At 41.9% G+C, this 1,153,433-nt stretch overlaps 31 protein-coding genes, 2 long non-coding RNA genes and 1 pseudogene across 85 annotated transcripts; 15 read left to right on the top strand and 19 right to left on the bottom strand.

The window, feature by feature from the left end:
* The first annotated feature begins 803 nt into the window (after positions 1-803).
* Positions 804-4,736, top strand: nfkbiab (nuclear factor of kappa light polypeptide gene enhancer in B-cells inhibitor, alpha b). The gene is made up of 6 exons (XM_035610803.2): positions 804-1,258; positions 2,415-2,520; positions 2,673-2,883; positions 3,533-3,621; positions 3,795-4,058; positions 4,187-4,736. The coding sequence occupies exons 1-6, from the start codon at positions 999-1,001 to the stop codon at positions 4,220-4,222; spliced, it is 966 nt and encodes a 321-aa protein (XP_035466696.2). The 5' UTR covers positions 804-998; the 3' UTR covers positions 4,223-4,736.
* Positions 4,737-6,349: 1,613 nt separating this feature from the next.
* Positions 6,350-11,055, bottom strand: psma6a (proteasome 20S subunit alpha 6a). The gene is made up of 7 exons (XM_035610804.2): positions 10,871-11,055; positions 10,134-10,228; positions 9,922-10,003; positions 9,228-9,383; positions 8,845-9,023; positions 7,869-7,963; positions 6,350-7,254 (listed from the first exon to the last, which is right to left on the bottom strand). Exons 1-7 carry the CDS (start codon positions 10,944-10,946, stop codon positions 7,197-7,199), a joined length of 741 nt encoding a protein of 246 aa, XP_035466697.2. The 5' UTR covers positions 10,947-11,055; the 3' UTR covers positions 6,350-7,196.
* A 162-nt stretch (positions 11,056-11,217) lies between these two features.
* On the bottom strand, positions 11,218-21,947 carry LOC118286372 (protein only RNase P catalytic subunit). 4 transcript variants are annotated; one of them, XM_035610785.2, is made up of 11 exons: positions 21,830-21,947; positions 19,659-20,160; positions 19,395-19,533; positions 19,040-19,274; positions 18,650-18,954; positions 17,867-17,914; positions 17,629-17,761; positions 12,672-12,782; positions 12,190-12,338; positions 11,656-11,854; positions 11,218-11,469 (listed from the first exon to the last, which is right to left on the bottom strand). In XM_035610785.2, exons 1-11 carry the CDS (start codon positions 21,833-21,835, stop codon positions 11,341-11,343), a joined length of 1,956 nt encoding a protein of 651 aa, XP_035466678.1. In that variant the 5' UTR covers positions 21,836-21,947; the 3' UTR covers positions 11,218-11,340. The 4 variants fall into 4 exon arrangements, with proteins under 4 accessions (XP_035466678.1, XP_035466680.1, XP_035466677.1 ...); XM_035610787.2 differs by lacking the exon at positions 21,830-21,947 and adding an exon at positions 20,336-20,475; XM_035610784.2 differs by lacking the exon at positions 21,830-21,947 and adding an exon at positions 20,255-20,466.
* Positions 20,911-27,297, top strand: ppp2r3c (protein phosphatase 2, regulatory subunit B'', gamma). Its single transcript, XM_035610790.2, has 13 exons — positions 20,911-21,095; positions 21,265-21,389; positions 21,888-21,992; positions 22,154-22,266; positions 22,883-22,980; positions 23,091-23,161; positions 23,259-23,391; positions 23,550-23,605; positions 23,825-23,900; positions 24,719-24,855; positions 25,349-25,486; positions 25,671-25,730; positions 25,967-27,297. The coding sequence occupies exons 1-13, from the start codon at positions 21,029-21,031 to the stop codon at positions 26,159-26,161; spliced, it is 1,374 nt and encodes a 457-aa protein (XP_035466683.1). The 5' UTR covers positions 20,911-21,028; the 3' UTR covers positions 26,162-27,297.
* A 129-nt stretch (positions 27,298-27,426) lies between these two features.
* fam177a1 (family with sequence similarity 177 member A1) lies at positions 27,427-30,881 on the bottom strand. The gene is made up of 5 exons (XM_035610810.2): positions 30,750-30,881; positions 30,094-30,282; positions 29,649-29,715; positions 28,850-28,947; positions 27,427-28,704 (listed from the first exon to the last, which is right to left on the bottom strand). The coding sequence occupies exons 1-5, from the start codon at positions 30,816-30,818 to the stop codon at positions 28,489-28,491; spliced, it is 639 nt and encodes a 212-aa protein (XP_035466703.1). The 5' UTR covers positions 30,819-30,881; the 3' UTR covers positions 27,427-28,488.
* Positions 30,882-31,172: 291 nt separating this feature from the next.
* On the top strand, positions 31,173-52,842 carry ttc7b (tetratricopeptide repeat domain 7B). 3 transcript variants are annotated; one of them, XM_047337821.1, is made up of 23 exons: positions 31,173-31,348; positions 33,399-33,553; positions 33,932-34,007; positions 34,160-34,252; positions 34,848-35,011; positions 36,382-36,503; positions 37,428-37,506; positions 37,984-38,159; positions 38,360-38,423; positions 38,532-38,669; positions 38,849-39,037; positions 39,252-39,369; positions 39,725-39,782; positions 40,266-40,338; positions 40,543-40,703; positions 40,813-40,929; positions 41,693-41,784; positions 42,191-42,544; positions 45,169-45,219; positions 47,561-47,701; positions 49,081-49,283; positions 49,728-49,801; positions 50,124-52,842. In XM_047337821.1, exons 1-23 carry the CDS (start codon positions 31,228-31,230, stop codon positions 50,269-50,271), a joined length of 2,967 nt encoding a protein of 988 aa, XP_047193777.1. In that variant the 5' UTR covers positions 31,173-31,227; the 3' UTR covers positions 50,272-52,842. The 3 variants fall into 3 exon arrangements, with proteins under 3 accessions (XP_047193777.1, XP_047193776.1, XP_035466674.1); XM_047337820.1 differs by lacking the exons at positions 42,191-42,544; positions 45,169-45,219 and having other exon boundaries at positions 41,693-41,790; positions 50,124-50,276; positions 50,349-52,842; XM_035610781.2 differs by lacking the exons at positions 42,191-42,544; positions 45,169-45,219 and having other exon boundaries at positions 41,693-41,790.
* Positions 52,843-55,374: 2,532 nt separating this feature from the next.
* Positions 55,375-63,495, bottom strand: LOC118286382 (calmodulin-1). Its single transcript, XM_035610805.2, has 6 exons — positions 63,202-63,495; positions 57,624-57,654; positions 57,343-57,486; positions 57,140-57,246; positions 56,776-56,911; positions 55,375-56,599 (listed from the first exon to the last, which is right to left on the bottom strand). The coding sequence occupies exons 1-6, from the start codon at positions 63,478-63,480 to the stop codon at positions 56,571-56,573; spliced, it is 726 nt and encodes a 241-aa protein (XP_035466698.2). The 5' UTR covers positions 63,481-63,495; the 3' UTR covers positions 55,375-56,570.
* A 1,676-nt stretch (positions 63,496-65,171) lies between these two features.
* On the bottom strand, positions 65,172-76,116 carry nrde2 (NRDE-2, necessary for RNA interference, domain containing). 2 transcript variants are annotated; one of them, XM_047327340.1, is made up of 20 exons: positions 75,966-76,116; positions 74,393-74,605; positions 73,736-73,820; positions 73,355-73,558; positions 73,104-73,241; positions 72,585-72,844; positions 72,217-72,443; positions 71,046-71,270; positions 70,718-70,907; positions 70,312-70,445; positions 69,868-69,988; positions 69,506-69,678; positions 69,146-69,317; positions 68,803-69,023; positions 68,201-68,696; positions 67,098-67,513; positions 66,772-66,911; positions 66,385-66,526; positions 65,783-65,854; positions 65,172-65,621 (listed from the first exon to the last, which is right to left on the bottom strand). In XM_047327340.1, exons 2-20 carry the CDS (start codon positions 74,487-74,489, stop codon positions 65,496-65,498), a joined length of 3,639 nt encoding a protein of 1,212 aa, XP_047183296.1. In that variant the 5' UTR covers positions 74,490-74,605; positions 75,966-76,116; the 3' UTR covers positions 65,172-65,495. The 2 variants fall into 2 exon arrangements, with proteins under 2 accessions (XP_047183296.1, XP_047183295.1); XM_047327339.1 differs by having other exon boundaries at positions 73,355-73,579.
* Positions 76,117-76,671: 555 nt separating this feature from the next.
* On the top strand, positions 76,672-80,935 carry LOC118286375 (tubulin beta-4B chain). Of its 2 annotated transcripts, XM_035610792.1 has the most exons (9): positions 76,677-76,826; positions 77,246-77,352; positions 77,436-77,574; positions 77,755-77,863; positions 78,432-78,542; positions 78,771-79,015; positions 79,136-79,458; positions 79,544-79,888; positions 79,987-80,935. In XM_035610792.1, exons 3-9 carry the CDS (start codon positions 77,518-77,520, stop codon positions 80,132-80,134), a joined length of 1,338 nt encoding a protein of 445 aa, XP_035466685.1. In that variant the 5' UTR covers positions 76,677-76,826; positions 77,246-77,352; positions 77,436-77,517; the 3' UTR covers positions 80,135-80,935. The 2 variants fall into 2 exon arrangements, with proteins under 2 accessions (XP_035466684.1, XP_035466685.1); XM_035610791.1 differs by lacking the exon at positions 77,246-77,352 and having other exon boundaries at positions 76,672-76,826.
* Positions 80,936-82,845: 1,910 nt separating this feature from the next.
* On the top strand, positions 82,846-88,322 carry LOC118286387 (annotated as a pseudogene).
* Positions 88,323-89,859: 1,537 nt separating this feature from the next.
* On the bottom strand, positions 89,860-97,119 carry LOC118286377 (tubulin beta chain). Of its 4 annotated transcripts, none has more exons than XM_035610798.2 (9): positions 97,047-97,119; positions 93,808-93,861; positions 93,647-93,728; positions 93,420-93,528; positions 91,925-92,035; positions 91,475-91,719; positions 91,032-91,354; positions 90,602-90,946; positions 89,860-90,503 (listed from the first exon to the last, which is right to left on the bottom strand). In XM_035610798.2, the coding sequence occupies exons 3-9, from the start codon at positions 93,701-93,703 to the stop codon at positions 90,356-90,358; spliced, it is 1,338 nt and encodes a 445-aa protein (XP_035466691.1). In that variant the 5' UTR covers positions 93,704-93,728; positions 93,808-93,861; positions 97,047-97,119; the 3' UTR covers positions 89,860-90,355. The 4 variants fall into 4 exon arrangements, with proteins under 4 accessions (XP_035466691.1, XP_035466693.1, XP_035466692.1 ...); XM_035610800.2 differs by having other exon boundaries at positions 97,038-97,086; XM_035610799.2 differs by lacking the exon at positions 97,047-97,119 and adding an exon at positions 95,295-95,388.
* Positions 97,120-100,540: 3,421 nt separating this feature from the next.
* LOC118286376 (tubulin beta-4B chain-like) lies at positions 100,541-106,961 on the top strand. 5 transcript variants are annotated; one of them, XM_035610793.2, is made up of 9 exons: positions 100,541-100,673; positions 103,228-103,297; positions 103,386-103,523; positions 103,701-103,809; positions 104,493-104,603; positions 104,805-105,049; positions 105,170-105,492; positions 105,578-105,922; positions 106,021-106,961. In XM_035610793.2, the coding sequence occupies exons 3-9, from the start codon at positions 103,467-103,469 to the stop codon at positions 106,166-106,168; spliced, it is 1,338 nt and encodes a 445-aa protein (XP_035466686.1). In that variant the 5' UTR covers positions 100,541-100,673; positions 103,228-103,297; positions 103,386-103,466; the 3' UTR covers positions 106,169-106,961. The 5 variants fall into 5 exon arrangements, with proteins under 5 accessions (XP_035466686.1, XP_035466687.1, XP_035466689.1 ...); XM_035610794.2 differs by having other exon boundaries at positions 100,550-100,664; XM_035610796.2 differs by having other exon boundaries at positions 100,592-100,664; positions 103,235-103,297.
* A 966-nt stretch (positions 106,962-107,927) lies between these two features.
* On the bottom strand, positions 107,928-140,225 carry si:ch211-266o15.1 (zinc finger MYM-type protein 4). Of its 11 annotated transcripts, none has more exons than XM_035610770.2 (41): positions 140,075-140,224; positions 139,205-139,325; positions 138,942-139,066; positions 138,551-138,857; positions 138,310-138,392; positions 137,954-138,074; positions 137,690-137,808; positions 137,299-137,605; positions 137,042-137,139; positions 136,688-136,808; positions 136,424-136,536; positions 136,033-136,339; positions 134,576-134,700; positions 131,573-132,176; positions 130,686-130,738; positions 130,446-130,595; positions 130,105-130,168; positions 128,057-128,253; positions 127,674-127,798; positions 122,623-122,857; positions 122,279-122,494; positions 121,839-121,989; positions 121,500-121,615; positions 121,057-121,407; positions 120,789-120,939; positions 120,317-120,492; positions 120,003-120,159; positions 119,544-119,657; positions 119,237-119,277; positions 118,991-119,129; positions 113,905-114,032; positions 113,675-113,792; positions 113,292-113,540; positions 113,038-113,108; positions 112,550-112,679; positions 112,274-112,425; positions 112,054-112,168; positions 111,458-111,697; positions 111,206-111,317; positions 111,044-111,112; positions 107,928-110,086 (listed from the first exon to the last, which is right to left on the bottom strand). In XM_035610770.2, the coding sequence occupies exons 2-41, from the start codon at positions 139,317-139,319 to the stop codon at positions 109,939-109,941; spliced, it is 6,513 nt and encodes a 2,170-aa protein (XP_035466663.2). In that variant the 5' UTR covers positions 139,320-139,325; positions 140,075-140,224; the 3' UTR covers positions 107,928-109,938. The 11 variants fall into 11 exon arrangements, with proteins under 11 accessions (XP_035466663.2, XP_035466662.2, XP_035466661.2 ...); XM_035610769.2 differs by having other exon boundaries at positions 119,973-120,159; positions 137,690-137,796; positions 140,075-140,207; XM_035610768.2 differs by having other exon boundaries at positions 119,973-120,159; positions 122,279-122,491; positions 140,075-140,207.
* LOC118286383 (putative golgin subfamily A member 6-like protein 3) lies at positions 123,715-125,226 on the bottom strand. Its single transcript, XM_035610806.2, has one exon. The coding sequence runs from the start codon at positions 124,869-124,871 to the stop codon at positions 124,146-124,148; it is 726 nt and encodes a 241-aa protein (XP_035466699.1). The 5' UTR covers positions 124,872-125,226; the 3' UTR covers positions 123,715-124,145.
* On the top strand, positions 133,937-134,788 carry LOC124849349. Its single transcript, XR_007029789.1, has 2 exons — positions 133,937-134,189; positions 134,578-134,788. It is a non-coding gene; the product is annotated as an uncharacterized LOC124849349 (long non-coding RNA).
* Positions 140,187-143,681, top strand: adprs (ADP-ribosylserine hydrolase). Its single transcript, XM_047327346.1, has 6 exons — positions 140,187-140,763; positions 141,295-141,391; positions 141,534-141,741; positions 142,377-142,564; positions 142,765-142,865; positions 143,034-143,681. Exons 1-6 carry the CDS (start codon positions 140,571-140,573, stop codon positions 143,423-143,425), a joined length of 1,179 nt encoding a protein of 392 aa, XP_047183302.1. The 5' UTR covers positions 140,187-140,570; the 3' UTR covers positions 143,426-143,681.
* Positions 143,498-152,068, bottom strand: zmp:0000001267 (b(0,+)-type amino acid transporter 1). Of its 3 annotated transcripts, none has more exons than XM_047327344.1 (6): positions 151,062-152,068; positions 145,587-145,720; positions 145,178-145,307; positions 144,968-145,092; positions 144,785-144,872; positions 143,498-144,685 (listed from the first exon to the last, which is right to left on the bottom strand). In XM_047327344.1, exons 1-6 carry the CDS (start codon positions 151,758-151,760, stop codon positions 144,455-144,457), a joined length of 1,407 nt encoding a protein of 468 aa, XP_047183300.1. In that variant the 5' UTR covers positions 151,761-152,068; the 3' UTR covers positions 143,498-144,454. The 3 variants fall into 3 exon arrangements, with proteins under 3 accessions (XP_047183300.1, XP_047183299.1, XP_047183298.1); XM_047327343.1 differs by lacking the exon at positions 151,062-152,068 and adding an exon at positions 148,506-150,474; XM_047327342.1 differs by lacking the exon at positions 151,062-152,068 and adding an exon at positions 147,211-148,478.
* Positions 152,069-152,207: 139 nt separating this feature from the next.
* utp25 (UTP25 small subunit processor component) lies at positions 152,208-160,173 on the bottom strand. 2 transcript variants are annotated; one of them, XM_047327341.1, is made up of 12 exons: positions 160,014-160,173; positions 159,056-159,095; positions 158,704-158,890; positions 158,374-158,616; positions 158,109-158,197; positions 157,598-158,008; positions 156,362-156,578; positions 156,064-156,266; positions 155,529-155,711; positions 155,180-155,289; positions 153,948-154,193; positions 152,208-153,434 (listed from the first exon to the last, which is right to left on the bottom strand). In XM_047327341.1, the coding sequence occupies exons 1-12, from the start codon at positions 160,112-160,114 to the stop codon at positions 153,179-153,181; spliced, it is 2,286 nt and encodes a 761-aa protein (XP_047183297.1). In that variant the 5' UTR covers positions 160,115-160,173; the 3' UTR covers positions 152,208-153,178. The 2 variants fall into 2 exon arrangements, with proteins under 2 accessions (XP_047183297.1, XP_035466676.2); XM_035610783.2 differs by having other exon boundaries at positions 158,374-158,619; positions 160,014-160,172.
* A 5,021-nt stretch (positions 160,174-165,194) lies between these two features.
* tmem151bb (transmembrane protein 151Bb) lies at positions 165,195-170,279 on the top strand. Its single transcript, XM_035610789.2, has 2 exons — positions 165,195-165,518; positions 166,274-170,279. The coding sequence occupies exons 1-2, from the start codon at positions 165,411-165,413 to the stop codon at positions 167,681-167,683; spliced, it is 1,518 nt and encodes a 505-aa protein (XP_035466682.2). The 5' UTR covers positions 165,195-165,410; the 3' UTR covers positions 167,684-170,279.
* Positions 170,280-170,917: 638 nt separating this feature from the next.
* On the top strand, positions 170,918-173,182 carry mtres1 (mitochondrial transcription rescue factor 1). Its single transcript, XM_035610809.2, has 4 exons — positions 170,918-171,058; positions 171,943-172,396; positions 172,522-172,594; positions 172,712-173,182. Exons 2-4 carry the CDS (start codon positions 171,963-171,965, stop codon positions 172,898-172,900), a joined length of 696 nt encoding a protein of 231 aa, XP_035466702.1. The 5' UTR covers positions 170,918-171,058; positions 171,943-171,962; the 3' UTR covers positions 172,901-173,182.
* Positions 173,183-173,465: 283 nt separating this feature from the next.
* Positions 173,466-178,431, bottom strand: bend3 (BEN domain containing 3). 4 transcript variants are annotated; one of them, XM_035610782.2, is made up of 4 exons: positions 178,253-178,431; positions 177,089-177,143; positions 176,651-176,829; positions 173,466-176,550 (listed from the first exon to the last, which is right to left on the bottom strand). In XM_035610782.2, exons 2-4 carry the CDS (start codon positions 177,138-177,140, stop codon positions 174,328-174,330), a joined length of 2,454 nt encoding a protein of 817 aa, XP_035466675.1. In that variant the 5' UTR covers positions 177,141-177,143; positions 178,253-178,431; the 3' UTR covers positions 173,466-174,327. The 4 variants fall into 4 exon arrangements, with proteins under 4 accessions (XP_035466675.1, XP_047193778.1, XP_047193779.1 ...); XM_047337822.1 differs by lacking the exon at positions 178,253-178,431 and adding an exon at positions 177,736-178,165; XM_047337823.1 differs by lacking the exon at positions 178,253-178,431 and adding an exon at positions 177,760-178,164.
* Positions 178,432-184,888: 6,457 nt separating this feature from the next.
* Positions 184,889-211,244, bottom strand: pdss2 (prenyl (decaprenyl) diphosphate synthase, subunit 2). Of its 6 annotated transcripts, none has more exons than XR_007029773.1 (9): positions 210,726-211,244; positions 204,876-205,010; positions 198,184-198,382; positions 192,465-192,539; positions 190,791-190,967; positions 188,129-188,260; positions 187,466-187,501; positions 185,120-185,333; positions 184,889-185,083 (listed from the first exon to the last, which is right to left on the bottom strand). XR_007029773.1 is itself a non-coding variant. In XM_047327237.1 (9 exons), exons 1-8 carry the CDS (start codon positions 210,971-210,973, stop codon positions 185,178-185,180), a joined length of 1,155 nt encoding a protein of 384 aa, XP_047183193.1. In that variant the 5' UTR covers positions 210,974-211,244; the 3' UTR covers positions 184,889-185,087; positions 185,146-185,177. The 6 variants fall into 6 exon arrangements, 4 of the variants coding, with proteins under 4 accessions (XP_047183193.1, XP_047183192.1, XP_047183190.1 ...); XR_007029772.1 differs by having other exon boundaries at positions 184,889-185,087; XM_047327237.1 differs by having other exon boundaries at positions 184,889-185,087; positions 185,146-185,333; positions 190,791-190,964.
* Positions 211,245-213,991: 2,747 nt separating this feature from the next.
* Positions 213,992-254,978, top strand: sobpa (sine oculis binding protein homolog (Drosophila) a). 4 transcript variants are annotated; one of them, XM_035611088.2, is made up of 8 exons: positions 213,992-214,558; positions 224,059-224,179; positions 225,293-225,502; positions 229,173-229,324; positions 232,057-232,080; positions 241,147-241,242; positions 246,606-248,646; positions 249,966-254,978. In XM_035611088.2, the coding sequence occupies exons 1-7, from the start codon at positions 214,463-214,465 to the stop codon at positions 248,643-248,645; spliced, it is 2,739 nt and encodes a 912-aa protein (XP_035466981.1). In that variant the 5' UTR covers positions 213,992-214,462; the 3' UTR covers position 248,646; positions 249,966-254,978. The 4 variants fall into 4 exon arrangements, with proteins under 4 accessions (XP_035466981.1, XP_035466983.1, XP_035466982.1 ...); XM_035611090.2 differs by lacking the exon at positions 241,147-241,242; XM_035611089.2 differs by lacking the exon at positions 232,057-232,080.
* Positions 254,979-258,454: 3,476 nt separating this feature from the next.
* rock2a (rho-associated, coiled-coil containing protein kinase 2a) lies at positions 258,455-294,594 on the top strand. Of its 2 annotated transcripts, none has more exons than XM_035609989.2 (32): positions 258,455-259,610; positions 275,453-275,534; positions 275,636-275,736; positions 276,119-276,256; positions 276,463-276,723; positions 277,472-277,616; positions 277,712-277,850; positions 278,123-278,214; positions 278,802-278,961; positions 279,120-279,174; positions 279,960-280,048; positions 280,132-280,180; positions 280,604-280,739; positions 281,680-281,771; positions 282,454-282,700; positions 283,980-284,086; positions 284,809-284,968; positions 285,520-285,680; positions 285,852-286,036; positions 286,136-286,205; positions 286,972-287,075; positions 287,330-287,516; positions 287,656-287,749; positions 287,836-287,930; positions 288,122-288,313; positions 288,523-288,691; positions 289,420-289,490; positions 289,577-289,665; positions 289,795-289,873; positions 290,315-290,582; positions 290,678-290,891; positions 292,880-294,594. In XM_035609989.2, the coding sequence occupies exons 1-32, from the start codon at positions 259,512-259,514 to the stop codon at positions 292,881-292,883; spliced, it is 4,134 nt and encodes a 1,377-aa protein (XP_035465882.1). In that variant the 5' UTR covers positions 258,455-259,511; the 3' UTR covers positions 292,884-294,594. The 2 variants fall into 2 exon arrangements, with proteins under 2 accessions (XP_035465882.1, XP_047193554.1); XM_047337598.1 differs by lacking the exon at positions 292,880-294,594 and adding an exon at positions 291,929-292,873 and having other exon boundaries at positions 258,785-259,610.
* A 90-nt stretch (positions 294,595-294,684) lies between these two features.
* Positions 294,685-301,585, bottom strand: slc66a3 (solute carrier family 66 member 3). Its single transcript, XM_035609990.2, has 7 exons — positions 301,306-301,585; positions 299,307-299,389; positions 298,598-298,667; positions 298,408-298,465; positions 297,026-297,146; positions 296,041-296,082; positions 294,685-295,142 (listed from the first exon to the last, which is right to left on the bottom strand). Exons 1-7 carry the CDS (start codon positions 301,449-301,451, stop codon positions 295,042-295,044), a joined length of 621 nt encoding a protein of 206 aa, XP_035465883.1. The 5' UTR covers positions 301,452-301,585; the 3' UTR covers positions 294,685-295,041.
* Positions 301,586-302,072: 487 nt separating this feature from the next.
* On the bottom strand, positions 302,073-304,719 carry c15h2orf50 (chromosome 15 C2orf50 homolog). The gene is made up of 3 exons (XM_035609991.2): positions 304,344-304,719; positions 304,130-304,169; positions 302,073-303,351 (listed from the first exon to the last, which is right to left on the bottom strand). The coding sequence occupies exons 1-3, from the start codon at positions 304,559-304,561 to the stop codon at positions 303,154-303,156; spliced, it is 456 nt and encodes a 151-aa protein (XP_035465884.1). The 5' UTR covers positions 304,562-304,719; the 3' UTR covers positions 302,073-303,153.
* Positions 304,720-305,773: 1,054 nt separating this feature from the next.
* On the top strand, positions 305,774-356,882 carry LOC118285982 (CAP-Gly domain-containing linker protein 4). Of its 10 annotated transcripts, none has more exons than XR_007032181.1 (19): positions 309,339-309,481; positions 310,279-310,422; positions 310,976-311,115; positions 312,153-312,246; positions 313,392-313,553; positions 316,398-316,516; positions 320,079-320,327; positions 321,630-321,765; positions 322,061-322,192; positions 326,377-326,571; positions 326,694-326,828; positions 328,053-328,176; positions 331,377-331,441; positions 331,548-331,626; positions 334,413-334,520; positions 336,373-336,433; positions 338,182-338,264; positions 342,497-342,658; positions 355,854-356,882. XR_007032181.1 is itself a non-coding variant. In XM_047337599.1 (15 exons), the coding sequence occupies exons 2-15, from the start codon at positions 310,299-310,301 to the stop codon at positions 332,338-332,340; spliced, it is 2,130 nt and encodes a 709-aa protein (XP_047193555.1). In that variant the 5' UTR covers positions 305,774-305,900; positions 310,279-310,298; the 3' UTR covers positions 332,341-333,913. The 10 variants fall into 10 exon arrangements, 4 of the variants coding, with proteins under 4 accessions (XP_047193555.1, XP_035465911.1, XP_035465913.1 ...); XR_007032183.1 differs by having other exon boundaries at positions 342,593-342,658; positions 355,854-356,881; XR_004785293.2 differs by lacking the exon at positions 355,854-356,882 and adding an exon at positions 335,832-336,255 and having other exon boundaries at positions 342,497-342,775.
* alk (ALK receptor tyrosine kinase) lies at positions 337,944-652,212 on the bottom strand. Of its 4 annotated transcripts, none has more exons than XM_035610012.2 (29): positions 650,727-652,212; positions 513,927-514,037; positions 503,765-503,929; positions 453,816-454,020; positions 401,204-401,337; positions 387,844-387,975; positions 383,509-383,643; positions 382,633-382,736; positions 380,440-380,612; positions 378,172-378,266; positions 371,525-371,644; positions 365,300-365,465; positions 363,778-363,925; positions 360,168-360,278; positions 359,531-359,672; positions 358,360-358,527; positions 357,473-357,571; positions 354,478-354,633; positions 353,339-353,452; positions 351,010-351,196; positions 350,226-350,316; positions 349,916-349,980; positions 349,701-349,830; positions 348,849-348,946; positions 345,051-345,143; positions 342,192-342,293; positions 341,769-341,903; positions 340,941-341,031; positions 337,944-340,671 (listed from the first exon to the last, which is right to left on the bottom strand). In XM_035610012.2, the coding sequence occupies exons 1-29, from the start codon at positions 651,478-651,480 to the stop codon at positions 339,601-339,603; spliced, it is 5,295 nt and encodes a 1,764-aa protein (XP_035465905.2). In that variant the 5' UTR covers positions 651,481-652,212; the 3' UTR covers positions 337,944-339,600. The 4 variants fall into 4 exon arrangements, with proteins under 4 accessions (XP_035465905.2, XP_035465906.2, XP_035465908.2 ...); XM_035610013.2 differs by having other exon boundaries at positions 503,777-503,929; positions 650,727-652,209; XM_035610015.2 differs by lacking the exon at positions 650,727-652,212 and adding an exon at positions 537,952-538,307.
* A 77,882-nt stretch (positions 652,213-730,094) lies between these two features.
* Positions 730,095-746,023, bottom strand: wdr43 (WD repeat domain 43). Its single transcript, XM_035610118.2, has 18 exons — positions 745,715-746,023; positions 744,650-744,784; positions 742,958-743,079; positions 740,208-740,328; positions 739,896-740,014; positions 739,672-739,774; positions 739,302-739,366; positions 738,799-738,958; positions 738,325-738,411; positions 738,030-738,155; positions 737,389-737,538; positions 737,003-737,089; positions 736,858-736,889; positions 736,635-736,698; positions 734,793-734,906; positions 733,688-733,757; positions 731,520-731,578; positions 730,095-730,922 (listed from the first exon to the last, which is right to left on the bottom strand). Exons 1-18 carry the CDS (start codon positions 745,919-745,921, stop codon positions 730,803-730,805), a joined length of 1,941 nt encoding a protein of 646 aa, XP_035466011.1. The 5' UTR covers positions 745,922-746,023; the 3' UTR covers positions 730,095-730,802.
* A 316-nt stretch (positions 746,024-746,339) lies between these two features.
* trmt61b (tRNA methyltransferase 61B) lies at positions 746,340-751,386 on the top strand. 2 transcript variants are annotated; one of them, XM_035610121.2, is made up of 8 exons: positions 746,340-746,385; positions 747,120-747,982; positions 748,103-748,205; positions 749,409-749,599; positions 749,786-749,877; positions 750,764-750,966; positions 751,061-751,141; positions 751,240-751,386. In XM_035610121.2, exons 2-8 carry the CDS (start codon positions 747,197-747,199, stop codon positions 751,272-751,274), a joined length of 1,491 nt encoding a protein of 496 aa, XP_035466014.2. In that variant the 5' UTR covers positions 746,340-746,385; positions 747,120-747,196; the 3' UTR covers positions 751,275-751,386. The 2 variants fall into 2 exon arrangements, with proteins under 2 accessions (XP_035466014.2, XP_047193612.1); XM_047337656.1 differs by lacking the exon at positions 746,340-746,385 and having other exon boundaries at positions 746,654-747,982.
* A 45-nt stretch (positions 751,387-751,431) lies between these two features.
* spdya (speedy/RINGO cell cycle regulator family member A) lies at positions 751,432-757,463 on the bottom strand. Its single transcript, XM_035610122.2, has 7 exons — positions 757,236-757,463; positions 756,527-756,822; positions 756,345-756,403; positions 756,175-756,260; positions 755,897-756,068; positions 755,351-755,690; positions 751,432-752,034 (listed from the first exon to the last, which is right to left on the bottom strand). The coding sequence occupies exons 2-7, from the start codon at positions 756,777-756,779 to the stop codon at positions 751,976-751,978; spliced, it is 969 nt and encodes a 322-aa protein (XP_035466015.1). The 5' UTR covers positions 756,780-756,822; positions 757,236-757,463; the 3' UTR covers positions 751,432-751,975.
* Positions 757,464-759,857: 2,394 nt separating this feature from the next.
* On the top strand, positions 759,858-766,329 carry pcare1 (photoreceptor cilium actin regulator 1). Its single transcript, XM_035611453.2, has 2 exons — positions 759,858-763,556; positions 764,430-766,329. The coding sequence occupies exons 1-2, from the start codon at positions 760,174-760,176 to the stop codon at positions 764,551-764,553; spliced, it is 3,507 nt and encodes a 1,168-aa protein (XP_035467346.2). The 5' UTR covers positions 759,858-760,173; the 3' UTR covers positions 764,554-766,329.
* Positions 766,330-795,111: 28,782 nt separating this feature from the next.
* LOC118286711 lies at positions 795,112-797,596 on the bottom strand. The gene is made up of 2 exons (XR_007029792.1): positions 796,168-797,596; positions 795,112-796,040 (listed from the first exon to the last, which is right to left on the bottom strand). It is a non-coding gene; the product is annotated as an uncharacterized LOC118286711 (long non-coding RNA).
* Positions 797,597-860,773: 63,177 nt separating this feature from the next.
* Positions 860,774-997,184, bottom strand: LOC118286680 (leucine-rich repeat and fibronectin type-III domain-containing protein 2). Its single transcript, XM_035611314.2, has 6 exons — positions 996,494-997,184; positions 956,007-956,135; positions 927,361-927,491; positions 906,973-907,053; positions 868,346-869,741; positions 860,774-865,181 (listed from the first exon to the last, which is right to left on the bottom strand). Exons 5-6 carry the CDS (start codon positions 869,719-869,721, stop codon positions 864,197-864,199), a joined length of 2,361 nt encoding a protein of 786 aa, XP_035467207.1. The 5' UTR covers positions 869,722-869,741; positions 906,973-907,053; positions 927,361-927,491; positions 956,007-956,135; positions 996,494-997,184; the 3' UTR covers positions 860,774-864,196.
* Positions 997,185-1,153,433: the final 156,249 nt, after the last annotated feature.

Here is a 1,153,433-nt window from a genome sequence, read left to right on the forward strand (position 1 = left end):
TGATCGGACGTGTGATGAACAAACCAAAAGCACACTTGAAGTTTTGGAGGAAACTCCTGTGCACACTGCAGCCCACCCCACCCCCTCCTGCAGGCCCGTACGCACCCACCCACTCGCTCACAAGAGGGGCTGCACAGCAACCTGTCACTTTCATGTCTTCTCATGTGTGATCAACGAGCTTTCATTATTTATACTGTAAACGAGCGAAAAGCGCGAGGTGAGACAATATGGCGGCCTGGGAAGGTCACCTGGAATGCGTTCGACTCATATGCGTCCTTGTGTGTTTATTTTATTTAAGTAAGGGCTAAAATACTTTAGAAGTATTAAAAGTCCAGTATTAAAAGAATTTAAAACTGCCATCATATTAGTAGCATAGTCCATGGACCTTGACACTGGCCAAAGTGATTCAGCAGGGACATTCCATCCACCCCTCCCTCGTGTCAAAACAGAAAGTCAACGATAGTAATGAAGCAACACGTGTGATTGCTGAGGGGCAGAATATTAAATACATAAGCTTCAGGTTATTCTGAACGTTTCGACTTGCAAAGGGTGACATTCAGATAGAACACCCAATAATGACACCGCTACTAATACCAGCGTGCCTGCTTTATTGTAAGCAGCTCCTGAGCGTGCGAGGCGCATGTGTTGTCTCGCGGCTGGACCACGTGACAGAACGTGTGTATTTGAAGTTGATGTTGTTGTAACCGTGTATACATATTGGGCGCGCAGCAGACGCCGCCTGCAGAACCACTTCGCCCTCTCGGTTCCAGGCGGAGCGGCGTGTTTATATGCGTCTCAATAGAAACCCCCCGTCGGAGCGAGGCGATCTGCGCGGTGTTATTCTAAGTGACAGTTTTCTGGAAATCCCCCACCTAGTCGTAAGCTCCGCCCCCCGCCGCAGCCAAACAGAGGGCATTTACACGGAACGCGGCAGCACAGCTCCGCCAGAAGCGCAGACACGAAGCGAACGCACCCCGCCGCGCACGACAAGCCCCGCCATGGACCTCCACCGGACCAGCATACTGAACCAGATGGATTACGGCCGCGATTCGAAGGAGGGCAAGCCGCCCCAGGCGACGGAGGAGCGGCTCGACAGCGGCCTGGACTCGCTGAAGGAGGAGGAGTACCAGGCGGTGGCCGCCGAGATCCGTCGGCTCCAGGTGGACTGCGATCGGCCGCCGCACCAGCAGCAGCCGCCCGCTGCAGCCGACGGGCCGCCGCACGAGTGGCACGCGCAGGTGACGGAGGACGGAGACACGTAAGTGGGCCGAGTCGAACGCGTTCGTGGCGATCCGAGTGGTGCGCTGGGCCCGAGGAGGCCCGGCTCGGCTCTGGGAGGAAATCTGATCCCTTTCCTGTGGGGGAACGAGCTCCTCCAGCTCGCGCGTTACGACGCGCGGGCCGCGGTTTGCCGCCGAGCTCCGGCGGGTCCAACGGCTTATTACAAGTGCACGGCGCAGAGGTGGCGTCCGGCCGCGGCCGCTGGACGTAAACAAAAGGCCCATTATCAGCAGGGAATCTACTATGGCCGCGGGTCAGGCAGGGAAAGTCCCAGGCGCGCCGCCGAGGAATCCGACGGTCGCGCGCCTGTGAAGCGAGAAGGGGGGGGGGGGGGCTAGAAAGAAAAAAAAAACAAAAGAGGACCTTAGATTACAGAAGTCAAGTCACCGGAGGCTGGGGGTGAAACCCCACCGTGAAACTGAACTGACGCCTGTGGTGGATTACTGCTGTGGATAAAACCCGGGGGGGGGTTCACACCAGAATAGTCCCCGAGCGTGACTTTTATTCCAGCGGAATTCATCCGCGAAGAAATATAGTTCCGACTCGATGCAATGTTTTAACAGCTCGTGCATGATATTGTCGTCTGCCACGAGGTCAGAGTTGAACGACGGGACTTCGGTCATCACAGCCGAGGAGCAGGATATGGAGAGATTTAGTATGAAGTCGTGGTCGTTTAAATGGTTCAAGCCACAGCGCAGGGGCCCTCCATGTGGGGGGGTCAGAGGTCAGCAGCTGTTCCTGGAGGGGGCTTTTTTCTATTCTTCTGAAAATCTGTTTCAGCTCGTTTTTGCAAACCTGATTTCTTTTCTGTCTTCTCCTTCAGAGGACATTAGTATTAATCAGTGTTTTCAGGGGTGATTTCTAAAGATCAACTTCCAAATGATAAATTAATCTAACGAAAACAATAAGAGGGCTTTTTTTTATTGTTAAGGTTCACGATAGAACCTAACTTGAGGTATTAGAACGGCTTTACATCGTTCAAAGGTGTCGGTGCGCGCTGTAGATGGAGTGAGGCGATCAGATGTTTGCTGTTATTAATTACAAAAACGTCATGTGACTGGGTGCCACAGGTTTTTCTCGAACTTTGGGTTGCGTTGTGTTAACCGGTCTCCTCTCCTCCCTTTTGTCCACAGGCTGCTCCACCTTTCCATCATCCACGAGGCCAAGGACTACATCAGGAGCATGATCGATGTGTCCAAGAACACAGACTTCCTGAACACACAGAACGACCTGAGACAGGTACGCCCCACAAACATGACTAAAAGGAAGAAAATGTCGATATCAGCTATTCCCACCAGTGTACTGTAGCAATAATAAAAATGAATGCTTTATGTCTCTAATGGAAATGCCACTTGTCGCTTATCATAATTTTTTCTCTCCCCCTACTCCAGACTCCTCTCCACTTGGCAGTGATAACAAACCAGGCAGACGTGTGTCAGCACCTGCTGGTGTCCGGCTGCGACCCCACGCTGGTGGACAACAGGGGAGACACGGCCCTTCACATCGCCTGTCGCCACGGCAACCTACCGTGTTTCAGCGTCATCACCCAGTACAGTCAGAAGGAGCACCTACAAACGGCGATGGCTGCCTGCAACTATAACGGTAAGATTGTTATCGACTTTTGTGCCTTTTATTTTTTCTCGTACATCAGGGAACAAGAATTGTTTGACTTAGGCAGGAGTTGGCTCAATTGTGGCGTTTGAAGAAAATTACGATATCGTATTTTGTGGTGGCGGTTATTTCCACTCTGCGGCGGCCCACCCATGCTGCGTGGAAACAGACGTGACACTGTCTGGTCTGCTGCTGGTCACAGTTACTATTTATAAGGAGGGATGTTGGACACAAGGAATCATTTCTGCTGCGCTTTAACCCCCTGAACACTATGGTTAGGAGGAAGGAAATGTTTAGGCAGGCGAGGGGAATACCATAACTTTTCATAGTGTTCCACCCTGACTAAAACCCTTCTATTACACGGCACATAATGTTACATGGTGAGGCCCCAAATGGAAAGGTGGGAGGTTCTACTTATAGACTACGGCACAGACATGTTTAAGGCATTGTACAGATTATTTTGGGGAACCAGATTAAAAATAATGAATCATTTTGGAAAACGACTCCTGATTTGCATTAAAGTGGCAGAGTATTGTCAGTGCTTATCATAAAATAATTATTTGTGTAGTTAATTTGAAACCACATGACATGTACTGGTCTGGGGTCAGCTGTTAAACTGTTCCTCTGATGCCCCGTGCAGGTCAGAACTGCCTCCATCTTGCCGCAGTTCAGGGTTTCCTGTCACTGGTGGAGAACATGGTGGATCTCGGAGTTGACGTTAACGCAAAGGTAAACAAACGTGCACACGATATCTATACGTGAGGATACACGCTTGATATTGAATGGATTTACAGACAGAATGTGGATCTACACACAAAATATCTAATGTCTAGCTCGGCCCTCTTGTTGTCGTTACGCTTTGCTTGCTAATAAAAAAACCTTGTGTCCTCTCTGTCCCGTAGGAGCAGCACAACGGTCGCGGCGCTCTGCATCTGGCCGTGGATCAGCAGAACCTGTCACTGCTCAGACTGCTGCTGAAAAAGGGCGCGGACCCAAACCTCCTGACCTCTGGAGGCCACACCCCCTACCACCTCACCTACGGTTACGGCAGTCGCGACATCAGGGAGGAGCTGTACTCGCTGACCGCCCCCGACCTGAGGGAGCTGCCCGACAGCGAGGAGGATGACAGCGAGGAGGAGGACGAGGACGGGAAGTCTGACGAGGAGGTGCGTGTCGAAAATGCAGCATTTCCACTACGCGGCCAGTCCAGCATTAAGGCAACATAAAAAAATTCTGGCTCATGTGTGTAACCCCCCCCCCCCCCCCCCTCTATCCTCTGTGTGTGTGCCTGCAGGTGGGTTATGACGACATTCACTGGAATGGACATTAGCAGGAAGCGAGTCAGAGAGAGGAAGTTACAGAGGCGAGAGGCTTTGACGACGATGGTTGAAAAGGAACGGGAGAAGTGGCTCGGCTCATCTGCTACATCCTGGAACGACGTCACAGGAGCCCGGCGGCGTGGGTGACACGCCGCAGATGTGACCACTGACAAAAACGGACGGACAGGCGGCCGGCGAGGGCAAATAAAACAGAGACTGGCGGCTGGATGAACCAGAGCGACCGCTCCGGGGGCTGCAGGAGGAGCAAACCGTCAATGGGATGTGAATACCACATTGCGGTGGGACGGCGTCGCTTGCATGATAAGAGGAACGCTTGTATTCTGTCATCATCCACACAGATGTAACTGCAACAGCTGTTGTATGATATTGTAAATGCTGTGTATACTGAGATGTATTTTTTATGGAAGCTGTGAACGTGTACAGTTGAGCAGGTTGTATATGTCAAGACGGCAAACAGTCCCGCACACTCCAGTTAAATTAAAACGACTCGTATTTAAAAGTTGAGACCTCCTGTGTGAATGTATCTGTGCAGGAAAATTACAGTTGGTTCCCGATGGCAACCGAGACACTTACATGTATGAAACACATAAGACATCAATATGAAGATCAAACAGCAACACAGAATATAGTCAGCCGCGCCCGACACAAGGCTGCGATCAAACCATACAGGAAATTACTTCTTGTCTCTCTGCTGCCGTCAGTGTGTCTTCAACTAGATTGAACTTTCTCAGCTACCCACCCTTTTATTTTCAAATATGCATGTCATGCAGGAAAGGTGCCTATCAACTTTACGACTTGCTTCTGCTGAATGAGGAACTGGCTGACAAACAACAAAGGTCTTCCTGCTGGGTGTGTGTGTGTATCCAGGAAGAGATAAAGGGCTTTGGGGACTTTTTTGTGCATAATGATGAGGCTAATAGCTCAATCCAAACCAGGAAGTTTTCTTGGAGGGTGGGGCTAAAGAAGGAAAAGGACAAAAAGTTCCCCAGGAGCGGAACACTCAGCAGTGTGACATTCCTGCCTCTCGTCCTCCAAAGAAGGGAATGTCCGCAAGGTTAACGGGACGCTTCCGTCTAGCATCTGGTGGCAGAAGGGAGTTTTACCTCAATTCGAGGTTGAATAACTATCAAATGTTATTAAAAAAACACTTCTAATTCTATTTCAAATAGTAGATTTGTGCCTCAGATGAATTGAGTCGGTGATGGGCAGCTCTACAGGTTGGCTCTACGGACTGTACGTTTTCTCAAGTACAATGTTTATGATATAATTCCATATACAATGGATTGTACAGTGAAACACAAGTAGTGAAGACGATGCCTTCATTCTTGTACAGACACCACAAAAATGTATTTTACCAATTGGACACAAGGTTACATGCTGTTAGTGTTTGTCCGTGTAGAGCAACAGTTAATAGAACCAGCTGTTGGAGACCTGTTAGTGCACATTGTTTTAGGGTGAACAACTATAATCGCAGCTGGAGGGATATCTCACCTTTTTATTCATACTCCAGCACTGAGGTTATCTCAAAATACAGAACTTTTACCAGTTCACCCCATACACTGCGCTTGTGTGAATCCAAATTCACATTAATATGCCATATAAATCCTCTCAGAAATTTAGAAGCATTTTATGCCATGTTGTCTTATGACAACTGATGTCGTATGAAGCTCTACTTCATCATTACTGTTGATGTAATGATGATGTTCAAAGCACCGCCACAGGAAACTTTCACGTGACAGAGATACACCCAGAAGCCACTTTATTAGGGACACTTGTACAGTCTAGTGTAATCTAATACAGCTGTTCTGCCATTGAAGCAGAATCTTCATGTTTTTGTTCACACCGTAATAGAGATGTTAATGAAACAACGTGTTTTGCCATTGAGGTCATAGTTAGTGGTGATGTACTGGACTGCATTACATTCAGAGGAGTTTCTAAAACATGCAGCCCCCACTCCCTCATCTGTGTCAGGCCAAATTCCCAACTTCCTAATTAATAAAGCATGTCAATTTTAACGTCTGGAGCCATTTCTGACATTGTGCAAGTCTGGATTGAACACCATCCGAACATGATGTCTGAGACAGCCAACAGCCAAAAAACACAGCCAAAATCAAGTGTTGAATAAAAACAGTTTAATAGAAGCGCGGTATTGTACAACATGGGCGGCAAAGGGGGGAGGAGAAACGAGACACAAGGAAGAGAAAGAAACAATTAGTGACTTCCCCCATTGACATTGACATTGACATTGACCTGAGTAGACCACAGTTGACCCCTGGGTTCTCACAAAGTACAGCAGAGCATGAAACAAATTCATCCTGGAGCCAGAGACGTTGGAGAGTTGAGGCTAAAGAAGAAAATGAGACAGATTATGTACAAGTATGTGGCAGCCCTGAGTAAAGATGGTTAGGAAGCACCATTCTCAAATACAGTGACTAAAGGTGCTCCTGGACCACTGGGTACATACTTGGAGGTTATTGTGCCATTAGCTGTTGCGTTACCGCACCCCCATCTGCCCATATGCTTACGTCACACGCAACAACTGCAGCCTTTTTTGAGGCTGAGCTGTATCCCAGAGAGTACGCCGTGTGTGACAGGCTGCGTCATACATGGTGGACTGATGTCAGTGTCCAGCTTCTCTCCAGACAGTTGTGATGTCTCAATGTGGCTAGAAGGACGCAGTAGGGGTCGATGTGTGGAGGATCTTGTGTCCAGTCAGGTCCTGGCTACAACCAGGGAGGATGGAGGAGAGGTAAGTGCCATCAAACTGTTCTGTATCGTTTTGTCTCAACCTCACTATGTTTTGTGCAGCTCTTCTGAACAAGATGAAACCTGCTCCTCCTTCATCTTCCGTCTAGATGAGACCTTTGTGTGAGGGGAGGTGGAGTTTTTCGGGGGTTTAAACGATCATCGTCCTTTTCGGTTTGCAAAAAACGACGACGGCCGCAGGATGGCTGCCAACTTTCCTCACTCTCTCTCAGCCAAAGCCATCAGGTGAATATCAATATCAGCCTCTGACAGAATCCTGGAACACAATCAAACAAGTTCACCGTCATTCTTTTTATTCTGCCAGAACACACGCACACGCACCATGTAAACGCTTACTTTGATCCTATCCCTGGGTTTAGTTGTAGGGAAGTTCCATTCCAACTTCAATTTCAACACAATTTTTCTCAGTTATTAAACATAACTTTGATGCCTTTTGAACAGAGCTAATACATAATCGTGTTGTTGTTTTTTTAGACTTCTTTTCCAGCTTTAGCACAATCATGAAAGACTTCAAAGGCAGGAGCGATGAAGCTGCATGTTTTTGTTTTTTTTAAGATTAATTTTTTGGGCTTTTTCCGCCTTTAATTGGACAGGACAGCTAGGTGAGAAAGGGAAGACATGCAGGTAATCGTCACAGGTCGGATTTCGAACCCTGGACCTCTACGAAGCTGCATGTTTTGTTGTGCAACAACAAAAACATCCAGGAGGTTTGACTAAAACGGGGACAATTTTTTTCCCCAGCAATACTTTTGACTTTTCCTCCGTAACAGGCACACAGGAGCCTCTTGCAGGTAAAATCACATTTCTACCACTGGCAAATGTTTCTGTCCGTCCGTTTTATTATTAAAAAATTAAAAAATAAAAACTCACTTGAATCTGGCTTCCTTTGTAGTGACAACTCCCACCTCCAGCTCTGAGGGCTTGAAGTCGATGGCCAGAACGGTTGACAAACATGAGATGGCCGTCTGTTTCGAGACGATTGTGGGCGGAGAAGTTGAGAGTTGCATAAACGGAGAGCATTGAGAAACAGCGCAGAGCTCATTAAGTCAAATAATCTAAAAATATGGAACATTATGAATAAAAACATAAGGGATACTTTCAATTATTAATGAAGTCAGTGAATTAAAATGAGAGAATAAAAACTGTCTGTGCAGCAAATACAGTGATCAATGTTTCCAGGGACGACTTCAATATCTGTCGACATTTTACCGATGTTCTACCTTCTAGAAAAATAAATATGGCCAAAGCACATATGTTTGCACATCTGCTCTGCTTGACTACCTATGAACAAAAATGATGTCACATTACATTTTCAATAATTTAGACATGTCACTTCTTAGCTTCAATTTCTCATTACAACAGATCCAATTTCATTGTATCCCTATCGGGATTCTTACTTCCATTTTGTGCAACTAAATCCACCACTACAATATAAACTCCTTACATGACTGCAACAGTTTGCTTTCCACTCCAGAAAACCACCACGTGATTTGGTGAAATCCCAGTGAAGTGACATTTGCTGACCTTCAAAACTAAATTATTTATTGCCCTGTCCAGAAATTTTCAAGCATAATTCGATGACATTCCAAAAATTACATAACCAGTAAGAACGCAGTGTAAACAACAACCCACATTCCTAATCAGTGGGGTCGTTTGAGGACAAACTTGTGATGTGCCACCAAAATATGACTATACTAGGCTTCTCTGATAAACAGGGGGATATTATTTATATGTATATGTATGTATGTATGTATGTATGTGTGTGTGTGTGTGTATATATATATATATATATATATATATATATATATATATAAAAAACATGAGTATGTGTTTGTGTGGATCATACCTCTATAGTTTGCTCATAGGTCCAATCCAGCTTCTTCTTGACTTTCTTCTCCAGGAAGCTCGTGGCCTCCGTCTGTTTGACCCCAGCGGCTGTGGCCTTAAAGCCACAGTAGTAACCGGCTGGATCACACTTGTACAGTTGTGGACCCAACTCTTCATCCAGTCCGACCACGATCATACCTGGGAGGAAGGATGCAAGGGGGAGGGAAATTAAAACAGGACAGTAGGAACAAAGACATCTATTTTAACATCTGGTTCATTCTACATACACAAGCGATTTTGGACCATTCTAACATCAGTTTTGGTTAAAAAACAACATTAAAACGTACACAATCATTACGGACACGTTTGTGGTCTAGAAAAACACACGTGGAAACCACTCACAGCATCCCAGCGGCCTCATCTCAGCATTCTGGGTGTAGACCTGGCAGATGTCAGCCATGCGTTTACACAACATGTCCACGGGGATCTCGTAGCCGTACTTATACATCCAGTTAGCTGCCTCGTAGCGGGCCCTCTGTACCTGAGACCTGCTGTCGGCTGTGGGCGAGAAAAGAGACGGAAAGAGCGTTTCAGACAAATGAATAAAAGAATGAACAAAAACATAAATGAACAAAACACATTCAGGTTGCTTCAATTTATTTTGTTCTTTTTAGAGAAAGAATATGATGAAACTTCTATGTGCAAACGGATCTATAAGATGTCAGTACTAGAGATGAGTGATCCAACATGGTTGTCAAACAAGACCGTCACTGACCCAATGAAACGACTAGAAAGTACTGCTAAACACATGAAGTTCTGGGCTAAAAGCAACAGTTTTTGTTGTTTTTTTATTTTACTGGCTGTAGAATGCAGCTCATGATGGACTACCATGATGGACTACCATGCCTGTCAATTAATAGAGGTAAAATGTTATTTAATATCTCAAACGGTTAATTCGAAGGTGTTTTTTCATGTGTAAATTCATGCTGCGACTGTAACTGTAAATTCCATCAACAAATATTAGTAGTACACAAATAAAGCTACAGCTGTTGCATAGGATTTTAGTCTTATATAAATTTTTACTTATATGACTTACCAGTCATGCCGGTCATAACGCAGCCAATGTTCTCCGTGATTTTGAACAGGTGTGTGACGGTCAAAGCATCCAACAGCTTGTCCTGAGAGAGATCAATAAACACCAGTGAAACATGAAGAACATAATGATAACTGGAGATTCTGAGTGTTTAGGAAGAGAAAGGAACACAAACATTATTAAGGTTTATAGTGTGTTTGTGCGTGTACACTGACAGGGACTTTCTTCTGAGTGACGATCACAACACAGTCCTTCCCTCGGACTGCGACAGAGGTCAGTCCTCCCTGGTTGATGGCTTTGAAGGCATACTCTGAACACACACAGAGGGAAGAACACAACGTCAGTCTGCTCACGAGCTGCAACTGTGCACCGCCCTGTGGGCAAAGTTTATTCTTAAATCAGGACACCAGATAGCTAGTTGTAATGCGTTGAAATCAACACACACATTATATAATACAATCTTTGTGGCATGGTGGTATTTCACTTTCACATGTTTTCTTTGGACTCTATTTGTCCAAGCTCTGTTATAATGATCGTTCATAAGAAGGACAAATGAAGTATAGTGTCAATATGTCTAAGTATTGAGCTGCTTATCCGGCAGCTGCATGAGTTAGCAAAATAAGCTATTAAACTAACGTTGGTAAGATATATGCATGTAAACAATAGCTAACTTGTGGTACCTAGATGCAGCTAGCTGGGGGAAAACTGTTAGCCAGCAAACGGCAATAAAACGAATCTGGTTTGCTAATATTATTACTTAACTACATTCGATCAAAGTTAACAATATAGTATTTTAATAATTTTAACCGTGCAACGACGTAGCGAATAGTTTGCCGTCTATACGACTGTGAACTGTGCATGAGTAAGCGAGAAGGTGCTAGCTAACATTAGCCTGTTAGCCAGCATTGATGACAGAGCAAGTTCAGTCTGGTCAATTTCTTTCGCCACTGACCGACTTGGTAGAGTCTTCCCTCCTGGGAGAAGATGGTGATGTGGCGGTCAAACCCTGCAGTCGACCCCCGAGACATGACGGCGAGAAACGAACAGAAGAGAACTGGTGTGGGCTGAAATTTAAACTACACTGAGGTATCAGAGGCAAAACATGACAGACATCTGCCCCGGATGTGACGTGTGCGACTGATGGCTTCCATATCCGGGTCAACCTCGCAGCGTCATAGGTTTGTGTCTCCATTGCCTTGTTGCAATGTGATGCCGCACATGTTTAGAACATTTATTTGTAATAATTTAAAAAATATATACGTTTGATTCAAATTAAATTAAAAAGTATAGACATTTCACTTGTGGTAAATTTTTTAATCACAGGTCCACTGTTACATTCAAAGCATTTGATTCACAGAAATGATTTGCCACCAAAATGCCATGATGTGAAATCAGTGTGTGTGTGTGTGTGTGTGTGGGTGGTCAGTGTTTCTGTGTGAGGCAAAGCCATTGCTGTGGTACTTCATAGGTGGTCCTGTCCCCTGTGTTATCGTAGGGAATGTGCCACGAGTCTCCTGAAGTCTGGACACTGGTGTCATAGCTGGGAATACTCTACACACACACACACACACACACACACACACACACACACACACACACACACACACACACACACACACACACACACACACACACACACACACACACACACACACACACACACAGACAGACAGAGTTAATTGTCATTCTTCTTTCTTCATGCCTAATTATCCACCCTTCCCTCCTCCTCTGCCTCACCTGAAATCGGACCCTCCGGTCTGCTGCGACTTGTCCGTCCACCACCAGCTGGTGTCCTCTCTGCCATTTGAAGAAGAGCCGCCTGGTGTGTCCATCAGGGAGGCAGGCCTTGTGGTCCCTCATCAGGTCCCGACTCACAAACCGACAGTGATTCCCAGAATGCAATGTGGCGTACAGAAGGAAGGGGTCGTCCTCCGAACTGACAAATGCAGACAGGCAGGTGTGAGATCGAGCCTCTCGAGAAAAAACTGCCTGCTAATGAACAGAGGTGTTCCACAACAACAATGTGATGATGCTTCAACATGTGAATTTATATTTTCTTAAGCCAAAATAATCCTTTTGATTTTAGAGCGGCATTCAATAAATGCACAATGCATCATGACTGAAACAATATATTGCTTTACAAGTCCTTTTTGTTGTTGATGCTCCTTAAACTCCATACACATTCACTGTAAGAAGGCCAGTGTTAACCTGCTGTGTAAATGGCTTTTATGTGTTCTGCATAAAGCGTATTCAATAATATTAGGTGCTCACATGTTTTCAGTAAAGAAGCAGTGGGCTTTTTGCTGGATGAGACGCATGCTGTGTTTGTCCCAGGACCTGGTGTGATACAGCATGTGTTTCCTCCCCAACACAAGAACGGTCAGGCCCTGACGGTCCAGCTCCGACACCACTGCCAACAACTGATACACATACATAACGCAATACTTTTAGATATACAAAAAAATAAAGAAAACAGAAAATGAATATATAATGACCTATATAATGACCTCGTCTGGCTGCCCACATCTACACGACAGATGTGGGCAGCCAGACGAGTGGGCAAGGTGTTAAAATCAGGTATTGGCCATTCATAAAGGCACCTCCTACAGACGCCTGTCATTCACACACAAACACAGTGCAGGGGACAAACCCTGCAACTGGCAGAAAAGCCCCTGGGTTGGACAGACATATATGGCGGAAAAAACCACTAAAATCTAGACTGTTGAACTTTGTGTGCATGCGTGCTTTCTCACCGTCGCTGACAGCTGGCTTTTGTCCTTGTTGGTATTTGCTACATTCAGTCCATCTACAACCACATCAAAAGCGGGCTTCCTCTGCACAAATGCTTTAAAACGCTCCAACTCCTGGAACAGGATAAATAAACAGAGTTAGACAGAAATGCGCTGAAAGATATGATACACTGATACTCTGTGTGGAGAGAAGGCAGTAGGTCAGTGGAGGAATAGATGTACAAGAAAAGACGAGCGAGTTAAACCCGTATGTTGTGCTTTGCTGAACAAAAACACTTTATTTACCATGACAACATTACTGCTTTTTGCTATTTAGCCATAGAAGTGTTAGATAATAGTATGTAAATGTTAACAAGTCTCTTAAGGATGCATGGAAATGCAACACAGCTGAAAACTGATCAATGTAATGAATAAAATGCTTTCATTCTTTTAAGATTATATTTAGCACCAAACCAAAAAAACCCAGCTTAGGCTGATGGGAAAGTCATTGTTTTTGCAGGTATTTGGTCGTAAAACAAAGTGTGGGGCAAAGTAAGATTTAGATTTCAAAGTGGCATTGACGTCAGGGGATGACCAAAGTTATAAAAGAAGAATTAATCCTCTGAGCACCACAAATATCTGCACCAAATATCAACAGAATGATGCTATCATATTCATAGCCATGTTGATAGTGTGGTAAGAAATTCATTTTTGAACTAAAGAACGGGACAAGATTATTTTGCAGATCTTAATTTGGGCAAAAATTACACTTTCTTTTTGTATCCTTCTGGGAATACACTTATTTCAGATAAGGTATGTGCCTTTTTGACAATGATATTATACAAATCTTGCATACTATGCACACAAATTCCTTCTTCTAATAATGGCAACAGGATACATACACAGAGGCAAATTAAATAATACGGTCAGCAAGAAAGAGTGAAGAGCAGAGACAACGGGAGAGAAGGTAGGGGTAGAGATGAGGAAGGCTAATAATCTAGGGTGTTTGCATCAAATCTGTTTACATAATCTCTAACTGGGATGATATAGTATGTGTGAAAGGCAGTGAGAGGACATCTGTAGATATTCAGCGCTTGGCTTGAGCTAAATTTTAACATAACCAAAGCACCTAACAATGTAGCACACAGTAGGTCAGACCACATTCTATCCCCCTAACCCACCTGTGAGTCCCACTCTGGTCAATGTGTAACAACACAATGTGCTACAGCTTTGCACCATAACAGGAAAGTACAACTGAATCTGAGAGCAGGCCAGCATGGGAGCACTCTTTTTATTTTCACTTTTAGATAGCAGCAGTATGGAAATAGGCCGCTGTGAATTCCCCTGGACTTCAAACTTCACTGTGTGCGCACACACTATCACGCACAGTGTGACTGTAAAAAAAAAAAAAATTAAATCCACAAAGCTGTAATATTCCTCCTCAGATGGAACTGTGATCTAGATAAAATGCCTGCCAAGCCCCGTTGATGTTCCAGTGTCTACTTTGACAGATTTAATTCAACCAACAAAACACAAATGCACAGCGTGGTGCAATAATATCATTAATTCTGCAGCAACAATAACAGGAATAAGAGAGTAACAAAGGTGGGAGAAAGACAGATGGATGATTGGAGAAGATGGTGCAAAAATCCAAAACAAAACCCCAAAAAATGATTGAGGAGACAAAAAAAGACGAAGTGATTACATTGGCAAAGAAGAATTAAGAGAGAACGAGAGGAGGAGGAGAAAGACGGACAGAAAGTCCAGTATAATTATCCTGGGACTTTCCAGAGCTGATATGTGAAACCGCCTCATTGTGCTTCTGTGAACACACACACACACACACACACACACACACACACACACACACACACACACACACACACACACACACACACACACACACACACACACACACACACACACACACACACACACACACACACACACACACACACACACACACACACACACACACACACACACACACAAAGATACACTTGCATACATAAGCTTACAGCCCTACTTATCGTCATTACAAAAAAGCATAATGCTATGCTGAAACCCATTCCCATTGCCACTGACCTATATAATGTACAAAATCTGAATGCTCATCTATCAGTTTGTCAGTTAAAGTCTTTTATCCGCACTTCCTGTAGAGTTTATATGTTAAAAAACTGTAATAAGCCACTGCAATTGATTACAAAGGGCTACACTGAGGGAAAAAAACCCTCTTTGTACACATGAAGAACCTACTGTAAACTGCACTACTTCACATTATATTAGACATTAGTATATTAGCATATTATTATCACGCGTTTGTTATTCGTATTATAATTGGCGAAAGATTTGTGGGCCAATATTTCATTCAAATTGCATTACGTGAAGAGAGACAGCGGAATCCAAAGTAATAAACGACTGGTTAGAGCAGCAGCAGAATTAAGACCAGCTTACTATGTAGAAGCTAACCTTACATGTAAGCATTTCATTATTTCAGATTTCCTGTGATTGTGTTTTTTCTGTATTGTAGTTCAACATTTGCAATATAGTGAAGTAAAATTAATTGGGGAAAAGGCAGAAAACTGTTCTGGGGTATAAATAAATCAGGACTTACTTAAATAGTTAAAAACAGACCAAACTACTGTTCTTGTTTTGCTCTCTGAAGCTTGTAACTGTGCTGAAATATGATCTGTCAGCCCAACACATGAAGACCCAGTAGTTAGAGAAAGATATCGCAGTTCATCCAACTCTACAATACAGCTAAAAAGAAATACAACATCAACTGGGTGAACAAAAAGGAGTAATTTAAATAACCTCCACACTTTATAATATAATTAGTTAAAGTTTGTATTCAATTTCACAGGGGTCACTTGTTGCAGGTCTACTCTTGGTGTTTGACTTGATCTCCTTCCGCTTTGTTGCTCGTCTCAACATCTATTTGTATTTTTGGTCTTAAAGATGTTTCATGCCCTTCATGCTCGCTGTGACAGCTGCCAGACAGAAAGACACTGTTCCTCTTTCCCTCTGAATCCATGCCCCGTCTCTGCCCCCTCCGTGCATCCCTGTTTGCCCCTAAAATGAAATTGCCTCGAATTAAGGATTAATTAAGTCAAGTTTTTAACTGCGTGTCTGTCTGCCTTTCTCTCCCCTTGTGTGCTCCTGGTGGGAGGGCGCTGTGATCCAGATTCACATGGCCCTCCACATGCTGGAAATCCCCTCAATTTATTTGACTATTCCACCAAACAAACCCTCCCTGTCTACTGAAACACGCAAAGGAACTAACATTATTTACTACATGTTACGGATGTTCCCAAATTTCTTTCTGGAAATATTTCAACTGAAATTTTTTTGTTTATTTTCAGTTGTATTGTAAAAAATACCACAGCCAGTACATTCCAATCCAATGAATAGCCTGTGCCCTCGCTCTCTCTCTCTCTCTCTGCACACAGACAGTGCACATCTGCATGCCAGATAAAGTGATGACTGCCTTTTTTCAGTTACAAAAGAAGGCACACGGCCCCAGTTTTGTGTTGAACTTTGTGTGCATGTGTTGCTACAGTGTTTGCTAGTGTTAAAACCCTAACTGTCCGTTGGCTAAGGCTGCCTGCCGAACAGGTGCTGTGACTCCTGTCACTTCGAAAGCACTTAAAAAAAACATTAGTGGAATGACTGGTACCCTCATTGGTCCTGCCCGCTTCGACAATGTGCTAAATATGTAATTTTCATTTAAGAAAGTTTAACTTAAAGGAGGAGGTCAACAGTTTGGGAATTTCCCTCATTTGCTTTCTTGCCGTGAGATGAGAAGATCGATACCACCACGATAACAACATTTCTGCCTGTTCGTTATGAAGCATAAAGGCTGAAGAAAATTAGGCGAGGCTCTGTCCATGTGTAACTAAATCCACCAACCAGCACTTCTAAAGCTCAATCATTCGTATTTTAAATCTTATTAGTGCAAAAAAGAAAGTAAAAAAATATTACAGTGTAAAATAGTTTAATAATGACGCTGACACTGAAATCCACTTGTGGGTTGGCTTAGCTTAATGCTAAGACATCTTAGGTCAAAATGATCAATTAAACTATATTTTCTAATAATGAATGTGTGATATCTACTGAATTCATGGCAACTTCCTTCAAAGGATTCATCTTGATTTAAAAGGATGCTTCATTTAAGGATACATCCTTATAAACAGGGGGTTACATAGTTGCATAAAATGTAAAGAGAAAATAAATGACCTTGGCATGTTAGCGAGCCCAACAGGTGGGAAATGCACCTAGATACGCTGCCTTCTCCCCAGTTAAACACATAGCAAGCAGGACTTTTTGAACAAGTCATAGTCTGATAAGCTGCTTCAGCTAATGTCAACAGCCTGGTGCTGAACGTGAACCAATGGCGCCTCCATCTGGCCCAAGTAACCAGAAAGCTGCTGCACCAGGCTGCCCAAAGTTCAAACCCAGTAACAACCTTTGAAAGTGAGTGTTTGAGTATTTTTAAACATTTTAGAAGAGAGATTTTTACATTGAATAAATGATTTCCTATTTTCAAAGCCGGCAAAACAAAGTATTAGTAAAATTAGAAAAAGTAATAGTAAACTGAACATTACTTGTGAAAATCAATGAATGAATGTAATGCACTTAAAGTTCCAATCACATAATCTATTATTGATCATGCCCTGTAAAGGAGAAAACTGCTAGGGCAAATCATTGAATGTAACTTAATTTATGTTAGTCATCAGATATCTAGTGTTAATATCCATTTGTAGTTTCAAACTGCAATGAGAGTAAATTAAAAAAAAGAAATTCACTGCATATAATGTCTTTAACCCGAATACAGATGTTTTTAAGATATTTGAATGAGTCTTCTTCAGATTTGAATAATCGGTGATTGATTCACAGCATGGAAACCCTGCTGTGTGTGTGTGTGTGTGTGTGTGTGTGTGTGTGTGTGTGTGTGTGTGTGTGTGTGTGTGTGTGCGTGTACCTCTGGTGTAGTCTTGGTGAAAATATCTCGTCCCTGAATGATGTCAGTCATCACCCTGTCTTTCAGCTGTTGGTACTCCTCAGCGGTCAGCTGGATGGACTCCAACTCTGACTCACAACACCTACACAGACCCCTATACACACACACACAATCACACATACAGTACACATATGTACATATACATACGCACAAGGTGCGATGAAGATTTTTATGTCGAAATAGGAAGTGGTGTAATTACTTTGGGGTGGCGCTGGTCCAATTTCCTCTCCATTTCTGTCCTCTGAGACTGAAGACATAGAGGACAAGAGAGTAAAAGAAAAAGCACAAGGAGCAATGAGTCTGTGGACTGAGTTAAGTTCATTCAGACAGGGGGGAATCACTTTGTGCATGAATGTTGGGTTGCAATTGTATCTTCTTCTTCTTTAAGTCGGTATAAAGGAGAGAAAAGAGAAAAAGAAAAGGGCAATTTCACCTAGAATATAAGAAGCGAAGACGCCCAAAGCTCCTGCATCTTTCTTATTAAGATGTCTTGTAAAGTTTAGCTCGACTCGGTTTTGAGAATGTCGGCGTCACAATAGTCTGCATCAACTGTATTCAGAAGTCATAAGGGCTGCAACTAACGATTGTCTTTCATTGTTTTTTTTGTTTTTTAAAGATGATGTTTTGTTTGGTCCAAACACCAAAGATATTCAGTTTACTGTCATAGAGGAACAAAGAAACCAAAAACTCTTCACATTTAAAAAGCAGAAATCTAAAAATAAATTGACCTTTTTTTCATAAAAACTACTTAGTTGACAATCCATTGTCAAAATAGTTGGTGGTAGATTAATTGTATTTTGTTCCATAGTTGATGAGACAGATCACATCATAACTTATCATCAGCAAATCAAGTGTGTTTCCATATTTATAAATGTTTTTAAGGCAGAGTATTTTGATTTATACTCAAGTAGAAGGTTAGAAGGTAATTATGATGGGCATCCAGGCTCAGTTTTCCACCTCCTAAGCAACAAGTCTGTCCTACCTCTCGAACCAGGTCTTGATGGTGCCTGCGAGGCTGGACTGGGGGTAGATCTGGTTGTCCCTCATGTGCAGCAGAATCCCCAGCAGCCTCTCCTGGTGTTCCGACCAAGGCATGGCCTCTGCTTCCTCCCCTTCTGCCTCCTTAGTCTTCCTCGCCCCCTTAAACAGAGCGTCCCAGGTCTCCGGGTGTGGGCTCAGCCCCTTTTCGAATAATTCATCATAAAAAGCCCAGGCCGTGGTCCTGTCACCGTGCAACATTGCTGCTGCAATGAGGTCACCATAGTTGCGTGATGATGGCGTAAAGACCTGTTGGGATGATAGTGAAGTCTGGTTTTGACAAAGTACAAAGCTCCACTATGAGTTTAAAGTGCTTTAGGAACAAATCTTCCACCTTCTTAACCTCCTGCAGTATGTCGACAGCTTCCCTCCACCTCGCTGTGCGACTGAAGGACTTGATAAAGAGGCTGGTGGCTCCTGTTTCCAGAGAGGAGAAACTTCCCCGCATGATGTCGTAGACATCGAAAACCTCTTCATCGTGGCCCCCCCTCACACACAGTGTGAGGTACAGTAGTAACAGCTCGTAGGACAGCGTCCCCGTTTCCGTGGCTACAAAAGTCAGCAGAGACCTGTGGCAGAAGGTTTTGTATTGCACTTTAAGCTGCACCACAGAAAACACTGACATTTCAGTAACAGTAAGGACATTTAAACGTCCACAAACATCACAAACACGCTCGCCCCCCTCTCACTTGGCGATGGCCAGCTCTGCCCGGGAGGTGAACAGCGCAGAGATCATTTTGATGTCAAAACGATGTGGATTTCCCAGAGACTCCTTCAGCTTCCCCCACTCGGCAGCAGAAAGTGGCCGGTCAGGGGGCTTCACCTTTCCTGTGGAACATACGCCAGATATGTGTTTGTTGTTGTTGTATTTCGCAATAGATCTGACTGTAAAAGAAAAGTACAGCTTTTCAGGCAAGATGCCTAATAAAGTGTACAGTTCCATTGTGTCCTACCTGCTCCTCTAGTTGCCCTCACTTCAAGCTCTTCATCAGGCGCCTCCTCCCCAGAAGCCAAAGCCGCTTTCCTCTTCAGCATCTCTGTCGTCCTCTTCGCCGTCCCAGCAGAAAACACCGATTTGGGAAAGGACGGCCTCTGCTTCAGAGTGGAGCTCTTGCCTCCTCCATCCGCCGAGTCTTCCCACAGCCCCCCTTGTCTATGTCTGACGCTCCCATACTTTACTCCACCGTGTCCGTCGGTCTGTCCGCTGTTCCTTCCGGCCGTCTGTCTGCCACCTGAGTTAGGGTTATTGTCTCTGGTGGACAGACAGCGTGCTGTGGGAGGCGACTGTGCTTTCTCACACAAGGAGGTATTTATGGCGAGGTGAGGCTTTAGGGGTCTGAAGCATATCCTGACTTTAGATAGCAAGGTGGAGCCCATGTTATGAAGGTGGACTTTTGTTTTTAGAAACTGTTCATGCTCACTCAGCTCCACGTTATCCTTTATGCACTCTGCAGACTGTAGAAACACAAATATTTTCACCACAAAACTAATAGACACATGCTATTAGTTACACGGATATTGAACCTGGACATGAGACCCACCAGCTAACCTTGCTGTTTACAAATACCATGAGACACATGGAGACCACTATGGCGCAGGTTTCTCTATAGACGGTTTAAAGCAGACTCACTCCTTCCGCAGGCGGTCAAACTGGAAACACTAACTCAGCTTCGGTCTTTCTGTAATCGCTTCATGGTTAGGAAAAACTGTACGCATGACTTTGGTCGCACACTTTTGACGTCATCGACGGTTGACAGCTCCGTTTGTGAGCTTTATCAAGTTTTTTAAGCGAAATAGGAGAAAGACCGGAAAAGCCTCTTGGTTACAAAATAAAGACGCAAAATGCATCACGTGAAACCTGCTCGATGCTGGGGAAAGGGGAAACGTTTGAAGAATGTTTTGGAAAAATGTCAATCTTATATTAGTTCAATTAATTGCTGCATACATGACTATGGCCTTTATCTGACATTATATGATTTATGTGCGCTTGTGTTACTTTAAATTGTCTTTCAAGGCACATGTTCTTTAATGTCCAACAATTAATCATCAAACTTGTTTCTTTGCAAATTGATAATTGTTTTGAATTATTGGCATGAATTTACCCATGATTATGACATTTACTCTACTCTACTGCTGAAGTGTTTATTTTGTGGGGTCAGGCTTTTATCTTGAATTTCAACCGGAAATCGTACTACTGTTCGCTCGCGAACTTGACGGTGAATTAGTTTAGCTACTTTTGTACATAAGCCAACTTCATACTGTTTCGTCTTTTGGATTAGAAAGGTTTTACCAATGAAACATTAGATTGTTTTACGGAGCAGATATGGCGAAAGAACAACAGCCCTGCTGGTCTGATGTTTTGAAAAGGAGGATAGCAAACTCCCAAAAAGGCAAGAAACTGAGCTTTTAACTTCGGCTAACGTTAGCTAGCTTATTCACTTCGGATCAAATGTGTCGAGCTGAAGTCATTTAGCTGAATCAACTTCATATTTACTTGTCATTTATCATTATTTTTGATTCTGAGGTTTCCCTTTTGTCCACGTTCTCGCTTCCACACAGACGAGAGAAGCGAAGAGGAAAAGAAATCAGAAGAAACTGAGCTGTTCACCAAATATTACACCGAGTGGAAGGGAGGAAACGACAAGGACAAGTCCTACAAGAACATCCCACGGTTCTACTACAGGGTACCTTCGACATACATCACATATATATGACATACAGTATTTACAATGTTTAGTAAATGTAATTTCCCATTGAAAGAAAAAGACGAGTTTAAAGATAAATTGTAGGCGCATGGACTCTGTTCCCAAGTAATGCAACTACAAGAGTGTAGTGAATTTGAGAATCTATGAGCCAAATATGATATTATGGCTCAACACCTTACTAAGCCTCTTTTTGTTTTTCCACATACTGTTATGGACCGTACCATTTCTCCATCATAGGTGAGATACTCCTAGTACAATAGTGTAATGAGTGTATTGTGATAATGAAGATTATGACAATCATGTTTTTACAGTGTGTGTGTGTGTGTGTGTTTGTGTGTGTTTGTTGTTGTTGTTGTTGTTGTTGTTGTTGTTGTTGTTGTTGTTGTTGTTGTTGCTGCTGCCAGCAGAGAGAAAATTACCATCATACAGGTGTTCAATGATGATGATGATGATGATGATGATGTTGTTTTTATGCAGCTACCAGCAGAGGATGAAGTACTACTTCAGAAACTGAGAGAGGAATCGAGAGCCGTCTTCCTCCAGAGGAAGAGCAGAGAACTGCTGGATAATGAGGAACTGCAGGTAAAAAACACGCATGCACACAATAACACGCACACAATAACACACGCACACACACACACTAGTCAGACACAATAAAAGGGCTCTGATGAATAATGACACTGTTTGTTATTCGGCAACAGCCTTGCTGTCTTACATATCTGTCTATTTTTGTCTTTGTGAAGAATCTGTGGTTCCTGCTTGACAAGCACCAGGTGCCTCCGGTGAGTGGAGATGAGGCCATGATCAGCTATGAGGCCTACCTGTTGGTGGGGGAGAGGGCTGGCCCCAAGTGCAAGTAAGTGACAGGAAGTAGAGGTTTTACTGGTAACAGCACAGTTTTGGGTAAAACCACCCCTCCCTGTTTTCTTTCTTCTTTCCCTGTGCTGTTTTTGTTTCCTCCTGGATCAAAGGTTGTTTCTGGAAATTCCCCCTTGTCGTGTTGACATTATATCCACCTGGCATTAATGTGTCTTTGGCTTACCTATAAATTCAGATCAGGCAAAGACAGACAAAGTCCTTACTGCGTTGGAAATATGATCACACAAACTACCTCTTTTGTTACGTCACATTAAAACAACCCACAGCTACATATACGAACTATGTGGTAGTAAAAATGAACTTTTGAACCAGGAAGTAGACACACTGTAGAAAGAGGGTTTATATGCCAATGTATATCCACTTTTAATTTTAAAAGATTTTTATAAGAGAAATCTCCTTTTGATGAGCATAACAGGGACAAATTTTGATCTTGAAAAAGTCTTGGAAATAGTCCCTGAAAAAAAAGTCCAGCTAAGATAATTGTGTACCTGTGGGAGAAAATGTTATTACCAGATGTAAACAGGGGAAATCTGGCTTTCAGATCAAGGAACGTAACATAGTGAAAACATTTCCTCCCCTCTTCTCTCCATTAGAAAATTCTTCACAGCCCGGGTGTACGCCAAGCTGCTCCACAGCGACCCTTATGGCAGAATCTCCATCATGCAGTTCTTTAACTATGTCATGAGGAAAGGTATGTATCTTTGTTTGGATTTGTTGTTTTACCTCATCTCTTTTCACTTCTTTAGCCTTGTGAAAACAATCTGCATGACATTTAAGTGTCTGTTCCCTCGGTGCGTGTAGTGTGGCTGCATCAGACCCGGATCGGTCTGAGTCTGTACGATGTGGCAGGACAGGGCTACCTCAGGGAGTCGGTACGCATCTCGACCAGTAACCGCAAATGACAGTTATGATATACATGAAGTGAAATTTAAACTGCCAGGTGGGGTGACACTCATTCCTTCTGTGTAGGATCTGGAGAACTACATCCTGGAGCTCATCCCCACGCTGCCTCAGCTGGACGGACTGGAGAAGTCCTTCTACTCTTTCTACGTCTGCACCGCTGTTCGCAAGTTCTTCTTCTTCCTTGACCCACTCCGAACCGGTGAGACAGTAAAATGACCATACATCATGTGTGGATCAGGACAAATTATATGCAGCGAAAACTGGTGACTGGATGATCAGAGGCTTTAACAATCCCTGTAGGGAGGGTGAGTTGTTGTTGCATCACATTGTCCGTCTTTGTCCTTGTTTTTTTTTCAGGAAAGATTAAAATCCAGGATATATTGGCTTGCAGTTTTCTGGACGACTTATTGGAGGTAGAGCGTTTTTTCTTCTTCGCTCATGCTTTATTTAATTTGTGTCCACACTGTCAGAGAAGCAAAGGGATATCCTGTAGGTATAATATTCCACCTGAATGATGTGTTCTAAGGATTAATGCAGCTTTTTTATGCATGGCTCGTTCTTTGTCGAGCAATACTCTCAAAATATTTCCCTCACCTCTCACGCTCTCCCCCACTCTCCCACTGTGCTCCTAGTTGAGAGACGAGGAGTTATCTAAGGAGAGTCAGGAGTCCAACTGGTTCTCTGCCCCATCGGCTCTCCGGGTTTATGGTGAGAAAACATCTGTGTACAATGTTTGGATTTCCAGCCTCAAATCAAATGCTCCTGGTATTAAATAACCCTCAGGTGAATGAAGGTAGTTGGAGGCCTCATATTTATTCCCAGCACAGAGGGTCTTGATAAAATCTTATACAATGTTAAAGATTCTGTAGTGTCTACATCACAAAACATACTATTTCCTGTATAAATAAATTGAATATTATATTAGTTTCGCTCTTGGGCAAAGCATCAGGAGATTAAAGGTCCAGTGTGAAGGATTTAAGAGGATCTTTTGGCAGAAAATGATTGATTGAATGTTTTCCTTAGTGTATAAGTACCTGAAGCTGAAACTGAAACTAAGAATGGTTGTGTTTTCACCACCTTAAATTCAACCTATGTATGTACATTAGGGTCCTCTTCACAGATACTACCATGTTGCACTGCATGTTTCTACAGTGGCCCAGAACGGACAAACCAAACACTAGCGCAAGTGGGGGCATTCCGCATTTTTGTGTTCAGTTCACGACCAGATGCTACTAAATCTTACGTGCTGAACCTTTAGATATTTGTGGAAGTGGCATGTATCCAAGTAAGCCCCAAAGATTGGGAAATTATTAAATCAAATCTGGAAGACAAGAATATATTGCTATAAAACTGTTGCAGTACACACTTACACTGATTTTGGATCCACAACAAAAATTGGTGTGTGTGTGTGTGTGCGCGTGTGTGTGTGTGCGCGTGTGTGCGTGCGTGTGTGTGCGTGTGTGTGTGTGTGTGTGATACTACAGCCTTTCATGTTAATCCCTGGATTTTTATGTCTCTCTCCAAAGGCCAGTACCTCAACCTCGATAAGGATCACAATGGCATGTTGAGTAAAGAGGAACTTTCCCGCTACGGCACAGCGACTCTCACCCCAGTCTTCCTGGACAGAGTGTTTCAGGAGTATCTCACCTATGATGGAGAAATGGTACGGTCCATAACAGTATGTGGAAAAACAAAAAGAGGCTTAGTAAGGTGTTGAGCCATAATATCATATTTGGCTCATAGATTCTCAAATTCATAGCTTTGAAATCTCCCGTTGTTCACTGGGTTGAGATCTGGTGACTGAAGCTCATAGCATATGAATCATTTTCATATTCATCATCCATACAGGGAGCCCTATAACATGTATAGAAGCACCTGAACTTGTTATTTGTTCTCATATTTAGGGTTTTCTCACCTCGTTTGTATTTTAATGTTCAACTCAAACAAACGTCATAACGTTAATCATCAGCTGCTCAGCGAGTAAAGACCAGTATGACCTATCTGGGCAGCTGACACACATTTAGTGTCACTTTTTAATCTCAAGAATTATATGGGGTTGGTCTAGATCTCTTTTCCATGCATGACTTTAGGTGTCCTGTGTTCCAAGTAAGACATATACTGTACGTAATTCTGTCTGTTTGTATCGTTTATCTCAGGACTATAAGACATATCTAGACTTTGTATTGGCCTTGGAAAACAGGAAGGAGCCTGCAGCCCTGCAGTATATTTTCAAACTTCTGGATATGGAGAATCTAGGACACCTCAATGTCTTTTCTCTCAACTACTTCTTCAGGGTATCGGCTGAACACCACCACTCACACAAACACACACTGATGGGTTTTACAAACAAAAAGTACATGTTTTCAATGCTGGGTATCCATACATCTTTTTTTATGCGATATACAAGAACACAAGTTTACACTTAATGCGTTGTGTCAGTGTTTTCATGAAACTATTTATTTAATTTTTGTACTTCAGGCCATTCAGGAGCAGATGAAGCTGCATGGTCAGGAGCAGGTCTCCTTCCAGGATGTCAAGGTATTTTATGCCTTGCAACATTTATATGATATTTGAATCGCTTTCATTTGTGGTTCTGAACCTTGTGATCTGGACAATGTGGGATTATGAGATGTAATGCTCAAGGTAGTTTGTTCGATCTTGGCAGAAAAGTTCTGTTCTGTGGAATTTTGACCGTCTTTTAAGTCACACGTTTTGGGGTTATGGAAAAGAAAATTTAACATTGTAACACAACATCAACATCTGTGTCTCCTCAGGATGAAATCTTTGACATGGTGAAACCTAAAGACCCCTACAAAATCACCCTCCAGGATTTGGTAAACAGTTGCCAGGGTGATACCGTCACCAGCATCCTGATCGACCTCAACGGCTTCTGGACCTATGAGAACAGAGAAGTGCTGGTCGCCAACGACAACGACAGCAGTAACGCAGCTGACCTTGACGACACCTGAGAAGGATTCTGAATGTCACAGCTTTCTCTCCCAACAAAAAGAAGAAAAAAACATTCATTTCCATTGAAAGCCAAGTGTCCTGTTGACGTGTCAGCAGGACACTGAACCTTTACCTTCTGACTAAACTGTGAAAAGAAATGAAGGAAGAAGGAAAGTAAAGCATGGTGCTTTGTGTAAATAGTATTCTCTGCTCCTTCTTCTTGTTGTCCTGTAAAAAAAAAGAACTAATATACATGTTTTTGCCTTTTTAAATTAATGTTTCGTTTTCTGAGCAAGCAGCTGTCACAAACATATAATAAATGACTGAGTAACTTTTAACTTGGAGAAGCTAAAATCAATAGTGGCAGAAATGTGCAATAGGAAACAGGGCACTGATAATGAACCAAAAGAGAGTAGTTCCCTTCAGTGCAACAAACATTTTTTTGCGTCTTTCAGCTAAAATGTTTTTGAACCCATTTATAAACCCACTGCACAAGACCTGCCCAGCACCAAACAGAAAACGGTTTCCCTCGATAAAGATCAAAATCAGCGTGGGTACTGAATATTGGACCAAAAGTGTTTGCTTAACAGGTTAACCATTTTAAAACAAAAGGGATAGTTTTGATTTATTACAAGTGTTGGATGAGGGGTAAGGAGTACAGGTGTTATTCTGAGCTCTGCCTGCTGAGAACCACATGCCTGTCAAAGCACTGGTGTTCTGCCTGTTGATCTACTGCAGGTACTGTTATAACCTGACAATGGATAAGATCCTCATACCTGTACAACCCCACTGTAATATTGTTAACTATCCATATTAAAGCTTCTGTCAGCTTGTTTTTAGTGGAGAGATATTGTTAGAACACCATTATTGTACATAAAGAAAAATATTTGTTAAATCTGAGGTGCAGATGATCTTAACTTCCCCAACAAAATAAACAATATAATGTGACGAGAAGAATTGTGGAGGTATAGGATTTTTATAACAGTGGAAACTAAATAAAGTATTTATTTAACGTGAAACAATACAAGTGACAAAATCTACATTTTCTTGTGTTCAAAGCTTTTATTAACACCTAAAATATAAATATGTATGTACAGATTGTTTAAGAGTTTCAGTTAAAATAAACTTGGCATATTTCGCCCCTTTTTCAAACAAAGCATATCCTACAGTCGTGAAATAAATTTACCCATTTAGAATAGATTATTAACAAACTAAATATTTTGTGGTCCAATGTGGCGGTATTTCAGTTACAGTAGCCCTTAAAAAAAGTCTCTCCTTGAAATGGATCATTTTGAAAAGAGGAGTGTTTTGTTTTTTTTATAGGTCGTGGTGAGGAAACTGAAGGCCACAGTGTCAGTGCTCTGCTCTGCCCTCTTAGAAGATCTGAGGCCTGACGCCGCCACATCTGTGACAAAAATAATTAATAAGCAGCTTCTGACAGCTCAGGCAAGGACACTTAAAGAATAAATTCTCAGAACACACGAGGGACGCCATCGCTCTATGTGAGCGACCCTACTTCCCAATGTAATTCAACAATCACCAGCAAATTTGAAAACTAGAGTATTTTTCTTTTTTTTAACTACAGTATATTGATATTAGCTGCGCAGGCCTGGTTTGTGTTTCTGCAAAACAAAGTTGTTTCTGTTATTAAACTGTTTCAAATATCACCACTGACACAGTTTACATTGTGAATCATAACAAGTAAAGAGATAAAGTCAGTTTTCATGTCTGAGCCAACGGACACACATTGGCCCCAATTACTGCAATACAGCATTGTCTGAAGATAATTTTCATAGTACATATTAACACAAAAACAAAAACCATCATACTCAGTAAAGGAGCTTTTGAATTAACCCATGTTTGGCCGGGACACAATGATCAAGGACGTTTTTTTTATATCGGACTATTCATTCACAGTTACTTGGTGGAAATCCAGATATTACAGGTGTTCATTCTACACAGGACGGTACAGTAGTTTTCATAGAGGGCAGAGGTGGAAGGGTCGACTTCGGACTCAAAACTGGGTCGTTTCTTTCGTCAATAAAGATTAAAGCCCTATATTTATTTCACTTTCTCTAAATTTTAAAGTGAGTTAGTCTACAAAATGGTTGAAGTCTTACATACTTTTTACACTCTGTACATAGATTTACAATCACAGATAAGGCTAGTGCAGCCACTTCCACAGCCCTTTTAAGTCATCCCTGCACTGTGTATTAGGATATCATTTAATAAAACAGCATAGTATAGAAAAATAGCAATATTATCTATCTATACAGCAAAGGTAATTAAGGTTTTTGCATGACAGAAATGTGTTAATGTTAGAGGTTTGGGAGGTGAGTTACGGTTTTCAGGAGGGGAGAGGGGAAGGGACTCTGTTGGTGTCTGCAACATTGAGAGGAGGCTCAGGTTTGAGGTCAAAGCTGATGTTCACAAAGGATGCTCCCGAAGACTCGGGCTGCTCCACAGTAGCAGTGTGAGAAGCGCCCCGCTCGCCTCTCTGCTGCTCGGCATAACGCCGCTCTGCGTCCTCAGCCAGGCGGTTCTCCTCCTCTTCCTCCTCCTCCTACAGGAAAACAGTGTGTGTGGCACTTAAAGCTTGATTATATTAGAGTTGCTGTTTGAGTTCGTCATTCTGTGTAAACAGCTTTTAAGGTGTGACTTTATTGTGTGTGTGTGTGTAAGAGAGAGCGTGCGTGCAAACGTCTTACCTCTTTCTTTATACGGTAGTACTCATCGATAGCATACTGGTACTTAGGAGTGGTGATGCCAAAAAGAGAGGCCATTCTCTCTCCCATGTAGTCACACACTGCAGAAAACCGACAGCATACAGCTAACTTCAAACACTTTTTGTTTTGTCTGGTATTATGTTACATTTCGTACACAGAAAGTCACGGTATCTCCACAAAGTTGATTGTGATATGCATGTGCGGATTGATATTGAAACAATTGATACTTCCATTTCCGACGTTACCTGTTCTAGGACCATTTCTCATATTTAAACTCAGTAATTTTGGGTAAATATGTATTTTATAATCAACAAATGAAACAACAGTAACTAGCTGTCACCAGGATAATCTAAATAATGCCTGGTTAACAGGAACTACTTTTCCTTCAGCCTGTCACACTCATGTGAACTACCGCTCTGTAGATACCGTACTGGTAGAGGCAGGTACAGAGAGTGTGTCACTATGGTGATGTTTATCACTGACCGTGGGAAAATGATTCACTGGACTAGAGAGATTGAGAAGGATCGTTAGTATTCTATTCTTTGGACTTCAGTCTGGAAATACAAATATTTTTCCATACTCTCTTTTCCATACTTATCCAGACCTGGAAGTGAATAAAACCAAATCAAATATTATTCCATAAAAGGAACCCTGAATTTCTAGACTTCTTCTATCTCAAAAGATGTTTCAAGATTTCCATGACTAATTTAAAAAAAACAAAAACCTGTAAGATTTGGACCTAACGGGCATAAATACCAGATCATGCAGTGGCCTACTTTACCTGATATGGTGGAGGTGGCCATTCTCCACATGTGGAACCAGAAATATGGGCCCCAGGTCAATTTACCCTGAAGTAGAAAAAAAATGTAACAAAACAAAACATGACAATTGGACCGCACGTCTGCTGGTGAAACACAAAATATAACTAATGTGAGATTATTTTCTCATTCGCCAACAAAGGCCTTAAAAGCACATTTTATACATTTGGTGTTGACATAAAGTGGTGCAGTAGTGGGAACATCACCATTCAAGCAAACATCCTGACCAAATCTTAAATATTCTGAATTTCCAGGGGAGTCTTGGCTGGAATGGATTTGCAAGTGATTGACCATTTTATGTTTTTAAGAAATGTAAATAGTATAAGATGCGTCTCCCCCCACACAGTCCTGAGGAGACGACCGGTGTCATGTGAGGATGTTTCAGTGACTTCTTGATCCTGGCCCTACCGGATCAACAGTGACGACATCTTTCTTCACGAGATCCTCCTCCTCCTCCTCCTCTTCATCGGTGCTGTATTCCTCCATGGTCTCTCCGCTGGCAAAGTAGATGGTCCTTCGGGGAAGCTTCACTCTGCCCCGGCTCTCCCCAGAATGTACCATCTCCACACTCTCGAAGTCTTTCGCCTCTCCTGGACCCTGATAGGACACAGCACAACATGTGCATTATTGCGTCGACATGACGACGGTTATAGAATGTTTGTTGGCTTTTAGGCGATTTTACAAATTCTTGAGAGCAAAGAGCAAAGCACAAGCACAGCAGGTTTGACTTTGGGGGCAGAGTGAAAACAACAACTAAAACATGACAAACTTCCCTGAACACATTATTTGAACAAGGAGACGTGTTGTGTCTTCTCCGAATGTGGGCGGGCTACACACCAAGGTAACAACAGCAAATAATCCTCAATTATTCTACAAACCTCTGTTGCCACAGCGAAACTGTGTTTGGTGCGTTAGCCTACTTCAGCTAACATGACTTTGTGTGTGTTTGTTGTAAGCTAGCGTGTCAGTCGAGGAAGTAATTAGCTATTTCTCGAAAAAGTTTTCATAGTTTCATTATTCAAACACACGACAAGTGACGGAGGTTGTGTACTAAACAGACGTACCTTTTCAGTTTCCATAGTTTGCGCCAGGGAAACGTTCGCATTAGTTAAATACAGCGGCAATTCAGTCATCTCTGTTGGGTCTTCTCCTCACCACGAGCTGGTTGTCTGCTAGCAACACTTCCTGTCGGACTCCTTCAGAATAAAAGATTGTTCTCGCTGAGCACGGGTTATTTGATAACAACATTTATGTTATGTGCTGGATAGTTCGAATCGCTGTGGAGAGTCCGGTAAGAACTCCGGGTTTGCCTTTACAGAGAATGGTTCCAATTACCAGGCCTTGTTCTGGTGAAGAAGTCATTTATTATTCCTTTTGGTGTCTGATTATAGTTTAGAACGCTTTCGCTCGTAACGCTTTTTTCTTCAAACCTTTAACCGAAGCTTTATTTCGAAAGCACTGACCGGAAGCTACCGGTTAGCCTGACATCCGTCGGCAGGGATCGTCTCCGGTGTTTTGGTCCAGTCAACCGCGCTCGCGAAAATGACAGCGAGGAAGTCTGGCTCACGACTGGAGACCGAGATAGAGCGGTGCCGCTCGGAGAGTCAATGGGACAAGATACCGGAGTTGGTACGACAGCTCTCGGCCAAACTAATATCGAACGGTAAGAAATGTGTGCCTTTCCCCGCGGCTCGTCCATCCAACCTGCGGGGCCTCCTCCCTGGTCTGAGTCCTCGGCACTTCCTGGCAGCGGTCGCGGATGCTACGTGGGAGTTTTCCAACACTGTGCTCTGCTTGGTACCAGTTTGCTAATGAAGGTCACAGTGTTTAACCCTTAACCCGAACACACCGAGATAATGTTACTTTGATTTTCAAGATGCAATACTATGACTCTTAACAATTAGCTCCCGTGCTCTGACCTGACAGTTCAGGTCCCTGGTTCGCTCAGCCAGCACCAGTCAAGAGGAACCTCAGAATCGGAAATCTGTCATTAGGTTTAAATTGTCTTTTCTTGAATTAGTTCGAAAGGCTAACGTCGTTTTTTTTACCAAATGTCGACTCGCATCAACAAAGATATGTAAAATGCCAGAGTTCTGCTCGCTGCCCCCGTCCACCACCAGCTGGATGTTAGCGAACCAACGCGTCTTGCAGTTGTGGTTTTAACTTCAACGAAACACGCTCCGTTGAATTCATTTTCAATGCCGAATTTATCAGGAGATTCCAGTAATGAGTTATTTCCTCACACGTTTGCTCCAGGAAAACCCCAAACACTCCAAATCTGGCACACCTGTAAAGGATGCGCTCGCATCGCAGCTAGCTCGGTTTTGCTGTGCGGCTAAGGTGCGTGATCGCTACATGCTAGCTGTCAAACTGTAAGCTAATGCCTCTGAATGGTTAACTGCGCCACTCACTGTACATTATCAAGCTTAATGATAACGACTTTATAACATTTTAATTTTACATTTGAACAAATAATGTCTGCCCCTCCCGCCACACACACACACACACACACACACACACAGTGCTTCTTATTTTTGAATACGTTTTTCCATGTAACGTCCCACTTGTGTACATATGGCGTCATCAACGTCGTGTTGCTTTCGCACTAACAATATATTCTCATAACTTTTTACATTCACACAATGATTCCTGAGCCAATAGACTGCCAAATATAATTATCCAGTCACGATGAAGACACTTCAGTGTGATGCTGACACCACTGGCAACAGCCTAGTTAATTCTTTTCACTACCATAAATACTTTCAACGTGATTGATATTTCTTATTAGGGTCCCCGGCAAGATCCCTGTATAGCAGTATATTAGCAGTTATTAATAATCAGTGGCAAGAGTGAAACCCCAATTGTTGTAAAAACCACACAGCAACACACGACAGCCAATGGTTGACAGGGGGAAAAGGCTCCTTGTCTGTTTTGAGGATGAAGAAAATCAGAGGCATTATAGTAAACAGAAGGTAGATTAATTTGTAAAATGAAAATAGTAGTTTTTAAATCTCCTGGCAGGATCAGTGATCAAATCGAACAGCCAACGAGACTTTTGCCTAGCTGAGAAATGCACCGACATGTGACTATTGCACAGAATAAATGAGATCGTAACATACACTGAAACTGAACAGTTTATGTTTTTGTTGTTCCAGTAATCAAAAACATGATTTTACCTAATATTTTTGCAATTGTGGAAGATTGTGAATATTGCAGTAGAAATAATGACCCTTATGGAAAATGCCATCATTGTGGAATGTCTGCATGATTGAACTTTGGCATATGAGAGCTATTGGCTCTGGTCACTGACTGGGATCAGTTTAAAGTGTTGAATAACAGGATTAGTGGTCAATTCACAATGTTGAACAGCTAAACACACTCACGTTATTTTGAATCCTGGGCCGGTATGTGTGCGAGCATTTCTCTGCCTGTTGATCTGCTTCCTACAGTCTCAATCAAACTGGCAACAAGGAGAACACTTAAAGGGGACACATTGTCATTTTCCTATATTGATGCCATAAATTAATCTAACTGCACATCAGTTCACTTTAGATTGACTCTAAAACCTTCTACAGTCATCGAGTTTTACCCAGATTAAACATATATGTCTTTATATGACTCAAGGCTGACCCATATCTTATTCATCTGAAGCCTGTCAAAGTGGTGGATAGTAGAGTCTTCACACTTGTGTTTTTTTGGATGTGTATGTGTAGATGACCTCGGGGAGCTGTTGCTTGGAGAATGTAAGCTTCAGACGTACTTGAAGGAGAATCCCATCAAACAGGGAGCCAGTCCCAGGGGCCAACGACCCAAACTGGTGGAGGTCAGGAAACACCTCACTGCTGCTCTAGACAGAGGAAACCTCAAGGTAAACATTGATTGGTTCACTGACTGACTGACTGACTGACTGACTGACTGACTGACTGACTGATAAGGTGAATGACTTAGTCTGGTACTTGCCTGTGTAGCCACAAATAAGTTTTCTTATTTCTTAGTTATTTATTTTCTTATTTTGTATCGAATAGCCAATGCCATTTTTGAAATGTCGGCAGTTAGATTTAATGTTCTGGGGGTAGTCATGCCATTATTTAGTGCTAGATAAATTGTGGGTTAGTACAGTACAGCACAGAAATTTCAGAACAGATTGAAACCCAGTGCATGACATTTTTTCTTTGGAAAACCCCTTTGCTATTAACTGGAACATTGTCTCTATCATAACACTAACATAACATTCTTTGTTCCACAGGCCGACTACCTGCAGGAAGTGAGCCTGCTGATGGCTAAACTCTGCTATGTGGAGGGAGAATACAGAGATGCCTTAGGTAATCCACACAATTACCACTGATCAATATGACAAATATATTTTGGTTAGGAACAATTTAAAATACACACTATTTTGTTGTTTTGAATCCTTTAATTTTATCAAATCATCCTTTGGTGTATATTCTTTAACATAATACTTGTGTATTGACAGGCCACTACAGCAGGGTGAACCTGGAAGACATGCAGCTGGTGGGAGCTCCTGTGTATAGACTCTCTATGATAGCAGAGGCCTATGCTACCAAAGGTGTCTACATACACAAACACACACACATACACACACGGATTCACCCAGTTATCGTTTTATGTCTTGTGTCCTTACCGCCACCTCACCTGCCATCAGTCCAATTTGCCTCAATCTCTGCAGTACCACTTCCTTCCACAGGGTGTCACAGTGTCACTGCAGATCAACGGCTGTGGTAGAACACATTGAGCAATGTGAATTAATGTATACAGACAGAGTATTACAGACACACAACCAGCTTCGCTAAATAACGTATGTTCAGTTGACATTTTTCTTTTTTGATGTCATTAGTTTGTCAGTGAAACAGAATGCATTTCATCTGGCCAATTGAACTCAATATTCATTATTGATACTCGTATATAAATGTGCTGACTGTAAAATATTTATCATATTTTGAGGTGCAAAGCAGATTGTATTGAAAACATCCGCAGGACAAGATGATCATCTAAAAACAACACCAAACTAAAATATTAAATTCTATATACTAATGCATTAAGAAGCTAAACTGAATACCAGATACTGAGATTGACCCAGCCTTTGTCGCATTTTCGTTTCCTCTCTTGTCGCCCTGGTCACTTGCTCCTTCTTCTCCCCTCAGGACTGTGTCTAGAGAAGGTCCCAGCTGCCTCTCCATCTCTGTCCAATAAGAACACTGGGTCTCCATCGTCCAATAGGAGCACAACAGATAGAGATCAGGACATCATCACATGCTACGAAAAGTCTGGAGACATCGCTCTTCTCTACCTGCAGGAGGCTGAGAAGGTTTGTGTGCGTGCGTGTGTGTGAGAAATTTGAATACTTTTTGATCATGTCAATATCTTGTTAGCCTGGACTCCCTTGCTTTCACTGTGGTTTTATGAATATTGTAGTGACAGTGTGCAGGTTTGACTAATGCATTACCACCCATGACAACCAGCTGGCAAACCTCTTCCTCTTTAATTGGAGATCGTCCCTTCGAAAACACAGACTGAGCTGGCAAGCATCGATAAACTGCAATGAAAGACGAAAGGATACGAATGAAAGATTCCCAACAATACTATGCTTGTAATCATATATTCCATATAAACTCCTCCAACAGAAGGTTTTGATTGTGGTACAGAGAGACAGAAACAGTGCGAGTAGCAGGAATATTAAAAATATATATATTTAGATTATAAATAACAGGGTAAAGTGAAGGGGTAGTTAAAACAATTTAGAATATGGTATGGTCCAGGGCTGCAACAAATTGTTTTGTTTTGTCATTAATAGTTAATCCGCTGATTGTTTTCTTAATGGTTTGATTTATCATTTCGTCTATAAAATGTCATAAACCAATGAAACTCTCTGAACGTCAGTTTTGACTGTCCACCAGTCCAAAACCCAAAATACTCCATAAACAATCGAATTAAACAAAACAAGCAACAAATCTTCACAATCCAGAGGCTGTAAATAGACAATTTGGGGCATTTTTGCTTGAAAAAGACCCACGATATCTGTGGTCAAATAGTTGCCAATTTGGCTTCTTTCACAATTGAATTTATCTTCAGCCTAATTGCTATGTTTCTATTCCAACCTCATTATTATACAACTGTACATTCTTTCAAGTCTTTCACACAAAAAAATATATCATAGCAGTAAGCATATTTGAATCTTGAATTAGATTCAATAAAGAATAATACAACCCTGTGTTTTCCCCTGAGAATATCCACACAGCTAGACAGAACTTGATTTATCTGAAGACAGTTTGCAACGCAGCTGGTGTGACATTGTCGGTCTGAATGTATGTAGCTGTACAAAGATGACTAACCACAGCTCATTATTTTTAGTAAATCCTATTTTTCATCCTGTCATTGGCCGCTGTTTATCAAGCAGATAACCAACCTTTAGCATCGATACCTCATTGACATGGATTTTTTTCATTCTACAAAAAATTGATTTAGATAAGTGGTCAGAATTCTGAGAATAAATTCTGAGTTTAAAGTCAGAATGTTGAAAATAAAGTCAGAATTCTGAGAATAAAGTCAGAATTCGGAGCTAAAAAAATCTGAATTCTGAGAACTTGTGTGGCCCTAATTCTTCTATACTGGCCAAACGTTCTCTTTGTTTTGTCTTACAATTTTTTTTACAAGTTATTTGTACGTGTCCTTCTGCAGGCGTTGTCAGCAGGGATTCAGAACCGCAGCCCAAAGCCCGGGCCGACAGCCCTGGACCAGGAGCTGGGTTACTTCCTGGAGACGGGCCTGCAGAGAGCCCACGTCATCCACTTCAAGAATGGGTGAGAGAGGGAAACCAGACAGTTGCACATATGTAGATACATATACTGTAAGAGGCAGGTAAAGGAAAGAATTGGGAAAATCAGAGTGTTGCCTGTTACTTCTATCACTAGAAAACTTCTTTTTAAACTTTATTTACTCTGCTTTTAAAGTCTGATCTGTGTTCTAGTTTTGAAAGGGCGTCAGTTGCTCAAACAGACACGAAGAAAAACCCTTTGTGGGCACTTTCCGCCCACTGTGCAGTGATGGTGTAACAAAGCTGCTGACAGGTGGTTTAAAACTAGAAAGCGTGAACACTATTAAATAACATTTGCAGTGCAGCAGAAGGTTGTTCCCACACTGTTGTTGTTTTGAGTACAGCATGACTGTCACAACTGAAAATGCAACAAATGCTTTGCAGTGGACTGGGTGAAATCCGTATTTTTTCAGTTCTCACTCGCAGTTTTTGCAATGGAGTCACTCCAGTGTCAGGAAAGGGAAAAAAGACAGAACCTAAAAGATCTAGACACTCATCCAAATTAAATTCTGGTATAGGGTTAGGAAATCCATTATAAAGCAAGTAATTTACTCTGTTTACTGTCATCACCTCACACCATTTCTGAATATAACAAGGTGTTGTCTTTTGAAGCCAACAGCATGAAGTATTTACAAAATATGAACAAACAAAGGTTCTAAGTCCTGAAACATGAGTGTTATTATTGGTGGTGTAGTTTGCTTCTTGGCTTTATAACATCACCTTTAGACGTCATCTTAAAACTAAAGAAACATCTGCTATTGATGCTCCTAAATATCCACTGTTGACTCACAAAGTAATATTTTGGACATAGTGCCGAATATGTACCCTTGTTTTGAATTATCTTGTACCCTTGCACACTACAGATTCTGACAAATTATTTTCTTCCCGTTACCTGTCTATATTGCCATAGCAACCTCACACATGGTGTGGGCCGGTTTCGAGAGATTCTTCGGGCTGTTGAGAACAGAACCACCCAGAACCTGCGCATGGTGAGTGACTTTTGTAAAGTGACATGTTTACACCTCACGTTTCTCAGGCTCCTCATCAGTTTTACTTGAAGGAAAATCTTGGGAAAAACAGTTCTTAGCTTTCTTGATAAGAGTTGGATAAAGCCTCCTAAGCTAAACCCCTCCCGGCTCCAGCGTTGTATTTATCAGACAGGCGGACGAGTCATATACATTGTCTCATCTATCTTTTGGCAATAAAGCAGATAAGCATGTTCTTAAAAGGTGGAGCTATTCCTTTAAACGTGTTGCTGCTTCCCTTTTATATCCATCTATATATGAACCGCTTCAGTCTGAAGAATAAAAATTAAAATGTGAGATGTGTATGTTTTTAGCATATTATGGCAGACGACTGTTTCTAAATTAGAAGTAAAGTAAGCCGTAATGTGTGTGTGTGTGTGTGTGCGTGTGCGTGTGTGCGTGTGTGCGTGTGTGTGTGTGCGTGTGCGTGTGCGTGTGTAGACCATAGCCAGACAGCTTGCAGAGATCTTGCTCAGAGGAATGTGTGAACAGAGTTACTGGTCTCCTCTGGAAGACCCGCCCACGGTGTCGCCATTGGACGATCCCACGCGGCAAGGACACACTCGCAGCAAGAACTACAGCTTAAGCCGGCGCCCACGAGTGTATTCGGGGGAGAAGTAAGTGATAATGTGTTTGTCGACGCTAAACTTGGGAGAATCAAGCGCAAAATCGCCAACGTGGTTCTAAAGTATCTGTTGCCCATGTAATTTTTTTACACCAGTAGCCCTCTCCATTGTCTCCTTTATCACTTCTCTGAATATTCTCATTTTCCTCTCCCATCTTTCTAAATCTCTTGGTGCATCTCTCTCCCTCCCAGTCTGTTTTGCCCTCAGGAGAACACAGAAGAAGCTCTGCTGCTGCTGCTCATCAGTGAGTCCATGGTGAGAACACAAACAACCTTAAAACAATGGGTCGTATAGGTGATGGAATGCTCGCACGGTTCGGTTTCGACAACTATAAACCAAAGTCTACGCTTGTGTGTGTTTCAGGCTAACCGTGATGCAGTACTGAGCAGAATTCCTGAACACAACAATGATCGAATAATCAGCCTGCAGTCTGCCTCTGTGGTGTACGACCTGCTGACCATAGCTCTGGGCAGGAGAGGGCAATATGAGATGCTGTCGGAGGTGAATAATACTACTATTGTAGTGCTTATGAAATGTTTAAGGCCATACACACCAATATTTATCCTCCCAAACACGTGAATGTCTTTTTAAAATCGAATTGGCTCTACAGCAGCATTGATGAAAGTGATAGGAACCCCTAATAACGCTGATGAAATGTGTCCTGTTTCCCATGTGTCAAGTGTTTGGAGAGGGCCATGAAGTTTGCCTTTGAGGAGTTCCATTTGTGGTACCAGCTTGCCCTGTCACTAATGGCAGCCGGCAAATCTGCGCGTGCTGTCAAGGTCCTCAAGGAGTGTATTCGTCTGAAGCCTGACGACCCCACCATCCCACTGCTGGCTGTGAAACTGTGTATCGGACCCCTGCACTGGGTAAGGGTCATCTTGCAGAGATGAACTCAATCACACCTAGCTAGCAAAGCTTCTCAGTGATTTTGTCACCCTTGCATGTATACACTAGTCGGTCAGTTTTCTCTGTCAAACCATAAAAAACGCTTTGTCTTCTGAAAGCTATTTAAATTTTCTCCTGCTGAATTCTTCCCTTCTGTTCTCATTCTCATTATGTTTGTCTTCACCAACATTTCAGCTGGATGAGGGTGAGTGCTTTGCAAAGATGGTGATTGACATGGGGGAGAAAGCCGCCGAGTTCCGAGCCAAAGGCTTCTTGGCTATCGGGCTTGTTTACAGCCTGAAAGCCACTGATGGTAAGTATGGAATTTGTGTTTGTTTGTACAGTTAATCGCACATCCTAAAAAGGATCTTCCAAAATTGTGTGTTACTTACCTTGAAGGAATTAGGGTTAACATTTGTTACTATGTTGGTTTGAGGTATGGATAATCAGCCAACTTCATTGTGAATGTGATGTCAAGTCCAATAGAAATTTCATCTGTTCACATTGGAAAAAGCATGTGTCCGTTTTTTCTTCAAACAAGAGAAACGTCACGACTTCAGACACCAGAGTCCAGTAAATGCTGTTGTTTCTCTCAAATGACTCTTGAGTGTATTGCTGTATAATGTAGCTGATTGTTTGTCTCTGTCCCTGTGTCTGCTTCTCTTCAGGGTCCTTACGAAGCACACAGGAGGACTACCAGAGGAAAGCTTTGGGAGCCTTCCAGAGGTAGGGGCTAAATTCCTCAGAATTAGTTTTCACAGCACCAATTTGGTCCATCAACGTCCATCCATTAATATAGCGTGAGAGTGTGGTTGTAATGCAAACCTTCTTGAACACTGGCGCTATCTATATACATGTGTTTAATTATTCCCCCTGGACATTTCTATAAAGTGTGCAGCTAATAATGCACACAATGTAAATGGTCTTAATATATACATACTTAATATGTACATACTGCAGGTAATACATAATGCATTACCTTTTACATTGTTGCAATGCTGCAGCATTTCCTTTCGTGTTTTTCATTCATTCATTCATTCATATGGTATTGTAGTTGTTAACTATGTCTAAATATTGAAATGTGATCTATTTTGATTTATTACACGTTCTGCATCTTTGCGGTCTTTTCCACCCTTACACCATTTTGTTCCTGCAGAGACCCGGGGGGTGATTTGTCTGAACACAAATTCTCTCTCTCTCTCTCTTTAGAGCTCAGAGTCTGTCTCCCACTGACCACCTAGCAGCCTTCTACTTGGCGCTGCAGCTTGCTGTGTCCAGACAGGTACGACAACGTCAAGTAGTGATAACAATTAACACAGGATACAGTTACTATGAATGTGGAGGTTTTAGAGGTGAAGGTCAGCAAGCATAAGTCGGGGGCCATCGTGGAATTCTCAGGGAATCTTTCGAATTACTGTGATGCTTTTTATCCCAACAGTAGTGAAAACCTGTAGTCTGTGTGTGTGTGTGTGTGTGTGTGTTGTAGATCCCAGAGGCACTAGGCTATGTTCGACAGGCGTTGCAGCTTCAAGGGGACGATGTCCACTCCCTCCATCTGCTGGCCCTGCTGCTCTCTGCTCAGAAACACTATCACGATGGTCTCAACATTATAGAGATGGCCCTGTCCGAGTACCCGGAGAACTTCAAGTAAGTTTCACACACTAGTTCTATGCTTCATTTTGAAGCAGACTTGTGTCCATTTACTCCTGTTTCATTAGACATGGCTTCAGATTAAGTGTGTGCCTGTGTCGTGCAGTCTGCTGTATACCAAGGTCAAACTGGAGTCCATGTGCAGAGGACCAGAGGAAGCTCTGCTCACCTGTAAACACATGCTGCAAATCTGGAAGAGCTTTTACAACCTTACCAACCCCAGGTAAACACACACACAGACACTGACACACAGACACACAGACACACACTCCCAAAATCCAAATATTTGTGTGTATGTTTTGGTTTCATTCCGAATGATATTCAATTTTTTTAAGTTCTAAGTTCCTTGTTTCATTATAATGATTTCCTAAATCAGGTAACACTATTGAAACGTGAGGAAATTGTCTTAGCAAACAAGTCTTTACTTAGTCTTAAGTAATGTGTGAAATTGTTGCTAAGAAACAACTTATACTGCATACGCTGTATAAAACAAAGCAATCAACTATTCAAACAGGAAGTGTTGTTTGGCATTATGAGAGTTTGCTGGAGCCAAATTATGAATAATATTAAACTTAACTGGGGAAAGGTTACCTTTTTTTTTTACCATATTTACACTTTGACTTTTCAAATCGAAATAAGTTGCATGCAAGATGACGTTATCTTTGTTGATTACCTATGTGAGAGTTAAACCCGGCATTTTTCGGGTGTAAATATTTTGTTGTCTCTATGTCATTACACAATAACTACTTTGTATGGTGCAACAAGTGTTTTATTATTTAATTTATATAGTGTCAATCTCTTCTTAGTACACACTTTGGACGCACTTTAAAGAGTTGGTGCAACCCTCCTGTTTGACTGCATTCAAGCTCACACTGTGTTCTTAGAGAAGGTCTCTAAAAAACAAAAGGAGACTCATAAACCTAAATATTGCCTAATATAAACCTAATATCTGTGCTCATGAGTAAATAAATGCTTGTTTGTGGCAGTGATTCAGGTCGCGGCAGCAGCTTGTTGGATAGAGCCATTGCAGACAGACGACAGCTCAACGCCATGACTCTGCCTGACTTCTCTGACCCTGAGACTGGTAGACACAAGCGCACACACACACACACACACACACAGAAATAAGCTAATTTTCATAAAATCATGCAAAGGGAATCAAGAGTGAGTTATGGCCTCTTCTTTCTTTTATGATATAAATCCAGTTTAATGCATAGCGACAGATGACATCAGAATGTCTGTGGAAAAATGTGCCCACTCTTCTTTATTATGATTTCTGGAACAATATTATGTTGTTGTTTTATTTGTATTCTTCTTGATTTTTTAAATTCGGTTTGACAAGTTTCGTCTTCATTTAGTGATACTATTTGTTTTAAGTTTTAATCTGTATAATTATTGTTCCTGGAGTGCCAGTGACATACTGTATATTTATTTCCTTTCTTCATCCCTTGTTTGATTTCACTTATTGCTGTTTTATTTCCTTTATTTTGTCTCAGCCTCTTCCTCTTCTCACTCTGGTTCTGAGGCAGTCTCCCCCACCTCCCCATCTACCATTTCCACCTTCTCAACCTTCTCAACCTTCTCATCCCCGCCATCCTCCCCTTTCTTCCCTTCCTACCCTTCCTCCCCATCCTCCCCTTCCTCCCCTTCCTCCCCTGTCTTCATCCTCCAGCCTCCGCCACTTCCACCACCCAAAAACCAATCCCTTCTCCCCCCTCTTCCTCCTCATCCCCCCCATCCCCCTCCTCCTCCTCCTCCTCCTCTTGCGCCTGCACCTACCAAGGCCAGGACTCACTCGTTTTGCAACCACGCCACTCTCCACCGGCTCTCCTCCAACTGTAATCTGCCTTCATTTCCACTCGCCCTGTAGCATGGTGTGGAGAGTGACCTCAAAAATGACACAATTACATTTCGTTTGGGGAGATTGGTTCTTTGAATAATTTGCACATATAGTAACGAGTGCATTCCTATTATGCTTTTGCTCTGGTGCTCTGTGCTAATCAGTGTAATTATTAGTTCAACAATATCCAAAAAGTAGAACAACAGCTGTCTTCCCTGTAGGGTCAAAATTCTGAAATGAAAAAAGGACCTCATTATAGTTTTACTGTCAAAACTATTTCAATAAGGAAGTGACAAACAAAATGTACCAAGGTAAGCAACGGAGAGTGTTGTTGATTTGACTCATTGATGAGAAGCATCTACATCTACAAGGAGATAGGACAAATCCCCCGGATTCTATATGCTGCTGGTGGTGGTGGTGGAGTAGAGCTAGTACACTGTACAGTATTCCCTAATGTGCCACCTTCACTTTCTATGGAAATGGTAGAAGTTATATTTGGCTGTAACCAAGTCTTACGTTCCTTTTTACAGATTCAGGCTCTGTCCTTGTTTATGTCAAAGTAAAGATTTAAATTTGATGTTGGAATATTTGCTTGGATGCTCTTGAATATATTTGTATCGACACTTGCCAGTTAGTGTAAAATCTCACCACTTTATTAGTAACACAGCTGGTTTTGCAATGCATCTGTCTGCATTTCGGACTATGTTGTGAAACCAAGCAGTTAATTGTGTTGAGAAACCTGCACATGTCTACCCTGATTGTCTTTCAAGTAGAAGTTCAACACCTCAACACAGGATTTTAATGCACAAGTTAAAGTTAAAGCCCTATGTTTTTAAAATGTCAATATTCTGTCAACTTGTAAAAGACCAAAACAACTGTGTCGTATTGCCTTTCAGAATATTACATATTCGCTGCCCTGCTGGGGGCTCCTAGCACCAAGCCCATTAAGCCCCTTAAAGGGCCAGTAAGCGATTCTAAAGCAATATCCGTTTTGTAAAATCAGCGAATATTTCCTCACAGTATGTTAGCTGTCGCTTCAGCGCAGCCCAGGCTCTGTAAATCAAAAAAACAAAAAAAGGTGCGAACCACACCACAGAACACTGCGAGTGCAGTAAAAATCCCTCCTTGACACCTTAAGACATGTGCTAGCGGGTGGCGCTGCAACTCCGTGGCTTTGGCCTAATGGTAAGTGCGTCAGTCTCCTGTACCCGAGCTTGTGGGTTTGCGGCCCGGCCAGAGCAGTAAAATCACAACAACAACAAAGAGAGAATCAAGCTTTCTCCGAAATTGTTTGCTGCCCCTTTAAGTCCTAAATCTTTAAATATACATAGTTTAATGTTTGTGGGTGTCAGCCAATTTAACTCAAAACAGTTAAGATAAAAACTGTATTTGTTGGGTATATTTTTACTGTAATGAAGGAACATATCACCCAGTGCAACCCAGTAATTTCTGAAGAACTTTGGAGCTCTGTGACACAGATACATCCGATCTATCAGACTTTGGCTCCACAGTGTAACATTTGAAAGATCAATTCTTTTTGGTTGTCGTCTTTTAATTACATTGGTTGACAACAAGAAAAATATAGGGTAAGCTAACCCAAACTATAGACAAATCACAACTAAAGTCACTAGTTCCTATTTTGTAATCCAAGTCAACATTTCATGACATGAAACATGTCAACATGACGAACCTGCAGGGCATACACGGATCATTTCGAGAATTTTTCTCATCGCTCACCTAGTGAGATTGACCAATAAGCCAATGTCCCAAAAAGTCTACATATGTTTCTGTTGCCAGTCACTATTGTACTTTTGACCTTGCTGAGGTTGTTGACAAGGTTGAATCTTGGAAGTTGACTGGCCGTGTAAACCTCACAAGAATGGCCCACGAGTGAAAACCTGGAGTATTAGCTGTGCTCCATAGTCACACATAGTCGTCACGCTTGCTGTAAATCGGTGCATGCCAACGTGTGTGTGTGTGTGTGTGTGTGTGTGTGTGTATACGGATGCTTTGGGTGTGGATCCGAATGCAGATGAGCCTTGATGTAGCTGCTGCAGTTGCTTGATGTTTTTGTGACATAACCCACTTGACACACACACACACACACAGACACACACAAACACACACACACACAGGTCCAAACACCACACATTCACAGTTGGTGTGGCCAGTATCTACGGATCAGTTGTGTTTTGTTTTTTTAAACTGGAAATATTTTTTCACAGATTTACTCTACTGTCCCTTCACATCTATCTCCCCAGCTGTTTGTTTTTTTGTATCCTTGTCCTTCTTTGTTTGTTTCTGGGAGGGGTTTTCATTTCAGCCACATTTCTTTGTCATGTTTCCCACTTTCAGCCCTTATGTCGTCTCTGCTTGTTGCTATCTATATAGATCTATAAATCTAAATCTATAGATTTAGTTGCCTCTTTTTTAAGTTTGAAACACCCTGGGTCTTTTGACGCCTTGCTGTTCTCTACAATCTTGCTCTGTGGAATCAGTGTATTTTTTTTTCTCATAATGATTTAGGTATTTCTTCTCTCTCTCTTCTACTCTTTCAGTCATTAACAGTCATCTTTCTGCCCCCTCCCCCCATCCCCCAAATCCCTACATTTATTTTTCAAGGCGGCCTTCACGACGCTAACACTCTTGGTTTTTCCTCCATGTTTTCTGTTTGTAAGTAGCCATCTAACATCCGTCTGACTTTTCCCTATCCCACCCATTGTTCTGTCCGTCCATGGTCCCCGGTGACCTTCCATTTTCCTGATGGGGTTCAAATATATATACAATATATATTCAAAGACAATATGTACATATATCCTCTGCTTTAACTTAATGTCTGCCAGAAGTTTGGATGAGGGTTGCTTGTAAGTATATTAAAGGAAAACAGTGAGTTCAGGAGATTGATTCTTTAAAGGCAGATGAAGAGCTTACTTTTGACGAGTATTTTTCTCAGTAAATCAAAAGAGAAAGCAAAAAAACAACAGCACACAGGAGGGCAAGACGGGAAATGTGGCTGTAAATTACTGTAATTGACTAACAATAATAATAATATCTGTGCTGCTGACATGAGACAGGTTACTAATGGTCACAAAAAATGTTTGCTGTAGCCCCATAATTCATTTGGATTGCGGTTTAACAGGCTATTGTGAAAAACTACAATAAGGGATAAGATAAAGAAAGAAATGCTCCAGACGAAGAAGAAAACAATATTGGATGATGTGTAGAAGAAAGTGAATATAAATTGTTTTTAACTCTGCATTTATTATCGAGATTTATTTGGTTCTCCCCCTATTATACCCACAATTGAGTAAGTTGTGCATCTACTCGCAAGGTAAAAGTACCTGTTGTGTATCTGAATGTGAATGACAGTAGAAACAAAGAGGGGGAAACACACAGAACCAGCTCCGCACCACGAGCAGGTAGATTTGGAGAGAAAAATGAAATGCCTTATGTTAGAAGTGAGTTGTTTAACCCATGGGTAAACTGGCTGACAACATCATGCAAAAAAAGAAAGAATACATTTCATCAATATGATAATTAGGGGAAAAAAATGCATGTTATTCTATTTTAACTATAGACTTTAAATGTACTGGGCTGCAGCATGCTGCCATTTAATGCTTTGTTTAGTCTGCCCTTCAAATCATTATACTCAGCTTTAAATGTGTTCGTGTTGTGTGTGAAAGAGAGAGAGATCCTTATAGTATTTCCTAAATCCACTTATCAGCAACACACTTGCCCTCTCTTGAGACACACACACACGTTTTTATTCTTATATCACTTATCTTCAACATATGGGCAGTTTCTCTCCCTATTCATATTGGTGTAGTTAAACATGACAGACTGAATGTGAGACTAGAACTAGAAGAGAAGGGGTCAGGAAATCTCTCTTTTATCAGATGAAAGCCTGCTGCTAATTCAGTCTGCGTTTCAGGATAGGAGGGAATATCTTTGTGTCGTCTTATCCTTTCTAGGCTATAATTGACAGTTCAATGGAATAAAACGGGTCCGAAGCCCAAAGCAAAAAAGTTGTCTGCCACATATTCGTCTCGTAATTCCTTTCTTTTAAAGAAATTTCTAGCATGACAACCCTCAACCAGACGTTACAACAAATCAAACAGGAGAGGAAATCTAGTTTTAATGAGGAAAATATATTTTATATTATTAAAATTTCTAACACAGCTCTGCTAACAGAATTCAGTCTATCAAAAATATGGAAAACTATCATCTTTAAAGAGATAATCCACCCCAAATCTATCTTCATAGTGTCCAGAGCTCAGCTACAGGCTCGTCCCAGTTCTCTCCTGCACGTCCATACATTCCGCTCAACACAGTTTAAACACGTCACACTGGGGAAATTAATATGGCAAACCTCACCGACATATCTGTTGGAGGTACCACATTTAGCTGTACTGTGTTTAGGCTCGACGACCACGTGTTCCGTTTGTGCACCAAAGTGAACTGTGCTGCAGGGGTGTTTCCTTTCGGTGACAGGATATTATTCAGGTTCACGTGATGATATGTAACATTTGAGAGAAACCCAGTTGGCGTCTGCAGTCCAGTGCGGACACCATTTTGCATCCCTGCAAAAATCTGATGTGACAACCTGTCACAGAGACACTTCTTTTGATTACTAATCAGCCGAGTGATGCAGTGCCGTCGCATGCTGGCGCGGATATTAATTCATTCTAAGCTGGTTAATCCAGGGCCATAACACTTGTGTGTTGCACCGTGTGGAATGGTGTGGACCGATCCGAGGCTGTAGTGCACAGGACACCGTGTGCCGAATGCGGGCCCAGAGTCTTTGGCTCTTTTTTACCGCAACCGAACGCTCCAGATTTCAACAAAAAGCTCTTATTTCTTTCTGGATTTGTGGAAATCTGTGAAATCTGCAGCTTGGTTGACTTAAAAACCCTGCATCGTGTCACGCGGCTGCTAACGCTGTCGTAGTGATGAGTCGGTACTTACAGAGGATTGGCGTGTGTGCTGTGGTTGGTAATTAATTCTGTTCCTCCAGGTTCGGTGCACGCTACTTCCATTGCGGCCAGTCGTGTGGAGCAGGCCCTGTCTGAGGTAGCTTCCTCCCTGCAGAGCAGCGCTCCCAAACATGGACCCCTCCACCCCTGGATGACCCTGGCCCAGATCTGGCTGCATGCAGGTACAGTATGCACATGTTTCTTCACATTCACTGTGTGAGTGTTCAACAGACACACATTGGGCTGATGGTTATGCTCTATTTTTAAATGGTATTTTGTCATCTTTAAACAGGTTTTTAAAAGAGAGCAAGACCAGATGAGATAGTGATTGTTTTTCCTACCACAGTCACATAAAATTTAAAAAAATTGTATCATACATTTACCTTAATCTTCAATAGGAGGCTGGATTAACATGGGATTAAAAAACTCTGAGAGTTACAAAGTCTCTAATCAGGACACTTTTACCTGAATGGGTTGGTTGTATAAGGCTAGTAAAACAAAAACTCACAAAAACTCACCTGTTATATCCTGTAGGCTCATGTACTAGGGGTCGAGCCGATAAAGTCTGTGGGATTTTTTTTTTGAATTAAAGATATACTGTAAGGAATTTCAACAAAGTTTTGTGTTAAGGTTTTGCATCATTCAAAATGTTGACGCCTTTTGACACTTTTTTTTAACTGCAGACAAATATCTGTTTCAAATATCGGTTATTGGTCTCTTAGATTAGTAATAATCGTAATCGTTAACTGCCCGGAAATATCGGTCGGGCTCTAAACATATCAGCCGATATGTCTGTGAAAGGCTAATATCGGACGATATTATCGGCCAGCCAATATATCAGTCGGGCTCTAGAGTAAATGAATACCTTTCCATTACCCAGTAACTGAAAACATTTTGTGCTGGTCGTTCTGTATACAGATGTACTTGAAGTCGTAGTGAGTGTACTGCCATTAGCTTTGCAGCATTGTATTTCAGGGCAATTTGAAGGTATCTGCAATCACACCGAATAGAATGTCCCTTTAAGTTTGGCTCCAAACGCAAAAATTAGCAGAGTACATGTGAAAAGACGCAGGCAGCACACCACACACACACACACACACACACACACACACACACAGATTTTGTCAGGTCATCTCTCTAGCAGCTTCCTGTCAGAGGTAGTCGTTTCCAGCTAATCTTCCCATCGTAGCACAGACAGGCGGACAGATCAAAATCACTTCCTCTGTCTGTTAAAATATGTAACTACTGTTGAGTCCGAGAGGTTTAGTTGCTTGTCTGTGGGGTAGCCTCCTCTTTGTACCGTGCCACATCAGTATTTAAGGGAAATGCGGTCTTAATTTTCAAAAGCTTGAGCAGTGTAGTTGTATTCATAATTTTTATTATTATATATTAACTAAAACTGTTTTGTCCCACAGCAATTATATCAGACTAATTAGATGTGTGAAACTGCTGTTTTTAACAAAACAAATCAGACTTCCTGCCCTGATTCAGTTTGTTTATGTGACTATGGGTTTAACATCCTTTTGCAATATCTCTTTTGCCATCTATGTTTCTCCGACAGCCGAGGTCTACGTCGGCATGTCAAAACCTGCCGAGGCCTCGGCGTGCACACAGGAAGCCTCCAACCTATTCCCTACATCCCATAATGTGCTGTACATGAAGGGGCAGATCGCTGAGCTGAGAGGCAACATAGACGAGGCGAAGCGCTGGTACGAGGAGGCCCTGTCCATTAACCCGACGCATGTCAAGACCATGCAGAGACTGGTAATACGTACAACACACTCTCTCTCTCTCTCTCTCTCTCTCTCTCTCTCAGACGTTCTCCTTTGGCTCTTGCCTGTGTTTGGTCTCTTAAGAACAGAACAAATCCGCACAGCCCGAGGGTTTGTGTGTTTTATGTACTTGGCCATAGTCTCGCGGGACTGTCCTGCCAGACCATCTCTGAACAAAGGGAACGGTGTCTCCTCCTTTTGTGTTTGAAAAGTGGTCGCCAAACACTTTACAGTCACTTTTTAGTGAGAACAAAGAACCATCAGCGTGATCAGTATGACCTCAACCTAAATTACAATTCATGGGATTTACAGCATTTATATATCAATATATAAAGTCAATTTTCCTTTGGATGTTCTTCCTCTCTCCCCTTTTTTCCCTCTCCTCCTATCTTTTTTTTTTTTAATTCCTCATCGATGTGTCTCTGCCTCTCCACAGGGTCTGATTCTCCATCAGCTGCAGCGCTACAGTCTGTCTGAAAAAGTCCTGAGGGATGCTGTGCAGGTCAACAGGTGTGTGTGTGTGTGTGTGTGTGTGTGTGTGTGTGTGTGTGTGTGTGTGTGTGTGTGTGTGTGTGTGTGTGTGTGTGTGTGTGTGTGTGTGTGTGTGTGTGTGTGTGTGTGTGTGTGTGTGTGTGTGTGTGTGTGTGTGTGTGTGTGTGTGTGTGTGTTGTTATAATTTTGTATACTTGAGTGTTATACTTTCTTCTCTTAACCTTTCCTTTTCTTTCATCCGTTCTTCCTGTTTCCCCTTTCTCCCGTTTCTCCTCCTCTCTCCTATCTCCTATCTCCTCTCCTCTCCCCTCCCTTCTCTCCTCTTCTCTTCTCTCCTCAGTACGGCTCATGACGTGTGGAACAGTCTGGGTGAGGTGTTGCAGGCTCAGGGAAACGCTGCAGCTGCCACTGAGTGTTTCCTCACCGCCTTGGAGCTGGAGGCCAGCAGCCCCATTCTGCCCTTCACCATCATACCCAGAGCACTATGAGAAAAACACACACACACACACACACACACACACACACACACACACACACACACACACACACACACACACACACACACACACACACACACACACACACACAGCATGCCTGGATGTGGCTTGCGCACACTTGCACAAGGTTTTTACAGCCAGACACAGACACACATACACACACTTAAGAAATGCCAATAATACATGTAAACATCCATAACCACTTCTCCCAACCCAACCTTCCCAACATGCCTTGCTGTGGCTGTGACCCTTGACTCTGTGTGTGTGTGTGTGTGTCTGTGTTTATGAGGGCATATGTCTGTGCCGATACACTGCTCCTTTATGTCGATCTGCACTCTTTGTGTCCGTTTGCGTCTGTGCATGTACACCCATGTTTGTGTATGTGTGCCGACATGCTTGTGCATATTGGCGTGTGGTTGTATGTGATCTGTACTACGCTGTGTGTCCGTGTGTGTGCGTGTGTTTGTGTGCTTGTCGTCCTGTTCACAAATGTAAATAAGATTCAAATCCTGCATTGCTAGCATTCAGAAGCCTAAGAGTTTACATTTCGTTTACGTGTTATTGACTACCAAAACACACGCACATGATTTCATTTTCCTTTCACGCACTGAGGGTAGAGCCAGTAAATGGGACAAATATTGATTAAAGGCAGGCAACAAATTTATTTTATTTGTCCTTTACAGGCCAAATGTTACTGTTAATCTCACTCCCTCAAACACACCTGTACGTAGGCTCATACATGGAGAGAACGGTTACTGTACTGGCTCAGGACTGCCACATCTTTGAGAGTCTACTGGAATACAGACAGACACGATCAACAGATCACTGAATAATCAATCAGTAAAAATCTAAATGCCAAAACACTGGCTGCATTTACACACACAAGATCAGATTTTAAAGGTGACATATTATGCATAAATCCCTTTTTCAGTGTTTGTGCACATAAATGTGTGTATCTGTGGAGCCTGCCGGCCCACAAACTGTGACTAAACCCAACAGCCTGGCTCTGAACAACTGGTTCAGATTTCTCTCCCACTGTGATGTCACAGTTTTACTCTTTTGGGGTAACCCAGTGTGCAATCTGAGAATCTCCACTTCTCCAGTGAGGGACGTGACATTTTCTACATAATTGAAATCGGTTGACCAATCACAATAGACTGGGCCAGCTGGCCAATCAGAGCAGACTGGGGAATATTGGGGGCGAGACTTAAAGAAATCCAGGGGTTTTAGACAGAGGGTGAAAAGAGGAGCTGCAGGAATGGACAGTTTGAGAACGCTGAAGCCTTTTGTGAACATTAGAGCATGTTAACCTTTTCAAGTGGTAACACAAGTCAAAAGTATGAACCTGAAATTTTGCATAATATGTCACCTTTAATAGAAAATGTTCAAGGAATGGCAAGCTATAAAATGAAGCACATGTGATCTAATGTGTACAGCCTTTATATGTTCCTTCTTTAAACCGTATTTACAAATATTCCTGATATGTACGGTATCATTCAGGTTCCCTGTGGGAATCACTGAAATTAAGGACTTAGATATTAACACTTTTGTTTTGCTTTCTTGCTGAGCGTAAGATGAGGAGATTAATTATATGACATAATGTGTGCAATAAATATGAAGCTAGTGCCAGCAGCTGCTAGCTATGCTCAGCATAAAGACTGGAGACAGGGGAAATCAGCTAGCCTGGCTTTGTCCAATGGTAACAGACCTACCAGCCTATGTAAAGCTCACTCACATAACATATTGTATCTGGTTTCATCTGTACAGAAAATACTGTATGGAAAAAGAGAAAAACCTGAAGAAACAAACAGAATTTTTTTTTAATAATATGTTATTATTTAATTGTGGAGATGCTGGGAATTGGATTCTGTAGTTTCCGCACAGAGCCAGGTAATTAAAGCTAAGCTAAACTAATGAGCTCCAAATAATGTCTATTTTCTAAATGTCTGTCGCAGTGAAATTTATGCCATTTCCATGGTGATAAATGTTTTGTTTTTAAAGCTTGCAACTCATTTGGAAAAGCTAACTTGTTAGCATGAGCACCAGCAGTCACAGACATGAGAGGGCCACCGGCACCTACAGAGATGGATAATGTTACAGAAGACCGGTTATGTTTCATATAAACTGCAGCTCGGCGTAACATTTCAAATTTTTACAATTTGTACTTATTAATAGAGGAAATCTAGTTCTTTGCCATAACTCTGATTTTTCTGCTGTGTGTAAATGCAACCGCAGTGATCGTGTTGCCATGTTGCAGTCATGTCAAATACAACCAGATGAATATAGCGGGGTTTTTTAAGTTTCTATTTTTTGGGGGATATGAATACAGTTATCGTTGTATATTTGATTGTTCCAAGTGTAATATTAATGTTATTATTTTAGAGAGTAAATTATAATTCTATTTTCTGCCGTGTCATGCTGTCGGAGGAATGAAAGGGGTGAACCGGTTGCGTCTGTAGATACTGTATGAGCTCTGTCAGTGAGTCCTCTGTGCTGTAAAGGGATGACTGACATTAGGAAGATCACAATAATGACTAAGATAATAAAATTGATTAAAAATGACAACTGTCCATTACTGTTCTTTTTTGTGTCATTTGATCCGTTGAATATTGTCCACCAATAAGTAGTTTCTTCAACTCATACTTGTGTGTGCGCGTGTGTGTGTGCGCGTGCGTGGGGTATTCCCTCTGGCTGTGACCTCGGGGGCCAACAGTGTGTGTTACTATCTCAGGTGTGTGTCTGTCAGTGGGTAGGTGTGTCCTCCTTTGTGTGTCTTGAATATAAGAGGATTACAACACTGACAGGCTGAGTGTCATCCCCCCAACCCCCACCTCCTCCTCCACCTAGGTCCCTGCTGCGCTCTCAGGTATCACCGACAGGTCATCCCGCAGGAGCATCTTTTAACAAAAGCAATAACAGTGCAAAACATATGCACCAATACCTATTTACAAATATTTGATATGATATACGGCCAATCAGAACAATTCCATATGTCATTAAATCTCATAGGGAAATATTTCACATTATATTTGATCTGAGTAAATGATTGCAAGGTGTCTATGCCTCATAATTCTGATTGTAATGTTTGGTTTTGTGTAAACAATTCTCATATTATCCTTAGTTTAGTTACTTTTGTGTTCATTTTTGTTGTATTGTAAGGTGAACTTTATCATTATTATTGATAATATTAACCATTTTAAACATTCATTTAGGTATAAAGCTTATATATCTGCATGATCTTGGCATCTCTGACATTGTCCAACAGTTTATCTTCAAGCTGCAGAAGAAAATCTTATGAAAAACGTCGGCCATGTTGGTGAGAGCAGAGTACAGACCTGTTTTAAGCGGTTTGAACTCCTTGTTTTCAGTCAATCAAAAGTTGTTTTTGGGCTTTTTTTGGGTATGCAAACACAAAATCAATCGATCTGTACTCCATCATACAGAAACCAAAAACTGACCTCTTATCAAAATTTAGCGGGTGCTGGCCCCGAGGCCTGATTGGTTGATTTCTCCCAAGGCCTGATGTCCCATTGGATGACCCTTTTCACATGTTGTGTCAAGTACTCAAACTGTCAACATAGAGAACATCTCTTCTGTCTTGTCCCTATAAAACAGCCCAAAATCACACGTACTCATGAGTGATGATGAAGCAATGCTTTGCTTTTCAGCAGTTCATTTTATTTTTAGTGCCAGTGGATTCAAACATCATAGTGTTTCCTCCACAATATTGCCTCTGTGATATGTCACGACCAGAACAGTAAGATATTCTATCTTCACTAACAACTTGGGACTGCATGAGAACAAATTCCATAGATGTTTGATTTTTTCTGCATCTCCATTACCTGCAAGGGCTTCAAAATGTAGCAATTTTCAGATTAATGAAGGGATATGTAGTTTTGAAGGGGACCTAAATATCTGCCCTGTGCACTGGTTTGTCCAACCTTCTCTTTCCTCACAACATTCCTCTGGGTGAAAAACTGAAATATTTATGTGGGTGAGCGCTGGCTCCAGCAGAAGGGATTTGTGTGTCCCTTCGTGTGTGTGTGTGTGTGTGCGTGTGTGCCAATATGCGTAGCATGCTGATTTTGCACATCGTAGGATACACCGAACGAATCTTCTATACTGGAAGCCCCGTTTATGTGGAAAACACTGGAGCAGCAGCTCACTATTAGCAAAGAAAGAGCAGCAAGATATTAATATACTTCAGACAGTTACATAACTCCAGCTGCTCTCTCTCTGTGTGTGTGTGTGTGTGTGTGTGTGTGTGTGTGTGTGTGTGTGTTATTGATAACTAACACCTCCTACTCTTCTCCATCCCCCCGTCTTTCCTCTCTCTTCCCCATCTCGGCCCGACTGCTTCTCATCAATGCCACAATCACACTCAGCAAATATATTCTGTAAAGTTTTATTATTTTAATTGTCAGAAGTACAAATATGATCTTATTGACAAAGTTCTTCAATACATGAGAAAAATAAGATGGCCTGTAGTGTGACTTCCAATGCCTTCAGCTGTTGAAAGAGACAGAAAATTGTCTCTTTGAACCGGAAGACAGATGAAGGTGTTTCAGGGGGAGGAGGATTTTATGGGTTTTAGGATGCACAGCAATCTGTTTTCACTTTCTCTTTTAATCCCTAGCTCTCATCCTCTCCCTAAGTCCTGGGTCTCTATTATTGTCTTTCAACCTCTTCATCTCTTCCTCCACTCGTCGTCTCCTCTCCTGCGCTGTCCTCACACTCCCACGATTTTCTGCTCCCTCTAGCTCACTTCCACCCATCCCGTGCCTGGCTCTGTTGCCTAGCAACACCTCATCTGCAGACAGACGGTCTCCAACGATCTGGAGGGGTCTACAAACACCAGACCAACTGTCTGCTCCTCTAATGATGGCTCATTCTGGTGCTCATGAAGGAGCTGACCGACTCCCCTCCAGGGATATGTTTTAAGTTGGCCGGTGTGCAACATGCATGGACGTCATATGCAGTTAGTAGCACAGGGGTCATTTAAAATAATAGAATCAGCCTTCACAGATAAGGACACAAGTCCACTTATTTTTTAAGAAATAGACACAAGAAAAAATTAAGACCCAACAAGAGATGTTAGTTCATGGTTTTTTATTGGAAAAACAAAATGTAAAGACTAGCATGTACAACTTGGAATGCAGATCAACTGAACTGAACAGAACAGTCGGACTGGGCCGGGCCTCGCCGCACCCACACTCTCAGACATTCACACAGCCACACACACTCAGACACACACACACACACGAGATAGAAATGCTGCTTAGCACCGACCCTGCCCCCACTAAACTGAAATCAACCCCCTCGTTGAATGACATGCGTGCAAAGTTGGAGGCAATATACTTTACCTGAGCACAGTTCAGTCACTAGATTTTACTTCACTTCAGACTTTAGAAATTCATCATTTTAAATATCCACCTCTGCAAATTGATACTCACAGTATTGTACTTGCCCCCAAAATTTCACTGTATGTCATCACTTTTAAAGCCCACCCAACCCCTCCAAAAGTCCAGGACACACCCACCGCCCGAGGGGCTCAAATCTATGCCCCGACTTAGGCTTCACTCTCAAAAAAGGTAAACACACAAAGGATAAAGCGAGTATCCTAACATGCCAGAGACACAGAATCTACGAGTTCTTATTTATTCCTTTTTTAATATTTTTCTTAAAAATATCTCTGTGGTCACCGACTTCATCTGGGTGAGCAAACTGCAGGTTCCGCTGGTTCGATCACTCCCATCCATCTGTCATCTAACCCCTCCCCCCTCCTCCTCTTCCTCTTCTCAGTGGGTCACAGGGCAACCTGAGGCCCAACAAATGCCCTCTGCACTTGGACTCCTGACAGTAACCAATCTTAAAGCTGCATGCATGAAGAACAGAAATAAAAATAAACAGAAAGTCATAGAAGAAAGGCGATTGGCCAGCCCAAATAATTATCATGACATCAGGCAGATGGAACTAGGAAGCAGAAGAGCAGTGGCCAAACGAGCCGGCTGCGGAGAGGCTGCTCGGCCAACGAGTTGAGATCTGATCGGACAGCTCAGTGCTGGGGGTGGGGTCGGGGGGGATACAAGCCAGTACATGCAGATTCATTTAGGGGTTTTTCTTCTTTTTGTTTTTACCTTTTTTGAGCTTGTTTATATGGACAGATTTTCAGTTTTCCAACATTCAGTTAAAGTTGTCTATACAGAACAGTATGAATAAATGTAGATTTTTGCAGTAAGAGGTAAGTGAAACATTTGACTGATTCTTTATCTTTTATGCGAGAGCCCAGATCATTTGGCGGTCATCATCTGAACAAATTCTGTAGGGGGGAAAGACAATTACAAATATCCATCAGGAAAAATGTTTAACTTGTGTACTGTAACACAATGAAACAACATGATTGATTGAGTATCTGCGAATTGTCTGCTGACATAATTTGGCTTCATTCCATACACAAGAATCAATCATTATATTAATGTCTTTAATTTCCCGTACCTTCATAATTGACCTGTCCGTCTCCGTCAATGTCGGCTTCTCTGATCATCTCGTCTACTTCCTCGTCTGTCAGCTTCTCTCCCAGGTTGGTCATCACGTGACGCAGCTCTGCAGCACTAATGTAACCGTTGCCATCCTGACCAAGTGACAAAAGAGGAGGTCAGTTAAACACACACAAAGCGTCAAGTCAGTCACACTCTACAACAAACAAGCAATTTATCAAATATCAGTCAGGCCACACAGTAAGCTATAGATTTGGGAATATGAGGGAGTTCTGTGCAATGTTGCTAATCTGCCAATGAGAAGAATTAATCATTTTTATCACCTAACCATCACAAAATGAGACTCACACACCCGAGCCTACCTTATCAAAGACCCTGAACGCCTCCCTGATCTCCTCCTCACTGTCCGTGTCCTTCATCTTCCTTGCCATCATCGTCAAGAACTCGGGGAAGTCAATGGTCCCGTTGCCTTTAAGAGACAGAAGGTCAGGAGTTATATATAAAACAATACCGTGGCAAGTTTAATGAGTAAATCCTTCCCCATGTCAAGGGGGGCCCAGCATACCGTCTGCGTCCACCTCATTGATCATATCCTGAAGTTCAGCCTCAGTTGGGTTTTGACCCAGTGACCTCATGACGGTGCCCAGCTCCTTGGTGGTGATGGTTCCATCTCCATCCTTGTCAAACAGGGAGAAGGCCTCCTTGAACTCTGGACAGGCACAAGGAGAGGAGGATAAAATCAATTGGTGGAGAAAACCTCTGCAACAAAGTGTAAGCAGAGTCAGGAAAGTGTTGTTTTTTTTATGATAAAGATTTTGGAATCGTGTTTTGATATTGTCACCTTACCTGCAATCTGCTCTTCTGTTAGTTGGTCAGCCTAAAACACAAGAACAGAAGGAAAGGGGTAATGTTGAGTTAGAGTGTTCATACAGTGACAGCTTTTTAAAATCAACCCGTACATGGTCAAGAAAAATCATTTTTCATTTGCTTAAAAAACACAATTCTCTTGCCAAGACATAACCAGCAACAGCATTCTCACATTTAAGCAACAACAACAAGTCAGATGCGTGCATGTGATCAGACAAGCTGCAGAAAGATTCCACTGCTACAAGCAGTTGTCAGGTGTGATAAGCATCTGGGCCATGAAGCACTTGGAGGTGAGACACTGGTATGAAGTCAATTTCAGGCAAAACGCAGAATGATGCAACAATCAGACATATTTATTTTCACAATTTGGAGAGCGACTAAAAACGTCGGGTCAAAGCGTCAAAATAATTTCCAGTGTGAACCTCCACCACATAACATTCAAAAAACACTAATTGGTGTGCACATCTGTGTACAACCTTTATATCATCAAAGTGCATATCTGTAAGGTCTGCCACCAGCTTCACTGCCTTCGGTTCTGTTTTTTTCCCATCTCCACCTCTGCCTCTTCCTCCTCCGTCCAGCCTCAACCCACCACCTCCCCGGCGCTGCTTCAGATCTATGCCTCTTCCTCTGGCACCTCCCCCAGTTATTCCTGTCTTTATGCTGAGGCCGTCCAGCGCCCCGCGCACCATCACCAAGCCTTCGGCCAGGCACTCGGCCCGCTTGCTGATCTGGCTGCCCTGTTTTTTGACCTCCGCCAGCTCGGCCTTGGTGCTCTGCAGGCAGCTCCTCAAGTCCTGCATCTCTCTGACCAGGCCGTCCATACGGCTGGATGACGTGTCCATCAGCAGCTGCAGGAAGGCTCTGTAGTTCCTCTCCTGCTGCTGGATGAGATCGTTGTAGTAAAGCTCCTGTTCGTCCAAGAGGTCGTAGACAGTGGACAGGCTGACCAGCTCGTCCTCTGTCGGGTACAGAGCGACTTTCTGAGGCAGCATGAGGGGGGACGGGTGGCAAGAGGGGCAGGAAGGGTGTCTTAGCAGGGAAGGAAAAGTTGGATGAAAAAAATGTTGGCCAAACATTTATAAGTTGTTCCTGATAGGTGAGACGTGTAGGAGGCAGAGATGAACTGTAGATTTTGCCATTTCTCTGAGCAGTTACATGACTTAAGGATGACGGAGGGAAAGTCTTGATTTGAGAAAACAAAAATTTACTGGATAGATTACTGCATAATTTCCGGAGCTGTCTTTTAATCCTTCCACAGTGAATAGATGGCCGAGTAGATGACAGACGGTTTCCACAATTCTTCTGGGGTGGCAAAGGTCATCGGAATGGCACTGACTTGACAATGGAGCTGATGGAATAGTTAGTCCTGTTGATGTATGCCTGGTTGTGTGTCCATCCGTCTGTCCCTCCCTCAATAAATCTGTCTGCCTACCCGTCCATCTTTCTTTCCCTCCTTGTGTCTCGCAGCACCGAGTGTACGTGACCAGACTCCGGCCGTGCCTGGCTCCATCTGATTCCAACTGTGTGAGACTTTGGAGAAACCCCCTCCCTGTGTCTCCATGTCAGACACACACGTGAGCCAATGGATGACAGTTGAAGCCTTTGCTGTCTGCCCACCTCTCCATCAGACGTACAGAAAAGATGAAATGTCCACCTCCTGCAGTAGTTCAACACTTGAAGAGCCTCCAACAGATTGACAGAGAATGGGAGTGTGTGTGTGTGTGTGTGTGTGTGTGTGTGTGTGTGTGTGTAGTAGCCAGGAGGCAAAGTTATTTCAAAATGATTTAAGGTGTGTGAGAGTAACAGTGTCCAGACTGGGGGAGGTCAGAGGCGATGTGTGTGTGTGTGTGTGTGAGTGTGTGTGTTAATCTGTGGCCTGTCATCTCACTGCTAAAGTTGCATCTCCTAGGGAGGATCAGTTGGCTGGCTTTCAGACCTCCTAGACACCGGATGCCCCCCTTCAGCAAGGACACTTTCCCCTGAAGTTCAAAAATTCTGTCAGGATAAACTGATTGCACAACAAAAAAAGTACATGGATTAATCTCAATATTTTATTATAATTAGTTCAAGTGTTTTTAACAAATGTAGCATGTTACATAATTAATGATAAAGGAGCAATATTGAAGTTTCGTTTTTTTCAAATCAAAGCTTTACTCTAAATGCATTTGTCTGACCTGGAGAACAAAGATAAAAGGGTGGGAAGGTGAGAATAATGGACAGGGGTACATTGCTTCCAGAAATTGGCTAAGGATGACGACAGTAAATATTTGTGTGTCCATGTGGGCTCTGACTAGGTTAACAAGCTGCTAACTCCTCTAATATCCAGGCCAAATTCTTCTCAAGGCGCTGCAATGGCGGGCAATACAGACAAGATTCCTGTAAGTTGGTGCGAGTGCAGCATGATGCCTCCATGATATACTTAAAAAACATCCATGACAGTATAAAAGGAATTTAATGGGAAAATGGAACTCTTTTTTTTTTAACAAGACCTAGGTAAAAGACTAGTATGTAGCTGTATGAGGTTGTGAAATTGAAGATTTCACATTATTCTTTTTCTTCTTCTTATAGACAAAGATGGAGTCTTGGTCCTAGCTCGGTTTTGAGCTCCTACTGTAATTTGGTGCCGGGCGGTTGACAGCTCTGCATAACACCGGTAAAGACTGTAGAAGTGGCCAACAGGAATACAAGTTGGACTTACTGTTGACATAATAGTAACTTTTCACGCCAAATAAATTTGAAACACCTGCAGCCAGTGAGAAAAGTCCAACATTTGGCTGGCTAACCATTTCTTCTTTATTAGATGGAGACATTAGAGCGGGACAGGAGAGAGATAGAGGGGATGACGTGCAGCAAAAGGCTGGGCTTACCAGGCTGGGTTTAAATGTGGGCCGCTGCTGAAAGAACTCTGTCGCCCAGTGATTGGTCATTTTCACATGAAAATGTTCCTTGAAAACCATTCTTAACCTGTTTTATATCTTTATAATCATTACACTATGAAATAGATGGTAATGCAGAACGATTTTCCTGATGTGGTGAACAATGTGTACACATCCACAGAGTCTGTGCACACTGTGGTGATCAAAGCTGACTGAGCATACAACAATGGCCGTTTGGTTTCCTGTATATTCTCACTTAAAGTAGGTTGATGATGAACACGTTTGAGTCATGCTCCAAAAGCAGTAAGATGACTCACATGTGTGACAAGTGTAAAGGAACCGTGCCTCAATCCCGCAGACTATTTCCTAATTATTTAACCAACCCTGTAGCTATAGCAAACACAAAACCACCAACCAACAGGTAGGTACACAAATTAACACTGCAGAAGCGAGAGGCGGAGTTCGCCCCCGACTAGTCGCCAGCCTATCACAGGGCCAACATACAGAGACGAAACAACCATTCGCTCTCACATTCACACCTAGCGTCTAACCCCAGTCTGCATGTCTTTGGACTGTGGGAGGAAGCCGGAGTAGAGAACCCGAGCACACACAATGGAGAACATGCAAACCCCACACAGAACCTGGTTGGTTAAAACCGGCTGCGAACCAACAACCTTCTTGCTTCTTGCGTTAAAAACACAACACAAAATGAACCGCTGTCTAAAACAATGCCATGTTTTTAAGATTCAATACAATATCACAAAACAAGATAGTCAAGAATATTGATTTTCTTTTCCAACACCACTAACTCACAAGATCAAAGGCAGAATTGTCTTTGTACAATGCCAGCTGGGACACACACACACACACACACACACACACACACACACACACACACACACACACACACACACACACACACACACACACACACACACACACACACACACACACACACACACACACACACACACACACACACACACACACACACACACACACACACACACACACACACACACTAAATGTCAAGCGATGGAGCTCTGATACTTTAAAATGTAATTAAATACAAATACCAGCTGCCATGAAGAAAATCCCCATATCCACAGAGTATGTTAAATACACAAAGGCAGGCAAACTATAACATTTTTACAAAATAATGTAGTTCATTGTATGAATGCTGCAAATATTTTCAAAAAAACTGCACACTGTGGAGCCTACTCAAGCAAGTGTACACGTTTTGTTTTTTTAATTTTAGGAATATTGGACACCGAGGATGCAGATAATTATAACATTTCATGTCAGATAATGAGCTGCTGGGAGACACACACACACACACACACACACACACACACACACACACACACACACACACACACACACACACACACACACACACACACACACACACACACACACACACACACACACACACACACACACACACACACACACACACACACACACCACTGTTAAGCAAGACATGCATGTAGGAAGAACGTGTCAAAGAATGCAAACACTGGCTGACTGGGTTTCATAGGTAACACACATGTGGCCTGTTGCAGTTAGAGATATGTATTTAGTCAGCCGAGGAGGTTCAGGGATGCACAGGGCCTCTCCTGCTTTGCGAGCAGAGCCGGGGTCCTGTGAACTGTTCACACTGGATCTGTCAAACGCGGTCTGTGTCCACAGGAGACTTGCAGGAGGTCTTCGACAGAGCACACAGATCTCATCGCAACATGGCCAAAACCGGATTTCCCATTTGCTCAAGCACTTCTGCACCAGAGTCTCGGGGGGGGGGATACACTAATTTCCTCTTGTTTGTTCAGATGGAAAATAAGAGGCCAGACTTAATTAAGACATTTCCCTCTACGTGCGATCGAAAACGACTGCGGGCCTCAAACCATATTATTGACTGCGGCGATTACAGTTTCCATATTGGACTTTGACAACCGGTGTGGATACTCGTCGTGGTAACAACGTGTGACCCCTCATGGACGCTGTTGGAAGGACTGTCACATTAGCTGCAGTAGCAGAGAGCGGCGGTCGGGGCTGCCGGTGCCGCACCGACACCTCGCGTGGGCCTGACATGAATCCCACTTGGTTGCACAAATGTCGGTCCATCACCGACGAGTCCGAGTTCAGAGTAGTCCGCGGCATCTGCCTCCGCGGCCCCACGCCGGCTGAAGTTTGCCACTCGCGGGGCTTCCAGCGCACAGTTGACTGACCGCATCGCTGTCAGGCGCCGGAGGGATCTGCCATTCGGGGGGGTTCGCAACATTAGCTCGCAATGCTAACACCGGCGGCCGGCCGGCCGATCGGCTCCAACCCCCGCCGTCACGCGGGCCGAACCCGTACCGAGCGGTGCGCGTTCGCCAACACCGACTCCCGTTACAGTGACGGTGGCGGCGGATGCGCTCAGCTTCCCCGCCCGCAGCCACGAGCCGCCGGTGTTCGCAGCTAGTTCGCTCGCTAACTCTTAGATGCGAGTCCTTCCCCCTCGCGCTCTCTCCATTGGAGGTTCATTTCGACCAAACAACTATCCGGGTTAGAGCTTCTTTTTTTTTTTTCTTCCTTCTTTTTAAAAAAAAAACAACCTCTGGCTGCTAATTCAGTCCATTCCACACGATGTTTGAAAGTTGCGCATATGACAAACCCGCGGTGGTTCCAGTACTCACCATGTCTGTCGGAGTGCGAAACGTCGGGTCTGCTAACGCTACGGGAGAGAGGAAATGGACGGTTGCCACTGAATAAGGCTGCTTGCAGGGTGGCAGGCGAGACGAACCACCACTGCGCGCCTCGCGGTATTCCTCCGCACCGTGGAGTGCGTCGCTCAGTCGGCGAAGCGTGCTCGTGCGTTGCCCCGGGCGCGCGCACCCGTGGCCCCGGACGATTCTTGTTTCACGCGGGGAAGTTACTCTGAACTGACTTGTTGTTGTTTTGTTTAAACCTAACATGAATGAACATATCTCGTCATAGATCAGACCCACACATGCAATTTAACTGTGGAAGAGTTAAGGGTCTGTATATGAAAATATTCCCGTTGTATTTGTATTTATTGCATTCGATTTAGGGAATAACGATGCTTACTAAGCATTAAATGAGGGCTAAAGAGTAATAAAGCACGAGTGGAAATACGGAGATCCCAAATTATGTCATATTAACCACAAGGTCAATTAAAAAAAGGGAAACAGGCAGGCTGACTTCTCATCAGACACATTTAGGTTACAGCAGATAATGTGGATGTTTCTTAAAGCATCAGCTGATCTATTTGGCCCACATGGCCTTTCCAGGTACTATAGCAGGAAACTTAATCAGTTGAATTTATGGTGAACTATAGGTCAGTTAAACATGGATAAAAATATCCAAGTTCTATCTGCAGTCCTTTTATTTTTTTCCAGTCAAAATTTCCCTTGAGTTATTAGTCTAATTTTGGCTTTGGGAGATGTCCCCTGTGAAGTATCTTGAATATAATTCAGCATATCATCTCCTTTGCACACCGAGTACTGTTCCTTGTCCAACAGACTTAAATGTACCCTTCAGTATCTGTCTGCTCTAAGACTCTTATTGCATTATCTTCTGTGTGGCCACGTCCCATCCTCTGGCGCCAATCATCCGATGACCGCTGATATCTCTTGGCCAATTGGCTGCAATCATATCTGGCATTAAAATCATAGTCAGTGTAATCTGAACCGATTTCACCGCAGCAGGCATCTAATCTATACCTGAGTGCAGCGGCATTAAACTGTGGACGTTGCATCATTGCTGCAAATAAAACTTTACGAAATGATAGTATTTCCAAGCAAAAATGACATTATTATTTATTATGTGGCCAATTTCATGTAAGATATAACACAGTAAACTACAGCGTATATGTAAATATAGCCTAGTGATGAAACATAAGTGGGTTCTACGTTATAGTTAGGGTTTGCCTCTAAAGAAAAACTGACTTTGAACAGGTTATTGTTTAAAAATATATATATATATTTGTCAAATATTTCGAATATAATCAACATGCATGGCAACACAGAAAGTGGCGGACTATTTTGTGCTACACGGAGTTTTATTCGAGCGGAAGGATACCTTCCAAACGTCGCGTCTGACGGCGCTGGGGAAGTTGCGGTTGTGTTTTTGAGAGGCGAATTCCGATTGGACAGAGTAAACCCGCAATATTCTGCACAGTGTACAGAGGCTGCTGATTGGCCAGGGCGGATCTGCAATGCGTCAAACCACGGCGCGGCAACGACGGAAGGAGGGAGCGATGTATAAAAGTGTCGAGTTGAGGATGAGAGGTTATGGAAAGTAGGAGGGTAAAAAACTTCCTTCTGATTCACAGGTGTGTTTACAAATAGAGCCCAGAGCAAGTGTGTAGTGTTTATAAGTAGAGATCTATCAACAGGCTAAAATATGGGAAGGTTAAAAAGCAATTTTTCTAGTATAGGATTGAAACATCTTACATGTTTTACAAAAGTACCTTTTACACAATGAAATAAAATAAATGAAAATGTAAAGCAATGCACAGACATTTTCAAATTTGCATATTGATTGTTTGGGGGGTTCTCAGTTTTGTTTTCTAATACATTTCATTTGTGTTAAATAGATTTCACACTCAGTGTGTGTAAGCAACAAATCCACATTACACACCACATGAATGAGAATCATTTATTGACAATGTCAGGTATTAAAACAGTTCTATTTGATGTCAAAAAAATCATTTTCAGACGATATATACAAAGGTTGGCTGCTTGTCCATCATTAGATAAGATTTATTTTCTTCAATGTTCAAAATGCAGCGATGTGTGTGTGTGTGTGTGTGTGTGTGTGTGTGTGTGTGTGTGTATAAGCATCCAAGTTTGATGCGAGTCTGCTTTTCTTCACAAGTGTGCCAATATGTGGGTTGGCATTTAGCCAGAAAAGCAAACATAAAGTAAGCACTTGAACAAAGTGTGTGTGTGTGTGTGCGCACGCACGTTCAGTCTTCCAGTAGTATATCCAGTTCTTCTAAAGGCAGTCTGAGTCGGAGTTCTTTCTCTGTCATTAGATCTACATACTCCTGCAGTTTCTCTGGGAACAGCTGTACTGCATCCATGTACAAACCCTAAACACACACATATGCGATTGCACAAATGCAAATTTACATTCATACACACCCACGCAAACAAGGCAAAGAGAGAATTAGTTTATGAATGTACAATAATAAAAAAAGTAGACAGGGATCAACTGCTGTTAGAAAATACCACTTCAAAGTATGTGCCTCACCTTGGCCCAGGGAATATTCTGTAAGGCTCTGTAGAGGATCCCTGTGGCTTTATCCACCTTCCCTTCTGACACCTGCAAATACACACACACACACACACACACACATACAAACACATACAAACAGATTTCAACACTGACATGGGACTTAAGTGGTCAATATTTGTGAATCCAAATGTTCAAAGTATGTATAGGCTGGTCTTACTATGTGTGTTATTCTTATACTTAGTAAAAAAATAGGTAGCACTCTAATATCAGAGATTAAAAATCAGAGTGGGGGGGGTATATGATTGCTGAAAAAACTAAGATTGATTGAATGCTGAAATGCACATCTTTGTTTCTTGTTATGATTCATTTGGAAGTATTTGAAAAAAATCCATTAATATTCACACCTTTTGACTTATTACAAGTGGACAAGTGGATAATTGACAGAGATGATTAGGCCTGTACTCATGTCAGACTAGTATCACTTGTCAAGGATAGGAAATGAGTTCAATGAGTGGAGCATACCCACAAGAGCAGTAAATATGTATATGTGTGTGTGTGTGTGTGTGTGTGTGTGTGTGTGTGTGTGTGTGTGTGTGTGTGTGTGTGTGCCATCTCACCAGGAAGTGCATATACATCCTCCAAAGTAAAGGACAGTGGGCGCCCATGTCTGTTCCTATGGCGCTTTCAAACAGTCCAAGGATACGGTTGCTGAGGCCATTCTCTGGCAGGATAGGCAAGGCAGTGTCATGGCAATAAGACCTAAAGGGATAATATTTAGTTTTTTAAAAGTGACTCAAAGGTGGTGTTTCTATAATTAATGATAAATTATGTGAATTTTTGAAAGAGAATATTGGTGAAAACCTCCTTGGCTCACCACTCGAGAAAGAAAGAATAAATAGATCAAACTATGATCATAGCAACTTGATTGTTGAGGGAAGTTTATTCCCATGTAACACGAGTGCAGAGAAAACCCCACAACTACCCATCATCCTTTCTGTTGTTACCTCTGAGCAGCGTCCACCAGCTGCTTCCTTCGTTGTTCAGTAACAATGGCGAAGAGGCGTGGCACCACACTGCTGTTATCCCTGGTTACAGAGTGAAAAAAACGACGCGCCCGGCCTGCACTATGGTAACGGTTCTCCACCTGAAAACAGATAGAGTTTGGGTCATCATGCCAAAAATAAATATGTATAGATTATGTGCAGAGCAGGTGGTAAGGGCCAGAGAAGAAGCAAGTTGTTGTTACTGAAGTTCATTCTGAACAACTGAGTGGTTTGATGATGAATACATGAATCTAGTTTTGGTTTCTTATGAGCATACTCCAGCTTACCTGTGCGTATATGCTCCATAGAGGGGCGCAGCTGGGCCAGGTTGAAAGGGCAGAGGTCAGCATTTGTCTCAGTGTCGCCAGTGGAAACACACTGATGCTGTTGTGGTACCGGAGCAAGGCTGCCTGCTGCACTGCTAATACCTGACACTCAGAGGCTATCTTGCGAACATGGTGCCAGCTGGTATGGCTGGAATCAGCTGCAGAGTTTCCAGCATCGGCGCCAGCAAGGTTAGCTTCCTTATTTCTGTTAGCTTGCTTGTCGAGTGTTAGTTTGTGGTGCAGCGCCTCCATCTTTTCTCTTGCTGGGCTGTAGACCGCGTTAGCTGCTTGGATGCCAACCGTGAGGTACTGGAACAGAGCGTAGCAGCCCACCAGACCACTCAGCCTCAGCTTCTCTCCAAGCACATCCTCTTGACCTATTGGAGGAAAAACTGTGATTAAAAATTAATCAAATTAACGCCTGATTATGCATTTAAAATAAAGTGACTTTTGAGAAGGAATTGTTTCTACAGAAGTATTTTCTTTGTAATGAACCACCATTTATCATGAAAATAAACATGTTGGTTCCATTTGCTATTAGTCCTATAATTATCTATAATCTGCAACATTCTGAATGCTTGAGCTCAATTTGGAAGAATATTTCTTTTCTGTACAGAAATCCATCATAGCCAGTGGTGTGAAATGTAATGCAGAGGCCATCTGCTACCAATCAGTTTGACTGATTTTTTTTGTAAATTTTTTCAAATTTTTGAAATAATTCCAATGATATATATCATTTGAGTATAAATCACTTATTGTTGAGGGACAATCCCGGGGTTGCTCTATGTTTCAGACCACATAACTACCAACCATTACCATAGCATTTGGGGTAACTAACAAAGTTAGTAGTTTCTTTGATTTTGAATCTCTGCAAGTGTGTTTAAATGGCCTTAAGAGTACGCATGGGAGGAACTAACTATGCTTGAGTTTAAAAGAATGGTTTGATACGTTTGAAAGAAAGAAAAAAAGGTCAGTGGCAAACACTGAATATGAAGGATTTTTTTTCCCATGGACTAAAATATGCAAAACTGATAAAATAATCTGATTTTGTTGAAGACGTGAACCTTTGCTGTTGGTCTGAGGGTTGTTGTGGACTTGGTCCAGTGATGACAGGCTGGCTGAAAGAGACTGCTCATAAGACCTCCTGGCTTTCAGGACAGATACTGGAGAGAGAGGCTGGGCGGACGAAGAAGAGGATGAGGAGGTTCCTTCTGCGAGCCTGGTTAGCACGGACACAGCTGGGCTCACGGTTACGTCAGTCAGTCCCCCTCCTCGCACCCCTGCTTGGTCCTCCACCTCCAGCACGGACCATAGCTGACAAAGCTCACAGAGGGCGGGGCTACTCAACCCTTCGGTTCCCCCTATCGCTGTGGCCGTGGAGAAAACTTTGCGGGCCTCGTCCAGGTTTCCCAGCAGCCACTCCAGGTGGGCATACTCCCGCCACAGCACCAACGATGAGCGGTTGTCGGGTTCTTTGAGCAGTCGCTTGGCAACCCGCTTGCTGCTCTTGCCTTGAGAACGGAGACGCTTCTTGTTGCCACTGCGCAAACAGTGCAAGACCTGTTATGTACACAAATACAAATAATGAATATAACACCAAAGTTGGACACCTTTCTGGTCTGAAAACAACTCCTATTTTAATATAAAAGAACAAACTGATTTTTACCTTAAGTTTCTCGTACTGCATCCAGCTAAGTGACAGAACAGCTCGGTGTGGCAGAGGAAGGACGGGTTGCACCATATTTAACAGGTTGGTGACAAACCTCTCGCCCTGTTTCCCAAGCCCCATCCATTTCCTGTTTCCCTGAAGAGTGGTCATGTGACCTACAGAGTTAACCCCGGTGGCAGGTAGGTCGTGGGAGGTCAGAGGAGGCTGGAGCTTGTTACCTGGGATGTAACATGGAGCCAGATATGTCACTGCCTTAATCTCAAGGATATGCTTCAAACTGATTATTTTATAATAATAATACAAATTGTTTGTATTATTCTTACAAATTGAGTCATTTTACCCTCAGTGAGAAAAGACAGGTTCTCCAGCAGCAGGCCAGGCTGACAGAGGGCAGGAGAGAGCACAGAGTCGACAGGCAGCCCCAGGAACGACAAGAAATGGAGAAGAAAACGGAGCTGGAGCTCTGGTGAAGACAGACAAATGAGGGACGAGCCGATGTCATCAAATAACACCTACACTTGGAGAAAGAGAGAGAGAGGTCAAATAAAGTGGTCACATCTATTTAGTGATTTAAATGTAACACAATGTAAACCAAATTTAAATTACAAATCATATTAGAGTGAGTCTAACAACAGTTTTAACATCAGCTACACTAATGTTTGCTGATCGTATGAAGAATTTCCCGTCCAGCAGTATGTACCTGTCTGTCCGGGTCCTCGCAGTCCTCTTCTGATTGGCCCTTAGCTTTGTCAGGCCTCCAGGGCAACCAGTGAGCAGCTTCCCGAGACCATTCCACATCCAGCCAGACTGTCCCTCTGGGCTGGCTACGATCCTTCACCTCCTCCTCCTCTTCCTCCTCCTCCTCTTCGTCATCTGTGAACACACACATACTTGATGCTCGGTTTCCGTTTTAGTTCTAGCACACAAAATCAATTTAGAGATTATTCTAGGATTCACATCAACCACTAACTGTGTGAGTGTGTGTGTGTGTGTCTGTATGTGTGTGTGTGTGTGTGTGTGTGTGTGTGTGTGTATGTGTGTGTATGTGCGTGTGTCTTTCACCTGCACTGGGCTGTAGCCATCCTCCGCGTTCTTGTTGGAGCATCCAGGCTTTCCAGCCTCTGGCCCCCAATTCTCCAACCCTCGCCTCCCCACTATCCCAGAATGGCTCAAATAACTCCACCTGTATACACACACACACACACATGCACGCGCAATCAAACACACATACAAATAGTTACTTAACTGGAAGTTATTTAGTTTACCGGAGGAATGGTATATGTTCCTTCCATATTTCTACAATGCCTATTACTTTATTAATGAATTTGGAATTTTTGGATTTTGATAATCTGAAAGAAACAAAACAAACTTCTACCAACTGCTCTAATTAAAATAATCCTCAAAAGTGAGGACACTTTGCTGTTCTGACTTCTTTAAAGGACGAGTTAGATAAAAAACCCCACTTATGGCTGTTGACTTTTTAAAGTTTGTAGCAAACAAACCAACCTGCTGCCTGGTGGATAGTTGTCGTACACTGTCAGGTTTGTAGAAAGTAAAGTCGATCATGGCCTGAAACAGAGAAACTGCTTTCTCAGAGTGACCAGACTGACGCAGGAAATGACACTGTTGGATGAAGATATCTGCACAGAAAGATTCAAACAGGCAAAATGACCAAAAAAACAACATTAAACATTGAACATACAGATAAAATATTTTGTATTCTCCTCAGACAAATAAACAAAAGACTGTCAAGTGTGCACATGTATACATGTGTGCTGATGGTTTCCTTGTTATGAGAGGAACAGAGGATACGGATGTGCTGACTGAACTTGGTATGTAACTGTTATCCACAGATCAGTCCTCTCAGAAGTGGAAGAAAAACTGAAAAAGTAAAGGCGATAAAATCTGTTACCCAGCAAGTCCTCCTCAACCCCAGGCAAGGCTGGGTGAGAGAGCATGCTGCCATCCCGCACACAGCCGAGAGTGCTTAGACACTTTCCATACGCAGAGTTGACCCTCGACACAGTAAAGTTGCTGAAGTAGCTTTGGGTGAAGAGCAGATACTCCCTCCACAATGGGGCACTGTTTGGGTGGAGGAACACCTGGAGAACAACAGGTACAACACGAGTTAAACTTCATTAGACTGTTAATCCACACCTTGAGTGTGCAGCAATTTGTGTAGTTAACAAACAAAAGCACTTAGTGAGTTGGATGGAAACACATGACGACTGCAGACTGACCAGTTTCTTCCATTCTTTAGCCAGGGCTGAGGGCTCCCAGAGCTGCTGGCAGATCCTGAGCCTCTCCAGCTGCAGAGATACAGAGGTGGGGTTGGAGTCCACAGCGCGCTCTGCGATGCTCAGCTTCTTCTCCAACACTGCTCGGTAGGAGGACTTGCGGCGCTCAGTCGGGAGGCTGCCATGTTGCTCCTCCTCTCCTCTAAACTCTGCTAAATTCAGCTCATCCTGTGGAGCGACAGAGGAGATGAGAAAGGTTAGGATAAGTGATCTGTTTTCTGATTATTAAAGGCTGAATGACAAACAAGCTAGCACAGTTTGGGCTTTTTTTTGTATGGTGAGGTGTAATTGAAATATTGCACAGGAGCAGTGAATAACTATTGAATAAAAGGGTAAAATACGTCTGATTGTACATTACAATCAAAAGCATATTACTCTACAATATTTATTATCTGATACATAACAAATCTGGAATTTTAATTCAAACTTAAACTCACAAGTCATTCTATCCATTGTTTGAAATCACACAAGGATGCTGATTAACTTTGTCCACAGAAATGACTTTAGTGCAGCTGAAAATAGTCCCTGAAAAATGCTGTACTTGCTGCTGTTTGGGAAACATGTTAAAAAATATATATATATATATATATATATATATATATATATATATATATATATATATATATATTATACTGTACATCATTAACCCTAACCCTATTTTTCAGTCACAGTTCTTGTCTCAGGTGTGGGTGTCACAGATAGGGTCGCAACTTTGAAAGATCTGAGAGACACACTACTCACACATTCTTAGTTTTGGTCTGGTTGATGAGAAGAAAAATATATAATGAGCATTACCCTTTAATATCAACATTCTGAAAGTTAGTTTCTGAAAACACTAAATCATGAGGTAGCTGGAGCTTATAACAAAGACAATAATACTTTAAACTAAGTAAAAAAACGTATACTAACTTATACAAATACATGTCACTGTTACATCTGGAAAAAAAATTCATTTAGGTGTAGAAACCTCAAACAAGCACTAAAAAAACACACTGACACAAACAAATACTGTATACTGTACAGTACACCGTCTCAGTTCGTAGCTCATTATAAGGCAAGTGAAAAGTCAATGAAGAAGTATTGTATGTGAGTAACAAAAGTAGAGTGTTCATACCTGGTAGCGTATGAATTTGATCCATAGCTTTGTGTCTGTCGGCTGTTGTCTGAGCTGCCTGTTAAACTCCTCGGTCCTCCTGGTCATGAGCAAAGCGCTGTCCCCCGTCTGTGTGTCCTGTTTCTGCTGCACCGCCTGCTCCTGCTGTCCTTTCCCCTGCAGCCACAGGGCCGTGGACGAGTCGTACACACCGAGCGGGTTTACAGATGATGTCTGCACTCTGTCACCTGGATCGAGACGTCGAAGGTTTGAAGTGAGACATAACATTGAGGTCAGCTGAGGACATATTCAACCTTTCCTACGCCAAAACAAGCCCATTATATTTGTCATCTCAAAATCAAGTCAGCATTATGTTGTGGTTCTCTTACCCGTCTCCCCTCTGTTGTTCTCCCCCTCATCTGCCAGAGGGAGGAAGGTGCTGATAACATCACTACAATCAGGAACCTTTGGTAATAAAGGAACAGCAGATTCGGACCTCAACAGCTGGCGACTGACTGCAGAGAAGTATCTGTCTGCCGCTTTCTTCTTGTCTCCGCCTTTCTGTTTCTTATTGGACTCGGATTCCTGCCAGCTGACTCCCTGACTGCGGGGGTGCAGACCCAACGAAGAGCTGCCTTTCCTCTTGTACCTGGAACATACAAGGTTTTCCAAATATGTAGCTCCTTTTCATGTAAGATATTGTGTTTCCTCTTCTTAAGTCCCACAGATCCAAAGAGCCCAATCCAATAAGAGCATCAAGCGGTTGTAGAAATACAACGTAGAAGGCAAGTAAATAGCACGACCAGGGATAGTCATTTAAACTAAAACAAAAGAAATCTGAAGAGACAGGAGATACCACTTGGTGCAGTGTATGTTTGAGTTTGTGTGTGTGTGTGTGTGTGTGTTACCTTGCAACATCTCCTCTGTACAGGGACTTGTAGGTCCAGTTGGCAGCGTCTGGTTTACGGTCCACACAGAACTGATGCTCTGTGGGCAACTGGAGGTCATCCAACCAGGAGAAATTACTTGCTACTGGAGCCTGTAATCTGCACACACACATCCCACACACACCCCAGAGCAGAAATAAGACAGTGCTATTGTGTATAAAATTAAGATATTAAATATCTGGGATGTAAAATTTGTGTGTGTTTGGCATTACCTATCTGCCTTTTGTTCCCTTTTCAGATCACTGGGATAGGTGGTTTCAGAGTCAGACCCGCTACTATCTGAACACCTCCCACTTTTCTTTTTGTGCTTTCCCTTCTTTTTCCTCTTCTTCTCACTCTTCTTTTTCTTCTTCCTTTTGGCGGACACATTGTCCCCTTCTGCTTCTTCTTTCTCCTCCTCCACAGAGCTCACCGCTCTGCCAACACCGAAGTTAATTCTACGTTAATGGGGGTTAGAACGCATTGACACTTAACAGAAATGACTTACATATGGAAAAAAAAAAGAAGAAATATAAAAGTCGTGAAAAACGACAACGTTATGTATTTGACCACACAAAGAAGAGTGGACATTGTTGCATCTTATGACCCTTTACCTTTTTTCCTTCTCCTTTAAAAAGCGAGTGTGAAGAGAGACGGCTTCCCCCGTCCGGAAACTCTTGTTGCTCAGCCAGTCTAGTTCTACAAGGAGAGAGTGGACCGGAACAGACACAGTGATCAGGAAGACTGGTGGATCATGAAAGTGATTGACAACCTGTGAATGCGTTATGTGCAGTGTGGTACCATGTGACTGGGGATTTTAATAATGTGTCCCCTGTCCTAATAACGCAGGGGACACATTTCTCTCAACTTGCAATAGAGAGAAGTAGACGCACAGAAACCAAACTGGGTTAACCCTCTCGGGTTTTTTTTTAAGCTAATGGAGCCTTAATGGAGCTAACTAGCCAGACCCCACTGTGTTGCACGTAAAGGTCATGACCCGAACACCATGTAGACCAGGATTAAACAACTGTGAAACTAGCGTCGCATGTGAGACTGGCACATAGTCAGATGGTACCGCTTTCAGAAGACACTGTGGCGGGATGTAAACGTATGAAAGTCTGTCGTTCAGCTTCAACCGCAGGCGGGTGTTGGGACAGCTAACACCATCTAGGCTGTGGCTAATCGGATTTGTCCTCGACACACAACGACAAAAGATCTCAGTGCGATAAGCAATGGGAAGTAAAACGCGTGCCACGCGAAGTTGTGGTCACCTGTGGACGAATCTTCAACGTTATCACCCGCAGTTCCTGCAAACGCTGGAAACAGAGCCATGATGGTTATGTCGCATGTAAACAGTCGCAGGGACATGACGTCACTTCTTCTTCTTCTTCTTTTCCTTTCTTACGGCGGCCGGCAAACAACTTTTTAGCTGCGCATTACCGCCACCCTCTGAAATGGAGTGTGGATCAGAATGGTCTATTCTACTGTATGAGAAAACAAAAAACAAGAAACAGAAACAATAAATAAATAAATAAAACTACGTATTCTTCTAATAATTCCGGTCTTTTCCAACGAAATAAATACTGCTCTATATCCCACATGCCCTGAGTTCATTTGTATTATTTCTTTAATATTGAATTTGATATGTTGATATATTTTGGACAATAAATAATGACGACATGATTTCACACAGCAGCCGGCTTACCGAAAATAAAAATGAGCAATTATGCTAAACATTTTCGGCAATAAGTGCAATTTAAATCCGCCCGTTGCAGATGTCATCATGCATTATAAATGTATATCTCCAATATTAGTTTATTTCAAATGTTACGATCTTGATTTTAATGAGCGCCTTTTTTTTTTGCAATAGTCCTTAAAAACTTTACATTTTAAACTCCTAAAAAAATGGGTTATCTGGTTGGTACAGACTCACTGAGAATTTTTTTTGTAGGGGCCTGGTTAGAATTAGTAAAATAGTATGTAACAATTTAATTGATGAATTCAGAAACATATTAAAGTAGAGATAATAATGTGAAAAATGTAATTCTAACTTTTGCGTTGGAGAATATATTAAGAAGATAAAGGCGATTCAAATTCTACCTTCGAGATTGTGACAGCAAGTACTGAGCATACTGAGCCATTCCCTGATGCATTTATCAAAGTAGTATGAGTGTATTATTCATCAGATAAGAGGAAAATATATTTTACAAGAATGGAAACAACATTTTTCTCATGCAGTGCCACCAGAAGCCGAAAAGGAGAGTTTTAACATGTAAAAAGATATTCTACAGAGTGAAATGAAAATGGTGCATGAAAAAAGAAAAGAACCACTCGAAATATTTTTCAACATATAAAGTTAGTTTAAAAATATCATGTAAATAATTGCAGTTGACTATTACGTGAACATTTTTCCCCCATTGTATGACGATGACCAAACCATTATCAAGAGAATTAGAAGTGATGTCAAACTGTTTCTGCTGCTGAAGTAGAGGAGAGAGGTTAATGTGTGATATCATCAATCACACTGATCATTCATGATCATGAGAAATATTGATCAGTGTGTGGATCACTGTATTAATAAAAGAGTATTAGTATTAGTATTACGTATTATTACTATTTATCGTGATAGTCACATTGTATCAAGCTGCAGTGATAGAATAAGAAAGTAAAACACTCTAATATCTCTAATATTAATGAGTCTATGTATTTATTTGTGATAAACTCACACAGCAAAAATACAGCAAGAGCTTAATAAGCCCACGGTAGTAAAAGAAATTCAATTCATATTCTGAATTAACATTTTGATTATTAGCTATAATGTTGTAACATCCAAGGTAGACTCACCATGAGCTATGAGGTTGTGAAACGAAGGTATATGCACCTCTGAACGGCATAAGTCCGTATGATATCAACCTTGTTTAAAGAAAAACTAATTCTAATCACGATACCATTGAGAGGTACAACACTGCCAACAATCCTAAAGTGGAACATTGACGTCTCCGATTGGTTGGAAGTCGTCCGAAAGGCATTTGCAATGGTTTATGGGATGAGTAGTTCCTTCACTCTTAAAACAATTAAAGGTACAATATTATACCTTTGGCTTTTTTATCCATTACAATTTTTTTTCTCCGAAAATATGTTTTATGGTAACTGAAATGGAATAATTTAGAGTTCTGTTCACCAGACTCCGCTTAAATGGAATAATTAATGGAGTGGATGCTGAATCAGGAAGACTGAAACCGTGGATGTCTTAAGCAGAATTATTTATTGTAAGAGCTCAATATTGAGGAGACTTCCGGTTCGCTACACAGATCAACAGGTTCACAGTGTTCGGCGTCCCAAGATAGTCTGCCCATTCCTTGTCTCTGTAGTGTATTTAGTTTAGAGTAATGTCGTCGGCGACGTTGGCGGTCACTGTTGAGCTCAATTACTGTTGCGCTTCATTATTTGTCATGTTATTCTAGACTCTTTTGTCCCAGTCAGGATCCTGTAGAATGATGACGCTGGTTTTCCAGTGATCTGATTGGTCGGTAGTTGGACATTGAAAAGATCATAGAGGCTTTGATCTTTTTCCTCGAACTTTACCTGCTAAGGTTAAGTTTAGTATATTTACTCCGGTAAGTAGAGGACCAGCTTCGTAGGACGTAAAACCCCAAGTTAGACCCCAAGTTACCTTGAGAACCTTCGTAGTGGTACAGGCCTCCGGTGAGTTGAGAATGTTTCTAACGCTCTCCCCTACCCTCTTCATCCTGAGTGTACGATTAGTTATATTACCTACTTATCATTAAATAATCATGAAACCACTCTAAAGTGCCCATGAGACCATGACGACGACTTGCTGTGTATGACGGCGGGGCACAGTTAAGTTGTAATGGGTTTTATGTATTACGTGATTCGTGTGGGAAAAGTATTATCTTTGGCGATATTGCTGTTCCCGCGATCAGGGTAAAGTTTTACAGATCTAAGCCACACAAAAAACAACATTGTAGAATTTCTTGTCGTTGGGTTTCCACCGACACTTAAATGTTGCATACGCACGCGCGTGCGCACGCGCGAGAGCGGACTGTTTGGAGGGTCTCTCCAGAAACGGCGTCGTGTATTACATTTGATTGCATGTTACCAAGACAACGGAGCCCCGAGAGCGCCATCCAATCACAACTCCAACCGGAGCCCCGAGAGCGCCATCCAATCACAACTCCAAACCAAGTTTTCCCGACCAGTCAGATTCCTGGTGAGCTGTGACTGACATCTAGTTGGTCCAATCGCATGAATCGCCTCCCTGCACTTATCAACCCTTCTGCCTTGCCTTCTCAGGTTAATCGGCTGCTGGAGTGCGACAACGGTGACAACTCAAGTCTGTTCCATTCTAGTCCTAAAGTGTTCCACTTCGACCACAATGAGGGAAATCGTACATCTGCAGGCAGGCCAGTGTGGAAACCAAATTGGAGCCAAGGTTTGCAAAACGTTTTTTTCGTTTAAACCTTTAAAAGAGCTTGAACGTGAAATTTGGGTTTGGTCGGGATGATAAATTAGTTTTCCTAACAGTCAAGCTAATGATAGCCTGTGTGTCTACGCGACCGTTGAGTTTACCTCACTAGGACAGTTACCATCCATCCTCTTTTTCTGATTCTAGTTCTGGGAGGTAATAAGTGACGAACATGGGATCGACCCGACCGGAACCTACCACGGGGACAGCGACCTGCAGCTGGAGAGGATCAACGTGTATTACAACGAGGCAACAGGTTAACTTCACTTTGCTCACATTGTCAGAGCCACAGAGTCAGATCGACTAATTATCAGGGGGGAATCGAGGTAATTCAATACTACATGGTGGGGTTGTTAGTACCGCAGCCATCCAGCAGGGGGTCGTCGTTCCTGGAGGAAGTCTCCCCCAGTTACTGTTGCCCCGTTTCTATGACACAACAAATCAACAAACCCCCTGCATGTAAGCGAGTGACTTTTAAACATAAACCCCTAAAAACAAGACGCACTGTGTAATAAACAGCTGGATGTAAAATGTGGGGAATAAAATTACATCTGAACCAGTTTGTCACTCTACTTATGTCTTGTGGTGGCATACAATGCTGTTTTGTCATCCAAAGCTTATAAAAGTGATTTGTAATGGTAAAACGAATTAAAACTAACTTGAAACGTTTTGGTATCATTTTACTTAGCTAGAAAAATGACTAATAATATTTAGAATAGAAATAATTTAGCCAGTTCTTAAACCTTTTTTGTTATTTTTTTTCAAAGGATTTAATTAATACCAACATAATAGTTACCTTCTTGTATTGATGCTTTCATCACCAGGTGGCAAGTATGTCCCTCGTGCAGTGCTGGTGGACTTGGAGCCAGGAACTATGGACTCAGTGAGGTCTGGTCCGTTTGGCCAGATCTTTAGACCAGACAACTTTGTCTTTGGTGAGAATTTACATTTCACATGGGCTGATATAATTCCCATTCTTTAATTAAGTACTTTCTTTGAAATGGGAAACAAGTTACCTTCCACAGTTCTCTAAGTAAAGAAACCAGTCATATTCAATAAATGTACTGCTTATTACAAGTAAATTATGTTTTCATTTGCAAATATGATTAAGAAGGTTTTGACACCACAGCTGTGACACGGGTCTGTATTTGCATGTAACACAGGCCAGAGCGGAGCAGGTAATAACTGGGCTAAAGGCCACTACACTGAGGGGGCCGAGCTGGTGGACTCTGTCCTGGATGTGGTGAGGAAGGAGGCAGAGAGCTGCGACTGCCTCCAAGGTTTCCAGCTCACACACTCCCTTGGGGGAGGCACCGGCTCCGGCATGGGCACACTACTCATCAGCAAAATCCGAGAGGAGTATCCCGACCGCATCATGAACACCTTCAGCGTGGTGCCATCACCCAAGGTACATATCATCCATCAAAATGTTATCAAATGTTTTTCCCTCTACCTGTTTCCTCTGTGCTTTAATGCTGTTCCTCCTTCCTCCCTTTGTTTCCTCCTTCCCTTCACTCTCCCACTCCAGGTGTCAGACACAGTGGTGGAACCCTACAATGCCACCCTGTCTGTCCACCAGCTGGTGGAGAACACAGATGAGACCTACTGCATTGATAATGAGGCCCTGTATGATATATGCTTCCGCACACTGAAACTGACCACACCCACCTATGGCGATCTCAACCACCTCGTCTCAGCCACTATGAGCGGGGTGACCACCTGCCTGCGTTTCCCCGGCCAGCTCAATGCCGATCTGAGGAAACTGGCCGTCAACATGGTGCCCTTTCCCAGGCTGCACTTCTTCATGCCAGGCTTTGCCCCCCTGACCAGCCGGGGCAGCCAGCAGTACAGGTAGAGAGGCAGGAGCCTGCTTTTTAGTCTGTATCAGACCAGCAAGTTGAAATAAATCCAACTCTAATGATCTGTCTCTTTCTAGGGCATTGACAGTTCCTGAACTCACCCAGCAGATGTTCGATGCCAAGAACATGATGGCTGCTTGCGACCCACGCCACGGGCGCTACCTTACAGTCGCGGCCATCTTCCGAGGCCGCATGTCCATGAAGGAAGTGGACGAGCAGATGCTGAATGTACAGAACAAGAACAGCAGCTACTTTGTGGAGTGGATCCCCAACAACGTCAAGACAGCCGTTTGCGACATCCCTCCCCGCGGCCTCAAGATGGCCGCCACTTTTATTGGCAACAGCACAGCCATTCAGGAGCTGTTCAAACGCATCTCAGAGCAGTTCACCGCCATGTTCCGCCGCAAGGCCTTTCTCCACTGGTGAGTGAAAAAGGACTGATGTCAGGACAGTGGGGAGATATTCATGTAGTTGGCCTATTGTCACCCAGAATTAATTTACTTAACTTTCATCGTTTCAGGTACACGGGCGAGGGCATGGATGAGATGGAGTTCACAGAGGCTGAGAGCAACATGAACGACCTGGTGTCCGAGTATCAGCAGTACCAGGACGCCACTGCTGAGGAAGAGGGCGAGTTTGAGGAGGAAGGCGAAGAGGATATGGGCTAGAAACGTACAGTACTATGATCTGTTTCTTTATTTGCAAGAGTTTAATTTAGGGCTGGGCGATAAGGATTATTGGTTTAAAATAAATAATTTGGACAACTAAAAACAAAACTACACAACAATTCCAAGAAAGTTATTTATCAAACGATAACATAGACTTTTATTTCAGCCTTTGTTTTTTAAGGGTCCCACCGTTGCTGTTCAGTGCTTCTTCCTTCCAGTTTTGAATATGAATCGATCACTTCTCCCTCTTCCTGTCTGTTTAAAGGGCATCACTTTAATGTCACACCCCCTGAGTGTTAAACATTAAAAACTCGTCATCAGTCATCATACACACAAAAAAATCGTCAAATTTTAACGGTTATCGCGACCTCCTTGGTAAAATATGAGTCTTCAAATTCCAGTTCTTGTCATATGTTGATCAGTTGGACTCGTAGTATTATAGCCTTGTACAATTATAGCAGGGCACCTGCTAACTGTCCACTCAGTGATGTTGTTCAGTGGCATTATTGATCATCCTCTTGTAAATCTTTGTTTTTTTCAAGTTCCCTTTTTAAAATCTGTTCATAGTGAAAGAGAATGTTGCATTGATTAGTTCAGGGCACATTTTTGCTGAATTTCCTCTGTTTGATATGGAAAGTCACATGTTAGTAGAATTCATTTAATTTATTAAAAATCCACTACAAGACTCAAAGTTTTAAATTCTGTCAGGACCTCGTCCCTGTCACTGTAACTGTGTTTGGTCTGTGATGTTACTAACCTCAAACGTTTAAATGGGTTTTAATAAAGATTTTTATGAATACATTTATTGAAAATACAGATCCTGTCATGTACAAAAGTACAGTACTATACTGTTCACCCTGATGACCCATGACTGTTGTGCAAAGTCAAGTACAAATCACATCATTAAGTACGCAGATGACACGACAGTGGTGTGCCTGATCCAGAACACCTACAGAGAGGAGCTGAAACATTTTGTGGACTGGTGTGGGAACAACAACCTTGTCCTGAATGTCAATCACATCAATTGAACTGCTGTGGAGACTTTTTGTGCACAGCACAGAAATGGCACTCGTCAAGGTGGTAAATGATCTCAAAAGCAATATGGACATGACAAAGACTTCTTGTACTAGTAAACATAAGTGCTGCCTTTGACACTTAATTCTTTTAGATAGATTTCAAAATATGATTGGACTCTGACACAGTTTTCATTTGGTTCAAATCTTTTCTCACTGATAAAAATGTATTATAAGCTCAGATGAATGCCCATCTGAATGCTATGAACCGAATTGTGGTGTTCCTCAAGGTTCAATTCTACGCCCGACCTACACCTTTTAACTTCTACATGCTGCCACGTTTTTTTTATTTCCATAGCTATGCTGATGACACAGCTCTACATTGCCGTGCCTACTGATGACTCAGGCCCTATAGATGCCATTTTCAACTGTATTTTAGATATCAAGTCCTGGATGGCAGAGAATTTTCTTCAGCTCAAACAGGACAAAACTGAAGTTTTAGTTATCTGTACTGAAGCCCAGAAAGACAAAGTTAATACGAAACTGCAAGCACTAGCTCTTAACCCCAGTGAAACTTGTGAAAAATCTTGGCAGTTATTGACTCCACATCAAATAGCTATCAACCCCACATCAAAAACATTACAAAGACTGGTTTCTATCATCTTAAAAACATTGCTGTTTGTTTCGTACACTGATAAGGGGTGACTTAAGACAGACTGGACCCAAATGCAAAAAACTCAGAAACAAAGGCAGAGTTCAAAAAGTTCCTATTATTTCAGCATAAACAAAGAATTGACAGGCACAGGCAGAGGTCATACACGAATAGACAGATAAACAGGCAACAAATCTAAAATCTTCAGGCAAAAGGGCAATATCCAAATGGCACTCAAAGGTCATACACAGGTAAACTAACTCAGGAAAAAATGCTAGTTCCTGTAGGGGAAGACAAACGAAGAACTGACAAAGAAGACAGAAAACACAAGGTTTAAATACAAGGAGAGAGCCATAATGTTGTAGCCTACCAAGGTAGACTCACCACGAGCTTTGAGGTTGTGAAACGATGGTATGCACTTGTAGAAGGCACAAGTCTGTATGAAATCAACCTTGTTTTAAGGAAAATATTTTTTTTATTTGCAATATCATTGAAAAATACTACACCCACAATCCTAAAGTTTAACATCGACGTCTTTGATTGGTTAGAAGTTGTTGGAAAGGCATTCGCAATGGTTTATTGGATGAGAAGTACCTTCACTCTTAAAATAGACACAATCTTGTACCTTTGCTCTGAATAAAATGTTTTATGGCAACAATTCATCTTGTGGTTTATTAGCTTGGATTCAGGCTTAAAACTCTTTGTATTAGGATTTTAGGAAAAGTCATTGGAGTGAGTGAATCGGAAAATTCACCGGAGGCGTTCTAAAAGTGGTCGGTCACTGTTGAGCTCAATATCTGCTGCGCTTTATTATTCATCACGTTACTCTAGACTCATTTGTCCCAGTCAGGATCCTGTAGAATGGTGACGCTGGTTTCCAGTGATCTGATTGGTCAGTAGTTGGACAATAGTAGACATCAAAGAGGCTTTGATCTCTTATCTTAAACATAACCTGCTCAGGTTAAGTTAAGCATATTTGTCTTTTTACTTTATATCAACCTTGTTTTAAGTTGATGTATTTTTTGATATATCATTTTATAGTACTAACCCACAGGGCCGGCCTGAGGCCCCTAAGCTGGGATTTTATTATATAATGTTTATATTAGGTCACTGGCAATCATACAAAGTTTGCAGTGCACGGCACTACTCTGCTTCTTGTCGGACTTTAAATAGCCAAAATATCTCCGCACTACCGATTTCCTCAGACCCATCTTTTAAACAATGTCCTGAGGAAAAGTTATTTCGCGATAATGATCTTTATCGTTTTATCGCCCAGCCCTAGTGCAGAGAAAAGATGCTAAGGGCCCCATTTAGGCTAGGGTCGGCTCTGCACACCCACAATTCTAAAGTGCAACATCGACGTCTCTGATTCTTTTTGATTTGATTTTGGACATTGTTGGAAAGGCATTCGCAATGGTTAATTGGATAAGTAGTTCCTTCACTCTCAAAATAATTATGTACACAATCTTGTACCGTTGCCTTTTACTGATCAAAGCCACAAAATATAAACATTGTTGAATTTCTTGTCATTGGGTTTCCAACGTAACTTATGTTTGCGCGTGCAAACGCACGACATAGGACTGTTTGGAGGGTCTCTCCAGAAAAACTATTGTGTATTAAATAAAATGTTGTTACCAAGACAACAGAGCCCCCAGAGCGCCATCCAATCACATCTCCAAAACCAAGGTTTATTGATCAACTTCCTGTGACTATTTATCAGCTGTCTGCAGGTCATCAATGATTCTGCCTTGCCGTCTCAGGTTAATCGGTTGCTGGGGTGCCACAACGGTGACAACTCAGTCTGGATCGGCCTAGTCGTAAAGTTTTTCACTTCTACCACAATGAGGGAAATCGTACATCTGCAGGCAGGCCAGTGTGGAAACCAGATTGGAGCCAAGGTTTGGAAAACTTTTGTTCATTGAAAACAAAATGAGCGTGAATGTGAAATTCGGTTAGGTCGGGCTGCTAATTAGAATACCGAACTAACGATATCCTTTGTGTCTACGCGACTTAAGTTTGACTGGCGAGGACAGGTTATGCTAGTTAGCCAGCGAATTCAACAGTAACCATCAATTCTCTTTTCTGATTCTAGTTCTGGGAGGTGATAAGTGACGAACATGGGATCGACCCGACCGGAACCTACCACGGGGACAGCGACCTGCAGCTGGAGAGGATCAACGTGTATTACAACGAGGCAACAGGTTAACTTCACTTTGGTTTCCTTCACGTTGCTCATGTAGTTGGATAATCTTATTTCTAGGGGTGTAACGGTTCACAAAATTCACGATTCGCTTCGACACGTCACAATGGTGTCACGGGTTGGTATGTTTTTTGATACAGCAGAAAAGCAGAAATGCCAGAGGAATTTCCTTGATTTAAAAAATTTCTAATTCATTACAACTAAGATAATAAAATATGATGAAATTTTGAACAATGATGTTATACCTGAGTTATACCTGACACATTTTGTGCTGTGTCTTCTCAGGATAATATAAATAAAAAACTGCTCCTTATAAAATAATATGTATTGTAGTAATTATAAACAATAACAAACAAAGAAGCATGTTTTTACATGGAACTCACAAAATTTGTTCACATGTTTTGTAGACAGCACAGATCTGCTTGAAATGACAATGTCACCTGCAGTGGAAAATACCCTCTCACTAGGGACAGACATTCCAGGCACAGCCAAGTAATGATGTGCCAACATGGCAATATGAGTGGATAGGTGCTCATAGGTTTTCCACCACTTCAGAGGATCAACATCCAGAGGAATGCAGTCCACTGCACTTAAGGAGTTCACCTCTTCCTCTGCTATTTTGACTACAGACTTGGTGCCTCTCTCCTGGGTCATGAAAAGTTTCATGAAAAAAGATGATAACATTCCTGGAGCTGTTGGGGTGCTCGCCTGGTGCTGATCTGTTCAGGAGCTGCAGCTGGTGCTGCTTGGGTCTGTAGATGGTGCTGGTGAGAACTGTGCTCTCCCTCTACCTGTGCCCTCCATTTCCTATGACCTATGCCCGTATATATACACCCCTTCCTGTGCATCTGATTCCCACCACCAATTATCTAAAATAATGCAAGATCTAAACAAAATTATAACGTGCCAAAAATCAACATAAACGGCTTCTACAGTACCATAGTTTTCAGGATAATCATTTTTAAAGGCAGCACCATGGAGGCGGATGGAGAAGACTCTGCACATATCCAAACAAATCCAAAATCTTCAGGCAAAAGGGCAATATCCAATTGGCAATCAAAGGTCATACAGAGGGAAACCTACTCAGAGAAAATGCTAGTTATTGTAGGGGACGACAAATGAAGAACTGACAAAAGGGGACGGAGAACACAGTGTTTAAAGGTCCCATATTTTTGATATGGAACCTTTTTGATAAAAGGTCTCATATCAAGTTTTGATAAATTCAAAATATAAATTCTTGGTTTTAAGTACCAAAAACCATCCCAATATGGTTTTATAGCTCTTTTCCCAGGAGCTCTGCAAAGAAACAGGTAGATTTTTGCCTGTCTAATTAATATACATGAGCTTCTCTTCTGATTGGCCAACTGTTTTCTGAGTAACACACCCACAAGGCCAACCACCTCCTCAAACACTCAGAAGTCTCTGTGTTTCTGTTTACCGTGCTGTTGGGGGAAAAGTAAGGGGTTTGTCCCGTAGCAAGGCAGCTTCTGCCCTGGAGAAACTATCTCCCTTCTCTCTGACTGCGCAAAATTCATCAGTAACCGGTGTCGGTGGCAGCGGTTCGTGGGCGGAAGATGCCAGAGCGATCTGCTGGGGGACTGGATGCTGAACAAAGCTGATGTGACATGGAGCTGCTGCCGACACCAGTTACCGATGAATTTTGCAAAGGTAAAATAATTCAGAGTTAGTTCTGGTCTCTTGTATTAATATCCTAAAGAAAGCATGTACAATGATGTAGCTTCCTGACATCCAATGACTGAACAGCGTTTCCTCAACATTTTCTGACCGGGTGGGCCATGGGGGGAACGACTGAAGACAGTGACTGTGTAGCTGTGACATCAGATCCTATGGAAGTCCTGTTGCCTCGTAAAAAAAAAAGCAGCTGCTGAATTTTGACAATATGGGACCTTTAAATACAAGGAGAGAGTGACCAAATCAAATATGAGAAGGCAATCAAAAAACAACGGCACTCCAGAAATTAAAAGTACATAATGAAACTCGAAAGTTCAGGTCAGAGGCAACGTTAGAGTAATGGCATTACTAGTCATATTCCAACGAGTTAGCATGGCATGCCTCCTGGCATGCCTTACTGGTGTAGAATGTTTTTCTTTGGGGCTGGGAGGAGAAGACAGAACGTAACCTGTTATGTTGTGTGGTATAATCACCTGTATTGGTGCTTTCATCTTCAGGTGGCAAGTATGTCCCTCGTGCAGTGCTGGTGGACTTGGAGCCAGGAACGATGGACTCTGTGAGGTCTGGTCCGTTTGGCCAGGTCTTTAGACCAGACAACTTTGTCTTTGGTGAGAATATATATGTACAATTTCACATTGACTGATAAAATTGCCATGCTTTAGTATTTTCCTTAAAATTGAAAACAATTTACTTTCCACAGTTCTGCAAGTAAAGAAACCAGTCATATTCAATAAATGTACTGCTTATTACAAGTAAATTGTGATTTCATCTGCAAATATGATTAAGAAGGTTTTGACACCACAGCTGTGACACGGGTCTGTATTTGCATGTAACACAGGCCAGAGCGGAGCAGGTAATAACTGGGCTAAAGGCCACTACACTGAGGGGGCCGAGCTGGTGGACTCTGTCCTGGATGTGGTGAGGAAGGAGGCAGAGAGCTGCGACTGCCTCCAAGGCTTCCAGCTCACACACTCTCTTGGGGGAGGCACCGGCACCGGAATGGGCACACTGCTCATCAGCAAAATCCGAGAGGAGTATCCCGACCGCATCATGACCACTTTCAGCGTATTGCCATCACCCAAGGTACATATCATCCATTAAAATGTTATCAAATGTTTTTCCATCCACCTGTTTCCTGTGTGCTTTAATGCTGTTCCTCCTTCCTCCCTTTGTTTCCTCCTTCCCTTCACTCTCCCACTCCAGGTGTCAGACACTGGTGGAACCCTACAATGCCACCCTGTCTGTCCACCAGCTGGTGGAGAACACAGATGCGACTTACTGCATTGATAATGAGGCCCTGTATGACATCTGCTTCCGCACACTGAAACTGACCACACCCACCTATGGCGATCTCAACCACCTCGTCTCAGCCACTATGAGCGGGGTTACAACCTGCCTGCATTTCCCCGGCCAGCTCAATGCCGATCTGAGGAAACTGGCCGTCAACATGGTGCCCTATCCCAGGGTGCACTTCTTCATAACAGGCTTTGCCCCCCTGACCAGCCGGGGCAGCCAGCAGTACAGGTAGAGAGGCAGGAGCCTGCTTTTTAGTCTGTATCAGACCAGCAAGTTGAAATAAATCCAACTCTAATGATCTGTCTTTTTCTAGGGCATTGACAGTTCCTGAACTCACCCAGCAGATGTTTGATGCCAAGAACATGATGGCTGCTTGCGACCCACGCCACGGGCGCTACTTTACAGTTGCCGCCATTTTCCGAGGCCGCATGGCCATGAAGGAAGTGGATGAGCAGATGCTGAATGTACAGAACAAGAACAGCAGCTACTTTCTGGAGTGGATCCCCAACAACGTCAAGACAGCCGTCTGCGACATCCCTCCCCGCGGCCTTAACATGGCCGCCACTTTTATTGGCAACAGCACAGCCATTCAGGAGCTGTTCAAACGCATCTCAGAGCAGTTCACCAACACTCCACTGGTGAGTGAAAAAGGACTGATGTCAGGACTGTGGGGAGAGGCTTGTGTACTTGGCCTATTGTCACCTAGAATTCATTTACTTAACTATCATCGTTTCAGGTACACGGGCGAGGGCATGGATGAGATGGAGTTCACAGAGGCTGAGAGCAACATGAACGACCTGGTGTCCGAGTACCAGCAGTACCAGGGCGCCACTGCTGAGGAAGAGGAAAGCGAAGAGGATATGGGCTAGGCAATACTGATAATTGATTTAAAATCAACAATTTGAACAACTAAAATCAAAATTACACAACAATTCCACTGAAAGTTATTGATAACATTGACTCAATGTTCAGCCTTTGTTTTTAAAGATTCACGTAGAATGTAACATTGATCAGTTCAAGGTGAATTTGACTTTTCCTCTGTTTTATATGGAAAGTCACATGTTAGTAGAATCAATTTCAATTATTGAAAATGCACTACAAGACTAAAGTTTTTAAATTCTGTCAGGACCTGCTCCCTGTTGCTGTTTCTGTGTTTGGTCTGTGATGTTACTTACCTCAAATGTGCAGATGGGTTTTAAAAAACATTTTTTATTTGATCTGGTGCTAAACTTGGAGTTACTGCTTCTTTGTCAATTTAATGTACAGTTGTAAATTTGATAATATTAATGAATGAATTAAACTTCCCATTACAGATGGAAGAAATATTTATCACGATCATGTTTTTTCTTGTGTTTTCTTAACTGGCAGAGTAGGTAGGCGTAGAACTACTTTTTCATTATGATATACCAGTCAGCGAATTGTATAGGCTTTTGTTCAATCTAATAAGAATCAAATATGAAAATTGTCAGTGGAGTTTAGTGATAGTTGACGCATCTAACTGTCTTGGGAAAAAGGTTTTGTGCCAGAGGCATGGCGAAGGGCGGGAGGGATTGTAATCCCTAAAAAGAACTCCTCAACCATCCGTTTTCCAGTTTTCCAAATCAGTCTTCAGTCCAAAGACTCCAAAAGCAATGACCTGATCGTCAGAATGGTGCAGAAAGCAGGGATATGTGGCTTCTCAGGATGTCTGGAACATGCAAACGTCATCTGTCACTAGATCTAGACTGCTAAGACGGAAAAGCAAAAGCTCCATGTCACATTCCTGGGCCTGGCAAATCCCTTCTGGGTCGGTGCCTCATGAGGTCCTGTGGGTGGCTTAGAAACTTCTTTCAGGTCCCAGATAGCATTACAATCCTGGTCAAATCGTACTTTCAGGACCTCCAGTTCTGTGTAACAGTACAGGACATATCCACTAGCTGGCAGCTCCTTGAGAAAGGCATAATGGTGGGATGTGCCATCTCACTCCTGGCCTTCACTATGGCAACGGAGCATGGGGAACGCTTGAACAGCAGACTGTGGTTTCCTCCAAATAGAGCTTTTATGGATGACATGACTTCATTAACAACCACCAAAATGCTGTGCCGGCAACCCTCAAGCATATCTTTGTAGGTTGTAAGACCAACCTGACACAATACAGATACACCTGACGACACAACCAGGTACTGAGATAGAGAGAGTAACCACCAACACCATGCCTCTCAAAACCCAGGATAAGTTCCAACAGATGCAATCTCCATCTGGCAGGGAGAGAAAAAGGCGTCCGGCTTCTTGTCTCATGGCTCAAGCACACTGCAAGGAGTCGGGGACTGGGATATGCATGCCGACTTGGACCAGAGACTCATATTCCCACCTGAGATTACAGCAACCAATTTACGACCAGACCTGGTCCCCTCGTCAAGTTCCTGTCGGCGTGCCTCCTTCTTCGAGCTGACTGTCCCTTGGGAGGATGCTGTGGAAGAAGCCTTTGAGAAGAATCTGCACTAAGCTGACCTGGTAGTTGAAGCTGTGGTAAGAGGCTGGAAGGCTGATGTGCGCCCAGTGGAGGTGGGGAGCAGAGGCTCCATCGCCAGTTCCACTACAAGGCTCCTGAGGAAGGTTGGAATCAGAGGGCAGACCCAGAGGAAGGCTGTTAAAACTCTGGCCAACACAGCAGAAAGGAGCAGTCACTGGCTGTGGCTGAAGAGGAGAGAATGAAAGCCTGTTGTGGGCCTTCCTCAAAAGAGGGTGTCTTGTGATAATGAGTAGCCATCTTTGGAATTACAGGAAATGTGACAATACGCTTGCGCAAGCAGTGAACCAATGAACAAGCTAATTCTTATTGTGTTCTTGGTACAGTGTACCTTAAGTTGACAAAAGAAGCAGTAACTATAGGTTTAGCATCAATTCAAGTCTTTATTAAAACCCATCTAAACCTTTCAGGTTAGTAACATCACAGAAAAACACAGTAACAGGGAGAAGGTCCTGACATAATTTAAAATCTTAAGTCTTGTAGTGCATTTTCAATAAATGAAATTAATTCTACTATCATGTGTGACTTTCCATATCAAACAGAGGAAAAGTGCCCAATGTTACATTCTCTTTCACCATGTACAGATTTTAAAAAGGGATGCATCACTTTAACGTCACTTTGAACAGACAGGAAACAGGAGAAGTTGAAAACAGGAAGGAAGAAGCACTAAACAGGAAAAATAGGAACCTTTAAAAATGAAGGCTGAACAAAAGGTCAATGTTATCGTTTGATAAATAACTTTCAATGGAAATTTTGTTTTTAGTTCTCCAAGTTATTTATTTTAAACCAATAATCCTTATCGCCCAGCCCTAAATTAAACTCTTGCAAATAAAGAAACAGATCATAGTACTGTAGGCTTCTAGCCCATATCCTCTTCGCCTTCCTCCTCAAACTCGCCCTCTTCCTCAGCAGTGGCGTCCTGGTACTGCTGGTACTCGGAAACCAAGTCGTTCATGTTGCTCTCAGCCTCTGTGAACTCCATCTCATCCATGCCCTCGCCCGTGTACCTGAAACGATGAAAGTTAAGTAAATTAATTCTGGGTGACAATAGGCCAAGTACACAAGCCTCTCCCCACTGTGCTGACATCAGTCCTCTTTCACTCACCAATGGAGAAAGGCCTTGCGGCGGAACATGGCGGTGAACTGCTCTGAGATGCGTTTGAACAGCTCCTGAATGGCTGTGCTGTTGCCAATAAAAGTGGCGGCCATCTTGAGGCCGCGGGGAGGGATGTCGCAGACGGCTGTCTTGACGTTGTTGGGGATCCACTCCACAAAGTAGCTGCTATTCTTGTTCTGTACATTCAGCATCTGCTCGTCCACTTCCTTCATGGACATGCGGCCTCGGAAGATGGCCGCGACTGTAAGGTAGCGCCCGTGGCGTGGGTCGCAAGCAGCCATCATGTTCTTGGCATCAAACATCTGCTGGGTGAGTTCAGGAACTGTCAATGCCCTGGAAAAAGACAGATCATTAGAGTTGGACTTATTTCAACTTGCTGGTCTGATAGAGACTAAAAAGCAGGCTCCTGCCTCTCTACCTGTACTGCTGGCTGCCCCGGCTGGTCAGGGGGGCAAAGCCTGGCATGAAGAAGTGCAGCCTGGGAAAGGGCACCATGTTGACGGCCAGTTTCCTCAGATCGGCATTGAGCTGGCCGGGGAAACGCAGGCAGGTTGTAACCCCGCTCATAGTGGATGAGACGAGGTGGTTGAGATCGCCATAGGTGGGTGTGGTCAGTTTCAGTGTGCGGAAGCATATATCATACAGGGCCTCATTATCAATGCAGTAGGTCTCATCTGTGTTCTCCACCAGCTGGTGGACAGACAGGGTGGCATTGTAGGGTTCCACCACTGTGTCTGACACCTGGAGTGGGAGAGTGAAGGGAAGGAGGAAACAAAGGGAGGAAGGAGGAACAGCATTAAAGCACAGAGGAAACAGGTAGAGGGAAAAACTTTTGATAACATTTTGATGGATGATATGTACCTTGGGTGATGGCACCACGCTGAAGGTGTTCATGATGCGGTCGGGATACTCCTCTCGAATTTTGCTGATGAGCAGTGTGCCCATGCCGGAGCCGGTGCCTCCCCCAAGGGAGTGTGTGAGCTGGAAGCCTTGGAGGCAGTCGCAGCTCTCTGCCTCCTTCCTCACCACATCCAGGACAGAGTCCACCAGCTCGGCCCCCTCAGTGTAGTGGCCTTTAGCCCAGTTATTACCTGCTCCGCTCTGGCCTGTGTTACATGCAAATACAGACCTGTATCACAGCTGTGGTGTCAAAATCTTCCTAATCATATTTGCAAATGAAAACACAGTTTACTCGCAAAAAGCAGTGCATTAAGTGAATATGACTGGCTTCCTATTTCAAAGAAAAAACTTCAAACATCAAAGCATGGAAATTTTATCAGTGAATGTGAATTTTTACATTTAAGCTCTCACCAAAGACAAAGTTGTCTGGTCTAAAGACCTGGCCAAACGGACCAGACCTCACAGCGTCCATCGTTCCTGGCTCCAAGTCCACCAGCACTGCACGAGGGACATACTTGCCACCTGGTGATGAAAGCACCGACAGAAGAAGGTGATTATGGAAGAGAATATAATTCAATTCTGTTAAATTTTATTTTTATAGCGCCCAATCACAACATACATCTCAAGGCACATTACATAGTTAGGTCGAGACCTCACAATATTACTGAGAAAAACCTAATAGTTTCCACAATGAGCAAGCACTAGGCGACTTTGGAGGAGAAAAAACAGGAAGTAATCTCTAGCCGAACCAGACTCAGTTATGGGCTGCTATCTGCAGTGACGGGTTGGGGTGAGATGAAACAAATGGAGAGATGAGAGGTGGGCAGAAAGCGATGGAGAGGAGAGAGAGAGAGAGAGAGAGAGAGAGAGAGAGCGAGAGAGAGAGAGAGAGAGAGCAGTTGTATAGTTAATCTCTGCAGGACTGATACTTATAATTACAAAAATAATACTGACATATATGCAATGATGTTGTTAATAATGATAAAAATAATAATAATGACGATAATAATGAGATTTGGATTCTGCAGCTCTGGAGTCAGAGATACATTAGGAGAGAGAAAACACAGTTAGTGACATGTAATGTTAATATATGGGGCAGAGAGAGAGAGATGCATGATGGGAGTTCCCCCAGTAGTATAGGCCTATAGCAGCATAACTAAGAGATGGTTCAGTAAACACCTGAGCAGCTCTAACTATAAGCTTTATCGAAGAGGAAGGTTGAAAGTCTAACAGTAAAAGCAGAGAGGGTGTCTGCCTCCCTGACAAAAAACTGCGAGCTGGTTCCAGAGGAGAAGAGCCTATTGCTGAAGGCTCTGCCTCCCTTTCTACTTTTACAGACAAATAATCCTGAGTTTAATGAGCAAAGTGATCTATTGGGATAATATGGAACTATGAGCTCTGTAGAATAAGATGGAGCTTGTTATTAAGGGCTTTGTAGGTGAGGAGCAGGATTTTGAATTAGATTCTGAATTTTATGGATGCACATACATGCACATGGTGTATGTATTGGAATAGTGTTATAAGATGTATTATAATTCCCTACATTTTACATCCAGCTGCTTATTACACAATGCATCTTGTTTTTAGAGTTTAAGTTTTGCAGTCACTCGCTTTTGTGCAGTCTAATAATTATTATGATATTAAAACTGTGGCTATCATATTTGTGAGGGCAACAGAAACAGGGCAACAGTAACTGGGAAGGGCCAATGGAATTCAAGACGGTTATAATAATAATAATAATAAAAAATTAAATTTATAGGTTCACTAGTGGCTTCCAGTAGGAACAATGTTAGATGGCTGCGGTACTAACAACCCCAGCATGTAGTATTGAATTACCTCGATTCCCCCCTGAAAATTAGTCGATCTGACTCTGTGGCTCTGACAATGTTAGCAAAGTGAAGTTAACCTGTTGCCTCGTTGTAATACACGTTGATCCTCTCCAGCTGCAGGTCGCTGTCCCCGTGGTAGGTTCCGGTCGGGTCGATCCCATGTTCGTCACTTATTACCTCCCAGAACTAGAATCAGAAAAGATGAGTGATGGTAACTGTCCTAGTGAGGCAAACTTAATTGTCGTGTAGACACACAGGCTATCATTAGCCTGACCGTCAGGTAGCTAATTTTGGTTTTCCAAACCTTGGCTCCAATTTTGTTTCCACACTGGCCTGCCTGCAGATGTACGATTTCCCTCATTGTGGTCGAAGTAAAACAGACTAACCTGAGAAGGCAGAAGTGTTGATAACTTTAGACAACTGATAAATGCAATTGGACCAAATAAATCTCAGTAAAAAACTCACCAGGAATCTGATTGGTCAAGAGACCTTTGTTTGGAGTTCTAAATGGATGGTGCTCTGGGGAATGGGGAAAAATTGATTTAATACACAACGGTTACGTTATGGTTGAAAGACAAAGACAAGAAATTCTACAATGAGATTTGGGGGCCAAGATCTGTAAAATACGATCCACCCTGATTGTGGAAACAGCATTATCCCCAAAAGTTATACTTTTTCTTGAGGATTTATGGGCAATTTAGTGTGGTTTCAGGATTGTTTACTGATAAGCAGGTTATGTAACTCATCCTCCACTCAGGATGGAAGACAAAGGGCAAAGAAATAATTGCAGCTTCCTTCACAAGAGGAGTGTTAAAAAACTTGAACTCAAATGAGCTGAGGCCTGTACTGAGGTAACTTCAGGTTTAACTCTGGGATTTATGTCCAATGAAGCAGATTCTCTTCCCTGAGCAGGTAAAGTTTGAGATAAGAGATCAAAGCCAGTCACCAGGACAACTACTGACCAATCAGAACACTGGAAAACCAGCATCATCATTCGACAGGACCCCTTACTGGGACCAAAGACTTTAGTTTGCAAATAATAAAGTTTAGCACATATTGGGCTCAACAGTGACCGCCCACTTTTACAATGGCTCATTGATGTTTCATAAAATCTATGGAGTTATATTACTATCTTTATTCAAGAGCGTGGTCTTTCGGTATGAGCACATTATTTACTGATTTCACGTTCAGATGTCATTCTTTCCCTCAACTCTGCCCTCGCACTCAAATGGCTCCTTCTTGTGCTCAAAAACTTTTTTCTTGCATTCACATTTATTCTGCTTCTGCTCAAACTCTATGCTTATGCGCAAATATATTGATGCACGCACTTCGATATGTTGTTACTCGCACAGATTTCCTGCTCCCAGCTTCAGCTCTTCTCACACTCACACCGCTTCTGTGAGCTCTCAAGTTGTCTGCTTGTGGATTTCTGCTGCACTCTTGGATTTTCTGTGGACAACCCTATCAAAAATCCTCAACCAATAGGATTCCAGGTGTAGTGTTGACCAATGAAATGATCGCTGTCTCCTTGCCGGTGCGTTCGCTTACTTCTTAGAGCGTACAAGCATACAGTTTGAGCAGAAGTAGAATAAATGTGAATGCAAGAAGAAACTATTTGAGCACAAGAAGGAGCTATTTGAGTGCGAGGGCAGAGTTTGAAGGAAAGAATGATAAATCTGAATGTGAAATCAGTAAATAATGCTCTCAAACCGAAGTACCACGCTTTTGAATAAAGATAGTAAAATAACTCCATAAAAATCCTTTTAGAAAGAGTTTAAAGCCTGAATCCAAAACAATAAACCGCAAGATGAATCGTTACTACATTTTATTCGGAGCAAAAAAATTGTAAAACATAATAAAGGCAAAAGTAGAAGATTGTGTACATAATTGTTTTAAGAGTGAAGGAGCTTCTCATCCCATAAACCATTGCCAATGCCTTTCCAACGACTTACAACCAATCAGAGACGTCGATGTTACACTTTAGGATTGTGTGAGGATGGAGTTGACACTGACAGGTTTAACTCTGGATTTTACGTCTTATGAAGCTGATTCTCTTCCTAACAGGATAAATATGCTTAACTTAACCTGAGCAGGTTAAGTTCAAGATAAGAGATCAAAGCCAGTCACTAGTACAACTACAAACCAATCAGATCACTGGAAAACCATCGTCATCATTCTACAGGATCCTGACTGGGACAAAAGAGTTTAGAGTAACGTGACAAATAGTAAAAACAGTAGATATTGAGCTCAACAGTGACCGCCCACTTTTAGAATGGCTGCAGTTCCGGAAGTGAAATTACAATTCACTCACTCCATCGATGTTTCATAAATTACTTATAGAAAGCGTTTTAAGCCTAGATCCAAACCAATAAACCACGAGATGATTCATAGCTATAAAACACTTTATTCTGAGCCAAAAAAAATGGAAAAAAAGGCAAAGGTGGATAATTATTTTAAGAGTGAAGGAACTACTCATCCCATAGACCATTGCGAATGCCTTTCCAACGACTTCCAACCAATCAGAGATGTCGATGTCACACTAGGACTGTGGGTAGTGTAATGGAAAGAACTGATTGAGTTGCCGCTCACTCAGGAAGACGGAGACCATGGATGTCCATGGAGGCAGAAGAATTTATCACAAGGAACCCAACATTGAGGAGATTTCTGGTTCATTTCACAAACAAGTGGTCAGTGCATGCATCTCCGGACTCCGTGGTGTATTTCTCTCTCTCATCAGAGAATCACGTCATCATCTCACTGACAAAATGGTTTTCTCCAATGTAACCATCTGTCTCTGTCTGAGTATGTTTTATAATTACCGCAGTGCGTCTCACAAAATGTCTTTGAACTATAACCTAAATTCTGTGATTATGAAGACCAGAGACAGCCTTCGGCTAACCATAGACTGTCCCGGCATGGCAAAGGTAAAATGACCTTGCATAGTCGTACCAAACACTCATATTTGTTGAAGCCTTTTCAGCCACATTTGAATATCTGCCACTGTCAGAGGAAAGGGAAAACTACAGAAAAGAAGGTGCCAATAATGCACATATTACGCTGATTGCCAACCGCCACTAAAAATGACGAAGAGTACAACCAATCATGTTGTGATCTCTTATCTGGTTCTGGCCCTCGGAACCAGCCTCAACTATAGCTCCTCTGAAGAGAGCAAGAGAAATACTAAAAACAGGAACGCTGGGGTTTTATTGGCCTGGTGACCCCCAGGGGTCTGGGACACACAGAGACAAATGGCAGCTGGAGTATAGAAAAGATTTCACACCCAAGGTGTGATAAGGTGAAGGAGTCTGAGTTTTCTTAGTCTTTTCCTTTGGTTTGGAACAAAGGAACACATGGTCAAATCTTCCATTTTATTAGGGGCACAACATTCCCCCTTTGGTTTCAGGATTGCGCTTGACGCGTGATGCTGAGAGCTGCATGTACAGTCCATTGTTGATGGTTAATTTGCGCGTGACGTGGCCATTTGTCAACCCTATCTATCTTGGCTAAGCAAGGACATCTTGCCAAAGCAAAACCATAACAATGGCCTAGATCCATTTAGTGTTGTTTCATGATTATTCAATGATAAGTAGGGTATGTAACTAATCCTACACTCAGGATGGAGGAAGAAGAGCGAAGAAATTATTGTTGTCGCCTCCTTCACCACAAGAGGGTAGTGGAGTGTTAAAAAAACATACTCAAATCACCTGAGGCCTGTACTACGAAGCTGGCCTTTTCGTCTTAGGAAGCTGATTCTCTTCTTACCGGGGTAAATATATTCTGGATTTAACCTGAGCAGGTTAAGTTTGAGATAAGAGATCAAAGCCAGTCACCAGTCCAACTACTGACCAATCACATCAATGAAACCAGCGTCATCGTTCTACAGGATCCTGACTGGGAGTTCATAGTAACATGACAAATAATAAAGCACAGCGGATATTGAGCTCAACAGTGACCGCCCACTTTCAGAACAGCTCCGGTTCTGGAAATGAAGTTCAGGTTCACTCACTCCATTGATGATTCATATTACCTCATACAAAGAGTTTTAAGATAAGAGCCAAACCAATAAACCACTAGATCGATAATTACCCAAAAAAATGTTTTATGCAGAGCAACAACAAAAAAAAGAAAAAAAGACAAAGGTACAAGACTGCGTACATTTTTAAAATTATTTTAAGTATAAAGGATAAAATGATGGAGTGGACCCTGACTCAGGTACATGGAGACCGTGGATGTCTTCAGCAAAAGTATTTATTACAAGGAGCTCATTATTGATCGCTGTGGTGTATTTATCTCTCTCAGAATCATGTGTCATCATCTCGCAGACAGACTGGCTATCTTCACAGTAACACTGTCTCTGTCTGAGTATGTTCTATATCTACCACAGTGCGTCTCACAAGATGTCAGCTTTAACCTAAATTCTGCGGCTATGACGCCCAAAGACAGCCTTCGGCTTACCATCGTCTGTCCAGGCATGCCAAAGATAAGATGGCCTTGCATAGGTGAATGAAACACTAATTCTTGCAGTCTCTCTGAGAAGAGAGAATTTCCCAGACAAAGAGTGAAGGTACTTCTCTTCCCATAAACCATCGGGAATGCCTTTCCAATGACTTGCAACCAATCAGAAACATCGATGTTACACTTTAGGATTGGGGTAGTGTAGTAATTCTCAATGATACCATAAATTAAACATTTCTTAAAACAAGGCTGATATCATGCCGACTTGCATGTGATGTACACTCTTCTTTGTCATTCTTAATGGCGGTTGAAAACCAATGTAATAGGTGCACTATCAGCAACTTCTGCTGCATAGTTTTCATCTTCCTCTGACAGTGGCAGAGATTAAAGCGTGGCGGAAAAGGCTGTGAAGAGGAGTGTTTGGCTTTTTAAAAATTAATTTTACCTTTATTTTTCCATTCCCATTGAGATTTCAAAATCTGATCAGCTTTTGAAATATCAATGGGAGATTAGATAGCAGCTTAGAAATCAATGAATTAAACAAAACAGCAACTTAAAACAAACATAAAAACTGTACATAAAAGGACCAAGTGGTATACATAAAACACATTGCAAACTACAAAAATGTATTAACCAGTGCTCAATATAGGACATGGCCAGATAGCCCTTAATCCTATTCTTGTTATCATGATTATCAGATAATCAAGTTTAAAGGATCTTTGAAGCTCACACCAAGAAGAGGGTGCAAAAAACCTCAAAAGCACTTTCACCGAAGTCAGTGTGGGTTCTAGGGATAACATATATAATTGGCTTGCAAGGTAATCTTACCTTTGCCACGCCGGGACAGTCAATGGTTAGGAAGCTGTCTTTGGTTGTCAGAGTCGCAGAATTTGGGTTATTGAAAGACATCTTGTGTCTAGGTAACAATGGAGATCTGTTTGACATGATCTGAGAGATAAATCCACAGCGATCGGAGATAAATGGGTTTTTGGGACGCCATGCACTGACCACTTGTTAATCTGTGTAACGAACCAGAAAACTCCTCAATATTGGGCTCATGGTAATAAATACCTCAGCGTAAGACTTCATCTTACTGAATAGCGTCAACTCTATGGCTGTGTCTGAAATCACCCACTCATTCACTACCCCCCTACTCACTATTTAGGGAATTTGATGTAGTGGACTATATAGTACACTCATCAGCAAATAAAAATAAGATTTTGGCGCTGCTTGGGTCGCGTTGGTAATTACATCAATGTCTCAGGATTATGACGTACAACTACAATGTCAGCCAGTGCAATCCCATTATATATTTTCAAATAAGTTTCTTTTACACTTTGTATTAATATGTATAGGTAAAAAGCTTTGAATAGTCTTGTTTAAATATAGAAATAAAATGATTTGCCTATGTTTATGTTGTGGTGCTCTGTTCTGCTCATACTTTATTTTAGCGCCACAAATCGCATTTGTCTTGTGCCTGTCAACATTAACAAATGAATATATATATAATCTGTCAGACTACACACCCTCCATGGGAACTTGGACACTTGGTGTTCCTGTTCTGGCTGGCAAGTGCACCCTCTGACCATGTTGTCTCACAAGCATTTGGCATCACACGTTCCACCATGAACGATATATCATCCCCAGGGTTGCAAACAAAATCATCAGGGTCAAGAACAGGGTCATCTGCTTTCCACCACTGGAAGAGCTTCAAAGAATTGGCACTGGCTTTGAACATCTTGCTGGATCAGCAACATTCACCTGGGTTGATACGGATGCAAACAGTGTGTTAGCCTTTGTATGTGCACAAGCCGTACCCACCTGAAGGATGTTGTATTCTAGGGAATGGTGGATATCCCTGCATGTCACAACAAGTCACCCTCATCACACATTTCTCCAAAACAATCTTCAAAATTAAAGAAAGTTCATTATGTCAGAATTCAGTGATCATCAATTTGACAAACAATATTATTTAACCAAACACTTCCTCAACATTAACATTCATTTGATCTAATTTCAACTACATTTTTTCAAAAAGAAAATTCTAATAAGCCCAGCAACCGCTCCTCCTCCAGCCTCTTCTCGTCTGGCCCTCTCTTCTGCTCTCCTCTCTTCCCTCTCCAGCAGCTCCTGTAGGGGTCCCATCGCTGTGTTTTAACTGGTCCTGGCTCCTCTGACCCTGACACACTCCCTGACTATGGAGACTGATTCTCTGGTTCCCATGGCATTGAATCAGGGGCTGTTATGTGGAGACAGAGGGGACCTCTCCTCAGGCTGAGGCAACGAGGCATGGAGGATTAATAGATGGCCTGCCCCCTTTTACCTCATCCATGAGAGAGAACCACTTCAATCAATTTTTTCCATTACACTACCCACAATCCTTAAGGGTGACATTCACATCTCTGATTGGTTGGACGTTGCTGGAAAGGCATTCGCGATAGTTTATGGGATGAGTAGTTTCTTCACTCTGAATAAAATGTATTGTGGTTTATTGGTTTGGATCCAGGCTTGAAACTCTTGCTATAATGATTTTATAAAACGTCAATGGAGTGAGTGAATCGGAATTTTATTGCAATCACTGTTGAGCTCAATATCTAATGGGCTTTATTATTTGTTACATTACTCTAAAATCTTTTGTCCCAGTCAGGATCCTGTAGAATGATGACGCTGATTTTCCAGTGATCTGATTGGTCAGTAGTTGTACTGGTGACTGGCTTTGATCTCTTATCTCGAACTTAACCTGGACAGGTTAAATTCAGCATTTTTACTCGGTAAGAAGAGAACCTGCTTCGTAGGAAGGAAGACCCAGAGTTAAACCTGAAGTTACCTCGATAACAGCAAATCCTGCTTCGTAGCACAGGCCTCAGGTGATTTAAGTATGTTTCTTAACACTCTCCACTTCCCTCTTTTGGTGAAGGAATTTACAAAAATTATTTCTTCGCTCTTCTTCCTCCATCCTGAGTGTAGAATTATTAACATAACCTACTTATCATTAAATAGTCATGAAACCACACTAAACAGATCCAGGCCATTGTTATAATTTTGTTTTGTAACCTGTAAACTGTCCTTGCTTAGCCAAGATAGATAGGGTTGACAACAGCCCACATGTTACAAAAAAAACTGACAAATGAACTCTGTCAACAATGGACTGTATATGCAGATGTGTGCTTTCAGCACACTGCATGTCAAGTGCAATCCTGAGACCAAAGGGGGGATGTTGTGCCCCTAATAAAAAGGAAGATTGACCATGTGGTCCTTTGTTCCCAAAACAAAGGAAAAGACTAAGAAAAGTCAGACTCCCATGGTCCTTCACCTTATCACACTTCTAAATCTTTAAACACCAGCCGCCATTGGTCATCGTCCCAGACCCAACGGGATCACCAGGCCAATATAACCCAAGCGTTCCCTGCTTTTTGTTTTTCTCCTGCTCTCTTCAGAGGAGCATTGGTTGAGGCTGTGTTCAAGGGCCAGAACCAGATAAGAGATTACAACATGATGGGTTGTACTTTTCTTTGTTGTTTTTAATGGCGGTTGGCAACCAGCATGATAGGTGCATTATTGGCACCTTCTGCTCCGTAGTTTTCCCTTTCCTCTGACAGTGGCAGATATTAAAATGTGGCAGAAAGGGCTTTAAAGATGAGTGTTTGGTACGACTATGCAAGGTCAGTTTACCTTTGCCATGCCGGGCAGTTGATGGTTAGCCGAAGGCTGTCTCTGGGTGTCATAGCAGCAGAATTTAGGTTATAGCTGAAAGACATCTTGTGAGACGGATTGCGGTAAATATAGAACATACTCAGACAGAGACAGAGTGTTACTATGGATATAGCTATTGTGTTTGTGAGATTACGACACATGACTCTGAGAGAGATAAATACACCACATGGGATGCCATGCACTGATCACTTGTTGATCTCTGTAACAAACTGGAAATCTTCTCAATATTGAGCACCATGTAAAAAAAATATTTTGCTTAAGACATCCACGTTCCTGTGTTCCTGAGTCAGCGTTCACTTCATCAATTTTTCCATTAGACTCTTTTAAAAAAATTATGTACACAACCTTGTACCTTCAACGTTTTTCCCGTGTTTTTTGTTGCTCCGCATGAAACTTTTTTTGATAATGATCGATCTGTTGGTCTATTGGTTTGGCTCCAGGCTTAAAACTCTTTATAGAAGGATTTTATGAAAAACATCAAAGAAGTTAGTGAATCTGAAATTCATGTCTGGAACCAGAGCTGTTCTAAAAGTGGGTGGTCACCGTTAAGCTCAATATCTGCTACGCTTTATTATTTGTCACGTTACTCTAAAGACTTTTGTCCCAGTCAGGATACTGTAGAATGATGACGCTGGTTTTCCAGTGATGTGATTGGTCAGTAGTTGTACTGGTGACTGGCTTTGATATCGTATTGCGAACCTAACCTGCTCAGGGTTTACGTTCAGCATATTTACCTGGTAAGAAGAGAACTAGCTTTGTAGGACGGAAGACCCAGAGTTAAATCTGAAGTTACCTCGATAACCGCAAATCCTGCTTCGTAGTACAGGCCTCAGGTGATTTGAGTTGTTTTTTATTACTCTCAACTGTCCTCTTGCGGTGAAGGAAGTTAGAAAAATTATTTATTCGCTATTCTTCCTCCATCCTGATTGTAGGATCAGTTAGATAACATTATCATTAATCATGAAACCACAATAAATCCATAAATCCTTTATCAATATCAAACCAAATGTTTTCTACAAGGAAAAGCTGGAAATTATGACACTTCTTCTCTCTCATTCACTTCACCATATCACCAAGTTATACACTAATATTAGATGAGATAAATATATGGTCTGGTTTCAATATCATTTCCATAAAAACAACATATACAAGCCACCTGAGTAATTCTTAAGCAGGGTAGATGTGGTTAATAATTTTGAAGTGTGTTTCTTTCATTTTGGGTGGTATAGGAAATGGTAGGTAGTTCTTATGAAATAATTATTACATTTCCTGTCCAAGATTGAAAGCCCTTGCATTGAAAGTGGAGCCAGCTGTGGCTCAATAGCATGGTATTCCTATATTTTTAGTCAAAAACACAAATTGTTGGGGCAGTGCCTTTTGTAACTTGATAAAGTCTGATTTTGGAGGGCTAAATCTGTATTTAGTGGAAAATGATTCATAATCTATCAAATCACTATCATCGATTAAGTCAGTTAGTCTTCCAATCTTTATAAAATGCAGACTTATTTTGGTATAGTATATATCTGTTATTCCAGAGTACAGTAGTATGGATGAATATTGTGTATGTATAACATTTTTGGATATAATAAAAGTTGTTTGTAGAACTCTGATAATGATACAAAGAGTTTATTAATATTGAGTAAATGTGATAAGAAATTCCAAACCAGTGTCTCTGCAAAAACACCGGTGTATTAATCTTAATTTTATGTAACCAAGACAACAGAGCCCCCAGAACGCAACCCAATCACAACTCCAAACCAAGTTTTCCCGACCAATCAGATTCCTGGTGAGTTTTGACCGACATTTAATTTAGATTTTTCAATTGCCTTTATTGCCTGTCTGCACTTATCAACCCTTCTGCCTTGCCTTCTCAGATTAGTCGGTTGCAGGAGTGCGACAACGGTGACAACGCAGTCTGTTTCTAGTCATTCTAGAAGTTTTTCACTTCGACCACAATGAGGGAAATCGTACATCTGCAGGCAGGCCAGTGTGGAAACCAAATTGGAGCCAAGGTTTGGAAAACTTTTGTTCATTGAAAACTTGAAAGAGCGTGAATGTGAAATTTGGTTTGGTTGGGATGATAAATTAGTTTTCCTAACAGTCAAGCTAATGATAGCCTGTGTGTCTACGCGACCGTTGAGTTTACCTCACTAGGACAGTTACCATCCATCCTCTTTTTCTGATTCTAGTTCTGGGAGGTAATAAGTGACGAACATGGGATCGACCCGACCGGAACCTACCACGGGGACAGCGACCTGCAGCTGGAGAGGATCAACGTGTATTACAACGAGGCAACAGGTTAACTTCACTTTGCTCACATTGTCAGAGCCACAGAGTCAGATCGACTAATTATCAGGGGGGAATCGAGGTAATTCAATACTACATGGTGGGGTTGTTAGTACCGCAGCCATCCAGCAGGGGGTCGTCGTTCCTGGAGGGAGCCAATAGGAACCCGTCTTGAATATGGGCCCTCCCCAGTTACTGTTACCCTGATTGTACGACACAACAAATCAACAAACCCCCTGCATGTAAGCGAGTGACTTTAAAACATGAACTCGAAAAACAATACGCATTGTGTAATTAGCAGCTGAATATAAAATATGGGGAATGGTACATCTCAACAGTGATTTGTAATGGTAAAAAGCCTTAAAACCAATTAACTTCAGACTTGTTGAAGTTAATTTGGTTTTTAAGTGATTAATTATCAGTTTGAGCCAACTGCTATTAACTCCTGTCTCAGTGCTGGGTTAGACTGGTCAATTAAAGGTTTATTAGCTGAGAGTATGAAATACAGACTTAATAATGCTTCTAGCATTCACATCAACTTAGCATGTTGGTCTATTTTTTTTCATAAGTATTTAATTAATACCAACATAATAGTATCAATGGAGGAAACATGCTGATCTTTGCTTGAGTTTTTTTTTCTCTCAGCATTGTGTAAATTCTCTCCCATAATCACCTCTTATCGGTGCTTTCATCAGGTGGCAAGTATGTCCCTCGTGCAGTGCTGGTGGACTTGGAGCCAGGAACGATGGACTCTGTGAGGTCTGGTCCGTTTGGCCAGGTCTTTAGACCAGACAACTTTGTCTTTGGTGAGAATTTAAATGTAAAAATTCACATGGGTTGATAAAATTCCCACGCTTTGATTAAGTACTTTCTTTAAATTATGAAACCAGTCATATTCACTTAATGCACTGCTTTTTGCAAGTAAACTGTGTTTTCATTTGCATATATGATTAGGAAGATTTTGACACCACAGCTGTGACACGGGTCTGTATTTGCATGTAACACAGGCCAGAGCGGAGCAGGTAATAACTGGGCTAAAGGCCACTACACTGAGGGGGCCGAGCTGGTGGACTCTGTCCTGGATGTGGTGAGGAAGGAGGCAGAGAGCTGCGACTGCCTCCAAGGCTTCCAGCTCACACACTCCCTTGGGGGAGGCACCGGCTCCGGCATGGGCACACTGCTCATCAGCAAAATCCGAGAGGAGTATCCCGACCGCATCATGAACACCTTCAGCGTGGTGCCATCACCCAAGGTACATATCATCCATCAAAATGTTATCAAATGTTTTTCCCTCTACCTGTTTCCTCTGTGCTTTAATGCTGTTCCTCCTTCCTCCCTTTGTTTCCTCCTTCCCTTCACTCTCCCACTCCAGGTGTCAGACACAGTGGTGGAACCCTACAATGCCACCCTGTCTGTCCACCAGCTGGTGGAGAACACAGATGAGACCTACTGCATTGATAATGAGGCCCTGTATGATATATGCTTCCGCACACTGAAACTGACCACACCCACCTATGGCGATCTCAACCACCTCGTCTCATCCACTATGAGCGGGGTTACAACCTGCCTGCGTTTCCCCGGCCAGCTCAATGCCGATCTGAGGAAACTGGCCGTCAACATGGTGCCCTTTCCCAGGCTGCACTTCTTCATGCCAGGCTTTGCCCCCCTGACCAGCCGGGGCAGCCAGCAGTACAGGTAGAGAGGCAGGAGCCTGCTTTTTAGTCTGTATCAGACCAGCAAGTTGAAATAAGTCCAACTCTAATGATCTGTCTCTATCTAGGGCATTGACAGTTCCTGAACTCACCCAGCAGATGTTCGATGCCAAAAACATGATGGCTGCTTGCGACCCACGCCACGGGCGCTACCTTACAGTCGCGGCCATCTTCCGAGGCCGCATGTCCATGAAGGAAGTGGACGAGCAGATGCTGAATGTACAGAACAAGAACAGCAGCTACTTTGTGGAGTGGATCCCCAACAACGTCAAGACAGCCGTCTGCGACATCCCTCCCCGCGGCCTCAAGATGGCCGCCACTTTTATTGGCAACAGCACAGCCATTCAGGAGCTGTTCAAACGCATCTCAGAGCAGTTCACCGCCATGTTCCGCCGCAAGGCCTTTCTCCACTGGTGAGTGAAAGAGGACTGATGTCAGGACAGTGGGGAGAGGCTTGTGTACTTGGCCTATTGTCACCTAGAATTCATTTACTTAACATTCATCGTTTCAGGTACACGGGCGAGGGCATGGATGAGATGGAGTTCACAGAGGCTGAGAGCAACATGAACGACCTGGTGTCCGAGTATCAGCAGTACCAGGACGCCACTGCTGAGGAAGAGGGCGAGTTTGAGGAGGAAGGCGAAGAGGATATGGGCTAGAAGCCTACAGTACTATGATCTGTTTCTTTATTTGCAAAAGGTTAATTTAGGGCTGGGCGATAAGGATTATTGCTTTAAAATAAATAATTTGGAGAACTAAAAACAAAAGTATACAACAATTCCACTGAAAGTTATTTATCAAATAATTAAATTGACCTATTGTTCAGCCTTCGTTTTTAAAGGTTCACACTTTTGCTGTTTTCCTGTTCAGTGCTTCTTCCTTCCAGTTTTGAATATGAATCTTTTCAACTTCTCCTGTCGGTTTAGAGGGCATCACCTTAACGTCACACCCCCCTGAGTGTTAAACATGAAACATTCTGCATCAGTCATCATACACTCACATGGAAAAACAAACACTTTGGACAAAATCTTCAAATTGGAACATTATCGTAACCTCCTTGGTAAAATATGAGTCAGGAAATTCCAGTTCTTGTCATATGTTGATCAGTTGGACTCGTAGTATTACAGCTATGTCCACTTACAGCAGGGCACCTGCTGACTGTCCACTCAGTGGTGTTGTTCAGTGGCATAAATGATCATCCTCTTGTAAAGTCTTTGTCTTGTTCAAGTTCATTTTTAAAATATGTTTATGTTAAAGAGAATGTAACATTGATCAGTTCAGGGAACATTTTTGCTGAATTTAGTTAGTAGAATTCATTTCATTTATTGAAAATGCACTACAAGACTAAAGGTTTTAAATTCTGTCAGAATCTGGTCCCTGTCACTAACTTTGGTCTGTGATGTTACAAATCTCAAATGTTTAGGTGGTTTCTAATAAAGATTTTTATTTGAATTGATGCTACCGCTTCTTTTTTCAACTTAATTTACACTTGTAAATTTGATAATATGACAAAATTTACCTATTTCAGATGGATGAAGTATTTATCACAGTCATAATTTTTTACAAGCTTGGATTTTCTTTGTGTTTTCTTAACTGCCACAGTAGGTAGGAGTAGAACTACATTTTTTCTTTCAGTCAGCGAATTGTAGAGGCTACTGTTCAGTCTCATGAGAAAAAAGGAAAAATGAGAGTTGAGTTTAGTGAGAGCTGAAGCATTTAACTGTCTTGACCTCAAAATTATAAGGACATTTATGTCTGCCATCAGAGATTCAACATGATAAACAGATTTACTGTTGACTCAGAATACTGCTCAGAGTAAAATTGTACTTTGAGAACAGTATTTCAGAAAATCTGAGTGGTTCCTAAAAACAAAACCTGTTTATTTTTGTGCGTCTGTGACTGCACTGGGTGTAATGGGCATCAGTTTGGTTTTAGCTTGTTCAGTGGTGTAATAAGGTCTGTCCACTTGTAGTGCAGAGGTTTGAGGCCATAGGCTGAGGGCAGACTGGAGTTCATGGGCGGGCGTGTGTGTGTGTGTGTGTGTGTGAGTGAGTGAAGCTGTGAGTGTTGACATCTCTGGATCATTAGTTCACTGTCTGACTCAGTTTGATGTTGCAGTTTAAATGTGTGATTGTGTGATTGTTTCTTATTGAATATATGGATAATCCTCTTTGTTTGAAATGTAGAATTAACACCGTGTCATTTATTATTCATCATTTCATCACTGTTTCCACTGGTGACATTTTTGGTGTCTCAATAATTGATTTAGAATTTTTTTTTAAATCTTTGCTTTTCAATTTAGAATTGTTTAGCGTTTACAACACCACAGACAGAATATCATCACTAATGTACATAGTCAAATTAGTTTATGTATTTATGGAAACTCTCCCGATCTAAAACACAAAAATTCACACAAAATCAAATTTTGCACAGTTTATAAATAAATGTTTCAAAACTGCACGTTTCAATGACACTCGACGCCACATTTCATTTCCATCATGCTTCCAATAAAAAATCTTCCACCTTGCAACCACGTAAAAGAAGGAATAAGATGATTTTTTAACTTTTTTTTTATTGAACGGCCACACAGCATTTTGTGCACGATGATAAAAAACATCAGACTGTGTCTGGGCCTTGTCTTACTGAACAATCTTATGGGAGTTTTCAAAGAGCAGCGACAGCAGTGATGTGTGAGTGTGTTGCAGTATGTTGTGTCTGACTAATGCTAACAGCTAACGGCTTACAGTCGCAGTCAGGACTGAATGCTTCAACATAAGCATGGAGCACTGGAAAGATGTCAGGCTGGTGTGATGTGTAGTGCTTATAACTCATTTACACTGTAACATGGATTTGATATCAAATGTGAGGCAAAAGTAAAGGCACGTTGGCCTCCATGACAATATATACAATGAAAACGCATTAGTATTTATAATCACCCCGCCAAAAATGTAATATTTTTGTGAAATCTCAACATAGCAATATATGTTTTAGATATTAGATTTTCTGGTCAACCAGCAGATTTTTGACGTTATTCTTGAGATTTTAAGATTTTCAATCCAAAATACAATCTAAAAATCTTTGAAATGTATAGGAATAAATGTTCAGTATGTCCAGACATGTTTGGGTTAGAAAATACACAACGTGTCGTCTATGGAGTGAGTCACCAGGACCTTCTGTAGAAAGACTAAGACTGTAGTGACTTCTCTAAGGTTTACACGGATGATGAAAAACAACTGATATCTACAGCTGCTGACAGTGAGAAATATGTTAGGCACATTGTCATAACACTTGTTTTATATTGTGTATATCGCCAATGAGAAACACACTAAACCATAAAACATACAGACCATTAGGGATATGATGGGAAACCGCAAGGGTTTAGGAACTTTGTGAGTGCTTTGAGTTGTCTGCTGCTTTTCTTAAATCCCCAGACACAATTTCTTCAAGTTAAAGAAAAAATGTCAATTGGAAGAAAAAGCAAAACCAAGAGAGGAAATAACGTCCCGGAGGAAAAATATCATGGCACTGTTATCAAGACAGAAACATAAAAGGGAATGAAAGAGGACGTTCATACAGTTATACATAAAGTAAATTACTGCCAGAGGGAATAAGTGGATCGGAGGAAAACCTGGAAGGACAGAAGGGGGACAAACGGAGGGAGGAGGGAAAGTTTCTGGGAAGGAAATAAGGCCACACAGGATGTGTATTATAAAATAGGAACTAAATAATAAGAGACCACTCGTAATGAAACAACAAAAGCCGAGAGGCACAGTGAGTCTCATTACATAAAGGGTTACACTGATTGATATATATATATATATATATATTGATTTAACAACATACTGGAATACATATCTGGCTTTTAACCAAATGTCAGCCATCCAATGACTCCCATCTCTCATATTTTCAATTAAATGCAGATTTAATTTCATATTTCATCTTAAATGTATCAGTACTGCAATGGATGTCTAAAAATCTCCATGTAAGCAAGTGTGATAACTATAAGACAGCCCTCTGACTGTTCCCGCTGGTCTTATAGTGGGATAAACAGCACATCTGACAGGTTTGACATCGACTATTACTGGTAGTTTAATAAATTCCCACCACATGATAAACGCTGCGTCAACAATATACCCATTAAACCTTCCATTTCCATATTACGACAGTATCAGACATTTGTAAACTCATTGTGTATTTATGTGAGGAGGAGATGGCCACTGAGGTAACTAAATACATAATCCCACAATCCCAGTTCTTTAAAAATTGTCTCTCTTTGTGACAAGAGTGTCATTTCATCAGATCTCTGTTTTTTCTGTCTTTAAAAGCCTGGTGGTCCCGGTCCGCTCATGAACCCCCCACAAAGTGTCACAGGCCTGTCAGCCTCAGTCTGAAATGACTGACAGGTGTAAGATCATGTTCAGGTTGTATCTCACTGTGAGCTTCGGTCAGCAGTGGTGGCTGGCGACTGGTACTGGGCTGCTCCCTGAGCCTGGTGAGCCTCTCTGACGGCCAAGATGCGCGTGAGCATGCTCTGTAGAGTGGTTTCCTCTAATGGATGGGAAGTGTACCAGTGTGGACTGTTGGGGTTGGACAGATGAAAAGAAAGAGTCAAGACAAATCTGCATTCCTTCACGGTGTCAACATATAAAGACATTTTGCATGTGTGTCGCCAAAGTGACAAAGAACACAAAAGAGGAGAACAGGGATTGCACAGACACGAGGAAAGGACTTTAAAATGAAACAAGAAAAAATACTCCAGACAAAACAAACAGGGTATCAAAGGTAACTTAACTAAAACCTAGACACAAGAAAGGTCACAGGAAACAACAAGGGACTAAGAAACCAACACAACAGATACACAAGGCACAGCAATCAAACAATTTCCACTAGAAAACCAAAATGGTGCTTTTACTGAAAAAAGAACACATTATATCTTGTTTCTTTAATCTGTAAAAAAAATTAAATAATAATTGAACATTACCTACAACCCTTCGTAACCAGAGCCAAGTCAAAGCGTTTTTTCCGTTACCGTTTTCAATGTTTGACTTATACATTCACAGATGAACATACTCCTCAGACTCAAGAACCACTCATACAAACAGATTTGTTCTAAAGCGGTTTACGTGCTATTCAGGAAAACTTGACGCATACAACAATTCATTTAGGAGTCATATGAAATTAGTCGCTTACATTCGAATTAAATTTTTCCACTGATGGACTGTATATTTCATTTGTTTGAAGCAATTGTAAATAAATACACAAATCACAACTCATAGTTATGTTGATATTACTAAATTAAATCTGCACTTCAGTTATACATACTTGTTAAATATGCAAACTGGTTTTTCCTTGCGCACGTTAACTCAAATATGCACAGGTGCTGTCTACAACATGTCTACGCTGGTCATTACACACTTTTCTGAAGTTAGAAGCGTTTGCTGAATCTGATGTGTAATGTTCATGCGAACAGGCCCAGCGTCTTAAAGCTGTTTTGTTGCACGTGGTGTCGTTATCGTTGGAGGAACGAGTCTGACCTGTGTGTGTGCACATTCTGTTCCGGCTGGAGGTAAAACACGTCCGATCTCTTCTTCACCGACTCTGGGCTGTCAATGAACAAGAGGAGAGAGAGGATGTTTGTTCAGATACCGTAACGGTTGGGAGTGACAGCGTTGGTTTGCTGGCAATCCGTGTCTCACCATCTGGAGAGGTAGAACTCGTAGAGTCTGACGGGACAGTGCAGAGGGTTGGTGATGTTTTCTATCATCTCCATGTCTCCCTCTTTCTCGGCCTGTCTTTTTCTCAACCGCTCTAGAAACGACAGGACAAACCAAAACACAGCTGGTTAGCATTTGCAAAACACACACTTATGAGGCAAGGAGTCAATTAATAAATCTTTTTTTTTTGTTAAGAAACAGGGCGACGCGTTTTTTTCACTGGACACCACCCACCTGTGTCAAAGCCGCTGCCCTGGTACTGGAGGTAGTGGACTTTGCCGGCCCGGCTGCAGGGTTTGGAGCGTCGACTGAAGTTGACAAAGGAGAGACTTTGGTGCTGAGCCAGCGTGGAGAAGTGGAAGTTTTTGGTGCAGAAGAAGAGCAGCGTGTTGAGCAGCACTATGGGCGAGTAGGCGCCCAGCTGCTTACACTCCCACAGGTAGGACTCTTCAACGCGAGAGGAAACAGCGCCGCCTGTAGGAGGGAAGAGGAAGCAGGGGAAACGTCTCAGGTTCTTCAGCTGCTAAATGCTCCTCAGGTAGTTGCTAACTTTGTCTGCTCTTTGGTACAGTGGGTTCATTGGAACTTGTTTGTTGAAAAGTACTTCATGCTGCCACTGTTAAGAGCGATGAGCGTGAAAACGCAGAGACGCTCTGCAGCGCTGAGGGGAGTTGTTATCTGTGAATGATAATACCTGTTATATTACTCCACCTCAACTAATTAAAATTCTTTACAGAAGTAATTACTTAATGTAAATACTCTGGATGACCTATTATAAAAACAAAACAAATACCATCAAGAATGGGTTGTGACTTTGTCAACGATCATACCTCTAGGCAGTAATTTAGGCCTCCAGAATTGCAGCATCCTGGTGATCTCAGTGGCAAACTGACTGTAGAGCTCGTCAGTAAAGATGTTCTCTATGCGGCCCTTGGTGAACAGATACTGTCCCAAGGAGACAAATGAGAGAGTCAGTCAAGTGGGTAACAGAGAGAGACACAGACAGAACAGAGATGGAGACGGGTGACACGCTTGCGTTTGTTTGTGGACCTGTTGTATCCCTAAGCAGAGGTAGAAGATGCTGTCTGGGCTATAGGTCTCTCCATTCGGTCGTCTCACTTCTCTGATGAAGCGGGACAGAGCAAAGCTCAGCTCAGCAGAGTCACACTGAAGGATGTCTTCTTTCACATCCACCAGGGCGGCTGCGGGTGGGAGACAATGTGAAGCACGATTACGTATTACTACATGCAGTACAAAACAGTTTACAGTAGAGTCATTCAACAAATTAGGGGAAAAGAAACAATAAAAAAGAAAACTGAGGCTCACACGCTTGTGACTGTTTATTGCGCTGTTGGACCCAGCTCTTCCAGGCTTTAACCCCATACAGGTGGTTCAGTGCGGAGGGGGCGGGAGGTTCCACTGCACCACGGCCCAACGAACCAGTCCGCCTTCGTCCCTAGGTGAACAGAAATGCAATGAGTACTGGGCAGAGCATGGCTGAAATGACTGAGAGGTCGACTGTGAGCTGAAAATTGCACTTTATTTGTCAGAAGCACTGGGCATATTTCTAAACCTTTTGGTCTTATAAATGAATGCATGTAACATTCAGGACTTATTACACCTGTTGGCCTGGTGATACTCTCGCGACAATGACTTCCACTGTCAGTAGTCACAGGTTCTTACCGCACTTGAACGCACCACATCACAACAGCATACATCAGCATGCAACAGAACTTGTCTGCCTACAAAGGGTTTTTCAATGCTGATAAAACTGATATGACCTAAAGACCGGTGACCAATCTGGGGAAACGTACCCGTTTCCGGCCGGAGTAGCCTCCTTCTCTGGGTCTCTTCACTCCTCGCTGCGGGGCAGACGACCTCCGACCTAATGATCCCGCAGAAACACACACAGAGCACCTTAGAGTGACACTTGTTGTGAATGTTTCCTCCTTATCATGATAACATTTTTAATATCTTTGGTGCTGACGTTCCAAGCAACTAAATGTCATGTCGTTTTTTTCCAGGGGACTTGGTGTTGAAAAGCATTTAACGCATCGCAACATCTCACCAGATGGAAAGTCCATCTCCAGGTCCATCATCGGAGAGGAAGGAGGTTGCTGCTCGACACTGGTGGTCGGCAGGTCACTTGTCGTGGTCGTTGTTGTCCCTGGCTGGGCGTCAGGCAGAGGATCAGTAGACTCTGCACCCCTCTCTGGACTTTCAGTGGAAGGCAGGTCAGCTTTTTGAGTATCCTCCTCTTCAGTGATTACGGGATCAACCACTTGTGACTTCCCGTCTGCAGTAGAAATGCTCTGGCCTGGAGCAGACGCAAAAAAATAAAACACAAATGAGGTGAAATTAAATTGTTTTTGACGTTTGCCTTTTTGCTTCATTAGTGTGGCAACGAGGCTTCATAGAACTTAAATACTTAAAAATCAGGATAAAAATCACCTGCACTGGAAAAAGGCTTTTCATTATGTTTGTCTTCTTTTACAGCCAAAGGTTCTGATTGGACAACAGCATCTTTCATCTCCTTTTTCTGTGGTGGAACTACCAGGGGTACTGGAATCTGGAAAATATGGGAGAAAATACATAACATTTCATTTGTAGCTGGAAAGATAGTTATTTGAATCATTAAAATAAAGTTTTACAGGATGTGAATGTAATGTAATGGGACTTACAGGCATGGGCACAGCCATTGGTACAGGTGTGTACTGGGAGTACATGTTCATAGGCACTGGAATGAAGACAGGTACTGGGACTGGCACCATTATCACCTTCACTTTCTCCTCTCTGGCTGAGGACGTAACTGAGGGCAGAGACAGAGGAGGAGGAAGAGAGAGAAAGAAGAACAGACAGAGAGATACGAGGAGTAAACACGAAACAGAGAGTTATTCAGGGATGGAATTGAGGCCATAATTATGAACAACACAAATGAAATATAAACATTCAAGGAAAAGGATACTTTTATATTTTCAGTTAACTTATAAATGCATTACTCCAGATTTAGTATGCACAAAATATTGTCGTGGCAATACAGGGCATTTTGTATGTATGTTCTGTATGAATGTATGTATGTATTTATTGTATGTATGTATCAACATATTTTTCTGTAAAAGTGACTATGACACACATTTTTAAATGACCATAGTAAGGTACATATAACTACACACCACCTTTTGAGTGGAGTTATAAATATTTCAATGTTTCACAGAAGAAAACATTTGACCATGGACCCCTCCACTCTTTACAAATATCTCAGTATGATTGAACATAGATTTTGTTGAGGTTTAAATTACTCGACACGTTTAAAGAGAGAAACAGCAACACCATCATTTACTGACATCAAATGCTAATTTGTAAGAAACTGTGTCAACCAGCTGTGTTTTTATTTATTTGTACTCATAGCTCTTTATTATGGAATGTACCCATTCACCAGTGATCATCGCCCGCACTCAACTTCCTCTTCAGTTTTCTTAGACACTACAACAAATTTTCTTCATGACAGCAGAGTGAAACTGATTTTCATCGGTGGTTGACTTTCTAATCGTCCGGTGGGTAATACTACCCTCACGGACAGGGATACATCTATTTACAGGTGTGGTATTCATTCCAAGGGTTGGGGAAAGTCTCTGGGTTCAGTCTGTTTCTGTCTTTATGGTCCCCCTCACCTTAAACTAACCTTATCCAGCATACTAACGAAATACCAGAAGATGTGGCAATTTCCGACGATCAAATGTTTTTTGAAACAGTGAACTGTTTCTAATCTCGCTGGTCTGCCTCTTCATGCACCATGTAAGAATTTGTGTGAACTTGATGTGTGGGTGTGATCAGAAATCACCAATCACTTTATTTCTTCTAAACAACACCAATATAGAGTATATTTTATTCTCATTACCATCTACTGAATCTATGCTAATATCACATGCAACACTACGTGTGACAAATGTGGTCTTTTTCATCCCACTGATTGAGATCATTTTGAAGTGACCTGGTAAGTGAGGTAAAACTTGGGAAATAAATCATCTTGTACAATTTTTTCCTCAAATTAAATTTATTGACATCTTTTTTTGCATAAAACAAAAACAAGAACAACCCTTTTCAGGTGCTGACAATATATAAACAATCAAACGACAAAAATCTGTTCCATGTGAGTTCAACCATGTTTGAGAAAACAGTGTAAAAAGAAACATGCAATCATGATACAGACGTAACACATATACAACACAAAGAAGGTTGATAAAAAAAAATAAAAAGTACAAAGATCTAATACAGCTTGTGTTCAACTCAAATGTTGAACATGGATTGAGGTCAGCCTTTGTTCACATGACTGCATCAGTGTTGAGGTCAGTATTGCATTTAATCTTAAACTTTTATTAATCATGATTATATCTAACTTGAAATGTGGGGTAACAGGACAAATAAGTTAACTGAACATCCAAATAAAAGCAGTTTTCTTTACTCACAGATTTGAGGCAGAATTGGCCTCATTTATAAAACGTTGAATGTTTAAGTTCAGTCTGCGACACCAGGTGGAACGTTGAGTGAGTTGACAGAAAGTTAATTCTTTGCCAAATGTATTGGTTAATGAAACTATACACAACCACGCACCTCTTTCTCCAAATGTATCAAGCCATCCACTGGTAATTTGGCTGTAAAACTGAATCCCAACAAGGACTTTCAACAAAGAAGAAACCAAGGAGCAGGTCTACCTCTCCTTTCTCTGGGAAAATGGTGCATTTGTGCATCAGCTGGACAGATGTTGTCGTCCTTTAAGATGTCATCCTCTATGCATTTTGCTCCAAACTATTTTAAACGCATTAGTATTTTCAGGATTATGTCATGACAATCAGATAAAACCCAATATAACTGAGCCAAGTTAAAATACTACTGCCACAAAAATACGCTGTTTTTTTTTTTGCCATGAAACCTTCGTCAAATTAAGAAATATTGGCACAATAATGTCAACCAGATTTACTCAGTAAAAATAATAATGCTTTCCCTTGCCGGATAGAGCTGCAACTATTCTGGTCTTTAACTTATTCAGCCACATTTATCCTATCAGCACAGTTGCTTGGATCCAGCCTCATGAACTTGCTTTTACTCCGTTTAACACATTTTGAGGTTTACAAACAATTTACCTCGCTGACATTCACTGATTGTTTAGGAGCCATTTACTTAAAATAATAGAAATGGGTTTGGAACCAATAAACTGTTTTTTTATATGCCAAGTTTGGGGAAAACAAATTGTGTGGGCTGTATCTGTGAGCAGCAAGGCATAAGTGAATTTTATAAATATAAAAAAACATTTTACAGAGTATATGGCAGAGGGTGTTATGCGGTGAAACAATGAATGAATTTTTTTTCAGTCTGTGTGTGTTTGCCTGTTGTCATTTCCTGAGGCAATTTACACAAAACGAAAAAAAAAAGGAAGGACAGACGCCGAGAGCATGTGGTCTGCAGAAGGGATCATAAATGCTGCTAACTTTTGTATATTAAAAAACAGAGAGGTGCAACATATCACAGCACTACCAGTTTACCATGTCCGTGTAACAACTTATACTGCCTCTGGTGTATAACCAGTTAACATTGCAACTTGATTCTCTTTGTCCAGGCTGAGGGGAGGAGACGACCTCTTATGTCAGCAGATCAGGAGGCTGTGGAGAGAAAAACTCGGGGTGACACACTCGACCCTCTTAAGAAGCCAGTTTAATTTACTTGGAAAAGGCATGTTGGTAATTGTTGTTATTGTAGTATTAAAAAAGTTGTAGTCATATATATTTTTTTTTTTTACACACGCAATACACAATTATACTTAAATATTGGAAACAGCTGTGGTACAAACAAATATGTTTTTTCTAATTAATTCTGAAATTTCAGAGCTTTTGGTGTCATTCGGGAGGCTCACCTTATGTTTCCAGTTCAGGGGCCGTCTTGTAGATCAGTCTGGTGTGGTAGAGTTCAAAACAAGGCACAGGACAGAGGCTGGGTTGTCCTGAGCATGTCTTACAGTAATACGAAGTTTGGCTTCTGGCTTTCCCGCTCCTCTGCTCACAGTCCTTCACTTCACAGGGTTCCTCCTCTTTCCCCTCCCCAGCCTTCTCAGCGTGTTGCTTTTCTTCCGTTTTCTTCTCTAGCTCCTCCACCTCCTCCGTCTTCTGCTTCTTCCGCTGCTCCTCTTCTTCCTCAACCCTCTTCCTCTTTATTTGTGAGCAGACCTTGCAGTCAGAGTCGTTCTCCCTCACTCCCAGGAAATGCCGTCCGGTCAGGCGAGCCGGCACGCCACTACACGGCTGAGTATCTCCCCGAGGTTTGGGCGACTGCACTGGAGATGCGGATGCTTCAGTGGATGGTTGCGAGGGGCTATCTAGCAGAGCTGGTGCAATTATTGAAACAGCTAATTGTGAACAACCAAAAACTGAATGGACCAAAAAGAAAATAAATTAAAAAAGAATGAATGAAATTGATGCCGTAGTGAGTATTGTCTTAATGCCTTCAATGAGCACTTTGTGTAACCTTGCTGTTGAAAATACAAATAAACCTGCCCTGACTTACAAGGACACTCATGACCTGCGGGAGCACGGCTACTTTGTTCAGAGTTACTAACACAACGTAGTATATCATTGTCAAAGCTCGCTGTGGAATGAGCATTAACTGATGTATAGCATCATGCAACATGTCAATTATTCTGCATTGATATTTTATACAAAATAGAAGATCAATGCTAGTCCTGGATATCCAATATAATCACAATATTGTTTTCCATGATGCATTAAGTGATTGCACTTTAAAATTGCGATTTGGGAAACATAACAAAATGCAACTACTTTAAAGAAAACTACTGAAAGTCATTAATCAACGGTCACAAATATGCGGAGAGATTTTTCCACACGTGGTGAAAAAAGTGAAAAATCTTATAACACTTGTCAAAGTTTTGATGAAGACAGATTTGAATACTTAACGTTTGTTGTCGGTTGTCTTGCAAATGTCTTTTCACCTGGTTTAAAGTGGCTTCAGAAAGTGTCCAAACCCCTTTCACTTTTTGCATTTCATGATGTTTTATTCTTGTAGACAGACTGGTCATACTTGAGGGAAGCATGAATGCCGTCAAATACACAGAGGTCCTTGCAGAAGAACCTGGTCCAGAGTGAACGAGACCCGAGACTGGGGCGACAGTTCACCTGTCAGCACGACAATGACCCGAAGCAAACGGCCAAGACAGTGGCGTCTGTGGACGTGTCCGACTGTTCTTACGCCCCAAATACATAGTCCATCAGTAGAGGTACCTGAAGGTGGCAGTTCAAAGTCACTTTGCATATGATCTGACGCAGCTTGAGAGCATCTGCCAGGAAGAACGGGATGAACTGCCAAAATCCAGGCGTGCAAAGCTTGTACAGACTTAGCAAAGCTGTTATTGCTGCCAAAGGAGCCTCTACAAAGTACTGAGTTGAAGGTGTGCATACTTAATGTAAATGAGAGATTTGAGTGTTTAATTTTTGATGAATGTATAATGCAAATATTTGATTAGAGTGTGGCTTGAAAGGCAACAATGATTTCATTTAAATCTACGACTCAAAGTGTACAAAAAGTGAAGGGGTCTGAATAGCTTCTGAAATCACTGTAAATAAATCCTGTGGTGCAGTTCACAGTCTGGATGCTGCTGGTCAGTGTTTTAGCTTAGCTGTGCTTCCTAAAACTGCTGAGCAGATGTTCTGTAAACTAACCTACCAGAGCCTGTTCACGTATTGTTGTGTTTTTTAAAGTTACCTTCTGATTCAGTGGAGGATGAGGGCAGCTGGCACATGATCTCTTGGTCCATAGTGAAGGGTCGACACAGAACCGACTTGTTCTTCATCTGACGTCGACGGGACACTGGCAAGCGCATGGCGTCAGTCTGAGTACTGGCCTGGACACAGACATTAAACATTTAAAACATCATCAAAAGGAGGACAGTTTCTTTTTGACCAGATCTAAAATCAGATATACACATAGAGGCACACATGTACTACATACGTGGTCATGGTTCTTGCCGTAAATGGAGGTCGGAAGGGCTCCTGCAAAAGAGGAAGGAAAATGTAATGGCACTGCATTAAACCCCACTGCAAGAAATGCATCCCATGAATATATAAACAATATAACTAATAAAACGACATAATCCTATAATAGTTGATTCGATTCAAGATGAAAAATGATCCTCCTCTTTTTAGAATGAGATCTTTCCTGAGTAATTCTTACATTGGAAAGTTGTCTCGAAAAACAAGAGAATCAGAGTTGTATTTTGAAAGCAGCCACCCGGGGATATATACAAGTATAAACTAACCAGTCAGAGCAGTATCTGCTGACACACTGGGCTGAGTGGCAGAGCCACTGGCCAATGAGACGACATCGGCTATGACAGGATTCATCTTTGAGGGGTGGTGTGGCTGGGTTGGAGCTAGAAGAAAGAAAGGGGGGAATCATACCTGAGACGGAATGATAACTTTAACTTCCCAGCCCAAATGTAAAAGAATATTTAATATTGTTGGTCCCTGGCACTTATTAAAATTTCAGACAAAGTAATTTCTTCTTCTTTTTTTTTAGCAGTCAAAACCAAAAACCTACTTAAACATGTTGTTGATGCACAAGACCTCCCACACTGCCCCGAAAACATTGTCACATCACATTTCCCCCTGTGATATTTCAACTAGCATGAGCTTGTTGGGACAAACGCTGCCCAACATCACATCAACACTAATGTGACACAAGTTACCATATGGTGTCTGTGGGGCCGTTCCAGTACCATTACTGCTGCTGTTGTTGTTGTTGTGACTCGTATCAAAATGATGGGAGCAGTACTGGAGAAGGCAGGGCAGGTTACAGAAGTTACGGACTGAACCCAAACACTGCAGCTTCTCCGCCATGTAGCCCTGTTTCCTACAACTGTCACATCTCCCCATCTGGACAGGAGGAGGAAAGGAAGATGACGAAAGGAAACCACAGGTGGAGAAGACAGAGAAAAAAGTTATAGACAATGAAAGAAGCAAAACCAAATAGTGCGTATGCTTCTTTTAGTGTTATACAAAGTACAATGTACTGGGATGTCCAACTCCTTACCCCATAGTAGAGTACAGTGTACTGGGACATGCAGTGGGGTTTACAGAACTCCTCGATCTTGCCTCCATAGTGGCTGTGCAGCATCTTCTGGCTGATGCCAGAGCAGTAGGAACAGGGATGCCAGGAATGATCCTTGTTGCGAGAGGTCAGGTCTTGTTTGTAGAGAAGCTTACAGTCTGGCACACATGATGGACGGGATATTATATTTTTCAAATTACGGTGCTATCGACATGTATTTCCGACCCACCAGTACAATGACAATGACCAAAGTTGGCATTTGGGGCTATATTGATTTTGTATTTATCAAGACTGCGATTGGTCCAAGTAAACTAGCATATATCAGACATTCTGCAACTATAATTTTATACTTCAACCAAAACATTTTTCAGCCGTAATTCTGGTCTACCGGTTCAATGAAAGGCCTGGATAAATCAGGGGAGGAAGAAAAAGGGGAAAAGCGGTGTCAACTCACTTTCACTGCAGAAAACCAGGTCCTGTAGGTTGCAGCTGATGATGTCAAAGGGGACCTTTTCCTGTTTACAGCACTCGCATGGCAAAATGATATTTTTCTGGGTTTTATAGTATTCACAGCACGTCGTACTGCAGAACATAGAAATATGACCCTGCGAGAAAAAAAACCAACATTACTTTTATCATCTTTATGGTTAGACGATGAGTGTAAATTATGTGTATATATTGAGCGACTGCATACACACAAACTTGTGACCTGTACTCCTTACTTGGTGACTGAATAGCAGCGGCTTGGTGTTGAACTGTTGGCTGCACTGATGGCAGGTTAGTTTGGAGGCGTCTCTGTTTCCACCTTCTGTCGGTTTTAGGGGCCCTCTGGCATGGGCCTGCCCTGGAACAGAGGGGGAGGATGTGGATGGGTAGGGAGGCACTAGTGGGGGCACTGAGGTATGACTGGGATGATGGCCTGGGTAGGGGACTGAGGATGGGTAGTCCTGAGGGATGGGAGGGACTGAGCTGGCTCCAGCAGAGGGCCCTGTTTTGGGGGCATCTCTGATGGAGGGGTCCCTGAGAGAGGAGATGCCATTGGTCAGCTCCAGCTGAGAGGGGTGCCCGGATTTCTATAAAGATATGGAGTAAAAATGACAGCAATGTCAAATTTAAACAAAGACAAGGTTCAAACCAACACATCCTTTGGTACTGGCGCCTTTACCCTGAATATGGAGACACAGTCATAGGAGCAGAAGTTACGAATGGTGCCGTCCACCATGGCCAGATGATACTGAGGAACAGCTGACACCTTGCACAGGGAGCATGGGAATGGAGTACCTTAAGGAAAGGATTTGCATAATAAACATAAAAAAGTAGTATTTAAAAATACAGTAAAATATTTCTATTATGCGAACATGCTCTAAGCGGATTGAAAAAGAATCAAACGTGTGATAAATGCTGTAGTGAATCTGACTTTTTTTCTGGATACTACATTTAAAGACTGCATGTCCCACCAAACCTGGCATGTTAGTGTGTGTGTGTGCGTGCGTGCGTGCCCTACCACTGAGAGTATGTCGGGGTGGACGGCTCTGTTCCATACAAACAGATGAACAGTAAAGTTGAACTTTGCCCCTTTGGTCTCGTTCCATGATGGTTGAGGACACTATCGCCATCTTGTGGCAGTACGCACAGTTGACAGTCTTTTTGCATGTCTGTACAAAAACACAGTTAGAAATGTATGAGTACATCTAGAAAATGTGTAAAATCAAGGCATCCAGGCACACAATCGATTCCATTTGATATTATATATACTTATATATATATATATATATATATATAAAATGTAATTTCTGGTTACTGAAGCTGAAATTTGGAGTCAATGTCTTTTCAAGCCAATGAAGGCAAAATTTGTGTATTATTAATTGTTAGTGCTGAATCTACATCACATTGTCATAAAGAGTGAAACATCCTTATTTCAAAAGAAACTCGACAAAATGGTACCTGTTTGTAGGTGCCAACGCAAGTAGGACTGCAGAAGTTGAGCTTGGATCTATCAATGGTGAGAGTCTGACAGGAGCCTGCACTGCTATTGCAGTAAAGTCCACAGCCTTCACAGCAGTTCATTGCTAAATGACGGATCTTGCGCCATGTTAGAAAACAAGCATCACTACAGAGTCTGTGTAGACGACCTTGATGGGTGACCTCATGCTCAATCTGCTGTGGATGGCCCCAGTCGAACATAAGGGACAAGAAAAAGAAGAGCACAGGCGCAGACAACCTGGCTTGGCTTATCAGGCTTATTGAACAAATCTTTCCTTACTGTCAAAGCAACAGGTATGTCCTACCTTTTTGGTGACTTTGCAGACGCTGCAGAAGGGTTTTTCAGACTGTTGCTCCACCGGTTTCTCTGGCGGCTTCTCTGGCTTCTTCTCTAGCCGCTTTTCAACCAATTTGTCAGGAATCTTCTCACCACTTTTCTTCTTGTGTCTAAAGACTGACAGACAGAACTGGCCACAGAAGTGCATGTAGGCGTTATCATCTACTGGAATGGTGATCATGTCCCGGGGCTGAAGGATCTCCCTGCAAAGAGAAGGGCACAAGGAATAAACACAATTGCTGGAGAGAAAAAAACAGGATGATGGCTGAATCGGAGGTTGGAGCAAACAAATTGGCAGTTTCAACTCACAGATTTTAACATGCAATCAGGCTTAAACGTTTCAAGGGAACAGTACTGCCTGGTTCATTACCTGGACATGGTGTGAGAAATCAGTAAGAAACTATTATTACGGTCCAGTGTGTGAGCGTATCATATATTCTTCTTAAACATCAATAGGAGAATCATTCAGTGGCCAGATATAACAAATGAGTCAAGTTTCACATTAACATCAAACAGTATAGCAATTAACTGAAAACATTAGCCCAAATATGAGATGTGTTTTGCTATGTTTCAGGTGAATGAAACTCACAAGACTTTCCCTTTGTTCGAGCTAGCTTTAGCTAGCGTTAACGCTATTAGTCTTAATTGAAGCATCTACTCTGTCTGTTTCAGAGTCAGCGATACAGCTGCATGTGGCTAATTTATAATATGCCAGTGAAAGACGTCATCAGCCCCTTGAACAATTCAAACAATGAAAGAGCCCTGGGGTACATTTTGGAATTTTTTGAATATTTCATGCCACTAGCCAGAGTCATTAAGGACATTTATAAGCGGAGGATAACTATGTCATAAACAAATCCTGGTTGGATATAATTGTTACTCAAGGCTATCAGTTTTAATGTTGAAAATGGCAATATTAAAAAGATTATTGTTCTTATTATAATTACGATTACTACCACTTATTTGAGAGTGATATGCATTTATGCATGTGACAGAAACGGCGCGCAAGCACCGCTGTAGCCTACTTTTATTATTGCAGCAATGAAGTTAAAGTCAAGAAGGCACTTCACAGAAAAAGTGTTTATTATGAAATGAAAATGCATTTACAATTAGACTGTACACAATTCAGAAGGTTTGTAGGTGAAATAACCTAACGAATGAGTCCCAGAACAAACTGACGGGGTGTTCGCAGCACCTCATCTATCCAATCGACCACCATCTTTGCATTTCGTATTCCCATACTGGGAAATCTCTGGTGCTCATGGCGAACTCATCCAGATTTTGAGGGAGCTGCTACTTCCCCATCGATCCATCCCAGTTTGTTGCGGTGCACCACGCCTGGTACTTTTCTTTTTAAACAGCAACAAATTTAAACAGGAAACACCTGTAGCGATCCACGCGGCCTTGACTCATTTGGCAGAGTGATGCATGCTCCTCCGCTCCCACCCCACATATTTCCAGGTCCGGGTGCTGTCAGGGAAAATGGAAAAATTAGAGGGGGAGCTGATGGTGAACAGAAGTCAAAAGCTGCTGGTGCTGAGGGTGATGAGATGCGTTGGGGGGGTTAACTGTGGTCTCTCGGGCGTGCTTAGAGGGAACTCTTGCAGCGTTGCCAGCGCATCCAGGGCCGACCGCAGACTCTGATTCATCTTGTACTATCTCTGAATCTCCTTCTTCCGTCTCTGGTCCTCCTTCCATCTCTTGTGGTCCTGTTTCAGTATGTGAATCACCTCTTTCAGTCTCTGGTTGTCCTCCTTCCGTCTCTTGTTCCTGTTTCAGTCTATGAATCACCTCTTTCAGTCTCTGGTTGTCCTCCTTCCTTCTCATGTGTTCCTGTTTCAGTCTATGAACTGCCCTTTTCTGGCTCTCAATCTCCTCCTGTCTCTGATCTTCCTGTTTCAATCTCCGAAGCTCATCTATCTGTCTCTGGTTGTCCTCCTCCTGTCTCTGATCTTCCTGTTTCAATCTCTGAAGCGCATCTATCTGTCTCTGGTTGTCCTCCTCCCGTCTCTGATCTTCCTGTTTCAATCTCTGAAGCTCATCTATCTGTCTCTGGTTGTCCTCCTCCTGTCTCTGATCTTCCTGTTTCATTCTCTGAAGCTCATCTATCTGTCTCTGGTTGTCCTCCTCCTGTCTCTGATCTTCCTGTTTCATTCTCTGAAGCTCATCTATCTGTCTCTGGTTGTCCTCCTCCTGTCTCTGGTCTTCCTGTTTCATACTCTGAATCTCCTCTTCCAAGGCCGTCACCTTAGCCTTTAAAGTGGACAACTCAGCCTCGAACTGCTGTTTCTCTGCTTTTGCGAGTCCCGAGTACCGAGCGCCTGGGCGGAGTCCGACAGAAGTTATACCAGTCGCCTGTAAAGATAGAGAAAGAGTAAATCAGTGAAGTCCACAATGAATATTATCATCTCCAAAAAAAGAAATTGATTGAAATACAGAAGCAGAAATAGAAGTAACAATTGTTGGTATCTTACCGCTTTTTTGGCCACGAAACTCTTCACTATAGGTGGAGTGCGTTTCTCCCCCACCGCCCCACGCCTGGCTGGAGGTGTTTTTTTTCATTTGCATCATTGGCCAGTGGAAAAAGAACTGCACATGGAGACGGGCGATGAAGGAACTTTGCCCGACATAAGGCAAGACCCGGTACAGATCACACAAACACACACTAATTTGATGTGTTTGTATGTATTAATGAGTAATTAGATGTTTAATTAAATAGCGCCACAATGTTAATCTGGCCCTAAATACTGTATAGCATTTAACCATAAAAATTTCATATTCTTGTTACAGAACCGTTCCAATGACCCAAGTAAAGAACAGGGAGCTACGTCTGAAGCAAACACGGGGGGAGGGTTCACGCCAAGGACCAGGACCCCTGCTAAGTTTTGATGGTGAGTTGATTGCGGCAATACACTAATGCTAGATAATGCAGTATATGTGACACTAGTGATGAAACACGGTATTCACGGGAATTTCACGACGGTTAGTTCTACCGTTTCAAATATTAATTTTCCTTAAAAACGCAGCTGATTACCATGAGAGTCGAGCGAGTAAAGACTGATGCAGAGTGACGCAGAGCGGCATCAGTGAGGACAGATAATTGAATTGAACTCTGTTTACTGAGATAATAAATCACGTGAGATGTAGGCTCATTTTCTCAGTTGTACACCGGACTTGTTTCTATAGCCAGTGGAGTAACCCTCTGCTGACACTAGAAAGAATGCAGGTTTAGGGCAGTTCTGCATTGGCATTCACTTTTCAGACCCGAAAGCCACGTCTGTCCACTTATTTTATACCGTCTACGGCAGGCCCAGATTAACACTCTAGGGTACCCCAGGGTGACTACTTTTTAAGTGCCCCACCTCTCTCCTCTGACTTAACATGTAAAAAAGTGACATTTACTATGGTATGAACACCAAAGATTTACAAGAACATATAGCTATATTACAGGCTTCCAGCACATACAGAAAAATTAAGACCCAACCAAAACAAGTGGTTACACTGATGCTCAAATCTGAATGCCACTCACATCCCAATGCAACATGTCATGCACCCAAATATATATATATATATATATATATATGCACCTGAATCGCAAAAAATTGCAATACTTTCTTTTTTTGTACTTGTTTGCATCACTTCCAGTAAATAAAATATCTATTACAGAAAATATGACAAGCCCCTCGGCTGAGGGGCCCCCTACCTGACTCTATATAGAAAATAATGAGGAAAATAATGAGGTATAAACAAACAATATTAACTGACCATCTCCTCTCCTGAGAAATTTAAGTATGGCAACTTTAAATTATCGATAATCTTTATTCATTATAAATGTTATCAGCTCGATCAGGCCCATTCAAACTGGCTCCTCAAGATTTCCTTAAATACATTTCAAATGTCAAATACTATTTATACTATGGCTTGTCTGAATACTTGATGATCATTATTTACTGAGAGATGTGCATCCATATTACCCTGCAGTATGCCCTGCTAATCAACACTTTTAATTCAATGTTTGATCACTAGTCAATCTCAATCAATAGCTTTCCATCTTGCATTAGTCCATTTTTAAAATTTGCACCAATAAGGAGTGCCATCACAGCTATGAATTATCTGGACTGGTCCTCACTGGTTGCTGCTTGAAATTGTGACGCCTTCACACACACACACACACACACACACACACACACACACACACACACACACACACACACACACACACACACACACACACACACACACACACACACACACACACACACACACACACACACACACACACACACACACACACACACACACACACACACACACACACACACACACACACACACGACTCAGGATGAGCTCTTTATTCTCTGACACACAAACACACTTTACTCAAAAAGGCTGCTCTGGTGCTCGATGCAAAAAACGGGAGAGAATGATTAGCCAACTCAACTGAGATGCACTGCAAACGAGCACATCAACGTTAAACTATTGTTATTTGCTGACATCAGACTTGGAGAGCAGCGAAAACACTTTGACCTGACTGCTGTTCCCACAGTTCACTATTGTGGAGACTGTTTCCCCCTCTTCTCATTAAGGACAGTTACGCTTCATCCTCTCACAATATTGACTAACTCACTTGGACATGAGGGGGGAGGCGGGGCCTTGCTTAATTTGCGGGGCAGCTCTGGTCTCATTGTCTTAATCATTTGGTGCCCCCTCATTGGATAGTGCTCCAGGGCAATCACCCCGAATCTATATATAAATAATCCTTCCTTTTTCTATGGTCATAACACAATGTCCACTATGAAATTAAGATTATTTTAATGTGTAAGTATACTGTGACTCATTCCCAAAGTGTTTCATATTGTTTCTCTGATTCCCCGTCTGGACTGCTCACGTGCCCCCTCGTGTGCACTGCAGCTACTCCTGGATAAATTATTTCTAGGCCCCCCTTCTGCCGTCCCAGCAAAACTGTCTCGTACTGCCGCAACAATCAGGTCAAAATGAATGAGAAACATCTGTATGTACCTGTTGCACTGGAAACACAATCTGTTCTTGGTGGCTGGAGGCAGATGTCCAGTCAGACAGACTGTGGAGCAGAAGAGCTGCGTCGAACCTTTTCTTTGGAATGCTGTTTGGCCTTTCAGCAGAACCTAGAACAATTTACAAAACCATAAAACATGACAAGAAATAAAAGACAAAAAAAATAGAAAAGAGCTTTATCATTGTCCAAAGTCCAAGTGACTTTAGTATTCATCTCATGCATACAGCGGATCAATAGATCATTTGTAATTTTCCCCATCAGTGCTTTGATTAATTAAAATTTCAACTTTTTACATTAATAATGAGTTTTCTTTAATATAATAAATGTGTCATGTTTTGCAAAGAGCAGCACAGAGTTACAAATGTACCTTAGAGCAGCCACTGCAGTGGACGCTACCAGGAACAGGGGGCTGAGGTGGACGTTGGGGAACTGTTGCCAGAGCTGGTAGTGAACCGGGGATTGGAAGTGGAGGCCTGACAGGAAGAGAAGCCATAGCTTGTAGGACAGTTCCTCTACCTGGGATGAAAATGGCTGCTGGAGTGGGGGGTGGGATTGCCGCTGGCACTTGAGTAAGAGGAAAAAGGTTGGTAAAGAAAAGACATTATATATCTTATTACATATGTTTTGCGCATTTTTGATCACATCACTATAACAAACATGCCTATTACTATCTACTGCTGTTTTCGAGGCAAGACAGAGTCTACAATGTCAGATGAATAGGACTTCGTCTGAGTACACTCTCATACTGTTATCAGTGTGAGAGGAAAGGGGAGTATAAGACTGGAAGTGTAAAATATCGGCACAAAAGTGTTTCATCGGGTGCACACTGGTCTCAAGGGTCATCGGTCGGGTCAGAGTTACAGAGAAAAACATCTTAGAATAATAAGAACAATGGTCCTCATACAAGAACCGCTTGTACAAACAGATTTGTTTTTACATCGTGTCCACGAGAGATTTAGAACTTCACGCATTCACCAATTTTCTTGTATCTCGAGTTTTCTTTAAAGTAGGAACATAATTTACGAGTGGTCCAGACCTGTTGTAGGAGTCACATTCATTAGTCTGCTGAGTTGTGCACTTATGGATTGCTTTTTTCATCACTTTGAAGCAATTATACATGAATTCAATTCAATAAAATTTTACCTCATTATGTTAACAGTATTCTGTATGTTTCTGCAATTTAAATATTAATGTAATTCTACAATTATTCATGTACCTGTTCAACATTGTGCAATGGCCAGGGGGAGCGCACATCTTTGGCAGTTGGCATGCGTGTTGGGCAAGCCGAGAATGGAGTTGTTGATTATCGCCATGCAAACTATTTTCAGATAATTTACCTAAAATTCACTCAAATTAGCTCATGACATCTCTAGTCAACCTGCAGATGAGACAGGAGGGTACATACAACAAGCAACATATGCACACATATGCCGTGGTAAAGATAACTATAATACGGGTATAAATTTTGACATGGTAAAAAAAGTGTGATATCGCAAATTCTTGATATTAATTATATAGTGACGCGATGACGTATGCGCTCAACAACGACACAAGCCCAAAGATGTCTGGGAACGAGAGCAGAGCGTCAGCCCAGGCAGCGGCAGCAAACAAAGCCTACATGTCTGCAAGGCACTGACTAATCACCAAGAGGTTTATCATCAAGGTAAGGGCGCTTAACATCCGAGCCAGAGTGAAGTATGGACCGCGATGAACAGTCAAAAGTCTGCCTTACTTTTTTTTTAGAAAGCACCTCGAATCTGGACAAACATTTAGGGAAGCAAGACATTGATTTGGAACAATGCACAGTGTTGATGTGTTGCGGTGTCCGAGTGCGAGTTTGTTAGCCTGCTCATCTGCCCCCACTGCAGTGAGTATTTACATTCAAATTTTGTTTGGATTGCTGCTTGTTTACATTTGTACTTCAAATTTGAAGTCAATTTTATTTGTGATAATATTGTACAATAGCTAGGTAGTTGGAAAAGAAGGATGACTCAATTTTCCTGGAACTTTAGTGATATAATTTTGAGGTTATATTGCCCACCCCTATTACACAGTATTAACAGCTCTGCTTTAGGCCGTCACTTAACTCCTTAAGTTTATTTCATGCATCTTTGAAGCAGGATCTCAGATCTCGCTCAAACACGCACAGTTGACATTCATCGCGCATAGGCACGTCCTTCACACACTGAAGATAAAAGTGTTTGATGAATCCAATGTGGCCTGTTCGTACGAACTCACGATACAAACCCATTTAGGAATTAGGATTAGAAATTTAAGATAAGAATGAGGCCCAGTGTGTAGTAAAATTCCATCACAGGTGTTATATTCCAGTATCACAATATGACCACTGCAAAACAAAAGCTGTAGTATTAAAAGAGAGAAATACATGTCACAGAGAGAGAAAAAACTACTCACCAGCAGGAGACACAAAGGTGTTTGCTCCTCCAACAGAGTAAACAGAGCTGATTCTCAGCTCTTCCTGCAATGATTTAACATACCAAATATGATTATTTTTTTAACGCGGGTCATTATGTCTCTAGCGCCTCTCTATACTGTAATGTTTCAAGTCATGTTCAAAAAATTAAAATAACTGATTTAATGTGCCTTTTTCAATAACAATCTGCACATAGTATGTGCTATTGACACCTTCATTCTAAATAGTCTATTTACTGCCTTAATTGTATTATTTAATATTGAATAAAACAAAACAATGAGTCAGCAGAAGCATGCGGATAACATCCTTTCCCCACACCTACCTCCTGATGCTCCAGCTCCTCTTTTATCTGCCTGATCGAGCTCTGAGGAAGTAAAGCAGCATCATAGCCCTCATCAATGGGCTCATCTTTAATATTGATACTAGGAGACATCGGGGGATTACTGTCCTCCATGGGAGCTGCTTCTGACCTCTGAAACAATAAAAATATAAAGGAGGGATGACTGAATATTCAAAAAATTATTTTAAAATCGCCTTTTGGACAATCTCTCCAAATCCCCACCTCTCCCTGCTGGCTGTCTTCTGTCTCCTCACCCTGGTTCAGGACACCTCCATCTGACAGGAGAGGAGGAAAAAAAATGTTCAAATGAAAAACGTTCACTTAAACCAAGAGTGTAAATCCCCAGAAACAATAAACGATGAACTCCATGTAAACAATTGCATTACATACAATTACAGGGGATTCTTTTTCAAAGCATTTTACACTAATCTCCTTTGAAAAAACAGTTATAGCATTACACTGGGTTTGCACGTTTTTCAATTCCCAGATATACTGACTGTGCTCAAAGAACTGTTGCTTACAGTCTTCTGTGAAAAATTGCCCTTGAACATGTCACAAAAACTACTAGTAACATAAATGATGAAAGAAAATAGAAAGATTTATTTTCAGATGTCACTCTCCAGCCGTTTTCAGACATCAACTCCAGAAATTGTCTGGAAAGTTGGGTCTGGACATTTATAATAATTTTTCTTTCACATATGAGGAGTTCAGTTCAGACGTGTTCACAACAGAAGATTTCTGGGACAGATTTTCCTGCTATATTCTCACATGGACTCGCTTGTTAATTTTACTAGGGACTCAAGAAAATTCCAGAAAAATGCCCAACGCAACACTTTCAGACATTTGTGTTATCACATAGAGCCCCTCTGGAAAATGTCATGAATAAGTAAATTGCTCGGAAACCCATGCATGTTTGAAACCAGCTTCAATATTTTTTGAAACAGCCAATCCCGAATAACCCTGATGACATTTGGTCAGACTTTACCAGTTTCCCCTCGCAGCCACATAGGACATATTGTCTTAGATCAGGTCCTATTAAGAGACTGAGCCACAACACAGTGGATAGACACTAGTATTATGGCATTGGGGATCCATCCAGGCAGTCTTACCTCTGCTGTTGTCAGGTGTGTGGTCCTGGGAGGAGTGGGAGGTGTTGGCAGACTCAGTGCTCTCTTCCCTTACTCGCTCCTCCACCCCACCTCTGGGCTCACGAGCAAAGGGATCGACACGACCTGAGTTGTTCCTCTCTTCTGTTTGCCGTCTTTGTCTGTTTGCCTTATCCACATCGACATCCTCCAGGGTGCCCATTGGAAGGGCAAAGTGCCAATCTTCATCATCTTCTTCTGGCCCATACATAGGAAGGCCATCCAGGGCATCATCAAACGCTGCTCCTCCACTTCCACCTCCACCTCCGCCTCCGCCTCCGCCTCCTTCATTGGTTCTCGCGGTAAACGGGGAGTTTCGTTCGGGGGGAGGGGAGGGAATGCGAGGAGGGGATGACTCTCCGACCTCATCCATCTTTTCTTCTTGTCTACTGCCATTGCTATCCTCTTCTTCAACCGGTAGCTGTTCCTCTTGTCCTGACGTTTCATCTGCTCCTTTTGTTTCATCCTGGTCTCCACTTTTGGAAGAGGTGGCAGAGCTCCTGGAGGTTTCAGCAAAGTTTCCCAGCCCCATCACTTCATCAAACGCTCTGGACAGGCGCTCCTCATGCTGTAGGGAAGAGAGAGATAAAAATAAAATAAAATAAAAAAGGGCATTTCAAGGGACAGACTTGTGCCAGCTTTCTTTAGTCCCCTTCTACACATGATTACCAAACTTTGTTTCATCACAATCTGTCGATCTTTTTCAAGGGATTTCTATCAAAAACAAAATGTTCATTGCTGCTTGTAGATCCACAATAGACTTGACTGTTGTACATTGCTGATGTACACAATCTGCCTGCAGAAACATGTCCATTTTCAACACAATTGGCTAGAAAAGGCAGCTTTCCCCCTCACCTTGAACTAATAACACGAGTTACAGATTGATTACACCCATCACAACAATCTCCAAGGTCAACTGTCCGGGGTGAGGTGAAAAAACCCCCCACAAGTTTGGAATGGAGGTGTTTGTACATTCAAGCATATATTTTGATGCTTGGCTAAACATAAAAAGAACAACTCATACTTTGACTGAATGTAACATCATTCAAGTCAACTTTTTAGGGAACAAGGCATGCAAGCCTTGTTGTGATCAATGTATGGCTTTTATCAATTAAAGGAGCTACAGGCCTCACGCTGTCTGTACAGTTGAATGGAGGGGGCATGCCACCAAACTCCATTTACAAATTGATGATATACTCTGGCACATTTGTCATTTGAAACGAACTCACAAACCAAACAATCAACTCAGATATGATAAAAGTTGCAGGTGAATTTGAGTTAACAGAGCATTTAAGTGACTCGTGTGACAACACACAACTTCAATACAATCTCGACTTGTATTGTTCAGCTGCAGCCCTCCGCGATGCAGGCGAGAGGATGTGGGGCTCCAGCTATCAGCTGCTATATAAAGTTGCAGCACTGGATGAATACATGCTCCAATGATCCAAAAGACAAGTGTCATACTGTGCCGAATATGTTCAGTAAGCCATCATCAAATTGCCCGGCTGTGAAATGGAGCCTCGCGCAGCGGCATGCATCAGCGCTGAATAGCAGAAACGCTACGGGGTTTTAGGCTAACTAGCTAACATTAGCTTGGATGTGCCCATCTCGACCGGAAGCTAGCCCAAGATAAATAAGGGTCACGTAGCCAAATAAGCGAATCAATTAGCCTGCTGCCTGACAGTTGCCGCGCTCGAACACGGCGGTTCCATGTGCGCGTCGTACCTCTAACCGTTTAAGTCTAAATCCCTCAGAGTCCGCCATGTTTTAATTATGCTGCAGACGCCGCGCTTCCCAACACCCACCCACCTCGGAGGGTCATGGGTTTTGCATGCAAGTAGCTAGTTAAAAACAAGGACGCTGCTGCAGTGTCAATGGGGCAACAAGCTCACGCGGTAAGTAAAGTCATTCGCTCGTGTTTTCTGATATACTTTTTCGAAGATATGAAACAATTTTACACGTCAATAGTCCAGCGAATACAAAGACGATGGGTACAAGGAAATATTTAAGAGGGGAAGATAAAGCTTTACCATGTTTTGTTTGAACTAGTTTTCTTTTCCTCGTGACGCGGCATGCGCTACTCAATGGCTGCAGCTTGCTCCAGTTAAGAGACATATAAAACTCATACTTTAAATCTGGTTCTCATACTCTTATCACGTTCCTCATGCTGTCTAGTGTTGCAGCGTCTGTCCGAGACGCCTGTTTCAACCAAGTCTCTTTAAGCCCCCTCCACACGCACAAAAAACAGTCTGCTCTGATTGGCCACCTGGCCCAGTCTGTTGTGATTGGTCAACCGCTTTCCGCTTGTGTAGGAACTGTCACGCCCATTAAGTGTAAACGGGATGTCAGGAACAGGCCTGTCACGGAGCAGCTAAAAACACAGACATAGCTTAACTACTGCGATTTTCCACACCGCACTAGTTTGAGGCCGAGTCTGACATCGACAGAGGAAGAACAGAAGCCAGTAGTCTCTAACCGAGACTCGGCGAGGACGTTTCAGAGTGCGAAGTAAAGTAATAAGGTGCACTTGTGGAAACCGCCGACGTAAAAAAAAATGTCGGCTGCGAAGAAAAAACGACAGGTAACGCTGTTAGAGAAATACGTTGCTAACTCCCTGGTAACCACAGCGGAAGCACACACCTGACGTTACGTGCAGTGGTGTGAAACGCGACTCGTTTCATTGACTCAGACTGTTTTGATTCGTGACTTGGGCAATTTTGCTCCAAGTACAGAGCACTTGTAGGTGTGTTAAGATCGGTAAACGATCGCCTTATTTCCTTCATGGTATTGGGGAAAAGTGGACCTGCAGTTGATTGCCAAACGTTTCACAGTTACGTTAGCTAGAGAGTTGGCCGAGGCCTACAATTGAGCTACAGCTAACGCTTAGCATCAACCGACCATCAACCTATAGCAGCTATCTTGCGTGTGTCACACATACCAAATCCACAGCTAATAAAGCATACTCACAGGTGGTGATCCCGTGTCTCCGGAATGTCCGGGTTGTCCAGACAAAGTGGGAACAGATCCTTCTCTCAGGACCAAACGTTGAGAAAAGCCAGCCGCGAACTGTGACCGGTTCAGGAAGCAGTCCTCTGTGAAATGACGGGAACACACGGGGAGTTTGGGGTTGTATTTTTGAGGTACAGTGTTGAAAATAAATTTTAACCACTGACTCTTCAACTCGTCGTCCTTGGGAAGTGTGTACAGAGAGAACTTTCTTTCGCACTTGAAAACACAGCGTCTCCTCGACATGGCGGTACGCTAACCAAACTTCTTCTTCTCTTTTTTTCTTTGTTGGCGGATTGGAATACCAACTGTAAATTGCATACCGCCACCTACTGTACCGGAGTATGTATTATTCAAAATCAATATCCTAAAAAAAAAACAAACAAACAAAAAAATATATTCTACTGATTCATTGTATTTATAAAAATTATACAACCACTATCTGTGCTTCTGCATATATATATAATTGTGTATTGCTGACATCTGTTGCAACACCTACCAAATGCCATATAGCTGTCATTGTAGGCCAAACTACACGTCTGATAATTCGGATAATTGTAATAGGTTAGATTGTTTGGATTAGAAAATGCCTGCATTTACATCCATTCATTTATTCTTGATTAATGAATAATAATTTACCACCTTGAGGTCGGAGTCTGATCATTATTTCTTTGAAAATTAGACAAACACCCTTTACGAATAAAGAAGAGAAAACAACACCCTGCTACTACTTCACTACTACTTCACTATTCTTTTTAAGTCATGATTTAATTACCTGCCGCAAAATCAAAATTAAGTTGTTATCTCCTCTTTCTAGCACCAGGACTCCTGTCCAGCTGAAGGCGGTGTTAACGACTATGTTGCTGTGCCATAAAACTTCAAGAATCTGCGCAAGCTTACATGTCGAACAGCGCAAATAGTGAGCTTTACGATAAGATGTTGTGGTTGACCTTAAAATACAAGTAATTAAGAAGTAGAAATTGCTATTGTGTTGTACAGTACATCAAATGCTTTCTGAAACATACTGATATTCATAAAGCTGGAACAGGGACCAAAACAATGTGCCAGCAGAGATTTGACTTACCACTGACTACACTCTGGTGTACTGCACTGCCCTCAGGACCTGTCCATAGCTGCCAAGTGTCAACATATACCTAACTTATTCATAACCTTAACACTGAATCTAACCACTGTATATGCTTATTCTCATAACTGTTGTCCAGAACTTTTTACTGTAGCTGTACTGTAGAGCACAGATATCTTGCACAAGTGAATCCCTGAGATGTACCTACCACTGTGTCAGAAAGAGGTGACATATTGGGTGGCACCTTAACAACAACCTCATCCTCCCCCTCATCTCTGTCATCGCCTCAATCTGATTTGTTTTACATGTATGTCTGCTTTCTTTCAATACTTACTCTTTGACAAGTCCTCAAGGGTGCAGATGTACAATGTGATCCGTTGATAAGCTTTTCCAATGGCCTTTTTGTACTTTTCAATTGTAAAGGGTGTCTCAGTCCCAGGGATATGTGTTGTCTGCGAGCCATCAGGATAGAGCAGGACATATTCTCTATCCTCCATGTCTTGGTCAAAATCTTTTAGTCTTTTCGAGGCAGCTGCCAAAAGTTGCTCTGATGACCACTGAGGTCCAACATCTAGAGGTACAGTTTTCCCTCTTATGGGCTTCAAGCCATGCTTGGCCTTGACCATGATCCCAACAGAAATCTAGATGAGAAATCAGAGGCAGAAGATAAGACTATTGTGTCAGACAATGCAACTTAACAGTATCAAACTTCAATATTAAATTACCTTGACTGATTTCATTGATTTCTTTTGGGGTTTTGAAAATGTCTTCCTCTTCTTTTCTTTTAGTTCTCTGTATCTCATGAACTGATGCACAGCTGACTTTGCTGGGATGGAACCTGCATCAGTCACGAAGAGAGAGAAGCTGATTAAAAGTAGTTCACAGCTAAAATCATCCCACATTACAATGTGGTACAGTAAATAAAAAACCCATACAGGCAGTTCAGTAAGATAGTGTTGGCACAATTTGAGATGACCCATGGTCTTCACCTGCTGTCCTAGATACTGTAGAAGCTTCCTCGTTTATAAAGCCTATATCTCGCCCACAGGAACTGCAACTTTTTGGCGAGTTATCCAATCGGACGCCACAGAAAGGACAATACATTTTGATCTGAAAAAGACGTGAAGTTACCATGTTACATCGTCTTCTGCTGCCCGTTATCTCTACAGAAAGGGTCGGTAAAAAATTAAAAAAATATTATTCATGTGGTCAAACTGAATCTTCTTTTGCTTTGTTTTTGTTCTAACTATACACAATTTGGAATATTTGTCCAGTGCATTTTACCGTAACTGTACTGTACAGCACAGACATCTTGAAAAAATGAATCCCTGAGCTGTACTTACCACAGTGTCAGAAAGAGGTGCCATATTGGGTGGCACTCTAACAACAACCTCATCCTCCTCTTCATCCTCTTCCTCCTCATTTCTGTCATCTCCGTCACCTTACGAAAGATTTTATGATCACTCTCCATTTCAAAATATATGCCCAAGTACCACGCTAAGCAACTTAACTGTAGTTGGAATACAACAAACTCAAACCACTAATCACTAAAAGAATCTGGTTTGTCTTACATGTATGTCTGCTGTCTTTCAATACTTACTCTTTGACAAGTCCTCAAGGGGGCAGATGTACAATGTGATCCGTTGATAAGCTTTTCCAATGGCCTTTTTGTACTTTTCAATTGTAAAGGGTGTCTCAGTCCCAGGGATATGTGTTGTCTGCGAACCATCAGGATAGAGCAGGACATATTCTCTATCCTCCATGTCTTGGTCAAAATATTTTAGTCTTTTCGAGGCAGCTGCCAAAAGTTGCTCTGATGACCACTGAGGTCCAACATCTAGAGGTAGAGTTTTCCCTCTTATGGGCTTCAAGCCATGCTTGGCCTTGACCATGATCCCAACAGAAATCTAGATGAGAAATCAGAGGCCGAATATAAGACAATTGTGTCAGACAATGCAAGGTAACAGTATCAAACATCAATATTAACTTACCTTGACTGATTTTATTGAATTCTTTTGGGGTTTTGAAAATTTCTTCTTTTCTTTTAGTTCTCTGTATCTCATGAACTGATGCACAGCTGACTTTGCTGGGATGGAACCTGCATCAGTCACTAAGAGAGAGAGACTGATTAAAAGTAGTTCACAGCTAAAAACATCTCACATTACAATGCGGTACAGAAAATAATAACCCATACAGTCAGTTCAGTAAGATAATGTTAGTTTTGGGCACGATTTTAGATGACCCATGGTCTTCACCTGCAGTCCTAGATACTGTAGAAGCTTCCTCGTTTATAAAGCCGATATCTCGCCCACAGGAACTGCAACTTTTTGGCGAGTTATCCAATCCGACGCCACAGAAAGGACAATATTTTTTGATCTGAAAAAAGACGTGAAGTTACCATGTTACATTGTCTTCTCCTGCCCCTTCTTTCTTTACAGAAAGGGTCCAAATAAATTTTAAATGATTATTCATGCTGTCAAACTGCAACATATTTTGCTTTGTTCTTGTTTTAACCATACACAATTTGGAACTGTCATGCAGAACATTTTACTGTACCTGTACTGTACAGCAATGACATCTTGAAAAAAATGAATCCCTGAGATGAACTTACCACTGTGTCAGAAAGAGGTGCCATATTGGGTGGCACCCTAACAACAACATCATCCTCCTCATCCTCCGAGTCATCTCCGTCACCTTACAAAATATTTTGTGATTACTCTCCATTTCAAAATACATGCCCTAATAACATGCTAAGCAATTTAACTGTAGCTGGAATCCCACAAACTCAAACCACTAATCCCCAAATAATCTGATTTGTTTTACATATATATTTACTGTCTTTCAATATTTACTCTTTGACAAGTCCTCAAGGGTGCAGATGTACATTGTGATCCGTTGATAAGCTTTTCCAATGGCCTTTTTGTACTTTTCAATTGTGAAGGGTGTCTCAGTCCCAGGGATATGTGTTGTCTGCGAGCCATCAGGATAGAGCAGGACATATTCTCTATCCTCCATGTCTTGGTCAAAATCTTTTAGTCTTTTCGAGGCAGCTGCCAAAAGTTGCTCTGATGACCACTGAGGTCCAACATCTAGAGGTAGAGTTTTCCCTCTTATGGGCTTCAAGCCATGTTTGGCCTTGACCATGATCCCAACAGAAATCTAGATGAGAAATCAGAGGCAGAAGATAAGACTATTGTGTCAGACAATGCAACTCAACAGTATCAAACTTCAATATCAACTTACCTTGACTGTTTTCATTGATTTCTTTTGGGGTTTTGAAAATTTCTTCCTCATCTTTTCTTTTAGTTCTCTGTATCTCATGAACTGATGCACAGCTGACTTTGCTGGGATGGAACCTGCATCAGTCACTAAGAGAGAGAGACTGATTAAAAGTAGTTCACAGCTAAAAACATCTCACATTACAATGCGGTACAGAAAATAATAACCCATACAGGCAGTTCAGTAAGATAATGTTGACACAATTTGAGATGACCCATGGTCTTCACCTGCTGTCCTAGATACTGTAGAAGCTTCCTCGTTTATAAAGCCTATATCTCGCCCACAGGAACTGCAACATTTTGGCGAGTTATCCAATCGGACGCCACAGAAAGGACAATTCATTTTGATCTGAAAAAGACACGAAGTTACCATGTTACATTGTCTTCTCCTGCCCGTTCTTTCTTTACAGAAAGGGTCGGTATATTTTTTTTTATTATTAATAATGCTGTCAAAGTGCAACATCTTTTGATTTATCTTTGTTTAACCATACACAATTTGGAGTTTGTTTTTGTCCTTGAACGTTACTTGGTGACAGTTCTGAAAGTAACTATTACAGTGGCCCTGAGAGCTCACAGCACTGCAACTTAAGAAACACAACACATTAAGATAAATCGCTGCAAATAGCCGCAACGAAACAGAAGTGTTTCGAGAGGACACTTAAAAGTGATGCACACGTCTGAATCGTCCGATTGCAATCTTTACAGTAATCAAAAACACTTAATTGTATCTCATTCGTTCAACACCACTGACGGAAAGAGAACCTTAATAGCGCTGAGTCCAAATCTGTGGCAACAACAAGCGTGTCCAGACGTGTGCATCCCTTTTAAGTGTCCTCTGGAAACACTTCTGTTTTGTTGCAGTGTATTTGCAGCACTTTTTCTTAATGTGTTGTACTGTACCGTAAACTATAGCCAGCTAACATAGCGTGTTTCACACTACATACTATCACTATCTATGGTTTCACAATTAATTCTGTGTATGTAGTCAGCTTATTTGAATTGGCAGGTTAATTACAAGCAAAAGGCTCAAGCTAGTTCAGCAGCAGACATCTGCAATAGGCTAATGTCACAATGTTAAAATAAATGGAAAACACATACTTCTTATCTCATTTCCGAACACCGCTGACGGAGAGTGAACCTGTAGCGCGAGTCCGGACGTGTGCATCACTTTTAAGTGTCCCCTGGAAACACTTCCGTTTCGTTGCGGTCTCATTTGCAGCGCTTTTTCTTATACGTGTTGGGTCGCGGTCTTTGCAGCATGTTTCCTAAATACTGTGTTGTCCAATTGACGGGGAGGTTTTCTTAATGTGCTTGTGTTTCGTTCTACTTGCACGCGTTCTCCTAAGTTTCAGCGCTGTGAGCTCTCGGGGCCACCGTACCTCGGACGTCTCAACGGGGTCAAACAGGCATTTTCAGGAAGCGGTGGAAAGGCGCAGTCGAGGCGACGTTTGTTGTTGTTGTTGTTGTTGTTGTTGTTGTCGTTGTTGTTGTTGTCGTTGTCGTCGTCACTCGCCCCGTCTGACAGTGTGGTCGCCGTGTCGGCACTGTGTGTCTCCGGTGTACAGTCGGCTCGGCTCTCTTCACCGGCGGACGAATGGCGATGACGGCGGCGAGAGCGGCGGCGGCGGCGGCAGGGGGCCCGGCGTCTTTGTCCCGGTTCCGGGGAGCGCTGGTGGCGGCGGTGCTCGGGGACTGTGTCGGCGGAGAGTTCGAGGGAGCGGAGGAGGTTCCCATGGAGAGCGTGCTGCAGCACCTGAACGGCCTGGACGACGAGACCAAAGGAAGCGGTGAGTGGACGCGCGAGATTTCCCACATCAGCCTGCACCAGATAAAGCCCCAGAATGTGTTGAAACCGAGCAATGGATACAATGGTTGTTCTTCCCTGAGCCCCGGCCCACTGTTCTCTTCCTCACCCATGTCCTGCAGAGGAGTTCAAACAAAATGTCTGTAATGAATACTACACCAGTCTGCCATTACTCAGATACCCCATACTAAACTATGGCAATAATCTGGGTTAATAAATGACCATCATTTACAACATAACGCCTCTAAAAGGTGGGAAATGGCCTACAGCAGAGATGGTTAAAATCCAAGTTCACGTGAAATGATTCAATTATTGAAATTTAAAGTTAATCGTGTGTAATTTAATGAGAGTTGTTATTCCAGATGTAAATCTGTGCGACGAAGTTTGCAGCTGCTATTTTAGAACACTTTACTAATGTAGCTGCACTGGTTCTAAATGATCTGTAAAGATGTGAGATGCAAGATGTTTTTGTGTATAATGCATTGCTTGTGTGTGTGTGTGTGTGTGTGTGTAGGTATTCTTGAGTACAGTGATGACACGGCAATGGCTCGTTGTGTGGTCCAGTCTCTACTTACTCGTACAGGCTTCGATGAGCACGACATGGCTCGCAGGTACAATATTACTCATTGCAGAAGTGTATATGTGTATTGCTGTGCCAACATTGTTTGGGAGGCTCGTGAAGTGAATTTGAGGACAGCGTTCACAATCACACAAGAAAAACCCAACTGATGCTCAGGCATCTCACCCCTCCAGGTTTGCCAAGGAGTACAGTACATCCCCTGGTCGTGGTTACGGTTCTGGAGTGATCCAGGTACTGAAGAAGCTGTCCTCCCCCCATCTCAGTGACGTGTACCAGCCAGCCAGGGACCAGTTTAATGGTCGGGGCTCCTTTGGGAATGGGGGGGCCATGAGGGCGGCTCCCTTCGCGCTGGCTTTCCCTGAACTGGCTGATGTTAAAAGGGTGAGCAGAGGGCATCTCTGTGGACTCAATTCATGTAATGGCATCTTATTAATAGGGATGGGTACTGAAATACTACAGGCAAATTACTGATAAGAGTACTGTCAAAGTAACACATCAATAAGCAATATTGGTAAGAGCAGTAGTAGCATTCAAACCTTAACACCACACATCCCTGCATTGTCATTTGTTTGATATATAACTAGTCCTGTCTAAGTCATTCTCTTGTTCCATTGCTGCTTGTACTAACCTTCTGTTGTCAGCTAACAACTGAGGCCTCTCAACACAAAGTTGATACTGTCTTTGTTACAAAGTGATCACTTCTGCATAAGACAGGACTAATATAATATGACTATTAAAGCATTTGGCTTTTAAATCACATGTTTCCCTTTACATCTCATTTTAAATTTTCTTCTAACTCAGAGTGACCCGACACCACAAAGACAGACATTTTACTGTATGGCATTCCCCTCCTCTCAAACTTTGTTTCCCCCATCTACTGTCACTGTCTAATAAAAGGCATAAGGCCCAAAATACATTTATTTTAAAAAATCCTCTAAATTATGAATCAACAATGAAACACACAGGAAGCTGCACTGAGTTGGTCTGACTTGTCTAACCTTTGTTTTCCTCTCCAGTTTGCCCGTCTGGGCGCCATGCTGACCCACTCCTGCTCCCTGGGTTACAACGGAGCCGTGCTGCAGGCGTTAGCTGTGCACCTCTCCCTGCAGGGGGCGCTAGATTTACCTCAGCAGTTCATTAGCAGGCTCATCACAGAGATGGAGGAAGTGGAGGGCGATGAAGCAGCACGCAAAGATGCCAGAATGTGAGTGCTACACCCTGAAAGCTTTTGTGTCCGCTTTAGCACAGATCTAATCTAGTCATGTCTGTTATTCGTGAGCAAACAAGGAAACTTTTGTTCACATATCATTTATCATTTTTTTTACGTCTGTAATGTCCAACTTTGACTGTGCTACTTGATCAGCGTGAATCAGTGCAACTGTTTCATGTGGCGTGTCTATACAGCCTCAAGGAAGCAGAGAAGCCATTCTGTGAGCGCCTCCACAGAGTCAGAGACCTGATGGATAGGAGCCAGGTCAGCGTAGAGGAGGTCATCTCTGAACTGGGTCAGTATCTCTTTCAGTATATTTCTCTTCATCTAGGTTTTCCTTTTTGTCCATCCCTTAATCCTGTTTCCGTTATTCCTCCACTTTTTAAATATTGTAAGTAAATGTTGCCTATACCATTGTTTATGTCAATCTTGTTCAAGTGTCTGAATCTGTCTTTTCTTCCAGGTAACGGTATTGCGGCACTCCACTCGGTGCCCACCGCTATCTTCTGTGTCCTGCATTGCCTGCAGCCCCGCGAATGCCTTCCAGAGAACTACGGCGGCCTGGAGAGGACAATATCGTACAGCTTGGCATTGGGAGGGGACACGGACACCATAGCCTGCATGGCCGGGGCCATCGCTGGGGCCCACTACGGCATCGAGGCCATACCACAGTCCTGGATGAAGTGCTGCGAGGGGGCAGAGGACGCAGACATTAACGCAGAGCGGCTTCACAGGCTTTACCACCAGTCGTTACAGGGCGGCGGGAGCGGGACAGGAGAGCAGAGCCGTGAATTCCGTTCTGTGAAGAAGTCGAACTCCTCTAACGGTACAGAGAAGAAAAATGAAGCAGAGTGATGCTTGGAACAAATTTCAAACAAAAGGACTCTCTCACACACAAAGACACACGTTAAACATACACAAAGAGACTTTCAGTTTAAGACTTTTTTTGGTCTGCATATTAATACAGAATTATACACAATGTCCCTTCCCTGCTCCTTACTGTTTCGTGATGAACAATCTTCGGTTCTGTGAAAGTTGCACTAAGAGTTGGCCATGTCTTGTTTTATCTTTATTGTGGATAATAAATTAATAAACTTTTTTGTTTTATTCACAATCTGTATGAGTGAATATTTTGCATTTAAGACTCAAAAAGAACATTTGTTTCAGGAAGGCCAATCTTCATCTCATTTATAGCCTAGTGTGTATTTACAGTGGATTAAGATATTAACAAAATATACTGCAAAAATTGAGTCCAGCATAATACTGAACATGGCAAGAAAGTGAGGACTGAAAACAGAACTGGAAAACAAGTCTTGAGAATCTGCAGCCATGCTAGTGGCTCTTAGGAGGCTGTGTAACACTGCAGTTTTGTGAGCTAAATGCTAACCTCAGCATACAAACATGTTCACAATAACAATGTCAATATTTTGATGTTTAGCCAGTATAAATAGCACATTAGCTACAGCAGTGACTGTTATTATATAATATAATATCCTTAAATATTGACAAGCTAAGTACATTTACGTGACTATAAAAAATCAAAGGATCACCAAACAGCTGCAGCCCAAAAGTACAGCATATAGCTTGTGCTGTTAGAAAAAAACAGTAGAAACTCGCAGCGTTTCAATCTGCGATATTCCTTGTTATAAAATTTGTTCAAAATAAACGTTAATGGATCTTTCATGTGGAACATTTATGCGAAGGAACACCTAAGATAAACTAAAATAGAAATTAACACAAATGACCTGTAACGGAAATGATCCACTGATACTCTGCCACTCAGGATCTACTGTTGCTCAGGTAAAGCTTTGGAAACATTTATTCATGTGCTCTCTGATTTGACTAACAGTCAAACGTCAGCAAAAATAAATACAAAGTGCGAAATCACAGGTTTTTCTCTACTGGAGCGACCTCCAAGAACAGCTGCAGGAACACTGTTAACTTGGTCAGCAGGCCCGGGCAGAGCTTGTAATGGATGAAGGGTATGTAGATGAGGATTCCACTGAAGATGAACAAAGTCACATAGAGGTATTCAATCTGAGGACTGTCTATGATGGGGGCCAGCACAAGGAATATCGCTGCAATGAGGACCAGGATGGGGAGTATAATGGGAACCTGTGGAGTGAGAGAGAGAGAGAGAAATAAACAAGCATGACAACAAGCTGATATTCTCATGAAGTGCTTTAAGAAAAAGACAATAAGTATGACACTGACTCTGTACGGCCTGGGGAGTTCTGGCTTCTTGATCTTGAGATAGAGGAGTCCCGACAGGGTGATGGCATAGAAGAACCAGGCAGTGAAACTGACAACAGCGATAAAGGTAAATGTCAGACAAACAAACAAGTTTTAAAGAAATAAAAAGAAGACATTAAGAAGAAAAGCAGACCCAGCCTTCACCTGAAGAAGTTGACGATACTCTGGAAGTCTCCGGGGATCAGCACCACCAGAGAGATGACAGTGGTGAAGATCAGTGCCGGGGATGGAGTCAGTCTGTGCACGTGAGCCATGGACAGGATATCTGGCTACAGAACAAACACAACTCTGTGACCGCAATCTTATGCCCTACGGTCCAAACACATCTTTTAAGAACATGAAGAGATTTGTCACCATCTGTCCCTCCCTGGCAGCAACAAAGCACACGCGGCCGCCGCTGAAGAAGGTCCCGTTCAGTGAGCCAAAGGCAGACAACGCTGCAGCCACGGACATGATCCACCCCCAGCTTCCCAACACCTTGTTCCTGTGGAGAAAAGACGAGGTTCACACGCAAGCTGAAACAGCACCTTTCAAAAGACACCTGCCACAAGCGGAAAGCATACCACAGGGGTAAGTTAAGTTCAGTTATTCAGATTTCTTTTTAAGTTTAAAAGGTTAATAGTGATTCCTAAACTAAGGGAAAGGGAATGCCATATCAGATTTGACGCCCCTGTGATTATTATTCATTTTGAGAAACAAGTCGACCTCTTCATCTGGACACCTCTACCACAAACTGTGACATCATCATCAGGCGCGGCCTTACCCCCAGGTAACTGCCACAGCGCTGGAGGACATGAGCTCTTTAGGCGTCATCACTGTCAGGTAGCTCACGTTCACCAGCAGATACAAGCCAGTCACCAGCGAAATGGCTATCACAACTGCCCGAGGAAGATTGACCTGAAACAAAAAAAAAAAAAAAAAGACATATACTTTAGACATATACAATACTGATGTTGGAATCAGTGGCAGTCGCATGCGCCGCCCTGGATGGCAGTAGTTGCAGCAGCTCTTGCTCACGGTGATTTTTGTTGAGTTATCTTAGTGTTTTTCAGCGTGTTAGTTTGCAGTCACATTTGTGCAACATGGAGACCAAAGTCAATATTTATTCTCCATGTGCAATTATTGTGACTGCCCTGTTAATAGTATTTGATTCTATATTTTGTACATCCCTATTGGTTTACTTTATATTCTGCTGTCCACTTTGCTGCTGTAACAACCAAATGTCCCCGTTGTGGGACGAATAAAGGATTATTATCTTATCTTAGATGAGGATTTAGGCAGAAGTTAGACTCCGACAATGTTGTATGAAATGATTGAAAAGTCAGAGTGCAACCCTGGGCAGGGCGTGATGTAAACATTTAGAGCTGGTATGTTTGAAAATGTGGATTGTGGAAACAATTAAAAATAGTCCAACCAAGACATTAAAAAAAAGACCTTGCCCTTCAAATCCCTACTTACTTTTTTTTTTAATTAGGTAAGATAAATCCAAAATGAAATCTAAGATCACGAAACTCTGGTGAGCAGTAGACATTGAGCTGGAACAGCATGAACATTGACATTTAAATAAACAAAAACTAGGGTAAAGAATAATGTATGAGAGATCCACCCTTGTAAAGTAACCAAAAACCATTCAAACTCTGTAAAGGTTCTGAAGCCCTTCAGTGATCTGCACTGTCGTCGTCTGCTCAACCACAAACGTTCCAGTCCATGCTGCCCTCTGCGCACAGGTCAACCTGGCGATCGTTATCTTTTTTAAGGCTGTGAACAATAAGCATTATCAAACTGAAAGGTTAATCCATCGTTAATAACTTGAAAGCGATTGACATCATTTTCTTTTATGAAGGCCCAAATTGCGAGAACAAGGTTCACATTGTTGTCACATCTCATTACTGAATTGTTTGGCTATTGTTTGTTTTATATCATATATTTGACTGTTCCGTTATATGAAGTACATAATAAAAACCCCATTGAACTACATAGCGTCTTATTACAAAGAAAAAGTCATCTGAGATTCATAAACCTTTGTCTACCAAAGAACATTGTACAATACTAGACAACAAAACTGCCACCACTACATTCTTGAGTTATGTAAGATGCACACTGTCAGGTGCTGCCCGAGGCATAAGCGTACTTAGGGCCCCCATGGCCACCAGGAGGCCCCCAAGAGCACTTGAATTATTTTTGTCATGATTTATTATATAATGTTTAGATCATGTCAATGGCAATCAGAAAAAGTTTGCAGTGCACGGCACTTCTCTGCTTCTTGTCTGAAATACCCAAAATATCTCCACACTACCGAATTCCTCAGACCCATCTTTTAAACAATATATATATTAAATTGCTATTTACTCACAGCACAGATGCACATTCCAGCGTCTAAGTCTCACCTCTGGTCTTTTAAGCTCCTCGGTGACATAGTTCAAGTTGTACCAGCCAGCATAAGACCAGAGTCCTTGATAGAAAGCCATTCCCAGAGTGCTCAGAGAGTACTGAGTCCCTGTAAATGCATTCTCCACTTTCAGATTCTCGACGATGACGGCGCTGCCCTGCGTGAGCGCCACTATCCCTCCAATTACTATGAACGTCAGTGTCAGCACCTTGGCCACCAGGAAGACCACCTGGATTCTGACAGCGAGGCGCACATTCAAGACATTGACTGTGGCAACAATCAGTATGGTCGCCGCAGCAACGCACTTGACTACCAGCTGTGGAGGAGCGCAGCCACTGTAAAAGGGCGCGGTGGCATATTCTGCGAGGCTGATTGCCATGGCTGCGATGCTAAATGGCTTCACAACCAATATGAAGGTGACTGCTGCGAAGAAAGCAGGACACGACCCATAGATCCTCAGTATGTAGATGAAATCCCCACCGGATTCGGAGATGATTGTGCCAAGCTCGGTGTAGGACAGCGCTGCGAACATAGCTACAACTCCGGACAGGGCCCAGATCACCAGACTCGCTCCGGGGCTTCCCACGTAGGCCAGCACAAACTGCGGGGACATGAATATACCGGATCCGATCATCGTCCCCGAGACTAGGGCCACGCCGCCGATCAGCCCAATCTCCCGCTTCATTTTCACGGCTTCAGGTTCTTGGTCTGCCATGGCCACACTGATCAGAAAGCATGTGGGTTCAAGGCACTGTAGTTGTTACGCAGCCGCATGGAGCAGGATCCAAGATAAAGAAGTATTCACACGATAATACACGAGATAAGGACTATGAGATGCATACATCAGAGACGACAGGCAAACCACTAACTTATTATGGGCCTGTAAAAACTCTTTATTATAGGTTACTTCGATTTAATAGTGTTCGGCTCTTAACTCAGCAAATTCTCACTATTGATTCACCATGCAATCACTTATCTGGTCATGAACACTTTTGCATGCTGTGTTTATTGTATATATTATAGTACAATATTGTTTATTTTGTGTAATTTACAGTCAAGCCTTCCATGTGGGACGAGACAATGTGAATTTAGGTTTGCTGAGTGATTGGCCAACAAGAACAATAAACTCACAAAAACAAAGATTTATGATCGTGATTGTAGATCTCTGATATAAGTAGGTCAGACAATTGCATAGGTATATAATCTCTCAATTTAATATTTACCAACAACACCATGTCATGTTCTCGAAATGAACCTGATAAAAAGTTAACGTCACCTCGGAACTAAACTTACTTCTGGATCTTTCAGCTCTTCCGTTAGATAATTCAAAGTGTTCCAGCCATCGTAGGACCACAAGCCCTGATAGAAAGCGATGCCGATGGAGCTGACGCCGACATTTGTCCCCTCGAAGGATACATCGAAGTTGTCCGTGTTGCCCTGGAAGACCATCGCAACGCCACCGAGCACGATCACCAGCAGCGCCAGCACCTTGATGACCATGGACACCACTTGGATGCCGGTGGCCAGGCGGACGCTCAGGCAGTTGACGTTGGCCAGCACCAAGATCAACACGGCGGCGATGCACTTCACCAGCACCTGGGGCGGCGTGCCGCCGTCGAAAAACGGGGCCACGACGTACTCGGCGCAGCTCAGGGCGATCCCCGTGGCGCTGGCGGGCCTCATGACGGCGACGAAGCTGAAGACGAACATGAACGCCACCACCCTCCCGGCTGTCCGCAGCATGTAGATGTACTCCCCCCCGGACTCGGATATCACTGTGCCCAGTTCGGCGTAGCAGAGGCCCCCCAGCATGGCTATCAGCCCAGAGCAGGCCCACACGAGCAGGCTGGCCCCGGGGCTGCCGATGGTGGACAACACATACTGGGGGGATATGAAGATGCCGGAGCCGATCATGGTCCCGGCGATGAACGACACGGCTCCTATCAACCCCACCTCCCTCTTCAGGTTGAGCCTCTGCGCACCGCTCTCCATCGTCTCAGAGCTGCTGCTTCCTCAGGGCCAGAGGACACTTGTGTCTGCACACAACTAGTCAGTGATTAACTTTCCTGTATGGGTGGAGCCCTATCCAAAATTGGATCAATGCAGCCAATCACTGTTCTCTTTTCTATCTTTGTCTTTTATTTTTTTTACAGCTCAGATGATCACACATTGAGGAGTTTGTGAATCAGTGATAGATGGATATTTAGGAGTTCGAGTAAATGAGCAGGTTGAGTCAACAAACAAAATGATTTAACGTCTCACAGTCCCATCACTTGGAATGGCCTTTCAAGAGGAGTAAGGTTAAAAAAAAATGTATATGCCAAGCAAGTTATGCACAAATGCACAATTGTTTAACAATTGGAATGTGTTCATTGACATCAGCACTGACCATTTTCCCAGTGGCCACAGAAGTTACAAGTCCTCCAGCCCCAACCAGACATCCTTTTAAAAAGTGATGCAGCTTTGCTCCAATGCTCAGGACCATCAGTCACAATAGAAGCTCTTCAATTTTTGACTCGCGTACCTTCGTGTCGGCCTCGCCCTCTTACTGAAGTGTCCCATACCACGCTTGAAGCACAGTTGTGCCTTTTGTTGCTCTGGGTCTCAGATACATTTGACTCGGTTAGTCATCCAGCGACGCTGAGGAAAACATAGCTAATCATTCATGAAGATGCAGGAATGTTGTTGCCGCGGCACAAACACAGACTATCTCTACGTTTTTTTGGACAAGCAATTTAGGTTTTGTTGATGATGTCATCTATTTAAGTTATCATTTAAAAGATTTCAGTTAAGTTTGATTCTTAACGCTTTTCCTTATGCTGATAAGAATCTCTATTGTAATTTTACACGGAAGGACTATTTTACTTTTTCAAATCTCTGGACTGTTTTATTACTTAATGATAATTATCAGATTGAAACATACATTGGAAGACAACTCCCTTGGTATTTGCTTATTGCTGTTTCATTCTGCCACGATGACATTTATGCTGTATCAGGCAGTGGATATAAAAGCCTTGACATTAACTTAAATCAAATTCATCTATTTTCTGACGGGACAGTTGTTGTGACAGCTCGAATCAGTCCGCAGCAGTGAAAAAACCTCCTGGTGTTCTCCACCAAGGAAAACATCGGTATAGCTTTCTTTGTGGTGGTGATGATGATGAGGCGGACAGCTAGTGCTGGAGCCCCAGGGGTCACCTCAGGGGCCACCTCAGGGGCCACCTCAGGGGTCACCTCAGGGGCCCACCAGGGGCCACTCCAGGGGCCACCCCAGGGGCCACCTCAGGGATCACCTCAGAGGCCACCTCAGGGGCCACCTCAGGGGTCACCTCAGAGGCCACCTCAGGGATCACCTCAGAGGTCACCTCAGGGGCCCACCAGGGGCCACTCCAGGGGCCACCCCAGGGGCCACCTCAGGGATCACCTCAGAGGCCACCTCAGGGGCCACCTCAGGGGTCACCTCAGAGGCCACCTCAGGGATCACCTCAGAGGCAACCTCAGGGGCCAACTCAGGGATCACCTCAGGGGTCACCTCAGGGGCCCACCAGGGGCCACTCCAGGGGCCACCTCAGGGGTCACCTCAGGGGCCACCCCAGGGGCCACCTCAGGGGTCACCTCAGAGGCCACCTCAGGGGTCAACTCAGGGGGTCACCCCAGGGGTCACCCCAGGGGTCAACTCAGGGGCCACATCAGGGGCCACCCCAGGGGTCACCTCAGGGGTCACCTCAGGGGCCACCCCAGGGGTCACCTCAGGGGTCACCCCAGGGGTTCACCTCAGGGGCCACCCCAGGGGTCACCTCAGAGGCCACCTCAGGGGCCACCTCAGGGGCCACGCGGTCTGTTACTTACCTCTGGACGTTTCAACTCTTCGGTCACATAGTTCAGATTGTTCCAGCCGTCATAGGACCACAGCCCCTGGTAAAAAGCGATGCCAATAGAATTGACGCCCAGGTTTGTGTTGACAAAGGAGTCCTGGAAGTTCTCCGTGTTCCCGCGGGCCAGCATCACCAGTCCGCCCACTATGATGACCGCCAGCGCCAGCACCTTGGCCACCATGAAGAACACTTGCACCGACATGGCGAAGCGCACGTTGAGGCAGTTCACGGTGGCGAGCGTGACGATCGCCACCGCGGCCACGCACTTCACCAGCGCCACCGGCGGGGCGCAGTCCGGGTAGAAGGGCGCCACCACGTACTGGGCGAAGCTCAGCGAGATGCCGGCGACGCCGGCGGGCCGCACGAACAGCACGGAGCTGAAGATCAGCATGAAGGCGACGACGGGACCCGAGGTCCTGAGGATGTAGATGTACTCGCCCCCGGACTCTCGGATGACGGTGCCCAGCTCCGCGTAGCAGAACGACGCCATGATCACGAGCAGGCCGCAGCTCGCCCACACCAGCAGGCTGGCCCCGGGGCTGCCGATGGTGTGGAGCACCGTCTGCGGGGACATGAAGATGCCGGAGCCGATCATCGTGCCGCCGATGAGCGACACGGCCCCCTTCAGCCCCACCTGTCGCTTCAGGCTCAGCTTCTCCGTCTTGGTGTCCATGGTCCCAGCAGGTGCGCACCATCTGTCGCCACTGTCATCCTGTGGCCAAAGTCACGCTGGCCGCAATCCAGGGAGTTAATAATTACGCGAGGGGCTCATACAACTGCATTTATTAGTGCATGCTTTTTATTCTTTTCCTTTTTTTTGGCCGTGCACCTTGAGTCTGTTCTCAAGGGGTCAGGGTTTTCTGTTGTGGCCCCGTGTTTTTTGTTGGACTGTGCTCCCTCTCCTCTGTTTCAGGAGGTCTGTGCCAAAGCAACCCGAGTCAACTGGGCTCCCAAATCCATAAATCATCCACACACTCGCATAGACTTCACATACACATCACCCACTTGCTTTCAACTTTTTTTTTCTTTCATTCAACTGTGGCCACACCAAGAGTCAGAATTACTACTTTAGATTATTCTGTCTTAATATTTCTTGAATATTTGACCAGACCAACAAAGGTTAATTTCAAACAACTTTATATTGGGTACACTTCCATAAAAAAACACACCATAAAAATGGATGATTCATTATATGAGTATTTCAGCACTTACAGAACAGGTGGTACAAGTACCACACGTCTAACTAGTGAGTGGTGTCTTTACAACATCTTATCACAGCGATCCCTTTAACCTACTTTACAAACCAGCACAGCATGTTGATGATCTTGTCACTTTGTGGCTTGAGGTTGCTGGAATATCCTGATGCACTTCCGTGTTAATGTCAAAAAATAAGGAAAAGAATGCCCTTATTGGCATCTTTTCCGCGGGCGGCACTTTTCTGATCTACTTTGCTGTTTGATGCATCACACAGCAAAGCGCTATTACAGACCTGCAGCCAGCAGCTAACACAGGGTCGTCCCGGACCCTGATCAGACCTGACACCCAATCACGTGGACACATGAAGTGCAGGTATAGGATTGCAATGAGATCCGATCACTCAGACCACGTTCGTAGGTGGTCTGCGTGGTCGAACTCTTTGGACAGTGTGTATGATGATGGCCACATACGAAAACAAGTCGCACAAAGAGCATAACCTGGCTTAGTCAACAACATCTGAACATTTTGAAAGTCCATAGAGATGTGTCAGGAGTGTGTCAAACATCCTAGGGAATTTATTTTCCGTGGAACAGACCCTGTCTCTCTATATTGTTTCAATTTCTTCTCCTTCATTTCCAGCAGGCTAAGCGTGGGAGGTGTTAAAAACAACAACATGGTTGGTCTTTGCAAACAGAAATGATGTATGTGTTTATTTGCATTTAGAGTGGGACGGTGAGATCTGATCAGAAGTGTTGACTCAAGACACATTTTGCCAGCTATACATGGGGCCCTAGTGTAATGGTAGAGACCTAATAAGATATCATATGCACAGCAGAGATCTACTGTGGTTTTTAGCCCAATGATCCCTTCTTTCTTTCTCCCTGTCCAGCTCCATCAGGAGGCTTTATCATCCCCTCCTGTAATAAAGAGGTGAACAGTCTTGTTGGAGTGGAGCATCTGTCCGGCTCGCTGCGCGCCGCTGATGGCGGCCAGTTTGTGGGCGTCGTAGCGGGAGTAGAGGGCGGTGCAGGTCCAGCTGGCCTCTTCCCCCTGAACCCCCGCCGACAGCATGTTGCACACCTCGCTGTAGAAGTGGGGGAAGGAAGGCAATCCATAAAATATCAGGTTCCGGATCCCTTTGATAGTGTACCTGAGGAAAAGAAGTCAAAGAGCAGGGTTTGAGACTTTTTGTGTTAAAGACCCTTTAATACCACATAGAATTTGAGGTTGAATTGTAGTCTAATTACAAATAAATCTCTGTGTTTATTTGTTATTAACATACTACAATAGAGGTGCCACGGTGTGTTATCACCCTGTCACATGACATGAGTTAACTAAGAAAAAAAAAATCAACAACGACATCTAACTTTTGAACTCTGTAAAAGAGATAACGTGCTAACGCAGATGGTGGTATGTCGGAAAGGTAATAAAGATTACTATCCTTAATCCCTTTACTATTGGTTCTGTGAGAGTGACCCCAGCAATCAATATCACTAGAATGCTCAGCAAAGTCGTGGGTTGCCTCGCGAACAGCCTTCTATCTTTCAGCAGGACAACACATTTACTAGCTGAGTGACCCCTCACTTACATGTGGGGTGAAAGACAAGGTCCCGCTCAAATCAAACCACAGAACCCCCACACATGAGCGGCTGCAAGAACTGACCTCTTGTAGAAGTGGAAGCGTTCAGTGAAGAGCACAAACTGCGTTTCCCCTTTCTGGAAGAAGTGCCTAGCTCGGGACACCTCGGATTTGCTGGAGTACTCGCAGATGCTGGCAAAGTTCATCTCCTCTTTCTTCATGTAGTTGCGCAGTCGGACGTAGTCAAAGTAAGACGGGATGTAGATCAAAGTGTGGGACATGATGGAGTCCCTGTACTGAGGCAGCACTTTATCTACGAACGCCTGAAACCTACAGGTCAGACAGGAAACGGGAGAAAGGAAAACACCTTTACATATTGTTAGGAACAATATTTCAAGACCTCCTGAGATGATTTGATTTAAAAGATTAATCAGATAAAAACAAAAGAATCTAAAATGTTGACAGATAAAGGACAAAAAAGAAAGCACTTAGGATGATGGGTCGAACTGATTAGTATGACAGATAAAAAGTCACTATAAAACCTAATAAACTGAGTCGTTCAGGTGCACTTTGGCAAGGTTATACCCAAACTAGTAACAATATGAGGTGTTCTTTAATGGGTCTTTGGTTGCACACAAAGATGTACATACACATGCATATGGACATGGGTTACATGATGTATATCTAACCCTACCAAAGGTTTCACACTCTTCCACTGAGCTATGCGAGGTGGTAATTCACAAACTCATCCTACAAAAAAGGATGCGTCTCTGCAAATGTTTTATGATGGAGCAAAAACAATCAACATGTTTTCAGGCCTCAAGGACACACATGTTGTGTTTTGGTGTGAGACACTGAATGTAAAATTAACTTTTTGTTTTGTTTTCAAGAAAAGTAAGAAGGGCACCGTAAACTTAATCTCATTGTTTACGCAAATATTTTTTTTTAAAACCCTCATGATATGCAAAAAAACACAGGACGCTCACCACAGCTGCTCACGCTTGGTTGACCGGAGGAAGAATGTGCGCAACAAGTTGGCAAGCGGCAACATTGGCGAGATTCAGCCATTAAACTTCAGCCATAGAACTGCTAATGCTAACGCTAACTGTCTGTTGACACACCTGCCGTCCTCTCGTGTATGTGCTCTTCATGTGGGCTCACTTGGACATGTTCCAGAAATGTAACTAGGGGGCTGGCGGGAAAAGTAACGGAAACTTTCCAGAGCAACATCTGCGAATATATCTGCATGCTCACATACAGCACCTCCTGAAAAGTTCAGGACAGAGTTGAATAGTCGGGCTCTGGGAGGATCTTACCGATCATCGTGGTCCATGAAGCTGTCAGAGGAGAACATTTGAAACACATGAGGCAGCTGAACCAGCACCTGACAAATGGAACCAGTTTTTGGCATGTTCTTAGTTGAAATCTGAAAAAAGAAAAACAACAACTTATTTACATGGAATGAACCTGAAGATACTTTTTTTTAATAAAAATACATATGTAACTGCCAGTGGCTTTGTGTTTTCCTCTCAGGGTTATCCTGGGATATCCAGCAGACCACAGTAAACAGCGTAAGTGTCACTGCAGCTGCAAACCACTGAGGAATACGTCAACTTAAGAGATCATTTCTACCCCTTAATAATGTGTTGAACTGAAAATGAGCACCTGTCCACGATAGTTGGCACAGTGTTTGGTGAGGATGTTGTTGATCTGTGGCTCCTGGATGGAGCTGAACACCAGCGTCTGCCTGTAGTGTTGGGCCCAGTTGTTCAGGTTCCACATCCTCACCCTGGAGAAGTCCACTCCGTGGGAGTCCAGCGGCTGCAGGTTCATGTGCTTCATCACTTGCTGGTGGGGATGGACAATGTGACGTTTTAGAGGCAAAATCAAATAGACAGACAAGCACCCTGAAATTGTAAATTCTAAAAAATAGGTAGGAATACTTTGAATGTATATTTAACTAAACTTTTTGAAAATACCAGTATCGCCAATTTAGAGAGTACACCAAATCAAACCTTATTCTGAAATACTGTTGAGGCTGCAGCAGTGTTGCCCTAAATTCAAAATGTTATAATTTTTTCATTTATCAGTTGATTGTTGGTCAGCAGATGGCGCTAAATCTTCAAACACTAAAGTTGGTTCTCTCAACATGATGCCACCATGCTGTAATATGGCATTTTGAATCCATTAGTATTCTCACCAGGACGTGCTCCCAGTTCTGCATGAGGAAGACATCTGCCTGGTCCACCACCAGCAGCTCAACGGAGGAGAGGTAGTCAAAGTCTCTCTTACTTTCTCCTTCAGCTCCCAGCACGGTGCGCAGGCCCAGGGGAGAGGCAATGATGATGTCCGACGAGTAGAAGGGGGCGTATAGACGCACACTGCTCCTCACGATGGAAACACCTGGTGAAGGGAGAGGACAGCAACCGGGTGTCAGACTTTAAAAACTCAGGAGATTTTCAAAAGTGGGTCAAATTAGTTTTTTTTCCCGACTGTACCTATCCTAAAGTGATCATCGACGTTGCCAGAGAAGATGGCGTGGTAATCATCCGGTCTTTGCAAACTGGGTGGCTGGTCGTCCGCATCCTCCCCAAACTCGTCCTTGAACCTCTTCTTGTTGCTGACCACGATCCTCTTGCCTTTGGTCTCCAGCAGGCTGATGAGCGTCTGCACGACCTGCAGAGCTCCGCCTCGGAACGGCACGAGAATCAGCACCTGACAAAAACATCATTGTTATTACAACGAAGCATGTGACCAGAAAAAGGTCACATGGGTATAATTTTGAACATTTCTGGCTAAGTAGACAATTTTTGACCAAACAAGAAATATTTTCTAACATTTTAACACTTACATAATGTTTGGATTTTATTTAATATTGCACATGTGTGTATCTACTTTATCATAAATGTATCTGAGGCATGAGATCCTCATGCATAAATGTGCACAAAGAGAAGTTTACGTGTTTTAAAGTATGATCTCGCCGGTCAGACTTATTTACATAAACGGTGGCTTCAGAAAGTATCAAGACCTCTTCACTTTTTTTGTTCACATTGCTATGTTGTAGACTTCCATGTAATAACTGTGTCGAGGCATAGATCTTGGTAAGAGTATGACACCATTTCTAAAGAGTGGTCAAAGGAGCACAGAGGCCTTGATAATTGTGAAATGGAAGAACTTTGGAACGGCCAGAACTCTCCCAAGAATTTTCCGCAAGGCAAGCCTGAGTTACTCTGCAAGAAGGGCCTTGGTCAGGGAGGTGACCAAGAACCCAACAGTCACACACTGTGGAAGACGGCAGTTCACAGATGCTTCACATCCAATCTGATGGAGCAGAAGAAAAGGAGAAACTGCCCAAATCCAATTGTGCTAATGTTGTTGAGAAAACCCAAAGCTGCATTTGCTGCCAAAGGGTCTAGGTAATCTTCTAAATGAGAGACTTCAAAAAAAAATCCATTTAATTATGGATTATGTAGAGCACACTGATGAGCAAAAACCTATCAAAACACGCAATAAAGTGCACATAAAGATTTTCTGAAGCCACAAATTTGTCCTCACAGTGTGTGTGAAATTAGCATCTCATTTACTGCTCGTGGTAACAGTGACTAAAACAGGCACATTTTGCAACTGTGGGAGAACTCAGATAGTCCAATTATATTGTTTCTAAATGTTAAATGAAGGGTCTGTTTATATTATTTATTATTATTTAAATTAATATAATGTAAACAATCTTTTACCTTGGGCCGGGTCAGACCTTGGTCTCTGGGTTCGTCCTTTGGCTCAGCTCCGGGTTTAGGCTGAGTTTTCGGCTCCCTTAGCTGGGCGTTGTGAGCTAGGACGTGGGAGTTGGCCTTCAGCACGTGGTTGAGCACGTGTACACAGTATGCACTGCGCACCTGAGGGCCCTTGTTCAGGGGACAGGTCTCCGGGTAGAATAGGTCCTTGTAGGAGCCCATGAGGGCCAGCAGCTCTAGCTGGAGGGGGCTGATGTCTTCAGTCCCCCCCTTAGGATTGGAGGTTTGGTTTAGATCCTTCCAGTTGGACTCCAAGAGCTTGTGGAAAACTGGGAGGTTTGTGTCTTTCTGAGGGCCAAGGGGTCCAAACTTCTCCAGGGGATTGGTGCAGAGCAGAGTGCCCAATTTCGGCCACTGGGTAAGAGAAAGGCAAAGACAGAATATGTAGTATTTATTATAATGAAAAAAGCTCACTCATAGAGTGTATTTAAAAACAAATGATTGTTTTTAATACCGTGATCTGCGCCTTTGCTTTGCTGCCAGATGTTATTTTCTGCACGTCCTCTTCACTAAGCTCTGTGTCCAAATGCTGTAAAAACATGTCTGCATAGAGAATAAGAACAGTCACAACATAATCACCGAAGTTTTCTAATCCAGCGAGAACTTTACTTGATTTAAAAACACTTTCAAAATGCATCTTATAAATATTCAATTTGCTAAACAAAGAATTCAGTGTGTTGTAGTTGACAAAACCAACAGAAATTTTTTATTGCACTCACCGTTGCCGTCTTCTTGCTCTTCGGTGTCGTCAGTGTCCTCTTGTTCTCCTTCACCTATGAAGTTCCTCTCCAGACAGAACTGGGACTCATGCTCCTTATCCACGAACTCTCCATCTCCTTTCTCCTTTTCCTCTTCCCCCTCTACCGCTTCAGTCAGTGTTTCATCTGCAGCCACAAGTTCCTCCTCTTCCCCTTCATCTTCATCCCCATCTTCACTGTCATCTCCATTTCCATCACTGGCCTCTGCTACAGAAAAAAGCACAATGACATTCAGTCAGCTGCAGTTATGGTCCCGACAAGGTGGTCGTGTTCTGGAAATAAACAACTCACCTTCATCAAGAAGCTCTTCGCCCTCCTCTTCTTCATCATTGCTGCTTTCCTCCTCTTCACTGTGTTCGCGTCCATCAGGTTGGCTGAGAGTTGAAAGGAGTTTCTGATAGGCTGTTTTCTGCTCTGGTTCCTCGTCCTCCTCTCCTAGCTCATCGGCCTCAGCGTCAGATTGTTCTGGGCTTGCTGTCTGCAGCAGAAGAGAAGACACAATACATTGTTACCAAAATAATAAAGCTTACTTTCTTTTAGGAACATCTACCACAACTGAAAACACATCTTCATCTTTGTGTACCGCAATCATTAATCCTATGTTGAGAAAAATAGTGTTTATGACTTGTACAGTACTACTCACCAGTTCCACTATTTCAGTTCTTTCAGGTTTTTCATTGTCTCTGTGGGGGGAAAAAACAACAACAAAGTGAAATACAGCTACTTAGAAAACAATCATGTCTGAAACCCAAAGCTCTTGTCTGGGCTGCTTGAGAATTGACATGGGCTATGTGGGAGACAAGTAAAGTGCTTTTCTAGTAGCACACTCCTGAATTACTTCAGTCAGAGTGGAAAGCTTGTCCATGATAGTTCTGACAGAGGCCACATGTAAAATAATTTCTACTATTAAGAATCGCTGGTCATCAGTATTTCTTATAAGCATTATTATCCTATTGCTTTGATTAATGCTGGCTGTTCAGGTGTAGGCTGTCTGTATTATTAAAGATTATTAAAGGACAATTTTCAAGTTTAATATAAAATACCAACCAGTTAAGTCATGGGTGAGTATTTCTGCATCAACTTTGACTGTAACTGTACAGTTGTTGTTAAAAAAAAAATAATAACGCAGATGCTGAAACCTAGGGAGACATTCCCCCCTTCTTTTTTTCAATGTTTGTGTTTGTCTACTAGTAAAACACAATATGAATCAATATTAAGGGTGAGCAGTAGTTATTACGCAGGACTGATGGTTTTAAAGTATTTCTACAAAGTGAAACTTCTATCTTGTGTCACGAATATTTTTGGATATTGTTCTGCTGCGAGTCATTTTACTAATTAGCCGCTTTGCTAATTAGATAGAATTATTAACACTATATACAATTAGGGTTACACAGTTTACACTTTTGAAGAATCCCGAAGTTACTGACGTTATGTTTTCGTGCTCTGGACAATATTTGCTTTATGTTTTTACCAATAGCTCACATGATCTACTGTATGCGGCTCAACTGTGCCTCCGCCGCCTGGATGCGACCGAGCTAGTTGGCTAACGCTGCCGCTTCATGGTTCCTCTCAGACAGGCCGCAGTTCGCTGCGCTACTTACGCGTCATGAAATGGATGCTCCTCTCCAAATTCCTTAAGGTGTTTCTTTTGTTTTTTGGATAAATTTGTGAAGAGTTGATTACTCTGCCTCTTCTTGCCCATGTTGACACTGTGCCACACGTGTGTTCCTCCGGCTTCGTCGTTGGCTGTTTGTGTATCGGTCAAAATGTCTTACTGCCACCTACAGGGCCGGAAGAGAATTACAGATTTGCATTTTTTTTCTTCTCGTTGTGACATGGAATCCATGCTCTCATTTTTAAGTACATGGAGAAAATATTTTTCCAGCTCCTCGGATAAACTACTTCCAGTGTACATAAGGCGAGGCGAGATTGTACAACATATTGTCTTTAATGTGCCACACAAACATGAAATATCAGATTATAAGTTATAGTTCATCAGCTTTAGAAATATTTCTATTTGTTTGTGTGTTCGAATAATATTCATAACAATGCCTGATCTTTGTATTCCATTATAATAAACAAATAAGATTCAAGAAAACATTTGACATCAAATGGGAATCTCCCTTCGTTATGCGCTTGATAATTATGTATTTGAATAAACACTTTTTTCCCTGCAAATTGTTCCATAAATTTGCCGTTAAAATAAAACAAAAGAGCTTTAATGCTGAGAAAGAACAGCAGAACATTTGCTCTATCTTTGCTGTGATCCTGAGGCAGTTCAAATACTTGTTGGGGCACCAGGTTTTAAATCCACAGTAGTAGGCAGTAGAAGGATGTCACAACAAATGACACAATGAATCTATGAGTAATGTGTTTGTCAGGATAATGGTCAGAGGATAACATTTAAACAGTGACAAGAGAAAATGAAATCACATGATAATTGTTCTCATAATCAAATGTGTTGAGATTATAGATATCTTTGTTTTTACTTCTGATTGGATGTCCACATAGGCCTATATGCATTTATTAAAATACGACATCAGTGCCGTTTTTTAAAGTAATAATAAATCTGTGGATTTGTATGACAACCGTCTTTCTACGTCATGTGAGCCTCAAGTCAAGTTGGTAACGAAGGCTGAAAAGATTCAGATCTGGGCCAGATAATGACTGAACCTCTTCACCAACATTAAAAAAAATCTCCTTCTGAAGTAACTAATGGAGTCATAAAAAATGCTCAAAAAGACACTGGAGATGATCAGATTTTCGTTGCAGTAGAGTTTGTTCTGCCAAGACAAAAAAATAAACCAGAGAACGACTGATGTTTAACAGATTTACAGCCTTATTTACCCCCCGCATAGGGTGTTAGTTCTGCCCAGTTTATCAGAAAATAACTCCTGCCCCTGAAAACAATTCTGTAATATTTACTAATGCTGGCATCCTCCCCCTTTGTGAGCTCATTGGCTGAATCTCCAGGTGCTACGTTGCCCTCGGTGTGTCTTTCCTCCCCTATGCCCTCTCCGAGCTGAATCTACTGGTGTCGTGTCCAAACCTGTTTGCTGGTCCGGAGGTGTCCTCAGCCTGACCTACCACATCACTGACTCTTGGAGGAACCCCGACTGCAGGGCAAGCTTGTGCCGCACCATACAGTCAGTGCACCTTCTACAAAACTGCATTAAACACCCTCCAGATCAACTATTTTAGTGAGGGATTGGGTTATTGTATTTGTCTATGTGGCATATAAGCTTATCATAACACATAGAGTTAATATAAGTGAGGCATTTTTTTTTCCACAACAGTAAATACTGGTTCAACTGGTGCTCTCAAGGTCACTTCAGAGGGTACTGGAGGGTGCGGCAAAGGGCAGCAAAGGTCATCTGTAGTGATCGGCCGGAAAATGTAGAGTCAATCCAACTCAGCAGACCATATCCTGAGTAACTATCTCTTAAAGAACAAGCACAACGTCTGTAGTTTATGTACCGTTTGAAAGCTAACCTCAATTAATTATTGAACATGGCGAGATCAACTTACTGTTTGCCTGTTTTAGCTGTTACCATGGCAGAAGCTCATCTATTGTTTACCATCTGAGTGTCTAGGGTTTGTGCGAGCGGTATTTTCAGCTCCGTCTGATACCGTCAATTAGGATTTTATTGTTTGATGATTGCCCCTCACCATGGCTTAGCTGAAAGAGCGAGTCTGGCCTTTCTGAATGGGACGTGAAACATGTAAGAAAATCTTGTATTTTGATGGAGGGGCCAAAGGTGAAGCAGGAGAAAGAAAAGGCTGTGAAAACAGTCAGGTTCAGAGTAGCATCTGCCAACAGCGGCCGGGTCCTGGCGGAGGTGTTCAAGGATGAAGCGGCCTGGTGCGGCTCAGTGTCGGACTCAGTGGACTCTGACCGCACCAGCACGCCGGAGGCAGAACAGGGAAGCTGGCCTCCCGCCAGCGAGGCCAACAGCCACCTGAATGGTCTGGCGGTGGAGACTCCTGTGGACGAGAGTGGCTGCGAACCCGATGACCTGCTTTCGTACGCCAGTGCCAAGAGAGAGATGGTGTTCAGCAACAAGCGCATCAACATCTGCAGCAAGAATGGGACCATACGAGGAGTGAGGAACAAAGTGAGCGCGGGCCAAGTGCTATTCAACAACCTCTCCAGCGTGTACTCTGTAAGTGCAGAATTTTTATCTGAAAATCCATATATTGCTGGTTTGTCCTGCTATAATCAGACAAGAAATTCAGTGCTCCCTAACTGAATTGAAGATTAGAGTCGAATGAAGAGTACAGACCGTGGTGAGGTGTTTGATCGGTCATGTCCCCTATTCTCTTTCCTTTTAAGAGCTCCTTTCATCATCGGAAAAGGAGGCCCTGGGAGAAGGAGTAAAGAGATTGGAACTTTGCAGGAAGAGACAGGGAGAAACATCCATGCAGCTAGATTGTCTTGCAGTTGGTTCAACACAAGGACTCCTCACTTATAACTACAGTAATTTACAAGAGTCTGGTTGAAAACAAACTATTTGGCTATGACCCCCCTACAGCTTTGCAGAATGTCAATGGTCCAGTCTGTACAAGTTATTTGATTCAAATTCTAGGATAAAAGAAATGAAGTCGTAAATAACCTGCTATAAATTAGTTATATGCACATATATGTATCTTTTCACTACATATTATTCATACATGTAAAGACATGTGAAACCTCTCATTCGAACAATTTATAAATGTATAAAACATAAATATGTATATCCTTTGTTAATACTTGCTACTAAATGTTTGCCCATGCATATCACAAACAGCAAGTACATGTAACTTAAACCTAAACAAACTAACTAATGAGACTAAAAGATTTTTGTATTTTGTCAAGACATTGTACATATAATTCTTACCCAGAATTTCTCTAATGGCATATGGCTGAATTGTGTGAACTTCTATGTTTTTGTATGAATTTTAAAATAATATTTATACTATCTTTGGATATGCTTTATATTACATCTAATCCAAAATTAAACATATAAATGGTGACTGTGTAATAGTGGCAAATATGTACTTTTTACACCAATTGCTGCATTACAGTAGATTTTATGTTTGGTACAATGGTTCAGTTGCTGCCTTGCTCATTACATTAATGGAGCACTTGCAAATTTTTTCCCAATGTCACATAATTACATAATGTAATATATAATAACATAATGAAACATGCTTACGTGCATCCTGCTCATTTTACAGTTTGTAACGCTACATATTTTCTGGTTAGTAATGCACATCACTGATGAAGTGTAGATGGCTGGCACTGACACACCTAATGTTGAAAATGTGAAAAGAAAATTCTGTTTTGGGATTTTCATGAGTCTTCATTCAGGCCAAAACACTTGACAAGGTTTACTGGGATGTCATGTTATTTTATTTCACAACAATGAAGAGCTCCATTTAAAATAAATATTGTAGAGTGTTCAGATTACCTGGATAATTCCGGTTTAAGGCCCAACAGAGTATGAATAAATTCAGATTAGTACCGCCTTCCCCAGTTACCCACATTAAAATGCTGTCTAAACATTAATACCTTATTTATATGCATTCAATAATATATAATAATATAGGGAGCATTTTCAGCCAAATCTAAATATGTTTTTTCCTCTCCAATAAGACTAAAACTATTTTCTTTTAAAAAAAAAGTGTCAATTATGTTCATGATTAACTGACTAAGTGACTTAAGTTTTTCAATTTTCCACATCAAGAGTACCTTGGTTTATTTCCTTTTTCTGTAAAATATATCACCCCAGCGCTAATTTTTTTTACACATAAAATCCCCAAAAGACGCAATTCTATTGCCTTTCTACATCTCGTAATCCCAGTGGTTTTCAAATGTCCTGCTTTTTCTGTCAAAACACCAAATGGTGGAACTAAGCAAACTTAAATCACTTATTAATTATGTAATAGTTTTCTGCCAATCAACAGATAGTTTCAGTACTACTTTTGATGCTGCATATTTTGTTGATGACACAAACTTCTATTTCAGAAACACTTTCAATGTAGGACTTTTACACTGTGGTAGAACCATGGATGCCACAGTGAAGCGATGGCTAATGAATGACTTTGATGAATTTCAAATACACTTTATACTTTGCCACCACATTACATTTACATCTAGGCTAGTTTTCATAGAAATACAGCAGTTGTTTTAGTATTTTTAGGGCTCAAAAGGGGGAAAATCATATACATCTGTTGTACTAGAGCAACTCCAAACTGCTCCGATTACATACCACCATTTACTAACTCAGGTGCATTCATTTGCATGTAATACAATAGGTCAATAAGCAGCTAGATTCCGTCATCATCATCATCATCATCATCATCATCATCATCAATCACGGTTAAAGGACTATACCGCCAAAAATGGGTCACGTGGTGGGAAAAAAAAATTGACGCTGTGATCTCCAGATGGATAAAACAGCTGTCTGCTTTCTACCTGTACGTCCACTTCTCGTATTCTGAGAGGGACTTTTTCCCTTTTTTTTTTGTTTTGTCGCAACAATCACCTCACCGTGCACCTGGCCCCGGTCAGCACCGCGGACAGCGCCGCCTCCTCCTCCTCCTCCTCCTCCTCCTCCTCCTCCTCCTCCTCATCCCCGGACGGAAGCACGGGGATGTGTCGAGGGGCAAAGCGATGTTGTCAGTGTATTGTCGCCGGCTAATGAAGCACAGTCTACGAGCCTGTTACTGCGGCACTGACAGCCCCGCCGCACAGGGCAGGATGCGGGCTTCCTTGTAGACCCCCCCGCCCCGCCCCCGGCCCCGCCCCCGCGCGGTGGTTCATCTTCCAGCCGCCGGATAAGAAAAAAAAAGAAAAAAAGAAAAAAAAGATCTTTTCCCCGATCAACAATACCTCGAGCCGTTGTCGGGATGGAGAGCCCCCGGAGGACCGCAGCCTGACCAGTGGCCGCTCTTCCTCTCCCTGGCCCACGCCCTGCCCTCATCACCATCACCATCACCGGCGGCTGCCCGGCACCATGTCCCCTCCTGCGTCGGCTGCGACAGCGAGCGGCAGCAGCGCGGCCACCGTTCCCGAGGAGGACACCAGAGAGGAGGACACCAGAGAGGCGGACACCAGAGAGGAGGTATTCTCGCCTCGCGACCCCCCTGTGAGCAATGCGTGTCACGGTCCGTTTGTCGGGATCTGCGGTGTGCAGGCTGTGGCACACTGCAGGTGAATTGTCTGCCAAGTGCCTTTTGGGGAATTGGAAAATTCTCCTCAAGGAGCATTTATACTGTCAATCATTTTACAATAATTGCAAAAGCAGACGCGACTGGCGAGCTACCCTGTCAGCATCTTCACCTTTTGTTTTTCATTTGCCGTGGGCCTGTATAGCTCAGTATTTCCTTTTAACTACTTACTATCAGGCCTTTCACGGGATCTGAGTTTTAATGACTTGAAGTTCCCTGGACAAACACGGTGACAGAAGAGGTCACACAGCTCCTTCACCGCGGGGGCAGGTTGTGTTTGCTTGGTTGTGCGAAGGGCTCGTACCCATTTTGACGCGGAAACACATCGACCTAATCCCCATGCAGGGGGACTCAAAATGTAGAAGTTGTTAAACCTGGTCAGCTATTCAGTTTAGCTATAGAATGGAATGAAATATCCCCACAGCCAATAGAACTTTCTTATATCCACTGCTCACAGACTGATTGTCTATCTCATCTGTGAGTGCTACTACTACAGGTGTATGACCCATTCAGTCATTTTTAGTCCAAGTACGTTAAGAATCCTGACCGTGCTACAGATCCTGCAGACAGCAATAAAGTAGCTGATGAATTATATGAATCAGGCCTCATCAGTCCTCTCTTTTGTTTTGTCTGTGATTTGATTCAATAGCAAAGACCCCTGAAGCAGTCTGTGGGCAAGTCCCTGTGTCGGGAGAGCTTCTGGAAATGCCTGCTCTTGTCCATTCTCATGTACGGCTGCATGGGAGCGATGGTCTGGTGTCACGTCACCAAGGTCACCCGCCTCACCTTTGACAGTGCCTTCAAGGGGAAATCCATGATGTACCATGACACCCCCTGCTCTGACGGCTACATCTACATCCCTCTGGCCCTACTGGGCATGCTCTATTTAGTCTATCTTGTGGAGTGCTGGCACTGTCACGTGAAGAATGAGCTGCAGCACAAGGTGGACATGGAGAGCATCTACGAGCGCATCCAGAAGATGCAGCAAGCCAAACCCTGCATCTGGTGGAAGGCCATAAGCTACCACTATGTCCGCCGAACGCGGCAAGTCACGCGCTACCGCAATGGCGACGCTTACACGAGCACCCAGGTTTACCATGAACGCGTGAACACCCACGTGGCGGAAGCGGAATTCGACTACAGCCACTGTGGTGTGAAGGACGTTTCGAAGCAGCTGCTGGGCCTGGAGAAGTCTGCCCTCACAAAAATGCGGTTCACCAAGTGCTTTAGTTTTGCCAACGTGGAGTCAGAGAACTCCTACCTTACACAACGAGCAAGGTTTTTCACTGACAACGAGGGCCTCGACGACTACATGGAAGCCAGGGAGGGCATGCACCTGAAAAACATTGACCTGAAGGAGCATGTCCTGGTGCTGTATGACCCCGATCACCAGCCCTGGTACCTGTCCCACTATGTCTTCTGGTTTGCCTCGTTCCTCACTTTCTCCTGGCCTCTCAGAGTCTTCACTGAGTATCGTACTGCGTATGTCCACTATCGCGTGGAGAAGCTCTTTGGGCACGATTACCTCCCTGTGACCCCATGTGATGACCGGCCGTATTGGCGCCGCATCCCTCGTGTTAACACCATTGACAGTACTGAATTGGAATGGCACATTCGATCCAACCAGCAGCTTGTGCCCAGTTACTCAGAGGCTGGCCTGATGGACCTGGCCCAGTGCCCGTCCAACTTCAGCGGGGTTCGTCAGAATTGTGAGCGCTGCCATCGCGCCATCAGCTGCTCCTCGGTGTTCTCCAGGAGCGCCCTCAGCATCTGCACCGGTGCCAGCTCCCGCATCCCCTTCAGCGGCAGTCGCTTCTCCCTGGCCCGGCACTACGGCTCTCAACGCAGCTGCTTCTGGAGGAGCGGCAGTCTGGACGACCAGGAGAGCCCCAGTGAAAACACCCGCTGTCTATCAGAGCGTGTCACCACAGACGGCGAGGAACCCCCGGACTATGACAATGCTCTCTGCTACCCAGTGCTCATTGTCCACTGCAGTGAGAACTGCCACAACCACAGGTCATTTCACAGGCACGGCTCCTGTGTGGAGACTTCTTTATGACTATGCGGCCACTGAGAAAACACTGTGTCATTTCTGTAGCAAACACACACGTTGACCATCAGAGTGAGCAAAACAAGTCTTAATGGGAGATAGACAGATTCATGTTGTATTGACACACTATCTGAAACAAATGTCGGAATGCTGAATGTGTGGATCACTAAAGCAATAACAGTGATAAGTAAGTGGAGAACAAAGTGACGGTGGTGTGTGAACCGACTAGGATACAAACACATACAAAAAGCATATCTGCCCGGCTTCCCATGAGAAACAAGCAAAGACTGTTACACTGTATCGCCATAGCTTTTAAGATCTCATATGTGCAGTTCATATGAAACTGAAACTGAAGCTGCAGTTACCTCATAAGACCTTTTAAGAGGCCACGGAACAGATGGACAGGTTTAAATGTCTTGTTCACTCTGTGAGATATCACTAACACCCCCCCACACACACACACACACCAGAAGTGACAAAGGAGGATAAGTAAGATAGAGGTGGAGCTGGGTTTTTTGTGTTTGTTTCGACAAGTGTAACCTACACATAACCATAGCAATAACTGAAAATAAATGCCACTTTCTCAAGTGGAAGAGTAAAAGGAGGATTATCATTCAAATACTGTTTGTTGTGCTTGTGCACATACACAGACAAGTCATTGGAAACCTCTGACCCAAAAGAGACAAGTCTTGAAAACAGTCACTCTGTTACACTAGTCTGTGATTTTTAAAAGTGTTGTAATTAACTGTTTGCCTGATCTATTTTTTTTTCATTTGGTGATTTTCTACCTTTCCCAAAATGCCTTTTGACAACTGCAAATAACAGGTATAGGTTTATTTTTCAGCTGTTGGTGGGAAGTGACATAGGAGAGTGACTGTTCTAATTGAAAAAGAAATCAGCACAAACCTGTCGTGTGGCTGCTTAGCATTCTGGTCCACCGTGGGATGGAGACTTTGATATGATCGATACGCTTCTGAGGGATCTCTTCTTGTTTGACTGCCGACTGTTGGTGCTATATGGCAGCTAGTCGATGGACTAGCAACTTAAAAAGTGTTTACAGTTGATGCTTTTGAAAACATGTTCAACCACAAACCTCCACTGCGGATGTTGGAATTGATCTCAATGTGATGATACATTGTCGCAGCTTGGGCATCTGCAAGGAAACGAGAAACAACCAAACTAAATCAGAGAAGCTTTTTATGTTGTTGAGGTGTTTCAGGGTGGATTTGACCAACTGAAACACAGTTTGAAAATCACTATGATCACTTAAGCAAGTACATTAGTGTTTCTAACTTGGACATTTTTGCTGCCTACTGCCATGACAAAAACTTGCCGGCAACTGTGTGAAAAGCACATAAACATGTCATTACATTACAATCAGACAAGAGACGTGAGTCAGTACGATAATCCATCCATCCATCGTCTACCGCTAAATCCACTTAAGGGTCGCGGGGGAGCTGGAGCCAATCCCAGCTGACATTGGGCGAGAGGCGGGGTTCACCCTGGACAGGTCGCCAGCCTATCGCAGGGCCACATACAGAGACGGACAAACATTCACTCTCGCATTCATACCTACGGTCAATTTAGGGTCTTCAATTTACCTAAGCCCATTCTGCATGTCTTTGGACTGTGGGAGGAAGCCGGAGAACCCGGAGAAAACCCACGCATACACGGGGAGAACATGCAAACTCCACACAGAAAGGCCAAAAAAGGGACTCGAAGTCAGAAACTTCTTGCAGTGAGGTGACAGCACTAACCACTCGACCACCGTGCGGCACCAATACAATAATAATCTGTCAAAACAGATGATAATCGTAATGTCTCACATAAGCAAAAAAATGGTGTGGATTTAGCTGCATAAAGATCATAAGCACATTAAAGCCATGCTAAAATTTGCATGATTTCCCTCTGCTAAGATAATGTGTTAACAACTATAAAAACACACCTGAATGTAAACCACCAGCATATATAATATACTGTAGTATATGTCCCGTATGTAGTAGAGGATTACCCTCCATTTTTAATATATAAAATTATTTCACTGTACTGAATGTGCTCAGAGAGTGAAAAGGGCACAGCACACATTTCATTTGACCATGTTTTTCTACAAAGACTTTGGGTGTTCATATCTAAGTTACATGGAGGATGCCTGACTCTTTTTGAATAAAGTTTGTGGGAAGTATATGCAAGGATGTAAATGCACTTACTTTTACACATGCACATCGTACAACCTTTATAATAGTGACTTTTTTTAGACCAATTCACAGACACATATTATATGCATCCTTGCAAATAACATATTGTTCTTATATTGCTTTGAATTATGTAGTGACACCAGTATTATGCACTTGAAGTGACACTTATGGACATTATGAATTGTAGTGAAGATGAATGTTGATGTAAATTCCCTGAAAGTAATTAAGTATTCAATCTGTAACAAGTAGATAACTGCTTAAACAACACACAACCATGTAAAGATTCTTGTAAAATGTTAAAAATGTTCTTGCTGTTGTTATAATCACATGGGCTGTATAAATAACCTGGTTAAATTTTGAAATATGTATTCACATATATCTTATCCTGGATAAATAAAAGGTGCAATAACTGTCTGGGGCAAACTTGCTGGTCTGGATCCTCAAACCTGCTGTGAAACTTTGCATGGGGAGAGTGTGTACTGGAGGAATCGCTTCATGGATAACAATGGAACTTTTTACATTGGCATTTTCCACAAATTAATATTGGCTCAATTCCATTTAGCTGCTTCAGTGTCAGTGGCCTGGTGATGTCTGTGCTGGCTCACTGTCACACTGACTTAGCTCACTGGGACACCAAAACAGAAGAGAGACATTGTTAACCTGTGTTTTTTTTCTTGCAATCACAACTCAAAATGTCTGCTGTGGATAAGGCAAAAAAGAAAAACATGCTGAATAAACATAAAAAATAGTGAATACATTACATAATATCTTAGAATATTTCTAAATGAAATCCATTGTTTAAATCTACACAGTGGCACAAAAATTAACTGATGTGCATTTAAGCAAATATTGAGAAGACCCATTATGATGACTATTGTTAGAATAAATTCTGTTATTTCTATGGTATAATAACTTTTGATTATTCTGTATGAAAATTTGTGAAATAAACGTGTTAGTTAAACATGTTGTGTCTTTGCAACCACGAGATCGCTGATAGTATATAGAGGAGGACATAGAAAATAAAAGAGGTGAGAACCTTTGTAAGGCACATTCAACTGCTCGGCCGGAGTGTTGTTCTCCTCCGGTGCGGCAGGTGGCAGCACGTCGACGTGGGCTGGTAAACAAGTAACCAACCACAAGAGGCGACCAAGTAGCTCACGTTAACAGGCTGAGGAAGGTTATTCCATAGGTGAGTGGACTAATAAATCACACTTTCATGCGAAGAGCGCCTTTATTTAGTATTTGAGCAGCCGAGTAACGTTGCTCGTTGGTTGGCGAGCTCGTCGGAGGCTCGCACGAGCCCACGCGCTCAGAAAAGTAAAGCTAGCTAGCTTGCGTCTGCTTCGGCTCGCTTTCTGGAGAAATGTCAAGCTCCGTCAGTCAGAGACGGACTTTATACAGAATTATACTTCATTCAACATAAAGTACACTAGCAGAGAGGCTACAAGAAGAAACATGCCACAGCGCTACTCTACCCAAAATGTTTGTTGTCGGTTGGTGTCAAAGCATAGCTGAAAAATACATCACTTCCGAAATTGAAAAAATAATAATAAAAATAACAAATGAAAAAATATGTATAAATAACGAAGCTCCAGTTTGTGTCTATGGTGTTATTAATTTAAAGTAACTGGTGCGGAAGTCTCAAGTGAAAACATTTCAATTTCACGAGCGACACAACTGGGGGCTAGAAGTGAGGCTTTTATTTTGAAGGTAAAATTCCACATTAGTAAAGCAAACCCAAGTAGTCTCTCCCTAACACCTACAAACATCAATGTATCTAATTCAATTACACAATAACTAATTGTAAAACTTTAGGATACTACATCAAATCAAATCTAAAATATTGAGCTTCACACTTCATTTTCATCTGAGCCTCCTGATGGAAACAGCTCAGCTGTCCTTGAACCTTGACTCTTGGCACTATGCTAGTAGGGCATTCCTATAAACATTCATTCATTTTGATTAATTGAATTAGTTTACCACAATAACTGAGATGCGTTGACTTTAAGTGAATTAGTCACTATGTCTCAGTATTGTGGCATACTGCTTCCTTACCTCTCTCGTACTTTCTAGCCAGTGGGTGGAGCACCAACATGCAGAATTTGGTGGTGCAGTCACTTGCCATGAGGCAGCTTGGGAGGCTGAACCCCCGCCACCTGCTGGCTGCAGGATACGGACTGAGGCAGGCTGACTGGTGTCCCAGGAGCATCCACACTCGCCAGCTGTGGGGCTGCTCGGCACTCCCCACACTTGGCTGCCACAGGCCGGCTTCCCACGGCAGAGACTCTCTGAGGAGTTGGTCCGTTCATCATCTAAGGTTCAAAAGCAACAAGAAGAAAGCTGCTGCTAGGACTGCACAGGAGGAGGAGGAGGAGGAAGAAGATAAGAAAGACCCAGAGGATAGTGATTATGAAGACGAGTTGGACGAGGACCCGAATCAACCGAAGGATTATAAAGACATGGAAACATTCGTGCAGTCTTTCCGGTTCAATATCATCATGAAAGCTGGTCTGAACATGTCACAAAAGTGAGTCAGTCTACATTTAATACTGTCTACTGTACAGAGACAGTATGACCGATATAAAATGTAAAAAAGGGGGTGGCCCTTTTATCCTTTAACTGAATAGAGCCTTTCTTTTGTTTTTTTAACAGAAATATTGAAGATGCCTTCTACAGCAACAAACTCAGGCTTAACGGCCAGACACTCATCAAGAAAAGTAAAACGGTGGGTGATGTGTGATTACAAATAATGTATTCCTGCCCCAAATCCTCAGATTCCCATAATCCTTTCTGCAGGTCATGGGATTCTTTTGACGTAACTCATATTTCCTCCCGTCTTCAGGTGAAAGTCGGGGACACGTTGGACATGGTGCTGTCGGAGAACCAAGAAGAAAACACTGTTACGGTGATGAGAGTCATCATCAGGAGAGTTTTGGGTGAATCCAGTAAAACAGAAAGGCACAAAGTTGCCATCAGGCGCTGGAAGTCGATAGAGCTTTCCAAGGACGATGCTTTGAAGCCAAGAACTTGAATAGTACATAGTACTTGACAGTACACACTGTAACGCCATTGGACAGAGAAGGCAACAACACTGAAATGGTGTGACTGACAATTAGAACTGTCTCTACGAGTTGGATCCACAATCTATTACAAAGGTATAACGCAATGATAAACAGTTCTCAGTGGTTTTAGACATTCAGCAGTTGGTCTGGAGAAAGATTTTGATTGTTTACCTTTCCGCTCCGTATTGTGTGCCCCCCCAACAAAATAAATGTGCACTTATTAACCTGAAAGAAAATTTCATGTGCTCTTCATCAGCCAGAACTTCAGAGTTTTCCTCTGTGAGTTTTCCGACTGTAAGTTGGGTAGGTTAAGTCCATCCCGTTTTTCCTGTAAATCCTCATTGAATAATTTTATATGGTACGGAAAACCCAATATGCATGTTACATAGTACAAAGGTTATTCACACACTGCCACACCAAAATCAGGAAATGTTCATGATTCAGGAAATTTACACCTCTCACGTGTTTTGTGGTATAGATATATGTACGCGCAGACCTCGACAGGGACAGGTAATATAAGACAGTCCAACCGTGTCATATTTATAACTAGGCTTTTATTAGAAAGAGGTTATCATGATCAATTGTCATGTTAAATTGTCTTAATAATATAAACTTCTATAAGAAGGCTTAACATAAGCACATTGTTATTAAAATGGTGGTGGCACAATGCTACATCAGTAACTGTAATGGAAATACCTTCAAGGTGATGAATTAAAGGAAAGGCCAGCAGTGTCTCGGTGAGGTGTTGGGCCACCATGTGTGACCAGAACAGCTTCAGCGCTCCTTAGCATTGATCCACCAAATGTCTGGACTCGACTGGAGGGATGCAACATCTCTCCCAAAACATATTCTCTCAGATGGCGTTTTAGGAATTTGAAGACTGCAAAGGCCACAATATATGATTCACTTCATGTTCAAACCGTTTGGTGAGCACTCGTGCCCAGCTTGGAGACATCGCCGTTTGTTACGTTTCTCCACTCACTTATTCAGATTCTTCCTTTAACTTCTCACCTGTCTCTACATCTCATCATTGTGAATAATTTCTATCCCTAGAGCGAATGTGTGGTTGATGCTATCAGCTACTATCGTTGTTATTGTTTTTAAGGCTACAACATTTATCAACAAAGTATGTTAGATAAGCTATGACAGTTTTGGCTCATAAATAGAAGCAGTTTTTACTCTTTAGCCAACATTAATAAGACTACATTAACTACAACATCTATTGCCGTAGTCCAAAAGTAAAATATGATAAAGAATAGTACTGAGGAAACTCATAACAGCTTGGCTTCATCCTACATAGGACAGGTTGTGAAAGTTCCACAATGCGGCTTCAGCTTATATACTGTGCAAATATTTTTCATGACAAAAAGTGTTGCCTAACTGCAAAGAACTGTAACTAGGACACTATGCTTGACCTCTTGGCCTTCTTAAGAATGTCACACTTCTTGCGATTAGGGCGCCGGCAGCGTTCGTCAATGCTCGGCACACATTCATAGTGCCACACCTCCTCCATCTTATCCACAGGATACACCGCTTCCACGTAGTGACGGATCAATCTGAGGCGCGTGGGATCAAGCTGCTTCTTGTTGCAGGCCCCCGAATGGTTATACTGCAGCCGCAGGTTCTCCTGGGTGAAGAGTTCGGGGAAGAGACGCACAAGCAGACGGGCAGCAAAGTTCCCAACAGAGAGACTCTGCTGGACGATTTCCCGTACCTCAGCGTCAGAGAGCAGGAAAGCTGATGGTACAGGGAAGTCAGGTTTGGATACTGTCAGTTCATCCAGGGGAATTTTGCAAAAGTCTTTGCTGCTTTTCTCAGGAGGTAAGGAGGGAACATCTGGATCTTCTCTAACATCTGGATTGAACTGGTTCAGCTGGCAAAGAAAGTCCTGCTCGGACTCTTGGCCGTACACTTTGCGTTGCTGCAGGTAGGATCTCCTCTGCTCTGTGTCGCGCCTCCTACACCTCTCATCGAGTTTTCCCACAAATTCTAACATCCATACTCTGTCGTTCTTGGCCCGAGCATAGACCAACTGCACATAATGACGGATCAGGTTTACACGAACCGGGTCGAGCTGCTTCTTCCCAAGTGAACCACTGCAGTTGTACTGCTTCCTTATGTTCTCGTGGGTGAAGAGCTCGGGGAACATATGCACCAACAGCCGAGAGGCAAAGTTCCCAATTGACAAGCTACATTCATAGTTGTTCTTCAGCTGCTCCCTGGACAAGAGGTACTCCTGAGGGACAGTGAAGTCTGGAAGAGGAATCTCAAGATTATCAAAATCCATGGGGGTCAGCAGTGACTTTTTGGATTTACGACTGGGCCTTTCGTAATCAGCAGCCTCTGGAACTTTAATAATGGAAATGTCTTCTGATAGGCTGGCTAGATCATAGCCCTCATCGTTGAGATTGTCGGGTTCGCTCCCATTGCCATTGCTGTGAGGACCCTCGAGAGCATCCTCCATATGCTGAATGCAGACCTGGAGCCAGCTGTCCTCGGGCACATCAGGGAAATTTGCCTCCATATACTTTCTGATTATTTCCATCTTGTCAGAATCCAGAATAAGCTGCCCCACTCTACTGAAACTGCTGGAGCCCTCTGGCATTTTCCCCTCTTCAAACACCTTGGGGAAAAGACGGTGCATAAGAAAAATAATTAAGTCCTCCGGGGAAGAGAACTCGTCTAGCTCCTCTGTGGCTTGCGTATCAAACGCAAGGTCTGACTCGGCCAGGTTGCTTTGCTGGTTATCGAGAGCGATGTGTTCCTCCTGACCCTGCTCATTAATGAACCGGTAGGTTTGGGGATGCTCAGCTTTAATGCCAGCACCTGTGAGTGTCTGCTTCCTGAGCAGCCGAGCGCTCTCCATGTCCCTCTGCGCCCAGAAGCGATTAAAGAAGTCATTAATCTGGAGGAGACACTCGTCCTGCCAGACACTGTTGTTCTTAACCGAAGGGTAGCAAACCTCAACGTAGTTGCGGATCAGCTGCAGATGCAGAGACTCCAGCGTTCTCTTGCTCGCCATGCAATCATGTGAGCACTCCCTCGCTTTGAACAGCTCCGGGAAGAGATGCACCAGCAGCCGACACCCGAGCTCCCCCGCACCGGATGTCTGCTCCATCAGCTGATTCAATTCCTCACTTGTTAGGAGATATTCAGGAGGAGGCTGGAACTCTGTCACCATCTCGGCCGGTTTGATCTGCTTTTTTATGCGCATGACTTCGAGGGTTAACAAGTCCACTTTGCTGTGAAGCTGTGTCATGCTTGAATTAAGGGTATTGAGAATGAAAAACATTTTCTCAATCAGTGGATAAAGGCTTGAGTTTGTTGTCGAAGCTTGGCCTAAACCGTCTGTGGTGGGGAGGGTCTCCAGTTGGCCATTTTCCTCTGGATTTTGGAGCTTGGACGAGAGGATGCTACTGCAGTTGAGCTGATTTGCCGCACCATGACTGGCCTGCTGCTCAAGACTCGGCGTGTTCCTCTTCTCGGAGATCCTGTGGGAGATGCTGAACAGAGGCTTTCTGTAGGAAACTCTGGATTTCCCCTGGTCCCTCTTCTCCCCAGTTGTGGTGAGGCAAAGAGGCTCGTGTCTGCTGCTCACATCTATCAAGTGCCTCCTCATCTAGACAGAGGACACAACATTCAAAACACATATATATGGAAAGAGACAACTCAACCTACACAATGGAAAAACTATTTTCAGATTTTTGAGGTTGGGTTACCTCAACAGAGACTCTGGCTCTCTTGCTGCTGGTGGACTGGTCTGTATCAGGACCCATCTCTGCTGATGTCCGTTTACCAGCCTCAGACGCCCCATGAGATCCCCCCCCAAGGCCTTCCGGTTGCTCACAAATAGCATAGTCCTCCGCCTCCTCCTTAATGTCCTGGACATGCTTGTGTTCTGCGAGTAATGAGAAATTCATATTTTCTTTGTTAAACCATGTCAGTTCTTCATGTGATCAGAGATTTTCTTTTCCGGTTCAATTCTGATATGACTCTTTAAAAGATGCAGACCCATATATTTTCTAGAAAAAAAATCTTTATATATATATATATGATTTTGTTTATATTTTTAAACTTAAACACAAATATTTAATGAATGAAATGAATCTAGCTATACTATGCTTTTTTCTGCATAGATAAAATGTTGCAGAACTTGCCTTTCTCGAGCATTGCTTCATCTGAAACTTCCCCATGCTCAGAGAAATTCATAGCCTAGAAAAATAAATGACAAACATGAAGTTACTGAAAAACATCATGATGCACATCAGTAATAAGTCAACATACGTAACATGGTAGTAGGCCCGAAAACAATTTGCCTATTGATTGGTCAATTGACATAAAAGTAAGAGACAACAATATTTATAATTTACTAATTTAAATCATTTGGGAAAACAATAATGTTAAACATCCAGATCCAGCTCCTCAAAAAGTGCAATTTCTTAGTCTTGTATGACAGTTAACTGAATATCAACAGTCTGGGCTGTTGGTCTTACAAAACATTTACAGCACTTTTTAAAAATTATTTGCAGTCGTTTTACGGACCAAACACTACATTCGATTTTGGAGAAAATAATTGGTACTTTAATAACCAATGAAAACAACCCTTAACTGGAACCTCAGGTGACAGACATTTTAAAAACCAGATTCAATTCTGCCAGGAATTTCAAAGTGTGACACTGGACCATTGGATCTCCTGTCTAAAGCTTTATAACATAACACGTGACTTCACTGCACATGTATAAACCTGTACAGGGTACGGAATATATACAACCACATTAAATAAAACCGTTATTTAAACACGTGCTTGCTGTGTGCTGCAGCTACGAACACTCGGCATGTGATCGGCTGCAGCCCGGCACGTCGTCTGGGAACCGGATGCGTCGCCGGCGTGTGTCAGGTGGGCTCGACTGATATCACCGGAGTTGTAATGTCAACACGTTACGAGCAAAAGTGGGCGCAGAGTCGTTGTCCCCCGCCGCCGCGCACCGACTCGCCTCCTGGCTCTCCGCGCAGCCGTCACGGCGCAGTCACTTCCTCATTCTTCCGCCCATGAACCCCTGAACCAAAACACGGCGAACGAGCCGCGCGCGTGGAAACTCCGGACAAAAGCCGCCGCCACCGAACGCACCATCGTGTCGACGCCGCGGGTCACGAGGACTCGCGACACGCGGCGGTTTGTGCGACAGCGCGACATTCTGTTTGGGAAAATTCAATGACGCGGCAATGTTTGCGTGGACGAGCCCCCCCCCCCCTCTCCTCTGTCCTGCTATGACTCTTGGCAAATGAGCGGTAAACGCGCGTGACCGGCGGTTTGAGCTCACCTTCACAGGTCCACGCGAGTCCTCGGGGCCGTCGCCGTCGTGTGGGACATGTCCGCGGCCGGTCCGCACGCTCTGTTTGCAGGAAACTGTTGTTCTCCTTGTTGATATTTTTTTTCCTCGCTCGGGCTTCTGCGCTTTCTCGCGTGACGTGACACGGCGCGCGCCCGCTGTGTCACTTCCGCACAGCTGTGGAGGGAAAAAATAAAATAAAGGCCACTTCCATTACACTTGCAGTTACACTGCCGTGCAGACGAAGTAACACTGTTAGTAAAGTCGTAGAAACACGCGCAGCGCGAAGTGATAAATCTATCTATAAAAAAAAACAGCGGAGTCTCACGTGGGTACAGGAGCTGGCCTGGGATAGTTGGGCCTATTTACCCACACTGGTGAGACTTTATTAGCTGCATGTTTAAAACATATATATATGTATAATCTTTTAATCTTATTATTCTATTATCTAGATGTGTAACATATTTTGTGTCACTGGTGGAAAAGGCCTATTTGTACTTTACGTGAGTATTATCAGTACATAATAGCATAACTGATAGAGAACCCCCCCCCCCCCCCTTCTTATTTTAAATTCCTGTAAATGTTACTGCTAATACTATTAGGGTTTTTTTTGCCAGCAAAGCTGCTTTGAATGCAGCAAGATGAGCTGTATTCACACTTTAAACCTTATTTATTTTCTTACACTTATCAGAAATAAGACATGTTATGGAAAGAAACTTGACTTTTGTATAACCTATGGCTAAATGCCGTGTTTAACTGTCTCCAAAATCTTCAAAACGTGGCCTGATGCATAGAGTCTTATAGTCCTAGACTCCTAGAGCTGTAGCACGATGCCACAAATAAAGCCTTATTGGTTAGTAAGTAATTAATTTGTCATACATCAACAAGAGAATGTTTTCAAGTTATTTAAGGACGGTCGTCAATAGTCCTTATTGGACATCAGCACAACAATCAACCTACACACGAAAAAAACATGTTTAAAAAATGTAGTTAAAAAATAAATATATATATATATATATATATATATATATATATATATATATATATATATATATATGTAAAAAACCTATGTTAATGTGTATTTCTATATATTTTGAGTGCACAGCGCCATTTGTAGGTTCTTTACTTTGTCCACCAAAACTATTTTAGTAACAGGACGGAAGCAGGTAGTGATACCTCTCATTTGCAGGGATGAACTCCGTCCACCATGAAATACAGAGCACATCATTATGTGGTCAACATTGCCCTCAAGTGGAGAGAGACTGCAACAACAGTCTGAGGTGTGATCTGTACCTCTGCTATACTTACAGTACAGTCTGTCGACCTCAGGCTTCCAGGCTGAGTGTAAATATGTGTGTTGAGTGTATCAACACACATATTGGACCATAGAGAAGAAAATGAAGATGAGTCTTTTATGGATAATGACTTGGAAAAGTCTATGATGAGCGTATGGCAAATTCTAAACCATAGTAACATTTCATTGTTTCTACTTTTGCTAATATTCTCGCCTTCAGTATCCTTCAAACATACCTGGGGTCTGATTTTACCTATGTCCCTATCACCCTCTATGCAACTATTTATTTTTTAACTACACTAAAACAATAATAAAGTTTGTTGTATTGTGACATGATTTACCAGACATACACTGAAACATCGCTCATTTTAAAAATAAATAAAAAAACATCTTTGTATTCTGTATATTCCTTTATGCTAAAAGCTGAAAAAAACTCATGGATCCTCAGTCTGGAGATGTTACGGGAATCATGCTTATCTAATGAAGATAGAGACAACAAACAGAACTGAACTTGAAAACTTGCTATCTTAATTTGTGTGTGTGTGTGTGTGTTACATGTGTCAGAGAGAGACTGGTGTGCATAAAAACAGCTCTGATGTTAGAGGTTTTTAGATTTATGCTGTTTACCCAAATATAATTCAAACACCCTCAAATTACAGCTGACAAACTGTACAGCACTAATCACAGAAATATATTCCATTCCAAGTTCAAAGATTTCACAGTCAGAAACTTCAAAAAGTGAATTGCTGTTAGATATATATTTTTAATATGGAAGCGGTGGCAGCTGAAGGCAAACCCGCGAGGTGATTAGGGAGGGAGGGAAATCATACAGAGTTATGCCATATTGTTGCAATCAGACGAGTTCTGATTTGTAGGGGCACCATTAAACGCAGCTGCTTACTTGAGCAAGTAAAAATGCTTTCTGACTGATGAACAGAGATGTAAGTCGGCCTGCAGATGAGCAGAGGCCCTACCATAACTCTGACCTAATCACAGGCCATTCCGCGCACACTGGAGCAGCGCCCAGTTCTCCCCCCCAGCCACAAATGTTACGACGCAGAGACGGTGCAACGTGGGGCTGGTTGTGTTTCCTCATTATCCGACTAACGAGCCGTCTCCAAGGCAGTCTGATCTGTCGGCCGGTGAAGCGAGCAGGCCCCTGTGCAGGGGGAAGCGCGGCTCAGGGTCAGCCAGGCCACGTCTGGCGACGAGGGGCCGGCGCGCAGGCACTTAACACCGCGACGAGCTCGTTAAAGTGTCATTTTTTTGCCCGATATGCTCGTCCGTGTCAAGGAGGCCAATCAGCCATACTGTTCCCATCTCAGGAGAATGACTTTCATCCATCATTGTCAGCTTTATGATCACATTAGCAGGTGTTTACTGAGAGGCCCATTGAGAAGAAGACAAATGGAGATTTGGGGAAAAAGTCGCTCCGCACTCGAATTTGCTCAGCCATTTCACATGCATGAGTATTCCTAATGGGGTCAAGGGGGCAACACGGAATCTGTCCCAGCATGCACTGTGAACGGAGGCAGGTCGAGGCTCTATCTGCCGAGGCATTAGTCCATTTAAGCACAAATAGAAAAACACAGTAATTCACATTGGTCTTTGTGCTGTATAGCAACTTTGTGCCTACACAATGTCCTCACAGGCAAGTGCTGTGTCCAAATATATGATTTTAATTTGGCATGTTTGTGTGTCACCAGGATTTCATACTCATTACAAAAGCTAGACAATGAATGACGGGATTTCTTGGCAATACAAAATTACGTTACTCCTGATTCATACAATTTCTTCACACCAAACTACATTTAATTTAGTATTTATTTTTTTAAATAGAAGTAAATACTAATAAACTTTGTAGATCATGACTTTGACACATTTCACATGTGGTTTGGAGCTGCTCTTCAGTGTGGCAAACACCCGCTACGTTCAGTAATGTGTGCAGTCAACTCAAAAATAATAGAAAAGTTCTGGTGCAAAAAAAGTGTGGTTATATTAACATATTTAATGTGTCATTTTGGTGCCCCATTCAAATAATTCCCCTTTTATCAAGTGTTAATAAATATAATCTTCTTAAGTTATTACTGTTAATGTCCTACAGCTGTATAGATCAGCGAGAGGCCTCTGATTAGAAAACATTTTGTTTGTTCAGGTTCCGACAATCCCTTTCACACATGTTTATTCTCTGTCTTTGGTGACAATGCGGCTCTTATTGTTGTCGTTAACAAAAGCTGTTAACAATAATTCATCCCCTCAGCAACGGCGTCACAGCCATCACACCCCCGGGGGTCACCTTCTATTACATATGATATTTTACATTGGGCGGCCGAAGATTCATTTAAACCAACAACGTATATTTTTCACAATGGTTCATGTGTTGAGAATAGAACAAATGCAGCCAGTCAGGCTGCTGTCAATGTCAGTGCGACCCCTCCCCCCCAGCTGCTGACTGCACAGAGCAGCAGATCCCAGTGTGAGGTCATGGACAGCAGCCCCCACTTCTCTTCCGTAGAGGCGATGTACGCCTTCACATTTCTCTTCTTTTCGCCAATTTGAAGATGCTCCTCAGCATCTGCTGTGTCAGTCTTCTAAAGTCCGTCTCTTGTGAGCCCAAAAGGAAATCACTTTTGAATTTAAAAGACCTTTTTGAATTCAAAATTTGAATGTCGGTTTCCTGTACTATGCAGTCGGTAGGTGGGTCAAAGTGCTGTAGAAGAACATCTTCAGTTTGTGCTCCGGTGAGGAGTTTGAGCTTCGCGCGGTGGTGCTTACCCTGAGGATATCACCACGACAACTCATTCAAACCAAAGAATTGGTCATTATTTGAACCTGAATTGCCATTTTTCCAAGACGATGAACTTTTCCGTCAAATTTACAAGCGGACAGCTGCCCCCTCTGCAACATTCACAGTGGTGTCTGCAAGTGTGAGTGTATGAGTGTGTGTAATGGAATCTGTTGGACTGTGCTGAGCGACTCTGTCCATCGGACCCTGCTGTAATTACACCACTGGTCGTCTGGCCCGGGCACACAAGGACCGCTCTTACCCAACTTCATGTTTTGCATGTGAACCCACGGTGCTGCCAGCTCTCGCTCTCATGACACCCCAGACTCCCAAACTGGAAAATGTAAGCAAACAGAGAGTCGGGTTTCTGCTGTGCAGGATGTAAAACTGTCAGACCTCATACTATCCTCATTCTGGTTCTGCTCGAGATTTAAAAAAAAGACTAATGCTGGCTGTCGTAATGTTGTCCAGGAAGAAGAAAGAAAAACAAACAAACTATGCTTTCCTCTTGGAGTTGAAAAAACTCATCCCATCAATTTCTCTTCTGCAGTGCCCGGCTGATTTCTACCGGGAGCAAGCTGTGCAACAGTTTCATTGCTTGGAGCAGACCTCATTTCAGAGGAAAAAAGTTTTGTTTGGTAACTATATCTGTCATTCTGGCAGTGCCCCAGCCTCCTCCTTTTGTTTGGTCCTTTTAACTTTCCGTGTAACTTTCCTCATGTCTCCTCACAGCGAGGATTAATATTTCACGAAGAGCCGGAGGCTTTCCCCGGCACATGCTGTACCTCTCTGTTCCCAGAAAGCCTAGTGCAGCGGAAACCGTAGACAGAGTGGATGCACAACCCGGCCACCGACAGGAGCTTGTTGTTCAAATAGTTCTCTCCACGTCACCTCCTCTTGTATTTCAACTCCACTTGCTTCTTTTTTCATCCCGTCGTCTCCCCGCGTGTCCACGTTCACCCTGAGACACCCCTTGTCCACCACTGTGGCTCTGTGCTTTAAAGATAGGACCTACGATATCTGATCACATATCTAGCGGTGACTTAAGAAAAAAGGGCAGCAGCGGGTCACCTCTGAATGTTGGTTTTCCTCCTAACAAGTTCACATTTTTCTAAGCTATGAATCATAGTTCCACAGTGTGCCGTTAGTTTCGCAACTTTTTTCGGAACCCGAGGAAAGGAATCACAAAATGTTACCACAGATCGTCCTGCGGCAGGAATTAATGTCAACACCAAGCGTCATGCCCATTCTCCGATTGTCTTTGAGACACAGACGTTGCCCTCGATGGATTCGGTCTGTATCACCATTCAGGGGGTTCAAGAGCAGCTCAGTGTCATTCAAAAGTAGAAATTTCATGTGGGACCTGCAACTGATTGGTTAAAAGATGAACTCCTGAAGACCTTCATTGCCAAAGGAACTACTTCACATAATTCTTATTAATGGATATAATGGTAATAAAAAAAGAAAGAGTCATAACTCACTATTTTATGACATTGCTGACAGGATGATCGTCATCTTGAGGCATCGCTTTGCTTCTAAGTCAAATATTTGACCATTACTTGCATATGGGCAAATCCAACTCAAGCACCACCCATCTCCTCGCAAAATAAAAGTTCTGATGTGGTAGCAACATGTGCTGCTGTTCTCCGGAGCTACAAAGAACCCTCTCTGTTGACTGTGTACCCTCAGCCCCCCGGTCCCGTCTCCTGCCGCTCTGTCCTTCAGGTGTGGCCACGATGTGACAGACAGCTGCCAGCGGTGGCCTGGTTTCACACCTTGGCTGCCCCCCTCCCCCCTCCTCCCTGCCCCCCTGCAGACAGCAGCCTGGGAAACCACAGGCCACCAGGCTGGCGCCAGCCCGCACAGCTTAGAGCAGGGCAGCCGGCCCAATCAATACCTCTGCATTTCCTGTCCATTTGCTCAGGTCTCTTCATTAATAATTACTGCTTGGCGGAGCTTCAATGCGCTCGCCGGCCGGGCCAAGGGGAGAGGCTGGGTGACCTTTCCCCGCCCCTGGGTCGACTTGGATCACATACACGCAGACATGGGGACAAACATACAAAGGCAACATGGATGACATTACTCCCGACTCTCTCGGAATATGCCAAACTGCATTAGTATATGCAAGTGCTTATTGACAGTGACACACACTTGGTAGAACACGACTTTGAGACAGTTTTACGACTGGTTTTGGAGACAATTTTTGATTCGGCAAACACACGTACATCCGGCAGCGATGATTTCAGCATCATCTGCGATGTGCGGCTACAGGCAGGGGGAACCAATTCAGATTTTTAAAAAACATATATATATATTTGTCAGAATAAGTGCTGCTTGGTGGATAATTTGCCGTTCATGGTACATTTTCCAGATGACAATAAGAATCCTTCACAACATCTTAAATTACGTCCTGCCTGGTTTGTGGCTTTGCTGATAAGCGAGGTGACAATTAACTGCCAGGTTTTAAAATGCAGCACGTCTCGACATCATCTCCCCACAAGAGGGGACGGGCGTGTATCAGAATGCAAGACATGACGCTGCAGTCATGTGTGTTTATTGACCCTCTTTAATTATGACCGTTATGTCATCCACAACAGATCAGGACAGTTTCGCAGGACACAAGCCGGCACCGGGCTCAAATGAACTTCACATGTCTCTTCGGTGTCGTCCTGTTGCCTCTGCAGACAAAGACATCTCAGCCTGCACACTCAGAAAAAGCAGTGTGTGTGTGTGTGTGTGTGTGTGTGTGTGTGTGTGTGTGTGTGTGTGTGTGTGTGTGAGGGAGAGAGGGAGAGAGAGAGAGAGAGAGAGAGAGAGAGAGAGAGACTGTGTCCAGGTCAAAATTTGGTGATGGCGGAGGCGATGTTCTCCAAGGCGGATCGAGCCTCGGAGGAGGGGAATGCCTGGATGGCCTCCAGTGCCTTGTTGCCATGGTAACGGCATAAGTCCACCGTTGAGCTCATGCCTCTCTCCGATTTTACTGCTGCCAAAAGCTGTCAAAGAGGATGAAAACACACATTAGTTTGTCACGTTTGTGTCACTCCTGTAACTACTGCGGCACATCACGAGCCGGGGAAAGTTTGCCTCCTACTAAAGTGGATTGTGCGGAGGCAGAGCATGACTTTTAATAATGGGAAACACATTGTATGACACAATTGACTGGATCTGCAAACAGCCCCTGGTACCACTGGAGGCATATCCACACATTACAAAACTGAGACTGATCACTGGGAGTTTCTCTTTTATCAATGAGAGTGGAAAAGCTCGGAATTTTCTTTATTTCTCTGCTCTTTAAAAAAAATCTATTTATTTCTCTCAGTTCTACTCATGCATTGATTTCCAATTTCAATATGATTTTTATTATTAACAGAGCTTCAACAATAAATCGATTAGTAATCAATTACTAATCGATCACAAAAAGATTAGCTTTTTTTCAGATTCTTTAATGTGAATATTTTTGGGGCTCAATGACAGTAAAATGAATTAATTTGGTTTGTGAAAAAAACAAAACATCATCTTGGGGTTTGGGAGGAACGATCAACATTTTTCACCATTTAAGGACTGGGCCAAACAACTTATCGATTAATCAAGAAAATCATCAACAGATTAATTTATAACGCACGCACACAAGCACCCACGCATTTTCAGCATTACAATTGTGTAACTCAAACCCTGCTACACACAAGAAACCCTTGTTTACCCCTTTTCAGATTTTTACTTGTTGACTTACAGTAAATATACAGGTGTTATACCACAATAAATGATTTTATGGGGCCCAAAAGTTTCCAATATTAAATATATAAATAAATACTATTTACAAGGTTGAGTACGTGACTGAAGCGTATAATTCATACTCAACTATTATTAAATGATTATTTCAAGTGATCATTTTAATAAAGAAATTATGTAAAAAGCCCTTTTCTAAAAGTCACTTTTTATTTCTTGGAATTTTTCATGGTGGAGGCCTCGACATCAGTCACTGTCCCCTCACCTTTCAGCCACTCACATGGACTTCACTGTCTCTGTCTCTTAGGAACATCTACTGAATCACAACACCACCAAAGTAACTGTGAATTAACCAGCAAGCTGCTGTATGTCGACTGTGTGATTTCACATCTTCCTCAAAACTTGCCACTTTTCTTTTTAATGTAGTTGCAACTAGGAGTTTATTCTTATTGTTTCTCGTGGTGAAGGGGAATTTTGCAGTGGAAGTGGAGGAGAATACCACCTCAAAAAAGCACCAAGTGGCACAGGCCACATGCAGTAAGTCAGACTACTTTCATGTAGTCAGAATCCAAGCTGGACTCCCATCCCTCTTTCAACAATAACATATTTTCATAAACAAGAAAAAACAAAACTGCTGTTATATTTTCTTAATTTGCATTTGTGTTAAAATTTTTGTAACCGGGGATGAAGGACGCAAAACAGTTGAGACGATTTCCTGTAAAAATTTATGGTCATTTATTAGACTTCCTCTGATTATTTTGCAAACCTATCTTCGTGCTTCATCGAAAGGAAAGTTTTACATGCGAGGGCCCAAGGTCTTTCTTTTTCCTCCCCAAAATGTCCTCCCCTCCCATGTCCCGCTCTCAGCTTTCCTCCTCGTGTCCCCTCTTCTCTCCTTCCCTTCCAACGTCTCCCCTCGTACCCTTTTCAGCAGGTCTGCTGAAGGAGATTCTCTCACAATGCCACTGTCTCAGAGCCTCGGTGTCTCCTCCACAAATAGGCCTCGGTAACTAATCCTTCCTGCTCTGGTTTCAGACGGGACCAGATAACCCCCCCCTTATACCACCAGACCCCTCCTCTGGAGCTTCACTCTCTCCTTGCACCCCTTCTTCCCTCACGCGTTGACTTTGGAAAGCTCATTTGTCGACTTCGATACAGGTTATAGTGAAAAGACATTGTGTTTCTCTCTGATGGCTCCGTCAGATGCAGTGCCACAGAGGAAACAGGGGAAAACACAGAAGGACAACAAGGAAAAACTTCTTACAAACTTGTATCGTCATTTAAGAAAAAAAAATGCCTGTAACGCAAAAGCAATATACCCTGTGACAAGGAATTCAAGAGTTCATAGTTCACTGAGGCCGGTTCTGTATCGAGAAACTACATGAAGCAGTGGTCTTACCTTGGAGTAATCCAGTTGGTTCCTCAGTGTTTTCGCCTAGTGAAGAAGAGAGAAGACAAAGTCATGTTCAGCTACATCACCCATATTGACACGGTCGCTTCAACATCCTGCCTTACACATATTTTACTGTCTTTTAAAAGCCAGGAAAAACCTCTGTACACCATTGTTGTTTGACAAAAACTAATTATCCTGAATATGCTGTATTCAAATTTAGACCCCACTCGTGTAGATACAAATCCTCTCCAGCTAATTTGGTCTTTACATGCTTACAACAAGTTAATTAAAACCAAATAATTCAACAGGCATCATAGAGGCATCATTATAAATGTTTACTCAGCCTTTTCATCTGTGGACATGTCTGGATTAACGGAAAAAATCCCAGAAAAAAAAGATGGCTGAAAGGCTATTTTTTGATTCCTGGGAAAGAGCTTCTATAATCTTTTTTTGTTTTGTACGTTTTAAATGTTTTGTAGGGGCCTGTTGGGGGAGGAGGAAGAAACTGGCTGTTTGTGTTTCACGTGGCAGAAGAATTCTGTGTATATTGACTTCTTGTTCCTGTATATTGTGATGTTTTTTTTTGTATGTAACCTGGAAAATGAAGTACTTTATCTATGAGAAGATCTCTGTTCTGGACGCTGATGCCATGGACCGTGGTTCCCGTACCTGCTGCAGCTGCTGATGCCATCTCTCCTGACCGACGATCTGACGGTGGAAAACGACCGGGGCGGCGCTCAAACTGAACGACAGCGGCTCTCCCACACTTCTCTTCACAAATGGCTGCAGGTCAGAGTTCAGCTACAGAGGAGGAAAGCACATTTGTCAGTTTCTACGATCAGATCCTACGCTCTAACGTCCTGGCACCAGTTTAAAACAAGCCAGTGGTTGTAATGGGGGGAAACCTACATCTTTCCGTCCTACACTCTGAGCGAGCCTGTTAATGAGCGGATTGATGAACAGTCTGCTTGCCTGATGGTTCTCCTTCAAAGACCTCATTCCAGCCTCCTTCCATGCTGAGATTCCCTGTAGCCACTGAGGCCTGCAGACAGGCAGCTACAGGGAGCCGCAGCAGGAGAGGACGGGCTAATACAGCGTGGTGAGTGGGATCATTATGAATGACTTTTAGTCAAGTACCGCTGTAAACCACCGAACCTTGAAAAATATTCAAGCATCTGCGTTAACATTATGTACTTAATGGCATTTTAGCTTCGCGCAAATCCACCTCCCTTACAAAATGTTTGTCGCTAACGTGAGAATAATAGGACACTTCAATTTAATGAACTGGCAGTATAGGAAGGATTATATTTCAAAAATATTAACCTAACCTGGTTTAACATGTGAACATATTTAATCTACATGTTTTGGACGAAAATATCACCTAATTACTTTTATTATTATTACTTAATAAAAATCAAATCAGCTATGGTGTTAAGCTTTCAATCAACAGACATACTACTGCTGTAAACTAAAATAAGACCAATATCGACAGAGAGCAGAGACACTTTGGACACTTCTGTTTCCTGTAGATCAGTGGAACATGCAGCCAATCAGCAGCCTGATAAGATGAACCCCCTTTCTTTTGTGTTTCTCCATAAATTTGAGTTCAAATTGATATCTTTACATTATTTATTCATTTTTATTATCTCACCTGAATCTCAGTTTTACAGAGCTTTGGCTTTGTGTCGATGTGCAGCTGCCACTTTACTGTTCCGGTTCAGTCTCACTGCTCTCAGCAGACAGTTGTTTTCAAAGAGAAGGCTCTAAAAAAAACTACCTGCTCAAATTACACAGCAGACAGACACAGCGAACATGTCATAAGGTTCCTTCCGCACACCTTTCCAACATAGGAAAGAGGAGAGGCCAATACAGAAATGGTCCGTCTGCAACTTTTGAAAACTGACAATGCAACATTCACACTTACTTCTCGCTGGGATTGGACAGCTGTGCAGAGCAGTGGAGACAGGTTTTGAATTTCTCTCTTTAGATCTTTTTTTTGATTTTCTTTTGTTACACTAATATTTATTTGTGTCACATTTCATGTGTACAACTGAGTGTAATACTATCAATGTCCTCCTGGAGAGACAGTGTGAAAATGTGCCCCGTTAGCCCCATTTTAATTATTAATCCACTTTTTAACTCCAAAAACAGTTTAACAGTTTTCCCATCGAGTCCATATAGTTCAAACCATTGTGAAAATACAAGGCCAAAAACTGAAATATGTAAAATAACACGTGAAATAACTAAAACTTAAGAAATATCAAACTTTGACACCTGAAGAAAATTGTGTTCTGGGCGACCACATCACTCAAAGTAAGAAGCAAATTAAGATCAAAATTGATTTGATCTTTATTTATCTCAAACCGATCACAAAATATCAATTACAACATAGAAAAACTAAATATTTTCCATGACATAAATCTCCAGCTAACATAAATCTTGTACATACATTATTTGTATTTTGTATCTACATTACATGTCACCAACTCTGTTTTCTCTCTCTCTCCTAGTAGATCTGACCCCAGAGCTGCAGGATCCAAACCCGTCATTATTATTATTACTATTATTATTATTATTATTAATAACATCATTGTATTTATAAGTGTCAGTTTTCACTAATTATAAGTATCAGTCTGGTAGAAATTAAAGCAACTGTTATACAACCCCCCTATCCCCCGATATGTTTACAGTAAATGTCACTAACCCTGTATGTGTTTTCTATCTCTCCTAGTGTATCTCTGACCCCAGAGCTGCAGGACCCAAACCTGTCATTACTATTGTTATTATTATTATTAATATCATCACTAATAATAACAAAAACATAATTGTATTTTTTTTAAATGATAAGTATCAGTCTGGTAGAGATTAAAGCGGCGGTTGTACAACTGTCCTCTCTCTCTCTTCTCTCCTCCCACCCTCTTCTCTCCTCCCACCCTCTTTTTGCCCACTTCTCCTCTCTTCCCCATTTCTCTCCTCACCCCAACCGGTCGAGACAGATGACCGCCCACAACTGAGTCTAGTTCTGTCAGAGATTTCTTCCTGTTAAAAGGGAGTTTTTTCTCTCCACCGTCGCCAAGTGCTTTGCTCATTGTGGGATTTGTTGGGTTTTCCCTGTAATATTGTAATATTGACCTCAATATGTTAAGTGCCTTGAGACAATGTATGTTGTGATATGGCGCTATACAAATAAAATTGAATTGAATTGAATTGAATTTGGGTTCGAGAAGGGACAGAAATTGGCAGAAGCTTATCTGGTCCTGCCCCTTCCATCTTTATTGATTGACCCCCATGGACCAACTTCTCTGGTATTCAGACCTCAGATCAGACTCACCTTGTGGCCCAGCGATAGGTGCTTGCCGTACTTGTAGGCCAGTCTTTGGGAATCCTTGTCATGTTTGGCGAGCTCCATCGCAGCCTGACAGCTCTTGGCGAGCAGTGCCCCATGGGACAGGAACGTCTGCTCCTCCCAAGTCGCCACGTCGACGCCATCGGTGGGACCGTTGGCCTGCTGAGCAAATATTGGCAGAAACACCACAGGCTTGAGCTTTCACTGCCTCCACTGTACCGACTTCAAAGTTCCCACAGAGCAACTCACAGACCTCTCAATCCAAACAACCCCTCCTCCGCTGTGATTTTATTTTTGTATGTAATTGGATGTGCACCAGAGAGTAACAGCAATTTAACACAGTATTTCCCACAAGTTCTTCAGTTATTTGAAACCGAGGGAAGCTGGGAGAAGGATGCAGACGCCTGAATAGGAAAAAACTCTTGTAGCTCTCCAACAAAAAATTTCAATAGGTTGTCCAACATAAAACATTAGGAACACCACAGGAAATAAACCATCTCCATCTCTGGACAAATGCTTGTATTGCAGGAATTTGGAAAAGTCATAATGACAGATAAAATACTTCATTGTAAGAATTTAATCTAATGTCACCACCGTAAGAGATAAATTAATCCCCATAAAAAGTCCAGAATGAAATGTCAACAGATCGAACAACAAGTTAACAAGGTGTCTACGGCTATTAGCGCCATATGCAGATTTTAATCTTTCAAAAATAATCACAATTAAACACTTTCATTAAAAAAAAACCTCATAAATGTTCTGTAACAGCGAGACAATATAGTTTCAAACAAATTCACAGCACAAAACTGTGTATTTGTTGTGGATTAATCCACATTTGGTGCATTGATGAGTGCAATCATCAGCACAAAAGTAGGATTGAGTCCAAATAAACTGCAGCTGTGCGTGTGTGTGATAATTGCACAAAAGGAACATGTCACCCATGGCAACAGTGTGGCTCATTGACGTGTATTTAAACTTTAAAAAAACGCTGTCCCACCTGACGGACACAGAGGCCTTGGTGGCGTACGGTTCACACTTGTGGACTGTGGCTCCAAAGTGTTTTCCACACAAGAGGTCCCACTGCAGGTTCTTACGGTTCACTTTTTTAATGCTACTGTGGTTTAGTATCTCCTATCGTCATTCTGACTTTTTGGTTGTAAAATCTAAATAGTTACCTTTCAATGGAGACCAGGGTTATGGCCTGTAATAAAAGAGGCTGAGGAACAGTAACCTTTTTTTTTATTTTGGGTACATTATTTTAGGGCTTGTGCATAAAAATTGGGGTGTCTAGTAACAGGTTAATGTGTTTTTGTGTAACAATGACGCTCTTTGGAACAGAGTTATGAGCTACGACATGCTTTGGATACAAAACAGCACTTGTTAGAAGGATCAAAATCCCTTAAATGTTCCACATATATATATACATTTACTTATATTTAAAATGTATCTAGTAACTACTATTTCTAATATGTCTATTAGTATGTAGAGCACACAGAGGTGAGTATCAAATGTCCAGATAATCATATTCTATCATTCTGTTCATATTTGCTCCAACAAACTTTAAAGGTCATTTTCTTTTCTTAAACTCCCATCAAAGTTTTTTTTGAGTCTGCTGCACTGCATCACAGTAGATCTATGGAAGAAGAACAGACATTTTACCTCAGTGTTACTGGAATTCTCGTAGTAGATTCCTTGGACTATATCACCGATGGCGCTGGAGATCAGTTCAACAACCTGTTAAATACAGAAAGAGAGAGAGGGAGAGAAAAAGCACGAGACATTTGAGCTTTACATTTTTCATAGGTTGAAGCATCTTCTGTTTTCTGTTGAACTAAGAAAAGGGACAAAGCTAAAAAAATATTTCATATTCACCCAAGTCAAACTGGGTGAGTAGGATACAAGCAGTTCGAAATTCTGCCAAGGGAGAATAGATGATATTCTGAACCAGAAAATTCAAGATCTACCCAACCAACAACGTGTCAATCAACTGCCTTGTGACCTTGTGTTGGGGTCATGTGACCTTGTGTTGGGGCCTTGTGACCTTGTGTTGGGGCCTTGTGACCTTGCGTCCTTGGGCTCTGGCAGTGAGCCGCTAACCTGCTCCCCCTCATTATATATCAGTCTGGCTAACGGCCTTGATTAAACACCTAATATGGAAATGAGGCTGATCAAAACCGACACGCTACTCGGTTCATCTGCAACATTTGTAATTAAAAAAAAGGGCAAAATTTCCCCTGATTTGAAACTCGAGAAAACAGCGCTCGCACCGCAGCAGCTGGTTCGGTGAATACATCAGAGACGAGGACGGAAAACCAGGTGAACTGCTGCAAATTCATTATCCGGCCATATAGGGGTGCTCCTGTTGATTTCATGACGCAGATCCAAGGGCGACTTTTTTCTTTACACTGTGCACTCACAGGGGAGTCCAGTCGAGAGGGCTAGACTAGATGAAATCTGGTGTCCAGAGAGCAGCGGGATTAACAAGGTGTTGGAGCGATTATCTCACTCTTCTTTGCTCTTTTCCCCCGTTCTATTTGATAAAAGATTTACAGATTTATTTCACTTAGAATTATGTGTGTAAAATTAGTATACTAATCTGTTCATATTCACAGGATTTTTATACAAGGCAGGATTTCTGCAGAAGTGGCGCAGTAAGAGGAGTAATGCCAAAAAAAGAAAATTCATGTCTACAGGACAGAAAGGGAAAAATCACAATTCTGTGATCCAGCCATAGACTGGTAATAGTTGATAAATATACTGTAAAAAGATAAAACATGCTGCTTTTGGGAAACAGACCGTAGAGAATATTTAACTTTCTAAGGGGGCAACAACCTGAAATCGTGGAGGCCCTGAGTTTTGTTTAAGACTGCAGTTGCCCATTCCCTCTCACAGGGGGCATGCATGACTACATTTTGCCGTACACAAACACGACTGGCCCCCTCATCAACCACCAGATGAGAGGCTGCATCTTTTATCCAAACACTGCTGGTTTTACTGAATGAGTAAAACTCTGAGGTTGATGCCTCCATCCTTTCAGTCACACACATAAGAGCTCGGGCCGATGAGTCGAGGCCACGCCCGTACAGTACAGATGAAAGAGGTTAAATTTAGAGCTCCTTCAGCTCATCCCAGACATCCTTGGTTCGCCAGAAAAGTCTGGTGGACGCTGGCTGCTCCGTCAGCCTCGCAGTGCCCTCTGGGTAACTGAAGCCACTGGGGGAAAATATTGAGGAAACCCGAGCTGCGCCCACAGACCTGGAAGGACAATGTGCCTACAGTATTACCAGATGTGGTGTCTCTGCCTGGCCTGCCTTGGGAAGTGGGGGCCAGTGGGGGTCTTTTTTTGGAAAGTATCAGATAAGCTCTCCCTCAGCCTGCCCCATACTCCATTCCCAAATCCAGCCAGATCGTGTTTTGCCGACAGGTCTGCGAGGGGGGAGAAACCGGAGCTCCACAGCGAGATTACTTTACAGTTTATACAAGTAGCAGCATAGGTTTCCTCTCAAGGCCACGACACATAATCTCCATCGCTCTCACTGCCGTAAAAGACAGAAAAAAAGACAGGTTTATAAGAAAAACTTTGAAAGCTGAAGGAACTACTCATCAGTCTCCCTGTGTATTACGATGAAGTGGTACAGTGACCACACAGGCTGCATAAATGAAAAAAGAGACAATCCACCATTTGGCCGAGTGTCGGTTTCGCAATCTCAGAGTTGTATGCACTAAGCTTAACAGGACTGCACAGATCAGATTGTTTGATTTTAATTCGTGAAAGATTTTACGGCACTTACTGCACCGGCTTGGAGGCAGTGTCTAAAGAGGCACTTCAATGATTTTACACATAAATCAGAGGGAGTAATAATCAGTAAATCCACTTTTAATCATCAGGATCAGGAACAACAACCTGATGATGTCATGTTGAAACCAATGTTTTTGGAGTGTGATCATTTGTTTTATAACATGTCTCTTACTTTATTTCTTTGCCTTTTTGAGCATTTACCATCTCTCATCTACACACAAAAGTTGACACCATGTGAATCTTTAAAGAAATAGTCCAATTTTATGTGAAGGCTATAAACACATGTTGTGGCTCACTTTGCCTAAATGTCTTATGACCATGTCTTGTGTGTGTGTACGGTAAATGCAAAAAAGTGATTTTCCGCAAACTGTCTGATGTAAACATCGTCCCCTGTGACATTCACTGGAAGAAGTAAATATCAAAGGAGAAGTCATCAACTCAAGGGGCGTCTTCGCTCTGGAGCTTTTGACCGTATCAACAGATGGAGTTTGTTTCGGTGTCATAGAACTGTCGGTGAGGTCTGAGCTCCTCTATAACTTGGACTTGCTCATTTTGTCTGCTGATGAAGAACGTTTTGCAGCCAAAAGCTCCAGAACAAGCGACTTTTCCAAAATTTAAATGTTTCTTGTTTCCACCACACCAAAGAAAAATTAACTCTCATATATTTTGATTACAAATCGGGGGCCAAAGGTCAACAAAAACTCACAAAAAGGAGGCTGAGTGAACAGGGTTTCACTAGCCTCAAACCACCAGCTTGGAAACTTTGGTCAAAACAAATTTTGTTCCCGTAACCTTAGCTGAGTTTGATGGACATGTCGGCGCTGTAGGCTTACCTCCCGCTCATACCAGCGGAGAACACTTTAAAAAAGGCACGGCGGAATATGAGCATCAGCGCAGGCTGTGGTTTGCCCTCGGTTCATTCTGTTTTGCTAACCTCTTCAAACACGAGTAACTGCTGGATATCAGATGTCTATCTGCTTATTACCCTTAAAAACCTCCACCCGGGGGACGTTTCCCGTTGTTGCTTCAGATTACGCTCATAGTCCTATTAAACAGCATTGCGCATTTCTTTATGGAGAATAAAAAAAAACACGAGGAAGAGTTTAAAGGGTTGTTGAGTGGTCATTTGGTAACCACCTGAGTTTGAAGGGCATTGTCTTCACCTTGAGAATGAAGCAAACCAAAGTAACAGATGCTCTGAAACACGATTTACTCATATGCCAACTTGCTTGGCGTGAATTTGTCCTTAACATGATTAAATCTGAAGTGGCTCAAGTCATCTGCCATCACTTCATCCTCAGTGTGTTTTTATCCATGTTGCAGGGAACAACAGTATCAATTCCATTACAGTCATTTGTAGAGTATTTTCTCACATAGTTCTGTTGCAGTGAAAACGAAAGCCAACTCGCACTGTGTAGGAAATGTCACACCTTCAGAATTATATTTAATTCATTAGGGAAATGTTGGATCTTCTAACTCCTGCCACGTTTCCTATGCACGACGCACCATGGATACCACTTGCATCATAGAGTAGACATAAATAAGAAGCAGCGGGGAAGGCGATAAGGGCTGGTCTGGCTGATGGCACATGGGTGAGGGAATGGGCAGTTATTTTGATCCAGCCAGGCAACCGCATTCTGACAGAGCAGCGTGGTGACAGCATCTGTCAGCAAGAGGTTACCGGGCCACGAAGTAGATATGATCTGTGGTGCACTTACAAGACCACCGCTGCACACATGTCCAAAACTGAAAACTCAATAAGAAGGAATCCCATGGTTTAGATGTCAATGCTGTCTCCCTTGACCACATTATCCAACATACAGACTGTGTGCACCATCGAATGTAGGAGCCTGCGTGTAACTGACTGACTGATGGACCTGATATAAGAATCTGTAAACACCGAAAGTCTGAACTCGAACCAACTGAACGATTGGTTTGAGCAGAAACTTTCACAGAGAAAGGCAAAGAACACCACGTACAGAAACTCCAGCTAGCACAGCATGAAATCTACAGAACAGAACTCACAGTGCCACCCGCACCATTCTCCCAACCTTTCTGGAATGAAGCAGCGTCTACTCTTGTAGCCTCGCCACAGGTCGAAGCCATCCATGAGTTTTGAGAAGCTTAAAAAAAAGACAGGACTGAGGCTTCCTTCTTAGACCGTTTCATTTGCACCGACTTTAGAGACCTCGGGAGGTGTAACGCTTCATTATTCCTGATGAAAATTCAACGTATTGTTATAATTAACAATTCTTTGTCGCAAAAATATTTTTTCTTCTTCTTCCTCCCCGCATTGTGTCAATTGTCATTTCTTAAGTCAAGTATAACAACTTGTACAGCAAAAACAAATAACCAAGTGGAAACCCAGTGGAACGACTGGACGGTACCAGCTGTAAATCACGCTGTATCCACGATCCAATGTTTAATCTTCTATTTTACTCCAAATGAGACCATAATTTACTAAATGAGCATCATGAGGAAGACTTGAAATTAGTGATTGAGACATTAAACACCTCAGGGAAATATTTACTCATGTTATAAATCAAGTGAGTCATTTTCTCATAGACGTCTATAGAAACTGACTTCTTTTTGCAACCAGTGGAGCCGCCTCTGCTGGTTATTCCAGAGAATACAGGCTTCAGGCACTTCCACATTGGCTTCATTTTCAGGACCCAGTCCATTTTTAAAAAATATACAATCAATGTGTCAAACTCATCCATGCTCATTGCCATTTTACTGTCACCATCTCTTTTGGACATAGCTAGGTAGATGGTTAGACATGTAGAGAGCAAGAGTAAGATGCCTCATTTAGAATCCCACTGACATTTTAAACCATGCTAACTACTACAATGCAGCATTGGAAAATAGCCTTTCTCATAAACCAAGTTAGGACAAAGTAAGTAAGTAACACAAGTACCTGTGAAAGATGGTTGAATAGCTAACCTGGATTTGACATCACGACTCTGGCTCTCTATAGGAAGCTGATAATCTTAATCCCAACTGCCAAACTCTGATTGGTCAATTGTTTCTTTAACTAGTGAAAACAGCTGTTAATTGGCATAAAACCAGACCTATTTGAACTGCAGATCAAATTTGAGATGTTTGGCTGTGATTCTCCTTTATCCTGCTGTCCATCTGGGGCTCTGACCCCCAGGTTGAGAAGCAATCGGTAACACTATTTAGCTGAAAAGGGATTTCTGGAATGTGGGGAGCAAATCACACCTACGCATACTCTGCATCAGTGATTCAGACGGAAATAAAAGATTATGATTTTGATATTGTTTTATAAAAAGTACGAATAGGATGTTTGCACTGCAGGTATAAGGCTGTGGGAAAAAAAAGGAAACCTATCAAAGCCAATATAATATTCCATAAATTACACTGTGTGGTACATAATCATAGCAGTGGTGAGATGGAGTGAGTGAGAGAAAAGATGCATGGATGTAGACCGGCACTGATATGTGAGGCTGGTGGGCCCAATGGGAGCCCACATCAAGACGGCAGTGTTTCTCATTAATATCACTGATGTCAGGTCAGATCTTTGTCAGGAGTTCAGTTTGTTAGCGACAGTCAGCGTACCTTAGTGTTATTCAGCTGGGCCAGTCCGGTACAAGCGTTCGCTAGCAGGAAGTCGCCGCTCAGGACAGCCATCTTATTCCCAAACTGCATGTCTTTCAGCGGGCCGTCGGACACCGTCCACTCCTTCAGATTGACTATCCCGCGATGCACCAGGAATGCCGTGTGGATCAACTCTGTGATTTCTGCCAGGTTCCTCTGGCTATGAAACAGAGGGGGGAGGGAATACATTTTAGCCTATGAGAGAGGCGTTCCTGAGGTTTTGACAGAAACCTTTTCGTTGTCTTTATACTGGTGAAATTTGAAGGTTTGGCAAGTTTGAAAACACATTCACAGCAACTTGTACAGGTGTGCAGAACAAAAATGATTCAATCAGGACAAAGGATTGGTGGGTTTCTATTTCATCTGTCAAGAAAAGGTATAAAATATCGATGGGAACAAAAGTGCAATATTCAGAAAATGGGCTCTTGTTTTTGATTGGAATCAGATATATAACACTGCTCCCAAACAAAGACAGTTGGGATCTTCACAGGTAATTTAAACGCTATCTGAGAGATTAACTGACAAGATAACTCAAAGAATAAAAAATACGACATTTCTCAACGAGTCAAAATCAGCAAGCTCAAGGGCAGAAACCTGCAGATTTTTCAGACATCTCACCACACAGCGCGTCAGGGTTAAGAAGAGAAAATTAAACTGATCATTAGCAAATAACAGCCATTCTTGATTATGAGAGAAAAGATATAAAAGTGGTATTTGAATAGCGCCTTTCAGAGCAGCCTTGGGGAGGATATAATCAAATGTTGATTCAGTCATTGGTGGGGGATAATTAGGCCACTCTCCATACGGAAGGAGCTCGCCACGCTGCGACGGGAGGGGTCCATCCAGACAGGGATGGGTGAGCTGATAGCCACTTACGACATCCTTTCAGCCGCCATGAGAACCTGATGAGCCGGTTGTCTGCCTCGCGCTCCGACCCCTTGCTACTCACACATTCACACACATGTATCTTGTAGCCACGTAATTGCCGTGTGGTAAAGATGTGATTAAAATTCAATAATGTCATCTGTATCGCCTCTCAATCACATCCATTGTCTGGTTGGTTTCTCTGCTTGGTGACACAGAGCAGCAACACGGTCGCCCCCCCCCCCCCCCCGGATGAGAGTTCAGGGTTTAAATTACAGGAAAATGAACAGGTTGACAGTTGCATGTTCTCAAAAGGGCTACGTTCGGCGAATTTCAAGAGGGGAACTCATTGTTACAACAGATTTTTTGTAACGGGCTGGATTTCAGGTCATAAAATACGTTTTAAGATGTACTCCCCTTTCTTGGTGGCTTTACTGGAGCCAAAAACATCAGCAGGATAAACATGACTGAGACAAACGCACATCTCCTCGTGGTTCAGATTAAGACTCTACTGTGCCTCGTTTACCTCACGATCAGCTTCTATGTCCAGTGAATTTTTTTATCTTATTGGTCGCAGTGACAGTGAGGTAAAATAAAATGTGCAGATATAATCGCTGATTTACACTAGTCAAAATTAGATTAATATACATACACGCATAAATACTGGCCTTAAGGCGAAAGCATTAAGCTAAGACTTTCTGCACTGACCAAGTTTTTTATTTTCGGGCGGTATATGGATATAATATATTACATGTAATATAGACACATTTACTGGAAAAATCATTTGCGAAATTATGGATGAAATAACAACAAAATAACAATGAGTGAATTAAATAGCTGATAAATCCATGTTTTTCATCCTATAAATGTAAACATCATGCAAAGATCTAATAATGAAATAAATGTGGAGATTGAATGATGGGTCAATTGCTCAAACAACAGAAACATTTGATAATTAATAATTTAATCTATTTTTTCAAACCTCTTCAGTGAAAAATAACAATTACTGGTTCAGGTTTCTCCAATGATAAGATTTGCTTCACTTCTTAGTTTCATATCATTGCAGTTAAATGTGTTTTTGTTTTTGGACTAAATCTGATTACATCATATTGGACTGTGGGAACTTGTGATAGACATAGTCACTGTTGTCTGACATTTCACAGGCAAACCAATTAATCAACTGAATAAAAATCAATAGATGACCCGATTAGAAAAAAAAAGAAGTTGTAAATCAACACAGATGCATGTTTAAGCGTGTTTAAGATGGCGCTTATCTAATATGAGGTGATATTGTTATATAATTGCAGATAATGGCCATAATTCTACGACATTAAGCTGCAATTTGTGAGTTTCTTCACAGAGCAAAGCTTATATATCTCAATTTATTATTTGTGTTTCAAAGTAGGAATGGGCGGTATAGACACCATCCTTTATCTATTCTCTTTCCCTGCAGTATCCACCAAAAGAAATAATAAATAGACTACTTATGAGCCTCCAAGACACGGATGAAAAAATAATAAAATAAATCCATAAATCAGTTGCAACATTCACCAAAATGACCTTAAACAACTAGAGATAGTAAGTGGAATGAATGAAATACAGTGGTTTGGCTTCAGTGGAGGCTTTTAATGTCCGATGATGGTCAACCTGTACAATAAACCCACCATGACAAGAAGCTAATACGAGGTAACTGTTGGATCTACTTTTGAATTATGAATTTAAAGTATTGAACATCTGCACCAAGCATCGGTCTCCAAAAAACAAAACTGAGTCGACCCTCTCAAAGCCTCCAATCTGGTAGTCCTGATCAGAAACTGTGGAGCTTGGGGAGGGAAAAAAAAGGGGGACAAGGGGGCTGGTGTATAAATAGCTTTGGTGCCCAGTTGCATAGCAACCGATGCCATCTTGCTGAGGTGTAACGCCCCTCACCACGCCCCTTGTCCTGACTGTTCTGTTCCATTTTCCTCGCTCTGCAGTCTGCCTCGCCATCAAACACAGCCCAACACAACTGATTGCATCCCTTTGCATTTTAAAGACGTGGCCTGTCCGTCAGCCGGCCCACGTGATGTGTTCAGGGCCATGGTTTCTATTTGTCACAAGAAAGAGGTGCGCTGGCCGCAAGTTGGACTATCTGTGGTTGTGTCTGTTTCAATATGTTCGAATAATCGATCGCCATGGGGGATATTCAGGTATTACAGCAGCCCAAAGAAAGAATGAGTAAAATAAAAAATAAAATAATAATAACAAAATAGATTACAAATAATAGAGATTCTATCTATCTATCTATCTATCTATCTATCTATCTATCTGTCATGGTGGTGCTTTGGTGAATCATCAGTGTCAGGCAGCAGAGTGGGAAATGTTTTACAAATGCTGCCTGTCAGGAGGGAGGAGACTGTCCCCCGGAGGTTTCAATCACCCCCCCCCCATCCCGCCCCACCCCGTCTCCCTCCATCCTTCCATCTCACCATCAGCGGAGGTGCTAATGAGACCGGGAGAGGTGGGGGGAGTGCCGGGGGGGTGGGAGGGAGAGACAGAGCAAGATGGTGCAAATGAGGTGATCAAGTCATGCTGTGTGTGTGTGTGTGTGTGTGTGTGTGTGTGTGTGTGTGTGTGTGTGTGTGTGTGTGTGTGTGTGTGTTTGTTTGGACTATCCATCACACATGAGTGAGGGAATGCTGCATGTTGGATTCAGTGGTACAGTGACACAGTGATGAGAGCGGCAGGTCGTCACGTGAGGTTAGTTTGTAGGGACTCGTCCTGATGCGAGACAACCCCGCCGACGCGGCTCGGCCTCACAGCCCGAACAGCACCAGACTCAAAGCGCTTCCATGACGCCTGGTTTATTCCAATTAGTTCTAATATTAGGATGTTTCTGCTCAGACACGGGCTGCACTACACACGTGTGCCTTGTGCCAACTAGCAGTAAGAAAGAAGCCATTCAGGCGCTCCGGCGAACCGCCACGCCAAACACAGCAGTCACTTCTGGAAAACACTTGGCACACACCCACGTTCCTGTTCTGAGCTGCATGCTGGTAAGAACCCGAGGGAGCTACCTGAAGCAGTTTACCACCTGTAACAGTTTACGTTTAAACATGTATGGAAAAATCAAGAAACACTGCAGTTTGTAATAAGAGAGTCTACAGCCACTCTGTGACGCTATAATGCTAAACTGTAAGATAGATAAAATTGAGATCAAAAATTTGTTCTTTTGAATTTTATCTTTAGCAGACATGGTGAGGAAAATGAGACAGAGGCCTGTATTGGACTGAAAAAGGCAAACACAAATCATTGTTCAGGACCTGGGCCTCTTCCGTCGAATAAGTATTCAATGATATAACTAAATTGAATCTCAAAATAAATGGTGAATCCGCAACATTATGTTGTTGTTTCAAATTTTTAGTTAGAACGCAAAGTCATGTTGAGCCTGATGGGAATGAATTTAGTTTTACAAGTGATTAACCAAAGTCATTGCTGTTAAAAAATATATATATTTTGAAGTTCATCCTCAAAATTTCATAGCAGTCCATCCAAAACTTATATTCCAGTTTTGTAAAGGAATGCTAGCTGTAGAAATTTCCCAACCAGGTAAAAAACCCAGTGTCGCAGAATACAAAGGATAATTTTAAGGAAAGACTTGTTTTCGGCTCAGTATCTGTTGAGCGCTTACTGAAATCTTTGTTGCCCACAGATTTCGCTGTGGGCAGCCTCGCTCTCCCGGTGCACTTGAAGTTGTGTGTTTCCCATTAACTACTCAAACTGGGGCGGTCCACTTCTCAAGATAACATAGCAACAGAAAAATCTCTAACTAAGTGTTTTGAACTGTTGCTTCAGCGCAGAGCTGTGTGCAGTGCTCTGCATCGCTATCCCTCACTAACTCAAACACATTGACCAGTCTGTCGGTGAGCCAGTGGATCATCAAAACCTCCGTAACATTTAAAATGGTAAACGGACTATATACTATATTTATATAGAGCTTTTCTAGTGTTATTGACACCTCAAAGCGCTTTCCAGGACAAGTCACATACACCCATTCACACACATTCATACAGTGCTACGATTTGCCGCGCCTTTTCTGCCACATTCATACACATTCTTACACTGTTAGAAGAGCTGTCACAGGCAATTCAGGGTTAAGTGTCTTGCCCAAGGACACAATGACAGCGTACTAGGGGAAGCTGGGATCGAACCACCAACCTCCGGGTTAGTGAACGACCGACTCTACCGACTCTACCTCCTGAGCCACACCTGCCCATTTTACCGTCCTTTGTCACAGAATCATCATCATCATCATCATCATCATTGCCGATCAACTCTCCACTCATCACATGATCAGACTCTGATGTGACTGCTGCTGCCTCTGCTGCACAGAGCAGACACTTTCACTTTATAAGTACAGCGTCAGATTAACGAGTATTTTACAAATGAGAGATTGTTTATTTGATGCTACTATTGACACAAAAATAAACCCAATAGGTTTTATTTCTATAAAAAATTTGACAAGACGGTGGGGCCGGTGGGCAAGTTAAGTAATCAGTATGTACCTGAACACCATGTAACTATGGAAACACTGACTAGAGTGGCAACCCTAGTTTTGAACAAAGCAGAGACTAACAGACATAGCCACACCAATGGCTGAAAGACCGAAAGTCCACAAAGTCGACCACATGTTTGAATTCCTGTCATAAGTTAAAAAACTGGAATACATGCATGAACTATAAACTCATAAACTCCAAATATGGGTCATATTTCCAGGCTGATTCCTTTCGGCTTCTTTTGCAACTAAGTATTTAGAGATGGATTTTTCATAGGGACATTCATTTTGTGAAACTGCTCGTCAGATGGGGCCAAGTGACAGTTGCTCGGGGGCCCATCAGGCAACTGTCATTTGACAGACAGTTAAGTTTGCATTTAAATGTTTTTTTGGAAATTTTTCATACATCTCCTTATTATGCAAGTGTTTGGCAGTTTGAATACACACCACCATCTTCGAGGTGGTCACAAAGAGAGCGGCTTAAAAGGTATTTTTGAAGAAAAACATGAAATATGTAGAAAATCTAAATCCCACATTGCAACTCTGGCAGCATTGCCAATATATGCCATCACACATCACCAGATGATATATTGCCGGATTTACAGGAATTGATATGGACGATAACCACAAAGGATAAGATAGAATTACCAGACCACAAGGATTTTATTTCACTATTTATCCTTCAGCAGCCATATAACAGGGACAGAAGTGGTTTCACCTTTCTTGGTCTGCTTGCCATGCATATTTATGGCTCTACAATGCAAAGTTACACATGTTTCACTGCCCACTGTTTTCTCCAAAGCAGCATATATTGCGAATAGAGATCTGCTGAGGGCAGAGAGATCGTCTGTGTCCGTGTGGACAGATATGAGTTACTATCAGTGGAGATGAATCACTAGCTTGGGTTTAATTTAACCAAAGAAGTTGCTTGTTGTAAACAAGCTGTGGTATGATAAGGCCATCGTTCCTAAGACAACACTCTACGGCTGTGATAAAAGCTGCAAGACACCCTTTAAGATATAATATAATCCTCAAGGGTATAGTGACTTTTATACAAGGTTTTGCTTATTAGCCCCCTAGTTACCACAGAAGCTTTAGCAACAAATAACATTGTTCACAGTTAGCCACGCTTAAGGGGATTTCCTGAATAGGAGGAAGACTCGTCTTCGCATCCTGTTGTTGTAGCTGATGATGCTGTGATTGATTTTGAGTGATGACCATGATGACCCTGTGTAAATTATTTCAGATGATTTACCTGGGATAGATGCCGCTGACCATGTCCTGAGCCAGGAGATCAGACGCCGTGTGGCTTGGCCCCGCGGCTTTCGACATCAGCAGGACAATAACCCCCCTCATCTGAAGGTTGTTCCGGTTGTCGTACACAAAGCCTCTGTGAAGAAACACCATGAGCAGACAAAAATATTGTTGTTATATGCTTGTACATATTAAAAATAAACATGTTGGACCATCAAATGCATGAATGCTAAGTTTGTTGTAATACACAATCCAGCTGAGCAGCTAACAGGTTTTTAAAATGGGGCAACGTCCTGAACAGCATTTACATCACACATACTCCCAATGGTTTCCCTTGGTTTCATGCTACTTGATCTTTCCAAAATGAATTTCAGATCACAGCATTTTATACCAGTTCAATTCTGTTGAAGATCCAGACCAATAATGAAACAAATCAATAAAAGCATGAATTTACTACAAGATGTTGTACAGAATCAGAATGAATTGATAAACTGGGAACTTATTGAGCAAGATAAAAAAAAAACATAAAGTAAAGTAACAGGAATATGATTATATAAATATCAGCTTTGCTGCAGGAATGTATTTTCTCTTTCGGGTTTCTTTTGGGCTGTAGGTCTCCCGCCCCCTAACCAACAACCTTCTGACACATTCACAGAAACACACACACAAACACACACACACAGAAAGACACACAAAGACACACAAAGACACACAAAGACACAGTGCACAGCAGTAGCTGCCTGCGTGGTGGGCAGATTAAATATCTTTTTACTCTCTCTGGGGAGCAGTTAGACAGAGCACCTCTAATCCTGTTCCTATGGGAGCCCCTTGTGCCATGAATCACGCTCTCGTTAGGGGCTCGGAGGCAGACAAGTGGCCACGCCCCCCTCCGCTCGATGCCCAGACACCGGCCTCACCACCCCACCACCAACCCCAAGCCCACGCCTCCACCCCCACCTTCTCTGACCCACCCCTGCACCACAGGGGGAGGTAGAGGAACCCGAGACAGAGGGGATGTGAGAGATAGAGCATGAAGAGAGGGAGGGGACAGAGAGAGATGGAGAGAATAGCGGCCAGACAGAAAAGAGCGAAAAAGATGACAAAAGAAATATGCGAATGATTCACAGTGTTCTGGTGGCAAAAAGGGGAAAAATGCACATGGCCTTAAGAGCTGTTCCTTCCCCAAAACCCATCACATATAACAACTCGCGCTACCTTTCCAAAAATTGACGACATAGCTGACAAGATGTCGCTTGTGAGATTTATTTATGGTCCCTTTAAATTTTCAGTTGGCAAATAGTGGCTAACCTGGCACGCTGATGAACGCAGCAGCACCAGCAGCAGCAGCAGCAGCAGCATCATGGCCCGCTGAACAAAAAAACTGCTCGAGAGCAAAGATGATGAAGCGGCTCTCCTCTGGAAGAGTCCAGGTAAGCCAGTGGCCTGAGGGTGGCAGATGATTAATATTTATGTCACTATCCACACCAGCATACATCAATCAATCACAAACGCCCTCCTGCAAAGGGGTGGGGCAGGGATGATGTGGAGAAAAAGAGGGATAGCGAGGGCCACAGAGAGGGAGAGAGGGAGCAGAGAGAGAAAGAAATGGGTTGCTGTCATTTTAAAGGGTTGTGAACAGGTCACAACGCCTTCTGCTCTGCAAGTGCCGCACAGGAATTCAAGAACTTCGGCCAGCGAAAACGCAGGGGTTGGAATTAATACATGCAAATATATGCCCTCACATGTGTGGTGTCATATAAATCCTTTCTTTTCCCTAGTAATAAATGAATGGACGAATGAATGGATGATGTGCCCAATGTGGTTGCACTTTTCTTATACAGATAATTTAGGCAACATGTTCACCTTTATAGATTTAGATCATGATTCCAAAAGTTTGTTCCATTTTCCAGGATTTGATTTTCACTAATACATAATACATAAACATATCTGCTGGTTGCAGTTCCTTACATGTAAGAAATTAATGCTTTTTCTTTGTCATACATGATAGTGAGCTAATATTTTGGGCTCTGGACTGCCGGTCTTACAAAACAAGACATCTGAAGTCATAACTCTGGGAAACAATTCTTTTGTACTATTTTACGTTGTTTTAAACGACAAAGTGATTTATTTATTAACAGAGAATATAGCTTCAATAATTAATTTAAAAATGTTTTTATCTGAATTTTAACAATCAATTAAGGGCATTCATTTTAAAGGTGTCAATGCATATACAAAATTGTAAGAGATCATATAACTGGTTATAAATGCCGATGACACCCTTCAAATTCAGTTTTGAACAACTTATTCAATAAATGTCAAAAACACATTAATACTGTATACGTAGTTGATTGTTTCTTAATTAATCATGAATAATAAATGTAAAATCAAAATATAAAACCTCAAGATTTCATGGGGTTTAAATCAAAAAGTCAATACCGAAGGCAGAAGACACAATGTTTTGTGTGGGTATGTGAAGGCTGCAAATCGGCCTTAGTGTTGCAAGTGTTTTGTCTCCACTGCAATTAGTTCCTGACTTGTTCTGGCCTCGATCGAAGGACTGATATAGTCGGTTTCATCAACTCTATACTTCAAAGCTGCAACTTTGCTGCTAAGACCAACATGCTGTAGTTTGATTTCAACATCCACGCGTTTAAACACTGTAGCTGAAGCATGCAGATGTATGGCCGCCATATTGATCAAGATACTGACAAAAAATTAGAAAAAGGAAAGCAGCAGTAGAACTGAGTCCAACTCTCAAGGACTGTCCTAAAAGCAAGTTAAGTTTCCTCTCCTGGGCCGCAGTCCCCTCACTGTAACTCCAGACTTTGGGCCAAAGTTAGCTGAGCTGCAGTTTTTGAGAATGAAAGGAAAGGAAAAACCGAAACCCAACTCCACGGGGGTCTGCCTGTCTGCTGTTGTGGATATTTTTATCTGCCGCGCGTCTAAGGCGGAGACACAGTGGGAAATACGAACCAGCCAACCCAAGCTGACAGTGAGGAGTCAGACTGTCAAGAGGTCTGCTTCCCTCCTCACCACCGCCGCCCACTGCTACAACACCCAAATGGATTGTCATATCAGATTTAGGTGTATAGGTTATTACACCCTTGGGCTCCTGTTTCCGACATGCCCGTCTGCATGGCGGGATTGAGTTTGAGGACTCTCGTCTCGTTCCCTTTGCCCGTTCTCAAAGTTCCTGATTTCTTTTGATGAAACACAACTAAACAACTCCTACGATAAAGTGATGGGATGATATCTGGAAGATGTGATCTGTTTGTTTTTTGTGGCTTTGCAGTTGCGTAATGCATCAGCTCCGCTAGCTCTGTGCAAACATACCTAAATATAAAAAAATATATATGCCTGGTATGGCATAGCTTAGGAGTCCTCGAATGAAGTTGAGTTATACCCACACAGAGGTGACTATGACTGTGGGAGGTGAGTCAATTGCCCTGGTCTGCAAGAAGAATCGATATACAGTCTTCATTAAATTGCAATGTTTCCTAAAAAAAAATACAGCACCCAACAAACTGGGATTTGCAACAAGTATTAACAGGTGGAATGATATAGTCTAATGAAGTTTGATGCGGAACTTCCAACGTTTCTATTAGATTGGTAAGTTAATGCTAACGTTGGAAAGGCAGCATTAGCAAAAACCTACATAGACCTTTAAACTGGAGCCCAGCGACTTATAGGTTGTCCAATAATATATCAGCTGATATGAGCCTTTTACAGACATATCGGTATCAACCTTTTATCACACAGAGTAAACAATGGAGAAACAATTTGCATTTATGTTTACATTTTATGTAAAATAAATTATGTTTATTTTCTTAATGGATGTTCTATATATTCTTGGTTTTATTCATGGTTTCTTTTTATGTATAGTTATTTATGATAAAGTTTATGGTTAAACAAAAATATCCAGTCTCAATTACATTTCTTTGTCATAAAGGTTCGATAACGACATCTTGGGAATCATTGACAGATTAAAACACATATATGTATATATATATATATACATATATCTGTCGATGTATGTGTAAGGAAATCTTGTACTCCCTAATATCGTTATCGGCCCCCAAAAATCCATATAGGTCTGGCTCTACTTTAAACCAATTTTTAAATGTCCATATATACCAAAAATACTAGAAACTACTTTAGTGTGGCTTGGTTTCCGCCAAGAGGGAGTTTCCCTTTGCTTCCATTACAGTTGTTGATCTGACATACATGTCTTCACACTTGTATCTTGCAAGCTTGTTGCTTTCTGAAGTGGCTACAGTTGGTATCATGTGACTTGTTGCTACATTTCCTCACAGCAGGACACACGTGGCTATAAGTACTTATATGATATTCTGAGGTGCTTTCTTCTCATCTAAAAGCCAAATGCATAACTGGATTGGTCCATCAGTCTATGAAACAACAAAAGAATTAAAGAACCAAAAAGCAGCAAGCTTTACACATCCAGTGCAACTAGTTAAGAATGAAAAACTGCTTTTATTTATAGAGGATCCTTGCATTTTCGTATGCCCCTTGAAGGAAAAACACGAAACGCTTTTAAAACTCCTGACTTAGCACTGAAGCAATGGCATCAGATCAGTTAAGTGACGCAGCGAAGAAGATGAGTGCTTCACCAGCTTTTCCAATAGTGCCTCAACTCCACAATGCTTTCCGAGAAGAAAATGTCCAGAAACACCATGGCAAAGGGGAAATATCATTGTCCGTGTTGGACATATACAACAGTGTCTGGATGTGAGTCTCGCGTGTGGCTGTGAGGACACAAACAAATGTCCACCTTTTCTGATAAAGACTTTTTGTGGGTTTCGGTCACAATCCAACTCTCCTCAACAAACCACACATGACTGAATCAAACTGAAGTTTGATAGATGGTTTTGAGATGGTTATTTCAGAAATAAGACGCACAGTATCACAGCACAAGAGAAACCTGACTTTTAACAAATGTGCATTGATGACACACAACCTCTGTGTATCGACGACACGCGGCCTTTGTGTACCCTCCATGTCTACGGAGTGCCGAGAGATGACACGAACGCTTCTGCGTGTGGCTCTGGTAAATATATCCACAAACAATGAAGCGGGTGCTGCCAAATGACCTGCTGGGTTGTACCGGTATTAGTTTTACGAATGTAATCATCAGTGCAAGCCACTCATGAGAGTAGTGTCTTTTCGTCCATCTACGGAATGAGAAGGGCATATGTGTTTATCTCTTCTTTAGAATGCCAAGTTAGGGGCCTTCTGGTGACCCCTCACCTTTTCCTTATGGCCCCCTTTAAATTCCTTGTCTTACATAATATAACTTTAACCAGATGTCTTTTTCAAGTAAACAACGGACCTATAAAGGTAACCCCCAAGAAGAGTCGGGAGGGTTGTCATTTTGGCCGGACACTCTCCAAGTTCTGCAGTGCTTGTAATCGATGCTGGTCTTTTTGTAATAAACCTTTATATGCAATCAAGACGGTGTCGGCGGACTTCTCTTCAATACATCTTCACATCATCGATACTTAGTATACAACATGAGTAAAAATGATGAGTACATGAGACTCACTAACTAGAGTCAACTCGAACAGTAACGGAGCAGAGCATTCATCAACTTCTATCAGTAATGTGTTTGCAAAAAAACTTTGATTCAAACTCAGTTAGTGAATCAAATGAGTGCCGAAGCTGAGTTGTGTTAAATAGTAAGGTGAGCCTTCATTCAAAAGTTGACGATCTGAACACGACTCTGCTGGTCGACAGAGTCGTGTTCTTTTGCCTGTTTTCTGAATGGAGTCTGGTCGGGGCGATGCGATGCGACTCCTGGGAGGAGAGAGCCCCGTGTCGGACCTGTACACGTTACCTCGCGGTGCTGAGTAACGGGTGCTGGGTCCCGACCAGCTTCCTCACGTGCATGGCAACATTGCTGAGTTCGTCGCTGAGCAGGCAGCGGAGGCTCATGAAGGAGGTCGGGTATCCGACGATCTTCTCGGCGTCGGAGACCACTTTGGTCCAGTTGGACGGTCCCGAGCCGGAGAACAGACTCAGCGCCCTCCGCGCTCGGCTGGACGGCGTCCCGCGGCACAGGCGCGAGCACGAAGTCGCCAGCATCGTCTCTCTGCAGCTGTAGGGTTTCCCCCTGGTCGGAGTCTAGGTCTTTTGGCGAAGTGTCATTCAGGTTCTTGCTCCTAACGTTCGCCTCCTAACGTTCTGACATGTCCTTAAACGACGTCGCGTGCATTATTCATATATGAATATATAAAAAGAAACGTATTTCTTATATCCTTAAAGACCTGAAGTGCTGTCACTGTGAGAATAAACTAGCTATGTTTCACAACACACGACCTGACACTGTGAGCCGCCATCTTTAAATACGTAAAGCGTCACGTCCCTTACGTCCTAATACGTAATGACGGCAGTTGTCAAATTCCGATACGCCCAGTCTCTGGAGAGCACTTCCGGTCAAATGGAGTTTCCTGAATGAATGAATAATACATCATATATAATAAATAAAAATGATTTTTGTCCTGCTGTTTTGTCAAAGTTCAACACAAGTAAAATAAAACATGACATGAAACTTAATAAAAAGAAATATGTGAATATATAATGTATACGCATTTATTATTTTAATATCTATATAAGATTTCTGAATCATCAATTCAACTAAGTCACATTTAGACATGTATACACCTTTACTGACCACCACTGGAAACAATGGCGCCGTGTTTTCAGTGAGAATAGAGCATCAGTTATTTTTCCTCTGGACGTTCTCTTCAGTCCATAAAAACATTAGCTCACCGCCCACAACCAGGTGCCACCCACAGGGTCCACCAAAGTTCAATACGTGGTACCTATAAACTAGCTCAAAAGTTTTTTTAAGTTAGATAGATATTTTTTTTTTTACAAAGCCACTAAATGATGTAATGTTTGATCACTGAAGACCATCACTTTTCATTGTATTATTGGGGACCACCACTAACATATTGTCACTGCTTTTTTGTGAAATAATTGGAAATTATGAGGACGGCAGCATGTTTTATATTAAGTCAGATAACTCTAAATCAAGAACATGCTTCCTGAGATTCAACCTCAATGTGGAAACAATTTTGCAATCAAACTTTATTTCTGTCCTCACTCATTATTTGTTTGTATTGTGGCAAATGTCAGATAACGAAGACATACTTTTCCTCCTTTAAATGCGTTGTACTTCCAAGAATTTATTTGAATACAAGGTACAAAAAAATATATAAACCTAGATGAAAAAAAAGCTCTCTAATGCAATCCTTGTGACAATACAACAGTTTGGAGGAAAATGCCCCTGCTGTGTTAGCTTAAACAATGCTTTCATTGAATCCTCCTCAATATGCTTATTACTGGACTGGAGAGAAAGTCTGTCAAAGTCAGCATAAACAACACAGAGTTGCTGTCCCCCTTTGTGAATAGACTTACAAAACAAACACATACAATACTGTATATTCATGCATTATATGACACAGAAAAAAAACTGTAATTTAGTCTTGATCTATTAATTCTCAGCATCATATTGTCAAGATTAAAGTAGCTGTATGTTCTGTTTTGAGTTTTAAGAAATGTTAAAACAGTATTTTGCTACACTGAAAATAACACCAAATGCCCCAAACTGATTTTGATGATGCATGCTTTATTGTAATTTCAATAATTCCTTCATTTTCTTCACAGTTTCACATAGATACTTGTTAAGATTAGCCTCCACAGTGTATCATTGGACGCATTAGAGTTACATTATGCTAAACCATGCCACTGCAGCTGGAGGAACAATTTGATGAAGGAATCTGGTGATGCGGGTGTGTGCTGCTGGTTTGCAAGGCGAGGGCAGCACTGTGACACTCAAGTCATTTCACCCTGACCCCGCCTCACGGTTCACAGCCCCCGTTCCTGCTGATTTCCCGGCTGAAATGGGTGTCACCGCGCCACGAGCAGCAGCTTTCTACCTGTCCACTCGTTGTAATTCCAGTAAAAAGTCAGGGGGCAGCATATTGCTCACAGCTGAGATGGATAAATCAATGCACACAATATAAATCATATATTGTATGTCACGTTTGCCAAACAAGATTCTTTTGCATTAGCTGAGAGGCTCTGAGAGGAACAACACACTCACAGCATCACTAAAACTGTAAGCATTGCAACAGCAGCAGCAAGTGAAGGCAGCTGTTTATCCAAATGTGCGTGCAAACATGTGTATGTAAATACATGTATAGATGTGTGGAGATGAATGCATTACTTAGGACATGAATACTGGCTACAATACAAATTACTCCCCGGGAAAATAAAAGAGTATTTATCAGTCTTTCAGAAGGGACAGATTTGTTGGAAAAATGCTTTAAAAATGTGTATGGTTATACTGCAACTCCAGTGTTTGTTTTCCATAACTGGATAGAAAGTGGGATGGTCAGTATTATTGATCAGTCCAATAATGTGGAAAAATCATTATATACGACAAGTTTTTTCTCTTTAAATTGTTGATGATGTCTTAGCATTGGGCCTAAAGGGGACCTTCATCTTGGCTCCAGCCACCCCCCTTAAAAGGAGGTAGAGGTAGTGGATGAATGGATGGAATGGATATATCTATTCTCACTATAGGGTTTCAAACAGTACCAACATGAAAATTGAGTCACATGTATGGGTTTTGTTTTCACCTTGCACATTGTCACATGGAACAACATGGGGGAGAAGAAGCAACACTCTTGAGGCCAAATGGAAACTTTATTTCAAGCATGATTGTTCAGTCATTAAACAAAATCACCACATTTGTTTTAGGCAGCATCTTCCCTCTTATCACACACACACACACACACACACACAGACACACTTGTGCAAAGCAAAAAGTTGCCGAAAGCCACGGTTTGATCCCAGCAACAACCACTGACTTTCAAAGTGTTCACGAGCAAGGCACTATACGCCCACAACACCTGCAAAGTTTCCCTGGTCAGGACTGTCGGCTGAAAGTCCCTCCCCACATGCAGCTACACACACACACACACACACACACACACACCGTGAAACCTCCAGACTTGACTTGGCTGTTTGCCTGTGACGTGTTAAATGACTGAAGCAGCGCAGTCTGTGACTGATGAGGAGAAGAACAATGTGGGGACGTGGGGAGGTGGAGTGTGCCGGCACCTGTTTGCCGCTTGCAGACTCGCGATGGGGGAGCAGCGCTAAGTGGATGTGACTGCTCCGATCGCCGTCCACGGGCGAAGCGGGAAGAAATAGCCCACCTCTGATCACCAACGCGTCATATAATGTTTCAGCGGACGCCCCTCCCCCTGTCTCGTTTTTTCCCCTCACTCAACCTCTCCTTTGACTCACGGAGGCGGCACACCACTGGCGCACGGAGCCGTGGAGGATACGGGCAGAAGATGGCTGACTTAGCCGGGCGCCGCGAGCCCTCGGCGGCATCCCCAGCGACGCGCGGGCCGCTGAGAAGCTGCCAGACACCCGCCGTTCGGCGACTGTAAACAGCTGCCGCTGCCTCTCTCCCTCTGCCCCCCACCCCCCCGCCCCCCAGATCTCCTCCCCCTCCTCACCGCAAATATTGACAGAAGTATCACAGAGGAAAACATGGCAGAGATGGAAAAGGAGGGCAGACCCCCGGAAAATAAGAGGAGCCGGAAACCTGCACACCCGGTGAAAAGGGAAATAAACGAAGAGATGAAGGTAAAGGGGGGTTCCGTGCCCAGCTGCATGCGATCACGCGTGGAAGCGGAGTGGTTGTGCGGAGTGGAGCGTGCGTGCGTGCGTGCGTGCGTGTGTTGAAGCACCAACCGGGCGATCTCAGTTGAAATGTACAACGCAGTCAAAGTGCAAACTGGCTTGCACGAGTGTCGAACTTAGATCGTAATATTTGCTCTCCTTTACGCAAGTTCTATTGTCGTGCGCGTGCGGGTGCCAGCCTCAGCAGCGCACCTCCTGCAGCCCAGCGCCTCGCACAATGGATGCGGCACCATTCCCCGCTACTACACTGTAGTAAGTTTTGGATCAGTGAGGAGTAGCGCTCAGGGTGTGCGCGCCCTGCCTCTCGCGGCTCACTCGGAGTTAATGGAAAATCCGGTGCGTCAGTGAAGGCGTCAATGCTACTAGTGCTATTAATACTGTTACAGTGCGGCGCGACAGTGTTCATCGTTGGTGCAAATCAATGGGGGAACACTCGCATCTCCAAGATGCGTCCAGATGTCTGTGTCGGGTTTGCCTCTGAGTGGAGGTGTGTGTGTGTGTGTGTGTGTGTGTGTGTGTGTGTCTGCGCTGCCCAGCTGCCCAGAGGCGTGTGATCCAGATGTGCGTGTGTGAGCTTTACGCATTCGACAAGAGTACAATGTCTCCTACGTTAGGCCTGCGCGGTTATTTATCCCAATTTTACGCCACAACGTTGTTTCTATCCGCGCGCGCGTGTGTGTGTGTGTGTGTGTGTGTCTGTCTGTTTTTCCCCCCGTGCACATTGTGATATTTGAGCCCCGTGCTCCGTGTCGTTCATTGTGAAGAAAGAAAGTGTTCCTGGCGCGTGTGTGTGTGTGTGTGTGTGTGAGAGAGAGAGAGAGAGAGAGAGAGAGAGAGAGAGAGAGGCAAGCTGTGTGTCCGCTTTGTCTCCATCTCCTCATTGTTTGTACACATTTGGCCCGAGACTCACAAGCGCCCCGTGCCCTCGCCGGTATGGATGGATGTGCAGGTGATCACAGAGAGAATAATTGTGCGAATCGTGATTTTCGGCTGTCGGAGAGAAAGCGAGGGTGCTGGCGCCGAGCGAGTCCTGAAACAACCCTGAAGCAGAAAGGCTTCTTGCATTTAGACGTCTCCAAAATACCATTTGCCACCGCTCCTTTTTCTGTGACCGTACAAAAAAAGGGGGGAATAATGCCATTATTGTCGAAGAGCTCAGCAGCCAAAAGACGCATTTATTATCATCCTAGACCAATAAGAAACAGGCAGTTAAGTACAATAATGTTCCATGATAACCCTATTTAACAGAGTCAGCTGCTCTATCTTAGTTTATTTTCTTTGCTCCACTTCAGCATTGGACAGATGCAAACCCCTTTCAGACATAGAGATGGAAAAAGGCGACTTCATGTTATTTTGGAATTTGAACTGCTTGTTGAAGCTGAAAAAAAAAATCATTCTTGACAATAATTTCCGTCATTGCACCTGGTCCTGATGATAGGAGGGAGGGATGCAGGAGGTGTGTGCACACGTGCGTGTATGTGTGTGTGTGTGTGTGTGTGGGGAGGGGGGTCTCTCCATGGAGAAATTTCCTTATTTCTTATCAGAGGAGTACTAGAGGTTTTCTCAGCGGAGCATTTTAAATGGTAGAGATCTTTATGAGCAGCCGTAAGGCACAGTGAAGTGCCGTCTTGAGATATTCAAGCACAAGCACAGATTTCATTTAATCGTTTTTAATATCATAAGAGAAAGGAAATATTAGGTAAAAAAAAATAATTGAACATTAATCTACCGGACTCGTCGTAAAATTCATTTGAATTCATCACACGGAACAAATAATTATATGTTGTCAGTCAGAATTGGTGTTTCATTAGCAGGTCTGTGTGTTCTGCTGTTCGGTGATAGATTGTGTGACACTGGCCATCATTCAGGAATTCAGAGAATTAGTTATAATATGTTTTGGAGATGTCCATTTAAAACATCTCATTTAACGGAAGCAGCTTTAGTTTTTCCTTTATTTAACCACAGTCCTATAACTGTGACGGACAACAGTCAATTGGTGGAGGAGGTACATTGAAGATACACCTGACCACCTGTGTGTGTGTGTGTGTTTTAGACGATACAAATTGTCCAAAAACAGTTTACAGCTGATATGGTGTCCACACTCCTTTCCAAGCCAAAAAAAGTTTGTCTGTAGCTAATCAAACATCATCAATTATGGATGAACATGACAAACACTCGGTTATTGCATGGTTGCGCATGTAGCACAATTACACCAAAGCCCAATGTAAACCTGCAGCAAGGATTGCGACCGACAGAGTCACAGGTAATCGACACTACGTGTGCCATTACCTCCTCAGAACATGTACGTACAATAATGGATTTATTTTAGTTAGAAAACTCTCAGATTAATCATTTCCAAGTGAAAGTTTGTTCCCCTCACTTCTTTAGAGCCTTTCAGCTGCAACATTTCAATCCGAGGCCAGAGGGAAAAAAATACTAACACAGACACACAATGTGCCCTTGTTGTGAGGGATCATACTCCGCAAAACCAGCAGTCTGACAGTGTTTCCTTCATCTGGCTGCTTAATGTGTGCCACGGTAAAATAAGCCCCGGTGAGTAATCAGGGAGAAGGAGGAGCGGGTACGGAGGGGATAGGAGAAGCTGGGGAGTCGGGTAAGAAACAGGGGAGAAAGGAATGTATACAGAGCTGGGCTGGCTGAGCTGTAAAAACTGTAACCCGAGTGTCTCTGCTGGGTCAGATATCAAGGAAAGTAGAGGGAAATGAAAGCAGAGGAGAGGGAGAGAGGAAGAGAGAGGGAGCAAGGGAGTGGAAAAGTGGAGTAGGAGGAGGCAAAGGGAAACTTGGCGTGTGGATTCGGGAATTTTATCATGGTGTACTGTGACCTACTCTGGTTTCTATCCGCAAGGTATCCAGTTCCCACCATCATCATTACCGCAAATCCTGCCGGCCATGTCTGGGTCTCACTGGAGGGAAACAAGGGGGAAGACTGCGGACAAACAGGATTTTGAGTGTATTTTTATCATCATCATCCTCTGGGCAGTGAAATTCCAGCTTGTGAACTGCATGTGTACAGAAGGTATCACGAGTGCATTATGATCACACTCCACTGGACCACTAACAATCCCCCAAATTTAAACGTAAACTTGCTGTAGGACCCGGGGCTCTGTGAAACCACCAGATTGTCTACAACTGGGTTTCTGACCGATGTCAAAGGGGAGGAGGTTGTTCCTTCTGTGTGTGTGTGTGTGTGTGTGCACCAAAATGTCATCATCATATCAGAGGTCAGATCCATAGTGAACAACAGAGGCAGCAGCAGAGGCAGGGTTTTTTCAAAAGCTAATGACTCTAATAGAATTAATCGGAGACAATTAAAGACACGTACACTGTACATGCAGATATATCAGTTTATGAAGTGTTGACACAAGTGCTGGTTATATAGAAACGCCTTTAGTATGATCCTGTATGTAACAGTTCAACATTTAAAGTGAGCATGAACACCTCTCCGTTTTTTTTGCTGCCGTGTTTTAAAGTGCAGGTGGCTACTGCTGCCCTGGAGAGCAGGCTGATCTGTTTGAAACCCGACCCTAATGATAGTTAAGCTTCTATTAGTTGGACTAATCAGACTATTCAACTCTTTTTAAACAGAGTTGTGTAACGTTAGAACAAAACTGAGGAGCGATCTGGGAAATTTGGGTATGTTAGTTTACTAATGTCGAGTAAATTTCCACAAAGATTTAAAAAAGAAAATGCTGACTGATGGTCGCATGAAACATGTTGGGTACCTCATAAACATGGGCACATCACCAGTTACAACAGTATATGGAGGACAAAAATAGTGGTTGTATATTAAAAACTTCCATCATTTATCCTGTTGCAGGAATTTAAAGTGGCACCATGCGATTGTTTTTTTGAATGATGATCACTAAAACATGGTTGTTGCACCAGTAGAGTCATAACGTCAGCAAACTGATTCAGCAGTAATACAGTTTAAGTTTGATGACACGAGCCTAGCATTAGGAACCACAAGCTACTGGTCTTATCAGACCAAGTGAAGCTGCAGCGGCAAAACCACTGAGTGTGGTGAATTGAGATAGGGTGCATTTTATTTCTTATTCCAATAATAAAGTGCTTTAAATGCAGCATTTAATAATGCCTACAAATTCTTGATGTTCAGTGAATATTCAGTTCAGAATCCGTTTAACGTGCTGCTTCTTTGCTGACAAAACAAGACTTCATGTGAGAAGCCTGTTGCGGCAGTCCCACTAGATGGGACAAACAATGAAGAGGTGGGTTTGCCATGTTTGGAGTATTTTCTTTCCTGTGGCTTTAAGACTAAAATGTATTTTAAAGTTGACGTCAGAGGAAAAACCACAGTCTGACTGACACTTGGCAAAACAGATGTGCTCAGTAAATTTTCATAAATTGGTATTTTAGTCTTGGAAGGAAAGTTGCTCTTAATGAAAATGGTTTGTATTTTGGCCCATGTTTATTGTGTACTGAAAATACTGAAACCAAATAAGAATTTTAGGATTCATTGTCTGGGGACTATGAATATCCACTGCATATTTTATAGAAATGCAGCTATTGGCTGTTCAGATGACTTGGTCATGGACCAAGGTGTTGGTCAAAGGCAGTTTTTGACTCAATGGTCTTGCTAAACAAAAGCTCAGGAGTTTGCAGCCTCATCAATCTGAATCATCCTCTGGGGACCACGATTATTCATGCACAATTGTTAAAGTATTGTGCCTTAGACCAAACAGACAGACCGGTTGCATGGCCAAGCAAACGTTGCCTTTTTAAAAAACCTTTCTAACTTAGTAAATAAATCTTAGTTCGGCTTGAACCGCACTTCCAGCTTTGTTCTGCTGGAGGCTTTTAGAAACTGTTGAGATGAATAAAGCTGATAAACATAGATTTTGATTAAATAAAACAACCTTTACATCCAGTGTAACATACAGACATTTGTAGCTGCCTCTGTGTCTCTTCCTTCCCAGCTCAGCCAAAGCCAAAATTGGTGCCGCTGCTTTGATGAGCAGCCAGCCAGGATTAGATTCCACTCTTAATAACACTCCCACTTTCTCAAGGCAGTAGGGTGACACAGAGGACAGCGTGGTCGGGAGGAGAGGGATACACAGAGAGATGCTGTGTTTTGGTCTCCATGTTCTGGTTATTCTACAAACATCATCCGTTTCACTCAGGAGTTTACTCAGGACGGGTTATGCTCCAACTCATTTGTTCAAAGGGAGGATTTTCTCCTTGGTGATTTTTTTCTTCTCAAGGTTTCATCCTAGCAGTTGAACTAATTGCTGCAGTTGCGCTTGCCAACGGGTGCACTCTGAGTCTGTCACAGCTCTTTTTTGGACGGCTTGGACATACAGCAAGTGTGTTTGATAGCCCACAGAGACATTTTGCTTCTTAGTTTAAATATAATACATTCTCATTCCCAAATAAATTTTTTGTTATTTTAAAAAGCATGTGAAGGAGGAACCTCTCCCAGAGTGCAGTGGGTGAGCCTTAAAATAATTTGGGTTGACCTGACAGGTTTAACATCCCGAACCCGAACATCCTCTGTTCTCTAATCCCGGTCCCTGTGTCTCTCGTCTCAAATTGAAATAAAAGATAAATGCCTAAAAAAACAAAAACCCAGGGAGTGTTTAATGCATTCAGTTTGCCTGCATACAATATCTGTGTAAAACTGTGATGAATAAAAAACTAATTCCATAAGGAAATGACATGAATTGAATTGTTCCATTTTCAATAAATTAATACATTTGTCGGCCATTTCTGTTACAACTGAGGGTGTTCATATTGTGTCTCCATGGGCAACAACATGGTTTTAGTATATGGCTGTCAGAAGCCAACTTTAGCTGTGCTCAGGAAGTGGTACTAAATCTGACTTCCAGGAGCCTTCAGGCAGAGCGAGCACTGCTGTCACTCATCGCTGTTCAAGCAGAAGTGTAGCTACGTCTGCAAACATGAGCTGTCCTGATTAACAGCCTTCACTGCTTTAGCCGCTATGTTTAAAGACGTCTGTGAGGGAAAAAAGCAGAGAGTGTAAGTGTCTGGATTCGGCTGAAAATTACTGTAAATAACTGCTCCAAATCCAATGAATCATAGTCGGATGTTGACAACGTCTAACCTTGGGGTGCACATCATACACTGAAACGTTCCCGCAGGTGCGGTGCGTATGTCATGCGCGGCATTTCTGATCAGCTCAACGGGGTGCGTCGGCTTCCTCTGTCACTGATTCCAACCCTGCACCGTGTCTACCCATTGACCACCCCACCACAGTGGTATTTTGTAACAGACAGATCAATAACTCCTGTCATTCTTCATTAATAATGCCTTGCCAGCATTTTGGACCGAGTCCTTGCTCTAACCTACGGCACCTTCACTTCGGCACAGAATAGCAGAAACTGCACGCTGTGTATGTACAAAACAAAAGTGAGGCAAAACTGATGCTCCAGAAGCGCTACGACACGGAGACACAAATACTGCACATCATGAATTTCGCCCTAAAATGCTTAGAAACTGAGAAAAGATGCTTAGAACGGAGAAAATCTGCCTCTGTCGCTCCTATACTGTGCCACAGTTTCTCAAATATGCAAAGAGATACTTCTGCCCATGTGTGCCTGTGTGTGTGTGTTTGCGTGTGTGTGTGCTCGTTCCCACGTGTGTCTCCCTTACAATAAAACCACTTTAAGCAATATCCAAGTGCTGAATTTGTATCAAGCAGTTGATTCAGTGGACTGACCTATTGTCTGCAGGCAGTGGACACGGACAGGCTCCACGCTCAGCGTACAGCAGGCCAGTGTGACCTGTGTGAACGTGTGTGTGTGTGTGTGTGTGTGTGTGTGTGTGTGTGATGAGCCATTCAAGACATTTCATTTCCTTTTTTTTTCACAGCAACAAAGGGCATTCTATTGTGAAAATAAAACCTTGTAAAATGGAAATGAAATTAAATCCTGGTTTCAGATACAGTCACTTTTCCGCCCACAGTACATCATCAATCGATGCTTCAGACCTGCCTCCAGCAGTGACTGAACAGCCTTCAGAGAAACTCACTCAAGTTACAACTTTATTTTTCCTCTTGGAATGAAACATCATAGACGAGCCTTGTTAGTACACATAAACTTGCTGTGTGCAGCGTGCTGATGCCACTTCATCCGATATGATTACTGGCTGGGACCTTTGTTGTATCGGTCCCAGCCAGAACAGGTAACATGCAGTTACCTCAGCATCTTTTGCTTTACCTAGAATCTACTGAGGGAGGCAGGTGGGATATACAGTATATGCATATGTATGTTTATCTGTGTATGTGTGCGTCTGCCTTTTGCCGTTAAATTTACATCAGCCATGAGTCAGATGCGCTGGGTGACACTAAACCACTCCAACACGATCACTCTGGCTCCAACATATCGACAGGAGCTGTTTGTAATTGACATTTAAACTGCGTCATCCAGTGACTGATGAGATAATGTACAGGCCAAAGTGGGACTGGCTGTGAAATAATGAAGTGACTATGGAACAAACCCACCAGTGGCAAGAAAAGGTGGGTCCCCTCCATGGCAAGGCACTGTACAGTACATAATGTTTGTCCTCGCACACCTGTAATATGATCCTACAGTGGTTGTCCCAAGACCTCAAGCTGAATCCATCCAGATTGAATTTCGTGCTGTGTTTATGGGAATAAGAAAAATTCCAAAAATGTATAATTTTCATCCATCCATTTGGAAAAAAAAAAGAAATCACAGGACCACTTTTACCCCTAAGCTGACAGTTCAGCAACCTGTGACTAATTCTCTATCACACAGACCAGCTAATTACAGGGGATTCATCCACAGTTACTGCAGTGGTCTGTTTCCAGAAAGAGCAAATAGTGAACGATCGCTGGAATATTTAGCATGGTTTAGGGTTCAGTGGACAGACGCCTCTGGGCCTGTTCCGGCGGAGAAGCGTGTGGTGATGATGGGCTGCATGCGTTAGCAGGGTCATGCGTTTGTTTTGAGTACAGTGTTTATTGACTGTGCTTTGGAGGAGATACTTCACCTGCATAAAGTTGTATTCATTTTTTGCATAGATGCACTGACTATCTGCAGCGCACTGCTCGAGAATGTTGGCGCGTTAATGCACATGACGAAACATGACATTTACCGTCTACTGGATTATAATATTTGCTTCACTGTGAAAAAAAGTGCCATTAATCGCTCACTGAAAACTGTGATACTTACTGACTTTGGTCGTGTTTCTACTGTGTTGCGATTGGTTCACTCTGGTGTTTCTACTCAAAATATGAAGCTAAAGCCAGGAGGTGGAGAGCTTAGCTTAAGTATAAAGATTGGAAACAAAGGTAATTAGCTACATCCATCTCTGAAGCTCACAAATTAACATGCTATATCATTTTTTTAATCCTTACAAAAACAAAGCCCCCTCCCACACTGCACTCAGCCCCCCCAAAAAATGTTTCATTAAAAGCAAAGCTTTTTGTGTTTATATGGATTTTTTCCTTCTCACAGAGCCAGGCCAGAATAAACTATACCATAATACTATACAACAAATCCGTCATTATGAATACATTGAATCGGTCACTGTTCCCATAAAACAACAGTGTAGTGTAGCTCAACAACAGCCCTGACACACATTATGTATGATCTCTGGCATGTGGTTGTGTTCCTCAGCCTCAGATGAAATGAATGAATGAATGAATCAGTGGTCCCCTTGGTCCATTTAACCCCTGTGGCATTTTATGGATGCAGCGACAACATTTTCAACCAGAGGAGCTGTAAGACAGAGGGAGGCTCTAAATTGTCATTGACAGAAATGCACGAATCGGACCCTTATCCCTGCTGTGACTCGGTTTTAACTGGGCAGTGGGGTTGTTTTTTTGCCCGGATTGTGATAACCTTTCTGTTCTAGTAAGTGTGCTGCAGTTAGCGTGCTGTGACAGGCTTCCCATTCTCTTTATTACCCTCTGATAAGATCCTCCTCTTTTATTGTCAAACGATAGGGGCCATTAGTTCGTCTGGTTGCACTCTGCGGCGTTTGGACGGGTGTTGGCCCCAATTAGGGTGAACTGTGCTCATGAAGAAGATGTGGAGTTTAAACCTACACTGTGGGTTTCTCCAGCCAAAGCAAAGCATTTACATTTGGAGTGGAGTGGCAAAATCTCTGCGTAATTAGTTGAAGAAACAAAATAAAGTCACGGTCACGGTGAAAGTCACAGGAAAAGCACCACCAATGCAACAAAGTAATGATTGTTGCATTTGCTTTTGTGACAGTCAACCTCAAATCTCATTTACCTATCTTCATCTTATTCCAAAACGGTAAGATGTTGACTCAATTTCAGAATTTTTAAAGGTTACTCACTTTTAATTTGCTACAATTCATTCACCCGTCCATTCATTCATTAAAATTATTATTTGACTAATGAATATAAGGACTTTTGCTGTGCATCTCACCGGTCAACTGTTTGTGTTGCAGAGTTTCGCAGAGAACACCATGAACGAGCTGCTGGGCTGGTACGGCTACGACAAGGTGGAGCTCAGAGACTCTGACAACCTGGAGATAGGGGAGACGCCCCAACACATCTCTGTCCTCAAAGGTGTGGAACTCCAGCGTACAGCACACCTATTTTCTCTCGTTTTTTCCTTTTAACCTTAAGCACCGCACGATAAATCGAGTTTGTGTTTCATACCTGACAGTTGTGCGTCATTGTCCACCTGCTGCAGAAAGGGATGATGAAACTAGTGCAAATATTAAGTTCTCATGAATGCATCACGAAACACGACTCGTGCATCTTGTTGACACATGACGTCGACAGCTGTTTGTGATTGTGTCAAGGGGCCCTGAAGACGTATACATTTACTGAAACCGCTTCTTTCTAAGAGTGTTCAGGTCCAACTTGAGAAAACTATTTTAATGACAAAGTTAAAAAAAACATTTTGATTGATATGGATGACAGATATCTAGATTTCTCCTTTTTTTTTTTGGAAAAAATCTTTTCAAATGGAAACGGCGCTTGTAAACACAACATTGACATATTATCCCCTTCCAAACTTCATATACTGTAGTGAGCTCGTTACGTACAAACATTCGCTTATTCGCATTATTTCCTTTTAGCATCCACTTGGACTCTAGCCTCAATCTAAGCCCAAATGTTCACTCCCCTTCCAGGTCTGCAAAATGCTCAATGTTCACCAGCTAGTGGTTAACATTATTTTTTAGCTGTTTGCTACTGGGCAGGTAGTCTACAGTGAATTTATTAGAGACTTCTCTTTGGAAATTGCTGCCTGTGAGAAGTGAAACATTAAAGTTTCTGCCATAAAACAACAACAATGTGCTGTAGGGCTGAATGGAAGTGCAGAGTTTGTTGCTTCATCAATATGAGCAAATCTTTCTCAGTACACGCAGTCATTTGGACCATTATGGACAAAGAAATATTGATTAGTGGAGCTTAAACTGTGTTTAGTCAATATTTAATAGCATACAGTAGAGGACAGAGGAATATTTTAAACTGTGCTTTCTGGGGATTTAATCATTTTGTTCAAAACCGACCTTTAAAAAGAGACATAATTCACCACTTGTGCCTCGGATGTAAAATGTGAGTTGAATTTTAAACATCCAATAGGCCCTCTAGAAGTTGCATTGAGTGAGCGCCGCAGCATCTGACCCGTTGTCCAGCAATGCTTTATTTCTCTCAATTTCTCCTGTCTAGAAAACTTGTTGCCAAAAATCCCAGCTTCAACTGAAAGCCGCGATGGCTCCCCGGACAGAGCCAACAGCTCCCAGTCTTTGCCAGCGTCCAGGAATGGAGTCACGGAGCCCTCGACCACACCGTCCACCTCCATGCCCGGCACCAAGGAACATGGCAACCTGCCCATCATAGTCCCCATGATCCCCCCGCCACTGATCAAGCCCCCCTCAGGTAGGGAGCACATTTTTCGGAGATGAATTGAAAAATAGTTTAGGCTTGTACAAGTCCTTGTTTGTCAAGAAAACACTTATAACGTGATGATTGCCAGCAAAAAAACTGTATCATAATGGACTTCCACAGGCATTACATGAAGTTCCATCTGTTTTATACATCTGTCTGTTTTGAATGAGGCCACACTTAAATTCCCCAAAACATCAAGGTCATATTCAGCCCGTCACTGATTGCTGATGTATTCATCCAAATGCCCGACCGCAAACACAACCCAGTCATAAACCCCCAACCCCAAGAAATGTTGTGAATTTCATCCACAGCTGTTCTGCGGACAGACTGCACTAAAAGTATAAACTTACTTGCTAATTCTCCCGCACTTAGCAAGAAAACGGAATGTTGTTGCAACGTTTTTTTCGCTAAAAGCCTGAAAGCGTCCATGTCGGCCAGGGACAGGGGACTAATGAGCGAGCTACCTGCTGTACACCTTGTTCTCCTCCACCTGCCCAAGTGTCAATATTTCCCCATCAACTCTCTGAGGGAAACGTCCGCGTTCCTCGGCCAGACAGAGGCTTCATTATCCCTTGCGTCTGCTGTGGCGCAGGAGGTTGGTACGCCCAGGCGGAGGGAGCAAGCCGCCTTGGCATCGCCAAAGAGGAGTCCCCGCTGGCCCTGCCTAGGCGGGGAAACAGATGGTGTGGTCCCACCACCCGGCCAACACCCCCTTTAACTTACCACCTACCCCCTACCCCCACACATACGCTGAATTATTCATGTGCCCCGCACAATCCGACAAAGGACCTTTTGAGGTGCAGGTATGATGCATCGGTGGTGGCATTTAGTATGGAGGCTGAATTACTGGAATTTTTTTGGGGGGGGGGGGGGCCCTCGTGCAGATGTGAGTCTTTTGAGATGGGCTTGTTACAGGGCGCCAGGACGTGGGAGGGGGGAGAACAACTCCACCTCAAGATGTCGCTTTGTATGAAAATGTTACGATATTGTGAAAGATGTTACGATTTCATGTTGGTCTTGGATCCTCTTCATTACGCTGCGATACGAACACTATTTCCAAGCATTGCACAAACCCGGATCCACCTACTCAGTCAGCTCAGAGTGAAAATATTTCTTGTTGGTTTTTTTCTGTTATCACTGCAGTGGGCAGAAATCCAGACACACACACACACACACACACACACACACACACAGACACACACACACACACACACAAAGATAGAGAGACTATAGGAATGAGATAAAGAGGAAAGGAGAGACAAGACATAAAATATGCCTGTTGGGTCCACTGTGCTGACTTTAGGCCCCAGGGAGTTATTCCCTTAATTGTGAGTTAGTCTTTACTTAAAATCTGATGGCCCCCGTGGATCCATTAAGCTCACCAAGAGGTGAAAAGCACGGCCAATGTGCGATAAGGATGCGAGTGGGGGTGAAAGACTAATGGGCCTCGGATTCTTCACCCTCACACCCGCACAGTCATAATGTGATAATTGGGAGATACCGGAGGGAGTCTTGGTGGAGCTCCCTCATCGCAACAGAGGCGGCACTTAGAGTCCGCCGTTCATCACCAGCAGTCACAGTTGACCACAAAAGAGGCATTTCACTGTCAACGAGGGTCTGTGGGCCACACTCACCACACAGCAGCGCTGCTCCTGCTACATGCCCCTAAATCACAGGTTGAAACAAGGAACTAGTGGAGAAGATATTCTTGTAGATTTCAGTTGATCTGAGGTTCTCAATAAAAGATGTATTTCCTGTTAAAGGAGGTATGTGTTAGTATCATCTGTAGCTATAATTAGAAAATTGGTAGTAGTAACGGTAAATCTTTTGAGACAGAAGAGATCTGGGTATTCTCCTTTTGACCTGCAAATCCATCATTATCTCAATGTCGTCCTCCCTCACAGGTCATTCATTTTGATTAAGCCATACTAGCTGTGAAAAAAAACGATATTTAAATACATTTCACCTGAAAAGATAGTAGACACTCACAAAATCCAATACATGCGGTTTATTGACAACCTACTGCAGTCCACCCTAACTGCAGCAAAAATGCTTTTACATGTATACATATAGACCCACATGTAAATACCAAATGACTGCTATTGAAAATATTTATTTGTTCTTTTAATTCTACTTTTTTCTTTTAATTTTATTTCTTTGTACAACATGTGAACAGTTAAGAACTTTAACTGTTTCCAATTAAACAGACACTATACATATCCAGACAGCCAGCTTATTCATCTCTCATATTTCTCTTCTCTCATTTTTTTCAAATTGCATGGCAGTATGGGCTGACGCATCACCTTCTACAGTCAGACCATGGACAAAGCCAAGACAGTAACAGAGTAACTAGGAGCAAGAGAATGGCAACTGCAAAATCCCACGTCGTAGATATACATTTCGACAATCAGCTTTCCCCATAAAGGGATGTCAACTCTGGAACACATCACCAACTGAAATCAAATGAATTACAGATATAAAATCCTTCACAACAAAGGTTGAGGTAAAAAGATAACCAGAGTTCCAGCCACTTTTAGCAAACATCTTTTATCTCCATATTGTGTTGTGGTTTTATTAGAAGGAAAGCTGTATATTTTAATTACACTGTATATGTAAAAGCCCATCTATAAACTCTCACATCAGTTTCATGCTCTGTATTGGAACTGTGTTAAACTGCATAAATCATTTTTTGATTTATGAATTTGTTTCTTACATAACGGTCCCCATTTATTATTTATTTTCTGTCCATACTTGACATACACAGTAAGTCATCATAAAACCCACTGTCTCATTTACATCCTGTAGCCTAAACGCTGCAATGTAACAAGGACTCAGTTTGAATATTTGTTTTGTCTCAGTTACTGTCCGTTTACTTCTGGGTAAATTTTTTTATGTATTTATTCATTTAAGGTTCTCCTCTCTGATGTTTTTATTTTATTTTATTTTTCTCTCCCGTCCTTCATTCTGCCCTCAAAGTCCCTTCCTCTTGAATGATTTTGGAATAATTTTGGAATAAGAGTATGTACAGTGCTAGATTGATGGAGTTTCTTACACATCAGGTCAGTTCATGTCTGAATTGTGTAACTCGTTGGTCAGCTAAAGTGTCTTACAAATACCTCCTTGTAATTTTCTCACCTGTTTTTACTCAAATGTATTATTCCGTGAAACAAGCCTCGTCCATCGGACTCTGTCGTTGTCTAACACAAGGATTATGTCAAATTGTGTGTGACCCCAACTCAGCATCCCACCTTCAGACCACACTTCTCATCACCCTCATGGCCACAGTCACAGTTCCCATGTTGAAGGCTCATCCTGTTCACTACAGTTAGACAGTGCTTCATTGTAAATCCTTCAGTTGTTTGTGGCGAGAATGTTGATCAGATCTAACCGGTCAAGCAGCTGGGTTGACTCAGTAGGGTGAAGTAAATGCCTTTAGGTCCTTGTGCTTAATACATCTAGTTGTTGCATGCCATGGACTTTCATTGGAAATGTAATAGATGTAATAAAACCTTACTGAAGAATATTTTACCGTTATCTGAATCCCTGAGTCACCTAGTATGACCACTTAGTGAAGACATGTACCACAAGGACATTATAGGTTAAATAAGAGAGACCTGTGCGCCGACCTCACTGACTTTCACTATTTGTTGTCTATCTCTAGATGAGGATGCATCCAATGTGCAGATCATGTGTGCCTGGTGCCAGAAAGTCGGTGTCAAACGCTATTCCCTGAGTATGGGGAGTGAGCTGAAGAGTTTCTGCAGTGAGAAGTGCTTCGCCGCCTGCCGCAGAGCCTATTTCAAGAGAAACAAGGTAAAACTCCTTCCTCGCCATCAGCTGGGTGCTGCGATATGACACCTTTTAGGGACTTTGCATCTAGAACATGTCACGTATCTCTGGTTACAACCTGTGTTCATATTCAGTGAGAACGAGAGGAGAATACAAACAACATGGTTGAAATCAAACCAGGCTCTCAGATTTGAAAGTAAATCGATGTAGTCCTTAATCCACGTATCATGATATGTACTTGTAAGTTACCATGTGGTGAACGGATTGCATGAATTGGACTTGATGCTATTGTCACAGTGTTCAGGCAACACTCATCCAATTAATTTCTAAAGGCTTAATTATACTTAAATCGACAGCAACATATTTGCGTACCTTCTACTGTAGCTTGAAATGTAACTTTATGTTGCAGCAGTGCAGATCACAATGACTGTCTCAACCATGTCTCCCAGTGGCCGTACAAGCACACAAAACTCCCCCGCCTACAGTATTACCTCAACCAGTTCAGTGGTTGTTCACTCCATTTCCTCCGATGTGTTCACTCGTTTCTGTGTAGCAGTAATTTCAGTGAAAGTAACCATTCAACATTTATTAGCTTTATTATGAACTCCAACATGATCCACATAGTTTCAATTCCCATTGTTTGAAGTACCCACACAGTGGAATAGAAAATCCCCCTGCCAACTAGTGGTTTGAAGGTGTAATTACAGAGCGGCAGACAAGTGTAAATGCTAACAAACAGCGCAGGCAGAATAAGACATATAAACAAGGGTTGAAAGGATAGTTCAGTGATTTTGAAGTGGGGTTGTATGAGTTACTTATGCATAGTTAATATGTTACCTTATGGAGATGGTGATCAGAGATGTCATTTAACAGAATTTGGAGGGGAAGTGGAAGTAAGTCTGAGTCCCACTGTTGCAGAGGGGACCACCGAAAAACGTCTTTTTCGCCACATGTTTAAATCTTACCTTAAAAATAAAAAAATCTGTTCAATTGTACGCTAAAGGACGTATTTCTTTCACTGCTTTAGTTTGCCACCAGATAGCCGTTTTGCACTTTATGTTGTCTGTTCATATTTACTGCGCCAACCTGCGCGGTGCAGAGTGTCACTCCGCAAATCAGCTGTTCCACTCAGAGCTTGAACAGATATTTTTTTTTGGGTAAGCATTTAAAAAAATGTGGCGAAGAAGACATTTTTCGCTGGTCCCCTCTGCAACAGTGGGACTCAGACTTAGGCTACTTCCACTTCTCCTCCAAACTCCGTTAAATGACGTGGCTGATCACCAAACCCCATAAGGTGACATAACCCCCTAACCCCACTTCGAAATCATTTAACTATCTCTTTAAGGGGTAGATAAAAAAATATAATAATAATACCAATCCCGTGTGTGTGTGTGTGTGTGTGTGTGTGTGTGTGTTAAAGAGGCCGCTTGTGTCGGGATTAGCATAACGGAAACAGAAACAGCTAGTCGCTCTCTCCAAAACTCATAAGTTTGCCTGGCATGTCGCATCGCATTCTTCAAAACATAAAAATATAATGTTTTAAATTAGAAGGAGTTTAATCTCTTGATGAGAATGAGTATATTTCTGGAAATTCTAAGGCAAATAAACAATGGGTAAAAAGTTCCTGTCGAGGTTAGTTAGCTAAGACAACTTTGGTTAGCGGCTATCTGAAGTTTCAAGGCAACGGACAGTTTAGTTGATTCAACAAAATTCACTTCTGAAAATGAGAAATAAACCATATACTGTAAGTTACTTTCATAATATTGGATTCAAACCAGGCTCTTAGATTTGAAAGTAAATGTATGTAGTCCTTTTACCCCCAAAACACTATTAACTTTGCTTTAATTAGCATCAGAACTATAAAGGTTTTTGTGGAGGGGAAACACGGCACACTAATAAAGTCAAAGGTCTAAGAATTTTACAGTATTTCCGAATCTAGCTAACACAGTAAACATCTTATCGTTAGTACTGATATACTCAGAAATAACGAGTGGTATTCTCAGCTAATTTCAATAAATAAATCAGTTTATGGGCATTTTTAAACTAAGCTAACCAATTAATGTGAGTATTAAGTACAGTATGAATGTGATTTGTAGAACAGGTTAATCTTGATATTCCAGTGTTATTGCTAAGGCGCTTACATTATTTACACACAAAAATGGTTGTTGTAGTTTGCAGGATTCAGTTATTGCGTATAAAATGAGAAGTACATCTAATCAGTTCTGTTAAGATAGCAAAGTACAGAAGTGCAGTGACTGTATCAAGAGCAGAAATCCTGCAATACGGCTGCCTGAAAATGTTACATCTCTCAACCTCTTTATCAACATGCACTGTATTGTGGTCCTGACAGAGCTAAAATTAAGTTTTAAAGACTTTTTAATAGTCTTTATACTGTAGGGAGGAACTTTATCTTTTACAGTCCTAGCAATTATCATGTTATAATTACCCTCAAGTCTGACTCAAGACACCAAATGTCATTTTCACGACAAAAATCCGTTCAAAAATGTCAACTTAAAAACCCTGTTATTACTTGTCCAGGTTTGACTTGACTACAAAATACCTAATACATTCAACTGTAAAGCATTCGGAATTAAATAATGGATTTTGCTAAACACTCTCAGGCAATCAACTTGAAAATGTCATGGTCAGTGTGATGCATTAGAGGCAAGACAGCAAATATCAAAGTTGTTATTGTGTTCTTGTTTTCCCCCCCGGTGCCTGTAGTTAAACAATCTCCTTTCTCTCTTGTACCAAAGCTGGGATATGTAAGGAATTACGCTGTGAGTATGATGTGTTTTCCTCTCCTGCTTGTCTGTCCTGAAGTCAGTTATTCATCCAAACATAATCACTTTTCAAGCACTGCACTGGAGCAGGAACCAGAGAGGGGCGCACACAGAGTATGTCTGTTCATTTCAGTTAGTGGTATCAATTTCTTTTGTTTTCTGACACTTTCCCCCCCCCCAAAGCATGAGAAGCAAGCTGAACTTGTGTCTACTGTACTGTTGCTCATAGTATATGTTTTTCATTTTTCTACTTTAACATTTAAGCCCATTTAATTTGATAGTAAGTTTGTAGTTTTCATTGTGCTAAATGTTGAAATGATGACAATTGATCCGTCTGGTCCTGGAGATGACAAGGGAAGTCTGACACATAAAGCCGCTGTGGGAGAATGTGTGACACTTGCGAGAGCTACAGATCTTCCCATCAGATCTAAACACAAGCTTTTGAAGTGGTTTTATCTTGATCTGAGAGCGTCAGAGGAGGTCAAAAAAGGCAGATGCGGGTCTGTGCCATTTGACATGCAACAATGTTGACAAGGCAGCGTCATAAAAATCCCAAAACCCAAAGGTGTGATGAGAAAAGTGCGTGGAAAAAATAGATACAAGTTCCCCATGCTCTCCCCATTAATCTACCCAAGACTTATGCCAGAAATGTCAAAGCATGCCCTCTCACAGCAGTGACAGCTGTTATAGTTATGAGCAAAATGTTTGAATATTGAGAGTTAAACCAAAATCATGTCAGTTAGAGAAAATCTTTCAGTTTATATGCTATGACACACAGCTTTCCAGTCTGTTTTTTTTGTTTTTGCTGGTGCTGAACTATAAACTTTATGAAATTGATATAAAATGTACTAAACCAAACTGCCAAATATACGAAAATGTTTATTGTTTAATTAAACATAATTTATTAATGGAGCAACAAAAAAATGAGCCATTAGTTTGCTACTTCAAAGGCACTTATTTCAAATATTCAACAGCAATCTTGAAGATTTCCATCTTAATAAATATCTGTGAACCCGCTATCCATCGCCGTTTGAGGTAGCTCGCTCATAAAAGTATTGTCTTATTTGTACATTTGCAGCAGTGGCTCGCATGACTTTTAGAGGAAGGCAGAGCTGTAGAGCCAGCAGACTTTTTCACATCACACTAACATTTACTGCACAAATGAACAGACAACATCAGATCCTTTATGGGACAGAACGCTGGTCTGAGGTCAGATGTAAGGAGATAATGTAAGGTTATCGCTTCCACGTAGGTATCGTCCAATTGATGTCTATAACTTTAGTCTTTCTGTGACACATCGCTGACCAGCAGTATTGTGAACTGGTGTCTGTGGCGACTGCTGCATTAAGTTGCTCCTAATGCAAACCAAACATTTCCTCCTCCTGCAGATTTACAGCATTTAATTGACAAATTGTAAATGGACTTTTATGGAGAATTAGTCACGGGAAATGCTTGAGAGTGCTTGCTTCCTCCTTTTCTTTGTGCTCTGCTGTTTGTGTGCAGCATAAAATCAGATCAGAACAAAGGAATAAGACCAATTGTTGTCTGACTATTTTTTTTATTAAAACAACAATAGTTTGCTTTGCTGTCCTCAGACCTGTAGTATCTAACTGCATTTGGTGTTATGACCAGTAACTACAGCTGTCACCAAATCATAAACTAAAAACTTATATAAAGAAAAGTTCCCTGTAACTACTAGATATTTCAGAATTTGATACTTATATTACTTCAAATATATGAGGCCATTATTTTTGGACTCGAAAATCAAGCTCTACGGATTTTAATGGAAGTCCATTTTGGCCAATTTAAGATTTTTATTTCAAACATTATACCTGATATCTGATAAATATTATACAAAACATTATGTAACAAATAATGAAAATGGGGAAAAACTATTGTCAATTTTCTGAGCAGTATGGGAATTCCTTATTTACATGAACCGGGGTTTGCAGTTTCTCGATGAGCAGGAGCGCTTGCTCTTAATAATATTAGAAAACAACTAGCCACTTACTAGCTACTTATAATACTGTATAATGCAAATCTTAGCTTCTACATGATATCTTTAGCCTACCAATCTGCAAATACATTTTGAAAGCCTTGGTTATAGCTGACATGATTTTGTGGTCCGCTAAGAAGCGAACATTATTCATACACAATTAAACACATCTTTTATTTTGCAGAGTTCAACTATGTCCATCCAGTTCAGTTGAGTTTCTCAGGTCAGTTCCGCAGTTAGTGAGTTCAATTACCGAATTACGCAAAAAGCGGATTTCTCAGAAATTTGGAAACATCGTAAAAGTAGTTTTCAAACAGGCTGCCATCTTGGCCTCATCCATCAGCAGAATGCACATGTTCAGACATCACAAACACAGGAAAGGCCGGCTCTTCCACAGCGGCTCAGATTCTATATTTTGTCTGGCTCTCACACATGCATGCAGGACATTTGTGTAAGCGATACCCACGTTTCTTTTCTCATGCACCCACAAGGTTGGCCACAACAACATGGCCTGCAGGCTTTCTTTTCTTTTTTTTTCCACGAGAAGAAGAAAAAAATATTGTCATGGCTGAAAAAAAAGAAAAAGTATCTTGTGTCTGCGTGTGCTCTGGGTAGGGGAGAGGGGAGGTGGTGGGGGGTTGCAGGGGGCGGGCAACGGCTCTGGCATTATGTTGCATGAAATATCTTCAGCTGCCTCATCCATGAAACCCAATCGCCTCCTAGGGTGACTATGGCTGCTCCTTTCTCACATCTCAGCACAGCTCCACCTTATATTGAATGTGTGTGCGCATGCGTGTGTGTGTGTGTGTGTGTGTGTGTGTGTGTGTGTGGCGAAAAGATGATTGATCGTTTAACTCAGGCTAATCACTTATTTGCCTGTTTACTGTACGCCTTAAGCTGCCGGATTAGTTTGTATGGAAGGTGCTGCTTCCTCGCCGGCTCGCACTACTCAATTATTCTGTCACCTCACTCTGCCTGCTCTCTTTCATTTGTCCACTATTGATTCAGAGAAACAACTTGGCTGTCTTTTCTTGTTTTATAATTCACATCAACTAACAAACCCCCCCCCCCCCCCCCCCCCCCCCCCACCCCCACCCCTTGTCTGTATTTTGCTGGTTTGCATGGTGTGAGCTGCAAAAGCCACTTTGCATAGAAAGAGACCCAACTCATTGAAAAGTTTCCTGAAAATGTACATGCGCAACAACTCGGACAGTTTGTGGGGGATTACTAAAGGCATGGAGTTTAAATTCAGGGTGCAGTTTCGCTTTCAGCTGCAGGTGGAAGCTGTTCCACTGTCACGCTTTTGCCTGAGCCGTACAGTTTCTCCCTCGATCTCACACCCACACACATATATACGGATAAACATGGCCCGCTCATTGGACACAGTGCCCAGATTAAGTTAGGCAATTAGCAGTGATGAATTACCCTCTGTGAGTGTGACGCGTGGCGGCAAAAAAGGTGCACGTTGGAGGATGCTTTGCGTTCCCATTTCACTCACAGGAAACACATCGTCCGTAAATCAGTTAGGGCTGGATATTTAAATGCCTCGCGCAGGAGTGTGTAACGAACGCATTGCCGCAACGTCAACTGTGATGAAACTTTGGCTGTTGCTGTTGCAATAGCCCTGACAATCTGCTTTTGTCTGCAGTGTGGCCTGAGTGTGAGACTGCTACGTTGCTGTGAAAAGCAGCACGGGAGGCAAACTAATTAAAAAAATGAGTTAAATTTGGTTCATCATGTAGCATCTATTAGGGGATTCATGGATTTTGCTCATGCGAAATTTAAAATAACCCCAAATATGCAAGGATTACATTCACTTTATATTGACATACTGTACACTATAATCATCTTTATATATCATCATACTTTATTTATACTTTGTGCATCGCACAAAGAAACTCAAATATGACCATGTGTCTTTTGCATTGGCAACATTCCAAAAAAGAAGAAGCATGAAGCAGGTAGCAAGGAGACTCCAGCTTTTTTTTTACAGGTCGTTTCTGCCGCAGCGCCGGGCTTTTTGTTCACACCACGAAATTTCCCCCCGGAGACCGCAGACCTCCATCAGTGTCTTTCCCCGGGAGCTCCCTCCAGGCGCGAGGGGGCAGAGTGCCGCTTCATGTCAGCCCAGAAATGTCACATCACCTCAGACGCGCACACACAGACACGTCTGCTCCCACACACACACACACACACACACACACACAGCCCTGCGGTTGCTTCCCTGCTGCTGAACACTTCACATTTTACTTTGCATCTCCATCTCCTGCCAAGGAGGACACGCACGCAAAATGAATAAGAGAGGGAGAGAGAGAGTGTGCGTGTGTGTACCTTGTGCTCGTATGAATGTAGCTGCTTGTGGAAATGTTGGGTGCGTGATGAAGTGTGTAATGTGTCTCCATATTGCAGTTCAGGCTCACTGGTGGTTAGGAAGCCTTGAGGCCTGCCTGACACAGCTCCAGGGCACAGAGAGGAAGGTGATTATCTCATAGCTGCTAGCCATTCAGCTCAAATATAGACAAAAGTAACTCCGACTAAGTAGGCGTTAAGATTGTAAAAGTGGAGCCACGCACAGGCGCTCGCATGCCTTTGTGTCATTTCTCAAACTCATAAGTTTTCGAGTGGCACCAAATGTGAAGAATGTACCTCATTTTGGAATTCGCAGGCACACCTCATTTCTCAGGTGCGTTGTAATGATGACCTTGAGCAAGGGAATATACCCCCAACCTTGGGAAGTTTGAAGACTAATTAGCCAATTCACAGTATGCAGTATTCCAGAGTGACGTTTATTGACAATAACATCTGCAACGGCCTTTAAAAAGGCATTAGTACAAGAAAATTGCCCTGCGTCGTTTTTTCGTGCAGTTTAAGGAAACATCAGAGCAGTTTGCCTTAATTATATATATATAAACAAAAACAAAAATTGCAGCATGTGTTATGATTTGTCAGACTCAACTAAACAGATCAAATGATTCTTTAACTGCAGGTTCGCTTGTTAACTAAGGAGCAGGACCACAGCATTGGAGTTGAAAAATAAAACGCTCCTCTACAAAACTACATTTATTTATTTTTTGCTTTGATCAAATATTTTCTTTTTCCCCTTTGAAATACAACGAAATACTGCAAAGAAATAGTAATAGGAGATAGGGGTAAATCACCCCTCCATTTAACTTCTCACAACTCGTAGACATAACTAATGACGAGGGGTCACAAGTTAATAAATTGCTTTGAATTAGGCAAAAAATTTTGGGAACCACTGACCCACAGAAATCACTAACCTCCCAAGAGAACCCTTGAATACTTTTTGATTTTTTTGTGTATTCACAAAACAATGAAATACAACAAACAGGACTTCAGTTAAACAATATTCCTGTGGATATGTGTATAAATCTCCAGTGCAAACAGAACTTAACTGGTTTTTGGATGTGTTGTCAAAGCATAAATGCATTTTTGCATATGTCATATGCATAGTGCTGGGAGTGCAGTTTCATATCGGGCTTTGGGATGAGCTCCACTGCGCTCGTCTGCGCTTGTCTTTGGATTCGGAGAGCCTGCGTCTGTGACCGTCTTTCTTCGAGAGATGCAGCAGTCTTTGGCAGGTGACGGGCGCACACACCTGGACACGTATCTGTGCCCAGATGGATGCTAGCACGGTGGCAGCTGGCGTGACGTCCCCCTCAGGATGGCTGAGGCGCCAGAGGGGGGCTAGGTGGCTGGTGTCCTGCTCTGACGTTCTTATAAGGAACTTCAGCCCCGTGGCAGCTGCAGTCTGCTGGCATGATGGAGCTGCAGCAACAGCACAGAACTACTTTAAACAGAATGACACAACTGGCACTGAAGCGGCATTCTCCCCAGTGGTCGCAGACTTTGACTATTGGGCACTTTTTTGTGTTTCTTACAGTATCTATCTATCTATCTATCTATCTATCTATCTAACTGTCTATCTATCTATCTATCTATCTATCTATCTATCTATCTATCTATCTATCTATCTATCTATCTATCTATCTATCTAACTGTCTATCTATCTATCTATCTATCTATCTATCTATCTATTTATCTAACTGTCTATCTATCTATCTATCTATCGATCTATCTGTCTATCGATCTATCTATCTATCTATCTTAATCTCCTTTATCTGTGTGTGGCTCCCTGTGTGCACCTCACGCCTCGTTCACAGTGCCAACACCTCATTAGTACAATATGCAAATGAACTGGCGTAGGGCCAGAGGGTCAGAGCACAAACTGGAGACAGAATAATAGCACAGTGCTGCATCTTTGTGTGTGTGTGTGTGTGTGTGTGTGTGTGTGTGCGCGTGTGTCCTCAGATTTCAGCCCAGGATTCATGTGCATGTGTAAGTGCGTTTTACCTGTCTGTTGTATGTTTGTTTGTGTACGAGGGAAAGAAAATGGCTGAAATGGGTCACCCCTAGTTCATTGTTCGGTTAGTGCACTGACAGCTTCTAAATGACCATGAACCCCGCCCCCCATCTCTGATTTTGATTTCTACAGCCTTTCAGTGCCAGTTGTGTCACAAAATTCAACATTTCCCCAGTTACAGGGTAAAATGTCAGTGCTGAACAATGTTTTTTTGTCATTTACTTACACCGAATCCTTTCCCAGTACAAAGGACATTGTTCTTCACAAGACAGACCCATATTTGATTTGTGTCATGCTTGGAATGGGAAACTCTACATTCAGGTGAGGGACGCAGATGGAAGCAGAAGCAAACTCAATCAGTCTTTTGACAAGAAATGTAAAACATACGGCAAGATTGCACTTTGGTATCATCCAGAGATGAACAGAGCTGGAGGCCAAATCACCCATGACGAATCAAAGGTTGCAGTGAGCAATTTAAAGGGAACATGATATGAAAAGAAAGCTGCTGGGGCCAGCGGTTCACTTGTCAGTGGCATACAGTAGGCTCAGTGTGAAATGTCAGCTTTGGGCCTGCAAACGCCATGATGAACATGTATAACTGAGGTGAAATCTTCCATTTCTGATAACTGTGGCTTGGTGCCCCGTGGCTGTCAAATATGAACTAATTTATATCACGCTGAGGTCGATATTACATAAAAAGTGCATTTCATTTATTCAGACACAATGAAGCAGTTTGGCGTCTCGCCACGCAAAGCTTCTTCAGTAACGTCTTTGTAACAATATTGCCGACAACAGGCACAGCAGCACAGGCTGCCTCCGTTTTCACACTGCACATAATGAGTGACTCACAGGGTGCAGGAGAGGGTTGGCTCCTTTTTCCAGCTAGTACAATGTGTAAAGGAGTTTTGTTTTGTAATATTACAGTACTATTTGAGAAAACTAATCATATTATCTCAGGCTCCCTAATGTACTTGTTATTTCTACAAGAATACATTTTTTTGGCAAGGGGTCACTAAGTGCAAGCAAAACTGCTGAATTGTGTGAGATAATGACAGCAGCCAACCGCTGAATATGACGATTTTACATCAATGCTATATCAGATACAAACCAACCAGCTCCATGTATTTTATTTTGAAAAATTAAATGAGATGGTGGGAGTCAGCAGCGTGATCTTATGCCTGCTTATTACACAACAACCCACATGTAACATTAATACTAAGTATTACATTTTGTCATTTGAAATCATTTAGTAATTTAGTAGTATTTAGTAGTAACTAATACAACTAATATACAAATTTGAAATAATTTGACTAAATCTGCAAATATTTTACAATATTCTGGCCAATTTTTTCTGGCAGCGTTTGAGGTCACCTTCAACTATTTCTTCTTCAGACAAAGTGTTATTAAATGTTTAGCAGTGGTCTGCGGCGTGAAAAAACAATGTTTCCTAGAAAAACTATCAAATGGGCTCGTTGCCCAATCAGAAAGGATTCAACCATGCCAGGTTGTGTTATTCGCCATGTCAGGGTTTTACTGTGACTGTATGTCACTGTATGTGTTACTGTGAAATACTGATGAGCTTCCTCTTCTTTATCCCATAGAATTGTCAGTAAGTAACACAATCCTAACCGAATGTCCTCCAACGTTAACTGTAATCACGCTCGGGTCACGTCTTGTTGTATTGACTCGTCTGCCGAGTGGGACAAACCTCGCCAATGTGAGAGTGTGAGAGTTTCTTTCCGCGAGAGGGAATAAACATGAGCTCACGGATTGGTCTGGTTTCCAGTCTGAGGAAAACCGTTCACTTCAGCCTCCTATTTGTTTTTCCGAGTGGAAAAAGAGGTGACAGCAAACCATATTGGCTGCCAACATGGTTGGTGTAGGTACATAAAAATGAAGCGCAAACTTCAATTTCTAAGTCGATTTAGGCTATTCAAAAGAAGCTATTCATCGTTTGTTTGTACTTTGTTTTAATTGCAAATGATCTCCTACCTACTGAACAGAATAAAAAAAGGCTATATATGTGGTGTGAAAAAGGCTAACGGCAGGGGTAACCGTCCTGGAATAATTTGTATAGGTAACAAAGTTTAAGTTTTGCGTGAGGTTTTCCTATTATTTCCACTTGCCTCTTCCTGAAAGTCATTTTGACATTTGACAGTAAGTAACGCACAGGTGCACATACAGTATGCATTTCCTTATAATGTTTTTTTTTTCCCACAATGTTAAAAAATAGAGTTATATGAAATCATGTAATTCTCCTCAGCATGACTTCCAACTAGAAAAGGGGGAAAACCCTTTGTTGGTTGTGTTGGTGGCCATCTCTCATACTAACAGGCCCAGCTTCGTACGTAATAGAAATTTGTTTTTCATTTTAAATGTGTTTAAATAAATGGGCATTTTGATCAACACACTTGCTTGTGTTGGTAGGTAGTACTTTGAATGTCTGATCTAAATGCCTTGCACACTCCTCAACCACGCTCATGCATGCTTAAAAAAAACTCAGACAGCCAGTTTTGTTTCTGAGGATCCTGTCGATTGGAAACCATTGATTGTTCACCCATTTTTATAGCCACCATTTCTGTTCATCTTTCAATGTTGTTTTCCGTTTCTGAGTTTCCTTGTTGCCTCTATTCACCTGTTTATTTTTGTCCATTCGTAAAAAGGAGCCATTATTTCTCCCCCCCAGGCGAGAGACGACGATGGCCTCGGTGGGAAATTACCCCAGAACAGCTTTACTCAGGACACGCCCAGGCTTGTCTTCAAGACAAACAGCGATGTGCTTGTAAGGACCATAACCACTTAACACTAGACAGAGTTTAAGCTTGATGGCTACTGCACAAATATGTTTTGATGTTGTTCTTTGTTGAAGGTGTATAATTTCCTCCTGACGTGTCCCTGGTTCATAGTCGACCATTACTGTAAAAGCAAACGTCAAACATCAGACTCAGATCAGCCCGACAACATTAGCGACAGTACAAATGTGGCTCTCACGTCTCACATGAAGTTTGCATACATTTAAGTTTGCTAACAGCTCTTCATAACTTTTTGCACGTGTAATCGTTTGCTTTACTCATTTTCATTGTGCATCATGTTCAGTGACTTGTGTTGGGGATTTGTAGGAGTTATCAGACGAATGTAAACTCATTCAGAATTCAAATGGGTCAAATATTACCTTCTACTTTTTTATCATTTTATAATGCATATGTTTGACATACAGTGTATCATTCATAATTTTGCCAAAGTAGTTTCAAACATCGCCTCTATTGCCTTTATGGCATTCTCCTTTAAATAAGGCTGTACTCGAGTAAATTGCTGAGATCTTGGATTTTCGCAACATCATCAACAACAACTCGGATGGGCCAAAGAGCAGAAGTGGTCAACCTTGCTGGTTTTAAACACAACACTGTGTTAGTCCAAAAGTCTTTTTGGATAAAACAAACAAACAAAATACAGTATAAAACCCTCCAATTATTAACAAAACTGTATGTTTCAATCATCCATCTCTGATTTTAGGGCACATGAGCATTTCTTACACACACTTCTGGTCACATTCAGTTTTCTAAATGAAGTGGTTTAGTTGGAAGCTAAAATGTTGTTGTTTAAAACCTGACTGATTGTCCTACTGTTCGTGTCCTCAACCCATCAAACACTGCAGCGCTTCCAGATCTCAGCAATTACTGTAGTGGGTACACTTGTTAGGGACCCAGGCTTTTTCCCCCCTTCAAAGTCTGAGTTTGACCTTTTGGGAATTGTGCTTATTTGCCCTTCTGAGAGTTAGAGAGAGATCACTATCACGTCCACATCTGTAAGATGAAAATGAAGCTACAGCGAGCATGTGGTGAGGTAAGCACTCAACACAGACTGAAACCAAGAGGAAGCAGTTCACCCTGATCTGCCTGCACACCATTAAAGCTGTTTTTCAGACATGAACTCCGGAAAAACCTCTTCCAGAGTTTGCCACTGGCATAAGAAGAACACAGCAGGAGATTTTCCAGAACATTCAGACAAGACTCGTTGTGAATCTTCCGGGGATTTTCCTGCTTTATTCTCTCGTTGGCTCACTCGGATCTCTAACACAGCCCCCCCGGAAAGCAGTTTAAGTCTGCCTACCTTGTTTGATCAATCCTTGTTAAAACCAAATCAGTCCAACACATTATTCCCCCAAAACCATAACATGCACCTTTATTTCCACACGGATTAACCAAATAAGATATGAAGTTTGTATCTACCAGTAGGCAGATTTTGTTCCGCCTGGACAGGCTGGCTGTCTCCCTCTTCTGAGTCTTTGAGATAACATAATCTGTTGCAAGCTGTATCTTTGTATTGAGACTTGAGAGTGTCGATCTCATTTCATGCCTCTCAGCAAGACAGTGGAATTTCCCAAAATGTCAGACTTTTTCTTGAAGCAGAGACGCCCATCCCGACAGATGCGCTCAGAGAGGTCCTGTCTCTTGCAGTGACATTCCAATACAATCCACCTTGCCTGTGTCATCATTCTTACAGGTGGAGTTATATAACTCACTGTGTGTGCGCAAGTGTGTGCTGTGAAATATAGTGCAATTGAGTATCACCTGGCCAAGTGAGAATGGCCTTTGTGTGTCACATTCATAATGACTGATGGTGATGGCTGGCTTGATAAGAGCAGCCCCACGGGCACAGTAGTTCTGGTCCTCACTGGCTTTTACCCAAAACTTTTCATGCTGCATTCAGGTTTTAATGAATAAGTCAGGAACAGTGAGGTCGATACAAAACACTGGAAATGATTTAAACCAGATTTGTTTCCCCTTTTTGTAAGCCAGGTAACGTTAACCTCTGCAGAAGATATTTCAACAAATGAGGCCGCTGTAAGCTGATAACTAATCCCGGTCCACATGTTACAGATGGCCTGCTAAGAATTCCCAAAGTAAAATTTTTCTTGTGTAAACTTCAGTGGAGCTTTAGTCCTTTTTATTTTTCCAGTGGACCAGGTGCTTGAACAATGCAGTCTCTCGATTCATAAGCTAGGTTCTGAACAGAATCCAAAGAGCAGCAAGTACAGTGTTTCTGTTTGCCTCCTCACATCACTGATGGACTTGAATTGTGAGGAGTGATTGTTTGGAGTCCGAGACAACAGGACCAAAAACCAAGTGACCGGCCCCCTTCAAGCACCTGGTTCATTTTAATGGGGTTAATCCTTGTGTTTTGCACTACGTGATCATGCCTGCAATCTGAGAAGTATCAAAAGAATCACATATCAACCTTAACAGGGGGATACACAAAGACTTTTCCTGATTAAACCTCTTCATGCCTCATATTGAACCACTGCAAACGCTGCTGCCTCGTCCAATCTCTGCACCGCCTGAAACTCTCTTCTCTCTCAACTCTGTGCATCCTCCATCTCTTCTTCCTCTTCATTATCGAAATCCTCCACATCCTCTGCAGTCTCTTTAACATCTGCAACCTTTTCCTCTTCCTCACTACCTTGAACTTTCTCCTACTCCCCTGCAACCTGTTGATCCACAACCTGCCGTATGTGTCTTGTGAAACCTCTTTCTCCTCTATGGCTGCAGCAATTCAATCCATTCAATCCCTTAACCCCTTGAGCATGGCCTCCGATCACCACTTCGAGAAATCACCTCACTCAACTTGTTCATTTGAACTATTTACACACTAAAACCCCGTGCTTGATCCTGTGATTCCTAAATTTCACTCGAGGTCAGAAGGTGAGAGGAGGAAGAAAACAAAGACTGCTGAGGTGATTGGAATTGGTTGGAGGCATGATAACTGCTGTAATGCAAATGGTTAAACTACACCACCAATGCCGGTTCGTTGGCCACGATGAAAATAAATGACCATAATTACACTCAACTGCAAACATCTGTGTGCAGGAGAGGGGAGACAGCGACAGAGAGAGAGAGAGAGAGAGAGGGGGAGAAAGCACAACTCCATTAGCGTAATGCGCAGTGAAATTTCACTCACAGTGCAGAAAGTCGTTAAGTGCTCTCCGTCTGTCTTTCTCAGTCGAGGACAAAATTCAGTACATTTATTATTTAAAATATCCTGGGCCTACAATTATCAAACTCAACTTGCCAGAGCACCTTTGTGCCTTTTATTCAGTCATGGCTCATTGAATTTGCTCCAACTATATGGGCAGTTAAAACGTGTAGAATTCAAGGGACTGACATCCGAGCACCTTCACCACTGTGGTGCCTAAGCTGAGCAGTCCCCATAGAGTCAGGTCTCTGATCTGTTTTTGCTGCAGTGTCTTATGTTATCCAGGTGTTTGTTCTGAACTCTCTTCATTTGTCAGTCTCAGAAATTCCTTCTGAAGTGCATTCGTGCCAATTATTCTGCCTGAATGACACTGCGTAAATTACATATTCAGAAGTATAGTACATCTTTAAAATCTGTTGTCCTTCAATCAATCCACATTGTCCAGGACAATCTGATGTAAAACAGATAATCTCTGTTTTACGTGTGTAGCAGCTGCAGGACAGCATGCCATGTATTCTTTGAAAAATCCTGGCCCGTGCTACAGTGCATCTGCCCAAATAGCCCATGTGAGTGTGTCGTCTTTCAGCTGCTGCCAGGCAGCATCCTGCCAAATACACCAATGTTGCTATGCAGTGTACAAAGAGGAGTTTATCCACCTTCCGGTTGCATCCTTCAACTTATTAACATTCAGCAGGGGGGCTTACAGGTCTGTGTGATGGATGGATGTCGTTGAGGGGTCTGACAACTGATTAATGCCTTAATTATCTCCAGCGAGGACCTGCCACTCCTCCCAGAGCTGACAGAGTGAGCTGTGTGTGGCCTGACGAGTAACGCCGTGTTCAGGGCTCGCCCACTGCTATCTGCTCTACCAGGGTCACATTCATTTTCCTCTCAAAGAAAAATGTGCACTTTTTGTGCTGAAAAGGTGTTTAACAGTGATGAAACAGTCAAGCAAGGTGTTGGGGATCTTTACCACTGCAGTGAATTAGAAAGACAACATTTCATTTGGAAGTCCTCATGTTTCAGAATCAGATTCAAAAAACTTTATTGATTTCCACAGGGAAAGTAAAAAAATAATATTATAAAACATTAATAATAATAACCAAACCATAACTGAATAGAAAAGTAAAAAGCATTGTGTGAGTTACAATCCCAGTATAGACAAAGGCGCAACTATCCAAAAGTGCTAAATGGATTAGCAGTAAATTGACCATAATATACAATGGTAAACTGAATGAAAAGTGTAATGTGGGCTAACAGTAAATGAACATCTGTTTAACAGCACAATACTGATGAAGATGTTGTTTAAGAAGTTAGTGATTTCATTTAAACCTAAGTTAGCAGTAGTGGCAGACAATTGTGGAAGTTGTAAAAATAGTTTAAATTCATCAGAAAGGGGAGGATCTGTATGTATGGGTGGACCTGAGAGGACCCCCTGTGGTATTCAGTAGAGCACTTTATCACTTCGTACTTTGTGTACGACTGTAGCTACATCATGTATGTTCAGCCAAACAACATGGTAAATATATACATTCAGTTTTTAGTAAACACAGGTGTCTATCTGTATGTTGTAAACTTAATAGCTTAAAAGAAAAAATGTGAAAGTCCTGCATTAAGCTATCAGCACAATCACCTGTAATTCAGTATTGACCAGTCATTTGGGATAACATGATACTATATATATCAAGCATTTAACTATATTGAAATAACTATAATATGTATCAACTAGTTTGCACATACACAGAACAAGTGTGGAAGGGCATTAGTTGGAAATCATCTTTTGGGCTTGTTATGCTTCAGGCACTGTGTGGTTAAATGAAACTGAAAGTCTTAATTGCCAACAGAAGGTGTAAATGGGAATTCCTTGTTATGATAGAAAGTGAAAGAGAAAGTCACTTTAGTAGCAGCAGAATGCCATCATGTCCACATTTACCACTCAGAACAGAAGTCAGGGGAAAGAACAATAGCTGTAGCTGTAGCACAAACACAGTACATTACATAAACAAATACATTTAAGTTAATATCCAGATGGTATGGAGGCTGAGCTTCTGCTTTACCAGGACACTTCAAAGGATACTGTGTTGTATTTCATCAAGAGCAAATTACAAGTATTTTGTATGCATGGTAACAGGTGCTGATACAGTGTATGTATTGTGTATGTTTTTGTTCCAGGTGTGTGACTGGTGCAAACATATTCGCCACACTAAGGAGTACCTGGACTTTGGTGCTGGTGAGCGGAGGCTGCAGTTCTGCAGTGCCAAATGCCTGAACCAATACAAGATGGACATTTTCTACAAGGAGACCCAGGCCGCGCTGCCTGGTGCACTGTGTAACCCAGGACATGGGCCTGTTGGGGAGGGTAAGCCGGAGTGCAGCGGAGGGGTGCAGCTGCTCACTCCTGAATCTTGGGGAACGCCATTAACAGAACTGCGTCGTAAAGCTCCCTCACCTGGGGGGCCATCCGCCACTTCTGCTTTGGCCCCTTCCACTTCCTCTGCCACCTCACCCTCAGACACTGCTGGCATCTGCTCTCCATCCTCTTCAGCCAAGATCCCCACACCCAGACCCCATGAAAGCCCTACACTTCCCCCTCCGCCTGTTCCAACTTTGCACCCACCAGTTGGAGTTCCCTCTGGTAGCCCTCCAATGGTAATGACTCCCCGGGGGCCTATGCCCCTGCCTCTGTTCATGGAGCATCAAATGATGCAGCACATGCGTCCTCCATTTTTGCGCCCCTCTCCCCACCCAGCAGGGCCCAACAGCCCACTTTCAAACCCTATGATCCCTGGTATTGGTCCACCACCTCCTCCAAGGACCTTTGGTCAAGCATCAAGCCCCATGCACAGGCCCCTGCTGTCTCCGCATGTGCACCCCTCATCCAATCCCAACCCTGGCATGATGCCCCCCCATCCTGGTCTCACAATGCCAGGAATGCACCCTTTCCCACCAGTTAATATGATTCCCAATGGACATATGCCCCTGCCCCCAATGATGAACTTTGGCATGCCATCATTGGCCCCACTGGTACCACCACCAACTCTCTTGGTCCCTTACCCTGTTATTGTACCCCTCCCAGTCCCAATACCCATTCCAATCCCAATTCCCATGAACCCTAAAACTTTCAGGGACCAGCCAGAGAGCAATGTCTCTGTCCGCAGTGTTCCAGAGTCGACTGAGATTTCAGCTTCTGGGCTCCACTCTCCAGGTTCCTCTGGAGGTGACAGAGTGGAGCAGAAAATAGAGCCAACCAGTGCAGAACATCTCTCTCCTGTACTCTCAGAGAGAAGCAGGACAGCGTTGGTGGACTTGACCGTGAAGGCAGAGGAAACTTCAGGCACCCTGTGTCTAACCAGCAACCCTAGACTTATGGATGGTGTGATTGATCTAACTATGGGCCAGAAGTCATGCCAACAGCAGGTTATTCAGAGAATGCTACCAGGGGTCCAGGTCAAAGTAGAGGCAGAGGCGGAATCTCCACCAGCTGCTGGGATGGGGAGGGAAGGGAAGGGAAGTGATGGTGGAGGAGTCCTCTCACAGGGCCTCTTCAATGCTCCATGGCTTGAAGGGGCAACACACCCAAACACACACACTGAATCATCAGGCCCACCCTCCAGCAACAACAGCCCTTGCAATGGTGATATTCCATTAAGCCAGCTAAATCCCCCTATCTCAAGCCTTACTCCACCACCCTTACCCAGCACAGCACGGACTCAACCCCAACCCCTGACCCAACTCCAAACTAGCCCTGGCACCCCATGTAATGTCATTGTCAATGGTACAGGATGGCATTCACTTCTCACTCCTACCTTTGAGTCTTTTCCTGACCAAAAAGGAGACGGGGTTGCAAGAGAAGGAGAGGAAGAAGAGCAGCCGGCCAATGGAGAGCTGGAGCGGGAGGCACTGAAAGAGAACAATTGCTCTGTTGGAGACTGGGAACCAGGAAAGCGGGTCTCAGCACAAGACGAGATGGCAAACTCAATAGAGGGTAAGCCAGACCCTGACTCCAACTTGGAGGAGGGTGAGCATGGCTATGCCCTGCCATTACTGTCTGCTGGAGGCTGTGTGGTCATCCAGCCTGTGCCAAAGCCAGGAGCTGACAAAACGGCCATCCTGTCCTGTTCAATCAGCGCCCCTTTATCAGCAGCTGGGAGCCCCGAGCTGGAACCGCCACTGAAGAGGAGGTGTCTGCGAATCCGCAATCAAAACAAATGAGGTGGGTTCACACAGTGTACTCCACGCCTTGGTGCATTTGTGTGCACTTTGTATTTGCAAAGTTTGTTTGTTGATTTGTTAACAGTAAGATTGGTAATTGGTTAGTTTTAATGTTAATGCCATTCAATGTTTTCCTGTGTATCATCATTTAGAAATTTAACAAAAGGCTGATCACGTATCAGTATTTCATAAGATGCTTGATCCAAGGGCACTCACTTTGTACACCCATACCGACAGTTTTGTACAGGGCAAACAAGAATCTGCTTAATTATTATTAAATAAATGATATCATAATGCATTTCCCCAAGCTTTAACTACATTCTTACAGACTGTGTGGGTGATACTGTGTTCTTGAAGGGGCCGACACTGAGCGGCCTCTTAAAGTGTTAGTGAACCAGGAGGGAACATAATATGAAGCCAGTTTGTGAATTCAAAAATGAAACGACACACCTTAAAAGGAGGCGTTAAGACATCTGGATGATGCAGAGGGTCATATATACATATATATATGTATAAATGATAAAGCACTGTTTATTTAGCTGTGTTTTTCTTTGACTAGCAGATTACTTCTGTTTCAGAAATGGCAAGTCTTTCATGTGAAAGGAATTGCTCAACAGATTAATAACAAATATGATGATGCACCCATTGAGTTGTTAATTTAATTAAGTAGCATTCAAGAGCAATTGAAGACCAATTCAAGTTGTGGTAACATGAGGTGAGTGATCAGAATTAGAGTAATTGATAATATCAAAAGAGTAAAAATTGTTAGTTGTGCCAAAAGCGTACTATCAGCTGAAATGAATCATGGCAAAAATGTACCGTAACCTTCAGATGCACTATGTCTAATTACTGTTTTCAAAATCTGTTTTCTGTAGCTCACCTTTGCTACTTGCCTGCAATATCACAGTGTTCATAATGAAGCGTCTAAAACATTATGTAAAATGTGTCCCACCAGAGAACTAGATGCTGAATATTTAATTCTTTATTTACCCAAAAGCACCTTTAAGGTGATACTGATTGCATGTACCAAAGAAAGGGAATTATGAAGCACAGCTATGAAAAAATATCAGCTTTTTCTTCAGTTTAATGGTTTTAAGCCCTGTTGCTCTGAACTGAGGCCTGCCTGCTTCAATTCATGCATTGATTTTGGGGTTGTGTGTGTGTGTGTGTGTGTGTGTGTGCGCAAGTGTGTGTGTGTGTGTGTGTGTGTGTGTGTGTGTGTGTGTGTGTGTGTGTGCGCAAGTGCGTGTGTGTGTGTTGGGGGTATATTTGCTCACCCACTGACTCTGAGTCTGAATCTCCTCCCACTCTGTTTCACAGATGGATGCTCTGAGGGATGCAGTGCCATCAATGACACTCACTTGTCCAACCCCTCCTCCAAATCCCACCCCTCCCAACGCCACCACTGCACATGCACATGCACATGCACACACACGCACACACACACGTACGCACGCACTTACGCACGCAGGCACACGTACACACACACACAAACACACTGTTATTGTCCTCACCCATCGTCCAGTCTACCAGCACCACAAACCGCCTTCAACGACTGATGAGAGTCCAACCAAACATGTTGATGTGTATCATAGCAGAGCGAACTGGAGTCCTTTTGTCTGTGTGACAGATACAAGGACTGAACTTCTACAGACTTGATGTCGTGGCCAGCAGGATTGTTTCACCTTTGAACTGCAGACAGTATATCGTTGCAACAGGAGGACTTCACCCCGCTGCTTCTCTCCTCATTTGGATACTCTCAGCCCACACTGCCCCTTATACCTTATACACCCTCTCCTATCAAAGTAAGTGCTCTCTGTGTTGCCTGTTACTATGGAATAGACTATAGTTTTCAGCATTCAGACCCACTGTTGGGAAGTTAGTGAGGGAGCTTAAAGAGAGATTTCCATCCCCCTTTGAAAGGCTCCTTTTTTGGTGCAACCTGATGCCAAACCACAGGTACAAAATCTCTGCTCCAGTAAGTGTTGTTCTTTTCTCTCACACAACTTGTCACTGAGGTATAGCCTAATGTCACAAAGTTTAGACTGTGGAACCACAGAGCTGTCAAAGATATCAGCTTTATGTTCTTGGTCTTTGCTTGTCCACAACCAGAAAAATATGTACTTGCCAACCTGACACCAAATGCTCTGGCTAATGGTGATGGTTGGTAAAAAAAAAAAGAAGAAGCATAACAAGCATGAATACAGTTAATGAAATATTATTGAAGAACAAGCTAATTTCCAATATGAGGCTAGGACTGTCCTTGGACATAAAATCATCAATTGTGTTGAGAATTATTCCAACTGAATCAGCAAACTGGAGGATAAAATATTCTTCACCAGCAAATGATGGCGAGTGAGTGGAATCATGCATTCTCTGCCATTTTCCTGTGTCACTATTTGTTTGCGCATTAACTTCTGAATATGTATTATTAAACGGAACGAGACAGAGTTGTCAAGATAATCATTCATACTATTTACATTTTCACATATTCGAGAACACCGCCTGTGTACTTGAATTGTGAGCCCTGCGAGTAACAGTAATACAGCTGTCTGAGAACAGTTCAGTGCTTACTGCACAACCAGAAGAAGTGGGATGGCATGGCAATGTGGAAACTCTGCCAACCTGCAATAGGTACTTGCGACCGCAGGCAAGTACTTAATCTTTTCTATAATACATTACCAGTGATGTTCCTGTCATGGGTTAGTTTGAGACGTGACTGCACAGAATTTAGAGGGGGCAAAGGGAAGCCAACTCTTTCATAAATAATTATTTTGGGGTCTGAGGAAAAACTGCTGAAGTAACACTACCGACATATTTAAACAATAAACACGCTGAAGACGGATTCATTTTGAAAAGAAATTGGGTAAACTTCACTCGTTGCCGCTTGCTTGTCCGCTGAACTGAACCTGCCAACTTACTTAATTTCTTGCCAATTCTCATTAATTTAAAGCCAAATCTAATTGCAATGTTGTCCTTGATTCAACGTTGTGCTCTGTGTACAACTTTTGGGGGAAGTTTAAGTGAAAGCGACACAAACTGTCATTGAACCATTTTGATCTGATCCAGTTACACTGTGCCGTAAGCCTGTGAGCCGGAACACCATCAGACAAAGTCAGGATTTAGTTTACACTCCTAAAGAGGAGGTGAATTTTACCAGTGCGATACAAGGTATGATCATATGCCAAAGGCCTCTGGTGTGTTGAAACAAAGCATGTCACCTAGTTTTCATCTCAAATGAAAGATTTGACCAGATAGTTTAACAAAAAGCACTTGTTTAAAAAATTAAGGAATATAGTGGATGTCAAAAGCAGTATTACCGTTTCTTTTCTCTCTTTTTGGTTTCAGTCGATAAAGGGTCATTATGTGAGACTGTGAGTTAAGCTCTGTATTTAAAGGATAATGCAGCAGTTGATGGATTATCAGTCGGGTGTTACATGTACATTGCTTTGCAACCTTGTCCTATCTCACCGTTATACCTGCAGCCTTTGTTTTAATGCACTGTCATGATGACACACTGTGACTCATTCATTGTCCAAATGAGGCCCCAACATGTATTCATACACACACATATTTATGTGTAATAAGTACATATACTGGTGTCAGATGTAAACACACAATGCCCATAGTATATTTTGCTTTGTGCATGTGTGTGTGTGTACGCTTGTGTCCGTGTGTGTGTGTGTGTCCGTGTGTGTATGTGTGTGTGTTTGTGTGTGTGTGTGTGTGTGTGTGTGTGTGTGTGTGTACGTGTGTGTCCGTGTGGGTGTGTGTGTGTGTGTGTGTGTGAGTGTGTGTGTGGCAGGTGCAAGCAGAAAGCCCAGTTGAGATTACAAAGTGTTGACTCAGAATAAGTACTGTGCAACTCTATCTGTTGCCTGTTAGTCAGGCATTTAGGCTTAGCTTGCCACTTGCCAAGGCCCAGCTTTGGTGTCAATATAAGTACACTGCCTGCTTCTGTCTTCTTTACCTTCACTGTATTTGGCCCTGAGTAGAAATTGTCTGATGGATTCCGATATGCACTCAATATCTCAAGATACACTTTATATCAGAAGAAAATAAATTGCACTCCCATTCCAAAACTGCAATCTGTGTGAAAAGTGAAAGCACAAAACCCGGGGATGATGTAACTAAGAAACCGGACACCGTAGCCTCTGGTGTCTGTGCTACCTAGCACATACATAGTGTAACAATACAAAACCAGGGCCATAGACAGCATTTTGAACACTCCCCACCATCATTTTAACAGAAAGTTTTCTAATTTTTCAATTACTAACATTTTTTAAGTGCTTGATTGCCCTCCAGGTCGCAGACAAATTAAAATGAATTGGATTTTTTTTAAATTGAGAGGACATAATATGGGTATCCTCAGTTGTAGCTACAAACCGCCATTAAACGTACACACCTAAACTAACTAAACCAAAGTTCAGACGGAATACGGTTTCCTGTATGTTGTTGTTCGGGCCTGTGCCCAGCAGTTAAATATGAAAGGTGGTCATCTCCGCTGTTGACGTGAGGAGAACAAACTTTCCTCTGTCCTGGTAGCTCATTACCACTCGAGCTGAGAGCCTGCTCGCATTTTCAAAGAAGACAGAAGACTGACTGTAAAAAGTTGTCAATGTGACATGTAGACCGATATGTTTTTGTCCTGTGGGCGGCAGAGATTAATAATGGCTGTGCAGGTAGATTACCATAAAATGTACTGAGCACACTGATGATAATCAGAGCACAAAGCCCTTTTCCAACTTGGACCCTCCATTAGCACCTCTCTAGCACCACCCTCAGGACAAAGTATCACATGTTTTACACTCAATATCCAAGACTAATAGTTCAGATTTCAGTTCAAGGAATAGATCAACAATATAGGACATGCACATGTTTGCTTTCTTGCAGAGAGTCAGATGAAAAGCTTGACATCACTCTTCTCCGCATTAAATGTGAAGCTACAGCCAGCTGCAAGTTAGCCTGGTTCATCCTAAAGACTGGGAGTGGTGGGAACAGAATGCCTGGCTTTTTCTAAAGGTTAAAAATAATAATAATAAATTCACTAAGTAACCACTTATATCTGTTTTTCAGTATTTATGTTGAGCCAAGCTAACTAGCTGCTTGACTGTAGTTTCACAAATTCCCAAAATGTGAAAATATTCCTTTACATTTGCCTCCAGGTCAACAGCAAATTGTTTTAGTGGCCTTTTCTTGATCTTTCCTCCTCTACCACCATCAGGTCAAATTTACAATCTCAGTCTATTTTAGACTACTGGCTAATCTACCAGTCTTTCTCCAAGTGGGTTACAAAACATTTGAGGGGGTTTGATTTTAAAGGGGAACTATTAGAAATCCATTGACATGACTGCTCCCCCCCCCCCCCCCCCCCCCCTTGCCTGACACCTTTACACACATACACAGACACACACACAGACAAAACAACACACATATTACATGTGGTTCTAATCTGCACCAGGCTGTGTTGGTGTTACAAATGGTATGAGGAGACAGATCCTGAAGATAGGAAACCCTAACTCTTACGTGGAAATCCTGGACCATTGAATCAGTCTTTTGAGAGGGTGAACAGACTCGTGACAAATCTCCAGCATTCCTTTTCTTTTTGACGATAGACAACGGGCCTGGTCGGCAGCCTGAATTATGCAATGACACCTAACTCCAAACGTAATAGAGGGCGAGTGGTCCACAGACAACATAAAAACATGACATGACATCATGTTACTTTTCAAAAACAACAGAGAAGTTGCCTTAACTCTTGCTTGTATAATCTCTACAGTTAAGACAATGATGCTTGCTTGTAAAGAAGACTCTCCCTTCTTTGTACAAAACGGAATATACCAGAAACAACAACATTGTTATCTTGCTAGTGTCAATGTATAGATGATCAGCTTTTTCTGTAACTTGTATGGACTGTCACATTTTTGCTAAGAAGAAACTTTTCCTCCCAACTTCCTCGTTCCTAAACATCCAATCTGTTCAACGTTTTAACTCGTGGTGGACTGTCAATCTTTTTGTGTACATTTTATATTATTATTTATTGTCGACAAATTTTGCATTTGCAAATAATAAAAAAAGTGAAGATGGTTTGACCTCAGTATTCTGTTCCAATGTAAAGGCCTGGTGATCAGTGAAATGCTTTTTTAATTATTGAAATGGAGAAAACAGGATCTTCTGGAGGAGATGATCGTCTGTCTTTTTATTATGACATTGTAACATGTACATAGCAGTTGGCCAAAATTGCATTGGAAAATATTTTTTTTTGTGTTGTAACAGTATTTGTTTTATCCAGTGAATTGCTCATGAAGACAAATAAATAAGAGGAACACACAACTCTGTTTCAGATGGTCATATCTGTTCAAATACATTTCAGTGTGTATGTACAAGAACCCTGCACATATAATACATTTACATATTTTAGTACTGGTTAATGGGAGTTTTGACTCGATTCATTATTTTACCACATAATTTCGACCTCTCTCAGAGTCCATGGGAACCTGTGAAAACCATGATTAATAATTTGCATCTGAATTTTAGAGGTGAGATTATTCAGTCCAAATTTCAGATGGTAAAATCTTTATTATGAACACAGAGACACAAATGAAATTAATCTGTAAAAAGTGACATATTTGTGGAAATTGCACACCTTTAAATTGTGTATACTGCAGTTTATAGTGGTCGGCATTTGTTAATTTTATATGAACTTCAGGATGTGACATTTTGAAAAAACAAGTTTAAGATGAAAAAAGCAACCAGCTCCTGAAAACAAGACTGACATAAGATCCACCAGTCAGATACATTGATGCCAAAATGTTAACACAAAAGCAGTTAAGTGTTTAAACACATTTTGGAAAACGTAATCATTCATACTAGTTAAGCTTTGGTTATACTATCTGAATATTGATGAGCACAACTGAGTGAATAGGAAAAAAAAGACTTACTGGACAATTAGCCAAGTAATTACTACTGACTGACAATCACCCCACCAGTGATTTAAGTTAGTGAGTAATGATTCACAAATTGGTTAACTTGGACTGATAAAATCTAACAATATGATGTTATTTCTTGAATAATAAATAAATCAGCAGAATAAACAATGTGGTGACAATGGGGTATTACCTTTTGTTTTTACCAAGTGTTTTGATCTCATTTGATTAATTGTTCATTTGAAATGAATTCTGACTGTCTGCAGATAAGGGATGGGAATTTAATAGTTTATAGCTCCATCTTATGGCTTCTGAAAGTATTGGCCCACTCCTCAGTAGGGACATAATGGATAACGGCTTGATTTCCTCATAGGGAAGATTTTAACAAGAGGTGAATACACTTCAGAAAAACCATCATGCTGCCTAGGTGCAGAGAAATATTACCTTGTGGAACTCGTCCAGTTGCCTCTGCAAGGGGGTGAGGCTAAGAGCCTTCCACACTATGACCACGTGTACACTGGTTCATCCCTGACTGGCTGGGGTGGGATGATTGACGGAGCTATGGTAGGTGGTCCATGGTTAGAACCGCCATGTCACCCAGCTGGAACTGAGCAATTCATAAGGTGTTGCATGATTCTGCCCCACAACCGCATCACAGGCTAGTTATGATGAAGTCAGACAACACCACAGTGGTAGCTTATCTGAACAGGAAAGCCTACGGTTCCCCAGCCTGTACAATCTAACTGCAGAGATATCGACATGTGAGGATCACAATTTTTGTTCGTCAAAAGGGCCATGTTGAGGGGACCCTCAATCAACCCACATTTGTGCCCACTGCAGGATATCCTTGAGTTTCTGCAGATGCCTTCATACTTTGTGCCCTTTGCATGCACTCTGCTGCTACATGGACTGCACTGTTGACCTGAGGGAATCCAGCCATCTGTTTGTCTGGAGTAGTGCGCAGGCTTAGGGGGCCCCTCTGTCAGCACAACGTCTTGCTCATTGATACAATCCACAGAACCTATAAGGCCATGGTTCATACCCCCCAATGGGCCTTAGGGCGCATTAAACATGGGGGGCCAAAACCTTGGCTGCTCTCTTTAGGGGTGTGTCAGTGGGTGGCATCTGCTTATCTGCGTCTTGGTTATTTACTTCCACCCTTGTGTATTCATAGGCATTTGTGCTCAGGAGTCTTAGGCAGGTGATGGCCATCAGTGGTCAGGGCTGGGGTCCAGCTGGAAGTCCCCTAATAACCTTCGCTTTCGAAGTTATCCAATTGGAATTTCTGTTTGATAGGGTAGAGCATATACACTGCATGATCCCCCATTTTCATATACAAAGCTGAGTTCCAAAGGGAGACGAATTGTGTGCGCAGAGGGTTTTTAGAGGTGACCTCAGTGTGCAGTCCAAAGATCTGTCTAACTGGTTGCCCAAGTGGAGCATCGTATAACTGGAGTTACATGGCAGTAAATAATATTTGTCCTTCTTGCAAAAAGTTATGAAGCAGTAACTTTATAAAATGTTCTCATGTTTTTATCAATTCAGAATAAGACACAATAATAACAGAAAAAATTCACAGAAGACATTTTGACATGTCACACTAGCACAAGCACTGTGTGAATAATGAAATCTATGGTGGATGAATTCCTTTTTAGCTGCTTCAGTTTCAGGGTCCTGGTGTTGTGCAATCTGGTTCACTGTCACTCTCATAGCTTACTGGGACACTAGACCAAAGCAGGGTCACTCTGGTGCAAAAAACATAAAACATACAGATACGCAGCACACTTTGACTGGACACGCAATAGAGATCAATGTACAAAATTGGGATTTACCCATTAAAAACCATAAACCTGTTCAAATCTAATCTGGTTCATGTGATTAAAATCACAAACAAATGTTGCGATAAAGATAAAGTCAGTATGAGATTTAAGGGTAGATTTTGAGCATCAGTAGTTTTGTGAACTATAAGCTTATTCAACTGCTTTTTCAGTTTATTCAGTTTATTGTCGAGTCAAACAGACGACCAGCCTCTTGTCTGTTCCCGTTTTGTCGTCGAAGTATTAGTAAATCGCAACTATTATTGTTTTTGGCCACCACGACCGCGGTAGCATCAACAACTTAACGAAAATTGAGACAAAAACAGTGTTACATAAAACTAGGCCTTTTTTGTTGAACCTTGGTCGACAAACTGGGCTTGGACCTGGAAAATATGAATTATTTTGTGGTTTGGTGTTGATTTGGAATTCATTATTACCTCCGCCAAGGAGGTCATGTGAATTTTTACTTACCTTATTATTTACTTTCTTACTCCCTGAAATATTATATTAAACACAAAAATATATATATATTTTTCACTTGCACTTAATTACAAATAGCACTTTAAGCAGTTTTGTGCCTATTTGGTGAATGTTTATGTACTTATTAATACTTTTGAGTATTATCTTCATGGTTGCATGCGCTTATTGTAAGTCGCTTTTGACAAAAGCGCCTGTTAAATAGAATAGAATAGAATAGACAACTTTATTCATCCCGCTCACAGAAATTCACTTGTAACAGCAGCAGTGTCACACATGGTATCAAAAATACAATTAAAAATACAGGAACAAAACTGATATGTACATATATACTGTACAAAGTGCAAAAAGAAGTGTGTAGTGGGTTGAAAAATAATAAATAATAATATTATATATATATATATATGTGTGTGTGTATTTCACAGAAATATCGTATACATGGAATGGTAGTGAATAAAGAGTATTACATTAAAGATGGTTATTATGGAGTTCACGTGAGCATGAACAGGTAGAAGGCAGGTAAAGGGACAGAGGGGCGCAGGAGGACGGGACAGCCCAGGTGGCTTCTGGGTAACCGAGTCCTCTGCGAGTCGCTGTCCGGGGGAGGGAGGGAGAAGACTCGGTCCCCGTGTGTGCGTGCGTGCGTGCGTGGATGTGAGTGTGCGGACAAGAATTCGGGCGCCGGAGGACTTTTCACTACGACGCCGAACTCGTGAACGCCCCGCGTCCCGACTCCCTTTGCGACGAGGACGACGCGAGTGGCACCGACGCGAAACATGCGAGACGGAGTCACGGAAGAGAGCGTCTGCTTGTCGGAGACTGGGCGCGGGAGAGCGGACGTTGTCGGCCGGGCGAAAACTACATCGCTAACGGGCTCCAGACGTCGCTGAATGGGGTGAAACGAAGCGGGATATCTCCCCCCCCCCCCACCACCACCACCACCACCACACAGCCAGCCACCCCGAAAAAAAGGAAAGGAAAGGAAGAAAAAAAAAGGCGAGTCCAGCGCGTTTCGGAGCGGCCGACAAGCCGAAGGGAAGGGGAGGAGAGGGGGCGAAGAAAACGCCCTGCCGCCTGTTGCTGCTGTCTCCAAATTCAAACTTTGTCGCCGAGTTCTGGTGGAGAGAGAGAGAGAGACACAGAGAGAGAGAGAGAGAGAGACAGAGAGAGAGAGAGAAGAAGAAGAAGAAGAAGAAGAAGAAGAAGAAGAAGAAGAAGAAAATGCTTCCTTTCACTTAACTGGAGGTGAAACGCCGAGTGTAACTTTGCTCCGCCGGGAGCCGAGTGGCTGCTCGCCGAGGGCCCCTCGCCTCCTCGCCCCTCGCCCGCTCGGGGGCTCGGTGGCTTTTTCCGTCTCCTGGCTGCGGGGATATCTGGGTTGTGCCCACTGCTCCTGTCGGGAGGCGAGCTGGGTGGGCCGGCGAGCCCGGGGCTGCCCCGCCAGGCCCACGGCCATTAGCCAGGAACAAAGAAGAGGGCTCGCACGTCAAACTCCGAACAAGTTTTTTTTTTTTTTGTGTGTTTTTGTCGTCGTCGTCGTCGTTGTCGTCGTTGTTGTTGTTGTTGTTGTTGTTGTTGGGGGAAACCGAGCCCCCTTCCCCCCTTTCCCTCGCGCAACTTTGTTTTCGCAACGAGCGGCCGCAGTCATGTCGCTGGGCGCCGAGAGGAGGATGGAAACCCGGCTGAGGAAGCTGGAGGACACGATCCGAGACCCCCGCTCCTCCGTCAACCTGGAGAGTCTGTTGGTAAGTCAAGTGGGACGCAGCCCGCAGCCCGGACACGTATTCACACACTTCGCTAAGGTCTTACTATTTGTTTTTATACCCCCACACACACACACACACACTCTCTCTCTTTCCCCTCTTTCCTATTTGTAACCTGCTACGAGCTGTTAGCTTGCCCCCCCCCCCCCAGTCAGCCTGTGATGCTGCCTCTCACTGACGTTTTCACATGTTTTCTCTCTCGTCTGCAGCAGTTATTAAACTGCACATGTCCCCCATCGTGCCTTGTAATCTGGGATTGCTGTGATAATGCATATTTCGTTTGGGGGAGCAGTCAAGGAGAGATCCCTCATGGTGGTCAGACAGGCCTGGTGCACAGGTCAGACAGTGCCCACGGTGCAGTGTGGGGCTGTGCCCTCGGACTGGGATTAACCCATGCCCCCACTCGGTGTGTTCGTTGAGACTAATATTACTAATATTAGAAAATATAAACTAATAAAACTCCCGGCCTGGGCACCAGTTGGGGGGCTCACCAGACCTGGATGCTCCCACAGGCCTTTAGATCCTCACACCCACTCTGCTGTTCCAGAGGTGATCAGGAAGTTTGTCCACCCGCTGTTAAAAAAACACGCGTGTTTGGATTAAGAAGTAAAACACTCATTGTATAATGTACGTATTCTGGGCTGCTCTCCGGTCCCTTTGGAGACGTGTGTGATGTCACCTTGACGGTTTTATTCCCAGATGAACGACAACGGTAAAGTCCCACGAGAACAAGACAAGCCGCCTGCCATCCATGTGTCCTTGGCACAATTTGTGTATGATAAGTGTCGGACCCACACATCTTAAAAATAATATTTTAAGGAAACCTGTCCCAAAGTTTGCGGCCTGTCAGTGAATAGTTGTCGGACGCCATGCTGACTAGTGACGGCTCAGTATGGAGAAACCTCACTTCAAATGTGACAGATATCTCGACTCTGATAAACATGCATATGAATCACGCTGCTTCCAGCGAAAAAAGGCTTTTCTATCGAGCTGTGGCTCTTTCAGTTGTTTACCAGCAAAGTCTTTGTGTTGCACTCTAAGACTCGAGTAGCTGTATTTAAACAGCCCGCTTATGTGTCATGAAATGTTTGACAGCGGATGATGGACTAGTCTGGTTGGAGACCTTTGATCCACTACCACCTACATGTTGGATTTGTTCACCAGTTCAATGGATGAAATGGCAGCTCTCTCTGATTATGAGGCTGTGGATGGACCAGTAACCTGAAATTGATTTTGATCATTTTCCAAAGCCAAAATAGAATAGGGTATTGGTATTTGTAATTGTACTGCGCTCATGCAATATGATGGCAACCTGTGCCTGAAGGGAGGCCGATGTCCACTTGTGCAAATAGAAGATGTTGGCCCCTTTCCCCTGGAGAATAAAGTTTTACTATTTGCAGTGGAAACGAGACTTGAAATCGTAACACTCTGAGCTGTGTCTACTAAGGAAGTACAAGGAATGTACCCCTTGACAGATGTTTTTGGTAAGTTTTGTGATGACATAAAGCTGAATAAGACAGTGGAAACATTCTTCCATTGTACCAGTGTATACGAATGACACTGGGCTGAAGTCGGAAAGAAGATCGTCAAACACTTCAAAATAACCCCCTCTTCGCCAAAAAAAATGAGTTCTGCTGTTGGTTATGGGCATTTCTCCACAGGAACTAACAAATTTAAGTTGAAGTGCTTTCCAGCGAAGGCTGGAATCACTAACATTTTAGCTTTTTCCCCCCTACACTGTACACTTTGTACTTTGTACACTTTTTAGCCAGCACTGTTTCACAGTACCTACTTTAGCAGTAAGCGTATATCTGTTCCAGTGGTGGTGTTTGAATTTCTGGGCCTCCTAACTGGATTTGACAGAGGGCAAACTCGCTGTCAGGTCTATCTTAAAAAGCATCACCTCACCCCTTTTAATGGGCCCCATCTAGCCTGGGGCCCCCCTGTCCATCTCCTCCACCAATGCTACCCGAGGCTCCCCCTCGTCTATTCCCTCAAAACATTGAGCCGAATATTTGCTTGAAGACCAGCGGTGTTTACTTCCTCCATGCAGGCCAGAGAGAGATAGGGGTGTTGAGTGTTTGAGACGAAAGTTGAGTGGGAAGCATGCGTAGGAGAGAACAGGCTGCAGGTTTCCATTTTTAGCAGCCTCTGCACTGTCGCTGGGATCAAGAAGTTTTGCTTCTCTGGGTGTGATTAAAACACACTCACTCACGCATACACAGACCGTCAGAAATGTCCTTTTTTGCAGGTAGAATAGAAGCAGGCATACTTCAAGTACCTTAATAGCTGCACAAAGCGTCATGTTTTGCACAAACAAATCATAAATTCCCTGCAATTGTGGCCTAGCAACAGCCACAACAAAAACAGCTTTGTTGACTTCTATGAAGCCTCTGAAATAAAAACGTATTAAGAGAACCTCTGTAATTAATTTCAGGAACATTGTGCTCACTACCCCGAGGATAAAGAAAGCTGACAGGGAGGAATCTGCAGCATCTTATCAAGTGACCTTCTCTTCAAGAAAGTTGGACCATTTATCAGATGGTATCTCTAGCGTTGTGCTTTAAATGTATTTTGAATGGGTTGGGAGCAGCCGTTTCTCCTGCTTCCAAAAAGATCTTAATTGCCTGGAAAAAAGTCACATAAATGGGCCAATGAAAGCAGTTAATCACAATATTTGCCTCTATCAGCATTCGATTGGACGTAACCTCAGCAACCTTCCCCTTTGTGCTGATCTTTCTTTGGCAACACACCACCACTGCTACTTGGCAGCTCCTAGTACAAGGATTGATTCTTGAGGGCAAGCGAAGAAAGGGCTTTTTTTTTTTTAGATAAAAGAAGAAGAAAAAATATACATATGGACACTTGATTGCAAGTTGCATAAGATGCCTTTCTGCCGTCCTGAAGGAAATGACCTCACTGAGTAAATAGTTGGCAGCTATATATGGGTCTCAAAGTCCCTGCGAATGACTGCACTTTCCCCTTTCACTTTTCAGCCTTATCTCTTTTTCCCTGGCTCCAGCTCTCTCTCAGCCTGCAGCTCAGCCCCTCCTCTCCGGCTTGTTAAACACAGTGCAGGTATTTTAACTGGAGCTCCGGTCCAAAGCCTTTTGATTCCGCTGCCGACTGGGTACAGCCAGATAACTTCATGCACAGCACTTAAGTGTGAAGGATATTAGATATGGACAGTTAAATAGTAGGTCTGAAGTCTTCCAGCTCCTCTGTTGGGGCCTTATGTTAATTCGGTGAGATGCTCTTCTTATTCAGAATGCGGATTTCGCTTTGCTTAGTGTCTGTTGTTCATTTCATTCCTTCCACTCCTGCTCCTGCTCTCTTTGGTTCTTTCTCCATGTGATCTCCCACCAAGGGGTGAAGGATCTAAAAATTTTATACCCTGTCCGTTTTTGAAGACGTCCAATAATCTAAGTTTCAGGCGAATGAAGATATGGTGACGATGATATTTTATGTCCTACTTATACCCCAAAAAATAAATAACGTGGGTCTATGCTAGGGCTGCAACTAAAGATAATTTTTATTATCGAGCAATCTGTCAATTATTTTCTCGACTAATCGATTAGTTGTTCGATCAATAAAATGTGGTATCCCAAACCTCGACATGTATTCTCCACAAACCAATATATTCAGTTTACTTTCATAGAGGAGTAAAGAAAACAGAAAATATTCACATTTAAGAAGCTGAAACCATATATTTTCAACTCCTTTCCCCATAAAAACTACTTGAACCGATTAAACGAGTATCAAAATAGTTGCCGATTAATTTAGTAGTCGATTATTAATCGATTAACTGTTGCAGCTCTAGTCCACGCTGCGTTCAAACACCAACAGAATGATTTCCTACTAGATGGCTGTGCACACATTATATTGCGTGTCTCTTTCACAGGGTCTCTTTCATGCGTGTGGCGTTTTAAAAAAAAACTTCCAACGTGAGCTAGCAGCATGGCGGATTAGGAGGACTTGAAGTGTCGGTGGTTCGGTTCTGCACAGTCGGATATTTCTCAAAGTTATCTGTTAACTTTTTTGGGGACAACAGTCGGGGAGGTAACAGAACAAATCTATTCAAACACCTTAAAAGGTCCAATGGAAATGTGCCAAGAGCGTTTCTTTTGGATCCCCCTCAGCACAACCCCTCTCATAGGAGTCTCACAAGGTCTGAAACAAACAGCCATCACCCACCACATTAGAGCAGTTGAACAAAGACAACAGCATCTACTGCCACTGCAATTTTTTTCTTGTTATTGAAAAATCTTTTATCGAAAGATTGGTATTTATTGACAGCAGATCACAAATTTTAATGGCCATTTTGGAAACAATGTCAGTAAGACAAAATTGTGCTTTAAAAGTCCATCTGCGGGCTGTAGTCTGGATGTTCTCAACTGATAAAGAAGGAGAGGGTGGATTGTGATTGTGTGGTAAAAAGTTAGTGATATGATTTTTTTTGGAAAGATCGCCCACCTTGACTCCCACCTAGTGTGTATCACTTTTCTCTTTAACGTCTACTCCTGTCTTACTATTTCTCCATCTTTTCTGTTCCTTTCCATCCTTCTTATCTTATTGCCCCAACCCCCACCCACCCTTTAACGTGGAGCTCTGTGGGGCAGTGGGGATAACCCTCCGTGTCTTCTTCTGTCTTTACCCAGATCGTCAACCTGAGTGTCCACTTTGTCTCTGGAGTGCAGTTGAGTTTCTCTCAGGCAAGCAACAGCAGTCCCAGCTTCAGTGTGCTAGCTGGACAGAAACACTGCCTTATAAGGCACTGGGGACGGTGGCCCCGGCCAATTTCTTTCTTTTTTTTTTTTTGCTGCAAAACAAGCCGTTCTCTCTGCTCCACACCACCTCTGGGGAGACTCTAGTTTTTCTTTGGTTTCTGCTGCACTCCAGTGAAGAAGACCCGCTGCCTTCTAGGTGTGCAAGGCCTGAGCAGTCTAAAAATCTCACACGTGACTCCTTTGTCGTGGATCATCAGGTCTTGTTTGTTGAATGTGGAAACTTGATCAGGGGTCCTCCTTGTTTATTAAAGTAATTGGTTGGTCCACCAGAGGGTTTTCTAAACACGATAATTTAGTGTCAATACTCCAGTTTCTACAAGTTTCTATTTTTTAAATGACTGTTATTTGCTTTCTGAAAGGGAGTTGTATGAAAAAACAGATACTGCTCTCATGTCAGTATCGTGAATATGCAGACACAGACAGCAGCTGGTTAGATTAGTTTTGAACAAAGACGTGAAAAAGTGAACCCATCTCTATTGAAAGTAGAACCTGACGATATATCGACTGGGCGATAATATCTGCCGATATCAGCTTTTCACAGGCATATCAGTATCGCTGTTTATGTTTGCCGATATGCACACACTGATATTAAATGTTTTATTTTACAGAATACATATTGCAGAAAAGATGTGCATTTTTTTTCTGTTACTCAAAAAGAACGTTTATCTTCTTAATTCAAGTTCTATATATTTAGTTTAGTATTTGTGTTTTCTATTATTTATAGTCATTCATAATAAAGTTTTTGGTTAAACTGAAATTTCAAGCATCAATTACATTTGTTATTTGGGCTTGACAACAACGTCTTTGGAATCATTGCCATTTAAAATTTATATAAAATATATATTTGCCAAAATATCTATCATAATTTCACTCCCTAATATCAGCATCAGCACCCAGAAATGCATATCGGTCAGGTTCTAATCTAAAGGTAGCAAAATCTCCCCACCAGCTCCAAAGCTCACTATTTAACATATTATGTTATCGTTTGGTATTCAATGTCCAAATCAGTATCCAGATGATGTTTTTTTTATGCTAATATTGATAATAATGTTTATTATTACAAATGCATTCCCACAAAAATCCCAGTAACTCATGAAATAAGAAATTATATCATTCCAGCATTATTCATTGGGCACCAACAGTACTTAATAGTATTCATTATTGTCAGACAAGGACATTTTTAATCATCACAGTTCTCATCTAACGTTACCAGCACTGACCCAGGACAGTGACCCTGTGGCACGTGACAGGCTTATAAATTACAACAACACAAGCGAGATATGGAAAAAGTCAAGCATCTGGAATAATTCCAAAGTCTTATTTTGTATCCATGTCTCTCTTGAGACAAGTTTTGGATTTGAGACCCTGCGTTGGTTTCTAAACATCATTGCATTCGCGCTTTTTATTTTCTTCTTCGAAGAATCACATTCAATTAAAACGTCAAAATGTGTGGTAAACTGGACAAAAGGTCGAGATTGTTGTTGATCTGCTGCTGTGATACATCGGATAACTGTTTACTGTCGCACTGGCTGTTACATCGCGTCTGAAATATTTACGTAGTAATGTCTACTACAGTCACTGATACATCTTGATCCTTCTTATATTTGCTTTAACCGATAAAAGGATTCCCCCAGAATGCACACACAGCAGCTAGATTAAACATTATATAATACCTTAGACAAATAGCACAGGGCATGAGCATGTCCAAGATCCACCTCACAGGGATATGGGAAGGAATGCGAAAAATGAGGAAGAAATCAAACTCGAGAAATTAATGGGCTTGGCTTCTGTCCAGAAACAACAAAAACATTGCTTAAACTCTATCACTAACACAAGTATGCCTCAGTTGAGTTGCCCATCTGGTGGAGTCATGATAAAACATTACATAAACTACAGTGAATTTCATCCATTCTGATAATGTGACATGCATAAGCAAAGATGGGATAGGACGATGTCTTGATGTGTTTACAGTGGTTTACGGTTGTCATATGAATGCACCCTGAGATCTGTCTTAATCTGGTGGATCTCCATGTCTAGACACGGAGATTGTGGTGGAAAAAATGTGACCGTGCACAATAACAGTGCATTCAAGCAATGCAGTTTGCATTTGAATGTATTGTAAGTTTTCAGTCTTTAATCTTTGTGCATAGTTTTTTGGTACAATGGCTTGGTGGGACGGTTTGATGTTTGAATTTTCACTCCCCAAGAGGATCACAGTGGCAGGGACGTGAACTGAGCTATGCAAAGTCCACTGACTGCGGTTGACAGTCGCAAATCCTGTTTTCCTAAATCATGAATTCTGTTGTGGCCAAGTCTTCGCCGCGCGTGCGTGCGTCTTAAAGAGTTCAATACCTGTGTCTTAGTATATTTTTAGTTTTAAAATAATTGCGTGAGCAGAGCAGAGAAGAAGAGTCTCCCACGCTGAATGCATAACTCATCCATCTGGCCTCAGCGAATTATCATTCCATCACAACCTGCTCATGAAACACAACCTCCTACACGCACACACGTACTTTCTCCCATGCACACACACATGTACACAGTTCTTCGGGACACACATTTGTATTCATTTTTCAGAAAGCAAACGCATTATTCACCTGATCTTAGCAACACACAAAGCTGCAGCCAACAGCAACGACAGATCCAAACAGCACATTACCAAACAGTTATGGATTGTGTGTGAGTTCATACAGCTTTCATTTCCTTCAACCAACCCAAACAAGAGCATTCGTCTGTGTGTGGCAGAGTTTACATGAGCGGTGTTTTGGACCCGGAGCTGTCAGTCATAATTCAAATTGTTTGTGCCAGGTCTAATCATTTAATATACAGATTTAATGATGTTCATGCTAAAGGATTGAAACTGGAACTCTCAAATGAAACCCAGCATAATGACCTCAACCGAGCGTTGGCTCACTGTTACTATTCTGTTGTAGATTCTTTATTGCTTATAGACAACAACGATGATGATAAAATATTGTGTAGTTTTTTTGTGGTAATGCCAGTTGAAATAATTGGTCTATCAAGATAAAGTTAATCTTCAACTATTTTGATGATCGGTTAACTTGTTTACAACCAAAACTTTTTCTGGTTCCAGGATCGCAAATGTGAATTTGTTCTTTGATGGCAAACTAAATATCTGTGGATTTGGGATTGTTGGTCTGACAAAACAAGACATTTTGACACTTCTTCCTTGTTGGCTTTGGGCACTGATGCACGATAATATCGGCACGTTATCGGTATCGGGCGATATTGACTTTAAAATTAAATATCGGATATTGGCAAAAAATCCAATATTATGCATTCCTAGCAGGGACTGGTACACTTTTTGTGATTTTGTTTGCACAGCTGTAGTCTGATAAGCATGTGGTGTACTCATTTAGGCACCTTCACTGTGAAAGTACACTGTTTTCAATGTGGTTGTGGTAGTCCATACATCCATCCATCCATTATCAATACTACTTTATCCATTAAGGGTTGTGGTGGGGCTGGAGCCAATCCCAGCTGACATTGGGCAAGTGGCGGGGCACACCCTTGACAATTCGTCAGCGTATCGCAGGGCCACATACAGAGACAAACAACCATTCACTCTCACATTCACAGCTATGGTCAATTTAGGGTCTTCAATTAAACTAACCCTAATCTGCACGTCTTTGGACTGTGGGAGGAAGCCGGAGAACCTGGAGAGAACCCACGCATACATGGGGAGAACATGCAAACTCCACACAGAAAGGCCCTGATTGGCATGGGATTGGCTTTTGTAGTGTAGACTGGAATCGTGATCAGTTGAATTTTTCAGAAGAGAACATGACGGCTTTTGCAAGAGAAAGGCAAAATTAGTGGAACATCCGAAAGTAACATAAACTTTGTTTAGCTGAAATACTGTATAATTGTATTTCTATAAATCTAATCATCATTTCAACTCTGAGATTCATCTGGGGACCTTGGTGGAAGATGAATTGTATCGTTTACATATGATTTTGCAAAAGTTCTAGGATTCTGTATGTTCCTTTTGGTAAAATATGGACAATACATGGTTGACATCATAGAATTGCATGGTTGGATGCGGGTGTTTATCGCTGCTATAATTCTTTTTCCTCCTTTTAATCGCATCTTTCCCCTCAGTGGAACATTTATAAGCATTTAGAAAGCTGGGTTGAAGGTTTACATGCAGCAAAACCTCACTGCCTTGTGCAGCCCACTGTATTTTCCTGGCTCATTCCTCACTCCACTTTATAATAAAGGATGGAAGCCCCAAAAAAAAGTGCAGGGCACAGGAACGCAGGACAGATATCTGTCAGGTACAGAATAGTTAGTCGTACTCTTGTCATTCCCTGTGGAGACATTAACCGTGCTATTTGGGAGCCAGCGCAGGATTCCTGCTGCTGTGCGTTTGTGTCGGGGAGTTTACAGGCTCAGCCTGGCATGGCCCCCTCGCTCTGCCTGCCTGGCCCACAATTTATCCCCACAACTATTTTTAAAACGGTTGGAATTCAATCAAAACATTAACTTTCTGCTCAATCCTTTTAAAGCCCAGACCAGTGCTGCTTGTTTTCTGTTCCACATGCCGAGTGATGAGATGGGGTTTTTTTTGGGGGGGGGGGGGGGCGGGGCGCATCAGATGGAGCAGGAGAGGCTTCGAGTAGTTGTGCTACTCTTAACTGCTCCTTTCAGGTTAACATAATCACATTCCTGACTGGTGGATCCACGTGGCTTTTTATAGGCTGATAAAAAGTGGAAGCAGTCAAAGGGAGAAGGACAGCTCCGTAATGTCAACAGCAGGTCGGGTAAAATAAAATGGAAAAGAATAGAGTGTGCTAATAAAACTCCCGCCCGCTGCCTCTCCCCTGCAGCTTCAACGTGGTTCAACACTTTGTATTTTTGCAGGAGTTGCTAAGCAACCAGCAATAACCCACTGGCTGGATTACAGTATAGCAAAGATAAAAACGCTAGAGTGCTATCTAATAGATACGTAACAACCTATACTGATAAGCCTAAGTAGACAGATACTACTCTGAGTCCAGGAAGACATTACTGTATGCCTGCTGCCGCTGCAGCTGTACAGGAGACTGTCCTGTATATCAAACTGTGTTGCGGTATCTGACATCAGGGTTTGTCATTATTGAGATCGATTGTTGCACGAAATAACAGAAAAAAGGTTTCCTGTTGTTATATCTGAAGCCAACATAACTATGGAAAAGGAAGGGGAGGAACAGTGGTTGTCTGGAGTCAGTCCAGAAATGTCACACGCATTAAAGTTTAAATCGTCGATCCAGCTTAACACTTCTGCAGACACTCGTCTGTTATTTAATATTTATAAATAGCTGCATCAACTGAGTAGCTGAGAAATGTTCTCCAGAGCCTTATTGGCTTTTTTTCTTCCACACAGTAACGCTAATGGAAGCAGATTAGAAGAGCTGCAGCCATTTCTCTTGTGTATCTCCAATGCACCGAACAGAATATTATGTATAACTTGCGGTGTCCCTGCAAACCCTAATGCTAAAATGCTCCAATGTTGTTTGATAAACACTTAAATAAATGATAAACCAAAGGGGCCTGAAGAATATGTTTACTGGAAAAATGTCCTCTACATTTCGAGGAACTCTGTCATCACAGGCTTAAAGGTTTCTGTTTACTTACAACCCCATAAAAACTACTTGGTCTGAATCCATAAGCCAGATAATAAAGTAAAGCTTGATTTGGAAAAACAAAACAAAACAAAACTTTCACATACATCCACGAACATGATTCTCCTCTCTCTTCTGTGGAGACGTACGGATCCACCAGCGCCTCTTATTGTTACCAGGGCAACATGTATTTATTTATCCTTCCTCCGCGCTCGATTCATCTTGTTTAATGGAGAGATATAGAAATGACATAGAGCGGGATAACATGTCGCCGCGAGGTCCAGTTTGCAGACGGGGGACTGTTTGCGAATGTTGCAAATCCAAGTGTTGCAAGCAACGCAGTGTTTACTTTGTATTTCTCATAGCAACTGTCAACTCACTGTGTCCAAAATTGGAAATGTGTGTGAATCTGAATCCTGTACCTGCCATGCTGCTTTGTTGTTTGTAGCACCTGCAACCTTAGAGTGTAACGATAAGTCCACGATTGATTATTAATTGTTCTCCGTGATGCACAGTGACCTTTTCCTCTCAAAACGCCCAACTGTTCAGTGACATTCGGGCTCTGTTTGCTTTGAAGTTGCGTCGATCATGTTTTCCATTTGCTGCACTGGACAGGAAAGAAGATGCTCCTCAGCATCAAACAGATTTCTGCTCAGACTCACGCTGCTGTGCTCAGGACCGAAAGTTGCTAGTGATTTATTAAAATGATAATAGCAGGAAATTAATTACTTAATAAACCTTGATACTACTTAATAAATAAATGATAGAGCTACAAGGAAAAAAGCTTTTAGTCTTTTGTTTAGTAAAAAAACAAAAAAACAACACAAAGATGCCATGCTCTCCATCGCTGCCCCCACCCTCTGGAACTCTCTTTTAAAATTAATTAGACTTTTCAGGGGGGGCGGGGGCTCCCGTTGGAAGGGCAGGGCACCCCCCCAATTCAATGGTAGTGGAAACACTGTATCACTGTTCAAATCCTTAATCAAAACTCACCTTTTCAAAACTGCTTTTAATGTGTGATTTTAGTATATGATTATTAATACGATTTTTTGTGTGTTGTTTTATATATAAAGTGTCTTTGAGATTTATGAAAACCGCTATATAAATAAAATGTATTATTATTATTATAAATAGAGTTGGCCATTATTGAGAGATACATGTACAGAGTTATAGGTGCTAGATAAAGAGATGTATTCTGATACTGCCAAAAAATGCCGAGTTGAGCACAGGCGAGTGGGTGAATCAATGTTCCGATCTGATACCATGTCTATAAATTATATTAGTTTAGTTTTTCCCTTTCCCGGAAACAACTTCTTCTTCGCTGCTGCTCCACAAGAGCAGTTGCGATGCACTGCCACTGACAAGTTCTGTTTTTAAAGAGGCAAAGAAGAAGTGATTTCCTGTAGTGTAGTGTTAGCCAGACAAAATATCAGTAATTTGTCAATATATCACGCTTGAAAGTTCCACAAGTAAAAGGAGACGTGAAGCGTTTTGTTGTTTTATTCTTTTACTGTGAAAGAAATAGACTAAAGGTCTTTTATTTTCTAAACTGTGGCCGCGCGTTAACAATTTTTAGAGGAATTGTTATTTATTACTATATTTATTTGGTTTTAAACTGTTACGGTACTGTTTAAAACTTTAAAGGGTCTTTTATTTTTATAAGCTGTGTGGCTGCACTTTAACAGCAGTTTAAAGGAAGTAATTGTTTATTGCTAGATTTATTTATTTGTGCTCTTTTTCAGTTATGATTATCAAACTAGATTTATATGTGCCTGTTTTTCAAAGGCTTTAACCTGTGACAGGCCAAACAACAGTGACAGAAATCATCACTGCCATACAGGGTTAATAGCAAACAACTGTTTAAATATTATATAATAGTTGTTATTTTTAAAATGCACTGGTATATGATCTGTATTCGGGATCATCCAGGTATCGGAATCTGTATCTGGAAGTGAAAATTGTATCTGAACATCTTTAACTACACAACAACTATTTTCAACGTAATATCCAGGAATATTCAAAAAAAAATCACACAAAAAAATTAGTCTACTTACTTTTCGATGGCGTAAAAATTACTATTATCACCATGATAGTGAATAATTAAACATTAAGGATGGAAAAGATAAAAATAAATAACTTGTAACATTGCTGTTGTTTGTCCTGTGTTTCTCTCTTGTAGCTTGACATAACCACAGTGTTACAGTAATGCACAGTATCCACCACAGCAGCAGCGTCACCTTTAACACTGACCTCGGTGAAACGTACAGACACCAGGGCCCTGCAGTGTGTAAGTGCCAAGAAAAGGACAGGATGTCTGATTTCTGCCATTGCCATGTCCCTGAAGATGCTTTTGTAGATGTTGTGTCTAAGTGCACATAACTTGCTTGTAATGGATTCATTGCATACAAGGTCGTACTGGTAGCTGCCGTGCATGTGCATGTTTAGTCGGTCGCAGACAAATGTAGTGGCTGCAGCAAAGAATGCTACCTCAGAGGAAATGACTAGCACACAGACTGGCTTCATGACACACCAAAATTATCTGCCAACCCCAGGGTGGGGTGGGGTGGGATGGATCATTTCCTGTGCTGTCGTGGTCGGAGGGAGATCCTTGTGCGTGTGTTTGCGTACATGCACGCGCACTCTGCAACCCCTCTCCACCCCTCCAGCGTGTGTGTGTTTTTTTCCTTAAATAGTAGTTTCGTGTGAGGTCAGTCCTTTAATGGGGAAGTGAAGCCGAGATGATGAAACTGAGTGCGCAGCAAGCTGCAGACTGACTGTAGCCAAGCGGAGAATGATGGAGGGAGCAGGAGGAGAGGCAGATAAGACGGAGGGAAAAAGGGCAAAAGAGACAAAGACGAGTACAAAGGAGGCGAGGGAAACACAAAACAAGTTGTGTCATCCTATCTATCGGTGCGACAACGGGAGCTCGAGAAGAGAAAGAGACAAGGTCACAGCACTGAGTCAGAGTCGGTTCCTTGTGTTCTCATTTGCCTCGGTCCAATGTTCAGAACGTTCCTCATTGACAGGAATGCACAGCTGCCAGATTTTGATAGATGGCTTCCTCGTTAAACACTGTAACAATTAGGTGTTTGCATCTGTCTGTGTTCTGCTCAATATTTAATGGTATCCCTACTTGCCCCAGGTCCATTGTACGATGACTGAACACTACAAATCATCAGCTTGTGTTTAGTTAAGTGAACACGCTGCTGCAGAGCTGTGGACCAGTTCCCGACCATTGTCCCTGTTAGCTCTGCGGTGACACACATTCTGTCTGTTGAGCGTTACACTACCTGTAACTAGCTTTTACACGAGTCCAGAAACTGACAACATGTAGTAAATGGTACAAGGTTACCAGACAAGTAGAACATATATCTGCGATATATCTGCGTGTGTGAGTGCGCGTGTGCGTGTGTGTGAAACTGAAAAAATAGTGGCTTACCTTCATCATAAATCTACACTTCATCTGCCAGTGCACATTATGTCAACCATCCATATACTGTGCTGCACATTTCTGAAACATCGCTGTATAAACTCTCACATTAGTGCCTTTGAGCTGGAAAGCTAACACTGAAGCTGATAGACACCATGCTTACAAGTAACATTGATTATTTTAGAATCAGTTAAATTGACAAATGGCATCGACTGTCATTTATTGTCCGTTAAGCTGGTCATAACCCCTAAGAAGCAATTTCTTGTTCACGTAGAAAGTGCCAAATGCCAGAGGTAAATGCATTTCCAGCTTCGAGACTCCATCACGTATACTGTAGAGGCGGGTTCATCTCTGTTACACCCACTGCCTCACAAAGGTCACACAAACAGCGTGTTCAACATTTGTCAGCACATGATTATCATCACAGACAGAATCATGGAGGCAACTGCTGATGGAAAAATTATTCATCATCTGTCTCTCTCCCTCTTTCAAGAATCTGTCAAATCGGTTAAAACCATTTCCTTTGCTTGTTGTTATTTGTGTAATCAGTCAGTCAAGTTAAATGAGCTGAATGAAATGCCGGAGCAAAGGTGTGTTTAAATTCAGTCTAACTTGCCGCGTGCAGCGTGGGCCCTTTCATACGGCGGCCCTGAGAGTTTAACGCACTGTGTGCAACTCAAGAAAACACATGCAAATAGACCAAAAAACATCATGAAATGAATACTCACAACTAAAAGAAGAGACGCTCTACAAGTAGCACAGCAACAGAAGTGTCTCTGGGGAACACTGCTGGGACAGGTTTGCTTTTTTTGCAGGAATATCAATGAAAAACCCCCAAATTATTTCACATTTAGTTCATGTTTTTTATGTCCACGGGGCTCCATCTCTAAAACTTCAAAAAGTCACAAAGCATTGAACAGTGCGTCCTCCACAGGTTCATCACTTTTTATGTCACCCAGAGACATTTTTTTCCCAGTCGCGATGCGTTTGTCTACTTGCTTATGTCTAGGTATTTGCAGTGTGTTTGTCATTTTGGTTTTGTCATGAGTATTTGCATTGCATTTCCATTTCCTCTGTAGCTGGGCAGCATCATGTGTTCACACTATGCAAAACCATGTACACTTAATGTCCACTATTTGGGCTAAATTAAGCAAAATTTGTGTCTGATAGTCCTCTTTTTGTTCTCAAATGAATGCAGACGGAAGGAAAACAATGGCTGTGTCTAGAGCTGCAACAGTTAGACTAATAAATTAATCGCCAACTAATTTGATAATTGATTAATCGGTTCAAGTATATTTTATGAAACAAAATGTCAAAATTCTCTAATTTCAACTTCTTAAATGTGAATATTTCCTGGTTTCTTTGCTCATCTATGACAGTAAACTAAATATATTTGGTGTGTGGACAAACCAAAACATCATCTTGGAGTTTTATGATCCAAACAACTAATCGATTAATTGAAAAAATAATCAACATATCAATCGATAATGAAAAGAATCGTTAGTTCCAGCCCTAGTTGTGTCACTGTTTCTATTGCAACACAATGACGTCAACACACAAGTGTCTGTTCTGAAATGTCTTACTGCTGTGATGAGAGAAGCTGATGTGTCAGTGGGCCTTTAAAATGCTGCGTGACTGCACATGATCTGCACACGTGTTGTGTCTTTTGTGTAGCACGGCGTGTTTTTTTATATATGCTGCATCTCATGTATCGGTCTGATGACTTTCCAGATGTCAGACCCCTGGATTCCCATTGTTAATCCTCCCGGTTGTGAAGAGACCCGTTGTAACTAACTTCCTAACACATTGCTGCCTTTGCATTGTGTATTTGTTTGCTGATGCAGTATCAGCATGGTTTGATGTGACTCACTATCGTTCGTTGTTTAAATGAGAAAGAGAACACTAAGATGCTGCTGAGATAGCAGGCGAGGATGTGAATGGCCTGATGTCAGGACTGATGATGTTTTCCTTGTCTTCATGTAGGACTCGATGAACGCCCTGGTCTTAGACCTGGACTACCCCGCACTACGCAAGAACAAAAACATTGAAACCTTCTTAAACAGATGTAAGTCGCTTTTGTGTTCACATGAGAATGGGGGCAGACGACATTCACCTTCTTTCTTTCATTTATTATTGTGGTAAAATATTTATGCATTTCATATTCAGATGAGAAAGTCATCGGACAAATTCGAGACCTCCAGATGAAGTCGGAAGACTTCGACAGAGTTAAGGTCATCGGTCGAGGGGCATTTGGTGAAGTCCAGCTGGTGAGTGTTGACCTTCTGTAAAGTTGACAGCCTTATTTTGGTTTTCATTTCCAGCTGTTGCTATAAGGGGAAGTGTGGAGTGACATTTTCTCTGCCTTTGTTTCCTGGAAAACTACTATATGACTCAGTTGTATGTATAAATTCTATAGTACTACTACTGTGCATCGTGTGCTCAAAATGTTCATTTATTTTACACCTCTGACTTGAAAATATGGAGTCATGTGTTATGATGGAATTCACTGACGTCTAATGGGAGCAGCTGACAGGTTTGTGTAATCTGTAAATTTATAACTCCTTCAAAATGTACCTGTGTTTTTTTTGTCGATCCAAAATCCTCCATTACCTCTCTGTCTCTGAGTAATCGGTTGCCGCCTCAATGCAGGTCCGACATAAAGCCTCTCAGAAGGTCTACGCCATGAAGCTGCTGAGCAAGTTTGAGATGATCAAGCGCTCAGACTCCGCCTTTTTCTGGGAAGAGAGGGACATCATGGCGTTCTCCAACAGCCCCTGGGTTGTCCAGGTATGATATCGAAGTCGTAGTTCGGTTTTATGTTAAATGAGTAATGAGTTCTTTGATCCGTCAAAACATGTATTGCATTTTGAATTTATGTTTTGCTAAACATTACTGAGAGAAAGAAAAAAAAACGAGGCATGAATAGTCTTTGTCTTGTTGACGTGTGGTGAAAATGACCCATCTCTTGTAATGAGTTGCTGTGCCTTGTTCAGTTGTGCTGTGCCTTCCAAGACGAGCACTACCTCTTCATGGTGATGGAGTACATGCCAGGAGGGGACCTGGTGAACCTCACTAGCACCTACGACGTGCCAGAGAAATGGGCCAAGTTCTACACGGCGGAGGTGGTGATGGCCCTGGACGCCATTCACTCCATGGGCTTCATCCACCGTGACGTCAAGCCGGACAACATGCTGCTGGACCGACTTGGACACCTCAAGCTGGCCGACTTTGGCACGTGCATGAAGATGGACACTGTGAGTTAAAGCCCCGTCACATAAACCTTAGCAGCAGCTCGTCGGGCTTCTGGAAAGTAGTTTATTTCTCCTGCCACCGCAACAGCAAGGCCAGCTCCAGAAACGCAAATGTCAATGACTGACTGACTGACTGATCAAGTTACACCGTTGGTTGGTCGTTTGAAATTGGTTGGAGTTCTCCCATTGGCCATTGCTCTTTCAAAATGACTTGGTGGTTAACATTTTCCATTATATCATTAGGGGGAGTTTTTTCCTTGTTGTTACATTGACGCACGTCCTGATTTTGCCAAGTTGCTGTTGTTCTGAAACCAACAATTTGTACAAAGTTCCTTGGACAACAACTGCATCAGCCAATCGACGTTTGTGATGTCATCACAGAGAACAAGCCCTAACCCGATACAACATGTTGGTCTTAGGACAGCAGCCAACATGGATGTCCTAGACTGACTGACACTTCACACTCCTTTTGTGAGTTTATTTAAAAAAAGCAGTGCCCTGTGAGCGAGAGGCACCTCTGTCTCAGTCTATTCTTATCAGCGGGTCCCAGAGAGGAGGAGCAGCAGTTTATACGTTTATATGTGTCAGAGACAAGTAAGCATAGCTGAAATCAGAGACCAGTCGTTGTTTATTGTTTTAGTTGTGTTTATAACTTTGGTTTCATGCTGGTCAGGATTTGACCATATATGTCTTTATGGGCTGCATTTCAGTCACTATTTCATACTTGTTGTTTTTCATATTTGTTTTGCAGACCGGCATGGTGCACTGTGACACAGCAGTCGGGACCCCGGACTACATCTCGCCTGAGGTGCTCAAGTCCCAGGGAGGAGATGGTTACTATGGGAGAGAGTGCGACTGGTGGTCTGTCGGAGTTTTCATCTTCGAGATGCTTGTTGGTCAGTAAACATCTTTAATGAAGTCATAGTGATTGGACAAAACCGGAGTGCAGGTGTAGTTTCTTTTGCTAACCGACTGTCACTGTAACTGTTAGGTGACACGCCGTTCTACGCGGACTCTCTGGTGGGAACATACAGTAAAATAATGGACCATAAGAACTCGCTAAACTTCCCCGATGATGTTGACATCTCCAAAGATGCCAAGAATATCATCTGTGCCTTCTTGACCGACAGGTATGGAGTTTCAAAGGTTTTTTGACACTGTTGACACCGGACGGCAGCACAGGGTCACTCTTTAGGAAGTTCTTTTGTACTGCAGACGGTACATACCTAACACGATGCTCAGGAGTTGCACATCGCAGACTTATGTTTACCACTGGTTTGGCATGTGATATATGAGTTTGAATGGAAAATGTATCACTAGCCTATTTTGCCTGACATCACTGATAGAGGACAAATGTTGGCGTTACTCACCTCTCTACACCTCATTCACTCTTTGTTTTGAGGGAGGTGCGACTGGGCCGGAACGGTGTGGAGGAAATCAAGCGTCACCCTTTCTTCAAAAATGACCAGTGGACCTTCGACACCATCAGAGACAGTAAGTATGACCACAGTTCACCCGTGCCTATAAAATTGTTCTTTTACGTGACTCGGTTACTTAAAGGGGCAGTAAGCGATTCTAAAGCAATACGCGTTTTGTAAAAATCAGCGAATATTTCCCCACCATCTGTTAGCTGTCGCTTGTGTGTGCGCCGAAAAGAAGATCCGGGTTTTCGGAGCAGCCCAGGCTCTGTAAATCGGAAATAAAAAAATGCCGGCTGCACCTCACAACACTGCGAGTGCAGTTTTTAAACAACACTCCTCGACACCTTAAGAGGCCTGCTGCCGGTGCCGCTGCAACTCTGCGGTTTTGAACTAGTGGTTAGCGCGTCCAACTCCCATAGCGGAGCCCGTGTGTTTGCAGCCCGGCCAGAGCCGTAAAATCACAACAACAAAGAGAGAAACAAGCTTTCTCCAAAATCTCTTACTGCCCCTTTAACAGGAACTCCTTTAGAACAGCACCCGCATCCGAATACAAGACGAAAACAATGATTTGACACTCCTGAAGTTTTACACACACATAGCGCTTCCCTTTTCAAGCATTTCACCCTCGCCTTTTCTCTCTCTCTCTCTCTCTCTCTTAAGCGGTTGCCCCTGTGGTTCCAGAGCTGAGCAGTGACATAGACACCAGCAACTTTGATGAGATTGAAGATGACAAAGGCGATGTAGAAACTTTTCCCACACCCAAGGCCTTTGTTGGAAATCAGTTACCCTTTGTTGGCTTCACTTACTTCAAAGAAGACCAGTAAGTCGTCAGTCCCGTCCCCCCCCCCCGAGCTGTCTCCAGTCATTTTTGGCAGCGCGACACTTCTTCATACATCAAAAGATAGCTTATAGATTTATCTTCTTTTTTTTCAGCAGCAGTCTTGACTTTGTGTTGATTTTATCCATTTCCTTTTTCAGATTACTAATTGCCTCCAACAATTCCTCTGTGACCCATGAGAATTCAAAAGGAGAGGTAGGTACTTTCACTTCCACACACAATCCCCGCTCGCTGCACCTTCAGCAGCCGCATTTAGACAGGCCGCCCCGAGCTTCTCAGGAAATAAGGCAGGCATCAGTTTACAACCGCTGGACTGAGAAGCATTAAGGATTATGATGGAAATGACTCAGAAGAGGATTTCTCCTCCTGATCCCCTGATTTATTTGTACTTTGGTAGAATGTCTGTGTTCTTAGCTGCAAAGAAAGTATTCAGTGTAAGTGGTTGAGCTAAGAGCTAATCTGGGGAACTCTTGCAGACGGCCACCCATCACAATAAGGCCCAGGTTTTATTTGACTTTACCTCCTGATCCACTCTCATTGCACAACAGACTTTGTTTTTAATATGTGTGGAATTTGATTTCCTTTTTTACATTTTTAGCTCAGCTAAAAATTGGCAAACAGGAGCATTATATTTATTTTGAGGGTAAATGTTCTTATTGTCTAATCTCCAGTAAGATCTAAAGATTTTTTTGTCAAAAATTAGATGAATCCAAAATGTAATCTTCACATAGTCCCGAACTTTGACTGATCAAATGAGTTGAGTTTGAAACAATTCCTTAAATTGTTCTTCATTAATGTACAGTTAAAATAAAAAAAACTCTAGAGAGCAAGTTGTGCAAACTGCTTTATTGCATAATACACAGTAGAGTCACAGGAAAGATGGGTGCCATGGTGCAACATTTTTTGAACTTGAGCATTTGATGCGTCCTTCAAGTCTCCAGGGACATGTGTGATTTGTTTTTGTTTTTTTCCCTTTCCAGTCAGCAGCATTGCAGAAGAAACTTTGCCACCTAGAGGTGCAGCTGAATAATGAGAAGCAGGTCAAAGATGAACTAGAGCACAAATACAGGTATGGCAGCTTTTGCACAATACACAGTGCGCACCGGCTTTAATTGTCAAAAGTCTTATAAATGTCCTGTTTCATTTCCACAGAGCTGCCACAAGTCGTCTGGACAAAATCTCCAAAGAACTTGAGGAGGAGGTAATGATTTGAAACCCCTACAAACAAAATCTGAGGTGTAGACACCTGTTACTTTAGACTTTGTCCTTCTACTATTTGCTCGTGCAAAAACCCAGTTTCTCCTCCGGGATCATTCAATCTTCTTCATCCATTTTAATAACCTTTCCCAATACCTGTATTTAAGTCAGAATGATGATATTCTTATTAGCCACACTTGAACACGTTTCGGGTGAATACCAATGTGTCACATCCAGTGAGGATCAGCTGGAGCGCTCACAGAATCCTAATAGCCGCTTTAAAACGTCTGTCTGGATTGGGATTGGTGTTTAAACCCCAGTTGGGATTCTCAGGAAACCATTCCCTAATAAAGTTGTGAAATCGCCGCAGCGTGAAAACCAGCCCCTACAGGACGCGCTGAACAAAGTATTTAATGACCGATCTTAGGTGAGCGGAAGGAAGAGCCTGGAGTCGAGTCTGAGGCAGCTGGAGAGAGAGAAGGCCCTGCTGCAGCACAAGAGCCTGGAGAGCCACCGGAAGGCGGAGAGCGAGGCGGACAGGAAGCGCTGCCTGGAGAATGACGGTGACATGAGGCTGCTAGATAACGTATCAATCAAATGGTTTTAATGAAGTCACAAATTGTTTGTTCCTTACATTCACTTTGTCGCATAAGAGGTTTTAGGGCAATAATCATATTAGTATCAGATTAAATTACGACGAGATGTCTTATTTTTTTCTTTGACTTAAAGTATGAGACACTGACATGTATTGGCTTGTTTGGGAAGTAGATTCCCAACAGTTAAGGTGTTTCAGAATCTGAGGCTTTTCAGAAGCCATTTTCCTTTTGGTGCCAAATTATCATAGTTTTTATTATTTTATTTCATTTTTTTAAGTTAAACAAGTAATTAATAATAGGCTACTACTCATGACAGCTTCTTTTGAATTTAAAACATTTAGTAGGTTTGCTTTTGGTAATAAACGAATGTTGATGCAAGTTTTCTGACTGAGATAATGTGGATAACACTGCCATCACCTGGTCAAAGGGACTTAGACAAACACTGGTGCAAAGATGGCTACCAAAGGAAAATGGTTTCAGGGGAAGAGTCTTTGTTTTGCTGTAAGGTTTACTTTGATACTTTCCTTTGCCGTGTTGATATTCTCCAATAACTCTCATCACATTTAGATCGGACAAATGTCTCGTCTCCTCACTGATTAAAGGTTGTGTGATTTATTGACATCTAGCAGTGAGGTTTGCTGATAGATCACTTAAATCAGCCATACCAGTCCTTTGATAATTATAGATTAATACAAGTATATATATCTAAGAGTAGATTATTGACATTGTAGACAGTGTGCATCTATTTTCTTTTTAAGCTGTTGGAGATTTGGTATGCAAATCTTAAACTTCTCCTCTCTCGTTTCTGTAATGCAGCTCATATATGAAACATGGTGCATGCTTAAACTTTACTAGGAGAGTGGAAGCAGAGTTCACTTATTGGTGTGTGTCCCTCTGTGTCATGCAGTCAATAGCCTTCGGGACCAACTGGATGACATGAAGAGGAGAAACCAGAATTCACATATTTCAAATGAGAAGAACATTCACCTACAGAAACAGGTCGGTGCTGCTGCTCAGCTGTTGTTTTTCAGTGGGAATGTCAAAAGTTCTGCTCTTTTGTTGAAAAAAAAAAATGTTGACATGACTGACAGGGTTCCTACGCAGTATGGAATTAGATTTTTTAGTCAGGATAAGTATTGAAAAAAAGAGTGTATGGGAAAATATTTTGTTTCCAGGCTGAAGTCTAAACAGATTTGAATAGTCTAGTCCAGTGATTCATTTTCCCACGGTCAGTATTAAACGTCGCCATAGCAACACCTTTACCCACATACCTGCCACTGTCACTACAGTATCTATCTACAGAGCTGCAGTTCACATATGACTATGACTGGCAGAAGGATAAGTAGTTCCTATCAACCAGGCATTATTTAGATTACCCTGGTGACAGCTAGTTACTTTGTACTGTTGTTTCCTCTGTTGATATAAAAAGATATATAAAATATATAGATAATAAATTATATATAAAATACTTCCAACCAGGGCCTATTCAGTTCTGTCTTTGTTTTTGCACTAAGCCATGTTCTTTTTGCCCAGATTAAAGTATTTATCCTGCAAGTATTCTAACTACATTAGAGTCACACAGGCTATGTTTATTAACAAAGAGATTTAAAAGTGATTTGTCACAAAATCAAACTCCTGACTGATCTTCAAATATTTTTTTTCCTTTTCCCCCCTCCATCAGCTGGAAGAGGCCAACACGCTGCTGCGGGCAGAGTCGGAGGCAGCGACGAGGCTCCGCAAAGCCCAGACGGACGGCAGCAAGCAGCTGCAGCAGCTGGAGGCCAATGTGCGCGAGCTGCAGGACAAATGCTGCCTGCTGGAGCGCAGCAAGCTGAGTTTGGAGAAGGAATGCATTGGCCTGCAGGCGGCTCTGGAGACAGAGAGGGGGGAGCACAGCCAGGGCTCCGAGACCATCAGTGACCTCATGGGTGGGTGAAACGGACACAATGTAATGATATAGGATCTTTAAAGACTTCTACACAGACCTGGAAAGACTTCAAATTTGTGAGTTGTTATGTACTCGTCTAACACACATATGCTTCTCCCAAACATCTAGAAACCATAAACTAAACAAAGAAAATTGTTGGGAACCCCTCAATTTTCAATATGAACAAACAGCACATTAATGAAAACGTGGAACAGGCATATGACTGCAGCCGTTCAGGCTGAAAATCTGGGTACGAAATGCTATTTTGGTTACTTGTATTTTTACGAGGTGGAAATTCTATTACATGCCCTCGCACAGAAATCTCTGTCACTTAAAGTAATTTTCCTTCTGCCCGCCTCGCGGCTTATACAGCAGATTTATGAGGGCAGCAAGATGAGCTACAGCAATATGCCACACAAACACAGAGCGCCCCAAAGAGGCTTTGCCAGGCCTCAAGTATGAGTTTGCACTGCCGAGCGGCTGCCGTCAGAATCCATTCAGCAAACAACACATTGACTCTCTGTGTTCGCGTGTGAGAGAGGTGGATTTGTATTTATTTTGAGAGCCTTTATTAAAACAGGTTTGTCTGGAGTTGCTGTACACAGCCCACATGGGTACAATGTAAACAAAAACAAATACATCTGATATTTCCAGATACCAGGCTTAAGGCTCCCCGTTGTCACACTGAACAAATCTTAGCGTAGAGAGTGAAAGTGCAGCAGTAGCAGCCTGTGATTGTACTGGTACGGTCCCAGGATGCATGTGTGTCACTGTTCAGGGGCAGTCTGTTTACATCAGGGCTAATAACTCAACCCTAATCTGATTGAAGCAGCACTCAGGCTATTTAAACTGTCATATTAAAACAGTTTATCTGATTGTGCAGACTAAAGTGAGCAACACACCCAGATTCCTGCTCGGTCCCTGCGTTTGCTTGAGTGTGAAAGTATCCCAGTCAACTTTCTTTCAGCCTCCGTCAAACTGCAGATGTAATTAAATCGGCATTGAGCTGCTCTCTCCAATGAACCAGGATATTGGAGGGAAAACATTTCATTGTGACCACGTAAATATTCAGAATCAAAATATTGCATTAATCTGATTACTTTGAGCTATCAATGTATTGTGTATGTATATAAACAAATCATAAAAATCCCCGAACTTCTGGTGGGGAATTTGATTATCTGTGACCATAGCACAAGTGTTAAGTTCGTTTAGTTTAGTTAAGCAGAGGCATGTGTTGGATGTATTGCTCCTCTTTATTTAAAACTGGATTTATCTTGCAGGACGGATCTCTGGTCTGGAGGAAGAGGCCCGTCAGCAGAGACACGTTCTGTCCAAAACTGAGACTGAGAAGAGGCAGCTTCAGGAGAAACTCACCGACCTGGAGAAGGTAAATCACACCATCTGAGTGAAGATGAAAACGTAATTTAACATAATCTATGTTTCCTGGTTTGTCAATTTATTATTTTTTTATATTTTATTTAGCATTAGAAGGATGTTCTAGGTCTAATCTAAGTAACGTTTACTGTACACCAGCATTTAAAAGATGTAAAAATATAATCTCATTTTATTTTAAGATTAACAGTTTGTTCATCCAGATAAACTGCTAAGAGAACATGAGCCCCATATTATATAAAACACTGTTTAAATCATTGTAGTCCCCAGATTACACCAATGAGAACACTCTTTTATTTATTATCCTGTTCTTTGTTGTTTTGTCTTTATGTGTTTAACCACAATGGGAACACCCATTGTTATATATTTTAGGAGGAGTGAGACCTCGTTCTTTGGATGTTACCATAGAAACCATTAATAACAGATTACCTTGCGAAGTTACGGCTATTCTCTTTTTGGAGTTGTTTTGTTGAGCAATAATCACTGGTGATTTCTGTTATTGAACAACTCAAACTGCCTTTCTTCATGGACAACTTTGCTCCTTGACAATATAGATCAGAGTAGGCCATGATTAAAATCATTTTATTATAATGATCTGATGTTGCAGTTGGTATATGTTCTTGATTGAAAGGCTGTAGTGTTTTCAGCAAAATTTAGCTCCTGGTGTTCCACAGGGTTTTTTCATGCCGCCTCTGCCCTTGTTCCATCTGTGTACAGGAGAAGAGCAACAAAGAGATCGATTTGACCTACAAGCTGAAGGTGCTGCAGCAGGAGCTGGAGCAGCAGGAGACCTCTCACAAAGCCACCAGGGCTCTGCTGGCAGACAAGAGCAAGATCAAAGTGACCATCGAGGGTGCCAAGTCGGAGTCCATGAAGGGTGAGGGCGCCGACCTTTTGTTTGCCAGGACGTTGTTCTCTTGTTTACTTCAACTGTCGTGGCGTGTGCCAGTTTGGACCACAACAGACATTACATCTTGTGAAGGAGAAAGAATTCGAACAAATTTCCAACTTTTTGTGAAATGATCCCTCACAATGCTGTGCTGCAGAATTGAAATCCTGTGTCAAACGTGGTACAAAAATGAAGTTACAGAAGTTGTAACAGCCTCAAACGAACAGTGAACGCTCATATCAACTCGGTCTAAATGTCCTCGCTACGGTAATTATTCTCAGAGATCAAGTAATGTGCAATGTGCACAGGTACCCGGTTACATTAAGGTGCAAATGTGTGTGTCAGACAGAGGTGAGGTGTTGTAGAGTCTAATGGCCTGTGGCAGGAAAGATTTCCTTTAGCGGTACTTCTGACAGTGAAGCTGAATGATTCTTTTGGAGAAGGAGCTTCATGTCTGTCCAGTGTGTGGTTGAGAGGCTGGTCATGCAGTGGTTTCTTCATATCCTCACCGTCTTGTCTTGTCTTTACCTCTGATGCAGAGATGGAGCAGAAGCTGGCGGAGGAGCGAGCAGCCAAACTGCGTCTGGAGAACAGAATGCTGGAGCAGGAGAAACACAGCAGCATGATGGACTGTGACTATAAACAGGCCTTACAGAAACTGGACGAGCTGCGCAGACACAAGGACCGGCTCACGGAGGAGGCGAGTGTTTATGTTATGTGCAGCACACCAGTAAATTGTGTGTTTAGATATTAAATGCCACCTACAGAAATAAAAGAAGTACAGACAAAACGAATAACAAAAGGAAATTCAACCAAAACGCAGCCACTCCTGATTTTTGTCTTTCTCTGTATTTTGTTTTATTTCTTCCAGGTGAAGAACTTGACGCTGAAGATCGAGCAGGAGACCCAGAAGCGAACCCTGACTCACAATGACCTGAAGGCGCAGAACCAGCAGCTCAGTGCTCTGAGATCGTCGGAGAAGCAGCTCAAACAGGAGACCAATCACCTGCTGGACATCAAACGCAGCTTGGAGAAACAGAACCAAGAGCTGCGCAAGTCAGTTTACGTTTCTTCTTTGATCTGTGCGTGCACGTCAATCTTCTTCATTCTGCCAGACGAGGAGGAGTAATGTGAGGTGTTGGTTTCTGTCCACAGAGAAAGACAGGATACAGACGGGCAAATGAAGGAATTACAGGACCAGTTGGAAGCCGAACAGTATTTCTCCGTGAGTCTATTCTTCGCTCTGTAATTATAAATGTAGAAAGACAAAGAGCACCACATTGCGGTATTATGTTGCATATACATTATGTTGCTCGCTGAGTGTGTGGGCTGTAACGTGCCATCAGAACAACCAACCTTTTATTTCAGTCTCTAATGCATGTTGTTCTCTGGATTTAACCGTTCTTCAATGGACACATGTTAATTTTTATTTTATTTTTACATATTTTTTAGAATAAAGTCAGGAATATTTCAAACTGATAGTCCCAGGAAGATTTTTCACATCAGACTTAGAGTTAGGACTTTACGAGCAGTTGCAGAGATTGACTGGATGAAATAAAACGCTGGGGCACTCGACCCAATCAGACATCTTCAGCACTACAAGCCCCACCCCCAAAGGTTCTGACACTTTCGAGCAGGGATTTTTTGGGCGTAAAATATTTCCCTTGTTCCCTGCAAAGGTTCTTAGTGCCTGGGGAAAGTTCCTGCGGAGGACACACTTCTTAACACAAACATTACTGATCTGTGTTTATTAATTATTCAAATGCTTAATAAACCGTGAATAAAAGGTTTCCCTTTATCTCAGGTTTACTGTATTGACTTACCTGTACACACTGTATTTATTCATTATTATTCATTATTATACCTTTATGAAACTTCTCTTGCTGTGGTGAATGCACAGCAGTAGATGGTCGGTGGGTCGCGTCACAATGTATGTCACTGTATTCTCTGTGGGCGTGACGTGTATTTGAGCTGTTTCCTGTGTTTCCCAGACGTTGTACAAGACCCAGGTTCGTGAACTGAAGGAGGAGTGTGAGGAGAGGAACAAACTCTACAAAGATGTTCAGCAGTCTCTGCAGGAGCTACAAGAGGAGAGGTGCGTTTACTGTTTAATCCACTTAAAACAACAATGATAAAATCGCGTAGCCGTTTTCTGACACGTCACCAAAACAAAGACATAATAAGGAAGTAGCAGTCAGTTCATTCACATCCATGAATTTCCCAGCTTGGGATGAATAAAGTATCTATCTATCTATCTATCTATCTATCTATGAATGAGATGTTTATGTTCTGTGTTTGTGATTAATAACTGGTCAGTCGTTGATTTTTGTTTTTCCAAACTTCTTCCAGGGACTCGCTGGCGGCTCAGCTTGAGATCACTCTGACCAAGGCGGACTCGGAGCAGCTGGCACGCTCCATCGCCGAGGAGCAGTACTCGGACCTAGAGAAGGAGAAAATAATGAAGGAGCTGGAACTGAAGGAGATGATGGCCCGGCATCGCCAGGAGCTCGCCGAGAAGGATATCACCATCGGTTCGGTGAGTTACAGTTAACCTCTGACTCAGGAAGGGGAAGTTGCTCAGGCTTTATCAATAAATAAATGAAACTGTTTGGGTCGGACCACAGGGAGCAGATGATTTAGACGGTGCTCATAATTCATTTCCTGCCCTTTTGCAGCTGGAGGAGGCCAATCGCACCCTGACCAGTGACGTCGCTAACCTTGCCAACGAGAAGGAGGAGCTGAACAACAAACTGAAGGAGGCAGTCGAGGGTATTTAAATTCTGAATGTTAAAAAAAAGGAAATTATTGCTGTCATGCTTCACATTTTCTGATTTTCAAAGTCTTTGTTTGCTCAGAGTCAGACAAGTCAAAGGATTGGGAGCAGCAGATCAGCCATATGAAGCAGGCATTTGAGAAGCAGCTGCAGTCTGAGAGGACGCTGAAAACTCAGGTAAGTCTGTTTAAAGCCTCAGACAAGTGAACCGAAAGTAGAATTACAAGATAACTTTTAGAGAAGATCAACATCTTCAGATCTGTCTAATGTCTCTGGGAAGCATCACCACCATCCAGTGCCGGAGCTCTCTTCCAACTACACAACTCTCGAAACGATTGTGAAGTGTCCAACCTCGTGTCCGCCCACAGGCCGTCAATAAGCTTGCGGAGATCATGAACAGGAAGGAGGTCCGTGGCGGAGGCAGTCGGCGTGGTAACGACACAGACATGCGTCGAAAGGAGAAGGAGAACAGGAAGCTGCAGCTGGAGCTGAGGTCGGAGAAGGAGAAGCTCAACAGCACCATCATCAAATACCAGAGAGAGATCAATGAAATGCAAGCGGTAGGTCACACAAACTCCAGTCTTCAGTTTTCCACCGTGAGATGTTCTCTGGGTGTTGATGTACGCTTTACAATCCCATTGATAATGTGATTGTTGTGTAGAAAGGGGAAGACATTTTCCCACAAGTCCCACCTGCAGCACAGCATCTCCTGTCCTCTCCTTCGGCTTTGACCTGTCCTTGTCTCCTCTGTTTGTTTTTGAATGTGCAGCAACTGTCGGATGAGAGCCAGATGCGTATAGAGCTGCAGATGGCCCTGGACAGTAAGGACAGTGACATCGAGCAGCTGAGGAATCTCCTGCAAACACTCAGCGTTCAATCGATGGACTCTGCCAGTGTCAGCAGTGGGCCGGATTTTGACACCGATGATGCGTACACAGGTTAGAGCTTGACCGGAGGGGGGGGGGGGGTGACGACTTTCCCAATCCATGAACTCTCTCCCATTCATACTGTCCCTCGTGTTAAAACAAAACTTTGACAGAAATCTATACAAAATGTGTAAGTTGCAAGAGCCTTGGGCTTGTGAAGGAAGTAGAAAAACTAACTAAAAAAAACCTTCAAAATTTTATAGAGCAATATAGACAAGGGCTGAACCAGACTAAGATTTCTTTTCTCTTAATTAGATTTCCGCTGTTCAATATGATTATTTCCTTTTTGTTTAATTTTCTTTTAATATATTTAGACAAAACTTTATTGAACTGTCTGGACATTCAGGGTGCCGGCGACATTCACTTAATATGATAAACAAGCCAAGTTATCCTTCTAACTACGCTAACAACAGAACAGAAATGTGCAAAAACATTTTTTTCTCCAACTATCGATATCAAATAAATGCCACAGAGAGTTGCCTGTTCCTGCTGAGGATAACTTAGTGTAATGGTTTTTACCCCGGAGAGCAGTGCTCAACCAATTCTACTCAAGAATGTAAGTCGACTGAGGGTCGCCCCACTGATGTTCAACTTTCCGCTTCACCTCCGTGGTGGGAAAGTCAAGTTGCCATTTATTTAGGAAAACAGCAATGAAGATAGCCAAACTAAGTTAACTAAGTTTGTTTTCATGTACTGTGAATATAACATATTTCATGTTTCATACTCTCTCTCTCTCTAAGAAATGAGACTCGAGGGGTGGCTTTCGCTCCCTGTGAGAAACAACACCAAGAAGTTTGGATGGGAGAAAAAGGTACAGATAAATGGAAGGAAGCTGCTGTGTTCGTGTTCGAATGTGCTCGTCCTTGTTTCCTTACAATATCTTTTCTGTCTCTGTAGTATGTTGTAGTGAGCAGCAAGAAGATTCTCTTCTACAACAGCGAGCAGGACCGGGAGCAGTCCATTCCCTACATGGTGCTCGATATAGAGTGAGTGTGACGCCTGAGTCGCCACCTGCTTTAGCTCGTGCATTATTCCCTAAAGATGCAGCAGTTCACATCAGAGCAATTCATATGTTTTGATAAGAGGATATAACCAGATTAATTTCCATCTCACAGCAAACTCTTCCATGTGAGGCCTGTCACTCAGACCGATGTGTACCGCGCAGACGCCAAAGAGATTCCCAGGATATTCCAGGTCGGTCTCAACTCCGTTTGAGTGTTTTTATTATGTTATATGTTTTATATTCAAACCTGTGTCTAATAAGAACAATATATGACGTTTGCACATTTAAGCTGTTTTCAGGCAAGAAAAATTTCAGGAACATTAAGTGGTGTCTGAGTATCATGACAATTCCGCTGCGGAAAACTGTGTTTTTGTTTACAGTCATCAACACGCCCACTCACTTGCCCTGAATTTTCATGATTATTTTCCTGCCGTATTCTCTCATGGGCTCACGCTGACATTCTCCAGGAATGCTGGGCTGGCAGAAAAAGTCCCTGAAAATGTCTGAAGCATTCAGCTGCTCCAGAGAAGTTCTGGAATTAGTTTATACTTCAGTGTCCAGACTTCAGTGCATGTCTTAAAGCGGCTTTAGACAAAAAAAACCTCTTTCCTCATCTCCCACATCCTCTCCAGATTCTTTATGCCAACGAAGGCGAGAGCAAAAAGGAGCCAGAGTTTCCCGTGGAGCCGCTGCCCATCGGAGAGAAGTCCGGCTACTTCTTCCACAAGGGCCACGAGTTCATCCCCACGCTCTACCACTTCCCCACCAACTGCGAGGCGTGCACCAAGCCGCTGTGGAACATGTTCAAGCCGCCCCCCGCTCTCGAGTGCCGCCGCTGCCACATCAAGTGCCACAAAGACCACATGGACAAGAAGGAGGAGATCATTGCTCCCTGCAAAGGTATGATGCTGCCTCTTTTCTTTTTTCTTTAAAAAAAAAGGGAGTCTTGATACTAAAGGTAACTGAAAAAAAACCTTTCCTCTTTTACACCCCAGTAAACTACGACGTGTCTACGGCCAAGAACCTGCTGCTGCTGGCCATGTCCCAGGAGGAGCAGCAGAAGTGGGTGAGCCGGCTGGTCAAGAAGATTCCCAAGAAGCCTCCACCGCCAGAGCACTTTGCTCGCTCCTCACCACGCGCCTCCATGAAGGTTCAGCCCAGCCAGTCCCTGAGGAGGCCCAGCCGACAGCTGCCCCCCAGCAAGACCAGGTAGAATTGCAGAGTGGGGAGCGAGTCTGAGAGTTTAGGTTTTTTTCTATGAAAACAGAATTGGCTTCTTTTTTTTCAGTAAACAGCATTAATAAGGTTGATATTGTTCCCCTTTGTATTTACACATGGGGTCACCAGTGAGCCAAGAATATGTTTTTGCTTCTAATACACACTATTTGGGAAATGCTCAGATTAAATGGAATGTTGACAGACGAGGGTAAAATGGTTGATTGGTCCAATATTTGCTTTTTAGTTAATCGCATTACATATATATTACGTAAATGATCAATATTGCATTTGTTATCCTTGATAGAGCTAAGAGTTGATGTAATATGCCATTATCATTAAGATGAGATACTCTGGCTACATGCTGTACTTGTATACTGTTCGTACTTAATGCGTAGTTCTGGATTTCTCTGGAGAGTTATGTCCAGAGAAATCATTATAACATGCCAACTTAAATATTATATTCTCTCTTCTCCAGATCCAATTGTCCTTCTTGAATATGCTGAAAAAAATTGGCCGCAGTTAGCCTTTGGTCCTTCTCTCCAAATATGCCTCCTGTAATCTGTAATAAATAGCAATGTGAGGAGCAAGTTAAGTCCTGTGCATGGGCAACTTGTTTTCTTCATACATCCTGGTGGTCAGTGTTGTTCTTGGGACCTCCCTACCCGAAACACCTGCCTACGAGAACAGCTGCCAGTCCCACGCAGGAGAAGTTACTGTGTTGACAGATTCATCTGCAGTAATTGTTACCTGGCCTTTCAGATTGGACGACTTTGGTCTCCAGGACTGGCACTGGGCGCTGGATGATATCGATGATGACTGTTCCTCTATTCATTTCTGAGGACCACGTATGGTAACACTGTGTGCAGTGCAGTGATTTCAGTGGCAGTGGAACTCAGTAATGTTGCCTTTAGAGTGGAATCAGACAGCAGCAGCTACAGAAGCATTGAAGTCCTGCTCTAGTCACATTTATACTGTTATCATTCCTAAACATGTCTCGTCCAACGTGACCTTGCGCTCTCTGACCTCAGCCCTCGCAGGTCAAACGGCTTCCAAGCGAGGCGAGGAGAATTCACCAGTGGACAGTGGTACAAATGACGACTTCCCCCCCCAAAAATCTTTTGCTCCCTTCAGCTAGATGTTTTCCAAATGTAAACGACTTAATTCCCGAATGTGTGTATGTTTGTCGGGTGTTTTTGCAGTGGATGTTGGGACACTGCGGCGGTGGTGGACTATGTGCACACACATTTGTTTGCACACATGTTTGGCTGCTCACCTGATAACTGGGATCACTCCACTATTATCCTCTGGGTGGAAATGGGACTCATTCACTTTTATACTTTTTTCTTTAAAGCTTATTTATGATTTTAATCTTAAACTTTTTTTTGCACATGCACTCTTGTGCAAGTCATAGTGTCTTCTCAAGATTGTTTGCAATAAAATAGGTTCTATAACTTTACTTTTAACTTCAGAGCCTGACATACAAGTGATGTTAGCTTATTGTTTTATGGTATCACTATTTTATATCAAAGTTGGCCGATATGTACGTCTGTGTCTCCCATATGTAGATTGTCCGCCAAGAGAGAACACAAATCTTTATTTTGTGTCCAAATCTGAACATATCTGGGTCACAGTTTAAAAGGATACCTTCCCCAAAATATTTGTATGTTACAACAACATACATCGACGAATATATTGATATTTCTTTATTTTATTGTATTTTTTTTCATCCTATGTCCAGTCAAAACATGGGTAAAATGGACGTGTGTAATTTTAAAAAGGCCAGAAACCTCTCACATCAGATTCGACACACGAAAAAGAGGATTCACTGGTTTCATATTGACAGGTGTATGCACAAATTTCATAAACTTTGAGAAAGAATGCGTGATTGTTTACTGTCATTAAAATCTTTACTATTCTTGACACGTCATTCGGGGATTTGCTGAGAATAACCCTGTGTCTGTTTGTCTCTCTCCTTCTAGTTAACCTTGCTTTGGGAATGTGGTGCATCTTCAAGGTGGTGGGATGTGTTTCCTCCTGAGTCAAAGACCATACACAAAGACTGTTTGCAGATCGGCACACTGAAATCCACATCACTTCTCCACGGCCCGCCCTGTCCTGCTTCAAGCCTGTGAGAGTGGCAAAGTCTGTTTTCCGTTTTTTTTTTGTTGTTGAAACTTTAGCGGGAAGGCTTGTGGGCGCATTAGCCGAAGTCTTCTCCTGGGCCCTTGACAAGAAAAAATCGGTGGCCCCCGGGAGGCTGGAGCTGCACGTTCAGCTCCCTCAGAACACGAGAGCTCTTGTAAACCCTGGCTTTAAGGGGATACACTTACCTCAACAATTCTCGCCCGTACACGCTGCCGGAATTAAGGACCCAAAAAGGAAAACTCTTGACACCAACCTCTGGGAATTCTTGTGGCCAAATAAGAGAGGGGACGTTTTTGTGTTTAAATGATTGTGAACAATATCCAGGGTTTTAATGGGGAACACTCAGAAGACGGTCAATTCTGTCGTTTGTTGGCTCAATGCAGTCGAGTTGACCCACAGCTGAACCTGATCCCAGATACAGTATCTGTACTTTGGCTTATTCAAACTCTGTAACATTGATTGTAGCTTCCTGCTTCTCACCATTCTGCTTTCAGGGGCGTGTCCACACGGGGAGGGGGGAGGGGCAGTGCTCACAGAAACTTGAATGAGGTACTAGCAAAAGAGCTGCGACTTCTGGGAAAGTCTATAAGGTGGCGAAAGAGTGGCAGATTCCGGATTTGAGCAAACAATTCCCGGAGTGCCTCTTATTCAGATTTCTGACAGTGGCGCGCTCTGCATCGCTGGTTCATCGTCGTAACGGTTACAAGTGCACAGAATCGTGCTCTGAACGGCGTCGGATGAAGGGGCCGATCACGAGCTCCGAACAATGCTTCACAATCAAACCTGCACTGTCCGTCGTGAGGGTTAATGTTTACTGAATTCTGGGGGAGGTCACCGTTCACGCTTTCCTGATCTGAGCTTGGATCCTTTTTTGTTGTTCTTGAATGTACATCTGGGCTCCACCGGAGATGACACACAGGCATTGTATTACTTCCAAATATACTTGACTGAAGCCTTCTTTTCATCACCAACTGCTCTGAGTGAACTTGCATGTGTTTGCCTTTTCAGGCCTCACACTTGAGTGCTGTCAACCACAGGCCTCCGCCTATTGACATGTCGTTTTTGTTGTAGTCGTTCCTGACAGTGAAAAGTGAGAATTTATCAATGAGAAGCAAAAACGTTGAAGGTATGCAATCACATCCCATCAGTCAATATACTGAGCAGCACTATTCCGTTGAAAAGTTTTTGGGTTTTTTTTTAAGTGTTTGTCCTGATATTTTTGTATTAAAAGTAACCAAACTCTGAGTTTGGGCACATTGTTGTGTGTATGTGGCTTATATAGCAGGTGAGGAGTAAACTGAGTGAGTGAGTGTGTGTATGTACAGTATGTGTGTGTGAGTGTGTGTACCGAATGCTCTCCTTTAACCAAGAAGCATGTTTTATACCTATGAATATACACAGTATATATTTTACATGCCATACAGTGCACATGATATTATTTATACAGCCTTGTCCACTTTGTATTTAAGGGCTTTACATCCAGATTGCATGTTTGCTACCAAACAGCTCTATAATAATTACCACTTCAACAATAAAGACATGGATGTGCCTTTTGGTTTTGGATTATTTCTGGATTAAAAATCATTTTAGGCTATAATGCAACAGGATTTTCACCTACGACACAGGAACGGTCACAATGTAAAATACTGAAATGTTTGATTTATTAAAATAGTTCAGAAATAAATGTCACATTTATAAAAAAGTATTTTTTGTCCTGAGTAGGAAGACCTCAGATATACTTGTCTTTGTGCTGGTCTATCAAATAACTTTTTTTAAACAGAAGATATATAGTCATTGGAATGTTTAAAAAAAAAAAAAAAGTGTGGGTTTAAAGTTAAACAAAATTAAAAAAGCACATTTCATGGGTAAGTAGACAAAAGCATCTGACATAACCGTTGTTACCCGTCTGTTATCAGTTTTGTGTCCAAAGTCACCGTGAGCAAACTCCGGAGGACGAACATATTCCCCATCAGCCTCTGGGTCCAGCTGGAGGAGCTCAGTCTTCTTTCTTGGAGCGGCCGCTGTGTTTCTGGTAGTAGAGCACGGTGAGCAGCACCCACAGGTTCAGCAGGGACATGGTGACGAACCGCACCAGAACTGGGACAAGGGGAGAGGTTGCGTTATGATGGAGCCGCTGGGAACTCTTCAGCAGAGTTACTGAAGGATCTGTGAGTTTTACAGCTTCTCTGGTGAATGTGTCTGCCTCCGATAAAGAGCGTAACACGGAACCATTGACCATTCAGTCCTATTTCATACTTGACTCTTATGGAGGTAAATTTGGTGCATAACTAATTTGTAGTTGTAGAAAAGAGTCACGTGTGTATCAGTTAATTTGTAGTTGTAGAAAAATGCTTTAGGACTTGCAAACTTGTAGATATCCCCCTCCCACAAACAAAACTAGTTACACCTCAAATACTTAATCACAGGTTCACAAATCCTATTGTATGAGTCACAAATTATGAAAGTCATATGCTGACATTTTTGCAGTACATATTGTGCAAAACACAAGTCATCGACAAAATTTGCTCATCTGCAAATAAGCATGTGAATGCATACAATGAGAGTTGCACACCTGTAGAATACTTTCTATCAAATATATATATTTTTTCTTGGATATTTTTCTAGTACAAATACAAGTGAATGAGTAAGCCTGCTTGAATCTGCCACTGCCTCAAAATATGGAAACCTCCTCCCAAATAAACAATTGTCCACAACATAATTTACCTCAGGAGACAGACTGAGCTTCCAGAAGCTACTGTACCTCCTGATAAAATGTCACTCCTGCCACCTCACCAGGTTTCATCACGGGAAAACACCAGAACTCCGAAATGGAAACAAATCCTTAACTCGTAGAATTATGATGATAGTTATTAAGAGAACAAATCTTTTTTTTTTTTTAACAAGCTCTCTCTGAAATGTTCAAGAGACCATTAGAAAATGATCATCTGGGATGCGACGGATCCCACAGTCATTTGCGATTCAGTCCGTCTCTTACCCAGCGTGTCTCCAGTCGTCACAGTGGTGGTGTAGACCCGCGCTGAAACAAAAGAGGCAGTCGTGTTAACGACTTCCTAATTATCCAAGAGGGCGTCTAATATTTTATTAATGAAGTGTTGAATTGCTAATTTTATTAAATTAGCAGCAGAGTAAATAGTATAATACATATTCATGAACATTACAGCAATAATACTTCAGGGAGAAGAGGGGGGAAAAGTCATAAATTGATAAAGCACTCCTGTAAGGCGTTTCATGACTTTTTTATTATCTTCACGGGTTTCAGTCACCTTATAATGTCCACACTTGCCGAATGATTAAATTCCTTGGCATTAGATTAAAATTTAGAGCTGCAATAATGAATATATTTTTTAAATAATGGGTCGAATGAGAATGTGAACATGTGGAAGGAGTCTGGGCTCAGGGAGGATTACCAACCCTGCTCTGCAGTTGGTTTTTACTTTTGGTTTACTCCTTTTTGAGATCATTATTATCTATTTATAGAGCTGAAGCTCTAGAACACCACTGTGTGCCACCTGTCAATCAAACAGAAGATAACGTCTGCGACTAGCTGGTGATCAGCTGGTGGAAGGTTTAGCAGCCAAAGAGCCTGATACTTCCTCTGGAGCTGCAAACCCCAGCTTAAATAACCATATATTGGACAGTTAGATATCCAGATAGCTGGTCAATGTCATGCTGCTGCAGTGGCCAACAAATTCACCATATCAACTTAAAAGCGACTGTGTTTACAGCTCGTTGCTGCTCGTGTGGCAGGTTTAAAGAACATTTGCACAAACATGACAATTGTTCCTCTTCTAATGCATCAATACTGGACAGGAAATCAAAGATTGCAGCAGCAATAACTATAGAAAAGCTTCATGGTAATACAAAAACAAACTCTGCAGAGCAGGACAGTGAGGGAATGGAAAGAAGAAAAGGTAGAAGTGCTGAGAACTTGAAGGTTTTTAAATGTCCCGTACACTCACCCATGCACGTGTAGGTGGCCATTCCCCAGGAGAGGGCGCTAACCTGCCCGGCGTCCTTGGTCCTCCACAGGCACTGCAGCTGGGCAAACTTACTGGTTGCACTGATGAGCGTGCACAGGCTCTGGGGAGAGAGCGGAGGTCAGGCTGGACACGACTCGGGAGCGACGCTCGAGTGCAGATCACGTCTGTACATTGTTCAACAGGTTCAGTGTGAAGGATTTAGTGCAACTCCACATCCCCTTCGCCTCACTCCTCCTCTTCCAAGAGTACAGGAGAACCTACGGTGGCCTCCAGGTGACATAAAAACATGAAAGGCCCTCACTAGGCCACCAGAGTTTGGTTTTTTTCCATTCTGGGCGACAGTATCAACCAAGTGGCAGCCCACCATGACGTCATCCACTGGTTTGTGAACTGCTGTTTTAAAGCCTGGAGTTTAGCACTTTCATCAACGTCATCTCGGTTTTTTTTTTTTGAAGGAGGAGGAGGAGGAGGAGCAACGGGCCTGGAGTCTGACTGAGATTGTATCCACTGCATGTCCATCACACCTGCGACCTGCACCCATTGGACAGTACCAGCTGTCAATCGAGCTGTAGCCACGCTCCAATGTATCCAGTGCTCTATCGTCTATTTGACTCTAAATGAGACCATCATTTACAAAATGAACATCATGCTGTATTGAATAAAACTTGAAACTAGAGATTGAGAGAATAAAATATTTACTGACGTTATATATCAAGTGAGAAGTTTGGTCATTTTCTCACAGACTTCTATAGAAACAGACTTTGTGTTGCAACCAGTGGAGTCACCCTCCGCTGGTCATTTGAGAGAATGCAGGCTTCAGGCACTTCCACATTGGCTTCACTTTCCTGACCTGGTGACTACATCCCGTCATTTTTATACAAAGTCTATGGTAGAAACATGTCAGACGCCACTGAAGAGGACCTGCTCCTGAACACAACGTTTCAGGTCGTATCAACTTCCTATAAGAGGTGATAATAAACTATTGAAAACATCATCATGACTATTACTCCATGTCTGCTGATAGATCCTCATAAAATCCTGCACACTGAACCTTTCAATGAATCATGGCCAGTTTAGTTGAGCGTGCTGTTTGTCGCTTCTGAAAATAACAACTGTTGCGGGATCACTGCTCTCACTTATTTGTGAGAAACGCCTCCAGACTCCTTCATCTCATTAACCAACAGGACTACTTGGCATTTAGAGGGTCTGGGTGTCTCTCCTGAGAGACACCAATGTGCAGTGCTGTCTGGATACCTTTCTGTTCAGATCTCCACCTCATTACTCCTAACTGATAACACGCAGTGCCTCTGCTTACTCTCCCAACATACTGACTTATGATTGATGTTAGGACGATTCCTCACCATCGCCAAATCTATGATCCACTTCTCCACGGTGAGGAGCCTCCAGCCGCCGACAAACCTGGAGACATTATGTTAAGGCAATAGCACGTGACGTCGTACGAATCAGCAAAGGCCACTGGGTCATTGGTTTTTCTGCAGCGCTGTGAGTGAACACTTATTTAGGAAGTTAAACAGTGCAGTGGAAGGATACACCGCGGCGTAGAAGAGGCTCTGCCGCAGGTTGCCGTCGTAGTGAAGAATGAGGAGCAGGAGGACGACATCTGAGGACACGAGACGGATCAGAAGTTAGAACAACGCGCCGAACAACTTGCAAATGATCTTCGGGCTGCGTGTGCCGCAGGACTGGGTTCGACTTTTATTTTCAGGGGGCACTGATAAATGTTCTCGCTGTCTCATTAACTCGCTCAAGAGCCAATATTTCTATTCTTCCAAACGGAAATTTGCTTTGGAAGACATGATATCTGACTCCTGGATCTCATAAATGTCTCTGGAGGTCGAGCTCTGTTGCGCAGTAAGGTGCAGTAGATGTTTTGTTATGTGCGGTATGTGGACTCGGCTGCACAGGCATGTGGCTCCAGAGGCATTGTGGGTAATTGAACTACTCAATGACCTAGGGCTGAGGGGCAAGGAGGTATACAAAGCCATCAGGGAGCTCTCTGAGGAAGCGGAGGAGGAAAGATTTTGGCTCTGGCAGAGAGGATGGGACAAAATACTGGGAGCCAGCAGCTACTCATTACCACTTCTGTGTATATATATATATATATATATATATATATATATATATATACTTACATGTATATACTAACATGACTTACTATGGAGAAGAGGAAAAAAAGCATTTTCTTGCAAAATCATAACTTCACAATATGTAAACACGTGACGACTAAGAAACAACTCACCTTGAGCAATGAGGATTGGATATTCCAGGTACGTCGGAGGAGGGTAGTCATAGTACATCTGGTATGTCACAAAGACAATGAACCTGTGAAGCACATGGATGATTCAGGTGAAAACACTGGAGCCACGCACCAAAACCTGCATGTAATGTAATGGATGCTTAAGTGATGTAGTGAGTAGGATTTTCACTGCCGGAGCTCAGGCGACATGACTCACTGATACACTGAATAATCACCAAGCAGCAGCAATGTTCATTTTACTCCTTCATGGAAATGACGTAACTGACTCAAGGTGTTCTTCTTCCGCCTGAACTGATTCATGTCAGTCTTCACCAAAAGAATGTCAGTGACTCCACAGCTGAAGATCCTGTTTACTAAGCTGACGTGCAGCTGGATCTGTGTGCTGATGGGCTGTTGCTGTGAGTGTGAGTGAGTGTGTGTGTGCGTGTGTGTGTGCGTGTGCGTGTGTGTGTGTGTGTTCGTGTGTGTGTTTCTATGAGCAGGCAAGGCGACGGCCGGGCCGAGGTGAAGTTGCCATGATGGTAAACAATTGCAAGTGATATTCAGGAGAGAAAGCTGCACGAGGCAAATACCCCACCGTGTAAAACTGCTGCTAGAAGTGGCTTTTTGACAATATCCCTGATTCCTGAAGGCCAGTGTCCGTGAAGTGCACGGAGCGCGTTCTTCTACCTGACGCAGTCAAAAGGTCTCTCTCACTGATGCCAGCTGAGGAGACGGATTTGAATTTTTACACTGATAGGGATCGTTGAGTAAAGTATGAATTTTATCAAGGGGCTTCATCAGTGCGAGGACCTGCCACATAACCAGAGGCACAGTCTGTGGTGGCATTTTGCCATTTTCAGATTCAGGTTTGAACAGTTTTCTTTGCTGGAAATCTCTGGTGGAATCATTTCACAGTCAAGAGGGCGTCAATCACAAAACTGGGCCGTCCGCTGATTTCATCTAGGCTTTTAATCTGTATGGAGCAATTACACGTGATTTACTGCACCCATCAAGACGTGGTCAATCGCTGTAAATCGATGTCTTACACCAGAGATCCATTAGGGATGACAAGGGTGGATGTTTGTTTAACCAGCGAAGATGTTTTTGTTTTTTGTTTCTTAAAGGAGTGAAGCCACGCTTTGTGATTACGATTCACAAACCAAATGTATTACTGCATAAACATCTGGCCCCGGTGCAGCTTTAAGGCTATTTCACTCTCGCATGCAACGATGACAGCAGGCTTTCGCTCACCGACATGGTGGAGGCGCTTAGGTCAGTGCAGCTACTGCCAGGCACCAAGAGGAGAGAGAGAGGGAGAGAGAATACAGCCGCACAGACAAAAAGATGCTCAGTCCCGCACCACAAATCATCCGAGTCAACGCTACACAACAGTGGATCCATACACAGTTAATGCCTGACCACACTTCCTCCTCAGTCATCTGCAGTGATTCGACATCAGCCTGCACAGCTGGTTCATACAGATGTTAGAACACCCTAAATCCTCAGATTAATACAAATAAAACACATTTGTTTTCTGACAAGCAGTGTCCCAGTGGGATTATTATTTTATTTGAATCTATTTAATCTCCTCGTGTCCCATTTAACACTTAATCTATAAATAAATAAATAGCTGAAAGAGATGGGAGGATGTGCATGAGCATTTCCTCTGGCAGGCAAGAGGGTGGAAGAAATAAAAAACTTTTAACGTTTTGTTGAATTAACTCAGATTTTATGCAGAATTCACCCTCGGGTATCAGGGATTCAGAAGCGGTCCGACGTCACGTCAGAGAAGATGCACGCCCCTATAACCAGAAAGGAAACAATACATTTGACACATTTTCAAACGGAGTCTGGAGGCGTGGTTCCCCCACACACTGGGACACGAGGGATGCCGCCGCTGCGGAACAGGAAGACAAGTACAAGTGACTCATATTGATATTCTCTTGTGACTACCAACTTTACCCCCACTCCCCCGCCTCCCTCCCTCCCTCCATCGTACCCGGTCAGCTCGAGGAGAAGACTGTTCAGGCTCACTCCGCCCGATGACTTCGCTCGGATCAGCAAGAAGATCTGCGGGAACTTCAGCACCATGCACACGAACAGCGTGCTCACGTTGGCCGCGTGCAACAACGTGTCCGGCTCCATCCTCTGGAGGCGACGGCTGCCAAACACCTGGACTTTACTCAGGGAACTTCGCCACAACTACTATAGCTAGACGCTGCCGCCGCCGCCGCTACAGATGCTGCTGCTGAGCTGTCAACACAATCAAGGCAGGAAGGTTTAGAAACCACTTCCGGTTTTACGTTGTCAAAATAAAATCATTAGTTTAAGCATGCTTGGTGATAGTGCAAAGTTGTTTTTGGAAAATGGAACGACTGGATGAATCGAATGCATTAATCTATCTGTCGATAGATACAAAGCTAGCTTACTAGATAGACAGCTAGATAGATAGAAAGACAAATAGATATATCTTTATTTTGAAGACAAGCTTCTTTGAATTTCTTTGGTTATGCTGCTTCCTGTCAGCCGGCATCCATTTTCACTTCCGCATACATCTACTGAAAAGTGATTCATGGCGCTGATTGGCTCGTTGTCTTCACACGTTCAGACCGGAACATTTCAAAATGATCTTTTTTTCAAAAAGTGCTGCTGCTCTCTTCTTCCTGTCCTTCATTCAACATTGCCGAAACGGTATTATCTGCTGCACTCATCAAACTTTGGGTTTTATGTATTAGTACTAACAAAATCCATCCAGCACACACAGACTTTAAAAAAAAACCATCTTTATTCCAACGAGATGTTGACTTTGATTATAATGTAGAATAGTAATGCAGAATCATGCAGAGCATTCGATCTCCTGAGGATCACTGTTTAAAGTTTGCTGGGCACCAACATTTTTGTTCCAATTTAGACAAAGGGTCAGTGATTTACAACAACATGCAGAATGGCCGTTTCCTTTTTAGCACAGCTACAACGGTATAAAAATCTGATATATGCTGCAGTCCAATAGAGGGCAGATGGATAAGCTTCATCAACATGACAATAAAAAAAGATCCATGGCTCCACCATGGAACAATGGCTTAGGTCCTGGTAAACATCCTAAAAAAATCCCCTATTAAAACAAAATGAATAAAACCAATTTAACAGCAAAATGAAAATATTATTGCATCAGTAGGCTAAGAAACAGAATTCTTATGGTAAATTGTTATGATATAGTTGTTATTAAACTATGTGATATGTTGTTTTTGTTCCTTTTTTAGAGCTCTAAATCCACCTACATGCTTTTAAGCTTCATGATTTGTTCTGTTTTTGCTTGTTTCTTGCGAGTCCCTGCTTTTTTGAGCACACGACACAGACACGTAGTGGTGATACATCCTTCACTCATCCAAATTTGATCAGGTATCTTGTTAGATTATCAAGTTTCTGATTAAATACTTGATAGAGCTCAGATGACGTGAATCTGATCTGCCAACGTCTTCTCTTTTCACCTGTCTTTATTTGGTGAGTGAAAACCTTTGGTGAGGGCAAAAAGTTTTGCTCTCCTTCGTTGTTACATTTCTGGCCAAAATAAAAATCCCACACACCTATATGTAAAACAGATTCTGGTTATAAACTAAGATATGATCAATGAATCACAGAAAATTAGCAGATTTAGGACAGCAAATTAGACTTCTATAGATGTCTGTTTTACTTTAAACAAAATCCCCACAACATTTAATGTAAGGTCACCTCGGCTCAGCCTAGGCGACTGTTGAACCATATATTACCAGAGTTTGCAGGGAGAAAAGAAGACACCTGATGTTCGGAGGTCTGTGTGTGAGGTGAAGTGACTTGTCTGCAGAGCGGTCTAGCAGGGCAGCACCTCTGGATCCTGCTTGCGCTTGTGATGGCTTCCAGACCAGAGCAACAGCCTGTCCAGTCTGACCAGTTCACTCCCCAGTGGAGTGGACAGCCTGCTGCCAAACACGTGGTTGGTGGTGTTGGGCACGCGCTCAGAGAAGAGCGACACGTAGCTGGGTAAAGGCTCCTCTGACTTCAGTTGTCCCTGCAGACAGACGGGGGTCAAACCACAGTCTGATGCTGCAAGGCTGCATGATAAATTCACTCATTCAAAAGATTCTCGTGCTCAGTGTTGAGCATCCCATCCATGTCATTAGGAATAATGAGAAGAATAAGGACAAGAATCTGCAAATATTTCACTATGTTTGCACTGAACTTTCTATAGTGTTATATTGTGACTGTCAAGCTGAAACACTTTACAATTATTTTTGCATATTAATTCCAAGGTATTCAGAGTTTGAGCATTGAATATCTCAGCAACATTTTGTAGTGGTAAAAAATACCATCTGATTTATATAACCCAGTATCAAGTTTTATTAACCCTTACAACACTCTTCTCTCACTCTCTGAGGGTTGAATGAACTCTTGAACTGTTTACACACACACACACACACACACACACACACTACTTTATCTAATACAAAGATATCACTAATGTACATGACCGTAAAACTCCTAAACTGCAGATGAACTGAGATAAGAGTGCTTCCTCTATATGTACTAATGGGAGGGATAGCCCAAGGGTCCGGACAGACGTTTTTAACTCATCTCCACAACGTAACTATTGTCCAGACGACTGTAACATCGTCTCTTTGTCTCTCATGTACAATGAAGACGCTCCCAGCATCGATTCCTTATGCAGACTCTACCTGCTACATGTTGGCTTCGATCCTTCTGCAAGAAGCTATGATAAATACACAAAGACAATTTCTGTCCTTTCTCGGTCTCTGTTGTTCAAAATGAACACCACACATGTTTCTTACCATCTGATCATAGTTCCTGAGAAAGTTCCAGTTCTTCTCCCTGTGGACCACAATGTACTCGTTAGGCCAAGTCTAAAACAGTGACTCTATAAACTCATGTGATCTGCTTTAAGTGGACATCATTTTAGTTTGTAACCATAAACCTGTGTTACAGTAAAGCCTTGTAATCTCATTTCGACGGTCTAGATCTCCTAAAGTCAAAGACCATACCCACCATTCCCTTATAGCTCTCCTCTCCCTCCACACCGACTCCCTCCACCGCTGGTCCTGGTTCACCGGATCACCTCTGTCTGGATTCTGCTCCGCGTCTCCTCCTCCGGCGCGCCGCGTCCTGTCTGCAGGAGGCTGGGCTGTTGTCGGCCTGGCTCCATCGGATCGTTCCGGTAAGCGGTATCCCGCAGAGGACGCACGTCGGACATCGTTCAGGTCCATTGGTACTTGTATACGTCTGCCCGATTCGTTCGAAGGAACAAAAAAGGCCGGAATTGCGCATGAAAGAGTGAAAACAACCCGCGGTTCGTGCGCCAGTGGGAGGAATGACAATCAGTGCCAGTCGTTCTGTTTACGTTTCCATGGAAACGGCGACCGGACAATCACGGTTCACACCGTCCTCACCAGCTGACAACAGCACTTTCACAATAAAATGTGCAGCCAGGGAGGAACTGATTTTTTGGGGGGTCTATCGTCCAGATAAACTCCAAATCAAGACAAAAATCCACTGCTTTACTAACTGCACTGCACATTGAAGCAAAGGTTTGAGCATTTTTCTTTGATTTAAACTGCGACCAGTGCTGATCACTGAATTGTTGAGTACATATTGTGCTTGCTGGGTCTTATTTTTGGCCCTAATGTCTACAGAGTTCTAAATCTGAGAAGATTTGTTATCAGCATCAGCACGCTCTTTGCTCTGTTGACTATTGACACATATGATATACTCCTGCACAGGATAACTCAAAAGAGCAGTGACAGGTGCTGGCGGGAAGAATAAATAGCTGCTTGAACATGAGTCAGTGTAAACCTGCAAAGAGCAAGGGCTGAGACAGAAGCAGCCACAAGTGCTGCGGGCTCTTCAGGTCCAATGAACACCAGCATCCATAAGTGAAGCTGCTCTTAACGTGGCCTATCTCAATGCTCATCCAAGGAAGGTGTGGAGCATCCCACATGTTTTCCATGCTGCCCCCTGGAAATTACTATCTGCCGGATGGAAAGACTGTGGCAGTAAATGATAAAGGGGGTTGTTTGGCCTAAAATTGCTCACATCTACAGTCTAACACTGCTCCACCTTGCTTTACTTCCAGACGTGACATTTCACTATCGTTCTTTGTTTGGGTGCATATGCTGGTATCAGCAAAGCAATTGAGTGTCTCAATCATACTGGGTGAAACAGAGGAGTTGTCTGAGGGTAATGGTGAATTAGATCGAACTAACCAAATGTACCTTATAATTAAAAAACAATGTGCATTTTTTATATTTAGATATTATAGTGTTTAGAATATCAAAATAACATCCAATGAGTGTTATTTTATGAAAATTATATTATGCTACTCAAACTGACATGCTTATTTTATCTGACAAAGATTTATTTATTTTACTTTTAACACATTTATTTTGAAGACCGGAACTGCACAATGAACGCCTTTATTCTGAAACCCGAATGCTGTAAACCGGATAAACTCGGGCGATGCACCACACACATTCCTTTGACGGAAATGAATTCCGCTGCTTGTCTCCTAATCATATTCCTCATGAGCGGTCTGAAACGAGCAGCAAGGTCAAGGTAACGTTGATATTTATTTGAACATGCTGTTGGCGACCTGACGTGACGTGTATATCCTCACACCAGTCGTAAAAGTGTATTTTAAACAGCTGGAGGGTTTGGGCCAATATTTGTGCTCGATCAAATTAAAACAGGCGCTAATGTGAGTGGGGCGCTTCGTCAATTCATGAGAATAACAAACAGAGGCAGCTCAGTGCTCATCGATGCCAGTCGTCGGGCCACGAATGCATGTGTGGTCGGTTATCTGTCACTTAGCTAGAGCCGGCTTTTGAACACATTAGCTAGCCCGCTAACAGTTTCCTGTCGGCTACCTGGCTCAAGTAACAGTTGCGTTAACAGCAGGTGTTTCAAACGAGGCACTCAACCGGTTAAGTGACGAGACCCGCGACGAGCGAACTTGTCTCCGGGAGGAGGGAGTGGTCTCCGCTGGGGGGGGGAGTTCACCGCCTCGGCTGCAGCGCTAGCTCCGAGACCGGGCTGATGCAGCCGCTAGCCGGGCTGAGCCGTGACTGGCTGCACGTTTGACACGTTGTGCACAGCTCCGTGTCTGCGGTGCGATGTGCATGTGGCTGTGTGAAGTGAACCTGTGAGCGTCGCGAGTCTGCAAACGAACAGGTGTTGACATTGGTCGGCCTGACGGAGACCTCTCTCCTCAGGGCTGAGGGGCGCCGCTGGGGAGATGACATGTCACCAAACTGAGTGAAATAGTGAATGTGATAGTCTACTAGAACCCTTTTTTCAAGTCAGCCATAGCGACGGGAACGAGAAGGTAAACACAGGTGTTGCTAATGAAGCGACGTCATTAATGTGACGAGTAACACCTGTGTTGACCTACTGATTGATGTCAACGTGGCATGTGTGGGGAAAAGAAAAAGGCCAGTTCAAAGTGTTGGTCGAGATAGTGTTTTTAATCAGAGCTTGATTCAATAACTCTGCATGCTATTCATTTAATGAATGAATAACATGCATGGTTACTAAAAAAAAAACAGGCAAGTTTCCCATGTCTGGAGTGAGTCGCAGTAAAGCAGTGGGTGCCAACATTGTCCTCAGGCATGTCACTGTATTGTCTCTGCAGTAGCCCTGAGGGTGGGAGCAGGATTGCGTCACCGGTCAGACAAACAAGAGGCTTATTGCTAAAGTGGGACACTGTCCCAAGTCACACTGCAAAGCCCTGATCTCGAGATGGCCAGTCGCCGGCCTCGGAGAAGCACCGGGAATTTGTCGTCCCACTCTCATCTCGGCATGGAAGTTGTTGCTGACTGAAATTAGAAGCCTCTGTTGAAGGGATTATATCAGTCATTAGAAATGCGGTGCGTGTGTTCTGTCTGATATCCAGCAGCAGTCTCCTGTGCTGTAATGGTAACTGTAAGACACCTGCTCGGTGCTTGTGCAGCTGTATGTGGTGTTGCATTAATGCTTTCCATGTGAGATTCAGTGTAAGGCTTGGTTTTGACATGAGCTATTAGTGCCTGATTATCTTAAAAGACATTTTAATTGTTAGGAAATTACCCTAGATTTCAGTTGAAACTTTGTTGCATTGGTTTATTATGGATTCATGAGAAGTGCTGCTGTTAGCTATTCCTCATACCACTAAGTTTAGCCTTTACAGGCATATACCTGAAAATAGATAATTTCGCCTCACTCACACCCTGAACACCGTCAAATTGAATTCGGGATAAAATAAAAATTCAGCTTAAGAGTTTTGTTTTTTAGTTAGATTTGTTAGACCTTGATTCAAACATACATCCTTGTCGCATATGAAGTGGAAAGTGCAAAGAGCTTTTTTTTCATTCGCATTCTTTATTCCTCACAGCAGAGGAATAAGTAATAAAATTAATAATGCCTGAATTCTATCTAGCTTCCTCATTGTCAGGGTCTTGGTGTTATTCACGCAGGCTCTCTGTCTCACTGTCATGGCTTGCAGGGACACTTGAATAGAACCTTTCTCCTCCTGGAGCTGGTAGGGAATCGTTAACTGCACTAAATGAGTCAGAATAACGTCCCTTCCCTACCCCTGTTCCTTGCCCCTGATGGAAAACGTCATGTAGTCAAGGAATGATGTGAATGACAATTCATGAGCACTTGGTAAAAGACAACAAGGGAATCAGACTGTGCTTACACTAGAAACATGGAAGATGAGTACAGTGAAAATCTAAAGGCTGTAGGTCTTCAGTTCAAGTGAGGTTTTACTGTCCAAAAACAAGCACACCTACTTAGAAAATTATGTTTTCAGTTCAAAAACAAAATAACCTTCAATTATTCATAGGATGTAATAACAAAATGGATATTGTTGAAAATAAAAAAGACAAACTGGACTGAAATGTTGAAAGAAATATAATAACATGAAAGGAAAATACAAGTGGAGAAAATTGGGGCATTAAAATAATAATAAAAAATAGATGAGGAATTCCGAGGGGGCCAGAGTCAATATATATTCAGACATGAGTATGTAGAGTTTCTTGCCATGGGCTCTTTTTACCTTTTATGCATTTGTCAAGAGAGAAAATATAATTTCAGTGCATTCCTCAATTTGTCTATGTGTGTATCCCTTGGGGACTTGGTGAAACAACATTTATAAATGCATTTTATTATGATTATGATATTATCAATATGCTTGTTCCTCAACCTTACTCCCAACTGGACACATTTGAAATATAAAGAATCTGTATTTATGGATTTGGAACTCAGCCAATCAGTCAAGGGTTTCTCACATTCTGCATAAAATAGATGCCGTTGTTTCGATATTTAAAATGTGTCAGCATTTACAAAAATTCACCAGCTCTTATCATGGCTGCCACTGGTTCAGTTCACCAAGTTAGGAACCTTCCTAAGCTGAAAAGAGTATTTGACTGCAGCTAGTGTCTTGCTTATTGGTGCTTCAGCAGAGTGGATGCTTGCTGTCAAGGGGAGTTGGACACTTGCCTTTATGGTGAAGGGCACTCGTCCTAGTCACAACATCCACCACTCTGCTGCCCTTTTATGCTGTGTTTGTTTGCACTGTCACCCTACAGCCACATTCTCTGCATTGTCAGTCTTAATGGTTGACTAGTCAGAAGAGGTGGCAGTGGGGTCAGCGTTGCACATGGCTGGAAAGTGAGAGTGACACTCCAGCTGGAGAGAGTCAGAAGTGATAACACTGTCTGTTGAAAGAGTCCAGACTGTAAATAGCCACTGGACCCACGAGTCAGGGGATCAATGCATTATTTTTTCCCCACCACAGGTGGAAGAGGACCCACCCCGTCCCTGCCTCTGATTGACTTACACTGATCTTTTTCCCTGACCCTGACAAATCGTCACTCTTCATGGCTGTACCTATTCCAGTCAGAGGCAGTGTAGGCGCAGGATTTCTTCCACCTATGGTGGCACAAAATAAAACCAAGCAGGATCAACAGGGCCTAACTACAGAGGGGGTGTGTTATTGGAGTTTGAGGAGGGGATATTCTATGTGCTTGGCAGTTATTGTGGGAAACAGCTTGGATAGACTTTCTGCTGGACCCAGTCTGTGTCTCTTGACTTGACTGACTGTTGAGCTCTCATGGAGATCAACACGAAAGAGGATAAAGAAGAAGATGACAGTGAGTGTTTTGGTTGGAAAGATTTTAGGTTCAGTGTTGCATTTTCAGGCCTGGGTATATGTGCTTTTCTGAAAAAGGCTAAAAGTTTTCAAACAGATTTCAGGCTAAAAAACAGTCAATTGGGCGGGGCTGGGAAAAGTTAAAGTTCGGCTAAGTCTCCAAGAAAATTAATCTAATTCTATGCAAGTTGACAACTGACATCACTGTGTGAATGTGTGTATGTTCTGGTTAAGTTTGATCCTTTTCCCCCTGCCTCCTGATTTCCTTTTACAATGTCTGTATTTCAAGTAGTTAGGCATTTGTTCACCACAAGCCCATCTTTGTTTCAAGATCTTCTTTAAGCAGCTTTGTCTTAATGTCATGTAATATTGAAAAGGAGTTGCAATTTTTAGTATTGCATTTGTCCTACGGAATCAGAAGCTGTGATACTGTAATATCAACTTGTGAAATCAGTGTATTTGTAAAGGAGTCAGTCATTGTTCCACTTCAAACTCCTTTTGATTGAAAAAACGTGAGTGGGAATAATAATGATAAAATAAAAAAAGGTAAGAATAATTATGTAAACAATATAATGGTTAGGTGTCGTGATATAAGATACTTATTGTCACTTTGAGATTTAGTCAGATGCAGTTTTCTGAGTAGCATACAGTACAGTCAAGTCCACTTGAGGAGAAATACTCACCGTTTTAGCAAAAAGTCAATGTAGTTATGTCTCCTCACAAAAGAGGGGTTCTCATTGCCTCGTTGAAATTAGTCCCACTTGTGTTCTCAGAATAGGTCTTCTAATATTGTTGCAGCTCCAGGCCCTGAGGGGGTGATGACAAAGGAGGATGTTTCAGAGCCTGTCGAGGGGGACACAGTGCTGGGCTGCAACACCAGACTCTCTTCCCAGCGGCCTGTTATCCACCAGGTGGCCTCTGCACCCATGCCCAGTGAATACGGTGAGGATCCGTACCGATACACACATTGAGCACTTACACCCAGGGAAGTGTGTGGCATTTTAGAATTAACGCACACAATACAGAAGTGCAATCACATGCTTAGACTGGTATATGAAAACATTTCCAAAGCATTTTTTATCGCGTAGCTGAGGTAATAATTAGCTAGTGACATATTAAACCCCTTATCATTGAGTTCTGATGGTTGATAATTCGATCAGTGCAGCACTCGGTGGGACTAATCAATATGCAAGCAGTAATAGTCATGTATGAAATAATGATGATCCTGAGTGGAACTTGCACACAGTAGTAGGAAGTAGGCCAAGTTAACTTGTTTTCATCCTCAGTCAGGTTCTGATTTCATTAGCCTCTGCAGGCACAGAGGGTATTTCCCAATTTTGGATATCATTTGACTGACCTGAGCAGTTTGTTACAAGTTAACGTATGTCTGTACAGAAGGGTTTCATGAAGCATGAAGGTGATATTTCTAGTGAAGGTGGATTGCGTTAAGGTAATTATGTATGTCTGTTGGTTTTGTCTCTCCTGCCACATCCAGAGTTCTCCTTCTTTGACCCCAATGAGCTGCAGTGCAGGGAAGTTCTTCTGGATCCCAGCACCACAATACCAGAGCTGTTCGCTGTCCTCAGGCAGTGGGTGCCCCAGGTCCAGAAGAATATCCACCTCATCGGCAATGAGGTGATATTTCCTTTTATTTATGATATATAATATAAATATATACAAAGATGACATATCTGAACAAGATGGACATAATCATGTAGGTACTATGTACAGATATAAAAATATATAGAAAAATAATATTTATATATAGAAAGAATATGTATATACATATATGCATAAAAAGAAGCAAAATAAGGTTGTATGTAGACAGTAGTGCAATGGTGCAGAGTGCAATGTGTATCATCAGTATCTGAGCAACTACTATATATATAGTACTTAAATGTTTATGTTCATCTTGTTCAGCTCTGTCATCCTCGTTTTTGTTATCTTAGGTCTATTCAGTAGTGCAGTGAGAGCACAGGAAACCAGAATCATATTCCTTGTATGTTTACAAATGCATGGCCAATAAAGCTGATTCTGATACTCATTCCTCATTTACAATTCACTTTCCAAAATACAGTAAGAAATAAACATTTCATTTATTATCACAACCATACTATGCCTGAAAACACCAGTTAGTAGTAGTTTAGAACAAAATTAAGATTTATTTTGTTGTGTGTGGGGGCCTCGCCACCCCACCTTTGAACCACTCCCACTCAGCTAGAAAAGTAGGTTCAATGCAGTCATTTTTTGCTGGAAGAACTTTTCTAAAAGGTAAAAGCAACCAATAATTTTCTCTAACTTAACTGCTACCACTGAGAAATGCATGTATTATTGTCATTGTCACATTCGTGTCCCTGAACTTCACTTTATAGCCAATTGTGACAAGCATCTGGTCAGCCAACACACACCAGAAAAACAGCAACTCATAGACAACACTTTATTTTCAAAACCAAACTCCAACACAAAACATAAACCAACTTAAATGATCTGTAACAGTCCCAGTCATCTGATGAAATCTTCTCGTCGCAGCTTTGGAATCTGTGATGATCACTCCCCTGGTGCAGCTGGAGGTCTCTCCTGAGCCTCCTCCGCCCTCACACCTGTTGTTTAATGTCTCCGCACAGGGACACTGTCGTTCTTAGTGGCACACTACAAATCTTGTCTTTGCACAGATCCTAAAGCGAGGCTGTGGTGTGAATGACCGAGACGGACTGACGGATATGAGCCTTCTGCACTACTGCTGCAAGGCTGGAGCTCCAGGCATTGGTTAGTATTGACAAGAGTGTTGAATAAAAACCTTCAACTGGACTGTAAAAGAGTAGACACATCTACTATCTTGTACGTGTGTTAGTTTGTCTTGCTACTCTCATAACGGAACATAATCCTTTATGGCTCGTTAAGCACTGTTATCAGTATTACTTATTAATCGCTATCTCTAGAGCTGACATACTGTCTGTTAATTCAATTCAATTCAATTTTATTTGTATAGTGCCAAATCACAACATAGATTGTCTCAAGGAACTTTATATAGTGAGGTCAATAATACAATATTACAGAGAAAACCCAACAAACAAATCCCACAATGAGCAAGCACTTTTGATTTTGTGACTGTGGAGAGAAAAAAAACTCTCTTTTAACAGGAAGAAATCTCTGGCAGAACCGGACTCAGTTTTGGGTGGCCATCTGTCTCGAGCGGTTTGGGTGAGGAGAAAAATGGGGGAAAGAGGAGAGGTGGGCAGAAAGAGGGGGAGAGGAGAGACAGGAGGAGAGAAGAGAGAGAGAGGACAGTTGTACAACCACCACTTTAATCTCTACCATACTGATACTTATAATCACAAAATTAATACAATGATGTGGTTGTTATTATTAGAAATAATAAAAATGATAATAATGATAGATTTAGGTCCTGCATCTCTGGAATCAGAGACATGTAATGTAAACGTATCGGGGGAGAGAGGAGTTGTATAACATTTCCCCCTTTTTGGTCTACATATCCCACCTCTGCTGAATTATTTTTATTTCCTCAAAGTGATTTATGCTACTTTTACAAATAAACCATATAAAATACCTAAAATATAAATTTTTAAAAACTAAGTAAAATGCTGTAACATGAACAGTCTGTAGTGCAATAAAAGGATAAAATGCGAAATCTGTCGGCACTCGCGTTCATGAGACAATAGATGACATTGCGACGACTAACTTACCTAATGATTCTGGTTCCATTAGCCTTGATCAATGCACGGCATTTCAGAATGTCAGCAAGACAAATATTTGTTAAAAGTCACTATCGTAACACATGATGGATACATCCCCCGTCTGTTTTTTCACAAATCGCACCCTGAATACACCAAAACCCACCCCCAATTTTCCATAGACACACATAATTGCATCCCTCTCCCTCTGTTTGCCAGGTGATGCAGACACAGCAGCCAGCTTTGCCCGCCAGCTCCTGAGCCTAGGTGCTGATCCTAACCTTCGCTCACGCTGGACTAACATGAGGGCCCTCCACTACGCTGCCTATTTCGATGTGCCCCAGCTTATCCGGGTGGTGTTGCAGGCCTCCCAGCCTGGAGGTGAGGGCACAGATGCAGCCACAACACATGGGGGGGAATGTAGCCCCATCAGGCAGTATAGGGCAGATATTTTTGTTTAGTAACTTTTTTCCTGTAGTTAACATATTGAGTTGCTAGTTTATTAGCTGCACCCACAGTAGCTACATTTATTAGCTACATCAGTACAACCCAATGTAAAACACCCCTGTAATGCAGCCTGGCTTCATGTGGCCTAACCTATTCTTTTTTTGGTCGTACATGTTAGTCAGAGAGGTGGCTGTGGTTTGTGATGCTCTTGCACTTTGTGTAGAAGTTTTTTGTAAATTGTTCACCCCATATTCTTTGTTGGTGGAGGGTTCTGGATAGGTGTGTGCTGAAAATATTGTTGCAATGTGGACAGACTTGGACAGTGACAGTAGGAGTTAACTTATGGACCCAATTTACGTCGAAAACATTTTGAGCTTGTCATTTTCACAAATGATTCCAAAATTTGTGGTAGTAAATCAGACTTAATAAATCCGCAAACTAATTATGAATAAGCAAAGAAATGGGCATATATAGAAAGGGTTTGTGTTTGTAGAAGACAGTGTTTTTGTGAAAATCTATTCAATGTAAAATCATGTGATATTAATTGCAGACTGATACAATTTCTTACATTAGTCTCTCATTACACACCAGTGTAGAGTTCAGTTTATAAAAATCACTATTCAGCAGATGAAGCCTCTTTTCTGGAGCTAAGATGGAGTGAAGAATAAAGGGATAAGCTTTGTGCATTGCAGTCTGCCTCGCAGAAGGTGCCTGACTGAAAGCTCTCCTCAGTGAATACATATTGCACAGATAAGTGTGTGGATGCTTCCTGTCCTTACACATATGGGCAAATACCTTCGCAGCATACAAAGCTCTTCAGGAGCATTTGTTGAGGCACAGGCCTTTGTGATGGTATTTTTTAGTAGCCAGTTTCCCATGTTTTGAATATATTTTCGGAGGTTACTTGGGTACATTTTTGTTGTAGATTTTTTTTTTGGGCTGTTGTGATGCACTGAGTTTTCATTCAACCCACGTAGTACACATATTTTGTTTAATGGTCACATTTACAGTGTGAAAGTGTAGATCATTTCATAATTAATGATTTAAAAAACATTTATTTTAACAAGGTTTGCACAGTATATCAGAATCCTGCCTTTTATAAAAATATAACAGGTAGGGCTGTGCAAGATGACCCAAATCGCATACCTGATATAGGTCAATATATTCATGTCACGGTATGGTTTATACTTTGAGATTGCTTTGGGCCATGTCCTGCAGATGTAAGTCTCAATGGCAGCTATATCTCCATTCATCCATCTTTGTTTATCTTAGCCTCTTGCCTCATCTGAGTCTGGGATTGTATTTGAAGACTCAACAGTACTTATGTGTCTCTCATCTGTCGACTCTCCGTAATGTTTGAGATTATTTTTGCCTATGTGGTAAAATAGTTTAGTAGTGTTTTGAGTCTTTTGTGGGGACCAGTCTGCGACATAATTTAAAAATTACTGTTTTCTTGTCCGTATCAGACAGTCAAACCCAAACCACATCCATGCAACATATATACTGTATATATCTTTATCGACATTTTGTACAGTCCTTAGTAAAGTCAAATTATTCCTTTGTGGATGCCAGTGGTTAATGTTTATAGTCATTGACTGTGAAAACCTAAAATCTAAAGTATATGTTGGCAGTCAGTATGATACCATGTTGTTAATATAAAGTCAACAACTGAAACTCCCTCACCCTTAAGTCTGTCAGGATCTTGACGCCTGTCTTTGAGGTGCTTAGATAAGTTTGATGTTTGCTCCTTTCATTTGAAATGCTCTCTGTTTGCGTACTGGCTTTTGTTGTCTAACTTGTCCCTCATGAGATTCATCAAATGCAAAAATCTCTCTAAAACTCTAGTCTTGGTATGTTTTTTTTTTCCTTTTTCTTTTTTTTTCTCTCTTGTATAATTCGCAGTGGACCTGCTACTGCACTTCAACTTTCTGCAGGTGCAGACAGGTGCCTTCCTCTTCTTCTCCGAGTCCAACATCAGACTGGAATGCTTGTAGTGTTGTTACGCAGCCGTTGTCAGTCCCGGATGATTCAAATCTCTAGTAACTACGACATCTAGGATGCAGCCAGTGCACACCCATGTTATAGGACTGTGCTATAATTACAGAAAGTAGGTGAAGCAACTGACCAAGAAGAGCTGATTTAGTTGTGGATGAGTGTTGTACTAAACTGATGCTGTGCACCACCTTGATAGCAGCTGCCAGATGCTTGGGGCAGCGACTCGGCAATGGACCTGGGCCTGTTTCCAGATGCTTGTTGTCGGATTTATAACTGATGTCTGTTATATCATCCCATTTTTGATGCAAGCAAATTTAAAATGTAAATTCCATGAAAATAACTCTTGAACACGCCCACTATATTGTCTCAACTTCTTTCCTGTTGATTAACCAGGGTCTTTCTTACTCTGGTCCATTCATTATGCTCCTTTTTTTGATCTCTGTCTTCAAAAAGCCCAGCGGTTCTGTTGTTATGGTGGTGCTTGACCCTCCTAGCCCCCATGATTGAATCTGGCAAGTCAAGTCAAATCTCCTGCTGCCGTTCTCAGCAATCTGTTCAGTGCAATGGAGCTAGTGTTGCATGCACCTGGAAATGTAGCAATACCTGTACAAAGAAGCCGGTCTGTTCCCTGCAGGAGCAGGATTCCAGTTTTTTTGTGTGAGTGAGTGTAAATAGTGGTCAGTAATGGTAAATCTCAGTGTCTAGAGGTAGTTGTTAGAAAACAATACAAGTCAACATCTCTAACTGTATAATGCTAGTCTCTCCTTATTTACTTTTTTATAGAGGTAGATGCCACCTGCAGTGACTTTGATTTTGGCACTGCCCTGCATATTGCTGCATCCAACCTGTGCACATCAGCTGTCAAATGTCTCTTGGAGCTCGGAGCCAACCCTGCTTTCAGAGTAAGTGACATAGTTCTCCTACATCATGCAAGCTTGACAAATCTAGTCCTTTGATTAAACCATTCAGCAAGTTATTATATTTAATCGTAGCTCTCACTTAGTTACAGACTAAAGTTAGTCAGTTGGTATATTCAACAGATACAGGCAGACCTAAATAGTTTTTTTCCCATCCCTACAACAGTCTATACTAAACTTCAATGTAAGGAGAGAACTACTTCTACTGAAAATTCCTAATTTTACAAGCAGTGCTCCTGCACTGTGGGCTCATTTGACTTCATTAGAGTTCTGCCATACTTGCTGCAGATGAGCTTACACTAAAACAAAAAAAATTAGTAGAGCAAAAAATCTGAGGGCATTCTTGACACAGTTACACTTCAGGACTCCTTTCTCAAATATGAAAATACATTTGTACACACGCGTGACACAAGTGATAATTGTCTAACGAATGGATTTTTTATTCTTTGTCATATATACTGTATATGTCTGTCCATTACCTATATCGAAAAAGGTAACAAAGTGCAGCACTAAGACCTCAAGGTGCTAATGAGCATTTGTATTATTGATTATTCTCGTTTATCTATTACATTGATGAATTGTTAAGTTCATCCTTTTAAATACTGTTGTATAAACACTGACCATCACAATATACCCTAACTACTTGTCTTGTATGACCAACCAGTTTAAATGGACTGTATTATATAAAAGCTTTTCTAGTCTCATCAACCCACCACATTCATACAGAGCTGCTATTTACCATGCTCTTTCCATCACATTCATACACTGTACAGCTGTTAAGAGGCAATTTAGCGTTCAGTGCCCAAGTACACTTTGACATGTGAACTGGGGAAGAGGGGATCGAACCACCTTCCCTCTGGTTAGTGGATGGCCCTCTCTATCTCCTGAGCCACAGCCGCCCCAATTGCGATGGTATGAAAAAATCAGCGAGTGCACATTTGAGAAACTGCAACCAGTGTTAAATCAATAACTTGCTTTGCATAAGCAGATCAGCACTCTGACATCACGTTTATATAATGTATTCAAATGTAACACCACCCCAAACTGCAGTCCAAACCTGGTCTCAACCAAAACTAAATATTCTAAACTTCACAAAAGTAGTATGATTCATGGCTTTTGTATTGGATTTCATTTGATCGTAGGTGTTGTGGATACCACTTCATCAGTCAGAACTTCACATTCCATTCACATACCACAATTCTCAATGTTCAGTCTACTTCTTTGTGCCTCTCAGTTGTGATATTTTAAAGCCTTGGTTGGGGGTTTTTGCTGAATTGCCCTAATCTGTAAAAAGTTTTTTTTTAGATTAATTAATACTGTTAGTGAACAGCAGTGGTGCATCCACTGGAGGTCACTAAAGCGCTATGCACTATAATGGAATAATTTCCTTGCTCTTTATTTTTTCAGTGTGTGAATGCGAAGCTCAGAGAGCATATAATATGCCAATATGGCTTGAATATTTTTACCTTTTATTTAGATATTTTCTGGATTAGAGTTAAATGTTTCTTCTATAGCTTGGCAATCAAAAATAATCTCTTTTCAAGTGGGGATTACTACTGTCTGCTTTATTATTTAAGGTTTAACAAGTCTATGCTTGTATCATCTAGCTCCAGATATACTGTATGTTGCATCTGTTTTTACAAGTTCTGATATTGCTGTTCACTTTCTTTCTCATAGTAATCCTCTTCCAATGACTAAAACCATTTTACATGAAATATACAATGAGTATCAAGGTCATTACATTGAGAACAGAACACACAAAGCAAATTAACATAAACTTCATAAACTTGTTTTCTGGAATATGTGAAGACCAGCCTTTCTGAAGATTCATATACATTGAAGGTCAGTGAAATAAATAGTATGTATTGTATCACTATTGGCCATTTTAGTCAATACTATACACCATTGCTGTTCACTGAGTTTTGATGTCCTCTACCTACCAAACCGTGTCATTTGCATTTTTAAAAAAAGAGTGAAACCATCCCCAGGACATTTGACTGGTGGGTGTATAATCAGTTGGCAGTTTATTAGGGGCACCCAGCTAAAACTAATGCAGTCTAATTCAGCAGTTCTGCAATAAATTCTGCCTTCATGACGACTTTATAACGTTCAGTTTGTATTGAAACTATTTGAGAGGTGTTGGTTCAAATCTAAGGTCATGTTGAAGGCTTCACTTTGAAGTGCTGTTGAATTTTATTGGTACATACGGGGCTTTATTTTAACTGCGAAAGAGCAAAGACTGAGGTAGAATATAAATGTGAGGGTGTGGCGACTAATGAATTGAGTATTATCCAGTCACATCACTGCTCTCATTGCTCTGAAACCGCTGAGCCACTCACAGTGACGCATGTCAACAGCACAACAAATTAAAAGGCCCTTAAATCTTATTGTTGTCTGAATGGTGCAGAGCAGCTCGACCTGAACACACAGCACCTCTGCAACTAGAGGCAGGTTGTTTCCCCCCTCTGTTTTTCTTTTTTTAAACTTATGTTGTGATGATAAAATAAATAATAAAAATGTTGATAATACCATTTATGACTACATAAATCCTCTTCTATTTCAGTTTTATTTCTACTCTATCATGTGATAAATTCTCATGATACTGTAAAATGTGACACACCAGCATTCACACTGTAAAGCATTTCAATAATAAAACTTGAAATGCTGCCTTTGCTTAAAAGGAAATTGGAAAGGAGGCAGTGACAGTCGGGATTGATGAGCTGCAGTAATCCAACATTTCCCACTTAAGAAGAACAGAATACAGAGCCATATTGGACCAGTGTGATGTCTGTAGTATTGAATGGGGTTTCTTTGTAGCAGCCTGGTGTCATCTGTATGTGATTTTAATAAAATCGTAAAGGTAGACACAGCTGATAGCTGTGAATAATGACAGTGCACTCTAACATATGCATCTTGCTGCTTTCATGTGGTTGCAGGGATTTAATGGATGAACATCTCACCCTTGCGTCCCTGCAGTGCAGTAAAGCCAAATTCAGGGTTAGAAAACTACCAAACTGTTGGAGCGCCGCATGTGCTTTTCATTGTACTGCCAAGAAAATGGTGTCCACTGTCTCAGAAGACTGCTCCTCAGCACAAGCACAATTGTTTCAGACCACTCTTGGCTGACTTATTAAGATACAACAGGTCTCCGCAATGGAAGGTAGCTCATTTTTGATGTTTGGCAAGGACCACTCATATTGTTGCTGGAGGGGATGGGAAAAATGAGGACGAGGAGTGTGCCCCAATTTCTCCAAAACAATAGTGTCAAATGAGCTCCCTTGTCTGTCAGAGACTCCTGCAGCTATCTCTTCCTACCTTTGCAGACTGTCTCAACTCTCACCTGACTAGTTTCTTTGAGCTTCCTGACAAAACTTGCTAGTTGTTTGCTGGTTTGAAATACTGAAGGGGATTTCTGATGAGATTAAATGTTCCATTGAGCCTAATATCCCTGGTACAGAAATTACAATAGTGAACTTGATGAAAGCAAAATTTTTTGTGGAAATGAAACTATTTCTCTTTTTTGCTCTGTCCTCGTTTCCCCCCGCAGAATGAAACAGGTCAATGCCCGGCAGACGTGGTACCTGACCCTCTTGACATGGCCGTGGAGATGGCAGATTCAGCTGCTGTGGCCAAAGAGCTCCGATCTTTGCTGAGGCAGGCTTTACCCAGACCCTGCTCCCCCCTGCCCCTCACTCTGCATGCCCAGTCCCCCCCTGCCCTCTCTGATAAGGCCAGGATACAACTTGCCGCCATGGGAATCCGTTTAGGTGACCGTGTGGTGATTGCTGGACAGAAGGTGTGTGATAGGTCACGATCAAAGGGCAGAAGCAATTCAAAGTATCTTCATTATTCTCTCATTTACAATATATTCAGTCCAACATAGTCATAGTTCAGCTGTATCTCACAGTGGTACAATAGAGGGAAATTTCCCAGCCCTTTCATTATGACCTGATAAGCTGAATTCAAATGAGTGAACATTTTTCTGTCAACTATTTGAATGTGTAAAGTATGAGAGCTGCATTTAACTTAACCCATGGGGTGCGTTTAAAACCCAAACGCAAAGCGAGTTTATGCGTCGCAGGATCAATTGTGTTTACTGCTTGTGACATCAGCGGAATAAACATCTGCTAAATGAATGTAATGTAACTTTTGTGACTGTGAGAATCTTAACGCTAATTGGCTTTTGCTAATAACGTTGCTATTTTTTTGTCTTTTTCATAATTGGAAGAGAATACAATGTTTTTTTTAAAAAAGTCTTAGTTTTAATGTGTGTTATCTGCATATACTTCATTTCCAAATGATTGAGACCAGCACAGTAAGTGAAGCCTGAACTGGACTGAGCTTTTTTTTTCGAGTACTTTGACATTATTATTATATTATCCATATTTATGAGTCTCAGGTCCATGATAATATAGTGCATAACACATTTATACCCCCCAGTTATCTTGGTGTAGAAAAGCATACTAACTTGTAAGCCATGAGGAGCCTAACATAGACCCAGGGTGAATGCGTGTCCCAGACATATGTACTGACATTGCTTTTCATTGATACCACCATCAGCAGTACTTCTTCTTGCCATGTAGTCAGGGGCCCTTCAAATCCTTGTACACCCTGGTAGTTGTTTTGTTTGTTGTCTGTGCCTTCCGTATGGCCAGACCAGATAAACAAGTACAGATTATGTAGATAAAGAGACATTCTGTATAGATGAGAAGAACGTACTAATTGTACCCCAGTCTGAATAATAAATAAATATATCGATTTTGTGCTACACAGAGAACAGAGTTGCAGTGTGTCAAGTTGAAGACATTGGCTAATCAAAACTCCTATAATCTTCCCTGCACTTTCTGGCACAGTATAATGCTTTGATCTCTGTTTCCCTTTAATTGTCTCTCTTTTGCTGCTTTAGTGAACATAGACACATTAACAAGTTTTTGAGTAGGGGTTTTGCCCTTGAAATGATACTTAACATTCAGAAATGACTTCACACACCGCTCAGTACATTGGCCAGTTCTTTTGCTGCATGTGTGGATCCCTTTATTGATTCCTTCCACACTGTTTGTATTTGTTTAGACATTTGCAAATATTTGTGTGTACACAGGTTGGAACCCTACGTTTCTGCGGCAGCACCGAGTTCTCAGGCGGCCTCTGGGCTGGAGTGGAGCTAGACAAACCAGAGGGGAAGAACGACGGCTCTGTAGCAGGGGTTCAGTATTTCACCTGCCTTATCAAACATGGTAGGGTCATACCACAACCCAGAAGAACGGAATGATCAAACTCATTGATTCAACCAAGTGCTTCATTAATTTCTTCTACAACTATTGACTTTACAAGACTTAATTGGTCCTGTCAGATTATCAGTGGCATTTCATCTAACCCCGGAAAATTTGATTTTATTGTCTTTATTTTTTTTAGTAAATGTCTTTATTCTAATTAGCACATTTATTGGATTTTCCTGTTGTTTTATAAAATATATGTTAAATCAAATATAATCTCCTGACTTAAATCATTTTCTTATGCTTTTTTAAACAGGAATTTTTGCTCCCCTTTCCAAGATAAGCAAACCATCGGAAAGACCGAAATCCAGCACCACGAAGACGTCTACTCCCATACGCCCCCCTCGTCGCATTGACCTGTCCCGCATCACCTCCAAGATAAACACAGGTGAAGATCAAGTGGCACATGGGTCATGACACTGTCAGGATGTAAAAAGGTTAATCTGATACGTCACACATGTACATCATAACTGTACAATAACTGTCTTCTGACATAATTGCTGATTGGTCCTATCCAATTCACTAAACATAGCAGGTCAGCACGAGGTTCAAGAATAGGTTTCCCTGAGGAGTTCTGGCTCAAATTTCTTTAAATAAAAAATGACTTAAAATGATCAAGTCATATCACAAACTACAAAGGTGGTGAGACTGAATAGTCTGTTGGGCCCTAAGGGTGAAGACAAGCCCAGGTGAAAAAGACTCTGGCAAGTATGTCCTCATTTTACAGGTTCAGTCCCTGTTAGGAGAACCAACATACATTATTGGAGAGCACACAACATATAACAAAAAAAAAGCAAGTGTACCAACCTCGTACTAAAGTCATTTTGAGTAACAACATTCCCATAAATGGCTTCCAAATATTCCCTGTTGGTTAAAGAAATGATTCAAGTGCACTCACTTGAGCACTAGCTTAGAGCACTAGCATTAATAGAAACATTGACTTGTGTTATTGCATCTTTTCATTACTCCCTGGATGGTGTGTTGAAAATGGGAGAAGTTAGTATTAATAACTCGCCTTTCAGTGATGACAGTGTAACCAGTGGGGGCACCTACATTATCCACATGCGCTGTCAGTAAAATACACCACTCAGACAAGTTTTTACCCGAAGTATCAAATATCCTGTAGGAGACAAACTCAACCATCAAGGAAGTCATGACTCAAACTTATGATCTATGTTGTATCAGAAATATGCTTTCTCAACCCTCCTAGATGGTATGAGCCATGACGCTGCCCGGCAGGACTTATTGCATCAGGCTTTCATATTAATCTTCTTTGAATGCTTTGAAATTAGAAAAAAAAAAATTAGACTGCTGACAAGACCTTGTTTTGGCTGTCCTTGGATGTCCACATCCTAAACCCCCGACTAATGCTATCTCATAATATAGTCCAGTCTCCTCAGAACATTGTAGAGATCTTGCCTTGGTAGGTTTTCGTGGTTATGGCGCCCTCTTGGGTTCTAGCTGTATTGTGAAGATGCAATATTCAAAGGTTTGTGAAGGCCAATTGTTCTGGACGTGAGTGGAATAGCAGACCTCATAGTGGCCTATGGAATTTAGTGATTGATAGTCCAATTAAGCAGGGTTTAATAACTAGGGCGTAGCCTGGCTGAATAACCTGGCAGCCATTCATCACAAGGTGTGTGTGCGCGCGGGCGTGTTTATGTTAGTGTGTATGTTTTGCATGCATTGCATAGTGCTGTGTGTGTCTGCATCTCCATACAACCCAGGAACAAAAATAATTTATGACTTAACACCTCTCAGGATCTTTGTCAGCCATTTACAGCTCAGTCTCTCAGAGCCACTGTGTTTTAACGTTCATTCTTATCGGCAGTTTAGACGGCTCGGTCGTGTATACCTATAGATTGGCTGGGTCATTGTGGAACTGTCTTGTCTCGCTAACCAGGAAGGACTGAGACAGCAGAATACCCTATTAGAGTGTGTCAACTGTAGCTCAGCCTCAAAGGGCAGTGGGAACATAGACAATGCTCACAAAGCACCACTGCTTGATTCGTAAAGCCTCTGCTGCAGTCTGTCACTTGAAGTGAACGTCAGTATGTGAAAGGGATAGATGGAGCCAGGAAGTCCCCGCGAGCTAAAGGTCAAGTGACAAGAAATGTTTGAATGTAGTCTCCTCATTGGAGTCGAAAGGAAAGACACAACTTTGCCTCTGAGGGGAATGTTTCCCAGCTGCCTCTAAAAGTGTACTGAAATGGCAATCAATAAATACCAAGCTGATTTGAGATTTTTCAAAGCGCAACATAAGTTTAAACTAAATAAGAAACTGTTTATGTGGCAGATGTTAATGAATTCAATCCTGTCTAGAGATGATGTATTTTCCATAAATCTGTTAAGATACTTAGATGTTGATCTTATTGCCATTAAGAACTGACTCTGACAGGCTTTTGTCAGTTTAGTTGCGTATTTGATTCAGGTACACAAACAGTATATTAGGTTTGAACTTGTTTGGTTTTGGTGCTATAAATTAACATAGTTATGTTTGTTTCCGCAAGTTGTTTAATGATTTTTTTCGTTTGAGTCTGCAGCTTTTCTTTTTGAAGTTTGTTATTTTTCTTTTGAATTTCCTGTCAATGGGGCTTTTGTGTGGGCGTAACTGCTTGTCTCAGCATATTTGTCTTTTGTTGTGTGTTGGACTAAAGTAGACAGTATTGGTAAAATCAAGGAAGATTTCCTCTCAGTAATCCTTGTTTCATTGCTATCCAACAATGCCATGCTGTCCTTTATTTGCTATTCTACACTCTCCTGCGCATTTGTTTTATCTTTTCGATGTGGCTTTTTTGTCTCTGCTTTTAAACCTGCCACTCTTGGGAATGCTACACTGTCTTCTTAGTTCCCTTGTTTGTAATTCTCTCTATTTTCTTCAAACTCTATTCAAATGTATTTCGGCATGCTGGATAAGTATTCTTGCTTTGGATGGTTTCTTCACGTGCAAACCTCTCCAAGATACTTCCACTCAAGTAGTCTTTGACTTTTCTACAACAAACATTACAGATCTGTGATGATGCATTATTTATGCGATCTTCTAATCTGGCCAAGATGAATAATGAAGTGTGTGTAAAAAGAAGTCGGTGGCTATTTGTGTGTCGGTACGAACGTTTCGTTCCATCTGTAAACCCACTGATAATCAAACAAGTCCCAATTAGGGCATGAAGGGAGACACCTCAGTTACTCAGACAGTGTGTGTCTGTGCACTGTGGAGCAGAAAATGTAGTGTGGAAGTGGCTTTGTGCTATTCAGTATAATCTCTCATTGGTTAAAACTGTGGAAATTGATGAAATCCCACTTCCACACACTAATCACCATCTGTCTGTGAAAATCAAGGCACCTTTCTACTTGAATCCTGCATCATAAATCCATCTGTGGGTAGCTCAACAGGAACCTCAATGCCTTTCTAAAATTAAGATAATCACTATTTTTCACTGTGTCATACTTTCATGTATCATTGTGTACGATGCATTATAAATGCGTGTTTAATTGAAGCACAGTTTAGATGGTAAATCAGAATTTCCATCCACGCTAAGATGCAAACAGAATGTTTCAGCAGCAAGTGAATATTGAACATAATCTGAATTACAAATGTTTTTCTGAACCTGAAGATACTACGTGCCTGAAATGATGTTCATTGTGCATGAAGCCAAAACCACAACACTGCAGTAATCAATTATGGTAATGATGGATTGATTGGCTCAAACAGAAATGACTGAATCGGTATCGTCCTTTATTGTTTCTGTGCACTGCTGTCCACACTTGGGGGCCTATTAGCTAATACTTACTTTTGAACACAATTTTTGGCAAAGGTTGACACGTTTTCTGCTCACCAGTGCAGCGGGTTCTCATTTGTTTGTAGCTGAATCTTCTCTTCCTCTTGAAGCACTTTGGCACAGATCTAATCAATTAGCCTCTAAGAGTTGGGCACTTAATGAACTTATGTCCTGTGAAGGTCTGCGAAAGTTAAAAGCTTAACGAGGTCCTGCGTCCAAATGGCTTTTAAAGAGTGAAATTGGGCCTACCCCTCCTCATCCCATCCCTCAGGGAGGGGATTAGCATGTTTGGCCTTTGCTGGACCTCGGGTTCTGTAAAAGACAGAGCTCACTTGATTTGTGATGCCTTAGACTGATGTGACACAGCTGCTGGGTATTCAGAAATGTACAGGGGTAATTTTCTGGATCTGAGCGCTATAGGCACTGTCACATCCAGAATGATAAAATGGAAAAAGACAAATAGGCTGAACTCCATTATTTTTAGTTGAATTACAAAAGTCCATGATGTAAGTCTGAATAGATGGATGGTGGGCTCAGTACCATGAGGAGAGGCACACAGTTTGTGCCGTGTGACATTAGACAGCAGAATAGAAAACCTTCACAACCAATGTCTGAGTGGAGCAGTTTATTCTTCTTTGTGAACGATTCATAGTTTGTAGTGTCTGTGTCTTCACATTATTAGATTTTGTTGATGCAAACCTTTGAATTTGTGTTCCATTTTAAAAGGTTCTTTTTTTGTCAATGACACCTTCCCCAATGTTTCTGTCTCATCCCTCTGTCATTTTCCCCACAGGTGTTCTCTCTCGCTCTCTTTCCTCTTCATCCTCTTCACTGGACTCTCGGCACGGGCCAGGAGTCCGACCTCGACCACTGCCAAGGCATCGCCTTCCTGCTAATCAGAGGAGGGAGCTTGCTTCCCTGAGTCCCAGGACCACGTCCTCACCACCGCTCCGTTCATTTTCTGGCACCACTGTGCTTCCTGCTGCAGGTCTGTCTTATTTATCTTAACATTGATTTAAAGAAGATTGCAGTCATTTCAGGAATTGAATCAAATCTAGGGAATTAATGACAGTATCACAGTAGTGAAAAATCTCTTTACATCTCTCTCAGGTGTACGAAGCCGCACCCCCTCAGCTGGAAGCTCTGTGTGTGAGGGCCCTGAGGTGCATCTGGGGGAGAGGGTGCTGGTGGTGGGCCAGAGAACTGGTGTAGTCCAGTTTTATGGAAAGACCAGCTTTGCTCCAGGTCAGCTGTTAAAAATTGATGTTTTCCCCTTTGACGATTTGACAGTTGAAATCACATTAAACTCTTTACTTCACAGTGTTGAGTTTAATCTGTTGAGTTTTGATCGAATATTAACCACTGACTGAATCATTGCAATTGCAACAAAAAACAGACAAATTAATGTCAGTGTCATTGTCTCATTGTAGCTATTGTTCAGAGGTATGACTAATTGCTAAAAGAACAAAGCTATTGTAAATTGACACACTTCTCTCTGAATCAGTTTTTCCCCTTGACCAGAGTACGTGATGAGACTGTTGGAGTTCAATAAAGAACAACAACAACAAACTGTAGTCTGAGGAAAGGGTTCAGGCATGTTTTGAAAATCTTTAGAAAAAAGCTCTTCTACCGTGTCTAAAATATTCATTATCCATTTAATAAATCATGCCTGTCCTTTATTTGCCTTCTCCACACAAAGCATTATAATTACGGCAGTTTTCTTTAGTGTCCTTAAGTGAACAGCAAACTGTTGATCTGGTGCTTTCTGGCCTAATAAAAGGGTGACTGGTGATTGCACAGCTTAGCTTAACATTGTAATCATTGCAGGTTTAAAAATAAGTGTCTGATGCTCTTAATACATAAAAATAAAATGACTCGGTCTTTAACAAGGTTTGAAAATAGACTTTTGTGGAAATATCCTTAATGCTTCCTAGAAAACTTCATTCAGTGCTCAATATCTCTGTTCTTCTTGTTGCAATACATTTATTTTCATAAATTGCAGCTCTTCTTGTTATTAACACAGTTAATAACTTCTTATAACTCTTTGTCAAGGCCATGTCAGCTGAAAGCGACTCCCTGAACCCCCTTATTTGCCTCATGTAGAATAGCCACATTTTACAGGCAGAGACTGGAAGTTAAAGAGCTAAACAATTGTTAGTTTAGGATATAGATAGGACATGTTACATACAGCTGAGTATTGGTTATGCTTAGTTTAGTTGTGTTTAGTTTATACAGGCTCACAAGATGACTTCCCATGTAGAGAAGTTGCTGGTAACTTAATCCTATGTTTTCAGTGAACAGTTGAATACTCCTCCTTTGTACAGTTTGGCTGGTCTATCCAGCAGATACAACTGTCTAAAGTTCCATCTGATATTAACAGTTGCTGGCATTAAATCACTGTGACTTCACGATTTTCCACCGATTTTTCCTGTACTTAGACTCTGGATCGCTGTCTTTTTGTCTATACAGGACTTTGGTTGGGCATTGAACTGGACAAGCCAAGTGGTAAGAATGATGGGTCAGTTGGAGGAGTGAGGTACTTCAGCTGCCCCCCAAAACACGGCGTCTTTGCTCCTCCCTCTCGTGTTCAAAGGTGAGTGCAGGCTCTTAAACATAGCTTATATTCCCCACTCATGATTAATGGTCACGCTTGATTATTTTTCCAGTGGTCAACCTCAGAGGCAAAAACTAATGTTTACGAAGTTTTAAGTTTTAAATTCAGAGCAGATTTTTGAAGAATTGGACAATATGCCCTAAAAACCCAGAGGTTGGATTACGTGGCCCTCATTAAGACTTCTCATGGCAGTCATGAGCTTCTTGACAGCGTCATTTGTGCAAGTGTTGACATATTTGATTTTGCCGACTGTGCGACAAACAGTCCTCCTCTGGACTGGTGAATAACGGGAGTCAGACTTGTCAACGTGAAGCCTGGGGCCCTCGCGCACCATGACTTCTCAATTTAATGTGGCACCTAGTAATGACCCAGGCACCTCCATCAATGCTTTAAAATATGGATAATGAATATGTCATTTCTTTAGGTTGTAGAGGTTTAAAGAGGTTATATTTTCAAAGCGGGATAATATTATACTGTTGAGATTGCAAGTAAAACAGGACATAATGTGCAGAAGATGAATTTGTTTGCCTGTTTACTACAATGTGTATAACTGTGATAAATAAGTAACAACTTTTCACTTCTGTCTGTTTTTCTGCCTGCAGTCATAGCCGTAGAATAATCAGGCTGCCTAGAGCTGGTCTACACACAGTGTTCAGATGTTTTTCTTGGTTGTCCGTCTCGTGTGTCTGATAGAACAGACACTCTGAGCACTAGCAAAGTTTTGATGTGCACCTGACATCATCCTGTGGAGACAAACCTCCGTGGCATTGTTCAAAGCTCCAGACAACAGATCTGTTGTAGTCATAATGTGTAGAATAGTCTTATATGAAGTGTGGAGTGTTTTATCTCTTGTTGATACAGCTACCAGAGACATTTCTTTACATCCAAGTGACGATGAGGTTAAAGTGTCACATTTCCATTTCTAGATATGACATAGGTCAGGAATTGTATATACATGTGATATTTACGTTTGAGTCAAGGGTTTAGTGACACTTGAGTTCTGTTGTTATCTTCAGCATTTGGAGCTTAGTAGTTATTATTGGTCATGTGAAAAAGAGTGATCTTGTGTACCTGCAGTGAACAGTTTGGTAGAATGAAGAAGCAGTATCTTCTGTACCATAATGGGTTTGGAGGCAGTTTTATCAGTACTTGAATCAAATGAGCAAAGTGTAGGTATGTCAGTAACTGTAGTTACAGTAGAAACCCATTGAAGTGATGATGATTCTGAGATGTTTACATGTAACTAGAGTCAAGCTAAGTGGTGCCAATCAATATTTTCTCTTCTGGAACCAGTGCAACTTGAGTTCAAGTCTGAAGTTTTGATTACTGAAATAACGTCCCTGTCAGAAAGTCATACTCAATGAGTGTTTCTCGTTTGCAACATATTTTGAATACTGAAGATGGAAACTGGTTCAATTTAGACTGGTGAGTGAGCGCTGCATTCAACAGATGCTCTCAGCCAAAGTACACTTATGTCCTGAGACATTTTATCAGCCTCTCAAAAATCTTTCTGATGTGTGTAATCAGGTCTGGTCGTGATTTTGAGATCAAAATGAGAAAAAGACCTGGACAGATGTTACTGGGTGGTTTTATAAACCCAGACTTGATTCCTTGTAATGATAATGTATGTCAGTAAATAATAATGTTTCTCAGTACTGACTGTTCATAATCTGAAAATATTTATTTATTTTTGACAGTTGAAACACAAAATATGAAAGATTAAAGTATTTTTGGGCAATATTGGAGCATTATTATGGAAATGTAAAACAGCCAAATAGATAACTCTACATTTAGTACTTTACCCTTCTTTTTATTTAGATCCTTTTGAATTACAATGAGATGTGTTCCATCATTAGCTTGTCTGGTTGTATGAGAAATACAGATAAGTGACAATCTGAGGAAAAACCAATATCAACTTTCTAAGTAATTTCAACAGAACAGATTCTGTGCACCTTAGCACATATTGTCATACAAGTCTCTCGACCTCAACAGGAGCAAAGGCTCCATGCTGTTTTCTAACAGGGAATGTTTGTTAGAAAACAGACATCCCCTCTTCCGGTGTTGTGGTGATGGTGGTAGAGATCCCTTCATCATCTCCCATCAGTGTTGACCTGGTTGAGGTCTGGTGACTCCATACCATACCATGGGTCCAAAGGTTTGAGACAACTGTCCTGAACTCCAGTGTAAGACTCATCGTTTTCATACGCATCAGTGACACTTCTCCCACCCTCTTAGTCCGCTTTGTCTTTTTATTCACCCAACTCTTCATTTTTACAAATCTTCCATTAGGAAAACCAAATCATAACTTACCTGATATTTCACTCTCTTCCTCACGGATAGCAAACTGTAAAATATGTCTGTTAAAGAGTTGCCTCATATGAACTTGATACCATCGGAGCAGTTGGCATCTAAAGCACTGAATGTTTTTTATTTAAAATGAGAGGGAGCTCCTCCAGACTTGAGAGCCTGCAGTCAAATGATCAGTGTCTTTACTTCCCTTTGCTATTTTCTCTTACCATCTCTTTATTGATCTCACTCTTTTCCTCATGTTGCTTTTATTAAATCACTGTTTAGGTCTTCTATGAAATAAAAGCTGCATTTTGGAAGGTCAGCACTTGTGTTTCCTCTCTATCCCTTATTCATGTCCTTTTTCTTTTCTTTTTTTGTATTTAACCCTCGGGCACACACAATATGCACATCACATGGTTTTCCACCATATGGAGTATCACACATTCTTTCCATCCAGCACAGCCACTCGTTCTTCTCTTTTCTTCACCTGTCAGCAGCTATCACAAACCATTAGGATCACCCACACACACACACACACACACACACACACACACACACAAAAACACACACACTAATGGCTTTCAGAGCTTGAACGTTATTATAGTCACATAGCATCTGACACATCAATTAGTCGGGCAGGTTCTTTAGTGCAAACAGAGACTTTTTTAATACTTGTTGTTGTTTACACAGATGGGTCCATCATGTTGCAGATGGAGTCAACTCTCATTGATCTGAACTCAAAAATATTTTTATTATACATAAATTCTCTGTGTATTATATGATTTGGAGGTTTTGCACAATAGGCTGATTAAAACTGAATGAAGATATGTTGCTAAATGTTCATAGTGTGAGAATGAAGTATCTTAGATGTTTCTCGGTTTTACTCACAGGATCCATGGGTCCGTCGATTGCCTCTCGGAGCTCTCGTCCTCACGCCTCAATCATCCTCTCGGCGGTGAGGGTTCCATCTTTGTTTCAAGTGTGTCTTTGCATTTATTATTCTGTGAGTGCTTATGCAAGAATCTATATGGGAGTGCTTGACTCTTGTGATTGCTGTGCAGGGCCGATATGTCGCAGTTTGAGCACATCGTTGACAATCACTACCCCTAAGGAGCCGAGCAGAAGAAGTTCTGTCACCAGGTTTGTCTCTTTTCTACACACCCCCACACATTTCTCCCTCCCCAAAGCTTTTCAGCTTCCTAATCCCCTGCTGCAGTGGCAGAATCAATAATGATAAGAGGTAATGGTATTCGTCAGCAAAAGGTTCCTGTTTTAATTAGCCAAAGCATGATTGTGGTTATAATGAGAGAGAACATGGAATTGAAGATCAATCCTTCAAACACTGAGCTCCCATGAATCTCCCACTTACTTTTGATCCATCCTCTCACTCTGTTCTTTTCTCATAAATCTTTCTTGCTATATTTCCCCCGTGCTTCCACAATCTATCGAAAATACAACAACAAACAAACCAAACAAAGGAGTCGTTCCAACCCTCACCGACGGCGCTGGAGCACTCTGAGCGGTAGTAGCGGCGGTGTTCCTACACACGTGGCGGCGGCCAGCCTCCCAGCCTGCTCTGATGGACAGGTACGCCTCCACGTGGGCATGCAGGTCCTGCTGAACAGTGCCAACGAGATGGCGTTCATCCGTTACCTGGGCACAGCAGACTTTGCCCCGGGCATTTGGTTAGGTCTGGAGCTCCGAAGCCCCAAAGGCAAGAATGACGGTTCTGTGGGCGGCCGCCGCTACTTCACCTGTCGACCTGGCCATGGCGTGCTGGTGCGCCCCAGCCGTGTCACCTACCGCGGCATCAACGGTTCACACTTGATGCATGAAAATGGCAGAGGAATGTAGGAAAACAATTTGTTGGACAGCTTGAGACACGTTCTGATTGTGTTCCACTACAAACAAAAGCTTAAAGTTTTAACTCCTCATTCTGCTTCGAATGGCCCATTATTGATTTTCCTCTGTACAGTCAGAGCTGGTGTGAATTACAGTAGTAAAACATCTTACTGCTTGTTCAAATTTAAAATACTAGATTGGAGGATTGGAGGAGGCAAATGAAGCACTTTAGAAAGGAAAAGCGAAAGTCCTCTTAGAATTGGTCTCAGGAGGATGTCGGTGGGGGGGGTCTTTAAAAGACAAAAAACGCTGCACTACTTTTAATCTGATTGCACTGACAAACATCAACATGATGTAAAACAAACTATGAAAAATTATTTCTAAAGCTTTTATTGCATCAAGTTGAGGTTATATTATATAACTTAGGTGGCAATGTAGCCTCTAACCGTGTGTGTGTGTATTGAGAGCATTTTGACACCAGAGAGATTGATTGATTATTTTCCAGTGTCATCATATAGATTCCAGATGATTGATGGAATTTGAGTCCAAACTGGATTATCAGTATATGAATCAATATGAATTAAAAAGGATTTAATTGACCCTTCATCAGAATACAGAGAGAGTCTCCATGAACCCTCCACAGATAAATTACGGTTATATTGTGCTTCTTTCTGTTTGTCCCTTTGGCTGTGATATCATCCAGGTACAGTCTTACCTTTATAGATATACTGCCTCGAGTTGGGAACACATTTGGCAATTAAAGCCAGATTATGAACCTGATTTGCCCCAATGACTGATTTGTGTTGGGTTGAGAGTGAAAACTTGTGCCCTGCTGACTCGCTCTTACATGATGTTTTTGACACTTAACCACCTGCATTTGGAATTAATCATACAATTGGTGTACTATGAAAAGATTTCCGAGGCTGTTCAGCTTGAAAGTCTTCCAGTGTGCCCCACAGCTCTGGTATTAGACAAACAAAAGCAGTTTACGGCAGGAAATGTGCAATCATCCAGAAGTTTCAAGGACGGCGTTTGCTATTTGATAAGAGCCGTGTGGGCAACTCAGCGAAGAACAAGTCATTGATTATGCATGTGGAACTCAGTTTGCCTGCTATTCAGTAAAACATTCATGTACCACCCAATTAGGGTGTGTATCTCCAATGGCCTTCTGTCATCGATCAGTCTGTTCAGCCCCCTGTGATTGAAAAGCAGTGGTGGTCAAAACCTGGGTAGTCTGAAATCTCATCCACAGAAGAAACTGGTGTGTTTTACAGGTGCACTCAGATTCCTATTAAATATATCATAGCATATCTGTGGCAATTGTTCAAATCTCATCTGTAGATATACTCCGATAGTTTGCATCTGTAGTCCCCACTGTATTACAGCATGAGTGATTTCCAATTCCACTGATGGTATGATGGGTATGAACGTCTTCCGGCACCGTGTTTGTGTGGGTAATGGATTTTTGTTTTCAATGAAATTCCTGTATATTTGAAGAGTGAGAGGAGGTTTTTGGTCTGATGCATTTATATGTTGTGGAAAATTATTTGTAAAAGAATAAAATAAAGATTCTATTCTAATTTGACCTTTTCTCCATGGCTGTATTTCTCCTTTAGCTCCGTGCCCTACTGTGTGGCTGTGCTTGACTTTCTCAGACTGCTCATGAAGTGCAGGGTTGTCTTGAAGAACTGAAAATGAAGCATGGTTACACGTCGGTTCACTTACACTCTGATTCCAGTGGGGCTCATCTCAGTCGAAGCTGAAGAAGCCTGCTGCTGGAGTGCCACTGTGCCAAGCGTCTCCACTCCAGGAAATGGAGGCTTCAGGGACTGTATTTGTAAAAAAGAAAAACAAATCTAAAACGATGTAGCAGTGATATCCAACATTGGAAAAAAAAACCCTAATCAAATTGGAGCAGCACTATAGGCCATTTATAATGCTGATCATCACAGAACCACTGACCTAAACCTAACCATCACAGTGACGCTGAGCACCACTGCAATGATACATCTTTTACTGTGGCAAATCCCATAATTAAAAACCTTTTCCATCTTTACTGTCTCACCCACATGACATGAATGCAGCACATGTCCAGTTTGATCCCAGCAGAGGAGGATCACCTCAACCAAGCAACCAGCCACGAAGGAGGCAGCGTTCCAGGACCAGCTAAATCTCCCACAAGCCTCAACCAGGTGAACTTCCAGTCATGTGCTAGGACAAATGAAACAGTGCAGTAAATACCTGCATGTTTATAAAGCCAGAGAACTGTTCTGTTTACGTAAGAATTGTCTGTATAGTGGTTGAGTGAAAACCCCTTTATCTGTTGCAATTCAGTGGAAGTATGTTACAAATTCGACCTTTATGAAGTTTGTAATTTTCAGTTTTTGTTAAATTCATTTCTGAGGTACATTAAAGGTGGTGGTGTACTGGGCTTACATTATATAGGAAGGGATTTCCAATTGTTTTAAACCTCTTACATAAACAAGGTGGAAGCACCTCTACAAAATGAAAATAGTAATTAATTTCATCATCACCTCTAGTGCTGGTGTTGAATTGTACTACATAAACATTTCTGTGAAAGTGTCAAAAAAACCCTGGAACATTATAGGTGCATTGCCTAAACTGTAGACTTTCAGCTACTTCATTAGTGACTCGTTACACAGTGTGTTAGTGGTACAGTGCAGTGCTAATGGTGTTAGCACCCGGTAAGTGTTCATGGAGACGGTGAAAGCAGTTTTCAGATAGGAGCAGCAAAGTTGTGTGGAACCGTTGAGCTCCTGAATTCAGCCTCTCTGCTTGATGACAACTTTGTTGTCAGAAAATCTGACTTGGTTATGGTAATAACGGCAATAGATCAGTGTGACGCACCATTTGGACTCCCACACCCCTGCATCTCGTATTGAAATGGTTTGTTATCCGCAGTATAAACACGAGACGAACCTGGAGCAGACATCCTGTATCACACTGTGGTGTGTGTTTGTGTGTGCGCGGTTGCTTCGTTGCACCATCAGCACGTTGCAGAGCTGATCCCTGATGGGAGACAAATGATCTCTGTAAGACCACGAAGTCAGACTCCCGTCTGAACACGATGGAGAGCAGCGCTGGCACCAAAGGAATACAGTTTGCCATCGCTAGCAAATTTGTCCTGGCAGCTACACAAGCCCCTACACTTGTAGACATGTTTATAATTCAGGGATAATCCTGCTGGGGTCTGCATTCACCCTGTCAGGGTTTATATGCAATAATGACCAGCTCACTGCACATAATCCCGCTTACTTCGCAACTACTTTACCAAAGTGAGCTTCTGCAATGATTTGACTCAAAAAAAAATTTTTTATTAGCAAACCTCTGTCTTATTATGTCTTACGGGCAGGAATGAGCTGTAATTAAATGGCTAAAATCGAAACAAATACTGTTTGTTAACATGCCGGCAGTGTGTTAACCTCATGTTGACGATGGGCCAGTGAGAAAAATGGACTCCCGTCTTCTTCCTCACCACACAGCGCTGCCTGTTGACCAGAGAAGTGCAGCTTGACACTTTATTTCTGGAGAGCAGCAGCTTCGTCTTTGCAGACTCTTGCAGAAAAAAATCAGCTGTGTGTCCTTCAGGCCAGCCTCTGTGGTAGATGGGCGATCAGCTGCAGTTTGGCAAGGCTTGTATTATACTTCTTACATTTACACTGTTTTGCCAGAGTCTAAATTTCTCTTCAACCGTACCCGTCGTCGGTATGGTCACAACTCTCGGAAAATGCTGGAAATTGCTTGAAAATTAAATGAAAGTTAAATTGAATGAAATAATTATGTTTGGCTCATTACAGTAACTTTACACATCAGCTGGTTATGTTGATTGTATTGTGGGCTGAAACTGGCCCTGAGGCCGCTCTCATCCAATGATCACACATTTGAGCTCTATGAATAAATTAAAAGGTAGGTGGTTGGATAATATTTCTTCTTTCTGTGAAACGCAAGTACATTTGAAGGTAATTTGATGCTTTAAAATGTTTAATTGTGTGGATTTCTTCTACCTGCTCACGTGTGGTCCAGGTGTAGTGAGCGAGGATGCATCAGGACGTGGACTGGAACACTGACAGGTTCATGGTAAAAGGTAAATTAACTTTATTTATATAGAGCTTTTCTAGACCACTCAAAGCACCTTAGAAGACGAGTCACATTCTGACACAGTCATACACTGTCTGGAGAGCCGTCAGAGGCAATTCAGGGTTAAGTTTCTTGCCCAAGGACACTTCGGCATGCGTACTGGGGGAAGCCAGGATCGATCGTCCGACCTACGAGTTAGAAGATGACCTCCTGAGCCACAGCCGCCCTCATGTCCTGGACATGCTCGTTTTTTTTTTTTTCTTAAAATATGCTGATGTAGGAGAGTTGCATTTGCCTGCTGTTGCTGTTGATAGCGAGCTCTTCTAACATCCTATGCTGAGACAAAGAACAATAACTTTGCTATTGACATTAAATGAACAGGCTACAGAAATAAGCTGAAACAGAGGGAAGTGTCACAGGCGTCAGTGTGATGCTGCTGTGAGGGTTGATGGCAGCTAGTGAAAATGCTCAAGTCTGTTGCCTTTAAACACAATTGTTGGATTGGATCTCGGAGTGAAAAGCCAACTGGCACCTTTAAAAGCTTTATTTGATTCCACATAGACTTAACTAAAACATCATGGCAGACGTGCTGCGTTGCGATGGAAACAATACCTTTTAAAAAGTGAAACTCGTAGTCTTTACTGTGGGCGACCAGAGGACAGTGGGGCGGGTTATGTCCCTTGATATGCACAGAATAAGAAATTATCACACAGACATGATGCCAGTTTTGGTGCGTCGAATCAGCAGGAATACAATCATCCTGATTACAGGCTCTGTCTCCAGTCAGACATCAGTTAACAGCACCATGTTTTCATTCATGTCGTAGACTGATATATGGATATAGAAAGAATGTGATGTGTGTATATTACCACTGTTGCTATGCAACACACTGTAGCGTTTCTCAGAAAGAAGGTTAGAAGCCTGAAGCTGGGTTCGCCGGCAATTTTAAGTTTCCAAAATTACAACGTCACCGTGTGCTTTGAGCTTGCGTAAGTTTCCTCAACTTCATTCCGTCGATAAACACGTCTACTTACGTCGTTACTTCGTCAGTGGCGGAGTGATACGGACCTGTGCAAACTGATTCGGCCTCATAGCCATTGTAAACGCGTAATATAAGACGGCTATGAACCAATCAGATCGCTTGTTTTGAGCTACCCGTTTTATACTACCAGGTTCGTGACACTGGTAGTTTAAATAGCTGGTGCACAGAAGTAAAGTCCATTACTTCCTGTTTTCACCAACAGCACCAGTCAAAAAAAAAAGTTTTGTGCTGCCAATAACAGTCCAGTCCAAAATAGGAGTGCTACAGGAACATACACATTTCTACAGCCCGGTTTCTGAGCATGGATATTATGTTTTAACATTATGAATAGCACTAATGTTCATAGTCAATGGATGTTACACAAAACAACTGTCTGTTTGCTTATCATGCCTTTAAAAACTGAATCACCTAATTATAGTCAACGTTAATCTGATTAACCTGGTCTCGAAACCAAAGGGAACAGAAGACGGACAAATGCGACACAATTATTATATAGTTATTTATTAATTTTGGTGAATCTCTTCTGAAGGGCAATGTACAGCTTTAGCAGAGCCATAGTACAATACTTTATAATTACAACATTTACAGGTGCACTTCAGTTTGTCTTTTATCACACGATGGAGATGAGCGGTGATGGGAACACAGAAACTGTAGACAAACCAAAATACTTTTCATCAGCTGATTTTTCACCTGCTCATCGTCTCTGCCCACAGCGACGCGTAGGTCTCAGCCAGTCGCTGAGCGTCAGGAGACGAACATGACAGCTCATCAGACAGCCCACAGACAGGATCGGCAGGTACAGTCAAGCAAAAGCATTAAAAAAAAAAATTAGTGACACACATTGTCGTCTCCACCGCCATACTCGTGACATCATCTAGTAACTGTCCTCTAACTGAGGGAGGCAGATTTAAACAGACAAGTGATCATCTTGTGTTTGCAAACGAGTAACAGGTTTCATTCACATTTGTATTCCACAACACTCACTCTACTATAGAAAAGATTAAAATATGTAAATGTAAGGATGTAGAGTGCTTCCAGATAGAAATGTGAAGGTTAAGACTGATTCACTGTTTTTTCTTAAAGGTATAAATTGATTAATTGTTACTGAAAAGCCATAAGTAAAGTAAAGCCTCCACTTCACTGTCTCAAAGGTCTTTGAGCAGAGTGGAGTTGTTAACAAAGGAAGGTCCACGGAGCAATGAGATAACTCAAATCTTCAGCAACAACAAAAAGCTGAACATGTTGCTGAGGACAGCATGTCTTTAATACATTTTGTCAAATTATGTCCCTGTGCTTTATTTATCCCTCCGCTCATTTCCTGTATGACTGTTCTAACATCCATTCATGGGATTGTTCAATCGTCTTTTTGTTGATTACTAAAAATCAGTTCCTGCACATAAAAACCCCCAAACTAAACCCTTAAGTGTAAACCAGCTGTTGTAAGATGAACATGTTTAATAATAATTTATAGAGCCACTTCCAAATAATAAATAAACAAATGAATAAATAAACAAGCAGGCAAGCAAACATCAACAAACATTTATTCCAGTATCTTTTTTTTTTTGTATAAATGTGTCCGGTAATCCAGTCTCCTGTTCAGTGATATTCATGAAAAATAGTCATGTACAAGTTATTGACCACGCTGTTGTTTTCCAAAAGGATGTGGCGACGGAGCGGTGTGAGGGCTCTGCAGTACAACTGACTCGAGTCTGGCAAAATAGAGATCTGAATCCTCCGCTGTCAATGAACGCACCTTGTCCACAAGTTGTCCCCTCGTCTTCCTGTGCCATAAACTCCTCTTTTGATTCTAAGGACTCTCACTCAGTCATAATCCTTCCAGCAATGAAAAAATACTTTTTTTTTAACTTGTCTTTACTCTTAATTTGGCCTCCTAAGGGTTTAGTTGTCTGATGTGCTTTAGCATCCATTGGGGATTTGAACACACCTCCAGAGGAAAAGCCTCATCCAGTGTTTCAGCTAGATGGCTTCTTTGTGAACTGGAGGAAGAAACCAAAACGGTGGGACGGCCGGGGGGGTGTAAAACAATCTCTGTCCTGACACAGTGCTTGTTGCTGTGGGTCCTGGACACACAGCCTTTGTCTGATTAAAGACCAGCAGTACAGGCATGTGGGCTAAAGCACGGTGGCGTTGTGGCCCTCCATCCTGGGCAGCCTGGGGTCCTGCACTGTCCCCATGGTGACTAGCAGTGGACGGCTGTCCTCGGACATACCTGGCTGACCCAGGGACACCGAAGAGGCAACAGAGGCCCCCCTCTGGTGAGCTGCTGAGGAGGACATGGAGGTGCCCTGTTGGGAGGGAGGGGGTGGAGGAGGGGGGTTGCCGTGGGCGGCCTCCAGAGGCAGGCCCTGTTCCTGGTAGCCGTAGCCGATGTTCCCACAGGGGAATCTCCTCAGTCTGTAGAGGGGGACTGGGGGCAAGGCGGCTGAATCTAAAAGCAGCGGGGACTGGGCAGCAGGAGGTGGGGGTGGGGGCAGCAGAGGTCTACAGAGACCCTGCTGCTGCTGCTGATGGTGTAGTAGCTGGAGTTGGTGTTGGAACTGCTTGTGCTGGTGCTGGAGACCCAGCGCCCCTGCCACCTCAGCCACCGTCCGGCCCACATGCTCCTGTCCCTCGCCAGGCACCCTGCCACCACTGCCTCCAGTCCCCCCCACCCCTCCCTGTCTCTGCTGCTGCTGCTGCTGCTGCTGCTTCCTCTGCTGCTGCTGCAGGAACCACGAGCCATACGTGGGGTTCCAGAGACTGGTGTTCTTCCCGTTGTGTCCGTCCTTCTCCTGCAGGTGGCCCTGGGTGAATGCCAGGTTGATGTGGCCCCCCTCGAGGATCGGCTGGGTAGTGACATGAGGTCCCTTAGCTGTGAGAGTAGAGCTGGCTGTGGCGGTGGTGGTTGTCATAGTCATGGAGGTCTGTGTGTGAGGGTGCTGGTGAAGGTATGGCTGGGGCTGCGCTGCCGTCTGTGCTTTGGCCTCCGATGCTGTGCTCGTCACAACCGTGTGTTCTCCTCCTCTGCGGTTCTCCTCTGTGGGATAGGATGGTGGCGGCGGTGGGGCCTCCCCATCAGGCACCTGGGCATTGACCAGCACGGTTGGAGCTGAGGGGTCATCAGGGCGCATTGGTGCGCGCTCCTCCTCCTCAGGGACGGGTCCATACTCTATAGGCAGGGGCATGGTCACCACATCGGGGTCCTGAAAGGAAGTTTTTTCTTACATCGATAGTTTGTAGTGGGAAAATTAACTTTTTTAGCTATAATGAAAATGGTTACCGAAGTTGTTGAAAAGTACAAAAGAGCCTTGAATAACAAGCATATTTATTTTATTCTTTTCATACAAAAGTAATTTCAACACGACAACCTGTAGTTTATTTTATCGAAAACAGTCACAGTTTATCCCCCAAAAATATTGTAAATCCAAATCAGCTGCTGAACCATGGTTCTTGGTTGCATGATAGTCAGTACCTGTAGGCAGTAGTCGATTCTCTCCAGGATGGTTGAGAAGTTGGGCCTGTCTTCAGGCTGGTGCTGCCAACTCTGCGTCATGATACGATACCTGAACATACACGTGTGTGTGTGTATGTATGGACACACACACAAGGACAAAAGCACTCCATGAAAACATTTTCTCGCACTCAGTGCAGTGGTGGAGACAGCAGAAGCTGACCAGCAGCATCTCTCCTGCTGATTTATCAAAAACCAGATTCTTATTACACGTTGTCACAACATTAAATTAATAAAAAACAATGGTATCATGTATATTTTGAAAGGAAGATGCAGGGCAGGCTGCAGAATGAGGTGAGGGCTGATTGGCAAAGCTGCGGCGAGCAGGTTTGAAGGATAAAGAAAGGCTGGAATGTGTTCCCTGAGTGAGGGAAACGTGAGTGTGCATCTGCCCATTTATGTTTTATCATAGTTTACATGAGAGGCGGTGTGAGTGGAAAATGTGTTTTTTATCCTATCAGCTACTCGTGACTTCTCCCACATTGAGAGGCAAACATGAAAGAAGCGTTTCTCCTGCTAAATCTTCTGTTGCCTTCTGGGTCACAAAACTTGTTTATGTGTCAATATCAGCAGATCCTCAGAATCTTTCATATCTGCCTCCGCGTTTGTTTTTTCGGATTCCGTGTATGTGCATACAAATGCATCATATACAATTAAGCATCTTTCCCTGTTGCTTGTGATGTATAAATAAGCCTAATTAGACCTCATGGGATCACATTTCCTTGTGGTCATGTGCAATACAGTATATAAATGCATTCAGCATGTATGTGTGTGTGCATCTGCACTTACACGGGCCCAGGGCAGTTCTTAGGAGGGTCCATTCTTCCTCCATTGGTGACAAACTCCAGCACTTCCTGGTTACTGCGACTTGGATATGGCATGTAGCCCAACGAGAAGATCTCCCATAGCAGAACCCCAAATGACCTGAGGGAGGCGGATGATGAGGAGCCATTAATTACAGGGGAGGAAAGAAAGCGGCAGAGATTAAGGACAATCTTGTCATAAATTATAAGCATCCTCAAAGCTGAAGTGGTAAAGGATGAAGCAGTGGACAGAGATGAGATGGCGACGACACAAGGAATTAAAAAACAAGAGGCACAGTGAGAGATCAAAAAAGGACAGAGGAAGGTGAAAGAGAGAGAGAGAGGGGGCAGGTTGGGACGTCTGTGAAATTTATGAGGTGAAGTCACAGGGTGTGAGAGGGATTCTCACCATGTGTCTGTTTTAGATGTGAAGATGCCCTCCATGAAGGCTTCAGGTGGCATCCATTTCACTGGCAGCATGGCACGCCCACCCTTCCTGTAATAGCTCGCCCTGCACACACAAAATGTAAATAATATATAATGTATATAATGTTGCTAATAAATATACCGGTTTTTTTTGTTAGCCTGAAAAGGGAACAAATGTTTTGCAGCACCATCACCATGGCAACGGAACTGCCCTCAAAAAGCAGATGAAGGAAAAAATATTTTTTAAATCTCACATCCAGCAATTAATTCACTGTGATCCATTCTCAGCTTCCCAACATGCGGGAGTGGGAGAGACCCTCAGTGAACGGAGAGGAGATGCCAGTTATTGTTACTGTCTGACTCTGGCTGCTGGTTCGACCACAGGTGACCTCCAATCTCAAGGATGATCAGTGGAAAGAGGACGCACCTGAGCTCAAAGGCTGTGAATATGTATGTACATGTTATATTTTTGTTCTTTACTAACTTTTTTCACTTTGTCATTATGGGGTACTGTGCATAGAATTTTGAGGAAAATAATAAATGGAATAAGCCTGTAAAATAACAAAATCTTGAAAAGTGAAGCGCTCTGAATACTTTCCGGATGCACTGTACATCCACCCAATACATTCAAGACAAATAACAACAGTCGGAGCTGTAGCAGTGGTAACATGAAGTGTGATGAGCTGTCAGAGAATTTGGCTGAAAGGGAAATGAATACTTAGAAAAGTACAGGCATAAAAAGTTAGTCCCGAGGAATATTACACATAATCAATAAAGCAGAAAAAACATGTGTGTTTGCTTGACACATGAGCTAACAACCACTGCAGGGCAGTTCCACACTCAGCGCCGTCATCTATCACTTAAAATAACACAATCAATTCAGTTTCCTCTCTCAATAATAAGCCTACAATCTCAATTGAATCCTACCAGTGTCTTCTCTGCTGCGCCTGCGCCCTTAACTATGTATCCCTCTAATTTTTCTGTCCATCCAAATAAAGAAAATAGCAATGGAGGTGGACTGGCCCACATCAAAAGATGCAATTATATAAAACTAATCTGGCAGTGGGCGCTCACTGGATCCTACGCATGTTGCTCTTTAAAGCATCAATGTAATCATTTCTGTGAAGGTCGGCTGCCACAATCTGCTACATTTTTTGGTACAATATATTTTCAGCGCCTGCCTTTTCTGACCTCTGAGTGAAAAACATCTTTAAAAAGTGATGACCTGTCCACATTTCTATTCAGTCTGTTATCTGTGTTGACATATTTTGAAAAGATTGAGGGAAGGTAAAATGTAGAGGATGAGACTGATAACCCTCCCATCAGTGGATTGGACTTCATGGACACGTTTTTTCCTCACGGTAAAACCTGCAACAGAATCAAAGCTGCACTGCAGATTAGGTTTAGGACATCAGGAAATCTATAGCACAAATGTAGGCGACAGGTAGCTGTGTGCTGGAGAGAAGCTGGGAGATGGAGAAGTGTTAGAGAGACAAAGTACCTGTAAGATTGAAACATGCACCTGAGGACACTGTGTGGAGCCTCATACTTGTGTCTGCTCACACGTTTGTTTACAGTGTGTCTGCGGCTGAGAGCAGCTGGCCGACATTATTAAATATAACCCACAGTCATGCTTTACACCACTGTTAATATTTCCTGGGAGAATGTGATGATTTAAGGCAAAACAGCAGCTCTTTTGTGAACGCACAGTGGATTTCTCTTCATTGTGGCAGCTGTTTACCTCAGGATGGCTCCTGACTGGCAGCTACTGTTTGCATCAGTTGTGTGGAAGCATTTGTGTGACAGAGGAAGCCCATGGACTATCTGGTGCAATAGCACCTGTGGCTCCCGTCTCAGAATATAAAAAGATGACATTAAGCCTCGCCCTGGTCCCTCGCTGTGACACCCGTCCCCCGTGAAGGTCCTTGAAATGTCCCCCGTGTCCCTCGTCACATAGCAGGAGGGCCACCGCTCCTCCCTCTCAACAAACTGTAATAGCAATGATAATAAAAGAAAGAATTCACAGTCCAAGCACCACGGCTCCAGGCTTCACAGCGAGGCACCTGAAAAACTGACATCAGCAATTAAATGGAGTGCTCCTAACGTGGCTTCCCGGGGGCTATTGTGCAACCGCCTCCTCCGGATGCTCGGAGAGTGACTCTGCTCTTGTGCGACTTTCCATCGGATGATTCAAAAGTGCTGCGTTGATATCGCTGACTGTTGTGACACATTTCCCCTGCTCTAATTTCTCACCAGATGAAAGACTTGGGAGATTTCCCTGCTGGATTGTTGCCTTCATTTAAATGGTGTCACGTGAAATTGTGGCCGCTGTATTAAAAAAGTTGGAGCTAAGAATAACGAGATGCCGCCGAGGCCACAGATGAGCTGATGTAGATTAAAAGAAGGCTGCGGTACACCAGAGAGATGGAGAATAAAAACACTTTCACAGCTACGCTTCAACATTTACCAGTTTTAAGGTCTCCATGTTCGGTGCCACAGGCTTTGCCATCACATGGGAAGAAAAAAAACATCTGAGCTACAGAGAGATTACTTCACTGAAATATCTGGAATATGATTAGTTTTCTGTGATTTGAATCTTTCAACAAAGTCACGAGATGGCCAATTTATTTTTTTATAGGCAGACGTCCTTCTACCAAATAATAAAAGAGCTCTAATATTGTGGTACTGTTTGGTTCTGCTCTCGGATTTTCATTTGTCACATCCTGTGGCTGGACACCCAGAATCTCACCTGGGCAAACAGGGTGAATAAACACTTGGGGTCTAACGGGTGGTGCTCTGTCCTGCTGTCCTATATCATTCAGTGACCTGTGTTGGACTGTACCTGTAAATGTCTCGAGCCATCCCAAAGTCTCCGATCTTGGCCGTGCGGCCGGCACCTTTACAGGTCAGGAGGCAGTTCCGTGCTGCAATGTCCCTGAGAGAAGAGAAGAAACAGGGTTTCAGGTCACGGCATCCACTCACTGTTTGTATTGATGGAGCATTGTCGCACAATTCCAACACAATAACTCACTCGCTGTGTCTGTAAGAGCTACAAACAAGCCTAAAAAACAAAACATGATAATTATGATAGTCAGTCTAAATAAATAGGTTCATGTAAAGTAAACTAAGTCTGGAAATTGGGCTTCTGTCAGATGGGATTTTTGAACTTCCCAAAAAGTTTGCTGATAAAAAACCCTGGTGGCCTGCCTAATTCTTCTTCTTGTGGGTGAAGTACTGATGCTTGAACAGAGTCTGTCTGAAATTGAAAATGGGAACTTTCGGCAGCAGGTTGCAACTGCCATTCAACAACATTTATAAATAACTCAAAATTGGAGTGGAGAAATATGTGGCTGCTCAAAAAGCACCGCACTGGCTCAGGCCGTAGTCTCTTCTCTAGTTTACTTTCTTCATATAATGTATTTGCATTAATATGCATAAAACCATTCAGAACTGAGTTGAGCTGTAAGTATCCCCGGGGCAAGCTGGCAAAGTGTACCGTCTCCTACAGTGTCTTTATGAATCTGCCCACACAGTACATCCAGGGAGAAGACTGAAGCGTTCCACAGTTGTATATGCAGGGGGGAGTGGGTTGGAAGAGAATAAAATCATAACATTTTTATTTACATTGTACTGGGTTTGTTATTCTTTAAGAGAATAGAGAAGTTCACACAAAACTAAAAACATTAATGATATTTAACTTATTATTACTTATCATTCTACTCCTGCGCAGGGACGAGGAAATAAAGCCCACACGCTGCAGTCGGCTCCCCAGACGTCTCACGTTTCTAACGTCTCATGAACCGACATCGTGTGAACACTAAGGCCAATGAATACCCACGATTTCATATCAAAATAAAATCAAGTGACACTGTTCAAAGAGGATCATGCGGCCGGGGAAGGGCTGGGAATGAAAAATGTACAACCAGCAGCAGCGCTGTTTCGTTAGTGTGTACACAGCAACACATTGTTTTGACGTTTGGTCGCCACAGAAATGACAATGAGGAGAAAGTAAGAGTTCAGACTGATTTAAAGTGAGGGGGTTTCAGACAGGGACAACACTATGTATGGCTGTCCCCTTTGCAAAGTGCCAAAAGTGTGTGCAGCTACTCACTTATTATATTAATGTACGACTTCCAAGACATTAAACAATTTTGTATGAAAAACCCCCAGAACAAAACAAAAACGACTAAGTGTATAGGGAGTTTGTTTGCTTTTTATTTCAGTCTAAGAAGGAAGAAGAAGTAGATTACTTTGCCTCAGTCCAATTTGGACTCAGGCAGTTAAATGAGATGCCGGTAAACTTATTTATCAAACCAGCTACAGGGAATTTTCTATTCAAGAAGTAGTAGTGAAACAATCAATCTGTTCAGGGGCAGTTCAACTACTTCAGGAACACTGAACCATTTCTATCAGCGCGCGCGCGCACGCACACGCACGCACGCACGCACGCACACACACACACACACAATCTTTTCTCATGAGATGCAGGAGCTGAATACAAGTAGCCCTTGTTTCGTGTCTTGGAAGAATTCATTCAGATGATTTGCTTTGCTCGTAGGCGAGGACCAGCCTTGACATGCAGCAGTGCATGTCACGGACGGCAGGCTGATGGATTAAGGGGAAGGATTATTGTAGACTCTGTACATGCCGCACAGTGATGTGAGAGCGGGTCGTTATTAAAACACAATGTTAACTGGCCTCATATTGTAAACCGTATTTACAGTATACGGTTTACAGCCTTTTAATAGGCCATTCTAGTGGTTTCTAGCAGGCTCTACACAGCTCTCCACGGTTTCCATTAAGAGTACTCAATCCTTTGTGGAATAAAGTAACCACAGAGTAAAGTCACAGGATCCACTGCCCATAATTAGTGTTCGGCCGATGCGCGGCTGCTACGATCGGCGATAGTTTTTTTGGGGAGGTACCTCTCTCCGGAACCATGTACCCAACGCCGTCGCGGTGCATCTACCCTAGGCTGCCGCGCTGCACGCCCATCGGGTACCCAACTCTCCCTTCTCCTCCGGAGAGCGGGAGGAGGATTCAATGTCTCCCACCCCGCTCTGCCGCTGGCTCCGGCCGGCTTAATCGTGGGTCGCTGTGGATGGAGCGTCCGGTGGGTTTGTGTCTTTCTCCTTTTTCACCAAACCCTTTGCTTCGTGGAAATTGACTTTTTAATCTCGGGGGGGGGGGCACCGACGGACGGGCGCGAGGCTCGTGGTTGCTGTTTTACGCATCCTCCACGTCCTCGTGCTCTCTCTGCTCGTCGGCTGGCTCTTCTCCCCCCGTACCCTCCTTCTCTTCCCCGCCTTTCCCCTCTCTGCTTCAGCAGGCTGGGACTGACGGCGCCGTCCGTCAGGCCCCGCACAGATTCGGGCGCGGCTGCCGGTTGACTTTTTTAGTCTCCGGTCTGACCGCGCCGCAGGCTTCGTGGGCGGACGAGTCTCGGTGCGGTGGGAACTCCCCAGATGCTCCAGAGCGTCGTGAGCCTCGTCTCCCTCAACCCAGGGAGGCGAACCACGGCCTTGGCCATAACCCCACTTTGACTAAGACCTCAGATCAGATGAGACAACCCGCTGAATTTAATTCTATTTAACTATTAAATTGAGGGAGCAAAAGTAGTATGGGCTCCAAATATCAGCTCAAGAAAATCAGCAGTCCGTATCAAAAAAAAAATCGGTATCGGCATCTTCCCTAAAAAATCTGTATCGGTCGTGCCTACACATAACACAGATCAATACCACCGTAGGAATGAGCAGAGAAACACGAGAGCCTGAGGAAGTTGTTCTCCGACAACTCTAACCCTGTGATTTGACCTGCAGCTCCAGTTGTCCCTCAGAGAAAAGGCTGCACTTTCTGAATAGCCATTCCTCATCTGCCTGCCCTTTACTCAACCCCAGAATAAACACACCCACATCAAAATGTAAATTAGCCTCAAGGACAGTGTTAGGGTGGATTTTAACATGGGGCAGAAAAAGGGAGGATGAGAAAGGAGCCTCAGGAGAAGGCTCCGTCATCAGGTGGATTGATAGGATTGTGCCTCTGTGGTTTTTCATCAGCTAATTTCTCGGAAGTCAAAGACTGACGTGCAGGAACGGCCTCACACTTCATTTGTCTGGATGTGATGGGTGGAGCAATTATGACATTTTCCCACTCTGACGTGCTTAAATCTCCTTTTTGACATTCATGAAGGAGGTTAATGAGAAGGCCTTTACATTTCTGTAACCACATCCTTAAGGTTCACCAACTACAGTGAATATGAATACGGAGCAGGGCGCTCTGTCGACTTGTGCCTTGGATGCCGACTGTAAAGAGACAAGCCGGCTTCTCCATCTGGCTGCTCTGATGCTAAACTCATCACTTGTCCTTTCTGTTATCATACGAAAGGCTAGAGGTCTGGAGAGTCCATATGTCACGCTTGGACAGCTGCATCAGCTCATAACTCTGAGCAGAAGTCAGCAGAGGAATGTGGGCAAAGTGTATTTCTCTCTCTCTCTCTCTTTGATCTGTTTAGGTGGGAGGTCTACAGGGCCACAGAATAACAATACACCCTTTCATAATTGTGCTGTATTTATGTATGCCAGCCCACTGTTGTTTTTGCATATGCATATTCAACGTGTGTGTGTGTGACCTGGTGAAGTACCTGTGTATAAACTGGTTTTCCTCCAGATACTGGCAGCCCTTAGCGATGTCTCTGGCCACGTTGAGAAGGTCCACCATGGTCAGGCTGGACGGGTGCTCCTGATGAAAGAAATGACAGACCTGACAAACCCCCTAAAGAAGATGGCAGTGGTATAAAACATGTCCTCACTTTTCTGTCGTAACACACCCTCAAAGTGCTTTTTACCACGAGTCACGTCCGTGTCTTGTCCAAGGACTCTTCAAAATACAGGAATCAAACCACTGACCTTCAGAATAAGGTCAGTGGTCTACCTCCTGAGCCGCTGCCTCTGCTTTGTAATGGCCCGAAACAGGAAACGCATCAAGACAATCACGTTGCTGCACTGACACGCGTGGCAAATATTTGACTGGCGTTTAAACGCTGCAGTTTCAAAGTAGTCTTTATTTTACAGTCACTGTTGAAAGTGCAGTCGTGGCTCTCCACATTCAGTTAGATACTGGAGGTGCCTGCTGTCGTCAGCCTGAAACAACTGCCTGGGAGCTCTGCCAAGATGTAGGCAGAGTGCTGGGACTTGCCTTTAAGGCCTTTTATACTAGTAAATATATATATATATATATATATATATATATATATATATATATATATATATATATATATATATATATATACACACACACACACACACATATATAAAGTACACACAGGCGCATGTTTGAAAATCAAACCAATCTAACTTAGATGCTACAGTCGTATGTTCAGTTCTAGGACCTAATGAGAAGAACAGAAGTGGCAGCTTCAGGCGGTGGGAAAAAAAATGAAATGCATAATTCAATAACAATGTCCTCTCGAGTGCAATACAGCAGGAAGTCTCACCAGTCGCGGTCTGGTCTCCCTCAGGAAAGACTTGAGGTCTCCTCCTGTCATCAGCTCCAGCAGGATGAACCTGGGCATGGCCTGCAGACTCACTCCGATACAGCGCACGATGTTCTGGTGGCTGAACTTACTGCAGGGACAGGAAGTGTGTGTCAGAAGTGAGGGCGCTGTACTAGAGACAGGGGACTACTGTTGATTGTTTGAGTGGCTCTTACCTGATGATCAGAGCCTCCATGAGGAAGTCCAATTCATCTTGCTCAGAGCAAACCTCAGGGAGGGTCTATTGTCAAAAAGACGTATGTATAGAAGTTATTTTACTTCAATTATAGTGCCTTCAAGCCTTAAAGTGCATATAAGCTATTGGAAATGAAACTGCTTATGTTCTCCTCTCCTGAGAAAAGGTATTTTCTGTGTAAAGTTGGTGTAATTAGTTAAGAGGGTCCTCAGGATCTGGTTTTATTTAATCACAGTTTGACCTTTGAAGAACAGAAAAAGTTTTGTTTCAGAGAGCAGGTAAGAATTCACCTTTACTGCCACTTGCAGTGGACTTGGTTCCCCTGGTATCCCCACTGCCAGCCCTTCGTACACCTCACCAAAAGCACCGTGGCCCAGCCCCCTGGTGAAACACAAACATCACTTATTTATGATTCCATTCATACTGTCCGTAGTTTATCTGACACTGTCACACGCGGGGACAGAAACAAGAGCAATGTTTAAAGTGAGATTTCTAGGCTGGAGAAATGAGAAGCAATTGGACATGTCCTCCCTGGATCTGTGTCCAAAGAACATGGACACATGGAGCCAAGTACAGAAGAAATGAGAGCCACGGAGGTAATCAGTTGGGCAGAGATGCTGGTCAGTATTCACCATATTTTAGCAGTGTCATTTGAGTCGTGACTTACATAGCTCTAGATGCTGGGAAAATATTCATGGGTCCACGAGAAAAATAATGTTTCACGAAGATTAAGAGCCGGAATGATAAACTGGTGAGCTATAAACACATGAAAGATGCATTAAATATTAAAAAAGGGCCTTGCAAAAATCATTTCTCAGCCGCTCGGATCACTGTAGCACACCCATGCACTTTGGGACTTATATATTTAGCACATTAATATTTCAGACTGTATTCAAACTGATTCTTCTACCACTATGCTCCATCTATAAGTCCATCCTACAGTATTTAAAGAAAATTGTACTTTTAATTGAACTGTGTCATTTGTCCTGTTTGCTGCGATTCTGTTGTCCGTGAATCAATAACTCATCATTCTACTAGACACCGGCACAGATTGTGGCATCTGGAACATTGTACCTGGTGAGGGAGATGTTTCGTCGCGGCACTTCCTTCAGGTCGCTGACCGAAGCCGTTTTGCCGGCGAAGCAGTAGTTGGGGTTGTAGTCGGTCATGATGGTGGAGGCCCGCAGTTTACTGAGCTTGCAGTCCGGACTCTGCAGCTCCAGCTGGATGGACTGCAGCTCTGTGTGTTTGCGCCTATACACTGATGAGATGAAAAAGAAACGGGAGTTTTATTTCTCGACAGAGATATCCTCTATTTAGAAAACAAAAAAACAAAACCTTTGACTCATCTTCTTGTCGAAAACGATGGCTAACAGCCAAAGCACACCGAGTGCAAAGCTTTAACCGTTATTATTTCTCTCCAGACCCTTTGCTTTCACAACAACAATTCTACTGAGAATGAATTCCTTTGTGTCTGTGGAATAGTGATTGCCCTCTGTCTGATACCAGATTTGTCTTATATATTCAAATATTCATGTTTCAGAATTCAACCCTCAGCATTCAAATCGGTCTTACATAATCACATTGTGTGCGGTTGATGAAAATGCAATCACATGCACAACGCATAAAGAAACATGCACACAACTGAGACCACAGACACTTTTTCCGCCTTCACACCACAAAAGAAAAGCACTTTATTTAGAATTAGACGGTATGAAAACCGTTCCCCCCTCTCGCACACACACATGCACGCGTTATTGTGCTCGAGGGCTCAACCTGGGTGTGAACGCATTAGACACTGGGAGGATTGTGTGTGTATTTATGTGTGTGCGGTGGATTTATTTATTTACAAAGTGCTGTCTAATGTACGAGTGCTGTCAGCCACCCGCTGAGCAGCCATCCGTCATTAGCATGTTTCATTCATCACTGAGGTCGTCCCACACCTCCCCTGCTCACGCCTCTTCCCGCCGAAATGTGTGCAAGAGCGTAGGTGGGAGTGTAGCCGTGTGCGTCGGTGTGAAAGTGTGAGAGTGAGCGTGCGTGTGTGTGTGTGTGGATTAGATGATGGCTCAATGAGCGCATATGTCTGGCTGTAATAGTGGAAAAGTAGGCAGGCGGACGGATGTCTGTGCCAGCCGTGAGGCTCGCTTCTCATTCTGACAACTACCTGCTAAGAGCCATGTCAGAGGAACCAGGTCAGACGATGAAGAACTGCGTGTCTGTGTGTGTGTATGTTAGTGAGAGTTAGAAGAGGAAAATACAAGTACTCATCAAATATGAACCTCTCAAACTTTTGGTAGCGCTCTCCAGCTATGGATGGTCATCATGTCATAATTTGGGGAGGGCAATATCTCAAATATATTTTATGTTTCGTGACTTGTTCTATGTGGAATGTAATTAATAACTACATTACAAATATTGAGGACACATTGCCATGTAAAAAAACAACCCCTCACATGTTTTCAACCCCATAACACAATGCATCACATTTTTACAAATGTGAAAATTGGTATCATGTTGCATCACACCTGTCGGGGGTTTGACTGACAATGAACGGTAAGTGACCAAAAACCTCAACGATCTGCTCTCCACACAGTAAACTACTACAGCCATCACATACAGTCAGGAGGACTGGATTTCAGACACAACCCATGGTTTTGTTCCCACTTGTCAATTTAATCATAGTGGGCAGCTGTAGCTGAGGAGACAGAGGGTCGTCCACTAACCCGAGTGCTCGATGGTTTGATCCCCGGCTCTTCTAGTCTGCGTGTAATTCGGCAAGACACCAGAAAATTGGTGAATGGGCGAAGTTCTCCATAATCACTCGTACGCATGGCTCGTGCATGAGGCCCATTATTTACATGTACAGTCGTATACAGTGTACTGTTGGACAGATGTGGGCTCTCTTAGGTGATTTGTGAGATAAGATTATTGACTATATAAAAAATAGACGTAGTCACAGGGTCCGGAAAATGAAGCCAATGCGGAAGTGCCTGAACCCTGTATTCTGTGGAATCACCAGCAGAGGCGACTCCACTGGTTGCAAAAATAAATCTGTTTCTATAGAAGTCTGACTCTACTTCTCATTTGATTTATACTGTCAGTCAATGGTCTGGTGGTCTCATTTAGAGTAAAATAGACAATAAAGCGCTGTAGCGTAGATACAGTGTGAGTGACAGCTGGTCTGTCCAATCAGTGCATGGTTGCAGGTGGGCACAGTTGACGAGCTCTCAGTCAGACCCACCCCAATTGTATGTCCATTTTCATAAAAGCCAACATGGTGCTGATTAAAGATGCGAAACTCGAGGCCTCAAAATGGCGGTTCACAAACCAACGGGTCAGGTAAAATACATTATAATTAATACTACCACATCATGTCTGACTGATGTGTGACAGTACTTACTTATCATGACTCCGGACACAGCCAGCAGCAGGGCAGCGATGAGGGCGGAGGTGCCGACAGACAGACCCAGTGCCAGGTGGGAGAGAGATGGCTGGGGGGGCTGCAGGGACACCACTGCAAGGGGAAACAACAGCGTCGCACAGTTGTTATCTCCCCCAGAGGAGTATTAACATTCACTTCTCCACTCTGATCCCCAACGTAATTAATGATGTGAAAGTGATGACACAACAGAGCTTAGGAGCAGCAACAGCCAGCGCATGTCAAGTAGTTTTCAGCCGAGAGAGGTGATCTCATCTCACTTGTGGAGTTCGAGGAGCAAATCTGCTCACAGAGACGGACCATATTGAGACTGTGACCTTTAATGACCCGGCGTCATAGAGTTATCTACTGCCTTGTCATAACTGAGAGCAGATTAGTAAATCATAGGGCAAGGAGACACTGGAGGTCATTTAGATATTATTGAGATGGTAATAGCCCCGTTATTTGCTTCAAATTACAAAGTGATATTGCGCCGTATTAATTAATTTGAGATCTACATCCCTATATTCATTTTTCATCTGAGATTACAAATCATAATTGAAGAGGCAATTCTAGATCCACAGGGGTTTGTCTACATCCCTTTGTTGCAGTTCAACACAAGAAAAAGACACATCGCTCCTGTGAAAGCTCAATGTTAGTCAAGGTTGACTTGGACTAATGGGCAAAGACAAAACTACATAAACTTTCATGACGCCCATTATGAAATCTAGAGTACAATGTCACTACACGAGTATCTGCTTTGATCTGACTGCAGCACAGATATGGAGGGTTACAAATCGCAGGACAGGACTCGTACTGCTTTAGGTTGATCCATTTCCATTAACAGGTAAGCTTATCCAACGGAATAATTATTATTATGAATGATTAAGGCACTAATGAAAAACGTTTCCTCAGATAACACAGAACCTCCCAGGCTTAATTACTTCAGTAGATTAATTTGCTATCTATTCACCGAGTCATAGTCTATAACAGGTACAATTACATGCAGCTTAATTCATTCCTACGTTTGAATTCATTTCACATATTTGTGTGGAACAGAGCGAAACGAGACATTATTCTTACTCTACTACTACAATACTGTAATGTACTGTATGTCCGACCTGTGGCGTTGATGCAGGACACTCCGTCTGGGGCCAGGATGAGGTCATCGAGACAGTAGCAGGCAACGCTGTTCCCGCTCTCGTGGCATTCACCGCTCTCACAGTGGCTGCAGTTCTGCACAGGACTGATGATCACCTCACCGTCCCCCTCCATAGCTTTACACACACACACACACACACACACACACACACACACACACACACACACACACACACACACACACACACACACACACACACACACACACACACACACACACACACACACACACACACACACACACACACACACACACAACAAAGTCACAAAATGTAATAATGTCATCACCATGAAATATCTTTGTATGTTCAATCAAATGCAGATTTGTTGCGAGAGATATAGATCGGTGTGTAGATCAACCCTAGTTTCCTGCAAAGGCAGGTACATGCCAAGCTTCATATTTATGGAAAATGCATGTGATTTCTGTAGATGATGATTCTGCTCTGGTCTGACAGACTGCATGTTCAACATTAGAATTCTATTCGTGGTCAACAGGTGTATTGCCGTAGCGTAAATGTTCACAGCTCACTTGTCTCCGGCTGCTCTTTCTGTTTCATCACCAGCTTGATGTAATGTCATAAAGAGGGCTCCCCAGCAAGAACAATCCTTACGAGAGGAAATGAGTCATAGCTGGTTTGTCATATTGTGTGGGGCGCAGTGAGCTCGCACAATTTCAGCCCGATCTCATCTTGAACTAGATGAATTCCCTGATTGCGACTGGACGTATGTTAATCAGTCTAACAATCTGCTTTTTTGCTTTGGCCGGAACAAAATCTGCAGATGCTCTGCTCTCTGTGGTAAAATTGCTAAATGTTTTTAAATAGATTTGACAACATCCTTTACTTTATCAGATTCAAAAGAAAGCCATTACCTTAATTTGAAACCACAGCAAGTGGGGACAAATCAGTCTAACATGAATCAGTTATGGGCCGGTCATGAAAACTCGTGCTGTTCAGTAAGCGAAGCAAATGCAGTCATCTGCAGAATTTATTTTCTCTCATCGTCCTCTTATCAGCTTTATAAGTCCAAATACATAAATCTAACCCAGAAACACTTGAAAGGTTTCCAGGGAAGAATACAAATGTGCAGATGCTAACCGCATACTAATGTCATGGTGACACCCTGCAGCATGGGTCTTTACATGTTGTCCTGTTACTCTTTTACTGGGATGAGGAAGACGACGATGGCTTAAGGAATTTAAAAAATAAATAATTTCTTGTTTAATGATTTCATTATATTTTGCCTTGAAACAAATTTAAAGCATAAAAATAAACAAGGATATATGTTCAGGTGAGTAGTTTTCCCTCCCCTAAGCTGCAGTTTCTCTTTTATGCAGGTGGATCGAGTGAGCTACAACCTAGCCTCTTCCATGCAGTGTATGACTGGATCCCCTCGTTCCCTGTCTGCATTAGTCTTCTGTCACACTGCATTCAGAGGATTATTCCTCTGTACTGAGACTGGCTGCCCCTGTCAACATCAATGGAACCATCCCCTTCTCAGGCCTCTGAATGCTCACAGCATGGTTGTCCGGCCTTACCTGCTGCTTTTTCTTCTTCGAGCTTGAGAACCTGCCTGTGCAGTTCAAGCTGCGAAGGAAATAAACTGGCGTAGATATTTGTGAAATACAACATCAGAGCACGGATGCCCCCAAAGCCTGACCTTTACACTGATCATATTGCTTTCAGTTATCAAATTATAGTATTCCATGCTTTGTGTTATTGTGGTGATTCAGGCTGTTTGGTAATTCACCGGTTATCAATCATCCCACTTTCTCTTTTTTATGCAAACACACTCAAATTTTCACAATGCTTTCAGGCTTTCAGTTTCTAATGCAGGAATATAAAACCTTTAAGAGATGCTCAGATCAATACAGACTTGTAGATGATGGAGATTGTATTTCTGATATCCATCTGTGTTATCTGTGGACACTTGTTGCTGGACAAAGAACACGAGTTTATGGCCTGGTCATCACTGTGGTTGTATCCGGTATCTCTGACTGCCCCCCCTGAGCCATTTCATATTTCATGTTTTGGATGTAATTTTACTTTTATACTTTGCTTTTACTGTTAATCACTTTCAACTTTAAAAGGTGCTGCATAAATAAAATTATTCGAGATGAATAAGGATGTTTAATTTAACAAATGAATAATTTTATGCAATTTGACAAAACAAAACAAAAACACATTTCTCTTATTTACAGCTGAAGTTCATTCTGAGAGTCTTTTTCCCCGGGAGGAAATGAAGAAAGGTGGATGATAGATTTGAGGCCTGTGGCGGCGCTGCCTCACTCGACAGCATCACCACTTTGAAAGCTCAATGGGAGAGAGAGATGGGTGCATACTTTAGTAGAGACCAATAAAAGACAATTTTAAAAAGCACTTCATCGTCTATTTGCCATTTCCCCCACCTTTTTTTTATTTCTCCATGGAGCTCAGTGGAGAAGTAATCTTAGGTGATGTATGGCTTATCACTACAGCTGAAATTTCAGACCGTGTTTTTAGTACCTGTCAAGTTCTAATGTACAAGAAGAAAAGCAGAGGTGGTCAGCAGGTTTACACTGGATGGTTTTACTTTTTCCATTCCTCCTCTCTGTCTGGAGGCATGTTAATCAATAAAAATAATATGTTCCATCGCCTCTGGATGGAATGAAAAGCTCCTGTTTCTCGCCCTCCATGGAACAACCGTCAAAATCTGCTGTACATGTTTACAAAGTCCTTATTTAAGGAGAGATGTATTCGTATCTTCCTATAGAAATTGATTTTGTTATGTGGGTGTGAAATCTTGGACTGTAGAAGGCAAACCAGATACTCCAGGACAAAAACACTGATTCCATGTTTTGTACAAACACATTAACTCTCACATACAAACTACAAAGGGATTAAATGCTGAATACAAATGTGCTGACTGCTAAATAGCTGTATCTTTGAAACAAGGCCTAGAATCATTTCACGTTACCTTTTAGAGGATAGAGGAAGGGGTCTCCTTCTGGGCCAAGGAAGGACGTGCCATCATCACCATCATTTTTGGGGTTGTTATCTGTGGACGTGTTGCCACCTAGAAACAAGGAGGTCCACCACAAGGCATTTTAACAGTGACAAAACCTCAGTACCAATTAATCCCTCAGATGCACTGTTTATCCTTTTGAGGGTCGCCATTTAGCCAATCCCAGCTGACAGTGGGCGAGTACACATTATTATTATTAGTCATTGAGCTGATGTTCAATGACGTCCAATTAACATGAGGTACATTCAAAGGGAATTAGCAAAATCATTTAATAGCACATTTCACATACAATCCAGACATGAGAGCAGAGGGCGAGACACAGGTCGTCCTCTGCTCTCATTTCACATCTCTTTTTTCCATATCCAGTGTTATATTTAAATATCACCCACTTTTCACCCTTGTACCTACCAATGTTTTGTAATGTAGAGTAACAGTTATTTGCATAATGCATGCCACAATATTTGTTTTAGTGTTATTCACATTTCTTCTAATTTAAATGTGGTCCTTCGTGTGGACCATCCATTACTTTAATGAGGACTATACAAGTTTATATAAACAATCACAGCGCTTAAGGGTATATGCTGAGTATAGAGATAGAGATACAAGGTGTCACATTTTTAAACTGTGTTTAAAGATTTGAAGGCTGAATCCAGATTGAGCTACAGTTGATTGAGTAGTTAGAGCGAGAGAGGACCTGACCCCTGTCACATTCAGTATTAAACACATACAGCATGGTACTATTAGATGTACATTTGGGTCATACCTGACAGCACAAGATGATTTATTTATTGAACTTTTTCTGGACATCTCAGAAAAATCCCGGAGATCTCTTGACTAACCTCTGTAGCCTCCGCCGCCCCCACCGGACATACAGCCGCCCCCGCCGCCACCGAAGCCGCCACTGGTCTGCCAGAACTTTTGACATGCCTGCCCTCCCTGGCCCCCCAGCACCAGTGGTCTGCCGCCCTGACTGACAGGAGCACTATCATTCCAACCGCCGCCTCCACCTGTCACCAAACACACATTTGATACGACGTGAAGGAATGTGTGTGTGTGATAAGGGAAAGGATGAGCAAGGCAGAGAGAGACAGTAGTATTGCAAAAAAGATGCTAAATACATGTGGCATGTCTGTGGGCACGTGCACACATGCACTAACACACACACACCACGTGTTAAGAATATGTACACACATGCACAACACCCATTAGTGATAACAACGTAGAGTAGAGCAGAGACCACAAAAACATAAAAATCTTGTGTAAGAAACCTGATGACGAGATTAAATTTACAGCTAATGAAGTTTAATTAATCCCTCCCATATTCCTGAACAACAGCCAATTTAATTTCCCCTGTTTTCCCCCTTCTCCTTTGAAGCCTGAGCTATCCAAAAACAAAGGCCACATCACATCACACTAGCAACAAATTTCCCCCGGACATGCTGAAAATGTAATTTTTCATTCACGAATTTCCTCAAAAGTAAACCTTGGACTTTGAGAAGACGTAAGAATCAATATCTTGTGTTTTCTGGGACGTCCGTCCACCCAGAGCACATGAATAATTGAACCTGCATGGTTTGCAGGGTCAGTTCTGTCCAACAAAGAGGACAAAGTGCTGTATCTACCAAACTCCTACATTAAGACAGAGGGACACGCCTTAAATGGAGGTGTTTTATAAGTACAGTTTGACATGAAAAAACACTTCCACCTCAGGCTGCCTGTAAACCCGGCTTATGATTGTGACGATGGTTCCATGTAGAAAGGAACAGACCACACACTACCTTTCTCATCCTTCGGCCTGGCAAGATAAGCCATAAACATTACAAGCCAGTAAAGGGGCTTTAGTCACCTTCTCTCATCTATCATGGTCTCTGCAGCTCATACACACTCACATGCTCTCTCATTAACACTCCCTTGAATGTATTACCCTACACAATCATGCAGCCACCACACAATCAGCTGCTCACACGTACATAAGGTACAAACACACATCAAAGCTGAGCAATAGAGTACCTGCTGCGCTGGACTTCCCGTTGCGTCCCGGCTGGTTGGGGTCATAGTCCATCTGCTCCAGCTGGGTTTCTGATTGGCTGCTGTAGCCGCGGCCTCCTCCCCCAGCAGCAATGATGAGGGGGTAGTACACGTCTTTGTTCACCTGGGTCATTGGTGTTTTGAGTCACAGTTACGCAGATGCTTCTGCTCCTCACAGGTAAAACAACATCTTGGGAAATGCACTTTCTGAGACTCGCATGAGACGACTGCTACTATGAATCAATGTGAAGCCAGAAGCAGCAGCCAGTTAGCTCGCCACAAACAGCAGCAACGGGTGAGAGAGCTCTGCTTTAGAGGAAAACCTTGGTTTATTAAAGACTGGCCTGTTATCTGTTCAGTTATCAGAGGAGAGAAGAAAACAACTCATGTCTCCCTGGCGGTTTGGCTCCAGTGCTTCATGATTGTCGATATACAGGGTGCCAGCAGGCTGCTAATATCATCTTTTCTCTCATATCTGACATGATGTATGTTTTCTACTTGTAGCAAGAGGAACTTGACACCTATTTTTCACTGGAAAATCATAAAAACCTCCATAGATCACATGCAGTTATGATATCCCTGACTCCCTGTGTGCATCATTCCCTCTGCGGCTTCTTACCTTGTATACGTATGTCGCCCCGCCGCCCCCTCCTCCGCCGCCTTTCACTTGAGTCTTGTTCACCATTGGGCTGCTCTGCTCCACGCAGATCTTATTCAGTAGGCCGTTGGACTGCAAGAGGGGAAGAGAAATGTCAGTTCACTGGAGAATTGCTTTCACGGATGTCGAGTGGAGCGCGAGAAGAATGAGCAGTTGCCGACCCCCAGCTGCCGTGAGTCGTAGGTTCGAGCACTGCAGTGGTTCACAAACAGCACGCAGAAACATCCAGATCCAAACTGGAACGGAAAACCAAGGACCAATGTTCCCTTTATCATAATGGTTTGGATGTTTACTGATTTCCTGTTTTTCCCTAGATTTTTTTTTTTTTTTACACGTGAGTCTGACAATGCTGTTGAGCTGTTTCCTGCTCACTGTGTTAGATTCATGTCCCTGACTGAATACTGTAACGTGTCTGGAGTTGTTTCAAACTTATTCATATTGTATACACACTGTGTAGTTAATTATGCTGTGCATGTGTAAATAAGATTGTTAATGTGCTTTTGAAATGACCCGCCCCCCCCCACAATGAATTTACCATTGCTGTTATTCTACCATTGAGATAGCAACCAGGATAAACAGTAAACTAAGGCTGTAGTTAACAATTATTTTCCCGATTAATCTAATGATCATTTTCTGTTTAGTCAATTATTCCTTTGGTTAACTTACCAATACATTAAGTAAAGTTACAGGCTTCATGGTGATATGGTCAGCTGTTCCATTTGAGGTTTCTCACTTAACACTCATTTCATTTCACTTATTTCTCTAAGTATTTATTCCATCTAAATACAACTGTTTTATAACAAACACTCTTTGTAGTGCTGCGATGACGTCAGAGCTGCCGGTAGGGTAGTGACAGGTAGCCTTTGTGCAAATGGGAGCTGATTTATGGATCAAAATACAACTTATCGTAAAATAACATTATAGGTAAGAGTTAGAGTGTCGCTGTTTAATGCAAATTTGAGCATCGCCTGACTTGCATGAGTATCTGATTTTGCAGTCTTTTCCTCCTGGGGAGATGTGCTTTCACTTTCTCCATGGCCGTTTACTTCTTCAACATCGGTAAATAACATAGAGGAAACTGTAACCAATTTCACTGGGGATGAGCGTAAACAGTGCGATGCGTCGAAGCATTCTGCGCAAATCAGCGAAATTCCCGTAATAGATTACGTCAACGCGTCCTTGCAGCCCTACAGTAAACACCTGTTTATTTCTATCACTATACTTGATAATAGATTCATGTTCATGTAATCTGGTTGATAGATTGAATTTTTTACTCAATACCAACAACAATGATAATCTTTGTCATCATTGCTGCATGTTAAATGAGTTGAAAAATATGCATTTAATCTTAAAAAGGTAAAAAAAAAATAAACGACCTGAAAACGATTGTACTGGCATTATGTGTTAAGACGAATTTTCATGTTGACCAATAAAGACAGTCTGTCTGTCAGTTTGTTGTCGTTCCTGTCTGCTTCCCAGAAGTACAGCCTCTTTATTAAAATGGAACTGGACATTTTGTTGGCAAATGATGTCAGATGCAGGGACCTTGGCACAGCTGAGTTTTTTTGAATTGATGTATCTGCCTTGTGTGTGCGACCATGCTGAACTGCCTGGAGCCAGTCCTGTCCTGAGAGCGAGAGGGCATACGTTTTCCTCCCCTTACTCTGCTTGAACCTCACACAAACTCACAGTTGCTCATCGCTCCCTCTTCTGTTTGAACCCAAAGTTTGAGGGGGGCTGGGAGGGAGGGTGGAGGCGGGACTTTAGTGACTGTGATTGACAGGTAGAGGGGGTAAAAGGCAGTGGATCCAATTGTTATGGGAGAGTCTTCTCCACTCTTTTCCTCCTCTCTGTCTGTTCTGTCATTGCAGCTTCTTGCTTTAAAGTTGAGTATGTGTCTGGGAGAGAGAGTGAGAATGACAGAGAGGAGCTTTGTGTGTGTGTGTGTGTTGTGTGTGCAGTTGAAAGAGAAAGACACGCACAGAGAGTATTTGTCAGGACAAGGGGGGTATCAGTCCTCTCACCAGAGGGAACTTAAGGTGTGAGAAAACACTGATCTACAGCCCAACACACGTTCAGAGCGACTCTTTGGAGAGGTGCTCTCTCCACTGGGGGGAAATGAGAGGAACCTTAAACGACTTCGGTCTCAGTCCCCCTCTGCTTTACTGAGCACTTCAAGACACAGTGTTACAACCTAATAACTAGATGACAGCGGCGAGGAGCCTGGTCTGCAACGCTTCACATTCTGCCTCGTGAACACAAAAGGCCCTCGTGCAGCATGGTATCACTCTATAACAGCCATGCTGAAAGAAGGGCTTCTAAATATGCGTTCATCTTCTAACTGAAAAATATTATTTTCATTTAAAATTCAGTCAGGGCTTTTTTTTTTACAGGAAGGTTTTTCATTTTTGATATGATTTCAGTAACTGTTCCATGTTTTAAGCTCTGACATCTTTTTTTAAGCAAAAAGGTAGAGTGGTTTTATGGCATTTTACTTCTTATTAATATGTAAATGTCTTGGGTTCCTTTGTATACAAATATATCAATGGACAGAGAGAGAGAGAGAGCGAGAATGGTAGAGAGAGAGAGAGAGAGAGAGATGGAATCCTCCAATGATAATGTATTATCTGTAACATGTATCACAAAGGCATAAAAATACCTGCAAAACCCTCAAACTAATAATGTGTAAACTCTAGAGAAAGTCATGTATTTTACTGTGTGTGTGTGTGTGTGTGTGTGTGTTTAAGGAAACATTTCAAATTCTGTTGGTAATTTCCTGGATGATTGTCGTTTCATCAGCAAACCAACTCATCGAGGGACCGGCCTGAATGTTGGAATGTTTGAATAGCAGATGATGGATGGTTTCACTGATGACTGGAGGGATTGTGAGGGTTTAAGTCTCAGTGTTGTGAACTGTGGGAGGACGCGTGCTGCACTGCTGCCAGTGAATGAACTCCGGAGCATAATGGATGACAGCCACCCCTGGCAAAAGAACACAAGTACGCTTCAGAGAGACAATGGAGAAATCCGCAGGAGCGTCGATCAAGCACTTAAACTGTCGCTGGTGGCCATAAAATGTCACCACTTAGAGCATGGGTGCCCAAATTGACGTCTAGGGGCCGCTCGGGGTCCATGGGGTAGATTGTCAGGGTCCGTGAAAGTTATGTTCTCTGGACAGTGTGACAGAATGGTGTGTCTAATAGTTTCTGTTCTGCCACTATCAAGTTGAAAAGTGTGGTCAAGGATATAATTCAGCCAAATACATAAGCAACTTTAATCTTCCTACATTGGATTTGTTTGGGGAGAAATTGCTAGTCTCATTTGTGCAACCATAAAAAAGAAAAATGATTAAACTTCAATGTCAGAAACTCGTTTCATTGCAGCATTTACAGCTATTTTATAGTTGATTAACATATTAACTGTATTATAATTATTCACTTCTTAAAGTTGATCTTGCTATTGTACATGCATATCTTGCTTTATGGTAAAGTGTAGACTATAGGTTATCATTTGCTGCTGAGCATCTATTCACTGCATGACAGTTGAAGAACAGAGAATAAAAAACACTCACGTTGGGACATGCGTCTTCTCCCTGTTGTCCCACCAGGATGTAAAGCAGCTCGCCTCTCCTCAGCAGAAAGTCTCCCGTGATGTAGACACCATGTGACCGGCTCATGGCCAATACACTGCGACCGCCAGCTGCACCGTAGGCTGTGATCCTGGCAGAGACAAACAACAACAAACACAAATCACAAATAAAAAATAAAAAGCAACAACTCCTTAGTGTCATAATTATTCTAATGAAACAGGGAATGGAACATAAACATGTATAGAAAGAAAACTCAACTATCATAATGCATTTATTGTATATTCTAAAAAATCCAAATATTTGATAGCGTGACACACTATTTTGAAGAAAACAAACACAAAACAGAACAGAACAGACTATGATGCCCGGGAACACAAACTGGCCGGGCAGATACACACCTTTGCAGCAAAAGACACTAATTTCAACCGTTCAAGTTTCCTTGCCAGGAAAAAAAACAACAGATTGATTGGTTTTTGGGAGCAATTGGATATTTCTCTTCCCTGGTGGTCGAGCTTGGTGGGGCGAGAGAGAACGTTGCCCGGTGCCCAGTAGCTACCTCAGCTGTTTGCCTAATGACTTCTGGGAGATGCCGAGCGCATATTCATCTCGGTGGCCGTCTGTCAGCTTCGTTTACGAGCTCTGCCAGCTAAACTGGGCCACACCAACACCACAATCGTGGCAATTGTGCAGTTAGTGCGGAGACAGAAGGTGTTTTTCTAAAACTCTGGGACAGGTGTTTAGTCAGTGATGTCCATGTTGCTGCATGTTAGGTATTTTAGGAGTCAAAGGTTTTAGTTGAAATCCGTGGTGTGTGCGTGTGTGTGTGTGTGTGTGTGTGTGTGTGTGTGTGTGTGTATGTGTGTGTACGTCTGTTTCTGTGTTGATGTGGGAGGCGAGCAGCTTTCAAGTCAAATCCAAGTTAAACACCTCAGGTTGTCATGAATGCCCACAGGAGGAATATTGATCCTGCATGAGGTAGTGGATATTACAGCATTAATCCTGTAGCAGCGCACGGTTGGAGGTCAAGGCACCGAAGTGCGTTTTGGAGGTATTTTCAAGCCTTTAAGGCCACCGACATCGACACGGAGGTGGTTGCTTTGAGGATTTCGGAGTCAGGTTTTGAGTGAATCATGCTATTTAGCTGCTGTTACTCCAGCCTCTGCTGCAACAATCTGAGAGTGATATTTCTCTGTTTGCTTGTGGAAGATTGATGTCCTGCTGCTGCACAGAGGAGTGGAGGTGGGCGAGAGGAGGAGCCTGCATTGTTACGAGCTTGCACATTGTGCGCTGATGCCCAAAAATGAGGTGTGTGTGTGTGCTGTATACATGTGTTAAAAGCTTATGTGCCCAAGTGTGTTTAATGATTGACCCGGCAACACAGTGACAGCTCCGAAAGGGATCGAATTGATACAGAGTGGGTGTTGACAGGAGGTTTGTTGTACAAATAATGATTAGGCCAGATGTTTGTGTGCTCAGGGGCCTTATACCGTGACATCAGTCTTACCGGTAGGTGCCGGTTTCCGGGACCCGCCACATTTGAATGCCTTTGAAGGGCCCTCGGGTGCCCACTGTCACGTTGACATTGCTGTTCCTGTAGAAGTTGAGGCACTGAGTGGGCGTTGGGCCTTCTGCGCCCAAAGCGCCGCATGTATGAAAACTCCATTTTATGGCTGCAAATGAAGAAAGAAAGAAAAATATATATTCAGCACATCATAAAGGCACACAGCTGCAGAGGCTCACCCGCTGCATTAAGTCTCACGTGAATTTAAGCAAACTTAAAGATTATAGAGGGACTGAATTTCAGTGTGCACCACAGTCATTATGGTTCTATTTGTCTCAAATTCATTCCACTTCACATTCCCCACTACTCCACTTTCACATCAATAAAACCCCAGATATACAGATATGTAGCAAATTATTACATATTGGGGAGCAAGCTTTAAACTGGAACCCCTTGTGTGGGATGCTGCTACTATCACATTCACTGAGGCAGGGAACACCGAGACAGGATCACAGGTGACAAACATTTCTCCTCATTTTCTGTGTAATCCCATGTGTTGGTGCTAATTGGAGTTCTTTTCTCTGTAATTAGCACAGGATTAATCTAGTCAGATGGACGTGGAAGGACTTACCGCCGCAGTACTAAATCCTGATTTAAGGCTTGTGAACACGGAGCTCTGAGGACGACATCAGGGACTGTTGCACCTCTCTCTGTTCTCTCTCCCTCGGCTTGGCAGTGAACGCTCTAAGACTACTTATCATTCATTTCAGAGCAGGGCTGATTATTGCAAATTTGAAGAGCAGCTAAAGTCAAAGTCATTTCTGCAACAGATTTACTCACGTGGTGGTTTTTGTTACACCAGACTGTAATGCTGTTTGCAATTGGATACTTTCAGAATGGGCAGACATTGTTTTGACGTCGTCCTTTGAACGGTGACAGGATACACTCAGGAAAGAGAAGAGACATCGTGAGAGAAATCTCATGATATCACATGAAGAGTGCAACTTGAGCTCATGATGCTCACCACAAAAACCTTTTGCTGCATAGAGATGACAGTTTTCACCAAGAACTCTCTGCACTATATACTCATTTTGTGTGTTTTCCTAGAAAAAAAAATAAATGAGAGTATGCATTGTAGGGATGTAATCATTTTGTAGCCATGAAAAACATTCATCCCGAGTGTCCGTTATTGTCGCTGCCCATTCCATATACGAGGACTAGTATTTCTGCTGAAGCGTGGATGATCAGCATGTTGTCATATCCGTGAGTCTGAGCCTCATGGCTGGTTTGGTCCAAGGGCACCTGCTAAGTGATCCAATGTTCGTTATTTATATTGGCCTCCACTCTGTTCCCCGCAAACACCTCCTGTGCGTTTGGTAAAGTGCTGCCAGCAGACACAATTTCTAGCAGGCTGATACTTTGAGAAACAACATGAATCACTGATATGGAACAGAGCGATTTGGAGTTTAGCCTGTTCTTACCAAAATACACTCCAACTGTAGAAAAAAAAACACTGTTGTGGAGGGACTAGAGCTCTGTCTGGCTCCCATTCAGCAGCAGTAAATTGAGTCTTCTAGTCAGTATTTTCAACACCCAACAAAGTAACAAGAGTTAAGACTACTGGGAATAAATCCATCACCGGAGCAGAAAAGCCTCCAAAGCCAAACAGTGCTTTAGACGTAAATCTCAGCGTACTTAATGGGCTACTCTGAGATGGCAATCTGTTGCGGTAGAACATGCTTAAGAGAAAGAAGTGAAGGTAAGATATATTAGTCAGAATTTTGCATCGCAATTTAGTTTTGAGGGAAGGGAATTCTGGGCAATTTAATACGAGTGAGGCTCTTGTTATGTAGAGTGAGCTTGAATTTTTGACATTGTGTTGAAAGTAACCGAGTCTTCCGTTCGATTTCTCTCTGCCGTCTCCCCGGGGTGTGGTCGGTTACACACTTCAACCCGGCTGATTGATCTTGGTGGGCCATCGATATGAGCGCACACACGCCACCGGTGTAATAAGCCTGTGATAGGCACTTGGCGGAACAAACAACAACAAGACATGTTGCTCTCACAGATGATAGTCTTCTCTAATAAGTGTTGTGCACACTCGTCAGCCCTTCTGACCTGCAACACGCACATCCCTATACACATAATGGAAAACATCTACACACACAGACATCCCTGGGGAGACTCAGACTCTGCCCCACTATTATATGAATCTGCTTTTTGGTGAACTTTGCCACAGGTGGTACGCCATCATCATAACAAACACTGGCCTCTATCAAAGAAAGGGCCAGCGCTGTGCACACGGTCATCAGTGACGAATTGTTCCACATGAGCCGAATAAGAAGGAGGAAGAGACAAAGAGTCAAAGGGAGAGACTCACAGTTTACAACATGTCTGTGATTGTATTGATTGTATTAAAACTAGACACCAGTAAACATTTCATTCTCTGTAAATGACAGAGGCGGTCTTTAGTCCAATCTGTAACAATTAAACAAGCGGGCAGTTAGGCTGCAGAATTAGATTTAAAATTGCCAGAATGAAGCAATGTGATTATGTCAAGCATCAATGTCCGAGATGTCCAATTGTGCGCTGCGACAGACAGATGGACGTTCAAACGGACAGATGGACAGCGCTGTCATAACTCAGTGTGAGAAGTCATGTCGTGTCAACCTGCTTTTTCATGAAGTCCTGGGTCATTCATTCTCTAATTCTAATGGTTTATTTGGGTTTAGCCATGAGTGGGTTACCCTGCTTCCATATGGGGGAAAAAAATACAACTGAGCTGATCAGAATTTTACAGGCTGGACTAAGGCCACGTTCAGACCAACAGTAGCCCTGTGTGAAACAAATGCAGTTATCTTATAGATTCGAATGAAGCCAGTCTGTCAAAAAAAACGCTGCTTTAAAGAAGCGATCCGTTATTACACTTTTAAACAACGTGTTAGTTCAGCATAATCCAACTGTTGACTTAACTGCTCTGATCAACCACAGAGAATGATGCAGACTGGACAGGAATGTCAGTCACTAATACTGACTGGGGACGGAAGAACAGCCCACCTCCTCTAAACTGTTAATCAAAAGGCATTTCAGTCAAATAACCATATTATTATTGAGCTGCATGTTGGCATGATTTCCACAAATAACTACTCTCAACAGTAACAGACAAACACTTTGGCTACACATCTTGTTCTAGTTTTTTAAATGTTAGTTTGTGTTGCTCCACTGCTTTCCATTCACATTAATATACTCTAAATGGGTGCAAAAAGAGCACAATTAATGCATTTGGTAACTTGTTTTTTATTTAATGCTTGAACATCTCTTCCGGATCTTAACATACATTTACGAAATTCCACTTTTAAAAGACAACTTCACGTACCGCATTTACATTTCTACACTGCTGTTCTCTGTTAGCGTGTGTCCTCCTCATCCAGTGACAGTTGTCCTCCTTGGACTGGCCATTAGAAAGATGGATCAAGGCTGGCACTCGGTGAATGGTTTTGAATGCTAAACGCACAGCTTATGGAGCAGCCGCGTCCAATTAATTACAAAAGAGTCTTTTGTGTGGCACTGCTCGTTATCAGTCTCATATCTGTCTTAGTGACTAATGTGCTCTCCCTCCAACACCCACAGTGACAACAACCAGCAAACTGAATGCTGCATGCCAGTGTTTATGTACAAGTAAACAAAGAAACACAGACCCACGTCTTCATTGTGCGGCTAATTAGTGAGCACGGAACGGCCAAAACTGCTTTTTTTTGCACGCAGCAATTCAGGGACCGACATCTGCTGTCATCTACTTTCAAGGGCCAATCGGATTGCTTCAATCACCGTGCCTTCTGTCTTTGAGTTGATGCCAGTTTACTCAACACAACTGGGGTGTCTGTTGTTTTCTGACGCTATTGAAGAGGAAGTTGAACACCTTGATATGAAAATGGGCTGTCTGTTTAAAGAAGCTAATGGTTTTGAATCTTTTAGCAAATGAGGTGTAAATATAATAATATTTTGTTGCTTCACACACACACACACACACACACACACACACACACACACACACACACACACACACACACACACACACACACACACACACACACACGCGCACACACACACACGCAGACTAATGGCCAGAGAAAAATAAGCCCAGAGCTGATTTTGAGGTTAGTGACGCGTTCCTTTCCCATCAGGAGAGGTAATCACAGAAAGAAAGGGAAGCAGGCTCATCTAACTTGACTTTTTCACTTCCCCCCAAAGCAACTGATGAGTCAGCAGTGAGAGGCGTGTGCCACACAGTGGGGCAGTGGTGAGAAATGAAAGTGGCTGTTGCCAGAATAGTGGGGAATCAATGGAGATGAGGGCAGAGGACAAGAAGAAAGAGATGAATGAAGGTGAAGTTACGGTGAAGGGGAAAAAGAAAGTGCAGGAGCTAGAAGTGGGTCAATAGACAGAGATTTAGCCGAATGCTGACTGAAAGTCAAGCCGGTGGGATGAGACAGCAGTAATGGAAACTAGCACACAGTCAATAAGAGTTTTAAATGATGAAGATGGTAAACAAATGGAGAAAAAGAAAATTCAACTAAATGTGCTAGCTCCAGATGCTCCCGCAGAGAGAATGGAGCGATAGAGGGGAGGGCAAGAGGAGACAAGAGATGTTGACGCCTGGTGGGGTTAATCATTGAGCGTGTCGAGGGAAGAAGACAGCCTTGTTGGAGTGACAGGTCTACTGAGCTAAAACTCTCATCAGACCTGCCGTGCTGCTCTACAGGCGTCAAAGCGTCAACTCCAGAAGGGGAGAAGGTGGATGCATGGCGAATGTTAACCACTCAAGGCTGTCTTTGAAATGGCCAACGAACGAGAACAAGTTCAAACCCCCCCCCCCCAGAGTTAATATCTATGATAATTACAAGGGCAAGAGCAGTGTGATCTCAAAGTCCCATGTTTCTCTGAGGAGATTTAAGTCGGCTGGCTTTATTGTAATCACACTGAGTTATCTGTGTAAGCACATTCAAATAGCTTTTTCCCTGGTGCTCCTGCATCATCAAACTCCTGTGAAATAGTCTTATAACACTGGATTCAAAATGTTTTAGTCGAGTGCCACGCTCCCTGCTCAGCAACATTTTCCTGATAGACTGAGTAGCCTTTTGACGTAGACGTTTGCTGACTGACCAAAAATTCCCGAAAATGTTATCAAATCCTGTTCGCTGGCCAAACATTAGTCTGATGATTTTACTATCTCCGTCTCACCCTGTGATGATTACAAATGCAACTTAACGATGCAAGCAATTATTAGCCGGTCTGTCAGTGAGTATGTGAGTGTGACTGTCTAACCAGTTTCAAATTGAGAGCCTGTCCCCAGACCCTACAGAATTGATTTGATGGGCGTTAACAGCGTACGAATGTTATAAGAGTGTTGAAAGCAACCTGGGAGACAAAACAAGATATAGATGAATGCAATATTGATCCTAGTGTTGAAAAATAGTCCAGACCAATCATCTCCTGGACTGGAAAACCACATCTGTTCAGCATTTAATTAAGAAGTGTTAAGTCTACATACTTAGCATATTATATATATATATATATATATATATATATATATATATATATATATATATCTATATATAGAGAGAGAGAGAGAGAGGCTTCAACAAGTCCAGAGTAGCACTTTACAGTTACCAGCTGAAGAAATGTGCGTTTTAGAGCAGGTTTGATATGAACGTAACTCAAACTTATGACGTTAAATGTAGAAATTGAACCCCTGCTTGTCTTTAACCTTTTGAACCAGGGAACTGACTATGAGGTTGAAAATGTCAGGTCTGTGTTACTGGCTTCACTGACATTCTCAGGAAACAAACGGGAGGATTTTGCACTCCAAAACGGACTGTCCTGCTCCATTTAATGCCAAGGGAGATCTCTGCAGCACTCACACGCAGATGTGTCGCGGTGCAGACCAGTAGGGGGCACACATACTTTGTTGCAGCCCGTGCACTGTGCCGTGCTCAGCACGTGTACAGTGATTGTGAGTAATGAATGCATGCATGCGTACATGTGAGTGAGTTTTGATGTGTGAGCAAAAGAGAGAGCAGGAGCGGTGACGAGAGACAGAGGGAGAAAAACAGAAAAACAGAATGTCAATGTGGAGAATATTCTCACATTGACATAAGAGCTTAAGTATTCACATATGAGCAACACTCACATATTCAGCTTAGCTGTGACAGTAAAGCTCACACTTACAGTAATCTGTGGTGATGAAATTTATCAAAGGGCTTCCAATGGATGTAGCTGTAGTCTTGACAGTTGGTCTAAACGGCAGTCTGGTTGTGGTCGTCACCACGGGTGGAAACTCGCCGTTGGCTGAAAGGGAAAATGATGCATTTAATGAAAAAACAGCTTTCTTTCCTCCGTGTGCAGCATTGGAATCTTGTTGACGTTACACTGAAGAATGGTGTCAGCAAAGCTGCTGCAGACTCCTCACTTGGCACAGAAAATGCAGAACCAACAGCAGGGGTCATTCTTTCATTTGTACCACCGATGGCTACACACAGAGAGAGTAGGATGCATAACATGTAGCTCCTCTATATCTCCCCACGTCTCCATCCGTTCCTACAGTAGATGTGGAAGCTCGTTCAGTCTGGGTGTTTCGGAGCAATCCATCACGCCTCCAGCCTCACCGCTTTCCCAGGACTGAGATCATAAGCTTGCCGGTACCTTGATCCCATCCCCTCAAGTTCTCACCCAGAATTGAGTCCAGGCAAGAGGCTGGCTGAGGCTCAAGATAGAGAAACCTCCTTCCCCCCAAAGCTGTTAAAGTAGGGGAGACTCCTTTTAAGTACTATCGATGTTGGACGCTGACCTGGGAAAAAGATTCACCTGTTCCCATTATCTAATTTGAGTCGAGATGAAAAAACTGGAGTTTCCCTGGCTGCCTGACTGATTCACTGAGCAGATGAATGACTTCCTTTGATTTGGTCCTTACACTCCAATCACTGCTTCAAAAGACTGAGTGGTGCTGGAGGATTCTGCTGCCACATCTGATCAGGGACAGTAGAGGAACTAAAGGAACAATCAGTGCAAACCAATCAGCTGAACATAACAAAATACTGTTCCAGGATTTATTTGAGGACGTGCTTAAATGCCAAAATGAATGTCAAACAACAGTGTTGAAACGCCCCTGATGAAAAAATACATGGAATTTTTAAGTCGGAATTAGCTAACAAAAGTCACTGAAGACGTTTCAGAGCACGTGTCCAATCCTTCCTTATTTATTTTATGAGTAAGTTAGCCAGAAATGTTCAGCTTAGCTGCTATAAATGTGTCTGTGATCTTAAGTCTGTTTGCAAGGAAAGGTCATGTTCTTTTTTGAAGCGTTCTGTTTCGGCTTCTCATTTCTTTGATGCCATGTTCTGTAGGAAAAGCCCCCAGTGGCTCTGTTGCAAGATGACCCTTGTTGGTTGCAGTGAAAACAGAAGACTTTTGTACAATCATTTCAGAGACGTCAGATATGGTTCACAGGGGTTTGCAGAGCCGATGATGCTGCCGTCATGTAATGGTATGACACTTAAGAGGGGCACGGTTTCAGATCTTGACCTTCTGCTATTATTCTAGTCATATCTCTGTTTTTTGTTTTTTTTGAACAAAAGATGGATACAGTACATGCCACCCAAAGAGCCATGACTGCATCGTCAGTTTTAGAACAATAAAAAAGTACTACTGTGTCAGCCAGACTCGACAATGCCGCAGTCCGTAAACTAGAGCTGCAACAGTTAATCGATTAGTAATAGACTATTAAATTAATCGCCAACTATTTTGATAATCGATTAATCGGTTAAAGTCGTTTATTTCAGCTTCTTCAATTTGAATATTTTCTGGTTTCTTTGCTCCTCTATGACAGTAAACTAACTTTCTTTGGTGTGTTGACAAAACAAAACATCATCTCGGGGTTTTGGGAAACATGATCGACGTAATATGACATTTCATGGATCAAACAACTAATAGATTAATCCAGAAAATAATCGTCAGTTTAATCGATAGTTGCAGCCCTACTGTCAGCACCAGCAAAGTCCTTATAGTCTGTTCGTTAAAAACGTGCTCAGTGCTCAGAGAAGATGTAGGTAAATTATGCAAGCGTATTACAGACATAAAATGTCCTATTTTTGTCCTGTGTATATAAACTGTTGAGGAGATGATTACATGGCTGCAGGGTCAATTTGTGTTTCATACAGCGGGAAAAGTTGTAGACCAGCCTATTACAGTTTGCTCAAATTGTAGCTTCCAGATATTCTCCATAGTCTAGCCCTGGATGGCAAAGAGCAGCAAAGCATAATTTGAAAGTTTCATGAGAGTATTTCCCTTCACTTGCTTTGCTCCTCTGAGACACAACTATTCCTAGAGTAAGACGTTACAGCTCCATATGTTGCTAACAACGCATTGATGAGCAAGTGCTGTTTCCATGACCCTGGAAAAGCTGTTGCTGGAGCTGAATTTCAACAATCCAAAGTCAAAGAGTTGCCCACATTGTGTCATTTGCCTCCTTGCTGAAAACAAACCCTGCTTGCCTTCCCATCATTAACGTCGTTCTGGCAGCATCAGGGGGACAAAATTTATATATATTTTTTATAATTCTTTTACTGCCAAAACACAACTTCTTTTCCATTCGGGCACCCCTGTCACCTCAGGCTGAAACTTCACCATTTATGACAATAAAGCAGGGGGGTCCCTCAGCAACTATAAGATTAGGAAGCTACCATGTGGCAGTACTCCATTTGGTCCGAGAAAACCTCCTCACCTCCACTTGGAGCAAACAGCTTATTATTTGTGTTTGAGTTGAAATTTCACCCGTGGTCCTCTGGGTGATAGTATATACAATCATATCAGAATATGGCAGTTTGTTTAAAATTCTGCAGTTTGTTTTTAACCTGAAACCAAAGCCGAGTGTGATAGGTCTGCCTTGTTTTCTTGACCCAAACTTTTTTGGGTTAAAAACATTTTTTGCTTCAAAGCGTATAAAGACCACAGCACGGTTTAGCAAAATCCAGCCCACCCAAAAAAATCAATAGCTTATTTCCCAGCGCTGTAATCCTCAAATAAATATATATTTATAGTCTCCACAGATTGGGAGCTTTGATAAAGATAGGGTTTGTGAGTGACTGCAGTTTATTTGATTGTTTGGGCCTGTAGAAGCACTCAACACTACACTGTCTCTCTGTAAGCGAAACCCTAACTTTTTATATCTTCAACAAAGTCACTAATATGGTTCACAGCATTGCTATTCAGAGCATGGGTGAACACGCTTCGGCAGGGCTATGGAACAGACAGAGCATTGGTATGCTGCAGCAGCAGGCAAAGAACTCAGCAGGTCCACCACAGAGCAGCATGAACCGGAGGGTAGGGCAACAGCCAGCGTGCCTGTCACTGTTCATTAGCAGGGCGCGACAAAGGTACCTGAAGCCCACCAGAGGCCAGCCACAGTGGGGGCACCTCGTTACCACCCAGCCATGATCCCAAAATATCTACACATTGTAATAGCTCCGAGAAATGTCCACACCACAGACATTTCATGTAGACAATGAGTCAACATGGTGTATAAAAACTGTATCCTGCTGTACGTTTGGATTCCTAGTCTGTTAACTTGAACATATTTGAAGCTTTGATTATAGTGCCAGTTGATTCTGAACATATATGAGAACAAAGGGGGACGATATTCCTGGGAGAGACCACCTTTGCATGAAGTAATTTAAATTAATCCAATATGTCATCATTGAGAATACACTGAAGGACTGTAAGGTATCTGTACTGGTCCATGGCATTTCTGAGCACCGACATGTTCATGTCATAATTAATGAAATTAATAAGTTTCAGGATTTCTTCTTGGATGTATTACACAAGTTTCTGTGACAGATAACACCAACACAGCAGCCATCTACAACACATGCACAGCACAAAATTGTAATAGAAAAACTGTCAGGAGCTTTATGCATGGTTGTTCAAGGGTAGAACAAAGTTTAAACAGGCTGTTTTCATATTGCCTTCAGTCCTAGACATCCAATTATTTCAATCCAAATCACTATTTTTGCCATAGTAATTCATTCGAGAAGTGTTGCACTGACTCTGCGGCGATGTCAAGGACCAGAGGCAGCGGGTGCTCTGGTTACTGTACATCAGTGTGAAGAAGTGAGCTATTGTGGCCGTGTTTACAGGAAGGAGTCCACATTAAGTCAACTGAATTAGCATGCAGAAGAACCCAATGTAATTCGTTGTACAGACAACTGTAGAAATGAATTTCCATTTCATCTGACAATCATATGATTGATCCCGTGGGCTTTCGACAGTCTGACGAAGTATGTTTGGTGCAGTAGTTTGTTTTGCTAAACCAACTTTTCTTTCTTTCCCTCATGGGTAACAAAGTAATTTTGTTGCCAGAAATAACCAAAATGTGAAAAGTCAAAATTATGGTAAGGGGAAAAAAGAGAAGTAACAGTGAAAGTCTTTTATTTAAGTAGTTGTTTTGCAAAAAAACCTAAGCAAGTTTCTATGTGACCTAAACCTTACCAAAAAACGAGTAAAAACTTGATAATTAAAGAAAACTGAAAATAAGAAACATAATACCCTATTGCAAACATTGCACCAACGAATGAGAATCCATTGTCACCAGGTGAGCTACATTGTTAGCATGTTCTCGGGGTTGTGTCTGGTGGAAGAATTGATGGTACGTGGCGGAGAGAAAAAGAATGAACTTCCTGTGCTGTAAAATCCAATAAAGCAATTTAATGACGCTGGTGAAGATAAAATGATAAATCTGACAGCAAGGCCCGGGACCTGAAGGGCAATGGATGCATCATCATGCTTGCCAACCTATAATTCACACTAAAGTCTAAAAAAGAGTAGGGGGAAATGCTGCGGATGGCGGAACCTCTGCATAATGTGTTAGCAGCATGTTTTCCTACTAAAACATATTACAGTGCTGCGTCATTATGATCAGGGATCCATCATAATAATCACTCACAGTGATCACTCTTGGAAATGATGCTTGTTGCTGAGCTTCACAATCTCCTATCAACTAGTCTGATTGATAGGCGATAAAATAGGGCTATGTCAAGTGCAGCTGTAGGTAATGGATACCTGGCCTAGATTAAGAACTTGCCACCTGGAAAGTGAGCGACGCGAGGACAGATGATCCTTCAGAGCTGCCTTACCAGTGCTCATGCACCAGAGGACATGAAACACAAATTGGTGTGCAAATTTCCCCTGGAAAATGTGATCTCTTTAAATAAAGAGTCCCTAACCGAATCAGCCAGTGCTGATACAGGCTGTCAAGACCAACAGCAAATTCTCACATCATACACGAATGACGAACCTTGTATCTTATGTTCAGGGCAATAGTGTTGACATTTTATGATGAATAAATCAATCACAAACATTATCTAAAGGTGAACAAAAATACATCAGGTGTGCCAGTCACATATGTTATTTATTATAATAGATTTGAACTGGTAATTAAAAAATGTGCTTCAATAGCTGTTATATGTTTGTACTGTATGTCTCTGCCAACCAGTCAAGGAGCAGGAAAAATGGTTACAATATGCCCTTCTGTTCCTGAGTTATGGTGGTTAATCATGGTCCGAGATGTGTTTAAGCTGAAAAGTACGATGACCTACGATCATTTTCTCAATTTGTCTGAATTTTTATCATAATTAGTGCTTTAATTGCAGAGTTTTGTGAGTAACCTTTGACCACCAAAATCAAATCAGTTTTTGTGGGAGTTGGCGCCAAATTTGAAGTGTTCCTAAAATATTGTATTTTACGGCAAAGGGGTGGACAGACATATACTTATGAACGCACATATGCAGCAACTCAAAAACGTTAGCCGCTGGTCACAACAGTTGCCGACGTGAAGGCATAAAATCTTGACAGGCTGTTATATAATCCAGCATCACAAAGCATGAAATGCATGTAGGATCAAATCAGACTTTCACAGCCATGGTGCTGCTGCTCGAGTCTAACTCAGGGTGTAGTCACTTTAAAAATGCTAAATTTTAACACACTTCTCATTTTCAGATCTATATTCAGGTATAGCGATGCTCAGACATTACTATTTCTGTCACTGTTCAAACATGTTCTTCCACATATGCAGAGATGGGGGTGGGGTGGGGAGGCACTGAACGTCTTACATTTCATTTCTAATGGAAGACTTGGTTGTCATCTTCGACTTGTTTTTATACCGATAAACCATTTCAATTATAACTGAAAAATATCTGGAAAGTTGATGCAAGGTTTGACCTTTATGAGACTGCAGAGCAACATCAGAACATAAGCCCTTATCAATCGAGCCAGCTATATTATGGCAGATATTAACTGTTCTGACATTTCAGGGCACATCAGAGATTCATTATGAGACAGGACAAAAATGTGATGATATGTGTCATTTCCATTAAGTTTGGTCAATGTATCTCTAAACAAAGTTTCACTACATTTAATAGAGATCATTTCTAATACCCACATTTACACCTGGCCATTCCTCACATTATTAGAGACAGCTGTGGTTGGAGCGAAGACGAGACAAATCAAAAAGCAAGCAAGCTACCATTTCCTTTCTATTCTTCTTCTTCCGTTTTTTGTTTAGTTTTTTTGGACCTAAACAAACGAGAGGAGGATCTTACATGATCTGGAGGGAGTGATCAGATCGCAATCAGATCTCAACGTAGACACGGCAGATACAGTACAACTTTATACCAGGTGTGAATAGAATCATTTTAAAATCATATCTGCATTTCATTAAATACAGGTGTAAATGGTCTAGGAGAGAATTAGATGTAAGGAGCTAAAGATTTTACAAATGTATCTCAATTGTCATGACTAACTTGAGTTGCATGCATAATACTCACATGCCAGGAAGCAGTCCATACTGAAAGAGATGTTGTCAAGAGAGATGGCTGAACCTGGTCCAGGTACGTCCTCTGTGCTGAACTGCAGCCAGAACCTGCAGTTGGACAGAGATGTTTTAACTACCGACTAACCTGCGGATAGTCGGATAGCTTGGAAAAATGCCACTGAAGTTCGGCTTTGGAGGGTGAGCATGGTGTGAGAGACAATTTAGTCTGTACTGTGTGAAGAACTGTTCACTATCTCTTTGAGCAGACACAACAAGACAAAGTGCAGTTTGACTGCAGTCCGGGATGTGATTTCTGTTCCCACGTTAAATACCTTCATGTACAAAATAATTCACGCAATCGACCAACATATGGGATAGGGCTTCTCAGAAGGTAAAGCAGGTCGTCCCCTAATCAGAAGGTCAGCGGTTCAATCCCAGGCTCCTTACGACTAGAAAAGTGCTCTATAAATCAGAAGGCAATCTCAGTCCATTTAACGTGAGCTATATATCTCAAACCTTTAAAGGAATAGGTAGACATTTTATGCTTCTTTACTTTCCTGAATGGATTTATAGTGGATGAGAAGTGTGATAACTGTCTGATGGATATTAAAGGTGCAGCAAGCGATTTTGGAGGAAGCTCGTCTCTCTCTTTGTTGTTGTTGTTGTTGATGATTTTACTGCACTGACCAGGCCTCGAACCCGCAGCATCAGGTACGGGAGACTAACTTGCTAACCGCGAGTCGTAGCATCATTCGACAGCTAGCAGACCGTGAGGTTTTCGTGCTCACTGCCCCATTTAATGGGGAGCCAGCAGCTGGTTAACTCAGCTCAGAGTAAAGAATGGTATCTGTTCAAAAATATACTCCACCTACCACTCGCTCTCCGGCTCACTAAATAACAGGTTATATTTTCTTTGCCCGACTATTTATTTTGTTGCTGTCAATAGGATACTGAAGTTATTGAATTACGAGAAATGAATAGTTCATTTGAGAGGTGTTTCGGTTCTAGTAGGCAGATTTTGAGTTTGCCGTATTTTTCCAATGCCATGCTAAGCTAACCAGTTGCTTTCTCCAGCGTTATATTACTGTACAGAAAATAAAAGGGATATCAATCTACTTATATCACAAGAAAGGGAATGAATTAGGTTCTCAAAATATCCAACTATTCCTGGAGTTAATTAGATTTTCACAGAAGTGTGTTTTGTGCATGTTTCATCAGCATCTCGTTTTTCTGTTCATTTATTTCTGGCTTTAAGACAGTGATGCCCACAAAAAGTGACTGGGACATCAGTTGCTGTAATATAACCTGCAGTGAGTTCTAGATATAAAGGATTTCCCTCCAACACCATCAGACTTTCAGACATGAGCTTTGTATCCGTCCATTGTAACATTCAATATAACAATTGTTGCTAAAACGTCAAGGCAATCATGTTGTTTCGCCATTCTTACCGACAACCCAGAGGTTCTCAAACCAATAGCACTCATGCAGAGTCCGTCTGCAGGACATAGTGTCTGCTATGTCCTGACTCTTGTCTGCATTTAAAGCGGAATTCTGATTCCATTTAAGCTCTAGAAAGGTCACGGTGCAAAGACTGGCAGGTTCACCTGTTGGTTACGGACATGACATTCTAATTAAGAGTACAAGCACAGCTGACTACATAACCCAGGAATCAAAAATTAATCACTCTCAGGGGAGCGGGATTATCCAAGCTCGAATGGCAAAGAAACCCCCAGTCAGGCAAACAGAGATGAAATGCCTTATCTGATGTTTCTCTTTTTTCTTGCTCTATACTAATTCGTTCCAATTTCTCTCTTCTTTGAGGGGAAATCGGGGCCATACCTAATTGGAAGGCAAGTAGGTTGGGTAGAGCCTTGTGTATTGATTTCTACTCTCTTAGTGGAATAAAAAGAGAGGAGGATATTTTGTACAACTGTACACATGGCAGGTTCATGGTATAAGACTAGAGTCCCTCTGGGATTCATTAATTTTGTGGAGTTGAGGGGAAATGTTTTCCTAAAAGTGGAATGTAAATGTTGAAAATCTGCATTTATGAGAGGTGACAAGTAGGAAGAAGAGCTCATGGTTGCTATTTTTAAGGCTTTCTTTGCTGTGGGAGCACTTAAATATTACTGGGAGTGAGTCTGAGGTTTGTTGGGATGAGAATGGAATGGCGTTTCAAAGTGAAACTACCAGTTCGATGCCTTCAGACAGTCTGAAGACATGGTTTTGATATAATCAAAACTGTCTGTTATTTGGTGAAACAGGTGCACATGTATCTTACCAGTCGACCAGCCCATAAAGCGGAAGTATGATGAGTTTCCAGCCCCTTTCCAACTTGGGTTCACTGGCTGAATGCCACAGTCTTCGCCGCTCCTCTGGGCCTGTACTGTTCTCCACTATCCACAGAGACAGCGACCCCTTCTGTAAGCCTCCAGAACACAGCAAGAAGCGCACCTGTCGAAGGAAGGTGGAGTAACAAAAGAACAGCACAAGTTGAATTAAGTTTTTAGTACGCAGTATCGAATGCCACGAAGTTGGATTGTTGCTTTTCCAGGCACGTGTGCGTCAGACTATAAAATACCACAGTGACTTTAACTTGCTTTGAAAATGTTAGAATTGAAGCAAACCAGCCAGGGGTTTTTATCAGTCAAGGAAGGTATGCATTTAATATTACATGCGATCAATCAGTAATAGCCATCTGGTCAGGTCTAATTATTCCACGATCAACAGAATTCAAGCAGGACCCTGATTTGGGTTATTTCACTATGTATGCTTCTGCTGCACGGTTCAGCATAATCGACACTACACCCACCATATTCACAGGGATTTGTATCCCAATTAAACAACATACAGGCATATCTAGAACTGAATAGTAAGAGGAAGTCTGTATCTAAAGCTTTATAGCAGATATGTGACCATGTCCCTCTAAATCATTATATTGGAGCCAAGAACATGATTCTGGCTTCAGCATTTCAGCGGAACTAATTCTGGCTTAAGCCTGATGACAAGTGCCATCCAGACGGCTGAATTCACCTCATCCATGTTGAGGGCTTGCGTCGCTCTTGTCGATTGCAGGTTGTAGTCCTTATCGTCCACTGTGAAACCACACGGTGACCGCTTAAATATCGAGATCACAGGCACTGTACAGCGCATGCTGGGCACAGTATGAAAGTGAATGTGATCTGTAGCTAATACCCAAAACTAATATCCTCAACGTAGTTTTCCAAGAGCAGCCAGGCGAGATTGGACGGCACCGGTTCAGTGTGGAGAGAAGGATTTAGAGTGTTAATCTGGAATAATGGCTTATCTTTGGCTGCATGCCAAGTTGCTGGGAACACCTTCCACAGCTGTCCACGAATATCAGACACCTCTAATATACAGTGGACTGGAGAGAAAGCAACAATCTCCTCCTTTAATTTTTTTCTGTTTTTTCTTCTGGAAAGTTTCTTTGCATGTTTTTGGTGTTGAGATAAACTTTATTTCTCCCAGGTCTCTGTTGTTATCTTGTTTCCTGACCTCTTGACTCTCACAACAGCTTCCCACCTCACGTCGGTCTCGCCCTCTCCTAACTAGATCGCCCTTTGCCTCCAGTTTAAATGTGCAAAGTAAACAAGCAGACGGGCAAAGGTCGCTGTGCTGAGCAATATTAAAATCACAAATATAAGTTTAAATGCTAGCTGCAGTAGCATCAATATAGAACACAACCTCTTCACCCAGAGATCTGCTCTGAGAGTATCATGGTCTGAATAATGCATGAATTCTAATATGACCACAAAATATAGGAGAAGATAACACCTGTAATTGACAAGGTCAGCCCCACTGCCTGGTAGGATCTCTCCGGACATGCAGATGGCACGGTCTTTACCTAATGACCTATCCTAAATTTCCCTCAGGACCAATAACGTATTCATCTAGACGTCTTGGCACATTTTGAACTGTTTCTGAAAACAAATGATCAAATCAAAGTATAAATAGCTTCCTACTTCTACAACAATAACAATAACTGAAAAGTGAGAAGGAGTCCATGTTTCCTTTCTGGGGATTATTGGAGCACAAAGAGTTTGTTATTATGATAAATGACAGTACTATAAATGTCCTACTCCTATTCTACTTTGGAGGAGTTTACACTTCAGCAGCTCCAGCTAAACTTCCATTAGAGATAATGTGACATTTTCCAAAATCATTGTATCCAATAGTTATTCCTCGTCCTAAAAACATTTTCTTTTGTACAAATCGAGCAAACTCTTTGACAATACAAATATTAAAGTAAAGTTTAGCTTTGATATGTTTCTCTATCCAAGAGTTATGCAATGACAGACCTTTACAGACGGCTTCTAAAACAAATTTGGTGGGAAAACCTAAAACCAACTCACTGGGTTCCAGCATGTTTACACTATCTATATCAGTCGTGCTCATCTGGTCTTGTGTTTGCATTAGCATGTCTGAGAATGAAGATTACATAAACTCTACTCACCGAGCATGGGGCGTTTCTGAGAGGAGGGGGGAAGAGAGGGCTCCTCAGTAGTGCTGAGCCACGCTGGCCTTTGGCCTGGCCTCCCTCCACACTGAATGTAGCCCCTTGAACACACAAAACACACAGAATAAACACTGTCAGAAATAATACACGCCGAATCTGCGCGTGTAGTCTTGCAAAACATGTAAGTGACATGGAATTGACTATTAGTGAGTGAGTATTGGCATTATACTCCATTTCTCCCTCGGCTCGAATTTGACGCACAGCTTAACCCATCCAACTAAAGGATTTCAAAAGAACTCAAAAAGTATCGTCTGAGAAAAGCACAGTTCAACAGAGCCACAGCAACAAATACATTACAGTTGAAATCGATTTTATGTCTTTTTAGGGTAAAAATTAAAAATCACCACATATGCTATAAAATCACAATGCTCCATTTAGAGTTTTCCCACAACCCCTCCATGAATGCGATTTTTGTAAATAGTTGTAACTACTGTAGTAGTTGAGAACAAAAACAAGCCTCAGTAAACCAAGCCTTTGGGATCTCCTCTAGAGACACGCTTGCTCAATGCACTCAGGATGAACTGCAGATGTGGGACTTAAGAGTCTACAAGCTAGAGCTTTAACACCTGGTGGAATTCTGTTTGTAGCGGTGCAGCTCTGAACAAGAACATGTCTGACACATCAGAGGTTCAGTTTATCTTTCCACATTCACAGACTTAATATATTTAAACGGTCAAGATTATTGGTTTTAAAATGCCCCAGTCTTGCTTCACTGTAAAACATTTCCCTTGGAAGTTAATTTTAATGAGGCATGAACACCGTGCAAACTCAAAAAATAGCAAATAGGCCATTTCATCGGCGTGTTTGAGCCACCTGATGACGGGCAGCTCTGTCTGGTAGCCTTGACTGGAGACTGGATTCTTCTCCAGGAGAGACCACGACCCATTACCGGCTGCCAACTGCACTCGCCTTCTTCAAAGGAGCAGTAGCTGCCATTGAGAAAGTGGCCTGGAGAGAGAAAGGAGAGAGAATATATCAGGCGAGGACAGGAGAAGATGATAAGGAAAGGGAGGTGCATCATGAGTGGACCGACACTGCAGGGGGGTTAAAAAGGAGAGAATGGAGTTAACACCGACAGTCAAACTGCCAAGGAGGCAAAGGACAGGGGTGGGGAGGGGACTGGGCATCAAGGAGTTGGGCCACAGTGAGGAGGAAAGGGTTAAGATTCGAGAGGCTCACAGGGGGGGAGCGCTAACGGCTCAAAGATTAGAAAGCTTTAGAAACAAAAAAGACCTCTCGTGTCCAGTAGGGAAAAAAGTAGGAAAAAGGGAAAAGGGTCAGAGTGTGAATAACATGAAACCAATCAACAACCGAAAAATGCCGTGAGCTTTGGAAGCATTTTGGCCACTGAATGCTATCTAGAAAGTTAGTCTGCACACAGCAACAACGCAGTGAAAATTTATTTTTTGGATTGTGTCATGGATACAATTCATTCTTTTGGGACAATGTGTGACAGATGTGAGTGTGCATGACTTACTATGGTTGAGAGGACAGTTTTTGGTTCCAAACCATTGTTTTGAGAACATTTTGGACAGTCCTCACAACTTCCAAGGGCTTTTTGAGGATTTAGACTTAGTTCTTGGGTTATGAATTAAGTTCAGTTTAGAGTAAAGGTCATTTAGTCATGACAGTTAAGGTGAGGGTATGGGCTGTGTACTATACTGTAACTGTGAGGACTGTGAGGAAGTCTTTAAATCTCCTTAAGGTTTGCCATTTTTATATTTAACTGACAGAAGGAATCAAAAATACAACTAAAGAAGAGCAAATATTCAAACACATTCTTTTGCCAAAGGCATTTTTCGATCAAATCTTCCATTTTCAGAGCTCTTTTCCAGTTCATCTTCACTTACAGATGAAAGAGCACTGTATGTAAAAGGCCCCATATCAGTTACATTTTTAAAAACTATTATCACAGAATTCTCCCATATGAATAGATTAACTAACAGGGGTTATTCAAAAGTGCTACTCACTCAGGGCAGTGATGAAGTTTAAATGAGAGACACATGTTCTTTTTGGTACATCTTAATGGAATTAAAAGGAACCATATTTTCCCCCCTTGAACAGTTAAGTCTATTGACAACCAGGCTATTTTGAAACGATTCCTGTTTTGTGATTTTAGTTCTTACACAGTGTCTAAACTTTCAGACATAAAGCTTGTTGATAGTTTGTGAAAACCCTAAGGACGTCTAAAGTTTCGAGTTTCATTTCCAGTGTTTGAAAGTTTTCACCTTAAGTTTGCTTTTCTGTTCCTTTTATCTTGAGCTACTCTGTGAGTGCCCATTACCTTTAAGAATCTGTAAGTGCTCTGATAACGGTGTGCTTTTTTGGAAATGGCATCATCCAGATAATGGAATGAAACTGGCCTGAACAGAGATCATAACGCAGGTTTTCCTCAGGAACAAAAGGAAGAAAAATGAGGCATTCCTCAACAGCACTAGTTTTAGAATTATTTTTAAATATACAGAAGGCTTCAAACAGATCTCACAGATAAAGATCAGCAAAGTAACTGGAATTTAAAAACAACAACAACACATTATCATTTTATCTTTATGTAACACAAAGAAATAAATACAAATTGTTTTTTTTTGCAATGTTTTTTCCTCAATCAGATAAAGGCTCCTCTGGTCTTTTTAGGGTAATACGTGAATTTTGTGTTCCTCTGTGTCTTGTGGTATTATGAGTTATGTAAACCAGTTAGTGTCACGTGGATGTTGTTCATGCACAGTTATTCTGTGTCATGTGATACCATAATTGCTCACAATATGAATGTCTGTGACGATGTGATTTGCTATTAGTCTAGTTATGTCACCAAAATTGATTAAACTGGTAACAACGCAACTGAATTAGGTGTGAATAAGGATGAGATAACAGTATTATTCATACTTTATGAAAAGAGACATAGAACATAATCTTTATGAATGCTGAGTAGAGTGTGTGTCATGGCAACTTGAGATGGAGAGTAAAAATGTGTGATTACATTGGCAAATTATGATGTGCCATGACCAATTTTCTTCATCTCTTTACCAATGTAAAGAGTTCATGACATTCATGAAGATATAATAAAGTTTAGGACAGGATTATCCTGTCAAATTCAATAACAGTGTTGTAACACTGAAATTATTATAGTTGCCATTCTTGGTTTGTCTTTAGAAAAAATACCCAGGTGCGCAGGAAGTGATGTGGTGTGGACTACTGTGGAATTAAACAAAAGAAAGACTGGGAAATTATAGTAGCATGAGCAATAAGCGTTACCATCGCCTACCAGTAAAAGAAGTATGATGTTGTACTGGCCTCACTGTGTAATAACAAGTGATATTTGTCATCACAGATGCTATTCCAAGATATAACTATCACTTCTGACATTCCTACTTGCATCCACCTTTGATCCAAAGCAGCATTCCTCTTTAGTTGCAGGAAAATTGTAGTGGGGGAAAGCAGAGGGGTGTCTGCAGAATATAGACCGACCAAGATTAACCAGAGGAAGCAGAGACTCAAAGAGCGGAGGATGAGTTCCTGCATAACGATGCCGGGGAAGTATGGCGAGAGTGATTCCCCAGGGACTAGATTTTTCCTTATGTTTCAGGAATCTTTTTGATTGACACAAGCTAAGTTTGTTCCTCCAGCCTCTCCCTGCCTTTTTCTGTTAATGAGCCTTGGCACAGCTTATGAAGGATTTAAATAGATCAAATCGGATGAGGATAGCTCGTGGATAGATCATAGAGAATATGGTATCAGAGAGGGAACACTGTGTGATTTTGGCAGCAGGTGGTAATTGTGGCGAATGATGCAGATGGGAATGGAGTGAATAAAAAGCAAGTACAGAAGTAAGACTGCGTGTGAAGGAAAGTAAAAACATGTGAAAGTGTCAGGGTGGTCTGACGGATGAACAATGGATGGCCAGTCCTTGTCTTAACAAACAGATAAAGGTTATTACTATTTATAGGGAGTAGATTGAGAGACAGCGAGAGAACCTTGATTCAAAGCAAATGGCGTCTTGCCTTCATGCCTCTGTGCACATTGAGCATTATGAGTGCAGACAGTGAAATAGGTGAGCAGATCTGAAACGTTTCCCTGTTTTCACACAGCAGTGAGCCGACCCATCAGTCTGCGTCAAATGTTAAACCACACTCTGCTTTTTATTGGTGTAAATATACAAACGCCAATCTCATGATAGTGCTCACAACGCTCTGAAACTCTGAAATATTTGTCTGAACTTTACACTTCATCCTGCATCATACTTCATTGTTGATGGCTGCCAAATAATAATGTGTGCACGCTTACTTTTTACAGACTTAATTTGTGCTCAAATGTCAAAACTTGGCCACGCACGCACGCACGCACACAATTACATTCAAATTGAGATTATACCCTTGGGTAAGCCTCTCAGGCCAATTAGCACTGATAAATCCTTCTATAGTAGAAAAAGAAACAGAAACAGTGCCTGGCTGGGATTTTCACCCTGTCGTTACCCTCTTATCTCTCAGCTCCCATAGTTAGTAAACCTATGAGCGTAAGGTTGCAGCCATCATTTGAAGAAGAGCTACACGGGAGAATGCCCTGCGCTGTGGGCAAGAGCAAATCAATTGTGGTCAGTCTGGTATGGGTGAAAAGTTATAATACAGCAGCTGTAGGAGGTGCGAGCTCTAAACTATATAAAGATAATATAAAAATACATGCAGGCAGGTAAAGGTTTTAATATTAGATAATTGCCGCCCACGCGCACACATACACACACACACACACCCACACCCACACAGAGCCGGGGGGACCTGCGAATAAGATGTCAGCATACTTGGCTAACGTTCCTCCTAGGCCTCGAGAAAAAAGCCGAAAACAAATGTGCAAAGAGGTAGAAATAACAAGCATGGAATATGTCATGGGTGAGAAATGCGAGCGAGGCATAGTGTAGCTGTGCTGCCTTTTTTTCTGCCCTGCTCCCCCAACACTCTATGTCAGGAACGCACGCACAGACGCTCAGTTGTTGGGCAGGAAGCAACAGCTTCATTTAAGCCGACTCAGGACGGCTGACCAACTCCACAACTGGGCACTTTTTTGATACGTAAATGACTTCAGGAAGGACAGCAGACATGAGCGCTCCTCTTGAACATAAGTATCAACAGCTGTGTTCTTGTCTCACGGTGTACTCACGACATAAGTCGCCTTCGTCGTCGCCGAGAGGACAGTCTGTACTAAAGTCACAGAGTTTGTCCAGTGGGATCCCAGGTCCCTGGTGACAGTGGTACCGACCCTCCAGTGTGATGTTCGGGCCGGGTGAGGACGCTGGACAGTGGAGGGAGGGAAAGAAGAGAAAGACAGCTCATCATATCATGCGTTTATCAAGCACACACTACAAAATTTAAATGTCTCCACCGCGCAGTCAGAATTTAGAGAAACAATTTGCTTGACGGATATAAAATCAGAAAAACACAGCATCAAAGATAAACTCGGAGCTGAGGAAAAACAAATCCCAATTATGTTCAGAGTTTACTAATCGAATACCACTGCTAGATTTATGTTAGTCACAGAACACGAACCAGTGGTTCAGGGAAAACATAATTTACACAGCAGAAAATATATAGTCACTACATGAAAGTACATCAGTCAGTGGCAAAAGCTAATATAACCCCTGCCTGTAAACCTGGTATGGCATCCGTGGACTGCCTGTAGCATCATAAATAACTTGGCCCAGGCGGCATAAGCATCTGGCTTTGGATACAGTACATATCCATCTGACAAGGAACAGAGGCAGCAAAAACAATGACCTACATACTGCATCAGGTAGCAGAGGGGGAGGGAACACGCACGCACACAAGCACACACACAGATATCACTGATCTCCACAACTCAACTGGAACCCGGGACATTTGCATACGTATGCAAATCAGAAAGATGATATCTCCAGGTCGTGGAAACTGACTGCTCACCTTCACCTTAATCATCAGAGGCTGATCACAGTGAAGACGGAAAAAAGAAAACAGAGGGAAATCTGATGGGGATCTCGTTTATGCCCTCACTCATAAGGAAAAAAAAAGTTACACGAAGGGATTCTTATCATGAGTGACTCCGCTTACTGTAGTTTGTCCTTGATTTATGCAGATTTGTTCGCCCGTTCGGATGAACTGCGAGTCGGAAGTCCGATAATGCTGGAGTCCATACGGGAGAGGCAGCGTACATGTAGAGCATATAGTGTTAGCTGGGCTGACTAGAAATGCAGTAATGCTACACTAATTTTAACACGTCATTTAAAGACTGTTTTTCAGTTTGCATAATTTCCACGACATGATTAACAACATTTGAGCCACTTTTCTCAGACTTACAGTACGTTAGGATGACAGACTCACAGCAGTACAGCAAGTACGGAAAATCCAAACACCATTACTTAGCAATGTTTCGGTTTCTTTTAGTTATGGAACTTGGTTGCCAGGCTCGAGGTTTCGAGGTTCGAGGTTTCAGTAATTGCACTACAGTAGTTACTGGCACTGTTGCATGGGAGTTGAAAAGAAATGATTGTCTAGTTATGATGCAGTATAGAGCAGACATTTCACAGCTATGCCTGATTTGCCGCACACTTCACTTCTGTGTTTTTCACTGTGGCTGAAAAAACCTTAAGGCCCAGTTGGCAAAGTCAACTCTATGGATTAAAAAGGAGGAGGTGGCATTTTTTATTGGACAAAAACACATTCGTCAGGGGCTCCCACAGTGCCGTAGAAGCAGGGCCTTAATGGCTGCAGAGAGCCACATTAACATGCCAGTGATTAATCCGGTTCAACTACTTTCAAAACATACTGGACTGAGTCGATGGCTTTGATAACGAATGCCCCTCTTGTCAGTGCCGCGCTGCATATGTAATTAATCTGTCAGGGCTCTTTGCAAAGTAAAGGGTGGATATGCTCACACACATGAAACTACAGTCTCACAGACAATTTTGACAGAAGAACACACAAGAAAACAAATTATACAATTTTTTCAAACGAGCCGAGGCGCAGGCTCGTTTGTTTGTGACCAACTGTGTGGGTGAGGACGTGGTCTTGCTATGTGTATGCAGTCATGCCCAACACATGCATTATGCATTCGCTGTGCTCAGTGGCTTCCTCTGTATAATGTTGACACCGCAAGCAGAGTGATTTATCAAGAAAGAAAGAAAAAGTTATCTAGAGTGCACCGAAAACCTTTGGGCAAGACATGTAAATGTATCGATTTATCTTTGTTTGATGTGAGATGAGTAAAATGTATCACGGTGGCTTCGTCACTGAACTTTAAGCTTACCGGAGCAGGTGAGTGCAGCCAGACATGGCCGGTGCCCTCCTGGCCTACCACAGTTCTTAAATCACACTTGTCGGATCGTGAAAACTAGTGGATCAGCGGGGGATGTATTGCCTGCGGGAGCAAGTGAGTTTTGTTATCCTTGCGCTCCGAGGGCTGGTTTGTCTTTGTAAGGGGAATGATGTATGAGCAGTAGGGGGCTGGAGGGGTGACAGAAGGAGGCGCAGCAGCCGCTGGTTAATTACAAAAACACAGGAATTAAGGTGCATGTTGGACACAGTTAAATGCCAACAATTAGCGTATCAGTGCAAAGCTGTTCACATTAAACCACTGAAAACACTCGCAAAGACAAAAATATTGCTCCTCCGCAACACAGTTGCCTCAGAATTCAGCTTAAGGTCATGTAGGTATAAGGTCATGTAGGTATAAGAACACTTTCGTTTCATCCACCGACGTTATACATAAGAGTCACGCCGTTCACTTCTCTTGAGCTCAGTTAGATCAAGTTTATAGCTAATTAAAGAAATTTTGTTGTAGGCGTATATGACAAAAGTTCAAACGAAAACAAACCCAGAAGACAAGGCGTAAAATAAATCTTTCATGCGGCAACAAATTAAACTTATTCATAGACAGACAAAGACGCTGTGTTAAAATAAATACTGTAGGACAAGAAAATTTAAACAAATCGACAAATCCAGTCTTTTAACCCATAACAGACTCTAGTGTCAATTCAATCAACTACAACCCTTATGTTTTTTTTTAATAGAGCATATTATATTTCTGATAAAAATAACAACATTAACTGATTCAGTTTCTCACTAGTGACTCCAAGCTTTGTAAGGTTTGAGACAAATTGATGTCCCCTCAAAATTATGTATTTTTTAAGGTCCATTGGGTTTTTACAGTCAAAGTTCCGGGTCAACCCATTGATATTGATTTTGAAATCCTGCTTTTTACACTGCATATCACCTTTGTGAAAGGATTGAAGAGAGCCAAAGTCATGCAGTCACACTCTATATATATGTATATGGATACATTTCTGGTTACAAGGATTGAGGAGATTGACTATACTTTAAGTGAATAACTGGTAAACTATGAAGAAATAGATGGACAAGAGTCATTGTAAGGGCTATATTCGTATATGCTGAAAAGGTTTTCAAAAGTATTGCTACTGGTGACATTCTGCAGATGGAGAGATTAGATTTAATCCATCTATCAATGTTAAAAGCTGCTACGAAGGGTCCTGGTATAATTATACATGACAGTGTATAATACAATTAGCGTTAAACTCTGGTTTGAAGGTATCATGGTTTTGCTGCATGCTCAACAAAGAAGTGATGGTGTGTTGGAAGTAGCAGTTCCCCTTTTCACACACTCCACTAGTTGAAATCATTGTAACATTGTATTTTGTAACAAGTATTTTTGCATAAGCACATCACACATATCATGTTTTGCGATTCCACTGATAGATATGCACTCTGTGGGCATATCGTAAGATCATGCAAAGCATTTTGACTCACCATTTGAATAAAATCTTTTGCTATGGTGCGGTGGAGATTGGCTTGTTGATTTGAATACAGACAGATGTGTCCTTAGTTGAAGTTGATCTAGAGTTATGGAAAGGCTGTTGAAATCAATATTAGCCTGTGTTATCGCTGAAACAACAAAACACAGTCTGAACAATTGCCTGGTTTAATATCTGCTTGTGCTTTGTGTGTACAGAGTGGAAACTACAAACAAAAATGGAAAATACAAAAGGGAAAAGACCCCACAGACCTGACTGAGTCTTTCATGAAAATTTAGAAGCAGTTGGAACTCATTTATCCAATTGTACTAATTCATTGCTTTGTATTCATGTACACATACTGTCCTCTGTCAAGGGAGAACAATCTCAAGGGGAACAAGCAATGGATGCACCACTACTCTGCCACCAAACTGAAGGCAGAATACTGAGATATTCATAGAGTTTTACAGTGGCTGGGATGCTAAAGACGAATGCAGCCGGGTTTACCAATGGACAGTCGACAGGACAAGAGATATTCGCCCATAAATTCAATTAACTGCACACAGCCACGCTCGATTGGTCAGAGTTTTCCCCAATCACTATCGCTATCTGTCATACTCACGGCTGCAGAGACAGAGGCACACACAAGAGCAGAGGGGCAGAAGCAGACGAGGAAAACGCCTTTAATGTCTATTCTACATTCCATGGAGGATTTTTTTAACAACCTAAAGAATGAGATGTCTACTTAATTACACATGGAATACATATCATGTTTATTAACGACTTTCCATGAAGCTTTAAGTATTTGGCAGGCATACGGCTAAGAGTCTGCAGCCGTGCTACCAGCATTGAATGCTTTCTTTGAGCTAGTTGCTAACAGGAGCATTGCTAACATGCAGTTTAGCAGGTACATCTGCATGTAAGCATGCTCACATTTGGCTCATGCTACAAACCTATGGGAATGTCATTACGGTCATGGATATTTGGGTCATCACATTTTCATCCAGTGATGGAGATAGCAGATAAGACATGTAACTACCAAAATTATTACAAGAATAGCATGAATTGCTGTAGAAACTTTTATAATAAGTTATCCTATTGTCGTTGAGATATTTTAATTTGCACAAAAGAGGGGGAGTTACTGACTAACCAACATGCTGACAATGTGTGCAACCATCTCAGACAGTGTGTAACCAGTCCTTGTAAACCATAATATTTGTTTCAAATTTTAGCAACCAATTGCATGCAGTGACTTTTACAGATAGGCAAGCAGAACTACAGACTGTACATACAATTAATGTAACTAGCTTATGCTAGTGTTTGCTGATACTTAGCATTTGATAATCTTTGTTTTGTTTCTGGCACATTCACAGGTTAGGTGTAGGTATAGGTTTCGGTATTGTGTAATGTCTGTTACACAATACCGAAACCTATAATAATCATAATTTAATAATAATGAAAGTTAATATTAGAATGCTGTGACAGTTCAGGTTATAGTGTTCAGTAAAATTAACTTTCTATGTCATCAGTAAGCACTTTTTGAATTTTTGCCATCAGGGTGTGATTTGTGAAAAGAACAGAGAGGGGGATGTTTTGATCATGTGTAACAGGAGTGCCGACCTCCGGCATGGGAAACGGACATGCTACCAAGGAGGCTAAAGCCCATTGGTCCTAGCGTCTGTCACGTCTGTCACGTCTCTTAAGGTATTGGCGAGTGAGGTTTACATACACTGCAAAGCACACGACTGGCTGGACCACCGTTATTTTTACCATTCTATCGCTCTACATACTGTTCACATTACAGCGCTTTACGTAGTTTAAAAATGTCTATTTTAGGTATCTTATTCGTTCTATTTGTGAAGTAGCACTGATCAATGTGAATGGGGGATACAATTTGTCCCCACAGTGGATAAATATAATTCAGCAGGGGCAGTATATAAAGACCAGAAGGGGGGAAATCCCACACTCATTTACTTTGATGCAGACAGGAAGATTAAACACTCAGAATATGGTCACAGCAGTGACCAACTCAAGAGTTAAATATAACATTTAAACTGCTGAACAGACAAAAAATCTCATCTAAGTGACTTTCTCAAATTACATGGAAAAAACAGAACAGTCTTTTCCGTATGTTATTTAGAAAACTAATCATGCCATTTCAAGTTAAAAAATGTGTTATCATGTACAAAACACAATGTATAGAAGTTACATTTTTCGAATATGAGTTTGTTCATTTGATGCTGTACGTTCATATAGGCCTCAACTGAAGGAAACAGACGGAACACCTTCCTAAGAGGAGTTGATGCAACAGGCGTAACTCTCGGCCTGCGAATCAGAACGTCAAGTTACGACCGACTTAGCGTAAGACCAGTTGGTGCAACTGGCCGCAGATCCTGCGGGACAGAGCACTGTTCTGAGATCAGATGTACGCAGAGATATCATTTCCACTCAAATATCATCTAGTATCGTCTATTTCTAACTGCTTGACTTGTTAAAGTGCCCTGATAGCATGCCATCGGCAACCACTGCCACACAATTACAAGTTCTAGTGCACTTCTTAAATCTCATCGTTGCTCACATAATTGATTTTTACTTTGCCGACTGATAGTCTGACTTACAACATTTCATGTAGCTATATGTACAAAATGTTTCGGGAAAGACCAAAGCTAGTTTTGATTTCATCTCCAATTTGTCTGGTTATTTCCTTGAATTATCTTAAAGACTAAAATTCACTTTGTGCATTATCTAACTCATGAATCAAAGCATCATTGTTACTGACCAACAATGCTATGATGCCTTTGACGTCAAAGCATCTGCCCACAGGCAAACGTGGCTGCAGCGAGACTGTCGCCTTTACTTTGTTTTAAAGCCATTAGTATTATACCAGAGAGCTTTGATTCCTCAGTGTTAACGTATACTTATGTGTTTTGGGGTTAGATTACACTGGAGCAGATCTGGCATCATATAAAGCAAAGCAAACTCACTGCACTAACATTAGGATAAAATATAAGGGATAGCAGAAATATATGTGAATTTCTGCACCATAAAATGAATAACAATGTGCAGTTTCCAAACATCACTCCCTGACATGCTAAGAGACGTGCAAGCGCAAGACGCAATGACCGCTATGGGTTTTGGCCTCGCGGTTAGCACGTCGGTTTACCATGTCTGAGGCTGCGGGTTTGAGCGCTGATCAGTGCAGTTAAATCATCAACAACAACAAAGAGAGAAACAATCTTTCTCCAAAAATTCTTACTGCCCCTTTACAATTACTTTAGCAGCTGTTGTGATATGTACGTGCCTCGATACAAAGAACCTCTACACATCCAGCTCTTTATTCAGAACACAATATTATTATTGGGGAGGGCGGTCCATAATGTAACTCTGATGTTAACATTCCTCTTCTGCTCCATGTTTACATCAACATCATTTCTGCAGATTTGTCAGCTGCACATTCCCGCTGCCAGTCACCTGCTCGACCACATCCCAAAGGTGCTCAACTGGATTCAGTTGGAGAGGACTTATGCTTTGTAGCATGACACATTATCATGCTGAACACTAGCCCATCTGCCTCAAGGGTCGATGTGTTGTACATTCAGAGAATTTTCTTTTGTGCTCACCACAGTTGTAGAGAGTGGTTTATCTGAGTTACCGTAGCGTTTGTCAGCCTGAGCCGGTTTGCCAATTCTCCTCTGACCCCTCTCATCAAAAAGACGTTTCTGTTCACTGGGCATTGGGAGTCTTTTAAGAGCACCTGTATCTCTAGCTAACTGAATTTAGTTACAAAAAATGGAAACATAAAACCATACCGTAGCTATATAGTGATTATATTCTACAGCGCAGTAAAGCCTGTCATTTAAATGAAATAGACAAAAGTGATTATTTAATATCACATTATACAGATATGTCATGCAGGAATTCTTGGAACAAATGTCCCCACTGCCAGGATAAAATTAGATTTAAGGTGGTTGAATGTTTATGACAGATTTTCCTTCAATGATGCTTTAAGTCCATAACATCCAGAAATGTTCTCCTCCTTGCCAGGTCAGGGTGGATTTAGACATCTGTTTCATTTGGCATGTGTAAGCTGGGAACACTCTACTCGATGCCCTAGGCCATTTAACTCTTGCTCAATATCTTAAAATGAAACTGCCGGTGTAGATTGCCTTGGAAAAGTGCCTGCAACTGAAAACCAGATTGTCTTGAGGGGATGCTTCTCTTGCCTAAGGCAAGAGATTATAGGTAGAGTGTGATTTAGCTCAGTTTTGCCAGATAGGGCTTTGTCTTGGCAGGCTGTATTATCTGTAAATTGATGAGCTGTGTTGTTTTTTTGTTTTGACTTGCTTTTATGTCATTGGACATTGGGCTTACAATATGTGACCTCTGCCAAGTTCAATGGACCTAAAATTATCCTGAGCAGAAGATCCAAAGATACTTTCACTAAAAAGGAAAAAAAAGAAATCCATTCAAATTACCTCTAAATAAATTCTGCTGATTTCCCTTGGCCTTGGCTAATATACTGTTCCTATGGAACAAAGTATCTGATCAAACTACTTTCTAGTTCTGTTCTTTCAATCCAATTATTCATGCAGATAGTAAAACTCAGAAGTTGATAATAAAAATAAAAAAAATAGAAAAAATGGCCTGTGTAGGGATATAAATATAGCCTACATACGTACTTATGGATAGTAAGGCCTGTGGCCTGGTCCAAGTAAGTCTGTAGTAAGTCTGTGTATGTGAGGAATGGGCAGTAAATAGCAAATTAACACATAAAATGACTTCCACATAATATAGCGATTTATTTTTCTGGATTGGGTTGTTTAATAACTGCAAACTCAACCTTGTGTGTGTAGTGAAAGTGATGTACCAATCCAATATTCTTAATTGTTATCTGTTACTGTACCATGGTAAAGGTTAAACATTACAAACTTTTTTATTAAAACTTCTACAGCAAAAGTATGTTGATAAATGTAGTTAGTATATTATGCATTTGATTTTTGTTTACACATATTGAATATATGTGAACTTTTTTTGAGTGCAACAGACATTTGATCACTTTCTCTTTCTCAGGTGCAACTTCTGATGCAATGAGGAATTCAAATGTCAGCATAACCTATTTAAAGTACAATGGACTTGGCAAAGGTGGACATTCGTTTCTCTGGTAGAGATCATATTTTATGATCGAATGTTGAGAATACATTTAATCGGCATCAACGAGTAACAGGAAGGGAGGCGGACAGAAAGGTTGAGGTGCAACAGAGCTCAGTTTTTACGCTTCTCTTAATCAGTATCTCTAAAATACACATAATACAACAATTTGCATTGTTGCAAAAAATGTTGTTTTGTAAATCCCTGTTTTGTAAACTCACTGTGATAAATGAAAAAAGCTTTATTTCGTAGACTAGCTTGACATTGTTCAGTCTGCACACGTTCACATCTATGGATTGTGCACTGTTGGACTGAGTGAAGGGAAAGAATGAGATCAGTTAAACTCTATCGCTCACTCTTACAGGCGACCGTGACTGTACGACAACACCAAAACCTTTTGCTGCAACTTTGACATTCTTTTCATCTCACCAACACCCCCACTCTGTTAGGACAGTGTGTTTTTTTCTTTTCTTATCTCCGTCCAAAATATGTATCTTTTTGATCACTTTAGGCTTTTTAACCAATGACAAAAACTCCAGAGATGAGTTTATTATATTCATGCAGTCAAGGTGAAATTGAAAATTCAATTAAAGGCTCTTGCTGCAGATGTGTGTATTTAAAGGTGAGCCTCAGCACCACACCATGACACTGAGTGGCTTTTTCCCCCCTCCAATTCACCATCACCCATCCATCCACATGTCCAACACTCTGTCCACTCCACTGGCTCTCTCCGAACCCATTTCCCTCATTGCCTCTACAGGGCCATCTGTGATTGATGGGCCTGGGGACACCCTCACTTTGCTGTGTACCTAATCGGAGAGTATAGACTGGCTGTAACGCTCCATTAGGGGCCCGCAGCAGCATGGTGTAATGGTTAGGGAAATGGGCAAGGGAAGGGAAGGTCACGGGTTCAAATTCCCACGGGGGTTCACTGCTGCCTTGTCCCAGTCACATGTGCAATTGGAAAAAATGAATTGCAACAGTTTGCAGGCTGGCGCGTGGGCACAAATACCAAATATGCACTTCAGTGGACAAACATTGTTATAAGGCAAGTGTGACCTTCTGCCTTGCCACAGTGCCATGAGTGAGGCAAAGTCAAAACTGCCATTGACATAATCTGGTAATGAGCTTGTCAGTCAACACATTAGTCTCTGTTTACTTCCAGGAGAGAAACCGTAGGATGTTAAGAGTGTCATTGACAGAGCTGCTGCACTTGAATAATTAGGTTCCCTGTACAGCTATGCACAAACATCAGAGGAACACTGGCAGAAGGCGGGATTCTAACTTCCTGTCAGGAGGGATGCGCTCCAGAGATAGGCATATAGCCACACAAGTCATTTAAGGAGAAACAAATTGGATTGCTTGTTGGCCCTGTGACTGATGAGTTAATTAAAGTGGAGGGGTACGGAGGAAGAAGTCAAACCCTCGTCCATTTATTTATCCTGTATTGACTATACCTCCACACACTTCACTGGGTTGAGTAATCGCCCCCTTTCTGCTCCAGAAAAACAACTAAGAGGGAGGAAATGGACATTGTCAAATTTGATCAAACTGAATTTATCTAGATTAAGAATTGAAACGAGTCAACAGTAAGTGAGGAAACTTTTGCGTTCTGATTATTGCACATCACAAGGCCGACATGCTCAAAACACAGTTAACAAGGCACCACATGCAGTTGGAAATATTAATCCTCAGCATGTTTTTCATCTAAGTGAATTATGCCTTCATAAATCCAGAACATTATATATTATCCACAGACTTATATCGGTCAAAATGTATACTTCAAATGACACTATCAACATTCGTAGCAGCAATTAGCACATTATGAGTGCAGGGGAGTGGAACAAATAAAGCAAATGAGAGTCCCTGCCAGGGACGGAGTCTGAGAATCTTAATCGAACACCCTGGCTCCATGTTCTGTGCCAGGTAGGAAGGCAGGGTAATTTGAGCCAAGCCTTGTGACAGGTGCTGGAGGGGAAGAGTGGGGGAGGTTCAGAACACCGCGAGGCCATGCGGCGAGCGTGCCGAGACGGATTAAGGCTTAGTTTGGGCGTGGGATGTGTGCGGTGGGTGTTGTGCTGGGGACTCAGGTGTTGCCTGAGGAGAGTGCAGCACGTCTGCATGCTTTTTTTTCCCTTCTACTAGCCACAGCTTATGTCCTGCCCGGCAAAAGGAACACGGCGAACCCTGAGAACAATGATACACTGTTCGACGGAACTGGATTTGCATGAGCAACGGCAGCCGCTCTGCCCCGGCCTCACGGTGACAGAAAAGACAGTTAGAGAAACAATCGCTGGACAATCATTGCTTGTGTGTGAGTTAACTTTGTGTTGGGCACTTTGATCATAAGCCGTTCTATTCATGCTAAATGATTGTGGAGATAGTTATAGGGGAACTGACTGATTCTGCCAGCCCTCACTTAGAGGATAACTTTAAAACCAGAACACATCTTTTGGATTAAAGATAAGGACTAGGATTAAGTAAATCTCAAATTTAAGAGCGTGTAAGCTCCATTTTAGTTCCCCGTTTTCTTTCCTTTTCATGATCTCTTTCTCCATTCTTCATAATCACGCACGCACGCACGCACGCACACACACACACACACACACACACACAGAAAATGGAAAGTCAGGTTGCTGGTCTTGGCTCTTGCACATCCAATGATGAATAATTCCCTGTGAAATAACTGCTCTGACCTGGCCTCTAGTCCAAACATCCCACGAGGAGCAAATTTGAAGAATAAGAGTTGGACAAACCTTTCAAAAAAACGGTGTTCCCCATTCATCCGAAACTAAATATTGACTGAGCATAAAAGCTATTTCATTGTTGCTGAGCTCAAAGAGACTCGCGCTGTATTAAAGTAAAGGAGATTAAATTTGCTGGACTGTAGGCATCGCTCTGAATTCAAAAAGAGGCCTTGGGGAATGATCACCTTTTTATAACATGCTCTGTATGATTTTATTGGAAATACAATCTAAAGCCCACTTGAATGCTTTCCAGTATGTGGAATAGAGTGGCATTTGAAGATACATTAACCAGTGCTGCTCCGTCTGTCAGGCTTTTGTCCTAGTGATCCGCACAAAATGTCTGACCAGAAATCAGGGCAACTGAGGATGACAAGAGTTGAGAAGAGTTGACAAGAAGGGGATGTGTTCACATAACAAGGTAACATCTCCAGCTGTCCAATATATCCTGGAGCATAATTTTGCCATGGTTCTACGAGCGAGAAAAAGCAAGCTAGGCCAAACTTTCTAAATGTTTCAAATGTGTTTACGAGACCACAAGTAATGAATAATTAATAACCATCCCCAAATAAGGCTACATATGTTCTAATCTACAAAAGTCTATATTTCGGGTATTGTAAATGCTAACAGTTGAAGGTTTATAGTTAATTTTGCATGTTCTCCGTAATGCAGATGCAACAAAAAAATTGTTTTCACATCTCTAATTAGCATATCTAAATCTGGATGCAAATAAAAACACATCATTGCAAAACTGATTTTTTTTTTTAAAGGTAGGTTTGTAGGACAATGTTGTGTAAGCGGCATTATATCAGATTATATCAATGTAGGGATGTCTTTTGAACGCTGCTGCCAGTTTTAAGATTTAATTTTGTCCATAATCAGCAGCTACTGGTGGAGCATTTCTCTTGGTCATCCTTTAATTGATTATTCTTGTATGCTCAGCAGACTCTTGCAGTCTGGTAAACAAGTTGGGTAACTTTTTCTTACAGTAGCACTAAATTAACCCCCTCCCTCACAAGATAATCCCCTTTTCGACATTTAGTTCAACGACGATATGAGACACATCTGGATGACTTTGTACACAACAACAATCTGTGCCAGAAAAACATCACCTGCTCGGTTGGACATTTTGTAAATCTCTGCGTACCACACATCTATCTGTTAGAGGAAACAGGGGTTTTAGTCCTTATTTCCTTTGGACATGCACACTTGAAATGTTCAAGCAAGGCCCGCTGTGCTTCTGCATCTAGCGCAGAGGAAATTGAATCAGTTATTTTAATCCAATTTCAGCGGCTTTCGAGGTTGACAGAGAAGATTTTATTTCAGTCTGAAGCAGTCTACGCATCTCATTCATTCACTCACTCATTCATGCCGCAACATGGCGTAACGAAGTTAGAAAATCACAGAATGTAGCCGAGCCATTTCCAGTTTGACATGTTTAAACTGCTTTGGCAACTCGGCCACTCTGAAGACATGTGAGACACATTTGGTCTGCTCACATTATATACTGAGACTGTGACAGGAAACACACTCACACTAAAAACTAAAAACTTTACAAGGATCCCAAGAGTTTGTACCTAATATGTTGATTTGTATTTTTTTTCGTATCTTTTTATATTTGAATATTTAGAAAAACCCAAATCACCAACAATACTCAGTTTATAAATATACTAAACCGATAAAAACAGTTTGCATTTTTGGAAATGTAATCAGAAAATATGACATTTAACATTTCATTTTCGATTCATCAAAGGTAGCAACAGTGCTCACACAAAAGTGCACCTACAAAAAACCCCCATACTATTTATCTTAGAATAATTCTGGACAGAAATAACATGTGCCAGCTTACCCATGGTGCAGTTGGTGGTGAAGTGGGGCTCGATGGTGGCCGTGTCGTCCTGTGGGATCCGCTGATCGTAGCTGGCCGAGACGCGAAAAGGCGATCCGCCGTGGGTGCCCAGGGTGAGGTGGACCACTGCCCAGCTGCCGAGGAGAGAAAGCAGGAGCAGGATCAGTGTAAGGAGCAGGCACCATGGCTGACAGAAAAACCCACAGCTGCTGCGGGGGTTGGGGGTCAGGGTAGCACAGGCCTGCTCCGCCTGAGACCCTGAAGTTTCGGGCGAGGGACTGTCCAGGGCCTCGGCAGAAGCTGTCATCTCGGCTTCCTCATTCTCTTCCATTTTGGGAGGCTTGCTTTCTTCCTTAGTCTGGTGATGCATAGCCCACCGGTTAAAGCCCACCCCGGACTCGTGGAGGGTCTAGAGGTGGCCAGGTGCGAGGCGGTTTCCACGGCAGACGGCTGAGGTCGGAGATGGCTCGACGCCTGCACCTAAAAGCCAGCGGGTGTGTGGTAGTGAGGCAACCACACACTTGGGTCAATTCTTGTGTTGAGACAAGCTGCAGTCCTGCGGTGAATGCTGTCCTCCCTCACCCGCTGGCTTTGGGTAGTTCAACTGTCCCTAATTTTATTAAGCAAATTGTACTGATTTCTCTTTGGCTCCAAGCTCATCAACAATCACTCCTGCTCACTCACTCGCTCTCTCTCCCCCTCCCTGTCTCTCCCCTCCCCCTGTGTCTTGTCCATCCCTTCACTTTTGCATACAAGTCATGACACACACTTGCACTGTAAATACCTGCCTCCCTGATTAGAAAGGAAATGAATATATTTCACACACACACACACACACACACACACACACACACACACACACACACACACACACACACACACACACACACACACACACACACACACACACACACACACACACACACACACACACACACTGTATGCTTGAAAGCAAGTGCTGTTACAGTAACAGATTCATCATTGCAACAAAACAGTTTTGTTATTTTAGATTTGCCTCAACTTTGTTGTTGCGGATGTCGTTACCATCACGCTGTCGCAGCACTGTTTTTCATTAAGCGTTTGTCAGATTTGTCATGTATAGTACATAAAACAGGGGCTGTCGTCCTACTCTATCTTTACTGTAAATAAAAAAAACTTATTTCAGTAAAACATTCTGCTGTGTGAAACAAACATGCTCATAGGATCAATGCTCAATATACAAGCTGCTGAGTCCTCAGTTTGATATGACAACGCTTTTGTTGGCAAATCAGGTTATGGATGATGTTCTTTTTAGATGTTAGTTGGCATAAATGTAAGTTGACATAAAATCAACAAATGGACCAAAAATTTCATACAAAATCCAATTACAGTGACAAAGCCACAGAGATTTGTTGGCAAACTCTGCTTCTATACGTAGCATTTTAACCGCTTGTTTTTCTTTTACACTACATGCAGAGTTTAGGCTGCTCCCATCAACTCTGCGTCCTGCAGCTATTTCCAGGAAAAAAACAGTTCAGATAGATTCACTGTACCACAACTACCCAGAACCAAAAACACAGACAAGGACAGGCAGACGGGAAAAAACCAAGCCAAGGACGGAAGTTGAATATCAGGCGGCTGAATTTCAGATTTTGCTTTTCATGGTTTGGAGCTAAAAGCAACAACATGACGCCAATTGGATGATTAACTTGAGATGTTTCCTTATGTCTAAGTTGACAACTGTGTGTCTGTGTGATCATTGTCATTAAGTCATCCATCTCCTGCCAAGCTGCTTGGGATTGCGAGTCATGTTCAGTTTTTTGAGTACACAAATGAATGTGAATGTCAATGTCATATCCCCAAACCCTGTTACACTCATGGCACCGCATTTCAAGACACTCTCTGTGGTAGTCCTGGCCAGGTCCACACCAAACACGCTGGGCCCCATCTGATCCAAACACAATTATTTTTGTGTCATTTGACCAAAGAATATGCTGCCAAAATTTTTAATAAAAAGGTTTTTTTTATTTGAGTAATGTCCCTCACACAGATCAGTCACTGAAACATCACAGATGATCCCGACGTATGTCATGTCAGAGGCACTTCTAAAGACCCATCTGTTTTGCAGTGCAAGGCTGTCTAAAAAGTAATGTTTTTTTTGAAGATGGTCACTATGAGTCTTCATCTACCTCCTAACCACTGCTGTAACTGTGTACGACACAATAATTTTGGAACTATGAAACATATATAATATTGCACAGTTGTGTATCTGTTTTGTGGTATATTGTATTTGCATTCAATATCCCAAAGAGTCACCGTCTCCAATTAGGTGTGCACAATTTTATCATTGTTTTTCTCACTAGTTTTATAATATTAAACCCCAAAAGTGAAGTCAGTAAAGGTTTTAACCCACCACAGGCAACTGATGGGGACGTTATCCACACAGATCTCAGCAGGTCTTTACCTTTCCATTATGACAAGTGCACTGGGAATAAGGAAACTCTGTGTTTATTTTGGGGTTTATTGTGTGTTCTGTTTGCAGAGGACTGTGCGAGTTACGCACGCACACACACACACACACACACACACACACACACACACACACACACACACACACACACACACACACACACACACACACACACACACACACACACACACACACACACACACACACACACCCACCCACCCACCCACCCACACAAACACACACACACACACACACACACCCACACACACCCACACACCCACACAAACACACACACACACAAGCCCCACTACACAAACAGGCTCTGAGCTTTTCTGATTTCCCCAACGTCTGGGCTCCGACTCGAAAGGCTTTGCGTTACTACCTTTGCCAGCTTACTTTTTATTTTATTTTATGTTGCGGTGCCTTCACTCTATCCTCCCCTCTTTCACTGCTGTCACCTCTTTCCGGTCCCTTTTCACCAAACGCTCCTCGCTCCAGCTCTCTCCATGACTCTCAGATTGGACTCTGCTCAGAGAGGAGGGAAGGTGTTGACCAGATGGGAAGTGATGTTACAGCACCACAGTACATCGGTTGAGAACAGTTCTGCAATGTGGGACATGCTCCCTGTCATATTCCATAATAGAAAAGAAATGTAGTCCTAGATAGGGGCTGCCGCTGTCTTCCTGATAACCTTGAAATGATTTGCCAACTCAGTAATATACCTATGGTGCCACCAGCTCGGCTCATGGCCAAATTCAGAAATGGCCTTTCTGTTTGAATGAGTACTCAGAGTGACGATAATGGTAAGTAATTGTACAGAAATGTTCGTCTTTTCAATGCAGAAGGTAAATGCAGGCACATGTATGGCAAACCAGCGTACTCTTAAACCTAGATGATCAACAATGAAATGGTTTAATATTTAAATATGAAAGGCATAAACAAACAGCAAAACCCATCAAAAGTGTAGAGAAAGGAGCGTGTGCTTGGCATTGAATATGCTCCATGTTCTGATAATAAATGCACAGAGCTGCACTGCACCAGAGCTGAAGTGATCGATGTAAACCTGAGCTCGACAGTATCTACCCTCAGTGTAAAATTGTGCACAAAGTCTCCAGGACTACTGAATTATTGTTATGCTTCATCATGCTACATCTGTGCTGTGCGGTACTGATTAACGGAACAGTGGATCAGAGCGGAGCTGCCAGAGCACATCACTCAAACATTTAGACCTAATTAGTATCATACCATGCAAGGCACAGTCCCAAGTATAAATCAATAAAAGCAAAATGAATGTTAAAGACTCCACATGCAGGAATTAGATATACATGACTGATCTGGATGCTGATAATTCTCATTACCTTGGTGCCCCAATGCTCTGTTAGTAATGTTAAAAAAAATCTTTAAAAAATCACCTGACCTTTGTTCAGACTCCTGCTCTGTAAACTCCTCTCCCATGATGAAAATGTATTTAGCACTGTAGAAAAACAAAATAGCTCATGCCAACTAATCTTTGTTGTCCATTGACAATTCTTATTTCATAATGCTATTCATTTGTGCTCTGCTCTGGCTAATGTAGCTCTTTTAATTTGCGTGTGTGTCTGTGTGTGTGTGTGGGGGTGGGTGGGGGGTGCTTATGTGATAACCACATTAAGTTTTGTTTGTCTTGTGGCTTCTGGTTTGCATTAGCTGCACGTCTCATTCATCAACTAGTACAAAAACATGAACACAGGCGAACAATCCATGAGGTAGTTTGTTGCACAGTTGTTGAGTTTCCCTGTTGCTGTCAGACTCTGGACACATTTCACTACAGAAGCACATGTTCTTCTCGGAAATCGAACAGACAAAAAGAAAAATAAATCAAAAATAAATCATATTAAACTAGCAGTGGTCGTTGGCCTTGTGAATTTGTGCAATTTCCGATGCTTGGGTGTTTACAAGGTTGTAAAAAACTGGTAAATTGACTTAAATTTTGTGGAATTTGCATTTAAGGGTGTAAAGTAAATGTCCCGCACATCATCTTAATCCATGTTAAATCGGAGAAACTTCCTCCCCAGAATAAATGTAGTTTATTCTTTAACAATTGACATTAAATGAAAAGTGGATACTAAAGGGCATCGCGTTAGGGACTTCCTTGTGTGTTTATTGGCCTTGCGTCAGTGATTTTCATCACATGTTGTTCGGGTTGGATTTTTCGTCACTGTCCTGATTCAATTTACGGACTGCAAATTGAATCAGAAAACTAATAAGTGGACTGGTATGAAGAAAATGAAAGGGAAAGAGAAGATGGATGGATGGGTGACACCAAGCAAGGGATGTTTTCTGTAGCGATACTCAATGCATGAGTGGCCTACACCCTGAAAACACCTTAAATGCAGTGGTGACTATAACACATTGGCAAGCCGTAATTGTGAACAGTTTATTTCCCCACGTGTCAGGTCTCTCTTTGTCGCTCTGCCCGTGTTCCCGACTCTCTCTATGCAATTTCATCTGCCAAATAAAGCTGAAAATTGTGCCCTATGTAAAACACAACCAGGTGATGCTACGATTAAACAGCACAGCATTGACGAAGCCCTTTAACTCACAACCTAAAGCCTGAGTGTACAAAATGGAAAAGGTTTCCCATGTACCCTGTTGAATGTATCTGCAGATAAACTAAAGGAAGGGGAGGACAGAAATTGAAACCGCTTTACATGGTAATAGAATCATGTCGGCTGTTTGAAATTTAGGTGATTTTTTTTTTTGTTCATCGGGAAAGATCAAATTGATTGAAAATGTTGCTGCGTATGACTAGGTATGTATAGAACCGGCAGGGGTTAAAAGGTTAGGAGGTGGGTGGGGGTACTGCGGTGATGGCAGTTAGATCCGGATCTATTCAATCTGCATCGATTTGGACAAAGAAAGAAAGAAATGGTGTAGGCAAACAAGAGAAGTGCAGTTTAGATTGAACAGCCTGACATGGCCCGGCTGAATGAATGCCACCTTTCGGAATAAAAAGGACACATTTGAATGCTATCTGTTGAGGGGTAAACTGTGGATGCAGGCTTGAATTGAAGTAGGGGAACATGTTTTCAGAAGAATTCGGTGTTCACTAATCCAAAGTGATTAAACAATCTTTAAAGATCACTTTGTTATATTTGTCCAAACTTCATGTTTCAAATATTTGATAAACAGAAACCCACTATACACCACATTCTGTGAATTGTGCATAGTTTGATGTCATCACTTAAATGTCAATAACGAAGAAAAAGGAAAAATCCTAAAAGCAGCAAAAATAAAACAGGGAATGGTTGGATTAGTTGACCGTAATCTTGAGGTCTTTACATGATAATACTTGGAAATGCACTCGAGGAGAGCATTAGCTATTTTACAGTATGTTCAGCTGAGTCACACCTGAATACAGCTATCTTGCATTTTTATGCTCAGCAAATTATACTGCGACTGAAAAATGAACAATTTGCCGAGAGCAAATTACAGAGGATGAAAGCAAACCCAACCAAATAAACAAGCCCAGATGAAACGAGAAGCTCCACTTCCTGAAGAAAATGCGTGTGATTGCTGCATCTGCTGCAGCTGCGTTATAATTTCACTTTGCATTATTGATGCACGAATGCAGCTCATATCACCCTGAAAAGCCATAATTGGAGCAAACCTATTCTAGAAAATATAGTAGAGATTAATAGCTGGGAACATGGTGCCACTACCGTGATAGTTTTTGACCATGTGAAGTATTAAACCAGTGACCTCCTGTCTGTCAAGTTTTAATTTAGCCTTTACAGTTTTTGTCATTTTATGCACTCATTAAAACTCAAGGTATAAGATACTGTACATCAAGCTGTCTGCAAGCTAAAACAGCCTTGTCAGTCTTCACATTTGAAAAGTGGATCATTGTTCCTTTAAGAAATCTTTATTTTCTTATTATAATTATCACACATACATAAAAACTGTATTAAACTCTGCAGTATTATTTTTAGTCCAATTCTGTCTTAAACCAAAGTCAGTAATTCGACAAATCATTCAAGGGTAAATTCAAGAGCAAGTTGAAATCATTTGAGCCACAGCCACAAACATTAGCCAATCCAGCACAAGGCATCTCAAATTAAACATGAGCGCTTTGTTCAGGGGTCAAGTATATGTAAGAAGAATGGATCAGAAATTGATTCAATATGCTTTGTTTTTTTCTATATCCTTGCATATAGTAATTTACTTGTGCAAAATAAAAGGTTGAAACAAAAAAAAACTAAAATTCCACGGCTGCGATGAAGATTTCAAAAAGACCCAACACCAACAATATGTCTGGTATAATCATACTGTACAGTACTGTGATGGTTCTAGTCCTCACTCTCTCCCGCATGTCCAGGCAAAACGTTCCGCCCACAACTGAGTCCGGTTCTGCGAGAGAGTGAGCAACCATGGAGAGCAAGAACCATTTCATTGTGGGGACCGGTGGGTTTCTCTGTAACATTGTCAGGTCTCGACCTCACTATGTAAAGTGCCTTGAGATAATAAATGTTGTGATTTGGGGCTATACAAATAAAAATTGAATTGAAAATTTAGTTTGCACCTCTCCGTTGTCCTCCACTAAACTCTCTCTGCCACTCTTCTTTTCCCACAAACCTTTCCTTTCTTCCATGATCCATGTTTCCACACAGAATCCGTCTGAAGACTTCCCCCATGTGTCTGTTTGGTAACAAGACTAAAAACACATTGGCAGGCTTTTAAGCGGAATTTGCAATCAGCTAAGTTTGGAAATATTTTTGATTTCACTTTATTGTAAATATTCTGCAAGATGTTCTATTTTTTTGAACATTATTTTCTGCAGAAATGCATGCAATTTGCCATCATTCTGTTTTGAATAATAACAGTGCGATAGCATTTGAAAAATGTGATGTGAATACATAGTGTTTTGCAGCTGGTGGAGTACGAATGAGAAATGAGTTCATGGATTTAGGGAAATGTGGTCATTGACTGCATTTTGTGTGAAAACAATGGAAAATGATTCACAGTTCGGTCCACAGAGACTTCTGTTTCACTGACGCACTGAGAGGAGTTTCGATAATGTGACTTCAGTTTGGACCAATGCCTGTTAGGAATATAAAAAAATCCGGATGGGTCAGGCTTCTTGATACAGTGCTTCAAGCTCTTTTAATGAAAATATAGAGAAAGTATAAATATACTTTGTAGTGTAACGTCCTGTTCAGTGCTGGGATTCATTTAGCTACAAGACAGTGCAACACATTTCAGGCAGCAAATAGTCATATTGTGTGTGTATTAAAACAATGATCAAACTGTATAGCCAATATAACATTTTGTATTTTGTTGTTATTAACAAGGTGCCCACATGTGCTACAAGGGTCAACTGGCTAAATGAGACCATGGTAACTACAGTATATAGCTATTGGAGCATGCCTTCACAGACGTAATTCTATTCTAGGGTGCTAATGTGGTTAACTCCTGCGTTCACGTGTTGCATGTAGGCCTGAATGTGGAATATTGCATACTGCTTGTGAGTGCGTTTTGTATTTCTCACTCTCTCTTTCCTCTTACTTCTCTTCAGTTTTTTCCTGTATGAGGAAGGACCTGACATCTATTTACCATCCGAGGGAAGGAATGGGACTTTGAGAACTGACACTTGCCAGTTTGTCATTTACTTTGTTTTTCTAAATCCAGTTTTCCTCCCGAAATTGTATCCCCAGCATTCTTTTTTACACAGTTGGCTTTTGTTATTTCACTACGGGTGGGGATTAACCAGTAGACCAGTTGCGGGATATTGTTCTGGGTCAGTCTAGTTTATTTTTTAGGCAGTTAATGGAAGGATGAGCTAGGTTTATATATACACACAAACACACACACACACATATTTGTTTCAGATTTTCAGATGAGCCTTTGTTTGGATATGGAGGATGTAACAACGTGGACTGGTGTTTTGCACAAGGCCTGTATTGTGATCTGGTCTCACGCAATCAAACACCTCGAACAACTCTTCTGAACTATGAGAACATGTATCTGATACAAAAATTATGATTAAAGCAATGACATAACTTCATTGTTGAGGAAGTAAGACAAAAATACAAAATAATGGGGGACAATTGCAGAGTTAAGGAAATAACAGCTGCCAAAGATTCATCTACTAAATACTGATTTGGACTGTGATATTTCTAAATATATTTTTGAAACTTGTCATTCATTTACATAAAGGCTCTTACTATGCAGGTCAGTGGAACAAACCTACATTAAATCCAACTGGACAAGAACACATGAAAACTTTCAAATGAATACGGTAAACAGTGAAAACACTGTATACAGTATGTGGCCTTTGTATGAGTGAGGGGAACTTTGTAAAACTAGCTAGACCAACAGAATACAGAGAATACCACATAAATTGTTTACATTTTTCATTTAGACTTTTTTTTCATTTCATATACAATATCTGGCCTGGGGAATGTGTTCCACATTAGTGAGATCAAAATACCCCTGTGTAACAGGTTTTAAAATTGATATACTAAGATCCAATCCAAGTTTTAAATCAAACCTGAATAAAAAACTGCTCCAAAGTAAGAGGTCCATCTGAACTGACCAGAAAGACTCATAATAATATAATATAATAATAATACAATAATATAATAATATAAAAGAGAAATTAAAAGGAAACAATGACGGGTATGCCAAGGCTGATGGAAACAGATGACTTGGATGTCTAAGTATTAGATGTAAATGATGGCAATGCATCAATAGAATGACAGGTCTACAATAAAATCCTCATTTCCATTTTATGAGCTTCCTTCTGCAGTGCTATAGGTTTTGCTAATAGAATTTGCCTATGTTTGGAGTGAGCGATGCATCAGATCTGATGTTCATTGCTTGAGAAGGTCCTGTAATGAAATGAGGTCTTTGGCATCTACTGTTGAAGATCCTCTCATGAATAACTGTTTGGCTGGAGCACAACACATTGGGTAGGGGTTAGGGGGAAGCACTGATACAACTATGGGAATTGAAATGATTCTGAATGAAATTAGGAGAGGCAAACTACTTCACAGATAAATAAACTAAATGTTTTTACAATTGCACCTGTAACTGCTGTTTATAAAAAAAAATTTCTAGGGCTTGAACAGGAATTATTTGCTCACATTATTGTTTTGGCGACTCGCGTTTTTTTTGTCTCGCTTGGTTGTATCTGTATTTGTCGCTCATTTTTCTGAATCGGGGACTGGACCTTATCCGAGAATTAAAGATTTGGGTGTAGCTTGTAGGTTGTTGATGACGTGATAATGTGAAGATGACAAAAACGGTATGCTGCGACTTTCAATCCAACAAACGGGATTTGCTATGAGCCTTTTACATGCGGGCCTCAGCTGTAGTGGAGTTGTGCGTCAGATAGGAGAGTCACTGGATCTTTCACTGATAGGCCATGACCGGGACAGCCACGAGTCACCACAGCTGGCGAACTGGTGAGCGGGGCAGGATCCCACAGGCAAGAATTGCCTGTCTGATATTGTCTATGCGACAATGTTGTGTTGCTAGTTGTGACGTACATGGAGGGCACACATGCTATTAGTATTGATAACTAATAAACCTAGTATTGTAAAAAAAAAAAAAAAAAAATTAGAAAAGAACACATGTTCAGTTCTATTTTTATCATTAAGGAGACATTATTATATTCAGGTTCATAATTTTGGATTATGACTTGAAAAGGTTTACATGCTCTTTGGGCTTTTTAACTTTGCAGGACCAAAAAAACCTCCAAAATCACTAGAGGAAAGGGAAATTCTTAAAAAGCATAATATGACTGAAATTGTATTGAAATTCAGATAATTTTGCGTTTTTAATGAAAAGGCTGTACATCAGCAAGTACAGAGATATGCTAACCATCTCCCTGGAAACCAATCTTTACTACATACAGTAGTGGATGATTTCCGTGGTGTGCAGAACAGGGGCAGTTGAGCAGAATATGCCAAAAAAGCTAAATGAACAACAAGTGCTCACTGATGATTGGCAGGTTGCGCCAGTTGATTGCCCATCTACACTGAGACATCACTTGCCAATTTTTGCAGCTCAAGAAATGACAAACATGTATCAGGGTTTAGGGCGAAGTAAGCAGCAGTAGATCCTGCCACTAAGACAGAAGACATCTGGAGTAGCGGGAGGTTTGATGTAGTTTGAGCTTCAATTTGTGGGCTGGCAGTGTTGATACAAAAATAAACAAATGTCACATTCTGATCCTGATTAGACTGGCCAGCCAGCTCCATTCAAGTGTGGTTTTGCGTGTGATGCAGCATAAATTCATCACATCTTGTGTGTACACCCACTCCCACTAACTCTACTTTGGTACATTTAAGATTTAAAATTGCAGCTTAGTTTACATGCATGCATTGTTTTTGCTTGTGTGCATATTGGGAAAGGGGGATCTGTGGCTTTATTATAATTGGCCAGTCTGGGACAAACTTTTAGAGCTACGTCTTTTTCTTTGCCAGGCTGCGCCTGCTGCTACAGCGACAAATAAATTACATGAGGTCATTTATCCTGTCACCTCCTGTGTAGCAAGACTGAGGTGTCTCCCTACGATCCTCAGAAGGATTACTGATTGTTTAAGATAAGTCCATCTTCCCCATAGCATATGAAAGGTGAGACACCCATCGAATGTTATCAGGCAACAGGGGTTACAGGATAACTTACTTTGACTTCTCTAAAACAGTTGTTTCACAGTCTCTCCGAGGAGTTATACGGACTCCCGACCCGCCAACTGAGTTTCTCTGAGTGACTGGTTGAGTCTATCCGCAGGACAGTGCAACACTAACGTGCTGTGCATTGTTTTTGAAATCCAGCTCACTGCAGCATTAATTTCTTCTGTAGTCCCACGCCTAAAGTGGGCCCAAAATGTTGTCTTTCATTCGGTAGATATATGCATGAAGCTTAACTGGAGGCTGTAGTCTGAATCAATTGCTAAAAACTCAGTGTGAGACATTAACTGATGGACTCAATAGGGTGTGGCGAAATCCATAACACAAAAGTGTTCTCTCTATGAATACTACTGTACCTTTAGATGATATACCATGACAGCTCTCAAAAAGTGAAGCCAAAATCGAAACCTTGAGCAATTTGTTTGCCTCATTAGACAGTAACGTTAGCCGTGAAAGTAGACTATCAGGAGTAACTGCAAAAGTTTGAGAACAGCATGTAGAAGTTTTTTGAATGATGTGTGATGCAAACCCAGACAATGGGGACTGACTTACAACTTCAGCTTGACTGGATTGCAACCCAAATTACCTGAAACGATTGAATTGAGAAAATGCTGCGTCTCCCATTGTGAGAGCGAAACTTTGACAACGACCATTTCAAAATGTTGTCGGTCAGTGGCTGGAGCCAACAGAGTTTTCAAACAGGGGGAACATTAGTAAGCAAGAACTGACAGATGCACCACAGGGGTAAAAGTAACAATAAAGTGAAAAAAATACACTGCAGCAGCCCCATTGACTCAAAAATGTCCACGCGCTGATGCTGTAATTCATTGGTACTTGCGCCGAGTGCAATATAGCATCTTCAAAACACCAGCTCACATACAAAAATCAGAGCAAACATCAAACAAAACCAAAGTGTTCATATACTGTAATGTGTAATGACATTTGGCTGATTGAAATACAACTGGAAGTTTGAAATGATAAATATCCAGACTGGCAGCAGCACAGGACCATGGGAGCGTGCTAACTGTGCGTGTCTACACGAATGGGAACTTCCTTATCCTCACACAAACATGGAAACTTCCATTTTGTTAAAATGGTACAACCCCATTTGTTTACAGCCGAATCTTCACATTAGACTGACTCATCATGTCATCAATCAACCAGCTCTCTCCATGACTGATGACCAAACTCATTTGTGTTTTCTTCTTGTCAATGTCAAATTAAACTGCATATCCAATTTAGCGAGGCTTCTGCTGTGCCTCACATGGCACATAAAGCATGGCGGACCTCTGGAAATTACTAATTTCAGTGATGAAATCTTTGCTTCTCAGACAAACTGCTATGCTATTACAGAGATGAAAGGCGTGTGGAGGGAGAGATCACATGGCTCCTTGCCCTTTTTAATTATGACCTAAATTCAATTACTTTGCTAGCTCATACTTTACAGAGCCCGGGGAAATTGCTCCAATCGAGTGACAGCACTTATGATTAAAACATGTTCACTTTGTGACACAAAAATGCTGCTGTTAAAGAAAATGAATGGTGGCTCACAACAACAGTCAACAGTTACCCTCTTCGAACTGACTAATTTATTGTGTGTCACAAGACCACATCACATGTTAGATGTGGGACTTACATGCCCAAAAAAATAAGGCTCTGTTGTTTTTCCTGCTACTAGAACATGGGACAGATCTGCAGTGTGCTAGCGCTGGTCTTATATCTGCACTGCAAAAAATTACAATAACAAGATAATACTAAATAATAAGATTTCAGTCCATACAAGTGAGAATCTATATTCTAGGCAACATGTTTGCACTGCTAGGTGTAAAGTAAACACAACAGAGTTTAAAGGATTATACTGGCAAAAATCACTTTTTTGAAAAAAAAATCTATTGGAGGTAAGGAAATCAGGAAAGTAGTCACCTCAGCAGCGTTTGAAGACATTTTTTAGTCTTGAGGAAGACGAGCCTGGGAGGCACAAGACCACTAATCATGATGTGATGAATGCTAAGATGCTGGCAGCCCTGAGGGTCTGCACTGTTCAGATGTCAGCACTGTAATCTAGACTGTTGCAACTGACAACAGCAGAAAAATAAAGCCTGCATGGGATACGACCAAGATATAAGACCAGAGTCCAACCAAGAGAACACTAAGACTAGTATTATATCATATCGAAACACCTCAAAACAAAGCAATATGATGTGGCTTAGTGGCTCTAAACCTTTCTGGATTGCAACCTTAGAGGCCTGGTGAGGTAAAATACTCCTTTATATATTCAGAATTTCCTGCAGTGGAATTCTTTTTTTTTCTTCTGCTGATTCCTCTCCTGTTAATCCTGTCAAGACATTACAGTGGACTCCAAAGCTCCAAGCTCCCAAATCTGGACTCTATTTATTTATCATAAGAAGGACACCAACTAGGGGGAACAGATTCTTCCCCAGAGCTGTATCCCCCCCGCAACACACACTAATACACACCACCCTCTCATTGCTGCCGAGGACTAAAGAAGGAAAGCAGACGAGTTTGTTTTATCCACCCCCCCCCCCCCCCCCCCCCATCCCCCCTCCCCTCCTCACACTTTACATCTCCTGTTTGCACCGTCACATGTTGTATATGTATGTTAAAAGATTTTTGGATTATGTACTATATATATTGTTTTTAGTTTAGTGTATGTATTCTTGATTTTCTTTTCTTGTCTTCTATATTGCTGCTGGTGTCTCTGAGAGCTACCAAAAAAGATTTTGTTGTACAACTACAATGTCAATAAAGCCCGTTATGTCTCTTATGTAGCATGTGTTACTTGGATACACAGATATGGATCTTTATAGGAATTGTCAGCCTATGGAAAACATCCGCATACATATTGTAGAAGTTCTCATTGTTTCAGATCTCTAAAAACCGAACATATACAGTATTGATTCAAGAAAAAAAAAAGATTAATATGTTAGCCGATGCTTCAGGGATGAGTGACAATTTATTTGTTGCTGGGATGTGTTTTACATTACCATTGCACTAGATGCTGAAACTGTTTACCAGCTTTTAGGTAATATATTAACTTTTGAGTATATGCAAAACCTTAATGCCTGGGAATTTCATTAGAAAAAGTAAACAGCAGAATAGTGGATTCAAAGTAGGGTGAATGCTTCCAGCTATATGGCGATAATTTCATAGCTTTTCCATGCATGTACACATTTTCTTTATACAGAAGCCCACAATTATTCTGCCCTGTACAAATGTTTGACTGCGCATTAAAAGTGAATATGTTAGTGGTATTTACTTGAAAACCTTCGGCTGGGGGGTTGTATAAAAGGAATGTTTTCCATGTTTAAATAGGAAACACAAGGGAATGAATGTTTGGTTGAAGAGCTTGGAAATCAGAAATCAATGTGAATTGAATATGATGATGGTTTCAGCAAGAATGTTGGCCAAACTCAATTATCATAAAGTCCTTAATAATTAGTAAAAGTAGAAACTTCAAGTAAAGCGCATTTTTCACAGTTAAAAAGGATGTTTTTCATATCGTGTAGTATAGTGCGGCCTGGCTAGACTTTTAATGTAATCCTCAACGAAAGTACAAAGACCTCTTGCTTCCTCTGGAGAGCATATAAGGGTTAAATCATTTGCTGATTAAATAGTATAGCCCAATGTCACATTCAAAAAACATTTATTTTCATGAAAAAGACTGATTTATATAGAGCTTAGAAAGATGACATGATCTTAATTAATTGATTCATTTGTTTCACTTTCTGTGTAAAATAAAGACATCACATGTTCATATCGTATATACAGTTGTTTTAAGAAGGTGAGACAGTGGTATGGTACTGTATATGCATTCAGCATGTACTGACATATCGTGAAAGCTGGCATATCGACTCAACACTCGGATATATATTCCTCAGATGAAAAATGATGATGTTATTATGAATTCCAGTTACCTTGCAACCTGAGGCTCTCCATTTTCACCCACAGACAGCACCAGACGTTTTCTTTCCTCAAAAAATGTTGTGAATGAAATTAAGTATAATGTAAATAATATTACATTTAAACTCAAATTTAAAATGTATTTTTATTCTTGAGATGTGGCCTACAACGTATTTTGTAGGTGAAAATGACCAAATATAATTGGTCCATCCTTCAGTCCAACAACACCTTGTAATATAATTGGCAGTCATTGAAAATATAATAAATTGTTCATGAACAACAAAAACAAAAAAAAACGAGAACCATATCAACAGACACAAATTGGTATTTATGGAAGAATGGGAGCTTTGGTTGCAGCTTGATTGAACACAGTTGGAAGTATAAGGATATTTTGCATGAATAATCACATGAGCTGCAATCATGTAGAAACAAATACATGATCAAATTTTCCTTGCTCTCGTGAGCGTAACTTTATGTTTTGCAAAAATAACTATTGATGTTTAGGATAATGAATGGTTCCAACAAGATCCTTTAATGCATGTCATTAAATAATCATAGTGAGTATGGCTTTACTCAAAAAACTCAAATATGTTAAAGATATTAAATACAGGCTGAAATGCAGTCATTGAAAAATGACTATAATTTAGGGGTTGCACAATTTATTTGTTCTGCACATGTAAAACTCTGTAAACTTGTGCCGGTAAAATTGCACTGTATTTGTCGCTGCCTGTAACCATTCAAGCTTTCCATAACAGGGAATGGCCATTTCATTTGGACAGCACAGTGCAATTATAGTGTCCAAAAATATTCTTGCACCACTGCCTACAAAGATTACATCTTAGATGGCTGGTTTATTCTAATTGGATATCCCTGGTTGGTGGAAATGAATACACGTCGCCTGCCCCCAAAATCCCATGTATCCCTTTGATGCATGAAATGTTGAAAAGCATTTGACAGCCAATGATACAGCGTATACTGTACAACCTTATATCCTTTAGTTTTTTCTTGTCTTGTCATCCAAAATGTCTTGAAGAATGGATAAGGCCCAATCTTTTAGTTGATTGAATCTGCGCAGCTAATCTGAAGGCAGCAGGACCAGTATGTTTGTTCCAATTACAGGCTCTAATTTGGGGGCTGTGCAGCAGATTACCAAAACAGTGCCCAATTACACTCACCTCATGTGGGTTCCATGATTAAATTTGGTGCAACTAGGGGCTGCTGCTTGATGACGCATACGGCATGTAAGTATCAACAAGTGCTGTATCTTGCAGCAGACACAGACCTGTGGCCGTTATTAAAATCCTGATGTGGCTGCCAACTTACATGGAACAGATTTTATAAAATTACAGAGACTATAATTGGTGTTTAAGCCCTGAACTTGTTGCTCCCTGCAGTATAAAGCAAAGCTCTGCACAGTGGTCACAGTGTATTGCCAAACCAATACATAGGGAAATGCGGGATCAAAAGCCTCTAGTTGGAAGCTGGGATGGAGTTGGCATGACACAGGGAAAAGCTTTGTTTTACGATTGTAAGTCTACATTTTCAGTCTTTTATTTTTTGTAAATGACAATTTGTAAATGGGTTATTCTCAATACAAAACTCTCTTTTTACAAAACAAAAATGAGATAACTCACTGTGCTACAGTCACACATTGTTTTTATGGTGCAGAAATTGCGACACTATCACAAATAAAAACAGCCTTGTCCTTCATAAAGATAAGAGCTGGAACACATTACGTACTCCTTGCTTTCACTCACCTACTACGGTCTCCATGGTACGAATTTAACAAAAAAATAAAGATAACTAAAGATATTCTTTAGAGCTATTGCGAGGTAACTTAGAAAGAATTCTTTGGTTCCTGTGAAATTTGAATAAGGATAATCACACATAAGGACCATACATATCCACAGCAAATCTTATGTAAACCAGTGGGTCTTAATGATTTTGAGGACATTTCATTCTTGTGCAATCATCCGGTCATTAACTTTGAAACACTGTATCTGAAAATATAAAGGACAGACTGTGATGACATTTGCTGAGCAGACTGCAGTAAAGCTTTTATTCACATCCAGACCCCGCAGTCGAATTGTCAATTTTCCTTAGAAGGTTCACTAACTGAGTAAAATGACCCGGAAGTATTTCATCGGCAGCCATGATAAGAGCTGTTTGAATTCTTGAAATGCTAAGTACTTCACGGCTTCCTTTCCTATCCCTTTAACATTGGGTACACTGGACCTTCCTACGTGAAAGGAAAGGACAAATAGACGCCCCACAATTCATTGAGGCAGCAATATTTAATGTGATGCGCCATGCACGAACTGAAAGGATTCAATCTGAAGAAGAAGAAGAAGAAGAGTATGAATATGGCCGAGAAGGGACACATGTCATCATTTACGTTACCGTTGTTTATGAAGCATTGACATTTGATGCCATAAGGTAGTATGTGAATACATGAGTGGACAGGAGCGAGAGCAAACATTCTTAATGGAACAAACCTTTTTCCTTTCAGTTCCGTAGCCTATATTATTTTTTTTAATTTTAATTCCAACCTTGGTAATGAATAAATATTTTCACCATGTTGTCCATGTTTAGTATGAGTCAACCCAATAAGAATGCAATTAACATCCGCTGTCACATAATTACGTAGTATAGTGTAAGTAGAGTCAGATTCTCTTCGCACCACCGTAGATTTTTCCTAAGTCTTTTGAATCCTCCTTTTTCCAAGGAAAAGTAGTTAGCAAAAGGCGATAGGGAGGACTTTCGGTATCCACCCAGAGTCCTGTCTGTCGTTAATTTAGTGAAACAAGTGCATACATTTTGTCAGAAAAAAAAGTGTGGTCTGTGAACATTTTACAGCCAGTATCAATGTATTTTCAACTTGCCAATATGTTAATTGACAGGTTTTCTAACACACTGCTTTGGTTTGGCGAGCAATGTAAAAAAAAAAAAAAACGTGATTGGTATTTTCCTTTTACCCGTATTAATTCAGGTTAGTTTCACTGAGAGGAAGCCTCTTCCACAGGAGCACTTCTATTACTTTCACACAGTTACACGCATTCACACCTGGATGCTGTCCAGTAAAACCACCGTCTGACCTGCTGGCCACCGGGCAGTTACACTAGAGCAGCCGGGGTTAAGGGCCTTGCTCATGGCAAAACTAATTTAATTACTGACAATAGACATGTTCTGCTATGTGGTTGGTAAGGCACAAAAAATATTACCAGTGACACTGTGTCACAATATTAGAGTTGACAAGAACATGACAACTGAGAAAGGCCAGTTAAAGACGAACAGCATTCTATCTCTTGAAAAACAAAAGTTATATTGTTCCATCAATACTCGATCATTTCCTTTTTCTAAACTGGTCATAATGACACTGGACGTCCCGGCTGGTTCCCACATATATATGCAAAGACGCCAACGACACACTCCAATGGCTGGACAGTGTGGGTGCTGGTTAGAATCGAGGTGATGATTTTTAGTTTTGTCACTTGCTAATATCAGTGAATGGATTTGACATCCACGACAAAAGGAGCCCACACATTGTCAAGGTAATGACCTTGACCTGGTGACGTCTGTGGCGATCCTCATTCATCTAGGTCATAGTTATCCACGAGGGTGATGGATCTGGATCCTCGTGGTTGAGAGGTGAATCGTTTTCAAGAAATTACAGACGAGTCCAGTTGCTCTTGATTCAACACCCTCGTGGAAAAGGCTGTGTGTGTGTGTGTACAGATTTATGTTTTTCAATAATGCATGGAATGATTTTCACCAAACTTGTGGGGTATCTACAAATAAAGAACTTATGGAGCTGACCACTCAAAGGTCAAGGTAACAAAAAAATGGTGTGAAGAATTTTATTTTCTAAATCATCTCTGCAAATGGTGTGAGAGAGAAAATCTTAAGCTTATATTGATCACAGAAGTATTCTCTCTCTTATATATAGCTGAATTTATGTAAACTAATGTTTTTTATTGTGTGATTTAATTTACTTCCCTTTTTTTGGAATTGTAAGCACTTTGAGCTACATTCCCTACACATAAGTTTATTTTACTTATTATCATTGCTGCCATACCACTACTACTACTAATGATGATAAACTTTGACAAAGACAAGGGTTAACTGCTTCCAGTAGCCTTCAGCACTGGAGAGCAACAGCATTTGATGCGCTCCATTACCACTTGTGGCTGCAGAGGGCACTGTTGCTGCCGCTCAAAAAAAGTTGCACAGTCTCACTTTAAACCATACTGGAACCATGTTTTGCAAATCTTACATAAACAGTCCTGTAAAAACTAGCAATCATGAACGCCACATCTCAGCTGCGTTCCAACAAATCAGCCTGTGTGTCTGCACTCTTTCATTCCAACAAAATGAAACCTCTGTCATTCAAATGGAATGAAACTGGGCCAGGGTGACTGACATGTAAGCAAAGTAGAAAAGAAAATCTTGTTGGGGAAAGGCACAGAGAACACCGCCATGAAACCTTTATGTAACAAGGAAGAAGATGAAATGAATACCAACGCTACTTCGCAATAGCCTTTGTCATTACTAACTGACAGTTTTCTGTCTCTCTAAATTGCCTGGTGTGTTTGGAAGACTAGAGAAAATGTAACTTTAACCCCTGCATCCCAGAAAGGCCAAGAGAATGTTAAGTGTGTGTGTGTGAGTGTGTGCATGCCTATGAATTGAGAAGACTGCGTAGAATATTAAGATGAGGAATACAAACCGCCACAGTCTTTTGAGGGTTAGAAACATCTTCCAGAAAAGAAATTCATCTTCAATGTCTTTTTGATACATCTCCCATGGTTGAGACATACTTGTGTAGAACCAGTCAGATGCTTGTCATGTTTAGTAATGCTTAGCCTGTGTATGTATGTATGTAGCTGCACAGTGTCATAGTGGCCCGGGAGAACCTTAGTAAATATGATGATGTTGGTTGTGGTTATCAGGTCAGCTTGGCTTGGGTCACTATACATTTATCATAAAACACCTTTGTTACATGGAGAAGGCATTGAGCTTTAAAGAAATGGCCATTTAACAAGCATGTATAGATGTAACCTAAAGATAATACAGGATGTTTTGGGGGAAAAGGAGAATGCAGTGTTTTTGGAGCTGGACCCACAACAGGGGTGGATTCGGATTGTCCTTCCTATCGTCTTTTCTACTTTTTCTTCGTTGACCTCTGTGGAAAACGTCTTGAGGTTAAGGAAAGGTGTAAAGGAGGATTCATAGGACTTTAGAAAAGCCAAAAGGGGTGCTCAGACAATCTGACTCGACTTTCATTATACTGCGTCATTATCTTCCGTGGTGAAACTACAAATTTCCGAAGATGGACTACAAAAAACGCAGCGGCTCCATCCAGCATTTTCAGTGTGTATTACCACTGTGTGGCAACAGATGTAAATGCTTCACAGGCAACACTAACTTACATGATGACGTGCATCTATTCTGGGTCATATTCATACTCTTCTACTTCTTCTTCTTACTTCCCCAACTAGCTGATTTCCTGCCATAAGCAGCAGCCTCCTTTTTTCCACTGGGCTCACTAGAGTTCATGGTTCAGGCAGCTGGTAGGCACCAGACGACACATGACTCTCCTCCGAGACTGCCCTCCATGCTGGGGCTGGTTTACATTCAGCCGCAGTGCTCAGGGAACACTCGAGCATAGTTTAACAGTGAGGACGTGAAGCCAATAAAACATGCTCAGTCCCAGAGAACATTTATCATCTGGCTCCCTCTCTGCCGCTGCCAGTCGTAGATTAGATGTCAAAAGTGGCAGAGCGAGCAGATATTTCAGCCAATAAGCAAGGGTGAGGGAAGAGCAGGCCTCGTCTTGAGAGTGATATTGCACGGTCTGGCCGAGAGAAGGGCTCGGGCTGACCCCTGACACTATTGTTCTTAAGAGTGATGGCTGACCATAAACCTGCCTGACATCGCTGAGGTGAAATGTAGCAACAGGGGAGGCAAACCAGAGATTAAATACACAGACTGAGCGCACAACTGCAAATGTGGTTTTCATCTCGTTGTGCAGTTACAGCGTTAATAAGCAAATAGCAAAACTTCATTAAAAAAAAGTCATACTCATCATTGGGGTGGGGATGTGGACTATTGCAGACTGCAGTATTAAACGAGAAAATCACTGAAACAGAAAAATGAATCACAGAAAAAGACCGATGTGTAATGTTATGTGTGTTGCTGGACGTGTCATTAAATTCAAAACGGCATTGGCCCGTTTCATCAAACATGCAGCAAAGAGCAGTAAACATATTTAATATTCTCACTGAAACTTTATGTTATTTATACAGAACAGGCCAGGGGCCAAAATATATAGACCATAGTGTGAGTTTTCTGATTTATGTATGAACTTTTATACTTGTGAGTCCCATGTTTTGGCATGTAGACGTCAGTCAAAGCTGGCTACTATAAGTTGATTGCTGTTAACACAGAGACAAACGATAGTTTAGGGGTTGATTATAAACACTCTCTACACATTTAGCCTGCCTCTGTGATGCTGGTGGTAGAAGCAGGCACCTTAAAATGATGAAGCAGTCCCTTAAGCCGTGTCGACTGTGCTTCAGTCAGCTCTGCTTAGGGAGCAGTGACAATGCCGCAGCTGTTTATTCGGTTCTGCTGTGGAAATGCTCCGGCTTGTCATGTAGCATCAAAAGGACAAGGGGCTTCTCTCACAAATGATCTTTAAGGACATGCTGATTCATGCATTTGATGTGTAGCAACAAGGCGGCATAAACAGTAATTCCCCCCCCGAAGCTCTCATGGGCATCTCCAGCCTGTCACTTCACATTACGGGAGGTGGGACCAATGGCCACTTGATCCTTATGAACCACCGCTTATTCCTCTGTATCTTAAAAGAGCAGCTCAACAGGTGGCCTATTTGGATGTGCATTTGCCTTAAAACAGCAGGGGGCAGTATGACGTATTCATCATCTGTAATTGGGTGTGAAAAAATTGCTGCCATGACACATGAAGCACTTGTTAAGCTGAAAAAAGGGAAAGGTGAATAACAATGACTAAATGTTGTACATCAGCTCAATGTAATTCAGCCCATCTTTGTACTGGTACGAAGATAAAAGGTTTCATCTCAGGCCCATGAGGCGAAGCATACACTGGTCAAACATTTTGTCAGCTAAAACCTCACTTCCCGTGAAGTCTAATGGATTGGTAGGGAGGTGTGTCCCCCCTACCTCAGGCCTTCCACGTATGCACGTGGAAGGGCAAATATAACCTATTGCGATTATTGAAATTAATTTATTTTGATTATAGTTGGGTTAGGGTTAACCCTAGTGATCAGATGGATTCAGCAATGTTGACACCCCTAACCGCACCTAATGCTTGACCAAACGTTGTCAAGCATTAGCTGTGTGTCACTTTGGATGAAAGCTTCTGCCCAAAATGAGTGATTATGGAGTTGTGAATGCTGTTGTTATCTACAGATACTTACTGGAACCATTTTAATCAACTCAATGTGCCAGGACTGACTGACAGTGTCTTGAACAACTGCTCATTTGTTTGACTCAAAACTTGGCAGATGTGTTGCTGAGGAGCTGACTACGTGCAGTGTCCACTGTGAAGTATTTTGGAGGACTCCAACAACTAACCCTACCCCCCATTATTTTAAACAGCACTTCATGATGCCAATTCATAGTAAGCAGTGTTTCCCCTACCATTGAATTGAGTAGGGGGGGACCCCCTGCCCCTCCCGAAAGGTCAAATTATATATATACATATTTTTGTTTTTTGTATTTTACATATAATGCCGAAGTCATTTAAGGTCACTTTCTTTACACACCTTATTCCTCATTCCTGTATAAGCGATTGTGGATGAAACCTAACCCTCCGCCAAACCAGTAAACCTAGGGGAAACACTGGCAAGTAATACAATATTACCAAAATGTCATGATTCAATTCGATAGAGCATTTATTAGGAGACTATTAGCAGCAAAATGTCGGCTCTAATTATAAGAGTGCCATGTTTTTGAGGGTCATTAAAATGATTTAAGACTGCAGCTTCATTGTTTTGAGTATTAACTATGGCTGTAATTTTAAATATTTACACTTTTCATATAAACAATATCGTGTTATAAAAATTATAAATATGTGAGCCGTATGATCTTCCAAACTTTCAGTTAAACGACCTGAAAAATAAGGCAATAATTAATCACATTTATGGACTCGTCAGACTAATGTGATTCACCATAAGCCTTCTCTCAGACTGCTAATGAAGCCCGTTTGTTGTTTTTGGCAGACTACCAGGCCCCAATGTCATCCACCATAAATTCTTCATCTCGTTTATGTCGTGGATCCCACGTCCCTTTCAGAATCATGAAGATTATGCTCAGATGCGACTTAATGTACTCATGGTTAACAAAAGGAGTGATGTCCAGAAACAAAATGCATTTTAAGTATTTTTCAATCATTTTACAAAAGGTTCTAGATATTAGTTTTTTTATATGATTGCAATGAGCAATCTGAACACAAAAATCGATTCCTGTAATTTATTACCACAGTGTGACCTTGAACCAAATGCATCTGGCTTAATATAGTGTGAAAGTGTGCATATTAAAAGCTGTATTTCATGCCAATTTAAATCCCTGGTAGAGATTTGGCTTGATTGCTACCTGAAGATTCCACTGGAGATCTCTTAACGCCATTTTCCCTGACAATCTTGTATATTTCATCAAAAATATTGTCAGATGTGAAATATTTACTAAGAGTGGTTTCTTGAGGCTTTGAAAAGAGGCACTTGATAGTGCACAATTCACTCAGATAGGTACCATAAACACAGAACACACATCATATTTCTGTTGTTTTTTCTCAGAGGCATCCTGAAACTTATGAACGTTATAAGTAATGCAAACCCACTAGAGTTCAGGTTTGGTGTTAATCTTTCTCCCATGAACATTTACCCCCCCCCCCCCCCCCTTGCATCATCCCCCAAATGGTGGCAATTGCTCGCATGTGTCCTCACACATTTTCCTCATCAGCGCAGAGCCTAGCTCAGGGCCCTTCACCGCTGAGTGATCCGCCTAGACCCATCACTGACCATCGTCCTCTCTCCTCATTCTTTCTATCGTTCAGTATAATTCCATAGATCTTTCCACGTCTCCCTTTGCGGCACTACCTTTCCCTCAGCTCCTCAATGTCTCTCTCTCCATTAAATACCATACCCACAATTCTGTGCTGCTGGGCAGCAGGAGTGGTGTAATCCAGTCCAAGTTACATCAGCACTACAATCAATCACACGGCCTGTCTTGCCGCCTTTCACCCCCCTGAACAGTGACTGACATGTGAACCCTCAACTTGAGCCGCTGGCTGAAATCCTTACCGAAATGTGGAGGTTGGAAGGCACAGGCAGCTGCTGTGAACAAATTATTCTACTCTTGGTGAATTTTAATTTTATCATTAGCCATTGAAGTAGTGGGTAATGGAACTGTGCTTGGATAGACTATTAAATGTAAATATTTAGGCTGGGTATTACCACAAATTTCCTAAAAACGGTTCAAATACAATTCTCAAGGTCGAGATTTGATTCGATTTTCTGATTAGATGCAATATTGATTTGGTTGGGAATACAGTATTTCACTTTATGAAAGCGATTCTGTGAGATGCAGACAATACACTGATGCTTAATAGAATAGCACATTGCCAGTGTCTGTAATTCTTTAAATTATGTAGTTAAGTCTGTGCAGGAAGGTGAGATTCCACACGCTAAGCTACACAATGACGCCTCGAGAACCAGTTACCAGGATGTTGCATAAGCCAACGTTCTGTTGTCTGGGTTTGGTTGATACATCTTTAATTGGAGAAGCTCAATGTCTGAATCAAAGACAAAAAACTATTCAATCGTGACTGAGTGGGAATATTATCACACCCTGAACAGAAACGGTGCATAAATTCATTTATAGTGCGTACATATCAATGAACAAAAGGGTAGTTGATTTTTGTTGAATACTATCAAGCTGATCATGACTGAATGACTGATACTGTGGCCTTGTCAAAGGCCTTGCTGAAGGTTGTATATGCACATTAACATACTGCCAAGTCTTTGTGCTCACGTGTCACTGTCAGCCACATAAATCTTGAATGCAGTATTAGTGTTTCCTCTCTAATTTTTTCCAGCATCGGGGGCATATCGCTAGCTTGCATGCAACAGGCGCTGCTACATTATGTTGATGCGATCTTTTAGGAACCCATAAGCAGAAGCGAAATGTAACTTTTTTCTCACGGGTACCTGGTGATTCTACTCTGTCCTTACTTGTCTTTCTCCCTCCCTCTTCGTGGGCGTGTTGCCCAAAGATTCTACAGCGCTCCGTCGTTGTTTCTTGTCGTGTCAAAATAAAAGCTCCCGCAGAGTCATGTAATTGCGACTTCATGACACTTCATGAAATTCTGAAGCAGCGGCGGCAATACATTTAGAAAAATGTCAAATTGGTGGTTAATTGTCACCATGATGTTATTGTAAATGCTTTTCTGCAATCAGCTAAGAATTTAAACATGATAGCCATTTGACATCCATTATTGCTCATGCAGCTGGCTCATGCAGTCTGCTTTGTGACAACAAAAGGTCTCTGTCGTTTACTTGAAGCTTACTTGCCCCATCAATAAGAGTTCACATTATAGATAAGGCGGCAGGGGTGGGGTCATTATGATTATTATCCAAAATTATCACTAATTGACTTTCACTCTTGCCACTTACTGTACCATTAATATCATTGTTTCACATTCAGTAGCATAAAATTCAGCTCTATACAATGTGTGTTACGACCACAAACCAATTTACATCTGGCACTGACGGGAAAATACAAGTGAAAAGTACAGTTTTTGAATAAGTCAAGGTGCTTTTTGATATCCCAAGGCTTTTGCTATATTTGTAATTGTGTACGGACACAAAGGTTTTGCATAGTGTTCTGGACCAATATCTGTCCCTCAATTCTTGGGGCACACTGCCAACAAAGCCTGTCACAGAGAATGAATGGCCTGCAGTGCACCTGTTGAATCATGGTATAGAAAACAGATACGGCACTATTTTCCACAGTGGAGTTACAATTTTTTGTTTTTCTTACACCAAAGCCCCACCTTGTGACCTCATTCTGTTACTCTGTCCTTCTTCATGGGAAGGCGCTAACTTCAACATGACGAATACATTACATATCGTTGCATTGGCTGAATATATTTGTTGAGTGACTTTGTTCCAACTACAGGGGGAGGCACCACAGAAAAAAATGTATGATGATTGCTCTTTACAATGTTACACAATGGCGAAGAAACATTATTTTAAAGCAGAAGTTTTTCCCCCAGGAGGTTCGAATGGGAGAGAAATTGGAGACTGTTTCAATCCATCAAAATACTCCAAACTAATTAAGAGAACAAATCTGGAACACTTGAAAGCACCATCCATTATTCATCCATCATTTTTTAAGGCTAATTAATGAGCAAAATATGTATAGACATCAAATATTTGTATAATTTACTAGGATATTTTAATTAGAATGGTAAATTCGGGTCATCTTATAATTATCCACGGAACATATCTCACTTTGTATTCTACCCACATAAAGTTACTCACATAAGCCTCTATGTGTGGATGTTTCATGTGATTAAAGCATCCTACAAAATTCTATCTTTCTTTTTTAGAAAAAAATTAATACTCCCGATGAGAACTGCTGCAGTTGGTGTGTTGCTTTCGAGTCATTTGTTGTTGCTGTGTCTTGGATCTGTGTACTGGTGGTGAAGGGTGGAAGAGGCTGGTAATGGCATGTGTTGATCTCTTTCAAAGTGTCTTTTGCTGGATTTGCTAAAAATCGACAAGGTCATAAAGTTGTTTCATTGGGCTCCAACAATGGAAGACAGTAATAGAAGCAGCAGGACAATCAATTCCTGTCAACAATTCCTCGAACCCTGAGCACTGAAATGGAAGTAATACTTTATAAAGTAAACAGGTTGAGTGTTTTGGCTTACATACTGTTGAAGTTAGGATGTATTTGTCATGGTGAGAGCTTGTCAGAAATACACTAGGTTCAGAAAGCTGCTGCACAGCACTTGACTTACACATGTTCACATATCTCAGAATAAAGTCAAAAAATTGTCAAGTATTACCCTGTTGAGAGTGGACCGGAATTTACATTTCTCTGAACAGAAATCTTTATTGGAGGATTGAAAGGTTGAGTTTATTAGAGGAAGTGATCTTCCAGGTGGGCCAGCTGAAGCCAGTCTACAGGATTCTCAGAGTCATATGATTAATATTAGAAAAATAATGCATCACAAACGTTTGATGCTAGTGAATCTTGTGTAGTGTAGTACTTCTTCTGAATTTCCCTTGACATCCTTTGTGCACATGGTGCATAGAGAACATCTCAACAGCAATGTGAGAGGTCTGAGCATTGTGCTTCTGAATGTGTGTGCGCAAAACAGGAGCCAGAGTCACTGCTGTCACAGACCCACCTTGACAAAAACAGGGAGTAGTCCTTTCACGCTGAGACACACACACAGCAGTTGCAAATTGTCCACTGAAGGAACCGAGCTGGAAGATGTTGATAACAGCTGAGGTCAAAGACACCATTTACAAAATCCAGAGTCACATTCAGACCTCAGAGAATAATGTGAGCATGCATACGGAAGGTTGCCAGAGGTCATGTACTAGTCACTCTGCGCTGTTATTGAACATATCAATGACAATGGCCTCACTGACCTATGTGACCCCACTGTAGAAATGTATCAGTTCAGAATAAATGGAGAAGGTTTTTCTATTCTCTGAGATAACTCACACAATGAATGTGACGGCAGTAAAGAAATACCTGAAGTACACTCCTCCATATGCACATAATTCAGCTTCTGTTCAATTTCTGAGTTCAATTTCTTGCTCCCAACTGTTGAGAAATTAAGCATATGCGAACCTGACCAGCTGTGACTCAACATCCACGTGGCATGGCTTGGATTAAATACAGCCTAGAATCAGTAGAACATTTAGAGTAATCCCTTTCACTTCCGTCTATCATTCAAGCTGATAAGATCTATCGCAAGGGATAGGAAGTGAACATGTGAGGAAACTAATTCTGTCAGTGATGCACAATGATAGAGATTAAGCATGGAAACCACGAGCAGTTTTTACAGATGGGATGTTAGTCAGTGATAGATTACTGCTACACTGTCCATCTGTCTGAAGGACTGATTTGACTAAAGAATACCTGATATTTTCAAATTTGTCGCACAAAAAACGGTAACACTCGTCCACAGACATTGTGGAATCATCATCGCAGACAACTGCTCTCTCTGCTCTGGTGACATTTTCACATCGCTCAACAGACTATATTGGTTGCTCTCACTGGTTGTAAATCTATCCAATTGCGTCCAGAGGCATTTTTGTCTTTGTCTTGGGGAAACCTGTCCCAGATTTATTATTAATTCATTAATTTATTTTGAGCATGTAAAAATCAACAACAACAAAAGAGACAACAGCAGTTGTTGAAAACACAAACAAAATAGGGGGGGAAAAAAAATAGATTTTTCCTTTAATTTACATGTGCGAAAAGGCGTACGAATACACATTCGAGTATTAGTCTGGCTATGCCAGGCTAGTCGCTAGTCGCTAGCCACATCACAGCGCAAACATACAAAGACAAACAACCATTCACATCATCAATTTACAGTCTACAATTGACCTAATCTCAATCTGCATGTCTTTGGATTGTGTGAGGAAGCTGGATAACCTGTAGAAAAAACAAACCTACGCAGACACTGGGAGACTCCACACACACTGCACACATAAAGGCCCTGGTTGAACCAAACCAAGAAACTTTTAGATGAGGCTATTGCTCTTGTAGATACTACTTGTTAATCTTTTACATAATATAATTAGTGGGGATACAATAGCAGAGATTCCAGGAGTTATTGGAACTGGATATGTCACATTCTCACATCAAACGATAAATGGTACAGTAGTGAAGACTTCCATCTTCTTTTTCTGGCTGATAATGCAGAGACTGCGCAGGGCGGACTGCTCCGCTGTGTTTAAAGATAGCCGAGTGGTAGAAGTGCTTGTGGCAGCTTGGCCTTTTGAATCACACCGATGCTTGAAACAGTTTCACCTCTGATGATCCCGAGCATGCCTCACTGCCCGAATACTGAGCGAGCTTCAAAAGAGCACTTGATGAGTTACAAAAGCCTCCGCCAAAGGGGGAGAGCCAGATGCCAAATATTGCTCAGAGGACAGGTGCATCTGTTTCGCTGGGGCAGTGTGTAACTCAACGACACAGTGAAGGAGAAAGAGGGAGGACTGAACATGGTGGGAGGAAATAGGGAATGGAGGTACAGCATGGCTGTGTATCTTTCTATGTGTGGCTCAATGGAATGAAAGGATCACCAAGGGAGCAGGGATGTATGTTCACTGAGGTGCAGCTGTGTGCTAAGTTTCGAGCAGTTGGAGAGACTGGTCCCTGGCCATTTCACACAACACTGGACAACCTTGACAACTGAGCCTGGACAAAACCAAGGGAGCATTGCTGCTTAGAGAGAATGGTGAATGGTGCATCATTTGTAATATCAAAGGGATCTTCAGACACGCTTGGCGACAGAAATGAACAGGGGAGAGGTCTCTTGATTCAGTAAGGAATGAGAAGAAGAAGAAGAAGATTCTCCTGCAGAGGACTGCAGCCGAGGCTTTTGGCTGACCGGACCTGTCGCCTACTAATGATGAAAAAGGTGGCAGATGTCCTTGTGTGTGCGTGCGTGCGTGCGTGCGTGCGTCTGTGCAAATTGCACATGATGAGGTTCCCGTCTCTTGAAATGTTTGTCAGAGGAATTTCACATCCCAGTAATCTAATTGAGGCTGCCACAAAGACAGCTCTGACAAAAATCAGTATTTACTGCACAAGTCATTATGTGTCGGAAGCTGCAGGAGGATCGATTTATCTTGTGCTAGGCAGCGACTTACACTGATGTTTAGACTCCCACTGCTTCAAATCAACTTAATCTTGTTGCAGATCCTGTGATTGCAGACAAAGCTGGTTATTACGCCATGTTTATTCACATCTACCAGAAGGAATGAGGGAGACGCTTGCTGTGAAGTTGCGCCGGCGATGCACATCCTGCAGAAATGTTATGAAAAGAAAAGTATATTTACTTGGGTTTGGCTCTTCTTCAGGATTTATCCTGCTAGCCTGGGGCAAATTGTATTTTGGAACTAGTCCTGATAAATGTAGTGTACATCAGTGGCCAAAGGTGAACAGCAGCGTGCCCAAGGTGAGGGAGAAAGCAGGCGTATTGACAATGAAACCATAGTTTCTGCAGGTTTGTTTTTCACAGATTTGCCTCTCAGCCCACTGAACTCCCAGCATTTCCTTTTGGAAAGATATTAGTCTTGAACAAAAATCTTATTAAATTATAATGAATGTGCTGTATTGTTTCTTAACACAAACCCAGTGAGATTGCCTGTGCCAACAACTTGGTTGTCTTATAATGCACCACAATATATTTTTTCAAGCTCTTCTAAAAAACCCAGTTAAATAATGAAGACAACACAGTATGAAGTAAAAAGGCCCGAATACTAAATACTCTAACAAACAAAAAAACACGCCTTCATCAGAATCTGTCTGCTCACACCGTGTGCTCTGCCTCCATACATTTTTTCTATAGCTACTTTGTTATTGCATTTCATCAGCTGTTTCCTAGGAGAAGTCGCGTCCGGTACACAAACACAAAGAAAATTGAGTTGAGTACTGGCAGTGGCTGATATGTTCATGATTTAACAAGGCAAATTTATTCTTGTTATCCTCCACAGCCTTCCCTGTAGTTATCAGGAGGACGTCATGTAATGAATTGTTCTACCAAAGAAGTTGAAATGCTCTCATATTCACGAAAACTGCTCCATGGGTCTACTAGGTGAAGGTGGGTTAGCATAAATATAGGCTGGAGGTCTGTGAGTGTACATAGTGGGGGTGCATAATTGTGGTGAAGAGGGTAATAGGATACAGCGGGGAAGGCGGGAGGACTTATTTAATGGCCAGTCGGGAATAAGGAGCAGCATGGTTTTTTTCTGAGAACCAGCGTGAAACTCTCATGTTATCACTGCTGCTACAGATTTTATTGATGATAACCTTGGAAATAAAGAATAAAGCCACCGGTTTCATCAGAAGGATCAAAAGAAAAAATCGGACAAACTCGACAGCTTGTTCAACAGACCATTGGATCCATAATGTCCTGCTTGTCCAAAAATATTCCCTCTGCTGTACAGTAAAAAAGGAGAGCAAATCCATTTCACAAGAGGTTTCTCCACTTTTGTTTTTCTCAAAACAGTGACTTACTGTTATGTGATTCAAATGGAATCATCAGTTAAATGTAAAGCTTATGACTGCACCTGATTTGTATTTTTAGCTTGGTCTGAGTTCAGAAGTTACATGGCCTTGAAGTCCCGCCCTTGTCATCTGTCAGGGGAATATCATTCCTGTGACACTTTGGTTATTGTGTAATCAACGATAAAAAAAACAGTGGAATGATCTTTCCTCACTCAGAAATTATTTCTATGAAGTCCAAGTTGAGCGATAACAAGGGCAAAGAAATCCTGAACTTCAGCCATGAAGAACTGAACTCTAGTCCCATGAGCTTGTTAATCGAAAGCGGTATCAACCAGGGTCTATACTGATGCTACAGCTTAAGAACACAGAAAACATGGGGGCAGAACATACAATCAATCTTTATCGGTGTGAATATATAGTACAAGTATCACTTTAAGTGTTGACCTTCCAAGTTATCTTCTTCTTGTGAGGTGGCAACTAGTGTTACTGACGGGGGAGCTCACTAAAGTGAGGCAGACCATGACATCTGACAGCAGAGAGAGTACAGGAACTTGCTATTGAGTTGGTACATTAATCAAAAGGGCAGTAAACCCATTACACTTTTTGTCAGATTCAGCGAATAATTTTAGTTAGTTTTTTCAGCCAAGTCCTGGTTCTGTATTTTGGAAAACCCCAAAACATCACTCCAGGACACCTTAAGAAATGTAATAGCGACAGGCAGGAGGCTGCGAGTTCGAGCCCAATTAGTTCAGTCAAAAAATAAAAAAACAATTACAACCCCTTTAACTGACTAACTGCCTACATTGCACAAGTGCGCTTGCTCAATGCTGTACCGCTAAATTCTAACTCTGCTCCAGTCACCAGAATCACTGTCAAACACCCACTCACTCTCTCCCTCTATCGCTGTCAACCACTCACTATGCAAAACATGTGCACTGATATCTGCACTACTTGTGTAACAATATTCTGTCTCAACGTGACTGCAGATCTTACACAGAGATAAAAAAAATCTGTGTGATATGCTTGCTCACCTGCTACTTTTTTCGGAAAAATACTCTTTTTCTAAATCACAAGTGCAGTTTCCATAAGCATACGTAAAAGAACCATCAAGCCGAGGGCAGCTTGACAAGTACACTCGACAAACCGCACACTTTAGAGACAATAACCTGCTGCTGCCACTAGTGGGCACTAGATTATAAAATGAATGCAAACAGGCATCACCAGTTCTGCGATCAGATGTGAGGAGAGATATTGCTTCCACTTTGGTAACTTCTAATTGTTGTCAAACTTTAACAGGTCGAGCTCTGCTCAACTTGCTCGCCTTGACGGCACTCTACTATTTGAATGTGCACCATTATGAACTGCAAGCCACATCGTACTGTAAAGCCACAATGAGAAGCAGACCCATCAAAGCTCTACTGCATGTCACCCAATTGCATCACTTCGTTCTGTGCTTCCTCCTCTCTGACGTTTCTCTCTGACACCAAATCTGGTCTCTTCTCATCATGCCTATACGTTCCATTATCAGCACTGCGCCTGAAAATGTGCCGCAGTGACACAGAATGCGATGCTTCAAAACGAAAAACTGCTGTTTCCGCTTCTTCCCAGGTAATCAAACCAAGCCTTTTCCTTTACGTGTCAAGAGGAGTTACAGAGCGCTCGGCACTGATTGAGGCCAAGTCTTATAATGGAGCACTGATGAGCAGCTGGATTTTCATGCACTATTAATTAGAGAAGAGGTGTTTTGTAACAGAGCCTTGTCTCCATTTTCTGATTTCAAGTGCTCGTTAAAATAACTGCAATTTTAAAACCCTCACACTGAAGTAAATACTTTGGAGAAAAGGGCCGACGGCAATACTTTGGAATATTAAATGTTAATTCCAACGGCAGTATAAATACTGTACATCTGAGTAAAATAATATAAAATGTCATTTTTTTAATAGTTAGCTCCTGTTAGAGGAGGTGTTTAAGCAGCCCATCACAATGACTTTGCTGAAGTCGTTTTATCATAATTTACCTGTTACTTTGGCATAAATATCTTGATTATTATGCAAGGTCACAGCTGTCTTATAGAACTAAGGCAGCCATGTGAGAGCTTGGAAGTAAACAAACAGCCTGCCAATTCTTCAACCACAAAGCCAAAAACTACAAGACTATCCAGCCTGATTCCCTATGCCAAACCTCTACAGTACGTTGTATAATAAACAGCCTCAAAAGCCTAAGAGCGTGTTGAAACAGAAACCAACAACCTCATACTTAATTTAAATTGAGAAAAATAAAAGACAGAAAAGAAAGCAGGTTGTGTGTAGTGCCACAAACATCTGTAAGGTTTGTATCAGTTCCCATTTCTAATTTAAAATGATATATGATCTACTGGTAAGGGGATTATTTATTGCAAGTTAGATGATGGCAGTAATTGCATTGGCTTGTTTTATCACAGACTGACTGGGTAGGAAAAATTTAAGAATTTTTACAGTTCTCTAAAGGTTGGAGATGCAGGCTTGTGACACTGTACAGTAGGTCACAGATTCAAAACTAACCCCCACTGCTCTGGGGGAGCATTCCCTCCATTAATGATGCAGAAGATGTTGTGCAGCAGCAAGAAGGAAAGTGGGACAGATGACAGCCTGACATAACAGAAATGAAAATAAGGTTGCATGTAGGCTGCGTCAGAATGAACCAGTACATCAGCACCGTCACGTGGAGGTGAGGAGGCTGCTGGTGCTAGCATTGCTAACATTAGCCACACTCGCCAAACGAGTACGACAAACTTCAACCTCAGACACTGTAATGCTGCTCGGTATGAAAAGGTAGCACAGCTCATCACTAAAGAAAACTGCTGATTACCAATTACTTTTAGTAATTTAATTTCTGTTTAAACAAGTGGGAGATGTTAAGAAGACCCATATTAAAAACTTACAACTTCCTGAAAACAAGAGATCAAACTAAGCGTTTCCGTTTTTTCTTTTCCATATCACATTTTCAGTTTGTTCATAGAAACCTAGAGCATAATCTTCTTTGAATATACAGTCTGTGCATTAGGGGCCCTAACAGCTACTAAAGAAGTCGGTCTCCTGCTTTATTTGGGCTTTAAAAAGCTCATTAAAGTTACAAAGTTTCTGTCAGGAAGAGATGTCTGAACTTTGCTTTGATTTGGGAAAAACCAGCAGCTAAGAAACTATGTTTCGTAACCGCGAGTTCCCTTTCAGATTTTTGTCTGTGAAATATTTAAACAGAATGAACTCCTCGAGTTTATGCCCCAGCCACATTCTGCTCTGGTATGTTTGTACATTGAGTCATTTTGCCTTTGAGAAGCAAAGAAAAACCATTGAAAGAAACATTCTTTCTATGTGGTGTCATCATTTTCAGCGGAAATTCTCCCACTAGTTGTCTAGACAAGTACATCATGAGAACTAGTTTTCCATCATAGTTTTTGGTGAAACTGTCCACAGTGAGATCTGTGGCATAACTGGGGCATTGTTTCTGAGAGGTACATGTATAACAGCATTAAAATGCTCATTTTAAGAAAATAATGTTATAAAATATTCGCTATATTAAATTTGTGTGTGAGCATGACTTACACACTGAAATTAATTCTAATGGAAGTATTAGTTTGGGGCTTTACAGCAGTATTTTCTCACCATCAATTAATTTTAAACAATTTTTATGAATCTATATGACTTGTACCCTGATCTGACACAAAAGTTATTATCAAAACTATACATAAAAGAGAAAAAAGAGAATGATGGCTGAAAATAAGGAAAGCCATTACATTTACATGACCACCAGAGATGGCGTTTCCGCCCATCTTCCCATAATGTCATCCATAATGAAGGAGTCTGACTGGCAGTGAATGTTTTATCTAAATGTTATCTATTCCCTTTCTGTTAGAGACTGTGTCATTCCATTTGACTGGGACATTTCATCAGCAAGCTGAAAAAAGAACTACTTCATGCTCAAAGAATAATTAGACAACACTTATCACTTTGATCCATTTGTACAGATCTAATCCGGCGCAGGAATGAATGACATCGCCGTAAGGGTGACTGGTGTCTATCTCATTTGAATCTACTACGATAACCTCAGATACCGGAATATCAGATTAGTTCACTCTTTGATCCTTCCACTTTGTTCAAAGTAATTTGGAGGGAAACTGAGCAAATTTGCAGAACTACAAAATTTGTTTCATCAAGGAGGGAGCACGCTGTGAAAAGCCAAATCAGCAATACTGAAAACATCGTCGTATGAAAAGGCTGAGTTGCATCTGTTTAAAAACCAAGACTTGTACATCTTACAGACAGGCATTTCCATCATATTTTACAAAAAATCCTAGCAAGAGAAATAAAATTATTGATGTTCATATCAAGGAGTCTGTTCCAGTCTGTTTTTTCCCCGTAACTTTGCAATTATCTAGCACTTTCCCAAATAATCATGATGGATAAAAAGGACAAATAGAAAACCCCTGTTTGCTGTGTAGTGGGTTAGATTCTGTAATTTCTTTAATTCATTTGTAAAGTCTTTATGGCAATTCCTACCTACATTGTATCCATCATCATAGCTGGAAGCTTTGCATGAAGTATAGCTGGGAATAGAAAATAATATTCTTTGACAGATTTGATTTCAATTGGATGGTTAACAGCCTCCACAACAACACGATAAACACATGGATCCTTGCATTTCAGTTTTTATCATAGACACCTCCTTGTATATGCTCTAACAGACATGCACTAAACAAGACTAGATCAAAACCTAGTATTGTACAGTATAAAGCTGGACCGTGAATGGTCAATGTGCAAAATTGAGGATACAAACAGTAGTCGAAAACTATTATGGAACTGCTATCAAAAACTATCCAGTCGAAATAATCTAAAAAATGATACCAGAAGACTTAATGCGCTAATGAGCACATTTCTTATATCGTTCCATCATATTTGCATCATGCCTTGTGTCAGTCGGTTTTATAGACTGTGGATAAGAATGGTTGTAGACTCCAGGTCCGAAAAGTGAAGCCAATGCGTGAGTGACTAAAACCTGTATTCTCTCAAAGGACCAGCAGAGGGTGACTCGACTGGTTGCAAAAAAACAACCAGTTCTGTTCAATTCTGTTCATGAAAATGACTCCAGTTCTCACTTGATTCATAACTTCAGTAAACATTTTCCTGAGGAGTTTATGGTTCAATCTGTAGTTATAAGTCCTCTTCAATCAGCACAATTGTACATAATCGGCCCATTTGGAGAAAAGAGACGATAAAGCACAGTTTACATTGGTAGCTAGTATGGTCCAATGGACGCAGGTCATAGGTGTAGGTGGATGTGCAGTGTCGTCGAGACTGCACATGAAACTTTTGGTTTCAAAGAAACAAGATGGCGCTGGCAAAAGTGCTAAACTCAACGCTTCAAAAAGGCAGTTCACAAACCAATGGGTGACGTCATGGTGGGTTGCCACTTGGCCTCAGCTCTTTATCTGTTTGCTTCTCTACTACTCTCTGTGTCTAAGTATAAAGTATTTAAATACACCAGAATTCCCAATATAGCTGTAGTCATACTTTTTTTTTCTGTTTCTGTTGTCAGAAAATGGAACAATCAGAAAAGAGTAAATGAATCTCAGCGCATTACAACAACATGTGAACCAACACTCACTTCCAAGCTGGTCATTTGAATGAGAGGCATAGAGAGTTGTGACTGTGGAAAGATTGTCCAACTCTGGTGAAAACAAGTTGCTACATTCATCACTAGTTGCTTTCTAAGAAAAAAAAAAGTCTTTGAAGGATTAGAGGAGTATTATTGTAAAAGGTGCTAAATTGGAAACACTGCCTATAAACATCCCCCTGATGAAGTAATAGAACTGCCAATGAGGAAACTCAAACACTTGGCACACTGGGCGACCAGTGGTGTAACTTCATTGGATTTCCATGTACGTTTAGCTTTAAATTTACAGTAGATTTCCACACAATAATTAAACCTGCACTTTCACAGCTGAAGAAGAGAGAAGAGGGCAGTATGGAGGCCATGTGGTGGAGGATCATTTGAGAGCTGGGAGAAAATGAACATAAGTGTGAGCGCAGCTCAAGGGGCAACTACATATACTGTAGAGAGGTTACCCTGGGATGAGAGTGGTCATAACAACCATCTGCTTCTCTTACAAGTTTGACTTGATGAGAGAATATCCATGGAAACATCTCTGAACTGTGAAAAGTGACAGCTGCACACGTAGTTTGGTCATTTTCGTGGGGTCTGTGCATACTTCAAAAGGCAACAGATTATCAAGTGGATGGTATAGTTAATAAAAGTTAACTGGGAAAAGTTGAAAAAAATATCTAAAAAATTTGGATTTCATTATTCAAAAAAAACTCAATTATACGAATACTAAGAACTGTTAATGTGAACTGTCTATTTGTTAACTATGGAAGAAGATGCAAATTGTTTTACTAAATAGAAAAATGTTTATATAAGTAGTACAATTACACAATTACAGAGATCACCCACTTACACGAATGGATGAAAAATCATGCAAGAGAATATTTTCTATACAAATGTTCTGCTCGTGATTTAGGGAGTCCACAGTGCGTAGCCCTCACTGTCTCACAGCAGCTGGTTGGCATGTGAGCGGATTGTAATGCTCTCAAAAGGCGCAGTTTGTTATTTAACCTTAAAAATCAGTAAAAGATGTCAATTTCATTACTTCATATTTATATAATAAACATACAAATGTCAATAAGATGGTATTCTGCATGAGAAAAAAGGATATGGTAACTGGTTTATCATGATCAATCAATCAGAGAGACATGATCACTATAAGCACTTTTCATTGTAAATTGATGTGAAGGAACTTTGCTCCATGTAGGGATGAGAAAAAACAGTCATTCTTTATTTGATAAGAGGACATCCATTTCCATTGTTCCAAGAATCACAAGTTATTTAGACAAAGTTAATGAGCCATAAACAATAAATCAACAACAACAATCCAAAACACTACACAGGACAGTAAAACACTGTATTTTACTGTTTATTTATTCTTAATATTTCCAGTAAATGCAGATTTTAAAGGTTTTGGACATAGATCGACTGAGGGGCACCTTAATCACCACAGTACCATTCTGCCAGATGGTAATGCTGACTGGAAGATGGCCTGATTTGCGATGATTACACATCTGGAATAGGCCCACAGACCCAGGGATTGGTGTCCCGACGGACAGCTGGAGGAGAGGCCTGCACCTTTCAGATGACCATTTTAAGAGGAACTAGGCGAAACGCGGCTAACTGGTGTTTAGGCTGTTGCACGGGACATGTGGTCTCTGGCTGCCAAAACCAGTGTGTATCATTTTGGGCTTGTGCATGTGTAAATGAGGTTTGGTTTTCACTGCTGTGCCTCAATGCATTTAGATTTATCTCCTCCATTGTAGGCACATGTGGTGTATGCAACGAACAATGACTAAATGTACATCCTAAGCCAACTATTATTTATAGGTTTAACATTCTTTAAATAACAGATCAGTAAATGTAGAAGACATTCTTGCTTCCACAGATGAATGCAGTCATGTAAAAAAAATCAAAAGGTCTGATTATGTATGAATATTACTGTGATACCTTTGTCTCTGCTCTTCCAGAACACATAGCAACAAAGTGGAAGCTTAAGAAGACTTTCCCCCTGCCAGATTTCACAGGTTATATACGACAGACAGTGGAGCATGTGACTGAACTATGGCATGACTTGCACACTGGATCAAAGGCAAGTTCATTCTGTGCTCTAACACCCTGACAAACAATATCTCCAGCCCACAGTAAACTAAACATTGTGCCAATAGTTTCTTATCATGACATAGTTATGGTGTGTGAACTAAATGTGACACAGCTTTCACAAAAAAACCCTCTTCATACAATTTGGGTCAAGATCACAACACATTACTCTCTCACAAAAATACCAACAAAAAATTAATATATGGATTGTGACAACGAGGACCTTCAGACAGAAAAGTTGCTTGAGGCAGTATTTTTGTCTGCATACATTTACATGTATGCCTCCATTACCAACAATAAAAGAAGAGATTCTTGCAGATACCATCTCTCAATCGTCAAGGACACATACCCTGGGTTCCATTATAACTCGGAGCTCGGAAGTCGGGTTTATCGTTCCAGTATAATCTCAGAACTCTGAATTACAACCTCAGAGTGGGAAATTGCAACTGGAACGCTCCTCCGACTCTGGAGGTCGGAAAAAAATCACCCCCCCCCCCCGACTTCCTGGTTCCGAGGTATAATGGGACTCAGCATTAGACTGGAGCTGAAGTTGCACGAGAAGAACAGTAACTCCCGTAATCTTTAAGAAACTAAGCATCAAATTAATGTCAGCATATTTTATTTACAGAGGTTTAGAACTTGCTTGTTAGCTTGTACTTTCTGGATAACCATCACTGACATTTATTTAGATCTAGTAGGAGCTTTCAGGGGGAATACAGGTTAATACTCTGTGACTTAACATTGGAATCATATTGGAAACCTCTTTAGAATGTTCATTATTGCCTGCATATGCTTGACATTTTATGAATGCCCAGGTTCATCTGACATATACCCGATGGCGTAAGTATCGATGGGGCAACCAGAGGGTTAGAGGGGCCCTTGATGGGTTGATGGGTGGATATATATATATATATATATATATATATATTATTTTTTTTTTATAATGATATAACGCATGTCGTGACCTCGGTGAATTCCCTTGGCACAAAGCACACGCAGTCTGGACTAAGGATGAGCACTTTAGTGTCCCTTAATTCCCATGCCCGCCTGCTCCTGCGCACGGTCCTTTATAACGTCTTCACATTTAAAGTCAAACTCTGAATATCGCTACTCCTGTGCTCAGTTGTTTGTCTCCTGTCCAGCCGCTAACAGGCAGAGCATGATTAGCCAACTCTCCTATACAGCTGAGAGCCAGAAGCAGGCTCACCTCCACAATTACCATGTTCAAATCACACAATCATATTCAATCAGAGGGGGAGGAGAGTCATTTTCTTCTGAAAAGAAACAAAAGAAGGCTTGTTGGGAAATGGTAATTTTTTGTTCCTTTTCATCTCTGATAACTTGAATGAATGAATGGAGTGATTGTGTCATCAGGTGCCATGCATTCACTTGTACTGTCTAGGCCTAGAATGAGTTGCTGTGCTTTTATTTGTTCTATGCTTATTAACGATATCACAATTGTCTGCATTGCGATTTTCTGGACTGGTTTTGTATTTCCGCCCGTGTGTTTGCGCACAGAAAAAAAAAAAATTGCAACAGGGCCAATCACAATCATGTTACGCTGGTGATGATACCCTCATGACTGCAAGAAGATTTGTAACATAACTACAACACGTGTGATGAGCTTTGTATTTCCAGTGGCGTGCCACTTCAGGTTGACACTTGACTAATGGCTCCCTGGTTAGATGCCTCGAGGCTACAGATAAACTATTCAATATTTCTGAAGCAAAAGGCCTTCAAAATGCAGGACATTTTGCCAGTGTCAAAGAGGATGTCAAAATGTCAAATTTACATACTATACTAGGGTATTGACATATGTCGCTCATGTCTACAGTCCACAGGCTAATGTGCAAATTGTCAGGGAGTAACTGAAATGTAGAATTATAGTCAGATTTATCCATTTTATCAAGGCTGTTCAATATTAAATGCGCATACATTACTTTTATTCCACATGAAACCCCTTTTTTTTAACTTCTGTCATTGATAATTAGAGGAATTGTGTTGAAACACTATGAATTTGGCTTTACTCTAAAGCTGCTGTATTTTATCTCTATATATATGATTTACGATTAACAAAAAGCCTGGCCATAAACAACTAGATAAAAAAAGAGTTTCAATATCTAAAAATAAAGATAATTGTTTATATATATATAGATGAAGATCTGAATCAATTCAATCGTGCACATCGATCTGAATCAATTCTCCCCTTTTGAAGGGGAGAGATGTGCACTGTTGAAAACAAAACAGAACAGGATATAAAAAGTGACCAGAAGTCTGCAGAAGTTGTGCATTTGGTTGTTTCCATAATGTATACAGTTTTTATTTTATTTAGTGAGTACTGATTTCAAGTCAAAAAAGACATTTTAGTGTATTACAGTATTGTCAGTACTCTGGGCTGTACTGGTTTTTACTGAGGGTGAACTCCAGGTCACAAAAAGCTACCGACTGCTGTGGGACGAAAAAAACATGAAAATGAATAAAGAAATCAATGAAATCAATCTCCATATTAAATTGGGAATTGGTCAAAGTTCTTCTGGTTTCTAAGACGCCTAAGATAGACAACCACCATCACACTTCTTTCTTAACCTTCTGTAGCACTACAAAGAAAAGTATCATTTTCATATGGATCTAATTATTGATGCAGATGTACGTTCTGTTTGCACAAAAATAACCATGCCCTCTGCTAGTCCTGTACTTAAATTATTTTGACCTAAACTAATATAATAAGCTTCAGGTGAAAAGCACCCAATTTCAAATTCTGAGCTAACAAATCCTTTGCCAGCAGCCTGGTTTACGGTAATTACAGCAATGACTCAAAATGAATGATTTATTGATAATACATTTTCAACATTTTAAAGAACTTTACTTTTTTTTATTCTTTCTGCCAAAGTACAGTAACTTTTTTTCCCCCCAGTGAGATAACACTGTTTTCGCACCATACACTGGAGAAACATGCTCTTGGTAACACAAACCGTCAGGGAGACAAGGCAGAGAGGAACAGTGCTATCTGCGTCACTCCGTTTTTCCTTTACTTTGATACAAAACATGCATTACAGCATTGTGATTTAAGTGCTGAGCTGGAAATGTCTGGGCTGAAAATCTGATAGTGATTTTTGCCATAACTGAAAACTGAAATTCAGTCTTGTCATAAAAACTAGGCCACGGATCCTTTTCCCAATTTCATCTTCCTCTACACTCGTGCAAAACTTCAGCTGTCAGGAGTGTACAATACGACTTTGGGGAAATGTGATTACAGATACAGAAGGCCTATGAACACAGGGGGAAGGGTGGGAATAATAATAAAAAAAACAGTGCTTTGTGTAACCTGTGTGGAGAAGAAGTCGAGAAAAATAAAGAGAGAATGTGCATGAGGAGAGGATTGCGGAGGCCGCAAGCCGAGGATGACAAGATGTAACTCATCTGTGGATATTCTATATGAGCCGCTTTTTATGAAGTCTCATCTGGGGATGTCCCCAAAACACTACAGAGACACCATACTAATATTTTGTTCAGAAACAGCAAAGAGTGTTTGTGTGCGTGCGTGTGTGAGTGTATGTGCGTGTCCCAGCGGAGAGGCCAATGACAAATGGGTAGAAAATATGTAGCACAGTATTTGAGGCGTGGAGGTATGTAACTATGGAACATTGTTTTTGTTTTATTGATGTTAATGCAATTCTAAAATCATATCTAATGATGATATACGATGTATTAGTCAATGAAAAATAATCCAGCTACTTTTCTTTGGACACTGGTATAAAACAAGCAGCAAGAGCAGTGGTGTGGCTGATGATATGAGTCTCATTTACATTTAAAATAGAAATATAGCAAATATAGCTATATGAATAGATAAGAAGCTCTAAGCCTGCATTGTCACCCACAATGCACAACATCCGCTCTTTTAACTTTGCTTTGCTGATGTTGATGGCTATATTTAATACACTTCACATGATTAAATATTCTGCAAGTAGTGTTAATTTCGCAGATTGGAAAGAAGATGCATCGTGTATCTGATCTTGAACTTTATGTCAAACGGCACTTTCATTGGGCATCGCAAACACTGTGGAGAAAGTTTTGCTAATTTCTTTAAAACAAATCAAAACAAAAACATGCAAGGGATTCAAAACAGCACTTAACACAGAGACACAGTGTAAGATTTCCTCTTTATGTAAATATGTCACTACCGCCTATAAATTTCTTTGGTATACACAGCACTACAATGGGAAACCAATTTAGAAAAACAAATGTAATCTGTATATTATTAAAGACCTGAAAGGCAAAAGGCAAAAAAATAAAATAATAATAATTAGATCTATAATCAATTCTTTGGAAACCTCACCTCTGTCAAATCAGCCTCTATATTGAGGTTGAATGGATTGCTGTATATGCTTCCTGATGAAGGTAAAGGGACAGTAAGCTATTTTGGAGAAGGCCTGTTTCTGTCGGCCTGGGATACAAAACCGCGACCAGTGTGGGAGACTGACGTCCTGATCACTATTCCAAAAGCCATGAGTTGCAACACCAGCCGGTGGTGTCTCTTAACTCAATCGGCCAATTTTATGTTTTCAAAATAAAGAGCCAGGTCTGGGCCGAACCAACAGCTAGGGGACGGTCAGGAAATATTCGCAGATTTTTACAAAACGTGTATTGCTTTAGAATCGCTTACTGCCCCTTTAAATCTACTGTACATAGCACTCTGTTCTTAAATAATAGGTCGCCCCTCAAATTCTGCTGGGAGCTTCCCTTTCAGGGAATTTTAACAAATACAACAAAAGAGCAGGTAATCTACGTGAGGTATGGCTTTGTGGCTGAACGGACCACCAGTCGGTGTGTGGATTTTTACATATGGATGCCGATAATGGAGCTGAGCGACTGGCTCAGTAGCTGGACTTGTGGATTCATCCTTTAGGTTTTTTTTAGGTACAGTCAACTACCAACACCTGAGTGATTAACTGTTGACAAAATGACGAGAATTGTTTTCATTTACGTGCTGGGTTTAAGTTAAAGTTGTAGAACACTATACCCAACAATTTCACCTTTAACCAGAGAGGAACGTCCTCAGCAAAAGCACTTGGGGTTTGATTTTGTTCGCAATGGCAAACATCTAGCATATCACACAGACAAAACTGCTACTTTCCAGTCCTTGATAGGTTATGTACAACACTAATGGCCAAAAAGCTGAAAACCTGCCTTTGTCTCTTTTTCAAATGATCTATAGCAATTGCAGCTTTCCTACTGGCAGCGCTCCCAGATCCAGAGCTATGAGGATCCCATCAGCCCCGGCCCTGCAGCGACCACGGTCCGAGAGCTGGAGGTCAGCTCTGGCAAGCACTAAGTGGAAGAGATGAGGCGATGTAAAAGGCCTGCCAGGGATGGATGTGCTGCTTTGCCAATGACAAGGCCTCGAGGTGACCCATCTCTTTCACTGTAGTTAAGCTCCACTCATTCAAGGACCCACCAAATGTGACTTTCAGAGACTATCTGCAAAGCAGATGTGTGATTCCTCCAGTTTCATAGAGAATTGGCATTGGTGTGCCATCAGGGCAAGCAAGGCCAGCAGTGCTTGACCCGGTAAAGCAAAGAACAGACATCAATTACACTGCCTAGCAGAGTGAATTCCTGTTTGTAGTCATTTTGAAATCTACTGCCCACTTGTGGATGCAGTGGCCACTGTCTCTGGATGATAGGGTGACCACCAGCCATCTATTAAATCTGTTATTTCCGTGGGCGTCACCATGACCAAGGGCATGGCAGAGCCTGTGGCTTGTCAGAGCAGAGGGGAGAGCAGCATCCTTTGGACGGGTGAAAAGTATGTTCGTCAAGCTGCCCTTAACTCAGCTTCCACCGTTCTGAGATCAGGTTGGATATTGTCAACGTCATACACTTTGTTTTCTCTTCCTAGATGTTCAGAGGCAGCAGAAGCAGATAATAGGCAAAATATACTGTGATTTATCATCTCTGTATAAGATCTGCAGATCACTGCACATACTGCAGCTCCTTTAAAGGAGAGTTCAGTGGGTAAGGTGTGTGTGTGTTTGTGTGTGTAGCAAGCACAGGGGGCCGATGGTGAGGCTGACAACTGGAGCAGAGATTTAGAGGTCAGCAGTAAATCTGAACTAGCAGTGTAATGTATGTGCAGCTTAGGCGGTTTGTCAGTAAATAATTGCCACAACTCCTCAAGACTGAAGCCAAGTTCCCACACTATCAGATGCCCTGGTCTGCAACCCTACTGTCATGTAGTAGAACTGCTCTCACACATTCTGGTCCACCATCAACAACTGGTGCCATTACAGCAGAGTAGAGTTTCTGTGTAATTTACTTGTTTACTCACGTCTTCTACCGTTTCACCTAGAGGTATAATTTACATAGCCTCTGTTTGGTATTTATTACTACAGTAAAATAGTGGCGCGAAAAAAATATGAATGTAACACTATCCTTGCTTGAAACACACCTAATTTAGATGATCGTATGACATGGTAACAGTAGCAATTAAACAAAACAATCCAAGGCTACAATGAAGTAACTTTAAAGATATTTTTAAAGTTAGTGTTTGTAAGTGAGCTAAGATTGAATTTTAATAAGCTTGAGGACAAATTCTGCTTCAAATAGAAAACATTTCAACATTTCAAAATGTTAAGAAAACAGAGGGTTTTCATGACATGGTTGTTATTTTGTAACAAAAGCATCAAAATGTAATTTGGGATTCAAAGGACAAAAAATTCTACGGTAATATATACTGTAAAGGGTGTAACTCTCCTGGTTTGCACTAATGCAAGTGCCAGAGTATATTTTAATTGCAGACAAATTTACCTTTATGTTGACAATAAGTGAGAGTGAGATGCATCTTTCTTTATTTAAGAAATAATAAACGGTGTATATTGATTTTCCCGGAAGCTTAGTAAATGCAGCATTAACTTGCTAAATGTTTGTATATAATGTAATTCTTTAGGCTTGATTTTATTTCATTTACTGGACTGTAAATTGAATAATTAATTTAGAAGCAAGATTGATCCTTTTTACTTACAGGGATTACAGCAGGTTTGATTTGGTAACAATTAATTGTTTATGTGCACACAGACAGCATCTACTGTTTAGCCTCATTTTGGTCCATTTTGGTGTGTGTTAACTTTATAAACCAACAGTGAGAAGATTTAACTGGGCAAATAATGTTCATATCCTTGTAATGAGAGGATTTAGTGTTTCTCATGTCATTTTGTCTCACACACTCTGGCTTTACTAGCTTGAATATGCAGGCTTCATGTAGGAGAGAATATGCACTTCATCTAATATTAGATTATATATCACGCTGCATTATGTTCCAAGTATATATCCAAATTTAGCATTAACACTTGCCTCCTTGGATGCTTCCTTCCCTGGCATTACAACAAGCTGTGGATGAGTTTTAAAATGATATTGCTCGGGTGATGTGCTTAAAATGTCTTCTGCATATAATATTAATGGGAAGAAAATGAATGCGTACTGTACGTAGGTTTGTATGCTAATGTGCACTATGTACTTAAGGTAATGGCTGACAGAGTGTGAGTTAAAGGGGCACTAAGCAATTCTAAAGCAAAGCACTGTTGCTGTCGCTTTTGTGTTTGTTGAAAAAAAGGTAATAAAAGATTTCAGCTAAGCCCAGCCTCTGTAAATTGAAAAAAATGATGCGTGTCGCACCACACAGCGTAAACATCACTCGTCGGCCCCTTAAGAGATGTGCTAGCGGGCGGCGCTACGACTCCGCGGTTTTGGCTGAGTGTTAGTGCGTCAAACTCCCATACAAGAGTTCGCGGCTCGGCCAGAGCAGTAAAATCACAACAACAGAGAGAGAAACAAGTTTTCTCCAAAATCGCTTACTGCCCCTTTAATACTAAATAAAAACAAAAGTAGGGAGCCAAAGTTGTTGCGATGAGATGTGGCAGTGGTTTAATGCCCACAGCTGACCCACAAAACAAGACTCCACTGATATTTTACCACTGATGGATAAAGTTACAGTGCACACAATGAAAGAGAGACTGAACACACCCAGGCATGCAATATAATTGTGGACATCACCCTACGAATACATACATGCACACACACACACACACACCATCATAATCCTGCATCTCCCTCTGTCTGTGCTGAATGAGACACTGGGGATGCTGAATTTAACTGTTGGAGCTGACACTGTCTGATGAGTCAAGTCATCTCTGGCTGGGTTCACATGTCCTAAACACGCTTCCCTCTTATCATTAGACACTGTATGATGAAATGTGATGCAGGCACTCAAGGGAAGGCTTGATAATAAAGCACACCCTTAAATGCTTCATGTACAGTGGTGAGAAGACATATTTTCCAAACTGAACTGGAACTTTAATCTGCACCATTTGTGATGGGATTTATGTGAATTCACTCGACATGTTCTCTTAAAAGCTAGGTTGACACGAATGAATGATTGATCTGTTTAACGGGCCAAACCTGAGCTCCATGTTGCGTCACCAGTTGCGTTTCTTCTGACTGACGTTCTTCCACAGACTACTTGTTAAAGTTTGATGTATTGGTCGTGAAATCAGAACATCAGCAGGAGTATGTGGCACAGGTTTGGTAGCTAGTATGTAGCAGTATAGGTTTCAATCTTGAGCTGACTGAAATATTTTTTGTCACTTTAAAAACTGTCTGGCTCGTTTAATTTTTATTTCACCTTATGTACAGTGGCATTGTTTTTCAATACACCGCCAAAATTAAATATTGTTTTATTTCCTGTTTATTTCAAAGCGCTTGCAGAGGATGGCGCATTAGCCACTGAGAATTGACTCTCAAAGACATCTTGTGCTTGGACAACTCCATCAGATGTGATGTAACATTGATGCAAGGCAGGTTGGAGCAATGTTCATGGGTGTTTCAAAAGCAAGTGATCACTCCTTGGCTGATTGCTGTTGTGGAGCGTGGACACTGGTTGTACACTTGTATCAGAGGCTTTTTAATTGAGAATTTGGAGACGAAACAGCTTTTTTTGTTCAGTAGAATCAATGGCTATTATAAATGTTTAAATACAGCAAGATTGTGTAGGCATTTTTATAAATGGAGCAGAGTTATTCTGACCTCAGGGAACATAATAGCAATTTGTGTTTAGGATCATTGGGATATGCTGTCTGTGTTCAACGACCATCGACTATCTTCATATATAGTGTACCTAAAAATTATGTTTTGAACCCTTGAGTTAAAAAGGCACACACACTTATTAAGTTGAATCTAAATTGTTGAATGACCAATGTGTAAAAGGATGGTAAGGTTCTCTCTTGGCTCACCCTGCACAAAACGCCCCGACTATCGAATCAGGCAGATGTGTCAAAACACAGCATTCAAATTCAAAGGCAAGGGCACAGGTTGGCAATTAGTAAGCTGACTGACTGTTCCAATGTCCGCGGGTGGCTCCTTGTGCTTTTGCTCTCTCATTTTATGATACGAGCGCCCTCCCTTCAGAGAAGGAATGTGGGGGGGTTTGGCTGCGCGAGTCTCCAAACGGCAGAGATGGCATGGGAGGACGGCAGCCTAGGAATATAAATGAGCGCACACAAATGGACAGTCAAATCTGTCAAACATGTACTGGCACGTTCCCGCTACGCTCCTTTAAGAAGACCCACCAATGTGACGATCACATGAACACACGCTCGCACATGCACACTTTGTCAGGGGGATATTACCTACCACTGCTTGTCTAACCCTAATTAAAATCAGCTTTTTCTCAATTGATTTTCAGACAATTGGACAAGCCGTTCCAAAAATAACTGGTCTTCAGTCTGAAATTTGTCCCCAAAAGTAGCCTAGGACAGAAATACACAAGCACACACGTGTTAATGCATCCTCACACCCACACACGGACAGCTACAGAGATAGTGGAGATGCTTAATAAATGACATTTGTGTGATTCCAAAGCACTTAGGCACACAAACAACATGAAACATGTTTGTATCGATGCACTGAGAGTTTCTCTCTCTATTCAGAATTCCTACATGCCAAAACCTTAAAGTAGACATATTATGCTTTTTCAGTTTTCCCTTTATTCCAGTGTTATTTAGGTTATTGTGAATTTTAAAGGTCTGCAAAGTTAAAAAGCCCAAAGTCCGTGGTAAAGGGTTCTCCTCTCCACTCCACTCCTGAAGCTCCTGAAACATCTCGTAAGTAGTCAGACCAGGGCACATCAATTTTGTCTAGTCTAGTCAGGCACGCCCCTATCAAAGAATGTTTGAATTCTGTAAATGCTTAGGAAAATTGCTTCAATGCATCCTTTGGCGCCGCAGATGGCTGCCGTTTCTCGAACTCCTCCTCAACTTTTGCTTTTACTACTTTATTTTACTACTTTATTTTGATATTTCCGCCGAACTTTTGGTAACAGGCGAACGACCAAAGCGAGCCCTATCATACAATATCATAGAGAACAACTTCTACGCATCAAATCATCGGCGAAAAACACTTTTTCACCACCACCCGCAAACAATGGAGATCTACCTTGGCTACCTGCTGCTTCACAGTGCAGGAAACGTGAGAACCGGCCTCATCTCCCCAGTATTCTTCTGGCGAACGTACAGTCACTGGAAAAAAAGCTGGATGAACTCCGGAGCAGGATGGCGTTTCAACGGGACATTAAGAACTGTAACGTTCCGGTTTTCACGGAGACTTGGCTCGACCCTTCGGCCCCAGACTGCGCCATTGTTCCACACGGACTCTCCATTCACCGCCAGCACAGGACAACAACATAGAGGAAGAGCAAGGGGCGAGGTGTCTGCTTCATGATATACAACAAGTGGTGCTCAGACGTGGAGGTACTTTCATCGGACTGTTCTCCCAACTCGGAGCACCTCATGATCGGATGCCGACCTTATTATTTGCCCAGGGAGTTTACATCGGTCGTGCTCGCAGCGGTGTACATCCCACCGGACGCCAACACTAACCAAGCGCTGGACAAGCTGTATGGAGTTATCGACAGGACGGAGACCTCACAGCCCGAGGCTGCCTTAATTGTGGCCGGGGATTTTAATAAAGCCAACATGAGGAAAGTCCTGCCGAGATACCTTCAGCACATCAGCTTTCCGACGTGAGGTGGAAACACGCTCGACCATATTTACTCCCCCTTCCGCGGCGGATACTCTCCCTTCCTACGACCCCCATTTGGCAAATCAGACCACAGCTCAGTACTGCCTCTGCCTTCCTATAGGCAGAGACTCAAAAGAGACAGGCCAGTGACGCGGACCATTCAGCGCTGGTCTGACCAATCAGACTCTGCACTACGGGACTGTTTCAGCACTACAGAGTGGGATGTGTTTAAGGACGACAATTTAAACACACACACAGACTCAGTGATTTGCTACATCGGCAAATGCATTGATGACGTTGTGCCGCGGATTACTGTACGGACATTCCCGAATCAGAAGCCCTGGGTTAATGGAGAAGTCTGCGCCAAACTTAAGGCACAGACCGCCGCCCACACCTCAGGTGATTTGGAGGAGTACAGTAAGTCCAGGTATGCACTCCGGAGATTTATTAACAGTGCTAAGAGACAATACAGAGACAGAGTGGAGTTTAATTTCCAGGGCTCCAACTCAAGACACACTAAGAACAATAACAGACTGTAAAGGGACAATGAGCGTGATGAGGAAGTGTCTCCATCTCTTCCAGATGATCTTAATATCTTTTTGCACGTTTCGAGAGCTACTCCCCGGCTGAAGAAGTACAGAAGGACCAGAACCCCTGCCCATTAGTAATAACTAGGGCAGATGTGTGCAAATCCTTCAAAAGGATTAATCCACACAAGGCCCCTGGACCTGATGGCATCCCTGGCCGAGCTCTCAGGGTATTATACGGTATTATATTTCATTCACAGTTAGTACTATATTTTTACTTTATTATAATTATTCCATGTACAGTATTAGATTTCATTTACATTTAATTTATTCAACATCTTACTTTATATTCATGTTACACCTGTCTTACTACTTTTGGGTTTATTTAGGTCTCAGCTCTCTTTTCTTGTATTCTTCTATAATTTTCTTTTTATCATATTTTCTTTTATATTGCACTGTTGAAGGAGCCTGAGACAAAATAATTTCATTGCCAAAGACTGCTTCTGTTCTTGTTGTGCATATGACAAAATAAACCATCTTGAATCCTTTCCCATCTACTTTAGCATAGAGTACACTGGACTTTCCTATGGAAAGGAGAGGAGAAAAAGACGCCCCACAATTCATTACGGCAGCAATATTTAACGTGAGGTGCCATACACAAATGTAAATGATTAAAAAAAGAAAAAGAAGAGTATGCAAGTCATCTTATAAAACTGGAAGCTCAAATCACTCGATCTGATTGGTTCATAGAGGTGATATAATGAGGGTATATAACAGCTATGACGTTGAATGAGTTTGCAAAGGGTCATATTACTCCGCAACTGAGGAATTAACGGTTACAAACAGTTAGTCTGTAGTTTTTTAGCCGTGCGGGCAGCTAACAGTATCAAATGGAAACTTACTATGGAGGAGTCAAGCAGTAGCTCAGTTCACTGTTTTAAGGTGAGAGTTGATGATTGGCGGAGGGGGGGAAATTTTTGTTGTTCGGAGATTAGCAGGCTGTGGAGTGAAGTTGTGGTTACTCAAAAGCACACGGTTGTAGTTCTGACGTAGCCCCTCTAAACTGTTCCAACGCCAATTGCCTTCTCTTTCTTACCGAGGAACGATACAGTGTGTTGAATGGTAACCGCCGTGCACTGTGCAGGCAGTCAGGAGGGACTACTTTTTTATATTCAATAAAAAAAATGTTGTCTCTCTACAGGCGCCAATATATATTTGACCGCAGATATAATCAGTTTGGAGAAAAGCCTTTGGAACCAAGTGTTGTCCTTGCTCCTGTAACCCGTTGCACGCAGTTTGTCAGTTCGGCCTCCAATGCAGAGCCACAATGAGAGGAGCACGTACCTGGCGTTAATTAAGGATTCGACACAGGAAGGTTATGTGAATCCAGTAGTGGCTGATTGGTGCCTGGCTGCTGCGAAACCAAATTGTGTCCGTTTTAAACCACTCACCTTCCCTTCTTACGCAGCCAGCTCTCTCTCTCTCTCTCTCTCTCTCTCTCTCTCTCTCTCTCTCTCTCTCTCTCTCTCTCTCTCTCTCTCTCTCTCTCTCTCTCTCTCTCTCTCTCTCTCTCTCTCTCTCTCTCTCTCTCTCTCTCTCTCTCTCTCTCTCTCTCTCTCTCTCTCTCTCTCTCTCTCTCTCTCTCTCTTGCAATCTCCATATAAAAAGGCTTTCAATGAGTCTGTCATCACTGGATTCTGCTGAATGTTTTTCCATATCTGCCTCTCATGGAACACATTCACATAGGCTTGGGAACAGGGAATTCACATGGTAGGGGAAACACTGTATATGCAACTCGGTCACAGGTGGACAGCCATGACCAACAAGAATGGAAATAAATCTGTCTAATTCAGTTGTATTTAACCGCGCTCAGCAATTAGAATTGAACCTGATGCAACATATCTACTGCCTCAGACCAGTGCTTACCCTGTGATGCGTGGGAGGGTGTCAGTGGAGAAGACGTCCAGTGGCGGTTTGTCCCGCTCTATGAGCCTGATGGTGTACTGCCCACTCTGCCTGGGGTGGAGGAACATGGCCATGTCCAGGCTACAGGGAACTTGCCCTCCCCACAGCCAAGGACTCAGCACCCAGGGACCCCCAAAGGCTGAATTGTTCACCCAGAAGAACTGACCTGAAGACGAGAGAAAAACAATGAACTGTAGAGCAAAAGACAGATCCTGAAAAAAAGATGGCTTTAAAACACAAGATACATGAGATAGGTGTACATAAAATACACTTATGTGCAGAGGCCAGATGAGTGATGGGGAATGGTTTCATATATTTTTTAAAGGCAATGGCTGAGAAGAGCACTTGATGAAAATGCAAAAAAAACTGCTTTGAAATAAAGCCGTCAATGACACCCCTCACATGTAAAAATAAGAGGGGAGGGATAGTGAGTAAACAATCAAAGCATGATAGCTTTTATATTTAGTCCAATTTCACTTCCAACCTTCACACCCATTCAAGCAAGAAGTTCATCAGAAGCTGAAGAGTGTGTGTGTGTGTTTGTGTTTAGGCACAATGAATGTCAACTTGAAAGGAAGAAAATCCATTTTAAATGTGCTCAGTTAAGAAAAGAAGGGTTGATAAGAGGGAGTAAAAGATGAAAAGCAAAAGTCTGGCAGAATAATTGATTTTCTATCATCCTCAGGAACTTGCTGTGATGTTGCGGTTTGTTTTGTTTGTCAGTATTAGAGGCTTGAAGAGTGCCGGCTGCTGCAGTAACTTTAAGAGAATAAATCAGAAGAATACAGGGTTCAGAGCTGGGTCGGACCACTGGCAGGCTGTCATTAGATTGTTGACCCCAGCATCATGATGCGACAAATTTTCTGTGAAATTTTCTCCATCATCCTGATGGAGACCACTTCTTTTCTTAACTCCATCATCCTGATGCAGAAAAAACTTATTCACATAATGTAGGGGGAAAAAGGCTCTCAGATATAAGTGTGACATTGGTCTACACTGCCTACTGTAGGAGTTAACCAAGATAAACCAAGTGCTTTATTCAACAATGGCTAGTAAAACAGGATGCCACTTGCCATGTCCTGCATCAATGTTATTCCTGTTAAACAGCAAAGACCTCATGTGGACTATCCAACAAAAAAAGGGATCTGATGCTCAAGTCCTTCTTTCAGAATGAATCTGTCATTGATTAAGGCAAACGTGTCAAACCACATTTATGATTTATTTTTTGTGAGTAAGGCTGTAAGTAACAATTAGTTTTTAAAATGAATCAATGGGTTCTGTTTGGCAGCTTGCCACAAATCTAGTAGATCTCAACCCCATACGGCTACCTTTTCCCCCATTGCCTGGCTATTCCATATTTTTCTGGATGCACTGACAGCTGATTCATTTCTTTTCTTTATTTGTTTGTTTGGTTTGCTTCCATTTTCAGGCTGCCCTCTTGCCTCTGCACGATGGTAATATCAGCTTTCAGTAGGTCAGATTGTGATAAAATGTTCTCTCTAACTGGGAACATGTCTCCTTGTGTTTTTTCAGCCGTTGCACTCAAAACAGCCTCTTGCCATTAGTTGTCTATGAAATTTGTATGTTAGTACTTGTACAAACTCCTGACAGGTTGAGAATATCATTGAATCTGGGTCTCATTCAATATCGAATAACACCATTCAGCGTCAATGTATATGTAGTCGAGGTACATATCTCTTGGCTGTATAACTAATTAGACACATCCACCTGTTTGGATGTAAAGGAATATAGTTGCTGAAAAACTGGTGGATTTGAAGTACTCCAGTTAAGCCTTGGTTTCTTTCTCTTCCACGTTTACATGCTAATTACAAAGCGGGTCCAGACAATTTGGCAAGAGTAGTCTGTGTACTTTAAAGCACGTACGCAGGCAATGTGTACCACGTGCATTTTCTACGCACCCAGCAGCATTTTGATATGAAGTTTGTAAAGCGCCGCCTGGAAGGGCTTTGGACGCCGGAGGCGGAGAAAGATTAAATCTTGTTTCTGAGTACAAATGAGATGAGGGAAAGTCTGTTTTGGTAGCAATTAATTGGCAGGGAACAAATTTTAACAGCGAAGTCCAGAATAAGTGCTGTGATTCCATTAGTAGACGTCTGCCTCAGCATCACCGGTGAAGGCTGCTTGTTTCCCTCATTAAACGGGCAGTAAGCGAGCCTGGAGAGAGCTCTTTGTTGCTGATGTGAGTTTCCTGCTGTGGCCGGGCCGCGAATCTGCGACTTCCGCTATGAGAGACCAACCATAAACCACTAGGCCAAGTGGCAGCGCCACCCGCCAGCACGTCTCTTAAGGTGTCGACGAGTGATGTTCACAAAATGTATTCGCAGTGTTGTGTGGTGCGGTCCGCACCATGTTTTTGTTTTCCATTTACAAAGCCTGGGCTGAGCCGAACACCCAGATTCTTTTTCAGCGAACACAGAACAAACAGTTAGTAGACCCTGAGGAAATATTTGCTGATTTTTACAAAACGTGTATAGCTTGAGAATCACTTACTGCCCCATTTAAGACCATCACAAGGCCTGGTTCAACTGACTGTCTGCCCCGACCCGCTCAGAGCTGCATGATTATTGATGGGGTTTCAAACTGTATAGACAGAGATGATCACTAGACCGTTAACCTCCCTGTGTTTTAGATTAGTTTCCTCAACTCTTGCCTTTAATGTTGACCTGTGAGCCTCCTCTATGTATCCTTAATACAAGGACCTAAAGATTGTGAAAATTGTACCTGAAGAGAAGTTCCCAAAAAGCAATTGCATGATTCTGTTGTTGGAAGGAATTCCAACACCTACTAATCTGGAGTTTTCTGCCCTTGTGCTGTAGTTGGCCCGTTTCGTTGCTGTTAATTTCCCATTCACATACTCTATGTAGTTCAGACTGCTCATAGTCAACAGTGTTCAATGGTACTTGATCACTGCCCCTCAGTGGGGGGAAGACAGACCCCAAAAGGCAGAAACATTTCAATTCAAAGTGATGGCTGCATTCTGCATCAGTGAATCTAGTTGGTAAACAGTTCTCTCGCTCTCTATGCAGTTACAGATTCAATCAACTGAGCCTCTTGTTGACATAGCATACCAAATAAGGCCAACTGTTGGTGAGAGTGGAAATTTCCTCGGATAATAAAAAGCAGCAAAAGGCCTGAGAGAAAGGGGAAAACAACCCATTCAAATTGTATTCTCTGCCAAATCCTCTTACAGCATAATGCATCATACAAGGGCCAGGACAAGCTTTCATGGTGCTAACATTTTTTGCTGCCACACATTTTAATTCATAACCCATTCAATGGTCCAATGCAGTGACAACTTTCAATGTAGTGAGATGTTGTTAAACTACACTGCATGCTGATAAAGACAGTTCTTGTGATCATTTTTCCTTCCCTAGTTTCTGCTTTCATATTTTTTTCAGCCCGGATTATTTGCACTTTTAAAAATCAGAGATTAAGGAAGAGTGTAGCCACCATTCAGTTCAGTTTTTGTGCTGAAAAATGTAATGGCCCTGATTTAATTGTTATACAAAACCATGTCAGGTCTGTTCGAACCGTGAGTACATAAGAACAGCCTTCCGACATGATGTATTACTCAATCTGGACATTAGGCTTGAGTGTATGTTTGTTGTGCAGTACTTAGTCCCAGGATGTCTGCCAACTGTGCCATTCATGTTCAGTTTGGTAATTTATTCTGGTATGTTTTATAGTTCCAGGGCACTCAGCCGAATCAGAACGACCAGTTGGACTGCTTTCTTTTCAGATTTCTTTGTTGTCAGCAGCTGAACAGCTGGAAGACTGCGATGTTTTTGTGGCCACACTGAGCGCTGAAAAAAAGACCTTGATGTCAACATCACACAATTTCCAGAGAGAGGAAGTGTGGAGATCACCATCAACAAAGTTCAGCAGGGTGCTCTCTCAAACTGAGATGAGACAAGATAAGTAGAATTACCACAGGACAGTTGTATGCCTCCGCCAAGGCAGTTAAGGTGCAGTTTACATCCAAGTCTGTCCAGACTTGTGAAATATAAAGTGAAGACTTTTGAAGGAATTCAATAAAGCCTTATTGTTTTTAATTTTCACGTTCACAAGAATGCGACAAACAGATGGACAGACAACCCACACAATAAAAAACAAAGGAAGAGATCGCCATGCAAGACCCACTCTTATAACCACAGCTTAAACGTGAACACAACCAGGTACAAACAAAGCAAAATATTACTATTACAATATTATTGATCTACATTACAGTAGTGATGCAGAAACCTTGAAATCTATAATGTAAAAGTAATGTGAAAAATTCAATAATGACCCAGAATGAGTCAGGCTATGGTACTTGTATTACAGTTATTACTTCATAATAGAAAAGGTGCCTGTAATACTTTAAACAATTACCCAAAAATTTGACTTCAAAATGGCCTCAGAATAAAAGCTAACTCGGTGTAACCATTTCATGACAATGTAATTGGTCATAAATCAGAGAGATCCCTCAGCAGGGAACGACAAAATGTGATATTTATTCAGTTTATATAATTTATTAATATTTAGTTAGACATCTGAATACTAAGTTTGCCGTACATCCCGACACGACTGCATCAGACATTACAACTGCAGTGATAACAATAAACTACAATGTAAATTTTCCCCTCTTCTCATTTCAGACAGGCCACTTTCCCCTGCTAATTATGCTACTTGTAATATACTAAATATTTTCAGCTCCCTCAGTTTCTGTGTTTGTATGTTGTCCTTATTCCATTTGTCACTTTTTCTTCAACTATTGTTGTGTATACGGAGCATGTACAGCAGGCATTTTGTATTTGAACATTTTTGTTTAAAGAAGTTTTAAATTTTAGGAAGAAAAGCTCAGAGGAGATTTTCTCTTCCCACGGAAGTAGTAATTATATCTAATGAGTCTATTACATTACAGCAGGGACCGAACTTGTAAACTGGGTGTGAGATGACAAACATGTTATTGGGAAATAGCAGTGCTCTTCAAAAGGCACAGCTGTCTGAAAGTAATTTTGATAGTCAATGAAATGGCTCATCAATTTAAATAAAAACCTCTATCAGTAGCTATAAAATTGCCTGTTGTCTTGGCATTATGGAGAAAATGGTTTCGCTAATCCAAACCTTAATGATGTTCTGTGGGAGTGTTCGAAGATGAAGCTAAGATATCTGTTTAAAACAACAATGGCATTGCTGGAGGAAGAGTTTGAGTTTTGAACACTGCAAAAGGTCTTTATTTGAATACATTTATTGTTGTTCGTCACTGCTGATATTAAGTTTAATCAAAAACTGTATTTTTTTTTCTTGATGAGAAATGCAGGTGTCAGGTTTCATAAACCGATAAGGATCATCCAAGCACAATAAAAAAGCTAATGTTCTTGTAAACTTGGTGACAAAAAATGCATAAAAATAGGAATACAACAAAGTAGTATGTACTATAGTATAGTTCAGTATATTTTATGTTTAAGCAAGACACCGTCTTTTAATATTTCAGGGTTCTTTAAAAAAAACTGTACAATGAATGATTTCTGTTAAGTTGTTTTCAGACAGGATATCTGAAAAGTGTTTGCCATTCACATATGATCAGCAGGAGATTGTCTGAGGCAGGCCTGTTCACAACAGCAGAAAAAATCTCCTGTGGTGTCTGGATAGGGCAGCAGGAGGCCGGACATCGCGATAATTCGGCCGAGGGAAGAAGAGGGTTTTTTTACAGTCATAAACACGCCCACTCGCTGGCTTTAAATTCTCCATAGATTTTCGGGCTGTATTCTCACATGGGGTCACTCGCGACATTCTCCAGAAATTTAACAAATGGGCTTGCAGGAGAAATTCTGGACAATGTTTGCATTCTCACATACAGCCCCCCTGAAGAAGTTCAGGAAAATGTCTGACGGCAGCTATAGAAAATATAAATTATCCTTATCTCACCATCTAAAGACGCTGATGCAGCATTAGTGCCTCACACACAATTTGTTTCACAGCAGCCGTATCAATTCCTCCGTTTAAAAGGTGCCTTGAGCAGTTTTCAACCAGTCGGTGAAAAAATGGATTCATCACCGACCTTAAAATTAACTGGAAACAAATTGACAGATAAAAAGAACCATTGGGCCGTGGCTTTTATCCTTTAGTTATCTCGACAATGTGTTTTCTCTGTCAGAAGATTAAGCAATAAGTCTGTGAGCTCAACAAATAAATCATTAATTCCACTGTTATTTATTTAATGATCGCCATTGTTGAACCCCAAACTGTTCGGAGTATATTGTGTACTTTAATTACAGCAGTACATTGTTTTTTTGTCCCTCTGATAATCCAGAAAGCTTTTTGTCATTGTGTTTCTTTGAACAAAAAAGCCTGATAATTTGGGGTGAATAGCCCGTAGATTATTGTGTAAAATTTCAACCACGCGAGTCTTACTGTACTGCTCGGAGTTCCCATGTGTCAAAGGTTAGGAGTAGCAACTGTTTTGCTAATACGAGACAGAGTTGTACAAATGTATCAAGACTTAATCAACCTTCATTTCAAACATGGTTGTTGATCCATTCGTAGTGGGGATGATATGGTGCGTTTTATTGTTCTTCTTTACCTGTCCCTGAGCAAGGGACTACAAATTGAAATATGCGAGTAGCTACATTTGGTACAAAGCATCTTTTTCTTCATATGAGATGAATAGGGTGGTCCTGAGAGGTCACATTAGTGCAACTTAAAAAAAACGTGTTGTCAAATTAATGAAGAGGTTTTCTTAATTTGCGTGTGATTTGTCTATTTGCATGTGTTTTCTTAAGTTGCGGTGCTGTGAGCAACCGTAGATAAAGCCATTTATGCATTTTCATTTCTTCTAAATCAACCCAAGCATCTTTTTCTGCATTTACGCAAATAATTGATATACATCTGTGATAGGTAAATATAAGCTGATCAGAAACACCGGTCAAGCTCTAGCTGCATGTGTCATGTCGCCCGGAGCCTAGCAAAGTGAAGGAGCGTCAACAGTGAGTGATGATGTGAAGAGGGTTAGGGTTGAGTGTGTCTCACTGAGTAGTGATACAAACATTAGCAATGGGTCTCTCCTAAACGAGTGAATAATGCCACGGGCCGTTCGCTGGGCCGTCAACCACCGCAGAGCTTTGCTCATTTGCAGCAGGTGCACATTAGGAGTAAACATAGATGAGGGCTTTCCATCGTTGTCAGTCGATAGATGTTAACACAACATGAGCTATTTCACTGATGCTAAGAGTAATTTCAGTGCTCTGAGTGGATAATTGTATGCGGATGGCTGTTATTTTATTTTGCACGACTAAATCTTCATCTGCACATTCTGAATATATTCACCACGGTCAGAAGCTACTTCTGTCAGTTGCATACTGCAACCACTTACCCTGAGTTAAAGCTCACCAGTTTTATGCAATCCATAAACAGCATGCTCAGACACTTTACTGGTTTTATATACATAGTTGATGTCTCTACTTACAATTTTATTTACCCAAGAATGCAGTTCCATCGGAACCCTTTTTATTTTCTCCATCATCAGTAGACACAGTATCTTCATATACTATTCTCGCAGAACTGAATTATTAATACAGTGCAATTGCAACAGCACTTGTTGAAGTGAAGTTACAAATCCTTCCACTGGTCAAAGGGTAAAATGCCCTGCCAGTCTCTTGAAGGGGCAGTAGAAGATTTTGGCGAAAGCTAGTTTCTCTCTATTGTTGTTGTGACTGTTGTTGGGGCGCCCCAGCCATTTGTTTTATCCAGGGTTGCGCCAAAAACACAGATTTTTTTCCGGCGCACACAGAACCAACAGCTAGCAGACCGTGTTGAAATATTCGCTGACTTTTACATAATGTGTATTGCTTTAGAATCGCTTACTGCCCATTTAAGCCACTGCATAGAACTAAAAATGGCCAATAACACCAAATGTATGCGTGTAAAGACATAGAATAGGGTTTACTGTAACTCTGAGCCATGTAGCAGAGACAAGGACCTTTCACACAGTCATTTATGCTTTGCGGGTCCAGTCAGCCACTTAGAACAGCAAAAAATAAATTTCTTTACCATCCATACTTAAGATGATTTCTGTGTTTGAACCAACAAACATCCCTCTAATAACTCCAATCATCTTGCTTCTGTGCTATTAGCTGTATGGCCTAATTTCCTTTACTGCATATTGTGTTTCATAAACATTATGTAACACACTAATTCGAGCCAGGTTACCAGTGTTACAGCGAGGGCGCCTACCCGCTGAGAACCGTACAAGCTACTTTTTGTGACAACGCACACAGCTCAGGTGCTTTTTTGCCAATGTTTTGCCGAATTCTGGCAGCCTGCAGAGAAATCAGAGGTCGTTTATTTTATTTTGAGAGGTTTTTAAAAAATGAAGGACCATTATGAAACTGTAGTGGGACAAATTAGACTTTGGCAGCTTGCCTAATTCGGGGTAATTAACGGGAAACAGTGCTAACAACCCAGCCTAACGTAAAAGTAATATCGTCTTTACGCATTTTCTAAAAAGAAGAATTTTTTTTTGCTTTTGTTTTTTGTTTAACTTCAACAAAGAGCTCGTCAAATCAACCAACAGGATTGTCTTTTATAAACTAAAACAAACTTAAAATGTCAACAAAACATAACTAACAACATTTCATATTTTAAGCCTTCAAATACCATTGTCAGAGAAATTCCTCTGTCTCATTATTGCCTTGTTTTGATGGGGTAACACTGGTATGTGAGCTTCCTTTCAGTCAAATGCCCAACTTGCTCCATTATTGCTATTGGGTCTGCCATGTCTTGTCCATGTCAGAGTAATTCAATAAGCCATTGAAAACAATATGATGAAGCCAAATTTTTGCCATATATTCCAATTCTTATATTCATCATCATGCATCATGTGGAAAATGGATACCTGTGTGAATAACTGATTATTATGTCAGATGTCCTGACATAGGCCAACGTGCTCTCATGAATGTTCCTTTGCAATAAGAATCACAGTCACGGTCAATCAGTCATTTTTCATATTCTTATTAATAGGAATAAAGATGATTTCAATTTGAATCAAATTATTTAGAAATGTTGCATCCTTCATTTCTCACCTTGAAAAGGTGAAGGGGAAAAAAAGTGAGCTACCCCAAAAGCCAGGTACAGGTGGTAGTGCAAACAATGTGGTGTAAGGACTAATTAAAGCGACTGTATGAAAAGCCTCACTTTCTGACTGGACACAGCCAAAAGGGCACGTATGGGCGGGATGGGTTTGCGCAATTTACACGGTCTTGCCTGGCAAATAGGCTCAAGATCCAACAGCTGAGGGAAATGTATAAAAAATAAATTTAAAAAACTGGGACACAGACGCCTTTGTAGTCGAGACAAAAAGGAATGAATACATAAATTAGTGGATCCTCTGAGCAGAAAAAAGCACCCAAGTTTCACGTAAAAAAAATTTAATAATAGAAATTTCCCTTGGCAACAGATGCCCACCCAGTTAAAACTGGTAATCAGCAAGTCTGTGGGAAGGTAGATAAGATAGTTTGTTGGTTACTCAGCAGGCCGATAGTATCTCCTGGAGTGAATTCCTTAAGGCCCGGATATTATCTGATTGTGGAACATTTCAAAAGGGAGATGGTTGTAGTAAATTACATTAAGGACTTTTTGCAATTTTTCTCCTGCCCTTGTTTCTAAGAGAGAAAAGTCTCCCATGTGCCTGTGTACATGCTAATGTGAAAAAGTGGGGAAAGTGCGCAGGCTGCATTTTGTGTGCATGTTTAATTAACTTACCCAGACTGTTTGTGTGTGTGCCACAGTTCCACCTGAGGGCAGTTTTGTTCCTCAGTGTTGGTTTGTGACTGTGTGTGTGTGTGTGACTGTGTGTGTGTGTGTGTGTGTGTGTGTGTGTGTGTGTGTGTGTGTTTGTGTGTGATGGTCGGGGGTGGCTGACAAGGGACTGTAGACCTGAGGGCCAGCCAGCCAGCCAGCAGCCTCTCAGCTTGGTAAAGGGAGTTGATGGATCACAATCCACAGGAGAAAGTCAACACTTCCTCCCCCCTGCCACCACCTCCTGCATGGCCTGCTTGCAGGGGAAAATCCCAAAGCTGCTCTCAAAAAGAGGCCTGGAAGCTCCACACCAGAGCTGCAGCCAAGAACCACAGACAGGGCGAAGCAGGTAGAGTATCTGTGAGCTCACATTGCTGTGTGGTGGGGAGATGATACAATGTGTGTCTTTCACCTGCGTACTTGAGGGGACATATGCAGTGTGGTGAGGCAGGGACCAAAGAACACAAAGAAGAATTAAATGATCATGTGAAAAAAGCTTCTGAAAACATTTTAAAGAAATGCAGTAGGACCAATCGGTTGTCTCATTTGCTTTATTAAATAAAGCTGCTGTCGGTAGGATTTGCAATTTTTTTTTTCATATTTGCTGAAACTGTCGCTATATGCTGGTAGTAATATGTGAGACAGATCGTCTTTGACACACTCTGGGCCATTCAGCTCCCCCTACTGCCTTTAATTTACCAGAATCCACCGCGCCCGAGCAAAAATGTCCAATCACAGCCAGGGGGCGTCTCTCCGCTCTGTCAACCATCCAGTTACGAGCGGCTCAGCGCTGCAGAACCTGTGCACAGCCTCACTCGCTCGGTCACGACCAAGCTCACGTCTTCACAACGAGGGGCTCGCAGCAGAAGCAAAGTTAGTTTGAAAACACCGCGGCAGAAAAACGCCAAGCATCGAAAAAACTGCCTGGCTCCTTTGCCAGAAACTCCATATACGACAAAGACCACGAGCAAAAACGAGCTAAAAAGAAGGAAGCAGATCGAGCAGATGCAAACATTGGAGCGGCTCCATAGAAGCAACGACACCGACAGAGTTCACAAACGATGCGTTCTACTTGACCAGTATTTATTCTTGTTTCATTTATCGTTTATTTTCCATGTTATTGTTGCACTCTGTGACTGTGTGCTACTGTGCTGTTGTAATCAGACTGCTAGTTCTAATCAGGCTGCTAGTTCTAGGTCCACAGTGCTACGACTAGTGGTTAGCGGTGTTTGTAGCATAATAGCTGAAAATATGTTTGTGTCCAAGCAGTCTAATCTGTTTTGAGAATTTTCCAGACGCGCTCTCGCGGCCAAATGCTCCCCCTTCATACTGTTTAGTTAGCTTCACTATTTATCACCAGCGTAGCATCCCGTGCTGTGTCACGTTCACTGAGTTTGCAAATGGGTGATAAATTTGTGGAGGAATATTTTTTCCTGGATCATAGTTTTTAACATACTCATGTTGCTTTTCTCCACAGATGCTGACTTTGCTGGGGGGACGGCTGAGGAAAGACTATTCAACACACCTACTGAACCAGTGAATCTGATTACCCCAAATTAATATATTTGTAATTTCTTGAATTGATTCAAAAAGTATATTGATAAAAAAATTAAGCAATCTTCCCATTGTTGTATATTCATGCAATGAGAAACCAATCACTTTCAAAATACACTTTATTGCAAAGCAAATACTGAGGTTGCATAAATATTAAAATGTAACGTTGAAATAGATAAATGAAATGAAAAAAATATATATTGCACAGCATGTACATATAGCACAGTCTGAAGCTAAACCATCTTTGGATGAAACCAGTTCAAGCTGCAGGTACCAACTGGCTGATCACATGAAGATCGGCTGTGTCTTCGGCCACCAGGTCCTCGGGTGTGGGGCCCACACGCCGACCTCTGCCCCGTCTCCCACGGCCGCTGCCCGGTGCGTCTCGTAGGCGACTCCCTCTTCTCCTCGCTCGGCTGCTCGTCGAAGCAACCGTGTTCACTTCCTCATCGGAGTCCAGTGTACCAGTCTCAAAGCTCTAATAATGTTATAAAATATAGATAAAAGCGTAAGTCATCTTGCAAATTAACAAATGATGTATGTGAAGATAAAGCTGTTAATTTACAGGCCTACCACGTAACACTCTGTAGTAGCTAACGCACTAGCTAACGCTAGGTACGTCAACAAGCTAATACACACTGATTTACGGTCAACTACGTTCAAAAACAATGACGATGTTGTTTTCACAAAAAGTCACAGGTAATAACGTGAGGCAACGGTGACTAAAAAACGTGTTATAGTCAATCAATGTGGACAGTAGTCCGTGTTAGCTTCAGGTTAGCTTCTTACCGGTGGGAAAGTCATGTTACGTACCTTGCCTGGCTTCGGTTGCCATGGTAGCGTGCAGGGGCACGGAGGGCTGGGAGGAGCTGTGGAGGAGGAACCGAAGAGCAGCGGAGAGGCAGGGGGAGGGATTAGGAGTCGTTGGATTTTGAATGCTGACACTATGTCCACACTTCTCTCAATCCTACCGACAGCAGCTTTAAGTGAGAAATTTGTCACAGCACCATTCTTCTGTAGTTTGCTTTTTGAATGAGTTAGAAAAGTTCAAAGACTGTGGGGTTTAGTGATGGGGCAGAATGTATGTAACGGCGGGGGTGATTGGGGCATGAAGAGGAACAGAATAATATGACAGTAGGAAAAAAAGAGGGTAAACATGCAGTAAGATTGTTCAGAAGTATTGTTGACGTGTGGCACGTGTTGCTCTGAACAGCCCTCATTTGTTGCGGTGTTAATATCAGGCTCCTTCTACGATATCAAGACTCACAGCAACAAACTCTGGTCAAACATAAACAGAGACGCAGCTTAGTTTGTGGGCTGCACACACAATGGACGGCGAGCACAAGATTTCACAGTAAAACCGCTGAAAACGTGACAAGAATCTATTAAATCTTAATCTATGTCTCAGTCCTCTGAAACTTGTTCCAGGAGAGTCGGGGTGAGTAAACAAACACTGATAAATCCAGGAACAGTCCTTCTCTTGTGATATCTTATCAATATTTAGTTTGCAGGTATTAAAAAACAAAGTAGCTGGCATTCAGTAGATTACACACCTGTGCCAGTGTAGTAAAGCAGTTCCAGTACAGTCTTGCTAGCTTGGCATTTTAGCCCTGTATTACAGGTTCCATTATTAACATTCAACACCCTTATACTGTAAATATAACTGCTAACGTTCAATAAGGACGACATCAGGTGAGAATGCAACGCTTCGCGAAGGGGGTGATGGTGAAACAAGACAAACAACAAAGCAGCCTGGACTCTGAACAATATGGAAGGGAGAGTTAATTTGATACTATTACAAGCACCATTACTATCGTGTTAGTTGTGCTGAATGTCCAGTTCAATAAAGACTAATATTAAGTGATGCTTAATAATATTAGCATCACTTGATATTAGCCTGGTCTTTCGGTAAAAACTAGAGCCTGACCAATATGATTTTTTGGGGGCTGATGCCGATATAAAGGAATATAACAAAACATTGGCAATGGATCCAAATAAGTCATAATCAAACCCGTATGACAAAGAAATGTAATTGAGGCTTGACATTTTACAGTTTTACTATTAACTTTTTTGTATAGAATATCTATAACGAAAACATGTATACAACCAAATATGGTGAACTTGAATTAATAAAATAAATATTCTTTTATTCTTCTCATATCGGCCATTTTTAAAAATCAACCAACTGCTACATCTGTCGGGCTCTAGTAGAATCAGTGGTTTGTGGCAGACTTGCTTGAAAGGTCACTACTTGAGTGGATCTGTTCACAGTTTATGAAAAACCCACCAGCACCATTCCAGGGGGGTGAGAGACTACTGATACCAGACAGACTCCTGCAGGCACTTGGTGAGTGGACTGCAATAATTTAGTGCTGAATGAGAAATGCAGGGGCCAACGGTCGTGCCCAACAACTCCCTGTGTTTATTACAATTTTAATTTCGGTACATCCCTAACACATACTATCGCAAATCACCCTCCTTTCATTCAACTGAGCTTCCACCCTGTGGAAATTCTAGAGAAACATGCACAGACTTCCAGAGGGATGTTACAGGACACATCTGCACTTGTGTTTGCACAAGTGCAGATGGTCGTTGTGATGGTCCTCCAAGGACTTGACAGTCCCACAAATACAAACAGGCAAACACAAACTCACACACATCATTGATGGTTCAGTGAGCCCCCCGCTTTAAAATTAAACTTAAATAAAAGCCTCTTTAAACTCATACACATATACACACACTCATTCATTTCCAAGTGCTCATCCACCCAGTTGTCCTTGCATGGAGCTTAAAGCATTCTCACGCACACACACACACACACAGCAAAAAAATAATTTAATTAGCTATCCTGCCAAACAGACGCTTCTTTTAATTACTTACGGCTGCACACAGCAAAGTCTGTCACAGTTTGCAGTATAAAGAACTCACGATGGATTTCCTTAACTAATGGCTGTGGCGCATATATATATATATATATATATATATATATATATATATATATATATATGTTGTATATATGTTGACTATAATGGAACTCTGTGGAAGAATAAGACCAGTGAAAAGCAGACTACATCTTTCCAGACAAACTTGTCCGAGAGATATATGAGGTACCACAGTTCCCTCTGAAAGAAGCCAAGTTATTAGAACATAGTTTAACTGAATTGGAGAGGACAGGGTGTTTAGTGAGCTAGTGTTTGTGTGCATAGATCACTGGCATTTGTCCGATATGAGAAATGACAGAAGGGTAGAACCAAGCAGAAATCAAAAACAAAAAAGTAGGGAAAAAAAATATATGTATACATTTGTAACACAAGCCTGAACAATTACAGATACAAACAGGTTTCACGTGATATGCCAGAACGAACAATGATTACAATATGAGTACCCGCATTCCCGCAATGACGATTATTCTGGTGGAGTATATTGATTGCCCGTTTTCCACGTCAGGGCAGTTCACTGGAGTACTTGGTGCGCGCGCGCACGCACACGCACGCGCACGCGCACACACGCGCACACACACACACACACACACACACACACACACACACACACACACACACACACACACACACACACACACACACACACACACACACACACACACACACACACACACACACACACACACACACACACACACACACACACACACACACACACACACACACACAGAGAGAGAGAGAGAGAGAGAGAGAGAGAGAGAGAGAGAGAGAGAGAGAGAGAGAGAGAGAGAGAGAGAGAGAGAGAGAGAGAGAGAGAGAGAGAGAGACAGAAAGACAGAGAGAGAGAGAAAGGAAAGACAGAGAGAGAGAGAAAGGAAGTTTAGACGAAAGAGTGAACAAGCTGTTGAATGAAATGCATCCATTAGCTACTGCTGTTTACACAATGATATTGTTTATCGAGCTGCAGAGTGAATGACTGAAATGAGTGGAGTAGAGTGTCGGCACTGAGCTCTGCTTTTGTATTTAGTTTTAGGGAAGTGATGGTTCCACTAAATCAAAAGATTCAGGAGCACAGATAAAAATGTTGGGGCAAAAGGAATTAACTAGGAGATTACTAAAGATTCCAGGCTTTAGAAAATAGCACTGAGGTTTCGTCCAATCTAAATCCAGCATCAAGTTTGTCATGGAATTAACGTCAGTTGGTGACACCAGGTATGACCTGCCATTTTCATTGTAACTGGTTTGTATCAGGCTGTCACCTGAACGCTTTGTACACTGAGCCTCGAAAAACAGTTTCAGAAGAGGGGATTGGTGTGATCAGTTTTCATCAATTCTACGACTTTTTGTGATACTACCCATTTGTTAGCTAATTGATTCTCTAAACTTTTTTTTCCTAGTATTTATAATAATGATTTGGACATGGACACTAATACTAGTGCTGCTGTTGGTGTTTTCTAATAGGTTTAGTAAAATTCAGAAGAAAAACTCCATACACCTAAATTGACAGTATATTAACTTCCAAACAAAACAGAACAAAAACCCTCCAATTGCCTCGGCAATTTCTAAAAAATGTCAGGAAACACATGAAGACTCTTGAACGCTCTCAGAAACTTCCAAAGCCCTTTTCTCGCGAACACTGGCATCTCTGCTGTCATTCTTTTTTGTGTGTGTGAGTGTGTATGTGTGTGTTCAGGGAAACAGGGCAGAGAAAAAAAATAGATGAGAAGCTATTTTGGATATAAGTAATAACAAAATATATCTGGTCCTAACAAATTTACAACCAATTTATATCCTCCCCACACACATTTTTTTTTCTTCGAATTAATCACCAACTATTTTGATAATCAATTAATCTGTAGTTTTATGAAGAGAAAAAAAAATTCTGTGATTTCAGTTTCTTAAACGTGAATATATTCTGGTTGCTTTGCTCTCCGACGACGGTAAACGGAATATCTTAGGGTTTGGGAAACAGGGTCGACATTTTATGACATTTCATGGATCAAACAACTAAACTATTAATCTAGAAAATAATCTTCAGATTAAACGATAATGATAATAATTGTTAACTGCAGCTCTAAAAATAACAACAACATTTGTAAATTTATGTTCGAACACACTGCATGATACTGGATGAATATGGCATGTGTCTACAATACAGGACAGGAGTGGAGAAGCACTGCCCAGAGCTTCAAAGAGTTGCCTCAAAAACAAGGCACTGTCCTTTTTCTGTAAAATATTCTGTCTTTACAGGAGGCTTTATATTTCTTTATAGACTAGCAGTGAGCCAAGCCTAACCCTGGAGGCCTTAATCCATCTGTGTTGCTCTCTGTTTTAATGTGCTCCTCTGAGAGGCACTCATCCTTCTCTCTCTCTCACTGCATCTTTCCTGCTGTCAGTCTGTTGCTGGGAAAGAGAGAATGTGATTGTCATGGTAACCAAGCCTACTTCCTCTTATATGGATACTGTTTGAGTTGCAACCAGCAATAACAATTCCATACATTCACAAAGTGTGTGAGGGTCAGGGGTCAGATTGAATGGAAGCAGTGGACAAGCTGCTGACAACGTACTGAATATGTGCTACTGTGGGATCTCACTGTGATTTCAGTTCTATAAACGTTCTATAACCAAGTCCTGACGCATAACAGTCAGGAATGACGCCATCTAGCTGTGAAACCACTTAGAACAATTAAGTTGTTTTATAACTACCAGGAATGGAAAGTATTATTTTTCCCCGAGCTTTAAGTGCTGCATTTGATTGCATTGCATTTGATTGCATTTTTCTTCCTTTCTATTACTGTGTTTGCCAGCCATTTGGAACAATTCTTCAACCGAGTAATTTCTGGCCAATAGGAAAAGATGTTAATTTGAATTACCTCAGCCCAGAAAGGGTCGGAGCAGTATTGATTTCACTGCCTGTTGATAGTCTGTCCAAGGAAAAACATGCAGGCCCTGAGGTGAGAGAGCTGCGCAACTGTGAAATTTTAAACCCACTTCTCTATCTAGTGAGTTTTCTACATATTGAGGGGAACAAGTTGCGTCGCAAAACTTAACTTTTTTGTTGTTGTTGATTTTAGAAGGAAACGTGGGATTGGAACCATTTGAAATCATTTTTTTTTCTTCCTCTGTCACTAGCCAATGCCTCAATAATTTGCCTGTGACTCAAATAATAAAACTATTCCACTACAGTTTCTAAGGACTAGGGTTTAATTGGGCCCGGTCTCAGGTTTGGGAGTCAAAATATGGAATAGCAGACGGTTTGAAAGTATTCGAGCTAACTCGGTAACAGCTCTGATTCATTGTTACGAAAAATAACACCAAATCATTTTTGTAATTAGTTTGGTTTCTTTCGATGGATATTATTGTTTGGTTTGTTCTTTTCCATATTAACTGACATATGGTCATGCTGCTGCGGGTGTTAACTTTTTTTTACACTAGGGTCTGTGAGGGTCAACTTCCTTTTGGGTCCAGTCCAATCCTACTCAGATCTACTCAAGTTGGGTGTGACTGTGCTTGGGATTCTTTTCGCTTGTGTTTGGGCTTTCCACTGCTTCCTCTGTCAGACATTTTGGATGACAAAGACCTGTAATGAGGGTCATATTGAAAAAGCTGTACTTTTTTGCACCACACAGTGGGGCTTATACACCTTGTAGATGGTCATTACAAGTTTCAGCTTCAGAACAACGCTCATGAGGGAATTCTTTTAATTTGCAGGGGCTACAGGATTTCACTGAGCAACGAAAGCGAGTAGGTTTTCTATTAAATCTTTGCTGGCTCTCCCGCCTGCTGTTTTTTGGAATCGTACTGTACTCTTGATTGCAGGCACTGCCACACCTTTGGCTCGGGGTGGCAGGCTCAGCTTGACGTCAGATGCAGACTGGCAGAAGAGATGCAACTAGCAGGGCATAGATCTCACCTCTCCCTTTGGTGATCAAGCATGTGGTATTTCCAAATAGTTACACTGTCGGTCTGGCATTTAACACAGCAGTTGATGGACACTATCAGGGGGCTTGGCTGCTTCACTATAACCCTAAAGAGAACTCTTGTCAGCAAGTATGTGATCAGTTGCCTGATCAAGGGTGCCTAACCATAACCCTAACCAATATCAGCATAACCACAGTCTTTTGGGCACCACAGTATGGATTCATGCGAAGGTGTATTTTTTATGTATGTTAACATACCAGCTGCAACAGAAGGGTTGATTTTGTTTTGGCCTACTGAGTCTGTGATGAAATAAAACACAAACACAATCCAATATATTGATTAAATATTATACGTGAATGAAAAAACATAACTTTTTTGACATAAAATGTAAACATAAATGCACATCCTCTCTGCAGTGTTTGTTCTCCAAAATAAAAATTTGGTGCACACATACCGACATGTCGCAGAAAGGTTCATATTGGCCAATATTACTGACCAACCATTATATCAGTCTTCTCTAGTTTTTATGTCTGCGAACATCTAGTGTCACCATCATACAAGATAGTCACAAAACTTTACAATATACATAAAAGTACAATAGTAAGTGATATATACCCCAAGTTTAAATGGAATCACTGAGGTTTAGGATGTGAGATTGAGTTGCAATAATCAGGCTCTTACAAACTTCAATGCCGTTCTGCAGTAACACCCGCCGAGTAACTTTCTCAAGTCGGCGGACTGACCGACACTTGCTGACAGATTGATTTGTTGTAGCTTCTGGCTGCAGCTCAAAATTGATAAACCCACACTTTCTCAGCTACAGTAAAGTGATGTTTTCAGATTGTTCAACTTCAAATTTTGTTCATTTCTCACAGGGCTGCGTACTGCATCATTGTGTAAAATGGCCGTAATGTATCTGCAGGGGACTGAAACAGTAGCAAATCAATACCAGTGACTCACTGATTACTTGGTTATTTGCTGAAATGTGTGGCGAGAAAGAGACCCATCTCTCATGTCCATAAAAATTTCCCAGCTAATTCAATTTTATAATGAAAGATTACTTCATGGTAAACTTTGATAAACACCCAGAATCAAGAGTTTTCTAGTCAAGCAGTTTTCTAATTCTTACCACATTCGGGATCGCTGACATGCAGCACTTCAAACGGAAGAGAGGATCTAATCAGAGAAATCAGCAGTTATTTGGCTGGATTGAAATCCTGATGATGACTGAATGAAAGCCTCGATGATTCTATGTGCAGTGATTCAGCAGGGGAGTGAACCAGGCAGGGTTGGAGTGACAGTAGTCAAGACTTCTATTTTACCTTAATAAAAATATTTGTTTCAAAACCCCTGCCTTCTGCTTGTGTCCACAATATTAATGTTCCCAATATTCTCAGAAAATGTTTCATCCAGTATCAGTTCCTCCCCGTTGTTAGCTGCCGACATTAGGAATGAAATGAATCACTGCTCTCAAATACTTATACAGATCCGTTCATCATCAATTTCATCTGCACTCAGACATTTTGGTGACACCTTTGACGAGACATTGGCCATGTTTCCATCAACCTATTTTGATGCACATTTTCAAGTATCGTAATAGAAAAAGTTGATAGAAAAATAAACTTCCTCTAATTTCCATAAAGTTCATACACTTCCTTGAGGTGTTTTTGCCGCTGAAATGTTGCAGTCAAAGGCTGTGAAACACCTGTCCACTGTGACCTCCCAGAAACCATGCTAGCGCTGCCTTTCCCACATATATGGTGCTCGTCATCTTATCGCGTTTGCCGCCGCTGCGTTCATCAGAGTGCCGTTTCTCTGTCTTCTTCTCAAGACAGCATTACACAATGCTAAAACTAACTCAATTGAAAGTACTATGATAACTTGCTCAGTTGAAAGTAACTCCGGTAGACCTCTCTCCATTGTCAAGCATACAGCATGTCGTACGGGTATGTTGCCAAGGCAACTGTTTTTTTGTTTTTCGATTTGCAACCTCTACTTCTTCTAATGTTCTATCAGAGCCGTGTTACTGTAGGCCTGCGTAGCCTACAAAACTAGTCTATTCGCTCCATAATAGTTGATGGACACTCCCTTGACATTTAGATCAAAACATTGCTATTGACTCTCATTAATTAGTGTTTTTACGGCTGAGGAACCGCACTACAGTTGGTAGGATGAGACGAGGATGATCTTCTACACATTTCATCCTCTCAAGACATTTGTAAAACTCTTTTTTTCTTGGCTCAGTCAGACACCTCCTTTTCAAAAGGTCCTGTAAAAAGGGGCACATATGAAACAAATCCTGATGCCTTTACGCTGGCTCGCCCTCACATTCAGAACCCAATTTAAAATCTGTGTGATCACTGATGTCTTTTGATCAGGGCGTCTTGGTAGTTTCCCCACTCCTAAACTTTGAAACTGATTTCCTTTGGACCTGCCCTGTTGCTCTTTGCTTTTATCTGTCACTGTGAATATCTATTACTATGAAACCCTTTGTGACATTGGAAAACAAACAATACCGTATAATGTATAAAAAGGCATAGAGACAGAGGTACTGTTTTAAAGCAAAGCAGCAATGATGAGGATGTGTTGTGGTTACCAACGTTTCTATTAGACCATGGCATCATTTAAAACACAGAAAACACACCATGTGCAGACTTGATGTGAAATGTTAAATTTCAATTGTTATCTAGGTAATGAACATGAAAATATGATTCCAACATTGACACAAAGCTTAAAAATATAAATAAGCGGCATTGTAGACTGTCGCTGGCAAACAACTCATGTGGCTTAAATAAAATATATGTAGACGATTTAAAATAGCAGCCTACTTAACTCATCTGAAGCCTCATATCTTTTTATAATGGCAGAGCTGCGTCTTGCATATCTTATGCAGCACTGCACACACAGTGATGATGATGTCAAACCATCTGTGGTTCTGTGGAGCGTTTCTCGTTTGAGAACACGGACACTTCTCTTTCCCCATCCAGCAATATCCTGTTAACTAACGTTCCCTTACAAGTGGAGACAAATTCATTATTTCATATTTCAGTTTTCATGTCATCCACTCGAGGAAAAGCAATCACAACCATATTAGCACAATTATTAAAAATCATAACCCCATTATCCCTGGAAAGCCCAAATATAGAAAAAAATTAGCTACATTTTTTTTTCACCTTTCAGATGTTGTTTTAGGGGGTCTCTGGTGGAGAATTTAAAGGGATTTTGAATTTTTTACGTTTTAGTAAGTTTTTAGGGTAACGTTGTAAATTTGCAAACCTGGGCCTCACTGGTAGCAGTCACTGAGGCCCAGTTTTTTTTTGCTTTTGCAGTCACAGTCTTAATGAACATACATAACTACTTAGGGATTATTTACAGGCTTGTTTGCTCATGTAGCCCCATAAGAACATATATCATAATAATTTATTAGTAAAAAAAATTGGGGGGAAATTACAGAATTTTCAAAAATATTTACAAAACTCAATGAACTGATTGAAAGTGTTGAACCAAGGGTTCTACCATGTTTATTTGCAGTGACAGTCCCAAAGACAGTTCTTCTCCTTTATTCACAGACATTGCACTTGCTGCAGAGTGTTGGTGAATCCTTCATCCCAGTGTCTGCGGCGTCCTCTCTTCATCTTCACAGGGAAATGTGCAATCATGTCCTTGCGTATATCCGCTAAGGTGGGTCACAGAAGTCCTCTTGGATGGGACCCTATATTTGGTGGAATCTGATCACCAAGGTCTCTTCTGAGCACTCAAAGGGCTCCTTGATGGCACTGTCTGTGTTACTGGGCTCCCATTGCCTGAGGAAGGTCGTCCTCTTTGGTGTGTTGGCAGTTGTGTTCACCAAGATGAGAGAGGATGTTAGTTGTGCCTGGAACAGTCTCCTGTTCAGTATCCCTTTCCTAGGAATGTTGAGAGCTTTGCAGTCCTACTTGTAGAGGAGCCAGATGTAAACCACAGCGAGGATTAAAGTGTCAGAAGATGTAAATGTACCAGCGCTGCAATGTCATGGGGAACTTGTATTTGGATTCAAACTAGTCCAAACAAATCGACATCTCCACGGTATTTATTGTAGGCACCCACAATGGGAGGCCTCTCAACATTAATGGAGGTTTTGGTGGCTTTGTCCCATCGCTGAATCAACATCACCTGACAATCCAAGTTCAGTTTTGGCTCGTACTCCGTTGAAACTTCAAAGTGACAGATCATGTCATAGATTTTAGTTTTTACCACAATTAGAAACCTCATGGGTGTGGCTGGCCTTGCATGTATTGTTTAGTTTAGCTAAATTTCGACTTGAAAGGAATCACAGAGTTGTGATGCAACAAGCCACTATTTGGGCAAACAAAAAAAGCCCAGGATCAGTGAATTATGTTTTTTAACTGATAAGATACAGATGCAACATCAAATTCTGCTACAGAATTTAAACCAGAAATAATGTATTCCTGTATTAAATTCTGGTCTAAACTCAAAATTATAACTTCTAATTGTAAGGAGATCAATTTAGAATTTGGGAATAATCAAAAGGATTATATTCATATTAGTACTTATTTCCATTTGTTAACATGTGAGAAGTGCAATGCCCCCAGGTAATATTTAACCCTGGATTTCCACTGGATGCGGAACGGCTGCCAAATGGCGACGGAGCCGATAGGTGTCAATTAAAGTCAATGTGTGTATTTCCACTGACTCCACACGGCTCCGTCACAGCTCCGACGCTCCGCAGCCCTCCGGAGCAGATACGCAGGGCTTCTATTTTTGCCGGACGCCGGAGCACACACGCTGCAATTCAGCACAAAACAGGTCGCGTGGGACAGGAAGTCGAGCACAGAAACAAAAATAAAACATACTTTAACTGTCAAATAAAATACACCGTGCCCACGGCGGATCATATTTCCCTGCACTACACCTTGAAAATGTCATAATGGGCGGAGACAGCCCTGAAGTCAACAGGTCAGGGGTTTTCAGCGACCAGTTCACCCCGTTGACACCATGGATGAGGAGATGCTGATTATTCAAGTCCAAAATCACCAAATCCTTTATGATGGAAATAACTTGTTGGTTTGTGATTCTCTTTATAGAAACTACACCCTGTTAAATCGCGCGATCATACATGAATTCGCGAGATCTCGTGGGTCCTCGTGACGTCATGGCCGCACCGCAGCGCACCACTGTGGTGGAGGCGGTGGGGATTGGCGGACGGCGAAACACGCAACCGACACACTGCGCCGCCGTTCCGCATCCAGTGGAAATCAGGGGTAAGGTGCACAGGCTATTTTAACTAGCACTCTCACCCAGTGTTGTGAATTTGCAACATGGACATAACAAGCTCAAACTCTAATTTGATGAATGTATTCCAAAGTAACTTGGTATCTACCTGTTCTAGACTTTGTAATGAACACACAAAAAAATATTTCAGGGATTTTACTTACATTAGTCTTGATATATAAAATCCAATAAAACAAGTAGATGAGCTCCAAGGAAAGTTGGCATGATGTGTGAGTTCATGGCCATGTGGCAAGACCTGTATGCACATTTACCACCCATAACATTGTGAGGCTAAACAAAAAGAAACAATGACTATGTTAATGTGGTCTTATGGAAAAAAAAAAAAAAATTTACAGACATATTTTTAAGGACAGCTAAGAGTGATGTTGCAAAATTACAACCATGGGCCTTACAGGGTTATTGGCTATATCAAATAAATAGCCCACAATTTACATGAAGCTGCAAGTCTGTTTTCCTCTTACAACATGGCTTGACAACCGATTGCATCCTTTTATAGTTTAATGTTCTTTTCTATATATTCTTGGGTGTTTTCCAGAGCATCTCCATTTTCCTCAAATGTCAGCAATAAGTAGGGTACTGACTGTTATCTGCCAAACATGTCTTCATTCTCCATCACTGTCATATATACGCCATCTCCCTCTTATTTCTGGCATCAATCTTTCTCCATGCCACATATTACCTTCAAATCTCACTCCTTCTGATCTGTTTTTACTCCATCAGTGTCTGTGACCATTTTTTCCTACCCTCCTTTCCCCTCTTCTGTCCATTTCTCATGTCTCTTTGTCCCTCCTATTTTAACGCCACATATTTGGCTCCATCTCCCAGTGCCTCCGATCTCCGTTTGAGTCCATCCTTTTTGGGTCATTACCGCCCCGCTTTTCTCTCCCTCGCTCCCACTCGCTCTCTCTTCCTGTCTCCTGCAACTGATGTTTCTGTCACTGCTGGCCATCTTGTTGATCTCCCCTTCTCTGTCCACCCTCTCACTTCCATTTCCTCCATTTCCCTACTGTTAACCAAGCCGGCATTGTGGACATCCCTCGCTGTGTCTATGCCTTTGAAGAAAAAGTGCCCACACTGGCATCGAAAGATTTCGGTTTTCCATCAAGACTGGCGCTCCACGCCGGAGGCACTTTAAATAATTTCAATGTCTGGGGCGACACAATCATACGCTGCATAAGAAAGCAGCGCGCGCACACACACACGACTGACTTCTAGGCATAGTTGCCCATTAGATTGGTTGACGACAGCATTAAATGTGACTTTTACAGTGGTTTTTAACCTGCTTTTCTTCGTGTTCAATGCTGGTTTTGGTTTGCATGACATGACGCTCTTACATGTTTACCTAAATCATGATTCTTTCTCTGTTTTTGAAGTGTTTTTATATGCTGAACAGCTCTCCATGTTTCATCAAAGTTTGTTTCAATGTCAGGTACGGACCTGCTGGGCAGGTGTACCCTTGGGACGTGCAACAATTGTTCCTACTTCATCATCCCTGTGCCATGGAAGGGCAGACGGGGGGGACCCCCCCGGCCCCTTTGAATGCTCTTTGCACCGTGTGTAACCCACCCGGTGCATTCATCTCACAGCCTACAACTTTGAACTCGCCTGGTGCTCGTGCCTTCAACTTTCCAACCACATCCCCACTGCCAACTCTTCACTTTGACAGTACTGCTGGCAGTTTTTTTCACTTGCTCTCCATCTAATTAGTGTCAATGCTCAATTCCTCTTCTCTTTGGCATTCACTCTCTTCCCGCCCACTATCAAAGCCCTCAGCACAATTAAGCGTGTAAAGCGAGGCGAGGAGGCAAGACAAAGGAAAAAAGAAAAGGCAGACGTGCCTTCTTTGAAGTGCAAAGCGAGGCAGGGCAGGTAACCCTCATGTGGGAGATTTGTCAGGTTCGCAGCACTTGTGGTGAGTAGGGATCCTGTACTCTATTACAGTCGTACAACATTTATTCTGATGTGTTATTCTTCAACAAGTATGTGAATGGAAGTTGGGCAGAGCAGCTCGGAACGGTGAAGAAGTTTGATTCTGTGTTGTCGAGGCAATTGAGAGCATAATTTGTAGATGTACGGTAGATAAGCGGCAATAATGACTGCAGAGAGCACCAGGGGACAGCACATGCTGAAAGCTCTTTTCACAGTGCTCTCTTAAATAACTGAATAGTATTTTCTCTTAGTCGAAAACAACATGTTTTGGATATAAACAGCACCCAGAGAGAGAACAAACTTTATTTCCTTGTTTCCTTCTCCAATTGGCTCATGATTTACAGGTTATCTGGAGTGGTAAACTTCTGTCTCTCTCTGTGTCTCTATGTTGCTCCAGACATTGTTCAGAACTTTTCCCGCCAGAACCCCAGTACAACATTTATGGAGAATGCCCAAGTGAGCCCATGTGAGAATACGGTAGGAGAAACTCCAGAGAATTCACATCGAGAGAGTGGGGCGCGTTGATGACTGTAAACAAAAAACACTGCTTTCAGCAGCAGAGATATCGTCATGTCCCGTCTCCTGCATGATCTACACAGACGCCACAGAACGAGTCGGAAATCAACCTGCTGTTGCGAACGTGTCGGACTTGGACAATCTCCTGCTGCGTTTCTTAATAGTTGAAACGGCAACGAAGGTTCATGAATGAAAGTATTTTGTGTGAGGGCACAAGGGTGTTACATGGGAAAAAAGTAATACAAAAAAACTACAGAGGGAAACACCAAGACGTGTCCGCGGAGGAAAAGCCCCTTCTGAAATGCATGTAAAATGCAATACGCAGCCAGAGTGAACTAGGGATCAGGACTCGGGTGAAAGTAACAGAAAGAAAACAAGCAGAGATGTGACAGAGGACAGCAACAAAGGGTGAAGGGCAAGATGGATAACGGGGGAACGGAAAACTGAGGATATACAGCAATTTTAAAAATCACACACACACACACTCCTGCACACCCTCACACAGTGTAGGGTACTTGCATCTATGTACATGCACAATGAACTGACATCCTGTTGGGGCAATATTCACGTTGAGAAATAAATGGATGATCACTGTGTGTGTGTGTGTGCGTGCGTGCGTGCGTGCGTGCGTGCGTGCGTGCGTGCGTGTGTGTGTCAAAATGCTGTTGTTGTAATCCCATATAATTATTGTAAGAGGAAGAGGGGCAGTGGAAGAATATGTGCATTACAGAGACATGAAGACACTAATCAGGATTAATGGACAGATCTTTTGTGTGTTTGTGTGAGTGCAGACGCAGACTGTTGTGTGACTCACTCTCAGGCTTCCCACACATCACTTTATCTATGAATGTTCAAATTAAAGGTAGTTACACTAGTAAATGTTATATATATATTTCTTTTTTGTATGAATGCTGCAGGCTTATAACAGTATCTGTGAGACACAACAGTCTGTTGGCTACTGAGTGCTGCGGTTATTGTAGTGGAATTAATGGAAGTGGATGACCCTGCACCAATGTCTGAGAACCAGTGAGCGAGAGACTCGATACAAAAAAGTCTGTAATAAGTATGTGGGAGGCTACAGCGTACATAAGTCTATATGTCCAAATCGGCTGAAAACTTTGAATGTAGTTTCATGCTTTCTGCTTCTTCTGGAGCTAAATAAAATCTGAAAAATGTCCCAGTCCTGTAAAAACTCAACTGAGCAGGACTGCTGCGCTGAAAATACTGCCAATTTATGAAGAACAAGCGGAGGAAGTCTTTGGTATGTTTGGAACTGAGGCATGGCTAGTGATCCATAAAACCAATTCTCGGGAGAGGCAGGCTTGGTATCAGAGCAGCACCTCCTGACACGGTAAACAGCCACAGAGCAAAAGGCTTGACTTCGTGCCAAAAGGTTTCAAACGACATCAAACACTTGTTGCAGCATTTAACAACAATTAAGTGCTCTATAATGCACTGTACAAACACACAAAAATCCATAATACTTGTTTATTTATGATGTTTCGGAGCAGTTAAGAGGATAATAGCTTTCCTGTGTACTGCAGACTCGATTAGGAAAACTAATTAGCTTAAATTTCTCAGGAACAGGTGAGCACATACACCCTTTCTTCCCAAGCATGCCTCGAAGCAAAGATTATGTTTTTTAACGCCAGCTTCGTCTTTCACAGCACTAATAAACCAAAGGCAAACAGCCAGAGTGCACCGTTATATAAAGATATACACAAATTTATATATATATTACTGAGGATAAAATCCACTGATAAAAAAGATCACTGTAAAATCACAATGGATACATTTTACTCTCTTTGTTATTTTACAATTTTAAGGGACTGACATCAGAAAATATGTTAACATTGTTCTGTTTGCAAGTCTTCACTGAGAAGTGGGGGAGAAAATGCTGATTGTACAAAAGAAAAATATCCCAGATGCTCATTCAGATCCAGTGCGGGCTTCTTGCACCTCGGGGCAATTGAATTTGTGACACTGAACGTTTGCTACTGTACATTATAGCCAGAAATGAGTGGGTTTTATCTTTCTCCTCAATCTGCTGTGTCACGTCAGCACTCGGCTCGACGGAGGATAAAGACAGACTGAAACAATGACTGTGAGATTACCCGGGGGATTTTCAAGGAAAATGGATACATTTTCCGACTCACATTGGCCATCACCTCGATGAAAGTGATTTGGACAGAAAAAATGAAAACAAACATGCTGAATCCACAAAGTCGGGCTTAAATAGAATTTTTTTGTCCTATTTTTTCCAAAGACAGTAAGATGCTCTTCAGAAAAATGATGGATGCAAATGCCCCAGGGAGTGAAAACAGCACTTGCGCTAATGAAATCTGAAATCATCTAAATAAATTGATCTAATGACGGATATACAGACAGAAATGCCATGAAAATGGGCCTTCATCATGTTTAAAATCATACAGGAATTTATTGGAGGGTAAGGACTGAAGGGATGTTTGACGGTCCACCCGGGCACTCGGAATATGACAGACAGGTCTGTTGTTAGTGTGTGTGTGTGTAAGAGAGGGAGAGTAAGAGCGAGAGAAAGACAGAGAGAGAGAGATAGTGATAGCTGGATAACGAAGGTCTGAGTGAATCTATGGTCACAGCTCTACAATTAATCAATGACACAAAACTATGTTGAAGATCGTTCATGTCATAATGAGAAGTGAAACTGTGTTTTTGAATTATTATAAAACTAAATTACAGTATGGCAGGCTGACCTTAGTCCAAGACTGCTGGAACATATATACATGTTCAGTACACCGTTTAATAAGGTCTGTGTTGAGTTCCATATTGATGAAACGTCTTGTGTGATTAATGGCCTGATTTTATAATTGCCAGTTGTTAACATCGTGCAATTTATCAGAAAAACCATACAGTTTTGAATAATACAAATTATACAAACGCTTTAGATAATAAAAGAGACAAAAGTTCAAGGTGAATGGTTATCCATGGTCATAGCATATTACGTGCTGCGAGTTAAAATGCAGTGGCTGCTTTGTTGCCAATACATACCCAAACATACGAGACTAAAGCTGCAAGAAGCCATATTCATTGATCATGCAAGAGTGCAAAGACTGTGAAGTGTGTTATGAAATGTAATCATGCATGGACATAAGACAAAAACATAATGTTTAGTAATATGTATAGTATACGTATGAATGTAAAAATATGTATGTTGTACTAGAAGAAAGATTCCATTGACACCTGCTGTGTGAGTCTGTCCCAGAAAAGGCGAAAGTGACACATTTTATGTTTTCTGGCAGAAAAAGAAATACTGAATACTGAATCCGGGAGAAGCACCAAGGCCAAGAACACATAGTCCACAGAAACAACCTTCAACAACAGAATATCCAAGGACAAAGATGAAATAATACAGGCCTCTCTGCACACAGACACGTTTATCTTCTTTAAGGATGTTTCACTGAAAAATCTGTTGTTTGACAACACAGGTAGGTATCGTTTGGCTCGGGTTCCCAAAGTTGAACAGTTGGCACAAAGAAAAATATGCGGATGAATCTCGCAGACCTTAAATCAGAGCTGACTGAGTCACTCAGAGTGGAACAACTGTGCGTGGTTGAATTGGCTAAATGAGAACAAACTAAAGAGAGAAAATGCAGAATGAAAACTGGGGCAGAATTAAATATTCCAGATTGAAAGGGGAGGTATGCAGTTTAAATGTTGTAAACAATCGATACGCAGTGACAACGTCGTTGTAGCTTAGGAACAACAGCTTAATTGCTGGAAAAGCCAATAACTATGAAGGTCAAAGTACTAAAATATGGCATTTTACTGTGACATTTGACTATAGCGGCCCCTTGTGCTATCCATCATTTCAGTCTTCCTGTCCTTTGGTACGAGCATCATTACATTCATTAGATCTCAGTCGAAAGCTCAGTGTGTGTCCGGATGGCGGTGGAGGGGAGTAACCGTTAGAGCTGATCAAGAGGGAGGCTACTGGTCTTAATCAAACCGGTTGACACTGATGTCATTAGGCTAGATGCATAGCTATGCAGGATCATAAAATTTGGGCCGGGGCCAGCAGCTGAGCTAGCACAGAGACCGAGGCTGCAATGCACAAGCTGTGTGATGAGATTAGCGTGGCGCACTAAGCCCTGACAGGTCCCATCAGTTCACATCAGGAGCAGCGCGACGGGACCACTGTGAGGAAACCCATACCACCCTCACTGGGCTTACAGTGTTTTAGTGAGGGTGAGTGGGAGAGAGGGGACAGCGTGACTAATGGTAAGCACGGTCAAGCAGGGTGTGTGTTTTCAATCAACATGACCCAGCCTCTGCCTGGGAAGGCCAGATGTTCCAAAGGCCCCCAGCGCCAATGCCATTAAGAGACGAGCCAAATACACTTGCAGATTCGTGTAACTGATGGCGATGCTGATGGGTCAAATTGAGTGGAACTAGTTCCAGAAACAAAGGGGGGACCTGCCCCGAAACACCGACAGCAGCAGAGAGGCATTGGAAGGTGTTCTGAGGAGAGCAGGCGTTTGGGATTGAGCTCTGTGTTCTGGGGCCAGTTCTGTCGATCTGGAACAATGTGACCTTGTACAAGCAAAGTGCATTAGTAGTTGTCGAGGCCAGAAAACAAGCTGCTGCCAGTTAAGGTCAAAGAAAGGCACCACTGCAACCTGGTGAGGGCGACGTGAGTGTGATGTCAGAGGCTGCACCATAGCAGCAGATTTCCAAAGCTCCTGGGACGGGAATGAGAGAAAACACATGCTATCACCGACATAAACATCTATTATCCATCTTTCCCCAAAGACAACCATTATAGAAAAGTCCATAGGGTTAGGCGTAGGATAGCCAAATGCCGTCTGTGGCAGCAAGCAATGTTAAAATAATAACAGGATTTATTGAACTGTATGTGTTGTGTACTTAATGTATATGTGTGTACTCAGAAGTACTAGCACAACATACTGTACATGTAAAAGTGCAATACGATCCAGGTGTAGAAACTGCGAAAGGAAACAGGTGGTGGGCAGATGTACAAGCGGGTATGAGTGATATCAATAACCACGGTACAAACTGTGACTTGAGCACAAATATAAGAGTCTCGCTTGGAAGCAGAAGCTGAAAGGTTGTAGTGGGCTATTGAGAAATTTCCATCCCCCTAAAGAGACTTTGCCCAAGACTGAATCTTATTACAATTTTTACTGCGTAAATCCCCGAAAGATCCAGGGGATTGATGTTGAAAGCAGTGGTGAGAGCATTTGTATTCCTCAACAAAACTCCCCTTGGGTTTCATTTCACTTGGACCACCTCCAGAACCAAAATAAAGAACAGAGAGAGCAGGGAGAATTTTAACCCTGACTGCATTAACGGCTGATGTTATAAACCCCCGCTGGACATAGGACGGATCAGATGCGTTCGCACAGCCATGCTAACCGTGTATATACAAATTGGGCTTTTTATAAAGCAGGCTCGCTTATTCAGCGAAGCATGACTGCATCATGCTTTGCTGGATAAATCTGTGACTGCACCCTATCCAGGACAAAATACAAAGATCGTGACAAGGACAGTTTTCCTGTCACAGCTGAAGGACTAATAAAAGGAAATCAACTAAAAAAGAACAAGGGCGACTTAAAGAGGCTTTGTTATATTTGAAATGTGGAATATTTCCGGATGAAGTGCAAAAATAGTTTGTTTGATTTGTAGGACGACTGACACTTTGACAACGCTTGCCGTTTATTAACTCAATAGCTTTTTGTGTTCAGTTTTGAGATGGCAGAGCAAAACGTTTGTGTTTGCAAAGGTCTCATTAGTGCAGCAACCTTCAACGCAGATGTTTGTAAAGAATTAGGTCTTTCAGCTAATTTTGAAGACTTAACTGAACTCCAAAAATGATGCGCCACTGTCTCTTGATAGCTCTGTCAGCTGGTGTCTGGTTGGTTCAGTAAATACGCAAACAAAATCAATGCTGCCTCCTCAGAGCTGGGAGCTAATTTATTTTCTATATTTGCTCTAAACCACTCTAAAATATAGTTGGCTGTGGAGCTGGAACATGCAGTACGTCCATTTTGTCTAACCCCTCTTTTCTAAAATCCATTTGTGTCCTGCCGCATGAATTTCCCCCAGTGCTCTGAAATTGACTTCCTGGACCTGGAAATTCCATCCTTAGAACGCAAGTAAGTAAGTCATATTATTTTAAACAGAAGAAGGGCAGTGCGATGTTATTAAGGTCTCCTAGGAAATAAAAAGGGCCACTGTTCCCCATCCGTCTTTGTGTTCCTTGCCACTGACCAAACTTAGTTATCTACATTTCCTCTCTATATTTACTCATCTCCTCCATATATGAGTATTATCCTCACAGAGGAGGACGGCTTAATGAATGAAGTGCTTCTGCTCTGTCCGACTGCTGCTGATGACTTTGAGCAAGAGAAACGTCCGAACGGACATGTCGAACAAACAGCAGATCGGCTTAAATCAAAGGATTGAGGAATTGGGCCCCTGCTAAGTTTCACCCTACTTGTTTTGTCAGGTCAGCAGCTTGTTTCGGGGGGAGGACACTTCTGAACAAACCCCTTGCATTTAACTGGGTTTAGACCTGTGAGACAGGTGTGGCGCTGGCCGATAAGCCTGGAACAAATTGACTTCCTCTGACTGGCGCAATAGCAGAAAGTAGAACTGAATTACTGGGGATATAAATGGGGCTTATCAAATGCCAGGCACAATTTTCTGTCATCTCTTCTGTCTATCAGTATCAAAGACGATCTCTTTCATCTCCGTTTCTCTTCTGCTCATCTGGTTGGTCCTCTGAAGCCGACTCAGACCCAGGAATCATATCTCTTTGCTCGTCTTAAACCCCCCCCCCACCACCCCTTCATCCACACTCCCCCTAATCCTTCATCCAGACGTATCTCACTCAGTCTCTGACAGCGTCTCTCTTATTTTAATATTTTTTTATTCATTCTTGCTCAGCCATCTCCTTCCCAGTGCCTTTTTCTGATCCATCATTTTCTATCAGAATGCTGCCAGTGCTATCGAGAAAGAAAGAAAAAAACCCACATACCATTGAAAAAGAAACATAAGAAGTTTTTTCGAGCTGAGTCAGCTCCAACAACACTGATGGCATTTCCTCTGGGTCAGTTTAGAGTCTTAGAGGGATGTGAACGTAAACTCACTCCAACACAGAATGAGGGATGTCACTCAGTTATAGAGACGTGAACACACTCAGAGATGTACATCATTCTAATTATACTGCCTGGACGTGCAGTTCCACATTTCTGGATTCATATCTTTGTATATTGTGCATGCGCATAGTGTACTTTTTTAGCTGCCAAAGCATGTTTTGTGAATGTGACCTGTATAATATACATATATATATATATGTGTGTGTGTGTGTGTGGCTGCATAAGGTAGTGCACTTCTTCAGCACTGTGCAGCTCATTCAACATAGATATTTAGACATTCTGATTGAATATTGTAATTTGTGCTTTCTTGGCACACTTTATTTCCCCCCCAAAAAAACAAAAACTCCAAATCACGAGTATGCATTAATGCGTTTTTGTCTGTTTGTGTGTCTAAGCTTGTCTGTGCGAGTCAGTATGTTTATGCTCAAAATCATTTGGGTATGCTTCCTGCCTGCTATCGCAGCTCCACATCACTGTGGACCATGGTAAGCTTGCGTTTCTGATCCAGTCAGATTAGCTGTGATCTTAACACATCCCGTCTGATCCGTGCTGCACAGTGCTCTAAACATGCTCCTATCTTCGTTTTAACACCCATTCTAAGAGTAGCTTAGACTGCAGTTGGCAGGTTCTTCATAAATAATGCAACATACAGTGAATGAAGGAATATTAATACAGTGTAGTCCCTATTACACACCAAACATTTTGCGATTTTTTTTTAATATAATGGATAGATCTGTTCAATATCACTTTCAAGTGTAAATTTACGATACACATTATTTGAAAAAAAAATTTTGATTAACCACAATTACTACTGAGTTTTGTCCTTGAGTGCATTTTATAACCATTATAACATCTGTTATAATTCATAGAATTATTATCACACATTTGGTGTGACAGGTGGTAGAAATAGAAACTGGGAGCTGGTCAACAAGTCCCTCGTGCGCGCACACACACACACCATTGGTCATGTATTCAAAAGAATTGTACATCAATTCGTATTTGATCCATTTGCATGTTAGATCAAAAGTCCATTCAATTATCAACAGGCAAAACTCCAAACTTGCTACAACTCCAATTTTTGTATTTACTGGGGATTTTGATTTCAATGATCATATTGTGCTGTATAAAACTGGCCAAATGAACAGCATGTGGTGGCTCCACCATTTGTTAGCTTGTTATCAGCCCGGATATGTCATCATGCAGATACATAGATGCTGTATGGATGTATTTACCTTTAGCCTTGTACCCTGTTTGCCTGCTGTCAATCAAACATCTAATTTGGTCCTGGAAGGTCAGGTCTCATGGACAGTCTGAGTTTACCACTGCAGGGGCCCTTTGCTGGCCTTTAAACAGCAACTTCAGTTCTTGGACTTGGAAATGTGGTCCTTAATAAGTTGATGACGGTTGCTTTATTCAACCAGTATTTCTGGCCTCTGCTAAGGTCTCTCTTAGTTGATGAGGAGGCGCACACTTAGTCTGGCCTTCACCTACTCTCAAGGACCCACCTTTGTGTGTTGCATCCTAAAAAGCATCCAGCACATGAGATGGGGCTGAGCAGAGCTGTCTCTCTTTATCTCTGGATGTCTCATTCTACAGATTTATCTTTAGTATTTTCACTTGGTATCAAATTTTCTTCATTCTGGGTTTCTTTATCCGTGTACACACTGTGGGTATGTGAGATGTGTAAATACATCTCACGCATTGTTTGAGCTACCACCATAATCTTAAAAGAATTCAACAACTTTAACCATCTTTGAATTAATTCCATGTTTACTTGCTGAGCCTGTGACAAATACAACAAATTGTGTGCATAAATCATGAGCTCTGCAAAAATTGTTTTTTTCTTCTTCTCTTTTTTTAAATTCCCAAATGACCAGCAACTTCAACTTTCTTTATATCATAGTGATTCAGTTGCTCAACTTATTTATTACAAATGAATGAGGACCATGTGATAGTAGAGGCTGCCCTTCACAGCAGGTAACATGAACCCAGGTGTAAGCAGAAATAAACATAATACTGTCCTGTTGGGGTTTTATCCAGTTGAACTCACACGTATCCACTCAGATTTTAGATCAGAAGCTGTAGACACACCAAGATTCAATTTGGATCCCCTTTCCTTTACTCTCTACTGGGGTTGACGTGCTTTTAAAACATCAGCGATGTGGTGTTGTTGGTGAATCTCAATGGAGCCAAAGATAACTCACTCATGCAGCCGCAAGCCAGCATCTGACAGCGGCCCTGTTGGCACTCTGAGGCCAGAGTAATGTCCATCTGTCTCTATGGGAGCTGTCTGAAAGCGCTTAGCTGCTGCAATTCCCATCGGCAGTGGCCATAGTAACGGACCTCAGAATATAAGACAGACGTGACTAGTGAAGTAAGCAGCCATGATAAAAAAAACGGTCTCACGGCTACACAAGTTCTTTATGTGTTAAGTGAAGTACTCAATGCGAGTCATGTAAAACGTGAGTTAATATTTACGTACCCAATGGTATGGGTGGGCGATCTGGCCAAAAGATCATCAAAATAAGATCAATTACAAAACCAACCTACAGCCGTTGTGCACATTACTAAAAAGAGCAATAAGAATCATCAATAAAGTTGGATATCATCATTGGAATTCATTATTCTAAAAAGCCACATGCACTGAAATCCATTGATCTGGTTAAATTTAAGACTGCACAAATCATGTACTAAGCAAAAAATAATCAACTTCCCGGAAATATAAAAAAACTGTTCATGGAAAGACGGGTGTGTATAACTTGAGACGGGATCATAATTTAAAAAAAAATAATTTCAGAACAACTCTTAAAAGTATGCGCACAACAATTTAGTTTGCAGTGTCAAATTTGCTTTTTTATTTGTTCAAAATAAAGAATTAAAGAAAGAAAGAAAGATATAGGATCATCGGATAGCCCACCCTTACCCAATGGGTTCCTTCACACATGTACAGTATACGGACAATGTAGTTAGAACGAATTGAATGTCCTTATTTCAGGCCGACTGATTTATCAGTTGGGCAATAATATTGGCCCAATGTGAGCCTTTCACAGACATATTTATATCAGTGTTTGCCAATATGAAAACTTATGTTTTAAGAGAATAAACAGTTCAGAAAACGCTCCGATGTAAATTGTGCTTAACTGTCTATTTCACTCGACCACATTTTACAAAATGAGCATCATGCTGTATTGAAGATGTTAAACTAAAGACTGAATCACGACCCCCTCAGGAAAATGTTTACTGAAATCAAGGGAGAGGTGGAGTCATTTTCTGTTAGACTTCTATAGAAACTGACTTCTTTCTGCAACCAGTGAGTCTCCCTCTGCTGGTGATTCCAGAGAATATAGGCTTGAGGCACGTCCTGTATTGGCTTCATTTTTCATACCCCGTGACTACACTCAAATTTATATATAGTCTATGGGTTTAACTGTAACCCCCCCCCCCCCCCAAGAAAACTCCATGGTGAGTGTCATGAGAGTGTTAATACATCCTGCTAAGGACAGCTCTGTGTGCTGCATTACACTGGTTAACTCGTTAACATATGATGCATCAAGCTGCAGTAGATGTTTCTGTTGAGATTTCTGAAGATGTCCTGAAAGCTTTCCTGCTCAGCTCATCAGATTTCCTTCGCAGAGGGCAGCGTCGCCTCTTCCCTCGTCTATTTTAAACGCTAAATAGGCCAAAAATTTGCTTTCATGACAAACATGACGCTTTTCTGTGCTTTTTCAAATGTCTGAGAGTTTTCAGTGAATCAGAAGTGCTTCATCACACATTCGAAACAGAAATCTTTCAGTAAAGCCTCTGAGATCCCGACGACTCCACAGACAACTCATTCTGTGTTAGAGTGCCTCAGTGTGCTAAATCCCAGCACGTCAGCAGGTTTAAGAATGGACTGCCAGAAAAAACTAAACAAAATAAATTATGCTTCTTAGAGTTTAAAGCATTGTTTTGATTCAGGAATTTAATAAATAAACTTCAGAGGAGTTCAGAGGGAGGAAAACTCTCATAGCAGCATTTTACTTTTTTAATATAGAAAAGTTGATGACAATGAATTACAAACAAGCCAAGGATGACAAATGACTTGTGTGCCAGCAAACAACGTCAAACAGGAGGCACTTGCACACAAACTTCTGTTTTTAATTAATTCAGCCATGACCACGTAATTCAATAATAGAGGGAAGCCAGTGCTAATGCAGTTTCCTGTCAGTCCTTTAATCCTTTCTTTACTGAGCTCAACACAGACAATGCTCAAAAACTTTCCATCATAACAGTAATTCTCAATTACTCACCATACTTTTACAAGCCAGCAAGAAAACTCATCCCGATAGGCGATTCAACATCAATCGCCAGCAATATAAAGAATCAAAGAACTACACATTCATCACTGGATTAATCCATCAGATTACAGTCAGTATAGTATTTTTCATCTACTCTGTAATCTTTATTGCATAACATTTATTGATGTTATATGCTGGCAAAGTGAAAAGTTAATATTCATATTTACAAATGACTTCATCAAAGACTTTAATGACAGAAACAAGTGGATCCACTCTGCCAGTGGGTCTCTGTGGATGTCGACAACGGTCCGTTAGTCATGGTCCCAAGATGACGTAACCTAATGATGTTGGTGGCTCGACTTTTCCATCCACATGTACCACCAAAAAGTTAAGATTCAAAAATCACAACGACGGGCTGTTATTAAACTTGTCCACTCCACCACAGCATGAATTGCAACAACTGTGGTGTGGCCTTAAAACTAATAAAACCAAACAATGAGATATATAAATATATATGAAATGATAGCAAATTCCGTGAAGATGTGGACATTGTTAATATTATACCAGTTAGTATTCAGTTCACTGCAATGCTGAGCTTGTAGCAGGGTGCAAAGCTATCGCAGTGACTACAGCTACATTCGATCCTACCAGCTTGTACACAACAGTGTGCTGTAGTATAATCTCATTACACAGCTAGAGTGGATTGTATCTGAAATTATAAGAAATATTTGGCAGTATGACACAATTACTATGGCAAGTTTAGACGTTTATCATCTCAGACTGGAAAATACAATTTTGAAGCTTATGCTGCTGCAATAACGTGTCTCTTCATTGATCCGTCTGTTCTTTGAATTATATTTATATTGAAGACAAAAGGAGGCAGCGTGGAAACCCCTCACTGTCTGCCAGAAACATGTCAGCTGCCCTGAGAGCGATGGTGCTAATTTAATCCTTTTACATGTGGATCACCTCCCAAACATATTTTCTTGTCAAGTGGAATAAACCTTTTGACATCTAAGGAGTCAAAAATATGTTTTTTCCATTCTTCCACTTCATCTTGTTCACAAGCTTGATCGCATATGAAATCTACTCTTGTTTCTTTTGACATTTGTCTGTGCTGCTGTTATCTCCCTACCTGCGCATTTCTTATCAGTGCTGTTATTACACTGCTTTGTGCACCAAGGAGACCAGAAGGGAAGCCAGGGTTTTTTTTTAACAGTTTCAACCTGCACTAGCATAAAGCTTGAAAAACCCAACACAATTTTCCATCTTCAGAATCTCTGGGTCAATATTAGTTTATATTCTGTTCAATTGTTGATTTTATGGAACAGTGTTGTTTAAACAGAGAAGCTTGTTTTCTTTCTCTGCCATTTCTTCTCTACCGCTGCTCTAATGCTTCCTACCTACAACACCTTTACAACATTAATGAGGGAAACCTCAGGGTAGATTTTACTTGCACTGGAGGGACTCACTGTAATGTTGTAGATCCACAGAGCACAAATATCCCTTCAAAAGAGTAGAGAGGTTTAATCATGTAACGATTTATCTTTATCTGAGTTTCATTTCTTGAAGACAGAGGGTATCACAACAATTTTGCAATGAGAATGACGCTAAACCAGAAGGAAAATAAAGGGGCTAGGCTAAGGCACAGAAATTTTTCACTAAGCTCATGTGTCTTAATCTTTGGATCAAATGACTGATGTGAGAAACAGAGGGAGGGAAGTGCAAGAGCTACAATACAAGCAAGCTGAGAAACACTGACGGTCTCTGATGTGAGATGCTTCAAAGACCACCCGGGGAACCACGGCAAAGGTAGAACCGTGTCCAGGATGGAGGATGAATCAGACCCTCCACTCACCTCTGCAGGTCCCACAATGAAAGCAGAAATGTGTCTGATCAAAGCCATGGGGAGTCCCACTCAACCACACACAATGTGTGTGTGTGTGTGTGTGTGTGTGTGTGTGTGTGTGTGTGTGTGTGTGTGTGTGTGTGTGTGTGTGTGTGTGTGTGTGTGTGTGTGTGTGTGTGTGTGTGTGTGCTCTCTCACCAAAAGAGAAGCCCTCGGGGGAAAGTCATCAAAAGAGTCTAATTAATCAAAGTAGCACAGCTGCGGCACAGGTGGAACACTACATAGGAATTCTGGGAAGACCCACATACGCTCCTGAAGTTGCCAAAGACCCCAATGTCAGTGCAGCCCTGGACCTCCAGCTATTCAGTTCTGTGGACTGAATGCTGGCATGGGTTTACTTCAGTTGGACAAATGGGCTGAGCGCTGGGGAACAATTTAGCCAAGCCCAGGTAATTCCAGGGATGAATGCAGGCCTGAGCCCACTTACTTCAACATTACACACACATACACACACGCATTCCCCCCATGCTCAGGTCAGGATCAATAAGCTGATTGATTGAGTAAGGACAGATATCTTGGCGGCAGGCAAGATATAGTTATGGGAGTGAGTATGAAAGACATTGGCCCTGAAGAAACCAATCGATCTGACCTTTATGGATCGATGATCCACTCACGACTAAGTGAGAAGCGTCTGGAAGTTAAAACAGGTTCACCTAATAACAGAGTAAGAAATGCACTGCTGTGACTTTACGGCAAATAACTACAGCAGTAACTGACTGACCAGGTACCATTTTCTAACATTGTATGGGGTCTGATGCAAAAACAAAAACTAAGGAAGGTTCTGTGATCAATTCAAGTGTTCTGTAATGGTAAGAATTCAAGACAACTGCCATGGAGCACCAGGGTTGGGTGGTGACAGGGTAATACAGTATCCCAGGGTATTTTGGAGAACCCAAGTGTCTGTTTCATTCAAGCCAAATTAGACGCTTTAGAGTGTTTGCCCAGCACCACTACCTGTGTGGTTGACGACGCCATGCAAGTGATGACAATTACTTGTTGTAAACAATGTAATTTGTCAAATAAATAACTTGTCAAAAAGGACGAAAGCAATCATAATCACATGCCAACTTTGCAATACAGTGCAAATACCACTATATAAATCCAAGTTTATAACCAATTTTGATATTTGTTGTTTATATATGTTGTTAATGTTACCGTTTTTACATTTGGTCCTAGTAGGGGTAAACTTAACATTTTATACAAGAAATGCAGCTCAAAGATATTGAGGACAAAAGCATTACATGCGCGGAATGCTTTGCATAAAAATAGACAAGGTGAACATTAACCTGTTAAAAACTAATCCATATAAGATAAGATGGAAAATCACTGCTGAAGAGCACTGCAGTCACCTTGTGGTGGGACACGGTATAGCGGCTCCTTTGAAGGCCAACAGTGTGATTTTTCAATCAGGTGATGATATAACCGATAGCGAGAAAATCTGCCGGGGTTTGAAATTGGATACCAGCAAAATCAACGCTGCACTGACCTTTCTGGCAAAGCAGTCATTTCATTGTGACGTAAAGATGAATAATACATGGGATAGGCAAAAACAGATTAGTAGGATAATTTCAGGTCCCTTCCCCCTTAAATCATGTATGACGAGCTGGCACTACAGGCATTTAGACTTGCATACAAAAACAATACACACATACAGTACATACATACAAAGAAGAGACATGCTTTGGGATATGTCAACAAACTAGCACAAGAATACTAATTGGATTGTCTACATGTATCCTAATTACATCAGAATGAACGTTGAGATAATTCGACTTTTTTTGTCTTTGAAAGGTATGCTGTACTTGTAATTGCTTCCTTCTGTTTTATTTGTCTTTTAACTGTAGTTCATTAAACACACAAGACAATGAGAGAATAGATAATGACAGTGTCTCTGTGGCTACACAGGTAATTATTGCCAGAGAGGGTTTGCCAGGAAGAGTGTCAGCCTCTGCTAAGGAGCTGATCAATCTACAGAGGGCAGGAAAATATACACTGAGGTTTCTACGGGACCATGTATTTTCATGTGCTTTCATTGTTTGACAGCAGCAACAAGTAACTACTCCATTAATCTACAATTACCAAAAATATCAACAAAGTCTCCTGAAGCCACAAAGAGGTGATGATACAATCATCTTATCACGAAAATGTTTTTCATATTGATCGATATATACAACTGATGCTGTATAATGTATATAATTGTATCAATACAACTGCTACAAATGCTTTTGACAGTGTGCAGTGATGCTACTACTTTGCTTCTTGTCGGACTTATCTAGCCAAAATATCTGCACACTACCGAATTCCTCGGACGCTTCTTTTGAACAATGTCCTCGTCTTTTGAGCCTTGGCTGTGTCTGCTTTTCGGTGACGCTTTCACTCCAGTTAACATTTCCTGTCCTCATTTTCTCTTTAATCTCACTCTAACTCCTGGCGTACTGATGTGAGCGACCGCAGCAGCCCAATCATTAACACGTGAGCTGCTGCCGGCTGCTTCTGCTGCGCTCTGCTGTGTGGGTCAACCTAACTTGACGTGGCTGTAACTCTATTCCAGCCACATGATTGGTTCGGCATGGCAATGCTCTCATTATCATTGGCTGTTTCGTGTTGTCTATAAAAACATGGATGGAAGTAGTTCTATCGAAGTTCTACCAACCGGGTCTTATATTTCTATCGAGGAAAAGATATTTTGCGGTAATTATCTTTATTGTTATATCACCCAGCCCTATGTTATGGTTGGCCTGGGTAATTAAGTTGCAACTTCAGAAAATACAAGTTGTACAAACTTATTGAAACAACACGGCAAGTAAAAAGTGATTATCTGAAAGTGGAGCCGATACACTCCGTTGACCTTGCTTTTATAGTGCAGGTCAGTTCATTAAAGAGGAAGGGTCGAAGGATTATTGACAGGGGAACGGCGGCTGGGTCCTCTGACGACGTACATGACACTAAAGACTGAGGGGATGCAGGAAGCTCATTGGGACCAGGACGTCAAGGTTGGAGGGTGCATTGATATTCACATCACTGGGTCTCCATTATGCAGTAACCTCTAGGCTCAGAAAAGCCCTCAAGGTTTACTCATTGATGACAAGACAGGAGCAGCCTTGGCTAACCTATAGCAGCTCATTAGCAGTGTGTCATCAAGTGATTTTGTGAGAAAAGAGGGCTGAAAGTAATTTCACTGGAGGGTGTCTGACATAGAGGCAGCCACTTCTGTTGGCTTGCCTGAACTCCAACACAGGATATACGGATCTGAGGTAATTGGAACAAGAAGCTCATGAAAAACAAGGTATGTGAGATTAACGAGTATACTGCCATATCATTTAATGTGTTAATTGGACTCGTTATTGGCAGATACTCAGAATTTAAAGAGTCGGATTGGGGCGCAGTGTAGTGTGTGCGAGTGATGTAGGTGCTGGGCCATGGGCGGCGCCAGAATTTTTTCACTGCTGTTGTTTAGTAGTTGCTATATGACACCATGGAGTTGCTAGTTAATTTTCGAGTCAAAGGTAAGGCAGCGGATAAAGACGAAGTTCCAATAAACATCACAATTCTCATTGTTAAAGTTTGAATAACACCACAATCTAATGAACCCCTTAATTTGTTGATCCATGACACAGTGAGCAGCAGAGTGACAGTGAGATAGAGAAGGCATCGCTAACTGCTGCGCTTAAGGAACTAGCTGATCTGAATAATGTTAACAACAATGGGCTTAGCATAAAAAGGAGGAAGCGTTAGTTGTGAAATATTTAAAATAAATGTTTGGCTTAAATAGCAGAGTTGGCAGCTGGTGCCATACAAGGTTGTATATTGAATATCTGCCGATAACGATTCATGATCCGATACTATTTTCCTAGATCATGCAGTTGCACAGTGCACACTTCAATGACATTAAAGTTTTTCATCAAAACAATTTATATGCTTGATTATTATAAAGCTCTGCAATGAAATAAGAATTTTTTTTCATTACATTGAGACTGAAATACTTGCAGCTGACCAGAAACAAAGGATTGGGCCTTGGTTGGCGCTCAATAAGGCCGGTCCCGATCAATTAAAAAAAAAATTGATCGGCCCCGATACCGTATGTTAGTCCATTATCTCCTTCTAATCTTATAATGACTTACTGACTTCCCACCACCAGGGTTTCCTTAACACCATAAGACTGCAGCATCTTTGCACTGCGCCCACGACATAGATGGAAAAAGATGGTTGTAATTTTTCTCCTGCTCTGGAGAGAAAGAATATCATACTGGCCCGTGTATATGGTTATATGTATTTCTGAAAATTAGGTTTGAAAAAGTGGGAGTTCATTACATCATATCAACATATACATATTAGGGATGTACATTTTAGGGTTAAAATGTTCTGATAAAAATAGATGTGTCAGTGACATTAAAAAATATCAATACATCAATTTTCTACTATTGGGTTTAATATTTTAAGGTGCAGATAGCAGCATAATCAATAGAACATCAGGATTCAAACATCATCAAACAGTCGCAGCTTGCTTTGAACCGAGTTATTAAAATAGACAGTAGGAAACCAAGATTGTGACAGCATGCCATAGTCGAATTTGTCCAAATACATATTCATAATGATCCAATACACTTCTCATAATTGTATAAAATACATTAGAATATACATACACTGCCAGAAGAGCCGTCAGAGGCAATTTAGGGTCAAGTGCCTGGCCCAAGGACACTTTGGCATGCTGACTTTCTGGTTACCGGACAACCCTCTCTATCTCCTGAGCCACAGCCGCCCGTACACTCCTGAATTTTTAATATTACAAATACCTTTAAAATGTCAGAAGTTTGTATTTAACTTGGAATTGAAATTAAGGAAACAAGTCTCTGAATGTTTGGTTCAAACTGCTTCTTTTTAATTCAATGACGAGCTGATTTCTTCATATGGTTATTGGCTTCAGGTACAGCTCGTTCATCCAAAACAGTCCGTTTGAGAAACATCATTTCATGTACTCCAACTGCCTGCAAAGGTTTACTATAGAGTCGTTTTTTGGCAACTACTGAAGAGCATCTTACATTTTACCACTTCAGTCAGCAACATGTTACCGCAGTTTCCACCTTCACAACTTTCAATAGGGGAATAAATCAAAACATTTTATAATCAAATGCTGGGTGCACAGCCCCTAGGCGAGCTTCAGGATGTCCGGGACTTTGTCTATGTTACATCACCGCATTTGTTTTAAAGTATTTCACCATTTATTCTACAATGGACTGGATTGCAGAGAGTCTGCCATTATATAAGAAGTGACAGTACCTGTCATGGATTTCTTTTGACCAAATATAATTTGATATGGTTTTATATGATATTGCACACAAATAAAAAAAATATTGGCATACCCTTTATTTGCAGGGTGGAGATATACATGGACATAAGATTTGTTATGGACAAAAGGTCATGGGTCAAAAGTTTCAGTGTCTAACAAGCACCGTTGTCCACAATGGTTCAATCTGTGGTCTAGGTGGGCCAGGTTTGTTTTTCCTTTGTTAAAAAACTGTCAAATTTATAAGGGGGAGCCATTTTCCCTTATCCTGTATTTTACCATGCTCAGCAGGTCAGATTGCTAATGGAGGGGCTAAACCCAAAGCACTATTATGTTCAGCCCCCAAACAGATAAGTAGTACAATTTGTCTGTCATCCAAGGTAATGGTTCATAATGTTTTACTGAGATAAGAAAGGTTCTGGGTGCAGAAAAAGGCATCGGATGCCTTTCCTGTCTGTGTGGCAAGTGGACCATTGATCTGTTCAGATCCAATCTCACTGGGTAGAGGTCAAAACATATACAGTCACTATACATTCTTTCTGGCTCATTTTAAATCACACTTTGAGAAACTTTGTGTGGAGCTTCCAATAAATAGGGATCACCTTCAGTGTTCTTCACCAAGTTATATATTCTGGACTGTGCAAGGAGGGGGTTGACCCAGGCCCCTTTGTCCTCATGAAAGGGCTCAGGAGGGTTTTCCCACAGGGCCTCATTGAGGCACTGGGAGAAAGGCACTGCCAAGTTTGTGGGCAGTGATGTTCAAGTGCCCACAAGCTGCAGCTTTACCCCATGGTATTGCTTAGTCTTAGTCTGATCATCAACAGTGTGCTAATTCTATAAAAAGAGGCCTAATAAAGTGGTGCTCTGCACCAGTGTCGGAGGATCTGCCCCTTCAGCACCCGTCTGCGAGCTGAAGGATGTTTGCAGAAACAGCTGTTTATGGATTGCAGCACTCTTGCTTGCTCCCTTCTTCCCTCTCTTTACAAGCACAAAAAACAAAAAGCAAGCAGGCTGAGAAAGCAGTTCTTTCGCTCTATGGGTTGAGTCATTGAGATGGTATCAGTCAGAGTTGTGTGATTGGAGTGTGTGCGCATGTCTTACTGTGGCATGGCAGAAGTTCTGTAAAACTAGAGCAGGGCAAATCTAATTCTATCATTATACATCATCATATTCAAATACTATTCAACTACAACCAAGAATAATCATTTTACAAATGTAGCTCTAGCGTAAGTTCAGTCAAGAAGACGACTCTCATGCTTGTTTTGGTTGTAGTTTAATTCTCATTCATCCTGGCTGTCATCCAATCATGCATGCGCACTCTCGGTTTCTTGCCGTCATTACAGCGATCAGCTGTTCGTCAGCTGGTCTCATCTATCCAATAGCACTGCAACACACCTGCCTCGTTAGCCTATCATTTAGCTGCTGTCTGTTTATATATGGTTTCTTTCCCTGCCTTAGTCCTCATGCTGCTGTTCTGCGCACCCCTCAGCCTCCCCATCACCGCCCAGTCTGTGCAGACTCATCAGATTCTTCTTTCCATCAACTCATCAGATTATCAACCACCATCACCACCCGTGTCTGGACTCCATGGGGGGGAGGATCTACTTTGTTGCTGCTCAGGAACGATGACCTCTACTTTGAAATAGTAATAATGAATGAAGAAATTATATTTGTTGCAGGTTTAACAGGATGATATGTGAGGATAAAATATTGATAGTCTTTGGCGCTTAGAGTCCATGGGGAGATATCTAGCAGAGGGCATCGGTCCTGAGCGGCAGCTTAGGCCATTGGTGTCCAGACACTGGTGGTGATGGTGGTTGATGACTTACTGAGTCAATGGATTGAAGAATCTGATGAGTCTGCACGGACTGGGCGGTGATGGGGAGAAGGAGGGAACGCAGAACAGCAGCATGAGAGAATAAGGCAGGGAGGGAAACCATATTTAAACAGACAGCAGCGAGATGATAGGCTAACAAGGCAGGTGTGTTGATAAGGCTATTGGATAGATGAGACCAGCTGACTAACGGCTGATCGCAGCAATGACGAAACTGACAGTGCGCATGCATGATTGTATGAGCCAGGATGAATGAGAATTAAATTACAGCCGAAGCAAGCATGAGAGTAGTCTTCCTGTCAGAACTTATGCGAGAGCTACATTTCTTCATTCACATGTCTCTCCAGATGGAAATACAAGCCATGAGAGCATTTGCTTTATTAAAACCAATATAGGATTCGAATTTGAACTTCTCTGAGCTACTGCTCCTTCTACATTTTGTCTTTTTATCCTTAGTCCTATTAAACTCAACCCAGCTGAGGAAATCCAGATGACTCCCCGAGTTGGCAGATGACGGACATCCCCGGGGCCACTATCACAAACAAATCAACGGCTCCAGCAAACAGTGTCCTACTAGATATCTCCTCCTGCCAGTCAGCTCCAAGCTGCAACCCATGCTTCTCCATTCTGTGTGCTAGCGAGAAATCAATACGTAATCATATTCACACTTTCTTTGGCAGGAGACACTGGGGGCAGACATGGAATTGGAGGCCAAATACATCCAAATAATTTTGTGACTTTGTTTCACCTCTTTCACTGTGGCCTGATTCAAAATCTCCCTCGGATGTACTTGACAGAAGTGACTCATTTTCAATCAACTCGATTAGTTTCACAGATAGTGATACTGTTTGTAGGGTTTGATTGAGTGGATGTTTATTCCTCGAGCTCTACCATCCTACACAGTTGCTGCTGTATGTTACCACTTGTTAGACAGCCACTGCTCCCTCTCAACAATATCAAACACATCCATGATTACTGGACTGATGTTTTTTGATCTAAACGTTGAGCATTGTCATATATGTTAATTGCCTTGCCAAGGGCACTATTATCTCATGCCTCACCTGTAAGTCTTATGACTTACTTTACCCAGAGCACTAATGTGACTAACTGCCCACACAAATCAGCCTCAAGGTAGGAGCAGTGTTCACTGTGTGCTGCAGTCACTTGCTACCGGAGATGACCAGGGACACCGTGATAGTGACAATGTGTGCATGTAAGCCAGGCAACAAAAAAGGAAATACAAAAAGTTTCAATTAATCACAGCCAAAGCCCAATAGGACTTACAGGATAAGGCAAAATTCAATATTGCACACAGCCACCGAGGGAATGAACCTTGGATCCAGCAGTGGTATTGCCATACTTTATTCTTGATAGTGTAAAAGGACATTAATTATTCATTAATGGGCAGTAAGACTTGTGCTTGATCTCAGTAACCTCAGTGATGCGTCAGCTTGTGGCTGCTCAACTAAAAGCTAAATACCTGCAACTATGGATAAAAGAAACACTCTCCATTTACAAGTCTCAAAGTTGAACATCTTACAGTGGGTGAGTTAGGTACTGTAGGAAACAACTCTAGCAGTTTTGCAGATCATAGCCTTTAAGTATTCATCGCTTATTTCCATCCCTTTTAAATTGCAAGTGCAACGTGTGGAGACTGCAGCTCACCAACTGAATTGTGGCTAATTGAGGGCTTGAACATGATTATGCACATATATTTCCTTTGTACTGCACGTTGCCTACCTTCAATCATGATCAGCTTTTTTTGAACATATACATGTGTTAATATAACTATGCAATAGGGTGAAGGGGAAGGCAGCAAAAACCCTATGTCCCCTTTTATTCCATCGCATCAAAGATAATCTCTTTAAAATGTGTGCAATTCATGTACATTTGTAATTAAATCTCTCTGGGATTTAATTTAGCATCTTTTGGTGCAAACCAAATGCGAAGCAAATTTTTGCATGATGCGATATTGAATGATCCAGTTAGCATCGACATTGTCCGGAAGTCACTGATGTTCACGTCTGAAAGAGAGCGGGCAAATCATTGCGGGCTGTGTTTACTCGAGTAACTTGCGCAAGAAAACACAAATGATCCTGCGGCCATAGACTAAATAATAACAATTTTAGGAGGACAGACAAACCAGTTGAGTTAATCATTTTGTGTTGTCATGGAGAGTAATCCTGGTTGTTGGAATGGGTGAACATTTTGTCCTTATCTCTGCATCAATTTTTTGTATTGTACCAGTCTTTGGAAATATCGTGCACCATGCATGCACAAAAAAAAAAAGAATATTACATTTACTGACAGGTTGTACTGCAGCCATTTTAACTTGGGTATGGACTGGGCGATATGGCCTATTGCGATATATTTTTGTTACATAGTGATACATATTTTGCCATCTTTTTAAAATCTCCTCAAAAGCACTTCATACATGCACAATTGAACCATTTGATGCACACAATCACACCAGTATGATGATTTAGTAGTCGCTGCAACCTATCTCTGTATTAAAACATTCTTTAAATTTTTTTTAAATTATATTTATAAATGTTTCGATTGGGACAATATTAAACTTGCATGTGAAAAAGGGGGAAATCACAACCAAGTTAAATTTAACGAAACAGTATTATTCAAACCAGGCAATTAATTCAAAGCTCAATAAAAAAAGTGCATAAAGGAACAATTAAGTGCATTCAACAAGAAACCCAGAGAAAGACAGTTCAAAACAACATACATTAATGCACTTTTTGTGAATGATGTTTGCACCACATGGTCTTTTCAAAAATAGTAAAATAAGCACCAGAGGTACAGACTGTTATTGTTATAGTTGTGTGTGTGTGTGTGTGTGTGTGTGTGTGTGTGTGTGTGTGTGTGTGTGTGTCAGAGAGGGAGAGAGCCAACACACATGCATGCACACATCCTCTTGCCTTCATTTACAACTTGAACTAGAAATACAAGACAGACATCAACCATTTCTACAGTCCACTCACACTTACTCCTTTCTCTTACCAGTCAATATATTCCAATTTCATCTAGCACTCCACCTATCTGGTCTCGGACTTGTGGCTCATGATAGTGGAAAAAACACATTTAAGGAAATAAATAGACCCTTCTGTTTCCCTCCATTTCACCATCACCTCAGGAGATAAGATGACAGCAACGGTTTTCTCATCTTCCATGGTATGAAAATGAGTGATGCTGGTGGATATGGAGCATATGCAAGCAGTGTAAACTATATTCAGCTCTGTACCTCAGAAAAACTTTGTGAAATGCAATATTTTAATCGCATTTCAGAAAACAGTATACAATGTTTTATTATGCTGCTAATCATTGTGGTTAGTGCCCATTTAGCCCTAACCCAAGCAGCTTCCCACTACTAAATATCAATGACATAAAAAATGCATCTTTTATAAAGTTCAACATGAGCAGAGAATGAAAAGCCGGAGAAGTGTGTTGAAAAATGAAAGGCCCCCTACCACGGGGGAACGTGATACCTTCGTTCTTACCTTCCTCCCAACCCTGGGGACTTCCCGTCTTCTTTTCAGTTTTCTCATTCCGTTCTTCCCGCAGGTCCCCGGCAGCCACTATGCTCCATGTAAACTCTGGGAAGCCGTCCACCTGCTGGTCACAAGTTCCGCTATCGCCAGGGCATTGGTGATCTGGTGAAATGAGAGGCGTTTAAAGTTTACATGGATTTACTTGGAGATAGTACTTTGAAAATAGTTACACAACGATCATAATAAGAATGAATATAAATGAATAAACTTTTCAGCAATAAGCAAATAAAAAAAGTCTGAACAAAAGGGACATGTACTTCGACGGGGGCCAATATACTGCAATTACTAAACAGTCAAACTACAGGGAATCTTAAAGGACACTTTACTAGAATCGTATTTATCCAAATCCATTGGGAGACTGATATCAGAAGCAAAATGTTTGCATGAAATACCAGGCAAAGATGATTAAATATATAAATCCACAGGAGCAGCATTTCAAAACACCTTGTTTAGTCTGATTATTGAAAGTGAAACTTTTAATTACGCCTACCTCCAGGGGGAAAGAGGTGTTCAATTAAATAAGTATAATGCTGCTGCTACTGCAACAGTTTTACTGTTTTTGATTAAAAGTCCATTGTTTCAACAAACAAGCTGCTGCTGCTTTAACTACAGACTAAATATTAGTTTTCCAGTTAGAAAATCTAATATTGCCTTATATAATGTACAGTTTCAGTTCGGATTTGGCCATAGCTTTTAAAGACCAAACAGAAAAGGGAGCGTAAGGTTCATGAAGGAAGGATATTTTGTATTTACAGATTTAATGGCCCATCTTTTAGTTTCAGAACATCGCATTATGTCAGACCAAAAAGCAACTAAGTAACTGTTGGTGCATAATGCACATTTTATTACTGGTGAAGAGGGTTACACAAATGCAGTGTACATGTTAAAAAAAAAAACAGCTGCAGGCAAGCATAGGGCTGGGTATAATAGTTAAGGTATTGCTGCTGCAATACTAAAAATCCATCCCCAAGAATTAGCTCAGGGAGTAAATGAAGGTTCAGCTCTCCTCCCACTCATCCTCTCTCTGTCTCCATCTTTGCCTCCATCTGTCCCTCCCTCCCTGTGGACAGTAGTCATGTAGACACATCCCTGTGGCTAGGTAAATCACTGTTAAGTGGGCATGGTTACTTTCAAATGACTTTTCACACTGGACTCTGGGGGAGTATACTCCTCTTTCTATGTCTATCTACCAGTTTCTTCTACATTATTTCTTTTCTACAATACAAAAAATAAAGTTGTCAGAACCAGGACCAGAGTGGTTGATTATAGTCACCAAGAAAACAATAGTCAAGCGTGTAAGCAATACTTTGATTTTTAACAGGCTGATGTCATCACATCAATGTAACAGTGTTAATCATTTTATAGTTTTGATAAGCAGTGCCAGAGATATAGAAGGTCAGCACTACAACTGAGAAAACCCATAATTTGTTGGAAAATTTCCCCTATTTTGTCTGCAAGAAATGAGAAGCTAATACATATAGCTTTTTTTAACTTACTTTGTCTTTTTATTAAAGTTTTGATTAAAATGTAAGTTCAGCTAGCTTAACTCTACTAAGTTAAGCTAGCTGAACCCCTAAACCATTTTTGTGCTAACTGTGCTGTTCTTCTTTGGATAAGAGACATAAGGCCACAGAGAGCACGAACCAATGTATTTTAAGGCTGCTGTGGTTGTTCTTTAATTATACACTAATAAACTAATGATACAAGACCACCTCAAGTCTGTACAAGTCTGCAGAAGACATGGTTTGGGTTGACCTTCTGTCCAAGTAAAATGCAACAAGCAAACTCGAATGTTGTAACCCAGCTGGTCATAGCCAGTCGAAAGCATGTTAAAACTGCTGACAGCTTTAAATATCTCACGACATCGTGGAATAGCTTCGCTGCAAACACATTCTTATTTTGTTCTCCTCAGTGTTATAAACACAGTTTTACAGGTTGATTTGAAGTGCTGACTTTTAATAGAGCAGCCTGCTATAGGAGCTTTGGCTGTAATTGCACTGGAAAGGAGAACGGACCTTGTAAATGGCAGAAAACGGCACTTACACCAGAAAGGGAACTTTACACAAATTAAAGTCAAGGTGCAAATCTGTCGCATACATTGTAAAAAAAATAGGTTATATTGTCGCACTGCAATCAGTCTCCTAAGTCCCAAACATCTCTCTTTGTTGGGTCCATGGTGAGGTGCTGGATAGTTTGACTCTAATTCATATTGCCCTATCTCTTAATGTTTTTGTTTTATATGACTTATTGTGATCTATACTAAGTGTAATTAATATCAGCTGTCTTCATCAGTTCTTTTTGTTAACATGGTAATATCATTTTGATGTTTTTGTGAATTTGTAAAGTTTCTGTCCAATATTCTAATCTTCAGTAGCCTACTGTTTTCACTAGCCCCCTTACAAACATCCAGTTTCCATTAAAAAAAAGATCTTGTTAATCTACAGGAATTTTTCAAGCCGCAGTATTTAAACTTATTATGAAACTTGGAAGTTCCTAAACTTATTAAATGCTTAAAAGGAGTTTTATCTAATGGGGTGGCTTCAAGATTGCATTAGGCTGTACTTAAATTACATGGCTGTCCGCTTGAGGAGGCAGCTGCCTTTAGCAGAATCCTAGCAGCAGTCGCTCCCAACCACTTAGTGCCAGTATGGGTAATGGTTTCCATGCTTAAAACTTTTCATTTGGCAAAAAACATTGATTCCTGTAGATCATTGCCACTGGGGACTGTGAGGGCTGATGAGATGTGGAGAAATTGAGAAGTTCAAGGTTGTAGGGAAAGCTAATGTCCTTTCCCTCAATAAATGTTGATGTAGACAGAGTGGAATGATGCAGTTTGTTCATCTGTATGATGCTTTATCGTTGCACTTAGCCGAGATCAGCATTGTTCCGACTCATATATAGTAAATGCAAACAAACACATTGACTTTCAGTTCAAGTTATCATTGATTTAACTATTCACCAGGAATTGTATGTATACATATACATGCAAAGTGATTCATGCAGTTTTCAACAACGATTAAACAACTGATACCATGCATTTGCTGATTTTTCATATTGACGGGAACCAACATAGCCAAGTTTCAGAGCTTTTTCCTCACATTCTTACACGCTTGGATATCAATAGAAATATTCATAATTGCAGAAACACATTTGGCCCCTCAAATACAAGGTAAGCACTTATGTATGCTGCCAAATGTGGATGAAATAGAGCCTTTGATACAACAGTGGGGGGCAAGATCTGGCTCTGTGACCCACCCTCTGCATGTGCAAAGTGATCAAAAACTGATAGCTTGCAAAATGACCAGGGACGCTAGTTTTACGGCCCATTCATTTACATTTACATTTTTATTCAAACCCATAATATCCTGAATATAAAATCATAGTTACCCAGAGAGAATGGGTTCATTTACCTTTTGATTACGCCATTGCACAACATTTAATCAAAGCAACTCAGAGAGCTATCAGAGAAATGACAGGTAATTATTCCTACAGTTAGAATTTTCTCTTTCTCGTCAGTATCAAAAGGTATCATTGGTAACCCCCTAAAGTTGTGATAGAGCACTATTAATTAGGAGCAGGTCATGGCAAACGGATGTAAAATGTTTGTTTAAATATTTTTGTATTTTTGTCCTCAAGCACAGAATTATTACTGAAAACACTGTTTGAAATTGAACCAGATGCTCACTATGAAACTGCAATATCTTAAAGATCTTTTTTTTTAAATGTTGTTTCTGTTATAGAAAACTTTTTGGCACAAGGGAACCAATTGCTGCAAATATAATAGGGCTATAAATGGATATAATGCAAAATGATATGCATATATGAGTTTGATAACTTTGTTAAGATGGATGGAAGAAGTGGCTGGATCCTACCAATGGCTAGAATAGGTTAGTTTCAAAGACCATACAGACTAGAGGCACAAGAGCAGGCGATGATCACAAGATCAATAGAGGCCGGGGCCTCGAAATCAGACAGGACCTATAGTTCAGGCTGTGCAAAGTCACCCCTGAAACCACCCAGCACAAATAACAGCAAGATGTAAGATGCAGGCAGGTACGGCATACATGACACCATAGCCAAGATGGAAGACACCTCCAAAGATGGTTGAGAACGACCAAGCTAATATCCTGTGGAACTTCCAAATCCAGACTGAAAAAAATTGTGATATTGAACCATCATGATGATGGTCAACAAACAGACAAGGCAGTTCTCATAGATGTAGCAATCCCAAGTGACAGTAACATCAAGAAAAAGGAACACAATAAGCTCAAAAAATACCATGGGCTGAAAGAGGGGCTAGAAAACATGTGGAAAGTGAGGGCAACAGTGGTGCCAGTGGTGATCGGAGCACTCAGGGCTGTAACCCCCAAACTGGGAGGGTGGTTCCCAGTTTGGGGGATGCTGTTCTTGTAATCTTTGGGGGCAGTTTCCAGGAACAACATCTGACATCTCTGTCCAGAAGAGCACAGTGCTTGGAACAGCTAAGATACTGCGCAGAACCCTCAGGCTCCCAGGCTTAACACTTGAAGGAGGAAACACATGAGAGAACGGCATACACATACTAATACTAATATCCAAGGAATGGTGGTCACTGGTTGTGGTTCTGCTCAGGATACAATGGAATGAAGCCACAAATCACCATAGGGTCTGCAGACCCCCTCACAATTTCATCTACACAAAACATTCAAAGAGAAGGAAGTAGATGACTGTAAACAACGGGTGGCCCACACCATAAATGTGCTTTGGTGCATTAAAGGAAATTCATTCAATAAAGTAATTAAGCAGATAATTTGAGACAGTGTTCATAAGGCATGTGATTGGTTAATGAGCCTATCGCCACACTTCCACCCTGACCTGATTCATCATGGAGCTGAGATTGAGCGATGTGTCTTGTTGGCTGAAGGTCATTGAGATGCCAGCCAACTGCAGGTATCTTCATTTTGTGAAAAAAATAGACGAGTCAATTCACAGCAGTGCAAAACTATTTGATTACATGTTTAGAAAAAGACATGCTGGATTGGCAAAGGAGCGGTTTTGACATCAGGTAAATTACATCTAACGATGTATATCTCTTTGTGGATGGAGAGTAAACACTGCCGACAGATCACCCCGTGAAACTCTTCATCTCGGATGATGAATATGTTTATTTCCTGATGACAATGAGTTTGTGTCTAGCTGAGCTTGTTTATATATCCATTCATTTCCTCTCAATGGAGGCAGCAGCTGTCCTTTCAGATATATACAGATGAATAGATGAGTGGCAAGTGAATGTTGACAAACAGCGGGTACAAGAGGTGTTGTAAAGAAATCTTCTACAACAAAAAACACAACAAAGATTGTGTGGCTGAGGAAAGAAATCCGGAGAAAGAACTTATTTCATTTCTTGTTTTTCTCTATACGAATGACTTGATACCATTCATTAGGGTTACCCTTTAGCCACACAATACTGTGTAGTCTTCCAAGGTTTTGAGATAAAGGATGATTTTGAACATCATCGAATCATTGTTTGTTGACAGAAAAAATGAGAGCGATGTCAATAAATAAATAAGGTAGATGGAGTGAGGGCTTATCAACATCTTTTTTAAGCTCAATTGCACTTTTGGTGATTCGAGATCGAAGCGATCAAAGTCAAATGTCCGGCTACCCGTTCCTTGTGAACTTGCTCCTTCATTTTATCCTTAGCATCCACTCTTTGATACTACAAAGGTCAAATGCTGGCAGGGGGGGTCAAGATAACTTCTTCACAACAGACCCTCTGAGGACTTCACCATATTGAAGGAGCTGCAGAAAAGGTCAAACCAAAAAATCCCTTTTGACTTACAGTATGTTCAAAATCATTAATACAGTGAGTGACTTTCCGACCATTTCAGTCAATAACAACCCTGAGTCGCTGTAAGCAGCCACAGTAATACGCTCAGCAAATTCTGTTATTGTCTGAATTGAATTTCCTTCCAAAACAGCTGTCTTGGTTTGAATAGCATTTTTTAAATTGGCCCCACGATCCAGAGCAGCTATAAACACATGTACAACTAGAAAAGCATCTGTGACAGAGTGAATTCAGCAATGAGTTCCCACCTGTAAAAAGAGCTTGTGCACTATTTTATTGTAAAACATTTCCCTCTGCAAGTTTGTTTGCTGTTTGTCTAAACAACTTTTCATAATAGATTCAAGCCATACTGAGCAGATGTTTTCCAGCTAATTTCATTATTTTGTATTTTCTTTTCTTTTTTTATTTGCCAAACATTTAAAGTAGCTGCCAGACATAATCTCCAGTTTACCCCAGAGTAGGAACACCTTGCTGTTTGGAGAATATAAATTGAATGCACAAAATGTTCACCTTGACTTAAGACCTTGATTTAAGCAATCCTGCACAATATCAAAGACCTTTGCAAATGGAAAAATGTTCACACTGATGGGGTTGGATGGCCTAAATAATGTGACTGTAGGTGGATACCATATTTAAGCACCTGCACCTCTGCTCCATCTTTTATACCCCCGCCTTTGTAAATATGTTTTATTCCAATGCTGTGTCTCATTACACAAAAACAGCACTACCAGCTGAGTGAGGCAGATGTTCTATTGTAAAGCACGGTAACTCCTCAAGTGGCTAGCAATCATCTGAGTGCGTGTGTTACAGCTGGCAGCCACAGCTGAACCAGGACCATCCATCTCGACGAGAAAAAAGGTCTGGAGTGAGATGATGTGGAGATGGCATACAGGGAAGGTTTCACTAAACAGCCCAGCTGCTACTCCCCAAGGGAACACGACAATGTAGATATAGGAGGCAGGAGAAAGTTCAGGTCAGACAGGTCAGACACTGGTGACACAAAGTCAAGTTTACCTGCACTGAAATGCAAATAAGGAAGTTCGCATAAGGGAAGAGGGGAGGCAGGAGGGAGGGAGAGTACAGGGGGCAGCTGGTGGCAAGTGGCCAGTCAGTCTGTTTTGGTTTTTATGGGTGGTAATAAATGCCAGCGGACAGCAGATGCTGTGGGGACAGCTGAGATCTATCACAGCAGCCCAAAGCCATGTTCTCCATGCCATGTTGTTCTGACCTGTCCTCTTCCAATCCTTTTTTCCCTGTGTCCTCTGAAGGTGTCCTATGTAACACAATGCAACACTAGCTCACCTTTAAAAAAAACCCTCATGAGAAGGGAAGCAAAAAAAATACTTCTAACAAATATGCACACACCCACAATCATATGTATAGGATATAACATTTTGACAAACTCCACAAGATTAGTGCTAATCCCTATTTATTTTCTTTCCTGAACTGTGCCATTAGTCACCTGGAGAATTTGTAGTCATCTTGCTTTTACCACCCAGATGTGATGAATGCCGCTCCATCAACATCACACTCAGTTCACTACTGCACAAGCTCATCATCTGGCTGGCTAACATGCTACAGATGAGAGGTCAGAGCTCCCATCCAATGGAATATTACAGAAAAGTAGTCGGCTGTGTGCGTGACGGATTGATTCACTCAAAAACGGCCGGGTGATCTGTTTAATTGACGCCAATTACAGTTTGGTCCATTGCAGGCTGTAACAGCCGCTGGCAGCTGAAGCAAGGTCCCAGATATTCACAGTCAAGAATGTCTTTCAAAAACAGCTGGGTGACAGTTTGGTGCTGGTGGGACTTTGAATCATCACTTACAGGATGACCTCCAACCCTCCAAGAGGTTAGAAACGAGGGGGGGGGGGAGTCATGCTGGAGCTGTTGCCTCCCAGTGACGTGACACGGATGCACAAAAGTGCTCTGGGTTTATGCAGATGCTCCAATAATGACGGCTCTGGTCCTCAGATCGCTTTACAACTCAGATTTGTTTTCTTCTCACTCATCACTCAGCCGTGTCAGCGCTAACCTCTACTGGTTTTTCTGCAGGCAGCTCCGAAAAGATTCACAAATGTGTGCTGTGTTTCAGTGCTGGTTGGAAACTGGGACATCTGGGCTTTCGCTGAATGCGTAATTTCAAAGTGGGTGAAAACTGTTTGAAATAGACAGAATAGGTCGTCTCCCCTCCATTAGAACAAGTACAATATGAAATAAATGTAATAATAGATATATGGTAAATAAATCATATTCAATTAATGATTATAGGGCAAAAGGCAGATGCCGGTATAACAGATGTTGTGTTTGTGATGTAGAGAGCTGGAACCACTATCCACTACTGCAGGGGTCACTAATAGGCGGACCACGGTCAGGATCGGCTTGGTGTGCAGCGTAGTCGGGAAGCAGGGGATAAGTTTCACTTTCTCCAGGGCTGAAGAGCATTTTGCTCTGGGACCAACCCCCTTACTCTCCTCATAAACGAGACAAAGGACACACCGACACTTCTCTTTTAACTTGAGGCGCTGCGGCATTTATTATATTAAGACAGACTGTCACCACCACCGCACATTCACTACTGCAGCCAACTCCGCTTCTCTCCCTGTCGCTCTGTGGATTTGAACACGCATTTGTGAGTACCCAAAGTTACGCACAAATTATTGTACGCATTTGTAACTCATCTTTCGCTTGTAAACCATGTGATACACATTTGTGACCTTGTTGAGACTATTTTCTCTCCATATTTTTCCTCCACTACAATATAGGTAAAGAAGTGTACAGTAAGTAATTGTCTTCTACTATCTAGTCACAAGCTGCTACTGAAGCTGCAGTGCACAGGTCTTCTTATCTGTAAATCCTTCATATAGTATGGACATTTAAAGATATCGCAACAGGTAGTTCTTTATTTCAGCCTGGTGATGTTGATGTGGAAAATGACTTGTACTGAAAACATAAGTCCTGTTTCTTGTGTCCCTTTTACTCTCCCTGCCTCTTCTACATCAAATTTTTGTTGGTCCACTTGGAGCTTGGTTTTGCATATATGAGTCAGACAATTTAAGGTAAAGAAACGCAATTTCTAAATATACCAGCTTGATTTCGGTTTGCAAAATTTGGCTGATAAAGACTGAAACAGATAATTATCCCTGTGAATAAGGGCAATGTAAACATCACAATGTCAAACTTATTGAATTGAAAAAGTTAAGTCTTTAAGTTCATCACTAATATTTTACCAATTCTGTGTGCACAACACTACAGTGTAATACAGGAAGTTCCCAGCACATTCTTTAAAGACTAATAGATTCTGTGTTTTTATTAATGATGAACAATATGAGTTACAAAACATTTGATATACCTCCTACACTAGTGTTTTGGATTGTACACTACCTGTGACATATGGCTCCACTGTATGTTCTTAGCATGAATGTGGCTTTTACTCTTAAAATCTGTTAACAGTGCATATTTTGCACATTAGCTGTCAATGATTGTAAAAGACAGGATACATGTTTAAAGGCTATAAAGGTGCAGTACAGTCACATTAAATAAAAGTGATTCCATGATAGTTTTGAAGGTTGATTAAATAAACAACATCTGTTCTTGTGTTTTTCAAAGATTCGGAGGAATGTATGATTAAAAGTTTTTTTTTAAACAGTTAACACTCATATTATTTATTTTTGCTTGAAATATTTGAAATGATTCAAAGAGAAAAACATGACTAAAATTGAATAATTCGTCGTTACTTTCCACTCCTGCCACAACTTTGGATGACTTTGTCAAAATAATTCATTTTTAATAAAACTACATAATGCACATTTATCATTGGTAAGCTAATAAAAATCAAGACCTTTCAAAGACTCAGCATGAACTTTGTTCCTTCTATTACCCTCACAATTGTGTTTTTACCATTTTTAAACAATATCATTTTGTTTAACATGATGTTTAAGTATAGTGGGGTCCAAAAATCTGATACCACTTTCTGTACAAAGGCCAGCTCCATTTTTTTTCTTTTAATATTGAATCTGCCAAAAACGTTATCCTATATAAATTTCTTTAGTTTTAAATACATGTTTGTAATTGGTTAGATCAACAGAAACCCAGTTTTGTGAAGACTCCATGTCTGATGGTGGAGGCCAGGTGAGACAGAGACATGTATGTGTGCTGATGGAGAGTTGATGCCAGTTGCTACTGTCAATTGGAAGCACAGGATCTTTGGAGGACAGAGGTGCGTGGGCCCATCCATCCGTCTGAGGAGAGCTGACAATGTCCAACTCACCTGACATGGACACAGAGTTGTTGGGAAAGCTCAGGTCATCTTCAGCCACCCAGGAGAAGCTCCAGTGTCCTCGAGGACTGCCAGCAGTAGTCCTGCCGGCCAAAGGTTCACCTGCAAAAACAGAAAATGCACACGTTAATTTCACAGCGTATGTAACACGGACATTTTGGTAAGAGAAGGGAAAGCCATTATTAAAATGTTAAATTACATTAAATCAAATAATTATTACTCCTCCTTGCCTGGCTGCCACTGATTTGGCCTCCAAGCTGTGGTGCCATTTATTTGGTAATCCAAAACCCTTATTGCCGTTATATAATAATAATAGTTATAAAATGTGTTATTTTACCTTATTGCTAAAGACAGAAGACAAACAATATAGACTTCTAAAGATTTGGTAGATTAATACCTAGAGACCTTGAGTCAGAGTAAATAGTCAGGGAGGCCACATGAAATGCTTGCTTGCTCACCTTCTAAACTCGGAAACTAATTATCACAATATCAAACAGAAGTCTGACAAAAGAGGCGCACGCACACGCACGCACACACACACACACACACACACACACACACACACACACACACACACACACACACACACACACACACACACACACACACACACACACACACACACACACACACACACACACACACACACACACACACACACACACACACACACACACACACACACACACACACACACACACTTTGTCCTTAGTCCATGTATAATTAGTCACATAGTAACACACCACTGCTTGAGACGGAGACTCCTACATAAATCCTTCAGTCATTTCAAATGAGCCTTAAAGAGCGACTGATCGTTAACTGCCTTTCACTACTGTACCAAGCAAGTTTTAGTTATGGCCAAAGGAGATGCATGATTATTTTTTGTTTCTATTGTTTTCAAGGGCCCTCTCCATTAATTCATGTCTAATTATGTTAGAAAACTGCAAAATTTTAACTGAGTATTAGCATTTATTTAATTTGATAGAAGAAGGCCTCTACGCTAACATACAGTGGGGTAAGAAAGTCTGAAGCGGTCTCAAAAGGCAAATTTGTATTAAGTAGCCCTTGTGTCAAAAACTTTTAATCCAAAATTCAGCACAAGCGACCTCTATTATTTTAAAGAAACAAAATAAAAGCTGCTGTCACTCCACTGAACAAATGATGAGCTCTGAAATGAGACTATCACGAGTCCAGCTGGCTGAGCTCAGAGCGAGTCATTACTTGTTAAGTGTATGATAATAAGATGAATGGTGAGAGATGAGCCACTGCTCTGTAACACCTCTGCACAGCCACGAATGAACCAGGTGTTTCTTCAGTTCCAACAAATCCAACAGAGTGAGATGTCTTTTCTGCTAGTGCATCGCATCAAATCACAGTCAGACCCGGCACCTTCCGCAAACTTTCATTCATATCCAGATCATGAAAATTAGGTTTGTGAGATTAAAAAACTCTCACATCTGTGATTTTTCAATGTGTCAGATGCAAAGTTTTAATCAAAATCCAAATAATGTATAAGTATTGGATATCAGCAGATTGCCAATATCAAAGGACTTAGATCACAACTTGATGAGGACCCCATTAATAAATGCAGTTTCAAGCAGAAATGATTAACAACCAAGCACCTGTTCTATTCAAATAATACTATTTTGATTGTAAAGGTCTCCCTATATTATTTATTAAATTTCCATTTCTCCCCTTAGGTTCTTTGTGATTATGTGAGCTCCCTGCAAAAAAAAAAAGAGAGTAATACTCAAACCCTTTCTTGCAATGTCATGTTGTTCTCCGCGTTTTTTTTTTCTGCTGCCTGCGTGTGTTTTTATGTGTGTGCGTGCAGGAGCTGACTAGAGATGGGAATTACTTGAAAGGGAAGTGGATCTCATGGCTCCGTTCCTCTCGTTGTTCTTGGCTGGAGGCCAGCCCTATAAACATAAAAGTGTGTCCCTGACTGACTGAGCAATGACGTTACACCATTGCTGTGTTTTTAAGAGGCAGTGAAGATTGATTGTCGACCCTGCTTCAACTTCCATTTCTGGATTTGGAAATATTGCACCCTGCTTTTTCAGACACCCAAATGTTGGAATGAGTTTTGGCATTTGGCTTGTTTATTTCTTTTCACAAACGCGTCTTCGTGAGTGCATGGTTCTCACTTTCAGCTTGAAGGGAGTAGATTCAGGGTCGGCATTTGGGCACAACACAAAAACAACGGCTAATGGGTAAAACTCGGTTCCCTTCATTTTTATCAGAGCTCCAGTGAGAGTGATCACTAGAGTCACACTTGATCACACTTGGTCAAACACTGAGAGAGAGACAGTGCAGAGAGAGAAGCTGCATGCACCATTTATACTAAAACCATATCTCGAGATCTGATCTCCCTCACTGGTCTCTTCAAATACCTATAAAATGCTCCCCGTCCCCTACATGATCTCAGTCATTGTACCAGTTCACCCAAACGTTTCACATTTTGCGCATCTCTTGAGATGGGCATATACTCTGAACGAGACGATATGCATAAGATGTCAACTCGCACGACAGAAAGCTTTCGGCTCTATGTTATTGACGCTTAAGACACTTACAAAAAATTGCTGTAGTCCTGCTACACATACCAAATCAACAGAGATGCCTCCAGATGAGAGTAAGTGCGAAAGCCAGAATTTCAGTGAAATGTTTAATGTTCTATATAAAAGCTTTTAACCTATAGCTTTTACAAAAGAATGGCTGTCTGCTTCGGGTATTAAACAAAATGCAACATGAAAGGAAGAAGAAAAATAACAAATTGAGTTATCGGTTTGGCTCAGAACAAGGTGACATGTTCACAAAATGGAGGAAGGGTCAAAGCACAATATCATGTGTGTTTTGCTGTGAAGTGAATGGATGCTGTGATATCAAATCTGTGCAGATTTATCGCAGGAATAAAAAAAAAAGGATAACATAAGAGATTTAGCACAAAACCAAGAGACAAGTACCAAGCAATGAAAGATAAGAATAATGTGTACAAGTGAAGCATGAGAAAATTATTGATTGGCACATGTTAAACTAATGATTAGCTCTGCCCCGAGCCAAACTATGAGACGTGTTTTTAATTTGACTATGGATCTTGGAAGGACAGAGCCCTTGAAATCAGGCAAAAAAATGTAAAGAAATTTGTCCTCATCTGGAGTCTTTTCAGTGGAGAACATTGGTCAGGGCCATTCTCTTCTCTCTCCAAACGTGGACACCAGTGCCGTGTATGAGGAGTTGACTGGTCCATACAGAGAGCCTGGTTAGAAACTGGACATGCTGCCAGGCTAATGACGGAGCTGACTGGTTGGCTGACTAACAGCTATTGTAAGAGTTGGCAAGCCTTCTGACTGACGGACAAGTGGGGAAGGAGAAGGTGGCGGGCTGAGTGGCTTTCAAAGGAGTGGTATTTCTCACTGTTTGTGGGGCAGGTTGGCAATATGTCCTGCTATGAGGTGACTTTGCCTTGTGCGCTATGAATAGGTCAAGAATGTCTGTTGCAGGCAGGCATCTTGTAGCATGGCTAACACTTCCAACTTTTTTCTCTTTTGCATGGTTTTATTTTTTTTTTCATATGTGAATATCTGGGATTGTGCCAGTAGTAGTGCAGGTACTGTTGTCACAAAAGGCGCTGATCCTCAACACAACACTATGATCTATGTTCCAAACCTCAATTTATCTTTATAAAAAATATTGTCAAAATGTGTCTCTAATGGGTGCATTAGCTCACCCTTGAGGACAGAGTGAGGAGATGATAAAGCTGAACAGAGCTCAGAGCAGAACCATCCTTGTATTTAAAAGAGGAGCCAGTTAAAGTGATCACAAGTTGTCACCCAGAGACGCTACGTCGGACAGGTCTGACTGGAAGGAGACACCAGGGAAGATTCACAACATGATGGCGTTATTAAATATCCTGCACTAGTGTGCCTGGCAACACAACAGAGGGCCCCCGTAATAGTTAGAGGAGAACATCTGTTACTTTACTACACTAATGAGTCAGCGTTGTATTACTACACGAGAGTTGTATTACTACACGTCACAGAAACACACAGCCTTACAGCTACATGCATATAATGATGAGTTAAGGCAGTTAGACACTATTAAATCTGACATTAATACTATTGTCAACCACAATAACTTGTATATATTTTATATTTTAATATATTATTTCATTTTCTATTAATCTAAATATTTTAAAATGTAAAGAAAGATGTTCTTATTTTGGTTGAATTTTATTTTTGATGGTCTAGACAAAATCATGTGTCCAAGACAAGTACTAGGTTTCTAAAAAAACGAAGTGCCAATGAATCAATTACAAAATCTGTACTATTACTTTTACATTCAATTAATCAATGGTTTCAGTGATTTATCGCTCAAACATGACAAACAGTTTCTGCTTCCGGCTTCATAAATGTATGGATGATTCTTTTCTTTGACATATATAATTTTATCGATAAAAATGTTGTAACATTAATCAATAATAAAAGTTATGATTTGATGCATCCCTGTAGTCATGTTTGATTGTCTGTGGTAATAACTGTGACGTAAAAAAAAGACTGAGCAAAGTTTTTTTCCCCACGCTGATATCAGACATAAAAAGTCTAAGGATATTGTGTTTACATGTAAAGCTAAGTAAAGGGACATCGCTGTTGAAATGCTCCATGTGCACAACTAAGTGCTTCAGTTTGGGAATCGCAGGATTTCCCAAATCAGGATGTCATATAAGGAGGTATATAGTAAGGTACAGATTATTTCCACAGTTGAACCAGTTGATTAATGAAATTTCTGTTGGCAGAGTTTCATAAAACAGAAAACTACTTCACTGGCAGGTCAATGAATGACAGTGAAGTAAATTAGACAAGTGCATGTTTTATTAAACCATTCTTAAACCATGGCCATTCTAAATCCCAACAGATAACATGCAACCCTCAAAAGTTAAAGTGTTCTGCAGCTTTAATATTTCATTTTGTGCCAATAATTATCGGGCTGTAATAATGTCATTCAAACTGTACTCATGGAAAACATTTAGATTTTGACATTAGTAAGTGTGTGCATAACAAACACACACTGAGTGGACTCAGCTCAGCGGACAGTCTCACTCTGTCCCACCCACTCTATGAAATCCTTCAAATGCCTAGTGGATTTATCAATGATGCTTGACTCAACCTGTCACTTAAACATGGCTATGCATGAACATACAGTACATCTCTCTCAGTCCTCTGCATCCTTCTGAATCACTCAAATGTCCCTTTCCTCATCTTTTGTCTTAATGGATTGAAACGGATAGAGTTTCAAATCCTTAAAAATAAGGGGCACTAGACCGCAAAGGAGAGACGCACAGAACAGCTCTTAGGGTAGGGGAGGGCAACAAACACTTTTTGCGGGGACGGTACTATACATGATATATGTAGTGCTTGTGGGCTTGATTCCACGACAGTGCAATGATCCAAAAATGGAGCCAATTACCCATCAAAGGGGAAGCAGAGAAAGTGTACAGGTCACGGATCTGTAGTTTAGATAGATCGGGAAACTGGTGGAGTCTTCACTAAAATCAGAGGGATTCTGAAATGTTTTCAAACATGTTGCTCACACAAAGTATAAAGCACTTGCAAATAATTAATAGGTTAGCTTTTACACAGCTGGACTTTCATACTTCTTGGCCTTGTGCATCACAACTGTCCTCTTCTTTTTGGCCATTAATTAAAGATTTACCCTGGGATACATACATTACTGCCTAAATAAATTGATCACCTGTCCGGCCCAGTGACGCGTCATTAAACGCCCGTCAGAGTCTGCCAGCGCCGCATCAGGCAGCTGAGGCCTTGGAATTGGCTGCTCCCTCTCTGCTACAAAAGACTGCATTGATTTCCATCAGAGGAAGCCTCATGTCCACTAAGCACTCCGACTTTCATTAAGACCTTCACAGAATTCCAAACACGTCATTCCCCTAGCCCCTCCGCAAAAAAAAAAAGAAAAGAAGCCGCGAATGTGCACAGTCATTCAAACACACGCTCTCCTTCCGATCTACCAAGAAGAACCAGAGTGGTAACCACTTTAACAATTATAAAGTCGTTGAACATAAGTATGGTGAAATAATTCATAAAAGGTCTCATCTATATTAACAGGTGTCAAGCTTAACGACTAGCGACCAAGGTGACATGGTTAAACACAGTTACCTGACTTAAAGCGTTCACATTAATGTGCAACCTACCACACTTGTTAGCTTTAAGTGGGGATTGTTTAGAAGAGGCTTTTTCCACATTTGTCATGAATTGTTGGAACTAGGGCTGAACCATTAATTGCATTTGTGATAATATCGCGATATGATAAAACGCGATTTTCTAACCGCAAGGGACGCGATTACACGGCTCACGTGATACGCGAGCGAGGGGAGCACTCAGTTCCAAGAACTGAAGCATCATTCACGCTGTGCTATAACCTGCTGCACATGGCCTCAAGCTCAACAGAACAGTCGGAAACTGATACAGCAGAGACTTTAGACTCGAAGAGGAACACCACGTCGGTTTTAAAAAAGGACAATGCTGCGCAGCGTCAGGTGCTGAGCAGAACATGCCGTGCTACCGTTGCTACTTCACGGGGCAACACCACCAACCTGTATCAGCACCACAGCGGCTACATGACGAGTGTACGGCCAACAAGTCAGTGAAAGTAGTGATGAACACAGAACCACACGAGAGTTGTTTGAGACTGTTACTCCGTATGAAAATGTCTAACGTGGCACCGTGAGGTGACAAACACCACGACTATTACCCTCGTTAAAGAGACAGACTGCTAACAGACATAGAGTTCTCTCCCCTTCAACACATCTCGCTCTCTGTCAGTGTGTGCAAGAACGTGTGTGCTAATTATAATTGCAAATCAAAACGCAATCACAATATATGTTAGAAAAATCGCAATTCGATATTTTCCCCAAATCGTTCAGCCCTAGTTTGAACAGGATTTCTTTTTCTCCCCCTGGCATAAACCTTGTCCTGTAAACAAGCAAGGAATTTAGTTCACCTGTAGGATGCAGCTTGTCAAACTCAAGAGTTGCGCCCCCCCCCCCCCCCAATAAAAACAAAAAAATAAAATAAATTAAACTTCATGCCACCAATAATGCAACCTCTTCTCTGCATAAGAGTCTCAGCAAACTCACTTCTCGCTCTTGGATTGTTGCCACTGATTGTTAATTTTTTTTAAAGTAAAACAAAAGCATGAATTATAACATGAAAATAGAAATGGCTGATATTATCAGTAGAGACTGATCAATAGTGGATTTTTGGGGTCGATGCCGACGTTGACTTTATGGAGTAAAAAAAAATTCCGATAATGATATATCGGACGATAATCTTTATATATCTATATAAAAATTGGGAGCTGATGCTGATACCGATATTGTGGAGTAAACATTTTAGAATATCGAGATATATATATATAGATACTTTTTTTTTTGTTGTTTGTTTTTGTTTGTTTTTTAAATGGCATTGATCCCTAAATTAGTTATCAAACCCTTATGACTAAAATGTAGTAGAATCTTGATATTTTACGGTTTAACCATAAACTTTATTATTAATAACTATCAATAAAACAAAACAGAAATACAACATATGATATAAAGATCATGAATTTAAGACATTAAACTTTTCTATGTAAAAAGTTTTTGTATCGGCGCATATCGGCTAACAAATGACAATACTGATATTTGTGTGAAAGGGCTCTAATAATCATAAAATTTGATTGAGTCCAAAATTTTCAAGTTGTTTTTAGATGAGAAAATAAAGTCCTGAAGCAGCGGAGAGAGGTAATGGATCTGAGAGAAAGAGGATGATTATTCCAGTCAGATGGAGCTTCGTATTGGAATGACCTGCGACCGATTTCTTTGAAAATTCTGCTGTACAAAAAAAGAAGGAATATTTCATGGATCTGAGTCCAACTGAGAGTAAAGTACAGTAGTTTATTATTGTATTGTATTGTATTATTGCTTTGGCTGCAGCCTCTGTAAATGACATGCTAATACAGTGAGCTGACACAGTCTGGCAACAGATGATGAAATACCAGCGATGCCAAACATCAGCGCCTGCAATACCATCACCAGAATGCCCTCTGACAGCACTTAGGAGGCTCCCCTAGGTAATGTGTTTTTATTTGACATGTGTTGCCGGAATTCAGAATGAGATCAAGCACTGTTTTGTCTCTCAAGGCGAAAACCATATGATTTTATCAAAGAGATGGATCATAAGGCCGCAGTCTGAAACCATTATCCCGGAGAAGAAAAGGACTGCATGGTGACAATGGAGTTGTCAACTGGGTTCCGCTGATGCTCATTAAAGAAAATGATTTCACTGTTGTACACTGATGCCTTTTTTTTGAGAGAGAGAGCTTTGCGAGCTACACAGTTGGGCTCCAACAACACCTGTTAGCACAGGTAACAGCCCAGTGTTCACAAATAATGCATAATTATGACTGTCAAGGATGTATGGGGTTATCGAAGGCAAAAAAAATAAAAAATGATCGGTCTAATTTGCTAGGCTCTGCAAAATAGTGTGTGGCCACAGGGTAGGGCTGTGCTAAAAAATCGATAAACGGGTTGTGAATTACAGCCTCCGCTGCTGTAGGTGTCGCAGTGCGGCTGGTTGGCTCGAATTGCCGGGTGCCATTTCTGGCAGAGTGAGAAATGGAGGCAGCATGTCGACTGATAATATTAGAGCGGCGCCTTCAAAATATAAAGCCGATGTGTGGGTGGACTTCGGTTTCAAAAACAAACCAGGGAGCATGGACTTGGATAACAAAAACAAATATGTCAAGTCTACTGTGTTCTGCTTGAACAAACTGAACTTCCCTAGTACCCTGTAATAAAAGGGTGCTGCATCAAGTCACTGTGACTGATGCTGCAAATAAATAATGTATATTGAAATACTGAAAATGTATAAAAAATTATGAATGACACTTTGTTGTGAGATTATTGATATTAATTTATTGTGTTGTCCACCCCTCCTGTAGGTGCTGCAAAGAAGTTGAAAACCGCAGAGGACCAGGCAAAGGAGGAGATGGCAAGATACAAGGAGGAAGCTCCCCTGCCGCTTGTGAACAATCCACTGGTCTGGTGGAAAGATCATCAGAGCGAATATCCTCTCTTGTCACACGTTGCAAAGAGATACCTGTGTATCCCGGGGACTAGCGTCTCTTCAGCAAGAGTTTTTCCTGCTGCAGGGGACATTATCGCAGCACAGAGGAGTACACTTTCCCCAGACCATCTTGATCAGATTCTTTTCCTAAACAAAAAATCTGAAAAAGTAGGCAATGTATCCATCCAAGGGTTGGACTACATGTTCTATGTTTACATCATACTGACTATTTGTTCTATTAATTTTGTTTGTATAGGGTTATATATATATATAGATAATATTATATAGTATCTGTATATTTAATATGCACTATGTTGTACATTTCAGTTCATTGTGTTAAGTACCTGTGCATATGCACTTTATTTTCTTGTTTTAAATGTCAGTGTGTCCACTGGAGTGCTTTCAGTTAAAGTGCAAGAGTGCTATTAAAGAAAAGAATGGAGAAATACATTGAAAAGGAATTACATTGTTTTGACTCAATTTGTCTGCTGCTTTCAGTTAACTATGTGGAATATCGCAATATGCATCGTATCGCAATGTATCGTGATATAATCGTATTGTGACCCATGTATCTTGATGCGTATCTTATTGTGAAGTCCTTGCCAATACCCACCCCTACCGCAGGGTGTCACATATTGATGGAAGCACCAATATAATAACTTATGTAATATATCTCCCTTGTTTTGCATATTATTAATCTCCATGACCTGCTATGAGCTTCTGATGTCACATTCACAGCATAATCAGGATTACTTTTTCCTCCATCACATAATGCTGGAGGCTTCTAGCCGCAGCCTTCATCTGTGATATGTTAATGTCAGACTACTGCTTTGACAAAGCCGCAGAGCAGAGGTTTCCGAGGAGAGACAGATGTCATCCAGAGACGCCGTGTGAAATCAAAGGGACAGGTGCGTGTCAGAGTAATGAAAACAATGCAAAGCAGTTGCGTTCAGCCCCCCAACAGTCAACAGTTGCGGCAGCAGAAGCTGTGACAGAGCTCATGGACACAATTAAGGCACTAAACTACTTTTCATGAATCAGAGTCAGTATGATTCAAACACAGACAAGACAATACATTTTTTCATGCAGTGTGACTTATCTCCAATGTCCATTGCAAATCAACGTCCATATGTCCTCATAGGAAAAAAACTACTTCTATAATAAAGTAATGCAGTGATAGTTTTCTGTACTGTACATATGTGGGTACACTGCAAACAAGGACTGCAAATGTGACCAAAATGCAGTGGTGGAAGAAGTACTCAAACACTGTACCTAAGTAAAAGTACAAATAAACAGACAAAATTAAAAAAAAAGGTGAAGTACCACATCAACCTTTCTACTTGAGTAAAAGTAAGAAACTACTTCCTTTAAAATATATTTTGAATATTAAAAGTAAAAGTAACTGTGTATTCCCTAATGCAACGGCCTATAATGCTTCAGTATGTTTCTTCATATTTGACGCTGAATTTTTGAAGGCCAGTATCTTGTGTTTTCGAGGGACAAAAAGATGGCACCAGAATCTCCATGAATCATTTTTACACCCAGTTATCTCTAAAAACTCTTTTAAATAGAACCATGGGCGGCAAATGTCTGGCTCAGCCTCAGTGGTAGCCTCTCCCCTATCCATTTTGGGTGTGTTCACCGGTGCAGGGACTCGTTGAAGAAACAACTGCCTGCTCCGATTGGTTCTGATTCCTCTCCCACTATTGATTATGTTTTATTCGGGAAAAATAACACTAATGTGACTGTAATGTGTAACGCAACCGAATGTAGAGGAGTAGAAAGTATAGATATTTCCCCTAAGAAAAGGCAAAAGTACACACAACTTAAGAAAAGTACAGATACATGAAAAATACAGTAACAAAGTACTAGAAAAACGAAAATCGAATCTTCTTGGAGGTGTTGATGGCATAAGCTAACACTTTTTTATATATTCAATTTTAACTATTACAATCACTCATAGTGCTCTATTTTTATATAGGGAATAACAGATTGTTTAGGTAAATATTGAACTGGAAAAGACCTTAAAGCTATATCATTATTTTGTAACCTGCATAGAGCAAGATATGGAAAGTCAAAGTAAGTAAATTCACACTGTGTTAGGCCAAATCTGCCTTATTTTCACTCTGTGACAGGCAATTTTGGTTCCATGGGTTCCTCACATGACCAAGTGAGCATGACCAATGATATCCATGAAGATGTGGCCCAAAGGTCTGATGATTTGACTTGGAAATCACTGTATCTGTGTGTGCCTAAACGCTAACACTGGTAACACAAACTACTGCATCCTTACTCAGGAAACAACTGACATTTTGGTGTCTGTGTGTCTGTGTGTCTGTCTGTCTGTCTGTGAGTATAATGAACGGGCTAATTATGATATTTCATGCACACATGAAACATTCAGTTAAGAGCCAGTTTCAAACACCATGTCTGTGCAAATGGCTGATAATAGTAAAGGTGAAATTGCGGTTTTCTTTCTGGCACTGACTGAGCTCCTACCAGTTTCTGGGGCAGAGGATTACAAACACTTGTGCTATGAGAGTGAATAAATTATATTAAGTTAAAATTACACAGACGCATGCAATGGAATATTTATTTTTCGTAGTGTTTTTCAGCATGCTGATGTGCAAGTAAATATAACAGCACTGTGGAAAAAAATATGTTCTACTGCTCTGCTCTTGGCTCTAACCAGGCTATTGTGAATGTAGTGCTTGAATGAGGGTTTTCTCAAATCTCCCAGCAAGCGGATGCAAGAATATTATGTGCCAAAGACATTCACACACATAATTATATTCCTGCACGACAAAATGGAATATACTATTCCATATGCCTTCTTCCACCTTTAAAAAAAAGTTATGGAGACAATGCTCTCTTCCTCTGTCTTTCGAGGGCTCTGTCCCTCGAAACAATTTGAAACATGAGGTTTTAATCATAAAGCTACAGTCAGCTGATTACAGTGTGGACATCTGGGAGCTCCAACATATTTAATGCAATGTGATGAAATCAGGAATAATAATGTTACTACGTATGAGAAGGAATATTTGTAAAAGAAAATAATTTTGCTCATCAAAAAAAAATTACACATCCTCAGAACACAGACCCAGTTTCAAAGAAAGCAGTTACAACATGCTGACCACATATCCAAACACATCCACCATACAGTTTCCTCTTGTCGCTCAACTGACCAATCATCAGTCATACAACCTTAGTTTCCACAAAACATACAATCCAACCATGGCCATTCAATATGATGAAAGAAATGTAAATATTCACAAAGGTGCAGACTTCTGTTCTTCACTCAAACACAAAAGCAACAGTAAAGATACCATGGCGTTTAGCAGGCATTCTCACAATGATGAATATCAGAGTAGTAGTAACAAAACGAATACCAGTAATAAGTATAATTACTGTTATAGAATTTGTTATGGTTAGATATTTGTTGACTTAGTGTTATTCTCCTTAATGTATTGTCTAAATATTTTAGGCTTCTTAACGAGGATGACAGCACATTGAGTAAGGTCAGAAGAATATTATCCAAATTCACCACATATTTGTGTTACAATACAGTCCAATTTTCTCTATTGTAGTATCCATTAGGGCTCGACTGATATATAGGCCCATATATCGATTATTAATCAAAGAAGCAGATAACAGATTGGGGGGTGTTTGCCAGAGGGCGTTTGTTTTTACCTAAGTAAGCATTGTAACGATTACTACTAATAATATAGCCTAGTTCTGTTATCGAACTGAATTCCATAACGCATGCAGTGTTTCCCATAGGATCTCAAGAGACTAAAGTAGGTGGACGTGAAACCCTCTAGGGGGTCCGGGGGCATGCAACCCGGGAAGAAAATTTCGTAGATTTTAAAGTTAAAATCAATCAATCTGGTGAACTTTGATAGCAATTTAGGAGGCTAGAGCTTTAATCATTAACACATTGGATTGATATGAATGATGATCCCCACCATCAATGTCCTTACAACCTTAGCGTTGTATGGACACTGACCCCCAACCACATACTGTTACAAAAAAAGAGGGAAAGGTATAGCTTTAAAAAAAAAAAAAAATCACTCAATTTCAAAGAACAATTAACTGTAAAATGAACCTAAATGGTGACCTCGGTACCTGCAGGAATTTTTATTAGAAATAGCCATTTGTACAAAATTTATGAACAGATTATTTCCTCAGGATATTGCAATGTATCAGATGGGTATTCCTATCATTTTTAAGACCAGAATTCTGTCTGTATTAGGATTTTAATTTAATTTCCAAAATTCATATGTTTTGTGTGCTTCAAAGAAATGAAGTTAGACATATATAGATTTTTTATATTTAAGCGCAGCATAGAGGCCTCTATCCAATGCTTATTAATTATTCAAGAAACGTGTCTCGTCAGTCTGTCAGTCATATGTCCAGAACTGTTCATCTCATAAGCCGGAAAATGCATGTGTGATGTTTAGGGCTCAGAAACTGTGATTCATCAGCTTTGTGCAGCGCCAGAGTCCTGCAGGTCTTCAGTCCAGAGCCAGTTTAGTCGTCGTGGCTCAATAACTGCAGGTCACATTTTGCAGTTAAAAAAAGTAAAGTACAACAAGCAACACCGCGGACTAAGCAAACAGCCTTGTCCAAACAATGTTGAAAACGGCCACTACACTAGTAATGTTAATAAGAACAAAGCAGGGGTCTCCGCCTCTCCCTCAGTCTGTTTGCACGTGTGTATTTGAGCGCAAGTACAACGTGAAATGTTACCAGCGGAAACACTGCTGTTAACTTGTTAACTTCCTGTACCGCTCATCTCGTCTCCCTGACGCATCTGCTACTGAAAATAAATACTTATGCTTAAGACGTATCCGTCGACACGCCGTACTTCATTCCTCCACCCTGCAAGATTTACATCGCAATAACTGTTATTATTTATTCAGTAGTTCCAGAAGGGCCAAGAGCGCAATGGGGCAGTGGTGTAAGTGACTGCAACCACTGTCCCCTGCGTGTCCCTCACTGCTCATCTGTCAGCCGCCTGCAGCTGAAGCAGCTGGTGTGACACACACGTCACGTCCGTGTGAATACGTACACTGAAGACAGAGAGAGAGAGACAGATCTCAATGTGTTAAAACATAGCAGCACATCCTGTGTGCACTAGTACTAGAATGATGTGATTTTCATAATGACAAAGAAACATCTGAAATTGTGCTTGTTAATAAATATATGATCTAAAAGGACAAGCAAAACTCCGGTGGACATAATGAAGACAAGGCCTGTTTTTTTTATTGGTTTTTTTTTGAAAACTGGGGAAAAACACTTCAGGTTTTGTGAATTTCACTGAATTTCTGTATTATCTGGAGCAAATGCTGTGCCCCTTTACAATCTCATGCATTTGATAGAAGGGCTTGGAGACCAGGAGGTCATTTTTTTTTTTTCAATTTCACTTTGATTTCCGGCATCCTCCGGCTCTGTGCTCCGTAACCAGGCAACAACATTGCAGACAGAAATACTGTCACACCCGAGCAAGCCGTGGTAAATCAATGCTTCTTTGTTGTACGTAGAGAAGCATTCCATGCACATGTAGAAGCATTCAGCATAAAGCTGGATTTTTGCTTGACGCATCGGAAACCATGTGCACGGCGGAGATGATGTCAGACTGACCGTGGGTCCGCATTGGTCCCGTTTCACGGGGTTGCGCACCTCACATTCTTCATAACTTGTCGCTCGCTGGAGCATTGGCGAGATGGACGAGCTGGAGGCAAGAGTCAGCGAACATGTCCCCCTGTACATACACCTGTATGATCTGTCAATGAGGGAGTAGAGATTTCCAGATGGCAAAAAAAACGGAGCATGATCCATGGCCCTGTTGAGATCTCTCCTTTAAGTGAAGTTTAAAAAGTGAAGAAGGAGATAAGGCCCACAGTTGCTATTACATCAGCTACCCCAGAAATTCTGTTCTTGGCTTTAAATGGCCCTATTGTTTAGCCTAACAATGCTTTTAAATAGTAGATGAATTTCACCTGTTCTGGGTGATACCAGGTTCTGAATGCCCTGGAATGTTCCAGGGGACGGTTGTTGCATCGTCCGGGGACAGGTGATAATGTTCTGGAATGAGTGCTCAGGAGAGATGCGTGTATTAATTTTAATATGATAAGTCGAAAGCTTGCCAGACAGTGTTGTTCAGGGAGCGGTGCAATTGTCTTGATCAAACGGAGCGATATGAAGACATGCGGAAATGAGCAAAGTGCATCTCTTCGTACGACATGTGCATGGGCTTTACTAAGACTCTGAATTCGCCCCCCAACGTGCCTGTGGTCGTTTAAAGGATAAACAGACCACCTTCTTCTTTTACGTCGCCTTTCTGAAAGCAAGCGTAAGACCACCATTTCTTCCTCATTGAACGATCCCAACACCAGCTCTGTCGCTATTGTCATGGCGCGTGACGCCTCCTTCTTCTTCTTCTTGTGGCGATTCCAGTGGTGTAGATATTTTGTCAGCAGCGACACTTTTTGTTTAGGAGAATACTGCACTAGGTCATAAAATAGTCTGGCGCTGCGGTGACGTCACAGCGGCCGTGCTGACAAGTCAGTTATGAAACCAGCTTGTCATGACAGTGATCATACAGATTACAGCTGACCATGCATACAAAAATGAATAGGAATCCTATTGCTACTGTATATGGGTGCTGTGTCAGTGTATGTATTATTATACATTACACAATTACACATTGTGCAAATGATTCAACTACTATTCCTTTTCGAGAATGAGGACATCTTTCCACACAGTAAAACATAAATCACTTTATAGAACTAAAGGAGCCCACAGGCCAGAGTGGCAGCTGCATGTGTCTTACATGACAGCGGCGGGATCAGAACAATCTTTCACTCAAATGAGTTGATAGACTGATTTCTTGGTGTTAGTTGCACCATCGACAGAGGTAAACACAACAGGAGCCACAGTCACTTTAATGCTGATGAGGATGAGTGTAGGCACATACTGGCACCCTGGAGGCATTTCCCTTACAAAGAATAAAAACATGGACTGGTATTTCAATATACATCTAAAAAATATTATATATACAGGGATTAAGGCAAAAAGGAAGAAAAAAAATCTTCTGACGGAAAAACACTCACTCCAATGGACTGCATTAGTTTGCATTGTTTATCTCTCATTATCAGTTCATTCACTATGAATCTTTATGGATCAAACTACAAACATTTCTCAGCTCTATACACAGTGTTCACGCCGATAAAAAGACATCTTCAATAAATCATTATTATTACCTGACGGGGTGAGACACTGGAGGACGTGAGCAGTGTCTATGTACTAATACAATGTACAGAACAGAAACTAGGTACTAGTAGGTAGGTAGTTTGAATCCCTTACACCAAGTCAATGTCAACACATTGTCTCTACACATAGTCGACACCAGGAGTTTACTTTTAAAAGGGACATGGTTCCCACACAGTCCTTTCGATACTGATGTAATGCTGAGACTTGGCACTTAAATGAATTGTCAATTTTATTTAAAAAATGCCTCCATCTTTACTGCGTATTAACCAAATATACAGTATTCGACAACACTGCTAAGCTTCCAGCAGCATAAATTTATTCAGCCCTTTATTTCAAACTAATAAAGTATAATTTAATCTCTTCCCTTTTCAAAGTTTAAAAATGTAAATGTGCTGAGCTTGGTAATGATCATTATGCATTTAATATACCTACTTAATGTAATAAGTAATAAATTCTGCTTCGTGTATATAGAGGAAATCTGTCTTGGCAAAATTAGTCAAATATAAATCAAGGACTCAGACTGCAGCTTTCGTCTGTTAGAAAACAAATTAGCTATTTTTCGGTATTTGTCTTGAACAGGTACCAAAAGTTAAAGGAATGCCAAACTTTAAACTCCTTCCCTGAGATACCGACACAGTCCCTTTATCATGTCTTAACATTATTTCAGAGCACTGACTTACACACTTGCAGAAGTTCTGTGTGTGTCAGTAAAACTGCATTACAGCACCGTGGGAGAATCTGTAACATGCTATGACAATGTTGATGTCTTTGCTGCAAGTCACAGATCAAGCGAAAGAATGTTGTTTAACAGGAGACGCGAAAAGGTCCCTCAGCTGACTGGCCTGACACTGACAGTCTCTCGGAATGTCAGCACAAATCAAACGCTGCCACACAGCATCCACAGACAATCCGCCTTTCTTCCTTTGCCACATCTTGGTCGCGTCACAGGCTTTCCTCACAAGGCCCCACTAACAAACACATTCCATCAGGAGAAAGCTGCTGCCGTATGAAGGTGGACATGATTTACCACGATGCCTCCACCTATAATCACTGACGTTAATGTAATGCTGGCAGGCTTTTAAAAAACTGAAATGGTACTCTATAAATCTGGCCCATCTCTTGACCCGCCATTATTTTGTCTCTGGCTTTCACCACTTTCTGCTTGTTAACCTCTCTTTTCCCCACACACTGTCACACAGAGTCACACACACACTATTTTGTGGCAGTCAATCCTTCCCGCTGCCCTTCCAGACCAGCAGTCTCTTTTTCTCCAGGATATCTAACCTTTACCTGCTCCTCTTTCTGCGTGATTCCCTTCCACCACAGCAGCAAAGCAAGACAGCCACTACCAGTAAATAATTTCTGTTGCCTCTCAACAGTTGACATCTCGTCAGTGGAGCTTTGTGTGGGTGGTTGTCCCACATTTTCTGTTTGCCACTTTGAAAGATGATTACCTATGTGTTTCTAAAAGTTTCGGAAAATGTCTGGAGCAACATTTGGGTTCCCACATGTAGCCACTCTGGAAATGTTCAGGAACTTGTGTGCATGTCTGAAAGTAGACTAAGTGTTACATGAACATAGCAGGACTTGCTTGATGTTTTTCGGTATAATTCAATGATGAGGTTTTAGTCATCTTCAACGTGCAGTCCTGGGAACCCAGACTACTTCCTCCGAACTTCCTGTTGCTGTCCACTGCTCTGAGGTGGTTTCTGAAGGTATCCAATCCCGTGTGTCATCCAAATACCTAGACTGGGGTGGTGCTTTTCCTGTGAGGGAGATCAGCGACCTTCTCTCTACTTCTTTTATATTGAGATTGGCCACTATTGGAGACCCTGGTGATCCCACTGCACAGTCATGCTTCAGTCTGTAGATAGCTTCATTAAATAGGAAATAGGTGTTAGACAGGCAGAGGTCGAACCACTCAACCTCAGTCTGCCTACCACCGGGACCCACAAACGCAGATCAATATTTACTCTTCAATTCTCACCACCCACTGGAGCACAAGCTGGAGGTTATCAGAGTCCCACACCACAGGGCTCAGAGTGTGGCCACAAGTACGGAAGGGAGGGAAAGGGAACAAGGGCACATTAGGGAAGCACTTAAAACATGTGGTTACCCAAACTGGGCCCTTTTCAAAAACCACACAACATCAAATAGACAGAGCGGAAAACAGCAATAAACAGAACAACGTTGTCATTCTTTACTTAGCAGGAGTATCAGAAACTCAGGAGGATGTTTGCCAAACAACACACCCGAGTGCACCTCACGCCCAGTAACACCCCGAGGCAGAAACTTGTCCAACATAAGGATAGAACAACAAGACAGAAGCAGAGCAGTGTAGTGTACGCAGTTCAGTGCAGTGAGGAATGCACAGGTCTGTGCATTGCTTCACAACTACATCAAAGAGGAGCAACTGCGTCAGGTCAGGACTCAGAAATCCACCTTTACACAGAGGACTAGGGACACTCCTTTGATGACAGCAATGTCCACATTTTGGCCGCAGACGACCAATGGTTTGATAGAAGTGAAATATAAAACTGAAAAGACCATGACTAAAGAGAGGAGGTGGTCTACAAAACCACTTATCAGCCACTAATATCTCGGGCACACTACACGATTTTCAACGTTGTAATACAACAATGTTGTAAACTTTGTTTATAATACACGAAATGCCGTCTTGTAATCAAAGGCTTTCAGTCACCGTGCTGTTCACACTACGTGACTCAATGGCGACAGGGTACACTACACGATCCTTCACCAGGAGAAATGTCTGCAAAGTTAGTTGTCACGAAAACACACGATGAGTGACACAGGAAAATACGCAATACATGGGCAAAACAGGGATTGTTTGTCTTATGATGGCTGTCAGAAAGAAATTCTCATGTTCAATATATTGCAGAATACTTGATGAAAGGCCAGAAACAGGAAGTCGTTTGAGCAGACGCTCTCTGTGTTGTGTGGGCGGAGACAAATAACTTGACTGCTTGTCACATCACAGCTAACACTACAGCCGATTGGTTGACTTGTCTAGCCTGCTAAATATCTGGCAGACGGCGAGGACTCGGCAAATCACTTTGATCACGTCGTTGCTAGTACACACATGGCATCCGTCTGGAGTGATCCAATCGGAAGAGGACGGCGTTAGGTGGAAACGCACTGAAAAGGGATTTAATCACTCAGACCACTTTGGGAGGTGATCTGGGCGCAACATTTTTTTTCAAATGGGAACAGTCATATGACACGATAGAGCTACACGCAGCTGAATCATCCTCTCCTGCTTCTGGTCTCCCTTTATAACTCGCACACACACTCAATCAGACACACACCGTCGACTGGCTAAAATCATCACGTGGTCTTCGAGAACAGTAACGACGTACGTGTATTTTTGCATATAGAGCGGGGAAGTGAGATCTGATCACAATCGGTTGTAGCAGACATGTTCTGGTGTGAACAGTCGCACTAAAGGCTGTCCATATGTGTATGTATGTGTGTGTGTGTGTGTGTGTGTGTGTGTGTGTGTGTGTGTGTGTGTGTGTGTGTGTGTGTGTGTGTGTGTGTGTGTGTGTGTGTGTGTGTGTGTGTGTGTGTGTGTGTGTGTGTGTGTGTGTGTGTGTGTGTGTGTGTGTGTGTGTGTGTGTGTGTGTGTGTGTGCACACATGCTCAGGATTCATAATTTTGTTGTTTGCATTGTCTGGGTGTTTTCTTTTCTAAACACATCTCTGTGTTTCCAATACTTTGCTTTCCCAAGTATGTGTAGTGTATTTTTGTTTTTTATTATCTAAAAAAACGTGTCACATTTCTTCCTGTTGATTTGTATTTTAGAATTTTTTTTAATTTGATCGCAAACAAAAAGGGCTGTCCACTTGTGATCAGATCCCTCAGGACAGATGTTGATACCAGGTCTGAAGAATACACAAAAAGTGTATTGCTTTGGAATCGCTTACTGACACGTTAACCTGGCACTTAATAAATAAATACCAGGAGCAGGACAACTCAGAATATTCAAAAATCTTAACCTGTGTTGTTTTTATGTTCTGATCTGAATCCTATTCAACCGATAGTCCTCTTTTAGAAAACTATGAAATCATTCACTGAGTAGTATGATACCACTGCCTGTAACATTACAATATTATTAATGCAGTACGTAATGACATATTAAAAAGGCCCACAGATCAATCTGTCTTACTTCTGAAGAAATGAAAACTTAAACAAGACATTCTATCATTCCCTGTAGATTATTCACTCCCCTGCTGCCATCAACAGAATGTATACATAAATATATATTTTTTTAAATGTAGAAATGTAAAAATATATTTGATAGTGGTTAGAGAATAATGGGTGAATTAAACAGGTCAGTTACTCATAACTCAATACAACTGGTTTAGGCAGGTTTCCTTTTAGGACTGCAGCTCGGATGAGTAATGTATTCATGACCTGTGCAGTTTTTTTAATTCCACAGTCTGCCACAGCCTGAGCTTGTTACTGAAAGTAAGCCATGAGTCATATTTCATTCATATCTTTTGTACATTTAACTAATCCACATTATTAAACAAAAAAAACAAAAAAACTGCTTCACAGTCTCTGGTTTTCAAGACATAACACATGGCAAATTTAATCACGATAATAATGACTAATGGAGGGTTTTAGAGTCTGTGCTTTCATCATTTTACAGATAAGCTGACCTGCAGACAAGCATCTCAAAAGTTCTCCATCTTTTCCCAATGTGACGACCCCCCTGCTGCACCTGGAGGAGCGTGCGGGGTGCAGGCTCTGCATTAAACATTGATGCAAACATCCATTTCACATGGAAACACCACTGTTGAATTTGCTCACAGTCCGGATCTGTCATTAGGTGGAGTTTGTGCTACATTCTTGCTGATCGGAGTGTGTGTGTGATGTGTGCCAGCGGGACCATTAAAAATTAACATGCGTCTTGGGTGAAGCGATCACAAGTGGACAGCTCCATATGTCATATAACACCTGGCCTTATCTCCATATGGATCAACAGTGACCACTTGCAATAGGATCTCAGCTCCTAACTCTATATGCAAATGAACACGTACATTGGTTTTGTTTCCGAACACAAAATGATTTAGGTTTTGAGAGTAAGGGAGGGAGTGTGTAGGTAAAGGAGGGACTGACCACTAGCCTGGTGTAGCCAGACTAATACTCAAATGCTCATTATTCCTGGACCTCTCAGGTCATTCGATTTCCAAGAGGGCGCTACCAACTGACGCAGACAAAAAGGCCTCCGGACGCAATGCGCTACATGCACTGGGCTTTGTGACGTACTTCCATATCAAAATAATGCAGCTCGTCTGTTTCTGGTCTGTGTACCATTACCGTTTACTTACTTACTTCATTCAGAGTTTTTGTCACGAGTGTTACGAAGGAAAATGTCCAAAGTGGGACATTTTCAAAAACAGATGAAGAAGAACTCAGAGCACTGCTGTGTCCCACGCTGTTCGGTGTCATCGAAATTTAATTGCATACTAAGTTTTCATGGGTTTCCGACCTATCTCGACCTGAGAAGACGATGGATGGTAAACATGAGCCGGGATCATTTCTCCTTCACCTCTCACACAAAGGTCTGCAGCAGACATCGTTACAGATCAGCTAATAGAGCCAAACAGATCAGAAACAGTTGATCAGTATTAAGTAGAACCCGGAAACGGTTATGCAAGTAGCCCATTGGAAAGACCTACAACCAAGTGAGAGCAACAAATCACGTGACGTCCGTTGAGCAACACAAAAATATTCATCAGTGGCGGCCATGGTTGTTTACAAAGTCTCTTCTCTTCACGTCATGGTATTAACCCCGCCCATTATCAGATAATCGGTTGTGATTGGACCAGCAAGTGTTCTGCCGGAGGGAAATCAATTCCCAATGGAGGGGATCTACACCGTATTGTAGCAGAAGTAATATGAAATGAGCTCCCAGAAAAGGTCAGGGTCCCAGTCTAGAGGACAACAGCTCTACAACGAAACTAGATTTTCCTCATTTGACAAAGTGAAAAAAAAATTTTATCAATTAATGGTGGTCAAATGAATATTGTTGCAGGCTGCGGTGGCCACAAATAGAAGACTGAACAGTGTATGGGAAATACTAATTATTTTCAGTTCATTCCGAAACTGTAGCAAGTCAGTGGACGTCAGCTGAGTAGGTGGTCCTTCATTTCCACTGCTATGCCGATGACACAGCTTTACCTTTGCATCAAACCGTAATGCACTGCATCACCTACAAAATCTGCCTCCTCACCTATAAATCACTCGATGCCCTTGCCCCCCCAAAACCTACTTGACCTTCTACAACCCAACACCCCTTCCCAGAATCTGCGGTCCACAGACAAGGGTCTGCTCTCCATCCCCCACAGCAGGCTGCAGACTTTTGGGGACAGAGCCTTCTGTGTTGCAGCCCCTACCCTCTGGAACTCCATCCCCTCAGAAATCCGAAAAATCCTCAAACCCCATCTGTTCGCCAAGGCCTATAATCCCCCATGACTATATGTTTGTTTGGTTGTTTGTTTTAGTGGAATTGTAAAGCGTCCTCGGGTCCCTTAAAAGGCGCTATATAAAACTAAGTTTTTATTATTATTATTATTATTATTATTTTTGGCCCAGGACACGTTTGCGTTCACACAGCTCAAAGAATGTGGCCACGTGCGTCCCAGACCACATCCCAACGTGTCCCGAGGGATCAGATCTCAAGTTAGTCCTCTGTTCTTTGGAGAGGTGAGTTGATCACCTGAAACTATTTCTTAATATCAATGCCTGGCTTGAACAGGGCCAACACTACAACAGCTGATCCAGCATCACATGTGTAAGTTGATCATTCCGCTTAGATCACCTGAGATTTAAATCACTCGTTTAAAAAAGGTAAACCAGAAGACTAATCAGGTACTGTACTTTGAGTTTATCAAGTTATAGTTTCAGTTTATTACACTTCATGTTGTATTTACTGCTGTGGATCGTTTAAAAGCTTCAAGTGTGACCAGCTAGGCCAGTGAAACAGCCCTTAGATCAATCAACAATTATCATCATTCATTATCCAAATTCACGATGAAGCACAATTATATGCACCATTAGGACCAGTATAGACAATACTAGATAATGCACATAATTGCGCCACATAATAAGATGATTTATGGCTCGCACATCTCCCTGTGTGTTGTGTCTTCCCTGAAGCATGACAGAAAACACTGCCATGACAATTTAGGAAATAATTGTTCCAAAAAATATAACAGGAGTCGGGGGCAGAGAGGAGACGGAAGACGAAACTGTTGGCACTCATGTATCACCAGCGGGGTTTGTTTGTTTGTTTGTTTTTTAAAATGGAAAATACTGGAAGATCTGCTTAAACCGTGCAGAGTGCGCGTGCACAACATCGAGAGCTAGCCGCTTGGCCCACGTCAATGTTAGCAAGCTAAATATCTATTGCACGACCGATTTTACACACAGTTCCTGCCACTGCAGACGCCACCGCAACATAATATCAAATTACAACAACAACAACAACAACAACAACAACAACAACACCACCACCACCACCAAAAACGCTACAGTCGTTCACACACAAGTACGAGCACGAGTTTGACCACCTTGACCGGTGAGGTTCGCACCTGGCTCCTCCTCGTCGGCGCTAACGTCTCGCTCCCTCCCTCGCTCGCTGAAGAGACCGCTCACACGAACGAAACGAAACACTCCCCAGTCGGAAACTTCCTTCAGCAAAAACGGCCGACTTGCTGTCCTCTTGTCGTTGCCACACTATTGCTTATGAGCAGCTTGTGCGGAGACGGCGGCTCGCGTTGAGGACAGACAAGCTCCCCGACGTCAGGCAGGCGGTTGGACGACGCCCTCTCACACACCTGCCGCTCGTCACTCAATCAGGGGACCCGACCGCTCTTGCCCAAGTGCTCACCCGCCGCCGCCTGGAAACGCGTCAGTGCCCAGAGCCGTCTTTATGGAAAGTCGCGACAACGGAAGTGCAAAAAATGTCCGCTTCGGATAGTTCCCGGAAGTTCTTGCCGCGCAATTCGAATCCATTATTTTGCGCAACAGAACTGCGATTTTGGGTAATAAGATGTCAACAAATGTATCGATTTAGATGCCCGTGAAGTTACTCAATGTAGTTAGTCAATATGTTTTTTTAAATAATAAAAAATAAAAAATAAAAATAAATACAGAATCCTAATCAACAAACATGCTTTGATGCACATTTAGATTTGATTCAGATTCAGATACAATCAGATTATTTTAACGTCTTACCCTTCATAAGTGCAACACAGACGGTCCATTGACTCCATTCTGCTGTTACTCAAATCCACTGCTGCTCACTTCCGGGAACTATTCAGAGGCTCCATGATCCGCCATTGCTTGGGACAAAATTGGGGTGACGTTGAATTGTCCTTCCTATCTACTACTCCTAACTTCTATTCCTTGACCTCAGTGGAAAATGTCATGAGGTCAAGGAAAGGTGTAAAGGAGGACTGATAGAACAGCGCTGTTTAGAGAATCCAACACGACTTTCACTATACTACATCATCACGAGATGGCGGATGGTTTTTAAGTGCGTCTGCCATGGTGAAACTAGATGTAAATGATTCATATGCAACGGTAACTTACATGATGCCGTGCGTCACTTCTGGGTCATATTTATTACTCATCTACTTTTTCTACTTCCATTTCAGATTTAATCGTTTACGTTTGTGCATGGCACGTCACTTTTAATATCGCTGGCGCAATGAATTGTGGGGCGTCTATATCTCCTTACCTTTCGCATAGGAAGGTCCAGTGTACCCTATGCTAAAAGAGATAGGAAAGGAAGCACTGAAGCTCCTTTCCTATGCATTTAGAGAATCCGAACAGCTCTTATCATGGCTGCTGATCAAATACTTCCAGGTGACTTCAAGATTTAGGAAACTTCCTAAGCCAATTTGACAATTCGACCTCACCCCTGGTCCATTGGAGAGAAAGGAGATGTCGCTAGTCTCTCTCTCAAGGGCTCTGGATTACATCAGTCGTGACAAAGCCGAAGTTGATGCAAGACCTATGCTAAATTAATAAGAACCACAATTTAGACAATCTTCACTTGATGTACTTTGCTTGCTTTGTTTTATTCATCCATTTATGTCCGTTTTTAATTACCTAATCATCTTTCTAATTTCTCTGTAAAAATAATTTTAATAGCAGCACTGGTTGCCATAAATGTTCAGTGTTATTGATACAGTTATTATGTCACACATCAGAGTGCTGAAGTCATGAAGACTACAGTAGCAGTATTGCAACACACTTAGGAAATCCTCCATTTGTCAGATCACAGTGTTATGTCAGAATTTACAACTCTGTGCTGATCTATAATCCCATTACCTTTGTCAAGAACTCTTGAGGAGACTATGTGGTACACGTGGAACATTTTCAAATGTGGGTGTGTATGTATGTGTGAGTGCAGCCTCTGTGTTATTGATCAGGCCTCCTGCACCGTGGCTCCCATTTTGACGGAATATGGATCTAAAATGATGTGGCTGCTATGGTCGGCAGGGTGCAGCTGCCCCTGCACAGACTCCCCCCCATTAGTGTTAAGTGCCATCAAACAAAAATAAAAGGCAATCGAATTTCCTGACAGAGCTATCTGGCCACATCGAAGGACAAAAAAGTGAGAAAGAGTCATCTGAAAGTAATTTTGCGAGAATTACATGCACTAATTTAAATTGTCAGTGTATTTTTTTTACTTATAAATAGCATCCATCTTGAAGGACCTGACAATTTGAGGGGTTACACTGTTATTGCTTAGTGAAAGCAGCTGAAGCCTAAGAACAATTTTGGACTGGAATTAAGTTGCATCCTGTCTATACATAGCAATGCTGATGACAAAAATTTCATTCATGGAATGACCCATGCAAGCACCCTGAGAGTGAGAGCAAAATCAGGGCTTGCATGGCTACACAACAGTACTTTCCAGACACACTGAGATGTTTAAATGGTTTCCTGCTACTCCTCTAATTCCTGTGGTTCCCGCCACCCACATGCTGGTCAGGCGCCGTGTGCAGCAACTCATCAAAGAAGAGTCCAGGCAGGGTGAAACACAATTACCTTGCCTCACACACATCTGTCTGCATGTGAGTCCTCTCCCTCTCCATTTGCACACAGCTTCTCTGCTCACGGAAACACAGAAACACACACATCGCATCGTTATCACCCATGCAGAAATCACTAACGTCCTAGGTTTTTCTCTTTTCTATCATGCCCCTTGTCACCCCGCAGATTCAGGGCCTCCCCACCGACATTACCACCAAATTGACCCCACTCGAGCAGCATACACAACCCTCATGTCCCTCCCAGCAATTCCCTCATCACCATCATGCGAATCACTGAAGCTGTTGTTGGAACTGTAGAGGCCGTGGCTGTAATCCATGTATTACGAGGGCCAAACATGTTTCCCTAACCCATTATGGAGCAGGGCAGCTGATTAACATCTGTGATGTTTTTAAAAGACAAGTAGTTTAAAAAAAAGTTTTTAATAAAAATGAAATGTGACTGGAAACCATCCACTCGCTCTCCCTCGTTGTGGAATTCTGAGACTATGAATATTCATGATATGCAAATAACACAGGCTGCGCGCCCCGCCCACCAAAGCTCCTTGCGCTAGGTTGACCGGTGGAAGAATGTGCGCAACAAGACAGCTAGCGGCAACATCTGCGAGATTCAGCCATAAAACTTTCACGAACTGCTAATGCTAACGCGAACTGTCCGCTGACACACGTGGATGCCCTGCCTCTGCGTGCACTGGAAGTTTACGCTTTCTTTGCCGACATTTGCATATTCAACAGCGATGGGTTTTCTGTATTTGTGACGTACCAAATCTAGCGGACAGAAAGTGCACAGAAATCTCCTACTCCAGGAGAGGAATTTGAAAACATCTCTATGGTGACAAGATTTACTCAGATACAAGTCCCTATAGTCAATGTCAGACATTTTAGAGGACAGAAACAGAAGAAAAACACTTTTTTTGAGAGGAGGGGGACCTTAAATTCCACTTACTTCCTTACTTTTTCTTTTCTTCGTCTTGGATTTAAAATGTTGCCAATTTTCTGCAGTGGTTGGAATTAGCAAAAGGCATCAACGAGGACCTTGCTCTATTAGCACTGTGTCCAAATAACCCACAAAGTGCATAGCGTCAGAAATACAGTTTCCATGGTTATGCTTGCAGCGGTTATCACACCATTAGGCAGGCTAGAGAGTGCTCGCTTCTAGCTGGGAGTCTGTGAGACATTCTCCCATTAAGAGCAATAACCCTTTACCGAACGATAGGGAAATCGGATTTGGGCAAAATAACAGAATGTTTAAAGTCTTTGCAGTTTATGCACAGTGGTATGAGATTTAGACACGACTTCAGTAAAAAAAAAAAAAATACTGTAATCAATTTCCTTCATCATTCGGTGCTATTTGTCATCACTCTACGTATTTACAAGTTATTAAAAGATGACTATTGAGTGTCATTATTTTATTACAAAGGCAAAGGCATTAGAAAATAGGATATAAAGCCTTTGACAACATGACTTCCCTGAGCTTGTGTTCCATTATTTATGTGCTGCACTGATAAGATCATGGCTTGTCTAATGAATCAACATATTAAATTGCTGTATCTTCATTTGTTCCTGATCCTGCCGGTGCAGGTAAAAATCATACTTCAGCCAGTGTGTGAATTGTTCACAAGTCTTGATGCGGCTGCACTTTACTGTGCTACAGAAACTCAACACTTTCGTAGAGAAGGAGCCATTTCTTAATGAGTGAAAGACTCATTTCAGTATGCTATGCATGGGTTCTCCCCTGGTATGCCGGCTTCCTCCCACAGACCAAATGCAGATTGGAGTAAGGTTCATTGGAGACTCTAAATGTGCATTGGAATGTCTCTGTATGTTGGCCCTGCAATACGTCGGTGACCCGCCTCTCGCCGGATGTCAGTCGGAATTGGCTCAAGCCCAACCCCCCCCCCACCACCACACATGGGGCCTGGGCCGCGACCCCCGAGGTTTCCATAAACGAGGCTTTGGTGAAAGAAACAGACGAGGGGGCATCACCGTGATCCTTAGATCAATATCTTCACATGAGCCGCGACAGTGTCCATTTTCTGAAGAAAATTGCACGCGATTGAATGTGCAAGTGCCTGTTTGTGTGTGCATTTGTGTTTGTGTGAGAGAGATAGATTAGACATGTATATGTGTATCTTTCATGTGTATGCTTATGCACAAGTGACCTAATACATCAATCACCCGCTGACAATAGCAATAATGACAAGCAGTCAGAGACAAAATCCTGTGGGATTCCTCCTCATCCCCCAAAGTGCAGCCATTGCAACACTAGACAAGAGACTGGGGAGTTGGAGCAGTGGTGGTGGACGGGGATAAGTGTTAAATCACCTTGCCCAAGGGTACGGCCTGCACAGATGAATATCTGTGAGGATTGATGCCAAGCAGTGGTGAATTGGTGCATGTGTGGTGTGAGTGTGTGAGTGCAGTGGCCCCCGAGAGACAGACAGGCTGAGGGGGTGAACAGCAGTGCCCCCTGTTGGATAGAAACATTTGCTGAAGTGAATAAGCTCAAAGAAACACACCACAACTCATATTCATTGTCTCAGCAAAATGTTTAATCTTCTGAACTGTCCACAGACAAGCACTTTGATTAATCATCATCGTGGTTCATTTCGCGTCTTTTGGACCCGTCTAATTATTGTAGACAAATTTACACCAAAGGTTGAATTACCAACCAAAACCCAGTTGCTCCTGGCTTACTGTCTTACTATGTGCCAGCTTTAGTTTGTAAATATGCACCACAAACCACAGAGCACATTATTAACAAGTGGTGGAAGAAACATTCAGTCCTTTTATTTGAGTAATGTAGTTCTCATAAAGCAGAATGGCGTCATGTGGGGTCATTATATCTAGTGCATTATTGTGTGAGTAGAGTTTCTGTTTGTCGAGGTTTAGATGACTTTATGTGAGTGTTGCCAATTTCAATCTTCAAAATGCCCAGTCTTATGAAGATATGTCTGTCGATAGTGGAGTCCTTAAGACTCACAATGTTTTATTTGGAAGTTAAAATAATCTATAAATGACTGTATTGTACCTTGAAGCAGGAGAGTAAAGGTAGGTTGCAGCGCCAGAATGATCCTACTAGTAAATCCAGAAATCTCTGTATGTGTATAAATTTTCAACCCCTCATCCGATCGACTTGGCAGGTGTATTTCTGAGGACCCTGGGAATTGCAATGTGGACTGTTTTGGATGAGCAGTGTTCCATCCCGTCGCGTCCAGACTTGTGGAATTAATGCCAAGGAGCGCTGAAGCTCTTCTTGTGACACACAGTGGCCCAACACTACATGTTAGCTTTTCTTTAATTTTTTGCTTCCATGTGAAGTGGAGTACAATTTGTCCCTCTGAAATGCAGAGGAATACAAATATTAAGTAATATTATCAACAGTACCTCAAACGTGTGTTTGAGTACAGTGTTGTATCTCTATTCTTTTACTGCTTTAAGTATCAAAAGTCAAAGTATACAGCATGGCCATTTTATGAGTGCCTCTATTATCATACTCATTAAACTACTGGATTAGTAGCACTGGTGCATTAATGTGTGTAATTAATTATAACTTTGTTAATTTCCACCACTGCTATCAACTGACACGATAAGGATGTTACGGCAGGACCTGCTTTATTATCTAATCTGGAGGCCCTGTCTTGAAGAGGGCCCCTATTAGAGGCCAACAGGTTTCCACTCAGATCTGTGGGACCGACTCGAGGAGCAGAGTGGGACGAGATCCAAATTATACTCACGCTAATAGGGTCAGTTAAGATTTTGTGTTAGTGCCACAAGTCTTGTCTCTGTGAATCTATGATACATCATATATGTGCTTGTCAATTGATAGATTAGCCTGCTGCTACATCTGGTGGTCTTCTTTCTCCGTTAGAGATGGTGGGTTGACCACATGAGTTTAACTAGCCTTGGGTCTATTCGGATCAGTTCTGAATGTGCTTGTATCCCCTTAGGAACCAGTCTTCCTTTATATATATATCATTTTATGCACACGACCCATGAAGACCACAAGTGCCTATGTGAAAATAAAATATGTAATTTTAAAACCTTAATTATTCCAGTTTTTTCTTATAATTAATGTGATAAATGGCCACAGGTTGTTTTCCAGCAAAGACAAACTTTGCACATTGCATAAAGAGAGTGGTTTGCAGCCAGATAAACACCTGATGAAGCTCAGCCTGAATTTGGATTCTATGCGTTTGCAATATTTTCAGAAAAATGTGCATTTTCTTTTTCTTTTTTTTGTACCACACAGAAATCCAGCTAGTATTTATGTTCGGCAGCAGTCATAAAACCTCCATGCTGCCCTTGCACACCTTCGCCTCGTAGATGCACTTGATAGGTGCTGCCTTTGCTCTGACGTTATTTGGCCAATTTTTCATATTTTTCACTCTCTCGGCTCACAGCAAAAACAGACAGAGCTCAAGTGTGCATGTGTGTGTGTGTGTGTGTGTATGGTTATTGGAGAGCGTGAGCAAGAGTAAGAACGCAGGAGTCGAGGACTGTGTGTGTAAGCGTGCATGTGTGAATGTCAGTCAATGTCAGTGAGGGTTTTTGGGTGTTTGTGTGTGTGTGTGTGTGTGTGTGTGTGTGTGTGTGCGTGTTTGTGTGTGTGTGTGTGTCCATACCTGTACATTTATCAATGTGTAAAAAAATTACAGGGGGATATTTTACCCGACATAAACTGTCTTAGCAAGTGGCAAGTGTCCTTCCCTGCCTCCCCTGCTGAGCTTTGATTGAGGGGGCACACTACACTTCACGAGTACACTTCACCGTGGCAGCATGTTTAAAGTGTCCAGTGTTACCTGAGAAAGAATACAACAACTAGACAATGCAGCAGGTCCTTCCACACCAGCGAAATTAACAGTGAATGACACTCCGCATCGAGGGCCACATCCTTGGCTCCTCTCCTCGGGTGGCTTTTTGTCAATGGGTTGCAGTCGATAACACAAAAGGTGCTCTGCAATCCCACGTGCGTGTCTGAATGATGGGATGGTGCCGCTGCGGCACAATAGAACGGAGAGCAAATTGAAAGCAGGTAATCACAGACATTGGTAGTCTATTCTACGACTTGCACTCAGGAGCCCAAAGTGGACAAATGGAGTGGAGGGCTGGGGAAATAATAATCAGAGTTGTTGTCCCTCCCTTTGCCATTAATCTGATATGGGCCTGTCCCAGAGCGGAGACTATCAGCTGAACTACTATATATGCGGCGGTGGTCGCTATCCCCGATTCCTCTATTCAAACAGTAATCACTTTGAACGGCTGAGCTTTTCTCCGCAGCATTCAGCATTCATCCTCCATCTGTCCACATTGCTCTGTCCATGTTGACCATTAGATCAAATATAACCTTCAGTTGGGGTCTAAATGTACTCTCTTTCTGTCTCACTCTTTTAAACAATATGATAAAAAAAGTCCCTCTGGTTCCCGCGGTTCATTCGTAGTCTTGCCATTGTAAGAAGAGAAATGCGACGTAGGCCACAGTGCAGTCATTAAGGCCATATTGACAAATGCATTAATTCCTGATTGGCTTGCGTGAGGGTTGGCCTCGGTTATCCTGCTTCTCAGAGAGAAAGCAATTCCCCTTACAGATTTCCCTGGCCATTATTTCCCCATTTCATCTTTCTAACGTATGAATTCCAGCTTTATGTCTCGTTTTTTTGAAGGACAAAATCTGTCTCCTAACGTGAGCTCATATTCCCAACCTAAGGGCATTGAAGGTTGAGTCATATAATTCTACATTTGTCTTAGAAACTGAGATAGACAGCATATGAATCACTTTTATGTGCATGAACCCCCGTCGCCACAGCTGCTACAATATCTTGTCATTCACACAACGCTGAATGCCACTGCACTGCTGCCACTTTTTTTTGCTTTGAGTGCTTCCATGTTCCAAGGGAAGAAAATGATGACACCCCCCCCCCCCACCTCGCAGTAATGATAACATTTGGAACCCAGGACATGGGGAAGCTGGGTAAAAGACTGTCAGGCTGGCAGCCATTGTCAGTCAGCCGCTGTCAAAGAGAGAGGGCAAAATGCCAGGACGTCTGATGCCTCGCCACATGCCACTCTGTGTCTGACAGCTGCCAGCGCTGCCCAAGAGCTGGGGAAGAGTCAAGAGGGAAAAGGGATGGGGTACGTCATCTTTGAGGTGAGCTACCATGTCAAGGGCCGAGAATGGTGCTGAGGTGAGTAAGGGCATTTGAACGCATGCTTGTAAACACAATTTCTACTGAAAATGCATCTGCATGCATGGGACAAACAGCCAGTCAACAGAAAACCCTGGAACACCCTCGCCGCGGCACTGCACATTTATGTCTGGTACATCTGAAGCAAACACACGTGTGCATAATCAAGGGCATACCATCAACGTGTGATCACTCTGCCGTCACAACATGGCTCAACATCCCCGGCTGCAGAGCAAAGCGCTTTTCCTTTTAACCTGCTTCAGTCACCAGGCGGATAGAGGATAAATGGTGAACCTATTACGAGGTTATTACTGCAGAGGGAACATTGAACCTCCTAATACCCTGAATGAGAAAAAGGTAAAGAGTTAGACCCTGGTGTCAGAGAGACTCTTGGGGATCCATTTGGACTCACTAGACCATCTTTGAAGCCCATCAAAATCAATATTCTCTTCAAAGCCCCCGTGAACCCGTAGACACGACTGTTATATAAATATAAAAAATGCCTGAAAATGCCTGGCTATCCTCATACAATTCCGTATCTCCGTAAATAAGCCCCATGTCTTTAAGCCCCGGTAAACAGTGTTGAATGTCAACAGATACTTTTGTGATCTATTTTCATAATTTATCACGAGTGGTCTCTCAGGCCGACGCACGCATTTGTCAAAGTAGTTGATGAGGTGCTATTTGATTCTCTCTCCCTGTGAGTGCCCTGCAAAGAGATTATATTATGGAAACAAATTACATTATGGCAAATGAAAGAAACCACTTTTATTACACCGTACTGTACACGGAAGTCGAGCCATCAACAAACATTGAGATTGTTGACGGGACATAATACTGAGCACTCACAATATAAATTGCCCTTGCATGGCCGACTCCCATTATAGTCATTCACCAAACAATTCACCATTTAACCCCTGAACACTGTTATCCACTGCGACTGTGGGCTTCTCCTTGTGCTAAGTTTGCATGCAAAAGTACGGCTCAGTCAGGTGAAGTGACATGATGAAAGAAAAACCCACCTAGATGTGCCCGTGAGAGGCTGTGCTCATCGTACTCCCTTTGCTCCCTTCCATAATCCGCTCCAAAATTTGTATAAATGTCAAAGTCGGCAGGTGAACGCGTGGATTGGCAGAGTGGCATTGTGAACCTGGATTGTTGTCTTCTAGAGGAGTGTAGTGAGAATGTCATTTTCCAATCAGCAGAGGACGTCCAAGCTCTTTTAAATGTAAACTAGCAGTCAAATCCAACCGTAGCTACCCTGACTCAGTTGCCCTGCGGAGGTTCATTTACAGCATCTCATTGAAGTTTTTTGTTGTTTTTTTTTAATAATGTGCAGATTTTGGGGCTTTTAGTCATCTAAACAATATTTTTATACAGTTCACGGGGGGGCACAGACAGAAAAATGCATATCCTTTTTTTGATACAGGCAAAAGAATGATTGTAAACTTTGGAAATGAAGGCCATCTCAGCAGTTCACTGAGTGTCCCACGTGTTGGCAACGAGCAAATTTATAAGAATTAATCACCCAAATTTGTTTTAAAATGTGCTCGGGTGCATAATTTATATGCTCTGAATCTGTTATGGGAAAAACCGGCGCGACTTTAAGGCCCTGCATGTTTTCAAAGCTGCCTGTTCACTGGCTGTGCCCATCAGCAAGAATTTGAGGGTAAACAACATGCAGATGTGAGGCTTCAGAAATTTGCAAAGCCCATACTTTACACTTTCACATCAGCACACGAACCATCGAACTGTGCCCTCTCCAAATTGCAACACGCAGTACACTGCTCCAGAGTAATATGGCGACGGATGCGGTCGACTGTGGCACATTTATCCCACCAGTGACACATTAATACAATCACAGATTCTGTTTGAAGAAAGATCCTCCAGGACAACTCACAACATTCCCCTCTTTGTGCATTTAAATCAAGCTCGCTGTTTACTGAGGCATGGCCCAACTGACTTCCCCCTGCCCTTGGCACGAACAGTGGGTATCCCTTGGCCGGAAGTGAACGCACAGTCCAGGGGTCAGGATGCTGCTGCACCACATCCCCCGCCCTGAGCCTCTCGCCAGGCCCGACCACCGCCACCTGACCGCTTTTTGATCTGAGGCGAGAACAGACGCTGCCAGCTCCACAGCGGAGACTAAATGCTGTGTGAGAGTCAGTAGGTAAAGTGGTCCTGTTGCTCTTCTCGACGGCCTCAACAATCTGACAGGACAAACAAATTGCTCTTAACAGCAGCTCCCCAATCTGCCTGCTGAGCCGCGGGTTGTGCGCTCCTGCCGGTTCACCCCCCGCTGCCGTGTTTTTTCTTCTTAGACACCATATGGATGGCCATACGTGCACTGTAGCACCCGTCAGTGGTGGAGTCAGCCAGACACAAATTCACCATGTTTGCAGCAGTGCACCTGTACTGTAGTTTCCAGTTGGCGGCAATGTGACACAATCTGCTATTCATCTGAACACATGCATCTCCCCCAACACTCTAATTCATGTCAGAAAATAAAACACTTCGGCTGCAGCAATTTGCATGAAACACACTTGGCCACACTGCTTTGTTTCATGCCTTTTTTAAGCAAATGAGGGCTCGCGTTCAAGTGATGAAATTGCGCATTTCAGAGAAAATTGACAAACAGAATTAAAAGACAAATGATATTATAATGCAGGGTTGCAGAGAAAACTGCAATGGACAAGCTGAAGAACCAATATGTAGTCAAGCTAGACAAAGGATTATTTTTTTTAACTCGAGCTGCCAAACAACAATACATGTCTTTACCTCTGTGGTTATACAGTAGATTGGGCATAAACAATGTGACTGTGGACCACAAAGTGAGGCAACTGCTACTTCTCATTCCGTCCTGGCATTATGAATGTAAAATGTATGATCTAAATGAGTCCCCGAGGCTTGGTATAGAAAGATGACATTTCATTTTACCACTCTGCGCTCCTAAAGCAAATCTACTTCTCTTACTGCACATTTCCTCTGGTGCCATGTTTTCCAGCTCTAATGCATTTTTACTCTCCTGGTGTCTCGTCCTCCTAGATCTTCAAGCTCTCCATCTCTTGTGTGTGTCCATTCCTCACTGACCTCATCCCATCTCTCCCTCCACCTCGGTCTACTGGCAATGCTTCCTCCTCAGTCGCAACCCCCCCTCCACATTCCCCTATCACTTCCATTCAGAATGCCTTATTGAGATGATTGACAGGTGCACAATACTGCCAAAGCACCAGGGATAATACAATCGAAATAAAAAAGATAAATAGATCGATAGATAGAGAAAGAACAGTAGTAATAACATGATGTGTGTGTGTGTGTGTGTGTGTGTGTGTGTGTGTCAAGGTAACTGTCACATTCAGACACAGATTGTGCAGCCAAGTCTCTGTCCTAGTAGAATCCAATTGGTATGTCTATGTAATAAAAATGCTGTACACATGCTTTCTGTTTCAGTGCATTCACTGCCAGACCAAAGTGAGGCAACAATTTCGAGCCCCTGGAGATCTTTTTATCGATGCATGTCTCTTAACTTGTGCTGATATTTGGTTTGAGCTTCTTTTGGACAATTGTTTATTTAGATGTGTTATTGTGCAGGTGACAGCAGCATACGCCAACATCATAGAGACGTACATCAACATCTGTATTGTTTAGGGCTCAAGCCAGGGGTTCCTGCTCCAGAGTTACGTAATTTACACAATTTATCCCTCGATCGTGCAAAAAGAAAGTACCCTTGAGTTTTTGGGGTATAAGTAGTACAGTGGTGCAGCGATTCGGTAAAAATCCTATTTGTCAAACCTATTTGCAAACTGACCCCTCCCCAGATTACTGCTCACAGATGCCGCTGCAGTTGTTAGGGTCTAATCTATCCACTCTTATGTATATGGGGGAAATGATCCCCCGGCTGCAGATCTCAGGAAAGCAGCCTGACTAAAGAATGAGATTGAACAAGTGAGGCGGGGCCAGTCTCCGCTCGGGGCTGCAGTGTTTCAGTGTTTCTGTCCTGATGCTGTGCGCTCCACATTCTTTGCCAAAATTTTCTTTTTTTCTCCCTTCCATTATAATTATGTAATAAAGGGGGCTGTGATTTTTTTCTTTTGTAGATTCAAGGAGCGCCAATTTCTCTTGACCTTGTTTCTCTTCATGATTGAGATTGTTTGGTGAAATTTTCTCGTGTTTCTCAAATTGTTGGAAAGTCACTTTGACGGAATCGAAGTGGATGGAAGTAATGATGAAAGAAATATCTCTCTATAGTTTGATGGACAGTGGGTGTTTGTGTTGTCTTAATGCCAGATTTCTAAAATAAAAAGCCCATATCTAGATCTTTGATGCTAGAGATGGATTCTGGGTCTGTGCTCTTCAGTCCAAAGAATATAAACCCAGAACTAACAGATCTGATATATACCCATATCAGGCTATATTGCTGTAACTTTTTTAATATTGTAATAATGCCCTTTCATAATGACATCATCATGACAACATTTATATTATATGATGACAAATGATTGGTTGGTCTAAATAAGCTGCAGATAGTGTCTCTCCAATCTCATTGTTTGCAAAAGTTAATGCATTACACTGCGCGTGAACTACGACTACTACCATTATGATCATGAATAATTTTTCAGGTCGTGTCTATAGTCCTGTACAATGCAGAGATACCCCAGAAAAAATGCATTTCTGAAATACAGATAACATAATTTTCTGACTTCTTTTCGACTTCATAAAAAGTCTCTCGGGTCCTTTTATTTGCAGAGATATGCTGGAAAATGTTTTAGTTTTTTAACCATATTTTTTTGTTGACCTTGGCCCACCAAGTTTGCTATCAATAATTATAAGTAAAGATGGAAAGTGGAATAGTTTGTTCAAATTTAAACTCAATTCAACAATGTTGCAATACGGAAAGCATTGTGTCAGATATGAGTACTACTGTTGGCCATTACAGTGCATATGCAGCCTTGCGGGCAGGGTTGAGCCTTGTAAGACTATAGTTTATATGCATCTCCAGAGGTGTGTTCTCCAGGTCTGTCACCGCTGCCTGTCTGATTTATGGTGGGTGGGGCTTTGCCATGTTGAGCTCCAGTAGACTTATGGTTGTGCTCTCTTGGGAAGGATCTCCTTCCCTGGCCAGAGTGGCTCGAGTCCTGTGCGGGACTGGAGGGGGTCTTTTAGTCGTTGGCCTTCCTAGGTGCTCAGCAAACAATGAGACGTGATGCCAGTCCAGGTGGATGTGAGAAGTGATCATCCTCTTATATTGTGAATCGGGTCCCAGGGGATCTCAGTGTGTGGTAGCCCTGGCTGTCTGTGCTGTCCGAACCACCTTGATGATCCTCCTACTGGTGCCCCCGCCCCCCCTTCTCCCTGGTGGTACAGGGCATTTGTCCCAGTGTGGAATAAATCTCTTTTGGCTCCTTCCGTCTCTTCCCATTCCCTTTTCTCTCTCTATCTTGCCCTCATCCCTCCACCCCTCCTCCTCAGCTGTGAACAGCCTGGCAGTTGTTTCTTACCAAGACGGTGATGGTGAAACTACTTTGGTCTCAACTGCAATAGCTTTTGGCTTAAACTGGACTCAACAGGGTTTTGATGCTCAGTGGTGTTCCACATGATGGGCTGTGGCTAGAGCGGAGTTACCACACAGCCGATTTAATGAGCCTCAGCTTGGACTGAGTGATGATGCACTAAAGACTTTCTGGCGAGACGACCGAACCAAGCAGTGTCTCTTTTTGTTACACAGAATACTTTGACTGGAATGCTTTTATTGCCATGTAATTCATTATTATTATAATAACAAATACACCACATTAGCTAGGTGCACTGGAATTCATATTTTTGTCCACTGGGCTTCATAACAACAACAATTTAACATTTCTGAAAATGTAAGATACCATGTCCAGTCATCTAGTACATTTTGGTATATTCTAGGTATAATTTTTCATATAAAAGGAGGCCACTGAAAAGCTGAGATCCCTTACAGAATTGGACTTCTTGTTATTTATTTTTTTTCCCACTCTTATCGATAGTAAATTATTGTAGTTTCAAGCTGAGGGTCAGAGAAGACACGGGGAGAGCTTCTTCCTTGTTACTCAGGTACATTTAATGTCCAACTCAACTGCAGGACAACTGAACACTTGGCACATTACCTGACATATCACTCTGCATATCTTAAAGTTAGCATTACAGGCCAGGTGCACCACGTGATGGAGCTCCTGATCTAAACAAGAGAACATAACACAATATACATATATGAATAAATGTATATTGGATCTAGCCTAACAAGATAATTTGTAATTCTGTAATAAACCTAAATCTCATCTAACAACAATTACAAGACAACATGACAACATGGCATTCAGTTTTCTATTAGTTAATTATTTTTCCAACAAAAAAGTGACAAGGATCTTCAGGTGTGCAATTTCCGGAAACTGTAGATTTCGGGGATACTTCTTTGTGGGTTTGGTGCCACAAGCACCTCGTTAGTAATTCTTATTAATATAAAAATCATATTTAGTTTAGCTTTATAGATAGATTAGTAAAGTTTCTAGAGATTAATAGCTCTAACCGAATTAGGTAAGCCAATTTTTTTATGATTCATGTTTCAGTTTTAAATGATAAAAAGTATGTTGGGGAAAATATTCGAGTAATTTGTTGATTTGAAGAGAGAATTTTTTTTTTCTTTTGTATAAAAGCAAGAAGTTCACCAACTTTACAAACTTTCCACATTCCCAGCGCTCTCTGTCATCCGAGTAAGCACAGTTTGCCTCCTCATGCTATATTAAGCCTGGGCCAACTCCATAGGGACCTGGGTCAGCAAGCCTTGGGGTGATTTTCACTCTAATGTAGCAACACATGATGAATCTGGGGAGAGAGAGAGAGAGAGAGAGAGAGAGAGAGAGAGAGAAAGAGCTCTGGATGGAGAGAGCACAGACAGACAACGACCTGTCATATAGTGCCTGCTCGGACCCATTAACTGGCTATTCCTGGTATCTGTAATTATGTTGTCCACTTGCCCCCTGCTCTAATGCTGAGAGCTGGTCAGCCAGTTTCTACTGACCAAAATGTGAATAAATGAAGACGACTGTCAACAAAACATTCTACATAAGGCTTCATTGGGAGCAGTTTGTCCATTTTCAGTAATGGACAGAGAGGGCCCACAAACAGCCAGGACGGTAATTATGTCCCAGCACATCGGGGTCATGCCACCATGGAGGTCTCCTTTGTCCGGACCTCAGTATTCTTTCCGTTGTCTGTATCATACTAGTTGTGAAATAACTGCCTAACATATCTGTATAGTGCGACTTTACCGACTCTCTTCCTCTGATCACAGTGTCGTAGCTCGTGTGTGGGAGGGTGGACAGGATGATTTTGTTGCAGCTCTTTGATTATGCGAATAACGCGGCAGCGGAATCCGCCGAAGCCTGACAAGGTAACGAGAGATTTTACCAGCGCACCTCAGACATCATTAAACCATCAGCTCCTACCTTAAACAGTGGCCGTGCACCTTGATGGCTCATCACGATGCTGGTTAGTTTGACTCGGGTGAATTCAATAGTAAGCTAGCTATCATTACCTCCGTCCATCCGACGTCACGCCGACAAACCTTCAGCAAAACTTGAAATACTTCTCTTCCAATTCACTTTGCGGTTCGAAATGCACACCCATGTATTTTCATTTTCAATGCAAGGTTAGCCTAGTGGAGGCCAGAAACATTTGCATATAAATATGAATTGACCCCGTGTTTACTTGCTTCTCCGACACAGAGGAAAATGAAAAGACTGCATCAATCAAAGTTCAGCTTTGGTGAGGGACGAGATACGGGACGAGACGAGGAGGAGACTGAGACGCAAAGACAGAGAGAAGGTGATGGAGAAGAGAGAGGCCGTGCAGGTAGAAAAGGATCAGAATGTCTTCTCTGTGCCGTACAACAAAAACTGACCTGGCCAAATGACCACAGAGATACATGTTCTATGGTGATTGCTATGGAACCTATAGACTCAATTTAATCACATAATTGTACCTGATGCCAATGCATCACTGGTTCACAGAAACGTATCCCGCTGCCCAGTGGCGTGCTTTTAAACCTGTTGTTATCCAGTGTCTCCCTCCAAACGCCTAATACATTTTTCAGAGGGGTGGGGGCCGCTTTCTTTTCAATCCTCCCCAACAAGGTCAGAGTCTGTGCATGGCCATGATCAGAGGGCAGCGGTTGCCAGTGGTTTACAGCCGTATTAAACGGTTCAAAAGATCAAATCGTTGTACTGAGGCAGGCCACGTCAAAAAAAACCTTTACGGAGCTGCTGCCCGTGAAAAGAAAAAAAGTATTTTAAAGTCACAAAAACTTACATCTGTCTCTTTTGCCGTTTAAAGGGAGAAATCTTTCTCGAGAAGAGATCCACTATACGGTGTCGGCGCTGTTGTGAAATATTAAAAGGGACACGAGTCAACACCTATTTACTTGAAAACGCTGTTGTCCTGCTGCGAAAGCTCATTTCATTGAATTCCTCCCATCGTTTCTCTTTGGAACACTGTCCCAGGCTGTCATTAGTTTGCTTTCGACTTTACAAGCTGCTCAGTCTGTGTCGGCACCATTTCCAGCCGTCGCTGTGTGGAGAAAGGATCGCAGGGCGCTGCCTCACGGCATGGCCTTCCAAAAGGAAGAAAAAGAACGAAGGATTTGGCTAGGTCATTGTGTTTCTCGTCGCTTCTCTCTTCATGCTTGCCACACCTACCAGTCAACTGTTTAGTATCCGCTGATGCTTTTACACTACTATCTGCCACACTTCACCATCTCCTATCTTCTATTTAAAATTGGGACTGACAACCACATATTGGGCCAAAAGGGAGACAGATTAGATTATAGACTGGCAGAAGGGGGGGGGGGGGGGGGGGGGGGGGGGGGTCAAAAAAGCCGCTGAGAACCCACTGAACTGAACTCTGATATCGGCCTCTTAACAGAAAAAAAATAATCATGCCTATTGTGTCGATTTGGTTTTGGCCGCTCCGATAAATTGAGGATTTTAAGATCTTTGTGAAAATGATAGATTCTGTATGTGGGTGTGTGATCTGTCAGTGTGTGTTGAGTAGCTATCCCAGTCATTCACGATTTCACAACACTTGTTGTTAGCTGTGAAAAGGAGGAATTAACGCGGACAGTGAACACATCTGCAGAGTCGGTGCTGTTGTACATCATCGATTTGCACTGTGAAGTCGTGTTGCAATGTTGCATCACTGCTGGACACAACTTTAGATGTAAAACCAAAGGACTTGCACATTTTTTCTGACTGCTATGTTTCAATATTATCCATGTACATCCCTTCGTTTGCACACTTCTTTGGCTTTTTGAGTGCGGTGGTAGTGTTGGTTGTAGCAAATGGCTCCTTCCAGAGGCTCAGTCAAAATGGAGAATCGGAGGGGGTGAGGTGGGAGAGGAACCTGATTTGAGACCATTAGTAGAAACTACCTCAGGCGAGGCGTGAAGAATCTCAATCGGTTTAAATAGGACTCTTCAAGGCCAATTTTCTCCTGAGTGGAAAAAAAGAAAAAAAGTCGTGTTTTTCTGAGAGAAGATCTGTGTGTGCGAAAAGCAAAAAATTCTGTTTAATTGCGACTGTTTCAGCTGAATCATTTGATGAACGCCTAGCAGTGGTCCGGAGGTGTTTAAAGAAACTCAGCGGGAAACAATCGGGCTCTGTTTTGATAGTGGACGTGTGATTAACTGCGGTAGAGAGTGGCGTTATTGGTGAACGGAAGGTGTGTGCTTGTTCTTCAGCGAGACGTTGCTGATCAATACTGTTACTACAGGAGCTGATGTCTTCTTGACGTGGATCCTGCTCCGTTGAATATCCTGTGGGTGTATTCAAAGAGTCATTTCTTTTCCTCAGGTTTTAATACCTGCATCTGTATTTCACATGCAATAGGAATTTATTAATTCTACATTTTTGTGTTCTCATCACTTGTTTTTCTTTTTCATACGGAGCATATGAGGATGTTTCCTCTGTAGTGTGAGCACTAAGGTTTTTTGGAGTATCTTCCGTGTCGAGGAAGGATGCGCACCCTTTTTTATTATAACTGTTAAATTTGCGACATTTGAGAAGAGCTGTAAAGTGCCACCTGCTGATGGCTTTATATAGACTGCCTCTGTGCCAAATGAGCGATGCGGGGAGCATGAGCAGTGACAGTAAAGGGGAGAAATTGTGACGCGGAGATTTCATATAATTCAACATAATAGAATTGGTGGTTAAGAAGAGGCCGGTGCGGCTCATGCACTGTTTAATGGTGTAGATGGGGACGAAGAACGTTCTGGTGTTTTTATTCAATTTCAGTTTTTTCAGCTTTCATGAGCTTGTAGGTGGAGAAAACAAGGAGGCGCTTTTGTGTCTCATGCTTTCCCAAGTAGCATGGATGGGTATGTGTGTGTGTGTGTTTGTGTGTGTGTGTGACTGAGAGATATATGTCGGTAAAAAGCAATGTCCGCCATTCCAGCAAGCTCTCAATGTATAATAAATCTCTCACAAACAGAGACTTCTGTCTCCTTTTCCCCAGCATGATACTATTGAAGTGCAGCATTAAGATATGCATCGTCTGATCATCTCACAAGTCTCATGTATATACATCTATATGTATATATAGATGTATACTGTATATATAAAGATATATATCTTCCTGTATTAAACAAGCACATCATATGCCATGAAACGCCTCAACAATGCATCAGGAAAAAAAAAATCCCAATCCCCCTCCAGCATATAGTATGTATGCTGCGTGTAACGCGTCGTGTGCGAACCAGATGACATTTGACCACTGGCACCTTCCATGCCTGTCAGGGAGGGCCACAGGGGTTAATGGGAAAACCAAACCGCAGTGCCGGGGAACTTCTTGTGCCGGTTTGTGCGATAGATAACACGGCTGCCTTGTCCTGTCACAGGTGATTACTGTCATCGAATCTATGAATACGCCTTTTCACACTGTAATGATGTTTTATGACGGAACAGCCTCCCATGCACACATACAGCTCACACAAACAATTTGAAAAGTGTAATTTGATCAAATTGTTTTCTTGACAATATCAAGACTAATAACAGGCCATAATAAACAATCAAATCTGCCATCAGCGCGTCTTATTGCATTAGACTGTATAAATATGAATATTGATCTCAAGATCTCCTTTTCTTTCTTAAGCAACAAGGGCAAATCTGCCGCCGTCGCGACGCGTGCATGGCTAAGTGAGACGACGGCAGGTGTTATCTCTATAAAGCCTTTACAGCAGGACAGCATGTTGTCATGTTCCAGAGGTTTTATGCAAGAACATAATTACTCTGCATAATGCAGGAGTCAATCAAAAGTAGATTTTATCGACCATATGTGACTAAGGGTTATATGGGAGGCTGAATATTGGTCATGGAAGACAATCTAAGCTGATGGATTTTTTTATTTTTTCGTCCTGTGACAAATTTGTGCTGTGGGAAGGCTTTTCTGCATTTACTCCCGAGTGGCTGCAGCGGCATCACGTGTCCTTGGTCAGTGTTGATTCAGGAGTCTTTAGCACTAGTAATCTGCTCTTATTAAAACTGTTTATATTTGTTATGTGATCAAAGTATCTTTAAAACAAAAATAGTTGCAGATCTGGAACTTATCTCTGTATAAATATTCATGACCAATTATGCAACACTCAACACTTATCCGCAAATTTGGTTTACAGCAAGTGAACACATCACAGGTGGGATCACACTGTGATCAGAATGTTTTCCAACCAAAGCCTCGGCCACTTCAAACCAGCGAGAAGAGCACAAACAGAGAAAGAAATCTCTCAAGTAACATTATAATTGTTGTACTTTTGGCACAAGATTCTGCAATATTTCTTGAAGGAAACCGCTGCTCATGGTAAAATCGGTTTCCGGGCCCTTCGATGCCTCTGATGGCATACTGCTTTTGTTAAAGATAAATGAGACAATTTCGAGGGGAAATGAATGCTCTCTGTGGGTCGTCCTGATAAACCGGGGACGCTGAAGTCGGAAGTGTTCAAGTTCTGCAGATGGTGACAAAGACATTTTCATAGACTGATCTGCAATGTCAGATCAGGACGACCTTTATATACTCATGTTCATTTGTACAAAACGTTTAAGAATGAGGCTGACATGGCTCTATATCTTCCCTTGTGCCAGTGAATCAAATCAAAATACCATAACCAACCATTTTAATACTTTCCAGCTTCCCTAAGCTCTCTGTGGCACTTAGCTCCGCTTCTATGAAAAGGCTATAGTCATTTTCCAGAAACAGCTGGACTCTGCAAATTATAGCAAACATCGTTTAAACTGGAGCGTATTTGTGGGGAGAGTATATGTTCACACATTTAGTGCACCAAGGAGTGTTTTTGACCGCCTCATTTAATCAGGCAAAAATATTTAAAACCAACCTGTGTGGGTTTACAAAGGACACACAGGGCGAGTGGTGTGTTTTGAATAGAATTGGGACATAAAAAGAGCACGTATGACTAAGAACAACAGGATATATCAGGCTCTGGTTAGACACACAATACCTGTTAGTCAGTTCACTGCGTTGTCAGGTTTTTTTCTTTTCCTGAGGCTGCTCACCTTGACTCTTCCACAAAAGTGCACAGGACACGTGAATCTTGCTTAATTTACCCACAAAGTAAATTGTTCAAAATAAAACCACACACACACACACACACACACACACACACACACACACACACACACACACACGCGCGCGCGAACCCTGCCTGTGTTATGACAACACTGTGGGTAAAGCCATTTAGTTTATCATCTTCAGGGGTGTTCTTGTTCATTTCCTTGGCCCCCTTGACTTTTCACCAGGTGTGTAGGTATGTCGCACCTACTGGACGCACATTGACCCCGCGTGAAATCATCTCATTTGTTGCACTCCCCTCGCCCTGGCCGGTGAGGCGCCCTGCAGTGGTTCGCTTCTCTTTGTCAGTGCTCTCGCAGCATCCTCCAAACCTGTTTTTTTCTTTGTCAGCAGAGATTTTGTCTCACAACGCTCTCTCTGTGTTAACTCTGGAAAAACAACCTCCTGCTCATTTGTCAACGTGCCCTTATCTGCAGCTGCACTGTGTTCTGCAGGACCTCTCAACCACTCAGGTTACTCGGATGGGTGTGTGTGTGCGCAAGAGATATATGCGGGTAAACAGCAATGTCCGCCATTCCAGGAAGCGCTCAACATGGATAATAAATCTCTCGCAAACAGAGACTCTATTTTTTTTTCACCATTTATTCTTCCTAGATGCAGCAACATATTCTACGATATGAAGATGGGAAAAAAATTAGGCCCACTGGTGCAAACCAAGCTGGACAGGCAGATTACACATTCTTACACACACTCACACTGTCTTTTTAAAGCTCTGAACCTTGCACATCATCAGACAATAGGAAGTCCAGCAGGGATCCACCGGGGCATGAATCATGCAGCTTTCAGATGTGAGACAGTGAGAGTAATCGTACACAACTGCAACTGAGGCTCAAGGGCAGGGTGACATGAATCACACCTGTATTCCTTGAAGAGAAAAAGAGGAAAGCCCTTTGAATGCAGCTACTATCAGTGACCAAGGAAGTGTATCTCGTTTCCATCGCTGTGGGCGGTCTAACAACAACCTCATGTCAGCAGGCCTTTGTGTGGGAAGTGACATCATTGACATCTCATCAGCGTTACGTCGCAGCTACTCTCTGTTGTCTATAGATATTAATAGAATCACACTATGCCAGTATTAGCATTTTGCAAAGAAGAGATGGCTGTGGGAGGGATCGGGAATGTATGACAATGTCATGAAATGCATTAATACGGGGCGTTTACTGCCTCTATTTGCTGTTTGTTTGCCATTAAAAAGGTGTCATGTTGGGTACAGTGATGGATGAAGCTGTCTCCTACATGACACTCTTGGCACCAGCTCAAACAGTACCAGTCCAATGCAAGAAGGCTGTGGATGAAGCATGCAGAAGAGAAGATAACCAGGGAAACACCAATTTTCAGCCATGCCCGTGGCAGGGGGCTCAAGGGGAGATAATGTCGGTCTCTCAAACGACTATTGGATGAATTGCCAACTTGCTAACAAGCTTAAATAAGACGGTGACCAACCATTAACAAGCGTATGTAACGGGATTTGCACGGTGTGCGATTCCACTTGCTACATATCCAGCAGTGTAGATTTACTGGCTCGTGGACACCCTCTCTAAGTTGATCTCAGTTTGCCATGAAGAATACAGCATATATATTTATAAATTGAAATATATTGAAAACTACAAATTATGTTTTAAATCACATTGATGCTGGTTCAGCTGCATATATCCAGTGACATACACTGCCACCGGATGTATATTCTAATTCCAGAGTGACCTTTCCACGGTTCCTCACTTGAGCTGAGTTTCAATTCAGACTCGGTCTCAAACCGGATTTTCTCGGCTTTTCTTCTGAACCGGGCAGGAAGCTCCGATGGTCTAAATGGTAACTAGCAGCTGGTAGCCATAACAGACTTGTGGGCATCAGAGAGTCTCACTGATATGACGCTAGGACGGACATCTTCACTGACATGGCAGGAACAAAAGAAAAGCAAGGGGGGGTCATTGTTTGTGACGTGTCATTCCCCGCCACCGTGGATGTACAGTGTGTTTTATTCAGGTCAGGCTCACGGAGGGAGGGAGAGAATACAGTAGGAAGACTGAGAGAGTAACAGAGAGTGGGAGGAATGTGAGACAAAGCTCTCATCGCAGTCAATGCAAAGACCATCATTCTGCCGCCAGAGTATTATCTGCATAATCCAGCTATCATTTACACCCACACATTCATGGCCGGCCAGTTGACACGTTATGGATTTACACGGAGGATTAGGCGATGATAGTTTCGAGGTGATGACGATGATGATGGAAATGACCACTAATACAGTGAGTAAGGTTACGGTAGATTTATGCTGATATGAACTATGCACAATGTGTATAGATTATGTTTTGATACCTACCAGTTTTGCCCTTTTGCAGCAAAATGCCATCACAGCAGGAGTCTTTCTTTACAAACTGAATCCACAATTTAAAGGCACTACTCACTGCATTATTTGTGAGGCATTATTATTTTACAGAGCATCTTGTTTTAAGAGGAGCTCTTGGCAAAATACATCAGTGTATTTTACACGGTATGCTACCATGTAGAGTTATAAAGAACCTGTACGAGGGCTGAAAGGGCAAATGGATACACTTACTCACATACTTTACTTTTGCTATTCTTTAAGTCAAAATACTTTTTTGGCAGTAAAAAAATATTAAAAAAAATTATAATCCTTTGGGAGGAATTTGAGCATTACAACAACCCAGATACAGAATAAGGACAGGATTAGAAAAGAATAAAAATAATATCAAATGGAATAAAATTAAAACATAATAGCACTATATAATGCTGTCTGCTGCTGTCCATGTGGGATCAGATGGGACGACACATCATACCAGCTCATGGCTACAGATTAGCTGGGAGTATAAAGTCAATATAATCAAACACCAATAGGCAATGATTGTTTTTTTTTTTTTACAGTGCAGCTAAGTAGCAATATGCAAATGCATTAAAAAGTAGCAAAAATATTGCTTTCAAAAGAATTGAGGCGTGCGTAATTTGGCTAATCTATTATATAATGTGTTTGGGGGATTGAAAGTTAAAAAGTGATTTGAGAACATGGAGGTTTTGGGAATTAAATTAGTGCTGCTCGAAGTACTCATTGTTCATGTGTCCTAATGAGAAAAAGATGAAATTACATTGCAGCTATGTACAGTTTTCAGTAAGCTTACCATTTATGTGCGTTGTGAAAGGGCAGTGGGTTGAGATGATAATCACAAGAGATAACAACAAGGCATTTTTTTTCGAAGCCAGAAATTACCTATAGAGGATTTGAGAAAAAAAGGCAACATTTTGATTAAATCTTTATTCAATCAGGCAGTCTCATTGAGATTAGGATCTCTTTTTCAAGAGAGACCTGAGAACAAGAACCATTCATAATACAACAATCAACAACACAATCATACAACAACAAGGAATTACAAACAGATAAAGTTTTAAAATTTCAAAGGGGAATGTAAGACTTTGTGCATATCTGAAACTAGTTCTGCAAACATGAGTGTGTAAGTGAGGGATATTTAAGGTTAAGTTATTACCTTATCGGGTATTAAGGTTCAGGATCTAAATGGCAGAAGAAGCTTCAACAGTGGGGCTTTATAAATTAATAACATGAGATGGCTATTTCTTCTTGACTGTCAAGCCAAATCCCTACATACTCGTTTGATTTATACAAGAGTGATATGGGAACCATCAGGAGTTTTCATGGCAGGAAAAGCAGAGTCACAAGTGGAAGTGGAGAAAAACCATGTACTTAGTCTTTTTTGAATTGAAAACTAGTCTGTGATTACGTAGGGAAATTTGAAAGAAGTCAAAGGCCGACTGAAGACAAGTTAGCGCCTGGGCAGGGGTTCGAGCCTTGAGCATATAAAATGGTGTCATCTGCAAAAAAAATGGACATTGAAGTATTGATCAGGGAGAACAATATTGTCTATGTACAGTATAAACAACAATGGACCAAGGATAGACCCCTGTGGCACCCCACTTCTGATGGAGTGGAACCAATTAAGTGTGGCTTCATCCAGACCTATGGCCTGTGGTTTGTCAGTTAAGTGATCAACAGTATCAAAGCCAAAGCCAAAGCTTTAGAGAGGTCGATGAAGAGAGCGGCACAAAATAGTTTTTTAATCAAGGGAAGAGATAATCTTATCAATGACTGAAACTGTAGACGTAGACGTTGCAACATTAACCTTCAGCAGAATGTCAGGGATGAAGGAAAATGCCACTGTGAAGGCAGCTCACAGACGTCCACATCACAGCTGATGACTTTGCATCCACTTCCTGCTCAAGGAATGGCCCAGTGTGAGCGTCAGAGGAAAAATTGATGGGTAATACTCGGCCATTAAACAACCAGAGCACATAGTGACACACAGCCACTGCCTTGTTACTATACTTGTCAGGACATATGCTCCTTCCACACTTAATCCTTAATAAAATCCCCCCACTTTGTTTCTTCATATTTCTACCCTTAACATAATATATACACTATTTGTTTCTACTTCATAGAGGAAACACACACAAGTTCAAATACCCACACACATAAAGTATATACACATTATTGGCCTCAGCTTTTTAAGTCGATCTCACTTGCCCTTCTTTCAATAATTAATTTGGTTCGACGGGAGTTTGCCGTGGCACATTCCTGGCTGAAATTCATTGCACATGCCCGTAGCAATGCCTCACTCCTGAACAGAACAGGTGTAAATATATGGATGCATATATTGTAATGCGCATTACAGTGTAACTTGTGGAGTGACAAATGGAGGAGTGATGGGCGTGGTAGATAAAGAGTGTGAGAGGGGGGAAAGGTGGAGAGGACAGCGAGCAGTGGATGTGGAGTGCATGCGGTGCCAAGGCGCCATACCAGGAGTGATTAAAACAACGCCTCGGGTCAGCAGCGGATTGGAATGATGGGAAGAATGGGCGACAGCCAATCACTGACTGCGAACAGTATGCTGACTTTGTCCACCCGTGTAGTTGAGGAGACACTCCTAACGGCCCTCAGGGTGTGTGGCAGCATGTGGCCTACATTAGCCACTGTACAGACACACGTGTCCGAAACACACACATTGTACCTTTACATAAACATCTGATCAAGTGAGAGGTTAGTAATCAAAGAGTGAGCCTCCTTGCTAATCGGAGATAATTATGAGGCAGTAATTACATGTGTGTGAATGTATGCATGCTCGCTGTGATGCTTTATGCAAATTCTCATCAAAACGAGGGCACTTTGCAACTCATTAAGGAGATGAGGTTTTAAGGTTCAGAATTCAGTGATAAAGAGGAATTCAGAGGTGATAAAAGGGTCTACACTCATGTAGTCGTGCAAGTGTGCGTTAATGCGTACATGTAGCATCAGTGTCTAATTGCAAAATTATGCGGCGTGTGATGCCATCGCTGTGCTGTATTCTGTTTTTTTCTGTGAACATATGCAAATAGCTTCCATGCTGCTAACACCCGAGATGCCATGCACATTGTGCTGAGGCAGGATGATGGGAATGCACATTGTCCATTAAAGCGATTTGTGCCCAATCCTTTTATACAGTGCCACTCTCTGTGTGATGTGCACATGGAGGAGGGGAGGAGAGACCATCTCCTTTCGTGCACCACGTGACCCTGAGAGCACAATGGGAGGTTTCGTCTGAAATGTTGTTTCAGATGGAGCAAAATATGATTAATAATCCACCAGTGGAAGGACGTGCCCGCGTTGCAAAGTGGAGGTAAATAGCAGATGAGCTGCAATGGTTCAGTGAGGTTAGGTGGAACATGTTGAGGGTGGAACAGAGAGAGAGGACGATACTGGATTGGTGAGTCCAATGCAGATATGGATTTTAGGCAGGTTGACCGCTTTCAGCCTGTTTGATGATGGTAGCAAAAAGTTGCAGTAAATTACTGTTTGTGTTTGATGACACCATATCTAAATTCAACCTGGCATCTAATTCTGACTTATGTGACAGTATAGAAAATAAAATAAAAATGCAATCGTGGCACATAATAGTCAATGTTTACGTCAATACAGATATATCTGTGACAGGCCAATGTTGGCCTATCACCAATGTATCATTCAGGCTCTAGTAGAATGACTGCAGGGATCATGTGTTTGTTCTGCAAAAACTGCCAAAGGAACTTCATGCTTGACTGACTGATTGATCAATTCATTAAACTTTATTCAAGAATCAATCAAAAATAAATGCAAATCAAAACATAAACCCCAGCAACAACCAAGGACAACTCGTTAAAAAAAACTGCTGTCACATTTGACAATTGTATAATCACTTACAAAATACAACAATACATGGGTAGAAGTCTTTAAGTAGGAATGCGTGTGTACATAAATAAATAGATACTAGTGTTGTTCCAAAAGAGCCATCACACCTCTTCATACAGGAGACAGAGATATGGAAAATGTACAGTTCATAATATGTATTCAAACACTGCAAGCTGGGACCAGTCCCAGTATACACTATGCATGAGGCAGATGCTGATCTATAGCCCATCATTTGGCAAACAGGAATAAACAGCGAAATCATACAGTTCTTACAATAATGTCCTCAAAATTGAACGGTTTCAATTATCCAAACATTGTGGGACGAGCCTTATTGTGGGAGCGGATGCTGAAATGCAAGCGAAGGCAAACAAACAACCAAACTCCATACCTGTAACAAATTATTAAACCCCATAGGTCACATTGATATGAAAGAATTAATGCAAAAAACTCCAGAACTGGCAGCAAACTTTTGGAGAATGTGCGGCAACAGAGCTATAACCGAATATGAGCACTGGACAGTTCGTTAGGTGGGTCGACCGCTGTTTCAGCACCACAGACAGCTACCCTGCTCCGAGTTGCCTTCAGTAACACAGGAAGCAGCATGTACACACGAGTCACAACACTAGGCTTACCCTCCTGCTTCGTGGCTCATTACCAAAACCAGCCAGCATAAAATTTCGTATCAGTTCCTGCATCATGAACGGCAACAAAATGACTCACTGTTTGGCTCCTCTTCCTTCCTTGCACGCACAGCACCAGCCACAGCTGATACATAGTTTGCTTTTACTTTTGCCACGTCTGAGCACGAGATAAAGAGTTGTACTTTTTGCTGCTGCATTGTGAGTCTGAATGTCGAAGAAAGCAGAGCATATGGAGTACAAGGATCCGACAGTTCAATCAGGTGAATCGGCGCAGATGAAAGATAGTCTTTTGTAAAAATAAAAAAAAATTATTGGCTTGAAGACAAAGCTAAATAGTGTTTTTCAGCACTTTGGTGCCCTAATGGACCATTTACCTGTGCCCTATTATAGTCATTTACAAAGAACCACCATTAGAGGCAGACAATACATCTGGCCATGTAATAGATTTCACATCAGCTTGGTTATATTGCACTGTTCAGTCTGCCGGTCAGAAGAGGGTTTGCAGGGATGTGAGTCTGCAGAATACTGAGTGTGCACACCTGTTACCTTTTGAATTACATGCATGTGTGTGTGTTTGTTGTCATCGCTGTGTGAGTTGTTGTTTTTTTTTGCTTAAAGGAAAGAGGAATATGTCTGGAGTCGCTGCCTCTTTTTAACCAGGCTCCTCTTTGATCCGTGGAGTGCTTGGGCTTTTATTTAATTCTTTTTTTTTGGGGGGGGTGCAGAGTACAGGTCTGAATTCTGTCCACAAAGCAGCACAGGTTTGCAAGACCTGGCTGCACTATTGATTGAACTTCTGAGGCGGCACTTCCGAAACGTGAGGGACATGCTAAGAGCCGGCAGAGAGAAACAAAGAGGCGGGGCACATGGGCGAGACGCGTGGCTGTGCATACACGTTGCTCCATCGAGAGTGAATTTGGGGGGGATACAGAAAGCGGCAGCAGGACGGTGACAATGCAGGGGGCTCTATCTCTCCTTTTGTGTGTGTGTGTGTGAGTGTGTGTGTGTGTGTGTGTGTGTGTGTGTGTGCGTGTGTTAACCCCAAAATGGGTTGTGGTGCAGGGGATATGAAACTTGTGCGGACATGAACATATAATGCATCACGCATACCTGTGGTCCACGAAACTGAAATCCCATTTCAGCCTGAGCTACGATACACAACATGCATGTAAACAGGGTGAAGGTCAGCACGAGAATGAGAAAAGAGATTGCGCCATGCAAGGCTTTCCCCCCACGAAACACATTTGCAGTATTGCCAAGGTCTACCAAAGGCAGAATCACGACCGAGATTGGGATGACACATCATTGAGATGCAGAGGTAAACAGATTTCTTTTTTCTTTTGAATGCGAGGAAAAGGTTACAAAGCTCTACTTTGCTATATGTTGCCAGACCAAGTGGAAATAGGAAGCAAAGGGCAAGATACAGGAGAAAGGGTGAGTCAATGAGCAAAAAAATACATGACAAAGACTTCTTCCCTGAGAAATCAATTGGTCTTCATGAATTTTGTTCTTTCTTTTATTCACTGTCTTTCAGTCAATGGTCTCCACAAGAATGCAGCCTTTTAAACACCGGGTAAGTTTTGTTCTCACCATGGCAACCGCGGAAGCTGCAGAAGATTTATATATATATTACAGAAGATAATCGGTGCCAGCACCTGATGATTGCTAATGACGACCGTTAATTATAGATTTCTAAGTAGATGTCTTCCTGTGATCGTGCTGTGCTGCCCTACACCATCCACTCATTACGTGTGAAATGTTGCATTAGTGAACAATGTGAGCGACAAAGACTAATCTCAAACTCAGGTCACATTTACACACCAGCGCTTGAAGTCTTGTTAGACCTATGCCATGTATAGAAGAACAACACTGGAAAACTTCCACCTTTCCTTCTAAACGGTGTCTTAGCAACAAATTTCAAACCTTTCAAAGAGTAATAATTTCCTTGGGTACCCATTAGATAACAGTACAAAAATAGGATGTATTCGGAAAGGACAATTTTGGTTCTTTCAGACCGGAGATTAAAATCAAGAAAGAAAACTTACAGCATCAACAGCCAGCCTGTGAAATGTCTCACACTCTCTGGCTGGTTTAGGTCAGGATCATAAAATTCCATCGGACCTCATGACGTCTATGACAGATTTCATTATAATGTGTAGAGGCCCTGCTCTTAATATAATTTAATGTTTGATGACTTTTGTACATTTCAGATTCTAAACTGAAATATACCCCCACAACTAAAGGTTTAATTCCCCCAAAACGACTTACTTGAATAAATATACAAAAAAAGGAAACAAAAAATGTTGAAATGAATTGTCTTTAAGATGATGATACCTTCACACGCCGGTGTCAGAATAGAAAATGCGAGCACCCTTTTGCATTTTCATAACACCGTCTCTTTGACGTGCATTAAACTGTAATATTTGTAGCTCCCTGCCGCTCAAAGTATTTCAGGACTGACACTCACTGGAATGAACAACTGCTCCGTCTTAACATTTTTCTTTCTCTCAATATTGTTACTAGTGCCGTCTTTCTCTCGTCTACTCCCAGAGGTTCACACATCCTTGGATCTGACATTACGCAGCCTTGTGCGCTGCTCCACTTGGGTTCACGTGTCACCCCCCTTCCTTTCCCCCCGCAAATGGAACTCCTCAGTAGCATGTTCTTCACATGAGGACAGGGGACATATGGAAATTAAAGGTACCCAAAGTGGGTCATTCATTTCCCCCGGAGCTCCACTGATTTATTTACACGACTAAATTGTGTCACTAAGGAAGCATCCATGTATCGAGGCCTAATCAGACTCGTCTGAAGGACTGACGAGGCAGCAGCCAACCAGGCGCCGAGCGTCTCTTTGATTGATCTGTTAATTTCCTTCCGCACTGAGATTCCTCGCATGGTGTGACCCACTTTGATATATGTACTCTTTTCAATCTGCAGGACATTTTATACGAGAGGGGCGAGCCGCCAGAGCGCGAGGCTGCCCTGCTGGCTGGATTTCCAGGGCCCTCAGATGTGATTCTCAAGGATCGATTGCGCTTTCCTTTCGCCTCCCTCCGCTGCTTTGGCGCCTCTAAGCGCCCGACGGGACGCTCCGAGCGAACGTTTGGCTTTTCATCCCGTTTTTCAGAGCCAGCCCCAAGCTCGGCGCACTGAAGGTTCTCATTCGCATCCTGACTGAGGTAAACATGCAGGTCGCTGTGTTTATGCCTCGAATTTCTGGTTTCCTCAGGAGGGAGCTGCCAACCCCCCGGCTCGCTGTCGCAGTGATGAAAGGGAAACCAATGCCGAATGAGTCTGGGTTATGAGAGATGCCCAGATCAGTGTTACCCTGAGCGGATGTTTGAGCGTAATTGTGTAGCAAGGATCCAAGCGAGACGGAGAGGTGCAGGCTTACAGAGATGGGATGCAACAATGGAGATTCAACATGAAGATAAGTTTACTGTACTTCCCCCCGGTCGGGAACCGTGGGGTCTGGCACTGGGCCTTCAACGTCGCAAAGTGAGAAGGTTTTTTTGGGGCTGTTTTTTTAAAGATGTGAACAGCTGTAACACGCTGCACAACAAGCTCTGACACACAGCTCCAACGCAAACACACCCACACACACACACCTTCCTCGTCACACCAAAAGGTAAAAACACAGCGCACAACGGCACCGAGACAGCGTGGGCGCGTGCGCACACACACACACACACACACAGGCAATCACACACACAGGCAAACACACACACACACACACACACACACACACACACACACACAATCATCGCCAGCAACGCATTGCCTCAAACTCCACTAAAATCCCCAAATCGCCAAACATGACACGGCCTTATGGTGTGAGCACACGCGCGTTAGAATTGAACTTCTAAATTATTCACCAGATGCTTTAGCTTCTTAATGTCATAACTGCGGTGGCTTGCCGCTCACTGACACGTCTAGATGCCCGTGGCCGATGCGTCCAGGTTGTATCTGTACCGTGTCGCGCAATGTGAGCTGGAATCGACTCCAGCCCCCCAAAAAGTGAAGAAGTTAAGATAATGGATGGACATATAGCACCTCTCCAGACAGCTGTTACAAAGTCATGCACAAAGGACAAATAAAAAGAAGATATTACCTCCATGCAAACTATTTTAAGATCATTTTCCTTCAAATTCACTCATTACTTCTCTAGTCAACCCTCAGATGGGACAGGAGCGTTCATAAAACTAGCGTCCTATGAGTATTCATGCCCTGGTAAAGATTACAGTTGGTGGAGGGAAGGTCAGGTGGATGCTCCACACGCCCCAGCAAAGCACATGAGCGCATCATTTTAGCTGTGAATCTTAAAATATTGTAATGAATCAAGATGTCCTGACCCAGCACCAAAAAACATGCCTGTGTTACATCGCCCGTAATGGCACTGGAAGTATTCTTTCATCCATTACACTGACGGCGGCTTCCCCCTGATCTCCTTGCAGTAATTAATGGTCTTGCTGTCGTGAGGGATTTTTTTAAAAGACATTTTCACATTGATGCATTTCATCCTCATTTCCGTGACAGTGCGACTCACGTGTGAGTCAGCATTGACAGCTCTGCTTTAGTCCGTCACTCAACTCCCGCTGACGCTGCTAAAATCTAGACTCTGATTTCTGGATCTCTGAAAGCAGGACTTCAACCTCCGATCACGTTTAACTTCTTCTCTTTACTCTTTGATGCCGTCACTGTCAACGAACACTTCCTGACGTTGGGAAGGAAGCATGGCCTAATATGGTATGTTTTGGGCCTAATATGGTATGTTTTATGCTAATTCCCTATCCTTGTGCACACTCACTTAAACCCCCCCCCGCACAAGTGGCATTCATCTTGTTTACGCAGGCATGATGAATCCCTCGTGGCCTGTGAGCAACAAACTCACGGTGAGCAACAAATGGGAGAGGATAAGAATACCAGCGAGTCTGCCGCCCAATCAGCAGCTCTGAACACTTGATTTACTCCTCATAGAGCAAACTGTTGACTATTATGTAGAGAGCATTGAATGAGTTCATTAAAGAGTGAGTTGGGACCGCGTTTTCATTTGAATATCAATTATACAATTTTCTAACTGCCCACTCTAGAAACAGCCAGAATTATCTCTCTCCAGGGCAGCATCGCTGCTCGCAACCCCCACGGAAAAATTAACAGTATTTTTTTCCTCTTGGCAAGACCTCAATCTGAAATTTACACAGAGCACATCAATAAAAACAAGTGGGTCAGATATTTTCACAACCGGGGCGCCAGAATTTGTGCAAAACCGGCTTAACAAGTCAGCCAGCTCCCGTTTCAAAAGCCACCCAGCTTCCGCCGCAAGCTTCCAATTACCACTAGTAAAACTGGGTCAAACATGAGGTTCCCGAATCAGACACTATGAAAAATAAAGTCATTTCTGTGGGTTTCCTTGTGCCAAAATCTGCAAAGATATTAAAGTGTGCTCACAGAGAAGAGGTGCATCTCCTCCCTACGGTGACTTTCTCCACTAAAGGAGGAGCCAGCCGGAGGAGAGGCGCGCTGGAAGGAAGAGGGTTCCCCGTGGCAACTCGTGGCTACGTTGATCATGGTGCACATGAAAAACGGCGAGCCCAAATATTCCATATTCCAGGGTGGAGTTCATGAGGGATCCCGTCCCGGACAGTCTCTCTCCACTAGTTCAGCAAGACCTTCCTTGTGGATGAAATCCACATTTGACAGGCACAGCCCGATGGAGAAGGAGAGAGAGGGTAATGGACGGAGAGAAAGAAAAAAGAGAGAGAGAGAGAGAGAGAGAGAGAGTGCACACGCAGGAGACTGGCTCATGGGGTTGTTGCTGTCTGTCTTTGCTGGCAAATATATTTGTCCTGAAGGGGAGGTGAAATATCTGTCAGAGGTCTGCAGAACGAAGGCTGCTGGATGAGATGGTTGGAGGAGAACAGTTTTACAAGGCTGTGGAAAAACGGACAAAAGATTTTCCTGTTTTGAAAAAAACAACACAGCTCATACCAAAAACATATTTTAGGAGTCTTCTGTGAGGGTGCCACCCGAGACACGGCGTGTCGCCGAATGTTTCGTTGCAGTGTCTTGCACCTGCTGAGATTCGCTTCACGTAAACCGCTGGCCGCAATAAATCCCCACGCAACAAGCAATCATTTGTAAGCTTTTACTGTGCAGTGATAATGCCGTAATAGAGACATAAGTTACGTGAGAAACAATAAACCCCTCTTCTTTTTTTTTTGCAGCGACAGCTAAGAGGAAATATTGATCAATGCACACGAGGGGTAGTCGTGCTTTTCACTGTTGATCTTCTTTGCCAGCATTTCAAATCCAAACCATGTGCGTGGAATTATGAAGGAAACACTGAGTAAATGCTCCATACGCTTGTAATCTTTTATTTTTTATTTTTAAGGCATAACACTGTGAATCACTGTGTGGTCTAGACAATATTGCTGCTGAAATGAAATGGGGCGCCAGTTACGAGCCAGAGCAGCTCCTTTGACTTTGACACAGTGGATTACCAACTGGTTAGACATCAAACATTCAAATGACTCAGGGCTGAACACCACTGCGGGACGTTCTGTGGGCGTCTCACCTGTGCATATCTCATGTTACATCCTCTCCCATTCTGATGAGCCCGGTGTTCCCCCGACAGATGTCAGTCTAATTGAGTGCTGCAGCTCCAGTTGGAGGGGTGGTGCCTCTCTCTCTCTCTCTCTCTCTCTCCCTCTCTCTCCCTCTCCGCCTCTGACCCTTTCATGACCTTGCAAAAAAATGTCACAGCACAGTGTCCAACTCAAACAGAAGCACCGACAGCGACGTTCAGTTGTTTCCCCGTCATCTGTTGTGTATCTTCTAGATCATTGATTCTCATCCTGACCCCCACTGGGGTCGCTGATAATTTCTGCGGCACGCCAGATGGTTGTGGAGGAAAAGGAACATATATTTTTAAGATAAAATGACATAATTTAGACTAGACTTCTTTTTTTAACATTAAATTATCTGTACCAGTGAATGATCTGCTGTAAAAGTGGATGTTAATGAGTGTGTTTGTGTGGGGCAAAGTGCCCGGGAACAAAGCAAAACAGACACATAAAAGACAAAAGGAGTAAAAATTCTCATGATGCATCGAGTTCTTTACGACTCATTTGCTCTGAAAGTGAGAAAACGTTCATAAAACAGTCAAAGTTGAACACAATTTCATCGTAAGGTTCAGAATTATGAGGTGGAAGACTATACGGTGCAGAAGAACATCTGACGCCTCAGCTTCCCCCATCTCATCAGATGGATTGCTTACCCGTGTTGCGGCGCCACTGGCAACCCAACCTGTCCGCCGAGCCGACAAGAGTGGGGCCCAATCCCATTTCTCATTTTTTTTAAATCTACCCCTACAAAATGGGACAAACCTCCGATACATCGTCAGTAGTCGCCGATGGCTTTACCTAGGCAGACGCGACGTGTTTTTTACCGGAGATTTAACATGCCTGGAATGACGGCGATATTATTGCTAAGACGCTGTTGCAGTTACTATGGTCTCCGCCTGTCAGAGACAGGAGGTGATAATACCACCTCTCACCAGCGCTGCTTCTTCAGGACGGACCTGACACCACAGTGACTCAGCATCGGGGCTGGGTGGTCAGCATGATAAAACAAGTGAAAGAAATAGAAGCATAACAGCAGCGAAAAGCCGTTGGAGGCGCTTTCCACTCCTGAGTGAAGGAATGAAGTTTGATGCTGCTGAACTCACCACCTCTCTGAGTGAACAGGAGCACTTTTAAGTTCACACTGCACTTCCCCAAATTGGCGTCCGTTCCAATGCACTCGAAACTTTTCTTCCATGGTTCAAACCTAAATAGAAAGGATGTGTAATTGCATAGCGAGGTCCACAGTTGGAGGTCTGGCGAGCGCCTCTGGCGCTGGCATTGTGCAATATTTGGGGATTTATCTCCCCCGTCCCTGGTCACGCACTGCTGCATATTGTGGAGAATAAGAAACCAGGATGAGTCACACTGACTGACTCCTCTGAGCGTCGGAGACCTCAGACCTCAGTCCTCTCCCCTTCCATGTCGCCCGTCCTATCAGCATCTGGACAAACCTCTAACGAGCATCTGTCAGTCACGTGCCGAGAACCATTTGGGCCTCCATAGGTTCCTCTGGCGGCAGGTGGAAAAGTAAAAGAGCGAGTCCGGATGCATTTGGGTGAGAGGCAGCCTGAGACGACACAGCACATTACGTGTGTATGCAAGGTGACAGGCTGCGTCCAGGATGAAAGGCACTGAGTGGTGAATGTTTCTTTTCTCCCTGGACATCTCATGTCTGTCACATAGCAAAAGGCTTCTCATTATTTGGGGATTATAAATCTTTGCCTACTGTTCGGGCGAAAACACTAATCTGCCGCTTGTGACAGGAAAATAGAATGGCAGCCGGGTTAAAGAAATGTCATCCTGAATGTAATGTGAGCTCCTTTGTGAGTACCATGAATGAACTGTGTCAAATTTCTGAGCGTAGCTTTTACCTTTTGAGAAAACTTTCACCTTGGCTTTTATTTTTTTTGGGGGGGGGGGGGGGGCGGACAAATTTGATGTGAGCAGTGTGTTCAGCGCTCACACCTCATGAGCAAAATAATAAATTGCCTGTTATTTCGCTAAACTTGTAAATTTGTCAGAATAACGATGCCTTATTGATTTCATGTCTTGACTGCACTGCAGGCGTCAGAAAGAAAAGAAAAGATGTTGAACCGAGAGTTGAGTCCTCGTCCCTTTTTGTGTGAATGATATAATACAATCACATCGCAGCTACTGTGCATGGTATTCCACAAAATTAGCCACTGTAACATGCTCTGAATGAAGATTTGGGGTCAACTGTTGACATGGTTTTGATTTAATGCGGTTTGATGTTTACATGCCGTGAGGCATTTTATCAGAACAGCTGAGTGACCTGCACAACAAGTGAGGGAACGCAGGTCCCCATGCATTTACGACAAGATGGAGGACATGTGCACAAAGAACGCTGCCCGGAAGAAATCCGGTGAAATCATTTACATGCAGCATCTTCCTGCTGCCCTCAAGCATAGATAATGGATGGTTGGATTCTTTTCTTTTGATTGTTGTATGAAAATGTTTACACAATCCCTCTGCAACTGAACGAAATATTCAGATTTAGGTTATATATGGAGCATTGTCGTGCTTAAAAAAAATCTTAATATTAGGCTCCATGTAACCCTCCCTACTGCTTATATACTGTTATCATGTTAGAATTAAGAAAGAGTTACAGCCTTGTGTAATCACGTGCATGTAAGCACTGAATCCCACTAGAAGTTTATTTTCACTCAGGTATTTTCAACACCTACTGAATCATCAGAAGCTCCCACACACACACACACACACACACAGACACACACACACACTCATGTTGGTGCTACGTTACATCAGCACGGGGGCGAGTGTCAGTTTCCTGTCTTTCAGGGACAATAAGTGACCAGACTATGAAAAAAACCTTTATTGGTCTGTAACCTCAAAGCGCCGTATGCGTTCTTACCACAATATCATCAACCTCCATATGCTCTACATAGATGCTCCATAACAGCAGAATATCTCCACCACTCGAGCAAAGCATTAAGTAGAACTTAGCAAAATTTGTGGATATATTATTTGAAACAGGCAGGGCCTTTGTGAGCAAGCTTTTTTTTAATTTAACAAGGGCATCCTGCTTACAGTTCATATAGAAAAGTAAGAATGTATATATAAACAAATAATACAACATAAGGAAGAACATTAATTCAAATAAAACACTTTCACAATGCTCCATTTCAGTGAAAGACATTTAAATTGATTTGAAAGGTTTGGCTTTATGGATTCAGGGATTAGCTAAATGAATCATATTCCTCAAGTTTGATGTTCTTTCGTTTCTTTCGTTAAGCGTTAATACTCTTTTTTTGTAACAAGAAAGGTATATTGAAGTTTGCATGATAGTTTTTTTTTCATAACATAGAGATATCTCCTTATAAAATGCAAATATCTTGTTATAATATGAAATGATCACCTTCTACTAATAATAAACTGTTATAATTGTGATACAAATCAGTTTTTCTGGTGTGGCAGCAATAGGCTGTCGTACTACACCAAAGTCACTGTAGAACTTCAATTGTTTCTTGACCGATTTAATTTCATTACATTTTAATTTCATATTTCATCTTCATCTTTAAAGATGCACTAAAATCCGTGGCGGGGAGTTAACTTAATTTTTTTCGATTGCCCTGTTTGACATCTGCCTCCGCTCACAATAGGCTGTCCATCTAGTTCTTATTACAATACAGCCTGATATCCAGCCCGACTTGAGTTCTGGGTGCTGTGCTCCACAGCCACTGACTGGAACGACCTACTTCAGCCACAATATATCAAGATACGATACGGTCTGTTACGATATAGAAATAATGCAATCATGTAGGCAGTTGCACAGCACTCACAGTCTTATCTACAATGCTGAGAATCCATTTGCTGTGCTTCACCCGCCACCCCCCACCCCCCGTCGCCCTGTTTCTGACCTTGTCACACGATGGAGTCGTGCCGTCTTGTTTTTTTCAGAATTGACAGACCTCCTTTATGGCACTGCTGCCTGCCTATGGTGGGTAATCTCACATCTCTGCGCGCTCATCTCATCCACCTCACTGGCTTTGGCAACGTCTCATTGGGACTGTGGAAACTGATCTAACAGGCAGCACCTACTCCCACTCTGTGGCACCTCAACAACACATCACCTTCCCCTCAACTGCGGAGGAGGAAGCCTACTCCGCATATTATCATGTCATTTGTTATTTAAAGGGCCCATATTATGCCCCCTTTTACACAAGGTATATTGGTTTTCAGGTGTGTGCACTACATGTCTTTGCCATTCCACGTCAAAACACCTCAAGGATCAAGCCACACAGCACCCTCCTCCTTCTGTATAAACAGCCCTGTGAGACTATGGTCGATTCCAGCTCTTTCCTGCTCACATCTCGCCCCCCCTCCCTTCATGTTCCGCCTCGCTCCTCGCCGGGTCTGCTGCGCAACTACGGCGTTGTGCTGCCATGACAACAGTCGCACGTGACAAGGCACAAACACGACGTAGAGACCCGGGAGGCACAGCGAACACGTTCTCCATAATTACACACACACAGCACATTAGGGCTGGGCGATAGAACGATAACGACATGTATCGCGATAGACACGTAATCAATATCAATAGAAAATGCGTTCGTAGGAACGTTTCGATAATTTTTTTTTCCTCGTTGGAAGAAACCGGAGCAAAGTGTCTAGCTACGCCGGCCGGCATTATTATTACATTATTATATCTTTTGGCCATGCCCGCGGCCGTTGTTCGCTTGCGGGGAGAAAATGATGGCGTAGACGCCATCTGTTTTTCCGCACTTCAAGGGGGGAGGTGCTGAGGCTGTCCACACTTTTCCCGAAACCAAAGCATGTCAGTCGTGCAGCGGCTCAGAGACTCAAGACTCAAGGGCTAGAGAAAAATAAATCTCCATGCAACCTACTAAAACGTCCCGCTCCTTGCCTAGAAAATCTGGTTCAGCCCTTGACTTTTACACAACAATTAGTCATTAATGAATATAAATGACTCGCCTCGGGATGGAACTGCCCCAAACATTAACCTCAGCACAGTAAAAATCAGACCCAGCCAGCCTTTCACGTCTTGATCGTGACTTCAGAGTCAAATCCTCTGATGGAATTTTAGTCTGCAGCCATGAATATGATTGACTTTGGAAACAAGTCTAACTGTAACCATCACTATGTGGCTTTGGGTCCAAAGTATGCTTGGTTATTTTTGGAGCTGCCAATTGCCTGCTTTGGGGAAGGATGTGACTAAAAATGTGAAGATTGTTTCATATCTATGTACTAAAGTATTAGAGCTGCTCATCTAAAAGTCCAAAAATATTTGAGTTTTGTACTTTATTACATATGAGCACGCGTGGTAAATTAGAACACAAACAGTGTCAACTAGAATGAGCCTTGTGTGTAAATATGGGATGTGTGGCATACAGTAAAAGGAAAGAAATATAGATACTTTTCTACTTTCTGCACGTTTCTTTCCACAAAGCCTCAAGACACCACCCCACATATTCCGCTCTGAAACATCAATTCCTTGCCGACTCTCCGCGCTGAAGCATACAAAGTCGTTTTCTCAATCCCAGAATGAGTTTCGTCACGACTGCCAAACTCTCTATCCACTGCACTGCGCAGTTTCCGTTTTTTAAAATGTAGGCATTATAATGATACATTCTCTTTTAGGCAGGACAAAAGAGTGGGATGATGACTAGAAGTGGAAACTATTAGACTGATATTGTGCGATGGCTCATGCTAAGAGACGCCGACCGTTGCAAGAACATTTCGGATCTTGACAGCAATGGTTCTGGATTTCAAGGCTTGTTAAAGAGTAACCTCATGCCCGGCGCTGAGCCTCCGCCCACTCCTTGCTTTTGAAAGTCAGTAAGGGGCTGAGAGCGGGATGCGTTTGTGACATCCGCAGGCCAGAAAAACAATGGAGAGTGACACGGAATCACAACAATGCTAGAGGAATCTTTTGAGATAGAGGTCGTTTCCCCTCCTGATTCCACCTGAGGCAGACATTGGTGTGGTGGAGGACGAGGGTGGTCCCGAGTCAAATCACTTTGAGCCATTGTCTCCAAGCCCCAGAAATGCTCGATACTGGTAGAATAGTGCTCTTCCAAAAACAAAAATGCAGATTAATAACGCAGCAGTGTGCTGTTATCAAGGGACCTGCTGTCATCCGCAACCAGAGATGAGTCCTATGAGAGTCTCAAAGGACAGAATGTAGTCCGGCGGTGCTTACAGCCGTCATAAATCTGACATCAAGAATACTAAGTTTAGCATTTCCAAAAAAATAAACCCCTGTGAAAAATTTGTGTCAATCAGCACATATTTGAAAATGACTCAAACTTTTTTTAACATACATTTTATGACTTATTCTCACAAACAGTTGACTCTATATGTCAGCATTGGCCTTGCACGTTTCAGGATGATAGATTTCATGTTGACGCATTTTTAGCGACTCATTGAACGCAGAGTTTTACAACTTTGGTAAGAAAGTGTTTCCTAAACAAAATGGGTTTAAGTGCGTTATGGTATGATATAAAAACTAAAAAAAACAAGGGAACATCTGTCCTTTCCAGCTGGGAAACGTATGCTCTGTAGATCAATGAACGAGCAAAGAAAATGTGATTGTTGACACATTCTTTTTTATTTCTTAAAGAATTTTTAATTCAAAGAATTTCCACGACACACTGCCAGTAAGCTAAAGCTGTACATATTTTGAGGAGGGGAGATCCTATTAAGAGGCCATATTTATCCTCCTGACACTTAACAAGAGCAATGTTTTCTGGATTGACAGTAACACCAACTAGTGCCAACCAAGCATCACTACAGACAAAGCCTCCTGGCCAAAATGACCATTAAGCCCGGCTCAGTTTACAAAAGCCTAAAGATGCAGGAAACAAGAATTCCGAGAGAACCGCTGCTTTCTGGCTCCCACTTTGAATACAAGCGAAGCACAATGTAATCTGATAAACCGCAGCTGCCCTGCAGTATGAGTCCCCAAAACTCACAATTGAATCTGCGGCAGACTTATTGCTCGTATGCAAGCAGCGCTTTGAAATGTTGAACGTTTCCCTAATAAAAGGCACAAAATCCCACCAAAAAACCTCCTCCTGTTTTCTGTGTGAATCTTCTAATTGGCCCATTATTTCAGGGCTAAAATGAGTGCAGCAGAATAAATAAATTAATCGTGTTCCTTCGGCGTCGGAGATTTGGATTAAAATGCAGACTCTGAAATTGATAAATTAATGAGGCCCGCCACTTAATACTGTGGACCGAAAAGTCCTCTGCTTAATGTATGGAAATCAAGCAGTTAGAACACAAGCAGTATTCTTTGGCTTGTAATGGAGCAGTGGAGCGAGCGACCTCACCGCCTCAGAGTGATTTCCTCTGCTCTTCTCGGGGCCCACGCTGGGCTGGGGAACAGATCCTGCTCTGTGCAAACAGTCGGGAGGCCTCACGTGTAACAGTGTCGAGAGACGGGAGCCTGGTACGCCAAATGAGACGCCAAATGAGACACACGCGCACAATCACAGGCTCATCAACATTCTTACCGACGCAGTGTTCGTACACGGTGTAAAATGTTGAGGCTGGAAACATGCAAGGACAAAATGCAGCACAGAGTCGTGGCTGTGAAGGAAAAAGCAATCATTTAGAGCCGCAAATGTAAAACCTTCTTTAATTGGGTGCAAAGTGATTCACTGTTACGTTACAGCAGTGGACCACAACCCCCCCCCCAAAAAAACATTTATTGGTCGTACAAACATTTTGTATTTAAACCCAGAGCTGCCAAATGAAAATGTTATAGCCGCCACCCAGTTGGCTTTTTACATTTTCAATGGAGCTTTTCCTTTTCTCTGTATTCTCTCCAAAAGAGTGCATTCTTTTTGAAAAGCGGTGGCTGACACTGCTAGCAGGCTGTCCTTCATCCTCAGCTGGGCAATTCCACAAGTCCCCAAGTACTCAGAAGTCACACAGTCACTGTCTGCAGCAACAACAACTACAAGGAAATAACGAAGAAGAAGGAGACCAAAGCATTCAGAGAGCAGTTGGTCAGAACCCTCTGAAACCGCTCAGACACTAGCAATGGGCCGGGCACCAATTACAGCACAATGTAATTCAGGCGTGGGGCCCTCACTGATAAAATATGCATCATCTTCCCACGGCCCAGTCCGCCGGCAGGAAGGGTCGGGTCACCTCCATACATCTGTGTGTGACGGCGGGCCGAGCTGGACTCTCCAGGGAAATCATTTAGTCGAGAAGTTAGGCCCAGTCGCAGCCTGCTCGCCGCTGATAAAGAGGTCATCCTCAGCCTTGCGTCCTGTCCTCCATCAGCCATACGATGATTGAGAATGATATCATGAAAGAAAAGGGAGAAGCAGGGGTGTAATCACACAGTTCTACTGAGTGCGATGTAAGGGTTGCCTTTGAAGGAAGAGCAACAGGCTGCGGTTTTCAGGTAGGACTTTCATAAATCACCACTTTGTCAGTTCTTCAGTCGTTTATCTGCCAGTCACAGTAACACCTATCACAAGCCATTATTGCCTTGGGCAGCGCTTATTCATTATGATATTTTTTTTCTTTCCTGGAGGATGGAAATAATAAGCCGAATCCTGTTGAAAGCGTGTGATGCCAGGCAGCATGTCAATTTGCAGCATGTTGAAACTAATTAAGCTTTCAACACTGTCATGCCAAAGATAGCCTTCTCCATTTGCCCATTCATTATTAAATATGTTGCAATTAGGATGATCTATTATGAGCTTAATTGCAACATTAATACCGAACCAATCCTCGCGCCGCAGCGGGAAAAAACCCTGGGAGCCTCCTCAAAAATCCTGGGAAAGACCTCGGGATGCAGCAACACCGGGGTCGACCTGGAACAACTGATAATCCACTAGTCAGGTGTTAGAGCGCGTATGCGAACAGATGTTAACAATGTACGCGTGTTATACTGACAGACAGTGTATCACTGGGAGGCGGCGCAACAGCAACTGTCTGCCCTTTCTCCCGCCGCCTGTGACAACAATAAACTGATCATCTGCAATTATCTCCGTGGTAGGCCTGGAATAAAAGTCCTACATGTCGGAGAGAGCCCCCGCTTCGGCTTAACGGCTGGATGTCCCAAAGGTGTAGCGATGGATGGATGAGAAGAGAGGGGCCGCGCAGACACACAAGCAATTAGCAAGGAGCCATTCCACCCGATGGGGTTAAACACATGGAGGAGGATCAAGAAGTGATTAAACACAGTGTTAAGTGTCCACAACTCTACGCTCCTCCATTTGTTCAGCTGCCTCCACTCCCATACCGATGACCCCTCATAGAATTAATGAGCCTCTGTGAGTCCATGCCACACTGTGACCTGCCCTCGCTCTCGTGAGGAGTAATTGCTGTCCACAAGTTTGTTTGCATTGTTGCAGGCCTCGACGGCAGGAAGTAGGAGTCATACATGCGGTGACCGCGAATCAGTGGAGAAATCAGTTTGATCGTAGCAAAGGTCTGCTTCAAATAAATAAAAAAAAGGATTAAGATTCATTGAGGCGTGTGAGTGTGTGTGTTTGCGTGCGCGCAGTGGTTGGCAAGCAACTGACCAGCATTTAATGGGGGGTTTAATGAGTGTTTTGACTCCTGGAGCAGTTCTGTCTTAGGAGAGGAGACACTAAGAAGACAAACACGTTGGAAAACAATCACTTTATCCGTCTGACCCTCAGCACCAGGCAAGGATTTTATGTCCTAGTTATTTGTGACATCTGAAAGTGTTTGAAAAAAAAAGGGTATTGATTGTACATTACTAGAATTCACACTGTATCTTGTAGTATGTTGAAATTCAAGTCACTACTCACCATTGAGTGTCAATCAAAATGACGGATTTCAGCCGAAAACACAAAAGGCTCATTCGATGTGACCGTCACTGCCCACACACTTCCATCTAAATAAAAATAAATTCCCCAAGAGGACAGTGGCAATGGCGGTGGTGGCAATGTCTGAAGGTTCCTATCTAACTTGCAAAGTCTAGACTTGTACAATTCAAGATTGTACATGGACTCCACTACCAGTGGTGGCTCCTGACAATTTTTTTCAGGAGGGGGCAATTGTTCTGATGGGGTCAGCACCTATGTTCCCACAGCCCAAGGGTCCCACAGCCCTATGTTCCCACAGCCCTATGTTACCTCAGCCCAATGGTCCCACAGCCCAATGGTCCCACAGCCCTATGTTCCCACATTTCTAGGACATCTAGGACATCAAAATTACGTTTAGGGTTAGGGCTACTGGATAATAGGTTGGGTATAATTGGCTACCAAATCGGGAGAAAGGGGGATAAAATCTGATACAAATTTATGAAAAAGGAAAATCTGGGAACATAGGGCCTAATTTTGGAAAAAATCTTAGAAATGTGGGAACTGGCATTTCTCAATTCAGGAAATCGGACCACCAGAGGAGCCCCTTAACGCCTCTACCAGGTTACTTATGACGAAAAACGCGTCGGGGCGAGCCCCATCCCGGAAGCCATAGAGATTGCATTGCAGCTCCTGAAATCTGAAAAAAAAAGAGCTTTAACATGAAAGTCTATGAGAGAGATCTGGGGCGATGTTGAACCAGACTGAAATCGCCCCGAAAGGGGCGGTACTCCACGGAACACGACTTGACACCACGGCTAACTGAAGAGTCCGAGGCAGGAAACCATCTCAAGAGAAAGGTATGAAAAATAATGTCATTAATTGAATGTATTTTTAAAAAGATGATGGTGGTAAGCATGAATTTATTGTTATTTTTTTGCCCTATCGCCCTCTATAGGCCAGCCGCCCCTGTCCACTACACAAAAGCAGGGCTCCAAGCTATATACCCTAATGTCTCTCCCCTGTGCGTTAAGTGCAAACAGGACACAGGTACGCAGGCCCACCAGCTGTGGTTTTCCCCCAAGCTCCGCTCTTTTTGGTCTCTTATATTTGATTATATATCAAGGGCTTATAGCACGACGATAACACCAGACTCGCCATATTTTTTACCAACTGTGAACCCTGCATTAAATCATTTCATTGCTCGAGCCTTTTCACTCTGCCCTCTGGTAGCGGAAACGTCTCATTTTACAACAATGGAAATCTGAGTCTAGCCCCACATTCCAACAATGGTTGAGGGAAATCGCAAATGTGATTCAGGTAGAAGGCCTCGATATAAACTTGCCAACAAGGAAACTATCTTCCTTGTCTCTCTTTTCTGCTCCTGTCTCTCCTCTCCCCCTCTTTCTGCCCACCTCTCCTTTCTCCCCCATGGTTCTCCTCCCCCCAACCGGTCGAGGCAGATGTTTCTCCCACAACTGAGTTTGGTTTTTCCAGAGATTTCTTCCTGTTAAAAGGGAGATTTTTCTCCTCCACAGTCGCCAAATCGCCAAGAGCTTGCTCATTGTGGGAACTGTTGGGTTCTCCCTGTAATATTGTAATATTGACCGTATTATGTAAAGTGCCTTGAGACAATGTATATTGTCTTTTGGTGCTATACAAATAAAAGTGAATTGAATCGAATCGAATCTTCCTGAAAATCTGGAAGCCGCTTCTCGATAAATGGTCGGTTGCTCATGTGCTTGACATGATGAGACAAGGTCCAATATGGTGCATCACACTTGCATACTTTGAACATTTCTGTTAATTTTTTTCTTTTATTGTGATTACTGTATTCTTCTTTTCTTTATTTGTGGTTTGTTTAACTATCTTTGCTTTAATATTCATGAACAGTTCTATCTTGACATTGAACTATCTTGCCACTGTAATGTATTCACTACCTGGCCTTGAAAAACCCAATGAACAGATTAAAAAGAGAAAAAGAATACATGGACCAAAATCTTTAGCAGAATGACAATGGCTGCAGCCAGATCATTCTCCAAAGCTGACACTGAGATGGGCCTGGGTCTGCGAGAAGTGCAACAGTTGGAACAGTGTTATGTTGTATTAGCATGACTGTAACTCATTATCCCTATTAATTATTCTCTAATTAAAATAAGTGAAAAGCACGGACTACTGACGCGGGGACTAGCTGCTGTGCTTATGGCTTGTATTGTCACGGCTGCTGAATCATTACTCAGGTGGCAGATATCAGAGTCTGCGAACGCCTCCTGTACTTGTTATCTTGACAGTTTCCCCAGTCAGCAGCTTGTATTTATGGAATATACACCATGCAGTGAATGCGGCATTAGTGGACCTTAGAGCCTCAGCTCGTGTTTGTTCAAATAACATATCCAACACTGCAATGTGCTCCAGCTCCAGGCAAGGGATAATTGAAAATCGGTCTTTTTCTCCCTCTTTGATTGTTATTTTGTTGGAGGAGCGTGTTTTAATCCCTTTTGGGGTCCAACTGCTGAATAGGTGAAGTAAAGCTGCATCAAGCTTTCACCGTCATCTGTTGAATTAAATTTATTTCTTTAGCTGAATCAATTGCAAAAGGCCCATGTTGACAATAACTGGAATTACCCTTCAAGAGTGAAAGACAACGCATCGGTGCACTGAACAGAAAGTTGGATTGTTGCTCTTGTTCCATTCGGATTGAACATGTGCGCCGTGTGTAGTTTACTCATGTCACCTCACAGTTTTAATGCCCTTAATGCTTTCAATATTTAACTGATTTCACACTGGCATTAGGAGCTGCAGACATGGAAAGTTTACACAGAGGCCTTCAAGTATGAGAAATGTGCAGATAATGATGTTGCACATCCCTGGGATTTTCCCCTCATTGCTCCTCGTTGTGAATGCATGGGACGCGTGTTCTCGTGGCCCTCGTGCTTGGCTTCATCGGTAAAGCTAGTGAAGCAGTAAGCTGGAAAAAGCTTGTTTGTGTGATTTCCATCCTGGCTGTTGTGGCCTCCCGGGGCAGGGCAGACATCTTGACCATGGCCACATGGGAACTCGCGTTGGCGTAGCCAAATCATGAGGAGTGAAGAGGAGGAGGATTCAGGAAAGAAGCCGTGGAGCGCCAAGCGTGTTACCGTGGCAGCCCATGCACGGTGCCTGACCGAGCCTCGTTTTGTCACCATTACCACACAGCGTTTTAATGTGTGTTCTCGCACAGAGAGGAGGAGTTCTTTGAGGAGGAGAGCAAGAAGATGAGGCGGTAAAACACATTACAGCAGACGGCATGATGAGGCAAGACTTATTTAGCTTGGATTGCACTGGGACAAATAATGGCAGAGAACACGGGTTACTATTTTTAATGCCTTAACAGAGGCTCCTTCTTCTCCACAACCCCTCTTTTGCCCATCATATTTTTCATAGTGACACAGGCAGTTTCCTGCTTCCTCCCCCGCCTGTCTCATTTTCTCAGCGACTCTTGTGCTCCATCTTGAAGGGGCACATTTCGAACTGAGTCCCTTTCGCCACAGATTGTCCTATTTTTGACCTGATCGCTCGAGCAGAATTTAGTGTCCATGGGTGGAAGGGGGTCATATTCAGTGTGCCAGTTGAGTTTGGCTTCTCGCACCTAAAAAATAAAAAAATAATTCAATATATATATATAGAATTTGCAAAAAAGATTGTAATGTTCAAAGATGTGCTGTACAAACTCATTGATGACCTCCACTAACATGCTTGTGGTTTTTTTTTTGGGGGGGGTATTATCTTGTTATGAAATGTAAAAAATATTAATAAGAAGTACTTTAGTTAGCATGCTTGTCTCTCTGTATGTGAGTTCCTTTTCTGTCGACTGAAAACCCCGATTCCACATTAAAGCTTTTGCGTATTTTGCATAAATGCTTTACACCCCCCCCCCCCCCCCCCCCCCCCCCCCCCCGTGTACTTTATGTTTATTAAAGAGACGTGGACAATATTTAACGGTCAAGCAAACTGTGCTGGCTAAACAGGCAGGCCGATTAATTCAGCTGAGCCAGTGTCAGAATGATTCCTGCACATCAGGAAAGAGGACAGTGCACGTGTGACAAAATACAGAGAAATAGATAAAAAAAACCAAACCTGATAAGTGTCTGGTGCAGAAGCAATTAGCATTGGCCGGCAGTGTCATGAATCTTCATATCAGACCAGCTGACTCATGGATAGAAATACAAATGACGCTCCCTTGCTGATCCTAATGCATAATTAACATTTAACATTACAAGGCTTCGTTTAGTTGGTTTTAAAAGATTCATGATTGGGTTTACACTTGAGCGAGTCAGGGAAGTTCAGAGGGGGCGTGTGCCTTTACTGCCACGCAGACGATCTGCCAGTGTCCTCAGTTCATATGAAACCAAAATAGATCATCCTCCGACAGCAACACTGTCAACACACTACACTTCACTGTGGACGCATGTTTGTGGCATTACCTGGGAGGACATGCAGGTCTAAACACGGTCCACACAAGAAGTTTCAGCCCCATGAATTTTCATACTTGAAAGCCAACTGCTAAGCACCAAACCACTGCCAAGCTTTAATGATTCGATCACACCGAATTTTCCCATCTGGTCCAGGGTTTGAAGTCTGAATGATGTGTGTTTCATGCCAGAAAAAGTATTCAGTGATTCTACCACATTTGTTTCGGAAAAAACGTCTCTCAAAACAGCATTTAGAGGGCGAACAACTCCGGCGAAGCTTCCTCTAATAAAACTACTCTTTCGCAAATTTGTGAGACGGCGCCTGCTTCGTCTATTTGACAGAAAGAGGAACTCATGAGAAACATTAGAACCTTTATATAGAGAAATAAAACTCTACAACATTGCTGGGCACGATATTGAAATTAATGAATCAAGAGTGAAATCGATGATGTACAATTTCCCGACAAGAAATTGAACTTCTTGAGTAGCTGTAGTGAAACAGGAGCCACCGACTGTCAAGGCTGGACGACAAAAGTGATAGATACATAATAACAGACCTGATAAAGAATTCTAACCGGTAATATTCAAGCCACAAGCCTGCTGTTCTACCCACAAAGATACAGCCAACTCCTCTAGCAAACTAGAGAAATTGTGTTGGCTACTGTCCTGCACAACACAAGGTAACGGTGCAATGAATATAATCAAAATGCCATGTCGATAAATAAATAATTTAAAAGACCCATTGCGCTTGGGCTTCCATTAAGCCGCTATGCCTCTCGCATATTCAAACAAATCAAAGGTCAACTTAATTTTCCGTCTATAGTCGATGAAGAAATGAATATTTGCAGAAACCATCATAATCTCATGAATATTAGTAATGTGATGTTGGTATCATTTGCATAATAAGATCTGCAGCGAGTTTTTGCTGTGTGTTGTAGTTGAACAGGAGCGGGTATTTATTAAGATCCCACGCAAAGTGATCAAATCAACGATGGACTTGTGACTCTTCTGGACAGTAAAAACTGGAAAGCACACACACACAAACACACCCACACACAGACACACACACACACACACACACACAAAGTAATGACACAATCACATGAAACGCCTTCCAGCTAATATCCCACACAGGACAAATAATTAGACATCTTATGGAAATCTCTTCAGATTGTTTCTTGTTGTGCAGTGCGAGGGAAACGAAACAACCCCGGCAAGGTGAGCGGCGGAAGCTCAGCGGAGGCAGTGCGGCGGCACTATTAAAAGATAGCGAGCAAAAGAATCCCTTATGCCTGCAGCTTCAAAGAAAATAATGTTCACGAGGCAATAAGGATGATGGCCTTTTAATACTGCTAGATATCTGCTGACTTAACACTGCCGTATATACATGAATCTGTGATTACAATTACACTGAGCCAGTGTTTACACCGTAACACAGCGTTGTGTATTTTATATGCAGCACGGCCTCCAGTCCCTGATGGACTAATATAGAATTAGTATGTTCGGCAGCAGGCGTGGGACAGTTAAGCATCTGAAGGTTTAGCCGTCAACCTAAACCAACCGGTCAGGCGTCATTGTCGCTGCTCCTTTGACCCACGAGTACACTGAAGCTGCCGATCTTTGTCGCCACGTGCGCCCAAAGTGTGATTAATGACACTTGATGAGGGAAACATTAGCCGCCTATCAGAGCCCTAATAGATTGTTGAGTTGAGTTGAGTGCACTGCAATTTAATGAGCGTTGGGCAAGGAACACAACAAGAGGGAGAGATGATCCAGATGGAGCCAATTTGCGGGTTGCGATGGAGGCGAGCGCCCGGCGCAACGAGGACAACAAGCAGGCGCAGACGGAGAGAGGTGTCGAGGAGCGCGGGAAGCTTGGTGCCGTTTTCTGTTTAATTAAAGTGACCCCTGTGTTTGTGATTGCGGGGACGCCGCCCGTACAGTGTTTGACATGCACACACGCTGCAGTGTGCATGAGCCGATAGGGATTCATGGACAGGCCCGGCTAATTGACTGGCCCATCGGTCAGCAAATGAAACTGTTGAACAGTGGTAGCAGGAGGAAAACACATTAGACCCCCGGTGCTCATTATCTTCGACGTCCCCCGGACTCACTGAACACCGGGGGCCCAGATTCATTTTGACAGGGATTTTCAGGACCGGCCCACAGCATGTGGCTACCTGCGCTCCCACGCTTCAGTAACGCGCTTAATGGGAGCTTCAGCCTCGCCAAGCGAGAAGCGATGCGTAAGGGAGAGTGCGGCCATGCTAACGCGGACAGGCCTTTTTCTCATCACTGGACTGACTGCTGCGCGTGCCCCCTGCTGTTCACTTTTCTGACTCCTCACCATGTGGTGATTATGTAAGAAAAGGGTAGGCAATGCGTTTACATTAATCGCTGCACTCCAAATGATATCACACAAAAATACACCGCTCCTGTAACAATGTTCACCGGATTCTAGTGTGAAACACAGTTACCGATCGCTGGTCACAGACAATGTTGCCTTATTTGGTTCTGGTCTGGATCGTGTTCACAGCGGCTTTTTGGAAACAAACTAAGAGCAGTAAGCATAAAGTCACTGCACTGACTGAAAGCTGTACACTTTTGACAACTATCATCTTGTATAATCACATGACAAACTCAAATTATGGCGATGGATAGTGTGTATTGACATTTGTTTTCCGGCGTAAAAACAGCTTGTGTAAGATATGGCTGATAATGAGCATGACCACAGTCACTTCTCTACCTTCTTACTAAACTCCAAGTGATGGAGGATCCTGTCCTATCAAGAGATGGGAGTGATAAGAATGAAAGACAGCATAAAGAAGACTGGTGAAGGGAGGAGAAGTGAGCCAGTGTTGTTCACAACTCATTCAGCTCCTCAGAATCTCACTCTAAATGAGGTCCTCTCAACGTGTCCCTTTGGGACATGTTTCTTCACACCCCTCGCTTCTTTGGCAGAACTTTCTGAACGGTGAACACGCCCACTCCGTCTTTTGACTTCCCAAAGAGGGAGGGAGGGGGAAAGGGTGAGAGAGGGGTAAAGGGATTTCACAGAGGACAGGAAATGCTGTGAGCAATGTAACTGTCATTGGAGATGTAGGAGATGGCGAGGAGATGATTGCACGGAGCGGTGAGGGAGAGCGAGAAGGCAAACTAATCGGCTTCTGTCTATTCATTCCTGACACAGCGCTTCACAAGAGGTGACACGCTGTCCAAAAGGAGAAGGAGAGGTTGATAGAGGAGATAGTGGAGAAGGGCTCCGAAAAAACACGAGTGATTCGTTTAAAGGTACAAAGAAAGATGTTTTGTCTTTGATTTAAAAAAAGGCATCATTTAGAGAGAATGTGCTTGGCTGCGTCTGTATTTGTGTATTCTCAGCTCAGGTGCGTGTTGTAGCTCCTCTCGTGCCCCGAGGCCTTTTGGCGCTCTGCAAAAGCAGGAGCTCACGGATGCGAGGCTCTCACAAGACATGGCGTCCGCTGGAAAGTGCGGCGCCTCCAAAACAAAATCAGGGTATCCAACAATCAAGGAAACAGTTGCATCCAGTTGTGTCGGCTGTGTTGACATCCGATGGTTGCCTAATCAAGTTGCCGCAGAGTTGTTTTAATTTGGCTATTTCACAGACTGCACAACAGTGAGCCTCATGCAAGAACCATCTGCAACAACAGATTTGTTGTTCAGTCGTGCGCACGAGTAATTGAGGAGAACTTCCTGCGTTCACCGATATGTTCTTGAGTCTCGAGTTTTCTTTCAAGTACAAACGGAAATTACGAGTGGTCCAGACCTGTCGCGGGAGTCACGTTCATTAGTCTGCTGTCAATTAAACCCAAGTTTTCACACAGATGGATTGTCTTTTCATTACTTTGGAGGAACAATACATACATAATGAAATATAATATAATATATATAATGTAATTCAATATTTATTAATGCACCTGCTAAACGTTGTTGTGCAATGGCCAGTGGAGCAGTGGAGTTGCTGGCTTCACATGTCGGTTGGTAATTGTCGCCATTGAGAACTATTTCCAGATAATTTGCCCAAAGTTTACTCAAATTACCTCATGACATCTTGTGTCAACCCGCAGACGAGACAGGAGGGTTCATAAAACAAGCGTCAGGTGGGGACTTGTGCCGTAGTAGAGCGCACAGTTTGTTCTGTGAAGGCAGGCGGATGAGCCTTAACACAGCTGGTGGTAAGCTGCCCTACACGCCAGAGAACGCACGTCAAATAATTTCAGCTGCATATTGTGTAATACTGCAATGAACGAAGGTGAATTGATCCAGCAAGAGCAGGAAGCAGGCCAGCGTTAAAACAAAAAGAAGCCATTTTCATATTATTCATATCATTTTATCTCAGATTACACAGCATCAACGGCTCTGCTTTGGTTAGGACGTGTGATGAGAAAAATGGCAAGTCCACGACGAGACCAGTGGTGCCCTAAAGTGGAGATCAGAGAAACTGCTTTGAATTCTGGAACCATCCGGATGTGCTCTGTGGGTTTCCAGCACCCATCAGATGGGAAAGTTTGTGCCTGTGATTGATTGGCAAGTATTTCTGATAGGGGCTGTACTTGGCGTGGAGTGTTGGTTGGCAGTGATGAGGCAATCAGGGCCCTCGCCTTGAAGCAGACAGCAAGTGCTTTGGCATAATTTAACTGCTCGACTGACTGGGGATGAGATGACGCTCAGGGGCCAACAGGTTTGCTCTCTTTCATTGACACCAGCAGCCGCATACATGAACATGGAGAGCCCGTCTGTTGCTATCTTGCTTTCACAACCACTTCTACTTCATTAATGAACACACCTACTTACTTCCATTAAAAAACAATAGATCAAACTTGGAAATCCTCTGATCCTGCCCGAGATTTACCGCTCCCCCCCCGACACAAAAGCTTGATAGTTGTCCAATCACGGATTAACCATAATCAGAGAGATGAATTTGAAGACTGCATTTATTACAATACATTTGTATTGTTTGACTGGTCTCTCTGAGGAGAAGTTCGTTTTTTTTTCAAGCCCTGTATCTTACTTTGTAGCTCGGGCCATTACGTCCGTCTGATAATTTCACATAACACAAATCTCATCAGTAGATCATCATATAATGAAATCTGATTCTCCAGCTCAACTTTGGAGACAAGGGGTTGGCAGTCCATGGGTCTTCAATCTCAAACAAATCAAGTGAAAATGACAGTAGACCTAAAAATCGTTAACCAAACTTGACACTGTGAAAATTAGCTGCGTTTCAGAGCAGCTGTCTAGTAGCTTCCACTGCAGGGGAGGGGACACCTGGCCTGCGGGCCGTGTACGGCCCTGCAAGGAGGCATGATCTGGCCCGGGAAGAAATTCATGAATCCCACATTCTGACCTAGACAATTTTATGTAGGCAGACTTTGAGCTAAGCGGCAGAAACCTCATTCAGAAGGAGAATTTGGGAGGGAGCCTTGTTGCTACTGTCAAAATGCACTGGATGAAGTGAAAACGTGTCAATTTGTCCTGACAAACCTTCGCAGGGCGAATTTGCGGAAAAGTGGTAATTGCTAAAATAACAAGATACTGAAAAAACACTAATGGACGCCAGCCTGCTATGAAACAACAGACATAACAAATATCACTGAACTAAACAACTTCCTCTCGGGGTTACTGCCAAGTTTGATACGTGCTGTGGTGAGCACAGTGGGAGAGCGGCAACCCCGTGTGCATTCCCCTTCTCTGCCAGCACACAAGCCCAATATGACTTCTGAATATCCTGCTGAATTTGTAAAACTCTTACGTTTGACTAGATGTTACAGACAATTGAAAATGAAACAAAAGGAACTGAAGATATTTGATAAGCCATTTAATGTAGAACCAGCGGATGTGCCTGACAAACCACCACAGGAAATCATTGAGCTGCAAAGGGAAAGTAATGAGCTCAAAGCTCAGTACAACAGCCTTCTACAGATTGAATTTATGTCCTCTCTCCGACGAGACATTTATTGTAAGTTTGCATCTGTTTGGGTACAACGTACTGCGCACTGTGAGTATTTCTGACTGATCAGACGCCTCGTCAAAGAGGAGCAATTGCGGCCACCACATTAGAAAGGTTAGTGAGATATGTATGTTTAATAATCATGTATCACCCTCAAAGTAAAGGGAAAGAGATGCGTCACCCCTGTAATTAACTTTTTACCATCAACTACAACAAAAGGTTTTCCTTTACTGTGGAAAGCGTTCTTAGCCAGCAGTTCTGGAATATTGGGAATTAAAACATGATTTTCTTTTTAAAGGCAAGGAAATTATGCGTCACAATGTTAGGAGGAGACATAAATACGCTCATTTTTCATTAGGCGTTAACCTATACTGAAAACGTCCTAAATCTTAATCAGCCTAATCACAATCGCATAACTGCCAAAACCTTTTGCCGTCAAAATTCACTTTAAACGAGACTGTCTTTTGGTTGTTGATGTATTACTAATGCTGTTGTCTCACATTTTAAATTGTGCGAGTGACGCTGAACTGAACATTTGATTTGACCTCATTTTCATGCACTCGAATGGGAAGTGTTCAGTCTTCAACGACACATTTTTTGCAGCATGCTGAAAATCTTGTGATCTATTTCAGATTCATACACAGCATGAGATACTGAGGTCATCACTGGAAATCAAGGTTTGTGTGTTGTTTCGAAGGTCTATGGCAGATTTAATTTCTCTACAGATATATATTACCCGCGGGTCAAACAAAACAATTGAACCAAGGTGTACTTAGGTGTTGAAACCCCAGAAGTGCTTGAACATATTTGGGGTTAAAGTCATGCAATGCATGTAGGTCAAAGATGTCTTTGTAGCCAGATACAGTCCAGTGAATCTGCATGGGCACTGGAAAGAGACACTCCACACAGAGGGAAAAACGACGGTCATGGCTGTGCACAGGATTCGATTTGGCCTCCTTCTCTTGCCGGCTGTAGCCCCGATGCCACGCTGCCTTTTATATCTCTGACTTATGTTGAGCCAATGTTCAAAAAGCCTTTTTGTCAGCGATTTCCGGTGTACGAGCACTGGAACCTGAGCGGTCACAACACAAGCGTGACTGCGGGGCTGATCTGCAAAGACATTACTTGGTGTCAGTGACAGGAACATGTCAGCGTCCGCTCTCCCTGTGCACCTTTCAAAGCGCGGCACAACAGCGGGGCTGGCAGGTCTCTTGCGCTCCGAGTCCCGATCTGCCATCATCAGTGTTTCCAGGAAGCAGAGCTCAACGGAGAAAAAGTAAACACATGTCAGCCTGGCCCTTTCAAATTAAAAGTCAAAGAGATATGGACAAAAACAGATAGAACAGGGCATGTCAGCTTAGTGTTTCTTTGCATAAAACTGACAAAAGGGGAGGGAGATGTCGGTAAATCAACTGGGTTGCTGGGGAAGCCTGTGGCAGACGGGGCGGCCTGGTTGCTCGTCATCAAAAGATATACAGAAGATGTTCTTCACATGAGGCTGCACCTTGTGCAAAGGGACGGACAGAACAAGGAGAGGGGAATAATGAAGAAGGAGAAGAACCAGCAGGGGCAGGCTGGATTTTAATTTGGCTATTTGCTGTTCATCAGTCCAAGAAGAGACGATATTTATGAGTTGGATCTTTCTGTGTAGCTACAAAGTAGCGGGACCGCCTGGGAGAAAGTGACGTGCAATGAATTGTCTTTTTCTTCGTTTTTTTTTCGCAGTGGCATGACATTCGGTGCTCTGCTGGGTTTGCTCCAGAACGTTTTTCTTTTTACAAGCTCAAGGTCAGCCCACCATTGGAGACGTGTGGCGGCTCGCCCGTCGCAGCGACGCTTACAAAAGCACAACACAGATCTGAACAATGTTGGAAGTGACTGTTGGAAATAAAATTGAGCGGAGAGAAGTATGGTGTCACGACTTACTGTTGCTTACTCGAGAATACTGCAGCACTCAGCCACAGTTTTGGGGAATTTGAAAACGAGGAAATACTATTATACCTAAACAACCATCATTTAGTAGCAGGCGGCCTGTGGTCATAAAACCTAGTGGGGCACACACTGGCTCCGGGCACTTAGACGCTAGACACGCCCACTTTTCATATGGTTATTTTAATAATGAAGTATATTGCACATACTTATTCATAGACAGTACATACCAGCCAACAGCAAAAATAATGCAGCAGTAGCCAATACAATGTAAAAATAAAAGACTATATTCACTGTGCGCGACAAAAAATCACCCACTATAAACACGGCAGTCAGTGAATTTTCTGTCACTATGTGAAGTTTTTGGAATTGAATTGAACAACACAGAAAATAAAATAAATATGACATGTGAGACAGGGAGCTGAAACATATCAAGTGCATAAGCATTTACAGCACTTTGAGATTGCTTTTAGCAATGAAAAGTGCGAGCAGCGGACTAACTCAAGAAAAGAGTAGAGAGCTGCAGTGTAGAGCCATGGGGGCTGGACTCCTTCCTCACCCATTGAGCCTTTAACTGCAGTTCCTATCTTTGACTACTAGGCTATGTGATAAATCTGCCAGCGACAGTGGGGCGCTAATGAGCTCTCCTGCCCCAATATTTAGCCACGCACTCAACTTTCAAAAATCTGAAAATGTTGACTAACTAACAGAATAGGTAGCAATATCATCAACGTATGATGTATTATGTTGGAAAATAGTTTTTAAGGAGGAACTGTGTTTCGGGTGGATGACTTTTTTGGGGCGGGGTGCTGCCCCACCTGTCAAAATAGACGGGCCAATATAGTGAGCTGAAAGTCTTGATGGAGACAAAAACACATTTATCAAACCAAATGCCAGAAATCTGATTAAGATATTTGAGGACAGGCTTGCATCATAGAAAAACCAGACAGATAAGCCATGCTATGGAATTATTAATGAGGTTTTGCGGTGTTGATGGAAATGTTTGGCTAACATGACCTTGGATTAATCAGAATATTGCCGCTGTAAGAGACAAGTCCTTGTTCTTGCCTCTCAATGTAGAGCTGATGATTTGCCCACTCGTGCCAGAAATTCATCCGTTGTAGCCTTGATTCCATAGATTCATGCCGTTGCTATTTAAATACCAATAACAGCCTGAATCACGCTTTCTGAGTCAGTGGATGAATGCCATCTGTTTACGCAAGAAACATTATTCCTTTTGATTTCACATGATTGAAAATGCAATGCCTGTTTTTCGGTGAAAGGAATTCATGTTAATTTACCACATTGTCTCATCCATTCAAAACTTTTCTTGAACAAAAGGTCCGTCTCGACTCGCCTTATCAGGGGACCTCGGGGCATTCTTAACTTGAATTAATACTTCTTACTTTCTCTGGTAGGACAAAAAAAAAATGAGATCAGGAAGCACTGCAAATAAACTCCCACACATCTTCCTACAGGCATACAAGTGCACCCGCAAACGCTGTGATGCACAGTCCTCAGGATTACTCGCACAGACTCTCTGAGTCAACTCAGTAATGATTGACCTCCTCTGCCTTCGAAACAAAAGTGCTGCAAAAAGGCCCAAAAGTCCCAAAAAAACTACAAAAAAACCCAAAAGTATTCTGTCCGACGGAAGACTGTGGGCATCAGGGGATACAGTATATTTCCAGGAAAACAAAGAATTTGAGCAAAAGCAGGAAATCACTAGTGGATGTGGAAGGTGTTGCCGTACACTCACCTCCGAGACGCACTTAAACGCTCAGGTAACTCAGAGAGGTAGACTCTGATGGCGTAACAGCTGTCCCTCACGCGGGCCAACAGAAGGGCCTTAAGGAAGTGCGAATAATAGAGTTAATTTTGCATGCTCCCACTCGGCAACGGCATAAAAGACTTTTCCTTGGGGCAACCTTTACCTGAATTTCCCCCCTTCTCGCACGCCGCGGCGGCGGACGCCCCGCTGGTGCCACCGATTTCCAGCGTAACTACCTCTACGTATGATCTGGGCTTTACTTCAGGCAGGACTCTCGCTTTCGCTCCAAGTTTATACATGCGTCTGTCTCGCAAAAGTTTCACTCTTGTTGCCCAAGGCGATATGAGAGGGAATCTAATATGCAAGAAAAAAATGAAATTAGGCCACACTCTAGGAGAGACCAGACAGAGACACCTCCTAACTGCCACAGCTACATTTGACTGTGAATGATCGTTGGACGTGCTGCCTTTTCAGTAAAATAGAGTTAGAAGAAATCTTACAAACAATGTGACAAGTCATCCAACGCATACAAGGAACTACGTCGTATGTGGTAAAAACCACCATCTCGACCGTTTCCTAAAACAGCGCCTCTACTGGTGACAGGAGGTACGCCTCAAATACTTTTTGCCTCTGAGCATCGTGGGCCTTTATTTGCTTTACCAACGCATGGTTAATGAGCTTGTTAAGGTAAGGGTGATGGTTAGGGTGACATGGCAGAGAACCAGAATGATGACTTTACAGAATATATGCAAATCCATTTGAATACACAAACTTGCCGGACTTACCATGTCCACCGCTGACCTCTAGAGGCCGCGTACAGAACTACAGCTAGAGACCTGCGGTCTTAAAAAACGGTCACACAAGTCACAATAAGCTGCCTGAACAAACAATCGTTTGATTGGTGGAGGACAGTCTCGTGAAAACAAGACATTTAGCAATGTTATATAATATATTGGAGCAGACGAAAAAAAAATTGGTTCTAAATTATCTGAATCAATAAATCGGTACTTTTGATTTTAATGTAGCCATTCAAATGTTTTATTGAGCTCCATCAGTTCAGGACCATAAAAGAAATGCGATATAATTCTTCACCCTGTCCACAACTAAAAGGCTAATCAGAAAATACATCTCAATAAAACCTCAAGCGTCAAACACTACCAATAAAGATAGAAGAATTAAAAGAAGAATTATAGTGTTCCGGGTAATTTGTCTAAATTCCAGAGAAGCACCAGACATGTCAGTCATACTGTTGAGTGGAACACTGAGCGCGTTGCACGCCCGGCGTGCTCCGGGGCGGCTGCTTGCCGTCCAGCTCTCCATCAGGTGTGATCACACACTGGTATCTTCTGCCACAGCCTGCTGGGAGCACGAAGGCAGGGTGAGCAGGGGTGATTGTGCTGTAGCCCCCCCCCCCCAAAAAGAGGCTCACATTGAGGCCTCTGTGCACACTGCCTCTCTAAGCCGCTTCGGTCTGCAGCTTTGCACTTTTTCAAAGTGCTGGCTTGCGCCATGGATGCTAAGCTTGCCACTCTGGAGCCGGGAGTTTAGGGATATACATATACTGAGAGAAAGAGGGATGGAGGCAGGCAGGCAGACAGACAGGCAGAGAGGTTGTATAAAGGGAATGAAAAGAAAAAGGATCACAAGTACCTCTATTAGCCAAGGGGCACCGGTGTGTCTGTGAAGCACTTTGCTCCACATCCACATTGATGCACACAGACGCACGCTCCTCGTCTCCCAGAATCCCCTCGTGCAAAATCGCCCTCGGCTTCATAATTTGATTTCAGATTCAGAGTTCAGCGTTCACTGTGCATATGGATGAGGGGAACGAGCGGCTGCTCCTGCTCTCTCCTCTGTTCCGTCTGTCCACGTCACGAGCACTTTCTGAACTTTGGCCCCACATCTCCGCTACCGATGCTGATGAGATCGGGAAAAAGACGGGCCGTTGGTGTTTTGTCAGGGAGCCGCTCAGGTCCTCCTTTATCTTTCTGTTTGCAGTGTTCAAGGCTGCGCTCTCACCCTCTTTTCTCAAAGGATTAGACATGCTGAGCGGCCTTTGCATACCAAATGGCTGGGGATGAGAAGAAAGAGACCTTAGTGTGGACTCTGGGGCAGGCACTGGATACTGAATTGAAACAGGCGGCAGTAAATAGGCGACAGTTCCTCACTGAATATGGCTGAAGGAGTCATTGCGGGGTATCGCATTTTAACATTTGATCATCAAGATAGAGAAGTTTCTCATTAGTTCATATTATTAATCATGATCGAGGCTATGGAACCAGCAGTACAGGAACTTACTTAAAGTGTTGCTGAGGGGGATCATTAGAAAATGCATTTTATAGAGGAAAACATTCAAATCAAGTCGGTTAATTTACCCTTTAATAAAAATATTCTTTCAATGTCTAATTGGTTTTATTGAAAATGTGCAACTTTATCTTTCTGGCTATTTTTGCATATAATTACCTCAATGTCACTGTATTAATTGTCCTATTTGCTCTGATACCTTAAAAACAAAATATGGAGGCACTGATCTGTGACTGATTTATTTGGCCAATGAGCATCCTTTTTACAATAGTGGGAGGATACGTTTTAAAAATAAAAATACAGGGGAAGGTTCAAATGTGATTGTGGAACAGCTGAGGGAAACCTTATACAGACACTTTCATCTCGTAGCAGGTATTAGCTGCTGTGCCGTGGCTCCGCAACAATCCTGAATCATCTCGAAAAAAGGCCTCTCCCACCTTTAAGCAGATGAATTTTTGGAAAAAGGCAGAGGCCAGACAATATCAGAGGGGATGTACCGAGATCCTGTGTGCACAACTTCATTGTCCTCTTCAGCCTCACAATGTCACCTGCAGAGGACGTCAGAGAATGTGTGCGGGGGGAAAAAATGTGCTTCAGTCATTCAAGCTGCCAGCAGTCATTGCTCCGGGAGCTGTAGGTGTTGAACGGCAACAACCCTGGTGGCCTTAACATCATCAGTAATGAAAGTTTTTGAGAAAACAATTTAAAAAGCTATTCTCCGCCAGACTCAAATCACCTTGGCTTCCCTGCTGTTTTGAGTGCAGGGCCAAGAAGTGGTGTGGGATGGCACTTCAATGCTCCTCAGCCTCCACCACAGACACCCGGGGAGACCAGAGACACACGCGAGGCTCCTGTTGAAATACTTTTCCTTCACCTTTTTAACATGCTTTCAACCTCCCGTATATCGAGAGAGAACCACTCCACCTTTCTTCCTCTGGACTTCAAGCTGCATGTCAGTCCATCAGATGTCTGCTGGTCTCTATGCCCGCCGCTCCTTGAATGCGGTGCTTACTTACGTATGACTTGCCGAGGAAATTCTTAAAAGCACAGGTGACACCATGATCATCAGTCTGTCCTGTGAGTTTGATATTGGCCCGTAGACAAGGACTTGATTGGTGCGGGGATCGTTTACTTTAGCTTAATACCTCGAAAACCCACCGATGTCAGACCGATTCCCTGTATTAGAAAACGTAAGTTTGGAATGTAAGTCTACTGGTAACATTCATCCCTACAAAATTCTCTTTACATGAATGAATCACTTGGAATAAATGGAACGTTTGAATGAATAATTAATGATAATAAAATCAATAAATAACAATAATCATTCGTCATTGGTAGATGTAAGGGGATAGCGGACAGGGATTCTGAGCCAATACAGCAATAAAAAGAAACACTATTTCTTTTCATACATTGTGAATAAAATATTCTATTGATGGTGATGGGTTGAATATAAAAATATTTTTTATATTCTAATAATCTTTTAGGGCCCCTGTCGGTAGCTCTTTGAGTCACTGTAGTCAAATGCCAACGGTCGTAAAATATACCTTGGCAGTGAATAACAGCAGGGACTATACACTGATAGTAATAATTAAATGTACACATACAGTTAATTTAACCAGTAAGGTCTAAAAATATCTACCCTAGTGTATTTCCAGCCTTTGAAAAAGAAAAGCAATAATTATTTTAGGTGTGGGCACGGGTCTCGTTGGTTTGCTTAGTATTCATTTCTCATTTAAATATTTGAAGCTCCTCAGTAGAGACCCCCCGCTGCTTCAACACCAACTGGATTTTAGAGCTCCGGGTAACATCCGCTCCAGTTATGAAAACATGATTATTTTTCCGAATGTTTCAAAATTGACTGTAAAACTGAGGAATTTAACAGTGTGTTCTTAATTGGTAAATGACTAGAGAGTCAGGTTCAGGGCATCTTTAATGTAAGTTTGAATGAGTATGAAGGACACGGGAAAAGGCTGTTGGGAGGCGTAACAAATTGAACATTCAAAAAGATTTGACTGATCATAGGCATAAGAAGAAAATGATGCCACCCACAGAAGATTAAACCGAATTGCTAATTTGAAAACAGGAGAAGAAAAGATAACATAGCATTCCATCTCGCTCTGGCACTGCTATTGGGAGTAGCATGTTTTTTTTGAAATTCAGGTTTTGGTGCATCGCTTGTGTTTTTTGTGCAACGTTTGCCATATCTGCCTCATTATCAGCAAGCTAACATGCTCATAAATGACATGCTGATGTAAAGCAGGTATGATGTTTTTCACCACAGGAACCTTCCCCAGGAACAAGGAACCTTTGCAGGAACTCCATGTGCCTCCACCAGAAGGTCGAAACATGGCCTTAGTTTACCATGTTGGCGACCCAACATCCACTAATTTCTGAGTTTCAAACCCCATTTCTGTTGGATCAACAAATAAGCTTGATGGGTCCCCACGACAGGTTGTCGAGATTTTGGTGATGTGCACATCTGACAGATTTTATGTAACCAATCTCACAGTAGTGTTTTTTAAGGGGCCATAAAACCAGCCCTTCCTGCACAACAGTTCCACTAAGTGCATATAGTGAATTGGAACCGTGTCCTCTGAATGATTTCTCATTGTTCAGCGCTTCCCCTACAAAACCTGCTGCATTTGGACAGTGCTTCTCCAAATCAAACGCTGTTGACTGTTTTTTTCTCTCTCCTCCAGGTGCAGCTGAAAACCTGTAACAGCAGCATCTACAGGTTCACGTCTGAAGCCAATTGAATTAACATGAATAACAAGTGAGCAGCAATTGGTGAAAATATGTTTTTTTTTTGGCATGGTACCCGACAGCTGGAGTGACGTGACATCCGGGGAGAAAGGTGGGAGAGTTTCCCATGAGAGTCTTTGGTTCTACTGCAGGTCGGAGTGATACATGTCATTATTTATCATCATCAAATATGTGCTCTTCAAAATGAATATGAGATTATGCTGAGTAAGTTAATTGGCTAAAATAATGAAACAGACAGTATACCCGCAGGAAGAATAGAAACTGGTTATTAGCACATCTATGCGTTTGACATCACATTCTTAAGATGTCTATTTTTTGCATGTATTTTCATCATGCTCCAGATTGTACTTGTTCAACAGTTCAAAGGAGCGGTTGTATACATATTGAATTTATTTCATCCAGATATTTAATGGCTCATAAAATGCCCCAGATGAATAAGCTCCTTTGTCTAAATGTACAGTACAATCCTTTTTGCATGTTGCATTTTTTTTTCCACTTACAGTTTCCAATTAAATCTGCTTAATGTGTCACAACAGCTCTCGATTGATCAGTGCTCAAAGCCCCATGCCTAAGTCATTTCATTCAGCCCTGGTTTCAGTTATTGGATAATAGCACTTGTCTGCATGATTCCTGTCGTCCGTTGTAAGAAGTCAAATTGGAGAAGGGGGGGATTGATTCCTTCTATTTTTATATTTATTCCTGTACTGTCTGTATCTCATAATGCAGTGGTGGGGACAAAAGCTTCTTCTGCGCTGTGCCTCATGTACTGTTGATTCTTGGCCCAGTGTCTTGTGTGTCAAAGGCTTTGAAGCAGATCAAAAGATTATAGCGCACACCGCCTTGAGCCTCCAGTCTAAACCTCGGTCTGTATCCACCGAAAGCATTCAGACAAAGACACAGCCGGTCTAATGATATCACAACGCTCACCAATGTGTTGGATCTGTATCTACAGAAAGGACAAAGACAGCAGTACGGCACTGTATGTGCTTTATTTGTCACAAATTCACAAAATACATTTACTGAACATATTTACAACAGCATTAAATTTTTTTAGTATTGAAGTCCTTAAAAGATCTAACATGTAAATGAAATCTTGGCCTGCATGGAACCAAATGTAAATGTGGATATAGAAATAATCAGCTAGATTTTGACAATCTCATGACAATGAGGCCGTCAATGTCCCTTTTGCAACAATCTACTCAGCGGTGTCTTTGATTTTGCATGTGACACGTGGAGTTATTCTTTTTTTAAGACGCAAGGGTGAGATCCATCATTCACCTGTGATCAACGGTGTCTCCTGCAGTATCACGTCGAATTATTGGTTGAATGACTGATTGAATGAGTGCAACTGGTCCAAAGTTCCCCAGACAATTGTAACCAGGCAACACTTGACCATTGCAACAAGCACGTGAACCCCAGAGCAATTTTTCTGCACGCATTCACAACAAATGGAAGCGGTCTGACCTCATGACATGTGCGGCATGTGACTCATGCATGTTTCTTCAAGATAATGGCCATCCATGATCAGAAAAACAGACAGTTAGTGTCCCAGCCGTGCCATTTTATAGACATCTCAGAAGCAAACAGATCTCTAAAATCTTCAACCACTGGAGGGGATTTACACCATGACCTTTTTTATTCCCGTGTCGGCCTCCAAGCTGCTGTCCGCGCACAGTGTGGGGTCAGGCGGTGATCCCTTTGCTGAATGGCACAGTGTTTGAGCTTGTTTGGGCAACACTGCTCCCCTTCATGGTGAAATTCCCACCAGCGATGCATTTTCGGAGGTTATGAAAGCTTGTGAGAGCAACCGCTTTTTTATTAGCCATTCCTGTAGGCACAATTTAAAGGTCATGCAGACGGTCTCACGCAAAGAACTATAATGAGCTCACACGGAACAAATGGAAGGTGATAATGGCCGTGTGGGCTACACTGCATACTTCTAAACACCGTACCATTTAATGGGAGATGAATTGTTATTTTTATGGAATCTAAAAAGTAATGTTGTTTGTAATTGAAGTGCACGGTGTAAACAAAGGGCCGCGCCACTGGTTAGGGTCAGGAGAAGTTGTTCAAAACCAGCAGACATTTGGTGCTAAATTTCATACAGCCGTTAAGTAAAAGAAGCTTGCGGCTAAAAGAAGCCTCATTATGTGATCAAATCAGTGGCTCGGTATTATGCGAGCAGTTATCTCCTCCGCTTCAACACAAAGCAAGTCATTTTCAAGCCACACTTTTACCTTTCTCTCCTTTTAAGAATACCCCCATTGATCCACTGACCTTCTCCCATAATGCAATTGGAGAAAGAGATTCTCCACACAGCCGGACAATAATGCTACGCTAATCACATCTCTTCACGAGTGTTTAGCCGTTGAATGTGTCTGTGACATCGTCTCTAGAGACAGATGACTGGATAATGTGTTTAAATACCACCATCACATTTGCTGCAACCATATATCCCAACGCTGGCAAATCCCCCCCTCCCATAAAACACTGCATTCATAGAGGTAATGTGATGTCACTTTTGTTTCTCGGTTGGACAAGCTTGAGGTTTTACAGGTTTGCAGGGAGATCACGCACTGTTAGCTTCGGAGGTTTGTTGTTAATGCCCAAGCGGCAGACGTGGGAAAATTATCAAATCTGATACACATCAGCTGCTGGGTTTTTATAGAAGATGGAAAATGGAAGTCTAATGGAATTAGATTCAGTGGTTACTGTTGCATGTGCCTGGTTGTAATGAAATGCACATGATTGTAATATATTCCTTGAAAAAAGAAATCATTATTTGTTGCACCTTGAACAGTTGCCGCTTGCTTCTCGTCTTTCGCAGACAGAAGAGAACATGTATAAAAGAGGTCAAATCGGATCGCTCATGGGAATTAACATGGCCAATTTCTTCTTTTCCTCATTTTGGGCTGAATGCATGAGGCATGGACTGGGAATGGTAATAAGAAATTATTTCTTCAACCCAGGGTCAAAGTGTGTCCTTCAAAATTGTCTCTTAACAACTCATAATTGCAATCAGACTGCCTGCAGGATCGTCTCTCAGCGAGCATCAAGCGGCTGGCCCTCGGTATCATGTGGTGCTCAGCTCACACCCACAACAAGGCTGGCTTTTTTTATGTGGAGAGAACGCAAACGCTTTGACACCCTGTGATTGTTTCTCCCATGAATGCAAATCACTCAGCACTTCTGAGACCGATTTGTTTACCGTGAATAAGTGAAGGACAACATCTGCAAAGAAGGATCATTATCAGCTCAGCAATTCTTCTCACGAGGCTCGTTTAAGAAATATGAACTTTCAAAGCACATCAGCGGGTTTTTTTCTCGTCAGCAGTGCTAATCCAAATCGTCTGGATTTGTTTGAACTGCCAGTCGTTTGTCTGGATCTTCTCTTATGCAGTACCTACCTATTTGACTTAGTGACATTTCCTCTAGACTCCATAAACAAGTCCCAAAAATACTCCTGGCATGCTCTGTGATGCCCTTTTTATTCTCAGTCTGTTTTTATCTTCTCTATATCTTGACAGAGACATTGCAGATAGGCATCGGTGTGTTTCTTGTGATACATTAAAAATACAGCAATTGTGATTCAAAGGAAATTAAAACAGTGACACGGACTGACTGTGCTAAGAGTATTGGACGTTGGTTGGCAGCCAGGACCTCACCCCGCTCTTTCACGTAAACTGATGAAAGCGTGTTTGGATGACGTTCAGTACGTCGAAGTGAACACCTCGGTAGAAATAAATCTGACAGTTGCATTTCTGTAAGAATCATAAAATGGGCCAATTTAATCATATCCCGTTGTCAACAACACTCATCCAATACTAAGTGATTGGTCCTGAGAAAATAAAGCGAGGTAATACATTGTTTTCTCAAAGCCACAGCTAAATCAGGATTCCTTGACGAAACATATTCCGCACCAAACCAAAACGTTATGGCTGTTTCAATAAAGATTAAAATGAGGTTTTTAGAGTCATTATGTTATTTCACTCAGACAAAGTGGAGTTATGAGATTATGTGCGACTCTGAAGAGAACGGCTGTAATTGAGGCCACGACGGCAGAGTGTGAAACCGAGTCTGACTCCAAATGACTTCCAGAGGCTTTTGTGCTGGTGGGAATGTGGCCACAGTGACTGGAGACAAAGGAAGAGCTCCTATTGTCTGTTGACTGCCGGACAGAAAATTTGACTAGGCGTCAGAATCTGCATGTTAGGGTGTTAATTGTCTCTCCCTGCACTCAGAATAAAAACTGCTTTTTGGGGGATGAGTAGCCTTGTTACAGATCATATATCCAACCTCTTATTAAATGAGGATTGGGCATTGTGGCAGAGTTCCCAGTTTGCGCTGAACATGACAGGGTTGCCTAGGCACCAAGCCAGCAGAGTAATATTGTTCGGTATGGGGACATAGGGAGGGCATGTTGTACCTGCAACATTCAATTTAATTAAATCACCACCCTATTTCCATCAGACAAACCAGGGTTTATTAGTATTGTTGTGCTTGTTTTCACACTTGATGGAGCAGATAACTTAAAATGAGGTTGCCTGTTGCCAAGACATTCCCCAAAGGTCAATGTGCCGCTCTGTTATCGTGTTTGTGCAATCTGTTAAATTTGCAGAAGGACTGAACGTTGGAGCAAAGATATTTGTTGGCTTTCATTTTTGATGAGTGCGCACACTTGGAAGTCAGCGGCACACACAATGACCCGCTTTGGACGGCTGTGTCTCAATTTTGCTTCACTCTGATGTATGGTTAGTGTTGCCAAATCACAGCAAAATGGACGAGTGAAGTGACTGTTTTCAGGAGGAGTGACAATTGAGTAGTGTGCACATCCTCCATGGTTTCCCTCCACTCTCAAACAGCTTGAAAGGCATGTTTTTGTAGACTTAACATTCTATACTTTACCGTCCATGGCATTTCTCATTGGTCTTCAACCTCCTGGGATAATCCTCGTAATTATGATGTCCCTGCAGCATTTCCATGCCACCTATCAATGAACCAGAGGTATCGCTTTCTGAAATTAAACCTGGCCCTCTGAATTTTTGTTTGTTGTTTGTGAATAGGTATTTTTTCAGCAGCAAGCTACTACAGTAACCCCGGGCCACAGATCTATCATCCTTAACCTGCCACTTGTACACGTCCTCTGTTCACCACAGGTGTTGCTTTCAGGAAGTGTACCATGGATTGGAGAAAATGGGCAAAGATTTCAGACTCTAGAGTTATCTCTGTGAGAAGCTGAGCCTGGGGATACATTTGGATTGGGGATCAATCACCCAAACCTTCTACTTGAGCACCAACCATTTACCAAATTGTCTCCCTTCTCTCTCCTCCGCTTACACCTCATGATGGCCATTTCATCTCTTTGACAATCAGCACAACGCCTCTGCTGACAGATTTGAAGTTTAAAGAATTGCTGTGTTGTCCATCATGCTGGATCCTCCGTTCTGTCCTGAGAACTGCTAAGCTAACTGTTGTGAGTGTGAGTGCACGGCAAATGCCTTTTCGAATACGCGTCCAAATTTATGGATCTTGTCAGTATCCCAATGTACGGCCTCTGACCACATGTGTACATTGTGAAACAAGGGTGCACATTTGTGGGGGTTACTTAGGCACATATGTGAAAATGTGATCGCTGTGAACCCACATTCGCGCCACTGGTTTAGCAAACGGATGCACTGGTTTCATCAACTGCTGCTCCTGGAAATGGTGCACATTAAAAAAAAATTGGGGTAGTTTGCCATTTTATTCCTAAGGACGTTCTTGAGTGACAGCACAGAGCTTTCATTCTGCACGTATTTTTTCCGCAAGGAGGGAACAATTGTAGAAGAGGCAGGGCGGGAAACATTACGAGGAGGAAAGAAACTAAGGAAAATAAGAAAAAAATTTCCGTTCTACTGTCTTACGCTGCTCTCACATCCTTTTGTCTGCTGTCACTGAAGACACAGACAACAGAGGCTCTTCCAGCGACTAAAGCTCAGATAAAGGGAACATAACAACACAACGTAATGAAATGAATACAACAGAACAGTGAAGACTTGAGCCTACTGAGCAATGCAGTTGTTTGTCTCATGACATCCAGCCAGCCTGCTCTATCAGCAACAAGTCTCAGAGCTAGAGCCACTGAAAATCAGTGCTCTCGGTCCTTGCATGTCCGCATGAGGCTGTACAGTAACTGTGCTTCGCCGTTGCCATCTCGGGCTCAAATTACAATTATTGCAGTGGTGATCCACATATGATGCACATTGGCCCCACAGACACATTGCCACTGGGCTTCATTAACTTTGAAAATCCCACATAGGAACATGAGGGAATTAATAGCTATTTCATGATCGCCATCATTACAACCGTCTGTACGAATTATTCAAATTCTACCTGGGGGGGTACCTTGAGATTTGAATGTTGCATGGCTATCGCCAGCTGTGTGGACTGGCGTGTGTGATACTCGATCTTTTCTAAGCCAAGTCAAGTGTCGCTGCTGCCGTCCAGGTAGCATTAAACATTACTGAGGTCGGCCGCCGAATGTTGTGCATCTGCCAGATGGCTTTTAAGAAGAACTGGTTATGTTTTATCCTGAGTTTCCAGATGACCCCGACCAAACAAACTCAAAGTGCTTCTCCAAGGGATGAGGGCGGTGTTGGGATTGTGCGGGGGGATTTCATGCTCTAGTGGGGATGGTTCCTTATAAGCTTATGCAGCAATGCGTGTGGGACGTCACACAGCATGATCCCGCCGTGTTCCCCAGTGACTCAGCACGGAGGTGGAGATAAACCGATGGGTTCATCAGGAGGAGTTTCCAGAGAGGAGCAGCTCAGTGCGGAGTAGGTCGGCTGAGCCACCTTGCCTTTGGCGCATCCAGTGACTGTCAGTGGTTTTTGAAACAGTCAGTCACACACACCCACATAGGCCATACAGGCCAAAGAACCAGGGGTTACTAGGCACAAAAAGGTGTACTTAAAGGGGCAGTAAGCGATTTTGGAGAAAGCTTGTCTCTCTCTTTGTTGTTGTTCATGATTTTACTGAACTGACCGGGCCTCAAACCCGCAGCCTTGAGCATGGGAGGCCGACATGCTTACTACGAGGACAAAACCCCTGAGTTGTATAGTCATCCGCTTGGCACGAGTTATGATTACAAACTACAGTGTTGTGTGGTTTTCAATTTACAGAGCCAGGGCTGCGCCAAACAGAAACCAACAGCTAGCGGGGCATGAGGAAATGTTTGCTGATTTTTAAAAAAAGGTGTATTGGATTGAAATTGCTTACTGCCCCTTTAATATATATATATATATTTAAATGACTGTGACTGTTCCTTCCAGTGCCTTTTGGTGTATCATAATCCTGTTAATTCAGAAACAACAAATACCATCAACACATAATGACCCACATACCCATGACCTTACATCATAATGCACAATAAATTACCCCTCTGCACTTGCTCATCACCAAGGTTCCAGCTTGAGGTGTCATACATTAGAAATCTGTTCTCTCCTTGCTCTGACTGTAAATGAGACAGAGTACCCAGGAGAGCGTCCGTCCATATCATAGCATCTGTATTGATTATCAGATCAACCACGGTTTATTGATATGTATTGTTCCCCCCGTCTCTAAACTGCAGCGGTGACAACTAATTCCCCACTCTGAATAGAGCCCATAGAAAACTCAGAATGCATTTTCTTTTCCTAATTAGGAGACAGATAAGCAAGCGGCTGCTGATGTTCGGGGTATTCCAGGAGCACCTGTCTATCTGGAGATCTCCAGACGGCAGCAGCAGCACAATGGCTGGTTTAACAGCTATTTAACGCTGCATCACCACACACCCCAGACACCAATAAAAGACACTGTGCATTTGGTTTAAAATCGACTGAAATCATTGGCTTTTGAAAACGGCGATACAGGGACGGGGAAACCAGGGGGAAATAACATTAAGGAAAATGGGCACTCGGCTCCTCCTGTGTCATTTTATAGCTTTTTTTCAGAGGGAGATAGAGTCATGAGAGAGAAAGGGTGAAGGGATTCGAACTCGTGCAGCTGTGATCAAGGTCAACGAGCCAAATCTGCAGAGTTTACCTCAGTTGATTGATGTTAACGTCAACTGGGCTTTTTTGTACTGAGCATAGAAATTTAAAAAATATCATTGCTGTTTTAATTTCAATCATAAGTACTGCTCTACCACACGAGTAATTATACGACATATGATGAATTATTGTTCATGAAATAAGCGATGATGGATTAACAACACAGATAATATTGTATATGCGGTGTATAAAACATTTCTTCCATGAACGCCTTTCTGATGCTTGGAAGCTTTTTCTCCTTTTCAAGTTCCCATTTAAGCTCAACTTTGACCTTGGAAATAAAACTCTGACAAAATATCCTGAGATCATGGTCCACATACTAACATTTCTCGGTAGCTTTTAACCACTAATACTGGTCTTCATTTCCACTTATTGTCAAATAGCCAAAGTTCTATACTTTGAGTGAGCAAACAGTCTGCAGATGAAACCGGAAGGTCGGACGCAATCGTTGACCGCAGGGTTAAATATGACAAACTGATGAGGGAGACTGAACCCTCTAACAGTATGTGCAGAAAATATATGATCTGTGAAATACAGTTGAAGCGTATGAGTCATTAGACTCTGATCGGAAATGGGAGGGGAAGTGGGAGGGATAGATTTCGCATGAGCCGTTCATTTGGTGGAACCATTTGTCTGTGGCGCAGCAGACAACGGTGACTTTCGGGCAGAGAGAGAGAGAGAGAGAGAGAGAGAGAGAGAGAGAGAGAGAGAGTATTTACTGCTATTGGCTTGCTGCTGCGAACACAGTATGTCTCCCCTGGGTGCCTGTCTAGCTAATCCCTCCAATGCATCTTCTGATACCTGTGACACGGGGTGACTGACTGTTCCAGGCTGCGGAGCAGTGTGAGTCTGCCAAAAGCCAATTTAAATACATTTCTTGATTAACTGAAGACATGCATGTGGGAATTAATAATCAGATGAGCACCAAACGCACCTGAAACACTCATTTTAAATGTGATACACAGCCACCCTCACTTTGTCATCCTTGCACATGATTTGCTTCGTGCTAATGACTCAATCTCAGCATCTGAAAATAATCGCTAAGCAAGTCTCTGTTTTCTGTTTCAAATATACCATTCATTTAGGAATGCTTGTCGAACAGAGGCCACTAAACATCAGAGTAGGTCAATTGTTCATGTTCTTCCCACAGTTGGTTTGACACAGACTGTGAGTTTTGGGGCATTCATTTATTCAGATGAAAGACAAACCCTAACGCTCAGTAAAGTGGTATATAATTCACTTCACGCTCATCTCAGAGATGAGCTGCATCAATTGAAGCGAATGATGTGCTGGCCAGCCAATGAACGACTGCAAGCGATCACAGAGACATTTGTTTTTTTGCAGCTGCACCGCGCTCGGTGCTCTCAGGCCTTACATTTTCTGAATTGTGTAACAGTCGATTCCAGAAACCTCCTGTCTTTTCTGTCCATCAGCTCAGCCCTGCTCCTTCATCTGTTTGGAGCCCTAGCAGTCCCTGTATACTTTACAGTGACAGGAATAATGAACACTTGTGAAAACCTACGGTCACCCCACTTTGTCTTTTGCCAAGTCCTGCCTTATTTGGCAGTAGTTGTTCCCTTCATGCTGCATGGGTCTGAGCTGGTTTACTATAAATCCAAAGGATTTTGAAGTAAACGGCTGAAATCTGCTACCTCTCCATGCCTCCACGTCAAAAAGTGTCCATTCCACACAGGGCTTAGGCCACTACTGTTCTCCACTGGGCCACTAGTATCCGAAGAAATTGGAGTTGTGTATTACTCATCTTTTCCAAACCAAAAATAGAAGATAAGCGAGGCAAGCAATAGATTACGCACGTTTTTTTTCCTGCTTTAATATTAGACTATATATACTGTAGAGTTGTAATGTAGCAATTACTGCCAAGACCAACCAGCATATCATTAACCATTTATGTACATTCACAGGTGACAAAAGAAAAAGCATCCTTCAGAACCAAAACCCTGAAACATTAAAAAAAAAAAGGCTTATGGTGGAGTTTTCAACTAAATCACAGTTAAAATGAGTTAGTCAGGTGAACATTTAAATAATAAACTATTAAAAGGAGTGACTATTATCAATTCTGTCAGAAATCCAGACAAAAACTTTGAAACTTCAAGAGCTAACTCTGTTGCCACTGTCACTATAAACTGAATATAAGCAGACCGAGATGTACTGGTATACTGTACCAGGTGTACTGTAGCTACCAACAGGAACTAAAAGTTGCACAGGCTTTGAATCAATTAGCATTTAAATAATCATATATTTTTGTATTACAATGATCTTACACACACACACACACACACACACACACACACACACACACACACAATAAAAACGTATTGCAATTGTCTGTTTTGGCATTCATTTTAACTTGAAGCACTTGTGTTTTATCACACATTCAGTCAGCTCTCTCCTCTGGTTTCTGGCAGAGGAGGACAGTACTAGTCACAGCAACGAATGCTCACATTACACAGATCGATATCATGTCCCTCTGGGACATTCTGAGGGCTGATTCTTCCAGAGTCGTGCTTTTCACTTTTGCAGCCTTTGCATTCTGGCGGATTTGCTTGTTATCAGTCGGACACAGATGGGGATACTGTACGTACACCTGCATACATGCATGGAGATTTGTTATTATACCGAGGGTAGGCACGCGCAACTCTGCACATCGACGGATCCCTACTCCGTGGAGATCCCACAACATGCAGCCTCTGTGCGCAAAACGCGCACAAACACCCCCTGTTATTACACTGCACCACGGAGCCATGAGCTCATCCCCCTTCTGAGCTGCCCCTGATGTCACGAATGAAAGTAGAGAGCAAATGAGATGGAACACCCGCCGTCGGGGTTAGTGTGTCCCGTGACAGCAGGCGAAGACAGGGAGATGAAGTGATGAGACCCGCCCGCGACTGTCCACCGCTCGCCGTGGCGGCAGAGTGGATTTTATTTCCCGGCCTACAGCTGGAGCTTCCTTTTTTTTTTTTTTATCTCTTAAACACCTTTGTAGTTCTTCTCGGAGACAGTTGGGCGTCGTCCCAAATGTGCTCGCCTCGTTTTGGTTGCCGTTCCACGATCTGCTGCCCAATATCCGGAGGAAATGAAGGCAAAAGGTACAGCAAACTAATTAAGAACTTGGTAGGGACGCAGGGAGCTCTTGACAGAGTGCCATCCGCTTTAATCAGGCAAGCGGCTCGACTATTAAGACATCAACGCAACAGATGCCCCACTTTCTGCAGGAGAAGGAGGGAGTCTGCGGACGACAGGTGTTGGTTATTTCCTCCTCAAACGCACGTTGCAATTGGGTTTCTGCTTTTTTGGCAGGGCCATTTCTCTGAAACAAAGTTGGGGGGTAATTTTGCATGGGTGTGCCTGCACGTGTTTGTGAGAAGGATTAGTTTCTTCTTTTTCTTTTTAAGCTGAGCAGGAGGCGAATGAGAGAAGGTGGCTCTGTGATAAGAAGGACACCTTTGGCTTAAGTTTAAATAACCAAACCAATGTGTATTTGGTTAGAAGTTGCGTTAGGGTTTCCTAGTTGAGCATTACTGGCCCATAAATCTGCATGTAATTGAATTATGCAAACTTCAGATCATATCGGGGAGCGTCAGAGGACTCCTGTGGCACCAGCAGGGACATTCATGGAAAATGTGCAGCGGAGCAAACAACAGCCACAAGCACATCCTTTACCGTGTTTTATCGCATAACACTCGATAGATTGATAACTCAGTTTATCATTCTATTCAATGAATGGTCCTTCATAATGTAGACGCATATCTGCTGATTAGATTTGGCAGAATGTTGTTGCAGTCACATCTGATATTTTGTTCTGCAAAAACATAACCGATGTTTCAGTCACTGCATGCACAAGACGGACCCTCTCAGCCGTCTTACAGGTTTACATTCACATTTTCCATGTCAGCGACATGATGAATGGGCTTGTTTTCATCGGTATGACAGTCGTTATAATCCATACTTTCCATACTAATACATAATCAATGTTTTGAGGCTGGAAGTGGCGTAGTACTTCTGGGCCTAAAATATGCACATGCTAATCCTCTGTGCAATATTTGCTGAGGTGGAGTTCATGTCGCCATATATTCACCTGCTGGCATTTACACAGCTCGGGACCGGCTCGATTATTGATGCACGGGACGCATTAGACCGTTGCAATATTAACATGTGTTAAAATGTATAGCTTGCTCCTGAAATATTTCTGACTGTGTTCCAAACCCATTTCCCACAAACGCTTTTTCCCTAATTAGATCTGGAGGTTTATTCCCCCCCCCCTCATCGAGATCTCTTCTATTCTCTGCCCGCCTGCCCGCCCACACACACAAACACACACACACACACACACACGCATACACACACACAGTGGAGATGAGATGAAGGCAACAAAGCTAATTGCGTTAGCGTCAATTTGCAGCAGCAGAGGACAGATGTGCGCTCTGGTGATGTATGGCCCCTGCTGGCAGTCCAAAGAATGTACAGTAGCAGGCACCAAGTGTATGTGTGTTCATCGGATAGAGGGTGTATTATTAGCCTCTCCAGGGAAAGGCAACAGTCAACCAGAGTTTCTGACAGATTATGATTATCGAAATCCTTTCATTAAGCCATTCACATGCATTACAGAAACTGCTATTAATATTCAAGCCTCCGCACAATCTCGCCACAGCGACTGATAGGACGGATTGTCCCGATTCTTCTTCGGCGCCACGCAGCGTAAATAATTTTCTTGCCCGTCTCCCAGCCATGTATCGCTCTTATCTGATCATCTCGCTTCCTCTAAATGCACCTCGAGGGCCAGACCTGCTCAGTGTCAGTTTCTCAGAGCTTATCAGGATTATTATCAAATTCAAATGAAGATGAAAGTGTTTGACTCTGGTGCAGGCGGCGCCTGACTGTGGGAGTTTCAGATCCGAGCTAGATAGTTGGATCAATCAGAAGGCAGGCTGGGGGTAACTGCGTCGCTGGTCAACTTACAGGCCAATCAACCTGTCATGAACTTGATGAGGTTTTTCCTCCTTATCCTCATAAGCAGAGCCTCACATCAGCACAGGCAGAATTAACCCCCCCCCCCAAAAAAAAACTTCAGACTCATGACTGCTCCTTTGTTGACACAAAGAATTTGTCGCTGATCTCTAAAATGAGTTTTGCTACAGTCCTTCCAATGCATCTTGTAGATCAGCACAGGGCTTTGAACTGTTCATACAGGAATGATTGTCTTCCCTGCTGCCGCTGGCCCAGTGAGCAGAGTAAAGAAAAATCAGTACATTCACTGGAAAACTGTACCTATATACAATTATAAAAAACTGCATGAATAATTTGATTTGTTATACTTCAATCTTGATTTCAGAGAGAATAATTGTTTTTGTTTTTTTCTTCTCTTTGACCCATTACACCTCATCTGATTGGTTTCAAATAAAGACTTTGCACACAAAGGATGTGACACCATTAGAGTAGTAAAATAGCACTTAGTTGTATTGTTACTCGTTCTTCAATAATGCAGTACAATAAAGAATCTGAAATTGCTCATTCAGTCACTACTAATGGCTCACAAATGCAAAAAAAACAACTCTCACACAGCTCACTTTAAAGCAGCATTCATCTTTTTTTCATATGTTGGGTGTTATGTTGAACATCACACATGTTGAACAGTTGCCTACATATCATGACATTTGCTAAGAGTAGTTTATCTGGCAATATGTGAGTCCAGTATTTATCCTCTCTTACCTCCATATATTGGTCTCAACCACATAAATTTAGGTTCGTAGCTACTTGCAGGTGTGTGTAAGCGAACGTGAACAAGATGGTTCACCGCTGCAGTGACAGTGATGTTACAGGAACTAAAACCAAGACATGAAGATGCTGGACATCTTTGTAATGTTGTAGAGTTGAGGTAGAAAGTAGAGTAGTAGAGTTCATCACTATGAATTTTGCATTTTACATTACACACATCCATTGGACTTATTGTAAATATTTAAAAAAGGTTGGTGCACATCCGCTGACTTTAGCTCAGCGCTCTAAAGAATGAAAGAATCAAATGAATCCACCGCCAGGGACTTGAGGAGGTTGCTCATGCATTGCAATGCCTGTACTCATTAAGTAATAATAATCTATAGCACACAGCGGCAACTGATGTACACTTTGAAAAGGCCTATACGACGCACTGTGTTGAGATTGTCCGCATAAACTGAAAGAAAAAAACAAACGTTTGCAGCAGCTCTAGTGGTGAAGGATGAGTCATCTCAAATGATACAGTATAGCCTACGGCCAAGCCTGACAGTTTTGCGCGGGAAGTAAAATTCATATGGAATTTAATTGGACCGTTTCTCAATTTTATAGAATAATCAGTTTTACAATGTAAAAGGGTTTGAAAACAATTCATACGCATCTCGCTAACCATAAATGCTTTCAGATATAATTACTGTTGTAATAAAATCTAAATATCAAAGCGTATCATCTGCAAAACATCAGTATCTGCACCTTGAACCAGCGCTAAACTTGTGCTGGTCTTCATACGGGTAAAGTGGAACTTCGGATTTTTCCCCCCCATCGGATACAGTACCTGTACATCTTTCCTTACATTATATTCATTTAGCAGATGCTTTTGTCCAAAGCAACTCACAATAAGTGCATTCAATCATGAAGATATTACCAAAAAGTGAAAGAATCAATGGAGTACATAATCATCTGTCAATAGGCAAAAACAGCTTCCAGTGTTTTTGAATATTGAATATTAATAGCAGTTTCTGTAATGCATGTGAATGGCTTAATGAAAGGATTTCGATAATCATAATCTGTCAGAAACTCTGGTTGACTGTTGCCTTTCCCTGGAGAGGCTAATAATACACCCTCTATCCGATGAAAACACATACACTTGAGATTTTTAAATTTTTTAAATAATAAATGCAAGGAGTTGAAAAGAATGGAGCATCTGGACCCTGCTGCTTGTGGAGCCCCCCAGTTTCATGTTCATTCATGTTAGTAGGTGTTGGAAAACAATGAAGGCAGGTTATGACATATTTTCAGTCTGCATTTGTATATGTACTTCTGTTATTCTTTATATTAACAATTGATTGTATACAGATGTCCCATCTGTGATTAAAGCCCCAGTCTGTGATTTCTGTACTTTTCTGGCAGCATCTGGTGGTAAAGTTGCAAACCGCAACCAACTGAGCACCCGACAGGAGGGGACACTTTATGGTTTAGCACTAATTCCATTTCCCGTTTCCCGCAGCGCTGGATATTCAAAGCGTATTCTGGACTGTTTTCTGCAACTGTATTCAATGCTGCGTTCCATTATACCTATATAAGTCGGGTTGGTGATTTTTTCCCGACCTCCCGAGTCGCAGTGGAACTGGAACGCAGCACAACGCGACGTAGGAAACATGGCGACTTACACAGAGGTCGGGTCCCCCTAATGTTACTACTGTATACTTAACTCATTCAAAGTTGACAAAAAACATTGGTTCTTTTTTTGCAGGTGATTCTACATATATGAATGCACAATTACGGACAATATAGTCAATTTCTGTGAATTAGTTCTTCTAAATATTACACACTGTAGCTTTAAGAAACAATCTTCTCATAAAGAGAAGATCATATCGAATTCCCATGTAGTCTTCCTGCTGCAAAGTCGCTCGCTGATCAAGATTCTAATCTCTACAGTTTATTTAAATGGACAGTTCACACATGAATCATTAAAGAAACAGATTTCTTCCCTTGGAACTAATAGATCTCACTCTGAACAGTTATTACTGAAACAAATGAAAGGCAGACTCCTCCTCGGTTGCTCTTCCCAAGGCTTCTTCCTTTATTTCCCCCTGTTAAATGTTTCATTTTCGGGGGGAGTTGGTCTCCTCCATCCACGCTCCAAGATTGTTGTATGCACTGCAAATTTGTGATTCTGGGCTGTATGAATAAAACTGACTTGACTACTAATGTGCAGAGGGAATTTGGTATTTGCGATTTTGGGCTATCAAACTGAATGTGACTTGATTTGACTTGAACTGCCACTTTAACAGGTGAGAAGACTAACAGGTAAACCCCCCAAACTTTCCATGTTTCTTGAGGACACCTGGCAAACCCCTACAGTGCCATGAGTAATTCATGGGGCCCTGTCTGCATCTCACTGGCTTCAGGGATCCTGCACAGAGTTGCCTCAAATACCATGTCACATCGTCTTATCATTGTGGGTTTGCAGCAGCCATACGTCCCTATATGACCGCTTAATGTGCCCCCAAGTGCACACAGAGGAAATGCGAGCCTAAAATATTAACTTTGATAATATTTTCAAAAAAACAAGCGTGCATGTTGGTGTACGTGTCCGTCCGTGTGCCACTTTTTTTCCATCTCAATTTTCCCTGAGTAGTGCAGGATCTAATGGCACGCCAGGTTCTCCTCACTCCCCCTCCAGTCCCAGAGCAGGATATGAGGAAATTGAAGATAAATCCTATCAAGAATAATTAATTCCTATCTCGCCTGAATGTGCTCAACCTGTGTGAGAGCTGATAACACATTTAGTAAGCCCGCCTTGCCGCTAATTTGTGTTGAAATGCTGTTTGAATTATCCGAAAGGTCAAAATGATCAAAATACCGAAAGCCGTCCGGAGCTGGAGACGTAGGTCTTGACAAGAGCAGTGCCACGAAGGCAGCTATTGACAGTATAAATTATGTTGGGTTTATGTTACAATTATAGCAAATTTCTTTTTAAATTGACTGGTTCAGTTCAATATCTCAAAGGTAAACTATCTTAAGACTGACTGTCAAAGGTGACTCGTGTATTCAAAATGCAGGAGAAAAACTGAAAGAGAACATAGGTGTCTTTTCCCCGTCGCTTGAGCTTACATCCATCTGAGCTTATTCAACCCCCCCCCATCTTCACCCCTCGTGCACACACCAGCCTGCTCACCTAAGCTGCTCCCGCCTACACAGTTGGAGACCGTCAAAAACCAAAATCATTACGCCCGCTCATTTTCTCCTCTCCACGCCAGCGAGCGGCTCTGTGATGCCAACAACGCGAGCCCCCTCGCGCTCTCACCCGACATTTTTATTCTCTGGCACAAACAGAATGTTTTCACCAACAGCAATCAATATCAAAAATGTACACCCGATTTGAATATGAATTTTGGCGCATTGCTGGGGGCGCTAATTAAATATGCAGCAACTGAATCTGTTGAAGGAAGAGAGAGGGAGACCTTTGAAATCAGCTGAGAGTTTGTCCAGACTACATTAAAATGTTACCTCTCATTAAAGAAAAAAAACAATTTGTCCAATACTTTATCATCTTCTTGCTTCTGGTTGTTTTTGATAAAAACGGCCAGTGTGCGAGCTCTATTTTTCTTTACACAGAATCCAAATTCTCATTTCCGACAGTACAACTTTATTCTTGTAACTGCTGAGTTGCAGCTGATAGTTGGTGGAAGCTGAAGAGGGACAACAACGTGTGTGTGTGTGTGTGTGTGTGTGTGTGTGTGTGTGTGTGCGTCTGCAGTGGGCTTTGTTCTATCTCTGGAGTCTGCACTGTGATTACTAAAGCTTGGATGACCTTTAAACATCATTAACATTAAGTTGGGCTCTGCTGTACCTGCATTTGTAATGACGAGTAGCACAAGCATTCATGCATTCACACACACACACGCACACACACACACACACACACACACACACACACACACACACACACACACACACACACACACACACACACACACACACACACACACACACACACACACACACACACACACACACACACACACACACACACACACGGCTGGATGCTCTGCCAAAAAAGAGAATAAGTTTAAAAACACGGCTTACAAATGTGACGGCGGCAACACGTACACACTGAGAGACATAAATCTTTTTCTCAGCGAGGGGCAAAATCAATACCAAAAGCACCTCACTGGGTCCCATTTGCATATGGCTTTGATGCCGGTGTAATGCTCTCTGGAGAGGAGAACGTTTCTCTCCCCTCTTCAATGCTCGGACACACACACACACACACACACACCAACACGTACACACAAACAAATGCTCGTAAATGACGCAAACACACAAAGCACTAGAGGCACACACTCATGGAGGCCAGGCTATTATTGCCTCCGGTTAAACAGACCTGCATTTTGTCCCCACTGTCATTACCAAGCAGATTGTTCCAAATTACAACGGCCGGTCTGGAAGTTAGGAAGATGTCTACTTTCCAACAGGTAGGTATTCAAGGGATGTGTGTGTGTGTGTGTGTGTGTGTGTGTGTGTGTGTGTGTGTGTGCGTGTGCCTCAAGACTAGGCACCTATACAGGTCACTCAACAGAACGACCATAAAGAAGACCACTGCTTCTGAACGGCATTGCTCACCACCCGGTGAGAGGGCTTCACACCGTCACCGTGGAAGTCATTTGAAATTTTGTTAAATGAATTCGCAGCACAAGGGAATGATGCGTCACTCCACTTATTATACTTATTATAATAAAAGTTTATTTCTCAGTTTGTTGCTTAGGTATTTGAAAATGTGAGGTGGTAAAACATTCAGGCCATGCATGAATTGGTGGTGGGGTGGATGTGTCGTTTATGTGGATGTATCACGTATTTCCTGGATTACGTGAGCTCCTTTCAGACGTGCACTGAATTCTGGAACGCTGTCACGAACATCTCCAGAGCGCCTGCATGTTTAAACGCAAATGGACAAAGCTGTTGCCCCGAAACATTCCCCTGAGTTTTTCCTGCCAGTCCTCTAGTATAATCTGCGGAGAAAGTCTTGAGTGAGCCCATGTGAGACTACGGCAGGAGAATCCACGGCGAGTGAGTGGGCCTGTTGAGCGTTGGGCGCGCTTTCCGCAGTGGAGTCATCGGGATCTCCTGCTGCTCTACCCCAGACGCCACAGAAGATTATCCTGCTGCTCCGAACGCATCTGACTTGGACTATCTGCTGTGTGCGTCATATGTGAATGGCAAACTCCGGCGAATGTCCGGACACAATTCTGTGGCCATTGTGCAGAGATGTCTGAAAACAGCTTTGGTTTATGCTGCATAGCAAAATTACCGTAACCAAAAACACATATTGCCCACCAATCTTTTCCTACATTTTAACCCACTGGAAATGTTACAGTCAGGACCACTGTAGACAAAGTCAATTCATTTCAATAATAGCAAATAGATATATTTGGCGGCACGGCTCTGTTCTGGACCCTCCCTGCCCTTCCATGTGAATACGTGGAAAGCCCGAGATAGGGGAGAGCACATCTCCCTACCATTTCGTGAGCCTTCATGGAATGTGAGGCAGGCGTAGCAGCAGCTCTACGCTGCGATTGGCGATTTCCAGATTCTCCTAATCAGAGGTGCAGGACAAAAGCAGATTTCAAAAAAGTAGGAAAACGAGTGATCGTTCGCACACAGAGCGTAGCGAGCTCAAAAAAGGTAAGCTAATGAGGCAGCAGGGTTTTATTGTATGTTTTTTGGAAAGTGGAAAGTTACTTTTTTTTCTTTAAATGGACAGAGTCTCCATGTTTGCAATAAGCAGTCCTGCCAAATGTAATGACACTTCTCCGATAGAGGGTCCTGGTAGTCAAGCTAATGGTCCACCACTGTGTGCGCTCTTGTGCAGATCTGCAGATGGATACGATATTTCCTCACCATCTCCCGTTATTACAAGCGGCTGTTTAAAGGACCACGCAGCTAGAGGAGGTGGCTGCTCCACGGGTGCCTTCTCGTCACTGTGGAGTTTTTAAATCTGCACTTGAAGCACAAACAAGACACCCTGGGTGTGTTTTAAAGGCACTCCGCTCAGCCTGCTTATCAAGGCTTCAGAGCAGAATGGCTCTGTGAAGTTTGCTTGTGCTATAATGGCAGCTGTAATCGGAAGACAACTGGGCTGTGTAGGGGATATCATCTTTATGATTGAATTTTTCAAAGACTGCGGCATGTTACGCTCCGCTTCTTAAATCTTTCCACCAATATGCTCGGCGTCGTAGAGCTGATGCGCCTCCGCACTCCCGTGTCATAAAAACATGGAGACGTTGCTTTTATGCACTGAAAGGAGACAATTATTGAGTTAGAGAAGAGGAAGGTGGTGATATCAACATGGCAGATTACAGACATTGAAGACAAGGAAAAGGAAAGAGCAGAATCATGTGGAAAAGCAAAAAAAAAAAATGACTTTGCATGCTGTCAGAATAAATGTTCTTTTTTCCCCCAATAAAATATTAATACTTACACAAAAACAATTTCAGTTGTAGGATTTGCTGTGGATTATGTTCTGTTGACAGTTTATTAACAGAACGCGAAAAATTCCCAAATGCTGCAAACGATGGCCAACTGATGTGCTTCATGTGTTCACTTAGTCCAATTTGAGAATTCTCAAGCATCCTTCTCCACAAATCGTCCCCCCCATAAAATGGTAAACAGCCCAGTAATGCATCAGAAACAGCTGGGAGGGGAGATAATGAAATATGCAAACTAACACAAACCTGCGCGCAGAGGCTGGGAAATGAACTGACGGATGGTATGACAATTCGTTTTATGATGAGCGACATATTTGCTGCATATCCTCCACGGGACGCCTTTGAAACCTTCTGAGTTGCTAAATTGAACGGTGCAGTAACGTGGTTATGTCTTTGCCTTCTGCAATCACATTATGAGAATCGTTTGCCCAAAATACAGAAAATTTGTTCATCATACTCAATAGGTACCGGGACATGGAAGGAAGAAGACTACAGTCACAACACTTCGATAAAGCTGCTTTCAGACATGCACTGAATATTTCCCTGAACTTGTCTGGAGGGAGAACATAAATGTCCATAAACGTTGCCCCGGGCATTTTACAGAACTTTTCCTGCCAGCCCCCCTTGTAGATTACAACACATAAATTTTGTCCAAAGTAACTTGAGCATTATGATTAGGGGTTTTCGCCTGAGGCCCCACGCTGAGTTTACCTGGAATCAAACCCCGACCGCCTGTACCAAGGTTAGCGGCGTAACCCACTGAGCTGTACCAGCTGCGAAAGCTGGAAAATATATGGAAGAGTGAGCTCAGCGGAGGAATAATGCAGTGAAATCTCCAGAAGATAGGGTTTGGGGGCGCTCTGCCGTGGCGCCACACGTCACCGGGATGTTCCGGACATCTTCTCACCGCTGTGAGGGCGTCTGACTTGGTCAATCTCCTGCTGCGTTCTTCGGATGTCCCGGTCCCAGTGTTCTGCACATTTTCTGGGGTTCATGTCTGAAAAACAGCTTCACTCCCACGGTCAGTGGAAGCTGGAATCACCCAAACATCTGCACTCTTGGTGGATTTTGTTTCTTTTGAGTTCCACCTGGCTCTGGAGAAGAACTGGACGCCTCTCACGCATCACATTGTTACAGTATTTATTTCTCCTTTTGCTCCAGCGCTTACAGTTGGTGGGATGTCGAGTGGCCTTCACACCAGTGCCCTTGAAAATGCAAGCACCTGCAGAGATTTCCATTTCCCATTTCCTGGAATGAAAAGAATCAGTTGTGCAAGTGTTCCTTCTTAGCTTCCACCAGCTGAATGGTATTTCTCCCCCTCGCTCTCGCTCAAAGCTTTTTTTTGTTCAACTTTATCAAATACCTTCACTTTTAGAGAGTACACAGAGAAAGGGTGTGAGAGGGTGGGCGGATTTCACAGAGCACACGACCAGCATTAACAAAGATGCAAATCATTTTTGTTTTTGTTCCGTCAAGCTTTGGTTTTAATCAATTGATGAATTAGTAATCAGAGGAGGCTTACCAATGTACACAATGTCTGTCACTAAGCACTCTTTAAATTATGCACATGTATATGTAAATGTCGACTTTTGCATAAGGCATTTGCACATACAGTTCAGCATCACTGGCCCCTCTCCAGTCTGTTCATCCTCAAGAGAGGGTGTTTGTGCGCGTGCATTAACGCGTGCGAGACTACGAATGTCCCGCCTCCGTCTGAGATCAATTAGACCCGTTGCGCCGACCAGCAGAGGAAAATTTTAATCACGCCTGCAGATGTCGGTGGCGTGGCACAGAGGCTGTCAGCTTGCCGGGAAAGTCGCAGAGGCACGCGCTGTGTTTAAGGGGAGTCTCTCAGCCCATGACACAGTCATTAGGGCTCTGCGACGCCAGGGCAGGAGAGCGAGGCTGAAACTGCGGCAGAGATTCGTCATCAGCGGGAACATCTCAGTGACGCAGGACAGGCCAAAGAAACCGCAACCCCCCCGAATGAAATCAAACCCTCTTGGTGATGATAGAGTTTGACAGAGATGAATCGAGATGAAGAACAGCCCAACGTCGTAGTTAGCATTGACTGGATGCTCTGATTAATATAATACTCCTATTTAACTCCTCATTAGTCCCCATTTTACATTTGCAAATATCACAAATTGGGAATTTTACACAAAAGTCATGCATTCCGCCGTTTCATGTATAAAATCTTCTATTTTCGACTAATTAGCAGTTGCACAGTTCTCTGTTCTAATTGGCCAATTTGGGTTTGTTGCAATAAACAGAACAATTTGGGTTCAAAGACAAATTTGTTTGGGATCAAACTGGAGGACAAAAAAAACCAAACTCCTTCGCATCACGACTGTTTCAAGCGACAAGTTTTAAAATGTGTGACATGTGCCTCATGAGACAGTGTTTACAGATTCACGGCTGCCCCATTTGGATGGAAGATCTCCCCGGGAGGAAGGCAAAATTAGCAAAGTTACGCTTTATTATCGTGGCTGGATATAAGGTAGTCTGACACACCGCCAAGAACGTCTGGCAAGCCCCGTTGTGCAAAGACCTAGAAGCGTGCAGACGGAGACGAGGGACGCATAAGTGGTTTTCGAGAGTTTGAATTCCGGCAGTCTGTGGAGAATTGCAGTGTTTGTGCCTTTTTGTTCATGTGGGCCAGGGGGAATTGGGGCTAGCTTAGCTTCCCAGCTACGCCGCTGAGTTTTCTGTCACACGCTGCCCGACTCCACAAAAGCAATCTAGGTCATCTTTCATCATCTGGTTCTCCTGCTCAGGCGGAGGGATGAGCGGGGAGTTAAGTGGACACCAAGTGTGTGCAGGGAGTCAGTGAGCAGAGGGAGAGAGAGAAGGAAAAAGGGAGATCCAGCTAGTGGGTACGGCTAATGACGGTGCATATCAATTCCATTACATGAAATTATCCACCCAGGTTTTTGCATGGGAAAAAAGAAACTCTGCTGGCTCGGAGATGCTGCTATTTCTCTGCGGGCTGTGGCTGAATTTTCTTCGCATTCAAGATCTGCCTTTTCAGAAATTGGGCACTGGCAAGACACAAATCTTGTCCCATCAATAGAGGGAAGGCCACAATGTTTTATTTCGGAATCTGAAAGGGTTGAGGACATGGCCAACAAATACATATATAACAAAAGCTATGTATGACAAAAGAGAGAAACACCGTTTCTCTGTGCGACAGTAAATGCATCACTTCATATACGATCTAAAAATACTTTGAGTTGAGTTGTATTGAATAAGAAGACGTCCAACCTCAACTCCCTCTCTGTGTGTGTGTGTGTGTGTGTGTGTGTGTGTGCCCTACATATCCCTTTATTCATTTTGAATTTCTCTTTATCAGTGCACTTTGTCCGTGTTTGTCAGCAGTTGCATTTTTGACCGTTGCACCAGCAGTCAGGCCACAGCTGTTCCGGACTCTCTGAAGCTGTGTTTAGTTTTGTTGTCTTGTGTGTGAAAACTCACAATGTTCTGTAATTTAGGCCCAGAAAAATGTATTCGCTCAACCCTTATGTGACTCATCTTTGTTTATTATCATGTGGGGGCATTTACACAATTTCATCAACCGTTGCTTTGTTATAGACGGTGTATATTGAGCAGCAATTCTTTGCTGCAAAAAAGGCCACTTTGAAGCTCCAGAGAGTTTTGCTTCTCTCGAAGAAAGCAGCACTGGTTGCCACACTTTGGTGGTTTTTCGGTTGAATGACGGCTATTACATGAACGCTGCTCTCTCTCCTGGGTGCAGACAGACGAAAGCCCACGGAGTATCTGGGGAGAAATTTCTTATTGGTTATCCTTTGTGCTATGATGCCTCATTGATTCAATATTCACAGACAAATTGTGGTGAGAAAATTGCTGTATCCAAGCCCGGACACGTTCTTGCCTTTTCCCCCTCAGATACTATGGCTCCAGTTTGACTTTCCTCTGAAATAACTTAATAACTATGGGTGATATAGGGTGACGGAGCACAATAAACCGAGATTTTTTTTTACATGTTTACTTGTGGTTGTTTGATTTCCCTAATGAAATGTATTCATGAGTTTCATTGAATTTTATTTTAATATTTTTCCCCCTGATACGTCGTCGTATTACCTATTGCTCGATTATCAGGATAAAAAAACTCCATCAGATCATGGACATGAAAAAGGTACCTGAACATATTCCACATTTCACTCAACTGTTAAATTCTGGAAAGAACAAACTGTGCAACACTACAGATCAATCACCTCAAAATGACAAGTTTCTGACAAAATGACATAAAAGTCAAGCCAAGTCCCTAACATACAGAAATATATGCTTTTATCTTAGTACAAAAGACGGCATTGGTGTCAATTATGGTTCAGCTGTCACATCCGTCATTCTGTGCTCTCTGTCGTCAGTGCACTTTCAAAGTTCAACAGGCAACATGCCACAGTAGAGGCCATCAGCACAATGGTAAACATCATGAATATGAATCAAAATCATTTGTCTTAATTTAAAAAAAAAAAATTAAAGTTACGTATTTTGTACAAAACTGAATGAAAACAATGAAAACATTGTCATAGAAAAATAAAATATAGCAGGGCCAACCTCAGCATGTCTCCTCTATGTTTTATGTTCTAATAATAAATGGCTTCAACCGTTCATAGTAGGTATGAAAGCAGGAAATGGGTAGGCATGTAAATAGTGTTTAAAATAAAGTCTATACACTCACCTCTGTCAGGTGGAAGTACGTCCACTAAGAGCTACCAGAGCTTCATCGTGACCAATGCGTTTTTTCAGACAGTTTTTCAGCACAGTAATAACACTAGATGAATAAGCAGAGCTTATTCTCTATTGTCCTCGGCTAACGTTACATTAGCAGTCTGAAACATGTCCAGTCACTCTGCCTCTGGATCATATCACGTAGAAAGGGAAAAATGCTAAACCCTTTAATCTAAATAAAGAGAAATAGGAGAATATTTTGCAGCCTTGGCCAGGAATGTGCTCCTCAGGGGCCGTTTCATGTGAAGGAAAGGTTTCTTATTTCAACTAATCAAATTCGAAGAATTCAATTCCCAGAAGAATATTACAGAATGTAGATATGAGTCTGGTGGTCTTATCACTCCCGCTCAGGGTCCTTCGACCACTGTTTTTGCTTGGATATTCCTCTCACAAAAACTCAAAAGACATGTACATAATTTTTTTTTTTACCTTTTTAAGCGAAAGAAGCAAGTGTCAGACAATTAATGAACCTGGGAACTTGTGTATTCTTTAAACAAATACAGGAGCGCCTCACCAGCGCATAGGCCTGAGATTTACTTCCTTCTTCCCTCTCACAAAACACAAAGGAAAGGAAACATGAGAGATGTACAATATGTCCCACAGTTTTTGAAGTTTTTCTTTGAGACTGCATGAATGACTCCACTGTGTTCATTCAACTAAGGATCCCATATCTCTTTCTCCTCTCCCCTTCTTCCATCCTCCAATCTTACGCCTGTCTTAGCTTTCATCTCTCTTTTCTTGAGCACCTGTTTATTTGTCTGTCTGCACCTGTCTGTCTACGGCTGCTTGATCCTACAGGAACGGATCTTCTCTCGCTGCTCATCGCACGAGACCGCTGCTGGAGCTGAGAGGAGGGCATGTATGTACATCGGCACTGTGTACATGCAGTGTATACTTTGAAGCCGAATCAAACAGGGGGCACGTCAGACAATAGATAACCTGGACTCGTGTCGTCTTAACAGGTGGTTAACTGAAATGACAAACAAAGTTGCCACATGGGTGACCACGTGAGGTCAAACTGTGCATCATGAAGTTCGCAATTTGCAGCTTTCTGGAGTATCCAAAAATATCCAAATTCAGTTTTAAGGTGCGTCAATGCCATTTCTTTGAACATATTATTAACGCGTTCTTCATCTTACAAATGAAAAGCTGAATTTAGAAGCAACAAAACGCACCATTGCTCAGTACAATACTGCAATGCTTTGACACTGTGGAAGGGTTTGCTGCTGCAGCCTCACCTGATCGGGTTGCTAAAACTGACATTACCAAGTCAGTTAGCTAGCTTCATGACTTGCCCTACTGTTACACTGTTATAAAGATGAACATGATTTAATACACGTTGGCTAACAACCACCACTCTCTATGGTCTTGACAGACCCAGCCAGGGTGCAGCAGCAAAACGTTTGAGGTTCCATGTATGAATTCAAGTTTTTATGAATAGATAGTTTGCTATTTCTTCCTTCAAAAATTACATAGCCTCATTATATCCACGTTTTAGTGTACGAACCTCTAAGCAGTCCGTTTTCACTCAAATTCAGGAATGCCCTATGGTCATTATGTCTTTTCATATCATGAAGAGTGCTGCTAATGCACATGTTAATATGAAAATCATTTCAATTATTGCATAAAATTGGCTGATTTGTACTCAAATTATTACCACTTTGGGAGGCATGGAGACCCAACTGCAGATAAAACAGAGGCAGTTTATGTAGTCATTCATCCTGGGGAAATAAGTAACCCTGCCAGATGGAAGACAAAGGATAAATCACTGTGTTCCCATTGGGTCAAAAAAAAGGGGGGGGGGGGGGGGGAGACAGGATTTTTACTGTGTAGTGTTTAAAGAGGGTCGAGTAAGACGCCGGATGTGAGGCTGTAACTCATTTAAAGGAGGCTGTGAAGTGTTGGAATCTTTCTCCACATGGATTTCACCTGAGATGTGTATTAACCGTTTCTGCCTTCCTTTGTCATTCAAGTTTTTGTCCTCAATAGCAGGAGTCGGACCTGAGCCCTTCTCCTCCAACGTGGCTCTGTTCCCACATCGCCAGTGGAACAAGTGGGTTGCTACGATTTGAACTCCTTTCCTGCGCTACACTGTGCTGGCCGGCGGTGAGATCGCAGCGAGAGAGCCAGAGGACACGCTTAACAGCCGCCTCGAGCAAGTTTATGACCTTTTAGTGATAAGAGGCTTGTCTTAGTGCCCAGCAAATTTATGAGTGGAAAGAAAAAAGGACTTTCTAATGTTACCTGGGTTCGACTTTTGTTTTTCTCCACTCCATCTCTCTAATAAAGAAAGTACATGCAATGGAGAGTTTGTATAATTATATGTTAATTAAAATGTCTGACGTATTTGAACTCTGATCAGTCCACCCCATAGAATAATTAACCCACGAGAGTACGATAAATGCTTGATGCTGAGTATATTCACACTTTTAAAAAAAAAAGATTGACAACCAGGCTCACCGGTTAATTGGTCCAAGTGGGGTCAAGATTTAAAAGGACCCATATAAATAAATGCCTTACATAACTCTTGTTGATGTTAAAAAAATAAACGGTAATGCTGTTTGTCTCATGTCCTTCAATTTATCTTCTACAATGAGGCTATTAGTATACGATTGAAGGAATTCTGTAGTTATCTCTTCCATTTCCTTCCATCCAATCTTCTCCCTTCATCATCCTTTGGGCCATTAATCATTCACATCGACACCTCATTCTCCTCGAAATGTCCCCTGTGGATCACGACCCCCAGTCTGTTCTTCATGCAGACATATTGACTCTTCTGAGGGTGTCGTGCCGCTCACCGAAAAAATATTCCCGCCATTTTATGCAAATGACGGAGAGCTTGTGAAGAGGACCAGTGTGCAGCTCAATGCGCAAATCTCAACAATCTCTCCCCAGCTGCCTGTGTGTCAAACACCATGTCGTAGGGAGATTAAACTGTGCTCAGGAACCCCGTGTCGTCCTTTTCTTCTGGCCTGCCAAGGCCGCGGGACGCATGGTGAAAATCGATCATTGCATTTGGGCTGGTGGCAGGAACCACAGTGCCCTGCTTTTGGCTCACAAGTTGCTGGCACACATGGGGATGAACCAGATGGCAGGTACCGAGGGCAGTGAGCTTCGAAACCCAAACAGGCATGGCATGCAGTTTTTACAATGAGCAGCAAAATCTTTCAAAGTGTCACAATTCGCCGCCTATATCTCACACATTAATGCTGAACAAATGGTATTATGTTCCACCAGTTGGTAATGTTTGCTATTAGGTTAATATTGATAATATTCTGTGGATTGTCAGGTCATTTTTATCTAATTTTTGATTATACGTTTGTTGTTCAGCTAGACACATCCACAGAGAATCACGAACGTCCACAAATAATGTATCTTCAGGAGCAATTGTGACGTGCTGTTTTTTTTTATACTTTATTAATTTGTTTTCATCGCCTTGATGTATTTGGAAACTCAATACACTGTATATCTTGAAGACATCCTCCCTTTTGTTTGGATTGACTAAATATATCCTTGGTGCGGGGCGAGAGACCACAAACTCACTGACATGTCTTTCTTTGAAATAAAAGCACAAATCGCCACGGAGCCAATACAATCTATCTCTAATGGCTTCCTCCCCTTCACGACTCTGATGTTTAATCAGAGTAAGAGGACGGTTCCCGCCTCACTTCTGCTGGGATCCATTCATTTTGGCCTTTATTTGTCATTTGTTTTTTTGTTTGTTTTCTTTTACCGTCCTCACAGCCAGCTGGCATTCGCCACCAGCCTGATCGAGTCCTGTACAATACAAAGGCAGCAACCTTGTTGGAGACAAATGGCTCACGGTCACAACTGGTCAGTGTCTGTTCTCACTGACCCAAACACACAGGCGGGGTTTGCAATCTTAGTCCAAACTCATCAAAATTATTATTCTGTTGTTCCTTTTTTTTATTTAAGTGACTTGGCATAGGTGGGTTCATTTAATTAACACCAGCATCCTCCGTCTTGTCACATTAAAGCCATCACCAGCAATTCACTGCAGATGTATTTCAACCTTGCGGAGAAGCCAGGAAAGTTTCAAAGTACAGACCACATCACAGTAAAATGAAAAAGGTGTCCATTAATTCAACTAGAGTACCTTGTTCTGTACTCGCCATGAGTGATGCCAAAGGATTGGTCATAGTTCACTTGTTAATTAGCGTCAACAGCAGATAAACCATTGTAAATACAAACCAATTGGCTTGTTCTGCTTGATCCAGATGAAGAAGATCAATCTTGGGTGAGGTGGCCAAGAAAGATGATTTAGTCAGATGATACAGAAATTTCCTAATAGAAAACTGAATTCAAGTGATGGTTATTTGTAGTATGGTGCAGCGGCAGCCAATTGAAAATGGGCCTCAGCTTTGTCATTACAGCGCAGACTGCAATCCGTTATGAAAGATGAATACAATGACAGCTCCATAATGAAAGACACAAACTGAAGGAGGAGACGGAGTTGCGTCTGTAACAGATGTGTAGCCAATCACATTTGAGGTCTTCAGATGATTGAATTTTATTACAATGCTTTTTTCTTAGACAAAGTAACATCTGTTATTTGGTGCTACTTGTAGAAGAAATAGTTTGGGGAAGTATGCTTGAAGGTTTCTTTCCGACGGCTAGTTGAGAATATTGCTAGGATGTGATTGGCTTAGCTCGTCTGACAGCCTGTCGGGTCTCGAGGAGTCCCATGTGCTGTAACTACTGTATTTCTCCCCTGAGTCTCGTCACAGTAATGTTGCCACAAAACCAGCGAGGAGTGTCTGCAGAGAAGTGCTGGGGTTGATCAATAAACTGCTGTTAGTCGTTGAGAAATGGTTACACCACAATATATCCTCTGAAGTGTCATTTCCACAATGCTGTTTGTGTACAGATTAAACAAACAAGATGAATGATTTTTGAACTTGGTAAGGAGCCACGTGAGCCGTTTCCCCCCTGCTTTCAGTCTACATGCTGAGCTAGGCTTATTGCCTCTCCGCTAAAGCTAATTGTCAATTTTCATATTTTTCAAAATGTTCATATTTTTCCTGAATTACTACTGAATTACTTCATCAGTGGATGATGAAGTTGTTCTGATTGGAAAACGCTGCGTTAGGATGTGTAACACTTCGATATGTCAAACTGACATGTTCCGAGATGAAACCCGCAGCCTGAACGTGTCCACCATCTATGAATTTATTAAAACCATGCCCTCACCAAAGGTTAAGAACAAACACGCGTGCACACATACAGTCCTGCAGATACATATTTTCCATCATCATTTCAACTTTTTTTTGGGGGGTGAAAATAAGTTTGCCCCTTCAGTCATTAATGAGCTCCCTGCAGTAAATATTGCAAAGCTAAATGAGGATGGCTCCTCATCAGTGAATGAAAGCGTCTGGGGCAAAATGGAAAGGAGTCAGGCTGCATTTTTAAGATAAGTCATGTCAGGAAGCTGTCAGCTACTTGCTGAGGAAAAACAGGCTGGTCTCCGTTCCTTACTGGCCTTTTCTGAATAGGACGGGACCCTGACCACATGAGCGCTGCCCTGGGACCATGTCAACACCGTCACACTACGCAGAGCCACGCCATAAGTTTGAAGGCAGAGTCACCGGAGCTAGTCCATTATGTGATTTGTCATTGCCGTGGGAAGATGGACCCAGTCACTCGCCTCATTTTACGGCGCCCCGCGGTATTTCGACCCAGAAAAGAAGAAGAGTTGTGTGAACTGCACTGACGCCTTTGTACAAAGCCAAATCTCTGAAGTCCCATTTCATTCCTCTGTGATACTTTGGAGCTCGATCCATGTCACATTACAGTTACGAGATCCGCAAGTCAGAATGATAAAGGAAAAACAAAAATAAATGTGTCCAAGTTCAGTTTGTAACCGTTACATAATCTGTCCCAAAGCCTGTCTCCTTTTTTTTACCCAACCAGCCTAACTGTGTTCAACATCTTTCCTGTGATAGTGCAGTAGTCAAGCAGTTCTATAATGAAATGCCTTTAAGGTGACAGATAAGGCCCCTCTCATACTTGTCTGTCAGTGACTTTGCCCGATGGAAATTTGAAGCGTGAATCCAGAGTACATGACAGTTGAGTCAGGCTTTTCTTTAGAACGGCAGACGGGACTGAAAGATTGATTCCTATGTTTTTCTCAGAGTGCTTGTGCCACCACAGAGAGATTACATATTGTCCCATTCACTCACCCTGACACCCACCCACTCCAAGGATCTGATATCATTTCATGATGCATTTGACATTTGTATTCAAAGGAAATGGGGGGGGGGGGGGGGGGGGGGGGGGGGGGGGGGGGCTAACTTCAAAAAACCTCTGACCCATTTATCTTGGTGTTTGCTTATACAAGATGTTAGTTGCACATGCGGCAGTAGCTAAACAATTCCAACCTATCTCTGCATCTGGCTAATCATAGCTAGTGTAACTCAGAAATGCACACGACTAAGAGGCAGACAACAGAAGGGGCATTTTGGACATAATTGGACTGACAAACCGCTGCTAGTTTAGCTCATAATTTACAATGGCACCCAGATGATGGGCCTTCCTGCAGAGCCTGTGCAGCTGCAAAGCTTCAGTGAGGTCCACCTGTAGTGACTGCTTACATAATCGCTGAAGAGAGTGGTCTTTTCTGCAAGGTATATTTGCAGGTCAGCAAAACCTTTACATTTATGATAAGCTAAGCTCTGCAGTGCAATAATGAGCAGCATCACCCGGCAGGGCCGGCACGGGCCATGTTGCGCCCTAAGCGAGATTTTTGATCAGTGCCCGCCCCCCCCCAAGGTGTTGAGAGTAGATGACAACCCCATCCCATTATATGTCCAACACTAATCACCACTTCATTTTTAAAATGAACACTTAAGTGCCAGAAATTAAACATCTACATTATGTGCAATATATCATATATGATGATAAAAATATTAATGACATATTAATTACACACAATACATAATTAAAGAAACACTTGAGAACTGTTGCAGCTGAAACTCAAAGGCAGACAGAACCTACAGTCTTGGAAGGTGCATGACAACGTTCATGCATTGGTTACTTGCATCACATCATGACAGTAGACAGTGTTCATCATGATGTCAACTCGTGACTGACAGTTCAGGGGCAGTTTGTCTGTTTTTGTAACGAGTTTTGGACCCAAAATGCAGACGACCAGACTCCGTGAAAGTATTTCAAGCAATAGAGGGTGAAGGATTGAGGATGGCGACGTTGAGCAGGCAGGCAGAGGCACTCGCACAAAGGAAATAAAACCATTCTCTCTTGCGGCGCCCCCTGTGTCACCTATGCCACGGCCCGCCCCTGTCACCTGGTGCGTGAACCACTCCCCCTCACACAGCCTGATTGCCAGCAGCGCGGCATCTTTTTGTGCGACCCCATGTTGCTTCTCTACTTCCACGAGACGTACCACCGAGGTCAGGCGTGGAGGGAGAGGATGAGCGTGGAGTCAAAGGCTACGAGGCGCCACGGCAGTGGCTTGATTTCATGGACTCTGTGCAATCAAGGCAAGGTCAACATGATGTTGTCCAACTGGCACTGAGGTGCTGATCTATGTTTTTTTCTTACCGGTTTTGCACTGCTGATGTGGCTGCTAGCTGCTGGCTCCAGCTCACTGTTCCCGTGAGACCAGACAGAGGAGGAAGAGGCTTTGTGTTGCCTGAGAGCACCTCAGTGCTGCCTAGTGGACGTGCGCACACAAATGAACACACACAGGGACACGCACGCGGGCGCGGATGCGAGTGTGCGCTCTGAGGCGCTTGTGTGTGTGTTTGTGTGTGTTTGTGGACACATACACATAGTGCACATGGCCAAGCTAATAAACATGGACAAATACAAACACAATTGAGGTTTTACGGCAATTGTGACAAGAGCGATGGGATATATGCCAGACCAGTACATTAGAGCAGATTGCATACATTAGTCAGTGATTAGTTTTGCAGCTTAAATGGTAAAAATACACCATTTGTGATAATTATGATCACAGCAGATGCTTCTCATGGTGAATGGAGATACGGTATCCGCCAATACTAGTGACGTGATGAGGTAAGTATGCGGTGGACTTAATGGCAGGACACGTGTGCAGCATGGGTATGAGTGAAGGTCAGGGTCCCCCAGGTAACAAAGCCCCCCTGACAAGCTACGATATGTTTAAGGCAAATGGGCACGGAAAGTGAATTAAAACAGCCCTGACAAAGGTCCTTGGGTGTCCAACTGCAGGTAAACATAGAGGTGGAATAGAGCTGTTGGAGAAAAGAAAATATACGGAAGCCACAACTCAGTGTGAATGACTACAGATTTGAAATTGTAAAATATAAAACATTATATATATACATATATAATAAAATCAGAGTAAACTGAATCCGTTCATAAAGATTATTATCAAGCGATAGGTTTGGCCCTTTTCAAGTCATGATATGATCATGATAATATTTTTGCAATATGAACATTGAAATAGTAATCAGTGCTCTTACTGCTGCAAGTATACGAAAACAACATGGAAACTTAACAGTGCGATGTGTACAGTAAACCTTTTCTTACAGTGGTGCACTTGCTTCACAATCAGAAAGGAGACGAGCAACCAATAACCCCTTGAACGTACACATACCACGTAAGCAAAGACATTCGAACCTATCATTTAGGATTGGTGCGCTGTCTCTCAACCCAGATCTGGGCCAAATCTTATTCAAACCATTTCTCAGTCAAGAGTGCCACAAGATCATATCAAATGGTGTCACAAGAGGATTCCTCCTCTTGCAGAGCCCCAGAAGAAATGTTACACAAACATCAAAGTTTTTTCTCCTCAGCGCGACGGCCCCGATGCCTCAGGCAACTTACTTAATATGCACATTGTCAATGCAGGGTCTCTGATGCGCTTGTGCTACAGAGATCGCCCATTATTGAATATATGTGTGTGTGTAAATATATATATATATATATATATATATATATATATATATATATATATATATATATATATACATACACACACACATTATTATATTAAATTATATCATATTATATTGCCTGGGTTGAATTTCACTGAACAACAATCATTTAGAATTGATTAACATGTTTCTCAAAAAGAGAGGCTGATATCACTCTGCCGGTGCTGCAGCCCCTCTCTCACCTCTCCTCTGCTCTAGCCACTGCCGATCTCTCTCTGATTCCCCTCTCTGCCTGCTCTGTCCCGACTGTCCCTGGGCGCCTTCCTGTGCGGCTCCCTGGCCCTGGCTTCCTCCGCAGAGGGGGCAGAGGCCGGTCGGATGAGTGCGCCACCTGTAGCGGCAGTCAACAACCAGGGGCGGACTAATCCAGTGCTGCCCACTGAGTGCAGCATCCATTACACTGCACCACTGCAGTCCCTGGGCAAAAATGAGAACATAAACAAAGAGTGACACTCCGCCACTTCAATAAGACATTAATCCTTCGAGGTGGACACTGCCCAAATCTGGATCCAACTCTTCCCCTAGACATACAGGCAATGATACAAGCGCTTGAAATCAATACTCACTCCCATCGAAGTTTCTGATGAATTTTGCACTGTGAAGGCTCTCGTTGGCCGCCCACCAGTCAGTGAGGACCTCAGCTTGCTTCAGTTGTCCCTTGATTAAAACATTGCTTAAATTAGTTTTAATGGGCAATAACAGCCATTGATTAAATATACCCCAAAACACACTATATCTCATGGTTAACCACGGATTTCATAAGGACTGAACTGACCCACCCAGTCATCTTGATAGCTATTGAGGAATGGCGACTGTCTTGCTGTTGGGACCTCACATCTTCATAAGATGAGTCTGCTCTATCATGATGAATCAATCACCTAGAAAATAATCTTAAAACTGAGTGAAACGTGTTTTAGAAATATTATAACTTCCATTTGTGACCGTTCTCCTCCGCAATTGCTGCTGGTTGGAGGCCCAATGCATTCTGGGATGCTCGGCTGTCACAAGTCACTTCGCAGCAGCAGCGTATCATAATTGCGATCTGCCCCGGTGCAAATCTTTTGTTTTGGGGCCCTCGCCCGAAACATGAGCACACGCTCGTGCGCATACACACGCACGTGTCCAAAATTGGCTGAAGCCAGCCTTGATTAACAAATCAACACAAAGTTAGCTTTACACGTGGGCTACGTCAATAAGCATAGAACAAATAGGAGCACAGCAACTCATTATAGGCCTTAGCAGTATGAATGAATGCACGGCACATTGATGAAACAATCACTCATCATTCAGTCGAATATCGCGGATGAAAAGGAACAAGCTCATTGGACAAAAAAATCATTTTCCAAACAAGCCTTCTTTTGCAACTTCTCAGAAGAGAAATGACTCTCCTCCCGCTCCGATTGAACATGAGGAGCGGCAATGTTCACAGTTGGACTTTGGTTATGAAGGAACGTGCACAGGAGCAGCCAGGCGATTGGAAATTAGGACACTCTTTTTGAGTTAAGTGTCTGTCAAAGAATAGAGTGCTCATCCAGCTTTGTGTGGAGGGATCTCACCGAGGTAACGACACGTTACAGTAGGCCTATTACCAAAAAATGGGCCCCTGTAAGCCTCTGGTGCCCCGGTGCAACCCGTGTCGTTGTCTCGCGGTGTATCCTCAATCAAAGAGGCAGAGCATGAGCGCAGCCGGGCATTTACACTAAACTAGGCAAGGTGCTGACCAGAGCCACATAAAACGATGACGCTAATGCGTTAATTAATGGACTTTGAAATGTAAAATCTGCAATGTGCGACATTCTGGTATATATATATATATATATATATATATATATACACATATGTGTGTGTGTGTGTGTGGCTTTATCTATCAGGTATAAAAACAACGACCATGAAAGTCATTCTGCTTTAATTTTGTCCCGACTGATATGAGTGACTGTTGCTTAAGAAAGCCTGACGAAAACTAGCAAAAAAAATGACTGAGCAGAAGTTGGGGGCTTACATTTTTTTTGTTTTCACCCGGCTGAGAAAATAAGCTGTTTGGACGACTTGTGAGTTCAAAAACAGCAGCTGCGCTGCTCAGTATTCGATCTCAGCAACCGAATGAGCGGTGCTTCCATTCCTCGGGCCAGTCCGGGCCACAGAGCATGCTGGGGCTCGTGCTCGGATAAGCCAGAAACAGCATCTCTCATGGCACTACTGCTCTACCTCTTCATCCCTGTCACTCCCACCCCAAGTCCCCCATCCCAACACACACACACACACACACACACACACACCCCCGTCCACGCCACAGGAATGGTATAGGGGTGATACAGAGAGGACTCCACCTGCCAGCATCCCCTTGGAAAGGTGAATGGAAGGGGTGAGGATGTGGGCCTGTGCGGGTTTCAAGGGATAAGCGGGTTCAGTGAAAAACTGCTCTTCCTCGCCCTTTCATGGCGAATCATATCCCATTAAGGGGGTTCCGTCCTGTGATGAGGATGCTGCTGGCGCTCCTCAACAATCCCATTACAGATCATAAAGGGAGCTGGGGATGTGGCCTGAGAGCACTCGGGCTGCTCCTCGAAGGCTGCCGGGATTTGTGTGTGTGGCAACTGCGCCACATCTGTTAATGGCTTTTAAACTCCACGTGAATGCTGGGAGCTTTTCTTCTCTTCATGCTCCCGTCCGATTCTTCTCGCTCCGCGGTCGGCGTCACAGGCCCCGGCTTGATTTAGCGCAACTGCAAGTTTGGCTTAAGATGTGCGAAAGCCAAGGACAGTCTGACAACAGAGAAAGGCTCAGTGGTGGTGCTTCACTCGCCCGGAAAAGGCTGCGGCTGCGGCTGCATTACGCTTCCCTCAAAATTCATCCTTACTTCCTTTTGTAGCAGAATGAAGATCCAGTACACTCATGTCTATAAGATCTAGGCAGGCCAGGGCATTCGTGCCATTCGTTTTTTCAGTTTTCATTCTTGGGTTCAACATTATGTTTTGTCATGCATCACAGGGACTGTTGGCCGGGTGGATGTTTAGCAGCTTTGCTGGGGAGCTGCAACAGTGTTGTGTTCAATTGTTCCGGATCCTCAGGAAGTTCTCGGCGCTGACATAACTGCTGTGAGCCCCTTCTAGCTCGGGCCATTTAAACTGTGTAAATGAGGGAGTGGGGTTTATTATCATTACTTAATGGCTCATTTGTAACCCACATGCCGGATCATCCTATTCGGCGCTCTGGCCTGCGGGTTCATTCATTCATTTTCGTTACTGTTATTTTGTGGAGCCAAAAAACGTGGCTGTTCAGTTCTATTGTTTTAGTGATTTATTTTGTTTATTTTGAGTTTCAAACTCGTGGCCACCTAGTCGCTCCTCTTTGTGCTCTTCTGTATATTGTTCAGGTTGCCATGACACGGCTGCCTACTTTATGTAAAGAATATTGTTTTGCATAATTTATTTATTGTTTGTGTTGTTAGATGTGCAAATACGTGGCTGCATATTTCATAAAATTCATATTCTGCTGTTTATTTTGTTTCTGTTTTAAACTTAGATAAGAATTTGATTATTTAACACAAAGTTGTATTTCCTTTTTGCTTCTGTTTTGTTCGCCGTTTTTTTTCTCCCCCCACCACTAGTTGTACATGTTCTCTCCCTGCTTGAGAGCAGGGGCTGGCGCCTTTGGGTGGTCTTCTTCATGTGTGCTATCTTCTATTACCCCTGGTTTGAGCCTTCACCATTGCATGTGTGCGTGCGTGTGTGGATGCGTGAGCACGTGTGATCGGGGATAACTCTTCTCCCCCTCCTTTAGCCCACCCCTCCACCGCTAAGCTCAGCTTTGAAATAATTTATGTTATGTGTCTAATGGCTCTTTTAATAATCATTCAATACTGTTAAACTGCTCCTTCCTGAATCCCACCTGGGTAATTACTGGTCTGAGGTAGATATTGTTTCTTTGGGAAAAGACCCCCCGGGGTTACGTTATTTAATTCTATTGGTCACATTGGTTAGTCTGAAACAACTCAAACGCCCACTTGCCTCAATAATTTTGCTGCTGCCCAGCCAGCTGTCCGAATATTGTTAATAAATGAAATAAGTTACTCGGCAGTCCCTATTCATTTGTGGAGGGGGTAATATGCTGTGACAGAAGCAGAAAAAGTTATTACCCAGCTCTGCAGATTCCCATCAGCTCTATGGACCCTTTTAGTCTAGTTTTGGATCATTGTTTTATCATCACAAACTCTGCTCTTTTTAACCTTATTTCAAACTGCAGTGGGCAGTTGCTTTTAGCAAGATGCTCTGATAAATCCACTTCAAGCTACCTGCCCAGCAAGAAGTTAAAGTTCTATCTCTTATTTGCCTGGCAGTAGTTCTTGGACGCTCTGATACATAGTTAGTTTGATAATGATTTGGAAGAACATTTACTTCACCTTTCTGACGAACCCTCATGTGAAGTAGGTTTATACAGGTATGAGGATTTATGCAGGACCAGATACAGCATATCATAATCTTCACCAAGGGAGGATTGATGGAAGGATTATAATCATTAGCCTGCATTCATTTTTAGCTACCCAGTCCTGAACAGGACACTCACCAAACTAGCTGACCCAGGCCTGTTCCAATCCATCTGCTGGTGGATTACAGACCTTCCAACCAACCGGGACCTCAGACAGACTTGGCCCCCACTGCATCCCACACATCCCACCAGACACCACCATAAAGTTTACTTTCCTGCCAGCCTGCCAGGAGGAGGCCCACATTCTGCCAGTATGGAAGCCCAAAAAACACTCCAGGAAAAATATGAGATACACCCACTGTACAACAATGTTTTAAAGTCATAGTCATGTAGATATGTATAAAATGTGTATCTCTGTGTGTATGTGTACATGAGTTTAAACAGCATATGCATCTAGCCTCACATATAGCCTCTGTTTAGTAATTTCCTACATTTGCTGTGATTTACACTATTCTAATTTAAATTCACATCTAAATCTCGAAGATGAGAGAATTTGTGACATGAGACATGAGATTTTACGAGGGAGTTAATTGTGCATTGATTGCATTTCCAAATAATGCATGTACACTAAACTCTTTATAAAACTAAATATACAAAGTGTGCGGACACACTGTTATCCCACACTGTTCTTTGACATAATCAACCAAAGGTTGATTTTACTTTGATTATGTCAAGGAGGTTTGATGGAACACATTTTTGAAGATTTTGAGGGTTTTGTCATCATATGCACGTAGAAACTATAACCTAGTATATAACTTGCAAAAGAGCAAAATTGGGCCCATTCTGGCATCATGGCATTTCATTTGGCAAACGCATATACAAAAATACATTTCCACATGCAGTAGAGCAGGCAGTGTGTATCTTCAAAGTTAGACCGCGCACCTATGCACATTATTTACCTCTCTCATTATGGAAGTAGAGCAGCTCAGGGAGGAAGTGTGAGCTTCACAGTGAGCCGGTGTACAGTATGCATTCATCTCCACACCTAGCTCTGAGCTAAACTCCTGTGCCGAGGCTTCTTATAAGCACCACCATTCATCAAACAGGCAGCTTGGAGTTTTTTTGAAGGAACAAGCAAGTGGCATAAATAACTGAATCATCAGAGGGAAGGAGGGTGAAAAAAAAGACAGCGACGAATAAGAAGTGAAAAGGGAATTCACAGCCAAAGTCACCTTGAGTCCAGCTAATTTACAAAACAGTGACACAAGGATTAACTACAATATTAATCATAAAAGGCATCCGCCGCCGTTTACATTGTCAAAGTGTTTACATGTAATTTCCAGTTTGGCAAGCTTCCCACTTTCATATTTCAAGTACGGCCAGCTACAGAATGCTAACAGCTTGTCTTTTTGGGCAACAGTTGCGCTCCCCGAGCTCTTGAGATGGAGCCAACTAATGTCAGGGCCAGTGCACAGGCCAAACACTTCACCAGCACACGCTGCCAAATAAATGGTTTCTCCACTTCCTTCAAGTGAAGAATCAGCTGTCTCGTTACGCTTACGGGCCGCCCTGTTGAATTTGACTGTCACATGCATTTGTGCAGGCTCAGGGGGCATCAACCGTCCACGGTGACACTGACAATAGCTGTTTTCTTAACTCGGGGCCATTGGAATGGAACGTGCGATGTTGGCAAAACATCACGTGGGTCTAACATGTGAATAGAGCATGGGAATGTGTCGGGGGTGACTGTGCAGAGCCGTAATCCTCTCATACCACTGCCCTCGGTTGAGTCAGGCAGGCTGATTTCTTTGCTCTGATAATGGAGTTAATATTGCAGATGCTGTGAATGTCTCGTGAATCCCATTTGTAAAGATCAGTAAATCAATGAATCTAGAAACGGCTGTTCTGAAAAAAGATTCCGACACTCACCACCGCCACACAATTACTGTACTTATTGCAGTTTGACAAAGACTGCAGAGCCGCAGCTGAGAAGATTCAGCCTTTCATTTTTAAGCCCATGGCTCTCATGTCTCAACATTGCATCTGCAATTGCTCTGTCACGAAATCAGGCCTATACTCAGCAGCTAACATGTGCACTTGGCCACGCTTAGTCTGACTTGCAGTATTGATCTGCTTTAAGGGCCTCACAGGTCTTCTGGGGTGTCACAACACGCCCCCGACTGCTTGACTGAATTGATGATAGAAATGCATAAATGATAAAGTGGCATGTCATTCTGACTTCCTATTGATTTTCCCATTAGCAGCTGATTGATACAAGCTTTAAATGTCAGGAGCCTCATTGATGGACACGAGTGCATGCACTCACTTGCAATTTGATGTCACTTTAAAGCTCTGGAGCCTTCTACCTGAACCAACTAAATGAAAGGTCAACGGGTGCACGTGTCATCGAGCCAGGTTGAGGCTGTGCTCCCACCAGGTGTTTAAAAGCACTTTATTCCTCTAATGAGGGGGGTAATGGGGATTTCACGAAAAATGCCTCAACTCTTTCCTTTTGTTCGAGACGGGAGAAAAAATGGAAGGGTTTATGGGTATGGGGGGATGGATATGGGCATCTATCAAGAAGGTTTAGTATGCCCAAATACAAGAAGATCAAACAGTCTGGACGATAGATAAAAATGAGGTATATAAAAATGGATGTAGTCCCCAGGTCAGGAAGTCAATGTGAAAGTGCCTCAAGCCCGCGTTCCCTGGAACAACCAGCAGAGGGCGACTCATTTTGCAAAAGGAGTCAGTTTCTATAGAAGTCTATGAAAAAAATGACTCTAATTCTCACTTGAATTATAACATCAGTAAACATTTTCCTGAGCAGTTTACAGTCCCAATCTTTAGTTTCAAGTCTTCTTCAATACAACATGATGTTCAGTAAATGATGGTCTTAAATAGATGATAAAGCACGGTATGCACTGGAGGATGTATACAGCGTGATTGACAGGTCGTACCGCCCAAACTTGTGCAGGTGGACATGCAATGGATGAGCTGCCAGTCCGCTCAGACTTGTGCCAAGTCATGATGGGGTTCAAGTTCGTCTGGACTGACAATTAAATAGCACGCAATTTCAGCATTAATGCTGCGTGAACTCAGATCCAATAAGCTCGATCTTTTCGGATTCACATAGCAATCGTATTGATTATATGCAAATTGTGATTCCAAAATAACATGCGTCTGTCTGTGTGTTCTTATTTACAAGTTTCTATAAAGCAAGCAGTGTGAACATTAAAAAGATAAATGGAGAAAAAAACCAAAAAAAAACAAGTGTTCTGCTTTGGCGTACCCCAACACCCTCAGTAACAACCGCCACAACTCCTCTTGAGGCTAATATGCCAACTACTTAGTCAGGAAAACAAGAGGAACGCGTTTAGGATCAGGGAAATTAGGAGCATTCATCTTTCAAGGAGTAACCTCTTCCAACAGGGCCACAAGCTAAATGGGGTAAACAAAGTGCCAGGCGTGTAATCTATCTTTATAAATTTACTTTTGATGTTATGATTCAAAAAAAAATTGCAATATTTGCCTGACGGCTGCGCACACACACACTAGGATGGCTCTCTTTGTGCCTCTCGAAGGAACAGCAGGCTGGGGTCGCTCTACCAAGACTCATGACGGCGTGTGTTTGCTTCTGAGGCAGAGCTGAGGGGCAAACATGGGAGAGACGAGCCCCAGCTTACACAGCGTGTCCTCGAGCATGATGGCGGCAGTCGCTTACTTCAGGGCGTCAATCAGACCCTTGTAGGCGTGCTTATGAAGGCACTCTTTGCCAATGGTGTGCCGAGGAACATGAACATGTTAAAGAGGTCAGTGGCAGGTATGTGCAGGTTAATGAAGCAGGCGTCCCCCGCTTCCTCCAGCTTCTAATGCCGAGATCATTTAATGATTCTCTTGCAGCCTATTTATGGCCCCGCTTGGCGAACATAACAGAGGTTAATAAAGTAGAGGTCAACTCTTTATCACACCTGCCCAGCGCTGTTTTTTCCCTCTCCTACACTGTAACTCATAGAAACATTTCTCATTAATTATCTCCCCCATAGGGCCCATAGGGTGAGTAAGTATAAATGTACTACGCAGCGTTTAAATGCCTTGATTCCCGTAGGCACGCTTGCCTGATCGTCAAATTATTCTGGGTGCCATGGCGGGTATTTATTTCATGCTAATAGCCAGCGTCTAACCGGAGGCTGGGAAAACAAGTGTAGCATGCACATTACACAGAATAATGCCAAACGCCGGCCAATCAGGGTTGTGAAAATAGGCAATAGAGCGAGACAATGCACACTGGAGCCTTGGCACAGCAGGGGCTGTTTTATAGGAAGGGAAAAGAGTCGAGGAACAACGGATGTGTACGTGTCTGAGGTGTCTGAGGTGTCTGGATCTCGTGTCTGCCTGTGCATCAAAGTGTGTAAACACAGGTGCGGCTCGCAGGAACTGATAATGTAATAACTGCCCATGATAATCTGTGACTCCGCAAACACGCAGCGGAGTAATGTAGTCGGGAGCAGTGGGCCTGCAGAGTCAGCGGCGTCCACTCGTGGTGTGAATACAATGGGAGGACGACTCAGGACAACTGTCCCTTTATTACACAGTCTGCTTAGCACGGAAGGAAATGAAGGGAAGCTAAATTCGGTCCGACTTAAAATACAAATGTATTGTTATTTTCGCAATGAAGAAAAAAAGGAACATCGCATTCCCAGAGTTTGTTTTTCAGCTGAGAATATGAATCATCTTATTAGGGACAAGGCGTGAACCTGCATACAGCATGCACAACACCACTTGATGGTTAGTCAGTGTTAGCCGTCCATTTTCTGTGCTTACTTATTTTTCAGGAAGACAAAGAGGATGGAGCTGTGGTTGGTCTACACAGACGTGATCAACATGATATGAGTGAGGATATTTGTCAATATCTTCTGTATGTTTAACAAAATATGGCAAATGTATGCAGTCACACTTAAAATGGAAAAGCATCGGAGGGGGTGATACATACATGCATGTTGTATGTAGGCTACTTTATATACACTATGTATGCTATAGTTGCCCCACAACAAATTTTGCACATCTTCAAAGGTCTCTTGCTTTGGGTTTTGGGCCATTGCTTCATTGTGGAGCTGTGTGCAGCACTCTTTGCCCAGCTGGTGCTCTCTCTCTCTCTCTCTGTCACAAACACATTGACCGTCTGTCACGCCACCAGGAGAAATCACGGCCATCAGTGGCCTGTTGAAACATCCAGAAAGATTTGACCTTCCTCAGCGGGATGGCAGGATTGAACATAAACTCAGTACATGCTGCTTTCCCTTTTTGCGTTCAATCAAAATTCGTACAATTATCTCCCACACACGCACGCACGCACGCACGCACGCACACACGCACACACGCACACACGCACACACGCACACACACACACACACACACACACACACACACACACACACACACACACACACACACACACACACACACACACACACACACACACACACACACACACACCTGCTACTGGCTAGGCTGATGCGCAGGGTGATAGTTAGAATGACTGTGTTGCCATGTGTTATAATGTTGCCAAAGTTCAACACTCAGCTGAGCCGTCTCCATGACAACTAAGCAAACTCCTTCTGCAGCTAAAGAGCTAATATTAGGCCTTGGGTTCAAGGAGCTATTTGTAAGTTTTTACTATTTTACAACATAACCAGTTTTAGCATTAACAGCGGTGTATTTGACAATCCAGCAGAAGCTTCATTGCTTTACTCATCAAGAGCTCCATCTAGCGGTGAAAACCCCAGATGATAACCTTGGATTTGCTTCTATTTCTATGACTTTTTCTTTGCTTCTACTACAGTTTGCATACTAACAAGTTAGCCCCAGCAAACCTTTTCACTTGTCCTGTAGCATCCAGTCACTGTATCGTCCAGTCTGCCTTAAGGTAGTAAAGCTGCTCAGAGAGCTTATTAAAATGTCTTGTCTTGTACCACCACCACCACCAGCGGCGGCAGCAGCTCCTGGAGAGAATCCACATTTGGTGGCAGAGAGAAATTCCTTATTTTTTTAGGTTATTTTGACAAATTTTCAAGGTCAGGAACAGAGTTTTTATAATCCAATCAGTTTATGTTAAAAGGAATTACCTTTTTTTCCCAATGTAAAGGTCAGTTAGTTTTGCTTGGAATAATTAATTACAACAACAAAAATTATGATCATGCTGGAAATCTATGAATTCATTCTCAATAAACCCATCCTGATTTCACATTGGGTATAAGTGGGTTCTCCCGAGACAAGTCACCAGTCTATCACAGACCAACACCATACAGACACACACACCTACATTTAACCCTCCTGCTGTGTTTGGGTCAAATTGGACCTGATTTCAGGTATAGATGTGTGAAACATACCTTTAGTTATTTTTTCTGATCAAAATGAGGCTTCATTACAGCCACGGCTGACTGAATGCAACACAAACACATACATTAAAGTGATTACTGCTATGCACAGATGTGGCAATACCGGCTCACATTAACATACAGGAAAATACAAACAAGTTTTTTGTAATTTATTTTTTTCATCATTTGTCTTGTGTTCATATATGACAGTTCATTATGAGCAATAAAGTAGATAAATTGTGTCTGTTTTAAACTAAAAGCTATGAAAACATCGTGAGATTAATGTGGCCTGAAGCACATAAATATATATACACATACATAAAATATGAATATTATGATTGTGGATGAATAATAAGTTACCAGACGGATAAAACATTTTACTGGATGATAATGAGTGGGGGTTGCATTGCTTGTTAAAGAATGCAATAGGAGTCATATTTGAGCAGCGCTCAAACCACAGTAGGACAATTAATTATACAGGAGCCAGTTCAAATAACCTGTATGAAAATGTGCTGAGGTACTAATTACTGACACTGTGCCAACCCTCCCAATTTTACTCTGTCAGATGAACAAAAAAGAAAAAAAGAAAAAAGAAAAACCAAACGTTGCCAAAACGTTGTGGTTGCCATATGGTCTTCATAATAGAATTGTTCCCACAAAAGCATACAGGACAACTTGTTTTGTTCTACAACCATGTAGGTCACAGTGACATTTTCATTTGTAAACATAAACCATGCCATGCACAGGAACCCGGGATTAGATTCATTGCAGATGCTGGTAATTCAGGCAGTCAGGAGACAAAGCTGCTTTTGTCAAAGCCGACTGTATAAGATCGGTGCTCTCCTCACTGAGTTCTTTGTTTTGGGCTTTGTTCTTTTGACGCCGTTATCTGTCCTTTCCGCACTGTATTTTGACACAAAATAAATTTCACTCAGGTGATGTGGTGACAATATGTCTCATTGTCATAACACATTTCAAACCAACGAACGCTTCTACCAAATATCTCCATGCCGAAGCTTCCCTCGGGAAGTCTCCTCTTGCTCCTCTGAGCATGAAGGGTGGAGGAGATATGAAGCAAGAGAAAGGATCGTGGATGTTATCCACAACTGATGGCAGGCTATTCATTCAAATGAGAGCTGCTGTCTTTGCACTTACAGTAGTAGTTAGTCTGCATTGATCAACGAGCTGAGAAAATGTCTTGATTCTTTCTTGCTTTTGAGACATAATTGATCGGTCAGTATAAGCTTTTGTGATGGGAGACTTTGAGCGTTTCTCGGCCCGAACTCAATGTAGGAGGAGTTGGTCTGTGGCCACCTCACCAAAATTGCTGCACAACACAATATCAGTATCTGTGGATATGCAGTGGCATGTCAGTGCCCAACAAAACGGAACGGGGAAAAGCCCGGCTACATGCGACCAACCATTTTCACCTATAAGAAACCAACCACAAACCACAATTCAAACACGATGCAACTACTGTATATCAGCATATCGCACGAACACGATAACTGTACACAGTCGCACAGTCGCACACCAGCCGAGGCATAAGAGAGCTAAGGGGCAGCTTAGGGCCAACGTGGTCTACCAGGGGGCCCCAACAGCGCTTGAAATGTCCCACAAGAAAGCTTGATTTTTTTTATTGACTTTATTATAAAGTTGATATTATGTCAATTGCAACCATACAAAGTTTGCAGTGCACTACTCTGCTTCTCGTCAGACTTTAAATAGCCAACATATGTCCACACTACTGAATTCCTCAGACCCATTTTTTAATCAATATCCTGAGGAAAAGTAATTTCGCAATAATTATCTTTATTGTTTTTTGCCCCAAATCAAATTCTGAAAGGGGCCCATATAGGCTAGGGTCGGCTATGACTGTACATGTCCACGATTTCCTCATATGACCGTTGTGATATTTCCTGCTAACGACACAAGCTACATATCATAAGAAAGCTCAGAGTCCACTGATTCCAGCTGGGTTCTTTTTTTTTTTAATCACTTTACTCAACCGTCAACGTACCAGCAGCCGGAGAAGAGCAAAAAAAAGTTTGTATCCAACAGCGGCATACATACATTATGTCTTACCTTGGATGTTTTGTCACGATAATGTCACCGTCGGGGTTTCAGCAGGACCCAAAATGCAGGTATGGGGGAAAAGTATTTGATAAAAAAACGGGCTTACAATCCTTCAAGGAAAAAAGCACGAACCAAAACTCAGGTAGTTTGAAAAAACTCAACAAAATAACAAACAGGACCACGGGGAAAGAACGGGAACACCACAGGTACAGACTGGGGGGAAATCACAGACGAACCAACAAGCACAAAGGGAAGCACAGAGACTAAATAGACACAGGGTGCCAAGAGCCATTATGACCACGGCCACTTGACATGAACACAGACATATGTCACTGTCGTGAATTCACTGACCGACGTTGCTCATGGGTCTCAGATAACCGACATCACATGTGTACTTCCAAACCTTTGTTGGTCAAGAGTGGATCGGCCGATCACGAATGCTGCTGCACACATACACAGCTGGAAGCTGCCCAGTACAACCAGACCGAATCCTCTGGCCACTCCACTGGAGCGGTCTGACGGTTCAGTGGTTGCAATTTGAGGGCGTTGCTGTAGAACAAAAAAACCCCACACGTCTTTCCTGCGAAAAAACATGACAGCGTCCCCCGCTGGCTTCCAACCTGTAAACACTAGCAGCTGTGTTGCTGGATTATCTGCTGGGAGCGGCATTGTGGGTGCACCCAGGTGCTTTTACAGTTTAAGGTGTAGAAACCATGTTTGTGTGTGTGTGTGTGTGTGTGTGTGTGTGTGTGTGTGTGTGTGTGTGTGTGTGTGTGCGCGCATCTTTGCATAAACACACACACGCAGCTGAAAGCACTAACGAGCCTGCCATTAAAACATAACAGTCAATCATCATTTTCCATTTGAAAACGCAACCGAAATCATGTGGTGCAGCAACTACGACATGCAACGACCTCTTACGACCTCCTGTGACATCCTGTTGATTTGAGCGTGTTGCATGTTGGCGCTGTTGTTTCAGATTCAGCCTCTGCTCTGCTTGGGTCCGATGGGTTCCGTCGCATTTTTCTGGGCCAGCCTCCCTCATCAAAGTGATTAAGCAATTACGCTGATTGTGCCGATGCTCAAAAGAATGAGCAGAGGACCCTCGGGCATTGAGTGCTAAAGCTTTCGTGGAGATAACGGCTTAATTCGTGCCTAATCAAAATAAAAACCTGCTCTCTTACATCTCCAACCTTCCTCCGAGCAGTGGGTGGCTCGGGGGAATTCAGAAGGTACCGTTGAGGGGGGGGGGGGGGGGGGGGGGAACCAGTGGAGGCAAGTGGGCCTTTAACTTAAATAGCAGTGCATTCAGGCCTCGTGCAATGTGCAGGCTTGTTATTAACGGGGAATGAGGCCTCCCTTTCCCTCCAAATGAAATAATGACTAACATCTTAGGACTGATGACGATGGCAGCCCCTGAAGATGCTGCATAAATTCAGTGTGGAACCCGATGGAAAACAATGAAAGTTTGGCTATGAAATCAACATGCGTTTGTCTTTCGGCACTGCCGGGGTGGGCCTCATTACTGGAACATGAGTCTGGAGAGTACCCTGGATCATAGCAACAGACACAGCAACTAAACGTAAGGATTTCTTCTCTCACACACACACACACACACACACACACACACACACACGTCAGTCATCATTTTGCCATCAGGTCGTTAAATTCCTTGACCCGCTAATTTCACCATGAATGCCACTATACACATTTGAGTCAACATCGAGAATCAATCATAGCAGCACTTGAGTCACAACCGTTACTGGGCAACATGAAATAGACCTGCACCTCTGTGTATGTGTGGATGTCTATTTGCTCATGTGTGTGTCTTTGTAGTGTTGTGAGGACAAATTTTGCTTCTTCCGTCTGAGGATTTTTTTTGGGGGGGGGGGGCTAAGGGGTTGAGGATTATGGCTTACCATACCTTACAAGGATCAGGTTCAGGAAAAGGTTGGGGTCGGGGTTAAGCATTAAGTTGTGATGGTTCAAGGAATGTATTCTATCCTTTAGAAATGAGGAAGACGTACGTGTGTGTGTGTGTGTGTGTGTGTGTGTGTGTGTGTGTGTGACACAGAGGGTGGCAGATGAGGAGGGGGAGCGGAACTCACCCCGGGAGGATATCTGGAGGAAGAGGCGGGGGTCTGCAGCGCGTATGGCCGCGGTGTATCGATCCTCGATCCCGGGCACCTGGGCCTTTTTCTCGGGCATGAGCCGGACCCTGAGGCGGCCCCCGTCTGCGCCAAGCCACCACTCCAGAATAGTTGTGAGGTCCATTTCCAGCGTGAACGCCGGGGCCTCCTCGTACACGGACAGCCCTCCGCATCCCGTCCTGACTATATCCTCTCCGATTTCCACCACCACCTGGTTCGACTTCCTGCTGGCTTTCGTCAAGCCCAGTTTCAGGACTTTGGACAGCGGCCGCTTGTGGAAGAAGGGGAGCTGTCCATCGAAAGACGTGTTCCGCAGTGCTGAATCCGTGGCAGCCTTGGGGTCCACAAAAGTAGATAGGGTTTTCTGCAAAGGCATGCAGTGCATCTTCAAGTTTGCGCGCACCGTGTAACACCCGCTGAAAGTCTGGCAATCGCCGTTCAGCGGTCTCTTTATGAACTCCGCCAAGTAATAGCGCAATAGAGAGGGGACCGCAAAATCCACAGCGAGGGTTTTCCTCTTGAGCCTGGAGTTTATGGTTTGGTTCAAGTCCCTTTTGCCTCCAGTTTCCCCACTGTTACCGCCGCCGCCGCTGGTGTTGCTGAAGCCGGCGGTGGGGAGATCCATCCTGGCCGTGGTCCTCGGCGAGGCGCACTGCAGCCCAGCGAAAAATGCCGCAGAACAAACGAGGGAAAAGAAGATCCCGGCGATCATGGCTGAATAAATTCTAGTATTTGGTTTCAGGTGAAGCCCCTCAATCCCGCTGGCCACCGCTCCCTCTTCTGCTCTTGTCAGATGCGCAGCGCAAAATCACAAAGTGCTAAATCGATGATCCTGCGGGTCCTGCGCCTCTTTGCCGGTGCGCGCCCGTGTAGCAAGGCGAAGGGAACCGGGGTTTGTTTTTTTGGGTTGTTTTTTTTTTTTTTTTACATTTGTTTGCTGGTGACTGTTGCCGTCTTCCCTTCTTCATACGGGAAAAGTGCCATTGCTCCTCTCTGCTCCACACACAGACGCGCACACCCAGGCGGACGCACGCACCTTACAGACAATGCCGTTGATCGCCGGTGCGCTCCGCGCTCCGGGACGCTGATTGGTATGCCGCGCGGGTCCGCTCCGGTCGCTCTCAAAGACCCCCTGTCTCTTGGCACAGTTGTGACGCCGGTACAAGTGGCCCCTCTGTCAGCGACGGGATGCCGCGTCGCTCTCCCCGCATTCCCGGCTACACCGCGAATTCACGGCGAGTTTTGGAGACGCGGGAGTGTCCATTAAAGTTCAAAAATGCAACCACAACCTCTGAGTGTGTTTTTGCACGCCCGCGGTCTCTCGGGCTGGCTGGCTGGCTGGCTGGCTGTCTGCTGAGGACTCTGGCGCTCATGCGGTCGGACCCCGGCAGCTCCGGCAGCTCCGGTCGCGCCAGCACACGCGGTAAAGTCACTCGGCGAGCTGACGTCAAATAGAAGCCGTTTCCTGCGAAACCACGAGTCCCCTGGGAGGGAGCCGCGAGCAGCCTGCGCGGGAGCCTCCGCCGTAATGGACGCGCGTCCTGTGCGCCCCCAGCGCAGCCGTGACGGCGCCTGTAATCTTTTTATTGGGATTAGAAATGCAGCACCGCTCCTAAGTCATTCTTCTTTTCTTTTTTTTTAATGAATCACCGAGCATTTGTGTGTCCGGAAATTGGATTGGATCAGTCGCACACCCCCGGTTATGTGCAAAACAAATAGTTTCAATGGGAGGCTATTTGGGTTGGAGCCCATTTGGCTTTGTCATGCGCAGAGCCCGGCGTGTCCTTAAAACATCTGGAGGTCGCCTTGCCATCTTGCCAAATCATTTGCCACACAGTCTTACACACTGGGAATCGAGAGGTCAGTGTTTGGGGCAGGAGGGAAAAACCCTTAACACACACACACACACACACACACACACACACAACTCTCTCCCTCTCCCTCCCAGAGTCCAAAAGTTGATCTGGTGAGACACCCGCTAGATGGCGTCAACACATGCTTGTGGTAATTCACAACCCTCAAAGGTTCACCGGCAAATCCATTAATGCTCTAATTGCGCTGGAATTTGAACAGTGTCTCATTACAGCCTCATCTACAGATGAGGGCCAGGGCCAGTGGGATCATTGTACGACTCGAGTAATCACAGACTCTTGAGAAGTCCAACCTGTTAGTACAATAAAGTCCGTTTTCTGGAGGGGGAAAGAAAAGAGGGATTGTGTACAATACAGCGTCGATGTTAAAAGGTTTGTTTCTCACACCTTAAAGCATGAAGTGACCACATGAACTTACAGTTCCACATGAAGGTCTTCCACTCTAATGCTTGATTTGTGAGTTTCTTATGTTGTCGTAAATGCATATGCCCTTTTGTGTGAGGATTAAGGAAAATTACCACTAATCCCAAAATTTGAAAAAAATAAAACACTACTCAAGTTGCATAGTATGTGTAACTATAGGCTCACAATGCAATTTCTTATAATTTCCACAAAGAGTTAGACTAACATTCTGGTGTCACAACATTCCCATATAGTGAAATACACAGATTTTAAATATACCCCGAGGATATATGAAAAAAAGGTAGTCATCTGCATGATGAAACTGAGAATTTGAATGGGATGAGCTTTTCTGTCTGCTCAGCGGAGGGTGAATGGCTTGGGCGTGTGTAAATTCATGAATAAAACAAACATGGAATTAACAATGCATATAACAATTACTACGAATCAAGAGAGAAAAACGGGGCAGCTCCTTCCTTCTCCATTTATGCCCAACAAATAACTGATGATGATAACTGACATGACCCGTTCATCAAAGGATTCTCCCCAGGGAAGGGCACACAGAGCTGGGGTGAGTGCAGCAAAGGCATAAGGGGTTCATGAACTGGTTATAGTTTTTGCATTTGCATGAAAATGTCTATTATTACATGCCTGCTGCGTTCATTCCCATCACCAGGGGAGTGTACCACAGCTGAATGCTCTGCACTGCAGCTGTGCTTTTCTGCCCGTAACAACGCCATTGCGAGGATATACAGTTTTAGCTCTTGATGGATTTCCATATTCATAGCGGCGACCTGCTGATTGTACAACATTATTTCTTGTTTAAGCCACAAGTCATTGTGATTAATTATTAACATTAAGGACTCAATTCTCTAGTAGCTCTGCACAATAGACCACCATGCTTTCTCGCGAATAAAGAACCATTAATTACTGTTCTGTTACAAATGTATTACCGATAACTCCTTTTTTTTCTTTCCTGATTGAGGAACAACCTATTTTGTTTCTTAAGGGTTAATTGAGATGCAGTAAATGAATTATTAATATATTTATTATTGATTGATCACTGCCCTGTCCCTGCATAATTACTTCCCAATAATGGCATTGTCCATCGCAGAGGCTGTTGTTCTTCTTTCTTGTTTCTTTAACTTGCACTCCCTTGCCATGATTGTACAAGGCAGTATTAGTTTTAGTTGTGATGCGGCTATTTCAGACATGTCATGGAGAACACTGTTAAAGAGTTGGCTGTAATAAATGACATCAGCAACCATTTACTTGTAGTCACAATATATGATCATCAAATAAAGAGAAAGCCTCAGCGAAACTGCATGTAAGGGTAAGATATGTAATGGTAAGAAGTACCAAAGCAATACACAAGTTTAGCCATTTATCACTGTATGATAAACACGGTCCAATAATTCTGCATAAACAAAAATGTATAAAAAGCCTTGGATAACAAAGGGCTTACACATGCATGCAGGAAGGAAAACAAATTATCAACAAACTTTACAAATGAAATGCAATATAGGATTTATAAAAAAATATTTATAAGACAAGGGTTATGAAAAACATTCAGTGATGAATGAATTTAATGTATTTTTGTGCGTGTTGAGCCTAGATACAAATGGTCTGAGGAGACTTAAACAGCTATTTCGATTGAAGACAAAAATACATATAGTCTGCTGGTTATACACCGGAGAATATAAGGATTGAATTTGGAGTTCCACTAGGCTCAGATTTGGGGCCCAAACTTTTTAACTTGTACATCAACAACATGTATGATGTTTCACAAATGTTGTGGTGTGTGTTGATAGGTGTGGACCCAAATTTTTCGTTCAGGATATTAATTAAAAGCTTTTTTATCACAAAGCCTTGACATGAAATGGTCAAGATGGTTTGATGAAAGGGAGGGAACTTTTTGTTATTGACAAAACTGTCAGGGAAATTTCGTACAGCACGTGTCTAAGAACAGTTGTCAGGGTTAATGGATTTCAAGACCCACGTGCAGACAAATTTATGAAGCAGGTAGGCGCAGTGAAGACGCTTTAATGAAGACAGAGAGCAGGCTGACAACAAGATGCAAAGCAGGCGATCCAAACTCGACAGACTCGGGTAACACAGGGGAACTGAGCAAGAGCACGAGGTAACACAGGGGAGCCGAACAGACGAACTGACAAAGTTGAAAACATTGAAGCTAATTACACACAAAGGGCGGAGGTAATGAGACAAAGGTGAAACACATTGAGGCGGAGCAGATCATCCCAAAGGCAGGAAACAAACTAGGGCAGGAAGTAAATAAACAGCACAAGGAACTTTTTTTTTCTTCTTTTATGTAAAACAGGAAATATAAACACACAGAGTCCATGCATTGATTCAGGGAAGGGGCAGATCATGTCAACATTTTTCTGTTCGGAACTATGCAGAGTATGTGGTAGATCACGAGACATAAAGCCATTGTTTATATTACACAGAGGAGCTGTGAGAATTATTCACAGCAGTTCATACTAGACGCAGCACATCGACTGACTGATTATGAAGTCAGTCATTTAGTCATTTTCAGCATCAGTATGCACAGACTACCTTAAAGTAGATGTGTATTTCACTATTTGGCATCAAACTATGGAATTCTCCACTAAACGGTTTTTATGGGCTTTTATATGGATATCTTGCACTTCAAGAACATGCATCAGGCACAATCACACCATATGTCATTTTCAGATAATGTTTTGTCTTATTTGTTGGTGAATTATAGCTGTAATTGCACTCTTCTTTTTTTCCTATTGTTTATTTTTAATTTAGTAATTGGCAAAAATGTTCCTCTCCCTGCCCCTATTCAGTCATGGAATGAGTAAATAAAGTTGTATTTTAATTGAAAATCACATCTATTTTTGGCTGTAGTTGTGGATTAACATCTGCAAAACACATTTTAAAACAAATGAATATAATAGATGAGTAAAAAAAAGAAATCATTGGCATCGTCTGCTCTTACCTGTGGTGGAACAGCAGCAGAGTGTAGGAAGATTCATTTTCTTCTCTCTTTTTTTTTCATTTTTCATTTTGAGAATTATCCGTGCCTCGCATATACTCTTCTGAGCAAAACAAATCCAGGAACACATCAGGGGGGGGAAACTTTTTTCTTTATTCATCATGTATTCTACCCAATATCTGAACACATTATTCAAGACAATTGGTTTCATTGATTATCGGAGAAGGTGACGAAGTTTGAAAGGAATGGGAGGGACTGGTGTGACGCGTGAGCAGTGGGGAGAAACGGTGGCATAGACACACTGAACTGCATTTAATATCTAATCTGCCAGGCTTTACTTGCAGGTACAGTGTTACATCGGCCGCTCCATATGCGTGATATTGAACACTGATAGTGGAGACTCCTCCAGGTCATTGCGCGAGTTGAGGTGTGCCTGCGGGAGAGTGTGGCTGAGTTCCTTGTTCGATCATTTGACTGCAGAGCCACATTAACTCGGGGGAAATGGTGTAAGCGTTCGCTGAAACAAGACAATATCTGGAGTTATTAATAATACATTAATCATGTGGGTAGTGTTAGCCAAATTGGTTTTTAACTAGCAAAAACCCAAAGTCAAGTTATATAGTTTCGAGTTCCATTTTTCACACTAAATAGATTTTTGATGAACTGATATTTATGTGCATAATTTTGTTCCAGATGATTTCATTTGGAACACTGTAGGTTAAAGAGGATGAGATGGCCCAAGTATGTATGGACCGAGATGAATTGAACTTTGTTAACGGATAGGATGTAATCTTGGTCATAGGGATGGCACTTTGAAAGCCATATACCAGACCACCGGGGCGAACATAATTACTTTCTGATGGATCACTTATTTCCACTTTTCAGTCCTTTTGGTGTAAAATGAACCAAAGCCTGGATAGCCATTACCCACACCGCAGCTAGCATTGAGAACTCTTACCGGCCATATAGCGTCTATTTAATCTGAACCATGTTTGGTATCCAGCTCACAGGTCAGTGTGAAGAAAAAGGTGGTGGTGTTGGGGGGGGGGGGGTGTAGTAGTGGTAGTGTGATAAATTACAGACGGATAAGTTCTTACAAAGACCCCTCCCCCCTCGAGCAATACTTTTCATGGTGCACGGAAAACCTCATAAATCAGCAGCTGACTCCCTGCAACTAGTGACCCTTTCGGCGACATCATCATACTTCATGGCCCTGGTCCATCCACTTTCTGTATGTGCCATCAATGTTTCAAAGTTTATCACCGCAAAGGCATAGATGGATATTTAATGAAAGAAAAAAGTCCCTCCTGCAGAGTTGCCAATTCAACTCTCTTTTCTCCCTTCTCACAGCCTCCACGGCCATTTTTATCTCTTGCCTGCTTTTGGTTTTTTTGCGGGCGCACAGCGCTCGTCTGCGGTGATTGAGGAAAGGGCCGCGGAGTCTCGCGCACCCGAGCCATACATTTTAGAACGCAGAGGTGACAGTCCCGGCTTCCTTTAGTATTCCCACCATATTCTTCTCTTAGTTCCATAAATCAAACCCCCAAGACCTGCCAGGTTGAGGAAACGAATTAAGGCTTCTGAAGAAAACAGGGGGAAAAAAGAAGGTTTTGCACAGAAAGTGTTGGGGATTTTTGGCAGTTTCCTCTTGACAGGTGCATTGAGATTTTGGAGCGGTCACCTCTTCAACTGCATGTTCACAGGTGGGGGGTTGGTAACGTTTTGACAAGTGGCAATTCTCTGGGGTGTGGACTTGAAAAATGTCGGCCTTTTAGCTCCGGTCCACTGAGCCCTCTGCATGACCAGCACTCACATTAATCATTGCACTGCAAGGGGTTGAGCCTGACTCTAGCCAGGTACTTAGCAGGTCACTAGCAATGCCGATTCATAGACGTTCGTCCCATATCCCAAAAGCATAACTTCGCAGCGTAAATTAGCTGACAAAAAAAGGGGAAGAAAAAACCCCCCATCCAGAACATTTTGGGACGACAGTGATAATTGGAGTAATGGGACAAATGACTATAGACTCAGTCTGGCCTCTTCACCCCCGCAGTGTGAACACTTCCACCTGCCAAATGTCAGATTAGATGTTCCACTATTCCCTATATAACAGGGGGATTCAATTCAGACAGATTTTAAAAGTGGCCACAGTTACACTAATGACACACATTAGTCTTTATAAAGGCTGAATCCGTGTGCCAGCGACGCCTCGGCAAGGTAACGGAATTTTTAAGTCGGATGCAAAGTGGACTAACCTGTAGAAAGTAGTGTTTTCATCGCGACGCCTTGGACCAGACAAATTCTGCTCCTCACCAACCCCGGCTGTCTCTCGCTTCTGAGCAGTGCGCTCATGTTTGCCGAGCACCAGCTTCTGAACCAGACACGAGACCGACTGCTCCCCTGTCTGCATCGGACCATATGGCAACGCACACCCGCCTGTCCCCTGGTTATTCCTTATCACGGCTTATCAGATGTAAATACAGTCTTTTCACTTTGAATGGCATGGATGCCAAGCAGGCATTGAGGACCCATTCTTCTCATTTACTCTGCTCAGTGGGAGAACTGCTCAGCCTGAGTAAACACTTGTCTAATGCTCTCAGTGTCTCTGGGGGAGCTTTGTCAAGTTTTTGGTAGGAATTATGTGTATAGGCGGCTTCCGGGCTTTAAATCATCGCTAAAGCGTTGCTGTATTTCATCTTTTTCTCCTCTGTATTATTCCGTTGATCAGAGAGGGCTCTTATTGACACAACATTTCTGTTAATGGCCCAAATAAATGCGAGCACAGTTGTCCGTGTCCTCGTAGGCCCCGGGTTTCGGATCGCCTTCTTTAAGATACGTTATTGACAAGTTTGGAAAACATACCCTAGGAGATTGCATTCGTCAAAATCTATATAAAACACAATGTTGCCCTGCTTTCGTTAAAATCCTTTTCTAACATTGAATGGCCGATTGGTTGACCTGATTGATGACATCGTGGATTTTAGACAAAACAGGCAACCTGCTGATGGAAGACGCTAAAATACTGTAGAGCTGAGGGGGAAGGTGACCATTTTTACACTTGTTCTTGGACCTATTGATCCATTGTTAATATAAAAAATGATGATTAGTGAAGCATTAAATACATAAAGGCTTTAGCTTTTGTGTCCTCGTCTCAGTGAAGGGACTTGAAACACTTTGATGTTGGTAAAATGAAATTGGCAGAATATGTCATTGAATTGAAAAAAATAAACACAAACCAATTGTATTAAATGTGAAACATTAAAAGGAAATACAGAACCTATACATGGTTTATTCTATGTAATATTTCTTAGGGTGGTGGAGGCTGCTTTCGGAAGATGGATGACTTTAGTATTATTATCAGGCAGGTAAATCAGGTCTAATGAGACTATGAACAACATGACGTTTTATCATGGGGAGTGGAGGATTCATTACTTTCGGAACTTGAGCCAAACTTGGGGGAGAAAGTTTGGAAATGGAGCCCTCGTTAAATCATTTTTTGTGCTTAAATTTTTCTTTTTTTTCTTCTTCCCTTACAAGTCCTCCTCAAGCTTTATGGAAGGCCAATATTTAATTGCTGGAATACTTATATTATAGAGTCGGGAGTCGACCGTGCCCAGACATACATTTAGCAAAAATACATTACCCCTCTCAAGAAGGATAATTTCATTTGAACATCAGAATTTTTTTTTAATCAAACATTCGGTGCAGTGTGCTGTACTTCAGCAGCAACACAATTTCATTAATCTCCCTCATAGCAAATTACATGATTATTCACTAAATAGATTGGGAATGATACAGCTGAGCTTTTCATCATTCGAGATTCATTCCGTCTCCTCCCGTGAAGGCTCGGAGCGGGTAAGAAGCTGCAAGACGCTTGTGTTTGCCTTATCACGTTATCCTGTTTGCTGGGCACCTCATAGTGAATTCATTGCTTCAGTTCGTTCCGCTACTTTCGGGCTTTATCGAAGAATGTTTAAAAATTGACAAGCTGACCACTTCCAAAGAAATTCATCTTTCCTAGAAAATGAATTTTTTACAACCACAGGCCTCCGAAATAATGAAATGGATGTAGGTTTAAATGAGAAGCTGCTCGGGCATGCTCTAACAAAAGTGAGCGCACGCACGCACGCACGCACACACACGCACACGCACACGCACACACACACACACACACACACAACCTTGGGTGCTTATCATCAGGCATGGGATTAGATCTTTACGGTTTAATATGCTTAAAGATTCCACATTTGGCTTTCTGCATGTTGAGGCTTATCCCTCCGTCTGTAAAAACACATTTTTCAAAGGCCTGCTTGCGTTTTCTTATATTCCTATATCAATAAGTACAGTCCTGCCATTGTACACATTGGAATGCGTTTAGCTCAAGGATCATTCATCACCCGTCTGGGAACACACTGCTGTTCTGAGCCAGTGCATATCTGGAGCTCACCTGAGATCCTCTGAGGTTCCAGTTGACAAGCGTTTCCTTTACTCACTCTTATCCTGCATAAAGAAAATACGCCGGAGAACGGCCGATCCGCGAGATTCATTACACATCTATATTATCCATGCAGTGCCTCAGTCATCCAAGTCAATCCAGGTAGCTCGAGCACACTGATCATTCCGCTGCTGTTATGGATTGGATGAAATTCACGGTTAGATCTTTCCTCAGTTAGTTAACCATCGACCTGCCGGGGCCTAATGGGCCATTGGCGGTCGACTCCAGCGCCACATCTGATGAATTCCCACTCTGGAACTGGAGATGGGGCAATTGGGCGGCTGGATGGCTGGTTGAATGGGGAGCTCCAATTCAATCTCCTTCACGGATCAAGCATCACAGGAAGAGGAAGGGGCTGGGAGAGGAGAAGAGAGGCAAGATCGGGGGGCCACGGGGTGATTTTTCACCTTCCACTTGTCAATACAGCCCTGCACTGTGCTACGGCGACGTCGGGGTGGAAAATGATCTATGAGCTGAATGGAGCGTGATCCGGGGCGCGCCCGGCATTTGACTCGGTGACATACATCACAGGCGAGAGGTTAGAGGTGAATTAATGGTGAATTATCTAGTGTCAGGGGAGCAGTGGGAGGGTCAGCGCCGGGGATGGATACAGTAAGGAGGAGGTGAGCACAAGACGATATCTGCACGCCGGTTATGCCATCTGGAGAGAGCAAACCTCGTATCAGGTAAAATCTCAGAACAGGGTGGCATTTTGGGGCGGAGTGCAGGGGGGAAGCGAGTGCCAAAAATAGACTGCAGCAGTGCTACTCGGCTGTGCATCTTCAACGCAACGCGCGTCTTCTTTCTCTTCTTGGGAGAGGCATCCGTTTATTTCCCCCTCTCTTTCTTCCCCTCCGTCTTTCCGTCTCTCTCCTGTTCCCTGGTAACAGACGTGCGCGAGAGTGTGGGATGTGCCCCTGTGCGTCTGTGCGCAGCGTTTGTTACGAGTGGCTATCTGAGAGTTTTCATCACCCCACCCCACCCAAAAAAATAAATAAATAAATAAATACTATAGAAGCACAGATGCAGGAATATATGGGTAATAAGCAGCACATTACAAATGCAGTTTCACTTTCTCTCTTGCAGACAAAGGGACAGACAGGCCCGCGTGGGAATTACAGCATGTGTTGACCATCGAGAGCTGGCAGGAAAAGAAATTGCCCTCATTTCAGTATCTTGTTCTCTCCAAATTGCTACCAGTGAAAGCAGACGCAGCTCCCGAATCGACCGGCCTTGTGCCCCAATGTTTCCATTTCTTTTAAGGGCTGCTCCCCTGTCAGTGGGCAGGTGCTCTCGGTCGCGTGTGTCCTGGCTCTGCACAGATGGAACTTGGCTGAGTGTTCAACATCGGACCCGCGTTCAGAAGTCATTCCCAGATGAGCGCAAAAATCTTAACACCACGACAGTATATTTGAACGTGTTGAGGCAAATCTCATGAAGATATTCATGCCCCCAATTTCTCAGAACAACGCTGGAGCCATCGGCTTTTCTCATTTTCCCGCTTTTGTTCCACACCAGTAGTCTGCGTGTCTTTTCAATATTGAACTGCCTGCTCCGACGTGGGCATACTGAGAGAATACCAGTGCTCTGAAACAAGTCACATGTTGCGAGCGAGCTCTCCACAGATTATCATCTGAGGGTAAGCAGCGGCAGGCAGGCAGGCAGGAAGGAAGGATGGAAGGGAGGAAGGAAGGTGCACAGCTGCAGAAATTCTAATTGAAAGACATTTAAATGTGCTTCTGCCTGAAGTCTGGACGAGGGATTGTTCTGACAGGGAAAACCTTTTCCTCAGCTTTGCCTGAAGCTGACCACCTGGCTGGCATTTAGCATTACTTGTCAGTCCTTCCCTTATGCATGCATGCGTGTGTGTGTGTGTGTGTGTGTGTGTGTGTGTGTGTGTGTGTGTGTGCCCTTGCAGCAAAAATTCCCATGGAACTATGTGCTAATGCTCAACAAATCCCATAAATATGAGATGTTACCACACTTTGCAAATACCTCATTGAACCAGTGATTTGGTTGTCTTCTCTGAAACCATTAACAAAGGGGGTTACAATTCAACTGATGCTGACTGAAGCTGCTTATAGTCAACAATATGTTCTGAGTCGCAGCCTTTTAAATGAGAAAGACTCAGTAATATTGCCAATATTTTCTTTTGAGATGTGAAAGAGGCTCACATACTGTGGGATTGTGGTTATAGTCAGGAAGAAAGGTCATTTTATTTAATCGTGACATTGACCAAGTAGTTAAAAGCAACTTTCATCTCAATGTCCCTTTATTGGCTGTTTCAGTTCTTTCAGTCACATCTCATGATCTTCATCGGCAGAGGGAGTTTATCATGGAAATGGAGATGTTTAATTTTTCATGAGCACTTCTGGAGCTCAAGGGGCGTGCTGAGGGGAAAAAAGGGAAAAAACTAGTTTGTGCTCTTAGATTGATATCATATCTCGTAGTTTGCCTCCTTTTATTTTGTAGTCTCTGACATTTGAAGAAAGACACAACAAAAGCACGAGGAGATCTAGAATCCTGACGCTGAGTTTTAATATTTACTTGATGACATCAGCAGCTAAAAAGTCTGTGATCTCGTCAGATAACACGAGTGGTGTTTGAAAACTGAAAAACCATATCTAAGTAAGATACAACCATGTTAAATCCAAGTGATCCATAGTGAGAGATGAATGACTCCCACTCTCACTGAAGAACAATGGTGTCTAAGTCACGGGCTAAGGTAAATTGAGAGCAAGAACATTTAAAATATGCACATTAATTCACTTTTTCTGTCTTTACCTTGCGGCGGCCATGTACTTTGAAGGGGCTATAATCAATATTTTAATGGATCAAACGAGTATGCATAATGTTAGAGGGTTTGCCTTTAGTGATGAACCCACAGAGAATTGTTACACGACTTTCCAGAACTTAATGTTACCATGTTGGTACTCTCTCGTGCAGCAGTCAGCTGTTTAAACCACGGAGCCCCTAAAGTGAAAGGTGACTCTTTTTGTGTGCATTGCAAGTTATCCTGTGAACAGAAGAAAATAACATGTGCATAAAAACATATACATGTGTGTGTGTATATATATATATATATATATATAATTTATGAAAATGTCGCTTTTCTGAATTGTAATTAGTTCATTACCTGATTTTCTAGTCTTCAACCACCCAATGCGCGCGCGCGCGCACGCACGCACACGCGCACACGCGCACACGCGCACACACGCACACACACACACACACAGTCCCTGTTCCCTCTACACTACAGCACATACAGTGTCGCATACTGTGTATATAATAAACTTTGAAATACATATTTTTTTCATGAAAAGGGTCGTTTAATGGCGTTTATTTTTCATAGTCTTCAGACAAAAATCTCAACATTTTCAGCCTGTGCACAGAGGTTTTCTGGCACCATGTTGTCCGGCTATCCGTTCTCGCTGAATGAATAATGCGCAACTGCAGAATTATCCGTCGTCTTTGAGGTAACATATGAGGGCTGTTCTAACAAACAGCGGGACGTTTTTTTGCTGCTGTCAGACCTGTAAGATACAGTCTGCATTGTAACCATGATCAATTAGGCAGAGCGTGTGTTTTATTATTAAAGCTGGAGGGCCTGTGGTGGGAATGACACAGCCTGTAGCGTCAGTTAGACCATCATAAGGCATCAAACCGCTACACTGAAACAACGCAGGTTGAGTGATACATTCTGTGGCAACGTCAAGCTTTCCCTGTGGAAGATTTGTGTAGTAACTTGGAGCCGAGGAAGAGCGATTTAAAGTTAGCTCCCAGCCGCAAACGGTAATGTTAAAAAACTACAAACCAAGCCAGAGATCTCAGACCTGACCCTTCAACAGCCATATTAGAATTAGAGTTGACCCTAACCCTCGACGACTGTAACAGTGTCCTGACAGGTCTCCCTAAAAAGTCAATCAGACAGCTGCAGCTAATTCAGAGCGCCGCTGCTCGAGTCCTCATTAAGACCAAAAAAGTAGATCATATTACTCAGATTACTACAGATCTTGAAATGGGCTTCCTGTCAGTCAAAGAATTGACTTCAAATTACTACTGTTGGTTTACAACGCACTGAATGGTTCAGGTTCCAAAATCCATTTGGGATCTTCTGCTTTGCTACGAACCATCCGGACCTTCTCAGCTCGCCCGGGACCGGTCCGCTCTGTGTCCCCAGAGTCAGAACTAAACATGGAGAGGCAGCGTTCGGTTTCTGTGCTCCACACATCTGGAACAAACTCCCAGAAAACTGCAGGTCTGCTGCCACTCTCAGTTCTTTTAAAACAGAACTGAAGACTTTTCTTGTTTGACGCTGCCTTTCAGTAAATACTGTCTTTGCATTTCTTGAACCGCACTGCAAAAGCACTTTGAATTGCCTCGTTGTTAAAATGTGCTGTACAAATAAACTTGCCTCGCCCAGTGCTGATCCATTGATTAATCTGTCCATCCATTCATCCTTTTTCTACACATCAGTTTCACAACATATAATCAAATGCACTTGCACAGATTACTTCCCATACTTTAACCACAAGGTTAACATTACTCTGATAAAACGATCAAATAAAACGATGGTATTATGCCTGAAATTCAACAGCTAGAGTGGTTAAAGGAAAAAAAAGGAAACACTCAGTTTTGACTTCCACTTCACATGAGTATTGCATTTTTTGCTGCCTTACATTTCTATGCCATTTCATTAAGTGGTTGTCTTATATTAAAGCTCTCTTACGGGCATACAGTAATCTCAGCAGTTTCTCTCAGTTCATTCAATTTAGGTGCACTGTGTCTTACATTGGAAAGGAAATCCTAATTTCCCTGAAAAGCCAATTGTAGCGGTGGGGAACTGTAATCCCTGCATTAATGTCAGCATCTCCGCAGAGTATGCAGCATGCACAATAAACAGGAGAACAGGAGGCAGTGACTCTGAGAGCGCTGCATCTTCCTTCATGTCTGAGGGAAGAACCAAGTGTGGACCACAGCCACTTCTGTGATTAGTTTTGCCGTTATGTGATCTCTCGTCAGTGAAGCAAGAGGGATGAAATGCAACAGAGGTCCAAGGCCACATTCAAGGGCATTGTGCTTACAGGGTGTATATATCTACCCTCGGACACAAAGATCCCCTCCCACCACCCCACACACACACACACACACACTGGGGGGAAAAAAATTGCCTCATAAAACTGCCACAACACGTAGCGCAGCAATACTACGGCATAAACATGACAGCGGGAATGTCTGTAAGTAGGGGAGCACAGGAATATGTGCCCACAGGCTTGCAGGGCCAGCGGATTGTTTGTGGGCTTGATCTAAGAAGCATCCTAGCTGGGTTACTAATTGCCCTCTTCTCCTTGCCTGCTCTTGCAGTCCTTCCCCCCCCTTCTTGTCCTCACTTCACCTCGCGCAGTCACCCTAATGAAGCTTTCCAGTCTGGAGATGAAGTGGCTAACGTGCTCCTTGTTAGCTTTTGTAAGCACACACTTGGGGGAAACATACCACCCCCCCCCCGCCCCCCATCCCTAACCCCTCGCAGTCTCCTCCACTGTGTGCACTTGGATGTCACCTGGTGAAGTAAATCACAGAGGGGGCAGCATGGGATTTAAATGGGCCGATTAATCCCCCTGCTAATAATCACTCTATTAAGACTGGTGATGATGACTTAAGCTTGTGGTGGGCTCTTGGCATTTTCAGTATAGAGGAATGATGGATGGGTTGATTATACATTGAATGAGTAAACAGATTTGTGACAAATCTGACTAGTTTATTCCTTAAAAGTAAAAGAATAACTGCAGAAAATAAGTCGGCTACTTCTCTTACTGACATTAATAAGAAAGTAAGAGGATTTTGTTCCCTTTTTTTTCAGTTGTGGGACAAGTTTTACACCCAGAGGGCACTGACTCATCTTTGTTTGGCGTGATATACCTCTCAATGATATTCATTTGCCTGAGGGCTTGTTTCATAATCCTGTTTACTTGTGTTCCCTCCTCTCAGCACCCCATCTTTCTTCCACCCCTGCTTTTATTCGCCACGTACTTCCCTCTGTCACCGGGACTTTGTCTAGCCCAGGCATGGAAAATTAGCTCATTCATACGGTCAGTTTTTTTAATTTCCTTCCACAATCCCTCAAACCAGGTCGGAGTGGGTCCGGGCTCCCTGAGATATTGAATCTATTGTCACTCTCATTAATTCTGCCATTCAGGATGTGGTCCACTTGTTCTGAAGCTGACTGACACATCAGTGCTCACGTGGAGTGCTGAAAGAGACTCCATTAGAGGCCTTTACATAATGCGATTATGTCATCATTTAATTATATTTACATGCTACTCTGCAAATTGACAGCAGAGAACTTGGCAGACATTGCGCCCCACGTCATTCGTGATAAATAGCAGACGTGTAAAAGTTGCCAGTGCAAGTTGTCGCTCGGCTGTACTCTGCAGCGTTGCCGTGTTGTTCGCCGTATAATTGGCCCTGAATGAATCACACGCATAAAAGCGGAGCAGACTGGGCGGTGGCTGTTGCGTGCCTCTTGCCAGTGTGTTGTGAATTTATTGGGGTCTTAAATCTCTACCGGTGACTTAGGCTATGTCCTTGGCTGCACTTTAAATTTCAGTGAATTATGAATGGATCACTAATAAATACTTTCACCTCTTCCTCGAAAAGTATTGTGGCCTCAGTGACGGGATGGAGGTAAAGGGCGTTTGGGTGAACGCTACTGTAGCATTCTGACATTCTAGCATTTAGCTCGAATCACTCACTCTCAGTGGGCTACTGTCTCACAGAGCTGCTAGCCGGGCTGTACGCACTTTCAGTCCCTAAAGTTCTATGATAAATCACTTTTAGAACTTTGACTGAGTAAAAAGAGATGTATAAGCAAACATTTTTCACTTTTAAGAGGCAACTTGTGTGCCCCTAGTGGTTCCAGGTGGTATTGTTGTAAAATCACAGTCATAAAGACGCTGCAGTTGCAAAACGCCGTTAAGGACGCAGGTACTTTTCCTCAGAGCTCCAGAGGAAGTTCTCAACGCCACTTTGGAGATAACGGCGGGAAAGAAGGAAGTATGTACACTGCAGCTCCCTCATTTTTTTTCTGGCTCCCAGCGCCAACTAGCGGCAGCGTTAGCATCATGGCTGACTCAATGCCAGCAACCTGGCTTTTGTCCACAGCAGAAAAAAAAAATCCATAAATGAACAAATAACTTTGAGTTAACAGTCTGGTCATATTAAGAAGCAGGCTGGTTGTCTTACTCACTGATCTGGTAGAGAGAAGACAAACCGCATGTCGTTTCATTCATCTGTTAATCAGCTTTTTCACCAGTTGATTTCTTTACAAGCCAAGGGGTTTCAAGAGAACTACAGGGAGATCCAAACCGTGGCGACTCTTTGGAACCCCTCCATTGCTGCACACATGTCCGACCTGCAAAACCTGCCAACGAGCTCGGAGAAATGGGACTGCACCTCCGCCAGCTGCCGGAGCTGCCAGGTAACGCTAACATCTGGACAGAGTTGGTCGCATGATTGTGAGATGATAGATGCTAAATGGCTGCAGAATAATGCAAATCATAGTCGCTCATGACCGCATGCAAGGTTGAAGAAGGGAGCCTGCCAGGGTCCGACTCCTGGGAGCAAGGATGTAGTCAGGGGGGATGTTTCCATAGATCCATGAACAATTCCACATAGCACCAACAACATCATCCCTCCTGTGTGTACTCAATTATTGTATTCAATTGTGCATAGAACAGTGGTCGGTGCCTTGTGGAAGCAAAAAACTAAACTGTGACATGCAGGTCTTTTTGTTGGGACATAGTGAGGCATCCCAGATGCAGCATTGGTTTTCCCAACCAGACGCACTCCACGTCCGTCTGGTTGGGCTGTGATCAGGCGACTATCTTGCATCTCCTCTCTCTCTCTCTCTCTCTTTTTCTACAAAGATCTAACTTCAGTATTGGGATCTTTAGTGTTGGTCGCAAGTTTGTACTGAAAGATTTGCTCGGAGGCCAAGTTGGAAACTTAAGTCTCCTGCTTAGTGCTCATAATCCTTTGTCTGCTTGCTCTCACACACTCGCTCCAATTCCCTCCTTGATGTGTGCAACGCTGCTTCTCTGCACGCACACACACACACACACACACACACACACACACACACACACACACACACACACACACACACACACACACACACACACACACACACACACACACACACACACACACACACACACACACACACACACACACACACACACACACACACACACACACACACACAATCATGCGCATCTATGTATGGCCTCGGAGGGGGAAGACTACTGGAGAATTGCCCTCAGTAATTAATTAAAAGTAGAGTCACTTAAAAGTACTTTTACTCAAGTAGAAGAAAAAATGACCCGTCTAAAAATGAACTCTCATGAAAGAACAAACTAAATCCGTTAAAATGGACTCTGAGGAAGTAGTCATTTTAAAATAATAATAATATTAACCAATGGAAATCAAATATCCAGACAATTAACAGCGGAACAAAGCGGCAACAAATTTGGAGCTGTATCAACAACATAAACTCCACAGCAGCCAACAAACAGAAAAAAAACGCTGCGTTGCTGGGCAGCACGATGCTGTCCTCTGTTACAATCAGTCATTTATTGCACACACCTTTCTGAATTGTTGAAATTAAAAAAATTATGACTTTAATATGGTATTTGAGCAAATGCAGTTATTACTCTGCACCACTGGACATATCCATATCACTGTATATAACGACAGGAGTGTTTTCTTTGAATGTAATTTATGTCAACATATGCAATTCCCAGCTATCCTGTCATAAGTAATATTAATGTAATCAACCGAAAGCACGGATATTGTGAATGGGTCAAGTATCAAGCAAAGCAATATTTTAATAACCGCCATTAGGGAATATACCATTTGTTGGTTTGGATTTAAAGAGAGCCAAAGCCGAAGCTCCCACGCCAGTGAAGCTGTGTATCCTCAGTGCCCTTCTGCACAGCACATTAATTCATTCATGTCATATATATTTTCCTGAAGCTGAGAGTGGTTGTCGCACATTCAAAACATCGTGTTGTCCTAGTGTTACCTTTGCATTGCATCACAGATGCACTATGGAAGAGAGGCAGCTAAGACTATTAAATATGAAATATCGTCACAATTTCATCAAAAACGAGATCACCAGTCCAATCAAATCAAATTTTAAAGGAGCTTTAGTATAATATTGTGTAGTGATTGCAACATACATCTTTTCATAGCTGATCCAAATATGCACTCAGACTTTTTGCAGACTGTGTAATTGCTGTAATATGTTTAGGGCATAATACACATATCCTGACATGTCCCCGATGCACCCAGTGAAACAATTATACTCGTTTTGTCCATGAGATTGCATTTATTGAAATAATGCAGGGCCACGCTTCCTTTTATAAACCTCGCCTCAAAGGCTTTGACATCTTTGTGAAATGTTGCATCAGTAAACCGCTTTTACGTGGGTTCAAATGAAGAAGAAGAAGAAGAAGAAGAAAAACATTCTGGTGCTTGACACGCTCTCCCTTTTGTAGCCCACTGTAAGTGCTTCATAGACAAGGTGATGGTGTTATTCTTGTGCAGGACAGCCTCAAAGACACTTGTGGTCCTGGTCAATGCCGTCTGTTCGCACAGTGTGTCCCCCCCCCCCCCCCTCCGGATTCCCAAGGAAAAGAGTGGCGGAATAGTGAGTGTCTAGACTTAATTTGACCTTTGACTTTCTCCTTCCTGCTGTCCTCCGCCTCCCCCTCCAGTGGCTGCTTTCCAGGGCTAAAGAGGTTTTATGGCTGGACAGAAAAGGAGGCCTATTCATGTTAACCGACGCCGACGGGGGGTCGACAGCAGCAATGTCATTAATGTACGATAAAGCCAAATAGCAGGCGGGGACGTTTTTCACTACGATACAGTTCCTCACTTGGCTGCAAACCTAGCGGTGTCCCCTCAGGAGCTGCCGCTGAAGCTTCGCCGGGGGTCGCATTACAACTCTGTGCTCCTACGAGCAGACTTTGCATAGGGAGGGTGAGACTGCAGACTTTAGAAGGCACCGGCGCTGACGCCGCACAACTCCCCTGGGCTTTAAAGGGGTTCTAAAACATTGCACAGTCACATTCGCACCTGATCCGTCCTTAGCCCCTCTAAGAGCTCCTCTTATTTCACACCGTGTTCCCCCCACGGGGCGACTGTAAACAAGCCTCTGGCGTCGCTCCACCCGACACGAGCTCTATGTGGCGGAGAGGACGACAGCCGGCAGACGAAAAGCGCACACTCCGCTGGGGCAAAGGGAAAACAGCAGAGCCCCCAAGAAGTACACCGCCAGCATCTTGCCTTCAGAAGCAGCCTTTTGTGCACAAATGATGAGAAGGTTTTCATGCACAGGGTTTGACACACGTGGAATCTGCACGGAGGCCATGGAGCCGTGCCTCTCGTGGTTTGAAGATGCAAAAGAAAACAGAATCTTTGTTTGATCCTATTCATTTAACGTCCCCCATTTGAAGTCAGTCTGCACAAGAGCCTGGCTAAGGTTTGAGCTGCTGTATTCCCACGGGATACGTGAAGAAAAAATACCACGGAAAAAAGGAGAAGAAAAAAATCAGCGGCCACACCAGAATCTTTTCTACTCTGCCCCCTAAAACAGGGTTTAACTCTCAAGAACAGCAGCTTTCAGCTACAGCGAGATGATGATGGAGTGCTTGTACTCGAGGGGGCATTTCTGATTTGGTCCGTGTAATCTCCGCCTCTGTGTCACTCGCACAGCAACTTCTGCCTTTCACCTCCATCACAGCGGTCCATTCTCCCTGAGCCACTTTCACTTGCTCTCCACGACTTGCTCTAAATCTTAAAAAAAATGTGAGACACTCGAAAAGTGAAGTGAAGCCCTGCTCCTCTACGAGAGGATGAAGGAGAATAGAGTCGTTGCCTTCTTCCCCCTATTTTTTTTTCACACCATGAGGTCGCGTTTTCCTTTTTTTTATTTACTTTGAGTTCTTGCTGTCACGCCTTCAAATGAGCCATTTTAATATGCACAGATTATTATTACATGGACACTGCAGCCTGAGAACATTTGGAGGTCTTGAAGGGGACAGGTGTGTACAGGTGGCCACTTCATTGCATTGAAGTAATTTGACTGTATATAATCCATTTGAACTAAACATGTGATTTTAAAACAATTACTTTGTGGGAGTTAGACAGTCTTTCCTTGGATGACATAGGATTGTAAAAACAGAGCTGCGGAAAGGTAATCATCAAATTACATGCTTTCCATATTTTTCCATTACTTTTTGAAACTTCCTGAATGTACTTTAAAGTGAATACCCAAACCACACAGAAAAATATTATTCTGTTTTTCAGCATTTCATCGGTTTTAATGTCTGACCACTTTTATTGTGCTGATCCGAGGTTATTACTGCTGCAGTGCAAGGGAAGGCATATCCACTGCATGAAGCAATTTCATTTTAGTACCTGGGGCTTTGTTATTGGACATTTATTTGTAACATTAGGACAATCTTCTGCTCTCAATGCTTCACCTGTTGAGTCAGAGGTCTGCATATATTCAGCTACTTGTTAAACCATCCTTTATATTACATGTTTACAGAGTTTTCACCCTCGCCTATTTGTTTAATATAAACCAGAAAAGCTGAATTGCAAGCTGCTATCTTTGCATAAATGTAATCAAATGAAGAAAAAAAATGTGAGGCATGGAAATTTTCACAAGGTTAGGAAACGATATGTTTGATATTCTACCCTCTCCAAAAACACAAACGTGTTAAAAATCATGGGAACTTGCTGCTATTTGTTTAAATTTCCGTTATTCAGCCATAGTCACGCATACTACGATGGCGTATTAGGGCCAATGTATACGGAGCTGGGGGAGGGGGGTAATATATCGAGAAAAAATACCACAGAATTTCAGCCATTAAAGCCCCAAATTTAACGGAAAAAAATCGCGGAAAAATTGTGCTTTAATCGGCTTCATTGTTTCATACAACTAATATGCAATCTATGAAATGTATGTCCCGTTGTTTTGTGACCAAGAGTTGATGGTTGGAGGGGCTCTTCTTCACTGAATATGCATATTCCTGACATCAAAATACTGAGTGAAGTTTAGAAAGAACGAAGAACGCATCCAAGGTCCGGTGATGCCATTGCATAACAATTAGCCATGTGGATTTCGCTTCGGCAGAGACAAGGGCTGGTTTGTTTCCGCCAGCAGCTACATTTACGAGACGTGGCTAAATTCAAAGATTTGTGGCAAACAATCAGACAGCTTTCATTTGTGTATGACAGCGGAGGTGAATGACAGACTGCATGTAGACAGAGGAGATTGAAATATCGCTTTTCTACAAAAGGGCGATGTCGTTCCTTGATAAACAAAATATTTTTTTTCAGACTTCTTTTTCTCGTAGATTTGCTACGTTTTCAAGTAAATTTTTGACCTGTCAGAGAATATCCGAGTTTGTATTCTCGGAAATTTAACAGGTTTTACACTGATGCACGTGGCTCTGTCATACTTGGACATTGACTCACAATTTATGCACTGTACACACGTGCCGATGAGTGAATAACTTGAATAGAGGATTGTAGAAACATAACCAATGTTGACATTTCCATAGGTCTACGGGTGGACCGCGTGATGTAATTTCAACAATTAAAGCCCCATCATGCTCTGTGACCCGCTTGCTCTCCAGTTTCCAGTTTCTGACAGGCTGAGAAAAGGGTCACCGAACGCTTAGATGAGTATTACCATGAAATGGACTCATCTCATGGTAATACCATGTGTACATACAGTATATACACAGCATGAAATTAAAATCTAGACTGCGGTGAAATACATCTGCTGATGGAAGAAACTGTCAAAGAGGAAATGTTTTTTCAGGGATCACTCGAGAAGATGAAACGGTGTCAAACCAAAAAACTGTATTGTGCTTGTGCATATACATTGAGTTGGTTCCTAAATAAAAAGTGATAGAAGATATATAGAAGAACACGATGCCTCTTTGCAATTCCATTTCTGTTTGTTATTGTCTGCGACATATTTGGTCCAGCTGCGGTCCTTACGAAATGTACTCAGTGTGCGGACTTCTCAGGCAGTCTCCTGAATTTCATTTCCCCACTTTGGTACAAGAAGTGCTGACACCAACTTGTCAGTCCATATTATCTTACACCTCTTGGAAGGTTTGTATTACAACCCTCTCCACTACCACCACCATCACTGTCTGAACACCAGATGAGGACATGGTGTCCATCTCCTCCCTCCAGTGGAAGGTTCAGGCACTTGTAGAATCCGAGATGCTGTGAAGCTGCTGTGGAGACGCGCTGGGTTTTTGCACGAACGCGTCCCATCTGGGTCCGCTGTGCAATAATGAACCTGCCTGTTGTCTGTTGCAAACAGCTGATTATCCCCACAAGTGTCTCGGTGTGAGATGGGTATTGGTGTCTGCGGCGGGAGGTCTGCGAACACGCCGCTTCATCAGCATTCCCGTCCTGTGCTCGCTCTGGGAAACAACAGCTGCTCTGTCCTGCGTGACAGGCAGAGCGCCGATTAGCGCTCACGTCGGCTTGGTTATGGCTGGAGAAGCTAGATGGGAGCCATTTAACTCTGTTCTGTTCCTCTATCTGTGTGTGTGTGTGTCCGCACCACAGCTGGTGGAGTTCACTCACTGACTTATGGTAGCGGCGCGTGGGGTTGGATTTTCCCTTATGTAGCTGTAGGTGTTTTTTTTTCTTTTCACTCTGTATTAGGACCCCGACTCTAATTTTCGCTTACAGCACACTTCGAGTTCAACCATCTTCTTCCATCTATGAACTTGAATTTACCCAGCGGACAGGTCTTGGCTGGACAGCAAAAACTGCAACATGCACAGAAAAACTGACAGCGGCTATAATGGATATTTTTTTCAAAGCAATAAATCAAATGACGGCGAAAACACCGCGACATTATGAAAGAGGTTAATTGTAGTGATGGAAGAAATATCCCCCGAAAGCTGCAGCTTCCCACAGCTGCACGGTGCTTTATAGTGAGTTTCAGCTCATTGATTAACTGTCCGACCTGAAACTCTCCTGTTTTGGTTCACTCTCTCTGCTCTCACGGCTTCATCTTTTTGGCCACAGCAGTGCAACTGTTGTCCGTGAGAAAGATCCAGAGTCCCACTCTACACTACCTGCTCAGCAACAGACAGTGGCGGTTAGCGGTTAACTGGTGAACACGATGGAGCAGTGGAATAAACCTGGACGTCGGCTGGACCACTTTAGAGCATATGGTATGTTATGCTGTTCGCTTAGATGTGCAAAGTGGTCTGTAAAATACTGCAAAGTGTATCTATTACATTCCTTCACGAAAGCTAAACGCTGTCAACCATGGTAATGCTTTATTTCGACATTGTTCGTATGTCCAGGTAGGATGTGCAAGTGCTTCGTACAATGTTCTACGTGTGCTTATTCAAACCACAAAAAATCAAATCCTTCCTGTTGTTACAGTTGGTTTTTAATTTTCCATCCGGTCGATAACGCTGTGCTATAGTTTCAGTGTTGGTCTGCTTCTCACCGAGCCTCTCCTCGTCCTCCTCACACCTTTACAACAACAGTGGCAGGAAGCAGGAAGGAGACATTGGAGCAGCTGAACAGTGCCCCTCAAGGTTGTCGATCCCACGGACACTTTAACCGCGGTTTCTACAACCCCGCTCTGCTTGTCGAGAGGAAAACAAGCGTCAGTCTGGCTGTCAAGGCCTCCATACACACCACATACTGTATCTTCTAACACAGCAGACTAATGCAAGCACAACCTAAGCAAAGGTTGAATGAAGCTTGTGTTAGGAAAATCATTTCACAATTCGACAGCAGTAATCCAACCAATTGCTCTGATGTAGTAAACATTGATTTCTTGTAGGTGGCCGACCCATACCGATAATAGGAAGTACAAAATCCGAGAGTCTGATATATCGGCCGATATATATATTGTAAAAAAAAAAAAGGGCTAGGATTCCCGAGATGTCGCAATCAAACTCTAATGACAAAGAGATGTAATTAGGGATTGATATTTTACAGTTTAAGCATAACCTTTATTATAGATAACTATAAAAACAAAGAAAATACAAACACAACCAAATAATTAGAACTTGAATTAAGATTTAATAAGATAAGATTAAGATTAATAAATTGTATTTTCTGCAATGTTTATTCTGTAGTTAGTTTTCATGCATAATGGCAAATGTAAACGCTGGTGCCGATATTTCTGTGAAAGGCTCACATCAGCCAATTTTCAATCGGCCAACCTTTAAATCAGTCAGGCTCTAAATTGATGTCTTTCTTGACATTTCTTCAGGGGGGGAATAGGGTGTAACGTCTCAGGTAAGCTTGTCTCCAGACTTAATTGCTGAATATGCATTTCATGCCTGAACACTGGCTTCCATTATGTATGTCTTCCATTTAGATGTGAGCCAGTGTTGTGCGGCTTAGACGTATTCATTAAGTGGAGGGGCTAACATCCAGAGCAACCCTGTAATTTCCCTAGACTTGATACCTGGAATTGCAGTCTGAATCCCCCATCCTTCACTCGTCCCCGAACCAAAGGTTTTTCGGCTTCAGCGCTGCCCAGACTGCAGCTGCCCGAGCTGTAATTGTTTGCACTTTCAACCTCCATTAATCGATGCCTCCATCTCCACAGGCTGACATGCCCGCCCACATGAGCTGCATCGTTCTCAGGTTTTCACCACTCGTTTGTAGTACTGTACCCCCTTGATATGAAAAATTCATTAGGTGCCTGGCAACCAGTAAGATGAGCCCATAGCACGAGTTGTTACCATGAGACGGAAGAGTTAAGAGTGGGAGTAAAAGATGAGAAAGAGGAGCACTAGATGATTGGAGATGTGAAAAAGTCATTACTTAATGGTAAACCACTTCATAATTTTTTTCCCCTGTCAACTATTGTTGAACCACATACACAGATATTGCCAGGGTTGGATATCAAAGCACTGCCAGAGAGGCTTACAGGACCACAAGGATTGTACTTTACTGTTTTCATAACAAGAGAACACGATTGGCCTCGGGAAGGAGTGTACAGCTACGAATCACTGCAAAGTGGACTATCACATTACATTACATTCATTTTTGCTGACGCTTTTGTCAAAGTGACTTACAATCATTGATGTTAGCCATGCCCTGACCAGGAATCGAACCCCGACCTTCTGTGCTAAAGTCAGCCAAAATGGCTCCATAAGTGACTCATCCATCCATCCATTCATCCATCGTCTACCACTTTATCCATTTAAGGGTCAGGGGGGTTGCTGGAGCCAATCCCAGCTAACATTGGGCGAGAGGCGGGGTACAACTGGAAACCAACTGGGGCTTTCGGGAACAAACAAAAAATTAGCATTTGATTATTCACAGTTAATATTCACCTAAAAATATACCATGAATAAACTCCAGAGCTTAATTGATTTATTAAATGTTTTTTTCTGTGAAGGGACAAGTACATATGACAAAAAAAATCAACCCAGCTTTCCCCCCCTGACCTCCATGAAAACAAATAAATGATGATGTATGAAAAAACCCCAATAAGAACCTGTATTCAAGTGAGTGCAAGAAAGAGGAAGAGGTAACTACTCTGTGGAGACCACAATATGCAGCAACACGCTTTTCCTGATGCAGGAAGTATTTAGGGCATTGCATCAATACTGCAATATGAAATTAACATTTTTATGGGGATTTTATAAAACTTTTATATTCATTTTCAATTATAATTTTGATTACCTGGGTAGTTGATTCTGTAAGGATGCATCATAGTTTATCAGTTGATATATTTAATATCTCCTAATGAGCAAATGATGCTGTGGTGTGGATATAAAAAGTAGCACAAAATGAAACAAGTCAAGTATTATGCTGCCTTCACGTGCTTAATGGAAGATCCGACTTGTCACTTGTGTAGTCAGAATTACGAGAATGTCACGTTCAAGTGCTTTGATGTCAAAACGAATTGAAAGAATGAGGCGGCGTTCATGTGGAAATTTTAGGTAAGTCGGTAACTCATATTGCGATATGTCCTTGGCTGCTCAAACATTTGATGGAACATGTCCATTAAAGTTAAATGAATTAATTTAAAGCAAACATTTACAAAAAAAGTTTATTGAAGATTATCTACCTTGTGGAACGGCAACACAGATTCCCAAGTCAGGGATATGCAGGTCTCTGTCTTTGGTTTCATTTGAGCACATTTTGAGGTATTAATCGCTCATTTTTTGGTGGCAAAAGTTTTTTATTTGTAGTGCTGAAAAATGACTTTTTAAAAGATTTTACAGCAATGTGTCTTCCCAGAAACAGTGCCCCCATTACTCCACAAAACAAGCTGTCACCAGTTTTCAAAGCGACCATTTCTTTCCAGTAGAGAGTAGTCCCAAAGAAAACTGTAAAAGGACATGGTTTCTTGGAAGACACACTGCTGACATCTTTAAAAGTAATTTTTCAGAACTGTGAGTAGCACAAATGAAATTCCATTCACCTCCTTTGTGTTCGATAGGACAGCAGAAAACTAACACAAGAAAAAAAAAATAGATCCACAAACCTCAGCACATAAAACTAAATGTTAGCAATATTAGATACAATATTTGGTCAGTAAAATAATGTTATTTTTGTTATGGTTTTTTTTGCAAAATCATAATAGTTTTGTATATTGCCTTTCTCCTATCTCGATACCATGTCTTTAAAAGGTAGAACTGCAATTTAGTGATAATGGTACTTAAATTAAAGCGGCATTTAGTTTTTTTGTCACTGACAAATAATCAGCTTTTAAAATTCCTATATGACAAACTTGTTAGCCTCATTAGCCTCCATTTGGATGTGTGTTTCTGGCCACTACATTCTGGAAAAGTATGAGAGACACTCACTCTTCTTTTAGCTCTTTGGTCGTCATCAACTCCTGAAAATAGCTCCACAGCATCAACCTGTATGCCGTCCTTTGTGTACCCTGAGATTTTAAAGCTTTTCCACTGAAAACTGCTTTGAGAGAAAAATACCCTGCACACTGCTGTTGCTCAGCATCACAATTTTTGGATCATACTAACATTTCAGTCACTTTGGATCAAATCAAAATACCAACAAGTTACAATGCTGAGCATGAGCAGCGTGTTGGATCTTCTTTTCTCAAGAGACACTTTCCAATTCACATGCATTGCAGATTGTTGGACATGCGCATATATCTCCCTTATGTAAGTTTACTGAATACTGCTGCGATGTCTGGAAATGATGTTGTGGTGAGCAATGACATCGAAACCAAAACAATACGTCTGCAGGCAACCAAACCAAAACAAGCTGAAAGGCAGTAAAACAACAACGATCTGGGTTTACCATTATGAGTGACTCTTTTCACATTATTAAGCATTTGATACCTTGTTAATACAAAAAAAGGGAAAGCAGCTTAATTAAGGAGTAAACTGTAAAAAAGAGGACGGTACTTTAAGGAGTTTATGTGCTACAACAACCTATCACTCTAAAGGAACTTTGTGGAACATGGTAACAGTACTGTCATATTGATTTGCCTCACACAGAAATAATGAATTATCTGATCACATACATCTTTATTACGGTCCCAGTGAAGGCCAAAGGTGCATTTGCAGTATCTTCCATCCACTGCATTCTGTCTCCATTGAGACATAGATGATGAGAAAAGTGTAAAGAATCGTGGCATCAAACCTATCCCGACAGCTCCAAAATTGGTATACCGTTGATTTGGTTTCACAACTATCACCATCTTCTCGTTGAGCAACAACACTACTTATAGGAGATAATATCAATAAAAAAAATCTTCATGTTTGTGAGCGATATTAGGACCTTGGAGGATACAATCATAATGATGACGACTCTTGTTAGTCATAACTCAAACAAATGAGAAGTTGTCTTCAACAAGTTGTATTGCAGACTTTGTTGCGCTGGGACAATTTAGTGCCAGGGGGCATAATAAGCAGCAGGGTTTATTTAGTTAGTCAGATTATTCTCATGAGCAAAATGACGACAGTACACACTGTTCACAAGAAAAGACCATGGTTGGTATGGCAACAAGATATCAGTCTGGGCATGATCAGAGGCAATTGCCAAGCACTTGGATTTGACACCAAACACATCCTGATCACCCTGGTTTAGCATAGAAGCTCATGTTGGGTCGCTAAAACCCGTGTCTGTCATTTTACATGTTTGCATTCACATTGCTTGACTAGATAGCAATTGTTAAGTGCAAACCACTGGTCTTCTCCTTATCTGACCTTGAGGAGCTGATAGCCAGATATGGGGCCGGAAGAGTGGGAAGACACTGAATGTGTCTGGCCGACCTGTGTGACCCTACACCAAAAGAAAGGAGTTAGATAACTGGCCTGTTAGTATGATGGATGGAGTATTATTAGTCCCACTATGGGGTCATTTGTTACAGCGGCTAAGGGTCGTGTCAAAAATAAGTAACATCAGTAAATATCAATAATAAATCAAATGTAAACAGAATACATAGTGTTAACATGACTCCAGATATAACATGTAGGAAATGCACAGGGGGAGACACCATTGCCAATGACTATATTTTTCTAAGTTAGGGCATATTTTTGACAAACTGAAGGAAATAATTGTGGTGAAAATCTTAATTTCAGTTTACAAACACAATTCGGCGACATGTGAAGATAGGAGAAATGGGAACTTCATATTGCTACTGTTTGAATTTTATTTATTTTATTGGATATTGTTTTATTTTGTCCACAGTGCAAGTGTGAAATCGTTATAAAAGGTCTTCAACAAGTGATCTTCCTTTTATTTAGCACTGGTCCGCATACCATAAAAAATATTGAAATAGAAAGTACATTTTTAGTTTAAATTGAGTAGTTTTATCAACTGTGAATTTAAACTTTAACTTGAATACATTTTTTGGGAGTAATTGCACTTGAGTACAGATTTTCAGTACTCTCTACCAGGGGTCGCCAACACTTTCTCTTAAGATATGACTGACTGATAAATTTCTTGAGTTATTAGTAAGATTAGTAAGAAGATGTCTCCTGCAGGGGAGAGCAGCCTCGCTGCTGCCCCTAAATATATGTATATATATGTACATGAACACAAAACATGATAGTGGAAATTAAATGAAAAAAATCAAAATACAAAAGAGACTTGCGGTCTTAAAAATATGAGGAAAAACTACAGCACACAACTGTTTACAAGAGAATAAAGCCTCCCGAATTGCTGTCAAAGTTCACCAGATTCACCAAAAAAACCCTTTGACATCAAAAATGTCAAACTTAACCTAACCACGGAGCACAGTGACTCACCAGGAATCTTAATTTGATTTTGGTTGCTTGTGGTTGCGTTGCACCTGCTCTTAGGCCGGTTATCACGCCAGTAAATTGCGATCAGTTTACCGGCATGCTCTGCGGCCCCCAAACATCGTCATTGAATTCTGTCCTTCCACCGAACCGATCACATAACTTCATTTGCAGAGGTAAAAATAGAAAAATCAATATGTGCTGATTAACGTTGATATTTTGCCAGTGGCCACAAACAAATCAATGTATGGGAAACACTGACAAGGTTTAAAAATGATCTGTTCATTATGAATGGTATCAGCTTTGTGGGTGGTCCTTTAATGGGGCGAAGGACACGTGTCCCAGACCACATGAATGAGACCGAATGAATTGGATCTCAAACACGTCCTCACTGTGTCTTGGGTGCTCGGGAGCTGTCTACTTGTTATTAGATCTAGATTCATCTGGACCTGGGATGAATGCTGATACCAGGTCTGAACAGGGCCATAGTTTCCCCTTTAATGCCGGTGTTGACTCAAACTGTAATGGTCGGCTGAATAGACAGTATGTGGTGTCCATTATGTATCTGACCTGCCATTCATAATGTTTCTCTTTGTGCTATCAGATTTTCAAGGGAAAAAAACAAAATCAGCCAGCAGAGTCATCTTGCCCATCTTGCAATCGAAGAAGCAGAAACTCTATTGCACTCTTCAAATCAGCACTCAAACCGTCGCAATTTTACCACCATCGAGCTCTGGAACATTTTGGTCTCTTTTGCTTGTTGCACTGACCAAAGTCCCATCTGTCCTACCTGAAGCATGTGAGGCTGGGAAATGGCGGTCTTTACATCGCTGACAATATCGCGTATTGAAGGTTTGTTCATTCGCTTGGCGTCGTTTGATGTTGTTATGCATTATACTTCATGCCGACTATTTTCTGTTTCCTTTTACCAATAACAGCTTGATCTGTTAACTTGAATTTCTCACAGCTAGACGTCCAACTGGAGGAAGTCGGGAGAAACTCAAGGTTTTTTCCCAACAGAGAGAACCGAGAAGACGGTTACAAAATGAGAGTTCCTGACGCATTTCCAGTGTCACACACCTTAATTTAACATTTTTCTTATTCGTGTATTGTAGAATTGGGTTTCCAATATTTGTCTTGAGTTCCTAGATGGAGTGGAGTCTGAAGAGCAAAGGAGATGACATTGTGTAAAATTGCCGATTCGTTTTACCTTACTAATGACTAATTTTAGATGAAATTAAAGCAGCCAAGAGCAGCCCCTAACAAGGTCTCTAGTAGGGATGGGATGAAACAGTTATCTCACGATTTGGTACGATATACGATATGAGGTTTGCAATTCAATATCACCACGATTTGATACTAACAGTTCAGTGACTTATGGATCTTCAGGACTGATATTTAATTTCCAGCTAAGCCTAAATTTTGCTGGTAACATACATACACTGCTTGAGGCCACACACACACACTCTGCTGTAAGATGTTAGCACATGGAGGAACAGCTGTACTTCACATCCTTAGCATCGTGCATATTTTTGTGGAGAAAATTCACATACTCCACATTTTTTTCTGGAGCCAGCAGAGACCTTTGGGAGGTAACAATTTCATCTGCCGTTGAAAAGATGCGCTCGCTAGGCACAGATGTTGCAGAGATCGAAAGGTATATAGAGGCGAGCACAGGAAAGCTAACCAGAGTCACGTCTGTATACAGCTCACCAGAATATACCGACCGATGTCTTTCAGTACTCGCTTCTAACTCGCTAAGACGGGGAATGCAAAATGATCCCCCACAGTTGTCTAAAGTGTGTAATTGCGACAGGGATATATTATTGGTTGTCATCCCAGATCATTTAGTTTTACCAGGTAATACGGCGATATCCTTTTTTCTGACTGACAAAATGGATCGTAAAATTTTTGGATCACGATATATTATATATATATATATATATATTTTTTGATTTATTATCCCATCACTAGTATAGATAATTGAACACAGGTGAGACACATGAGGAACAGGTGCAGACAATCACAGGGAAAGGCACGAAAATATAAAATGACCAAATAGGACCCAGGAGAGCAGGAAGTGAACACAAAATAAAACAGGAAACACCAAACTCAAAGATGAACAACACTGAAAAGTAACTTCACATAAACAAGAGGGACGCGCACAAGTAAGGGCAATCGAATAAATCATAAACAATAAAGTCCACCAAGATATAAAACCATTCACCAGAGTCTTTTCAAAAGTTCACAAGCAACCATGCATTTTTTTTCTTTTTTATTCTGCCAACATTAGAATGAAATTATATACAAACCATAAGCATTAAATACCGTGTATTCACTCACAATCTAGTGATGTTAATGTTCCGTTCCGTTGGCCCACACTTTAATACCCCAACAGGTATTCAGTACATTTCCACGGGATTTATTAAAGAAATTCCTCGTCCGCACATAGTGAATCCTCCCGGCTTCTCCTCTAGCACCACTTTGACGTTGACGCCTGTGGTTTTGAGAGAAATTCCTCCGCAACTGTTGGGATGGATCGCTGTGAAATTGTAGTCAAGCATCCGCGTGTGGTGTAATCTCTGACGACGTGATGGCTGAGATGGATACGAGGAGGAGCACACAAAGAAAAGGTGAGTTTTACCTCTGAAGTCTGTCTGATATTCTGAACAAATGTTCTGATGTCAAGCTGTGCAGGAGGCATTATTAATATATCTGTGAACTGAATAACTGATTCGGCATGCAACATTAGCCTGCACAGCAAAATGTATCAATAATATGCACATAACTGTTCCCATTTATGGTATGAATGAATACTGATCCAGTGCTTGTTAGGTTTTGAAACACATTCATGTTGCTGTATTCATTTCCCTCGATAAACGGCACATGTTCTCGGGCATCATTTCTTTTTCAGCTAGATGAGGCTGTCATCTGTAGAGACAGTTTAGACATAAGATAATGAGACAGTCCCGATTAGTGCTTAACACAAAAGGACTTTGTAAACCAATGCGCCACGTTTCAGCGTGTGGAGTAGCCTGGACCATGTTGTAATGAATGACAAAGAAAAACTCTGGTAGCCCCTTACCACTGGTACTGTAACAGAGCCAGAGAAGCACATCTGCATGTGGCACGATAAAAACTAAACCCAGAGTGAACTACATTGTGTCGTGGTTCACTTCCTACGAACCGCGAGGGCTGACAAAATATGCAAACGCTCTCTATTGTCCTTCTGTAAAGAAGAAAAAGAAAAAAAGTTCATCAACTCAAAAGCTTTATGTGGACTACAATAGCTGCACAAGGTGTGCCGAACCTGTGGGACTCTCATTCCAGCTCTGGCCTTTTCCTTTTCAAGCGTTTCTGCGCGGCAGCCCTTTGCATTATTAAAACTTATCCCACACGACAAAAGAGTTGTCACATCAGAGAGATAATCAGTAATAAAGCGTGGTGGTGTGATGTGCACGCAGCAGCAGTTTTTGTGTGTCTCTTTTTGTTGTTTTTTGTTAAATGTATGAGCTTGAGGCTCACAGGAGGGAGGGCAGACTTGGTTTAAATCGAAATTGGAACATAAGACTTAGACTCCAAGAGTGGAGGGAAGAATAAGGGAACATTTTCGTGGCACATTTCTGTTCACTCAGATGACTGCGGCTCATAGTGCTTCAGAGAAAAGATAGCGAGCGACTTAAGATAACGCACTTTGCTGTGTCTGCAAACTTCAAAAGGAAACCAATGTTCCTCATCAGCTCACACCAGATTTCCTGAATGGGCCCGGAGCCACACATTCTGTATTCAGGTACCTCTCCTTTGGCCCAGTTATTATGTATTTAGATACAAGTTGTGGATGCAAGTCTCTCTCTTAGTGGTGAATATGGCAGAAGGTACTTTTCGTTGTTTTTTTGTCTCCATACAGCTCCTTGCCGTCTGCTGAAATGAATGATTGAATGATGATGGACGCATCTTTGTAATCTGTGATTTACTGAGCAGTTACTGCTGGGATTATCTTTTATGACATAGTTTAGTCTAAAATTAAAATAAAAATTGAATGGTTATGTCCTGCTTCTAAAAAAAACAGCTGACACTCTAATATTGCAGTTTCCAGTGAAATATGTCTTAAATTCATCATGCCGAACAGTCCTCTCCTCTCTGGACAGATCAACGACGATCTCGCTGTGTGCTGATCAAAATCCTTTATTTTTACTAATAACATTCCCCGTGACATCCTTACATGACACAGGAATACTATTCTACTGACCGCATGACCCAAATACCGCCATCATCCAACGAGTGGATATGGAGATTCGATTCGGCACCACATCAGACAGTTGTTCAGATTGATCAATTAGATCGACGATGGCATTATGTCAACATTTCAGAACAAATCTTCTGGCTTTCATGTCAGCGTGAATTTTATTGAAGGTCGGATGGCACATTTTCCACAGAGGTGACTATGCTGACCTTCATGCCTTCAACTCTTCTTTCTATCATTGACAGTGTTGGCCCAGTTCCTGTGTGCTCAATCATCACTGCTGCAGCCCAAATTCTCATCCAGTACATCATTTTCTCAAACCACATCAATAGGTGGCACTTCCGATGGGGAAGGGTTTCTCCCTCAAGCTGCAATCCCGTGATGACAAAGAAGACTAAAGCGGTGGGTCCAGTAAAAATTACCCTGTTACAGTGTCACATCGGGAATCTCACAGATGCTTATCCTCTTTTGGAAATGGAAATGTTTGATGAGGGACTTCAGCAGGTTTTCATTTTCACAGCAATTTCCGATTAAACATCCAACTGTTTCTCAGTGTGTGTGTGTGTGTGTGTGTGTGTGTGTGTGTGTGTGGCTGTAAGTCTAGGGAAAGTCAACCTGTGAGCGAGTGCTCACACTGGCAAGACTGTGGCAGGTTAAGTTCTTTACTGCAACGTCATGCTAAAAACTACTGATAGGAAGGTATTTCTTAATGTGACAATAAGAATAGATTTGTGGAGAAAGGTTTTTTGTTTTTTTTACAGAAGCGTTGTCTTGAAGTACAGCCTAAAGAGAAGCATTTTCAGTTTAATATTGATTTGAAAGCACAGTGCATTTTCAGTGAAGATTCAATATCACTTACTCTGCCAAAGAGGTCGTTTTTCCCTCCTCTGTTTGTTTGTTTGTTTGTTTATTAGTTAGCAGGATTATGCAAAAGGTATTGTACCAATTTGCACCATACTTATTGGAGAGATGCGGCATGGGCCAGGGAAGATCAGGGGATCTTATTAAAGGGGCTAATCCAGAAATGTTGGGGTACCTTATTTAAACGTGAAATATTATGCTCATATTCAAGTTAATCCTTTTAAGTTGTACATGTTCGAATGTCCAGAAAAGGCATGAGTGTTCTCATACTGCCCATTCCTGCAGCCCGTCTTAAACGCCTGGATATCTTTTAGCCCCGCCTCCTCCCCATAAACCCCAGTCTGCTCTGATTGGCCAGCTGGACCAGTCTATTGTGATTGGTCATCAGCTTTCAAAATGTGTCGGAAATGTTACGCCCCTTAAACAGAAAAGTGGAGATTCTCAGATTGCAGGCGGGGCAACCCCAGAAGAGAGAAGAAACCAGTCGTTTAGAGCCAGACAGTAGGGTTTAGCCAGCTACCAAAAAAAACACAGGGTGGTCTTCTTTCACAACTTGTGAGGCGGCAGGCTCCGCAGATACACACATGTATGTGCACAAACACTGAAAAAGTGATTTTTGCATAGTATGTCACCTTCAACATTGCAACAAAAATATATATATATGAAATATTCAGATATATAAAGTATACTACAGTGCACAACTACAAATACAGATACCCAAAGCTAAGTATAAAACATAATGAAAAATATTGTGTACTCTCTTCCACATTCCCTCATCAATTGAATTTTGACACTTCAGAGACGTGCACAGTGGCTGACGTCTCCACTGTTGAGATTGGTCACTGGAATACTGACCATGTCCTTTGATTGGCTGTTTGGTTCATCACAATCCAGCCAGTCCAATTGGCGGCAGCTTGGCCAAATGTTTTGACCTTCAATAGAACCACACCCCTCTATGGAATTACTAATTATTAAGGTATCCATAATAACATTTTTCTCCTAGTTAAAAGTTTATTCTCACAAGTCAGAATGATAATTGCACATGCTCGGTTTCTATGTGTGCGAGCTTTGATACTAATTCAACACCAAACACTTGACACAAAAGCTTCAGGTGTGAAAAGGAGGACAGGCTCATAAGTCAAATTTGGCAAAAGAGGATGCAGTGAAGTGCCAACACAGCTGGGTGAGAGGCAGATATACCTGCAATCAATCAGCTCTCTTTTAGCCTTCTAAATGAAAGCGTCAATTAAAGACACACATTAGACAAAATTGTCAATGCCAGGGTCTGACAATGAAATCCAAATAGTAATTTTCTGTAACTTGCAGGATGATTCCTTTGCTGCCTGGGTCAATTTGACAGAAATTGTGTCTTGACAGTGCAAGTACTTCAGACTCTTGTGGTGTTTTGAACAAAGAAAGACTTTATTATAGAGGTGTTCATACCTTTGTGCTCTGCGTTAAACCACGAGCCAGTGAAAGTTAGTGTGTGCAAGTGAACCGCAATTATTTGGATTCAGCGATGAGTGACTTTGAGACCAGACACTAAGGTTCTACATGCATAGGTTCACCAATCTACAGTGGCCCAGAAGTGTGGAACAGAATACAAAAGCCGCAACACAAATGCAAAGGCCACAACACTACGGAAGTGACAGACACTGGATGTTGGCATCAGCTGCTGTGGTGGTGTTCACAAGCTGAATATAATAAAGATGACTGGTATCAGTAGCTGTCCCTGTACACATCTGCAATGGATCATTACAGAGGCCCGTGTCTTTCCAGTGTAACCCCCTGAGTTGCATTGAACATGGTGACGTGCTGCACCTATCTAATTATCTCCAGCACAGATATGCCTGTACAAATACTTCACTTTCTCAACTCTTAGTTTCTGTAATTGCATCCTCTGTGCTCACTCATTACGTCATTAAAAGTTCTTATTTATCCCGTCTCCACATTGCCATGGGAGGTGTGACAGTAATCTAACCAAAGATTACCGGTTGTGTCATGTTCATAACTCCCTTAATTATTTTCCAATCACCACTACGGTGTTGTTTCACGACACCCAAGGCAGTCATGGCAGGATATTAACATGGCAATGACTCAAATCGGAAGAAAAAGTTGAGTCCCTTCCTAAAACAAGAGTTGCACAAAGAAAGGAGGAGAAGACGAAAGCACATTTGTATTATGTGAAACCTCGAAAGCCTTGACTGAAGAAAGGCTTGAAATGAGATCCTCTGGCCCACGTACCACCAACCTGTCACTCGTGGCGGGATGTGACACATTGTCAGTCCAAACTGTGCCGTCCTTGACGAGAGACAAGTCCATCATGCAGGACGTGAGGAGAGCAAAATGTTTCGCATTAGTCCTCCATCCTGTCTGTGTCTCCGTGGTGCCGTTTGTTCTGACAGCGCTCTTTAATCAAGCCTCTGCTTTCAGCCGCCACTCTCTCACTAAAGGGCCGAAATGGGGAGCTAAGTTGGACCAATCACGGCGGATAATGCGCTTAAATCAGCCAGTGGGTGTGAAAGCCGACCGCTTGGGTTTCAGCTCCTCACTTCAAAGCCTCCAAATCTGCACAACTCTCCTCATTAGTTCTGAGGTATATACTACAAATGCTTCTTTCGGTAGTCAATCAACTGAATAATGGACATCTTAATGCCTCCTTGCGCCTTTGGCCCGGGCTAGTTCTTGTTTTTTTGTAGGTGCTGGAAAAAATAGACCAAAAACGCATGTCTGTGATAATGCACTGCTGCCTCTCCATTTACTCTGATAATTGATAGTTGAGCATCTTAACCAGTAATGTATTGTAGTTGTCACAGCCACAGTATCCATCTTTTAATATTAATGCACATTACCGGGAAATCATACATTATTAGCAGTTATGTTGTCTTTATATTCATTCTTTCCTTGTTCAGAGGAGGCAGCCTCTTGTGTAAATACATACCAAACAGAGAGGAGTTGTATTCAATGTTGAAGATATAATCCCTTGATATGTTTGACACAACAGAAATTTCAGTTTCAGGTTCCTGTTGAACGGCTTTAAGTAATACTTTTACAATAACAAAGACAGTGTTTGAGAGATCCCTCATATAAAAGAGCCTCCAGAGACCGATTATATTCATCACTCTTTCACCAACAATTTTGGCTACTTAGTGGAGCATTTAGCAGCTACACTGCCAAAGACTTGATACAGACTAACAACAGGGCTAAAAAGACAGTCAATATCGGCCTTGTGCCAGGACTTGTGCTGCACCAAATTAGCCAACAAAACTTTGAAGGAAGGTTTGAAGGAATAGATTGACACTCTGGGTAGTATTCTTATCTTGCCAATTGTTAGTTGAGAAAGATTAATACATCCCTCGTCTGCATTGTAAATATGAAGCTGCCTGAGCCAGCACCCGCTTAGCTTGGCTCGGTACGGAGTCTAGAAACAGTGGGAACTGTTAAGCCTGGCTGTGTCCAAAACCAACAAAATTAATTCCCTTGCACCTATAACCTCACCAATCATGTCAGTTGAGTTTTCCAATGAATAACCTAGACAGCGGCAGCACGCCAAAGTTCTATTTGTCCCGCCACAGTTTCATTTCCCAATTTCTAACACTTATCATGATAACATAAAAGTTCTACTTTGTGCCCTCGCTTCAGTGGCCCATCAACATCTCCTTGAGACTCTTCACACCCTCTGCAGGGAGGCGGAATTCCGCACAGCATCGGTAGGTACCGCTTTCGCTATGCACGTTGCTGTGCCAAACATACAGTTCCAGCAGGCAGGCACATATGCCCTCACTGCACGTAAGGGGTCATTGGGTGCACACGATAGCGCACTGTGTGTGTGTGTGTGTGTCACAGGGCTGTAATAAGTATGACAATGGATACAGTTGCTACTGTAGTCTACCCACTCAATTCTGATTTGTCATTGCATCTCTCTTCACATCTGATAATCCAGTCGCACATATCTAAATTTCCCTGGAGATCAATAAAGTATGTATTAGCAAATTTGCTCATTGGGCGCCAGACAGGAGAAATAATAAGATATTTTCCTGTCACTATTTTAAATATTTTACATAAACAATTTGGTCAAAGCCCGGCCTACTCACCCTGGCTACAAAAGGTACAAAACAAAAGTCAGCACATCAAAAAAGGATTCACCAAATAAAGTATATTCTACTAGATAACAGTATAATAAAACAGGTAAATAACTTATGATTTTCCAACAACAATGATAATACAAAATAAATTCAGAGTCCAAATCAATGTCTCTTAATTCTAACATATAACAAACAAAGGTTAATAAGGACCTCAAATATAATCAGTCTTTCTGTTCATACGGAGCATGAGGTCGCTGTGTGTGTGAGAGAGATTGTGTGTCCAGTCCAGCTCAGTCCATGAATATATGAAGGTGTGTTTATGAAGAGGATGAATGTGTAATTGTTTGTGGGGGGGTCCAAGAAGGGAGATGAACACGGATGATAGGAGGCAGGTATATAGAGGCAGCAAGGAGAGATTAAAGATTGGAGACTCGACTTAGCTTTGCTTTCTTTTCTTCCACCACATTCCGGGGGTCCCAGAGTAGTTCCAGCAGGTCCGCAGAACAGTTGAAGATGCAAAGGTCAGCCTTCACAACCCACTCTTAAGTTCAGCAAGGGCCCTTTATTGCCAGGTTTTAGTTGTCCATCAAGTTCGTTTTAGTATGATTTGTCTGTTTTCTTAGCTTTTACTCTTTATTTGTTTCAAAGCTAGATTAAACTGCTAATTTCTCCTATGGGTACTCTCACTCCTTTTTCAGTCTGTCCTCCTCCATGGTTTCTTTGTTTCGACTTTCCCGCCTTTTTTCGGCTCACAGGTGGGCCTTATTTATCATTTCCCTTCCCCCTCCTTCCTACCCTTCATTTCCTGTCTAGGTAGAAAGTACTTCCTGCATTACTTTCTTTCTGCTACAAGTATCTACCTATGTCTCAATTGGTGGGCGTCTATTTGAATGCAAACAAATTTGGCATATGACTGACTCGGGTGCAGAGAGGCCCTTGTTATCCTATTGCATCGCTAAATAATGCCTCCTTCTTAATTAACTAAAGCTCTTATAATTACCACATAACTCAAATCTTTATCAATATTTATTACATAACCGGGTGTTCACACCTGTGACTCAAGATGAAAATGCGCTCAAGTTCTTGGAACTCACTTACCTTTGAGCATTTTCTGTTGGGCATGTGTCTACACAGGCCACGTAGCTGCTCCAGTTTTTACATCTCAACGACTCTCACTGGCAAGTAGAGTCCTTTAAATCCTTTCAAACGACGATGAGAAAACAGTTTGCTGTTGCCCAAAGCACCTCTTTCTGTAGATTTCATTTGTTAACAAGGCTCAGTGTGGCCTGAAGTGTACAATAAGACTCTCCTCCCTTTAGAAGAGCTATTGTTTGCCTCTGTTTATGTGCGGCACCAAAGGGATTCCCCACTGTTATACAGTAGCTTGATTTGTTTGGCATTAAGGATTTCCATTTAAAATGTAAATTGGGATCACAGCCGAGGTTGTGCTGTAGGTAATGAATTAAAGATGAGCTTGCATGTCAGAGACAAGTTGAACGGCTGCAATAGAGGGTAGCGCGAGTGGCTGACACTCAATCACACAAACAACTTTTTTCCTCTGAAACCCTTTTTTTTCAGAGAATTATACTTTTTTTTTAAGTTGATGAAATTTTCATGAACGGTGACTAAACCGAGCTCCCCGCCACCAGAGGAAACACTGTGGCCCAGACTATCTGCCGGGGGAACCGCAGCAGGTATCAGCAGCCATATCGCACTTATCTACCACATCTCTGTGATCAAGACATGGCTGTGGTTCAAGCGATCGCTCAGAATATCATCTGGGGGACAGAAACTGGGTGGACAGAGATCCAATCTAAGCTCTGCGGGAGCTTTGTTGTAAGCCAAGTGTCCATCGATTACAGCACTTTTTTTGTGGTCGGAGCAGTTGTGTCCCCCTTGGGGGATACACCCTGCAGAAATTAGCTGCTCGGGCAAAATAGGCCTGTTCTGTGGAAGAGACAGGCCAGATATCTTGCTACAAGATGTGTTTGATTGAGTGTTTGTGGGAAGGGTGTCGGTGTCACCCTATGCTGTCTCTGGGGTGATGATGCTTCACTGCCAGTATCATTACACAGAGTGGCCATGATGACAGTAATTTGCATTTGGACACAGTTATCGCCATGATTATTACATATGCCTTTATTTTGAACTATTAGTCAGTTTCAAAACGGAAACCGTGGTACGGACAGACTTCAGTTTTACCACCAGCAGTAACAGCCTTCATCCTTGGCCCAAACGGTGCGAGTCGTCTGGAAAAAACACCAGCAACAGCAGGCATGTCATTACATTTTCGGTCGGCGCCAACGCACATTGCTGACAGAGACAGTGACGCTTTTCCGCCCGGAGCAGCAGACTCAACTACACATAAATAAGACTTCTGAATCTCCTCAGCTCCTCACCACTCTGACCAAGGCAATTACGCCACAGACGTGGGGCGTACGTGTGTGGGGTTGGGGTGGTTTCGCGCTCAACACCCCGGGGAAAACCGCAAATCGTCGCGGTTAATCCTGTCAGAGGCATTTAGGATAAGCGCATTATATTTCATTTCAATATGCGAAAAGAGATGCCACACTGCCGTTGCATCTTCATATCTGCTTCAGCTCATGTTCAATTTCATTCAATTCAATTCAACTTTATTAATCCCCATGGAGGGAATTGTTCTAAAGGCAAGGAGAGCGCCTCAGACAACCAAGATAAGAGATATAACAACTGAGTCATGGTGGGAGAGCGGGAGTTGGAGGTGCTTCGAGTGCATTGCACTAAGCTAACTTTGTGTGAGGACCAGAGCGAAGTCTTTGTTGCTGTTGTTTGCCTGGCCCCTGTTTTTTAAAGGAGGTTAAAAACCTTTTCCCTGAGTGTTCCAGGCATGTTGAGGGTATGCGACGGAATTCAATAAATTTGAAATAATTGTGTGCAAAGAGCCTGCTATTGAATTTTATTAGATTTTTGCTTTCCGGCATGTGATCACGGAGAATATTTGAAATTTCCCATGAGAGACAGTGATTCGTTGTTTTCCTTTCTGTTGTCTCTGAAACCACTTCCCTGTCCGCCTCTCTGTTAACAGAGACACAGGCAGCCAGAGAGTGTTGCTGTGGGAGCGAAGCGGGCTCTGGTTCAATGTATGCTTTGAAATTAAGTTGACAAAGATACAAATGAAGTGAGGAAACCAGTTGCACCATCGTTGAATCAGCCTTACTTTAAGCTGTATTAATTCTGATAATCAGTGTGATTACTCTGATATGGAGGGGGGGGGGCTGTATTCGTGGTATTGAGCCACGGTCAGATTTTAAGCTTTTTCAAAGCTTAAAATCCTCCAGTTACTCACAGATTGTTTTAATTATCTGCTATCTAATTAACTCCATTGACATTGATATAACCATAGAAATCCATGAAAGATAATGGCCCATATAAGCACGGTATACATAAACACGTTCACAGTTAAAGGGTTGATTCGCCCAAAGGAATAATGTTCTCATTTAGAGGTACACTAGAACAGGTTGGTAGTAAGGTTTTTATTTCCCAGATATACAAGGACACTGTTTCAAAAACTAAAAGATAGATGTTTATGAATATGTCTTTAAATATTTTTTCAAATTGCATTTCCAATGCTTTGAGCAGCACATACAAACTTTTCAGGCCGCATTGTATAAGGGAAGAGAAAGAAATTTCATGGGCATCACCAGTTGACAGTCAAGACAGATAGAAAACACGGCCAGATAGAGGGAGAGGGATGGGCATGAGAGGATGGTGGTCCCACCTGCTGGCCACCAGGGGGTGGGAATCCTGATATAGTGGTCGATATTTCTTTAAAAAAAATTAAAACATAGCATTATCTGCCTGAGATGCCACAAATCACGTTATTTAACAATAATTATGTACATGTGTGTTACAGGCCACAAGCATGAACAGATCATGCGTTCTGTTTTATATACAGGGGGGAAATAAAACATAGCCAGAGATGCTGTGTTCATTAAGCAGGCTGAAGCTTCTCCGTTTAAAATGGCTGTAATCAATATGTTTATAATTAGAAATGCGAAAAAATGTGCATTGCTCAGAGTATTGGACCAACAGTGAATTATCCCCCTGGGTTTGAGCTTTATCTTATCCGCTATATTTTATCGGCTAAAATATACTGTATAACAGTGAAATCACGGATAATATGAAATTCCATTTCATCACCATTCACTGATGTATTCTTGGCTACACCTGGCAAAGCAGCTTTTCGCACATTTGCTGACTATAATAGCAATCCACCACGGTTTGGGGGAATGGGAGATGGTAATGTGATTGGTATATTGCATGTGTCAAAACACAGCTATGATTAATTAAGAGGCGATGCACGACCCATTTGAACCATGCGCCTGCAGTGACCTTTTCCAAATCCACAAGCAAAAGCAGATCTGTGCTTTTAGACCATGTGACGACAGCAGGACATTACAACTGACAGATAGTCCACCAAGTGCTCACTGGTGGATAAACTATGTAACAGCGACACATCTCTTTGGTATTTCTGTACTGCATTTTCTTGTTATTTAGTACCCACAACACACACCGATATACAGGTGGCATGCTAATATTTGCTGATCAACTGTTTTATCCGTTCCTAATGAGTTACTGTATTGGCACTGTCAGGTGAGAGTGGTACAACGGGCCATGAATGTAAAAACACAGATCTCACCCACGAGCATGTATGATTTGTTGCATCACTTACTCCTGTGGCTGATCTCTCCCTACAAGCAACTGCCCACATGTGAACTCAAGTTGTTGAGTTAATGTATGTCAGTAAACTTCGCAAATCCACCCACACCCCGCCTGTGAGGATTATATCAGACGATGCCACGGTATGCAATATAAATAATATGTGGATGAAAAGGATTGGACAGGACGAAAAGAGGAAGGCGGTCGGCATATGTCCATTTTGGCCAAATATCGAAAAAAGGGGACAGCTGCAAAATCAATGTCCAGTATAAGTCTTTGACATTATATTTGCTTTTTTCTCCCCCCCACACAACTACAGTACAGTATGTAACTATCCAGAATTCTCTCATGCACTCGACTATGATTGTTGTGACCACCCTCCAACACACTTTTAAGATCCAAATTAGCCGCTTTTCTATATAGGTCACAGAGCTCCTGGGAGCTCCGCTCTACCAGCGCTACAAGCATTGTGACATTTGTCTCAGGCCACGAGGGAGCTCTTCTGATGAAAATGGGCTTCCGCTCCACCACAGTGGCGGACTACAAGGGAAACATTAGAATTTTCAACAAGGACCATCAGGAGATCAATGATTCATCACAGTTTTATTTCTACCCCGCATAGCTCATGACCCAGGGGCTTCATTAGGCTCTTGGAAACTTTAACGTCATGTGCGTAGACTGTTTCACAAATAGTTCCTCACAAAGGTGTTAAGGGATGTCAGGCGTTTGTTATCTATTCTGGTGCTTTATTTCACTTGTGTATATATATATATATATATATATATATATATATATATATATATATATATATATATATATATATCCTTGAAATGACAGTGAGAATGTTTGTTTTTTATTAAACAAACTGAAATTTGGTCAAAGTATAAAACATTGTTGATTAGGTAAAGTTGTAGGTACACATGTGCTGAACGGGGACACTTACTTTAAAAGTGTATTTGTGTATGGTGATTTAAAGGATAGATTTGCTTTATTACCACTCGGATCTTATGATTTTCCATATTCAACAGTCATGATTACTATGTTCCCTTGTTATCAACAGTAAAAAACACAGTATACCACCTACCGGCAACCAAACAGCAGTATAACAGCAAAAGAGCCAGCTATTCCACTTACGAGCTGGTGGAGACCAAAACAGAGCGAAAGAAAAAAGTGAATGTTCATGTTCAGTCAATAAAGAGATATAAAGTGAATGTGTTTATAGTTTGCTTTAGTGGTAACAAAATGTTACTGTGTCTACTAAGTTCAGGATAATGATGACAGAGGCATTTTTGGTCTCTGAATCTGAAATTAAACAGAACAATTATTACCCAGCTGTCAACTTTCACTGTACACATCCATCACAGTTTACAGACTACCTGCTTGCTTCATCTTTGGCTGCTCTTCTTGCTGTTGCAGTAGGAGTAGTAGAAGCTGTTATTATCAACATTTCATGTGTGCTCACACGTCACTCCCTTTACACATAAAAGTGGACACATCTCATCCCCATCAACAGGCCCAGCTGACCTTGTTGATGTCACTGTCTGTCCATATTTGAGCATACTGAATGTATACAGGTAGAATATTATCGAAACTGGCAAGAATGAGGGGAAAGCTACAGATTTGAGTCAGGAAAATGATAATAATAATAATAATTAAAAGACTTCAAATAACTATGCTTTTTAAAAATATTTTTCATGACAATAGCATGATATCCTGGCCATGAGCTGAAGTACATCTAATATATGTGGAGGTAGTACTTTAGGGGTTTATAAACTGGCCTTACTACATGACAACGTACTGATCTTGCTGACGACAGAACTAACACACGGCCTGCGTTGGAGGCTTCTGTATGCTGCCCCGCAGGCTGCATGGTATTTAGCCACAGTCCTGTGGAGATCCACTCCCTCTGGACAGCAAACTGTCTTCCCTGTTATACGACTTCATCAATCCTTGCAGTTAAGCCCAGAGCTGGCCACTTTCACTATGAAGAGAAGGTCTTTGTCTGCCCTCCCGGACACTTGTGGGATGATTTGTTGATCTTCATCAGGGAGAGAATTTATTCTCTCCGACAGGTGCCTCTGACTGTGCTCAGCAGAAGATGGCCCGGTGGCACCTTCCCTGGGATTAAATTGGCCAATTTGACTCTCTGCTGCACTGCGACTCACTTGTTTCTCCCTGCCGCCATTCTGTCTTCAACTGCAAATGAAAGACTCCAGTCCAGTGTCCAATCGGATGACTCAACGTTGCAATACCTGAGCTCAATTCAGTGAGCGATCCTGGTTCAGTGTATATCCTCAGTTGATATACAGTATATCATATACTTTATAAATTGCAACTGTGTCCCATTTGGAACGACTGAAAACTCATAGCCTGAACCTGCACTTTGTCATGTCCGTTGTTAGAGTTAGATATTGATCCAAAACGTCTTGTGTCATGATTGCCGATCATAAATGAAGCTCACTGGAGTTTATTTCCTTAGAATGGACAGTCTGCCCCCCAGTCATGGCTGTTTGTATCACACTGTACTGAAAGATTTGGCATTCGAAATATTATGCTGCAATCCTACTTCCAGGAGGATTTTCTTCTTCTTTTTCTCCAAAGAAGATAGTGGAGAGTGAGTCAGCAACAAAATGAAAAAAAACCCTCAATAACTGAGAATGACTTGCATTTCAATGCAAGGAGTCATTTTGCAGAGGAAGTCGTTACGGTTTCCACAGCCACCACCTCAGAATGAAACCTTCCAACTGCTTAAAATGAATTTCTGATCATTTCATGCTGATTTTCGGAGCCTCGGGTCAGTAAAGCTGCACAAAAAAAAACACTACCTAATTCTGCTTTTGGGAAAATAGTGGTGGCAACTGCACCCGTCGCTGACCGATATGTCAGATGGTAGAGGAAGGCCGTTTGGTTTGGGATGATTTGACACCATCATGCATATTCAAGATCACCTAAGAGCCAAAACAAAGTATAACCACATATCAAAGTGGTGAAAAGTTTTCACATTGAAGGCTGTGATGGTGGAGTCTGATTCGTGCATTCGGTCGAATTTGCACCTCGACTCATTTTTAAACGGGCGTGTGGTGAAATCCTCACTCAACCTTACGAACGATACGCCCTTTGAAATGAAAAAGCAGTGGAGCTCAAGCTGTGTAAAGCCCCCCGGGTGTCATGGTGACGGGAGTTCAAAACAGCACCCTCACAAACAGCCTTTGGAAAAAATGATTTGGAATAAAAAAAGGAAACGTTGGTTCCAATGATGGTGTGGTGAGCGCCAACTACGTCAAACGTACGTTTCCGGTCTCTCCTACTTTTTCAGGTACTGTTGAGTTACAGTCAAAGAGACAACAGCATGTGTTTATCTTACACCCAGTGTGAAATATTGTGTCAGCCTTTAAGCGTGGAGCCTTGTTAAGAGTTAACGTTAACGGGTGCATCGGACGTTGCTTTAAGTTAACACGTGTTGAGTTTTTGCCAGCTTAGTTTAGTTTAGTTTTTTCTTTTAATCACCGCCTTTGGCAGTGTCTTTGAGTCGGCCTCCAATCACCTTCCCCGGGGAAGCACAAGAAGCCCTGGAACATTGTAAAATTAAAAGCCTTCGTGCAACAGCAAAGAGCCCAAGGTGAAACAATCTGCACAGTGTGAAGTTTAATTGATGACAGTTCAACAGCGATCCAAACCCAGCTAAAGGTAAAGAATTTATAGCGAGTGAAAACAGAATTTCTGTTGTAAAAGAGAAACCTACAGACGCCGAGTGGCGAGTGGGACCCGAATCGGTGGTCATACTGATGGAAATGGTGTTGTGGAAAGCTATGAATCGACCAAAGATAACAGGTGAACATGACGTGTAGATACAGCAAACAGCATTAGTGAAGTAAAATGGGAGCAGATAAGAACATTTCTTAAAGGCCTGTCTCCAATGTAATCTTGTTTATTTACTTTTCCTCCTTTCTTTTTAAAGGTCTGTTTCTCTGACAAGTGGGCCTCTGGCCAGATGACATTAAGGACAAGGCTTAATTTGGCAAATAGGTTTTGAGCCGTGAAGTCTACGTAAGTTTATGAGCATCCTTTTTTCTTTTCTTTTTTACGTATTTACAAATGTTTATCCTGGAGTACCAACGCACACTTTTGAAGGAGCCTCCTCCGAAGCTTGAAAGAAGACAGACGCTCAGCTGGCACATCACGTCTTGAATGCAAGTCCGTTTGCAGAGTAAGAGTTCCCTGTTATTGATTCAAAACTTCTGGTGTCATGATTTTCCGGTGATAAATGAAGCTCACTGTTGAGTTTATTTTGTAATTATAGACAATATAGTCTTCCTCCCAAAATGTCGGACACGATCCAAAACAGAACTGTGGATAAATCAGAACCTAATTTAGCAAATAAATAAATAAATAAAGGAGATCTGATGTGAAAGGGACCCAAGCACAGTCCGACCTGATTCAGAGAGGAAATGAGACCAGTCTAAAATGCAGCCAACTAGCAGTGAACTTTATGCTTAACTCTTTTTACCAGATGAACTGGTAAGCACATCTTTGGGTGCGGTCGAATTGTCAAATTGGCTTAGGAAGTTTCCTAAATCTTGAAGTGACCCGGGAGTATTTCATCGGCAACCATGATAAGAGCTGTTCGGATTCTCTAAATGCATAGGAAAGGAGCTCCAATGCTTCCTTTCCTATCTCCTTTAGCAGAGTGTACACTGGACCTTCCTATGCGAAAGGTAAGGAGATATAGACGCCCCACAATTCATGGCGCCAGCGATATTAAAAGTGACGCGCCACGCACAAACGTAAGCGATTAAATCCGAATTAGAAGGAAAAGGATAATTAAGGAGCATTAATATGAGCCAGAAGGGACGCACGTCATCATGTAAGTTACTGTTGCATATGAAGCATTTACATCTGTTGCAACACAGTGGTAATATATACTGAAAAATGGCGAATGGAGCCGCTGCGTTTTTTGCAGGTTCATCTTCGGAAATTTGTAGTTCCTCCACGGCAGACGCCCGTCAATAACATCCGCCATCGCATAATGACGTAGTGTAAGTGGAGTCGGATTCTCTGAGCAGAGGTGTTGGTTTTTCCTAAGTCCTATGAATCCTCCTTTACACCTTTCCTTGACCTCATGACATTTTCCACTGAGGTCAAGGAATAGTAGATAGGAAATATGATAGGGAGGACAATCTGATTTCCCCCTATGACTCCTATTCAGTGTGTCAGCTCAACCATTTTCTGTACAAACTGCTGATTTAAGTTTGATGAAACGATTCAAAATTTGCCTTGTGTCGTGACACGGTTTACGAAGATTGGTGAACATTTCAACTTAAGTAATGTATGTCATCTGTGAGATCTTGTGAACTAGCCAACTTATTGATCACCTCTCTTGTACTTTGACATTCATTGGCTTGGTTATGGTGCCTGTATTGAATAAGAATAAAGCCATGATTTGAAGAGATAATGTTTGTAATGTCGGAATGATAATGTTAATGTGAAGCTTTGTCAGTGCAATAACTTCCAATTACAACGCTGATAATGTCGGAAGGCTAAACACAGAATCTACATCAACAGAATCAATCATTAGTATTCATTTAGTAAATAGAAACATTCCTCTCCTTAACTATATGAGCATTTATAACACAATGCCTTGCTGTCCTGACAGATTTGACAAAACCTCACCCGACATTAGAAATATTATGCTACAATTGTACGTCCAGGAGGATTTTTTTCTTCAAAGCACCGGCCGCACAAATGCGGAGAAGTAGATCTGGTTACCAACCGCTTAACCTCCCTGGGAGCTGATCTCCATATCAGCTCCTTCATGTTGTACTCGGTGTTGTTGCTATCCAGAAGGTTCCAGGCAGTTCAAGCAGGGATGAGCGGTGAGAGGATTACTCCCGCTCCCGCTGCTCTACACGAGGGTCTTGTCAGATTTCGTTTACGGGCTTGGTTCTGAATTCTAGCCTAAAGCCAGTAAAGTACTTACAAAACCTTGATGAATATATGTGTAGAATTTACCCCCCAGCTCTCTCTGCCTAAACCCAATGGCTTGTTTATTTAAATGAGAGTTTCTTTATCTGTACAATGGAGTTTTATTTAATAGCCTCACATGTTAAGTGTTGCACTGCGATGCCTTAACGTGAAGGAAAAATGGCAGTGCCAAGCTGCACACTGTCAGTCAGGTTGATGCCATAATGTTAGAACACAGTGTATTTTCAATCACATGGCTGACGGTCCTCTCCCTGCTCTCAGGCTATCCTCATACTCCATCATACATAGATCTCAAATAAATGAAACTCTCATTTATCGTTTGCTGGCTGAGCTATAAGTAATCCCAGGCAAAATGTGACTTCTATCTTGGGCCGGATCTTCAACGTGATGGAGACTCTCATCTTTATGCAAACTAATACTCACTCTCCTTTTCCAGAGAGTTTCCAGCCTTTTATAAAATGTAGAATCCACGAACCACATTGGTTTATTCACCATGAGGTGTATTGCACTTTTAATGAAAACAGGATGATGTCATCATGCTTATTTCAAAACGGGATGTTTATTCTAATAGCTCAAAATTACTGAATCATTTGAGCCAATCATATTCCTGCATCACACAATGGTGGATTTGTTTTGGACTCTTGGTTGGATTAAAAAAAAAGAGAATATGAAGACATCCGCTTGGACTGAACCTCTAAACCGATCTTATGTCACTTTACATGCAAAACAATTAAGCAATCACACAAGGACATCTCATCTCATCTCATCTCATCTTCAACCGCTTATCCGTGGTCGGGTCGCGGGGGCAGCAGCTTCAGTAGGGGGCCCCAAACTTCCCTTTCCCGGGCCACATTAACCAGGTCTGACTGGGGGATCCCGAGGTGTTCCCAGGCCAGTGTGGAGATATAATCTCTCCACCTAGTCCTGGGTCTACCCCGAGGTCTCTTCCCAGCTGGACGTGCCTGGAACACCTCCCAGGGGAGGCGCCCAGGGGGCATCCTTACCAGATGCCCGAACCACCTTAACTGGCTCCTTTCTACGCAAAGGAGCAGCGGCTCTACTCCGAGCTCCTCACGGATGACTGAGCTTCTCACCCTATCTCTAAGGGAGACCCCAGCCACCTTTCTAAGGAAACCCATTTCGGCCGCTGGTACTCGCGATCTCGTTTTTTCGGTCACGACCCATCCTTCATGACCATAGGTGAGGGTAGGAACAAAGATTGACCGGTAGATCGACAGCTTTGCCTTCCGGCTCAGCTCCCTTTTTGTCACAATGGTGCGGCAAAGCGAGTGCAATACCGCCCCCGCTGCTCCAATTCTACGGCCAATCTCACGCTCTTTGTCCCCTCACTCGCAAACAAGACCCCGAGGTACTTAAACTTCTTTACTTGAGGTAAGGGCTCATTCCCTACCCAGAGTAGACAATCCACCAGTTTCCTGCTGAGAACCATGGCCTCAGATTTTGAGGTGCTGATTCTCATCCCAACCGCTCCACACTCGGCTGCGAACTGATCCAGTGAGTGCTGAAGATCACAGACCGATGGTGCCATCAGGACCACATCATCTGCAAAAAGCAGTGATGAGATCCCCAGGCCACCGAGCTGCAACCCCACCCCACCACGACTACGCCTCGATATCCTGTCCATGAATATCACAAACAGGATTGGTGACAAAGCGCACCCCTGGCGGAGACCAACCCCCACCGGGAACGAATCCGACTTACTGCCGAGAACCCGGACACAGCTATTGCTTTGAGTATACAGGGATTGGATGGCCCCAAGAAGTGACCCCCTCACCCCATACTCCCTCAGCACCTCCCACAGTATCTCCCGGGGGACCCGGTCATACGCCTTCTCCAAATCCACAAAGCACATGTAGACTGGATGGGCATACTCCCAGGCCCCCTCCAGGATCCTTGCAAGGGTAAAGAGCTGGTCCGTTGTTCCACGTCCAGGACGGAATCCACATTGTTCCTCTTCAATCTGAGGTTGGACTATTGGCCGAACCCTCCTTTCCAGCACCTTGGAGTAGACTTTACCCGGGAGGCTGAGAAGTGTGATACCCCTGTAATTGGCACACACTCTCTGGTCCCCCTTTTTGAACAGGGGAACCACCACCCCGGTCTGCCACTCGTTTGGCACTGTACCCGACCTCCACGCAATGTTGCAGAGATGTGTCAACCAAGACAGCCCCTCCACACCCAAAGCTTTCAACGTTTCTGGGCGGATCTCATCAACCCCTGGGGCTTTGCCACTGTGAAGTTGTTTGACTACCACAGTGACCTCCGCCAGGGAAATTGACGATGATCCTCCATCAGCCTCCAGCTCTGCCTCTACCATAGAGGGCGTGTTAGTCGGATTCAGGAGTTCCTCAAAATGCTCCTTCCACCGCCCGATTACCTCCTCAGTTGAGGTCAACAGTGTCCCATCCTTACTGTACACAGCGTGGATGGTTCCCTGTTTCCCCCTCCTGAGATGTCGAATGGTTTTCCAGAAGCATCTTGGTGCCGACCTAAAGTCCTTCTCCATGACTTCTCCGAACTTCTCCCACATCCGCTGTTTTGCCTCTGACACGGCAGAGGCTGCAGCCCTTCGGGCCCGTCGGTACCTTGCAACTGCTTCCGGAGTCCTCTGGGATAACATATCCCTAAAGGACTCCTTCTTCAGTTGGACAGCTTCCCTGACCACCGGTGTCCACCACGGAGTTCGAGGGTTACCGCCCCTTGAGGCACCTAAGACCTTGAGACCACAGCTCACTGCCGCAGCTTCAGCAATGGAAGCTTTGAACATTTCCCACTCGGGTTCAATGCCCCCAACCTCCACAGGAATGCCAGAAAAGCTCCACCGGAGGTGTGAGTTGAAAATCTCCTGGATGGGGGCCTCCTCCAGACGTTCCCAGTTCACCCGCACTACACGTTTGGGCTTACCAGGTCTATCCAGAGTCTTCCCCCACCCCCGGATCCAACTCACCACCAGATGATGATCAGTTGACAGCTCCGCCCCTCTCTTCACCCGAGTGTCCAAAACATGCGGCCTCAGATCAGATGAAACGATCACAAAATCGATCATCGACCTTTGGCCTAGGGTGCTCTGGTACCATGTACACTTATGAGCATCCTTATGTTCGAACATGGTGTTCATTATAGACAAGCCATGGCTAGCACAGAAGTCTAATAACAAACAACCACTTGAGTTCCGATCAGGGAGGCCGTTCTTCCCAATCACGCCTCTCCAGGTGTCTCCATCATTGCCCACGTGGGCGTTGAAGTCTCCCAGCAGAACAACGGAGTCTCCTACTGGGGTCCTTTGCAGGACTCCAGTCAGGGTCTCCAAAAAGGCCGAATACTCTGAACTCCTGTTTGGTGCATATGCACAAACAACAGTCAGAGTTTTCCCCCCCACCACCCGAAGGCGTAGGGAGGCGACCCTTTTGTCCACCGGAGTAAACTCCAACACAGCGGCGCTCAGCCGGGGGTTTGTGAGTATCCCCACACCCGCCCGTCGCCTCTCCCCCTGGGCAACTCCAGAGAAAAAAAGAGTCCAACCCCTATCCAGGAGTACAGTTCCAGAACCGAAACTGTGCATAGAGGTAAGCCCCACCAGATCCAACTGGTAGCGCTCCACCTCCCGCACAAGCTCCGGCTCCTTCCCCCACAGAGATGTGACGTTCCACGTCCCCAGAGCCAGCTTCTGCAGCCCAGGTCCAGTTCGTCGAGGTCCCCGACCTCCACTGCCACCCGTGTGGCAGCGCACCCGACACCAGCGGTTCTTCCTATGAGTGGTGGGCCCACAGGATGGAGAGGAGGTAGGTGCCACGTAGCTTTTTCGGGCTGTGCCCGGCCGGGCTCCGTGGCAAACCCGACCACTAGGCGCTCGCCGACGAGCCTGCTGCCTGGGCCTAGCTCCAGACGGGGGCCCTGGGCTTCCTCCGGGCTGGGTCCCTTTTCCTCTTCCTCTGTTGTCCATGGTGTCTTTGTTGAACCATACTTAGTCTGGCCCCTCGCCTGAGACCACTCTGCCATGGGAAACCCTACCAGGAGCACTAGGCTCCAGACAACATAGCCCTCAGGTTCATAGGGACACACAAACCCCTCCACCACGGTAAGGTGATGGTTCCCGGAGAGGCACACAAGGACATAATCATCAAATTCATTGATTATGGAAATATTCCTAGAGTGCAGACGTAAAATCTATAAAACAAATCTGTGATCCTCGGGGCATGTTGTTTGAAAGGTGTGTGCGTAAAAGGGTTTAGGACACAAGTGAGTTGAATCAAATTGAAAACTACTCCTGCATAACACCAACTTTCAAAACAGGAATCAGTGGATTTAAGTATGGGCACACTGTAGCCGCCTTTCTCAGGTCTTACCAAAAAAAAAAGAGTATGCCCTTAAACTGGGCATACACTGTGCTTTTTGAGCCTGCTTTTGACCAACTCTCCGAGACACACTGCTCATTTTAAGAATTCTCCCTTGGTGGTAATGCGAAAGCAAACCAACTTTGACTTCTTCTTTGACAACAGCCAGACTGCGTCCGGAGGGGATGATGGCTTTTCATCGCGGATGATTTACTCGTACATGAACAAAGGTAGCCTGGCGTAGCCAGACTAATGCTCAAACCCGTATTAGTGTGGGACCTTAGGTGAAGAGGGGTTGCCAACGGACGCAAACGAATCATGTGACGTCTGTTGAGCGAGAGAGGAGATGTCTGTTTTGATGATTCCACAATGTCTGTGAACATGTGAGTGTTGCCGTTTTTGTGGGAGAAATGTGAAAATATCGGGCCCTCTAAGTCAAATGCTCGTTCATAGGCGGCAGCCTTGGCTGTTTACAAAAGCCGCTTCCGTCTGCCTCGTATAAACTCCGCCCATTATCAGATAATAGGTTGTGATTGGACCTGCAAGTTATCTGCCAAGGGGAAACACTTCCCAATGGAGGAGATCCAGACTGTATTCTGGCAGATCAAGTTCAATGAGCTCCCAGAATCCGTCTGGGTCCCAGGCCTTAAAGGGATAGTTCAGTGATTTTGAAGTGGGGTTGTATGAGTTACTTATGCATAGTTAATATGTTACCTTATGGAGATGGTGATCAGCGATGTCATTTAACGGAGTTTGGAGGAGAAGTGGAAGTAGGGAAAGTGGGAGCTCTACTGTTGAAGAGGGGACCACCGAAAAACGTCCGTTCAATTGTACGCTAAAGGATGTCTTTTTTTAACTGCTTCAGTTTGCCGCCAGACAGCTCTTTAAGTTTGCACTTTTTTTTCAGCCATATCCGTTCATGTATTACTGCACCAACTCGCGCCGGCAGAGAATCACTCCGCAAATCAGCTGTTCGACTCAAAGCTACCGCAACCAGACTTCCAGGAAGGAGGGAGAGAGCCAGAGAGCAAGAGGGCAGGAGGACACCATCTTGAAAGCACTGTACATATATGGGTCTCAAGCAGGTGAAGTCAGTACCCCTACGAGGTGAGAGGGACCCGACCAGCAAGAAGGACATGAAAGAAAACCAGAGGCAGGCCAAACAGAGTATCACACGGCCCAGGGCCATCACGGCGTGGGCTGGAATATCTTTAAAATCGTACAGTGAACTATCCATCCATCCATTAGCTACAGCGCTTATCCTTTCGAGGGGGTCTGCAGGGCTGGAACCAGTCCCAGCTGACACTGGACGAGAGGCGGGGTACAGCGCTGACGTTTTAGCTGTTCAACTGGGCTGTAATCTGGTGACTGTGAAGACTTTGATTTTACAGTATGATTCATATCTTTTTCATACTCATCAAAAACCTTCAGTGACCACTTTGTGCCCTGTATGGAAGCATCTACATTTAAAGGGCCCATATCATGCTCCAGGCACCTTTTCAGCCTGGCACCACGTATATTTGGTTATCTGGGGTGTCTGCCAGCCCACGAAGAATGAAAAAAAAAACAATGAGTCGTTGATTCGTGGTTTGGGTTGATCGTGCAGACGGTCTGTGAACGAGCCATTCGTGTCAAGTGATGTAAGTTGACTCCTGCTACTGGGGCAACCCACCCAACCAACATAAGTCTGTACATCGACTCCCAGCATCAGAGGACGCAAGAGCTGGTTGGACTGCATTCATTGATGATGGAAATGTTCCAGCCACAGTTTGTAAAACCCTTCCGGTTTGTGCCAAGCACTGTTCGTCGGATCTGGTACCCTTTAAATGTAGATGCTTCGATACAACGCCGGACTGGCAACCCAACTCTTTTTGAAAGACGGAGCCTTTCCAACTGTCCGAGGCGAAGCTCCGGAGGAGGCAAATGTCAGTTTTCAAGATTGTATGTGCTCTAGGGCTGGGCGATATGGCTGACAACTGTATCACGATATAAGTGTGGTAGCTAGACTCTTTGCTCTTTGATATTGATTACGTGTCTATCGCGATACATGTCGTTATCGTTCTATCGCCCAGCCCTAATGTGCTGTGTGTGTAATTATGGAGAAGGTGTTCGCTGTGCCTCCCGGGTCTCTACGTCGTGTTTGTGCCTTGTCGCGTGCGACTGTTGTCATGGCAGCGCAACGCCGTAGTTGCGCAGCAGACGCGGGGAGGAGCGAGGCGGAACACGAAGGGAGGGGGGGCGAGATGTGAGCAGGAAAGCGCTGGAATCGACCATAGTCTCACAGGGCTGTTCATACAGAAAGAGGAGGGTGCTGTGTGGCTTGATCCTTGAGGTGTTTTGACATGGAATGGCAAAGACATGTAGTGCACACACCTGAAAACCAATATACCTGGTGTAAAAGGGGGCATAATATGGGCCACTTTCAGTTCCTGTGTGTAGGGCCTACGTGGTTTTTATGTTGAGGATTTTATGTCATTCCTTAACCCTCCTTATCTACATCACTCATGAAGGTTGACTTCTGTTTGTCATAATGATATATATATATATTTATATAAATATATCAGTATGTCAAACCAGGAAGCCACTGTCTTTATGTCATTCATTCACTCCTTCCTCTCTTCCCCGAACAAGCGGAGCGGGATAGCTGCGAGCAGCTCTCCTCAGAGGTAATTCTGTTTGAACTAATGAGCAGTGAGAGAGGGGCCGACTCGCCGTTTGCTTATAAACGCCTTTGATGAATGACTCCTGTCCCGGCGGCTCATGCTGTCATTAGCCTGACACCAGATAGAAGTGAAGTCCTGAAAGAAAATGGAAAATTGATTTACCTCAATTTCCATCCGGAGCATATAGTTCATTCCCCGCCATCCCACGCGATGGTGCGCAGAGGGGGGGGGGGGGGGGGGGGGGGGGGGGGGGGGCGGGGTGACTGCCAGCGTGCGCTTCCTGTCGCGCTCGTCTGGAGAGACGACGTCCCAATCAGCAGTTACGCCGTCGCTTCACCGTGCCGCATGACTTTTAATGTGACATGAAAGACAGTCACCGAAGCTGGAGTCTGGCTTGAGCGACGTTTCAATTGGGATCTATTTTGAAAAAGCAAGTCCTGTTCTAATTACATCTGATTTGAGCATATGCTCTGGGCCTAAGTGAAGGAAACATTTGGGGATGCATGAAAAAGCAGAATATGTGATTTCCAGAGCCTGGACAAAAATGCCTGTGTGATTACATGGTGTTGTGTATAAATAAATATAATAAAGAAAACACATGTGGCAGCAGGCTCCGCTGCTGGCAGTGCCTCTTGTAGCAGACACTTTTCCCGGGGCTGTGTGTGTGAGCAGGAGCTCGGCATAAAGTGTTGGTCTGTTGCCGCATAAGTCAACGATAGCGTCGGCCATCTGTTTACTCACCAGTCTGGCAGAAATGTTGACTACTTACGAGTTCAGCGTCAAGTCTCCAGCAGTGGAAAGCAACGCCAGTGTTGACTTCGGTTGCCCGGATGTTGACGAGCGGCACAGCGTGAACACAATCTGCTGCAATTAAATGGATGCATGAATAAATGAAAAAAAGAAATACTTGTGATCTTAAGAAAAGCTTTTTCAGTCCTGATTCTTGCAATACGTCACATCATGACGCAACAGCGCCGGCACTGTAAGGCATTTCAAGACTGCAGCGCGGCCGAGAAACTGCCAACCAAGTCGGAGAGAAGGTTTTTTTCGCGATGCCGGAGACGTGTGGGCCTGAGGCTGCGCGTTAATTAACATACAGCATGTGTCCTGCTGCCTCGCTTTGGCTGCAGGGACGTAACTTCAGCTGTGGACAGCAGATGTGGTCAGAATCAATCATATTACTCAGTGCAGGCTAATGTACTGCTTTAAAACTCATTAAAGCCCCAGTGTGAAATTTTTGTCATTTTCCGGCGGTAAAGTGGCAAACCGCAGCCGACGGGACACTTTATGCACACTAAGAAGTGATGTGTTAAAAATGACACAACATGTGTTGAATTTCAACACATCTACTGAGTGTGCTCAGGGACAACACATGTTGTGTTAAAGTCAACACAGCAAATGTGTAAACCATTTTACACAACAGCAGTGTTACGCAGCTTAACACATAATTGTGTAAGTTTTACACATTATGTGTAAAACATGTGTAAACCAGATAAACACTTAAAAGTGTTAATTGTGTGTAAATTAATTTGTAATGTCTTCTTTCATTTAAAAATAATGAAAAGCAAGAATACATTCATCAGTCATTTATTTAAGATTTCATATTAAACCCTTTTAAAAAGCACACTTTTTTCAAAACTTCACATGCAATAAATTAATTTGTAATACAATATATATATATATAAAAAAAGTACAAATATTCATGTTATTGAATTCTGAACATGACATCAATAACCATCGACAGAAGCACACCTACAAAATCTTATACCTCGGATTGAGATAGAGTTCGTCAGTGCTGAAATTTGACATTATGCCAAGAGGTCTAACATCTGCATCATCATCTAAATTGATCATTTCAAAGTCTTTAGTCTTTTGCACAACATATGCATAGAAATGCTCATCAAAGTACTTAACTTCAAGTACTCTAATAAGAAAGAGGAATGCCTCACCCTGGGGTATAACATGAATGATCTCTCCAAATAAGTGCTCCCCTTGATGCTGTGTCTTGAGTGGCAGCACAGATCCAGTCCTGTATGTCTGGCCATTTACAGTCAGCGAATGTGTAATGATGCTACTCATTGTGAAATATGTGTGTAGGGCTGACTTTAGTCCCTCAAGTATAACAACAGCTTTCTTTAAAGCACCAATGTTCACAGGAAAGGCATTGTCGACATTGTATTTTTTACAAAATGGGTCACCAAGCTGGAAATTGTACATTTGTTGAACCTGATGTTTATAAGCAAGAGTTTTGGCAATATTTTTGAAATTGCATACCACATGTGCTTGACTTTTCATTGGATTAAGCTTTGCCTCAAATCTCATACACCACAACTGAGAAAGAGGTCCAAACAAACAAAGCATTCTTAGATAATGTACCATAAAATGGTGCTTCGGAATTAGAATTCTGCAAAACAACTTCTTGTAAAGCATATGGTGATCTATGATAAGCTGCTTAAGAAACACAGCAAGCCCAACACTGACAACAGGTGCAAAAATGACGCTGCAGATTTCCCTCAACAAAATGAACAGATTCCAAAACTGGTCGTCCCTATTAATGAAATCTCCCACTAAAAAAACTTGAAGGAGACACCACATTTGGGAGGCAGTTTGCCTCACAGCATTTTCAGAAGATCTCAAACAACAGCAGCTTCACTTCCAAAGGAGCCACGCCTTCCAATACATCGTGCATTATGTCCAAAAATGTATTTTCTGTTACATGGAAATATTGCAGACTGTTCAAACAAGAGTTCCCTTTAACACCAGTTGAGCTTGGATCGCAGAACCAAACATGTTGCTCATAGTTCTCCCCGTTGCATTTTACAACATTGTCTTCATCAAACACCGACTGAGTTTCCTGCTTATCAATCAAACAAAACTGTAAAAATTTGTTTGCAGAAAAGCTTTCAACATTGCCGCACAGTGGATGTATTGCCAAATTATCTGCTGTCAAAATTGAAAGAGTTCCACGCAGCTTTTGAGTTTGTCCATTTACTTCAACTTCTATACCGCAGTTTTCAAGGACTCTGATGTCCTCAAGAAGTGGCTCTAGTATCTTAGTGTCGATTGAATTAAATAACACACATAGGTGAATGTGAGCTAGGGATGAATTGCATTCTGGAGGTAAATTCCGTAGAGTGAAGTAAACAGCACCCATTTTATGGATTTTTGTTTTGGAGCCCAGAGGATTTGTTGTCTCAACATCATCATAATACAACTGAATTTGCAGGGATTCTGGATACAGTTGGAATAGTAGATGACTTGAGAATTGACACCCATCACTATAGTCACGCATCATGTTGTCATTCTTTTTCTTGCTTTGTAAGTAGACACCTTGCATTTGGTCATTACTAAATAGAAATTTGATTGTTTCAAGTATTGGTATATACTGACAAGTGTCTGGTGCCAAAACATGCTTCACTTGTCCCTGTTTCCGCACAGTATCTGCCCTGTGACCAAGAAAAATTTCCTTTGGCTTGACGAGGTGAAATTTTCTGAAAAGTGTGTAATAATTTTAAAAGAAGTGTCTATGTCATCAAACATTTGATTGGCACTTTCAAACTGTCCCATTAGTGGTAGCACAAGTTCATGGTCATGTGGTACACCCATATTGTTGTACACGGATGACGCTGAATTTTGTAATGTAGCTATGGTTGTTTCCACGAGTTCTTTAACACAAGTTATAGATCCATTAGTGTTACATTTGACCCAGCATACATTTTTGCCACAAATGAGGCTGCACTGTCACTTGAAGAAAGAGGTTTAACACCCTCAGAAGGCTCAGCTATGTTTTCCTCTAGAGTTGTGTCGATGGTCCCTGTGGACTCGGTAAATGTTGGGATGGTCTGAAGAGAAGGCTCAACAACAGTGGTACCTGTTATTCGGTGCTCTCTAGAAAGTTGCTTCGCAAATGAATTAATGCTGTGGTATGTCCTTGGACAACCATCTTGGCCGCAACTAAGTGTGAACTCCAATTCCTCTGACAATACATGCATTTCACGAAGATGCCATGTCAGTTTCTTTGGTGGGATCTAATTAAGAGACTTGACTTTTGAAATGAGTTCCATTACCTTTGCTCTCCTGTTTGTTGACATGGGTCAGTCGTAAATGTACTCGAAGAATGAGAACACAGAGCTGAGTGGGGCTGGGTGGGCCAAGTTGCATACCCAGTAGAGCTTGAAGAGCTTGTCCACAGCACATGCCAGGCTTTCATCCAAGGGAATAGCAATCTTGTCTTGTACACATCAAATTGAATTCATTGTGATATTGATAATTGAATTAATTTCAAAGTCAAATGTGATTAAATATCCCCATAACACGACACTGAAACTACCACCAGGATTGTCAGGTAAATTATAATTATTCAAGTAATTAGTGATATATCAGTACAGTGGTTCCTCTATATAATTTTTTCAGTAGTGGGGGCAGGCCAACCAACCAACTACAAGTAAAATTCAATTATCTACAATACCAATTCAAGGGAAATAAGTTCATCAAACCATGGTTGGCGCACCTCCCATTCCATAGTCCACCTCATGTAGCGCCGTTTTGGCGTTTTTTGCCACCAGGCGTAGAATTGGGGGTGGGTCTGACTGAGCGCTCGTCTGACTGAGAGCTCATCCACGGCGCCCACCTACACCTGTGGACCAGCTGTCAATCACGTTATTCCACGTAGCAACGCCCCAATACATACCCTTTAGCATCCATTTTACTCCAAATGAGAGCACAATTTACAAAATGAACAGCGTGCTGTAGTGAGTAAGACTTTAAACTATCAATTGAGACCATAAACTCCTCAGGGAAATGTTTACTGATGTTATAAATCAAGTGAGAATTAGGGCCATTTCTCATAGACTTCTATAGAAACTGGCTCAGACAAAGCAACATTTTCACACAAACAGACCTTGATGTTTTTACTGTTTTGTTAAAAAGGTCTACAAGCATCACTCATTGCTGAGTGGACACCTCTGATTTAACCACAGACACAAACAGCTGCTCTGGGGGAAAATAAAGTCACTGGTTGAGTCAAACTTTAAACAGGCAGAGCCAAACAGCCTTAGTCAATATGCATAAATCTGTCATGTCTCCTCCTGCTGCTTAGGTCTTGTGTTCTCCTGTTTTTACACGTCATGTTCTCTTCCTGTTTTATTTTGCAGGTATGTCTGGGCCCGACATCGGGATAAGAATGAGGTCGTTCATTGGTTCACCGCTTGCGAATGCGTATGGAATTGTAAAGATGGCGGACAGTCATGAGATGTCACACAACATCTTGTGCATTTTCTTTGATTTTACACTCTCAAAGAGTTTTAAATGTTGCGCTGAACTACAATCGGGTCAGGGATCTTTGTCATTGCAGACTCAAGTGAACATCGAACGACAACTTTTAGTGTGACCTATCAAAATGAAGAGCAAAATGGTTTCCAAAAATATAATTTCACTACATTTTAAATATCTGCCACTGTCAGAAGAAACTGATTCGAATCTACTGTACAACCAATGGGGTTGCGATCTCTTATTGTACCGTGGCCCCTACAAGACGGACGCAACCATAGCTCTTGTTTTGTATTGCTCACCTCTCCTCTTGTTTCACATCCCGACTTCCTGCCATTGTGTGTTTCCCGCCAATGTGATTGTCGGCCCCGCCCCAATGTGTTTCGCGTGTGCGCAATGGGCTACTTGCAAAACCATTTCCGGGTTCCACTTAGCACTGCTCAACTGTTTCCGGTTCGGTTCAACAATGGCGCTGTTTCGTCAGCTGATTGGCAACGAAGTGGCTGCTGCAGACCTTCGTGTGAGAGCTGACAGAGAAATGATCCCGACCTATGTTTACCAGCCAACGTCTTGGCTTTACCAGCCAACGTGCAATCATCCGCACCTCTCTGGTGTATTTAGTCTTTGTGCGCCCTCTTCCATGTGCCCGTTCGTCTTTCAGTTTTTTGTTTTTTTTCCTCCTGACTTTTGACTCAGCCTTTTTTGCCTCGTCCTCTGGATTGCTCGCCTATGTTCAGACTGCCCGCCCGTGACCCGAACCTCTTTGAATTAAAGGACACGCTGATTTTTTACTGCAATGCTCCCAGTCGGGCTTTCGAGTCCCCCGTCTTGTGTGCTGGTCTTCGTCATAAATCAATATGACTCTTAAGTGACGGACAAAAGTTGCACATGAATTTTAAGTATGTACTTATGTGTGACCTTCGTTTGTCAAGTTCCCGGCAGTAAACCGCTGGATGTGGGCTTTCCTCGCGTTGAGCTGGGTTGCAGAAGTACGTCCTAACATCACACTTGAGGAAAACGGATGGAAAACGAAAAAAGGAAAAGAGACACAAAAATGAACAGGAGATAACATCTAACCAAATGTGGCAGACATCAAATGTTTTTTTCATTTTTTTTATTTTCATTGCACACTGGCAATGTTCACCATCTGCGTCCTCTCTGTTTTGACTTTATGGGTTCTGGTTATCTCAGCCTCGGGCGCGATGCCATTTCAGTGCAGACAGCTCATCAAGACGGGTGACGAGTGTTGAGGTGTGAACATGAGGGAAAGGAAGTTCGGACTTAATTTACACGTTGGTGTTACACTGTGATTTGCACTGTCGCCCGTGGTCTCTCCCCATTATTCTGGATATTCCAGGGTTTTCAATCTCTTTACAACAATGGCAAACGATTTTTTGCAGTCTTCCTCTTGGACTGAATCTTCCACTTTTGCTGCAGCCGCAATCAGCGGTGTCAAGGCCGCTGGTTCACGTTTTGACGTGGGCTTTTTCTTGTAGTGAGATGGGCTGCACAAGAATTGTCACAGCAAAAACAATTTGGCAGCTCGAAAAGCTTTCAGCAAAACTGTTTTCCGCTGTCGACTAGAAAATTGCTGATCCATTAATTAAGACCCCGACACTCAATGACTGAGTACCAGGCCGAGACTGGCTGGAAAGCATTTCTCATTCTCTCCTGTACATAAAACATGCATCTGTCTCATTACAGAAATGTAGCCATGATGAGCTCTCCAATTGAGCCCAAAGTTAATCGGAAGGTGATTTAATTTACCTTCTGCTTTTTTCCTCATCACTTATGCCTCAAGCTCTTTCTCTTCTTCCTGTTTCCCCCCGTTATCCAATTAGTCAGATCCATGTTAGATTTGATATCATTCAACCAATAAGCCAAAACGTTTCTCTCTTATTCCACCATGTGGATGCGATAAATATGGGCCTCCAGGTCATGTGGTTGGGCTGAGCCACTGGAGAGATGGTACTGTCAGTCCATCAGTTGGTCCGTCACTTTTGCTCAGAGTGAAAAAAGAAACTCAATGAACCTAATTTCAGTTCAACAGTCTAGTTATATTCTTCTTAGTCTTTTATTTTTCCTTGATGTCCATGATGAATGGTGGACTGAGCGGTTAAAACAGGGATCTAATGAAGTTCTTTTGCAGAGTGAAGAAGTGCATCATCAGATTTCTTTCCTTCTGAAAATGGGACAACACAGACGGCTCATTATTTTATAGCAGTCCAATTTCTCCGTTTTATTCCTGGCTTTTTAAAAAATACTGCTGCACCACTGCCTGTCTTCTTCATAAGCATGATTTAATGATATCGTCAGTCGTAACACCAACGGCTGCAATTGAAAGTTTGTAAAAAAAAAAGAAGAACTAGCATGTCAAAATTACAAAAACAAAAAGAATAGTTGAATATCCAGCTTCTGTCACTCCAAGTAACAGTATGAATTTAATAAACTTGACAAAACTTAGTGAAAAACCAGCAAAAAGAGAACTATCCTGAAGGGTTGCAGGAGCCCGCAAATCCTATCTCAGCTGAAAATAGGCGGGAGAATGCATAAACCCAGGACAATGTTCACTAGTTAGTTCCTAACAATTATTTTCACTCAATCTCTAGCCACGCCCACTTTCATATTGTCATTTAATAATCAAGTATATTACATACTTATTATAGTAATCACGTTTAATAATTACTAGATTAGAGAATAGGCCGTACGTATACCAGAATGAATGTCTTGTCTGATCAGGGCCAAGATGCTTGATCGCCAACTTCTCTTCCAATTTGAGTCAAATGTTGTTGATTTCTAAAGAAACTCTACAGTATCAGACAAAGCAGATGCTGCGTTGCTGATGGTCGCCATTTCTGCAGTCAGTCTACGCGTGCGCGCCGCGGACTAACTCAAGTAGCCTAGATCAGTAGGGCACGTCGCATTCCTGCCCCGATGAGCCTTCATCGGCACTTGCAGTTCCTATCTTTGACCACTAGGCGATGTGGTGAATCGGCCAGCGAAAGCAGGGTCATATTTATTGCAATATAATCGATGTATGATCTATTAACGTGGAAAATTAGTTTGAGGAAGAACTAGGTTTGGGGTGAGACGGCTCTGCCCCACCTGCCCATAAGGACGGGCCGTGCCTGATTATTTTAATTATAGTTTTATCGTGTGGAGTAAGTCAAAGTCAGTTGGTGTCAATGAAGGGGTACGTGGGCACATCTGAAAGGGCTGTGGAAAACCAAAAAAAACTGGGGAACCAATTTGGCACTGATGTAGACTCTGGATGAACGAAAGTAATACACAATGAAATCACCTTTTCTTTTTTTTAAATGTCTTTTATATTTATTTGCTTTACCAGTCACCTATCAGTTTGTCATCCTGTGGCAGACTTAACAACTGGTTCCCCCTGCCCAATCGAGCTTCTACCTGAACCAACTTCTGACTCCCGACAGCTCTGCCTCGGAGAAATATAAGGTTCCTGTTTCGCTGGGTGACAACATCTGCCCGTCCTGTCTGTCTGAGAGAGAACAGAGATGACAGCTCTAAGTGGTATTTTCATAACTGGAGCTCGGCAGACAAACCACACTGGTGCAACAGCCATCTAAATAATCTACATCTACAAACATGGATCGGCAATTCAGCGAGTCTCTGTCTCTGCGTGATTAATTCACACTCACTCCCCTTTCTCCGTCTCCTCCCCTCGTCTGTCTTCTGTCTCTTCTCTCCTGTGGGACGGGGAAGAGAACTTCAAGCAGACCAGACTTCAAGATGCCAGATCTCAGAGGATCTCAGTCTTTTCAACCAGAACGCCCCCCCCCCCCCAGCTGCATCTTTATTCTTTAATAAATGATCCAAGTAGGTTCTTGTTAAGGTGTGGTTTGTACCCGGAGCCAGTTGATCACTGACATGCTGCTGTCACTGATAGTTCCGTTCATTTTATTCATTTATTTACATTTGTTCCTCTACAATATTTGCTTGTTGGGATCCAGCTGAACGCTCACAGAGGCCACTGTTGCTACGCCTGTCAAGCTTTCCTGCACAGTTTCAGAGGAGAATTTTTCGAAGATCAGTCCCTTTATTTCAGATGTTAGTGGCAGACAAAAGCAAACTCCTTATTCCTAACCGGTGACCGGTTAATGAAATGAAACCGTCAATGGCAGATTGTAACAGCTGCAGCTACAGTCATTTAACCACTGTTAGCTCCAAGGCAGTGAACACAGTGGAAACACCGACTGTAATGTTTCAAGGTGACTCGTTTTAAAACGAGAACTTCAAAAGGTTAACTGTGCTCTTGGTGGCAATATACTGTGCATGATATCATGCTGAAAGACTGAAGTCTGAAATGGCACGTGTTAGGTAATCATTTCAGCATCCCTAACCGTCTGGTCCGTGCAGGACTTCACATAAAGAACCAGCATTGTTGTAGCAGTGGGCTGGTCGGCTGGTTAGTCCTATTAAGGAAAAACTTAAAGAACTGACTGTTACTTCTGATATAACCTTGTTTGGCTGCTTAAACATGTGTAGGTCTTTCCAAACAATGTTTCATGCCTTAAGTAGTGAGGCGGCAGTTTTGGAACTGAGCCCTTCCCAACAGCCTGCTCCACATGTGTAGATGAGGAAAGAAGCTTTTGGAAAACAAATATAAAATATCTTCATTCAACATTCTCTGGGACCCAGATGAATTCTGGGAGCTCATTTCATTTGCTCTAGCCAAATCAACAGTACGTGTTATGGAACTAATCTGATATTAAACAACAACAACAACAACAAAAATATCCTTAGTGCAGATGTTGAGTCACTTCAGCACCGTGTGCTCATTCTACACTCACAATTATTTTGCCATTAGTCTGACAAAGTGATGGCACTAAAATCTGTTATCCCCCCTCCCCAACAGGTAGCACAGGTTTGCACCACCTTCTGGAGATAAACACACACACACACACACACACACACACACACACACACACACACACGCACACACATGAACACACAGTAGGCTACTATAATATTCATTTATTCATTTCTTGGCTCTGGTGACCCTGTGACCTCTCCTTGAGCACCACCATCAGGCCAAACTTTATCTTCCCTAACACAAATGTTGTTGTCTGTGCAGCATAATGTTGACTGTGATGGTAACGGCTGAGGGGATGACTGGGCTCTCATTCCGTCCAGTGGGTTTCTTGCTTAGCTTTTACATTTTGCATCACGCTCCAGTGGTTTCAGTGGTCGGTGAAATAGGTTGCGATCAGCATTAATGTAAGGAAGTGATGCTTCGAATCACATTCAGCATGCAGTGATAATCATTGTCCTTGTCTCTAAGTGATTGAGCACGACACACACACACACACACACACACACACACACACGGTCAGACACGCTCACATAACCACACGCACGTCAAAACAGTGAGAAGTAGCGGGAGCTGTCCTCGAGCAGCTCGTGCATAGAATCTTTTCATTCTGGTCACTGTGTAACTTGACCTTCTGCGTTCCGGCAGCTGGTTTTCATTTGCAGCCAATGGCCTTGGGTATTTGTGGTGTGACTGTCACACGATGTTACGCTGATCTCAAATTCCTTATGAAACGTTGTGTGCGTCTTTTTCTTTTGTTTTTACTCTGCTGAGTTCTGATCTCAGGGAAACTCTGTACATTTAAAATGCCAAACCCCAAACTGACATATGGTGAGTACAAATTAGCCGTGCCATTAGACAACTCATCGGTTTGATGGAAACATGACAAAACAAAACAAATACTTCCAACTTAACAGCTCAGTATAAAACTATGGACTGATTCGTTATGCCTAATATATGATAACCCACATCCTATTTGCAGTTAAAAGTTATATTACACAAACATGAGGAATTAAGTAGTTAATTAAAAAAATAGTTTATATATATATATATATATATATATATATACCTGAGTGAGATTATAGTGCAGAATGTGGATCATGTGGTCGACTGGGAGCAGAGCTGGTTGAACAGTGTTACATTTGTTAAGGTTTGGTAGAGCGGGACTCAAAAAGCATGTTAGGTGGAGAAGGTGTTTAATAAAAGGAAACAAGGCAGACCTCCAGTCTTATAAACTTCAACACCGAAACGTGGACATAAAAAGGCACTGAGGTTGATGCATGGCGTGGCTTGACAGAGAAAAAACAGACACCGGGCTACACAGAGCTAAACTGAGATGAACAGACGATCCAACAGGAACAGAGGGAGGCACAGAGACTACATACACACAGGTGAGGCACATTGGGAACAGGTGCAGACGATCGCAGGGAAACACAAGAAAAGTGAGGTAACGGAAAGCCAGACACAGGAAATGCATGACAAAATAGAAACGGGAAATACCAAACTGAAGATGAACGGAACGAAAGAAAGTAGCTTAACATAAACAGAGACGCACAAGGAAGGACAACCACAGACATCACAAACATTAAAGTCCGCCAAGCAAGAAAAAGTCTCTAAAGAGTTCTCAAAGTCTTTCTCAAAGGTCCAAAAGACCAACATTGACCTGCACAACTTTTGGGTATTCCCAGGTAAAGATTTATTTTTGACCTGATACCTGGTAAATAGTAAGTGGACTGTATTTATATAGCACTTTTCTAGTCATATAGACCACTCAAAGGTCCCATTGTTGCAGTTTCTCTGAAGTAGTAGTGTTACCAATTATTATGGCTGAGGAATATGTTAAATGATGCCTGTAACAGATGATACTAAAGCAAATCAGGAAATCTGGATCAGGAGCAGAACCTGCAAACTGGACATTTGAGTCACACGTGATGTTCCAGTGAGCCAAACCACTACTCTTAGCAAATACTGTTAAAATAGTGTCACATATCAACGTGAATAATAATGAGCAGAGTCTACACATATGTTATTGGCTCTGTGCTTTGTGCTAAATACATTTTTTATAAAAAAAATTCTCAGTCTGTGTGACCGGCCCCATCTGATCCAGACTCACTGATACATCAGAGCCCAGGACACAGTGTGAGGGACGTGACTGAATTTTCTATATCAATAAGAAGAAGTGTGGGGGGGGAATAAAATATGGGCTGTCACTTCTCACGAGTGATAGATGGCATTATAACTGTAGTGGTCAGATGTAGGTTTTTATCGTGCACATCTAATTTAGAAGTGATCAATGGATGTGAGCTTGCGTTCCTTTCTCTGTGTTCCTGGATGAAAGTGCATTTCCTCGCATCTTCCAGCCGGACGAGACGGTGACGGGGGCGTGAAAAGCAGGAGTGTCGTCACAAAGTTGGCCGGACTGCGAAGTCCATGTCATTTCTGTGAAGATTAAGATGGTCCAACTTTACGTGTCAAAATTCCATCACTGAAAGTGCAGCTGCAGGAAATGAGTTTCTGCAACAATTTAGCAGCAGTCGGAAAAACAAATTGATAAACGGGAGATGGCAGTGGAGAGTTCGGAGTGACAACTGAAACCGAATCCGACTACAATGTCAAATGTTGAATCAAATGAGGGGGGAAAAATTGATTTGCCTTTCTGCTGATGCGCTGTGATATGAATGATAACCCCGGGTTCCGCTTTCAGACTGCAGGTAAATAACGTCAGACCTTCCCGGGTTTATGACTCTTGATCATGGTGCTGACTGCATTACCTGAGACATGTGATGAAATATGTACGGTACTCCTGTCAAAGCGTCTTCAAGCACTAGATGAGATCAATTTTGCCAGGCAGCGGGAGGGGGTTATTTCCCCCGTCAGGCATAATTCTCCGTGGACAAGGGGACGAGGGAAGTTTGCAGCAGCCACTAACGCTTGTCAAGACACTCAAGAGGCTATCTGTTATTCTTGAGAGGGGCTGACATTTCCTATTGGCAGTTGAAGCACATCTAGCGCTGCCACTTTGCCCCCTTCATCTCCTGTGGTTTGTGCAGCTGAAATGGGCGGGGGGGGGGGGGGGGGGGGGGGGGGGGGGGGGGGGGTCGCTTATAGAAATTCACCGGGGAACTCCAGCGGTGCCCCGTCCGGGGCCTTTTCTGACAGATGTGCCACGGCATTGTGGGATCGCGATCGCCTCCGGAGACCGGCGGATCACCTTGTTACACACGTCTACACAAGGAACTGGAAGCATGGAGACAATGACATCTGAAGCCATTGGGCGAGGAAAAAACGTTTCCACGCCTCTGTTCCGCGCGCGGGCAGAAGCTGAGGAAATCAAATGTTGTCGCCTGCAGCACCTGGTGTGGAATCTATAGATTCATGCTTTGCTGTAGTCTTTATTATTGAACAGGATGAACGTTTCCCAATAACACAATCTATTTCCTCTTATCAGTGCCGATTTTTGCTGTGTTCACCACTTCCGACTGCCTGCAGGGCTGCAGTTTATGTCTACGAATTGAATGGCGGACTGAGAATATGACATGTAGGGGAGAGAGCGGGCAGGGTTGTAAGACTGGGTCAGTTGTAAAACAGTCCGTTCGACCAGTTAGGAGACGCAGGGATGTCATCAATGTGGTACACTCCCATTTCCCCTTCAAGATTAGACTGGCAGTTTCTTTAGTTCAGTGTAAAGCTTATTCATGCTTACTTCAAGGCCACATGGTTAAGACGTAAGCTATATAATCACTGCTTGGGGTAACCAGATCTACCTCCGGGTACAAATAAAGTAACCTGAACCTGGGCCTGGGCGGGGGGGGGGGGGGGGGGGGGGGGGGGGGGGGGGGGGGGACGACAGTTAATTTAAAATGTCGACCATCCCTGTAAGATGACCCAGAATGTTTTTTGAGACAACAAACAAAAGGACCAAGAGGATTCTGACAACAGCACTTTGTGGGTCAAGTCATATCTGGGCCTACAAAGCCTGCAGCCAAGGTGCAGATATCTTAATTTGCCCCAACTGTGATTGAGACATGCACTACAATGAATAGTGCACCTCTCTGCGCGGGCACACACACACACACACGCACGCACGCACACACACACACACACACACACATACGTGGACACGCGGAATTCAAAGTTTTACAAGAAATAAGACTTTTTGGGGTTGCTTCAAATTGCTCACTTTGTTGAAAACTGTTAAATCTTTAATGTAGAAAGTTCTTTCATGAATTGGATATTGTGTTTTCAGGATATTACATTTCAGCGCATATTCTTTCACACGTCTATCCCCGGTTAGGTTTCACAACTCACCCAAGAAGTGGGGTGGGTTGTAACAACGGAACTCTTTGTATTTGACAATAACTCACACAATCTGGGATTGGGGTGGTAGATGTTCAGAGGAGAAACTGATGGTCAATCAAAAAGTGTTACTTCCATCCCTGGACTCCCCATGAGATACACATAGTTATTAAATATTTCTTTGGGCCCTCCCTTTAAACTTCATATATGGAAATAACATGTGAGAATACTGAATACAGCTTTTAAAACACTGGACGAAAGACACTGAATTGAAACGGGATGATGACACCACTATGACACCATCTTTAATATCAGATATGTAATGTTATTTTACCACACAGGTCATATCGGCTACAGCTGAGGCTGGATTAAGAACGTCTCCGGCCTCTCTGGGATTCGAACCAGGAACCTTCGCACTGTGAATTCCCTTTTGCAGTGTTTTATCCTCAATGTTATTGGACATAGAAACATGGGACACTCCTGGATAATGCTTTTTAAATAATAACAATAATAATAATTTGTTTCTGAGATATGTTTTCCCCCCATCTGTTTGGCATGGTGGATTGGGACTACGTATTACGAACACCAATGGGCCCGGTTGCTATGGAGAAGAAGACAGTCAGAGGTGGGAATCAGAGCTGTAGAGAACTCAGTCGCGACACGCCGTGTCAAATCCATCCAAAATGTGAATTCGTTGTGGCTGCAAGATTGCTGAAGCAGCCTTTCTGCAGAGTCGTCTTTACCTTCTTCCTGCCATTAGTGGCACACATAACAGAATTACAAGTGATTGGATGTTTCACTCCAAAGTTCACCTTTGGCTGTATCTGCGGTTCGTTGTACACTTGGAGGAGTCCACTTGTCATTCCGCATTATGTCCTCAGGCTTGTACAGTTGGGCTTTTTCTTGTTCTTGTAATTATTCATCTTTGGTGCACAGGATCCAACCCGGGAGAGCTTTGTGCCAGGCCAAACGGTACAAGAGACCAATGTAATTTTTTCCTTCAGGGACACAAAATGCTTCCTACAACTTTGCAACTCCAGCGGCTGATATGCATGTTAATCCAGCCATGGCTACTGTGTGTCTGTAAAAAACATCTGTTGCCTACAATTTAATTAATATAAATATATAAAATAGATGAAATCATCATTTTTATTATATTGTATTATATTGTTGTTTGTGTCTATCAATAGAAATCATTAATTATTATCACTCCGCGTTACCTCAAATTCCTGTGAGCTGGAATAAGCCAGAACTACGAATATATGTGCAATAACTGAAAATTAAGTGCGTTAAGTTCTAAAACCCTAATTATACAAATTATTAAAATGAAGGCCCCAAAATTACATTTTGGAAAGACCGCGCCCCTCACACCGTGACTCAGATTGATTTGAAATTTGACACATACTTCAAATTCAATGTTCTCTACAAAAAGCTTCAGATGAAATGTTGCGCTAATTAGCAAAAACTGAAAAATACTAATATGAATAGAACTTTTGAAACTTTTCACTTTATCAACACTGCACTCTGTACGCCTCAAAGTATTAAACTACAAATTTCTATTATAAATGAGCAAGATTGGGAAACATGGCGGCTGCTAGCCAAATGTCTTGGCAAAGGGCGGGGCTAAGCAGAATATTGGCTATTAGTCATTAACCATTTGTCCAATCATCAAAAATCTGTACATATTAAGTTATACATCAGGCATCTCGTAGGGGCTTGGGGATGATGTATCTTCTTTTGCGATAGCAAAATTACATCTGTTAGTGTTGGATAACAATATTTGTGTTTAAAATGTTGTTAATAGAAAAGCCCATTTACAGCAGATTTTCAATCTTATATTTGCAGGGGTTTCTTTGCCTTTTATCAAATGGTCCCTCAGTGTATCAGCTGCAGTGTTTGTCCAGCCTGTGGTGGATGTTACTCATCCAGATGCACCGCAGTGGACGGACCCATTTTGATTATACTGACTGTCTGCATGACGTCAGCGTCTTATCGAGCCAGGTCTCCAGGTCAGCTTATGCTTTAATGTAAAAGTTTCTGCCTTAAAAAAAAAAAATACATATTTTCCTTTTTTCCAGTGAGCTTCAAGCGCTGATCTCAGTCTACCTCTGCTGCAGTGACAAGGAGCGACGGCGAGATCACAAAACGCAGCCTGCCTGCGTTCTTTGTTTTCTTTCCTGCTTTAAAAGTACAAAATGTTGTACCGTTAAAAAGTTTGAACTATTGTAGCTGAGCAGTGAATTATGCATGCCATTCATTATTCATGCACACTCAAAAATGCATTATTCAATCTGCAAAAAGTCTGATATGCTCATTCACACAATTATAGCTTTAGTGGAACACTGACATCTTATATAACAGTTCATGAATGGTTAACCACCAATACCCGATGGCTCCGGGTAACCGGTCACCAACAATCATTTGGAAAATGAAAATCTCTTCCCTCGGCTGAACCCGTCTCACTCGAGCCCCGTTAATGAGCTAACGTCTCCCCTCGCCGTCATCCACGGCGATGGTCCAGGAAGAGGTGTCAATAGCGCGACAGGAAGACGTCTCTCCTGGGGGCTTTAATGAGTGCTTTGGACAGCGCTCCGTCATCTCAGAGACCCCGAGGGCAGGTCCAAGGACAAAGAAAATGTGACATTTAAGCCAGGGAAATCTGGCAGCAGTCGAGCCACGCGGTCGCTTCCGTCGAGGTGAACTTATCGCCATTCAACGTGGAACTGTGGCCCCCGTCAGATTTGAACAAAGTCAGCGAACCGGGGGGTTGTTTCACGGAGGCTCGGTGAAGTGAGGTGTCTTTACAGAGCAAAACTGGACTCGAATTAAACATGCAATCTGGACAAGAGAGGAAAACAACTCTTACCTGCTGAAATTAGTTCATAAAATGTGCAAGATTTTGCAATAAACAGACAAACACACACAGCCTGCATTCAGCTCTGCTTTTTTATACGAGGCCCTCGGGACTTCCGCAGAGATGTGATGTCACAGCTACACGGTCGACGCCTTCAGCCGTTCCGCCGGCGGGGAGCTATCAACAATACGAAAATGACGAGCAAGCACTCTCCAGTCTTTGGATGTCAGGAAGCTACATCATTGCACAGGCGTCATTATTAGTTGTTATCATTTAATCATGGCACAGGCTTCCTAAGAATATTAATATAAGAGACCAGTGGCTGAGCGGAAGCGGCCAAGAGAGTACAGACACGCCGCCGCAGTCGCAGCTGGGCGCTGCTCCAACAGTCGGCCAATCAGAAGAGAGGCTCGTGAATATTAATTAGACAGGCCAAAATCGCCTCGTTCCTTTCCAGAGCTCTTGAAGGAAGAGCTATAAAACCGTATTGAGATGTTTTTTGGTACAAAATAAAGCAAAAATACATTTTTAAGGATATCAAAACTGCAAATAAAACACCAGAAAGGTGTAAAGTACTTGACTAGAAATATCTGCAGTTTTTCTTTGTTCTAGGTGACTTTTTTTCTTTGATCCGAGTGCGAGAGAGAAGAAATGGTCAGTAGGCCTCATCATGGTGACTGTAACCTGTTTAAAAGCAAACGCTGCGTGTCGACTGGGCACAGAAAACGCAGACCATGACAGAGCGCGATCATTTTGACCGGCAGCAAACCGGTGACTGGTGTTCGCGGTAAGGAGGAAACCCTCAGGAGCAGGAGCAGCCTGAGGTGCAGATGAACGGGAGGAACAGTACGACCAGGAGCAGGTTAGTCTGGAGGGGAAAGGGTTACCATGGTAACATGGGTCAGGCTCCCGCACCGTATTTTGTGAAACAAAATTCAGCATTTTGCCGATCAACTTAAAGCTTCTCCCATCTGGATTTTGTGGGTTTGAGAGTGAATGAAGGAAACTGAAACCAAAAAAGTGTGTGTGAGCGCGTGTGTGCGTTTCTTCGCCATCCTCTCGTAGCCGAGGAGCCCCACTAGTGGAGCTCTCGTGCTCCGCCACCTCCGCCATGGCCGACTCTCTCTCAGCCGTTATTGTGCACACACAGAGAATTAGATGTGATTCATGCACTCTGGTTAAAGCTCCTTTCACACCGCGGCTTCCTGCCAAATCAAGTGATGCTTCACTAAAAGGATGATTCCGAACTATATCCAACGCGACACATGACTGCACTTCCCCGTTTTCTCTGTTTGTGCCCATGGGATGGTTGGCATGCGGCCGAGGCTCCCGGGGGGGGGGAAGCACAAAAGAACAACAGCGGGTGAAGGCAGGCCGGATGATGTTCGCCCTACACCGTGGAAAAGGACCGAGACAAAAGAGGCACTTTGCGGGACGTCCAGAGCCTTCCACCTGTCTTGTCAGCCTAAATCACAAGGTGGACAGTGCCCTCGTCCCCTCCGACTCAGACGTCGTGAATCCCCTCCATTTGCCAAATTAAATTCTGATATTGTATATATGATCACTGACAGCTTAGCACACTTCATTTAGGGGTTAAAAAAGGGAAAGAAAGATGAGAGCGAAAACAGAGCCAACAACGACAACATCAACTAAAAGAACGGTGAATTCTCGGTACATGTTTCAAGCCTTATTAATATTTGCTGGGGTCACCTTGAAACTGCTCCCTTTCTAACCATTTCTTAATCAATGGATAACATTCGGCGGGAGACATAAGTCCCCAAACCGCAGCCTTTTGTCTCCTGAGGAACCTCTTTGTGCAACATTTGTTGTTCCTGTACACCCCACACCGACAGCGGGCCCTTTCTCAAAGCAGACATTTTGACGTGCAACAGCAGGAGAAGAGCCTGGGGAACCAGAAACACTAATGATGGCTCCGCACAAAAATGCACAGTACAATAGGATTGGGGAGTAAATGTTAATAAGGCCTGTACAGCTCATCAGAAACACCAGAGTAGACACTGAGTGTCCTCATCCCACACACAAATCCACTCCATTAAAGTCAAGTACGCTTCCAGGAGGTAATTAAGTTCAATTCTCGACAGAAGGAGATTCAAATATTCTCTTCCTGAAAACCTCTTTAATAATGGCATTCACTGTAAACACAACCAACATCCCTGTGCCGAAAACACAGAGAGCTGCCTCCGGCCAGAGATACAGTACACTTGCTTTTAAGTTCCTTGTCCAACAAGGAACTTAAAAGCAACAAGTTCCTTGTCCAACAAGCCCCAGACAGAGAGGACCAGCGGCCGAACATCGTCCCCGCTGACCTCAGCGGCGCCGCCTCCCCGCGGGGGCTGCTGCCTTAGTCCCCTGCTGCACACCGCAGGAATACCTATGACAAAGTGGGCCAACGCGGCAGTGATAAAATTCTCATGAGGCACGGGTGAAGAGTCGGCGTACAAGGAGAGAGGTGGCCGTCCCCGCCGCTTGGTGCCGGGCCGACCGCATTTCTCTCAGCATAAGACAAAGGAAATCATTTATCGACTCGCCTCCAGCTGCACTTTTCCCGTTCGCCCTCGGTGACACCGAGCAGCTCCAGGTGCCCGGGCGTCCAACCCCTCGACACACTCTCATCAACTCCAGCCCCATCCTCGGGAGAACTCAGCAAAGGCTCTTTTCCTCGGAGGCGTTTTCTTTCCCCCACAAGCCATCAGGGCAATGAACAGCAAGTGATGAACAACCCGAAGCCGCTACTTGCACACCCGGCCCATTCGCACAACTCACACATTTTGAACATTGCAATTGCTCCTTATTACACTGCGTGCACATAAATTTGAATATTTATTGTCACATCAGGATCCGCGCTGTTTGTGGGAAAGCTTCACCTTTCATTCTGTATATGTCTCAGTCTTTTAACCACTCTGCCCTTCTGGGGCGGCAGAGTTTTAGTGTTTCTTCACATAGACAGTTTGATCCGGCTCGCAAGGCAGTTCATAAATACAAAGAATGTAGAACCAGTGGACTAGGATGTCGTCCCCCTCAGGCTGAATGCCTTTTAAATCAGTCAGTGGGACAAAAACCCATGCAGTATAGGCTGACAGGCATCATGGTGACTGTTCTTAGAAAAAAAGTGGAATAATGCGCTTCCCAAGATAAATTAACAAATGATTTTGAAGTTATGTTCATTTTTGTGGGGACTTGGAGATTAAAAAAAGACCAATCCCAGCACCATTGCAGCTAAACTTGACGCGCTCAAGGACAGATGCTCTTGGATAAAGTTAACGCTCTACTGCACAGTTAGTGGCCATCGAGCAGTTTCTCTCTCAAAGAGAAACTGTCACAGAGTGGATTATCGATATGGCACACGTTATAGAAAGACACTTTGAAGGACAATGGAGAAAAGGAAAAAAATTTTTTTTCTCTCCATTCTGCGATGACAGATTGGATACCGTCCAACTGGATCACTGCTGAGTTTGAAATGACGGAGGGAACGCTGTCTTCTCGAGCCATGCATGAGACCACCACAACGTGAGGATGGCCGTGAACCAGTTGTTTTGAGCATCATCACCATCATTTTTCTTCCGGCATCAGACGCCTCACCAAAGGGAAGCGGTTCCAGTCATCAAATTAGAGAAGTTAGTGTGATGCGTTTAATTAGGTCCCTCAAAGGACGGTATTAAAATGACAGGAAAGGCTGTTCTTAAAGAGGAAATTCAAGGGCTTCCCAAGCCCAACTCCCTCAATTTAAAGGACCCATCGAGGCACAGTTTGAGACGCAGATCAAGGTTAATTAATGATTTTTTTTTTTGAGAGCTTGCAGCTTTACAGAAGCCAGAGGAAAACAGTTAAAACGAGAGAAAGCGTCGAATCTATTAACACTGCCAGTGACGCAGACTAATGCGCTCTCTTGCCTCCTCCAGCAGCAAAGCAATGCGTTGCGCCAGTCGCGCGACGGCGACTTATTGAGAAGATGAGGAGCAGAAGGGCAGGCAGGAAACGCACGCCGACAGCAGTGTGAAGTTAAAAATTATTCATCACAAGAGCCTCCGTTTCTTGTTTTGCACAGAATAGTAACATTTAAGGACTTGGAACCACAAATTTCTCTTTGACTTTTTAATTATTTTTTTTAAGTTTCATGCCCTCGATTTTTTTTTGCTCGTATTGAAAATCTTCACTGTTTTCCAGGACAATATTTTTGCCAGACTTTCTGCAGTTTGGTCTCAAGTTTGTGATACTAGATACACTCAAATTAAAGTCTTTAAGAAGGTAGAGCCAACAGATTATATGTACTCTTGAGACAATAAAAAGTTCAAGCCCATCAACATTTTTCCAGACCATGTATCCTGGGTTTTACACGCTCGGTGGGTGATGTTGCAACATAGTATTTTTTGGGATAATAGGCATTTTATAAAGCACTTTTCCAGTCTCAACCACTCAAAGTGCTTCCCAATGCGAGTCTCATTCACCCATTCCCTGAACACTCATGGAACACTTCTTCCTCTAGTCCCATTCACGTGGCTCAGTGTGCAGCTGGCAATATAGGGTTCAGTGTCTTGTCCGAGGACACTAAAAACATGCAGATTGGACGAGTCGCGTTATCAAACCACCGACTTTAGGCGCCCTGCCGAGCCACAAATGTCCCGTTTATAGATTTTGGCTTCACTGCACTAGGACACCTTTGACAAAAATAGATACATTAACGTATGATAATTATTCTATAGATTTTTTTTTTGAAGAAAGAAGATGTAACATTTCATCCACATTTCCTCCTTGGCATGCTCCCACCAAACTTTAAAAAAAAAAATGGCAACAATTAAAATATGCCCTTGACACCAAAAAATAAAAAAATGGACTGCTTTCTAAATGCAACATTTTTCAATAACTCTCACCAACTTAAAATCATCACCCCTCACCACACACAGTAAGCCGTTTTGTTAACCCATTTATTCACCAATTGGGACAAGTTCACATCTTATCTGAGTTGCCACTGTGACTATGGGTTCATGGTGGTGGACATCAGGACATGGCCCAGAAACTCAACGCAGAAAAAGAACACCGTTAAAACAAGAGGGCTGCAACAAATCTGGAAAAAAATAAAAATAAAAAAAAAATAAAGTCCAGTAGTCAGGAGACTTTACATGAGTTCATTTAATCCCAAGGGGTTTCTAGGGGACAACTGTAGAGGGAAGAGCTCATACAAACACTTCACTGTACATAAAGATTTACATTGTGTGGGGACATGATATATGGTCTCGCCTGGCAAGCCCACCTCCGGATCAAGCGGTTTTCTGTACAACAAAAGAGCCGGAGGCTCTGCATCTCAACTCCGCACCTACAGCGAGCAGCGTTTCAGATGACCTACAGAGTTGGGTTAAAATAAACCAATTACAGACAGAGTGCTGTCTCATCTATTGTTATGCTGGATATACAAAATACTCTAATACTATTTATTATATAACGACACTGAAATTAGGAATGCGGCCTGCTGTGTAGGCAAACTGGAACGCCACCAAACGATCTGTTGAGTCGTTTTCAATGCAAACTCCGACTGCAGAGTTGGTGTGCAGACTGATCAGACAGAGCAGGAGGAGAACTGGCATCACTTATTATTTTGCACGTTTTGCCCTCCTCCCAAAAAAATGGAGCATCTGTTCCTCAGACGGGGGCAAAAAGACAGGGAGCAGGACATCACCAACCTGCCATGGATTCAACATGTGTCCCTTGATTCTGTAAAACCACACGTTGTTCTGATAATAAAATCAAAAGCATGAAAAATAAAATGAAAGTTTATATAACTCTTTCAGGTCCATTTTGTGTGTGATTTGTATTTTTCCTCATTCATTCTTCTTCGCTCTCATTCTCGTGCTCCATGTCTTCCTCTCCGTTGGCTTTGGATTCTGTTCTGCTGTCTGGATTCTCATCTTCGTCCATCACCACCTCCTCATCCTCCTCCCAGTTCTGCGGAGGACACAAACGTGAACATCTCCATTTGTAAACATAACTAGTTTATTGTCATAACACTACTGATCCAATTACACCTCTTCTAGCATTAGTGATGCTTACTAATGAGAAACATGAACTGTTGAATATAAAAAAGGACAGACAGGAATGAATGGGAACGCCAAACAAAGCGGTAGAGCTAACTGGGGCTAAAGCTAGCATCCAACTTCCTTGCTCACTTTCCTCTCCTTCGCCTGGTCATGATACAAACAGCAACGCAGCCTGGCTGCCCGCACACAGCGACAATAGTAATCTTCCATTTCTGAGAATTCTGGTACAATGACAGGACGTCGACAGTGGCGGGGGAGGATCTCAAAGCTAATAGGCCATATCGCCTTGCAAATATTTCGCTGGAGGTAAATATTTCAACTTGAGCAACTAAACCCACTGACACTAATTAGGCATCTGCGCGGGCTGCGTGTCGACAGACGTCACTTTTCTGGGAAATTCACATGTAGTTGCGTCTTTGCATTGACATGTATGTAATCTACTTGTGTAAGTAATTTGCGTCGCCATTAGACATTTGAATGACATCTTTCTGACTGTACCACTTACATCAGAGTCGTCACCAGGAAGACCTTCGTCACCAGAGGCCTCATCTTCATCAGATGACTCTGTAAGGGGGCAAGTAAACAGAAACAAATCCTTCAGCTGATGACTCAAAACTGTTTTCATGACAATGCACACAGTGAAAGGAAAGGGGAAAGCCTTCCACACTTTCACTAGTTCATAAATTCCATGTGGGCAGATTGCAGGTATTAGCATTCCAATTCAACGGCTGGGTCATTTGGTTATGACAACAACACTGACTGTGCAGCAGCAGGAGAAATGTCAAAATGATTTGCTGAGGCTATCTGCACCATTAGGTCGGCAGGTCACCACCGGCTGCAAACAGTAACCAGTGGACGTTGATGCAGATTTTCAGTGCATATCTCAGTAGTAAATAGGATTATATGCTGCAGAGCTTATCAGCGATACAATGTGGTGTTAACATGACCCCCCCCCCCCCCCCCCCCCCCCCCCCCCCCCCCCTTCTCTGATCAGTCACAGGGAGTGGACTTTGATTTTCCTCCGGCAATGGTGGTTGACATGTTCACACTTCCCCAGTTTAAGTGTCATGAAAGCAAAGTGGAGGATGAGACTGGTAAACTTGAGTCTAAAGCTAATATTACAAAATGTACCCCACAAAAATCAATGAATGAAACCATTTTAGGCCAGGCAGACATTTTTAGAAGTGCTGCTGCATGTTGGGGAAAATGCAGCCATTATATACTGTAACAAATTTGAAACTGGCAGCCCTATTATCTGCATCTCCCCTGGGTGACTTTACAGTCCCAAATCTCATCCTATGTTCTGACAGATATAATTACACCAGCTCGTGCTGCGAAATTGTTAATGCATGTATAATTAATGCTTCCTATACCGGCCACCACCACAACAATTGGAATGGCACAGCAAGTGTTCGCACCTGAGAGATCAATTAATAAAACCCATTCTAACTGAAACCTTGTTTCACTAACTAGTCCGACAGCTCTGAAGCTTCCTGTCAGGTTCCCATTTTGGAGCCATAATAAGCCCAGTGCACAGCAGCATCCACAGGACGGTAACAACGTCCTGCACAGCATTTCCCTTCATGCATTTTTTTTTCCTCCAAATGAATCCTTACGAGTTGGAACTAAAGGCACAGCTTAATTATTTTGTGAAAGCCAATTTTTCTATGTGGTTCAATAAAGCGTTTTCTACAGTGCTGTAATGAGAAATGAGAATAAACAGAGTGGGGCCTTGTTGTTCTGCTCAAAGGGGAGGATCTGAACACTGCCGGTCAGGTTGCCAGGCAACAGGAGTCATGTTTGCGTGCGGTGCATCGCCAAGAATGGCTGAATGACGGGCAACATTGCTTTCATGAAACTCAACTGATTCAGTGAAGTCTCCATCGAGAGTCCCACACGACTTGAGGTGAATGGACAACAAACTGAATGCAAGTCTAAATAATGAGGAGCGTCAGAGTGACCTGTTGCTCTGCAGCATGTTGACGCTGCTCAATGCTTCTGACGTGTGCAACTGAGGAGTTAAGGATTCATACGAGATCCTCACACACTGCTCACTAGGGGGGCGGGCGATACAGCCTCAACATCATATCAAGATATTTTAAGGACATTTGCAATAACGATACTTATGACTGCATAGAATAAAAACCTTGAACATTTAGTTGGCGCTTGCAGGCAGCAGCATAGTGAAAACAAAAAAAGTATACGTAACTGCTTATCACTTAAATTGAACAATAACTAAAGTTACTTTAGGAGCCTGCCCAATGAAATCACTTAATCAAATAATGCAAGCTAGGTAACTCAAATGTGTCATTCGCGTCGCTATATCATTGATATCCCGATATGACCCTTTTTTTATCATTCAAAAATGTATTTGGGTATTTTCGTGGGCGGTATGGTATGGGACAGCCCTACTGCTCACCAGACCGACTCATCACTAGGACTCAGAGACAGACCCCGGTGCTAGACGTGATTTGAACGGCTTAGGGGACTGCAAAGTCACCAAGGAAGAAAGACTTTTAAGAACAAGGAAACTAGTCAGGAAGCATCATCAATGACACGGCATTATAACAGCATGTTTACCATGTTCTCTTAACAAGACAGCCCAGCTTTTCAGTCGTGTGAGAGTCAGTGGTACTGAAGACAAAGGACAAATATGAATAGAACAGTACTCACCCTCTTCATACACCAGCTTTGCTGTGTGGTCAACCTCTGCAACTGTGTTACCACTGTCACTTGTCGCCACCTAGTGGTCCAGGGGAAGACAGGCATGAAACTTCCAATGACAGATTTGTGCACATGATTTTTATTTCACATAAACCAAGGGGCATGAGATATGTGCTCTTTCAAAACACCTTTATTTCATTAGGTTTGTAAAAGCAGAAACATCCTGGCCAGACGTTTCGCCAATACTGACTTATGCAGTTTGTTGAGCTGATTCCCAACTGCGTTTGGACCATTTACATCTGTGGATTAATTGTTTTAATGTCACACACCCAGGCACGGTAGAGTTACAAGCAGTGCTCTTCTCAAGGTCAGGAGTATCAACTTTCCTTTTCTGAGACTCATAATCCCACTTGTCCTTGTAAAACTCTGTGGATGCATCATCATGTGCATTTATTGTGATGCTGATGTCAGGAGCGCAGATAGACCGTGCCAAGAACAATCGCCGTTTGCCTTAATGAGCAGATCTCTCCACCACAAGGTCAATAGAATCAACATTGCATTTTTTTATGATGATAATGGTCCTTGTAGGACAGATGTGCCCCGAGGACTGGGTCGGGATGCATGAGTTTAAATGCAAAATAATAAGAACAAAAAAATCCAAGCGGTAGACTGACAAATGTATTCGGTTTTTCAAAATTGAATCAAAATAATCCTGGAGCAATCAGTCAAGAAGAAGTGCAAACCTGAAACATTTCACACTTGTTATTCAGCAGAGCCGCCCTGAACAACTCACTGTGCTCTGCTAGTGCATGTACACTGAGCATTAGTCTTCATTGTGATCTTGGAGACAGTTTTGATATTTCCTCTGCCACAGTAATGTATGCCACAGATGATGTTTTGGGTCTCCGCACATTTCCCAGCTGAATTTTAAACAGCGGATTGTTGGGTAACATTCAGTATTTTTGAAGGTACGGCTGGGGTTTTCATCATCGGCATCCTCATCCTGAGTACGTGCATCCAAGTGATCCCTACCATCCGACTCAACTCTATACACTGCAGAGTCCAGCCGTTTAAAACACATCAAGGCAAAGATACTGTCCGTGTTAACACCGACCTGCGTCATCAGGAGATACAGTTTCCCATGCAGCTTGGTTAGCTTCTGGAACATCTTCACTCTGCTCTCAATCATGTGATACAGCACTCCCAGCTGGGTTACCAGGTCCGGCAGCTGTAACAAACACAGATCGATCAGTTAAAGGTGAAAACATTTCAGCGGCAGCAGAAAACACAAACAAGACGGCACTCGATGAAAAGGGGAGACCTCTGCCAAGGCCCCGGCTCCCCGGCTCACCACTGCTTTCATATAGTATATGCATTCAGCCTGCCACTAGACGAGAAGGTCATGGGCAAATGCCAAAGGGTCGCCGAAAGGTTTTGTCTCCTCATGATGGATAACGGTAAATGTTCTGTCTGTATGTACCACTTCACAGGTCAGGGGATATGTCACTGGAAAATCTAAATGTTGGTCGGGTGATGGTGCTATAGTTCAGGTCGCTGGGTTTCCCCCCCATCATGAAAAAAAATCAATAGCCTTCTCCATCTTAGAGCATTGGAGATATGTTGGTTGTTGTCACACCAACCGACAGAGTCAGAGGCAATTATTTAATCTCTGCCGAGTGGTGGAGGCAATGACTGCAGTTTCATATAAGATGAAATATGAACTTTGACAAGGAGAGGAGCTTTGCACAGAAGGGTGCTGTGTGTTGTATGCTTGTGTATTTTAAAATTGCTGTGTGCAGTGCTTAAGGGTAAATCAAAACATGAACTGTTTGGATCATGGAAAGACTGTGTGTGTGTGTGTGTGTGTATATGTCCGTCCACTCCCCTCACTGTTTAAAAAACAGTGTTCAAGCCCCATCAGATTTCAATCAACTGCAAAAGCTCACATTCCTGAATAGCAAATATAAATCAATAAGCATTCCTTTTATATTAAATATCTAATATTCCTTACCTCTGCCGAGGAGGTAATGGGATTGTTTTGTTGTTAGCAGGGTTACTCAAATTTTAATGAAATTAACATTTTATCAAAGATGTGATTAAATTTTAGGAGGGATCCAGATGTGGATTTTTTTGAAGGATTCTTCAGCATTGTGAGCTCTGCGAGTGCTCTTGTAGTTTCATCGGCGTTTGTCTCTGTTTGTACTGTGAATTTCTGTCCACAAGATTACTCAAAAATTACTCAACCCATTTCCATGAAATTTTGCACAGGGGTGGGACATGACCCCAGTGAGGACCTGTTAAATATTCGAGTTGATCCGGATAAACCAGCAGATCCCAGAATTTTTTTAGCAATTTCTTTAACATGGTGAGATAGCGTGTTAACCCTTGGCGTATGTATGCGCCCTTCTAGGTAATTCTTTTATTATCATTTTTTTTTTAATCTTCTCCCATTCACAATACCTTCAATACTGATGTTATCACGCAGGTACCTCTGCGAAGGAGCTCATGTGATTGGTTTTGTTTGTCTGTTTTTAGCAGGATTAATCAAAAAGTTTAGGACATATTATCATGAAAACTTTTTATCGGTCTTTGCCATGGTAACAGATGATTTAATTCTTGGAGACAATCCAGGGTTTTTCACTATTGTGAGATATCTTCACAAAAACATTGGTCAGAGGGAGATGAAAATGCAATGTTTTGCGTGAAACAGCATAAAGGTACGAGCCCCAAGCCCTTGGCGGAGGTCTGCACTCTTGATTGTTTTGTATATGCACCATGTCATGTTCGGCACGTCACCCTGTCTTTCTTTTCCTATTTCAATCACTTAGAATCACTTCTGTTGGGATTTTGATTTGCACCATTGTAAACCAGCGTAGCACAAGTCAAACAAGCATTGACAAACTAGAGGCTGATGGCTTCGTATCAGCAGTACAAGCACAGTGTGATGTGGACTCACCGATGACAGGTATGATGTGTGGTGCATGATTACTGCCTTGAGCCACCGTACCATGAGAGCCGCCCTGTAGGAAGCAACAAATGCATATGATGTGAAAAGAAGGAAACTTGCTTTCTGATTGTATTTATATTGCACTCAGTATTTGCATTATTCACAGTATTTAGTGTGTACAAACACCGAACTTAAGCCAATCAAAGGCAACTGTCAGTTTTTTTTTACTTACATAAAAGGATGGCCCTGGAGCCTCTTGGTGATCTACAGAGGAGGAAGAAAATGGCTGAATTTAAACTGAATGAACTAGAGTAAACACAACATTACTTAGAAATCCTTAAAGTGTCAGAGAAGACCTGGGCAGACAAAACACTCACCTGTTCCAATAATGGTAAAACAGCAGGGAGGGGTAACCGAGCAACCGTTTTCTTTATTATATTCTCTTTGCGAGTTTGGAATACTTTCTGTCAGAGACAGGGGGAAAAAACAAAGCTATTAAACTGATTTGACAAATCGAAGATGCAGGGGTTTACACCAAGTGCATATGAATATTCAGTACAGTCAGGTCAACTTGTTGGACATTTGAGCCTTAAGACTTCCTTTGAAAGATTCTTTTGGGGGTTGAGTTAAAATTTCATTACATTATCAAACAGTTTAATTTGGACTTAACTTGAATAGAAAAAATGACCAGCATCTTCAAGCCAAGCAAACTTAGCATCAACTGAATGTTTTATTTCAGAAGCCAGCTGAGAGGAGAACTTACATTTAGGATGTTGGGGTCGTCGCTCTCCAGGCCCTGAACCAGCAGCACGGCAAAGTTGTCCGTCTGCAAAGAGGCCATCCCTTTGGGAGCTCCCTTCTCAGAGGTGACTGTAGACAGATCAATTTCACCAAGTCGCTCCGCTATTGACATCTAAAGAGGGAAAGTTGTTTTTAAGTAAACAGGAATTGGCTCAGTTCACATACTAACTGTATCCACCTGACCCAGAGTTCTACCTATACCTCATGAAACATCAATATGACACGACCTTTAATATGTTCTTGTGTTTGAATAACTTATTCAGGCCAAGTGGAACGAATTTTATGGAGGTATATTAATTTTCTTCAGTACATTAAAGTTTCTACATCAAACAAATAAAAAAAACACACCAGATCAGAAATAAATGAGCATAGTACATGCAGATGACATAATGCCATCAAACTCCAAACTGCAGTTAAAACTTCTGATCCTTCTGATCATGTACCATCTTCCGTCTACTGGCTGATTTGGATAAGTGTGTGACTGTACCCTTTCAATTCAATTTGTATTTGTATAGCGCCATATCACAACATACATTGTCTCAAGGCACTTTAAATTATGAGCCTTTGCTCATAATGTTTGGATTCGAAGGGTTATCATCTCACCTCTTTGGTGTCTGTGTCTTTTTTCCTCTTCTCTGATCCCCGAGCGGTTCCCTTCACCGGGGCTTGGTGGCCAGGAAGCCCTGGGACCAACACTTTGCTCTTGGTGTTAACAATCGGGGTTTTCACCTGGATTAAGGCACACGTTTCACATTTAACTTTAGTCACAGTTACAGTTTGAATTTATCTGACGTGCTCATAGATTGGAAGATAACATCCAATAAGACCTGAAGAACATGCCCAGACCACGATGGTCTTGTTGACTAATTTAAAAGAAAACAAAAGGTCAGATTGTTACCTTGGAAACTGTGGTTTCCATGGAAAGGGACAGACTGGTCTGAACATCCCGGGTCAAACAGACATGTCTCTCTGATGTGTTAATCTCCTGTTAAGATGGAGGGAAGGTGGCAGGTCAATGCAGAGTCTGAACAACAGGTTTCTTTCAAGGCTGACAATAATTCTTTCCTCTTAAATTACCAAAGCTAGACAAGTACACCAATAAAGAGAGATTTCTAACAATCTAACAAAATGAAAGCTTATTAAATAACATGTGAAGGACAAGAGACAAGGCCAAACTTATTGTTTAATCTCTCTAATATGATGTGAACATCATACATTTGTATGGGTACGATACTATATGATTCTAGGCCCGTTTGCTTCATCAACGTGCATAAAAAAAATACGAGTGGGCGCGTGCATAACAACACTGCTGCTGATAAAAAAATTCTAGTACACTGCACACATGTACTATCATAGCCTCCTGTATACTCACCACCTTCTCCATAACAGGCTGTAGGTGGTTGCCGTAGGACAGCAGGACTGTCCGACTATCGGCCCCGAGGACCGCTGCCAGCAGGGGGATGGGCACTGGGGAGACTTTTGTGTCCGACATCTGCACCGTACACACGGGTGACAAAGGCTTCTTGCAGGGTCTGTGGAGACAGATGTTGAGACGGGCTGTGAGCGCAGGAAGTGTACAACGCTGATTAAAATGTCCTCGTTGAGATTTAAAGTGTAACAGCGATGAGTTTGCCACATGACGCGTAATAAAATTTAGAATTACTGCATCGGGGAGGGAGGGAATATTTCTCATATTTCCCATTTGCTGGTGGTGCAACGTCCCCTAGCAGCCATTAGGAAGCAAACACGCAAACTTTAAATGTGAACAAATAGGAAAATGACTTAAAGACTCCACAGAGGCGCTGTGTCTAAATTATACAACAGTTTGAAGTGCGCAATTCAGAAGTTGACCTGCTCGGGGTTTTCGGGGCTTACCCGTTCAAAAAGTGCTCAAAGAGATGCAACTGGCCATCCTTACACACCACCGCCAGCTTCACCGGCTGTAAAACAACAAACGCCACACACAGATAAGCGTTTGCACATGATAAACAGGTGATCAAAGGGTCCCTATGAGAAAATTAAATCTGATGTCCCGTCAAAAAGTAAATGGCAGCACATGCAGTTACTTTTCACTTGTTTTGTCATCTCAACAGAATAATGGGACACAAATTGGGTTTAACTGTATCTTACATGGACGTTTAGCTCAAGGTTGCAGTTTTGCAGTTGCTAAATTGATGAGGTGAGGCATTTCAGTACAACTACGGGCAAAGTTAAAATCCTGATATACACTTGTCTGCCCTCTGACCTCTTCCTTGCTGTTGGAGGTGACGAGATCGATGTGCTGAGGCTCGTCCGTCAGTGTGAAGGACACCACCGAGTTCTTGTCCTTTCCGTCTTCTCGTACTTGCCTGCAGCGAGACAACTCAGTATCAGCCCGACGATAACAAGAGCGTCACCCATTGAAACCATCCAAATGACAGCTCCACGCAACTTGGCATCACCACAACGACTTAAGATTTGAGCACTCACCATACACTGAGCAGTCGATCATGTGCGGCACCAGATAGGAAATAGAGGCCGTTGCTGTCGGGAGGTCGTGTGGTGGCGAAGCACAGGGTCGTCACAGCTGTGGAGTGGCCTGTGAATTTCTGCACAGAGGGAAAAAAAAAAAGAACAGAGCAGGAATATTGAGTAAATTCTTACAGGAAAGGTCAGAGTCTGGCTTATAACATTTACCACCATTGCTCTGTGGTTAGGTTGCAGCTTCTAACATATGTGCATAAAAAAACAGAAGCTAGAAGTTGTTCAATAAATATTTATGTATGTTGTAGCCTCACTCACCCTGTAAACCTCCTTGGTGTCCAGGTCCCACATCTTGATTATCTGTCCAGCCGAGAGCAGCAGCTTCCCATCGTGGCTCACACACAAACTGGTCACTGCAGCACGGTCTGCCTTCCACTTGCTTTGTCAACAATGGACAGAAAAAGACGGTGGTTGGAGCATGTGTTCATCCATTTTGGTGAAGGTTTTTGGTCTGACTATTTTTATTGGATTCTGTTATTTAAAAAAATAACTGCTTTATTGTCCTTTTTTCGCTAACCTCCAAGTGGCACTTCCAATATTGCGTTCCCAATCACTGCATTTTTGCCTGAAATTTTACAGCCACATTCAGCTGTTACTGTTGCACTCGGCCTGACATCAGCAGGAGATGTAACGCAGCTCTCAACACTCTCCAAAACCATTTTGTCCACCGCAAACGGGCTTTACACTGAGCATCAGGGGAGGATTTATGGTGACGTTAGAGGTCATGACTGAACCAACTGGCTGTGCTGCTAATATATCAGCCACCAGAGAACTAGTCCTCATGATGAGGTACTGTGAAACTAAAAGCATGATATGGCTTGTTGGTGCGTTTCAGTGCTTCTGAGTGAAGTCTCAAGTCCTAACCCCAGCGCTAGAGCGGTCTACTTATACCATCAGTCCCTTTTCTACATTAGAAAAAACAATGGAGAAGCTGAGACTACTTTGGAGTTGGGCATTCTTCCAACATACAGCACATTTAAGCAGCTGAAACAAAAACATTTGAGTAGCAGTTGGCAGTTATTCTTATTCAGGAATAAGACACCCGTGTGTTTTTCCCCCCCTTTTAGAGTTACCCACGTACGCCTTTGTGAAATAATAGTTGAACTCAATCAATGAATTGTGGCACCTAATTCTGGGGACCCAACTAAATATAACGGTCTCATATGGGGCTGCAACTAGCGATTATTTTCTTTATGGATTAATCTGTTGATTAATTTCTCGCTTAATCGAATGGCCCATAAAATGTTGATTGTGTTACCCAAACCCCAAGATGATGTTTTGTTCTGACCACACACCAAAGATATTTGGTTTACCTTCATAGAGGAGCAAAGAAACTAAAAATATTCACATTAAAGAAGCTAAAATCAGAGAATTTGGGCATTGGTGTGTACCTGAATCTATGTACCAATCCGATACTTAGTCTTTAAAGTACAGAAGTTTCACCCAGATAAAACAATTTTCTTTCCTCAGAAACCATTTCTTCACAGCTCCAAAACAGCTGATGCGCTGTACTGCCACAGGTAGGCACAGTTCTTAAGAGCAGTAAAGAAGTGATTTCCATTAGTTTGGTGTTAGCCAGAGCTAGAGAAAATGTCAGAAATCTGGCAATATTTCATGCTGGAAAGTCCCACAAGTAAAACTGACGTGAAAAATATGGTTGTTTCATACTGTTACTGTGAAAAGATGCATAGACCAGGTTCTTTTATTTTTCTCAACTGTGGCTGCACGTTATGTTTTTCAAAAGGACGTAATTGTTAATTATGTTGACTGTTGCTGTTACTGTGCTGTTTACAACTGTAAAGTTTTTATATTTTTATTATCAGTGGCTGCACTTAAACAGCTATTTAAAGGAAGTAGTTGTTGTTCATTCCTAGATATATTTATTTGTGTTTTTTAATTATTTTTCAGTATTGAAACTAGTTTCATTGTGAACGTTTGTCTCATGTTCATCTTTTCAGCTTAAGTGTACAACAGAAACAACAGGGCTGGCCGTTCCAATAGTTTGAGGGATTGTACTTTTACAGGTACGTTTGGTGAAAAAGTTCGGTGAATGAGATTGGTCTTTTCTGACAGGACATATTTATACTTTACTGTGCTCCACAAATGCAGTCTCCGTTTGAGAGATTAACAATGACTTCAGACTCTCTGACTCTGTAATGTAAAGGAAATCTGCCAGTTGATCTGGAACAGGTCCTTTTCCACAACATTTGTATTAAAACACTGGAACCGTAAGTATCACCATGGTTGAGTGAACTGCAGAGCAGTCAAAATAAATACAAATCAACCAGAAGCTTCAACCACGTTGTACATTTGCAATCCTGCAACTATTTTGAGCAAAACAAGTGTCTTATCTGAATGTTTGCGAGTGAAATACTCAGTCAAAATCAGATTGGGGGGGGGGGGCCACGACAGTCACTGCCGTCGCCCAAAAGAGTCTGTATCGAGCCAAAGCTAAAGTCTTATTAGCTGTCACTAACTGACGGTTATTCAATAAAGAACAAAATGAAGCTTGACTGTTATCTGGGTACTGTCCTCCCTGAAGGCCAGTGCCTATACAGATCATTGTGATTGTAAAGACATGTCACGGCTGGACTGTGTCCCTGTGTAGTTAGGCAGGACCACGAGAGAGGAGACGGTGAAAACTGTGACATGTTTAAGATGCATGAGATGATGAATGTTTCTGGTCACAAGTTTCTCAAGTAGGTAATTGAGCAGACAAAACAGAAAATAACCTCACTTCAATAACTTCACTTTCAGATTGACTAAGAGGTAAAGAACTGAAAAGTCTAATTTTCCGTCACCATTTCATTGTGATTTTTTTATACAATATTATTCCCATTTAGATATTAAGCTTAACATTGTGACTCAATATAGCTGATTGATCTTGTTTGGTCAGGTGTGGACATTCATTTAATTCTCAAATTAAATAATCAGGAGATGCTCCTATATTCTTTTCCATGCTGTTTTTTTTTAAACAAACCATCTTCACAAGCAAAGTATATACTGACCTCCGCATCTTCCCCGTTTGCAGATCCCATTCAATAATGTTTGTATCATCTGAGCCGCTGTATAATAAACTGTCTTCAGGGTGCCACTGGACACAATTCACTCCTCCACTATGGCCTCCATCCTGGCAGAGACAGATCACAGAGTTAGCAGGGGTAAACAAATTGTCCCATAATTCAACAGTAAAGACTTCAAATAGTGACAATGTAGCACTGAGTTATTGCTCAACTGTCCAGGGTTCCCCCTGGACATTTGTTAGTGTAAGTAACTGCGTGTCAGGGGTGTTGACTGAAATTAATGGCCATTTTTTGAGGCTGTAGTTTGTTGTGCTATAGAATTTTGATTGCATTATATTACACAATATCTCTATTTTAAAATACTATCTGAGTTTATCATAAACCCTGGCGGTTGGGCAGACAGTCAATCATTTCCGGCCAACTACTTTCAAACTGTTTCAAAGTTGACCAATTGGTCTATAATATCGCCGCTTATGTTTACCGATATGAAATCTGTCATTGTTCAGAACAAACAACGTGGGGAAATTTACATTTGTGTTGACTAACATTAATTATGTTTATTTTCTTAATTCAAGTTCTATATATGGTTGTATTTGTCTTCTGATTCATAGTTTTTTATGATAAAGTTTATGGTTACTAAACTAAAATAGCAAGCCTCAATTGCAGTTCTTTGTCATAAAGGTTTGACAAAGAATCGTGTGTATATATATATATATATATATATATACTGGCCGATGTGTCGTATCAGAAATCTTTAGAGTTAACCCTAACCCCTAACTTTAGCCAAATGAAGGATTTTAGTTATCTGGTGTTTGAATCTTAAGTTATCAGAGGAATCAGAGGAACCAAGAGACCCTCTCAAAGCCTCTGGTGACTACCTGAAACAACTTAATTTTTTTCCTGAAAGTGCTTAATTCAGCAGATTTATACAGTTTTAATTACCTGCTCTGTTTTTTTTAGAGTGGAGGAGGCTTCTATGGATAATTTGTCTTCTGAATGATGAAAACTTCTAAACCTAAAAACAAACTGAGCACTTATAATATGCGATGAGCAGCTCAACTAACTGCCTGCGGCACCTTCTGACGTCTAACAGCGTTGGACAAACACTGATTTATAATATGAAACCGCGTCATTCAGTGTTATTACTGGTTTCAAATACCTGGTCCATTTGTTTTGGAGAGGGGGAGCCCTCTGTGGATGATTTAGAAATATCTTTACTTTAAATCAAACTTTAAGAAGAACACAGGCCGATAAGTGGTGATAGACAACTTTAGCAACTTTCAAGTTGTCAAGCAAATGTATCCTCAGTCAAGGACATTGTCACAATAGGCCCATAATCAGTTTTTTGGTACAGTGCAACCAGTAACTACAGCCTCAGAAATGAACATGTCTGACAGTTTCAGCGAGTGAATATGTTCCCCTACATTATCTTCGAATGTGTAGTGTGCCATCAGCTCAGTGAAACCAGTGTGGATGCGGGTCAGCTCAAGGTTTTTTTTTTACTTTTACATGAAAAAGTACTTTTTAATTTACATGTTTTATGAAAAGTATTGAAGGACCTGTACGGGGTTTAACAGAAAATAACCTCCTCGGTTAAAATGTGCTTTCTGTTCCACGGTCGCAGGGATGCGGCATGTAAAAGAATGTACAAATCAGTGTGAGAAGTGTGGAACCCACCAGGGTACAGTGCAGTGCCCCCTTTGCTGCGCTGTAGATGAGCACAGTTCCCGCTGCTGTGCCCATCGCCAGCAGGTCTGCCTTCTCCTCCGACTGCCCTGCCTCCGATCGCCTCTTCTTCTTCTTGGGCCCCTCCTGAAACGACACACAAGTAGAATAAAGCCGGACTTTAAAAAAAAAAACTCAGGAGTGATGACAGGAGTGTGAGCATGCTTGGTACAACTGGAGGATTCACGTCAAATCCCAAAGCCTTTTTAACACTGGGTTGGAATTCCCCACCAGCACCACTGGCAGACGGTGAAGTGCAGACAGATTTACCAATCTTAAATCAAAAGGTGTCTGCACCTCTTGATTTAAGATTGGTAAATCAAATGGCGATCTGGGTTGAACAACCCGAGGTGAGATCATGAACATTACTGATGTATAAATATCATAGATGCAACAAAACAGATCCCATTCACCACGGCGCTCGAATAATTGATTTTGCTATTTATTTATTCGTCATAAACTCAACCTCTTCACAGACGTGGAAGAGACTCTCCTGGTGTAAAACTTTTTGTGAAGCCCTCCTCCTCCGTGAGAGTGTCATGGTGGCACACGCTCCTGGAAGCTTCGCCGAGCTAATGCTAACTTCAATAACGCGTTTATTAGCAGCACGTGACGGGCCGGAGTCGGTGACAAATCGCGGCTCGGGTGAATTCGGCGGAGACGCGCATTCTGCGCGGGGTCCGGTTTGTCCGCAAACGGCAAAAAAACCCCAAACCAGCACGTTGTCCGGGACTTTCACGGGACCGCCATGTGGGACCAACATGTGCGTCCTGCGCAGCTGTTGAAATCGAGCTAACGGCTAACGCGACTCCTTTTCGCTAGCTCGGCGCTAGCGCCTCCGTCCACCCGGAGCCGGCGGCGCCGGGGCCTTGTGCGAAAAAAAGCACTGGACACGCGTTCGAGCTGTGATGTGCGCGCGTCTAGGAGAGCCACTCTCGCGGACGGCTTCCTCGGGCCTCGCTAGCTGGCGCAGCTAGCAGCGGGGTGTTCCTCATCAGCCGCCCCCACCCCACGTACCTTGACTGTCCGGCATGGTCCCCAGGCTATGCAGGTACAAGTGGCGCTCAGGTGGGCTGAAGGCACGTACTCTTGGTGAAGGGATTTGCTGTCTGTGTTCCAAACGCGAAGTCGGCCATCCTGGGCACACAGCGCTAAGTACTGTCGCGGTTTGGGCGAGAAAATGCAAGGCAGCAGCTGCGTGGAGCCGCCAGCGTGAGCCGCCATTTCTGAAGCGCCTGCTTTGCGTCTGCGACGCTGGTTTACACGAACCACGTGTAGCCCCCTGTGCGGACATGCGCGTAGGCTGCGTCGGGAGCGCCGCCCTCCAATCGGCTGCTGCCGACTGTGTTCCGCGCTGCTTCGCGTTCCCACGTAAAGGCCGGAACTGTATTGTACATTTCACAACTTATTAAAAAAACGCAGTCATGCGATTTAAGTACTTTCTTCAGTAATGACTTTTTTTTTGTTGAAAAAACTGACACCAGTATTCCAATACTTTTTTTTTTATCACTACCAGTAAAATAATACAATTCGTTCTGCATCACATCCCGATGGTTTGTTAAGGTGCGCTCTTCATATTTCGAGGGTACCTGAACGCACCGACAACAAATGCAGTTTAATTTTCATGAAATAGAAAGTTACAGTTCTTTCAGAGGAGGAAAGAAAAACAGGAAGACAGTACCACTTAGGTATTTGAGGTTGTTTTCCACCTTGAAATTTTGTTGGGTGCAGTTTACACTAATTCATTAAAACGGACAGTTTAATGTATTACATTTGGTCGGCATCTGAATAATCTGAATCTATGGCCCTGTGGCTCCTGCGCAGCTATTGGACTATGTATTTTCCAGCTGTCGATCAGAAATGCAGCATGTTGTTCCGTTACAATGGGTATTCAAACAGCAAGAACACACTGGATCCGATATCCCCAATAGTAGCAGATGGGCGATTTCTTGTTTCCTCAATTTCCTAAACACAAGAGCATTAAAAATGTCATAACAAAACAGACATCTTTAAATCCATGTAATATTTACGAAACATGCCATAAATCAGCGAAGAATACCTTAAAAATATTAAACAAAACATCTATTAACATAACACAAATGAACGGTTACCAGTATGATCTGCTTAATTGCGTTCACGCTTCAAGCTTGGAATGTATAAACCTCTTATATGGTATAAACCGTACTAAATAGTAAATCATAGACTGGTATAAACGCAAAAGAAGAAAAGCAGTTACAACATTGCCCTCTGCTGGTAGATTTGATTTACTTCATTTGTCGCTCACTTATGACGTCAATCGCGTGTGTTTTTCCAGCATGGTGACCTTCTTCCTGTGAAAGCAGCCGGATTTAGGAGATTCACGCTGTGCTATATATTCAGCAGGTATGCATAGTGTATTTAATAACTGCAGTTTTTTTTCTAGGCTTGTTTCACTGAATGGGCTCTTCAGGACATCGTCCTGCTTTGCATTGCTTATCTATTATCTCATAATCTGGAGTAATGGCTGTGCAAATGCCCCTTGGTGGATTTCTGTGTATGCACAGACTGGTGAGAATGTGCACATCCAGTCAAAGGCATCTCAGACACAGGGACGTGCTTGTAAGACTCACTAAAAGAAGAAGTGAGATCAGAACTTTTTCCACTGGTCTTGTTAAATGTAAAGAGAGTGAGCATGAGGACTCGGACTCTTCAGGCCTGAGCGCCGAGCTGACATCCAGACAAGCACCTCCGGCCAGGAGGAGCAGACCCCTGTCCCCTCTGGAGAGGATCAGTGGTCTGCTGCCCCGGGACGCCCTGAGTCCCGAGGTGATGCAGCTGAGAGAGCAGAACCAGCAGGAAGCCGAGGAGGACGCCAACGTCCAGGAGTCATTCGCACAATCCACACAAGAGCAAAGCGGACATCCCGAGACACCTGCAGGAACTGAGGCTACACCTAAAGAGGATGAATCAGATAACGATCATTCATCGGATGCCACTACAGAACCGAGCACTTCAGAGAGGTTGATACCAGCCACTCTCCCGGGGGAGAGCTTGCTTGTGCCCGGGGAGCTGCTCGTCGCTGAGCTTTATAAGAAAGGGCGGATGGAGTACAGGAAGATGTTCAATCTTCAGACGGGGACTCGTCTGCACAGCAGCTGGGGATTTATCCCGCATGACGACATAGCCGGGCAGCCTGCGGGTCAGTTCCTGAAGACAAGCCTGGGCGCCCCCGTCCTCATCCGTCGTGCCAGTCTGGAGGATTATGTGCTGTATATGAAGAGGGGGCCTGCCATCGCCTACCCAAAGGTATTTATTTGTGTCTTGTTTACCCTGATGTGTGCCAGTTTCAGGGCTGCACTAATCCTCTGCTCGTCTCAAAGACATGATGTGATTTGTTTCTTTCTCTCTGCCGCCCTGTTTTGCCAGGATGCCGCCAGGATGCTGATGATGATGGACGTCACCGAGGGAGACCGTGTGCTCGAGTCAGGCTCTGGGTCAGGGGCCATGTCTTTGTTCCTGTCCAGAGCAGGTCTGCACCCAATCTACTGTCTCACTTTGACTGTCTTCCATTAAGGCTGATAAGAGAGCACACACTGTCTGGTCCCACAAGGCTTCGAACCCATTACAGTTTAAGGTTTAAGTTTCCAGGATGCTTTTATCATCTCCCAAAGGAGTAACTTGTCTTTGGTTAAAGGAATCACAAAAACATACAGTAAACTGTAAAACATATAAAAGGATACTATAACATACATAGCTTGAAGACTATGGTGTCACAGTTGCTGCTGGTGGTTACTTTGATGAAGAACAGTGGACACCGTGAATTGTACAGTAAGAGATGTAACTTTGGAATTTTGCATCAAAACTATGATTTTAGTTGAAAACACTTTTTGAATAGTTATATATAGTAATAATAAATCTATGGGCTGTGTACTGCACAAAATAAAAGAACAGGAAAATCTTGCATGGTGTGTGCTGTTAAAGCCAAAGGTCAAAAGTAGAACAAGGTATTAAAAATGAAAATAAATTCATAAGTTAGTAAAATGAGTTCCATAAGACTGATGGAAAACCTGATTGGGAAATGAGGCTGGAGAACTCACTCACGAGAGACATAATGAATGCAACATAGAGACTTAACACAAATGATGCATTGCATTAAGACTTGTAAGAGAACTAATAATGAGGCACGGGTAGAGGTGAACAAAACAGTTGCAGTGTAGTAGGTTCATAATTTATGGATACACTTTTAATTTTAATGTTTACACTCGGAAGGACTTCTCAGATTTTTCCCATGTGTGGTCTGAGTTCACTGTCATTTTTTCAGGATCTTTAACAACACGTAGTTTTTTTTCATTCGCAGGGATTTCAATAGAACTGCAACAGTTGATCGATTAGTAATCGAATACTAAATTAATCACCAACTATTTTGATGATTTCGATTAATCGGGTAGTTATTATGAAAAAAATTCTGTTTTAGCTTCTTAAATGTGAATGTTTTCTGGTTTCTTTGCTCCTCTATGATGGTAAACTAAATGGTGGCTAAGGTGCAATGTCACATTTTCTCAAGTGCCTATTTCCTACTGACTGAATGTCTCAAAAACGTGATCCAGAAAAGGTTAACATACGTAGTAATGCACAGTATTCAACCTGCTGTATGTGCTGCGTGGTATAACGAAGTGTCTGTCTGAAGCTTACGGAGCACTGACTTTCCACAATGTGCTCTTGTTTCGCTCAGTCGGTTCTAAGGGCAGCGTGCTGAGTCTGGAGGTCAGGGAGGACCACCACAGGAGAGCCACGTTGAACTACAAGCGCTGGAGGACATCGTGGAACCTGCGGCGGGGGGAGGAGTGGCCCGACAACGTCCAGTTTCACAAGGCTGACCTCTGCACGGCTTCCTCGCTCCTCGCTGGTCAGGGATTCCACTCGGTCAGTGTCTGGTTCAAAGGTGGCACTGCACAGGGCAATTAATTAAACAGAAAACAGAGACCATGTTTGTACTAACAACTACTGTATGTAGCATTATACTGTATAAGCAGATACAATACATAACAACTCTGGGAATTACAGTTCATGACACCGGCTCATTCACCTGATGGATTGTGTCTGTTGCAGGTTGCTCTTGACCTGATCAACCCTCACCTGGTTTTAACCACTGTGATTCCGCACCTGCACCCTGGAGCTGTGTGTGCCGTCTACCTCGCCAAGTGTGTATATTAAATGCCTTTCAAAACATATACCCAACACCAGGGCTTGAATCAGGTTCCATACATAAGGCTGTAAAAATGTGCAGTCAGAAAATCAACAATAAACAATCTTTCTCCTTAATCGCTTACAGCCCCTTTAAGACATTACATCATTTAATTTGTTTATAAAAACTGTAAAGTGCAACATACTAACTACTGTTAAGACAGTGAACAAGCATCATTGAATAGAAGTTACAGTGTCACACTAATTATACTCCCATTACATGTAAAATGTAATGAAACTGAATTCAAAACTTTTAAAGGCAACACAAAAAGCATAATGTACTCGGGCTTGAGCCAATTGTATCTGCTTTATATACTTTGGGAAGTTTAAACTTTAAAAAGAATAATCATCATATTTTTAGTTGATATTAACTTGCACCTGTCAGAAAAATGTAGTGGAGTAGAAATACGAAGAATCCATTAAATGGAGATACACAAATAAAGTACATCACATTATGGATTTAAAGTATGCTTCATATTTACTATTTAGGTATGCAGAACTAAGTCCAACCTTCATAAGTGATCACATTTTATTGTGACACTGTTAACAAATATTACCAAAGCAGTCTGCCACCTTAAAAACAAAACTAAGTTGAATGTGCTCTACAAACCTTTCCCATATACATATACAGTTGATACAGAAATAAACATGTTTAGTTTGTAGTGTGAAGGATAACGTTCTAAAAGTAACAGTTTATCAGGTTTTTTTTATATTGCTAACTTCTTCTGCAAGTCATGTTTAAAAAACATCATTATTTATGTTAACTTTAGTTACAGTTATTCCTACATCTGCAGTAACAGAGCAGAGAACTTACCCGCTTCCCGACTCTCCCCTACCACCCAGTATAACACAGGTCATTGACCTGCTGGAGGGCCTCCGGTGTTTGCCACTCCCTTTGTTGTGTGAACACATCATTGAGGTTCCAGTCCGACACTGGTTGGTGGCCCCCGCCCTGCAGAAAAACAGGCAGTACTGCACCAGGAAAGATCCGGCCCTGGAGGAAGACGGCGGTGAAGAGGAGACGACGGCAGATGAAACTGACAAAGGTGATTTAGCGACACACCACAGATGTTTTTCCATTATCTGATGTGAATCCTGATGGTTTTGTGCATGTCCTGTGAAATGTTTCTATTTCAACAGACTTGACCACAGACGAACAGCCAGCCTTTGGGAGTATTCCTTACATTGCCAGACCTCACCCTGAACAATTAGGCCACACAGGTCAGATGTTACCACACCTCCCTTAGTCCCAATGAATATTCTTTATATAATATATGCTGATGTAAACAAATGCTCACTGTCTACTTTTCTTTTTTCAGCTTTTCTGGTGAAACTGAGGAAGTGTTTTCAGTAACTGCCCTTCCTTTAAGGAACCCTGGACAAGGATGATTGTGTTATGCTTCAATATGTCAACTAAATGACTGTAAATCTGGAAAATAAAATAAAAAACAACATTACAATATCAATGTCAGTGTATCATCTAGTGCACAAAGCAGGTTGTTGCAACAAAATTTCAAGATCAAACTTTTATTGAAAACTCAGAAGAGGCAAGTGTTGGATCATAGGCACATCGGCAACATCAGTAAAAACACAGACTGTTGAAGACCGCCAGTGGCAAAACTCATTAATTGACCATTTCTTTTACCATTTGTGAAAATATGGTTGTCCAAAAAAATATCAAAAAGTGCTTCAGTAGATAAATAAATAAATAAATATATGCATATAAATAAATAGCAGTAACTCCAGTGTATTAAACAACAACCGTTACAATAATAATCTTTGGCACATCAGATTAATTTCACTGCGTGTTTCCATCACAGTATTATGTGCAGAATGAGATTAGCCCTTTTTTCACTATCACTTGAACAGTCGACTTTGCTTTGACCAGTCGTGATAAAATCATTAACATGAGCGGGAACACAAACTAGTGAGTTACACTTGTGATTCAGGCCTTTGCTTCAAAATGCGAGTGGTGTTAAAGAGGAGAGAAGAGAATTCACACCACTGCGTTGGCAGTATGAAGGAGAACTTGGTAAAACTGCTAAGGTGGCGACTCTACTCTTCACTGATCCAGTCCAAGGAAGTGTCCAATGCGGATCCACAGGACTGGGCCCCTAACAAAGACCAGACACAGAAACGTGTTAGTTGCCGCCTTTGCTCGAAAAATTCTTCCTAGCATAGAATCCACAGGATTGTTTTTCCCTTGAGATACTCAAGCGACTCGTGTTGACGTGACTATCACATCATTTTTTCGGAGTTGTCAGCTTCACATTCATGCAGCCAAACTCCTGTTAAATAGCATACCAAAGGTGCTCTGTTGGATTCACGTCTGGTGAGTGGGGAGGTCACTGAGGTACACTGAACTTACTGGGCTCTATTTTAACCATCTAAGATCATGAAGCAAATAAAAGAGTTGTACTTCAGTCTCTTAACCAATCATGGGTGGAACATACAATAACCCAATCAGAGAGCCATCTGCGCTTGCACCTTGGCGGACTGATATTATAATGTTTGATTTGAAAGGTAGTAAGACCGAAAGCATCCCTGCAGAGGAAACAGATCTACGCATGTGCAAAGTGCCCAAACAGAACATCTGTGTGTGTGTAACGTGAACGTGTGTGTATGAATGCATTGTGCGGCCATCTATGTTGGTGCTGCTTTCTTGATAATGTACCCTGAAAATTAAATTTAAATATTGGAACACTGACTTCATAGCCAGGTTTTAAATTTAAACTAATGCGATCGCTTTACACTGCCTCACGATCAAAATGCACCATCAATGCTCCTGACCACACCAAATTCTAAGATCAACACAACCTTGGGTGATTGGATGGGTGCAAGACGTGCATTTGATATTTAAACTTTGATGGTGGACGGGATAAATGAAAACCAGGTTGGTTTGAAATTTCGCAGAGTCACTTGTCTTTTGACACCTTTGTGCTGGGTGGAAGATGGGGACCGTTGCTTTGTGACATGATGCATTGCTGTGCTGGAATTAGCCATTAGAAGATGGTAAACTGGGGTCAGCAACAATACTCAGACAGAGTGCAGCATTTAAACCATGACTGAATGATATTTAAGCCTGGACTGTTAACATGAGGCAGGTTAGGTCCATGGACTCATGCTGTTAATGTCAAATTCTGATCCTACCAGCAGAAATCCAGAGTCATCAGATCACACTACAATTTTACAGTCTTCCAATTGTCCAGTGTTGGTGAATAAAAGTCAAGGGGCCCAGATATTACCAGAGGAAAAGAGAGAGCAGCTGCAGCCTGGCGAACAGACTCCATTTCAAAGTTTCAACTGACTCCACACGTATTCCAGTCGGGCGTCTCACTTAGCAGACACTGGTGGGATTACTTTGAAAAGAAATGTGAAAAATGCTCTAAAACCGTATTACATGAGGTCATCAATATGCCAGAATAAATCCCATCCCTCAACATGACACTCAGGCTCTACAAATTTAAGTCCGCTTCGCTGGGATATGGCAATATTTCCCAGTTTAACGTCTCTAATCCTTCGCTGTGAAACTCCCTTTTACAGGTATAATCCAGTTAAATCACATCTCCGCACAATCCTGATACAGACTCCCTGAAATAGGAGGTCTGAGAACCATGTTTCCACTCCTTCTTGTCAAGGGCTGTTTCCCAATAACAGTGTTAGATTTTCTCAGAAATGTATTTTTTCTTAAAACACACTATTTCCAAAGCAGCACTTGTAAACTTACAGAACAAAAAAATGTTGTGTACTTGGAATTACTTGGTATGAATCCCCCCCCCCCCCCCCCCCCCCGAAAAACAAAAAAAACAAAGCTGAATGTGCAGTCAGTCTTCTGGGGCCTGTACTACGAAGCTGGATTTGCGGTTATCGAGATAACTTAAGCTTTAACTCGGGGTTTTCCGTCCTACGAAGCCGGTTCTCTTATCGGCATAAATCACCATGATTACTTATGCTGAACGGCTAACCTGCTCCGGAGCAGGTTATGTTCCAGATACGAGATCGAAACCTGTCAACAGCCCCACTACTGACCAATCAAATCACTGGAAACCAGCGTCATCATTCACAGGAACCCGTCAGGATCAAGTTTAGAGTAACGTGACAAATAATAGAGCGCAGCAGATATTTATGAATGAGTGGAATCATGTTGCTGTTCAAGACTTTTCATGTGTCCACTCTGAGCTTCAAATAAACAGAGGGAAAGACTATTACACAAAATAAAACCTTAGACACATTAATACTAGAGCTTAATTTGAATTCAATAAAGAGTATTTGATTCCCGACAGATTCATTTTAGTTTTAGGACCAACCTTTAACGTGAAAGGGCTTAACGTCACTTAATGTGCTAAAGCAGCAATCAATAATCACCACCTTTCTCCTTGATATGCTTCGTCATAAACACTTACACCTGTGAAAAAAATCTAAACCTAAATCCTATAATTATGGACGTCATCTTACATAAAGCATTTTCCCAATAGAATAAGGAAAAGGCTTAATGTGTGAATGTAAGATAACGTCCATAATTATAGGATTTCGGGTGAGATCTTTTTCACAGGTTTAAGTTTTTATTTTTATTTTAGTTGTTTGATTACATTATATTTTCTTTTCCCTTTGTGGAATGTCACTTTGACATGTCGCTTAGACCAAATCGACCTGCATGTATCAGTGTTTCTTTTTCGTGTCATATTAAAAACTTTATTTATGGTTCTGACGATTGCTGCTGCTCAAGACTTTTTTCTCTTAAGCTTATATTATACCTCAAAGCCAGCAGTGATGATTTGTGCATCATCAACTCTGTACTGTATGTCATTCTGTCAATCTTCAGTTGGTTATTAGACTTTGTGTATAAGATATGACAACATGCACTAAGCAGCATTAAAGCATCAGAGTAATGTGTAGTTTATGGCTCCTGCAGGCTCTGGCGCAACTTAACCCTTAACGTCTACAGTATGAGCTGGTAGGAGTCACTTCTAAGAGCAAATAAAAAAATTGCACTGCTTTGCAATTTTGCGTTAAGCTCAAAGAGATGGTTACGATTATCTGAGCTGATTGTCTGAAACAGGGCCCAGATCAGGCTTAGTCATGCTTGTTGTGACCCCTACACTCGATGCGGTACTCGACTATTCTGTTAAATTAATTCCTGAATCTAAATTTTGTTTTTTTTCTGTTGTACATCAGTAGGTAATATCTTGAAAGATATTTTTGGCGGATTCAACAAATGTCTTCTGGCTACCTAGAAATATGTCTCTTTGCCCGCTGTAACACAAAAACATTCAAACGGACTGGATTAGCCTATGCCAGGTGCCAGGAAAAATATGGTTTGTGCTTTTCTTTTAAGGATTGAATAGGTACAAAATAATGAACATCGTCCTGAGGTCGCAGCATCAGTGTGTGACTATCATTGGCTGAGAGAGGCATATCTGTGATACCTACTAGGAACCTCCTTAGCACAGCAGCAGGAGGAAGGCTGCACATGACTTTTAGTCCTCGCTGCCTTCCTGCAAGATGCTGCAGTCCTGGGTGGGGTGGTCTCCAAAGGCAGCAAGGAGGCGAAAAGGTGTGGATAGGTGGCATTTGGGGTCTGCGCAGAAGAGGGCCCCAGGTCCTGATCTAACCCGGTGTCGCAGCGACAGAGGGCACAGGAGACTGGGGAGGCCAAGGGCCCGCGGGGGACACGGATGTGATCTCTGTCAGTGTACTGCCGCTGGGCTCCGCTGTGGTGCGCTGATCTCTCTCGCTGCCACACGGAGTGAGAGGGCACGATGGCCATCACCTGACAAGGAAAGACAGGAAGACACCGGAAAAAAGAAAGAAAAGAAAGATCCAATAGAACGGGTAAAAAGATATCGCTGCAAAAACACAACTCCTGGCATTAAATCAAAGAAATAAAGGTTGCCCTTGGCAGCGAAAACAATACCCTTAAAAAAATCCCAGGGAAACAATGTTTAATGGTATCCTCGGGCAATTTAACTTGTGTACCTCTTCGCAGCAGCGCCTGCTGACAGCAGCTCTGTACTCGATGCGAACCCACAGCTTGTCTCGCTGCTTGAGGAAGCGGGGAAACTGCTTCCTCCAGTTCTTGCCCAGCACCCATGGAAAAATCTCGTACTTACTCTCTTCCTCATCCTCCTCCATGGTGTTGGCGAGGTACCTAGAGATGGGAGCACACAAGCTAGTTTTTTTTAATTCCTGCCAGGAAATCAGCGATGGGGGGTAAATTCGGTGGCACAAAAGATTTGCATTTCTCCAATACTTACAGTGCAATGAAAAAGTTCTTCCTGGTGTATTCAGCGATAGTGAAGCGGGCCCTTTTGAAGTACACAAAGGTCATGGCTAGAAGGTACTGGTGAATTGGAGAGCAAAATTAGAGTCAGGTAATAGCAGGCATCATAAAGGTTCGGAAAGAATTTTAGGACAAAGTAATTGCCTTGTCGGTCATTTTCCGGCAGCAGTCCATCCACAGGAAGTCTTGAATGAGATCGTCATCTGCAACCAGATTTATTCTAAATCAGCAAATTTTATTTTTGTCCTCTCATTTTAAAATGTAGCTCAATCGCGTGGACGCAACCGACTTGAAACACGCCGTTTATCTTTTTCACGATTAATCACCAAAGAGTCTGAAGTATGAGGCCAGCTCCTGCCGCTGGATGACAATAGTGGGAGTCACGGCCGTCGCCTTGGCACGGTGCCCCTCATCCTGCCACCGGCCCGGCTGGCTCTCCCCCCATGGACCCTGGGCGTTCTGGCCGTTGGCCCTTTTGAGCCGCAGACCTCTTCTGATTTGGAGAGTCTGGGCACTGTTGGCTTTGACCCGGACAGTCACAGAGGGGGGGGTCTGGCAGCCCGTGACCGTGTGCTTCATAGCCCTGCAGCGTAGGTCACCTGAGGAGAGGAGGGGGTGTAGTCTGGGGGGGGGCATACAACATTGAGAGCTTGAATGGAAATCCAGAGTGAAGTTCCCTCACATGACTTGTTTGACACACACAAAGTGCTAGTGGTCAACCTGACACACTAAGCTAGTTAGCAAAACAGAAGACAGCCCCCCCCCCCCCAGCTCTTACGAAGCTAACTCTGACATCAAAGTGTGGACACGGTGTGCCAGCTAGGACTTGGCAATAGAGGACGACGGTATTAGCTGTGATATGAGCGACAGTAGCTGCGCTGCAAGTGGAAGTTTACCTCAACCTCCGCGACTAGAACAAGCCCCTCAACTCCGCGTAGCTTCTTTTCTGACTGAATTGCAGTGATAACTAACACGCCGCTAAATGCCGGGGCGAATAATGTCCTTGTGGAGGCGGAGAGGAAGCGAACAACTCACATGTTTTATCGAGTTGAAAGAGAAGAAGTCATGAGTCGCTGCAGTCTGAAAAGACTAGAGATGATGGTAGTTTGGGGACGCGCATCCGGGGATCCGCGCCTTTCGCCCAGCGGCACACCTGTACGTGGGGACGCGCGCACGTCGTCGTCGTCGTCTTCTTCTTCGTCGTCGTCTGCTTCTTCGTCGTCGTCTGCTTCTTCGTCTGGTTCTGGTGCTGGTGCTGCTGCTGCTTCTGCTTCTGCTTCTCCTTCTTCTGCTTCTCCTTCTCCTTCTTCTTCTTCTTCTTCTTCGTCTTCTTCTTCTTCTTCTTCTTCTTCTTCTTCGTCTTTTTCTTCTTCTTCGTCTTCTTCTTCTTCTTCGTCGACTTCTTCTTCGTCGGCGTCGGCTTCTTCTTCTTCTTCTTCTTCTTCTTCGTCTTCTTCTTCGTCTGCTTCTTCTTCGTCTTCTTCTTGTTCCAATATCCACAATAGCCTAATGGTGCTCATTACATAGTTCGCTGATAAAATTTAACATCAGAATTTCTATTCTCTATATAAATTCTATTTAGTCGGGATTATTATGGACAGTACATTTTATTTTCTGTTTAATCTGTAAGGCCGAAGAACAGAGTATAAGCCTATGCTGTATCATTTTCAATTCACAAATAAATACATAAATAAGTAGGCTACATAAGAGAATCTGTGTAATGACTATGAGCATTGTATCATACATAGAATAACTTTTGACAGTAAAGCATTTTCATAATAATAATGATCTTTGTTATTCGATTAAATTAGATTAGATTCAACTTTATTGTCGTTGTGCAGAGTACAAGTACAGAGACAACGAAATGCAGTTAGCGTCTAACAAGAAGTGCAAAAAGCAGTAAAGTGCAGAGTATGTACATATAATGGAACAGTATAGACAGATATATACAGTAAAGTATGGAGTATAGTGCAGTAAGGGTATATACAGTATATGTACAGTAATTATAACAGCAGTATAGATAGGGTAATTATCAGGTATAATGAAATTTTGCATGGGCCAATGAATGAACAAACATGAAATATAAGCAGCAACAGACAAATGGAAGCAGTGAACAAATAAAGCAAACTGACGCTTGTGCAAGTATGAGTTTAAAAGTTAGATACAAATAAAAGGAAAAATAAGAATAATTATTTTTTTAATAATTTTTTTTTGAGTTTTAGACATTTACATTGTTGAAAAAAAATACTCACATTGGTCTTAACATCTGATACTGTGAGGAGACTACAGAGAGACTGTAGAACGTACTGCTGGGGATTAACGATCACATAAGATGCAGTTTTTCCACTTTCCCAACCTCACATGTACCCACACCACTATGTAAGAATCACATATGAGCAACCAGGATACTTGTTCCAAGCAAACATTAAAGGCTATATGATCCAGAGGACATATTATGATAGGGATGGGGATGATGCTGTATGAGAGGTAAGGTGGAGAGTAAGGTGTTTCCTCAATTCGTGTCACATAACTAGGTTTAAATGATGAAAGCCCATAATGTTAAACAGGGGTTAGTTTCAGTTTCAGTTATACAACAGCAGCAGTGAAAGAATCAAGTAAACATTTTTTTTGCATCTGTTAAATTTATATATTAGCAGGTGAACAAACATATATAGGGCTGCTGTTAGTCTGGCATTTTGTTAATGCAGACGTCAATGAGTTTCTTGTTGTTCTAAAAGTGGTAGAATGAATATTGTTTCATGAAATGTACATTCATGAGTGAAAGTCTTGATAGCGGGATGCAAAGAAGAAGGTGAATACAGATACATTTTAAACAATAAAGTTTGGTTTCAATATTGTCTCCTCTACAGAGATGGCTAGTGATGTGACAATCTAACATATTAAATTCAGACAATCCCATAAAACATCCAAATATCAAGCACCAATATCAAGTAATGTATAAATTGATGTGTTTGATGTGTGTATTGATAATGTATTAGAGGAAGGCCCAAGAGAAAAGATTACAAATTTTGTTTTCTTTTTTGTTTCAGTTGGTGTCCGCTACATGAGACAGAAATTTTTCACATAATTGTAAAGCACCTTCACTCTTTCAGACAGCTGATGCTAGATATTGAAGCTAAAAGAATATCAGTTCATCTCCAAAAATTACTGTTTAGGCTTTTTGTTATTTGGCCAATAACATCATTATCCATTCACAGTTTATAGTAACATGATGTTGTTTCATAAAAGTGATGATAGAAGAGAACTTTAAATACATATTTTCCAGTGCAATTTAAAATGAAACAGTTTCACCTGTACTTTGAATGAGTTTCTTCTTCTTCTTGTTATTCTTGTTCTTGTTCTTGTTCTCCTTCTTCTTCTTTTTCTTCTTCTTCTTATTATTAATAGTTGTATTAGCATTATTAGTATTAGTAGTATTATTATTTTCATTTTTGCAATAGAAATGGCCCAAGTTCTGAATAGAAGGATATTGTTTACTTGGCTATAAAAAGCCACCTGAGGCCAGCCCTCATTACCCAAATGAGCTTATGGTCTTACAAGTAGGTGAGTTTTATATGCTTTAACGTGACATATGTGCACGCTGAGGAGTTCACTGAAAGCCCCACTAATCCTCTCAGCTGCCCGTCCTTTGTAAGATACAGAAGGATGTGGTTCATAGCACGCTAAAAGGAATTTCTTTTTAAACATGACCACCAGTATGGGGATCTATTTTGCCTATCTACGACGAGTGGAAGGGATCTGTAAAATGGATTTATCAATATTTTTTTTGTCAGCTTCCTCCTGGAAAGGGCTCTTGTCAGACTCAACAACTTCAGGCACCTGAAAATGACAGCTACAGCAGGTGGCTAAGGACTGTGACTATTATTTGCATCATTCACTACACTGTTTGCTCAGGAGTGAATGTGTCTTCAAGAACACCAAATATTCTGCCTTTTTTTCGAAAACATTTAAAATGGGCTGCTCACCATCCAAAGGTAATAATTTTGGGACTCTGGGTTCCCTGAGGAGGAGCAGAATGCTGCCCCCTGCACCTCAAGAAAGCCCCAGACAGTCCCTCTTTGAAGACAGAGATGATCGTATTTCAACCTTCTCTACAGATGGGGATACAAAGGAGTTGAAGAAAGCTGGACAAACTCAGGTATTTCAAAAAGATGCACTTATAACACCACAGAAAAAGAGATCTGTGACTGAGCTTGTGCCAGAAGCAGTAAACATGGATAAACTTGGGAGTCAAGGAGTGGATAACAACACAGTGTCCCAGAGAAAAGAGAAAAATGATGACAGGCAGGATGTTACAGAGAAAAAGTCTGTCAGAAAACAAAAAAAAAACACCAGAGGTGCGAAAGGTCTTAAAAAGAAAGACAAAGAAAAAATATCCACAGAGCATAAAGTGGACTTCCCAGAACCTCTGGTCAAAGCTCACCAAGCTGCTTATAACTATTTGAATCCTAGCATAAACAAGTATGATGTCCTGCTTGGACTTTTGGAACAAGCAACCCAAACTCAGGTTTCTGTACAGCCTATGGTTGCTTTTATGGCCCTACGCTATGAGGAAATAATCCAGGGACTGGAAGAGATGGCAGATGAGGGAGAAAAAGTTTTAAAAGAAAATGGAGAACATCTTGCTTGGACAAGTCAAATGAAAAATCTTTCATCTTCTCCACCTCTGAAGTCTGGCTCTCCTAATATTGAGCCCCCACCGGATTTGTTGCAGCAGCTGCTTCAGTACACGACACAGAGAATGCGTAATGTGAGTCAGACTGTTGGTGGAATTGGGGATTCTGCTTTGGAAGAGGCAGTGGACTACTTTGCCTCAGTGTCAGAGCTTTTAGAGGAGAAAATGAAAGTCAAACGTGCAGTAGAGTCAAGGTTGATGCAAGTCTTATATCGTATTGAAAAGGCCTCTCTGCGCAAGCCTGGACCAGAGGACTCTGCTCTGTTTAGTGAGGACAGTGGTATTGGGGCCGAGAGTGAATCTCTTGCTGGATCTGAAAGACGCCAAAGAAGAGAGAGTTGTGAGTCCACTGGAACAAATAGAACTACACCTGTTAGTCCAATGGGATACACCTCCATGAACACTACACAAGGAGTGTCAAGGAAAAAGCTTCTAAGTCAAATAAGTCCAAGTGTTTCCCTCACCTCACTCAACTCACTAGGTTCTACATGCACCATAATGGCTAATGACCAAAGAGACTCGTTACTAGGATCAGCCTCCTTGGAAGATGGGGAGGAAGATGACGATGATGAAGAGGAAATGGAGAGAGGCATGGGACGTATTCAAGTAGGGTTTAGAAAGCGATCAAATTCTTCCCCTGTAGACCGCGAACAGCACCCACGCCGCCTACCTCCAAAGCGCATAGAGAATCTTCAAAATGTGGAAATGACCCTCAAAATGAAAAATGCAATTAGTGGTAAGATACATTTTGTCCCATCACAGAACACTAGTGCCAAATCAAAGGTCGCAGGCAGTCCAAAAACCAGTAGACGCCAGTGGACAGATGAGGAGGAACGATCTCCAAGAAGACCCAAAACAGCTGCGCCTGTTCAAAAGGCATTGATAAAACAGACAGCAGGGGCTAGACAACAACGTTCACGGTCAGCAGAATCCTTGCGTAGCAAAGGCGAAGATCCTACTCTGCTTGAACTAGAAAGGACTCAGAAGGATTTAAACCAGAGGTTACAGAGGCTGAATAAAAGCAAGGCTGGAGTAAACACCACACGAACAGCTCCAACTAAGCAGAATAAAGGAAGCTCACCTGCACAGTCTCCAGCAATTCATCGCAAACAGCCATTATTGGAAAGGCACAGCAATCCTCAACTACTTAAAGGCAAAGCTGTCTTAACAAGGAGCAACAATAAAAAACAGGAGGTCACCAGTGTTGTGGAAGATGATAAACAGAAGAACAAGAAAACATCCAAGGGCCCTGTAAAAGCCACCCCACCCCCCAGCCCTCCCCCATCACCACGGCCATCTTCAGGTCTTCACAGAGGCAGGAATTCTGTAAAAAAACTGATTGATACCTTTAGTCAAGGAATAGAGGGACTTGACAGTCCTAAAGCTCTGGGGCCTCTTAAAGGAGTACGGAAGTGTGGTGTTCCTGTGATGCCTGGTTTAGGAAATGTGGAAGCTGTGCTTAGTACTGGCATAACCAGCTGTAGGGCTGAATCCATCTCATCAGAGAAAAATTGTGATTTAGATCTGGATAGTCTACCTCCGCCTCCACTGGAAGTATTAATGGACAATTCCTTTGAAGATGCCCAGAATCTTTCTGTCGGTATAGTAGGTGATGAGGCGACAAAAGTTGGCAAATCACCTCTCCTAAAAAGAACTGTAGTATCACAAAAACTGAGGGCCTCAGTTCAGTCAGTGACAGTATTGCCAAGCAAAGGAGGCTTTCCACAAGTTTCCAAGGTTGTTTCTCTTGCTAGAGCAGATCAACAAGACACATCTACTCCATCAAAGTTTAGTCAACTAAATACTGAACTGGAGGTAGACCCAGGGAAGGAAACAGATTCTTTGTACAACCAACCAAGAAAGATTATACACCTAAGACACTCTTCAGACTCTCAGACAGAAGGAACATCAACAAGTTATGAAGAAACAAATTCACCTTCCTGTCAACAAGAATCAGTAGATTTTCAAGATGGTGTCAACCTATCAGTGCCTGGACCCAACACTACAGTGTCTTCATTGCCTCCATCTTCAGTAGTCAATAGCCATCCACCTGCCACCCCACCTAATTCTAGGAGTCGAATGTTACCAACTACGCCTTCTACACCAAGCAGCTTACATCGAAGACTTCCCAGTCCCCAAAATGTTAAGAGGCAACCTACTCCACCAACTTCAGCAAGCCCTCCTGTCAACAAGAACTCCCCCACACCACCAGCACTTCAGAGGAGGCTCCCCAGTCCACCTGTTGCAAAACAGAACATCTTAAATTCGAACACAGCCTCCTCGTACCCTTTCAAAGCACCATCTCCACCTGCCTCGCCAAAAGTACAAAGATGGACAAGAGAAAACAGCGGTGAAGACTCACCTAGTGCTCGGATGATCAGTAATGCACGTTCAGTCTTCTGCCCTGTGTCCCCATCCCTGTTTGAATCCCAGCCTTGTTCAATTCCCCGACCCCCTCAAGCGTGGTCATCTACTGGGGTGTCTTTTCTCCCACGTCCTTTTGGAAGTCGCGCAAGGTTTCCTGTATCTGTTCGTGGACCTCGACCCTTCATCCGACGAAGCCATTCAGATCGAAGGCCAAGTCTAAGTCTGCCACCAAGATCACCAGGCATCTCAGTTGCTGAGACTTGTGGAAGTGAGCCATTAATATGTTCGCAGGGGTAAGTGTTAACAAGTTTCATGGTACACATTGTGAGTCCTTCAATGTGATGTTCTGTTACATCTTTGATAGTGTTTTTTTTTAATTACAGGTACATAACTTTCATACAAAGTTCTGGAAAATTAAGCGATTATTTGGGTTAAATTAAAAGTTATTTTTTTCCCCATGTTGAGCTATGCAGTTTGGCACTAATCATGAGGGAACATGGAGAATCATTTTAGTTTAGATGGTAAGTGGTCACTTATTAAATTTGGTGTTTTCAGAAATTACCAGGAAAAATATGGCATGGGCATGTGGGTTTATAAGAAGCCGTCAATATGATACAATTCATAATAACTCTGATTCTTGATTCTTAACTGACAGCTGAGTTTTGGACCCCACAGTATGAGATTACTCAACTACTGTACATACACAAAATAAATCAATAATAATAATGTGAATTAAGCAAATGTAATTGCCTCATAACTCATATCTTATTCATAGAGAGTTACTGATTTGACAATATAATGGCATTGATGTCAATTTAAACCATCTTTTTTTATGCTATTGTTCAAGCTGGACTACAAGATGACCTGTTTTCAAGATGTAATGACGTACACCCCACTACCTGTTCTTGCTTTACTGAATGCTGCTTTGATTTTATATATGTTGAACACTGAAACATTGAAATAGCAGCTAAAAATAGTCCATCAAAATCTTACCTTAAAAGTGAATGCTTTTTTGCACCTATGTTGCCTTAAATGTGTTTTGGTTTTTCAGGGTAACTGAGTGAATTTACTTTGCTAATCAAAGTAATGCACAGTTACTGCTTATAACCGACACAAACACACTTGGCCCACTTGCTAATGGATACGTTCTCCATTCATTCTTATAGGCTAGACGATGAACCAACCAGGGACGATGAATCATGGGGTAGCCAATCAGACCTCAGAGCTACACCACGCTCTGCATCACACCCGGATCTGTGTGTTGTTGGTCAGGCCTTTCACAGAGACTGAAAGGGCCAATGGAGGGCCAGTGGGATTAAGGATTAGCAAGCTTTACAGAGGATTAAGGAGGTGGTGATGGTGTTTATTCCACTGAGAACAGAGGAGGAGTTAATTCTATCAACTTGTTGCTGTCACACACCTCCACCATGTTTATGATTAAAATGTGTTTCAGCGTTTATTTCTTGTGTGTGTGAAACTTGCATGCATACATGTGGACTAAAATGTGTATGTGCTTAAACATGCTTTTGAATTTGCATCTTTTGAAGATTATTTTGCATCTCATGTCTTTCAAAGAGAAATACATTTTTATAAGACACAATTTCATGTTTACAATATCTGAAACTCATCTTGGGGCTTCATGTGATTTTACAGGTTGTCCACACTAGGCATAAATGTATCAACAAGTGTCCAAACAAGTGACTCATGCTTTGAGTTCATTTTGATCAGCTTTTACATCTTAAAAATCCAGACATGTCTTGGTGGCTCATTGGTCAAAGGGACCAGAATCATTGCAGGATTTTGTGTCGATGTTTTTTGGAAGTAATTGGTTCAAGCAATTATATCATCACCAATAATTGAATACCACATTATTGTTGTTAAGCGTGTGCTAATTATTTCAGTGAGATGTCAGTTCTCTCTCTTTTTATTTACTGCAAGCCTAACCTGTCCAACAAAATCTTCAAGTTTGTCTGTGTTATCTGTTTCCTTTTTGCTATTTGTTTATTAATAAAAAGCACACACAATCATTTCACACAATCAATTTGCGTGTTTTATACACAGTAATTGGGCCAAACCCTCAATAAGGTTTGGACTACTATTCTATCCAGTGGTGAAATGTAACTAAGTATATTTACTGAGTATGTATCTACAAATTGGAGGTACTTGTACTGCACTTAAGGATTTTCATTTCTTCCTGCTTTATATCCCTACTACACAATTAAAAGGGTGATATTTTACTTTTTAGCCGACTACATATATTTTACAGCTAAGGTTACGTTTTACTAAACCAAATAATTCATATGAAAGCAACTAGGAACATCAAGGATTAAATAACCATACCATAACATACATAGTTGACGAGTCTTTTAATCAATTAGCCAATCAGCAGAAATAAAATAAAATGATTACATTACATAACATTATTTAAATCATTTTTTTATTCAAAATTGATGGGACATTTTCAATCTACAGATCTGCTGATTCCCAGTTTTTTTTTTTAAAATTACACTGTACCGAGTAATGTGAGTGTGACTAATCAGGAAAAAACAAGCACATTGAAGGCATCACTTTGGCTTTTGGTAGTTGTAATGGACATTTCTCACAATTTTCCAAAGTTTTCCTAAACAACCAGTCAGTTGATTGATTGATCACACAATTACCAGATTAATCCATTTTGAAAATGATCACAGAGCTGCTGGATTCCAAACATGTCCCGAACTGGAAATATGCTCATGTGCCTGTTCAGTTCCACCAACATTTGCTTGCAAGAAGAAGCAGATGGCAATTTCTAGAATCTGCAAACAAAACTTGTTGGATCTCAAAAGGCTCAGAAATGACATAGCTAAGTGTCGGGGAAATTATGCTTTTGTCAAGAGTCCAAATAAATTGGAGCCACATCCTCAATAAGACCTGATATGAAAAGAAACAGCAATAAAAGTGATATTGTCCTGACAAAGCCTGCTTTTCTTAAATTAATTTGTCTTATTTTACATTTTCTTATTCCTTAATAATGTACTCATGTGGCATTTGATGCCAGCTTTGTGTTAAAACATAAAAACTGTTTCTTTAAGCACATTCGCAAAATAAATTCATTACTGCTGTGGACAGCAAAAGCTCATTGTGGCCAAGGCCCTCAAGCAGAACAAATCCATGAACAAACAGAGCACGGTGCCCTTTAGCAGCAACCATTTAAATTACTACCACTGTTAGGGAGAAAAGGTGAGTGTTTGTGGCATCAAATAGCACAGGGGAAAGCGATAACTGTGATCTAAAAGTCCACACTGGGCAGTGGTAATTGTGGTACAGACCTTTAGCACACAGACAACATCATCATCTCAAATATCAAGAGTGTGGTTTGAGCAGGAACGATTCTGTAAAGCTGGAAATGGTTTGTTATAAAATGTCACGGGGAGTTGAGACCAGAGTTCTTGAGTTCTCTTGAGGCACGCTCAAGATTGCAGTGTCAACAATATCATCATCACTTTTAAACCAGCAGTCTCCACGCTGACACTCATTTCACAACACTTTACCCATGCAGAGTGGTTGTTGCGACATAATTGATTACAGATTATAATGAGGTCTGCACCTTGCCTCGTGCTGATGAAGAACCTGAAAGTCAAATTATTTCCTGTCCAGTGCCTGTGACTGCATCTGCATAATTACTGTACTTTCCTTCTGTCACGCATTGAAGTGACGCTGCAATGAAGATTCTTTTCCCCCTTTGTTGAATAAAACATTTGCTTCCTTCAAACAATTCAAATCAGATGTGAAATAATGCAATCATAGTATATTGTTGGCAACCAAAAACTCAACATTATTAGGTAACACTTTGATGTGAGGTTTAAAGGAACTGAAAGAATTCAGGATACGACTATAATTGTCACCAGGGCCAATAGTTTCCATTTGAATATTTATATAACATTATATTTGCACTTGTGGCCTACTGTGCTACTGTACTGTATATTAAATTCACATCTGCCAAAAATCATCTCTTTTTTTAGATTTATAATACTGATAAATAGTGTAAAGCCCTACCCAAAATGAACTGCAATTATGTGTGCAGATGATTTATTCTATTTATTGTTAATTTTAAAAAGCTCAAATATTTCTGAACCAACACAAATACTTTCATTTCACATAATAAACAAAGAAAATTGTCTTTCTGTTGATTTGCATTTCACATCGAGGCTGCAGAGAAGTTTGGAGGCACTGTCGTTCTGACAGTTTCAAAGAGAGCATCAAAGATGATGATCTGCAGTTACCATCATAACTATAGTGTCAATACTTGTTTTCAGGCATTCATCAATATTTACACGTTTTCATCCACGCCATCCATGTACCCTCAACTTTTGCTTCAATACTCTTAACGTTTTATTCAGTGTTCCCCAAACATCATTGTATGTTCTCAGAATTATATTCAATATTGTCATGTAATAATCTTTATTCTTTATATAATTTTTAACCCACCTCCTAATATACTTACAGTGCAATATTTATTATCATTATCATATCATTAGTATAAATTATAAAAACACTTTATCTAGAATAACATTATCTAATTGAAAAAAGATTAGTCCCTCCAGCAGAAGGGACATAACAAAACAATGCTTATAAATATTAATAATACTTTCTACTATACATACTGTATATTGTGCCCCTAAATAAGACATTAACTTTTGCATGAAAACTATTAACCTCTTCCTTCTTAATGGAATCAGCCCAATACAATCTCATTGTGGATTAGTAATTATCTGTCCACGGGTTAACTCGGTAACAGGAACAGCCCCATAGACTGTATATAAACAGCCCGCATGCAGTCATGGCTGCAATGAAACCTGTTTTCCACCAGGGGAGTGTCTCGCCCCAACAACCCCTCTCCCATCATCTCAAACCAAATGAAATCCGGTTAGGATGCAAAGATACAGGTGGAATGCAAATGTAAATCTCCCTTTGTTATGCTTGGATTATGAAATTAACATATTCCATAGACTGTACATTTTCTCATGTGTCAGACAATGTGCTGAATGAGGTTTATACTTATACGGAATGAAAAAGCAACAGGGGGAAAAAATAATCAATGTATTAGTTTTCATATCATATTTGTCAGTGAAGCTATATTTGTCCTGTATTCTACCGGTGTTAACACACTTTAATCAACAATCAAGATTATTCTCTTGCATGCTTAATGTCACTACGGACTCTTCTTGAATAGTAATGAAGTGACACTTACGGTAATTACATTATTTTTAAGAAAAACAAATCCATAAGCCTAATATGAACATTAGAGATGATGAGGTAGAGATGATCAGAGCATGGGTGCATATGTATGACAGCGTTTCGGGCCATTAAAACAAAATGAAGCCTTTGTCCTGGGAAAGTCAGGGGCTAAGACTCCCTCCCTGCCCCTCTGCCATCTGTCTGACTGACTGATTAGTGACTGACTGACTGACTGACTGACTGACTGACTGCCTGAGGTCAGCTGAGGAACCCGCTCGACAGAAAAAAACTGTGACAGTTCTGATGCTTGCAACTTCTTCCACAGCCTCATTTCTGTTGTCCACAGTCACCGTAACAGTAAAAGTGTTTTTGAATTATTAAGAATGAGAGAAGTGTTAAAACATACATTGCTGAAGATGTGCAAGGCTGAGCGTCCCCTGATGTCGTATGGGGAAAAAAATTCTGGCTCATATTATCAACCTCATGATGGGATCAGTAAAGGAGTCAGAGGTCAGCGAGGATATCTCTACTAGAATTCACCATTGGAATCATAATCATAATCAGATTCATTGTCTCTTCCGTATATATATATAAACTCAGCAAACACAGGAACCAATTACCGTTCTCCACAGATCAGTCACACAGGAAAACCGGAAAAACACATTGAGACATTTTGGGAGAAAAAGCAATGAAAAAGCGATGACAACTTAAGTGCAATGGTGAAACCTTATCTCTGGTGAACTTAAACAAATCTGATGGTGCAATATATATTGTCTGTGAATATTTTACTCATATGTTCAGCATAAATATATTTGCGACATGCTAAATAGATAAATTAACAACACATCCCTGTTTCATTTATAGAGAAATATCTAGAGAAAACATATTCCACTATCAATTGCATTTCCTACATATTGTATTTGCTGCTGCAGTTTATCTACCTTAAAATATTTGCACTGATAACATAATATTACAAACAACAACAAAATTTCAAATAAACTAGCTCAAACCAGTTGAACGGTTAGCCTGCAGCATTAGTTCTTGATTACACATATTGAAGATTTTCACAATCCAGTCAGTTTAATTTCAGGGATATAAAAATGAAAGCTTATCCCTTATTCTGTATTGTTTTGGGGCAATGCAAAACACAATGCAAGACTTTTGACCTTTTCATCCGTCAAAGTAAGACCATGTAACTTAAGCTAAACTGCAGCCATTGGGGCCACAAGTGGCAACAAGTAGAGACTAGCCATGGAGTCAAATCACAACAATCAAGATTCTGTTATTTCGTCTCAAAATACATATCTCATCTTATCTTAGGGGTAAACAAAAACAAAATTACCCAGGAGAAGCACTAGCTGCTGACCAGCGCACTCTTTGCGTAAATACACGTATCAATGACAGAGGTCCTCATGAGTGTTAGTCATGTCGATTACCACTGGCTAAAAGGAAATGTTCCGTCTCGTTTGTGTTGCATGGAAATGGGGCTGCTCACAGTGGGACTGATACTGTGCAGAGTGAAGAGCTTGTGCACAGCTTCAGAGGGGAGAACAAAACCTGCCGCGAAATCCACACAGTTTGGGAAACAGCAACTCTTTGTCCCCTCCTGGGAGACGCGATATTGCTCATGTCCAGAAACAGTTTTCATCCTACACACAGCAATCAGCGGGCATTTTTGACCTCGGCATGGCATCACAGGTGCAACAATATGAGGAGAGGGAGCACAAAGACCACCACCACGTGCGGACGCACAGTGATGAAATTGAATTATGATAGGACCTGCGAGAATGGAATATAAAAAAAATCCCTCCCAATAACCCTTTGCTTGTGTACCTACCAGAGTGGGCAACATCATTGCTATGCATATGTTAATGCATGTTAAAAAAAAGAAAAAGATAGACGTGATAAAATGGTATATAATTTATTGAATTTTATTTATTGAAGCATTTTCTGATTCTTCAACTAGACTAAAAGGCCAAAATCAGCAGCTATAAATGTGTTGCTTTGAGTGGGTGTTGACAGGAAGTTGAAGTTTAAAACACAGATGCTGCCAACGCACCTGGGGTTCAATCGATCTGGAAACCAATGTGTGGGCGCCGCTCAGAAAAGCAGGCCGCTGAGGCGGGTACAGTGAAAGTTTCCAGTGCAGTTACCATCATATCCACACTCCTCAGTCAAAATGTGGAATGTGCCACGTTGTTTATTAGCGGTAAATGATGAGTTAAACGATGTAGTAGCGTTGTTCATTATTTTTGGGGTTGTTTCCCTGTTAATGACATGGAGCTGAGGTGATATTTACCGAACGAGTTCCTCACATAATTGTCGACACCGCATTGTTGTCGCATGTTTGCACAGCCTGTCAGGACGTGAAATCAACATTTGCTTTGCTCTCAAAGCTCTGAAATGGATGTCACGGTTCCCACAATCGCATTCTGTTGTCTGGATCTGACGGCTTCACCTCGACGTCACACAGCACCGTATCCAATGCCCGGCAGAACAACCGCAGCAGACAAGCAGCCAGTAACTACGCACACAGGAAAACCATTCACAATGGCATACAGTATAACTGAATATTGATTCTAATCATTGTAGAACTGAACATTGTTTTAGGTAGGCACTGCCGGCTGTCGGGGGATTAAGTGGCTTCCAGCTAACCGTGATGAACCCTGAATGTGCAACCAGTGCACGCAAACACATGGGGAAGGTCCCAAATTTAGACAATATTTCATAATTATAATACAGGAAACACAACCTGAGTGCGGGCGAAAAGGCACTCATAAGAGTTGCTTGTGACAATTATGTATGCAGCTTCAATTTTCACAACCGGTCAATCCCGGTATGAATAATAAAAGAAAAAAAGAAACGCTTTTATAATTTTCACACCCTTTACCTCAATGTTCACCGACTGACTTGTCTTTTATTTTCAATGCCATAATAGGATTTTAGTCGTGGAAAGCCAATCTGCAGCCATATGGTCCAATGACTCCTGCAAGATGGCGCCAGCTGTCGTCGCAGGAGACCCCTGACACAGGAGTAAACCGAACTACCATTATCTGAAACGCCCCACCTCTTGAGCCGCCCCAGATTCCATTCATTACACAAACTCCAAGACCAAAGCAAAACACACTAGTCCACACTACCGCTTTTTTTGTTGCATCCCGTGTACACAGCCTCACTCCGCTGCCTGGCAGATGCTGAACTCTGTGTTCCAGTGGGGGCCGGGAAAACAACATGACCCTCCGGCTGCCATGGACGCCTCTTATCAGACCCCGTGTGTGCACAGTGTTGGCCCGGACATGGCAGCTCCTGGATAATACTCTCTGATAACCGCTTGTGTGAAATGGCTGTAGCCTGAAGGTGAGCTCTGATGCAGATGCAGAGATGCAGAAAACACGACCTAATGGGAGGGTTGAGCGTGACACGCATGCCGAAAATCGCTGGCAACGAGGGCTCAGCGAAAAACATTTCATCCGCCTGAGTCACTGACAAATCTCAGATTAAAACTTTTTTTTTTTTTTGTCTCGTGACTCATGGACGCTGTGATTCAATCAAGACAAATCAACAGCATGATGTTTGTCGTGTCACCAAAGGAAGAGTTTATGTTTATACATAGGATGCAGTTGTGTATCCATCAACATAATCACGATTTATGTAACTGGTTATTATTACGATTAAGTTCCACACTCAGTTCAAACAAACAAACATCAGATCTCACTTTACTATATCTTTACTATACGTTGGCAGGTATCAACACGTTCTGACCTCCTGTTTGTTATTCATTATTCCATGATTCCTACTTTTTGCATCTGTCTTAGTGCATCTTACCTGTTGTGAAGCATATTCTATTGCCTTTTTTTCTTCAAATTTGCGATATAAAATTGTTATATAAGATATAAGATGAGAACTACCAAATGTATAATATAATATATAAAAGTAGAACAGACTTTTGAATTTCCCAACTCACAAGAAAGATCTCTAACTCTGGATTAGTAAAGTGAAATTGTTGTTTTGTATTATTCAGTTATCTTTTATTATATTTAATTTAAAAAATGTAATAATATATCAATTTATATGATGCTCTGAGCAAATTATTGCCTAATGTTTGAAAAAACATATCTGTTACTACTACAGTCTAGAGCCTTATGTGAGGTAAGATGAGATCCATTTTTCATCCACTTTGAAATGAGGACCTCTCATCTAAAGAGAGGGAAGACTGTGACATGAGATTCAGTTTGAGAAGATTTATTCTGTAGATTTAACACAATTTAATTCATGGTATTTACATATGGTATACAGTATTGTAATATGCTCCTAAATTTAGATCTGGGACAATACTGTATATTGTGGCGCACCTTACATGCATGTAATGAGAGCGATGTTTAAGATTGGTGGAGCAGAGTGATATGATGCAAAATGTTCCTCACGCTGGATATATCTTCATGAACTCTCCTAAAAAACACAGGAACAGGAGCCCTCTGTCATGTCTCTAACGGGCATAAGAGTATTGAGTTTGTATTGCAAGATATTCCACAAAGATGTCGCAAAAACACCCGAGAGTGAAGGCTGAGAATTCCTTGCCGAAGCACGCACCTGAGGCCAGCTGGCAGAACCCGTTTGACGGTGAGAAATGAGGGTAGTTAGAAGACCCTCATAAATAAATATGAGCAAAAGATGCTCTGTTCCCAGGGTTCTTGATAAAGAGTGCAGCGATGTGTTACATAAGAGTAACCAGTTGCAAATACGGCCCAGTGTATTAACTGTGCAGGCAAAATAATATCAACAGTGTTTATTTCATCACTACCGCAACAATAGCTCAAATGTAGCAGCAATATTTGGTTCCATTCACTCCTGTGTATGGAACAGAAGTGAGATATTAAAAGATAACTGAAAATATTGCCTCTATTATGTCCACTGAACAAAAAAAGACAAGAGGGGTTATAATATAACACACACTTTATCTGTTTTAAAGTATGTTAGTCTTCAGATTTGATATCAATCCACCGTTTGCTAATGTATTCACAAGCAGCATCTTTGTACCACTTGCATACATCACTGTCCTGCATCCGCTGCGGATCAGCCGCTTCTTGTTTTGTTGTCTGTGAGCCCTCAGGCACTCGCACTCTTTCATCTCCAGACACTGTTACTCACACAGAGTCTCGTGATGGCAATTACTTTCCTAGGCGCAATCAAACCGGTTACTGGATGTGTTAATATTAATGTAAATGGCATTTTATTAAATTATTTTAGTATTGATAGGGACTGTAGACAAATTGTAAGGGGTAGAGTGGAATTAAAAAAAAGTTGGTATCTTTGTATTTGCAAAAAGGGGGGGGGGGGGGGGATATTTAGAAAGGTTGAAGTAGAAACAGAAAACTGTTCATGTTTTCCTCCATAGTGTTTCACAAGTGGTATTAGTGTTGGTGCTGCTGTCGAAAAGATCAGTTTCCTATTTTTAGTACTAAAGGCAGAGTTAAACACGTAGTACGTTCATACGTACTTATGTTTGTTGTTTATTTGTCTAGTAGGAATCAAATCTATTGAACGTTGATTTGGAAGCCTCTGAAGGTGCGGAGCTCTTTCCCTCAATTTCTATCGCTCTCTTTTCTTCACTTTATTTTCCTCCTCCTGACAGCGGAGCTCTTTATTTTGCTCGGTGCAGTTTCCACAGATACTCTGGCTGTTCCACCATCTGTCATTCCCACCACCGGCGCAAAACTACTAATAGCTATGGGGAAGAAAAATCCCCTCTTCCTGGTTTGGTTGTGCAATGGCAGGCGCACTTCCCTTGGCAGGATACAAAACGGCATAATGCAGCTTCTTTTACGGCGTATCAGTTATATATATAACCTCTAATACGATCAATCAATCTCAGGATATGAGATCGCATTCAATTTGATTTCCTCTTTTTCTCGTGCCCTTCTATTGTGAGATAAGGGCTACAGTCAAATATTTTTTGGGGTGCTCAGGAAGGTTTCTACCTGAGTGAAATGACCCAGTGGCAGACTTGATAAGAGCTGGTCGAAACTCTCTAAATGCTGAGGAAAGGTGCTTCCTTCCTTATCTCCTTTAGCATAGAATAGGAGAGGACACAATGGCATCCTGCACCAGCAACAACTCACTTGTGTTGTTTCCCCATGGCATACATGGAATACATGGAAAACACCGGATTTATGCTTGTGACACTGTTAAACTTAAATAAATCCTTGACTGGTTGGCTGAGCCCCAAATCCTTTAAAGTCTTCATACTGTATTTTAAATCTGTCACGTTGGGAGTAAGGTTGAAGAATAAGCATATTGAAAAATCTAGTGGTTTAATACCACCATCATAACAAAATACATTTTAAAATCCCATTTCAGTAAGCCCCCCCCCCCCTCCAATGAGGAATTCACTAAAAATGAAATTTATCAAATGCATAAAAGGTCAAAAGAGCCCTTTGTAGAAAACTCTACACACTCATGTCTGAAAATAATTGACTCAGGCCCCCTGCTGAATTCCTCATCTATATTTTATTGTTACTTTAACGCCCCCATTTTCTCCACTTGCACTTTTCCTTTCATGTTGTTATATTATTTCAATGTTTCAGCTGAGTTGCTCTTATTTTTGTTTTTACAGTTTGCCACTGTACTTATCGTACATGTCCGATAAGAATGTATTGTAAGTCAAGAAGAGTCTATTGTGAGTGTAATCGGATTCTCTTGTTGTCCACATAAATTCTCCTTCACCTCTTTCCTTGACTGTGTGACGTTTGCCTTTCGAGGTCAAGGAAAAGAAATGGAAAATGGACTGTATTTAGATAGGACCTTTCTAGTCTTATCGACCGCTCAAAGCACTTTCCAGTACACGTCACATTCACCCATTCACACCACACATGGTCGTATCGCGCTGCAATTTACTGCGCTGTCCGGTTCAGTGTCTTGACCGAGGACACTTCCTGCATGCAGACAAGGGGGCGCGGGGATCGAACCGCTGACCTTCAGGTTAGTGGACGACCCTCTCTACCGCCTGAGTCACCGCTGGATTGTTTTTTCTGTTGCTGTGCTCTGTTAATGAAGTGTGTGTGCACTCAGATAACCCTGGAAATCATAAGGTTTCTAGAAGAGAGGGTGAGGCTGCGTATTCTGCAGCTAACTGTAAACACACACCCACACACAGTAGTGTTGATTATATTGGGGCCTAATATTGCTATTGCAGTTATGCGAGGATGCTGCAAATTAAAAAAACAATATAACCCCTGAAAGCTTTTTTACACCGAATATGTGACCTGTTTTCTAATAGACGATGTTCAGTAATGCAGGCTTGTTGGTACAGCGTTCCCAACCAAAGCTCTATACTGAGCCACAGTTGAATTTCATGGGTCATTTGCATATAGATATTAGAATCTAAAATCTGCAATGACACACGAGTTTGAGTTTTTTTTAAGGCTGCTTAATTGTCAAAGTGATGATAGGTTGAAAACTGATGATTAACTGGAAGAGGTTCAATCAGTTTCCTGTATGATAATGAGCAATAATGAAAAGAAATAGGAGAGAAGGGAAAGGGAAGGGCGAAGCAGGTCAGCGTTATCATTCTGAGCAGAGGGAACAAAGAATCTGCATACGGAACAGATCTCTCTTGCTTAAAGAAGCTCTGGCACCAGCGGAGACAAATAGTGTGTTCGTATTGTATAGGCTAAGCTATTAGTTAAGAGCGTGCGCATACATCTCTGGACTTTGTCCATACTCACTGCATGAAGGCCGGGGTCCCAGCACAGTGCTGGTGTGCTCTGCATCTCAATAATACCATTAGCATTCAAGGTCTGTAAAGGCGGTTGCAGTGAAAAGACTGGCAAACTAAGAGCGGGTTTGATAAGATAAATGCTGTCAACTAAGCACTGTATATGTTTGTGTGTGTGTGCGTGTGTGTTTCTTTCTTTTAGACAGGGTCCGTGGTTACTCATAAACAGAATCAATAAAACGACTTAGATGCGTTATTGTATCGCAGATGCATTGTCTTTTTTTTACCCACTGTGGTACTGAAATGTGGTATTACCTTGCAGAAAAATGGGTGTGACAATTTCCCTGCGCACTGGGTGGCAGTGTTGGCAAATGGATTCTCGGCACGGTCCCTTACACGTCTTTAATGTTGGTCGTTATATACCAGGAAAGTCTCATTTACCGTGTCTTCTGCTTACTCACATTTCACCGCCATCCGTTGCCCATATTACCCTGCCCCTTTATGAGGACGTGGAAAGCCAAACCCACATGGGAGTTTTGCAGGTGTGACACATTAGATGTTCCAGTTAAATGTCCATTCTTTTTAGACAATATCTTCAATAATCCATCTCGCTCTTTTTGGGCTTTTTTATAGGTGAATGTGTATAAGACAGTCAGAATGTGGCAAAGGAAAGAAACTTGCATGTACAACATCGTTAAACCTTTAAGTCCAGAGCACGCCTCTCTCGCTCGGGATCGCCTTGCCCACAGTCTTGCGGGATCCTGAGAAAGGTCAGGTAAGCTGTGACGTTGTTCTACTCACAAAATGTCATGAAGTCTCAGGGGTCGCCGTGACTGACAGGGGACCTTATCTGCTGGGATAACACCACGACTGGTGGAGGACCTTGCGAGGGTCGCTGGAGGTGGCGTGGGAGATAATAGGTGCTGGAGTGCTTAGGACAAACCATGGACCCAGTTTTATACAAGGGTATCATTTTAACAGTCTTTTAGTCTACCAATATCTTCATTCAACCAATGTTGCGATCCCTAAAAAATATTACTGGCAAAAACATTTTTTCATCAATTAAATTATGCATTTAAATAATTTCCCCAGCTATACAGAAACAAGCTTGAATGAGATCTGGCATTTCATGCTCGGTTGAAAATAACAGTGTTAAAAGCTGCTGCACTGCCACAAAGAGCCGCCAGCAAACACCTGCCATCAACCAAGATTGTTCCGTGTTCACAATGAGGGCATCACCAGTGTTTGGATCTAGGTCCACTTCAACAGTGGAGGTGCTCTGGACTAACCCTAGCTCAAGAACGCTGAGTTGGCGTTTGCTGCCAAGGGAGGAGAGCTCAGAGTAATGTTTTGCCAGTGGGTTCTTAAGAGTGAAGAGGTCTAAAAAAAAAACTTAAATTTAACTAGTTGAAGCGTGCAGAAACCCTGTAAAAGCTGCAATGAAATTTGATTTTGTTCAGACATTAACTTTTATTTAAAGTTGTGTGATTCAAAGAGTTTGAGGAAGAGTTAAGGAAACTGCTGCTGCAAGAAGTTCATTATTAAGGGTTTGAATGGAAAGATTTAATGTTCCCTGGCTGAAGAATTTTCATTCCGAGACAGTGCGCAGTTCCAGGGGAACTGCTTGAACCAGGGGAAAGTCTTTGTGTGACGAAATTGGTATAATTCCAAAATTCTTAATACTTGCAAAATAAGATTAACGGTATAGGTACAAGCCTTCGAAAATCCTTGATTGAACCCGGGAACACATTGATTAATTCGTCTGGAGCTAGGTCACCAGCATGTCCTCCCCTTCATTCAGCTCGTCTCTTCAACCACGCAGAAGCTGCACACCGTTTATACTACTTCTCACCCATAGTGCCATTAAAAACAATGTCTTGTGCACCCTCTCCACACATTCAGTTTGCATTTGCAATCTGAAGTTTGAAAAACAACTACATTCCAGAAATAGCTTAATGAGAAAAAAATGGAAGCAATAATACTGGTGGTGTAAAAGCATCAGTCTTTGGAGCTTTAATTTTGACACATATGATAAAGCTTTAGCTGTATGGCTCCTCTACCCTCCTGGGCATCTCATTAATGCAAAGCTGAGGGAGGTATATGTGTTCTCTCTGTATTGTATTGATGAGGATAACTACAAGGCCCACATGGCCTTCAGGTTGTTAGACTTTGTCTTTTTATGTCACACCATTGTCTTATGGTTTGTTAACACCTTCATACTTATCTCATCATATTTTCATATCCAGTGTATTATTTTGATCACAATTTCAAAGCTGCATTGCTGTATTTTTATGACCTCTGTGGGGCAGCAGACTAGACTGTTAACAGTGTTTTACAAGCAGTTAACCAACACTGGCCTATTCACACAACCAGCAGACCATCAGTAACTTTAGCATTCACCTTTTAGCTCTGTTTTGTTCTCCACCAACTATATCTGGCTAGTTGGCTGCATAAATGCTCCGCTCTGTTCACAGGCTAGTCGTAAACATTGATTGCTTGCTGTGTGGTGGTGGGAAGGTAGCGTTCAAGTTTGCCAGAGCTCAAAACAGTTGCTTGGTGTCACTGGAAACAAGGTTTACGAGAGCAGTGAGAGTGAATCCAATCAGCAAATATATGTCACTTTTAAGTGAAAATTATCTGTGGATTTTTCTCTACAAGTGACTGAATATCTTCCCCTGCCAACTTCAGATGCAAAAACCTTTAATTACAATTGACTTACTGTACCTTGTACCACATGCAAATTGTTTTTCATTCCCCTTTATTTTTCATCAATCATAGTGGCAACCCTGCCATTTTCTACATAAATACACTTGCCAGTAATGTAGCCGTTTCTTGGTTAAAGAATCTAATAAAGAAAACATGTAAAATATTATTGAATGAGATCAAGAATCAATAGCAAGGTGACCTATTTAGAATCTCGCAAACTTTGGACTTTGTACATGTGTCTTTTTAAAGCACAGCACACTCAGTGGGCCGACATGGCATTGTAGAAGTTAGTTAGCATGGCTAGCATCATTAGCATAGCCGTGTTGTACATAGCCCATAGACTATAAAATGTGCCCTAAGTGCTCAGCTCTAGACAGCCTCCCTGGATAGTATCTCTAGATACCTTTAACAAATTAGTACTTTCCAATAAACCAACATGCTGACTATTCTACACTGTCAACACCAAGTTCATTATGAGGCTCTTTTTCAACAGGAGATCTCCCGCTGTTCATCCTCATTAATTCTTCTCTCTGCTCTGGTGTTTTGCCCTCACCCTTTTAAAGGAGCAAGATTAAAACCCTGCTCATCCCCTTTCCCCAAATCCTTAACAATCTCGGGCCGGTTTCAAATCTTTCGGTCATCTCTAAAGTCCTGAAAAATGATCTGTCCAGCAACAGTATCTCAACAGTGTGATTTAAATTTTCACTGCTACATCAATATAATAATATTTGTATCAAGAACTGTCCAGACTTTTACAGAAATATCAACAGTCATATAAATATGAGTGTCATGGTGAATAGCCAGACGTTGCTTCTTTTTTTAGCATTTGTTCAGGAGTCAAAGTTATAAGTTTGAAAAAAACCCAAACACATCTGTGAGATGACTTAGAAATTCGCCATCATGCAATGACCATGAACACTGCTCTACACTGAAAACATTTTTCTTTCTATTTCTCTCATACACATTGCTTGTACAGGAGAATGGCAATAGATGTGAGAGAAAGCAGAGCTGTGGCTTCCCAGAGCACAGAGAAAGTGACTGAAGGAATTCACCTACCTCACTCACATTATGACAATCCATTGTCACGCTCAGAACTTGACTTTTCGTTTGTACAGATGATTTCTAGATTGAAATTTCAAAGGTGCAAATGCAATAAAAAAATGCACCTTTGTGGTGTTTGTAGAGACTACACAGTAAAATATGTTGTGTTTGTCATATATGTTTTTATCAGTTAAATCAAGTTATTTTGGCCTGAAACAGCATTTGTGAAATACTGTGGCACAATTGAAAAAACGAAAAAAACATAAATTCATATGCAGCAATTACTTTCTTGAATTGAAAGTTTAAAAAACTTTAGATTAAAGGATTTGTTTATGAATCAAATATTCATCTTTATGCACATCAGGTCTGGAGTCAGCCATTTCAGTCACAAAAGCTCAGCAAACAATTGAGATCACACCAAGCAGCAGAGGATTATACTGACTTTGAAATGCTGCCAGATTTTGGTATACCTAAAGATAGATTCCTTGCTGTGGGTCAGAGAGTAAGACTTGTAAACTTGTAAGATACCAGCACTCTGATTGTCTTCAAAACAACTGCAAAATAATATATATATACATACATACATATATATAAACTTTCAAATATACAGCAAAACTGCCAAAAGGACTAAAGAGTCTTTTCCCTTTTAATATAAAGCTTGAATAAACACATTTTCCCTATGGGCCTGCCCTTGGTGTTAACACATACATGGTTAAAGTTGAATGGGGAAATCCACTGTCCATGTTTAAAGACCAAATGTTGTGTGTCCTCAGCTCAGGCACATTAGCCCCTCAAACAGGAGGATGGCTTAGCCTTCCTTGGGGCACCACTTTGTGCAACACTCAAATAAACAAACCATACATTTTGAACCCTCAATTTGACTCCAAGCTTTAACTTAGATGTGCTTTGTAAATAAATTGACACCCACTGATCTGGAGTTTTGTCAACCACATGCCCGGAAGACACGTCTGTTTGCTGTTTGTTTTCTGTCCATGGAGATATTACTTCTGGAGAAAGTGGTGCTTCGCAGAGGAGAGAATGCTTCATATCTGCTATGAAAAGTTGAATAAATGCACGAGTGAGCCTTTCGAGAATTCTGCATTAAACCAGAGGGTAAGCGAGAAAAAAATGTAGTTAAGTGCCATTTAATCTACATTTTTAAATGTTTTACATTCAAACGTGTGGCACAGGTCAACATTTGAAAATGTACACTGTCAAAAACATTGTTTTTCATATTTCAGTGCAAGGCAAAACTGAAATGTGTCCTTTTTTTCAGCTGAGAGTGCAGGTGGTTGAACATCTCACAAAGAAGCTTACTGCCTTGTGATGTCATGGCTTAATCTGCTGATTAAAGTATCAAACAGGTTTATAGCTGCTCTTTTGCTTCAGACAGTATGCCTCTCACGTTGGCCTTCCAGGTCACTCAGCAGCACTTCACTCAGTGGATGAAGTGCAGCAGACAGCCTGAGATGTCAGATAATCCCTCTGCAGAGATGGACTGTATTAGTTACAGATAACATTCTTCATTCTGGCACTGTGTGCCAGTGGCTGGGAAAAGGACTGGCGAGCTGTGATGGCAGGAGCTGCCAAAATGACTCCCCATGTAAACCCACCATGCGAGACAGACAACTGCTGCCAAAAAAGTCACATGAGCAGGTCGAGACAAATGATAGATATTTCCTGGTTGCAGAACACTCTTACATAGAAACATTTCTGATGACCTACGATTATGCAATTTAAATGACAAATCATGAAAGACAGTTTTGCAGAAATTCCACCAGCATGTCAATGTTGCTATGAAATGAGAGCTCACTCTCGGATTTTCTCGATGCCTCACTTTTGGCTCTAGGATAATTTTGTTCACTTGCCGAATTAAACACAACCTGCATACATTCCCCCATTCTGTTTCGGACAGTGACTGAGACAGAGTATTTCGCTCAGGTTAAAGAATTTACACTCAATTTAATTTTGTATCTCGACGTTATTCGCGTTGCATTGACTTTGTATGACAAAAATTTGCTTAGCGTTTGTGTGAATACACAATTGCCCTCTGTGTGGTGTTTGAATGTCTGTTCCGCGCTGTACTGAGGTCAGCAAGAAAAAACATTTTGTTTCCCTGTATGCATGTCAACTGTAGGTAGGCTAAATGAAATGTTAACCTAAAAAACGGCACATATATCTAAAGTGCACACACAGTAAGGTGAAGGCCAGTGTTAGCCTTTGTCCAGCCCAAACTTAGAGCCAGTAGAGCTGAAGTGAAACCAAAACTTCCAGATTATTTTCCTGAAGTATGAAGTGCAACTGAAATTTGTAACTGCATTGATAAATATGCATTCCTGGAACAGAGCCTTCTACAAACAGGATATTGTGTGATTCACCCCATATGTTTAATTCCCCATGAGCCCCAGACCATCGCTTCTTAAATATCAAGACACAAAAAATTGCTGTGGGATTTTGTGTCCACACCAAACTTTGCCATTACAATGCTGTAAAAGCAAAGTTCACTGAATAATTTACTGCTGTTAAAATATGTTTTTTGTAAACTATTCTTACTTCCTTTTTACCCTTTGTAGAGGAGGTTTGGATAATGGTTTGTTGTTGCAATTTCTATTCTGGTATTTACTGCTGTCTTTGAAAAGTCACACTTTGAATAGAATGCAACAGACATTTCTTCAGAGGCAAGCATAAAGTCTAAACATATTGAATCTATCATAATATTCATTTTCAAACAGCCCTGGTCAACATGTCCCTTCCATTCTGCGGCTGAATGGTTATATGTCACGGTTTGGTAGAGCAGGACCCAAAATGCAGGTTAGGGGGAAAAAAGGCATTTAATAAAAGGAAACAAAAGCAGACCGGCAATGTTTCAAGGGGTAAACACAGACACACAGGTGAGACACATGAGGAACAGTTGCAGACGATTGCAGGGAAACTCGAGAAACGTGAAGGAACAGAAAACCAGACACAGGAGCACAGGAGGTGAATTACAAAATAAAACGGGAAATACCAGTCTTAAGATGAACAAGACACAAGGGATCACAAGAAAGTAACTCTACATGAACAGAGACACATAGGGAAGGGTAATTACAGACATCATCAACAATAAAGTCCACCGAAAGTCTTTCACAAAGGTCCAAAAAGCGTCTTGGTCCTAGACAGTTATATACACTTCACACCTGTCCCCTCTTTTCCTCACTACATCAGGCTTTATAAACCAAATATGTTGGACTATCTTCATTCTGCCTTCTCCATAGATGACCATATATATAAATTATACTTAAATGGGCAGGTGGGATGCCCCACAAAAAAAAGAATCAACCACCCAAAAACATAGTTCCTCCTCATAAACTACTTTTCCACGTTAATACATCATACATTGATTATATTGCTTCCTATTCTGTAAGATAGTCAACATTTTTTGTTATTTTTGAAAATTAAAATAGTCTCAATTTAGTGCGTCGTGCAATATTGGAGCAGGAGGCCTCAGGACCCCACTGTCGCTGGTAGATGTATCCATCTTTGACCACCAGGTCAATGATAGTAAGTGGTGGTCAAAGATAGGAAGTGCAATAAGCGCCAATAGAGGCACATTGTGGCAGGAATGAGTCCTGCCCTGCTCTGCAGCCCCGAATATACCATGAAATACCATGTCACAGGACAGATAATATTTTCTTTTTGTGTGTTGTTCAGCCGAGTTTATAGTGGGTGGTTCTTTGTCACACACATTCCGGTTATAGCCTGTTATCTTTGTGTTGACTACTGCAGCGTTATGTTTGCTGCTGGTTGATATGTTTATGTACTGTCTATTCTCAAATGTTATCAAATATCAAACTTGATCACTATAATAAGTATATGTAATATACTTAATTATTAAAATAACGATAACGATAATAACGATATTGCAGTTGGTGTGGTTAGCGATTGAGTGCCCGGAGCCAGTGTCTGCCCCAATACAATTCATGACCACGGGCCGCTACTGTACTACAGTATATCACAATCATCTTTTATAAATACTATCTTTTATCGTTGATGAGACAGAGGGTTGAATTTTTTTCAGATTTTTTTATGGATACCACAAACTAATATAAAAGTGAGTCCCCATGGCTGAACCGCATTTTTTAATTTCAAAAAGTGTAATTTTTATAAAAAGAATCCATTAGAAGCGAGGATCTGAAGTAAGTGTCTGTCCTACTCAAGTAGTTTCTCTACTGCAGCTCGGTACAGCAGTTCCTATAGGGTGACATCTATGTACACACACACACACACACACACACCACTACACACTATTGCTTGAGGGGTAGAAAGAGATATGACTTCTCTTCAATGCCAAGCTCACGCCGCAGAGAAAACTACCATCAGCAGAGGTGATTACATATGCAGTGTAGACGGTGAAGATGCAGATATTACAGCGGAGCCACAGTCAACTTTTTCGCCGTGCTGCTGTCGTTGCAGTCTCAGCTGTCAAGACGGTTGACTTGTTCCTTCTGTATCTTTGCAGTCTCCGTCCAGACTAATGAGCAGGATGCAAAAAAATAAACGAGCCTTAAAATGTTTAACTTCTTGACAAGTGGTGGAAACTCTACAGCTGAGTGAAAAGTGTCCATGATCTCACGTGTGGCACCATCAGTGATGTCCATGGGAGAGGCGGACGCGTTCATATATAGAAATTAAGCAATGCAGTTACTGACCTGTAGTTTTGCAGTCCATTATCTGAGTAGCTTCTCTACCTTTCTACTAGAGACCTGGGCTTAATGTTTGCTCCCTTTTCTTATTTTCCCTAAGCTAAATTAGTTTTAGTAAGGTAACCCCAACGCAAACCTGTACAGAGTAACATAAACCAAACTATAACCACAATCTATCCATACTCTGTACATAACCCAAGCCTAGTTGCCATGTACAGATGCCGTAGAAAAAAGAGGAATTGGAGGTTAATTAATTGATCTAAGGACAGATTTGATGTAAACTCTCAGAATACTGAATTACATTTTTGCGAATTTTAAATTAGCACAATATCTGTGCTAATGGTGCAGAGAGAAAATACTCTTCAATATTTATTCCTATTGACATACGGTGAATACACAATATACCTAACACAATTGATTAGTGTAATCTGAGACGGACTAAATATGATCTTACAACACCCATAACTAATTAATAAGCAGGATAAAACCCTGCCAATTTTATTTCCGACATAATAGGGGTCAAGGGTCACCGAGGCATCATAGCCACTGAATAACACAGGCAACTGTTTGGTATACTCTGTGTAGCCTCACTTCCCACGAATAAAGCACCTCATAGTGATGTCAAATGTTTTTTGGATTGTTATAGTATCATGCAAAGAAGTGTGATTTTTCATTTTGTTCATTAGCTACAGGGTTGCTGATGTGTTGATAGACAGTGAGATAGTCTAAGACCCACGGAGAGCGTGGTGGTGCGGCGCTTGGGACCAGTAGGGTTAAATGAATTGAGTGTCCGTTTGTATAGATTTTGAGAGGACGAAGAGAAAGTCAACTGGGTTGTAAACAATGAGGACTGCCGAAAGTTTAAGGTTAGAACAAGGCTGAAAGAGTAAAGCGCACACATTTTGGAGGAAAAATCATTTACAATCTCAGCACTCAGAATTCAGTGGATCATATGTAGGCACGTGAAGCGATTTACCACGGTCCGGTCTGACAGTCGAGTCTTTGACATCTCACCTCCAGCTCTCCCAACATAAATGTCTGCGTCGTTCATCAGTGTAAGAGCAACGACACACTGTCGCAAGTGTGCGTGTGCGCATGTGTATGTGAGATTGGGGTGAATGTTAAGGAGACTATGGCCGCGGAGAGTGATGGGCGCATTGACTTTGCATCAACAAAGTGTCTGATGGAAGGGTGTGCGTGCGTGTAAAGTAGCTGCCCGGTACCATCACACAGAACCACAGTCAGAGGGAGACGGCTGACTTCCAGCCAAGTGGAAACTTAATTGGCACCTGGATCTATAGGCCTGTCACTTTGCCAGGACCTGTGAAGAAAGCTGGAAGCATCAGCGGTAGACAAGCTGGGGGTTAAGGCCCGCGACAGGGTCGCAAGATAAGCCAGAGGGGTCGCGGAAAAGAGCAACGGAGGAGTAAAGGAAGATCACATTTCTGCTATGCTAAATTATCGAATATCAGCATTTACTTTTTGCCAGTGAATCATTCTATGCCTCCAGGTCTGTGATAATTAATCAAATGAAACATACTTAAGAGGGTGAATCATTGCCCAGCACTCGTGGGCGTATTCAGCCTGTCATGCGAGGTCTTGAGTGGAGGCTGCGTTCGTTTTTTGTTTTTTTTAAAGGAGTTGGAAAAAGCCTGAGAAGCACAGCTAAATAACATGTACAACACCACTCGCTCACCCGACAGCAGCGGCATTCATTTTGCTGCAGGACATTGTAGCTGTGGCTTGTGACATTTTGAACCATGTAACCTCGCTCTTTGATTATTTGCATTCTCTACAGAGCTAGAGATTGCTCAGATTTTATGGGTCTTTGTGAATTATGAACATTTTCTGACCTCCTGTACTTTTGTAACCTTTTCAAAACCCTGTGAATAAGTGAAAAATAAAAACAACTACTTGGTGGGTAATAGATGTGTTTCTCCTGTCACTGACTTTCCATCCAGCATTAACCACAAGTGCTGATTTTTGGTCTTTATTGTGTCTCGACAGTGATCCAGTGGATTAGTACAGACTAATATATTGCACCATTTTTTTTATTTGCCTAATGACTTGGCACATATGTTGATACAAATACTCATGGTTCTTTGAGGATGAAGCTGAAATACTTTGAGTCTTTTCCAGCATCACCATCCTGTCAAATATCAACAACTAATGTAGTGATGTAGTTTTTAAATGACAAATTTCAGGTCAGAAAGTGAAATGTCAATCCCCAATCTAGAGGAGCAAAGTAAATATGACATTTTTCAAGGGAAGCACATCAGAGAATGTATGCCAAAATCTCTTTGAGTGTATGTAATGTAATGAGCAAATGTCATAACAGCTATGAGTCACAAACCTCAAAAGCTGGTGGCAAAGTGTGGGCATGTTGTGAAAGCTTGCAACACGCATTATATATATTTTGTACGCTATTACTTGCTATCTGCCAGATACTCATTTTGCAAGTTGTCGAATAGATTTTCCACAATTTAAGTGGATAGAAAATTGATATCATCATTGGAGGCAAATGGGTTGAAAGTGAAATCTAATGTCTTGGCAAAAAATTTGGGGAAAGTGTCGCAATTTGTAACAGCTTCCCAGAACAGGCAGGGACTTTTGTGACTCACCTACTGCGTATTTTTAGAAAATAACGAAACCCATGTTCTTACCTTTCTTTCCTTTGCCGGTTGCTCAGGACCCGACTTAAACACTACGTACAACGCCTGTGAGCGAGAGCTATTTTTGTCTCTCTTCAACTTTTTAAAAGTCCTTTTTCTTTTTCTTTTCTGTATTTCAGGAAAGGACGACGGAAACATTGATGTCGCACCAACCTCTTTTATTCCTGTGCCATCAAAACACAGCACACCTCCTCACACTCCCTGCATCGGCGCCCCTGACAGACTTGGTCCTGGAAAAAAAAAAAAGTGATCTTGGTCCAAAAAAGGGGAAAACAGTTGTTTTATCTAAAACAGCTTTGAGTGCTGTGAAGCTCTTGACTCATCCTCCTCACTCCACACGTCTCTATGCTGCTAGGTGGGAGGAGAACACTCCCACTTCACAGATTTTGAAACATTGCTCGTTGGTCCTGTTTGTTGTTGTTTTATATTCTCAAATGGTGTTCGACGCACAGCAACTGCCTGCAAGCAAATCATTTCGATAAATAATCTGGAATCTGGATGGGTGGATACAAAAATGCTCTTTGCATAGATACCATCTGGGACTACTAGGGCTGCTCAAATGAATTCTTCTGGAAATGTGTTGGGCTGATAACAGTTTTCTAGCTAATAATGTGAACATGTAATCCATAAAAAACCATACTAGTGTTTTTCATTGTCAGAGAAAATAGGTTTTTTTTCCTGCATTAACAGCTTTACCTATAATCCCTACATGTACCAATATGCCCTTGGGAAGACTAAGGGCCTGCTTAGGGCCGCTGCGGCCCACAGCACTTGAAATGCGGGTTACTTACTACTACTGGTTTAATTATTACCTGCTGCCTCTGTCAGAGCAACACAGCTCAAACTATTGCAATGGGTGTGTTACATTCGCAGGGGGCTTGTGAAAGATCGAGCATTGACAAAAGTCAAAAATCAAATCAAACTCTGCTTGGAGCCCCACGCCCAGTCCAGTCCGGCTCAGAGAGTGAGCGTGTTCAGCTGGCTGTTTTTTCACAACCTGCTCGTCATGCCCACTCACTACTAGCAAGTAATTCTGCTCTCCTGCTACATGCATACTGATGGTTGTACATGTACACATTTTTTCTCTCTGTGTGAATTGGTGCAAAGCAGCGCACAGGACCTTTCCTAACGTACGGTACTGTGTTCAAGTAAAAAAAATAAATCAATAATTAATAGTAATAAGATAAAAGCAATGACTTGCATTGGTTAAATAATCAGTTACTAAGTGAAATATGTTGGTTGAAACCTGCAGCGGACACTAATACACCAGGAAAGCTATATGATGCAGGCTATTGTTCTTAATGCAGAGCGATCTTCCTTGAAAAAGAATATTATTCATTATTTATTCAAATATCTATAAACAATTATCTGATTGGACTGGGTACCAGAAGAAAAAAAAAACATGATTAGGAGATCCGTGTGTGTTTAATATACACTGATTGTGTATGTTCAACAAGATTCTTGTTAATGTAATTGCCATGTGAGGAATAAACGAAATACCCAACTGAAAAACATTGGTGGTAAAAGTTCAGCTTGATCCTGCAACACGTTTTGCATTTGAACACTTCTTAATGGAAATCATTTTGTCGGCACTGGCTGTTTCCTTATCACCGGATGGAATTTTCCAGCCTCGCTGTGTCACTGACACTGCGCTGGTGTCTGCCGCAGAACCCTCAACAGTCCACGCTATCAAACTCTCTGCCATCTGGCTCGCTGTGCTGCTCCGAGGCCAAACTGTGCATCTGCCTCTCTTTGTTGCTTTTTCCTCACCAGTGCACTGTGGCTCGTAAAAGATTTGCTTGGACTCTGACAAGATGTAATGAAATGCAAAATAATTCATAATCTCCTCTGAGCACAGAGAGCAAGTCACTTTAGCTGCTCAAAATGCCCCTTTAAACCCTCATAGCTGAGTAGGTAATAACAAATGCCCTCTTGCATCATTCTCGCTGCTGTTCCTGCCATCGATTGATGTCAAACTCCAACAGCTCGTAGTGGAGGTAAACTGGACTCCATCTCTCTCTCTACTGAAAGACACAGAATCTCTCAGATTATTCAAAGAGTTTTATTCTCCTTTGACTTTTTGCTGCCCTGTGTCAGTTGCATTTTACGACTTAAAAAACACAGATGCCTGCAAATACCAGAATGCAGGGATTTCTGCCGTCTCTCAACAGGGATTTGATCTTATTGCTGTGTTGACAGGAGCACCCGGTTTTGTCGGCGCCATAGAGGAGAATATGCACACACATGTATGTAATGATGATGACACATGTCAGAGCAGTGAGCATTGACTGAGAAGAGCGATACTCCGCATTTGAAGATTTTGAAAGCTCTTCAATTGCCTTCTCAAAACCAAAGCGAAAATGAAAGGAATGGTGTGAATCAAAGCATTTGGTTCCAATGCCAAGAGTTAGCATATAAATAGAAACCATGTGTGGAGTTCTGTGTTACACTGGAAAAGGTCTTGAGCAGAATGGATGCATCCATTTAGGTAACAGTAGAGGGTGCGATTGGAAAAAGTAATTTTAAGTGAACTTCCCTTAAACTTACGTCAATGACATTGTGCTCATCCTTAATTCTTTACCTATTGAAACATTTGTATTATACTATACAATAAAATATTTAGAATAAAGCATATATCCAACCTTCGTATTATCCAAGTAACTTAGAATTAACTAAGTTACTTAACTTAACTTAGATGTAATTCAATTTCTTACAATACATAAAAACGAGGGGTAACGATCAATACTGCAATACAATAACAATGTTACTCCTTTATTTAAATGTACTGTAGCTTATATGTAACATGAGCTAGTGACTTTGGGAATTGTTAGCTTTGGTCTTTTTTTGCATCATTACACAGCACAAAGTTAGCATGGCATCATTAGCCTAAAGATTGTTTCAGCGGAATACACTGAAAACCCAAAGACGGAGTCAACCATCCCTTGGAGTTAGCTAGTCTGCAAAAGCTTACCAAATCTGCCAGTGACTGTCATTTCAGTTGTCAAATCAGGGGACACCAACAACAAATTTGACACCTACATTAAAATGACCACAATTTTTGATTGGTCGAGCTGCAACTGTAATGACTGTAAACTACATGTGTGCAGTGGACAGTGGAGGGCTCTTACTATTACTGTGTGTGACTGATCAATTTCTATCAGCCCTAATGAATCCACAACATACAAGTACGTGATTATGATACTTTTTCCAATCTGAATGACATTTGAACTTTGGGAGGGAAAACAAGCCCCTAGAGCAGCCATTTACTGTATCGCTCCACCAGTGCCTGCCATTGCAAAGAGAATGTTTAATCACACTTAGTGTGACAACTACAACGGGAAGCCATTCCACACACAAACACACACACGCACACACACAGATTCATAACTGCAAAGAACTGCAAAACCCCAAAGTCAGGGTGACCTTACAATTTTCTGTGAATGTTGAATTGCCGTATAAGTGAAAAGTACCAGGGAAAGAAATAAGAGCGACAAGGGGAGCAGAAGGTTTTCTTTTTTTTCTTGAGCTGGATTAAAGTGAGCGGAGTTGAGGTGAGGTGACTTAGTGAGACTAATGTAAAAAGCCTGTTCAAGAACAGAAATCTTAGCCAGTGATGGACCTATGACGTGTGAGACGCTCCGATTCGTAAATGTTGGTGTACTTTTCCACCCCTGGCTGCAGCACACTTGAGCTTTTAGACATGCACTGAAGTCCGGACATTTTCCTTTCTTTTGGGGGCATTATCTGTGAACACAAATGTCTGCAAATGCTGAACTTTACCTGCCTGCCATCGAGTAAAATGTCCAGAAAATATCAGTCAGAATGCAGCAGGAAAATCTCCGAAAGATTGACAGCGAGCTAGTGGGCGCTCTACCCAGGCGCCACAATTTTTGTGCTGCTGTGAAAGTGTCTCACTCGGACCAATCTCCCGCTACGTTCTTAAAAATGAACGGCAAACCCCGGAAAATGTCCGGAAAATTGGTTCCGGACTCTTTCTGGAGTTCATGAAACAGCACCGTGGCGGGAAGGCCGAAGATGTGGTTGTGCTCTGAATTGCGTCATAAATGTTGCATTTCCACACAGGTGTTACGTTTTCAACACTGCTGATCTGATCCCTTTGACTACTGCAGAGATATTCTTTCCAAAATGGATGCCAATGGTATCTTTCACAGTGAAGACAAAAGCCAGATGTTAGTGGGTGTTAGTGTTTTTTTTTCTTTTTCGTTCAGTGTGAAAAGGGGGGCGGAGTACAGTATCCAGGATTTGCAAAACCTGTGCGAGCTCCTGCACCAGCATGTTGTCAAGCATGATTTTGTTTGTAAGTAGCATGGGACTTTTCTGATGCAATTATAGAGTCATACGCTTTCACGTATACTTTTTTGATACCTTATGGAAGGCCCGTTACCTCCTGCTGACCAGGACAACATGCAACAATATTGTACTTGACTAAGAGTTTGATATGTTAAGCAGCTATGGTGCAGTGGTAACTTACCCAAACTTCTAATCAAACTTGCATTCAACAGCCGTGTACATCAGGCTTTAGTATTGAGCGGCCACAGGCCATCACTGGAGGGACTGTAAGAGAGTAGTGAGATAAGATAATCTGCGGTGGAATAAGGGAAGGTGGCTTGCAGAGGTCTCAGTGACCTGTAGATTTGTGTTTTCGGGGGCAAGTTGCACTTTAGATTGAAGATGGCTAAAGCTCGAGGCGCAGTGGGAAGTGTCTGATGATTAGATTTCGGCTGCACTTGAAAGTTCTGCAAGGCGGCCGTAACTCACATCATGAAGAAAGAAAGCTCTGTTAAGCATTGTTGCTATTGAAAAAAAGGGAATGGCATCAGAGATGGTGATAAATGTTGTGGATGCAGGATTCAATTCAACACAAGTGAACCGCGGGTTTAGCCCGGAGAAGCTTTAGTGAAACACATGTGAAGACATTTCAGGAGGTCTTCTTCCAACAGTTTGTCATAACCTCACAGATATCTTATTGAATTACACCAGTGACACCGCTGCTATAGGCGCAGCAGTGATTTCTGCCACCCAAGACAGACAATGACAGCAAAGAATAAAACATGGTGGAGCAGTTTGCAGCCAGAGCTGATGTGACAGAGCTGATTGAAGGGAGCTTGTTTGAAATAAAAAAGGAGAAAGAAGCATATGATGTGGAGATATAGACTTGATTACCGACTGGACATCGGTTTCTACAGATTTCTCAGTGGCTGACCTGAAAATAACTCTCGCTGGTCCAATTCCCGAAAACATGTTAAGGCTTGCGTTAACTAAAAAATGGCTCAATATATGACTGAAACATATTGGAAGTGCTATCAACAGCTATGCGTTTTTATTTTCTTAACCAAATAATAACCATACTCAATCCCAGTCAAAAAGAACAAAAGAAAGGGAAGCTATGAGTCAGTCACACGATGGGACTGTGGCACCCAGCTCATCCCCCCTAAACTACCTGGAAAAGTCAAACTATATATATATATTAAAAAAAAGAAAAACACATATCCTGTCTCCTGAAGACCCACTGGAATGAAATAACAAAACCCAATACTCTTAAACCATGCCGGGAGAAAATAACTAATTAAGGACTGAACTGGGACAACAACTCCCAGAGAAGCAGCGCCTATACGGCTGTTGGCACTTTTCACTGCTCCTTTAGGCCCCCACTCCTCTGATCAGATTAAATGATAGACACGTGGTACTGTGACGATGAGAGGGAGAGAGAGAGAACAGAGAAAGCCAATAACCACACCTACAAGACATGGGCAGTATTGCGCTTTCAGGGTCGCATGTAACAGTGGCAAGGAAAATTCTGTGAGCACTGATGTTAATTATTCAAAAATAATCAGCTTTTTAAACCAGCAAGAAAAAAAATCTTTGTATTACTAACATTTCGTTAAAACATATACTTATTGTAGGCTGGGGGAAAGAAAGATGTAAACCCCCTCGGCTAATGACATCAACAAAAGCTAACTGGAGTCAGGAATTGATCGAGGCAATTTATCATACACTACTAAAGTAGTGTTAGACTGTTTTGGCTGCCAAAGCAGAGATTACTCTTCTGATTAGGTCAGTCTGAATTGTTAATTCATTATCACGGGATAAATTGGACAGTGTGTGTATAATTTTTCTAATAAAAGACATGAGAGGCTTTAGTTCTTATTTCGATTTATAGTCACACAGTCTGTTCATGTGGTTCTGAACTGCAGTGATAAAATGAAAGAGTATAAGCATCAATACTGTCAGGAATCAAAGAATATTTGTTCAATAGACATATTTGTCACTTTACTATAAACTCTTTTGTGTCTGTCAGGATCCTGTAGACTGATGACTCTGGTTTTTCATTGATCTGAATGGTCAGTAGTTGGGCGGTTGACAGATTACGATGTTATCATGAATTTAACCTCACCCGGAGCAGGTTTAAGTGTTGTAACAGCTTTGTTGGACTGAAAACCCAGAGTTAGACCTGTAATTACCACAAATCCTACTTCATAGTACAGGGCCCCTGGCGTCCATTTATAGTTTTCCACAGCTTATACTTGTGTCACACGATTAGTTTGATATGTTTCCCGTTGGGCTGTTATAAGGCAGGCAATTGCCGTATTGGGTAGATGTGTCAAACAAGCACCATCTTTGGCGTAACACACTTTCCTATTCAGGATTGTTTAAGTGGTTTGTCTCTCTCTAATAACGCCTCTGCACATTCCAGGAAATTGTCACCTCAACCCCATATTTCTACCCCTTTACTTACTTGCTTTGCAGCTGTTGTGATGGAAGAGAAATTAATGCCATGTGAAACTTTTGCAGAGTAGTAAAACGGTACCATCGATTGCTGTGCGGCGTTTCAGCCTCTAATAAGCCTTCAAGCTGGTATTATTCCACAAACTTCAGACTTTGTGGACTGTCTTTCCTCCTCTAACCTGCAGCAACACACACACACACACACACACACACACACACACACACACACACACACACACACACCAACCAAAAGATTGATAGCAGGAGAGAACAATAGAAGAAACTGAGAGAAGTGAGAGAGAGAGGACAGCTGACGAGCTGGGGCTTCTGCCACTTTCTCTCAACTAGTTCACAAATCTGTTGACTCTTAGGGCAGGTGACAACAGATGGGAAGGTGTAGGTGGGAAGAGAAACCAAATGTTATTCCCTGTGGTGATGGTATGAAGGTAGACAGTCAAGAAGGGTTGTAAGCGAGGAAACTGGGGCAATCTAGAAAGTGAAAGGCTAACAGCTGAAGAGACGACCAAGTAACACTGCTAATTTAGACCTGTCACCTCTTCTTCAGGTTTCCTTTTGACAGTGTAAATTAAGTAGCAAAATAACACAATGCTTCTGAGGATAATGCCTTTAACATTTATACAGATCTGGGCTTGTATTTATCAAGCCCCTCAGCGTCACTCCGATGAATCACGCTGAAAGTCAAACAGGTAAAGGTTTGACTGTTGAACAGTTTGACTGTTTCAGGACACTAAGATTAGAAATTGGAAATTATGACAAATATTGCCAATCTCTTGCAGAAATATTTGTGAGGGAAAAAGTGGGAAACTTTGAAATGCAGTAAACAGCGAATATTTATATGAAGTGACTGAGTTATATGGGTTGTGCATACTGTTCACAGGGTATCTGCAGGTTTCAGCAAGTCAAATTTAAGACTTTTTAAGACCTTTTTAATGCCACCTTGAATGAAATTTAAGACCGAAAACACTATAAATATAGGCGATAGTTGGGGGATCCCGCTGTATTACAACCCAAGCATAGCATGTGTGTCATTCAATGAGACTCATTCAAATTTACTTTTTGTCTGTTTATTGAACATAAAGTGATACTCAGTGGTCTCTGGTTCAATAGCTGTATATACAAGTGCAGTTTAACTGCATGTTTCCGACCAAGTATACAAAAAAATATACAAAAATACAAAATATACAAAAGAATATAGTACATTTAGTCAAACAGTAGTGTGCTCTGTGGTTCACAGAATCACAAGTGCAACTGGAAACATCTAACAAAAAAAACTATTGGACCTACTGAACACAGATGAGCCTCAGGTGAACCTCAGTTCTGTGGCCTTAATCTCCAGTTCTGCCTCTATATTTTTCAGCTCACTCAATTAATCTTTGTATCTCTTCCTGAGGACGTTTGACTTTGTGATGAGCTGAGCCATCAAGGTGCCGGACTTACCCTCAGCTTGCTCAGCAAACACGTCTGCATCCTTCTCCAGAGAGCCACATACCTCCAGGAGAGTTTGCTTTTTCTTTTTAAGCTCAGTGATGTGGTCTTCTGAAAGCTTTCCTCTTCTGCCCTTGTGCAGCGCTTTGGCTCTTCCTCTCCTCCAGGTCAAGGTGTTCTCTGTATTTTGACCTTGCTGATCCCATCAAGGTCAGCAGCACCTTGGTGAGAGGGACATTGGCAACCCCCCCACAAACTGCAACATAGTCACAGACCAGTCTCTGGGCAATGACAGTGTCCTCCTGAAGGTTAACAGTCTCCACCTCCTTGTTAATGGAGAAGCCTCTCTCGACCGTTGCCTACCCATGGGATGAGAGTAGAAGATTCTGACAGAAACCCCAAAGCTCAGGGTAGGGTTGGCTGAGGAAGCCATGAAGAAACACATCAAGCCTGGTTTCTATGGGCCGGAAGGACAGGAAGTGCTCGCCTTTAGCCTTGACAGACAGGAAGTTCCCAAACTGTTGGATAATCACTTCACCTCTAACAAAACAGCTGAAAGGAAATGTGTGAAATATTATTTAGATGATTAATCATGATATTAGCAGACAGGCTCATGTCCAATTGTTCCATGGCTGATAATCAAGAACAACATTATAACTATTCTATTTACTATTCATACCAGCAGAGACACCTCCGGACAACTGCTGGTCTTGCAGAAACTTCTGCACCTTACTTCTCATTCTTCCCGGCCACCAGTCTGGGGCAGAGTACATGACTGTGGGGTCGAGGCATGCCACCTGTCTCATAATGGGGTACTTCAGGGGGCTCTTGTCCTGGACTTTCTTTAGGATATTTGACATACCCTTCACGCAGTCCTTCCTAAACTCTAGGGCAGTGAGCTCTCCTACCCTCTTCTTTCTCTGGAAGTCCTGACAGATGGGTAATGTGTTGTAAATACAGCTGAATGGCCTAACACAGCATTCTCTCCTGCCTGGATATGGAGCATCATTTGATAGAAAGTAAGTAATAAGTAATACATCTAAATTACCTTCAGGGCTGCCTCTGCACCCAAGCCTATGTCAGCTTCCTTCAGGTTGACCCAGATCTTCTGGTCAGCGACAAATGCCCACACACGCTCAACTTGTTTTGATTCATTATTAATTTGATTACCTTAAACAACTCCGCCAAGTCTTTGCAAAGGAATGGCATGACTGGTGCGTCAGTCTGATACTTTGTCAGAATGGGAATGAAGGTCCTCGAGATAGCATGTTTACTTCAGGAAAGGACAAGAATGCCTATGTAACTCCTTTTGGACTAGCGCCTTTCATCAGAAGCGAGCTAATATGCAGCGTCAACAAGTCTTTTTTTGTTTTAATGTTCGACGAGACTTTGAACCACGCCACTAAAAATAAGCAGCTCGACGTGCACGGAGATCAAGTGCATTCACGTTACTTGGGCTCGCAATTCATGGGACACGCAACAGCTCATGATTTACTGCACCAATGCAAAGTAAGTAGTATATATTTATATATATATATATTTATAGATAGCCATGAAGAACTGTAGCTTAGGCAAGATGAGTGGATCTTGCTGGGCTGCTTCTATGGTGTCAAATGAGGCTGTTCCAGGGTTTGGAACCTTCTTTGTCCTCACTGCATCCACATACTTCATCAGTGAAGGCCATACCTTTAATATTTCATCATGTATGTGTGCATTATTCTATCATATATTGTGCAGCACCCTGTAACTATGTTTTGATAAGTGCTATATTAATAAAGTTTCATTATTATTTGTACTATGGCCCTTTCCACAACTGGCAAGTTCTCAATCCACCGATGGCCACAGAATGGAAATGGGAAGACCAAGGATTTGGGGAGGGCAATGAACTCATCCCTCCTCGCTGGTGTATTGTGGAAAAGGAAATGCATCGCCCTCAACACCTTGGTGGGAGAGAGGGGAATGATGAGTTAACCGTCATCTCTGATGGGGAATGACTTTCACCCATCCAAAGGAGCAATATTGCAGGCCCTTCCTCCCTGCCATATCAGACTGTACAACCAGCACCGCTCCCCATTAGACTAGACCACACACAGCGACAGTGACCCCCCCCCCCCCCCCCAGAAAGGGCCTGGCTTTTGTTCGGCAGTAGGCTGCCGTCACATCATGCCTCCTTCGCGCTCTACTTAGTTTTCTCTAATTGTTTAGCCATTGCACTGTTTTAAAATCTTAATTTAGATTCTTATCACAATTGCTATAAACATTATATAATTTTATATATTTTTCTCAGAGGGGCTACTTGAGTCAAGGAGGGCAAATGGGCAGTTTCCCGGGCAACCAAGGCAACGTCCTGAGCATGTCCCTGGACTGAACATAAATGAACATTATGTGTAAATAGTTCCTGACATTGATTCAGCATCTGTAGTGCCAAATAAGTACATGAATGAATCACTGTGTAAGAATGCAGCTTGTTTTTCCATGACTTCACACTGAGTGGTGAGGACATGAAGGTATTTGCAAATTATCTGAGGAGCTCAGTGCACAGATCAGTTGTTTAGAATTGCAGATCTGGCATCAAATCCACATAGAAAAAAAAAATTACCACATAGATTGTTTGTGCGAGCAGCTTATTATGATCCATATAGTTACGTTTGATTGTGAAGGGTAATTGTGTGGAACAACATCGCTCGTTTCCGCAAAAGCCCGTAATCAAAATGTCAACATGTAAGTGACAATTCCCAAGCGGCTGTAGTAATTATGATGGGAAGCATAGGAGGATGTCAGGTGAATGTCAGAGGGTCGATGGAGAGGTTGACTATTTGCCGCATTTTTTGTAGATGCAAAAAGTCTGATGCCAGGTCATAAAGTTTTAATTTCTATTTCTCATGTTGTTTTTTTCGAGGGAATAAACCTTGCCCCAGTGTCATTTAATAAAACGTTTTAACTCACACGAGCAGGGCAAAAATGCATCACTCTGATGTGGTCATTTAGAACACATTTTCGAATCTGAAAATATTGGTAAATACAGGTAAGCGTACATTTTAAAAGAATATCACTGAATCTGATATTTTGAATGAGGATGACTTTGCTCCAAATGCTCTTACATTACATTTTAGTCACACATAAATAAGATTGATCCCCACAGTCCTTTCTCAGTGCTGGAGAGTGGTCTGGCTGCAGCCATCGTCATTCTGCTGCAGGGGAGAAACCCCCCACTCTGTATTTTGTATTTCTTTGAAACCAATCACAGTTGTCTTGGGCAGCACTAAACCCAGGATGCAGTGATCGTTCCCCCTGCAAAATAGCACTAGAGGGAGGAACTTATTTTGGTGGAACATTTGTCTGGGGAAGGCAAGCACTCTGATTGGAACAATAAATTCCCCTGCAAAAAAAATGCATCCCCAAAAAAAGATCACAGTAGAAGTCACAGTATTTGTCTACTGTGTGATTGTACAGTCCAAATATTTCTCAAAACTCGCCATTTTCTCCATGTAGGTTGCAGCTTGGAGGTTTCCGTTATTTCCCATAGCAAAGGGGATTTTGAAGATGGTAACAGGCCAGAAGGGGAGGAGAATGATGCATGACTCATGCGGCCAATTGCAGGCATTCGCCCCAAGTCTTCATCCGGTGAGTCAGACTAAGTGCATTGTGGCCCTGCAGCTAAAAAAAGGACTTACTAACTCTATTCAGGTAACAGATACATGTTACATACACCCAAGGTTACCTTGCTCCCTTGTGACGGAAAAGTTTTAATAAAAGAACTGGGGAGACTTAAAGTCTTTGGGACTGAATCAGCACTATGACAAGATGAAGAAATCACACTACAAAACTGCTGAATTATATACATTCTCAGATTTTGTATGATGCCTTTTTGCAACTCTTAAGCCTCACAGCAGCATATCCGTGACAGATTCACTCATGATGCAACAAACTCCCAGGGGGAGCTTACAGTTGAGTCATGAGGAACAACCAATGGGGAGACGTACATGTCTTCCACCAACTATTAACGAGCTGATGGATCGCTGAATTGGGCCGAGGGGGTTTGTCAGTGGTGTGGGATGATGTGCGAGGGGATGACGGGGTGTTTAACCCTGTGCCTCAGATGGATCTGCTCCTTTTCCCAGCCTACTGGGCGAAGACGACGAAGTATACATCATATTGTTGCTCTTGGCCCTGTAGGGATACAGTCTCCTAAAAATACGGGCTCATAGCCTGAAACTGTGGGCTGTGAGCGTGGATATGTTTGCGTGTATGTATCACATGTGGATGATTTATCCTGTGTCTGTGTATGTGTCCTTTGGGATGAGTCTATGGTGGCATCATGGAATGGAAACGGAAGTTTTCATTATTCCATCTACCTCACACACACACACACAAACACACACACACACACAAACACACACACACACACGGATTATAACTAACACTCCTTCTGCCCTGGGGATTTGTGACCTAAAGGAGTCACCGGAGAGGAACCACAAATTCCGGCCCCAATTTACTCTGCTCCCTTTTTCAGCAGCTGACAGATGCTGACTGTCTAGTCGATAACTGAGGAAGAGAAAGTTGGGGAGGAGAAATCTGTCGCTCCCCATTCTCTTACCAAATCTCACATGAACTCGAACAAATCTGTACACTGTCAAATGTAGAGCTGTCACGAAGCCCCCCCAGTGTCCCAAAAGCGTGTCAGTCAGTGCAGCGTTGTCGTAACAAAAGTAAAATAAATGCAGCACCCAAGGCTAGATGAACTGAACTGTGGTGAAACACGGTCTGCAGGTGGTTCGTGGGAGGGCTGCAGAAATGGATGGATGCAGGGTTGCCAGGCAGGCGTTCGTAAGCCAGGAAAGAAATCTGTAAGTTTACTTTACCCAATCTCGCGGCATTGAGCGTGATGGATTAGAGTCGTGCAAATGAGGCAGAAAAAGTCCTCTGCTGACGGGAACGATAAAGAAGAGAAAGTGTCAGCACAAAGTGGAGGCCAAAGCAACACTGTCAGAGTAACAGCGCTGATGTGTATATGTTGTAAACAAAACCAAATGATCCCCCACTAGGCTTAGCATTAGCTCACAATAGCAAGCCAGCTAAGAAAACAGCTGAACACAAAGAAACAAAATGATTTCAGGCCTACGTCAGGTAAACTGATTTGAAGAAAAGTTCAAGGATCAGACTCCTAAAAACTGCCGTGATGCAATGCACTAAAGAGAAGACATAGGCCTGAGGGGTTGGAAATAAATTAACACTTACAGGTGAACAGAGATTCTTCCCTCACAAATGATTTTGGCTAAGTGAAAACACCGGCTGCAGGGAACACGCAAACATGACAACAGCCAAGTTTTATTCTGGTCTGTCATTAACCTCCTTTTTGGAATCCATGTTTATTCCTGACAGTTGATATGACCTGCTGCTGACCTTCTGCGTGTCATTGTAGCTGGTGAAAATGATGGATAGCATTGGTTACAAATGAGAAGCTGGTAGCTGAACGTTTTGTACACTAAGCTGTGAGTTTGGGTTGGAGCGGAGGGACTCACTGTTGGCAGGATTCACAAATAATTTTTCACGTTCACACCAACTATGTTTTAACTCACCAGCTAACACAGCTAAGCCAACACACACCAACCAAATTAATTTCAACTCTATCAAACACATCAAATCACTGGAATTCATTTCAAATTCTTATACCACAGAAAAGTTATTAGATTACACGCATCACATTAAAGTAATGCATTACTGGGAATGCGCCACGTATATCATGGCCCTTTTGACGGACTTTTCATTGTGTTTTGGTTACGGTTAGATTTAATCGCACGAGGCAAATGACGTGGTTTCAAATGAAATGTGATTAGCTAAACATTACTAGTGGTAATGACATTGTCTTACATTTCATAATATTCATATGCCATTTGGTGATACCAGGCCAAGAACCAACCATAAATCCAGTTTAAATCTTTAAACAAACCTTTGTGACTCAAAAACACAAATAACTTTTTTTACTCTACACTCCTCTTATGTGATCTACACTGAGCTCATCTTTTCAGGCAGGATTATAACAAAGAGAGAAAAGACTGTAATTAATTGCTTAGACTCACTGTGTTAACACAAGACCTCAGAGGGTCCTTGAGGATCTGATTAAATTTGAAAACATTCAGTGTAGGGAGAATTTGTCAGGTACACACAGAGGAAATGTAATTTCACCATCTGTCATCTGGTTGATTTGTGCACATGTCTGCATCTTTAATGATTCCACATTGATTATCACGGTTTGATTTTGAGATTGATATTAATGATATTTAACGAACTGTACGAACACCTACAAGTGACGTGACATTTTTGGACAGTTCTCGCGGCCCAAACCTGGTGGGTCCACCCCCAATTTTATTTTGTTGCATTATTTCATTGCAACAGTATTAGTTTGAGGATGTCCACAAAATGGGGAACTACTGTATATAATAAGACATGACTCATTCTAATGGTCACACAAAAAAATATATAGATATACAAGGACATAGACAAGAATCACACAGACAGAAAACCAATTGCTCCTGAACTCTGTTCTGGGAATTATTGGCAAAGATTTCATCATGGGTTTTTTAACAATACAAGGAGAGTGAATTACAGTCTACAGATTGTTGCTATAGTGATGAACGGGACACTTATTCTCTTGCTCGGCTAAGCCAGGAAAACCACTGCCAGCTAGAACTGCGGACCACAGAGCGTGTACGTCCGAATGTTCACCTTAAAAATGTTTTTAATCAATTATCAAAATGCTGCATCAGGTACAAGTGATCTCTTACTCTGGGTCATGGCTGGAGATATAATCTGCTGAGAAAGTAGTGGGATATCAAAGACCAAAGAAAATCCTGTCTCAGGGAAAATTAGGGCGGCCTCTCAGAAAGACACCACTGGCAGATTTATATTGCAGACTGGGTATGTAATGACATTTCCTTTTATTTGGTCCAGGTGATTGCCTCATTATTTATCCTGAAACTCACACGACCTTTGCTAAACAGTCGACAGAAAGTTAGAATTACGGAGGCCAAGATATGAGAAGTAGCCATGAGACCAGAGATGATAAGCAGTCCTCACATACAATGAGCCAATGAGATCATCATTTCTTTTAGAGACAACAAGTTGCCTCATCAGAGCCATTTTCAATCAAAAAGTGGTGGGCAAAAAAGACGGTAATTACAATTATCCCATCCTTGGAGAGACTTGGCTAATTAGGCTGAGAAGAGCCCTGAGTGGACTCCTCAAGTCTATCAATAAAAGCAGCTTAATGAGCCAGAGGTTGCGCCGAACAAGCACATCTGCCGGCTTGTTGTGGATGGGGTAATGGCAGGGTAGAGAGGAGCTGGCACAACGGGAAGCTGCAGACTGCAGTTTCAGTCAAACTCATTTCTCACATGCAGCTGTTGCACTGGTAGCGAGAGGAGGGAATGTGTCATCTTCACTGACCTTTCAGACTGAAGCTCATAGAACAAGGGGGATATAGCATTGCTGCTGGACAGGACTATGGAAACTGTATCACATTTGAATCCATAAGTCAAATCTGTGTATTTTGTTTTTAAGCTTTTTCCTACTTTCCCATTTCGAAAAGGAAATAATACAGAGAATAATAATAAATACATTTTTGGAAATAAGAGTTATGGAGCAAAATAAATAGCAGAATAAGCCACACATTCAGCTGTGTGATTTTTTTTTGTTAAACATGTAGAAGTTGCTGAATGTGCAGAGTAAAATGTCAACTGGGTCATTTGGAAACAATATGTGTAAAACATAAAATTAGCAAAGCGATTGTATTAAATGGTTAATACTGTTATTCAGAAGAGGTAAGGCACTCATTTTGGAATTCTAATCTTTCAGCCGAACTAGAACAGCTATACATTTTTAATTGTTTGGTGATACTAAACATAAAATGGAGGCCAAGTATCCAGTGTTAAATACAATGTAGTGTTAATGGTCACATCAAAAAGGCATTACATGTATGAATAAATCATGTATTAATATTGTGTGATGTTCTAATGGATTGTGTAGATAAATAATGGTTTGGTTTTTATGCAATTGATCCAGAAAATAGTACAATGTAGTACTACGAGAATCACATTCAGCTGTCTTTTGTCCTGTTCTTAGGTTTGAATCAGAGTCAAGTCAAGTCAATTTTATTTCTATAGCGCATTTACAGACAGCTGAGCCGCACCAAAGTGCTTCACAAGAAAGTGTTTGAGTGCAATAAACAAAGAATAATACAATAGGTAAAGTAAAGCAAAAAAAGAAAAAAGAAAAATTTGAAAGGTAACCAGGGAACACTATGCACTGGCACTTAAAAAAAAAAAAGAAACACCTCTTTTCACTAATTGAAGGCTAGTGAAAAGAGGTGGGTCTTTAAATGGGAATTAAAAATATTCAGAGACTGGGCTGCATGGATGTGCAGGGGGAGGCAGTTCCAGAGTCTGGGGGCCGCTACTGCAAAGGCTCTGCAAAGGTTTTTAGCCTGGACCTGGGCACTTCCAACAACAGTTGGTCAGCTGAGCGTAGTGCTCTGGAGGGGATGTGGTGGTGGAGAAGATCAGACAGCTACGTGGGGGCCAGACCATGGAGGGATTTGTAAACAGTCAGTAGAAGTTTAAAATCAATGCGGTAGAGGATGGGGAGCCAGTGGAGTGATGCGAGGACCGGGTTGATATGTTCGCGCTTTTTTGTGCAGGTGAGGAGTCGGGCGGCTGAGTTCTGAACCAACTGCAGGTGGCGGAGCTGTGATTGATCAATGCCGGTGTATAGAGCGTTACAGTAGTCCAGTTGAGATGTTATGAAGGCATGGATGACTCTCTCTAGATCACTCTGGGGCAGGTAGGATTTGATCTTAGCTAGGGTTCTCAGGTGGAAAAAGCTTTTCCTAACTAGTGCACTGACCTGTTGCTTGAGCTTGAAGGCACTGTCAAAAATCACGCCAAGATTTCTGACAGAAGGCCTGATGTTAGAGGCGAGAGGGCCCAGGGCATCGGTGGAGAAGGCCAGAGATGATTTGCCAAAAACAATGATCTCTGTCTTACTCTCATTGAGGTTGAGGAAGTTTGCACCCATTCATGCCTTGATGTCAGCCAGGCAGTCAAGCAATGGATGGAGTGCAGCCTGCCCATCAACCCTTAGGGGGAGATACAGCTGGATGTCGTCGGCAAAGCAGTGGAAGGAGATGTTGTGTTTGACCAGGATTTCCGCTAGGGGTAAGATGTACAACAGAAATAGAATGGGACCTAGTATAGAGCCTTGAGGGACCCCGCAGGTGAGGGGGGCAACAGAAGAGGTGGAATCTCCAAGCTGGAAAGAGAAGGTCCTGTCGGCCAGGTAGAGCTGAAAGAACAGGGCTGTGCCTTTGATGCCTATGTACTGCTCGAGTCGAGAAAGCAGGATCCTGTGATCCACCGCGTCAAAGGCTGCTGTAAGATCTAAAAGCACCAGGATCACAGGGCTACCTGAGTCGGCAGCTAGGAGTAGGTTGTTAAGGACTCTCTGGAGAGCAGTCTCTGTGCTGTGGGCTGTTCTAAAGCCAGACTGGAATTTCTCATAAATGTTGTTGTTAGTTAAAAAGGATTTCAGCTGGACATAAACTTCTCACTCAAGGACTTTAGACAGGAAGGGTAGTTTGGAGATAGGCCTGAAGTTTGAGAGGATAGAGGGGTCAAGGTTTCTTTAGTAGTGGCTGCACCACTGCATGCTTGAAGGCAGCCGGGATGCAACCAGAGGAGAGGATGATGTTGATCAACAGTAGAAGGAAGGGGGCAACTGTGTCGAAAACTGTAGCATCCTTGAGTAGGCGGGAGGGTAGACAGTCAGAGGGGCAGTTGGAGGGCTGCAGATGTCTGACTGCATCAAAGAGGGAGGATAGGGTAATGGGCTCAAACTGCTCGAGAACAGCTAGCTGGAGGAGGGGGGAGGGGCGGGGATGGGGTGGCAGAGGTATCAGAAGGCCTGAGTGCTGTAATCTTTTCGATGAAGAATTTTTGAAAGCTTTCACAGAGGGCGGGTGAGGGCACAACAGGGGATTCACTACGGGGATTTATCAGAGAATTTAGTGTATTGAAAAGAACCTGGGGTTTGTGACTGTTTCTGGAGACCAGGGAGGAAATGTACTTTGATTTAGCGGTTTTAACGGCTCAGTGGTAATCCGCCAAGCAACTTCGGAGGATTTGGAGGGACACGTGAAGGCGTCTCTTCTGCCACTTGCGCTCAGCCCGCCTACAGGCGCGTCTGAGGTCGCGCGTTGCATCGTTGAGCCATGGTGTTGACTGTGCTTTAGTGCGTTTGGGCTTGAAAGGGGCAAAGGAATCCAGAATGCCAGTGCAAGCTGATGAGAACATAGAAAGAAGTTCATCAGCAGTATACTCAGAGCTAAAGCCCAGTGACGGCCTACTCAAGGGGGAGTCATTGAAAGCGGCTGAAAATTGCCCAGCAGTCGAGGAGTTAAGCATGCGCGAGACCCGTTTGGAGACACTAGGGGTACTACCTGAGCATGGGACTGACACAGTGAACAGAATTGGGGAGTGATCGGAGAAAGACATGGCACAGATTTCATTTACAGAGACAGAACACGAGATCTAGTGTGTGACCCTTTTCGTGCGTTGGGCCGGTGACAGCTTGCTTAAGATTGAATGAGTCCAGGAGGTTCAAAAAGTCCTGGGTCAGAGGCTGTGACTCACAACAAACATGGACATTATAATCACCACTTATTGTTATGTGATCATATTTTACAATAAGCCCAGATAAAAAATCAGCAAAGTCATGGATGAAGTCTTTGTTGAATTTTGGTGGGCGGTACACCACTGCACACAAGACGGGGGAAGACAGAATTATTTCAAACAGTTGCAGTTCAAAGCTAGCGAAACCAGCGTGTGGAATCTGCCGACAGTGAAATAACGACTTGTAAACAGAGGCCACACCTCCAACCCTCCCAGTCACTCGGGGGGAATTAAAAAAGTTACAGAGATCGGTAACACTGCCACAATATCAGCTGGGGCCGTTATATTGTGCTTTGCTTCTCTACATTCAGATATTGATCCACAGCTTGTAAAACATATGATCATGGAACCCTAAGTCTTTAAATGCCAACGCCAAAAACAGATTTACCTTTCTAAGAGCACTATATGCAGATGGTAAAAACAAGAACTATATTGTTCTCGGTGAACAGAAATTAGAATTTCAGTGGATTGCGCTTAACAATAAAGCGGCGAAAAAATGTTGTCTAGCCTGAACAAAGCTGGAAGGATGACTCTGAAAAAGAAGTCAAATGAAAGATGACCCTTTTGGGTGTCTTTATTCACTGCAGTTTCTTGCTTTGCTGTTAACATTGGCTTCTTTTTTTTACAGAAATTCTTCGTATTAGATGGAAAGTGCATGCATTTAGTGCTGGCACTGCAATAGGGATCCAAAGGACCTACCGCTTTTAGCATTCATATATTTATTGGGTGCAAAAAAAATCTGCATATTTAGGTCAAGTTTTTCATTTGAGATCATTATCCATTCACACTTGAGTAAATGGATTTTGAGACTAAACACAATGTGTTTTAGCTGTAAGTGCAAAAAGAAGGCGAGAAACTCAACAGAGAGCAGTTTTTGGGCATTGTACTGACAAAACAATCATACTAGGTGAGCTATAGTGTTAGCCTGGAGTACACATCTGCACAAGCCAAAAGCGAAGCCATGATTCACATTCAATCACCATATGTGAGCAGGGAGGTCTTGTGTCAGCCGAAAACTGGGACAGGATAAATTGAAAGTGACAACCTTCATTCAGGCGATTACTTTATTTAAAAAAAAAAAAAATCAAAAATAGCAGCTGTGTACACATACTGTACATCATCATGCTAAGGTGCTCCTGCTGCAACCCACTGTCTCAGTCTATCAGATGAGCAGGGTAAGATTCTGTGTGGGTCATGTTCTGCTCCTCTCATTACATTTACAATTCTTGCTATTTGACCTATGAAAGTTTACCATGTATGACTCATTTACTTTGCCAACTTAAATGACTAGGGACCCAGCAAGGGAGCTTGAAAATTCATATGTAATGTTAGGCTATGGTTAACCTGACTCAATTCACAATCTAAACTTATCACACACACAATTTGCAAAGGAGCTCAATGGATGGTCCTCTTTTAAAGAATCTGATAGGTGGACTGAGGAGTGGGAGCAAGAGGTACAAAAAACAAGTTCCTAAGTGTTCATTTTCTAGATCCTAGCTACAGTCTGTTGAGCTAAAAATTACGCATTTTGTCTGTCATCCCCACAAACAATTATTTTTGCCCGTAAGTGGGCGGAGGAAAGTGGAACTTGTCCTACTTCTTTTACGTTTCGGTAGGTAAGACGATTGTTGGCACAGACTAAGGTACAGCACGACTGGTCAAGCCTAACCAGTTTTTCAATTAGTACCAAAATGCGTACCTCCTACACAAAATCAATTGATGTTGGCTGTTTTGCTGCAGTCTGCTCAGTTTATACACGAGAGAGAAAGAGATATTCAATGCTGCTGCAAGATATTATAGACCTGGAACAAGAGAACAAATCTGGCGCTTCGAGGATTACATGAATTCCCAAATACCTGAATATAATCTTTTCTTTTTTCACTGAGTTAATTATGAAAATATCACTTGGCTTCTGAAATGCAGAGACTCCTTAAATCAAGCCAATTCCTCACACTTCAGAAAAGTCACAGATGGTGATTAATACCCACAACTTAATGCCACGGAGAGATTGATTTAGCTGTGACTTGGACAGGATTTACCATGGCGCACCCAGCTAGAAGTGCCAAATGCCGCCACACAATAACTGAAAACTTGTGCAGGTGATTACCTCTGAACTGCACGCTGTGACTTGCTGCCCTGGCCAGTTGGAATGCAGCATGAGGTTATGCGATCCCTGCCATGGTGAAAATACAAGTTTAATCTTCCCTTTTCTATCATGCTTGAGGAGTCAAGGCTGGAAAAATTGAGTGGGGAAAAAATCACTCAGATCTGCGTGCCAGTTTTGGTCATTGGTCACCGACTCAACCAAATACGAGTAGTCTCCAACTTTTCCTCGGGGGCCAATTTAAGATTCAATTTGTGGTTTAATGTCTCAAAAATAATGGGATGGATTATCATGAAATTTGTGTCAGGGTGACTTGTATATTTTTTCGATCGTCTGACCTTTCACCCAGTATCAGGTGAGATTTTTTAATGAATACATCCAGCTGTACTCCTGTGTTTATTGCTAATGATGCTGGCATAAAAACCTAATATGCAAAGTTGGTGACCTTTAAACATTATACTTGCTAACATCTGACTGTAAGCATAGTCATTATGAGCATGCAAATAGCATTGTTGAAATTAGCATTTAGCTCAACGCTGGCAGCGTGGCGCTAGACTCTTTCTTGTGAGGTGGCTCTTTGCAGTCATTTTGTTGTCACTCGCCAGCATACTGTATATTGATTTGTGATAGTAATTCTGCTCCACTAGTCAGCGGTGAAAAGATTAGTGAGACTCTAAAGGTGCATTTACACCAGACGCGGTGTGAATTATTTGCGCAAGTAAACGTTCATGTAAACGTACCATACAGACAGCACAATGTGTTGAAAATGATGACTTTTTCAAATTTGCCTATATGAATGTCCATACACATAACCTGTCTGAACAAATATGACTTGCTGGGGGCTAAAGCAACACAGCCATTAAAATGGGAGTCCCCAGTAGCTCAGATCCCCTTTTTTTGTGCAGTCTTCCAAGAAGAAAAACCCAGCAGTCCATATAGCAGACGGCTATAACGACCCTGAACCAAACAACTCCCCTCAGTCTTTAATGGGGGCCCCTGTGAATGGGGTATGAATCAGGAGACTAACACGCTAGTCAGTACGAGTGGCGTGGACAGGGATATCACAAAGCTCAGCTCAGACAGCAGCAATAATGCAGCCCCTCCAAATCCTATTATCATTGTAATGGAACGGATGGCGTGGGAGGAGAGAAAATTTGTGTGTGTGGGAGGGGGGAGAAATTCGATGGAAGGGTGCGTCTTCTTTCTCCCTCCCCTTGTCTTAAGACAAACGTGTCTTACACATACACACATCTCTTGTTTCCAGTGTAACAGAAAACTCTGAGGTGACACCGGCGTGTCAGATAACTGTCTCCCCGAAGAAGAAGAATTCCAGAAAAAAGAAAAAAGTTGATTTCTGACGTGACTCTAAACTTTAACTGAAAAAATCTTTCAAGACTCAGACAGGAGCAAGTCAGCAAAACAGTATGAGATATGAAAGGAATACCTGGAGTCTTGGAAAAAAATGTGTTTCAGAGGTGAAAGTGTGACGCAAACCTGAATCAGACAGTCAACATTCTATGTCTTTATCACGCAGCATTCAGTCAAATTCAAATTGATCCCAGGAATATTGGACAGAATGAAATGTCAAACCTAGTAAGCATCAGCAATTACGCTAGCCCTCATAGCAACTTGACTTATGAGATACGGTCAGTATTCCCTCAAATAAAAGAACTACATTTTTCAAATGGAACTGAGCGGGTCAAGGGCGTAACGAACGGCATGTAGGTGTCAGAATCTTATGGATACTTTCACAAAACCAATGAGTTGCACAAAAACATTGTTATTCAAATGCACAGACGTACAAACGGACAGGGATTACCACTTTTCATGTCAACTTGTTTTATTTATAAGGAAAAACTGGACTCATCACTTCCTTTGAGATGTTTTGCAGCTGGGCTGCTTAACAATACACATTCAATCTTCCCACCAATGGTAAAATGGGAAAAATTTGTACTGTGCTCTACAGGCAATTTTGACTGAAAAGAGATACAGTATGTGTGTGCATGAGATTTGCCTGAGATGTTATTCTGTCACTTCATGATCTGTTCATGTTAGCCGCTGCTCAAAAAATGAAGAAATGAGTTCTACTTGTACGTTTATGGGTTTGATGCAAATTGAGTCTACACTGGTATGTACTGGATCCAGGAAATAGCCATATGACAACACCTAGTCCTCCACTGACTATTACTACCCCAAGTAACACAATACCAGATGACAAATGTATGAAGTCATTGTAGATGCAAAAAGCTCAACATTTATTGCCAGGACAAAAAAATTAAAAATTATCTTCAGGGAGAGCAAACGCCAACATAAACAATTCGGATGGTTCCTACCTTAACCAAAACAGGAGGAGAAGAGGGTTGCAACAAAATAGGATCTCTCCCCCACAGAGCTTTCTGGCAAAGACAAAAGAAAACAAACTATGAGCAGTAACTGAAACGTATAAATGAACATGGGATACTCTACACAACCCTTGTGTGCACAAGGAGACAAAGGTCTGGATACAAACGATCAAGCAGGCATAAGGGCAGCATGTGACAAAGAGGGCGAGGCGTTTGCTTCTCAGTCGTTTTATGCTCCAGGTGACAGGCGATTGAGGAGCATGTGCTGATCTCCAGCCAATGACCGGATGAGGGAGGGGCTGAGGCCCACAGCCTGAGGAGCAGCACAGCAGACACTTACACACAAATTACATTACTCATGGAGGATAATCTTGCCTTTTCTATGTTACCAATCTAAATGGCAGCCATATTAATGAATTACATTAATGATTCATATTATTAAATATTCACTTGTGTGACAAAGTTTTGCTTGCTTAAAGCAGCGTACGTATTGACTAACTGAATCATGTTCTCCCATCGGGTCTTGCTGCTGAGACCGTTCAGCACAACAAACCCATATATTCCACCTGACCAAGGCCCTTCTTGTCCAGTTTCTCAGTTTGGTTCTTGGAAGAATCCTAATGCATCCGAATCTGATAGTTGTTTTTTTTTGTAGTTTTATTGTCCCGAAAGCAGAGACAGACGAGGTGAGAGAGTTTAAGGAGGTTAAATGAAAAGATGGTAGAGAAAAGCGAAGAGTGGCAGGGTCCGGCTGGATGATTACAACTTGAGTGAACTCAGGGTGGTTTGTATTTGAGGCGGCAAGGCTGAAGACAGGTATCCTGAGGATGGGGAGGGGGGGGTGGGGGACGACAGGTTCGAGACAGGCACAAGGAAAATAACTACTTGTATTAGAATAGAAAATCTGGCGACAAGTGGAAGGGAAGCCAGTGTTTTTGAACTGAGATGATTTACTGCAGGTGAAGAGTGGAGCCAGGTGAGAGAGGGCCCGCCCACCACACGTACTCACACACAGAGAGACAGACACACAGGACAGGAGGAGACACAGAGAGACACAAGGGAAAAAACTAAAGTCGTGGCACCAAGCTGATTGCATTTCACAGTTATTGAGGCCACTGTGCTTCTGGGAACTTCAGAAATGGCTTCATACCCTTACTCTGATCTGTGCTGTGACAATCATACCGTGGACGTCTACAGAGAGCTCTTTGGATTTCATTTATTTTCTTTTGAACTGATGCACTCAAGGATAGTGTCAGGACCTGAGGACAATTTGCCACAGCAACTGGTTTAAAATGTAAATGTGGAATTTAATTTTTAATGAATTTGCAATTTCTCAGTAAGGGTTATTGAGTGTAGACTTATAAGCACAAATGGCAATTTTATGAGTTAAAAATCAAATCACGACAAAGTAAAAAAAAGTGACAGGCTCTCACTACTTTAAAGGTAATTGTAATGGTTGGGACTGAGAATTGGCAGGCAAGTCAAATTTTTGTAAAACATTCTAGTGTACTGTAAGATTATCTTAATAAGCAAATATTAGCATGCTAATATGTCCTTGCTTAGCATGTTAGCATGCCAACATTTGCACTAATTGTCAACAAAAATGTATGTTAACAGTGGCAACACCTCTTTTCCCACATCATAATGGTGATGCTGATAGTGTTTTCTCTTGAACATGAGCAATTCTCTGCATTCGGAATCTTATTTAAACAACCTCTTTGTGTGGCTTTCCCATGCATTCCTGTGTGCTAATTACAGATTGTGTATAAGAAACGTTTGCAACGCTGCAGTTCTCTATGAAACTTTCAAAGACACATGGGGATAACAAGAATACAGGGTGAGGGACAGTGTTACCCCCTCAGGTGAGGGTATAACAAAAATGCCTTGGAGCCTTTGAAGGCATAGGTTGAATGAAAAAGACTGGCTAGTTTCATGAGACAAAGGGCACAGACTGGACAGTTTAGGAAACAATAGAATATGGCAAGAAAGAAAAGCAATGGGGATTTGCTATTAGTGAGCAACTTGAAATTAAAGCACAAACAAGTTTTGTTTTCCAGTGACAAAGAGCTTCAGGCCACTGGATCTCTTCAGCATCTCCTCTCACAGTCCTGACACCCTAGGCTGATTAAAGAGTCCCACTGAGAAGGCCAAGCACTGTTCCAACCATTATACTGTATTACGGCAGAGACTGAAGAAAGAAAGAGTAGAACGCACTTAAATGATTATTCTAAATATAATCCTGACGATGAAATGTCTCAATACACAAGAGTAGTTGCTTAATTCTTTTCACCATTTGAATAGGGGGTATTAACCTGTGCTGGAGATATCTAATCCAGATAGATTAGAGCACAAAACAGCTCATATTTACATTCCACCATAACATGTTAGATTGACATGTACGTCTCTATCTCTCTAATAAACATTTCCAATGGTATATGAGGAATGCTATCCAAGAGAGGTTATGCTGTATAAAATCATGTTTAATCATATAAGCCATGGCCACATTTTTGTACTTATGCAATTTTTTCATCTTTGTTGGGCTATTGGTTTTCAGATCTTTTTATATAGTTAGATTGCTTTAGCTGTAACATAATAATTTGCCAGTGTTTTGCATTTAGCGGAAAACAGCTAACTGCTATATTAGCCTTGGGCTTCGTATTGATACTGACACATTCATTTACAGGGTTTCTGCAGGGTACACAATGTTAAATTTGAGATTTTTTAAAGGCATTTTTATTTCATGGAATGAAATCCTACTAATAAACAAATCTGCCAGTCAGTTCTGTCCCTCTGTCCTTTGATGTATTTGACGATGGCCCATTGAAACCACCAAACATTACTATCAAACTTTACTCGTGGCACAAATTTGTAATAATGTTAAGAGAGATGCACTGGCTGCCTGTATCTTTGTGCCTCATTCATACACAGGGGGATAAATATGTAAACTGAAACATCCAATACTCATATTTTCAAATGCTTATTATTATGCACACCAGACCACCACAAATTACATATTTACAAATGACATGTTAACAAGTACTTCAAAGAACCTCTCTCATTTAATTCAAAAGCAATTAGACTGGTTGAATTGGCAAACAGTTTATTTCAGGTAATTAGCTGCACTGCGCTTTATACATTACATGCACAAGAAACCATTTTGATGAGGCTACACAAATATATTTCAGCGATTAATGAGGAGAGCAGCACCACCAACTTATTGTTGGTCATTATGTCAACGTCTCCCCAATTTGCCCAAATATCTTGTCAGAAAATCTCAAACATTGCAGGAGGTAATATCCATCAGCTTGAAACAGTGGCCCAAAGGGTCACTAAGGATAAATCCACCAGTGCATGAAATTGCATTAATACACATGGCTCAATTAAAAATCTCTGTTGTGGAAGTGACTGCTCCATTCAACAGTAAATCAATGGTACAATAATTTTGACACTCGGAATGACAGAACATTCATCAGTCAATGCAGGTGTTACATTACTACTGCTCGAACTTTAGTATGATATTTAAGTAAAGGACACATGTATATGAAGTCAGTCCTCGTCACATGATTTATCCATGAACTTGAAGCTCATATATCTTTGAATGTTGCCCATCAGCTCCTTATAGACTCTACAGGCATAGATAATAATAATATCTAATTATTTCCCATAATTTCCCATCTCACACAATAATTTCCCATCTCACACAAAGAACTACAACTCAAGGCTAAAAAAAAAAAAAAAAATCAGTCTTAATCCTACTTCTCGACTCGAAATCAACAATCTTAAGCCTATCCATTTATGAGGTGGTCTATTGATCACGGCTGTCTTTGTCGAGTCTGGAGCTGTGTGCTGTCGATGCAATCAGCTCTGATATAATGGGCCCGGGCATTTAATTGGGCTTGACCTCAGCGTTTTTCTTTATTGATGGGAATCTCCAGACTAAACTCGTAATCAAGCTCCACCATGGCTCAGACTATTGCTACCTGACAATACCACATGAGAGGGTTTTTTTTTATTTTCAAAGAATCCTATCATGTCAAGGTGGAGCTTCATGGTCCTTAAAGGCCACCTTAAAGTTTATGCATTGACTTTTGTAGTCGGAAATCCCTAAAAATCAATATAAATATAGTTTGAGCATAGTGAGATGAATTGAATTGGAGATGATACCATGGGAGGCCGACGGTCTCCAGATTTCACCTGGGAAAGATGCACAGTTAGGAAATGGGTAATATCCAATAGCAATAACCTGCAGGTTCCCTCTTAGACACGACACACAAACCTGCTCCCTGACGGGCAGAGAGAAAGGGGTGTGATTCAGGTAAGTAAATGGATTTTTTTGAGAACAAAGCAACACAAACATAAAAAAAGAAAGTAAAGGATGGTGGTTTTAAAACATCCAGGTGTGATGCTTATAGAATTAAAAAATGTTAAAAATGTAGAAAATTATGTTTTAAATATACCAATAATTTGTTTTGCAGTTAAAAGCTTTCTTTCCCTAGAACATAACCCTTCATGACAAAATGGTGAAGATTCTGTTCCACTGAATAGACAAAAAGAAAAGAAAAGCTGCAGACAGAAACAGGACACTGGAACCTTCCCCACATTATCATCAAACTATATTTGCATCTTGTTGTCTTCAGTTTTTCCACAATGTATTATTTTACTGGTACTCTTTTCCCTTATTGCACAATCTTCTTTTTGCAATTGTTTAATGGCACCGATAGAGAAGTAGCTCCCGCAACTGTTTCATTTCGATGAAGCAGCTAATTATGTCCTCATAACAATAGTGAATATGCACATAAATCATAATTTCTTTCATCGATGTTCTCAAAATTGGGTTTAAACATTTCTTCCAGGAGCTTCGCTACTTTTCTGTTTCCTATCCCATTCCATCGACCACAATAAACATTAAGACGTGAATACTAAATGCGAATCCCTCTCATATTTGATCTCAAGTTGAGTAGACTACTTCACAGCCAAACACACAGAGGCTTGAATAAAACATATGATGTTTACACACAATAAAGCATCATTTAGTGACATTGTGACAAATTGGCTGACGTACTTCATTTAGACCATCCAGTAAAAGGTTTTCTCTTACGCTAAGAAAAACTGTTGCCAGCATCACTGACCACAGCTATTTCCAAACTTCCATCAAATATGGACACATATATGTTTTTTTTAATTATATGTGATTACTAGCGTAGGCGGCACTGTGCTGCAGTGGTTAGCACTGTCGCCTCACAGTAAGAACGTTCTTGGCGGGTTTTCTGCAGGTACTCCGGCTTCCTCCCACAATCAGAATGGGGTTATGTTAGTTGGAGACTCTAAAACTGACCATAGGTGCGTTTGTCCCTGAATGTTAGCTCTGTGAAATGGGCTGGCCACCTGTCTAGGGTGTACCCTGGCCCCCCGTGGCCCTTAAAGAATGAAGCCGTGTAGATAATGGATGGATGGATGGATGATTACCAGTCCTTTACCCTCTTCTGAGATCTAGGTGGATTGCTATGTGCAATAGTAGTAAAAACACGCCAGCTCTGGCCATTACCGAAGCCTTTATCTCGATTGTTTTTAAAAACTCAGTGTATTACAACTACTCATCCTCCGGGGAGACATCGTTGTCCAGCCTGGACCTCTGAAGAGCAGAGCAGACGGAACACGATCGCTTGCAGTGCGGAAGCTAATAATGTGCACTTTATTATTTTAAAAGAAGAGCCAGGTAGTTTATTGAGCATGGAAACAATTACAGCACTGCTTTCTGCTGGGTTGCCGTGTCCGTGGAATATGCCTTGTATTAACAGAGAGTGTATCTATTTTTCATTTAGTACAGGCTCTCACTACTTTATATAGTCATTACTCCATGTAAGCTCCTTTTTGCTTGGGGTACACTAATGGAACATTTTAATAGTCTTAGTAAATCACAATCAAATTCTTTTAAGTGTTCTGTTTGCTGCTGTATTTGCAGTGACTACAGAGTGAATAAGCCCACTGCCCAGAACAGCATTGGTGGGTAAAAAAGTAACATGAAAAAAAATATGACACTGACTGTATGATTTAGACACAGAATAAACAAGCATAAATATTGTTTTATTCCACTCTGGACACTCACGAAAGACGGAACAGACTGTGTTATGCCTTTACATCAATTATTCATCAGTACATTGAAGTAAATAATCCTAAGTGACTTCTTTGAAGTGGGACTTGAAGAACATTACATTTGTGTGTCTGATGAGCCACTCTATAAATCTATTATTTATTTTTCAGAGATGCCATGAACTGAGCGGGGTACTGCAGAGAATCAAGCAGGATGAATGTGCTGCACCTCCATGCCTCACCCGTTCCTCCCTCATATTTGCTTTATACAACACCGATGCACTGAGAAAGTCGTGGTTGCTGCAGGTGTGTACTGTATTTTTTTTATAACATTTATCTTTCATCGGCTGTCCAATATGTGACCATTTTGAAAGTAGAATAACAAAATCAATACTTCAGTAAATCAAGAGATATTGCTCGGCGTACCTGGTGATTATATCTTTCATGCGGGAGTGCTAGTCTCAAGTCAGCATTTTATGGTCTGTCACAGACTATGAGGACGGGCTTCAGAGAATTGGTTGCATCTCTAAAAAATGTGTTCAGGTCCGCATTCCTTCCCCATTAACTAGATTTGACTGCACTAGTCATCTTCCGATTTCTGAATCTGCCATAACTTGTCAAACAATTTTTTCCGTTTGCAAGACTAAAAGCTGCACATTTCATCTATTTATTCATTCATATTTTTTACTACGGCATTCAGTTTAGTACAACCCACAAAAACCATTAAAGTCTCACTGTCCCATCACTTGCAAAGCAAAAGTGCCATGCGATAGCCTGGTGCCAGCCTGACTATCTCAGTTCATTTTCAATCTCCGAGAGCTGTTACCACTGGACGTAGACCAAAATGCCTACAAACGCAATTGATAGACCTCCAACCAGTGAGAGCGACGAATCATTTGGCGTCTGTTGAGAAAACAAGGTCAACAGACTACAGTAGGTCTGGAACAATTCTTCGAGAAATTCGAATAATTCGATTACTAAAAATCATCAACGCAAAATGATTTGCCTCGAAGCTTCGTTTAATCATTGTAATTTAACGTTGTACCGCTCACTGTGTTTCCGCACGGATGATTATTACTGTCGCACAGCTTCTGCTGTGGACACTGCAGTGAAGATTTACGAGCCAGCATGGATTATAAAATGAATGAATGAGTGCGAAAACAGTGAAACAGGCGAAAGGAAACGATGGAAAGCGTCCAAAGTTTGGGATATTTTGAAGTCGCTAGAAAACATAACTCGGTCTGTCGTTGCTCTCGGAGCAGCAGGAGAGTGACTTGAGAGAGAGAGTTGCACAACAATATTGTGTGAAGCGCAAAAGAAGTCAAATTTGATCAGAGTGGGAGAGACATTACTTTGATGTTACCCTTGAACTTTTTTAAGGATCTGACGTCTCAGCACAGACCACTTCAATGATGTTTACTGGAAAGTGTCCCTGTCAAATCCAATGGAAGCACAAAGGACAAAATAGATATTGTGTAAGAGGGTTTTCTGTTAGCAGGGACTAAAACGATCTCCCTGGGCCTTTCGATTACAACTCATGAAGGCAGGAGTTGTTCTTTAAATTAATGCATTTGAGACCACAGACGTGTTCCAGACTAACGGCAGTTTAAACTCACACTGACCTGTTTCATTCATAGATGACCGGAACTGTTTTCCAATTCAGTTGGCAGAATGACTGAAAAACAGGACTCAAGATGGAATTATCTTTCCAAATGCCAAGCCAAGAGTACCAGAGGATGAAATTGTGACTTTGCAGCTCTAACATTTAAAACAAGCTACATGGAATCAACAAAAAAATGGAGTTGCATGGAGTTGCACAGTCACTCTATTATCTATCTTTATAAAACAATAGATTGACTCCAGACTTCATTTGTATAGCACCTTTCATACGAACAATTCAACACAAACTGTTCTACAGAATAAGGCAATAGATGTAGTAACACCCCTTACTCCCCCCAAAGCACACACACAAAATAATAACAGGAATTGAGGAATCATTACTGTATATCCCACACATTTTCAAAGAAGAAACACCACAGGCAGGTTAACAAGATGAAATACTAAAAGAGATGAGAAAAGTATTAAAAGAGATGAGAAAAGATAAAATAATAAAATGCTAGAAGAGAGGGGATGTTTTGAAGGAAGTGATAAAAAGTAGACTTCTAGGATTTAATAATGACTATTTGATATTATACATACAGACAAAGACAGATGCAGACACAGCCGAGCATTTTCATTTGGACATCTTTTCAGTCTGTAACTAACCACCAACAAGAAATCTGCCCTCCTCAGCATAGGACGCATTTGAATCCAGAGAGCCACATCCACATCAGAGAAAGGAGAAAGGGCGTTTTCATACCCGAAAGTTCATCACCTGCGTGGGCTGGGTCTGTACCTATACTTGACATTGATTGGTTTGCAGTCGGGCAAGCACCTGATGTCGGCGTGTCTTCAGTTGGGTGGGTAGTAATCTTTCTGTAGTCTTTGGTTTGGACCAACCAGAAAAGTCAGGAGGTCACACAAACAAGGTTGGTGTTAAAAGCTCCGAAGGTCTTCCCGAAAAGTTGCTTGGTTTGTCTCAGACATCGCCAAATCTAGCGAGAAAAAAATGGATGAGATGTAGCAGCGTTGTCTGTGAAGCCTTTGTGCACAATATGAGCATTACACTGTCAGAACCTTTGATTCTTTGACAGCGCGTGAGAATGTTGTCCTTGTACGACTCCGCGCACCGACGGTATGGCAGCGGTCAGCAACCAAACTCCGATTTCTGCTGCGATGGGCTGGAATGTTTTCCTCTGGCACTTGTGTATCATGCTTTTGCAAAATAGTATTGCTTTTATATTCAACAATGGCAAGCAAGACATTTCCGTGTGGCTCTTGCACACCACCCATGCAAGATACGTATTTCAGTCAGAGGTTGAATGTGGGAGTCTTGTGCCTGGGCCTTTGACTTTAGAGCCACAAGCTTTTCTGATTTCCAAGAGGGATGCCAGCTCGGGCAATAAATCTATCATCCTCTGTGTGTATTGAATCAGAGATTTTACAGTAGTGGGCTAGAATCTGGTCCCTGAGATGTTTGAGCAGTGCCCATGCACCGGACAAATCTTTGTAAGGCATTGACTCCAGGCTTCCGCGGCAGCGGGCAAAATTGTTTTTCGCTGCGCAACACATTCATCACCTGTATTGACAGGTGGAGACAGACATTATATTGTTGGGAAATTAGAGGATGGATTACAATAATAAAAGGACCAAATGCCAGGAGAAATGTGAAGGTGAGGTGAAGGAAGCAAAATGAATTCATAGTTTACAATGGGGTACACAGTAGGAGGAGAACAGGATATGAACTGGAACTCACACAGTTCCAGTCATGATTCTTCATCCACAAAGAACAAATGTCAAAGAGAATAATTAAAATGAAGCATGTGCACTTTTTTCATTCAATCATCTAACTTACTTTTCAGTGAAAAAAAATCCCTCTCCCAGTCAAATGACATGGTGAACAGTCAATGAGACAGTGCAAATTTTCTCAATGTTTCAAGGATGGATGGCACAGCAGTGATGGCGGAGCAGGAAGCAAGCTGAGGAGGATGAGAAACAGTAAACAAAAGCGCACATCTCTTTACCACTGTCTTAGGAATCTCCTGCAGGTCCTCAGTGAAATACACAAAGTCCAAGCCTCTTCAAAAGGTCAAAGGTCTGGCACCTCATCTGAAATGCACAGCCGGTACCGTTGGAAAGTTTCCGGCTATTGTGTGTGTTCAGGATGCCAAAAGCCACCTTTCAGTGAAAACCTCTGATCGCAACTTCGACTACGTTGATAAATTGACCTTTCATCCAGCCCCTGACATTTAGATTAAAAGTCAAAAGTTTATTGGAGGGGCGAGCGTAGAATCGCCGAGACCAGTGATAAACACAAGGTTTTTATTTAACCGTATTTAACACTTTGAATTATCCATCTGCTCTGTTCAGACTGTTGTTCAGACTTGCCTTAAATTATTTCAAGAGAGCTACAATAGAGTGGATACAATAAGCCTCACTGGTATAAACTCCACAATTCTTGCCGTGCCCCAACCAACCATTCATCTTGTGCTCTGTTCCTCTTCCTCCTGATGTCTGTGTCCCTCTCTCAAAGCGCCGTTTAATCAAAGGAGACAGGTTAATAGTCAGTGGCCTGTGGTAATAGTAATAGCTTCACATACATGAAAAGCCATTGTAATGACTACATCTTCATGCCTATTAGGTTTAGACGTTTTACTAATAACCTTTCACTTGGAGTCGCTTGATCCTTTATGCTTGACGCTTTAAGGGACTGCAGGGAGGATTTCAACACCCAGGCTCAGTGATGTCAGGTACTTTACTCTGCTCATTTCGTATGAATAGAGGAGAAAAAAATGTAGCCTAATCTAGGAGATGAGATGAATTTATTTAAAATTTGAGACAAAACTTTGTATTCGCTGTGTTCGTTTGGATTCAGGTAGGCACAGAGGATCACATTTTATTTGTTTCTGTCAATTCTAACTTTGCAGGTACACTGTACATGTGTCTGGATTTTGCTCTGACTGTGATCATTAATTCATGTGTTTTTTCAATTTTTCCCCCTCCAGGATATATTTTTTCGATAGGCCTGCTGTACACACTCATACTTAATGATATTAAATATATGCTGTTTTTTGTGAGTTGCCAGGGCTACAAAGTCTCAACGCAGAGTCTGTTCTTTCATGTAAGCATATTGAAACAACCCTTCAAAAAACCCTGAAAGGCCTGTTATAGATATAGATACAATATATTATTGTGAATACATGAAATTACTTTAACTCTACCACAAGACTAACATAATGCTCATATGCACCACATCCCGCTTTTTAAAAAAAGAAAAAAGAAAAGCAGAACGCAAGGCACAGCATAGGAGCTTTAGGCCTTCATGAAGACAAATGAGCCAGTATATTTAATCGACTGTCTTCCACATCAGTTTTAACTATGACAGAGGAGGTTTGCTGCAGTGGCGCAGTCAAAACACAGAGGCAATGCTTCCTGTCAGTAGGTGTAGACTTGTAGACCAGGACTGGTTGCTATGAGCTGTAGGAAAAAGGAAAAAACATTGAAGTTCTAAACTTAGAAAAATCGAATTACCATCATCATATAATATTCTTTTGGATCTGCACATACACACAATTTAATCATCCAGCTGTACAACTTATGTAATGTATTATTACATAATATGTATTGACCAATATCCTTATCTCCTAGTATCACTCAGCATGTGTGTAGGTGTCCCGTCTGAACACCCCGTATATTTCAGGTGGATAGTCGAATTATTGTGCTACACCAGTACACCAGTCTGCAATAGCTGCGTCATTCAGTAGTGCTATTGAATATTGTATTAGTAGTTTGTCACATCGTGATTTGTATCAGCCTCAAATCTTCTGATATCGCATCACATGGTGCTGTGCCGCCATGAAACACACAATGCCGCTAAAGCACAGGGTGGCAGCAGTAAAAATAAGATTGTTTGCTAAACACACATGACCCTCAGTGGGGTCATTTATTAAATCATACAGCGTGAAGGGAAAAGGTCTTGCTGGGTTGGTGATGGAGGGTGTTCTGCTCGTGCTGGGAGGATCGGAGCGGGGGGTGGGGCGGGCATATGTGGTGAGGCTGAGGCGAGCAGTGCAGCCTCCCTGGTGGCGCCAGTCTCAGCAGTTGATATAGGGAGCAGTGCAGATTCTCCTGTTCAGCTCGGCTCTAACTGGCCACTGCGGTCCGTCTGATTTGTCGCCAGAGTGACTGTGGAGACACGCTCGCATGGCATATCAAACTGCATCATGCATTTCATTGTGTTGTATAATATTATCTATTGCTTTGTACAGTATTGTAATAATATTTTATTGTGCCGTGTCATGTTGAATGATATTACAGTATAACATCATGTGTCATGCTATCCTGGAGTATTGTGTTCGAGAACGAAGCAGCATGGCGCTTTAGCATTGAATACCTACAGAGTCTGGAGGGTGGTGTCATTTTTTCTGTCCTTTCCCAAACCATAAACACACGAGTGTGCATGGAAGAGATCCAGCCGCGTGTTAATCTGCTCTAATGCAACTGGTGCGATCATTAGCATGTTCTGGTACCCGCGGGGTCCCAAAGCCGACTAATGGAGGTTAGTGTCTGGGATCGCAGGTGAACCCCTGTTTTACGGCCAACACCCACTGTGTATGCCTCGACTGTCTGGAAGACGGCCCCGTTAGCTATATGGCTTTAAAGGGGCAGTAAGCGTTACACGTTTCATAATAATCTGCGAATGTTTCCTCGCGGCCCACCAGCTGTCGGTTCTGTGTGCACCAAAAAAAAAAGAATCAGGATTTTTGAAGACATGACTTGGGTCGCGCCACACAACCCTACGAGTGCAGTTTGTAAACATCACACGTCCATACGTTAAAGGGATAGTTGAGTTTTCCCTTTCTCCTCCTGGTCAAGCCACACCCTGCAATCAGTGATTGGCACCAGTTGGTGCTTCATCACCTCTTGGTCCCTCTTTAAAGGCAGTTTTGAGCAGCCAGCAGCAGGCTTGCCTCGCCCTGTCCCGACGTCACACTCACGACTAAGGTGTGTTTGTGGGAGCACGAGAGCTTTTGGAAGCAGTGGCAGCTTCCTCCCTTGCGCCGTGCGGCACTAGAGAGGAGTGTGGTGCGCTTAGTGCCAGAGCACACACCAATTGTTTTGCGCAGGTAGCTCGCTACTCCAGGAAGATGACCTAGTTGCAGCACTGGCCAAGGACCCCCCCCCCCCCTTTTGATCATTTATATAGTAGATTCCTGGTGTCTGGTTTTGCTTACTTTCCATAATTAATTTGGCATATTTTGACCTGGGTTTCCTTGTCAATTTAGTTTTTCAGTCGCCAGATTTTGGGATTATTTACTGGTATTTAGATGTCTGTGGGGTTCTTTTTGGTCCAGTGCAGGTGGGCTGTTGTTGGCTCACAGGTGGGGGATCACTGGGTGGAGGGTTTCCCCATCGTAGATCATTGCATGCTCAATTTGCCGTGCCTCTTATGGTAGTTTGTGTGAATCCTTATTATGACTGGATGAGTTAATTGCTGTGTTTTTAAAATCTAACCTGTGTGTCCTGTGTGCTTTGACTAGCTCTTATCCTTCCCTGGTGGTGACTCCCCTTCCTCTCACTTGCTCCCTCCTGTGGCCTTTCCCAACACCCCGACCCTGCACTGGTCCACATTTTAATGTGTGGCGACAAACTTTTAGCGGTTTTTAAACATTTTTGTAATAAAGTTATCAAATTTGAACCTGACCTGATTTTTATCCCAAGTTATTAATTTGAACCTCCATTTGTTATTTAAATAAAGACAATCATTTTGAAACTGGAAAGTCACGTCTCTGCTCCTTCCCTTTTTAGAATAAGAACTTGTGTATTAAAGTGGGTATTCTCTGGGTGAAATTGAGTGGCGTTGTCACGGTTTTGCTGTCAGGGGCTTACAGTTGCCCTGAATATCTTTTGAGTTACTTATACATAGTTGATGTTACCTTATGGAGCTGGTGATCAGCTTTGTCATTTAACAAAGTTTGGAGGAGAGGGGACCACCTTAAAAACGTATTTTTTTGCCACATTTTTGAATGCAGGAGGACACATTTTTTCACTTTTTTTCAAGTGTGCTTCTGCCATGTATTACTGCACCAACTCGCCGCGGTAGTTTTTGAGTGGAACAGCTGATTTGTGGAGTGAGGACTCAGACTTATGCTACTTCCATTTCCTCTCTAACCCCGTTAAATGACTTCGCTGATCACCATCTCCATAAGGTAACATTAACTATGCATAAGTATCTCATGCAAACCCACCTCAAAATCACTGAACTATCCCTTTAAGAGACCTGCTAGCTGTTGTTGGTGCAACTCCGTGGTTTTGGCCTAGTGGGTAGCGTGTCCATCTCCCATATCCGAGGTTGCGTGTTCGCGGACTGGCCAGAGCAAGCTTCCTCCAAAACCGCTTGCTGCCCTATTAAGCTGACGTTCCCGGTTCTACTCTGCTCCCTATTGGTTTTGGTAGAGGTGACACTCCATTTTGAAAATAGGCTACCCTTGTTCAAAACTATGATCATGCAAAAACAGTTATGTGAGAGCACAACTACAATGTGACAACATGACAATCTTTAGTTTTTCTTATGAAGCTTCTACCTAGCCCACACTGCAATAAAGGAGCTCTAGCTGTCCGTATAATGTGTTCTAAAGGTAACTTCAGCTCTCAGTCTGTCAACACAATACCATGTGCATATGTATCAATCAAGTGCATAATTAAAAACCTTTTGGGGAGGCGTTTTCATTTCGAGACGGTTTTTAAAAATTAGTCATCTGGAAACCTTAAAACACCAGCTGGAGACTCTCTTTGAGCCAACTCATGATCAAATTTGCCAGAGACGAGACTGTCACGGCGACGGAAAGAAAGAAAAAAAGTCGTCGGGCTGTCGGCCGGAAATGAGGAGCCAGCTTTCATCTGGCTCTTTCTGAAATCAAGGCCCCATTATTTCAAACAGGACTTCAAATGTCTGAGGCAAATCTATCCCCTCGTTTGTGCTTTCCACCAGCTGCTGTAAAGCTTCACAGGGCCGAGAGAGTAAAGGTGTACATCACTTTTGTGTTTGTTATGATAAATCTTTTCCTGTGACAGAAGTATGGGGGTCAGCGTGTGAGCAGGGGGTTCGCTGGAGTAATGCGCCGAAAGGGAATAACTCAAAGATTCTCTCTCTACCATAACAGGTACCACCACTACATGCTGCACTGTAGACATGCATGATGCCTATGCTACCGCTTCCGTTGTTGTCACTGCTTAAAACTTTGGCTAAGACGTGGACATATTGGCCCTGTCAGCCTCACCTTTGGCTCCTCGGCGAACAATATCTGGTCGAGGAAAAACAAATGAGTCCACACCATTGACAATTGCAGTGGGTCCACAAGAGCAGGTGCAGATAAGGGATATGTTCAGGCGTAATGGCTGAGAGGCATTGTCTGACCAAACAGCTGAGTTACTGCGCAATACCCGAAGCCCAGATAACTGCAGAGCGCCTAATAATGAATGTTCTCCTGATAATATTCTGTAGTGCTTACACTCGTTTTATGAGAGAGAAGAGGTTTCATCAAATTACACCGGCCTATATTATGCAACAAGACGACAAACTCACTCATTCTCCCATCCCCTTTTATTGGCTGTTTAAAAGGAGCAATATTGGAGAAATGAAATCATATGTGCATAAAGAAAAACTAATGCGATGTCCTTGCAATTGAAACCAGTGCTATGAGGCTATATGCACTGTAAGGTTTTAGTAGCAAATCAGACATTTGCAGGAGCAAAGACTTGTCCGTCTAATTTCTTTGGAAGTATAAACCTTAGTCTTCAGTGATTCTCTTTCAGCTGTTCGACCGCCTGACCCAGGTCAGAGGTTTTGCGGGTTTGGATATCAAACTTAAATTTGATGGTGTGGGTGGAGGCAAACAGTCCTCTACAGACCTGTGTCCTCCCCTCTCCACGCATCCATACTGCAGCATATTCACAAAGCCAGCGCCCACGGCGATCCAATCACCTCTGGAGGGTTTGATTTAAATCCCTCTTGTAACTCACAAGAGGGACACACTCAGAAATATGCCAGTTTTACGTAAAAAGGTATGATAAGAATCACAAGCCAATTTACCAATACATGTGAAAAATGAATGTAATGTGCACGTCTGTATGCAGAATCTGGTGGTGGTGGTATATGTATGATTGGATTTCTGTTCTCTGTCTGGCTTTTTTAGCAACCCCGGTTGTCCTGACCTGGCCCACTGACACTGACGTATGTGCTGTAGATTAGTCCAATTATTAAGTTCATCTTCCATTTTGTAGATTTACTGAGAAATATAACAGTATAAATGATGCAACAGCTGTTCATTTGTATATGAATCAGCTTCAAAATGGAGACTGGATCTTAATAAACAAGCAGACAGGATGATTGAGCAAGCCCTAAAATAAGTTATTAGACTTACAGTGTGTTACATGAAGATCTAGTGTAGTTTACTCCTGCCCTCATCATTGCAGTACACTCATCTGCACGTTTTCCTTTTCACGGCCAAATACAAATGGCAGTGAGTCAGAAGTTAGTCAAAGCACTTTATTTGCGAGGACGGCATCTGCATGTGCTGAACTCACACTCACTCAGGCAACACATTATTAAACTTCTCATACCATATTGCCCAAAATTATAATTTTTTCCCTCTTCTCTACATTAGACTATAAGCCAATCAAAAACAAAAAATATGCCCACCTACAAAAACTAAGCTGAGTCAACGATCTTGACCTAAGGTTCACTTAAGAATTTTTTTCTTTTTTTCCGCAGACAGAGCCAGGCTTACTGTTTCCCCTTTATGTTTGTATAAATATGTTTTAAGTCGTTTTTTAACCCAACCTAATTGGCAGCTGACTTTTACTTGATACTTAACCTATATTTCACACACATCTCTCCACTCTCAGCAAAAAGCAAATGATCATGTTTCCCAAAACACTACTTTAACCATACCTTAGCTGCTATGAGCTGGATTTGAAAGTGTAAAGACTACTGACAATGAACATTTTATTATTATTATTGTTATGAACACACATTTTTTTCACATAATGTGGCTATGAATTATGTGGCTTTTGGTTATTCAGACAAAGCATATTCAAGATGAACTTAGCATTGTATACTATTAATTCTGACAGTGTTCTATTCATCTTCAAAACATACTGTAGCTACATGTAGTAGTTGCAGTTGTATGGCAATTGTTGTCATGGTTGGGCTGACTGTGCTGAGAAACATATAGTCATGTATATATATATATATATTTATCAATTAATGAAACATTCCTCATTTAGGTATTGCATGTTAAATTCATACTATACATATGAAATGCCTGTAAATATCCTTGTCTACACATTCAGTCTTTCTCTTAGAGTGACTTCTGCAAATGTTCCGCACGGTATTTATTTTCTTCACAAAAAAAAAGGTATAAAAATCCCATTTAATTTCCTTCTCTCCTCTTTTAGTTCATGGCCCTTAGACCCATGAGAGACAATTATAGATCACAAGACTTCACCCGATTGCTCTTTAATTAGCTCCCCTGAGTCTGTTTCCCGCTGAATGAGTATACACGGCCACCACTTGAGCCGTCAGTAGCCTCTCTGAGTTGCTTTGCAGCCTGATTCACAGGTTGCCAGCGATTGTTAGTGATGTCTCAACGACTGCACAGGGGTCTAAGAGGTACATTTTACCCTTCACTTCTACCCAGGGAGTCATTTTCTCACGCGAATTGATTTAGATTGAATTAGAAGTGACGAATGAGGAAATGTGCTATGGTCTGTTGTGCCGTCATGGAACACTTTTCAGCTCCTTTAACATAGACAAATGTAAATCCTCCCCATAAATCTTTAGTGGTCGAGCTGAAAGGCTTTCCAACTGATCAAGCAGGCAAGACAATTGAGATAAGTGGTAGAAAGAATAATTGCACAATACAGGTTAAAGTCAACAGTGTGAAAATGATTGATGTGTTTCTGTTTTATTCCAAATAGGAAAGAGTTCAGAAGAATTGGTAATGAACAGTGGTGAGTGCAACATCAATCTGTTTTCTACCTCCAACCCTGTCATGTTAATCACTGTACTCACAGTGACGTCTTCCTCTCGCAGCACTTTCCAACTTGCTTTGTGAAAGTTTGCACACATATTTCTGCCGTGCAGTTCAGTGGAGCATATTCTCCTGGCTGATTGAAACAGATGTGTCCTGAGATGATAGGGAAAACTAATAACCACCTCATCGGGACACACAGAGAGACTTACTGACTATATATGTATTTTTTATTTTTACTTCACATTCACAACATCTGACTTTGGAGGAGATTAAAAAAAATCTTTTTACGTAATCAGAATCTGCACAGCTTTTTTTTTATGTCATTCAAATGTTGTTCACTTGCATGGAGAAACCAGAATACTTGAGTCTTTTTTCTTCACTACATCCTGCCAAGTATGAATCCACACAAAGACACTCTAAGCCCAACTAGGTTCATGTGTGGTACCCTTATAATTTTTGACTCACTTTTATAACGAGACATCTACTTCCTACAAAACTTTCCTTTCCCTGTCATAAAGTTTTGCAGCCCCAGAAAAAACCCCAATCCACAGTTCTGTCTACAGCCACACTGTGTGGCTGTACTTGGACATGATTAAAAGTTCTGGTCAAAATCTCATTTCGACTTCATAACGGTGATAAATAAAGAATGGGAACGTAAGGGAACCATTAATATTAGCATCAAATTTTCTGGCAAATTAAGGTCTATGTAATTTTGGAGATTTGTAATTGATCAATTCTGAAATGTGTGATTAAGATGATAATGCTACGTACAGGTGGGTGAACAATTAAACCAGAAAGATTGGTAAGGAAAAAGGTTGACCGTGCTCCCATGGATACAGCATGAGGGGTCACTGAGTAAGTATGAAAACGTTGGGAATAATGTGCTATGACCACATCTCATAGCAAAATGTGAAATTTTTGACAGAGACAGCACTCACCATTGACTTACAGGATCAATGCTTAGACACATATAAGCTGGTCTAGTTGGAACATGGAGGCCCAACACCTTGTTGATACACTCTCTTTAATTTTCTGCATAGTTCAGTGTCCAGAGGGAACTGTGAGGAGCATATGAATCAAACTCAAATGCATACCAAATTATAAGTGGCAGGAAAGCACTACAAATTTTTCTTTGGACTGTTTGAGTGAAGTTGAAACTGAAAATGTTGGTTCCAATTATGGTAGTGTGTGTGTGTGTGTGTGTGTGTGTGTGTGTGAGTTCACCAGGAGCTTTCATGCCTCAGGACATCAGTGAACCAATTAATCTGGCCATAATAGACCATATGCTAGTGGATTATTTTACTGATTGGGAGGTTTAGACACCAGCGGTTAATTAGCCTTCACGTGTTCGACTGATGTACACATCTCTTAATTCCCAAATTTAATTTCCATTCCTGATATAATTATCACATGGACCAAATTATCGACTGACTGCAGGTGGCTGAAAAGGTTGAAAGGTGGCTCTGCCGTCCTGCCACTCACTTCAGACTCATTTGTCCACTGGAGACAGGGAAAATGCACAAGCTGCTCCTGTCTGTGTCGACAGTCGTATAAATAAAGTCACATGAAGACGGGTTCCACATTGTGCGAGGACAGGAGCAGACAGGGTGTCCAACACAGTGATGGGAACTAATTGGAAGCAACAATGAGCTGATAGGCTGACATGATCAAGGTGTCACTGGCAGACTTCCTTATTCGCAGCTGTCCAGTAATGCTTTCTCCAAAAGAAAGATACATTCCGATCTGGGTACTTTTAATATGGCTTAAAAAAAAGAGTTGGGTTTTTTTTTGCTTCTATTTGTCAAATCAGACATTTTATTGAGTACATGCAAAATGGATATTTTTATCCTCAAATTTGTATTTTTCACTCCAACCATTATCATTTTAACCTCAGTATACCTGTTACTTTTCAAAAAGCCATGATTATCTGTCGAACTGTTCTGCTGTTATCACATTGCTGTAATCATTTAATCAAGCTTCTTTTTTTAATGTTAGATGTCATTTGAAATGGAATATACTGTGTATCAGTTTTACATCTTTTTAACTGTACAATTCCTGCATATTGATGACAATGATTTATTACCACTGCTGTGGGGAAAAACAAGGAGTATAAACTTGAGCAGTGAGGAACCCCACTGACAGAGCTGAAAAAGACAATAGTCAGTAATTACTGGCGCCAGAGCCAAGTCTCCAGCTGAGGAAGATGTTCAGAGCTCAACCTGCACCTGTATGGTCAGATGGAAAAACACAAGCATAGTATTTTTATTTGCCACTGTGACAGCTTCATCTTCAATTTTGCTTCTTGAACTCTTGGGTTATTTTTTTGCCTGCTATTCTGCACCTACCTGCCATTTGTTGCAGTTGCTCACCTACTTCCCATCACAGCAATAGTTTATATTAATTCCATCTTCACCAGGTCATCTTTGCTTCTACTATTTTTTCCAAATCTCACCAGCCTCAGTTTTACCACCACTCATTTGACTTTCTATCTCTGCTTAAGAGAGCTACCTGTTTAGTTACCTGCCGACAGCTGTTTAATTTCTGCTGCCCTAAATTCGTTTTTCAGTTTACATATTGTTTCTGTTCATAATTATTTGGTATTTTAGGCCAAGCAACTTTTATACATTCAAGTCGACCAAAGTATGGCTGATATTTCTCAGTTGTGGTAAAATGTCAAAAGTTATTGCATTGTGCTTTATACTTAAACACTATTATATGTTCTGATAGGAAGGTTAAGGTTTGTCTGAAGAGTTGCAATGTACAAATTTGAATAAACCTGCTTGAATACATTTCATATTTATCATTGTAGGCCTCTAAGTTACTTCTTTGTTAAAATATTTTTATTGGCATTATCAATTAAAAAAAAACAGTAAATAAAACATTGTGTATTAAAAACTGACAGGAGTGTTTGTTATAGTAAATAACAATTGAACAGAACATAATGTGTATGAGTTTTTACATGAACAGTGGCAGCAGAATCCATTCCAAAAGTGTTGTTTAATAAAACTCCAAAACTTAACTTAATTCTATATTAGGAAGAAGTGTCATTCCAATTCTGTTTTTATTTCTTGTGTTTTTTAAAAAATACAGAGATAAAGCAAGTTAGAAATGTTATTGCTAATGTAAAGCCCTTTGTCCTCTTGTGTTGTGTATGAGATTAGGTAAACAGTTCAGAACAGGACGGACAGGAGCGAGCGACGAGGCTGGACTGCTAATGTCCGGCTGAAAGGCAGATGAAAAAGAGCTAATTACATTTCTCACAGCAGCGGTGTGGAAATCAGGAGGGAACTGAGGAAGATTGGAAAATTAAGAAATTACACCTTTCAACAGTGCAAGATTTCATAGCAAACTAGTTACCAGCCTGAGTTGCAGTGCAGAAAGAAGGTTTGGCCTGGACAAATTGCATTTTTCCAATTCTGGCCATCCACAAGCTCTGCTCCCCCGCAAGTTCCTCATGAGCTCGAGGTCACTTATTGCATTTCTATCTGTCTTCTGGAAGAATCACAATGAGTCTGCTGTCCGCCTCGAAATTGATCCCAAAAACACAATTGACAATATTTGACTTGTGAGTGAGCTCTGCTGTTGTACTGGGGGGTTCTTAATAAATGCGCAAATTACTAGTTTGAGTGCATGTTGATGATATTAACACAATGTTAAACTATTGGTATGTGTTCAAGTCCAAATTTAGTGTATCTTCCTCCTTTGCTTCATCTCAGAGAATCGCAATGAGTCTGCTGTCCGCCTCGAAATTGATCCCAAAAACACAATTGACAATATTTGACTTGTGAGTGAGCTCTGCTGTTGTACTGGGGTGGTTCTAAATAAATGCTCGAATTACTAGTTTGAGTGCATGTTGATGATATTAACACAATGTTAAACTTTTGGTATGTGTTCAAGTCCAAATTTAGTGTATCTTCCTCCTTTGCTTCATCTCAGAGATTTAATCACCTCAAAACACACAGGCCAGCTAAAGTTGACAGTGTGTCACGCTGACCCTACAAAATGTGCCACATCCTTCTCTTTCAGACAGAGTTTGGAGCTAAAGCTGAAGCTCCGGCCAAAAGCTGTGGCTGGAAAGCCACTTTGGGCTGTTCCCCTCAAGGCATAATTACAAAAGAAGAAAAGAAAAGTAGCCGTGGGTAGCAGGGCCTTGGGTCACGCTGAGTTCTGAACATCTGTTCCCTCTGCAGGAGCTTCTTGATCCATTATATCAGAGGGGGAAAATAATGGAGCCTGAGGGAGGGTTTCTTGCCCTATTGGAGGGAGGGTCTTAGGCGATGAGAAGGCTCTGCAGGATTTAGTTGACCTCTGCTTGGCTTTGTGCGAGAATGCAGTCTTAAGCAAGAAACAGACCCTCTCGGAAGAATTTCCTGGAGGCTGCATCCGGAAAGTATTCACAGCGCTTCACTTTTGCCACATTTTGTTATGTAACAGCCTTATTGCAAAATGGATTAAATTCATAGTTCTATTCTTTGTTTTCTGATCTAAATAAATGATCACATTTGCATCCTGTCAGAAGATTGGCACAGCAGAACGACTGCAGCTATCACATCGGAGATATGCAGTCTGGGGTCTGGAAGACGAAGGGAAGAGAGTCGGGTCCCCATTATTTAAATTGAAAGTTAATTCACCACAGTCAAAAGGATACATCATCTGGAAACAATTAATGACTGGACAAACTTTATTTTGGCAATTCATGCCAAAGTTTGATGATATTTCTGTTTGAACGAGAGTGGTGAAGCCATGTCCATAGAACAGCCCAAAAAAAGCAAAGTTAAGTAATGTCCATACTTAAAGTGGCAGTAAGCAATTTTGTTTTTAATTGTTGATATTCTGACTGCTCTGGTCCCCGCAGCCTCAGGTATGGGACGACGCACGAACCACGAGGCCAAAATCCTTGAGTCATAGCATCTATTGCTAGAACGTTACTAAATGTGTCATTGACTGATGTTTACAAACTGCACACACAGTGTTGTGTGGTTCAGTCCGCACCATTTTTTTTCTTTCTTTTTCGAATGAACAGAGCCAGGTCTGTGTGCAAACACACTGGACAAAGATATGACTTAATCTTTGATGTTGAGATTTGAAAACACTGTTGGGATTTTAGCTTTATCATGGGGTAAACACAATCCAAGTAATGCTGACATTTAGCCTAACCATGAATGTACTGTTAGAGAATTTAGATTGATGTATGAGGTGATATCTTGTTGATCACCAAAGATATGACACCGTTTAATTCTCATCCTCATCAGGTAAATAAAAACATGTTTTTGATATTGTATTGTCTGAATTTAATCAAACATTTGTCTGCTGGTTGTGTAGACCTATTTTCATACAAATTACATGAGTAATACCAATGAATTAAATAATCCACAGCTATATACTGTATGTACATTTAAATTTCAGTCAAGAGTCAAGAGGGCAGGCCGGGGGAGAGATGGGGACGACATGCAGCAAATGGCTGCGAGCCAGATTCAAACCTTGGCCGCAGGTGAGCTGATCATGTGAGCTAGCAGGCTTCCCTGTACATACATGCCATACACAAACACAATGTGCTATAATGCTCTGCAGCACCCGCCTTGCTGTTAATCTGCTGTTAAAAATGTATAGAATTAAGTAGTAAATAATTTCATCAGACGGGATCCCTGATCCCTGTGAACCACTGGTCTACAGCACAGCGCTTTATCTTCTTTATGATAAAGGTATAGTCCACATGATGGAAACATATTATATATTAACATATATAGCAGTGACTTGGGATTTTCACATAAAGAAAAGCAGATGATTAAAAAAAAACAGAAAGACTTTAACAAGCCTCAAAATTAACTGTATTTCTTACATTGTTTTTCTTGACAACTGCAGACAAAGTTATGGCCTTGTCCAACCTGGTTCTCCTCCATATTGTTGAATAGTCTCCCATTAGGACATGTGTCTGAAGGGAAGGTCACAGCGTGTGTTTCATCTCGGGTGCAGTGTCCTGGCCACAGGGTTTGAGTCAGCACACGGACCTGGTGGTCGCTCAGATTATCCTCCTCCTGTGAAAAGACTGTGGCCTTGGCCAGTGACTCGGACGCAGTCAGAGAAGATTTATTAAAGCAGGTCTGATGAGGCCGCTCCACTCTGGCTCGGTGTGTGTGGCACCAAACAGTCCAACACTTGACAAAGTTAAAGTTTGTGCGTGATCTTGGCAGTGGCCAATGGGAGGTCTCTTGGTAACTTGGATGTATTTGGAGAAAATAATGAGTTTATTGTTATAAATATGCAGGGCTCTTGGAACGTTTCACATGCAGTGTATAAAAATGAGTGTGACCTTTTGTAAAATTGTTCATTCCAAAATTCTGATTTGTAACTTGTTTTTGCTGTTAACTTTTTATGTGCAGAGCAATAGCGCTAAGACACTTTAGATCCTCATTCCCCTATATGTAGCATTTGTAAGCTGCCTATTAAGAACCATTGAATAGTTAATATCTAATAACTATAAATATAATTTAGTTTCCAGCAGGCATAAGGACATTTACATGCAATACAAATGTATGAATGTATGATAGGCACCACATCTCCTGCGAAGCGTCCAACACATTGCCATTATAAACATGTTAAGTACGTCATTATATTTTAAATTAATGTAAATTTTGACATATTTATCAATAATATAATAATATTGATGTTTTTTCTTCTAAATTATGTTAGAACTGAGCAAGCTCCATCTCCATTGCCATCACCACGGAAGATTTTGAAAATAGCTCGAAAGCTAACAGGCAGCCAGAGTAGGGAGGCAGGGATCTGAGTGATGTGCTCCCTCTCTTTCACGTCTTGCTGCTCGTTGCAGACGAGATAAACAAGTAATACAAAGAGTCACATTAATCAAGGCGGGAGCATATGAAAGCAGGGGTGACTTTCTCCAGGTTAGAGGCAGAAAGAACTGATCTGAGTATAGAAATGATGCAGAGATTTTGAATTCAAGTTTGTTTGTCACACCAGTCCAGAATTTATTTTTTTGCATGTGGGCCAAGATGAGGAGAAATAATATTGGTCAGTTCATGTGGTTTGTTCTCATTGAGCTGAAGATAGTTTGCAGCTCTCGAGATTTCGATGCATTGAAGTTGTAAGTGCAGTTATTGAGGTCACCTAGTGTGTTTTAGTTATAAGGTTCTAGGGGGAGGTAGATCCTCCACATAACAGTAAAAGATTATATATTTTTTGAATAATGTGGCCTAGCAAAAGCAAATAGATGTATCAGACCAAATATTGAACCATGGGGAGATGTTATCTGAGAAAGAATATGGGTTGCTGATACAGACACTGGAGAACTTCCTAGATGAATATGAAGAACTCTAGTTCGAAGCATAACTAGAGACTCATGTGTGAATGATCATCAAATGATCTACGGTGTCAAAGGTAGCAATTAGATCTGGGAGCAGGAGGACAGAGCAGTTACCCGAGTCTGCAGCTGGAGGGAGTTCATTAGATATTGTCAGCAAGCAGGTTTAGTGCTGTAAATGACTCTGAAACCAGACTGGGATATTTCAGTAATGCCGCTTTGAGCCAGATGGAACAACATTTGGTTTAGTGAGAGAGGAGAGCTTGGAGATGCCCTGTAATTACTGACGACTTAAGGATTGAGAAGGTGTTTTTCGAAAAATTGACTGGACAGCTGTATGATTTCAGATTAAGCACCAGGGCCGGTTTCCAGGGACCTATTGATGATTGAAAGAATGCTGGGGGCCAATGGAGCCAGTAAATTCTTCATAAAGTTTAGTTGGAGTAATGACGACAGAACAGGTGTAAGTTTTCATAGAGAAAATAACGTGAAGTGCTTTGGGAGGAGTAATGCTGTTCAGGGAATTTGGTTCTGCACTCTTCTCCGAGGAGATGGTAAAAGTAGTTACAGGTGGAATAATACATGCTCTGATGTCAAAGACATTCAGTAAATCTTCACATTTGGAGAATGAAGCTTGAAAGTGTGAGGTGGAAGTGGAGGAGGTGACAGAGGTTAACAGACAAAAAAAGAAGCCTGACAGTTATTGTCAATAAGTTTAGATAAGCATTATACCCTGGCATTTTTGACAGCTAACTGGTATTAACCCAAGAGATCCTAAATTATTTGATACTAGACCTGTAATTTACCCCCTATCTTTTAGCCCTCTGCATGCTCTCCTCATTTTTCTGATATTACTGTTATTAAGCCTCTGTGAATGGCGCAACATAATGGAGGGTGGCTGAAACTGTATTGCTGAAGAAAGAAACAAATTCCTCTGCATTCACATGAGCTGGTGCAGCCTCAATACCGGTAACGATTGTAGCCTCTCTAGCGGCCTCTGCAAAACCCAGTGGCTGAGGAAGAATTTCTAATGCGGGAGCGGAGAAGAGTGGGGGGGACAGGGAAACCGTTTGGCAAATCCACATCAAAATTGATTGTCGTGCGGTCGGATCGTTGAAATCTTCTATCACAGGTTTGGAGATTTAGAGGGACCTGAGGAGAATCTAAGGTATGTTTTCTCACATGGATGGGGTCATCTACACCTTATTGGCAGAGTGTGAAGTCATTAAATCATAGGTCCTGTCTTTGGATGTGCGGCAAATGTGGATGTTGAAATCTCAGAGAATGAGAATACTGTAAAGGAGGAGGAGATCAAAGAATGACCAGCCCTTTATCACCAAAGCCATCTAATTCCAAAGGGGCCTATAGAAATAATGGACCTCAGATGACGAAAGTCGCAGTAGCTTCACTGGGAGGGGAGAGGTCATCAGGGGAAGGCTCTGACTTGGTCATAAAGTGTCTAGTTTTTGAACAAAGTAATACCTTGTTAGATAAATGATTTGTTTTAAAGTCATGTCACACCAAGCAGACAGAATTTGGACGGAGAGGGGGAGAGTGGCATTACAGTGAGTTTAATGGTGATAAGACTATTACAATTTACTGTGTGTGTGTGTATTACCTTATAGCAGGACTGCTTTTCAGGACGTCATTTTTCACGTTAACTAATACATATGTTTGCAGAGAGCAGCTGCGCTCCTGGTAAGGATGATTAGGTCTGTACAGTTGTCTGCGGTTGCAGCAAAGGTCAAAATAGTCATTACAGTCCAGGTTTATCTGTGCTGCACTGACAGTTATCAGGAGAAACAGCCATAGCCCTGCTCAGTGGATGGGACTTGACTAGATATCTGAATGTCTTTTCCGGGCGGATGTGAGTTGTTTAAAGTCTAGATTTAGGATTTTAAGTTTGTAATTTGATCCCACATGAATGACCAGGTTGGAGGACCCTGGATGGCGTTCAGGGACAGAGGGCAGTTTACTGTGTAGTTCCAGAACACGGGCCCCAGGAAAGCAATACATGTATAGCATCTCTGTCTTTGATGGTCCTTGGAGCATGGAGCTTCCAGTAATTAGAATTAAGGGGGGGCATTGTTGCTGTGGTGGTGAAAATACTAACCGAGGATGTAACAAGTATTTTGTCTTGGCAGTTTAGGCCACGTTTGCCAGAGCTGCAATGTGGAAGAGCAGCCCTTGTATTTGAGGAGGAACCTGTGGAAGTGTTGCGGTCGCAGCCAGCAGTGGGCTGAGCATGGATGAAGCAGACAGCCAAGGGCACAGCCCTCCCAGACTTCGGGCCAATAATTGGGCAGGGCTCGGTTGCCGAATTCACGAAGGAACTGTTTGGTAAAATCACAAAGTAATTTGAAAGATTGAGTAGAGGTGGTGGGGCTGCCCGGTGACCACCCTTCTTGCAGCTCGTAACTACCACCTCAGTCCAGATAGCCTTGGGACTGGGAGCCAATCAGGAGGAGGGTTGCATACGGTATCCCACAGGATGGGGTTGGTTTATGAGAGTTCACCTGTCGCTGTCGTCTGAGCCAGGGCAGTTTCAGTGAAGCTGGACAGGAGACTATCCATCTTCTTCAGTTCATCCAAGAGTCTAGAGCTGTTGGTCTTCAGGTTGGTTATGCCCCTGTTTAACCTCTGGAGCAGCAGGCAGTGTTCACAAGGCATTGTAACTGAGGCATACAAACAGCACGACTTTTGTGAAGCAGTAGGATTTGTCAAGGAGTAGGGTTTCAGCCTATCCAGAGGTAATTCAAGGTAAAACAGTTCACAACACATTGTATGTAACAGAATCAAGAGTCTAATACCTCTTCCTCGTATCTGATGCTCGCATTAACTCCAAATATGAATAAACTTTTGACAGCAACATTTAGTGTGTTGTCTTGAGATAATCTGACTGAGCTCATCTTGCCCTGGTTAATAGAATGTGATGGTAGGAGATTGTGTTTTGTCCCTTCAAATCTATTTCTCTAGAGGCAAAATGATTATGATCTAGGAATGCAAGAGCAAGCTGTTGATAGATCTTTTTCACTACCTCTGTGTTCAAAAGAGAGAGACAAAACATGGTGAAGTTCAACTAAACTTCTAACATTGAGCTGATGTTATTGCATCATCAGCGAGACGACATTCTGTTACAGGCATTAATAAGAAGTTCTTACTTACACTGTCACAATTAATTTTCTGGGTCCTGTATGCCCAAATAAATTATGATTTTTCATAAATCCTGGTAGCATAGGTTCAATCAGTCTTCCTGTGTACAAAAGGTACACAATAATTTTAAAACATTACAATATGCTGTATATTATTATATATATTACCCGACCTACAGAGAAATCTTATTCTCCTCCTGCTTTCCGACAATGTTAAAAATCTAATGCCACCAGGGGCTATGGAAGCTTATAACTGGTGAGCCTCACAGGTTTCAAGCAATATGGAGTCATCTTTTTTTCAAATGCATTAAACAAATTCTCACTAGTCCTCAAACACTGTAATGTGAAAAGAAAAGGTTATTGATTTTATGGAGGCAGGCGAGCTGAAACACGGTCATTCCAATAATGTGACAGAATGTATGAATATGAGAATGCAGAGAAACTTTACCTGCAACTTTAATTTGCCATGACAGAGAAGTCCTCAGACACAGATCTAATAATACTGTATGCCAGACAACGATGGGGTCACGCATAATATACCGCAGCACAAGTTCTCACAGGAGGAATGCATTCCGTCTGCATAAATAAAATGCATGAGCTCTCCGGCTGAAATGAAGAGATAGCAGAACGGGAAAATAAAGTTTGATTGATGATTAAAAGATGTAGTCAAAACTCATCTCTCGAGGTGCCCGTCACCATGCCGAGTTCCAGCAGCTGTTTCACTGACAGTATGGGCCTTCATTAGCACACAAGATAAAGACATCACACGCAGCCAACACCACCCATGCACCACTCCTGTGAGCACACACCTACACTTCCTGCTAACGAAGCATGCTCTGTCTTTTAGACGAGTGTCCTTCAAAGACTTCTATACATCAATAGCATCTTGTGCTTAAGCAAATTAACTTGATCCTCTCTTATCCCCAAAGCTTTGTCACCTGGTCCATTCCCCGTCACTATGACAGCTATCAGCTGTGGCCTCCTCTTAATAGGATTATCCCACATGTTCGCTATAGGGGAACGTGTAGGCTGCTGGGAATTATCTCGTCTCTGTACTCTGTGACCACATCTGTCTGCACAGGCCTCCTTTGCTGAACAGCAATAAATGAAGCGCACATCTTCCTACGTAACCAGCCCAGAATCCAAAGGAATCGAGTCTGTATCAAACAAATCTGCACCAGGCGATATGAAGTACATCTGGTGTCTTTGTTCAGTGCCAAGGCAGGAATGAAAAGCTGTGCTGAATGGAGTACAAAACACCACTCAGACACAACATTATAACTACTTTCCAGTTTCAATGCCGTGGTAGAAGGAGCCCATACAAGAGTATAAGGTGGTGGATGGATGTGTAGCTCCTCATCAGCTTTGTACCAACCTCAACCATTATGGTCAAAGTTGACTATTTCTTTTAAAATGCTTCAATTACACCAAGTATTACATAACCATAGTTTATTTGCCATCATCTTTTTCTATCCTTCCCAGTGTCAGTTCCTCCCTGGAGCCCTTAGCAAAATTCTGCTAAGGGCCCTCCTACCTGATTCATAAGCAAAACAAACTATTTGCCATTGCCCTCACAGTTACACCTGACACCCCAGTGCTCCCACTACAATCCTCCTTCCTTTAAAACAGTTTGCTCCATCTGTTAGTCTAAGAATGAACAGATCTATACAGAACAGAATGGGGTATTAAAAAACAATATTTACTGACGATCAAGCATCTCCTCTACTGAAAAAATGTAAGCATAGCAACTGTTAATTGTATATTACAATATTTATTCATTATAAATGTTATGAGCTCCATCAGGCCCATTCAAAGTGTATCCCCCAGATTTCACTGAATACATTTCAAATGTGAAATACTTTTTATACTATGACTTATCAGAATACTTGATGGTTATTATTAACTGAGAGATGTGCATCCTTATTCCCATGCAGTATGCCCGGCTAATCAACATTTTTTTAATTCAACATTTGATCATTAGTCAGTCTCAATAATAGTTCTCCATCTTGCAATAGTCCATTTTAAAATGATGTGCCCCAATGAGGCATGCCGTCACATCCATATATTGTCTGGACTGGTCCTCACTGGTTGGTGCTTGAAATGAAATTGAGTTTCATTTCTTGCACGCGATTGTGAACCCATGTGTACGCATGACACTTATCTTTTTTACCGAGCTGCAATTTATGAACTGTAACAGGTGTCTTTACCTTGGTGAGTTCCCTCGACACAAAGCACAAGCACAGTCTGGACTCAGGATGAGCACTTTATTCCTTGACACACTTAACTCCCGTGCCCTCCGCTTCCGTGCCCGGCTGCTCCCATGCACGGTCCTTCATAACCAAAGTCAAAGGGTGGATTCCGATTGTCCTTCCTATTGTCTTTTCCTATCTACTACTATTCCTTAACCTCAGTGGAAATAATCAGGAGGTCAATAGGATTCATAGGACTTAGGAAAAGCCAAAAGCTCGAGAAGAGACAAGAGAATCTGACTCGACTTACACTAGTCATCATGCAACAGCGGATGTTATTGACGGGTCTGCTGTGGCGAAACTACAAATTTCCAAAGATGGCCTACAAAAAACTTGGAGGCTCCATCCAGCATTCTTAAGATGTAAATGCTTCATATACAACGTTAACTTGACGTGCGGCCCTTCTGGGTCATATTCATACTTTCCCTCTTCTTGTATCTCGGATTTAATTGTTTAAATTTGTGTGTGGCGCGACACGTTAAATATTGCAATGAATTGTGGGTTATCTATTTCTCCTTTCGTGTCGCTTAGGAAAGTCCAGTGTACCCTATGCTAAACGAGATAGGAAAGGAAGCGTTGAAACTTCTTTCCTATGCATTCAGAGAATCCGAACAGCTCTTACCATGGCTGGCGATGAAATAATTCCGGGTCACGTCAAGATTTAGGTGGCTTCGAAAGCCGATTTGACAATTCAACTGCTAGGTTGTGGCAAGGAGGCAGGACCCAAATGCAGGAAGCGGATTGAATATTTAATGAAAGGGAAAACAAAAAGGTAACCAAAAAAACAGGCTTACAGTAACGATAACAAAAATCACTTGGGCACGACAGGGACAGGTTGCAAACAGATGCAATAAGCACAGACACAGGAACAAACAGGAAAGGAGTTATCACAGACGAACCGACAGAGAGGACTGGGAGCACAAAGACCAAATACACAAGGGAAGATTGAACACAGGTGCAGACAATCTCAGGGGCAGGAGACACAGGCAAAGTAAAGACGCCAAATACAAGAAGAGCACAGGAAGTGCAGAGACACGAGGAAATGAGCTACAAAGTAAAACAGGAACTAACAAAGTCAAGATGAAACTTGACCAAAACAGAAGGAAGGCAAATCAAAGCATGAAACATAATGTCCCAAACCAAATCCAAACAGTCCTTCAAATAGTTCTTAAAGTCCATGATCCTTGAGGATCATGACATCGACCATGCCCAAACTCTGAATATTGCTGCTCCTGTGCTCAGTTGTTTGTCTTCTGTCCATCTGCAAACAGGGAGAACACGACAGGCCAACTCACCTGGCGCACTGCTCCTGCTCTCTCCCCTGCAGCTGAGAGCCAGAACCACGCTCACCTCATAATATTGCCAAATTTGCTTTGACATGAAGGGCAACATGCGTAGTGAGCATATAGGGAAGTCTGGCTCTGACCATACCTTGGTTCCGATGACAGAACAACTCTGTCATTGGACATAATCCAGGGTGAAGGATCATCCATTATCGTGTTGCAGAGAGACTCACGGCTTGATTTGAAACTCATATTTCGAAACTCAGTTTCCTTATGCCTACTGATTTATTATAATTATATTTAAGCAGACTCTGTCTGCATAAATATCAGGCATGATAGCAGAGATAGCAGCAGAGGAAAACATAGTTTGATGTTGACCTTACTGCACTATTAAAATATAAGTATATGTGTTTTTTCTTGGCCTTTATTAAGGACAAACATTTGTTGTCCGTGTTGGCCTCAAACACTCAAACAATTTTGTGATTGTTTGCACCTGTATTTGATGGTGCATTTTTCTATATATTTAATTCCCATTAAAAGACTAAAACCCACAAGTTTCTCAAGTCATGCCACTTCCCAACCCCGTGTCTTGCACTGTGCCCAAAACGAACTGATCCCTACTGAAGATGTACATCTTTAAATAAATGTAAATAAATAAACAGAGCCCTGGGAGAGACAGAGTGGGATAGAAAAAGAGAGGCACTTTTGTGAGATAAAAAACTGTAATGTAACTAATGCAGTTGGTTACGAATGAATTCGGATTGCCAGGTCAGTGCACTTTGCGACGAGAGTGCCCCCTTGCACTACGACGTCTAGTCAGATGTCGCTTACTCATGTTAAGACCGTTTCTACTGCCAATCACTGATTTGTCATCTTTATATTTGAGGCCAATCTAAAAAAAAAAAACAGCTTTGAAAACCTCTCCGTCAAGTTCATCGAGATCTCGCAAGAGGCAGCTCGTGGCAGAGGCGTTTTAATAAGAGTCTGTTGCGCTTGTCGAAAGTGGAGATTTAAAACGCCATAATGAAACTTGACACTTTGAAGACTTTCACCCCACGTATGAGGAAAATAAATTAGCTCAATGCCCAGTATGAGCGGTGTACACTGGTCCTCTCTGATTCCCCTCACAGCACGAGTGTTTGCGGTGAACAGTGGATTTGAGGGGCAACATTGAAAGCTCTTTACAGCTTGGGAAATAATGAGAGAGACGCATCGTCTGAAACACGTCTATAGATTGAAAAGAAAGTCATGAAGTGGGAGAATTAATTTTTTCAACAAATCCCCCCTTGCAGCCTCAAGGGCCACGAGGCGAGCGGAAATATAAGCACAGGATTCAAAGTCACAGCTTGATGCTGCGGTTCACAGTGCACGGTGTATAACTCTCATTGTTAATTCATCAAGTGGTATTGATATGGAAAGAAGCACAAGCATCTAATTGTTTGGACCTCAGAGGAGGAGGACGGTTGTTTTACTGGAAGTTTTGCAATTTAATTTGAAGACCCCTGATCTACGGTAGGCCTCTATGACATATCATGCTTTAGATGCAATTCATTCAAACTCTGCTCGACCTTCTGCAACACAAATCTGCCACGCCTTATCACTCCAGATGAAAGACAGGATCTCAGCAGCAGTAATCTGCCGTGTCACTAGTATCGATAAACAACAACCATCGACACCTGCAGATATTTCATCATCTTTTTTTCTGATATAGGGCTGGACAGCCTCTACTTATATCCCCTTTAATACATGATCCACTCCGCAGCTTATCAAGTGAAAATCATCGAAATATCCTGTGGACACACTACAGAAAGGCGCAGGAGGGTTTCTTCAGCCTGCTGCGTTGTTTGTATTCCCGTCACATGGTGCTGAACCTTGTCCCTCTTGCAGGAGGAAAGTGGCACTGCTGTCTCCATCCACTGTTATTTGGTATTCCAGTGGTCGTGGAAGGAGGAAGGAGCAAGTTTTAATGCCAGGGGATGGAACAGGCGGTGACAGAATCTCCCCAGTGACTCTTTATGGAGTCTTCCTGAAAAACAAAGTCAATAAGACATTGACCAATATCCACGCCACGGATATTGATTATCTGTCTCTGACTATGAGGGCCGGCGGGTTGGCGGCGGTGGGGGCTGAGAGTCAGGCACGGTCGGGGATATGAACAGAGAGACTGCGAGGGGAAGGAGCAGGCAGAGGGGGGGGGGGGTTTAGATGCTTTTTGAATTCGCAGACATCAGCGAGATGCAGGTGCCGGAGAGGGAGCACGCTGCTGTTTTCAGTCAAGACCGAGGGAGACGCAGAAAAGGAGGGCGGGCTGCCACGGACCGGAGGAGAGAGAGATTGCAGAACGCCGTATTCCAAAAATAATATGTTTGCAATGTAATGCACCCTGCTTTCCCGTGTACATGTATATTATTAAAAAAAATATGTCCATATACGTCTATCGCCCTCATTAGTTTAAATGTCACGGTAGTCTTAATCTGCCACACGGGGAGTGGTCTGTTAACTCCCCGCACTTGTCACAAATTGCATGTCAGCCAGAGAGATGTCAGCCGTTCACAGGGAGCTGAGACTACAGTGAATTGAATTCATATCAGACTCCGTCATTAGCATACTCAATTGCCCTGAAATTGCCACATAAGACAAGATGAGATAAGATGAGGGAACATTACAGCCCACAGCAGGCGACGGTGTCGGTGCAGGAGATAATACTGGACCACTAGCTGCAAAAAGACTCAGAGGCGGCTGTCGAAGTGGGACAATATCCCCCTGCAACTGCCGAGCTGCTGTGCTGAAATGTGTCATTACAAGTCATGAAAGAAAACCTCTCGGTAAATTGGCGAGACGTGATGATGGAGATTATGACGACGATATCCTGGCATTAAAATGGCCTACGTTGCACTACGTAGTTTTACCTCCACATTCATTCTAATCCAAGGTTCTGTACATTGAAATAGTTTGCCCTGTAGGAGAAATACTGAAAAAACAAACAAACCCAGAAACAGGTTCGCTGTTTGCCTTTCTTCCGACAATATCCATTGAATTTAAAAAGAGGGAGAATAGTTAAGACAGATTTATTTGTTTCCATACACTCGAAAGGCGTTTTGTTTCCTGCAGCAAGACACGGCTGCTCACCACGGTTCACGGTAGAAAGGCTGCTTGCACAGAAAGCACAGCTCAGAGAACGGTTCCAGTAATAAATTTATTGACATTGAGCCAATCTAATTCCAGCTAATGTAAATGAACGTCTTCGGCCCTGTGAAGGAATGCAGACTGACTGTACACTACCGCTGCACTCGATCGCTCATGCACTTTGTACATGCCGTGCCAAGGTGACGAGTCTAAGCATGTTCCACAAACCAGCTGTGTGTGTGCCAGAAAAAAGGGTCTCGTATGACAGGCCCTTTTAAAAGACCCATTATACCAGTGTGCAGAAGTAATCATTCCAAAACAACCCAGATAAGTACCCCCCCCCCGCACCCCTTCAGCAGGACAACTCATTTCTTGCCACTGCTTCCAAAATGACCCACATCACCTGCACATGACAAATTCATAAGCTCGTCGCCTTCCACCACTGTGACTCAGGTGTTATATGGCCTTCTGAAAACTTTTTTCAAATCCACATTTTTAAGTGTTAAATATTCACGAGTTAATAAGATCGATCCGAGTTCATGGACAGGTCGTGCGAATTGGGACAGAATGCAAGCAAGCACGGGTCACCGAGTCGGACACAATGCACTTTTCGCCGTCCACCCCGAACTCCTTCCCATGTGGTTTTTGCTGCATCAAAGAGTCATGCTGCATTCAAGGATTCACTCAGCCACAACAGAGCCATGCCGGGTTAACACGAAGTCTGTTTTCCGCATTAAAATGATGACCGAGGCCATCGGCTTTCTGTGGAGGACAGTGTCCTGTGCCGTTTGACTGACAGGTGATCTCATGAATTTGCAGCCTATGATAGCAGTGAGCTCTAAGCATTGTAGAAGAACCATATCATACTCATTTCTCTGAAAATCAAACCCTGACAAATAAAAATATGGACACAGCTGCAGCTAGGTAATGTGTCAGTCAAAATGACGCCCAGGCTTGTATTCCTCACTCTCTGTTTGCCGCTGCCTTTCAGTAAATATATATATATATATATATATATATATATATATATATATATATATATATATATATATATGTCTTGTACTGCACTGTAACTTTCATCACTTGTTTCATTCTACTTTCATTTTCTCTTTTTAATGATTGTATTTTAATGTAATTTCATGTGTTTCGTCACAATGCTTTTAATGTTGTATGTAAAGCACCTTGAATAGCCTTGATGTGCTATATGAATAAACTTGCTTGGCTTTGCCTTGCCAAGATTAGCCTTTATTTATTATTAAGTTACATTTGCGTAAAACCTCGGTGATCTGCAATATCTTGAACAGATGGAGATGGACTGCTTCTGACTGTGGCTGACTTGATCTGGCGGCTGCAGGGGAGGAGTATAAACCACAGCCGTCAAGTCGGACACCATATCCTTTCCTTCAGTGAGCCGACAACATTGGCCGATCTCAAGTCTTTTATGCACTCTCAGTTAAATCAAAGTACCGTTTTATGAAAACATATACCGGGTTAAGATATATTGGGGAAAGTCACACGTGCAATATAGGGTGACAAGAATTCAGCGGGATAAAAATACAAGGGCACTACTTATTTTATGACAAACTCCAGAGCTAAACAGTTTGTTACCGCTGGAAATCTAAACTATGCTGTCAAGTGGTCGTGGCATATATCGCATCACAGCCAATCAGGGCAAAGTTCTGGCAGCCACCTCGCTCGTGCGATATTTAATGTCATGTGACACATTGGCGCTGGGCGGAGCCACATAAAGTCCAACGCAACTTTTGTGTTTAGACAATAATCCCTCACGACATGTTCATTTACAGATAACCATGGCTTCAGGGTGTCTCCATTAGCTGGGGCAGCAGGTAATTGGGTTTTGACACTGTTAAATTGTTTCTTTGATCCTTCAAGATGAGGGAAAAGAACGAAAAGTCTATACACCATGCACCGCGTAATGACTGGAGTGGGGATATAAAGTCGAAACAGGCAGGGGAAAAAGAGCCCAAATGAGATTCACGTTTAACTTTAACACTGGATTTGCTCTCTTCGTCTCAGTCAGATACAACCTCAGCACACGGGAGGTTGTTATCTGAAACCCAGGCGACCGGCAGAGATCATGGTCTGTCCACTGTGACAATATCTCTCCATCAGAGAGGCTGCTCCAGAGGTCAGGCTCTGATACCATAACTCAGAGAAAAGTCATAGGATGGTCACTGATGTGTCCGCCGCACCACGGCTCCAATCCACCGAGTCTTAGGAGGCTCTGATTAAAAAGAGGACTTCTCTCATCCCTGCAGATCGGAAGGAAAATAAAAAGAGCTTTGACCGCCCGTGAGCTGCGAAAAAAGATTGGTGCGAGATCGGAAAGGTGAGCTGATGTGAAAAGGGGATGGTGGAGGGGGGAAAGGCGGTGGTGGTAGAGGGGTGGGGACGGGCCTTTTCCCCACCTGCATTGATTGATCTGCAGCGCTCAGCTGCCATTCACCGAGCCCACTTGTCTCTGCGTGGCTTAATAAGTGTGAGACGTCTCACACTGAAACGCAATAAACCAAGCTGTTCAGGTGGAGAGAGTGTGGATGTTGCCTATGCAAGGACCAGACAATATGGTTTTTGTATGTTGCGGCAACTCCAAATCAATCATATTCTTATGCTTTTCTTAAAACAGTAATAGAGTTGCATTCATTTTCATATATGTCTTTGATTGAAATTAGCTTTCCACAATAATTTCATGGAACATCACGTTTTTTTTTATGCACATATATATATGCTACATTTGTTTTTATAATCGTTAAAAAGTATAGTTAGGCAAGTAAGTAAGTAAGTACAATAATAAACAAATGCAACCAGCCCAGCAGCTGTGGGTGCACTTTATTATTCTATTTGCTATATACAAGAGTAGCAGAATCATAGCCAATTCTGCTTTTATCTGATATTTTACATAAGGTAAAATATATTTTACATTAGGGTACTATCCATTTCAATCAATAAAGTCTATTTTTTATAACAGATAAGTAGAATTCCTCAAATTCGGTTTTGGCTTTTGGTTTTGGTGTGAAACCGAGAAATTTTCAGTTGCCCCATCTGGCAAACAACCCATCCTATGTGAGTTGGCTGACTGGAACGCAGCTATGACACTGTCGATACTGGGGTTCTCCATAGCCTGGTCACTTAAAAAAAAAAAGGTAGATTTTTTAGATTCAAACAGTAGAGCAGGAACCAACAAATGTAATGAGTGGTTGTGTCATTGATCCGCAACCAAACCCATATCCAAAGTTATATGGGGCATTTTTCTTCATTGAAAAAAACCTGAGGCTGAAGGAAAATGGAGTAACTCTCCAGTCAGATGTGGAATATGCATTTAAACAGGCTCCATCTCACACTACAGGATCATTTTCTACATTTGCACCGGTAAGCATTATCTTGTTGACATTCCGGGAAAACCTTCAATCTTTGCTGTCCTCGCATCTGGAGCTCCCGTGGGTGCTGACCTTTCCCTAACAAGTTAAGTAATACACCCGGGAGTTTCCGCATATGGAAAAAGCAATTTTTTTCCCCCCTGCTGCACCATTACTAGCCAAGGCTTAGGCGGGACTTTAGCCCGCTGTTCAATTTATTCTTATTTCATAGAGAGCAGCGGTGGCGGATGAAAAAAACACTCACGCTGCTTGATCTGAGGGTTCAGTGCTGTGGGATCACAAACAGAGAAGCCGTGACATGCGGGAGGGAAGGCTTCCCCCTGCTTTTGTTTGATGCACTGTGCTACCACCAATTCAACAGTGAATAGTGCAGTCAATAAAAGCCTGCAAACATTAAAGCTCCATTGCGGAATGTTCACAAACAACATTTCATCTTTCAAAATCCTCTTGATCGGAAGAAAAAAAAGAAAAAAGACTTCCAACATTTCTGTACAATAATACTGGCCGATTTACCACTCAAACTTTCAATACAGTGGCTCCTTGATATCAGAAAGGGTTTGTCATGAATAGCTTCTCATTTGAAGTCTATTACCCTTCATTTTGCCAACTAAAATGACAGCTTTTCGCTGGCAGAATTGATCAGCTGGTATTTAAATGAAGTAACATTAGCTCCATGAGTTAAAAACAAAGTCTCTGGCTCAATAGTCCCAGTAGCAAACCGTGAGCTGAGCCTTCAAACCAGCCCCTTATCGCCCAACTCCTTTCGGTGATGGTGACTCACATGTCTTTTGGCCAATATATACATTTTTTTTCAATTTTGTATGGCAAAGAAAACATACAAACCTCCTGGGTCACTGGTGACCAGTTTAAAGATTGACCAAGGCAGCACCTCCTTCTTGCCGTGTTATGATGTCCAAACCAATGGATTAGCCATCTAACCTTTTCTGTCTTGCTTCACTGTTTTGGACAAACAACCAAACTGACAACAAAAAATGTGATTGGATGACTCAATTTCAATTTTATTTTAAAATAGTAATCATTTCATTTCCGAGGCAAACTTCAAATAATTATGAAAAACGAAACGTAACTTCATTAGATGATGATATGCTCTCACTCTTAGCCTTGGAAGACATTTTGTGTTATTCCTGTACTAGTAGGAAAGCTCGACATGCAAACATTTGTTGCTCGTGCGAGGGCATTGATAGTCTTCTTGTGGTTTTGGTTTATTTCCTCTGGTGTCTTGCTTCACTGTTTTGGAGGTGTGTTTAGTGAACAGTCAGTTAGTTGTATACTTTCCTTCTGAAATAAACCCATTAGGCATATTAAACGTAATACGATGGATGAAATGAAAAGCAATTTGTCAGAATAGATTCAATTATGACCAATATTCTGTCAATTTCTTTCCATATTGCCCATTCCACCACTGCCCGTTGCTGTTTACTCACAGGTTAATTTAGTAAACACATAAATAATGGCTAAGCCACTGACTGCTCTTTGACTTTTAAATTCGTTGGTCATTAGTTCTCCTTATTTGCATTCTGAGACCACTACAACCACTTTATTGAAGAATCGATTGTTTTCCTCAGCAACCACAAATATATGCTAATTTGCCATTGATTTTCTTAAACACCCCTCAGATGAATGTGTGGATTGACCTTTTGATAAATGACTTAGCTGGCAGAGCTAAGTAGCATCATTTAGGATATAGATTTTGAAGTAAGGCCTTTTGTCATTTTTATGGGATGTCTGTCCATAACACTCTCTCAATGAAGCAGTGATTAAGTTTCTCTGGTTTGCTTATAGCACACCGGAAAATAAAACTTTGCTCTCTGTTTGTTCCAGTTCTGTCAGGAAATGCTGAACTTCTACTTGAGGGCACCACAGAGCACAATGCGAGATTTGAAAAGGCAAACTGTGACCCTTTTTGTATGCGGTTTAGAGAGAAGTTGACTCTGTCATCTGAAGGACTGTACTATTTCATGCATCGCTGCAAACTGGTGGAAGGAAAAGTTGCTTTGTTGAGCATGAAGACAACACGAGTACACCCACTAAACCAAAGCTATACACAGCACACTGCTGTGGGATAACATTTTACAACAAAGGCACTCGCGTCCCTTTGGCACCCTGCGGTTTCAAGGCCCGCGCAGTTTCCCAGTATGCACCATTAATGCTCAGCTGCCCGGGGACCCGTGTCTGCTGCTTCCCGAGGAAAGGGGAATAAAGACAGATGCACATTCTAATGTGAGCCATTAGCGCTGTCAATCAATAATTTATAATCAGACTTTGTGACAGAAATAGAATCACGGACAGCTGGATTCGCGGGTTGAAGTCAAGTTTACGAACGACATGGGAGCAGATTGAAATTTTGTTCTTGCTCAAATTGTAACACATATTCTTTTGCAGGCACACACTGCAAATATTAAATATTTCAATACTTTGTGGTGGTGGTGCATTTTGAAGGAGTGTTGTGTGGTGAAAGGTGAACACTACTTGACTGACTTGAAAAGGATTTATTCAATCAGCTCCAGGTCTACCTGAGTACAGTAGGTACTCCATACAAGCTAAATGACAAAATATGTTTTTGATACTCCATACCACCCTATCACTATGACGACATTGGAAAATATATTGCTTCCAAAAAATATTTAATTATTTAATTTGTTTTCTGATCTGTGGCTGTTTTGCTTATGGTTTGATAACCAAAGCATGGTTAAGATTCGAAAAAGGTAATGGCCATGATAGATAAAATAAGATAGGACTTTACAATCCCACACTGGGGAAATTCACATGTTACAACAGCAGCAAGAGTCAATGACAAGCTAATGTACACTACTAGGAAACAACATTTTCCTTTGTCAAAGTGATGCACTCGTCCTTGAAAGGGTTTTGCAGTGCTTTGACAACATCAGACTTTTCAATTTTCTCCAGATAATCGAAAGTCACAACTCATATAACCGGCAGGGACAACAAGTACATTTTGGCATTAGAACAAATAACACACAGATTGTTTGGGTCTTATTCAATGGGTTTCGATCCAATCGAACTGTAACATATGAAGTTGTGCAAGTCGATATATGTTCGAGGGGCTTGTGATGTAATGTTTTTAACATCAATCTGTCCATACATTGGCCACATGTGGCCATACCTTAATATAATTTGCTAGAACCACCATTTCCTCCCTAACCTCAACCAAACACTAACTGCTTTTCTAGCAGAAAGTGAAAATTAAAAAAATGCATGCACTTACGTTATTGATATTCTTGTGTTTCCCCTTCCTACAATTACTTGTAAAGAAGGGGTAAAAAAGAGGTAAAAAACCCCCGCAAAACAACAGTTCTCCTGAACTTCCTTAAGGGAACACCACACCGCACTCCCTTTCCCACAGGAAAACCACCAGTAAAATCTACTGCACATTCCCTGTTAGTAACATACTGTAACTGTCCATCTACACAACTGTAGATTGTTTAATGCCACAGGAATTAAACTTATTCCCTCACAACTTATAGCAATCGTATGAAATACGGCCAGAGATATCTCGATTATGCTTTGTGACGGGGGTGTAGCCAGAAAAAGATTCAAACATGTCCAGGGTTTTCCGCCATCTTCTGTCCACTGTCAAACCTCAGCCTCAGTCGATACTGAAATCCTATAAGCAGCTTTTGGAAAATGAAAGGAAAAGCATTGAATTTCTGTGACGACAGTAATGACGAAACTGCAGTGCCGCGTCTCTGCGCCTCTGCAGGCAGTCAAGCCTCGTGATTCCACTTTTCCCATCCAATTCGTGTCCTGTTCGTCTGACTTAGCCTCCGTGTTTGTCAGCAAATTCCACAGGTAGTCTGGAGGGATCTCAGTCATGGCCGGAGGGTTTGCTCACAGGACACATGGACGCACAGGCAGCCTTGCCCTGACCTGAGCCACCAGACACGTACATCTGACAGCTGGTGGTGGATTGATACTGGATTTACACTGATCGGGCGGTTGCAGAGTTTTTATCTTCCCATTTTTCTTCCTGTCTAATGCAAAACTTTGCCATTCTTGTAGGAGACATTTTTAGCTCCTGGAAATTTGCCCCGTGATTGTTCTGTCAAATCACTCCACTTTGTAGGCTGAAGGCTCTATTTTTGGATTGATTGTTCGTGCCAGTGATGTATTGGGGGGGGGTTCTTATGTGCAGCCTGTACATGCAGCTGTATGTTCACTCACTCTGTAAAGTTAACATACAGCTTGTGATTCACTAAGTGAGTTGCAATAGGAAATTATCAAAGCACTAATTACCTACACATATGTACTGTATAAATGGCTGCTTTGGCTGACTGCTGCAGGTTAACGATGCGGACAACAACACTAAACAGCAGCCATATGGAGCTGCAGTGTGTGCGTTAATACCCTTGTGTCTTTATTTCACTGCCACACTGAGACCAACTGTGTTATTGCGTGGTTTGCATACGTGCTCATGTTGCTGCACATAGAAACGGATCATTAGTTATTGTTTTTGCGCTTCTATTGTTTTCCCTCCTTGTTGTTCGTCTGAGCGATGTATCTTGGGGGGAATGTACATTAACACGTTAACTTTAGTTAGAATGTATGTAAACGTGTCTTATTTTATGGGAAAATACAAATTGTACTGTTCTATGTCTTGTCAGTTATAATTTTTTGTATTACAGTCAATATTAGAACCAGTGTACTTAATCCATTTAAATGTCAGCAAAACCAAAAGTGGAGCCATCGACATTAACAGCGCACAACAGAATGGTGTACACCAAGTGATGATTATCATATCATAAGAAATTGTCTTGTAGCATAAATAAGAAGCAAATTATCTGAAGAAAATAATTATGGTTATAGCTCTGTATCCCGGCCCTCCATGTGTGGAGACATTACTTGCATTGTTAAAAATATGAATTGGTCCATATCTCTTATTAAGATCTTCAGGTGCACAGTATAAGTCCACACATCAACTTCCTGTGTCGTATCAAAGCCTCAGAGTTGTCAGTTTTTGATGTTAAATTGAGCCAATTGCAGTAATATGTTGTATATTATTCTTCAAATTGAAATTCTGTACGAGAAGTGTGAATGTGTTTTTTTGCGCCTCAATATTCAAAGTTTACTTAACAAGCTTTATGTTTTACTTCTGAATGAATCAAACCCATGTGTGTAGAAGATACTGGAACTAGTAGAATTATTGAATTCATGTATTCTGGCACACTGGCACAGTTTATGTCCTACGCAGACAAAACAGAAAAAAACCAATATGTACTGTATTATTCAATTATGAAATTAACAGTTTTCATGCTACAATGTAGAAAAATTAAATGAATGAACATGTCCAAAAAAAGAAAATTCTCCTCCTCGGGAATTGTCTACATGATTTGTAGTATGATATTTTCTGCATGAATGTCCTGTTCTCTCGAGTCCAATTCTGTCTTTTTCTCAGTTTTGATTAAACATGCAGGACAACAACAATAAAAATAGTCAAGAGAGGAAAATCGCCGGGAAAACATATGAGAGCGAATAAACAGTGTAAATGGGTCTCATCTCACCTGAGTACACCACACTGGCTCACATTCATTTTCCTGCTCATTTCACTCTTTGGGGAATACGTGAATACACCAGAATGAATCAGAAAAACCCTCGGTGAAGGCAAACAAAATAGATACAACCAGAAGATGACTGCTCACTTGGCAGATAGTCCTGGGTAGATACTATTTCTGTAAATACAATTTGTGGATGCAGCTCGCAACCGGAGAGTGCGCCATACATTATCCGTAATGCCTGTTTTTGAGAAAAAGGAAATCTCTCCTCGATAACAGAGGCCATTTCTATGCATGAGATTTGCACACCACATGCACCACATATACCTGCTACAGTTGGATGTTATAATTTAGTCCCGTTCATCATTCCCAACCAGCTGGATGGCACAGAGGTGTGTGGCGTCGCATTGGGACGGGAGCCACGGACAGAAACGGTTCAAGGTTACCCACACACACACACACACACACACACACACTGCCTCTGCTATATTTTCTGAGCGACATTTACACAACGTTGGACTAAGAGGTGAGGCGAGGTGAGCTGCTGAGATACATCACGCCGAGCCTCAGACGTCACACTGAGCTACATTATGTGGTGCTCATCGGTTTGCGGTACAGCTCAGACCTGGATCGATACATGACATTACTTCTTTTAAAAACCCTCAGGTAAAACGTATTCATCATGTTCAGTTTGTGATGTGTCTCTTCTCAGTGGCCTTGTCGTTTGCCGGCTTTCGCAGGAAGCGTTCGCTGCCACATCACACTGATTCAAATCAGTAATAAGCTGTGAGCGTAATCCCCTGCTAATATGATGGACAGTCTTCGCTGGTCACACGGGGAAACAGAGCAAATAATTGGACTTTCTTTGAACATTTCTTTGTGTAGTTATGTCTTTCTGAATTAATTAAAGAAGGCAATGGGCCAGTATGACAATTCTCTGTGGGCTCATCACTGTGAGGGACCGCTTTATCATTATGCATATTCAAATGATCCTTAGTAAATATAAAAATGTGGATTAAAACAGACAAGGCAAAATGTCCATGATTTCTAATTTTGCTGCCTTTTAACTCTTCAAACAAAGTCAAGTTGAATGGACAGATATTTGAACATGGTGTCCCAATGCTGTTACGACAAGAGCTCTGTGTTTCCCTTTCCCTTTTTGCCCAGAAGCTTTTCAACTCTGCACAAGAATTAAAACATGACTCTCACTTCATCTCCCACTCCCGCGGAACTTTCACTCAACACTTCAAGTCAGATTGCAGTGATGAGCTGTCACGTGAATGATGAATTAGGTACGAGGTATTTAAGTTGTGTTGGGCAGGCGCGTAACTGCACCACAGGAAAGATAAAGTTTAAAACCCTGTGCACAAACGGCATTTTAAATGATTGCAATGTGCGTTTGTTGATAAGGCCATTTGACAGGAGATTTATGTTTCAGTTTTGAAAAGATTGCGCAAGTTGACTGCTGGTGACGCTCACTCGCGAATACTATCGTGCTCAGTTATCGACAGCAGACAGAGGTGATTTCAGTCCTAAATCAGTTTCTTGTCACTGATAAGGGTCCAAATCAAAATATTGCAGGACTCCTTGAGCTTGGAAGCTCTTTCAGGGGAAGAGATGAGAAGTTGGAGGTTGTGTGAAGTGACTCACTCGAGATGGAGGGGAGTTGATGCAAGACAATGCTCACAATGAATGGGTGTTGGAAAACTGAATGCATCCCTCGCATGAAAGGTTTAGGGGAGCTCAGGTGCAACGGAGGTGCGTCATGGAATCCAGTGGTTCTGAAAACTCATGAGGCCGAGATTTTACATAATTAAACAAGATAACAATCTGTGAGAGGGATGAAAAGGGATGTTGTGCAAAACCGCTGCAACGCTGTTCCTGCAAACGGAGTAAAATGTTAATAGGGTTGTGCTATTACGTGACTAATGCTCATTGTTATGGAAATTTGGACTATATGTATATTAACTGCAGTACAAATCCAACAATAGCTGATGGGTAAAGAGGTTGCTGCTAATGCAAAGTGAACATTTCAACATCTGCTGGAGCTTCACATTAGAAGCATTTAACAAGGCAAAACAGGAATTGACTTTTTTATGAAGTAGCCACAAGAAATGCAACGTGTTTGCTAGTGAGCGTCACAATGAATGCTATCACCCATCCAAAATTAGTCAATAAAACAAGATTTAAAAAAAAAAAGACATTGGATCCATTTGAATATTGCAGAAATTAATTAGAGCAGTCACGAACAACAATCGACAGCCTGCACACTTCTACATGAGGTAACAGACTCTTTTCACTGTGTCCTGCTGTTTGTTGACTCCTCATTTGAAGAATAAAATCATATCAGACAGATTGTTGGAAAAAAAAGGCCAATTATTGTCTGACTCATTTTTTTAAGCAACAATTATTTGTTTTGCTGCCTGCATGTTCCACACTTGATGATACAGTGACACCAGTAATTACAGGTGTTGCCAAAAAAAACAACGGACTAAAATCTTTGGTTGTGCTACTTAAAGTTTTTGTTTAGTTTAGTTTTTTTCAAACTAGCTGTGACCACAACATATTCTGTCTTATCAGGTTGTCATGGCAAACATTAGCAAACAGTTGCTGACAGGTAACTGCCACTTCAATTTTTGCTACAGAGAATTATTTCATTTAAGCCTTAATTTCTTTGCTCAAATAAATGATCTCCTTCCACCATGCACGCCCATATTAATAAACATAGTCACTTATAAAAAAAAATCAGCATATCATACATTCTTAATGATTGGCGACTAATTCTGGAGTTGAATTACACTCCAGGTAAAAAGTATGTGACAGCCTTATGAAAAAAAATACCATGAATGTCAGTTAATGTAATAATGTAGTGATGTGATTGCATTTTTTTTAAGCCATCCACAGGATCATTTCATTGAATTCTGAAACATTATCACACTATCAGGCAGGTATCGCATAGTTGCTCATTACAGGCAGAGAGGAAGAGTGGCAGCAGATGAGATGCTTGTTGAGACTGAGCAAGAGAGAAAACCAACTCTTGAGATGAGACAAAATAAACGCAGGCAGGATCAAGTTCCTCTCCCCCATCGTGCCGTGGAACTCCTGGAGCAACTTTGTCTCAGAAAAATAAATAAAGCCCACACATTTAGTCAGCCTTTTCCCCCAGGCATTACTAATAATGAGGTTAATAATATAAGACTGTGGGATGAAAGAATCCCCATGGAAGTGGGGATGAGCCTGCACAGGCAGACAATAAGGTTTGCTTTCACAGAGCTCTCTGTGATTGACACATAAGTCTATGGGGTATATGAGAGCTCCCCCTCCCTGTTCATGCAAAACTTTTTTCTCATGGCCCCCGATAGCATCTGTTTTGCCTCCATAAATGGGCAAAATAGACTGATGCAGGCCCCGTTCAGGCATAAACATGATGGATAGATGTACTGAGGGGCCGCTAAAGAAAAAGTTGTACTTCACAAAACCCAAAAAGGGGTGAGTGGCCTGTACAACAGAACTTTGCTGTAGTTATCGGAGTAAAACACGGACCATTAAGGTCGGAGAGGAGCAGGAGCAAAATAATGGGCGGCGCAGTCAGATCGACAACAATAGTCCACAAATGTACTCTTCTTTTTCTGAACATCACACAGCTGTTCACGAAGAAGCATTCGTTAGGATTTGTCCAAGTAGCCAAGATATAAAACAAGAGTTTTCACTCAAGTGATGACACTGAATCTCTCTCTCTCTCTCTCTCTCTCTCTGTGTGTGTATGTGTGCAAATCAGTTGTCACAGCCAACAACAAATTGTTTTTTTGTGTACCTGGTGTTTAAACTAGAATCAACAGGAAACAGAAACATTGTTGATTTTCGCAGTCATGCAAACAACAAGACTAGCTATTAGATTGATTGGTACAGATTCTTTCTGCCCTAATTATTCCGGTGACGAGTCCAGTCAGTGGAACCTTGATCGAAGGTGCTCTCAGAAAAAGATTCAAACACTGAGTTTGCTATTCACAAGAAGCATTTTTCCTGATGTCAAACTTGCCTCGCAGACAAATCAAGCTCAGAAGACTTTACGATCAAGAGATTCCGTTTGCATGAAGTGTTAAAATGTGATCTCAAAGAGTTTTCCATCAGCCGTCTACAGTTTGACAAAATTAAATTCTTAAATTAAATTTTGCTACTCACTGTGATGGAACAAAGATTTTCCTGACTTTAACAAGAATCAGAAATGGAGGGGAGACAAAGTAATCATTTGGCATCAGTGTGTTATGCAATAAAGCTTTGGCACAGATGAACAATAATAGGGGGCACTTGGAAAAAAGTCAACAAAAACACTAGGACTAACAGGAAAGTTACTTGACTCCAGCTATAATTTGTAATTAGCGTTAGCGTTAGCTGCCTAACACAGTTAGTTAGAGAGTTGCACATTTAATCTAAAAAACAGTTGATGGTGCTGCACATGCACAAGTATTAAGGTGAAAAAAAATTGCTTAGCGTTTGGTCAGAACAATAAGTTGATGTAACTCTATCAGACTTTTTAAGAATTTGGCCACTACTGTCATTCATATGGGAGGATATGAATCTAGTTTATGAAATACAAACATGTACAATATGAAAAAATTACAAGGTATAAAATTATAGGTGTATAAACGTCATCTCTTAACCATTTTAGCAAATGTTATGAAATTGAAGGCTACAAACTGAGCCAGGTGCCAAGTGTGGTGCACAAATGCAGAACGTGTAGCTGCTGCACCCAGATTTATTATCAAACACTGACCACTGTGTGACCATTGTATGTCGGAGAAAAGAAGAAAATGAAAAGAAAAACTGAATTCACGTAAAGTCAGTGAGAGAGTAAAAAAAAAGTTTCATATTAGTCTACTTTACTGGGACTCTCCACTGATCAAATGCAACCCAACGCAAAAGAGCACCAATCCCACAACCTGTTGTTCTCCCAAGGCGTTATCTTTTCATTTCGTTTAAATTGAAACAGCCAAAGAGATTAAAAGTTTTACCATAAAATTCCCCACACAGATTTTCCATGTCTTAATCAGTCACTGATCTTTCATGCTTCCTCCCAGACGTACTCGCAGGATGCATGCAGACAGTTTCAAATGTCTTCCCTTCAACCAGTTATCAGCCATCAGGAAACCCTTTCCTTTCCACTCCGTTGCTCTGAAGACATGCACAACACACAGCAGAGCAGCCCAGCAACAAGTCTTAATTAGACAAATAAATTCATATTTGGCTCAGTACGTCACTTGTGACAGACTTAGTAAATTTATATTTGTTCAAACTAATGATTTGAATGTTGCAATGTTCATGTTTTTCTGTCACACCCAAAATATGTGACGACTACGGAGGCCATCAGGTGACATCTTCAGTTCATTTATAAACCGCGTTCATAATTTGTCCGTGCGGGTTACGAATCTGCACTGATTCGTGGTTCAAGGAAATCGTGTGCACGCTTAATAATTGCACGTGTGCCTGGCTGCCGCTTGTCTAAAGAAAACGCTAAATTGTGCTGATAGCCCACTTGTTTTACATAAACATTACCCATTTGCTATTGAACTGTGAACCGAAATGCCGATGAGAAGGGGGGCGTGCACCCTAAATAAGTCTCACGCACAATCCACAAAATTGCGCGCAAGCCTCGTTATATATTTTTTAAAAAGGCCCAATAGAGGAAGATTCAACCAAGGCTGTTAACGTTACACTGGGGAAGTAAGCTTACCTACTTGATTTTTGATTAATAAAACTTTTGCTGGCAGTTCACTTTTTAATGCAAAACTTTGTTCTTTCAACAACTATATTTGCTTTGGTTTGAATGCTTTCTCTATCATGGCAGTGCAAAGCCTGATAATATCAACCTTCCTAAATTTAACTTCCAGCGGCCATGTTCCCCAGCAGGTGCGTATCGCTGTCTTATCATGTAACGCTTGGGCCTTGTGGAGATTATATTTACTCTGTGCTGCCGTAAGCACCTCTACTGACAGAGTATTATGAATTAAGGCCTTATTATGGGCTCTGGCCAGGAGCTGCATGTACCGGTGATTTGTAATGAGGGCAGTGCTGAGGTGACTCAGCAGCGGACTGGCCTGATTACAGCAGCTGGACCTTAGGAGGAAAAAGCCTTGGCTCATCCATGGTAAACAAAGACAACAAGAGAGGAAGGACACTCCATTAGCCGCTTGGTACCGTGTGGGTAGGAACAATAAGGCAGCAGGTTCAGCTCAGAAGGATCTCATTAGTAATGTAATCCAAGGCACATGAGATAATTAGTGAATCTGCGAGAGGTGGCAAGAAGAGAAAACACAGAGGAGCCAGGTTGGTTCATAGGAATTAATCAGTATTTTATATTCTTTTGTAGCAAAATGTTTTTTTACACAGAAACAGTTTTTCTTATTCTTGTTTTTAGCCTAGAACCTTGTGAGAATCATGTCTATTACGAGTCAAGTACACACTTAAGTGGTGTTCTTAGTTAGCACAGTAGAAAGGGATGTTACATGATGCCACAAGTAGAGAAGTTAAAGGGTTCATTCACCCAGATCACAGAAAAAATCCCTTTTTTCCCCATTTACCTCTTGTCTATCCATAAAGATAGTTTTAGTTTGTTCAGGTTTTGAGATATCTGTCTTTGAGATGGATGTTTTTTTTTCTCTCCTCTAAGCATTTAAAAATCACATTTAAAATAATTCAGCAACGTGACAGAAACAAGGTCCGATCACCCAAATACCTTTTTCTGAAAAGATTTCAGTAGACTTTATATATGTCACTAAACCTGTTACCACATGTTTTTACTGGTCTGTAATTTCCCAGACATTTCCCAAATACGTTTCCTGAAAACAATGATCTATTTAATCAAAAATGAAAGAAAAATTAATTCAGAGTTAATGTAATAAAGTTGGTTGTGTTGGGTTTCAAAACCTTCTACTTCCACTGTACTCTGGCCTTAGGCAATATGGTTAAAATCCTAACATGGTGTATGATATTTTATGAAGGAATATCTAAGGACATTGTGATTTCTGGAAAATCAATTCTCTTGGGGACTGTCTTGGCTTGTTCACCAAATAGAATACGAGACACATTTAAAGGATGAGGAGGGTGATATTCCGTATTCTTCTTATTAACAACACATCTCATGAAAAGACCAAAGACAACAACAAAATAATGAACTCAAGCTCATGTCCAGTAATTTTTTTTAAAACCGATGGGCGCTGTAGTCTTTAGCATTAGAAACATTACTCTAGTCAAACTAGAGTGAGTGTTGGATTGACTCCAACTAAACTAGTGTGTGTGTGTGTGTGTGTGTGTGTGTGTGTGTGTGTGTGTTTGTCTGAATGGTAATGAAGGAACATGTGACCCGGTTCAACAGTGTAGCTCACTGATGTGTTTTTAATATTTTTGGACAACAATGGAGCTCTATGGCACAGAGGAATAAAATATATTGGGAATTAAATACACAGACAGTATTTTGTTCTAGGATCAATTCACTGGTCCTTTCATATGATTAGTTGACAGTAAAAAAAAATAATATATATATATATAAATCTTAATGCCACCATTATTCTTTAACATATCCAATGTTGCCTTTGTATTACCTAATACAGCCAGAAGGGACACATACTATGGTTTAAACACTATGGCAAGATCTCTGACATTTGACAAATATTGTCTCACATTGTCATATTGAAGACCCTATCCCCGGATATATTGCAGTAAAGGTAGAAATCTCATAGAAGCACATATCAAACCCAGAGCAAATAAAACAAATATTATTTACAAGGATTAGTACAACTAGAGTTAACCCAGACAACCTGCTTTTTTTTTTGTAATGTGGGTGAATTGACCATTTAAAAATGGCCAGTCCTTCACTTCTCTCTACTTGACTTGCTGTCATGTAAAAAAAAAACATCCCAGTGAGCCAAATAACAATGACCAAGATGGTACACCACAGTAAAGTACCGTCTCACTGCTTCACATGAAAAAAAAAGTACTACTTCACGACCCCCCCGCCCCAGCCCCTTCCCTTTACATTCTCACCCAGTTATTGTACAAAAAAATGCCAATATACAGAACGGTACACCTAGGGAAGAAAACTAAAATAAAAAATTAATGACAACCCCACATCTTGAAATGCAGCAGAGACCAACAGGGTTCTGAGAAAGGCATCAAAATGAGTGGGGATGTCGTGGTTAATCATGATAGCCAATAATTCAAAGTATTTCACTGCAATGTACAATCTTATATGAAAGAGAATGAAAGATAAAGGATTACTCTGATGAGTCAATTTTAATAATGCATAAACCAATTAAGGTTTAATCAACCAAGTAAAATAAAATTCTTTCCAGGACGTTTTCAGCTATTTGGTCCTTAAAGATATATTAATCCTTCTTTTCCTTTTCTTAACGGTTTCTCCTAAACAGCATGATGACCTTAATCAGGATAATGAATGTAAATTTGGACTCATTGCCCCATTTAACCTGGCTAAATGAGTAACTGTCATTCTCTCGATTGTGTTGCCTAAAGATAATTACAGCAATGATACATCCCGCTGTGGTTTTAGGCAAGTGATTAAGTGGGTCTTATGGATTTCAAAGACCATTCACATCTGGCTACTGTAGAATGTGCTGATAGCATCTGAAACCATACCCTGAGAGAACACTCTGTTTCCATCAATGGCCCTTTAGCCTCCAGGGACTACTGGCGCATGTGCTTATCAATGGGAAGAGCATATCAAAGCATTCAGAGACATTTTGTTGCAGCAGGATTTAAACCTAAGCTGGAAACATAATGAATTTAATTGTTTGAGACTAAATAATTGTTTGAAGCTTTTGCAAACAACTAAGGTACTTTGTGTTTTGTTTTTGTAATCCATCCATGTGCATTTGGATTTTGTTGTATTTCTATTCACTTTTATAATATAAATAACCTCATATGATACATAACCTGAGGTAGAAAACAAGACTGGCTTGTTTGGTTCAGTGTTACTGATATCTAGAGATTAGGACCTTTATTCGTCATCGTTGTCAAGTTTCAGATTGATTGAAACTTTTAAGTATTGTTAAATTATGTGAGATGGCAGTATATTACGGGGCACTGTAGCTTTGTTCCTTGCTCACTTAACTACAACCTCACTACAGAGCTTTACCTCTGCCTGCTGATGAATCACCTCAAATAATAAATAGTAAAAATGATAGAAAAACCCAGATAAAAATAAGGATGACTTTGTTTTAATTTTCTACTCGTTCCTCTGGTCCTTCTTTCTACTGTTGGAGTAGTCCCATTTCATTCTGAGGATCCAAGACATTGTGATCCACATTCAGTTCAGTTTCACAGTCGAGGCAAATCCTCTCGGCGTTTTTTGATAAAGACTTAGCAAATCCACTTTGAATTTCTTATCTTACTTTGAACTCCCTTTTCTCAGACATACTCGCATGTGCCCTTTGGACTGGGAATTATTCCTTATGGGCCATATACAGCATCTTCACAATCCAAGATTCTGTGTTGTTTCAAATGGTAATATGTTTTTTTCAAATACGGATAGAGACTGTCAGAGAGTTGAGACCACGGCCAGGAATCCATCCATTTGAGTGTCTTTTCGCACATAATTACATTGACAGGATTCACATGGATGAACTTCATGCATACCCAAAATTGTATTCCCATAGGAACACCACTTCCTCTGCACTCATGTTTTCTTTAGTTCCTGATAGATTGTTTGACCAATGACCTCACAGTTAGACCGACTGTATTCAAACTGTGCTCTCCATCACCCACTCCGAGCTCTCAAAAGTGGGCTTCTCGTCCTCGCTGTCATCATACTGCAGGAGCATGCCGTTAACAGACAGGCTGCGTTTAGTCCAGATGTTACTGATCCTGCGAGGGTAACTGCTGCGACTTTGTGTGGCCCCTACATGGCCCATGTCAAACGAGTGGCTCCTCTTGGGTTTGCCCTCCTGGGGCAGCCCAAGGAGACGTCCCAGCATGGTGGTAGATTCGGCCCTTCCTAGCAGAGGTTCTTTATCAGACGGGGGAGCAATAGCCACCGTCATCATAGCATTGGTAGTGGTGGAAGGGCCAGACGTCCCTGGCTGGTCCCTCGCTACCCCTCGCAGCTCCAGTGAGGTGAATGCCCCTAGAAGGTGGTCCAGGTTTGGCCGTGCTTTGGCACCATGCCTCCTGAATTTGCTGCTGGGCAGGGTGTTGCATTCGCTGCCCTGCATGCTGTAGCGGTCGCCAGCCCCTCTCCCTGGTTGGCTGTCTAATGAGTTAGAGGAGGAAGAGGAGGAGGAGAGACTGCTCTGGAGGGATCCACACTTGAACTCTACCATTTCCTCGCGCATGACCACCACTGTAGACTTGACCTGTGGTGGAGCACCGTTGAACCTGTTCAACCCTCCGTTGGTCTGCGAGTATGTGTTGCTTACAGTGGGTAATTTATTAGTGGGGATACCACTGGTCACCTTATAACGCACCATGAGAATGATGATGAACACCAGCAACGTGGCCACAATGATGCCACCAATGACCAGGATCATGGTGCCCCCCAGAAATCCACTATGAAGAGACTGGCACTGTGGGTAGTCCTCCCTGGTGATGAACTGGACACAGCCGACAATGTTGGTGGCAGTAAGGGTGGTGGCGGTGTCATCCCAGATGGCCAAGACGCACAGGTCATACTGCATCCCTGGAACAAGATTTGTGACTACGAAGGCTCTGTTAGTCATGGGAATCATCCTACAAAGAGACAAAGAGACAGAGTGAAACCCCATTAAAGAGATAGACTTCTTGAGGGGTGGTCAATACAAGGTTAGAGAACTGTAGTGTTAAAAGCAACACTTTAGTTAGATTGTTAATCTGCCACAGATAAAAGAAATAGCCCAAAACATGCTAAGTGGATATTTATATATATGAGTAATTCAGAAAGGTCACTTCATTAGTCCCATTTTTTACATTTGATATGCATGAAGTGATAGTAATAAGATAAGTATTGAATTGCCACTTGTGAGGTTTGTTCTGGTGAAATTTAATTTCTTGTAGATTTAACATTCATTAAGTTGTTTGAACAATCATACCAGATGTTTAGATTGGACTGATTAACTAAGCCTCACTGCTTTTAAATGAAAGCCAAGATCAATGCTGCTGTGTGTTAATTATTCAGGATGAACAATTAACACACATCCCTCCATGACATAATGGAATGCTGCAAGAACCTCTGTTTTTGTTTTGTATAGAATGTGTTGTGTCGAGAATGTATGAATGTGTTACACAAGCTGAATTGTAAATGCGTTTTAATGGAATAAGATCAATTCTGTCGCTGTGGCTCCTCTTGACATGTACTTTAAGCTCACTCTTAAGTGAAGTTAACATAACTGACCACATCTTTTCACAACATGCAGGAACATTTTTGAGTTCCACAGCCCAATATTGCGAGGAATAACGTCCATATTGGACAAATTTATATCTGGGTTTTTTTTTCTGCTGCCAATGCAGGAAGCAGGTGCACTGCATAAGGTCAGGGAGAAACACATGGTGTGGAGGTCAAGTTGGGGGTTAGGCAAGTAGCTTAGCTGTTTTCATGAGCAAGAGTTGGTCATGTCATGGGCAGTGGTAAAAGCATTGCTTGTATGAAAAATTACATTATAACAATATCCATTCTATACGATTAATAGTGTTGAAATACATTTTTTAAAAACACATTAACATGTCGTACCACATGGTGGTATGAGTCAAAAAGCATATCTGAGGCCTTAAAGGTCTAGAATCATTGCTGTACTCACCACATAAACTTTAAAACCATGGAGTTACAATTAATGTATTATGGGTAGAAAATTGCCCTGTTGGGTAATAACCATAGCTATATCAGTAGTTACATATCAACAGATTCCGCAGTCATCCATCCATTGTTGGTGTGCTGTCATCCTATAGAACATGTAAGCTCTGATCCATCTGAAGCTTCTCTACCACAGATTATTAAGTAGAAAGAAGCTCTCCTCACCCACATGGCTCTGATTGATTTTTAATCATGCTGCTGCTTGAACGCGAGCAGTGCCCTGGGAAACTGTGTCAGCCGACTACAGCACAGTAGGTGTGCATGTGCAGTCAATGAAGTCATATCAATATTAATTCAAAAACAGTAGGCCTTCCTGTGCGCATTATCTTTTCCTTTCAGCACCTAATTTGTCTTCTGACATGCAGAAGGACTGCACAGGTATTATTCATAACCACATATACAGTAAATGTATTCCTATAGGTTGTTTTCCTACTGTATGTAAACCACATTACATGTACCGGATTATGATGAGATATCATTTGAAAGCATCAAATCTCACAAATAGTGACCAGTTAATATTTTCAAATCCATAGTTGCCAGCAGAGTGGGAAAGTTGCATTAAACGGAGAAAATCACCATCATCAATCACTACTAAGGATGGAAAGACCACCCAAATGAGAAAAATCACAGAATAATAGGGATTTAAATGTAAATGTTTAAAGTTGTGGAGCTTTTTGTTTGCAATGATTGAGTTTCTACAACACCAGAACTGCCATTAAGAATAATCACTGTTTCAGGAAAATATTTAGATGCTGCAAATCAATAAAATAAATACATTTTACAAATTATGCAAGTGTTATGTTTGCAATCTTGTAAAGAATGGGGAAAATTAATAAGGAATTTAATACAGTAGAAACATGGATGAGTCATCCAATGGTACTGTCACTGGGAAGAAAATGGAAAATTCATATTGTTCTCTTGTCACTGGCATGACAATCTGGCATAGAGTGTACAAGGAAGGAAATCAGATAAAATCCTTATTATTGAATTTGCAGCGATGGTGAGTTGTAGTCACAGTGTCTGTGCAAAGTATTATATTTGTTGATTATTGTATACAGCACTAATGTCATATTCCCAGCTAATAACTAGCCATTTTCCTTCCCATCTTCTGTCAATTATCTTTTATTAAATGACTCTCGCTGGCATGTAAAGTGCAGATACATTGTCCAGGCCTACTGCACAGAATAAATTACTGGGTAAGTCGTTGCTAATTAATGCAGAGATGCTCATGCACCAATAATTGCCAGGGTTGGAGAAAGCTCAAAGCTGACATAAAACTGTTGTAACTGCTATCCACAACAGCCCACTTTTCCAATGTTCACACTGTTCTGATGCAGTAAGTGGTATCTTTAGCATACTAAGGGTAATAATTCTCTGGAGGGATCCATTAATATGTTTAAGAGTCACTGAAACTATAGGTGGTTGTATATTCAAAATGTGATATGATGACGTATTGTTCACCAAAAATGAGATGATCAATATAAAATATATTTATGGTATTGTATTCATCTGTTGGTTTCTTCTAACAACACATCACAGTACATTTGTTCCTTTTAAATGTCCCCAAATACATTCAATATAAGAGGCAATGTTGTTTTATATATTTTCAGTTCAATTATCTTGGTTTAATGTCTCTGTCTCTTCATTTGAAGCAGGAAATTGATTTCACAGGGCCCACAGATCTCCAGCTGCAGTCTGCAAGCTTATATCTTATGGACTTGAGCAGCTTAGCAGAGAAATTAAAATGGGAGTCTATAATCCTTTTTTAACTTGGATTTCTAATTAGCGGTTTAGTTTCCTAAAAATGTGAAAGCACCATCCCCACCAATGGTCAACTTAATGAAAAAAGAATAAAAAAGGAGTCGGAAAAATGAATGTTGATCTCCCAGTAACACTTCAAAGAAAGTGTCTCAAGTACTTAACCAGCAAACAATTATGAATTGACTCCAGAAGCAGAGCAGTGACTATTCAGAAGTTAAGATTATACCTCAGGCTTAATTTACTACTTTGAAACAGAGAGGTGTCAGGTCCTACTTGGATGTAATTGAGTTTCATGAATCATTCTTACCTGTAAATGAGTACTTCATCCTCAGAACAATTGTACTGAAGCTGGAACATTTTGACCTTTGGAGTAGATTTGCTAACAGTCCACTTGACCAGAGCAGAGATCGCAGTCACTTCTGATACTGACACCACCTTCTCTGGCAGAGGTTTAGGTTCCCCTTTACTTATCTTAGTAGAGCTGGTTATGTCCGAAAGCCCAGACTTGGACTGTGTGGTACGGTTTGTACCATTACTCAGATGAGGGAGTTGAATAATTGATAGCTCAATGGAGGCTGTAGATTCCCCAGCAGCATTTGCAGCTATGCAAGTAAAGACACCATAATCCTTGGATGTGGTGATTGTAATGTCCAGGGTGCCATTTTCGTAAACCGTTGCACGGGAGGAGTTGCTGATCAAACGGTCATCAGGAGCAACCCAATGCACAGTTGGCATTGGATCTCCAACAGCTTTGCAGCGTAAGCTAGCCGTTTGACCTTCCAGAACCAGTAACTTGTGTGTATGTTGTGTGATCAAAGGGGGCTCACAAACAAACTCCTCCTCACGAACAGACCAAAAGTAGCGCCCCTTCACATTAGCAGGAGAAGCGCAGGTTTCCATGTCATCCTCGCGTTCCAACCTTCGAAGCCAAAGCACTTCACAGTTGCAATGCAATGGGTTTCCACCAAAACTTAGAGAAAGCAGAGGTGTGTAAGGAGTGCTCATCAAAACACTGCTCTGGGATCGTGCAAAGATAGGGTCTGGAGGGAGCTTCTGTAGACGGTTGGAGGTGAGGTCCAAACGGGCCAGTTTATCCAGATCTGTAAAAGTCCCCTCATCAATGAAGGAGATGAGATTATGATCCAGACTCATCTGATGGAGGTTGACCATCTTGCGGATGGCTTCCCAAGGCACACTGCGCAAGTTATTATAAGACAAATCCAGATCCTCCAGTGTCAGTAACAAATCATCAAAGGCTACTTTGGAGATCCAATTTAGCTGATTGTTGTTGAGTATCAGGTGCTGTAGGTTGACAAGCCCTCGAAGGTCGTCTGGCCCCAGCTCAGTCAACCGGTTACTGTCCAGGTGAAGGGATCTGAGGGTTTCCAAGTCAATGAAAGAAAAAGGCTGGATGGTGCTGATGGTGTTGCGGGACAGAGTTAGATCCACCAGACCTGTCATGTTGGCAAAGTCCTGAGGGGTGATCTTGAGGATGAAGTTGCCGCCTAGCCGGACCTCCACAGTTCGGCGGTCGATGTCCGGTGGGACAAAGAGCAGACCTTTGGAGGGGCACAGTGTCCCCAAAGACTCTGAGAGGTTCTGGCAAACACAGTATTTGGGACATGCATGGACCATCATAACTGCGGTTCCCAGAAGCAGGAGAATGATGACCACTTTGTCCATGTTAATTCATAGAAGTGGACCTGCAAAAAACAAAAGAAAAGAAAGGATCAGTTTAAATTCAACATGGTCACTTACAGTTTACCATTGCACATATTTTTGGCAGCTTGATCATTTCAAATCTAGTGCTTCTGTCTAGTCTTACAGTTGCATACACACCATCACAAGGAAAAAAATGTACGTAGAAAGTCCCATTAACACAGGCCATATGGAATTCCACTATGGTCCTTATAGACTGTGTAGGCAAAAATTACTCGGTTGATGAGATGGTTTGATTATCCTCCATGAGGATTTCTCACATTAATATTCTCCATTATAAAATTCATCTTCATGTATTTTGCAATGCAATGGACAGATGAGAAATCTCATGAAGATTGTCTGAATGAAGCTCAGGATTAAACAATGCTAAGAAACACATGCTTATGAGCTGTCATTACAAATATACTAACATGCATGTAATGGAAACAAGTTCAAGTGTGTGGCACATGTATGTGTATGCAATACGCATTGGATGGGGTTCTTACTGAAAATTGCTTGCAGAATAAAAATGACCAGTCATGATCTGTGTTTTTTCTGTGTATTTACACTGTTTTCCTCTTTCTGTATCTCTGTGTATGTCTCTATCACCTTTTTCAGATTTGTTTGCTTAAGTCATTATCTCAGACAATGCAGTTTGGAGAAAAAATATTCCACAGGCTGCAGGTGTTAGACTCATCAGACTTGGCTGACAAGATCAGCACGCCTCTGTGAATGTCTTAACATCCCTCACACCTGGCTGACTCCTCTGAATGGATGGCCACACTTGACTTCATCCAACGAGCTTTTAATTCCCTCAGACATTTGTATCATTAATTCCGAACACTCAAAACCTAAAAATCTATTTCAATCATCCTTTTTATTTTTTTCACAAGGATAATTTATTTATGGAAAACTCTGCTCTGAGTGTTCCCCACTAGAACCATTGGGAGGGATAGTTGTAATGTTTTAATGATAACCAAATGTTTGTGCTATCATTCATTATTATTCATAAGTGTGTGAGATGCTGGTCACAGCATGAGGACTACTAATCTCTGACTTCCCTATAAAACCCCTTCATGTGTAGTGTTGCTTTTCAATAACTCATAATTACAAGAGAAAATATGTAGCCTATTACAAAACATCTCCTTTACAAGGAGTCATAACCAATAATGTGTTACACATAATTAGAATTAAATGTCAGACAGAAATTCATTCATTCAAGAGTCTGGGGCAGCCATTTATTTTTTTGACAAAAATTATGTCCAAAAAATTTGGAGAACTTGGAGGCACAAGATACCCAAGGAGTCTTCAAAATTCCTTTTCTTTACAGTCAGCAAACTGACTCAGTAACATTCTTTACACAGCAATATCTATGAAAAGTTAGAATGGTAGAGCAGTTTGTAGCTGTAAACTGTAAAAGAGGGTTGAATTGACGAGTGTATTTTAAAGATCAAGTTTTCAAATGTAGGAAAAAAGCATGAGTTAATTTCCAATCAGAAAGTTGACACTAGCAAGCAGTTTACAAAGCCTCCACAACAGTATGCTGGTAAGCCTAGCCTTAAATTAGCACTGATAAGCTACCATATAAACATTCATTTTAATTCATGTTATGTGAACAACTGCTGGACAATAAACAGTTCTTGTACACTCAATGGTCTGTTTGTGCCACATGATACAAAAGGAGAGGGTGTGTCTAGTTGTCTCTCATGAGTCTAATTGAGATGATGACAAACGAACACACCATAAAACAAGTAGTCCTGTAATCTCAGCATGTACACTGCATGATGGTTTGAATCACAACACAGACTGAAGGAGAGTAACATATGGCGTGCCCACATTACTGATGAGACTCCAGCCAAGATAAACCAGAAAATAACAGTTAAGCGCTAATATGGGGAATGCTCACTGCAGGAATAAAATCCTTTCTTTTAAGTCATTGTAATCATTACTCCAAAATTGTACACAAGTCAAACCTAAAACAGAGTGCATGTACTGATTTCTTAGCAAATAGGAAAAAAAATAAATCCGTCTCTCAGATACATGTTCATTAATTGAATCAGCGCCACTGAAATCTCTGTGAAACTCTGAAAAAAGGGAGTTCCTTTTAACAAAATAATTGTAGAGGTGTACTGTTCTGACACTCTCTGCACTATGCAGCAAATCCCCCACAAGGGGCTCATAGTGAGAGCTGTAAGCGATGACAGACAGTTTCTCTCATGGACTCATTTTAATAGACAGCATCTAGAAACACTGAATGAAAAACCCAGAAGAAGCAGCCTTTTATCATTTTCTTTTGATCTTCCTTTCCCCCCGAGATGGGACAATTGGGCGCGGAGTAAGCATTTTGAGAAACAGGAGGAATATACAAATTTGAAGATATGCACATTGGCGGCTGGGTTCAGTTAAAAAGTTCTGTGTTATTTCCGATCTCGTAGCGGTTTCCCATTAAAGCAAGTGTCATTTGTGGGGAGTATTGTGGTTACTGCAGAGAAAACCCGCCTAAGGAGAAGCGAGTTGACCTTTGGTGGACAGAAGAGGTTCAGTCACAAAGAGATTGGAATCATGGATGATGTTCAAGGTCCACATCCATTTACTCATGGCCTTTACGAGGCTGGCAACATCATCTAACATCCTACTGAAGTAGTGGCACACATTCTATACATTTCGACAGTGCATTAATGGTGATGACATTTATCTCTATTGTGACCCTGTGGCTTTTTTGTTGTTGTTGCAATTTCTTTGACTGCCTAAATCCTATTTGTGGAATGCAGCACATTAACTTTCATATCATTTGTTGTGTTATCAGTGTACAATAGCAACTGATCATAGGGTAAACCCCTTGCCTAACAGTGAATGTCCAATATAGCACAGCAATGCTTTGCTTTTTCCCAAAGGTTGAAGTAATATGCATGGGGCTCTAGTTAGAGTGATACTATACATCATAAGAAATATATAGAGTTTGCTTTCTTCGTTTTTACTTGATCCAAATTTACATGTGAGACTGGAATGCTGCAGTAAGGAATTGCCTATTCTAACGTAAACTGCAATCATAAGCATATCCGGCTAATTAGTGCACTACATTAGAAATACCAATGTGGTGTAATGATAAAAAGGCAGAGGAGCACATCATTAGTTGACATTACATCACGTTGTGGGGTTCAGGTGATGTTCAGGACTGGAATTTCGAAAGCTCATTTTGGCAATTTGCACGGAAATGTGAGAGTTTAGGCTAACATTAGCAGCTCTGTACTGGTCTAATTCTAATTGAATAGTTTATACTCCAGCTACTGCTACCGAACTGTGACCCAAACTGTGTTTCACTTTTCAAACTCCTTAGTCTCCATCCTTTTTTTGTCTTGTAAAAGTGTCAATATGGATGAGTATAAATGTGACCTTTGTTCCTTGTCTTAGTATGTTGGTTGATTTTTTTCTTGTATTGTATTTGTAAGGCAACCAAATGGAGATTGTGCTGGAACAAAACGACTTTACTATGCTTAATGAGAGCAAAGCTAATTTACTTGGCTCCTATCTGACTAATTTGCTAATGAGCTAGCTACATCCCCAGTCTTTTAACAGAGCAGTTATCTTTAACATGGTTCACACATTTACAAGCAAGTCACAGTAATATTGATTAGCTGACTTACTGCAGTTAAATATTTTTAGATAAACAATTTACAGCTGTAATTTTTGTGGGGGAAAATGTTGGTTTATCATACAACATAATTGTGTGGAGAATTTGAAAGCTTGATAAATTCAGCAATAATTAATTAATTAAAGAACATTGCTATTTATTTGCACGCCAAGACAGTACAAATACTGCAGCTACTGTTTGTGCAGGAATTTTTTCAAGTTATTCAAAAGTGATTTACACATTTTACTTACTTTCAGGTGACATATTATGCAAAAATTAAATTTTCACAGCCTGCCAGATACCACAAGCTGTGATAAAAGACCACCCTGTCACTTTTTTCAGCTCCGACTGACTGTTTTGGGGCAACCCCGCCTGCAATCTGAGAATATCCACTTTTCTGGTAAAGGGGCGTGACATTTCCTACACATTTTGATATCGGTTAGCCAATCACAACACACTGGGCCAGCTAGCCAATCAGAGCAGACTTGGGTTTATCAGGAAGGGGAGCTAAAATAAAGTGTAAGTGTTTTAGACGTAGGGTAAAAGAGGAGCTGCAGGAATGGGCAGTGCAACAACACTGATGCTTTTTCTGAACAATAAAGCATGTAAACCTTTTCAAGTTGTAACACAAATTAAAATGATGGACCTGAATATGAGCATAATATGTCACCTTTAAAATGCTGTTTAACAATTGAGTTGATTTGAAGATTTTAAAACACAGTAATAGCAACAACCCTTCATGCACTAAGATGACTCTTTTTATTAACTTTACAGTGTATAGAGAGTTCCCCAAAAAGAATAATGAACTTCAAGTGCTAGTAGTTACATGTATTCTGCTTAAACTACATGAAATAAAATGTGCAGTTGTTCCTTCTGTAAAAGTGCATCACTTTCCCACCAGAACAGGAAGAGAAAATGTCTCATTAGGAATACAAAGGCTTTCAAGAACTGGTCACTGTTTCCGTCACTTGTGGTGCTATCAATATTGTTTTGTCATCAATCAAATAGCAATATCAAAAAGTGCTAACAAAATTTTTGTATAAGACTTCTAGGGATCAGACTTCTTATGTCCTCTCTAGCAAAAAAATAATTCAAGCTTTTTTGTCTTGTCCAAATGCAGATATTATTACACATGAATATAATAATAATCATATTAATTATATTTTGACACGTTCGATGATTATATACATTGTAAGTTTCATTCTAGTTTAGAGATCGAGCTGACACCTTTTCTCTGTGTACGTTTTTCAGTCATTGTATGAGGCTACATGAAATTTACTTATGTATTTAATTAGCACTTAGTGTAATAGGTACTATTCATTCATTTAAATGGACCCTGCAGCATTTGTTGAAAAAAAATTAATGCATAATAAAAGCTGTTAATGTCTTTAAAAGTTTTATGATCTGGACCGTTATCACACCATTACAAGGGTCGCGGAGTGACAACAAAGCATTTAAACCACCACTCAACATGGAAGTCCTACCCAAGGTTAACACATTAATCAGTGCATGGGTTTTTACAGAGCTTACTGTATGACTCTTTTTTTTACTGTATGATGATATGATTTTATGTAAAGTAAGTATATACAATACACAGGAGCATGGGAAAAGTCTGGATTACAATTATCAATTGTGCTTTGTACATTTCCTGAAAGGGATCATGTATTTATGGAGCCGATTTCCTGTCAGTAGGATCAGAGCAGACATATTTTATTGATTATGTTGATGGGCATTGATTAGTCAACTGCTGTAAGTCGACCTGTGAGTATGTCAGACTGACGGCCCAGCACAGCCTGTAGATAGAGTGTGCTTTTTGTTTATTGGACTTTAAAGACTTGAAGTAGGCTTTCTAATATTTTGTGCAGAACAGCAGCATAACATACACGTTAATATGCTAAACACATTAATTGACCTACGTTTTGTACACTGTGGTGGCCCAGGAGTGTAAAGAACCAACTGGAGAGCTTTGCTTTATGTTATTCTCCATCTTTCTGCCCTCTAATTTCCTGTCGTCTGCCATTGTCAACTCAACACTTAAGACCAAAACAATTCTACATTTTACTACATTTCTAAAACGTACCAATGAGATACCAGGGTGGATAAATGGGACACTGTGTTTGGAATTACTGTAAGAATTGTGGTCAAATGCCTAGCACTCGGTTTTACTTATCTTTTGGCATCTAGGGATGAGAACATACCACGAGTGTAAAAGGGAAAGTGACTGCAGGACAGGCAGGCTTTGGCGGAAAGATGGTTAATATAGTGTCAAAAACAAAGTGTACTTTATGAGGGGGACCCAGTACAAGGTTAACCTTCATGCGAACATGCCTCCACAGCTGCTACTATAGTCTGGGGCATTAATGTGAAAACGTCATGTCATGTGGACTCGAGTGAATCATATAGATGATGTCCAAAAGATGCTGTCCGAAATCATAAACTGGGGCTGCAACAGCGAGGGCAGAGGCCCAGTTGTCCTCACTGTGGCCATCTTGACTGAGCGTTGCTCTTTCCGGACCTCTGATAACTTGAAGTTGTCAGCTGTATTCAGTGGCATAATCTTTCAACACACGGGGGGGGGGGTAAGATGCTCTATTGCTGCCAAGATGGAGTGAGCGCCGAGCAGACAGAGCTGGACTCACCGACACTACATTACATCGCCTTTGTTCTGCAACGCTTTGATAAAACGGGTCCCGGCATGACAGCTTGGTAAACCTGAGAGCGCTGTGTGCAATCCACTGATGTCATGTTACATCATACGCGGCTGCTGATGCTCAAAGTGGTAACAACAGTTATCTCTCGCTGCTGTTTTGGAGGAACCAGCACGTATGAAGTTGCCTGGCGTGGCTTTAAACTGACAAACTGTTCCCTTTTTTTCCCCTTTCAGATGTCTCCCCCGCAACATGGCATTTCTGCATCTGGAGGATATTGCGCGTTAAAGGTGAATCTTTTTAGTCTTGACAAAAGATGCAAATAATCAGAGTGGAAGCAGCAAAATGCGGCTGAAACCTGACACTTCCCTGGATGATAATAAAAGTAATCTTTCTGTTCAATCAAATATACAGCACATAAACACACACACACAGTCATCTGTCTGCTGGATCAGAAATCCTGCTACCTTTTCGAGAACGGCGACAGCAAGCTACTGAGGATTCCATCAACTGGCTGCGAGCTTGTCTCTGCCACCTCTCCTGACAAGCTGCTCACTTTTATCAGTTCGGAGCCTATAGGAGAACTCAGCCGTGGATGGTTCAAGGAGACTCGTGCGAAGCACAGGCTGTCTGCGAGCACCGGTTGAACAGTGTGTGTGTGCCGGTGTTTACAGAGAGAGGGCAACTGTAATTCTCAGGGCAGCTCAGATAAACTGATGTTTCTGCATTTGAAGCTTCATCACTGCCAATTGTTTCCTGGGCTGTATACAGGCAGGCCATTAGTCCACTTTGCCCCTGTGCAGTCAAAATGCTGTGGTTCAGCAACACGGTCAGCACTTTTCTGTACTCGCAAGAAAAGGGCTGCAGAGGGATGCAGGAGTAAATGACCAGTTCATTTTCTACATATAGACGATGGCCAAAAGATGAACAAGTGTGTTAGAAAGCATCTTGAGAAAAGGGTAAAAGAAAAACAAGGGAGACAATTAAACTATGAAGCTAGAGGAGTCACAGATCTCAGCATTTCGGAAGTTTACATGTTGTAAATACAAAGTTTAATTCTGTATTTTTGTTCCCGACTGCACATTTACAGCATTTGCTACAATTTGGATTCTGACTGTCTCCCTCTTCCTAATGCTCATGATCTCACGTAAAGATGTTTATCATGTTTATTGTATTTAAAGACATGTGTAGGGCCATTACACAGATGCGTTTTGTTTAGTATCTTTGTCATTATTTGTAGTCTAAGATGTAGGCACCCAGCTCTTCAGCTTTCTTTGGCACTCAAGGCATTATTTCTAACTGTAGGTGGGTTGGAGGTTGGCAAACTCTCAACCTACAGCATTTCTCTGCCTTTTTCTTAATGTAGCCGAAAGAGCCAAAATGTCCACAACGTTAAACTATTAAAACAAAACCCTGCAATACTGAAGTTGTTGTTGTTTTTTCTAACCAGACATTGGAAAACTTAATAGCTTCGTGCAAGGTGCAGCCTCATTGTTTTTGTCCTGGGCGTTTAGGATCTCTACCCAGTCATCCCCCTTGAGAACACCAGCAAACGCCATCTCAGTCAGCAGTCAGTGTGGCTGTTGGCTACAACTTGAACCCCATATTTGTTTATGTATTTCTACAATAAGTGGGCCAAATTAGGCTTTAGCGGTTCCTGTTTGCACTGTACCCATGGGCATACGGATAACCTTCACAGGATTCCACTGACAACCGAAGGAATTTAAAAATGGGAAGATTTTCTGGCAAGTTCTGGAACTTGAAGGAGAATTGTTTTGTTTTTCTCATTTGACTATGCAGATTTATGGACATTTATTCGTGGCAGACACATAACACATAATAAGAATAATACCAGACAGTGGAAGACATATTGAATATAACAAAAGAATATGTGCTCCAGGTCTGTGTGCTAACGTTTGACTGAGCGTCAGTTTTGATGCAACCCAAAGCAATCAGGTCTACACAAGTTGTGCTACTGCTGCCACTGTGGACCGTCGGACACACAACTTCTTGTTCTGAACCACAATCACAGACATAGTTGAATCACAGTGCATAGTTCATAAACTCTTCCATATTTCAAAGTGCAAACACAGACCTTGTCTTCGCCGTTATCCCAGTGTTATTTTGTGTGCAGTGTTTGCACTGGCATCTTTTTCATTTCGTATCATTTGCATTGTATAAGAGGCAATATGTGAGAATTGAGTACCAACTCATCATTTACACTTTGTTTCATTGTTTGTCTGTGATGTTTTCATTAAATCAAATGAAACAGCTGTTCATTTAATAAGCCGTCATCATGGAGGGAAAGGTCAAGACGTATTAACGACCCTGTACCTGCAGACTGCCATGTGCTAATTACATACTGTACATGCCTCTGACATCTGACTGCAAAACACATTGTAAAACATGCTGATAAACAAACCACACTTCACAACCCTGCCTGGTATTGGATAAAAGCCTCCCTTGCATAAAAATGTCACCCAGAACAGGATCAAATTAATTGATTTCCTTATTATAATTTTAAACCATTGCCAACCTAATTAACCTTCATCACGTTAGACTATGTCTGTTTATCTTTGGTGTCTTGCCTGGCATAATATTTTGCTTGTTGAGGCTGTAATGCCCCTGAATGCACCTCATTGCCTCCATGAATCCGATGCGTCTTATCAATTTCCTGCCGAAATGACATCATAATGATTTGTAATGCAATTTAGAACAGAAGTGTTAAGGTCAGAGAAGGGATTTGTGGATGCCAGTGGCCTTCAGATGAAGGATACAGAAGTGAAAATAAAAAGAGGTTAATGATTTATAAGAGAAATTAAGTATACATGAGTTGGTGAAATCTGAGGTTAATAGCAGACAAAAAAGGAAGCGTCATTGTGATATTACAATGTGGCAGTCTGGGATGTTTAGGACTTAATTAATATTCAGCAGCAAATGTGCCTTTGGAGGTAAGCTGAATCATCTGAGCGGAGCAGGTTGCACTTGATTGTGCCAGACGCATGATTAAGACACCGATCCTGCAGATGGAGCGTCAGGCTTTGACGGGGGGTTTTATTTTCTCCTCAACCTTCATAATGCCCAAACCATCTGGAGTTTGTCGCACATTGAAGGAACAGCTGAAGTTACTCGAACTGGATTTCAAATCATTGTCGGCCATTGAGATTTCATTATAGTCACTCTAAAGGGTTACCAGGCCCTGTGAGAACATAGCAGGCGGTTTGAGTGGTTTGGCAGGTTTTTTTGTTTGTTTGTATGTTTGTCACCGCCATGGCATCACACCTGTGCAAAAGTTTACCAATGTGTAGATGTGGTCAAACTGTATTTTGAAAACTGTAAATAGGTCAGTGTTGTCTGATGCACAAGTATTAAGTACACATGTAATTATGAGGTAATAACTGCACAGCACATAATACATCAAAATAATATAGTAACATCTAATTTCATAATAACTGCTGTGTAGTCATATAATAATGTAGTAGTTATTACAGAGTACTCGCACAGTAATCTAGTAATAAACACTGAATACCCAGGTAACAACGTAGTGTTGACCACTGTATACTTATGTTACGATGCAGTAATGACTAGTGAGTATCCATGTAATTATGTATCATCTACAAGTACTCATGTGATAATGTAATAATAATAATGTAATAACTGAGTACTCAATGCAAAGCATTCATTACTAAGTAGTAATGTAATAATTACTCAGCACTTGTAATAACATAGTCATAGCTACTAAGGACTCATGTAATAATGACCTGATGACTACTGAAATCTCATGCAATAACATACTAATTACTAAGTACTCATGTAATAATGACTTGATGACTACTGAAATCTCATGCAATAACATACTAATTACTAAGTACTCATGTAATAATGACGTGATGACTACTGGAATCTCATGTAATAACATACTAATCACTAAATATTCATGTAATAATGACCTGATGACTAGTGCTATCTCATGTAATGACATAATAATTAGTCAGTGCTCATAAAGTAATTGGAAATGACTAGTGAATATGTGTGTACTAATGTTGTAATGACTGACAACTCCCGTATTAAGTACTCAGTGCTCATGTAATAACGGCCATGATGATTGCTGAGCAGGCTACTTATGGGTCGAAATGTCCGCATGTTGACAGGCATCACTGCTGGTGTGATCTGATCTCAAGATGCTGTCTGAGGTCATTTCGCTGAATGCTGCAATCTGACTGTAAGCAGGCGTTAATGGCTGTCCTTTGATATCACGTTAAAGTGTGTGAGCAGCAATTTGCTGTCGTGACAAATTGGATGCCAACGCTTGTAACTGATAGCGGGAGAGAACAAGCTCACCGGAGAGCCAGCTCCTCCAAACAAACTGCTGTGTAACTGCCACTGACACTGAGGGATGAAAATGATGACTGAGAAAAAACATATACTGTTTTAACATTAAATCCATTGTATATAGACAGAGTCACATAAGGCAGCTTCAGCACACTGTAAAAAGAGCAGGTTTTACTTCCTACAAATTAATAAATGTGGAATGGTGAACGATGAGGCTTGATTATCCAGGGCGCCCGGTCCCTACAGGACCCCGAAAAGCTGCAGCGGTCAGACTTGCTAAGAGAATGGCTTTGTGAAAATGTGCACTGAGGTTTTCACTGAGTTCGCATCTGAAAGCTGTGTGAAAAAGCAGCTCGTTACACAGTCAGCTCCTGCACTGCGCCTTGCACTGAACTCCCCGAGACCCACACAGTGCCAGTGAGGCAGAGGGACGGTGGGATTTCTATATGATCTCGCTTGGCTCGATTACGCTGAGACTTTATTCATGCCATTCATATGTGCTACATGAAGAGCAAATAAACACATTCATGGTAACACAAAGGAGATGACGCACAGTGAAAATTGTGCGTATCAAATCAACGCATCAATTCTAAACAAAACGCTTTCTGGATAATTTGGTAATAGTAGTCAAGTTGTCTGCTAACAATGTTCTGTTTCCTCAAAAACATGAAATATATGGAACAAATGTAGCAACCACTGCAGGCTGCGAAAATGCTACGGCTTCCTTCTAACTTATTTGCATGAGGGTTCTGGACTGTCACAGTGTGTAATGACCGTTCCAGCCTGCTGGTGTGTGTGTGTGTGTGCGTGTGTGTGTGTGAGTGTGTGCGTCTGTGTGTGTGTGTGTGTGTGTGTGTGTGTGCGTGCACGCTTGCTGTGTGCACTCATGCACCATGTGATATCTTCCTTCCCCCCTGTGGCTCAGTGAGTTATTTTTCCTCCTGTTCCTTCCCTGCTCATGTTTTAGGGACTTCTATCGTCCTCCCTCTCTCTCAGCAGCAGGTTGGTTACGTGAGTGGAGTGTAATTCTTCCACCCTGACCGTTCTGGGTGGCGCACGGGAGGACAATTGTGCAGTTAATGTTATTTTATCTCTAAATCAGTAAGAACATATATATATATATATTTATATATATATAATTGTCCGTTTTTGTTACTACATACATGTGCAATAAATATACAAGTGTCAGCTACAAGGTAATCAGCTTGAGAAATATAAAAAGAAAAAATCCAATGATAATAATCATCCACCTGATCAATTTGCTCCCGACAGCAGTCTCCACTGTACAAGACACAACAAAGAAGCAGAATATATACGCAAGTTACACACACACAACTCTGCAACCGGGATAGCAGGTGGAGGTGGATATGGTGCTAATATGTATGTTAATGTACTGATGTAAATGCAGCCAAGCTCTCACTTGAATGTATTGCATGTTCCTTAGTGCTGTATGATGTATTAATTAATAATGGCTCAATGACTTCAGTCCCCCCCCCGGATTAATGTTTTAGTTATATATGAGCCCATACTATATGCAAATGTCGTTCCACTATAGTTCAACATTGTGGTACAAGATCGAGTATCAGGTCCTCCATTATTAGCTAATGTAATACCAAGGCCACAGATCCTGAGTTTTAAACAATGTATTTTAAAGAGCTGTAATATGTCATTTTATATTGAGCTCACATGGTGCTAGCTATATCTGTGTTTAACCACTGTAACCACAATCTGGTGGCCGGGTATTATGCCATGTGTGTTTCCAACTCAGGCGGTGAAGCCGATTCCTTTTAGGTTTCAAGTTTAGGTTTCAAAAATAGAAAAAAAAGATTTGACCAGGTAACAAGTCATGCACTGCATAAGCTGACAATTTTTTTTGAAACTGCAACATTCAAGAGAAGTTTAAAATATGTTGTGCTGTCATTAAATTGTAGCTATTTACAACCAGTCAGCCCATCGAACTCCATCCTGACTTGCTGTGCCATCACAAAGGGACTTTTATGGGAGCCAGGAACTGTAAGCCCAGGAACTAAACTAGTAAAGTGCCCCCCTAAAAACTGCTCCCAGGTTGTTAGATAGTTCCTGTGGTGAACAATGGTTATTTGAAGACAGATGAATCAGAAATAATCTCAATGAGTAAATCACATTTGTGTTTTTTGTGCTTTTAAATTAGTGTTTTCCCATAGCTGCTCAATAACAGAGGCTCTGATATGTCACCAGCTACAAGGCAAGATAAACTAACTTTCTAACAGCTCCAACACAAATGAAGTTTAAAGATGACCACATTGTATAGTTCAGGCGGTGGATACGCTGCTGTAACCATCAGATATTACCGCTCACGCGTCTGGAGGCAACTCACAGGTCCTGCATCTTTATCAGACATAAACGGGTAACTGACAAATCACTGACTATACGCCTCATGCCTTTGCTCCTCTAATCCAGCCGAGGAATCTCACTTGTGTCTCTTATTCATTTAATATTTCACTGGCTCCCTGCCCAGCAAATTGCATCGCTCCTGACTGCTGAACTTTCCGGCCTGAGTCTCTGAAGCTCTCAAGCATGAGATGGAGCAAAAGGTGAGATACGCAGGACCCGTATGGTGTGTGTGTGTGTGTGTGTGTGTGTTAGTCTTGTGCGATCCATGATATATTTCATGTCTCACAGGAAAATCCATATTCTGAAACAGAGGGGCCCCGAGGATGGGAGGCGGATAAAGATCCTGGAAGTTCATTTTTGCGAAGTGATCATTTTATGGTGATTTGACTGAACGAACTGGAGGACCCAACGGTTTCATGATGGAGGAAAACATCACACTAAAGCCTATTTAACAAATATATTCTGTCCTACATCGTTAACATTAAGGACAGCAGTGGCACAAATGGAATAATACATAAACAACAAAAAAAGGCATGTATTTATAGAGTAAATACACCTTTTGGGGTTTTATCTTTATGATATTTGACTTTTCTGCCCCCTGAGAGATGTCATGTATTCCAACTTATATGTTATACATATATAACATTACTGACCTGGTAATGTGCTCTGCCAAAAAAATCCTTTCTGAGAGGAACAAAAGTAAATCTGTTGTAAATAGATATTTGCCAGTAAATATGTTACAGGGTACAGTATTATCATTTTTTTTAACAATTAGTCAAACTTTTATATTATCATGACAAATTTCTAGGATTGCATTCGGTCGAAAAATAATTGGGCCTGTTTTCCTTTTATTTGAAAGTGGATAGTTGGAGGATTACAGTAAAGGAAATACAACAAAACATATTTTTAGTGGCCCTATTTGTTCTGTTTTTGAAAAGCTACTGTATATGCCGAGCACAAAGGAAGCAGGACACTGATATCCGACATGCTCGTGATCTATATGAACATTCTCCGTGGTTTGTGTGGAACGTAATGGAGTTCTGATTTTATTATGGGAAGAGATGATGTCTCTGAGAAATTGAGCCATTGAAGCCGACACAAGGAGATAATGTTGTGAAGGTGCATACGTGAACAAATTATTGAATATTTTGTATATATGCGGCACAAAAGTCCATCCTCAGCACACAGTGATTAGTATCAAGTGAGACAAAAAACAAAACAACAACAAACAAAAAAAACCACCAACCACAGACTCCACTAAGCTTAGTAATTGCTATAGGGTTTATGAAATGGGAGGACGATTAGAGCAATTAGGTATGTCTGCCTCTTTCCCCAGAGTCACATCCCTAGGAACATTTGGAATTAATTGCAGAATTACAAATAATGTTAGACCCTATATCCCGTCCAAACACCCCCAGGTCTATCACAGAATTAAGATAGATAAATGCTATTCAACAAAGTAAGCCCAGGAGTCAAATTAATAAACAGATGTTGGTGTATTTATCCTCTGACGTAAGAGATTAATTCAAAAATCTTAATGGAAGGTGATTTTTGCTGTGATAAAGTGGAGCCTGTGGCTCAGATTATCTGTTCACCACCAGTAACCAAGTCCAGGCTTTACCTGGAGCATGTTCCAACTAGACACGAATTAGCAGGATCTGAAGCAGTATCAGGAAGATCTAGACTTCCCAAGGGGAACCGTCTAAGTCTTTGTAATTGTAAAGTTTAGCCATTTTCTCTTTTTTTGGTGATAAATAGGCCAATCTCGATGCCGCCGTTATCAAACTGTATAAACAATGCATAAAATGTCTCTGTGTAATGTGGATGCTATCATAAATTGAACGTATGCCTCCTCCCAAGGTAATTGCCGACAGTTATCAACTCCCTAGGAGCATTTAGCAGCTTAAGAGCCAGACATGTCCATCAGGATTTGGTGGAGACCCAAAAGGAGTTGAAAGGGAGAGAACAGCCAGATACAATTGCAAATCACCAGAGAACCCATCAGAGCATTTAGCAGCCATAACCAAGTACCAGATCTCATGAGGCAGATTGAGGCAGAACTATAAAGAGAGTGAATATTGGATTTATATACATCAGGTGGCAAGAAAGATGAATGCTAATCTTGCTGTGTGTATGATTAGTTAGGCAGTAGTTTGCAAGTTTCTTGTTAACCTTAACCCGTAATTATAGCCAGCTTTCTGTCATGACACGTCATAAGCCATGTTTTCATCTTGTTCCGCTAATGCCGAGTGGACAGAAAACCAGCAGAGCTTTAAGATTTGGTGCAGCATATGAGAAAATCCTCACAAAAGAGCAAATAATTACATATCTTGCTGCTGTATATAGAAATTTCTCACTGGAGGCACATATGGTCACTGTGTCAACTTTGTGGTCTGAGTCTATTGAATAATACTTTTTTTCAAATGGTCTCCCCGGATGACAAAAAAAAAAGAAAAGAAATTAAAACATCTCAGAAGGAATAGCACCGGCTCGCTCGCTTTCTTATCAGAGTCTGCCAGATGCCAGCCCACAACACCATCCCACACATGGCCTGAAGGTGCACTGCAACACGAAGCCATCGCACTGGGGAGAGCGAGCGAGGGAGAGAGCGAGATACAGTAAAGAGAGGGGAAGAGGGAACAAGAGACATATAGCCTGGGAACATTCGGAAGGAAAAGTGGATCACCATGCGGAGGAGGGTCAATTGGAGCAGAGGGAGGCCAGAAAAAGGTGGATCGGTAGCATCAAAGACCAACCTATTTTTTCCACCCCACCATGCCTGAGAGGCTAAAGAGGAAAGAAAGCAGTAACAACTTTGGATGGGTTCTGACAGAATGTGATCTGTTACAGGGAAAAAAAAGAGGGGGGATGTGGTTTACGACGTTTCCCACGGGAGATATACGGCAACAGTAAAGATGATGCAAATCACTTGTGAGTAACAAACTCCATCCATCACCCTTGTTACAGCGCCAACGCAGAGCACAGGCCCGGCGGCGAAGTCCCTCATGCACACATTGCATGCAAGAGCCTACAGGCTGTCTTTCACTGTGGGTGGAAGATTTCTAAATTTTACATGTGGAAAGCAGAAACCCCCTTACCAGAGTAAGACAGTGTGTCTGATCAAGCCATCTGTGATTAGATTTTGTATGCACACAGACACACCAGCGTATATACACACAGTCACCGGCACATGATTGCTGGCAGCTGCTTGCTGCTTTAACTTCTTTTTCAGGCTGCCAGTGAAAGCTGATTACCAGCACCAGTCACCCTCCAAACAAACAGCAGAGAGTGTGTGAGCAGAACAATTGGACTTTGACATACAAGAAGCCATCAAAAGCGCAGTGCCTCACATAAAAAAAACAGTATTCTAGAATGGAAAATCAAAGAAAAGGAGCGAGAGCTTAATGTGGGTGTTTCAAGGGGTCGGCATGACGAGAAGAATAGCAAAAAAAATGGAACCGTTTGAACCATCTGTGTAGTGCCGATTAATGATAATTAGTTTATAAACTGTCAGAAAAAGGCTCAAGTGACATGTTAAAATAGCTTTTTTTCTGCCAGACTGACACTCTAAAACCCAAACATATTAATTTATAAAAGGAGAAATAGGAGAAACTATTAAGTCACTGGGACAAATAAATTCTGTTTTTTTGCTTGATATAATGCTTTCTGTCAGCTGATCAATCAATTTACCAATATCAGTAAAAGTAAAAAAGCAGAGATTAAGTAAACAGAAAGAATGGTTCTTGTGCTTTTTTCAAAAATGAGTAATATTTATTGGACCACCCTTTGAGTTGGTTCAGTCCGACCTGTCACTGATTTATTGTAGCAAACTGACAGCTCCATGACTGACAGACAGTGCGGAGGCTTCCCCCGTGGCGCCAGAGGAGAAAAAAACAACAGTCAAATTAATCAAATGCTCAGAGGCGGAAAGAGACTTATTAAACGTTCAGAACGTTGTTCTAATCTCAGTTTTTAGTTTCAGACGGTGGATGGAATTATTTCTATAAGTGACGATGCTTTGCTTCATAATGATATCTCGCATTTCAACCAACTGCAGTGCACATTTTTCTCATAAAGGGTAAATCAGCGGCTAAAGTTGACACTGAGGGCTGGTTTCACAGTGATGTCTACTCATCGACAAAAATGACCCTTTTTACTCTTCAGGAGAAAAAGTCCCCTCATGTGTTGTCGAATAAAATACTCCATGATTTGAGATAAAGTAGATTTAAATCATGCATTTGAAGTTATGATTAGTCATTCAACTGTACAATTGCAGCTGTTAGTGGTGCTATTCACAGCTACTTCTGTGTCTTTAAAGTTTGCTCCCCCTTTTTAAAAACATAACCAGGCGTCCATTGAAGCAGTAACTGTTAATTTGTTTAGCTGGCTAGCAACAGGTTGTTTGGGCCATGAGTTCAAAAACACTCAAACACTAAAAATGATGAGTAAGACATTTTGGGAAACATACATATAAAGGTTGATGTTACTCATATACTTTATGTTCGCTACTTGAAGCTGCTGCCAATAGCTGATTAGCTTAGCATAATTGGTGGAATTGGGGGGGGACGACAGCTCGCCTGGCTCTGTCCGAAGACAACTAATGTGCATACTGGGACTTTTAAAGCTGGACGTTTTAACCACTAACAAGGTGACGTGTGACATATCAAAAATCAAGTAATGCAAACACAACTGCTGAAATTTAAAAAGGCTTGTGTCCTATTTCTTTTGTCTACCATAAAAGGGACAATTGCAGATTATAGCAGACAGATGCAGCCATTACATCACTTGGTGATGTTGCCCATGCGGTGTCTGACTGCTTTTTCTACAGGAAATATGGACTTTAGGACAAGAAATTCTGTTAAATTGTGTCTATGAGCCATTGTGAGGACTTTCTCCATAGTAATTTTACAGCAATTATAAACCTTTTTAGTGCTAAGGGCTTGATTTGAAGGCCAGGCCAGGCTACAATATCTGGCCTATCAAACCAATAGTGGTAAAAGGTAGAGTGATAGATAAAGGTTGACAGCAATTTTACCAATCAATGATTATTAGAGAGATTTGAAGATTTGAAGTAATTTCTGCAGGAATGGGTGAAGTAACTCATGATACTTTTTCATTAGCTTTACCAACAATGATCGCTAATATCTTTTTTTGTTGATTTTTTTTTTCAGGAGGTTATGTGCAAAACGACTTCTTCGACAGGCACAGTCACGTTCCCATAGTCTGCACTGGCTTCAAAGCAACCTTGATGCCACAGCTCCAGGGAGCAGACAGAGACCGGCTGTAAGCTTACCCCCCGAAAACCTTTCACGGTTTGATGCTAATGCAAAAATGAGTACTGTGTTATTAGCATCTCAAACTGGCTGAGCCACCAAAGCAATAAAAGTGAGGAATGTCAATCACGGGCAAATAGTTTGCAAACAGGGGTTAAATATCTGTAATTCAAACTTCACCCAACATTCAAACTTCTAAGACGGTAAACCCCACCAATCTGTCACTCCAAGAAGCATGGAACAAACAAAGCTGTTGGCAAATATACATCTTACCCAGGTCTATACACAGAAGCTAACAGAGGCGGTGTCAGATATGATACTGAGTAATTAGTCTCTGTTTGCACTGTGCTCATGCAAGTAAGATTTGTGTTTATGCAGAAGAGTGTACATATGGAGAACTGTTATATAATTCATACTGCAGGTGCTAAAGAGCTTATGCCTCCCGAATGGGAGACAAGATGTTTTGAAATAGGACCTTCTCATACAGTCTGCCTACATGTTCACAAAATGGCTGACAGAAAGAAGTCATTGAGGAGAAATATGCGCAGAACAGGGACACACGATGGGAAGGGAATATGAAGGGCACAAAACCAATCAGCGGCCTGTCAGGCAGCTTATTGTCAAACAGCAACATGTCTGATGCGAGGCATCCCTTGTGGACAGAATGCAGTCGTTTCAAATTTGTTTGAAGATGAGCCGATAGAGAAGTTTCAAATCAAATAAAAAATAATCAGCATCCGATTCAGTGAGCCAGTATTCCCGGTTACAATAATAGGATTAACATTTGTTTCCTTCTCAATACGTGACATGCTTTCAAAGCCTGATAAGGGCCCCTTTTAATTAGCTTTAGAAATGTTGATTATCAAAGAATTTAAAGTAATGTGTGATTAAAGCAGGCTGTGATTGAGTGATACCGAATGTTCCCTTTGATTGGAGATCCACTTTGCCGCGGCGTCTGCACGGTCACCATCCCTGCCACCAATACCACTCGACCAAAGACAAGAAAAAGATCCCCCATCAGCGGAGGCCAGTACAAAAAAGGCAGCTGGTATTTAATAGTGCTTGGTGAGCCCCTTTAGTGCATGTTGTGCACTAGAGCTCAGTGGTACAGCGCTGTCTCCCTTAGATCTCTGCGGGCTTCTATCACCAGCTGGTGATACTGGAAACAGCAAAGACAGAGGGGCATTTTGTTTTCCTGGTTTACCAGGACATTTCTTGTCTTCCTGCGGTTGTGATGGGCCCAGATATAAGAAGCAGTCAAAAATGAACACCAGTGTAGGAGTAGCTTAGCATTTTTTCTGCATGCTGTGACTGATGTTGAGAACAGCCTTGAGTCTGGCGCTGAGATTCCCTGATGTTCTCACACTCGGTGTTGGCCATGTGGGATTTTTTTTATTTGTTTCTTCGGAAATGCATCTCATCTAAAGCATCTCTCTCACCCATTAAAACCTTCGGCCTGAGGCATCCTTTGTAAGTTTTGACACTTTTGGCCTAGTCTGCCCTCAGCTCTCACTGTGTTGCATTGGTCAGTGAGAGGCCAAACAGCAGAGGACATGAGGAGTGCACTGTTAACCAACTTCTGCCTCAAAAGTTGTGCATGTAGAGCAACATAGGTTTGAGAACAATATTGCTCATTTCCTCAATCCAAGTAAATCCATTAAACTGTCAAGACTATGTCATACTATTCCATAGTTAACTTAGAAAAATAAACTTTTCTAATGCTTTGTGGTAAAGATTGATAGTAAAAAGAGAAACTTAATTTACAAGACAGGACCATGGGTCACCTTTAACTTTCAAGAATGTAAAATGCATACAGGTAAAATCATAGTTTCAGATGGGTCTGTTCCTTAACCTGTACTCTCTCCACTTACTTTATGTAAGTATACATGTACAATGTCCCATTTGTCACTTGTGTCAATCATGGTCACCACATGATGTTTAAAGCTGCATTTGATTTTTTTGGGGGGAGTATTTGGGAGCAGCGCAAAAAACATCATAGTGACATATCATCTTATACAGTATTACTTTATTAGTATTTTAGTAAACCGTTAACCAGTGAGTGAGTTTCTTAATTACAGTCTGCAGGTGCTAAACGTCTCTGCAAAGCTATTGGAGACACTGCAGAGTTAGGGAACTATGAGCGAACCTTTTCACATTATTTATAGTCATTTTTCCGATTGGTGAGATAACATATGAATTAGAGCTGCGTTAAAGTCAGTGCTTTATATATATATCACTTCTAAATGTTGTAATATTCCATTTCTAATACAGGGAAAAGGTTGACACATGCCCATATGTCATTCATTCATCATCATACACATATGCCTCAGTATTATTGTGCACGAAAAATTCTGGTTTGGATCAATGTTGCAGAGTTCACAGTGCACACAGCAACTTAATACGCTCTGTGGTCCTTGGCATGGCTTTGCGGCTGGAGTCCATTGATTGAAACATAACAGTCAAGAGGAGTGTGAGAAAAAGGAATGTGGGTACTGTCAAAGTCAGCCTGGTCGGTCTGCAGGCTCCTGAAATCCATTTATCGATCCAGGCTGGCTGCTCACCGCTTCCTTTGACAAGGTAAGATCTTTGGAAGGACATCGCTGACGCACTCTACTTCAGAAAGTATATGTTTTTGCATGCCGTCCACCACAGGAGAAAGGTTGTGTCCTCCATAGATTTAAGAGGCTTTTCAAAAAGTGCCCATGTTTCCTGCTGTATTCTTGTGAAATCACATATGGGAGCATAACAGAAGACCTTACACTGATGAATCCCTATCAAAACAGTTCCAAGGCATGAAAATAATCCTGATGTCATGATGCAATGGGAGACAATGAAATATGCTCAACAAAAAGATCCCTATCCTCATGCTCGTCCACAAAAACTTTACCCTTGATGCTTTAATGAAAGTGAAACAGCTAATCGCAGAGGGGAGACAGGTGAGGACACAGAGAAGAACGCAACATGAAAACACAAATCAATGGAGGAGAATGGATTTGCTTATCCAGGAGAGATTTCAAAATTGGGGTCTTAAAAAAAAAGATAGAGGAGCTCGTTCTTGGCAAGGTTGAGTTCCTCTGCCGACACTGGTAAGACTACTTTTCTTGCCTTTACAGTGGCAGCTAGCAAGGGGAGCACAACAGACAAAAGCACATGGTGGCTGGTGCAGATTTTTAACAGCATTAGTTCAGCTCCAGTGGGTTTGTCACATCAAATTGGGAGGGGATAGGAAACTTGCGCGGCTTTAGCGCAGATCAGTTCTCTCCTTTCAAAGGAATTGTGCATTGTGTGCAACAATCATTGGAGGTGGCCTAGTTTGCAATGCATCACATAAGCTTGTTTAGCTGATGGGCTCTGTTGTGGAGGGGTTTCATTTATGGTCTGAAACTGATTAATTATCATGTATAATCACTCAACAAAATCACAAAGTAATCCCAAGTTAATAAGCAATTAAACCAGGCAAATAAAGAAAGATACATTTTTTTTTAACATGTTCATCTGTGGCGATGAAAACAATCTGTCTCTGATCCATTGAGATTATCTGATGCATCTGATCTGATGAGCAACACTATGACTGCGGTTGGGGTTTCTCCGTCATTGGGTTGAGGGATCCCTGCTGGGGTCCAACTGTGACATCACAGTGGGAGAGAATTCCGAACCATTTTTTAACAATTATTAACAATTGCCTACGATTAACAATTGCCCACGACTCTTTATTGTGAAGGGGGTTGCTCATTGTGACAACCCCACCAAAAAACGGATCAACCAACTAAATGGGAGGAGGAGACATTTATCGTCTTATAGCTCACTCTTTTAGTTTTCTGGCCAACACCATTTACAACATACATATCTGCCAATGCAGCTTTAAATATTTTATGAATTATTTATTAAAAAAGACCTGTCACACCTGTATGAGTGAGATGGACAGTTTTGTGTTAATTGTCCTAGTTTTTTTCTCTCCTTTCTTTGTTTAGCTTTTCACAGGCTTAAAATGCAACATGAACATAAAAGAAATGTAAATCCGCAAAAGGTTTCAACAATATTCATCACTACATCTCTTTCCTTCAGCCTCTTTGATCTGGGAGTTTAAACTATGAAGTCCAATTTTCAAAGTAACAATAAATCATCAAATTAAGACAAGATTTAGAAAATACAACACATAATCTACACTAAATAGTGGATTGAAACGTTTACTTCTAGCCCACTTATTAAGCTTTTTGATAGCACGGTTCGGCCAAGATTTTATTTTCGCTTCGTTTGTCTGACTATTATTGCACTCATTGCACTTTCAGTATTGCATTTTCATGGAGTTGTGACAAGAGTCAGATTGAAAAGGTAAAAATGAAAATTTAGTGAAAAATGAAAAAAAAGGTGCAGCAGAAGCTTAAGTATATTGACTTTTTTTGGTCCTCGTATGGGTCAAACTCCAAAAACACTGCCCTTTAACAACTCAATAGCATCTTTTGATAAACATTTCCTTCTCTGTAACTAAATCCTTGCTTGCTCTTTGCCTCATTGCTTTTCCACACATATTTGTTTAAGTCATCAACCTTGCAGTAATGCTGAAATGGCACCATTAGCAATCATGATTAAATTACGGTGTATTCATCTGAAGACAATATTTTGATCACCAGCCAACTTTGTCCAAACTTTAAAACAATCACTCCAGCTCCGTGCTTTCTTCTGGCTCTTGCAGAGAATCAAATACTTTTTATTGTGTAGCACTCAGACAAGGCTAATGCTGAAGGCTGTGGAGTAGCTACGATTAATGTAGTTATGAGTGAGAAGGCAAAAACAAGCGTTGCACCCACCCACAGTCCTCACCAATTTAGTCTGTGTTCGTCTTCATAAAGCAATAGACAAGTACTGTGTGGGTTTGCTGAGTGCTGTATCTTGATAATTAGATCTATAATTGTGTGGTGTACTGCAAAAAATAAAATGGAACAAAAAATCCCAGTTAGTCAATTAATCTTGTACTGAGTATTTAAATTTCACTGATATACTATATCTGCCAGTGGGGTAAAATGTGGCTTGTTCCTAAATGCAAATCAGCTTTGCTTGTTTGAAGATAAGGGCACACACCCACTAGCAAATTATATTAAAAAAAACAATATTTTAGAGAACAAATAGCCTGGTAAAAGGGATATTTTTGCACTGCATATGCTATACGCCTCTATTTATAAAATCATAAAGTGGAATAGGGTACAGAGAGCCACATTGTCCTAGTAGAAAACACATCTAAGCCTGATATAGATACTGGAATTGGCCGATATTTTGTTAGTAACAAGATGGTGGAGATTCTTAAACCTAAAAGCAAACAAAAGAAAAATGTTGGAAAATGGTTATGTTGGTGCAGCCAGTGAAGAAATGAATCAGTAATAGAAAAGCAAAGCTCTGACTCAATTTTTCAATAGATTTTACTTTTCTTTTCTTTATGGTTTATAAAGTGGAGGTCGCATGCTGAGGAGGGATAGAAGAAATATGATGTGTCCGTCTATTAACAATCACAGGCAACTCCATAATAACTTTTTAGCTTTGAAATGTGGTGAATCTCAAAAGCATCTATGGTTTGATGACTGATGTAAAAACAACAAAAAATTATATCTAAGAGATAATTTATGTGTGACTTCTGTGCGGTTGCTGGAACACGAATGGAAAATATTTGTTTTTGTGTGAGACAATCTCTGATTTACCACACTGTCTCAACTAATGTGAGCTTGTCAGACAGAGACGGAGGCACGGATGTGGACAAAAGTAAAAAGGAAGTCTAAATTCCTCATTTATTAATCATTATATACCAAATGTGGGTCTAGCCATTAGCTTAGCAGCAATTGAAGGATTAAATAATAAATTGGCTCTCATGGCCTTTAAACTACATTGATGTATGTGTTCTCAGGAGCATTGGTTTAGATTGTATATGTGCTTCAGTCTTAGTTCAGCTGCTGTGTACTGTAGAAATGACATAAATAACACTGGAGGTTGTCAAATCTGTTTACCAAAATACAGTTGCATATAATGGAAGACCTTATGAAGAAACATTGGGTTTAGGTGAAACAATCAGCTTCAACTGTGAGTTGCTGAGGTTTAAAAGCCATGTGCTTTGTCTGAGCAGCTGAGCTAGAGATGAAAATGGACATACTGTAGCCCCCAGACATCCTCCAATAAAATGACAAAATACATTTTTTGTTGTTGCTATGCAGAATATCTGTCGCTCCTGTAAGCAGGGTAACATTGTTTGTTATTAACTTCAAAAAATGAAAAATTTAAATTCACAAGACTGTGTTGTGTGTTAATCAATGTCTGATTAGATTTCGAACCAAAAAACACTGGTTGTCATGTTTCAAAGAAACCGAAGCCTGACAGTCACTAGGAAATGTTTCATTCATAATGATCTTACCATTAGATAGATAGAGAGATAGATAGATAGACAGACAGATAGATAGATAGATAAATACTTTATTCATCCCAAGCTGGGAAATTCTGGTGTAGCAGCAGCACGTTTCAAACAACACAAAATACATACAATATTTAGACAATAAATTTAAAATATATGAATTGCCAAAAAAAAATATATATAGAAATTAAGTATATAATATAATAATAATAATAATAATTCACAGAATTTACATGAAGTATTGACAGTGGAACAAGGTCTATCTGTCAGCCAAAGGTGAGGTGTTATAGAGTTGTATGGCTTGTGGCAGGAAAGATTTCCTGTCACGGTCCTTGTGACAGCGAAGCTGAATCAGCCTATTGGAGAAGGAGCTCCGCTGTCTGTCCAGTGTGAGGTGGAGAGGACGGTCCAGGTTATCCATGATGGATAACAGTTTGTTCATAGTCCTCCTCTCCACCACAGCTTCAAACGCGTCCATCTTGCAGCCTATTACGGAGCCAGCTTTTTGATCAGTTTGTTCAATCTGTTCATGACGCTGGCTCCGATGCTGCTCCCCAGCAGACCACAGTGAAGAACAGTACACTGGCAACAACAGACTGATAGAGCATCTCCAACATCCTGCTGCACACAGAGCAGACTCTAGAGTCTGCTCATCCCCTTCTTGTACACAGTCAGGCTGTTGGTTTTCCAGCTCAGTCCGTTGTCGATGTTGACTACCAGGTACTTGTAGTCCTCCACTGTCTCCACCTCCTCCCCCAGAATGAAAGGGCTGTGAAGCTGTTCTCTTCCTCCTGAAGTCGATCACCATCTCTCTGGTCTTGTCCACATTCAGCAGCAGGTGATTTGTTCCCGCCAACTCCACAAACCTGTCCACCAGCGCTCTGTACTCTCCCTCCTGTCCATCCGGTATACACCCAACCACTGCAGTCATCAGAGAAATTCTGGAACTGGCACAACTCTGAGTTGTACTTAAAGTCAGTGGTGTATACGGTGAACAGGAAAGGAGACAGCAAAGTCCCCTGTGGAGCTCCTCTACCACTCACCACCATGTCAGACAGAACACGGCCCAGTCGTACAAACTGCGGCCTGCCTGTCAGGTAGTTAGTGATCCAGGAGACAGTGGACACGCCGACACCCATCAACCGCAGCTTGTCACCCAGTAGCAGTGGCTGGATGGTGTTGAAAGCACTGGAGAAATCAAAGAAAGTGATTCTCACAGCGCGCCAACACCATCTAGATGCGAATGGGCACGCTGCAGCAGATAGATGACAGCGCTGCCACACCCAGAATAGGCTGATAGGCAAACTGTGGAGGATTGAGCAACGATCTCACCTGCAGCCTCAGGTGGGCCAAGACCAGCCTCTCCAGCACCTTTATCACATGAGATGTGAGGGCAACTGGTCGGTAGTCGTTGAGTCCGGATGGAGTCGACTTCTTCGGAACAGGAACTAGGCAGGACGTCTTCCACAGCACCGGTACCTGCTGAAGGTTCAGGCTCAGGTTGAAGAGATGCTGGAGAACAGCACATAGCTGGCTGGCACAGGTCTTCAGAGCCCTGGGGCTGATTCCATCGGGTCCTGCAGCCTTGCGTTGGTGAAGTCTCTCCAACTGTCTCTTCACCAGGGCAGTTGTTACAGTCCAGCATGGGAGGGGGTTCTGACTGTCCGTGGGGGGATGGAGGTGTTGTGAAGGTGGGGGGATTGGATCCGGTGTGCTCACCACAGCATTGGAGGCAGTGAAGGTGTGTGGGGGGCAGAGTGTGTGGTAGATGAGACGGCAGACTGAGAGGGCTGTCAGCTAAACCTGTTAAAGAAACAGTTCAGCTCGTTTGGTCTCTCCAGGCTCCCTGATGTCTGCCTGTCTCTCACACCACACCCGGTGATGGCCTTCATCCCCATCCACACGTCCCTCACATTGTTCTGCTGAAGTTTGGCCTCCAGCTTCCTCCTGTAAGAGTCTTTACTCTACCTCAGCTTCTCCCTCAGCTCGTGTTGCACCTCCCTCAGCTGGAGTCTGTCCCCCGACCCGAAGGCTTTCTTCTTCTTGTTAAGTAGTCCTTTAACGCTAATTAATGCTTAAAATTCATAAATGTACCCTCTCCGTGACAACTGAGCCAACTTCACACATATAAGACTGTGTGAGGTGTGAAAATAAAAGTAGAAGTTCATGAGTTTATAAATTGTCATATTTTTTTCAGTCTCCAAAAGTTTTTGAAAATTTCATTAAAAAAATCATCAGGTCCAAATGTTTATTAATATTTGTATTTGTATTGCAAAGTCTTCAAGTGTTACATTTAATTAAAAAACTGAGATGTATTTAGATCTTAATACCGTTATAACTACAGTAGCTGACTTATAAATACAGTAAACCCTGGTGTTTCTCAGAGAATTCCCAACACGGCCAGCGACCTGTTAATTGATGTTCGCAGATATTCAAGTGTTTTACTTCATTGGAACTTTACATACACAGTGCAATAATCTTTTAATTGCTTTTGGGGTTTTTAACAACTTTATGAGTTCAGCTCTTGGAGTCCACGTGGATCTCATGGCTTTACTGTTGGGCATTTAGAAAAACACTTATAACTGGAGATTTTGAGAAGATATACATACAGCTGGTTTATTAAATGCAATTCATGACAAAAAAATTGTCCAAATATACAATGTCACAACTAACAAAATCTCTGAAGAGACAATATCTTTACGGTGATGTCGAAAGCTACGGAGACGGACGAAATAGCTAGCCCTGGCGTAGCACTTGTCGACACCATATTGGCAGCTATCTACAACTTGAAATCAGAATTTTCCACCACATTTGACGGCTTGTTCACTGCTATCGAGAACGTGAAGCGGGACGTCTCGGACTGTGTCGAGCGAGTGGCGCAGGCAGAGATGAGGATTTCTACCACCGAAGACAGCGTAATAACGCTCCAAACTAAAGTGCAATCTCTAGAAGGTAAAAATAAAGACTTGGAAGAGAAAATACTGGACCTGAAAGCAAGATCTAGGCACTCAAACCTGAGGCTGGTGAATTTACCGGAGGGAGCAGAGGGAGAGGATGCGTGTACTTTCCTAGAGAGCTGGATCGTGGAGGCGCTGTAGCTGGCGCCATTACGTGCGAAAGTCACGATGGAGAGGGCACACAGGATCGGTCGGAGAACAGACACTAACTCTTCATCCCGAATGCTCATAATTAAGTTTTTGAACTATAGAGATAAAGAAGTGGTGGTAAGAGCAGCCAAGTTGAAAGGACAAATCCTTTACAAGAACCACCATCTGAGGCTCTACCAAGACATGGCAGCAGGCGTGCATAAGAAGCAAAAGGAGGACTCCGATATGGCATAATTCCACCTGCTCGACTGATTGTGACACATAAGGTACGATCTCACATCTTTCTAAGCCCAAGCGAAGCAGACAACTTCATCAGGAAGATATAGGGGAGCAGGAACACCGTCTGGCACTATACGCAGATGATATTATTGTCTTCCTAAAATATATAGGAAAATCCATCCCTGCTTTGTTAGACTTGATCAAGACATTTGGAAACATATCAGGTTACAAGATAAACAAATCTAAAACTTCAATTATGCCATTAAATCATTTAGAAAGGAAATCCCCACCTCAGGAAGCTGCTCAATTTAAAGGCGTGGATTGTTTTATATACTTGGGCATTCAAATTGTAGCCTGTCTAGAGAATATTGTAGAAGTCAATTACAGAGCATTAATGCACAAAGTCCAAAAATCAATGGATAAATGGTCATTTATACCAATGTCGTTAATAGGGAAAATAAATGTCCTTAAGATGACTGTAATGCCAAAATTGCTGTATCGGTTTCAAAATTTACCACTGCCACCACCGAGTAATCTATTCGCTCACCTAAAGAAATTGTTCATCAGATTTATATGGAACAATAGACGCTCCAGGTTGCGACTGTCACTGTTGTACTTGCCGTATGATAGAAGGGGGCTTAGGTGCCCCAACCCGCTCTGGTACTATTGGGCGGCAAAGTTAAGAACGCTGATGTTTTACTTTTCAGAAAAGGAAGCCCCTCTATGGAGGGAGCTGGAGGGCCATCAGCTGTGCCTCCCTCTTCCCCTTTTCCTGTACTCAGATAGTGTTGAAAAGCTTAAAAAAACCACAAAGAACCCCATTGTTAAAAATATGATTCGTGTTTTACACCAAGTTAAGAACATCTTGGGGAGACTATCTCTCTCACACTCTTTAGTCCCATCTGGGGAAAGAAGTTTTTTCCCTCCAGATAGATCCGATGTGGGATTCAAAGTCTGGGCTAACAATGGAATACAAAAAATAGGAGATTTATACAACCCAGTCACGAAACATCTGAGATCGTTTGTAGAAATAACTGAGGTATATAACATACCCCGTAATCAATTCTTCAAGTTTTTACAACTGTGGAATTTCATCAGATCACAACAGGGTCAATCATTATCTATCCCACCCCTAGAAAAGATAATGACTACGGACTGTTTGGGACGGGGCATAATCTCCAAGATTTATACCCTTCTAATAGCTGAGCCCTCAAAGTCATCGGTAAAGAGGCTGGAGGCCTGGAGAGAGGACCTACATGACAACATAACCATCAAGGACTGGGAAAGGGCATGTACCAAAGCACAATCTCAGACAATTAACACACGTCTTAAACTACTGCAGTACAATTGGCTCATGAGAACTTACATCACCCCCGAAAAACTACATTGATGTTCCAGGTATCTGTATAGCCCCTTTCACACTGGCCAAAAAACCTGTTTAAACCTGCTAACACCCGGCGTTTTCTGCAGTGTGAAAACGTTTAATCGGCATTTCGCACCGAGTCAAATGACTTTGCCATAGACCCAGGTAATAATCGGCTTCACCTCCGATCGGCATTGATGTGAACGTCACACCCGGATGAACCCGCTAATTTCCACGATGACGGAGGCGACGAAGGCTCGACCTCTCCGTCGGTACCTGCTGTTCCCTCACCAGCTGTAGTAAAGAGACCTCTCGCATGTAGCTAGCTCGCTTAGACTAGCTTTGGCTCGTTGGTGGTAACAACTAACAATCCAGATCATCGATGAGGTTTAGAACGGGGCACTTTATTTCAACCCTTCGGCAGACATACACAGCCTCATCAAACTGTCGGTAACATAGATGATGTGCGGAGCCCATTCTCCTTGTGGCTGCAGCTACGTACACAACAACAGCGCCAACCTTCTTCTCTCATACACACACACTTCAAAACCCAAATGGCCACTTGCTTAAAGGACCAGACTTGGCGCGTAACACTGCGCTGAGACAGTGACAAGTACGAGATATAAGGTAGAGTTGACCACTGGCTCACTGGCTACCATGCTTTCTGTTGTTTTACTACACAGTTCTTCTTCTTTGTTTTATGGCGCGTGCCACTCTCTACCGCCATCTATGGCCGCCACCTGTCACTACACGGCCATCAGACCCTGGTCTGCTTGCAGTGTGAAAGTGGTATACCAAATGCGACAAGGAAAAGGGTACACTTTTTTTATTGTCTTTGGGAATGTGGTCAAATAAAAAAGTTCTGGGAGGCTGTGAGGACGTGTATCCAGGACATACTATCAATACAAATACCTTTGGATGCTAAATTTTTTTTACTCGGTTTATATCCAGGAAAGTATAATATTAGGAAAGGACATCGGGTATTTTTAGAAATTAGTATATTGTTGGCAAAAACAATAATTGCTCTATCATTGAAAAAAGTGGGTATGCCTAGTTTGAGTAAACGGATTAGTGAGTTATCTACAACTCCGCCCTTAGAAAAACTTACATATATTATCAGGGGCAAGGAGGCATTCTTTAATAACATATGGGGTCCCTTCATAGATTATCTGGAGAGAACAGACATTACACATCTGATAGAAGAACCTGGGGGTGAATAAATGGCCCTCTGCAACACTCACGTGACTATAAGATGAACACTAGACTGTAATGTAGCACCTCATGTATTCCCCAACTAAAACATTTGAAAAACTACAATATTTAATTTATGTAAATGAATTAATTTTATATATTTTTGTTGATTACCTGTCTTTAGGCAGGGGTTGGGGGGATCCCGTGTTATTTTTTATTTTATCCCCTTTGTTATTGTATTTGGGGTTTTTTTTTTGGGGGGGGGGGGGGGGGGTTTGGATGTCCTACACCTTGGTGATTAGGTTTATGGTATTATGTGCTGATTAATGTGTAAGACAGTGTATGTGTAAAGTTGTTAAAAACCAATAAATACAATGTTGGTCACATCCAAATGTCTGTTCAAGGCCAAACGATTCAGTTCATCCCTGTTGCCTCCTGAGTTAGATGTTTGGAAGTGAGTCGTCCCACTTTGAAAACCAGCTGTGACAGTATACTGGATGACTATTTCAGCACGGTTTATATTGTTCTCAGTGGAAGTGGATCCCATAGCAACTCCAGCAGCTGACTTCCCCCCTCTGTAGCTTTGATCACTATTCTTTCATCTGAGAGTGGCACAAAATTGCTGCATAGCATGATATATGACATTCCATCTCAGAAGCATATGAAAAATAAATTAGATTTCTCTACACCACTTCCTGATCAAGCCCCCACCACCACCAGCAGCAGCAGCAGCTCCTCCCTCCTTTCATCACACCTGCCTCTCTTCCTGCCAACACATTGGCACCTCAGCTGTGAAACAAACACTGAGGGCGAACACACAGTTTATCCAAACTCTTAACAGTCTTTCAGTAGCCTGATGCCACTCAACACACCCCAAATAAGACTACTTATTGTATTGTAAAGATTTTATTGCACACAATGATGCCATTTGTCAGGAGTAAGAATAAACAAATGACTGTACCTAGGAACACAAACATAAAGTGTTTTTTTTTTTGCATGAATAAATTAAACATCTTGGGAATTAAACCTGTTAATCTTTGGGAGTTACTTATATGAAGTATTTCTTGATGAACAACCATACCAACTATAGAGCTGGTTAACCTTTATATTGGCACAGGTTACATTTTTAGTCTCTGTACAGAAACAAACAAACTCTCTTATGCTTCGCTCACAGTAACACTGCCAGACTTTTTCTCAATACAGATCTACTGTATTAAAAAAAAAAAAACTGAATTAAAGGGGCAGTAAGCAATTTCAGAGAAAGATTGTTGTGGATTTGCACTGGTCAGGGCTCGAACCAGCAGCCTCGGGTATGGGAGACTGACGCGCTAACCACGAGGCCAAAACCCCTAAGTTGTAGCATCTGTCGCTAGCATGTCTGTTAAGGTGTCAGGGAGTGATGTTTACAAACTGCACACAGTGTTGTGTGGTGCGCTCCGCACCATTTATTTTGGTTTTCAATTTACACAGCCAGGGTTGAGCCGAAAAACTGGATTTTTTTAGCAGTTGCTAATTTATGCAGCTTTGCAGTAAATATGGAGCATCATTGGCATTAATTTGGGCTCATGTCTGCATGTCCCTGCTAAAGTACAATATTCATTCTCCTTTTAGCTCCACCTCCTGAGGGAAATATGAGCCTGCTACATGCTCCACCAGTGCTGCTTTCACTGGGGAAAACTTGGCAACTTTTCCCATTTGATTTGACAACTTTTAAAACCCGGTTTAGTGACACCTCACAGAAAAAAATCTAAAGACTTTCTATAGACCTTATCTCCTCCCTAATATTTCTCAGTAAAAGTGCTTTAATGCCACTGTGGCTTCCAGGCCTGACAGTGTCCAGTATAGGGAGAGCAGCAGCGCATTCAATTAATAAATCAGCATCCAGACAGAAATGAAATTGAGTAGTGAATATACATGGAGGCTGCACGGTGGTGTAGCGATGTCCCCTCACAGCAGCACGAAGGATCTGGGTTCAAATCCCGGTTCGAAACCAACCAGGGCCTTTCTGTGTGGAGTTTGCATGTTGCTCACCAGCTAACTGCTAACTTTGCCGGTGTGCCGTTGCTGCTGGGCCGGCAGCACCCTTTCCGTTTTACGGCCGTTTCATTGAAAACAGCTGCCACAACATTAAAGTTGCAGACTGTGAAACTTAAAACAATGAAAAATGCTAAAAGGCTCTTCAGGGCTGAGGGGAACTGCAGAGTTGCGTAATGATGCTCTGTGGGTTTGACAAAGTCAATTGTCCATTGTTCATATAAAAACACTGATTATAGCACCTTTAAGGTTGAGTTGACACTCAAAGTATTCTATAGCTGCTAGAGCAAGGGACCAGGAACTAGGTCAGGGTCCTCTGAATCAGTCCTAATGTCTCTTAATCCCATTTTAGCATTAGTATGTCATGGCCAAATAGACCACTGAAACACATACAAGCTAGTAATAAGTAAGTAATATACAATATATTTGTTCACTGGCCTCCTAAATTGTTTAGGAAATAAAAATGTAACACAGAACCCTAATGTCGACAGTTCATTTGCCAAATATTTTTATTAAGATATCAGAGTTGTGGAATCACAGGTTGAAGGGGGAACTAATTGAAACAATGCATGATGGATTTCCTATGAAGGAAAGCAACTTCTTTATTCAGCCCAAGCTTGTTGGATCTCCTTAGTGAGGGTTAAAAATGATTTAACAAGCTTTCACTCACTGTGGTGGAATATACACCACAGTGAGTGGCTATCTTCATCTAGCTCCGTTTTATCTCCTCAGCCTGAGGTTCAGCCTTTTAGCAACATCAAATGTTAATGAAACTATGTGAACCACCTCCACCTCATAAAGCTGTTTTATGAATCATCTAGGAGACATTCTATTTAAAACTGCTACACATTATATGAAAACGTCCACACACGGTAACCCTATAACAACGATGGATTGATTTCATCCCACCCAAGCCAGCATTATATGAAAAATAGATCTTGGTGTTAAAATAAAAAATAATGATTTGTTACATGTTTTTTTTTTTTCCACAATACCGGTCTCATATCTTATATTTTTCTGCGAGAGCCAACAATAGCCAGACGCCACTTCCCTGTGTTTAAGTACTGTACACGCTATGCTAGACCAACTTTGGATCACATTGCACTGAATCCCCCACTGCCAAACTTCAGGCATTGTTTTGCTTCAGTACAGGGACTTACAAAGACTGAGGCCAAACCGGATGATACGTGTAGTTGTGCATCTAAAATGTACAAGGTGTTTTCAAATACAATATTGATATTCTGTATGTATTCATAAAATATTTGCAGCCTTTTCCCCCCCACATTTGTATGACCTTCAAAATCCTCCAGAGTGAACATGCATAAAGCATCAAAAGCATGAAAGCACCCTTTTGATCATGTCGAATCCACCTGACGCAGAAAATACAAAGTGCGTGTTGAGAACGGAGGACAGAGTCCAACGAGTCTGAATTAGTGACATCATCGCAAGCAGTTGGAGCTTCATTTTGATGCAGTTTAAGAGCAGAGAGGTCTGCTGTGATCACAGTGTCACACCTATCTCATCTTCACAGGCTTCCTGTGCAACCTCATACATAGTGTTAAAACATTATTAAATGCATATTCCTCAGATGGATATATGATTTAATGAAAGCTCCGAAACTGTTTTGTCAACTGCAGTTTTTCGAGGTCAACATTAAGCCTTCAATCTCAGCTAGTATGGAGACTGCTTTTCCTAAATTAACTTTACAGAATGAAAAAGAAACAAACAACAGCAATGTAGGTCTTCTGTGGACACAGCATATCATGACTCAGAGCAACAAAGACCATGTTAGCAGGGGGTTGGGTGCATGAACTGGTCGTTTCCGTGCGTAACCGATAATTAACTTTGTTTTTAAATCCATGTCCTTTCCAAAAAACTTCATTGCATGCTCACTATTGTAACTATGACAACAAAGGTCGTGGAATCCGAAAGACGGTACTTATTTGAACCCAAACCATGATCTTTTCCTAGACCTAACCAAGTTACCATGATGATGAAGGGCTGTAGGTCTTATCCAAGATATGAACAATCAACCTATATGGTCATTTATGTTGGAGGACATAAAAAAAAACAAAGCATGAAAATCACAAATTTTCTTGAAAGGACTTTACAATCTGTACAGTATATGACACAATCACAATCAAAACTTGATTCTTAGAAGGAAAACTTCAGCAAAAACACTAACGTGACAATCGAAGTAGTTCTCAGATAAACCACAACAGGGTGTTCTCTCCGTTTACAAAAGAAACCCCTGCATTTTCGCGTTCTATTCCACTGTATTTGGCTTTTATGGATGGATACCAATTAAGAACAATCAATATCCATCTTGAAATCCATACAGTACATTCATTGTTTTTTGATGTATTTAAATATGTGATCTAATTTTACCCACTTAGTTACAGTCTAGATAAAAACTTAGGGGCAATCTAAATGAAACTTTATTTTTGGTTTCAGTCTAGGCACGGCTGTCTTATACGCTATTTTACCTATGTCGCACTCGTGCTTTATTTATCGGGTGCAGCGGTTAGCACTGTTGCCGCACAGGAACAAGGTTAAGCAGTATATATCTAATGAATGAACTTCAGCTATCTTGTTAGCCGTCTCTCAAAAGACTGTTCAGTGAGATGTGCATGCAGGCACAGGCAGAAAACAGGGTATATCAATGTCAGCAGTTGTTGTTTTTGTGCCTGAAACTACACAGATTGGAAGTGGAATGTGGAATGTTGCTCAGATGGTTTTACACCAAAAAAAATCCAGTGAATGATACGATATTCTCACATCCTCGCAGTGTGTTCATGGCTTTTTATGGGATAATGCTAATGTTTGTCAGACTGTGTTTAGATCTATAACGTGCCACATCATTATGCTTAAAATACACTTAATAAACAGGCATGCAAAGTCTATTTAGCAATCCTGAGTGAGTGATCAATAAAACTGATTGAATTCTGTATTGATGCAGTTTACAATGTTTACAGTCGAGTCGTTTCTAAAATGACTTTTTGCATTCCATACATGCTAGTGCCAGAAAATCCAATATGCAGGATGAATTGGTCTGTGCTCTTAACTCGTACAGCAGGCAAAACGCAGAATGAGGTTAGTTTTTTTCTTGCCAACCTTAATTGTGCTTTTAATCTCTGCTGTCAGTTGTTTTGACAGACACAGGTTCGTCCAGACACCTAAACTACTGCCGCAAGCATGTCCTCAATTGTTTTCAAAAGTGAAACATGATGGAAGAGAGTGATTGATGAGTCCTATAGGTTACCAAGCCAGAAAGTAGCAACTACACACATAGAGTGTTTTTTAGGTGTGCTTGGTAACTGCAAATAATCAATCAACCATACATATACATATCTGTGGCATCCTATTTTCTTAACATTCAGAAAGTCATAAGCAGGTTTGATCAAATATCTAGTTGTTGTGTTTCGAGTAGTATTTTGTCCGCACAGTTTTTTCAACAGGTTTTAAAACGCCCATTCGGCTGCAAAGACTTACATTTTGGACAAATCAAAGTCTTAATGAACTTGCACATGTGACTAATTTCAATTCACGAGTAAATTTAAATAGCTGGACACAATATGATGTTACAAATTAATTGTAAGCTCACATCATTTATGACATAGTTTGAATATATAGTCCATTATACCACCGTACAGGTGAACTAACAAAAGATAACCTGGTTACCTACTTACCTACCTTCCTACCTACCCGCTAGTTATGTCTAAGCTAAGAATCCAAAAATAAAGTAAATATGTATGTGTAGGCTATGTTATGTTTGGTATAACGACCCTGGTGATCTGAAGCCTTACGAATGAAGGTGAAATGAAAGGACTTCACCGAGACTTCAAAAAACACCATCATACTACCAACAGCATATGTATCTTTTTTTAGTGGCATTGCTTGACCCCTCTAGAGTCTGAGGAAACACTTTTTCTTTCCCATGCGATGTAATAAATTCCCTCATTGTATTCCCTCAACTATTTCATCCTGTATGTTGTTATCTAACCACAAAAGCCTATAGACCACAATAAATGTTTCCATGGAACCAGAAATATACCGTTAACTTGGCTTGAACATATTAAACTATTCAACAGCCATAAAATAATAGGTGGTTTTTGTTGTGCAGGGATATAGCGCATTGACGTGCGTGATAAAATAGATGTGTAATTCTAGTGAGAGGTGCTATTAGCCTACATGATTTAAATGTAGATGAAGAAAAAGCAGAGGCAGGGCTTTTATTATAAAGGTGACCGGACTGATTTCTCCATGTCATGTGGCAATTTCGCCTTTCACAAGGGCCTCACGCAAGAAAACTGATTCCTTTCGAAGTCTTTCATACGACTGATGACAGAGACTTCACCCTCACCCTTTTGAAAGCCATTTTCATATCGATGCATTTAATATTGTTTCAGTGACAGTGAGATTCACAGGTGACTCAGTATCTCCTTAACAAACTAACCGTACAAACAGATGTAGGAGAAATGAAGGATAAGAATACGGAAATCTTCTTGCATGAGGCCTATCGTCTAATTGTGCAAATATGAAGGATCACTCATGGGTGGAAGACATAGAGCATGTTTGTGCTTTGAGAAGAAAGGTCAAGGGCTTTTCAGCAGTAATTTCAAGCCTTAAAATAAGAAAGAAAACCCTAAAAAAGAGAGATAAGGCAAATCTTACCTATAATGTGTCGGATTGTGCCATATGGTGCCTCAGAAATACGCCAAGACCACACATTCACACTCAAAGTGCGAGATGAGCCTATGGAGACAAAGTAAAATATAGAAACAGTCATTTTTCTATGCTCTTATTTTCTTTTCTTTGTGGAGCGTCATTATATCGCAAAATCATGTTGGATGTTTAGTGTAGGAAATTGAAAGTGAAGGTGAAATGAGGTCAGATATAATGAAAAGTGAGTCTATATAAGTTTATTAATGCAAAAAGGCCCTATTGAACAAATCACTGCACATATTTGACCACTGTGACAAACCTGACTAACATGTTAACCTGTGGATTGTGACAAGGTCTGAAACAAGGTCATCTGACTCACATCCTCAGTTTCTCGAACAAAAAGCTCCTTTAAAGAGCAGCGTAGGAGGGAGGGGATTAGATTGGTTTATGGAAAATAATTAAAACAGATCACGGCAGGATGTTTGTGCAAGGCCCCGGCTCCCAAGTGACATTATAATCTCGGCAATGACTGAACGCACATTTTTCATCTCTTTTCTCTCAGTTTTTGTGGCCGGTCATCACTACAAGCTGTTTGCCTTTCCAAACACACAGTCAGAAGGCTGCGTACCTTGTTTGCTCTGCCAGTATGTGTGGGAGTAAGAGAATGGGTGTGCATGTGTGGTTGTCTGAATAGGCAATAGGCAACTGAAAAGGATGCTTAATTTACAAGGTCATAGATGTAGTGAACACAGAGTTTCTTTTTTTTTCTTCTTTTTTTACACACAGCAAAGAAAAATGTCATCATCTGCTCACAAAAGTAAACACATGGTCCCTTGGAGTGATAAGAGGGCAAGGACGCATTCAGTGTTAATATTTCTTCGTCCGTTGATAGTAAACACCTTTATATTCCACTCAGTGCTCATCCTATGAGGTGCTTGTGTGCTGCTTCTCTCGTGCATTTGGCCTCCCACGCAAGAAAGACATGATCCAGCCCTTCTAGCCGGAGCAGCCTGACACACCACCTCTCGGTTTGGAATCACTGCAGTGTCTTCCTACCCGACCTCCCTCAGCAGTCCCTCATGACGCCATTGGGATGATTGGAAAACTCGCAGGCGCAGCCCCAACAGTGCTTTGATTTCTGGGGCAGATTATACCCGGTAAGGCTTTTCTCTCGACCAGGGGACCCTATTTAACAACAATGTGAGCTTCCGTGTTCAGCAAGTCTCCGGCAGGGCTCATCACGTCAATCAACCGTGGTCATGACAACACAGGATGCAGTGCACGCTCACCCAAGAGGATTCAATTCAAACGTGGAATATTTTAGCAGAAATTATCTTTGAACTCGGGATGGATGGTTGTATGATGCCGATCACCCAATATTGGCTCATTGAAGAAGCCAACATGAGATTTTAAAAAAGCCAGAGAATCACAATGACGGGTCCTGCTGTCATCAGCTGTCTACATTCAAATTCCATTTAAAGACACTGCTTCCAGCAATAACCTGCTGTGGTTCACATCTTAATTGACAAAATGACGGAGGGAATTGAGACTTTAAAAGATGCCAAGGGAGCACAGTTTCATTACAACAACATGATACGCCTTTTAAGAATATTCATACTTGAAATCTCGTTTGTCCTCTCTTTATGACATGCACAACACACCTGTTCATACCAGCCATTAAAGACCCCCTCATTATGTAATGGGGGACAAAATCCACAGTCTCAAACTTGTATTACAAAGTTTATCTGAAGTTAATTTCATGCTTCAAATGTCCGATTTAGAACAATTTAAATATTTTCAAATATGTAAAATTACCTGGACAGTGTTTCTGTGGCATGCTGAAGGCAGAGCGACACAGGAAAGAGGAGTTTTATATTAAAATGGCCGTCACTTTGCAAGATAACCACTTTATGTGACAAACTCAGACTGCTCAAAGCTCAAATTCTCTTCAATTAAACTTTTGAATTAATGTTGACACCAAATGCCCCCTCATTTTGCCCCCTCATTTACACACTGATAGGCCATTAGGAAAGGATCTTTCATGGCCAGTATGGAAAGGAAGAACAATGATAATCTGCAAAAGCTGTTTCAATATTCATATGGTAAATGAGTAATTTTAGGTTTGGAACAACTGTGAACCTCTCTTTTTCAGGGGACATCGTATTGTTGCAGATGAACTTGGATTCAGTAAACCCTCGGGCATATATGCCCACTGTGGAAACTGCTTCTGGCTGATTTGGTATTGTCAGAGTGTTGCTAAACATCTTAATGTCAGTTTCTGTAACATATGCAGGTAGAGCTATATGCTGCTTGTCAGAATTATAAGATACATTTGTTATACTGAGATAAATATGTGGCAGTGGCAATTTTCTTATTTTCTGTTCCTGTTTATGGATGAGAAGGTAGGGATCAAGTGCAAAGATAAACTTTATAACAATATTTTGAGGTTGTTTTTCAAAATGAAAGGAAGTCTTATCTATTTTTGTATAAACACAAACATGTACTCCATTTAATTAGGAGGATTGGGTTGAGGTAATTTACAAGATAAACTCTTGAATTGGCTGGCTAAATCTGACTCAGTTTTGCATCAAATTGAATTATTAAGTCCAATTATATTTTGCTATCCTCAAAAGTTCATTTAGGAAAGTGGATGAGCACTTAATGCTAGCTGATGAAGATTTTAATCAGATGTTCTGCTCGTGTCAAATTCCTGCTGATTGGCATTCACCTTAAGACTGAGGAAGCTTAGGGAGTCCTATAGGATGTTTTGGCATATTTGAAAATGCATCTCATTTTACAGTTGCCCTGAGGAAGAAACACAACTATGTAATTTAAAATATGGATACAGGAAACACAATACCTTCACAAATAAAAGACTAAGACTGACAATATTCTACTTTTTTTTCTTCAACAAATCCCATGAGAAGCAAAACAAACAATTAATTAATCCTGCTAAGAAGTATTGTCTGTCACTCTAGTTGTTGTTTTTTTCTTTTTTTAAAGCTAATCCCACACATGCACAAGACAACAAAAAGTATATTAATCCGTCCATGTTAATTTAATTTGATCCCCGAATGTTTTGTTTGTAGGGGGATTTTTTGTATAGGCAAATTTAAAGATGATATATTATTCAAAAATCACATTTTCAGTGTTTGTGTACATAAATGTGTGTATCTGTTCAGCCTTCCAGCCCACAAACTGTGAAAAAAGACCACCCTGTGTTTTTTTTTTGTGAGTTGGCTTAACCCTACAGCCTTGGTCTGAACCACTGAATCAGATTTCTCTCCCACTGTGATGTCATAGACAGACTCTTTTGGGGAAACCCCGCCTGCAATCTGAGAATCTTCACTTTTCTGGTGAAGGGGCCTAACATTTCCGACACATTTTGAAATCGGTTGACCAATCACAACAGACTGGGCCAGCTGGCCAATCAGAGCAGACTGGGGTTTATCGTGAGGGGGGGATAAAAGAAATCCAGGTATTTTAGACAGAGGCTTTGACCACAAGCCTGTCATTACACTTCACTTGACTGTCCTTGAGCAATACGACATCACCTTTTTTGATTATGGAGCTCTCACCTTTCCTCTCCTGCCTTGACTGCAGCATTGTAAGATACTCTCGCCTCAATTTCTTCCAGAAACAATCTGCAAAACCATGTTTTTTGACAATTAGTAATCGATGTTGCACGTGAGGCACTCTTTCGTAGTCTTGAACGTTCTGATGTCAGCAGGAAGTGATGAAAACAAGAGAACCAGACATGTTGCCACCAGACCAAGACAGGAGTTGCAAGTACATGTGCAGGATAGGTAAGATGAACAATCTCACATTGAATCTTGTCCTGTACGGTCGTCAGAGCTTTGGGACCCCTGGGGCACAGAGCTGTTTCAAAAGACCATCAGCAAAGCCAGACGTTTTCCAAGACACGCTTTTATTGGAGTTTTTGTTCACTATCTGTTTAGCTTTGTGCAGACACGCAATTGTGAGGACAGAATACCTGTTGATATTTTTTTTTAAATTTGTATTCTAAGTAAAGAGACAATGACAGTCTTACAGTATATAAACTCATATTTTCCTTTGTTGCTTTCTCATGATGTTTTCCAAGCTAAGACTCATTTATTTTTCATCCCCATGGTGCTGTCTTGTTCCGTATACTTATCCATGTGTAAAGATGAAACAAAATATTTGTGATCTGTTTTAAAGATTTACGACATCCAAAGGAAACAAAAAGGCATGGAAATGACTTTCAAAGGCAGGGTAGGGGAGACAGAAAGTGTTGCTATGCAGATAAACATGTTGTTGGAGTTTTCATAAGATGTGTTGAAAACACAGAGAATATAGAGTAATACTTGCCTCATCCTTTGAACACGAATCAAAATTTGCTTTTGGTGGGAGTTAAATTATTACTCAGACTACGAGCCTATTAAATGGAAATAATAGTTAAGTTAACAATAACTTCAATTTTTCTCCAAATGTAAATCAAAACAGTAATAAATGGATCTTTCCAGATGAAGGTCAGATAATGCCCTTTAGTGTCATACATCAGCTTATTGAGCATTCAAGATAAGCTTAAAAAATATTTCGACCAAGATATTGATACCATTAAACTAACTGTTTCAGATTCAATGGAGTGATGAGGGGCTTATTAATTGTTTTCTGCTTCTTGAAAACCATGGTTAAAACATTTCAGAAAAAAATTTAAAATATGACATCAAAACCACATCAGCCTTTATTACAGTTCCTATGCAAACCTGGAAAACTGTTTTTCCAGTCATTGAAAACATGGGACTGTGTCCTTTTTAGCTGAAAATGAACCACTAGGATAGCTGATAATGTCCTGGAAAGCTCTTGGAAAAAGATCTTTACAAAAGAGAGGGAACAGTGGTCTACAAAGAAACGAGTCAAAAATTGTAAAGTACAGTGACAATATAGTCTAATTTCAAAGATCACTTTCCACCTCTAGTGCATGAGTGAGTCACTGTGAATTTTATTTTTCTGTAAAATATGTATTGTGGGGCTGGAAACAACAGCCTCTGGCAGCTGGCAGGCATTTTGGCTCGAGCTTAGAACTTGTGCTCATGCTGTGGCCGTACTATTTCGGTGTGTTATTCTTTCCATATTTCCATTTCCTTCAACTTAATAGTCCATTTACACCAAAGAGGCTACAACACAAACTGTCATCCATAAAGCACACCACCATCAAGTCATTAGCAACTGGCTCATGCGCAGCCACATACAAATGCCTCTGCCACAGGCCTCCTCGGACATTGCATGCGTGTCAAAGTTGTTAGTGGGCATGAGGTAACGGACAGACTAGGGTCTCAGTGACAAGCCAAGTGCCCATCTGCAACAATGCCCCACATTGCGCCACCCATGGAGAAGTGTAATCACATTTTCTGCAAGGGTGGCTCTATAAAGCCCGTGAAAAAAGGGTTTATCGAATTCACGGACATTGTCATTACACAGTCAGTGTGGTTTTCCCTCCATATCTGTGGCCACTTATATCCTGCCAGTGCAGTTTAAAGAGCTTCAAGGCTAGGAAACACACACACACACACACACACACACACACACACTATAGATACCACACAAGACGAAATGACAAGGGTGGGGGTGCGTTTATTAAATTGCAGTCTTTTTGAATAATACGAGTATCCATAATGTATCCCATTTACTATGAAGAACTGATGCATAGTGATAGTTATACCTATTCCACATAATTCTTGAACATTTTATCAATTTTCCTTACACTTCATCCTGAGGGGGACTTGAATGTATGCACTGAATGTCTTTGCATTACATCCAGCAGTTGCGAGATTACACTTAAAAACACAAATACATTTATGTGTGCAAACCTGTTGGCACGATCACCAACGTAAATATGAGTTGGTGTCAAGATATCAAGCGGATTTGGGCCTGCTGGTGGCACTAGATAAAGTGGACTGACTGACTAACCTTGTTATCCATGGAGCCATGCCACTTGCATGGCTCCAGAAGAGGCAGAGGCTGAGATATCCAGGCTCTAGGCCCTATGAGTCAGACTGTATATAATGATGGGCGACGTGTCTCAATTTCCTCAAAGATGCCAAAATATCCTGGATACAGGTGCTGCCATCTGGGCTGGTGGCATCAGAGTCTGATTCTGCCAGAATCTGCACAGAAGGGATCAAGGAGTTTACCCCAAGAATGACCAGGACATTTGGAATCCCTCTTGGGAAAAATGACTCGTTAGTTCTGTCCATGTCCAGCCTGCTAACATGGAGGTGGGATTTATGACCTAAACTGGAGTCAGCTACAAGGGGGTGATCAATATTGTTTTGTCTTCACCTTTGGGGAGATGTCAGTCTATTGTCAAGCTCTGAAGACACTCGATCCTTCCCATATTGCAACTGCAGTAGTGTCTTTTGTTAAACTCGTCATTCTGGTAAATGCCCAGGTCCTTTAAACTCTAGACCTCCAGTTTGCAAAACAGGCTTTTCATGAAGAACTCAAATACATCATCTCCAAGTCCAAGTCAAGATAATCCCGATGACATTGTGGCAGAAATTTTGATTTCCTCAAGAAATAAACAAATAATAATTCAAATATAACGACTTTGTGTACAAGTCATTGAATCAAAGTCAAGAGTACAACAGAGTCTGTTCAGCTGGTTCAGAGCTCCTTCACCATGGAATGGTTCAGAGGTCTGACCCAAATCATAGAGAAAAGACATCTTAAATAGCAAGGCCAAGGTGGCCAGGTCAACAAGACTGGGCCTATCATCTTTTTGAATCCTTCTTCCTGGCCCAAATGCCTATTACCCCTAATAAACCAGCTGTTCATTAACCCCTTGTAAACCACACTTTCCTCATCTGCTTTTCCACTCCAGGCTCAGCTAATTATTACTTCTCGTAAACAGTCTTTCCCACATACCAGAAACACAATTTAAACAGAGTATATGTTAATACACGATTGTATGAGAAATTGACACCACAGACATCAATGGGGAGCTTGTGTTACGCTTTTGTAGCGCAGGACCCAAAATGCAGGTATGGGGGAAAAGTATTTAATTAAAAAACGCCAACAAATCCAAAACTTCAACACAGGAATGTGGACAAAAAGCACTGAGGTGAAATATGGCATGGCATGGCTACAGAGCTAAACAGAGATGAACAGCCGAACAAGAACAGTGGGAGGCACAGAGACTATATACACACAAGAGGGCACAGGTAATGACACACAGGTGAGACAACTTAGGAACAGGTGCAGACGATCGCAGGGAAACACAAGAAACGTAAAGTAACAGAAAACCAGACACAGGAAAACAGGAGGTGAATTACAAAATAAAACAGGAAATACAAAACTCAAGGGATCATAAAGAAGTAACTTTGCATAAACAAAGACACACAAGGAAGGGCAATCACAGAAATCATATGCAAAGTCCACAAAGAAACAACAGGGACCCAAGAAACAAATATCGTGGACCATGACATTTTGGGACACTTGCATTCGATACAGTACATAGAAGACTTTTTTTTTCCAATGATGACTGAAATGAGAGTACTGTGTAAATGTGTGTTATATCCATTGAGTGTCCTTATTGCATAATATACCAATGTATCAATCTACAAATTGAAAAGTGTCATTTATCTATCATTTTTCCTATTTTTGTTTTTAATTTTACTTCGAGTGACAACACTTTTAAGCTAGCTTTATTCAAGATCTGTGAATGGCAACAAGCATTTTTCTTGGGAGGACCATTTGAATTATTATTTTCTTATTTGTTTAAGGGCAGTGTTCAAGCTAAAACAGGGTGTGAAACTGCTCTTCAGCTGGTAATACTTGAGTCACTTCTTTACACCAAACTTGTCGCACAAATCTGAAGCTTCTCAGCGCATTCTTGGCCGACACATTAAAGCAAAATCCCTTCAATCAATGAGTTAAGAAACGCAACATATGTTGATTATTTTTCACACCGGGCAAGGGATCTCACAAGTGTTGGATATTAAGTCTACAGCCTCCATCACTCTTCAATTATAGCTCTAGAAGTGGGCTAAGAAGTTCATTGGCCTGCTTAGAACTACAAACAGTGTCATCTCTAACGTCCAAGCATGGAGGAGTGCAAGTGTGTTTACTCCAGTTTGGATGACACAGGCGGACTGGCCATCTGGTAGAGTATTTTTTCACTGAGAGGTTTGGTGGTTGTGCGGGCCTTGAGCGGAGCAAAGTTTAAATAATGTCCCGCTGTGTTCTGGCTCGTGCACAGTGCCTCCATAGTCCACTTTTTCTGTCCGCAGGTAATGTTTGGTACACAGTGTAGATACTGTAGACACTGAGTAGATGGTATATTCAATATGAATGAATGTAAAAATGAAATGTAGTGTAAAATTGAAAAAAAAGGTAGGGCTGGGAATTGGAAAGGGGGGGAAAATATCCCTGAGGCAGAAGTGGCCTAATGGCAAAAACTGCTTCACTCATTTGTCAGTACAGCAACTACTGTCAGTGCAACATTCCTCCTAACATCAATATACAGCTGAATGTTGTCGTGACGCCAAGTGCTCTGCTCTTCAAGTGCCTCTCGGATTTATCCCCTCCTCTTGAGCGGTAAGCCAGCAAAGATCCAGAGCTTTGGAATGTGAAATGAATGAACAGTCAACTTCATATGCAATTAAATCTATATTGGCAAGTGCCCTCTCAAATTAGGGATCGATGACCACAATCGCCTGAGGGGAAGCTGTAAAGCGTCCTACAGCTAAGCACTCTAGACAGGCAAACAAATTCCACCTCACTGTTGAATAGTCACCAGCGGCAACAGCATGTGGCTGGTGTTGCTTTCGCTTTGGAATGACACCGCCTTCAGACCACTAATATCACTGTTGTAGCCTTCTCATTCATGTCAATCAGACCACTGTTGTGTAAGCCAGTATTGTCGACCAGCAAAGCAGGGCCCCAGCCTTTTAATTATGTGCAGGCACACATATCTGGTACAGTACTTTGCAGCCTGTGGCATTGTTCTATTATGTACCTTACACAGATCAGGACAGAGTGGCAAATTGGTAACTTTTCCTTGAATGAGTACAAACTGCCGTATATTGTGTTCCTCTCTGATAAACCCTTTAAAAAATTGACTTCCCGCTTTTGCATTTCACCGTTTTCAACATGTCCACACCAATGCGGACATCTTGCGTCGTCGTTTTTCTTCAATATTTTGATGCGAACAGATGGCACCAGGTTCACAAAATAAACTCTACGTGTGCTTATGGGTGAAAAATCCACTGAAACAATGCGGAAACTAACTGTGTTTTCTGTTGTGTGACTAGGTGTGTCGTATCTGAAAGATAGAACAACTGGGTATGAGATGAAAGAATTAAAAAAATATATTTACTGGAAAAATGATATCCAAAACCTCATAATTTCTGGGGTGTGTGAATTGAGAGGGCCGAATAATCAGATTTCTCAAAAGAGATTAGGAAATATACTTGCCTGTGTATAGCAAAAAAAAGTGCCCATTTCACAACAAAATCTCGAGTCTTTCACCCTCCCTTATGTTGCCCGTGGCAGATTCTGTCGCTTAAATTACACCAGAGTGAGTCCCCATGTTTACCCTGGGGATATGTGAGACCATTGGATGAAATATTCGTGTCCCTGAAAGTCTTTGTCAGTTGTTTTTTGCTGAATCAGATGTAAAAAAAACAACCACGAGGGAACTGCATTCTGCATGGATTTGGAAAATATGACCATTTTTTTATTTATTTATTTTGATGTCATGTTGCATGTGCTAAGTAAAACTTGCATCTCCATGATTTGCGATGATATGATAAGATGTATATCGGTCTAAACAGCTAAATCCCTCCGGATGTTTCCTAATGAGGGTGTAAGGGTTAACCAATCTCTATATTGTATTAGTATTATGAGTATTATTCTGTGGACAACCGTGTCCTCGTCCTCTATTATGACTTAATCTGCTTTTATTTGTCATACTGCAACATATGGACCCAAATGCAGGTAAGGGAAAAAGGCGTATTTAATAAATAAAGAATAAAAAAAAATAGATTTACAGTCTCGAAAGGAAAAATAAACAAAATTCAACTCAGATAATGCAAATCTCAGGAACATGGACAGGGAACACCAGGTAACAGAGCAGAGTGCTGAGCAGAAAATATAACTTCACATACGAACCAACAAGAACACAGGGAAGCACAGACACACACACACACACACACACACACACAAAGGCAGAGATAATTGAAAACAGTTGAGACACATTAGGAACAGGTGCAGACGATCTTCAGAGGGAAACTTAAAGAAAATGTAAAGTGACCAAATACGACACAGGAGAGCAGGAAGCGAACACAAAATAAAACAGGAAATATCAAACTCAAGGCGAACAAAACAAGGGCTCACAAGAAAGTACATGCACATGAACAGAAAGGGCAACCAAGGAAATCTTAAACAACAAAGTCCACGAAGAAACAAAACAGCTCACAAGAGTCTTGTCAAAGGTTCAAGAGTTCTTGGTACTAGCGGACACGCGAGAATTGGCTATTATATATTTTTTTATTTTTTTATTAAGGGACATCTTGTTCTTTTAGCATAGCACAAAAAATCTATCACATTTACCTGGGAAAGCATTTTTTTCTGATTTGGTTATGTCACCTTCACCAATTTCACACACACACACACACACACACACACACACACACACACACACACACACACACATTCATACATGCTATTATGCTTTTTCTGTCACATTCATAAACTGCCAGAAGATTCGTCAGAGGCAATTTAGGGTTCAGTGTCTTGCCCAAGGACACTTCAGTATGCCGACTGGGGGAAGTGGGGATCCCGTAAACAGCACGTTTTGTGGACAACCTTCCTACATCCTGCCGGCCGCGCACAATTAAAAGTCCTATAGACCATGTTTGAAAACAAACTCTTGCTTCTATAATGTATAGCTTGGCATTTATCATTAATATTGTGAATATTGTTTTTTATTATTTTGGTAAAGGCTTTTTTTTTTATCTCCATCCCCACTTTCTTTTTCTTTGTCTTGTCTTTTTTGTGTGTTTTTTTTTTGGATGCAGGGTCACCAGCGCGTTGAGCCTCACCTGGGCTCGGCGTGCTCTGCTTTATAAAACCTCATCCGTCTGCGGTCTCGTCCTCTGAGGGGGAGTTTCCCAAGCTCCCTGAGAACCAGATGGCAGCTGTAGTTTTCCTTTTGTTGTCTTAATTATTCTCTTACATTGGTCATATTCTATTACTGTTAATGCATGAATTTGATTTAGTTGCCAGCTCTGGTTTTCTCCCTCTCTCGTCATAGTCCACAGAGCCGGGCTGTGACATTTTGCTGACCTTTGCTCACTTCATTCCAAATGTGTTTTGCAGTGGGTACATGCAGGGAAATAAATCATGCTTAAAAATATGCAGCACAAAAATTAAATCATGTGATTTGTGAATTGAGCGTTTCATTGAGAGAGGGAGCGAGCACATCTGTCATTTATTGTTATCAACTCCAAAGTCCTACTTGTATGCACATGACTGAATATAAATTCCTGACTGTCACTGGGTGAGTGCACAAGTGTTTCATGTGAAGCACATGGGGTTTACTTATAAAATATGTTATATATAAATAACATTGCCTCGCAGTGCTTTTCATCCAGGTGAGCCTTATATCAGCCCAGTACTGCTGAATATTACTGTTGAAATATATTTCAACGGCTGTGACACTGAAACCCACATAGTAAATCTGAATTGGTTAGCATGTCACTTCACGCACCTAAGCATGGATATGGCGTGTCTGTGGTGCATAGGATAGAGTTATATTTTTAATCATCCAGTCATAAAACAAATCCCCTCACAAACATCATTCAAATAATGACCTGAGATTTTAGAGTGATGGAGCTTCAGTAGTAACCCAAAATATAAGGTATTTATTGATATGTTGTCTTCACTGTGAAAACACTCACAGGGCATAATAACAATATGAGATATGAAATAAATATAAATATGAACAATAGCTCAAGTTAATAGGGCAGTGATAATGGAAACCTTGCGAACAATTCATGGCACAAGTGTGTATTTGTCTGTAAATGTTATTCTTATTCTTGTCACATTGAAGATTGTGGACAGTAGGAGAGAAGGCGTGGTTAAACATGTCAGAGGCTGGTAATGCTACATTTTGCACTGCAGACATGATGGCTCTGATGTCAGCTGGTAATGACGGGCCCCAGTGTAATTTTTCATTTATTGATTTGTGTCCCACATACCTGACAAGATATATTGACATCATCACGGAAACACAGGTATTACGGGCACATTGGCTTTTTAAGTCAGGTTCTCAGACAGAAGGGATTTAAAATGCCTTCGGTGAAATGCTATGTACATTGCAAGATGTATTGTGTTCATGTTTACATTTACTGTGTCACAATTCAATGAAATACAAATACTTTGTTGTTAATATATATTTCATTTTGAATCTGTTTTTAATAAATGGACAAGTTGCATGTTCTTTTGGCTTGACTTTTTCCATGTCACATCCAAATAAAATGACAACACAGAAAACAAGAGGATGTGTATTGAAATTTCAGTGTCCTCCAGCCAATGTCACATGCATCGCAAGTGATGGGCCTGGGTGCGCTCGCCGCTGCCAAGTCTTATCAAAATACATTTTGTTACGAAAGAATATGTACGAAAAGAACTAAAATACAAATTTGATTAATTTACTTGTGCCATGCGTTTAATTTGCCTCCTGCTTTAAACTGAACCATTAAAATGGGCTGTAAACCTCCGGAATGTAATTGGTTGCTAAGGTTCCCACAGGCAGACACTCAGTGCTCTGCCTGTGGGATTATTTGTGAGCTGACCATGGCACTGAGGCAACAATGGCTGTAATGAAAGCACAAGGGATATGGGACATTTGTGATTTTCTGTCCAATTTGTGCCATTTTATGACTTCTTTGTATAATCTGAAAAGCACATGACCAACCAAAATATTATTTCTGCCTTTGCCGCTGCACAATGTTCCTGGCACAGTTAAAAACATCATCAACTGTCCAATTACAGCCTGGGAGCGGTCACATCAAAATCAACATGATGAAATCTACTCACATGGTGTGGCCAAATCTAAATAAGGAGTGATTTTCACAAAGTGTTTCACATCAAAACAGATTTCTGAGTTGACTTGGGGCCATTACTATCAACTCTACACTTTACTTACTGTACATCTGTAATACAAGTCACAACATACAGTTTTAGTGTATGTGCAACAATAGCACCCACCCACGGCCCTGCCCCCTGGGTATGACTGCAGCAGGTATGGACAACAATGTTAAAACTATTTGGAGTAAATGGGGTGACTATATCTGTGCAGCATGATACATGCTAATCAAATAAAACAAAACAAAAATTACTATTCATCCTCACCTTTCTTTCAAATGACAATGGAATCAAATAAATACATTCTACATAAGCACTTGCTTGAGGCATATTGTATAATAATTAACAGGTTGAGAGGCAGACTCCAGTTTGTCATTGTCTGAATGAAAACATGTTAACTCACAATAATAACTTGACAGACTGAGATGGTACATTTAAAAGACTGAGTGATGTTTACTGTAGCTGCTATCACTCAGGCCACCCCTGGTTATTCAGTAACACCCCCACCTCTTGAATTAAAAAAGAACTCCTTACTACAAGTGATTTATAAATAGAGCGCCCCATCACTCTGGGCATATTTCTGATAGAAAGCTAGAGCTGCTCAACTTTGTGATTCAGTCTCACAGCAGATGATTTGTATCCTCCAAACCCACTTTGCGCTGCCTGTCAGTGGAGCTTTAGCACAGTTTCTCAGAGCAAGTTATACGAGTGGATGGGCGTGCTGCATCTCTGGGATTTTCCAATGCAGATTTGCCCCCGACGATGCAGCTACCCATTGGTCTCACTTGTTTTGAAGATGAATCAGAAAGGAGTTTAATAAGGAAATCCAAAGAGCTTGCGGTCTGGACGGATAACTTCAAAGCGAGGTTAATATAGATCCCCTGAGCATTTGCCGCTCCGTCACAACCTTTACACAAGCTGAAGAGCGGATGGAGTTATACTCACTTTTTCAGGCTATAAAAAGCATATTTGTTTTTCTGATCTCAGGGCGAGGTTCGGTGTAGGAACACTGCAATAATAAGACAAATCATGAAGAGTAACAGCAATAAATGTAGTGATGAATGCTGCCCTGGGACTTAACCTGGAGTATCAAACCCCACATGCACAGATGATAACTAAACCATCTCTGCTATTCGTATTGATCCTTAAAGCTAACAAAGAGATATTAACCTGAGTCCAATAGAAAAACAATTATCCCCCATTGTAGAGGAATTTACTGTAAAAAAAGAAAGAAAAGGTAACGCTAACGGAGGAAAGTCGCTCACAAGCAGCGTGAGGGCAATCCATCCAGTCTTCCCTGCAAGACGGAGGGAGAGCAGTTGACTTTCCTTGTTATCTGGTCCTGCAGCTGACAGAGACATCAAAATCCTGACAAAGACATTATATTGCACATGGCACATTCATGACATCTGCACATGCAGCCAAAGATGAAAGCCATGAGTCTAATACAAGACATGTGGGAATAACTGTACAGTAACGAGAGCCTTGGGGGCCTGGCTTAATGAGGAGGATTAGTGAACCGTGATCGGCCTCTTGTGCGCAGCTGTAAGACGGCTGGTGAGCCTGGAAACGACGAGGGCTGGATGGATGAGGGAGCAGCAGCTTGTCAGCTAGAGGACGGGCTCACCTCGGCTCCCAGGAAACTCCTAAATGAGACGGAGGGGCTGCAGACCAATAGATGAGGCCAGATTGTAAAAGCTGACAAGTGCAATCAATAGATTGCACGCTGATATTAACTTGCTATCATCTTTCTGATATCCCGCTGAGATGGGACGGAGAAGGAGGCAATTCCCAGCTTCCGGGGAAATGTGATATGTCTTGCTCAAGATTAGTTTTTCAGCACAAACAGGATGTGACCTTACAGCGCTTCATGAATCTCTATCTAGTTAATTGCGTTAATTTGCCAATAATATACTATCATGAGCCATTTTACTACTTCACTGTTCTCATCATTGTAGATAGCACAGATGGTTACAGATATTTTTTGGGAGATTAATTTCTTTATTATAGACCAATAATGTCGGCATATTTGTCTTGTTTATTAGCTTTTTTCTTTATTGCTTTGATTGCGGTAGCTCCATTACTCTCGTGTGGGGAATTCTCCGACATGCAGGGGTTACACTGATCTTTCAGATCTCCATCTCTGAATGACGCTGGCCAAGCTCCTGACATGAAGGGGTGTGTTCCTGCTAATATATCCTACAAATGGCAGGGTCACACCAGACAGTGGGGCAGCGAAGGTCATGCAAGCAATTCTATCAGTGCAGTCAGTGGTGGAAACCAGGTGAGTCATGAACTGCTTCGCGGTGTGAACCTTTTTTTGTCAACTTTACTGTTTTATTTTGAAATGAGTGCTGCCATTTGTTTGCGTTGTACGTGGACTCTGGATTCCCTCTTACTCCCTTTGTGTTTGTTGGACTGCTCTCCCTGGTTTGTCTGCCTCGACCCAAAGTAAGACTTTTCCCTTTTTTCTTATTTAATTCAAGCACAGAGCAGTTAATATCTGCCTCAATATCTGCTTTTGGATCTTTTTTCCAGTGTCTGTATTGCACTGGTTACATGGTGATTTAATGCTACTGGTGTGCTACCAGCTAACCTGAAGTATGCTATTTCTTGTCCAAATCATAGGCAACATCCACACCAATGTTTTATCTTTAAAACTAAATGTAGCAGCATTTATGCCTGCCATGTATGAAGGTAAATATGTTGCAAAAATGCAAGCACTTGTAGACTGGATTTGTGAACTTGTCGAAAAAATTTGAACCTGTCTGTTGAAACTTTCTCTCATAGAAAATATTCACACCTGTGTTCTGAATTTGATGTGACAAAAAAAATATTAAGTGATGCGTATAGTGATATTTACATGATCAAAACATTACCTCGATGATGACATAATGTATCAATATGTGACCGACACTGACACATTGTTAGGGCGTGGCTCACGGTGATAAGCTGAGACTTTCAGTTTTAGGACTTTTTGCTGTGGAGAGATCGAATCCAGCTCCATGCGATCTTACAAGAATTATATTTTCTTAAAATTATTTTTTCCTATGTGGCTGTGAATGAAACAATATTCGCCGTGGTAGATATGATATGCGACATGTAAATTGAATTGCCAATAATATGTTTGTGAATGAGTGACCGATTTCTACAAGTTCTCACATTGTATTCTACAAGTTCAAAAATCCAGCGCTTGCATTTCGCAACATATTTACCTTCATACCCATCTACACTACTTTAGTTTGGAAATGCTGCAGGCCCCGTTTTAGTATAAAAATTCCGGGGGGGAATGTAGTATAGACGGGCATGAACAGAGACGTTTGGAAACGATGACACAGTCGCCCATATTTGCTTCCTAGTTCTTTTCATACACACAAACATTGTATACACCTACTCTCAGTCACAGTTCTGCCTTGTCGATGGTCCCAGAAAAGAAATTCCTCGTCTTACTTTTCTCCAATGCTGTTTCTCATTATTAGTAATTAAGCAACCAAGTTCACAATCTGCTTCCTTTTTAGGAAGGTTAGGGTTTGTTGTTGTTGCAGACTAAAGTGAACATCAAGTGACTTTTTATGATCTATCAAAATTAAGAATATTGATTTTAAAAACAAATCATCACTACAGCTTTATGAGTACCTCTCTTATTTCGCATTACCATTAAAAATGGAAAGAACGAACCAGACTGGTGGAACTTTGGAACTCTTCTCTGTTTCGAGAAGTATTTAATTTCAGACCGCTCAGGAGGTCACACACCTTTGAGATAAAACTTTGAACAGAAGACCACTGACAGTGACAATGACGCCACTTAAAGTGATTCTATCAGTGTTTAGCTCCAAGAAGTGCGCCGAGCAGCTGGAGGACTGAGAGATAGCAAACAAGGATCTACACACCCAGGTCAATTTTAACTGAACTCCTTATCTGATTTTTTGTGTGTGCCTCTGAACAGGTTAATCTGCCATGCCCCCACAGAGATATGGAGACAATAAATGGCCTATATGTATGAGGGGTAATCTTTCTTTTTCTCTTGTGGTATAATTTTTAATACCCCCAAAAAGCATCATAAATACCAAGTAGAATATATTAGGAACACCTGCATATAATGCAGTCCCAACAGCTATATTTGATTGCATTAGACCTGTAGTACAACTAAATAAATTGGGCACTGAGTGCAAGCACTGTCGTCTCAATTTCTTTGCCTGTCATTTTAGTTGTACCAAATGAAATAAAAACACATCCACTTTGGAAAGTTGTGACCCTTCCGAAAGACGGATCAAACCTGTCTATACCATTTCCTCAGAGGCCAGTATTCCTCCACTTTTAGCCCCAAGTATGGATTAAGCTACAAAAACACTTCAAAAAAACATCTTTGTGATGTCACTTGACTCATTTTGTTAAACTTAACAAAGCTTCTAGCGAACATTATATGAAATCTTTCATTAAGATTTTTATATCTATATAATATTAAATTAGGGTATACAGTAGATAGATCTATCATTATGGATATATTCCTCCAAAACCAAGAATAAAACTGAATAGATTTGGCTTTCCTTGGCAGACAGATATATTGTATGTAGATCAACTTTCTGTTTTTCTATCTTACAGCTTATTCTGTTCTTTTGTCTTTATTATGTTGTTGTAATTAAGAAATATCAGTCTGGGTTAACAATGCACCGTGGGTGGGTGTGTGTGTGACTTGGACTTTCTATAATTAGACTCCTGGAAAAAGACTATGAACTTTACAAATGACATTTCACTTTTCAGTGGAAAAGCAAGACAAGACGAGCAGATTCTGAATTGTGGCAGCAGTGTTCAGTCTCATGGTGGCAATGACAATGAAGATGTCGATGAGGGAGAAAGTCCCTGCAGTTTCCCTGCTCTAGATTTTATCAAAAGCTCATCTTAGTCCAGCTGGAGTTGTCTTTTGCACAGAATGTGCGTCTTGACACTCTTTGGGAAGCATTTTTCGGTTTAAGAAAAGCGTTCAATCAATCCCAGAGAGAAAAGTCCGCACATGCACTCCCAAAGCGGTCCATGACACTTTTGATAAAATCAACCACAGCAGATTGCATTCTATCGTTCTCTATCCCATCCCAATCATTGTAGTCCACTTTGCCTCCGGTATGGCACCTTCTTGCCATCACTTACCTGAAACTCCTTATCTGTTTTCTTCCCCCGAAAGCAAAATTGAAACAAGCATGGATTAACTCAATGTCACGGCAGCTTTGTCCCTGGGATAATGGGGGACAATGAGCTCAGCAGTGACGGCAGTAAATGATGCCAATTTTCTCACGGAGAGACTGATAGAATGAGAGAGGCAGGGAAGAGTTTGGGGATATAGCTTAAGACTCCAACCTAATCCAACTTTGTAAATCAGAACGCCCAAGGTTTTGCTGAGTGTATCATCCGATCATTGTGGTTCAAGCTGCACAAATGCTGACAGACGATATGTGACAGGATGGTTTTATGAAGACTGGTGAAGAACGTCAAGTTTCTGAGAAAAGAGAATTTGACATGTTTGTCTTGGGGAGGATAAAAAGTTTTTGTTTTTCTCTTATTAGGGAGTATGAGGACATTCTTGTTATATTCATCCTTAGTTAACCATAGACTCCCATGCGGTGACTGTAGGGTTATCTGAAGTATGACCAATGATCTCTTTCTGGGTGAGTCATGTTTGTTTTCCTGCTAAATGTCAGAGCTTCTAACTGAGAACACTTATTTGTGCTCATTTTGGTCTGACTTGACTTCACAGCAACCCAGTCCTGAGCTCACAACCAGCCATACACAGGCTGTGTTTTTATATGTTTATATTCCATATATCACTACCCTGTGGTAACAAAATACATAATTTGCCATGTATAAGATTAAAGTATAAACAAGCAGCATAAAAAGCTAATGACACTGGTAGTTGGCCAGCATGTTCATATGCGCACAAGTAAGGAATCAGGTTGTGTATGAAATTGGTAAATAATGCAGGTGAATATCAGGGTGGCAAGCTTGTTTCATAAAAGTCCTTGTATGTAAGTAGCAGGTTTTTTGGTTATCAGTTTTTCTCCTACCTACCCCTGAATACATTTTTGGAACTATGGCTGTCTTATTACTTCCACCAAGAAGGTTATGTTTTTATGTGTAATTTCTTTGAATGTTTGTCCGCTGGATTAGGCAAAAACCACTGAATGGATTTCCAGAAAACGTGGTAGAACGATGGGGCATGGGCACAAAGAGAACCCAATCTTGGCACGTTTCCCGACAAAGGGGTGCAGCCAGTATTTTTTGTTTCACTTTATTTAATATTGCAAGATAGGGTGTTTTTATTTATTTACTTTTTGACATTTTCATCTTTTTTCCAGAGAATGTTGCAGGGATCTCTAATGAAAAAAATCTGGCATATTTAGGGGACTGATATCTATGACTGTGGTGCGGACCCTAACATATATCTGGCTCTAGTGGACGTGGTTTCAGTATTAAGATGCACCACATCCCTTCTGTATTCCTATTAAGCTTCTAAGTCGGAGACAATGCAGTGAGAGGCAAGCTCTAACATGTTTGGACTTTTTTACAGCTCCAATGAATCTGAATTTTACTATAAAGTTTTAAGTTAAAGGGTCAACTATTAAAACAAACTGTATTCTTGCGGAAAAAATCACTATATGAAAAAAAAATCATTGCATGCATATTTTTATTTAAATTTCCCAGGACATTCTCCATGTCCCAGCTTTATTTTCCATTTCTGGGGTCACTCAGGTACATGTATACACATACATGTACTTTTTAAATTGCATCTGTCTCCTGATAACAGAAACAAGGGTTGTCATATACATGTTTAAGAAATCAGATTACTGCACAAAGCTGACTTGACCAAGCTGCTTAAACATGCAGTAACTGATATAGTTTAGTGAAGGATGTAGTTTGTGGTGCTGTTCGAACTGCAATGCCTTATACAGAGAGGTCTGAATGAATGAAGTATGAATGAAAAAATAAAGTTGCAGGATGAACAAAACCCTGACTCTTATTGTACAGCTCTGTTAAGCAGTAGATCACTCTATGCAAATGTTTTCAGTGTCACATTGTCAGTGATACACTGTCATTATAAAACCATCCATTACAGACACTTTAATTGCATTTAAATAGAGAGGGAACATGACTCATAAAACAATATGCTGCATTTGATATTGGGATCTTTTTACGAGCATGTACATGGGTGGCTGTCATTGTGTTTTTGCCATCTTCCTCATCCAGACAAATGTGTAGTGCCTTGGTACTCACAGTAATCAGTCGTTTGGTCAGGTCAGGTATCCAAACACATTCTGCCGCGAGGCGAGAAGACGTGGTCTGATTGATTCAACAGCTGTTCTCAGTAGTTGTCACATTTGTCTCTGTTGGGTTTATCAGGTCGCCTGAAGGAGAGGTGGGTCAGAGCAGGAGCAGTTAGTGAAAGGAGTATTATGAACAAAAATGGTGTTTCTACCATTAAACATTTTGAATGTCGATGTTTTCTGCAAAATAAACTGCCATTGAAATACCAAGGTAATACATGCAGAACGAGGTGACTTTTTAAAAAAGCTGCCCTTTGTAAATTTGGTCTGACATGAGCTGTATCTGGTACCACAAGCACATGGTCGGCCATGACAACAGTGGAACTAAAACATCATACTACATTTTTAAAACATCCTACTACATTTTCACCATGCAGGGAGGAACAGAGAGAGTGTCTTGGCTTTCCGTTTGGTAATTACATCCCTGCGAGTCTTTGATTTCAGTATGTAGAATTAAAGTCTGCTCGCAGGGAACTATGAAGGTAAGGACACCAGGGCCAGGCATCTGCGGATTCAAATCCATGCTGTTTTCAGAATAGGTTTCAAGGAGTTCTGCAAGTGAAAAAAAAAATCTGTTTTCATGTTACTTTAATGGAAGTAGGGAATAGTTGGTGTCTGACAATACAGCAGTAATACATCTCATTAAAATTCTGCAACCATGTCAGAGCATATGTCCACCCAGAACCCACTGCTGCTCCTCATCCTAAAGGGAGAAAATAAAAGCACCCCGAGAGGGAGAAAGGTAGACACAACAAGGTTTTATGTTTATTTTGTAATTAGAAAAGGAAAAATGGTGTGTTCTATCGCCAGACTGTCAGCCAAAGTGAATAAACGGAAGCAATTTTGAAGTCTCAATGCAATTAGTGCTCTCTTTTCAGAGAAATGTAGCCTCTGCAGGTCTGCAGTTGCCAGACGTCTGACTTTGCCTGATCAGATGGTCAAGTTAGGACACATAAAGATCAAAAATCCTGCAGGGTGAAAGAGAAGGAGACACAGTCTTATGGCAATGGACAAGATACAACAATAAAATGGTGTCATTGTGACACTGGATAATTGTGTCCCTGAAAATGACCATCATTTGCACTTGCCCATACCTCCAGAGACATGCAACTTGCAAGTCTGTTCAACCACAATATGAAAAAGGGAGCCTATTCTTACTATTTCCTCGTGGTCCTCAGCCATGCAGATACTATAGTTTTAATCCAGGTATTCACATTTCTTCAGAAATCACACCCATGAAGGTGAATGCAATTTCCGTCGGGTTTAGACTGAATCAAAAACCACACCGTTCAGTGCCGGTCTCAGCTGGATGGATGTTGGTCTCCACTGATTTCTATTCAGGAACAAAATGTCACCTGGTGCGTATATGCCCCCTCGACAGCTGGACAGTGTGGGAGTTGATCAAATATCACAACGTCCGCCAAGGCTAATGCCCTATCCTGAATGGATCTGCCTGTTAATCTACATCCACTTCAACTTTTGATGGGTTCTTCTTTAGATTATGCCCCACCCCACTACTAAATTTCATGGAAATCAGTTAATGGGCAAGTAGTTTTTGAGTAATCCGACGGACTGACTGCAAAAATAAATAAATTAACATTACAGATGAATAAACATACACAAATCCCAGTAGGACTGTACTGTATCTGGCAATGTGTAAATGAAAAAAAAGAAAAGTAAAAAGATTGAACTTTTACCACAGCACCTCTTCTACGGCTGCTGTTTATTATAATAAAGCAATTCAGTTTCCAACCTGCTTCATCATATGTTACCTGCAATCCAATTCAGCGGGGGTCCCCTCTTTGCCCAGACTAATTACAACAGGTTCACAGTGGAGTCATGGTTCATCCAGACAGACTGGGGCCTTTTTTACTAAGAAGACATACTGCTGTTTGGTTTTTCACTGTACAGCAAAAACGAAAAATCTCATGATTCGGGGCTGGAGAAAGAAATCGCAGGTATTTCAAAACCCGAGCAAATGAATGCAAACCCATACCTACATGATCACAAAGCATTAACCTGGTAAAGAGCCTGAACTGTTGCTTGGTTTTTCTCCCCCATGTATTAAGTCTAACACCACTGTTCATTTTCCCTTTATTTAAATTATTTTCCTCTCAGATAATCAGAAATGACAGATTTTTCACATTAGGCGAGTCATTGCAACATCAGCAAAAGTCACACGGCAGCGGAAGTTGCATTTTCAAACCGGTTCGTCCAATCTGGAGTCATACACTCGTGTGTACTCGGCTGTCTAGAAAGGTCTGTTCAACCTCCTCATGAAAAAGAAATATAACAGAGAAAACATTTCCCCTCCTCCCAGTAGTATGATGCCCACACAATTCTGTTCTGTTCATAATACATTGTATGACTACATGTGTTTTTGCACGTGGCCATGACAAAACTTGCGTCACCTGGTAGAAAGGCCATCACTGACCACAACATCGTACTGTGGGAAGTAAAAGACGTTTTTACAACATTTTTTATTAAATTATTTTTGTTTCTTAGTTTATTTTTTTTGCAAATGTTAAACTGACCCATTACAATGCACGGCTACCTCCGTACATTACTTGGAATTGGAGTATATAGATTGGAATTTGAACGGGTTTAAAAAGACGTTGTTTTATGCTGTCATGCCATGTGATTTCTGCCTCTGTCACAGCTGAAAAGCTGCAGAACAGCCTCCCCAAATCCCATTCACAAGCTCTTTCTGCAATGCGGGGTGTCACTAAGCCACAGAGATTTCCTGACTTCCTTGGTTGTAGCGGTTGGCTGTTGCCAAGTACACCTCTGCCTCGATTCTGACAACACAATATGCTTAATGGGATGCCAGAGCCTGCGAGCGGTGTTCTCCATCCCTCCCTATAACCACCCACAGCAACCCGGGTGCCCACACTGCCGCGTGATGGGCTTAACATTGTTCCAGTGCAAACAGGCACGACGCTGTAAAAGTTCTACCAGGATTCAGAGGGCTGCAATTTCATGCCATATGATTGAGACATTGCTGTTGGCACACATGTCGCGTAGGTCATCAGCGGCTGTCACTCTAGATTATGGTTGATGTAACCATAATGGAAAAGGGTTTTTCTAAGTATGTGTGGACACAGTGTTCCTGATTCATTTTCCAGCTCAGTAGTTTTTAATGCAGATGTACAACCTGACGTTTCGCATGGAGGTAAGAGGCCCTGAAGGAGACAAAAATGTAATTCAATGAATGTCCACCGAGAGTTATAATTTGCAAACTCAGACTGCAATCTATGGCTCTTTTCATTATTCCCCCAGAATGTTACAATGCTGTGGAGATCCAGTGATCCATATTGAAAGAAAAGTTATTATAAGATAAATTTAAAATGAAAGTATGATTTGGAAAATATTTAACTCACCAGATTAAACTGATTGTCTACTTTATTTCATACTGCTACCACATCTAGCCAGTTAACTCCTATATACAATGACACCAAAGTACCTGTTAGTCAAATAAGTGCTGTACCTTCTGCTGTAAATACAGAGAGGACACACAGACACAGGAATAAAGCTGGGCAGTAGGTGAAGCAATGAGAAAGATTTCCTTATTTTCCTTATGAATGCAGGACACGGTTGTCATATGCCCGGGCCGCAATTGGCGGATAGCCCGCTGATTGAACAATTGCCATGAGTCACGAACCAATCACAGCCCATCCTCACTCAATTTAAATGCGACTCCCTCCGCACTGATCTCTGCACGCTTATGCTATCACACACCGCTGCTGCTGGCAAAGCTTGGAAATTACGGTATGAAAGTTATATGCTGCTGGGTAATTTTACTCACCATATCTGTATTTGCTATGTTCCATCTTGAGCCGGATGACAGATCCAATTTTGATGACGATTGAAATCGTTGAAATACAAAACGACGAAGGAGAGACAGAGGAAAGGGCTGAAGAGAGCTGTCATATACGCCGTAGCGTCCTCCATCGATAAAAAACTGGACAGTGACTAAGATAATCGATTCTCTCTACAGCCGAAACATCTCCGCTCCCTTGGGGGTCAGTCACGAAGAACTTTTTCAGTTTTTTGTTGCCAACCCGGACCAGGATCCAGCTGCTGTTCCTCCCCTCGCTTTATCGTCCAGGAAAAGTTCTTCAAAGAAGAATCGCTGTCGCCCCGCTGCTGCTAACGCTAACAACACCACCTCTGTTAGTGCTAACACCGCTTGTAAAAGACCAAGGCTCCAAACATACGCCGACTATCAGGATGAAGACCCTGTCCTCACCGCTCTGATCAACATTCAGTCCTCCCTTAGCGTGATGGAAGTCTGCCTCCAGGTTTTGGAAACTCGCTCCGACAGCCAGGACTGACATCAACTCTAAGGACATCTACCTCGACGACCGCGGCCACCGCATTCGGAGCGCTTCCGGGTGACGTCACGATGCACAGGACGCTGGAAACTGCAGTCCCTGCAGCTCCAACTCCCACTTCCCACCTGCCGCTGCAGTTTCTCCTCAGCTGAGGAATCAAATCCTTGCAAGTAATGACGTTAACTTGGTAGAAAATCTGCTGTGCTCACCTGAAATGCCTGACAGACGCATCGTCGATTGTGGAGAGGTCTCAGTCGTCCTCAAGGAAAGAGCGATCCCAGACTATCAAAAACTCTGACTGTGGCTGATTTTAATGTTGCTTTTGGCGTCTTCAGAGACATTATTTGTGAAGTCTATCCAGAACGTAGATTCGAATTAGACACATATTTAGCCATTATATCCGACCTGGTAATGTCTTACGGGGGCTCTCTGGTCTATGAGTAACACAAATCTTTCTCTGCAAAAGCAGCATTATACATCCTGAAATTCAACCAAAGATTGGATTGGTCTATTGTTGATCTGGCCCTTATCAGTAGAAACTTCACAGGGCATCAGGCCCTCTCCTGTGTCGTGTGCTGGTCTTTTTCCCACACAGTCAGCCTCTGCCCAAAAACTGTGACTCTGAAGCAAGGACAGTCTCCCCACTTCTCAAAAAAATCAGAGGAACAAAGCAGTGGAAAGTTGATTCCTATGTTCAAGACTACTCTTTGCATAAATTTCAACGAGAATGTATGTAGATTCTCTAACTGTAAATTCATACATGCTTGCAGTTTTTGCGGAGCCAGCCACCCCAGGTCTGTGTGTCCCCGCCGCACTCGTCTCATGAAATAGAAATGAATAAACCATCTACACCTGTTAAAGCCTCAGAGCTCGGCAACGCCCTGAAGAAGCATCCGAATCGTTGTTTTGTTAATTATTTATACTGGTTTGGTTCAAGGGTTTTTCGCTGGCTTATGTTTCCTTCCCAAAGTATCCCATGTCTGTAATAACCTCCAATCTTCTTTAAAAGAACCAGAAATAGTGGACAAATTCTTGGCTAAAGAGGTCGAGAAGGGTCAGACTAACATTCGGCTGTCGTAATAGCCACTGTATTTTCAATACCCTTTCAAAAGTGCTTTGTTGGATTCTGTTAAATAATTGCAAATTGCCATTTGTCCTTCACCTTCTATGATTTCCTAGTGGTAGATTATCCCCAGTCAAAACCAGATCAATGCATTAAAGCTCTAAAAGATGTTTTTAAGCAACTGGGTGTCCCTCTCTCTGCAGAGAAAATCCAAGGCCCATTGAAAACAATCAAATTTCTAGGCATCACACTGGACAGCGACCTCATGCAAGCTTCACTGCCTCTAGAAAAACTAGAACGCATTAGAGAAATCACGAAAAGCGTGTTGGATGCAGCATCTATCACTAAACGTGAATTGTTGTCTCTATTAGGCCACCTTAACTTTGCTATGAGGATCATTCCCCAAGGCAGATCATCTAGATTGTTGGACATCTCAAAAACACCAGCAAATTACACAATACCGTTTCCTTAGATGAAACATGTAGATCTGACCTAAGATTTTGGTCTCTGCTGTGCCATAATTGGAGTGGTATTCCTTTTTTATACAACGAAAATGTCGAAACGTCAGTCACCCTCAAATTTTTTACCGATGCAGCTCCTTCCATTGGTTTTCGGGGGATTTACAACAATCAATGGTTTGCTGATGTTTGGCCAAATGAACTGCTCACCCTTCCTTCTGGTCTACATTCTACCGAACTTTTTGAGTTGTATCCTATTGTTGTAGCATGCATTCTCTGGGGCAACCTATGGTCTACGAAACAAATCGTAGTTTTCTGTGATAACGAAATAGATTTGTTAGACGACTAACATGGTCATGTGTCATGGGCAATTTCACACACCCCGCAGAGGATAATAAAAGCTGAGAGTCCCTGTCCCGATTTAAATTCCAGGAAATCAGAATTCTCTGTCCCCAAGCTGCGCCCCAGGGCCTGAGTTGCCCAGCCTTCGCACAAACTGTCCTAGACTAGAAGGTACACTTCAGTCTTACATGAACTCTGCATCTCATTACATGACACTTGGACTGGCTAAGAGTACAATTAAAATGTATGACTCCGCGTTGTCCTATTTCACTTCATTCTGTGCTGTTTTCTCTGTTCCTGGCATGCCTGTTAACATCCCTACGATTTGTGCTTCCATTGTTCACTGTTTTTAATCCCGAAAAATGCAACTTTCTTCCATCAAAGCATTCGTAGCAGGTATTCAGTTTCATTTAATATGAAACTAAGCCTGCTGCTACACATAGATATGTCACATAACTGTAGTATGACCTCTCACGGGCGGCATGCTTGCATCCCTCCCAAAAGCATTTGGGATTGCTGAGGTCTGCAGCATGCATGCTGCTACACATAGATAATCCACATAACGTAGCATAACCTCTCACGGGTTCCATGCTTGCATCCCTTCCAAAAGCATTTGGGATAGCTGAGGTCTGCAGCAAGCGTGCTGCTACACATAGTATTTTCCCATAGTCTGGCTGATGCCTAGCATGGGCATTATTCAGCTCGGTGCTGGGTTCCGTTGTTTTGGGGGATTTCTGCATTGCGCTGCCTGTCTTGGCCTAGCATGCTGCTTGGCTAAATACAGGGAGCATTATTGAGAGCGGAGCCATCAGCGCCAAGCATAACTGTCTTTCCATTCGTTGCAATAAATGGTTAAATCTATTACGAGAGTGCTCCTGACTGAAATGAAGCTTCGCGTTAGTTCATGCAGGACACGGTAGTCATACGCCATCGGATATCCCGCTGTTTGAAAAATTGCCATGAGTCACAAACCAATCACAGTCCATCCTCACTCAAGCCGGTTCATTTAGATATGACTGTCTGCACTGATCTCTGCACACCTATGCTATCACTCCGCAGCTGCTGGCAAAGCTTACCTCCTCCACCTTTCTACTTCAGTCCTAACATGTCTCAAAGATTAAGAATGGTTTTCAATGTGTTACACAGGCCCACTCTTGTACACCCATGGGGAGATTTCTGCATTGCACTCCCTGTCTTGGCCTAGCATGCTGCTTGGCTAAATACAGGCAGCATTATTGAGAGCGTAGCCATCGACGCCAAGCATAACTGTATTTCCATTTGTTGCAATAAATGGTTAAATCTATGACGAGAGTGTTCCTGACTGAAGTAAGTGTTTGCATAATCAGAAATGTCTGGATGGCAATTGTAAGTCTGCTGGTTCTATTGCTTATCACTTAATACTGATAGATTCCAGCTGTCTGAGTCAATAGACAGCATCAACATAAAACAGGACGACACAAAATTTAGCTACGTGTCGTCAAAATACTCCATATGACCTATTTGGTAGCCATTAGCGTTTTTTAGTTTGCTAAGGAGTGCAATTTGAATTTTATTAACGTTGTGTAGTGGTTGTTTTACAGCAGTTGGTTAAAATTTTTGCTTTTTCAAAGCACATACAGTATTGAATCTTAAAACCTTTAATGGAATGTCTGGCTCTTCCGTACATTTTGGTACCAAGTTAGATATACTGGATATAACAAGTTGAGGGCATTCATGGATGGTTCTTGCGCTACTTACAATTCCGGTTAAAATGATTTGATGTGAACACAGTATACAGTACACACACACATCACAAACAAATGTGAGAGCAGCTATTGAATTTACTAACAAGTGTTTGGGAGCATGTAATGGCTGTGGCTGTCGGATAACTCAAATAAGAACTGAGCTCCCGTTGCCCGAAAGCAAATTAATTAAGATTGGACAGTCACATTATTTGCATGATGTTGCACCAATGTAATCAATCGAGAATGTATCATTCATCTAATCTTTGAGCGATCAGTCAAGTTTGATGGTCGATGCCAAGAAATCGTTCAAGCTCTATGTGTCCGATGTAAGTGATGAGCTAATTTGCTAAGCCAGCATCCCTCCTGGCATTTGTGTTAAGCATCCGCTCACAAGAATACAGCAGAATGGGAACAACAGTAGTCAAAGAAACGCTGTGAATAACACTTCTACATGCCATTATAATACATTCTGTTAACCAAACACAGATGTGTACACAAACAACAGCACATTAATTTGGCTGCCGTATGAGATAAGAAACACACACACACACACACGATCAAATCTAGATCTTGTAATCTGATCTGAGCCACAAAAACACATCTGATCAAGACCCAAAGCCACATGGCCTTCACCAAGGAGACTGCTGTTCCCCTGAAATGAGATTTTATTTCGTTTTCATGCATATTAGCTACTGAGTGCGGTGTGTATTTTTTTTATGAGCACGTAAACAGTGGTCGATTAGATGATCTCAGATCCACACATCGGTGATCCTTATATTTCAGTGGGAAAAAAAAGTCTGTTTTGAGGAAGACTTTACATCTTCCCAACATGTGTCACTGCTGATATCGTAGGGACCTCTGGATCTCTGGTCACATAAATGTATGTGCACAACAGGTTGCGCGCGCACACACACACACCATAAAATAGCAGGCTCTGAGTAATCAAATGCACAGTATGTCTGTGTTTCCTGGGCACTCAATGATGGATTTATCATTTTATCCATATCCAGGTCATAACCGAAAGTCCGTCCAAAGTGAACCAATCAAGCTTGGCTTGGCTAATTAAAAGACTGTTTTCATGGATATTTTCAATGCTCACTATTATTTAGAATAGCTGGAAAAAAGGAGGATTATATAAGACCCAGCACTGCTGACTGCATCCAAATGACAGTGTTGCCTAATTTTAAGATGTAAACTCTGTCCTTTTTTTCTCTCTTCACTATTTTGTTTCTCACCGACTAAATATATATATATATATATATAACGTCTAAATCCATGCTAAATTAGCAGCTCTGAGGCTGCACTTAATTCTGCATTCACACAGTGTCAACAGAATCGACAGAACAAAAAAGCCAACATCTACGCCCCTTGGTATTCCAACGTGTAAGCGTTCATGCATTAGTCCTTCGTGGTTAGTCCTGGTGCTAACTTTGTAGCTGCACCAGATCAATGGTCTGAATTTGCTCAATCTGTTGTGTTACTTATGCGATTCAAGGTGGGACCCTGATACAAACTAGACATTTAGTTCTTAAAAAAAACAAGAGTACTTGATTGTATTAGATTTTAATTTAATAAAACAGCCAGTGGTGGTACATTTGCAGCCATTCTGCCTGAACCACAGCAATGTTTTCAGCCAAATGTTAATGCTAATGAATTGAATGCGGCTGTTCATTAGATATAATTACATGTTCACAATGTTATTTCAATATGTTAGCCTGCTAATGTTTGCTATTTGGCACACCACTAATGTGGATAAAACATGCAGCAGAGGCAGAGCAAAGCTGACATTTAGACCCCAATGTGGGCCAAGCTCCAAAGAAAGGACTGGATTCCATACTTCACACAATAAAATTCAGTAGTGTCTTTGATTTGACCCTCGCTGCCTGGCCAACACCCACATCTGTGATGCAGACTTCCTGTTTAAAGTCTGCCTGCAAGCCAAAACAACCGGGTGATGAAACCTGACTTTCCCAGACTTGACAAAGCTCCTCCAGAAGCACAGAGGACAACTGCTTTCCCACACTGGGTCCTACTGAATTGACCTTGACTTGCAATATCATTGGAGAGCCTCTTCAACTTTAACAGAGGAAAAAGTTCACACAGTGAGTCATAACTCTCCTGTCATAAAGACATGACATGTTGCTCAGTACTATACCTTGACTGTATCTATCCCGGGGGATATGCACATGAAACCTGAGCTGCAAATAAGGTGTCTCAAAGACTGGAGGTCTGGAGAGAATGCAACGCACGTCGCTCTGCCCTGCTGTTGGCAGTGTTTTGATCCAGGCGCTGGACGGGTGGACCGCTGGTCCCCTTTGAATGCTAATGAGTGATGCTTTCAAAAAGGCAACACTGCTTAGAGTCACCTTAAACTATTGAGCCTGATGTTGAAGACGACTTCACACGACATCAAAGTGAGCCGCTCTCGCAGCGCAGCACGTCACCGTGAGCAACAGCATTACTTTTAAAACTGCAGCCTGGTTGGTTTGAGACGGACATCTGGTCGAGCCCAGTGGCGCAAACATGAGAGACGCACAGTTGGGCTGTGACGAGAACAGAATGAGTTTGCAAAGGAAGAGAGCAAACTCTCGAAAAGTCAGAGAACTGCTCTGTTTCCTCTTCTTCCGCTCTCCACTTTGATAATACATTTTGCACACAAGTTAACACAATGGCATGGCTCACCCACTGCTATTTTCCAAGGGAAGATGGTGCAGTGCCAATACATTTTTTAAATCATTTGCATCACTTCTCTCACTGCTTCCTTTCAGAGTAACATTGCTATATGCATAATCTATGTTCTAAACGACAGGGTTGACAGCTTGGCAAGCTGTTAAACGTGCTTCTGTGGCTTCTCTAACCCGCCTCTGCATCAACCCTACCGTGTTTTCCACAACATCGAGGGGGCCCTGTGCAGGGGAGGTGAACCTGACCTGTTGTTGGCTCCGTCTTTAGCTCCGCATCGTGGCTGGCATGTCGCGTGGTTTGCTCGAGTGTGCCTCTGCCTTTTGCTATATAATTCATCTGTGTTTGAGCTAAATCTGTTTGAAAGGAATTAATCTTGCCCCGACTCAAGCCACCGACCATTTAATCATTATCACGGTGCAACCGGTCCCACTGCACTCACTCCCGGGAGAACACAGAGTGTGTGTGTGTGTGTGTGTGTGTGTGGGGGGGGGGGGGGGGGGGGGGGGGTGCTGTACAGCAGCTGCAGTGGGGTGCCGTGATGCCGAACAGTCATGTATACTTGATATTTGAAAGCATGTTTTTTGGAATTAGACTGAGCAGCTAATATGGGTGATGAATGTCTATTAATCTGAAAATGCTACGCTCTGTAGATTACTGTTCTGTGTACATTGTAGAGTACAAAGCAAAAAAAAACAAAAACATGCAGTAACTACATATTCGATTAAAGTTGAGCTCAAATCATTTCATTTTAAAATTTCAGTGAGAACTACACTGCAGAAAGACCAACGTGCAGATTGTTTACTGCCCTTTGCCACAGGGAAACGGACAAGTAGACAGCTAAAATGCCACATGCACATCACATCCTTCTTAATAATGAGGCACAGCGAGGAAAAAAAAATGTTCACGTCAGCCTCCAAAATGTCAAAGGGTTAGGGTTATTTCTGAGAATGTCTGACAGCTACAATATCACCTGGTTACACCTGCAGCAGTGTCAACAGACAACTAGCGAATTCCATCAGCATTTTCATTATCTTGCAATATTAACACAAAAATAATTGATTCAGCTAATTTAAAAGGAGATGCCACTGTTAGTGTCCGCCACAACTAACTAACACAACATTAAAACATATTTTGGCTGATGTGACTAAAACATTAGCGGAGGCAATGTAGTCTGTAATTCCACATAACCGAATGATCCAATCATGATGAGAGGGTAAACAAGCGGCTAAGTTAGCACAACTAGTTTGGCAGAGTATTAGTGCTGTCCTCTCCGCCTGTAGTGGAACTCATGCAGTTTTGGTTTTATTTGTGGCCTTTTTAAATCCCATCTAAGCACAACAAATTCAATGTATTCTACTGATTAGAATGTACAATAATAGCAGACTGACATACGCAGCAAAACCTTTTCTATTTTCTCCTGAGATATCATTCAAAGTGCAGTCTCTGCACTTGTTATGTAATATTCAGGTTTTATACCAATGATTTATGAAAAAAAGAAAATCTCCCTAAAAAGGCTTTTTTGTGCTGCCTATAAGAAAACTTGCTGACCAGCGTGAAAATGTCAAACCGTCTTTATCTCAGCTTCTGTGGTTACTGCCGCTCGCCTTAGTTTGGCTGAATTCTCCGACTGCGCGTTGCAGAACAAAGTTTGAACATGGCGAGGAGCTAGGACAGCGAGGGAACTATAGCGTGTCACAGCACACTGTTCAGCACCCCGCGAGACTGATGCATCTGAGAGATGAGTCGGTGTATTTATAGTCTCATTTGCATGCAAGATATATTATGAAGCCGCATCGAGTCATTTACTGTGCAAGTGAAGCCCTCTAGTGCTACAAACGAGATGGAGATGAAATATTCACGCTGATGACAAGTACACACGGGCTATGTATTATGTATGCGAGGGTAATGATACACTTAAAATTCCCCAAAATTCTTTGTTATTGTAAAATGTGTTGTGAGAGGATGTTGAGAAGGGGCTTACATAAAGAGCCTGAGCCTGAAGCTCCTGTTTGTCTCCTGCCAGGTTGTAATGTACTCGGGTCTGCATGCAGGATGTAAATTGTAAGCTGGATTACATCCAAAAACAGACTTTGAAAACAAGCTTAATATGACAAAAATGTTATCGCCCATCACGCAGCCATGCAAGGCTGCGCGGTGTGCTATCATCCCTGTTTAGGCAAATGGATAATCATTCACAAAAGGTGCATCGGACTGTGGGTCAGTTTCTTCTCATGCCACCAACAGTTTGTGTTCCATTAACTTAACAGCTTTCCGGCCTTTTCTTTTTCTTTCCTCAGGTGTCTTTACCTCCAGCAGAGGAAATGTTCCCATGTAGGTGGTGCTGCAGAAGGATCGGTCTTTGATGATGAAGAATGGCATTTTGAAAGGTCAGTCTATACAGTATGAATACATGGTAACCCATCTTTCTTATAACCTCCACTCATTGTACACACACTGTTTAACTCCTCCTGTTCTGGAAAATCACCACTGGATGCATTTTCACAATTCACACTTAGAGAACTTTTCTGAAGTATGATGACATGATGCTGACACCCTGCAAGCATCCCCCTGACAACAGCCTAAAATCAAATATGTTCAAATCTTTTTAATTTTTGTTTTGATGCCCTTCACACAGAAATATCATGCATTCGCCATCGGGAGAGATTCTAATTAATGTTGTGTTCATTTCTTTTTTTTAACATGTTAGTTGCAAACTCAAATGCAATTCATTAGTCATTCATAAAAGAAGAAAAAAAAGCACAGGGTATAAATATGGCTAAGTCCTGTCACATTCATGGATTAAGTGCAAGTTGAGTAAAGGATGGATTCACACCAAGTCAGTTTGTAGTCACGGTGCCAACTTGTGAATAAAGCTGCCAATGCCTGTGGAAGGATCTCACTCCCTAAGTGCCTGAGTGTGACAGGCAGCCACCAGACGCCGCTTCCTGTCATGGTTAATCGCACGTGATGAGGGAAGTTGTCTCATTTTGATGCTGACATCTGAAAACATGGGGGGGAAAAAGGCCACATTCAACACGATACTCAAAGGGCAAAAAAGTTCTCCCCATCCTCCATACTCATGCCTTTTTTTGTATGTTGTCTATCTACCTTTTTTTTGAATGTGCTGTTAAACAAGCGCCGAGAATCTTTCAAAACTAAATTAGAATAGAATAGACTAGACTACTCAATACATAAATAAATAAACTTTAATCATGAATATAAATGATAAAATAATGTTAATAATAACATTTAAAATAGTAATAATCATAACATATATTTTAAAATAAAAAATACTACAACAAAATAAGGTGGCCAATAATAATTGTAAACAAATAAACAATATAAATCTAAAAATAAATGTTTAAAAAGGAGTAGGAAGAAGCATTATGCTTTTCTAGTCCTACCCCTATTTCATACGAATATAAATCTTCAATACATCAATTACATAAACCAACTCTCCACCACTGTGTCCATCCTAAGACTAAACCACTATATTTCTCCTTTATACATAATTGCACTAACCAAGATTGTGAAAAGAGAAACAAAATGGAACAACACCATCAGTTTGCTTTGCATCCCCCTTCCTCCTTTCTATACCTCGTGAAAATACATTTTTTTTAAATTACATTTTTATTTAATTACATTTTTTTTAAATTACATTTTTTAAATCTTACTGCAGTGATGTTTGGTACACCTTACTGCACGGGTAACCACACCAAGCATACAACCAAATGGCATAGTGCTGAAAAGTAAAAGTGGTATGCGACACAAATAAATTTCAATTTCATAAGCAACCAAATATATAGACTATAAATATGTATTTGGTGTGTATACGAAACAATAACAAACACAAATAAAAAAATAAAAAATAAATAGATTCTACACTGGTCCTCAGAGGGAGGATGGACATAAGACGGGATAAATCATTCCACAGCTGTTGTCTCCGGAGCCAAGCAGACGGGCAGGTTTCAGCCTGTTAGCTATATTGGCTGTACCTCTGATGGTATGTGGTAATTATGGTGTCCTTGCTGAGCTCTGCGTGGGACACAACACATTCTTTAACCAACAGACACCAGACAGTATTCCTGGCTGACATATTGAATTGTTATGGGAATTTTTTCAGTCCACCACCAAGCTTACATTTTCAACACTCCAAGAGCCAAAACAGTCCACACTGTATAGATTACTGTGAAAAAATGAATTCAAAGGGAAGATGAGTTTCCAGGATGTCTGGTTTGACTCGGTCAGCACAGCTGTTCGCATCACTCTGAAACAGGATTTTACAACTCAAGCCACAGTCATTTGATCCATAATCTCATATAACCAAACACACTATATGATATCAATAAGTATTTCATGTGTTTGAGCTGCAATGATTCAGGAACACAATCGTTGACTCAAATTCACTACAGTAACTTTGCCTCATCTTCCACTCTCCCTTGCAATCATCCCTCACCTCGCCCTATAATGTTTATTTCATCCAAATGGGGCTGTAGATTGATAAGGTCATACACATGATCAGAGGAATTATGTTTTCGGTTTGTCTGTTCATCCATCCCATTCTCTTGAGGTTAATATCTCACGATAACCTTGAGGGATGGAATTTCCTCAAACTTGTCACAAATTTTGACACTGACTCGAGGATGAACTTATTAGAATGTGTGGGTCAAAGGACAGAATTGCACACAAATGTGATAAAATTATGGGCTGATATTTTATATCCAAAGGTTAAAGATAATTTTCACTGAGACTGAGACATCATTATATTCTGCAAAACTACTTATCTGGCCATTATTTGACAACATAACTTAAGGACAGAAGAGGAGATTGTGACCATATTTCACATTTGGTGCCCGACTTGAGACTGTGGTGATTGGACAGATCCATAGAAGTTTTGGGTTAGGCATCAATTTTGTCCATGAGAACACATAAATTCCTTCAAAATGAGTATTAAAAAAAACATATATTTTATAGGTCTGGACAGACACGGATGTAAACTACAACTTGACATGGTTGACAGAGACATACAACCGTGAGGCTCTTATCCTAGTTCAGCGATAGTTGGAGGCACGATTTTGATTAAATCCAGTATTTCCCCATGGATGTACATGTATTATGACCCAACCCTTTGCAAACCACTGCTCTGATGTTATATAAAAAAAATCAAGAATTAATTAATCAATCAATATTAAAGTAAAATATTCAATTGAATATTTAACAAAAACCAACACTGTATCAAACATTAAACAAAAGAATAAAGTGTCCGACTAAAAATGTGACGCGATGTTGGACACAAACTGCTGTTGGTCATTTAGTAGTTGGTCAAATATTTTATTTGTTCATTTATGGGCTGAACTGCATAAAATATTATGCTAAAGTTAATTGAGATAAATCCCGTATCAGCTTCTGTAACGAAATGGCCTGCTAATGAAAGTCTGCTCTGTCTGTCACATCACATTAGCTTCTTCAAAACACATAAAATATCCAATTAAACAACCACAGTGCTGTCAGTCAGGGAGACACGACTTCATTCCTTTTGCCTCTCCTTGATGACACGGTTGTGTTTGTTGATAACATGCTGCATTCTGTTTGCAGAACGCTGCAAACCAGCTGCTGAGGGCAATAACAAGATGCTGATGTGCAAAAATACCACAAACACCCCAGAGAGACATGAGTGAAGAAACGGGGCCGGCTCTATATTTAGCATCAACACCGAGTGAGCTCGTCTGATGAGGCAAATGAAAAGTTGCTCCACATTTGCATGATGTGGGACTTTTGTTGTCTGCGGCACAATGTATGTCATCAGTTAATTAGATGGAGGAAAACGCGATCTGTCGATCAATAATGCCTTTGATCCATAAAACATGAAAAGCTTTGTCAGCAGTCGCTCAGTCACATTCTAAAAAAAGCACCAAAGTGGGTTTTTTTCTTTTTTTGAACTGGGAAAAATGTATTTCCAGTTGATTTTCTCCACATTCATGAGCATCTCTTTACAGATCACCATCATTTTTAATGAAGCTTAAAGACAACGGAAAACACCTTTTCGTCATCTTTTAGACTATTTGAAAGAAAATGTGCAAAATAGAACAATAGATTTCAATTTTCATACATATCTTGAAAGGCGTTTTTGTCAAAATGACTTTCGATCCAAACATTTTGTACTTACACACATCTAACTTTCCACTTTTATTCCTTTCTACATTTTGAAGGTTTTAACAGAGGGATCTGTTCATGTATCATTCATAGCCTGATTTATAGAACATTTTATTCCTAAAACAAAATACAGAAAATGCATTTTTTATGGCTGTTAAGAGTATTTTATGATTTATGGAGTGGTAAAAGCAGAACCAAAATTCTCTCCGAAAACCTTTTGTCAACAAGATGAAACAAGTTTTTGAGCCTGTGTATATTTAATGTTCAGATTTCTCCTCTTGAAATGCAAATACATTTCATATTAAATTAAATGAATGTAATATTGCTCTACAAATCATCTTGCCTTCATTGGGATTATTCATTCCACATGTATCTAACCTTGCAGCCTCACTGTAATTGTTTATCTAATTGTGTCTGTTTACTAGTGAGGATGCACCCTTGCAAGAGCGTAATTAATCATATTGTAAAATGTCAGTGTCATGTCTGTCACAACAGTTTCCTGTGAATCCCTGTATCACTTATGTCAAAGCATGGAATCCAAGTCACCTGCTGTTTATAATATCTTATTTTTGGTTTTGATTGCACATGATTAAGGCCAGGATTATTTCAGATAATACTGCTTTGTATGAGTCTGTAATTCATTTGATGTGAACATAATTTCTATATACAGTGCAATTAAGCGAACTACGAGTCTGAGAGGGAAATTAAGATAAAAAAAAAGTACAAAATAAGTAATTTTACTCATATTACATTAGGTAGCGTAATGCGCAAACTCTCATGAAGCTATTGTGCTGAAATGTCAGTGGATTTCATATTGATTGCACTCCTCCTTGCTGCATCTACAGGGATGAATTTTACCATCAGAGATACTGTCTGCAGAAGGAGCTCCCTTACGAGGACGTAGAGTCAAATAAAACTAGATTAGAGCACTTGAGATAAAGGGCCTAAATGATTCGGGGTTTTGCAAATGAACGTCAGTAATGTTTTGTCAGGGCTGAGCAGGAAGCAGGACCCAAATGCAGATGTAGGGAAAAAGGATATTTAATAATAAAACAAAAACAGAATCAAACCAAGGGTGTCCACGAGATGCAGCAAAAACAGGTAATCCAAATACTGGAGCCAGGGGGAAAAATGCAGAAACAGACTCGGGGGTAAATGCAGAAACAGATCGGGGGAAAAATGCAGAAACATGCAGAAACAGACCGGGGGAAAAATGCAGAAACAGACCGGGGGAAAAATGCAGAAACAGACCAGAGAAAATAGCAGGAACAGACGTCTCCGGACAGACTGGGGAAACACAACAGACGACGGGAAGCACAGAGACTAAATACACACAAGGTGGGCGGGGCTAATAGAACACAGGTGAGACACATTAGGAACAGGTGCAGACAATCACAGGGGCAGGAGACACAGGAAAAACTAGACACCAGAAACTAGACACAGGACAGGAAGTGAAGCAACACAAGGAAAGGGACTTCAAAATAAAACAGGGAACCAAAACACGGAGACACGGGCAAAGCAAAAAGAAACCGACAAAAGACCGGGAAACAGGAAGTGCAAAATAATTCAAAATAAAACAGGAAATGAAAACACAAGATCATGACATGTTTTTAGAGATTAATACATGAAAATAACTGCTCAAACGGCTCATGAGTCAAAAGTGGTTTATACTTGTCAGGATGACGAACCTTAAACATCCTGCATCCAAATAAAAAATGTGTTTCAATATGCTCCAGTAAAGATTATGGCCTGAAGGTGGAGCTGAACATGGTGGTCAGGGAGGTCATGCTAATCTACGGATTTGATCCTCTGGGGACCAAATGGTCAATACTCACTCACAACAAATGTCCTGTAATTTAATCTGTTGGTTTTTAAAGATACCTCAGTGTCTCTAGGAATCACATTAATATTGAGCAACGTTAAACCTCACGGTTGAAGTGCATCCAGTGCCAAAGCAGGACGTATTGTGTCCTGAAGGTAAGTGTGCGTCAGACAGTCAGACAATCAGACAGGTTCAGACACTGATTGAAATGAATGTCATCCAGTAGAGAGTGTCTGAGCATATGGACCATTATCCCCATACATAAAAATAGCACATCTCCCCCTCCTCCCCTTACAGCTCTTCACTGTGCCTTAGATTGCGGTCATTTGGAACTGCAATAAGCACTTCAAATTTCTGTGGTGCTCAGACAAGATGCAATATTAACTACGTCTGTTAGAGCAAAACCCGACCCTTAGGGTGTGGAGGAGGGAGGGTTGAATGGGCATGTAGCACACCTGACTTCCATGCTTGACCTCAGAGTGTGCATTCGGCCACAGACGAGAAGCTAATGCTCACTTTGTAATAACTTTAACATGATCATTCCCTAACTTTGCCATTCTAGTTATTTTAGCCATTAGCCATTACCATAAATTAACCAGTTTATTAGGCATAATCACAGCCTGCAGCTAACCTAAAATGTCCCGCAGTTTACATGTTCAGATATAGTGGCAAGCAAAAATTGCAAAATCATCAAATGCTGACATTTTGGTCTGGGGATCAGGTCGCATTAACCAAGGAATTGATAAATAACTCCTGCCCTAACTCCGGGGAGATCCAGACACAATTCATGGCAATCTGTATTGGACAGACAAAACCAACAAAGTCATCGTGCCTTATAGGCCTGACCACTGGCTGAATAAAGATTGTGTCAATGTATGACACCTGATATCATAAAAATATAGCACACCTATACAATAGGTATGCTACAACAGGTTTCTTGAAATAAATACAACTGCAGTAGTTAAAGCGTGATATCACATATCTGTTTCAACACAGAAGGAACAAAATGTATTCGGTGTGAAGAAGATACTGTACTGCAGTCGGCTACACGCACAGGAAGTGTTACTAAAAACTCAACTCAATAGGTTATGTGGGCTGCACAATGTCATACATTCTGTATCTATTCCTTTTGTACTACATGCAACCATCTACAGCACAGCACAGGGATGACTCATGTTACGATTGTTAAGCCACAATGGTTTGGTGCAATGGTAGATGCAAATGCCAGAGTTAAACAAAGTTCCATTCAAGTGCCTTCACAGTGAAAACCATCAATGATTCTATTTTTAAATGACTGTCAGTGAACCAAGTCTCCCACAGAAGGGCCTTGGGCTTTTTTGCAGAGGGGTGAGACAGAAACTACAGGTCATAAAAGCAACAGAAAGCAGAGAGCGTGAGGAACTCGCCTGGGCTGCTTTTCTGCCTGCCCGCGTCTGTTCTCAATCAATAATTTTTAATCAAGGTCCTTTTTTTCCCTTGATTTTTACGTTTTTTTGGGGATGATGACTGTATCTAGAAAAAACTTTTCCTTCTTGGAAACGGGTTACTGCTGAGATTTGTAAGATGTAATTTGACATTTGGTGAGAGTCTTTGATAGGATGATGGCTCGGAAGTGATTGTGAGCTGAGTGCTGAAATACATTTATGAGTCATTGATATCCATCTTTGCTTGTCAGACTGTTGTCTTATTCCAGTTAACGATAACTGATACCTGACTGGTTACATTTCATACCATTATACGCATCTTTCCTGGTGCTTATGTTCAACTTCCGCAGCCATAAAATGTTAAAAACTTAAAATACTAAAATTATCCATGAATGTAGAAAAAAAAAAAAAAAATCAAAAAACTACAAAGGCCATTAAAAATTTAATTCAATATTTAGTTCTCCATGGCAACACAATGTCTAAAGCTTTTGTATGAGAGAATCAACCACAACCTAATCGTTGAGGCACCAGGACATTTCAGTTTATCATTGTGAAATGCCTTGACTGTTCTCTGAAGTTTTTAAAAAGCATTAACGCTAAACAGTTTGACAGCCTGCATCCTCGTCTGGCAAAGGTTGATGAGATGACAAAATGAATGTTTGATGATAATTGTTGTTCATAAGTTTGATGTGTAATGATGCCTATTTAATTGGATTTCTCTTGTTCGTTCTCATCCCTTTGCTGCTCCTCTCCCCTCTATGTATTTCTTTTGTTATTGATGCATGAAACATAATTAGATGACATTATGACATTTGAAAATAGGGCATATTAGCACAGCAAAAACACATAATGTAACCAATTGTCATACTTGACCAAAAACCTGGTAAAGCCAAGAAGACAATTATATTTTCTTGCACATTTAAGCAAATTAATTAAAATATTTATATTTAAATGTATTCCTTTCTTATGGGCCTGGTAACCAATTGTTTTATTCTCTGGTCGTAATGTTGTAGTGTCCCATGATCATCCTTGGGATCAACTGTTAAAAATGTTTTTCATCTTACAGTCGTCCCTTTAATACACTGAACTACTGCTCCAGTCAAATCATATCTGAAGGCTAATTAAAAGCAAAACAGGTGCAAAAACATTCCCATCAGCCTCGTAATTGCCAAATTATATTGGGGGTTTCTGACAAGTACAAACTTTTCGCAGTTGGCAAAAAAAGTGAACTACAATGATACTTAAATAAAAAAACAATGTCAGACACTAATAGCACCAATTTAGCTAATTTAAAAAGGAACTCTTGATCTGCAAGGCAATGAGGGTAATATGTCAGAAAGCATCAAGTTGGGATTCTGCAACGGGACCAATTTCAACAACTCCTGCAACCTTATGGCTTGTTTGTCCCCTACCTAGGATACGACCCATCGGACCATAGCAGCAGTACGCAACTTTGTTATCATGATAACAAATAATACAGTTATGGTTGTTGATTGGTCATGGATCAAAAAGACAAAGGAATGGAACAGCTGTCTTTTGTGTCAAAGTCCTGTGTTTTGTCAACCCATCCATCCATCCAACCAAATCCCCCCATCCTCCTCCTCCTTCTCAAAATGCCTGACATCCATCATAATTACATATAGGCTGCTAGCTGTCACCTTATAAAACGTAACAATGGGTCGTAACTACCTCTCTACATACCTGCATGCACAAATGTTCTTTTACATTAGCACAGTCCGTTCAAAATAGCCAATTAGATTATTTGTTGGGGCAAAGTAAATGTATGTAACACTCTGATCTTCGTTCACACCAGAGTGTGTAATCCTGCCGCTGATTAATAGGAAACCATCTGGACTGGGCTGACCTTTGAATTAGTGGAGAGCCAGAGAGTCCAAAATGGAGGAAGGTGCAGCACCATTTAATGTGAAACTGTGAATTTATTTACCCTTTTAACCAAACAGCGCCTGAGCAATGGAGCAAGTGGAGCAAATGGATCCCCATTATTCTTTGTGTGTGTGTGTGTGTGTGTGTGTGTGTCAATGTATGCTTTACTAGTTTTAACAACTGACATACGAGTAATTAAAAAAAATATAGAAAGAATTCTAACATTTTCCGACTAACCTTTGAGATGCTTCAGTCCAACCCAACACTGATTGATCAGAGCAAACTGAGAGTGACTGATAGACAGAAATTGGGCTTTTCTTCACGCGTCCAAATAAAAAAATTGTCAGGTCTAATGCAGGAGACTGTTTGACTTTTAAGGTGATGTAATAATAGTTTTCTTTCCTTTTTTAATATGTATTTTTCCATATTTGTTCCTCCAAATTATAACATAACCAGGTGCCCATGCCTAGAGACCAAGCTAACATGCTGCAAACTGGCCCATTTGTTAGGGACTGTGAACATGACTGTGACTGCCAAGCATTAACATGTTCCCAGCTGGCAACGATATTGGCCATTAGCTCGCCAGGTACAGTAATTCACCAACTGGCCTTTTTTATTATTATTTATTATTAGTCATGTCCTAACCATTTTTCTTTTGGCCCCCTCTGAGTCTTTTAGAATCGGCCCATAACGACTCAGATCCCAAAACTAAGTTTAGCTGTACTTTATATGTTACCTTATTTTGACGTGCTTTTTGTTCCAAATACTTTGCTCCCGATTAAAACTCTGAAGCTGAGATGTACAGTGCATTAGTCTGACAAAGACACCATGGTTTCCAGTTCACATGAAACATAACTGCATCTTACAACCTGGACGTACAGTATCAAATATTCCATGTATTACTTCATTAGATCACAGGATACTGTAACACAAAACCCCAGGCAATGTGTGAACTCCCAGCGCTTCATTGTCTCAACTGTAATGATGCAACAACATGCCTCATTACACATCTCTTTCATCCACACGTGAGGTGAGCCGGACAAACAAATCAGGCAGCTTCAGGGGGTTAACCGCTAATACAGAGGAACACCTGAGCCATTGGATGATTACGGAGGAAAGGGGCTGATGTGGGGCTGCGCTACTGTTCATCATAACAGGGTGACAGTTTTGGGACAAGTTCATAAATGGTCGCAGTAGGGGGCCGAGCTATTCAGGGATCTTGTCATCCAGATATTTTCTGATCAAAGCTCAGTCAAAGGAGGCAAAACCCCATTGTGCTGTGCAGAAGATCCTACAGTTTCATCTGCAGATTTTAATATAATCTACATGACAGTGGGATGTAGTTGATTTTGTCTGACTGTCAAGTTTCTTTGACAAACTCAATTTGTCTGGATAATGTTTAAAGCATATCATATATTTCCCCATCTTTCTTTAACAGATAGAATGGGCTTCAGCATACACTCACTCCCAAGAGAAATCTGCAGACGAAACAATACATCTCAGCGTTATTTAATAGGAAAAAAAACTGATGGCACATCACCTTCATAGCAGTGGCTCATGTGCCCAGCAGTATTATTTTCATCCTGTCACACAAACGAGGCCTTTTGCCTCTTGAGGATATACAGTTCTATCCTATGTTCAGCAGTGCATCCAAGCAGTATTCCATACTATAGATGTCCAGCAACTGATATATGCTCCAGGCAGTTGGTGCAGAGAGAGAAGTGACATAAGCCAATACCAGCCCAGTATTTCTTTAAATAACGTTCATATGAGATGATCCTCAAGCGTGTGATTTAAATCTCGGGCCAACATTTAGGATGTAGTGGGCCATTAATGTAGAAATCAAAAAGGGTAGGGTGTATGGGTTGGCTGGATGACAGTCATGTGGCACATCTGACTTTCATGCAAGAGACCAGAGTCCCATCTAAAAGACAGTACAGTTGAATCTTTGTTTTTTTTAAACTGTAAACGCTACCTGTCCCTCACCTTGACCAAGCTTTATGGGGCTGTTGACTAACTTAACCATACGTCAGTCTATCAATACACAAGGAATGCACAATGATTCAAATGTATCCTCATGCTACCTTCATGCAGCATCCAGCTACTTTTGCTAATTCTAAAATCCACTTTTGTGGCCATAACTCCCAAAATTGTTCCATTAGTGTTAACATAGTCTCTGAAAACACCAACTTAGCTAAATGAATGTGTCATTTACCTGAATGTCAACTTCTAATGCTATAGATGTCAAGGAGCTGTATGTTGTGTTGAATGGTCTACCATTTAAATATAACATACATTCATTGCCAATCCATGTTTAACATAGTCGAAAGTTAAACCTTGGATCGGATTAAAAAGTCGAAACAAACCCCCAAATCCATTAGCCCCAGCTCATTACAATGTAACACAATCACCATCATCAGTCCACCGAGAGCCACATATACGATATGTTGAGGAGTGACATATTGAGATCACATCAATATTGCATTGCCTATTATTAAAATTCATATTATGGAGGATGGAGTGTGTGTGAGGTTGGTGCAGTTGCGGGGGGGGGATCTTTATTTGGCATATCAATTAGTCTGTGTTTGATGTGATAGACTGAATATTGTCCTCCTTAAGACAAGGAGCCTGTTTCTGCACAGACAGAAAACCACAGGAGAATTAGACTTCAAGGACTCAATTCCCTGAAGGACCACATTATAAATTTTGTGGTATTACTGTCATTCACAAATTTTTTCACAAAAGATCACTGATTTTATTTGTTGTCTTTAAATGGGTTTTAGTTAAAGTATACATTAAGGACAATCAACTGAGTTCACATGAAATAGCTCTCAAAGTGAATATCCCGAGCACAAGTGACTTGCAGTTTTTAAGGTAGCAATATCTCAACAATAACTCCCACTCCTCACAGCAGCTCTAGGAGTGTCATGAATATTCACCTAAAAGTGAATTAGAAGTACACCTTTGACAGTTAAATAAATCCCACTGTTATCTGGGGCGTGTCTGGAGGGGACATACAGAGAGAGGTTGCAAACTCAATAAAAGCATCCACGCAATTATAAAGTCCAAAATATTATACCAGCGAGCTATGAGTAAACATCATAAACTAACCATTAAGTAGCTGCGACACACAAGTAATTTACTCTATGACATTTAAACGCTCACTTTATTAGGAACACCACACTAATGCTGGTAAAGGCCTCCCTTTGCAGCATAGATTCCACAATATATCTTTTCTGAGATTCTGCTCCATGTTGATGTGACTGCATCACAACATTTCTGAAGATTTGTCAGCTGCCAATCGCTTGCTGTACCACGCCTCAGAGGTTCTCTTTTGGATTCAGGTCTGGTGACTGGGGAGGACACTGAAGCTCACTGAACTTGTGTTAATGAAAACTGTTTGAGATTACTTTAGTGTCGTGGAATGATGCATCATCATAAACCACAATACCTGGATATTGTAGAAAAAACCCCCAGCAGCCTGAACTTTTGACACAAAGCAGGTTGGGTCCATGGATTCAAGCTGTGGATGCCAAATTCTGAACAAAAATCCAGATTCACCAGACCAGGCTATGTTTTTCAGTCTTCAACTGTCCAGTTTTGCTGAGCCTCTGTGTCCACTGCAGCCTCAGATATCTGTTCTTGGCTAATTGAATTGGAAGACGTGGTCTCCTGCTGTTGGTGCCCATCTGCCTCAAGGTTCAATGTGTTCTACATTCAGACCATTTTTCTTTTGTGCTCACCACAGTTATTAAGAGTGGTTATTTAAGTTATTGTAGTGTTTCTGTCAGCTTGAACCAGTTTGCCAATTCCCCTCTGACCTCTCTCATAATAAAGATGTTTCCGTCCATAGCACTGTTCGCTGGGTGTTATTTGTTGTTGTTGCTGTCTCCATTCTGAGTAACAACTCTAGAGACTGTTGTGCATCAAAATCCCAGGAGAAGAGGAGTTTCACACACTCACTTGAACCAGCCCATCTGGCACCAATAATCACATCACTGTCTAAGTTATTGAAATCACATTTTTCCTAGTTCTGATGTGTGATCATTAACTGAAGCTCCTGACCTGTATCCGCATGATTTTATGCATTGCACTCCTGCCACATGATGCGTGATTGCATAAGTGCACAGACAGGAGGGGACAGGCTCCACTTTAAGCTAAATGTTATCGTCCACGAGCTAACATGCTCACAATAAGATGCTGATGTTGAGTTCACCATCTAAATTTAGCATCTTAGCATGGTAACATTTGCCAGTTGGCCCGAAACATAAATTATTGCTGAGGCTGATGGGAACTGTCGTTATTATTTTCAATTAGCCGTTTCTTATTTTGTCCATTAGTGCGGGCTTGATCGATACCACTCCTTTGTCTACAGATGTTTGCACTCTAGACATCACACTTTTAATAAAATGTTTGATTTAGATTTTAGACTCTTGACAGCTACATTCAACATGACTACTAAGGTCTTATATCTTATGGCATTTGTACTGTACAGTCATGTGAAACAATACATCCCATGGAAATTGTTGACTTATCTGAATAAGCAAGTCAACAACAAGCATTGAAATTGTGCCTTCGTTAACAGTTAAGGTTATGTATTTGAACAAAACCACCAATAAATCTGACTTTTCAATAGATTCAACAAAAAATATAATATATATATGTATAATTTTCTCTTGTGGAAAAAGTAGGTACAGCCTTGGACTCAGAAGCTAATATTATCCCCTTTAGCAGAAAAATAGCCTTTATATAAAAATACGTTGCGTTGCATAATTATTTACCAGTCTCTGAGATTGGGTTACTAAAATATTTGACAACTCTTCCATGCAAAAGTCCTTCACTTTCAAGATGTATGAGGTTTTTCTTTCGTCAAATATTCCTACAACATTTCAATAGGATTGAAATCTGGGTGTTGAAATGCCAGTCCATAACCACCACTACTTTCTTTCATCAGGCATGTGCACTTTGACCCCAAATGTTTTAAGGGTAACCAACAGGTCTGATGATGAGGTTTGGGGGTTCTTGAGGAATTTTCCTTGCATAAAACAGTGGTCTGTTGGGGCAGCCAGTCCTGGCCAGATTTAGAGTCACTACGTACATCACTTTAATTACAGTGGGCTGATTTATTTAAAAGATCACAGGTATCCACATCCTTTTTCCTAAAGCCCTCAGACAGCGCTTTAGACCTTGGTGTGATGTTTTCATCATCGGATAGTGACGTACTGTAATATGTTGGTGGAATAAACCTGTGCCAGGCAAAGGTCCTAAGGGGAATGTCCCAGCCCTAACCTCATCTCCAGCTGATATTGACTCCATGTGAGCTGCTCACATTCACCAGGAAGTACTGTACAGCAGAAACAAGGGACGTCATGAGGAAATTAGCAGTCTAGAGCCAAGGTGGAAGGAAAGGAGGAGGCAAGAATGGCATGAAGTGAAGGAAGAAACAATTGAACAGAGAGAGGGAGGGAGGAAGGGAGGGAGGGAGGGAGGGGTGCAAGACAAACAAAAGACAGGAAGGAAGGAGAGACATTAAAGAAGGAAGAAAAGATTGTAAATTAAGAGGGAAGACAGAAAGGACAGGAAGGAAGGATAGAGATGACAAAGGCAAATACGTCAGGAAATTGGAAAGAAGGGTGACAGGTGGGAGGATGGCAAGAAGGAAGGAAGGAAATATGGGAGGGAGACAGGGAAAACGATGGGGAAGGAAGTATCATCTCAGCCATTTTACATTTTCTAAATTCCATTTACTCTTCGCCTTATGAAGCAACTTCAATATGTCTAATCAACCTGCAGTGCAATCACAACAGTGAAGGCTCCATATGCCGGATGCTCTGACGCTGACACACGTAGGCCGTGGAATCACACAGATAACATGATCCTGTCAGGACGACTTCGCAGGACTGACACTTTAAAAGCTTTTGGAAACTAATGTCAACATTCATATGAAAACAGGAAGACATGCAGTCTGTCACCCTTTAAAAAAAAAAAAAAAAGCTTTGGCTAAATAACCTGCAACATGTTGCACGCCGCAGTAACCGTAGTTGGCAGCATTCAGTGAAGGTCACAAGTGGCTCTCTTTGCTAATGCAATTAACCCAGTTTCTCAGTGAGGCAGCAATCTATGGGGAAGCAATTAAAATCCAAATTCTTCCCAGTGTGTGGACTTCACAGGGAAAAAAAAACCTTGGACAGCCCAACGTTTGCTTGGAAGTGTTGATTAGTGATTTTCTCTGGGTATGTTATTTAAAAAAAAAAAATGTGAGGACAGAAGGAAGGACGGATGAAGCAATGTGAAGAGGGAAACAGAAAAGGTGGAAGGAGAAGTGGATTAAGCCAAAAGGACAGAAGGAGACATGTGGTAACTCAATTGACACTAAACTGAGCCAGTTTCTGAAAATCAGTTTAGTTAGAAATGCAACGGTTGTTTTTCTTTTATCCTCTGATTATGTGTTCACGAGGTCGTGACGCAATCTGCAATAAAACACTCCTGAAATAACACAAAAAAAACAAACCCCTGAATGAACGATGCTTAATAGCGTTCTACTTTCACAAAAGGTGATGCTGATGACATCTAAAATCATTTCCATTCACTTGACTCCTCTTGATACAAACACAGGCAGCAGAAAGGAGGACGCTCCCTCTCTCCATTTGCTGTATTTGCTCCTCAGGCGTGTGTGTCTGTATGTGTGTGTGTGTGTGTCTACTGACCTTGAATTCCTTTTGCGGGCAGCAAACAATCCCAAGTCTTTCTCCTCCTCCCACTGATGAGCGTTGCGAGGTGATGTCTGTGTGTGTGCTGAGGAAGAAGTGCTCCTTCTCATCCGTTCACTCTTTCACCTGCAGGAAAACAATGAGGAGAGGCGGAGAGGATGAGAAACGGCACTCATCTTAGACATATGTGTGGCTTCTAATCCTTTCACACACACTCTGCCTGAATGCCCAAAAGTGTTGATGCAGAGCAAAGAGAATAAACCTAACAGCATGTGGAAACATTATTTTCATTTTTTTCCTTCTCTTTTTTGTTGCATTGTGGCTGCACATTTCTGAATCCAAAAAAGACAAGAAACAACCCTTAAACATGATTGCAGATACAATTTTTTATGGGGCTTGAAAGAGCGGTTATAAATTGAGTTTACTACACGTGTTGAATATGTTTATCTGCCTTGTTTTATCAGGATACCAAGGCCGAGCCTTGGTATCCTGGCAATCTGGCAAATAACAGATGGGCCGACACAATTGTGGGCCGCAGTGAGGGCTACAGTCGCCCCCTCCTCCCTCCCCTTCAAGTGGATACGTCTATCCAAACCTGCATTGTCCAAGGTTCCTACAACAACAGCGGCGCAGTCTACTTAATATGTAGATGTATCGTGAGTTCAGACAGGAAGACTACTATCATGCTTGCTTTGGTTGTATTTTAATTCTCATTCATCCTGGCTGTCATACACTCACGCATGCGCACTATCAGTTTCGTCATTGCTGCGATCAGCTGTTAATCAGCTGGTCTCCTCTTTCCAATGGCACTGCAACACCCCTGCCTCATTAGCCAATAATCTTGCTGCTGTCTGTTTAAATATGATTCCTTTTCCTGCCCAAATCCTCTCATGCTGCTTGTTCTGTGTGCCCTCCACCTCCCCATCACCGCCCAGTCCGTGCAGACTCAGGGGATTCCTAAATCCATCAACTCAGCAAGTCATCAACCACCATCACTAACATTGTTTGGACTCCATGGGGGGATCTACTTTGCTGCCGCCCAGGACCGATGTCCTCTACATGGAGTCTAAGCGCCAAAGATTCTATCAATATTTTATCATCACATAACATTCTGTTAACCCTGTAATAAATATAATTTCTTCATTCACTTGTCTCTCCTGATGGAAATTAGCCTATTACATAGCCTGATATTGCAGTGCCTATTTAACCGTGGCCAGCCTTTCGAGTGCTGTGCAGTGTGTGTAAACCTCACTACCCGACACCTTAGGACACATGCTGGCGGTGAATGCTAGCGTCCATGCTTTTTAGCCTCCTTGCTCGTGCGTCTGCCTCCAATGCCGGAGGTCAGGGGTCACTGCTGTGACACATACACGTTAGGGAAAATAGGGCCGGTCCATGACAAATTTGCCACAGCCGAATTTTGTTCCAAGTCCGACCATGAGGATTCAACAGAGTAAAAAAAAAAACAAGTTGTGGTTTCATGAGCTGTAATCTATAAATATATACCCTCCCCCACGCACAACCCTCAAATGCTAAAATGGTATAGATAATGGATGGATATAAGAAGAGAAACGAAGTGGTGGTTTTGTCTGAAACTTCATCTTACTGGCTGGCAGTTACCTATTATTTAATTAATTAAATTTCAATTTAACTTTTATGCCAACGACAAAAGCAAAGGTTAAAATTGATCAAATCTATGATGTGTATGTTATAAGGGCTGATCCCATGTTCAGAGTCACATCACCAGTTTGCAGGTCAAGTTGCTAAAAGAGGTGTATCTTTACATTTGAGCGTTAAACGTCTGACCATGAACCCGCTGTTGCTTCCCACAATGCTGCCTGATAGGTCATGAAATGAGGTTGTCCCATCATAGAGCCTTGGGTCAACATGATAATTGGGGGCGCCGATTTGTGTCACACTGACTTTGCAAATCACTTCAGCGTGTCTCTAGGGCAGATGCCTGCAGCGTACATCACTCAGCCACCAGCCAGCTTCCCTCGGAGCTAAGTGCTGTGCCAATTATTGCATGACACCGTCATCCGTATCTGTTCTCATGGAAATTCATAATTTATGGCACATCCACGTTTCTGCCTCTGGGGACCTGCATGCTATTATCCTGCTAAAGTGAGATCTGATTGGGAAGCTGCTATCTAAGTTGCTTCTTTGAAGTCTCATTTTCTTCAAGTGCCCTTCCATAGTCTCCATCATGTATCATCATCCAGCAGAGGAGACCAAGGCCAGCTCGTCTTCTCTCAAAAGGGCAACTGCAAAGCTTTGGCTGAGCATAACTGCTTTGGGGTGCTAGATTTAGTGCAGAGATATTTGAAACCATATATCTGTTTGTGGACTGATAGTCCCTCTGTCATATTCTCCATTCAGACTTCAGTGTTTTACAGAATATCTGCAAGAAATATTGGAGAAATAGTATCTCCGGTCCACCAGAGGACTGAATGAACACAATCTATGTATTAAAAGTCATGTCTGCAATATTTTAAAAACTCATACAGGTCGTTAATTGTCTAACTTCAAAAAAATGTTAACATTTGCATTTTATTCTGCCTAAACCTTCCTACTGCAGGCTTTCGCCCTGACAATTACTGTATCTTAAACTTCGTGTGTCAAACTTATTAGATTGACTTTTCAACCTATACATTTACACCAGCTTGACATTTCAACATTCACAAGGTGCTAAACTTGATCTAGCTGATGCTAATTAAATAAAAATGTGTCATTAAGCCTCCAGTTTGCCTACAGCTTTGTCAGCTAGCACAGGGAGAAAGGTTAACAAGGAACGTTACAGGTTTTAATGCCTCATTTACTAGCATATAAAGTAACCAGTCATCTTTAATGTAATGAATCATCTTGTCAAGTTTTGCAGCATAATTGGATTTTAAATATGCTGCACATGCTAGCTCTATTTTGTAGCTATTTATACACAAATGCCAGTGGTTGTTCCCAAGTTGCCCACAGTACCACAACAGTTGTCGGCAAAGGATGCCATCGCCTTCCATTCTGTAAACAGTGAGATAAAAAGGTAATAATGCAGGCTTTGTGTTATTCGAACAATACTATGCCATGCTATTGTGAACAGCAGTTTTGGTGGAACAGTTTGACTTTGCTAAGAGGCCATTTTGTCCGCTTTTCAGTTTGTAGTAAAGAGAGAAATCAAACAAATAAAGAAGTGAGTGTAAAAGTGTGCTTTTACCTCCGTCAACTGCGCTTAGTAACACTTTTACAATTGTCCCACCCGTCAGAGGTCCAAAAGTCCATCTCCTTCACAATTAGACAGTAAATCAGAGTGTACTTTGTCGCAATCACTGATTTTTGACAGATTCAGAAAAAAAGCGATCTGAACCACAAAGGGCTTACTCCCAAAAATGCATCGCAATGCATCTGTTTTCATAGTAGGAAAAACAGTTCACACTTTACTGCATTGCCCTGTGTGAACATCATTAACCAAGCAATGCCAAAAGACACAACATCAGAGGGTGTGTTTGATCTATGAATATTTTTATGGTAGAAGACAGGCTGTGTGTCTAATATTTTTGTGTGAATTGTGGAAGTAAAATGGATTCGCCCACCGAGATTTATGCTGGGCACCCGCGGAGCCAAATAAACACACCAGCGTGAGTTCAACCCCCCTCTCTCTTTCTCATATTTTCCAGTCTATTGCCTGTCATTCCACTAACTCATTTGAGCCTCTCTTCCCTCTCCTGGAGGAGCTCTGCAACTCCATTTGCAAACAGGTTCGATGAGAAATCTGCAGGACGGTACCCACTCTCAGAGACTTGCTACTTAGTAGTTACTCCCAAAAGTGAGTGCTGATCCTCTTTTTCTTCTCCCCAACCCTAATGTGGTACGAGTGAATGCATTGGTGATGAACTTAAATTAATTTGTAATAGAGGTAGTCTGTTTGGATGACTTTAGAGAGCACAGACAACAAAATGTACACAGAATTGCTCAAGATTCACTGTGTGGCTTTTTTCACCTTCTACAAGGTCTTGCTTTATCACTTCTGAAATAATGCTGGTACTATGATGTTGAGTTTGCTTCAAACAAACTAAAGTGTCATTCAACCGTGACTAAAGGCAAACAAGTTTTTACCTGTTCCGAAGGGCACAACGCTGTGGGGCAAACAAACCCGTCATCATCACAGCAGACTCGTGGCTGTATTACACTGCCTCCCTTTCCAGCAAGCACTTAGTCTGAGACCGTCCCTCTCAGAATATTAGATGATAATTGTAAGCAAGATGCACTAGATCACATTTTGGGACAAATGGACAAATGAGGCATAGGATTATTTCGGGCAGAGCACTGAAGCCAATGCTTGTATCAGTGCTAATTGTCACCACCACACAACACAATCACTGGCTCATTGACAGCAGTACGGCAACTATCATCCTCCCTCCGGCATTAAAGCAGAGGCACACCGCGGACATTACTGAATCTAACTTATCACACTCACTCTGCTAATTTAGCTCACACCAATGCCATTTGCTGCTGCAGCCTCCTCTACAGACTCAACCTCCTCCTCCTTTGCTATTTTGGTATTCTAACAAAAGCTATGTTCATATGCGGTGAGTTCATCATGGGGGCTGACCTCTCCAGCAGATTGACGGAATTTCAGCTTTTATTTTTCATCATTCACTCACTCGTCAGTTTATTAAGTGCCCCAAGTCTCATCCTACCTTGGTTGAGGTTATAATGTCCACTTACTATTGGAACTCTGTTAGAGATATGTTAAATCACCTGCATGGTGTAGGATCACAAATGGCTTTGGTTTTGAACATTAGCCTCTGATTTAAATGTGGAGGTGGAAAAAGAATAGGGACACGTGTCAACGTCGGGAAATACGTTGACCAACTTTAACAGTAAAAAAAAAAAACAGAACTGAATGTTATAACCATCCCCAAGATTATTGCAGGGCTGTTGTATTAAACTACAATGGCTTTTGTAAAGTGTTCCTTATAAACTGGGCACCCCACGCTTTTTGACACGAGTTGCTATTTTCATCTTGACCGATGAGGGTTTCAAAGTAAGTGAGCGAGGAGGTTGGACAATGGCTTTAGCCCCAGGTAGCACAACTGCTTTGTGTGTCTGCTTTGTGTGTCTGCCTATTTTTAACATTCATGTTTGTGTGTGTGTGTTTGTGTTTGTTCAGAGGAGGTTTGTCGCGGAAAGTGGTTGGAATAATGAGCAAAAATGTGTGTTTTTCGCGTGAATATGACAAAATGATCCTGCAAAAATCTGTGTCCAGACTTATGCTGTGTCTGGACTCCACTCCAGTGGCATGCATATTAGCAGAATATTTGGTCGACTGCGGGGAGTGCCTGTCTAACAGTGCCTTCATGTACATGTATCAACTATGCACACAGTTCTTAACAGCAAACCTTCAGACCAACCAGGAGAGACAGTGAGCATGTTAACCTGACTGTTAAGCTCCTTATCTGCTTCCATGGGGAAGCATAGGGGAAACATTTCTGTATTGGCTGAGGGGCCATAAAATCTATCCATAATTTACAATTATCCCTCCAAATGATATTTTATTACTCTTGTGGTAATACAGATACAAGTTATTAGGTGTAAAACACTTGCTCCTTGTGGAATCATTTGAGTTCAAAGCCAGCTTCTGTTGAGGAGGCAGTTTTCAGATGTGGCAGAGGACACAAACACACACACACATACACACACACACACACACACACACACACACACACATCACAAAGACAATGTAAATCCATGTGGCCTGAGGGATCTCAAATTATGTCCTTGTTGCTTCTTGGGTGCATTCACACCAGTGCTTAGAGCTGTGCACTTGTGTTGATGTTAACAGTGCCAAACAGGCCATACTTAGATGTGTCCAGTCTTGTAGTGGTGCCACTAAACTTCAAGTTGAGTCTCATGTCCCCAGTGTCAGGGTCCAAGTACCAGTCACCAAAGAATAGTCTGGATTGAGCCTGAGTCAAGCTTACCATGAATTTTATTTAGCCACGGAAATCAGGGTTATCTCAGGGTTTCTGATTGTATGAACATGAATCCACATGTACAGTATAGGCTGTTGAACACAAGGCCTGCCCTAGCTCAAAATTGAATAATGTTACAGTACATCTTGTGCCTCTTACCAAAAACAATATTCAAAAAGTCTCAGTCCTTGTCTTCAACCTCTGAGACCAAATGCAGTAAATGTTCAAGTCTGTGTCCAAGTCAGATTCATCATTGCTCAAGTCCTGGATTACAACACATTTCTGAATGGGTCAAAATAATATTCAGAAAGTAAGTCTAAATCATGCACACGTCTTCCACATGACAGCATTTGGGTCCATGGTTGTCCAAACCTACTCGCACAATGTCCCAGGTATGTGGCTGAAAGAGATACACCCGCTTATGGATTTACTGTGCTCCCGGACATTTCTTGATCAAAGTTATGTTTCACAGACTTCTGCTATGAGGGTTTTAATACTTGTCTACACAGCCAGGCATCCACATGGATGGTGACACATGCAGGGTTTAATGTGATTTCCATGTTCTGCTTGTCAGCATTACCTGACGAAATGCCTGTGGATTAATTTAGATCACGCATACTACAGATCTGTGAAAAGTGCTTACGAGTGTTCAGACAAATCACAGGGCTGAAAGCCTTTACTAACAGGCTGATAGAAATGTCTTTTTCAGGTTTTGGTAAAGGTCATTAAAGGTTTTGATAAGTCAAGGCCATAGTTAATTTGATTTCAAACTCTTGATTCATGAGCCAATGGCTGGTACTTTGCACACAGACCTATAGTAAAGCAACTAGGGGTGGTGTTCAGAACTACTTGAGGACTACCACAACCACATATGCCATGAAGTCATAGGCAAAATTCTTAACGCAGTCAAGAATCTCGCCTATGCTCATCTATATGTCACCTTTTAACTCAATCAGAAGCATAAACACCTTGTAATGGTTGAACAAAATCCAGCTGGCTTGTTTTTCTCCTCTTATGTGATCGCTGGAAAGCCACTCGGCTCATGTCATGAAATGACATTCCTGTCAGCAGGATGAAAAACATGGGGTGACAAAAAATATACTGTTGAGTTCCCTTGCAGTTGCTCACAACCCGCAATGAACTGTCAAGCCACAGGGAACTCTAACCTCTGCGCTGTGCCAGTGTCCCGGCACACAGCCAGACAATGCATGGAGGACACGGCAGGATAATAATGAGGAGGGATAGAGAAGAAAACATTTTTTTTTGTCTGATCAAGAGCTGAGGTCAAAGAATTAATTTAAATGGCTTCAATGCGCAGCACTCCTGCTGATACATGCACACGTAGAACCGGGACTGCATAACTCGCTGCTCCTGCTGGTGACTGCTAATCATTAGCTGACAGTTGGAGATCACTCTATTCCCGTGTGTATTTGAAATTAGTAGTCCAAATCTCACAATTTTTTCGTTTACACTCAAAAGCGAAAACTAATGGACGGTGAGGAAATATTTGGTCATTTTTACAAAAGTTGATTTAGAATCGCTTACTGCCACTTTAATATAAAATTGTGTCGTGGAGACAAGATTGCACGTAGAATTTATGTGGAATTTTAAGTGAAATAACTAATTTATCAATTCTGCTAAAAAAGAACAGGTTATGTTACTTTTTATACTGCATATGTAGGTCTATACAGGATTATACAACTGACCTTAATTAAAGCAAAAATAGGGTTTATTACAACACTGTCAATATTTTTATTGCTGTGGCAATTATATTAATAAGAACACAAGGTCATACAGCCTAATGTCATTAATAAGCTAACGGCATTGCCAGATTAGCCACCACTTTATTCAGAAGAGAAATCAAAAGAGGCACATGCTAGTGTTGTTGCCCAATATGCCCACATTTCATCCTCTAAATGAATTTGACTAACCTGGGGGTTAGTTGTCAGACTAACTTGTTGGTTCTTTTTTCCGAGATTGTGCCAAATTACGAAATGTGATCATTTAAGTGTGTTTACATCGGCACAGATCAGCTATGAAAATAAGACCAAAGTCGTTGTAAAATGTTAACTACACTGATCAAAGTTTGTCTTCTACAAAACTACAAATCCCCATCATCATGTTCAGCAGAATTTTACTGATTATGCTTATGAGATACAAATCCTTTCTAATCCCTCAACAAAATCGACATATTAAGGTTTAGATTTTTAAAAATGTTTTAGGAGCTAAAAATCCAGGACTGAATTTTCAAAACCCTGATGCATTGTAATACTAAAGCTATACTAATTGCTGATATGTTTACTTACCAACTGGATTGCTTGTATCTTTCAGCTTACTTCATGCATCTCACTATCAGTGTAGTTGGAGTTGTCAAAAGCCATTGTTTTATTATTCACATATTAATTTCACTTTGATCTTAGTGCTATTTGTCTTCACATAAATGTATGCTTCCTGTGTTTTCTCAACCACAACTACAATCTAAGGAATGATAAAAGGCAACGCACAACTGAGGCATGCATTTTGTGTTTGTGTGTCTTCCGTTGCTCTCGTTAATGAGGCAATAAGAATCAACGTGTCCGAGGCCCATTAGCATCCAGCTGTGGCATACAGACACACCTGCATGGGAGCATGGACATAATAGGCAGTCTTTTGCTTACAATTCAATCCTCTTCTTCTTCTCCTCAAACACAAACCAAAACCCATCCACGCCTGCGAACGGAGCACACAGACTGGCTCTAAGTGTCTCTTTGGGACTTTCTCTCCACGTGAGGTTTAAGTCACGTGCTGGCTCTGCTCATTAAGCTAATTCAAGGCTTTGCTCGGTGGCCAGCTTTAAATCCTGAGCTTAAGGACACTATGTGGCACACACGGGTAATGAGGGGTGAATCTGCCACAGGAATGCTTCTCTGAGCGCTGCCTTTATCTCAATATGGCCAGTTTTTACTCACCTACTGTAGCATTGCTTCTGTTTAAAAAAATGAATACAAAATATTGGCGCCATTGCCCAGCAGCCACCTGTTTATGCCCATAGGAGTCTCTGGAGGAGAGGAAGTGTGTCTTCTGCTCTCCCTGGGTGGAAGCCTCCCCTCACATGAATCTGTCCAGTGGAAAATGTTCTCATGATTCCATGAGCAGACTCTCTATGGGAGGTTTAGTCATCATAGGACAGCCTCATCGTCTATACTCCAGTTGTTTCTGGGGCGCTATCACGTCCGACCTCTGACCACTGCAGGTGAATAACTTCTTTTTTGTTCTTCACTTGACTATTCCCTCAAGCAACCCGAAGTGAGCCAAGCTTGGCATTCAGAGAAGCAATTTGTTAAAGGACTGTGGAGTGCTCTCGTCTAATGTTTCATTAAATTATCCTTCCTCGCCCGACTCTAGCCTGTAGTAAAGCCTCTTATGGCAGCACTGGGATTTCGAGCAGCGGCGCCAGGGTCAGTTGCAATCTGATATTTCTTTCCCGTGGATGGAGAATGTTACGAAGCCACTCCAGCTGAGGTTGCTGGGGTCAAAGCTTTGTTTTTGCCATCATATGTGACACAGTATCCTCCTGTGTGCCTAGCCGAGGCTTCCGCAGATAATTAGGGAGCTGATATAGTGACATGGGATGCAGAGACCACTTGTCTTTGTCTTTTCACACATCTGTCTTTCGCTTCACCCATTTCACAGCCATTATCAGGTTCCTTGTGTAAAAAAAAGCTCTCATGTACAGTAAGTACTCAGTTATGCTTTCACATACAGACAACAAATACACGTATACAGTGTCAGAAGATTTTCCCGTTTATCTCCCCTGGATCTAAACCACATGAAGTTAGCCTGCAGCTATCAACGTGGCACCCTATTGAAGAAGCGAACTTGAACCCTGCACTCGACCCAACATGCAAGTGTGATTTTTTTTCATACAACAGGCTGTTGAAGCTGCTAGGCTTTTCCCCTTCAGGCAGAGCTAGCGTCCGTAAAGGCTGATAAGCTGCGATTGCTAATGTAGCTGTATTGTGTCCTCAGGCAGTTGTTGGTGTGTCCAACAGTTTGCTTATCAAAACCAGAAAAATGTTTCCATGAAGCCCGAGGCATAATGCTACCTGGGGGGGGCAAAGCACATACGGTATCTTAGACCTCCAACATTACACCTGGATCATATTTAATCCATAATGGAATCAGTGCTGCCAACCGCAAGTTTGCAAGTTTCATGTGAGTTCTTTGCAAAGCCATGCAACTCAAATGTGTTTGGGACAAAAACTGATCTATTTGTGTCATAAGCTTGTTTCGCTGATTTGCAGACAAAAATTGTCTTTTAAAATCCATTCCTTTGAGTACCAACCAACCAGTGCTGGCTTTACTGCATGCATGCAACACTGTCACCCTGATTTAGTTCATCTGAAGTGATGTGATGTGGGTATAATGGATTCCCTCATTTAAAATTAATAAATCTCTCCTGGAGAGTAATGCATTCCATGCATGATCCTACATTGCGTGACTTCCTGTCTTTGTAAGCTATATTTTTTTAATTTGTCCGACCTTCTGAGATAAAATGGTCCCGCTCTCTTTCGCCTTCTTTGTATGTGCGTGCAGTGTAATGCATGTCAGCCTCCTCAACTAGCATTCATGAAGGTAATCAGCCACTTCACTACCGCAAACACGAAGCAGCTCAAGTACATTTCATAATATCGCTCTAACCTGTTTACAGTAAGAGGGGTAGCTGTGGCGGCACGTTTCCAAGAATAGTGGCCTCTTTTCTCCACTGTCTATAAACCCACACAATGATGCCTGTTCCAGTTAGTACATCTGTGGTGTGTTGAATTCAGATGTAACACATGATACTTAATTGAAGGACAGCAGCAGGCATTTAATGCATGCACCAAACTCCCACAATCTTTTGTCTCTTATTATTGACTATTGAACAATTACTCAAAGCTCTTTCAACTTCCACTTTCTCACGCAAACAGGAAAACAGGGAATGACATACACCAGGGTCTGACACAGGTACAACACAGTAAGAATGTTTTGGCTCTGCAACCTTAAATTATTTCTTAACATATATTGCTGGCATGGCCTGAGTATCAATCTGCCCTGTGCAGGAAACCTTAACTGATATGCTGCATGTTTACCTGGGCAACTGATCACGTATAAGTTAAAGCTGCCCTATGCAGGTTTACAGATTATAGCACCTTTCAAATAACAGAGCAAAAAGGCTGAGAAATCCGCTATGTGCCATGAGTTAAGAAGATATTCATAAGTCTTTTTCCAGATTGATTTTTTTCCCTTGGTAGCAATGGGGCTTCCTGGAAATGTCTTGGGTCCAGACTGAAATATCTCAACAACGGTTTGACCGGTTGCTGTGAAACTTTGGACATTCGTGGCTTCCAGAAGATGCCCCCTCTGTTTTTTCCATCTAGCACTACCGACTGCTAATATTTTTCATTTTCCACTAAAATATCCCAACATCTACTGATTGAATTGACAAAAACCTTTGCCCAGGTCAGGACATGTCATCTCTGCCAATCTTCAAGTGTGGAATGGCAATGCTGATCTATCAGTCCGCAAATCTATTTAGATTCAACTACTGTAGTTTAGCAACTAAGGGATTGTCATGAAATTATACACAGCCATCCACGGTCCCCAGAGACTGCATCCCAGTGAGCCTCCGGAATGAGGTTGGGTAAAATGTTTTATAAACTGTTGTATTGACTTGTCACACATATGTATGCCGCCAACAATATCGATCCCCTAACTTTATCTAGCTCCATCATCAGGTCAGAATTTTGATGTGTTCAATACTCTGGTTTATGACCAAAAGCAATAATTGAGCGATTAATCTGGCCTGGTGGTGATAGAAAGAATGAATAAAAATATACTCCAAAACATTCATGAGCAGGTCAGGACTTTGCCCTTTCTGCCCACTTGCTGTTTGCCTGAAGCTGTGTTGTCTGTTTTTTTTCTTCCCAGTTTTCTTCAAAGCCAAAGCGAAGTGAACCCAGCAGAGACAAACTGTCAAATCAGACTCCTTATGTAGGCTGCCCTTTTGTATCTTCTGACCTCTGGTCAGTGCAGAAGTCACTGTTTCTGTACGTTTGTGTGGGGCAGCCTGAACACTGCAGACATTGTTCAATCTGGGAAATGAGCAACAGTATTGGCCGAAGAAATTAATGCGAATTTTCTTTGCGCCTGTCTTGTTTCTTGGAGGCTTTTTTATAACTTTTTTTCCCCTCAAGAAATAACTTCTTTCATAATGTCTTAAGAATAGAATACAAACGTTTTCTCCTCCAAGAGAGCAGAGTAAAAGCAAATTCTTCCCAAAAATGTCAAATTATGACAGATCCCCAAACACTGACTAAATTTGGGTGAGCCGACCCAGGTGTATTACCAACTGCCAAAGTTGATTCGAATATTTTTAGAAAATTTTCAGTAGTTTTTCGTATGAGAGAAAAATCTCTCATACGACAACCACCCCCCCGCCGCCCTTTTCTTTCTCTTTGTTCTGCTTTTGTGAGAAGGATCTCCTGACAATCGCACATGATGTTCTCTGGTGTTACGGCAGATGATTTGCTGACATGGTTGATATTTTTCAAGCAGAGTAAGTACAGCACTTCGGTCAGCTATCGCCACAAGTAGGATCTAATTCTGTGGGAAACACTGTGTGAGCAGTGTAGTCAAGCTCCCTCAACACCCAATGTTTCCTAAAGTTCTCGACATACACAGAAAGTAGCATCCGATTGAATTATACACTAGATCTTTTGTTTGAACAGAAATTCCCTGCTTACAGTCGCTTTCCAAAGCTACTTGACATGATGCCTCCTCACACTTCTTACTCAGTCAAGTGTAAGATTATTTGGCAAACTGTGAGTACACCACCCACATGAGCAGCATCTGTTGCTACATTTCTCACAGTCACACTGATGAGACTCATCACACATCCTGAGACTCTTCATCTACATTGTTCTTGCATTTATTAGAGTAAGTGTTTAATCGGAGATGTTAGAAATGTTTTCATCCTTAGGAAAGATCTCTACAAGGACTTAACATGAGTTCAAACCACGCCATAAGAAATTGTGAGAGATTTGATGGCCTAATATAAATCATTTTTTTCTAGAAGGATCTAATTCACCCACTTTGTCCTATTTTTCAGACATTAATCTTTCATAATTTCCTGAAGCCTGCAGAGTAGACCTGTGCAGTATCCTTAAATCCAAAGACTATCTCAAACAAATGATAAGAGACAGAGACTTGATCCGACCGTTAAACAATTTTTCATAGATTTAAGTAATCATGGTATCTAAACAACGGACAGGATTATTAATAGTATATCATGTGCATATTCTGCTTCAATTTAGTTGAGTGTTAATTAAAGCTGCTCTAATCAATTGTTTTATAATAACAGTGGATTAAATGACGATGCCTAACCTAATAGACATTTCTCGTGACAAACACAGAGAGAATTATCAGGCAAATCTTCAATTTTTACACATTTCAGCATTTCTCTGCTAATTGTTTTTCTCTTGCTGGCCCATAACTTTGCAGTTTCGATCCAACCATCCACTCTGAGTCTAGCTCCAGCAGGCAGCTGTTTTTAAAGAAAAGGCCCCCTTCAGACATGATGATCAGTAGACCAACAAAGTTAGCAGTTAGCCATATATTTCTCTCTGGGGATTTTAAGGATAAAATAAGAGCTAAACCAAGAGTGAATCCTGGTCTTGGATTTGGCAGATGGACAGAAACATAACTCGAACTGAACGTCAGGTGATAAAACTACATGTCGGAGCTGGCTTGTTGATCACCCCCTAAGTGGCCAAAGTTTAATCCATGTGGATTTATCTTTAACTATCCCTGTATCCCAAGTACTTGCTCAGCATATCTCCTATGATCATACACATATATCCTACTCAATTAGTTGCAAATAACATGTGGGAGGATGAAATATGCTGAGCACTAGCGAAATGCATTGTGAAAAAACTAGAATGGCACTCAGTAGAGCCCAAACCTCCACCAAAGCCCAACAGTCCCCTTAAATTCAATCAAGCTGTACCGAATTACACTCATAGACATCATTCCCTTAACTATGGCTGATTATTAATTTTTCATCAAGATCCATGCGTTATTCCCAGGGAAATAAGTGAAAGGGGCCTAACTGGCAATGTTGAAGAAAAAAAAATCCTCAAACTCCACCATTGTCCAGATCCACACCAGTAGTAATGGGTTCTTTCTTGGCCCATGTCTCATCCTTCTACCAGGATCTGTAGTAATCTGTTCAGTAGTTTCTGAGTAATCCCTCTAAAAGATAGAACCAACCAACCCACAGACAAGGGTGAAAACAAGGGTAATGATGGGTAAAAATACATGCACCCCCACCAATTTACTATTTGTCTCCAGAAATGTAACAAAATGTGATTTGCAACTGTGTAGCATTGGAAATGCTGAGATATTTTTTATTTCTACTGCCTCTGGACATTTTCCTGCCCTGCTGGTTGGAAGCTTTAGCCTTGACATTTGTCGGGGATTAAGTCTGAAGAAAGTTGGCCTTTACTCGCGTGTGCCTTAATAAATCTTGAAGTGTATTGAATTGAATGTGCTTAATTTTCAAATGCATTATGAGAAATGGTGGGGAGAAGTAGCTGCAGCATATACCCTGTGGCCACAGCCTGAGCTGTTAACTACAGTCGTGAAATGTGTGAAATTGTTCTCAATTCATAAACTTTCTGTATGAGCGTCTATAGGTTGAGCACCTTTGCTGCGCCACTAGGCATATGCTGGACTATCATCAAGCAACATGTCTGACCTTACAATCCTTTATGAGCCAAATTACAGCCTGAGGATGCTCAGGCAGGCTGCAGTTTGTAAATTGAGCCTAGCGATGAAGATTGATTAGGTTTCAGTGTATCAGCGGAGCACGATGCCTGAAGAGATAAGGTAGCTTCTGCACTCGCTCTCTTGAAAAAAAATTACTACTGAAAACATCCATCTATTATCTGAATCCACTTATGCTCAGTGGGGTCACAGAAGGCTGGAGTCTACCGCAGCTCACCCTGGGGTAGATGTAGGCTACACAATGGACAGGTCAACATATTGACACAGGGCTAAAGCATAAAGACAGATATCATTCCACAGTCAAATTTAGGTAGTACCAATTAAGGTATGCAGTTAACACAACCTGCGTGTGTTTGGGCTGTGTGAAGAATCCAGGTTACCGGAAGGAAAGTGGTACCGACACACTAACTCAAAGAACCCATACCAACATACCACCCCAATAATTTTGATTGACTATATTTGTTTCTATTAAGGGTTTAGATGATTCAATGATTATGTTACTTTGCTTACATTGTACTGATTTATGTCTTTAAATCATGGAACGGAATTGAAACTTCATTATGATAACTGAAAATGATAACTTCTAAGTTATCAAAACAAATACAAAGTCAGTGTTAGAACCCGCCTGACCCCTCTGCCCTATGTTTTCTTCTTTTTGGTATTCTTTTCCTGGAATATTAGCTGTGACATAACTGATAAAGTAGACAACCACAACAAACACCACACATCTCTGTGTCTCATGGTCAGTTAGTCTCTCTTAGGGAATAGAGGTAATTGGGAATCTACAACACTAGAGCTTTACCATGTGTGAGAATATGTTAGTTTCAATACTGTATGCCCTACAAAGAACAGTCTTCAGGACAGTTAACTCATAGTGCTTATCTCTCTTCTCCTTGATGCATCATGCATTGATACACTGCCTCTGCTTGAGACACCTGGGCCTCCCTGACCTTCCTCCAGTAGCTCATTGGATTCTCCATCACATCCCACACCCACATTATGAAACAATGGCAGAAAAGAACAAATAAATACGTGTCAGACAAAGTTATACAAATTGAACAATTAAGACTAGGGATGCACGATATATATCGGGCCAATATTGGGAATTTTATACTATTATTTATCTATCGCACTGAACACTGTTCATCACTGAACGTAATGCGTGTCCAGCACTGCACTTCCTTGGTCCCTAAACAACACACATGGCAAGTGTGAGACTGAGAAAATGAAAGGTTCTTGAGATATGACGGACACACTCACACACATTTTGAGCTGAGATATGAAAGGTATTTGGTTTGTTGAATTGTGATAATGTAAACGCCAACCATGGCCTTTTGCCAATGTTTTGTATGCAGACTAAGCAGTCATAGGGTTTTGTTTATGCCCTTCATTTTTTTTTTTGAGGGATGCATTTAATTTTTTGTTTCAATTACTTCAGTACAGTGTTTAATACATCAACATGTCTGATTTGAGATTATCAGTGCATTTAATTTATTATTATCCCACTCAAAATAAAGGAAAATTTGAAGTCAGATCTGTTTGGTCAGAACTGTTCTTTGTTTTCGTTGTGTTAAGAATAGGGATGTCAAATGCTGGGGATAGGAATGTTAAATAATTCATCTTAGCTCACTACATCTGAGCCATTTTACCCTCAGGGGTGCATAAATTACAGTTATGAACTTATTTTTAAAATACAAAAATGTGAAATTACTATCGGTTATCGGTATCATCTGAAAAAATCCATATCGTGCATTCCTAATTAAGACTGTGGATAAAAGGTTGGAATATTCATCCTTTTGTATTTTAAACACGAGATACATTGTATTTCTGTAGGAGAGATGTTTTCAGGACCTTGGACAGCGACCTGCTGTGCGGGAGGACAGCTGCTTCACTTGTTCAGCCACATAACTTCATATAGTCTTATCTTGCACTATTACTAGATAATGGCGGTTGGATGAATATAGACATGTTTCTCAAATGGGTACTAGTAAATTATAGAATAAAGGTTAAAATAAAAACAGCAGAGGCAGAGATATCATGACTTTTAGTCCTGAGTAAGGCTCAAGCTCATCAACAACACCGGATCAAACACTTCTTACAACACAACTTGATGTCATTATTCCTTAGACCCTCCCAGTCTGGTAAACACTTTGTAGTTCAAGCTTCAGCTTTGCAAGTCAAGATACATCAAACGCCCTCAAGAACTAAAGAAGACATAATACAACTGTCTTCATGTCTTAAATTGGTGGTGTGACCCTTTCAATGTACTTTGTTTCTTTTCTTTTGATCCGTCTTTTTTTCTTAAATCGTTCACTATTAAATGTCGGATTGTGTCTCATTAGACGAGCTTCCATCACTCAGTGGCTTTGTGTTGGCTGTCTGACACAGAGAGTGCAAGGAAGTGTGTTGTGGATGGATGAAGGGCAGAGAAGTCTTACAGATTCAATGTGACTTTTAAGAAGTCTCAGCTTCTCTTTCAGGTGTCACTGTCGCTTACAAGCGTCCAACCATTAGCAGCATCCTCAAATGCCATGGCATTAATTATTTCTAGAAAACAATATGGTATTTGCGTTGCAGCCTACTTAATTTGCAAAGGTTTTAAACAAAATGAAGACATTTTATTTTGTTACATTTCTTTAGTGGGTGAATTAAATTATTTCTGTGGGTGGATACTAGAAATAGTTTATTTTGAAATATCACTTTCAAAAACTTTCAGTAAAATGGCTGACGGGAGAACCCTATTATGGCACCAGACACGAGTTTCTATTTGTATCGTGACAAAGTGAAGAAGGAGAAGGCTTGGCAGGAAGTGATTGTGTAAGCACAACGGCTTTGTGTGGCTTTCCCATTCATTCCTGTCTGCCCTTTTTCTTTCAACAGTTCATGTTTACGTGTGTGCCTGTGTCTGTGTGTTTGTTCAGATTATCTTTTTCTGAGAAAGTGGAAGGAATCACTGGGAAGTATGTGCGTTATTTGCGCGAATGACGCGAATGAGCACAAATGTTCCAGTGACCAAACTCAGATACTCGTGAGTAAGGCAACGTAGAAAATTTGCGTCACGTCCGTTCCGAATGCACCATTAGCCTTTGGTCATGTGCCACCTCTGATATGAGCACTTCCTTTAATAATTAATGCTGCCACAACTAAAGACATGTAATGGAAAGCTAATGCTAGCTAGAGTATATAGTATATTATATTGTATAATAGAGTCAAACATTAGTATGAAGGACCTGCCAGTGACTCAGCGGGTCTGGAAATAACATGAACAAACGTCCAGAGAGAAGGCTTGGCTAACTTTTACATGGAAAAGGGAGGTCAGTTAGCCTAGCTTGAAAGCATTCACTTTCTGACTGGAGGCTGGAAAGCCTAGCTTCCACTGTCTGAGAGAAATACAAACTGAACAGCACAATGTGTTCTCCAGTATGTTGAATTTAAGCTGTGATATTGTCTTGAATTGCTAACAATAGATAATGCCTGTTGATAAAGTGTATAAAAAAAACAACCTTGTATTAACGTCTGTTTGGGAATAAAGATTTGCTCCACTTAGCAGCACACCAAATATGTTGACAGCATTAATGGCTCTCAGATGTCTGTCAAAACAATTATCCTCTTTTTATTAAAAACAAAATAGAAGTTGAGCACAATAGCTGCAGTTTCATTAAATTGGATGAAAACACATTTCACGTCCGTTTTGCCTCATGCCCCACGGACACGCATGTGAGGCAGCAGGCACCCAGTTTTGCTGACTCCAAAAGAGGGTTGTGCAAGGACTCCGCTGTTGCAAAAGCGAGCATCTTAACTCATGCACTGTATACTGTGTACTGGATTCTTTACCCCACCTCCACAGTGGAATAAACTATAGCAGCAGAAAGCTACATGTGATCCCTCTTGAATTAAACATACACCACTGAGCTCTTGCACGAGCCAACAGGCTACACCTAGCAGACAAATCCCAGTCCGGAGATGTGTGTTTTCCCTCAAGGCTTAGTTTATTCATCCATAATTCCTTTAACCTCAATTAGACATCTGCTGACTATAAGAGAGCACATTATCGACTCTAAACGAGGCCCATTGTCTGCAACTGTTGAATGGAATGCACAGCAAATCTGCCCTTGAGGTCTCCCGCTCACAATGGGACGATGAAAATGAAAAAGCTGCACAGTGACGGTGCTTCAGAAGCTGTGTGGCTACGTGCAGTCTTTTCGAGAATAGTCTAGACGGATAAAAACTTTTACACTCCATTGTACATGAGCATTACAAGCTGAAGGCCTTCCATAGTATTGCCTGTCTGTAGACAAGCAATGACCAAACTAAAATGGCAGCTGCCTGTAAGTGTAAAGGGTTGCAGCTTGAATTCAATTCCTTTGTCTCAGCTCCTGTTCAACCTCCTGAACATCTGTGCTTAAGGCCCATAGTGCCTTGAGCTGACTTGATTGATTTTGGTACCATTAAATCTGAATGTAAAACTGATTAACTGAAAAAAAAAAAAAGATGACCTAAAATGGAGCAAGAATCCCATATACTGTACAACAAACTAAATAAATGCATATCTGTGGAGGACTGTATTTCCAGAGCTTCTCGCGTTCACATTAAACTTCAAAAGCGGAACTTTTCAGAAACCTTTGACAGGATCACTGAGCCAAAAGTAGCTGAGGGGAGAGGACCTTTATTCTAAAGAGTCATAATTCAGTGAGAGGACTGATCTATGATATGCTTGCTTTCTATTGTGAGCATTAATCTCTTGGGATACGATTCTCGGATTGCAAGTGTTGGGCATCTCTTTAAAAATAGTTTGAAACAGCTGCCCTGAAAAAGAAAATTTAATTAACCAAATCTGAAAGTTAATTCCATACACAGCTATGCATTGGCTCAATGACTCATACATCCGTAGAGAAAATGGTGTGAAAATTGATTTGGGACATAATTGTACCATCCTTTGGAAGAAGTGATATTAAAACACAAGCATGCTAGGAGTTCCTTAAGGCTGCACAGCAGTCATCAGGATACAGCCGTTTGGGACCATAAACGTCTCCACCAAAATTCCCTCAGTATGAATGAATTTTGGTTACGAATGCTTATGTATTTACAAGTCCTTTTGTGTTGTTTTAACTGAAGGCGTTGGTGAAGGCGGGCACTATGAGAATGGTATGTCAATATCTGGGTTCTTCTAACATGGGATTTCTGATTTAGGCCTAGGTATTAAAATGTAACTAAGCTAGCCTTTCATGTCGAGCAGACACTGTGGATGTAGCTCAAACTCTCCCGGTTTAACAGGGTGGTTTTGTAATGTTTCCTTTTAAAGGGAAATGTTTTCTTCTGTGAGTTGAAATTGTGAATGAATAAATACACCTCAAGTGTCAATAAGACAATTTTGTTCCATTTGTTTTGATTGGCTCTCTTGTGTGACATTTGTTTTAGTGCTGATTGAATCTTTGAGCACATGAATTTCAATTTGTTTTAGTGATGATTGAATCTTTGAGCACAAGAATTTCTATCGGATTATGCAAACTTCTATTCCCTGACTTGCAGAAAACAGTGGACAAATTGCATAGAGGAGTGTGATTGTTTCAGCTTGTCCTCGCATATTTAATCAATTAAAGCAACTTTTATGCAAATCTTGCAGAACAAGATAAAGAAAATATGGAGCTAAAAATAAAGTTGGCCCAGTCACGAACTGCTCAGTTGAGGAACTGCAACCAGAACAGAAAAAAAGAGAACAGATACTAAGTCCCTCTACTGCTGCAGATATTTTTGATGCTGCAGCCTTCGTACATTGCTGGAATGTTTTTCAGAAATCTCGATGAAAAGAATCGATTTAGACTTTGTCAAGGCACACGAATGAGTACACCTTTCAGAAGAATGCAACACGTGTGAAAAGAAAATGGAATATCCTGATTTGTTTTTCTATGCCAAGATGAGCACTGGGCGAAAACACCTGAGGTCTGCGCCTCGCGAAAAGCGAACACATGGAAACCTTTCTGGCTCTGCCGATGTAATGTCTGAGATTCTTTTGAACGCCGTTCACTGCGAACTGACAGAGAGAGCCAGAGGAGACACAGCAAGTCACAGTCTGACTGATACAGAAGCCCGATTCATTCATTCCCGAGACAAAAGTTCTGGAGGTGATTAACTACAAGTTAAACATTTAACTGCATCGAGCGTCCAAGCTGGAACACCCTTTTTGAGTGTGGGGGAAATATTGTTTGGCTGTGGAATCAGTCAGAAGAATATAGTCTGTCATTATAATATGAAACCTAATTTAAGTTTGGATAAGCAGGTGAGGTCTAATGAAGGTTGCTTCAAAATGGTAACGCTCATAAGAGACTGTCCTTTCCAGCCAGGACTTAAATTTTTCCTCTTATATTTGAAAAATATATATTGTTATTCTTCCATATTTTTGTTCCTCGTCGACCGTTTGTTCCCCATCCCCAAAGGAAATGAAAAACAAAACAAAAACGGGTCGCTCTTTTGTTTACGCGGTTGGCAGACTTGTCAGCTTCATTTCAAACTTTACTCTCTGGCTTCCGGCCCAAAAAGACAGATTTAAGGTAAAAAAAAACAAAAAACAAAGAGGCTACAGCTGCGGAGCGCATGCTGTCGCCTGTCAATCAGTGTCAGCTCAGCCAGGATTTCATAAGGAGGGTGAAGGCATTCTTCACAAGAAAGCAAGTTTCAGTCATGGCACCTTTCCAGCTTGAATGTAGACTTTTGCTCATGATGCAACATCTGTGCCTGAAGTCAGTATCCAACGACTGCTCCTTGTACAAGCAGGTGATGTTAAAGTGATGCAAAGTGCACTAAAGTTATTACTTGCTCTGTGTGGGACAATACAAGATGTTTCTCAATAAACCTGCAACTACTGAAACATTGATCGGTTACCGAAGAGTGATGATGAAACATCTGCAACAATCATATACATTCTTCCGTGTATAGATTCTGACCTAGTTTATTATATCGTGATGGTAATCACAGTGACTGGGATTGTGTGAGTTTGAAGTGCACTCTGAACCGTACCTTTTTTTATTCATACCCAGGCTTCAGCCATGAAAGTTGCATGCCTGTAAGCTGACCCTTTCATTGTGATATCAAGCACTTTTCTGACGAACGCTTCCAGTCAGTTCAGAACTTCAGGAAGGAAAAGTCCTCACAGACAGATGATGTCAAAAAACTCAGGCCAGCGCTCATGAAAAAGTAAAATCGCTTTCAAAGAATAAGAGCAGGTTATGAGCTCCGCTCCTCATTAATGTGTAATGACCTGGTGTCAACTAGGCCGGGCGATTTCGTCAGCTGATGCAGAGCAATGACAGTGGTGGTGAAAGTTGCTAACTTGTCATATATTAAGTGTGAGTGTGTGTGAGTGTGTACATGTCTATGACAAATATTAGCCAATGAATCGAAATGAAAACATTTTCCTTTTTTCAGCCGGGCTCTAGTGTTAACTTGGCAAAACAGTGTGGCCCCGCCATTTATTTATTTTTTGGTACATGTATTCACAATCCACTGTGCTTTCTATTATTTATAACCTCCTACAATTAGTCTGCAGGAACTGGCAGAGGATTTGATGACACTACTCCGCTGTTGTTGTCAGGCAATCCACTACGCGGTATCCTGCTGACATGCTCAGGCCTCTCTTCCGGGGGAGGAGGAGTTCTGAGAGGCAGTCAGCAGGTCTGGTTCAAACACTATCTTTAGGTTTAAAATATGTGTGTGTATCAGGTTCTCAGGTTGACTTTCACACTGAGCCTCCTTCCTTTCCTCACATCCAAGACACGCAGCACACACAGCACGCACATCATCTGATGATGAATGTAAGCTTTTTTAGATTCAAGCCAATGACACAAACACCGGCTGCTTGTTAAAACCTCGGGAGGCGGCGGGGCGCATGCTCAGTTCCCTATGTGCACATTCACAACTAGGCCTCTATCTCAACAAAATAATGACACTCCAGACAATGTATTCTCCTATTCAGAAAAAAAAATGCAAAATCCATTTTTCACTCCTTTGCCTCAGACAGAAGAAAAAAAAAACTCGAGCAACAGTACAAACCATCGTCTTAACTTGAATGAAACAGCTATAATATCCGCTTTTTCTTTTGTTACCTTCAACTGATCAATGCCATGTGGTGTTCACATTATTTGTCTTTCCTGTCTTTTTTCAAATGAAATTTGTCTTCCTTAAGAGCCACAAAAGACATGATGCAACAGTTTCTGAGTTATAATCCTCTCATCGTGTACACTTATCTTTATGTGTAAAATTGGTGAAGTGAGCCTTCTTTTTTTTCCCCAAAAGCAACACAAAATTCATTTTTTTTTCCCTGCAAGATTTTGTGAAAATTCAATTTTCATTTTCTGGTGTTCCTTTCAGGGAATGATTGAGCTCTGGACCCTGCACCTACAGCATTTAGCTGCATATCATACAGTGCTGAATTACCTCATTTGAGAAGCTTTAGTGAAGTCTTCCCAGCTGCCACTGCCACTGCTTTTATGTACCTGTCAAAAAATTATTTAAAAAAAAAAAAAGGAAAACTAATTGATTCAATCACAGCTCCTGCTGATTGCAGCTGACACACTTTCTCCCAATTTTTCCTGGTCCAGACGGCCTGATTGAACATCAGGGCCTGTTGCTATTACTCAACCTGTCTGAAGACTGAGCACTGAACAATGTCAGTCGAAGCATGTTTGGGCGTCTCTCTCTCTCTCTCTCAAGACGTTTAGAATTTTGATTCGTACATCCCGGATCTGTGCAGACAACCTGCACTGAGGGGAAGAAATCGAACTCAGGCAAGCACCCAAGTCGGTCAAGCCTTGTTATCCAAGGGAAGGAAGAAAAAAAATCAATGCTCTCCCTTCTGAGTGGGCACGCTGCCCTGCACAGCATTCACACACGGCTGCAGTCTCACCAAGTAGTGGGGCCAGGCTGACTGACATTTAAAGAGTGCAGTTATCAGGGCTGTGTTTACTTTAGCTGGTAATCAGAGGTGATGGAGATAACTGTGAATGCTGCTGACATTTATTTCTTTCATTTCAGAAATCAGAAATATGTTCTTGGCACTATTACCGCAGCAGTGTCAACATCTTCGATGCAGGGTATTCGGGTTGGGCTTTTTCTGCTGTCGTGATTTCCAACCTACAATTGAATTAAGATGTTAATGATATTACCATGTAACCATAGGCAGCCTCACAGCAATGATTGTTGTCTGCAGTGAACCAGATCAGATTCATCTGCATAAATCAATCTCTGTGTGATCATCAGACTCACTTTTAAACAATTGTCGTTGGGTTTTTTTCTGTTCCCCTTCTTTAATAGAATCAATGGTATGGCGGGACTACGTGGCTGGGTTACTGTGGTTGGGAGGGGTCGAATCATATTTTTGTCAGCTTTTTTAATTGCACAACCCTCCATATGTTTTCACATCTTGAACACACACAAAAATAGCATGATGGGGTGGCAGTTACATTATTTTATGTGACTGATTGCAGTAACATGAACCTACCTGGAGAGGTTTCCTCATCAAAAAGATGTTGGCAGCATTTTCACTGCTGCTAAAGCTTTACACTATAAAGTTTACAAAGCTTTACACTGTAAAGTTTACAAAGCTTTACACTGTAAAGTTTACAAAGCTTTATACTGTAAAGTTTACAAAGCTTTCCAGTAGAAATATTGTTGAATTTCCAGCACTGAAACAATGGTGTGGTTGGCTGGTTACAGGAGATGTGGCAGACTCTGGTTGCTCAGCGCAATAGACATTGATTTGATTGGTCGATGTGAAACCAATCAAAAAACAACACAGATCATTTAAGCACATACTGCCAAATGAACAGATCCTAAAATGACTGGCACAACTAAGATGACTTTGTGTCTCTCCAGATATTCTCAATTGAGTGTTTAAATGTGCTTGAGTTTCATAGCCTATATGTTCTGCACTCTCCACCTACCTATAGCTAAAAGGAGAATCCTACTCCGGAAAAAAAAGAAATACGCTGTGCACAGAGGCTTGCGTGCCCCCTCCGGCATAAATGCAGGCATTTTCCCCTATAATCCGTTCCATCTGTCCAAACAGGACAAAGAGACCCACGCTTCGGGCGCCACTCTTGGAAGAGATCATTTGCTGAGCGCCTGCCAAAGGCCAACTGTAATCCACCTCCGTTTCCAAACTTCTCCATGACGTTCCACTGACACAAGAAATTTGAGCAAATTCTGCCCCTGTGAAAACACGTTCGCCAGCACAGCTCAACCTTTCTTTTTCAAACGGACGTTATCACAGTTATTATGAGGACCAGGCCTGTTCATCGTCTCTTTGAATTGACACCTACAAGACCCTGCTTGCACCAGCAGCTCAGACTAATTAGGAGGAAAAAATGCTTGCTGGTAATCTGCGATCTGTTGGCTAATGCTATGTTATGTTAACAGTCATTTATAATAATAAAGTTTCACACCCAGTGCTATAGTACGAATTCCTTATTTAATTTACAGGTATAGGGTGTTTCTTTCCCCTTCAAGAGCTATAAATATATCACCGCCAGTGTGAACTGCAGCTTACAAAGTATACTTTTTGATTAGAAGTGTAACCTTTAAATTGCCTTTCATATTTCTTTTTTTTTACGCCCCCTTACAAACACTTTATGCTACTAAATAAACATAATGAAACACTTGCAACTCGATCTAAAAGGTCATCCTGACCATTCATAAATGCCAGGGGCATTAAGCACGTTGACGGGTGTCAGAGCAGCCGCCGGGGGGGAGTCGCTGAAAGAATGGGACCACTGAGATAGCTGGACATCAGCCTTGTCCGAAGCCAAACTACCACAGCTATCAATTCAGGGCTGGCCACAAAGATGCTGTGTGCACTGGGGTCCCGGTCTGGGATTAGCCGGCACTATGCAATGTTTATTAGTCGGCAACAGCTCTCTTTGCAATCTCGTCAGGGCCGAGAGACAGAGAGGAGGAGGGAGCGGCAGTTGCCGGCTGTAATGCTGCCTGTGCCACGAGGAAGAACGTCCGCTGCCTCACCGCTAGCCATCTTCAACAGCGATGCTGCTCGAGTCTGCCCACTGTACCCTGAGTGAGATTCGGCCTTATGAGTCCGTTGTGGCTTCTGAATAACACAGGTCTTTGAGGAGAAAGCTCTTCTAATGGCTTTATCACCGCAAGGAAGCATTCCATAAAAAGTGATGGAGGCTGTAATTTTCTCCAGCAGAGAAACTGCGGCTGAAAAATATGACTCAGATGGTGGTGAACAGTAAGCACATTTATGTAAACACATTGACTCTATTCGTGTATGACCATTTAACGTTTGTAATAGTTCTCTCCCGCTACATTTCAAAAAGCCCCAGTAGGTATCAGTGGTCCTGATGAGGGAGGGGTTATATGGGCTCTGTCCCCATCCAGATGTCATCCTGCTGGTCCAGGGATTGAACCGGCTCACTTCTCTAGCTCAGTTAGAGGACTCATTTTATATGATAATTTTTTATAAATGAGGATGTGTTTTTTTTTTTTATTAAACCCCCCCAACACAATATGTTCTATTATTTTATAGTGGTGCACAGGAGGATAGGCAATATTCTAATAGTCCTTCTTTCGAAGTAAAATTGATTTGCAATTATCGTTTTGCCCTGAATATATAACAGTATTATGAATGGTGGGGGTTGTATTTCATTCAGTGACAAGCAAATTATCTATTCACAACAACAAATAGCCATTTAAAATAGAGAGAGTGCTAGTGTACCACCAGCTCCCACAGTTTTATTAGGAGTTGTTTTTTAGCTGTAATATTGCTAGGCTCACAGATTTCTTCACATCCTCTTATAGTGAGTCACGGTGAGTCCGAGTTAGTCGACCCAAGTGTTTCGGAAGGGACACAGGGTGTTGGATTGCAATAAAGACTAGGCACTCCGAAGAGTTTGCTTCAGACTATGATAGTTACATTCAAAGCAACAGAAGCTGAGATATCCTTGATGTTTTGTACCTGGGATCGGTCAAACATCCAAAAACACACTTCCCATGATGCCACCATCTTTTAACCAGCCTTTCTTAGGCTGCTAAAAGCAAACGTCTTTGTTCAGTCGTCCCCGCCATTTTGCCAAGCAGGCTTTTTTGTCACAGAACATCTTCACAACTCCTCCTAGTCTTTCTTTGAGCACCTCCGAGCGTTTAACGTGCAGAAGTGTGCTCCAGGTTGTGTGTACATCCTGACGTCACTGAGCATAATGGAGCACACTTCTGACCACAACAACTTGGACACTTTAAAGCTCAGATATACAACGCCTCATTGTGTGCATTTGTTTTTTCCGACTCGAAGAAGCCAGTCACAAGAAAACACGATCCACTCTTACCGGTGGATACACGTCGCATATGACCATGACCATAGAGTGACCTGGTGATCAAAATCCTCGTTAAGTTCTGATTTAATCAGATTGCACGGCTGCATAGGAGAAATATGGCTGTGCCAGCTTCAGGTGACAGTAACCCGATGTGTTACATCCACCTTGCTCGGGTTGAGTCTCACTGGGGTGTATTTGAAAAATCTGCAAACGGACGAAAACAGATGCTACTCCTGTGACTACAGAGGAACTTTTACTCCTCAGTCGCTCTGCTTCTGAGGTAACTTCGCTCACGCCCTGACGACACTTCACTGTCGGATGACCGACCACAGGCTTCACCGACTGGGATTGGCACCCGACTAAGCCTTGGAGTCGACGAGTAGTTGATTGCCACAGGGCCGCACCGCGCAGGCAAAAGCATGCAGGCGAAAAACAAATTGTTCGCCTAAAAACGAGTCGCATGATAGATGGAAGAGGAACGCTGAGTGACGGGGTGCTGAGTCCCTGTCGATGAGACAGCTATTGTTGCTTGCAAGAGAAGCGGCGATTCATTCAAGCGGAAGAATGGAGCAACAGTTTCTGGCATAATTTGCCTTTCACTGAAGCTGAATCGTGCCGACAAAGCGGAGCTCAGCTCGGATCTGGCAGGGTTATTGTGCACTGGTCATATACCGCAGGGACGTTCATGGACCTAGTCTTTTTTTGGGAGGGGGACGTTGCTGAGTTGCCCCCACCGACACTGCCCCGTCCGCAGCAACTATTTTTCTCTTTATCTCACTGTCACTGGCCGGGCACTTTTACATAGACACTCTCTCACGCTTGGCCGCGTACCTGTCTGATGTGACAGCATCAATCAATTAAGTTCTGAACATCTGACTGAATTGTCAACTTTTGTCCGTCGCGGCAAAAAGTCCCGTACGACAGCTGAACACGTTAGAGTAGCGTGCGGAATTTTCATGCACATGATGCTGACAGTGGCCTGACACAACGATTCCTAGCGGAAGTCCAGGAGAATGGAACAAATAGAAAATGTATAATGGATTCTTTTGAACATGTTTCCCGGCCTAATTGTCCCATATTTCGCAATAGCTATTAGAAGTATTTCACTTCATCACCAGGCTCCGCTACGCTGTCTGAACCGGAGCTTTTGGGGGGTTAGCCCACAAACATAATGTTAAAGATGAAAAATTGATTCACTGGCGCACTTCCAACCTCAAAAAGCTGCTTCTGAGACAACTTATTCTCGAGATGACATTTCCCTCCCTTCTTGCTCGTGTGTATATAGCAGCTGAACCACCGTACCCAGCGTACAGTCATTCTCACACAATGAGCACTTGGTATTTTTCAGTGACATTATCGTTTCCCTAATCTCTCTCTCTCTCTGTTGGAACAACATCTTTACTGGTTCTTCCACTGGATGGTAAATGATTGAAATAAACACTGATGCACACACAAAATGGAATAAACATCTTTAAAATGACTCAAAATGATTGCCTTCGTTAAAATATCTTAGGACGCCCCAAGTTAGCATATCAGTCATGCCACGTTTGGCACCATTGGGCAGCAAAATGACTGCGTATTTAATTCATCAAGGGAAAACTAGACAGTGAGACGGGAGGAGGAAAAGGGAGAGCAACTGAGGCGGACTTCCCTGTCAGTCATTAAATGCAGCCCACGGAGAGCCGTATATTAGCTGACAGCTATAGTGGAGAGTAGAGCGACTGCTATATAATGTGCATGATGGTCACGTTAATGACAGTAGCAGTCAGATTACAACTGTAATGGTAGCGGGATTGGCTGAAAAATTCTTAAAAATAAATATGCGGTTTGCATAAAACCCTGATTGATAGCCAGAACATAGTTGCAGGTCATTTAATCTTATATTGTATGTTTGTTTTTTTCAGTGTTTGAGTTAAGTATGTAAATCCATTAGTTTTACACATCGAAGTCTGTTCCCAGGTAAAAGGGAGCGTGAATATGTGACCAGAGCTGTGTAAAGTCTCATAGGGCCCGTTCTCACCTGGCAATGTCATCCGACCTGAGTGATCAGATCACGAGTGGACAGCTCTCAGTGCGTCTGTTCTCACCTGGCAGCAGAATGTGTCTCCACATGCGCCCTCAGTGACCACTTGTGATCTGAGTTCACTAACCCGCTCTCTGTAAATCAACACGTACATCATTTCCAGTTTGCAAAAGGACCAAATGTGTTGTTGTTTTTTAACCGGCGGGAGCAAGCAGTGCCCCTCCCGTGCCTGGTCTGCCAGAAATAAGAGAAGAAGAAGAATTTGAAGTAGTAGAAGAAGAAGAAATCAAAACAATACAGACTCTATTCCTTGGCGTGTTCATGTAATGTCATGTAACCCTAACCCTAACCCTCAACTTGGGCTAAAGACTTAGACTGTATTTAAAAAATTGACGTAGTAACCTGGTCCAAAAAAAAGGCTATGCGAAAGTGCTTGGCGCCTGTATTCTAGAGAATACAGTCTAGTCCGTGAGAAAATGACCCTACTTCTAACTAGATATATAAGGTCAGTAAACATTCTCCTGAGGACTTTATGGTCTCAATCGCTATTTTCAAGTCTTTTCCAATACAGCATGATGTTCATTTTGTAAATTGTGGTCTCATCTAGGGCAAAACAGACGAAAAGGCACCGTTGCGAGGATACAGTGTAATTGACAGCGTGTTCGTCCAATCGTTGCACGGTTGCGGGTTTAGGTGGCTGCACAGTGGTCTCATTCAGACCCAAACCCCAATTCTAAGCCCGGCAAAAAAACAAATTGGATGGCACTGGTCAAAATGCTTAACTCGAGGCTTCAGAACGGCAGTTCACAAAGCAAAAGGTGACATCGCGGTGGGTTGCCATTTTGCTTAAGTCTGGAAAGTTAATAAATAAATAAATACATCCGGGGGTGTAGAGTAAGAAAGAAGTGAGCTTGCCAAGGCTGCTAGACTACAAGGATATGTGTGCCATTGATAGAATGAGGCAAAAATATAGCTTATGGTCTTGTGTCAGGTTTGAGTAAAAAGTTCCACCTCAGTCCACACCAGCTGAGGAGTGATCTGTAAGTGTACTTCATTAAACTAATGGGCACCATATTGTAAAAAAAACCCAACACAGCAAGAACCTCAGACAACAGATACTGACCTTGTGTGGTCAAAACATGTCAGCACTTTAAAATGCTGGACTCCGCAGTTAAATTGTCGGATTAAAAGACGAGTAAATGCTCGTCGATTTTTAAATATTCATAAGATAACTGTGTGTTAAAACAATTAGTTTACATTATCTTCTCCATCAGTGTGCGCGTTTCATCGTGCCTCCATTCAGCGCCCACTTTATACCGGCTGCAAATCGAGGCTTTGTTGCCACTGTTGACATCTAAAAGACAGCCTGCTGTGGGATTATACGGGCTCAATGCCTGCGGCTATGTCGCTTTTTCTTTTTTTTGCTTCACCAGCAAAAAGGAAAAAATAATACCAAAATATTGTTACTTTGTTTGTGTTTGTTTTTTCTGGCACACAGCATCTGTTTGGGGCTAAAGTCGACGTCTCAATTCACAATAACAATTCACAGCCATCACTGCATACTGTGGATACTGGCTGAGACAGATCACAACCGCCGCTTCATCAGATGGGATTAACCCGTCAGCACTCACTACGCCACATATTCAGCTGTGGCACCGGATGATTTCGGATCCGGGTTTTTAACAGTATCAGTGGGACCTGCTGTTTTGTGCTGGAATTTGCCGATGCACAAAATGATTGTCGGGGGGGCCCACGGCGCGGCACTTTTAGGCTCTCACCTAATTTTCCTATTTTTGGCCCTTTTCCCTGCATCCCGGGATATGCTTGCCAGCAGCTTATTACAAATTACTAATTACAGCACAATTACACCACTTTGTGCAATCATGTGGAATACGTGCCATGCAGTGCAACAAATCTTGGTTACTGTTAAAGGGAGGAATGCCAACTAAATGACTGTATTCAAGCTAGAGCAACAACATGCACTTCAGCATCATTTTGCTTTACAACTGCTTAGGGACAGGACTCTATGAAACATAATTCACCAGGGCACAACAAGAATTCACTTTGTTCACAAACCAAAGGCTAAAGATAGCATGGCTATTTAATAGGCATCGTTCTTTTTACATATTTTCCCACAGCGGCTTCTCTCCACAACTCTGAAATTCCTCGATCAGTACGTCTTGGACACTCAAACTACAGGCGTCACGTTTGGTTTACGTGTATACAGTACTCGCAGCGGCTCAACGTGCGATATTGTGGTTATAAATAAATGCACCATCAGCTAATTACATAACTGGTCTCATTGCTGTGAACCAGCTGAGCCAATCACAGTGAAGCATGACAACGACTGGCACGGCCCACTCAAACAGAGCTTCTCCGAGAGACTGTAGTGTTGTCACGAGCACGCAGCACCATCAATCTGCAGCCAAAGGCAGATTGTGTTATTCAGTCATTTGATGACAATAGAACTAAATGACAAAACCGATCAATTTGTTGGAGCTGCTTATATAAGACGGCATTAATCCATTTTAATCATATGATTCCCTTGGTACAAATTATTATATTACTATACATACTAATCACTATCGTAACGGTTTTAGTATACACGGATACAAACATAATTTGGCAATAATAATTTTTACCACACAATTTATTATATATAATAATATTATATATTTTGGGAGTCCATCAATCCATGGACTTCACCCTCTGGGAACAGTAATGTCGGTCATATATTTAATGGTTATTAACAGTTAACAGTCAGTATCAAGACTTGGTGAATCATCCTCAGAGGACAACGAATGTCAGACCAAGATATTTTAACTTGGCTAAAGTGATGGACCAAACAACTCACACTGCCACAGTTGCTTGTAGTATGAACACCCCATTTCAGAACATACAGACTGAGGGTTTTGAACTCAACTTCAACCAGAGCCAAAAAATAAAGCATCACTGATTTGTTTGTGTTATACAGAGTTATACAGTGAAAAAAAAAATTCACTCATTCCTCAGCTGAATGCCTTGGAAAGTTTGATGTTCAAAAGCAGCGTCGAGGGAATACTGCGTGGATGCTTTTTTGCTCTTCCTGCCAAAGAGATGTAAACTGGCTGCCGCGCAGCAAGGACAGCGCTTTTGCAAAGAACCCATCAACAGAGCAATCATTGTGGAGGACCCAAAAGGAGCACGGTGAGATTAAAAAGACCTGCTATCAATTTATCAAAGACCCTGCTGAGTGGGAACTTCAACTTTAAGGAAAAATCAGGAAGGTTTTCTGCCTAATGACCGCGATTTATAACGGATCATGTGCAACTGTGAGACGGAAATCTTGAGAGCCAATTATAATGAGCAATTAAAGTTGTGCCATTGTGAATTTAGCTTGTTGATGGTGTGAGCAATCCTGAACCAAAATATGCTGTCATCTCCAGGTACTTCCAGCCAAAAGTACAAAAAAAAAAGATACGGTACGGCTCAAGGACATGGCACAGCATTTGTCAAATGGGGTGTAAGGTTTATTCAGAAAGGATCAAACTAAGACTGGATCCTAACATGCCCCCAACCATCAAAGCGTTGACCCATTGCCATGGTAATTGACGCAAAAATCTGTATTATTGTTTTATAAGCATTACCAGAAAAAAAATAGCCCATGATGTACAAGATATGAATCCAACATCATTAAAGTATGTATCAACATCAGTAATTATTAATTCTTAGACAACAACATTTCTATTTTACTGATCAAAGCTCTAATCTGACTTTTCCAGCAATTACACTGGAACAGTGACATGTGACCACGTGAGACACATCAACGCTTGAGAGATGGGGAGATGAGTCGAGCATCTGGAATCATGACCCAGAAGTCAAGTGCCAGATACCGTATATGCCGGAGGAAAAATGGCAGATCGCAGATCTACAACGTAGGAGCTAAGCAGCATAGCTGATGTTCGTGCGACCTGCGATCTAACAAAGTATGAGGCTGAAGGTCGATTCGCTCCTCTTTACCGGGACTGCCCTGACTCGATGCGAGCAGAATAGCTCACCTACTGTTGAGCTTATACTTTGTCATCGTCTACCGTCGCCTATGCGACGTGGCAATTGACCTGTTGGACCCGGTTTGGGTGACTCACAGTCGTAACATAACATTTCATGAATAATAAGCGGAAACAGATTTCTTTTTGGCCACAGAAGCTTCATCGAGACTTGTTCAAGTCCTGTCTGCCAAGAAACAGTCTCATTGCTTCTGTCTTGTGTTTTTTTTTTTCTCTGCTATTACTTTATTTTGCTCAGGGGCTTAGGGAGATAAGCTTTCCCAACCCCTCTCTAAATTACGGCCTCTTCACAGTGGCGACATCCTCGGCAAAGCCTGAATGTTATCACTCCACAGCGGCATGAGAAGCTCTCCATTTTAGATCTCTGAAGCTAAACAGTTTTTTGTGGCTAACCTCAGGGCCCACCGCACATCAGCGAGTGAGAGGAGCCGGCGTAACAGAGCTGCCGTCACGCTCTCTGTGATAACTTCAGCAATGGCTGATTCTCACACCACAGTGCGGGGAAAAGTGTTGGCTGGTAAAATGTGTGCGAGTGTATGTTTAGAGAGTGATCAGTGTTGTGTTGTTGTAATGTACGCCAGTGAAATGCTGCGGGCGTGAATGTGTGTCGCTTTCAAATGTGTGATTTTGTGTAAAGAAATGCAACTGTAACTTTAAGTGTTCCCTCAGTGCTTTCCATTCACTTGAATGGGAAAGTGATGGTGTGTGTGTGTGTGTGTGTGTGTATTACATGTACAGTGTTACTAGACCCTATTGCTGTGGTCCTAGCTTTACAGTAGCAACAATTCTCAACATAATGATTGGAACGTGTCGAAACTACAATTATACTGTAATTAAATTGGACATCTGTGTCACTTTTACTTCTCCACCAAATAAACCCGGTTTCAATGTAGATGCCTGGATATCTCTCGCTATGGCAACTGCTTTAATATGAGGTAGATTTCTAGTCATGAGTTCAGAAGTAATAAGAGAATGGGAACTACTGGAAATCTTTGTAGAACTCTTTAATTAAAAATGAAATAATTAAATAATTTTGAACTTACATGATACCATTTTGCCCATAGGCTTGAATTGCATTATTGCTTTTTTTTTAATTCATGAAAAAAAAAAACATCAGACTACAGAATCTAGATTGGAATGGGGATCTGTGACGTTTTTGACCAATATCCAAAAAGGAATTACGTCAAAAACAGTGGATCGGATCGGTCCCAAGTCTAGCCGTAACCAATAATCTGTGTCCTGTATAAGCCCTGACCACTGCTAGCTGGCATGCTGAGATGAAGTTTTCCTTGAAGTGTGTGTGATCTGGAGAGCAGTGCACTATGGGAAGGGACCGGACACACATAATGACAATATAGTATTATGTATATCAAACATTCCAGAAAGTAACATCTATTTATCAATTCCAGGGGAATGATGGATTATTCAGACATGCTGTTATATCTTTGCAAATTGAATAGCAATTTCAGTAATTCCATTGATTTGTATTTGTCACTCTTTCCCGTAAAAGTATATTTTTGTCCATTTTGGCACTTAAAACTGCCGACTGCCCTTTGCTCTCATTCTGCCGTCAGTACTGAATGCTCTGTGAGAAGCAGAAGCCTGGGCTCTGAGGCTTTTAAAAATGTTTGTTGTTTGTTGAAATACAGTGTGGCTGAGTGGGCTGGAACTGCTGACTATGATGAATGAACTCACCGTTAAATGATGGGGGCCATTGTATTCAAAAGTGCAACAACAACCACGGCAATAGAGAATTCTTGTGGGAGACAAGAACAGGGTCACAGTGAAATTGAATGCTAGCGTTCGGCGCTCACAAGCCTATTGAATTTAGAAATCAAAGGACAAAGAAAAGCAAACATAAAGGGGGGAAATTTAGTCTTTGTAATCTGACTCACAGTACAGTTTTTCCTGATGTATTTAAAGTGCTTATTTGTGATAGTAACTAGAGTTTGACTCATTGCCTCAGACACACTGTCGGCCATACTGGTCCAGTAATTATTGGCCCAGAAAATGTCTTCCCAAGGACTGTTCTCAAGTTTCACATCCGTAGCTTTAGACATCCGTCCCCACGTTCATATTGGTCAGTCAGCAGAGGCAGCGCAATGTCCCGACTAGTGTTTCACAAAGGAAAGGGAGCCATCGCCTATGTAAACTAACCACGGTTCTCTCTGGAGCGCCACCATGGCCCTTCCCTCAGCATCTGCAGCTCACTTTGATACACTCTCGAGTCAAGTGCGCTCCTGCTGGGACTGACATGCCAGCACAATTGAGGCTAAATATAGCCAAGGCAGGTGAACTAACACCAGCCGTAATGCTTCTTTGTAAAACATTAAGCTGCTACTCAAAGAAAAAGGACCAGAGAGAGTGTATCGTCTTAATTTCTCTTCTTATTACTGAGCGTAATAAGTCTTTTGAGGGCTCACTCTTATGAATCCCGCCTAACTGTGGAATGATACTTTTAAATTAGGAGAGCTCATGAACCTCTTGATATCAATCGCCTGTAATAGAAAATGAATGGAAGACCTGATTAGACTGACAATATTTTAAAGGGGCTACATGTAGGTTTTCTGTGCCACCAAACCTTTTTTGTTTTTTCTTGAAAGGAGCACGCGGTAGTGACGGTTGTTTACCAAGAGTGTCAGTCATCATTGCCTTTTCTCACCCTCTCATAGTGATGCAACATCTGGGTAGACTGGACGCCACACCGACTTGCTGTCAGAAAGAGGGCTAGCTGGTTAGCATGCTAACATCAGTGAAAGCAAAGAGATAATAGAAAAAGAAGCACAACAAATATTGAACATGGATGTTGCTTTAAACTCCTGAAGACAGCTCTCAGCGAGTAAAGGAAAGGAAATTAATTTCAGCTAGAAAATTAAGATTAATCTTCATCCTCTGGGCGCCAGTGATATCTGTACCAGTGCCATGGGAATCCATTCAATCATTTTTTTGGGGGGGATATTTAAGTCTGGAAAGAGGCGGACAAATGGACAGACCAGCATTGCACAGTTCATGCTATTGGCTTAACTACAAATATGGTTTGACTTTGGCTTATCTTCAATCAGCAATGCAGTGATGTAAAAGATCCTTAAAAATCCTTTTTCAGTCAAAATGTATTAGAAGAATCATACAATTTAAAAAAAAAATTGTATGAATATAAACTGCACCCCTAAACTTAAACCTCAAACATGAATGATAAAGTGTTAACCTCAAGATGCAATGACCTCAGATGTGGTTTCATGAATATTTGGTTCATTCTGAAGGGATTTACCAGACAGTGACCCCTAAGGACAAAGCACTCAAGAGATCAATACCAATATCTATCAACAAATGCAGGAATCTCTCTCTGCCTGCCTGGACCCAAGAAACTGCAGTGTTGACTATGAAGATTTTGCGATCAAAGGTTCTCAAGAAAAACGAATGCACAGAACATAAAATAGTCTATGAATGCACAACCAACCAAATGCGCTGCACTGTGAGTTCATAATGGATGACCAGCGTTTGACTGACCACATGGAAGCAAAGCGAGGTGTGCTTAGGACCAACACTTTCATCTTCCAATTGGAAAGTGGACGGCAATAAAACTCCAGCAGCAACAAACGAGACTGCGTAGAGTGGGAAGCTGTTCAGGTAATGCTCTGGGAAAAAGCTGCGAGCTGGATTAACACAGGCCAGGCAATCAGCGGCCACCGACAGGCCCATTTTGAACAGGCACTGCACTAGTACATACAAATGGGGAAAACACGTGACAAGAATTACGTTACAAGAAGTGTGCTGTCACATGTCAATTCATTTCCCACCTGCACACGGATGCACGAAAAATACCCATACTCATTGCCACTGTATTACCATGCAACAGCAAATCAATTTTGAAACCAAAAAATTCTGTGGGCACATAATGTGTATTTCTCTACAGACCCAAGGATACAAATCTCAATGATTTTACGGAACCAGGAGGTCCATTCCTCCCGAGCTCAGCCCTGGCAGCTGATTTCTCTAAACCCTGCCTGAAGTGTCTCATATGCTGCACTCCGGCAGCTGGGCCGCAGTCACCAGGCATGAATGCAAACAAAAGGACCGACTCAATGACAACAGCAGCGATGATTAATTTCTGTGGGGATAATATCTCCCCCCAATGCACAGCACTTTGAGGTGAAGAAGCACATGAGACGAACTCCCTGCAGCTGCGCTCTGTTCCTTAGAAGAGTTCTACTGTATTACAACAGATCAGACGCATCCGACTGGCTGCATGTCGGCTCCTCCCAGCTTCTGTTTTTGGATTCATTTGTTTAGTGCGACCGGCGTGTTCAGCTGGCGAAGGTGAGTGAATGAAACTGTAAGGGCTATATTTCTGAAAAGAGAGCTGTTTTTTTTATACAGCCGACTTGGAGATGAGGGGCTAAAGTTAGGTTCCATTTAATTTTTCAACTACAGTTGCCTTCCATCTAAGCCATTCCAACAGGAACCGTTCCCTTTTCTATTATTTCTGCGCGGGTTTCAGTAGAAGAGGCACTCCCATTCACATTCACTTCCAACCCCCCCACCCCCACCCCTCATAATTTCCCCTTGCAAAACAACGACTTTCTAACATTCTCCGGCAGCCTTCTGAGGGATGTCGGAGCTTCTCCCCAAGGTAAAACTGGCCTACTTCTGAGTGCATCCTCAGCATCCATATGTCGTATCCGTAAATTGCATTTGCCTTCAATTGCAGGTTATCTTATCTGTCAAAGCAGGTCTATCAATTTCCACTGAGCCGTCTCGACCGAAGGCATTAACCCACCAGCGTCATTCTGGCATTAAGCACTGACAGACACTGCTGGTGTTATCAACATGTCAGATGAGCACTGTTGACAGTGTTCTGTTGTGGCTGTTAGTAATGAGAGACTACAGGCCTGAAAAACACTGAAAACAAATAGAATTAAAATGATTTGAACACGTCCTGCTCCCGTTGTTCTCGGGCTACGATAGCATTATCTAGTTTACAAAGGACAATTGAGCCTTGATGGCCGGCCCCCAAAGCACTGAGTCCTTCATTTCCTATAAGGCAACGCAGAGCGCCGTTCATTGGACCCCCCTGAGCAGGGTAAATCCTTATGTCTTTCGACCTCCACGAATCTCATGGAACGCAGACTTGGAAAGCGCCCTCCAGACCTACAGACGACACGAAAGCACTGTTCTCACAGACTGGGCAGCAGTGCTCACAATGAGTAAACTACACTTGATGTGTTTTCTTACTTTGGTTCTTGCAATGAGCGGATGTGCTCCTGCAAGAACGCACTGTTCTTTTAAAGCTGCAGCGGGTGTGGTTCCTTCACATGGGAGACTTTGTGTTTGTGCTTGTCTCGTTGGCGTGAAGTAGGCGGGTTCCCGTTCGAAAAATGCAATGTCACATGCTTGTACCAATTAGGATTACAAACAAAATCTGATGACAATTTTTGCAGGCGTGTTGTTTGGTTACCGACAATCGAATCTGATCAAAACCATACAGCTTTTTACACTTAGGTCATAGTTGACAGGCTAGAGAGAGACGGGAAACAAGGGCGGCGAGAATCTGAGGTGTATGACATGCAGCAAGGGTCAACTCTACAATAGCTAGCTCATTGTTAAAGACTTCTGAGTATGGATCAAGTCAAATTTTCACTCTATTTTGCTCCGTTTTTGGTCTCAACCAGCCACTGAGTGAACTGTCTGCATCGTAAGTTGCTCGATGTGATGTGCTCACCAACTGAGTGATGTGATTGTGATTTTTTTAGGTGATAATTCTCTGTAGGCTCATCACTATGAGTGAACCCTTTCACAGTGTTTTTTTTCAATTGATTTTCATTAGACCAACAATCATAAAGGCCTAAATAAACTGTGTAGAGATCAAATATTTGGACAACATGGATTTAAAAAGTAGGTGTATTGTTGCTGTGTGGGACATGTGCAATGCAGTGACTGAAAAAAAATCCCTGCCTTTATGCATCTGTTGGGGGTTTTGGTCTGCCTATACTTTCAGTGTATGGGTCGAAAGTGAGGGTGACTGAAATAAATGACAGTGGCCGTGGCAGTTAATATTCTTGTGCTCAAGTGCACTTGTTGGTGAGTCATTTTGCGTCAGGATGAGTCTGTTTCGATCTCTTCAAAAAAAAAAAAGTGTTGACTCTTCAGTGATCTCAGGCTCTGCTGTCGTCGGTCCCGCACGTAGTGATCGTAAGGGAGAACGACAACCCCGTGAATGCCAGTTAAGACCACACAGTGGGAGTGACAATGTCGCCTGTGCCGCGGGCCTGAACTTCTCCGCGCTGTCCGTGGTGCTGAATTGTCCTCGCGGATCCGGCGACTGCCTCCGTCCTCCGGACTCGGATTTCTTGTTGCCGCGCTCCGGGTGCCATGATAGCACTTGTAATCCACAAGAGGGTGGTGATTAGAGTGGGTGGTGGCGTTACATGCCGCGGTGCCTCATGGCGGACATCGATTCCCTAACCAGACGCGCGCGCGCGCACCTATATGTTCTCGGGACACGAAGGGACCGCGAGTTTCATGAACATAATCGGCACACATGGAACATGTGATATAATCATTTCGCTCTCTTTCGCGCGCGCGCGCGCACACACACACACGCGCGAGCGCGCGCACATAAGCAGTCCTTCGTGCAACTTAACGGGAGTTTGATAAACGTCTCAGCCCTCTGTAATCCCGGGGGGACATTTTGGAAAGACTAGGCCAATATGTCCCCTCTTTTCTCTGCGTCTTTCACACACACTCTCTCTCTCTCTCTCACACAGACACACACACACACACACACAGATACGACAACACACGCGTCTGCAGACCCATAACACGCGCGCGCTCATGCACGCTCGGGATTAGTATGCGTCGAACACAACTATCCAACCTTTCAGCGGGTTTTTTCTTCTTCTTGTATTTTCCGCGCGACGCGGCGCAGCGACCTTCCTTGCATTTGTGAACACGTGAAACATTAAGATTACTAAACATAAACAAAAAAACAGCAAAAAAAAGCACGTCAACGTTGCATGTTACTTTCTTCCTGTGGATACCTGGAATAGTCCAGGAGTGTGAGCCGCCCCGTTCGGCCATCAACACACTGCCTCCCATTGTGGCCAATTCTAATCCAGAGCTTGTGAAGCCGGATATACGCCAACAAAAAATGCATTTGAATCCAAGTCGGTGCCACTGGACATGTTGCAGCAAAAAGCCCAGCGGGGGGTGAACTGTAACCCGAGCAACCACCACATTTAAACTATAAGAACTGCACGTCTCATCTCCGAGGAGTGCGTGGCATGTCACAGGTCTCGCACGCATCGCGCGGTCAAAGGTTGTGTCTTACCTTCAGAGACGGACACGTATCCATTGTGTACCACCGCGGAGCTCTGCGCAGTACGTTCTGTTTCCCCGGTTCGAGGCGACTGCCGCTCCCTTCTCCCAGGCATCCACTAATTCCAGGAGACGAAGTGCAAAAGCAGCTGCCGCATATCGCCTCTCTTGTCTCGCACTTCTTGTCCTCGACAACCCCCCACCACCCCCCCTGCGCTTCTTACCGAGGAACCACACAGCGACGACGCTCTTCACAACAGATCTGTCGCTTGCCCCCTTCAAGTAAAAATAACTCAGGTTCTCTGCTGCGCGCCGTATTTCCAGGGCGGATTTCCACTTGGAGAGTGTCGCTACATGGCACAGGCGCTTTGCCGTGTATTCTGCCCGCGGTGCGGCAGCACAAACATGTCCCGTCGAATTGCGTTGCTTCTCCCTGGCTCCTGCTCGAAGACGAGGGGTGAGAGAAGAAGAAGAAAAAATAAAGAGTACATCCAAAGTTTTTTTGTTTTTTTTTGGTGGTTGTTTGGGTTTTGTTTGTCCAGGGGCGAGCAAGTGGAGAACACGCCGGGCGCAAATTCTCTGCGCTAGACGGACCGCGGCGGAGCGACGGATATAAACAAAGTCTGAAAGGAACGCATCGCAGAGGCACCAGGCAGGGGAGGGGAGGGGGCAGGAGCAGGCGGGTCCGCCACGGCGACGGCGCCTTTTACGCAAACAGACGCACGGGCAATTATTCCGGCGATGATTACGCACAAAGAGCCGCTTTGGCACGGCTTCCCCGGTGTGTGCCGGGTTGTCCGCAGGAGCTTAAGGAGCGACCACGGATTAGTGTGTTCTTAGAGGTGTGTTTAGCGTTCAGGGCAACCAAGTAGCCTATCAGCGCCGCGGCCAGTCTGGCACTTGCATCGTGTGTCAGTGCTCTGGAAATTAGAGCAAGTTGTCGTGTGCGGCCACTCCCCCCCCTCCTCCCAACTGTGCGCGGAGCTCCTCTGTCAGGACCCCGACTTGAGCTGCTGCCTGCATGCGTCGCGTTTGACCTTCAGAAATCAGAGAGGGTTCAACTCCTCTTTAGTGGGTTTCACAGGAAGGAGCTCGGCTCCTGAGCAGTGAATGAATGTAGATCAACCCAGGGGCCAACTGCTGTTTGCTCAAGTGTAGTTCCTCAGTCACTGAACCGAGGACTGGGTCAGTCAGGGGCAGACTGGTCATCAGTGTTTCACAGTGGTGGAGTCACCAAGTGCATTTACGCAAGGACTGTTCAAAGTACCACAACATTACAGAGGTTAATATTATTTCTATTCCACAACATTTATCCATCACATATACAGCCATATGGTTATATGGCTGTATATGGTTATATGGCTGTATAGGTAGCCATATGGTTCCTTTTCAGATTAGGATTTTACACACTTCAGAAAACGTGATTACTGCCCAAAAGTATTATATCATATAATATAATACTACAATATAATACACTGTCATGTGTATCTTTTTTATTTTTACTCCGAGTAACACTTCATGCTATACTGTTGCTTCTATATTTTTATATAGGTCACGTTTTGAATGGACTTTGCTTAAAAAAACTTTTTAGGGCAGATAAGTGGTGTGATACTGTATCCTAACTGTTGTCAGGTTGTGACACTTTTAAACAAACTATCTTCAACCACTTATAACTACGAGTTGAAACCAGTTCAACCAAAAAGTGTTTGTTTTAAACTGTTTTATAAAATTACGCAATACATTTAAATTGCCTATGTTCCACAAGAAAATATAGGGGTAATATCTGCATGGTTGAACAGTCGCTTTGGACAAAAATCGACATACATTAATATATACATTTATTTTTTACACCGCAAATTTAATTCTGCTTCCCTATCTTCAGAAGCCCGGGCTGGAGGACCGCGGCGTGTTGGATATCAGTAGCTCATGATACCTCCTATTGGTCAGAAATAGGACACTGAGGACACGTCGCCAGTGCCTATTTTTAAGGGTTTTAACAGTCAGAGGAAGTTCACACTTTGTAATGAGCTAGACACATCATTAGTATTTAAGGGATTTATCATTTCTGCAACTGCATTCTATCCCGGGCCCTGTGGAACAAAGAGCCTTGAAATATTAAGATAGTCATGTGGGAGGATACAATTGACAGAAAGTTAAATGTAACAAATGAACATGTACTGTACAAGTGTGAAGAAAAACACGCAGGATTTTCAGAGACTGCATGACCAGGTTACAAGAACTGATATAAGGAAGCTGGAGTTTCTGGACTCACACTTTCTTAATGACATGTCCCTTATTAACTCAGAGTTGGCCCTTAGGTACCTCACAACTGATACCTACAGTCATTGGTCACCATTTTTGGCCTCTCGGTTAAAGTTGTGCAGCACACATAGGTGTTACTACAGTATGCAGAGATGCATCATTACTTCATGCTTATATTTTCGACATCACCTCCCATGTTTGTGTGCCCTTAGGGGGGAGCTGTGGCTACGGGCGTATAGACAGTCGTCCACCAAGCCGAAGGTCAAGTTTCCCCTTCGTCCGTATGCAGATGAGTCCTCGGGCAAGACACTTGACCCTAACATTGTCAATATGAATATGTATGGGTGTGTCAGAAATATCACAGTGAATGTTTGTGAATGGGTGAATGTGACTTGTCCTGTGAAGCGCTTAGAGTGGTCAATAAGACTAGAAAAGCTCTATATAACAGGCCATTCACCGTATGTCATTCTGCCAAAATGTACAGAGTTTAATCATCATTTTCAGACCACATGCAGTGATACATCCATACCTCACATTAGTCACGAACGTACCTATAGACAGCTATGATTTTCAGATTTGATCTTTACCCTATAAGACGATGCCCGGCGATTCACTCCAAGCATTAATTAGATTTCCCGTCAACCGAAATCAGCAGAATTAACCAGATTGCTGAGTTCGTACACGTTACTCATTAAATGGAGTATCCTTAGTGACCTGATCATATTCGCCTGGTCAATACACCTCTCTACAGAAAGATGGTGTAAGAAGTTTTTCTTGTTTGCTTGTTTTTTGGTGGTTCTGATTCCCATTGATTCCCGTTAAAGTTAATACACTGGAGCTGCACATAAGACGTGATTTTCTTCCCTTGTTGTCGAGCGGAAAATGATCCTTGGCAGCTATCTGGTAGCTGCTGCACCTTGTAGGTGGAGTGGAAGTCCCTCCCTTTTTTTTCTTCCCTTCCTTTGCTTCCCCTCTGCTTTTTATTGATGCAGACAGTGGGAGACACGGATGCTGTGCATCCCGTGCCCACTGTTTCATTGATTCGTGTCTGGATCATCTTTAAAATGACGTTTAAGCAACATGCAGAGGGTTGAAAATGTCTCATTATTCCAATTAGTTCAAATATCTCCAAAGGGAATATTACAGAGTTTCTAAAAAAGGAAAAATTATGTTTGGGCTTCATGATATTTAAACACTCCAAATGTTTATATAGATCACAACCATGGAGTGTTTCGGTGGGAAATCTCAGCACTGTGAAATCGAAAAGTTGTTTCATTCGTCCAGTTCAAGCCTCTGTCACGGTGCACTTACTGGTGGAGGAACACTACGTTCACATAAATTGTGTCAGTAGCACGAGCAGTATTTCAAACTTTGAGCTCATTTCATGATGCTCCATGAGAGTGGTGAAAGGATAATAAACGAGACCGTCTACTATTTCACTTTGACATATGGCTGCTGTTGTGCCTCGTGTGCATTGCCATTGAGCTGCAGAGATGTCATCATAATAATGCCTCCAATCATGGCTTTTAGCTTCAGTTAAATTACAGTAAATGTGCTGTAATTGGGCTCTTAAGTGTCCCTGGGAAAAAGAAAGCGGCGGCAAGGGCTGGTTTGTTTAGGTAAGACACATTTCATGAGCAAACAGTCAAAATACAATTTGCACAGGCAGACCTTATAAAAAAAACCCAACATTCAGTACATTGTGGGAGGAAAAAAATGGTGAAGGACATAATAACCAAATACAACAAAACCAGACAAGACACAATACACCGTCTCATACTGTAAGCGCTCAACAGCAAACATGACAAAGCCACAGCAACAAAGGCACAACATAAAAAATAAGGGGGTAGCGAGAAATCAGTGAGTTGGCAGCTGGTAGAGATAATGTTTTTTAGTCGGCTGGGCGGGATACACATGTAGGCAGGATAAAGAAGCGCAACAGCACAGATGTTCAGAGAGACTTTTTCATACACTCTTTAAAGCGTTATTTCTTCTTAAAGCTTGGCCTCACTTACAGTCAGATGGGGACACGTTTGTGAAGGCATCTTAACGTAATACTGAAGGACAAGCTGGTATATTTTTTATTTTCCCTTTAATCAACTGATATCTTTAGAGGAAGAAAACCACAAATCAAATTGTGTGTACAGTCTGACGTATCATTTTCCTCTGGGCCATCGCGCTCAACTGCTGAACTGGGTAATTGTATCACTTTTGGTGACTCCCATGTGTAGGACACGTTTAGTAAATCATTGATCTATATAAATGCGCGTCATTATTGTGGCCCCAAGAAGGAATTATGCAATTGTGCTTTGTCACAATGACAATTCAATATATGCTGTTTTTCTGCACATCTGTATCACAAGAAAATGCACATCATGCGCATATATATATATATATATATACATATATATATATATATACATATATATATATTGATTTGTGACCCATTCACAAAATATAAAGAGGCACAAAGTGGCTTACTAATCCATAGTTGGTCTTGGTTGACAGTAAGTATAGTATGTGCCCTCCATCACAAAACTGTGGAGATTTGAATTATTTGGAATAATTTATTCATGAATTAAATGCAAATTAAACATATTGCCAGTTGAAAGCGACATACAGTGTAAGTGTTTTAGCCAGCTTTTTCTTTGACGTATTAAAAGGAGCTCTGCAGCTCTTCATCTTCCATCATTCACTGAAAGGCTGGAGCCACAGCTACCTTATACTTATACTGAATACCCTTGAACTTTTGGCATTTCCCATTGGATAACAACAACAGTGCCATCATTGTAACTTTGTTACTTGATTTACTACTTGCTTGCATACAGTATAAACATTAGATAATCAGATGCTCAGAGAATCTGGTTATATTAGCCAAGTATGCAAGAACACAAATAATGTGTTACGGCCCTTTGCTCCACAAATTAAACACAGACGAATAAAATCACTAATCACAGATAGTCATGAGTTCTAAATATGTGAAACTAACCCTTACCCCTAAAAAAAAATCAAATGTATGAAGGTTATGTAAGTGACAAAAAAACTGTGGTGATAATTAAATAATGAAATAAAATAACAGTGGAGGTGGAATGCAATGTAATATAAAGACTGTCTGGGTAACAGCGAAGTTCAGCTACTTTAAAAAAAATATCAAATTGAATAAAGTGTTGCTCAAAACCCTGAAAACATCTGAAACTTGCAGCCCTCCTCTAGTGCCTTACAGGAAAACGTTGGAGGTATTCTTCTTGTTTTGGCAGAATGCCGTACACTTGATGATTTGCATCTCAGTTCCCACAGCTTGTCAGTAGAAAATGGAGAAGGATTCCCTTGACAGGTTTCACCCTCCATGCTCTCACGGCAGCCTGACAACATTATGGTGAAGGTGCGCGGCCCTGAATCTCCACTGCTCGGTTGCAATCCATCAGAGTTGAAGTGGATCGAGTTCAGTTGGTCACTACGTTTCTATTGATCCCTCGTCTTGACGCGCGCAGTCGATTGGCTGCCAAGGTATCAGTGTCTGCGACCTGCTGACATACTGGCCTCTGTGGGGAAAACATAAAAACCTGGTTATGGTAATACAAATACAAAAAAAAACACACTCAGTGAATTAAAGGCATGACTAATCTTGTGGTCTCCACAGCTAAGCTTGTTACTCACACAATAAGTCAGATGAGCTTTGATTAGGTGTGTGAAATTAGCTGGGGTTGATTGATGCTGTTCACTGTCACCGTGTCATGACCACAAGGTCCATGAATATTGGCACGATGATGTAATTGTTATCAATTTGTGATCAGGTAGAATCAGACTTGTGAAAGATTACAGCTTCTGATTAATGTGTTTTGTTAGCTCGCGCTGCCATGTCACAGCCTGACCTTCTGCTGTCTCATTATGTGGGAGACAAAGACATTTTCCTTTTTCATTGATTTGTGACCTTAAATCCACATCAAATGAGCTACAAAAGGTTGATTCAATATCATTTTAATTAAAATGAAAATATATTTTTTTAATCCAGTTTTTCTCCTCAGACATTAATCAGCAGTAGTCGAAGACGTGTTAAGATTTTTTACTTAAGTAAAATATCAAAAGAAAGTATAAAGATATTCATAAACATTTATTTTAGTACTTAGTTATAAGCTGCAAAATGAACTTTTACGGCAACAAAATGAAAGTGCTCTTTATTCAGATGACCTCATTCAGTCTTCAATTAATCATACATATACATTGTTGGTGCATTGTAATGAATCTTACTTTGCAAAGCACTTACATGTTCACTCTAAAATCCCAATCCAAAAAGTAAATGGTAATGATAAAAGTGTGAATTAGAATATATACTTATGAAATGTAGTAAAGTCACCTCAAAATTATAAACAGAGCATCGTGTCACAATGTGGAAAAGATAAGCTGTAAAATTTAGTACCACAAAATGGAATCGCTAACATGCTATGACATATTCCTGTCACCATTGCTGTCTAGCATTGTGGCATGCAACATTTAACACACAGCAGTGCTGAGCCTAATGGGAATGTCATTAGGTATTTGCTCATGAACTTAACTTGAACTTGAATGTTTACCTGCTTCCAAGGCAGGTCATCCATTAGCTGTCCTTAGGAGGGAAATCCTGCAGGGTGAAGGAATTAATTAAAATTAAGTATTTACTGTCAATATGCATTCGGGAGACTGCGTAGGTGAGCTGTACAAGTTAACGGTTGTATTGCCATCAACAAATTTGAGCTTTTCTTGCAAAAAGGATCAATCATAAGCCTAGAAGGTCAAAGTAGCCATGTACAGTACATGATTGTCTTCACGTGGAACTTTTCTTTTGGAAAAATGTATCTTAAAATTGGCTAGTCTCATCAAATCCTCTGTCTTCAAGAGGTGCGCATTCTTAAAGACATCTTTAACGCAAGTTAGTTACACAAATATGTTAATTTGAATAATGTTCTTTTAATCTCACTTGGTGTACTGTGTCATCCTAGGTAAGAGAGGCCTAAAAAAGACAATGCATATAAATCCAGGCCACGTGTCAAACTCAAGGCCCACGTCATTTTATATGGCCAGCGAGAGCTTAAAAGTCTATGCTGCTTTACAGCGAACAGTGACCATAAACTACGTCTCCCACAATGCATGTGGACTTTGTGAACCCGCAGTCAATACGGAAACAAAAAGGGACCGCGGACAGGAGACCAGGGGAGGAAAACAGAGGAACGCCTGGAGAGCGGCTGATTCTGTGGTTCAGGGTTCTGTGTACCGAGTCGAGATTCACCGTAACAGTTTGTTATCCATGCTTCTGAACGTACAGGGTGAGCGGAGCGGACAAGGCTGCAGTCTGAGAGCTGCTCTGCTAACGGGGCTAAACAAACACACACGAGCCGCACAGGGGCAGCCAAAGAGCCGCGGTTTCGCCACAGCTGGACAATGCACGCAAGGGGAAAATATCATTTTATCTTAACACAACAGTTTGTCATAATTCGTATCACTGTTAAAATAGCACATCCGTCACATTCTGTATGTAATAAGCGGCCCACAATTATTTGTTGTACCATAGTTCTGCCCCTCTCTTCTCTGAAAAAAAGGTTTTGAACAGAGTATAGGTGCTTTAACGTCATAACTACTTACATTGATGTTAATGCAAGTACAATATTTGTACACTTGAATGAATAGCAATCAAATGCAGAGACATATATTTTACAATATGTTAAGGAATAGGGCTAAAATGAGTTATTCGTATAATTTGATTACTAAAAATCATCGAGGCAAAATTATTTGCGTCACCCATTGGTTTGTGAACTGACGTTTTGAAGCCACAAAGTTTTTTTTGCAAAATTGCCCAAATGCATACCTCGCTTTATATTTTTCCATCTTACTCTTAATGGCATCATAATACACCGATGGAACATCATGCTGCAATGATTCCTGCTCGTCCAACTACATTTGCGACCTACTCCCATTGGACTACCAGCTTTCAATCACATAGTATCCACGCCTCGATGCATACCGTGCTTTATCATCTATTTGACTCTTAATGGGACTTATGATTTACAAATTTAACATGATTCTGAAATGAATGCAAGACTTGGAACTAGATATTAAGAACATATACTCATCAGGAAAATTTTTATTGACATTAAAAATCAAGTGAGAAGTAGGATTATTTTCTCAGACTTCTATAGAAACGGACTTATTCTTGCGACTAACGAGTCGCCCTCTGCTGGTCATTCCAGAGAATACAGGCTTCAGGCACTTGTACATTGGGTGACTACGTCCATTTTTATATACAGTTTATGGATGTCACCGTGTGATTAACTTTGACAAGGAATTTGTGTCTACTACCCTTTTCCAGTTGTTTGTAAGTTGGTTGGTTGGTTGGTTGGTTTGTCAGCAGGATTATGCAAAATCTACTGAACGAATCTTTCCATCAAACTTGGAGGAAAGATAGGACAAGAAAGAACCCATAACATTTTGGCATGGCATTCGGGAATTTCTAATCAAATTCAAAATCAATTTTTTTTTTTACAATTTTTTTTTTTACAATTTAACAGATTGGAAATTAGATTAATATATGAATCTTGATGAAAACAAGGTGAGTGTGTGCAATTTGGTGCTACTCGATTGAATACAGGGGCCTGCCGGGCCTTGGCGGAGGTATGTGTTCTCCTCAGCACCTTTCTAGTTCAAACTGTGATAATACTGCAGGTCAGTGTTAACCGATCTTACACCTAGACTATTCCCTTTTCAGGTCAAGACAGGCGACCCCTCAGTTTTCTCTTTCATCAGTTTTATGTCTTTGTGTCGATGGTAACTCGATTACACATGCTCTTTCAGCCATTTGAGCGATTGCTGAAGCTATGCAGTCGGCGTCATTGACACAAAGTGATGAATTAACCACGGCCAGTGCCCAAATCAATCCGTCAGTCAGTCCATATGCCACCCTAGGGAGACAAAGAGAGACATCCTTCTTCTTGTGACAGTTTATTTACTGATCACTGACCACCTGATCCCAAGGGAAAATCTGTTCAGTGGCTTTGAAGTAACAGACAGAGACTGAGTGTGAAATGCAAATTAGACTGTGAAGAAACAATATAGGTCCCGTAAGTACATCTAGGGGTTTTCAGTTTGAATTTGGTGATTCTGAGAGCCAGGGAGAGGCGCACCCTGTTACCATCTATATTTCTCACCCTAGTTGTCGCTAAAGATTGTTCTTTGCGATTCGTATCATTTAACAGGTTACCTGGAGTCACCTCTTCACTGAAGTTCACTTCAAGATCCAGACTTCAGTCTCTGAAACCGTGGTCACAATGGCGTCTATGCAAAGACAATTTATGAAGCAGGGATCTGAGGAAAGAGGAGACAAAAATATTCACTGTCTTTTGAATTCTACCCATTTATACAGCCGTTATCATCTGGCCAGTCACTGGAGAAAGCATTCTTTCAAAAAAAAATTGAAAGAATGACATGTTTCTTCAGCATCATACAAACTTGTAAATGGACATTTTTCTAGAAAGCTGTTTGCTAATAGCCAATGCGATCACTTTTTAGAGGTGATTGTTTTCGTGGCACTCGTCCTCAAATCCAGAACTTTGTCGTCTACATGTCACACTTCAACAGAACATTCCATTCTCTTCCAATCAGAAATGGCAGCTTGGAGCGTGTGATAATGCAAATGTGTAAAACACAAAGTTCGCTCTGTCAGTTGATTGCAAATGAAGTGTGTGTGTCCCTCATAGCCGAAGTTAAGCACACAGAACCCCCCCTCCCACAGAATTGAAAAAACCCCCAAAAACATTCATGCCAGTCTCTTGTAATTCCATTCGAGAGATATCGGGATATTCCGACACTGACAATATCCTATCTCATGCACTGAAAGGAACAACGGACGAGTCAACAAACCCTCGTGACAGTTACGTAATAAATGCTATCTGATATTACCACTCGATTCGGCTGCATTTATAGCAGCATCTGGTTTCTCTTGGTAATGCCGTGCCACAACTGTGTGGCTGAAGGTACCTCCGCCTTGGAATAATGGGCGAACTCTCCCGCATGAACTACTATTGTGCAGACATTGTGACTTTACGCAGCATAACAGCTGGGGAGCTCCCCACAGGATATTAGTGACACTAAAATGTGTGAAATTCCTGCTGTACATCGAAATATACCAGACACTAAAAAGGCTATTGTACTACTACTGCCATATATTTTATGTCAGTGCAAATAATTAATCCAGGAAATTGTAAAATAGTTGGTATATATATATATATGAATTCATGATTTTTTATATGAGGAAAGCATTGCAAAGGTAACAACATGATGCGTTTATCCAAATCAGATAGCGGGACAGTCTTCCACTGTCAGTGTCACACGGCAAAAATCAGAGAGCATTTTGGGCACTATTCATTAAAAAAGCAAAAACACCAGTAACAGCTGTCCCAACTTTAAAGATTTTTATTTTTCTCTTGCCACTTTACAAAAATCCAGGTACAGTCAATTATGTACCATAGGCGGAAAGGCCGGTTTCCTTCTTGCTATATTACACGTTGTCAACCCACTACTTTGTGTTTCACGTGTCTTATATCACAATAACAAGTCTTCAAATTCATTTTCAAATTAGTGCTCAGTCTCACTTGTTTTCCTACCTGTCGTACAGAACCTTTAAAATCAAATTAGCTTGGTGCTTTCAGCGCAGACATTGTTATCGACCTAATGACAAGACGGTATATGTAGTATAATCAAAACAGACTCATAATAAATATTTTGACTTGTGTAATGTACATCTTTCCTGTTGTGCAAATGTCAGTGTATAGCAGACAGAAATGCCAGGGGTTTCAACTCGACTTCCACATCCAAAAGGATTCTGACTTTAGTGTGCGCGCGTGAAAATGTAGAAATACCATTATTTGAGGAACATGAATACCTGTTTGTTGTTTTGAAAGTAAGCATTGCACATCACGGTTTTGTAGTGTCACTTCCTCCGCACCAAGCTTTCCCAAACACGCAGGCTTATATAAGCAGACCTGCAAAGTATAATGCATTGCTTGTGAATGGATTTACCAGTGTTCAGCATAAACACATGAACTAGCTCGAAAATAAACGGCGTGCTGCTTTATCAACACGTTTCACAGTGGTCGTCTGCGTGTAAGAATGATGAGACACAGCATCAACTTTAAATATAGCCCCTAGGCACAGCTCGGGGAGATTACGTGAAAGAAAAGTTTCTTCAATTACCCCCCCCCCCCCCCCCCCCCCCGCATTCTCAGTGAAAGCTACTCTTCATGCTGCTGTCAGATTATCACTTAGACATTTGTCCACATAAGCAGATTTTCAATAGCAGTCCTAATTCACAGAGATGTTCAATAGAATGTTTTCAGCATCTTTTGGGGAAATTTAATTTGCTTCCTGCAGTTGGCAATTACCTCCTCAGGTCTGAATGCTGACAGGGCGTTGTGCAATGTGCTGTGCTGTAAGTGGCTAATACCGTGCCTCCTTGTGTATGAATTATGTTACAGGGGCACGCAGGAGATGTATTGGCTTCTGACTAGTTGCTGTGCAGGAGAGGGGAGACCTCATTGTCAAAATGCAGATGTACTTTGGAAAGGCATCAAGCCGTTTCATCAACACATCTGTGCTCCACAGATAACATGTGGGACTGAGCTTATACTTTACACTATAGATAGAAGCATCTGCATCTATACTGGCAGGTGGATTTATTGTGTCTCATCATCCATACAGTAACGGGACCATAGAAAAAAAAGTTTAATGAACACCCACCAGTTATGGTTCATGTCATGTCCTCCAACTGGTCCTCGGAAACGAAATGATACGACACACTGTTTGTCACTGCCTTCCAAAATGCCCTGCAACCTTTATTATCTAAAGTGCATTTTTTTTGGCGGGGGGGGGGGGGGGGGGGGGGGGGGCAGAAAGAAAAAGAAAAAAAGACTGTTCTGAAAGACTGGACCAAAACATTAAAGCCATGGGCCATGAAACAATAAACAATGAGCGAGACAAAAATAAGAAAAGAAAAGAGAAGAAAAAAGCCCTCCACAGAGCTAAAGGGGGACTGCAGCATCAGCTGATAATGTGTGTGAGCCCTTTCCCATCAGACACACACAGTACTCACTTCATCCATTGGTAGTTGGATCAATAATGGAATGCTTGTTGTTTGGACTCGTATTTGACTGATTTGTACGCATGACTCATTTTATCTTGCGGTTTTCAAATATGGACTAAATATAGTCCTTCATATGGCACTTCTCTATCTAATGCTTTTTCTATCACATCATTCACATTGACTGAACAGCCGTCAGAGCTCATTTGGAGGTTCAGGCTGGATTCGCATTGTCCTTCCTATCGTCCTTTTTCTATCTGCTTTTCCTTGACCTCTGTGGAAATCGTCATGAGGTCAAGGAAAGGTGTAAAGGAGGATTTATAGGACTTAGGAAAAGCCGACAGCGGTGCTCAGAGAATCTGACTCCACTTACACTATGCCATGTCATTATGTGACGGCGGACGTTGTTGGCGTGCGCCTGCCTTGCAGAAACTGCAAATTTGAAAGAGATGGACTACAAAAAATGCGTATTTCCACCGTGTAGTATAGGAAAGATGTATATGCTTCATATACAGCGGTAACTTACATGATATTCATACTCAAGGGGTGGTGGCGCCTGGGTAGAGCGGCCCACTCACCTGCTGTGAATCTTCCGGGGGAATTTTTAACCTGCAATCTCACAGAGGCTTGGACTTTCTTACTTGAACATTTTTCAGACATGTTCCTAGGGGGCTGGCAGGAAGAGACACTTGGATCAGATGGTTCGCAGTTCAGTCACTGTTCATTACAGATCTGGATTGAGACCCTCTGCATGCTGCGAGTAGGTTCCGACCATGAACACAGCAACACAAGAGTTTACATACCACACCATGAGCACACACAAATTTAAACTATACCATACAAGGTTGAAAGCAGTCTTTGCAGACAGACATCCATCACCCAGAATATATTTCTTTCTCCTAGCATGGCGATATCTGTACCATGACCTTGACCTGTACGCTTGAATCTTCTTCCCTAGAAGCGAAGACATCTCGTGCATGACTTATGTGCGCCTTACATGTCCACACATAGTATACATAGTCAATGCAAAATCTTACTAACATTTTCCTAAGCAACATCTGCGGACAATTTCATTATCACATACAGCCCCTCTTACAAAGTTCGGGAAAATGTCCGGACTTCGGTGCATATCGGAAAGCAGCTATACAAACGGACCCATCTGTCACACCGGCCGTGAAAATACATATTTTTTGGGTGTATTTGCATACATACATACGGTCTATCCCAGCATCCACCTGGGGAAAGGCCGCGTGTACCTAATGCATAGAGAACACCAGTGACTAGTGGGTAATCTGCCGTGGGGCTACCAAACAGGCATGGTCCACGTGAGCTCAGACAAGACCGTAAACAGCATCAAGAAAGAAATGATTATGAATTTGAAAGCTCAGGGAGGCGGGTACGAGGAGAGCTTGTTGTTCAGTATATAACACAAAATAATTCGAGGATAAAAATACTCGAAAAATAACAACGATTAAAGCAATCACTGTTGTGCCGTCTCTGCCTTTCACGTCGTCTAGCCTGTTTGTTTTCATCTCACCCTTTGTTCCCTTGACTTCCTCCTTCTCCTCCCCCTACTCGTCAGCCCTGCTCTGCCGCTCATACACAGCGAGTGCGACTGACAAACCCCGCCGATTAAATTAACACAACATCTGACAACATTTGAGCTCCCGATCAATAGATAATTACCAGCAATTTAATCACCCATTCAGACTGTGGATAACCCGCTGCTTATTCATTTAATTATCAATTTTCTTTTCAGAATCCTGCCAGTAAGGAGTCTTTGTAGTGGCTGGAGAGGAACACTGACAACAAGTGATGATCACATTGAACTCGACGCCTTCGTCTCACTGCGCCGGCAACAATCATCAGCTCCACCTGATCCTCCAAGGCACACTTCTTAAAATATGATTGTCTTTTTAAATAAGTAAAAAAGACAGAGTAGAACATGTCAGACAAGGTGGAGACTGGTGGTGAACACCTTTTTGAAGATATATGAGACACACAGAGATCACTTGTAATCATATTGGTTTCAAAGAGAAGGGTTGGATTGTGAATAAATAATGAAAATAAGTTTGGTTTTTTTATTCATTAATTAAACCGATGGTGTCTGCAGGAATTCAACTCGGTATGGATAATTTCTGAGCAGAATTTCTTGAAAAAAAAAGAAATATTGTATCAACAAGTCTTTCGTTGAATCTGCAATGATGTCTGTCCATTTCCTTTCCTTCCACATGCAGCGGAATTTCTGAAATGACTTTGTCTGGACCCAGAAATTGGTTCACGATGGTGCGATGATGAGAAAGGTCTGCCGGGACAGACAATGTGGCTCACACACTGAGCATCAATTTCACCCTGTGCTACTTTTTTTTTTCTTCCTCTTCCTCTTTCTCACTCATTCATTAACCCTTTCCTGTAACAAGCCACTGACCTAACAAAAAAAAGGTTATAGTCTGCAGAATGAATCTGTGAACACTTAATACTTTGTGTAATGTAAAAACTGAGCACGGGGCACAAATGAGACCCTTTTCAAAATGTCAAAATGTGTGAAACATTTAACCTGTGCATGTTATAAAGATGGCTGTAAAAGGTACAGGGGCTCTTTGTACTTTGCTGCTCCTTAAGGACCAGCAGCTTAGAATGAAATTGTTAAAATAAAAAAACTGTTTCATAGATGAAGAATTATCACATCCCGGATATCTTTTTAACTACTGCTTCGTAAAATATATATTGGTATATCATCCAAACACATTTATATGGAACGTATTTAATTTAATATTAAACTTTACCAAAGTTGTGATAATGGGAGAAGCACATTTTCAAACAGTCAAAATGGAAGCAGAAGAGGCTGGTCAAGGTCCGACAACAATAGATCATACATTTCCCATAATGCAACTCAAAGTATCCTTTGCTTGCCTGCTCCCTGCTTGGTAAAAAAAAAAAAGCCTATCCTCAGTTTTTCAACACAGATGTATTGAGATGAATTTTCACACACAGCCTATAACATATATGTGGCACAAACAGTCATGCTATCAGTTTGTATTATGTTGTTGTTTATATTCTAATCTTTATTTTATTTTTATACAGAACATGAAATTGTTTGTGGTCAGACCACTCAAACTGTGACTTCGGTATCATTTTGTAGATTATTCTTCATAAAGGGAAAACAATGTGTTTTCCTATAGCCTTAATATGCATTCATGATTTCTAAAATCTTTCTTAAGTTATCTCCATACAAAAAAAATTGGAGGCTTTGAGGATAAATTTGTTATATTATGAGATTTAAGTCGTAAATTTGGTCTCTGTGTCAGAAGAGAAGTCCCATGCGTTAAAATGATGAACATGGAGCACTTTGTGAAGCTGTCTTCCAGTCTAGGTCAACTAGCAAAAGCGTTTGATGAACGTTTAACATGGATAACGTGACATTGACGTACCTGTTGTCAGTGTGGCACGACACCAGAGAAAGCTGTTGCCAGGGCTCACTCCTGTGTCCTGGGTTGCTGTTTATTTCCGCAATGTAATATTAGATACAATTTTAAATTTTCTAGTAGAACCACGCCTTCAGTCTCGTAAAATTACGATGCTATTCTCGTAATTGTAACACTGGTAAAGTACTAAATATTCCGTCTGGAAAAGTTCATGGCTGTCCCACCCACGAGACACTCACAACCCCTTTCACTGTCCTAAGTTTTTTCACACAGATGTATTGTGATGAATTTTCACATTGCCTAATTGAGCATAGCGTTAGTTCAGGCAGGCCATGAGGTCAAGCGCTGTCACTATGTAGCACATCAGCTGACAGTGGAGACGGGAAGGGAACTTTGCTTCCGGAAACCTCTGATGCATCTGGATATTGTTTCACACCAATACTGGAAATGCTGGTCTTTGTTGGAGCACCGAAGATGGCGAGCTGAAGCTGATGGAAAACCTTGAACACTTTTGGAACTCATCGCCAAGGGAAACCCAAAGATAGACTGCCCCATTCCCATGGTGTTGTAGGCTCATACCATTAGCCATGCAAAATTTATGAGAAAGCATATTTATGAAAGTGTTCGTTTTGATTTATTTGAATTGATTGTGAATATTGACTGATTGATGGTTTATTGCTGAGTGATGACCAAGAATTAAATGTATGAGTCTTAACTTTCTTTCTCCTTTGGTTAATTTTTCCTTTATCAACTTCGTGTTTTTTTTTTTCCTATTTTCAAAACATAACCAGTAACCACAGTTCTGTGTCGTGTGTTTCATTAATCCTCAATCAGCTCCCAGAGTTGAACCTAAACTAACCCTACTCTCTTTATATTATTGTTATTCCTAAACCATTCTCACTCCTATTATGACTTTATTCTCGAAGTCTCACTATCCTCAATGTAGCCCTAAAACTCTGTCATACTTTACCACATGAGGGCTTTTACTGATTACATGACACTTCTTTTTTTCCCTTTCCAACAGGATAATTAATTCGTCCCGTTACTACAAAACTGACTTTGAAATATCAAAATGTGCCCTGGAATACTGCTTCTGTCGCAGGCTTCATGTTATGCATAGTCCTGTCAAGCCTGTTGAACAGGCGTGTCCATCCGTATGCCTGTATGCATCACATCCCCTGCTGTCCCCCTGGTCAAAACTGCTGCGAAGGACCCAGAGCGTAAAAGCACACGTGTCCGCCAAACATCAGACAGATGACTGAAGAATGTGCAGGTACGAAGCCTTTCAGGCGGAAAGAACTGAGCGGATGAAACAGAAAACACGCACACACAAAGGACATCCAGAGATGTTATAGGCAAACTCCCTTTTTTTTTTTACTCTTGTAAACTGCATGGGACAAAAGGAAAACCCCAAGGCAACTCACTGCTGCATTTGTCATTGCTCTGAATCTGCTGCATAACAATTGACTACTATTTAAATCAATCTCAAAAAATGACTGCAGACTTGTCGGCTCTCACACTAAGACATGACAGCTTTCAATATTAAATTATGTGCACTCTAAGTTGTAGTGTTGTAAAAGAGTGTTGCAGTGTAACTGCAGCGTTCATGGTCCACCGGCTGAATCAATTGAATAAGGCACTTCTACTCTTTATCAATAATTACCACAATTACCGTATGCCAGTTATTCCTGGAATCAATCCCTCATGGGCGACGTATTTGCCTCCAAGATATAGATCTTGTCAAAACATTCAGCCGGAGAGGAGCGTGGATCAGGGAAGAGAATTAATGAGGATTCCAGATCGATGCCAATGCAGCAAAATGATATTTTAGTCACTGGAAAACAGAATAAACTGTCGATAACATGCTACAAAGCCACTGTCTTGTGACCATCACACGGGTACGTTTGCTTTGTACCTACAGGCGGGTTTCTGCTCCGAATACACAACAGCTACATAACAGTAAGCTGATGATATAAAATTATATTGATGCATTATTTCAGAAAATAATTAATGAGCAAGAAATTCTTGTGACTTTTCACACAATTAGAACATATATATTTATATATATATAAAAAAAAAGGTTTGGCCCTGGGTGCCAATCACACTGATGACTCTTACACACTGCCTCTCATAACACTTAAAAACCAAGGCCACAAGAGAACGTTGATTATGAAAATTTGTTTGGTAAAATTAGTCAAATGTAAGATGTCATTGTGAGTTCCAAAATACAATACCAAAAAGTATTTAAAATGTTTAAACTGTGCAACTTAATCCATTCATCCCAATGAGATTGCAACAGTGAGAGAAAAGATATTCAATCCCTGCATATGTTGGGATTAACCCTCAAATTATTCATTTGCTAAAAATACATCATATGAATTTACACTGTTGGCCAAAAGCAAGCTGTCTTAAGAGTACCAAAGCAGAAATAATGTGTTTAACTTTAAAAATATGTTCCAGTATAGTTTTCAGAATTTTTAATAGTCATTAAATAATAGTACAAATTCATCTCGCGATTTAAACGTTTTACTTCAAGCTTTATTGAACTAAATGAAATTGTCGGGTGTCAGGTTAAAAACTTCAACTGTCTTTAAACACCCAATATCCCACCCACAAGCACCTCCAGTTTCTAATAACTGCATCAACTACTTTAGAGAAGAAACTCAAACATAACGAGTCGATGGCTCTGCTGCCACATGTGCCTGATGGTTCACTTTGCTCTTCCAATTCCAGTAGCCTACAGTAATCACCGGATAGGTCATCAGCAGAAGAAGAATAGGCACTTCATTTTAATTCATACTTAAGTGAAAGTACCAAGTACCAATACAGCAATAGAAAAATACCAGTCAGTTTGAACTTCATTTCTCTATACAGGGTCACATTAGATGATTATTGGGAGGAGGGGGAAGAAGAGGGGAAAGAAAAACAATCTTGCACATGTTGCTTGTTTTTAGTTTGATGTTTGTTAGAGCCTTTTTTTCCTTTTTTCTCTAATTTTCGATTTCTGGATCAGGGACATTCATTGAGATGAAGCTTTGGGGGTGGGGGGGTGGGGGGGGGGAATAATTACTATTTTGTGGAACTGATAACATCTCAGCTATTAGTGACAAGTCGCCAAAGAGGTTGACACCACTGGATTAATCAAAAGCTTGGACTATTATGTTTTGCATAATATATGTCTTAAAAGTAATACTAGTTAAAGCTATCAAAAACATTTTTTATCGGGTAGTGTGATGGCTGTATCCACAACCACACGATTAAAATGATTAAAAATCTGTCTCTCCGCACAAAATTCAGATTCAACATACTGTCTGTTTAAGGTTTCACACACATTAGTATCATATTTCTTTGCAGTTACTTAAATTAAATGCAACCAATCTATTTTCTATTAGTATATTGCCTATAGTTTGTTGACACTACACTGTATTCTAAATAAGGCATGCGCATTTGGTTTGTGTCATTGTTTGCTGTGGAAATACACTTTACTGATGTCTGCTGCATCAGTGCTCCTTCCTGGTTCGGCTAAAATATGCGGTGACTTTTTCTTCTGAGTTTCCTGCAGGTAGTACACTGTAGAGCGTACTGCTGCCCTCCAGTCTCAAGAATGGCTATTTTAAAACCCAGTTAGTTGTAGAAACTTTAGGGCCGCTCTGCCTGCAAGCTGAAAATGAGTTTCAGATGAGAATATTGTTTAAAAAGAGAGAGGGAAAGCCATGATCTGACAACTCCCCGAATAACTGTTGTAAAAGTTGTGGCAGTCAGACCAAAAGCTGCCTCAGCATTGGGGGGAATGGGGTTTCTAAGTAGTTTTCTATGTTATTTCCCCCAATTCTTTCAAAAAGGTCTGATCAGCCAGTATGTTTTTCTCCCCCTTGTGTAATTCGTTAGGTCAGTTGAGTTAGTCATGTTTTATTAGCAGTGTTATATTTGGTTGACCTCTTTTAATGGGCCTAGTTTCTACTCAATTTTGCACAATTTTTTCCATTCCTTTTAGTTTTTTTAGCATGTTTTGGTTGACATAAAAAAAACTTTTGAAAAGTAATGCAGTTCTCATCTCTCCTTTGGCTGCTTGTTCCCTGTCGAGTAGAAAGCACAACATTTCCCTTTCGAATTGTCATGGAAGTATATGAAGTGGCATGAAATGGAAAAGTAGAAGTACACCAAAATTTTTAACTTCAGTTCAGGCCACGATCAATGCACTTTGTTCGTTTCCACCTCTGGTCTCCAGGCTACTACAGGGCCGATTTAGACATAGATGTCCATGTCTATGTGTCTGTGGTGAACCTCAGCTGCACAAGAGAAGGAAAAAGCAACACAAGAAGCAGTGGGAATGAAACCTGGTTCATCCTGCTCTGCCTTCGGGGTCCTGCTCGTTCCGCACTCCTTCTTGCTGTGTCAAAAACTAATTTTAACACTTTTATTAAGGTATTAGGAGACCGACTTCTGTGTAACTGATTTGAATGAATCACATCTGTCGTAACAATCTGTGACTGTGACCATGAGGCCGACACAGCCCACGGATTCTACATTACGATTTATTCAAACAATCTGTGACCCCATACCCTCGCCAGATTCTTCTGACAACTCTTTTGACGGGTGCGGAGTTGACACAAGACATCGTTCTGCTGATTTCAATGCTGCAAGGCCGAATCCTTCAGGGGAGTTGTTTTGGGCACCATATGCTTCTGTCACATTGATGCATCTATCCAAGTTGTATCACCAACAGATATGTATTTTCCCATTATGTACCACTGCTGCCAAAAAACATAGCATATAAATGACAGTTTGTAAGGTTAATCATTATCATCATTATCTAAATGAACCATTCATCTCAGACCATTCATTACTTTTATCAGTGCATTGTCTATGGATGGTTTTTAATCGATGTATTTTCTTTTTAAGCCAAATTGCTTAAAGTTCCCACATTTCCCCCAAAAAATGTGTGAAATGGCCTCAAGTAAACTAGATATATTTAAAGCTTTCAATACGTATTTAAAAAAAGAAGACCACACAGTGCTTTACAATACAGGATAAAGTAAGAAGAAATAGAATAATGACTAGAGTGGAAACAAAAAAATAACACTATTGATATTTGTGTTGTGTAGTATGGTTTATATTGATATGAAAATGTCGATATAAATCGATTATAAATGTGGATCAAACCAACACTTTTTTTTTTTATTGAAAGGAGCCACAAATTGTTTCATTGTGCAAACAGCTGGTGTATGTAAGAGCTTTGTTCTCTTTCCTTCACGCCGTTTTGTCTAATGTTTCCATGGAAAGCCACAGAGAGCATTGAATACTCCATGTCTCTACAGTTCCAGCGACATTATCCTGATGCCATCTGTCGCGGGTTGTAATGGATTGCTTGCAGACAATGTCCAGAATTAGACCCACTACACTGTCATCATTTATACACCAATTTCTTTGTCTGAAGTTAATGCAGGTAGTTTATTGGAAGCAAAACGAGGCACCTCTCCATTCTGTGTTAACGATTGCCATTTCCAGTTACGCCAAGCCGAAGTGTGGGACCTCACGTGGGATAGGAAGCAGCTTGGAGGTCTGCCTGGAAGCTCCTGTGGCCCCAATTGGAGCGACACCCAGTCCGGCTCTCAAATCAGAGACATCAATCAAGACTGCTCTGTTTTAAGAATGGACCGGAACATCGTTCGGGGGAGGCTGACTCGGCCGACACGCCATCGAATTTGAGATACAATTAGCGAGTATAGTCCGCTCTGTCTTTGGCAGCCTGGATAGTTGAATTGTGGATTTGGTTGACTTTGTTAAAAACCTGGCGACTGGGACAGGCCCAGGTTTGTTGAATCCTGACTCACTTTTGGTAATTTGATTGGCTTAGTCACACTGTATAGAACGGGGGGTGTTTTTTTATTAATTGAGTATTAATTAGGTTTGTTTTGTCAGTTTGTAGTTAGATCAGTTTCGTACACTCTGCATCTATGGAGTCCTTTTAATTGTTTTTAAACAGCATCCACGCATCCTGTTTCCCCTCCTTTAAGTCAAGGCCCACACGTGTTTGTAATATGTATCAGCTCTGCGTCAGCTCTGTGAAACTCTTTCATGAGAGGCAGCTCAGCTGATGCTGTGAGCTACTGCCCTCGTTATGTTTTAATTAAGTCATTAACTGTGTAAACAACACAAGTAAACACGGGCGACTTTCCTCGCCATCATATTTGCGAGTATAAATATTTGGTTGCCTTTTAAAAATTAATTAAACTAGTGTTTTGAATAAATGATGCAACATATTTACTTTTCACTTGGAGCCTCTGTGCGAATCGAGCTGACCCCCGTCTCTTGTCAAGGATTTATTACCCAAGTAATAGTGTGTACGTAAAAAAAAACTGGCAACTTCTCTTCAGGATCCAAAACTGCCTTTGTGTCGGAGTGGCGGAGTGCTTTGTGATTAATGTCAACAGCATGATTGAAAGCAATGTAATTATAGTTCATAACAGAGAGACTGTTACTCCTCGCCAAGCTTGGGAGGAAAACCATGACGGCAACCCAACAAAACAACTGCACACGCCCAATCAGGAATTGCCAACCACTGTTTAATGCGCCAGCTCGGTTTGCTTCAGTTTGTCTCGAGGTCCTTCACTCTCATTCGAGGTTGTGTGTGTTTATATCAAGAGTAAATTATGGATTATTCATTATACACACTTTGTATGCCGCATTATTAATTTGATTATAGGATTTCCGAATGCACAAACGACCCATTCTGTTATGCTGCTGCTCTTGGTGTGACCACAGAAAACTAGGAGATGTGCCCTGCAAGCAAACACACTTGTGGGAGTTTTTCCCTCTACTTTTTATTATTATTATTATGGTAAAGCAGTGAAATGAGGTCAGTGGATTTGATGGAAACATTCAGTGCGGGAGCACACAGCCTCATTTATCTTTTTGATTGTAGGTTTCTCAGAGCAAGATCAAAGGTTTACTGGGCTACATCCAGTCCGTCTTATCCAGTGTTCCATGAGAGGATTGACAGCAACATCATCTCTAGGGCTTTGGCGGATTTGCCGCCACGCATCTGGGTCAGGCCTGCGTCGGCGACAGGTGAGCATGTTAGCCCCGAGGTCCTTCTCGACACCCTGAGGCCTATCCTTGTGGGGGGTGTGTAATCCCTCCAGGGCATTCCGGGTGTCACCTCCAAGTTCGGGAACATCAGGAATTCCTCCACAGGTAAACGCCCAGAAGAAATCTTAATGAGACAACAAAAAATGGCTGCTTCCGATGCAAAGGAGAAGCGGTTATAATACTTTGAGCTCCTTCGTGAATTTGAGCGTCTAATCCTGTTTTTAAGGCTGAGCCCTTCTACCCTGTGAAGCAAATTCATTTTAGCCGCTGTTATCTACAATCACATTCTTTCAGGCTTTACCAAAAGCTTGTAAACACAGGTGAGGGTTGGAACCCAGAGGATTGAGATCAAGCTCAGCATTGGCGTTTAGGTGTAAATACGCTCTAAGTGCGTGCTCTGAACAGCGTGCCATTACAGAGAGGAGCGAGGCATTTAGAACCTTGCACTCATTGTACACGCAGGAAGTGTCGGAAATAGACATATATCTGTGAAATGCATGTAGAGCAGCAGCGTTTGCTACCTTCTCACCTGCACACACCTGGAAATGTGCTTGTAGTGGGTGTGTAAGTCACACCGCCAATTTTAGAAAGTAACACAAAACACTGGATGCAGCACGCCACAATTCTGATGTTCGAGAGGTGTGTGCGTGTGTGCGTGTGTGTCTATCCAATCTACCAATTAATTAGTTTGTTCTCACAGTCCATCTAACCCCGAGACATGTTAGCTCCTTCTCTTGGGTAAGTGACTCATTCGCACGTTTAAGTGGGGACAATTCACCTTGTCCCGGCAGAGAACCAGGGGCGCCGACTCTCAACTCTGTTGCTTCACACTCATCCACAAACTGGCACACTGCACTGAGTATGGACTCAGCTGTCACTCTGGTTATTCAAAGGCTTAAATCACTCACAGTAATGACACTGGCAACCCGTACAGTACAGATAAGGCAGTACCCCTGCACGAGATGCCCCAGGGGACATGGTCATAGTCTACTCCAAATCTACTGGATTGGGACATGACGTCCCCTTGCACGAGCTAAGAGCTGCTCCGCTGTTCGGAAACCAGAATGGAATCTACAGTATAAAACATTACACTTCCTGAATCCAAGGCTCATCAGGACATTGCACAGATGCGATGTTTGTGTCCTTATAGGATATAATGGTTCAGACAAAATACCGCTCCTCTAATCATTGTTTGCCTTCTGCACGGAACAAAACCGACATTAACGTATATAAAACCTCAACAAGCAAGTTGATTTGGAGCAACTGTATGTCTTGTTTTAATGGCCCGTTGTTTGGAGAACATAAATACAAATCATCTCACACACAAACAAGCCAACATACAAACCGGCGTTTACTTAGAAGGGAACACAGTGGTCTAATCAAGAAATTGGGGCATTGCCTAAACAGACAATAGGCATTCAAATATGCCGTATAAGTAGCCGCACATTGTGCCATAGAACAACTCATTAACATGACCACAAATTAAATTAAGGCTGCAAGGGTTGCAGTAGGAGAAATGAAATGGTCAATTTATATGCAAATCTCAACCTTTTACAGACAAGAGGCGCAAATAAATGAAAAAAAACAAACAACTTCACTCACGTAATGGTGTACACAGAGATACACTGGCCTGTCTGTTGGAAATGGTAAAACTCTGTGAGATGGCCTCATGACTTCACAAAGAAATTCTCACGACTGTCGATGTGAAAATCACAAAATAACCTGATTTAACAATATTTATGACAGGCCAATGAAAAAAGAGCGCTCTCTCTCCCTCCGTGTGTGATGCTGGCTGCAGTAGCACATAGCATCCCATTAGAAGCACAGTGCAACAAAGCCAAAGCTGTGTGTGCATGAGGGGAAGGACTTGTACTGCTACAGGGGGGTCAGTTTCACAAATATCCACATGAAAAGGGGAAAAAAAAAAATCAAAAGGATATGCAAAGGTTTAAGCTGTAGTCTTTTACTGATTAATAACACAAAACGGGTTAAGACAGTGTTGCCAAGAAGTTCAATTAATGAGAATTTCACTGCACCTCCCTTTGCCTTTAATACTGAAACTAGCTTGACGTCACCAGGCTAGCAGTTGGCGCCACCCTGCAGCTCCCCAAACAATGACACTAACTCGCACACAGCCAAAACTATTGCAACACAAATCAGCCAACGTACCTTGAACAGGCTAATTATCCACTGGCTGCACCACAGGAGGCTCCCCTCTCCTAAACTCAATCAGGGTGCGATAAAGTGGAGACAGATTTTCGCCCCTGGGCGTCTGCTCTCTTGTGAGCAGCATCAAAAAATACAAAAAATAAGACACACAATACGATGTGGGTCAATCCTGAGGTCAAACAGGCCAATGACCGTCTGACACCACCTCCAAGGGAGCCGTGTGACCTCCATCCATCCAGGCATCTTAATGGCACGATACTCCGTCGCACTGAGCGAAGTAGTGTCACTAACTGAATTCAAACCAAATTTTGATCCAGCTGTTGTGTAACAAGATGCTACAGGAAGCTGCAGGACTATAAAAGTGAAAATCATTGCAGTATTCGGGCTGCTGTCTGTCACTGTGGCCACTCAAAGAGTACTGCATTTAAAAACTGGGGCCGACAAAGCATTTTTCCCATTTACCGCCATTATGAAAGCAAATTTTCATATAAGGTTTTGTTACAACATGGAGGTTTTATATTCACAGTTATTTTTGCCAGAGCCATTAGGATGTGCATGACATCATCCTAATGAGCAGTCTGTGGGACCATGCAGACAGAGTCAGTGTAGGTGAAATGCATCCTCTGAATGAGAGTGAAACATCATCTCTTAAGCTTGGCATACACTGCGCGATTTGAGAAATGCTGTAAACTCCAACTCAAGCTGTCCGAGTAAATCGTATGCGATGTGAAGCCAAAGCTCTGAATTGATGTGCTCACACTGTACGGTTCGACAGTCAGCCTCGACGTGACTCCTCACACTGTGCGTGTGAAAGGCCTGCCGGCTCCTGCGGAAAGTTCCTCTGAGGCAGAGAAAGTTTGTGTTTACTACAGAAGAAGAACGCTGACAAGACAGAAATGTGCGTAATCTGTGTGCGGAAACCTCAAAAAAGAGGCAAAAAAAGAGGAGCCGGTGTATAAGGTCCTATTAACATAATTGATTATATTAGAAACAATAACCGTTCAGCAGCGAAGGGACCCTCCATACTAGTGATATACACACTGACTATTTATCATATTTAATATGCTATTTATTTCTTATCCCTGGAGCCAAATTGACCATGTTTGCCACTTCGCGCAGGCGCAGTCAGGAAAAGGTGCACAGAGTATGAGGGTTCGTCTCGCGGCTCTGCTTCAACTGTGCGAGGGGCTGATGTCAGAAATTTACCGGAATGTCCGACGGGCCGGTCGGGAGCAATTAATCGCTGCTCGCTCCCCCCTGCACGGCAAATGACGCACGAGGAAGCTGAAAATTGTCTGACTCTAAAAAGAGTCGTACGACTCAGAAATCGGGGCAAGTGTACAGTGTATGGCCGGCTTTACTGCATGATTCCAACTTCAAGTGAAGAGACACTCTTGCCACTTTCTTAGAAAAACCCAGAATACATGTAGCCCGATAAGTAGACTGAACTGGTTGTGATGTTGCCCCTCCAATGTTTTGCAGGAGTTTACCTTTTTTACAACAATCAAAGAAATATGCCAATTTAAGAGTTGTTACTTTAGAGCTTCTCGCCAGGTTTTTCATGGACTTTTTTTTGTATGTGTGGATGTAGCCAGACAGTGAGCCTGTAAAAAGAGGCCATCCCCACTTTAATCCATAGAAAAAGCTAACCCTAACACGAATTGGGTCCTGGTTGAAACGCTTCATCCCCACCACCTGGTAAAAAAAAATATAATAATACAACTTTCAGGGATATAAAGCGCATAACAGCATGGTCTACCTTTCCCAATGGTGTGATCTTTTTTTACACATAATGTCTTGATTGTACACATACTATTCCATCCTCTGCAGGATCATGGATTTTAAGGAATCTACCAACAAGAAACTTACCATTCACTGGACTTCCAAAACGGCAAAAGAGGTATTTGAACATTTAGTGCAAACAACTCCAAATGAATATGAAATCCCTACAAATCCTTACTTGAGAAGTCAAAGCAAGCCCCAGCCCCAGGTAATCCTGTCTTCCTTCCCCTCTTTTCCACCCTCACTATCTAGCGTTCATGGATATTTGTACGTTATTGTGCTTCTGTCACGCTGAACATGCTTGCCAGTCTCAGATATGGCTCTATTTTTTTTTTTTTTTTTTACCCCGTTTCACTGTCAGTATTTCCTTGGCCTTTTTTGTGTTGATTGAAATTATTTTCTGAAGTTCTTTTTTCCCCCTTTGCAGTCTGGATTTAGATTTGAAATATGAAGTGAATCTGCAAATGATTGTGTATGAATATTACAACATGAATCTGTCTTCACCAGGAAAAGGAAGGCACATGATTACAATGATCATACTGTGGGACAATGGGGAGATAAATATGGAACAGTTTCATTCTTTTACTGCAAAGACAGCAATTAAACACCCACCACACACGGCTGTTTCTGATCAGATTGAACACTTTACACCTGGGTTCTGTTAATCCAGCAACATAGATGAAATATGATTAAATCAGGTTATTTTCGTGTTAGGCTGTATAGGCGAATTCTAAGACAGACAGTTTCTTTTGTGACTTTGTTTTCGATCTTGTTTGTGATTTTCCCGAAGCTGATTTTGCTTCTCCGATTGTTTTGCTCAGTTTCTTACGCAGGCGGCAGTGTCAGGTATAAAGAGGCAGTGCTGGAACAGCCCAAGCCTGGAACTCAGTCACGAAACCATTGCCGAACTCACGCTGCCTTGCTCCTGCTTCTCTACCTAACTGCTCAACATCACCACCCTCAACAATCACCCTCTCTCCCTTGAAAGACTATTCAATCTGATGAAACTTTCATTGAGTCAGGCCGTCTGCATTTTGGGTCCAAATTCTAGCTCATACCTGAACACTTTTAATTACAAAAAAGATATACTGCGCCCCCCCTGAACTGTCAGTCACGAGTTGACAACATGATGCACATTGCTACTGTCATGACGTGATGCAAGTCACCAATGTATGCACGTTATTATGCACCATCCAAGACTGTAGTCTAGCTCGGCCTTTGAGTTGCGGCTGAAAAATGAGTCGAAAAGGATGAAATTATTCTTTACAGTTCCCAAAAGTTTCTTGAGTTTTTTTCTATACGTAATTAAAATATCATTAATATTCATATTATTATATATGAATGTGTACTATACATCTTAGATGCTGTACAGCGTGTAATTTATTCTAGAGAATATTGGACGGTGAAAATATCAAGTGATACGAAACTAAAGAGACCAGCGGCTGTTAAAGATTACCAACATAAAGGCTTCCACAGAAACACACTGGCTTTTTGGTCTATTACTTGTATGCTTCCCCTCAGAGCACAGCAGCCCCCTGTGACAAGTCCTCAAAGACAAAGCAGGGGACAAAGCCTGCCGCTGTCCCTGCAGCAGATATTTTTGCTCGTGCTGACCTGAATGTAGCTCCAAAGCGCCGTCAAAAGGCCCACACATCCTAATGGATATCCTATGGCGTTTAACAAGCAGACGGACAGAAGCTTGTATGGAAAGTTTTTTTTATGGGAACAGACAAGCATTCCTCTGAGGAACAGCTCTGGGAAGAAGAATCACAGGACGCTATTCAGATTCACTGGGTGGTAGCACTTTCTATTTGAGGCCTTTGCTCCTGGCATTTCTATAGACTCTTTTCTGAAACTGTAACAGTTCATTCATTCATTCCCAATGTCCCCGACGAATGAAAAAAACTTTCTACAGTTTCAAACTTTCCTCTTACACGATGACATATCTTGTGTTTGTTTCTATGGCTGTATTATTTTGATTTACACTGGTCTTGTGTGTACTTTTCAGTGTGTTGTGCAGTTATTTTATTTACTGTTCCATTGCATTGTGTGAAGCCCTTTGAATGGCCTCTTTGCAGGAAAGGCTTTCAGAGAAGGAAAATGCCTCAACCTTCCTTCACGAAAATTGGCTGAAAGGCGATTTTCACTGTCGATAATGTGTTTTACCAAAACTCGAAACACTTGATTGGACCCTTCTATCAATCTCAAATTTGTTTGTTTTTTTCAGATTCCTGGCAAAAACTACGCATCGAGCGAGTTACTAAGTTTGTCCTGAAAACGATAAAGATTTGTTCACATCAGGAACACGTATACACAGTCAAATGCGAGTCCAAACTAATGTCCCCCCTTTGGAGGTATTCACAAACTTGGCCCTCTGAATACTCCGGAAGCTTGGAGACTTAACCATAGTGCATCACAGACAAGAAGATTGTAGACTGCCTGTAATGTTAATGGTTCTGAGCTGTATCCTCCAGCTAGAAGATAGCGAGTTCAGTACAACAAAGAAGCACCCTCGTCAGGAGTCTGTTTGCCACGATACACTCGGTTTAATTCCAAACTTTTGCTTCATAGTCTCACTGTCATCTTAAATGGGGCTGAATTGGTTATGGTTACTTCTGAACACTTTAAGCCAAACACTCAATTCATTAACATTCAAGAGTCTTTTTATTTTCATATTTAAACAAGTGATGGGCAAAGTTAGCAAGACAAGCAACTGTCAGAACCAAGAATACAGTTCTTAATGATACTAGCACTACTTGCAGGTAAATTTTGTAACAGCAACAGAGAAATGATATTCAACAATGTGAAATATAAACAATATGATCACAAATAGAGTAGATAATACTAGAAATGTTTTGCATTTATATAAGTCAGGTTAAGGTTATAGTCTAAAAGTACAGGTGTTTAATTTCTTATTGCTTTTGTTTTGTTGGTATTGTGAACATGAGGGGCAGATTCAAAAAAGTGACTTATTTCAAACGGTTTCAGCTGCCAAAGGAGAAATGATAATGGGGTCAAAGTTTGAAATGTTCATTTACAATCATGGGACAGTGTGTGGGTCATTTTACTACTTTAACGCCCACTCTCTCTTATGAATAAAAAAACAACAACATTGATCTGCCCATTTCTACAGATACACTCCAAAAAGTTATGGGACAATCCTTAAGTCCTGTCAGGGTTATGCAGGAACTGGACCCAAATGCAGAGGGAAATAAAAGAACAGGTTTAATAAACGGAAAACAAAACAGACTTAAGAGTGTCCATGAATGTAGCAAAAGGAATCACGGAACAGAACAGCAAACATCACCGGGCAGGAATCACAGAGTGGGGGAAAATAACAAACGAACCGCCAAAGGGAAGCACAGAGACAAAATGGACACAAGGTGGGCGGGGCAAATTGAACACAGGTGAGACACATTAGGAACAGGTGCAGACAATCACAGGGGCAGGAGACACAGGAAAAGCAAAGACACCAGAAACAAGAGACAGGACAGGAAGTGAAGCAACACAAGGAAAGGGACTTCAAAATAAAACAGGAAACTCAACAAAAAAAAAAACACAAACACGGCATAACAAAGGAAAACTTAACCAAGCAAAAGATACACTAGGCACTTACAGCTGCACAAGAAATGGAAAAATAAATAAAAGTCCACTAGAACTGAACTAAAGTTCATGGGGGCAGAATCATGACCCACAGAGTCAGGTTTGACAAAATGGCAGGCAAGAACAACAAAACAGTTCAGGTGCCGGAACAGTGTTTAATAAGCAAACAGAGGTCAAACTAGATGATCGATCAGCATAGCAAACATATCCAGCAGGGGCAGGCAAAAGGGAAAGTCAAAAAAAACCAAAAAGGCAGGTCAAAACACACGATCAGGGATCAGAATTCTGGAGATCTCTTTTAACACGCTAGATAATCTGGCAATGAAGTGAGGGAATGGACCTGTACATATACTGACGGGCTGATAGGCTGATGAGGAGCATGTGAGTGTCGGGGGTGAGGCAGGCCAGCTGAAGGGACTCAGCAGGTAATGCAGAGCAGGAGGGAGTAGCAGAGTCTCAAATGACATGAGAGTTAAGCCGGGCATACACTGTGCGATTTAAGGTCGTTTCTGCCCCGATTTCTGAGTTTCAGCTTTGAGTTTAGCAACAGCATTTCTAAAATCGCACAGTTTGTGTCAGGTGTGAGGGGGGATTCGGATTGTCCTTCCTATCGTCCTAGCAGCGGCTCCATCAGCATGTTTCAGTGTGTTTTACCAACATGTAACATCAGATATAAATGATTCATATGTAACAGTAATTTACATGATGACGTGCATCATTTCTGGGTCATATTCATACTCTTCTACTTCAACTGATGACCTACATGAGCTACCACAGCACCATGAGTAAAACGGCATATGCTGTAAATCTGTCTTGCTCATTCCACGAACATACCACACAGCTCAAAATTGTGTAAACGGGTGCCGAGCCAGTAAGCTGCAATATAATGTGGGACTACACTTTGCGCCGCCATGTTGCTGTGACGTCAATTCTACCAACTCTGTCTACATGGATCTTGCCTGAGTTTGCGATTTGGAATCCCGACTTGAATGGGAGGTCATTTTTACCCTGAGTTCCAAGTACAAGGGAACGCAGCATAAAACCAGGCTGAAGTTGTAACACTCTAATTGTAATGGAAATTATTTCTCTAGCTTTTTAATAATCGTGCTGAGAGACATACACAGACAAAAAAATTAAAGACAATGCAAAGACAACATAACCTCTTTGGTGGTGGTAAATAAATGAGAATATGAAATGAGAATTTGCTTTGCAACTTCAAATTGACACATTCATATATATGTCTTATACTTAATATGCTGCTTGTATTTCCTTATGGACATTAAATATATAATAGTAAGCCAGAATAGTATGTGCTTTTAATATCACTCTGCACTGGATTGTGCATACTGTCACCTTTCCGTTAACGTGTCAGCCTGTCATTCAGACTTGAGCTGGAAGTGTTACAGAAAAGTGTTGCAGCGGCTTAGCCGAACATGAGATTAACATGCAAACTTTCCAGCACATTTTAGGCGCAAACTTGAGAGAGGCTAAAGGTGAGTGATGCTGATGCGGAGTGAAGGAGGGAGAAGAAGGAGAAATTGGACAGGCACTGCATCAACAACTAGAATGGCACTCAGTAGAGCACATCTCTCCGCCAAGGCCCAGCAGTCCTCTTAAATTCAATCAAGCCTCACAAAATTGCACACCCTCATATATATCAGTCCCCTAAATATGCTTGTTTTTTTTCATCAAGATCCATACGCTATCCCCTCAGGAATTGGTGAAAATGTCAGAAACGACCTATTTCACAGTCTTACACAAAGCCAAAAAACAGACATCCTCTATTTGCTCCTTTGTCCATATCTGCCACAAAATGTGACCGTTTCTTTCTTGGCCCATGTCCCATCCTTCCACCAAGGTTCTTGGACATCTGCTCATTTGTTTGTGCATAATCCTGGAGAGAAACCATCCAACCAACCAAAACACAAACTGACATGGACGAAAAAAACACAACATAACCTCCTTGGCGGATGAAATAAAAGACATTAGTTTTTATGTCCTATTACCATCACAAAGTCTCCTCCTGTTGTTGTGAGCCGCAGTGACGGAATAAAAGTAAGAGCATCAGCACAGTCAGGACAGTGTGTTGAATTCAAATGAAGCTATAATATCTATTACCCCCGCCAAGGAGGTTGTGTTCTCAACCCCGTCTGTTTTCAACACTGTTGTAACCTTGAAATCCCGGGGGTCAAACCTGAAATTACCTCGCTACCCACGAATCCTGGTATCCTCTACATGTTGGTGGTGACCAAAACAGAGCAAAAAAAGTAAATGTTGGACTTGCATTCATCAGACGTGCAAATAAAGCTCGCCTGCCTTATGAATAACAATTGTATATGGTGTTCAAAGTTTGTCCTGCTGCTACTAGAGGCCAACAAACAAGATTTTTCTATTAATTCTATCCAATGCTGAAATCTAATAATATGCAATATTCTTTTCCTGCCCCATTCTACCATCGTCCTCCATTTTAACTCTTCCCATCATGACCCTGGTACAGGGAACTGACAGAAACTCAGAGCTGACAACAACAGTGAAGGTGGGGGTCTACCTCATTAGTGTGCATCTGGCGGGACCTGATGAACTCGGTGAATAACATGGGATGGACCATATCCCTGCCCTGTTATCTCTGATTGCTGCACTGTGGCGGAGTCCTGATTAAGTGTTTTTTCAGCCCCCGTGCCACGCTTGAAGTGTGGTGGGAAAAGTGAAGGCGAACATTTGACTTTCAAATGAGCCTGGCAGAGCTAAACTTGGAAGCCACATATAGGGGGGTCTATTCTTGAGCACTGGAAACGGAGAAGATGGAGAGGTTGAAAGGAGCAACAGAAACAAAGGACAAAGATGCGAAACAAAGGAACAACCGCGAGACAGCCACGTATCGTCTCAGGAAACTTTTGAGTTGTGAGTAAACAGTCTCGCTCGGTAAAATGAAGTTACTAGGAGGAAGGATGCTGTCGCCGAATCTGTTCTCGATCGACTGTGCGTAAAAATGTGTCCCCATTCAGCTAGTCCCAGACACAGAGGGTGATCATCGGCTGGAACATGTTTGAACATCATTGAAATTAAAAGAGTGCATGTCAAGCGGAATTGTCGTCAAGTGTCTCCCCCACTCGGTTTAGTTTTAGTGAGTGACACATTGCCTTGAGTGTCGGTGCGTCCTCAGAGACTGTAGTGACCGAGGCCGTATCACCAAGTGCGACAAAGACACCGCCACTGACTGTGGACGGCATGCGTTGAATGACACCAATATTAATAAATGGTCACACGTTATTCCCTTCTGTCATTGTGGTGACTACAGTCACAACTTTACATGCATCCACTGAATATGTAACGTTGAGGAAATAAAACATACAAATCATTTTTCACAGTTTATTCATACTTGGAAGTGTCCTTGTGATCTGATGCTCCTTCACAGTCCCCGGGTGTGAAACCGAGCAGACTGCAAACGAGACTGGTGACGAGAATAACCACTTTGTGTCTATTGCAAATTCTTTTTGTCGGTTTTGCTGTGAGCGCCCCAGTTCTTGTTTCCTCACTACTTTGGTTAAAAAAAGCACCTCAACCTGATTTATGCAACCTTAAGCCATCTTGTTATTTTGTCCTTAGACTGTGGTCTGACTGCGTGGCTGAGGAAGGGGTGTCAAGTGCTGTGTGTATGAAAACATTGCACAATTAGGAACACAAGATTATCGAGTCGTGTGCAGAGCTCGCAGCAGCAATCAGATCAACATATACAGCAGTCAAATCTGTACCTGTACCCATGTGCTGTACCCCTGACAAAATGCAAAAGGCTTTTTCACCTGATGCTACTATAACCTCAGCTGATGAGTGTATGTAACATTATATAACAGTTGTGAAAGACATTTGAAAATAAGTTTTAAAAAAATACCAACATTTGCTCGCATCCAATGCCAGAGACCATGGCCACCTGCCTGAAAGTATTGCTCCAGCACATTGAGAAGTCCTTCACATTCTCAATACCAGTTTCGAAATTTGCAAGTTACTTTTTTTTTTCAGCTAAACGATAGAACAATCTGGCATGCGCAGCTGGTAGCGAGAGGACAGCATGCACGGCTAGGGTCGAGTACCAGATGCTTCACAGAACAACAATGTCCCAAGCAACAACATGAACGCAGTTTTTTCGGCAATGGAGGAATTGGGTTTAAATTCTGCATAGCACAATCAATATCAGGGTAGTGGATGGGTGTGTGGCACTTTCACATTGGAGACTGGAGTTTCTGCCTTGCTACGATCAATAATTAATACAGTTTGCCGGCAGTTCCAGACCAAAAGTTTTAATTGCCTCATGATAATACCTCAACCATAGTTCGCTTGCGATAACCCCCAAAACTCTCAAACTTCCCCCTGGCACTGAAGGGATTCAAAAACTGAAAAAAATAAGTAAATCGACATAAAATCAACACACTAGGTGGTGGTCTTTTTTTAAATGTCTTTTTTATAAATCTCCACTACAATTACAAAACAAGACAACATAAATAATGTGTTAGTATGTTAACAGCGTAAACGAAAACAACATGGTTTACATAATCAAACATCAGCATGTTAACCTTGTCATGTTTACATGCTAGCATTTGCTCATTACCACTACGCACATAATACAGCCGAGGTTGTTGGAAGTGTCATTACCTTCTCAGGTATTTGGCCACTATCAAAGTATTGGACACGTATTTTTATTTTTGACCCATTGATGGTGCTAGATAAAAAGTTTTGGGATTACCAATGCTATTCCAAATTATCCTTAGCTGAGAGTGTTTAACATCGAATTCCATGACAATCCATCAAGTAGTAATTTGTTTGATTCAAAACTAAACAAACTAATATGGCAACAACAGTGTTTTGGATTCGTAACACGTGTGTCCGTGGCCACTGGCCGCTCTAAATTTAAAGGTAACCTGCAAAACAACTGCTCTTCTAAAGCTTTGACAACTGTGTGATACTGATTCACCACTCATGGCTGATTGAGAGGCACGGCATACATGGCAAACTTTCAAGTGACAGCATTGCAAGTTCACCGAAAATGTCCGGTCAACCTCAAGAATGAAAAGTGATCACGGCTCAATGCCCAGGGTTTACATTTTCACAGACACTGCCCGGTTACCAAACATCAGGCGTGATTGTGGATGCCACTCCAAGTGATGGAGTGTAGTCGAGACACGGACGGGATCATTAAAATTCAAAACATGATCACACTCACTGCTCATGAAGCACTGCTGGAGCTTTCACGGCACACTGACCCACACCGGCCACAAAAGGTCAAACCAGTATATGTTCACAGTGTAGTCAGCACAACCTAACAACATTTGTAAGTTTTGTAATACATTTTGATCGGGGTGCTCCTAGTTTAGGGCCTCAGGGATGTTTTGCCACAAAACAGACTATGGATACAATGTGCAAGGTCATGAATGATACGTCCATCTCCATTTGCATGCATTTTTACATTAACTTTTTTTTTTGATTCATGGTGGCAAATGTTTTGACCCCACAATGTAAATCATTAGCATTGTTTCCAAAATTCAGATGAAAACAGCATTTACTCATCTATGCCTGATCCGTATCATGTACTTCATTATCAAAACTAAAATATTATATACAGTAATGCCTTGCACCAGTAGCCCATTTGAGGCCTACTGAAATCTTCCTTTTAATATTACACCTGAAATGTGAAAACACTCCAGGATAGATATGTACCCCCTCTTCACCAGAAAGAGAATATTGAATGCAGCTTGGAGCCATCTCAGTGTGGTGTCTGAAGCTTGGCCCCTCAAATTTGGTTCTCAGAGGTTGTAGAGTGTTGTAAATATTAATTAAGAACATGATCTGGGAGGACATCAAGGGACTTCTAGGTGCCGCCAACAAAAAAGGACCTGAGCTACACATCCTCCTCTCGACCACGAGGACTTGGGAAGAGGACAGACACACAAGAGGCAAAACCAAGCACATCAGCCGCATGAGCCCTGCAATCTAAGACTGAAGAGCAAACAATCTAATACTGGGAATGAGACAGGTATGAAGGAGCCTCACCATTAATGACTTTGTATGTCACTAGAAGCCCCTTGAGTTCTGATTTGAAGTGGATGGGGAACAAATGAAGGGGAAGCTAAAATTATCTTCCCCCTTCATTAGCTCAGTACATACTTATGCCGCAGGAGGTAGAGGATTTTCAGTTGAGATTTTTGCCATTTTGCTCAATGAACTTCTGCAGGCCTGCTTAAGGGCATGCGTTTCTCCAGGAAAACCAGGATGTAGATTTCTTTAACATTCTAGTTTTGGTGGTGAAAGGTGCAAAGGGATTGAGGAGACAAAGCAGAGCTTTGTTCAGCTCCAGTGCAGTGCCTGTCGCGGAAGCGAAAACTGCTGAGGCTCTGTGTAACTGCAGGCAGTGTTTTCTTGCTCTGTAGACCAAACCTGCAATTCCACTCATGACCTCAAGGTGGACCCTGGTGTTACATCTTGTGATCTACCTGTTGATTCATTCTTGGTTTTTTACTCTTTGATTTCACCTGGAAGCGGCGGAAGCTGCCAGAAGCTAGCGGTGCTGCTGAAGACAAGCCACATTTTTATTTGCTAAGGGTTTATATTTATTTCTACAAGCAAGATCAAAGTTAACCCCATTGGTTACAAGCAGGCAAAGTGGTTAGTACTGTGTTTATTTCATTGTATTTGTCGTGAAGGATTTATGTGCTTTTGGATAATTGTGTTAAGCTAATTTCATGTCTGTATTTTAGCTATACGGTGTGATGATGTCTCAGATGTGCGACATTAAAGCATCAGTGAAAGGAGCCGGAGTCTTGCGAATTCAATGGGCGTTATTTTTTGCACCAATTTCAACAAATTTACAAGCACGTGTTTGACTGCAGTATTTTATTCTGTTATTCTAAATATGATTGTTGAGACAACTAACAGTTAGAAATAATAGTATAATATTGATAATTCGGAAGGGATTTCTTCCATTTTGCAAAAATGCAACATTGCGCTTAAATTGGCACGACTTATTCACACACAAGGATCCATCACTGAGTCATGAGTAAATGTATCAGTTGTGCCACCACTGGATTCGATTTCTTTTCTTTTTAGTATTTTTCTTATTACTATTTACATTTCTGAATGCCATTGATAAACAGAGCAACAGTGTCCTGATTTCAGGTTAAATTGGATGTCATCATAAATGGAGATACAAGTCATAAATTTGGGGACAGTGATAGCAATGAAGAAAAAAAAGCACCGGATGGCCAGGATCAGGACTTCTCAAGTGAGAACCAGTGAGAAAAGTGAGAGACAGGCAAAAGGAGTGTCACAGTTTGAGCAGTGACAGTAAGGACATGCCTGGGACAACACCGTGTTGGCAGAATGGAGAAGCCAGAGAGCTTTGCAGGATAAAGAAAGCGTTCTTAAAACAATTTCCAGCCGCTTCCAACTGTAGAATACAGTGCTTGCTTTAATCCATCCACTTTGTTAACAACCTTACTGGTTCACATGAACAGAATATGGACAACATTTGGAAAATTAGGCCATGGTTGAATGCATTCAGAGACAAATGCTTACAGATATGCATACATGCTTGCAGGGTAAGTGTACCAATTCAAAGTAGTGATGTAGCTTGCATAAACATCTGCAGGACAAAACTACAAGCTCTTTGCTGACAGTGAGTTATTTTCTGTGCATCTACTTGTCAAACTCCTTGAGCCTGACATGAGCTTTGATGGAACAGTACACCCTGTGTGTGCGCGCCGAACCTCAGGTTCGCAGAGAAGAAGGAGCTGAGAAAAGAAGGCAAAGGGAGCTTTGACTTCAGAGTGAAGTAAAGTCACATTTGTGATGTGAGGTGGTATGACAACCGCTCAGTTACTCTTCTCCACACCAAGTTGTCAAGATTCTCCAGTGTAAAAACAACAAAAATCCAATGAAGACATACAACCCATGTATAGGTGGCCTTGATGTCTTTACAGCCAAGTACAAGGTAACTTACACATAAGGTCCATAGGTTTGTATTTGTACATTTTCTGACACACCATCATCCTTGGAGTTGTCTGTGCTTGGGTGCAATACAAGTGTGACAGTAGAATCCTGTATACGTCTGAAAAGTCATGAACAGGCACAGCTGGCAACCTCTCATCCAAATCAATACCCTGAAAAGAGCCAGGACACCCATTGATGGGGCAAGAGCACAGAGCCCCAGTGTGAAAAAGGCCCACTGTGCTCCCCCTCCTTATGTTTTCAGGGATAATGTTTGGCATTTGCCAATGGAAGTTGAAAAAAAAAGAGGATGCTGTAGTTACTGCAAGGATGGATATGCATTAACTGCATGCATTAAGTGTGATGTTTGATAACTTTCACGAATCCTTCAGTTTCCCAAATGAGGATGACATCCACTGAATAACAAAAAAAGTCCTTAGATACTAAAAATCATTCTGATGTTCAAGCAAAGTTTAACGTGTAACTGATGTTAATGTATTACATATACATACAGCAATGGATCATTATATGGATTGGAGACCATTTTAACTTGTCAACCAGTCAGTTAACTAGCCCCGAAAGAGTTACAAAAAATCGAGTTGAACATTGAATTAAAAATAGACCTCTAGATTAAGGCAACACCTCTGCCTTGTTTTGTGGCCTAAGCATGTTTTGCTCAGATGTAGAAGCTTTATTCAATGAAAAGAAAAACATTGTGTTCAGGCTGTGTTCGACATAAGTTAATCACATCCACATTATATTGAGGAATCAAATCATGGATGTGGCTGTCAGTCTGATGGTCTGCACCCCCTGTCTGTTCAAATTTACTGAGCTAGTGGGCCCCAAAACTGCCTCACCTTTATAATGGGTTGTTCACAAAGTATGGACTCAAAAGCACGAGACAGAGGAACGCTGTCCTTTGTTACCAAAATCGGTTCGGTACACAAGTAGGCAGTCAAATCAGGCAAACAAAAACAGACAAGGGCTAGGCAAAAGGCAAGATCAAAAACACTGTCTATGGTCAAAAACAGGAGACAGGCTACACTCGTAAAATCGCTTGAACGCCTGCATGAAAACAAAGACGAACTGGCAAAGAGCCGAGGGAGGGAGGGGCAGACCATCACAGGAGCGGTAAACACAAAATGGCCGGAAGTGAAGACCTGAAACGAGAGGAGAGGTGAGTACACAAAATAAAACAGGAAATGGAAGCTGGAAATGTCAAAGTAAAAAAACACATAACTTAGGTAGGAGACATGACAGACAGTACAGTATATCTAGCAGACTCTCTAATCACCTGTGACCTGCCAAACCTGCAAATAATTCTAGATAAAATACGTTAGACTTCTAGTATTTTGAAGCACTTGAACAGACACTGGTCAGAGAAGGAGCAGAAAGCAACTGTCGGTCTCACAGAAAATTACAATGTGAGACACAGGAAGCCGGGTCACAGTGTCACTAGAGGGTCCTTGAGGTTTCCTCTGGCATTTTCCTTACCCTTGAGTCATTACACCAGTTCCCCATGTAAAGATGAGCTCCACAGAATGGCATGAGAAGGTGATATGGTGCTTGCACACAGGCATTCAACTGAAATGACTGAGGCCCAAGAGATGGAGAACACAACACAAATCACCAACCAGAATCCCAGTCACAGAAGAGGCCAATTTTTTTCCAAGTGTGTTTGCCTCCTCTGCCAAGTGCCAAGTGTGGTGATGATGAGACAACTCTCAAAGGACTGACAGTCTGATCTGAGATTAGTCAGGACATGAGAATGGGGAAAATGGTAAACAAAATTGGAGGAAAAATATACCTGGTGGTTGGCACAGTAAGTGGTTGTCAAGGAGACACCTAATTAAAGTCAGAAGGAACAAATCCGACACATGTAGTTCATGTTCATATAGTTACTGTTTTTTGGGGAAAAAAAATTGGAAATTCAAAGAATTTCTTAAAAAACATCAGCTTCAAAAAACATTTTCTTTCACACTTCAATTAAACAATGTAGAGTCTACATTGTCAGCTGGGATTGGCTCCAGCCCTCTGCGACCCTTAAGTGGATTAAGCGGTAGGCGATGGATGGATTGATGGATGGACTCCTACCTTGAAATTTCAATCACCCCCTTGAGCAATCAAATACAAGAACCATTTTTCTACATAATGAGTGCTTGACATGAATGCCAACACCCCATTGGAAGACACTAAGCTTCATTTTTATACTGTATACTTGCTTTATTTGAACTAATTTATTTTAGTCTTTAAGTCTTTAGTAAAACAATAACAATGAAGTGTAATTTTAAAGCAATAACATCATAATACCAAAGTGAGGAATTAAATAAATGAGATGGAAATGAAATGGGTACAGAGAGAAAAGTGGGAGTATTGCAGCGTGTAATGCAATGGGCCTTTTTCTCAGAAAACATTTTGACTTACCATAGAAAGGGAAAGTGCAGGTCTCAGTAACAGCACTAATGACTATTCAGTTTTATTCAAGGATCCCAAAAAAACATGCACAATACCAGGACACTTAAACTGAAACAGCTTAAATGGAATTTAGTCATAACTAATTTCACTGTTTGCACCTGTGCTTTTCCTTGTGTAACATGGCAACGTGTTGGAAAAAGATTTATGAAGCATCACGAGTGCTGTTATTACACACTGTGTTGGTTCCTCTGTGTTTCATAGCCATTCGAAAGCCAGATTCTTTTTGCTTCACCTGGGCTCCCAGGTTGTAAGTCGCTCCTTGATTACAAGGCTGGAGTGAAAACCTGACTCCCCATCCACCCACACCCATATCCACCTCCACCACAACATCACATTCCCCCGAATACTTCCTCTTCATTTTGACTGACATTCAATTAAAAGTGTTGGGGAGGAATCAGAAAGGGACGCTCACAGACGAGGAACCGTGGATAGATGGGCTATGAATTACAACTGCCCCGGGACCTGGGTATTCACACTGACATTACTTTCTGCTGAAGTGCAGCACTATCCACCAGTTAACGCCATTGAACTATTATTGAAGCAGTACATAAAATAATGTAGCAAAGATTTAATGCTACATTCAGCACGTGTTTGATAATTATATCAATAAGGGGCCGGTTGTGGCTCAGTCATTCAAGTCAGAGCAAGTTCTTCACTGATTGGATTCGATTACCAGCAACTGTTCTACAGCAATACACTGAACCCTAAATTACCCCTAGTGTGTGAGTGTGTGTACGTGAAGTGCTGTATGTATACTAATGTATGTTTGTGAATGTGACCTGTAGTGTACTGTAAAGCTCTTCTTCTTGTCTTATCTTGTCTTATAATACTATGAAAGCACTACATAAGTGCAGTTCATTCACCATTTATGAGGTAAAAAAAATGCATTATTAAAGTATATTTTCATTTCTCTGTCAGTTACAATTAATCAGATAATGTTGAATATCATGTGAAAAGTTGTGCTCCCCAGGATGTACAATTGAAACTTAATACTACAATAATTAATACTTAATACTACTATTTGTGCAATAGTTGTTCTCCTCTGTTGTTTTCTGTTGTCCCCGTCCCCCCATCCCCGTTCTCTTGCTGGTTTCGTTTTTTTGTGCAATTGTTGTTCTCCTCTGTTGTTTTCTGTTGTCCCCACCCCCCATCCCCGTTGTCTTGCAGGTATGGTCCCTTCTCTTCGGTGTCTGTTTGTGCCCCCATCCCCACTTCTGTCCCTCTGTCCGGCCCGGTGACAAATCATAACATAACTAAATAAATAATAAAACAGACAAGGGAGTATATTAAAACTTTCTTGTTAAAGTAAAATCTGTTTGGCACAACAAGGTATTCAGCTGCTCATACTGTATACCAGGCTGCGGGGCAGGACAGGTTAAAAAAAAGACCGAAAGCTCCCGGTTCGGATCCTCTGTTCTAGATGCAGGAAAACCTCATTCAAATTCCTACTGTCATTGGTACCTGCATTTATAAGACAAAATAATATATATTTCTGTGTTTTAACGGGCAACATCTCCCAAAAGCAGCGAGCGGCTGGTAAGTTTTTCACATGTTGGTTTTTGGTGTTGTAAAATTATGATCAATATTTAACTTTGTAAAATTTTTGAAGGGTTTTAAATTATTATAACAATTCCAATTTGTCTTAGAATATGCAATGTTACTCCAGGAAGACACTTCATCTTTTCAGAAAACTGATGATGGAAAAAAAAAGACCGATTGCATTGATGGTACAGAAGCTTGTGGAAAAGAAGCTAGCCTCAAAGTGATGTACTCCAGCATCATCATGGATTAGTGCCCGTGGGCAAATTTTTTGCAAATTAGTCAAGGTTAAAATTGAATAATTCCTGTTTAACCACATTTTAAAGATGTTTATATGTCCCAAGTAGGCATACATGTGCAGTAGCCTACATATTTGGAGGCAAGATAAAAAAAAACATCCCATACAAAATAACTTACATGTACATGAAATTTCATTCTGTAACACATTTTCATTTTACTCTATCATTGTGACATTGCAACATGATTCTGCAATGGCCCACAGCATTTCCTTTGAAGGAATAGTCTCAAAGCTATGTTTTATATAATGGGGCTCAGTAATTAGAGCAGAATACATTATTACAATAGTCCCAAGATTCTATGATCTATACTGCAAAGATCACTGGAGAGGATGAAAGGTGTAGAAGCTAAGCAGTGTCAATTCTTCAAAGGAGCAATTCGTTTGTGAAAGAAACTCTAACGTGTCAATCTATGACAGGGAGTTATGAGAGGGAGAGAACTTGGCAGAAGAGAGAGCAGCAACAGCAGCAAATACTGAGCAGGAGTCAGTAGATTTACATGCATACTAATATCCCACTATTATTACAAACATGGCAGTACTTGATATGGGTCATGTAAACAGCTCATTTTGTGAACGTATTCTGAATTTGGCCTCATTCCCAATTGGACATTTTCCTACTAGGATGATGGATATGTCAATATTATTCGGTTTGTGGGAGCATTCTTTGGATATATATACAGCGCGTTGAGAAAATATGTCATGTATTCATTTTCATTCGCCATGTTAACAGCATAGTTGTATCTTTTCCTGAATGAGGGAAATTTTGTGCATGTAAACATAGTGAATGAGTGGATGTTCCATTAAGCATCCAAAATCATGGATGAAAACAAGGACCACATATATTATATTAGAGACAAAACATAGTATTTGCTATCTGTAAAAATTGGCTGTGTGCATATATACTATACATACACAGTGCATACGGAAAGTTTTCAGAACCTTTCAAGTTTACCACATTTTGTTATGTATTAGACTCATCTCATAATAAATGTGGAATCTCTGTAGGTCTATCCAGTGGTGAGAGTTGATTTCAAGACTTGTCTTGTCTTTAGCCGTCATGTTGACTGTGTATCTTATCACCTGTAGCTGCATGAATTACACAGAGTGAAACAGTATGGATGGAGACTCCATCCATACTGTATCACATGGAGACACAAGTGTAGATTCACTGAACTCCTTTTTTAATGTTTTTTTAATTGCACCGAATTCCTATCAGTTCCCTGGACATGATGTTCTGAGTTAAACTCCTTTGGTTTTCAGCATGTTGAAACATGACCAATATGTGCAAGTGACAGCATAAATATATAGGATCTGGTTACAGCAAATGGTTCAGCCTACATGCTTAAATGAGCAGCCATGTTTCAGTCAGTATACCCCTTATGTATGAATACATGATGAACCCACAAAAAGTTTCGTGTGGATCTGGTTCAAGGGGCAGGTCCTGTACTTTGTTATAATTATTTATTATTTTTTTGGTGTGGAGTTCTTGAGTGCTTGTTAAAATTTGGTGCAACTAATCAGACTGCTTCCCTGTTCCTTTTATTTTTTTCTATCATTCGCTATTTTTCAGCCTTGGCAGAGGTATGCTCTCTCAACGGCATTTTTTTCGGAATTAAATTCCAATTTAATTAAATTTCAAATCATGCTATTCATCTATTTTTAGAAGTAACACTAAAAGTTTAAATTATGTGATTGGAATTCAGCTTTTTTATACAATTACTCAAGTTGATATTTCTGCTCATAGTGCACAAAAAAAAATCCTATTTGTGTTGTGTCAGCCTGGGCACATTGCGTTTTTCAGATCACATCACATTTTATGACCAGTTAATGCAGAAAACTAGGTTATTCCAAATGATTCACATACATTGTCTTGCCTCTGTGTTTCCCTTAGGAGCAGAGACAAAGAACAGAGCTAAGAAAAGGTTGGAAAGAATATTGAATATTGGACTTAAATCATTTGGCCCCCAAAAAAAGAGACTCCAAATCAAGTATAATGCTGCTCCCTGTCTGCTGGGTAGCATGTGCACCCTACCAAGCAGTCATATGCTTATGTTTCCACTGCCCTTAAGTGGCCAAGAAACTTTCGGCCTTACAGTCACTGTAGAGGCTTTGACGATGACATGTTTATTTCATAGAAGACAACACTGTTGGACAAAGGAAAATTGAGGACTATTCTTGCTGCTTTACATTAATTCTGTCCTCAGACTTTTCAGGATTGGCTCTCCACAAGTTGGCTCGGTTGTAGTTCTTAGGCTGAGCTGTGCCTTTGGCTGAATGCTAAAATGACCATGTTAATATGCTAAAGACTGACTAAGCAAGATTACCATTAGTGCCAAATGGCTAACACTGTCAAAATTGTCTGTTTTTTCCTTGTCACTTTGTAATGTGTCTATACTGGGTCTAAATACAGAATACTATGTTAAACCTGGTAATTCATATCTTAAAAAACTGCATAATTTGTTTACTTCTGATTTTCCTGAATCCATTTCTGTTTAAAAGCTCTTCAGAAACGCCTGGTTTATTTGTGTGTACAACAGGACCATAATGTGGACTTGCATATTATTAGGTCTATACGTGTTGAGTTGTGAATCAACTTTGCCTTCATCTCAAGAAATTGAAAGCTAATATCTTATGATGTGTGGATCTCAGTTTTAATTACACTGGAGTGTACCTCTCCAGTAACATGACAGATAACTGACACTATTTGCACATAACCAGATTTTAATGATCTGCATTGACAAAGAGTAAGTGACTTAGATCACTGTGATATGGACATTTTGCCAGCATAGAGCTGTTTGTTTGCTGTCAGATAAGCTCGCATTTTATTAGAAACAATAGCATGAAGCACAGAGCGAAATCAAATCATGTTCAACATTGTGCTGCAGAGATAAATATCTTGCAGTCAGCAGCTCTTAGCATCACATTAATTCTTTGGCAAAGATATAGCGTTATGTGTACAGGAAAGTAAAGTTGTGTCGTTTGTCTTCGACTAAGACCCTTCAGTAGGAATTAATTGTTCTTCATATGTGGGAGAATAGCAAAGAATCTGACTCGGTCCAGACTACATTTGTTATAATTACCAGGTCTGAAAAAAACATTCTGATGTGTGGCTTAATTTGAACAATTCATCAACTGCTGCTGCAGTCAAACTGCTCGCCAGTTCTGTCAACAGACCAGATCCAGAGAGAGTTCAAATTCAATTGTAGAGATGTGAGACACTTAGTAACTGATTGGTTGTTTTTCCTGTGGCAGCATCATGTTAGCGTGACATTATAACATAATGATCAAAAAAGAACATCAAGTGATGATCATATAGCAGGATAAGACACGCAAGCCCTGGTCTGTTATGTCCAGTGACGATTACAATTGAGTCGAGATAGCTCTGTGTTCTATTATGAACAGGATTTTTTTTTTAAATATTAGTTTTAATTACGTCAAGTGAAATACTAATCCAGTAACATTAAGACGAGATCACTACATTTTATAACAGATTCCTGTGACAGCAGACATGAGGAAAATTGGACCAACAATCGTCTGAGAGCCAGATGTTTTATCATTCAGGTGATTAATCGAAAGTCATGACCATCAAACTTCTCAACTAATGACAAACAATCTGGCAAAAACTTGTCATGGGCGACCAATTCATTTCTGAATTTAGTTTGAAATTGTCTGCACCCTGTCTGCCCTGCTGTAGAGAGATGAGAATCTCAAATCAACACATTTGTTGATCGTGAAAAAAAGTTAGCTGCCCTTAGCTTATGCTACCACCGCTTCAATGTTGAATGAAATTATGTAACCGGAACTAATTGGTTAGGACAAAATAAAAAGTCATCCAAAACAGAAAATGGCTAATAAAATCAGAACGAAGTACAATTACTGAAGTGCTGTTCAGTCTGCATTTCAGACAAGGCTACTGGATTCAATATACTTTATAGGCCTGTTTTTATGTCTGTGCAGTGAAAAAAAAAACATCATTCAGCGTACAATTGAATGGATATTGTCTTTTTAGTTAAGCACTTGTGGCGAGCAAAATGTGGCGAAAAAGACGTTTTTCGGTGGTCCCCTCTGCAACAGTTGAGCTCCGACTTTCGCTTCTTCCACTTCTCCTCCAAACTCCATTAAATGACATCGCTGATCTCCATCTCCATGGGGTAACATATAAACTATGCATAAGTGACTCATACAACCCCCTTCAAAATCACTGAACTATCCCTTTAACTCATCTTGTTTTGCTTGTACATTTTCTCCCCACCATCCCTGCATGAAGTTGTGAAAGACGCACTAACATGTGCTGTGCATTCGCCATATACATAAATCACTCAAAACGTCTTCTTTTCTTATTTGCGTTCGTTTGACAGCTTCTTAGCCTTAAAGTCCAAATAAGCTCAAAGTTCAAATATTGCTGCAATCACTTAGCAGCGCTTCCTTAAATTTAATGCAAATATCATCTCAATATTATTGTCACACATTTTTAAATCTATTCAAGGGTCTCTCTTTAGTCTTTTTTCTTTGTGCTGTCACTTTATCCGCTGAGGGTTTTGTTCGAGAAACAGATCAAAGGCATTTACCTTCCCAGGCCATATCCTGCTATTGTAGTATAGTTCCCTCAATGAAAGGAAGATGAAACATGAGCAGAAGCTGCAGTGTAAGACCATGGGAACAGGAGTTAGCTACTTGGAACATTTTCAATGGAAACTGCCTGGCACTGAGTATCACTTTCAGACTGTCTTACAATCATCCTCTCAGGGTTAAAATTTCAATTTCCTTGAGATATTTAATATTGTATTATGATAAATATAACGGCAAGTTCCAAAATTACATATTTTCACTTTACCTTATTAGTTTTGTTTTTCCTTTTCCTCTTTTCTTTTGAAGTCGTCCAACACTCAAGTGTGGTTATAAATCCTCCACCTAAAGCTGGTGGAGTCTATTAATCCTATTATCTCTGTATGATGGAGCATTTCTCCAGGTGAGAGACTTGGGGAGAGGCCAACATATCTATCGTTGACCCGCCACACCATTTACATTGTCCATGACACTGAATGAGTGCAGCAGACTGCAGACGACCTGGGACCATTGACCCCCACGTTTAAGTTCTGATCAGCAGCAAACTGGTAATCTATTCCTTGACTGTACTCCACAGAGAGGATTCCTGCACGACTGAACTAAGAAGACAATCAGATAAACACCTGCTAATATCGGAGGAATTTGATTCTCAAATGTTAAATTCCAAGTGCCCTGCTTTGCCAGTTGTTCATCCTCAGGCAAAATCAGTGGGGCTGAACACAGTACACATACTCCTGAGAGTTTATGCATGCTCTTGATGTGAACAAAAACTACAAACAGTATCTGGTGGTGGTTGACTTTTTCAAGATAAACTAGTTTGAATTGTGGAATACACATGGGAGGGGATAAGGGATACATGGTTAGAGACCACACAATGAAGAAAAAAACAAACAAAGCGTCTATTCCTCCGGGGTGCTGCTGTATGTAGCAGAGGGGGGCTCTTGATGCATATGTATCCTATTATGCACAAGCTCATTTGCACATTCAGGCAAATATCAAGATGGGTACAAAAGGATCAGATGCTGCAGCACACCCACTAATATGAGGTAGAATTTGATGCTCAGTGGAAGAGTCTGTTCTGAAATTGATTCCTCTCTGCATTTCTTAGGATGTTAGATATATTTTAATTCCCACTAAATCTTTATTTTTCATCAGGAATAGAGATGATGGCCCATTGCTCTCTCTTACCCCCCTCAACTCTCAGTACTAATTCAAGGAAAGAAAAACACTTATATCAGTTATTGCATGCCTCACCTGACAAGAAGGTGAGTGCAAACACACACACACACACACACACACACACACACACACACACAGCTGTACGCAGACACATTAATCATCACTACAAAAAAACAATGGAATTGAAATCCGTGCAGTGTTAGTAAATCAGTGGTCTAAATAATTGTAACTCAAGATCTGGCAATCTGATTTGCTTGAACGTTTACTTCAGGATCCTCTACTTTAGCCCTTTAAGTAAATGCAAAACTGAGTAAAAAAAACTGCTGCTGCCATAGCAGGTATGGATGACCCAAAAACACCGAGGGGGCAGGGGGGGTCATACAAAGGTTATGCATAAGTCTGTCGGTTGACCCTTCGATGGGAGCAAGTATGAAAATTAGTTTACTTACGTACTTATATCATTGGCAATGCATTTAATTTGTGTTTATGTATAATGCATGTGTTGAAGTCACCAACAATCAGGGGCTCTGAGTAAAGAAGGACAAGAAAATGAAAAGGAGCAGAGTGGCAATGCCCCCCCCCCAAAAAAAATAAATCCATCAAAAAGAGTAAAAGCACAAAGTATGACAGGTGAAGCGAAACTTTACAAAGGTGAGGGTCTGGGCAGACGAGCCACTAGAGCATCAGCTGGCTTAACCTTTAAGTAAGGTTCGCATGTTCACATAAGTAGATGAATAAACACTGCTATTGTCACTGCTCACGCTGTGACCTCTGCTAACCTTTGTTAAGTTTTTTCTCCTCCCATTGTTTGTCTGAGAGTGTGTGTGTGTGCGCGTGTGCGTGGCTGTAGGTGCAGGAGTGGGCACGGCTTTGTCCCTGGGCACCCAGAGCTTTTTAATGAGAGAGTCGTGACAACTCCGTTCACGCCAATGGAACTTTTTTCCCCCAGCAATGGCGGATCATGGAGCCTCTGAATAGTTCCCGGAAGTGAGCAGCAGCGCATTAAAGTAGCAACAGAATGGAGTCAATGGACCGTCTGTGTTGCACTTATGAAGGGTAAGACGTTTAAACAATCAGATTGTATATTATCAGCACATCTGGATCAAATCCACATGTATATTCAAGCATTTTGGAAAAAAAATATTTTACCTTCAAAAAAGCGTGTTGACTAAATACAAAGAGTAACTACAAAAGCATGTCAGACTGCTATATTGTAAATCTTTACTTTTATTGACTACCAATTACCAAAAATAGCAGTTCTGTCACTTTGAATAATGGATTCGAATTGAGTGCCAAGAACTTCCGGGAACTATCTGAAGTCTACATGAGTCACGTGACGGAATCTCATAATCAGTGACTGTTCTTAAATAGAGGCTTGACATGTGCTCGACGTTGTTTTCATCAAACGTCTTTAACTGCTTCCTTTGTGCCGTGGTCTGCAAACCGAGTGCAATAGCGAAAACGGAACACTTCTTTTATAAATTATATATACAGGGGTATATATAAAACTCTTAAATTGATACCTGCTGGTATAATTGCTGCCAGCGATCAGTAAATCATTAGGCCCACAGTCGGCAACAAGCAAGTCAAACAATTCCTATCCATTATTTCAGGTCAGCACGCACTTTGATAAATGTAACCCTTAAAAGCATAATTCACCAGCAATTTCTTCAATCAATGACAAATTATATTTTTCTTCAATCCCTCATAATTTTTGTTTGTTTCTCCTCCATTTCCCCTTCTATTTTAGGAATAAACTGTCACTACCTGAATTTAAAGATTTTTTTTTGTTTGTTTAAATAACTGAGTTGATCTTTTCTGCTTCATAAAAATAGAATATTGAGTGTATGTATGTAAAACAGCATGGCCTAGACGGTTCAACAACACTGGACTTGGAAATGGTTGTTAGAGATTCCATCTGTCACTACAAGGCCAATGAGAGAGAGCTCGTTTAAAATTCACTGCTGGTATTAGAGCGAATGGTAGCTGGGTGGTAGTGTGTGGGTGTGGAACTCAATTTGGAAAATGTTTCCAAATGTATCCCAATGGCTGCTGCTGTCATTATTGCAGAATTGGACAGAAATTGGACGGTTGCTGTGAAGTCTTTTAGTCAGGAAGTCCAGTGTTTGGTGTTCATTAAGAGAACACATAGAGGGATTATTGAAACAGCCTTGTGAGCCTTGCGGCCAAACAACTAGTTGCACAACCCTCTGTCTATGATAGTGTGTATGTATGTGCTGTACAGGTCTGCAAATGCATTTGCAGTATATGTGTGTATGTCATTGATTCATAACATTTTCCTTCGTACTAGTCATTTAATTTCCGTAGCTGATAATTACTTACTTTGCGGGGAAGGCAGGTTAACAGAGTGTTTACAAGTCTCATAACTAGTGCTATTACATAGTGATACTGAAATGAGACACCTACAATAACATGTCACATGAGCTGAATTTACACGTTTCAGTACCCTTTTTTAGCGTTTTGTTTTAAATAAAAATGTTACAAAAACCCTTATGTTAAAGGGATAGTTCAGTGATTTTGAAGTGGGGTTGTATGAGTTACTTTCGTTACTTCCACTTCTCCTCCAAACTCCGTTAAATGACTTTGCTGATCAGTATCTCCATGAAGTAACATATTAACTATGCATTAGTAACTCATACAGCACCACTTCAAAATCACGGAACTATCCCTTGAACACTTCAATGCAAAACAGGCCCACTTGTTCACAGAAAAACTCGGCATGAGTATTGCATCCTCCATAATTAATTTGACAAATTTAAAAGTTCATGATATCTCCATTATTTTCTATTTCGTTGTAAATTAATGCATAACATCGATGTGCAAACAACCGAGAGCTGAACATTAATTCACTGGGCGTTATAGAATGGTACTGAGGTATGAATAAAAAATAAATGTGTGTTTTATCTGAATAAATTAACTTAATGGCCGTCTTAAAATCCTTTTTTTTCTGCTGTTAATGCAGACCCAATGGTCATTATTTTTTAATACCACACTGTATGTCATTTAAATGTTTGTGCTCTGTCATATTTAAAGGACTCTGCAGCATATAGGCAAAATGATTTTCACTAATCATGAAGCTCAACTGGTGTGAGAGAAGAGTACCAAAGGTTATGAAGTCTGCAGGGTTTTTCACATGATTTCTGATTATCCCAGACCTGGGCATGACCTCCCACTATATGGCTCAAGCCAGGCTTGACATTTTTTCACAAAACAATTCATTGGACAACAATGGGGGGTGGGGATTAGTTATCCCTGCATGGACCGTGTGTTATCCCACACCCCTTTCCATTTCGCTTGCTTTGTTCCATAGAATTAGATGGCAAGATTGAAACCACTATCCCATTAAGCCTACTGCAGAGCTCCAACTATAGGAGGAAAGTAGCCTAGCTTAGCTGAAAGAATGGAAACTGGATAACGGCTAGCCTAGCTCTCTCCAAAGGTCTGAAATACAAACTCCTAAAACTCATTAAGAAACATGCATCTTGTTTGTTTAACCCATAACATTTGTCAATGCAAAACTGACAAAATGTGGTTTTCCAGGAAGTTACGCTTCTTCAACTGCTTCCTGGTGAAAAGAAGGCGGGCTTAGTGACTTCCTGAAGTCTCTGCGGTTTGCCTGGCAACCTCATGCTCATGACAAGACAACCAAGAAGTAAATGTGCCTAGTAAATGTTCACTAGTCCTTATGCTAAACAAAGGTAATTGACTCATGACTCTAGTACTATACTTCAGCAGCAGGCATGAGATAGGTCTTCCCACATAATTCCATGTTTTTAAAAAAAATGTTGCACTGCTACTTTAAAAAGCTACAGACAGTGTTGATAGGGTTATGAACTATTTAGTACACAAACTAGACACCCTTTGCTAATGTGTCTTTATTGTGCTTATAGTTATTTTTGCCTCGTCATCAATGTTTCCACTAAATTGAATGAACATCTAGCAATACCTTTTTAAGACGTCAACATTGGTTCTGTTGACGATGATAGATATATCCTGGGAACCAACTCCTGTTCATCAGAACAACCAAACTTGAAGCACTTCATCTGAAAGCTTTTTGTGTAGTTTTGTGGAACTAGCAGCTTGTATTACCTCTCTGGACATTAAAGCAGCTCACTCTCCCATGGGTGGCCTTTAGAAAAAAAAATAAGAGGATATTTTGAAGGAATGAGTACTGCACGGGGGGGCTGTGCATTGGTTCACATTTCTCAGATAAAAACAAAACCGGAGAATTCATCCCGAGTGAGGATGAAATGGGATATTTATATTCAGCAGCGATTTCAGCCAGTGATATTAACAATGTCAGCATGGTAAACAGGATATAATGCAGGATGTAGAAGCTCCAATATTGATATTTTATGGAGCTCAGCAACAGGTGTGTTTGTCCAAATTAAAAATAAATTGGTAGTGAAACTATGTCTCTTACCCTCACCTTTTACTGCTGTAGCTGAGGCTTGCATGGGGCAAATGTGTAACATTGAATAGCTTGAAGGCATCCTTAAATCAACATGTCTATCTGCCTCTCTCTACCTCAGATATACCTCAGTGTGAAATGCATACTTGCCAACCTGTACACATTTGGTGTAGCAAATACACATTATAATATCAAGGTACAACATGGTACAATATAGTGGTCCAAAGAGTTAATCATTGATTTTATGCGGATTAAGGACACTGAGCAAACTGAGCATTATTCGTAATGACAACGCTGAAATTGTTGACTTCTGAAAGTACCTTGGCACTGTGTTCGACTCTCAGCTGATGTTTGATGTAAATAATTAATTTAATGCAGAAGCTTAACTCATTTAATGTCTGTGATACTATTTGATATAACTCTTATGAATATTTGGTTGAAAGCATTCTAACTTTCTCTTTTATCTGCTGGTTTAGTGGATTGTCTTTGAAGGACCAGAACAGCCTGAACAGCAAAGTAAAGGTTTGCTTCAATCTTATTGGAGTTGAGCAGAGGGACAGAGGGACCCTTTGGGAGAAACAGGTGGCTGAGAAAGCAAGGAAAATTTTCAGCCAACCTGACTACAGAGTTATCTCTAGTGCCCTCTCAGGTTGTTTTACTCAAATATCAATGGCCGTGCCTCCACCCCTCAAAACTGCCATCAAGCATTTTGCACATTGCGTACGGTTTTGATGTAAGCCACTGAGATGCATCAGGTAATAATGTAGCTAAACAAATGTAGCTCTACCATAAGTTCAGTCAGGAAGACAATACTCTCATGCATGCTTGGGCCATAGTTTAATTCTCATTTATCCTGCCTTTACTCCTCTCATGAATGTGCACTTCCAGTTACATGTTGTCATTTCCCTGGGCCATCATTTTCGCAATCAGCTGTGTCATCTATCCAATAGTGTTGCGACACCTGCCATGTTAGCCTATCAACTTGTTGCTGTCTTTTTAAATATAAATTCCTTCCATGCTTTAATTCTCTGCTGTAATCATCCTCCACCTCCCCATCACCACCCAGTCATCGCAGACTCTTCAAATTCATATTTTTTTTAGTTGGTTCAATAATTGAGTTATTAATTAAAATGGAAGTCCTGAATGTGAACTTGACCTTAATTCATTTTTTACTGTTTTATATCACAACATGAGTTGTTTTTTCCTCAATAATATATGATTGTATTTTCTTCATAGCTGATTTATATGTTAAATTATTACACGGTGGTTTGTAGCTCTGGAAATGCAGATCGTATGTTGTCATTTATGGGCTCGCAGTGTTGCGTGATTCAGTCATTTGGGGTTGGTCTCCTTCCTCAGGTATATTTATAATCCATCAGCACAAACAAGTTTTCTCTTCCATCCAATGACTTATTTGACTCCCTCCACAGACTGTCCTTAAACAGAGACAGGGGTTATGATCTCTGTCATATAAAATGAACAGAACTTGCTCGACAAGATCATGTGATGATAGCAGAGCCAGGATGATCAGCTGCATGTAATAATAGATTAATACATATATCAATTAATGGAGCTAAGATTATTATTTTGTAGTGAGGGGAAAGTCCCATATATTGATTCTGGCTGAATACAGTAGAGGCCAACTTTGCAGTATGATGCCCTATTTAATCGAGTCTGTTTAACACTGATACAAGTGTAATATAGCACTTGATTGTTTGCTACTGAATGCAAGTTACTAGACTTCCTAAATGTATTAATCTGACCATCATAAAATTTTAAAGGTGAAATATGTGGGTATCTGTGGAGCCTGCCAGCCCACAAACTGTGAAAAAAGACCCCCCTGTGTTTTTGAATCTCAACTTTTCCGTTGAATGGGGGTGACATTTCCTACACATTTTGAAATCGGTTGACCAATCACGACAGACTGGGCCAGCTGGTCAGTCAGAGCAGACTGGACTTAATTAAATCCAGGCAAAAGAGGAGCTGCAGGAAACGGCAGTATGAGGACACTGATGCCTTTTCTGAACATTAGGGCATGTAAACCTTTTCAAGTGGTAACCCAGATTAAAAGTTTGAGCCTGAATATGAGCATAATATGTCACCTCTGAATCCCTTGAATCTGCAGCAAAAGATTTAAGAAACCACTGGAAAGCATGATATGTTGATTTAAAGGTCTGCAATTATACCATGCTTTGAAGATATAAATCCCTTTACCATTTGACTCTCTCACCTGATGAACACAGATGGGGGATCTGTTCATCAGGTGCAACTTAAAGTTCAGTGTTCTTACTCAAGATGGATACTCAGACGTTCAGAAATCATCAATCTCCTCCAGGTATGCATCTGCCCGACTGCCCACAGCTCCCAAAACTGCTCACATAGACTACATCCTGTGGACTACCAGATTAAAAACATGTTGCTTCAGGAGGCATGCAACTGTAATACTAGAAATTCACTGTCACCGCATCAACATAAATAAAGACTACACATCAGAGGCACTCTGTTAACACAGAATAAATGGATGTTATTGACTGAAAACACCACTTCTTTAACAGGCAAGACTATACGATATGTTATTGATCTGTGATGGAAACCAGAAAAACGTGTTGAGTGTTATCAAAACTAACACTGACTCCCTACAAATTAATGATATGATGGTCCGACTCTTCCCGGAATCCATTGAGAGGACCAAGGAGGAGATTTGGCAACACTGCTAGCCAGAATTTTCTAAATATTTTCCTGTTCTGTTTCACACTGTTGTGAAGCCTCTCAAGCCCCCAGAGGTATGGCAAGAGACCACACAACTAATTGCAGATCTAAGATGTCCATGCATTTCAATTCTCTACTTCCAGAAAAGGACAAGGACACTGACTTATGAACAGAAACTTTGAAGATGAGTAACTGCCTCACTGGGGGGGGGTTTGCCCTCATTTCCATAACAAACATTCCTTGGTTATCACAGTTGAAATATTGCATGACTTTTCCCCAACAAGTAAAAGTCTATTTTGCCTTTGTTTGTAAATTTTTGAGTGAGATTGACATGAGCATTTGTGCTGGTCGTATGAAGACCGACTCCCTCTTGCAGTAAATTGAGTAGATACTATAGAAGATGACATAGAGATTACAAACATAAACATAGAGCTTGGTAGGCATTTTGTTATTTTCTATTTTCAGCTACAAAGGAGAAAACTTTTTGAGATTTTTTTTGGCACTCACTTTGAACTGATGCACTAAAGAAGACTATCAGACTGACACCCTAAACCTTTAAAAATGCTGTTTGCTTTCAGTCACAAGCATAAACCCTCCAAAATGCCCTTTGGGAAATGCATAGAGGTGTTAGACAGGGAGGACCATGTTGATTTGAAGAAATGGAAAGACATTCTGAACAGGTTTTGAAAAACCTGCTCTGACAGTGAGATTTTGGGAAGCTTGTGTGTTCCAGGTACTAAAATGCTCACATATCTAGAGACTATACATAGTTCAAGAGGAGGGCAGCGTTAGGATTAAGTACACATGCAACAGGCTAATGTACAGAGAGTAACCAGTTAGTTTAGCTTAGCAAAATGCAGGGAATGAGGTACACAGCTAGCCTGGCTTAGTTTACACAATCAACCCTGAATATAGCAGCACCAGCAAGGATTACAAAACAAAACTGTTGTGTAGTTTTAGAGGTAGCTTCTGGCTTCCCCCCTTGTTGTTAGTCTCTGTGCAAAGCTAATTTTACAGCTTGTTGGCCATATTTGTCATAAAGTCATAAGATTGGCGTCTTATCCATTTCTATGCAACAATGCATATACCGAAAAATGTCAAACAATTCCTTTAAGTTGTTGTCTAAGTAAGACATTTAAATGATTGAAAAGGTCAGATAATTAACAAAATGGAATATAATGATATATCATGAGAAGTAAAGGACTAAGTGATTTCAGGAATCAACACAAACCAGAATGGCAGTGGTTCATAATTTTTTCAAAAACCCAAACTATAAAGAAAATGCAGAATGTAGGAGGAGGGGGCGGCATCAACCTCCCCTTGAGGTTTGTGTCTGGTCTGTGAAGCAAGAAGCGTAAAGTAGAAAGTTGTTTGCTGGTCATAGAAATATTGTTATTATATGTTTAATGCTAAAACAGTCAATAGTGTTTGATCTTGAGAATATTCATTATATGTTAATTGTGAATTATTGTTAAGTCATTGTGGTTTGTTTGCTGGCAAGGCATTTGCAATTGGTAATTATTAATATAATATAATGTATAATCTTATATATAACCTGATATCGGCCATTTCGGCACAGTCTGTATTCCTCAACAAAGATTGGATGAGTTGCCATGAAGTGTGGTACCAGATGATATATCCTGATGGCTTTGATGACAAATTTAACATGAAGCCTCATGAAATGATAACATATTGTAAAATAACTATTATTTTTAATTAATAATGTAATCAGAATTATATAGGGGCAAGAGCAAGAAGGTTCAGGATTCGAACCTGCGAGCTGACCAGGGCCTTTCTGTGTGTTGTTTCTGTGTGTTGTTTTCGACCTGTGTCTAAATGGGTTTTCTCTGGGGACCTTAATTTCCGTCCACAGTCCAGAGACATGCAGCTCATGACTTTAAATTGCCACAGTAGGTGGGAATGTGTTTTTGAATGGTGGTTTGTCTCTAAGGTCAGCCCTGTGATATACTGGCCACCTGTCCAGGGTGTACCCATGTGGCAACTCACTGTGACATCACCCATTGGTTTGTGAACTGCCTATTTCTCTTTGTCACTTGGGATTGGCTCCATCCACCCGCTAACCTCATAGGATAAGGATGGACTGATCAACATAACAGATATATTCTTTACTTACTACCGAGCTTTTGTTGATAGTGACATCAAAAAACAAATCCTAAACTAATTGCACTGCAACAGTAATGTGACAACGAGGAACCATGAGTTCAAGTGTCTTGAGTCAGTGAGTCAACTTTCCAAGTAATTTATAATTGCACATTTATAGAGGTCATTTAAATTAGACATGGTCAAACCAAGAAAGAGGTACTTCTCCTGCTATATAGACTGATTAGCAAATGATCACAAAATAAATGTAGTTCTTTCCATTTCCCCGAAGCTTTTGTGGCTTCCATGTTACGTTACATTTTAACTCAGGTATCCAGTGTCAGTAGTCATGAATTAAAACATATCTCAATGACAAAAACTTATCTTGTACTATCACAAGCTGACACATTCACAGCCTGGTTATTAGTGGCAATAAATACCTAGGCATTTCATCCACAAACCCTACAGAATAATGAACAGTATATGTTACTCTACAGTGTTTTGCATACATCTGATGTATTCGTGAATCTTATGCATGTAGGTGTGCATGAGTTATTACTTCCTCTGCAATAGTAATTATCCTTAAGTTCAGCAGGAGCTGTTGAAGACAGCTATGATAGCAGATGAGCCAGCTCCTGTCTATTTTGATCGGCCTGACACTGCACTGTCAAAAACTGTTCACTGGCTTTTAAATAAATGCATGGGGCATAGAGTATTTTTGACTGAATAGATTGCCAGGCACAAAGTAACCTCAGTGGACTTCATCAATACCAAACACTAGGCATCATCCACGGCGACCCAGTATGACGCATAGAAAACTTGTATTCCAAGGAATGGTATTAACTCACGAATTTGTTATTGAAACCAACGTGTCAGTGTTGATGAGTAGAAGCTCTGCAAATGCCTTCTCAGGGATGTATTAAAACCACCCTTAATTATAATTCTGCGGTATGGAGCAGACAGTTACTGGCCATATTGCTTTCCCTGGGGTTTTTGGATGAGAAAAATGTAGAATTAGTGCTTAATGTGGCACAAAAATTTAACTACACAAAAACACGTCCATTGTTCTCTCTTCTTTTAGCTCTGTTTTTAGTCCCTAAAGGTACTAGTGTTACTGACTCTACTTGACTACCTGCTAAAAGAAAAATCATCAGTTGTGCAGTTATCCTGTTAGTAGTTTTCTATGGTTGGGAAGCGTACTCTGAATTCATCAGATTGCAACAGGAGATATAGAGAGTGGTGAAAGTAGTTAAGTTGCTGGTTGTAAAACCAATATAATGAGCTAAAAAACCCTAACATGCTCTGAGGAGGTGAAAGGAACTGCATGTGATAATTCTCTGTGGGTTGGGAACTACAAGGGACCCTTTCATATAACTCACAGTAATGTGACCCATTGTTAATATAAAAGCATTGATTAAGTTTTTAATTTCATCTTATATTACAAGTCAGATTAAATAAACTTAGAATGTACATATTTCAAATCCATGCAATGTTTTCACTTCAGTGTTGATTGCTTTAACAGAATGCAGATCAGGCGGTGTTTTTAAAAAGCTGCTTATCATCCACACGCTGCAGGCCACGATGAAAGACGAGACTCCTGCTTCCTGGGGCTGTGCAAAGTGAAGCATCGCCATTGATTTTAAGCACCCTTACTGTCACAGCAGGGGTGGTTTGTGCAACTCAGGTGAACCTGACAAGCTGCTGAAGATGTTCAGTTCCTTGAAGCCCTTTGTCCACCACGTATGAGAAATGACACTGTGCTTCCTTCAAAGGGCTGGCAGACTGAGAGTGGGCAAACACCTACTCGCTCTCAACAAACATCACATTATATTCCTGTCAACACATTACATATCCTAAAACATTTGAGTTTAACCTTTTAAATGTGACAATTTAGAAGATATCTTAGAGGTGACATCCAGTCCAAATGAAGAAAAATTTAAAGGCAACAATTGTCTTGTGCCTTTTTTAAAATATGTAAATCATAATGCACCTGGGATCTTTCAGTCCTCATTGAATCTCAGCCTCCTCTTTTCACACAGGATTGTATTCTGCCAAGCTTAAAGAGCCAGAGACGGATGTCAGGACCTTTGATGTTTCGGAAGTTGACAGGCGAGTCGCTGGGCATTGTCACTTCTCTCAGTGTTATCTCTGTGCAGATAACAGCAGGATCTGTAAGCAGGTGCCATTCAAAGGTGTGTGGGCGCACATGAACTGGAATGGCAAACTGCAGATGACACTTGACCTGAAAGATGAACCCCAATGGGCAACAGGTGGGTGCTCTGTTTTGTTGCTTTTTCCACCACGTGTGCCAAGAATTTCTATGGATATGCTGCTATGTGCCTATTATGCCAAAAGCTGCCATGAGGGAAATACTATTCTATATATTTCATGAAGAGAATAAATTCAATGAGAATACCAATTAGTGCATTAGCCCTCTCTCAATTATGTCATTTGGGTGTAACCCACCCCCAGGTTGTTTGCTCATATTGCCAGGCCAGCAGTGATATATGGATCTCAAGGTTATTTATTACCCACATCCACCTGACCTGTAAGGGGCATCAACAAATGGTCCAGAAACGCTGCTGCTAGACTGTGGTCCAGGTCCCTCCGGTTGTCTCACATCGTCTCACATAGGTCACAGAGGTCAACCGACCCGGGATTACTAGTCTAAAAACAAAAATGTGATTGTGTCTTTGGAGTTGTGGCTCCAACATTTAATACTCTATTGACAAACGTTCTGTAGCATCTGCTGAGGCCTTTAAAAGAGACCTGAAACCCAATTGTTCAAACTGGCCTTTGTCTTGCCTTGGGCATTGCAGTGTTTGAAACCATGCATTCTCATTCTCCTTCTGTTGCATGGTTTCGTCTTTGTGCTGCATATATTCATTGTTTATTTCTACTTTTGGTGTTATTTTATTTATGTGAAGCTCTGCGAAAGGTACAAGATAGAATTTATTTACTTAAATTTCCTCACCACATTTCTGTTTGTGTGTGTGTATGTGTAACTTATTATCCATGTATTCGGGTTTTTTACTATTATTTGTCATATTGTATCGCATCGGGGGTAAAAAACCCAAAACAATCAATAACAAGATATCCGTGCCACATTTGTCCTCAGAATAAGAAATATTGATTACCAAGTCCTGAATGTCCAATGCATGTATTTTCAAGGCATTGTCACATCAAGGTGAGAAACTTTGCAGTGAATTTATTAGCAAAAACTTGTTTTCTGTGTGTCTGCTTCAATTTCTTTCTGCATCTGCCAGTTGCAAGTAGTCGGACCAAAACTTCCTCCTTATATGAACTTGTAAACATTATATGGCACATTCAACAAGCTGTCAGTGACTAACAGACATAAAACAACGTGTTTCCATGCAAACAAGAAATACAAACAAAAAAGATAATGAAAAAACTTGAAAATGAATAAACGAATGAATGTAAAACATGTAATTAAAACCCATTAAAATGGTTTTAATTACTTGGAAGACTTTTTGATCGACGCCACTGAGCGACAAGGTTACTCCAAAGCTAAGGAGCCCTTACAGCAGAGGCCCTATTACCCTTTGCTATAAGCCTTAGGGACCGAGAGCAACAGTAGTCTCAGAGTATGAGCGGGGGTGTTAGGGGGTAAACATAGGGAATGAAGGATAGGGCAAGGCTTCTGTGTGATTTAAAAACAAGCAGTAAAATTAAAACACTAAAATGTTTAGAAAAACCCATGTTCTAACCAACGATTAATCCCCGGATGGATATTCCTTAGGGCCGCAACCTGGAAGCTGAATATTTGAATAATCAGTTGAAGAACACTCTAAAATCTTCAAGTCGAACATTCCTTTTTTTTTTTGAGTGCTTTCCAGAAGTAGCTGCAGAGTGACCACTCCTGTGTTTCACGCTGTTCTCCCTTATACAATCAGTCCACTGTGTCGACCTGTCCATCACGTTGTCATGTCCACTAAGTTGTCCTGTCGTTTTGTCCGTTGCAACTGGTACAGGCAGCTGTGAACCCAGGGGGAGTCGGCTTTACACATATGAAACTGCCCAGTCAGGCTACAAGATGACGTTGCCTTCTGACTTCTGCTTAGATGTGGTGAATTTACAGCTCACTTATGCAACCTAATCGATTGCAAGCGCAGGTAGCACACATTAGCTCAGAGGGAGCCAACATGGCTAGTTCACTGTAATGTGTGGACATCACGCTGACACCCGTCCAACAATCTAGCAGTTCAACCAAGTGTCACTTGATAATGTAAGAAATAAATATTCATTGGATATTCCAAATGAGGAACCAAACCTAAATAAACTGACAAAATACTTAGTTGCAGGTTCAGCATTAATATTCTAAGATCCAGGTCTGTGAGCGGAGTTTGTGGCTAAGACTAACACAGCTCACACACCCAGGCGGAGATGAAAGTTGCCGGCATTCGGGCTGGGCTTAATATATTTATCTTCTGCTCATATTCATTTCAATCACACCTATGCGTTTCCATGCTTGAGAGGCAGCATTTAAAGGCACAATGTTTTCCATGACTGTGTGTTTTGCCTTTAGGAAATTCGAGTTCAGGAATACTAATGTGCCTCAGTTTAAAAAACAACTCTCATCAATTGTGGTAAAGTACATTGTATGTGTGTATTCCTGCACAGACTTCCAACATCAATGTGAAAAAATGTGTGCACAGGAAGCTTTTTATCCTCTTATCAGCAGGAGCAGTAGGAAGCCATTTGTCATTGTCTCGGCAATGACAAAAACTAAAGTATGCTGTGCACACACAAAAATGGACAAGCTTCACATGACCAATGACATTTCACTTCTGTTCCTGCGGGTTAGGTTTGGAGGGTCTGAAAGCATTACAGACAAAGGAAGTTTCAACACACTCAAATAGGGGCTCTGAAATGTTTAAATGCTTCATTCCCGAGGTCGATTGAGGTCCTGAAAGCTCTTCTGGTTTTCTGTTTGAGTTGAAAATAACAAGCTTCATCCTGCGAGAGGTCTTTCTAGGCTCTTATTCCGTTTCATGAGGTCTACAGGGGACAAATCAAACAGAAGCACTGTGGACTTGGTAACCTCAGGGTCGGGTTGTTGTGGGTCACAGGGGTGCGAGGAAGAAGAGTACATTGGACGTGGATTTAGTTTGACACCAAGACGTAAAAGGCATTTTCACAAACCTCAAAATGTATTCATAAACACTTAACCAGTAGATTAATATCAGTTACATAATTAAGTAATTGCTCAAACTAATTTTTTTAAAACTATGACCATCAACTGAATGTGAAGAGAAAAAATTATGTTATGTCAAACACCCATATCTTGTTTTGCAGAGACATATACTATACATGCTAACAAGCTAGCCCCAGACTCCCTGTCTACTTCTGTATGTCAAGAGGCAATTGTGACTCACTATAGAGCCTATTTTGTTTGTATACATTTTCCAATACAGTTTAGATAACACGCTGTTCAGTGCTGTATGGGATTTGTCCTGAGGCCTTGCTGCCTTTGCTTTCTCTGACAGGGCAGCCTGGGTGTGAAATTGTCATCTTTGCTAACTGAAAAAAAGCACCCCATCAATGACATAATCACATTGCAAGATAACCTGTGAGGAAAACCCCAGCACATGCAGATTTGGGAACAGGTCAACTACTGCCCTGTGCTGACATTAGATTCGTTCAAGCTAACAGCGAACTGTCCAGGGTGTACCCTGCCTCTTGTCCAATGTGAGCTGGAATTGGCTCCAAATTGTATCAAAACTGTTTAAATAAGTGTGAAGATATAAAGTAGAAAAGAAACCACATAATTGCTTTTACTTTCTTCTGGCCAAAATTCTATATTAATAGTCTTTTGTGGTCAATACTTGTAATATGCAATTTAGATTATGAGAGAGTTTATTTAAGTTCACTCAGTAACTCAAACTTAATTTAAGATATTTTCATCCTGGACAAATAATAGCTAGAACATTGGTCTCCTAATGGCTCTTTAACTGTGTCCATGCCATGAACACTTTGAAGAGATTCCATTCCAGTTATCCAGAAGAAAAGACCAACACATCAGATTGGAGCGGCAGCCTTCATCTAACTTTATTTCATCTCCAAGGGATGGACCATGGGCCGTGTCTAATAAACAAGAGATAAAAGGAGCGGCCTTGAGGGATTATTTTTGTGGCAAAATTCTAGTGTGTCACCGAGGAGAAAAGCTGACGTTTCGAGGGGGATCGCATGGACTGGAATATTTCAAGGATACGGTTCACGTTCTCCAGAGGGAGTGAGGGCAGATACCCAGGATTGTAAGAAAAGTGGTGGGGCAGATAGAGGAGTACCTTGATGCTGGAGAGCATTTCTTAATTGGCTGAGACTTGTCAGAGGAATCCGATGAGAAATGTATTAACAAGAAATCACTGAGTAAATGCAGCATGAAGGAAAGCAGTTGTTTTTTAGGGAGAATCCAGAAGAGAACCTCTGACAGTGAGTTAAATATGGCTGCATTAATCATAGCGCCAAAAGTTAGCCTGACAGCAAAATATAATGTTGGAATCCCACCTGCCATTTAAACTGGTTAACCTTAAAGCAACAGTTACTTCCATTATCATCAGCTGTGGCATGATGAAGGAAAGTAGGTTTGAGTGATATAAAGCTATTCACACTGAATGGTAAATGGACTGTATTTATATAGTGGTGACCTTGGGTGCAGTCCCTGCACAGACAAATGGCCATGGCATCAAGTTGAGCAGGTGGAAACGATTGCTACAACTGAATGGTTGAGTCCCTGAAGGCCACAGTCTGAATAGGTAATAAGTGAAAATCCTCTAATGACACATGCACAGTTCAACACGCAGGCAGGGTATGCATCATCCCCTGTAATGCTTTTCATTCCAGTATGCAGCTAACCTTAAAACCACAAACATGTTTGTTTCCTATTTATATGGTAATACGTGTTAATTGGAGGCATTGGGAAGTGTGATATTTAAATAGCTAGCTGTTTCCTTCTGTTTCCTCTATACCAAGAGAAATTCTTGAGGATAAAGCAAAAGCATATTGAACGTTGGGGGGTAAACAGGTTTCAGGTTGTAAATAATAAATCAGAACGCATACAAAACAACAAATTCAAGCTATAAAATCACTGCAAGTGAAAGACAGGAACTCACAGGAAACAGTGCCGAGACATTTCACATTGTCAGGAGCTGCAAACAAATAATACTGCAGACATTTCATTGAGTACCATCACAGTTTGAGTCAGTCATACACAATGAATGAGAGTGGAGAGGAAATCAAACACCCTTGAATAGTGCATTTGAGTTAGAAAAACCAGCAGTGGATTGTTTGAAGGAGTCTGGAAAAAAGGTTTCGCAGACGTTGCATCACTTCTGTCTGCCTGAAGTCGGTGCGCATGTAAAGGTACACACTCATACTCACCCGTATGTGCACAGCCATTGTTCCCATCCCACATATGCAAATGCAAATTTACTCTCTGAATACCTCTCACTCCCTGTCTGATTATAGTTCAAAGAACTCTAAAATAACTACCATGATATGGTGAAGTCATCCTCTGAACATCAGGCATTGACATTTTTATGAATACACAATGTAAGATATGCTCAATACTCCTAATTTATAGTAGGCATTGTGTTAAGTATAAAAGATGAGTTTATGTTGTAAATATTAAGTTTGAACAGTAAATCCTGGGGGTTAGAGCTTGTGAGGAGAATTGAATGATGATTACTTTAAGCTGCTTTCAGACACTGAAGATTCCCACAACACTTTGTCCTGAACTTCTCCGGAAGGGCTGTATGCAAGAACACGAATGTCGGCAGATGTTCATCCATACGTAAAATCTAGAGTGAGCTGACTGAGTTGATATACCACGTCAAAGTGAAAATTGTATCCTCTAGTCACATAGGCAATGTTGTGCTGAAAAAAAGACACCCAACATTGGCAAGGTAAACATTTGTTTTGATGTGGTATATAAAAGCAAAATCAAAGGGTTCATAATCTGCCCAAATAGCCCAGGACTCCTATTTGAAGCAATCTGGGTTCTTACGCCTATGTAGAAAACTACTTGTTCTGTTGGTCATCGTTGAACAGCAAAGGCTCAATTTACCCCTGGAATTATTACACATATCATATCCAAATTGTATATACGTAGATATGATATTAGCTTAATTACATGTGGTTTGGTTTTAATGTGAGAAAAAAAGCCATGCAATATCAGACAGAAGAATGATAAAAGAAGCCATCTGTGAACCTGCGTGATTGTTTGATATTTGCTTTGTGATTGCTATGGACGTTATTCAAGCCGCTTGGGGATGCAGTGAATATTAATCACACTGGGAAATCGGTGAAAATATAAAAAAAAGTAAAAGAAAAAAAAAAGTATTACAAACGGATCTGTGCCAGCATTTAATGAGGTCGTTCTTGGCCCATTACCCATCCTTTCACAAGTTTCGTGGAAATTTGTTGAGCATTTTTGTGTAATCCTGCTAAAAGCACAAAGAAAACAACAAACACAAATGGGCAGGAGCGAAAAACATAACCTCCTTGGAGCAAATTCAAATTATTGAGCGCAAATGACATTGATTTCAACACATGAAATGGCAGACTTAACTTACTTTGTGTGTCACAAGTGCTTAGCGCAGGTTCTAATCTTTCTTTAAGTTAAAATATCCTGAATTGTAAGACCGTTGCCTTTTGTCAAGGTGGAAGATTACACAGCCGCAGCTTCCCGTTATGCACAAAATTACTTTCTGGCATTTCATTCATCTTGAAGATAATATAAATTATGTGCGGGCAACCTTAATGACCCCACATGATCAGATTACAGACACATAAATGGAACACATTTCACCTGTGCCCCCCGTCTTAGATGGTGCCAAAATGTGACTCATTTGTATGTAAATGTCACATCGATTAATTCAATTTGGTGAATCACAACACATATTTAGATAATTTTCACTCTCATCCCATTTCTGAACTTACTTGACAGCCGTAATAACTTAATGTCATTACATGCCCAAATAGATACGTAAATTTAACATCGGAGGCATAAGCAAGGAGAGGAAAACCCACAGTGATAATTTCATCCGGCGAAGTGAACCAGCGAAAGGCAATGATCTGAGGGACCTTCATGTCAGATCCACAACAAAAGAAACTCTGTTCTTCACAGAGATGCAGAGCAACATAGGCTCATGAGAAGATACCAAAAAACTGTATTTTCTGTCTGCATCCCCATTTTCACTTTGTACTAACACTATTGACCTTGAAGCAAAGAGGGATTCCTGGTAACAGCTCCCCTGTAGTGTTTTCATAGCCGAGAGGAAAATATAAAATGAATAGTCCAGGCTTGATTCGCTTCCATTATAATACATATCACATCTCTGCAGTGTATTGTCTGTTGCCAGGCTTGGCAGTGTGTTTCATACACAGTGGAAAGTCATCTCTCCCAGGAGAGCTGTGCACTGAAAATCCCCAGAATAACTAAATAGACTGGCCTTTGGTATTATGTTGGCGCCCACTTAACCTTCATTGTTTTGCCGAGCCCTCTTCTCAGACCCCCTGCTTTCCCCTGGTGGAGGGAAATCACTAATGAGAGAAACATTTGTCCGTTTCCCTCGAAGCTCCCGGACATTCCTTGCAGGAAAGTATATCTTTGGAGACAGTGTCATTAATCAACAGCCATGTGTCACCTTCAGAGTTCAGCAGTGCCATCAGGAATTTTTAACTATACCTACCTACCGTGGATCGCCTTTCTTATTAAAGGCATAGTTCAAAGTTTGGAACTATACTTGTTCAGTTTTTTTTTCCAAGAGTCAGATGAGGCAATTGATACCACTCTCATTTCTGTCTATTAAATATTGAGCTATAGCCAGGAGACGGAACATAGAGCAAAGACTGGAATAAAGGGAAAACAGCAAGAGTAGCTCTGACCAAAGGGAAATAACCCTGCTGCCCGTCACACCTCTAAAGCTAAAACACTGTGTGTGTATTTACCAAAATGTAGGACTATCCCTTCATGGCCTGGCCACAACAGACATTTTGAATTGAGACATTTAGTGGCATTTTAGTTTAAAAGTAATTAAAGGGGCAGTGGGCAATTTTGGAGAGAGCTTGTGTCTCTCTCTTTGTTGTTGTTGTTGTGATTTTCCTGCTCTGGTCATCGATGTGGGAGAACAACGCCAAACCCCCAGGCCAAATCTAGAGCCACCCTCCAGCACGTCTATTAAGGTATTGACGAGTGATGTTTACAAAACGCACTGGCATTGTTGTGTGGTGCGGTTTCACCAAGAGTCAGAGCTAGGCCAAAATCCCAGATTTTTTTTTTGGTGCACACACAGAACCGGCCGCTAATGGACAGTGAGGAAATATTCGCTGATTTTTGCAAAACGTGTATTGCTTTAGAATCGCTTACTGCCCATTTAAAGCCACAGTTTGTCTTCTTTAAACGTATTGTATTACCATTAGCACATACCTCATACCTAACTAACTAACTGGTTAGCTTGCCAGCTGCAGTAGTTCACCAGTTGGTCCTGCGAGTACAGTCATGGTCACATGGTTCCTCCTAACTGATGATCTTTGGCCTGCTGTGGAGTACTCTACTTAGGTCACACAATGATGAACGATGAATAACAGCCACCATCATTGGAAGTATATACTTTGCATGGGGGCTTAATTAATTATCTTAGTTGAAACTGAAAATCATTTATTATGTTCTGGCTGGAAGTGTCTAGAACCGGAGGATGGGCAGATGATTTGAGCTGTGCCTCTTTCTGCTGTGACCAGGCCTTAAGTCCCTCTCCACTTCCACTTTCATAGACTTTCATTCAATTTCAGATTCCTCCATCTATCACATTCTCTGCCCAACTCTCTCTCAATCCGGGTTGTTATTTTCTAATTTCTCCATCTCTTGCCCCCTTTGTCAGATCAGGACAGAAGCCTTTACTAAACTTTCCTGCAGTAGAAGACTAGATGCAATCTGCTGCATCCGGCTGCTCATCCCACATCACATCGGAAATGTGATTATAAAGTGTGGAAAACAAAAGGCAGAAGTCTCGGACCCTTTCCTGCACAGTTCAAAACAAGTCAAGGAAGCAAAATAAAAAATAAAAAAGGAGATATGATCTGTGGCCCGTATGTTTTCCTTCAATGTAGTCATCATCTTCAGTTCTGATGTGGTGTCTGCGGGGGCGAGGCGTGTGTGAAGAACAGCAGCATGTTTTTGTCTGTGAGATTATCTGTGCACAGGATTGTTTTGAACAGTGTCTGAAGCTGATGGTAGTGATTCGAGCATTTGCGTTGTTTAGAGGAGAAAAGTGGAGTGAAAATCCCCAGCTGAATTAAAAGATTACTCTAACTGTGGCCCTGCAAGTGTCATACGTCATAGAGGCCTTTTTAATGAAAGGGCACTGTATGCTTCCTGCACCATAGTGTACAGTAGATTGTGGTAATTGGATGAAACATGACTATCATATGCACCATATGAGCATGATGTAATCCAAAGTAATTATACACAGTGAACCTGTGGCTTTTGGGGCAACCAGAGGTCATGTCACAGCCATCAAAGCCCATGCAAGAAACGGTTATTTAGTGAGGTTTTTTTTTGATGATCAACGTATGAAGGCCAAAAATGACCAGGATGATTAGAGTTGGAAGCTGGGCTATCATACTCTGTTCTCCGTGATGCCGCCGTTATGTTTTGACCTTTATCATACTTGCAGCTTGCAACATTGAATATGAACGTGAACTTCTTTTGTGTCAGCAAAAGGACGTTTTGTTATGGAAATTTCTAAGTAAAAAGCTTACAAGAGTAATAAAAATAAATCAGATGCACATTTTAAGAAGCACAAAGCCTGCACCAGCATGAAAACACCGTGTTCTGTCACTGTAGGAAATGCTCTGTCATTAAAGTGATACAATGCTGAGCTTTAGGTTTATCAGCAAACTTTGAATTCCAAAATAATTGGGGTATAAATAGGCTCACTGGCAGCCTTAGAGAGGCAAGGTCAACATCAGAACAAATCTAATCACGGGTTATTAAGAGTAACCACAGGAGAACCAAAAACTGCCGTTTGAGAATTCAAATTAAGATGTAAATGCTTGATAATATAAGTTTGCCGTCACACATATTCACTCCCCTTTGATTCAGCTTAACATGTTTACAGTCTTCAGAAACGGAACCTTTAGGGATCATCACAAGGATCTGAAACAGACTTCTGAGATTCAGCAAAAGCGTGCACTTTAATTGGATCCTATTGACTTCCACCTAGTGCTTATCAACACAATGACTGCATTGTGTGTGATAGCTTTTATTTGTTTGTTTGTTTGTTTGTTTGTGATAGAAATCACACTTGTGGCTATTTTGGGGGGAAATTATTATTATTTACTTTAAGATAGGAATATTTTTTGTTGTAATTCTCTGTGCATATGTCAGATACTTCTAGTTTTAAGTTGATTACACTGTTTGGTACACAATGGGATTTTAGACTGATGAGCTATTGAATCAAGCCATAAAAATGCTGTTTGATAAAACAAAAAATAATCAGAGTAGGAAACCACCCAAGCATTAATCCTTTCAGAAAGGACAAATTCATTAACTTTAAAGGTCTTATGACTTTGATGTCTTCGGACTATTTTTCGCCCTCCACCTTTCATTCCAATGCAGAAAAATATGCGCATAATCTGAATGTCATCGCCTTATGTAAGCATTTTCAGATCTCGACGTGAGATCAATATCCATGTGTTGGCTTTGATGTAGTCCTTTTGACATTTTTAGCATCCAGTCATCATTAATTCATTGAAATCATATCTTCCAAGTGCTCAGCTGTGTGGAACGCTCACAGAGCTGCTGCCTGCTAATTAAAAAAAGCAGGTCACAGAAGGCTACGGCATTAGCAGCTTTGTATGTTCACCAAAGTCCGCGTGGAATTAGGGACGTAGAAGCAACGGCGAACCGATAGGCTTTTCAACGGAAACGCTGTTCAAGGGAACCGCTGTAATTGTGAATGGGCTAGTGTGTAGAAACATGGTGAAGTGAAATGAAGGTGGTCACTGAGAACATGGCTGGCTACTAATTAATGAAACTCAGATGCACGTCTTAAGATAACCTTTGAGCCTGAATTACACTCTGTCATTTTAATTACTTACAGTATCCACAGACCATGAAATAATTAAAGGCAGCCATTTCTGCCCCTTCTCATATTCCACCTTCAACAAATTGGACTTCGATAGTTGTGTAATATGTTTTCGAAGGGGGCAGGGACGCTGGTAGCAGGGGTGCTGCAGCACCCCCTACTGTTGAGGGGTAGCGGCAAGGCAAAATAGATCACTATACAAATCAAATATTTTTGGAGATATATTACCCATCGTTACATTTTCTGATGCTAATTAGTTGTTGTTTATGTATAGGGGGGTGCCCATGAACCCAACCACCCTATTCACCCATAGTGTCAGCGCCTGAGGCTTTTGTATGAATGAAAGAAATAACATGGAGAACATGAATAAAAGAGCAGAACAAGAGTAAGAATACGCAACGACGAATGAACTAAAATGAACATGTAAGACTGCATAAAAATGCCAGAGAAACGTTGGGTGGAACGAGTAAGCCACGCCCCTCTGGACGCCACACTATCCTAAATGAATTATTGTTGGCTGTTGTTAAAAACAATAAAACTTTGTAAAGTCGTGTCGCAAATTAATAAACAGCTACTCCGAGGGTGGCATTATGACGTTGTTGAATTTAAAAATAACGGAGGGAAATAAAACCATCCCTGATGGTTGCCCGGTGTCCCTGGACCTGCTGCAGCCAAAAAGCAGAAACGCTGCTGCAGGTACCCGGAGGAGGGAAAGGGAAGATGGCCTCATAATATGGATTCTGTCACGGATGATATGGATAATGATTATGGATAATGTTATAGTTACAACACAGTCATTATTTCCTCCAATCACTTTCATGAAAAGTAATTAATTACAGCAGAGTATTATGTGTTAGATGTTATGTAGCCATAGGCTCAGTGAATTAGACACTGAGACACTTGAAGCACAGTCATTAATAACATAAGAGAACAAAGATTAGAACATACAAAGGCAATGACTGAACTTGAGTCCGGGTTCTGTAAGCCACCATAAACTTTAAAAATTAAAAAGGAAATTGTTAAAAAACATTAACTGTTGTAGCACTGTGTATATAGTGTTAAAACAGATTAATTATGGTTGTAAAACACTAAAACAAAAAAGTTCTCGTTCGCTTTAATGGTTGATAGTTGTAGCTGTGGTTCTGTAGGAGCTGCAGAATGTTTCTCTTTTTTTCTACAGCTGTCTTGTCTTTCTTTATTTCAAATATGTGAAAGGATTCACCCACAGTGATGCCACTCCCGCTATTCCAACAGAGGATTTAAAGGATAATGTTGACTGAGGCATTGACGTTGCTTATTGTTTTCAACCGTTGTGATTGAGGGAAACGTATTTTGAACTGTTAACCACAACCTGGTGAGGGAGCTCATGTACACCACGGAGGTATCTTGTCATGCAATGAGTTTCTGTCCCCCAAAAATGGTAATAAAGTTTGCACTTATTAGTACTGCTTTGTGCTTCTGTATCGCTTATCTCATACTGTTATGAGACGAGATGCCCTGAGGCTTGCTAATGTTGGTAGAAACAAAGAAGTGATAGAAATTTAAGCCAAACGAATGAAGTTTGATGCAGAACTCACAGCATTTCTGTTAAATTAGTAATTAAACAGCTGTTAATGCTAATGCTGGCTATGTAGCAAAAGCAAAAACTTACCTAAAGCACCTTTAAAAGTTATCTAAAGGATTTTTCATACATACATTTTTTTTTTAGAAAGCATGTTAAAAGATAACCCAGAAGTTAGCGGGTATTTTTGTACATACTGAAACTAAATAATATAAAACTTTCAGATCTTTCCCACAAACAGGCAACATGCCATGAGAGATTATTTTGACAAGCCACATTTTCCGGATCAAAATTGGTCCCCCTAAACGGTAGAGAAAGCCAACACTAAGTTATGTCTCCTCACAATATTTCCTGCAACGTTTCTTACCCTCTCACTTTTTCAGACAATCACTTAAATGATGCAAGCTTTAACTGCAATTGTATAACAGCTGATACGTTTCCAGACACAGTCCCAAAGACTGTCTCCTCCCTGCAGACCATCCTCTCTCCAAGGGGCCTTCTAAGCCCAAACACTGTATATGACTCTCATCCTCAGAGTCAATAGCGGATTCTGCTCTGAGGCCTAAATCCCCTTCTTAGCCAAGCCAGTGTTAATACGATGAGATTTGTGAGCCCCTCGCTACAAGCAACAGGCGGAGGCGATGGACAGCCAACCATCCAGATCAAATGACTCAACTCTCCTGAGTGCCATGTGCTGTCAGTGTGAGGGATGCCATCCTGATTTGTTTTGATTAGTGAGTATAAATCTATGGGAAACAAAGCGGGGCGAGTAAGCTGAGGGCTCCCTGGTTTGTACTTGTGTGCAGAATGGCCTGAGCGCGGAGTTGTATGACATGCTTTATTTTGTTTTTCCCTGCACTGACACATCATTGACCTCTTCATTTTGGTGCACACACGTGGGTTTGGGAGCAAAAACAAGAACTCCTCTTTTTTTTGCGTCTTGGGGATCCCTGAGCAATCTTTGAGCCAATCTTCAGCACATCAGAAATGACCTTCCGCTGCTGTCACCATCAGCTCCCTCGAACCCATTACCAGACAAATCATCTATGGAAATGAGAACTCACTATTTCCTCAATCCTTCCTCCCCTACAGTGAGAGACCTGATCCCACTGGACCCCCCCCCACCCACCCTCTCTCCCTGAACAGTTAATGCAAGGTCTGAAAGCTAAGACAAATGTGGTTTCTATGCATCTTGGGGTTTATATGCTTCATTAAACCATGTGAAAGTACAATTGGCCAATTCAGTCTCTTCTCCTGCATTAGTCATGACTGATTCAGGTAAGCGAACAGTGCCAAGGCCTGTGGAGGGTTGGCAGCCTCCTTCTAATAGATATGCAGGATGTCCTACTGTGCTTTCTGTGGGACTGTACATAGTTCCTGTACATAGTTAATTAAGTATTTCATATTGTAGCCGAACCATATGTAAAAATAACTGCATTAAGCTTAAGTGTCCAATTGCATTACAGTTCCTATTTACTAAAGAGTGCATTAAATATCTCTTTAGACCAAATTTCAAATAGGCAAAAGAGTACAAATTAATTATCATTTACACCCACTATTGTTATGTGAATATATATATTTTTTTAAAGAAACAGGGCGGCACATATTCTCCAGGCAGTGCTGCTAAATAGTCAAGCCTCACACGAACAAACAATGTTTCATGTAATCATTTGAGGAAGCTCACAGTCACACGACTTTTCAGTGGAATCATGGTGTGTTTAAATCACATTATTCACGTTCATCATGATTTAGTGTATTTTTATCGATACTTTTCCATCCTAGACAAGTGTCAACTTTTTGAATTGTTTTGACTTATTATTATTTCAAGCAAAGCCTGTCTGGGCTCATGCTGTATGCAGACTATTTTGAGGCACCTCTGTTGTTATGGTTCAACATATTGTAGCTACATCTGATTTATCACAAGGGAAATTTCATCAGACATTTAAAGCCTGGATGAAGCAGGTGTAAAATCTGCAGTGCATTTTTACTGGACACTTGCAGACTGAGGGAATAGCAGGAGGAAACAGTGAGAGAGGAAAGAAATGCTGAGGTCACAATAGTTCAGAGGCTTTAAAATGCTTTATTGCACAAAAATAAAATGATCAGTTTTTTAATAGTAACTTTGCGGGGACATGCAGATCTGTACCACAGCAACACAAGACAAAGCAACAATACAGCCATGCAACAGCTTAATTTACACTTTTTTTCCATTTAGCAGGTCCTTTAGTCCAAAGAGACAACAATGAAGCATATGGAGTTATTTTACTATCTTTATTCAAGAGCGTGGCCTTTCGGTTTGTGCGCATTACTCAGATTTGTCATTCTTTCCTTCAAAATTTGCCCTCACACTCAAATAGCTCCTTCTTGTGCTCAAATGGTTGCTTCTGCTCAAACTGTATGCTTGTGTCCGTGAGGGAATGGCAGGTGTTATGGTCCAACTGGTTTTCGATTTAACTGGTTCCGTACCTAACAGCTGCAGATGTTATTCGCCTCAGTCAGCAGATTCGTCACTCATTCACAAACATATTAGTGGCAATTTGCACGTCGCATCTCATATCTGCAGCTGTACGGGAACCAGTAATACCCATCTAATTGTTTTTGTTTAGTACACAAGACATTTAACTTAAGGTTCAAAAAAAAATTAGAAAGAACATTATTGTTAGGATTTCAATTTAAAGGAGACAAAGTCTGCAGTAAAGGGAATGCCTCTCCCGGACAGAAAACCCTGCTCCTGAAATCCTGAAACACCTCGTCAGTTGTCTGGCTGATGCTTCCGTTACATATTGTAATGTCACGAATCTATGGAAGTGCATAAGGCCTAGTGGTTAGTCTCGACTCCCCCAAACAAAGGGTGAGGTCGAATTGTCAAATTGGCTTAGGAAGTTTCCTAAATCCTGACGTGACCAGGAAGTATTTGATCAGCAGCCATGATAAGTGTCACGGTTGTGCAGGAACTGGACCTAAACGCAGAGGTGGTGAAACTTAAATGTTTTAATAAATTGAAAAGGAAACAAACTTACAAAGTAAAGAAAAACAAAATCCAACTCAGAGGTTCCACAAAATGTAGCAAAAAGTAGTCAGTAGCAAAACACTGGAGCCAGAGGGGAAATCAACAGGAAGAACACCACAGTCTGGGGGGAAATAACAGCCAGATCAACAAAGACACAGGGAAGCACAGAGACTAAATAGACACAAGGTGGGCGGGGCAAATAGAACACAGGTGAGACATATAAGGAACAGGTGCAGACAATCGCAGGGGGCACAGAAAAAGCCACCAAAAACAAGACGTGGGAAAGGAAGTGAGCAACACAAGGAAAGGGACTTCAGAATAAAACAGGAAACTCGAGAAAACACAAACACGGGATAACAAAGATAACTTAACCAAGGCAAAGAAACACTAAGCACTCAAAGAAATGGAAAAATAAATAAAAGTCCACTAGATCTAATGTTCCTGGGGGCAGGATCATTACAGATAAGAGCTGTTCGAATTCTCTAAATGCATAAGAAAGAAGTTTCAATGCTTCCTTTCCTATAACCTTTAGCATAGCGTACACTGGAGCTTCCTTTGTGAGAGTAAGGAGATATAGACGCCCCACAATTCTTTGCGGCAGTGATATTTAACGTGACGGGCCAATGCACGGATGTAAACATTTCAATCCGAAGTAGCAATAGAAAAAGTAGAGTAGAAGAGTATGAATATGACCCAGAAGAGACGCAAGTCATGAGGTCAGTTACTGTTACATATGAATCATTTACATCTGATGTCACATGGTGGTAGAACACACTGAAACATGCTGATGGAGCCGCAGCGTTTTTTTCTAGTCCATCATCCTCACCCAAAGTCAGGTAAAGCAAGAGCAGAGGCTACAACTTCCTACTGCGCTGGAAACAGTTGATCAATCACAACAAAGTGGGCCAGCTGACCAATCAGAGCAGACTGGGCTTCATTGGGAGGGGGGGTCTTAAAGAGACAGGTGTTTCAGACAGAGGCTGGAAAGAGGAGCTGCAGGAATGGCCTTTATGAGGAAACTGATGTGTTTACTGAACATTACAGACATGTAAACGTTTTTAGGTAATCATTACCTAAATCAAAATTATGAACCTGAGTATGAGCATAATGTCTCCTTTAAATTATTGGAAATTAAATATTGCAAGAATTGTAAATACAGTGGTGTCCCACCAATGCTGTATCACCTGGAGTTTCTTAATTTGTCTTTAAATATACATCACCTGCAAATGAAGGATTTTAGCTCATGATTTTTAATGAATTTGCAAAACGATATGGAAACATGTTCACTTTGTCATTATCGAGTGTAGTTTGATGGGCAAATATTTTTTTTACTTTCTGAGGACTCTGTATGTGATCTCCTCACACTGACACAGCCACACTCACATGCCTGCCCACTGCACAGCAGTTATCTCTTAAGCGAACTGTTTTATCCTGGCTCTTTCATGATGAAGCTATAGTTACGCCATGCAGCAGGTTCTGTTCAGGGGTAGCGCAATACTAATTGGCTAGAAGCTCAAAGCATGAGGGAATGTGTTACCTGTGTGACTCTTCGATGTCAGCCATCGAGATTTTAGTTAGTTCATATTCGGGGTATAACGTCCCCTTTTCACATCTGTGGAGGTTCAACGGTTACTTAGTTATGTGCTGAAATATCAGCCCTCCAAAGTTTGAATTTTTGGAAATGCTCCAACTGGCCTTCTGCTATGATAAGCCTCTGAACTGTGACTTTACTGAGTGTGTCAAATACAGGCCACTGCACACTGGGCCACAGATCTGCTGAGTGTATTGCAACTCACTGGTCACTAACAGAGGTCAATGAAAGTCACAGTTCATACTGTATAATTACCCTTTAATTGCACAGTCAACACATGCAGTAAAACATTCATTGCCAGCTCCACTCTTTGGCCACATGTTCAAAGAGTTGAGGAAATGTGACCCCTGTGAGAACAGTTACATTGGATCTATTTGTCAAAACTCAGAAATGAGAAAAGACGAAGGACAGCTGCAGTGTAGATATTCAGTCAAGGGTGACAGATGACGTAAAATATTTTGAAAGTTGCGTGAAAACCAACAAGCAGGTGGATTGAAAGCTTCTTAAAAGATGGGTGGACACAGACACTGGAGAATGTGTTGTGAATGCAGAGTAAAGAGCCTACTTCAAAGACATTTGAGAAGTTAATGACGTGCATAATGTGTCAGTTTTCCAATGAGCCAGAATTTTTTTTTTACATGAGCCATCTGAGCAGTTTTATGACACCTGATATGGATTTTAATTAAGAATTTTGGTGTGGTTGCTTGGCTTTAGTGTTTTAAGTTTCAAGATGCAAGACACACTCCCTTATAATAATTTAACACCATTCCGGTGACCTGCAGATGGCGGTAGTATGCTAAGACATGCTTCGATACCAAAAAATGCAGGGGCAAAGAAGACTGCAAGCTTAAAAACATGAATGTAAACAGTGCTGGATTTGAAATACCAACTCATGATTCAGTAATGTCAGTTAAACCGCTGGTCATAGACAAAATAAGGCTGTAGCACTGAAACCCAGCAGTGTATTGAAATGAACAAGGGTTAATTTTATAAGTTATGAATTCAATTCATAATTTGTCAGGGGAATGAAATTAGTTTCAGTCAGGACCACTATAATCAAAATTAATTCATTTCAATAATCGCAATGAGTTATATTTGGCGGTATGGCTCTGTTCTGGGTGCATACGTGGAAGGGCTGAGATAGGGATGGCACATCTCCCTACCATTCCAGGAGCCATCTTGGAATGTGAGGCAGGGATGGCAGCAGCCAATATCCCCCATTGTAGAACAGAGCAGGCGTCAATAATAACACATGACATTCATTAAGTCAGATAGAGTATGAAAAGGAGGTGCTGGGGTGGATGCGGGTTGCGAAGTGGCGGGTAGCAGAGCAAGGAGAAGAGTAGGCAGGTTAAAGCAGCTTAAATAGAGCGTACAATATGAGCTTTGCCAATTGAATGCGTAGAAGAGGATCAACTGAACAGTCAGCTGATGTGGGCTGGGATAGAGATCTCTACTGTCAACTGATGTGCTGCATAGTGGCGTTAGAAACAGAACATTTTCTGTCTTTTATCAGGGCAGTGTGAAAAGTAATTCAAACATAGCTAAGACAATGCCACATAATGCCCAGACCTAAAACTCTACATATCGAATTAGAACTTGGAGCAATGGTGGTGTAGTGTTTAGCACTGTTCTATGGTGTTTCTGGGTTCAAACAGCTGAGCAGGGCCTTTCAGTGTGGAGTTTGTATTTCCGCCCCGTGTCTGCATGGATTTTTTCTGATTACTCCTGCTTCCTTCAAAGTTTCAAAGACATTAATGCTTACTGGTGACTCTAAATTGCCCATAGTTGTGAATGTGGGTTTGAATGGTTGTTTATTACTATATGTCAATAATCAATCAGGATGCTAGTAAATGCTGCTTAGAGCCACGATTTTGTTAACATTTAAATTTATTCCGAGCCTTTTGAAAACTGAACATGTTTCCATGTGAAAGTAATGCCTTTAAAACAGGAGTAAATCAGGCGTGATGCATGTTCTCATAAAGGCATGCTCGGGTGAGCTTGAGTGCAGTTTATTTCGAGGAACCAGGAACCAGGGGAAACTTTCTTCTGAATGTAGATGGAGCCATTGGTATTGGCGGCTTCAAAACCAACCGGATGGACAAACAAAAGAGTAAATGAACGGAAAATGCAATCTGCTTTACGTACCGCATGTTCCGCAGTGTAATCATGTTTGCATTAATTATGAATGTCCTGGAGTGTATATCGTCCATCTTAAGCACAGAAATGAGGATTTTGAGTGAGTTATACTTCAGAGCAAATGCTGGTACTAATACAGTGTAGTAATTGAGATATCAAGTCATACATTAGAGAGTTAGAGCTTCTTAAATTAACCATTATTTGAGGTTTGATTGTCAATCCAGAGTAGCTTCTTTCAGCATTTGGTCAAGGGACTGACGGTACTGAGTGTATATCTGACCCAGCTTAACTGATATTCTAAGGCAAGTCATTTATCTAAGTAGATTGTTAGGTAAAGGTTATGGTTTTTAATGAAGATTTGTGTCACATGTAATCCATCTCAAGTCATCTCAGATTCAAGTCCAAATCAAGTCTGAAGTAATTTGAGATCAGTGTAATTCAGTGAGGTAGTTCAAGATAGGCTCAAGTCAGGTCTGAGGTCATCTAAAATAGGTCCTAATCTACAGTAATTTGATCAAGTAATTTCTTGAGTCATCTAGGTTATGTTTATGTAACCTCTCAAGTTTCTCAAGCTAAGTCCAGTCTAGAGTTAGTGGGATAAATCAAATCAAGTCTTCAGTCTTCAGAGATACAGTAAATCCTAATCTGAGTTGAAGATTTCCCTCCTGAAGCTTTTATTAAATTGAGCTCAGACCAGAATCGGAGGAGAAATCTGATCCGGAACCTTGGACCATTCATAAAACTCCCGCACTGCCCACAGTCCTTGGGTCCACCCTGATAATTATCAACCATGTTAGATATTTAGGATTTAATTCCAGAATGATTCCGTCAGTACTTTCCGGGCGGAACCAATGAGAGAGAAGAGTCAAGCAGCTGACAGTGTTGCCAAGCTCATGTTGCCATTAACACTGGCTCAGCTGCTGAACATTATAGAATTTTTGAAATGCGAAAACGAAACAAGCAACTTTTCCGAGCGCGATGGACAGCTGAGTTGTGGGAATGGCTTGTCACTATGTGGCAAGAATACAAGTGACAGTACAACGTGTCTTCCTGGCCATGTTGACCGCATCTCCCCAAGCATTTTCTAATTCAGACTCCTGTCTTATGCTTTAGTTTTTTTTATCATTATTACCATCGTGTTGATCTTGTTTGCACCCTCTTCCACATGAGATCATGTCAGAGAGATGACTTAAGGTAGTGCGTCGCTCCCTCTTGAGAGATAATCTTAATAATATCTTGTAGTGTTTGATGTTCCATTATTTTCAAATATTGTGCTGTGCATGTTTCAGATTAGCGAGAAGAATATCTGTGACAATTCTCCTTTGTTGCGTGATGCAACCCGATTTCGAAATCATTATATTATCAAAATATTTCGGACTAACAATGACGGATTGGTCCTTCCCTTCATAGGCTGTCCTGTCACCCCGGGAAAGGTATGCTCTTTATCTTGCAATGACTCAATTTCTGAACCCCTTGTCTCCCAGCAAGGAGGTGTGAAGACTCTCCATAGTTAATGATTACTTGAATGGCTGTTGACGTTTATAACACAGGGGGTGTGGTGGGATTCAGGCGGTAGCTGTGCTGGTTTGAAGTACGAAGATTACAAGATCAATGTTAACCTTTTCTATTATGGCACTAAGGGAAGCATTTTGTCCACAGCTTGAAGGTGTTGTAAGTTACAGTCGTTTTAGTTCATCATTTTTGCTGAATCAATGACTGTGAGAGTTACTGCCACATAAAAAAATGGAATAACATTCAGTCGCATGCAAAATTGAGGAGTCCTTTCCTTGTTAAATCCTGAATTTTGGTGAAACAAGGTTGACAAAGACAGTGTCAGAGGCCTGCCTGAGGTTCTTGAAGGAAACACAGCTTTACATCTTCTTAGGGATGAAGGCAAACCAACTTCTTTTTAAAACAGCTACATTGTAAATGTGATGATTGTAAAATTCCACCTCAATTAAAAATATCCATTAGAGTGGGGACACTTTAGAAATAATTAAATCTTTTACAATTGACAGTGGGGGCTGAAATAATTGCATACATGAAATCCATTCAGTTCATATGAAATCTAAAAATTAACATTGCTGTTTAGCTATGAAATGGTAAAAAAGATGGTTTTCTCATGGCTACATCCCTCAACAAAAATAAACAAGGGGAAAATTGTAGAATAAGACATGCACTGAGATAGCCAACTGTGTACAGCAGCAGCTGAGATTAAAACATGTTGAGATGCTGCAGGCTGCTTTCGATACCTTTCTTTTAGCAACTGACAGGGAAGTAGTTTAGTCTGAAATGTCACCTCTAGAGCATAGAGAGACAGGATGATTCAAAGAGTAACCTTAGCAAGATTAATGGAGTTGAATTGGTTTGGACTGACATGTAGAGTTTATAGCTGGGCTTATTGATTTCCAGTCGCCACAATTCAGCATTTAAAAGGGCATCAGCATATACATTACCTCTTCCCACATTTCAGAATGTGAGATGTGGTTTTCTGGGCTGCATTTGAGCTCTGGCTCTAATTTAGCCACGATACAGACATTGTTTTTTGCACATTATGAACACTGTAACAATAGCACGATTGAAAATGTAAAGTGGTGTTTCAGGGTGAGCTATTGAAATTTGCAAAGGAAAGGATCCAGATTGAGGCAGTCCTGAGTGTCTAGAAGTTTCCGAAAGTTTTTAATGGAATTCTTTTAATTGGAAATGCCATTTGCCTTCAACACTTTTTAGAATGGTCACCTAGTTTTGCAGTACTTTCTACCACTATTTAGTTTCTTATACAATATAATCACTTTAAGATAACAAGAGGACAAGCAGGGTTTGTCATGGAGATACCCATACATTTTTTTATTCCATTTTGAAATCTTATTTGATTTTTGCTCCTTCTGTGTTGTTGTGTTAAGCTAACACCAATATTGCACTACTTCCCCAAGTATTAATATATTGTCAGATGTTGTCAGCATTAGCAATAGCATTAACATAGTGTCAGCTAATCATTATAATGTATATTGTAATAATTTACAGCTTCCCCCAACTTTGAGTAGAATAAAGTAATTTATTGATTCATGTGTGTTATAGATTAATATAGATGTGAAATGTTTTGTGATATATTTCAGTCTTGGATTTTGGCACGTGGGGCTTGCTTGACTGTCTCGTGAATCAAAACACAAGGCGGTGGTTCAGAAAGTGTGGGTGCTGGGCTATAGACCAGCTTGCTATAAGAGGTGTAACTTGACTTAGATAGTAGTTGCACTGACTGTAACCGACTGCTTGTGGAGAAAGTGTTGCGGAGGGGGCGATTTTGGTAGCTTTCTTAGATTTTTGGTAGCTTTCTTCACTGTAGTCGAGCATTAAGGACAGAGGATGTCACACAATGCACTGATTGTTAAACCCTATGAGGCAAATTGTGAAAATGTGCTATCCAAATAAAATTTTATCTGATTTGACCCTGTCCAAAAGGATCAGCAGTGTCTCAGAGTCCCTTGACACGTTTTAGATATCAGGGATATCAACTTGTGCTAATATGCTAATTTCCCCCGGTGTGTTTAGAAAGGGGAGTGGTGTTCCTTATTTAATCAATTTTAGGCATAAACTATGCTGTACGTTTTCCAACCATTCTTCATTTGAAACTACTTGTTATACTTTTGCTTTACATTTGAAGTTTAGTGGCGGCGTTTTTACATCTGGGGGCCCGTTTCAATGATTACCCTACCCACATAAAACGTAAACATAAAAGAGCAGAAAAAAAGAACGGATGGGCCGCAAACATGGGGCCGCGGTATGGGATTCTGACGCACCATCCACTAGGCCAAAACCGCAACGTTGCAGCACCACCCACTAGCACGTCCCTAACTGTGTCGACGAGTGATGTTTACAAACTGCACTCACAGTGTTGTGTGGCGTGACCCGAGCCTTTCGTATGGTTTTCGATTTACAGAGCCTGGGCTGAGCTGTAAACCCAGATTTTTTTTACAGCACACTCACAGAACCGACAGCTAGCGGAATGTGAGGAGATATTCGCTAATTTTTACAAAACGTATTTTGCTTTAGAATCGCTTACTGCCCCTTTAAGCATGAGAGCAATTTTGAGGTTTGGATACAGTTCAACTAAGTTCTGTAAATGTATATCAGAATCTGCAGGCCAATGGTTTATTTTGCAGGCACGGCGGTGACAGGAGTCGACACCTCGCGCACATGGTCCTCAGCCTCCAAATCGCAGTGTTTTCTCCATGTTTACGCAGCTGTCTTTAAGTCTTATAGCGGTGTTCATACTCCTTCAGTGACACCTCGCCAGCGCGCACAGAACACAGACAACAATATTAATCACATACAAACGGCCTGTCACTTGGGGGCCCCCTGGATAAAACAATGTTTATGGGGTGAAAAAAAAAGAAAGATCTCCAGATTTTCTTTGTTTTTTAAATAAGGAGTAGAAGCAGTATAGTTCCATTAGATTTGTGCCATTAGATTTTGTGCCAGGGTATTTGTGACGTCACCTACCACAAGAAAGCTAGTTTGGTTTCCCCAGGGCCCGTTTTTGTATGAGTGTGGAATATAATATTTAAAGCTATCATGAGTACTTAGCAGCTACTAGACTGTCAAACACGATGATCATCCTGGTCCTCATTTTGATGGTCATTCCACTTTCCGCAGACTTTGAATGACATCGAAGAACTGTGTCATGTCGTAAATCAAACCACAAACCTAAAACTTAAAAATAACAAAAGTTGTTATTTAGGTGTGCTTGCCCCATACTGCCCCTTAATTATTACATTACATCAAATTTATTTTGCTGACACTTTTGTCCAAAGCGACTTACAGTTATCGATGCAGGCAGGATTAAGGGCCTTGCCTAAGGGCGCATAATCAAACTGCGACCTTCTCTACCAAAAAGAGCGGTGTAACCCATTAAGGTATACCAGCTTACCAATTACAGTTAGAGGAGCAACAAAATACTTTTCAAATGTGCTGAGTAAACATATAGAATTGTGTATACTGATATTGTCTCTAACTGTGTAAATCGTAATAATTATCATTCTGCACACCTAATGTACTTCATGCGCACAAACGCACATACACCCTGTGTGCACTGATTACATGTATGCAGCCAACAAACCAGAGATACGAGCTAAGTGATTTGTGTCCTTCTGTGAGTGTCCAATGTGTTGCTAGCTGTTTGAATATTCCATTACTTCAATGGAATATGTCTGAATAAATGATTATGTGGCATCAAAGTGAAACTCATGAATTATGGATGCATTTCACTCTAGAAAGAGTAAATTCTGCAAGAATACAATTGTTTACTGAGTTGAACGGTCGTTGGGTTGTCTTTGCCTCGTACTTTTTTGAGCTTTGCAATAATGTCATACTCTAGCTAATTTGAATAGTATAATTCAATTGACACTCATAACCATGACCAAAGTCACAGTGGATACACAGTGAGGAGTCCATGTTGGACCTCAATGCCACACATGACATCGTGCGAGGAAAAGCAAAATCCAAAAACTGGTGCTCTATGCAGTCTGACAAAATTACAACCACTTTGACAACATTCATACAAACTGAGGAATCTGGGTTCTCCCGTTGTCCTGCTCAGTGTTTGTCCCTCAGCGCCTATGGTGCATTAAAGCTGCTGTCGGTAGGATTGAGAGAAGTGTGGACATAGTCTCAGAATTCAAAATCCAACGACTCCTGCTCCCTCCCCCTGCTTCTCCGCTGCTCTTCGGTTCCTCCTCCACAGCTCCTCCCAGTCCTCCGTGCCCATGCACGCTACCATGGCAACCGAAGCCAGGCAAGGTACGTAACATGATGTTCCCACCGGTAAGAAGCTAACCTGAAGCTAACACGGACTACTGTCCACATTGATAGACTATAACACGTTTTTTAGTCACCGTTGCCTCACGTTATTACCTGTGACTTTTTGTGAAAACAACATCGTCATTGTTTTTGAATGTGGGCGACCGTAAATCAGTGTATATTAGCTTGTTTACGTACCTAGCGTTAGCTAGCGCGTTAGCTACTACAGAGTGTTACATGGTAGGCCTGTAAATTAACAGCTTTATCTTCACATACATCATTTGTTGCTTTGCAAGATGACTTACGCTTTTATCTATATTTTATAACATTATTAGAGTTTTGAGACTGGTACACTGGACTCCAATAAGGAAGTGAACACGGCTGCTTCGACGAGCAGTCGAGCAAGGAGAAGAGGGAGTCGCCTACGAGACGCACCGGGCAGCGGCCGTGGGAGACGGGGCAGAGGTCGGCGTGTGGGCCCCACACCCGAGGACCTGGTGGCCGAAGACACAGCCGATCTTCATGTGATCAGCCAGTTGGTACCTGCAGCTTGAACTGGTTTCATCCCAAGATGGTTTAGCTTCAGACTGTGCTATATGTACATGCTGTGCAATATATATATTTTTCATTTCATTTATTTATTTCAATGTTATTTTTTAATATTTATGCAACCTCAGTATTTGCTTTTCAATAAAGTGTATTTTGAAAGTGTTTGGTTTGTAATTGTATAAATATAAAACAATGGGAAGATTACTTAATTTTTTTAATCAATATACTTTCAGAATCAATTCATGGTATTACTAACATATTAATTTTGGGTAATCAGATTCACTGGTTCAGTACTACCGATGCAGTATCTCAAAGAAAAGCATAACCAATTTATCAAAGTACACTGATGTAATATTGTCAAGCTTTATTTTGCACATGGTGTGTTGAATATTCCTTCCTCAGCTGTCCCCCCAGCAAAGTCAGCATATGTGGAGAAAAGCAACATGAGTATGTGAAACTATGATCCAGGAAAAAGTATTCCTCCACAAATTAATCACGCATTTGCAAATTCAGTGAACGTGAATTAGCATAGCACGGGATGGTACGTTGGTGATGAATAGTGAAGCTAACTAAACAGTGTGATGGGGGAGAATTTGGCCGTGAGAGCACAGACAACGACACAAATGTCTGGAAAACTCTCAAAACAGATTAGACTGCTTGGACACAAACATATTTTCAGCTTTTATGCTACAAACACCGCTAACCACTAGCCGTAGCACTGTGGACCTAGAACTAGCAGCCTGATTAGAACTAGCAGCCTGATTACAACAGCACAGTAGCACACGGTCACAGAATGCAACAATAACATGGAAAATAAACGATAAATGAAACAGAGAATATTACCGGTCAAGCAGAACGCATCGTTTGTGAACCCTGTCGGTGTCGTTGCTTCTATGGAGCCGCTCCGATGTTTGCATCTGCTCGATCTGCTTCCTTCTTTTTAGCTCGTTTTTGCTTGTGGTCTTTGTCGTATATGCAGTTTCTGGCAAAGGAGCCGGGCAGTTTTTTTTCGATGGTTGGCGTTTCTCTGCCGCGGTGTTTTCAAACTAACTCCGCTTCTGCTGCGAGCCCCTCATTGTGAAGACGTGAGCTCGGTCGTGACCAAGCGAGTGAGGCTGTGCACAGGTTCTGCAGCGCTGAGCCGCTCGTACCCGGATGACTGACAGAGCGGAGAGACGCCCCCTGGCTGTGATTGGACATTTTTGCTCGGGCGCGGTGGATTCTGGCAAATGGCATTAAAGGCAGTAGGGGGAGCTGAATGGCCCAGAGTGTGTCACAGACGATCTGTCTCACATATTACTACCAGCATATAGCGACAGTTTCAGCAAATATGAAAAAAAGTTATTTTTGCAAATCCTACCGACAGCAGCTTTAAGTATGAGGTTCTCAACTCATACTTGATGAACCAGTGTTCCAAACAAAATGAAATTAGTAATTTATAGCAACAATCCCCAGACTCATATCTGCCTTTGATTTACTGACTAAAAGCAATTTCACACTATGCTCAGAGTTTATACTATTGTTCAGTGAGGTATTGAATGGTGGTCAGCCTATCAGGTTACCTTGAAAGTAATAAGTTAACCAATTAGTTAGTGTGGGATTGTACAGAAACCCTTGTCACATTCACGACCAGGACGGGCAATCAAAAAAGGTTTAAAGAAGAAACTGTTAAAAACACAAAAGTGGAGCTTAAATTAAATGGATCACCAAACTTTCAGCACTCATTGTGCCCTAAAACCTATCAAAATGTGAACACACTTGAATGATGGTTGTTATTTTTGTTAAATGGCAGCACTCATTGATGTCTTTTGGAAGAAGAAGTAGGACCCTCACACAGCAATCACGCATTTCATTAAGACTCAAAAACTGAGGCTGCATATTATAATAGTGATAAAGGAGATGGTGGTGGATTTCTGCCCACAACGGCGCAGGAGCTACACCCCTCTCCTGATAGACGGGACACCAGTGGAGAGGGTGAGCAGTTTTAAATACCTCGAAGAGCACATTTCCGAGGATTTATCATGGGCTGCACACACGGGCATTGTGGTGAAAAAGGCAAGACAACGCCTTTATCACCTCAGACAGCTCAGGAGATTCAAGGTCTCCCAACGGATCCTGAAATCCTTCTACTCTGCAGGTATCCAGAGTATACTGACTGGAGCTATATCTGTCTGGTACGGTAACAGCTCCTGCGGGGACCGGCGAGCCCTGCAGAGGTTGGTGAGGGCCCCTGAGCGGACCATGGGTACCCCACTCCCCCCTCTGCATGACTTATACACCAGACGCTGTACCAACAGAGCCAGAAGGATTATTAAGGATCCCCATCACCCCGGCAACAAACTTTTTGTGACCCTCAGGTCAGGCAGACGCCTGCTCTGTCACAAGACACGCACAAGGAGGATGAGGAACTGTTTTTTCCCTGTGGCAATCAGAGCCCTGAACTCTGCACTCTGAAACCATAACCATATTGGACTGCAACATTTATACATCTGCCTGTTGACATAGTTTTAACTTTATATCTATTTATAATATTTTTCATTTCATAACTATTGCACATGTAAATTAGCCATAATGTAAATTAACCATAACCTAACTATAACTTCTGCTAAAACTTCATTGTATTTTATTGTATTATATTTTAATTTATTCTATTTTATTCTATTCCATTGCACTGCACTGCATTTTATATTTTATATTGTATTTTTTGAATTTGAGCACAGAAGTACAGCACGTCACAAAAACATTTCACTTGAATCTTTGAATCTATCTACAGAGTTTATTGAGCTTGCAAAACTCCAGATTTGGGCCTTTTGCTGTATGGACAGGCTTGGATGTAGAATGCCCACAGCTGTGGTTTATGCTTAGCATATTTAAAGTGAAGTTATTATTACACAGCTTTTTTATTTTTGTCAAAATACATTCACTGTGAGTATTTAAGATTAGCAGCCTTACTGATCAAGGCGCTTTCTCCTTTGATATTTGATGCCATGTTTGCAAGTTCATCATCAATTGTACAGCGTTGTTTTATTTTTTATTCATAGCTGTGGTCATGTGTGCAAGGGGACCTGAGTTGGAGTGTGATGTACACACTTAGTGAGTGTCAAATCATGCAGTAATCACCACTGCCACCAACACAACTACTGTAACCTTACAAGGAAACAGAATATGAGATTTTTTAAAAGCCCACTTGTGCTGATCAGTATATTTTATATCACCAATGGAATTGAAAATGCTATCATGTTGATTATGATGTGCCTTTTACTCTTTGTTGGATATTAATTTGGATTTCTGGGCTCTGATCTCATCAACCATCTTTCTGTCAAGAGCAGGCATTTGTCTTCAGGGGGAGCTCCACAATGTCCAGCATCAGACTAAATGACTAGCTGGTGAAAATAATGGAGCATTTAGCAGCCGACCAGTCTGTTATTTCCCTCAGGAACATGGTGAAATTCAAAACAGCACTAGAAGGAGAGTTATTAATCGTTTTAAATTCACTGGGTGGACAGAAACACAACACATTAATAAGGTAACATGGTCGACACTGTTTTCAGCTCCTTATGCTGCCAAAAAAAAGTGCCACAAAATCAATTAATGCAACTTTAAAAGAATAGTTTGATGTGTTTTTTGGTTATTTTTGAACTTGAACTCAAAGATTTAGATGGGGAATATGGATGAACATCAATCGTGTTAATTGCTTGGCTCGGCAAACCAAAAAGACTGGAGAAAAGAGAAGAAAGCTTGCCGGGCTTTGTGTGAACTTAAATAAATCAGCCATGCCTGACCTCTACGGCGTACCAATTTATGCTGATGTGTGACTAAGTTCTTCTTTATAATTCTTACCTGTAAACAAATTAGTCTGAAATTTTGAATAATGGTATACATTATCATATATATATATATATATATATATATATATATATATATATATATATATATATATATATATATATATATATAATAGTTCATTTTCCACTGCTGCATGGACACTTTGGTGGGCAAAGGTAGTGAATAATATAACTGATTATATCATTTCAGATTTTTAATAAGCACTCCAACCATGTCACCACTGTTGGAGGGAAAGTGGCCTTGAAATTAAATTGATATTGGCTGTTTTACACAGCACAATAAACCTGGCATTTGCTGCCGTGTCTGCTAATTTGTTGTGGTCCAAGGGTGGTTGTTCAGTTTGGCAGCCAGCAGGGTAAGAGTAGATTTATAAGTCCAGTTTGATTAAGTTGCCCTTACTGTACTTTTTACCTGAAATTTCCTTCTATACAGGACCTGGATTATGTTGTGAGGTATAATATCATTGTCAAACTGTAATTTGAATCAACAATAACATTTTTGGCATTCTGTTTTTTAGTTTTAATCTTACATGCTTTGTATTAGTATTATTTTCTTCAAAGGAAAGAAAAACAATCCTCTTTTTTCCACAACAACAAAAAAAAGACAATTATTGAATGGACAAACTGAGAGCTATGAGAGCTGGTTGAAGAGAGAAACTGAATATTTTTTAACGACTTTCAATGACTCATAAGTTATATCATATTTCAGTTATACTGCTTGTGAGATAAGCTAATCTAATTATGCAGGCTCTATGAACTATATAATATTCATATACAGTCTATGTTGTCAACAAACACAAACCTATAAACTAGACTATAACTAACAATCATCTAATAATGTACATTTTCAATCAAAAGACTAAATTAACGTTGTTATGCTAGTTGTCTGTCAGCTTGTTATAGCTCAACATTTACAGTGAGGTCCAAAAGTGAGATATAGCGGTAGCAGTTCATGAACGTGCATGATGAAAAAGTGATGTTAATGCAAGCCCACAAGGAGTTTGGTGTGTGCAGGCAGGCAGGGAGCAGTGATCCCAAGGTGACCCCACGAGGCTCCAATAAATGTTTTATCAGGGCCTGCGCAGAGCTGAGGTGCCTGTCGCAACGGATCGTCTCTGCGGGTCACGCGTGGCTCTCGCAGGGGGAAAGTCGTGCTTTGCACACGTCTTTCTGTATATGCTACTATCCAATCTGACATGTTCTTCTAGATACGAGACGGACACTATGAGGGGAATCATGGATTAGCCACATTAACGATTTCACTGTAAGTTTAATTAACGATGCCAGTGGCGAAGTGAAACATTTTTTTTTTGCTCTTGTGCAGGTTTGATCATGTGCTTCAGTCCCATACAGCTTCACTTACTATAGAGCACAGGCCACAGCAAAGGATTTCATCAGCCCTCTGTAGCAAACTAGAAATTGAATTGCCTTTGGCATTTCTAAGTGATGCATGACTTCTCTTGTATTTCTGTCTCTCCTATTAATCTGTGAAAACTGCAGGCTGTCAGTCAGCGTTTAGTCATTTCCTTTGACTTAGCCAAAAAATGTCAAATTTGCGAAAAGAAAATGAATTTTATACTGTGCAAAAGTTCATAAGTTCATGTTATCCTTTGCATCTCGACAAACCAGTGAGGCGTTCACAACGGAACGCCTCAATTTAAGAACACACAAACTGTGGGTTTCTCTTTGTTTCTCTTTTTTATTAGTCTGTTCCAAAAAAGGGAAAAATAATTAGAATCCAACTGTGTAATGCATGTAAATGATTTTTATTAACTTAACTTTTATTAACGGCTTATTTTCTTTTGCATGAGCTTGGGTCTCTGTCTTCACAATAGGCAGCAAAAGAGCATATTATTACTTTCAAATAGTGTTTATGTAGATAGATTTTAATTATTTTTCCCATTTCAAACAAAATTACATGAATCTCAATTAAAGTCCACCTCACTGTCTTTTCCCAGAACGTTCTACCGTATCACACATCTTCATCAGCAGATCAGAGCTGGTCAAATGTGTTATGATTTTGCCCCGTGAAAGACCCTGTACTCATTTTTTGGGGATTTTAGTTGATTTTTTGGATTTCCATTACTTGTGTGTATTTGTTAAGATTGCATCTTCCTTGTGTGTCCTCGCTTTAGTTAATGTGCTTTTGTTAATCCTTGTTTCTAGAGTTGTTGTTGCTGTTTCCAGTTTTACTTTTTAGCCCCTTTCCTTGTGTTACTTCACATCCTTTTCCTGTGTCTTGTTTCTGTTCACTTTACTTTTTCCTGTCTCCTGTGCTCCTAGTCCTCTGTGTCAGTTTGTCCTCTTGGTAACCTGTCCTATCTGTACCTGTCACCCCTTCGGATTAGTCATGTCTCCTGGTCTGTATATTCTTTAGTTTTACCCCCAGTGATCCCTCCTGCTCCGTTCCTGATTTTCATGGTTCAGTTGTTTTTCTACTTTTGGGTACACTGAGTTACGATACTGTTTTGTTTTGCATCGATTACTGTAAGTCTGTTTTTATGTTGGACAATTTAACAACCTTATTTTTGCACTCTGCATTTGGGTCCTGCTCCTTGGCACTTCACAAAATGTTGATAAGTGAGCTCACAAGCTATCAGTTGTTCAACTGATATATTTGCTTGTTTTTTTTGTATGCAGTTTGCTACCACATGTAGGATCTTCCTCAACATATGGTGTTTCTAAGTCTAACATGACCTGATCTCAGAGGCTTGAGATCGGCAATACCGACACACACAGTATCCACTTCCAAGACAGCATCCTTGGAAAAATGTTTGGAGCTACAGCAGCAAAAAAGTCTGAGAATTAATTTCAGCATCACAAAACACACGTGCAGCATAAATACGGGTAGATGACCACACTTTCATCCTGTTGGTAGGTAGATGGGCAACTTTGTTGTTGCTATACGAGCTGCAAAAAAATATTACTAAGTGTAAAATGTTACATCGCTCCCACTTCAAGATGAATTGTGACATGAAGGCAAATAACTGATTTGTGCATATATTAATGTGAAAAAAAAATATGTTTGTCACTCTTATCTAACACTCATATCTCAGGAGAAGCCAAACTCGCACAGTCCTGGGCTCTGCGTCACCGTAGGCATTTAATTGATTTGTTTGTTTTGTTGCTTGGTTGATTTTTTCGTCTCAGCTTTAAAAATAGAGTTTAGCAAAAAGCTAAATTACTTTTGGAAACATCCGAGTCACGACACAGGGTGCAGCAACTCCGTCTTGGTTTATTTTATGGATGTTCTCTGTGTCTGCATTGCTCCCCGGGCTCACATGTGTTGCCTTTGAATAACCAGTAAAGGATAAACAGACAGCACAGTCTTTATTAGTTACAGTGCATACAGTGTGCTCAGAAGACAGCACCAGTCAAATCTGTTGCATTTTTAAAATGCCACATTGTTTTGGTACGTCTCCTGAAAAAGGAAAAAGAAATTGCATGGCAGCCTGGATAGGGCCAGCAATACTTACCTTTTCAAACAGCCGACTGGAGGACATCTTGCAGCCGATTTTGTGTGATTTTGGCAGGTGGAACAAGGGAAATGAAGAACAAAGCAAGACACATGATACTTCATTTATCACCTGCAGACAGGGCCTTATCTGAGTACTGCCTTTTGGCCTTATTGTGGTTCACTTCAAGATGCAAGCAGGCGCTTATCCACAGTATGGGGTATCACGCAGCGCCATCTGCAGCCATTTCCAGCTGGATCCGAGTTAAGAATCCAAAACGACAGCAGGATGTAGGGCCACTCTTCAAAAAGAAAAAAGAAATCGAACGATTTTGCCTTTGAGAAAGAATCACAATAGTATCAGAACCGATTACTCTTCATGGTCATGAAGTATGTGACACGCCGGGGAGTTGAAAAATTGTCTTTACGTCTGAATACAGAAAGAAAAGAGACTTCCTCTATTGTACTTTAATGATCAGTGATTGGAGTCAAGGGGTTGCAACGATTCTCCAAATCCATGGTTCGTTTCAGACCTTGATTTTTGAGCGACAGTTACATTTTCAACTTTCCCAAACTTTGACTAGAATAACAATTTCATGCTATCTCCTGTTATTGTGTTATAGTGATAAGCATGAAATAAAAATAATATATACACATATATTTTTTTTTTACATTAGATAATCGATGAGAGCTCAACAGGCTGCATCTACATGCCGGTACAGGGTTGTGGACATTTGTGTCTCATTTTTGGTGTCAGGATCATCACATGCCTAGTCTGAAGCATCATACCAAAACATTATGGCATAATACTTATAATATAAAATATAATGATACAAAGAGATGTTTCTTCATGGTAACAAATAACATCTCAAGACTGGTGCATTTTATTAGGTTTGTACAATTTCCATTACCAAGAAAAGGCCTATTGACCATATGGAATCTGTAACTTGGTTGAATCTTATGAGTAACATTCACCACCTCGAGTATCATTAGCCGCGTAACACTCATCTGTGTATTGTGGCAATACACCAGGTGTCAACGTCACACATGAAAGGAAGTCGGCCATGGCATTTGAATTGTCTCTGGACTGTCTGTGTGCTAAATAATATGAAAGACGCACTTCCGGTGAACCCAAAGTAATTGGCCATATTAATGTCACATATTATTTCAGAGATTACCTGTGCTAGTGAAAAGCCACATTCATAAGCAGCAAATAAAGTGTTTGGACCATTAGCTATGTTCCCTCAGTGTTCTTCTGAAACCACTAAAGCCTTTTTCTTTTTGTGATTTTCAAAAGCATTTTTACTACTGTGTATTAATGTAAGAAGGGAAACAGGTGATAGATCAGAAACACTCCTTGAGCCTCCAGGCAGACAAATGTGTGCTTGTTGGACAGTTGAGCCAACAGCGAATCTGAGGCCCAATGTAAACAACTTGTGCCAGAGGCTGAAGCTTGAAAGCTAATGTTGGATGATGAACTGCTACTAGCGGTAGAAAATACAGAGTTTAGCATTCAAGGTGATCATGCTTGACATTTTCACGTCTGGTCGGCTACAGTTTCTAGATACATGCTGGCATTAGCGGTGCTTTTCCATCATCAAAATATGTTATATGGTCCGGTGTTGTAGCTCCTTTAACCAATCAAGGAGCAACAAAATCTTGATCTGCAGTTCCCCCCATACAGTGTTGAAGCGTCATTCGGACAAATGTTTTGGTTTTATAGGTTATAAGGTTCGCTCTCATTTTCTTCCAGCGACAAAGCTCTAATAATCACACTGTACACAACCTTCCCAGCAATACACAGCAGACAAACAAAGATAAGATGGTGAAGCTAAAGACTATAGGAAATGAGTTTGTCTGTCTAGGTGATTGATTATCACTGGCATTTTAACAGCACACACTGGCATAAAAACAAAAATAATAAAACAACATATTTTCCCTTTTGGATACAAAATTACATTTAGAGACCATATGTATGCCGTGACAGAAAGTCCATGTAGTTTGACTAATCAGATGTGGTGTGCGACAAATGTCAAACCTTTATTGAGCTAAATAATTACATATTCACATTCTGCTTTGTGTTGATGTGCCTGCCACGAATTAGCTTTGTTGGGGCTTACAGAAGGGGGTGAGCTGTCACTGATCAAGATGAGAGACAAAATCAGAACTGGTGACAGAAACATTTTTTTTTTTTAAACTTATCCAAGGATTACAGATATTTGCATGAAGCATACATTTGTTTTATCATCAAATTCATAAATCTAAATTACATCTGAGCTGTAGCTGAAATTATCTGTGCGGCTGCATTTTCATAATGACTTTGATGAAACACATTTACTATATAACCCTTAGTGCAGTGTCAGCTTGTCACAGACTATTGCAAGACACCAAGACTTTGTTATACAATAACTTGATGATATAATGCATTTTTCTTTGTTTGTCATTCTGATGCGTTTGAACATCTGACTCAAAAAGAGAAAACGCAAAAGTCTCCATAAGCTGTCAACTGTTTTACATGGAGCCATTAGTTGTATCTCATGTCCATTTTTTTCTGTCCCCCACAAGAGAGTGAAATATGTTTTCTGCAGAAGAAAGCTGAAGGTGAGCGCAGACACCGTCGGTTAGCGTTAATGCTAAACTTTATCGTCCCACAAGTCAAGTGCCTTGAAATCCATTCCATTCTCCTTAACAATATGATCTTTGTGGAAAATCAAACAGCAGAGTTGACTTCATAAGGTAATGAATCGTTCGTTATTGACTCATGGGAAAATTCTACAACAAATCACATCAAATCAACTGCAAATGCTCAGCCTAATGTCGGCATTCAGTCCTTGCCATTTCTCCTCCCTTTTGATTCTCAATGAAGCATGAAGGCAATTTCTCACTTCACCTCCAAGAGCACTGCACTGTAGAAAACAATGTTTTGACACAAGGGCAACTCAATACAGGTTGTAGTCCTTCAGAGGCTCAAAGCCACGAAAAGTGTTCTCTTCCTTTTCCAGATGCGACTGTCTGTCAGCGGCTGAGCTTTTCCCTCTTCTGTTTTGCATGGGGAGTTTTGCCGTGTCTGATGGGGATGAGCATGAGCAGTGTTGCGTGTGATGAGCTGTGGGAGGAATCCTGCGTGTAACTGTGTCATTCAGGACAAAATTTAGATCACCGGCATGTCAAACAACCACATGCTAAGAATTTTAAATCTATGAATGTGGCCCTTTTGGGAATCACTAAGGTAGCTGTACTGACTCTAGACAGACAGGTAAAGGGTTATTTCACGAGTCAACATGCATCAATAAATATAAATATCTGAAATGGCGGGTCAAAAGAAATCTGAAACTTTATACTTCTGCATTTAATCTCATATCAATTTTTTTTCCATGCGACAGTTCCATTTCCTCACACAGAACTTTTATGAATATCCTTAAGCTATGGACGTGTTAAAATAGTTGGATTCAATGTCGTTATTCACACTTGTTGCCAATTTTTCAACTGCCATCACCACTTGGTCCTGACAAAAATACTTCAGAAAAAAAATCCTCTGCGGGACAAATATGCATTTCCCACACACGTCACGTTGATACATACTTTTGACAGGACACCTGAGGTGCAGACAAGGTCAATTTTTAAAAATGAATTATTAAACTGTGAATGTATCATAATATTGAAACATTGCAGAGCCAATGCAATGTCTCATCATAATGTAAAATCCATGAGCTGAGCATGCAGACTGACACTCTGAACAAGGGGTTTACATTCACAAGTGCAATGGGCATCACTTCTGAAGGCCTTCATACACCAGGGGTACAGTATGTATGACACAGAGCTGAGAAATAGTTGCTGATGTTTGTGCCAGCTTCGCACTGACCCATCCCTCATCAAACCACCGCCGCAGTCCTGGCCTGGGACCCGGACAAATTCTGGCAGCTCATTTCATTTGATCTGCCACAATACGGTCTGGATCCCCGCCATTGGAAAGTGATTTCCCACCGGCAGAAATCTTGTCGGTCCAATCACAACCGATTATCTGGGCGGGGTTTATACTGCAGAGAAGCGACTTTTGTAAATAACCAAGGCTGCCCCTGATGAGCCAGCATTTAACTGAAAGTGCCCGATATTTTCACATTCGTACACTCGTTCACAGACATTGTGGAATCATCCTTACAGGAGTCTCCAATCTGCTCTAGTCTGTTGACAATTTTCGCATCGCTCAACAAATACGTCACATGATTCGTTGCTCTCACTGGTTGAAGGTCTATCCAATTGCGTGGCATTTTGGTTTGCGTCCATCGGTAACGCCTTTTGGAAATCAAAAATGAACTGAGAGTTCCCAGACTAATATGCATTTGAGTATTAGGCTATGCCTAACCCCCCCCCCCCCCCCCAAAAAAAAAAAAAAACCCAAAACAACCATTTCCCCACTTTAACAAAGACAAATAATAATCTTAACTTGTGTAGTAAATGCTTTTTTTAAACCTTCATTAGTCTTGAGTCCGTGTTCGGCTTGTTTTTTTTCAAGCTTCCACTTGCGGTCTGTCTATCAATCCTGTTTCCTCTAGACCGGTCATCATTGCACAAATTACATCGAATCATAGCCACCCCATGGAACGTGCATTCACATTCTCAAGGCTCTACCGCAGGGATGCTAGCCTTGACTGACCTGGCCTTGCTCATATCTGTCAGTCACCGCACAGGAGCTCATGAGTGGAGCGTTCTCGAGTGCTTCTACATTTTATATGTGTGGAGGCCTCGAGGGTGTGGGTTTAGATAAACACTGTTTGTTGGAGGAGGTGGATGCTGGCAGACCTTGTGTTTGTTATTCCCCTATTCTGCCAATTCTGAATTATTCAGATGCATTAACATGCTTAAAGCTGGATAATAATACATTGTTGAGGAAGCAGTGGACCCACCTTTGCCAGAATTAATGTTTTAAAGCCTGATTGCATTGTTAAAAAAAATTAATTTTCTCTATGTTCTGAACAGTTAGGTAGGATGATACATTTCCTCAACTATTACTCATGTTTATTATTATCTTAATATGGCTTCCAAAATGTGTTCATATTTAAATGGAACCAAAAAAAGCTGCTTAAATGCTAAGATTATGCATTGGAGAGGTCATTTTGAGCAGATCAATCTGAGCTTTTCTGTCCGGCAGGGGTGGCTGGGTCGCAAATGAGACCTGCAGTCAAGTCATGATTAAACCATAAAAGTTTAGTGCAACAATAAAACACATAAAAGTATAATTATATGGATAACAAATTGCTACAATATTCAGCCTAGTTAATATGAGTGGACAAGGAGTGAAAAGCTTGACAGAATACTGAAATGTTGTTCATCAAAAAACAAAACATAAAGTGCTCGTACAGACAGAAGATGAAGAGAACAAATGAAGGATTTTAATTACAGTGGAGATGAATAAGTCCCTCGTTACCAGCCGCGACACCGTGGCTGCTATTGTTTTCATTTTACGAGTCTGTTTCTGTGTGTGACATCATTGTAAAATTTGCGACTAGTGTGAATGACCTCAGAGGCGGTTTCGAAGACTTCTTCCACTCTGTTTCCAGAGCAGCAGCTGACGTCCTCATCATCCACTGTGGTGACGACAACCTGAGGGAGATCAGTAGCATCAGGCTGGTCAACATGAAGACGACCTGCAGCAGACTCACCTCCAGCACCTTGTGAAGGGGACCTGTAACTGCTAAGGTTGGCAGTGTCACTGCTATTGAATTTGGCCTTCAGGACACACTCTGTTAAGTCTAAACAGATCCCTGTCTATCGCGGACAATGTTGAGTTTATTTTATGTTCATCAATGTTGATAAAAAATACCAACAATAGCCAACACTTATTACCTCTGCTCTTCCCCTCCCCTACAGTCCCACACTGTATCCCCTTCTCCTCCCACCACATGGACTCTGCACCTCTGGGTTCATTGTGAGCGTTTTTTTTGTGTTTTGTACCTTCACTAAAAATAAATCTGAGAGTTAATCTATAACTTCTGGTTCTGGCTAATAAATTATGTTTATATCATAACTATTTTTGTCTTTAATACTGACTGAATATGTGAGATTTCATATTCAAATCTGACTATTAATTGACAAATCACTCATACACTACAGATAAAACCTTAAGCAATAACAGGTTTGTGTGATTTAAACATATTTTAAAAGCTGTGTAACAGTACATGTAATGATAAGAACTGAGTGATTAATTTTCATTCTTTGCTCTTGGAGACAGAACATGGTCAGCACAGTGGAGTCCTTCAGGCAAGTCCTTACCTAATAACAAAGACACAAATAAACAATAGTAAGACACATTTGTAAATAAAGAGGTTTATGTGCTTGTGTTCTGTAGATATTAAACTGTATTTGAATGTAGTTTTAGATTCAACAGTGTTCTACCAACACAGTGAATGTACAGTACAGTATGTATAGAATATTTAATTGTCATCAAAGCTTACGGGCACCTTTGTTCTCATGTTTCACTTGGGAAAAATATGACAATTAAGTTCACAAACCATATGTGGACCGGGGGTCAGTGCTGAAGGGATGAGCAGAGTTCAGTTCTGCCTCATGTTGAGCTTCCACTGGTCCAGTCTGTCTGGATCATCTGGAGGAAAACTACACAAACAAACCTCATCACAGGCGATCACAACAAGTCTGTTTCTGCATCCTAATTATCTATCGTGTCGGTTGTAGTAAAACATATGAGTCAAACTTCTTGTGTTCTTCTGTTTCATTTTAAGTTACCGTACAGGCGCAGGCAACAACACCCCCTGCATCCTCTACGTTCACGGTATCTTCTGAAACAACGCTGATATGTGACATGAACACTACATTACAAACATCTTAATGCACCTTGACAGTTGCATTAATGTCACGTTAACATTGCATTGCTTGTATTTAACGTGGTGGACCATATTAACCATCCACACGCAGACGCCTGTTTACTGGCTAATGTCGGAGTTGATCCCGCTCGCCTGGTCAGCAGAGCCGGAGTCTCGCTCGAGGCTAACCCCAGGCTAGCTGGCTGAGAAGCTAAGCTAACGAGCAGCTACCGAGCGCAGACACCGACACCCGCTAATGACTGCAAAAACAGAACCATACTATCATTTAACTTACCGAAACAACAGGAGCGCAAGCTTCCTGGACTTCTCTGTTGGGACGACTGACTGCAGAGCAGGCGGATTGTTCATCCGGTAGTAGCTGGAAATGTTCTCCGCCACGGCGGTCGAGAAGTCCCGTTCACTGACCGGGGATTAATTCAGGTGACACCGAGAGCTGCCGGCGGCTAGCTGCCAGCGAGCGGCTAACAAACAGCGACGTCACCTGTCAATCAAGTTTCCACGCCCCTAATTATGCAGAATTTCAAAACTTAATATAATATAAATGGGGGAGTTATAAAAAAATCCCCCCCCCCCACCCCCACCAGTTGTCACGAAGGGGGGGTTCAGCCATTTGGACCAAAACTGTTTTTTGAACCAGGCTGTAAACTTGTTTAATTCTGCTGTAAAGTTGGGCATATTAACATGGGGCTCTATGAGGATTTACTCGCTTTTGGAGCCAGCCTCAAGCGGGCATCTAGTGAACTGCAGTTTATAGCACTTCCGCATAGGCTTCATTTCTCAGCCTCAGAGTTGGCCCTTGGTCCTAACGTATTTTGTCATAACTATGTTAAATATATAAACATCGTATAAATGCAGTATGATGTCAGATGTCACATAAACACCAAATGGTAGTTTTTATTTTGTTTCCTGTTGTCTTTACATTCATGTTACATCAAACAAACAAATCAATAGCATAATTTTCCATGATTTTCCAACAGATAGTGAACAAAAATGAAGTGGACCTCTTCAGTCGAGCGATTTTGTGACACATACTGTCCCTAATATTCATATTTTTCTTCAAGAGGCTGAGGTATGTGAGTGCGTACATCTAAGGGACTGGTATTTTGAAAACCCCTAATGTAGAGTAGCACTGACAAGATAATTGAAGACATTTCCCAGATGTCTATTCCCTGTTTTCACTGAGAAACCCAGTGTCTATATCCTGAGCTGCCCCTGCAAAGCCACCAGCAGCAGAGTGGCTCAGCTGCGATCAGAACTCCCCCCCAACATGCCTCTGACGTGGGCGTGATACAACACAAGCAGACCCTGAGGAGATGCGCGTGGGTTACCACAGCAGGAGATAATGATGACATTAGGGTCCTTCGAAATGTCCCTTCTCGACAGAGAAATGTTTGCTTCAGGTTCCATTATGATGCCGCAACAGTTAACGTGCACCCAGGGAGCAATGCGGGGGAAATCATCTCTCTTTATGATGCTTTCATCATCAGTGTTCTCCCGCCGACGCCGTGGAGTTTTTTTTTTCTGCTGTCAAACACAAGAGCATGGGAAGAAGAGCAGGTGCACTTGGTCACCATGTATCTTTACAGGCAGAGTCGGAGAACACAGATGGAGGTTGTTTGCCACACTTAAAAAAAAAGTCCATCCTCCTTCCCTTTTTTTAACTCACTCATATAGACTTTTTTTTCTCCCCCTGGGCGGATCCAACATCCAGCCGTTTCCTACTTTGGGGTGGAGTTGAGGTCACTAATGTTGGACAGGCTATCAGAACTCCCCGCTGGCTAAGCTATTCTGGCTGCAGGGAAACACTACACCTCTCTCAATATCCTGCCGGCACGCCGTCCTGACCCTCCCGTCTCTCTCCCAACCTCACACTAGGGACAATTTTGACCATTCCGGTGCCTGAAGCCTGTGTAGCTAAAGCAGAGCCGCAGGCTGTGAAAACCCCCGGCAAGCAAGCTGTGATGCGGGAGGGGCCTCAACTGACCTCCACTGGCTCTAATGAAAATCCAAAGGAGGCAGAAAAGAGACCCAAGGGTGCGTTAAAATCAATATCCGCACAATGAGTCAACAGCACAAAAATGTATTTCCATTTGCAGATGCGTCTTTTCACCAGTTTAACATAATGTTGTCTCAGCTGCGGACAAGGCAGCATTTGGGTGCATTTAAACCAAGCAAAAGCTCACTTTGTTTAGACTGCAGCTCCACTGAACATCTGTTTGCTCTTCTTGTTAAGAAGTACTCTCCACCTGGCAAACAGAGGATGAGCGATTAGTCAAAAGGCTTCACAGCGTCTATTGAACGTTCCTCTGTAGGATCTCAGTATTAGTGCTTAATCAACAAGTCAATTTGCTCGTTGATTCCTCTCGTCTGACTCATTCGATAAGGACTGAATACTCCACCAATACGAGTTACCAAACAAAAGATGAAGAGCAATGAAGAGCAAACACTGACTATGGTGGAAAACGGCAGCTATAATTACATATACTGTAGTGAATAATAAACGGGCAACGATGCAGAAGGCAAGTACAATTATCTTCATGAATTTGCTTTAAGGTTAGAAATGGGTGTCATCATTTTTGGAGGAATGCAGGCGTTTACTGTTATAGAGTTGGGGTTAAGTTGTTGAATGAGAGAGCTCTTATGTACAGGCCTTGGATCCAGAGTCTCTCCGATTCTTTGTGCTAATTGTCCAAATGACACCTGGCTGACCTCTTACATTCCTTACACTTCACCAGGCAAGAGTGTTTTGTAAAAAAGTACTAATATCTTGTCATATCAGTAAAAAATGACAAATTGTCGCTGCGGCACCGAAGAGCACAAATCTGTAGATTTTGTATCACGTGGTGCAAATTGTATGAGACACTGATTCCATGATAAACTGTTCTTAACAAAGGCTTGATCAGTTAGTAATTAATGTTAAATAACAATTTACCAATGCTTTATAGATCAGTTATGAGCAGGTCTGCAAAAGTGTGCATTCCTCCTCAAGCAGTTCACTTTTTTTGTTCATACCTCCGATAAATTATTTGAACAGCTTGGTGTAAGTGCTGTGTATGGACCAAAATGTATTTATTAACAGATTATTACAATAAAATGTAAAGGCTTGATGGATGCACGCTTTGTGGCTCAGATGCTACAAATTTAAAAAAAGCCTGACGTGTGGAGTTTAAATGATGTGACCTTGGGGGAAGGGACTTTAGACTTTATTGCTTATTGGCAAGTGAAACACTTGTCTTTATGACTATGATAAAGAATTGCCGATTCAAGACCCACCAGCCAGAGAGCTACCCACACAAAAGATGTTCCAATTATCGGCGTACACAAATAAATTATTAATTTGCCATTAATTAGGTTATAAACCATAAAATGTGGTACATTGTTTAAAATAGTTCAATAGCCAAACGGCTTGACTCACAAGTTTACTGATTTACTGATTTTTCATATTAAACAACTAATCAATTGAAATTGCTGCAACTATTAGTTAATAGTTGAAAGCAAATAGTGAACTATTGCTTTCATTTTTAACTGTCACAAAAAGGAAATGCATAAGTCCTGCATTCTGCCATAATAAAGACCTTTAAGCCTTTAAAGGTGACATATTATGCAAAAATAACCTTTTCAGTGTTTGTGGACATACATGTGTGTATATGTGGAGCCTGCCAGCCCACAAACTGTTTGTGAAAAAAGACCACCCTCTCTGTTTTTTGTGAGCTGGCTAAACCCTGCAGCCTGGCTATGAACAACTGGTTCAGATTTCTCATGAACTCTGATGTCACATTTGGACTCTTTCGGGGTAACCCCATCTGCCATCTGAGAATCTCCACTTTTCTGGTGAAGGAGCGTGACATTTCATACACATTTTGAAATCGGTCGGCAGATCAGAGCAGACTGGGGATCATCGGGAGGGGGGGCTAAAAGAAACCCAGGCTCTCGCCAACATAGGAGGCGATCATAGTTTTCAATGTTCTGTTAATACTCTCTGTCAGGTTGGTTTTTTGGGTGGACATAATGGGGGTCCCTGGTCAGATAGGAGGTAGTCGGGACAACCTGGTGAGAATTTCCCGGGTGAGCATCTTTGAAAAAGTCTCTGCCATAGCCTTCCTCAGGGAGTAAAACTCCACCCAGTGAGTGTAGTAATCCACAAAAACATTTCCCTTGGAGCTCCTAGGGGCCCATGAAGTCCACTCAGAGCATTTCGGAGCATGTAAACTTTTTCAAATGGTAACCCAAATTAAAAGTAGGAAACTGAATATAAGCATAATATGTCACCTTTGAGACTCAGTTTGTTCTGCAGACAACAGTTCAGATGTAAATTTCCAGGGGACCTTATCCACTTCAGAAAGTTAATGAGATACAGTATTTACTGTTGTGATGAATGGCATATAAACTGCATTTGCATAGCGCTTTTCTAGTCCTTATACAGGACTTTCTTTACCTCGCACCTTGTCTATTGTTTACGCATCTCATTCACACACTGATGACTCAGAAATGAGGGAGCATTTTGGGGATCAGGGTCTTGCCCAAAGACTTGCCGACTGGAGGAGCCAGGAATCAAACCAACGACCCTTCTGATTATCGGATGCCTCGCTATATAGCTCCTGACAGCCAACTCCCAATGTTGTCATCACCTTCAGAATTAATCCCCAGGCAGCCATGCAGGAGTGGTGGATGAATGACACCTAATGTATATACTGCAAAGACAGAAACATCTCACCTGATAAGTTGTCTCCCTTAAATGAATTACTGGCAAAATAGATATCCATGTGTGACTTTGCAGACAGATTGTCAACAATGACCTATTTAGCTAGTGTTGCTGTCAACAGCCTGTGAACTGGTGAGAAATGAATAGTGAAACTGATGAGAAATTTGCCTGCATGCATGGGGAAAAACCTGCTTTCACTAATCAACCAAGCAAAGAAACAACAGCACATTTATGGTTATTATTTTCCAGATTTACATAATTGCTCTTGTTTTGAGGTTTTGAAGAAAGTGACTGATAAGCTTTGAGACGAACAAAATGAATGTCCTTGAGTGAAATGTAACTCATTCACTGATACATAGCAATGGGATTCATATTGTTACCATGCTCATGAATAACCATGATCTGTGTAGAAGGAACTAAGCATTATACAATGTACATGCCCAAAATATGTGGAGTCATACCAATGTCTCAAAGTGAAGGGGCAAAGCTATAAGTACAAATGAAAATACCACTGACTGCGCTTACCAGGACACTAAGAGCTTGGATTTATTCCACAAGAATCCTGCTGAGGAAATTTCAGGGGGGTGGTTCAGCAGCAGCATTCAGATATCTGTCAGATAGACCTTTCTCTCCAACAACACTCGCACACAGTACACATCCCTGGACAAACACTCAACATTGTCAACAATGCTGAATCCCATTTTCAATCTTCTGTAGAAGCACGCATCATGACAATACATCCCCCTCAACCACAGTGCAGGCAATTTTCCAGACAATGGGTCACATCATACCATTGTGGACAACAATGGGGCAAAGAGAATCGCTCTGCTCTTAGGGGATGTCTGTGCAGTACCAACAAGGGCAACAACCGACCTGTAACCGCAAAGCATGAATCATGCATATGCCGCGTGTTTATAGATATGTAGGACGCTTTTTTCTTGTTTATTTCTCTATGTTGCTAAGGCTGAGATAAAAAAGCTGGTGTCTCCGGGTTCAAAGCGAGCAGTGAATAGCTTTCACATTTTGTGTAATTTCTCTTTCCAGGAAGATATACATGGAACACAATTGATAGTACATGAGTTTCCTATGAATAGAAATTGAAGCTATGATTTAGCATGTGGTTGTCAACTGATATCTACTTTAAAAATGAATGCAATGAAGAATTGCAAAAGAGTCATAATCATCATAATCATTTTTCCATTGATGGATATACGCATGTATTTACCAGACTGCATTGCCAAAAGCAACACTATATATATATACATACAAACACAATGAGATTTTCTAGTTGAATACAATTCAATATGACCACCTGACTAAATGTGTTGTTGATATTTTGTTTTGTTAATGTCATGTTACTAAATAGTAATTCATTAAATGTGTTACTGTTGTAAATTCAAATGCCATATGTAGGAAAGATATTAATGTGTTAATTGTTATCCAAGGAAATGAGTGATTAAACAGGGGGTCGAACACATTTGCATGGCACTGTATGCCACTTTCTCCCACCCCCCACCATAAAGGTCTAATGCTTGAATTGCATCAGGGGGGAACGAATGCTTATGTTGCTATGTTTCAGTCAGAAGTGTGAAAAGGTGACCCTTGCAAAATATATTCACTACAAGCACAAAAATATGGTTTCTCAGGGTTGGTTACAGCTTGACCCAGCTGCCCACATATTGTCAATAATGTGGTTATTGCAGATTTACATGATAATTGGTTTAGCGACACATGCTAGTAACAGCATATACATTTTAATAACTTTTCAGGGGAAGCAAAAAAAATGTAGCGCTTTAACGTGAAAAATATCTGCCTATATTGCGATAGAATGATTAAATCCGAAATGGACCACCCTCTGTCAGCGCTCGCAAGACAATAGACGATTTACCTAACGATCCTGGTTCCATTAGCCTTGATCACTGCACGGCTTGAGGGAGCTCTGAGGGCCTAACACCTTAGCCCCCTCTTGTCGGTGCATCTGACTGCACTTGGTGTAGTGAAAAGCTTTTAGAAGGTTTATAAGTGTAAGTCTATAAATTTGCCTCACTAACTCACAGTTATTGGATACACAATACTAATGAAGGTTTTTTTTTTTTGGTCATCTTTAATTGTTTTTCCTGGCTCACACAGACCTATGTTATGCCCAATGAAATGCGTGTGGCCTTTTTTTTTCTTCAACGGGAACAGCAGAGGAAAATAAATTGGTTAACTACAAAGGTGAGAGACGTCTTTTACATATCCTGTAAAAAAGTGGGCAGGATGTTTTCAGTGTTTTGCGTTTGTTACCTCTGATCCAACTGAGACCCGTGCCAAGTGACATCTACGACTTCTCTGGGAATTGGAGTGGCTCGGGGGCCTGCTCATTATTATCACTGTTTTTGTCAGGGCAAGGCACAAAGCTGCCATTACTGTCCCCAATGAATGGCTTCACCTGACCCCCTCACAGTGTCCCTCGCCAGCAGCATTACTCCATTTGGCCGCAGTTCAGCGCTTCTCAGGTAGATAATAGAAGCGCTGTTACTTTCATTCTCGGTCATTTGGGAAACCTGGAGCCCCATTTCCATGAAGAGAAAATGACCTGGGGACACATTGTTATTTAATAACTATGAACTGTAATTTAGTTCCATCATGCAGCTGACGCCTCTGGTGTGAGTAAAAACCCCCTTTAAAAAATTAATACTAGGCAAATTGAATTCTGACATTTTAGATATTGTTCATTTTTGATTTGTTCTTATAGAGAATATTTGAAAAACATTCTTGAAAAAATGTTATAACAACTGAATATTTTATCACATTAAATAGTCTGTAGTGACTAAGTCACAGAGAGTTTCACTTCGCTCTTTTGAGATTTTGAACATCCTTTATTGCAATTGTTTCCTGCTAGAATTTTTTTTCAGTAGTTTTCAGAAGTTGTAGACCAAAACAAAAACAAAAAATAATAAAGGAATCAATATAGACATTCAATTGCACTGTATGCTATCATTAGTCTGTGTCTGACAAATGTGTAAATAGGCAATTTGTCTGTGGTAAGCTGGTTAACCTTGTTTTTAGTGTGTCCACTGATGAACGAAAATAAAGTGATGCGAATGTGAAAGATAGAATGAATTGGAATTATTAAAAGGACCAGTTAAGATAACAATAAGATATAAAGTGATTGTTTCGTAAAAAAAAAAACACTTAAGGGAAAAAGATCCAGCCAGAGGCTCTAAGGGAAGTAGCAGGCTTGTATTTCTTAACTATATCAGACAGATGAGATGGGGAAAAACCCCATTCAGTGATTAAATAACTTAAAATTAATTCTGTGTTCTCAGACACACCAGACAGAAGAGATAAAACCACGTGCTAACATCTCTGCAACGGCCCTCCCAGAGAAACTTGCAACACTCTGCAGGAGACACAGTGGCCGTGCGGTAAATTATTAAATGCATGAGCTAACCATATAAGGTGCAATTGAAGGCAAACGGTGCTTAAGAATGAACAAGTGCTGACATTATAGATTTGATTTGATTCAGGCTATAAGGCACTAGACAGGCCCATGGTTAGTAGTCATGAACTGTATCTCACATACCAAAAGGAGCACCTCAGTTACACCTGAGTGAGCTCTGTTTCAATTCCAATATTGAACCGGTGATACATCTCACCGGTACATTCAGCCACTCAGGATTTATTAATGTTTATTACCGTTTTTCACCCCTCACATTAGGTGCCGCATACGTATTTTTGAAAGTATCACTGTCTGCCTTGCCCTTTCAGAAGGGGCTCAGAGTGCGGGGTTTACTGCAGAGCTCCATAAACAGCCAGGGCTCAGTGAACTCTCACAGTAATCATCAGAATGATGGAGAAAAAACCTAAATGTAATTAAACCAGAATGAAAGGAGCAGTAAGAAATATTGACATAAAATCAATATAATGTAAATGATTTAGCTGCAGAGACCCTCAAAAATGCATAAAATGATAGGTTTAGTACGTAGAGAGGAAAAATCAAATGCTCAAAGGAGGTGAAGCTTAGCAATTAAGGTTACATGATATGGAGCAGTGTCTATTATATTATTTATTGTTGTATCAGTCAGATAATGTATCCTTTTTCAATTCTAACACTTGCTTAAATGTAAGGCTTATTTCAAAAGAGTAAAATGGTTCCACAGCATAATTATTCATTGTGGACTAACCATGTCAATAATGTATTATGGAAAACTGACCCCAGATCTGCCATCACTGATAAATATCAAATCTCCACTGTCATCTGGTGGGACAGCCGCTGTCACCACTTATATCATCATCATCATCACCATCATCTTATAATCTCTTTGTTACTGTCATTTGAGGTCAAGCTGTCATTTGGTTAGCCCTACGTTGTGTTCGGTATGGTTCCATCAGCTGTCAGAGCTCTCTGCATAACTGTCAGCCTATGATGTAATGTGAGCCACGCCACAGACCTTCGGGCCTAAGGCAACATGGGACCTCAAAAGCAGAACTTAGAGGCAGAGACACCGAGTAAAAGTGGACAAATTACCAAAAGTCACCTTTCAACACCTTGGCTGTCCACGGTGTTGAAAGGACACAATCTCACATTTTTAATTTTGTTTATAAAGTCCACTGAGCCAGTATGACTCCTCATACAGTAACAATACTGTATCTGCTTTTATGGTTACAGTTGGATCTGACTGACTGCCCATAAACATTTTTTTTAACAATTAATAAAGATATTGCAACAGCGTTACGAGCGTAAAATGTGCACAGCACCATTGTCAAATTGGACACGCAAGCAACGATCCTGCTGTTGTCTGGCCAACCTGATATATAGTTTGAGAAAAGTTTGTAATAAAATGCTCCCCATGACATGGCAAGGAGTGGTATGTTCCAATTTGGCCACCTCCCCTATAAAAAAGGTCTTCCTCCAGGTGTCACCCTTTTGAATGAATATCAGAACAGAAAAAGCCACAGTATCCTAAATGAGTTATTGTTGGCTGTTGTTAAAAACAATCCATCTGTGTACAGTCTTGCCGCAAATTAATTGACAGCTACTGCAAGGGCGGCTTTATGACGTAGTTGAATTTAAAAACAACGGAGGGAAATCAAACCATCCCTGATGGTTGCCCGGTGACCCGGGATCTGCTGCAGCCAAAAAGCAGAAACGCTGCTGCAGGTACCCGGATGAGGGAAAGGAGGGTGGGGGTGGGGGGGTATCAATGAGTGAATGACTGCTGACTTTCAAGATGCACACAAGGCATTTTCAAGTCTTAAGAAGGGAGTTTTGTATTTCACACGGTCGATTCCCATTTTTGTTTTCAAGTGGAGATGAACATGCAGTCGCGAGGAGGGCCAGAGCAGCGGCCACAAGAAGGAATGATCTGACACGCATCTCACATACATAAAGTATATAGGTGCATGGAATGAAGATGGCCTGATAATATAGCTGCTGTGATGGATGTTATGGATAATGATTATGGATAATGTTACAACACAGTCATTATTTCTTTTAATCACTTTCATGAAAAATAATTAATTTCAAGAGAGTATTATATGTTAGATGTTATGTAGCCATAGGCTCAGTGAATTAGACACTGAGACACTTGAAGCAGAGTCATTAATAACAGAACAAAACAAAAATTTGAACATTCAAAGGCAATGACTGAACTTCAGTCCGGGGTTCTGTAAGCCACGCCCCTCAGGACGCCACACTGTGACGTCATACACTTTCTCTCAGCACCCTTAACTGTGACCGACTTCTAGCGTGCGCATGGTTATTGTCCTCTGTCTTCTCAGACTGCCAGGACCTGCTGATGATGTGTTTGACTGAGGAGCCTGAGGATCGTCGTTCAACTCTAGAGCAAATTCAGCAGCTCCCCTGGTTTACATAACCCAGGAGGACAATCTCCTATCGAACAATAAGAACTCTTGTTAACTTTTTGTATCTTTGCTTACGTCGAGTCACCACTTGATATTCCGTGTTTCTTTCATGTTGAGTTTCGGTGTTTCCTGTTTGATTGACATTGATTTCCTGTTCTCCTGTCTCTTGTTTTCGGGCATTATCCCTGCAGTCCTATTGCTGTGTGTTGGGTTTTCCTCTTTTTGACCTCACTCCAGGTTCTGGCCTCCCCCTCATCAGAGGAGAGCGTTGGAGGCTCTCACAGTGAGCCTGTTGCATGTGCTGAGACTCTAACGCGTGTATGGTAAACCCGGTAGGTTATTGTGACTCGGTATAGTTAGTGGTTTAGCTGGCCTGAACCCATTTAATCTAGATGGTATTTTTCGTTAATTGTAAATAAATTGTTACTTCTTTTTACACTCATCAGCTCCCTCATTCCCCTTTTTTTCATTCCCGGTTTGTGTTACTCCCCTTATCCCCTGGACATTTCGGGGACGTAAGAATAGTATCCGTGCTCCCCTTTGTCTTTGTTGGTTCATCTGTTCAGTTCCGGTTCTGTCATGTCAAGGGTGACCATACGTCCTAGTTTGACCAGGATTGTCCCGTTTTCCCTTGTCCTGAGTCCCTACAAATATCTGTAAAATGTAAATATGTCCGAGTTTTGAACAGACCCTGTCCCTTACAACCAATTGAAATTACAAAAAGATGCACCATTCTTGCAGCACTGATTTGTCTGTACATATGTCAATCAATGTCGATGTGATTAGCTGGTCCTGCCTGACAAGATGGTGAAAAATTGTATTAAGCTCATATATGGGGGTTTGTGGTTAAAAATGAAAGTGTTCCAGTTTGGAGGTTTGAAAATACCATGGAATTGAAGCAAGGGTGTGCCATGTGTCAGTTTGCTTAGCTTGAGGCTAAACTGCAGCTGCAGACAGAATGACCATTTGTTTGGAGTTACCCTTAAAGACATTAAAGCTGGTCAGTGGAGCCCTCGGGGCTCTGAGCTTTGCTCGATCCTATCCATCCGACCATGTACGATCTCTAAACACTTCAGGTTTATCATCATGACTGCGTAAACAAATCACAACACAAAACTTATTGTGCGAAGAAGGGCTGAGACCTCCTCGGTGTGTACTTATGGAGAAGGAGGAAGGTCATGGGTCTAAAAGTCGGCCACAACACATATAAATGTTTGAAGAGCAAACAGAGCGGAGCCCTGTTTCGCGGGGGAAGTGAGGAACTCGACTGCTGTCCACCTGAAGTAAACACGGCTTGTCCTAATCGCTGCTGTTATGGTCCACTGTCACTTCTATTTTCTTTCTAAAGGACACTCATGCGGACCAAGAGTGGATCTATCCAGGGAAATAGAAAAGGAAAGAATTGTATATAGGTCAATCCTATTTGAAGAGAGATTCTTAGAGAAAAAAAATAAGTCTAAAATGTTTGGTGGAGACGCATGGAAGAATGAAGAGCGGACTCTTTTTTTACATTTTGTCTGCCCTCTGACTTTTTTGTTGGCTATATTTGTTTTAAGTCACACTAGCAGCAGACTGCAGGGATGTCACTGCCATTCCACCACTTTTGTCTTGACCTAAAAATATAACCTCATTATTGATTATCCATATCATTATGAATAGACATTCATTTCCAGAGTACACTAATGACTTTGTTGACCCCCTAGACTTTTCTATATAAGGTCACTAATACATTGACATTTGTGCTGTCTAATGAAATGAGTCATACACACTATCAGAGAGCCATTTCCCTCTCAGGATGATTTGCAATAACTTTGTCGACTGACTTTTCATCCAGTGCCATCATAAACCAACAAAACAAATGTGGAAGCCTCACATCAGCCAAACAAATGTTTGTTGTTCCGTGTAATTAACTTTCAGATTGAATGGAACTCATATTGGTAATATAAAGTACTTTAATCCTCACATCAAATGAAATGGTATGCGTAGCTGTACACAAACGAGGACCTGAAAATCGGAGCTACGTATCAGATAAAAAGTTTGCCTCGGAAAACCGAGGACGTGATCACTGAAAAATCTGAAAACTGGCAAGTTACTTTCATCAGTAAAAAAATATGCATTGCTATATTACATTTTTTTTACATATGCTCAGGTGAATTCTATTCAGACTCTCATTGTTTGTCCGGACCTCTGTGGTGTTTCCTGGTCGCCCAATTACGAGGTGAATAAACATGCTTGTGTTGGGCCTGAGATCCTGGTTAGCTGGACCCTCAAGCTCTGCACACTTGCTTTTCTCATCGTTGGTCGTAGTTCCTCAACATGTTGTAAATAGTTGGAGACACAGCTCAGGCTATTGGGAGCTTGATAAAGCAGATGTTGGGGGGATTTCAGATCCACAAGGTTAGAGGAAAATGAATACAGAAAATGATGTAGTCCCTAAGAAAGTATCCTTCATGCATTTCTTTCCCAAGTGTAGCAGGTGGGGGGATGAAAATGTCCAAGTTGAAAACTCCTCCTCAAAATCAGACAACGTTCTGAAGTTCTTTACATTTAGTAATTAATGAAAATTTCATGACTCTGCATGGGACCTTTCATCTTCCCAAAATTCATTATGACGCAAATGACATCTTGCATGTTCCAACAACTTTAAGTTTACAGTCGCTGAAATCCCATTTTCCCTAAGTAGCTCGGGATAATCCTCAACTGAAATGACAGAATAAGTAAATCTGGACATGGATAGATGGATATAATCTTCTTATGAGGCAGCACAATATCTCCGTGACTGGAAGTTCCACGGCTGACCATTCACCTTTGCTGACCTCCTTCAAACACCATCTCAGTGCTTGACAAGATGTTGGGATCAGAAAGTTTTGCTTCCTCAGTGCGTCTCGCAGAGCAAGACATACAGTATCCCCACAGTGCCGAGTCAGCCTCACAGAATGGTCTGGCTGCTCCCATTACCGTTCTGCTGTGGAGGGGGTGCTCTGGCTTGTTTCTATCGCTTTAAAAGAATCCAAGTCGTCTTGGGCAGCACTAAGCCCAGGATGCAGGGATAGCGCCCCTGCTAAATTTTGTGATGGGAATGCGATGACTGACATTAAAATGGCTCAGGCAGAAAATGCCACCAAAAAAAACTACAACAAAAAAAAACAACAGGAAAAGTTATGTTGAGTGTGTGGGTGCACAATCCAAATCTTGCCACGTTCTCCATGTGGGTTGCTGCATTGTTGTTGTTCACTGTGGCAAAGGGGAACTTTGAAAATGGTTAGAGGCCTGAGGAGGAGGGAGAGGAAAACGTGGCCAATGGCAGGATTATACCCACAGTCTAAATGGACGCAAAGATAAGACGTATTAAAGATAGTCAACAGGATGTCACAGCAAAGTTTAACTGCATCATGGAATAAACAGATAATACTTTGCACTTATTCCTTTTTTGGGGGGAAAGGAGAAGTAAAAAAAATAAACTGCAATCTTGTGTAGTCCGTTTTCGTGTGTTTTTAAAAGATTAATTGCGATGTAAAAGGTCCGACTTTTTGTCCTTGTTCATGTACACTGGATCGAACTTTCTAACGTAACACAGCAGATGGTTTGCTGCACAGAGGCCTCGGGGAGGGTTTTACTGGAAACCGTGCAAAAGGACAGGCTTTCTCAACTAATATTTGGCAGGTGATTGGATGAACCATCTGTCAATCACTGTCTATCATGGTTTCCGAAGCCAGTTGGGAGAAAAGCAAACAAAAATCTTTTCAATTGAATACAAGCCTGGTCTTTGCTCTTCTTTCAAATAGAAAATAACCACTGATCTAAGTGATGCCACAGCAGTATGCTAACCCCTTTTAACAGCTGCTTCTTGCTGTCGTCACACCTGAAACACATCTGTAGCTGCAAGCAGTCCTCCCCTGCAACTGGTTTGACCACAAGAGAATAACTTGGCGCCTGGAAAGATTAATTATTGCTTGCGAGATGTTCAGCAACCTTGCAAGGTTAAAAAATGCAGTATTTGTCTGCATACAACCTAGGAAGTAGTAATTCTTTAATCAACCAAAAAACTAAATTGTTCCCATTGAAGAAATGAAATAAAGCATTATTCAAAAATCATGCTACATATTACATGTTCCCCATTATTTTGGGAATTCTGCAATTTTGTAAAAAGGCAACTGTCTACAGGAGCAGAGTATGTTTTCCATAAAAGCCTGAAATGACACTGAGCTCAGTGGTGGGAAGGGAATCGGATTTTGGACTAACAGCCAAAAATACAGTGGCTTTACCTGTCATGTGGGTGCTTGGCACTTTACTGATCATGTTAGTCACTGGTAGATGTGAACATCCAGGCAGCTGAATGATGTGCTGAAGTCACCTCTGAACAATACTGCAGAACATTCCCACAGCAAAATGTGTGGTGTGGGAATGTGGTCTTCCTTCCTAATCTCCCTAGCTCTATTGCATCTTAATATATTTACTTGGAAGCAAATCAATGTCAATATAATTTGGCAGTGGGAACTCCACAACACTATTTTCTTCTGTTAAAACTCCTGCGGCCTCCAGACACCCTTGCACCTCACATGTACTCCACCGATTACTGCAACAATTTCATGTACTTTTTCACTACTAAAATTGAAACAATCCATCAGCAGTTGTCCTCTGTGGAACACACCACTTCCAGTCAACTCCATCCATCCCCCTTTTGGCCTTCTTTCTCTCTTTTCTCCAGCTTCCAACTTCCATCTGTTGCAGAAATATTAGGTCTCATTCAACAATCCAAATCTTCTACCTGTCAGCTTATACAACTTCTGTTCACATCTGTTTACCCTCTCTTCTCTAATAACAGAAATAATTCACTCATCTCTCTCCTATGCTCTTGTTCCACTAGCTCTCATAACAGCTGCAATAACCCCTATTCTCAAGAAACCCGGTGCAGACCCCAACAACCTGAATAGTCTCCAACCAATTTCAAATTTATCTTTTCTCTCTAAAATACTTGAAAGGACAGTTGGAGCTCAGGTCCACACTCACCTCTCTGAAAATAATCTTTTGTCTCCACAACACAGAGACAGCCCTGGTTAAAATCACCAATGCTTTGCAACACATGAGGTGGTTGGTTTTCTCCTGTCGTCAACAACATGTTACCTGTGCTTGGCCTAGCCGTGCGTCACTCAGAAAACAGTTGGAGAGGCTCATGTTATATTGATTACACATGCCAAAAAGACCGATTTCTTTGCATAGCTCCTGAGAAAAGAGCTATAAAAACATGAGAGTTTTTTTGATACAAAAAAAACAAATACATCTTTTTAAGGATATCAAAACTTCAAATAAAACACCAGAACAATGTACAATATGGGCCTTTTAACGGACTTCAAGCTATCAGAGAAAATAGCTGAACACATGTTATCTGCACAATGTCTCACAGCCTCACTCAGATGTCCTGTGCCATACAATCAACCCGATAAGAACGCACGGGGCAGAGTAGCCTATAGTATGCGCTTTTTGTCGCCCATCTAAGGAAATGTGTAGTTTCACCGCAGCGTCCGCCGTCGCATAATTGCATTGTATGGTGTAAGTGGAGTTGGATTCTCTTTGCACTGCTGGTTAAAGGGAAAAGGTGATAAGAAAACTTTCCAATTCCACCACTTGTTCCAAAAATTCCAAGATGGCGCTGGTCAAAATGCTAAACTCAAGGCTTCAAAATGGCAGTTCACAAACCAATGGGTGACATTATGGTTGGTATCGACTTAGTAAGCTAGTTAGCCAGACGTCGTAGCAATTGTGGTTTACATAGAAATGGATACCGTATTGTTTTTTCCATTACTTTTGATCCTGTGTTTATGATACAAAAAAGACTCTTCTACAACCTCTTTAACTGCTAAGTGTCTCAGAGTGTCACACACACTTCAACATGTGGAGAAACACTGAACTTGAAAGGCCTCCAAAGCCACATTACAGCTATGACAGCTGCTTTTTGCTTTGAGGGTTGAGCAAACTTTGATTCACTTGAAATGATAAACTAACTGAACTGAGACAATACTACGTCTTGTTTAGGCTACATTATTTGGCCCTCAGACTCTTCTCTGGGTATCTGGGTCACCCACTTGTAAAATCCTCCTTTAATACATGTATTTTTGAACACAGTGAGTGGTTGCTCGCCATATAACTGCTGGAAACAGTTGAAGTAGCAATTTTTGGGAAATTAGCCACAGTAGAGACAGAGCGAGGCTCTAATATGGGCTGAGTGTCAGACACAGTTACATCGATAAACTTATTCACTGTCAATGGCAGCACATGTGACTTTAAGTGTGTGTGTGTGTGTGTGTGTTTGTGTGTGTGTGTGTGTGTGTGTGTTTTGTAGGAAGGCTTTCTTGTTTTGTAAAACATGGACAGTGGTACTGTAGTTGATTCTGACTGCCAGGACAGATGTAAGCCTCCTCTTTGCACTTCATTTCATCCTTTTTTCTTTCAATCGTCATCAAGTTCAGGACATCATGTTTTCTCTGTGGGCAAGGAAATGGAATTGCTGTGTTAATGTCTCTAGTTAATGTTGTGGTTTCATGCATGTTTCACCATGTCACCAACGACTCTGGAGGGAAGATCCATTTTTCTGCAGGTTGTTGAATTTTTCATTTTTCCCCCATACATCAGCTTTGGTATGTTTTTTTATCAAAGGAACTAAGGAAGTGTGAATAATTCTTCGCAAACGTGTGTGCTGGGCTTTGCGAGCACATTTTCTCGTACCTTGAACACATTCCCAGTTCATCAGTGGAGCCTTGAAAGAGGCAGACCGCTCCAGGGCATGTATGATGATCCTCAAAAACACTGCTCACTCACCAAGCAATCTGAGAGGTAATTGTCTTGTCATACACACACTTCCACAAGGCTCTACTCACTCAACAGTGCACCAATCAATTGTGAGGATAATCCAACTGGCTCAAGGACCCTTGATGAACCTGAAGATAAAGGTGGATAATGCTGTTCCTGTTCTCCTTTGTCGCTACCGCTCCTGGGTGCTGTTTTTTTTTTTTTTCTCTGACCGAGTGGCTGTCATGCTGAGCCCTCCAAGCAAAATCATAAGTATAATTATTTATTATTAGTCATTAACCTGCGGTCAGCAGTGGGGCAGATAAACAGGAGAATTGGCTCTCCTCACTAATGAGAGCAATAACTCTGGATAAATGAGGTGATTCTGTCTGAGGATGATGTGAGGGAAGGCTTCATTTGTGGGACGTGACTCACGTTTCGAGTGGCATCAGCACCTGAGAGTTGGGAGCTGACACAACACGCATCTCGACAGACGCTCCTAACCTGAGCCCTCAATTTTAGATCCTGGTGGGGTATCATTTTTTTCAGGGACAGAGACAGTTTCAAGTCTGACATTCGCTGAGTAAGTCCTAATACAACAATTTATACCTTCTATGTATCAGATTAGAGTGCGTTTCCTTCTCGTTCAAGTACAGGCTGGTTTAAAGCATTCATATGAAGAACCAGTGAAGTGAGTTTGTACTGCGCCTCAATTTGTGATATCGCACAATTTATTTCCCCTGAGTCCATTTGGAAAATCTGACATGCTTGCCACAATCGATTGACAAAGTCCATCACTCAAACAATATCAAGCTACACAAAGTGTTGGTCTGAAGGGAGTGGAAAGTCTGGTCTGAAGGGAGTGGATATTACTACAAGCCTGGTGCTTGACAAACCTGCACATCCCTTGAGTACAATCTGGTTGAGAGTTTGACCCAGGCTGCTTATGACCTCATAGTCAGACTGAATTGCCACTAAATCTCACATGAGAAAATGACCGCAATTAAAAATTACAATGTATATGTAAAGGTTAGTCAGAGAGATTTGAATAAAGGTTAACAGTAAAATCAGAATGCAAACTGTGGATGGATGGATGGTTGGATGGATGATATATGTGATATTTCTTTGATGATATGAGTGATGAAGAGAAATATCTTGCAAATATATCATTCTAAGACGTCAGCATTACTTTGAGTGGCTGAACTGTATTCATTGATTTTATTATGAATTTAATTTACGATAATATATGCATGTCTTTTGATCTAATACTGCAATTAATGTGGCCAATTTGTTTTTTGTCTGGATGTTTAAATTTAAATACAAATTTCTGGTTGACTCAGTATTCACCAACGGAATCTGAGATATGGACCATCTCAGACTAGGCCCTCGAGTTTTTTTCGAGTTCAATTTTGTGTCCTGAGCTGGTTTGTAACTGGAAGATCATTTCTTCAACCCCAGAGCAGTTTGAGGTGCTTTTGAGCAAGGCCTTTAACCGCTGGAGTGCAGCAGCTCAGTGGCAGAATGGGTTTGTGCAGGGCAGCTTCAGGGCGTGAAGGTGTGTGTCTGTGAGACTGAGCATAGAGTTTACAGAAAATGACAGCATTGCTCGCTGTGTAACTACCATGGGCAGGGGTTAAAGATACTCGGTGGCATCACGTCGTCGCCCCCACACTCAGCACTGTCTGTCCACATCCTTCCACTTCGGTGGATGATTGTCCATGGGCCTCTCTCCCCTGTTCACCTGGATTTTCAATTGCCCCCCGAAATCTTCAGGCCCACATGATTTTTCATCCACTCGATTTATCAGAAAACGGTTTAACTGCTGTTCATGATCAGACATTTTTTTCTTTATTTCGCACTCATTATATATTTGTGCCATTTGTGTCAAAAACTGAGAGAGACGAGCAGACACTGCCAGGAGAGAAGGTCCTCACATTAGCCCTGCTGATCCAAGAACAAATACAAGGCTTAACCTTACACATTCATGGGGTCATTATAAAGACCAGCTATGTGGGTGATTAGAAAAAAAGCAGAATCAGTTGTTGACTCACAAAGGAGAAATAAGCGTCCGGTGGGAGAAGTGACGTATCACCGAGCTGCTGCCTCCTGTCTAAACTCAGCGTCATGTCTGCAGATGGCGATAACCTCATGGTCGATTCGTCGTAAGCGGCTTGCTGGCTACGGAAGGGGTTGCGTACCAAATGCACAACATGCAACTTGGCTCTCTGTCTTGCTAGCTGGCGGTACAGTACCGTAAATCAATTTGGGAGTTATTTTGAACACACTTTTCCCTCACAAGCCAAATCCCCCTTTAACCCCTGATTGTGGGTTAAAAACGATTCAGAGAAACAATGAGAGTTGTTGCTTTAGTCTCAGGCAATTATAGCCAGCTCTTTCCCCTTTCCATGTTTACATCTAAACAACCTTGTAATCAGCTCTGTTTGACAATCCCTGCTGGATTTTAAATATATTGACTTAAACAATATGATTTTATGCTCAGAGGAGCAGCTGTGCACTGTTAACATGTGGCAAACTGCCTCCTTTTCGTGTTTGTAATAAATTGCGGTGTTTGTGTCAGTGTTTGTTGCCGAGTCCGATCTCCGCTGATGCTCCTGTGCCTGAACGTGTTTTGTGTTCTTATGTCAAATTCCACCTGTTTTACTGAATCTGAAAATGAGCCGGTGTTAACCTGTTAAAGGCCTAATCTGTTATTCTCAATGAAGGTTACAGTTTAATTTGTAGGTATATTTACATCAAAGCCCTGAAATTTGATCTTTTTTTTGTTTTGTTTCTCCACTGATCTAATCTGATTATTTATTATTATTATGATTAAATGAATTAGTGGGGTACCCCTTTTAAAATTCAACTTATATTTATATTTTGGGAATTAAACATATCTTGTATCTTGACTTCCCCCTGCATGGTGAGTTTTTTTAAGGAATACACAAAGTAGTATTATCACACTTTTACCATGGCCAAATGCCAACAAAATGGCTTTTGTCATCGAGTTAAAAAAACATTCGTCATGTATTAACTCCTACTGTTTAAACAGGAAACAGTTAATAGTTTAAATTGGTGGAGAATTTTACAGATCCTCCCTGATCTGCAGGCTGCCGTTTTATAGCATTTATTAAATTACTTCTCACGGAAAACCTATCTGTATATTTTTTACTTGCTGCTGGTGGTTGATTCGCTGTATTTGTTTTTCACTGTTCACTGCTTTTCCTGCATTTAGCTGTTAACTCCCTAATTTTATGGTCTGCATATAATGTATCTATTGCAAACAAGAAATTTTTGAACACTGTGCGTATTCAAGGATCTTACTGAGCCGTGAACATGACTTTTCATCTAGAGCTCAGCTTCATTGACTTCATCTTTAAACCAGATTGGGTGAGTTTTTCTTACAACAACACAACTGTTGAGCTGATGTAAAAATACAAGACATTTACATTCTACGTTAACACACAGCCTTGACACTTGACAAACAGTCAATGAGTGTTTGTACATCTTCAAATCTCATGGGGCTGAATGACTTTCGCTGGGACCATTCCAAAAAAGTGCAACACTTAATAGCTAAAGTCACTAACTGCACCTGGAAACCCAGGTAGCCAGGGTTTAAAAAAGGGGTTGTTGGAACACTTTTAAAGAAATGGCAGTGATCCTCTGACAATGTACCAGAGGTGGAGCAGAAGGATGGGAAACCCTCTTCCCACAATCAGGTCCATTGAAACCCATTGGTACATTGAAACCCAACATGCTGAAGAAGAAAAAAACTATCGACAAGACATCCTTCAAGCAGCAAGAAAGGATGAAACTGGTTTGGAAAAATCTTTCTTCATATACAGCACTGCAGGATCTTCCAGCAGAGAGATACAAGAAGCTGCAGGAGGCAAATATATTTTGGCTGCTTTATCCATCCAGACAGCTGGTGACAGGGTGGAGTAAGAATAAATCCATTCAACTCCTGAAGAGCACATCAATACCTGGTAAAACATGTCCCATCGGCTCTTGGCTAACATCAGAGTGAACTACAGTAAATGTGAGAAAAACATATGTCATGTCATGGCATTGCTCACAAGTGAGAACATTTTGGGTGCGAGTCCAAAGTATGTAATGTTCTGTAATGATTAATAGCATTGGGCAAGGTCTAACAGCATTCGATATGGTTCTGTGAAAAGGATCATTCATATGAATTGGAAAGTGAAGAAAATCAGTTTTTGCTTGAATCACTGGTTGAATTACTTTATAGATCTGATAATAATGTAACATGCAGCCGCAGACCTCAGCAATTTAATGTCTTTGATGGGTCATGGACACTTCACACAGAAGGACACATTTAGGCTAAAGAGGCGAATCGCATTGTGCAAGATGCAAAGACAGTATGATAAATAGAAATCTGAGACTTAGATGTAGAAAAAGTCAGGCCTGTCATGGGATAGTTTATGATATCATCACGTCTGCCGTAATACATTTATTTTTGTATGTACTGTTTCATCTGACCCTGGTGTTTGTTTTTTGCTGTCTGTATTTGGGGCTATATTGCTTTCATAAAATGTAAATTAAATTAAAAAAAGATCTCAGCTAACCTGGAAGGATTAAAACATGCAATCACCTGGATCTCTCTTTTCAAGCATCCACTAAATCATATTCATCATGAGTGTTTTTGCAATTGCAGTAAAGCAACAATCACTTGAAATGTACTTCCACACACTTTAACATTTAACAAGCAATCAGCTTACATTTAAATGAAGCTTGTTTGCTTAGATTTACAGTTAGTGAACTATACAACATGAAATATTCAGTATAACGAGATAATATAACATGATCTGAAGAGGATGTTTAGGGTGTAGAATTGCATTAACACACCAAGCATTTTGCATACACTGACTCCAGAGGCTGAGCCACTGACATGTCCTGCCATGCGGTTCTCTTGCGGGCACAACTATGAGGCACACCGGCATCTGCTGTTTGCCCGGAATGGCTGTATCCCAGCAGAAGTGCACCACCCAGCAGTAGCTTATTTTAACCATGCATATCCATTTACGGAAAAAGAGTTATTTACCATTTATTTGTTTTATATTGTATATTTTCTAATCGTGGGACTGATGAGCTATTCTGTCTTTTAAGAGGACAGACAGCAGAGCTCCTTCTCCAAAAGACTCATTCAGCTTCACTGTCACAAGACATTAGACTGTACAGCACCTCACCTCTGTCTTACATGGATAATCTAGACTCTCTAAACGCAGCATGCATTTGTGGATCTTTGTTGGAGCCGACTGCGGATAAAGAGTCTTAAACGTCCACACGAATGTGTAAGCTGATGTGTGCGTATATCTGGTGATCCATGCATACACACTTAAAGGGATAGTTCAGTGATTTTGAAGGGGGGTTGTATGAGTTACTTATGCCTAGTTAATATATTACCTTATGGAGATAGTGATCAGCGATGTCATTTAATGGAGTTTGGAGGAGTAGTGTAAGTAGCGAAAGTCGGACTCCCACTGTTGCCACGAAAAACGTCTTTTTCACCACATTATTAAACGCTGTACTTCAAAATCACTGAACTATCCCTTTAACAATCTGTAAGTGAATACAAATATGAAATGAAAGTGTAATTGGTTATTTATACTGATGTTTTAGATATGTTGGTGTGTGTTGGTTAAAATCTATCTATCTATCTATCTATCTATCTATCTATCTATCTATCTATCTATTATCATTGTTTCTTAAAACTACTCTGATTGCATGTTCATCACATGGATTGCCACACACATTGGACCAAGAACATTTTTTTCACTGATGTTATGTGACTGTCACATCCAGTTCCTGCTCGTAGCTCATGTTTTGTTGTTTTCCTGGTTTCCTGTTTTATTTTGAAGTCCCTTTCCTTGTGCTGCTTCACTTCCTGTCCTGTGTCTAGTTTCTGGTGTCTTGTTTTTCCTGGGTCTCCTGCCCCTGTGATTGTCTGCACCTGTTCCTAATGTGTCTCACCTGTGTTCTAATTGCCCCGCCCACCTTGTGTGTATTTAGTCTCTGTGCTTCCCTTTGTCTGGGTTGGATCGTCTGCTGGTTTCCTGGTCATCTTCCCCAGTCGTTTCCTGACCTTGTTTCTGTTCCCGCTCACGTGGACACCCTTAGTTGCATTTTGTTTTTGTTTTACTATGAGACTCCATAAGTTTGGTTTCTTGTCAGTTTATTAAAGGCTATTGAAAGTGCACCTCTGCATTTGGGTCCTGCTTCCTGCATAACCGTGACAGTGACCAAGTCCGAGTCCCTAAAATCACTTAGCTTAACAAAAAAAACAGGTCATCAATCACTTGTTCCGAACTTGAATACGACTTGTTCACGAGCCAGTGTTTGTTTTGCCAGGCGTGATCACGTGCATTATGATTCTACCCAAATTTCTCCAGGAGGCTACAGGTTTCACACACACACACAAAACATATATATACTAGGATCAGCCACAAAATTAAAATAAGTAATTGGTTTTAAAATTGTGAGGGGTGTATATCGTAGGCCAGCTTTGAACTAGTTCATCCGGAAACCATTAGTAATTTCATTTAAGACATATTTTGCAGTTTCGGTTTGACAAAAATACACAGATCAGTGTGTGGCTGATCGGTGTGTGTATATACCATCAAGTTATAAATATTGTTGAGGATTTCTCTGGAAACATCACTTGCAGTTCAGTGATAGATGAATTGTGACACACACAACCACATTTTCCATTCTTCAGTATATATATAAATATATATGAATGTTGCTTAAGATCTTCTCATCTAATCATGAGGTCATTAAAGAGTGTGATTAACTGGCTCTCTTCTCTTCCCCACTGATTTTGTAACATCTCATGTGGGTTTCTTCATTTTCAAATTATATAACCATTATATTTATTTGCAGAGGTAATTTGGGTTTCAGTCCTGACCAATTTTTAAAATAGGCAAAGGCGTAAAGTGCTTCCAAATTCTGTGTCCATGTCATTGGCATAGCCAAGCAGAATGCAATAATTAGGTAACGTGCTCATAATACCTCTAATGAACTCTGCTCATTTGCATGCCTTTCTGAGCCTGATACACCAAGTAATTATCATCCATAAACCACCATGAAAATGAATGCACAGTAACTAATCTGCAACCATGGTGTGTAAAATGATTGCACAATATTTACATCAGTGCTGAAACTAAGGCCCAAACAACAAAAGCTGCAGAGTTATCACAACACTTAGAAATGACTGATGGCGTTTCATTTTCGGTTCGAGTGTCAAGGTGAGACGCACAGGAGAGGTTGGAGAAGTCTTTTGGAATGTAGGCTGCGACCTTAAAATGAACGTCTTGCTTCATTGTGCGGTGCTGTCAGTCAGCTCACTGAGCTGAGACCTGAGAATGGTGGTGCGAGGCATAAACACAGAATCATAACGTGTCTGCGTCGAGTTTCAAATGTCACGGCGTCTGCAGCTTTTTCAGATGACAAAAAAAGAAACAACAAACAGCTCCACTGCTCCAAAAAGAGCATCTGTTGTCAGAGAACATCTATTTTTAACACCAGTGGAATGTGAACTCTAACTCTTCCAGCACCTTCGAACGCGCCACTCTGGTCACTGATGATCAGCTGCTCTGACTTCAGGACTTTCAGCTCAACAATGGGTGACAAGAAAAGCCTTTGACACAGCCTTGTGTATTCCTAAACGACCTCCTCCTCTTTTGCTGCTGATATCATGGACACCTGAGCTCACAAAATCTTCAAATCCAGACTCATACCTCGACAGATGGGATCTCAGTTTATTATGTTTTTTCCTTTTCAACGGCAAACCAAATGTTTGCCTGCTGAAATAGGATCTGTGGACCCAACCTTCCTTGTGCTAACAGTCCGGGCTGCTGCAGGTGGTGTAACGGTGAAGGGAAAGTTTTCTTGGCCTCCTGTTGCCAATCGATCGTGGTTTGAATGTGCCACGGCCCACAATTATCAGAGTATTGTTGCTGACTACGTGCAAAAGTCGTCTCAAGCTGGTTTCATGAGCACGACAGGAGTTGTCTGTTACCTCGGTTGGGAGCGTGAATATACAGTTGACGAAATCTGCAGAAGGGATTTGATGCAGTCATGTCACCGTGGAGCAGAACCTCAAAGTAAATCAACTTGTTGTGCAATGAGGGATTGCAGCTGTTTTGAGAGCAAAGTGAGGCCTTTCCCAACACAAGTCTGGTGTTCCTGATCATGTTCTCAGCGATTGTTTGTCTGTAGATGTAAATCTCTCCCAGTTTTAGGAAATAATTAACTCGACAGGACATTATTTTTTTTTTTAGTCCAGCACCATGTGCTGCCACGTCACTGTGAGCCAGCAGAAGGTGCCCTTCAAATTAGATCCTTCATACCGTTGGAGTGCAACTCAACAGAGTACTAAAAAAGACCATGGCAGTTACATCTACTAAATAAGGGAAACTTGACACATTGTCAAAGCACACTCAACATTTTTTACATGATTATAGAGTTCCTCACTCCGGCCGTTGATATTGAGTGATTGGGATGGGGATTAGTGTGGGCACGGTGAGCAATCTGGCATTCTGAAGAGGCTTTATCACTCAGGCCACGCCGGGAAGTGTTTTGGCTCTTTTATGTCGTTACTGACACAGTCATCCCACTCCCAGCAATACACCCCCATTGTGTTGATGTGCGCTAGTGTTTCCCACAAACACTTATCTTGGCAGCGGGTAACGGCCTCTGAAACAATATTTAGACCGAATGCTGATACACTATTCATCACAAACTGCAGACACTTCGTCTCTAGCCTAATATGACATAATCCTTACCTTCTTCATAAAAAAGCAACGAGCATATTAGTTCACACCTCACTACTCACAACTCCCACCTCTGTAGTGAACCTCCCCTGCACCTCTTTAGGTTTGTTAAATTGTTTTTAGTCCGCTATCACAGCAGGATCTCAGGAAAACGGTGGCACATATAAAACCCTCATGAATCAACCTTGATATCATAACAACAAAACTGCAAGCACTAGTAGATCTCTGACCTCTGGAGTTGTTCCAGCTCTTTTTAAAAACAGTTTGTATTCAGCCGCCGCTGAGGGGACCCAGGTTAGATTGCACAGATCAAGACTCACTATGAATGGCTCTTGATAACAACAAGTTTGTTCCACAGCATTGAAACTGCTCTCCCTGGAGCGAAATTTTTTACTGATGACTGTACACTCTGGCATATATTACATATCAATATTGCTTGACCCCATCAATATTATACAATATATTATATCGTCCTTTTAGACAGACGAAGACAGTGGGCTGGTTTTTCGTCAGATTTTCAGGACTTTCTGTTGCCGCTGCTGAGATTAATCATCGAACACCACAAGGATTCATCTATATTCTTTTTACCCCAGTACACATTACCCTTGGGACAAATGATCCGTCTTCAAAACATCTCCTTCCATGACATATTCTGGTGTCACAAGGTTTAGAATTTAAAATGTAATCTTATATGAGTGTAGACTCTCTGTTACTTCAAGGTTTAAGATTGAATCGTAAAATTGAACACTCTGGTGAGACAGAAGTTCTCATCACTGAACCCGGACACGTCTCAAAACAAGTACAGCCACTCCTTGTTTCCCTTTTTTAACTGAGCACCTTACCCTTCCATCCAACCAGGGTCATCTGGGTCTTTAAATAATTCCAGAGTCCGAGTTAAACACAATTGATTATTGAATGACCAGTCGATGGGTTAGGGTTAGGGTTTTGTAGTATCGGCGTTTGCTAACAGCTGATTGACTACATTTGGCCTTGAGCTAATTTTTTGGTTGCTTAGATTTGGCATTTTTTCACCTTTATCACCTCATCGTGCTTTCATGGAGTTTAAAAAAATAAATGTTTCCATTGAGAATTTTTCTGAATGTTGATTTTGTCTTTGAGTGTTCACCTTTGGTAAGCACTTTGTGCTTTTTGATTGACAAGTGGTCTAACATCATTACCACTCTCAGTTTTGTAACACTCCTTCAATTTCATACGTCAAACGTCAATCTACAAAGTTAGGTTATTTGCTAGTTGACTGAACTTAATGTTGATTAACAAAGAGTCGGATGGAGAATGCCTAATCGCACCACACAGAGTGATAAGGTGGAGAGATGAACCCTGTCAAACCACTTGAATTTATTCAGAAACTACGATTATTTGTCTCTACATTCTGACTTTAAACAACAATCATGTCTTTAGAAATGAGCTGTCAACCCTTCAAACGGGTTGTGCAAGGGCACATTTAAAAAACAGAAGAAGAAAAAGATGGTGGGTGATTTTCGAAATCAGTGAATGGCCCCAAATCAAAAGAGAAATCATCTGCTGACGAAATGCACTTATGTGAGCTGCAGTGACTCAAATACCTGCTTTCAACTACAAAAGACGAAAGCAGAGGTTTCGCTGTTATTTTTGTTGCCAGTGTGACAATTGATGTTTGAGTCCAAGCATTAAAATTTCATGTCCTTCACACAGAATGCAAGGCAAATGTTGACATTACCATCTGCCAAAGGAAAAGGCATGCTCCAAATGGGCCTTTGCTTGAGTGATGGGCCAGAATTGATTTTTTTTTTTGAAAAAGAGATAGAAGAGGAACACAATCAGGGGCCATTTTAGCTGAGGCTTGCTCAGAAACCTGACACATTGACACACACACACACACACACACACCAGCAATCAAGCTTTTCTGCTCTCATGCTTTGATGGTCTTTACCATCTACGCTTTCCCCACCAGGCGTGAAGGTCATGGCCTTTTCTCCTCATAAAAGTACCGACCACGTTTGCAAGCCATCTGTCTCGCTTGTTGACTGGCACAGGAGCTCCTCCGCAGGGGACTTTAAATAGGATGTAAACACAGAGAAGTGGTAATAAATGACACTGACATGACATCTCTGAGATGATTCAGAGCAGTGAAGGCAGGTTTAACTGGTGATGGATCATAAAGCTACATACTGTACTTACTGTACTCTACGTCAACTGGGTTGATAAACCATCAGTTCATACTGTTGTGTTTTTCACAAAGTGTAAACAATGTAATTTTGTGAGCATAATAGTTTCGTTGTTAATAATAAAAATGCAGGGGTGATAAAGATGAACTGAATCATATTGGAAAATGAATATACCACCGTCGAACCAAATTCTAACCCTAACTATAGCAATGGGGAACACATGCCTGTTTAGATACATATCACCACAATTGGTCAGACAACCAATTTTATCTGTTAATACTTCCGTGTGTCCCTGTTTACTGTGCAAACTTCAAATAGCAGTTAAATGAAGCTTAGTGAAAGTTCGGTCAGGAAGACTGTCTTGTGCGCATGTCTCTTAATTCACAAACGTAGCTCCCGCTATCTTTTAGCTCCACCAGCTCATCCTCATTTTCATCCAGTCACAACCCAGCAGACTCACCTTGAGCCAATCACTTCTCTGTCAAAGTTTTAAAAAAAACCTCTCTCTCTCCTTTCATTCAGTTGTCGACACCTCAACTCCAGATGCCTGGACCACAAAAAACGAGCATCCATCATTATTCAGTGTGTATTACCATCGTGTGACATCAGATGTAAATTATTCATATGCAACAGTAACTTATATGATAAGCTTCGTCTCTTCTGGTCATATGCATACTTTCCTACTTCTTCTTCTTCTACTTCGGATTGAATTGTTTACGTTCGTGCATGGCGCGACGCGTTTAATATCACTGCCGCGTCTATATCTCCTTCGCATAGGAAGGTCCAGTGTAACCTATGCTAAAGGAGATAGGAAAGGAAGAATAGAAGCTCCTTTCCTATGCATTTAGAGAATCCGAACAGCTCTTATCATGGCTGCTAATCCAATACTCCCAGGTCAACTAAAGATTTAGGAAACTTCTTAAGCAAATTTGACACTTCGACCTCACCCACTGTCTTGGCTCCTGGGGGAAGTCTCATTTATATCTGAAGCATCTAATCCATACGACAGTTTCCATGGTGTTCTATTTCCTGCCAGAGCCTCTGCGCTTAAGTCCATTCCTATTTTATCCCTTGTAATTTTTTTCCTCAGTCATGCAATCTATTTCTGCCGCGTCAAGATTTTCACAACATTGGGGCAGGACAAGGAACCTACTTCATCGGTCTGAAGCTAGGTCTGAAGCTAGCAAAGACTCTAAAAGTAAGTGACACAAGTTATGTCATTTAGGTTCAGATAAAAATATGGTCTCATATGCTGCAAATGTGAGGGCTGAGAGGGGGGTAAAACATTGTCGACTGTAGGAGGAGTCAGAAAGAGCACCCTGCCTTTATAAGGCCAGGTATAGGGCCTCTTGGCCTGAATCCTGGTAGATGTGTGTGGCTGGACTGCTGGTTTGTGCAGGTAAGGGAGATCTGGGAAAAAAACATTGGTTGTGTGGGTTGATTTAATAGCCAATAGAGCTCCCTGTATATTAAATTACAGTGAAGCTTTGTCTCGGTGGATGTTGTTTGACCTATGCTCTACCAGTCCCAGGTTAAACAAAAAAATTAAGCCTTGTCAACCCCCTGTGGAGCCAGAGTAGTCGACCTGCAATTCAGTTTTAGTGTCACCTTTAATCAGGGCCCCAGATTGAGCAAGGTAAATTAAATTTGCTGGGTTAATCTACAGTAGATTTCTTCCCCTCCGGGGTATTTTTAATTATTTTTTGCCTTTGCATATGCTCACATATATCCCTTTATTGCAGACCTAGTGCCAGACAGCTGCGTTGCTGGATCCAGATGTTTCTGTTTCCTTGGACTCGACAATAGGTTCCGTGGACTATTCCGTGAGCTTTCAATAGTTTTGCGGTTTCATATTGTACTTTTACATTGGCATATTTTGCATTGTGAAATGACATCTACGCCTCTGTGAAGCTGAACCAACTGATCTCCATTTTGTTTCTTGTTCCTTTTGTTTTCTTTATCGGCAGTTGAGAGACCTGCGAGGAGTACCCGTGGGATGCACAACTCAACTTGCATGCAGTGTGTGGTAGGCCTTGTGGTGGTGGTCACTTGCTTGACTTTTAGATGTGCTAGTCATAGTGTAGTTGCTGAGTTTGTAGTGGTGTTAGTGATCACTGTGCTCACATGTGGAATCATTTGGGCATGCAATAGAATCTCCCAGCTGTGTTCCAGGGTTTTTATTATTATTTTATTATTATTATTTATCATATTATTATTTTAAGTAAATATCATTTAACTGAATGCACGTCTACTGCTCTTTGAACCTTAATTTGTATTGTGTCAACATGTGTGAAGTTGGGGCTAATTTGGCCCATAGGTCTTTATAGAGCTCAACAGTGTGGTTCCGGAAGTGATAATCCCATTCATATTCTCTATTGACATTTTGATCATTTGCCATAATGTCGTAGACTTACCCAGGTTCCGAGGTTGTGAAACGATGGTATACAGTATGCACATGTAGAAGCCAATAGTCTATATGAAATCAACCTTGATTTTAGAAAAACATGTTTTATTTGTGATCTCATTGAGAAATACTACACTACCCACAATTCTAAAGTGTAACATCAACGTCTCTGATTGGTGGAGCTAACTGTTACTATGGAAAGGGTTACTACATCCGTGAAATTCATGTCGGCTAGTGATGCTAAGTTCCATTGTACTCGGAGTTGAGGTTACGAGCTGTTGTTCCATTGTATCTCAGAACTCGAAATTACAGACCTCCGAGTCAGAAATTGCAACTCGAACGCCTTCTCGAGTCAGAATTCTGACTCAGAGGGTCGGAGGAACCCCACCAACCCCGACTTCTGAGCTACGAGTTCCGAGATAGAAAATGGAACACAGCATGAGTTATTGTCACCCTCTGCTACCACTAAACTCTACGATCGGAATACACTATATACGCACACAAAACACAAGCGGAAATACATTACAAGACTCTTATCAATAATCAACAATATAAACACTATGGTGATGATAGTGATCTTTTTTTTCAGTTTTCCAGTTTTTTTTTGCTCTGAATAAAATGTTTTTTGGTAACGATTTATCTTCAAAAAGTGGGCGATCACTGTTGCCCACTATAGGTACCTCATGTCTGACTTTCATATGCTGTCTGGTCACACACGTTTAATGAGAATGAATTGTCTGAGAAAGTTTTGACTGTAGAACTGATTTTTTTTATATAGGAAGTAATTAACTTTCATTCTTGAAGGGCATGTGATAGATTTTTAGGATCTAAGGCTCAAATGATGATTAAAGCCGTTAAACAGGCAAAATGTTAATTCAAAGAGCAGCCTGGTATGAAGTGAGGCTGCTGTCTACATAGGAATTGGCACTGTTTTAGCTCGCAGCGTAACCCTCAGCCAAGGAGGGTCAGCATCATTATGATACAAGCACAACCACCTGGTGGCACTGACCTGAGAGAAGCTGCTTAATCCGGTTCATCAGCTCAGGTCATGGAAGGGATGTGTAATGGGACGATAATTGGAGAGAGGCAACAGTATCATTTGCTGGGACTAATCCTGAGCTATTGGGGAGAATATTGAAAATAGATCCCTCTATTACAACCTGGAGCGACTGTGGCTTTTGGTGAGAATCTGTTTAAAATGCAGCCAGGATGTATCCTACTGAAGAGCCGACGACTAATGAATGTTAATCCTATGATTTTTTTTTCTTCCAAATGTTTCTTTTGCTTCTATTTTCTGGGGCATCATCCCACTCACTCTCTCTTTTCCACTCTATCCCCATACTGGATTGATCCAAGGATTAGTGATGCTGGGGAAGCCTCTCCACTTACCTTGAGCACAATATGGGTTGTACGCCACTTGATGCAGGGGATTGTAAAAAGTGGGTTTAAGATTTTGCTGAGCTGTCTGCCGCAAATGACTGAAATGGGATCTTGGGGCATTTAAAAGATTAAGTTCATGGCGAAAAATGAATATACAGTACATACTATATATGTAATGGGGACACGGCCCTAAGACAATGCTGCTCCTCTAGTGTCTTACTTTACATACAGTAGGTTAACTGTCTGTTAATGAAAAATAATTGAGTGAATTACTGGATGCAGTTGTTTTTAATATCTATGATATGGTTTGTAACAGGCAGAACCCCTGACTGCAATTATCTGTTCCCTCAAGTAACATTGGTACAAAGAGCATACAAAGAATCACAGTAAACGGTAACAGTTAGACAGTAAATCCAAGCTATTTTCTCAAAAGCATTAAATATTTCAAAGCAGTATTGTATATCTTTGACTGCAATATACAACATGTGGTCACATCCAGTATTGTTTGTGTCCACTTGGTTCCCGAGGCCATACTATATGTACTGGCACCACTGAGGGTTATTGATCATATCATAGCCAAAGTCTTTGATGATATTTTAGTTTTATTCAACTTCCGACAATCACTGGTCATGAAAAGCACATAGCCTAGTCTGTTGTCAATGAATACATATAGGTGTGTAATTTTCCTTTTCATAAGCCAGTTCATGATCCCAAATAAAATCACTTACGGAACTGTATATATAACCTTGTTATTTACAGTATATGCCTTATTCAGATTACCGATCATGTGTGTAGGAGTCTGACCTGCAGGTAGTATCAGTACCTGGCTGTCATTTGTTAATATCCTGTTTTATGATCTAGTGTTACGTTTTTTTTATATTTACATTACACAGCTTATATAACACACCTAGCCTGCAATTTGCCTCAATTAAAATTGATTAAGCAATTACAATTTTTGGGACTGCTGATTAACTCTGCATTATAAAAACTTTGGATGGTTACGTTAGGGGCCTCTTGATAACCTTTTGAACTTTCATTTGAAACCCCCTCTGATCTTGTCTTTACCTTGCATGACCAGATGTTGCATGATACCTTTTGAAGTCCTATATAGGTCTATGTTTTACGAAGTGTCTGAAGAGTTGTTCCTTTGGCTGGATGATCTCCAAGCTCTTCAGGGCTTGTATTGATGCTAGTCTTTCGGTAATAAACCCTTATATACAGTCAAGATGGTGTCGGCGGACTTCTCTTCAATGCATCTTCACATTTTCGCTACTTAATATACAACACCTTAAAAGCTTGTGTGGGATTTTTTTCTAACTCATCATTCATTGAAATCTGTCTATACAGCTCTTACACTGCTGTTTTATCAGAGTCAAAATAAAGATCAAGATCATTACAACTGTTATCATCCACATCCTTTTGTTTAACAGATTAAACCCATTTCCCATCCATGCAAAGTATCTCAGTTCTGAGTCTTATCCCGTTTTGATCATTTTCGGGAGATGATGTTTAAATTTAAAATATTTTCTTATCACAATCTGGTTATGCATGCATGTCTGTCTGATTTAATGATATGGCAGCCATTGTGAGCCCCCAGTGGAGTGTCCTCTCTTAAAATCAGGTTTATTTTGCTGTGGTTTTCTTACTCACATAAGCCAGTAAAAGTATAGCTGTGATGGAAAGTTAATTAACTGTGTGTTCCAGTGTTAGTTTGTGTAGGATGAGGAGCTGGTGATAAAAAATGTCAAATATTTCACATTTCACATCGGTCTTTTACTGCTGCTCATCTGCTGCCTTCTATCCAGGGACAAAAAGGACAACATCTTGAGAGACGTGAATAAGTTGCTAGCAGAACAAATTACATCCCTCACACTGCTATGACATCGGAGAGAAAAAAAACAAGAAAAAAAAAACAGACAGCGACAAATCGGAAGTCACACCCCTGACCTCTCTCTTCCCTCTGCGCCTTCAGTCAGCTGGCACCGGCTGAATTTCAATCCATGTGTACAACTCGCCATGGCAGATGCGAACATGCCTCAGACGGTGCTGTGGATATGTGGCCGCTCGGTTTCTCCCAGCCTTTCCATATTTCCCGAAAATGCATTGTTGAAAAGCACTTGAGGAGGGATGGAGGTAACAGTTGTAGCCATTCAACCATAAAGAACCCACGAGCTGCTCTGGGATCTGCCCTCCCCGTCAGAATTGTAACACCTTAATTTCTTCTCGGGATTCGCTCACACGCTTTGACAATTCACTTTACCAGTCTCCTCTGATTTCAAAGACAAAATATGGGTCGGGGCGATAATGCTGTCCAAATCTGTGCAACATAGTTTTTGATTTTCACAAGTTCGGCTCTGAGATGAAAGGACATCATGTAAACTTCCTCTTATGACAGAAGAGGAATAAAGGAAGGAAATGAGAACAATGGGAAATTAAGCTGATCATTGCATTAAGGCCTGTCTAAAGTAATGAAATGCGTTGACAGTGACATTAAGCCTCATGAAAGAACAGATGTGTTACTCCTTTTGTTAAAGCAGCTTTTAAATCCTTCTCAGTAAACCATCTGTTGGGGTGTCTGCCTGCGTGTACTTTTTAACTCGTGGCCATCCCATTGTTTTATTTACACCTTTGTCATTTCATGCAGTACTTATTTCCAGCTAAATTCCGGGATATATTACTCGGAACGCAGCCGGCGACAGGCCTGTGGCACAGCCATCAATTTTGCTCTCAGGATTTCGCAGACACAGAATCCAACTCTGTCATTGCAAAGGACAGCAAAAGAGGAGAATAAGGAAACAGGAGCTCTATCAGACCTGCCTAGAATTGCTGAACAACAAATGGAAACATGAGCAGCTTTTTTTCCCCCCCAAACTCCCCCTCTCCTGTTTTATTTACCATGGAAAGTGGAGACTGTAATAAGTATCAATTTGAATAATGGATAGCCATGCCCACGTCTTTTAGTGGCAATCAATTATTCAGTGTTGTTTTGCTCCCACTCAGCATGTTCCATAATAGTACTAACTAATGTCATCGGAAAACTGACACCTCCCCAAAATATTCTTTTATTCTGGTTTTATGCACGAGCAATGGAAAGAATATGGTAGATACACCAGAAAATGACGGGAGAATATTAGTGGTTCTTTTCTTTCCCTCCTCATGCATTGTGATTGTAGACGGATCTTATGGAGGTTGGTGTTGTTGTTTTTGTCCTTTCCAGTGGTGAGTTGAAGGCTCAGAGAGTATTTTGGTCTGTGTTTGAGGTCTGATTAAGTTGTGGATTGTGCTGTTACATCACACTCTCAGCAAAAGGAAAATTAAATTCAAGACATTTGCAGTATTTACAGCTAACTACAGCTGTACTATCCCCCACAATGTGGTTTGTTAACTAGCTTTGTTTAAATGGTGGTATCAAAATGTATGAGAAATTATTGATAATACACCAAAACTATGGATAAAACACTCTGTTTATGCTGACTAACCTTTGGGTAAATCAAAGCAGAGAATGGCTTTATAAATGCCACCAAGCAAGATAAAGATGGACATTTGTATCAACAACCATGTTTGGACCAAAAGTGTCTGAAACGTAGTCCCAGGATTTTTTGTTTCAAAGAACTCAAAGGTTTGAACCGCTGTTCGCTTGTGCTTCCACTGTGGTCTAAAGACCAGTGGAGATTAGGCCTATTAGCCTGTTGACATACGACCAACCAGTGGCTGCAATTATTTGTTCCACTCCAGGCCACCAGGCGACAGTAATCCAGAAGAATATACAACAACGATAACGCTATAGAAATCGCACAAAGGTTCCTGTAATTTCATAAAGCAGGGATCTTTGGGGACCTGTACAGATTTCCCTGGAACTTAAAGGGGCAGTCAGCGATTCAAAAGCAATACACGTTTTGGAAAAATCAGCGAATATTTCCTCTGTGTGTGTGTGCCCTAAACAAATCCAGGTTTTCGGCTCAGCCCTGGCTCTGTAAATCGAAAAAGTGTGAGTGCAGTTTGTAAATAACACTCGTCAAAACGTTAAGAGGCCTGCTAGCGTGGCGTGCATGCTACTTACGTTGATCTCCCCATACAGAGATTGCGGCTTCGTGGCCAAGTCAGAGCAGTAAAAATCACAGCAACCACAACAAAGAGAGAGACAAGCGTTCTCCAGAATCTCTTACGTCCCCTTTAATTTAGAGCCTGGTCGCTGTGATGAAAATGATCCAAGGTTCCTGCAAAGGTTGCTATAGTATCTGGGAAAGGTTCCCGAGGTGGACAGGCAGCATGTCTTTAATGTCGATTTTTTTATTTTTTTCTAACTTGCTAAAATAGTTTAAAACAAATGCAGCTCCAAAGAGAAATGTGTCGTTCTGCGATTGAATTGGATGAGGTTAGTTTCATACAGGGTGAGAGGCAGATTAGCTATCTTGGTGTCACAACTACGACTCAATGCGAACCTTGCTAGCAATTAATCTTTTTTTCCCCTAGATTGTCTGTGATTTTTTTTTTTTTTTTTTTTAAAGTTCCCTCAGTCCTCCCTGGGTCCGTTTTGATCAAATCTAAGGCAAAAGTTTTATGCTGTGTAAAATATAAATGTGAAGTTCACACAAAGTCTAGTACCTTTTCATACAGTTATGCGTGCCCCCCCCCCGAAAAAAAAAAAAAGACCTCAGAAATTTGCTGAGGATATATCCTGCAGCGAGAGCAGGCTGCCGGTAGAATTTAAACAGTTGCGAATGAATACTGAAAGAGTGTATGCAGGAGAGGTTGGCGGACACTTCAGCAGAAATATCCTGTGAGTGTGCTCAGCAGTGGTTTGTAGCCAGCTGAGGGGAAGAAGCCAAGCAGGGCGGCATTACAAAGCAGAATATCAAGCCAGTTTCCTTACTGTTGTTTTGAAGTACGGTATGATGAGCAGCCTTGGTTGTGACAGCACTCTGTCTTGGCTGAGGTCAGAGTAGAAGCATCTGTATGTGACCTTGCTATGTAAGCACTATGTACCTTTTGGCCCCCTCAAGATTTGTGAACTGATGTACATAGTAAACCACATCGCATCATATGGCAGCAGCACACCAGGCTAAAGTAAATCATTGGTCCCCACGCTCCTCAACACAAAGTCAAGGTCAAAGGTGGTGTCTATCTGCATTGTTAAGGGTGATTGAATCAAATATTCATGACTATCTCGCCCGGCAGCCTAAGCCTCACACGATTGTGTATTTACGTGAGAATGCACTGTGAGTGTGGCGCGAGACGTGCATGCAGATCATGAGCGAATCCTCGCCGGGACTTTTGCAATGTTAATGCCGGCATCCAGCTCGTTCACTTTTCCCCTCCAGTCTCCCAGGAGCAGCGTGTATAGACGACTGAATTCAATGTTGACTCGAGATTTGTTTCAAGTTCATCCAGCTAGGACGAAGAAATAAGTACAGATGTGAACAGCTTACAAAGCAGAAGAAGCGTTACAGTCCCTACTCTTGTCTTTGTTTCAGGAGCCATGTGTTCCAGCTCCCCGTTGTGCTTCTGGAATGACTTCAAAGATTGCCTCTGAAACATATTGTCACTGCTTGAATTGACTTGCAAATTTAATATTCATAGACCAATGTGCTGAACCATGCTGCCCGAAAGTTCAAAAAACAAGACAGCTTCATTTATATCACAAATGACTCAGCAACTACAATTAGCCTCAAAACAATGCATCTCGCAACAAACAGCATGTGTTGTTTAGTCAAATTGTGCAGCATGTTGAAACAGTTCGGTGTCAGAGTCCCTAGCAAGACGAGTAGCATTGGGAACATGAATCAGATGTTCTTTAGTATTTGCGGCAACGTGAGCCAAAGAGTCAAGCCAATGACCTGATGCCCATGGTAACAACATGTCCGCCTTATTCCTCCTCCTCCACCTGCACCTCCGTGTGCAGTGCAGCCGAGGGGAGCCGAGTGAGACGTCACAGCACCCCCACTGTCCGTCTTGCAGTCTCACCTATTTTTGAACCCTTACAGGCAAGTAGCTCCTGACTCTACCGACAGAATTGTGTTAAAAAAAAAAAAAGGCACAAACTCAGAAACATTTCCGAGGAGCCGGTGAGATTATTTTGTAGAAAATACATCACATTTTGGTGACGTGCTGATTATCTCTGGCAGGTCTACTATAGGCCGATGAGCGAAACTCAGTGTGGCAATCATTCATTCAGCCTGACATCATGTTCGTGGATTTCTGTTTGAAAGTGGGTTTAATCCCCCAACCAGTCACTACCAAGTGATATATCCATCCAGCCAACGGATGGATTTTGTCCTTTTTTCCCTGCAATATGCCAATTTAAGTTAGTTGTGTACATCCAGTGTACTTTTTTCTATAAAAGAACATCGCACTTCGCTAGTTTTCATTTGCCTTCTCTGCATCTACCAGTGATCGCTGTACGGAAGATTTGAAATGTTTAAAATAAATAATGCTGAAATAAAATATCGCAATTGAATGAATTTGTTCAATAGGAGTAGAATTTATAATTTTTTTCATATTGGCATGACTCTTCCACGTCTCAAAACAAAGTGAAGAAGTGCATTCAGGGTGTTCCAGCAGAGGGAAGCATAAATCTGCCAATACTAAATGCAAAGCACTCACATTAATTTCCATGAGGATGAGAGGGGGGCCAATTTCTTCTGGGAAAAAAAATCATCTGAGCCATTGTCCTTATAATAAAGAAGTCTGAAAATAATTGGCCCTTTTTCTTCAACAATCATTTTGATATGATTTTTATGCTGCACACAGCATGACTCTGCAAACAACAGGACACCGTGAAGGAATTGGTTGCCTTGCTGAGTTGGAAATGTGCAGCCTGTCGCCTGCAGCTCTTCATCTAACAGCTCACTGGGGCTGCTCTTGACCGTTCCATTACTCCAACATTTCAAATTGGTCGGCTGTCATAATGCGCCGGAAATGACCGTTGCCTTTTTTTTTCGTGGACACTTTACTGATGAGCAATGGTGCTAGGCCTACTGACAGACACATTGCGTTTCCTGTGACTACTTCATAATGAAACCCGACTTTGCCAGTTAAATTCTTTTAATGTGAAGCTCCAGCACGTGTGAAGCGGAAGAGCTCTCAGTCAGACCCACCCCCAAATTCTACGTCCCGTCGCAAACAAAACAACAAGGCGCGGGTCAAAGTGCGAAACTCAAGGCTTAAAAAATGCAGTTCATAAACCGATGGGTGACCTCACAGTGGATTGCCACTTGGTTAAAACCTGCATCAGTGCCCTGTGCTTTATTAGGCCACATTTTTTATACTCACTCACCGTTTGTATGAGGCAACACGAAGGGGGAGTCGAATGCAGACGCAGACAGGGCTGGCAGTGAATTCAGTGGAAGAGACGGCAGCAGGCGGGACGGCAGGAGCAGGAACAAAACAGGTCATGACAGGACCTGTCAATGATACAGCAATCTGGCAAATGACTGTGGGAGGATAGGGTGATAATGAGGGAATCAGAAACAGGCGAGCGGGAGGATGTGGGGAGCGAGGTGACTGAGAGAGGGAGGAAAGTCCGAGGATATCTGGCGGGCAGATGGAGAGTGACGGGAGTCAAGGGACAGAATGGCAAAAATGAAGAGGGCTGGGACAGGAATGGTGACAGTAACCCCCTGCCAGACTGGGCCAGCGTGTGAAGCTGGCAAATGGCATCGGGAACTCAAGAGGCTCCACAGCAGGAGCCCCACGTTTGGACCGTAGATGTCGTCGGGAGCTGGCGACTGGAGTGCAGGCCAGGCAGACTGATGGCCCGGCTGGGCGCTGGCAGGAAAGGCTCGGCTCGCTTTGATAGAGAGGTCTTGATTTTAATGATACCACCTGATTAAATGAATCAATCGAGTCAAAGAAGACTTATTACAACCTATGCAGCAGCGGCATTAATTACATTCACTCTCGTCCCCATTTTTATGACATAATGTCTCCTTTTCTCCTTGGTCGATTTTCTCGAAGAACTAGAAAGAGTAAGACTTATCCGAAGTGTACGAGGTGGACGGGGATTGTGGACGGGGATTGAATTCTTCGATCAGACCTGGGGTCCAATGCAGGCTAAAAGAAATTTAATGGAAAGGAAAGCTCTTCCTGCGCTAACATCTAGTGTTTGTTTCTTTTCAGCAAAAATGTCTTCATGCTTGGTCACTGAAGCACTTAACTCGAATGCTTCTTTGGTGACAGGATACTTTTCAATAAAACCCTCCAATAAAACTAAAATATTGCGCATTGCGTAGTTGTTTGCATATTTTTGACGTTAAAAAAACAAATCAACCAACTATATTGTTACGTCCATATTGTGTCTAGGGGGGTGTAGGACGCAAACAATTTAATAATAGACCCGGGAGAAGGAAAAAGGCAAGGCGGAAACGCGTCCAAGTTAACTTAAAGTACTTATTAACCTAAGTACTAACATAACACAAGACGGTCTTCAAAAGGGAACAACGCCGCTGGCCCCCGGCCCCGGCTCTGGTCAGGCTACCGGAGGTCCGCACACCCTTGCACTGGTGTCTGGGTCTCCCACTCCCACAGGCCTCCACTGAAGCTCCATTTCTCCACCCGTTGTCACTGGCTCTGCATCGCTATAACGCCGCCCCCGATGGGCACTGATGGGCGTCAGCAGCGGGAGTGACGCCACGCGGACCTGGAGAGAGCGGCACATAATAGAAAACACACAAATCAAAACACGGCACGTAACATATATATACATAAAACATGGATTAACTCTCTTGTTTTAGAAACCATGCTATGTTAATTTAGTTTTTGTTTAGTTGAGTTGAGTTTTAACTCTCTCCATGGGAGTGAAATCAAAGTCAAGGTCAGAGTAAATTGTGAAGCGCAAGAACAGTAAAGACAGTAAAAGGCTTCTGGGCTTTATAGATAATTTCTTTTGGCCACATCATTTTGACCTCTGCTGTGCCTGGAGCACTTAGCATTCCCCAATGACATTTAGTTTACCGAAGGTCATATCTCTCTTAATGGCTCTAAACCTAGTTCAGATGTCAGGAGCAATTCCCTGTAGCATGCGTTTAGACACACTAGGGCCATCGCCTGTGCAGTGGAGCAGTGGAGAAGCTGGCCCACCGGCTTTTCACAGATTTCCCCTCGATCGCATAAACAGCATCACACCCCCCGCACTGATGCCATGACGCAGTGCACTTTGGAGAGAGACAGAGAGAGTGAAAAATCTCAGGAATACTCTGTGATCTGAGTGCATCGGACAAACCACAAACCCTCCAAGACACTGCTGCATGAACTCCTGGAAAGGGGAACATATGTCAAATGTCAGCGAATTCTCAAATACCCACCAGAGATCCAGCGATTAGCACTGAAGACTGAGAGATGCAGCATCATGCCTCAAAGGATGGGCAGGGCTCGGGTTTTCGTCACTGATGTTTGCACCTTCTGAGGCATGTGAAAAAGCAAGATAATCAATACTTTTGCGTTTTCAATCAAGGTTTAATACCAGGTCACAACCCTGGCGGGTCAGTCTTCATTCAGCTATTTTGCCGTGATATTGGCCACACTTAATATTGGACTCTTGAGTGTGCAGTCTCACTTACTTCCACATCCATCTGTTACTATCATCCGGAGGAGAATAATAACTCAGTGCGCTCTGTTGTGACTGTCGATGTCTCAGGAGTGGGCAGCTCTATTAATGGCTTGTTTTGTCCAAGAACATCAATTTGCCACTTCCTTCCTGGTTGGGGACACATTTCAGGGAATCAAAACCAGTTCTGGGGGAATGCAATTCCCTCTGACTGCCTGCGTGGGGGACACTGTGGCACAATTCTATTAAAAAAGCATTTTCAAAGTGGAGAGATTTTGAATCATTCATCCCGGGTTCAGTGGGCAATTAAATTTGGTTCAGCTTAAGCTTGATTCCTTTGTTTTAAGAAAGGGATGAAGAAAAGAATGACATGAAAGAGCACAGTCATTGAAATGCTGCCAGATCAGACTTGGTCAGACTTGAGCAATCAACACAAGGGCATCAAACATCCGTCTGGCAGCACAGGGTTTTGTAAAGGACTGTTAACAGCAGCTGATAATAAATGCCCTTTACAACATTAATGTGTGTAAATTAATACGCTTTTTTTTTCAACCTTTAAAGTGTTTACATGCTGGGGGCCAGGGGACATTGTGTGGGGCTTTATTGCCCCCAACCAAGAACCACTCAATACCTTCAGTGCTGCATACTTGGAGGCTGACGTTGAGTTGGGCTCAGTAGTTGTGGCAAATCCAGCACTATGAACGCCCTCGTTCAAAAAGATTTGCTCCCAGCCTGGATCTCACCAGCTAGGTTGATATTGATTCGTGTTTATTATCATAGTTGCACTTTCTCTTTCAGCCTTCCACTGGCCTCCTCTCTTTTTCTATTTAACCGAAAGAGAAAAGCATCTTCCGTTTCATATCATTGCAAATAAGAGCCTTATGTTACTTTATGGCATTTCTCATTCTTGCGTATCTGGGTGTTTGGCCACAAAAAACCCCACACACATTTCTTATAAGTAAAATGTTGTTGTTTTTTTATTGTGGGTGTATCTTTTTACTGTTTCACATGGAAATAATTTGTATATTTTTTTATATATAATAATGTGTATACGTGTGTAAAAATGCATTCTTTGTTCTGTATTGTTGCCTGTCTGGTAGCAATTCAATGTATAATTGTATAATACTATATGTATATATTCTATTAACTACCATTTATTTTTCAGGTTCATAGCTGCATCAACAGATTCTCCATCTTTCTTTATCAGAGAATGCACTCTCTAACCCCCTTTTTACGTGACATTTCTCTGCTCAGTGTTAATGGCAGTCATGCGTAGGCACAGCAAACCCTCTCATTAAATTCCTGTCTCCAGGATCAGAGCCATGGTCTCGGCTGAACTGCTGCTTCAAGTTCAAAGGCGTCGACCAAATCTGCCCGTGTGCCTCCACAAGGACGTGGATAGAGAGTGGGTGGTCCTTCCCAAAGCCTGGCGGCTTCACAGGTTTGCACTGGTAACGCCTTCTCTGACATGTGTACGGAGGCACAACCGTATTGACATCAACCCGGAACGCTTGCCGCCTTCTCCCCTCACTCCTCCTGAGCGCTGCAAGCTCTCAGCAGAAAGACAGAGGGAGGGAGACAGGTGAGGAGACAGGCATCACAAGGAGGGTATCTCACCGCAGCGTTTGCTGATCGCGCTGTGCACACCAGCACGCCAATTCCTACTGCAGCGAGATCAGCGTGGAGGCCCCAGTGTGGAGCGTTTGAAAGTAAAGAAACACCACTCGCCTCTAGCAGAGACTGCCGGCGGCTATGTACACCTGGGATGTGCGCTAGCAGCGCTCTAACCACAGCTTCCTGCAACTATATTCAAATGTCTGAGGTAGTGTACCCCAGAGAATTGATTGACATGCAGATATTTGCATTTCTTGTCCAGCTGCCGCAGTAATGACAATGTCAAATGTCGTGCTCGGCTGATTGGGGAATATGAGAGAATTGGAGAATGGCATGTAATCTGAGAAGCACTGGAAGCCAGAAGGACAGTAATTTCATTGACCGGTCTGCTTTGTAGCAAAACTATGCTCAAGGTTTTAGAATAAGATAAGCCCCTGGCTTAGCCCAGTGCCAGTAAGTATTGGCCCATTCCATATTTCATGAGGCTGACAGGTACATACCGATCTAATTTTGTCCTTGGGGACATTCGCAAGGCCTCACACGCGATTTATCTGCAGGTCACCTGCGGGGCTCCATAGACGAGAGGGATGAAGTGGTAACAGATCACGGCCTGTGAAGCACAGCCTGACTTATGAGTTCACTTGTCAATAAAGTCCTGCACAGGTTATACCACAGTATGTAGTGGAAGCCGGTTAGTGACCATAAACAGCCCCAACTGACCATGAAGATGGAGGAAGCCCCCTGTTTGGTGACAGATGGAGATGGGGGAAGATGTATTCCTGACTGTAGTGGATTGGGTGGTCAAATATGAACCACTTATCAAGAAGATTGGATGCGATGACAAGGAAATGTGACATGCATATTTACTTGTGAGGGACAGCGGCAATTTCATTTGCATTAGCAAACGATGCAATTTTGTGTCACACCCTTTCCTAAAACAACCGCTCTTTGAAATCAAGGTACATATTGGTGCTGGCGAGAACAAGATGTGACACTGCAATCGGTTTTGCCTCATGCAAAAAAGCTCTCAGACATATGCCAAGCGAAAAACATCATCTGGAGCGAGTTGGTTCCTGATGGCTTCGGTATTATCATTTCAGTGCTCACCCTGCAGCGTGGTTATGGTTCTGTGGTCAAATAAGGATCAACAGTGTGAGCTTGCCCCTGGTTACCAACCACTTTGATTTCATTGAAACCTGCAACCCAATTGTGGTCAATCAATACAGTGTAATACAAGGTGAGGAAAATCAATTTGTTCCCAATTACTTTGTGATCAGCACCAGCGCAGCATCCACCCCCTTCCTTTCTCAAACAGTGTGATTTCCAGAGAGAACTGGATTATAGTCATTAAATCATTTGGACAAAAATGGCTCTGTTGCTCCAAAACAGAAAAGTCCTTAAAAACACACAGTTGTGATTGTTCCCATAGGCAAGGGGACTTTTAGAAAGACAAGCCCTTATAATGTGACTGTGTAAACAGATTTAGGTCCCCACAACATGAGTGATATTGAGAGCACACGCACACACACACACACACACACACACACACACCCGTGCTGCACTGCCACCTAGCAGCCAAATGACAAACATTGTTCAGGATATTGCAGGCAGTTGTCCTCTTAAAAAAAGTGTGTGAACTGAAAATGTTTATATATATATTTTTTTCTAAATCACTGCTGAAGATTACCAAGTAATAGAGCAATGAAGATGTCTTTCTGTGTCATTGTTGTTTTACCTCTAAACTGGCTTCCATTGCTCTGCATTTGACACACACACACACACACACACACACACACACGCAATCAGTGAAACTCCCCTTCAGGGATTTTCCGCTGCATTGCTAATTAAGTATCCTGAAAAGATCAAGTGGGCAACACAGCAATTGACGTGACATCCACTTTGTGCGCGCCCCGCTCTGACTCACCAGTCACGCTGCGTGACCAGAGGCAGTGGGTGGGCTGGAGTGTGAGTGTGGGCCCGGGCTGCTCTCCCTGGAGGACAACATTGTTACCTTTTCCAGTCCACCAGTGGCAGCTGCCCTGGGGAAACACTCGATAGCAAATGTTTGAGCACTTAGTCACTGTTGTCAGCTGTCAGACACGGCAGATTAGACCTTACTGGGCGGCACATGGCTGACAAATCATCGGGATTGGTAATGGGTGGAAATTTGGCACGTGTACCGCTGCAGGTGGGTGACAGGGTGAATGGGAGGAGAGGAGTCAGATGATAAATAAGTGTTGCTGATTGTTAACAAGCACAGCATAGACCCTATGAGGCAACAATAAAGCATGAACATCATTAACCCAACATGCTGTCAGACATTCTTTCTTCTCTTTCTTTTTCTTTATTTACCTACCAAAACCCTTAACAAGACACAAAACGCGGATGCTGATGTCATACACTTTGTCACAGAAAAAGGTTGCATGCAAAGAGAAAATCAGAGCCAGTCCATTGGTTGGCTGTCAATTATGTTTTAATTTACTCATTAAAGCTGCTATTATTTCCATTTGTATTGTAATGATACAAAAAAGTTAGTGTTTAATGTTTTAATGTTTTATGTTAAACATTATGGACCATGGCTGTCTTGTAGTTTTGATTCACCTGGTACAAGTAATGTTAAACCCAGATTTAAGGGGAGCACGGTTAAACCCGGTCGCCCTCGGAACAAAATTGTAAAAACAGCTTTCTAGTGTCAAACTCATGTGTCATTTTGTTCAGTGAAGGACACACACCAAGGTGGATGCGTTCTTTAAAAAGCCCTAACAGCCATCTGTGTTTCATCAAGGATCTGCTTTCTGTGATTTCCCATTTGCCTTCATTAAGGTTGTTTAGACCATAACATCAAATGAAGTATCAATCAAATCAACAGTCACATCTAACAATAAAAGGAGAAAATGAGGATACTTCTTTCCAAGACAATTTATGACAATTTATGTCATATGTGCTCTAATACGACCATATCAACCGTTTCCTAAAATAGCGTCTCTACCGGTGACAGGAGGTATTCCGCGAATCCTTTTTTTGACCTCTGAGCATGCTTACATACAGAATATAAGCAAATTAAGTTAAAGGGGAAGCGATTCTAAAGCAATACACATTTTGTAAAAATCAGCAAATATTTCCTCACCATCCGTTAACTGTCACTTTGTGTGTGATCTGAAAAAAAAATTGTTTCTTCTAGTGCTGTCAATCGATGGAAAAAAAAGAACAAATTAAGCACACAATTTGCTGTGATTAATCACATTTTTTTCTTAAGACTGAAGTTTTGTAATAATGGAAATTAAAATATAAAATGATGGAATTAATGTAGAATCAACACAAAGGAAGTATTCGCATTCAAATGCTATTGTTTGATAGCATCTTTTTAGCTTTGAGCACAGATTTTCTCCTGTGAACTACAGATTTCCAATGAAACCATCAAGGCCAAAGTGACTCACGCAAAGAGGCCTGGCCGACATGTCCAGATATCTAGCGGCTATATATCTGGATACGTCGGGACACGGCACAGGAGACGTGCTATAGCGGGTGGCACTGCTAAAGCACGAACCACTAGGTTTTGGCCCAGTGGTTCGTGCGTCGGACTCCCAAACCCGAGGTCGCGGGTTTCGCAGCCCGGCCAGAGGGGTAAAATCACAACAACAACAAAGAGAGAAACAAGCTTTCTCCAGAATCGCTCACTGCCCCTTTAAATACACAAACTAGACAGATCTACCGGGTCAACCATTGACCTCTAGCAGCCGTCTACATAACTACTGCTAGAGGTCTGCGGTCTTCAAAACGACCATCTACGTCATATTACGAAGCTTCAAAAACAACGCATCTCGTCGGTGGAGGTTTGGTGGAGGACAGTCACTGGTTTGCGGATGCAGCTCCACGAACTGAAAAATTCAAACACTGAGCCTCCAGGTGAGGAAAGACCCAACTCCCAGGTAGACCGTCTTAGACCCAGCAAAGGGGTTGATAAAAATTGTTGGACTGGCAGTGGGCTCCCGGCTCAGGCGGGCATGGTTGTGCCTTTCAGACAGAGCTCACCATCCTGCAGGTCCTGCTCGGCTCTCGGAGCAGCTCCCGGCTCCTGATGGCAGGTACTGTAATTGCAATGGGTTTTTTTAGGAGTGCGGTCTGTGACAGTTGGTGCGTTTTTTAGGTTAATCAGTGTGGGAGAAAGGGGCTGGATGTGAAACGGGGAGAGGGGAGAAGAAAAAGCTTGACAGGGATCCCGAGCTGTGGACACTTTCTCTGGAAAATGTGATGCTGGGATGGTCTGCGCTAGGTATTTGGGGCACATCTGTGTCTGCGTAGACCAGTGGGCCAGGTGTGTCATTCAGCACACGGCGTTTGATCCATCCCTTCATTGCTTGTCCAAACCCCGAACAGCTGACGTCGTCAGGTGGATCCCTTTGCTCAGTGCTACTGTGTGCACAGAGCAGAAATAACCAAACCAAGAGGTGGTCCACCGCTACCTGTGGAGCATGTATACAATTTAGAAGTGAGCGAGGAATTGCAGTGCATTGTGCACAAATTGGGCACATTTCCTCCCCCTTCTTTCCCTCTCCGCTCACGAATTATGAGAGGCCATCTGTCGCTCCCGTGCCTGAAGAGCAGCGGCATGTTCAAATTTTATGTCATATGATGAAACTGGCCCCGCGTTTGTTTGCCCGATCGCTTTTTAGTGCGTTCATTAACACGGCCATTACCACGCATTGAAGTAATAAGGGTTGCAATGATCTTATACTGCTTTCTGCGCTCAAACTCCAATTGCAGCTATAAATTTAAAAGGTGCACGATCGACAACCGAAAGACAAAGCAGGGAGACACCGACTGACAACAAGACAAGACAAATGGCAAATGCAGTAATGGGATTTACAATCAGCTGCCAGTTTATTATGCATACCTAATATAACAGTCCTGCAATAAATCCTGCCTCCAATAAGGTTGTAATGTTCAGTGTTTGTTCCAACTATTTCAGAGAGTTGTCGATACAACCGTGAAATTATTTGGAGTTTGTGGTTTCTTTTATTTTGGCCGCACAATTTATTAATGAGGCTAAATAAAGGAAACTATCTGCATCAATCAGTAGTTTCACAGGGCTGTTGTATAAGACTGTGGACAGCTTGGATCAGAAAATAAGTATTCAGTTTTTTGTGTTTTTTCTTCTCCGTGCAATATCAAAAAAAATGATGATCACTGCATTTCTGCGCACACGCACAGGCGAGACAACATACAAGGCACTACTGTTTTTGTTTCCCCTCCCCTATGCACATTCATGCAGTAGTCTCGTCAATCTCCAGGATGAGCAAAAAAATGTTTCGGCTCGAGTTGAAACACTTGCACAGATGCGTCCCCACCTTAGCCAGCACCATGCCAGGTGTTTTCACATCTATCTGTGCCCACTGGTGTTTTTTTGTATTACTTTTTTCCCCTTTTTGACAAACTAACTCACACGTCTGAATGGACGGTTGCCACCCCCCCCCCCCCCCCCCCCCCCCCCCCTCATGTCTGTGAATTAAGGATTCATGTTCAGCCGCAGTGGAAACAGGCAGCTTGGCTCCACACACCAAAGTTCGGATTATCCACAGGTTTGTTTCGCCCTCCTTGATCGCAGCGATTCCTTTTGGAATGCAGTGAAATCCGCTCAGCAGCGTTACCTGATCTACTGTAATATTACATCACCACTCAAGGTAATCTAAATTATTTGTCTCGAAAGGCTGAAATGTTGAACTCCGCGGAGCTGCCCTTGACTTGCCTTTTTTTAAAAATAGTTTAAGCTTTGCAGTATGCGGTAAAAGAAGGAAATGCGTCTCTCGTTCCCTGCCCCTCTCACCTTTTTTTTTCTCTCTAACAGACTTTCTGCTGTTTCTTCCCCTCATTCGTCCAGGCTCCCTGTGGCCATCTTGATGCATGTGCTGCGGTATGATTGAGCAATGTTCTATCCTCTGTATCAACCCCTCTCTCTCACACACACACACACACACACACACACACACACACACACACACACACACACACACACACATATACACACACAAACACACACTCACCAGCCCAACCTATTCCCTGCAATGCCAGCTCATGCATCCCCTGCATACCAATTAGAGTGCAGGTCCCGCGTGGCTCACATTCAGGAGAACCAGCAGGGCTCCGGGTACATCAGCACCCGGACGTGGAGCTCTACCCTCGCCCCTTCTCTGGAGAGAGCACTCAACAGCCAGCAGTGGGACTCTCCGCGGCCCCCAGTCGGCACCCGGTGTCGGGCACTGATTTTCACCCTGGAACCTGTGCTCTGAAGCCGTCTCTTCTCTCTCTCTCTCTCATTCTGGGTTTTTTCGGAGTGCGCCGTGGGCCCAGAAAATCGGAGACCATCCCACCGGTCCTTCAGAGTGAAAGCGCGGTGATTGGAGTGGCTGGTGTGAAGAGCGCCGCCTGACGTTGAGGCGGTCGGGGCGATCACCACAGCCACTCGTGCACCTGGGCTCGTGATCATCGGAGACGTTTTTTGTGCTCGGCCCCGAGGTCGCGCCCGCCCCTCGCTCATCTGTCTCGAGCTCTAATCTGCCCAAAAGCACTCTTATTTCAGTTTGAGTGGAACATGGAGTCGGTGTCGGTATGCATATAGATTAGATTACTGCGTGCACCTGAGCACTGGGTGCCATTTGCATGGGGACATGTTTTCGGTAAATGGGGCTGTTGCACACTACGCCGCGCGCGTTTAACATTAAACGGGGACAGGGGTAGACTTGCATTTTCTGAAATCTGAGACAGTTTTGTCCCAGAATTCTTTCACAGCATAGCTGCTGCACTTTAACAAAACGACCAAACCCCAGATTTAAAGAAGAAAAGGTGACTGCCAGCGTAACAACCAGTAAGTGTAAATACGCCGAATGCACCCTGGGTGGTCTTGTGCCATTTAAATTGGCTATAATTAACCTTTTTTAACATAATTATAATAACATATCAAATGACAATGTGAGAAGAGTGTGACCGTATAGGTGCGTACGAGATGGACTGCATCTGACTTCATGTGTCATTGTGAACTGAATGCAGCTGCAGGGGAGGAGCACAAAAAGACAGCCATGAAGCCGACCACCTCCCACTTCCCGTGTGCCGGCAACAACAGCCGCTGTCAAGTCTTTTAGGCACTCGCAGTTAAAAAAAAGTACTGGATACTGAATGAGGATAAAGGGATAAGAAGGAGTTTAACAACATCAACCACATACTCCTGAGCCAAACTGTTTCAACAGCTTTTACAGCGGACAATTAAATGAACCAGTGTTCAATGGTCATGTGTGAATAAATAACTGCCAGGAGGAGATCAAATATATCACATTCTCTTATCAGAGCAGATAACGCAACCGATCCTCCCAGAATAAATGGACAGAGTACTGTATGAATAATTTAATATAAATATAGGATGCCATGCTTGTCAGCGAAGCCGTCAGCCAATCTGGGCAAAATGATGTCGTCACAGAGCAGGCGCCTGTTGCTTGCAGCTCGGCGAGCACAGCCGTGCTTGTCTGACTGCAGCCGTCCTCCTCCTGCGCGGCGCCGCGGAAAATCGGACACACTGTCTGCATCGCGTGAAGTCGGCGGCAGCAGGGACCCGTTTTCCACAGAAATGATCTCAAAACCCCACCGTATGCTGCCTTTTCTGCACTGAACACATTTGCCGACCAGCTGTTGAACAGAGGGGAGAATTTAGCAGCCAAAGTTGCAGCTACTTCCAGATATTTCCCTAAGGAGTTGTCAAAGAGTGAGCATTGGACTAACGTGTTGGGTTCACAACTTGTTTCCACAGGTGAAAGTGAAGAAATGTTCTTTTTCTATTATTTTAACAAAGTGATACAGCCATCTAGGGTTGTTGAATACCATACACATATTAATACCTCAAATTGACCATAGTTTTTTATTTATTTAAACCAGATAATACATGACTAATATACTCATGACTAACTAAATCTTGTGCATTGACACTGGTGATAGTAACCGGCCTCATGCGTGGGGCACCATTTGTTGCGATTACAGTTGATTACAGTTATGGCTATCAAAATTAATAAACAATGAATATTTGATAATATGAAATATTGTTTGGAATTCTGATTCATAATTCAATTACAACCAAAATCACCACATTGGTAGTTAGCAGAGGTTATAGGATTTGGAGTTATACCGGTTAGCGGTTGGCAGTGCTCGCTGTTATGCAATATTAAATAGACCAGACTGTATGTTTAAGAGACGTTTATTTGAAAGTTGAATTTTATTTTTTTTTATTTTGAAGTTGAAAACAACAATATTCCATCTAGCTTAATGTAAATATATACAGGTCTGATGTTTGGTGGCTTAGCTTGGTGGCTCCTGTTGCTTGGATCAGCTGGCAAGATTTGTGTTTTAAAACCAGACTCTGCGGTCTCGGTTGGTCCTTAAGCCGGCTCCTCGCGTCACTGCCTTTTGGAAGTGGGAGCAGTCCGCAGTAGGCAGTGCCTGCATGGAGGTCGGGGGTCCTCAGGGAGTGGATAGGCTTCCCCCGATGGGGAATAAGCAGAGAGACTTCTGTTCTCTCCTTGAAGGAAGGCAGAAAGCGATCTTCTAAGGGAGGAGGGGAAAGCGGCCTTTACTCCTGGGGTTGATAGGCTTGGTGACCCCGTGGGGTCTGGGACACACACAGTGACCGATGGTAGCTGGAGTTTGGAGGTGATTCCACACCCAAGTTGTGACAAGGTGAAGGACCATGGGAGTCTTGAGTCTTTTCCTTTGTGTTTGGAACAAAAGGCCACATGGTCAAATACTCCATTTACTGGGGCACAACGTGAATGACAGTCCTCGGGTGTCATTTAGTTAATCTACTGAAAACGATACCTCCTCTTTTTTTCAAAGAGTCAGTATTGATGAATGAAGTCTTCCACTCCACAATGAGCTTTGCAGCCTCACAGAGCTGTACAGATAAACAGCCTTGATCTAAATGACCTTGCTGCAGGCAACATACACAGCGCTGTCATCGCTACAGTTTGCGTTCGCAGCGGCGGTTCCTCCTTGCCTCCACACGCTCAATTGCGCTAAAAATATATTTCCTCACCATAACCCTGCCCTCGCTTCCCTTTCCACAGACATGTAATTGGCATGTTCCCTGATGCTAATCAGAATCAGAGTCTTAATTAGTGCTCGATTAAAGGCAGGGGCACCCAAGGGGCTCAGTGGAAATGCAGACAATGCTAATGTGCTCTGTGCTAAAGGTGCTCACAGTGATTATACTCCAGGAAGCAATTTTCCAATTAATTGCTGTTTAGTATTCGAACAAAATTAAACATTTGACTGCGAGTCTACGAGTGTTCATAATGAACTTTGCGATGTTATATAACAAAAAAATGTTTTAAAACACTGCTGACGTTTTACAGTGAGAAGCTCCTGCTTCCGTGTGAGACAGAGGATTAGTGTGTTCACGTAGCCAAGAACAATTCATTTTGAAATGACGGGAACTCGTGGAGGCGGTTCTTACTGATCTGTGTAGATCTGCGAGCAATTTTTAGAAAGATGCCACATGTGAATGGAGTCTCAAAACAACAAAGCCGAAAATACAATATATACTTTTGTTCATTTCCAATCGATAATTCTTGGTGAACATCTTCTAAATATTCCTAATAGAAAATCTGTGGATTTATCTCTGAAAACCAAAGCTCTTCTCAGACATGAAAATGTCCCGAATAATGCATCCAGAGTTTTCCCTTCAGATATGATGGATGCAGCAGACATTCACAACAGAATGAACACTTCCTGAACATTTCCAGAACATGCTGGTGGTGTCTGAGGCAGGACATGAAGATAATTCTGCTGCATCAACACGCCAACTCGCTCGCCGCCAATCTTCGGGAGATTTTTATGTAGCTTAGCGTAACTTCAGCCAGGAAGACTACTATCATGCCCACACACGGTAGCGGCTCATCATTCATTCATCCCCAGTCAGCCTCTCACGCAGGCTCATATCCTGCTGTCATTTTCCCTGGGCGTTACTGACCGCGACATCTAGCGGTCGTCTGAAAGCAGCCAATGATTGCTCTGATTATTAAAGGTAAATATAATTATGATTAACATGCATAAAAATCATTCCTGATAAAATAGGAAAAAATGATCGCTATCACCCATGAACTATATCTAAATTGATTCCTTTTTTTATTCACATTTTGAAAAAAGTTGAATTCAGTTTCAGATACAGTAAAAGTCAGCTTAAACACAGACCTTCCTTGATGACACTGATACTCTGTATTTTAAAACTAAGTTCAAAGTATCTTCAGGCTGTTTGCTATTAGCAATTCAGAATTTACCTTTATTTATGTAAAGTATTTGTACAGTTTGACAGGATCCTATATGTATATGGGCTTGTGACAGCTGCAGCTCTGGTTTAGACTGTTATAAAGCCTGTTCTTTTGTGATTCCATGATTTATCTTTTCTGTAATTGTACACATATTTGCAGGAACCATCTGCCTTAAATTGGTATCTGTGGACACTGTGACACAGGGCCCAGCTGTATATTTTCAATATGTCGTGTGTGTGAGCAGGAAGACAGCTGACAGGCTGCCTATTTTTGACAACACATCGATGATGTGGCTGGCTTCTGTGTGCAGGCTCCGGGAAATGATCTTTGGATTGTAGGATAAACAATCAAAACACACAACCCTAAACCTCCACTGCCTCTTCCCTGCTGCCACCGCTGTCTGTGCAACTCCAGCCCTCCACCACCAATGTCAAGACCCCATCTAAGAGTCCCTAGGGGCGGATCGCAGACCAGCCGCTAATAATAGGACTACACATCTCTGCAATCGACAAGGTCAATGCAAAAGTCTTCATTAAACATAGTTTTTGCAGTCATGTTAATATGTGTCTTTCCTTATTTTAAAATTCTTGATTCACAAGAGACTTTGTTTCAGTGCATGTGTTATTTTCCCATTTAATAGCCGAGTTGTGCCAGCTTTGGCTGTAGGTCAATACTCATCCGGCAACGTGTGCAAATGTATATAATTTAAATAAAATTGATTCAATTACATTGGTTTGCAAACATCATTTCACCACTGTGCTTTCATTTAAAGAAAATAGCCCCAAGCAGGCACAGTAGCCTTTTTTAATGCATGACCCTCATAACACTCTGCCCCTGATAATATACAGTTGATAATGACGATAATAATGTTAGTGTGCTCATAAATGACCAGTTGCTAGTGAGAAATAATCGAGGTAATAATCCGACACTTCCTGTCTAATAATGTTATAATCTGAGAAAACGTTCAATTACATTTCACAACCCGATGTTGTTTTCTTTTCCAGCAGGGAAAAAAATCACCTCATACCTCAAATTATAAAACATTAGGCTAATAAAGAACACTTTATGACCGAATACTGCTTGTTGATGTAGTTAAATGGGATATTTCCCACTGACTCCTCACACATGTTTGATGTTGCTACATTAATGCACATGTAAAAAATGAAACCCAGTTGTTATCATCACTCATTTCTCCAAGGTCCTCTGGATGCGCCACAATAAATTGTGGTTGCTGCTGACAATCTCCATTTACGTTCAATAACTCAATCACTTCCACTTCAACAAAACAACTGCATTTGCATCAACGAATTCAACGTCGTCGACAACAACACGTCTTTGTCTCAAACTGCAACCTCCAACCAGAAGAGAAGCAGGCGCAATGCTCCTCACAGTATACCTCTTATATTTTGATTAAAATACAAATAAATAAAAAAATGATGACTTAACTTAATAATTGTAAGTATGGACATACATCTCTAATCTCAAAAAAAACTCATTTTTTTCTCTGTATATGTAGAAAGCCTAATATAAATACAAAAACAAAACCCCAAATGACCCAGCGAACACACACACACACACACACACTCAGGACTCAACCACTGTAAAAAAAACAAAAACAATTCACTGTCTGAAAAACTTAAAGTGGAATTTTTCGTCTCATTTCATAGGAGTGCAATAACCAACTGTGCCGTATTTATATTCATTATCCATGTGCAATTAGTGCTACTGCCTTTGTATATAGTATTTATGTTTTTATATTCTGTACATACCTATTGCTTTTTTTATATACTGCTGTCCACTTTGCTGCTGTAATCTCATATATCTTATCTTATCTGCGACTCAAAAGTCGGTGTGGCAACATGTCTGACTTTATTTAGTAGGGACCTCAAAAATTAAATAAAGCATTCTTACTAACAGAAAAAGACAAAACAAACTCTCTCTCACACACACACACACACACACACACACACACATATATGTAGTAGGGTTAGGGTGTATGTTTCTGCAGTTTGGTGGTGGCCCAAATCAGCTGCAGCTCCCCAAACAGCACAACAACTCAGTCGTATAGGAGCTCAGAGAAGCCCTGTGCTCTGTTATCTGGGAAATCAAATCACTGAAGGAGGAAAATGCAGCTCCGGGAAAACAGGCAGAGTTGAGGCGGCGCCAAGAGGAGCTCAAAGAAAAAGACCACCTCCTCAGACGGGTCACAGAAGAAGAAAAAAACCCAGCATGTGGAGACCTGGACCTGCTGGCTCAGAAAGAACAGTGGAGGAGCACATGGTAGGCTTTGGAAGGGAGCATTAGAGAGGAGATGGCACGCAGAGAGGAAATGTGAAGAGACAAGAGGCTGCCCAGAGAGGAGGAGGGACGGCTTCAAAATAAAAAAAAAAAAGCGAGCCCGAGAGATCAGGAGATCAAAGTGGTCGGTGAGGAAGTCCAGATTCAGCATCGCTGCCTCAGCTCATCTGTCGTCCTCTTGGATTACAAGAGTTTGTTTTTTCGATTCCGATTTAGCATTTGGAAGTGAAATATAAAATATGCAGTCTTTTGCTTTTTCAGGGGCTCACCTTCAGGGAGGAGCGGTTTCCGGAAAAGGGAGCGAGAGAAGAAGGAAATGAAAGACGACGGGGGGCGGGGGGGGGGGGGGGGGGGGGGGGGGGGGGGGGGGGGGGGTGAGAATAGAGAATGAATCATTCTTCCCACTTCCTCACACTCAATCCTCTATCCCCCACCCATCCCCGCTTCTCCATACTCTGCAAATATACTGTGAATGAAGTTAAAGAGATCCTGCACTCAAGTGAGTTTTTTTTGTGCTGCAAACTGAATAAAATGTCTTTAATGTGATGAAACACATCATTGGTGGTTTTAATATCACATTTCTAACCAAATTTATAATACAAAAAACTGGGCATTTAATGGGTTGAACATGGCTCATAACACCCCCGAGTTTTTCAAGCCGTCTTGGACCTTGCAAGGCCAAGGCTGACATGGTCAATGATTCCTGACTTCTCTGCATCATGGGTTGATTCAACGCCTTCTAATCAAATGGCTGGGTGCATTATCAGACTGGGGGGAGTGGTGTTCATACAAAAAAACTGTGGTCTGCTCCCATTCCAGTGTTCTTTGTGAAGTGTGCACACGCGCACACACCCCCACACACACATCTGGGAAAATGACATTATTGGTAGGGATGGCGATAGTGAGTCGCTGTTGATTTGTTGGACATTTTCTTGCACTTGCATTGCCTCGGTTCTCTCGCTGTCACTCTCGCATCATGACTCATGACTAATTTTGAAATGACACCCACAAAAGAGTTCATGCCAGCACTGATATATTTTTGGCTCAACATTCATACATTTTAAGAAGAAGAAGAACCCCATGCACAATGGTAACACGAAGGCACAAGTAAAAATCAAACATGAAGCCACACTTACAAAACTGCAGAAAGAAAAGAAAAAAAAAGGACATGAGTGAGAAACGTATCACAGCATAAAGAAATACACTGTCAGGTCTGTTCACCGTGCTAGAAAAAATGTCAATCTTCACTCATATTTTCTTCCAGAAGCAATACGTTTTCAAATCAAACCGCTGTCACCCACATGTGTCACTGTCACTTGCGTCCGTTCCAACGGTCCTCTCACCCCTCCCCCGCGACGCCTCATGCAGCGTGACATGTACAGCATAATGGACAGCAGACTATCACCAGACAAGACATTCTTTTGAATCCGTATTTATTACATTTATTCTGCAAAACTGAATTATGTTCAGTGACAATGTGTTTTTTATTTTTATTTTTTATTGTTCAATCCTTT

Source organism: Scophthalmus maximus, chromosome 15, assembly GCF_022379125.1.
Source record: "Scophthalmus maximus strain ysfricsl-2021 chromosome 15, ASM2237912v1, whole genome shotgun sequence".
Taxonomy (NCBI): domain Eukaryota; kingdom Metazoa; phylum Chordata; class Actinopteri; order Pleuronectiformes; family Scophthalmidae; genus Scophthalmus; species Scophthalmus maximus.

Excerpts from the sequence above, each read along its gene's own strand:
- sobpa (XM_035611088.2), top strand. The coding sequence starts at position 214,463 with ATGGCAGAGATGGAAAAGGAGGGCAGACCCCCGGAAAATAAGAGGAGC. Across the intron at positions 225,503-229,172 it reads ACTGATCAAGCCCCCCTCAG|ATGAGGATGCATCCAATGTG; the intron begins GTAGGGAGCACA and ends GTCTATCTCTAG. Across the intron at positions 232,081-241,146 it reads GATATGTAAGGAATTACGCT|GCGAGAGACGACGATGGCCT; the intron begins GTGAGTATGATG and ends TCTCCCCCCCAG.
- LOC118286680 (XM_035611314.2), bottom strand. The coding sequence starts at position 869,721 with ATGGACAAAGTGGTCATCATTCTCCTGCTTCTGGGAACCGCAGTTATG. Across the intron at positions 865,182-868,345 it reads GATGAAGTACTCATTTACAG|GATGATTCCCATGACTAACA; the intron begins GTAAGAATGATT and ends GTCTCTTTGTAG.
- LOC118286382 (XM_035610805.2), bottom strand. The coding sequence starts at position 63,480 with ATGTTAGGTTTAAACAAAACAACAACAAGTCAGTTCAGAGTAACTTCC. Across the intron at positions 57,655-63,201 it reads TTCGCACTCCGACAGACATG|GCTGACCAACTAACAGAAGA; the intron begins GTGAGTACTGGA and ends CTTGTGTTTTAG. Across the intron at positions 57,247-57,342 it reads CAATGAGGTGGACGCAGACG|GCAACGGGACCATTGACTTC; the intron begins GTATGCTGGGCC and ends TGTCTCTTAAAG.
- LOC118286376 (XM_035610793.2), top strand. The coding sequence starts at position 103,467 with ATGAGGGAAATCGTACATCTGCAGGCAGGCCAGTGTGGAAACCAAATT. Across the intron at positions 103,524-103,700 it reads GAAACCAAATTGGAGCCAAG|TTCTGGGAGGTAATAAGTGA; the intron begins GTTTGGAAAACT and ends TTCTGATTCTAG. Across the intron at positions 105,923-106,020 it reads CGCAAGGCCTTTCTCCACTG|GTACACGGGCGAGGGCATGG; the intron begins GTGAGTGAAAGA and ends TCATCGTTTCAG.
- fam177a1 (XM_035610810.2), bottom strand. The coding sequence starts at position 30,818 with ATGACTGAATTGCCGCTGTATTTAACTAATGCGAACGTTTCCCTGGCG. Across the intron at positions 29,716-30,093 it reads ATGTCGTCACTGTTGATCCG|GGTAAATTGACCTGGGGCCC; the intron begins GTAGGGCCAGGA and ends TTTCTACTTCAG. Across the intron at positions 28,948-29,648 it reads GGCCACCTCCACCATATCAG|TGTGTGACTACATGGGAGAG; the intron begins GTAAAGTAGGCC and ends GGTTTTCTGCAG.
- trmt61b (XM_035610121.2), top strand. The coding sequence starts at position 747,197 with ATGGCTGTGCAAATGCCCCTTGGTGGATTTCTGTGTATGCACAGACTG. Across the intron at positions 749,600-749,785 it reads CTGGTCAGGGATTCCACTCG|GTTGCTCTTGACCTGATCAA; the intron begins GTCAGTGTCTGG and ends TGTCTGTTGCAG. Across the intron at positions 749,878-750,763 it reads TGTGCCGTCTACCTCGCCAA|TATAACACAGGTCATTGACC; the intron begins GTGTGTATATTA and ends CCTACCACCCAG.
- pcare1 (XM_035611453.2), top strand. The coding sequence starts at position 760,174 with ATGGGCTGCTCACCATCCAAAGGTAATAATTTTGGGACTCTGGGTTCC. Across the intron at positions 763,557-764,429 it reads CCATTAATATGTTCGCAGGG|GCTAGACGATGAACCAACCA; the intron begins GTAAGTGTTAAC and ends TCATTCTTATAG.
- LOC118286372 (XM_035610784.2), bottom strand. The coding sequence starts at position 20,284 with ATGTGTCTCATGGTATTTGTAAACAGCAAG. Across the intron at positions 19,275-19,394 it reads GCAGAGCTGGCCATCGCCAA|GTCTCTGCTGACTTTTGTAG; the intron begins GTGAGAGGGGGG and ends CTTCTGCCACAG. Across the intron at positions 11,470-11,655 it reads ACCGGAGGGTCCGATTTCAG|AGTATTCCCAGCTATGACAC; the intron begins GTGAGGCAGAGG and ends GTGTGTGTGTAG.
- slc66a3 (XM_035609990.2), bottom strand. The coding sequence starts at position 301,451 with ATGGAGCCGGACACGTTGTTGCACGCGGCCAACGTGAGCACGCTGTTC. Across the intron at positions 299,390-301,305 it reads CTTCTCCTCGAGCTGACCGG|GTTCATTGTCTTTGTGACAT; the intron begins GTACGATGGAGG and ends TGTGCTTCACAG. Across the intron at positions 296,083-297,025 it reads GGCCACCTACACGTGCATGG|CGCGGGTCTACACCACCACT; the intron begins GTGAGTGTACGG and ends CTTTTGTTTCAG.
- psma6a (XM_035610804.2), bottom strand. The coding sequence starts at position 10,946 with ATGTCTCGGGGGTCGACTGCAGGGTTTGACCGCCACATCACCATCTTC. Across the intron at positions 10,004-10,133 it reads TCACTCAGAAGAAAGTCCCT|GACAAGCTGTTGGATGCTTT; the intron begins GTCAGTGTACAC and ends GATCTCTCTCAG. Across the intron at positions 9,024-9,227 it reads GATGAGGCCGCTGGGATGCT|GTATGATCGTGGTCGGACTG; the intron begins GTGAGTGGTTTC and ends CCTTCCTCCCAG.
- LOC118286383 (XM_035610806.2), bottom strand. The coding sequence starts at position 124,871 with ATGAAACAGGAAGACCAGAGACAGGAGGAGGACAACCAGAGACAGATA.
- spdya (XM_035610122.2), bottom strand. The coding sequence starts at position 756,779 with ATGAAGCACACGGTCACGGGCTGCCAGACCCCCCCCTCTGTGACTGTC. Across the intron at positions 756,261-756,344 it reads GCCGGAAAATGACCGACAAG|TACCTTCTAGCCATGACCTT; the intron begins GCAATTACTTTG and ends CCAATTCACCAG. Across the intron at positions 756,069-756,174 it reads AAGAACTTTTTCATTGCACT|GTACCTCGCCAACACCATGG; the intron begins GTAAGTATTGGA and ends TCCCATCTCTAG.
- nrde2 (XM_047327339.1), bottom strand. The coding sequence starts at position 74,489 with ATGTCCCTGCGACTGTTTACATGCGACATAACCATCATGGCTCTGTTT. Across the intron at positions 73,580-73,735 it reads TTAAAGGAGAAGGAAAAAAG|AATTAACTTCGGTGTTGGCA; the intron begins GTAAAGGGTCAT and ends CCATTAACGTAG. Across the intron at positions 71,271-72,216 it reads TCAAATTCATACGCTACCAG|GATGAGCTGAATTTAGCAGA; the intron begins GTATGAACACTC and ends GTCGCTCCACAG.
- LOC118286375 (XM_035610791.1), top strand. The coding sequence starts at position 77,518 with ATGAGGGAAATCGTACATCTGCAGGCAGGCCAGTGTGGAAACCAAATT. Across the intron at positions 79,016-79,135 it reads GCGTGGTGCCATCACCCAAG|GTGTCAGACACAGTGGTGGA; the intron begins GTACATATCATC and ends CTCCCACTCCAG. Across the intron at positions 79,889-79,986 it reads CGCAAGGCCTTTCTCCACTG|GTACACGGGCGAGGGCATGG; the intron begins GTGAGTGAAAAA and ends TCATCGTTTCAG.
- utp25 (XM_035610783.2), bottom strand. The coding sequence starts at position 160,114 with ATGGGCAAGAAGAGGCAGAGTAATCAACTCTTCACAAATTTATCCAAA. Across the intron at positions 155,290-155,528 it reads GTGCCAACTATCGTGGACAG|ATTTCAACTAAGAACATGCC; the intron begins GTGCTCATTTTC and ends TTCTTTTTTCAG. Across the intron at positions 153,435-153,947 it reads CGCTTCCACTTCTACAAGAG|GTACACTATCAAAGGGATCC; the intron begins GTCAGTTCTTGC and ends TCTTTTCCTCAG.
- bend3 (XM_047337822.1), bottom strand. The coding sequence starts at position 177,768 with ATGCCGAGTGTTCGTAGCTGCAGCACACAGCAA. Across the intron at positions 177,144-177,735 it reads GTAGCTGCAGCACACAGCAA|GCTATGAATTTCTCTGAGCA; the intron begins GCACGTGTTTAA and ends TTATTTTTCTAG. Across the intron at positions 176,551-176,650 it reads GAGCCAGAGTCTCTGTTGAG|ATGAGGAGGCACTTGATAGA; the intron begins GTAACCCAACCT and ends TCCTCTGTCTAG.
- ttc7b (XM_047337821.1), top strand. The coding sequence starts at position 31,228 with ATGACAGCGAGGAAGTCTGGCTCACGACTGGAGACCGAGATAGAGCGG. Across the intron at positions 40,704-40,812 it reads GAGTACCCGGAGAACTTCAA|TCTGCTGTATACCAAGGTCA; the intron begins GTAAGTTTCACA and ends TGTGTCGTGCAG. Across the intron at positions 45,220-47,560 it reads TTCCTCCATGTTTTCTGTTT|GTTCGGTGCACGCTACTTCC; the intron begins GTAAGTAGCCAT and ends CTGTTCCTCCAG.
- ppp2r3c (XM_035610790.2), top strand. The coding sequence starts at position 21,029 with ATGGCGAAAGAACAACAGCCCTGCTGGTCTGATGTTTTGAAAAGGAGG. Across the intron at positions 22,981-23,090 it reads TAACTATGTCATGAGGAAAG|TGTGGCTGCATCAGACCCGG; the intron begins GTATGTATCTTT and ends CGGTGCGTGTAG. Across the intron at positions 23,606-23,824 it reads TTCTGGACGACTTATTGGAG|TTGAGAGACGAGGAGTTATC; the intron begins GTAGAGCGTTTT and ends CTGTGCTCCTAG.
- rock2a (XM_047337598.1), top strand. The coding sequence starts at position 259,512 with ATGTCGCTGGGCGCCGAGAGGAGGATGGAAACCCGGCTGAGGAAGCTG. Across the intron at positions 275,535-275,635 it reads TGAAACCTTCTTAAACAGAT|ATGAGAAAGTCATCGGACAA; the intron begins GTAAGTCGCTTT and ends TTTCATATTCAG. Across the intron at positions 289,666-289,794 it reads TACATGGTGCTCGATATAGA|CAAACTCTTCCATGTGAGGC; the intron begins GTGAGTGTGACG and ends TCCATCTCACAG.
- nfkbiab (XM_035610803.2), top strand. The coding sequence starts at position 999 with ATGGACCTCCACCGGACCAGCATACTGAACCAGATGGATTACGGCCGC. Across the intron at positions 2,521-2,672 it reads CACAGAACGACCTGAGACAG|ACTCCTCTCCACTTGGCAGT; the intron begins GTACGCCCCACA and ends CCCCTACTCCAG. Across the intron at positions 3,622-3,794 it reads GAGTTGACGTTAACGCAAAG|GAGCAGCACAACGGTCGCGG; the intron begins GTAAACAAACGT and ends TCTGTCCCGTAG.
- wdr43 (XM_035610118.2), bottom strand. The coding sequence starts at position 745,921 with ATGGCGGCTCACGCTGGCGGCTCCACGCAGCTGCTGCCTTGCATTTTC. Across the intron at positions 738,959-739,301 it reads TTTGAGCACTTTTTGAACGG|ACCCTGCAAGAAGCCTTTGT; the intron begins GTAAGCCCCGAA and ends CTGTCTCCACAG. Across the intron at positions 737,539-738,029 it reads AAGACACAGACACCAAAGAG|ATGTCAATAGCGGAGCGACT; the intron begins GTGAGATGATAA and ends TTCCCTCTTTAG.
- LOC118285982 (XM_035610016.2), top strand. The coding sequence starts at position 309,442 with ATGGAGATCAACACGAAAGAGGATAAAGAAGAAGATGACA. Across the intron at positions 321,766-322,060 it reads CACCTGCCTTATCAAACATG|GAATTTTTGCTCCCCTTTCC; the intron begins GTAGGGTCATAC and ends TTTTTTAAACAG. Across the intron at positions 326,829-328,052 it reads AAAGACCAGCTTTGCTCCAG|GACTTTGGTTGGGCATTGAA; the intron begins GTCAGCTGTTAA and ends TTGTCTATACAG.
- c15h2orf50 (XM_035609991.2), bottom strand. The coding sequence starts at position 304,561 with ATGGACCTGAACGATGTCCGACGTGCGTCCTCTGCGGGATACCGCTTA. Across the intron at positions 304,170-304,343 it reads AGGAGAGCTATAAGGGAATG|GGAGAAGAACTGGAACTTTC; the intron begins GTGGGTATGGTC and ends TGTGGTCCACAG. Across the intron at positions 303,352-304,129 it reads TCAGGAACTATGATCAGATG|GGACAACTGAAGTCAGAGGA; the intron begins GTAAGAAACATG and ends GTCTGTCTGCAG.
- si:ch211-266o15.1 (XM_035610767.2), bottom strand. The coding sequence starts at position 139,319 with ATGAATTGTCCTTTCTGTGGCGTCCGATTGGATAACTCGCCAAAATGT. Across the intron at positions 136,537-136,687 it reads TACAGTATCTAGGACAGCAG|GTTCCATCCCAGCAAAGTCA; the intron begins GTGAAGACCATG and ends TGACTGATGCAG. Across the intron at positions 132,177-134,575 it reads GAGACACGGGATCACCACCT|CATGAGGAGCGCCTGTCCAG; the intron begins GTGAGTATGCTT and ends TCTTCCCTACAG.
- LOC118286377 (XM_035610798.2), bottom strand. The coding sequence starts at position 93,703 with ATGAGGGAAATCGTACATCTGCAGGCAGGCCAGTGTGGAAACAAAATT. Across the intron at positions 91,720-91,924 it reads ACCAGACAACTTTGTCTTTG|GCCAGAGCGGAGCAGGTAAT; the intron begins GTGAGAGCTTAA and ends CATGTAACACAG. Across the intron at positions 90,504-90,601 it reads CGCAAGGCCTTTCTCCATTG|GTACACGGGCGAGGGCATGG; the intron begins GTGAGTGAAAGA and ends TCATCGTTTCAG.
- pdss2 (XM_047327236.1), bottom strand. The coding sequence starts at position 210,973 with ATGCTGGCGACTTCGTGCTCGCGCCTGTGCCGCGGGACGCCGTCCAGC. Across the intron at positions 190,968-192,464 it reads AGAATTCCAGTAACACTGAG|CAGGCCAACGGTCCCACCGA; the intron begins GTAAAATGTCTG and ends ATATTTGCTCAG. Across the intron at positions 185,334-187,465 it reads ACCAACTGGATTACTCCAAG|CTTTTGGCAGCAGTAAAATC; the intron begins GTAAGACCACTG and ends CCTCTTTGACAG.
- tmem151bb (XM_035610789.2), top strand. The coding sequence starts at position 165,411 with ATGTCCCCTCCTGCGTCGGCTGCGACAGCGAGCGGCAGCAGCGCGGCC. Across the intron at positions 165,519-166,273 it reads AGGCGGACACCAGAGAGGAG|CAAAGACCCCTGAAGCAGTC; the intron begins GTATTCTCGCCT and ends TTGATTCAATAG.
- adprs (XM_047327346.1), top strand. The coding sequence starts at position 140,571 with ATGGCGATGACGGCGGCGAGAGCGGCGGCGGCGGCGGCAGGGGGCCCG. Across the intron at positions 141,392-141,533 it reads GAGCACGACATGGCTCGCAG|GTTTGCCAAGGAGTACAGTA; the intron begins GTACAATATTAC and ends TCACCCCTCCAG. Across the intron at positions 142,565-142,764 it reads GCACGCAAAGATGCCAGAAT|CCTCAAGGAAGCAGAGAAGC; the intron begins GTGAGTGCTACA and ends GTGTCTATACAG.
- mtres1 (XM_035610809.2), top strand. The coding sequence starts at position 171,963 with ATGCAGAATTTGGTGGTGCAGTCACTTGCCATGAGGCAGCTTGGGAGG. Across the intron at positions 172,397-172,521 it reads GGTCTGAACATGTCACAAAA|AAATATTGAAGATGCCTTCT; the intron begins GTGAGTCAGTCT and ends TTTTTTTAACAG. Across the intron at positions 172,595-172,711 it reads TCATCAAGAAAAGTAAAACG|GTGAAAGTCGGGGACACGTT; the intron begins GTGGGTGATGTG and ends TCCCGTCTTCAG.
- alk (XM_035610012.2), bottom strand. The coding sequence starts at position 651,480 with ATGATCGCCGGGATCTTCTTTTCCCTCGTTTGTTCTGCGGCATTTTTC. Across the intron at positions 401,338-453,815 it reads ACCCTCCCACGCATCACAGG|CTGGGCAGTGGTCCACCTCA; the intron begins GTAAGCACTGGT and ends TCTCCTCGGCAG. Across the intron at positions 345,144-348,848 it reads GAAAACCAGTTTATACACAG|GGACATTGCAGCACGGAACT; the intron begins GTACTTCACCAG and ends CTCTTCTCTCAG.
- zmp:0000001267 (XM_047327342.1), bottom strand. The coding sequence starts at position 147,927 with ATGGCAGACCAAGAACCTGAAGCCGTGAAAATGAAGCGGGAGATTGGG. Across the intron at positions 145,093-145,177 it reads CTGCCAGGGAGGGACAGATG|CCAGATATCCTGTCCATGGC; the intron begins GTGACAAATCTC and ends TTTGTTCTGTAG. Across the intron at positions 144,873-144,967 it reads AGTATCGTCAACTTCTTCAG|TTTCACTGCCTGGTTCTTCT; the intron begins GTGAAGGCTGGG and ends CGCTGTTGTCAG.